The 989,471-nt window shown below is 42.7% G+C and overlaps 1 protein-coding gene and 1 pseudogene across 1 annotated transcript; one reads left to right on the forward strand and one right to left on the reverse strand.

The window, feature by feature from the left end:
- Positions 1 to 193,497: 193,497 nt before the first annotated feature.
- Positions 193,498 to 193,615, reverse strand: LOC126475832 (5S ribosomal RNA; annotated as a pseudogene).
- Positions 193,616 to 418,268: 224,653 nt separating this feature from the next.
- On the forward strand, positions 418,269 to 973,582 carry LOC126474414 (glutamate receptor ionotropic, NMDA 2B-like). The gene is made up of 6 exons (XM_050101882.1): positions 418,269 to 418,623; positions 420,853 to 421,031; positions 720,694 to 720,881; positions 753,171 to 753,397; positions 809,864 to 810,047; positions 973,411 to 973,582. The coding sequence occupies exons 1-6, from the start codon at positions 418,269 to 418,271 to the stop codon at positions 973,580 to 973,582; spliced, it is 1,305 nt and encodes a 434-aa protein (XP_049957839.1).
- The last annotated feature ends 15,889 nt before the right edge of the window (positions 973,583 to 989,471 follow it).

Genomic DNA, 989,471 nt, shown 5'->3' on the forward strand with positions numbered 1-989,471 from the left:
TAGAATTAGAACTACTTAAACCTAACTAACCGAAGGACATCACTCATCCATGCACGACTCAGGATTCGAAACTGCGACCGTAGCAGCTGCGGGGTTCCAGCCTGAAGAGCCTAGAACCGCTCGGCCACGGCACTCGACAAGGAAGCATTTATGAACATTCATTACTCTGAAAGAAAGCAGCTGTCATGCTTTTTTTTCTGAAAGCTAAAATTTCACTTGTCAGCAAAATGCAGACTGTGTCGGTATAGGCTGACACATTCAAACTGTGGGCTTGGCCTGGAACCCCGAATCTTTGCATTGGAAGGAATTTCGTGTTAAAAGGTATTGGTGTGGTTCCAAACAGACACGTAGTTTCGGCTTACCAACTTGTACTGAACTTTTATGCCACGTGACACAACGAGCAAGTATAGACGTGGTACAGTTAGTGACGGCAGACATACATTTTCAGTTATCAAATCGGAGAAATATTGTTACGTAATTCATTTTTTTATTAGTTTACAGGTACATGTCTGCAAACGTAGTACACATGGACATCCCGGCGCCATGGTAGCGTAAGGTCGGATAAGATTATGCGTCTGGTAAGAGTTGGCAGTGGCATTTTCTCTACAATGGCAGCACTGACAGACTACGGAAAACTAATCTGAGTTGTTGCTTCTTTAGTGACGCCATCACATGTAATATTGAAGAACTCTGTCACATTTATTGGTTATATCAGGTAGATATAAGTTTTTGTTTCAGTTTGTGTAATCTTTAGGTTATGTATTGTAAGCCATAAGCAGTGTCTAGATATGCACTAGAAAATAAAATTATTTGGCAAAAGAATGTAGGTTTTGTGAGGAACAAACCTCGGCACTACAAAATGCAGAACAAAGTGGTGCCTACCATCTGTGATATTTTTTTTTTTTTACTTTATGGAACATTGGTTAAGAGTACACTGTAAGACACGGGGAAAAACTACGTGTGTATTCTTAACCTCCCCAACCCCTTCCCGCTTTGTTGCTAACGCGTTGCTTAAGTGATTTTCATTGGATAAAAAAAATTTTCTAGTCCATCCGTCGACAGTTTTATGTTGATAACCAGAATCAGCCACCAATGACCAACATCAGTATCGGGAAACGAAAAGACAACATGGAAAAGTAAACACGAAAAATAGTTTTCATAAAGAATCTAATGCTGCTTCAATATAATCTCTGCCAATATTTGTACGTGGATAAGGGCACGTAATACGAAAAGTTTGAAGGCGTAAAAGCCATACGATGCAACCACAGTGGCCATCAAACCGGTCCCTATAACAAAGTAAGAGAGCAGAATAAATGAATTTATTGACGTCAATGACAGGTGATGGGTTGCCTGCAAATTTCCAAGGTCAGTGATAGTAATCTGACTGGATGGATCATTAATCACAAAGTCACACAACTACATCAGTCAGTTTATTTAACACGATCAATTTTCGCCAGCCAGTGGCTACTACCACGATACGTCTGCGTGCGGGATCGTCGACTGCAAAGGAAAAAGTAATTTACACATTAAGTAATTTCTACAGACACCATTTAATGTCTTTAGGAAGTATTCAGTATGGTGAAATACTGTAAAGTTTGTTTCAAAACTTTAACTTGAATAGATGAAATCTAGATCCTCCCTCCATCTGAGAACTGGCAGCCAAATATGCGTCCGAACTTGAGATCTGAGAGGCCGCAGTGCCATGCTGGGTCACGGCCGCAGCAACGGTTCCGCCTCCACCCCCTGTCGTGTTATTTGCTGCCGGCCGAAGTGGCCGTGCGGTTAAAGGCGCTGCAGTCTGGAACCGCAAGACCGCTACGGTCGCAGGTTCGAATCCTGCCTCGGGCATGGATGTTTGTGATGTCCTTAGGTTAGTTGGGTTTAACTAGTTCTAAGTTCTAGGGGACTAATGACCTCAGCAGTTGAGTCCCATAGTGCTCAGAGCCATTGTTATTTGCTAGGTGCGTCGCAGATTACGGTGTGGCTTCCGAGTTTTCAAATAGCACCGACAGCTGCCCTCCAGTCTCATTCGTTTGCTGAACCTAGGTACATCCACTTCACACTTAGTAGTGTTGTCTTCCATCTCCTCGTGAGTAGCCTTGTATTAAGACCGTCCAATATGGTTTGAATTATTCGTGATAGAAAGCTTACAGCAACCATTTTGGTGGCACAATGCAATCACTCCACTTGCACTGTGATTTTCCGACACCGTGATTCCACAACGGTTATCCAGACTAGTCCCTTATCGCAAAGAAAAAGAGCGGTATGAAATTACTTTAGTATAGTTTGTCGTTGGGCCAATGTCTCCGTATTCGTATCACAGAGTCTGCTTGATTCATTCCGACTAATTGCTCGCCCTCTCTAGGCACTGGACATATTCTCTTTTATTAATTGTGTGTCAATGTTCTTTATATTTCATTCCTTGTTGTACAGCAAGGTGCGTACTAACCAAGGCACTCAGAATCGTTAGCGCACGACATGAAACACTGCGACATAACTGCATCACGTTTTTGACGCTAGCTGTAATATATTCAAAGTTAGTCGTATTCAGTGACTATCATTCATGTGTAACATTACCACTGTCCTTTTCTTTTAAATTAAACTCTCACTTAGGAGGTGAAACACCTGGACTTCACGGCCCAGGGACAGAAGATAAACAAAATGGCTCTGCGCACTATGCGACTTAACTTCTGAGGTAATCAGTCGCCTAGAACTTAGAACTAATTAAACCCAACTAACCTAAGGACATCACACACATCCATGCACGAGGCGGGATTCGAACCTGCGACCGTAGCAGTCGCCCGGTTCCAGACTGTAGCGCCTAGAACCGCACGGCCACTCCGGCCGGCACAGAAGATAAACAAATGAGTGTAACTTCCTGTATGGTAGGGTAAGATTGAAAGGCAGAACGGTCATACATTCCAACCGCAGACATTTACAAGCACCCATGACGTTTCCGAGAAGTATCAAACGGGACAGTGGTTTTTTTCTCGATAAGAGCAAGAGCCTACACTGGCTAGCTGTTTTTCGTAAACTACAGCACGTTTTTGCTGAATGCTGTAAAGAACTGCAGCACCATTACGGCCGCGTGCGAATATAGACACCTTGGTTTGTAGCAGAGTCGCTGAACACCCGACTCCGTCAGTGCCAATGTCAGGTTTCCCGTGTCAGCTCGGGGCAATCGAGTCAGAGGTTCCCTTGGTCCCTCCAGGATATTGGATTTCTAGAGGATAGGACACCTCTCGCTATCGGCGGGCGATCAAAGGCAAACGCTGCGTCTGCACCGGCGCTCCTGAGCGAAGCTGCGATCTCGCTCTTCTGTTATCCTTGATGATTTTCGAACCTGCTCTGTTCGTAGTTTAGCACCAGAGCCGCTGACGTCGTCCTCTACATTCCACTACCGTAAATTTTATTGAAATGTGAATAAGAAACTAACTGAATGTGCAGAAGAATGTGCGAACACTCAATTTTGTAAATATTAGTGTGTTCACCACGTGCTGGTAACAAGTACTTCCACGTTTACTTCTAGAATATGCTGTCTGCTATGCGAACTGTATTTCTTTTTTCTTGTTGCATTCGTGTTCTCGTCTTCGTGAAATTCTAAATAGAGTCAAAACAATTATATTTAATGATATCTACCGAAGTAGTTTGGAAGATACGTTCTAAAAAAAAAAGTCGTGACTAACAATCTCTTGCAGAAATCTGTCAAGTAAGTAATAAGGGCTGGTTTTGCAGAGGTCTTCACAGGTAACGACCATCAAATAAAAGTCGAATACAGGGAATACTGAGAAAAGTTTTACATGATTTATGTAAATGTCACAAGATAATTAGAAGAAATGGTGAAGAGATCATTCTATAATAATACATTACCCGAAGAAAATGGTGCTGTTGTTCTAAACAAGAACATTAGCTCTTTTAGGAGATATACAACGATATGAAGATGTAATTGCATGTTTAAGGAAGGAAATGTAGTTTGCAAGCAGTTCTTGCAAGAAATAGATGAAAGAACAGGTACTGCATCAAAGAAAAAGGTTTCAGGGCAAGAATTTTCGGTGCAGTAAGTATGTATGGGTGGTAAAAAAACATGGCATGTTGAAATCCAACAATATAAAGAGTAGAAACACTGCTGATAAAACTAATAAGGGGAAGAAAGAGAAAGCGAACTATGTCCGAGTAGTGAGATCGGCTGACGTGTCATCTGTCTCTGGAAATATAAGAGAACAGTAGAATAATCACGTTTATCTCAAATTCTTTGAAGGAAATAAATTTATATTCAACCAAATAAAATGTTGAAAGTAACGAGTACATTTCGAAAAATCATTCACGTAAGACTGATGGTGGTACTTCTACTCGACAGAAATCTGTATGAGAAGTTTGCAGTCAAAAGAATTATTATTGTATTATTCTTATATGTTTTCGTTACTTTTATTATTGTTCAACTCTGTTTCATTTTTTTTTTATATATTCCTCACATTGACAGAATGGTAACGATGTCACTTATTGCGCTGTAATTGTGTTCCTCAAGAATCCGGTATTAGAAGAATACTGAAAGTAGTTTTAATATACTGATCTGCTACTGCGATTCAGCATACGCTGACTGCCTCCGTTGTTTAGTGAGAGATGCAACAAATTTCCGTTGTTAAACGTAACGCTTCCCCTTACGATTTAGGTAGAAGAAAGGGATCTGTAACCCGCTTTCGCGATCGAGTGTGTGACATCTGCACCATTTGGCTAAGTTATATTACGAAGTTGCTGACGAAAGTGGTCAAAATTGGAATTAGGCAAAATAGTTTTCCAAGAATGTGTTTCGCTTGTAACTGAAAATATGCAACCGTAATTAGTAGTGTACAGATCAACAGCTAGCAGTAGTTCACCAGTATGCTTAAAATTTCTGAGGTAGAACTCCTATCACAGTGGTTCTGACGCGCAATATATTGTAGCCTCGATCACTAAAGAGTGACAAATTCACATCCATTCTGAAATTAATGGAAACGATGCATAAATCTGTGGTATGGCATCGTGGTGAACGTCTGCTTCTCTTTAATAACAATGAGACATACAAACGTCTACAAAGTCCAATGCTGGGTGACTATTGTGAATGACACGGAGATGCAACACTTAGCAGAGTTTAGAAGAGGCCTCGTTGTCGGGCTCCATTTGGTGGCTGGTCGGCTCACACCGTGACCAGATTTGTTGGGCATTCAGGTGTGAGAGTGGCCCGTTTGCAGGACGGAATGGGAACGTGGGTGCAAGTCTTCAAGGTTCTGGTACACTACGTCTGACCACCACAAGGGATCATCGCCGTATCTTACATCAAACACACCGTAACTCCTTTACTTCTGCGCTTGATATTCGAGAACAAGTAATGGCATCCCTGCACTAACAATAGCAGTATTACTGAATTATCATCCTATGCGTACACAGTCATTAACACCACAACACCACAGGCTTTCTTTCCAGTGGTGCCATAAATGGGAAACGTGGACTGCTGATGATTGGTGTCGCACTGTGTTTAACGATGAATGGCGCTACCCAAGAGGACCATCGTCGGTGGGTATGGCAACGAACTGGGCCGATTCTTTTTCTGTGTGCCTCAATTGTTCTCTCTCATGCCACACTATCGTGAGACCATTCTTCATCGGAACAATGTTCATCGAACATGGCAGTTGTCTGTGAACTGGCTGCATTATGTTGAGGTACTCCAATGGGCAGTGAGACCCGCACAGCTGGCCTCGCTAAGCCTTGTGTGGGACCAGCTGGACAGTCAACTCTGGTCACATTGGCCAGTACCCAGGATGTGGAAGACCAGTTACAGCAGTTGTAGGTCAGCTTGCGTTACGAGAGGCTACAACGGATTTCTGACATCCGTTCCAACTGAATCACTGACTGCATCCAAACCAGAGGCGGGGCAACATCGTACTGATAACTGAGCTCATATTACCAGGATATTCGGTTACGGTTATCGCTAAATTATAGCGGACAATGTGATACATTTTCTGACGTACGTATAATGAATACACCGTCATATATCGAACTTTAAGAAAATTAACAACAGCGACAAGAAGTACTGTCCAGCCCTCAAGGCAATAATTTGAGCAAAACACTTCCTTGCTGTACCTGATCTAAGAAATATTCTTTCAAATACCATAGAAAAAAGGATGCAGTTCTACTTTACGAAATCGAAGACGGTGTCATAATAAGACAGTTATTTTTTTTTTCCTGTCGTCTTCGGACTGGTTTCTAGGTCTGTCCTTCCCTAGAGCTTTTACCATCATCAACTCCCTCATTATGAAGAAAGGTAATCATTGATGTCTTAACACATGTACTTTATCAATGTTTTCCAAATGTCCGTCTTCTCTCTGTTTCTGCGGAGATCTTCATTCTACAGCTGCACATCACACATTTTGAATCTTTGAACGGACATCTTTTCTCGTACATATCTACGCTTGCTATCTTCGGAATTGTGTGAATAATATTTTTCCAGGAGTCTGATTATCAAAGATCCCAAAAGCAACTCCACAAGCCTTTCGTTATCACTTTCCCCACTGTGCCTTCCGCCTTATTTGATCTCAAGTCTTACTTACGAAACACCTAATCTGATACTCTTTTGTATCGAATCTCATTTAGTCTTCTATAACGTCTTCAGACAGTTGCTCCAACTCATAGAGGTCTTCGATATACTGTTTCCACATATCCAATCTCTCCTCCGCGTTAACAGTAGAACTCCTCTTGCACTCTTAATGTTGACGACCATTTCTATCTCTATCTCTTCGCATTCCTCCTGCAGCCATTTCTTGTACTTTCTCCTTTATTTCATTCGTAAGTTGTTTATATTGTTGTATATCATGCCTCTATAAGAAGGACACGGATCCATTTTCAATTCAGCTCAGTAAAATGTTATATTTTACGAGGGACACTCAATAGGTAATGCAATACACATTTTTTTTCTGAAAGCACATGGGTTTTTTTCAGGATTCAGACATACCATAGTACTCTCCACTCTTTCGGCTACAAATTCTTATTTTGCAACACGATTTCTTTTCAGTTCGACGGCCTAACTCCACCATACCGGGAGGGCTTATATGTCCGTGAGGTACCACGCTACTGGTCAACGCCATAGCCAACATTTTGCTGCATCAGTAATCCCCCATCATCCCGGAGAACGCATCCTTAAGTAGGCCAAATGGTTGGGAGGCTGAAGGTTCGAGATCCACGCTGTAGAGTGGATGAGGGGGAACAGTCCAATGAAGTTCTGTGAGTTCGCCTCGGATGCGCAGACGTGTATGAGGACTTACGTTGTCATGGTGAAGGAGACCTTCATTTGCATTTTTGTGGCCACCAACGTGCTGAAGTCGTTTCGTCAATATCCTGTGGGAGGCAGAATGTACACTACTGGCATTACAATTGCTACACCATGAAGATGACGTGCTCAAGACGCGAAATTTAACCGACAGAAGAAGATGCTTTGATATGCAAATGATTAGCTTTTCAGAGCATTCACACAATGTTGGCGCCGGTGGCGACACCTACAACGTGCTGACATGAGGAAAGTTTCCAACCGTTTTCTGATACACAAACAGCAGTTGACCGGCGTTGCCTGGTGAAACGTTGTTGTGATGCCTCGTGTAAGGAGGAAAAATGCGTACCATCACCTTTCCGACTTTGATAAAGATCGGATTGTAGTCTATCGCGATTGCGGTTTATCGTATCGCGACATTGCTGCTCGCGTTGGTCGAGATCCAATGACTGTTAGCAGAATCAATGGGTTCAGGAGGGTAATACGGAACGCCGTGCTGGATCCCAACGGCATTTTATCCGCATGGCTAACGGATCGTACAGCCACATCTCGATCCCTGAGTCAACAGACGGGGACGTTTGCAAGACTACAACCACCTGCACGAACAGTTCGACGACGTTTGCAGCAGCTTGGACTATCAGCTCGGAGACCATGGGTGGGGTTACCCTTGACGCTGCATCACAGACAGGAGCGCCTGCGATGGTGTACTCAACGACGAACCTGGGTGCACGAATGGCAAAACGTCATTTTTTCGGATGAATCCAGGTTCTGTTTACAGTATCATGATGGTCGCATCCGTGTTTGGCGACATCGCGGTGAACGCACATTGGCAGCGTGTATTCGGCATCGTTCCAACGTGCAGGAGTTACAGCAACCGGCCGGCACGTGCGAGATCGGACAAGTTCGCGCGATGTTGTTGCGATGATGATAGACGCCTCGCTCAATGATTCACTGCTTTTTCTTTTCACAGCCTGGACTCCGCTGATATTCTACAAAAACGTATGAATATCTGCGATGCTCTGGTTTTCCGCTAAAAGAGACTCAGTGACAACTCTCTGTCTGGAACACAAAAAAATGGTTCAAATGGCTCTGAGCACTATGGGACTTAACTGCTGTGGTCATTAGTACCCGAGAACTGAGAACTACTTAAACCTAACTAACCTAAGGACATCACACACATCCATGCAGGAGGCAGGATTCGAACCTGCGACCGTAGTGGTCACGCGGTTCCAGACTGTAGCGCCTAGAACCGCACGGCCACTTTGGCCGGCTCTGGAACACACTTCCATTAAAGACACTATTTTGAAGCCTACGTATAGTGCCGCCACTAACCGAAGCTTCATGAAACTATAGTGTCTGAAGCGGTAATATTCCGCGATGTCCCACAGCAAATTCGCATTTTTTCAAAAGAGATTGGCCGAGAAAGAATATGTGTTGCATTTCTTATTGAATACCCCTCCTAGTAACGTGAATATACCTTTAAACGCAGCTCCGTTCAGAATAACGACAAACATGCATTCCAAGGACAAGTAATTATACAGGCAGTGTTTAATCGGTATATTACGAGGTTCAGCGACAATGGAGTTGGCGGACAGGGCGGGACTACAAGTTCGGCCGGTCCGCTGACCATTCCATTTCGGCTGCGCTCTCTGACCGCCGGGTAATTTGGTTGGCTTAATCACGTAATGGAGTGGAGCCGGGCGGCTGCGGCCGGCTGCGCCCGGCGCAGTTGCGCTGCCGGAATGCGAGACGTGAGCGACGGAGGCGAACGCACGTCTGGCGCCGAGCGGCAGCAACACACTTGACGGCGAGGGCGAGCGCGCCCGAGGGCTGAAAACAACTGCACACACCGACACGAAACGTACCGAACAGCCACAACCTACCTGCATAACTCAATAACACACTTACTGCATTCCGCAGGGGTCAGGGGGAGAAATTCGCCGATTGTTTTCTACACATAGAAGAAGTTTCTGATGAACAAACTAGGTAATTGCTGAGTTGCAGGGGGCTTTGTTTGACCAAATGAAACGAGCTAAAATGCGTCGGATCAAGCGTTATCGAAAAAATTCAAGTATTCTGGTAATTTCTGTAATATTGACACAGACTGAGGAGAAGGACAGAAGCTTTATGAATTACAAGGACACTGAATTGTTTCGATATCTTTTGTGTAATAACATTAAGAGGTGACAGCTAACATCTTGAGTAACTCCACAACTGTAGCCTCTGCCATTAGTTTATAGTGGCTTACGGACTGGATCTTTACGTAGACTTAGATTCTTGTCTGATAAAATTACTTTTGCACCTTATTACTAATTAATCGCTTTATCGAGTGTTACATTTAAAAACGATAAACTCATGAAGTGATGTTCAATAAAACACGAGTCTCTTCTTAAAAGTACAAACGGATAAGTTCACAAACTGCTACAACTACGTTTTGCTGGTACCGGTACCAAATGTAAAATTTGTGCCGTTTTACAAGATTACACAGATGTCGCGAATTAGTTAAATAACGTTAAACACAACCACGATATAATAGTGACGATAGACGTAAGAGTTCAGTTCGTGCTAGCGTCACGCATACACGAAACTGTGTTACTATTGACACCCTGGTTCTCATTTACGTAATTAAACTGTAGAGACAGCCATCTTACTGTTTATCTGGTCAATTCTTACGGCATTCTTCTGGCGCTTCGTCGTCTGAATTGGTTCAAAAATTAAGTTGTTGATCGAATTAAGGAAACGGTGAACTGTATTTATTTTTGTCGCGTTTTCGTTCAATTGCCTTCCATTCATTTGTGCAGTTATACTAGGAATTACATAAAAATTAAGTTATGAATGAAACTTCCTGGCAGATTAAAACTGTGTGCCGGAAACATCCCCTAGGCTGTGGCTAAGCCATGTCTCCGCAATATCCTTTCTTTCGGGAGTGCTAGTTCTGCAAGGTTCGCAGGAGAGCTTCTGTAAAGATTGGAAGGTAGGAGACGAGGTACTGGCAGAAGTAAAGGGGGAGGACGGGGCGTGAGTCCTGCTTGGGTAGCTCAGGTGGTAACAACACGACTACCGACGACGCGAAATTATACCAACTCTTTGCACCTTATACGGAACGTTTACCTTCCAACGTCGGTACGCTCAACATGGTATGTGGTGGTAAATAGGAAGTCCGCAATATCCTTTCTTTCGGGAGTGCTAGTTCTGCAAGGTTCGCAGGAGACCTTCTGTAAAGATTGGAAGGTAGGAGACGAGGTACTGGCAGAAGTAAAGGGGGAGGACGGGGCGTGAGTCCTGCTTGGGTAGCTCAGGTGGTAACAACACGACTACCGACGACGCGAAATTATACCAACTCTTACTGCGCCGGTGCCCCAGGAACACCCTGGAAAAGAAGTACCCAGACAAGAACTGGCGACAGATATGGCGCCTTATACGGAACGTTTACCTTCCAACGTCGGTACGCTCAACATGGTATGTGGTGGTAAATAGGAAGTTCGCAACGAATCAACGGCGGCACGCGATTCATTTGGCAGACACTAAACTACGTTTTTTCAGCGCAACAGTGGACACTGATGAACATCGTTTAGCATGTAGTGGGACGGCTCCAGTGTGGCAATTGGCACAACAGGTATTGGCGTTCCTGTTACGCTCCGCCCCTCACACAGTTTCATCAGACACACTTTCCTTCCTCCAAGAATCTTATTTTCTGGTCCAAAAAATCAATGCAGTGACATGAGTACGGGGAATGGTGGTGGGATACGTTTATAACGAATCGGAAAAGGACAAAATGGATTTTTGGCATTTTCTCCTGGATGGACACACGAAGCTGCAGCAGCAAAAGAAATATGGGCAAGACTTCGCTAATTACTTGCGACTTACATTTACCGACCCGCCGACCAGATGGGATGTGACGGGTGAGAGATGAGATAGATGAAGAAGCCGAGATAGACATCGATCACACTTATTGACCCTTAGTTAATTTCGAGAAGACGACCCAGTCTTACACCGACGTCTGGAGAACGAGTCGATAGATGGCTCTCTTGCTCCATCGAACGTCGGGTCCTGAGCAGGTGTCGCCCCCGATACGAATTTCATTTCATTGTTACAGGAGCATGTTTCTTTTGCATTTGTACTATCCGCAATGTCTTCATGTCTTTCATTTGGATATTTTCATTTTTATTCATTTCCTTAATTAATTAATTTTCTAATTAGCCACTATTTGTCAACATTTGGACATTGTAGACACTATTTATGCGGTAGTACAACAAAAAGTATGTTAACAAAGATTGTAAGTCTGAAACTGGAAAAAAAACAAGGTGGTAGAGCACTTGCCCGCGAAAGGCAAAGGTCCCGAGTTCGAGTCTCGGACCGGCACACAGTTTTAATCTGCCAGGAAGTTTCATATCAGCGAATACTCCACTGCAGAGTGAAAATCTCATTCTGGAAGTTATGAATGGTATGGTAATCGAATTCAGAACGCGAGAAAGAATTTTTTACGAGATTTTTGACATGACGTTATTTTAAAGCAACTCAACTCTTAGTCCAGTTCTGATCAGCTCTGCGGACTTAAAAATTCCTTGCGGTAGAACAAAGACTCGCCTTGACAGCTCCACGGCGAGTTCTATGGATAACGTCATTCTTCCGGTCTACACCAAAAGAGAACTTTCGTGTCGTTTTGCAAATATCCCTCGCTCACATCACAATAAGGCAGAGTGTCTCAACATGCTGGTTGCGGATAGACAAACTACATAAAGTACAATAAATTACAGGTTCCAGAGTAAATAATAAATCTGAGCATCGAGAATGGACACTGGCAGCAGGTATGCGGCACTAGAAGTGCAGAGAACTGTTGTAGTTTATTTATTAAACTAGGATAAGGAAAAATACAAATACATCAGTTTGTTAGAAAGTAATACGGAGATGCTCTCTTCCTGTGAGACACTGGTTTCTATGCCCATATATTCGGCGCTCCCTCTACACGGTACGTGAAGGTTTTGGAAGATGATATCTTTCCCGTTATCCAATGTGACCCTGATTTCGACAAGATGTGGTGAAAGACGGAGCTTGAGCCCACCGAAGCAGAAGAATGATGTCCTGGACCAGCACTTCGGGGGCAGCTTTCTGGCTCTGGGGTATCCAGAGGCCACTTGCATGGGCCTCGATTGGCCGGATCTGAACTCGTCCGACTCCTTTATGTGGGGCTGTATTAAAGACAAGGTGAACAGCAATAACCCCAAAACCTTTGCTGAACTGAAAATACCCATTCAGGTGATAATCGAAAGCATCGATGTTCCGACACTTCAGCGGGTCACGGGTCACTATTCCTCTGCGTCACATCATAGCCAATGATGGCAATGATATCGAATACGTCATAACCTAAATCCGAATACCTGTAGTGACGCTTACATGTTGAATAAAGTGTGTGCTCGCCGTTGTTTATAAGTAATTTACGTTTTTTTCATGTAGTTCAATAATTGTCACCCTATATGGTCAAATGCCTCTACGGGAGGATATGCCAGCATGCGCAAGAAGAAAACACGTTAAGTGAGGACGCTTACGTTCCTGTTAAGCTGCAAAGGCACTGCGACTGTTCCAGAATTTCAGACTGTGGATAGGATGTTCCCCTCGGCCCAGGCTTACTGTATGTATGGAATTAGCAATGGTACGAGAGAGGATTACAGCTCCACTTTTTTATTTGTTGTTCTGTGCAATGTTGTGACTGGAATTAAGTTGACACTCTAACAGTCCGGACTATGGAAATTAGTTCACAGATATAAGTTATTCGGCAGAAGAAGAAGTTCACTAGTTTACAGAAGAACATGTTGGTAGAATCAGTTGAGAATAATCCTCGAACTTTTGTTAACCTGTCTGATAAAGATTTCACTGAAGTTGAAATTTGAATTTGTGTTCTAGCCAAAGGAGTCAATTTTCCTGTGACACCTTCGAAAGTACACATGGATGGTGCTATAGCAAATATTGAGGCAGGGATCCATCAGCTTCCGCAGCAGTCGGGTGATGTAATTAGAATGGAAACGGCAAGAATTTAAGGTACATGTAAGCCACCTAACAGTAATCCGTCGCAGTCACAAGGGAAGGCCTTGAGGGATGTCAATGCAGATTGTTGTTCTTACCGCAGACAAGGGTGATGCCATGGTCCTGACGAGGAATGAGGACTGTCCTGAAAAGATCAATAATAAATAGGATCCCTCCACTTTGATTTTATCCATACTGGATGAGAGGTCGTGGTTGTGAATGTCAATGTTAAAAAATTTATCGTCTCAACCACTTGTTTATAGTGTAAAACACTAAGATTGACGCGTTTCGGAAGTCAAGCTTCCATCATCAGAATAATAAAAAGTAAAAGAATCTGTTAAAACTCGCTAAAATGGAACATGCACCAGGCACAATAAAATTGATAATGAAATTAAAACATCGTGGCTACGAATATGGAGATGTACCTTGGAAGACACGGCTGCAACAAGGAAAGTAGCTCCTCTGACGATAAGAAGCTAGCACCATAGGCTCTGTGGAATATCTAAGGTGCGCAAGACACAGATTCCCTTGAGGCCTATTGTGAGCGCTATAAGGCCTCCCACCCATGAATTAGCTAGACACCTTGTCTCCTTGCTGCAACCTTATGTTGGTGGAACTATCAGTCATACAAAAAAATTCATGTTACTGACAAATTAAATGAAATGCATGTGGGCCAAGATGACATCCTCGTTAGTTTTGAAGTGTGCCGTTATTTACCATGATTCCAAAACGTGTTCAAAATAATGTTCAAATATGTGTGAAATCTTATGGGACTTAACTGCTAAGGTCATCAGTCCCTAAGCGTACACACTACTTAACCTAAATTATCCTAAAGACAAACACACACACCCATGCCCGAGGGAGGACTCGAACCTCCGCCGGGACCAGCCGCACAGTCCATGACTGCAACGCCCTAGATCGCTCAGCTATCCCCGCGCAGCCCCAAAACGCGTGTGTGAATTTCTAAGGGGCCAAACTGCTGAGGTCATCAGTCCCTAGACTACACACTACTTAAACCAATTTATGCTAAGAACAACACACACACCCATGCCCGAGGAAGGACTCGAATCTCCTGCGGAAGGGGCCGCACAATTCATGACGTGGCGTCTAAACCACGCGGCCAAACCGCGCGGGCCTATGATTCCAGTGAACGAAACTATCTCACGTACCGCGGAAACTTTTCCAGCAGATATTGCGGAGTTATTCAGACACTGCTTCACCACGACATATTTTCATCGCAATAATGATTTTTATGAACAAACTGACAGATGGTCTATGGCAGTTTTCTTAGTCCGGCTGCGGCCAATTTGTTCATGGAGAACTTTGAAAAACAGTTGTAGCAGACTGCCAGTAAACGAATAGTCAGTTGGCACCTCTATGTCGATGACACTGTCGTAGTATGGACATACGGTGTAGAGGAACGGGATGTCTTACTGATACATGCCTTCCTAGGCATGTCAACAGTATAAAAAAGGACATACAATTTACTATGAAGTCGGAGAATAATGGCCAACTGAATTTATCGAATGTATCTGATAGCAAGCGATGGAACGGGACATTGGTCTATGGGGTATAGAGAAAAACCACGCATACTGACCGTTACCCGCATCAAGATTCTAGTACCATCCCAGACAAAAGAAAGAGGATTGAAACCTTGGTGAAGAGGGCGCACAAAATTTGTGAAACGACTGATTTAAAAGATGATCTTAAACGTCTACGGTCGACATTCAACAAGAATGGTTATTCTAACTAGAAAACAGATCGAGCATTCCGGCATAGGGAGAGAATCAGGTTCGGCGAGGAATAACGGCAGCCCAAAGGGAAAGTTTTCATTCTGTTCGTCAGTACGATTATAGATCGCATTGGGAAAGTGTTGAGCAAGTATGATGTGGAAACTACCTTCAGAACCCACCAGGAAGATAAAGGAATGTCTAAGATCGGCAAAAGACGTACGACTTCCTTTGGCTACACCGCGTCTATGTAAAATTCCTTCTGATTGTGAACTTGTTTATATAGTTACCACAAAAAAATTTTAACACCTACCTGGCTGAACACAAGAGGAATCACAACCTAGGATATACGGATAAACCGGCAGTAGCGGAACATTTTTACCAAGAGGATGATCATGAAATGAAATTCACTGAAACGAGTCACATCGGAAACACCGCATTATCATGGGCATATCTATAGAGGAGCTATTGAGATTTATAAACACTTTAATAATTATAACAGGAAGAGGAAGGTGTTAAATTAGATAAAATTGGGATGTCAGCGTTGCAAAATAAGAATGACTGTCGATTATTTTCAATCGAGAATGTTGGCATTACCAGAGATAATCTCGTAGCCAATGTCTCGTGAAGGACTGTGGTGCCCTCTGCGCTCCAGATATATTCAGCGCTCCCTCGAGTTCTAGTTGAGGCCGCATCTTTACTTCTGAATATGGCTCCCGCAGTCGGAGAGGAAACGTTAGATAAAAATTTTATACATCTATCACAGGCTATTAGATATGAAGTCTTGAGTGATTGGTTTGTATTACTTGAAGATTAAGAAATATGTAATTAGAGCAGTATCTCATGACGGTGACCGGGTTGGGACCAAAGCTACCCGTAAGAATACACACCCTTAATTGTTATCTCTTAAAAACTCCTCGATGATTCTGTAAGTATTGTATTTTCTGATGCGAGTATGGTGGTGATAGTAGTGTAGTTCAGTCCATCAGTTCCAGGGAAGTAGTTTTGATTATATCAATGAATCAGCATGTCTCATAAATGTTATAAAGAACAAACATTTCAGTTCTGTAGACTGCATCCAGGATCCCTATTAATCGTCTTTAGTGAGTTGCTTAACGCATTCATGTTCGTATCTTATTTTATTATTAAGTTTCCTATAAAATTATGTATGTGTGTGAAACTCAATTACCTTGACTGTTTTGGAATAGTTACTCAAATTTTTAAATAAAATCTACAAAAATCTTTTACTTCCTAGGGCACAATTTGCATCACGCAATTAAAACACGGTGGCTACTTTCGGTTGTGCATGACAACCATCTTCAGATCGTTTAAATCGTAAATGCAGGTGGACATGTATTGAACAGCATCAGTAATGGCCATCATACAAAAACACACATTAGAATTAAAAAACAACCAGACTAAGACAATACTGATGTTAAAAGGAGCACCAAGGGCGAGCCAGGTCATAACCCGTAATCCAGCGAGACGCATGTAGAAAAGAGGGAATCGAGGCAGCTGTGTAGGTAAAACTGCAACAGTCATTAATTCTATGCATCTCTAAAACAAGTGATAAGGAAGAAAGCTGTATGCTACGCAACAAGAATTCCTAAGGGTTTCTCACCGTGGACGATGTATTGCGTTCGGCAAATGAGCAACCAAGAAGACATCCAGAAGTGAGCTCGGATTGAAAAGGGAATAAAGGGGTTATCTGATTAACGAACAAGTACAAAAGGAAGAAAAATCGAAGAACATTTATCGGTGCCTTCATTTTCGTTCTTTTTGTGTAAAACATTGTGTGTTGTAAATCCCAGATAGAACGGAAATTGAGGAGTATTATTACAATAACTTGTAAAATCACTCACAAAAGAACACATTTCATCACGAACCCACCTTCCAAGATCGAAAGAGCCATTAAGAATTCTCCAGAGTATCCAATCACATGAAAATACTATGAAGTCTTTCAGTACGTTTTGTACATTCTGCTCACCAAGCTATAAATAAGAGACGAATAATACTATTACTAAGAGGTATCGTAAGTAGCTACTCACAGTGATTCCTAATTCTCTCAGTAAATACAGTTTTAGAAATTTATTTTGGACTTTGGGCTCAATTTTCGCAGAACAGTAGGGTCAAAACGCCACTTATTAGGCAAAAGAAGCATGCGACGTCATTTGGAAAAAAATCGGTATCCTACGTGCAGTTTTACGTGTACGTTGTATTCAGCCACGGTTTAAATCTTCTTACGACAAACTGTATGGTGTGACTCAGTTGTAAGACAGTAGACTTGCATTAGCTAAGATGACTGTTCAAATATCCAGGTTTAGGTTTTCCGTGAACTTCATAAATCGCATATCGAAAGCGCTAGGTGTGATCGTTTGAATGCAGCCGCCAATTTGATGTCCTATCTCACCTTAATCCAACCTTGTGATAACATCATCCACCTGACGTTTACTCTAACCTTCCGTCTTTCTTCCTCTGCTTGCAGAAAAGGTACTGATAAGTTAATATGTTCAATACAAACTATTAATGGTTCACAATAACATTTATTAGTTCGTTATGAACCGGCTTTGGGCTTCTTAGGCCGTCGTCAGATAACTTAATGCTAAACAGATAGCCCACGCAACTTCACCCGAGAATTCATAGCTGTAGAAAGACACGTGACGTATTATGACTATATCGATACAAAATAAAAGCAAGATGTAATACCTAAAGAGACTCTGAACAAATAAATTTTATATTCAAGTACTAAAACTATGTGAGCGTATACAGGGTGTTACGAAAAGGTACGGCCGAAATTTCAGGAAACATTCCTCATACACAAATAAAGAAAAGATGTTATGTGGACATGTGTCCGGAAACGCTTCGTGTCCATGTTAGAGCTCATTTTAGTTTCTTCCACCTACGCTCAATGGAGCACGTTATCATGACTTCATACGGGATACTCTACCAGTGCTGCTAGAACATGTGCCTTTACAAGTACGACACAACATGTGGTTCATGCACGATGGAGCTCCTGCACATTTCAGTCGAAGTGTTCGTACGCTTCTCAACAACAGATTCGGTGACCGATGGATTGGTAGAGGCGGACCAATTCCATGGCCTCCACGTTCTCCAGACCTCAACCCTCTTGACTTTCATTTATGGGGGAATTTGAAAGCTCTTGTCTACGCAACCCCGGTACCAAATGTAGAGACTCTTCGTGCTCGTATTGTGGACGGCTGTGATATAATACTCCATTCTCCAGGGCTGCATCATCGCATTAGGGATTCCATGCGACGGAGGGTGGATGCGTGTATCATCGCTAACGGAGGACATTTTGAACATTTCCTGTAACAATGTGTTTGAAGTCACGCTGGTACGTTCTGTTGCTGTGTGTTTCCATTCCATGATTAATGTGATTTGAAGAGAAGTAATAAAACGAGCTCTAACATGGAAAGTAATCGTTTCCGGACACATGTCCACATAACATATTTTCTTTCTTTGTATGTGAGGAATGTTTCCTGAATGTTTGGCCGTACCTTTTTGTAACACCCTGTATAGCAGGAATGTTCTAGAAGTCAGTAATGGCACAGGCTACTGTCACATGGATGAAATGGTTAATGTGACGAACAGGGGAAGAAAGAAATTTATGGAATGTGAGTGTGGAATAGTTATAACTAGCCTATTAGCTAATGGTGAGATGAATAATAACTGGCTGCTACTTAATAAAGGTGAGTAATGGAACCGTGTTTGGTCCTTAAGGACTAGGTCAGGATTATTTGATTGGTGTTTATTGATAAGCAGGATTTCAAGTAATGTTCGATTTCTCCCTTTAGCTTCTTTAAGAAGAACATCAGACTTCAGATCTTAAGAATGACATTCATTCAGAGCATGTTCAGTAAAGATGGTATATTTGTTTTTCAGACTCCAACTCCTTTCATGCACTGTCAGTCTAGTAGGTATGAAACGTCCCTTAGAAAAATTATTGAATTACTGTGCTGGTAAACCCCTTACGTTATTTGATTTTCGAACAGCTGTGCAAAACTGAACGTACTCAGACATTTCTCTCTTTACTTATTCTGATCATCACTAAACTGACACACAATATTTTTAGCGCAACGCAATCTGACTTTCAAGAATCCCTACAAAAGAATGGCCCTGACTAACAATAGCCTATACCTTTCATGAATCACTTACCTCACAAAAATCTTCGTTACTCGAACTACTGCAATACAGCGAGCGTCAATAGTGCCAGCTAAATAAAAGATCGTAACTACTGAAGTCACTTAAAAAATATGGTTCAAATGGCTCTGAGCACTATGGGACTTAACATCTGTGGTCATCAGTCCCCTAGAACTTAGAACTACTTAAACCTAACCAACTTAAGGACATCACACACACCCATGCCCGAGGCAGGATTCGAACCTGCGACCGTAGCAGTCGCGCGGTTCCGGACTGAGGGCCTAGAACCGCTAGACCACCGCAGCCGGCACTGAAGTCACTAGCTACTGATAGGCATAGTTGGCAAATGATAGATTTTGATATTTACCTTAATAGTGTTCAAAAGTCATAATATATATCAGTTCATGACGTCCAGTCTTACAAATTTAGTGTCTCTGATGGACACACGTCCAGATCATCCGCTCTCAAAACTCCGCCATTTCTCTCCCCACATCCAACACTGCTGGCGGCTCACCTCCAACTGCGCAACGCTAAGCGCTATTAACTGCCAACTGCCCAACACTACAATAGCGAATTCCAACAATGCAAACCAGCCACAGACTGCACACAGCACAGTCAGTGATTTTCATATAGAGCGGTACATGGCGTTACCAACATAAAAACCTAAACAGCCTACCTACAGGTATAGCCCTACCTGACTGCCATACATATAATTTACACGTAGATTGCAGGAAATTCTGTAAATTCCACTCTGTTCTAAAGGAGGAATCTTATCTTTACTGGGGACAACAGTATTCCTAGCGTAAAAAGATGGAGTTTATTCCAGGGATTTTACTTTCCTGGAAAGAACATGTTAAGTCCTACCCACATATGGCATTTGATATGCATATAGCATAGTGGTAAATTCTAGTCGTGGATCCACATATCTTGCAAATCTTTGTAGAGGAGGCTGGTACGTGGGATTTCCTCCCACTTGGTTAATGGAGGAGTTTCTGAACCTCCCTTGAGCCATTACCTCGCGGTCGGGGCCAATTCCAGCGCTTCGCCCGCTCCCCGTCCCCTTCCCCCTGCTCCGCGAGTCTCGCGCAAGCCGACTGTTGGCCTGTCGCTCCTCCACTTGCCCTCGGCCCGTTAGCCGCGCTGTTCGACCTCACTCCAATCTGCAGGCCCAGGCACTGGCCACACAAAAAGGAAAAAAAATCGAATTTCCGGCGTGCCGCCGTTTGGCCGGTGGAGCCTAGCCGCCCACCCCAGGCCCGCGCCGGCGCCCCTCTAGGCCTTTGCAATCGGGAGCAGGCACGCACGGTTCAGCGAGCGCGCCGCGCCACGGCGGTGCCGGCTCAAAGGCCGACCTGTGCAGGCACCGGCCGGGCCTGATCCACGCTCCGCGCGGCTTCTAAAGATACACCGGCTCTCACTTCTGGAACTCGCAGTCGATCGCTGACACAGAACTGGACACATCCTATACATACCTTACCTCACGTCACTTTCCAGAATGTCTGAAAAGGTAATGTACTGCAGTAAAACAGAATCGAAACGGTTGAGATCCGATGACCCAAAATGACGCTCAAGAAAAAGTGGACTGACAGGATGTGAGGAAGTTGTTAACAAATAAGGAGGTTCTCTGCAGAGTCGTCAAATACGGGGAGCGAAAGGCTATTTGCAATTTGTACAACAACCAGATGGCAGTTATAAGAATCTAGGGGCATGAAAGGGAAGCAGCGATTGGGAAGGGGGTCAGACTGGGTTGTAGCCTCTCCCCAATGTTATTCCATCCGTATATTGAGCAAGCAGTGAAGGAAACAAAAGAAAAATTCGGAGTAGGAATTAAAATCCGTGGAGAATAAATTACAATTTTTGAGGATTGCCGATGACATTGTAATTCTGTCAGAGACAGCAAAGGACCTGGAAGAGCAGTTGAACGGAATGGACAGTCTTGAATGGTGGATATAAGATGAACATCAACAAAAGCAAAACGACGATAGTGGAATGTAGTCTAATTACATCAGGTGATGCTAAGGGAATTAGATTAGGAAATAATTTCTGCTATTCGGGGAGCAAAGTAGATCATCGAAGTAGAGAGGATGTAAAATGTAGACTGGCAATGGCAAGGAAACCGTTTCTGAAGAAGAGAAATTTGTTAACATCGAGTATAGATTTAAGTGTCAGGAAGTCGTTTCTGAACGTATTTGTATGGAGTGTAGCCATGTATGGAACATGGACGATAAATAGTTTAGACAAGAAGAGAATAGAAGCTTTAGAAAAGTGGTGCTACATAAGAATGCTGAAGATTAGATGGATAGATCACGTAACTAATGGGGAAGTACTGAATAGAATCCGGCAGAAGAGGAATTTGTAGCACAACTTGACTAGAAGAAGGGATCGGTTAGTAGGACACGTTCTGAGGCATCAAGGGATCAACAATTTAGTGATGGAGGGGAGCGTGGAGGGTAAAAATCGTAGAGGGATACCAAGAGATGAATACACTAAGCAGATTCAGAAGGATGTAGGTTGCAGTAGTTACTCAGAGATGAAGAAGCTTGCACAGGATAGAGTAGCATGGAGAGCTGCATCAAACCAGTCTCTGGACTGAAAACCACAACAACAACAGCAAATAACTGTGCATGCTGTATAAGCAAGGACATTATAAAGGAAAATACAAAAGGGATGAAATTGTCTTTTTTCAAAATAGCTACGATAATACGAGGCCTGTTCAGAAAGTAAGCTCCGATTGATTGCCAAATTGAAACCACAGTGAACATCAGAAATGTTTTACTTGTAACAATTAGCTACATCTTTCAGCTACTTCTCTACGTAGTCGCCGTTCTGACTTAGACTTTTGTCATAGCGTTGTACCAACTTTTCAATAGCCTCATCATAGAAGGCAGCCGCCAGTGCTTTCCGCTAATTCTCCACGCTGGCCTACACCTCGTTGTCTGTGTCAAAATGTTGTCTTCAAAGACAGCGGTTCATGTGTCCAGAGATGAAACTCAGGGGGAGACAATTGCGGACTGTATTGTGGGTAATCTCACATTTCCATTTGAAAACGATGCAGGAGCATCTTCATTGCCCCTGCAGAATGCGGCTGAGAATTGTCTTGAAGAAGAAACAGCACGACAGTTATGTAATGTCAGCTGCATAGCTTCAGGCGAAATTTCTCACCAGGCCCTCGTACTTGGCGGCAGACACTATTTTCTAGACATCTTTACGCACTCACTGCGAGCTCAGAAATGAGAAGAGCGACGTGATGCTAACTGGGGTTATACTAGAGACACTACCCAACACATCTGTGCAAAGCTTTATCGGATTTTCATAGTCGTTTCCATTTCGCGACCGATCGGAGCTTACTTTCTGAACGCCCCTCGTACATAGCACAAAATTAGTAAAATAGCTAATTAAAGAAATATATGCTGAAGAACAATAATAAAGAATGTACTACAGCAGGGCTCCAACAAGCTATTAAAAATTCAAAAAAATTATTTATTCGGAATCCTTCAAAACGAAAATAAATGCCGTCTAACGTGCTCTCACTAAGGAAATAGACCGCTTCATAAAGTGAAAACAACGTTCTCGAAATGGAAGAGAGCTCGGGCCAAAACAAGATGCATTTGCGAGTAACGGCTTAAAAGCATTAAAGAGGTTATTGTTCCTCAACTGTAGTTTCTCATTTAAAATGATCATTAACGATGCTACTTTTACTAGGCAACGTTACTAGTCGCCGCACGTTTAATTCGATGTCTGTTGTTATAACAAGCTGCATCAGGTCGACTTGCTCTTGCTGTTTTCTATTGAGAATTTAACCTGTAATTTCTGCTATTTGACTTGAGCGTTTTAGCTCATAATGTTTGCTCATAATTTTAACGTAATATAATTACCATTTTTGTTCCATGTACTTCAATTCGCTGTTGTAATGCATTCCTTACTTTAGAGGTTTGTGTTGTAATAAGTTTATAACATTATAGGAGACTTTATTCCTTATGAAGAACATACCATTAGTGGTATCGAAACTTGTCCAAGGCTCATTATAATAAACTTTTGCGGCCGATTGCTTGTATACATTATTTGTTGATTACCCTGTGTTTATAAATCAAGAAATGAAGTCTACTACACTTCTTTCATTATTTATATGTTAATGGCTTTTGCGCATCACTAATGCAACCAGTCACGGAATTTAAAAAAATCCGTTATAGCCATTTAAACTAGATGTAAGTCAGTAATCGAAAAAAATTAACAAGTTTATTATACTATAATGTAAAGAAAATCTCTTTTCCTATGTTGTTATTTGCCCCTCTTTAATAAAATACGATCCTGCATATTCTGATGTTGAAAGGATTTAAGTGGTTGTTGGTAAAGCATTGCCAGAAGACATTAGATGCTGTATTAGTTTCGTAGTTTCTTGATATTTTTCTTCTAATGATACAAATGGCTCTAAGTCCTATGGGACTTAACATCTGAGGCCATCATCCCCTAAACTTAGAACTACTTAGATCGAACTAACCTAAGGACATCACACACATCCATGCCCGAGGCAATACTGGAACCTGCGACCGCAGTAGCAACGCGGTTCCAGACTGAAGCGTCTAGAGCCACTCGGCCACAGTGGGCATCCGATACTTTTCTCTTAGCAACTATTACATGCAGAATATGTGACCATTTGGAATCTCGCGTGACTGAATGGAAATTATCACTATGAAGTTGTGGCGTTCGCTGTGCTATTCGGTGGTTTGGTATTTAACTAATTTGTAAATGGAAATGATAATATTATTTTATTACATTGGGTAACTACTAAATAATTTTTCTCCCGGCTAAAGATTTGATGAAGTTGCTAAAGAACTCCAAGTTAACGTCGTGTTAAAGTGCTGTCTGTAAGTTATGTAAGTGTCACTACATCATAGTTCATACAACGGATTCCATACAACTATGGAGTATGATGGAAACAGTTATCTTCAGCAAAATGATCATTAAAACCACCGAATATCAGCCGCGCACAACACTGACGTATGTTACCTGAAACAATATTCTTCGCAATTCGTGCGTAATTAATCTCGGCTCCATACATCAGCTAGAAAAGTTTGTTATAACGTTCGTGCTATGAGCACTGTTTTTTAAGAACCAATCTGATTCGAATCATTTTCATTCAAATGAGTTCGGGACCACCGGTGCACATTTATTTTTACACATTTGTATTACGTTCAGCATTTATGTCTGCAGAGTTGCAGAGTTGCGTAATTTGAATTTGCCGCTGAGGCAATTGTTAAGATGGCGGCCGACAATTGATAGAGACTTTCTGTTGTTAGACCAAATAAGTATTTTAACTGCTTATTAAACTTTACAGAAACTCTACTTTCGTATTGTGCACTATTCAGACTTCATCAAGCAAACATTTGATTTGTTTCTATGGAAAACACAGACAAAAACGCCATACAAATCGCTACCATCAATGGCTGCGCTCCTTGCAGCAGATAGAAACAATTAACACAGATAATGTTTACTGCGAGAGGAATTACAATTACAAATAATTATTCACTCATGTTTATAATAATCATGAACTCTATTTTCATGTAATAATTAACCAATAATTACAATTTCTTAACAGACCTCAGTTTGGTATGCGATTTGCGTGCTAAACCTACAAAAGCCATCCAACAAAAGGTAAAAACAAAGGAAGACAAACGCAGATCATAAAAGCACTTCACACTTATCATTGTCTTTGTATGATACACATCGATATGTCCAATTATGTCATAGAATATAAATAATTAATTCACTATAAGTTTTCATTGTTTTTTTATACGTCGAATACATAATGTTTATAACTGTTAGAGGCACAATTTCCTCTCGTCGCACTGTAGCCAAAAATTTATCTCGCGGATGTTACAATGCCCCTTGGGCTGAGAAAAAAAATTAGTTTATCTATTGTATATTTTTTTTATCAGTCCACGTAATCCACGTAGATTTGGCACTCTAAATATGCATATGTTTAGTTCAATGTTGTTCTAGACATGACAAAATTGTAGTTGAATTGAGTACTTTAAATGACTTCAGTGACTGTATTATCTCGGAAATTGCTTCGGATACTTCCCGGATTAACTTATCCCCCCCCCCCCACCCATTTGGGTTCACTGGATTCGGAAAACCGTCCAAGCGGCTTCAAGAAAATACAGACACCTACTTTTAAAGTCAGGCTTGACATGATTGTAATAAAATATGCTGGAAAATGCAAATTTATGACGTTGTTGTAAGCATCTGAGATAATGAATGTTTGTTTTTTCATGGTGGTATATCACTCATTAATCGAATGTCATAAGAATTTGCTGCTGACGTCGTAAGGCCGCCCTAGTGTCGAGCCGTTGGACCGCAGACAGGTAGTGGCTGCTGCTGGACCGCCACCGGCCGAGTCGTTGGGGCGTCGGCTGCCGTCGGCTGCTTCGTGGTTTGGATCTGCTGCTGGCTACTAAGTCGCGCTGCAGCAGGTCTTGTTTCTCCTTTCCCGCGTCCCTCAGTTTAAGATGGGTACATGAAATGTCAAAATATAAGCATCAGTGACAAGATAATTACTATGCTCATCCCGTGGATAAGTCTATTAGTGTCCATTTCACTTGCATTCACTCGGATGGAATTAGACTGTTTTTGGAGAATGTTCTGCATTTTGACACTGTCCAACACAATGTAGTGATTCACATGTAAGTTTATCACAATATGCGCATTTTGAACACTGCACCGTTAATCATACAAGTGTCTGTAGTGTGCTTCGTTTACTTAAGCGGAATGTAAATATTTTCGCGACGCGCTGCGTAGCCAACGTTGCATTATTGTTTTGCCGCGCGGCTGGCTGTACAGTCTGTCACATTAAATTTGGCACGCGGAGGCGCTTCATATCAAACTACTGAAGGTCATCAGTTCAAGTTAATTATTAATTCAGTCAACAGTACTCAACGTTCATAGCGTTGCTGCTAACTTTGACACTTCCAGAGCGTTCATAAGGTTACGTGATCACAGTTTTTATCACTGTTCATCATTATTCACAATGTAAATCACAGTTCTTCACGCGTCCACTAGTTTCTGCGAAACACGTGTCACTGTTCTGATTGCTGTCAGTAGTTTTCCACAGTAATTAACAATCTATATGCAAATGACACTTTTCGAGTAGTGAGTTCTGGTGACTGAATAACAAAATTTAAAATTTTACACTGTCATATAAACATGAGACAATATAAAACTTTCAGAATCTGCTACATTATCTTGACCATGAGATCATTACTGAACTGTCCAGATAACAGTACATTTCCATTTTTATTACAGATACATATATTGATATATTTCTATTTTTTTATTGGGATTGTTATTTACCATGTTTTTGGGACAGATGTCCATGTTCGGTTATCTAACAGGAATGTTGCTCACAAGAGCATTTTAAATGACTTCGTAATGAAACCGTGTACGTAAATCAGTACACATTCAGATTTCGCTTCACTAGTGGTGAAAGCAGTTTATTTTATTTTTTATTTATTTTTTTCCTCAGTCACACAGCTCACATACCAACACTCGCTACGCGTGTTGGAGTACATGACTTAATCTTATGAAAATATTTTTGTTATATCCATTCTTACACACGAACAAATATATTACTTAAGCATTTTAATCATTTCTATCCTACGTATAGAAAGGTAAAATTCCTCACATTTAATGCAACAACACTCAAGTGTTTATCAAGTTATTTATACCTTTTAAAGTAAAAATACATTTATTATAGGGATTCTCTACCTCTTGTTCAAATAATTCAAGAACATTACAGTGTAATACTTGACATAAAAGCTTATAAACTAATACATACATAATATTATCACGTTCTTACTGCTAATTATTTTACCATAAACATTATATTTACAGTTATGGGATAGTGCACTTGCACTTCTGATTGGTCTTTTGTATGTTCCAACATTAAATTGGTTTTCCTATTGCAAATACTTTTTTAAGTCTTTATGACAATACAGTCCCTTCCTCTTTCCTGTATTGTCATCCTCTAGTATGTAGCACCCCTCATGTGGGATATTAGCTATTTTATATGGTCCTTCATGCAGTAATTGCCATTTTTTATTTTTTTTCTTGATTATCGATGCCTTGGGATGCGTCCTCAACAATACTAACTCATCGATACAATATTGTTGTGTCTTAGGAAGTTTTTTGTCAAACTTCGCCTTGCGGAGCTCTACTTGTCGATTTATATTCTGTAGAGCTGTATCTAGTTTCTTCTGATAAGTTAATTGTTCCTCTTCGATCTTCGCTATTGGATTAACCCATTCGTCCACTTCGTTTTTCTGTTCATTCATTAGTTCACTGGGCGTGAATCCAGTTGTCATATGTGGTAAATTATTATACGTTCCCATGAAACTATTTAGGTATTCCACCCACTTAGTGTGCCTGTTGTGGGCGTACGTTCGGATGAACCGGTTGAGTTCCCTGAAAGTTCTTTCAACCGGGTTACTGCTCGGTGAAAACCTTGAAATTAGAACATGTTTGATGTTATATTCATCCATAAGGTTCTTCCACCTCTCTCCAGTAAAATACGTGGCATTATCTGTTATGACAATCGATGGGCACCCGACGGATTTGAGGTAATCGTTTGTCAATCTTTTTGCAATATTACTGGCAGTCGATGCCCTAAGTGGGTACATTTTCACGTATTTTGAAAATAAATCATACACTGCAAGCACGTATTTCACTCCTCCTCTGGCAGTTGGTAGGGGTCCTGCAATGTTGATGGCTGCAATCTGCCGCGGACATTTTGCAATAATAGGGTGTAGTTCAATATCTCTGCAAATATTGCACGGTTTGACCTTTTGGCATATTTTACAGGTTCTGATAAGTTCTTGAACTCTTCTTTTTAAATTTGGGTAATAACAATACTGATTTATCTTCATAGTACACTTAATAATGCCGAAGTGCCCCCATGCCCGATGCGTTAACCAAATTAAATCATACAGCCGGTCTGGTGGAATGCACACTCGCCGTCTACTATTAGGATTGTAAGATTTGTAAAATAAAATGTCATTGTTCAACTGGTAATATTGGTGGAAAGCACTATCATCTTGCTGACACAATGTGTCCCTGATGTTCTTCCATATCGGATCCTTTTCTTGACATTGTTTTACCCTTTTCCACAACGCAAAATATTTTTGTCTATTAGCTTTGTCCTTTATAAGAAGAATTTTATATTCTGTAGAACTTTATACTAGAGCTGCAAACGCTGGTAATCCTCGTGGTAGCCTAGATAATGCGTCGACAATTACATTATCTGGTCCAAGGACATGTCTAATTTCAAAGTCATATCTTGCAAGGCGAGAGTCCATCGAGCTAAGCGCCCGTGCAGTAATTTGCATGTTAACATGAAACTCAGAGCTTGGTGGTCACATAAAACATTGACATGTTTCCCGTAAACATAGTATCAAAATTTTTTAAAGGCAAATACTACGGCAAGTGCCTCAAGTTCGGTCACAGTGTAGGATCGTTCACATTTGGTTAGGATCCTACTTGCAAATCCAATCATCTTAACTTCTAGCTTGTTGTTGATGTTTTCTGTCTGAAACAGGCATGCTCCGATCCCATAATTTGATGCATCTGTTGCAATAAGGAAATCCTTTGAAATATCCGGCTGATGTAAAATTGGTGCATTGATAAGTTTCTCTTTGATACTGTCAAAGTCTTCTTTGCATTTCGATGTCCAGCACCATTGTGCGTTTTTATTTAGCAAACTCAATAACGCTTCACTGTTAAGCTATTGAGCTGTTAAAAATCTTCTGAAGAAAGATGCTAAGCCAATGAAACTTTTAAGTTGTTTCTTCGTGCGTGGGTACGGAAAATTTGCAATTGCCTCCATTTTGCCAGGGTCTGGTTTTATACCTTGTGGCGATATTACATGGCCAAGGAATTTTATTTCCTCCCTAGCAAACTTGGATTTTTTTTAATTTACTGTTACTCCTCTTGCTAGAAACTTGTCTAGCACATTTTGTATTAAATCAAGGTGTTCTTCCCAGGTATCTGTTGCTAGCAATAGGTCATCAACATATGCTGTGACTCGATCTAATAACTGGGGTCCTAGTACGTGATTCAACGCTGCTATGAACACACCGGCACTAATATTTAATTCAAAGGGAAGAACACGAAATTGATAGCTTCGGCCTCCAAACACAAAGGCGGTATATGCCTGGATTCTTCTGATAAGAGTATTTGCCAAAATGAAGAACGCAAATCGAGTGAGGTTAGATATTTCTTGCCAAAAAACTTCTGGATTTGTTCGTCTAAATTTTCAGGTCTCGATCGCACTGGCGCTATAATCTTATTGATGTCTCTTGCGTCAAGAACTAAGCGTACACTTTTATCTGCTTTGGTTATTGCTAATAGGGGACTGCTATATGGCGAATTAAATGTTTCAATAATGCTCCAATCCACCAGTTTTCGGATTTCTTTCATCACTTCGTTTTTCTTAGTCCAAGGGACCGAGTACGATGCTCTGCAATAAGTCTTGTGCAGATATACTTTCACATTATACTGGTAATCTTTTATGATTCCAGGGCGTTCAGTGAATACTTCGAGGTATCCGGATAATAATTCTGTTAATTGTCTAGCCTCTGAAGCATTAATGCAAGTTACCTCCTGTACCTTCTCTTCTATTGTTGTGACGATGTCACTCACGTTTTGTGAGTTTTCAGTCGGAGGAGGCCTGCTTGGACCCCACCACGGTGGATATTGATTGCTTGGTATAGGCATAGCTTGTACATAATTTATTGGCTGACCTGAATTGGTAGAATTTTGCTGTGGCTGCCAATGACTTGGTCCTGGCTGTCGCCAATATTCACTGTCACCCAGCATATTTTTAGGCTTGTCTTTATATGGACTGTCTGACCTGTTGTCATTTCGTCTCTTTCGGTTGCTATTGTTATTGTTTGTGTTTTCATTGTGGCACGGCCTCTGATTACCATTCGGTTGTTGGTGTTCTTCGGCCTTTTGATAATTACCGTTATTATTGTTAGGATAACCAAAATTTTGGTTGTAGGGATTCCTACTACTATTATTATTATTATTATATTTTCCATTACTGTAAGCTTTACCCTTATTTTTCTTTGGACTACCTTCGCCCCTATCTTCATTATTTCCATTCCATGAATTTCTTCTATTAGGACTATTATTATTGCTGATCACGTCAGAATTTTTTCTGGCGTCTTCTTGCACTAGATCCAGAGAATCAATTACAGACAGAAATTCCTTCAGATCGGTGTCCGTAACATTAAATAGTTTCTCTCTAATATGTATGGGTAATCTAGTTTTTAACATTCGTAATAAGTCTCTGGTGGTTACTGGCTCATCCCAGTACTGGGTCATGTTAATATATTTTTCAAAGTACTTTCTTAAGGAACCTGACTTCGGGTTGCCATTTCTGCATTGTAAACAATTTTACGGAGTCGCTCTTGAGTAGGCGCTGACCAGAATGGATCAAGGAACGCCTTCTCAAAGTCGTGGAAAGTCTTGCAAGTTTCTGGTGCATTTAATGCCCAGAGCGACGCATCACCAGAAATATGTGAAACCACAAACTGTATTTTCTGTTCTTCCGACCATGATTTTGGAAGAACACTTTTGAAGTTTCGAATGAAAACTACCGGATGTAGTTAAATATTGGAAACTGTCTATGCTTAATTAGGCTTTCTTCATGCATCAAAGTAGTTAAGTGCATTGAATTGCTATCATTCCCAGGTGGTGTGGTTACTTTATTACAAGTACATTCTATTCCACTATTATTGTTCCTTGGTGTCACATATTGCTCTGGTAATATCGGTTGATTACCAAAATTTGGTCTTCCTTTTGGTGCATTAAAATTCGCCGTCAGATTATCTGCGATCTTTTGCCTGTCAGTACCAGTGCTGTCATTACTGCATACTGTTAGATTTTAAAAGTTTTGATTTTCAGAGCTCAGCACCCTGGCTACTTCTGTTCGGACTTGCTTTCGGATTTCCGAGGGAATGTCATCCTGCATTCTATCCACAGCGGTAGCCAAGACTTTGAATTGGTTCTCTAGTCTATCTACCTGAGTTTGAAGACTATTGACCTGAACTGGAATGTTTGTTAACGGTTCAATAGTGGTTTTTACTGCATAGATCTCCTGCTTAAAATGGGTTGTAATAGCATTATCACGATCGACCAACACCTGATTTATCCTACGGACAATTTCTTTATCTCTTTCCAGAAAAATATTGTTTATATTTTCCATAAATTTCTTTTCTTTTTCTTGGTCCCTGCGCTCTTGTTGCTGTTTTCTAAAAGCTTTTCCTGTCTACGTTTTTCATTTTCCTACTGACGTTGTCTTTCACGCTCCTGCTCTTTAATAGTAAACTTTTCAAAGAATGCTGTTAGCATATCCTGTATCGACATAGCTTGAGCATTGCTAACTTCTGCCCCCTGCTCAGAAGAAATATTGTCATTAATTCCTAACTGGTTGAATGCAGGAGTGTCAGTTTGTTTTGACAGCTCTTCAGTTTTACTATCACTCGGGACATCAGTTACTAAATTATCATTCATAATTTAATTTTCTAATAATTCGACAGAAATATCGGTAGATTGTTCTACATGAGACTCTGATGTCATCTCTGCATCCGTATGCTCATTCGGTTTATTTTTCTTTTGTTTAACCATTCTATCACCAATATAGCACAACAAATATATAAATCACTGACAAGCACAAATTGACACAAAATAATCTTATAACTAACGCATATACACATATAACACTTTAAAATATTGTTCTCACAGCCAGAATATTCAGTTATTATTACTTATGGCTGGAGATACTGATTTCGGTTGAAAGTTGCATACCCGACGAATGTTGTTTGTGTGCTGCTGAGTGTTTACTGAACATGTACAGCTGTTCCTATCTGTGTGAGGGTGGTGAACTGCACTGCTGATATGGAGTTACTCTTGCGACTCGCAGCAGCGCGGACACAGTTCCGTACAGCAATTTGGAAGGAAGATGTCAATACTCATGAAAGAAGTAAATATACAATGATAAGTAATTTGCATACGCGACGAATGTTGTTTGTGTGCTGCTGAGTATTTACTGAACATGTACAGCTGTTCCTACCTGTGTGAGGGTGGTGAACGGCACTGCTGATATGAAGTTACTCCTGTGAATCGCAGCAGCGCGGACACAGTCTGTAAGTTTGTAAGTGTCACTAAATCACGGTTCATACAACGGATTCTATACAACTATGGATTATGATGGAAACAGTTATCTTCAGCAAAATGATCACTAAAACCATCGAATATCAGCCGCGCACAACACTGACGTATGTTACCTGAAACAATATTCTTCGCAATTCGTGCGTCATTAATTTCGGCTCCATACATCAGCTAGAAAAGTTTGTTATAACGTTCGCGCTATGAGCACTGTTTTTTAAGCACCAATCTGATTCGAATCGTTTTCATTCAAATGAGTTCGGGACCACCGGTGCACATTTATTTTTATACATTTGTATTACGTTCAGCATCTATGTCTGTAGAGTTGCGTAATTTGAATTTGCCGCTGAGACAATTGTTAAGATGGCGGCCGACAATTGATAGAGACTTTCTATTGTTAGACCAAATAAGTATTTTAACTGCTTATTTAAGTTTACAGAAAGTCTACTTTCGTATTGTGCACTATTTAGACTTCACCAAGCAAACATTTGATTTGTTTCTAAGGAAAACACAGACAAAAACGCGATACAAATCGCTATCATCAATGGCTGCGCTCCTTGCAGCGGAAAGAAACAATTAACACAAATAATGCTTACTGCGAGAGGAATTACAGTTACAAATAATTATTCACTAATGTTTATAATAATAAGAATGAACTCTATTTTCAAGTAATAATTCACAAATAATTACAATTTCTTAACAGACCTCAGTTTGAAATGCGTCTTGCGTGCTGAACCTACAAAAGCCATCCAACAAAAGGTAAAAACAAAGGAAGACCAACGCAGATCATAAAAGCACTTCACACTTATCATTGTCTTTGTATGATACACATCGATATGTCCAATTATATCATAGAATATTATATAAATAATTAATTCATTACAAGTTTTCATTGTTTTTTTATACGTCGAATACATAATGTTTATAACTGTTAGAGGCACAATTTCCTCTCGTCGCACTGTAGCCAAAGATTTATCTCGTGGATGTTACAAAGTTTCTGCTGTATCAGCGCTTTCGGAACGAAGAACGTTATGGGTGATCACGTCCTATTGCGGCGTAGTGTCTCTCTTTAACGTCGTAAGACCATTGAAATATTTTCGTTCCGTTGGACCCTGATTGCACTCATCGTGGTCTGAAGAAGAACGTGTATGAAGATGATCGTCGGTGTCAATACGAGAGGTAGTGAAATGTAAAGCAGGCAGATGGAGAAAGGTGAGTAAACTGTTGGGGTGGTGGTTAGTGTTTAACGTCCCGTCGACAACGAGGTCATTAGAGACGGAGCGCAAGCTCGCGTTAGGGAAGGATTGGGAAGGAAATCGGCCGTGCCCTGAAACGATTTAGGGAAATCACGGAAAACCTAAATCAGGATGGCCGGAGACGGGATTGAACAGTCGTCCTCCCGAATGCGAGTCCAGTATGCTAACCACTGCGCCACCTCGCTCGGTAAGTGAGTAAACTGTTAACTATTTCAAAAGTTATCATCATGAATGACATCCCACTGCGAGACGGATCGGTGAGTGCCTTCATGCTAATATTTTAGCGGTTGCCTATAGAACCGTCATTGAAACCAGGCGTACAGCTCTTTGTCCGAAGCAAATCGACAGCCACGAAAGTCTTTCTTAAGGGCTCCAAAAATCTTAAAATCAAATCGGGGACTGTATAGACGACTTGTAACAGCTCCCAGTGAACAATTCTTGAAACAGCGAGGTGTTGACACATGCGAAAGGCTACAAATCAGAAGCTCATGTGATGTGTAGGTCGGTCAGTGATGTCACATTGGCACCAAACTTACCCACAAATCTGCCCAACGGCACTGTGGGCGTGTGACATGATATGAAGGTCGTCACAGCCCCTCTTACTCATATTTCATCCCTTTTTTGACACCTCTGTGATACAAGTTAGGACCATGATGCCCAGTGTTGAATCACACTATTCTCCCGTGAGTGGATGACGAAAGCGTTTCACACTTTTGCTTGGGTCGTTGATTCACACACATTTCGTGGTCGAAAACAACAGGTCGCAGTGGGCTGAACAATAGAAAGACGTTCTTTACAAAATTTGACACTGCTGACAACCTCGGACGTTTCCACCCTTCTCTCTAAGGACGTTTTAGGGCTGCATCACCATTAACCCTCCCTTTGGAGAGCAGAGCGACCGCCACTTTTGCTCTTCTGTACCACTAGCGACCGTTTAAAATCATTCGACGAACTCTGAACGTGATCCAAAACAGCAAAGTTGTGTATGCCTTTTCATTCCTCTTATTTCACGTCGACCTGTGCCGTGACCAGTGGTGGGAAGGAGGGAGCGGGGGGATATTGCCACTTAAAACGGTTAAGGGTCTCTCTAATGTCCCCATTGCGGCAAAACCGTCGGGGACTCGGTCGAGCGTTTTGCCGAACTGACCCTTTGCCGTTTTGTTCGTCCGTATGCAAATGTTGTCCCCACCCTTCCCCTCTCCTCTTCCTCCCACCGCAATCACTCCGCAAAAGGACGCGAAATAGGAGGAACGAAAAAAGGTACAACACTTTGTTGCTTTGGATCACGATTACATTTCGTCGAATGGTTTTTAACGGTCACTTTTGGTTCCAACTCGTCCACGAGAGCAAAAACTGCGGTAGCGATGTTCTCCAGGAAGGTCAAATCATATCTAATGGTGATTCAACCCCACAATGTCCATAGAGAAGGGTGGAAACGCCCGAGAGCGTCAGCAGTCTCAAAGTTTGTGAAGAACGCCTTGCTGTTGCTCACTGCACTGCGACCTGTCGTTTTCGACCACGAAATGCGTGTGAATCGAAGTCCCTGGCGAAGGGGTGTTTTCATTAACGCCCTTCGTACCACTTCCTGACGTCTTTTCGTGTGATTCTGGGTGGCGGTGTGTCAGTAATGTTTCCTTGGCCACTCATACGAAAACCGCGCGATTTCAACGCTGGGCCTTGCGGTCCCAACCTGCATCGCGGAAGCGTTAAAAAGAGGGGCTTAAATGTGGGTAAGAGGGACTGTGACGACCTTTCCATCATGTGAAATATTCACGGCAGCGTTGGGAAGATGTGTGGTAAAGTCTGATGCCAATGTGACGTCACACGTCGCACGGACGTCTGACCTGTGGCCTACTCGTCGCATGTGCCGACACCTTGCTGACTGGAGCGTCACCCAGCCCGAGGGAGCCACGCTTTTACTCACTAGAGAGCAAGGCAAGCTTGGGATTTGCAACGGGTGGGAATTACGCGGCTTCGAAAAAGTTATAGCTTGATTCTGGTGTGCAGTGTATTAAAATGGCGTTTACTTTTGAACTAATAAACGCCTTACTTACTTACTCTCCATGTGACATGATTTCGTGTTACTGTCCCACATACTAGACATGTTGCTGTACCAGTGTGCACAGCTATTTCACTTCCCTTTATTCTGCTTTGTAGCTTCATCCAAAAACGACGGTCGTGTTATTTAGGTGGGAAATTTCCTGAAAGGGATCTGTGACGTAGTATAGAAGACAATTTTTGTTGTGGTCGTGAAAGGCCTCGTTGTCATCATTTATTGTCACTGGGTAAAGTTATAGAAAATGCATTTTGACCTAAAAGGGACGCTGTAAAAAAAAATAACGCACTTTAGATGAAAAGTGGAAAACAGCTTCATGAAGCTTGCATTTGACCCCTTGATTAGTCTTGCAAGCTACGAAAACTTCCTGCTCTCTCTTTTTATTTGATACTAGACTGGATTGTTCAGTGTAATAACTGTAGGGGAAGGTAGACATTCGTATATATCCAACAAATAATTTAGGACAATAGGTGTAAACAAAATGGTCAGTTACTTATGGCATCATTGGCTGGGATATCCCACAGGGTGGGTTCAGCCGCCTGCTGGGCACGGTGTTATCCTTGTGCACATAACAGTCCATTTCACTGTGGATACTTTATAGCGGCGTCGTATATGTACTTGTAGAGTGTAATAGATGCATGTGTAGTGTAATGTTTGCGTTACGTGATGAGTAGAGAATGGTGTAAACCGGTCCGACACACAGCCTGCGCCTGTCGAATAGCGCCTGTGGACGGATCCACATCAACAGTGTCACATGACCTTAAGAGACTCGGAATAATCTAAGATACCTGCTGTCCTTCTTTTGGCCAAACACTGGCAGTGAAAATTTTATCCACCATCGGGATTTGAGTCGGCTTACGAGTACCTTCGAGTCGAATGCCAAGGTACAGTCTGTGTGTTACTGAGCTCGGCTACCTAGGTGGATTTTGACGTAAGTGTTCGTCTGAGATGAAGAGGTGAGGCATAGGGGAGGAAGAACTCATGGCGATCACACACTGACTAGTCTGCCCTTGTGGCATTCTTCACCGGATATGTTGCAAAACGGCTATTACACTGAAAGAACTATTCATACCTTTTTTGATGATAGCCGTAGTGAGCATTCTTGACAGACCGAGAGTAGCAGTATACGAGGGACATCCTATAAGTAATGAAAGACATGTTATTTCTGACAGTAACTGGCTTCTTTCAGGATTCCAGTCAACCATATTATTCCCAACTCTTTTGACTACAAAACCCTATTTCTCAACATAGTCTAGTCTCCGTTCAATTCTACAGCTTTACCCCATCTTATTTGGAGGGTCCGTATGCCCACATGGTACCACTCTACTGGTCAACGTCGGAACAAACGTCTTGCTGCATCAATAACCACTCTGTTATCTACTTACTGCTTCCCGCGGAATGCATCCTTCATCGGACCAACCAGATGGCACTCGGAAGGTACGAGATCCGGGTTGTAGGGTGTATGAGAAAGAACGGTCCAATGAAGTTTCGTGAGCATCTCTCGGGCGCACAGGCTTATGTGAAGTTTTGCGTTGTTGTGGAGGGGTGGGGTATGTTTATATTATTATGGTGATTAACACCTCTAAATGATTTCTTCAGTTTCTTGAGGATAGCGCAATACATTTCACAGCTGATTGGCGCATCGCGCGGGAGAATATCAAAGAGAATGACTCCTTCAGAATCCCAGAAGACCGCTGCCATAACTTTGTCGTCTGAGGGTGCAGCTTTGAGCTTTATCTTCGGAGGAGAGGTGGACTGCAGTTTCGTTTGGAGTTCGAAATTATGAACCCATGTTTCATCGACTGTGACGATGTTCGACAAAACATTGGCAGTGTCAGCCTCATAACGAGTAAGCATTCCCGCACGGATGGTACATCGTTGCTCTTTATAGTCTTCTGTTAGGTGGCTAGGAACCCAGCAGGCACACACCTTTGAGTTCGCCAACTGCCAACAGATACGTCTACATGAGCAGCGAGGTGCCTGTCTGTGATCCATCGCTCACCTTGAATGAGAATGTCAGCACGTTCCAACAATGCGGAGGTACAGCCGTGTGCGGCTGGCCGGCACGCTGGAGGTCGAACACGTTAGCGCGACATTGTGGCGATGATCAACACGCTTCATCCAACGACTCACCGAGCTTATTTTCTCTGCCAGGTCTCTGTAGACAATCTGCAGGTGCGTATGAATATCTACGATACTTTGTTTTTTCACCAAAAGGAGTTCAGTGACTAGTCTCTGCTTCGAACGTACACACCCCATTTTGAAGGTTACGTATAATGCCACTATTAATCGGAACTTCATGCAGGCGCTGAGACAGGAATATTCCTCGTCGTCCCACATCATATTCTGCATTTTTCAACTGAAATTAGCCGAAAAAGATATTGCTTTACTCGTATCAATTGAAACGTAGGAATAAAATCCGTTTAATACCTGAATAATAGGGTTCGTACTTCACTAATGAACATTTAGATGCATAGCTTCATTATTGGGGTTTCAGTTGTTTTGTGGAGGCCATCAGTGTGATGTCGACATTTCAAAAAAAAAAAAAAAAAAAAAAAAAACCGCATCTGTCAGAGTTAGACTGTGTTGTTAATTGAAATTTTCTGACGTTTTGTGAAACATGCACAGAATTACAAAAGACTACTTCTAGTCTAGAGTATTCTTAAAAATTTAAGTGTACCTTCAAATTTAGCCCATTTCTGTTGTTTACGACGTCACAAGATGTAATTGTCACATCTTCATTGTCAAAGTTCTATTTTTTCTCTGAGTGTATGTTAATTAATGAAATGCATATCACTGAAATCGGCTTCAGCAACCCTTCATAGGGAGGGGCTATGAAGATACCTAGTATGATCCCAGGGACAAAGAAATAAGCAGAATGCGGCAGACCCTCCCACCACAGTGTATGCGTAGCCAAACGCGCTATCCAGTTGCATGATTTGCTGTTATAACAATCTGAATACACAGGCTTGAAATATGAAGTTACATCTCAAGCATAAAATATTACTTTAGCATTCCATATCTCTTTTTTATCGATGCATCACAATCGTGTTAATGGAATTAATAATAACACAGATTTTAATCTCATTTCTTTGGGACCGCTTCGCCAACTCATCTGATATCTCAAGTGTAGACACAGCATGAAGACATGCAAAAATGGATTATGATCTATTACTTTTGACTCTTTCAAAAACTGTTCCTATCATTAAGACTGACGTAAAACAAGCAAGAATATTCTCATTATCTTAACGAGACATCTGAGGATCACATTACATCGAGTAGTTAGTGTTTTACTGAGATACTTTCACCTGCTGAACAGTTTTTACTTCTTGCGGACGTTCTGTGCCCTATGAGGGCAAGTCTCTCGGAACAATCAAGGAGAGTTCATCTACATTTACGGCTTACTCTGCTATTCACAATAAGTGCCTAGCAGATGGTTCAATGAACGACCATCAAGCTGTCTCTCTACCGTTCCACTCTCGAACGCCACGCGGGAAGAACGAGCACTTAAATTTTTCTGTGCGAGCCCTGAACGAAACATCACTATAGGTAACACACCAAAATAATACTATCAAGGAAATCAGCTGTCGAAAAGCACTACTTGTTCCAATCGTAAAATTAAATACGAGGAGACTAGTTGTTGTTGTTGTTGTTGTTGTGGTCTTAAGTCCTGAGACTGGTTTGATGCAGCTCTCCATGCTAATCAACCCTGTGCAAGCTCCTTCATCTCCCAGTACCTACTGCAACCGACATCCTTTTGAATCTGCTTAGTGTATTCATCTCTTGGTCTCCCTCTACGATTTTTACCATCCACGCTGTCCTCCAATTCTAAATTTGTGATCCCTTGATGCTTCAGGACATGTCCTACCAACCGAGCCCTTCTTCTAGTCAAGTTGTGCCACAAACTTCTCTTCTCCCCAATCCTATTCAATATCTCCTCATTACTTACGTCATCTACGCACCTAATCTTCAACATTCTTCTGTAGCACCACATTTCGAAAGTTTCTATTCTCTTCGTGTCCAAACTATTTATTGTCCATGTTTCACTTCCATACATGGCTACACTCCATACAAATACTTCCAGAAACGACTTCCTGACACTTAAATCTATACTCGATGTTAACAAATTTCTCTTCTCCAGAAACGCTTTCCTTGCCATTGCCAGTCTACATTTTATATCCTCTCTACTTCGACCATCATCAGTTATTTTTCTCCCCAAATAGCAAATCTCCTTTACTACTTTAAGTGACTCATTTCCTAACCTAATTCCCTCAGCATCACCCGACATAATTTGACTACATTCCTTTATCCTCGTTTCGCTTTTGTTGATGTTCATCTTATATCTTCCTTTCAAGACACTGTCCATTCCGTTCAAATGCTCTTCCAAGTCCTTTGCTGTCTCTGACAGAATTACAATGTCATCGGCGAAACTCAAAGTTTTTATTACTTCTCCATGGGTTTTAATACCTACTTCAAAGTTTCCTTTTGTTTCCTTTACTGCTTGCTCAATATACAGATTGAATAACATCGGGGAGAGGCTACAACCCTGTCTCACTCCCTTCCCAGCCACTGCTTCCCTTTCATGCCACTCGACTCTTATAACTGCCATCTGGTTTCTGTACAAATTGTAAATAGCCTTTCGCTCCCTGTATTTTACCCCTGCCACCTTTAGAATTTGAAAGAGAGTATTCCATAGTCAAAAGCTTTCTCTAAGTCTACAAATGCTAGAAACGTAGGTTTGCCTTTCCTTAATCTTTCTTCTAAGATAAGTGGTAATGTCAGTATTGCCTCACGTGTCCCAAGATTTGTACGGAATACAAACTGATTTTCCCCGAGGTCGGCTTCTACTAGTTTTTGCATTCGTCTGTAAAGAATTCGCGTTAGTATTTTGCAGCTGTGAATTATTAAACTGATAGTTCGGTAATTTTCACATCTGTCAACACCTGCTTTCTTTGGGATTGGAATTATTATATTCTTCTTGAAGTCTGAGGGTATTTCGCCTGTTTCATACATCTTGCTCACCAGATGGTTGAGTTTTGTCAGGACTGGCTCTCCCAAGGCCGTCAGTAGTTCCAATGGAATGTTGTCTACTCCCGGGGCCTTGTTCCGACACAGGTCTTTCAGTGCTCTGTCAAACTCTTCACGCAGTATCGTATCTCCCATGTCATCTTCATCTACATCCTCTTCCATTTCCATAATATCGTCCTCAAGAACATCGCCCTTTTATAGACCCTCTATATACTCCTTCCACCTTTCTGCTTTCCCCTCTTTGCTTAGAACTGGGTTTCCATCTGAGCTCTTGATATTTATACAAGTGGTTCTCTTTTCTCTCAAAGGTCTCTTTAATTTTCCTGTAGGCTGTATCTATCTTACCCCTAGTGAGATATTCCTCTACATCCTTACATTTGTCCTCTAGCCATGCCAGCTTAGCCATTTAGCACTTCCTGTCGATCTCATTTTCTAGACGTTTGTATTCCTTTTTGCCTGGTTCATTTACTGCGTTTTTATATTTCTCCTTTCATCAATTAAATTCAATACTTCTTCTGTTACCCAAGGATTTCTAGCAGCTCTCGTCTTTTTACCTACTTGATCCTCTGCTGCATTCACTACTTCATCCCTCAGAGCTACACATTCGCCTTCTACTGTATTTCTTTCCCCCATTCCTGGCAATTGGTCCCTTATGCTGTCCCTGATACTTTGTACAACATCTGGTTTAGTCAGTTTATCCAAGTCCCATCTCCTTAATTTCCCACCTTTTTGCAGTTTCTTCGGTTTTAATCTACAGTTCATAACCAATAGTTTGTGGTAAGAGTCCACATCTGCCCCGGGAAATGTCCTACAATTTAAAACCAGGTTCCTAAATCTCTGTCTTACCTTTATATAATCTATCTGATACCTTTTAGTATCTCCAGGATTCTTCCATGTATACAACCTTCTTTTATGATTCTTGAACCAAGTGTTAGCTATGATTAAGTTATGCTCTGTGCAAAATTCTACCAGACGGCTTCCTCTATCATTTCTTAGCCTCAATCCATATTCACGTACTATGTTTCTTTCTCTCCCTTTTCCTACTGTCGAATTCCAGTCACCCATGACTATTAAATTTTCGTCTCCCTTCACGACCTGAGTAACTTCTTTTATCTCCTCATACATTTCTTTAATTTCTTCGTCATCTGCAGAGCTAGTTGGCATATAAACTTGTACTACTGTAGTAGGCGTGGGCTTCGTGTCTATCTTGGCCACTATAATACGTTCACTATGCTGCTTGTAGTAGCTTACACGCACTCCTATATTTTTATTCATTATTAAACCTACTCCTGCATTACCCCTATTTGATTTTGTATTTATAACCCTGTATTCACCTGACCAGAAGTCTTGTTCCCCCCTGCCACCGAACGTCACTAATTCCCACTATATCTAACTTTAACCTATCCATTTCCCTTTTCAAATTTTCTAACCTACCTGCCCGATTAAGGGATCTGACATTCCACGCTCCGATCTGTAGAATGCCAGTTTTCTTTCTCCTGATAACGACGTCCTCCTGAGTAGTCCCCGCCCGGAGATCCGAATGTGGGACTATTTTACCTCCGAAATATTTTACCCAAGAGGACGCCAACATCATTTAACCATACAGTAAAGCTGCATGCCCTCGGGAAGAATTACGGCTGTAGTTTCCCCTTGCTTTCAGCCGTTCGCAGTTCCACAACAGCGAGGCTGTTTTGGTTAGTGTTACAAGGAGAGATCAGTCAACCATCCAGACTGTTGCCCCTGCAACTACTGAAAAGGCTGCTGCCCCTCTTCAGGAACCACACGTTTGTCTGGCCTCTCAACACATACCCCTCCGTTGTGGTTGCACCTACGGTACGGCTATCTGTATCGTTGAGGCACGCAAACCTCCCCACCAACGGCAAGATCCATGGTTCATGGGGGGAGGGAGGAGATTAGTAGAGTGGTGAAAAACGACAGATTTCTGGGACAGTCTAATTCAGGGGTCTATAGAAATAAAGATCTTCGGAATTATAATCAACCGGGATGGGCATTACAATTTTGATAAGCCTTCAGTTTCGGCACTCAATTTATCAGTATCTCTCTGGTCAACTTACCCGCAAGAATAGGTAAACGCTGAGGAGAATAATTGGAATAGGGAATAATAGTGAGGGCTCTAGGGCAACAAATGAGTGTCAAAGGGCGTAGCGGGTGCCGGCAGTATGAAGCTATAAACAGTTGCCCGATGCCGACAACCGTCACAAGCCGGTTGGATTTCAGCCAGCGAGTGAACATTACAACACAGCTCTCAGCACCTGATGGAGACAACTGTGTCCGTCATCGAAACGTTGCCCATAGAATAGAATAAATAAATTGCCCAAACATCCATCAGGTTTCCGTTAATCTGTCATGCCGAAGTACCCTAGAGATCTGAAATGACGTTTAGTTCATTGAGGTGCCTCAACATGGTGTCCTATTAAACTACCCTATGATTACGCATAATCCAGGCGCTAGGATGAAATATTGGATGTTTCCATAAGAATAATCTGATTTCAAAACTCCATAATTATTGATAAAAAGTACTACAAACGTGGGATGAATTGCAAAACATACACAAAATCTTTAAGTTATTGCTATGCTGTTACAAACGCCCTATGAGTCCACCAGCAGCTGCACGAACAACGTCTAGACGGTAGCTAAATTAGTTATAAGCATTACACAACGTACCAGCTTTTACAGAAGTTATTGCGGCTGTTATTCTGTTCTTCACTTCTCCCATGTCACGACGGAAAGATTGTATGAACACATTCTCCATCCCATGTCTCCTCAAGATATGTGGGAGTATGGGCCAAAACTTTTCCTTCGTCAAACAGTATTTTATGGTTGTTTGTGTGGCTGTGCTCGCCAACTGTAGACTACTGCTCGACCAGCAGATATATCTCGAAACGAGCACATATGGGACATCATCGAACGGCAACTCCAGCGTCATCCACAACCAATATTAATCGTTCGTGTATTGACCGACTACGTTCAACGAGCATGGAACCCCATCCCACAAACTCACGGCCGGCTCCTGTGTGACATAATGCATGCATGTTTGCACACTTGCATTCAACATTCTGGTGGTTACACTTGTTATTAGTGTACCAGCATTTCACATTTTCTATGGTTTATCCCTCACTTACATTAACATGTAATCTTGCAATTTTATCCCTTAAATATGTTACCCAGACAAATGTAGTCCATAAATTTCGTTGTTCTATATAATTTTTTTTTTGGTAGCGATTTTTCCGGCAATGCAATTCATGTCCACTTCAAAAATTGTCTTTTTACCATATGTTGACAGAGCTATTGTTTCCCTGCACGTTTCGTAAAGTGCAGTACTTTACTAACATTCTTCAGTAGCATTGAATGTTTTCTCCACCCACCGCATCCAGGCACTGTAATCTATTCCCATACCAGCGCACATAAATAGGAAATCGAAGGCTGTGAAAAACTGGCAAAACTTGTACGAAGAAAACAGGAAACGTGGTGCTTTGTCTACTGTGCAGTGAAGATGTAAACAAAAAGAACTGTCACTTTTAATGGCAAATGTACGATCCTGAACGACGAAAAAACACAATGCTAATCAACGGCTAGTAAAGTCAGAGAGACACTGATGACAAAATACGCATCTATATTACTAAAGCACTATCCAGGAACCCAAAACCAGTTGCAGGTTGTCTATCAAACGAATTCGAGTAGCAAAAACTGTTTTTCATGTTTTTCTTTGACAGGTATTTAAAATATTAAGTGCTACAATAACCTACTCATTCGGAGGTACATGTTTTGCTAAAATTGTAGCACAATAAGACGTGTATTAGAAACTGTGTTCGTCTTCACATGATGTGAGTGACTTAGCGACTTGCAGCAAACTCAACACGTAATTTCAAACCTTTCCAAGACTTCTCCTCGTTGACACCTTCCCCTCCACCCTCCCTCCCACAAAATGAATAAAAGAAAAGTGTTTAACGCTTACTACTTCAACATCAGGCACTACGCTTTAATGTATTACATTTTTACTGCCGATTATAGATTCTGTGGGCAATACAGTACGCAGACAGTATGCGCATATACCACTGAATGTACCTGTAATATTATATCATTTTACGACATATTGTTCAGTAGATATGATGCCACAAACTGGTGAAACACTAGCTTTTGTTTAAAATGGAGCGCAAATTACAGGACTATTTTCATTCAGTATTACATATTGAGAGCACTTAGCGACTTGCAACGAACTTTAAATAAAATTTCAAACTTTTCCTAACCATTTTCTCGCTTACATGTTAAACACCAAATGTTAAACACATTAACTGATTTGTAATCAGACGTTTGGAGCTGTTTCATATATGTTGTTCCATTCTTTAAGGGATCGTGAATTTATTGCCGGGAATCTAAGACAACAACAAAACTGCTATGTATTGTCGTTACGGGTAATTTATATCATTGCAGTATGAGGAAAACATCCATACTTCAACGAAAAAATTAGCAATCTCAATAGCTGGTGACAAAACAGGATCATCCATTAACTTTTTCTTCTCTGAGTAGATACCCTGTTTCTTAATTATCATCTCATGCGTGATGGATATTCTCATTCATGATGTATATTCATTTAGTTATTAATTATATCAAGACACAATCACTACAAGTAGAAGAAATTGTAAAGTCTCTCCGAATTTCCATTGTGGACAGTATCCGTAGATCGAAGGTACACCTCAGCTTCTGTAGAGGGAAGCGGACATTACGACTTGGTTCTGTAGTCGTTAATTGGCAGTTTCGTTTGATGTCACCACTTTGAGAGCTACCCCTGTAAGAGGAGTTGAGCCTTTCCGATAATTGGATCTCCATCATTTTAATTGGTTAACTTTTCTAAACTGTTTACGGTCTCTCTGTGACGTAGGTGGCGTTTTGGGAGAGCGCTTGCAGCTTGCCGCCTGTCCAGTTTGCATCTCGTCTCTAAAGTTGCCCTCAGTCCACATCAAAGCCAGTGCAAGCCGAGTAGCTCTGCCGGTCACGAATAAGTGGAAGAAACGTGTATCTCGTAACATGTAACAAGCTCCAGTCTTTTACCTATCTCTCGTGCTTTGCAACGGCGCAGTTCCGCCTGCAGAAATAGTTCCGCTCACTTTGCGATGTTAGTGTACTTCTGCAGCCACACCTGTCGTGTTACAAAAGGCATAATGTTTCTCAAGTGGGTGATATTTAGTGGAGCCAGTCGCATTTAAGTTTCTAAAGGGTGCATCTTTTCTAATTTCAGGACTGTTGTTCTTGTTGTGGTCTTCAGTCCTGAGACTGGTTTGATGCAGCTCTCCATGCTAATCAATCCTGTGCAAGCTTCTTCATCTCCCAGTACCTATCGCAATCTACATCTTCTGAATCTGCTTAGTGTATTCATCTCTTGGTCTCCCTCTACGATTTTTACCATCCACGCTGTCCTCCAATTCTAAATTTGTGATCCCTTGATGCTTCAGGACATGTCCTACCAACCGATCCCTTCTTCTAGTCAAGTTGTGCCACAAACTTCTCTTCTCCCCAATCCTATTCAATACCTCCTCATTACTTACGTCATCTACCCACCTAATCTTCAACATTCTTCTGTAGCACCACATTTCAACTGCTTCTATTCTCTTCTTGTCCAAATTATTTATTGTCCATGTTTCACTTCCATACATGGCTACACTCCATACAAATACTTTCAGAAACGACTTCCTGACACTTAAATCTATACTCGATGTTAACAAATTTCTCTTCTCCAGAAACGCTTTCCTTGCCATTGCCAGTCTACATTTTATATCCTCTCTACTTCGACCATCATCAGTTATTTTGCTCCCCAAATAGCAAATCTCCTATACTACTTTAAGTGTCTCATTTCCTAATCTAATTCCCGCAGCATCACCCGACTTAATTCGACTACATTCCATTATCCTCGTTTTGCTTTTGTTGATGTTCATCTTATATCCTCCTTTCAAGACACTGTCCATTCCGTTCAACTGCTCTTCCAAGTCCTTTGCTGTCTCTGACAGAATTACCATGTCATCGGCGAACCTCACAGTTTTTATTTCTTCTCCATGGATTTTAATACTTACTCCAAATTTTTCTTTTGTTTCCTTCACTGCTTGCTCAATATACAGATTGAATAGCATCGGGGAGAGGCTACAACCCTGTCTCACTCCCTTCCCAACCACTGTTTCCTTTACACGTCCTTCGACTCTTATAACTGCCATCTGGTTTCTGTACAAAATTGTAAATAGTCTTTCGCTCCCTGCATTTTACCCCCATCACCTTCAGAATTTGAAAGAGAGTATTCCAGTCAACATTGTCAAAAGCTTTCTCTAGGTCTACAAATGCTAGAAACGTAGGTTTGCCCTTCCTTAATCTAACTTCCAAGATAAGTCGTAAGGTCATTATTTCCTCACGTGTTCCAACATTTGTACGGAATACGAACTGATTTTCCCCGAGGTCGTCTTCTACTAGTTTTTCCATTCGTCTGTAAAGAATTCGCGTTAGTATTTTGCAGATGTGACTTATTAAACTGATAGTTCGGTAATTTTCACATCTGTCAACACCTGCTTTCTTTGGGATTGGAATTATTATATTCTTCTTGAAGTCTGAGGTTATTTCGCCTGTTTCATACATCTTGCTCACCAGATGGTAGAGTTTTGTTAGGACTGGCTATCCCAAGGCCGTCAGTGGTTCTAACGGAATGTTGTCTACTCCGGGGGCCTTGTTTCGACTCAGGTCTTTCAGTGCTCTGTCAAACTCTTCACGCAGTATCATATCTCCCATTTCATCTTCATCTACATCCTCTTCCATTTCCATAATATTGTCCTCAAATACATCACCCTTGTATGGACCCTCTATATACTCTTTCCACCTTTCTGCTTTCGCTTCTTTGCTTAGAACTGGGTTTATATCTGAGCTCTTGATGTTCATGCTAGTGGTTCTCTTATCTCCAAAGGTCTCTTTAATTTTCCTGTAGGCAGTACCTATCTTACCCCTAGTAATACTCGCTTCTACATCCTTACATTTGTCCTCTAGCCATTCCTGCTTAGCAATTTTGCACTTCTCTCGATCTCATTTTTGAGACGTTTGTATTCCTTTTTGCCTGCTTCATTTACTGCATTTTTATATTTTATATTTCAGGATAACTGAATTTTAAAATTAGAGATACCTTTTGACTGAAAACTTTGATATATTGTTATTCTTTTGTACAAAACAGCGCCAAGTCCGTGATAGTCTGAATTTACAGTTTCTACATTCACATAGTGATTCATTAAGCCAGTTTATGATAAGGAACCGAACCTGACACAAGAAAAGATTACATAACATGTTATCCCTGACAGAATTCTCGCTCAATTGTGCACCACTTGACCACTTTGAAAGTTCAGTTCTGGGTTTCGATTTTCACAATATGCCATACACATTTTAGTTCATTTAATAAAAGATGAAATTTCCACAGAAAAGCTGGATTTACGCGCATTCGTCTTTCTCACTCATTCTCGTTAACGTTATGGCACTCAACGGTCAGCAAAATTATCACGTCTATTCAGATATCACAATACACACGTCCTGTCGTCATGATGACTAAGCTCCGAACTGCTCTGAACTCCACAAGGTATTTCTTCTAGCCGACCGAAAAACACGCTACCGTACTCTCGTCTAATTTGTTGAAAAACCTCGTAGACATTACGTTTTCAGATCAAACCGCGCTCTCCTGCTTCTTTTAAATAGGAGTAATCAGCACTTAGTAGCTATGGTGAGTAATTATTAAATGAACGAATTTAGAAAACACACATGTTAAATTAAGTTAATAACTTTAGCAAGACAGTTTGCTAGTGAAGGTGTCTTCCAGACCCACTTAACTTATTCAGAATACTTACTTCATATACTTTCTCGAAATTTTCCAAAAACTTATATCTAGTAGAAATCACTTTATTACACATTTATAACAGAAAATAGTAACCGTCAATTTTACCAGATTATACACCACCACATACACCGATGGTAAGCAACAAGTCTGTCAAAATCTTTATAATGGAACTTTTACCGCACACAAAAAGAGATTACATCCAATTACGATAATACAGACAAAATTCTTCCTCTGCCTATTTTCTTAACGGTACTCTTTCGTACTTAAAGATCAATTGCATCAATTTTAGGGTATCTCTTTGTATTACCATATTACTCTGTCTACCTTATTAGTCACATACGATAAGTTTTTTGTCACTTTTGAAATAGTAGCAATTGTGACTATTTCAGAATCCAGTTAAGCATTTTTCATCACAACAACGCAGTTCGCTGTTATTAATTATCCTATTTCTCATTATTTTACAAATACAAATCAGTTTCACGTATTAATATTAATTTTACATCGCTTTTACAATACCTTCTACCAGTTATCAACAGAGCAACATACCCTTCTGCAATAACTTTCCTTTATTAATTGTTTACCTCATAAACCACATCTGACATTCTATACATCATTTCTTTTCAAGTTCACTTCCTGTTTTTCGTCATAAAAATTCACCCTTAAGAAATTAATAGACTTTTTGGCCATAATTTATTATAATCGACACACAGTGCTCTCTTATTCTCATTAAGAGTCCTTATCATTTCTTTTTTACTTTGTATTTCATTATACTCACCCTAGATAAATTCAACGCAACTACACCCCTTCATACTTCTACTTTCCTCTATATACTGATGAGAACTTAAGATGATAGATGTAATTCAGAATGACAGTAGAGGAAGACTAACAAATAATACTGCCAGTAACTTAAGTGCATGGTAATCGTCACTCACCTCTCATTACAAAGAATGCAGTGCCCCCTGAGGTCTCTATCCCAGCTGCTATTCATGATGTCCAAATTTCTATAATATTCCGTAACCCTAATGGGTTAGCTCCTTTCCAATATTCCAAAACCATAGGCCTTTGGTAGCAGCTTTCCAGTCACACTGAATGGGCCGATATACTCATTTCTTTTTAATTTACAATGTTATTTTATTAGATTTTTTTCTCTGGTTTTGACTAACACTGGGTCTCTTACCTGAAAACTTGTGGGCAGCGCCCTAACATAATGCCACCTATTTCTTTTTAATGCTTTTCCCTTAATCATCATCATTCTTAATATTTAAATCATTCTTAATATTTTCAAGAGCTAGGTTTTCTTTTTGAGCTTGAGCCATGTCAAAAATGGGCAGGAATTCAACCAGATAAACAGCAAATAATTCGACTTGATTCCACAAATTAACTCAAATGGAGCAAAACATGTTACCTTATGCAACTCCTTGGCAGATTAAAACTATGTACCACACTGAGACTCGAAATCGAAACCTTCGCCTTTTGCACTCAAGTACTCTACCGACTGAGCCAAACAAGCACGGCAGACGACCCCTCCTTATAGCTGTACTTCCGCCAGTACCGCGTCACCTACCTTACAAACTTCACAGAAGCTCTCCTGTAAACTTTGCAAGACTAGCACTCCTGGAAGAAAGGATACTGTGGCGACATGGCTTAGCCACTGCCTGGGGGGTTTCCAGAATGAAATTGTCACTCTGCAGCGGAGTGTGCTCCGATACGAAACTTCCTGGCAGTTTAAACTATGTGCCAGACCGAGACTCGGACTCGGGACCTTTGCCATTCGTAAGCAAGTGCTCTACCTTCCTTCCACGAGAGCTTCTGTGTAGTTTGGAAGATAGGAGGCAAGGTACTGGTGGAAGTAGAGCTGTGAGGAGGGTTTATGAGTCATTCTTGAGTAGCTCAGTCGGCAGAGCACTTTCCTGTGACAGGCAATGGTCCCAAGTTCGTGTCTCAGTCCGGCGCACAGTTTTAATCTATCAGGAAGTTGTGTATCAGCGCACACTCCACTCCACAGTGAAAATTTCATTCATGTTATGCTTCATGTGGTTAATTACTTTCTCAAAATATTTTAAACATTGTGCTAACACAATCTGTTTTCTACGGCAGTATGTTCGACATAATCTCATAAGTTCCTTCACGATTATTCACACACGTTACCTTGGTAACATTATGCTGAAATTTTAACATGTTAATTATTTCTGCTTTCTAAATTTCCTTTAAATTTTTTCGAGTCAAACTGTGGACCATTGTCCGATAATACTGATTTGGTAGACCTCTTGTAACAAAGTAATGAGCGTTTTTAAGCCAATAGTATGATGATCTTCCCGACAGTTGCTGGAAAACCTTTCTTCTTGTCACACAAAGTGTAGGACGAACTTCTCAGTCAACATTCACATGTGATTTATGAATGAGGAACTCACTGCATAATCTTTCCTTGTGTACACAATGTACATCACGTTACTCCTAGCTACTTTTTGCAGCGGCGGTGCAATGCTAGTCACTTGCACATCCAAGCACGTGTACTTGATGTCAGTTTGACATTTGTTGAATGAAACCAACAAGGAATTACAGTACTAATGCGCAGCAGTGTAATTAGTTACAGATCCTTGCGATGACCCAGTCGAAATATCTATGCTTCTACACCTCCTTGCGACATGCCCCAAGACTTTAGTTACTGAACATATTATCAGGCACTGCAGACAATGGCTTTTGTTAGACCTGCCAGCAGTCAATATCTGCCACTCGGACATGTCCTTGCTCTGCAGTTTTCATCGCGACGCTTCATTCTTCTCAGCCCACATTAACAACGAATTTCTCGATGAAGCAATAAACCAACGCACAAAAATATGTCTTCTCACCGTTTCCTGACTTTATTTGAGAGCAATAAGTATTTTGAGCCTACAAAAATCAAGCCTAGGACAAACAAATGAAATAGGTAATATTTTAACTGTAATATATTTCTAGAGAATTCTTAACCTTGTGGAACGTTGTAAAAGTAATGTGTCTAGTAATTTTGAGACAGTTGGCCATAATGAAGTTTGGCTTTTGTTCAATAATTTACCTGAAATAAAAGAAACTACAGTATATTTGTCATTATAGTGAAGCTGAGCAAGCTTATCATGTTTATATATTTAATGCGAGGTCGAGTTAGTAAGCCATTCTCTCAAAATTTGTTATGATTTAATTTTGTGTTATGCGGTACCACATTTGCTCGAGTTCTCATTTGAGATGATCGCTTGTACACTATCTGATCAAAGGATCCGGACACCACGCTATAACAAGGGATTGAGCACTAGAACTCACGAACGGGAGGCCGGGTACTACAAAAGGGATGGGGAGTACTGTGTTACCAGGAGAGAAGCAGTAACAGCAGAGTCACGTAGCCCTCGGCATCATATGTTACCTGAATAGCAAACCCATCAGGGACATTTAAATCCTTCTAAGGCTGCCCCAGTTCACTCTCGGCGACGTGACTGTGAAGTGGAAACGCAAACTGACAACCGCAGCTAAATCAAGACAAGTAGACCTCGTGTCCTGGTGGACAGGAACCGTTCACCATCGCTGAAAATCTTGTAAGAAATAGTATGAAATGAGCGGATGGAATCACTCTCGAGTTCTATTGTGCTATCCTACGACTTATCTTAGAAGAAAGATTAAGGAAAGGGAAGCCTACGTTTCTAGCATTTGTAGACTTAGAGATAACTTTTGACTACGTTGACTGGAATACACTCATTCAAATTCTGAAGGTGGCAAGGGTAAAATACAGGGAGCGAAAGGCTATTTACAATTTGTACACAAAGCAGATGGCAGTTGTAAGAGTCGAGGAAGATGAAAGGAAAGGAGTGGTTAGGAATGGAATGAGACAGGGTTGTCGCCTCTCCCCGATCTGTATATTGAGAAAGCAGTAAAGGAAAAGAAAAAAAAGTTCGGAGTAGGTATTAAATGCCATGGAGAAGAAATGATAACTTTGAGGTTCGCCGATGACGCTGTAATTCTGTCACAGACAGCAAAGGACTTGGAAGAGCACTTGAACGGAATGGACACTGTCTTCAAAGGGGGCTATAAGATGAACATCAACAAAAGCAAAACGAGGATAATGGAATTTAGTCGAATTAAGTCGGGTGATGCTGCGTGAATTAGATTAGGAAACGAGACACTTAAAGTAGTAAAAGAGATTTGCTATTTGGGGAGCAAAATAACTAATGATGGTCGAAGTAGAGAGGATATAAAATGTAGACTGGCAATGGCAAGGAAAGCGTTTCTGGAGAAGAGAAATTTGTTAACATCGAGTATAGATTTAAGTGTCAGGAAGACGTTTCTGAAAGTATTTGTATGGAGTGTAGCCATGTACGGAAATGAAACATGGACAATAAATAGTTTGGACAAGAAGAGAATAGAAGCTTTCGAAATGTGGTGCTACAGAAGAATGCCGAAGATTAGAGGGGTAGATCACATAACTAATGAGGAGATATTGAATAGAATTGGGGAGAAGAGTAGTTTGTGGCACAACTTGACTAGAAGAAGGGATCGGTTGGTAGGACATGTTCTGGGGATCACCAATTTAGTACTGGAGGTCAGCGTGGAGGGTAAAAATCGTAGAGGGAGACCAAGAGATGAATACACTAAGCCGATTGAGAAGGATGTAGGCAGCAGTAGGTATTGGGAGATGAAGAGGCTTGTCAGGAGAGCTGCATCAAACCAGTCTCAGGACTGAAGACAACAACAACTACAACAAGATTCCAGGTGGCACAGTGACTGTGCTCATGGAGTTAAAATGACTGTGGCGTAATGGTAACGCAGCTTCTCATAGGCCAAGTATTTCTGTACTCAATAGGCTTTGGAAACGAGTGCTTGGGATTGATGGATCACGCTACATACTGTGGCAATCCGATAAAAGAGTTCGGTTATGAAGAAAACCTAGTGATCCTTAGCTGCCATTATGTGTAGCGCGAACAGTGATACACGAAGGTTTTTTTATGGCGTGGGGGTGCATTTTGGGGTTGAGGAGGGAAATGACACATTTTGCAGTATTGCGTACTGTGTATAGTGGAGGAATAGTTCATAGACGATGACTGTATCAGCATGGAAGTGATTCTGACACAAAGCAGCATATGTGAGAGAATGGCGTGTGGGCAACAACATTCCTACATTGGACTGGCCTGCCCAAGATCTCGACGTGAACACAAACGTTTAGGGTGAGTCAGAACATCAACTTCTCTTCAGACTCCACCACCCATCATCACTACCTTTTCTGTTGAGGAAGATTAGTCTGCGATTTCCCCACTTCACTGAAAGTGTCCTCAGCAAAGTTAATACCTTTATGAATGCGAAGGGTGGATACACCCCATATTAGTATCCACCAATAGAAGTCCGGATATTTCTCGTAGGATAATGTGCATCGACATCTAAAAATATGGCGGCCTTCATTCGCTGTTGTCTACTGAGTCGATCCCGATCAGATCATCTGACTGCATCCAAATATTTATCGATAGATACGGTACATACTGCAGTGCAGATGCATTTGGTTATTTCCATCTCTTACAGCGCTAAGTGATAACAGCCTCTCACTGTTATCTGTAGCGCCTCGAACGGCAACAGCTGCTAAATTCGTTCTCAAGGCAGACTTGTAAAGCGAAGTCACTTCAAGAGCTAAAACGAGCTAACTTACATTCAAATGCCCACAGTAAGTCATGGGCAAAGAGCACCATAGATAAATTTGGCATGGTAAAAGTGTCGATTATGTACCAGAAACTAAACTCAAAAATTAATCATCAATACTATTAAACATGCTAAAATTTTTTATCGTATTCGAGCATATCCTATGCAATTTTCAACATAATTCCGATGCTTTGTACCTAGCCGGGTAGTAAAGGGTGTTAACGCCAACGCTGAGGAACTCGGGATCTTGATCCGTGCGCAACCCGCCTCGTCCGTTAACGACGAGGACTTGTGAGCCGGCCAGCTTAGATGTGGCTTTTGGTGGTTTCCCACTTCCCAATAAGGGAATATAAGGCCGTTAGCCACGTTCGCCACAGATACATGTTACGAAAACATTTAGAACATGTTTCCAGTCTTTCAAATAGAGTTAGATGCAGACAGATGGAATAGACCGATTCTGTCCAGGAGAAGGGGAAGGTGGGGCGGTGAATTAGAGGCTGATGACCTGAAATATTTAGTCTCTTTCTTAATCGGCAATGACGTTTTGTCCTCGTGTACGAGGATGTCTGCAAAGAAGGGAAACTAGGATGTGTAAGACCGAAAACTGAACTCCTTAGAGAAGAGGAAATATACGAGAAATCAGCTGTAATGGAACACGCTTTGAACCTATGCCCTACCTTCCACCACCTACGAGCAGATAACAGACAGACCGTACAGTCAAGTATTAGAGATGGCTTATTGTGTTGATATTTTACTCTTCAAAAACAGGAGTGAGATCTCCGGACGCCAAGCATATCGAATACGTTTTCTAAGAGGAAGTTGCTTGCATCAGGCGTGTAAGACCGCATCAATCCAGCGGGAAGTGCTAGGAGAATTTATGAAGTTGGCTGAATAACAATCGAAGTATCTTATTTGAATTTTGATAAAAAAATGGGTATTCGCTTTCAAACGTAATGCGTCACTACACTCATGAAGAGTGTAATGCAATATTAGAAAAAAATAAAAACAGAATACCACTGCAAGGATATTTCCCAAAATCCAAGTGTGATCAACGCCGTTCAGAAGCAGAAAGGAATATATGGCATCTTTTTCAGATTTACGTGCTAAGGGAAAGAATGAAGACAATTGTTCAAAGGGGATAAATACGAATTAGCTGCAATGCAACACGCTTTGAAACAGTAATCTGAAGTCCACCATGTACGAGCAGATAACGTGACAGATTGCAGAGGCAGCTGATATAGGTAACCAAAGAGGTTGCGAGATCCCTCCATGATACCAAAGCTGCATAGATATTTCTCATTCTTCTCAAGAGTGTTTAAAATGTGGTATGGCCGACGGAGAGTGCGACTGGTCGTCCCTTCCCATTCGAGACTTCTGAAATTCACCCTTTCCTTGATCAACTTAGTGAATGGACGAGTAGAGCCACTCAGTACATGTTGCATGTCTTGCTCTGGCTTCTGTAGTCCCTTAAGGTAGTTGTCATAGCACATTCGATTCCTTCCGAGATGCAAAACACTAATTACTTCCGCTGTAAATGGAAATACAGCTAGCTAATCTACTTTAAATAAATTGCCGGCTGCCATTACGATGCACTTATTAACAAATGCCATAAACCAGGTAACAATCATCAGTATTTCTTGTGGCAGTACTGACTACGTTTCGGAACCATGACTGTATGGAATATGATTTATTTATATTTTCTGCTACCAGTTACTTTCATTCGTTTTTATTTTTAACTTAACATATTATACCGCATTTCGATCATGTTTTGCTCATCTTCAGGGGTTTATAAATAAAGAAAATTGTTTCTTAAAAATAAAATGTTTGAACTAAATTAACATAACTTTTTGATTATTGTTAGCTGCTGGTGTGGCTGAGGAAGATTGGGCTGTGGTTGGCCAGAGAACTCATGTCCAGTGATGTCTCCTGATGGTGTGGAGCTGTGTCTCGTTGTTTATTATAACTGACACGGTAGTCTCTGTGGGATGCAGATTGTTTTGCGTCAGTTGTTGTGATGTGACAATAGTGTGATACATATTTTGTTTATTTGACAGTTTTTGACCTACGATTTTGACGCTCCAAAGCTCCGTTTTCATCATTGCTTCCGTATTTTTGGAATATTTTTTAATTTAATTCACTGTACATTCTTATATACATGTAAACACTATACGCTTAATACAATATGGTGGCCTTGTACTGTGACAGAAATTTTTACGAAGAGCCTAACGGTGTTCCGAAAGGAACACAGGGTTGTCGTAGCGAGACTGAATACTGTAATCCTCAAATCCTCGAAACATAAGCGAAAAATATACCTATTCAAAAAAGCAGATAAAAATCCACTTGACGCCTTCCTGAGAGACAATCTCCACTCATTCCAAATTAATAATATAAATGTAGACCAGATGTGGCTTAGATTCAAAGAAATAGTATCGACAGCAATTGAGAGATTTATACCAAATAAATTAACAAACGACGGAGCTGATCCTCCTTGGTACACGAAACGGGTTAGAACACTGTTGCAGAAACAACGAAACAAACATGTCAGATTTAAAAAGACGAAAAATCCCCATGATTTGCGAAATTTACAGAAGCTCGAAATTTAATGCGGATTTCAATGCGAGATGCCTATAACAGTTTCCAGAACGAAACTTTGTTTCGATACCTGACAGAAAATCCGAAGAAATTCTGGTCGTTGTGAAGTATGTTAGCGGCAAGAAACAAACCATGCCTTCTCGGCACGATGGCAGTGGAGATACTATAGAAGACAGTGCTGCCAAAGCAGAGTTACTAAACACAGCCTTCCGAAATGCCTTCACAAAAGAAGACGAAGTAAATATTCCAGAATTCGAATCGAGAACAGCTGCCAACATGAGTAACGTAGAAGTAAATATCCTCGGAGTAGTGAAGCAATTTAAATCACTCCATAAAAGCAAGTCTTCTGGTCCAGACTGTATTCCAATTATGTTCCTTTCGGAGTATGCTGATGCATTAGCTCCATACTTAACAATCATGTACAACCGTTCGCTCGACGAAAGATCCGTACCCAAAGGCTGGAAAGTTGCACAGGTCACACCAATATTCAAGAAAGGTAGTAGGAGTAATAGACTAAATTACAAGCCCATATCGTTAACGTCGATATGCAGCAGGATTTGAGAACATATATTGTGATCGAACATTATGAATTACCTCGAAGAAAACAGTCTATTGACACACAGTGAACATGGGTTTACAAAACGTCGTTCCTATGAAACACAACTATCTCTTTATTCACATGAAGGGTTGAGTGCTATTGACAAGGGATTTCAGATCGATTCCGTATTTCTGGATTTCCGGAAAGCTTTTGACACTGTACCACACAAGCGGCTCGTAGTGAAATTGCGTGCTTATGGAATATCGTCTTAGGTATGTGACTGGATTTGTGATTCCCTGTCAGAGAGATCACAGTTCGTAGTAATTGACGGAAGGTCATCGAGTAAAACAGAAGTGATTCCTGTCGTTCCCCAAGGTAGTGTTACAGGCCCTTTGCTGTTCCTTATCTATATTAACATTTGTCGAGACAATACGAGCAGCCGTCTTCGGATGTTTGCAGCAGACGAGGTAGTTTATCGACTAAAAACGTCATCAGAAGACCAAAACCAACTGCAAAACGATTATAAATGATATCTGAATGGTGCGAAAAGTGTCATTTGACCCTAAATAACGAAAAGTGTTGGGTTATGCACATGAGTGCTAAAAAGAACTCGCTAAACTTCGGTTACACGATGAATCAGTCTAATCTAAAAGCTGTAAATTCATCTAAATACATAGGTATTACAACTGCGATCAACTTAAATCGGAAGGAACACATAGAAAATGTTGTGGGGAAGGCTAACCAGAGTTTTATTGGGAGGACACTTAGAAAATGTAACAGATCTACTAAAGAGACTGCCTACGCTACGCTTGTCCGTCCTTTTCTAGAATACTGCTGCGCGATGTGGGATCCTTACTAAGCAGGACTGACGGAGTCTATCGAAAAAGTTCAAAGAAGGGTAGCACGTTTTGTATCAATGCGAAATAGGGGAGAGGGTGTCACAGAAATGTTAGAGGTTTTGGGCTGGACACCATTAAAAGAAAAACGTTTTTCGTTGCGACGGAATCTTCTCACTAAATTCCGATCACATTCTCCTCCGAATGTGAAAATATTTTGTTGACACCGACCTACATAGGGAGGAACGATCACCAAGATAAAATAAGGGAAATCAGAGCTCGTACGGAAAGATAGAGGTGTTCATTCTTTCCGCGCACTATAGGAGATTGGAATAATAGAGAATTGTGAAGTTGGTTCGATGAACCCTCTGCCAGGCATTTAAATGTGATTTGCAGAGTATCCATTTAGATGTAGATGTAGGGGTAGAGTATCGAGTGCAGCATTTTACATCGTTATTCGCGTTACTGACAGTCTGTTAGCTGTTTGGTTCATGTTGGCAAAACTTAAACCTATCGCATTTGAACTGGCTTAAGACTATTGAAGAATTTTGAGTTCTTGCATTCGGTTATTTCATTAGCCCCCACAGTTTTCCGCTTCAACATACAGAACTCCAACAAGTACTAGAAACTATAAAATGCACAAAATAGACAATTGATAGTTCAGAAGCACGTTAGAAGTGTAAATGGTTGCAAAAACATACTTGGCGTCTTACCAACAAATAATCCTGTGCAGATAGGGAGTATCAAGGCGGATACAGTGGTTAGTGACCACAAATTTGCTGTAGCGAGACTGATATCCAAAGCCCCAAGAATCAAAGCAAAATATATCTATTTATAAACGCAGATGATAATTGGATTGGCGCCTTCCTAAGAGAGAGTCTTTCCCAATTCCCAACTAACTGTGTAAGAGTAGACCAGATCTGGCTTACATTCAAAGAATTAGTGTCGGCCGCAATTTAGAGAATCATGTCGAATAAATTAAATAAAGATGATCCGTCATGGCACATAATACAGGTCGGAAAACTGTTGCCGAACAATGAGAGAAGATTGACAAATTTAAAAGAACACAACATCTCAATATGGGCACTGTTTTACTGAACTCGAAAAATAGTGCAGACTTCAATGCGATATGCTTTTAATAGTTTCCACAAAGAAGCCTTATTTAGAAATCTAACAGATAATCCAAAAAAATTCTGGTCGCATGTAAAATGCACCAGCAACGAGACAGATTCAAAACCTTCACTCTGTGATACCGGAACTAATATTATCGATGCCAGCGCTATTAAAGCGGGTATATTAAACATAGTTCCGAAATTTCCTTACCAAAGAAGAAGTAAATATTCAAGAAGTGGAATCAAGAACCACTACAAATATGAGTGACATAGAAGTAGATATCCTCGTTGTAGCGAAGCAGCGTAAATGCCTTAATAAAGGCAATCTACTGGTTCAGGTAGTATACCAATTAGGATTTTTGCAGACTTTGCTAACGCAATAGTTCCATACTTTACAATCATATACAGTCGCTCCCTCGACTAAGTATCCGTACCGAAAGAATGGAAAGTTGCCCTGGTCGCACCAATACTCATGAAAGGATAAGGTAGTAAGCAGATGAATTACATACCCATATCAGTGACGGTGATTTGCTGTAGGATTTTGGTACATACACACATTTCAAATTGATACAATTATTAGATTTCCATTAGAATTTTTACCCCGCTCCTCACAAGACACTTCTAATCGAACTACATGTTTATGGAATATTGTCTCATTTGTGCGACTGGAATCGTGATTTTCTGTCAGAAAGGTCACAACACGTAGTAATCCACAGAAAATCATTGAGTAAAGCAGAAGGGATATATAATTTTCCCCGATAAAGTGTTGCATGCCGTCTGCTACTTTTAATCTATACACGTGGCTTAGGAGACAAAGTTGGCAGTCCTGTTAGATTCTTTGCACATGAAGTTGTCCGAAAAGTCGCAATTGTCTCTGAAGGAGAATCTTGAGTCGTCCACATCAGTATCAAAAGGAATTCGTTTAATTTCTGTTACACGCTAAATCGCACAAATCTAAAGGCCTCCAATTCAACTCAATTCCTAGGAATTACAATTACGAACGGCTTAAACTGGAATGATAACACGTATTTTTCTGTGTTCAAGGCCAACCAGAGACAGATGATTTCTAACTGGTGTAATGAATGGCAGCTTGCTCTAAACGTAAAAAAAACGTAGTTCAATCGGGATGTGGAAGAAAAACAATCCCATAACGTTCGAATGCAGCATTAGTTGGGCGTTGCTTTGCAGTCAAATTAAATATCTAGGCTTAACGTTACAAAGTGATATGAAACGAAATTAGCACGCCACGTTGGTAGTCAGGAAAGCATTCGACTGCGTTTTATTGGGAGAATTTTGGAAAAGTATAACTCACCTATAAAGGAGACGGCGTATGGAACGCTAGTGCAACCTATTTTGAGTACTAGTCCAGTAATTAGCATCCCATCCAGGTCTGTCTAATGGAAGACATCGAAGCAGTTCAGAGGCGTGCTGCTAGATTTGTTACCGGTAAGTTCGATCAGCATGCAAGTATTACGGAAATGTTTATTGAATTCAAATGGGAATCCCTGGAAATAAGAGAACGGTTTTTTCGCGAGGGGAGGGAACCGGCATCTGAAGACAACTGCAGATCGATTCTACTGCCGCCAACATAAATCTCGCGTAAGAAACACTGCGATAAGATAAGAGAAATTAGGGCTCGCACGGAGGCATACAAACAGTCGTTTTCCTTTCGGTCTCTTTGCTAGCAGAAAAGAAAAAGAAATGACTGGTAGCGGTACGTGGTGCCCTCTGACATGCGCCGTACCGTGGTTTGCAGTGCATGTATGTAGCTGCAGATACAGACCTTTTTTTATTGGCAGAACACTTACAAGTTGCAACAGGTCTACTAAAGAGACCGTCTGCACTAAACCTGTACGTCCTCTGCTAGTTTTCCCGTACGGTATGCGATCCTTACCGAATAGAATTGACGGCAGACATTGAAAACTTCAAAGAAGGGCAGCTCGTTTGTATTTTGGCGAAACAGGCGAGGAATGTCACGGATCCGATAAGCGATCTGGAGTAGCAAAGACTGAAACACAACTGTTTCTCGTTACGGTGAGATCTTTTTACGAAACTTCAATCGGCAAATTTCTCCTCTGTATGAGGAAATATTTTACTGTCATTAACTACATATGGAAAAATGATCACCATACAGTAAGCAGAGCTCGTACAGAAAGAGTTCAGCGTTCATTTTCTCTGCGCGCTGCTGGAGAGTGGAACTACAGAGAAATAGTTGAAGGTGGTTCGAAGAACCCTCTGCCCTTAAGTATAAATTGCAGAGTAGTCATGTACAGGTGGATGTAGAAGTACAGATTTAATGACGTTTCGGCTTCCCCTAGCATTTATTGTGCTAAAGGTAGGTTTTAACAAGTACTATTTGAAAAAGAAAATGTCGTAGTTTCTAAATGTCTTAATTTCCCACATGAAACTTAATTGTTCCCCATCATTCAAAATCACCGAAAAGAGTTCACTTTCACGATTAACTCATGGTTTCTCACACCCTGGCCTACTGATATACAATATGGCGCCATCAACTTCGCTGCCATTGTTCAGAACGTGGGAACGTTTACTCGTCGCTGTAGTACTCAAAGTTGCTGCTCACAAAAACGAGCTATTCCTGTTAACTGTACCGTCCCAGTACACTGTTAAAATTAGCAAAGAAACTATTGTACAAAATGAGAGGAACGTTACAAGGCCCACGATGTAACCAGAAACAGAAATTCCTAAATGTTATCTATACTGATTTTCAGTGCTGAAGAGAAAGAAACCTAGCAAAGTGGAAATATAGTGTTTGTGGAACGACAATGAACAAATGTCAATCAGCGGAGTGATGGTAAATATGAAGGATTAACTACAAGGAGAGACTGGGTAAAAGAATTTAAAACGTTCTGTGTGTAAAGAATTCGAATATGTTTACGTGACGACATTTTTACTGAAGAAAGCCGAACGAGAATGGAGGCAGCTGCTTAACTACTTTCGTCAGAATATTTTAGAGAGGAACATATTCGACTTTTCTGCGCTTCTATAGGAGCATTTTTTCCGCTTTTTTCCTCCTGTTTCCTAATACAGCCGAGTGTGCTGCTTATATAAAATCAGTTTCAAAGGTCAGTAAATTTTGGCAGTTTTTAATATACTTCTACATATTATACGCTTTAACACATATTAACAACAAATAAGTACGAGCAACATAAGGTTAACACAAAATCGTTTATCTTACATTTTTTCTGAATTCTCTGCTCATGGACTGCAGTTCATCGAAAACGCCCGACTTATTATTTGTTTATTAGAGGAGTAAAACCTTTTTTTCAAATATTTTATTGAATTTTGCAGTTTTTAGAGCTTTTCAATTCTTCCAGTAATTTTACGGCCTTTTCAGGCATGTTAAGACACCTCTTAGCCCATTTTTTATCACTGCAATACCACTTTGGGCACATCTGTATACGAGTGAAATGTCCAATATATAGCGACAGAGTTTCGTAAGGTTTTATTGGAGAAAAAATGTCGATTTAGAAAACGTAGTTTACCGTGGAACCCCTGCAATGATCCTAGAACCCTTTGCAGTGGGTTCAATACTTCAGTTAAAACTACATTTACATGTCACACCGAAAAGTATGGGCACATTTTACGTGGATAAGGACGGTAAATCAGAACCGCAGGCTCTCGATAACGTTTAATGGTATGAAAAACAGTTTCAAAATTCCTGGAGAACATCGTATTGAGAAAATATGGTCAAAATTTACACAATTTGCCATGAACAGAATTGCGGGAGCGGCTATCCCCACCATGTGTACTTTTCGCACCTAAAAGTTGCGGTTTCTCATTGTTTTCTCAGAAATAACCAATAGGCAAACGGTGCTTTTACACTGAAGAGCCAAATAAAGTGGCACACCTGCGAAAGAGCCGCAGAATTACTTGGCATGGACTCGACTAATGTCTGAATTAGTGCTGGAGGGAACTGAAACCATTAATCCTGCAGGGTTGTCCATAAATCTGTAAGAGTACGAAGGGTGGCAATCTTTTCTTAACAGCACGTTGCAAGGTATCCCAGATATGTGTAATAATGTCTGGGGAGTTCGTTGACGATCGGAAGTATTTAAACTCAGAAGGGAGTTCCTGGAGCCACTGCAGCAATTCTGGAAGTGTGGGGTGTCGCATTGTCGTGCTAAAATTGCCAAGTCCTTCGGAATGCACAATGGATATGAATGGATGCAGGTGATCAGAGAGGATGCTTAGGTACGTGTCTCCTTTAACAATCGTATATAGACGTATAAGAGGTGTCATGTCACTCCAACTACAAACGCCCCAAACCATTACAGAGCCTCCACCAGCCTTATCAGTCCCCTGCTGACATGCAGAGTCCATGGATTCATGAGGTTGTCTCCAGATCCGTACATGTCCATTCGCTCGATACAATTTCAAACGGGACTCGTCCGACCAGGCAACATCTTCCCAGTCATCAGCAGTCCAATTTCGGTGTTGACGGGCCCAGGCGAGGCTAAACCTCTGGTCGTCCACTCATAATGGGTACACGAATGGGCCTTCGGCTCCGAAAGTCCATATCGATGATGTTTCGTTGAATGGTTCGTACTCTGACACTTGTTGATGGCCCAGCTTTAAAATCTGCAAGAATTTGCAGAGGGGTTGCACTTCTGTCACGTTAAACGATTCTCTTCAGTCGTCGTTGGTCCAGTTCTTTCAAGAACGTTTTCCGGCCGCAGCGACGTCGGGGATTTGATATTTTACCGGATTCCTGATATTCACGGTAAACTCGTGAAGTGGTCGTAGGGGAGATGCTGGTTCCCATCGCTCGTGGGCCGACTATAACACCACATTCAAACTCACTTAAATCTTGGTAGCTGCAATTGTAGCAATAGTAACCGATCTAACAATTGCGCCAGACCCTTGCTTTCTTATATAGGCGTTGTCGACCGCAGCGCCGTATTATGCTTCTTTGTAAATGTCTGTATTTGAATACGCATGTCTTACAGATCACTGTCGTGCACGGTCCGAAGTAAAAAAACGAAGTAAAAAAAAGAAAAAAACGGTTCTGGCTTCTACTCGGATGTACGCTGCAACGAAAACTAACTTCTATCATAGGTGAGCCAAAGTATGCTTGGCATATGCATCGAAGCTTCGACACCCTTCACACCCCCCTCCAGAGAAAGTAATTCAATGATATTACAGAAGATTAGCCCGGAAAATCTTAATAACAAATTAATTATGTCTTTGGTTGTTCATGGCACGTTCTTTAGTGCGCTTCAAGTGTATCTCTCAAAAACACGAGAAACAAAGGCACTATGGCGAGGAGGTGCAGCGGCTTGTAACAGCTGCCCTTTGTAACTTCGCCTCGTGGCTGTGCGCCGCTGTTAATAGCACGGCTGGGTCCTCTCGTCAGAAGAGACACTTGTCAGCGAAGAGCGCGCCACGAGCAGCGGTCTTTGCATAAAGCAACAGCATGTGCCGGGTCTGCGCCGCAAGTGGCTGGCGGGCAAGAGGCTCTCCTAGGCGCGCCCGCTGCTGCAGCCGCCGCTCTTACCTCGAGCCATCACCAGCGACGCACGGAAAGGAGGGAGGCAGAACTTTCTCCATGATGCTCGCAGAACTAGTACGGAGCGCATCCACTATGACTAGCGGAATTCTGATTAGCATTGACCACATCCACTCTCTACGGGAAGTTATAAACCCCGCAAATTTTAACACTACCGCTTGGTTTCCTCTGCGTTACGATTCTCTGGTGCAAAGAAATTCCAAACCAATTACTCCTACTTCGATTTTTTTTTGGGGAGGGGGGTGAGGTTATAAGTGTTCTGACTGCTTTTATGAGCCCCACCGAGATTTCCTTTCCTCAGTCACCCTCTATATCTCAGCGCAATTTCACCAAACTTCCTCAATTATTTGCTTAAATAATCCAATTTCTGCCACTCCTTCTCCCCGACAAGTTTTACCCACTACATCCCTCTATAGTATGAACGAAAACATTTCTTGATGTCTTAAATACATGTCCTATCGTCTTATCCCTTCTTCTTGTCAATATGTTCCACATTTCCCTCAATTAAGGTAAAGCTTTAGGATGGCGGCAGGATGGGGAATCAAGCCACCCTCTGACACTAACATCGCCAAATCCACAGTAACAAGGCCCTAAGTGGGACAAAGGCGCTAAGAAAATGATGCAAAGCTTTACGATAAAGCTCCATGACAGTCTCGTCAGCAGGGACCAGCTACCGTGTAAATACAGCATAAAAACCTGCACCAGCAGCTAATCGCAGCGAGCTGAGCACATTCTTTGCCGGTTCGAGGTTGTTTCGTTTTCTCTCAGGTCGAAGAGAGTAAATGGGTTGTGGCAGTCACGACTGGTCAATTATGATGGATGGTATGTCCGTTTGAACGTAGGGGCTTCCTGAAAAGTAATTGTTCAACATTGTCGGCAAACCGTTACCTGATGTGAGCGTTGACAGTCGGCGTTCTCCATGCAGGGCGTTGCTGCTGCTGAAGGGTCTAGTCTTATCCTGGCTGTATTTGTCTGCTCAGTACCCGGGCCCCTTCCAGAGAAATTGGTGCGATTCTGTGAAGCCCACCGGTTGTGTCCCCTTCCGCACTAGACGAGTAGTACGCCTTCACCGCAGAATCTTGCCGGCACCGGGTAAACGCGTTCTTTGGGTTCCTTGGCCGAGTAAAGAGCACCGTACATCTTCCATATGCTTATGGCGAACGTCATGTTCTCCAGAGATGTGTCTCCATTACCTGCCGTTGGTTGTATTTGAAGCAGCTTCTCACTGACCGTCCACTTGTTTTTTCAATTTCTTTTAGTTGTGCCGCGCTCCCCCATTTTCCACCAAATGTGATTTTGAAAGGGTTTGTGGCACGTGCTCGACTTTCTCCGGCGGGGAGATTGGCTTATGTCAAGAGTAAATATTTTTAAAAGATATTGGCTGCCAAATGTTAGGTAAAGTGCAGATTTTTGTTTTTAGTTTATGCTCTAGAGGCCTGTGTCCAATTCTGTCACATTTTGTCACTTGTTGGTCTTAAGAAAAGCAGCCCCCTTCATGTACTGACAGTGACTTGCATGTTACCGGTAGTAAGTTTTCTTGCCTTATATTCCACACCAATCTTTACCAGAATTAAATAGAATATTTTATATAACGCTTGAATGATGCTTGCCTCTGTTACATTATATGTAAAACTGTACTAAAAACAATTTCATGAGAGCAACTGAAGTCCTTGAGAACCTCTGATTTGATCATTAAGGTGATTAAACACCATTTGTATACCTCCGTATTGTGGATACTAGTTAGAAGGCTACTTCTGCATTTCTTAAGATTATAGTGATGTTTGCTCTCCACTTAAGATAATAATAATTTTTTATCCTTGGCTGGTAGCAATTCCGGACTTTAGTGTGTTTCTCCCTCGGACCTGTTAACTTTAATTGGCAATGCGAGGCGAGTTTACATTCAGTGGGCCTTTAGTTTTAACTTAGCAGTAGTGGTTGGATTTCTTTTGGAGGTGGGACAAAGGCTTTCCTCTCTTTCGGCTTGTTGACGCCAGCGGGGTAGGGGGTAAGGTCCCGGGGTGTACATCTGTAGTCTGTTGTGTCGTCTGCTTGTGCCTTAACCTGTCGTGGTGCCGCTTTATTACTCTATTCTGATTTTCAGGTTATGATGTGTCTGGGGATTAGTATTAGTGTAAAGCATTAACGTTTAATGTTTTGATGGACTAATGAAAATCTAAATTGTTTCGCTTGTGGTATTTTACGTATATGATGTTTTCTTAAGGGTGAAAGATCAGGTTTAGTGTGTTTTTAAGTTGAGCCATGTACCTCGTTGCTATTGAGGAAAAGAAATTATTGTGGCTTAATAAATTATTTTAAAGAGTACTTGGTAACAAACGACGTTCAGTAGTTTCCCTGGCCCTTCCTCTATTATCTGTTGCCTGATGTCCTCTTAAGATATAAGCGCCTGTCCCTGTATGAGCATCTATACGTCGAGATTGTGTCAGCATTCGACACTTCACAAGTCTGGGAAACACTGAGTGCACCGAGAACCGAATGCCGGTCTGTCCTCACCACGTGTAGCGGGACTCCCTGCCAGCGTGAAGGGGTGGGGAGAGACGGTTCCGCTCAGATATACAGGGTGTTACAAAAAGATACGGCCAAACTTTCAGGAAACATTCCTCACACACAAATAAAGAAAAGATGTTATATGGACATGTGTCCGGAAACGCTTAACTTCTATGTTAGAGCTCATTTTAGTTTCGTCAGTATGTACTGTACTTCCTTGATTCACCGCCAGTTGGCCCAATTGAAGAAAGGTAATGCTGACTTCGGTGCTTGTGTTGACATGCGACTCATTGCTCTACAGTACTAGCATCAAGCACATCAGTACGTAGCATCATCAGGTTAGTGTTCATCACGAACGTGGTTTTGCAGTCAGTCCAATGTTTACAAATGTGGAGTTGTGCAGATGCTTATTTGATGTATGGATTAGCACGGGGCAATAGCCGTGGCGCGGTACGTTTGTATCGAGACAGATTTCCAGAACGAAGGTGTCCCGACAGGAAGACGTTCGAAGCAATTGATCGGCGTCTTAGGGAGCACGGAACATTCCAGCCTATGACTCGCGACTGGGGAAGACCTAGAACGACGAGGACACCTGCAATGGACGAGGCAATTCTTCGTGCAGTAGACGATAACCCTAACGTCAGCGTCAGAGAAGTTGCTGCTGTACAAGGTAACGTTGACCACGTCACTGTATGGAGAGAGCTACGGGAGAACCAGTTGTTTCCGTACCATGTACAGCGTGTGCAGGCACTATCAGCAGCTGACTGGCCTCCACGGGTTCACTTCTGCGAATGGTTCATCCAACAATGTGTCAATCCTCATTTCAGTGCAAATTTTCTCTTTACGGATGAGACTTCATTCCAACGTGATCGAATTGTAAATTTTCAGAATCAACATGTGTGGGCTGACGAGAATCCGCACGCAATTGTGCAATCACGTCATCAACACAGATTTTCTGTGAACGTTTGGGCAGGCATTGTTGGTGATGTCTTGATTGGGCCCCATGTTCTTCCACCTACGCTCAATGGAGCACGTTATCATGATTTCATGCGGGATACTCTACCTGTGCTGCTAGAACATGTGCCTTTACAAGTACGACACAACATGTGGTTCATGCACGATGGAGCTCCTGCACATTTCAGTCGAAGTGTTCGTACGCTTCTCAACAACAGATTCGGTGACCGATGGATTGGTAGAGGCGAACCAATTCCATGGCCTCCACGCTCTCCTGACCACAACCCGCTTGACTTTCATATATGGGGGCATTTGAAAGCTCTTGTCTTCGCAACCCCGGTAACAAATGTAGAGACTCTTCGTGCTCGTATTGTGGACGGGTGTGATACAATACGCCATTCTCCAGGGCTGCATAAGCGCATCAGGGATTCCATGCGACGGAGGGTCGATGCATGTATCCTCACTAACGGAGGACATTTTGAACATTTCCTGTAACAAAGTGTTTGAAGTCACGCTGGTACGTTCTGTTGCTGTGTGTTCCATTCCATGATTAATGTGATTTGAAGAGAAGTAATAAAATGAGCTCTAACATGGAAAGTAAGGGTTTCGGACACACGTCCACTTAACATATTTTCTTTATTTGTGTGTGAGGAATGTTTCCTGAAAGTTTGGCCATACCTTTTTGTAACACCCTGTATACATGGAACACTCTCATACACCCAACACTTCGCCAACCATCGAAATGCTGCGTGATTTAACGCAGTCAGCCGAATAGAATCCCGAGAAAATTTAGTCATCTATGACTTAGAACAAATTACATATTTCCATTAACAAACAGTGTTAATAAATGTATCATAATACAACAACTGTGAGCATTAAAATTATTTTTCTACGTAAGAAAATTCATTTCAGTTAAGAAAAATGGCGGGACGATTACTTTCAAACAGACAAGGCCAATTCTTTGTTTCTCCCTTCATGATTCCAACTTGTGCCCGGCTCGTCGTACACTCCCGGGTCGTTCTCAGCTGTCTTGTACGGTAAAATAGTACCACTCCTTATGCAAGTGATCGAACTTTCGTACATCAAATGAGAATTGTACTGCACTGGTGTGAAAACGTAAGGACGGATGAAATATCACTGCTATGTAACATAGGTCGATGAAACTTAGACCATGCGTAGAGAGAACTGTTGCAGTATGGAATAGCAGGTGACTGGAAGAAATACGCAATCAGACCAACGGAACTGACACTTCGATACAAAGACGATAATTACACTATCCATGGTGATCCCATGGACGTTGCAAAAGGTGGAACATAGTTCTTAGTAGGATGGGCGATCACCATAGGTGGCAAAACATGCTCTGATGCTCTGACCACTAGGCTGGAAATGGATTCCTGTAGTAGGGCGTGCCATTCCTCCACCATTGCGGTTGACAAATGCTGGATGGTTGTTGGTGCACGTGTACGTGCTGCAATACGGACCTTCAACGCATCCCACTCGTGCCCTATGGTATTTAGGTCGGAGGAAATAGCAGGTCAGTGCATTCGCCGAATATTAAGAGCTCCCCCACCTGGGCAGTTAGATGTCATCGTGCACTGTCGTAAATAAAAGAGAACCATGAACCATGAACAATGGATCTTGCCGTGGGGTGGTGGGGAAGCTGTATGAGTGTTGTTGGGGATGCTTGTATAGCTTGCGTGTCTCAACGACACAGGCAGCAATGCCGTAAGTGCAACCACAATGGAGAGGCCACAAAAATGTGTGGTTCCTGAAGAGCGGCAGCAGCCTTTCTAGAAGTTCAATGGCCGTCAGTTGGATGATTGACTGACTTGACCTTGTAACAGCAGTCAGCATGGCCTTTCTGTGCTGGTACTACGAAGACTGAAAGCAAAGGGAAACAACAGTTGTCAAGTTATATTCGTGAAGATCTTATTGATTTTATCTGATTACCATTAATTGTTATTTTATAGCTTTTGAGGTGAATTTTTACTTTAGTGGAGCCAAACGGCCTTTTTCTCACGTAAGCTTTCAGCATAATATGTAACAACCATTATAGTCACCTACTGAAGAAGATAATACTATAACTATTGAAACCTAGGTCAAGGATTGTAACAGATATGTCTTATGCAACTGGTTTCCGAAACTACAGCTGTTACTTTTCCCGAGGGCATGTAGCACTACTGTATGGTTAAATGACGATGGCATCTTGCTTAAACTATTCCATAGGTAAAACAGCTCGACATTGGGATCTCCGTGCGAGACTACTCAAGATGATGTAGTCATCAACAAACACAATTCTGCACTTCTACTGGTCGTAGCGTGGAATGTTAGATCCCTTAATTGAGTGGGTGGGTTAGATAATTTAAAAAGGAAACTGGACGGGCAGAAGTTAGATATGATGAGAATTAGTGAAGCTTGGTGGCAGGAAGAACAGGATTTCTGGTCATCTCAGTACAGGGTTATAAATACAAAATCGAATAAGGGTGATGCAGGAATAGGTCGAATAATGAATAAGAAAAATGTAATCCGGCAATATTACTGTATAATGAACACATTATTGTAGCCAAGAGAGGCACTAAGCCAACACCCACAACAGTAGTACAAGATGATATGCCAACTATCTCCGCAGAAGATGAATATATATACATATATACTGAGACGAAAGAAATTGCTTAGATAATTAAGAGAGAGGTAAATTTAAACTTGATGGATGACTGAAATTTGATAGTAGCAAAAGGAAGATACGGAAAAATAGTAGGTGGACTGGAAACGAAAAACGAATGGTTCCGGCAGATTTTTTAACAGAGCGTCGATAACACTTGGTTTAAGAATGATGAGAGAAAATTGTGTATGTGGGAGAGACATGGAGACACCGGAAGGTTTCATATTGCTTATGTAATCTTAAGACAGAGATTTCGGAACCAGATTTTAAATTGTAAGACGTTTCTAGGGGCAGATGTGAAAAATGGCTACAACTGAGAGGCTGAGAGTACAAGCGATACGAGTGCCTTCTGAAGCAAATTGACAACCAAAGTTAAATGGCCATGGATAAATTATGTAGGTAACTATCGAAACATGGAAATTTTGTTCTAATGGTCAGTTAGTCTGTGTACAGTTGTAGGTATGGTTAGAGATTGTAGAGTCCCTCCATTATTTTTTAAAATTTATTAAAAATACTTGTACTTCTTACATCACAAAACTTTTTAGAGTGTAACAGGTATAGGTGCAAAAACATTTTATTTACTTGCGGTATAATTTCAAGGTTGTTTTGATGAAAGGTATATCCACTATAAAAAATATGAGTAACTGAAGTAAAATTAATGTAACAAATCTCCAACACAATACGTAAATATCAAATAAAATAAAAGTACCAAATCGAAAATACATTGGGTTGGTTCCAACACACACGAGAGATCATTCACAATCACACTGTGTAGTCCCATCAATCGGTGTTTACTGAATCACAGTCCTTTAGTTCGTTAGCATGTCTTCAAAAATGTCCTTCCTGGGACAACACTCGTTACGCTGTACCATTCTGTTGTGCACTTTTAGTTCTCGTCGATCCCTTTTTCGACCACATCATATTCTCTACACCTTCTTACTCCCACGGTATCTGCTGTCTGGGAATTGGATACACTATGCACGATGAAGTTGAAGGATGCAGTGCCTTGTCTGCTGAAGATTTTGCACTTCTCAAATTTTATTTCAAAGTCGTCTTGATGTAAAGGCAAAAATGTACTGAAGGAGGACCAACACTGGGCTTCCTGAAATCCTCTTCTAAAAACTCAAGATCATGATTTAGTGAATACCTGAACTAGCACTGTTAGAGTATTTTCTCTGCTGATTCAGATCCACCACATACTGGCCACTATACTTTGTTTTCTACTGTATCCTTAAACACTTTGTCCTTTGCCAAGGCATCGATGGCTTTCATTAAAACAAAGCTTTCTGTTTTCCTTTCCACCTCAGAAAACTATCTACTGACCTTCTTCTCTGTTATGTCCTCTCTTTGGGAATAAACACGTTTTCAACCATAACTTTGCCTTTGCAGAGACCAAAGTCTTCCCGCCGCGGTGGCCGAGCGGTTCTAGGCGCTTCAGTCCGAAACCGCGCGACTGCTACGGTCGCAGGGTCGAATCATATCTCGGGCATGGATGTGTGTGATGTCCGTAGGTTAGTTAGGTTTAAGTAGTTCTAAGTTCTAGGGGACTGATGACCTTAAATGTTAAGTCCCATAGTGCTCAGAGCCATTTGACCCATGGGAAAGCCAACCATGACAAAACAATTTCATATAATGTGCAGGGCGTATGGGACAGGCGAAATACCCCGGACTTTAAGAAGAAAATAATAATTCCAATTTCAAAGAAAACAGTTGCTGACAGATATAAATATTACCAGATTATCAGTTTTATATATCACGGTTACAAAACACTAACGCGAATTGTGTACACAAGAATGGAAAAACTGGTAGAAGCTGAACTCGGGGAAGATCAAATTCGACTAATGAGAAACGTATGAACAAGCGAGGCGATGCTGAGCCTACAACTTAACTCAGAAGACAGGTAAAGAAAGACAAACGTACTTTCATAGCCATTGTAAAATTAGAGAAGGATTTTGGCACTGCTATGTGGAATACACTCTTTTAAATTCTGAAGGTAACTTGGATAAAATATAGGGAGCGCAGGGCTATGGACCCACATGGGGCCGCAAATATCGGGAAATACCCAAAACGTGGGTGACAAATGTAACCATGCCGGGTGACGTACGCCGCACGTGCGGTGATTGAGCTAATCGGTCTGTCGGACCTGATCGTCCCAACTCATGTTAAGTATTCACGTCGGTGTGGCTACGGGTCTACGTGCGCGTCTTTCGCGCTTGGGGTATGGGATCGAGTCTTGCTTCTGACAGGCAGTATTTTCTTTTATTTTCATCGCGTTAAGCAGTCTCCGCTGATTTATTGCAAAATACAGTACAACAAAAACCTACCTTGTTGCGTCACAAGTAAATGAGCATAAGTTTCCGAACTTCGTCGTTGGCAGTAAATGATTTACGACTTCCTTACTAAATAACGTCTCTAATGAAAATAGAAGGAACAAAATGAATGAAACCCATATTAGAAAATAATTTTGCTTGGTTACAGCGAAGGCAGTAATTTTTTAACTTTCACGTTTACAACACATCACATTTACAATATCTGTTCGAAATCTGCGCGGTTTGGCAGCTACGCGTGTCGCTGTCCCCTACATGTGAGTCTATGATCGGCGAGCACAACCGCTGCACGTGCGGCGAGGTGCGTCATTTGGTGACGTTACAATATTTGTCATCCACTTTTCGGGTATTTCCCGTCATTTGTGGCTTCGTGAGTCTTATATTAAATTAGTTGTCTGTGACTAAGTCACTTTGGGTGTTTCTGAACGTTAATAAGAATCACTCAGTGTGACGTGTACAAAAGTCAGACTAAAGTGTTAAAAGTCGAGAGGCATGAAAGGGAAGCAGTGGTGCAGAAGGGAGTGAGACAGGATTATAGCCTATGTTCGATGTAGTTCAGTGTTTACATTGAGCAGGTAGTAAAGGACACTAAAGGAAAATTTGGAGAACAACTCAAAGTTTAGGGACAAGAAATAAGATCAATGAGGTTTACCATGACTTTGTAATTTTGCCAGAGGCAGCAAAAAGACTAGGAAAAGCAGTTGAAAGTCAAGGACAGTGTCTTGCAAGCAGGCTATAAGACGAACATTAATAAAATCAAACCAAGGGTAATGGAATGCAGTCGAATTATGTCACGTTATGCTGAGGATATTAGAGTAGGAAACGTGACACCCTAAGTGGTGCTTTTTTAGTATTCAAATAAATCATGATGGTCGAAGTGGAGAGGACATAAAATGTAGGCTAAAAACGGCAAGGAAAGCGTTTATGACGATGAGAAATTAGTTAACAGTGTATACAGAATTCAGTGTTAGGAAGTCTTTTCTGAAGGTATTTGTCTGAAGTACAGCCTTATACGAAAGTGAAACGGTCACGACAAACAGTTTAGACAAAAAGAGAATAGAAGGTCTTGCAATATGATGAAACAGAAGTGTGCTGAAGATAGCCGGGTAGATTGCGTAACTCACGAGAACGTACCGAATGAAACTGGGGAGACAAGAAATTTGACTAAAGGAAGTTATCGGTTTATAGGACACATTGTCCTAAATCCTGGAATCACCAATTTAGTATTGGAGGGAAGTGGGGAGAAAGGGGAGGGGGGCGAATTGGGTTGCATAGGATACGCAGTTGCATCATACCACTCTTCGGTTTGAAGATTGCAACAAAAACAAAAATGGAGTCAGGGATGCAAATGGCAGAGACGAGCATTGACCGGAGAGTGTACCGAGTTCCGAAGTTTTGGGGCCAGTACATCGATGCAAAATTGTGCCTCCGTAGACCATACACCTGAACCAGAAAAACACTTAGTTTTGGAGATATTCTTCGGTACATTACGTGTTTCCGTCTCTTGACGATTGAGGATTCGTCCAAAAGCACTAGTGAGACTGAATCTGCCGTCATCGCAGAAAAGCACCCTACCACACTCTTCGTTGGACGTCCCTATGCTCTTGGCACTATCACAAACGGTGCCACCGATGTACGGGTGGCAACGGAACACAACGTACTGGTCGCCGGTCAAAGAGAACGCCCACATGGAATCGCCTTGCCACTGCAGTCCCTTGCAATTGCACAAGCTGTCTGCCAGTTGCACAGTGTATCGATCATCTGCAGCTGTAGTTGACCGTGGTCGACCAACTCCTCTCCTTCAGACGCTAGTGCCTGTGGTTCGGAACTCTCCCTTTGCATGTTAAACAGTTGTGTGAGCAATACCAAATTCCTGGGCTACACTCGTCACACTCCGTCCTTCTTCCAGTTTCATATAGATGTTGTCTCCGGGTCATTTTGTAACGGAGAACACCATCACAGCGCATTATAAATGCTCGCTGATTGACACGCACGGTTCCTTTGGCAGCCACGTGTTACAGCGCCATCCCCATTTAGCGCTATAGTCACGATAACCTCACGCCATGTGACGCCCAGCTTTCTGTGTACGACTGGGAGACCTCTATCAACACGCTCCCGCATTTTCATTCATTTACACCTAGTTGTTAATATGTTATGTTACTTCATCTATCAATTCCTTAAGTTTTGGAGGGCGTATATATTTTGGTTGGAATGACGTAGCTGCCTCTCATGGTATAATTTGTGTCGGTTCCTTGCCTCATTTCTGAAAGCGAAATACATCCGCGAGATCCAGCTTGACACTGCTACCCCTACCTCTCAGGGGAAAAAATACGCTCCATCAGAGCTGACCTTGCCTTTATTTACTATTTTACGTTTACTACGCAAACATGAAATAAGGCTGATATTTGGTTGTTATTGGTCCTGCTTTCGCACGTTTGCTAATTTCTTCAGTTCTTGAACTGCAACACGTAAGTATGTTTTTCATCATCCATAGGCATGGCCTCGTGCACTTACAACCCCAATTCCATGTTAATTACTGACATCCCCACTTTATATGTTCCCTTGTCCATATGTTTGCCTACTTGACTACTTGCCTATTTGTTTCTGGTAGTTGTCTCCGTGCATTTCTACGTGCTCCACTAAGAGAAGATAGGCTTTTTGAAAGTATTCCCATAAAAAGGTTAGGTATGAATAAACAAATCAAAACACTGACTGTAAACTTTCTATTACAAACACATTGGAAACTTAATTTTGAAACCGTCTCCACTTTTCAGAATGAGCTCTTGGCGACTTTCACGCTTCTATGTATTTTATTGGGAATTAAGAGGGAACGGCCAGGATAGTTACTGAAAGAAATCAGTGAGAGACTGGGAGACCTTACCTGGAGACTGAGTACGCGAAGTAGGTGAGTCATGTGGTGTGTAATAGAATAAACAACGGAAAACATTCCCATGCTTAGCAAGAAAATTATCACCTATACAAAACAAAGGCTGAAAAGGCGCTATTACTAAATTATCAAGTGCATATGACTAATGACTCACTTTTTTTACACTCATTAATCACATAATAGAGAGAAATCTCAATAGATGATCACAAATCCTATTTCTGTCCGATTTATATAAAAGGAAAAGAAAAAGAAAAATAAAATAATAATATAGTGTGATAAAAAAGAATAAATAAGTAATAAAATGAAAAATAAAAAGTGCACACACACACACACACACACACACAACTTACACCATCACACACGCAGTCAAACAAAAAACATCTGAAAAGGAAAACGGGAGTAAGCCAGCTACACCCACAGAAACACAGACACAGAAACTGACAGTTACAGTTGTGTGTTTCGAAAACAGTGATGATAAAGAAACCTGCAAGGTTTTAACCAGTTTGTCACATGAGAGTAAGCTGTCTGAGTTACAGATTATAAAAACTTTAATGAACTGTTTTAAATCTATAACCTACACGTGCAAACGCTAACCTATTTATACAAATGAAAAACTAGCGGAATATTTCAGCACAGCCACGGAAGATTCCTTGTAAATAAGGCGAAACGCCTGTGGTTGCACAAGTTAAAAGAAAACTTACGTGCAGCATGCAAAAGGCGTTTCTCTTTTATACTGTTGCAATTTTTATACTGCTGCTGCGAAAACAGGCACCACAAGAAACTTGCATTACACATGTTTATCTCAAATTTTCGGAAGCACGTCTTTAAACTCTGTACTTCCCTGAATTACAATTCCTTACATAATACGTAAAAGTGGTGAAACAAATTATTGTTGTTATACAAACACCTGAAATATACTTTATCGTTATTATTATTACAATCGCAGGCCTCTGTTGTATGCTAAAAGTGATTGTGATATCACGTTATATTTGTGTGGACTTTAGGACGGTGAGGGTGGGTCGTTGGAGAGACGGTGACAAATGTTGCCACTTTTCCCCACGCCTCCTCCCTAGACAGATGCGTTTAAAAATCGAAATTAACGTACGTTACAGCTACCTTCCAGCCGCCTGATGAATCTTAAGGATCCTACATAGGCATTAGAAGGAAACCCTACTAAAACACTGAGGAGTAATCTTTAATGTCAGCATAATTTGCATGAGGTAGAAATAAAGTAATAGGTAATAAGCGCATGATCCATTAAACATCCTTTACAGTTAGACGGTGTTGCCGCCCGACGTTTTCAGCCAATAATCTGGCCGGCAGAGAAACGGGAACAGTCCGTGAAGTTTCTCGTGAGAGTAACAGCGCCGTCGCAGTCGCCACTCTTGCGCCTGAAGGCGGACTTGCGGGCAATTAATTGATAATTTGAGGGATCCCGAGGAGAGCTGAGGGCCGCGCGGCGTTTGCAGAAGGGCTGCGTAGCCGACGACATCCAGTCCTTTTCTCTGATCAAAGAACTTTTCGTTCGCCGCGCAGAGTGCTGTAGCCACGAGGGAGATTAAATTTTGGATTTCACTTACACGGTTAGGTGACAGCGTTACGTGGAGCTAACGTGCGACAGCGCTAATTACAGGGCTGACTCGTGTTACTTCATGACACAAAACGAGCCCTGAAATTAGCTCGGAAGGGAATAAAGTTTGATAGTCATTAAAGAACTTCATGACCACCAACTACCTAAACCCATTTTCTGAAGTGACGCATTCATCAGATTTTATTATTATACTACTCCCTTTGCTTTTCTGCAATTTGAAAAACTTGGCAGAGCCACAAGCTGTTTAATATTCGCAGTTTTCGTTCAGTTTCCATAGTATTTCCTGTCCTAATTTCATAGCTTACAAACTTACACTAATTTCTTTGTTTCCTGTGCCTCGTGCATTGCTGAATCCCTATACTAAACCTGTCGGAGAAATTAGGTTGTCGTTTTCGTTAGAGATCTACGAGTATTTCGCGATCGGTGGTCAATGTTAAATTTCGTCAGTAGCATCACTACGTGGCGTCTTTCTATTAGAGAGCATAAATAATTGGAAGATATATGGCAACATTCATTCATGATTCAGTACTGACAGAGTATACAATATTAGGGCAGGTTTATTCGTATTGGTTGTTATATTTCGTCTCGGGGTCTAACTGTCTAATAATTTTCCGAACGTTTAGCCAGAACGAATGGATGGCGTTGTGAAACATTCACGCATCGTTGTGATGGAGGACAGGAGTCGAATCCGCCGCTGCAGATTATACGTCTGAGTGCTTTCGCTGGTCATTAACGGTGTCCATAATGTTCTGCCATTGTTACCTACGTCGGTAGTTTGCTGCAATACGGCAACCCAGCACCTGTTTACATTGAGATTTCTTCTTTCTAGTGAAAATTGTTGACATTTTTATGAATTCCATTGTCTTCCCTGGCCGCTACTGTAGGCCACCACCATCAACGGTCGGTGAACCTTTCACAGTGACAGCCATACCTCATAGTGAAACGTCAGGAAAATTATTAAAAAACCCCAGCGGAAGATCCCGAGACGAAAGGCAACAGGCAACACGTAAACAAGGACCACTAAAGCCTCAGAAACTCCTTACAGTTTTATCAGTTGGTAGTCATTTTCAAGCATAACGATAAACTGTATGACGATACAATAACACGCCAATCTTCTTTTTTATCTTGTGCATTTGACTCGCATCGTCTAAGGTAAGAATGGTTAAGAAATGTATTTGGCATGGTCAGATTGTGGACCGGCCGGATACCCTTCGTGCCTCCACCCAACACCCCCCTTTCCTTTTCTCCCCTCCCACCGACAGGGAATATGTTTACTCTAGCTGTTTGTGTATAGTATTATTCACATGAAAGACAGCGAAAGTTTTCTAAATGTTTGCGAATCTTCAACTGATTTGGGGCCTGGGTGCCAGCCCGGTATTCTCCTAACGGTTTGTGGGAAACCGCCTGAAGACAACATCCGTGACTGGTGTCCGGCACACTTGCGTTCATCGTAAATCTGCCGGGAGGATTCGATCTGGGATCTGGGGCCGGCGCGAATTCCCGTTCTGAAAGCGGCACTGAAACACTTGTGGCTATCCAGGTCGTTAGCTGAATTAAAATGACATGAATTAAAACCGATGAGTTTCCTACAATGATTATGGTTTCTGTGTAATTATTTACTCACATTAATTAAATACCCCATCCCAACGCTGTACACAATTCTTGATGACGTCTCCTGTGTGGGGTTGTAGCGTTATCATGCAGAATGACGGCATTATCTAGCAGTATCTGAAGTTTTTGCCGTCAACCGCAACTGCTCGTTGATTTGCATGACACTGAGTAGCATTTCTGCGAGCGAGGAAGGTAATTTTCAATTAAGCTCGCTCTTCCACTCCACTTACATCAGTTTTGTAGCACGTACAAGATCACACTTAGGCTCTTTTACCGAGTCATCTTCGCTTGTGGTAGCAATCTAGCGGTTGATTTCAGTACTGTCTGCTGCGATTATTGAGATGCCACATGTTCGCACGAGATACGTTAGTTATCATGAGTTATGGAAGAACCCTTGTACTTTCGCATTGCTCTGCCTCTTTTCAAAACTATTTTTATGCCTTGTCTTTTGAAAATTTATGTTTTTTTTATGTCTAAGTTTCTGCCTGGATGTTATTGTGTACCATTTCGAAATTTCTTTCTTGTTTTCATGTGTTCTTTGCGTCAATGTTGTTCTATTTCCGTGTGTGCTCGTTTGTGTGATGTTTTGTTGTACTGTCGCTTTTGTCTGTGTACGTGCTGTAAACACAGCACGTACACAGACAAAAGCGACAGTTTAATTATTTGTTTAATTTTATGACTAAGTTATTATTATTATACTCATTGTTTGTTGCTACTTGTATGATGATGTCTAGTTCTTTTTGGTAGTTTTCTCTGCTGAGTGGTACTGTGTTGAGTCTAAGAAGCATGTATCTGAGTGTTGATTGCTTCTGTGAGTGTGGGTGATTTGAAGTCTGATGTATGATTGTATCACTTGCGGTAAATTTCAAAGTATGCTGACTGTTTTCTTGTTTAATGGTTATATTTAAGAAATTCGTCATGTTCTGTTTGCATCTTGAATCCAACCTTTTTGTGTATGGTGCTTATATTTGCGCCGACCTGGTCGGTTTTTGCTGTAGGTCATCAGTTAAACAAAGGATATAATCCATGCATCTGATTCAAGAAAATACGTTGTAATTCTTTGCGGTAATGTTTTTAAGAATCAGGTTTTCCACATGATATGCGAAAACGTTGGCTAGACCGAGCGAGGTGGCGCAGTGGTTAGCACACTGGACTCGCATTCGGGAGGACGACGGTTCAATCCAGTCTCCAGCCATCCTGATTTAGGTTTTCCGTGGTTTCCCTAAATCGTTTCAGGCAAATGCCGGGATGGTTCCTTTCAAAGGGCACGGCCGATTTCCTTCCCCATCCTTCCCTAACCCGAGCTAGCGCTCCGTCTCTAATGACCTCGTTGTCGACGGGACGTTAAACAACACTAACCTAACCTAACCTAACGTTGGCTAGGATACTCTAGTCACTCAACTTTTGTAGAACATTTAAAAGAAAATAATCACAAACCCACTACAAGAGCGAAATATATGAAAATAGAATAGACAGTAAAAGACCACTTCTACATCTACATCTGCATGGATTCTCTGCAAATCACATTTAAGTGCTTGACAGAGGGTTCATCGAACCACGTTCACAATTCTCTATTATTCCAATCTCGTACACTGTGCGGCAAAAATGAACAGTTATATCTTCCCGTACCGTCTATGATTTCCCTTGTTTTATTATGGTGATCGTTTCTCCCTATGTAGTTCTGCGTCAACAAAATATTTCCGGATTCGGAGAAGAAAGCTGGTGACTGGAATTTCGTGAGAAGATTCCTCCGCAACGAAAAACGCCTTTGTTTTAATGATGTCCATCCTAAATCCTGTATCATTTCGGTGACACGCTCTCCCCTATTTTGCGATAGTACAAAACGTGCTGCCCTTCTTTGAACTTTTTCGATGTACACCGATAATCCTGTCAATCCTATCTGCAAAGGATCCCACACTGCTCAGTGTATTCTAAAAGAGAACCGACTTGTGTAGTAAAGGCTGACTCATTAGTAGATCTGTTACTTTTTCTAAGTGTCCTGCCAACAAAACGCAGTCTTTGTTAGCCTTCCCCACAACATTTTCTGTATGTTCCAGTTTAAGTTATTCGTAATTGTAATTTCAAGGTATTAAGTTGAATTTACAGCGTTTAGATTTGACTGATTTATGGTGTAACCGAAGTTTAAAGGATTCCTTTTAGCACTCATGTGGATGACCTCACACTTTTCGTTATTTAGGGTCCATTTCCAATTCTCGCACCATATAGATATCTTTTCTAAACATTTTTGCAATTTGTTTTGATCTTCTGATGACTTTAGCAACTGACAAACGACAGCGTCCTCCACAAACAATCAAAGACTGCTGCTGAGAGTGTCTCCCAAATGGTTTGTATAGGTAAGGAAAGCAAAGGGACTATGACACTACCTTGGGGAACGCCAGAAATCAATTCTGTTTTACACGATGACTTTCCGTCAGTTATTACGAACTGTAACCTCTCTGACAGAAAATCACGAATCCAGTCACATAACTGAGACGATATTCCATAAGCATGCAATTTCCCTACAAGCCGATTGTGTGGTACAGTGTCAAAAGACTTCCGGAAATCCAGAGATACGGAATCAATTTTAAATCCCTTGTCAGTAGCACTCAACACTTCGTGCGAGTAAAGAGCTAGTTGTGTTTCACAAGAACGATGTTTTCTAAATCCGTGTAGACTGTATGTCAATAGACCGTTGTCTGCGGGTAATTCATAACGTTCTGACACAACATATGTTCCAAAATCCTGCTGCATGTCGTCATTAATGATATGGATCTGTAATTTAGTGAACTACTCCTACTAATTTTCTTGAATTTTGGTGTGACCTGTGCAACTTTCCAGTCTTTTGGTACGGATCTTTCGTCGAGACAACGGTTGTTAAGTATGGAACTACTGCATCTGCATACTCTGAAAGGAACGTAATTGGTATACAGTCTGGACCCGAAGATTTGCTTTTATTAAGTGATTTAAGTTGCTTCGCTACTACGAGGATGTCTACTTCCACATTACTCTTGTTTGCAGCTGTTCTTGATTCTAATTCTGGAATATTTACTACGTCTTCTTTTGTGAAGACATTTCGGAAGGCTTTGTTCAATAACTCTGCTTTGGCACCATTGTCTTCCATAGTATCTCCATAGCCATTGCGCAGAGAAGGCATTGATTGTGTCTTGCCGCTAGCATACTTCATATACGACCAGAACCTCTTTGGATTTTCTGCCAGGTTTCGAAACAAAGTTTCGTTGTGGCAACTATTACAAGAACCTCTCATTGAAGTCCGCGCCAAATTTCGACCTCCAATAAAAGTCAATCTTGAAGATTGTACATATTTTTAACTTTGGCATGTTTTTTCGTTGTTTCTGCAACAGTGTTCTGACCCTTTTGTGTACCAGGGAGGATCAGCTCCGTCGCTTGTTAATTTATTTGGTATAAATCTCTCAAATGCTGCCGATACTATTGAATTCAAGCCACATTTGGTCTACACTTGTATTGTTATTTTGGAGTAAGTGGAGATTGTCTCTCAGGACGAGGCCAAGTGAATTTTTACCTGCTTTTCTGAATAGGTTTTTTTTTTTTTTTTCTTGGAGGATTTCGGGGTTTCAATATTCAATCTCGCTACGACAACTCTGTGTTCACTAATCTCTGTATCAGTTTTGATTCTCGTTATTAACTCAAGATTATTTGTTGTTACGAGATCAAATGTGTTTTCACAATCGTCTACTATTCGTGTGGGCTCATGAACTAGCTGCTCGAAATAAATTTCAGAGAATGCACTTAGCACTATTTCGGATGATGTTTTATTCGTACCTCTGCATTTAAATATGGGTTTTTGCCAACATATCGAGGGTAAATTAAATTCACCACCAACTATAACTGTATGAGTTGGATACATGTTTTAAATCAAACTCAAGTTCTTTGAACCTTTGAGCAATTATATCATCTGAATTGGGAGTTCGGTAAGAGGATACAATTAGTATTTTATTCCGGTTGCCAACAATGGCCTCTGCCCACACTAACTCACAGGAGCTATCTATTTCAAGTTCGATACAAGATAAACTACTTCTAACACTAACAAACACGACACCACTAACTGTGTTTAGCCTACGCTTTCGGAACATCGTTAGGTAACCTTTCAAGAAGATTATCACGCATAGGAAACAAAGGGTGAAATAAATCAAGTGAATATGAACAACCTCCCACTGCTTACACGGACAGCATTAAAATAGCGGTTTTTTAATCTGCTGCCGTTTATATACAATGCAACTGATTTAGAAACTAAAATAATGACAAACCATCACAACACTGCCAATGTCACAATTTAGCAATACAGAAATGGCAGTGTACACACACCATTATCAACGTTTCACCAAGCAATACGATTATGGACAAAAGTCAGACTTTGCCTCACCGAGTATATTATTCAGGAGAGTTCTGTTTCTTTCAGTCGTTTTCGCCTATGTCTGGTAAGTTGGGTTTGTTTTTCTTCTTTCTTTCTCCTTTGTTGACTGTCTCTCCCTTTTTTCTTCACTTACTCAGCGTCCTATGGTGTTCGGTTCTACCTGTAGGCCTGCACTCATCTATCGGCTTCCAGAGGAAAAAGTTTAATTTTCAGTTTTTCACGTGAGTAGTTGCCGAATTTAAATATTTGAAATCCTGACTTAATCTACCAATTAAGAAGTACAAACTTATGTGAAGAGTTCAGCAATTTCAGGGCACTCACGGCACGGAAATACCCAAATTATTTACATCCAGTACTTGACAATGATAGTACTTAGTGACTTACAACAAACTTAAGACATATTTTCAAACCTCTACAAAACATTTTGTGGCCCACACCCCCACAAAATGACGAGAGGAAAAATGTTTATCTCTTACTACATTTCCGCAGCTCATGCAGTAAAACTGTCGCATCAAACATAACGTTTTGATTTGTTATTTCTCTATTGCCAACTGTATTCGCAAAATATTTCGCCGGCAACGTACATGTATAGCACTGTGCGTGCCTGTACAATCACATAATTGTACGAGACATGATGTTAGATGTAACCTTTCATTTTTAGATGCTCGGATATAGATGTATCGTTATTAGGTTCACTGTAGTTAAGTGTATTAAAGAATGCTGCGAATTGCATGATCTGTCCAGGTCAAAACCGATATCTTTGTTAATTAAATTCTTCGCTAAATGAATATCAACTGAAGCTGCACTACCGAAATTTAATGTACGAAATATACGTATTAACTATTGGGGTCGCCAAAACATAGTGAAGCACATATATTTTTTCTTAAATACTCATTGCATTGGCAACATAACGGTAAAGGTGATTTTCATGAGTGATCAAGCAATATTTCTATAATCGTAATAGTAATGTCAACACAGAATTTGTAGTTTACAGTATTTAGTCTCTCTAATGCATCATTTGCATAACTGTAGCGAAATTTATTAAGAAACGGTGCTTAGTAAGAGTCGACGGTAGTTTCCAGACATTGTACGCATCCTTACCATCATTTTACACATTAATGATTACATTAACTTTGTTTCAGCATCAGCTAAGCGTTATTTCTCTCATTTTCCAAATTTAGTAGAAATATTTTCTGATGTATCTATGTAGATGTTTTGAAAGCAAACATCAGATCAAACTTTTTTTCCTGATGAAAATAATAGTTTATCAGCTCGACGGCTGAAACAGAAAGGTTTCCTAAAGCACTCACCCTTTCCATCTGTTTACATTGTTCGCACTAATGCAACAATCTGTTGGAAGCAGTTTCTATGTAAAAGTAATACATATATATTGTCGTACGGAGAGATTTATCTTGCTGTGCAGTCGTTTGTTTTTAGGAAGGTGTACGTCTCGTACTGAAGACAAACGACCTAAGAGAGCTGTAGGAATACCGCCGGGGAGGGTTACGGAATGAAGCTGGATGCTATGGAGTGAGGTTACCATGGAGTTATGACTAACAACGGAAAGTATAGAAAGATTACGTGCATATGACAGAATCGTTCTCAGCGAACTGAGAAAGGCTTGAATGACAAAGATATTCCGCTGTCAAAGAGATTCATTTACGTGATATTTCGCATCATCGATGGTGAGGTCCTCCGGAAGCTAAGAAAGGTCATTTCAGTGTGTGTGCTTTTTAACGGTTCTATGTTCCTTCAGTTACCGTGCTTTTCGTGTTATTTTCTACATGTAATTTGTCATCATGCGTTTCTTAATTTATTAAGCACATCTAGTTGTTTATCACTGGTATAAATGTTCAATAGATAAACATAAAAAGTATTTCATTTTTCTACAACTCTACCAGCCAGTAACATGACGAGAGGTGTGAAGTAAATGCATGTTTTCTGGAACAGTGACGACCCCACACTGTCAAAAAATGGTTCAAATGGCTCTGAGCACTATGGGACTCAACTGCTGTGGTCATTAGTCCCCTAGAACTTAGAACTACTTAAACCTAACTAACCTAAGGACATCACACACATCCATGCCCGAGGCAGGATTCGAACCTGCGACCGTAGCAGTCGCACGGTTCCGGACTGCGCGCCTAGAACCGCGAGACCACCGCGGCCGGCCCTACACTGTCCACGGAGTTTAATTATTATATTCAGGACAGATGTGAAGCAAATAGCAATATTCCTCTCTAACCAGCTGTTCCCAATGGTTAAAAAAATTGTCGACCGAAGAATCGGATACGAAAGCCGGCAGGCAATATGTCAACAAACGACAAGTTTTAAACAATTCCGTTTTGAAAAATCAACTTGTAAATGTACTTTATATTGACATCTACATGACTACTCTCCAATTCACAATTAAATTCCTGTCAGGGGGCGCACTGAACCTTCTTGAAGATATTTCTGTACTGTTCCACCATCGCACAACGCGCAGTACAATCTAACATTTAAATATTTCAGTGCGAGCTCTGATTTCTGTCATTTTATTACGATGAGCATCTATCCATATGTAGATGGCATCAGCAAAACGTTTTAGCATTCGGAGGAGAAAGCTGGTGATTGAAATTTCGCGAAAAGATCTCACTGCAGCAAAAATCTTTATTTAAATTATTGCCACCGCAACTCCCGAATCATATCAGCGGCACTCTCTCCCCTATTTCACGACAATACAAAACGAGCATCCTTCCTGTCGGACAAGCGTAGTGTAGGCAGTCTCTTTAGTACACGTGTATTTAAGTATGCTGACAATAAATAGCAATCTTTTGTTCGCTTTTCCCACAACATTATGTGATGGCTCCAACCAAAGTTACTCGTAATTGTCGTCCCTGAGTTTTTAGTTGAATTTACAACTTTTCGATTTGTGTGATTTAGTGTATAACTTAAATTTAACGGATTTATTTTGGTACTCATGTGAATTATTTCACACTTTTCATTAATTAGGCACCATACATACATCTTGTCTAAATCATTTTTCAGTTGATTTTGATGTTCTGAGGATTTTACATCATCTGCAAAACACTCTAAGAGGGCTGCTATGATTGTCTCCTATATCGTTTAAACAGATTAGGAGCCGCAGAGGACCAATAACACTTCTTTGAGAAACGTTAGGTATTATTTCTGTTTTACTCGATTGCTCTCCGTTAGTTGCTACGAACCTTGGGCTTCCTGACAGGAAGTCACGAATCCAATTGCATAACTGAGACGACACCCGATAGGCATGCATTTTGTTTGGATGTCACTTATAAGGAGCGATATTAAAAGCCTTCAGGCAATCTAGCAGTATGGAATCAATTTTTGATGGCCTGTCAACAGCAAACATTAATTTCTGTAAATAATTGCCGCCAGCGGTGGCCAAGCGGCTCTAGGCGCCTCAGTCCGGAACCGCGCGACTGCCATGGTCGCAGGTTCGAATCCTGCCTCGGGCATGGATGTTTGTGATGTCCTTAGGTTAGTTAGGTTTAATTTGTTCTAAGTTCTAGGGGACTGATGACCTCAGATGTTAAGTCCCATAGTGCTCAAAGCCATTTGAACCATTTTCTATTGGTGTGACCAGTGCAACTTTTCAGTCCTGTGACATGGACCTTTGTCGAGTGTGCGGTTGTATTTGACTACGAAATAAGGAGCTATCGGCAATAATGAGTGAAGCGTAACTAGCATTCAATCAAGAGCAAAGGCCTTGCTTTGTTGATTTAAGCTGTTTCGATACACCGGGAATTCTGGAAAACTTACTTCTTGTTAATTGGTGAAGGGATTTCGGAAAACTGTATTTAGTAACTGCTCTTTAGTGAGACTGTCATAGCCAACATTTCTATTGCACTCGTGCAACGGAGATATTGGTTGTGTCTTATGGCTGGTTTACTTTACGTAAGACCAGAGCCTCTTTGGATCTTCTGCCAGATTTCGAGACACACTTTCGTTGTAGAAACTGTTTAAAGCATTCCACATTTAAATTGGCGTTAACTTTTGAGCTTCAGTGAAAAATCACCTGTATTGGAAATAATGCGCTGTTCTATCTGGCTCTTATTCCGTGAACATGGTAACAGACATTGGTACAATAATTACTAAGGTTTTCCTGCCTTAATAATGAATCAACACGTGTACTTGCATTGTCAAACCTAGAAGGTACAATAATGTAAACAGGTGGTTATCTTTAATACATTCACTACTCTAAGTTTGCATTCTTATTATTGATTTACATAATTTAAATATTAGTTATTATTTTATCATACCAAAAAGTAAGCAAATAGTAAGCGCACTGGGATAGAAAACTTAATGACGAAAGTAACTTTTTCATGATGCGTCAATGATAAGTTTCATAGCTGTATGAAACTTGGACCATACACCGAAAGAACTGCAGCATAGTACCGAAGGTATCTGAAAGAAATACGCAATGAGATGACCTGGACGGACTCTTTTATTTAAAGTCAATAATTATGATGTGTCCGCGATTCGTGACAGTCTCTTGGGCGTTACAAGCGGAAGGACATACGAGGGCTATTTTTTTCCCAAGCTCCAATCGGTCGCGAGACGAGAGATTAAAACCACAGTGCAAATCCGATGACGTTCTGAACAGATTTCCGCGGTATCTGCAGCATGCCCGTCAATTGTGTCGCGTCGAACTTTTTAGTTTTGAGCCTACAGTGGGCGAATAAAGACAACTAGAACAATGGCATCTCCTGCCAAGAGTAAAGTGCGAGCTGTCGTCCGCTGAGGGTTTCCGCCTGTTTTCATGCACCCCACTAATCGTAACTGTCATACGTGACGGAAAAGTGCGGTAATTTTTCAGTAACTCCCTGCAGCTGCAGTTATGACGCACCTGCACAGTATTCGGTGTAAAGATGATTGATCAACCACGATACAGCCCGAACATACACTACCGGCCATTAAAATTGATACACCCCGTAGAAGACGTGCTACAGACGCGAAATTTAACCGACAGGAAGAAGATGCTTTGATATGCAAATGATTAGCTTTTCAGAGTATTCACACAAGGTTGGCACCGGTGGCGATACCTACAACGTGCTGACATGACCCTCGCGGGATTAGCCGAGCGGTCTTAGGCGCTTCAGTCATGGGTTTTGCGGATGGTCCCGGCGGAGGTTCGAGTCCTCCCCCGGGCATGGGTGTGTGTGTTTGTCCTTAAGATAATTTAGGTTAAGTAGTGTGTAAGCTTAGGGTCTGATGACCATAGCAGGTAAGTCTCATAAGATTTCACACACATTTGAACATTTTTTGCTGACATGAGGAAAGTTTCCAACCGATTTCTCATACACAAACAGCTGCTGACCGGCGTTGTCTGGTGAAACGTTGTTGTGATGCCTCGTGTAAGGAGGAGAAAGGCGTACCATCACGTTTCCAACTCGGATTGTAGCCTATCGCGATTGCGCTTTATCGTATCGCTACATTGCTGCTCGCGTTGGTCGAGATCCAATGACTGTTAGCAGAATATGGAATCGGTGGGTTCAGGAGGGTAATACGGAACACCGTGCTGGATCCCAACGGCCTCGTATCACTAGCAGTCGAGGTGACAGGCATCTTCGATCCCTGAGTCAACAGATGGTGACGTTTGCAAGACAACAACCATCTTCACGACCAGTTCGACGACGTTTGCAGCAGCATGGACTATCAGCTCGGAGACCAGGACTGCTGTTACCCTTGACGCTGCATCACAGACAGGAGCGCCTGCGATGGTGTACTCCACGAAAAACCTGGGTGCACGAATGGCAAAAGTCATTTTTTCGGATGACTCCAGGTTCTGTTTACAGCATCATGATGGTCGCATCCGTGTTTGGCGACATCGCGGTGAATGCACATTGGTAGCGAGTATTCGTCATCGCCATACTGGCGTGTCACCCGGCGTGATGGTATGGGGTGCCATTGGTTACACGTCTCAAAAATGTTCAAATGTGTGTGAAATCTTATGGGAATGAACTGCTGAGGTCATCAGTCCCTAAGCTTACACATTGATTAACCTAAATTACTCTAAGGACCAACATACACACACACCCATGCCCGAGGGAGGACTCGAACCTCCGCCGGGACCAGCCGCACAGTCCACGACTGCAGCGCCTGAGACCGCTCTGCTAATCCCGCGCGGCGGTTACATGTCTCGGTCACTTATTGTTCGCACTGACGGCACTTTCAACAGTGGACGTTACTTTTCAGATGTGTTACGACCCGTGGCTTTACCCTTCATTCGATCCCTGCGAAACCCTACATTTCAGCAGGATAATGCAGACCGCATGTCGCAGGTCCTGTATGGGCCTTTCTGGATACAGAAAATGTTCAGCTGCTGCCCTGGCCAGCGCATTCTCCAGATTTCTCACCAACTGGAAACGTCTGGTCAATGGTGGCCGAGCAACTGGCTCGTCACAATAAGCCAGTCACTACTTGTGATGAACTGTGGTATCGTGTTGAAGCTGCATGGGCAGCTGTACCTGTACACGCCATCCAAGCTCTGTTTGAATCAATGCCCAGGCGTATCAAGGCCGTTATAACGGCCAGAGGTGGTTGTTCTGGGTACTGATTTCTCAGGATCTATGCATCCAAATTGCGTGAAAATGTAATCAAATGTCAGTTCCAGTATAATATATTTGTCCAATGAATACCCGTTTATCATCTGCATTTCTTGTTGGTGTAGCAGTTTTAATGGCCAATTGTGTAGCTGCCTCCGATTTTCATCTCTTTTCTACGACGACAGCATTTAACCACAGCGTAGAGAATTGGAGAAAAGCACAGGCAGCTGCCCTCCACAGCGACGCTATTGAGAAGTTGGTATAAGGCTACGACAATGGCTAAGTCGGAACGCCAACTACATACAGAAATAGGTGGAAAGCGTACCTAAATGTCGCAAGCAAACCTTTTTTATTTCCAATGTCGTTTCCATTCCACGACTGATCGAAGCTTGAAAAAAAGTAGCTCTCGTAGTTCTTAATGCAGTGTGTGATCACCACAGATGGCAATGCACGCTGCTCTGCAAGGTACTTCTACGTTGGCCTCGGGGTTCTTAAAGAATTCTTGTGGTAGCGCGTTCCATTCCACCACCAGTGCGGTTGACAACTTCCGCATAATCGTTGCACACGTGGACGTGGTGTAGAATGCCTCCCTAACTCATGTCGCTGGTGCTCGATGGGATTTAAGTCGGGGGAACGGGCAGCCAGCACTTTTACCGAGTATCTCTCGTTCCAGGAGCTCTGCCACCTGAGATCTCCAATGCGGTCACACATTGTCATCCATGAAAAATAATTCCCTGCTGAATACAGGCCTGAAAAGACGCGGTGGGAGGGTAGTAAAGTGTCACACTAACGTTGAGCAGTGTATGTTCAGAGATCCGGAGGTCAGTACGCCCATGCAGTAGTGTGCCATGTGCATTACGTGTTCTCGCCATTGAGCGTACGTCCACATTGTTGATCTTGTTTTGGTGGTGCACGTGGTATGGCTGTTACGTTACGGGGAGGCATAATGCTGGATGAACGTACAGAGCACCAAATCTCTGAACACGGTACACTCACACGTCAACGTTATTGTGAAGTCTCACTGCTTCCCCATGTGCGTCTTTTCAGGCTCGCCTTTGGCCTGACTTCTGTTTTATAGATGACATTGCGATAGCGTGGACGCTACGGTCGCAGGTTCGAATCCTGCCTCGGGCATGGATGTGTGTGATGTCCTTGGGTTAGTTAGGTTTAATTAGTTCTAAGTTCTAGGGGACTGATGACCTCAAAAGTTAAGTCCCATAGTGCTCAGAGCCATTTTAACCATTTGATAAGGTGGAACACTGCAGGTGTTGGAGCAATTGCAAACACAGGATATTCTGCAAATGTGCCGGTCTGCCCGTTCCTCCGACTGAAATCCCATCGATGACGTGTGCGCATGCGTTTTGGAGAGGTATTGTGGCAGGTCCTTAAGTACCATCCGCCAACCAGTATTTGTCAACCGCGCTTGCGCAAGAATGGAATGCCCTACCATAAGAACACCTTAGCAACTTTGTCAGCAGCGTGGGAGCACACACATTGCCATCAGTGGCGATTAATCATTCTACTAACAAGGGAACCTCCCCATCGCACTCCCCTCGGATTTGTTATAAGTTGGCACAGAGGATAGGCCTTGAAAAACTGAACACAGCTCAATCGAGAAAACAGGAAGAAGTTGTGTGGAACTACCAAAAATAAGCAAAATATACAAACTGAGTAGTCCATGCGCAAGATATGCAACATCAAGGATAGTGTGAGCTAAGGAGTGCCATGGTCCCGTGATTAGCGTGAGCAGCTGTGGAACGAATGGTCCTTGGTTCAAGTCTTCCCTCGAGTGAAAAGTTCCTTTTTTTTATTTTCGCAAAGTTATGATCTGTCCCTTCGTTCATTGACGTCTCTGTTCACTGTAATTAGTTTAGTGTCTGTGTTTTGCAACCGCACCGCGAAACCGTGCGATTACTAGACGAAAGGACGTGCCTCTCCAATTGGAACCGAAAACATTTGATCGCAAGGTCATAGGTCAACCGATTCCTCCACTGGAAAACACGTCCGATATATTCTATACGACACTGGTGACGGTATGTGCGTCACATGACAGTTATATGTTGTCGACCCTCCTAACTTGTACACTTAGCGAATGGATAAAAAGATTCTTCTACCTTCCCCGATTTAGGTTTTCTTGTGGATATGATAATCACTCCAAAAAAAAGTGATGAAAACATAAGAGTTTGTCAGATAATAATTGTCTGAAAATAAAAAATTCAACTTGTCACTCGAGGGAAGAGTTGAACCAAGGACCTCTCGTTCCGCTGCTGCTCACGCTAACCACGGGACCACGGCGCGCCTGAGTTCTCACTCTCCTTGATGTTGCCTATCTTGCTCATGGACTACTCAGTTTGTATATTTTGCTTATTTTTTTTTTTCGTAGTTCCACACAACTACCTCCTGTTTTCTCGATTGATCTGTGTTCAGTTTTTCAAGGCCTATCCACGGTGCCAACTTATAACTAAATCTGAGGGAGGTGCGATGGGGACGTTCCCTTGTAAGAACCATGTCCTCCATTTCCAATGTCTAGAGGACTATCACGGATCGTCATCGCTTTATTTGGATTATTATCTTTGAATAAAAGTTTCGTTTCTGTTCACCTCATTGCATACTTCTTTGTGTTACCTTTCGTACAGGATTGTAGAAATACTTCCTGTACATTGTCCGAGTTTCATCGAGGTATGTTACTTGGCAGTGACACATGCAAAAGCTACTTTCATCCTTATATTTTTCACAGCATGTGACTACAAGGCCATCGTCGCAACAAACTCTTTGGGAAAAAGAAGGATTGAGAGAAGCAGAAGCGTGAACCACAGTGCGAGAGGCTGGTTCTGTGGAGCAGCTGGCTGCAGCAGCTAAGTACAGGGACTGTGGTGAGCCGATGCGGGATGTGAACAGCTGCCCGGGCACCTGTGTGCTCCCGAGCCGCAGCGCGCGCTTGGCGAGCGTACAGCAGAGCGCTCTGGCGGCGGGTGGTAGCTTAACCCGCCGGCCGCCAGAGGTCAGCGGCGGCCGCGTGGCGGCCATCTGCAGCCAGGTCGGCCACTCCCCCAGCCCAAACTAGCTCTGCGCGGCCCGGCCGGACGGCCTTGACCCACTGAACTACATTCCGGCACCTGAGACGGCCTCGGCAGCGCGTGCTCGCACCCGGGTCGCCAATGCACTCCTGCCAACTGACTTATGTCTAATCTCTTTGCAATTCAGGCGATTACATATTTTGTGCCAATTAGAGTTTCACAGTTTTAGTTGAACGACGAAGTTTAATACCCCTCATTCCGAACGTGCAGCCCGTTTTTTGGCGGCCGACGATGACGGGAAGTCATTGCGTGATAATTTTCTGTAGCCAGTTGTTGTAACCCGTCCCTATATCGTCGTTAAACATATTATTTGAAGTGGTCGATTATTTTTATTATATAAGGGGCGATCATTAAGTTTCGTTAGAAGTTTTTAAAGACCAAAATAGCTATACCAGTCAGGCAAAAGTGGCTTGAACGAAAGGAAGTCGTTCCACCGCCACACCATGTTGAAGATACCCGTCTGGTAAAACACCGTCCCTGTTGGGTGATGAAGTCCGTAACTGCCTATTGGAATCATCGAACCTTCAGAACCTATTTCATGTAGCCAAAGGCATAATAATGGCATGGCTAGAGATCCGAACTGCAGGGTGACTTGTTAGAACGTCCATAATGGATGGGTCTGGTCTCCCAGTTCAACTGGCGTCTTGTGACGAGTCGCGATCAGCACGGAAATTGGTGCAACCATTCCACAACGGTGGTTTTCGTCAGATATACTGCCCCATACACATCCTTTATTCTCTGACGTATCTACCGGTGTTTATCCTTTGGCAACCGATAAATGAATAAGAGCACGTTAGTCTTATTTGGCTGCATCTGGTAACAACGTCGCCATAGTTCACTTTTCTGGATTTTCCGGATGCACATCCGACGGACACGAATGCCACATTAATCTATTGCCTTATAAATACGCATCAGAGTCGTGCTACGTTTCATATACGCTGTAGCAGCTCCCTCAAACTGACATTTTCTGAACACACACGCTGGTTTCATTTCCACAGTGACCAGTTCCAGTTGCTATCTATAGCCATGGCCGCATTAGCGTAAGAGGCGTCTTTCTTTCCTTCGATATGATTTTTTTTCTCGTTTTTTTTCGGTATGGTTCCGTACGGATGTCACTTGGCATTTCGGAAATTTCTTTGTTGAGAAATTCATAGTTATTATCATTATTATTGGGAATGTGGGATGAGAAGTTCCGCCTTATGTAAGACACCTTTTTTCTTTTTGTTTCACCCATACATGCTTCAGGACTTTTGTGCTATCGTCAGTGGGCTCTATTTTTATTTTTAACTGCACCACAAGATGATTATTATTATTACTACAGAGGGAGGTCACTCCCTTGACAGAACACTGAGCCTACGTGTTGGCAACGAATGGCTACGGAGACGGTCCGGTGTGGAATTATATGCTTCACTAAACGAAAAAAATTAGTAGCGTGCTATTACATTATCCGTGGTTCAAAATTATAATCAGTCAACTCATACGCAAAGCTGGGTGTGACAGTTTGTAAGGATATTAAATGAAGCGACCACAGTGGCTCAGAAATATGAAAGGTAGGTGGCACACTTCGGTTGATCTACAGAATCCTGGACACATGCAGACAGTCTGCAAAGGAGACTGAAAACAAGTCACTTGTGTGTATCATCTCAGAATACTTCTCAGGTGACAACTGGGAATACTGAACGTATACAAAGAATGTGGCACAGATAACCATTTGTTTTCTGGAGTCCGAGGACAGTGTCACGGAAACGTTAAGAAATCCGAACTGGCATACACTTTTAGATTGACGCAAATTGTCCCACGATAGCCTAATAGAAATCCTTGGATGTCACTGGAGATAATGAATTTAATTGATGAAAGGAGGAACTACAAAAAGGCAGCAACTGAAGCAGACGAAAGAGAATACAAAGGGAAAAAAAAGAGATTGACGGGAAAGGCAAAATCGCTTAGCAGGAATGGCTAGACGACAAATATGAGGATTTAGAAGCACGTACCATTAGGGAAAAAATAGATAGCACCTACAGGAAAATTAAAGAGACGTTTGAAGAAAAAGGAAGCAGCTATATGAGTATTAAGAGTCCAGAGTTACTAAAGCGGCCCCTAGATGGTTAGTATTATCGCACAATAATACTGTACACTATTATTGTAGTTCTGTCAATTTTTTTCTCAGTAATATTGTGCAATAATACTGGAGTTCGGAATGTTGGACGATAAAGAAGCTGCTGCAGCGATAATTGCTCTACTTTATTCCAAGTTGAAAAACAGGTGGATGAAAAACCGGTTCAACGACAAATAGATCACTCGCGAAACTCTGTTGAGAGAAATAAGGTTGAAAAAAATAAATAAACAACTAGAAAATAAAATAAAATTAAGTAAAGCCTACCATAGCGTTCTGTGTGTTGGTGGTCCATCAATTGATACATCACTGGAAATAGTTATTCCCATATATAAACACTTTCCCCGTTCCCCCGCCCGACACATTTCCCAGTCAAACTTCTGCTCACGCCCATATCCAACTCATCAAAAAACAGAATGGCAGCTCTTATCTATTACGCTACGATACCTTGCTACTGACAATTCTCTCGAAGACAAGTGCGATTTCATCTTTTAGTATTTGAGACATAGTTAAGCAAACATGCAATAATACGTGCACAAAAGAATCATATTCTGATAACTAATATATACTCAGAGATAATTATCAGTGTACACTTTTCTTCATAACGTTGCATTAACTTTTTGGAAACATCGTCCTTCATGGCCACACCGTATATTTTCCGACCAACAAATCATACGATGGATCATTCTTAACATTCCTGTTTTTGAATCATCTCACCTAACACCCCACCGTCGCGGCAGTGATTTTTACATTTCGATGAACTCTAAAACAAAACTCTTTCGCCTTGTTTGGAACTCACTTTCCACGTAACAACCCTAACGAAACTAGCCACCTTGGTCAGTGTAGCATGCGGGAGCCTCAACGGATATTTCAATACTATCCACAGGCGGCACACTATTTCCTTGCAGCGCAATATGTTTCATAAATATTAGACGTTCTCAATATTTTTGCGGAATCTCTTTCTCTAACCCGTACACGATCGGTATTATAGCGCATATCGAAATATTGCGCAGTTTTATTGAAAGTCTAGGGAAGTTTAAGCAAAGAAGGTTCAAATGGCTCTGAGCACTATGGGACTTAACAGCTGAAGTCATCAGTGCCCCAGAACTTAGAACTACTTAAACCTAACTAGCCTAAGGACATCAGACACATCCATGCCCGAGGCAGTATTCGAACCTGCGACCGTAGCGGTCGCGCGGTTCCAGGCTGAAGTTAAGCAAAGAAGGGAAAGTTGTAAGGTGGTGCAGTCATAGTGAAGACAACAATGTAGAGGGACTGTACAAGGAAAATGAACTTCAAGGGAATAATTTAGGAAGGGAAAATGATGTAAATGAAGATGACATCGGAAATATGATACTGCGAGAAGAATTTGACAGACCACTGAGAACCCTAATTCGAAAGAAGGCTTATGGAGTTAGACAACATTCCGTCAGGACGACTGTTAGGGTTGGGTGAGCCAGCCGTGACAAAAAAATTCCACCTGGTGTGCAAGATATACAAGACAGGCGAAATACTCTCGTTCTTCAAGAAGAACGTAACAATTCCAATTCGAAAGAAGGCAGGAACTATAATGATAGCACAATACTAGCACGTATTATTTGCAGAAGAATGTAAAAACTAATGCAAGCCGACCTGAGGAAAGATCAAGTTGGATTCCAGAGACATGTAGGAACACATAAGGGAATAGTGATACCTCGGCATTTCTTAGAAGATAGGTTAAGGAAAAGTAAACCTATGGTTATAGCATTTGTAGACTCAAAGCTTTTGATAATACTCACTGGAGTACACTTTTTGAAATTCTAAAGGTAACAGGGGTAAAATACAACTTTAACAGAAACGAGACAGCAGTTAGAAAAGAGAAAGGGACATGAAACCGGACGGCATTTGTAAGAGCCAAGGACATGAAAGGGGAGCAATGGTTGAGAAGGGAATGAGGCTTGGTTACAGCCTATCCTCGACCGTATTAAGTCTACACATTGACCAAGTAGTAAAGGGAAAGAAAAAGAAAAAAAATGGTGTAGAAATTAACGTTCAGGGAGAAGAAATGATGCTTTAAGGTTCTCCGACGACACTGTAGTTCTGTCAGCGATAGCAAAGGACTTCGAAGAGCAGTTGAACGGAACGTTGAAATTTGGACATAAGGTGAACATATAAAAATGGCAAACAACGATAATGGAATGTAGTCGAATTGAACCAAGTGACATTGAAGAAATTACACTAGAAAAAGGCGCGCTAAAAGTAGTAGATGAATTTCACTATTTGGACAGTAAAAGAGCTATTGATGGCCGAAGTAGAGAGGATATAAGATTTACATTGAGAATGGCAAGAAAAGCGCTTCTGAAGAAGAGAAATTTTTGTAACATCCTATATAGATTTAACCATTACGTAATCTTTTCTGAAAGTATTTCTTTGGAGCGTAGCGTTATAAGGAAATTAATCGTGGATGACAGGCAGTTCAGATAAGAAGAGAATAGAGGGGCGAGGGGCGGGGGTCAAAAATCATCGACGGAGACTAAGAGATGAATACAGTAAACAGATTCATAAAGATGTCGGTTGTAGGAGTTGTTCGCAGATGAAGAGGCTTGCACAGGTTAGAGCAGCATCGGGAACTGCATCAAACCGGTCATCAGAGTGAAGATAACAAAAACATCCTACTTACAAAATTTAAGGGAGCAGTGTTAAGAGCAGTATCTAGCGATATTCTTTAGCCCCTAAGTATCTCTCCCGCAGGGACCGTGAGGGCGAATATAGACTGCAGCAAATACAAAGACATTTCAACGTTGTTCTCATGCTCCATACACGATTGGAAGACGACCTAACATACGATACCACGCAAATTACACTCTGCCACTCGCTTCACAGTGGTTTGCAAGGTGTTTTGTAGATGTAGAAGCAGAAAATGTACAATTTCGGTGCACAGACCGCAACAGCTATAATATATAAACCTTTTTGATAAATTAATGCTGTATGCCAGAACAGGACAAAAACCTGGGGCCTTTGCTTTCTCGAGCTTCCTCCAACGGCGATGGAAGCACAATTGAAGATCCTCCCAGCCTTACTTACGCCAGTACCCCTTCCCTAACGAGGCCAGAAAACGTCAAATCTCTAGGTGACGTCCTCACTGCAACTGTGGTGCTTTCAACATTAACAGATAGGACATTCGGAATCACTTATAAATAGATGGTGCAGATTTTGTTTATGCGTACCCTACGGCTGCAAACAGAAATCGATACCATACGAGGGGCAATCGTTGAAGTCTCCGAGGTTCGCACTAGAGCTTCCTCCGTTGCCCGGCAGTGGCGGTACCGGTGACCGGCGCCGCCCAACCGCCAGCGTCACGAGAGCCACGCCACGTGAGGTGGGGCACCATCTGCGCCACGGATCAAAGGGATAAAGTGACCTTACGGAGCTCTAGCCGACTTGTTGTGTGGCTCCAGTATAGAGCAGCATAGTGTCGTGCAGATGTAACTTTCTCCACGGAAGTCGTACCTCATAACTGGCCTCCAGATTTGCGTTTATTGTGAGCTGTTGAAGTGTTTAGCTCGTATTACAATTTCCAAGCGCTTGTATTCCTATTTAACGAGGAATTATCGCACAAAATTTAACTGTAATAATAATTCTATTCACAGTGCCTGTGTTTTCTCAATTCTTTTGGTTTCTGCCTCATCCTTGCGCCTTCCCTACCGGATATTGCACTAACGGTCACGAAACGTTCTTGGCCATTTCGTGAACAACAAAAAAATCTGACGTCAGCATATTGTTAACCAGCGAAAAATTTGTAAGTCTATATTTCAAGAATAATGACAGAAAAAACACTGAACGTGCCACAGTTGTGATGAAACGTGTTAGGGAATTACACACAAAAAAAGAATTGTGTTCTCGCGAGAAGGAGTGAACAGGTGAAGAGGGTTAATTAATTTACAGTAGAGTGCTACTGCGTTTACCCTTTAAAAACCCCTAACAGGCTCTCCAAGAAAGTAGGAGGGGGAGATTATATTGAAACCGGTAGTCTGGGTGAGGTTTAATAGCCATATTTCGCCTAGTGGGCGGCTAAATCGTTCTCTGCATGTGCAAGAGTCGAGCAGGTTCCTGATTTATTAAGGCTCTACATCTACTATTTTATCTAAACAAAACGACAAGATAAATACAAGGGTTTCGGTTAAGACACGGCACGTCCTTGCAGCGACGAGTTATTCAATTGCATTCACTATGCATTTTCTTTTATAGAATCTCCGATAATTACGGGAACTCGAGAGTACAGCCCACTGTACCAAACTACAGGAGCCACGGATTACTCACTTCATACCATGACTATAGCTGTTCGATAGACTCGTGACCCTGAGATCCTTCCAGCTAGAAAAATTAAACTCAAATTTGCAATGGCCGGTGATTACGTGGCGTCTGACACCACGACAGGAGAAAAACCTTAAAATTCGCTCACAATTGATATTACGACCACCTAGCCCCATCGGATGATCGCGAAAGAGAACCAGTGCAAAATTAACCACCAGTAATACGTCGCTTGTTTCAAAACCGAGCAACTCGATTTAACGATTCGAAGTTTCACATGTAAAAGCAAAAGCCAAGAAGCGGAACATGGAAAAGCGCTTGTGGCCGCTGGCCCTTGGCTCCTTCTGAACAGAGAAAATTTCCAGGAATTTCTAGAATGATCTGCATGGGACTCTACAGCACCAAGCAATGCACGCGATTTTAAAAACGGTGGGAAGTCTGGCTTCTGCGGTTGAGAGCTTCTGCCGTTGATACTTGCTCCCACCAGGCAGGTATAAAGAAAGCGACAAAATGAAAGAAATCAACTTTCTCAAACTTCTAGCTATGTAGCGTCGTTCTCATCTCACGCAGGTGACTACACTGGATCTTGGTGTATGAAACAGTACGGAAGCTGCTGATTCTCATAACAAAATATAAAAAAATGAATGTCCAGAAAAATTTTTCCCCAGACATAGTCATATGACAGACAAAGAATATATCTGACAGGAACATTAAATAGCAGTAGTAAGTCAGAGAAAGGCGAAATTATGTAAGTGGGTGCAAAAATAATGGACACGTTTCAAACGGGCCCTCTTTAATTTATTACTATTTTCTGCAAACACGGCAACAGGAGTTGTTTAGTCTGCACCCTCATCAATGTTTCTATGGCTAAACTAAAGTGCGCAGGGGTACAGACCGGAACTGCTTCAGAGGGAAAACATGAAATTGAAAAATGCATTTCGTATATCTCTGATTAGTTTCCGTATTATGGTAACGTTAAGCTGGAACCGTTTCATTGCTGTTCTTCAAAAATTTATTTATTTGTACAAATATTTTCAGTAAGTCGCGCCTTGAAGCTCTGATATATTGAAAAAAAAATTGTAATTATTTCCACCAAATACATCCCAAATACAAAATACGTGACTGTGGAAATAATCAAAGCCTGAAACTAGTCATCCAATACCTTATTACCAGCTCTCATTCAAACAAAAATCTATTTGCTTCACTATTTATTTGATCACATACCAGATTTTGCCTTCATACGTCATCGACAAATGACAGCTGAATGTCGAAACCAAAAATAAAATATATAACTTGAACAGATGTGGTTCATTCAGACAGAATATACGAGTTACGTAATGTTTACAACTGAAAGTTTTTCCTCTTATCTTACGGAGAAATCGTCAAATTACCAAAAAAATACAAAAAAATACTAATTTTCTATGAGCCAGGGTCCACAGATGGTATGAATTTTTGAATGACTCTAGTAAATTTGTAGTTTATCTGTGACAATAACTCACCCGAGTAGCAAATCTGAAGGATTCAAAACACAATACACTCAGCATAAATGACTAAATGTGCGTTCTGCACATATCGATAAAGGTAAATTAATGAACATAGTAAAAGAAGTCGAAATTTTCAACCATTACGGACCAGTCGCTAAGATTTTTAAATGAAGAGAAAGACTTAACGAGCAATAGATTCCTCTTAAATATTGTCCTTGTTCTACGATGAATTTCGGCAGCATCACTGAATTCCCTAGCGACACAACACAAACATGGATGTAGGTGAAAATATTGTCATATTTTATTAATATGTTGGACCTGCTACATTATTTACTGCTGTAGTTGAAATGATATTACTGTTACCCACTACTCAGTCCCTACATGTACTTTATTAAACAGTTACGTCTTTTTCTGTCTTTGTAAATGTGTACCGTTGGCAAACATTCTTTGTAACACAACTTTCCGCCAGATTGGCAATATTTAATGTAGCACGTATTTTATGACAAAGACCTAACAAATGTGTGTAGGAAGTTACTACATATAACGTAACTTATATAATGTTTCGTCACTCATAAATGATGCAGTAAGGATCCGCTATATAAAAAAATCTTTTTACGCTCTGTTTGCAACTGACTTAAGGCCGATATTGCACATCAGTGCGAAATTAAAACAAAAATTATGTTGCGGACATCATGAAGTCACTGAAGAATAAAAATTATATATTCAACTTTATTTCTCATCTTTCGTTACATGTAACGATTTCCTCATAACATGAAAATTTCATTTTTCATTATTCTTAAGTCAACGATTTCTGTATAAAGTAAAAAAGTAATACTTTTGTTTTTAAGTACCCTGTATCACGTATCTTCTGTATCTCTATCAGTAATATCTTTGAATGCCTCCATGGAGTAGGAACATCTCTGGAGTGAGTTTAGTGTTCTGCGACTGTCTCCAAAATCAAACTGGGATTGTTACGTTACCCATATTACACTTATTGCTCACATTTTGTGCTAAAAGCGAAACTTAAATGTTACACCTACTTGCGGTGTTTTCGCATATTTATTTGTTAATGCCAGAAATTATGAATAATTGTTGCTGCTTCGGAGGTAAATCCAAATACGTCGTAAGGTGGAAAGTTACTTTTCATAGGTAAGTACCACAAACTGACCACTGTTTTCATACAGGCAATAGCCTCTTTACTGATAGAAAAATATTTAGACACTGTATGACTAGGAGTAAATATCTCGCGTAACGTACGTGAATGCTTGGTGACGTATTTACGGGACAAGTGCTACAGTGATTCAGTAACCTGGAACTGTGCTGCCACTCAATCCACTGACCTATATAGGACAAACTAAGCACTTCCCACCATGCCATTTTGTTTGTTTTTGCCTAGTCAGAATACGAAACTTCTATTACTACCTTTTACTACTTTCCATAATGTTATAGTATTTGTACTAGAATGTAAAAACGAGAGAATTTCGATCCCGTAAAAGAATTCAAAGTGGAATAAACCTGTAATTTGCTACATTTCTTAACTCCAAATTCGGAATTTCTGGGATACTCTCAACCTGGCCTATTAGCAAGCCATTTCACAAATGCATTGCAGCACAATTTGTTAAAATAGGGTCTCAGGAATACGATAACATCCCGTACAAAATCTTCAAATAATGGTGGCTGTCGTTCGTCTCCCTCCCCTCCCCCTCCACGGCTACAAGAAAGAAGTGACATCCGATCTTTGACGCTTGTAGCAAACAGGCGGGAAAAGCTTGGGTTTATCTCTTCAAAATTTATTTATGGCACCGAAATACATGACAGCGCTGCTCCGTTTCGATATTCTACTGTCAGTATAATCCGCTTATAAGTTTACCTAAACACGATATATCACCGAAGACGGTTTGTGTTCACGTCAGTTGGTGCATTTGTTATTTTGCATCCAAGAAGCAATAGTTCTAGAAAAGCATTCTATCTTACTTTGCACTGAGAGATCATTGTGTAATATAATTTAAAGACAGTCACTCTCTACTGTAGGTATTACCGTCGTGATATTGTAATGTAAGACATGTACTATGAAGGCTCAGAATACTACGCTAGCAAACTCTCTTACTGTTGTCTCACTGAATGACAGCATGTTTCGACAATTTCGCATCCGTTCTACGTTAAAGTAACATATTTTCTTCTTGTTGTTGTTATGGTCTTCACTTTCATGAAATTCTCCATGCCCTCTGCAACCTACATCCATTTGAATCTGTTTACTGTATTGAAGCTTTGTTTCTCCTGTGCAAATTTAACGCCCCACGCTTCCATCAATTATCGAACTTAGGATTACTTAATACCGAACTCTACTTTCAGTCACACTGAAAATAAATTTCTATGTTTCTTCAGTTAGATTCTGTACCTGTGATTCGATCCACCCATTAATCCCCAACTTTTCCCTGTTGCACCACATTTCAAAAGTTTCTATTCTTCTCATTTCTGAACTGAATTATTCATTTCCTAATATAATTTCCTCAGCATTGTATTATTTAATTCGACTATGTTTGTTTACTCTTGTTTCACTTTTGTAGATGTTCATCTGATAGCCTCTTTTCATCCCACTATCCATTTCGCTCAAGTGTTCTTCGAAATCTTTTCTCGTCTCTGACTGGATTACAGTGTCAAAGTTTCCCTTCACAAACTTCTCCTTTGTATCCTTCAATGCTTCCTCAGAGTACAGTCTGAGTTACTCTGGAGGTAGGTTACAAAAGTGTCTCACCTCCTCCTCAACTAATGCTTCCTTTTCATGGTTTCTGAGCCTTAAAAATGCTCTCTGGTTTCTGTTCAAGTTGTAATTAACCTTCAACTTCGTACGTTTATCTCTGCTATCCTCCGAATTTCAATGAGAGTATGTTATTAAAAATTTTCAAATTCTTTCCCTTAATCTACACACGCTCTACACGTACTTTTTCGTTTGTGCAACCCATTTTCTAAGATGACTCGTTGGATCAGTATTGCCTTGCTTATGTCTACATTTCTTCAATATTCAAATGAGCTGAGGGAATATCGTCTATTTCAGGTGCCTTGTTTCATTGAAGTTCATTCAGTGCTCTACCAAATACTTCTGGCAGTATCATAGCTCTCATGCATCTTCATCTACTACCTCTTCTCTTTCCGTGACGTTATCTTCAATTTGGTTCACTTTGTACCACCTTTCCATAAATTCCTTAGTGTTTCTTTTTTCCCTTTTCTTAGGTACGGCTTGCCCTCTTGATTCCTAATTTTCTCACAGCTGCTTGTCTTTCTCCAATGGGCTCTGTAACTTTCTTATACAAGGCACTATCTTTCCTGCAGTTGTGTATGTTTCTGCAGCCTTGCATTTTTCCTCTAGCCATACCTGCTTAGCCAGCTTGCCGTTTCTATTAATCTTATTTTTGGACCTCTGTATATCCTTCCGCGTGACTATCGCTAATAGTTTTACATTTTCTCCTATCGTGAGTTAAATTCAGGGTCTACTGTGTTATTCAAGGATCTATTCCTACTATACCTGCAGTCTCTTTCCTGTTTGACCCTGTACCACCTTCGCTGCTTCATCTCTCTAAATTAACAGTTCGCCTTGTATTGCATTCCTTTCCCTGCTTCAGTCAAACATTGCCTAATGCTACTTTGAATCTCTCAACTGCCTCGATCTTGCTGTTGATCGAAAACATCGCCTTAATTTTCTTCCTTTCTGCAATTTATTCAGTTTTAATTTTCAGTTCATAAAAAATCAATTATTATTAGATTACGTATCTGACTTTGGGCTAACGTGAATTCAATTTATTCTTAATGTATGTAAATACACACACACACAAAAATTGCATCACCCTGGTTTCCAGAACTCAAGATAGACGTTGACTGTGGATATTGTGTCACAGATACAGTCCCTTTGCTGCTCAGAGATGTCACTAGACCCGCCCAAAGAGGTAAACAACCATTCATGAACTGCACCTATTAGACGGAGGGGATCCGACAGCCGATCAGTTCCAGTCATTCCGCCAATAAGGACGTACACGGCTTGTGTTGTCTGTAGCTCAACCATGCCTAGACGGTCAATACTGGGGTTCGATCGCGTCCGCATTGTTACTTTGTGCCAGGAAGGGCTCTCAACAACGGAAGTGTCCAGGCGTCTCTGTGTGAACCAAAGCGGTGTTGTTCGGACATGAAAGAGATACAGAGAGACAGGAACTGTCGATGACATGCCTCGCTTAGGCCTCCCAATGGTTATTACTGCAGTGGATGACCGCTACCTACGGATTATAGCTCGGAGGAACCCTGACAGCAACGCCACCATGTTGAATAATGCTTTCCGTGCAGCCACAGGACGTCGTGTTACGACTTAAACTGTGCGCAATCGTCTGCTTGCTGCGCAACTTCACTCCAGACGTCCACGGCGAGATCCATCTTTCCAACCACGACACCACGCAGCGCGTTACAGATGGGTCCAACAACATGCCGAATGGACCGCTCAGGATTGGCATCACATTCTCTTCACCGGTGAGTGTCGCATATGCCTCTGAAAATTTTATTCATTTATCTATGATAGTTTCTGATACAATGAGGCATATGTACCGAAAATTTTAGTTTGCGGGAAATTGACTTTAAAGAAAAAGCTTTTGAAATTTGTTACTTACAGTTAATTAAAGCCGTCCACCTGCATATGATGGCCCTTCTTTGGCATCTAGCAGCTCTTCTAGCTTCTTTTTCACCTTCCCGGACGTTTGTCTTGCTTTCTTGGCCATATTAGATGCAGACCTGTCTGCATCGGATGTCCTCATTTTATCGCAATGTTGCAGCCCGGTGATCATATTTTCACCAGCATTAATTCCCAGCTTTCCAGTATTACCACAATTGAATGTAATAACAGCATCATGAACTCCTAGTTTCATTGTATGCATTCCTACAAATACAGTTTTAAGGAGGCGGTTCTCAAATTATGCTGTTGAAACATTCATTTGGGTTCTGTGTGTGCCCATGCAGACATTTCCTTAGAAGGTCAGGAAGATCCAAGTCTCTGAAAATAGGTTTAATTGCAGTAATAACAGCAGCAGGAAGAGAATGCTGGTGAGAATAAGATTCTACAGTTGCCTGAGCCCTATTGTATTTGCACCACGAATTTTCTCCTGATGGACACAATCCTTGACATGGCTTGTTATCAGTAGAGGACTTATGGAAGAATATGGCCCAAACATCGCTCTTCATTGCCTCCAGATATTCTTTATTTCTCCTAATTGCCTATCCATAGTATACCTGCAAGTTTTCGATAACAACTACTCGCTATCACACTTGAACAAAACTAACCGCGTGTTTGAAAGTGTGTTGTTTACAAACAGCAGAAACAAAAGAATACCGACCATTGCATTCCAAGGATACTCAACACACTCGGGAGTAAAAAAAAAAATGCTTAAAGTGCAATGTAGGGGATATAAAGATCTAAAATACATGCAGAAAAGTGGGTGACAGAAAAGTGGGCGTGGTACATAAAGATACGTGGTAGGATAATGGTCTTTAAATGCTCGAAAAAAGTTTTTTTCAGTACAGTCCTTTTCAGAGTACTCAAATAAAACCTTAATCTATCGAAATATGATGAAAACCGAAAGTCGATTTTTTTCGACCTCAACCACAATGTGGTCCCCTTAAGCTAATTGTGTGTTAATTCTCGCACTTTTTTTGAGCTCTTGCAGTCTTCGGAATTGTCTGGATTATATTCTTCCGAAAGTCAGACGATATTTAGCCAGATTCATACTTTTTACACACCAACGTGAATGGTCGTTTTGTTGCCACCTCCCTCAATTATTTTAGAAACTCTGATGGAATATGATCTATCCCTTCTGCCTTATTGGATCTTAAGTCCTCAAAAGCTCGCTTAAATTCTAATTCTAATACTGGATCGTTTATCTCTTCTAAATCGAATGGTTCAAATGGCTCTGAGCACGATGGGACTTAACATCTGTGGTCATTAGTCCCCTAGAACTTAGAACTACTTAAACCTAACTAACCTAAGGACATCACACACATCCATGCCAGAGGCAGGATTCGAACCTGCGACCGTAGCAGTCGCGCGGTTCCGGACTGCGCGCCTAGAACCGCTAGACCACCGCGGCCGGCTTTCTAAATCGACCCCTGTTTCTTCTTTTATCACGTCAGACAAATATTCCGCTTCATAGAGACCTTCAATGCACTCTTTCCACATGACCGCCCTCTGCTCTACATTTACCAGTGGAATTCCCGTTGCACTGTTAATGTTACGACAATCATTTCGTTTTAGACTTCTTCACATTTTTCATGCAGCCATTTCGTCTTAGCTTCCCTGTACTTCCTATTTATTTCATTCCTCAGCGAGATGTATTTCTGTATGCCTGAATTTCCCTGAACATTTTTGTACTTCCTTCCTTCATCGGTCAACTGAAGTATTTGCCTACAACCTGTATTTACTTTCTGAGGAACCGAAACATTATCCACCTTCTCATGATGTAGAACGCATTATGCAGGATAACCAATGTAATTGAAGTTTTCCTGTCCTGTGTGGCGTTGGTAAATATTGATAATGGTCACTTGCTCCGATGGGTACGCCGAATCACAGGGAAACGAGCACACATTCCTGTAAGTTCACAACAGACTGAGCTCACGAAGTGAACGAAACACTATGAAGCCCGGGATGTAGCGAAGTCGGCGTTACAATACAACAGTTCCAAATCAGTAACCACGCTAGACCAGAAACAAAGTTAACTTGTCTATTCGGTGATGCGACACGAATAGCTACAAAATACAGCCAGAAGTTAGCCAGCCGCACGCCCAAGCCACAAACTCTGCGGCAAACATTCGCCACCGACTGACGCCACTTAAAGGGCGTTATCTCGGTGACGGCTTCCCTTACGACAGTGGCCCACAGCCGTCGCTTAGTACCTCCGACATATTGAAGTCCGTGCTAGGCGTGGAATCCGAGCGTAAAAACAGAACTGCCTGTATGTACCGTTTATCTTTACTAAAGCTAATCTGTCTTCCAACAAATCTCCAAGTACAAGCATATTTTGTTGTGTTTCCCAAGATCCAAAGGCTCTCTTGGTATCTAAGAATACATTTTGAATGTACAAAGTACATGCAATAACAGAATATATCAGATACATTGATCTCACTATACATAAATTTCGAATACATTCAAGCAGTTACCTGTTGGAAAAATAAATTCAAACGTAGTCACAGAATACAATGAAGCAAATAATCGAGGACCAGCAGCATTTTGATGACATCGACCCTCGTGAAGAACGTTGAGGCTGCCAAATGTTAACGAATGTTTCTTCTTGCTTGCACGGCATGATTTGCCGTGGCCTGCCTGCGTCATACATCCCTCACAGCGGCGGCAATTAATTGTCGTTGTGTAGTGTGGCATGTTGACTATATCCAGCAATCGATTTCTAATGAAAGGTATCATGAAATCGCCGAGCTCTGTCGCGTGATAAAATTTTACACTCTGCAGGATCAATTGAGAAATGATTACGTGACTTCTGGCGGTTGAAAGGATTTGGATTGTCACCTCCAACTAAAAACCTGGAGGTGGGAGGCATACTCTGCAACAATACCATATTTTAGGTAAGCTGAGTCATCAGTTAATTCAGTACGGGCCTCTTAATACATTAGCCTTACTATGATTCGGTGGCGTCATTGTGTTTATTTGGCCGAAACTGCAGCATATAGCCGTATTTCAGTATTGATATGTCTGCAATGGTTGGCCCAATCTCACAATTAACTGTCAGTCGGATTGGAATGGCCGAGATGTAAAATAACACAATGCTGTAGCGTACGCCACAGGAGAACTATACAAAAAAATAGAAATAAATCTCTCCCGCCACGCTTCATTTGTAATTGTTCAACAAGATCCATTTATATCGTAGTGTTTTTTACTAAGTCACTCACAGATCCTAACAATGATGGCTCATTGCAGCATTTGCAACTCACGATCGCCATATTTCAACTCAATAACAAACTTGAAAACTGATGTAGAAATGGCACACTGTCTGCTACATCCATAAGTGTCAGTCCACCTATTTCGTGTATGTTTACGTAAACATACAAAAATTACGATGGTAATACCGATAACAATAGAATCATTTCAAAAAGTCTTTTCTACTACTGTGCAATGAGGCTAAACCGATTAAATTCAATACATGTTCAAGTGCAATGTAACAAATGCAACAGAAATAAAGACATGCTTCATTGGAAAACATTTTACGTATAGTAGTGCAAAACCAAAGACAGACGCAGTTTAACACATCGAGGATAAAACTGAGGAATTCAGATGCCTCGGAAGCAAGGAGGATATGACAAGCAGACTAGAGGCAGCAAAGCGGACATTCCTCGCCAAAAGAACTGTACGAGAGCCAAATATAGCCATTAAGGGAAAAAATTCTACTTCCAGAGAACAGCATTCTATGTTAATGAATTGTGTTCTGTGGGAAAACTGGATAAGAAGAGAATCTAGCCATTTGACATGTGGTGTTCGAGAAGAATCGTGAAAAGAATAACTGATAAGATAAGAAATGAGAAGCTTCCCCGGTCAACCGGGGACAGAAGGACTATTTCGAATAATACGTTGTTAATAGTAATTTGAACATGGAACTACTACAAATATTCTTTTTGTTAATGTTAGTGAGAGATCAGGGGACGTCAGTTGTTTAATAACGACTGAAGGCAAATTTTTATCTAGCTTCTAAATCGAAGGCATAGAAAAGTAACTTCAATAAAAATATCTTTTGCCGCTACTGAGTAACTGGACAGTAGGTGAACTTGGACGAAAGTGTCTTTCTTTAGGTAAATTCTGCTGATGATTTTTTGCGTTGCTACTATAAGTTCAGTTCATCGTTAGAAGTCAGAGTAGTCGGTCGGTTTAATTTATGCCAATTTATCTTCATCATTTTGTTGCAATAGTTAGGCAATGTCCTTATAGACGCCATAGACTATAACTGAGATGTGATCGAGTGGGTTAGTCTTATGGTACTTGAAAATGTTCTCCGGTGGCTAAAGAAAAGGCGGTTTGCTTCATCAGGATTACATGATTCGAAATCATTAAAGCTGTCTTTATCAGTGTTGCTTTAAGTAGCTACTTTTCCCAAATAAAAGTAAAATAGGAGAAAACCGCAAAAACGTAAAAAAAATATTTTTGTGATTAATGACTTGCTTAGTGCCGTTCATCAAATCCATGGAAGAATCATTAATTTTAATACACATTTTGTCTCGTTAAAATTTTCCAGAAAAATGAAAGGAAGTTCGCTGACTCATTTCAGTTCAAATTCTGAAGCATATTCAGTGTATTCTACAAAATGACCAACGAGCAGTGATGTTATATATTAGCGAAAGGGTCCAGGGAGTACAGAAACAATTTAATGTTTAGAACATAGAAATCCTCCAATAGTCACGTGTGACAATCTGGATGAGATTTTCCGTTCCGCAAGAGGGTCTACTTTGGTGGAGGCGGCTTCATTGGAAGCGTATATAATTATGAAGACGTAACCTCGGCTGAGCTGGGGAAATATTTTCTTTGACTTACTGCATTTTGCTCATCTGAACGTGAACTGATGCTCAATATTCGGGAATCTCAGTTAGATGAAATGTGGTGTTTTTTGAGTGTTCGATTGAATATTTGGACCTACGAACAATCCCGTACTTAATCCTTGCATGCACGCTGCTTGTCTTGAATCATCGCCCCAGATTACTTGACAGTACCATCGTGCGGTCAGCTTGCACAGGTGATAAAGGGTTCTGAGCATCATTTCTTTATTCGGACTATGATCCACCTCTCTTTGTTGTTTCAAACTCCCTCGCCCGCCACGTTCTCGTACACATGCGTACTAATGTCCGCTCCACTATTTTCCTGTTAATTGGTTTCCCACACTTTTTTCTCGCTGCTCTTTGGCTTTGACGTAATGTCCGTGGTAATTTTTTTTTCCTCAGAATGTGTCAGTGTACATGTATTCACTGTACAAGTGCGAGGATTCTCAGAGAAACGACTGACCACAAGAGGAAAGGAATTAGCGTTGTCTAAGGATTCAGCTGAAATAACAGTAGGCAAATGGAAGATGTGGTGGCCAAAGCCAAGTATGCATTTCTTACTGTAGCTCCTAGCGGAACACGTGCTTATTAAATTCGAAACGATTTCGATTTAATACCAACAATCACTTCTAGCTGCTTCTGCTATTCCCCACCACGATTGGCGGGTGTCAAATAAATTGCTAATTTCTCGTTAACAAAATCTTCTATCTCTGGCTGAATTTTCAGTTTTGAAATCATGCGTGTTATGGGAGAAATATGATCTGAGCCACAAGAGATTCCTCCTTTTATAATTTCATCCCAGAGGAGTGACGTATCCTCTTACCAACAGAACTGCGGATTCCTGTAACATCACACCCTTGTTTAAATCTATAGGGACAGAAACAAATGAAATAGAACGGGCAGGATCAGGAGGTGTATTTATGAAGGGGCTGTGTGCCATTTCCTTAGTGGAGTCCACGAAGAGATCCCTCAGCACAACTGTCGTTTCGAGTGGGCGCAAAAGGAAAAGACACAGTCCCTGAAATCAGTTTTCCGCCGTCTTTGGTAATTTCGAAGAAATCGAATGTGGGATGATAACAGTGCACAAAGCAATAAAATAGTTCTCTAGTTTCTTAGAATGATAATGACGTTACTATTCTCTTAGCTGACAGCTAAATTTTTACGGATTATTAAAGAAAAATCATTGCATACAACTCTCGTTTGCCATTCAAAGAAGTGGAGCTTAACATATTCATTTGCAAAAATTTCAAACAATAATTGTGCCTTCAAAGCTTGTCAGATTCTTGATATTATGCATATTTTCTTCATTTTCGTCATAGCTCTACCAATCCTCAAGTTCTGTCAATTTCCACTGGCCTCAAAAATTTTCCTAAGGTACCGCAAATACATGTCGATCGTGGGAGCCATATCAACTGAGATATTCTTCGTTCAAACTTTCGTCTTACATATTCAAATTAGTTACAGCCTATTTTTAGTGTCTTGCATCTTTAAATTTAGCACAAATTTGTTTACGTCCATTCAGAACGTATTCCCAACCCCACTCCAAGACAAAACTGAAAAGGAAGACGCTCGATGATGTTATCTTAACCTCACTTACATTACCACTAATTTTCTCTTTGTCTCTTCATTGTTTTCAAAACCTTCGAGAGGCGTAATATATACAAAAGAAAAACTTTTTATTTATCTTCATTATCTCTTGTTGGCTCCAAGTCTTGAACGAGTATCTAGGCGTACATTCTTGCGGCTGAAATTTTGTTTTTACGATGTGGGTTACTGATGATTAAATAACTGATGAAGATTTGCCTGTATATTTGTTGAATTTCATTCTTTGTCACATAATTAAATATCAAACAGTCTTTGCAATTTCTACTTCTATCACACCACAAATTACATTACTAGTGACACAATCAGAAACACGCTTGATTCCATCAGAGGCATGCCCACCATTCCCAACATTCTGAGGTACTCACAATATTCCAAAGAGTTTACAAAGCGAAAGAGTTTACATACTTTCATGACAAAAGGAGGAGCGTCAAGTTATATCAGTATTTTACGAATGAGTCCAGAAATAAATTTGATAATTCGCGTTAGATTGTGCAATTAATAATATGAATTTTAAGTATGCTAGAATTTCTAAATTCTAATATTTTTAAAAGAAGAATAATTTGAACCGTTGCTGTATATCGATTGTAACAAATTATTTATTTTATACATTTTAGCTGGAAATATAATACGTCGTATACAAAATCAAACGAAATTCTTTCAGTGAAACAGCCGAGAATATTCATCTACATAAGAATCGATAGTATATGTGGTACCGATTATATCTATAAAAAAAGGTAGTGTTAGAGTAGGGTGTCCCATTACAAAGTGAAAATAAAGGAAAATATGGCCGTCTACAATGGTACACCGTGCTGCCTATAACATCTCAATAAGTCGTACCAACACTGCAGGCACTCATTTGCAAATTTCTGTTACCCTATATAGCCCATATCGAGACCATGGCAAAGACATTTCTTGGAACTTTGAAACCGTTGATGTAGTCTCAGTTTGATGAGTGGCTCATCAACACCTTCAACAACCTCACCACTTAAAAAGAAAATTCTTCTCACTTCCCTGGTTGTCAACGCCACGATCGAAAATGGATTTCACCCAATAAAATAAAACTAGGTATGATACGAAGAAACTCTGAGCATTGTATGTTTTGCGAATATCTATAACTAGAAGATAAACGATGTCCACATTTTATGTCAATTCCTCTCATTAAATACAGTAAAAGTAATAATGAAGTTCTACCATGAATGATATCAGTACGGAGGTTATGACGCACCAGCGTCCTGATTTGAAAAACGCAAAATGTTCCGTGAAGCGATCCCAGTACCAAATTATTAAAAGTGTTATGCCTTTAGGCGCTGTCAGAAAGATATGCTTTTCAAATTAAATTCATCAGACATCTGGACAACTGATGAGTCATAATGTCTGCACAGACATCGTGATACAGTTGGACTATGGCTTCACAACATAAAATAACCAGTATTTACTGTGACTTCAGTAATGACTGAAGAAGGAGACAGAAAGACTAGAATAAACATCCCGTCGACGACTGTGTCATTGAAAATACAGCACAGGCCTTTAGAGGAACGGACGTGACCTTCGAGTCACACGCATTTGGCTCCGGTGTCCTAACAACTGCACCATGTATATTAGTTTCAACGTACGTCTAATGAAATGAAACATCAGAACCACATGCATGTCAAATTTTCGTAAATGTACGAGAAAATACTAATCAGGGAAATAGCGGTCGCTCTCTACTTACGCGTGCCGCTTCTATACCGAATGGTTAGCGAGCTGTCATTCTCCTCTTACATCTTCACGTAAACACGTCAGAGCAGTATAAACTTCTGTCGCTCATTTGACTAGTACGAGCTTCGGTTTTAGATCCGCTCGTAAATATTGGATCTCAACGTCTGGAGATGACATTTCAATAACTAGCGTGTAATAACTTTCGTCCTGTGCTCCGCAATTAATGGGAAATTTGAAATTAGACCTCTGTGGCAGTGAAAGGGATCTAATTTTCTCCCTGCACTGAAATGGAGGTTTTTCAGCATATGCACTCCACTTTCAAATATTTTGTTACTCTTAACAGTAACGGACAATTTGCCAGTGCTGATTTTTCTCCTGTATTTCATGTATTCGCCGTTTTGCATCAGGTTAACTGCATCAGCCAGAAGTAGGAAATCTACTTTATAAAATTGCTATGATCACGGAAAATCGTACTAACGAGGATTATTATTTTTCGAGAATATAATCGTTTAATCATTTGCTGGCTTACTAACTACTTTTTTTTGTAAATCAGTTTTATTTTTGAATCTCGGCACTCAAGCTACATAAAACGCTGGCAACAAACTTCCGTGCGACCAAATATCTGTGCCAGTAAATTCGAGTTTCTTTAAGTCATTACGAACATTACGAATACCAACCTTTCTCTCCTCCAAATACCTCCTTCCAGCTTACCTCTAAATTTCAAGTCTACATCAACTCAGATAACAAATTTGGCGGTGCTGGATTTTACAATCACATAAAACATTTTGGGTTTCACTGTTAAAAATATTTATTTATAAAACCCATTGTTCCAGTTTTGGACGTCTAGGCATTTTCTCGTAGAATCAAAGAAAAAAAAATTGGGCTTCATCGTAAAATTTTATGCTCTTGCGCCCGTCAAAACTGTAAAATTACCTCATGTGTTTATATATATCATCATGACATCCATTGGCTGATTATTTAACATGAACTGTGTTGTGCAATGATGGATTTGTGTAGGTACATAGAGTGACATTAGTGGATACCGTTTTCTAAATGTGTTGCGAATATAGCTAGTAGAAAAGAAACAATAAATTTAAACTTCGTACATATTGCGGCAGTTTTTCCACGAATTTCAGTGTTTATATCGTTATATTTCCTTGCAGGTGGTTCATACGACAACAGCGAAATCGAAAGATGGGGATTAAATTACATAAATCTTTACATGTATCTTTGATTCCATTTACTATGGTTATCGTCCTGTCATCATTTGCCACAGCACATTATCTAAATTACTTTAATAATAAGAAATAATTAATAATAAATTACTTTAATTATATATATATACACTCCTGGAAATGGAAAAAAGAACACATTGATACCGGTGTGTCAGACCCACCATACTTGCTCCGGACACTGCGAGAGGGCTGTACAAGCAATGATCACACGCACGGCACAGCGGACACACCAGGAACCGCGGTGTTGGCCGTCGAATGGCGCTAGCTGCGCAGCATTTGTGCATCGCCGCCGTCAGTGTCAGCCAGTTTGCCGTGGCATACGGAGCTCCATCGCAGTCTTTAACACTGGTAGCATGCCGCGACACGGTGGACGTGAACCGTATGTGCAGTTGACGGACTTTGAGCGAGGGCGTATAGTGGGCATGCGGGAGGCCGGGTGGACGTACCGCCGAATTGCTCAACACGTGGGGCGTGAGGTCTCCACAGTACATCGATGTTGTCGCCAGTGGTCGGCGGAAGGTGCACGTGCCCGTCGACCTGGGACCGGACCGCAGCGACGCACGGATGCACGCCAAGACCGTAGGATCCTACGCAGTGCCGTAGGGGACCGCACCGCCACTTCCCAGCAAATTAGGGACACTGTTGCTCCTGGGGTATCGGCGAGGACCATTCGCAACCGTCTCCATGAAGCTGGGCTACGGTCTCGCACACCGTTAGGCCGTCTTCCGCTCACGCCCCAACGTCGTGCAGCCCGCCTCCAGTGGTGTCGCGACAGGCGTGAATGGAGGGACGAATGGAGACGTGTCGTCTTCAGCGATGAGAGTCGCTTCTGCCTTGGTGCCAATGATGGTCGTATGCGTGTTTGGCGCCGTGCAGGTGAGCGCCACAATCAGGACTCCATACGACCGAGGCACACAGGGCCAACACCCGGCATCATGGTGTGGGGAGCGATCTCCTACACTGGCCGTACACCACTGGTGATCGTCGAGGGGACACTGAATAGTGCACGGTACATCCAAACCGTCATCGAACCCATCGTTCTACCATTCCTAGACCGGCAAGGGAACTTGCTGTTCCAACAGGACAATGCACGTCCGCATGTATCCCGTGCCACCCAACGTGCTCTAGAAGGTGTAAGTCAACTACCCTGGCCAGCAAGATCTCCGGATCTGTCCCCCATTGAGCATGTTTGGGACTGGATGAAGCGTCGTCTCACGCGGACTGCACGTCCAGCACGAACGCTGGTCCAACTGAGGCGCCAGGTGGAAATGGCATGGCAAGCCGTTCCACAGGACTACATCCAGCATCTCTACGATCGTCTCCATGGGAGAATAGCAGCCTGCATTGCTGCGAAAGGTGGATATACACTGTACTAGTGCCGACATTGTGCATGCTCTGTTGCCTGTGTCTATGTGCCTGTGGTTCTGTCAGTGTGATCATGTGATGTATCTGACCCCAGGAATGTGTCAATAAAGTTTCCCCTTCCTGGGACAATGAATTCACGGTGTTCTTATTTCAATTTCCAGGAGTGTATGTATATAACGGTATTTACCCAAGCAATGTCAACTAGCGCCGCATTTTCCTGCAGCTTAAAGTCACTGGTAGTTGAAAAGAAACAGGCTCCCCTTATTTCTCGACTGTTTCCGAAAGGCAAAAGGCACACGGTTCGGAACAATGTATCTTAGACTTTGACAACTGCTTGGATACAACATTCCCATTTTTGCAGTTATACTCTCGAGACGTTTATTTACAGGCTACTGTATGTTGCCAACATCACAACAATAACTGTGCTGCACAATCAGCTTATTTCACATTAGTGGAATAAGTACCTGTTATATATACACTAGCTGACAAACCCGGCATCGGCCACGTCTTCATTTTGCCAGTTTTCTCTCAGAAACGAAAACAAAAAATTTAATCCTGTTTGTAGTAACGAATCGAAAAAACTTCATTTTCGTATATTCATGAGAACAGCTTTGAACCTTTAAAACAGTTGTACAAAGAAATATGCATTATGTAGAAATGCATAGTTACAATATCCAAATTAAGAGACATGATTCCGGACCGTTTCTGTTCGCTGAGCGAAGCTACTTCGCGTGTATACAATGCTATCTTGTAAAAAATATCTATATATATGTCTCTTCATAGCTCTGTAGACGGCTACTTTTTTTCCTGTACAGCATTTTGTGCTTCTCATTTGAAAACTGTCAACGGCCTGCCAGGTGTCGGGGATTTTCTTAATTTGACTTTACTGTAGAAGTGTCTTAGCAATAAAAAGTAAATGTAATAAAACTACGTCTATGATGAGGCCATTTTTCATACACGTCAGTGTTTAGGACGCCATATCTCTTGAACTATGTTAGGTAAATGATACTTATCCCGACCGTGACTTTTGCATGACTGTTAAGGATGGATTTCTAGAAGATCGAAGATCGACGTATGTAATCATAAGTAGCAGAAGTGAGAGCAGTGAGAAACTTAACATCAGGACTAGTGATCACGAAGTAGATGAAATTAAGAAATACTGCTGCTGAGGTAGCAAAACAACCCGTGAAGGACGAAGCATGGAGGACATAATAAGCAGACTAGCGGTGGCGAAAAGGACATTCCTGGCCTAGAGAAGTCTCCTGGTATCAAACATAGCCTCAATTTGAGGAAGAAATCTCTGAGAATGTACTCTGGTGCACAGCATCGTATGGTAGTGAAACATGGAAATTGGGAAAACTGGAGAAGGAGAGAATCGAAGCATTTGAGATGTGGTGTTACTGATGAATGTTGAAAATTAGGTAGACTAATAATGTAAGGAATCAGGAGGACCTTCGGAGAATCGGCGAGGAATGGAACATACGGAAAACACTGACACTGAAGAAGGGACAGAACGGTAGTACATCTACTAAGACATCAGGGCAATAACCTCCATGGTACTAGAGGGAGCTTCAGAGAGTAGACACTGTAAAGGAAGACAGAGATTGGAATATATTGAGTAAATAATTGACGACGTAAGTTGCAAAAGCGTCTCTGAGATGAAGAGCAGAGCACAGGAGAAGAATTCATGGCGAGCCTCATCAAACAAGACTGATGACCTAAAAAGAAAAAAAAAAGTTAACCAAACTTTGTTCAGATCGCTCCAGCGGACTAGCAGAAGACGTCGAACGTAGACCATTTTTATAAGGTACACGGATTTACTGTAGCACACACACGTCCGGTGTGACGGTCAGCTATGGAAAGACATGTAGCACAAACTTTTGATAAACACCTTGCCTGTATGCTTCCTAGTACTCTTAGTTCCACAATCTCTACAGCATTTCTACATTCCGCTATGGTTGTGCTTCAATGCTGGAGGCCCACGACTGTGAGCGAGCTGAGTTGGTGGTGGTGCCACTACGTAATGAAGTGCCTCCACTTAGCGGCTGGACCCGCAGCCCCTAATGGCCCACGCGCGATTCGCTGGAATTAGCGCGCCGTAATTTTCTCACTATTCGAAAACGGTCTCAAACTCTGGAAGCCCCTCGAGAATGTCTCGCCGTCTATTGCACAGGAGCATATGCAGTAAGCCCTCCGAAGCCTCCTCATTAACGGCTTCCTTTAAAACAATCGATCCTTTCCCTTCATCTCTTTTCTTAGACGGCACTAGTACCTTTAGACAGACTATTATCTAATTAATGTCTCGAACGGTGAGCGGGAAAAACGAGCACTTAAATTTTTCTGTGCGAGCCTTAATTTCTCTTATTTTATCGTGATGATCGATCACTTCTCACTTAAATTTTTCTGTGCGAGCCCTAATTTCTCTTATTTTATCGTGATGATCGATCATTTCTCCCTATGTAGGTGGGTGCCAACAGAATGTTTTCGCAATCGGAGGAGAAAACTGGTGATTGAAATTTCATGAGAAGATCCTGTCGCAACGAAAAACGCCTTTGCTTTAATGATTGCCACTCCAATTCACGTATCATGTCTTTGGCACTATCTCCCCTACTTCGCTATAATACAAAACGAGCTGCCCTTCTCTGTACCTTTTCGATGTCATCCGTCAGTCCCATCTGATGCGGATCCCACACCGCACAGAAATACTCCAGAACAGGGCGGACAAGCGTGGTGTACGCAGTCTCTTTAGTAGACCTGTTACACCTTCTGGATGTTCTGCCAGTGAATCGCAGTCTTTGGTTGGCTCTAAACACAAAATTATCTATGTGATCGTTCCAGTTTAGATTGTTTGTAATTGTAATCCCTAACTATTTAGTTGAATTTACAGCCTTCAGATTTGTGGAACTTATCGCGTAATCGAAATTTAGCTGATTACTTTCAGTACTCACGTGAATAACTTCACACTTTTCTTTATTCAGTTTCAATTGCCACTTTTCACACCACACAGACATCTAAATCACTTTGAAATTCGTTTTGGTCATCTGATGACTTTGCAAGACGGTAAATGACAGCGTCATCTGCAAACAATCTAAGACGGCTTCTGAGATTGTCTCCTAAGTCGTTAATATAGATCATGAACAACAGAGGGCCTATAACACTTCCTTGGAGAACCCCGGATGTTATTTCTGTTTTACTCGATGACTTCCCGTCTATTACTACGAACTGGGACCTTTCTGAGAGGAAATTAAAAAATCCAGTCGCACAACTGAGGCGATGTTCCATAGGCATGCAGTTTGGTTAGATGACGCTGGAAATCTAAAAATAGGGAATCAATTTGACATACCCTGTCGATAGCACTCATTAATTCATGAGTATAGAGAGCTAGTTGTGTTTCGCAAGAACGATATTTTCTGAATCCGTGCTGACTACATGTCAAAGAATCTTTTTCTTCGAGGTACTTCATAATGCTCGAATACAGTATATATTCCAAAATCCTACTGCCAGTCGACGTTAGTGATACGGGCCTGTAATTCAACGGATTACTCGTACTTCCCTTTCGGGGTATTGGTGTGACTTGGGCAATTTTCCAGTCTTTAGGTACGGATCTTTCTGTGAGCGAGCGGTTGTATATAATTACTGAATATGGAGCTGTTATATCAGCATACTCTGAGAGGAGTCTGACTGGTATACAATCTGGACCGGAAGCCTTGCTTTTATTAAGTTATTTAAGCTGCTTTGCGACACCGAGGATATCTATTTCTATGTTCCTCATCTTGGCAGTTGTTCTTGATTGGAATTCAGGAATTTTTACTTCGTCGTCTTTGTGAAGGAGTTTCGGAAAATCGTGTTTAATAACTCTGCTTTATTGACAGTGTCATTAGTGACTTCACCGTTGTTACCGAGCAGTGAAGGTTTTGATTGCGTCTTGCCACTGGTGTGCTTTATGTATGACCAGAATCTCTTTGGTTTTTTCTGCCAGATTTCAAGACAGGGTTTCGCTGTGGAAATTATTGAAAGCATCTCGTGTTGAAGTACACGCTATATTTCGATCTTCTGCCAAACTTTGCCAGTCTTGGGGATTTTAGGTTCTTTTAAATTTGACATGCTTTGTTCGCTGCTTCTGCAACAGTGATCTGATCCGTTTTGTGTACCATGGGTGATCAGTACCATCACTTATTAAAATATATGGCATATATCTCTCAATTTCTGTCGATACTATATCTTTGAATCATTCCACAACTTTTCTACGCTTACATAATCAGATAGGAAGGAGTGCAGACTGTCTCTTAAGAAGGCGTTAAAAGCATTTTTATCAGTTTTTTAAAAATATATATACTTTGCGTTTCTTTCTGACGGTCTTAAGAGTTACGGTATTTAGCCTAGCAGCAACAGCGTTGTGGTTGAAAATCCCTGTATTCGTCACAGTACTCATTATTTGTCCAGGATGTTTTGTTGTTAAGAGGTCAAATATGCTTTCGCAAACATTTACGCTTCGTTTAGGCTCATGAACTAATTGTTCAAATAATTTTGTGATAAAGCGTTCAGTATAATTTTAGATGACGTTTTATGCCTGCCGTGCCCTTTAAACGTATAATTTTTCCAGCATATCGAGGGTAGATTAAAGTCACCACCGACTATAATTGTATGAGTGGGATACATATTTGAAATGGGACTCAATTTTCTTTGAACTGTTCAGCAACTATATTTTCTGAGTCGGGGGGACGGTAAAACGACCCAATTAACAGTTTAGTCCGATTGTCAATATAACTCTAACCATACTATTGCGCAGGAACTATCTACTTCAATTTCACTACAAGGCAAATTACCTCGGACAGCAATTAATACTCCACCACCAACTGTATTTAATCTACCCTTTCTGAACACTGTTAGATCGTTAGAGAAGATTTCTACTGAGCTTATTTCCGGCTTTAGCCTACTTCCTGTACCTATAACTACACTACTGGCCATTAAAATTGCTACACCAACAAGAAATGCAGATGATAAACGGGTGTTCATTGGACAAATACATTATACTAGAATTGACATGTGATTACGTTTTCACGCAATTTGGGTGCATAGATCCTGAGAAATCAGTACCCAGAACAACCACCTCTGGCCGTAATAACGGCCTTGATACGCCTGGGCATTGAGTCTAACAGAGCTTGGATGGCGTGTACAGGTACAACAGCCCATGCAGCTTAAATACGATACCACAGTTCATCAAGACTAGTGACTAGCGTATTGTGACGAGCCAGTTGCTCGGCCACCATTGACAGACGTTTTCAATTGGTGAGAAATCTGGAGAATGCGCTGGCCAGGGCAGCAGTCAAACATTTTCTGTATCCAGAAAGGCCCGTACAGGACCTGCATTATCCTGCTGAAATGTAGGGTTTCGCAGGGATCGAATGAAGGGTAGAGCCACGGGTCGTAACACATTTGAATTGTAACGTCCACTGTTCAAAGTGCAGTCAATCCGAACAAGAGGTGACCGAGACGTGTAACCAATGGCACCCCATAGCATCACGCAGGGTGATACGCCAGTATGGCGATAACGAATACACGCTTCCAATGTGCGTTCATCGCGAAGTCGCCAAACACGGATGCGACCATCATGATGATGTAAACAGAACTTGGATTCATCCTACGAATCGACGTTTTGCCATTCGTGCACCCAGGTTCGTCGTTGAGTACACCATCGCAGGCGCTCCTGTCTGTGATGCAGCGTCAAGGGTAACCGCAGGCATGCTCTCCGAGCTGATAGTCCATGCTGCTGCAAACGTAGTCAAACTGTTCGTGCAGATGATTGTTGTCTTGGAAACGTCCCCATCTGTTGACTCAGAGATCGAGACGTAGCTGCACGATCCGTTACAGCCATGCGGATAAGATGCCTGTCATCACGACTGCTAGTGATAAGAGGCCGTTGAGATGCAGCAGGGCGTTCTGTATTACCCTCCTGAACCCTCCGATTCCAAATTCTGCTAACAGTCATTGGATCTCGACCAACGCGAGCAGCAATGTCGCGATACGGTAAAGCGCAATCGCGATAGGCTACAATCCGACCTTTATCAAAGTCGGAAACGTAATGGTAGGCATTTCTCCTCCTTACACAAGGCATCACAACAACGTTTCACCAGGCAACGCCGGCCAACTGTTGTTTGTGTATGAGAAATCCGTTGGAAACTTTCCTCATGTCGTCACGTTGTAGGTGTCGCCACCGGCGCCAACCTTGTGTGAATGCCCTGAAAAGCTAACCATTTACATATCACATTATATTCTTCCCGTCTGTAAAATTTCGCGTCGGTAGCACGTCATCTTCGTGGTGTAGCAATTTTACTGGCCAGTAGTGTATTTGAGCTTCACTGCTTTCTGTTAGGGCTTGGAGCTCTGGTTCTTTCCCAACACAGCTACGAAAATTTATAACTACAATAACGATCGTTTCTACAACTAGCTTACTGCGTTTTACCGCTCCCTTTTAGACGGATGCCCTTTCTGTGGTTCCCTGAGGCCCACTAACCTAAAAAACCACCCAGTCCCTTCCATACAGCCTCCGCTACTCGTGTAGCCGCTTCCTGTGTGTGTGGATCATCAGTGAAGCATCTGTCGTCATTACGTCTTGACACATTATACAGATGTGGCGTCTGTTCTTTCGGACATGCATGAAGGAATACAGTTGGGCTACAGGGAAGAGCAATAATGGACAGGGGATACTGTTCGCATAAGGCGGGAAATTCGGGTTCGAATAACGGTCTGGCACAAATTTTCGTCTCTCGCCACTGAGTCAGAAATTTCTTTCGTCTTGTTACGACACGAGTTTCGTAATGGCCTTTCATGAAATAGCAGGCGCAGATCTAGGTTTATTATCTGAATGTGTGCGAAAATGAGTCAATTTGTCTACTCCGCAAGTCTAACATGTCGCCCCGCGGCCCTCCTCCCCATTTTAAACGTCCCACCGATTTCTGATAATGACGGGTGACCTACGGGAATCACATGGTTTTCAAACGAGACGTCTTGCTATTTCGGGTGGGGCTGGGGCGGACATGACCGCTATGCCTCCCCCTTTCCATTTTGGTCCACGGCGATACGACAGTACGCGGAATTCTGCGTAATACGTGCTCTATTTAACACTTTCATTGAAAAACGTATTTTCAGCAATGGCGTACTAAATCCTGATTCGCCTTTGTCTTCTTCAGAATTTTTATCTGAATAAGAATGTTTTACCATGACAGGGGCATACAAAAAATGCCACAGCGTCTACAAAAATGCATCGACATAAAAGGTGGTTATGTCGAGAAATAGCTAAATGGTCAAGCTGTAAACTGATATAAACCATTGTAGACATAAATAGGTCTATGTGCTTGTAAAAAAAATAGGAGACCTTACTTTTGGGATTACCCTCGTACTTCCCGAACGGAGCCTGCCACTCTGGTACTTGTTCGAAGGGAATGCTCGACATTATGCTCCATTCGTAAATGAAATACCCTGTGTATCTCGCGTAGGGCTTATTGTAATAATAATAGAGACAGAGAGAGAGAGAGAGAGAGAGAGAGAGAGAGAGCGTGTTTTATGGACTTTCCCTTGCTCTGCACCCGATAATGTTTCATTTTGGTTAAAATTACCCTGCACATACCAATGCTCAATGACCCACTAAGTATATATGTAAATGTAGACTAATTCAGCGACCTACCTTTTAACTGGTCTGCTATAAATTGTGAACTGAGTATGTAAAAATTATATTATTTCTCTAAGTAGCTGACTAGTCCCGAATATGTAGTCGTAAAAATGTATCATTATTTTCCCAATGATGAAAACTAATAATTTAATCGCAATTTAAAATAAATTCATTGTTGCAAGATACCACAGTCAATTAACATCACTGTCAGGGAAAAGCAGATGTAGACATAACAATCTCTATATGTCTACATGTCTTCGTATGAGCGTCACATCAGGTCCATGCATCATTAGTCCATGGAAAAATGAGAAATTCGTCTGTATAGTTTTGAAAGCTATCATCGTTGACAGTTAAAACAATTTATTCATAAAATCAACCACTGCAGTTTTTGGCCGTTCAGCCATTATCAAGTTGAGTTCGAAAAAAAATTTGTGGTTTTCACTTGCAATAGGCTAAATGGTGGAACTGCAACAGTGAATTTCAAGGACAAATTATTTTAAGGGTAAAACACGAAGCGATACCATACAAAATCTTTTATGATTGTTAACCTAAGCCTTGAACATTTAATGATTTGAGTATATTGCCAGGTTTCTTACTTATGCAGTTACAGAATTATCAGTTTGCAATCGCAAGTTTAACATAAAGTGACATGAAGCAGGATATTCGCGCCAGTTTCAGAACCTGTAGCTCCAGCTAAAAAACACTTTGCAAATGCATATACCTATACGATCCCTAATAGAATAGTTATCCAAAATGTGGAAGATGAGGGATAATATTTACCATTTCTGTGGTCTTAAGGTTATAGTACGAGGGGCGTGCAGTAAGTAACACAACACAATTCTTTCTGAAAGCAGATTGGTTTTATTAAGTATTCCAATGCACAATATTATTCCCGACTCTTTTGGCTACAAAATCCTATTTCTCAACACAATCTCCATTCAGAGCGATGATCTTACGTCAGCTTACTGGCAGAGCCTGTATGCTCGCATGGTACTGCTATACTGATCGACATCGGAGCCAATGTCTTGCTGCATCAACAATCTTCCCATCATCCACGTGCTGCTTCCTGCGAAGTACGTCCTTCTTTGGGCCAAAAACATAGAAGTCGAAAGGTGTGAGATCCAGACTGTAGGGTGGATGAGGGAGAACAGTCCGATGAAGTTTTCTGAGCTCCTCTTGGGTGCACAGACTTGTATAAGGCCTTGTCATGTGAAAGGGGAAGGCCGTTTCCATTTTTGTGTCGACGAACACGCTGAAGTAGTTTCTTGAATTTCCTGAGTGTACGAGTAGTACAATACACTTTAGAGTTAATCGTTGGACCATGAGGGAGGACGTCAAACAGAATATCCCCTTCAGAGTCCCAGATTACCGACGCCACAACTTTACCTGCTGATAGGAGGCTTTTGAACTTTGTCGTTAGAGGAGAGGTGGTGTGGCGCTATTACATAGACTGCCGCTTTGTTTCCGTTTCGAAGTGATGACCTATTTTTCATCCCCTGTAACGACGTTCGACAAAAAATTGTCGCTATAAACCTCGTGGACGAGTGTGTCAGCACTGCCAACAGGGACGTCCTGTTGTACAGCGAGGTGTTTGTCTTTGTTCCGTCGATGAGCTCGAATGAGAGTGTCCGTTCGTTTGAACATTGCAGGACTCGCAGCTGTTTTCGGCCGGCCGGTTTGCGTAAGATCGGGCTACGTCTCCAACGAGCTTATTGCGATGATGACTGACGCTTCACCCAACGACTCAGCTTGCTTTTGTTGACTACCAGGTCACCTTAGACATTCTGCAAGTGCCTGTCAATACCTAAGATGCTCTGGTTTTCCGCTAAAAGAAACTCAATGGCCGCTCTTTGCTTGGAACGCTCCTCCGGTTACGTGCGTGCGCCCTTGTGAAGGCTACGTATAGCGACGCTGGTTAGGTTAGGTTAGAACTTCATGAAACTATAGGGGTTAAGGTAGGAATGTTCCACGATATCCCACAAAAAATTACCCACGTTTTCAGCCGAAACTGGCCGAGAAAAGGAAGTGTTACACTGCTTACTGAGGGCCCCTCGTCGATTCCTGAATAAATAATTGCCTTTGTACGATAGGAGATTAAGGCTATTTGTTGTACTATAACTCACCCGCTCCTTTGGCCTTGAATAGCCAAATGAATAGAGCTGACAATGAGCATAAAAGCAAATAGGCTAACAATCATGGATGATCCAACTTTAATATACGGTGGTAGTCTCGATCGAATGACAAAGTTTCAACATTCCTGACTGGAGTTTCTATAAGGCATACAGCTGTTCCCACCAGAATGGATTAGTATGTCAGTTTATGGGCTTGCCAATAAACCACAATGGGCTTTTGTAATCGAACGACCCCAACCTGGACCATGCGGCTAATACCTCGTGCATGATATACATGTGGTGTCCGGCCTCGGAATTAAGCCTTTTATATCCGATGATGTTTGAGCACATCTGCTAAATCAAATTACAGGTACCTTTGAGTTATGTCTTAACTGATTCTCAAACTGACAACGGACATTCTAAGAAAGTAGCTACAAAGAATCTATGGTCTCCCCAGACATGTACGCTACATTTATGGAGGAAAGGATAGAGATTACTGGCTATAATTTTTAACTGTTTTTCAGTGTTGCCCTTATCTTTATTTCGTCTATCAGGTGCTCTGCAACTGCTTTCAGGCACCTCTAGGGGTAGCAGAGGGGAAGCGGCAGTAATAATGTCAGTCAAGGAAAGAGTCTCGTTTTAACTTTCACTCAGACATTGAAGTTGACTCTGAAAACCCGTCAATATATTTGACCATTCGCCTACTTTGAAAGTTGTGTCAACGCATAATTTCGTTGAAACTGAAAAAGTCGTTCAGAAGCACATGGTTAGGCCCAACGACCCAGGATTTGACTGCTTCATCTTTTCTTGTGGAATTTCTTGAAAACTCGTTTTTACGAGGGCGTTGTTTAGCCTGAGAAAGAACAGATAAGACTTCCGGGTGCTTTAGAAATTATTCCGAGTGTACAAAGTAATGTAGACCGAATGGAACATAACTTTCTCTGCAGATACCGTTCGTATTGTAAATTTGATGGTTGTCATACCGAGCAGCTTTTACCGTCAACTTCATAAGAAATTTCAAATGATCTTTATAGTTAAAAACGTTAGACTGTTTTGTTTTCCTTGTTATATTCACGTGGAATGCTTCCGACTTCGGTTCTTACGTAAAATTCAATCTTCTACTTCGCCTTACAATTCCATTAATGTGTAACAATAGTTGTGTCTCAGCTAATACAAATCAATTACTACGGTTTAGCATATTTATTTGGAAACAGTTATTCAGTCATATCTAAAACTAATAACCCTGAAACGTAGAGAAACTATTGGTTAATGTAGACAAAAAGGCACCGGTTTCGGGTACGGACTTTACCGGTGTACATAAACCTCGTAAACAGTACAGCATCGAAGACTGACAAACCGTATGAGACTTGCAGTCGGCCCTTCATGTGATGAAAAGCTCTGTGATTTTAATCATGGTGATAATGTTGGGATACAGCGTCGTTTCAACTATTGCCATGATAACCATATGCTGGAAAAGAGTTCAAATATTGCGGATCTACCTCTATTTGTAATGGTGGAAATATCATCCCCTATGAACGGAATAAAATGTGGCGATATCTGAATACTGCCACCCGGCAGGAAACTCGAGAGTTTTTCATAGGACGAAACCCTATGCGAATCATCTTTGCAAGCGTCATAGTGTTTCTGATATTGATGAGATGTATGTTAGTGATATTTGCTGACAAATGTCTTGCATATTTGTAATCATTTAAATCAAAACAGTGAGTCTAAAATGATATCTGTTGACTAATTTCTTGCATATTTGTAAGTATTTAGATCAAAACAGTTAATCTGAGGAACTATTGCGAATGTCTGTATAAAAGCTAGTGTATGTTTATTTATTTGTCCTTTAGCTTTTCACTTGTTCATCCACGTATAATATTACGAGGGCTTGTTGAAAAGTAGTGCCTACGAATTTGCTATGTGAAAACTCTTAAAGCTTCTTAAACAAAGCAAACGTTATTAACATTCCACATATTTATTATTGACATGTATATTTCTCAACATTGTCACTCTGGCAACAAATACATTTCACTAATGAGAGACCAGTTTGTTGATACACTCAACGTAGTGTGTTTAACTTGTTGACGAAGCCATATCACTTCTGCTTGCAGAGCTTCATTACTATTAAACTGAAGTTCTTGAAGGTGTTCTTTAAGTTTTGGAAAATCGGATGGGCCCTATCTATGGAGGATAAGCAATGACAGTGAATCCGAGACGTAGGATTGCTGCAAATGTCTCAACGCTCGTGTGAGGTCTCGCACTGTCATGCTCAAACAGAAGGTGCACCACACCACCTCTTCGAATTAGAAAGGTGAATGCAGCATCCTATTATCGTACGATGGATACGGATCCCACTTTAGAAGGCTACAAGGAACAATCGTTATTATTTATTCAAATCGACGAAAAATCACAAATAGTAATCCTCTAATAAAAATCACAAATGAACATAAAGCATCTAAAACATAACAGTGGACGAATGTGTACAAGTTTCAAGTTGACAGTAATTTACAGAAGGTACACAAGTAATATTTAAAATAATAGTATTACAGCAATATACATGCTAGAATAATAACTGATAACAAATATCTTTAACGTAGAAACTTTTGAAAAACGAAAGATCTTTTCTTGCCTATGTTATTTTCAGATAAGGGTATTGAAAACATCTGGCAATTTATATAGGTGCAGTCTTCAAAAATACGGTATGTATTAGTGGGGAAACATGCATTCATTTTGTTTAATTAAAAATGTAGTTGTTGTCGATATGACTGACTTAGAAAAAAAAACATATAAAATTTAACGTCTATTAAAACCGTCTAAGCTAGCAATTGTAAGATGTGAGGAGAAGAATGGGTATGTACAGTTTACAGAAACTAGATATTCAGTCTCATTCTTACGACTTTAACGTGAAAAAGTGTGCGGGCCGGAGTGGCCGAGCAGTTCTAGGCGCTTCCCTCTGGAACCGCCCGACGGCTGCGGTAGCAAGTTCGAATCCTGCCTAGGGCATGGATGTGTGTGATGGCCATAGGTTAGTTAAGTTTAAGTAGTTCTAAGTTCTTGGGGACTTATGACCTCAGAAAGTAAGTCCCATAGTGCTCAGAGCCATTTGAACCATTTGAAAAAGTGTACAAAAGTTCTGTTGTATCTGTATGAGGTCCTAGTCCTGCACCCGTGGGCTAGGGGTAGCATCTGTGATACATAATCTAAAACGTTTTCGGTCCCGGGGCCGAAAACCGCCGCTGCTTAAATTTTGATTAGTAATCAGCACTGTTGTTCGAAGACTTCCGGCATAAAACGTCACCCACATTCTGCCAACGGCCTTTTCGAAGAGGGCGGTGGAGCGGACAGAGGTTCAGGGCAATCACTTGTCCTAAGGTTGGGAAACTGCCCCTAAATGTGGAAGAATCAGCAACGATCAACGGCATGAGGATGCAGAAGGCAATGGAAACCACTGCATTAAAGACACGTAACGTGTGTCCTGTAATTAAAGAATTGTCATGATGATCTCTCCAACGGCAAAAGTTTCCGGAATAGTTCCCCCCTTTGGATCTCCGGGAGGGGACTCCCCAAGGGGAAGGTTACCATGAGACAAAGATTAAATTATCAACGAAAGGATAACGTTCTATGAGTCGGGCGTGGAATGCCAGAAGCTTGAACGTGACAGGTTCAAAATGGTTCAAATGGCTCTGAGCACTATGGAACTTAACTAACTTCTGAGGTCCTCAGTTCCCTAGAACTTATAACTGCTTAAACCTAACTAACCTATGGAAATCACACATCCATGCCAGAGGCAGGATTCGAACCTTCGACAGTAGCGGTCAAGCGGTTCCAGACTGTAGCGCCTAGAACCGCTCGGCTACTCCGGCCGGCGAACGTTACAGGGAAACTAGAAAATCTGGAAAGGGAAATGCAAAGGCTCAATATAGATATAGTAGGGGTCAGTGAAGTGATGTGGAAACAAGTCAAGGATTTCTGGTCAAATGAGTATAGGGTAATATCAACAGCATCAGAAAATGATATAACTGGAGTAGGATTCGCTATGAACAGGAAGGTAGGGCAGAGAGTGTGTTAATGTGAACAGTTCAGTGACAGGGTTGTTCTTATCAGAATCGACAGCAAACCAACACCGACAACGATAGTTTGGATATACATGCCGACGCCGCAAGGTGAAGATGAAGACATAGAGAAAGTGTATGAGAATATTGAAAAGGTAATACAGTACGAAAAGGGAGAGGAAAATCTAATAGTCATGGGGGAATAGAATGCAGTTGTAAGGGAAGGAGTAGAAGAAAAGGTTACAGGAGAGTATGGGCTTGGGACAAGGACAGAGAGAGGAGAAAGACTAATTGAGTTCTGTAACAGTTGTCAGCTAGTAATAGCGAATACTCTGTTCAAGAATCACAAGAGGAGGAGACATACTTGAAAAAGGCCGGGTGATCCGGGAAGTCTTCAGTTAGATTACATCATGGTCAGACAGAGATTCCTAAATCATACGCTGGCTTGTAAAGAGTACTCACGAGCAGATATACACTCAGATCACAAGAGCAGGATGAAGTTTATGACATAAGTCAGGAAAAATTAGTATGCAAAGAAGTGGGATATGGGAGTACTAAGGAATAACGAGATAAGGTTGACGTTGAAGTTCTCGAAGGCTGTAGATACAGCAATAAGGAACAGCTCAGTAGGCAGAACAGTTGAAGTGGGATGGACATCTCTAAAAAGGGCCATCACTGAAGTTGGGAAGGTAAACGTAGGTACAAAGAAGGTAACTACGAAGAAACTATGGGTAAAAGAAGAAATACTTCAATTGATCGCTGAAAGGAGGAAGTACAAAAACGTTCCGGGAAACTCAGGAATACAGGAATACAAGTCGCTGAGGAATGAAATAAATAGGAAGTGCAGGGAAGCCAAGACTAAGCTGCTGCAGAAATAATGTGAAGACATCGAAACAAGAAATGATTGGCGGAAGGACTGACTCACCATACAACTTCCTGTGACACTGAAAGCAAGGGTGATATTAAGAGTGTCACAAGAACTCCACTTTTAGATGCAGAGTATAGAGCGGATTGGTGGAAAGAATACCCCTCTATGAGGGGGAAGATTTGTCTGATGTGATAGAAGAAGGAACAGGCTTCATTTAGAAGAGATGCTGGATCCAATATTAGAATCAGAATTTAAAAGAGCTTTGATGACTTAAGATCAAATAAGGCAGAGGGGATGGATAACATCCATCAGAATTTCTAAAATAATTTGGAGAAGTGGAAACAAAACGAATATTCACGCTGGTGTGTAGAATGTATGAGTCTGGCGACATACCATCTGAGTTTCAGAAAAGCATTATCAACACAATCCGAAGACGGCAAAAGCTGACAAGTGGGAGAATTATTGCACAATCAGCTTAACAGCTCAAGCATCCAAGATGCTTACAAGAATAATATACAGAAGAATGGAAAAGAAAGTAGAGGATGCTCTATATGACGATCAGTTTCTCTATAGGAAAGGTAAAGGCACCAGAGAGGCAATCTGACGTTGCGGTTAATAATGGAAGCAAGACTAAAGAAAAATCAAGAAACGATCACAAGATTTTTCGACCAGGAAACAGCGTTCGCCAATGTAAAATGTGCATGATGTTCGAAATTCTGAAAAAAGTAGGGGTAAGCTATAGGGAGAGGCGGCTCGAATACAATATGTACAACAGCCAAGAGGGAATAATAAGAGCGGACGAACAAGAACGAAGTGCAGGTATTAAAAAGGGTGCAATGATAGAAATAACAGAAAGGTTCAGGAGTGGAATTAAAATACAAGGTGAAAGGATATCAATGACACGATTCGCTGATGACATTGCTACCTTGATTGAAAGTGAAAAAGAATTACATGATCAGCTGAACGGAATGAACAGTCTAATGAGATCACGTATGGCTTGAAAGTAAATCGAAGAAAGACGAAGGTAATGAGGAGTAGTAGAAATGAGAACAGCAATAAAGTTAACATCAGGATTTATGGTCACGAAGTAGATGAAGTTAAGGAATTCTGCTACCTAAGCAGTAAAATAACGAGTGATGGACGGAGCAAGGTGGACATCAAATGCAGACTAGCAATGGCAAAAAGAGCATTCCTGGCCAAGAAAAGTCTACTAATACCAAATATCGGCCTTAATGTGTGGAAGAAATTTCTGAGACTGTACGTCTGGAGTGTAGAATTGTATGGTAGTGAAACATCTACTGTGGGAAAACCGAAACAGAATAGAATCAAATCATTTTAAATGTGGCGCTACAAACGAATGTTAAAAAATAGGTGGACTGATAACGTTAGGAGTGAGGAGGTTCTGATAACGTTAGGAATGAGGAATGAAGGGAAAGGAATGTCATTGTAAGGAGAAGGGACAGTATGATAGGACGTGTGTTAAGACATGAGGGAAGGACTTCCATTGTACTAGAGGGAGATGAAGAAGGCAAAAAGTGTAGAAGAAGACAGATATATCCAGCAAATAACTGAGGACGTAGGTTGCAAGTGCTACTCTGAGATGAAGACGATAGCTCAGGAGAGAAGTTCGTGGCGGGCCGCATCAAACCAGTCAGAAGACTGATGACAAAATAAGTAAGATCCTAACTCACGGTGAACGTAATTAGTGACACCAATGTCATTCCATTCCATTGGGAACCGATTTTGTAGAAAATAGCGACTGAATTTTAATTAATAATTTTAGACTCAGTATCCGAAGGGCGCCAGCAATCGATTAATCTGATTTTCAAATCGCTGAAATGAAAATTCATTTGTATTTGCTAAGCGACTTCAAAATTGTATTAGCAGGAGTAAAATTTGTATAATCAAGACCCATTTGCTTTTTTAAAATCAATTTGTTTCAAGGTGGTTGTATAACCAATACCGTTTATCAAATACAAATAAAATATTTATCATCTAATTTTGATATCACAAATTCTTTATTGCTGGTAAAATATGTTCCTCTTCTGTAACTACCCGAAAGTCGTGCAATAAAGCTAAGTTACAAGCCGGTTCCGTCAGGGAGATCATACCATTCTGTAGTGGTTACTAATTCCTCTTTAAAAGATTTTGACTGAATGCATTCTCGCATGTGATGGCCAGTCTGCCGTAACTTTACTGAAGAAGCCATCCCGGCAGTAGAAGAAATTTAAAGGTAACCACAGAAAACGGAGTAGACGATCCCAATCACGGAATTTCAACGCCGCCTCCGAAACGCTTTCATCTGTGCCCTCGCGTCAGATTCGTGCTCCTCACAGAGATGAGTTATAATCACAGCGGTGTGCAGAGAGTCACTACAGACACGCTGCGTCTATCCTTATTCTCGTTCAGTCAGAGCGTTCTCTAACAAATCCGTTTAACGCCTTAAGGAGGCTTTTTCATGGCTGTTACCACTGTCGGGAAGAGCTCGAGCTGTCGCGGCTTATCGTCGTTCGCTGTGCGCGGGGATGGATGGCGGCAGCCTCTTCCAACAACGACGACTAAAAGCTCTGGAGATGAAGAACTTTTACTTCAGATTGTCAAAAGTGTTAAACGACTGAGAAACAGTCTATCTACCTTAGAAGCATTACAGTTTCTTTGTTTGATTTATCCTGTCCCGGATTAAGCAGTTCAATCTCTTCTATCGGCAAAGGATCAATACTAGCAATAAGCACACCAGACCGCCACTAAGAGAGTGCACAGGTCGTTTTCGAGCTTTTGAAGGTGCTTTGTAGAAACGGTAGTAGAACGCCCTTTGATCCTTTGCCTGTGACGTAACATATGGCATTTTAATATTAGGTGAGAAGTTGTTATAAGTGATATAGTACAATATAGTTTAAAAAATAGCTGTACAAAGTATTTACCTCTTACCCCAAAATGCTTTTGAAATAAGTGTTTAGGTTAAATATTATCGAAGAGTTGTAATAAAAAGTTGAGAGGGTCTTACATATCAGTGCTGGTAATAGTAGTACGTAGTGTTATACAGCAGTGAGAGGAAACTGTTTCATCATTATCATATTTCTTAGCAATAATAATAATAATAAGCCTCCGTTATAGCAAGTACCTACTATAACACTGACATTAACAAATAAAATAATTCTTATAACACTGTATTATCACTAATTTCGATGAAGCATATAGTGAAAACAACAATAATAGAAAAGTAAAAACTGAGTTGTTTCAGTTTGGGGCTCTGTGAATAGCTAAGTAATAGAAGAGCTAATAGCAGTGGAGGGAGGTGCAGATGAAAATAACAGTAGTGGTTGGTCTGTACCAACCCTGGGCCCTGAGCGTTCTTGCTATATTTACGTTTTAGATGCGGCCCTCCACCATCACCCTCCTCCGTCCCCGCCCCCCACTTTCCACTGTTGCCAAATCTTATTCAGGATGCTGCCTAGATCAAGGGAAAGAGCGACCGATTCCTTACACCCTCCGTCCCCCTCCCCCCAACCTCCCCGACCACCTCACCACCTTTTTCAGGTTGTACCAGTACCAGAATCCCATCATTTGTTCCCTGTGAAAGGTATAGAAAGAATGATAAAAAAATGTTTGGAAACGTTGGACTACTGGTTATTATCCAATTAATGTGGCTAACAATTATAACTGAGTTCCAATAATGGATGTGTATGAACAACTGCAGTTATTCTTTCGGGAAAGAAACATCATACGTAATTTGTATTAGGTGGGTATCTGGGGGTTATGCAAAATAGGGGTATTTATGGGCTAGTACAGTATTAAGCAACGGTTTCTTCAGAACAACGATTCATTTTTCAAAGTTCTGCCACTTAAGGAGGACAGCTGGTATGGTATGCACGTTTCAGCTGAGTTTTTTATGCTTGTACGGTTTAGTAATATTTTGTGTATGTGTTACGTCAAAAGCACAGCCTCTTATTCAAAAATTTTTGTTCCCTGTGATCAGAAATGATAGTAGGACAGAATAATCTGTTTCATTCTAAAATACAGTACAGAAAATGTCCTCTTTTTCTCAATCAAAATATAGATGCCATATTATATGTAAAAAAATGAAACTGTCTCTAATAAAATACCACACCACGATCATAATAAAAACTGCACAAACATATACTGCACACAGACAATTACACTGCCGAATGAGCGTTTTTCAGACAATTTCATTCACACTTCTAGCTGAGAATGTCTGGGGATCCACTTACACTTATTCGGTGACCTTACACACACGTCCTGATTCTATGTATTATTTCCGTGAACACAACGCAAAAATATTCGATAACCACTGTTGCAACGAAACACATACACTGTTAGCCACTATTGTAACATGTTGTAGGGAGTAGGACGAAGGAAAGGTAACAAACAAGTCTTAATTAGGGAGGCCATCCATAAGAAACAAAGCCCCCACACTGCGCGCCACACGCCAGGGCCAGTGAGCAGCGCCGCAGTGCAGTGAGGACTACCACTGCATACGTTCCGCCCTCTGACCAGGGAATGAAGAGCGGTGTGTCCCCAGCAGCCGTCTCCCTCCCCCACCTACCGCCCCATCACAACCCTCACCCCGCACCCTTGTGGTCGCTGAGATCCTCATGCCAAGGATGTTACGTCTGCCTCCCTTCACAGTGCTGATGGTCTGCATGTGTACAACAGTAATCCATCACACAGCCACTGCTGTCACTGACATCGCCCACCAGTCACAGCCATTTCACCGACAGAGAACAGCCTCCAAGTCACTCCAGTTATGGGCAGACCTCTGAGACGTTGCATGCAATCCAGGCAACACCCAGCGAAAACGAAAATTTGTAAGAAATTGTATTATAGTAAGGTTACTTGATTACATTCACCTTGTAAATTGTGATTCGCTCCACTGTGTACTGCTTTTCTAAGGACGTCTATAGATGATTGTAATATTACTAAACACGCACTCGAAAATGGGTATCATTTCCCAAAACATATCATGCAGGCCTAAATACTACCACTGTTTCCCCCTGTGAGCTGCCCCTGAGTACAGATACAGGCATAAGACAAACAAATGCCTGCATAACACCTTACACTTACCGCTCTAGTTACTATAGTTCTATTATGAGTTTTATCACAAGCCATTTTCCCTCCATTTTATTATGAATCATTTTCAATTTTGTAACAGTTTTATTACCGATTTATGTCCAACCCAAAGCAATCACTTGCTCATAGTCGCCCTTCTAAGGTCCCAGTTCACAGCTTAGTAGAAGTAGCGTGAAAGTGATCTGCTCCTCTGACTATACCTTGCTTAGGTGGCAACTCACAATGCAGAACTCCTTAAAGAGTAAGGGAAGATTATACGTTTCAAGACTTTAGTATAGTGTAATATTTTCTCAGAATCAAACAATTATGCTGCAGTGCCAGAATCCTGTGACAATCATATGTGCTCTACAATTCGGTATCGTCTTATGGAAAGTCTTACAGCGATATATACTGCAAAATTACAGTGTATCTGTAACTTCTTCGATGAACGATCCTGTCAGAAACGTTTTCTATTCTCTGTATAGTGTCACTACAGTGAGAATGTACATCTGTACCAACATTGTACTCCGCTGCCACACAGTGTTAGGAGGAGGCTGATAATACAAATGATCAAATCTCTCTCATACTTCATTCACATATTGAAGCGAGAGAGAAATGACTGCCTACATTCATCTTGCAAGTTACATAATCTCACTCATGTTACTTTCACAATGGTTGCATCATAACGATTACATACATTTCTCTAAATTTACCCCGCAGGGTTTCACGAGTGCTATATAGTCTACCTTTCTTCCAAGGATTCCCAATTAAGTTCGCCAAATAATAATGTTGCGCTTTCATATGGACTAAACCGATCAGTTTCAACCCTGACGTCGTGTCTCTGAATCCATTCGATGTTTATTACCGTGCCAATAATTAAGGACTGCATTAATTAGAAATGTTATCAGCAGTGTATTGTATGTGATGTCCTTTACAGACATAATGCAGTTTCTCTGGGTTGTTTCACCGAAACCAGGTCTTCCGTTTGCCTTCCATAATACTGATTTTATACCATTGTCCCTTTTCATATCATATTTTTGTATTACCCCGAGATACATATTCAACTTGACATGCTCACGATGTTCACGATTCATCTTGTAATCTGATACTGTCGCAATGTTTCTCTTTATAATAGGCATTACCTAATTTTGTACGATTTATTATATCTATCTATATCTATATCCGAATTCCACTCCAGCCACTACCGGGTCTGGGTGCTGACGAGTCCTCTCCATTTGACTCTGTCCTCCCACCACTTTTTTTCCTCCACCTGCTGCCAGGTCACATCTCTCCTTTCTACAGATATTCTCACTCCCATTTTCCATCGTGTTCTTGGGCGCCCTCTAGGTCTTTTACCATCCATCTTTAGTTCTTCCATAATAATGGGGAGTCTCTGCCCATGCATCCTCTTAACATGCCCATACGATCTTAATCTCTTTTTTTCAATTTCTTCTCTCATACTTTCTTGTTTAAGGTCCTTTCTAATCTGTATATTCCTTACTCTGTCAATTCTTGTTTTCCCTTAACTGCTCTGAGAAATTTCATTTCTCCTGCTTGCAGTCTGCTCCAGTTCGTTTCTGTCATTGTCCATGTTTCTCCAGGATAGGTAACAATTTATTATACCAACTGGAAAATTTGTCCAAGTCCTTCTGCATTTATTTCAATCGTACTATGCTGACAGTTTTTATAGAGGCATTTGTTGTGAGCAAACAGCCTAACAGTGCTGCTCAGCCTGTCTGACATACCGTTTATGTAAACCAAGTATAATAAAGGCATTATCATAGTTCCTTGCGGAGCGCCCGATATTATTTGCGGTCTCTGGAACGTGCCCCGTTAAACATAATAAACTCGGCTCTAGGAAACAAATATTCAGTCAGTCAAATGTTTGCGAACATCGTGTGGCCCTCTTTTGTTAGCAACCGACGAGATGGCGCAGGGTCAAGCTCTGCTTGATGTCTCTCTTTTGGTGTTGGAAATGTTTATTGTTATTTCGAGTAAGATCCTCTACCTCCTGACCTGCAAGATTATTTGGAAAGAAGAGTACCCATAAACATATAAGGCGACAGCTTTCCATTAGAAACGTCTCTTATACTACTACCATTAAGCACACCTCTTGAAGAATAACTGTCTCTGCTTCGCCACTCTCCATCAACTCACTTGTGTCTACCTTCATTTTTATTTTCAGGCAAGTAAACTTTCTATTACAACGCATTCAGTTAGTCGCAAGGAATCTTGAGCTATTCTGCTACATATACATTCTACGAGAGCATAAAACTCATTCGTTGCACAAGACAGCAGCACGATATAAATAACCCTACATACTAACATTCACTCAGTTTCTCTAGGTCGCTCTCTCTCTCTCGCTCGCTTTCCCCCCCCCCCCCCCCCTCCCTCCCACCAATCTCTTTCTCTCTCTCTCTCTCTCTCTCTCTCTCTCTTTGTGTGTTTGTGTGTGTGTGTGTGTGTGTGTGTGTGTGTGTGTGTGTGTCTCGCTCTAAATCTCGCTTGTTTTCTACATTATATGACTATTGTAATTTCTCCTGTATACATATACAGTAACAGCAAGTAACTGGCGGAAAACACTTCAATGCCAATGTATTTCCTACCACAGATCCGAATTCACATGCACGCTGGTGACGTCATGGTGGTCGGTCGAACGATGGCAGCTGGTAGAACAATGGCAATTAGGTCTTCAGCTTCACATATCACATTTCACTGGCCGTCATGTCATCCATTATTATCTTCATTTTCTAATCATAGGCACTGACATGCAGTAGCTTTATCTGAATGAGCATCTAAGTTCCGACAATCATTTTCACGTAACATACCATACCATTGTGCGACATCACTCAGTAAAATATCGGAAGAACAGCAAACGCCAAAACAGCATCATTAGACCTGTCTTGTCAGCACCTGAAACATGGTAGTATGCAGCTAGCGACTACCACATCTCGTAACTATAACTGAATATGTGATCGCTGTATCAGTATTTTCGTGGAGCATGACACGGTCCCTGAACATATGACAAGATTGCAGGAATGCAGCCTAACAGGATCTGAGGTGTGATAGCAAAAAATGACAAGGTACATCTTGAAATCAATCTGAAAGATAGATACTCAACATACATAGAAAAAGATCCATATCGTTTTTTCATATACTTCATATCATTAGTGTATATGTCAGTTTTCTTTCTTTTTATTTCACTACACATTCAGACAACCAAATCAATCAAGTGTTGAATATTTTAAACACATAAGTACGAGACGAAGATTACTAAACTTCCGGCGACCAAGATTCGGCTACTCTTAAAGATAACCTAGTTCCCGTTGACATAGATCATCGTAAATAGGAGACTGAGATTCCTTTATGATTTTTGGCAGGGCAGAGGATACGAAAATACAAATTCCTGTACAAAATCTTTATTAACACAAAGAAAAGAACTCTTCCTTTATATTTGTTTCGTGTAGTTTTTATAACATCCAGTTTAATTTACTTTAACTTGTAATTTGAATCTACATCTGAATCTTTTATTACCTTCTCCAGCCGAGTATAGGGAAAATATCTTTTAGAATTCCAATACAAACCAAATTTCTTGCCTGTAAACTATTTGTTTCACGGCTTTAACAAATGGCTCCACTCCTTCTTTTAATTCTTGTAGTTGAGAACATTCTCGAATTTTAATTTTACCACTTATCGGATGACGTGACAGTACAATGTGTTTTGTGAGCTATAGACCCGATTATAACTGTTCTACCAATTGCCGTCCATTGACTGAGCACCATGGATTCGCCAGCGTGCATATGAATTCGGATCTGTGATAGGACCTGCAGTTACTTACTGTTATTATGTGCAGGAGCGTTTACGGTAGCCCCCATGGCTGTCATTTTATTCAACCCGCATGGTTTATAGCTGGCTTTCATGAACTATGCACGATATTTTCATATTCTCTTTCTCGTTACATAAAAACTATTAGCACTATAGAAAAAAATGAAGAGGTCCTTTTTGTAGCAAACTTAATGCAGGTAAATTATGCAGCGGGGTATATTTTCGCTACAGGCCATCGTTTTCAAGTAACGTACAAATGAGATCTTCAAACGCACGCCGACTCCCACACTCAGGCGCCACCGGTCAGAAATTCTTATACATACACTCCTGGAAATGGAAAAAAGAACACATTGACACCGGTGTGTCAGACGCACCATACTTGCTCCGGACACTGCGAGAGGGCTGTACAAGCAATGATCACACGCACGGCACAGCGGACACACCAGGAACCGCGGTGTTGGCCGTCGAATGGCGCTAGCTGCGCAGCATTTGTGCACCGCCGCCGCCAGTGTAAGCCAGTTTGCCGTGGCATACGGAACTCCATCGCAGTCTTTAACACTGGTAGCATGCCGCGACAGCGTGGACGTGAACCGTATGTGCAGTTGACGGACTTTGAGCGAGGGCGTATAGTCGGCATGCGGGAGGCCGGGTGGACGTACCGCCGAATTGCTCAACACGTGGGGCGTGAGGTCTCCACAGTACATCGATGTTGTCGCCAGTGGTCGGCGGAAGGTGCACGTGCCCGTCGACCTGGGACCGGACCACAGCGACCCACGGATGCACGCCAAGACCGTAGGATCCCACGCAGTGCCGTAGGGACCGCACCGCCACTTCCCAGCAAATTAGGGACACTGTTGCTCCTGGGGTATCGGCGAGGACCATTCGCAACCGTCTCCATGAAGCTGGGCTACGGTCCCGCACACCGTTAGGCCGTCTTCCTCTCACGCCCCAACATCGTGCAGCCCGCCTCCAGTGGTGTCGCGACAGGCGTGAATGGAGGGACGAATGGAGACGTGTCGTCTTCAGCGATGAGAGTCGCTTCTGCCTTGGTGCCAATGATGGTCGTATGCGTGTTTGGCGCCGTGCAGGTGAGCGCCACAATCAGGACTGCATACGACTGAGGCACACAGGGCCAACACCCGGCATCATGGTGTGGGGAGCGATCTCCTACACTGGCCGTACACCACTGGTGATCGTCGAGGGGACACTGAATAGTGCACGGTACATCCAAACCGTCATCGAACCCATCGTTCTACCATTCCTAGACCGGCAAGGGAACTTGCTGTTCCAACAGGACAATGCACGTCCGCATGTATCCCGTGCCACCGAACGTGCTCTAGAAGGTGTAAGTCAACTACCCTGGCCAGCAAGATCTCCGGATCTGTTCCCCATTGAGCATGTTTGGGACTGGATGAAGCGTCGTCTCACGCGGTCAGCACGTCCAGCACGAACGCTGGTCCAACTGAGGCGCCAGGTGGAAATGGCATGGCAAGCCATTCCACAGGACTACATCCAGCATCTCTACGATCGTCTCCATGGGAGAATAGCAGCCTGCATTGCTGCGAAAGGTGGATGTACACTGTACTAGTGCCGACATTGTGCATGCTCTGTTGCCTGTGTCTATGTGCCTGTGGTTCTGTCAGTGTGATCATGTGATGTATCGGACCCAGGAATGTGTCAATAAAGTTTCCCCTTCCTGGGACAATGAATTCACGGTGTTCTTATTTCAATTTCCAGGAGTGTATGTTGTTCGTGGCTCTGCCTCCTACCACTGTACAAATATTAGCGACTGCACAAATTATTTTGGTCTTCATTGACCTTATTAAGCCACCGGCTTAACCGAGCAATTACAAAATTTAATACTGACATTTGTGTCAATTTTACCTAACATTTTTACAAATTTTAACAGCATAAAATAATCAATTACATCGTTATATTTGTCAGGCCTTCTGCCGACGGAACTACTATGCTGGTAAGGGTTAAGTTTGTATGGAATTGCTAACGTAATTAGTTTTAGAGTAACGTATAAAAGAGTCGTTTCCCGTTCCTCACCCTCAAAGCCATATTTAAATTAATAATGTTAATAAAGCAGCCGACACTGCTGGAGGCGTAACAGTCCAATCAATAGAGAACAAAAAATCTCGAATATCGGAAATAGTTCGTGCAATCGGAAATTTTTGTACAGAGGTAGGAGGGACTGTCACGAACAACGAACTGGAAATCCTGACTGGTGAGGGACGTGGGTGGGGTAGATGTGCGTTTGACGGCCACTTTTGTACGTTTCCTTGAATAGGCCGCAAACCCCGGACGCCGATGAAAAAGTATCCTAGTACAAGACCTAACTACTTCCTACAAAATGGTCCTGGTCATTTTTTTTCTGTGGAACTAATACTCAGCGCGTAACGAGCAAGAGAAAATGACAATCTCGAGCATGGTTTATGAAGACAAGTTTCAACATTAGTGATTGAAATAAACGGCAGCTGTTGGGGCATCTGAATGCGGAGTGAGAGACAGAGAAAGAGTGGGTGGGGGGGGGGGGGGGGGAGGCGGGAGAGACCTGCTAAATGCTTGCATGTAGGGGACTAGGGGACTCTGTATCTTGTTGCTATCTTGTGAAATGGATTTTATGCTGTCTCCAGTGCACAGAATACAGTTACCATATAATACTGATCAGCTACAATTCCTTACACACTCTAATGATCTGAGACACTGTACACGTCTGTTCAGTTACGGTTATGATTCCTAAATATAGAATACTTACTGATGTTTCTTACCAAACTATTTTACGTGATTGATTGATTGATTTATTGCAGATGAGCGATGTCAGTATACAACTGATCCAGTGGATGACGTTGAAGCTCTGTGACACAGCCAATTTCTCCCATTTTCCGCCACGATCTGTCATAGTTTTCTGGAACCAATGGACTTTCTGCCGATCATGTAGATTGCGATCATTCATACAAGACATTGAACAGTGCACGAACTCTGATTATAAATTTCCATGAAAGGAAAAAGCCATAAATTGTTTATAAATTACATGACGTTGAACTTACAGCACAAGAGCACAAGTTCCGGATGGCTAGTAAGATCAGGAGGTGAGTGCTGGATGGCGCCATCAACTACAGTACCTGCTGTAGACTGCCGTAGTCTGCTACAGCCAGCCACATCCACCACTGTCTGTCATTTAAATGCCATGATATGCCATAGCCCATCACAATCAGCGGGCATGTGTTGCCAATTACAGATGATCTTGCTGTTGAAACACAATGAGTAATTGCGATGGTCTCGTAGAACGCTGTAAGTAGCACAGTAGCTTAAGATTTTTCGGAAACAGTTGAGTGGGACGTAGAAGAAAGTTTTGTTGCCTGAAAATGAAAAATAAACCAGATACAAATAAGTTGACGGAGAATGGGAAAAAGAGGCAGTTATTCTCCAAGATGTGTGATGAATGGTAGTAATTGAAGATTCTTTTCCATATCACCTGACAAATTGAATTAAGAGAAATATTGCGGCATTATCAGATTACAAGATCCGTCGTGAACATCTTGAGCGTGTCACATTGAATATGTATCTAGGGATAACACAAATGATATGACATGGGACAAAGGTAAAAAATCAGTATTATGGAATGTGAATGAGAGACTAAGTTCTGATGAAACAACTCTGGGAAAGCGCATTTTATCTGTAAAGGACATCACATACAAGACGATACTGTGAACATTCCTAATTAATACCGTCCTTATCTCGTAAGCATGTCAATAAACATCAAATGGATTCACAGACACGCTGTTGAGGTCGCAACTGATCGCTTTAGAGCATATGAAAATGCAACCTTAATTGTTTGGCGAACTTAAATGGGAAGAAAGAAATCCTACTTAATACCCATGAAACACTGTTGGGTAAATTTCGAAAACATGTATTCGAAGAACTCAGTGTGACCATTATGACGCCACCATCGTGAGAATAACATGAGTTATACTTGCGCCATGTATGTAGTCAGTCATTTATCCATCTCTTAATATGTGAATGAGGTATTTAAGAAATTTGGTTATCTGTATTAATATCCTCCACCGTACAACGTGTGATACTGACTAGCGGAGTATATATGTAGATATTATTGTATCTTCTCAACGAAGTGAGAACAGAAAACGTTTCTGACGGGATCGTTTATCGAAATCGTTATACATACATTCTGGTTATGCAGTATATATTTCTGATAAGGCTTTCTATAAGAAGATAACTAGCTGCAGAGGATATATGATTGTTAGAGGGTTCTGGTAACGCAGCATCATTATCGGAATATGGGAGAATATTACACCACATGTAAAAGTTGAGATGTGTAATCTCCCTCTAGTCTTACAGTAATTCTGCATTGTGTGTTACCCCTTGATGGGACGGTATTGCTGTTCAATGTATACTTAGAGGTGCAGCATCAGTTTCACGCTGCTTCTACTAAGCTACGAACTGCGACCTTAGAAAAACGACTAAGTGGACGTCATTTGCTCAGGTTAAAAATAAACCGCTGGAAACCTACTTCCAAAATTTGGAATGACTGATATCAAACCTAAGGCGTAACAGACAGTAATTCTGGTGTCTATGATAACTGGAGAGGTGCTTGTGTTACGGAATGAGTCGTGGGAAGTGATGCTGGTGGTCATTTTAAGTACTGCTCCCTCGAATCTGCAGTTTGTGGTAAATGGACGTCCCCTAAACTTCGCCAATAATATCTCGCGTAAAGAACTTCGCTGAATTGTTGCAGTGTGAATTGGTGTGCGTCTGTCCTTGGTCAGCACAAGGTTAATCAATTTGTTTATCTCTTGCCTATATCTGATCCACTGATAATAATCAATAGCCAAAGCAATGCTAATATTCAGGTCTGCATGACCTGTTTCAGGAAATTATTCCCATCATGGAATGCGTTTTTGGCACGCTTTGTAATATTACAACTATTTACACTCCACAGTGGAGGTGTGCACTGCACAGTGTAGGAGTGGGGGGGAGGGAGTTATCTTTAACTTGATCTTGGCAGTCATCTTGGATATGTTAGGTAACAGCGTCGGGAAGGGGTTGGTGGAGGGCATAGCTGACTCTGGTAAATCTAGCAAGATTGCAGAGTGTCCAAAGATTAATACAGCACCATTACTAACGATTGTTACTCCTTTTGCGATCGTACTCATTAGATGATGGATGTAAAATTTCTTAGACTGCTCCAGAGTGTGGTTAAAATACCGAAAATATTTCCTTGCAGATTAAAACCGTCTGCTAGACCAAGGCCCGAACTCGGGACCGTTGCATTCCACAGACAAGTGGTCTACCAACTGAGCTGCCGAAACACGACTGGCGGCCCTTCCTCGCAGTTATACTTCCACCTGTACTTAGACTCCTACCTTCCAAATTTCACAGGACTTCTCCTGCGAAACTTGCTGGACTAGCAGTCCTGGAAGAAAGGATATTGCGGAGATATGGCTTAGCCACAGACTTGGACAAGTTTCCAGAATGAAATTTTCGCTCTGCGGCGCAGTGTGCTTTGATGTGAGACTTCCTGGCAGAAGACTGTGCGCAAGACCGAGACTCGACACCTTTTCCTTTCGCGCTCAAGTGCTCTGCCAACAGAGCTACCCAAGCAGGACTCGCGAACCGACCGCACAGCTTTACTTACTCTACTACCTCGTCTCCTCGTCCTGCAAGTTTCGCGAGAAAACTTATGTAAAGTTTGGAAAATAGAAAGCGACGTACTGGTGGAAGTAAACCTGTGAGGATTGGTCGCAAGTCTTGCTCGGATAGCTCAGCTTAGAGTGTTCGGTCACAGAGCTAGCTGCTCTTTGTAATAAAAATAAATGGGTGACGGATCGACGATGACATTGTGAGAGGCACCCACATGCCTTGCTCATACTGTGGCATCAAGCAGTCAGGCCTGCAAGATGAGTGGTCTGCCAAGCGAGTGGATTCATTCTTATTTATCGAGTAACATGAACTCTCGTACTCACAATTAAGTTACAAAGTATCCTCCTGTATGAATATTACGCAACGGAAACACGCATCTGACTATCAATAATTTACAGAACTCTGACTGTCCACTACGCACTGGCAATACCACATTTTCTTTTTTGTCTTTTATTTAACGGCTTTTATCAACACGTGGCCACCGCACACATTATAAATTCGGGACATTATGACTACATACAATTCGAAGTAAAAGTCCACCAATCTTTTTCTTTTCACTATCTTATTTATTCCGATAAATTCTCTAACCTAATCACACAAATTCAACAACCTACAACAATAACACATAAGAAATTCCGCCCAGTGGGCATGGATTTACAATGGTGAATCTCTATATTATGGTCTCGTAATTACTTTTAACGCTACAGTGCACTTTCTGGATAGGATGGTGGATCTTTTATTATACCTCACACTTCGACTCTCACAATCATCATCACTAAACTTTCCTCCAGACCGAGCAGTACTGAAGGAACAAGCATAACCCACTAATCTTTTGAAACTACCTCGCTACTCTCCCATGCAAACCACACATACCAAAATTACATGACATACACCACACTACAACATGAAATACTACACAGAGAATAGTCACAACATTATCACTTTCAGCTTTCCCACTTCAATTAATATTTATCCCAGTTTCACACGACACTGCCCCACTTCATAATTCTACTTTCCAACTATGAACTCTGGAGATATTTGCACGTCTTCCTGTGCAATGCAAGCCAAGTGGCGTTGCTGGATAGACGGCCGACTCACCTTGCTTCTCTCTCAGAGTTTGAATCTAGCGTCACACGGAATCATATCACACAATTTAATATTAAGCACACACGCGAGTCCTCAACTGATACCATGGACGAGTACTTCTCTTTATCTTTTGTCTCATACACAGATTGAGACTCACACAGTACTCACCACGTGGAAGTACTCGTCTCTAATTTCAAGTCCTGCACACGCCATTTCTTAAATATTTCAACTTATGGTACACACGCTATTTCTTAAATATTTCAACTTATTGTACACTCGCTAGTAATTCAGCTTAACTTAAGCACACGGAAGTATTTCAACTTAATGCTACACGTGGTTTCATTGTGACCGTTGGTCACTTCCGAAGATTCCTACAATCCCTTTAATATTACCTGCCTGACATTTAATTCTCCCCACAAAAGTTCCTGAAATAGACAAATTAATATTTCAAACTACTCTTAAATATTCCACATGCATACCATGTCTCCACTCTTTCGTCATTACGGAGCACAACTAAAACAGGTCTTAACAGCACAAGATCCAGCGGCAGAGTGCCGAAATATGGCCGTTCTCTAGGTCCTCTCGCACCTGTGTCAAGGTGGGGGAGGCACCTTGCTATCGTATTGGTCAGCCACATTTCAGACGCCCAAAGCTCTGGTTAATTTCATCTCTTTGGTCCCACCAAAGGTGGCCAAAGGATCGACTCAATGATGATCATATATTCACATTCACTATCTGCGGTTAGCAGACGACCATACATTCATTCATTTCACAGATCTCACCAAACTGGATGTAGGGATTTAATTTGTGGGAGTGCACATGTGATCAATTAAATAAATAAATTGTCATTCTTTCCCACACTGGTATCCGGCTTCGCTGTATTAATTGAAATTGAGTTATTTTACAAAAAAGAATGTGTTCTTCTGACAAAAATAATGAAGTATGTTGTACCTATTTTCAATGTCGGGTGGTACTGTACCCTTTCAATTGAACGGGTGTGACTTGAGTCCGCCACGACCAAATACGACGAAGAATAACAAACAAAATGAAGAAAAAAAGAAAAGCTTCGTGGAGCTGTTACCCGCGAAAAGCTCAGGTCTCGAGTTCGAATGTCGGTCTGGGACATTTCAGAAATGACATGATACGCGAGAAAAAACATGTTCTAAAATTCTACAACAGATCGATATCAAAGATATAGGCGCATCAGCTCGACGACCCTTGTTGAAGAGGGACTACCTGTGCTCTTTTCCAATCATTTGGAACCTTCTGTTCCTCTAGAGACTTGCGGTACACGGATGTTAGAAGGGGGGCAAGTTCTTTCGCGTACTCTGTGTAGAATCGAATTGGTATCCCGTCAGGTCCAGTGGACTTTCCTCTGTTGAGTGATTTCAGTTGCTTTTCTACTCCTTTGACACTTATTTCTCTGTCAGCCATTTTTTCGTTTGTGCGAGGAATTGGAAAAGGAACTGCAGTGCGGTCTTCCTCTGCTAAACAGCTTTGGAAAACGGTGTTTAGTATTTCAGCTTTACGCGTGTCATCCTCTGTTTCAATGCCATCATCATCCCAGAGTGTCTGGATATGCTGTTTCGAGCCACTTACTGATTTAACGTAAGACCAGAACTTCCTTGGATTTTCTGTCAAGTCGGTACATAGAATTTTACTTTAGAATTCACTGAACGCTTCACGCATAGCCCTCCTTACGCTAACTTTGACATCGCTTAGCTTTTGTTTGTCTGAGAGGTTTTGGCTGCGTTTAAACTTGCAGTGAAGCTCTCTTTGCTTTCTCAGTAGTTTCCTAACTTTGTTGTTGAACCACGGTGGATTTTTCCCGTCCCTCGCAGTTTTACTTGGCACGTATCTGTCTAAAACGCATTTTACGATTGCCTTGAACTTTTTCCAAAACACTCAACATTGTCAGTGTCGGAACAGAAATTTTCGTTTTGATTTGTTAGGTAGTCTGAAATCTACCTTCTGTTACTCTTGCTAAACAAATAAACCTTCCTCCCTTTTTTTATATTTCTATTTAGTTCCATATTCAGGGATGCTGCAACGGCCTTATGATCACTGATTCCCTGTTCTGCGCTTACAGAGTCGAAAAGTTCGGGTATGTTTGTTGTCAGTAGGTCCAACATGTTATCTCCACGAGTCGGTTCTCTGTTTAATTGCTCGAGGTAATTTTCGGATGGTGCACTCAGTATAATGTCACTCGATGTTCTGTCCCTACCACCCGTCCTAAACATCTGAGTGTCCCAGTCTATACCTGGTAAATTGAAATCTCCACCTAAGGTTATAACATGCTGAAAAAATTTATGTGAAATGAATTCCAGATTTTCTCTCAGTTTTTCTGCCACTAATGCTGCTGAGTCGGGTGATCGGTAAAAGGAGCCAATTATTAACCTATCTCGGTTGTTGAGTATAACCTCCCCCCATAATAATTCACAGGAACAATCAACTTCTATTTCACTACAGGATAAACTACTACTAACAGCGACAAACACGCCACCACCGGTCGCATGCAATCGATCATTTGTATACACCGTCTGTGCCTTTGTAAACATTTCGGCAGAATTGATCTCTGGCTTCAGCCAGCTTTCCGTACCTATAACGATTTCAGCTTCGGTGCTTTCTATCAACGCTTGAAGTTCCGGTACTTTACAAGCGCAACTTCGACAGTTTACAATTACAATACCGATTGCTTCTTGGTCCCCGCATGTCCTGAGTTTACCCCGCACCCTTTGAGGCTGTTGCCCTTTTTGTACTTGCCCGAGGCCATCTAATCTAAAAAAACCGCCCAGTCCACGCCACACAACCCCTGCTACCCGTGTAGCCACATATACAGGGTGTTACAAAAAGGTAGCGCCAAACTTTCAGGAAACATTCCTCACACACAAAGAAAGAAAATATGTTATGTGGACATGTGTCGGGAAACGCTTACTTTCCATGTTAGAGCTCATTTATTACTTCTCTTCAAATCACATTAATCATGGAATGGAAACACACAGCAACAGAACGTACCAGCGTGACTTAAAACACTTTGTTACAGGAAATGTTCAAAATGTCCTCCGTTAGCGAGGATACATGCATCCACCCTCCGTCGCACGGAATCCCTGATGCGCTGATGCAGCCCTGGAGAATGGCGTATTGTATCACAGCCGTCCACAATAGGAGCACGAAGAGTCTACATTTGGTGCCGGCGTTTCGTAGACAAGAGCTTTCAAATGCCCCCATAAATGAAAGTCAAGAGGGTTGAGGTCAGGAGAGCGTGGAGGCCACGGAATTGGTCCGCCTCTACCAATCCATCGGTCACCGAATCTGTTGTTGAGAAGCGTACGAACACTTCGACTGAAATGTGCAGTAGCTCCATCGTGCATGAACCACATGTTGTGTCATACTTTTAAAGGCACATGTTCTAGCAGCACAGGTAGAGTATCCCGTATGAAATCATGATAACGTGCTCCATTGAGCGTAGGTGGAAGAACATGGGGCCCAGTCAAGACATCACCAACAATGCCTGCCCAAACGTTCACAGAAAATCTGTGTTGATGACGTGATTGCACAATTGCGTGCGGATTCTCGTCAGCCCACACATGTTGATTGTGAAAATTTACAATTCGATCACGTTGGAATGAAGCCTCATCCGTAAAGAGAACATTTGCACTTTAATGAGGATTGACACATTGTTGGATGAACCATTCGAAGAAGTGTACCCGTGGAGGCCAGTCAGCTGCTGATAGTGACTGCACACGCTGTACATGGTACGGAAACAACTGGTTCTCCCGTAGCACTCTCCATACAGTGACGTGGTCAACGTTACCTTGTAGTGCAGCAACTTCTCTGACGCTGACATTAGGGTTATCGTCAACTGCACGAAGAATTGCCTCGTCCATTGCAGGTGTCCTCGTCGTTCTAGGTCTTCCCCAGCCGGGAGTCATAGGGTGGAATGTTCCGTGCTCCCTAAGAGGCCGATCAATTGCTTCGAACGTCTTCCTGTTGGGACACCTTCGTTCTGGAAATCTTTCTCGATACAAACGTATCGCGCCACGGCTATTGCCCCGCGCTAATCCATACATCGAACGGGCATCTGCCCATTACGCATTTGTAAACATTGCACTGACTGCAAAACCACGTTCGTGATGAACACTAACCTGTTGATGCTACGTACTGATGTGCTTGATGCTAGTACTGTAGAGCAATGAGTCACATGTCAACACAAGCACCGTAGTAGACATTACCTTCCTTCAACTGAGCCAACTGGCGGTGAATCGAGGAAGTACAGTACATACTGGCTAAACTAAAATGAGCTCTAACATGGAAATTAAGCGTTTCCGGACACATGTCCACATAACATCTTTTCTTTATTTGTGTGTGAGGAATGTTTCGTGAAAGTTTGGCCATACCTTTTTGTAACACCATACACCATATATATATATATATATATATATATAGAAAAAATTATCGATATTTTGTCGACAGCCAACACCATAGTTTCACATGCATGGGGAGCGTTGCGAACCAAAGGCACTGGTGCACGAAGGAGAGGATATGTCTGATCACATTTGATGCATTGTGTCCTAGTATAGGAGGTAAGTGACCTGACGGCCGGGTGGCGGTCAGTTCAGTATCATACTGGAGATGCCCTGCGAGAAAGAATCAAAGATTAGTACGAGTATCGCATAGTTCTCTCGTGAGTCACTGTGGTGAGGAGCGAAGGGGAGAGAGGCTGAGGTGGACGAGGCCACACGATCGCTGCGAGGCAGGGCACGGGTGGGCCCGCACCAGGCCGGGGCACGTCGCCACGGCAACGGGCGGGCGGCGCGCCTGCGCAGAGCGCGGCTCGGCCCGGCCCCGGCAGCCGCCACCGCCGCTCCAGCCGCAGCCGGCCGACGCTCCGCGACGCGACCGCTGCAGCCCGCGGCGCGCCCTCCGTGTCCTCCCACCGCCGCCGACCGGGTCGAGTCCCGCCTCGCGCGCGTCCCACCTCGCGGCCCGCATCCGTGCTCGGACCGGACCGGACCGGAGCGGCTGTTCTTCTCGTTCGCGCGACCGCGGCCCCTCCCGGAGCTGTCGCCGCTGGGACCGGAGCCGCCTCCAGCAGACGCTGCGAGCCTCCCGTGAAGAGGGCGGGGCTCAGCTTCGGCGACTCTGACTCTGCCCTTCTCTAGTGGCAGCGTCGCGGTCCTAAGCAGGCGGCGTTGACGGTGGAACAGGCGCAACTTCAGAACCACAGCCCTCCATGCCGAATACTAATCGTCCGCGGATGTACTGGAAAATAATTTTCTCGAGTGGAATAATTTTAATGGGAAGGCCGTAGTAAGACATCGTGTATCTGAGCAAACAAATTGCATGTTGTACGAGTTATGGCCGAGTAAAAGAGCCACAAAAGCTGCTTTCACCAGATTGGTCCATACCAGTCCGTGTACACGGTGCCTTAAAACACTTGTGGATTATTGGAGCGCACTGCTGCAAATGTTAAGAATATTGAACGTGTAGTAAGCCTTCAGTAGTGTGGTATCTGATGTTATATGCATGAATATTGGAATTAGATGTGCGACGTTGCTGCACGGTCTGAAGTTAATGTCAGCATACGAAGATTTTTTTCATTGTAGATCAAGTATTTGGGAGATAACTAAGATCATTTCGCAGTGTTCATCGTGATGTTATACAGTTAGAAATTTTGATGAAAATGAACAATAATCAGTGTGACATATTTTTCTATTTCTCGTAACGTATACAGATAAAAAAGTAGTTTTCTCAGACAGTACTAATTTTTTTTTACTTCGCATAAAACAGCTCTTGTAAAGCACAGGGTCTAGGAATGTACTGCTGCAAATCGCGTGACTTTCGTTTACTTACCACAAGTTGTGACAATTCATCTATGAACATTTGCCTGATTTAAGTCACTGCAGTAATGTAAATAAATGTTTAAGACTTTTACTGTCCATCACTAACGTACGTATAATTTACTGACAGTTAATTTGATTCTGTAGAAGATAAGTGCACTATTTTACAGAATTGTGTGCTCCTATGAAATTATATGTGGGGGAAGTGGTACTTACAAAATATTTTTTAGAATTTTCTACTCTACATGTAGTGGGGAAAGTAGTCTTCCCTATAATATCTGTAAGGAAGAGAGACATTTTTTATAAATACTGTGGATCAGAGTTGCCCGATAAAACCAGTAAAACTTCTAAGGAATAATGCGCTGTTGGACGCTTTTCACGATCAAATAGCCGTTTTAAAGGCCATAATACTTTTCATTTTTTGTCTGTTATTTAATACCGTTGCCCAAGGCATCTAAGCATATATTCTAAAGTTGTGAAAGTCGTTTAAGCAAACAAAATGCTTAAAGTGTTGTGTATATTGTTAATGGTTGATGGAAGCATTCGAATTAGGCGTAAGAAGTGGAAGGCTCAATTCTCTCTCAATGTTGTCGTGTTAGAAATACGTGTCCACTCTTTTTCTAAAGCGAGTTTCAGTGTAAAGTTTAGCCGCACCCTCAGACGTAGAATGCCAGCCTCGCAGTAGCTGTCTTTGTAGTACTGAGACAGTCTAAAAGCAACGCAGCGGAGAATACTGAAACTTTGGTACCTAAGTGAGCAAAATTGGAGGTCAGAACTCAGCTGACATTAATGTATAGAACCAAAGACAGTGACTGATGATTTTGAACATTGCTGTTATTATATTGTTCAATATATGTTTTTAGAGGGGTATACTAAAAAATATTGTTGAATAATGCCAGAGAGACTACGTTTAAACGGACACTTAGAACTTCGTTTGTATTCTTAGGTACTTTGTGAAGAATGATGATAATTTTAGTGAATAAGTAGGTGAAGAAGAGAATAAGGCTTCTGAAAAATATAAAGCTTGTAAACTTGCATCCATTATTACCAGGAATGTCAAACATTTCAATGATTCAATTCAGTAAGCTGGTATATTATTAGATTTTATAGTACTTGGGATACGAAATGAGCTAAATAAGTTTTGTCTGTGTTGAATTACAGTGGTGTGTTCAGTTTCTGGTATTCATGTAGGCGAGAGAACCATCACTTGTCAAAAGGGAGCCTCTAAGCAGACTTGGCTTTCTTTATTGGTTACATATGGATTTCACTGTTGGAGCTAGCAGTTAAAAGTGTAAACCTAGCAGTGGATAGAACATTACGGATTACTACTTTACTTATACAGAAATTGTGATTATCTGAGGCATAGTGTTTGATAACTGAGAAATGTAACCTCTTGGGCTTGAGCTGTGATGAAGAAAGGTTTTACAGAGAGGAAGCGATCGGGAGATGCGGCTCAGAAATGTTGGCGTGAATACAGTTGAGATCAGTGTTTGGTGCTTTTAGAAATACTTCATTTGGTATTGTCTCCGGCTACGCAGCAGGCAGCCATAATTAATTCACATAGGTGAGACAGTAGTAATTTGGGAGTAATACACTTAACGAACAAGCAGAAACTAAGGCGATGTTAATGTAAACGTCTCAAGCCTTAAGGTATGGAAGGGATTGGCTCACGAGATCAAATGGTCCATGTCAAGAGACGGTCGATGCGATTTTGAGCAAAGTGTTGACCACATAGTGGAACTGACGGCAATGTTGACTCTTACATGGTGTGACTGCAACGAATAATCGCCCGGATACCCAGTTTACAGACATTAGGATCTGAGAGCGTGTGTCTAGTTCGGTGCAGAGTTCCAAGAACAGCCGGTGTCGGGATTGTAGAGCGTGTGCTATTGGCCTCAAGTCGCGCTTCGGACCTGTCAGGCCGGCAGCGGCTCCTGGCATGGTCTAGGCCGTTGGCTGTGCCCGCGCGCGGCAGAAGAGGACGGCGGCGCCTGCAGCTGCGGCGCGCGCATGGCTAGACTTGGGCTGCAGCTGGCGCTGCTGCTGCTGGCCGCGCTGCTGGTGGCGGCGGGGGGCGGCACGCCGGTGCAGCGCGGGGGCGGCGGGGGCGGGCGCGTCGCCACCGACGCGCCGTCGCTACCCGGCCTCCACATCGGGCTCATCACACCGCACACCAACTTCGGACGGCGCGAGTATGTGCGCGCCGTCAACTCGGCCACCAGCTCGCTGACGCGCTCACGGGGCCCCAAGTTCGCCTTCCTCAGCAAGTACAACTTCCGAGCCGAGCACGTCCACAGCACCCCCATGCCGCTCACACCCAGCCCCATGAGTAAGTACCGCCCAGTCTTGCAAATGCCAACATTTTTCTTGGAGTCCAAGCGATAGGAACAGCTCAGTCTGTCTTCATTTCTGCTGTCAATAACTGCTCAAAAAATGGTTTGTACCATCCTTACCGAAAACCGTTTTCCCACTACTCCTCAATTAGCAATTTTAAAAAATTATCTAAGTCGCAGTAGTATTCATAGGGCCATATTGTAAGATGGTCGAAACATCGACGTTATTCCGGGCGCAGCGCTGTCAGTACTGGTTTTATTGTCATCAGCTTCTGCAAAAATGTATCACAGTTCGTGTTTCATTCGAAACGTATTGCTCAATTCTGAACACTCAATTATATACATAGACACATGGGATATAACGGTGAAACGCCAGTTTTTTTTTCTGATTGTGGGTGGTGTACTGAACAACTTTACATCAGTGTTTAGCCGCGCGCGGTTAGCCGAGCGGTCTAAGGCGCTGCAGTCACGGACTGTGCGGCTGGTCCCGGCGGAGGATCGAGTCGTCCCTCGGGCATGGGTGTGTGTGTTTGTCTTTAGGATAATTTAGATTAAGTAGTGTGTAAGCTTAGGGACTGATGACCTTAGCAGTTAAGTCTCATAAGACACACACACATCAGTGTTTACGACATTTACGGGCAAATAATTATAGCCATTAAGTCGTCTGTTTTTCGGCCGGCTAGAACCTCCAGGTACATGTGGCAAGAACAAGCCATTTATGCGTATTTGTTCCTCACCTGCAGGTCAGGTGTTGAAGTGTGGACACTTGGACATATAATGGTTAGTCTACACTGACAGGCAGAGTCCATTAGTGGTGCTGTACGACCGTGTAGAATACATCAGATGATAACATCTTGCGACGTTTGTAGGAAGGTTATTCGACGCAGAGAAAAAAGAACCAACACACTGGCTTGTGTACTAATTATGGTACCACGTATAAAAATATCTGCACTTATATCCGTTAAATCCAGCCTATATTTAAAAATGGATAGTAATCCTTAAGGGGTAATCTGAAGTTAGTTGAAGGTCGACTCTTATTTTAGATGCATTTCAGTCGGAGTATGGTGTTTACTGTCATCTGGAAGATTCATCAGCCTCTAATGAAAACGATGTTCCGACCTACCTGCAGCAATCGTCAGGCAAGTTGATTGACACGTAGACTGTTATTTATTCGAAATATCATTTTACTGGATGAAGCGCCATTTTTATTAATACGAGACGAACTGAGGGTATTAAATAACACGCGACAGAAAGATAGAACAAAGCTTTGGTATAACACCTACAAGTAAGCAGTACCTTAAAGGAATGCTAGAAAAAGTCAAACCTACAACAAAAGTACGAGGATTCAACGGTAAATATACAATAATCACACGAAAACAGAATGTATACAACAGTCTTTGTACAAATTGGAACATTTTGCAGATGAGTACAGTCTAGAAATAGGACTTTCAAAATCGTAACAGTGATTGTAATGCACATATGTCATCGTCAGCAGATCGCTCAATGATAAGATGAAACAAGACACTAAAACAAACATTTATAATTGATGACATTACCCTTTCTGATATTTGGCAGTGACATATGAGTTCTCTTACAGACTGATTTGCAAAGTAGAAATTACATTTCTAAAAGGAATCATAGGAAGGTGTTAGTTGGATAAGAATGATAATTATAATACATTGTGTGTCAGTTTTCGTTTTTACTGGTAGTAAATTCTGAAAAAAATCTTTTGTACCACTCTCAAATATTCTACAATTTGTTATTCGTCGGAAACCTCTTGCTCAATATTCTTTTGATAACACCAAATTGCCATATACAGTCAGCTGTTTAATGTATTGTATGTCCCACAGTTCGTAGGTATTCGGAAAATGTCATATTTCAGAAAAGCTCAGACCTGTTATGACACAATTACTTGTTTCGATCATCTGATCACCTTGAAGTGTCATAAAATTAGTCACAAAAGCCTACATGACATCGTTTATACTACTGCGTAAAATAAAATAAAACCATCCTGCGTCACAGCCCTAAATTTCAAAATACACAATACGGTAAAGGGTAAACAGTTAATCAAAATGCACTCCACGCTGCACACGAAAATGTTGAACCTAAGTATGACCTTATAAGCAGATTGGTTAACTATATGGAAGTATTTTACCGTTGTAAGTATAATGGATGAAGAGTGACAAAGGACGCTTTCATTTAATTTGGTGCCACGGTAATAACGTTTCCGCACTGGCTATTGTAAACATTTTATGACATCTGGATATAATCAGAAGATCGAAGACCTGTAGTTGACAAAAAATTATTTCAACAGATGCCCTTGGCGGATAGTAAAACTGACTTTCACGTGCGTAAAGGACTGTTATTATAGATTAGTAGTGTGACACTGTGTCCTGAGTCAGGGACGAAACAATGCGGCTTCAGTAGATTGTTGAGTTAGTCAACATGACTTGACGGTTCGTGTCAAGCATAAGTCTTAAATGTTCATGTCAAACTTAGATCGTGCGCTCTTCGTCACTATCGGCAAAAGAGAGATTTCCAGCTCAGGAAGTTCCCCCGTCAAATAAACCATAGAGCGGTCATTAGCAGATTCAATCACTATCGTTAGTCACAAAACGCTGAGGATCTGCCTCGTAGTGGTTGATTGCGGCTAATATCGGACGAGCGTTACCTACACATTATGGGTCGTAGATACCCCGGAGAAAACAGAACGAAACTACCCATTATCTTTGGAGGCCACTGGCATGGCTGTGTCGAGAGAGTATTTAACTGTCTTGTCATGATGCATTTGGCCTCTGGGAGTCCACTACAAACCCCCAGCACATTAGTGCACTTGAAGGTGGGCATTGTATCATCTGTGATGAAAGTTTGATCAGTAGGGCAGTATTTACTTGCGTATTTACATGTAGATATATATTTCCCAAGTTACTGTACAGTGCATGGCGGTGGTACTTCCTACCATTTCACGTATTGGGCGAGGAAAATATGTGTCTAAATGCTTCTGTTCGCACCGTACGTGTATCATTTTATTCTAATGATCCTTATCGGTGGTGATGGCATCGAGAGCGCAGGATGTGTCAGACAATCGATAATTAAGTGGCGCAATCGATTGTAAAGGCGGCAACATGGATTCAAGAGGGAAGTGGGTCAGTCACGGTTTCCTCCAGTATTATTTACAAAATATGTCTGATGATACACACCATTATCGATAATTTGAGGCCTGTGCAGTATCAGGACATGCCCCTCTAACTCTGTCGTTTGGGCTTACAATTAACGTTTTGTCACCGGGTTCGTCTTTAAAGAGGAAAATTTATGAGGCTACGTCGTGAACACTTTCCTCCAGCAGGTTGGAATCATTCAGCTGGGAAGGCCTGCTGTATCTGCTGACACGAGCTCAACGAGCATGTGTCGTCGCAGGAACCCTTCTCTCATACAATGGACGGTGTCATGGAGATCGAACATCTCACAGTGCACAGGGTGTGCAAACACGGTATTGAATGTAGGTGTGCACTTTATAGCAAGTTCTCTTTACTTCGGATGTATCGTTTCTTCAGTATTTTTAAGGTTCCATCGGGCATACCCTATTATTACCTCCCCACTCCCACTCCCCTCTTTCAATCTAGACATCCATAAATTCCCATATATACAAATACGCAAAATTCTTTCGAACATTGGAATTTATAATTCTCATTTTCAGTGTTGTGGTTGCTTTGCGTCCTTGATAATGTGGTGCTTCGCCACACAGCTACCTACCCATCTACCTAACATATTACTGATCATGATGTAAGACCAATTACGACATTCAGGGCCAAAGAACAACCTGAAGCGTCACACGTCCAGATAGTATCAGTAAAACAGACATTGTAGATGTGAAGGTAAACGTTGTTGCGTCGATGTGACGCTGGATGACATAAATTGAAGTTGGTTGGCGTGTTTCTGCATCTAAACGATGATATCTAATCTTTTTTCTCGCCAGTGGCAGGCTACGAGAAGCTGGACGTTCCTGCTGTCATACTGCAAAAGTACTTGTCCGGAATGTAGCTACTGTACATGATTGTTGGCAACGTTGGTCAGGAGACTGCCCGATCGCAAGAAGAACGGGCTCTGGATAGCCAGGTGGCACTACCGTCAGGGTAGACCATCGTACTCGGCGTATGACTTTATCGTGTCGTACTGCATCTACAGCAGCAATCTGAGAAGCCGTTGGCACCACAGTGACACAAGGAACTGCTACAAATCTGTTACTTCACGGACAGCTCTGAGCAGACGCCGACGCCCTATAGCGCTCATTCCACTGACCCCTCACCACCGCCATTTGCGAGTTCAGTGGTGTCCAGCGAGAGCTCATTGGAGGGCACCGTGGAGGACTGTAGTGTTTTATGATGAAAGGTTGTTCTCCCTCGGTGCCAGTGAGGGCTGTTTCTTGGCCAGAAGGAGGCCAGCTGAGGTCCTGCCAACAACCTGTCTCCGTGCTAGGCACACTGGACCTACACCAGTAAATACCGTCTAGGATGCGATTTCATATGACAGCGGGAACACTCCCGTGGTTATCCCAATCTCACTCAGGGCAAATTTGTACATCGGACAGCTGATTCCACCTGTTGTCCTGCCATTCTTGAACATCATTCCAAGGCGTGTTTTCCAACACGATAACGCTTACCCACATACCGCTGTTGTAGTCTTACATGCTCTACCATATGTCGACTTGTTGTCTTGGCCCTCTAGCGCACCAGATCTTGTCTTCAGTCGGCATATATGGGACATCATCGGATGACAACTCCAGCGTCATCCACAAACAGCACCAAGCGTCCCTGCAGTAACCGACCAAGTGAAACAAGCAGGGAACTCTGTCCCACAAACTGACATCCGGCACCCTTACAACACAACGCATTCTCGTTTTCAAGCTTGAGATTTTGGCGGTTACACCGGTTATTAATGTGCCATCAGTTCATATTTGCAATGGCTTATCTCGCGTTTATATTGTTATTGTTGTTGTGGTCTTCAATCCTGAGGCTGGTTTGATGCAGCTCTCCATGCTACTCTATCATGTGCAAGCTTCTTCATCTCCCCGTACCTATTGCAACCTACATCCTTCTGAATCTGCTTAGTGTATTCATCTCTTGGTCTCCCTCTACGACTTTTCTCTCCACGCTGTCCTCCAATACTAAATTGGTTGCCTTGTTGCCTCAGAACATGTCCTACCAACCGATCCCTTCTCCTTGTCAAGTTGTGCCACAAACTCCTCTTCTCCCCAATTTTATATTCAATACCTCCTCATTAGTTATGTGATCTACCCATCTAATCTTCAGCATTCTTCTGTAGCACCACATTTCGAAAGCTTCTATTCTCTTCTTGTCCAAACTATTTATCGTCCATGTTTCACTTCCATACATGGCTGCACTCCATACAAATACTTTCAGGAACGACTTCCTGACACTTAAATCTATAATCGATGTTAACAAATTTCTCTTCTTCACAAACGCTTTCCTTGCCATTGCCCAGTCTACATTTTATATCCTCTCTATCTGTGATAATTCAGTGTTAATAACTTAAATATGTTACCTAGACAAATGTTTTCCCGAAATTTCATTATTCTACACAAATCTTTTTTTGGTGTTTCGATTTTTTCCCGTCAGTGTACGTTTTTAACTGTGAATTATTGTTTATAGGAGGGAAACTCACGAGCAAACGAAATGACATGTGTTTTGACAAAAGCATGAAGTTGTTCTCATGATGAATAGTATTAATTTCAAAGTAGTAACTGCACTTTCTGAATACAGTAATTTAAAACCAATTAGGGGCTGGTTGCTGCCGTACAACCACCAACAATCTGAATCTCATAACTGCCACTGTCTCAGCAGTAGACTGACAAAGGCCTTAATGGTCGAAAGCTATGTTTGTGTGAATCTTTTTTTTTATTTTTGTGCCTATCGCGGCTCAGCATCTGCGCTATATGGGTAGTAGCAACTTTCCTTCTCTCGTATTGTTACATTCCATCCTGGATTTTCCATTGTTTGACTTCATTTGACATTATACAAAAACAATATTGCAATAATGTTGAAACTGGTGTATGTTTCTGAAACTACTGACATACAGTAAGTGATCATCAGTCATTCGCTCAATACCATGAAAGACATTCGTATCGAGAATACCTATCTTATCTTGTACTTGGTTTAAAGTTTTACAGAATACGCCGCGAATTATAGGAATATATGGGAGAATGAAGTAGATGTAAACTGGAACTGGCGCACGAATCTGCTATTTATGATATTGTTTTAGATAAATGAACAAAATCAGTCACGATATTCTACGCTTCAGCACTTATCAGTTATTAAAACCATTTGTTTGGTAGCATGCACACGCTCACACGTTGTACCAGAAAAAGTTTTTATGGTTACAGCCTTTTTGCTACATAACTATGTGTGAAGCGAAGGTAATTTCTGTAGCGGATATACTCATGCCTACAGAGTAAGGATTGAAAGTACTGACAAAGGACTACACACATTTACATTACGGAGAATCGAATTATTTCAGCAAGAAGGAGATAAATGCTATAAACTCAGCTACAAATAATACTGCCCATCGTAACAGAGGTTGAAATACTGGTGTTGGGAAAAATTTTTCACTATCAACCTTCCGCTATCGAGAGCGAATTCTTGACTACACTTCGTTGCCAGATGCTGTACCAACGACCTACACTAATTTCCAATAATGCCTTATAGACTGAGGTCAAATGACACTGTGGTTGGTCATCCGTCCGTCCAATGCGAGCTTCAAGCTCGGAAAATCCATTGGTGATATTCGAAAGTCTGTTACGCACCAGCTCTGGCGTGCTTGTTCTAACCAACCTTGAATTAACACTCATTGAGTACAGCAGAACACAAACCTCAGTTTCACTAAATCACGTAAGGTACGTGTACTCCGCCCGCAAGCCCTAGCAGGACACATCGGTACCGACCGACCGTCGTGATATCATCTGCCAATGCCACGCAGGGTAGCCGCGCGGTCTAGGCGTCTTGTCACGGTTATCGCGGCTCCTCCTGTGGGAGGTTCGAATCCTCCCTCGGGCATGGATGTGTGTGTTGTCCTTAGCGTAAGTTAGTTTAAGCAGTGTGTAAGCTAAGGAACCGATGACCTCATTAGTTTGGTCCCATAAGACCTTATCACAAATTTCCAGTTTTTTTTTTTTTTTTTCATCTGCCAATGGCGTCTTTGGAAGCTGTACGTTGTCAGTTTTCGTAACCTGGAACCGCTAGAACTCGGTCAGGCAAATGTCATGAGGCTGAATGCACCCTGTACCAGGCCTCTCACCAAGGAATAATTCCTGCCGGCACCAGGTATCGAACCAGGATCCTCCGCATTCCAATAAGCCACGCTGACCACTCAGCAACGGGATCAGACTCCTAAATTGCACCGAGCGAGGTGGCGCAGTGGTTAGCACACTGGACTCGCATTCGGGAGGATGACGGTTCAATCCCGCGTCCGGCCATCCTGATTAGGTTTTCCGTGATTTCCCTATATCCCTCCAGGCAAATGCTGGGATGGTTCCTTTGAAAGACACGGCCGACTTCCTTACGCGTCTTTCCCTAATCCTATGAGACCGATGACCTCGCTTTCTGGTCTCCTCCCCCAAAAACAACCCAACCCCCTAAATTGCAGTTACTTGTATAACCTGCGCAGCGTCATAAAACACGCGAAATTATTATTATTATACCTGGTGTGGCAAACAGTTGAAAACGAAAAAAAAAAAATCATAATATCACAGGTTATTTAACATCATTTAGTTACCTTATGTAATACCGCTAGTGCATTAGGTAGCAAAAGGAATTGGATGAATCAGTTTTCATAGACGGGCTGTAGAGTTATCATCAAAATTAATTTAAACAGCGAAGCATTTAACACAAACGAAACTAATAAGATAATTAGGGGACTGTTGTTATCACGGTTTCTTTACTAGTTGCGCAAACTGGGTTCTGATGGGGCACCAAAATCACGGTTTCCCGTCCGAGTTAGAATATCCCTGGCTATTATAAGACCGTTTAAACCGAGCTGAAGTTCTAGTTCGTTCTGGATATCATCACCGCGCTTTAAGACCATGGATAACTTTTGGTAAACTTTTCTTGCACAGAAGTAATTGTGGGGAGAAGGTTGACGTAGCGTTAAATATGTTGGGGCTCCTACACGTGGAGAATCAGATACGTAATTCACGAAATGAGAGGAGATGAAATTTTAGCCATTCTAAAGTTGCGAACTAGTTTGAGTCCGGAGATTAAAGGACAACCGCCGGTTCCTGCGATTGCCCCTCACGCGGCGACGCCGAGTGTTGGGTATAATTTCTGCCACACAGTTGCCGCTCATTTAATTACGACCCAATTTCACAAAGTAGCAGGCGCTGCCAGTGCTAAATGCATTATCTCTGGCGAGCCGGGGCTGGTATTAACCCTCTCCCCCCTTCTGTGCCCCACGCGGGCTGTCTTGCAGGGCCTCCTGGCCCGCCAGCTAGCGCTGGCGCGTCGTAAAAGTTAGGGATTTACGCCGGAAGCGTTATCGACATCCCTGGACTTGTCCCTGTCATTTATCACGTCCCTACTTTGTTAACGTCTGACGTGTAGTGGGGGGCAAGGACGTCAGCGCTACGTGGAGCTTGACAAGCGAAAGAAAGTCGGCGGCTTGTCTCACTGCTTCGCTACAAGATAGCTTGTCCTTACGCGAAAGGAAGTCTGTAATGGTTATCCGAATATCTGTAAATTGCTCGTAACATTTTGTGTAAGTAGTCGTTGACAACTCCAACAAATCTGAGAACTTTCATTGTATCGATCTGAAGTAGGAGTTGTGGACATATACTGTGTTCATTACGAGCAACGGAAACTTACCCAGCACGGATTCAGAAAATCTCGTTCTGTGAAACACAAGTAATGAATATGAAACACAAAGTAATGAATGCCATGGAGAGGTGATCTTAAGTTGATTCAATATATATAGCAATATATAAAGCACTTGTACTGTCGAGTTTTTCGCATGCATCAAAGATAACAGTTTACTCACAGTCTAAAGTTTTTTAAAAATCTTGTCAGCCAGATGCTCTCCCGAATAATGGTGGTAAATTTGATCTCTGGAAAACTGAAAGAAACCCATCCATACGATAGCCACACTCGTCTCGTTAACGAAAAGTAATCAATAGGAGGTTACTCTGACATGAAGGGATTGGCAAATGAAAGAAAACAGTGTCGGCCTGAATTAGACCATTCGCAAAGCAAATGATCGATCTCCTCCGACCTTCTCGCCCCCCCTCCCCCTCCCCCCCCCCCCCCCCCCCGCAAATAAAAGGGAAGCGAATGTGGTAACTCGTAAATGCTACACATACTTTGCATTAATATATATGCTTTATATATGTGGTTCAAGGTTTCTATTGGCAGTCGTTACTGAAAAATTACTGGAAAAAGCGATAGATGGGTCCTGATGGGCTTCAGTTCGTCTTGAAAATTTAAGCCATCGGGCCCTAATATCGTCCCTGCTCCTCTCAAATACTGACTTTAGTATGTTATAACAATTCAATTGTAAGTTGCCTGCAAGTGGAGAATAAATTCAGAAATACATACACAAATCTGTAGCCTTTTCCGCAACCTTACAGGATTTATACAGGTCGTACCCTTCAAAGGTGTCGAAATATGGGCTCCTTCCCTTATCAAAGACATTCTTACTAATACCCTTGCTGCTGTAATACGGATGGCACATATCTATGTATAAATTCTCCCGTTTCCCTGTAGAGATCGAAAGAAACTGAAAATATTTATGTACTTTCAAAAATGATGGGCACATTCTTGAAATATAGCCATAACAATGTTATAAATCTTTAGTAATGCTTTACTTACTCTTTTTAAATTAAAGGCTCTTTGATAAGCAGTATTACAACGAGCACTTACCTATGGCATGGATATCCACTTCCCAGCAATATCTTAAAGGCAAGCCAATATTTTTTTTTTGGGGCTAGGTTTGAGTGTGTGTGTGTGTGTGTGTGTGTGTGTGTGCGTGTGTGTGTGTGTGTGAGAGAGAGAGAGAGAGGGAGACAGAGAGAGGGAGACAGGGAGGTTGCGGAAAGGGGAGGGGTTGGGATGCAATCAGTATTCAGAGCGGTTTGACGCGGCACGCTGTTACTTCCTCTCCAGTACTCAACGTCCTCGATTATTTTTTGGATATATTCCAACCTCTGTCTATCCTGCAGTTTTTGTCCTCTCTAGTACCACAGAAATTACCACATGATATTTCAACACATGTGCTGTCATGCAGACCCCTCTTTCACTGATTTCCAGAGTTTTTTCCCCGCAGATTATACGGATAACTTCCACGTTTCTTACCATAGCAATCTTTTTAATGTTTTGCATTTTTCTATTAGGCGACATGTCAGACACTTCGGTTTACTTACTACCCTGGTTTCCCACAGTCCATAATTCTCTTTCATACGATGTAATGTTCCCGAGGTCCATTCTCAGAAATTCAATACACAAACTGAGCCCTGTGTCCGATTATTAGCGTTTAATTACCAAATGCCCTCTTTCCCAGTGCTTTTTTGTTTCTTGTGTCCGATTTGCTTCGTCCGTTGGGCGTTATTTTGCTTCCAATGGAACAGAATGCCTTCAACTCGACTCATACGTTTTACTACATTTTGATCTTGTAGTTTATCGCTAATTTCATTTTTGCTATTTATCATTACTATCGTCTTTCTTTGCTTCACTCTCAATACATAGGGGAGAGCGTTGCACCTTGAGGATAGTGTGCCTAGGGATAGACGATGGTCCTAGTCATAGTTTCAGTCTAGTGACACATTTTGGAATTACATTTAGAAATGAACGTAGAGACTACCATAAGCAGTTCGCAGGATTTTCTACTGTTTTTGTTGCCGTGAGATATGAGATTGTGTTTTGCGGAGCACTCGTGCCTACACTGACGGAAAAGAAAGATCGCTACAGCAAGAAGGAGCTGTGCGACGTAAACGGAAATTGGTAGGCGTGTTTCTGCATCTGAAGGATGATGTCCATTCAAATTTCGCACCAGTCGCACAAGAATGGGACTAGGAGCGTCACTATGAGGATGCAAATCAGATTTGTTTGAAATATCGTCGTGAGCGTTAGTTACCTTTGAGATTAGATGTAGTGAATTGATGTTAGTGAAGATTGATTTTAGGGCGACAAAGTCGCCATTATCAACACCTCACTGAGTTTGAACGAAGTCGTGTAATAGGGCTACGAGATACTGAATGTTCATTCCGTGGTACTGCAGAAAGCCATGGTGGAATGTAGCCACTTTACATGACTACTGGCAGCGATGGTCACGAGAATGCACGGCCGCGAGAAGACCAGACTTCGGACGGTCAAGTGATAGAACCGAGAGGTAAGACCATATTGTTCGTTGTATGGCTCTGGAGCGTCAAACTGCATCTGTAGCAGCAATCTGAGCAGCAGTTGGTACCACAGTGGCACATCGCATTGTTACAAATCGGTTTCTGAAAGGACAGCTCCGAGCCAGACGCCCTGTGGCATGCATTCCACTGACCGAAAACCACTGCCATTTGAAACTTCTGTGGTGTCAAGCGAGATCACAGTGGAGGGCAGGTTGGAGACCTGCTGTGTTTTCTGATGAAAGCTGGTTGTGCCTCGGCGACAGAGATGGTTTGCTTAGCAGGAGGCCAGGTGCGAACCTGCAACCAACCTGTCTGTGTGCTAGACACATTGGACCTACACCTCCAATTATGGTCTGGAGTGCAGTTTCGTACGACAGGAGGAACACTTGTGGTTCTCTCATGCACCCTTACTGCAAGTTTGTGTATGAAGCTGGTGATTCGAATTATTGTGCTGTCATCCATAAACAGCATTCCAGGGGGCGTTTTCCAACAGGATAATTCTCACCCGCATACCGCTGTTGTAACCCAACATGCTCTGCAGAGTGTCGACATGTGGCCTCGACCTGCTCCATCATCAGATCTGTCTCCAGTCGAACAAATATGGGACATCATCGGACGAAAACTCCAACATCATCAACAACCAGCGCTAACCGTCCTTATAGTGACCGACTGAGTGCAACAGGGTTTGATCTCCATCCCACAATCCGTCATCCAGCTTCGGTACAACAAAATGTACACATGTCTGTATGCTTGCATTCAACATTCTGGCTGTTACACCGTTTATTAATGTACCAGCACTTCCAATTTGCAATGGCTTATCTCACGCTTACATAGACCTGTGATTTTGCAATGTTAATCGCTTAAATATGTTACCGAGACAGATGTTTACCCGAAACTTCATTATTGTACATTAATTATTTTTTAGTATTGTGACTACTGTTTCCTAGGTGTATTATGGGCTCTACGTCTTTTGCTGTGTAATGTATTAAAGCTGTTTGGAATATATTGTTAATTCTTCAGTTTTGAGAATTTTATGGTGAGTAAAGTTGTAAGTATGATTATGACAAAGCGTGAACGGTTAGGTCATACTTCGTCGGTCGTACACCACCTGCACCTTTAAGCAGAACACGGTCTGTTAGCATAGAATATGAGGTAATTGGTAATGAACTGAGTTTCTTTAACACGTTAAGAATTTTACTTGTCTTCAAAATGGAAATTTTAAGTATTTTTCTATTTTTCTATTTCAAAATGTATTTAACTTTTTTCAAAATACTTCTACTTCTACTTCATTTGATTTCATTTACTGATTACTGATGTGTAGTAGAGCAATAATGTAACAAAAGATCGTGTTGTACTTGGGTACATTATTTGACATTAGGAAAAAGATCGCTTTCCCGACGTAATGTTTTTAATTTCATAAACAAAGTGAAGGACACAAAACGTGAATGCTGTCATTTCAAAATGGAATCAGAAAGTATATTGGACTGCATTTATATCTCTGGCTTGAGGTGGAAGTCTGAAAAGTGTTCCATGGTACAGTTACTTTTCTCTTATGTTGTCTTTAGCCTGTTCACTCCGTTCGACAATTGACCACACCACCAGCTTTCACGGAGTCTTGTTGACAACTTGTGTCCATGGTTCATGGGGTGTGCGCCACACTCGAACCCTGCCATCAGGTCTCACCAACTGAAATTGGAACTCATGTCACCAGTTCACGGTTTTCCATTCGACTAGGGTCCAACCACTATGATCACGAGTCCTGGAGAAGCGCTGCAGGCGATGTCGTCCTATCAGCAAAGGCACTCGCGTCGGTCGTCTGCTGCCATAGCAAATTAACGCCAAATTTCGCCGCACTGCCCTAACGGATATAGTTATCGTACATCCCATATTGATTTCTGCGGTTATTTAACGAAGTGCTGGTTGTCTGTTAGCACTGATAACTCTGCGCAAACGCCACATCAGTCGGTCGTTAACTAAAGTCCGTCAGCCACTGCGTTGTCCGTGGTGAGACGTAATGTCTTGGTATTCTCGGCACACTCTTGACACTTTGGACCTTGGAATATTGAATTGTCTAACGATTTCCAGAATAGTGTCCCCTGCATTTAGCTCCATATACCACTCCGCGTTCAAAGCCTTTTGATTTCCTTCTTGCAGGCGTAATTACGACGGGAACCTGTTCACATAAATCATGTGTGCAAATGACAGTACCGCCCACGCACTCCCTTTTACACCTTGTGTACGTGATCGCCATTTGTATATGTGCATATAGCTATCCCATGACTTACATCATCTCAGTATACTGAGAAGTGAACAGTGGCTGGCTCTGAGCACTATGCGACTTAGACGTGAACAGTCTTAAGGTGCCGGGCTCACTCTTGTCGTCATCATTGCCTCAGAGGCATTGTTTGCGAGGTAGTGTGCGGGACAGGTTTGCAATCGCCGCCTCCTCCAACTGCTGCACAACTAATACTGCAGCCTCGGCTGCCGATTCGCGGCGTGCAGCCTCATAATTAGTAGGCGGAAAGCGGCGGCAGCGGCTGCGCACACAGCCAGACGGATGCGGGCTCGGGCAGGGCAGCGCCGGTAGCGGGGCCAACAGCACGGCAAACACGCCCAGTTGGCAGCCGGCTGCCATTTCTCCAGTATGTGGCGTAGGCTACCGACTCTAGTCCGCCAAATCACTGTGCCCGAACGAAATGGTTAACTCCACATTTTTTCCCTTCTGCTCTTTTCTCATTCTCAGGAAAATCAAGATGGCTTTTTGTCTGGTCAGTTGTTTTTCACATTGTCCATTATAATTACGAGCAGATTTCAAAAACTAAGAAAATTTGTATAACTAGTCGTACGGCTATGAGTCTTATTTAGAGTTGAACTATAGGCGTGTTTAAGCTATACAGCCACCATTAGGTTATATGTAATAGAACATCTTATAAATTTAGTACATTTGTTGTATTACGTGTGAGTTACTTATGAATAATACGATTTTACATACGATTTCAAGTGCCGGTTTCCATACAATATCATTTTTCTGTTGCTGATTATCTTTTACTTTAATGAAGCAATAATAATCAGTTTTGTAGGGCGCCCTGATTTTTCGTTTAGCAGTGGTCAGAAATAAGTCTCTGTGTCTAGTTGACTTTTACATTTAGTGGCAGCAGTTGTGACACATGATCAGCGACTTTATTCCTGTTGTTGTCTATTTGTTTACTGATTATATTTTTTCCTTGTTATTCCAGTAGAATTCAACTGTATTTAATGTTCTGACATTTCGTTAATAATGGTCGGAAATAAACTTAATTTCCAGTTGACATTTCGCGACAGCAATTATGTCAGATCATCAGCGATATTGTATGGTTACATCTGTTTGTTGAAAATTCTGTCAGGGGTATTACTGCTTTATACTGGATGTGTGTCCCTGGTGTTGCGTTATTTAATTAAAATTTTGTCTCTCGTTGTGCTCTGGTTCATCCAGGATCTTGGTGAATAATGCTAGTAAGGTTTTCGATAAAGCTTTCTTTTACGTAAGTTCCTGCGTAGACGATTAAATGTGGATAATTCTTGCGTGTAAATATATTTCAGTTTCGTCCAATATATTCACCATTGGTCCTTTTAATGTTATGTGTAAAATATCGTCACCACTTTGCAATGGGTCTGTTGTCTTTCGTTCATTTTTACTGCGATGGAGAAAGGTGGCTAGGCTATTGTCACTTAGTCGATATCTACTGGCGAAGTCTTTGCCCGTTCGTTCCACGTAAAATTTTTCACAGTCGTTGCAGTGAATTTTACGCTGAAGAACCAAGGAAGCTGCTACACCTGCCTAATATCGTGTAGGGCCCCCGTGAGCGCGCCGAAGTGCCGCAACACGACGTGGCAAGGACTTGACTAATGCCTGAAGTAGTGCAGGAGGGAATTGACACCATGAATCCTGCAGGACTGTCCATAAATCAGTAAGAGTACGAGAGGGTGGAGATCTGTTCTGAACAGCACGTTGCAGTGCATCCCAGATATGCTCAATAATGTTCATGTATGAGGAGTTTGGTAACCAGCGGAAGAGTTTAAACACAGAAGAGTGTTTCTGGAGCCACTCTGTAGCAATTCTGGACATGAGGGATGTCGCATTGTCCTGCTGGAATTGCTCAAGACTGTCGGAATGAACAATGGACATGAATGGATGCAAGTGATCAGACAGGATGCTTACGTACGTATCACCACTCAAAGTCGTATCTAAACGTATCGGAGTCCCATATCATTCAACTGCACACGCCACACACCATTACAGAGCCTCCACCAGATTGAACAGTCCCCTGCTGACACGCAGTGTCCATGGAGCCATGGTTTGTCTCCATATCTGTACACGTCCGTCCGCTCGATACAATTTGAAACGAGACTCGTCCGACCATGCAACATGTTTCCAGTCATCAACAGTGCAGTGACGGTGTTGACGGTCCCAGGCGTGAAGTCATCAAGGGTACACGAGTTGGACTTCAGTACCGAAAGCCCATATCGATGATGTTTCGTTGAATGGTTCACACGCTAGCAAATATTGATGAGCCAGCATTGAAATCTGTAGCAATTTGTGGAAGGTTTACACTCCCGTCACTCTGAGCGATTCTCTTCAGTCGTCATTGGTCTCGTTCTTGCAGGATCTTTTTCCGGCCGGAGCGATGTCGGAGATTTGATGTTTTACTGGATTCCTGATATTCACGGTCCACTCGTGAAATAGTCTCACTGGATAATCCCCACTTCATCGCTACTTCGGAGATGCTGTGTCCCATCGCTCGTGCGCCGACTATAACATCACGTTCAAACTCACTTAAATTTTAGTAACCTGCCATTTTTGCAGCAGTAACCAATCTAAAAACTGCGCCAGACACTTGTTATCTTATATAGGCGTTTCTGACCGCAGCGCCGTATTCTGCCTGTTTCCATATGTCTGCATTTGAATACGCATGCCTATTCCAGCTTCTTTGGCACTTCAGTGTACATATACCTGGCACTGAGAATATTGGTGGTTTCCAGTTGCATGATGGTATTTTTGTTTCTATATTACCTTCCTGTTTGGTACGCAAAACTGTATAATGGTGCTTTTCAGTAGTTCACTAATTTTGTTCGATGTACTTCCCTTGTACGTGTATTTCCGTTTTTACTGCTATTTCTTCTTGTATAGAGTCCTGTTGTAAGAGGCATTTAAATTATTCTTTCGATGTGGTGTGAAATTATGTGTATTTGTGTGATTTCGGGTGGCAGGAATTTGCATTGATAATGTCATTACTTAATGTTGACTTTCGGTCTATTTCGAATTTGTGAGTGCTGTTAGTACTGTTACACATGTTGTCCCACGGTAAGACCAACTCGCAGTAAGAATGTCGCATTGTCAGAAGGGACTACATCTGTAGGTGTTCTGCTGACGCAGTTCTACATCTACATCATACTCCGCAAGCCACCTAACGGTGTAACGGTGTGCAGTCGAGGGTACTCCTGGTACCACTAACAGATCCCCCCTTCTCCGTTACCCTCACAAATTACGCGTGGGTTAATAGTTGTCGGTAAGCTTCTGTATTAGTTCTAATGTCTAGAATTATCTATTCGTTGTCATTTCGCGAGAGGGTTTTGAGGGAAAGTAACATGTTGTTCGACTCTTTCTGGAAATTAGTCTACCTTAAATCTCAACAACACCTCTCTTCTGTCGTGTGCACTGGAGTTCGTTGGGCATCTTTGTAACGCTCTCGCTCATTGGCTCGTCTCTTTCTCTTCTATCAATCCTACCTCGTAAGGGTTCCACATTTATGAACAGTACTCAAGCATCGGTAGAACAGGAGCCTTTTTAAGCCACATCATTCGTGGTTGGATTACATTCCCTTAAGATTCTTGCTATGAATCTCTGTCTACCATATGGTTTTTCTACTATTTGCTTCAGTGGTCAGTCCATTTAATGTCTCTCTCGATAGTTACTACTAGATATTTTAGTTAGATAAAGTTACCAGCAATTTTTCATCAGCGGTGTAGTTTCACAGTAGTGGATTTCTTTTCCTATGTATGCGTAATATATTACATTTGTTTACTTTCAGGGTCAACATACATAGCCTGCGCCATTCATAAGTCCTTTGCAGCCCATTTGGTAAATTGATGCTGTCTTCTGGAGTTGTTACTTTCTTATAGACAACCATATCGCTTGTAAACAGTCTTAAAGAGCTTCCGACGCTTTCTACTAGGTAATTTACATACATTTTAAGCAGAGACAGTCTTATCACTCTTCCTTGGGGTACTTCGGATATTACCACTACGTCTGTCGGTTTTGTTCCGTTAAGACCGACATGTTGAGTTTTATCAGTAGGGAAGTCTCTTATCCAGTCGCAAATCTGGTTCGATCCTCGGTAAGCGCGAATATTTTTCAATACGCGTCAATGCGTGGTACTGCCAAACGCCTTCCTGAAGTCAAAGAGCACGGCATCAGACTGAGCTCGATTTTCCGCAGCTAATGGAGGAACAGAGCGAGCGGAGTTTCTTAAGACCTCTCTTTGCGTAATGCATGTTGATTTTTATACAGAAGATTTTCTCCAAAAACGTCATAACACGTAGTAGAAAACATGCTCCTTAATTCTACAACAGATTGACGTCAACGAGAAATGCCTATAATTATGCGCATCTCTCCTAGTTCGCTTCCTGAAAACGGGAATGGCCTGCGCTTTTTCCAGTCGCCAGGTACCCTTTGTTGCTCTAGCGACCTACTATAAACTGCTGCTGGAACGGGAGCAACTTCATTGGCATAATATTTATAGAATCTTATAGGTATTTCGTCTGGTCGTGCTCTTCTCCAGTGCCAAGCGATTTTAGTTGATTTTCTGTTCCACGTTTCAACGTTCATACGGTGGTGGAAAGGAGGGACCGTGTTACGATCTACCGCGGTGAAAAAATTTCGCTACGATGTGGATAATAGTTGTATCACAGTAGGTGAGGGAAATGGCATGGCAATGGGAAAAGTACTCAATATTTGAAGTTTGCAAGGCTGCAAGATTTTTGTGGGAAATACGTATCAATAGTACAAAGAATGAACATGAAACTCTCGATATATGAACTAAGTGCAATATCGCGTCCAGCCGCTGTGAAACGTTGCCAGAATTTGATCAAGGACGCAGAGATGTGGATGGTGCTGATCTGGAAGGAAGCCCATCGATATATCCGCAAAAGAATTTTTAGACCTTTGATGAAATGATTCCCAGTGAGCGCAGATTTTTCAACGGTTGTAACTTTCACACGGACATTGTCGAATGGCACAGTGTCCAGTGAGTGGATTTCTATCGTCGAGGAAATGAATGATTGGTAAATCGCTCCGACCGTTATTTGCAAAGACTTAATATCCTTGCTGAACAGTGGTGTCGTGTTTCTGTGTCACTTTGAAGTGGGCTGCACTTCAAAGTGACACAGGAACACAACACCACTATTCAATAAAAGTTACTACCCCTGCCACAATAATGTGTAACTTACTCGTGCTCTCGTGAAGGTATAGGCACAGCATATCGCACGTAATATGTGAAGCACTTCTGAAGTGCTAAATACAGAAAACTACAACCTCTTACTTTTGAAATATTTTCATGCTAACAGATATCTTCAGACGGTGCACATGGATTTTAAAATAATCTTTAGTTAGTGACAATATGGCCGGCATTGTCATCAGTATTCACCTGGTATCTTTCATTTTAATTGCCTAATGTCTACAGATTAATCACATTACACGAAGATGCTACATGCTGTTGCAATGGTGACAATTAATAGTTGTGTTTACAAAAGAAAGGCAGTACAAAATTGCGAATCAAGGAGCATCCTTTCCTCCACCAAGCTAACTTCATAACCGTACGTCGTTAATTACTGTAACTATCGTAATTAATCATCTGCGGTAACTACCGAGGTCAGTGCGTGAGAACGGCACTGCATCTTGAAAACCAGGCTACTCGGGTGATTGCTTCTGACGTTTCCAGCTCCTGGTTGAATACGCTTGTTGTCAGCCAGCCTCACTCTCACTACGGCACCATTACGAAAATGAATCCGGGTTTCGGACTCACCTCTGAGACTGATCGGCGCTTATCACTTCCTCTATGACAGCCTCGTAAGCCCCTATACACCTCAACAGAAAAAAAGAGCGTAATTCCTGACGAATCGATGTAACAGTTCTGAAGCGAATGCCATGGTGTGCTTCCTTCTGTTTATAAATGAAGTTGTAGTCATAAATTCTCAAGTCAGGGGACTTTGGTGGTTGGTACAGCATTTATCGGCACCTTCCATTAAACAAATGAGTCACAACGGTTCAAATGGCTCTAAGCACTATGGGACTTAACTTCTGAAGTCATCAGTCCCCTAAAACTTAGAACTACTTAAACCTAACTAACCTAAAGACATCACACACATCCATGCCCGAGGCAGGATTCGAACCTGCGACCGTAGCGGTCGCGCGGTTCCATACTGTAGCTCCTAGAACCGGTCGGCCACTCCGGTCGTCAAATAAGTCACAACTTGGGCCAACGTGTCCGAACATTGTCCTACATAATGATGGGCTGGTTCTGCAACAACTGCCGTCGCTTATTTCTCTACACTGTACATTTTTGAAACACAGTCTGCGACTGATATATTCTGATATGTCACGATCTGACACGCCAATGTAGACACAAGATTGTTGTATGCTGTGTTTGTGATGGCGACGGCAATGCAGGTGAGTTATAATAACAATACTGAGTATCTAGGTCTAGTTCTACAAAGCTTTCTATTGTATTTGATAGAGTAGAACATTGTAACATGCGCTAGGTTCTAAAAATAGAGTGATACATGAGAAAGACCTTCGGGTCATAGTTAATCTACATTGAATCAATATCCTGTTGTCAGAGTAGAAAATGAGAAATCTGATACATTAAAGACATGTCGAGGATTGATGCAGGGCGGTATTTTGTCACCACTGATATTCAGTCATTATACAGAATGTATATCCCTTGAAAATGTCGAAGGAGGAATCATCTTGAAATGAGAGAAGGTGAACAATATCCGTTGATGATGATACTGAAACGTTTTTGACACTGTAAATCATTTTCAACATTTTGTATACCGAATCAAGCTAAGCAGTGACAAGAACTATGGCTTAGAAAGTGACATAATTAAAACAAAAGTAATGGTCACACACAAGAAAGACATACCAAACTGTCATCTCTGCGTTAATTGTGAACTTAACTGAACAAGTAAACAATATATCTGGGAAATATCATCTACAACCAATCGGATGACTCGCAAGAAATATGGTTCGTGTTGACAAAGCCAGAGACGCGTTTTGTAGAATGATTAATATGTTCACCAGTCATGAACTCCCAAGCGAAACAAGATTAATATTTCTACGTTGATACATATCCCATCCTCTTCTATGGAGTTGAGAACTGGACTTTGATCGAGATGAGGGCCAAACGAATTGACTGAGTCAGGCATTTGAGATCTGATTGTACACGAGAATGCTAGAAGTGCCGTGGACAGATATAATTACTAACAACGAAATTCTCCACAATATGAAGAAAGAAAAAACATACAGTATCACGGTCACGTACTGAGGTATGGAAACAGGTATAAATGGCTTTAGAACATTCTTGGAGGAAAGATGCCTGGTAAAACCGGACGAAGAAGAATAAGAAGAGGAAGAAGAATGGAAGAAGCCGGAGATGAAGAAGGTCTTGGAACGTAAACTTAAGGACATGGAACTCCCACCCGAGTGAGTAACTTATTCCTACAAATAAAAATGTTATACCCGTGATGGTCACCAACATCCGAAACGAATGGGCACTAGTGAAGGAAGAAGTGTCATGAGACTTATCAAAATAATGTCCATTGGTATATCTGAGAAATGTACACATGTTTCTCTCAAACACCTCTTCAAAGATTGTCTTAATTACTGTAGAGTGTGATACTGTGAACATCTGTGAGCATAACAGAGGAATTAGTGATTGTGAGTATTTATTCAAATTATACCTCGGCGTGGTTAAAATAAATTACTAGTGTACTGCATTATGCACTGAAATGATAAAGTCATGGGACAGCGATATGCACATATACAGATGGTGATAGTACCGCGTACAGAAGCTGTGAAATGTCAGCGCAGTGGCAAAACTATCATTAGGACTCGCGTTATTCATGTGGAAAGGTTTCCGATGAGATTAAGGCCGCACAACGTGAATTAACAGGCTATAAATGTTGAATGGTAGTTGGAGCTAGACACATGGGACATTCCGTTTCGTAAATCGTTAAGGAATTCAATATTCCGCGATCCACAGCGTCAAGAGAACGAGAATACCACATTTCAGGCATTACCTCTCACCACGGACAACGCCTTCACTTACCGACCAAGTACAGAGGCGTTTGCATAGAGTTGTTAGTGCTAACAGACAAGAAACACTAAGTGAAATAACCACAGAAATCAATATGGGACGCACGTCGAACGCTGCGACGTTTGGCGTTAATGGGTTCTGGCAGCAGACAAGCGACACGAGCGCTTTGCTAACGGTACATGGCCTGCTGCGTCTCTCCTGGGTTCGTGACCATATCGACTGAACCCTAGGTGACTGGAAAACCGTAGCTTGGTCAGATTGGGCCTGATTTTAATTGATAAGAGCTGGTGGTAGGGTACGAATGTGGCGTAGACCCCAGGAAGCCATGGGCCCAGGTTGACAACAAGGCACTGTGCAAGCTGGTGGTGGCTCCGTAATGGTGTGGGCTGTTTTTATATGCCATGAACTGAGTCCTCTGGATGTTCCGCTACTTGGAGACCATTTGCAGCTATTCATAGACTCCATGTTCCCAAATAACGATGGCAGTTTTATGGATGTTAATGTGCCATGTCACCGGGCCACAACTGTTGGTGACTGGTCTGAAGAACATTCAGGGCAATTAGAGCGAATGGTTTGGCAATCCAGATAGCTTGATATGACTCCCATAGAAATTTTACATCTACATCTACATCTATACTCCGCGAGCCACCTTACGGTGTGTGGCGGAGGGTACTTATTGTACCACTATCTGATCCCCCCTTCCCTGTTCCATTCACGAATTGTGCGTGGAAAGAACGACTGCTTGTAAGTCTCCGTATTTGCTCTAATTTCTCGGATCTTTTCGTTGTGATCATTACGCGAGATATATGTGGGCGGTAGTAATATGTTGCCCATCTCTTCCCGGAATGTGCTCTCTCGTAATTTCGATAATAAACCTCTCCGTATTGCGTAACGCCTTTCTTGAAGTGTCCGCCACTGGAGCTTGTTCAGCATCTCCGTAACGCTCTCGCGCTGACTAAATGTCCCCATGACGAATCGCGCTGCTTTTCGCTGGATCATGTCTATCTCTTCTATTAATCCAACCTGGTAAGGGTCCCATACTGATGAGCAATACTCAAGAATCGGACGAACAAGCGTTTTGTAAGCTACTTCTTTCGTCGATGAGTCACATTTTCTTAGAATTCTTCCTATGAATCTCAACCTGGCGCCTGCTTTTCCCACTATTTGTTTTATGTGATCATTCCACTTCAGATCGCTCCGGATAGTAACTCCTAAGTATTTTACGGTCGTTACCGCTTCCAATGATTTACCACCTATGGCATAATCGTACTGGAATGGATTTCTGCCCCTATGTATGCGCATTATATTACATTTATCTACGTTTAGGGAAAGCTGCCAGCTGTCGCACCATGCATTAATCCTCTGCAGGTCCTCCTGGAGTACGTACGAGTCTTCTGATGTTGCTACTTTCTTGTAGACAACCGTGTCATCTGCAAATAGCCTCACGGAGCTACCGATGTTGTCAACTAAGTCATTATTCTACAACAGATTGACGTAAGCGAAATAGGCCTATAATTATTCGCATCTGATTTATGACCCTTCTTGAAAATGGGAACGACCTGCGCTTTCTTCCAGTCGCTAGGTACTTTACGTTCTTCCAGCGATCTACGATAAATTGCTGATAGAAAGGGGGCAAGTTCTTTAGCATAATCACTGTAGAATCTTAAGGGTATCTCGTCTGGTCCGGATGCTTTTCCGCTACTAAGTGATAGCAGTTGTTTTTCAATTCCGATATCGTTTATTTCAATATTTTCCATTTTGGCGTCCGTGCGACGGCTGAAGTCAGGGACCGTGTTACGATTTTCCGCAGTGAAACAGTTTCGGAACACTGAATTCAGTATTTCTGCCTTTCTTCGGTCGTCCTCTGTTTCGGTTCCATCGTGGTCAACGAGTGACTGAATAGGGGATTTAGATCCGCTTACCGATTTTACATATGACCAAAACTTTTTAGGGTTCTTGTTTAGATTGTTTGCCAATGTTTTATGTTCGAATTCGTTGAATGCTTCTCTCATTGCTCTCTTTACGCTCTTTTTCGCTTCGTTCAGCTTTTCCTTATCAGCTATGATTCGACTACTCTTAAACCTATGATGAAGCTTTCTTTGTTTCCGTAGTACCTTTCGTACATGATTGTTATACCACGGTGGATCTTTCCCCTCGCTTTGGACCTTAGTCGGTACGAACTTATCTAAGGCGTACTGGACGATGTTTCTGAATTTTTTCCATTTTTGTTCCACATCCTCTTCCTCAGAAATGAACGTTTGATGGTGGTCACTCAGATATTCTGCGATTTGTGTCCTATCACTCTTGTTAAGCAAATATATTTTCCTTCCTTTCTTGGCATTTCTTATTACACTTGTAGTCATTGATGCAACCACTGACTTATGATCACTGATACCCTCTTCTACATTCACGGAGTCGAAAAGTTCCGGTCTATTTGTTGCTATGAGGTCTAAAACGTTAGCTTCACGAGTTGGTTCTCTAACTATCTGCTCGAAGTAATTCTCGGACAAGGCAGTCAGGATAATGTCACAAGAGTCTCTGTCCCTGGCTCCAGTTCTGATTGTGTGACTATCCCATTCTATACCTGGTAGATTGAAGTCTCCCCCTATTACAATAGTATGATCACGAAACTTCTTCACGACGTTCTGCAGGTTCTCTCTGAGGCGCTCAACTACTACGGTTGCTGATGCAGGTGGTCTATAGAAGCATCCGACTATCATATCTGACCCACCTTTGATACTTAACTTAACCCAGATTATTTCACATTCGCATTCGCTAATAACTTCACTGGATATTATTGAATTCTTTACTGCTATAAATACTCCTCCACCATTGGCGTTTATCCTATCCTTGCGGTATATATTCCATTCTGTGTCTAGGATTTCGTTACTGTTCACTTCCGGTTTTAACCAACTTTCCGTTCCTAATACTATATGCGCACTATTTCCTTCAATAAGAGATACTAATTCAGGAACCTTGCCCTGGATACTCCTGCAGTTTACCAATATTACGTTAACTTTTCCTGTTTTTGGTCTCTGAGGACGGACATTCTTTATCAACGATGATAATGTCCTCTCTGGTAAGCCGTCAGGTATTTTATCGTTTCGCCCAAGGGGGGGTCCCTCTAACCTAAAAAACCCCCGTGTGCACGCCACACGTACTCTGCTACCCTAGTAGCTGCTTCCGGTGTGTAGTGCACGCCTGACCTGTCTAGGGGGGCCCTACAGTTCTCCACCCAATAACGGAGGTCGATGAATTTGCAACCATTATAGTCGCAGAGTCGTCTGAGCCTCTGGTTTAGACCCTCCACACGGCTCCAAACCAGAGGACCGCGATCGACTCTGGGCACTATGCTGCAGATATTAAGCTCAGCTTGCACTCCGCGTGCGATGCTGGTTGTCTTCACCAAATCAGCCAGCCGCCGGAAGGAACCAAGGATGGCCTCAGAACCCAAGCGGCAGGCGTCATTCGTTCCGACATGTGCTACTATCTGCAGCCGGTCACACCCAGTGCGTTCAATAGCTGCCGGAAGGGCCTCCTCCACATTACGGACGAGACCCCCCGGCAAGCACACCGAGTGCACACTGGCATTCTTCCCCGACCTACCCGCTATTTTCCTGAGGGGCTCCATAACCCGCCTAACGTTGGAGCTCCCTATAACTAATAGGCCCGCCCTCTGTGACTGTCGGGACCTTGCCGGAGAATCGGCCACTGGCCCAACAGGCGAGGCACCCTGTGGTGGCTCGGAAACGATGTCATCACCAATAGGAAGCACCCCGTACCTGTTGGAAAGGGGTAAGGCAGCTGCCACGCGGCCAGATCCCACCTTCGCCTTTCGGCCAGGCACGCGCGAGCCCACCACTGTCCGCCATTCACCCTGGAGTGATGGCTGACCGGTAAGATGCTCACTGCCGGAAGACGCAGCGACATCAGGGGTTCCATGTGATTCCAAGGCCACCGAAGTAGGCATAGGTCTCACCACAGTTGCCCCAACGCCACTACGAGCCGACGCCTGCGCCTCGAGCTCGATGAGCCTAACAGACAAAGCCTCCACCTGCCCCCGAAGAGTGGCCTATTCTCCTTGCGTCCGCTCACAACAACCACAGCCCCTACACATGACTATGTTTACCCTACTCTATACGGTGACAAATTCCCAAGATAATCTTCTGATGAGCTACTCTGATAATCAAGAAACACTCACTGAAATACGAGACGCGAAAACTACGCTAGGTTTTCCCAGAAAAAACTATTTAAAAGCTAAGCGCAGCAAATAAGTACAAAAACGCTTTATACAAACAGTACTCGCTGCTGCTGGTGCTGTCGCTCTGGCTGTCACAAGACAACTGCTGATTCAAGTGACTAGTGGCTAACGGCCGCGAAAAAACAAAAGACGGTTTTAGGGCGCTTTCTGTTCTAAACGATCAAGAAAACACTAAGAAATCTAACACGAAAACTACGTAAAGTTTTATCAAGAACTGTTAGTTACTATGCAGAGCAGATAAACACAAATAGAACCCCTTCCTTAGTGGAAGGTCGTAAACAAAATGCAAAATAAACGCTTTATACAAACACTACTCGCTGCTGCTGTCGCTCTGGCTGTCACAAGACAACTGCTGATTCAGGTGACTAGTGGCTAACGGGACATAACGGAGAGGTCAGTCTGTGCACAAAATCCTGCACCGGTAACATTCGCAGTTGTGGACGTACACAGAGCCAGCATGGCCCAATATAACTGCAAGCGACTTCCAACGACTTTTTGAGGTCATACCACGTCGAATTCCGGCACTAGATCGGGAAAAAGGAAATCCGACACAATATTAGCAAGCATCCCATGATATTTGTCACCTCAGTGTACGCCAAGCAAGCAGGAAAATTTTTCAACCTAAGGACATGGCATTTAAGCTATAAAACCGCTCATAGTCTTCGTAACAGTCCAGACAGTTTCTTCAATTATGCCATATCCAACTGCAGACACCCACTGATGATTAGATTCAGCAGATTTCCCATATTCCGAGTGTGTTGGTTGCTACATTGCCACCGTTTGTTCCAAATAGTCACGCATAACATACTCATCATCGAGATCAAGAAGAAAGAGCAACACTGGACCACCGATGGTATTGAAGTAAACTCATCCTTCACGTTAACGATAACTTGAATAAGTAGGTCCAGTTCATGATACAAAATGTATCCCCAGAACATCGCTGAATCACCAACTGCCTGAACTGCTCATGCTATATATGAAAGTCGGAATTGACACTTAGCACCATTATAAAAGAGGTAAAAATGGGACTCAAATGACTAACAACATGCCTTTAATTTGCTACTGTCCAGTTCTTGTGTTGTTTTGCCCACTGAAGTCGTGCGTACCACTGTGAGCAATGGCCTTTTGTCAGGTGCCCTATTGAAGATGTCCACTGCACGCAGTGTTTTCCTGCCGGAAACTGATTGAGCGGGACCTACATTCACTGGCAGCAGCAATTCTTCTTAGAGCTGAAGCCGATTGTCATTGTCAAGGCGTGACATTCATCTCCGTTCCCTGTCATTTGGGGCAGGGGTTCCAAAGAAAATTTTCTCGAGGACCCCCTCATCAAGTATGATTGGTACCTTGTCATATCGCAGTTTCAAGTACCTAAAGAAGCCAAATTAAGAGTCTTTTTTATACGTATCACATTTTTGTTACATAGAAAAAAAACATTCACATACTCATTATTGAAAAAATATTGAGCGGCCAAAAAAAAATCTGATATCATACGAAATATAATTAATATATTTTTTATTCTAATATCATCTTGCGGACCCCTCTGGCATAACTCGTGGACCCCTGGGTGTCTGCGGACCACCTGTTGGGGACCACTCGTTTATGGTATTCCTACGACAACTTTCCCTACGCCGTTTTACATGGCTGCTACTGGTACACCATTTTTCACTTTCGATGAAACGAGTTAACAGATCAACAAATCGGGAAACTTTCCTCACAGCGTGGTCATGAGCACGTCGAAAAAGTTTAACTCCATATCTGCCATTCTGGCAAGTCCCTCCGTCGATTCATGTCAATGTGATGATTCCGTGCAACCCGCACTCACACCACTTCATTGCCACGACTTAATGTCAACAGCAACGTGACCACGTGGCCACCTCCTACTATTTCCGCACGGTCTATAGCGCTCTAAAGCGACCATTGCACTCTTTTAACGGTAAGATTAACATTTTGTATGGTTAACTTACACTACAGAGCGTCTATTCAAGGGCGATACACTTGAGGACAATATTATGGAAATGGAAGAGGATTTAGATGAAGATGAAATGGGAGATACGAGACTGCGTGAAGAGTTTGACAGAGTACTGAAAGACCTCAGTCGAAACAAGGCCCCGACAGTAGACAGCATTCCATTGGAACTACTGACGGCCTTGGGAGAGCCAGTCCTGACAAAACTCTACCACCTGGTGAGCAAAATGTACGAGGCAGGCGAAATACCCACAGACTTCAAGAAGAATATAATAATTCCAATCCCAAATAAAGGAGGTGTTGACAGATGTGAAAATTACCGAACTATCACTTTAATAAGTCACATCTGCAAAATACTAACGCGAATTCTTTACAGACGAATGGAAAAACTGGTAGAAGCTGACCTCGAGGAAGATCAGTTTGGATTCCGCAGAAATGTTGGAACACGTGAGGCAATACTGACCCTACGACATACCTTAGAAAATAGATTAAGGAAAGGCAAACCTACATTTCTAGCATTTGTAGACTTAGAGAAAGCTTTTGACAATGTTGACTGGAATACTCTCTTTCAAATTCTAAAGGTGGCAGAGGTAAAATACAGGGGGCGAAAGGCTATTTACAATTTGTACAGAAACCAGATGGCAGTTATAAGAGTCGAGTGGCATGAAAGGGAAGCAGTGGTTGGGAAGGGAGTGAGACAGGTTTGTATCCTCTCCCCGGTGTTGTTCAATCTGTATATTGAGCAAGAAGTAAAGGAAACAAAAGAAAAATTTGGAGTAGGTATTAAAGTCCATGGAGAAGAAATAAAAACGTTGAGGTTTGCCGATGGCATTGTAATTCTGTCAGAGACAGCAAAGGACTTGGAAGAGCAGTTGAATGGAATGGACAGTGTCTTAAAAGGAGGGTATAAGATGAACATCAACAAAAGCAAAACGAGGATAATGGAATGTAGTCGAATTAAGTCGGGTGATGCTGAGGCAATTAGATTAGGAAATGAGACGCTTAAAGTAGTAAAGGAGTTTTGCTATTTGGGGAGCAAAATAACTGATGATGGTCGAAGTAGAGAGGATATAAAATGTAGACTGGCAATGGCAAGGAAAGCGTTTCCGAAGAAGAGAAATTTGTTAACATCGAGTATACATTAAAGAGTAAGGAAGTCGTTTCTGAAAGTATTTGTATGGTGTGTAGCCATGTATGGAAGTGAAACATGGACGACAAATAGTTTGGACAAGAAGAGAATAGAAGCTTTCGAAATGTGGTGCTACAGAAGAATGCTGAAGATTAGATGGGTAGATCACATAACTAGTAAGGAGGTATTGAATGGAATTGTGGAGAAAAGGAGTTTGTGGCACAACTTGACAAGGAGAAGGGACCGGTTGGTAGGACATGTTCTGAGGCATCAAGGGATCACAAATTTAGCATTGGAGGGCAACGTGGAGGGTAAAATTCATAGAGGGAGACCAAGATATGAATACACTAAGCAGATTCAGAAGGATGTAGGTTGCAGTAAGTACTGGGAGATGAAGAAGCTTGCACAGGATAGAGTAGCATGGAGAGCTGCATCAAACCAGTCTCAGGACTGAAGACAACAACAACAACAACAACATGTGCTCAAAAGTATCCGGACACCCCCAAAACATAGGTTTTTCATACTAGGTACATTGAGCTTCCATCTACTGCCAGGTATTCCATATCAGCGACCTCAGTAGTAACTAGCAAAATGGGGCGCTCCGCGGATTTCACAGCCTTCGAGCATGGTCAGGTGACTCGGTGTCACTTGTATCATATGTCTCTACTCGAGATTTCCACTCTCCTAAATATCCCTCGGACTACTATTTCTGATGTAATAGTTAACTGCAAACGTGAAGGGACACCTACAGCACAAAAGCGTACCGGCCGACCTCGTCTGTTGACTGATAGAGACCGCCGTCTGTTGAAGAGGTTCCTAATGCGTAATAGACCATTACACAGAAATTCCAAACTGCATCGGGATCCACTGCAAATACTATGACAGTTAGGCGGAAGGTGAGAAAACTTGCATTTCATGGTCGAGCGGCTGTACATAAGCCACACATCACGCCGGTAAACGCCAAACGACGCCTCGCTTGGTGTAAGGAGTGCAAACATTAACCGACTGAACAGTGGAAAAACGTTGTGTGTGGAGACGAATCACGGTACACAGTGTGGCGATCCGATGGCAGGGTGAGGGTATGGTGAATGATCGCTGAACGTAATCTGCCAGCGTGTGTAATGCCAACAGTAAAATTAGGAGGTTGTTGTGTCATTATGGTGTGACCATGTTTCTCATTGAGGTGGCTTGCACCCGTTTTTGTTTTGCGTGGAACTATCGCAGCTTAGATCTACATTGATGTTTTAACCACGTTCTTGCTTCTCACTGTTGATTGCATCTTTCAACACGATCGAGCACCTTTTCATAATGGACGACCTTTGGCGGAGTGGTTACACGACAATAACATCCCTGCAATGGACTGGCCTGCACAGAGCCTTAACATGAATTCTGTAGAACACCTTAGGGATGTTTTGGAACGCCGACTTCGTGCTAGGCCTGACCGACGGACATCGATACCTCTCCTCAGTGTAGCACTCCGTGCAGAATGGGCTGCCATTACCCAAGGAAACTTCCAGCAGCTGATTGAAAGTATGCCTGCGTGAGTGGAAAGTGTCACCAAGGCTAAGGGTGGGCCAACACGATATTGAATTCTAGCGTTACCGATGGAGGGCGCCACGAACTTGTAAGTCATTTTCAGCCAATGTGTCCGGATACTTTTGATCACATATTGTAAGTGAGCGCAACTGTGGCAGTCCGTAACCGCGCGACTGCTACGGTCGCAGGTCCGAATCCTGCCTCGGGCATGGATGTGTGTAATGTCCTTAGGTTAGTTGGGTTTAGGTAGTTCTAAGTTCTATGGGACTGATAACCTCAGCTGTTAAGTCCCATAGTGCTCAGAGCCAGCCGTCAGGCGTGCCCGGTCATTTACTTTCTGGAACATAGAGCCATAATTGACGCATAGTGCTACGTGGGCACTTTGCAAGAATTGAAACGTGTCACTAAGTCCTAAGGCCCAGGAATGTTGACAGACGTCATCAATCTGTTTCTGCAGCACGATAATGCCCGTCCCCATGTTGCCAAATTTCTTTCGACTACACTGCAGACGCCTTACAGGGAAATCCTTACCAGCATCCATACAGTCCCGATCTCTCTGCATATGATTTCCATATTTTTGGAGCCTTGAAGGAAGACGTTTGTTGCCGTCGATTTGCTTCACACGAAGAGTTGCACTCCTGGATACAGTCATGGTTCCACAGGCAACAGAAAACGTTTTTCCATGACACTACTGACTCTCTTGTCTCACATTGGGGTGTGGCGATTACTTTTGAAATAATGAATAGCTCTCTTACTTTATTTCCATCTGCCTCATTTGCATTTAACAGCCGCTTACGTGTATATTATTGACTCAGGGCCTTACGCTGTGAGCACAACTTTTCTCATACTATATGATAGCTATGACACACAGATGCCGTTCGACTGACTGTGTATGCAATAAGGCATTAGCATCTTCCTTGAAATCAGACAGAACATTGTGTAACTGCAAGACACAATTTACTCTTTAGGAGCAAAGGTACACTGCCGTAACTGTTCCCGAGCACAATTTCAATTTATTACGAACTGAAAAACTCTTGCTCGGTCATAGAATCCATGAGCAAGGTTTTCCGCTGTGTGGGAATTTCCGTAGTGCACTAATTGCGTCACCAGTCGTGTTGATTTTACCCGGTCACCACGTCTTCATATGCAAGCGGGCGAATTCATTCCAAATGGATTCAGTCACTCGCTCGTTTTTTAAACTTGTTACGCGCTCTCAAATGCGAATGTTTGACGCGCTCATCTCCGCTCGAAATCGATGCATAAATGCAGGACAGCGCAAACCATGCAGTAAACACGGGTGGAAGTTTGCTTGCATTTGCAGCGAGCGAAGCAACGTCGGACAAAGGTGAACACTTCACTTTTATCTCCAACGTTCTGAGCTCTGCCTCCGACGCTATTTTTATATCTTTTTATAACAAACTACATTTTCTCTTAGACTGTAATGCATTAGTGTCCATGAATATCTCATCACAGTTGATGTAATAACAACGCTTTTGAGTGTCTCACGAACAAACACATTTACAAGTTTACACACACAAATGACGATATAGTCTTCTGGTGCGCACATACTTTGAAAAAAAAATTGTTGAAATGGCTCTAAGCACTACGGGACTTAACAGCTGAGGTCATCAGTTCCCTAAACTTGGAACTGCTTGAACCTAACTAACCTAAGGACACCATACACATCCATGCCGAGGCAGGATTCGAACCCACGACCGTAGCAGCCGCATGGTTCCGGACTGAAGCGTCTAGAATCACTCTGCCACTGAGGCCGGCCACATTTTGAGTAAAGAGATGAGCTGATTTGCCGGGAGCAGTTATTAAACAGTTGCCAAAAATACTTTCATTGTCCTTAACGACTTCGAACGTTGTGCCATCTATCTTCAGATATTCATTTAGTGTATCACAGTAACGGGTAAATTAACGTCCTAAAAGATCCACTAGAGCTAAGGAAATTCTGAACAGAATATTGTTAGCTAGGTGTTTAGAACAGTCGTTGTCATAAATATTGGAAAGAAGCATAAATCATCAGTACATTTCCAGCAAAGTCAAAATTATAGCTCAGAGTAACGGAAAAGCATTTACACAAACAACAGTCATCCAAAAAGTACGATTTCACCTAAATAGATAGATGGTATGCAGTTCATCATATACACGCGAGATAGAAACCACCATATGTAATTTCGTATGATCAGTTGTAGTCCACACGAAACACATTCCATGTATTTAACATATTAGAACATTTTGTTCTACCGTTCTGAACTTGCGTCTAATTAAAGTATCTCAGTGTTTGTAAATGCATGGTGCCGGCAAAGCCGAACTAATGCACGTGGAATGGTTTCGCATCAGGTATAACCCTAAACGGAAGAAAGGTATTGTCATCGGTAGAAATTTACATCAGAAATTTGCAATAAAAATTTACGCTTGGTCTTTCAAGTCAGTTTCAACCGCGTCTATGAGCGAAAGTTGTTGCTATAAGTATATGCTGTTTACGTCAGTAAATGTGTTAAAACTTGATTTTCAACCCTAAGTTCTTCAACTAACTTGCAATCCTCTAGAGTCTGTAGAATTGTGTCTCTATACTTTTGGGTCACACATTATAGTCGTTAGTTATTTGTAACGTGTCCCCCTCAAAGTCATTTAAAAAACGTCATCGTTTGATTGGGTACTTGCACTTGTAATGAATATATAATCAATCGATGAAGCATCCTAAATACCTAACCAGAAAATAAACTCCGTAATTTCTCTGTACAGTTTCGACTCGTACCAGTGAAACTGTGTTTAACGTCCCGTATTTGCACTGGGAGAGGGGCGTATGGAGGGGCCTATGTAACTCCCAACGTCAATCGCAACTGAATATTCCGCTCCCTACAACACCGCCGTTCGCCATCGTGCGGCTGTTTCCATCGAACGCGGTATGTGTGGCGCGTTGCCAGCGTACCAGGAGACTCCGTCGGCGTTTGCTCTTCCGAACGCTCTTACAATCTCATCGGTCTGCCAGCAATAAACTCCAACCCGAAAGATACACTATTGGAAATGGAAAAAAGAACACATTGACACCGGTGTGTCAGACCCACCATACTTGCTCCGGACACTGCGAGAGAGCTGTACAAGCAATGATCACACGCACGGCACAGCGGACACACCAGGAACCACAGTGTTGGCCGTCGAATGGCGCTAGCTGCGCAGCATTTGTGCACCGCCGCCGTCAGTGTCAGCCAGTTTGCCGTGGCATACGGAGCTCCATCGCAGTCTTTAACACTGGCAGCATGCCGCGACAGCGTGGACGTGAACCGTATGTGCAGTTGACGGACTTTGAGCGAGGGCGTATAGTGGGCATGCGGGAGGCCGGGTGGACGTACCGCCGAATTGCTCAACACGTGGGGCGTGAGGTCTCCACAGTACATCGATGTTGTCGCCAGTGGTCGGCGGAAGGTGCACGTGCCCGTCGACCTGGGACCGGACCGCAGCGACGCACGGATGCACGCCAAGACCGTAGGATCCTACGCAGTGCCGTAGGGGACCGCACCGCCACTTCCCAGCAAATTAGGGACACTGTTGCTCCTGGGGTATCGGCGAGGACCATTCGCAACCGTCTCCATGAAGCTGGGCTACGGTCCCGCACACCGTTAGGCCGTCTTCCGCTCACGCCCCAACATCGTGCAGCCCGCCTCCAGTGGTGTCGCGACAGGCGTGAATGGAGGGACGAATGGAGACGTGTCGTCTTCAGCAATGAGAGTCGCTTCTGCCTTGGTGCCAATGATGGTCGTATGCGTGTTTGGCGCCGTGCAGGTGAGCGCCACAATCAGGACTGCATACGACCGAGGCACACAGGGCCAACACCCGGCATCATGGTGTGGGGAGCGCTCTCCTACACTGGCCGTACACCACTGGTGATCGTCGAGGGGACACTGAATAGTGCACGGTACATCCAAACCGTCATCGAACCCATCGTTCTACCATTCCTAGACCGGCAAGGGAACTTGCTGTTCCAACAGGACAATGCACGTCCGCATGTATCCCGTGCCACCCAACGTGCTCTGGAAGGTGTAAGTCAACTACCCTGGCCAGCAAGATCTCCGGATCTGTCCCCCATTGAGCATGTTTGGGACTGGATGAAGCGTCGTCTCACGCGGTCTGCACGTCCAGCACGAACGCTGGTCCAACTGAGGCGCCAGGTGGAAATGGCATGGCAAGCCGTTCCACAGGACTACATCCAGCATCTCTACGATTGTCTCCATGGGAGAATAGCAGCCTGCATTGCTGCGAAAGGTGGATATACACTGTACTAGTGCCGACATTGTGCATGCTCTGTTGCCTGTGTCTATGTGCCTGTGGTTCTGTCAGTGTGATCATGTGATGTATCTGACCCCAGGAATGTGTCAATAAAGTTTCCCCTTCCTGGGACAATGAATTCACGGTATTCTTATTTCAATTTCCAGGAGTGTATTTTGTGCCACGACGCAAGTGAGATCCATGGTTCCGCCGAAACCCTGAGATTCAATGACTTTTCCTTTCGAACTGAATGCTTCTCTTATTGCTCGTCACGATAAATTTATCAAAGATATTCGTTCCGCAAAATTTGCAAACACTCTTTAGGAGTTTCTGTGTGCTTACTTATTCCAAACAGCATATACCTTTAATAAGTTTCATATGTCCTGACCACACTTTTTAATATTTCCAAAATCGCCTTGCGCCTATTGAGCTTCCGTCATTTTCAAAGGCTATAAAATACAATACAAAACCGATATCAAAGGTATGAAAATGTGTCACATTTCACCATTGGTTACATACATAGTGTAGAGATTACAATAAAGTTTTTTTACCTTACTAATCTCCTGTCATTCACAGAAAATTGTTAAATAGGTACGTTGTATCTCATCATCATTCCTAACGAAGAGACAAATGAAAATTGTACCAAAGAACAAATTAGAAACCAAGTGGGCTAAACTTCTGAGCGGCCCCAGATACGTAGTACACGATGTATTTTTTTGTTCACAACTAAGTTTTTTAGCATTCAATTGTATCCAACAATTTCAGGAGTAAAGAATCAATGAAACTGAAATTTCAATTGAGACACGTAGTACTTTCGAACAGTCCCCAATGTTATTAAAATGTGTAAGACAATTAAATGAAAAACTACATGACAATGAAGTGGCGAAGGGTGGCGAGAGCAATTCGATTTTGTTTATTAATGATTGCGATTGTATTAACAAAACAATGGAAATTTTCATAAATAGTGTTACTGCTGAGGTTAAGTGTAACCTTGAACGTCGCGAGCTCTTTCTTCTTATCTCATGTTTTCTATTGAAAATCTCGTGCTTGTACTCATGTTATCTTTACTATTACAGAGATCGCCTAGACTTTATTATTTTTTTAATTGGTCCTGTGCGCAACAAATAACTTACTTGGTCTTTCTGCTGCCACTGCTTGATCTGCTGCATTCCATTATTTAACAAAAACATAAAAAAATCTATTGTTCAAGCTGAGTGTAATGCATGTTCTGTATGGCGGCTCCTGCTGTTGCTGCGGCTGCTGCTGCTTACTACAACTACATATATTTCCAGAGAAAGGGTTTGGTCACATCTAAACTCGATAAATGATAACCCAAACAAGTAATTTCTTTTTTCAAAAACTATATTCTGAAAGCGATTCTTTCTCATTCAATTAACAAAACGCTAGAAGCTCTTTGAACAATCGCTTTGTATGCAAATCTGCCTCCAGTGTCATTAAAGCAATATTACAAATTAGTCAAACTCTTGAGACAGACTGAAATACTTCTCAATTAAATACATTGTGAAACAATTCAGTGACAGAAAAGAAATCAATGACAAAAATCAATACTTAATCTATTCGCCTGACAATGTTTCCCCCTTAAGAATTCGACTCCTATCATTATCAAAATTACCATCTGCTGTTACGCACATACACAAACCCTTTTCTATAAATTAATAAGCGTGCTGCAAATTATAAAAAAATATAAACTCAATACCAAATCCTGTGTCGCTGCTGGCGGAAACGGCAGTACAGCAGCTCGGCGACGACCCCTCGCCCAACACACGTGCACACCACAGCAGAGGGGCTCCTACACTGGCTTCCAAACTGCCACTAATTAATCCGTGCGCTGCGAAGCGCGACAACAATATCTTAGATTCCAGAGCTTGCGTATGCGCTCTGTAGCCAACCTTTGAATCCTAAGAGAGCATTGCCAACTCTCAACCTGGGGCAAAAATTTACTTTCAGAACGCAATTAAAGACATTTGGTTTTCTATATGCAAAAGACAGACATAGGAACAGAGTACAGACCATGAATCTAGGTACACCTACACTTAAATCACACGTGAAGTTGCACAAACAATCACATCACGTGCATCGAACAGCACCCCTGTGTAAGTTACATAGGATCTGAGTATAAAACAGCTTACAGAACTTCCGCTTTTGAGAGGCCCTTTAACATGAGGAGCTCGTACCATTTTGTAGAAAAATCAAAAGATTCATTCATACCGTAAAATTCTTACCAAACCTCTTTAGATGCTGTTAACCTATGTACTATCATACCAATTTCTGAAATCATTGACATTATGAAGCGAAGTTAATCAGAACATAAGTAAATTTGGCGAAGTGAGAGAGTAGAATTGGTCAGTACGTTAGAGTTTGCCAACCAGAAGCCTTATCTTTGGGAAATAGGTTACTGGCTCCAATAACCAAAATTCTCACGAATCACTTGGAAAACAGTTTTGTTATTAGATACCCAGAAACTTGGAGTAACGTTCTTGCTTACAGCTGGTATGTGGATGACACCTTCATAGTAATAAAAGGCAATGATGAAACGATGAATGATGTGCTTATGAAATTTAATAGTACACATCCCAATATAAAATTTACAGTTGAATACGATGTTCGACAGGTTTGAAAGTTTCTTAATTTAAATACAAATTGGTTCACTGACAAACTGACATTTGGCGTTTTTAGGAAGCCAACTTTACAGACGCCCTTATACCAGCGGACTCATGCCACCCAAATATGCGTAAATGGACCTACTTTCAAGCTATGCCAAATAACTTAACAAAGCTTTCGCCAAATGCTAATGAGACAGAAAAAGAATTTAATATTTTAGAATAGATATCAAGGTTCAATGGCAATAATAGTAAAGAAGTTAGGTCTCTGTACAATAAGCTTATAAAAATAAAAAGCACTCAGCGTTCAAAAAAAGCAACAGAAAATAAGGATAAGTATGAATACAAAGGAACTTTCACTGAGCGTCTAGTAAACAGATTCTGGAGGCATATTATTGCTTTGGGGTTATAACGTAAACTGCGTCCACAGTGCCTGGAGTACCAACGGTACCGACCGGCCGCTGTGTCATCCTCATGCTACAGTCGGCGTTGGATGCGGAGACGGTGGGGCATGTGGTCAGCACACCGTTCTCCCGACTGTATGTCAGTTGCCGAGAGCGGAGTCGCTACTTCTCAATCAAGTAGCTCCTCAGGTTGCCTCCCAAGGGCTGAGTGCACCCCGCTTACCAACAGCGCTCGGCAGTTTGGATGGTCACCCATCCAAGTGCTAGCCCAGCCCGACAGCTCTTAGCTTCGGTGATCTGACGGGAACCGGTGTTACCACTGTGTCAAGGCCGTTGGTTCTGGGGTTAAAAACTAGCAGTAAGTTACGAAACAAACTATGACACTCAATTGAGACAAGGCGTAATAAGTATGAGGCCATAGGTGCCTACGGGATTAAGTGTGGTGATTGTGAAAAACTTTATATATGACACATTGGTAGGTCCTTAATAACATTTTAGAGAACATGCACAAGACAGCAATAAAGGCTGTATAAAAAACCAGTTTTCACGAAGCGATTACACATCAGTTGAAATGCAAAAAAATCTTAAAATTCTGCACAACATGCCTAATGGCTGTTCTTAAATACACTTGAGAAATGGAAAATTATTCAGAATAAGTAAAAAATTTTCATCAGAAATACTAAATGAACAAACAGATTTTACCAAAGCTGTTTTTTCAGATAATTTAAGGAAACCTTACAGATGTATTTCATTCCTCAGCCGAGGGCCTCGGTAGGTAGGGACGCACAACACAGTATTCTTTTTCTGATAAATGTTACACCACTCTGTATTTTGCTCCCAGGGCTGTTCATATTTGTGTTGCTTCCCCCTGTGGTGGTTTTTTTTGTTCTTTTTGGTTTTTTTTACGTAAGATGACTAAAAGCTTAATTATTCACTACACATACAAAGCGCGTCAATCCCTCGTATTTACGGACAGATAAGTACTCGTACGTTATTACTTAGGAGTAGACGCTACAAGACACAAATAGAAAACCGTCTTTCACAGTGCTACTATAAACGTTCCACAAAGCCTTCCCGTTTTTTAATTAAAAGTTGAAATTTCGTAAACTATTTATAGTCATAGTATTAGAAACAATTTTAAAAGATTTTTGCGCTATGTTAACATGAATCCTATTTATCTATTCCCCTCCCTGAAAGCACCCCCCCCCCTCCAACCCTCAGCTGATTTTAAGTGTTTCATGACATTTTTCAATGCTTGGTTTCAGAGAAAATCAAATTCTTAGTCACAGAACCACGGAAGATCTTAATTGCTTCATGACATTTTACAATGCTTGGTTTCAGAGAAAATCAATTTCATAGTCACAGAAACACAGATTATCTTATTGAATATCTTGTTGTTTTAAACGTAACTTCTAAGCCTTCTCATTTTAATTTGTTTTGATTTTTACTAATTTATCATAATTACAGATACAGCATACCTTTTATTATATAGTTACACCGATTTCTGTAAGAGTTATCGAGGATTCCTGTAGAAAACAAACTGTAATACGTAATATGAGGAATTGGGAACTAGCTATGTCAGGTAGCATAATTTCCAATGTACCATTATCTTTAATATTACATTGGTTTTTATTTGACTCTTTTGGATACATTAACGTTTGATGGTTCATAAGTTTATTATTAAATAATGGAATCTATATGGTTGCCATATACTAGTGACGATCCTTATGTAGCCTACTGCGTTTCATGATTGCGTCTTCCCATATTGTTTTAATTTCCTGTATGATACTTATCCATCTGCTCCCATTAGCGGAAATGGCTATGGATGGACGCCGCCTGCTGTTCAAAGTGCTACACTCCCTACTTGATATTCTAATTTCATTATTTTCTGTACTGAAGGAATTCTTTTGTAGGACATAATGATAGAAACCTTAGTTATGAACAAATAGATGAATCGTCTACCCCGCACCTCAGGCTGCCTTTCAGTTTAGACTACTTGATTTCTAATTTTTTACTTGGGAGCCGTTTCTACTCGTCTCTTGGTTAAAAATGTTGACAAGATACAATGTATCTAATTAACAATTTTCTGTGATCGACATAACATTGGTAACCTAAAGTGCCTTCGTCCATTATCTACACTATATCTGTAATCAATGGTGAAATGTTACATTTTCCGTATGTTTTGATACCAATTATGTATCGTGTGTTATATCCTTTGAAAATGACGGAACATTGAAAGGCGTAAGATAATTTTGGATATAATAAAAACTATTTTCAAGTCCTATGAAAGACACAGAAGTGCCTCTCAATAGCCGTTTCGTGTCATAGCATTTTTATGCAAATTGCATCAGTATATATAGTTTTAAAGATAATTTGATATTGGTTTACTTTATTCGAAAAATATTATATGTAATCCACTCTTTCTTCAACTCCCACTTGGAAGTTGTTTCCAAGTTTCCTGTCATTTCGTGTGATCACAGTAATAAATCAGATTTTAATTTATTGCAAAGGATTCATCATGCTGGACTTTTACTAACAGAGTTACATTATGGCTGTAGCATTCTGATTCTAAGGGAGGTTGGATTTTTTACCTCACTAACTACTTTATCAGTGCTAACAGGTTAATGGCAAGATTCAGAGAAGCGAGTAACTTTCCTTTATTCAAGATGACATCCAATTTAATAGAGTTAAGGTAAGTACGTCTATCAGCGCTCGACAAATCGGAAAATTGCATACCTCGTGGACGAGGAAGTTAAGTGGCTCTGACGTGACGTTCAGGTTTTATATCTAGAGAAGAAACGCTCTCCATCTTTGTACAAAAACAGTCTGTGATTGTAGTGCAGAATCCATGGTTGGACGTCTCTTACTACAATATCAGTACAAGGAGCTCCGAAAATTTCATCGTTATGTCTGTTGCCCAACATGGGATATGCACTACTGTCGGAGAATCTTAGTGTTGCACACACAGCTTTTTACAACTGGAATTTTTGGATATTTCCGATATTACAAGTATCTGAAAATGTTTTCATACTTATTGTGATGGGCATTAATCGCTCCATAATGTAAATCTAATTTAAATTAATCGCCATTATTAAGTGAGGCATTGAGAAAAATAAGCCCAAAAACAATGTTCTGAGGAAAATAAATGTTTGTGAAAATCAAATTTATATACAAACCACCAATCTCATATGTCTTAATTCATTTGTAACCAAGTCTCAACATAGTACACCTCCTGTGAATAAATAATCTATTCATTTTTTTTCAATATTGTTTAACATTTAAGGTTATATTTATTATTAATGTTAATTCAAAGAAGTTCAATATTTAGAGTGTTGACAATGAGTCTTTGGAAAATTTTAAAGTTTGTATATAACATGAAATTAGAATCAGAACAGAAAGAACATACACACTTAAACACAATTATGTTCCATTCCAACGCTTTATAGTCCTCGGCATCATTATTTACGTCAAGCGCATTCTCTAGCTTAAGTTTCTGATTAAATTGCTTATACACATCCAATTATGAATTATTACTACTGCGTACATGATGCATGAAAGAAGGTTGTATACATGGAAGAACCCTGGAGATACTAGGTTTCAGAAAGATTATGTAATGGTAAGACAGAGATTTAGGAACCAGGAGTGCGAGTAAGGTACTACAAACAGCATAGTGAACCCATTATTGTGGCCAAGATAGACACGAAGCCCACATCTACTACAGTAGTACAAGTTTATATGCCAACTAGCTCTGCAGATGATGAAGAAATAGATGAAATGTATGACGAGATAAAAGAAATTATTCAGGTAGTGAAGGGAGACGAAAATTTAATAGTCATGGGTGACTGGAATTCGTCAGTAGGAAAAGGGAGAGAAGGAAACATAGTAGGTGAATATGGATTGGGGGGAAGAAATGAAAGAGGAAGCCGCCTTGTAGAATTTTGCACAGAGCATAACTTAATCATAGCTAACACTTGGTTCAAGAATCATAAAAGAAGGTTGTATACATGGAAGAATCCTGGAGATACTACAAGGTATCGGATAGATTATATAACGGTAAGACAGAGATTTAGGAAGCAGGTTTTAAATTGTAAGACATTTCAAGGGGCAGATGTGGATTCTGACCACAATCTATTGGTTATGAACTGCAGATTGAAACTGAAGAAACTGCAAAAAGGTGAGAATCTAAGGAGATGGGACCTGGATAAACTGAAAGAACCAGAGGTTGTAGAGAGTTTCAGGGAGAGCATAAGGGAACAATTGACAGGAATGGGGGAAAGAAATACAGTAGAAGAAGAATGGGTAGCTCTGAGAGATGAAGTAGTGAAGGCAGCAGACGATCAAGTAGGTAACAAGGCGAGGGCTAGTAGAAATCCTTGGGTAACAGAAGAGATACTGCATTTAACTGATGAAAGGAGAAAATATAAAAATGCAGTAAGTGAAGCGGGCAAAAAGGAATACAAACGTCTCAAAAATGAGATCGACAGGAAGTGCAAAATGGTAAAGCAGGGATGGCTAGAGGACAAATGTAAGGATGTAGAGGCTTATCTCACGAGGGGTAAGATAGATACTGTCTACAGGAAAATTAAAGAGACCTTTGGAGAGAAGAGAACCACTTATATGAATATCAAGAACTCAGATGGAGACCCAGTTCTAAGCAAAGAAGGGAAAGCAGAAAGGTGGAAGGAGTATATAGGGGGTCTATACAGGGGCGATGTTATTGAGGACAATATTATGGAAATGGAAGAGGATGTAGATGAAGATGAAATGGAAGATACGATACTGCGTGAAGAGTTTGGCAGAGCACAGAAAGACCAAAGTCGATACAAGGCCCCGGGAGTAGACAACATTTCATTAGAACTACTGATAGCCTTGGGAGAGCGAGTCCTGATAAGGCTCTACCATCTGATGAGCAAGATGTATGAGACAGGCGAAATTCCCTCAGACTTCAAGATGAATATAATAATTCCAATCCCAAAGAAAGCAGGTGTTGACAGTTGTGAAAATTACCGAACTAACAGTTTAATAAGTCACAGCTGCAAAATACTAACGCAAATTCTTTACAGACGACCTCGGGGAAGATCAGCTGGATTCCGTAGAAATGTTGGAACACGTGAGGCAATACTGACCCTACGACTTATCTTAGAAGAAAGATTAAGGAAAGGCAAACCTACGTTTCTAGCATTTGTAGACTTAGAGAAAGCTTTTGACAATGTTGACTGGAATACTCTCTTTCAAATTCTGAAGGCGGCTGGGGTAGAATACAGGGAGCTAAAGGCTATTTACAATTTTTACAGAAACCAGATGGCAGTTATAAGAGTCGAGAGGCATCAAAGGGAAGCAGTGGTTGGGAAGGGAGTGAGACAGGGTTGTAACCTCTCCCCGATGCTATTGAATCTGTATATTGAGCAAGCAGTGAAGGAAACAAAAGAAAAGTTCGGAGTAGGTATTGAAATCCACGGAGAAGAAAAACAACTTTGAGGTTCGCCGATGACATTGTAATTCTGTCAGAGACAGCAAAGGACTTGGAAGAGCAGTTGAACGGAATGGACAGTGTCTTAAAAGGAGGATATAAGATGAACATCAACAAAAGCAAACGAGGATAATGGAATGTAGTCAAATTAAGTCGGGTGATGCTGAGGGAATTAGATTAGGAAATGAGACACTTAAAGCAATAAAGGTGTTTAGCTATTTGGAGAGCAAAATAACTGATGATGGTCTAAGTAGAGAGGATATAAAATATAGGCTGACAATGGCAAGAAAAGCGTTTTTGAAGAAGAGAAATTTGTTAACATCGAGTATTGATTTAAGTGTCAGGAAGTCGTTTCTGAAAGTAATTGTATGGAGTGTAGCCATGTATGGAAGTGAAACATGGACGATAAATAGTTTGGACAAGAAGAGAATAGAAGCTTTCGAAATGTGGTGCTACAGAAGAATGCAGAAGATTAGATTGGTAGATCACATGACTAATGAGGAGATATTGAATAGAATTGGGGAGAAGAGGAGTTTGTGGCACAACTTGACAGGAAGAAGGGACAGGTTGGTAGGACATGTTCTGAGGCATCAAGATATCACCAATTTAGTACTGGAGGGCAGCGTGGAGGTAAAAAATCGTAGAGGGAGACCAAGAGATGAACACACTAAGCAGATTCAGAAGGATGTAGGCTGCAGTAGGTACTGGGAGATGCAGAAGCTTGCACAGGATAGAGTAGCATGGAGAGATGCATCAAACCAGTCTCAGGACTGGAGACCACAGCAACAACAACAACATGATGCAGACACTAAATTATGTTGTCAACCCGAGATAACAAATGAGCAATGCAGGGTAACAAAATGTGCTTTGGGCCCATATCATAATGAATATCTGAGAAACCGGTGAGAAACCTTATCATTAATGTTCGTTTAGGCAGTAGGGCTAAAGATATGGCTAAAGCTGCTGCACAGTAAGATCAACAGATATCAGGAACATGCTTACATGTTGTATCTCAAAATGGTTTTCAGAGAATCAGTTATGACAATGGTTGCGGCATTTGTAGTCCACCAGTCGGAATATAACTATAGTACATTATTGTTGTGAGACCTTAGTTTCTGCCGGCGTATACAATATTTAAATAACCCACGGGAATGCAGCCGAGTGACGTCGTCCACAACCACCGATATTTTGACGGAAGCACAACCTGATATTTTCAAGGTAAAACTGCAGCAAGTGGGCGCTGTGTAACTGCGTAACCCGTTTGAGACCTCTGTTTTCACAGAAACTCCGTAAAGGGAGGTCACCCACGCACTGTAAACACTAACACCATTACAAAACAAAGGTGACAGATGTCAGAAATTGTCAAGAGTGAAATCAGTAATCAACTGGTGAGGTATCGTAATCTTTGCCCTTCTGTTTTTTGACAAGTGAGAAAGCTGGATTGCATGCAGAATTCAAAAAAATGTTCAAATGTGTCTGAATTCCAAAGAGCTCCAAACTGCTTAGGTCATTGGTCCCTAGACTTACACACTACTTAAACTAACTTAAACTAACTTATGCTAACAAGGGAACCTCCCCATCGCACCCCCCTCAGATTTAGTTATAAGTTGGCAGAGTGGATAAGCCTTGAAAAACTGAACACAGATCAATCGACAAAACAGGAAGAAGTTCTGTGGAACTATGGAAAAAATTAGCAAAATATACGAACTGAGTAGTCCACGTGCAACATATGCAACTTCAAGGGTGCTGTGCAGCCAGGAGTGGCGTGGTCCTGTGGTTAACGTGAGCAGCTCTGGAGTGACAGGTCCTTGGTTCAAATCTTCCCTCGACTGAAAATTTTAATTTTTTTGTTTTCAGACAATTATTATCTGTCCGTCTGTCCGTCCGATGCGATCACTTTTTTGGGAGTGATAATCACATCCACAAGAAAACCTAAAACGGTCAAGGTAGAAGAATCTTTTTACCCATTCACCAAGTGTACAAGTTAGGTGGGTCGACAACATACTCCTGTCATGTGACGCACATGCCATCACCAGTGTCGTATAGAATATATCAGACGTGTTTTCCTGTGGAGGAATCGGTTGACCTATGACCTTGCGATGAAATGTTTTCGGTTTCCATAGGAGAGGCACGTCCTTTCGTCTACTAATCGCACGGTTTTGCGGTGCGGTCGCAAAACACAGACACTAAACTTATTATAGTGAACAGAGACGTCAATGAACAAACGCACAGATCGTAACTTTGCGAAAATAAAGAAAGAAAATTTTTCACTCGGGGGAGGACTTGAACCATGGGTCTCTCATTCCGCAGCTGCTCACTCTAACCCCAGGACCACGGCGCTCCTGACTGCATATTACCCTTGAAGTTGAATATGTTGCACGTGGACTACTCAGTTTGTATATTTTGCTAATTTTTTTCATAGTTCCACAGAACTTCTTCCTGTTTTCTCGATTGATCTGTGTTCAGTTTTTCAAGGCCTATCCACTGTTCCAACTTATAGCTAAATCTGAGGGGGGTGCGATGGGGAGGTTCCCTTGTAAGAACAACACACACCCTCATGCCCGAGGGAGAACTCCAACCTCCGGCGGGAGGGGGCCGCGCAGTCCATTACATGACGCCTTAAACCGCGCGTCCACTCAGCAGAATTCCAACAAAAACCATCCTCATTTATAATGTTACTTTCTAATTTTATTTCCATAGGTTCTGTAACAACACTGTCCCAAAAACAGGAAGTGAATGCCAGAATCTCACCTTTGAGTGATCGGTGTCAAGACAGTATTCTGCAATGACGGATTTGCTCAGCTGTTGTAAGCGTATGTGCCGCTTATCCTCAGTACACCGACCTCCACAGTACTGGTAGTCTGGCGAACGCATGGCATGTCACAGCTGCAAGTAATATGGTAGACACCAGCCTTACGCAAACCAAGCTCATCCTTTACGGAATCTAAAAGGGCCCTGATCTTAGATGGTGGTTGAAAAATACACTTCACAACACACAGGGTATGGCACTTAAATCTGAGCAAATTTCAATTTGAATTTCCCACCATATCGTAGTTCCGCCGGAAGTCTCTACAGGCGTTCTTGAAAGCCATAGGCATCTAGTAAACAGCCAGACCCTCAAAATGGCCAAAATGTGACGGACAAGTGCGGAATGCAACCGAAGGGCCGTGATTATCGAAAGTCTTCACATTTGGAGTTCGCTCACTGAAGTGGTTCGATTTTCGGGTAGCCGAGATCAACTGTTTACGATATTGTGGCTAAGTATAATGGTTCGGCGAGAAAACCTCATTCGAGTAAACGCGTGTCACGAACTGCGACAGTCATCGAAAAGGCTCACGCGCTGATTTCGGAGGACCCGGTGAATCGCTGAGGAAATTGGTGTTAGTATTGAATGTCAGCGAGCGAACAGTGCTTTGGATGGCAAAGGGAGACATCATACGAGCCATTTAGTCCAAAACTGTCTCTCGGATAACGTTGACATATTCTGGTCACAGGGGTTCTGGCCTCGAATACTCCGGATTTGAATCCCTTCGGCAACTACATTTGGAACGTCGTCGAAAGAATGACCAGTAGAATGAGGCACCCTCTTATCACCTCTCTATGCACCACTATCTAAGCAGCAATCGCTTTAGGACAACTTTGGGGGCGGCCATTGCAGCTGAAGGGGCTTACATCGAGTAATGTTACTCTTGAAAGATACCACTACTTATATGTAAAAGAATTTTCATTTTCATTTGTATTTTGTTTTAATGAATTTGCTTTATAAAAATTTGTTGCATTTGTTCGGATTTTACGCAAAATGCGATCAGTGTGTGTGTGTGTGTGTGTGTGTGTGTGTGTGTGTGTGTGTGTATGTGTGTATGTGCCATCATAACAGAGTGTCTGTGGAAACCGAGATTCTAAATTCAATTGCACTCGCTCACTTGCTGCAATGTTGCCTTGAAAATGGCAGTATTTGCTCCTGTCGAAATATCATAGAACATTATGTTATTTTACACTGATCCCTGAAACATTACGAAGACCGCCCACAACAGGAGTGAATGCCTTTGGTAGCGTTGCGTGACGCAGTAAGGAAAGCATGCAAACCTAGCAGAGACAAATAGGGAATCGTTCTACCAACGACAAGGATCGAAAATAGGAAAATCCATTGACGTCAGAACGTTTAACAGAGGCCAAACTGTTGTGGCCAAGCTGCTTGGAACGAACATTTAGGAAACAACAAAACTGACCGGCTGCCTGCGTGCTAATGTGGCCACCTATGGAAAGTGTCTGAAGGACGGTGATAGAAAAACAGTTGTGTTGGTCTTTGATGGAGGACGGGGCGCCTTTTGGAACACACGCTTTGACTCACAGCTTCCCACTGCCGTTTAGAGAACAAAACACATATTTGCCAAGTACCGGGGCAGATTTGCGACTGGATTCATGACTTTTTAATAGCTACAACTCAATCTGCTATATTTAAACGGATGAAATCGACAGTGTAAAGGTAAATCATTCCTTCGAGAAGGGTCGTAGGACACATGTACATAATTATAGGCCTACAACGTTGATGTCAGTCTGTTGTACAATTATGGAAAATGTTTTACGCTCTTGTATTCAATCATGCCGTTTTTGTAGAATGAAAATCTAGCTGCGCGGGGTAGCCGCGGGGTCGAAGGCGTCTTGCACAGTCCATGCGGCTCCCCTCCCCCCCCCCCCCCACCCCCCTCAATCACCCCATCGGAGGTTCGAGTCCTCCCTAGAGCATGGGGGTGTGTGTTGTCCTTAGCGTAAGTTTAACTTAGATGAAGTAGTGTAAGACCTTACCACAAATTTCCAAATTTCCAATGAAAATCTTCTGTATTAAAATCGAGATGGATTTTACAAACAGAGATGTAACGAAACATAGTTGGCTACGTTCCTTCATTAGATCTACAGTGCTGTAGACAACTGCGCTCGTACTGGTACCAAGGTCCTTGTCTTCAGGAATGCGTTTGACAGTGTCCCGCGCTGCCGTTCATTGGAAAAGAATACGACCTCACCAAGTGGCAGACCGGATTTATGACCGAATTCAGGACTTCCTCGCAGAATAAATTTAATATGGCGTTCTTACCGCAACAAAATCGGCAGATGTAAAGGTGATTTCTGGGGCATCCCAGGGAAATGTGATAGGACCGTTAGCATTTATAATGTATATATATGATCTAGTAGAATGCGTCGGAAGCTCTATACGGGTGTTCAGAGATGATACGATCGTCTATGAAAAGGAAACAGCTGTCGGAAAAAGTAATGATTTGTAGAAGGGCCTTTACCTCTAAAGGTCCTTCTGCAAATCATTATTTTTTTGACTAATGGTGCAGCGACTGGCAGTTGATACTGGATGTAAATAAATGCAACATATCGAATACGTAAGAAAAGAAGTCCCCTACTGTACAACTACACTGTTGACGACAGATTGCTGGAAAGAGTAACCACCGCAATATGCCTAGGAGTATCCATCTGAAACAACGTTAAGTGGAATGACCACATCAAACGAATAGTAGGAAAAGCAGGTGCGAAACGAGATCCATGGGATAATTCTTTAGGTAATGTAACATCCACTAAAGAAGTGGCTAACAGAGCGCGTTCCACCGATATTTTTAGTACTACTCATCAATCTGAGATCCTTACCAGGTAGGATTGATAGAAATGATAGACAAGATCCAAAGAAGAGCGGCGCGTTTCACGAGAGCGCTGCAGAGATGCTCAACAAACTCCAGTGGCAGACGTTACAAGAGAGGCATTGTGCTTCACGGAGAGGGTTACTACTGAAATGCAGCATTCCAGGGAGATACGGGCAACATGTTACTTCACACCAATGACCAAAACGAGAAAAGTGGAGAAATTGGTGCTAAAACAGAGACTTAGAGGCAGTCATTCTTCCCAGGCGCCATTCGCGAGTGAAGCAGGAAAAGGGGGATCATTTGGTGGTATCAGAACTACCCTCGGCCTCACTCTGTCAGGTGGCTTGCGGAATACTGACCAGATGACGTAACTATAGGTTTTAGATTACGGCCGGCCGAAGTGGTCGTGCGGTTCTAGGCGCTACAGTCTGGAACCTCGAGACCGCTACGGTCGCAGGTTCGAATCCTGCCTCGGGCATGGGTGTGTGTGATGTCCTTAGGTTAGTTAGGTTTAACTAGTTCTAAGTTCTAGGGGACTAATGACCTCAGAAGTTGAGTCCCATAGTGCTCAGAGCCATTTGAACCATTTTTTAGATTACGCTAATGGAATTTTATAGGATCATTACTGTTTACGATGAACAAAAATGATCTAGTAGACAACATCGGAAGCTCTGTGAGACGTTTTGCAGACGGTGCTGTTGTCTGTAGGAAGATTACAACGCCAATACAGAATGCAGAATGACCTGTAGGTGATTGCTGATCGTTGCAGGGACTGGAAGCTGACCTTCAACGTAAATGAAAGTAACAAATAGGAGAAGCGATTAGGTACTGTTCGATTACATTACTGGTAAAAAATCAGTGGAAACAGTACCGAGAAGTTGTATGGGCAGAGTCAATATATATATATATATATATGCCTTTTGTCCAGAATTCGGATTTGGTGGATATATCAGCAAAATACATAAAACAGTCCTGTCGGAGGAACATCCGCAACTGAGCATTATACCAGAGGGTGAAAATACCGCTACAGTTGTAATGTTCTTTTACTTAGAACACGACCGGTTTCGGACGTTTATACGCCCATCTTCAGGTGTTATTAGTACTTGCTGTGACCCCGAGCGCCGCGGTGGATTAGTGCTCAGCTCTCGCTGGTAATACACCGCGTCCTGTACTAGTCCACTGCGGTACTTGGCGTCACAGCACGCTCTAATAAAACCTGAAGATGGGCGTATAAGAGGCCGAAACCGGTCGTGTTCTAAATAAAAGAATCTTACAACTGTAGGGGTATTTTCAGCCTCTGGTAAAATACATGAAGTTATAATGTCTGAAGACTCTGAATGGGCTACGTGGAGGCAATTTTCATGTGTTGTGTTTTTTAACGTAGTGTTGAGGAACGACCCGTTTCTGTGAATGTAAAGAATAAGACAAGCATGAGAACTGCAAATAGGGGCCTTATTACATTGGTGTGAAACGAAATGTCCATATGCTGATTGCCGTACTTGAAATTGTTTAAATATTAAGGAGGAGATTGACACCTCGGAGGCGGCTAACACTTACGAAACACTGGTATGGGATATCTCGCTGGAGGAGGAACATACGGACGATCCGCAGTCGCCGGTAGCGATGGAGTAACAGTAGACCACATGCTATAGCTATTTGGGAGTTTAATTACGGTGGAGCTAAGAAGGAGAAAAAACAAATACTAGTCGGAAACTTTGATTCACGTACGAAGCAAATGCCAGTTTACCGACACTAGGACATAAAGGACGAACTAACTTTCTTCAAAAATATATGTGTTAATGTACTAATTAGGAAAGTAGTTACGTATGTATACAGAATTAACTTTAGGACAGAACTTACTACTAATGATAACCAAGCCTCAAAAAATTTTTTCTGAAGAAAGTGATGGTGTAGAGAAGGTTCGCTTCTGGATTTCTAATAAATTTGGCAAATTTAATTTGCAAGGACTTTATTAGACAGGAGTGCTTATGCGCCAGTATACTGGGAAGAATTCTTATGATTTTACGACATACAGTAAACCAAGAAGTCAGTGTCAGTTGATGCTGTTAAAAATACCGTATTTTCTAATAATTCTTATATTGGTGATCTTGTTAGCGGTAATGAACCTAAGGCTAACGATAATAGTCTGAGACGACGTATGTCGTACACATGGTAAAGAACGTTATGTATCTGCTATTTTATAAAAGAGAGGGGCGAATAACATTTTAAATAAAGAGCTTTGTTTACAGCTGATGTCTGCGTTGGAGTCCTTTTATGCCAACTGGGAACACACACGTTATTACTTCGACAGTATCTCCCTTGCATTCCTGGTTCCTCATTCATCGACATGTCATGATGAGTTGCCGTTAAAATCAACGGTGTTGCCGCTCTATGAGTGTTCGAGGAGTTTTAGTACTATAAAACAAATTGCGACGATCTAATAAGACAGTTCAGAGAGGTGTCCAGAGACTATCTGTAAGGAAATGAGATGTCAGGCTGAGATTCATTGGAAGAATTTTAGAGAAACGTAGTTTATCCACAAAAGAAGTGGCTGACAACGCTCGTTCGACCGAGTCTTCAGTACGTCAGTTTTAGGTGACTACAAGTAGTTTTATTAGAAGAGACAGAGAAGATCAATCGAAGAGAGGCACGTTTCATCACGGACTGTATACTGAGCGTGACTGCTTTATGGGGATGTTCAACAAACCATACTTGCATTCGTTAAAAGATGCCGATGTTAGTCGAAGAGTAGGTTTCTGTCGTCCTACCGAGATCATACGTTCGCAGAAGAATTGGGCAACATATTGCTTCAACCCCCACATATGTCTCGCGAAGTGACCATAGCGAAAATTCTGAGAAATGAAGAATCATACGCACTGTAACAAGAAGAATTCCCTCAGATGTATAAAGAACATGTGGAGATCTCAGCAGCTGCCCAGTCAAGTTCCTTTACAAAGAAACAGAGTTGATTTGAACAAAAATCAAGTTTCCAATCACGGATTCGTATTGATTTGGTAATTAAGAGACCAGAGATAGTTACAGCCATATAAATCAATTAATTACAATTCTAGGAAATTAATCAGTTAATTTTTTCATTAAAAGCGATTTCCCGGCTAACTGAAACGACCGTTGGCTCGCCTGATTAGACCATCGAATGGTGAGCGTGGAGCAATTTCCAGCTTCACCATTCAACTAACTGATAATATTCACAAAATGGCGAAAATCTGTCGGAGTTTGGGGACGGTTGGTTGGTTTCTGGGATTAAAGGGACAAGACTGCTACGGTCATCGGTCCCAGTTTGGGGACGTTACCTCGAAATTTATGCTGCAGTCTCGCTGACGTGTAAGAACATTAATCGTTCCAGCATTTGGACAACTGACGCCACCACAGGGTCAACAACCTGAGTGACAACAGCAGAAGAAACCGTTTGCGTTGCCAACCGCCAGTCAGGCTGGCTATAGGGACCTTCTTCTAGCGGAGGAGGCATTGCTGTGCTACATCCGAGGTTACAAAACTACTGAGAGACACTCTTCCAGCCCCATTTTGTTGCCATATTAATGCGGGCGTTGCCGCCATTTATTGTATATATGTTGGTTTCCATCACTTTGGAAACAACCGTGGGTAAATACATCCTGCTTTAGTCTAGATCTCGCACAGTAGCATGCTCGTAACATCTTCAATACTATGCTATTTGCATCACGAACAATCAGCGTTATGATTACATCTATGCTAAGGCTGCAAGCTCTGTTACGCCCCTTTCTAAGTGTTCATATTAAGTGACTCCTCATGGCTAACTATATCTTTCTTTCGCGATTTTCAATTCTTGAAATTCATCTCAGTTTTTCCGATTATCACTCACTTTAGGGACTGGACTAGTTATTGTCGTTTCTCGTTTGATTCTCATTGCTCTTTATGTATATTTTTCTTGTCCTACAGCATGTCGGCAGCTCGCCATGCAGCCCAGAATCGATGACTGGCAAAATTTCTACTACCTCCCATTTATTTGTTTTTGTCGTGAATATATTTTATGTAATTACAGTTCACTGTCTGTTACTGGTCCGTATTTTTCCTCCTGTCCACATCAAGGCTGATATCTCCACGCTATAGGGCACAGAAAATTAATAGGTGAGATTGGTTTTATGTGTTGACAGGGAACAGCGACAGTTGCATATTTATATCCGTTCAATATACGCTTACAGCCCCAACCAAACCAATCATTCGCGAATGGAAGAGTGAAAGGAGAAAATTTTGGAAAAAAAGGTTAAGTGTTTAGTGAAATGATTTGTTTAAAAGTAAGAAATGAAATAGATTAGAATAACTTTTGACGCCTCTTTGAATGATATTCGAAATCATCTACAGCAAATTAGACACGTCCGATATTTGTGTAACCTATTTTCACAAAATATTAGACCGCTTTTTCAGTTTTATTTATTTCCAGTTTTGTTCAGACAGCATGAAATGTAATATATTTAAATATCAATTGGTGTTTCGTACTATTAATTGTACGTGTATCAAGGGAAAGCAGGAAAGTTACCCTCAAAGCAGGAAAACTACCCTGATTACTTATAAACAATTAAATATTTCATTTGCAAAGTTGGGGACATCTTGCTGATTAGCTTGTTACCCCATTTGTCCGTTTACGACTCCTAGTTTGGCTATGAAAATTCGGACAAAAATCCGTTGTGTAATTGCTAAGGAGTCATGTTTTCGCTCCGCTCGATGCTCAAAATATTGATAGTGGTACCGGAGGTACTCTCAGTGCTTCTGGCGTATTGTTGTAGTGATGTAAAGATACATTCAGGACTGTCATGTTTCTAAAAGGTATCAGATAGACTATATAATGGTAAAACAGAGATATAGGAGCCAGGTTTTAAATTGTAGGACATTTCCAGGGGCAGATGTGAACTCTGAACACAATCTATTGGTTATGAACTGTAGATTAAAACTGAAGAAATTGCAAAAAGGTGGGAATCTATGGAGATGGGACCTAGATAAACTGACTAAACCAGAGGTTGTACAGAGTTTCAGGAAGAGCATAAGGGAACAATTGACAGGAATGGGGGAAAGAAAAACAGTAGAAGACGAATGGACAGCTCTGAGGGATGAAGTAGTGAAGGCAGCAGAGGATCAAGTAGGTAAAAAGACGAGGGCGAGTAGAAATCCTTGGGTAACAGAAGGAGTATTGAATTTAATTGATGAGAGGAGAAAATATAAAAACGCAGTAAATAAATCAGGCAAAAAGGAATACAAACGTCTCAAAAATGAGATCGACAGGAAGTGCAAAATGGCTAAGCAGGGATGGCTAGAGGACAAATGTAAGGATGTAGAGGCTTATCTCACTAGGAGGAAGATAGATACTGCCTACGGGAAAATTAAAGAGACCTTTGGAGAAAAGAGTTGCACTTGCATGAATATCAAGAGCTCAGATGGAAACCCAGTTCTAAGCAAAGAAGTGAAAGCAGGAAGGTGGAAGGAGTATAAAGAGGGTCTATACAAGGGCGATGTACTTGAGGACAATATTATGGAAATGGAAGAGGATGTAGATGAAGATCAAATGGGAGATACGATACTGCATGAAGAGTTGGCCAGAGCACTGAAAGACCTGAGTCGAAACAAGGCCCCGGGAGTAGACAACATTCCATTAGAACTACTGACGGCCTTGGGAGAACCAGACCGGACAAATCTCTACCATCTGGTGAGCAAGATGTATGAGACAGACGAAATACCCTCAGACTTCAAGAAGAATATAATAATTCCAATCACAAATAAACCAGGTGTTGACAGATGTGAAAATTACCGAACTATCAGTTTAATAAGTCACAGCTGCAAAATACTAACGCGAATTATTTACAGACGAATGGAAAAACTGGTAGAAGCCGACCTCGGGGAAGATCAGTTTGGATTCCGTAGAAATGTTGGAACACGTGAGAAGGAAGATTAAGGAAAGGCAAACCTACGTTTCTAGCATTTGTAGACTTAGAGAAAGCTTTTGACAATGTTGACTGGAATTCTCTCTTTCAAATTCTAAAGGTGGCAGGGGTAAAATACAGGGAGCGAAAGGCTATTTACAATTTGTACAGAAACCAGATGGCAGTTATAAGAGTCGAGGGGCATGAAAGGGAAGCAGTGGTTGTGAAGGGAGTTAGGCAGGGTTTAGCCTCTCCCTGATGTTATTCAATCTGTATATTGAGCAAGCAGTAAAGGAAACAAAAGAAAAATTTGGAGTAAGTATTAAAATCCATGGAGAAGAAATAAACACTTTGAGGTTCACCGATGACATTGTAATTCTGTCAGAGACAGCAAAAGACTTGTAAGAGCAGTCGAACGGAATGGACAGTGTCTTGAAAGGAGGATATAAGATGAACATCAACAAAAGCAAAACGAGGATAATGGAATGTAGTCGAATTAAGTCGGGTGATGCTGAGGGAATTAGATTACGAAATGAGACGCTTAAAATAGTAAAGGAGTTTTGCTATTTGGGGAGCAAAATACACTCCTGGAAATTGAAATAAGAACACCGTGAATTCATTGTCCCAGGAAGGGGAAACTTTATTGACAAATTCCTGGGGTCAGATACATCACATGATCACACTGACAGAACCACAGGCACATAGACACAGGCAACAGAGCATGCACAATGTCGGCACTAGTACAGTGTATATCCATCTTTCGCAGCAATGCAGGCTGCTATTCTCCCATGGAGACGATCGTAGAGATGCTGGATGTAGTCCTGTGGAACGGCTTGCCATGCCATTTCCACCTGGCGCCTCAGTTGGACCAGCGTTCGTGCTGGACGTGCCGACCGCGTGAGACGACGCTTCATCCAGTCCCAAACATGCTCAATGGGGGACAGATCCGGAGATCTTGCTGGCCAGGGTAGTTGACTTACACCTTCTAGAGCACGTTGGGTGGCACGGGATACATGCGGACGTGCATTGTCCTGTTGGAACAGCAAGTTCCCTTGCCACTCTAGGAATGGTAGAACGATGGGTTCGATGACGGTTTGGATGTACCGTGCACTATTCAGTGTCCCCTCGACGATCACCAGTGGTGTACGGCCAGTGTAGGAGATCGCTCCCCACACCATGATGCCGGGTGTTTGCCCTGTGTGCCTCGGTCGTATGCAGTCCTGATTGTGGCGCTCACCTGCACGGCGCCAAACACGCATACGACCATCATTGGCACCAAGGCAGAAGCGACTCTCATCGCTGAAGACGACACGTCTCCATTCGTCCCTCCATTCACGCCTGTCGCGACACCACTGGAGGCGGGCTGCTCCATGTTGGGGCGTGAGCGGAAGACGACCTAACGGTGTGCGGGACCGTAGCCCAGCTTCATGGAGACGGTTGCGAATGGTCCTCGCCCATACCCCAGGAGCAAGTGTCCCTAATTTGCTGGGAAGTGGCGGTGGGGTCCCCTACGGCACTGCGTAGGATCCTACGGTCTTGGCGTGCATCCGTGCGTCGCTGCGGTCCGGTCCCAGGTCGACGGGCACGTGCACCTTCCGCCGACCACTGGCGACAACATCGATGTACTGTGGAGACCTCACGCCCCACGTGTTGAGCAATTCGGCGGTACGTCCACCCGGCCTCCCGCATGCCCACTATACGCCCTCGCTCAAAGTCCGTCAACTGCACATACGGTTCACGTGCACGCTGTCGCGGCATGCTACCAGTGTTAAAGACTGCGATGGAGCTCCGTATGCCACGGCAAACTGGCTGACACTGACGGCGGCGGTGGACAAATGCTGCGCAGCTAGCGCCATTCGACGGCCAACACCGCGGTTCCTGGTGTGTCCGCTGTGCCGTGCGTGTGATCATTGCTTGTACAGCCCTCTCGCAGTGTCCGGAGCAAGTATGGTGGGTCTGACACACCGGTGTCAATGTGTTTTTTTTTCCATTTCCAGGAGTGTAACTGATAATGGTCGAAGTAGAGAGGATATAAAATGTAGACTGGCAATGGCAAGGAAAGCGATTCTGAAGAAGAGAAATTTGTTAACATCGAGTACAGATTTAAGTGTCAGGAAGTCGTTTCTGAAAGTATTTGTATGGAGTGTAGCCATGTATGGAAGTGAAACATGGACAATAAATAGTTTGGACAAGAAGAGAATAGAAGCTTTCGAAATGTGATGCTACAGAAGGATGTTGAAGATTAGGTGGGTAGATCACGTAACTAATGTGGAGGTATTGAATAGAATTGGGGAGAAGAGGAGTTTGTGGCACAACTTGACTAGAAGAAGGGATCGGTTGGTAGGACATATCCTGAGGCATCAAGGGATCACAAATTTAGCATTGGAGGGCAGTGTGGGGGGTAAAAATCGTAGAGGGAGGCCAAGAGATGAATACACTAAGCAGATTGAGAAGGATGTAGGTTGCAGTAGGTACTGGGAGATGATGGAGCTTGCACAGGATAGATTAGCATGTAGAGTTGCATCAAACCAGTCTCAGGACTGAAGACCACAACAACAACATGTTTCTAAAAATGTATTAACAATTCGACACCTTTCTAGCGTACCCCACGTTTTTCTCCACTGTGCAAATTGATATTTCGTTTCCTTCTGAGATGTTTATGAAATTTAAATGATGTAGCCCAATGTGTATTACCGTACTAGCAGTCTTTAGCATTAGCATCGGGATACGGATTCGAGGACTAGTTTTCTCCACAGTAATACAACGCACGATGTACTGCGGTAGTCGTAAAGTAAAGGAGGTCGTGGTTAACGCATTTGTTTTTGTGGCCTCCGCAGAGGTCATGAGAGGCCCTCGAACAGGCCGTTAGCGGGGGGAGGAGCTGCGGGATTTTCTCCTGCACCAATGTTTACTTGCAAATGGGGAGAGCGCGGCGCGGCAGGCCTGCCAACTGCGCAAACACCTCGCACACCGCTGATTACATCTGACGTCCGTGGCAGCATTGTCCCGCGGACTCGTCGCACCGGCCGCACCTGCGCCCAGTCTGCCCGCAGAGCAAGTACAGCAGCCTCTCCACTCTCGTCTTCTGCCTTCACTGAAACTTGCCACTGTTAACGAAAACCTGCCCGCAGCCTAATACCGGAAAAAAACAAGAAAACACCAGAAAGCAAACAATGTACAGTATAAACACATCCCAATCACTTATTTCAGTTTCTGCAGATTGACAATGGAATATTTCACAGTGATTCAATATTCAGAACGTATATCAAGTTCATAAGATAAATTTCGATAGTTTGCGTCCGGAGACAAGAGTGTTCTAACAAACGGATCAAATGAACTTCCCTCTCCGATTTTATTCGTATTCAAAGGGGACGAGTAGAACGTTAACTTATGTACATCTGCATGTACATCTACATACATACGCCGCAATCCACCATACGGTGCGTGGTGGAGGGTACCTCGTACCACAACTAGCATCTTCTCTCCCTGTTCCACTCCCAAACAGAACGAGGGAAAAATGTCTGCCTATATGCCTCTGTACGAGCCCTAATCTCTCTTATCTTATCTTATCTTTGTGGTCTTTCCGCGAAATGTAAGTTGGTGGCACTAAAATTGTACTGCAGTCAGCCTCAAATGCTGGTTCTCTAAATTTCCTCAGTTGCGATTCACGAAAAGAACGCCTCGTTTCCTCTAGAGACTCCACCCGAGATCCTGAAGCATTTCCGTAACATTCGCGTGATGATCAAGCCTACGAGTAACAAATCTAACAGCCCACCTCTGAATTGCTTCTATGTCCTCCCTCAATCCGACCTGATAGGGATCCCAAACGCTCGAGCAGTACTCAAGAATAGACCGTATTAGTGTTTTATTAGCGGTCTCCTTTACAGATCAATCACATCTTCCCAAAATTCTACTAATGAACCGAAGACGACTATCCGCCTTCCCCGCAACTGCCATTACACGCTTTTCCCACTTCATATCGCTCTGCAATGTTACGCCCAAATATTTAATTGGCGTGAGTGTGTCAAGCCCTACACTACTAATAGAGTATTCAAACATTACAGGATTCTTTTTCCTATTCGTCTGCATTAATTTACATTTATCTATATTTAGAGTTAGCTGCCATTCTTTACACCAATCACAAATCCTGTCCAAGTCATCTTGTATCCTCCTACAGTTACTCAACGACGACACCTGCCCGTACATCACAGCATCATCAGCAAACAGCTGCACATTGCTATCCACCCTATCCAAAAGATCATTTATGTAGATAGAAATCAACAGCGGACCTACCACACTTCCCTGGGGCACTCCAGATGATACCCTCACCTCCGATGAACACTCACTATCGAGGACAACGTACTGGGTTCTATTACGTAAGAAGTCTTCGAGCCACTCACATACTTGGGAACCAATCCCATATGCTCGTACCTTAGTTAGGAGTCTGCAGTGGGGCACCGAGTCAAACGCTTTCCGGAAGTCAAGGAATATGGCATCTGTCTGATACCCTTCATCCATGGTTCGCAAGATATCAAGTGAAAAAAGGGCGAGTTGCGTTTCGCAGGAGCGGTTCTTTCTAAAGCCGTGCTGATGCATGGACAGCAACTTCTCTGTCTCAAGGAAATTCATAATATTCGAACTGAGAATATGTTCGAGAATCCTGCAACAAACAGATGTTAAGGATATTGGTCTGTAATTTTGAGGACCCGTCCTTCTATCCTTCTTATATACAAGCGTCACCCGCGCTTTTTTCCAGTCGCTCGGGACTTTACGTTGGGCAAGAGATTCGCGATAAGTACAAGCTAAGTAAGGATCCAATGCAGTAGAGTACTCTCCGTAAAACCGAATTGGAATCCAATCAGAACCTGGCGATTTATTTATGACACAACTCTCCACCGTCTCCGGGAAGATGGTGTTTGAAAAATTTAGTCGTGCATACCTACCTTGTGTAGCCACAAATATTCAAGCAGTCCGCACCCGAGAGAGTAAGCGCGTAGGTTCGTAAGGGCGAGGTGTCTGGATTCAGTCTTGCTGTTGGTACTCCATTTTTATTCCCACGTAATTTTACCAACAAGTTTGCACTGACGAGGCTAAATATTATGACTATCCGCTTAATAGCTTGTTTGTCCGACTTTGTAACGAAATAAATCACTGATTCTGCGTATCAGGGATCCGACAGTTGGTTGGTAAGTTTGTGGAGGTTTTTACTTTATGCATAGGTCATGAAATTCGCATAAACAACGTGTCGTAGTTTCGTGTACTTGGTGATGGATCCCGATGGCGACCCAGATGGGTTCCATAGGATTTGCAACAGGCGAATTTGGTCGCCGAGACATCAAAATGAGTTCACTATAATGTTCCTCAACCACTGTAGCACTGTTCTGGCTCCGAGGCACGGACAATTATACTCTTGAAAGACGGCATCGCCGTCGGGGGAGACATCAAGCATGAAGGGCTGTAGGTGGTTCGCACCTGTCAGCGTTTATACGATTACTACCACAGGTACCACACAAGCGCACGAGAGTACCTCCAGCAGCATAATGTTGCTCGCACCAGCCTGCGACCGAGGCGCACTGCACGTTTCGTGCTGCCGTTCACCTCCATGACGGAGTTCGTGGAGACGGCCATCGACCTAGTGTACAAAAACTTGTTTTACTCGAAGAACCTATACTTTTCCATTGATCCCGACTGTCGAATCCCGATGGTGCCGTGCCCTCTGCAATCCTAATTGACGATGTCGTTGTGTTACCGTGTGAACACGCAGTGGTGATCTGCTGCGGAGCACCAAGTTCAGCAATGAACAATGGACGGTGTGCTCCGAAACACTTGTGAGTGCACCGGCATTGTGCTCTTTCGGCAGAGATGCCACAGGTCACCATCTGTCCTACTTTATAGAGCAGTGAGCCTCTGAAACCCACGGTCTGTGAATAGTCTCGGACGTGCGACCACTTAACGCCTGGTTGTGCTTTGACTATCCTTCTACCACTTTTCGTAGATGCTCGCGACAGTAGCACGTGAACATTCGACCAGTTTCGCCATTTTCGAAATATTCGTTCGCAGTCTCTACGTGATAATAATCTGCCTTTTGTCAAAGTGGCTTATCACAATGGATTTCCCCATTCGCTGCCATATTTGCGCTAGGGTCATCCTCCGTCCGTGTCTGCTCCTCTTACATACGTTTGTTACCGCGTCCCGTGCTAGCAAATGCACCAGGCGGCATCCAGCGTCGCGCTGGACAGCGGTTATAATGTTTTGGCTTATGTGTTTTATGACTACGTAAACTGTCAATATTTAGTGATTCGTTTATTAGTCACATAATATTTATCCTGACAAAGGAGACAATACTTTTTTCGTAATGAGATTGAGAAAAGGATAAACGAGAATTTTCAATAAAATCAAAATATTAATTTCATTTATATTATTGTATCTACGTTTATGAGAAATGTAACAATTAACCTATGGAGACCTGCGAGAATCAGTGCGATAATGATCGTAGAAACGTGGAAGAGAATAATGATTGCAATATAAAGCACATGTGATGAACATCCAAGTTTCCTATGTACGTGATTTTTCAATGTGTCTACAGCAAAACAAACTTTGTTTACGCTGATGAAAGGTTCTTTCCCATCGCACAATTAAGTGGCATACCACTCATATCGAAACGTATCCCCGAATATCGATACAGACGACTGATAGTGTACGACTGAATTTACTACTTCTCTAGCAGCAGTCTCTACTCTGTTCGATGATGCACCCGCAATTTTGTAGTCGTTCTATAAGGTTCTTCTCCTGCATGTAAAAGTAAGCGTGGCAAGACCACACCAGCCAAGAACATAGAGAGGCATTACTTTAATACTGCATGCTGTCAGAATAACGTGGGTATGAAAAAGAGGTACCGATATACAGATTCAATCCGGGGACCTCGCGCTTATAAAACTAACCGCTTAATCTCAGGGGCATACTCCTTGAATGTTAGTGACGATACGAAGTATATAAGCACGCTTCATATTTCAAAAACGTTTGAGAGTTGCCTCTTCCTGTTTACGTATGTTTCAGTCCTAGCTGTGTCGTAAACACTTTGTGAATATGAATCATGTCGGTGAAAAAAATGGTTCAAATGGCTCTGAGCACTATGGGACTCAACTGCTGAGGTCATTAGTCCCCTAGAACTTAGAACTAGTTAAACCTAACTAACCTAAGGACATCACAAACATCCATGCCCGAGGCAGGATTCGAACCTGCGACCGTAGCGGTCTCGCGGTTCCAGACTGCAGCGCCTTTAACCGCACGGCCACTTCGGCCGGCCATGTCGGTGAGGAATGGTTCGTACGATTCCCTTGTAGGAATAACTGGTGTTGATATCCAAGCGTTTCTGCTGCGTTCCGTGCTTTAAGTATCTGTGGTAGTACAAGGTTGACTTTACCATAGATATTACTCCTTAGAAACAAGGGTAAATAGAAAATAAATGACACGTTTTGGTTAGTGGATCTCCCAGTGCAAGCAAGAAATCGTATGGCATAGGTGGCTAGCTGGTACGTTCAGCCGCCTAATCAGATCTGCTTTCCTTCCTTTGCGTTCAATGACTTAAGGGTATCTGTTGAGTGTATATCGCTTCAATGGCTGTGCGTAATAGGTATCGGGATGTGTATATCACTGTAATGGCTTTGTGTGATAGATATCGGGATAGCCGGAGCGGACAATTGGCTCTCTGCTGAAGGTGGGTGAAGATGGCGATGACAATGGAAGCCAGTTTGTGGTTGAAGTTTTTTACTTTTACTCGTGCGAAAATGTAGAGCAGCGTGCCCGCAGTCAGTGGGCGATAGGCGACGGACGTTGGACCCGGGACCCAGCCGCATCGGATTGGACGCTCGGGTGTAGGTACGTTGCCGCAGAGGCAGCCCGAAGGCGGGCGGTCGTGGCTACCGCCAGTACATTCCGGCGTCGGCTTTTACTGTGGCCGAGGTGACGTGACAGCGGCCGGCGCGCGCAGCCGGAGGAAGGCAGGCCAGCCCAGCAGAAGAAGGCAGAACCGCCCACGGCGATGAATCCGGGGCCGCAGGCTGGAGCGAGGCAGCGGGCGCCGTCGGACACTGAAGGTGTGGAACTTAGAGGAACTCAGTTCGAGCCTCGGGCCACGTGGAGCCGGCAGTCCCGCGAGAGTGGCGGAAGAGTGTTGGCGGCCAGACGGTTAGGCCGTCAGGCAGCAGCCGTTGGTTTTTAGTCCAGCTGCGACGAAGGTAACTGTAGGACGTCGTCATCCCCGGTTCGGAGAGTGACTCACGATTTCCGTTGATATACAGCCCTGCCATGGCGATAACCTGGTCGGCTGGCTCGGAGGATTAGAGTGAGCGTGTAGTGCGAGATACATGCACTGCCCCATACGCGGCCTGTCGTCGACCTCTCTTAGTAATGCGGTATACGAGTACTGCCGTTGACACTCATTGAAGGCTGGTCACCATCCGGAGACTGAACTACCCAAGCACGACTCTCAATCCACTCTCACAGTTCCACGTCAGTTTGGAAGGTAGGAGATGGGGTGCTGGTGAAAGTGAAGCTGTGAGCCTGGGTCGTCAGTCGCGCTTGGATGGGGTGCTGGTGAAAGTGAAGCTGTGAGCCTGGGTCGTCAGTCGCGCTTGGATCCCTGAGTCGGTAGATCACTTGGCGCGATACATGAAGGTCTCAAGTTCGAGTCCTGGTCCGGCACCCATTTTTAATCTGTCATGAAGTTTCAGGCCACTACTAATTTGACAAGAATGGGAAATGATCTCTGCTATGCTAACATAGTTGGAAACATCTGGGCTTCTGCCTGAAGTACCTTAGGGAAGCTATGGACTAAAAAAACTTACAATCGATATTAAGACTTTATCTTCCCAATTGCAAAACTGTTCTGCTTAAGATACCGCAACATCATTCGTTTTATCCCTAACTTACAACACTTATGACCGCGAGGGGTAGCCGCTCGGTCTAAGGCGTCTTGTCACGGTCCGCGCGGCTTCCCCTGTCGGAGGTTCGAATCCTCCCTCGGACCTGGGTGTGTATGTCTGTTGTCCATAGCATAAGTGAGTTTAAGTTACATTAATTAGTGTGTAAGCTTAAGGACCGCTGACCTAAGTAGGCTGGTCCCATAAGATCTTCACAAAAATTTACAATTTTTTACACTACCTATACATCCTAGCAAAGAAGTTGTTTGTGTAAAAAGATATTGTTACATTGTTGATTCATCTCTCATCACCGAATAGTGTTTCATGTTACGACGACGACGAGGTTATTAGATACGAACGAGTTCGGCTGATGAATGACTGGGAAAAAATGGGCCGTGTGTATTCAGATGTATCACCCTAATAGTTACGTACTCCTACTTAGAAAAATCTGCGAAAACCGCAGTCACGATAACTTTCATTAATGACTCAAAGGCCAATGTGGTGAGGTAATATTTTGCTCCCGCGGTGGCCTATGGCAGCCAAAAAAATCCAGTGCGTCCATGCCTTCGGCCGCTACGTTCACTCCCATGTTTAATGGGGTAATATCTCAAACAGTGTCGGTCCACTGGGTGCCGCTTGCTAGCGTTCAAGAGGGTCTTCACACTTCAAGTTCAAAAAATGTTTCAAATGGCTCTGAGCACTATGGGCGTTAACATCTGAGGTCATCAGTCCCCTAGACTTAGAACTACTTAAACCTAATTAACCTAAGGACAGCACACACATCCATGCCCAAGGCAGCAGTGTGGTTCCGGACTGAAGCGCGTAGAACCGCTCGGTCACAACGGCCGGCACTTCAAGTTCACAGGCTGCTTTAAATTTAATCCACTATTGTATCCCCTCTTAAAATCAAGTGGCTATCCGGGCGTCTTGAAACATTTGTCGTCTGTTGGAGGCGTCACTGTTAAATCGAGAGATTAGAAAGTACACTGCTGGTCATTAAAAGTATGATACGAGGAAGTGTAGCGAATATCGAAATTTTGCTTGTTGTCTGAGTCCAGTTTAGCAGGAGGAACTGGGCAGATAGTGTATAATCAGATGGTGAATCCGGACACCCCTATGACTTTGGGAATCAACCATTAGATGTCAAGAGAAGCACATCCATCGTTATAAAAGGAGGCGGCGAAGCAATAGGGAAGCGATGAATGCAGACTGGATCGCTAGAATAAAAAACAAAAGCACTCCGTCGTCAGGCCATGAGTGGCCTACCGGGACCATCCGACCACCGTGTCATCCTCAGAGGAGGATGCGGATAGGAGGGGCGCGGCGTCAGCACACCACCCTCCTGGTCGTTATGATGGTATTCTTGACCGAAGCCGCTAATAATTCGGTCGAGTAGATCCTCAATTGGCATCACGAGGCTGAGTGCACCCCGAAAAATGGCAACAGCGCATGTCGGCCTGGTAGGTCACCCATCCAAGTGCCGACCACGCCCGACAGCACATAATTTCGGTGATCTCACGGGAACCGGTGTATCCACTGCGGCAAGACCAGACTGGGTCGCTAAGGAAAACTCAATGACATGGAATAGTCACTGAATGTCACCTAACTAACAGATATGTCGAGGACGTTTCAACCCATCTAAAGTTGCCCGAGTCAGTTGCCGATGTGATTGTGAAGCGGAAATGCTAGAGAACAACCGCAGATAAACCAAGGGCAGACAGACCTCAATTTTTGCCAGATAAGGATGGTTGGCGATTGCGGACAGTGGTTCCTAAAAGTCGCATGAAATCAGCGGTAGGATCACTCACGGTCTCGGAAGTGCTACCAGTGGTCCAACTACCCCAATGAGTGTGCACAGGGAATTAGAAAGAATGGGCTACAACGGTCTGACAAGGCATCACAAGACACACATTTCTGTAGTCAATGCTAACGTCTGAGCTGGGCTGAAGAGCGATGCCGACGCCACTGGTCATTGAATGACTGCAAACGAGTGATAAGGAGTGATAAATACCCCTATACTGAAGGGTTTGGTGAAATCCTGGAGATGTATAGTGCCAGCACTAAGGCACGAAGGAAGTGGTGTTACGGTATGGTGATGATTTCGTGGTCACGGTGTAGCCCCCTTATTATGCGTAAGAAATGTTAAATGCGGAAGCATATGAACTCGTATTATAGCATTGTTTAGTACGACCAGTGATGGAGCAGTTTGGAGATGACGATTGTTTGTATCTGCATGGCACTGTACCCTGTCATAAAGCACGATCTGTGAACCGTTGGTTTGTGGAATCCTGAAATGGGTTGGCTTGCCCAGAAGCCCCACGTGAACTCAACGGAAGACTTTTTGGATGAATTATAACGTCGAGGTCCCTCTTCACCCGGCGTCCGACATAACTTCTTTCTCTGATTACGGCTCTTGAAGGAGACTGGGCTGCCATTCCTCAACAGGCTTTCCGAGACCTCCTTGAAAATGTCCCCAGTAGAGTTCAAGTCGTCACAAACACGAAGGGTTGAGATACCCCACATTAATGTCTAATATCAGGTATCCTGATACTTTTGATCAGACAGTGTAGACGATTTCATTGTATGTAGGGAGGAAATACAACATGTTGCCAAATTAACGGCTCTAACCCAGTTGATCATCGAGTAGAAGTGATCTTGGATTGCTAATATGATACTTGTTTAGAAGGTACTTTACTTATTGGCAAAATCATACACTATTTGTACGGAAATCATCGGTTTCGGCCAGAACACAATTTTCAAAACTACTATTGGAATAATCAGTGTCGTCTCCATTACGGACGACATGTCATTCTTTCCAAGATAAGGTAAGTCATACTATGGTGGCTGAACACTGTGAAAGTGATAAGGAATTGAAGTGGCCGCAAAGTGATGCTGTGCCGGTCAGCAAGCCATAAACAGATGTTTTCCGTTGGTGAAAGCTGTGGAGAACGTACTGGAGAGGACAGCAGCCGAATACCCCTTTTCTGTGATAGGCCACGACATCAAGCGCAACACGTGTTCCTGCATTACCTTGTTGAAAGATAACGTCTTCGCGATCCCTAAGGGGGTTCTCTAAGGACGCAGCTGTCAGCTACAAGACGTCATAAATATAAACTTTGGAAATTACCGGATTCATGGACCAGTTTTCTACGCCGTCATCACGCTGTCTTGCTGCAAAAACAAGCTCGCTTCCTGACTCTAAGGTACCTAACGTGGCTGTACGGCCGTGCACTAACAAAATGTATGCCTCCTCGGACGCCAGTAGGGTAATAATGTCGAGCTCTACATCGAATCTATATTCACATGTCGTGGATCCAAACGACAGCTGAATTATGGCGGAATAATTCACCACGATCTCGATAGGCAACGGTCTTGCAGCTTCCGAAATCCAAGGCTTGCTGTTTCTTCTTCTTACGCACACGACGCATAACACGATTTCTTTCAGTCATTATTTACATAAGTCTGCAGGTTTCTGGTCGCTGTCATAGATGGTACTCGTAGAAAGTTTTACGTCGTTGGCTCGCGTCATTTTCCTATTCAAACTTCTTCAGTGTCTGGCGATTCAGTCCCTCTGCTGGATCTGCTTCAGAATTGTACTGGTGTCCCTAGATCGATGGCGTGCAGCCATCTAGGGAGACCTGTGAACACCTGAAGACGATCTTAGCAAAGACTTCGAAACATCGAATATTAAGGAAATTTGAAGAGGAATATGACGCGGACTAATACTCAAAATATTTGTTTCACAACCTATGCCCTTCCCTACAGTTTTTACCCTCTACGGCACCCTCAAGTACTGTTGGTTGTTTGGGGGAGGAGACCAAACACTAACGTCATCGCTCCCATCGGATTAGGGAAGAATGGTGAAGGAAGTCAGTCGTGCCTTTTCAAAGGAACTGTCACGGCATTTGCCTGAAGCGAATTAGTGAAATCACGGAAAACGTAAATAAGGACCGCTGGACGCGGGTTTGAACCGTCGTGCTCCCGACTGCGAGTCCATTGTGCTAACCACTGGGCCACTTCGCTCGGTGCCTCTAATACCATAGAGGTTATTCCCTGATGTTGTAAGAGATGTCCGGTCATCCTGTCCCTTCTTTTTGTCTGTTATCCGTAAGTTCGTCCTTTCGCCGATTCTGCTGGGAGACTCCTAATTCCTTAACTTATCAGTCCACCTGATTTTCAGCATTCTTCTGCAGCACCACATGTCAAACGCTTTGATTTTCTTTTGTTCCAGTGTTCTCACTGTCCATGATACACTTCCACATACTGCTGTGCTCGAGACTTTTACTCTCACAAATTTCTTCATCAAATTAAGGCCAATATTTGACAACAACAGATTTCTCTTGACCAGGCAGGCCCTCTTTTCCTGTGCTAGTCTTCTTTTTATATAATCCTTGCTTCGTCATTCACGAGTAATTTTGCTTCGAAGATAGCAGAATTCCTTAATTTCGGCTACTTCGTGATCACCAATTTTGATCTGAAGTTTCTCGTTGCTCTCATTTCTGCTACTGCTCATTACTTTTGTCTGTCTTCGATTTTCTCTCACTCCACATTCTATACTCATCAGACTGTTCATTCCATCTAACAGATTCTGTAAATCTTCTTCACATTCACTGAGGGTAGCAATTTCATCAGCTTCTCGTATAATTGATATCCTTTCACCCTAAATTTTAATGCTACTCTTGAACCTTTCCTTTATTTTCGTCATTGCTTCGTCGGTATACACAATATGCTTAGAAACAGTCTGAAAAATTTGCAAGGATGTTGCAGGGTAGACTGTGCTGGAAAATAATTGTTACGATGCTTCGTCTCAGAGTAAATTAGCATTGAAGTTAACCAATCAGTCTGTTATGTGCTCATACACAAGCGGCCTGCCGAATACAATTCGCATCAGGTTGTTCTCATATCCTAGATGATACCGCACAAGGCTGCTCAGCCTTTGACTCGGGTCTGATCCTTACCACCGTCTCATGTGTAATATCTCTTTCGCTCTCTTTTTCGGTATCAGGAAACCAAAAGAAAAACATATTTGACAACACCATATCTGGCGGGTCACTCGAATTTTGCGTTTGCAACAGCCTGATTCGGTAACTTCAATGATAATTACTTTGAAACGGCGCAACGTATCAATTTTTTCCTTAATAATTATTTTTCAGCACAACCTACCCTGCAACACCCTTCCAAGCTTTTCAGACAATTTCTGTCCACCCTGTAGCCTGAACCCTTTCTAACACCACTTTTAATTCTAGCACTTCCTTCCTTTTCTTCTAATATTATTGTTCCCTTTTGGTTCGGTACTGAATGTCACTCGTTTTTCCCTATACCTTATATTATTTTTCTCAGAATTTCGAACATCTTGGACCATTTTATATTGTAGTACGCTCTTTCTCGATCGACGAATGCAATAATCGTTTCTTGATTTTTCTTCAACCTTGTATTGTATTGTACCTTAACCGGGGGCCTAGAAATGACGGAGAGGCTCCATCCCCGCCGCAGCCGCAGTGATCCACAACCCCACGACGACTACCGCAGTCCACTTCACCACCTGCCGCCCGACACCGAACCAGTCTTTCAGGTTTATTGTGCGGTTCAGCCCGCGGTGGACCCCCCAGGGAACGTCTCACACCAGACGGGTGTAATCCCTATGTTTGCGTGGTAGAGTAATGATGGTGTACGTGTACGTCGAGAACTTGTTTTCTTCAGCCTTGCTTCCATTATCAAGCCCAACAGGAGATCTCCCTGTCTGTTGACTTTTTCTTTTTTTGAAACCCAAATTGATCGTTGTCTAAGAGACCCTCAATTCTCTTATCCATTCTCATGTCTATTATTATTGTGAACAGCTTATGTGTATGAGCTCTTATGCTCAGAGTGCGATAATCCTCGGAAGTACCTGTACTTGCTATCCTAAGAATTGTGTTGATACTATGTTTCTGAAAGTCCTATGGTACGTCGCGAGTCTCATAGATTCTACACACTAACTAAATCAGTCGTTTGGTTCCCGCATCGAGTTAGGTGGCTCATGGTTAGCAAACAGGTCTCGCATTCGGTAGGACGACACTCCAAACTCGACTTCGCCGACGACGCCCACGATTTTCCTAAATCGCTCCAGGCAAACGCCGGATGGTTTCTTGAAGTGGCACGGCCGATTTCTTTCCTCATCTTTGACACAATGCGAGCTTGTGTTCCGCCTGTAATGACCTCAATGTCGATGGGAGGTTAAACCCAATCTTTCTTTCCGCCTCCCGCAATTCCCATGGAGTGTTACCTATAGAATCTGCCATACTTTATCTCTAGTCTTCCAGGCCTCCTTTAATTTTTGTTTCTAATACTGAATCCCGTATGTCATCACTGTCGACTCCGAATTCTTCTTCTAATACGTCATCAGACAAGTTAGTCCGGCCCCGGTAGATGAATGGTCAGCGTGACGGAATGTCAACCCTAAGGGTTCGATTCCCGGCTGGGTCGGAGATTTTCTCCGCTCAGGAACTGGGTGTTGTGTTGTCCTAATCATCATCATTTCATCCCCATCGACGCGCAGGTCGCCGAAATGGCGTCAACTCGAAAGACCTGCACCAGGCGAACGGTCTACCCGACGGGAGGCCCTAGCCACACGACATTTCATTTCATTTCATCAGACAAGTTTGCGCCCTTATAGAAATGTTAATTACTTGATTATCAAAGCATTTAAAACTATATCGTGTGTACACGAGAAGACGTGGCTGCAGCAGTACGCCTTTCGGGCTGTTGGCGGAAGGGCAAATGTAAACAGATGGGACACGGCCGCGGTGCGTGTGGACGGGCTCGCCGGCACGCGTGGCTATCAATCAGCGCCGGCTGGCCGCGTCCTGTCCCGCCGGCGCCCAGGCGGGCCTCGCCGTCGGCGGCGGAGTCGGTTATTGATTCGGTGGCCGCCGCTGTGCCGAGCGCCGGGACGCGGCGCCGGCCTGTAGCGCGACACGCCCCCGCACAGCGAGCAGCACGCAGCACGCAGCACGCAGCACGCCCACCCCGGCCGCCGCTCTCGCCGGATCCGTCTGCCCCCCGGACCTCGGCGCAACCCACTTCTCCAGTCCCAGCTCTCTCGTTGCCACTGTGATTTCAAGTTATCGTGACGGCTACTGGATGATCATCTCCCGTATCACTTTCGTATCAAGAGACTGATTCTTACGAAGACGAATAAATGTCGTAACTGGTAACATGGTGTAAGTCCCACATGAGATTGATTTTAAGTGACTACGGTGGGCAATAGACAAGTTGTTTCAGCAACGAATTGGGTTCTGATGAGGTACAAAAATCGAGATTTACAAACTGTCATAAAATCAACACAGTATTTATTTCAACGACTATGGGCACTAGATCAACGTTTCAAGAACTTTTTACATGAGATGATTCTTGTTCTGATAATGACGTGTAACAGTCGAAAGCGGTAAACTATCTAAATTTTAACACTAGGGTTGAATTCAAATCACCACGACAGACGATAGATGAGCATTTGATTCGATATTGTCACAACATTGTACTGGTTCTGATTGTGACCCATAAGAGTCGTAACCGTTTAAATTGAGATCAAGAAAACTGAAAAAACTGTAAGTTTCGAACGTGGTGGCGCTTCAGGAACTGTGTGAGCAAGAGTCTCATAGGATTGGAAGTAACAGCAACAAGTTGCAATATACAAACTTATTAAACTTTGGCCACGGTTTCAACACTTTTAAAACTGTCTTGTTCAGAAGTTGTTGTAGCTCTTCAATATTACGACACTGTGTGTAGAACATATATGGAATCGTTACCGTAAACAAAATTACACGCAATGTCTACAAATAATTTTACTGAAGCAAACTCACTCAGAATCTCATATGTATATCTAATGTGCGAGTCATTGACCCTTTGCACTGCAGGTGCTTCTCATCCACTTAATCACCGTTTATAATACATAATTTTAAAGTAGTAGCTCTCTACCATTTAGCTTTGTCTTAAAACTTTTTAAAATATCACACATTTGACACTGCTTCCAACTACGGGTAGTATTCCTCTTTATATATATATATATATATATATATATATATATATATATATATATATATATATATATATTAAAGTGGCATAAGATCTTTTTCTTTTTTTCTTTTTCGGCCGAGCGGTTCTATGTGCTTCAGTCTGGAACCGCGTGACCGTGACGGTCGCAGGTTCTTGTCCTGCCTCGGGAATGGATGTGTGTGATGTCCTCAGGTTAATTGGTTTAAGTAGTTCTAAGTTCTAGGGGACTGAAGACCTCAGATGTTAAGTCCCGTAATGCTCAGAGCCATTTTCTTTCTTTTTCAGTCATCGGTCTCGAGACTGGTTTGATGCGGCCCGCCCCGAATGCCTCTCCTGTGCCAACCTCTTCATCTCAGAATAGTACTTGCAACCTACGTCCTCAATTATGTCCTGGGTGTATTCCAATATCTTGCTTCCTCTATAGTTTATGTCCTCTAAAGCTCCCTCTAGTACCATGGAATCCATTCCCTGATTCCTTGAAAGATGTCCTGTCACCTTGATCCGTCTCATAGTCAGTGTTTTCCACATATTCTTTCGTCTCCGACTCTGTGCAGAATCTTCTCATTCCTTACCTTATCAGTCCATCTAATTTTCTACATTCGTCTGTAACACATCATTTCAGATACTTTGATTCTTTTCTGTTCCGGATTTCCCATAGTTCATGTTTCATTACCATACAATGCTGATCCCCAAAGGTATATTCTCAGAAATTTCTTCCTCAAATCAAGGCCTAAGTTTGATACTAGTAGCCTTCTCGTGCCGAGGAATGCCCTTTTTGCTTGTGATAGTCTGCTTATAATGTCCTCCTCGTTCTGTCCATCATTGGTTATTTTTCCGCCTACGGAACACATTCCTTATCTTCATCTTCTTTGTGACCATCAATCCTGATGTTAAGTTTCTTGCTGCTCTCATTTCTGCTTCGTTTCAATACATTCGTTTTTCTTTGATTTACTCATTAGACTGTTCATTCCATTCAGCAGATCATGTAATTCTTCTTCACGTTCACTGTGGATAGCACTCAGACTTTGAATTTTAATTCGACACCTGAACCTTTCTTTTATTTCCGTCATTGCTTCTTCGACCCACAGATTGAACAAATGGTTCAAATGGCTCTGAGCACTATGGGACTTAACAGCTGTGGTCATCAGTCCCCTAGAACTTAGAACTACTTAAACCTAACTAACCTAAGGACATCACACACATCCATGCCCGAGGCAGGATTCGAACCTGCGACCGTAGCAGTCGCACGGTTCCGGACTGCGCGCCTAGAACCGCGAGACCACCGCGGCCGGCACAGATTGAACAGTAGGGGTGAAAGGCTACATCCCTGGCGTACACCCTTTTTAATTTGAGCGCTTAGTTGTTGGTCGTCCTCCCTTATTATTCCCTCTTGGCTCTTTTACCCGTCTCTACCTACAGGTTACCCCTATTTTTCTCATAATTTCTAACATCTTACACCATTTCATATTATCAAACGCTTTTACCAGATCGTCATATCCTATGAACGTGTCTTGGTTTTTCTGTAGACTTCCTTTCATTAACAACCGCAGCGTCAGAATCGCCTCTCTGGTGCCTTTGCCTATCCTAAACTAAAAATGATCGTCATCTAACACGTCCTCAGTTTTCTTTTCCATTCTTCTGTATATCATTCTTGTTACCAACTTGGATGCATGAGCTATTAAGCTGATTGTGCGTTAATTCTCGCAGTTGTCAGCGCTTCCAGTCTTCGGAATTGTGTTTATGATATTTTTCCGAATGTCTGACGGTATGTCGTCAGACTCATACAGTCTGCACACCAATGTGAATGGCCGTTTTGTTGTCACTTCCCCCAATGGTTTTATAAATTCTGATGGAATATTATCCACGCCTTCTGTCGTATTTGATCTTAAGTCTTCCAAAGTTCTCTTAAATTCTAATTCTAGTACTGGATTCCCTATTTTTTCTAAATTAGTTCCTGTTTCTTCTTCTACCACGTCAAACAAATCTCTCCCCTCATAGAGGTCTTCGGTGTACTCATTCCACTTATCCGCTCCCTCTTCTGCACTTAACAGTGGACTTCCTGTTCCTCTCTTAATGTTACCACCCTTGCTTTTAATCTCATAGAAGGTTGTTTTGACTTTCCTATTTGACGAGTCAAATTTCCGACAGTTATTTCTTTTTCTATTTCTTCAAATTTTTCCTGCAGCCATTTCATCTTAGCAACACTGTACTTCCTATTTATTCCATTTCTCAGCAACTTGTATTTCTGTATTCCTGAATTTCCCTGAACATATTTGAAATTCCTTCTTTCATCGATCGACTGAAATATTTCTTCTGTTAGCCATGGTTTCTTCGCAGCTACCTTCTTTGTACCTATGTTTTTTTCCAACTTCTGTTATTGCCCTTTGTAGATATGTCCATTCCTGTTCAACTGTACTGCCTACTAAACTATTCCTTATTGCAGTATATACATCTTTAGCAAACTTCAAGCGTATATCGTCATTCCTTTGTACACCCATATCCTACTTCTTTGCGTACTGATTCTTCCTGACTAAAGTCTTATACTTCAGCCTACTCTCCAACACTACTACATTATAACCTGAGTCTATATCTGCTCCTGGGTGCGCCTTGCAGTCAGTCCAGTATCTGATTCCGGAATCTCTGCCTGATCATGATGCCGGCCGGAGTGGCCGCGCGGTTCTAAGCGCTACAGTCTGGGACCGCGCGACCGCTACGTTCGCAGGTTCGAATCCTGCCTCGGGCATGGATGTGTGTGATGTCCTTAGGTTAGTTAGGTTTAAGTTGTTCTGTTCTAGGGGACTGATGACCTCAGAAGTTATGTCCCCTAGTGCTCAGGGCCATTTGAATCTGACCATGATATAATCTGACTGAAATCTTCCCCTTTCAGAAGGCCTTTTCCAAGTATACCTCTTCCTTTTGTGTTTCTTGAACAGAGTATTCGCTACTACTAGCGGAAATTTATAACAGAATTAGTCTTTCTCCTCTCTCATTCCGGGTCCCAAGCCCACATTCTCCTGTAACCGTTTCTTGTACTCATTCTCCTACAACTGCAATCCAGTCCACCCTGACTATTAAATTTTCATCGCCATTTACGTACTATATTACCCTATCATATCGTCATAAAATTTCTACCTCTCTTCATCTTTAGCTTGCGACGTCGGCATGTATGCCTGAACTGTTGTTGTCGGTGTTGGTGTTGGTTTGCTGTTGATTCTGAGAAGAACAAGCCTATCACTGAACTGTTCACAGTAACACACTCTTTGCTCTACCTTCGAATCCCAGAAAGCGTAAAATGTAGATTACATGGCCAGATTTCCGATATCAAATTTCGTTGTGCAACATTACGTCTTTTGTCTCAATGATTGTACAACAAATTGTCCTCTGACAAGCCGACATACAAAATACAAATGCAATAAATGTTCACAGCTAATGTTGTAATTGCACGGTTGGTTGGTTGGTTGAAGTACCTTGACAATTCTTCACCTTTGCCACTAAAAGATACATTCCAAATGCAATTTGGCGTCACCAGAGGAAAATTCATGTCTCACACAGACTAATATTTCATTCACAGAGCCTGTACTTTCATATTGCTTCCTCACTCTATAAGCAATGGAACTACGTGAATTTCAATTGAGCTGTTTCCAGCTGAATTAATTTCCAGAACAGAACAACAAAAAATATAACTTCGCATGAAAAGAATTACAGAGTTTACGACTCGTTAACAAATCATAGATATTACCTCACAACGAATAACATGTATATCAGATAGTAGACATGGATAAAATTACTAAAATTTACATCCAGTTGTTAACAATCCTAAAGAGAAATAACGAAGAATACACTATAGGAAGCGGAGAAACGTCTCAGGTTGACCAGCCTTTGGCGGTTCAATTGGACTTTCCGGTTCTCCGCTATTACCTGTGCCTATCTGCCGTCTGTTATAGCTGGCAACCTTAATCTAGGTGAGCCTACATATCAGCCTACATTTGTACTCTGTCGGTAGCGGAGGGTACTTGTGGTGCCACCCCCTGCCTATTACGTTTGAGAATTATGCGCTGGAAGGATGGTTGCGGGACTCTTATTGGAACGTACGCCCTCAGAAATTTTCTGCATAAAATATCTGTGCGTGGCGCTACGCCTCTCGTGTTGCATTTGCCACCAGAGTCTGTCGTCTTTTAGCAGACGTCTTACCCTAGCACCAAATGCTCTTGTGTCTTTACGTGAGGAAACACTCAGCTCTTGGTTGACTATCCCCAATATCTTGCACGAAGTCAGCTTTATAAGTGTCCCAAACTGATGCGAAACGGCGAAGCAACTGTTGTAAGTACTATCTTCGTGTATGAGCTACGTTTCCTAAATACTTCCCGTAGTGAAATTCAACCGACCTTCTGCTTTTCTGAATTTGCTTTTATTTGGTAATTACACTTTATGAAGCTCCGAATGGCTGTTACTGCTAGCTATTTTAGGGTAATAATTATTTCCCGTGATATATTGCCAACAGTTTAATTGAACAGCAGTTCCCTTCACACTAATTTCAGTTTCGTCTGTCGACTGTTTTTCCCTACACGACAGATTTTTAATAACACACAGAGAGAACAGCCACTCTCGTGTTTTAGCTGGGCTGCGAAGGGACAACACGCACTTCCTCGATCGCGGTAGGTAATAGCCTGGCGACATTGACCTACAGGTTATGCGACACGTTGGTAGAAGTAACGATTCAACAATGGAGTAAACGACTGATTCCGTGAGCGATTGTTTACTTAGTTTTACTTTATCTCATACATTCAGTATGGCAGCACGAATGGATGATCACTGCCAAACCTTAAGATCTGCCACGCTACACTCATGTAACCACCAAAATATTCTCCCGCCGCTTAGTCATTACTCTGAATTTCTCCACCACGCCCCATTTATGTAATCGTCCGTGTTATCAATGAAATCCTAGTAGTCAGTTATCTCCGAAGGGTCTACTGGATATGTTCCTGCGTTCATATTTGATAATTTTGCGCATATATACCATCTTTTCAGTGCTATTACTATTTAGCTAGTGTACTTTAACTCTGTCCTATTGAAGGATATAACACATCTGGTTTTATGAAGTCCGATACGACTCTTTGTTGTTGATTGTTTGTAAAGCTCCCCTTCTATCCAATAAATTTACGTGTATCGCTAATCACTCCAGTAGCTTCACCGTCGCAACAAGAGATGAAATCTGACGCCTTGGTATCAGGGTGCTTACACGAAGTTTTCAGAATATTCCCATTAAACAAAATCTGCCCGAGAGCAGAGGGTACTTCAGATTTTATTCTACCAGAGCAGAGGAGGCACTACTTCACAAGCTCGGTCAGCGTATTATAGCTTTATGGAGGTGCTGACATGAGCTGGATACTTCTGTCGATGGGAAACCATTACAGCCCAAATTATGAGCAGATGTAGAAAAATCATTGTAAATGAGTATTTTATTTTATTTTATTTTATTTTATTTTTGACATTAGTGCACGTGTTTCACTTTTTCATCAGATCCTGGCAAAATGTCATTGAGTTCCACGTCAATGTCAGATACATTGCTTATCCGTTTTGCTACTACTGGATTTCTTTTTCTGTACTACACTCACCCCTTGGGTTAATGGAACGTCATCTCAATCTGCAACATCATTAGAAGCACCTGAGGTATGCAAATAATAACTTACATTGAGCTCAATAGTATATTCATGTGTGGGTTCTCCTCTCGTCGCCGGCCGGAGTGGCCGAGAGGTTCTAGGCGCTACATTCTGGAACCGCGTGACCGCTATGGTCGCTGGTTCGCATCCTGCCTCGGGCATGGGTGTGTGTGATGTAGTTCTAAGTTCTAGGGGACTGATGAAATGGTTGAAATTGCTCTGAGCACTATGGGACTTAACATCTGAGGTCATCAGTCCCCTAGAACTTAGAACTACTTAAACCTAACTAACCGAAGGACATCACACACATTCATGCCCGAGGCAGGATTCGAACCTGCGACCGTAGCGGTCGCGCAGTTCCAGACTGAAGTGCCTAATACCGCTCGCCCACTTCGGCCGGCGGGACTGATGACCTCAGAAGTTAAGTCCCATAGTGCTCAGAGCCATTTGAACCATTTCTCCTCTTGTCACAAAATCGTAAGTCATATCTTGCTCATTTATTGTGATAATATTAGTTTCGCACTTGTCATCATCTTTATCACCACAGTAATCTGGAAAAGAAACTGACTATACAGACATAATTACTTTATCTCATTTAACGTACACTTACTTCCAATTGGTCCGTTTGGAATCCAGTAAAAGTAACTCCCCAACACAGAAGCTAATACTGTCACTAAGCTGTTTCATTAAAATGCTTGCTTCTAAACATATGCACACTGGTATCATATTTGGTAGAAACAGGAATATACTATGAGTTGTTTTCATATTATTATATTTCTCAAGCCAGGTCAGCCGACGCAGCTACATCACACATGCAACTGTTTATATTCACTAAGACTAGTGTGCATTCCTGCCATTCAGTCGATGCTGCCATCTACTGATGATACAAACAGACCAATGCCATGTGACTCAATCGCGTATTGATAGATACCTTGTAATATATAAGCACTGTTCGCTGCATTAATTGCCAAATACTGGGCGGCTATCATTAAAGTGCAGCTGTTCGCAGAAATCCAGTGTGGGCTGTAATTATCGTATGAGAGGGAAACTCAGTAGATTTTCTAATGCGTTCAAGCGAAATGGATTTCGGCTAGAAAAAAATTAGTTTCAATTTTGGCCACCAGGTGCAAATCTGGCGCTATTAGTGCAAGAAAGTCTTATATAAATGTTTCCACATATAGTTGGAACAAGACGTGGCAGAAAAGGCGAAACAGGTGAGTTAGGCATAATGTTGATGTCATTATTAACCGCCACTCACGCAGTTCGTTCAATACGAGCATTGGAAACGTCTAAGAGATGCTGTACAGCGCCAGAGTTCCACCTCGTGACGAAATTGGAACGATTTTTTTGTCAGTGTAAATGCATTCCTCGTGAATGCATGACAATATCTACCCAGTTTCACCGTTAGATGGTAGTTACAACTCACAGTGGACTCTGCGGGAGCCGACATATGTGGCCGAGTGGTTCTAGGCGCTTCAGTCCGGAACCGCGCGACTGCTACTGTCGCAGGTTCGAATCCTGCCTCGGGCACGGATGTGTGAGCTGTCCTTAGGTTAGTTAGGTTTAAGTAGTTCTAAGTTCTAAGGGACTGATGACCTGAGATGTTAAGTCCCATAGTGCTCAAAGCCATTTGAACCATTTGACTGCGAGCACATGCCACAGTGTCCGGTATGTTCGATCAAGGAAAACTGAAATAAAAGTAAAAACATAGTGGCAGTTCGTCACTATTTTCGTATTACATCCTACTGAAGAGGCAACTGTGAAATAAATTCATAGTCGTGGAGCAGAAACGCTCGAAACTTGTTAAACATGGCAAGTAATCGAATACGCTGAGCCATCTGAAAGTGTTTCCAATTATAATAGTTGTACGCAGCAGGAATGGCGAGCTAAATGCCAGGATATCTACGTTGCCCGCGGCTCAAAGCGAAACAGGAGCGCGCCCATGCAGTGGCCACCTTGGTTTTGTTTTGAGGCCGTGGCCTGCCCCGACGCCAGAGGCCACCCGGTCACCACGTGCCAGCAGAGTTCAGGTCGACCGCGGCCAGCGACTCGACAGAGCCGGCTGCGGGGAAAATCAAAGGGGATACCCGCGCAGAAGGACTGCGCTCTCCCGCCATCTCTCGGCCCTGGAAAGCCAACAGCAGGTCATGCACGTGTATGATATCGTTCCATACGAGGTCACTCTCTCTCGGCTCCACTGAGAAGCGTTGCTCGTCCTCCCAGAGGATCTATTACCATAAATCGTCCGCGAGCAATGAGGCTGTGTGGGATCTGCGCAACAGCCTCGTAGCATTTGGCCTTCGCAAAACCTCTATCCTCAACGTTGTACAGAAGTCAGTTGCCGACACTTGGTGAAGAGCTGATTTATTTTAAATCTGCTGATTTTCGAGGACTGTGTTGCAAGACATGTATATGTCATTATTCTACGACATTTATGCGAGCAAAATGAATATTCAGGAGGTAATCGAAACATGTAGGTTATCTTGGCTGGTCTGTCAATTCCCAGAGTTTGTCTTTAACTCCGTTTAGCTAACCCTCGCAGTACCGTGGGAGAGGGGGCAGGAGTACTTAGTGCTCAACTTCTGAGATTATTGTAATCTAGTCACTTACTTTATATTTTAAAATGTTGAAAAAATATTTATTGTCGTTAAGAAATTCTTACACCAGAATCCATTGATACATTTAATTCCTAAGTCAAACTTAACCCAAAAATTTAAGTCTCATTCGTATAAGTTACTAACCCAATTAATGTCACGTTTAGTACTTTCAGGTTCAGGGCCTAACATAAGTCAGTTTCCTACTAAAAATAGGTTGTCAGCAAAAGTCAAAAACAACAAACGAAATCTGACTTCTTAAATTTTTTTCTTTTTTTTACAGTGGGCGTCAAATGATCCATTTTGTAGTACACTTTGGCGTTGTTCAGAGGGTGTTGAAAGATATTTTCATGTTCAGGACACTACTAACACATTGGTACATCTCTAAAAAGTATGTTGCTAATACAAGTCAACAACAATTTATAAAATTCGTATTTTATCTTAATTATTTTAATGTGGGCATAAAGTGGCCCTCCTCTCAACTGTCATACGCCTTTATGGAAATGCGTTGGTATTGCTGGGGTTCATGTCCACATCTCAAGTGTTTTATTTTTTCATAGGAAAAGTACTTTATATTTGCGTTAGACTATTTTTGTTACCTTCTGGCGGGGGCACAGCAGTAAACTAAAAGATGTGATCTTGATGGCATTGGAGCAAATGAGATAGATTTCTACCATGATATTCTTCATCTGCTCCAATTGCCCACGTGCCGTTTAGGCTATATAGTGCATTTACCCAGTACGAAAACCATTTTACACCAATCAAATCTGGCCTGGAGTAAGATTTCTTTTGGCTTCTAAACAGCAGCACACTTTGGAACTCCGGAAAGGAGGGCCAAGACGCGAATAGAAGCTTTTTAAATGTGATGTTGTAATGAGTAATGCCGTGTTATAGAGAAATTAGGTCGGTAGATAGAATAACTAACGATGACTTACTGCATCGAATTAAGGTTAAGAGCTCTACTGAAAAAGTGAACTGGAAAGAGACTGAAGTGTGAGGCGTCAAATTTGTAGAGGGATTCTGAGGCCTGAGTGCATTAAGCACGTTGCGGAGGGGGTAGGTTTCAGTAATCGTGCACAGATGGCGACATACAGACTGAATCAACAACAACATTCAGAATAGACGAAGTTGAATTTGTCTGTGATCGTGTACGATGAAATGAGAATGGTCTGATCCTTAAAATTCTGTGAGATAACAAATCTGCTTCTCAAAATTATTTTGGAGGTATTTGTTATCACAGAAGCATTATTAATAAAACTTTTTGTACAAGATCAGACACTCTTATTTTCTTTCCTTCTCTTCACATTTACTCTGTGGACCTAACAGGATTCTCTCGTCACTTTTCGGATTAGATACAATGATTATAATTTTACTTTATTTGTAGTTAAATGTGATTGTACTGATGAATGTCAGGGAATACTGAAACAAAGGGTGCGTTATTATAACAGGTTTCCAATGACACAAATTTTTATGCGTCTTATTTTTTAACTCAGTTTGGCCTCGAATTTTTTTAGGGGTAATGATAACAGCAACGCTGTTATGAATATTTCGTGGTATGTATAGTGAATTAGAAGGTCACTTGTAACACTTTCATATTCATTAAAATTGTTACGCAACTGGTCCTCTTCTTGCCTTAATAGCCGGTTCACTAAAGATTTTCTTTAGATATTGCTCTTAGAAGGCTTCTGTAGCTGAGACAGGATCTTTGGTTACGATGTTTCCTATCAAAATTCATGCCCAAAAACTATGTGCGCTAGTAACATCTCCAGCTCTAGTTTATAAGATGTGGTTCCTTTTATTCTAGTTTATGTTGGGTAAGCAAGTCAGCTGCTGCCTAATAATGGCCTAATAAGTCTAAAACTGGTTCATATATAACATACATTAGTGGGACAAAAATGTAGGCTGTTCGCTTTTCAACCACAAAGTAAATTGTTCTACCTCGATGTGTCGAAGGAAAATATTTATTTTAAAATGCTTCAAATGGCTCTGAGCACTACGGGACTTAACATCTGAGGTCATCAGTCCCCTAGAACTGAGAACTACTTAAACCTAACTTACCTAAGGACATCACACGCATACAGGCCCGAGGCAGGATTCGAACCTGTGACCGTAGCGGTCGCGCGGTTACAGACTGAAACGCTTAGAACCGCTCGTTCACACCGACCGGCCACTTTTATTTTAGAATACGACGAAGTTTAATGGAAAGTTGTTAGTATGCCACAGATAAAGAAGCACCCATACAAACATTTCAAACAAGCGGAGCAGTGTTAATAAGTAGCGCAAGTATTAAAAGACTTTTTATGTAAACGATAGTCATCATGTCTCAGAGGAAGTTCTACATTTGCTGCACGATACAGAAATTACTGCCACATATCACATATGTGCTTAGATCTTGTACACGTCTGACATCAGTAGAAGTCTTAACACAGGCAATGGTGAACACAAAGACAGTGAAATGATCTGATGCTCCCGCTGACTGCGGAAATAGCCTCAACTGTCAGTAAAAAATAAATGGCACTGAGCACTATGGGGCTTAACATCTGAGGTCATCAGTCCCCTAGAACTTAGAACTACTTAAACCTAAGGACATCACACACATCTATGCCCAAGGCTGGATTCGAACCTGCGACCGTAGCGCTCGCGCTGTTCCAGACTGAAGCGCCTAGAACCGCTCGTCCACAGCGGCCGGCTAACTGCCAGTGGTTTCCTGGAGTTCCAGAAGCCAAAACTGCGTCGGACTACTGAGGTTCTTTCGGGGGTTTACAGCGTAATAGAATAACGACCTATTTGTAGCGCGTTACCTTGCAAGACTGAATCGCGAGATAAGTTCAGACTGTAAGTACAAATCCGTCGGAACAACGTGCTTTAACGTAGTAACCTACCAGCTTGTGGATTTGAGGCAGTACATACAGAAATATGATGAGAGATACTTCCTGGTACATTAAAACTGTCTGAGTTCGGGTCTCGGTCAGCTACACAGTCTTAATTTTCCAGGAAGTTTGCTATCAGCCCACACTCCACTGCAGAGTGAAAAATTCATTATGGGAGATGAGCTGACTTTGACATATCTCTGACACACCTAAGACGAAAGCAGGCACATGTAGCAGAGGACACACTTCAGCACTTCTGACATCTTTGAGAGAACATCCCATGAAACAAAAATTCTATCTGATATGGGAAAATATACTTGTATGTGAGAATGGCGAAAAACGTAGCAATTCCAACTCCAGAGAAGGCAGGTGCTGACATATGTATTATCGAACAGTCAATTAGATATGTCATGATTGCAAATTGCTTACACGAATTATTTACATGTTAAATAACAAATTGGTTGTTGACATCGACGGAATTCCGTAGAAATATAGACCCAAGTGATGCAATAGTGATCGTACGACTTCTCCCAAAAGACAGATTAAAGAAAGGTAAACCTATTAGAATATAATCTTTGAAATTCTGGTGATATAACACACATGGAGAAAAATTTATTTATAATTATAAGGAACTAGACTCCAGTTATAAGAATCCAAGGACATGAAAGGAAGCACTAGTTGAGGAGGGAGTTCAAAAATATGTTCAAATGTGTGTGAAATGTTATGGGACTTAACTGCGAAGGTCATCAGACCCTAAGCTTACACACTACTTAACCTAAATTATCCTAAGGACAAACACACACACCCATACCCGAGGGAGGACTCGAACCTCCGCCGGGACCAGCCGTGAGGAGGTAGTAAGACAGGATTTAACCTATTTCCAATGTTATTCTGTTTGCACAATGAGCAATCTGTGCAGAAAACCGTAAGGAAATTGGAGAATAAATTAAAGTCCAGGAAAGAAACAAATACTCTGAAGATTGTCGATGTCAGAGACGGCAAACGACGTCAGCTGAACGCGATGGATAGTGTTTTGAAAACAGATTACAAATAGAATGACACAAAAATTAAAACGTGGGTGTAAGAGTGTAGTCGGAAATGAAACTTGATGTTGAATAAATTTCATGAGCAAATGAACCACGTAAGTTTCAAATGTGTTTTTCTGTTTGAACAGCAAAATAACTTACTAAGGCCGAAGTAAAGAGAGTATAGAATGCAAATTGGCAATAGAAAGTCTCCAAACTAATTTTGCTTGGTGGAAGGCCAGCTGCGTTAAATTCTGTCACTGACGTAAACTTATGGAAATATATCTGTCACTGACTTCAAAAAACCAACAGCGCCTTCCATGAGTTGTTTGGTGTCCTACAAAACTAACAACGCTATCTCTTGGTATTTTGGTGTACTACACCTTGATGATAGTGGCACTGAGGTAAATATTCGAGCTACCAAGCTGAGAAGAACATTTTAAATAAAACTATAACTTACGATATATTTTTTCCTGTGAGCAGATTTCGGCAAAAATAGCTTTTACGCTGCACAAAGCTACACTCATGTTGCCTATGCAAACCCTGTGAACTCTGTGAAAATTCGTCAAGCAGTTTCGGAGGTCAGCCTTTTCAGTCAGACACATCGAGCATAGATAAAACTTTAAATTACGATGCATTTTTTTGTCATGAGCCGATTTTGATGCAACAATCCCGGTCTGTTGGCCCAATCTACGCTCAAGTTACCTGTGAAAACTCCAAGAAAATTCGTCAACCTGTTTTGGATGTGGCGGCGTGTTCAGAGACAGACAGAGAGGGTGTCTTAGATAAAACTTTACATTATGATATATTTTTTCCGTCGTCCGATTTTCATGAAACAAAACTTTACGTTGACCCAAGCTACGCACCAATTACTTATGAAAATCGCATGAAAATTAGACAAGTCCTTTTGGAGATTAGCGTGCTCAAACAAGCAGACAGACACGACGGTTTTACAGTTTTTGTTAGTGCAGTTCCAAGATATTGTTAAAACTTTGCCACAAAGAGCGTATTATTTACAAAAATAGTTCAAATGGCTCTGAGCACCATGGGACTTAACTGCTGAGGTCATCAGTCCCCTAGAACTTAGAACTACTTAAACCGAACTAACCTAAGGACATCACACACATGCATGCCCGAGGCAGGATTCGAACCTGCTACCGTAGCGGTAACGCGGTTCCAGATTGAAGCGCCTAGAACCGCTCGACCACTCTGGCCGGCTATTATTTACAGTCACTATGGAAGACTATTTGGGTACTCATCACGTGGAGCGGCAGCAATTAGGTTTACAGAACCAGAAACAAATTACGGACTACAAAATACGAATTCAGTCATTGCTGAGAACTTTATGATAGAAAAATATCCAAAATGTTTGATAGGTGACTTTCTTCTTATAGTTCGGAAAGGTAGAAAGGTGACAGGTTTGGAAAGTGCTACAAAAAGTAAGCTTATAGTACAGAAACATAATAAAATGAACGAGCAGTTTCTCCTTTCGGCTTTCTATTGTCCACAAATCCTTTCGTGTTTATGGGTTGCACATAGATAGTTCCTAAAGAGAAACTTACTTTCGATTAGTATGAAGTCTGTGTCTAAGATCAGCGTCACAATTTCAGATCTCCTAACTTTTCTCTCACCTTACATCTTTCTCTACGTCACGTTATTTCATTTGCGGTTGCGACAATCAGTTATTTGCGTGTGTTGACCTATGTAGTCTGAATCATTTATCCAACGAAAGCTTTATTTATTTATTTATTTTTATAGCGGAACAGCATTTCCTGCAATGCTGTAAAGGAGAATTCTGTTAATGTTAATACTGTTGCCGGCCGGTGTGGCCGAGCGGTTCTAGGCGCTTCAGTCTGGAACCGCGCAACCGCTACGGTCGCAGGCTCGAATCCTGCCTCGGGCATGGATGTGTGTGATGTGCTTAGGTTATTTAGGCTTAAGTAGTTCTAAGTTCTAGGGGACTGATGACCTCAGATGTTAAGCCCCATAGTGCTCAGAGCCATTTGAACCATTTTGTGTTAATACTGTTGTGAATAATCAGTTATGAGGAAGTAAGTAATTCTGTAAAATGTTGCATCGTTATGATAAAAGAAGAATTGGAAAAAAGGTCAGACCTTTTGTAAAAATATTTGTCTAAAACTAAAAAATGAAAACACATTAGAGTTCACTGTTCAACTGGCAATTTTCAAGAGTATTGGAGTATACTTGTCCGGTGGATTATGTAGGCCATGTAGCCAGCTGTTCTATGGCCTTGAGATGTACATGTTTTGGAGTATCATACAAACACCGGCCACATCGTTTCGCAAAATATTATCTTTTCCTAATTTCTTTTTACTATCTAGTTTTGTACAGAAAATGTTTTTTTTATAGTTAAATATCTCTTTAATCTTACTTTTTAGGTGGAAAATAGCTAGGCCTTGAAGAGATGAATATTTTGATACTAAATTTATACAGGCAGCAGCAGCTGTTGGTGAAATATTTCAGTTTTCCCTCAAATCACTAATTAAGTGTTTTTAATTACCTTGATTGTTTTCGAGAAATTAAATCTTTCTGTGCAAAACTAGACATCATTGTGGTTGATTTGATACTCCTATAGTAAATTTCCTGCTCTTCTTTGAATATGAAAATTCGGACAAAAATCCATTGTTAAATTTCTAGCTAATCTTGTTTCCGCTGCTCTCGTACATGCGACCAAAAACTGTAAAACGGATGTCGCGTAGGGGTCGTTCCTTAATGCCCCAAGGGCTGCACGTCGGCAAACATTCCGTTGCGCTGCGGCGCGGGCTGCTGAAAGTTTAATCCCCTTCTGGAGGACGACCGCTGGCCTGGCTCTAGGCAGAGGCCTGTTTGCTTTGCCGTCGCAACAGGTATCCAGCCGGCAGCGGCTGCCTGATCACAACAAGCATGTGTGAGGAGTAGCGCGGCCCTTCCTCCAGCCGTCTGTATCGCAGTGTTCACGGTCGTGTAGGCCAGAGATTAAGGAAGGCAATGCGCACTTGCTGTTAAACATCGACTACCCTAGACGACAAATGAAGTGCCCTGGTTAACAAGATCATGTCAGAAACGCAGTCCTACTGCCCTAATGTTCCACATTTCATCGAAAATGCAAGGACGGGGATATAAGAAAAGTTCAGGAGCAAAATTCGGGCGAATGTATAAAACTAACAATTCGTCAATGACTATATTACCAACAGTGAGCGTGACGGCGAGTTACATGAGCTATTGAAGGATGTGAAAAAACTAATAACCATAGAATATGGACCGATAATAAAGCAAAACAGACTAAAAACTGAGGAGTAATGCAAATTAGCGATAAACTTAACATTGTAAATTTGCTACCAATTAATAGTATTCTGCTACTCTTGAAGCAAAAGAACGCATGACGGAAGAAGCAATGAGAATAAGAGAAGCAGACTACCTCTGGCAAAGAGAGCACTCCTCGCTAATAGGACGCTACCATTATAAAACGCAGTTGTCAATCTAAGAAATAAATTACTAATTACGTGTGACTGGAGAGAACAGTGCTCTGTAAGTGGTTCATGTAGTGTAGAAGGGATTAGAAAAGATTAGAAGCGTTTAAGCCGTTTTGTTACAGAGGTACGCAGAAAATTAAGTGAACTAATAAGACAACAAATAAGAAGTTATCCGAAGGAAAAGGAAAGAAAGAAAATTAGAGTTTCACGGACCTTCAACAGCGAAGTCGTTAGAGCGTGAGCGACAAGCTCGGATAGCGGAAGGCTGTGGAAGGAAAGCCGGTCGTGGTGGCCGAGCGGTTCTGGGCGCTACCGTCTCGAACCGCGCGACCGCTACGGTCGCAGGTTCGAATCCTGCCTCGGGCATGGATGTGTGTGATGTCCTTAGATTAGTTAGGTTTAAGTAGTTCTAAGTTCTAGGGGACTGATGACCATAGAAGTTAAATCCCATAGTGCTCAGAGCCATTTGAACCATTTTTTTGGGGAAGGAAAACGGCCTTGCCCTCTCAAAGCAACCATCACGGCGTATTCCTGGACCGATTTAATGAAATCATGGAAAACCTAAATATGGGTGGCTGGACAGGCATTTCAACCTTCTTCCAAACGCAAGCGAGTAGAGTATGCTAACCCCTGCAGCATCTCACTTGGTGGCAGGTACTTTAAGGAGACGAGGAGGATGTACGAAAAACATTGAATAAATAACAGGATAGTTTCAAGACATGACGGAATATCCTCAATGATCCACTAGGACAAAACAATAAGTTATTTATCTTATTCATGGAATATTAATGTCGGATAGACCATCAGAGACAAAGCATCTCGTGTTCCTGCTGCTAATAAGGCGAGTACTCCGTTCGTTTGTTATATATTTTTACGAGCTTCAAACAGGAGCGACTGCAGTAATGGGTAGGAACTGTGATTGTTGTGTACAGGTGCTAGCTGTGTTGGCGACCCTTCACTCACAGCTCCAGGCTGCGTTGGCTTCTGTCAGGCAGCTTGAGGTTGCTACCAAAGGACATCACTGTGGGGGGTCGGACGAGGCGATGCAAGAAACATAGAGCACGTCCCACATGTTCCTCGATCAGTCCACTGCTGCGGCAGCCCCAGATACTGCCTGCACTGACGTTGATCCTTCACCTGTGGTCGAGTGGGAGATCATTCTAAAGTCTGGGAGGCAGCGAAAAACTTTTCGAGGGGCCCATCGTAGGGCCTCCCTGATTCGTTTGACGAACGGGTTTCGGGCGTTATCTGTGGCAGATGCAGTCGTCCACCCTGTTCCAGAGGAAGCTTCTCGGCCCGCAAGGTCTGGACATTCACAGAGGGTGGGTTTGCTGGTAGTTGGGAGCTCTAACGTTAGGCGCGTAATGGGGCGCCTTTGGAACATGGCTGCCAAGGAGGGGAAGGAAGCCAGGGAATGCCATGAAGAGTACAGGGTGCAGCCACCTGTAGGTGGTGACTCATGTTGGTACCAATGACGTGTGTCTCTTTGGATCCGAGGAGACTCTGTCTGGTTTCGGGTGGCTAGCGGAAACGGTAAAGACTGCCAGTCTTGCTTCCGAGATTAAGGCGGAGCTCACCATCTGCAGCATCGTCGATAGAACCGACTGTGGTCCTTTGGTGCAGAGCCGAGTGGGGGGTCTGAATCAGAGGCTAAGGCGGCTCTGTGACCGTGTAGTCTGCAGATTCCTTGACTTGCGCTATCGGGTGATGCGTTTCCGGGTTCCACTTAATAGGTCAGGAATCCACTACACACAGGAGGCGGCTACACGGGTAGCAGGGGTTGTGTGGAAGGGACTGGGCGTTTTTTGTTTTTTTTTTTAGATTAGAGGATCTCCGGAAAGGGCATCCGTCTAAAAGTGGCAGATAAAACACAGTAAGGTAGTTGTAGAAATTACCACTGCGCAGTACGTTCGCCAGTGATGGTGACCCCAGATTCCTTGAAACCAGTGAACAACGGGCTCTGGGAATCAAAGAGGAGAGTGAGCATCACCTTTCCAGCAGATAACTGGCTCTTGAACTTCTTGTGACGATTGAACGATGGATGACACCACTGCATCGTCGACGCTTTCGACTCTGGTTCCCAGTGGGGACACAGCTTCTGTCACCTGCCACTATGCACTCATGGAACGTTGGTCCCGTTTGGATGCATTTGGTGATAACGTCGTCATAGTTCACTTCTCCTCATTTACCGCCCGCACATCGATAAGGCACGAAAGCCACACTAATCCCTCGCCTACACGTCGGTGCTCATACACCTGCATCGGAGTCTCGTTACATTGCACATACGCTGCAGCAACAAGCTCAAACGAATATAAATGTTGCGCAGTGCGTATAAATATCAACCGCGGCACGTTATAATGTGAGGTAGGGAACGGGAGGAAGAGAACCGGGAAACGAGGGAATGACGCTGAACAATGCGTTTCTAATCGCGTTGAACGTGATTTAACCTGGGCGAAGAGTGAGCTCCGCTTTATGAATAAAGACACTGTCGTGTTTTTCATTTCCTGTGAGAGCAGTAATATTCGAGTATAAGGGGGAGAGAGGTGCAGGACCGAGCAACACCGGTGAACGGCAGTGTGCGCCCGCACACACGACCCGCCGCCTCCGTGCCACAGTGGACGCGACCCCGCGCTCCGCTAGACAGCCGTATATCCAGCGACTGCGCGGTCTCTCCACGAGTTAATGTACCAGAAATCCGAGATAAAAAGCGATGGCGCAGATCGAAGAGCGCGCTGGTGGGCGCATTAATGCAGGCCTCCAGGTCAGGGCGGCGGGGGTCAGGAAGGGGTGAGTCTCAACCTCCCTCCCTCCCCTCCCCTTCCCGCCCCTCTGCACCCTGCCGATGAATACACGCGCGGCGCCGTGGGCGGATCCTGGACGCCTCTGCACCACAGAAGCAACCTCCCTTGTTCGCCTCGTTTCAAAAAGGGTCGCTCTTATAATTCATTCTTTCTGCTGTGAGATAACCGTGACATTTACCAAGCGGCTTCAGGAACTCGTTTTACATCTTTCTGTTCCTGGTTATCTGGATTTTTTTATTCATTTTTTAATCCCAGTCATAGTGACAGATTATTCCAAGTGTTCACGGAGAGAGGTCTTCTTCATGAAGTTACTTCACGAATGGCACTTTGGGCCGACTGCACCGACTTCAATTACAAGTCAAAATAACCGAGGGTTCTGTGATCACGGTTTAAGCTTAATAATAATTAAATTGTCTCTGCACTGTTCTATCGGTGAACACCGCAAGCAAAACAAGTTCAGCTATCCACGAATCTGACCGCGGTTAACTCCGTGTGTTACAAAGGAATTGGCTCGTTATACACGCAAAGGTAATGATAAATACAAGGCTATTACAAATCATTGAAGCGATTTCATAAATTCGCTGTAGCTCCATTCATTGACGTATGGTCACAACACACTACAGATACGTAGAAAAACTCATAAAGTTTTGTTCGGCTGAAGCCGCACTTCAGGTTTCTGCCATGAGAGCGCTCGAGAGCGCAGTGAGACAAAATGGCGACAGGAGCCGAGAAAGCGTATGTCGTGCTTGAAATGCACACATATCAGTAGTCATAACAGTGCAACGACACTTCAGGACGAAGTTCAACAAAGATCCACCAACTGCTAACTCCATTCGGCGATGGTATGCGCAGTTTAAAGGTTCTGGATGCCTCTGTAAGGGGAAATCAACGGGTCGGCATGCAGTGAGCAAAGAAACGGTTGAACGCGTGCGGGCAAGTTTCACGCGTAGCCCGCGGAAAATAGGCTCATGCTACAACTGGAGACCGACAGCGCCGACTTCATCTTTCAACAGGATGGTGCTCCACCGCACTTCCATCATGATGTTCGGCATTCCTTAAACAGGAGATTGGAAAACCGATGGATCGGTCGTGGTGGAGATCACGATCAGCAATTCATGTCATGGCCTCCACGCTCTCCCGACTTAACCCCATGCGATTTCTTTCTGTGGGGTTATGTGAAAGATTCAGTGTTTAAACCTCCTCTACCAAGAAACGTGCCAGAAGTGCGAGCTCGCATCAACGATGCTTTCGAACTCTTTGATTGGGACATGCTGCGCCGAGTGTGGGAGGAACTTGATTATCGGCTTGATGTCTGCCGAATCACTAAAGGGGCACATATCGAACTTTTGTGAATGCCTAAAAAAACTTTTTGAGTTTTTGTATGTGTGTGCAAATCATTTTCAAAATATCTCAAATAATAAAGTTATTGTAGAGCTGTGAAATCGCTTCAATCATTTGTAATAACCCTCCTTACGAAGGAGGTTAAAATAAATGGGAGATGGCTTTACCTATGCTGAGCACAGACGTCTATTGAAGCTCCTCCGTCATCTTGGTGAGCCTTAGAAGCCTGCTTCTCCTACAAGGCCTGTGTTAAACTTACTCTCTTACCATTAATGCGATGCACTGACAGTCAGTTCCACGTATGTACTTCCAAACAATGTTCTTTCGCGGACGAATACTCATACCTGACAGTTCAAATCTTATTTTTTAATGCCAGTTCTCACTCTTCGGGTGTAGTGACAAAATAGCCGAACGTTTTATTTCTCTTTAAAAAGCTTCCTTTTATGTGTAGTTGCGTGAGTAGGAATAAAATGATAATTTTCTTTATTAAAGCTGACCCAATCGTGTATACATATCATGTAAACCGTATTGTACCACATCATTTCTGTAAAATAATCCTTCAAATGATCTATGGGACGTGTAACTAAATAACTAACTAACTAATGAAGATCGAAGGGCAGCACTATTATACAAACACCTCACCAACATTCAGCAGTATGGCAGAAGCAAGTATCACTTTTTTCGGCATAAGGTCATCTCCCTATATATTCTAACTTCCGTGGTACTTTAGGCGTGGGCCGTGCGGGGTAGCCGCGCGGTCTCAGGCGGCTTGTCACGGCTCGCGCGGCTCTCCCCCCCCCCCCCCCCCCTCACCCGTTCCCCGGTCATACTTTTGCGCCTACCCTCACGGTTCCACTAGCATTATCTACAGCAACTATTATTTTTAGCCACGCGGGGTAGCCGCGCTGTCGAGGGCGACTTGCACAGCCCGCGCGGCTCCCCCCGTCGGAGGTTCTAGTATTCCCTCGGGCATGGGTGTGTGTGTTGTACTTAGCGTAATTTAGTCTAAGTTAATTTAATTACTTTGTAAGCCTAGGGACCGATGACCTCAGCAGTTTGGTCCCACAGAACCTTACCACAAATTTCAATTTTTTTTTACTTACCACGCGCTTGTGAGCTTGTTATCGTAATGTCGAGTATTGTTACTGGGTTGTAGACAGTAAGGAAAGGAATCTGAATCTCTCAATATTTCAGATTGATAACGATTTGCTGGTCAAATATAAGAACTTATATACTACTTTTCACGTCTCATTTCTTAAACCAGTTCCCTCACAATCACGCTATTTGATTCTACTACTCCTCTGTTTTAAGTTCGTTGTTCTTCTTATAACTTCTTTTGGACACGCTATACATTCCGATGAACTGTACTTCCTAGTCCTTTGCTGTCTCTGACAGACTTACGATTCCAATAGCAACTTTTATTTCTTCTCCCCGAATTTTAATTACTTTTAAAAATTACCAGTATCCCAACAGAATTATAGTCTCAGTGGTTGAATGCGACGGATATTAGTGACGCCCTTGGTTATACCATACCATTCGTACTAAAAGGGAGAATGTAATGCAAAACACGTTGCCTCTTCTGACAGCTATCAATCGATTATCCTCTGCTGCTTTTCTACCGCGCATTTTCATACAGGCAATATTATCGTCACTTAGTAACTGAATGGCGATTGGCTATTCCACTGTGACTCTCAGAACCTCCATTTAACGAACTCACTGGTGGAATAACAGAATGAACTAGAGTGTTTTCATCTAATGATTTAGATGAAAACACTCTAGTTCATTTATTTTACAGCTGACGTTTCAATATATCCGAACTACCACGGCATTGAGTTGCAGTTTCCGGAGTTACTCACAGTTGCAAAAATGTTTATACGTTAAGGTAAGGCGCTCTGTGATGCCATCAATGTTACCACATTCGAATGTGAGCCTATCCTGAGTAGACTTAATCTTAAGTTCCGGTATTCATATTTCTGCAGACCTGATGACCGGAACGAATGGTAATCTTGAAACATTTCCCAGCAGCCTGTCTTACTTCCTAACCCAGAGGTAAAGGGAACTGTCCGAGTAGTGACTCATATCGAATCTGAGTGTTTGCAGTTACACTTCAAGCCATATGGTAATGGGGCAGACGGCGTCATAGATGAGAATATTTTGGAAATCAAGAGGTCTGGCATTTGCTTTTCAAAATAAATCTACCTCTTACGGTGCGTGGCGAGGGTTATTTTGTGTGTCACTGTCATGTCCCAACTTCCTGTTCCAGGAGCGAGTGTTCCACTGTAAGAATCCTTCCTAGTCCTTTCACTAAATTTACCCATCAGGAAGCACAGCAGGGTGTTTCAGTAGGTAGAGAAACTGGTGTCAGAGAAGGCAGTTTAAGAAGATAACGAAGTAAATTTCTCTATCACTTTGTCTAGCATTACTGTTTTCCAGCTAATTTACAGAAAACGTGCGTACAAGTTTACACGTGTTGTGCTGTTTATTTGCAAGTACATTCTTTATTTCCTGCAAGGAAATAAGGAGGACTAGCCTGATTACTAGGGAATCATGGTGCAGGTTTTGTTTACTTTACTTGCCCATAAGGCGGCTCTGTGGTATCGTATTTACAAAGAAGAAACTAGGGACCTGGTAACATGAGAACCACTCCCAAACCCGATTTCGAAGAGGAGGTGCTCTAACGTGTTATAGCGTACGCACAAAAAGTACTCGTCGTATTGCACATGAAATGGGCGCTGCATAAAATAGCGTGTGGCGAGTATTCCACGAACAACAATTACATCCAAATCACCCACGAGTCCACACAACGCTTGTGACTGACTTTGCACCAATGGTCGCATTGTGTCAGTGGTTACTCCAACAATGGATTGTTCGACCAGATACCCTCGACATCGAGCTGTTTACTGACGAGGCCTGATTTGACCGTGATGGTATTTAGAACAGTAGGAATAGCCATGTGTGGCATGAGGAAAAACTTCACACTGTAGTAGAGCTACACCACTGTGAATATTTGGGCCGGCACAGTAGGAGACAATCGCGAGTCCTATTCCATGACCTGAGAGTTCACCTGACCTCAGTTCCCTTGATTATTTGCTATGGGGATATCTAAAGTCACTTGTATATGAGACCCCAGGTAAACGGAGGTGGAATTAGTTGTCAGAATTGTAGCTGCCTGTGATGTGATTCGAAACACATCAGGGATATTTGTCAGAGTGCGTCAGAATATTGTTCGCATTGAGGTTGATGGCCGTCAGTTTCAGCGTATTTTGTAAGAAACAGGACAAATGGTTTGTTCATTGTGTCAGTGATGGTATTTGCAATTAACTGTAACTAATGTGGAGCATCATCAAGTCACGTTAAATTTTTGCATGTTCTTACGGAAATACTCTGTATATTGCTGGACTCTTCTACGAATGTACGCTATTCTTTGGATGTTCTCTATTTCATCTATCAGCTCCATCTGGTACAGATCTCAGTACACTCTCCCACATGGCTGTTAGCAGCAGCTCGGAATAAATTTCCAATTAACGAAGTACACAGCTAATTTTTGTTTAATTTTGGACTTGATGCAGGTTTTAACACCAAGGGTATCTTCTGCAGACGAACAAGGAATTACTAGTATTACATTACGTAATGAGCGATGTAAAATGTTTCACGTAATGTAATCCTAGTGACTCCCTGTGCTTCTGAAGACGATACTCTAAGAGGTATCGAAACCTAAGTCAAGTTTAAAAATATAAATGAATATCTACTGATTCGCAGTGTACTTCATTAATAGAAAAATAACGAACACTATTAAAGTATTGTTTAAGCAAGGGTTGTATGAACCACCTTTTCTGTTGGTAGACTACATTTCCTGAAGAAAAAATGTTCAAATGGCTCTGAGCACTATGGGACTTAACATCTATGGTCATCAGTCCCCTAGAACTTAGAACTACTTAAACCTAACTAACCGAAGGACATCACACAACACCCAGTCATCACGAGGCAGAGAAAATCCCTGACCCCGCCGGGAATCGAACCCGGGAACCCGGGCGCGGGAAGCGAAAACGCTACGGCACGACCACGAGCTGCGGACGTTTCCTGAAGATTCTTCCAATTAATCTCAGTGTGGCATATGCTTTATCTGCGATTAGTTTTATGTGGTCATTCCACTCCAGATCACTTTATACGCATACTCCAAGATTTTTAATTAATGTGCCTGCTTCCAGTGATTGCTCCACAATCGGGCAATCGTGCAGTAAAATGCCTTTCTTCCAATTTATGCGCGATACGTATGCCATGAATTAGCAGTTTTATGGTACACATGAATTCCGGCCCTACCCAGCAGTTCGACAGCCCGGCTTACACGATACCTGTGACACAACCATAACGTATATCTCGTAGTTGCTGACCACAGCACCACGGAAAAGGGAGAGGAAGCTTGCTGTGAGAACGTAGTGAAGTCTGGTATCCGGAAGTGCAGCAAGTGCTGGGAGCCAGCGCCTGCGAACCGTGGTCAGCGGCAGACAATATGTCGGTGTGGCGCTGGCGACCATGCAAGGCGTGCCGGCTGGACTAGTTTCGTATCGGCCTGACTGTCCCTTGTCGTTGTCAGCGTGAGCACAGCTCTGTGGAGACGGAGAATGAGTGGCTACTGCCGTCATCAATGACAGACATCCGTGGTGCGGCAGAGCTGCAGCGGGAATCGGCCAGAGGAAGTGGAAACAGCCAGCAAGGTGGAGCTCAAGCGCAGCCACCTGGGGGTACAGCTGCTAGCGTGGCGTAGTATCAAGGCAATTGCGCTGATGGATAGCCTGTTCATAAGTCTGTTATTATTGTATGTGATGCTTTGTGCCCCCTGTTATTGTAAGGTTTTCATCTCAACAGAGCAAAGTATTATTTGATTAGGTATATTAGGTTAAGGCTTTCCGCTTTTGTAGGTCTTTTTAAAACTTTTGTAAAGTTGATTATTCTCATGTGGCAAGAGTTTTATGGAGTGTTATGTACTATTGTATTAGGTGCTAATCCAAGATTTGTGTGTTCGCAGACATGTGCTCTGGTTTATTATATGGTTCATATTGGCTAATAAAACTGATCTGGATTTTGTTAAGAGTCTACACCTAAACATTCTGCAGCCAATTTCCACTCCTACTATCATCCTGCACCACCCACGTTGCATCTGAGGGTCAACTGCCACACCTTACAGAACGATGATCATCCGCAGGTCTTCTCGCAATTTTCTACAGGTTTCTAGCAATACGTCTTTTCTGTATACAACAGCAACAACCGCGGAAAGCCTCAAGGACCTTGCGACGCTATCCTCAGTTCATTTATATACACTGTGAAAAGTAATGCTCCTTTAACACTTCCTTGGAATACACCCAACGTTACTTTTACGTCTTCGAGGTCTGTCTTCGTCAAGAGAGACATGCTGTGTTTTGTGTGCTGTGTACCATACAATCCAATTACACAGATGTTATGATGTTGCGCAGTCTCCTAGTTTGTTCGTTATTTGGCAATGCAGAATCGTAATTATCGATTTCCGGACGCTGCAACACGGAACCAGTGTGGGTGCCGGTTTATACTGCTTTCTGGTATTGCAGCTGAATAGAGCACCATCACTTTTTCCAGAATTCATGTTGATTCGTACAGAGCAGAAACCAAGGGAAACCTCTTGAAAACTTTGATTAGGACCAGGCTTTTGGGTGATAATTCCCATACAAAAATTTGAAAAACCGGACGTGTGTCGTGATTCGGTAGCTCAGATGGTAGAGCAGTTGCCCGCGAAAGGCAAAGGTCCCGAGCTCGAGTCTCGGTCGGGCAAACAGTTTTAATCTTCCAGGAAGTTTCAAAAATTTGAATGCTTAGATGTGTAAGAGCATTTGTTTATGTGGCTGCAGAGAAAACTCAGGCTACCTACGTCGCTGTCGATAGCGCGAGATGCGTGCAGCTTTCGCAGCATAGTAGTTAAATTTAAAGTAGAAAATATTCAACCTGACCTGCTAGTACGTTGATGGTGCCTGAGACTGTGCTACATACTTCAATTATAAGCCTTACTGTTTGCTTCGTTATTGATTGTATAATTTCGGTCACCTCTCTAATAATGGTCTTTAATAATCAACAACCACTTCAAATAATTACACTAACACCAACTCTTTGGTTATGGAATGTGTATCTGATAGATTTCAGACAAACTCAAACACATAATATGAGCTTTATTTCACGACCAGCTCCCGTTACCCATTATATAATTGCATTGAGCCTCGAAGTACACGTCACGTAAGAAGCACGAACATCCTTCAAACCACAACAACACAGTGGTTAGGTAATCGGGTCTTTCATTAGGCCGCTACGCAATTTGCCACAATACTATAGAACAGAGAATAGGAAACATGTATCGGGCCACCAGGAACGAATTACGCCAGTCACTTCAAATTCTACTCGCTTCACAAAAAGCAGGCGAGGCGCCTTGTGGACGGTGAACAACTCGAAAACAAATATTTTGGAAGATAAAGTTTGTCACACTGGCTATCTTTATTTGGATTATGATATTCTTTATTCTTTTAATTGTGTTTTTTGCTACTAAAAGCCTATATTTTCGGCTTTGTAGCTAGTTTCAAGTTTATAGCACAATCAAACGGGCAGATTTGTGTTGCAGTCAAAAGCTACGTCGGTCATACACTGTTAAAATATAATGAGGCTGCTGGAATCTAAAATGAACAACATGTTACTAGACGTTTCTCGAATAACTGTGACGTCGCATAATACCGAACTGTACCGAAAAAAAATGGTTCAAATGGCTCTGAGCACTATGGGACTCAACTGCTGAGGTCATTAGTCCCCTAGAACTTAGAACTAGTTAAACCTAACTAACCTAAGGACATCACAAACATCCATGCCCGAGGCAGGATTCGAACCTGCGACCGTAGCGGTCTACATCTACATCTACATCTATACTCCGCGAGCCACCTTACGGTGTGTGGCGGAGGGTACTTATTGTACCACTATCTGATCCCCCCTTCCCTGTTCCATTCACGAATTGTGCGTGGAAAGAACGACTGATTGTAAGTCTCCGTATTTGCTCTAATTTCTCGGATCTTTTCGTTGTGATCATTACGCGAGATATATGTGGGCGGTAGTAATATGTTGCCCATCTCTTCCCGGAATGTGCTCTCTCGTAATTTCGATAATAAACCTCTCCGTATTGCATAACGCCTTTCTTGAAGTGTCCGCCACTGGAGCTTGTTCAGCATCTCCGTAACGCTCTCGCGCTGACTAAATGTCCCCATGACAAATCGCGCTGCTTTTCGCTGGATCATGTCTATCTCTTCTATTAATCCAACCTGGTAAGGGTCCCATACTGATGAGCAATACTCAAGAATCGGACGAACAAGCGTTTTGTAAGCTACTTCTTTCGTCGATGAGTCACATTTTCTTAGAATTCTTCCTATGAATCTCAACCTGGCGCCTGCTTTTCCCACTATTTGTTTTATGTGATCATTCCACTTCAGATCGCTCCGGATAGTAACTCCTAAGTATTTTACGGTCGTTACCGCTTCCAGTGATTTACCACCTATGGCATAATCGTACTGGAATGGATTTCTGCCCCTATGTATGCGCATTATATTACATTTATCTACGTTTAGGGAAAGCTGCCAGCTGTCGCACCATGCATTAATCCTCTGCAGGTCCTCCTGGAGTACGTACGAGTCTTCTGATGTTGCTACTTTCTTGTAGACAACCGTGTCATCTGCAAATAGCCTCACGGAGCTACCGATGTTGTCAACTAAGTCATTTATGTATATTGTAAACAATAAAGGTCCTATCACGCTTCCCTGCGGTACTCCCGAAATTACCTCTACATCTGCAGATTTTGAACCGTTAAGAATGACATGTTGTGTTCTTTCTTCTAGGAAATCCTGAATCCAATCACAAACCTGGTCCGATATTCCGTAAGCTCGTATTTTTTTCACTAAACGTAAGTGCGGAACCGTATCAAATGCCTTCCTGAAGTCCAGGAATACGGCATCAATCTGCTCGCCAGTGTCTACGGCACTGTGAATTTCTTGGGCAAATAGGGCGAGCTGAGTTTCACATGATCTCTGTTTGCGGAATCCATGTTGGTTATGATGAAGGAGATTTGTATTATCTAAGAACGTCATAATACGAGAACACAAAACATGTTCCATTATTCTACAACAGATTGACGTAAGCGAAATAGGCCTATAATTATTCGCATCTGATTTATGACCCTTCTTGAAAATGGGAACGACCTGCGCTTTCTTCCAGTCGCTAGGTACTTTACGTTCTTCCAGCGATCTACGATAAATTGCTGATAGAAAGGGGGCAAGTTCTTTAGCATAATCACTGTAGAATCTTAAGGGTATCTCGTCTGGTCCGGATGCTTTTCCGCTACTAAGTGATAGCAGTTGTTTTTCAATTCCGATATCGTTTATTTCAATATTTTCCATTTTGGCGTCCGTGCGACGGCTGAAGTCAGGGACCGTGTTACGATTTTCCGCAGTGAAACAGTTTCGGAACACTGAATTCAGTATTTCTGCCTTTCTTCGGTCGTCCTCTGTTTCGGTTCCATCGTGGTCAACGAGTGACTGAATAGGGGATTTAGATCCGCTTACCGATTTTACATATGACCAAAACTTTTTAGGGTTCTTGTTTAGATTGTTTGCCAATGTTTTATGTTCGAATTCGTTGAATGCTTCTCTCATTGCTCTCTTTACGCTCTTTTTCGCTTCGTTCAGCTTTTCCTTATCAGCTATGATTCGACTACTCTTAAACCTATGATGAAGCTTTCTTTGTTTCCGTAGTACCTTTCGTACATGATTGTTATACCACGGTGGATCTTTCCCCTCGCTTTGGACCTTAGTCGGTACGAACTTATCTAAGGCGTACTGGACGATGTTTCTGAATTTTTTCCATTTTTGTTCCACATCCTCTTCCTCAGAAATGAACGTTTGATGGTGGTCACTCAGATATTCTGCGATTTGTGCCCTATCACTCTTGTTAAGCAAATATATTTTCCTTCCTTTCTTGGCATTTCTTATTACACTTGTAGTCATTGATGCAACCACTGACTTATGATCACTGATACCCTCTTCTACATTCACGGAGTCGAAAAGTTCCGGTCTATTTCTTGCTATGAGGTCTAAAACGTTAGCTTCACGAGTTGGTTCTCTAACTATCTGCTCGAAGTAATTCTCGGACAAGGCAGTCAGGATAATGTCACAAGAGTCTCTGTCCCTGGCTCCAGTTCTGATTGTGTGACTATCCCATTCTATACCTGGTAGATTGAAGTCTCCCCCTATTACAATAGTATGATCACGAAACTTCTTCACGACGTTCTGCAGGTTCTCTCTGAGGCGCTCAACTACTACGGTTGCTGATGCAGGTGGTCTATAGAAGCGTCCGACTATCATATCTGACCCACCTTTGATACTTAACTTAACCCAGATTATTTCACATTCGCATTCGCTAATAACTTCACTGGATATTATTGAATTCTTTACTGCTATAAATACTCCTCCACCATTGGCGTTTATCCTATCCTTGCGGTATATATTCCATTCTGTGTCTAGGATTTCGTTACTGTTCACTTCCGGTTTTAACCAACTTTCCGTTCCTAATACTATATGCGCACTATTTCCTTCAATAAGAGATACTAATTCAGGAACCTTGCCCTGGATACTCCTGCAGTTTACCAATATTACGTTAACTTTTCCTGTTTTTGGTCTCTGAGGACGGACATTCTTTATCAACGATGATAATGTCCTCTCTGGTAAGCCGTCAGGTATTTTATAGTTTCGCCCAAGGGGGGTCCCTCTAACCTAAAAAACCCCCGTGTGCACGCCACACGTACTCTGCTACCCTAGTAGCTGCTTCCGGTGTGTAGTGCACGCCTGACCTGTCTAGGGGGGCCCTACAGTTCTCCACCCAATAACGGAGGTCGATGAATTTGCAACCATTATAGTCGCAGAGTCGTCTGAGCCTCTGGTTTAGACCCTCCACACGGCTCCAAACCAGAGGACCGCGATCGACTCTGGGCACTATGCTGCAGATATTAAGCTCAGCTTGCACTCCGCGTGCGATGCTGTTTGTCTTCACCAAATCAGCCAGCCGCCGGAAGGAACCAAGGATGGCCTCAGAACCCAAGCGGCAGGCGTCATTCGTTCCGACATGTGCTACTATCTGCAGCCGGTCACACCCAGTGCGTTCAATAGCTGCCGGAAGGGCCTCCTCCACATTACGGACGAGACCCCCCGGCAAGCACACCGAGTGCACACTGGCATTCTTCCCCGACCTACCCGCTATTTTCCTGAGGGGCTCCATAACCCGCCTAACGTTGGAGCTCCCTATAACTAATAGGCCTGCCCTCTGTGACTGTCGGGACCTTGCCGGAGAATCGGCCACTGGCCCAACAGGCGAGGCACCCTGTGGTGGCTCGGAAACGATGTCATCACCAATAGGAAGCACCCCGTACCTGTTGGAAAGGGGTAAGGCAGCTGCCACGCGGCCAGATCCCACCTTCGCCTTTCGGCCAGGCACGCGCGAGCCCACCACTGTCCGCCATTCACCCTGGAGTGATGGCTGACCGGTAAGATGCTCACTGCCGGAAGACGCAGCGACATCAGGGGTTCCATGTGATTCCAAGGCCACCGAAGTAGGCATAGGTCTCACCACAGTTGCCCCAACGCCACTACGAGCCGACGCCTGCGCCTCGAGCTCGATGAGCCTAACAGACAAAGCCTCCACCTGCCCCCGAAGAGTGGCCAATTCTCCTTGCGTCCGCTCACAACAACCACAGCCCCTACACATGACTATGTTTACCCTACTCTATACGGTGACAAATTCCCAAGATAATCTTCTGATGAGCTACTCTGATAATCAAGAAACACTCACTGAAATACGAGACGCGAAAACTACGCTAGGTTTTCCCAGAAAAACTATTTAAAAGCTAAGCGCAACAAATAAGTACAAAAACGCTTTATACAAACAGTACTCGCTGCTGCTGGTGCTGTCGCTCCGGCTGTCACAAGACAACTGCTGATTCAAGTGACTAGTGGCTAACGGCCGCGAAACAAACAAAAGACGGTTTTAGGGCGCTTTCTGTTCTAAACGATCAAGAAAACACTAAGAAATCTAACACGAAAACTACGTAAAGTTTTATCAAGAACTGTTAGTTACTATGCAGAGCAGATAAACACAAATAGAACCCCTTCCTTAGTGGCAGGTCGTAAACAAAATGCAAAATAAACGCTTTATACAAACAGTACTCGCTGCTGCTGGTGCTGTCGCTCTGGCTGTCACAAGACAACTGCCGATTCAAGTGACTAGTGGCTAACGGCCGCGAAACAAACAAAAGACGGTTTTAGGGCGCTTTCTGTTCTAAACGATCAAGAAAACACTAAGAAATCTAACACGAAAACTACGTAAAGTTTTATCAAGAACTGTTAGTTACTATGCAGAGCAGATAAACACAAATAGAACCCCTTCCTTAGTGGAAGGTCGTAAACAAAATGCAAAATAAACGCTTTATACAAACAGTACTCGCTGCTGCTGGTGCTGTCGCTCTGGCTGTCACAAGACAACTGCCGATTCAAGTGACTAGTGGCTAACGGCCGCGAAACAAACAAAAGACGGTTTTAGGGCGCTTTCTGTTCTAAACGATCAAGAAAACACTAAGAAATCTAACACGAAAACTACGTAAAGTTTTATCAAGAACTGTTAGTTACTATGCAGAGCAGATAAACACAAATAGAACCCCTTCCTTAGTGGAAGGTCGTAAACAAAATGCAAAATAAACGCTTTATACAGACACTACTCGCTGCTGCTGGTGCTGTCGCTCTGGCTGTCACAAGACAACAAGGTCTTGCGGTTCCAGACTGCAGCGCCTTTAACCGCACGGCCACTTCGGCCGGCAAACTGTACCGACAAAAGGGGTTATTCAACAGTCGTGCTTACGCTGCCAGACGTCACGACAGATTGTACCCATCAGACAAAAATAAGGAGAACAAGTAACCTGGGAAAATAACACGTAACTCGCGTCGATGAAATGTTTACTATCAACTTAAACATTAGGTTCAAGTGTGAGCACCGCACGGGTGGACCACGAATCAACTCCGGATCAACTGCCATGTAATTTGATCCATGCTACATGCCGGAAGCCTAATTATATAGCGGCTGCCGTAAAGTCTTTTACCAGCCGACAAACGTGATGCAGTATGTAACGAGAGCTGCTTTTTTGCCCGTTCTCTGCCACCTTCTTTCGACCTTCCACCAACAGTCTGACCTCTCCTAGTAAGAACAACACGAAATACAACACACACAGCTCTTACCTACAACAATACATTTCTTAACACTTAATAATAATTTATTATAAAACTAGCTGATAAATCCTGATTTGCCTGGGTATACATTTTGCTGGCTTTCTATTAGAAATGGAGAAAAGCTGTGGGTGTAGTGAAGTACTTAAAAAATTTCATTTTCATGCACTCATGAAAACAGATTGGAAATAATGAAATAATTGTATAAAGAAATATCGGTATGAATAATGTACAGAAATTATAAAATAGTTGTACAAAGAAATACGGGTATGAATGATGTACAGATATATAGCTACCAAATCAAGAAACAGTCCAGGGAGAAATCCAATTAAAAAAAAGGGAAACATATAGGCAAGGATAAACCTCGGCTGATGAATGGCGTGTACTTCAGCCTTCAATGACTCAATGACTATTACAGTACAGCGTCACCGGTTTAGGATGGTCTAATTGTTTTAACTGTCTTGTTGTAGGCGTAAGATCTTCCTATATTGCAATCACATCACTGTATTGCACGTTGAAGGTGTGGCGGTGGGACTTGAAGTCCCGTACCATCCTCCAGCGGTGGGAGTTCAATGTTCTTGGTAAGAAGTGACACATCTGCAGTGGTGTGGTGGTGGCCGTACCAGGATTGCACTTACGTGTGGGCATATCAAAACTGTAACATTATGAGTGGCTGCACCAGCCGTGATCAGAGTTCTCGAGAGTGATGAGAGAAACAGTGTGGCAGTGCCTAACAATTGTGGGCCGCGTATTTTCAGGTAGTCTCGGTCGGTGGACGGTTCCTCGTGACACCCTTATTACTGCGACGGTGCTCCTGACGAGAGCAACCTGCGGCCAGAGTACGTAGCCCCAGTATCTCTGGCCTGTTCCACGTAGCGATGCTCGGACTGGGCGAGGAATCCGAATTACTGTCTGATACTAAATGTTGCACACTGCTAAGTCAGTCTGTTGGTGATGTGCTTGTCTCTTATGTGCACTTCACCTAGCAGAGTATTCTCTGTGATGTGACACGCATTATCCCTCATGCTTAGTATGAAATGGCAATTCTGGTATTCTACTGTACCTATACCTACTCATTTTCCAGAACTCATCTACAGTCTCTGGGTATTCTCTGACATGGAGACTTCAACTGCCTCTCTCTGCCTGACCGTAAAGTCATGATATACCTGCACGCAGACACATTACAGTTGGTTTTCTCACTAAACAATAAGACACCAACTACGCCATCTGTCCCTATTGACCAGACACATAGCTACTGCTCATTTCTAGAAATTTCCCTCTCCTCCTCAAATGTATAGTACAGGGAATAACGGCCCTTGGATGACGAGTTTGTATATGGGAAGAATGAGGAAGAAGATCAGTTTTCTTCTTTTCAAAGAAATGATCCCTTCGTTTAGCTTAAACTATTTATGGAAACTACAGAAAAGCTAAATTAGTCTTACTATACCGTGCTTTAAGCTAACATCCTCTCGAATGCTAGTCCAGTGTCTAGAACCACTGTGCAACCTCTCTCTGTTGGGGTACAAGGACTCTGAACCAAGAGGATGGAACAGAAATGAGATAAATGACGAGAATGTGGGACATGGAGAGGAAAAGAAGTATTCTCTTACATCGTGGGACGAGTATCTTTGACAGGACTTTGTAGTCAAGCAAGGGTACGTTTATTTGATACAGAATGTAGAACTACGCAAACAGAACAAAAAAATGACTCACCCTCAGTTGATAGCACGCCAAAACCATGTGACTCCGTCTCTGGCCTAGATAGTGGCCTCAGTATGGTGAGAGTCTACCAGTTTTTTGAGGTATGCCACATACAGCTGAAGCCACTCGTCTATGATTAGATCACATAGTGCTACCAAATAGCGGAGATGTTGATTATTGTTTGACCAGCCGTTGTAAACAGTCCATGACATTTTCTGTGGCACCGAGGTCACGTGATTTAGCGGACCAGTCGACGTGCGATTGGATGTCTGATCGTTCGTCAAACTAGGAAAGTATCCATATAGCCCTGTGAATTCGCTGTTGTCAACTTGTATGCCGGAGTATTCACAACATATTCAAGAAGATGTAGAAGAAAGAGCAACACTATGGTACTGGTAATTTTGCGAGGAACATCCTGGTGTCTACCTGAATCTGGAGGCCCGAAGGGTTGCAGAACCACCTCTGTGGCAAACTGCACCCTCTGCACATGGCGAGTTAAACGCATCATTTGGCCGTTGGTGCACGCCACGCCTTGCATCATTTGAAACAGAAGGGAAATAGTTAATCGTTGCTCCACACTACATTCTTCCAGTTTTCGCACATTAAAGATTTATGGCTTTAGTGCCATTGTGAGCAGCTGTCTTTTGCAAGGTATCTGACTTCAAAAATCCATTGCGTACTGTTTCCTTAGTTATGTTCATGTGGAAATTGGTTCGTTTGAACCTGCCCTCACAGATAGCTCCAATTCCTGTCGTTTTTCAACCTTACTGTGTCTGACAAGGCCACACCTTCGTCTGGTCCTTGTTGGCTAGAATCTTTCGACAGCCACAGATGTTACTCCGCATTAATTGGCAGCAAGCCGTACACTACTCCTTGCAGACAAGTTGGAAAATCCGAAAGAACGTCAACAAATTGGGCATCTTCGTTCATGGTGTGGTTGTTGCATTCGCCAACGACAATGATAACATCACAGACGAAAATGTTTTACTCCCTTCCCCCCTCTCCCTATAAACCTCCTCCCTCCCCTCCATATCTATCTCCTCTCTCTCTCTCTCTCTCTCTCTCTCTCTCTCTCTCTCTCTCTATCCCTTTCCTCCCTCTATCCATCCACTCCTACCCCTCTCTACCCATCCTATCCTGTCCCATCCTCTCCCACTATCTATCCCTTCCTACCTCTGCCTCTATCCATACCCTCCTCTATTCATCTCAGATTTCCCTCAGCAATGCCCATGTGCACATGCAGGAGGCCAATACTATTGCAACACATCTGTTGGGTGGGGCAGTCTACATGTGAGGGGCTGGAAAACCGTTTCTTGCCCCTGAGGGTGTAGGTTGCCATATGAAGCAGGTCGATAAGGCATATTGCTACTGTTCCCACATAAGAGACACATGTCATGAGGGATATCATGTATTGTAGGGCTAAAAAAACACGTGGTTACCCTTATCTCTGCTGCTGTTGTAACTAGGAGACTAGGAATGCCACAGTACTTATACTCTTGAAGTTTGCTGTTGGTGTCGCAAATTTGAGTGTAATCGATCCAGGGGCCTTGGAGGACACATGGATATACATCCATACAGCCTGTTTTGTATATGTACTTACACACACACACACACACACAAACACACACACACACACACACACACACACACACACACACACACACACATATATATATATATATATATATATATATATATATATATATACATATTGGGTGTCCCAGCTATCTTGTCCACCCAAAATATCTCTGGAACAATAACAGCTATTGAAAAACGACTTTCACCGGTATCAATGTAGGGCTGGGGCCCATGAATGTACATATTTGGAAACATTCTAAAACGAAAGCATATGTGTTGACATGCGTAATCACACTTCCGTACTTATCAAGAGGGACACTTACTTGTCAATCACATCGCGATTACGGGCAGCATGGGGTTCACGCCTGTGCCTCAGGACGTGCGCTAGCAGCGCATGTCGGGTGTTTCAAGCGTCAACTTCGTGTCTCAATATCTCGGGATGTAATGGAAATATTGAGATGCAATCAACGCCATTGTGTATATGCTTTGTCATGCTATGGATTGCTGAAGAAAAAATATAGGAGGTCCATTTAAAAAAACATAAGTTTGCGTTAAAAAACACATATGCTTTCGTTTTAGAATGTTTCCAAATATGTACATTCATGGGCCCCTGCCCTACATTGATACCGGTGAAAGTCGTTTTCCAATAGCTGTTATTGTTCCAGAGATATTTTGGGTGGACAAGATAGCTGGGACACCCTGTATATATAAGCTAATTAGCAAGATAAGGGCCATCAGGTCCTCCCTTACTTTTGGCAAGGCCTTCTACACATTACACATTAAATACTATATGATAACACTGTTATAAGTTACGTCTAATATTGAATACAACATACAGAATTTACTATAATGCAAAAAAATGCGCAGTTTGCTTTCATTTATGAGAAGAAGAATAAATTCGAATTAGAATTAGGAAGATAAGAATTAGGAGTGGTCATAACAATGAACTTGCGAGAACAAGTGGCAAAGGGAGGGGAAGAGGAAGATTATAAAATACAATCAATAAATATACGGGGAAAGCAAGTGACGTGACAAACAGCGAAATGAAAAACGAAAGAAGCATTTGCCTTATAGTCTGCGGTGAAGGGAAAGCTAGCCATTGGGTTTTGGGGAAACGTTGTGATGGCTTCTGCTTCTTTCCAAAAACAAATGGACGCTGAACTGTGCACAGAGTCTACGTTAATTTCTTCCAGAGGCAGACAGCAGCAGCAGAGAATGTTTATGCTTCATGAATTGCCTCAACTAAGATAATAGATAAGCGAATTTTTTCTTTCAGGTTAGGATAAGGTGGCAGGTAGTTTAATCTCTGATGCGAGGTACCAGAGTGCTTGCATACTGAGGAACCGATGAAGTAGACACTGTGTATGGCACTCAATTGACTTGTGTGGCCACAAGGAACCCAGATGGGCATATGGAGCACCGACATTGTCAAACAGATGGATGTTGTAACACTCACGAGCGATTATGTTTAGTTCTAACCCTGTAGAGTTTTATTACTCGCACCGTGCTGGATTCCATCGCATTTGGGAAAGCATTACAGACAGAGTGACAGCACAAGTTTCTATTTCACAAGTTGAGGAAATACGATTAACAAAATGGCAGTCGTTTACTCAATCCACAACTAGTTTTGGGATGTTAAAATCCCATCTGCAGATGCATAAAAATTATTGTAATAAGTCAGGTGTAACAGTTGGGCCAGTCAGTGCAAACGCTGGAGGTCACTGCATCCTGGTCGGAAGATAGAATTTGAACTTCCGAAACCGGTCGGGGATCGAATAAGTCATCATTACAACTAAAGCGGATGTCATTCTGTTAGGTCAAATGGCTCTGAGCACTATGGAACTTACCTTGTTGTGTACATAGTTCCGCGTAGTCAGCACGTACACAACTTTCCCACTAGAGCGAGCCCCACTAAGCACAACAGCGCAGGCGCAGCGCTCATCCGTCTCCGCACTACGAGATGGCGCTGCCATACAGACGGACCAAATTCTGCTTCCGCCGATCCGCGTATTAATATGTAACGCAGCCAATGAGATTGCTGCTAACATAGAACCTTTTCTCCTCGCGGATCACACTCGCGCAGTGATACATGAACGCGCGAGGTATTATAACGAGTGTACACACCTCCAATTAGTCAGCCTGCATTTGTCTGCACCAGTCAGTACCAGTCTGCATTAGTCTGTACCAGTCTGTACCGGTCTGTACGAGTTCTACATTTGTCTGTACCAGTCTAGAGTCAAGTTTCAGTCTGCGCCTAATAAGATTACCATATTCCTCTACATAGCCATGAAGATAAATGTATAGACACTTTTGTCAAGTATTAGAGATATGTGTGAGAATAAGATTAACGTACAAATACTAAAGGAACTTTAGACTGTCAGTTCTAAGTAGCATCCAGAACCAAGTTAAGTAATTTTTATGCTTGTTATTATTTTAATAAATGTGTGTGAAAATTAATCAAGTTCTGTTTAAAGTTGGTCACCGTCAATCTGCTACTCTAAGCGTGCAAGTGGCATTTCTATCGTCTGACCTAACGACAGAAGATAAACACGCCACGATAAGACCACGATACATATTGCTGACACTCGCCTACTTCGTTGGAGCGACAAGTCAAATAATCTGATGGTGTGTGTACTGAAGGTCTTACAGTACGCACACCACACCCGTAGAACGTAGAACTACTTAAACCTAACTAACCTAAGGACAATAGACAAGTCCACGCCCGAGGCAGAATTAGAACCTGCAACCGTAGTGGTCGCGCGGTTCCAGACTGTAGCGCCTAGAACCGCTCGGCCACCTCAGCCGGCCAATCCGTTAGTCGTGTCTCTCATATGCGAACATCCTTGAATACAAATATATATCTACGACGAATCGAAAACAGCAGTGTTTCCGCCCAGGTTGTTGCTTATTGTACTAGTTTGCTGTACGCGGTCGGAGTGTTGGCGCTTCCTGGATTTTAGGTAGCCCCTTGCCGCGTACCAGTGCTGCGGCGAGGTTTAATTCGCGGGTACACAGTGGAACAGCGTGCAATTTCCTGGCGGAACTGCGTCGCAAAGTGGGCAGCGCGGCTGTTGCATGTAAACACGGCAGGCCGGGGTCCCGGGCAGTGGCGATTATACTCTTTGTTCGCGCGGGTCGGCTTCTGTGCCGCCGCCGCCGCTGTCCGCGGTCCGCCGCTCCCTCCAGAAGCAGCGCATTGTCGCCGCCCTCACAATGGCGGGTGCGGACTGCGGACCGCACAGCACACGGGCGCCGTGCTACCCTCACCCGCCTGCAGGCTCTGCCAACAGCTGGTATCGTTCTAGGCGATAGATGCGTGTTCACGGGATATAGTACTAGGTCAAACTGAACATGACCTGAAACTTCCTGGCGGATTAAAACTGTGTGCCGCACCGAGACTCGAACTCGGGACCTTTGCGTTTCGCGGGCAAGTGCTTTACCATCTGAGCTACCCAAGCACGACTCACGCCCCGTCCTCACAGCTTTACTGCTGCCAGGATCTCGTCTCCTACCTTCCAAACTTTACAGAAGCTCTCCTGCGTACGTTGCAGAAATAGCACTCCTGAAAGAAAGGATACTGCGGAGACAAGGCTTAGCCACAGCCTGTGGGAATTTTCCAGAGTGAGATTTTCACTCTACAGCGGAGTGTGCACTGATATGAAACTTCCTTTCTTTCAGGAGTGCTAGTACTGTAAGGTTCGCAGGAGAGCTTCTGTAAAATTTGGAAGGTAGGAGACGAGATACTGGCAGAAGTAAAGTTGTGAGGACGGGGAATGAGTCGTTCTTGGATAGGTCAGATGGTAGAGCACTTGCCCGCAAAAGGCAAAGGTCCCGTGTTCGAGTCTTGGTCCGGCACAGAGTTTTAATCTGCCAGGAAGTTTCATATCAGCGCACACTCCGCTGCAGAGTGAAAATCTTTCTGAACATGATCTTCTTAAGTTTCGCCATCGTTATTGACGATGCGTGGAGGATACTGTTATCCTCGGTATGCACATTAATGATGATGATTATGCACACAATTACGTGATCGATATAGGATGTGCAGACATTATCACATAGGTAACATCACATAAAGTACGAAATCCAAACGACTCTGGAGCGTGCCAAGCGAAGCATAGCTATACTGCCGCCATGGGTTGTGTATGTGTTAAAAAATGATAACTTTAGGTTACAGTACTGGCAGTTGCAAATACGATCAACCATCAGCTTTACACTGTGGTGACGAAAGTCATGGGATACCGATGTGCACATATACAGAGGGCAGTAATATCACATACTGAAGGCATAAAAAGCCAGTACATTTGTGGAGCTGTCATTTGTATTCAGGTGATTCATGTAAAAGGGTTTCGGATACGATTACGGCCGCGTAACGGTTATTAACAGACTCTGAATGCGGAATGCTAGTTGGAGCTAAACTCATTGGACATTCCATTTCAGAAATCGTCAGGGAATTCAATATTCCGAGATCCACAGTGTCAAGAGTGTGCCGAGAATAGCAGATTTCAGGCATTACACCTCACCACGGATAACACAGTGACCGAGAGCAGCAGCGTTTGCGTAGAGTTGTCAGTGCTAGGAGACAAGCAACACTGCGTGAAATGACCCCATAAATCAATGTGGATCGTACGACGAACGTACCCGTTGCCACAGTGCGGCCAAATCTGACATTAATGGGCTATGGCAGCATTCGACCCCTGCGAGTGCCTTTGCTAACAACGCGACATTATCTGCAGCGCCTCGCCTGGGCTCGTGACTATTTCGGTTGGGTCCCAGACAAATGGAAAACCGTGTCCCGGTGAGATCAGTCCCGATTGCAATTGGTAACAGCTGAGGGCTGACTCTGAGTGTGACGCAGATATCAGGAAGCAGTAGACCCATACTGTCAGTAAGTCTCTGTGCAAGCTGGTGGTCGCTTCATAATGGCGTGGGCTGTGTTTACATGCAGCTGACTGGATCCTCTGGTCCATCTGAACCGATATTGCCTGGAAATGGTCATGTTAGGCTGCTTGGAGACCATCTGCAACCATTCATGAACTTCATATTCAGAAACAACGATGGAATTTTTATGGATGACAAAGTGCCATGTCCGGACAATTCGAGTGAATGATTTGGCCACCCACATCGTCTGACATCCCATCGAACATTTGTGGAACATAAACGAGACGCCAGTTCTTGCACAAATTCCTGCACCGGCACCCTTTTCGCAATTATAGACGGTTATAGAGGCAGCAAGGCTCTATACTTCTGCAGGGGACTTCCAACGACTTGTTGAGTCCGTGCCACACTGAGTTTCTGCACTACGCTGGACAAAAGGAGGTGCGTCATGATGTTTGGAGGCGTCCCATGCCTTTTGACACTTCAGTGTACAAGGGAATGACGACAAAAATTTTTGCTTGACCAGAGTAGGAGAGGACATTTCAATGGAAAGGCGCTTTGGACATGCATGTAATTAAATTGTCCTCCCTTGTACGGGAAATACATAATGTGTGTACGAGTTGTGGTTGTGACGCAGGAATGACGACATATAGAACCTTTGGTCTGGCCATGAGTGATGCACAGAGAGCCAAAGCGGATAAGCAGACTGCTCGAGTAAATTGTGAAATACATGTTTGAGTCACGGACGAGCACAGATTTTCATTGTCGTCATTCCCTTATACAACTGATGGTTGTAACTAATTGCAGCTGCGAATACATTACATGTATTTCATAACGGATGCAGTCGCCGCATTGCCTATTCCTACAGACATGCAGTCATCTACGAAGGAACAATGCATCATCTTCTTAACAACAAAGACACTCCAGTAACGTCTCATTACGTAATATTCCAAGGAAATCGGTTCTTCCCTCTCAAACGAACTATCCCTACATTGGCTTTAATGGATTTATGGAAACCACGGTAAGATTAATCTTGACGGTCTGGCAAGGATTTAACCATTGCCCTCCCGATTATGAGTGCAGTATGCAATACAACCAATCACAAAACATAATTTTCTGATAATACTGTATAAGACAAGCGAAGTGCTCTATTACAAATCATTTGTGTGATAATTCAGAGTTATTGCCCCATTTACGACTGTATCAAGATGGGCTTATGTCGGTGAGCAGTGATCCATAATAAAATGTAAGGCGACTTGGACGTCGTCACATGTCCGTGCATTCTTCTGTTCTGACGCAATTTGAGACCTACTGATGATTGCTTTATGGGAGGGAGGGAGGGGGGAGGGGAGGGCGGGAGCAGCTGCACTGAATGTAGGACATAAAGTTGCAGTGTCGTTAGCCTCTATTAGATGAATGCAAGGTGGTCAGGTGTTCCACTTCACGTGCGCGAATGTATTCCATTCTAGAAAACTTGCATCAAATGCGGCGCCTTTGAAAGACTTGGGAGAGTAGAATACATTGCCTCAGGATTTCAACGAACTCATACAGTGCCATGAGCGTTTATCGCGATTCATCATTCCATGCAACATCTCCCCATACTTATCCAGACCAATTTGTACTAGGTGACACAGTTGTAAGACAATGGATTAGCATTCCGCAGGACGGCAGTTCAGATGACCAACAGCTTTCCTTCATGTAGATTTTCCGTTGTGCCCCGAACCGCTTAAGCCAAATGCCAAAACAGTTTCGTTTTAAGAGAAAACCGTTTAATTGCTTCTCCTCCATCTTTAATATCGCCGTAGAACATCAAACCCCTCTCTTTCTTCATTCATTTCCTTAACGCCTTCAGTTCCATTCCCTGCCCATAAGTTGTAATGTATTTACGTTTTTATAGACATATATGAATGAAACCAGGAGAAAATGTAAAAACTGGTGTTGAAACAAAGTTTTATGCAAGAGTGTAGAACGAAGGTGTCCGAGCGAATACCCAGCCAATGGATAGATTACCACAGACAGCGTCTCACGCCGTCGCTTTGTGAGATATTGAGGTGCGGTATGGGAAACCCAGGATGATTATTAAACGTACGCTCAACAATACTCCACACTAACACTCTAAACTAAGACGAAGATAGTTCCTTCCACCACCAGCTTTCGACTGACTACATAGTTCATGTTAGATGGTCGTGCGTAAGCAATGTGAGAAGAGAATCGAATATCGGAACATGACGGTGGATTACGGCGAACGAAATTGTTGATGTTAACGCGCCCTCATGCAGTACCTAACACTTGCAATAGGTTCTTCATAGGCCTACTCTTCAAATGTCAACATCGACATCACTACGCGTATCATTCTTGTTTCACATCTTTTGATGCTCAGAACGGACGTTGTTTTCTGGTCCTGAACACTTCACTTAGCTTGAGAATGGAAAACGTTGCTGCTGAGAAGCATAACATACAGCTTTCGTGGAATTGTTTTCGTATTTGCAGTTACACAGTACTAAATTTAAAGAAATAAAAATAACAATTATTGAGCAGCAAATAACAATCGTCCGTATTTGCAGTCGCTCTGCGAGCCCGTCGCTGCCCCACTGATTGAAAGATAAGATAGAAAGCACAACAAATCGTTGAAACTATTCAGAAATCCATTTACACAAACTTTTACCGATAATAAGTAATTCTTCTGTCTGATGAATCAGAGTGCTTCTGAAATTTTCAAAATCACTATCGTTTGACTTACACAAATTACACATGTTGCTCGGCACTAAATGATCTTCAGTGAAAAATAAGAATGTTTGCAGCCAAGATCGCTTGTTATAATACTTTTATTTCCTCAATGACCTGTTTCGATAGGTCTAGCTGTAGGTCTGCACAGGCCAGAACGACAGCAGGACCTGTCGAAACCAGTTACTGAGGAAATAAAAATATTTCAACACACGATCTTGGGTGCAAAAATTCTTATTTAACGCTATTAAAACTTGCTACAGTAAGTGAAAAATTAAAGAAACATATCAAAATTATTATGTCACCTCTGGGAAATGGGGAAGTACAGCCAGATACATAACGAAGCAATCGGTCAAAAGTAGATATAAACTCATAGTTAGTACCTTCGAAGCTCACTGGCTCATTGACGGAGCTATGAAAATGAATTTAAACAGTCGTAAGTAAAAGATAATGTGGCATACTCTCTCTATTATGAGCAGTGGTCCAGAGGATCGTTCAAAAAATACCTCTGGAGCTGTGATGAATACTTCAAAATTATGCGTCACAGATCTGAAAATAAAAAAAAATTCGTTCAGTTGGAACTTTGAAGTATATATTATGCATGAAAACACTTTTGACCAAAAGAGACTCTGCCTGAATGTGTAATTAACCCCGACTGGTAACGGACACAATTTTGGAACGTAATGATTTTCATGAATATTAATTTTTATTATTTGTTGTTTTCTTTGTCAGATAATGACATTTTTAAACTTTGACTCAAATGCTCTGTGTTCCCTTCTATATAACACCGATATCGAAGGATTTAATGTGATTTTTAACTGTAAAGGTCTCTTGGAATTGTGCCAGATAGAATGTGACCAAGCGTTAGGCATCCTTTCTGAGAGAGCGTCCTAACACTCTGATTAAACAAATTAAAGGTGTTAGGTTCTCGTATTTCGACAAATAAATGCGGTTAATAGGCAGGTTCAAAATTAAGTGAATTTTTCTCATCCACCTATAATAGTTCGGAGTTTCAGTCGCGTTTCTCGACAACGTTATCCTAGAATCTTGTGAAATTCTGCAGAAGAATTATTCTTGTAAAATGATAATTTTACTACACCAGTTTTTGACACATGCAATGAGTTCGTACGATCTGACGCTAGTGTTAATTATAGTAAAAATTAGAACGTCATTCCTTAAACTGCCTCACTGTCCATCACTTCCTGCAAAGCCCTAGGGCACCTTGCACAACAGATAGTGGATATGAACATCAATGTGTTCCTGTGTATTTACAAATTTAACCGGTCGTTAAAATGCAGAAGTAGAGGAATTTGTTACCAAAGCCGTCATCTTAACACACTGTCGTAATAAGGCCGATAGCAGTGAACTGTCCGTTATGTGAAAGATACATTTCCAAAATTATACTCATAGTCACTACTCATGCACGAATCAATAAGGATTGGCAATCACTTTCCACAAGTTCTCGATCCCTAATCTGAAACCACCACTCGCAGAGATATCCTTAAAAGGGAATACTGCACCGCTTAATATTTCACGTCCATCACCAATCTGCGTTTCGAAGGCTGTCACATGTTTCTGTACATAGGAGAATTAATTCGCAGCGGACGTATTTAAATTGTGGCGCAGGTGCACTACTGTGTCACGTCAGTTGTAATTAGTGTCTAATAATGTATGGCGCCGCCTGTCGGAAGTAACAGTGGTGTGGGGGTCGTAATTAGATTGACACATTGTGGACCCCGAAAACGATTACCTGATGACAATACGACCGCACTTGTAACTGCATCTCTCTACGTCAAATCTATTTGTCAACTACACAAAGTGTACGATTGACAACCATTTAACACTTATGCGCGTATGAACAAGATTTCCTCCGAAAGGGATCAAACAATCATTTTTTTCTTTACAGTTCACACGGTCTTTTCCTAAACCTATGTTTCCCATCTTGATCAAGAGATGTGACAAGAGATTACACAACCATTTCAGCTTCGTGTAGAAAAATATATGAAAGAAATGCCTGTTCTCAGCCTGCTTCACTTTCCATCAAAATGTCCACTTTTATGACGCTACGCTGGAGACAAGTAACTTTGAACCTCTGCGACTGCTGAGAAAGGAGAAAACGCGTGACACTCTCGATCAGAGTTAAGCCGTACCGCCCCGCTTTTGGAAGGTCTTTCCAAAGGGGAATTTACAGCCTGAGGTTCTTGAGCCACAGCAAGTCCCGCCTCTGAATCTCGATTGGATTCTTAATACCACATGGTGCTTTCTTTGAACCATTCTCATTTATCCAGAAAGGCTCGATCGTTTTCTAGGCATTTTTATTTGTAAACCAAAAGAAATCAAAACCGAATGAGTAGGCACCCAAATCAGAAAGCAGAATTACTAATTTCAATTAGTTTTTCCTAGCAATGAATATCAAGAAAACCCATCGAAAGTAGCAAAGCAATGTCGTTACATTTCTAGTACACAAAGCAAAATCAGTAAATCCATTTATCCTACCCGAGTAAACTTCTGTCAGTTTGTAGTGATAAAGATAAGACTGCGGCACTTAACTCTCTCTCTGGCGTAAATGTCTGAAAATATATCTGTCACTGATTTTAAATAATTAACAGCGCCATCTATTGGTTATCTGGTTTACTACGAAACTGACCGCGTCACCTGTTGGTTCTTTGCTGTAATACTGTGTGGTTCAATGGAACTTCTAAGCCGAGTGGACGATTTTTGATAAAACTTTAAATTGCGATTTGTTTCCATTATACGACTTTGATGAAGTAATGCCTATATGCTGCCCCAAGCGACGTTCAAATTCGTCTTGCAGTTTTTGCGATTAGCGTGTTCAAACGGGCCGAGACGACTATTTTAGTTCTGTTATTAGCATAGAATAGAGAGAAGACGAGACAAAGTTGACGAGGAAGGCAAAATGAGTAGCCAGTATAAGTTCACCTCTATGTAGCGCCAATATAAGGATACTGACTAGCAATAGGCGGGGTGAAAAACTAAAATCTCGCACTGTGAAGCAACAGCTGACAGCTCAGCTAGCGTCAGAAAATTATCGTTTGCATTACCTGTAAAATTTTAATTTTCAAGACATTCGGTATTAGATTTCGTGTAATTACAGGTAAAGTATTCGGTTATTCTTTGGTATACATGACTACCCCAGATAACCTGTTTTACTGGTCTTATTACTATTAGACCTGCTCCAGAAGTCAAAGCCTTTTAAAATATGTAGAGGGGATGGGTTAACTAGGGTAAGTTGAGAAATATCTCATGCATTGAGTATATATTGAACACCGGTTCTTTCATTTTAGCTCCAGTTAGTACCACAGTTCACGAGTTCAAGAAGGGTGGGATCAACCTACTGATACCACTGTGTTTCAAGAGCATGATTTTACTACGACGAAAACGACAGATCTTTTTCTTTTTACGGACCATTACAACACCGGAAACGCTCCTGCCCAGACTGCCGCCCCCAAAGGCCAATCCACAGAAATTCCTAACGAATTTCCTCATGAACAACGACATACAGTACTTCCAACAAATAGAGCTCTGTTTGTACTAAAATAGTGCGGAAGTATTTAAATTTTTTAATGTGAAAACAGTGACAAACGAAAATCCACGTTCAACAAATGGAAAATTCACGGTATGAAAAGCTCGTGCTTCTCAAAATACTCACCTACGTAAACAAAAAGGTAGCAAAGAAAAACTTTCTGTAGTATGCAGAGGCTGATGACATCTAAATCCAGCTGTCATTAGAACACAGGATAGTGTGTTGGAAACATCACTCGTAGTGACTTCAGGACTCCTCAATTTTTGAAGAAACAGAATTGGTGTGTGACTTTCGTAAGTAAAAAAAATAAGATTTTGAATTATATCCGGAACCATCAAAATAACCTTTCAAAATGGCTCTGAGCGCTGTGGGACTTAACTTCTGAGGTCATCACTCCCCTAAAACTTAGAACTACTTAAACCTAACCAACCTAAGGACATCACACACACCCATGCCCGAGGCAGGATTCAAACCTGCGACCGTAGCGGTCGCGCGCTTCCAGACTGTAGCGCCAAGAACCGCTCGGCCACCCCGGCTGGCTAAATAACCTTTCATTTCATACATTGTAATATGAACTAAATGTAAATTTTTAATTAGTGTACTGTATCACACTTTCCGAGAGCAGAAAGGTACTCAAGTTTTATCAGTATTCTCATCTTACTCCGTCATCAATGTCGTATTGCCCTCGTAATAAAACAGAAAATACGAATTAATCACTAATGATTAACGTCAAATTGTCCCGGTCATGTCCAGAAGTTCAAATCTACTTCGTTTCTGCAGGTAACACGTTTCATTCTTCTAGTACTGTTTACATCTGTTACTCCACGGTGACGAACAAGTTGCAGAGAAGTATTGCTTGCTTGCCATTTCGATCCAACTATCCGTACGATGTACCCTCCACGGTGTACATTCTGAACCAGGTCGGTAAGAACCATTGTTGATGCTTCATAATTGTCGTTCATTGCAAATAAAATGTTGCTACCGCTGGTAAGCCTTGAACGATACAAACTCCCAGCTGAACACCTGGGTGGTCACTTGGGAACCTTCTTCGCTCTTGCTTACTATAGTCACCCTCTACATGGTCTGTTCAGCAATCCATGTGACCGCGTGTTGCCTAAAGTTCCCAAAACTTCAAATGCTTTTTTTGTGAGCTTACCATCGCAGTAGTGGAAAATTCAGGACTATTATTGCCATGTGTCTTCCAGAAAGGCAGCAAAATGATCCACGAAGAAATGAATAAGTTAAGATGAACAGCTTGGGCAAAGAAACCATTATATTCCAACCTGGAAACTGTGTTTAATTAGTACTCAAAGGATAGTGTCAGCAAATATCAATTAAATAACACCTTAGAGATCAAACTTCTTTACAAGTAGGCAGGCGGTATTCACGCTGGCTAACGGAGGCACTACGAAACACTACATAAACAAATACGTAATGCGTTTTACAGGGATAGAGTATGTATTGAAGTGACACCATCAATAATAATTTCTGAAACAAACTGTGATAATTCTGAATACTCTCTATTCGAGCGCTGGACTCGTGATCACCTCTAGACCTCAGTCTGTTTTGTTGACAGTGTGGTTTGAAAAATAGTGAGCATACCATGAATATATTTCCTCGGTACTTTTATAGTAGAGTAATATTCCCGTAAAGGGTGGGCGCTATGTAGGACTGTTCGCTCACTAACGCAGCTGTAAAATATCATAGTGTCATACTCGCTTTAATATGTAAGGTGACAGAACTTTTACTGCGTAATATTTCACGAGAAAGTATGTCGTTAACTTTTAGGTTTTGAGCGTTATGTATGTTTATGTTCATCGGTGACTGTTTATCGTACATAACGTCTTCTGTGCGAGTACACCAGTGTCACTAACTTCAAAGTAAGTCAACTTTTCTACCTGGTTGCTTGATTAAAATTTAGCCATTACGAACATTTTTCAATCATTAACTTATATTCAAGGGCGCAAGTAAATGTGCACACGCCCTTCTAAGAGGCTAAATTCTCCGATCAGGCCTTAAAAACCACGATATGTCAGCCGGCCGTCACGAGTCGTCTTGCGGATGCGAATACACAGTGTGTCTGAAAAAGAGGAGATAGTATGGATCAAACCAAGGAAAAAAGCCCAGTAAACGGCGGGTCTAAAATACATACCTTAATAGCTATCAGTACTTGTTCATCTTCCCTAGTGTGAAACATATTTCTTCTACTAAACAAGTGCACACATTTCTTAAAGTAGGCATTTTGGAGCCTGTGATTACTAGACTTTTTTTCTTGTTTTGGTCCATACAACCTCCTCCCAAAATAGGGGAAGCAAAGTCCTTACGCTCTTGCAGTAGAAGAAATCTGTTTCATAGTATTGGAGATGAACAGCTGCTCATAACTTTTGTGGTATGCATTTTAGAGCCCGTATTTACTAAATTTTTTCCTTATTAGGTGTAAGGAACGCGTCCGTAATGATTGTCTGGTGTGTCTCGAATGAAAAACAGCTCAAAGTTGCACTAAATTATGTTTATTTTAAACATTGACCATGGTTTAAGCTATAATAATATAGCCTTCTTCAGAAGTCATATACACTATAAATGAAAAATGTCTTAGCCCAACGGCTGCTTCAAGACAAATAAAATAACTTCAACAGAGACAAGACTGTTTCGGAGATAAGTAAAATTATATATGGCACCGTATGGTTAAGGTTTAAAATAAACATAATTTAGTGCAACTGTGGGCTGTTTTTCATTCGAGACTATTTCGTAACGGTTGCTGTTGTCACTGCCATGATGAAAATAATTGTCTGGTGTCTTTCTATAATATATAATCAGCACAGGATATTTCGAATACATATACTTCTAGTCCCTCGCTATACCCTTTTTATACAAGTAGTTCTGCAGCGCCAATTGAGAAATTCAGAATTTGAAAGAAACCGGAGAACATCATGACAAATTTGATTGAATCGGGGAGGGTGATATAACTGGTATCTCACATCTCGCCGAAGGCATGGTCCCAAGATCTAATCCCTAACTGGTACACCGACTGAACTTGTAACTGTCATCAATGCATTATTGTCAGCAAAGAATAAAAGATTCCTTTCACATTCGGAAACATGATTAGCCATTTCAGGTATACTGACATATTTGTCTCTAAAACTGATCTCCTGTTTACAGGCACAGCAGTAGGCGAATGCTATCGATATCGTACGTCAGATTTGTGATGTGCGACATCTTATGTGCATAAAAAGAACACAACGCTGACAATATTATTTTTACTTTAATATAATTATTTGAAATGTAGGATTCAGTCATGCACTGATTTATTGCATAGACCGAGGTCAGGGGTACGTTTAAAAGCCATAGTTTATGTACAGATCTCGTTTATATACACGAAAAGTTTATACAACATGCATATCCAATTCACAGAGGAATATCTGTGTAATATTTTTGGCTCATTGGCTCCATGCTGAAACCTACCAAACCTGAAACGTTATGTCGGTTTATTGGGACACACTTCAGCGAAATGATGCGGTATATGAGAACTGTAAAGTTGCGTAACACTACAGCTGGAGGATGCATACTGCGTCGTAGTCATGCAGTGCATGCTTAGTCGACCACTTCAAACGACTGAAAAATACATTTTCCCGTCTGTCTACACCACGACCTTATAATGAAGCGTTGTCCTTCCTGGCCTCTAATTGGGTAACATTTGAGAACAGACAGTCTAGAACGGCCTAACACGTACAAGTGGCATCAGTCTGAGGATTAACATGCGAGAGTGTTTCGAACTATGGTTTCTTAAGAGACCGCTAGAAGTCGGGCCTGAAGTACCACGTTTACAATTCCAACATGAGCAAGTAGTTGTGCAGCAGCCGTTACGTAATGCACTGTTTAATCCGCTTTGCCTTGGATTGAGAGTTGCTCGTTGTTTTCTCTCCTCATCGTGTAATGTGTGAAGAGGATTTCCTGGTAAGTCATGGCATTTGGTAAGGCACTCACAACAGAAGGGATAGGCATCCCAATGAGCTTTCGCAGAAGCGTAAAACAAGATGATTAACTTGGAGCCCTGCGACGCGTGACTGTTCATTCGCCCAACTCGTAACTCCACAAGCAAAGTTCTCGTTTGTTTACAGTCACGTCCGACTACCGTGCAGTGGTGTCCACACTGTACCTGTTGCCCATTGTACCTCAGATAGAAATGACTGCAGTTGACTCTCCAGCGACTCGGTCGAACGCAGCGGTCGAACATGCCGGCTGCCAAAGAAATATTAATGTCTCTCCAGAATACTACAAGGAACACAATGTCCTGCTGAAGCTTAAAAGAGAACTCAACCAGCTGTTCTGTGGTCACTTTACTCGTTTTGCTTGGCGAGAGATAATTGTGTTATGTATCCCCGAAAATCACAACCATGTAACCAAGTAGCTGATGCCAAGCACACACAGAACAATGATGAACTTGCTCGAAGAAAAACTGACTTGAACCTGCTTAATCTAGGACGTGCATTTTTCTAGCCACAATAATTTTAAGATATTGACAAATATACCAAGGTAACATTTACCCATCAGACTGTAGAACACACATTCCTAAATACGTCTTCAGACTGTTATTGTGAGACGTATTCAGTTACAATAGTGGATACAATTTAAAGCAGAACCCATATTTGTATGAAAACAGGTAATTCAATTCTTTAAGTAAGATCGTCGGTCACCATTCTGTTTAGATGATTATATGTTCTTAAGCTATAAAATTGTCTGTAAAATCATATTATATATTTTGGTTATATCTCTAAAAACTAGTGTATTATATAGCGTTTGGCAATGACTTAGTATCGAAAGCTCCTTTAAAGATGTGAGTCTGCCTTTTTCATACTTCTTGAACTAAAATGTGATGTGGTTTCATCACTCGCCCCCCCCCCCCCCCCCACCCTTGCTTCTGGGGTTCCGTATGTTACTCGATCTAAACAGAGCCGTAATGGGTTTATTTTGTTCTGGGTCTGTCTGTCTGCTGTCCGTCTGTTTGACTGTTCAAAACCTTTTTTCTTAGGAAACAAGTAGAGGTACAAGATTAAAATTTATATCACATATAAAGGTCCACTCTTCAATGGCGATGGGAAATAGTGAGTCTTCTAAGTCAAACCAATCAGCCATTCATACCATTTGTGTCCCATATTTTGATACTAGCAAACTGAGTCATCAAAACCTACAGTAACGAAATTTTTGAAGAAGTAAGATTTCACACTACAAGCAAAGAAAAAAATCCGAAAATTCTATTCTGTAATTATATCACATGAAAAAAATTTTCATTTGTCATCTAACTGTCTGTCTGTTCCTTTATCTCAAGAAATTATAACGTATCAAGCTGAAATTTATGCTACAGACTGAGGTCTATAGTCGTTAAGCTTACAAGTCGTTTCAATCAAAAGATACGGTCACCAAGTCACATTTTGGTACCTGCAGATTCGCTCACTAAATCCTATAGGGGACTTCCTCTTTACGTAGAATCATGAAATTTGGCAAGAAGAAAGGTTCTGCAGTACAAGTAAACGAAAAGAATCAGATAATTGCTAATTCGTGTTTATATCAAACTAAAAAAAGTATTTCTTCTGTCATTGGTTATCTGAGCTCCGACTTGAATTTAAAAGCATTCTTGAAAGTCTTAGAACCCTTAAGACCGATATTTTTCTAGTATCAGTGTCGACAATATGTAAAAATCATCGAGATCCTCGATTCTCGGCATGGATGAACTGTCTGTATACATAATTAAGTTTGTACGGGACACTCAGTGCGCGTGTCCTACACGCACCAGGTCAATTTTTTGACTTTTGTTCTATTCTCCTTGCCACGAGACAGTCGCTTGTTTTATTTGAATGGTCTCTGACAGCAGAAAGCGTTTGTCAAATAATTGCAGAGATATAACATATACCAATCGCATGTAGAAGAGTGAAACACAGTTATAACTGCAAGTCGTATATTGCATCACAGGTCTAGGAAATGGTTTGTTTCATGGCCATCCAAATACGTTTTAACAAGGGATTATGAAAGTAGGTTTCCACTGTTGTCCATGTATGCCAGTTTGACGGAATATACCAAAAATATGAAAATGGCTACACATTAGTGCTGAATAGGAAAAAACAAAATGGTATTATAATCCAAAGAACAACAGCCAATGAGGCATAGTTGTTGATAAAATGCAGAGTGTTTCAGAAAGAATGACCTGATTTCAAAACTCCATATGTAGTGATAAAAACATGCCACATACAAGGAATACATTGCAAAATCTTCATAAAATCTTAAAGTTTTAGTTATGCTATTACGAATGCTCTATGTGTCCACCAGCAGCAGCAGCGCGAACAACATATAGAAGGTAGCTTAATTCGTCATGACCTTTACACACTATATCTGCTTTTGCGGAAGTTATGGTGACTGTTATTCTGATCTTCACTTCTTCTATATCGCGAGATAAACGGGAGATGAACATACTTTCTTTCACATGACCCCACAAGAAAAAATCGCATGACGTCATGTCTGGCGATCTTTGAAGGCAAGAATGCAGCGTTGAGGCAGAGTGTCATTGTGTGAGAAGCTGACGACGCTGTTTTTCCAGGTCGTTGAGCTCCATCCCGTCGGAAAATGAAGTCATCGGAGTTCTCCTAGTGGAAAAATCCAATTCTACAAGCAGGGTGCTCGGTCCCCTCCCAGACACTGCCGCGCATTCTTGATCGCCAAGACCGCCAGACATGACCCCATGCGATTTTTTTTTTTGTGGAGATACGTGAAGGAAAGTATGTTCGTATCCCCTTTGCCTCACGACACGGGAATATTGACTTCTGTAAAAACAGATATAGTGTGTGAAGTTTATAACGAATTTAGCTATTGTCTAGATGTTGTTCGTGCTGCGCTGGTGGACGAACATTTGTAATACCATAGCTAAGACTTCAATATTTTGTGAGTATTTTGCAGTTGATCCGATGTTCATAGCACGATTTATCAGTAAATATGGAGTTTTGAAATCGGGTCATTCTTTTTGAAACACCCTGTATTCAGTACGTCAACACTTTGTATCACGTGACACGCGTCAACAGCTACGAAACATAGGCGCATCCTACTGCGGGTGATACCACTAGAGCGAATCGACAAAGCACCTGCCTATGACACTAAACTGAACACGTATCACCTGCCGGACACGGCAGTACATCACTGCTGCCAACAAATTCCTCGTAGCGGCGGTGCTCGATACACACAAACTTTGAGAGGCCGGAGCCGCCTCGTGTTGTGGTCAGCCTGTTGATTTGGAGCTGACGGCCAGCGCGGCGGAGTGGCGTGCTGTGCCAGGACGAGCCCGCGCCTCCCTCGGGACTGGACGCTGCAACTGGAGCGCGCGCCGCGCCCTGTATTATTCATGGGGGGAGGGCCCGGCGGCTAATGAGCAGGCGGCACCAGTAGCGGGCGGCGTGTGGCGCTCGGGGCGCAGGACAGGGCAGGACCGGACGTGGCAGTACATACTCGAGTGGCCACCTGCCAAATTTTCGATAAGTCGTCTGAGTGACAACGAATTTCGTGGTACACAGGGTGATTCTTACTAACGTTTAAAAACCCCCGAAGCGATATAGATGGTGCTGAGACATTTATTATAAGACACATTTGGTTGTAAATGCCAGGAAATACCCCAAAAGTAGATGACAAATGTGGAACATGTGACGTCACTAGATGACGTACCTCAGCACACGTTCAGAAGCTGGGTATGCATGCGAAGGGAGGTTTGAGCGTTGCAGTGTCTAACAACCCTACCACAAAAAAGGTCAAAAATTAATTATGATTGTAGTGTTGCTCACGCTGCTAAATATTGCATTTTCGGGCAACAACAAAGTTATATTATGTGGCACTTGTCATTAGAGCACAGTTAATAAAGTCATTTCTTGAAATAATGGATAAACTAGGCACTCATCTGTTCGTGTTTCCCACGCTGGTCTCGTTGCGAACTTATGGCTCAATCGTCGAATATCTAGGTAGTGATGATTCCAAGCTCGGATGCAAAGAGGCCTAGGTGTTGCTCTGCGATATTCAAAAGTTATATAGATGTGTTTCACAAACCGTTCTTGACGATTAAACTTTTGCAAGTTAGGACAATGGTGATGTAAAAAAGCAATCAGCACTCCGAATTTAAGTTATACTTCTTTTTTATTACTTTTGCTGCAATATCACGTAACTCGTCCCAAAACATCACTTCACAATATAAAACATACTTGAAAATATCTTCCTCACTGTCAAAGTTCACATTTCATAAAGTGACTACAATTTGCGTCTTTTTAACATGACGATCAAAGCTTGACTCTCTAATAACCGCTTAAGCGCCCAAAAATCACAGTTACAAGTACGTCAAAGATCATAGTGACAAAAGAAAGAATACACATAAGAATAATATCATTGCAATATGTACATATCGGTGTATCGAAGTACCTCTACATTAATGAAATCAAATCTGAATGTTGTCACAGAAATATGTTAACTATTTTACAGAAACAGTAGAATATTGCTGGTATCGAGAGGTTGAGGTGAGGTGCCGTAATGGTTACGTAATTCAACTACCATTACAAGTACTAACGGTGAAAACTTCGAACACCATCTGTAAATGTGTAGAAGTAGAAGTTACAAAATTATTGTCCTCGCTGTAACCAAGGAAAAGCTGTTCTTATTTAGTGTTTCTTTCATTCAATCTTTCTCTTTTTTTTACAGACATTATTTAATAAACAAAACTTATTTTCTGGGGAGGACTCCGTTCGGAAGCTTATACTCATTTACTTGTGATGCATGTGGTAGGTTTTTGTTGTTCTGTATTTGCAATAAGCCAGCGGAGACGCGAGACCGGAAGCAGGATGATCTGGTGTGACAAACCGATTAAGTCAACTGCTGCACGTGCGGCGAGGCATGGTGACGTCATATGTTCAATATGTGTCTTCCACTATTGTGCTATCTCCCGACCTTTGAGAGGCCATGTGTCTTCTACATTGAAGCGCCAAAGAAACTGGTACAGGCAAGCGTATTCAAATACAGAGATATGTAAGCAGCAGAATATGGCGCTGCGGTCGCGTTTTATATACCCTCCACTGCTGGTGTTGGCACTTGCCACCTGTGAGTGGTTACCGCACACTGACGTCCAGCAAAGGTGACTGTCACGTTAGTGTGACTGTGTCGTGTATTTGGTCTACTTATTTGTGAAATATTGCAGTGGCTGTAGGCAATAAGGCAAAGATAACCAGCTCATTGTCCAGCTGAGATGTTAGATCATAAAATGTCAGTTAACAATTTTTTTATCGAATAGTTTCCTCGAAATCGAATGAGAAAAGCTGCCTAGCGGGTAATAAATGTAAGACCCAAAACATAACCAGTGGTTTGTCATTTTTATGCGAAAAGTAAAACGTTCTGCTGAGAAATTGGAGATAACTTTGCTTCATCTATCTAAGCCTTTTTTTTTGTTTGTTTGAGGCGCATAGGATAACTTGAATTTCCCTCGCCATGTATTAAACGACACGAGTTGCGTGGAGTGACCAGCAGTCCATATTGCGCCTCGCATTATTACAGAGATACGGGCCAGTGTCGTGTCACTATCGTCCCACTGTGAACCAGACAAATAGCTTCAGCTACATTTCTATGCACCCCGCCAGTGCGGGTTGCTTCAGCATCTATTGGTGTGTTGCATCGCGTATCGTATCACATATCATATTACCTCAGTGTGAACATCACATTACTGTGTGAATATAGTATTGGTAGGAAGAATTGATATTTTTGTTGATTTGTGGTTATACAGGACGTAAACTTTAGCCCACGGAGCAGAGGCTCTTCAATTGTAAGCTGTTTGAGTGTAGGGAGAATGCCAAGTGGGCTGGATTGAAGGTGGAGGCATGGAAGGCTAGTCCATGCAGATGTATACACTTACTGTGCCAGTGTGGCGTAGTGGTTAGCATCTCTACCTAGTGAACAGGAGATGTGTGTTCGAATTCTGGCTTTGCTATAAATTTTAATTCTTCGCTTCAGTCTGCATTTATACATCGTTAATACATTCTTTATTGAACAACATATTACAACATGTTGCAGCACAAGCAAAAAGCTTTGACGCTCAATGATACATGCAATGAATGCAGAAACTGTTGATACCACAAATGTAACAGTGTTTGGTCCTGACAGAAATACAATAAGTCTTAACTCAAAAGATCAACAATAACAGTAATGTTTTTAAAACACGTTCCTATATTCCTTACATAAAAGAATTTTGTTTGGCCCAAATAAGTATACAACGGGGTTCCAACTAAAAATGACACCTTGTTTAAGCCCGCAGATGAGCACATTGAATAACAAAGTCTAGCAACCAAATCACTGTAATATCTACAATTTACTGATGTTTGCCTCCATTGGCTGCCGGACCAGGCCTAAAGGATAAGACAGCTACACAGAACTACTTACTACATGGACCTCAAGGAAAGCAGTACCACACACAACTGATCATTTGACAAGAACTGATTCAAAGACATGGAAATACATCAGTGTTACGGAATCATAGTTCTAAATAACAACATAGTAATGTGAAGTTAATTTATTACTTTTAATTCAAAGTATTTTTGGCTGTTACTAACACCCCAATTGCCTTGCTCCATTAGATCACAGACTACGAACTGAATTAAATAGTACAGGTTTCGTCGATTCAGGATAGCACTAACATCGTTCCTAACATAATAACCGATAATTAACAGATCTATTTAATGAATGCAGAGCTATTATTAGAGCTCTACGAATGATGTGTGCGCTCTACTGACGACTTCCAGCAGTGTCAGCTAGGCCATTAATCAGTTGGCGGCGTGGCGAACAAGGTACAGTAAGTCCTTTCGCACGGCTGGACACATCGAACAACTCAAGCTGAAAAATTCTGCCCGCTAGATACCCAGTCAGAATAATGCATGAAGTGTGCGAACTCAGTTACTCGCCACTGCGTAGCCATCGTAAATTGCAGACAAACGGGTCGAAAATAAGTGAAACTGGACTCATGCCAGAATACAGTCCCACATCGCGGTGCCGGAACAATTAAGTAAATTAGACAGTACGTGTGCGCTGCGCAACAAATACCACTTATGTACTTTTACCGCAAAAAAAGCCACAGTTTCGAGCTCAGTTAATATGAAAACAATGTTCATTTTATTTAATTTCAACGAGCAATAACATGCACTCGAACTAATTGATAGTTAATTACTCCGATGTGATAAATTACAGTAGTTCAAAATAAAAACGCTTTTTGTATGCTCCACAATAAATTTGTTTTATTTATCTTGTGCCTCTAGACGCGTTTCACCTTAGTTCCAAGACATCTTCACTAGGTATCCAGAAATATTACATGATTTTTTCGTTTGTACGTTTACTTTACCGTTTGCACATACAGGTTATAGATTTCAAATGGCTCTAAGCACTATAGGACTTAACTTCTGAGGTCATCAGTCCGCGAGAAATAGAACAACTTAAACCTAACTAACCTAAGGACATCACACTCATCCATGCCCGAGGCAGGATTCTAACTTGCGACGGTAGCAGTCGCGCGGTTCCGGACTGAAGCGCCTACAACCGCTCGGCCACAGCGGCCGGCATTATAGATTTAAAACAGCGCATTGAGGTTTTTGTGATAAAATGGAAAAGCACAGATCAATGCCTAATTCATTATTTGTAAGGCAAGCAAAATAATAAAGTTTATAGCTGTTTTCTTATGGTAATATGTCAGTTTTCACACCAAAATGTGCCCTATCTTCCTGTTATTCTTCACACATTCTCCACTTTCAGCCACGGCCTAACGTGCACGTGTTCATTCACTTTACTTTCTCAGAGAGGCACTCGTAGCCAATGTCCTCATTTATTTGTTGGATGTATTAGAAGCTGAGTCTTCCCATGACGTTTGCATCCTTTACAGCTCATTCTAGTATCGTTGAGACTATTCCCTGATTTCTTAACAGATATGCTATCAATCTCTCCCTTTTCTTGTCAATGTTTTCCACATGTTCCTGTCCTCGTAGATTCTACGGACAACATCTTCGCTTTTTGTAACTTCGCCTAATTTTTAACATCCTTCTATAGCACCACATCTCAAACGCTCCGATTCTCCTTATCTGCGGTTTTCTCACAATCCATAATTCACTTCCACGCAATGCTGTGTGGTTTAACTTGTAATACACATCATTTGAGATGAATGCCTAGAATACCTGGACTCGAGATTCTTCGGGTGTGTACTTCTGCCCATGTTTAGTAACTTAAGCACTGCAATATTTTATTTTGTTTTGTGAATACTGCAAACATGCCGATGAGGGCAGCTGGTATGAAAAGATTTCTATTTATTTTCGTTGCATTCATATACGCTATCAGCTATCCAATTTTTCTTTCCTATCAGTTGCTTTCCTTGTCCAGTTTTATATTTTTTTTTACATTGGATTCCCTATTACCAATGCACCTCAACGTGTGCCATGCCGATGGTATAAATATTTTAAAGGTTTTCGCTCTGAATAGAAAATAAGATTTCGTAGGAAATCCTTGAGATATATTAAATTTTATGTTAGAAAGTAAACTTCTATGGTGAACACATTTTTAAGCATTTTTATGCTTTAGTTTTCTAAACCTGCAATAAAATCTACTTTGGGTGTGTTTAGTTCATAGAACTTTCTTTCACTGGTAACAACTAAGTAGTGAGTAGCCATCATTAAGGCAATACCTTGTGATTTAAAGGTGCTTGATGTGTTACAACACATGGACGCCAGTTTCTGTTCTCATTTCTTTTTAATTCGCTTTGGACTAAACATTCATGTAGAAAGCGAGTTTCTGGTTCGTAGTAGAATTTCTGGTTGACATGCTAACGGAAGTCTTAGAAGGACTGTTAACGTCTGAAAAAATTTACTCATAATTTATACGTAGTAATATAAAGTTTAGAGATGACTTGTTCCAGAGTGGTTGTCTTGATGTTCTCAGACCGCAGACTGATTTGATGCCACTCTCTAATCTAACCCAACTTGTGCAGTTCTCCTCAACGTTTTTTTTTTTATTTTACACCCCCACTTGCGTAAGACAAAATTGATAAGCAAATTTACATAATTATGGAACATGTCAGTACATGAAATTACAGTAGAAAAGTAATAACGGACAAAATAAAATGGTTACGAATCCTAAAAAGACGCAAGCTATACGTTTATAAGTACAAACACAATGAAGAATGTAACACAGAAATTAGCTTGGTTTTTCAAGAAACTCCTCGACAGAGTAACAGGAGTTTTCCTGGAGAATACCCTTAGGTTTACATTTGAAAGCGCGTGGGTTACTGCTTAAATTTTTGAGTTCTTGTGGTATGTTACTGAAAATGGATGGAGCAGAATACAGCACGTCTTTCTGCAAAAGGGGAAAGAGGTGCGCTTCAAACGCAAGATTGGATTTCTGCCTAGTATTAACTGAGTGCAAACTGCCAATTCTTGGGAATAAGCAAATATTGTTAACAGAAAAAACATTAAACAGTGCCTGTATTGAGAGGCCAATGTCAGAATACCCAGACTAATGAACAGGGATTGACACCTACTGCATCACCTACTGCAAGAAGCGCACGTTCTTGAGCCAAACATTCCCTCTGAGAATGGGAAAAGTTACCCCAAAATATATAAAAATACGTCATAAGTGAATTAAAATATTCAAACAACACTACTTTCCGTGCCGAACCTTCACTTACTTCAAATACTGTTCTAATAGCACAAATGTCAGCATTAAGTCTTTGAACAAGTTCCTCAACATGGGCTTTCCATGACAGTTTAATATCAACATGTATTTGAACTGTTCAGTCTCACTAATCAAATGCCCATTCTGTGTGATTCGAACGTCATGCTTTGTTGAACTGTGAGTTAGAAACTGTAAAAAGTGAGTCCCACTGTATGTGTTTATTTTCTACAAGCCATGATATTATATCTTGAACTGCACTATTTCAAACAGTGTCAGTTTTGCAAAACATCCTTTACTTCCACGCTATATAAATTTGAACGTGCTTACAATTTTCGCCCTGAACACTTCCCCCAATTACAAAATTCCTCGATGACTCAGAATGTATTCTATCAACCAGCCGCTTTAGTCAAGTTTTTCTATAAATTTTTGTTCTATAAATTTCTTTTCTCCTCGCTTCAAATCAATAGCTTTCCATCAGCTGTCTTATCTACCCATGTAATCCCTCCTCCTGTCTGTACCTCACATTTCACCCCCGAATTAAGCTATACTCAAAGCAAATACTTTCGGGAAAAACACTGTATCGCGTAAATCTACAGTAATTAACATATCTCTCTTTTTCAAGACTGTTTCGCTTACTAATAAATGTGTGCATTCTGCTTCTCATCTGCTTCTGCTATAGTCAGTTGTGTTGGTATGTTGATATCCACGCAGCAAAACTCGTCAATTGCTGCTTATGCCTCATTTCTTAATGAAAAATCCCTCAGTATTACCTTATTTATATGGACTACATTCCATTCAATTACCATTGTTTTACTTCTGTTGGCGTTTATCTTCCAATCTCTACCAAGACATTACTCTTTTCGTTCAACTGACCTTCGACGTTCTTCGTAATCTCTGTCAGACTTACAATGTCAATGACAAAACTTAAAATTTTTATTCCTCCTTCTCGAACTTAAATATAATGCCTAGCAATTTTCTCGTTGGTTTCGTTCAATGTTTCTTAAATTTACAGATTGAGCAACTTATGGGAGAGACTATAAATCTGTCTAACTACCCTGACAACTACAGGCACCCTTTCATGTCTCTCGATTCTTGTAATTGCAGTATGATTTCTGTGTAAACTGTAGGGGAACCCGAGGTAGAACGGGCTACAAAGTTGAAAACATTGATTAAAAGCACAAAACTCTTAATCTTTCATTAATAAGGAAGCAAATCAAAAACACTTCTTAAGAACTTCTCATGTCTCAAATGTCTTTGCAATTAACCGTCTCTCCTGCGTGTTGATTTAGCTATAACATCATCAATGTCACGGTCCGGCATTTGCTACTGCAAACCCGCAATTGATCTTTCTTTACGAGCAGTGAAATCTACAGTGCCAACAAAAACAAAAGCGGTTCCACAGCTGCTCGGAACTCGCTGCAGGCTGCACTCAGGAAAAAATAAAACAGCAGGCGCAGTGCTTGGATTGCGCACGTCATCCATGTCCTTTCAGCTGACACGTTAAGCACTGTATTGGCATGTTATCAGACTGGTAGCATCCGAAAGAGATGGAGTGGGAAAAATTCCCATACAGTATACTGCAGTGTTTTGCCTCTCAATCTGCCATAGCTATGTAGTTATGATGAGGTATGTTCACTAAGGCGGTGGAATACTCAATTCATTTAACAGGCTTCTGTTGCGAATTGGGGTTTGAAAAAAAAGAAAAAAAATGCTCTTATGAAACCAAAGCGAATTCACGTGTTAAACAGATTACCCACGTCTGTGGGTAATGAAACTTCACATGGACTAAATATCCCTGTCTTAAAACGAAATAAAATAACAAGCAGACTCGTTTTAGCGGGCAAGAACAGACAAGAGTCGTGACACTATGAGTATCGAAGTGTGCATCTCACCACTCTTTCTCATAAGAGTTATACACAAACAGCTACAAACCAACGTTTTCATAAAACCCGAATTGCCACAATTTTTCAAATTAATTGATCTGCTGTACTGAACAAGATTTATTATGATCATCTGAATGGTACAGATTGTTTATACAGAGAATTGCGCATAGACGCCATTATTTTCCACCAATTTTCCAACCGTTTCGGAACGTTGGCAACCGACTTCAGAAGGAGCCCTTGTGGTAGGTTGCTCAAAACATGGTGGATTCGAGCATCCAAGTAATGCAGAATACCTGGTTTGCTCCGATAATCTTCCTCCTTTGTCCGCATCCATAAGAAGAAGTCACAGGTGTAAAATCAGGGCTGCTCATGAAGTCCGGGGTGGCCCAACCGAGTCCCAGAAAATCATTTTCGAGTATTTGGCTACACTAATTGCAAATTATGTGGCGGGCCACCATCTTCTATATACTCGATTTAGTTGCTATGGTCGTACATAGACACAATCGGCCACACCTGAATTTCGAGATGGCTAGATACCTCTCTTAGTTCATAGTTTTGCGAAGAAGGAACACACCAGTAAGTGGTTTAGATGTCATGATATTGGTGGCATACGAAGAATCATTCACGCAGTAATGCCAATACGGCCTCTCAAGCGCTTCATCAATCCGTAATACATATGAAAACAACTCGGGCACGTCTCCGAACACACTTAGAGAGATTTATCCATACTGCACCCCGGCGGTAAGTCTTCCGCATACAATTACTGACAATAATGCGGCTTCTGCGAACGCAATTACAATCCCTTTTTAATGACATTACAGATCGGGTGATTCGTTAGACTGTTTCTAAAGGCTGCCTGGCGTGCTGAATTTTTAGAACTTTGGGACTTTCCTATGACGTGGATATCCTGTGATGACTATTTCTCACGATGTCCACAACAGATCGGGTAGTCGTCAGTTTGGTACTAAAATTCCTGATGCTCCTCAGAAGTAAATTACCACGGAGCCTATGCACAGACCTTCACTATTTTTGTACCATTATCACAGAAAGCCATACTTCATATCGAGTGGCCCCATTAACCAAGTCGTGCACTGAAAGAAGCCTTTCTACTGTGTTCAGTTTATGCCAATGTAAAGAATGCAAAACAACTGGCTTTAAACAAAAATATCATCACTTACTAATTCCAATGTTTCTGTCTCCATTTTTCGAGGTTCTTTTTAACTTATTGGATTCGCAACACAGTTTTTGATTTTTCTATATATGTCATAGTCTTTTGTGTAAGCCTCATTGTTGAAAGTATTTGAAAATGTACATATAGTTTTCATCTTCGTTCTCTAATGTCTACAAATATATCAGTTTTTCTATTGCTTTACTGGATTTCAGTCTACATCCTTCTTCTGTCTCTTTCCGGGACAAGAATTTTGCTCATAATCTTTTTCTCGTCTTTCAGGATGTTTTCAAGATCTTCTTTCATTCAGAATTGAACTTTTACTTACGTACATAGCTTCAGACTTTATCATCATGCTGTAATGTCCGATCTACGTATGTGTGAGCAATCAATTTTTGTTTAGATGTCACGTCTCTCCTGCAGACTCTCTTGAATTTTCTTAATCGAATTCCTTGTGCTTCCTTTTCTAATCCCTTTCGGTCTATAACCTCGCCGAGATATTTAAGGTATGGGAGCCTTTGGATCTGCTCGTAATTCAAGTTTCATTAATTCCTGAATGTTAAAGTTAATGCAGATGAACACAATATTTTTCAAAAGAGATTAATTAGGCCAGCTTTTTCGGTGCATTCCTTGAGGAATCCTAAATGTTTGATCGATATGCTTTTACACTCACACACACAAAAGCACACACAGATATGTACAAGGCCTCCCTGCTAAGGGACGGCGGATGCAGTCTCTCCTGTGCTTGGTTATTGGGATATGTAGCTAGTGTCAATCTCAACAAGTACAGCACTTTCGTCGGAAAGCGTTGAGCTGTTTCCCGTTACAAACAAAATTATTTTTGAACCGCAATTCTAAGTGCCCATTCCATAGGGTGGTCCCAGATTAGTCTCGTGAGATATTCCTTCTACTAATATGTTTTAACCAGCTTTGTAACTGTAATAGAAGTGAGAGAGGAGAATACTAATTGAGTTCTGCAATAAATTTGAGCTAGTAATAATAAATACTCCGTTCAAGAATCACAAGAGGGGGAAATATACTTCCAAGAGGACGGGAGATAAGCGAGAAGATTCCAGTTAGATTACATCACAGTGTAAGTAGACTGTTTAGGTTTTTATATTGGTAACGCCACGTAGCGCTCTGTATGAAAATCACTGGCTGGGCTGTGTGCAGTCTGTGGCTAGTTTGCATTGTTGTCTGCCATTGTAGTGTTGGGCAGCTGGATGTTAACAGCGCATAGCGTTCGGCAGTTGGAGGTGAGCCGCCAGCAGTGGTGGATGTGGGGAAAGAAATGGCGAAGTTTTGAAATTTGTAAGACTGGATGTCATGAACTGCTATATATATTATTACTTTTGATGATATGAAGGTAAATACATTGTTTGTTCTCCATTAATATCTTTCATTTGCTAACTATCCCTACCAGTAGTTAGTGCCTTCCGTAGTTTGAATCTTTTATTTAGCTGGCAGTAGTGGCGCTCGCTGTATTGCAGTGGTTCGAGTAACCAAGATTTTTGTGAGGTAAGCGATTTGTGAAACGTATAGGTTAATGATAGTCAGGGCCATTTTTTGTAGGGATTTTTGAAAGTCAGATTGCGTTGCGCTAAAAATATTGTGTGTCAGTTTAAACACAGTCCTGTACAATTGTTCAAAGGGGACGTTTCATATGTCGACCCTTAGCCGAGGATACCTCACTGGAATCTTCTGATTTTCTTCTTGTAGTTTGTGTAATTAGTGTAGATTTTGTTTATTGCTAGCGCGTAATTGTAGAGAGAATCTCCTTTGTAGTTGCAGTCTTTCATTGTTGTACAGTAAAACAGGTGTGGCATGCATGTACATTTGCACCAAGTATATTGCAGCTGCGCTTGCAATTAACTAGATATCATTTTCAGTGCTATGTTAATGTGTTTTCTTATTTTGTTCTTCAAATTGTGCTTTTCTGTGTTGTGTGAAATACTGTGACAATAATGGCGTGTGAAAAACGTAACACTAGGCTCCAAAGTAAACTGAGAAATAATAGTGACGACGAGCGTAGCTTATCAGCGCCGCCGAGTAATGAATTAACTAATGTTCAAAGTAGTAATTTGGTAATTGTGCATAGGGAAATGGAGCGGGCTGCAAATAATGCTGTAGGCAGTGAGACAATTAGTGAACAGGGAAGCATTATCGATCGATCGGTCGGCAAGAGCTCGCCTCAGGAATCCGAAATCACGGGACACAATCTTGCAAATATTGTAGATTCAGGTTTTGCGTCCTCACCGTTTTCTCAAATAAGTCAAGACACATTTTCTGCTTGTCAAAAAGTGAATGTTGCCGGTGCAAATTCTCTGCCGAAAAGCATATAGGAACAGATTCCAGACACTAGTACATTATTATTGCAATTAATGCAACAAATGGAACAAAATCAGAGACAAACACAGCAAAAGCTTCAAACGTTAGACACAATGGAACAAAATCAGAGACAAACACAGCAAAAGCTTCAAAAGTTAGACACAATGGAACAAAATCTTCGGAAGTTAGACACCACACTTGAACAAACACGTGAAGATTTAACTACTGAGTTACATAACATTGAATCGAAATATCAAAAAATCTGTAATTACGTAAAAACACAAATTTGTTAGCATTTTCAACCTATTTTTTCGCGGCATGAAAATGCATTACAGAATCACGAAGCAGCCATAAAAGAACTGCAAACCATTGTTCATGAAAATCATGAGACCTTGTGGGCTAAAATTGACTCAGTTGCATCTACCGATTCGGTTATGCAACTTGCAAAAACTCAGGAAAACTTAAAGGACACAGTAGATTCGATTTCAACACAAATGGACACACTGAAACTTGGTTCAGAAAAACACACTGAGGAAATGTGTTCACTATCGGAGAAAGTAGCCGAACTTTCGGATCAGTTCAGTAACTTATCTACGAAGGTAGATGATAATCTGAATGACACAAAGCCGGTAGTCTTTAATGACACAGAAGAGTGCGAACAAATTAGGAAATTCAAACAAAATCAGAATCAAATTAATACGCAACACCAAAGAGAAATCCGGGAAGTACAAGATCAGCTGACACAGGTAATACAAGAATAACGTATTTCAGAGGACACTCGCGCTCCAATACGGGAAGAGGGACATAGAAATACGGAACAGCCACAAAATAATAACACAGCGCATTTCGGAACTTATGAAAGAAATTGGCAAGGTGCAACGAATTTTGAAATAGAACCGCCGAAACGACGTAACAATGACCGGTATGCGACTCGCCGACAGGATGATTTTGACTATAAGCTGTTCATTACTACACGTAAATTTAAAACATTTAAGAATTCTGGCAACGACATTCATCCGCAAGCGTGGCTCCATCAATTCTCTCATTGTTTTCCTACCAACTGGTCATTAGAGCACAGATTAGAATTTATGTGTGGCTATTTAGAGAATGAACCAGCTGTAAGAATGCGATCGGTCATTCACGATTGCCACAGTGAAAGAGATTCCTCTCAGCATATCGGTCTCAAGCTACGCAAGACCGAGTAAAACATAGCATCATAATGATGAAACATTTCGAACAATCTGAATTTTCCAGTCTTGTGAAATATTTTGAATACATGTTGCAGAAGAATCAGTACCTGTCAAACCCATACAGCCCCTCAGAACTCATCCGCATTTGCTTAATGAAATTGCCCGAACATTTAAGAAATATTATTTTGGCAGGACGTGGCAAAGACGACATTGAAGCTTTTCAGGGACTCTTACAAGAATTAGAAATTGACACTGACAATCGCGGAACCCGAAAACAGGAACACAACAATTACAGGTCACATCCGTCGCAATTCCGCGATGAAAGAAATAATAACTGGACACGACGAGGCTATTCTCACAACACAAATCGTGACCAAAACAGACACCACCCGTATGACAACCAGTGGCAGAGTAATAGTTACAGAGAAAGTTCGCATTTCTGTAGTAATGAATATGACAGAGACAATCATAGAAACAGACAATATGGTAACCAGAACTATTATTATCAAGGGAGACAGAATAATTTCAGACGCAACAGTTCAGCGCGCAGTTACGATTCAGGGAGAAATTCTCCACCACGTGACCGACAAGAAAGAAACTGTGGAATCTACCGACATGACGACAGACGATATGATCGTAACGACAGACCTGAATTGCATCAGAACTGGCGGGATTTAAACAGAGCAGGGCCCTCACGACAAGGTGAATTTGTAAAAGTTAGGTCTCCAAATCCCAATAACGACGCGCGCCAACAAAGAAACAGACAATGACTCGCACCACAGGCAGCCACGTGCGCCCGCTGGCTCAGGGAAAAATAACATAGACGCTAACCTTGAGAAAAATTCCAGTATTCTTTACCGACATATACGACATGATAATTCCGTTGAAGCTCGAGCTTTGCATAGTAGGAAGAGTTAATGCTTGCACCACATTTCACATGTAAAACCGTTTATTGAAAGATAATCTACTTTTTAACTTTGTCTTTGCCATAAAACTTTTCACTGTACATTACTAGTATGCTTTGTCAGACTTAGAATCTGTTAATATGCAACAATGTTTGAAGTCAAATATCCAGTCAAGAACCAAGAGAGCTTATTTAAACAGAAATTACGAATGCATTGTTATTGTGAACAGACGACACAGTGTTATTGTGTGTGTACATTCTTGCTTGTTAGTTGCACGATTACGTAACGACTATAAGGCTCACATACTTAGAACATTTACCAGTACTGCTAATGAGATTTTAATGCAACATTTTGGTTTACTTGAAAATACATTCTGGATTTAAAGTACTTTCTGTGAGATACCAGATGACACAGTGGTTAGTTTATGTGACAGCTACACGATTTTATCACGACGCTGCTAATGAGTGACAATTTACAATGTTGTTTTTGCGGTGTATCTGTTTTATATCTGCACAGTTTTTCTGAATTCTTCTGTAAAGTAAAACATGTTTTACTTTTGTGGTATAGCTACAATGAGACAGCCTTTTCCGTAGCACAACAATACGTTACAGCACAGTATTTTCTTCGTCACGGCAATAAGCGTAATAACTAAGATATCTATATACAAAGCATTTCACTTTTGTATATCATGAGGTAAGTACATTGACTTCTGCAGAACTTAGCTTACAGAGGACGATAACTACGACACTTCAACAGAATTATCTTACAGCAAGACGCACATTTAGCGCTACAGGACATGCATTCCAGTGATTAATTTTGTACTTAAAACATTTATTTTTAAAAATTTTTGAATTACAAAGAAAGTTTTCCGTGATACATTTCATTCCATTGCTGTAATCTGTAACACCTGAGGGTATAATTACATTAATCCTCAGGGGGGTACACGCCTACTTTGTGTACCATGTGTTTGGCAAGCACAAGGAGCCCTAGCTAATAAGGTATTTGCTTATACAACTTTACACATCAGTACCATATTTCTCTAACACACAAATTACACAGCTATCTGATCATTTAACTGAGAGAGACAAATATTTATTTTACTACATCAGTGACAGATGTTTACGTAATTACACAACTGGATAACTTCACACTTATGAAATTGTATTTTGTCTGTACTTTGTGAAATGTTCATATTTTTTTGGAACCATTGTGATATTACAAGAGCTTTGAATGATGTATTTGGTATGGGATCATGATTTTAAAGTGCGTTTGAGGTAGATGACACTATTGAAATGAGCAGAGAATTTTTTTTAGGTTGAAGAAGTGTTGACGAATATGTATATGTGTAATAAGGTAAGGAATAATGAGTAGTGGTTAGGGACTCTGACTTGTGAAAAAGTATGCTGGAAACCAAGAATCATACTTTAAGAGTTATGAAATATGTCTAAATGCATGAACGTATCACAATGCCGACGAATATCTTTTGGATACTGTTATATTTATAGGATTTTGTTTCTACAGATTTGCAACGCAAATTCTCGATCCATGAAATTTTTATATGAGACTGTCAAAGTAGTGCAAACAGGTGTCGTAAATATTTTGGTAAGAAAGCCAAGTGACCTTGACATAATGCATCTTGAGTGGCCAGCTGTGTCAGACGCTTGGAGAAAAAGCCATTAGTGTGTGCATTTTCGGAGGTCATTATCCTCGCTATTGACATTCCTCTGTAGAAAGCATCGTAAATACGACACCCTCAAACTTGAAAACATGATTACACTGTAGAGTTCTTAATTTATACTATTTACTGAAATGAAATGATGAGAAACATTTCATGTCTATTGTCTTGCTAGTTGAAAGATTGTTTACTGCATTATGAAATGCCATATGGCTAGTGAATGACGTTTCACAACTTGCTTTCCCTATTTTGTTTAATATCTAGTTCGTAGCTGCACTGCAGCATTGGTTAAAATAAAATTTTATAGATGTACTAATATAAATATTTTATGCCTACAGATCCAGTAAAAAATAACTTCATGATGGATGTACTCCAAAAAAATGACGGAGCACAAAAAGACATTTCCACTTCACAGGAATTGCATACATAATTTTTGTCAGTGACTTGGTAACTTGTCTGCTAGAGTAAGTTACAGTGATGCATCACTCTAGTGTTAAGATGTGACATAGGTATTAGACATGGCCATCTTTACTGTAATATTTTTTCTGCTTGAGCTTCTTCGTGATTAGATATAAGTTATTGCATTTGCTGCTGCTGTTTGCCAGGCATAGTGTTATTAAATTTCACTTTGTATTACTCTGTTAATCTAGTTTTACTAGTGACTTATTTTTCTTGTTTGCTGCGCATTGCCTTATATTAGTTGTAATATTGCGTTTGCTTTGCTAATTTATGCTATTTGCTTTGCCATTTGTATTTTTTATCATTGCTGTTTGTGTTAATTGTTTTGTGCTGCTGCATTGCCTCGTTCCTTAGTTTAGCATCTGAGCTCAGTAGATTTAAGTTAGTTTAAGATGGGGTAGGCCATATGAGAGAATGAGTTGTGATGAATTGGAAGAAATGCATTGAGAAGCTATAAGAAAATGGTTTGGCCAAAAAAGTATTTTGAAAGAGAATATGAGCAAAAAAGTAGGGTTTAGGGACAACAGATTTAGGTAGGATTTTCTTGGAAATAAATGATGAGGTAAGACAATGGAAAATAAATTATGAGGTAAGAAATATGTGAACATATAAATACAGAAAGCATGCTTGGATAGGATTTTTTTAGTGGAAACAAATGTTGAAATAAGACGAAAGATCTATGGAATGAAGTTTTGGGTTGGATTGCAGTACCAAATGTTACACTGAAAACAAACCCTGCCCTTTCCTCTTGTGTTATTCTGCTATGTGTTTGCGTACCCTTGTATATTTGTGTTTTTCCTGTCTTTATGTGTTTAGCTGATACGAGTTATGTTGTGGAATTTTTTGAATAATATGTTATTACTTTGTAAAGATGTTTAGATATTATTTATCTGTTCTGTTTTGTTGCTCACGTGTGAAGTTGATGTTTCAAAAGTTATTCTGATCTTTTATGCATGTACTCACGTCATAATTCCTGTAACACTGATGTACATGTTTGTTTCTATTCTTTTGTAAAGCCTGCTTTACTAAAAATGTTATCTGTATTGTTATGTTCTTTAATGATGTATTTTGTATCTTTGTAAACGTATTCTTATGTTATAAAATTGTAATTGACACCCGTTCATCATATTATTAACTTGTAAGTTCCATTTCACTGCACACGTTTCTGTTGGTCATAGTATAAGGACAATACGTGAGAAGTAGGGACTGATAGTGTTTGCACGTTTGTTAATAATTCAGCAAGGAACTGGATAACAGCATTGCTGGTTCTAAGGACAATTCCAGAAACTTTGTGAGTTCACAAGTGGTGGTTATGGACTTGCTATATTATCCACAAGACTCTTCAATGGTGATTGTGCACCTGCACAGTCACAACAGATGGCTGCTGGCCATCTCTACAAGGCTACAGTAGGCCAACACCTTTGATGATTCATCAATATCATTATTTCTACAAGGACTGCAGTGGGTCTGCTCTGTGATGACCTACCTACCAATACTCTTCAAAATTTCGACTGACTCTGCTGTGGGTTTGCTCTGTTGTGGACCAATACCTGTCTGCATGCTGCATGTCAAGAGTCAGCACTGTCTTTCCGTCGGAAGGACAACACTGCTTCTTCAAGATTGCGTGGAAATCCACTACTTCCGTGTGCATTTTCTTTTACTGCTCAGACTTTGAAACAAAAAATTTTATTGTGATGAATGATCAGGACTGTCTTTATGGACTGTGAGAAAATTTTAGCTTTTGACCAACATTGTATCAATAAGTGTGTGCTTTTGATATCTTTGTTATTGTAATTATGAAAAATTTTATCAAATCATTGTTGGCCACTGACCAAAACAATTTGTAAAATTTTTTGTGGGGAGCATGGGGGCTATGTTAAGGTTTTTATATTGGTAACGCCACGTAGCACTCTGTATGAAAATCACTGGCTGTGCTGTGTGCAGTCTGTGGCTAGTTTGCATTGTTGTCTGCCATTGTAGTGTTGGGCAGCTGGATGTTAACAGCGCATAGCGTTCGGCAGTTGGAGGTGAGCTGCCAGCAGTGGTGGATGTGGGGAAAGATATGGCGGAGTTTTGAAATTTGTAAGACTGGATGTCATGAACTGCTATATATATTATTACTTTTGATGATATGAAGGTAAATACATTGTTTGTTATCTATTAAAATCTTTCATTTGCTAACTATCCCTATCAGTAGTTAGTGCCTTCCTTAGTTTGAATCTTTTATTTAGCTGGCAGTAGTGGCGCTCGCTGTATTGCAGTGGTTCGAGTAACCAAGATTTTTGTGAGGTAAGCGATTTGTGAAACGTATAGGTTAATGTTAGTCAGGGCCATTTTTTTGTAGTGATTTTTGAAAGTCAGATTGCGTTGCGCTAAAAATATTGTGTGTCAGTTTAAGCACAGTCTTGTATAATTTTTCTAAGGGGACGTTTCAACAGTCAGGAAGAGATTCAGAAATAAGACAGTGGATTGTGAGGTATGCCTAGGAGCAGATATAGGCTCAGATCACAATTTAGTAAAGCCTGAAGCTTAAGAGACTATTCAGGAAGAACCACTGTGCAAACAACTGGTATATTGGAATACTAAGGAATGAAGAGATACGCCTAAAGTTCACTGGCGCTATACATGTGGCGATAGTGAGATGCTCAGTGGAGAGTTTACTGGAAAAGGAATGGACATCTCCAAAACGATAACCACAGAATTTGAAAAGACAAACATAGGTGCAAGGAAGGTAACCGCCAGGAACCATGGGTAACAGAAGAACTACTTCAGCTGGTCGACGAAGGAAGAAAGTGCAAAAATGGTCAGGGAAATTCAGTAAGACAGAAATACAAGTCAATCCGAAATGAAATAAATAGGAACTACAAGGAAGATAGATGATTTACATGAAAAATATGCAGAAATCGAAAAGAAATGAGTGATGGAAGGAGAGACTCACCATACAGAAATGTCAAAATAGCCTTCGGTGAAAATAAAAGCAGCGGCGGTAACGATATGAGTGCAACGTGAATTCCACTGCTAAATGCAGAAGAGAAAGCAAATAGGTAGAAAGAGTACATTGAAGGCCTCTATGAGGGGGTGGACTTGTTTGATGTGGTAGAATAAGAAACAGTAGGAGGGATGTAGTATTAGAAAGAGCTTTGGAAAACGTAAGAGCAAATATGGCAGATGGAATAGATAACATTGCATCAGAGTTTCTAAAAGCATTAGAGGAAGTGGCAACAAAGGACTATTCATGTTGTTGTGTAGAATGTGTGAGTCTGGCGAAAAACCCTCTGACTTTTGAAAAATATCATCCACACAATTCCGAAGACTGCAAGAGCTGACAAGTGCGAGAATCTTCGTACGATCAGTTTAACAGTTCATGCATCCAAGTTGCTGATCAGAATAACATACAGAAGAATGGAAAACAAAATTGATAACCTACTAGATGACAATAGGTTTGGCTCTATTAAATGTGAAGACAAAGAGATGTAGTTCTGATGTTTAGGTTGGTAATCAGGACACGTTCATAGAGTTTGCGAACTGGTAAATGTGTTCGACAATGCAAAATGGTGCAAGGTGTTCGAAATTCTGAGAGAAGTACGGGCCAGTTTTTAGTAGAAGACGGGTAGTATACAATGCACAGGAATCAAGAGGGAAGAACAAAACTGGTACAACAAGGAGGAAGTGCTCAGATTGAAAAAGTTGTAAGACAGGGACGTAGTCTTGCGCCCCTTCTAGACAGAGACCTAGTCTTTCACACATGATCAATGTCTAGCGAAGAAACAATGACAGATATAAGAGGAAAGTTCAACAATGGAATTATAATTCAAGCTGAAAGGATATCAATGATAAGATTCGCTGTTGACATTGCTGTCAATAGTGAAAGAGAGGAAGAACTGCGTGATGTATTGAAGGTGTAAGTAGGCTGTTTAGGTTTTTATGTTGGTAACGGCACGTAGCGCTCTATATGAAAATCACTGACTGTGCTGTGTGAAGGCTGTGGTTGGTTTGCATTGTTGGAGTATATGCTATTGTAGTGTTGGCAGTTGGCTGTTAACAGCACGTAGCGTTGCGCAGTTGGAGATGAGCCGCTAGCCGTGGTGGATGTGGGGAGAGAAATGGCGGATTTTTGAGAGCGGATGATCTGGACGTGTGTCCATCAGAGACAGTACGTTTGTAAGACTGGATGTCATGAACTGCTATACATATTATGACTTTTGAACGCTATTAAGGTAAATACATTGTTTTTTCTCTATCAAAATCTTTCATCAGTAGTTAGTGCCTTCAGTAGTTTGAATCTTTTATTTAGCTGGCAGTAGTGGCGCTCGCTGTATTGCAGTAGTTCGAGTAACGAAGATTTTTGTGTGGTAAGTAATTTGTCAGAGGTATAGGTTAATGTTAGTCAGGGCCATTCTTTTGTAGGGATTATTGAAGGTCAGATTGCGTTGGGCTAAAAATATTGTGTGTCAGTTGAGTGTTGATCAGAATAGGTAAAGAGCGAAATGTCTGAGTACGTTCAGTTCTGCTCAGCTATTTGAAAATCAAATAATGTAAGAGGTTTATCAGCACTGTAATTCATTAATTTTTCTAAGGGGACGTTTCAAAGGGAATGATTAGTCTAATGAGTACATAATATGGATTGAGAGTAAATCCAAGAAAGACGCAAGTAATGAGAAGTAGTACAAATGAGAACAGCGAGAAATAGAATATCATGATTGGTGGTCACGAAGTAGATGAAGTTAAGGAATTCTGTTGCCTAGGCAGAAAAATAACCCTATGACGAAGTGAGCAAGAGAGATATAAACAGTAGGCTCACACTGGCAAAAATAGCATTCCAGGCCAAGAGAAATTTACTTGTATCTAACGTAGGCCCTACATCTACATCTATACTCCGCGAGCCACCTTACGGTGTGTGGCGGAGGGTACTTATTGTACCACTATCTGATCCCCCCTTCCCTGTTCCATTCGCGAATTGTGCGTGGAAAGAACGACTGCTTGTAAGTCTCCGTATTTGCTCTAATTTCTCGGATCTTTTCGTTGTGATCATTACGCGAGATATATGTGGGCGGTAGTAATATGTTGCCCATCTCTTCCCGGAATGTGCTCTCTCGTAATTTCGATAATAAACCTCTCCGTATTGCGTAACGCCTTTCTTGAAGTGTCCGCCACTGGAGCTTGTTCAGCATCTCCGTAACGCTCTCGCGCTGACTAAATGTCCCCATGACGAATCGCGCTGCTTTTCGCTGGATCATGTCTATCTCTTCTATTAATCCAACCTGGTAAGGGTCCCATACTGATGAGCAATACTCAAGAATCGGACGAACAAGCGTTTTGTAAGCTACTTCTTTCGTCGATGAGTCACATTTTCTTAGAATTCTTCCTATGAATCTCAACCTGGCGCCTGCTTTTCCCACTATTTGTTTTATGTGATCATTCCACTTCAGATCGGTCGTTACCGCTTCCAATGATTTACCACCTATGGCATAATCGTACTGGAATGGATTTCTGCCCATATGTATGCGCATTATATTACATTTATCTACGTTTAGGGAAAGCTGCCAGCTGTCGCACCATGCATTAATCCTCTGCAGGTCCTCCTGGAGTACGTACGAGTCTTCTGATGTTGCTACTTTCTTGTAGACAACCGTGTCATCTGCAAATAGCCTCACGGAGCTACCGATGTTGTCAACTAAGTCATTTATGTATATTGTAAACAATAAAGGTCCTATCACGCTTCCCTGCGGTACTCCCGAAATTACCTCTACATCTGCAGATTTTGAACCGTTAAGAATGACATGTTGTGTTCTTTCTTCTAGGAAATCCTGAATCCAATCACAAACCTGGTCCGATATTCCGTAAGCTCGTATTTTTTTCACTAAACGTAAGTGCGGAACCGTATCAAATGCCTTCCTGAAGTCCAGGAATACGGCATCAATCTGCTCGCCAGTGTCTACGGCACTGTGAATTTCTTGGGCAAATAGGGCGAGCTGAGTTTCACATGATCTCTGTTTGCGGAATCCATGTTGGTTATGATGAAGGAGATTTGTATTATCTAAGAACGTCATAATACGAGAACACAAAACATGTTCCATTATTCTACAACAGATTGACGTAAGCGAATTAGGCCTATAATTATTCGCATCTGATTTATGACCCTTCTTGAAAATGGGAACGACCTGCGCTTTCTTCCAGTCGCTAGGTACTTTACGTTCTTCCAGCGATCTACGATAAGTTGCTGATAGAAAGGGGGCAAGTTCTTTAGCATAATCACTGTAGAATCTTAAGGGTATCTCGTCTGGTCCGGATGCTTTTCCGCTACTAAGTGATAGCAGTTGTTTTTCAATTCCGATATCGTTTATTTCAATATTTTCCATTTTGGCGTCCGTGCGACGGCTGAAGTCAGGAACCGTGTTACGATTTTCCGCAGTGAAACAGTTTCGGAACACTGAATTCAGTATTTCTGCCTTTCTTCGGTCGTCCTCTGTTTCGGTTCCATCGTGGTCAACGAGTGACTGAATAGGGGATTTAGATCCGCTTACCGATTTTACATATGACCAAAACTTTTTAGGGTTCTTGTTTAGATTGTTTGCCAATGTTTTATGTTCGAATTCGTTGAATGCTTCTCTCATTGCTCTCTTTACGCTCTTTTTCGCTTCGTTCAGCTTTTCCTTATCAGCTATGATTCGACTACTCTTAAACCAATGATGAAGCTTTCTTTGTTTCCGTAGTACCTTTCGTACATGATTGTTATACCACGGTGGATCTTTCCCCTCGCTTTGGACCTTAGTCGGTACGAACTTATCTAAGGCGTACTGGACGATGTTTCTGAATTTTTTCCATTTTTGTTCCACATCCTCTTCCTCAGAAATGAACGTTTGATGGTGGTCACTCAGATATTCTGCGATTTGTGCCCTATCACTCTTGTTAAGCAAATATATTTTCCTTCCTTTCTTGGCATTTCTTATTACACTTGTAGTCATTGATGCAACCACTGACTTATGATCACTGATACCCTCTTCTACATTCACGGAGTCGAAAAGTTCCGGTCTATTTGTTGCTATGAGGTCTAAAACGTTAGCTTCACGAGTTGGTTCTCTAACTATCTGCTCGAAGTAATTCTCGGACAAGGCAGTCAGGATAATGTCACAAGAGTCTCTGTCCCTGGCTCCAGTTCTGATTGTGTGACTATCCCATTCTATACCTGGTAGATTGAAGTCTCCCCCTATTACAATAGTATGATCACGAAACTTCTTCACGACGTTCTGCAGGTTCTCTCTGAGGCGCTCAACTACTACGGTTGCTGATGCAGGTGGTCTATAGAAGCATCCGACTATCATATCTGACCCACCTTTGATACTTAACTTAACCCAGATTATTTCACATTCGCATTCGCTACTAACTTCACTGGATATTATTGAATTCTTTACTGCTATAAATACTCCTCCACCATTGGCGTTTATCCTATCCTTGCGGTATATATTCCATTCTGTGTCTAGGATTTCGTTACTGTTCACTTCCGGTTTTAACCAACTTTCCGTTCCTAACACTATATGCGCACTATTTCCTTCAATAAGAGATACTAATTCAGGAACCTTGCCCTGGATACTCCTGCAGTTTACCAATATTACGTTAACTTTTCCTGTTTTTGGTCTCTGAGGACGGACATTCTTTATCAACGATGATAGTGTCCTCTCTGGTAAGCCGTCAGGTATTTTATCGTTTCGCCCAAGGGGGGGTCCCTCTAACCTAAAAAAACCCCGTGTGCACGCCACACGTACTCTGCTACCCTAGTAGCTGCTTCCGGTGTGTAGTGCCCTAATTCGAGGACGACATTTTTGACGATGTACGTTTGAAGCACAGTATTGTACGTAAGTGAAACGTGGGCAGGACAAAAATTGGAGCAGAAGGGAATCGAAGCATTTGAGATGTGGTGCTACAGAAGAATATTTAAAATTAGGTGGACTGATAAGGTATGAGGAGGTTCTGCACAGAAACTGTGAGGAGAGGAGTATATCGAAAACACTGACAAGAAGAGGGGACAGGATGATAGGACATCTGTGAAGACATCAGGGAATGACTTCCATGGTAACAGAGGGAGCTGTATAGGGTGAAAGCAGCAGAGGAAGACAGAGATTGGGAGATTGGCGTATACCTAGCTGACGGAGGTATAACTGAGAACGTAGGTAGCAAGCACTCAGAGATGAAAAGGATGGCACAGGAGAGGAATTCGTGGCGGGCCCAAGGGACCAGTCAGAAGACTAATGACAAAAAAATGTCAGAAATATCTTGATAGTTACTTTACGCACGGTGTACCGCATTACGGGTAGATTTTAGATAACGTTGCCGGCCGTTGTGGCCGAGCGGTTCTAGGCGCTTCAGTCTGGAACCGCGCGACTGCTATGGTCGCAGGTTCGAATCCTGCCTCGGGCAGGGATGTGTGTGATGTCCTTAGTTAGGTTTAAGTAGTTCTAAGTTCTGGGGGACTGACGACCTCAGATGTTAAGTCCCATGGTGCTCAGAGCCATTCGAACCATTAGATAACGTCCCAAGTTCATTTTGTAGATGGTGACTTTCTAATACCTAACAGTATAAGAAACGGAAAGGGTGACTGTACTAACGCGGCCTATACAGCCTTCAACACTGGCCGCTTGCTTTCGTCTGCGCGACGCACCCTAGTTGTCTATTCAAGGCGCCGGCCACACCACGCGCTGATGACGTCAGCAGTCGGCGCCGCGGTGGCCGGGAGCAGTCGTGGCTGGCGGCGGAGGAAGCAGGAGAGACGCGGCGCCTCTTACGTGGACACAGCGCATCGACCCCAAATACAGGCCGGAAGGGCAGAGTACTTCCAGGAAATTGCAATTTCCGGGGCTATCTACCGCTGACCGCGTGCAATTATGTGTGGCATCTTTGCTTCGACGGTAGATATTTGCCTCACTTGTCGGCTAGCTTAATTCTCCAACGAAAGTCGTAGGGAACACTATCGCTGTTTAGAGGCATTTCTCCACACAGGGGATGCCAAGTACATCGAATATTAAGGTCGGTGGTAAAATGTATTCTCCCAATAAACACGGATTTGGCCCAAGTACGCTGTAGGTTACAGTAAATGAAATTTCCCGCTTAAAAGATGTTCCGGGATTAATAAACACGGTGGATTTTAGCAAGAAATGCCTCCCATCAGTTTCCTTATGAGAACTGGAGGCAACTTGCTTACTTTCCGTCTTTAGAAATCGTCTCCTAGTCGTCGTCTCACTTCGTTTCATCTCCGACGGTCGCGAGCTCTAACGCTTGTGAAATAAAATAGTGTATAATAACGTGACAAGTGGGTAGGTTTAAATGCTAAGCATTACAAGAATCGTAAAATGTTAGCAAGCCAAAAAATGTAGTTTTATTTTACTAATCACAAATTAGTAAAACGATTCCTAGAGCGAGTCTGTCGTTAATATTCATAATAAGATTCTTAGTCATTAATCATTTGTTCCCGAGCACCACAAAAGTCACAAAAATACGACGTAGTTCACACAACCTTAGAATAAACATGATATCGCGCAAATATGTTTTCCGAAGCAGCTATAACAGTACTTCCGACTTCCTGTGTAGTTGCACGTCACACTCTAGTCGGCGCGTTGCCACCGCGAAAACCGATCGTGGACTGTCTTGAATTAACACATTGCACAAGTATGTCATCCGACGCAATTTCTCAACAAACTGCTATGACTTTATATGAGATCAGATTTCTTACATTGATTCATGTAGTACCTCGATGTAAACCGACCATAGACTCCTAGGAAGCTACCTTAGCAGTGGGGCGTCTGCCCTTTCAGAGTACACCTGTGATCGGTCCATCCTTTCATTCAATAAACACTGACAATAGCTAAAATTTGTATTTACCATTTCCTTACGAGTTTAGTGATACTGTAATTATTATTAACAAGTTCTCAGTGCAAGTAACATCTTCAGTAAGGTTGGAGCTGTACATTAATATTTAAACAGTAAATATAAATAATGAAAGTTTCGCTACTTGACGCCCAGCGTGGTAGGTGAACCTCTACAGTCCCTCTCCGCTCCAGTACGATATGGCTCTTGGTCACCCGGCCGTTCTCTCTCGCTGTGTGGCCACCTGGCGCGTCGTTCGATGAGTTTGCCTAGTAATCCTACTACCCAGCCCCCCTTCACAAAATCTTACTGTGTTGTGCATTAGAACACAGTAACAAAAATACACTGAAGCACCTAGGAAACTGCTATAGGCATGCATATTCGAATACAGAGGTATGTAAGTAGACAGAATACGGCACTGTGGTCGGCAACACCTAAATGAAACAACAAGAATCTGGCGCAGTTGTTAGATCGGTTATTGCTGTTACAATGGCAGGTTTTCAAGATTTAAGATAGTTTGAACGTGCTGTTATAGACCGCACGAGCGATGGGACGCAGCATCTCCGAGGTAGCGATGAAGTGGGGATTTCCACATACGACCATTTCACGAGTGTACCGTGAATATCAGGAATCCGATAAAACATCAAATCTCCGACATCGCTGCGACCGGAAAAAGGTTCTGCAAGAACGGGACTAACGACGACTGAGGACAATCGTTCAGCGTGACAGAAGTGCAACCCGTCCACAAATTGCTGCAGGTTTCAATGCTGGGTCACAACAAATGCCGGCGTGCGAACCATTCAACGAAACATCATCGATATGGGCTTTCGGAGGCGAAGGCGCACTCATGTTCCCTTGATGACTGCCCGACGCCTCGCCGGGGCCCTTCAACACCACAATGGATTGTTGATGAATGGAAACATGTTCCCTGGTCTGACCAGTCTCGTTTCAAATTGTATCGAGCGGATGGACGTGTACGGGTATGGAGACAACCTCATGAATCTATGGACCCTGCATGTCAGCAGGGGACTGTTCAAGCTGGTGGAGGCTCTGTAATGGTATGGGGCGTGTGCAGTTGGAGTGATATGGGACTCCTGATACGTCTAGATACGACTCTGACAGGTGATACGTGCGTAAATATCCAGTCTGATCACCTGCATGTATTCATGTCCATTGTGCATTCCGGCTGAATTCCGGCTGACTACGGCAATACCAGCAGGACAATGTGACACCCTACACGTCGAGGACTCCTACTTAGTGGACCCAGGAACACACTTCTGAGTTTAAACACTTCGCTGGCCATGAGACACGCCAGACGGGAACATTATTGTGTAGGAAACATGCTGTTCAGAGGACATCACCACACCCTTGTACTCTTACGGATTTATGGACAGCCGTGCAGGATCCATGGGGTCAGTTCCCTCCAACACTACTTTAGACATTAGTCGAGTATATGCCACGTCGTGTTGCGGCACTTCTGCGTGCTCGCGGGGACCCTACTCGATATTAGGCCGGTGTACCAGTTTCTTTGGCTCTTCAGCGTATAGTAACGTAGGCACTAATGTGATATAAACTCCACTACCGGACCGTGGCTGCTAAAAATATTATAAACAAGCTATATCATAAAAAAATGTTTCAAATGGATCTGAGCACTATGGGACTTAACAGATGACGTCATCTGTCCCCTAGAACTTAGAACTACTTAAACCTAACTAACGTAAGGACATTACACACATCCATGCCCGAGGCAGGATTCGAACCTGCGACCGTAGCGGTCGCGCGGTTTCAGACTAAAGCACCTAGAACCACTCGGCCACATCGGCCGGCAGCTATATCATAATTTATAGCGAAAAGTCCATGGTTGACATTATACGACATTTCAAGGTAAATGTAATATGTTCCACAAATGTCCGCAGCTCGTGGTCGTACGGTAGCCTTCTCGCTTCCCACGCCCGGGTTCCCGGGTTCGATTCTCGGAGGGGTCAGGGATTTTCTCTGCCTCGTGATGACTGGGTGTTGCTTGATGTCCTTAGGTTAGTTAGGTTTAAGTAGTTCTATGTTCTAGGGGACTGATGACCATAGATGTTTAGTTCCACAGTGCTCAGAGCCATTTGAACCTTGTTCCACAAATGAGCCGTTTGCGAGATAATCGTGAATATTTGGTGAGCCCTATGCGCTTCACCTAATCAGGTGAAATAAACTGTTGCAATTGCCTCAGTTTTCTTGCAGTCTCCCACTTGTAAGGCTAACGTGTTTATATGGATGTCAAGAGAAGCCTTGCATAGTTTAAGTGACATCACACACGATACCCTGGACAACAGTACCGAAATCTAAACCTTCATGCAAAACCAATTTCCTGGAGAAATTATCACAGCAATTAAGCTATCATAGGTAAATAAATATAATTTCTAATCCTCCTTTATGAAATGTAATGCTATGTTCACTAAATCCCTGCAACACTCTGTCTGCCAAGGGCCATGGATGAAGCAGGGATGAAAATACCTGCCTACCTCCATGTCCTTTTAAATAAATATCGTGTCTCATATGCGTTGTAACATGGAAAAGTAATAGTTTTTTTTTTTCTCATGAGTCTACTGACTGGTATGCTGCGACCGCGACTTGCGACTAATTCCTCTACAGTGCCAAACTCTTTATGTCAGCCTAGCACTTGAAACCTACATCCTCAATAATTTGCTGGATGTATTCCAATATCTGTCTTCCTCTATAGTTTTTATCCTCTATAGGTCTCTCTAGTACCGTGGAAATTATTCTATGATGTTTTAGCAGATGTTTTATCGTCCGGCCCCTTCCTCTTGTACGTGTTTCCTCCACTCGCCGATTCTGCGGAGAACATCCCCATTTCTTACCTTATGAATCAATACTTTTTTAAACTTTCTTTTGTAGAACCACATGTCAAATATTTAAACTCTGTTCCGGTTTTCCCACAGTTCATATTTTACAAACATACAATGCTGTTCTGCAGACGTTTACAGTGAGATATTTGTTCCTCAGTTAAAGGCTTGTGTTTGATACTATTAGACTTTTCTTGTCCAGGAATGCCGTTTTTGCCAGTGCTAATCTGCCTTTTATGCCCTCCTTGCTCCATCCACCATGGGTTAGTGTGCTGCCGAGGTAGCAGAATTCCTTAATCTCTTCTACTTTGTGATCAACAATTCTGACGTACAGTTTCTTGCTGTTCTCATTACTCCTTATTCTCATTACTTTTGTCTTTCTTCGATTTACTGTCAATCCATATTCTGCATCCACTGTTCATTCCATTCAACACATCCGGTAATGCTTCTTCGCTGTTACTGAGGATAGCTTGGTCATCAGCGAATGTTCCATTGATATCCTTTCGCCTTAATCTTACGCCAACCTTCAACCTTATTTTTAATTCCATCATTGCTTGTTCAATGAGCAAATTGAACAGTGGGGGTGGAAGACCACATCCCTATTTTAACCCATTGTAATCCGACAACTTTGTTCTTGATCTCCCATTATAATCGTTCCATCTTGCTTCTTGTACATTATCTGTCGTTCCCGATAGCTTACTCCTATTTTTCTCGGAACTTCGAACACCTTGCACTATTTCGCAATGTCGAAGACTTTTTCATGTCGACAAATCCTGTGAACGTGTCTTGGCCTTTCTTCAGTCTTGCTTCCATTATCCATCGCAAAGTCAGAGCTACCTCTCTGGTGTCTTTACCTTTAATAGAGCCAAATTGATCGTCACCTAACCGATTCTAAATTTTCTTTTCCATTTTTCTGCATGTTGTTCTTGGCAGAAACTTGGATGCATGAGCTAAACTTACACCATTTTATACTACCAGCCAAACTTTACATCGTAGAGAGCTGTTGCTAACATGGTCCCTGGAACTTGAAAATAAACACATACAAGTAGATAAAAATGGATCAAATGGCTCTGAGCACTGTGCGACTTAACTTTTGAGGTCATCAGTCGCCTAGAACTTAGATATAATTAAACCTAACTAACCTAAGGACGTCACACGACCCGAGGCAGGCTTCGAACCTGCTACCGCAACGGTCGCTCGGATCCAGACTGTAGCGCCCAGAACCGCACGGCCACTCCGGCCGTCACATACAAGTAGATACAAAAACTTACGAGTACCACTTCTAAATTATTACATTTTTCTCAAGGGAGTGTCTCTTTCGAAACATCTAACTACTAATATCGTTAGTTCGAAGTAGCTGATCTACGTTTTCATGATACTGATGAATTATAAGGGACAATCAAAAATTTTCTGTTTGAGGGCGTTGCTGCAGCTTCTATTCAACGTAGCGCGACTTCAAAGCTGGTGTATAAGAACCTTCATACCGTACCGGCAAGGGATTAGTGTGAAATTCATTTGTTTCTGACGTGCATGCGGTAAATGATAAAATCTGCACTATGTCCAAGTTAGTACATGACTAACGTGCTGTTATTCTTTTTTTTTGCTACCGAAGGCCAAACAAAGGTAGAATCCGTAGGAGAATGAAGAATGTGTAGGGGGCAGCATGTCTGAAAAAGCACCGTTATGAATGGTGTGGCAAGTTCATGATGACGAACGTCCTCACGTCGCAAGTGTCGTAACACAGAAGTTACGCCACCTCAAGTGGGAGAAACTCGAGCAACCCCCCTACAGTCCTGGTCTCTCCCCATGCGATTATCAAGCCTTAGGACCCACAAGAAAGACCTTGAAAAGTTGACGATTCCTGTCGGACGAGGATGTGCAACAGGCAGTTACGGACTTCGCCACGGAGCAGGACACGATGTTTTAGGTGTTTTACCAGACGGGTGTCTTCAACTTGGTTCGATGGTGGGATGATTGCCTCAGTGCTGACGGCGATTGTTGCTGACTGTGCATTGCAAGGCCTTCGAACGGAAACATTTTGATCGCCCTTACACTTGAGGAAAAAGTTGGGCTGGGTTCTCCAACTCACAGGCATTTGATTTCCTCCCGTAAGCTTGCCAAATTAAACTGGTGATCAGTCCCTTGTCATTTCGACATCGACTGGACACCTAACTCTAGTTTTGCTTCGTCGAAGGAGGAAGTAACAATGACTCATGACCTCTTCTTCATGTAAACTGTCCATGCTGTTTGCCGACACGTTCTCTCATTGCCCATATGAGAAACCGTCGACCTGCTGCCATCGATGTGATAAAACAGTTCAGAAGCGCACGTGTGACTCATCAAAGAGGACATATTTGCTGTGGGCAGCAAAGCGTCTTCACGACAAACGTACCGCAGACAGGCCGCTGCGATCTCAAACCTCTCAAGTGTTGCACTGTAAAACACTATTCTTTTTTCTCTAGTTTTCACATGAGAATGGAACCATTGGAGCATTACCGGAGATTTACTCAGGCCTGCATGATGATAATGGAGATAAAGATTTCCAGCATTGTTTCCCGTTTTGATATATACAGGCTATGCACTGCATCGACCTATTTACTGAGGAAGTCATTTTTATAGTGCTTGTTGAAGACTATTTCGTACCAGTTTTAGTGTCGTCGCCGAACTTGAACATCGATATCGAGATCGAAACACCAACGTTGCCCATCCAGAGTTTTTTGGTTCCAAGGCCGCACCGCAGGCGGCGTGGACCTCGCGTCAGTTGGCAAAACCCCCTGGCGGCTTAAGCTAGGAGGATTTAGCGCGTGAGTTACTCGTCCGTTTGTATTGATATACCCAAAGCTTTCCATTTTCCGATGTTTCTCTTATCAGACAGTTCCTCGTTTGCCGTGTTTCATGTCTCTCGGTATGCTATTGTGATTTTCTTTGTACGCTGTTGACGACTCTACTGAGAAATTTTAATTTCTAACTTATCCATGAGACCAATACGAAAAAAAAAGAAAATTTCAAAGAAACAAAGAGTTTTATAATCGTTGCACTAGATACAACATTCATAAGAACTGTAGTGAATGTCGGCAACCAGGTCGGTCGAGACACTGTTTAACAACTAGAAAATCGGTGGACTCCCATCAACATCAGACGCAGCAACGGCCTTACGTAAGGGGCATCCTTGTACACGGGGCCAGCCTGACAGCACCACCTAGTCGCAATGAACTGTATCAAGTATCAAATCATTCCAGTTTACGATGATGAATTGACTATGTATGTACATATGATGGTAATAAAAATTTATGAAAATATTGGTCCACAGTAAAACCATACAGAAATAAGAAGAAGAAACTAAGAGTAATCTAAAACGTGAAAGGCACTTTGATTTCTGTATGGTTTTACTGTGGACCAATTTTTTTCATAAATTTTTGTTACCATCATATGTACATACATAATCAATTCATAAAAGTAAACTGGAAATGATTTAATACTTGATACAGTTTATTGCGACTAGGTAGTCGCAGAAGAAGAAACTGACAGTAGTCCAAAACGTTAAAGGCACTCTTACTTCTGTATGGTTTTACTGTGGACCAATTTTTTTCGTAAATTTTTATTACCGTCATATGTACTTACATAGTTAATTCATAAACTGAAACTGAAGATGATTTGATACTTCATACAGTATATTGCGACCAAGTGATGCTGGCAGGCTGGCATTTTCTTGAATACTGATTCTCTATATTTCCCAACTGTCTTTCGTCATAAAAACAGTTCCCTTCCTCAGAAGACGCTCAGTTTGATTCCCTGAGTTACCTATGAGCTATACTGACTCGTTAAAATCCTGCAATACGTCACTAAACTCCTTAGGTACAAGTCCTCATATCACTACGACGGCGACCAAGAAACAGCAGAATATATGACAGTAACACGTCTACTACAGGTGTACTGTTATGCGTCACATCCTTCACTGAGTCATTTTCCTTAATATAAGTTTCACTTAGGTATACAATTTTATACACTCTGCCTCACAGATAAATGGAGCTCCCAGAACGAGTTATGGATACGAAATGGAACTTCATAAGCTGAGAGGGTATGTCATGTTGTTTCAGTGATTAGAAAATGGAGTCAAATGCATCAAGAATTTGGCAGTAAGAGCCCGCCTATCAGTGTTGTGTAGCACCTCTTGCGGCCTGGATGAAAGGGAACGGTGTCATAAAGCCTTTGCATCCTATCCTGAGTCTTGTTGGTTCACATCTGTTTTCAATGGTCTTTGATGTCCTGGGCCAAGTTGAAGTTCGACTTAATCCAGACCTGTTCTATCGGGAACAGATCTGGGGATATTTCCAGCGTCAGTGTACTGTGGATAAAAGGCACCACGCTAGTATCGCATGAGAGTTAACACATGAGGACGCACCGTCATCCCTCCAGAGTTCCCCAGCCACTGCCAAAAAAGACTTGAGGTCGCTCCCTACGGTTTCCCATTCAATGACATCAGGAGTGACTGCCCATACACCTTTCCAAAACATTGGAAGAATGGGACCTCTTAGCCCGTCGCCATACTCGCCGGCGATGGACGTCTTGGGTAGTGCAGAATAGCGATTCATCGCAGAATACAGTGCTTCATTATTCATTAGCAGTCCATGCAACACCTCGAACGCAGCCGTTTGTGTTGTGGAGTTAACGGCATCTGCGCATCCCCAGTACGTCTCCTGTTACTCTCCGACCAATGGTTCACGGTGTCACACAACGTTACGGAGACTCCATTACTTGTTCTCGGGTGGCAGGCGTAGATATGATGGGGTTATGTAGTGCTTGGTGCACGAGACACGGTTCGTCCTTTGCGGTGGTCAGACGTGGATATGTCTACTCTCACGGTACCAATAGGCCCAACATCAGTTCGCTTTGATATCCGATTGCCTCACAAACACGAGTGTGTAGATTCTCTGCATCATTCATAGTGATCACTCAGCATTGTACTCTGCTCATGCCCCTTATATAACCCACCACACCTGTTAGTAAATAAAACACGATCAACATTAATGCACTGTGCTAGACGTTCTACTGTCACAGAGAGTTCTATCTCTAATCAGCCCTTACGTACCGGTTGTGTGTACTTGTACGAAGTTACAATACCATCCAACGATCTTCTGCTCACTTTTCTTGTAGTCCAATGTAGCTTCGTAATATTATTTCTAAATATTTGAAAGACACTTTCTGTGCATGAAATTCATCATTGATCTTTATACTTCCTACAGATAGTTTCTAGCGTTTATTTAAGAAGTATTCCATTTCATTACAGTCAGCTAGTGACAATACTTTTCTGAAGACAAAATGAAAAGATATCTGAAAGTATTGCTGACAATATCTGATAAATCATTTATGTAAAATGGCGTTATTGATGTTACTGTGACACACAATACTACTTTTGTTCCTATCGAAAGTTTCGGCTATATTAGGAGACACTAGTATACTGTATAAGCAAACTTTCATCTCACGATTCATATAGATATTTCTCACTATCACAGTTTGGTTATCAATCGACAGTCTGGTGTAGTTTCGAATGTCTTGCGGGGATCTGGGCAAAAGTAAGATACCATTTCACCTGGGCATCTGACTTCCTACATCACGCTTTACATATTCAAGCTTGCGCTCCGTCTCTAATGGCCACGCCTTCAATGGGTCGTTAAGCGCTAATCTTCGTGCTTTGTCTCTTTTACTCCGTTCCTTACCAATCTTCATTTAATGTCTCCATTATTTCAGCAATGTCTTGTTATCTTGCTTCACAAGCTGAAAATTTTTCTTGCTTCTTCTAATTTACGGATCCCAATTTAGGTAGTTACCACGTCGTTGTTGTCCTTTCTGATGCTCATTAGCATTTTCGTCTTAGCTTTGTTTATCTCAAATTCAGTTTCGTGTTATTCGCTGTAAATTCGATTTAATGTCTGACAATGTTTGATTTTACTTTCTTTTAGCCAGAAGAGCCATGTCTTATGCAAGCATTGTATAGTATCAATCTGTCTGGGGCTTTTATTTCACTCCATGAATTGTTTCACAGTTTTATATAGCTTGAAAGGTACACAATGTTAGTGGTAAATTACAACAGTAACATACAGGCTACCTAAATCGGTTCTTCTTGTTTTTCCTCATTTTTATACTCAGACCTGGCTACAGTAGATTTTGCAAATTAATTTTTTCTCGATGTAAGTCGCTTCGTTTCGCCTTACACCCTGTCGAAGGCTTTCTCTGCGTCTTCAGTTGCCATAGTGCTGTACCTCTTGTTCTTAGTTCTTTCATCCATTTCCAGCTGGTAGGTCAATTGCATCTTTTTTCCAAATCAAATGAATAATCATTCACTATAATTTCAATGTTGCTGTCAATAGTTCTACATAAATCTTAACAATTACTTATAAGATGTCAAAGTAATCCTCGATTGGTGCACAATTTTTTCTATCTATTGCATTAGATATGATAAGTCGTATGCTATCGATTACTGTTACTTATTACATGTTCTGACTGTTTGAGGGAGGCATGGTGTACACTACTGCTTTATTTGCTTGCAGAAAAGAGGTACACGGGAATGTATATTTTCGTCAGTCTTCTGCGTCTGAAACTGTCCAGAGCGTGATCATTAGATGCCATTAAAACTTCTTGGGCTGACAAAGTTGTTTTCACCTCGTTATGCAGGCTCAGAGTCTGCCTACCTCCGGGGTCTCTACAAAAAATAAGATTATATCGTCGCGAAACAACTTTCCTCCGCTGCCGGTGTTAGCAGTTTGTTACATTCATCAGTCGAAATATATTAACAACAGTATTAACAGTAAATTCTATTTTCTTCAAACACAGAAATTTGGCAGGAAATATAAAGATTTTATGGATGTAGGTGCCCTTTTTTTCAGATTTATCTTATCATCATCAGGACGTATGCGGTCATTTTCGAGAGAAACCAACGTTCCTACAAAAGTCGACGAAATTTGAACCGATATTGGCAAACGCTGAGTATTGTCACTCATTTCAATTAACAAATGGATTTTCAGTTACACTTTTTTGTCTGGTCGACGTTTCAGCGGTGGATTTAAAATTTTTTTGAAATGCTGTGTATTCTAAGACCCTCAAAAAAGGTATAAGTGTGATTAATAGCACTCTGAGTAACAGTATTGATGACTCCACTGCGTAATCTCTACAGAACACTGGGAAATGAAAGGTAGTGTTCACAGATTTATGAATCCATAAAATCACAGCACACATCTGTCCGGTAGATACCACACGTCATTTGTAACTATAGGTGCCTACATGTATTATACACATTGTAAATAATTACTGTATAATGTGAAAGTTACTTTCTGAAACACACGAGGCTATTTGTGGTCTGATTGATACATTGCCTCCGGCACGTCAAACTCCGGTGTAGATGAAAAGAGAAATTACCAAGCTTGTGATATTTCATTTCACGTTTGGTCATGAAACAGAAGTTGACATAGAGAAACTTAATTTACACAACGTACATGGAATGCTGAAAGTAGGTCTCAGGTTAAAACTCAGATTAACTAACATTCGAAGCTTCATCTCTTTCTTCCGCGAACAATGCATTACAAATTGCGTTATCCGAGTAAACTTTGTAAATCGGCCCAATGATTCCTTTTTCTTTCGTTTTCCTATATGACTTGTGGAGAATACCGGGATGATTTCTTTAAAGAAGACTCGAAATATTTTCTTTCTCATCCTTTTCAGTCCCAGACTAAACTCCGTTTCTAAGGTTCCTGTAGTTCACGTGACGTCAGATGCCTGTCCTCTTCTTCCTTTCCTTTAAATATCGTAGAATTTCCACTAAATATGCTGTTCTGTTTCAGGTACCAGTATTCGAAAATTATTATCCTCTATGGGTCGTCTTCACGTCAACGACGGTTCTGGATATTGTAGTGCTGTTAAGTAAATAATTCAATAGTTTTAATTATTAAATCCCTATTTATTCCCAAATATTTTGACTGACGAGCGACAGCCCATACTTTTTTTTCAAGCCATCCTTACTTGTTAGGAATTCGGAAGTGAAATAATAGTGAAATACATATATCTTTATTCCTCATGAGCAACTGCCATTAAACGGTTAGTACAGTACTGAGATAGTACAGTCGACATATATAAAAATTCCGTTGAAGCAATGTACACCGATAAATATACTGAAGCGACCACAAGTTTCCCAATACGACAATTAATCCATAAAGCTGAAACAGCCTTTGACACGCTAATTCTCATTAAAATGAGGTAACATTTGAATCACATTACAGTAGGGAGAATGAACAGCAAAAATAGCTCAATAACTTAGTTGAAGAAAACAAATCATACGCAATAAGATTAATATTTGCAAGAATTGTTCCTCACTGGCAAATTCATTTGTGTTTGTCATGTAGGTATGAACAAATATTACCCATCTTTTGCTAATGACTGCTAATTGTTGGTTTAAACCAAATATTATTCACCTATTTGTACTAGGCAACATCAATGGTTTATAAAAAAAAAGAAATGACAATAGTTTATTCATTTTGTTGTGACGTACGTAGTGTCAGTATTATCTTAATATACCTCTGTCTGCACTACTCATAAACACAGAATTGTAATTTAGCACTTGCTTTTATTTCTCCTTCACTTTTCTCTTGTGTAAGTAATTGACGCACACAATATACTTGTTCAGTTAACTTTATGTCACAATTAGGAGTGTCACGGGACCTAACGTTACTTGTCGTGCACTACACTCGACCTTCTTGCGGTGTTAGCTGAGGGAACTGCAGAGAATAACAGTGATGTGGGATGATGGTATGATACGGAAACCTTAAACTACACTCCTGGAAATGGAAAAAAGAACACATTGACACCGGTGTGTCAGACCCACCATACTTGCTCCGGACACTGCGAGAGGGCTGTACAAGCAATGATCACACGCACGGCACAGCAGACACACCAGGAACCGCGGTGTTGGCCGTCGAATGGCGCTAGCTGCGCAGCATTTGTGCACCGCCGCCGTCAGTGTCAGACAGTTTGCCGTGGCATACGGAGCTCCATCGCAGTCTTTAACACTGGTAGCATGCCGCGACAGCGTTGACGTGAACCGTATGTGCAGTTGACGGACTTTGAGCGAGGGCGTATAGTGGGCATGCGGGAGGCCGGGTGGACGTACCGCCGAATTGCTCAACACGTGGGGCGTGAGGTCTCCACAGTACATCGATGTTGTCGCCAGTGGTCGGCGGAAGGTGCACGTGCCCGTCGACCTGGGACCGGACCGCAGCGACACACGGATGCACGCCAAGACCGTAGGATCCTACGCAGTGCCGTAGGGGACCGCACCGCCACTTCCCAGCAAATTAGGGACACTGTTGCTCCTGGGGTATCGGCGAGGACCATTCGCAACCGTCTCCATGAGGCTGGGCTACGGTCCCGCACACCGTTAGGCCGTCTTCCGCTCACGCCCCAACATCGTGCAGCCCGCCTCCAGTGGTGTCGCGACAGGCGTGAATGGAGGGACGAATGGAGACGTGTCGTCTTCAGCGATGAGAGTCGCTTCTGCCTTGGTGCCAATGATGGTCGTATGCGTGTTTGGCGCCGTGCAGGTGAGCGCCACAATCAGGACTGCATACGACCGAGGCACACAGGGCCAACACCCGGCATCATGGTGTGGGGAGCGATCTCCTACACTGGCCGTACACCACTGGTGATCGTCGAGGGGACACTGAATAGTGCGCGGTACATCCAAACCGTCATCGAACCCATCGTTCTACCATTCCTAGACCGGCAAGGGAACTTGCTGTTCCAACAGGACAATGCACGTCCGCATGTATCCCGTGCCACCCAACGTGCTCTAGAAGGTGTAAGTCAACTACCCTCGCCAGCAAGATCTCCGGATCTGTCCCCCATTGAGCATGTTTGGGACTGGATGAAGCGTCGTCTCACGCGGTCTGCACGTCCAGCACGAACGCAGGTCCAACTGAGGCGCCAGGTGGAAATGGCATGGCAAGCCGTTCCACAGGACTACATCCAGCATCTCTACGATCGTCTCCATGGGAGAATAGCAGCCTGCATTGCTGCGAAAGGTGGATATACACTGTACTAGTGCCGACATTGTGCATGCTCTGTTGCCTGTGTCTATGTGCCTGTGGTTCTGTCAGTGTGATCATGTGATGTATCTGACCCCAGGAATGTGTCAATAAAGTTTCCCCTTCCTGGGACAATGAATTCACGGTGTTCTTATTTCAATTTCCAGGAGTGTATATCAACAAAAGAAAGAGCATGTTCACTGCCCACAAGAAAAATCGAAGTATGTTCAATGACCGGAACAGTGTGTGTGTTTCTAAAAAGAAATAAACACACACACACACAAACAAACAATATAAGCACCAGAGGGCCCTCTTTACAGTTCACACAATGTCTCAGTTAGCCTTGACGCAATGTGAAGTGCAGTGTACAACAAGAAACGTTACGCCCAGTGACGTGCTTTATATTGAGCTACAGTTACTGAAAGCTTATACTGTATTGACAATCATCAAAATGATCGCTTTGAGAGAATTTATAAACTGTATACTCTTTTATTGTTACTTGTCAGTTGCACACTTTTTTAAATTAAATTACGTGTTTCGATCACTCTGAATCATCTTGAGATGAGTAATTGCATCAGGAACACGTCTTATCTACTCAGACCAACATATCAGAGTACTCTAATATAGTACACTAAGTGATCGAAACATATAACAGAATTAAAAGGGTGTGCAACTGAGGCGGGACAATAAATGAGAATGATCTTAAATTATATTGTTTTCGTTTAATGTTTGCACAAGAGAAAAGAACAGGATACAAATGTTAAATTAAATTCCTATATCTGTAGATACTGCAGGCAGTAAGGTAACACATATAAAGAAGTGTCTAGTTAGACAGTTCCCTCATATACATTTATAAGGCACTGATGACGACAAATAGGTAAAGGTCAAATATATTTAGTTGTAAAGAGTAATAAACATTTAGCTGCAAAAATGGACAGACTAATATTTACTGATATCAAGGTGATTAAAGCAAATCATAAATTGGTTTGCATTCTAGATCTACATCTGCGTACTTACCCCGAAAGCCACCATTCGGTGCGTGGCAAGGGTACCCTTTACCAATACCAATAATTTCCTTTCCTGTTCTACTCTCAAATAGAGCGAGGGGAAAACGATTGTCTGTATGCCTTAGTAGGAGCTCTAATTTGTCGAACCTTATCTTCGTAGTCTTTACGCGAAATGTATAATATGTTAGCAGCAGTAGGATCGTTCTGCAGTCAGCTTCAAACACAGATTCTCTAAATTTTCTCGATAGCGTTCTTGGAAAAGAAAGTCGCCTTCCCTCCAGGGATTCCCATTTGAGTTCCCGAAACATCTCCGTAGCACTTGCGTGTTTTTCGAAGCTGCCAGAAACAGATCTTGCAGCTCGCATATGGATTGCTTCGATGTCTTCTCTGATTCTACCTGTCGCGGATACCAACACTCGTGCAGTACACTAGAATAGGTAACACTAGCGTCCTGTATACGGCCTCCTCTGCAGAGTAACAACAACTTCCGAAAATTCTCCCAATAAACCCAGGTCGATTTTCCCCTTCCCTGCCTCAGTCCTAACATGCTCGTTCCATTTCATATTGCTTTGCAACGTTACGCCCATATATTTAAACTACGTAACTATTAATGCAGTACTTATCATTGCGGTTTCTTTTTTTTTTTTTTACTCATCCGCATTAACTTAAATTTTTCTACCTGAACAATTTTCTTCCATTCATCATACTAACTAGAAATTTTGTCAAAGACATCTTATCGTCCTACAAGTCAGTTTATCGTCCTACAGTCACTCAATTTCGACACATTCCCGTACACCACAGAGAATCATCAGCGAACAACCGCCAATAGTTGCCCACGCCGTCCTCCAGATCGTTTATGTGTATAGAAAATAATAGCGTTCCTATCCCTCTTCACTGTGGCGACCCTGACGATACCCTCGTCTCTGATGAACACTCACCGGCGAGGACAACATACTAGGTTCTTTAACTTAAGAATTCGATCCACTCACATATTTGGGAAATTATTCGATATGCTCTTATTTTCGTTAACAGTCTGCAGTGGGGCGTCGTGTCAAATGTTTTTCGGGGATCTAGATACGTGGGATCTGCCTCTTATCCTTCATCTATAGTTCGCAGTATTTCATCTACGAAAAGGGCAACCTGAGTTTCAAACGACTGATAGTTTCTAAACCTTGCTTTACTTGATTCATGAACCTCTTATTAAGTTTCTTGCAACATTTGTTATTCAATTAATTTGTAAATTTGTGGTATGACCTTATGGGACCAAACTGCTTAGGTCATCGGTCCCTAAGCTTACACACTACTTAATCTAATTTAAAGTAACTTACGCTAAGGACGACACACACACCCATGCCCGAGGGAGGACTCGAACCTCCGAAGGGGGGAGCCGTGCGGACCGTGACAAGATTCCTAGACCACGCGCTTACCACGCGCTTACCCCGCGCGGCTGTTATTAAATACCAGCCTATCGTACACGTGAATGTACCGACAGAAATTTGAAATACGGAAGTTAATTTGGTTGCCGCGGTATTACATGCAGAAGGATACCAGCAGCGGCGCAGTCGAGTGGCTGTGTGTGGCGATGACTCGTCTGCCGCCCGCCGCGGCCGTGCGTCAGTTCCCCTCTCCGGCCCATCCGGCCACAGCCCCTGGGGAGCTGCACTGTCGCTCCAGCACTTAGCGTGCCGCCCTCACAGCGAAATTTATTGCCTCGTCCTCCGCAACCTGCTTACAAAATAAAAAGAGAGAGAGAGCAGACCTGTTGTGGGGCGTTTACGTCGTTATGCTGCAGTGAAGCTTTGCGGTGCGATACTCGAAGCCGTCGTACTGGGAAAAGTTTGCTGACTTCTGTGAATTTATCGTTTCTTATAACGTGCAACACCAGTTGTGACCTGATCGATTGCACTACCTTAATAGCGTACAGTAATGTGAAGCTACAGGCACCTCAAGCATAATACTAAAATATAAGGAGATACGCATTTTATTATTGATATTGCTCTATCTCACTCTTAATAGGTAAGGATGAACTGAAATCTATAATTTTTGTCGCTCTCCAGGCAAAAGTTTAAGAATCAAATTGGATTTAAAATTTACGGAATTGTTTTTGTGGTCTTCAGTCCTGAGACTGGTTTGATGCGGCTCTCCATGCTACTCTATCCTGTGTAACCTTCTTCATCTCCCAGTACTTACTGCAACTTACATCCTTCTGATTCTGCTTATTGTATTCATCTCTTGGTCTCCCTCTACGATTTTTACCCTCCACGCTGCCCTTCAATGCTAAATTTGTGAGCCCTTGATGCCTCAGAACATGTCCTATCAACCGGTTCCTTCTTCTAGTCAAGTTGTGCCACAAACTCCTCTTCTCCCCAATTCTATTCAGTATCTCCTAATTAGTCATGTGATCTACCCATCTAATCTTCTGCATTCTTCTGTAGCACCACATTTCGAAAGCTTCTATTATCTTCTTGTCTAAACTGTTTATCGTCCATGTTTCACTTCCATACATGGCTACACTCCATACAAATACTTTCAGAAACGACTTCCTGACACTTAAATCTATACTCGATGTTAACAAATTTCTCTTCTTCAGAAACGCTTTCCTTGCCATTGCCAGTCTACATTTTGTATCCTCCCTACTTTGACCATCATCAGTTCTTTTGCTCCCCAAATAGCAAAACTCCTTTGCTACTTTAAGCGTCTCATTTCCTAATCTAATTCCCTCAGCATCACCCGACTTAATTCCATTATCCTCGTTTTGCTTTTGTTGATGTTCATCTTATATCCTCCTTTCAAGACACTGTCCATTCCGTTCAACAGCTCTTCCAAGTCCTTTGCCGTCTCTGACAGAATTACAATGTCATCGGCGAACCTCAAAGTTTTTATTTCTTCTCCATGGATTTTAATACCTACTCCGAATTTTTCTTTTGTTTCCTTTACTGCTTGCTCAATATAGAGATTGAATAAAATCGGGGAGAGGCTACAACCCTGTCTTACCCCCTTCCCAACCACTGCTTCCCTTTCATGCCCCTCGATTCTTATAACTGCCATCTGGTTTCTGTACAAGTTGTAAATAGCCTTTCGCTCCCTGTATTTTACCCCTGCCACCTTTAGAATTTGAAAGAGAGTATTCCAGTCAACATTGTCAAAAGCTTTCTCTAAGTCTACAAATGCTAGAAACGTAGGTTTGCCTTTCCTTAATCTTTCTTCTAAGATAAGTCGTAGAGTCAGTATTGCCTCACGTGTTCCAATATTTCTACGGAATCCAAACTAATCTTCCCCGAGGTCGTCCTCTACCAGTTTTTTCCATTTGTCTGTAAAGAATTCGCCTTAGTATTTTGCAAATGTGACTTACTAAACTGATATTTCGAACATTTTCACATCTGTCAACACCTGCTTTCTTTGGGATTGGAATTATTATATTCTTCGTGAAGTCTGAGGGTATTTCGCCGGTCTCATACATCTTGCTCACCAGATGGTAGAGTTTTGTCAGGAATGGCTCTCCCAAGGCCGTCAGTAGTTCTAATGGAATGTTGTCTACTCCCAGGGTCTTGTTTACAGAATTAAAAAGTTTTAATATCAAGGAGAAATGATGTCGATGTTAAGAGATCGTGATACAATTTTTTGTCTTTTTAGATGATGTTCATCAAGAAGGTAGGACAGTGGATCAGACAAGCAGTGGAGCAATCACGGACCAAAAGGGCTCATATGTGGGAGAAAAATTGTTTGTTGCAGCTAAGTATGGAAATATGTTTGTATGAGGGACGAACTAGAATTATTTAAAATAAATGAAAGTTTAGCTTATGTGAGGGCGAATCGTCTTGATATGGGAAATGTTGAAGACTAGCCATACAGCCTAACGGGAACATAATCATTCTGTTATAAACGAAATTATCTTATGATATGCGATCTGAGGACATCATCTGATGATGGCTTTTTAAGAAGCCAGTGGACTGAAGCGGGAAAAATGAGGTCAGTGGCGCTTCAGACGATTCACTGATCATGTAGATTCTTGTCTTCATGCAGGCAGGCCCATTCTCTCACTTTGGGCATGTGGCATGACTGTTCGATCTTGCATGACTGAGTGAAGAATATGTCTGTCCTCTCGGGCGCTAGTCGCATAGCGGCGCTGATATCCTAGATGAGTATGTTGATCCTGACCCCTGATTCCATACTCGCATGGCAGTCGTGAGATTCCAACCAACGGGAGCAGCAATATCGCGAAACGGTAAAGGTCAGTTTCGAGAGGCCATGATCTTGCCGCTGTCGAGATCAGAAACCTTTCTATTTCACACGATGTTTTCACAAGTAAACAATACTGAAATGTGATTTGTGAATGATTAATCTCGTGCATAATCGTTCCTTGTTCACAGAACGTAGGTAACATTACTTCTAACTATTTTTCGCAGTTGCCCTGAAATGATAATCATTTGCATGTCCAAGCACGTAAATAATATGTACGGACAAAGCTGCATGTGGATGGCCCTGTATTTATTACTTCGGTTATGCAGTCACTGATTGTATCGTCAAGGAAAGCGTTGTGATTGTTTAGAGAATTTGGAGAACAGTGAACAGTGCTAGGGATACAATTTCGTCGACGTACAGTAGAAGTTTTAGTCGTGTTGGTAGTGAACATCGTGTTTAGAATAGAGAGTGTAGGATCGACGGAATAGGCTTTCTGTGGGATGCAAAGAGTATGGAAAATGCGTAGCAATAAGGCATCTGCAGAGAGTCGAGAGATCAAATGTATTATCATCATCTTCAAATCAACAGCACAGATATACAGTACATGACCATTCCCATAGTTTCTCTACATTTTGTCCAACATCTTTTCAGGTCCAATTACTTTCGAGGCATTTGTTCTTACGACTGGTCTTTCACATAAAATTAGCACATCAGTAATGACTGCATTTTTCCAATCTTATACCTTCACAATTGTTTCGATTTGATTCCTGCTGTTCAGAAACATAGGTACCGTCGTTATCCACCGTTACTCAGTCCTTATCCTAAGTATTAGTTTATCATTATTGCAGTAGTTAGCTTAATAAAAACAACCTAAGTTCTCACTAAAGAGATAATTACTCACTTTACTCAATTTCTCTGAAGTACCACAGGAATAGAAATCATTTTTGCGACATGTTGGTAGCAGCAATAGGAAAGCAATCCTGCACTCACTGATGTGAAGTGAAATGAAGGGCAAAAGTCGTTTCCAACTAACGAGCTACTCTCGTTTGATCTCCCAGACGAAGCACGCCCACCTCTCCGTAACCCCCTCCCCCCAATCCCCCACCCATCCACCTCAGCTCGGTAATCTTACCACTCCCCAGTGCCGGTAATCTTCAAAGGCATGTCGCACTGCGAAGACTGACCATATTACTGATAAATCGGAAATCGTCTTTCTATAAGCCAACGACGAATCCTATTATGAAATCTGTTAGGCCTCGTTAATTCCTTCGCATCCATAATGAACCTGACAAATACCGCTAAAGAGACTTTCTCGTTTTTCTGAAGAAGACAGAAGCGAAGTTAGTTGAAGATGAAGTATATATGTTAGTCATTTGAAACAGACGAAGTGATTTATCATGTGCTTACACGGGGGAAGCCAGTCCTTGTAAAAGTTTTATACATACAGGGCATAAACGATAACTGTTTAAAACGTCCAACATTGGTGTAGATGAAGTCGAGACGAACTATTTGATACGGGTCATTTATGTTCTATCAAGTCGGGAAACTACCTCAAACTGACCAACAAGAACTAGCTGAGCTACGGTGCATGAGCGTCGCGCGAGATTTTCAATACGCTTCCTCTCCTCCAGCACATTACTGGTCCGAGAGAAAAATCAGTGAGGACTTTTGTGTAGGAAATTTAATGTAATTTCATTTTGTACTGATACATTATTTAGGTAGAGGTCGTGGTCTTCGTGTTATTCAAGAAAAATGCAAAGAAGTGTCGTTCCACCGCTCTTCCCCAGCTCCCCCACCCTCAACCCCACGGTCAGAATTATTTGTATGTTGTTCTTGGCACTCCTTCCTACCGCTCTACCAGTGTTCAAAAATTTGTTCGTCTTGACTTCCTCTACAATGCTGTGGTACGCTGTAAACACCTCATCGCTTATACAGGGCGATTCAAAAGCAACTGTACACACTTCATGGGTGTAATGTATATGTCAAAGTAAGAGTAAAATCTCAAATAAAATTTTGTCTGAAATGGCTTGATTTCCGAGGCATACAGTAGAGCATGGATCACACATGCAACATTAACAACACAAAATGAATTCTACTCAGCAAGCAAGAGAGCCGATTTCAGCATAACTATGTACTGTACTTTACCCCAGAACATATTCAAAATGACGATCATGTAGACGAAGACAATGGCGTGCTCTCTTACCACTCTCGAAATATTGCAGACTCTGTTCAAATCATTCTGCACAATTGCCCAGCCATTTCCAGTTCGTTTTATTCTCAGCTGCAATACTATACACGAGCTCCTAAAGGTAAAGTGCAGGGGGTTAAGGTCCGAAGATCTTGCAGGCCAAGCGACTGGTCCTGCGCAGCCTATCCACTAATCGGGATAAGCAACGTAGAGATACTCTCTTGCCTTCCGACTCAAATGTGCAGGGACACCGTCGTGCACAAACCATAAGTTGGTTCGTGTAGCGAGTTGGACATCATGAAGCATGCCACACAGTTCATGTCCCAAAAGCTATCGACACATTCTGCCAGTCAGCCACTATACTACCCGAAAAGTCCACTGCAATAGGATTTTGATATCATCCTCTACATCTACATCTACATCCATACTCCGCAAGCCACCTGACGGAGGATACCTTGAGTACACTTATAGTATATAATTGGAAGGAGAATCAGCATTGGTCGTATTTTTTTGTTTTATTATACGCAAAAATCGATTTTCGGTCACTTAGTGACCATCCTCAGTGCTGTAATATACAATTAAAATTGGTAGGCACTGGTATCAACAAACTTAGAGCGATCACATAGTTTATGTGATCGCTCTGCGCTACGGTCGCAGGTTCGAATCCTGCCTCGGGCATGGATGTGTATGATGTCCTTAGGTTAGTTAGGTTTAAGTAGTTCTAATATCTATGGGACTAATGATCTGAGATGTTAAGTCCCACAGTGTTCATAGCATTTTTTTTTTTTTTCCGTGAGAGACAGCCGCGCTGACCACTCAGCTATCGGGGCGGACTTCCCAGATAAATATATTCTAAATGTATGTTCTACTTATATTGTATATACACTTTTTCTTTTAATTTTATTTCTTTTTAATCTTGTGTTGTGTTTGTGTTTTCTTTTTACAAAAAAATGGCTCTGAACACAACGGGACTTAACTTCTTAGGCCATCAGTTCCTTAGAACTTAAGACTACTTAAACCTAACTAACCTAAGGACAACACACACATCAATGCCCGAGGCAGGATTCGAACCGGCGACTGTAGCGCACGCGCGGTTGCAGACTGTTGCGCCTAGAACCGTTCTTTTTGCATTTGCCGTACTTACTTTTTTTCAAGCTGCTACATTTTCGTATTTCATTACTTGATATTTGAGATTGTTTGCACATGTAGGTTTCTTTTTTTTTTGTTCCAAGCAGTTCTGCATTATTCTACAGATTTACGATACCTTGGGACAAAAAAAATCTGAATGCAGTTTGATTTGCGCTGAAGCACACGGTTTTTTTTTTAAAGGACTTTTTCAACAAATCTGGGTGCACCGAAGTAACGTATATTAAAAAGGACAGAAGTTTTATTTAAAGTGCCTTTTTGTATTTGTTACCTTTTCAACGGCATTCATTCACAAATATTTCACTAATTTTTTTTTTCAGGGGGTGTTTCACTCTGTTAACGGCCTTATGGGCACCTATAAAAAATATGTGTCCCTTGGTTTGGTCTACACTAAAACATATTCAAAGACGATGAGAATCGAAGCGTGTCCCTCGGGTAGGTTTACTTGTAAGAGTCGCGACCGAGGTTCGGGCCGGCAGCTGTGCAGGTGGTGACGGTGGCCTGCAGAAGAGGCAGGGGGCAGCACTCGCGGGCCTGGCGGATTAACACCGCGCGATACCCGCAAATCATCCGTCCGTAAGCCGGCAGTAAATCCCATTAGCAGCAACAATTACAGCGCGCTCGCCGCCTGCCGCCGCGAGGTGCGGCTCGGCGCGTGCTGATCGCGCATCGATTTCCGATGCGCCGCGCTGCGAGAGCCGCGCCTGTCGCGAGGGAGACAGACAGGGACAGAGAGGTAGCGGCTCCGCCGCGTGCGGGGACAGCGGCGGCGGGCCGCTCTTTTGTAGGGCTCTCGCCGCCTCCAACCACAAACGCCGCCGCTCTGAGTGCTGGGCGCGCGCGGCGACGGCCGACGCTGGGGCTTCGCAGCTGACTGAGCGCCGTCACTGCACCCGGCGCCAGCGTGGCCAGCTGGTGTGGCAGGGCGTCGCGACTGGAAAAGCGGACAGCAGTGGTTGGGCACCCAAGCTAGCGGCGCTCAGCTGTTAAGTCAAAACGTGGATGACAAACGACAGCTGAACAAAGCAAAATTGAAACTACTTGGTTCCAGAGAACTTTTTAAATTTCAAACATCCATATGTATGTACTCAGATATTACTGACTCTTTAACTGGCCACAAGACTTCACCGGAAGGACTGCGGCTAGTGTATTTCATATGCTTCATTAACTCATTAAATCCAATCCTCATTACAAATTACGTAAAATTTGCTACAAAACGCAATACACGCTAAGAAATACACTTTAACAAACAGAGAAGTTACCTAAGTGACAAGTTACTTTAAAAAATGGTAGCTATTCATAATACCTATGATTAATAATTTGAACAGGAGCAATAACTTGGAACTGACGGATTACCAATATGCAAACGCCCCTAGGTACCATGAACACACGGTACCCACTGATGCACAGGACAAATTTCAAAACTCACTTTTAAATGACAACGGACATAAGCCGTCCCTTAATAAAGCCTTTAAAATAGAAACTATCAGTTTGATTTAGATAAATAACAACTTTCCCTTTTACATCAACATCAAATCAAGTTAAAATCCCCTGCCTTAGAGAAAATGTTCAGAGATATATTAATTTCGTAAAAATAAATTTAACCATGTTAGAACGGCATTAATAACAGCCGAGAACGCTCTTAAACAGCTTAATCGTCAGAGACCTCAGGAATCCCTGAAAGCTTACACTCGTGGAGTGCCTAGAAATCTGTTAAGTCTAAATGATGCTAACTTAACTTGTCCAGAATATACACTATGTGATCAAAAGTATCCGGACAACCCCAAAACATACGTTTTTCCTATTACGTGCATTGTGCTGCCACCTACTGCCAGGTACTCCAAATCAGCGACCTCAGTAGTCATTCGACATCGTGAGAGAGCAGAATGTGGCGCTCCGCGGAACTCACGAACTTCGAACGTGGTCAGGTGATTGTGTGTCACTTGTGTCATACGTTTGTACGCGAAATTTCCACACTCCTAAACATCCCTAGGTCCACTGTTTTCGATGTAATAGTGAAGTGGAAACGCGAAGGGACACGTACAGCATAAAAGCGTACAGGCCGACCTTGTCTTTTGACTGACAGAGACCGCCGTCAGTTGAAGAGGGTCGTCATGTGTAATAGGCAGACATCTATCCAGACCACCTCACAGGAAGTCCAAACCGCAACAGCAACCACTGCAGGACGTGAGACAATTTCGACTTCACGATCGAGCGGCTGCTCATAAGCCACACATCACACCGGTGCATGCCAAACGACGCCTCGCTTGGTGCAAGGAGCGTAAACGGTGGACGATTGAACAGTGGAAAAACGTTTTATGGAGTGACCAATCACAGTACAAACGACTGACTGTTGCTAAACTTCGGTATGAACTCTAAATTCTCTTATTTCTTTCTTCTGTGTGGACGATACTCGAGACGTATGTTACAAGAAATAATGTCACCGGACTCATACTGGAACGTACGACTTTGGAATTTCAACAGTGAACGTTTATGAGATCACCCCCCCACCCGCTTGGTTGTGCATCTCGATAACACTTTCGCGCCTACTAAACGATACCTTGACGAAGGGCGCACCAATCTTCTTTTTGTTTTGTCTACCCCTGCTGTTAAACCAGCCTAACAACCGTCCCAATCGTCTGTAGGACGGTTTTATTGCCAGAAGACCGGCAGGGGGGAAATGTGATAATTGACCATTGCTGCATAGAGAAGCAGTTGACATTAAACCCAAATATATGTGACGTACGTAAAAAACCAGTAAAAACAAATATATTGGAGTAAACGTCCGAAGCGACCTCGAATTCAGTCAACGCATAAAATAAGTTTCAAGAAAAGTAGATGGCAGATTGAGATTCGTTGGAAGAACCATAAGGAAATCGGCAATTGACTCTAAATAATGAAAAGTGTGAAATATCAAAAGAAATCCGCTAAATTTCGGCTACACGATAGACTACACATAGGCTGTAAGGTTGTAAATTCAACTAAATTCTTATGATTACAACTACGATTTAATGGAAAAACATTTACGAGTTGCAGTGGTCTACTAAAGAGACTGCTTACACCACTTTTCTCCGCGCTCTTCTGGAGTATCGCTGTGCGGTGTACGATCCGCATCAGTTGGGATTGACGGAGGACACAGAGAAAGTTCGCTGCGCGGGATTAGCCGAGGGGTCTGGGGCTGCAGTCATGGACTGTGCGACTGGTCCTGGCGGAGGTTCGAGTCCTCCCTCGGGCGTGGTGTGTGTGTTTGTCCTTAGAATAATTTAGGTTAAGTAGTGTGTAAGCTTAGGGACTGATGACGTTAGCAGTTAAGTCCCATAAGATTTCACACACGTCTATTTAGAAAAAGTTCAGAGAAGGATAGCTCGTTTTGTATTAGCGCGAAACAGAGGGGAGAGTACCATGGAAGTGATGCATGAGTTGGAACGTAAACCACTAAAACAAAGGTGTATTTCGTTTCGGCAAAATATTTTCGTGAACTTTTAATCACCAACTTTCTCATCCGATTGCGAAAATATTCTGTTGGCGCCAGCGACGTACGAGAACTCAGAGTTCATACACAAAGACTTAAATGTTCGTTTTCCCCGCGTACCGATGAAGAGTGGAACGGTAGCGAAATAGCTTGAAGGTGGTTCGACGAACCGTTGAAATGTCTCTGTTGGATTCCTTTCATGTTAATTTCTTAAATATGTTGTCATCTACGGCATAAATTCCTCTTCTAAATTTATTGTGCTGTTTCTGACTATCTGGGAGGAGACTGAGCAGTGGAACGTGTTATTTTTACGCATAAACAAGAACTATCTGTCACACTACTACACTTTAAAGCACAGTTTATATGAAATTCATGTCACACAGTCTCATACGGAACCTACATCCGCTTTCTTTTATGTACTGTATATGATAAGATACTGTCATCCCCCTTCCCTTCTGTGTGAGAGGATGAATGAGCAAATGTATTTGTAGTTGCATGCTGGATGGTAGCAGACAAGCCTGTCTGCTAGAGAACAGTAGGACCAACGTCGGAACAGGCAGCTACGCTTTCTAAAAGCAGAGAGGTTTCTGTGCTTAGTATGGTCCTGTCCGCCCCTCGTCATGATGGTATAGGAGCTGCCTCTCTGGTCACTTCCGTTTGTATTTAGGAAGCACGCTCGGTAGAAGCGTAGGTCAGTATGTCCGCGGCGAGCGTCTGAAGTGGTAAGATCTCCGGCAAAGCGCGTGTCGGCTAAGTCCGTAGGACAATGGATTTCTTAAGTTCAGCCTAACTGAAAATTTAATCACCTTTATTTCAGGTTTAGCTCTAAAATATCTAATGTTATCTTAAATTGCAACGCAGTGTGATTCGAGTGTAGAGTTCAGAATATATTCCGGTAGTTGCTTTGTCACTACTTTGTGAGTAAAGTGGAACCACGTGTTGATCAGTAACTCTAAAATGCGAATTCCCGTGTGATTACAACGTCTCGTCTTGACAATATATTTTTAATATAGCAACTTTTCTTTATGTTCAACTCACGTGGGTTGTACTGTATGAGACCAGTACCACGTGCTTATACAACTGTTTGACCCATCAGGTTAATAGTAAGACGATAGTAACCAGTTCGAGGTTTTTCTTTAGTAAATTGCGTATCGATGTAATTTATTTTAATTATCAAAATTATTGTGGATTTACACTCTTTGTGCAAACAAAGTTGACCACGTGAAGCACGTGGTGAAAGCATCAAAGTAGCCCTCAGCTATTCTTTTCGGGAAGATTTCACAGAGAGTTAGTATGAATTTAGTATACCAGTGTGTGGTAATTACATGACGGACAGGATTGCGCTACGAACGTAACTTCTTTGGGTGGAAATTGAATCGGTTGGTTGTGGTTAATTTCCTCTTGCATATGTTTCAACGTTCTTTGTGTGTTATTTTATGAATGCAGTGTTGTATGTAGTCTCCCAATCTTGGCTCCCTATTGGATGTGTTCCGTAAGATTACAAACTCACATTTTCACAGTCCTAAATAAGGCACCAGCTTAGTTGTGACTCAAGTTTAATATGTTGAAATTTCAATGATCAATGTTAAAATAAATTTCCAAATATAAACTGATTTATTTCTTTTCATTTAAATTCTCTTTTATATATATATATATATATATATATATATATATATATATATATATATATATCACCGGTTGTCGCATGACGATTAAAAGATTGTAATTAATGTTAGCCTGGTTGGGAATTTGGTAAGCTAGACTGGATACCTGGTGAAACAGTTGCTCAGTAATGCAAGGTTAACTTCCCCAGACAGCTCACAGCTTTTAAATGACTTTTATGGTCTTGAATAGCAGCACCGCTTACATAACAAATTAAAGCAACAACATTACACCGTCTGCCAGTCACTTAAGTGTGAGTTGTAGAGCAGTCATGTAGGCGAAGGTGTAGAATATTCACTGACGGAAAAAGTAAGGTAGAAACGCTCTTTCAACCAAATCTTATGTCTTCCTCGTCAATCTGAGATACTTATTAGGTTGAAGCAGTTGAAAGGATAGAGAGGATCCAATGAAGAGCGGCGCTTTTGTCTCTGGTTTGTTTAGGAAGAGAGAATGCATTACGCTCATGCTTAACTATTTAAAGTGGCAGATGACAGAACATGGCCTTTATGTATGAGAGTTTTATGGTTAAATTTCCAAGACTTTACAGGTAACATATTGCTCTCTCGTAGATGTATCTCGCGAAAGTATGAAGATAAAATTCTGTATTACAAAGCAGATTCAGTATATCTAAATGTTTTACACAAATATCATTTCATGTCCTTTAGTGTTCACTGTTTTCATTCACGTAGGTTCATTAATTAAGTTTCATTGTATTTAATTCTTTTCATTTATTAAAACACTTCAAATGTATGTAACTTAATAATCATCCTGAATTACGTGCACAAACGACACCAACTGCCACAAACGTAACATCTATAAAATGTTATTTATTTATTTGTTAATCGTGTGGTTTCTAAATATAAATTTAAATAAACCATAACACATGTAATTTTCAAACACAGATATAAATTTCTAGACTAATCTAATGCGTTTTTCCTTGCCTTCAGCAAATCGTCGAAAGTTACGGAAGAAGAAATATTGTCAGACAATATTATGCAAATGCTGAAGTACACACACCCGTGCCACGTATTTAATTAGTGATATTTATAGCGTTTTACTCAAAGTTTGTATTATAAATAGTCCTTAAGAAATTCTACCAAGGAGCTCAATATTTAAATTGCAAAATTTTGACAAAATAGAATGTGTAACCACAAACTCAGTTTGTAATATATCAATTACTTGTCCTTGTTCCTTATCATGATGGCCACGAGTGCTGTTGCTTGACATACACAAACTGATGACTGTGCTGTTCCTGTACGTTGTCATATCGCTGGTAGGGTACAAATTAATGCATCAGTAGAAGAAATGAGTAGCAGGATTTGAGGGGTAGCAAGTGGCGATTGATAAAGTTAACAGTTCAGCTGTAATTTCCTCTAATCCGAGGCATATTCAGCTATGAAAGCATCTCATAACACGTGAATTATTCCATCAGCTAGAGCCGTCATTGGTCTGTGCTGATGGATGGAGGTATATAAACATTTAAGTTGTGTAAATAAATCACAGTCCCTCCAAAATCGTAAACAGGAAATTCGATAGTTATGAATTCAAACAGGAATCACAATTAACTCAGTTTCTTGCATTGAAACGTGCATTAAATCATCTGACGAACATTGACAATATCAAACTATTACCTTGGCAAATCTGTGTAAAGTTCTAGGTTCTGATTCTAAGAATTGTGTCTCAGTACAAAACAATACTATCAATGAATTTGTAGCGTCATTGCTCGAATATTAGAATTAAAAAGAGAAATGGTTTATAGAATAGCATGCGTTTACATCTGTGGCCAGAGTTGAAAGCATGTTGAAGATAAAAGACTGCAAACTAGTGTTCAGAGCGAAGCTTCAAAATTTTTGAAACTCAGTGGAAAAGCTTTGACTGACCCTATTGTTCACGGCTACATCTCACTGTATTAAGTTGCAAGTAGAGGCTGAAGTGGCTGCAAAAAGTGCTTTGACTGACCCTATTGTTCACGGCTACATCTCACTGTATTAAGCTGCAGGTAGAGGCTAAAGTGGCTGCGAAAACAATTATTCCTTTCTCACCAAATACATGCCTCTGCTGCTAAATTCAACTTTGTCCGAAATATTTCTGAGCCCTCCAGCTCATCTCTTCGACGACGTACGTACCTGCTTGGCTGATGAGGCACAGGGATGAAGTCTGGCGGATACAAACCATACTAAAGAATTGATTTTGTTTTGTGTGCTTCCAAAAAGGAAGACTCGGGCTTGCAGATATTCCGAGTGCCGACCATTAAAAAGGGTGCCTTAAACGAAGCTGGTCCCCTCCACGACTCTGATTTCAGACGGTTAACCAGTAATACATTCCATAACATTTGGTGCTGAAAACTGCGCCCTGCTCTCTCTCTGTCTTTTTCTCTGACCAGTGAGGTGGATCCTCGACAGCACAGCTTTGTTTCTCCTTATAACTCTTGATTCATTTACGTTAACTAGTCTAGGCGTGTCTTCCACTGTGTTAAACATGCAGTTTCTTCAGTGCCTGAGCCTTGCGACACACAACTCGCTCTAAGGGTGGCCTGACTCGACGTTTTGTGCTTATCTCCTGGAGAAGGGGTTATAAGAAAACCATGTTTCCTAAGTTTTGTTCACAAAAGCGTCCTCCGGGGCCTCGCCAAAAATGGCATTTCTCTTCTTTCACCTTCAGGTGGTAAATCAGCCTCTGGCGGCGGCCCTACGCTGTCAGGGATCTTATCTGTCTTGTGACCTCAGTTTTCAGCGCCCAGCACCATCTCCTTATAGAATGACAGTGGGGTTGACATATGTAGCTAGCGGCTAGCATTTTCCGGGAACTATCCCGGGGTGTGGGCCTCTCCCTATCAGCCTACGTGACCTGCTGCTCGCTGTCTTGCCCTGAAGATGCTTCCAGCCTGGAATCTTACTTGGATGAATCATGTGGATCCTTATAAAAGTGTAAGCCTAATTTGAATAGCTACGGGCAATCACCGGTACTGATATACTTATTGGTCGTTGGGGATTAATTATTTGTTTTGATTAGAGTTTTATATTAGTTATGGGACAGTTTTGGGAAAACGGTTATGGAACAGTTATGGGAAAAACGGTTGCGTAATACATGCGAACCTCGGTATGCCATGTTGTAACTGAATATGATGTACATTGTTATAAAAATGTCTGTAGAATGTGTGAGACTCGCAATTTACTATTAGACGTTCGGAGAAAAACATCATCCACACAGTTCCAAAAACTCGAAGAGCCAAAAAGAGCGACAAATATGCACGATCAGCTTAACAGCTCATGTTTTGCTTACTAGTTGCTGACAATTACAATATATATAAGAATGGAAACAAAACTGAGGCTCTGTCAGATTACGACCAGTGTCGCTTTAGGACAGGAATAGTTAATAGAGAAGCAGTTTTGACGTTGCCGTTCCTAATGGAAGCAAGAGCAAAGAAAATTCAACACGAGCTCCTAGGATCTTTCAGTCTGGAAAAAGCATTCGACAATGTCAGTCGGTGAAGAGAAAGACGGGTAACATGCAATTTGTACGAGAATCAAGGAGGACCATTAAGACTGGAAGATCAAGAACGAATTTCTTACATTAAAAAGGGTGTAAGAAAGGCAGCCTTTCGCTCCTTCTGTTGAATCTATACGTGGAAGAAGCAATACCAGAAATAAAAGAAAGGCTCAGGAATTCGACTGAAATTCAAGGTGTAAAGATATCACTGATGAAATTTGCTGATGCCATTGCTATCTTCAGTGAAAGAGAATGGTTACAGGATGAGCTGAATGGAATGAACAGCGGAATGAGTACAGTATATGGATTGAGAGTAAATCGAAGAAAGTCGAAGGTAATATTGATGGTCACGAAGTAGATGAAGTCGAGGAATTTGCTACCTTGGCAGCTAAATAACCCGTGATGGACGAAGCAAGGACGACATGAAAAGCAGACTAGCAATGGCGAAAAGGGAATTCATGGCCAAGAGAAGTCTTCTAGTATCAAACATAGTCCTTAATTTGTGAAAGAAACTTCTGAGAATTTACATTTAATGCACAGAATTGCATGACAGTGAGCATAGACAGAAGCATTTGAGATGTGATGCTGCAGAGGAAAGTTGAAAATTAGGTGGACTGGTAAGGCAAGGAATGACAAGATTCTCCGCAGAATCAACAAAGAAAGAAAGGAAGAAGAAGAAGAAGAAGAATCAGGAACAGATTAATTGGATATGTGTTACGAAATCAGGGAATAACGTCCATGGTACTAGCAGACAGGGAGCTTTAGAAGGTAGAAACTGTAGGGGAAGGCAGATATTGGAATACATCCAACAAATAATTTAGGACCTAGTTTGCAATGGCTCCTCTGAGAAAAAAAGAAAAGAAAACAGACTTTACCCAGTTTGTGATGTTTTCTGCAATCAGTCTATCTTCGAATTGTAAGCACTCTAAAAGATAAGAATTTAGTTTATTCTTCTCAAACTAATGTTACTTACACTCTTCCACGCATCAGGAGTACTGCAGACTGCCTTTTCGGTGGCCGAAAAATTTTTAATTTTTACTGCAAACATTTTTAGAAGTTGTAAATTTAATGGCATACATTTACTTAATGTGAACGACTTTATAATATTAAAAAAATTCTTATTGGTTGTTGTAAACGAAAAGCAGTTGAGGGTGAGGGCACCGAAAAGGAGATAAATCAGGACGTGCTCCAGATCCTGACGACACTGATGGGTTGGATAGTGCTTGAGACTCAATTTGCTTTTTTGGGAGGAAGCAGAAGTCGGCGAGGACACTTCACGAGAGATGATTTCTCCAATTTCTGAATCGATTGACGGCGATCTTGATGGGCTTCCTGACCCACACTGTTCCTGAGGTATTGTAGCATGCCTCTATTTAAGATGTCTCTTCAGGTTTGATGATGAGCCAGAAGCCATGACGATTATCTGCTCACAGTAGCGGTATTTTCCTTTTTCCTTCATTTTGGTAAAATGGTACCGATCATTGCTCGTAATTCTTCTAGCCGAAGTCAATGTTGATAGCATATTGTCGTGCAGCACTGAAAGTACACTGGTAAAATTAAAACACCTTCTATTAAAATAGCCATTTTACATTGTGAAAGCTTAGAGTTAGAACAAATATACATGCAGCAATTCTATAATCGGAAGTTATACAGTAGGATGTAGGAAGTAGTGATCTGCGAAACCTAGAGCCACAATCGTGAAGTTTGTATCATATACGGAAAGGTCCGAAACAGTCATAGTGATTAGCAAACTCGCGAAGACCTACCCATAGTGCAGCCTTTATTCAGGTCCCCATAGAATACTTTCCACGAAATCCACAAGCAAAGAAATTCGTACCTGTAATATCAGCTCACAACATCATTACCAAGCTAACCCTGTTATCTAATCAATATGTTCCCCAAAGACTGGAAGACTGAAGGGAAAACCTGCACCTTCGCTAACGGAAGAGCTAAAACAGTCCATGAATGTCGGAGACACTGCACATCAGACTCACAAATGACCTCCTACCCTAGAAAATAAAATTTATTACATGCAGAAAGCAAACAGAATCAATCAAACTGATAGCAACAACAACTAAGACATTCCAATACAATAATCTAAAACATAAAGACCAGATACTCTATGAAAAGCTTGTGTGGTTTAGGGAAGAGTAGGCAAAGTAGAAGCTGCAGAAGATTCGATTGTCCCAACCAAGGAACTAAACTAATACTTGGCTTTAGCGATAACCTTAATTGAACTGTACACAAAACATAGATGTACTTATTATTTCACAGAGGTAAATGACAGTAGTTGCGAGAAACTCTTTCTTGAGCTTAAAATGCTGTCGAAAAATCCTTCAGCTCAGCATTCACTGTGCAGGACGATGTCGCAGTCCAAATACTCAATTTATTGTTTTTCAAGTAACTGTGATTTTAATGAGTTTTGTATTTACTGATGTAAGAGAACTCATAAGGGCATTAATCTCTTCAGGTTAAATGAATTAATAAAAAATTAAACATATTGTAAAGGTTGTCCCAGGATAAATGGTCAGTATTCAGGCATATGAAAGGAACGACCATTTGAAGCAAAAAACTTCATTTGGACACATACACTCTTCTGAATGGTTTCCAAGATAGAACATATGTAATGTACATTGTTACTTATTTCCTTTACTATTCAGTACATTGTCATTGTTTACATTGTGCCATAGTAGTGTAGACAAATAATTTGATATAGGACATGTGGACTGTCAAGCCGAAAAACTACCACGAGTTGCCTTACTTACACCTCACTGCATGCGCGTTGCACAATAGTTTCCATATTCTTTACCTCTCTTCACGGAACCCAAAAGTCCTTAAGAAAAAATTAATAGAACCCTTTAAAAGGAAATTTAATGCAGTTTAATTTTGTTCTGTGACAAGTTTTTTCTAGAGGCCGCGGATTTCGTGTTATTCAAGAAAAACATACGAAAATAACTTAAATATGTTTCATCTCAGAAGCCATTTGGAATAGGTCATATGTCCATATTTAGTTTTTTACTTCAAGTGATCGTTCTTGTCACATCTGTGAATAATGACCATTCCTCCTGAGACAATGTGTGTACATGGACTATCATGTATGTCAAAATAACCGTTACCGTTAGTATTCTATCCACCCAAAGTAATTAAAAGGTGCACGAAGGTATCAACACACCAACAAAAGCAACTATAAATGCAACAGACATACAGGAAGACGTAATAGTACACCCAACAAGAACAATCGCACAATAAGGAACCAGAGCAACAGCCCAAGAAGATGACAATTAGAACAGATCAAATATGGATACAAAGAATTAAGAGCTGAAGTTGGATGGAGACGCACTCAGTCATGAAAGCGAGATGCAAGCTGTTTCACTGTGCCAAGAGCACAGAAAACAGAGTGACATCTCAAGTCGCCATGTGGTCTGCTCCATACGATTTCCTCGATGAGAGCCAATTGCCTTGGTGAGGAGCAGAGCTAGTTGCAAAACGATCAGTAAGAATGGTGGAGAGCAGTGAGCCAGTGAGCTACCTTGCGATCTGATCCCTGAGAGTGGTGGGGAGCTGTGAGCTAGTGAGACAGCCTAGAGTCTGAACGGTGAGAGTGGTGGAGAGCGCTGAGCTATTGAGAGGGAAGTGATGCCCGGATGGCTTTGCGGCACACTCCGACCACGTGCTGGCTGAAGCCTGCAGCTTTTATGATCACTGGCAACACATTAGAAGTGTGACGCTAATTCAAAGGATAAGAAGTAGCAACTCGCTCAAAAACATGTAAACGTTTATTGAGCTTTTGAAATTTGAGGTATTCTTTCTAAATCAAGAATGGCAACATGTTGCAAGTGCTTTCTACATTAATGTAGCGTTCTGAAAGCCTTGATTTTCGTTTGCCTCAGTAGCTCCATGGACAGTGCCATCGACTGTGCAAAGTCGATTTTTTTTCCACTCACAACTGGGTGTTGTATTGTGCTTACTTTCATATCGTCATAATTACCATTACTACTGAAATGGCTGAAATGATACTGTCTGACAGCCGATACATTGTAAAAAAAACGGAATTTTCTCTATTTTCTATTTTCATGGATGAGGAAAGTTTCATGTACTAATAAGGTTTGCAAATCCAGATGTGAACGTGATCTATAACACATTTTTTGTATCTTGGGAAATGTTTTCCTAAGGACATGATGTAGGACGCCATTGCAGCAGCCTAGTGGAGAATTTTCTTCCCACTCACTACAGCCATCAGAAATGCATTTTGAAATCAGATGAGCTACCATTCATTATTTCCGAATCATGCATTATCCACTCTTTAGAAAGAGCTTTGAATCAATTCACGAGCAGAGTGCTCATCTCTACAGCATGGGGGCAGTGGGTCACTGTCCGCTACATTATTGGTCAATCACTTTCCAACACCATGGGGATGCGGGGCGGGAGTTGTGCCTTCATGGCACGAGAAGCCTTTCAGGGGCTGTTGAGCGCAAAGAGGCACCGCTGGTGGAGGAGGATGCCTCACGAAGACCATCGCTGGGCAACACTGTGCTCTGTCAGTAATCCTGGGCGTCAGCGTTGATTGACACAGAGGAATTAATTAGCCAAGTTGTTCCCATCCTGTAATGAGCTGCAGTACGATGAAATAATTATGAACACTGGGTGTTGCAGACTGTTTCTCTGGAGCTCCTGGAGTCCTACAACCAAAACCGAGTTCCTACCACCCCCACAGGTAGCGCCTACAAGTGCTGCCAGTAAATCGGTGACCCTAATATTCATGGCATGTTTCGAAATAATATAATTCTGTCTTCTGACATACAGTAAAGCGTAATGGAACTAAGCCTGTCTTCCACCCTATGTTGTAGCAACATTAATAATTCCATCGTGGAACTCAATAAAACATCAGAGCACTAAGTTGTTACCTCAGCATAGGGTGGAAGACAACCTTTGCTCTTTCACGCTATATTGTATGACAGAAGATCGAATTATATTATTTCAAAATCGGCCTTAAACAATAAAACGTTATTGGTTGAACAACTGTTGCGCTTTTTTTTTTCATTTGTGAAAAGAGACGTGCTTTAGGGTTTCTGTGATGTCTGAAGATTCACATAAATAGGTCGATCTCGTATTCTCAAGTTAGATCATTGTTCTCAAGTCATAGTCTTGCGAAGTTTCTTATTTGATTAATTTACATAAAATTCTATTATACTACAAGTAAAGTAGCCATAACTTTAGCAACAGGTCATTTATTTTGTGTTGTATTGTTTGTTAGGAAGTGTAGCTAAATGTAGGAACGGATTTTCGAAAGTGTATCAGACTGCAGTTCAATAATTTACTTTTAAAAACGCATTCTTAAATATTTGCGTATCAACTGATTAGAGTAGAGGTGCTAATAAGCTAGCTTAGACGCCAATTCACACAACCCCCACTATCACAGCAGATGATTAATAGTCAACTTCTTGTTGGGTATTGGTGGTCGAGTTATGAGAGAAACCACTTATTCAGTAACTAGTGAACTGCACGCCATAAACAAAGCCATTGCGTGTGGGTGTGTATAGAAAAACCGGCTGCCATTTCGTTTTGCTGTACTTAACTTCTTTTGGGCAACTAGTAAACAGGATTAATTTTTTAATTCTTTATAAGCTTCGTAAACAACCGAAAATTTATGGTGACAACGCGGGGAATAAGGGGATATCTACATTGTTATGTTTCAAGTTTGTAGAATAAATACCTTCGCATTATTTGAAGCTGTCATTAGTTGTTGGAGCCTCAAAATTCACAGATCTTTTCCCGGCAGATTTGACATCGTGTTCCAGACTGATACTCGAACCTGTGAACTTTCTCCAGAATATCCCTTCTTCCACGAGTGCTAGCCCGGCAAGGTATGCAAAAGAACTTCTGTGGAGTTAGTATAGTAGGAATCATGGCAGTGGCCGTTGTGAAGTTGTGAGTCGTGCTCGGATAGCTCAGTCGATGCCGACACTGTCGCTCAGCGTGTTCGCGTAGGGCACTGTTGAACCCCTGCAATAAAAATTTTTCAAATAAGAGAAAAATGAGTGAAGTCCTCGTTGACGGAGTTTGAGAGATGTCATACTACACAGAACTACTGAAGAGATACGATGAACGAACAGACAGGAGGAAAAGAGGAAAAAAAGTTGGTAGAGCACTTGTCCGCCAACTGGCGAACGTCGCAGCTTCGAATCCCAGATTTTTTAATCTGCCAGGAAGTTTCAAACCAGCAAACACTCTGATGCAGAGTGCAAATTCATTCTGTAAGTACATTGTTTTAAAGCTAAGGGAAACTTGATTATAATCATTTATTCTCACTCCAACTCTCACATTTTGTACTATGCCCCGCACAGGAATGATCGCAAATTACTGACAATAAAAAGATCCACTTTAATTGAAAAATATTTCTCGTGGAAGTAAAGTCATCGCGGACATTTGAACAAAAATATCGAGAATGAACAAACTGCGCCACTGAACTGAAATCAGACACTACAGCGATACCATTTATATAGTGTATTTAGCCTCATAACTGATAAATTCGAAGTTTATTACATCCTGCTGGGAAAAGGAACAAACATCCTAATGCAAAATTTTGGCAAATGGTACAGCCTGTTGTTGCTGTAAATTTTTAAAGACTAGTGTTTTTCATTTAAAAGGAACAACGTACTTTTAACACCATTGGATAGCTTGTAAGAAAGAAGCATGGGATGCTTTACGCTTCACTTGTAACAATATTGGGTGAGTGCGTTAACGTGAGGCCAAAGGAATGCAGCGCAGTTTTATCAACACTAAGATACAGGTGTTGGACAAGCACATGGAAACACTGCGAAAAATGCAGATACTAGCCGAGCCTGCAGATTGTGCTGTTCTATTTGACCAAGAACAGCACCTGCACAATGTCCACAACACGTTGCAAGCGTCAGTCGTGGTCAGAACAATGGTGTAGTTGTGAGTGCATTGTGTAGGAGCAAAGAGAATGCGAATGTGGGCAAATTGTTGCTGCTCCTATGGTATGTACCTCCGTAACTGAAATAGCTGAAGTGTTCGTTGTGTCAAGAGACACCGTGTCGAAGACATATACTGCATACAGGGAAAGTGGAAAAACACCATCTGCTAAGTCACAAAGCGGACGAAAGTGTCTGTTGAGTTATCGTGAAAGACGCGAGTTGAAGACTGTGGCGAATAATAACGGGCGACAGCACCAAAAGTCGTTGCAGAATTGAAACTCGCATTCGCGAACTCTGTCAGCAACAAAATAACACAAAGGAAGTTCCATAAGTAGTGAATTGGAGAGCTATGAGGGATTCCTAAACCACTCGTCAGTGGTGCAAATGCTCGTAAGAGGAAAACGTGTAAGACTACGGGGCAATCGAAGAAAGTCGCCGCGCGGGATTAGCCGAGCGGTCTACGGCGCTGCAGTCATGAACTGTGCGGTTGGTCCCGGCGGCGGTTCGAGTCCTCCCTCGGGCATGGGTGTGTGTGTTTGTTCTTAGATTAATATAGGTTAAGTAGTGTGTAAGCTTAGGGACTGATGACCTTAGCAGTTAAGTTCCATAAGATTTCACACACATTTGAACATTTTTTTAAAGAAAGTCGTTTGGTCGGATGAGTCACGTTACACACTGTTTCCGACTTTTGGCCGTTTTGACGTCTCAGCACTGAAATATGGCATGGGTTCTATGATGATTTGGGAAGCCATACCGTGGTATTCCATGGACGTGCAAGATCGCATTGTTGCCGAGGATTGTATGAAGATTCTGACTGGTCAAGTCCGTAGCGTACAATGCTTGTTCCCCAGTGGTGAGGCTGTCCTCCAGGACGGCGGCACGCTGTTCACACAGCTCGCATCGTCCAGCACTGTTTTTGTGAGCACTACAGTGAAATGTCGCACCGCCCCTGGACACCACAGTCACCAGATCTTAACCTTACCGTGCCTTCGTCGTCTACTTTGAAGGGAAGGGTGTGTGATCGCTATCGACCTCTATCATCGTTACCAGAATTTTTCACTATCTTTGCAGGAAGCGTGGTATAAGGGACAGTCAGTTGAAAACGAGACTGATGGAAAAAACATAAGTTAGCTGTTTATTACTTGAATAGTAATCGCAATAACCCTAATACATTTATCCCATTGTAAGACACGTTGCCATTGTTGTTTCGAGTATGACGCAGACGTTTCGCTAGAAGTCCTTACACGTCCTTCATACAGTAGTGATCTCTCACTCTACGATTTACATATTTTTGGAGCTCAACAACATTCGTGTCCGTCGATTTGCTTTGGACGGAGAGTGCGTGCCAGGGGACCATCATGTTTCTGTAATCATTTCTACAAGACTGTCTTGTCTCACCAAGGAATACGAGTACTGTTAGTTATGCCGATTACATTTGAAATAATAAATAGTTTACTTACTTTTTTTCCATCTGTCATTTTTCCATTTGACTGCCCCTTATATAAGATCTCCTTGCAAATCGTACACGATCTATATGTATCCATTCCAAACGACAGGAAGCAGTTGTTAACGGTAACGGATTTCCTACACCGGATTGAAAATGCTAATGTTTACGTTTTTGGTTTTTCCATAATGTTGTCCGCCCCTGTACCAACAGCAGGTATTAGAGTTTAATCTTATTTATACCGACGACCTTGGCTTCAGATTAAGCACATTTACAAACATTTTGAGTGAAAAGAGTTCACCTTTGTTACATCATAAGCTACCGAACACAAAATTCATTATCAATCACTATCTCGGAATATACATGAAACAAAACTTTAAAAACACAGATAAATAAGTATCTTACTATATTTCGACACCTTGAATGATTTATAAAATAATAGATACGTCAATGCCACGTTTAAGTATCCAGAAAACTAATTTGACTTTTATCTTTGAATGTATATTTCTTAGATAGTATGGTTCATGCATGTAATTCACTGTGGGTTGTGCAGATAGTTGGCATCTCTCCTCCGTAAGATGTAATAATTAAAGTTATCGAAATGTTGAAGACCCTACTAAGCTGAAACCAAGAGGTTAATCATATACACTTGTAACTTCCCCCTCACTTATCGACCTTAATGACGGTGAAAAATTAAACCACGTGCACCTAATGGAAATTTGGGAAAAACAACGTCACAGAAGTTAATTTGTCGGTAAAGAGGGAGGAAAGGGTTACATTTAAATGAAAGGAAAACTGCAAATGAATTTGATGGATATTAATTTTGAAAAGGGGTTAAGTTAATAAAGAAAGTAAATGTGCGGTCATTACGTTAACAATTAATTGGCGTTAATTAGATATTTGAAATTTGGGGAAAATTACGGTCGCCAGTCCCACAGACAACTACTATAATAACTGAAAATGAAAGATTAATGCACATATATTTAGCACTAAAAGTGTGGCAACTGAAGGTTGACATGTGTTGTTTGAAAACTGAATGTTTGTCAGAAGTAATAAATTTCGCTACATTCTGACTTAATTTAGCAATAAAACCGGAAAATTGAAAGTTAATTTAGTGACTGAAATTAATAGTGAACTTTGTTTCTGAAGCACTACGAAATTCAATAAAATAAAGTTAGTCTTGGGCTACCTCAACAATCATTTAAAAAGCTACTTGAATCTACACAATTTAGAAATAAGAGATTTAACTTTGAACCTGTATTAAATGATTCTGAACAATTAACAATAGTAAAATTTAGTACGTACCAAGCTGAGCTGCAGTCACAGGTAAGCTAAAATATGGTAACAAAACTCACACTCTTAATTTGTGCTTGTGTAATCTAAATATTGTAGCCAGCTATGAATACTTTAACTGAACTTTGAAATTAAGACAGTGAAATGGAACGATATTAATTTAATGCTGGCGTTTGAATTTTAACGACACTCGGGTTCATTCCGGAAAAGGAAGGGACCTTGCTTGGTAATGCAATTGGGACAATGAGCAACAAATGTTCATGCTAAGTTGCTGTAATTTTAGTTATGAAAATGGAACAGTTTGAAAAGCTGCGGTCTGCCATACAGTTCTAAAACTTTACGTGATTCCAGTCTTCCTTGTTGGTTGATTGAATATATGAAGCCATCGATCGAGGAGGTGGCGACAGTCACTCATTGTCGGCCGTCGCTGTTGCAGAAGCTGGATGTTGGCGCGCCTTCTTCTCGACATGATCACCAGGCAAAACTGGCTTTTCATGTGCGCCAGCTAATGCTTCCCGTCTGCGACACTGTGTCAGAAACTGTCGTAGCAAGTCAAGCGCAATTACATGCTGCAAAACCCCGAAAGCGCGGCAACTCGCGGGCGCGTCACACAACACACCTGCTCCACCGCCCTACTCCAGCCAGACCCTGCTCTGCCCGCGCTCCAAGCGGCAGAGTTCACACTACCAAAGATCCTAAACACTTTGGTTCTCCACACGACTTATCTGTGTATTCGTTCGATAGCATAATTTTCTCTAGGCAAGACCCAGCGTAAAAATACAAATAGTATTTACAAAATAAACCTATTATACATCGACATAAGTGCATATATATACAAATAGTAAAACAATTAGAATATATAAAGAGACAGTAATGTCGTATCTTCAGGTAACAAATAAAGGAAAAAAATTACAGTACAATAGATGGAAATAGGAGGATATGCATTTCCGGCGGTACACACTAACTCAGAAAATAATCGTGTACGTTTAAGCAAGGATTGTGTGACAGGAATTCCAACTACAGTTCTCAGAATTAATTAGGAAATACTTCCTACCATTCTGCAAAAGTACGCTTATTTGGCCACAAACCGGTTTTGTGTTTCTTTGCTACTTTTACGGTAGTTCCAGCAAGCTCTCGGCATTCACAGAGCCACAATCACGCAGCTTTCCATTCGATGGTTCATTGGCTTCTATCTGTCAGTTATCTGAATCTTCCTTTCAAACAGAACTACAGACCACCAGGCGATATCACTTCCGGTAATGGCTATAACACTGATCTTATTGATATACACTACGAAAATTATACCACTTGTGTACGCTGGCCGACACGAACCAGTGAGTAGTTATTAACAATGGTGCACCTTCTCATATTTTAGCAAAATTTCCGATGACCTAGCAGGAAAATGAGTCTTGCCACCACTGACCTACTGTTTATTATATATCAAACTTTTTTTGCAGTAGTAAAGACAAATTGCAACCCCTCTCACAGGGGGGAGGGGGGGATGTCTAAAATCACACGCTTGTATTGTGGACAAGTATTTGCTAGTCAGTCAGGTACAGCTGTGGCAATTAGATTGAACATGAGAGAAACTGGAGATGCGAAAGTAAGATTAAACTTTGCCTATAATCTTTCGACAGAAAACCACTCATATGACATAGCATTCCATGTTTTACGTTCTACTAAGAAATTTCAAAGTTGACCCTATTGAAAATACAGAAAATCAGCAAATATGACACGATGCTAGCTTAGTATTAGATCAAATTCTATTTCCCTCACTGCACCCTGCCCCCCTACCAGCTTCAGTTTTAGTTACATATAAAATATTAGAATTGTATATCAATGTTACTTTTCAACAGTTGTTAAATGTATCACCAGATAACAAAAACATGTTCCATCTTTCAGGTAATGCAATTATTTCTGCGTGATGCAAAATGTAATGCTTTACTAAATCCAGAGATGCTGTTAGGACTGTAGCAGCTCGTTACTGCCCTTACAAATGCTTACGGAAATACATGGGGAACTTGAACGGAAAAAGTTGCAAGAAAGACGACGTAGTGTTCGCAAAACTGTGTTGCAGAAATCTGGATAACCTTTGTTAGTAGAAGACTGTGTGACTCTCCCCGATGCATGTATCGCAAGAGTAAGGTAAGACAGACTAAGGACCCTACAGAGGCATATTAATCTTCCCTGTCCCAATAATTCCGATATTACAGAAAATTGGCAATATGAGTATGGAATAGTCTGCCACGCAGTATACAATAACTTGTGAGGAATTCTTGTAATTGTGGATGTAACTCTGCTTCCGTAGAATCTTATTCTCGAGAAGGGATCTCAGGCTGAATCAGGTTCTTTTTCTCTTAATTCCTTCTGCTGGATAAACACCTACCGTATATACCCAAACTTTCGGAAGTTGTTCAGGAATATTTTCTGAACGGTGACATGTATAATCAAATAGTTTGTAGTACCCACATACGTATGTAAGACGGCAACTGTGTTACAGATGATTTCTTGGGAAAAAGTCGTTTTGACACGGCATATGATTGGAATACGAGTAGGAAGTAAGAAACATTGCCGCAGGGGAGCGCGAAGGTACTCCCGCTTCCCTCTTTACCAACCGGAAACTCAATCCGCTCAGCATTCGCGTGGTCTCCTCGGTCGAAGGACTGCCACCCATTCAGCGGCGGTTCCCGCATCGATTTGGAAACACTGAAAGCTGGCTTCAAACGCTGCGGCCCTCTAAGTAACTTAATGGCCCTCAGCGGTACTCGCGGCACGCTTCGCTATATCAAGGGCTCAATGGTAACCCTGACAGGTTTTCAGCGAAAGGGGTTTACTTCTGAGAGATTCCGCGAGAAGCTGGTTCAGAAAAGCGTGTCTGCCCTGCAGTTATTTTGTTACGTGCACATACACTGTTAGTCTCAATGCTTTGTGTGTTGTACACCATTTTAACAACTGAGTGAAGCCTAACTACTTCTCATACTACTATGTTTCCAGAGCACTGAAACTAGAAGCCGTTCCTCAAAAAGCTGAGTAATGGAAGTAGCGATACAACGACTTCTTGTTGCAGGTAGTGACTGATTAGTGACACAGGAAAGAATTATAACGTAGTAAGTTGTAGTTTTCGAATCTCACAAGGGTTCTCATTTGCAGGGTGTCCCAGGAAGAATGGTGAATCCTCAGGGATCTGAGAGGAACGGTAATTCGAAACAAAAATTTTAGGAAACATGGGCTCTAAATGCATACCGTAAGACCCATGAGCACTTGTTCAGTACAAAGATGTGTTCCACATTAGCGAAGATGGACAAGTGCTCATCGCTCTTAAGGTATGCACTTTAGAGTCAGTGTTTGGTGGACATCATTTTCTTATTTTGGACCACACTACCACCTCTCAAGATATAGAAAGCAAAGAGCTTGCAGTAGTAGAGATTTTTTTACACAGTATCTAAGATAAAATGCTCGTAGCTCCTAACCAGCATTTCAGAGCCCATGTTTAATAGACTTTATTGCTTCGAATTATCTTCCCTGTCATATGTCTGAATATTAACCACTCCTGCTCGAAAACCTTGTGTACGCAGGAACATCACTTCTGTCAAGCACCTATCAGCATAATTCTTTCTACTAGCTTCGTCCAAAGTAGGCCAAGACTCCCGAACTTGCCCCGCCCCTTTCGCCCCCACCCCCCTCTCAGCCACTCTTTCCTCGTTATTAACCCACTAACCCATTGTTGCAGCGGTGTTTTCATCATTTGCCAAATTTCTACATGATTGTCACAAATTCCCGCAGTTGTATAGAGATACGACAGGAATAGTGGGCGGTATATTACTCACTGGAATCGTAGTGTAAATATCGATGTCTGGAGACCCTCTTTCTTGTGTATTGTATCCTCTTTCGTTCGACCAGAAATCAGCTGTGTAGCCAGTACGTCGTGTACCTCCACACACGAGACGCAATTGTGTATACAGAATGAAGGTTAACAATATTTGGTACACTTAAAAATACTTCGTATTCGAGTATTTAAGTTTATGAACACCATTACTGTATGTGTTGCACTTTTAATTTCAGCTGCGTTGGACGAATTTTATGCTGTCTGACGCCACATTATTAATATTCCAAACAAAGCTATTATAAAAGACTTGAAGTGAGTATGTTATATTATGAGAGCTTTCGTGAGAGTATACACCCACAGCGGCTACTGGCATTTCACGTATTCTCTCCCGTTTCTTTACCTTGGTATACACGATACGTGGTAATGAGACAAGGATTGAAAGTGTTTGTGAATAAAGAAATATTTGTTAACAGCACTTACCGGCGGTTGAACTATTACGTTTATTTGCAAATTTCTTTTACTTAACTCTTTGTCTAGATGTCCTTCCTGTCGGTAGGTTCGTCAGTTACTGTAGCGTGAGGGAAGTCCTGAGCACCATGTATCTGTGAACCATGTAAACTTTCTTCTGGGAAACCTTCCGGGATGTAAGGTCGTGGACCATGAAACTCTTCAGCTCCTAACGTTTCGTCCAGAGCTGCGCTGGACATCTTCAGAGGGGTGTTTCTCCTCCGGTGAGTCTTGCCGTCTGACACCGGAGGAGAAACACCCCTCTGAAGATGTCCAGCGCAGCTCTGGACGAAACGTTAGGAGCTGAAGAGTTTCATGGACCACGACCTTACATCCCGGAAGGTTTACCAGAAGATATGTCATCCGGTCGTGAAAGCCTTCATACTACAGTATATATCATGTAAACTTTGTTCCATGTTTTACCGCATTTTGTTTGCGTCTCTTATTTTCAAATGCGGAGATTGGGGACTAGCGCAACACATGCCTTAACGAGTATGGAAACCCCTTAAAAACCACATTCTGGCTGGTTAAAAAGCCACATAGATTTGATCATGGTGTGGTTCACATCTCTCACACTTTGCGCGGTAAGGTATACGGGCTTCCAGAGGCGCGTTTAAGAATGACAGATGAAAATTTTCTAATCATCTATCAAATATATGTTATATTGATTATAATTACGTGACATGTTAAGTCAATAGCGTGTCCGGACAACAAAACCGAACTCTCGTAATTGTCGAGCACTGTCGGGTTGACAGTGACTTCCACGCACGCACAAAGCAAATACATTTATTAGACTTCTAATCTACCCCCATTGGCCACAATATAATTGTAATTTAATTGAAGGTGGTTTAAACCATTTTGATTTGGTACCTTTAGGAATGTATCGGAATACAGACGTCGCATTTTTATAAACACTGCTGGCCATTAAAATTGCTACACCAAGAAGAAATGCAGATGAGAAACGGGTATTAATTGAACAAATATATTATACTAGAACTGGCATGTAATTGCATTTTCCCGCAATTTGGGTGCATAGATACTGAGAAATCAGTACCCAGAACAACCACCTCTCGCCGTAATAACAGCCTTGCTACGCCTGGGCATTGAGTCAAACAGATCTTGGATGGCGTGTACAGGTATAGCTGCCCATGCACCTTCAACACGATACCACAATTCATCAAGAGTAGTGACTGGCGTATTGCAACGAGCCAGTTGCTCGGCCACCATTGACCAGACGTTTTCAATTGGTGAGAGATCTGGAGGATGTGCTGGCCAGGGCAGCAATCGAACATTTTCTAAATCTAGAAAGGCCCGTGCAGGACCTGCAACATGCGGTCGAGCACTATCTTGCTGAAATGTAGGGTTTCGCAGGTATCGAATGAAGGTTAGGGCCACGGGTCCTAACACATCTGAAATGTAAGGTCCACTGTTCAAAGTGCCGTCAATGCGAAAAAGATGTGACCGAGACGTGTAACCAATTGCAACCCATACCATCACGACAGGTCATAAGCCAGTATGGCGATGACGAATACACGCTTCCAGTGTGCGTTCACCACGATGTCGCCGAACACGGATGCCACCATCATGATTCTGTTAACAGAACCAGGATTTATCCCGAAAAATGACGTTTTCCCATTCGTGTACCCAGGTTCGTCGTTGAGTACACCATCGCAGGCGCTCCTGTCTGTGATGCAGCGTCAAGGGCAACCGCAGCCATGGTCTCCGAGCTGATAGTCCATGCTGCTGCTAACGTCGTCGAACTATTCGTGTAGATGGTTGTTGTCTTGCAAACGTCCCCATCTGTTGACTCGGGGATCGAGACGTGGCTGCACGATCCGTAACAGCCATGCGGATAAGATGCCTGTCATCTCGACCGCTAGTGATACGAGGCCGCTGGGATCCAGCAAGGCGTTCCGTATTACCCTCCTGAACCCACCGATTCCATATTCTGTTAACAGTCATTGGATCTCGACCAACGCGAGCTTGAACGTCGCGATACGATAAACCGCAATTGCGATCGGCTACAATCCGACCTTTATCAAAGTAGGAAACGTGATGGTACGCATTTCTCCTCCTTACACGAGGCATCACAACAACGTTTCACCAGGCAACGCCTGTCGACTGCTGTTTGTGTATGAGAAATAGGTTGGAAACTTTCCTCATGTCAGCACGTTGTAGGTGTCGCCACCGGCGCCAACCTTGTGTGAGTGTCTGAATAGCTAATCATTTGCATATCACTGCATCTTCTTCCTGTCGGTTAAATTTCGCGTCTGCAGCTCGTCATCTTCGTGGTGACGGAATTTTAATGGCCAGTAGTATATATATATATATATATATATATATATATATATATATATATATATATATATATGGTGAGTCACCTAACGTTACCGCTGGATATATTTCGTAAACCACATCAAATACTGACGAACCGATTCCAGAGATCGAACGTGAGGAGAGGGGCTTGTGTAATTGTTTAATACAAACCATACAAAAATGGACGGAAGTAAGTTTTTTAACACAAACCTATGTTTTTTTAAATGGAACCACGTTAGTTTTGTTAGCACATCTGAACATTTAAACAAATACGTAGTCAGTGCATTGTAAAATGTTAATTAGATCCGGAGATATTGTAACCTAAAGTTAACGCTTGAAACCTCCGACGTTCAGTTGCGTGTTGTAACAAGCAGATGCAACATACATCGCGTTTCTACAGAATGATCTGCCAACGTTGCTCGGAAATGCCCCACTGGAAACGCGTCGACGTATGTGGTATCAGCATGATGGTGCACCTGCACATTCCGCAATTAACACTAGGCTGACCCTTGACAGGAAGCTCGACGGGCGTTTCATAGGACGTGGAGGACGCATAAATTTGCCAGCCCGTTCTCCTGATCTTACACCTCTGGACTTCTTTCTGTGGGGTAAGTTAAAGGAGAATGTGTACCGTGATATTCCTACAACCCCAGAGGATATGAAACAACGTATTGTGGCAGCCTGCGGCGACATTACACAGATGTACTGCGGCTTGTACGACATTCGTTACGCCAGAGATTTCAATTGTGTGTAGCAAATGATGGCCACCACATGGAACATCTATTGGCCTGACATGTCGGGACACACTCTATTCCACTCGGTAATTGAAAACGGAAACCACGTGTGTACGTGTACCTCACCCCTCATGGTAATGTACATCATGTGCGTCAGTGAAAAAGACCAATAAAAAGGTGTTAGCATGTGGACGTAATGTGCTGTTCCAGTCTCTTCTGTACCTAAGGTCCATCACCGTTCCCTTTGGATCCCTACGTAATTCGGTCTCTCCGATACACACGATCGAACAGCGGAGGAGTGGTACTCAAGCGTCAACTTTAGGTTACAATATCTCCGGATGTAATTAACGTTTTACAATGCAACAAACGGCACTGATTACATATTTGTTTATATGTTCAGATGTCCTAATAAAACTAACGGGGTTCCATTTTAAAAAAAACGTAGGTTTGTGTTAAAAAACATACTTCCGTGCCTTTTCTTATGGTTTGTATTAACCAATTACACTAGCCCCTCTCCTCACGTTCGGTCTGTGGAATCGATTCGTCAGTATTTGATGTGGTTTACGAAATATATCCAGCGGTAATGTTAGGTAACTCACCCTGTGTATATATACACTCCTGGAAATTGAAATAAGAACACCGTGAATTCATTGTCCCAGGAAGGGGAAACTTTATTGACACATTCCTGGGGTCAGATACATCACATGATCACACTGACAGAACCACAGGCACATAGACACAGGCAACAGAGCATGCACAATGTCGGCACTAGTGCAGTGTATATCCACCTTTCGCAGCAATGCAGGCTGCTATTCTCCCGTGGAGACGATCGTAGAGATGCTGGATGTAGTCCTGTGGAACGGCTTGCCATGCCATTTCCACCTGGCGCCTCAGTTGGACCAGCGTTCGTGCTGGACGTGCAGACCGCGTGAGACGACGCTTCATCCAGTCCCAAACATGCTCAATGGGGGACAGATCCGGAGATCTTGCTGGCCAGGGTAGTTGACGTACACCTTCTAGAGCACGTTGGGTGGCACGGGATACATGCGGACGTGCATTGTCCTGTTGGAACAGCAAGTTCCCTTGCCGGTCTAGGAATGGTAGAACGATGGGTTCGATGACGGTTTGGATGTACCGTGCACTATTCAGTGTCCCCTCGACGATCACCAGTGGTGTACGGCCAGTGTAGGAGATCGCTCCCCACACCATGATGCCGGGTGTTGGCCCTGTGTGCCTCGGTCGTATGCAGTCCTGATTGTGGCGCTCACCTGCACGGCGCCAAACACGCATACGACCATCATTGGCACCAAGGCAGAAGCGACTCTCATCGCTGAAGACGACACGTCTCCATTCGTCCCTCCATTCACGCCTGTCGCGACACCACTAGAGGCGGGCTGCACGATGTTGGGGCGTTAGCGGAAGACGGCCTAACGGTGTGCGGGACCGTAGCCCAGCTTCATGGAGACGGTTGCGAATGGTTCTCGCCGATACCCCAGGAGCAACAGTGTCCCTAATTTGCTGGGAAGTGGCGGTGCGTTCGCCTACGGCACTGCGTAGGATCCTACGGTCTTGGCGTGCATCCGTGCGTCGCTGCGGTCCGGTCCCAGGTAGACGTGCACGTGCACCTTCCGCCGACCACTGGCGACAACATCGATGTACTGTGGAGACCTCATGCCCCACGTGTTGAGCAATTCGGCGGTACGTCCACCCGGCCTCCCGCATGCCCACTGTACGCCCTCGCTCAAAGTCCGTCAACTGCACATACGGTTCACGTCCACGCTGTCGCGGCATGCTACCAGTGTTAAAGACTGCGATGGAGCTCCGTATGCCACGGCAAACTGGCTGACACTGACGGCGGCGGTGCACAAATGCTGCGCAGCTAGCGCCATTCGACGGCCAACACCGCGGTTCCTGGTTTGTCCGCTGTGCCGTGCGTGTGATCATTCTTGTACAGCCCTCTCGCAGTGTCCGGAGCAAGTATGGTGGGTCTCACACACCGGTGTCAATGTGTTCTTTTTTCCATTTCCAGGAGTGTATTCAGACGAGGTTCGAAGTTGCAAGTGACAAAACGCTTGCTTATCTTGGTCTGCATCAAACTTGTTTTACGAGCTGTCGTCCCTCACGATGGATATCAGTCATATGAAACTTCAAGCAGTTTCCAACCATTTTTTGACTGGTAGTCAGTTTGAAGGACAGCATTCCTGAACAGATGTAACGGCTTTGCGACTGGTATCACTGAAGTCATCACTATGAACTGTAATTGCTTCCAAGATTCTTTTTATAAAATAAGAATTGAAGCCGTTCACAGCAGACACAACGATGAGAGGAATTACCTGGAAGACATTGACTAGACGATGAGATAGAATGATGCGATATACCCTACCATTTCAGGGAACAGATTCCATCCCAAATATAAGGCTAACAACTACGCGACTTCTCTCTGTACGAGATGAAGAGGTTGGTGGAGAGGAAGAAATCGTTGTCAGAGGACTAACACTCAAAAAAATGTCTGCCTGTTTCTACACTTCCCATACATCCCGGGCCTTCACGATTTCAAGCAAAACGATATCTAGTAACAATATCATTGAGCACTACGTCTTGTATGAAATTATTGAAAGCTACAATTTTTTCCTTAATTAGGCAGTATTTATTGCTCTACCATGATGAGTTGACTTAATTTGAATTTTACACTGATACAATGTCCAGTCACATTAATCTGACTACCTCTGAGAAGCAAGGACCGCTGCGCGACATCCAGGGAGAGAGTCAGTGATGGTCTGGAAGGTAGCGACAGGGATGTGGAGCCACGCCGACACAATGCCGTGGCTAGCAGCGCTGGTCTCCTCGGTTGAGGATTTTTGGCGCCTGATGACTGGTCGAGGTGAACCCACACATTCTTGACTTGGTTTAAATTCGTGGAGATTGGTGGCTAGAGGAGTACGGTAAAGTCACCCTGGTGCTCTTCGAGGCATGCAAGTGACCTGCAAGCCGTCTGGCACGTTGCATTGTCTTGCTGGGAAATTCCATTGTGTCTAGGAGAAACAAACTGCATGTGGGTGTGTACATGGTCCGCAAGAATAGAAGCCTACTTGTTTTGATACAGTGTCCTTCCCAGAATGACGAGATCGCCCAGGGAATACCATTAGAATTCCCCAAACCATAACGCTCCTTCCTCCGGCCAGGACCCTTCCGAAAATTGTTGCCAGGTGTTTGCATTCAGACGTTTAACGCCGTAGACACCAACGGCCATACGTTCATCGTAGCATAGAACTTGATTCATCTGAAAAGGCTACCTGTTGCCATTAGGTGGACGTCCCGTTGCAGAGATGACGCTGGCGTGCAAAATGGCTCTGAGTACTATGGGACTTATCATCTGAGGTCATCAGTCCCCTAGAACTTACAACTACTTACATCGAACTAACCTAAGGACATCACCACATATCCATGCCCGAGGCGGGATTCGAACCTGCGACCGTAGCAGTCGCGCGGTTCCGGACTGAAGCGCCTAGAACCACTCGGCGACTGCGGCCGGCTGCTGGCGTGCAAATTCCAGTCTTCGTCGCCGATGAATTCCAGTCAGCATGAGCGCATGAACAGGCACCTGCTGCGAAAGACCATCAGCAGCAAGGTTTACCAAATATACGTTGAGTAGCTCCTTGGTTCATCTTGCAGTAAGTTGCTTGTCTATTCACCTGTAGACACCTACGCAGCCTTCGTTCATCCCTGTCATCTGTGGCTTGTGTTACACCACAGTTGCCTCTGTACCAGTTTTGGGTAGCGCCATTGGGCCATGCACTGTATACTTCAACCATGGCGGCACGTGAACAATTCAGATAACTTGGTAGTCTCGGGACTGCTTCCACTCTTGGTCTGAAAGCCAATAATCATGGCCTTCTGGACGTGAGATAAATGACTCTGTTTCAACACTAGGACAACGACGACACCGTTCCCGCGTATTTCCCGACACACTTCATATAGCTTCCACCTGCTGTCCGTGAGCGGCTGACGTCGAACATAGGCGGCGGTCACATTAATGTGACTAGACAGTACATTTAAATGATTTTTACGCATATTAATGTCTTAAGAACGCCCATATAGACCGAAATTACCTCCTCGTGATAGAGTAATAAATACTAGCTAATTAAAGTAAAATATCATCACTTTACAACGTGTGATGTTTATACTTTGCTCTTTTCGCATCTCTCTTGATTCTTCTTTCTTACTTCGTTGAAATAGCAGCAGCAGACAAATTAGCCGAGTGTTGGAAATAACATCGTGCTTCTCGATATGTCTCTCTCCACGCTAGTATACACTTTTTTTGTTTAATTTCTCCTCATACAACTGGCAATGTCCTTATGACGAAAGGGAGCCCCATGTGGACAGTGGTGCTGCAGCACTAGCTCCAGCGGCCATGCACGGAGCTGCAGGCGGCCGGATGCTGCCGGCCTGTGTGCCAGAGAGCTCTGACCGCGACCCCTGGTTGTCCCCGCGGGTCGCGCCCGCATCGGATATCGATGGCCATCAGCGCCGTTTGACGTGCTCCTAAGTTATTTGCCAGCACCAGCGCGCTGCGGCAAATGGTGGCCCACCTGAAATAGCGCCAGTCCAAATTTACGTTACTCTCTCCGCAGCTACTGCGTCTCGCTGTTTCCGCCTCTGTTCAGCGAAAATTACGATAGCACTTCAATCAACTACTTATAAAACATATGAGCGCACAGTGAGACTATGCATATGTAATGTAGTAAAATCAATAACCATGCAAGCATGAAATTCAGCTACGTTTCTAAATATCTTTCTCTTATGTTGTTTACAGTATGTTATATACAGGGTGATTCAGCCACCCCACCGTTGGGATGTATGCAACATGTGACGCCTTCAAGTACCATGTGCAAGATTTTCATATTCTCTAAAATGGTTCAAATGGCTCTGAGCACTATGAAACTTAACATCTGTGGTCATCAGTCCCCTAGAACTTAGAACTACTTAAACCTAACTAACCTAAGGACATCACACACATCCATGCCCGAGGCAGGATTCGAACCTGCGACCGTAGCAGTCGCGCGGCTCCGGACTGAGCGCCTAGAGCCGCTAGACCACCGCGGCCGGCATTTCATATTCTCTCTCTCGCTACACACAGACTATTACATCTGCAGAAATAAGAGCAGCACCTTTTTGTACGTAATTTAATGCAGTTCAATTTTGTGCTGGAATCCCTTTTCGCTGTAGTCCAGGGTTTTCAAGATATTCAAAAAACTACGGTCTCTAGCGAAATTATATGCCAGTACACAATTTAACTAAATGTAAGTGAAGGCCTCTGTGATCGTTGTCATAGACAATAAAGTTCTTCTGGGCCTGTGAACACAATGTTATTGCAGTTCCCGTTCATTTCTTTTCTGTAGAACTAATGGTTTACATTTAGCGAGTGAAAGAATACGAAAATCTTGGACATGTTATTTGAAGACATTGCGGGTTGTCTAAAACCGAATGGTGGTGATAGCTAACTCAGCCAGTATACAGGAGTGAGGGTGGGGGAACTGGGTCCAGTAAGTGAAATGTTGTCTTTTAAAACATTAATTGCGCAAGCAATTCAATAAAAATTCAAAACAGAAAATTTACATATTCCTTCAAACCATGAATCAGACCTCTAGCGCTACATTTAGTGTTCATTTACACATTTCGTAACTTAAATTAATCCTATAATCTACTCAAGTCAGCTGAGTCCACTGCCACAGGACAATCTACACAAGTGTGCTCCTGAGTTGTATAGAATGCATCGGTCCATGGTCTACGCCAAAACCAAGCCGACACAAGTAATAAAAATAACATCACAAAAGGCTCACTGAAAAGGAAACTACATGGTCCAGTCTCATTGCCACCGTCTATGTTCGACGTCAACGTCCAATAACCACTCATAGACGACATGTGGCAACGCTAGCTGTGGAGGATACAAAAAGTTTGTCAGTGGGACGCAGTCGTCGTACTACGGAACGCGACAGCTTATATCACGTCCAAAAGGGAATGATCATTGGCTTTCCGATCAAGGGTGGAATCATTACTGAAAAAGCTAATTTCTTAAACTTTTTGTGTGCTGCTATGGTTTAAGCATACCATGCAAGGGAAAAACGCGCTATCGAAAACCGCGCTGAGTCAACGGTGGTGTACCATGGGCCATAGTTGATAGTTGGTTGCAGACACAACGTCGCTGTTACAGTAGTCTACAGAGACCAGTTATTAGATGTTGGCCACTGATGGGAACGTGTATACTATTGGAGTTCACGTCTCAGCCTCAATTAAGGGCTGAAGATGTTGTATTGAGTCATTGAAACTGGTAGCTATTAATAAATAACAAAAAAAGGAGGCCCGACTTTTATTACATACATGATAGGGTTGAACGAATATTAGGGAGATGTGTATGAGCAAATAGACGTGGAACTCTTCAGCAACTGACCACCCAGATGAACCAAGGCCCAATCAACAGTCTCTCCTCAACAACCACTCAGCAAACATTGCCATGTATGGCCCTCTCTGCAGCAGGCGCTTTGTTCATGTCTCCACGCTGACTGCTGTCAAACGGCGACGAAGGATGGAATCTGCACGCCAGTACCGGAAATACACTTCAACTGAGTGGTGGTAGGTGGCCTTTCCAGATGAATGACGTTTTATGCTCCATCGAACACATGGTCAATTCTGTTACAGCTCCGTTCACTAACTCCGACAAGCCTTTGGACGCTAAAGTTGGTCGCATCTAGTTTTTCTGCGGGTCTATGGTTCGGTGATGATTGTTCATCTGCAACGTCAGTAATAATTCGTGACTGATTCCATCCACTATTACTGGTTTCATTTTTATTTGGTGGAATATTACTATTCTGATTCCAGTGTGACGTTCCAGGATACTGTTGATAACTGGGATTAAATCGCCAATCATGCTTCTTCTTCTTGTGTTTGTATCCTTAGTTATTGCCGTTTCCATTTCTGTGATTATTGACATTGTTAAATCCTGTGTTGAGCGAACCTGTCTGCTGGTTTTTATCAGCATTCGCATGTTGCTGATAGTTGTTTGTAAGTCCGTTTCCACAATTCTATCTATTTAACCCGCTATGTCCATTACCATTGTTTCATTGTGGCCGAGCGGTTCTAGGCGCTTCAGTCCGGAACCGCGCTGCTGCTACGGTCGCAGGTTCGAATCCTGCCTCGGGCATGGATGTGTGTGATGTCCTTAGGTTAGTTAGGTTTAAGTAGTTCTAAGTCTAGGAGACTGATGACCTCAGATGTTAAGTCCCATAGTGCTTAGAGCCATTTCAACCATTGTTTCCTCTGGCTCTGGTGTCTTCCATTAATATATCTATGGAATCTACTGCAGTCAAAAACTCTATAAAATTGAGTTCACTGACATATAATAATTTAGTCTGTATGTCCCGTGCCAATTTTGTTTTCAGTATTCTAATGAGATCTTTGGGATATACTGGTCTCTCAAACACTTATTATGATATTTCTCAAAGTATCTCCATAGTGTACCTAAACGTGAATTGTAAGGTTCGGAGTTGTATATCTGCTTACGAATCCTCTCGTGTATTGCAGAAGACCAGTATTATCATACGTATTGCACGTTTGTGCTGCTTCAACTGTCCATAGAGCTCCATCTTCTAAAATATGCCCACTCACATAACTAATCTTCTGGTTTTTCCGTCCATATTCGCGGCAAAACTCTTTTAAATGATCTAATAAAAACAACCAGATGTACTGTCATCTTTTCCGGATTATTAGATGGAAACTGTCTGTACTTAATTAATTTCTCCTCAACATGTAACGCCGCTTAATCACTAACATGATTTGTCATTACGTTCACATGTGATAAAGTTTATGTATGGACCTCTCCATTAGTTGTAAAAGCTTGCTGCGTTACGAATGGACTAGATATTTCATTTACAGATTAATTTTCCGCGCCGGCCGAAGTGACCGTGCGGTTCTAGGCGCTGCAGTCTGGAACCGCGAGACCGCCACGGTCGCAGGTTCAAAACCTGCCTCGGGCATGGATGTGTGTGGTGTCCTTAGGTTAGTTAGGTTTAACTAGTTCTAAGTTCTAGGGGACTAATGACCTCAGAAGTTGAGTCCCATAGTGCTCAGAGCCATTTGAACCATTAATTTTCCGCGACAACTGAATAGTTATCCTGGCAAGCTTGAAGTAAATCATTTACTTGCTTGCTCACATCTTCGACCTGCTTGCGAACTTTTTACAAACTTCTAACAAATTCCTGATTGGCTAAATCTGTGTCTGAGGTGACCTACTTTACCACAGGCTAATCATTTTGTTCAACAGTATTAGCTGCGTGTCTTGCTCACTTATCCACTGCTGGAAAAAGCCTGTAAATTGTTTCGTTTGTTGCGTCAGTTGCACTTCTATAATGTCACGCTAACCCCAAGTCACATTATCTGCTGCTTGTGACAGCTCAGCGACAGTATGCGACAACTAATCTTGGTCTAAATTCACGTTTTCAAATTCCAATTTTAAAGTATTAGAATAGACCCGTTTGTGGATTAGAAATATGTCGAACTGCACTATTGAGTATAGTTTGCGACTCAACTACTTGATTCTACAATGCAGTTTTAGTTGCCAGCAATTCGGTTTTTAATTTAATCTGACCATTTTGAAATTGTGTTTGAAATTGAGTTTTAACGCGGTATGACTATTCTGCAGTTCAGTTCTTAGCACTTTTGACTATTTTGAAATTCGGTTTTGGGTTCCATTTTTAACTCCATTTTTAGCGCCGTTTGGCTGTTCTGCAATTCTGTTTGTAGCCCTGTTTTGTGTCTTTGCAATTCTGTTCTTAATTCCGTTTTTAATTTTGTTGACATTTGTTCAATACGCGCTAACATTAAAGTAATCGGATCAGCAACCACTTACAAATTCACATGCGGAATATTTTGTTCGTTCCGTTCTGCCATTTTAGCTTGGTGTCTCGTTCTGACCATAAAATTGTTAATATCTTACACAGATCATTTGTCACAGTTTATATTGCTTAAATTAATTGCACTTGGGGCATCAACAATAGTATGCTGCGAAAACATGTCTGGCTGTTCCACAACAGCACGCAGATACAATTTAACATCACTTACGTAGCGATATCGTCGCACAGATAACTGACCCAAATAAACTTTGATACTCTCTATGAGTAACCTGCAAAAATGAAAGTATCTGTCTACCACTAATTCTTCCGTACAACACACGTAGAAAAGTCAGCAGAGATAGAGATGAAAATGTGCAGCTACTTTCTGTAGACAGTTGCCTAATGGACTGCTGTTATAACTCTTTGCTCGCCAGCTTTCTATTATGTACACCTCTCCTCAATATTACTGGAGCAATCATACATGAAAAAGAAATACAATATTAGTTCCTTACAACTGTAGTACATACAATATTCATAAAATACAATGCGTTGTAATGTCCATATTTCTGTTAAGACTCAAGCCGTGTCCTGTCACGGTCGCCAATTTTTATATTATTTTATTTGTTGTGCTGTTTTATACAGTTTTATGTTGTATTGGAATATTATTTGGAAGTGATTTTGGTTTGTAATGTTGGATTACAAGTGATATACTGTTAACGAAACTCATCGTTTGCATAATAAGTGGGGTAGCAACATGGTCTAAGGCGTCTTGTCACGGTCCGCGTGGTTATCGCCTTTGGAGGTTCGAGTCCTCCCAGGGACATGGCTGTGTGTGTGTTGTCCATAGCGTAGGTTATATATATATATAAGTTATATATATATATATACGAGGCCTGTTCAGAAAGTAAGCTCCGATTGATTGCCAAATTGAAACCACAGTGACCATCAGAAATGTTTTACTTGTAACAATTAGCTACACCTTTCAGCTACTTCTCCACGTAGTCGCCGTTCTGACTTAGACTTTTGTCATAGCGTTGTACCAACTTTTCAATAGCCTCATCATAGAAGGCAGCCGCCAGTGCTTTCCGCCAATTCTCCACGCTGGCCTACACCTCGTTGTCTGTGTCAAAATGTTGTCTTCAAAGACAGCGGTTCATGTGACCAGAGATGAAACTCAGGGGGAGACAATTGCGGACTGTATTGTGGGTAATCTAACATTTCCATTTGAAAACGATGCAGGAGCATCTTCATTGCCCCTGCAGAATGCGGCTGAGAATTGTCGTGAAGACGAAACAGCACGACAGTTATGTAATGTTAGCTGCATAGCTTCAGGCGAAATTTCTCACCAGGCCCTCGTACTTGGCGGCAGACACTATTTTCTAGACATCTTTAAGCACTCACTGCGAGCTCAGAAATGAGAAGAGCGACGTGATGCTAACTGGGGTTATACTAGAGACACTACCCAACACATCTGTGCAAAGTTTATCGGATTTTCATAGTCGTTTCCATTTCGCGACCGATCGGAGCTTACTTTCTGAACGCCCCTCGTATATACACTCATGGAAATGGAAAAAAGAACACATTGACACCGGTGTGTCAGACCCACCATACTTGCTCCGGACTCTGCGAGAGGGCTGTACAAGCAATGATCACACGCACGGCACAGCGGACACACCAGGAACCGCGGTGTTGGCCGTCGAATGGCGCTAGCTGCGCAGCATTTGTGCACCGCCGCCGTCAGTGTCAGCCAGTTTGCCGTGGCATACGGAGCTCCATCGCAGTCTTTAACACTGGTAGCATGCCGCGACAGCATGGACGTGAACCGTATGTGCAGTTGACGGACTTTGAGCGAGGGCGTATAGTGGGCATGCGGGAGGCCGGGTGGACGTACCGCCGAATTGCTCAACACGTGGGGCGTGAGGTCTCCACAGTACATCGATGTTGTCGCCAGTGGCCGGCGGAAGGTGCACGTGGCCGTCGACCTGGGACCGGACCGCAGCGACGCACGGATTCACGCCAAGACCGTTGGATCCTACGCAGTGCCGTAGGGGACCGGACCGCCACTTCCCAGCAAATTAGGGACGCTGTTGCTCCTGGGGTATCGGCGAGGACCATTCGCAACCGTCTCCATGAAGCTGGGCTACGGTCCCGCACACCGTTAGGCCGTCTTCCGCTCACGCCCCAACATCATGCAGCACGCCTCCAGTGGTGTCGCGACAGGCGTGAATGGAGGGACGAATGGAGACGTGTCGTCTTCAGCGATGAGAGTCGCTTCTGCCTTGGTGCCAATGATGGTCGTATGCGTGTTTGGCGCCGTGCAGGTGAGCGCCACAATCAGGACTGCATACGACCGAGGCACACAGGGCCAACACCCGGCATCATGGTGTGGGGAGCGATCTCCTACACTGGCCATACACCACTGGTGATCGTCGAGGGGACACTGAATAGTGCACGGTACATCCAAACCGTTATCGAACCCATCGTTCTACCATTCCTAGACCGCCAAGGGAACTTGCTGTTCCAACAGGACAATGCACGTCCGCATGTATCCCGTGCCACCCAACGTGCTCTAGAAGGTGTAAGTCAACTACTCTGGCCAGCAAGATCTCCGGATCTTTCCCCCATTGAGCATGTTTGGGACTGGATGAAGCGTCGTCTCACGCGGTCTGCACGTCCAGCACGAACGCTGGTCCAACTGAGGCGCCAGGTGGAAATGGCATGGCAAGCCGTTCCACAGGACTACATCCAGCATCTCTACGATCGTCTCCATGGGAGAATAGCAGCCTGCATTGCTGCGAAAGGTGGATATACACAGTAATAGTGCCGACATTGTGCATGCTCTGTTGCCTGTGTCTATGTGCCTGTGGTTCTGTCAGTGTGATTATGTGATGTATCTGACCCCAGGAATGTGTCAATAAAGTTTCCCCTTCCTGGGACAATGAATTCACGGTGTTCTTATTTCAATTTCCAGTAGTGTATATATATATATATATATATATATATATATATATATATATATATATATATATATTCTAAGGTATTGTGAACACAGGTCTGGATCAGTGGATGATATGCGATAAGTTTCCAGATTTTACAATCATATAGGTCATATTGCTTCTATTCAAAAGTGAAGATGGCTGGCCCGTATCTCAAGGCCGAAGCTAGTATAGATCCTTGTGATACTATACACATTATGCTCGCCAGTGGACTCTGTAGTGCGCGATGTTCTCGCCCAGTTACCGACACCGGGTAAGCATTGGCTACCATGAAGACTGGTACTGTGACTGTCGGTTGCTGCAAGAATTTCAATATTAATTCTCCTGCATATCGACACTGCTCTCAGGTTACTGACCTGGACTTAGGAGTCGCCGGCGAAAGATCTTAACGGCAGTCCTGTACCCTAAAACTAAACATTAGGGGCAGGAGATATAGTTTAAAGAGGGAAGAATGCTGTGGGCGCCCACTGCATACATCGTAGCGCCTCCTGCATCGGCGTCCCACTTCACGTCCAACCAACATGGGATGCCTGCATCACAGGGCGTATATTCACCGGGGAATTTTGACAAAATACTTTGTCAAAATACTTAACTGCGACCACAACACAATATAACACCAGGCCTCCACCAACGACCGCCAGGGACCGCTACCCGTTCATGGAACCTGCAGATCAGCTTCACCAGAAGTCGCAGCTAGCCCAGGAACTACTCTGATACGCCAGGCATGTGATGGCAAATAGTTCCGGCAGATACCTATGCCAACGGGCTCCCTGCGAAGAGCCAGGTCTTTTCTATTATTATTATTTGGTATTTTGTGTTTGTGTCGATCCGCAGTTGTGATCGGATCTGTTGTTCTTTTCGAGGTCATATTATTGTCTCGTTTTGGTGAGTCCAATACATTGTTTTCGGACTTGGGTTTTCCGCATTTCTATTCTGCTAGCGCAGATACTGCTGAGAAATGCTGTGAATTTTTATTTCTTATCATATAGGTATTAGAAGTTCTTACCGAGAGTTTTGACCAAGAGGAGAAGATAAGAGTGAGTTGTGGGCTGTCAAGTACTGGTACCAAGGGAGTTCACGCCCCTGTAATTTGAAAGAGATGACCAGGCTTATTCATGAAATTGCTAATTGAAGTTGTTAGTTACAAAACTAAAGAGCTGAGAAGTAGTGCTGCGTAAAGTACACCCACTTACATGCAATGTGGAACCCTTGGTCCTAGCCTCTCGTCAATTAATCAATAACGGAAAATATTATATGTACAGAAAATGAGCATAAAAGCAGTTTATCGCTGTTTAGTAGCGAAGATTGTAGTTGCCACATCTGTTTTCTGTTTTCTGTGTCTATAGGTGGGACGTCCAGAAGGGCAATGAGCGTTGACGCGACACCGGGCCCTTTCGCCGGCCCTCTGGTTCGTTCCTCCCTCCGTCCGCGTGGGTGGGTGCTTATACCGGTTCCCTGGAGTTCTTCAAGGGCAAACATTTTACGTGTATTCCTATGACGTACGCTCATGCAGCAGGAATCTACTTCTCTTTTCACTGAGGAGATGGCTGTTAGTTGAAACGCGTGATTATATTAAGTGTTACCAATAAATGCAATCTGGGCTGATCTGTTATGTATTACTATGATAACAACCCTGTACAAGAGTTTGATATTTTCTACAGAGATTGCTTTTACTTCCATGGAAGTTCAAAGAACATACACAAACATTAAGAAAAGTCGCTTTTTTGTTGAAGTGATAAATGCTCCTGGAATTAGTAGTTCGAGAAAAATAGTGCCTGGCATCCAACCCATGTTTTTAGTTCGCTGTTTGTGTTCATGGTCATTTACCTTTAATAATGAAGGACTGACTGTTTCTCTTTCTGTTTGCAGTCTCTAGTTTTTCAACTAATGTCATGCTGTCTTTCTTTAGTTGTTATATTGTTACGATTCCTGGCTGTTACTTAGTTGAAATATGTATGAAATTATGAATTCTTTGTGTCTTAAGAATTGTGACGTATATCTTCCTTTCCCGAGCAGAAAATTTGTGCAGCGTATCTCAGTTTTACATAATGAGCTATATTTGTTGACACAAACATTCGACTTAAAATATAGAGCTCTGCGAATTTAACGTTTCAGGTGCTACCAGAATTTCTGGAGAGACAGGCAAATGTTTTGCATAAAATTTGGTTATACATGTGAAACACATAGAACATAAACGTAGAATATTAGGTACTACTGATTCAAATATTTTTACAATTTCGTATATTCACTTTGTCAATTTTTCAACGGCATTTTCTATTTTTCTGTGTGTTTTGGATTCCGTTGAGTGAAAATACATATTTGAGTGGCATTGTTTGTGTGACAGTGTTTGAAATATCGTAGTTACAGTCGCCACCATGAACTTACCAGACGTTCTAAAATCAAACACAACTTAATTACTCTATTGTGAATCTTTATACAATAACCTTTGCCATTACCGGTGCTACCCAATTCATTGTATAGTATTGTATGAGGAGACTGTTATATGCTGTTCACAATAAAACACAAGAACAAAATGAACCGAAATCCTTTTGATAAACTAAATAAGAATTTCATAAAAAAGCTTATGGTGTGACAGAAAAGAAGATTTTACAAGTGCTTACTAACAGATTCCGTATACGACAGAGATACTTGGATTTTCAACGCAAAATACATTCAAAATATGTCGGACCACACAGCAAGTAATTAAAAGACACAAGTTGGAAAATGTTAATAGAAATGAGAAACAAATCAATGTGTCATGGAAAAAACTGGAATGGAGGATTTAATTGCAACTAATAGCAATATACGGGATTGGGCCATTACTTAATTTGCATTCATTGCTCATATCTGGCCCAGTGCGAGTGGAAAAAGTGCAGGTGACTTTTCTTTATAAATATGGATCCGAAGCATTACAGGTCAATATAATTAACATCGGTTTGCTGCAGAATTCATTAACATATTGCCAATCCATATATAGTACATTTTCTTGAGAAGGGAAGTTTCTGTCCACAAACCAACATGATTTTAGAAAGCATCGGCCATGCGAAACACAGTTTCCCATCTCCTCACATGATATTCTGCGGCGGACAAGGGTATAATCAGAAGTTCTCCTGACAAGTTGATAAAACCACTATTAGTCTGTATGATATATTCTCTAAGGTGTGTTGGACAGGGGAGCCACAATATGCGGCTGTTTGCTGATGACGCCTGGATGTACGGGAAGAGTCATCGTTGAGTGACTAGCAGGATACAAGATGGCTTAGACAAAATTTATAGTTGGTTCGAGGAATGGCAGCTAGCTCTAAGTGTAGGAAAATGTAGGTTAATACCGATGTGTAGGAAAAAAGATCCCATAATGTTCAACTACAGCGTTAGTACTGTGCTACTTGACGCAGTCAAGTCGATTAAATATGTAGACCTAAAGCTGCAAAGCGGTATGAAAACAAACCTGCGTGTATTGATTGTAGTGGGGAAGGAGAATAGTTGACTTCAATTTATTGTGAGAGTTTTAGGAAAGTGTGGCTCCTCTGCGAAGGAGACAGCACATAGAAAAGTAGACAAACCCTTTCTTGAGTATTGCTCGAGTGTTTGGGATCCCAACCACGTCGGATTAAAGGAAGACCACGAAGATAACGTACGAGAAATCAGAACTATTACGAAGGCATATAGACAGTAATTTTTCCCTCGTTCTGTTTGCGAGTGGAATAGGAAAGGAAATGACTAATAGTGGTACGGGGTTCCCTTCGCCACGGGACGTATGGTGGATTACGGAGTATCGATGTAGATGTAGACATCGAAGCACTTCAGAGGTGTTCTGCTACGTTTATTACCATTAGGTTCGATCAACGAGCATATATTACGCATATGCTTCGGGAACTCAAAGGGGAATCCCTCGAGAGAAGTCGACGTTCTTTCCGAGAAACGGTATTGAGGAAATTTAGAGAACCAGCATTTGAAGCTCACTGCAGAAAGATCCTACTGCTGCCAGTTTACGTTGCACCTAAGGACCACGGAGATAGAGAAATTTGGGAGCGTACGGAAGCATGTAGCTAGTCGTTTCTCCCTCCCACTATTTGCGAATGGAACAGGTCTAGTAGTGGTACAACATACCCTCCGCCACGCATCGTCTGGTGACTTGCGGATTACGTACGAAGATGTAGATGTAACTCTAGATGATTTTTCCGGAAAAGTTTGTTGTGAAACAGACTTAACGCTACGAAAGGGGTGAAAAATAAATCCAATTAACTACACCAGAAGTGCGAGGGTGAATCGAAAAGTAATGCCTGCTGGGCCATACAAAATTTAATAATTAACATATTACAGCGAAATTAGGACAGTCGTAGACTGAACTGTCCTTTACACAAGACTACCGTTCAATATAGTCATCATGCATTTGTACACATTTGCGTCATCATTGAATCCAGGCATCGAAAACAGTTTGTAAAAATTCAGTGTTTTCCTTCTAGATCAAAGATTTTAAGAACTAGGTTGCCTTCTCATTTGCGAGCTTTAACGCGTCTGTATCCTCAGATCACTTCATCAACATGTCCCCTGTTGGCACCTGTGAGATGCTTTCGGCCAATCGCTGAGCAGTTGATCTGCAACATCCGTTTCTCCGTTACCAAACTTCTTCAGCCAGCGCCGTATATTGTTGATATGGTTCACAGCTTGCCGATCCTGTCTTCATGGATGAGGTTGAAAAGCTTTAAAATCATGGTCAAGAAACGAAACGCTGAACTTCTCCAAGCTACTTTCTGTACCTGAGTTCAACGATGGCGCAAATGTATACAAATGATGAACGATGGCGTCTTGTAGAGGACAGTTGAGGCTGTGAACTGTACTAATTTCACTGTTATATATTCATCAATAAGTTTTGTATGACAGACTGTGCACTAATTTTGGATCCGCCCTCCTGTGGCAATCATGTACGTGAGACAACAAAGCGCAGCGAATAAGTGTTGGGCACGTTACTGACAGCTAGAAGTGGAACAAAACACGGAAACTACGTTTTCTCCTTTAACTGCACACATATTTGACATCTTCATATAAAGTTATCTTTTGTTTTTTATTCTGTCATTCACAGTATACAAAGGCAAACTCACAAAAAATTACGTAATCTATATATATTATAAAAGAGGATGTATGTATGTAAGTTCCACATCTTCTTCTAAACCACTGGATCGAATCCGACAAGACTTGGTGCACGTCTCACTTGCTGCCTGGAAAGAACCATTGTGGGTCTATCAATTCCCTCTCTCCAAAACGAGTTGGAGTGCGGGTGAAGTAAAGGCGCAGCTCACGACGTGCAACTAGCCAGACTATAGTCATCCAGTATTTGATAGAGGCTTAGAAGCTTGCAACCAACTTAACACATAATTTAAAGCCTTTACGATACCTTTTTTCGCTGACACACCCACAAAGTGATGAACGGGGAAACTTTATCGCTGTTCATGCCGAAAACTATCGCATAATGTATCATCCTTTAATTTTTTTCTACTACTTGCAACACATTTTCCAGACAGTATTCACATATACCCCTGAAAGTACTTCCAAAAATATATCATTGTAAGACACGCAGTTCAGGAGATATTAGAAAAAACTAAGATACGTGAAAGACTGCCAGAACATGCAAAACATTTTAATGTATTACTTCTTGTCTACTGACCCTATTCGCAGACATATCGCTAGTAGTACCCTAAAATACGACTGGATGTATCCGTAAAATTATATTATTATGCGACACATAGTTCAGTACGTTTGATGTCACAAAACTTAAGCTGATTGAAAAAGAAAGTGCAGGGCGAAATACGCTGTGGATACAGATGAAATGTTTTTACAAATATGTGTGAAATATGTTAAATTTATGTGAAATACACACGTCAAAAAAACATTTGCATCACCTCAGTTCCGAGAGTTCCGGAACCTGTACAGAAAATAGGTATAGCAATCAACATAACCATCATTTCCGCGCTTTTTATTGCTCATGAAAACCACACATTGCACGTTGAACAACCATAAAGCGAGATCTTCAGCAGAGGTGGTGGTCCGGATTACCGTACGCACCAGTACCGCGAATACCTAGTAGCACGTCCTCCTGCATTAATGCATGCCTGTATTCCTCTTGGCATACTATCCACAAGTTAAAAAGACACTGTTGGTCCAGATTGTCCCACTCCTCAACGGCGATTCGTAATAGACACCTCAGAGTTGTTGGTGGATCACGTCGTCCATAAACAGCTCTTTTTAATCTACCCCACGTTTATGCGATATGGTTCTTGTCTGGATAATTGTGGTCCATAAAGACGAATGCCTAGCCAATATGCTGCCGATATGGCTGCACTATTGGTCAGAGGATGACATTCGCACATCGTACAGCCATTACGGCGCCTTCCATGATCACCAGCGACGTACGTCGGTCCTACATAATGTCACCACAAAACAGCAGGGATAATGTCACCCCAAAACAGCAGGGAACCTCCAACTTGATTCACTCCCTGGACAGTGTGTCTAAGGCGTTCAACCTGATCGGTTTGTCTCCAAACACCTCTCCGACGATTGTCTGGTTGAAGGCACATGCGACACTCATCCCAGTCCTGAGCGGTCCATTCGGCATTTTATTGGGCTCTTCTGTACAGCGCTGCATGGTGTCGTGTATGCAAAGATGGACCTCGCCATGGACGTCGGGAGTGAAGTGGCGCATCATGCAGCCTATTTTGTCGTAACATGACGACCTGTGGCTGCACAAAAAGCATTATTCAACATCGTGGTTTTGCTGTCAGGGTTCCTCTGAGACATAATCCGTAGGTAGCGGTCATCCATTGCAGTAGTAGCCCTTGGGCGGCCTGAGCGAGCCATGTGATCGACAGTTCCTGTCTCTCTGTATCTATTCTATGACCGAATAACATTGCTTTGATTCACTCCGAGTCTCCTGGACACTTCCGTTGTTGAGAGCCCATCCTGACACAAGTAACAATGCAGACGTGATCGAACCACAGCATTGACCGTCTAGTCATGGTTGAACTACAGACAACACGAGCCGTGTACTTCCTTCTTGGTGGAATGACTGGAACTGATAGGTTGTCGGACTCCCTCCGTGTAATAGGCACTGCTCATGCATGGTTGTTTACATATTTGTGTGTCTTTAGTGATATCTCTGAATGATCAAAGCGACTGTGATACAATATCCACAGTCAACGTCTATCTTCAGGAGTTCTGGGAACCGGATTGATGCAAAACTTTTTTTGATGTGTGTATAGGTATGTGATATACTCATACGCAAGTAAAACCACGGCTAAAAAGCCGAACATAAACCCCTGGACAGATTTCAACCATACTTCGTAATATATTATTTACTCTCTGGAAAGAAACACCCCTACAGGGGTGAGAGTGATAAGGTGCAGAGAGAGGGGGAGAAGCAGATGGAGACACGAGAGAGGAAAGAGGGAGATGGACACAGATAGCAGGAAGGAAGAGATGTTCAGAGAGAGGGCGAGGAGGAAGCTAAAGATAGAGAGAGGGGAGAGAAGATATACTCAGAGAGCAAAAGGGGAGGATATGGACTAATAGAATTGGAACAAATTCATTCCCGGGAAATGTCGGGGACTCAGCTATTTTAATTATATTATTCTCCTGTGCCAGATGCAGTTCATCGCAACATATCGATAATAGTGTCAAAAAATGTCTGTTGTCTGCCTGTCAAACGAAAGTTTCACACAGATTTAATAGACTTAGAACACGCGCTTCTGAATCCATTACAGTCACATAATACTGTGATACTTAGCACCTGTATGCGGAATGAAAACAGAATTGCTGCAGCATCTCGCCGTTGACTACCTAATGCGATGCACGATATGCTTCGAAACATTTTCCATTTCCACCCGAATTTAATCCTCACGCCAATTCCAGGTGCAGGTATGAAAGTGACAACTACCGTAGTTCGCTAGCAAGCTCATTGCGCAGGCAGATGATGTAATAACCAAATGCACGAGAAAACTGAAACAAATATCGGAAACCCATCGCTGAATACATTGTTCGATAAAAGTGCGGAAAATGAGTAGCATAGATATCGTTGAATCCTCGCGCAGGTTTTTGGCTAGAAACGTTGCGTAATACGCTTGAAACAAATTCCATAAGGCGTCATTTTGATAAATGGGCTGCCGAAAGGCGAAACCTCATTAGAGACTATGTCTTGTAGATGATTATAATAAAACGATCATGTAAAGCAATTTTTTTAAAATTTCGAAGGTTACATTTTTTTTTCTAACTTCGCATAATACACCGCGCAACAGAATTAAGGAATATTTTTGTTGAAACCCCATAATTCCCATTGCGACTCTTAATTTTGAAATTTGGCTCCAAGGTGCGCACAACGTCATGTATTGTGTACTGTGAGTTCAGTCAAGGAGCTAGAAACGACGGAGAGGCTTCGTCCTGCCGTAGCACTTAGTGATTCACAATCCAACAACAGACCACAGCAGTCCACCAATCCACCAACCCCACCGCCGCCCTACACTGAACCCAAGGTTATTGTGCGGTTCAGCCCGCCACTGGACCCTCCTCCTCCACCCCTCACCCCAGCACGGGAACGTCTCATACCAGACCATTGTAACCCCAAATGTTTGCGTGGTAATATAATTATGGTATACGCGTACGTGGAGATAGTGTTTGTGCACAACCTTACTCTGTAATGGTGCAAAAGCGTGGCGCTCTCCGTCGTCACACTCCGTCTCGACAACGCTTCAGACAGCGAGATGCAGACGCATACAAAAATAAATAAATAAATAAAAATGAAATAAAATAAAGTAAACTCCACAGCTCAGATTTCATCTGACTTGTCATGTGGGTTAATTATGCCACACTGACACCAAATTACACCATAATTCTGCCCAGTGCCACCACGTACGCTTCACACGATCTGAAGGGCGTCACACCCTCAAAAATGGTTCAAATGGCTCTGAGCACTATGGGACTCAACTGCTGAGGTCATTAGTCCCCTAGAACTAAGAACTAGTTAAACCTAACTAACCTAAGGACATCACAAACATCCATGCCCGAGGCAGGATTCGAACCTGCGACCGTAGCGTCACACCCTCACTCTTAACAATAGTTCATCACTTCCTTTGACGTCTCTGCGACGGATGTCAGAACAATGACACCCAGGGCTGAAATCCAGCGGTTTTCTTATGAGTGGTCGAGTAAAACATACCAGACACACCGATGCTCAGAACAGGCACAGAAACCAGGCAGGGGATGATATAAAGGGTGCCAGTGAAACCAAACCTTTTCCTGGGGCGCTGATTCTGCAGATTTCGTGGTCGAAAACGACAGTTCCCAGATTGATGAGCAATAGGAATATATTCTTGACAAACTTCGACACTGCTGACACCCTCGGACCTTTCAACCGTTCTCAAGGACACTGTGGGCCTAACCCCATCGAACGTGATCGCATCCTTTTGGAGCGCAGTTCAACCGCAATTTGTGATCTTGTGTACAGGCTGGAACTACTAGAGACCGTTAAAAACCATTCGTAGAAATCTGAACTTGATACAAAGCAACTGAGGGTGTTTATTCATCACTCCAGTTTCGTGTCCTCCTACTTGTGTGAATAAAACGCAAATGGTTCTCTTACGACCTCTTACCGAATTCGGCTAACTTTCGGTGCCACCCGTTCACCTTTTTTGAGCTCCTTAAAAATTATCTGTGCAGGCAGATAGACAGAAAACGTGAAGTGAGTCCCAGGCGCCCACAGGCAGGCTACGTGCTGCTCTTCCGCCACCACGCTGTTGGCCATCCACAACTAGAGAGTAAGGGAGGGACTACCGGTCTGCAAGAGCCAAGGCCTTTGTCACAGATTCTGCCTGTACAGGCACACTTTTAAAATTCTCAATAAAGGTAGGTGGGTGAAACCGAGGGTTTTGCCGAACTTTGCGTGTCGCAGTCGGACCCTTTGCCGTTTTATGGACGCATGTGTCAACCTCGCATCCCTCCATGATCACGCCACAGGAGGACGCAAAATAGGAGAGCTGAAAAAGCACCATTAGCTGCCTCGAATCCTGTTCAGATTTAGTGGAATGGTTTTAACGGTCTTTAGTGACTCCAACTTGTCCATGAGAGCCAAAATTTCCGTTGCACTGAGCTCCAGGCGGTTGCCATCACGTACGATGTGGACGCAGACCACCAACGCCCTTGCGGAAGGACTGATATGCTCGACAGTGTCAGCGGTGTCACAAGTTGTGGATAACGTCTTCATGTTGCTCACTGCACTGCAAGCTGTCGTTTTCGACCGCGAAATGTGAATCAGCCCGCTAGTGAAAAAGGTACTATCTTTGATGCTCTTTATGCCACCCCCTTCAGCCTTATTGTGACGATTCTAAGCGTCGCTTCGTCTGGAATATTTTCCTCGGCCATGCATCAGAAAACTGCTTGATTCCAACGCTGGACGGCACTGTTCTGACCTCCATCGCAGAGGCGTCAAAAGAAGGAATGAAATGTGGGTGACGGGGGGCGTGAGGTTCTTTCAATAGTGTGACACACCCACAGTGGCATTGGACAGAAATGTGGTGAAATTTGGCGCCAGTGTGACATTACTAGCCCACCTCGCAAGTCAGATAAACTTTTGAGCTGTGACCTTTTTCTTCTTTCACCAATACAGAGGGAGGTAGTATGCAGCTTTGAGCCAAAGTTTAAACTTAAGCGAAGCAATTGGTTTAAATTATGGGGTTTCGAAGATGTGATCCTTTAGTTCTGTTGCGCGCAGGGAAGTTTTACGCACCTTTGAGTTAAATTTCAAATTTAAGCGAAGCAATGGTTATTAACTATGTGGTTTCGAAGAAGTGGTGCATTAATTCTGTTGCAGAGTAGAGATGCAAACACGAAACATCTATATTAGTAACATAAAAAGCACAGAATATTACTTGCAGATGACATTATGTGTACCTACGAATTTGTACACATTTACACCAATATTATGTAAGGATTTTTTAATTTTCAAGTGATCTCCTACAAACTTGTTTTGTATTCACTGAAATCACTTTCTTTCCCTCAAATCTCGATAAAGGAACTGCCACAACTGCGAGGTGTATACTTAATCAGTGAGTTACATTTGAATACCATTGTCTATAAATATATCTCTTGTTCTCCCTTACTAAGACTGTTGATAACTTGGTGACAGTTAACCTTTTTTTAGTGCTGATATTTCGTATAATATACAATTAAATGAGGAAAGAATATAAGTATATTCTTTGAGGCATCTGATGTCCGCAAATCTGACATATTGCTTATGACTTACACGACTGTAAAATGTATCTTGGTAAAACTCAGGCTTCTTTTAGCTATTTATTTACGCTAGCGAGCTGTAGCATCGAGTTCAATTTAGGCCATTTTTTACAACATGTTTCATTCAAACGAGGGTTGCTGAACGTACTTTTGCAGTGTTCCACCGTTTAATGGTTCCAGGAACAGGTTTTATTGCACCATTTCTGCTAAAATAAGTAGCGTTGACGCCAAAGGGACGTAGATTCTAGTACCGGTTAAAAAAGTGGTCAGACGATATTTAACAACGGTGTCAGTTTATGAGTGCAGTGTCTGATTTCCTACGTACACTTTTTACCCTCCGTAATTGTGTGTTACGCCTCCGGGAGTGAGAAATTCACCGATTTCTTTGATTGCTCATAGTCAAGAAGCTGAGGTACCTCTTCACAAAACGTATCTCGTTTCAAGGGGATGCTATCGGCTTAATGATTTTTATGCAATTCGTCAGAGTGCACCTGATATTCCTCCAGTTAGTTTCATGGAGACTCTAGAAGTTTCAGAGCTACGGTGTCAATACCTCTCTGGGAACGGGTATTAGGTAATATTGCACATACATCTTCCAGTTGCAAAATGGGGAAATATATAAGTTCCGTTGCACAAAATACCAGTACATGTTCTAGAGCTACTGTGGGGTTTTTTTTCTTCCACAGATCTGTTTACAAGATGGCTGCAATGTATCAATATATTCCCAAATTTGACGATAAGATGGTGCGGATAATTTGTAGAAATATGCATACACGAGCTGAGTTTTAAACCATTTTTGGGTGTTGAAACAAGCTGAATTTCCTCCATGTTCTGTGAGAAGTCGTCCAGGCAGTTTAAAAATACAGTACTTTACGACCTCCATGTACGAAACCTCATTCGTAAGAAAGTCTTCTTCACCTTGTGAAACAGGTTCTGTTATTGTTAAGAGAACAAATTCTGTACTCCATTATGTTTCCACGAAAGAGATAAGAGGTAAATGGGTTTGTTGACGTCCATTCATCGATTAGAGACGTTAACGTTTTGCGACGCCATAACTGTCATTCAAAATGAGCAGCTTACGTCTGAGTACCCGGTTGCACTCTCATCTGCCGCTGCCATACCTATACACTCCAAGAAAAATACATAAATAACAAAAAAAAATAATAAACAATGGACGCTCCACGGAGTACATATCGGAATGGGGCGGAAATCAGCGTATGTGATATACACGTACAGAGAAACAAATGATTACAGTTTCAGAGAAATTAGATGATTTATTCAAGGCAGAGAGCTTCACAAACTGAGCAAGTCAGTAACGCGTTGGTCTACTTGTAGCCCTCGTGCAAGCAGTCATTTGTGTTGGTATTTATTGGTATAGTCGTTGGATGTCCTCTTGAAGGGTATCGTTCCCACGCCCGGGTTCCCGGGTTCGATTCCCGCCGCGGTGAGGGACTTTCTCTGCCTCGTGATGACTGGGTGTTGTGTGATGTCCTTAGGTTGGTTAGGCTTAAGTAGTTCTAAGTTCTAGGGGACTGATGACCATAGATGTTAAGTCCCATAGTGCGCAGAGCCATTTGAAGGATATCGTGACAAATTCTATTTGTCGCATTAGATCATCAGCTGCCATGAGCATTGCGGCAATCATCCCACCGATGCAACAGGCTGAAGATACCCGTTTAGAAAAACACCGTTTCCAGTTGCGTGAGGCAGTCCATAACTGTCTGCTGCGCACCCTCGTCCTATAGGAATCGTCAACCCATAAGGCCTTTTTCAAGGGACCTATGGCGTATTTAGCGCATGGTGAGGGATCAGGGCTACAGCGTGGGTGCTCGAGTGTCTCCCGCTTCAGTTGGTGTAACTTCTGCGTTACGACATTAGCTGTACCTCCGTGTGTTATCATGAAACAGCAGTACCTCTTGTGACATCATTCAACAATGATTGTTTTCGACTTACATGCTGCCTCATGATCATTGCTCAATGGATACCTACTGGTGTCTGTTCATCGGCAGCCAAGAAAAACATAACAGCACGTTGGTCTTCTTTGGACGTATATTTTAATAATGCTACCATAGTTCACGTTTACTCATTTACCGCACGCACGTCGGAAAGACACCATTGCCACACTAATCCATTTCCTACATGTCGTTACTTATGGGGGGTGTCTGTCCTAAGAGCCGCCAGGCCCACTTCCACTGGTGTTTCGGCAGATATTCGCAGTTTAGTTTTGCATTGTGTAGTTGTAGTCAGCCCAAACAAGTGATGCTCATCAAATCTTTCATGCGACGACCAATGATGACGGAAAGCTTCGGTTTGTTTCCCATTAAATAAAATTTAATGTCGAATTTTATGTGACCATTCCATAAAGCGATCCCAAATTAATCGAGTACGACGTTCGTTTTATCAGTATGTATTAATAGTGACAGTAAAACTAAGAAGGAAAACCAGCACTCCAGCAGCAATAAAGCAGCGCTGCAGCACGGCGGCAGCACTCAGTGCGAGTCACGGCGCTGCTCAGTGGCTGCTGGACTACTGGTTAATCTGCGTATTTTACCGTCCCTGTTAATACATACTGATAAAATGGACATTGCACTCTATTAATTTTGGAACGCTCCATCGGTTGGTTATGTACAGTTACAAAATCATTTTCTTTGTTGTGGGGAACATAGCGCTCCAAACGTTCCCAGTGGGGGGAGATATCTGGCGACCTTGCTGACCAATATATAGTTTGGCATGAATGAAGACAAACAGTAGAAACTTTTGCCTTGGGCAGGCATTACCTTGCTGAAATGTAAGCCCAGGATAGCCTGCCATGAAGAGCAACAGAGAAAGGTGTAGAATATGGCCGACTTACCGCTGTAAGGATTTCTACACACGTCTTAACTAGTTATTGGGGCTCAATTTGATGCGGGACTCATCGAAGAGGACTATTCTACTCCAGTCATTGAGATCTCTCCTTATTTGAGAACGGTTGGAGCATTATGGGGAGGACCCTCAAAGCAAATCGGGATTTTTATAACATAACGCGCCAGCTGAATAGAATCGGGCATGATATGCACCGAGGAGGACACCCAACAAGTCTATCAATCACTACCAAGCCGAATAACTGCTTCCAAGAGGTCCAAAGATGGCCCAAGACGCTACTGACTCGATTTGTGAAGTTCTTTCTCTTGCATAAATCACCCATTTCTTTTTTTTTAATTGTAATCATTTGTTTGTCTATACCGATTTCCGTCCCATCCGGTTTTTTTGTGTGTGGTAGGCTATGGATACCATACCCGTCTGTGCTATACCATCAGACAGAAATAAACCACAAGTCATTATTCGTGATTGTCATGTCCTAATGCTCTCATGTAAAGAAAAACTTTTCTGTACCTGGCTGAATTGACAAGCCGTTCCCAAACTTTTCCTCTGACTTTGAGAATACTTATACATTTATGGAACACCCTGTTTATTTTGAAGGTTGATACAATTTTAAAAATGAGAAACACTTTCTTTATTCAGAGATTACTTTAGTTCAAATCATAATTAATAACAGATATCATAGTGAAATATTTAAATAGTAATCAGTATCATTAAACTTTCGGAAAAAGCCATGTTACTAATAATACTTCACGAAGCACTTTTTCATTTCGCACGGAACACTGATTTGGGAAATCCTGGTGTAGACCCATAATCGTGACCCAGTCAATAGCTCATTTTCATATAAAGCTTAAGAGCAGCCCCTGCAGTTACGCAGAACAACCGTTGTTTTTTTGCTTCTATATATTTCACCGGTGAAACTCTTCTACGTAGTATACGTTGAGAGAAATCACATTCTTCCTATTGGAGAAGTAGGTGAGGTGCATTGGCAGTCAGGAGTTTTGGGAAGGGAGGAAGCCTGGTTTCGGTAGATCTGCTGGTCCCCTCGTCCGTGAACAGTTGAGAATCCGTGTCGAGCCCCATTTAAGAAAACTCTACAATTTACTCGTAACTGAAACAATCGTTCAGAGCGGTTTGACAGTCGTCTTTTGAGTCACCGGCCCGTCACTAAACTCTAGGCCCATCCAGAGCTAGCAGATAAACCTTACAAATCACCGAAAATTGTCGATACCGTCTGGTATGCCACATCCCACCAAGGTCTCAAATAGCACTGTCGATCGCCATTTAATAGCTTCTAATGGTCCTCTGTGTAATTAATGATCCGCACGAGTACAGCTGCAGCCGGTAATTCGAAAACGGTCGTTCTCTCTCGGGAGGCAGCGACAAGTGGGCGCTGGGAGCCTGCGGACCTATCAGCAGCAGCAGCAGGCGTCAAACTCGGCAAACCACGCCCCTCCCCATCCCGCCTCTACCCCCCCCCCCCCAACCGTCACCGACACAAAGGCGGTGCGCGCTTTGTGGCTGCACTGCGCTCTCCGCAAACCGTCTCATTAATTATGTCCACCCGTAAACTTTCTTTTCTTTCATACGGTCCTTTGTTACGCACAAACGCCGCCATTCACGTTTCAATAAAATTCAAGATTCTGTCCGCTGCCTCAGTGTCAGTACGTATTGGTAGTTGTGAAGCTGTGCCACATAGTATAATAATGCCGTTCTTAATCGAAGAGGCTTTCTTTCGCATGCGTATGACTGCGATTCTTGATAATAGCTGTTACCCTGGGTCTACTATGGTAGCATTATGAACTGAGTGAACAAGGCTCGTAAAATATCATTCGACGAAGCAGAATACGGAAGGGAGGCCATGTTGGTACATTATGTCTCTTCGGGATGTAAGAAAATGGTACAGAAAAGTCCCCTGTGATCAACAAGACCTCAATTTTGCTGCGTCCCCAGATTTTTTTTTTTTTTGTTCTTTTTTTTTTTTGTAAGAAATACCCACGTCTTGTCTTTCCTTGTCGCCAATAATTTCTAATCAAGGTAAATTCTTTCTGTGTCTGCTTCATCATTATTATTAGTGGCAGCAGCAGCAGGAGGAGTAGGAGAAGTACTGCCAGTAATAATTTTATTAGTTTATTGTCAGTCTGTAGAGACATTCAAAACATTTTAATACTATATGTAATATTAAAATTGTTATTTGTTGGGTAACTATGGAGTAAAAAATGTACGCTATGTGCGAAACCCTGGTCCGATGTAAGTGCGGGCCTGATAGTCTTAATCAGATCAGGTTAAATAAATAAACAAGTATAAAAGGTACCTATGTGCCTGTGACGGATGCCAACACGAAATGGCTTCGTTTTAATGACTCACGGTCATCTCAATCAAAATAATTAAATCAGAAACTGAATTTAAAGCAACGAAACCAATTATATCGACAGATCACAAAACGAAGATTAATTTAATAAATCTTTAGGCTCACTGTTTAAGACCAAAGGAAACGAAACTGCATCTTAAAAACGTACCTAGCAATTTCCAGTTACTCATTTCACTCAAAATTTATCATAGATAGAATCCACACATGCTTAATTAATCAGTTTTCAAGCCTTGCGCCTAACTGGGGTTGTAGTGTCGCACTTTCAAAATTGTGTATTTGCCGGAATGCTTATATCTGAACTTCCCTCCGCCCGAGCAAGATTTCCAGCGTGTTCTTTCACTCCGCAGTGTCGTATTTCCGTACAACCTACTAGTATTCAGAAATGTCCGTATGGAAGTTGCCCCCGTGCAATTGTAATCTGTTGTAGAATGATTGGATAAAAGGTATACTGAAACAGGTCGCTGGTGTACATTCATAGAGAAATGGCTCGGCCAGAGTCCAAGGGATCTTCTAAACTGTGCCAAAGTCATTTGTTTGCAATATCTCTTCTCGAAGGGCTGCAAGCTATGGAGTGGGGATTTTAAGTTTGGAAGTTAGGGGAGAGGTAATGGCCTAAGTGAAGGTACAAGAGCGGACGGTACCTGAATGTAACAGGAAGGTTTTGATCCGCTGCGCAGTTTTAATTCGAGGAAAAGTTCCAAATGCAAAGACGGTTTTTCTTTTTATCTCTGACGCGTTCCATGAGAGGAATCACAACTACATCTTATTCTATGAGAACCGCTTCATCTCAGAATAGCACTTGCAATCAACGTCCTCAACTGTCTGTTGGATATACTTCAATCTCTATCTTCCGCTACATTTCCCTCCAGTATGATGGATGTTATACCCTGATGTCTTTCCTATCAGCTTGACCCTTCTTGTAGATGTTTACTTTCCTGCCCGATTCTGCTGAGAATCTCCTCATACCTTTTAAGTCCGCCAGATTTGCAGCATCCACATATAGTACCACATTTCAAACACTTCGAATCCTTTCCCTTCCGACTTACGTACTCCTAAATGAACGCTCCTTTTTGCACTATTGGCAGTCATTGTACCGTGTTCCTGGCACCAGATCACTGTTATTTCATCGGAAAGACCTGATAGTTCTACAAGAACCCGGCCCGCTTTTTTAAGTAGAGTGTGGAAAGCACACGTAAACGGGCCAGACTAGACGTTCGCATAGGCTGTCACAGTCTTTGAGTGAGATTATCACGTTTGACAGCTCGCCGAACACCTCTCAGTCCGACGATATTAAGTAGCATGAGATGTGTATCGCCGTGGTACGTGGCCTGGGACAGTAAGGCAATTCTATGATCGTGACGTCAGGTAGTAGCATCTGGAGGATGTTGCCTTAACTGCAGTCGAGTATCTCCTCCCTCCTGAAATCTTATTCGCAGTCGTCCGCTGACACTATCAGAAACGTTCAACTATCCAGCCTAATTCGCAATGTGGCTTTGTCTAATTTTTCAATGATGCGCTTCCTTCTGTACTATCTGCTGTCTATTTACGGTAGTCTTAGATTGTCGCGTTCAGTAGGGTAGAATGGTGTAAGAATTCTATTTTTTCTCGCGCCGATAGTCATAATTTTAGGCCTAATATTACACGTGGCGGTCATAAGAAAAGACCAATTTAAATTTATTTTCCTTTAAATCTCATCCTGTATCACTGTAGGATGTCGATACTACTGAAGATTATAAGGACACCTAAACGGATTTTGACTAAACTAATGGTCGTGTGGTAGCGTTCTCGCTTCCCACGCCCGGGTTCCCGGGTTCGATTCCCGGCGGGGACGGGGATTTTCTCTGCCTCGTGATGACTGGGTGTTGTGTGATGTCCTTAGGTTAGTTAGGTTTAAGTAGTTCTAAGTTCTAGGGGACTGATGACCATGGATGTTAAGTCCCATAGTGCTCTGAGCCAGTTTTTTGATTAGACTAAGCTTACAATTATCCTAATACTAGCTTTAAATTCAACATTTTTCTTAATGGGTTTATACACACTTTTGAAAGTAATTTTCCCAAAACTTAATTAAACGTAACAATGGGAAGTGTGTAACAAGTGTATTAAGTTCGACTTCTCAAGAAACTAAGCTACCCAGTAACAAGTCTAGTTAAAACAGTTACAACGAATTTTTAAAGAAACAAAAAAATTTCGAAAATACCAGGGACAGCGATTGACAATGAACTCTAAAAAATTTATCCTTTTATTGTAAAACTTCACGGGAAAAGGAAATCTAAATCAAATAAATAACGAAGAGTTACTGTTTGACTTCCTGCATATCAGTCTCTGCGAGTAGCAAATTAACCGAATTCACTCAAGTGGCTTCAACGACCTCGCCGCAGTGGCTACACCGGTTCCCGTGACATCACCGTAGTTAAGCGCTGTCGGGAGTGGCCGGCACTTGGATGGGTAACCATCCGGGCCGCCATGCGCTGTTGCCATTTTCCGGGGTGCACTCAGCCTCGTGATGCCAATTGAGGTGCTACTCGACCCAATAGTAGCGGCTTCCGTCAAGAACACCATCATAACGACCGGGAGAGCAGTGTGCTGACCCCACGCCGCTCCTATCCGCATCCTCCACTGAGGATGACACTGGTCGGATGGTCCCGGTAGGCCACTCGTGGCCTGACGACGGAGTGCTATGTTCCAACATAAGTTCTCCATTCAGGAGTCTTTCATGAATATAGAAGTGTCGGACCTTTATATCTGCGACCGTCAACGGTACTCAGGGCTTTTTTTTTCTTTTTACTAGTTTTAATGCACTAGAATTGACAATGAATACTGTTAAAGACTGTCCGCTTAGATTAATTCACTTATTAAGGAACACAATAATTAATTCTCGGGGACCTTTACTTGCAGAAATAATTTCTCCTGCAGATGCAACTGGCATGTCCATGTGTTGCCGCGCAAGAGTACTTTGCCAGAATGGCGGTTGTCGAACGTCTTGTCTGCTTAGAACCAGCGAAATAAGCATCACTGTAAGTTCTCAAATCTGCTTCTGTCATAATTAATACCGTAATGTAATGTATCTTTCTGGTAGAGGACTGTGCTGTTCACTCGATTCCAGTCCGTAGTTATACATCAAGCAGCTTTATTCACGTCAAAAGTTACGTCTGGTTGAGATACTACTGAAAGGGAAGTACGACATCCTACTGCCTCTCGATAGGAGATGGACAACAAAATTGCTTCAATCTGATCGTCTTTTTCACATTCAGTGGCAGTTGAGATCATGTTGGATTCTGCCGTTGTAAATCGTTCCAATATTAAATTCGTGTATTTATCTTGATATCACTATCGCTCCCTCTCCATTTTGCGTTATTTTCAAGAACACTATCAGTGTTACCTGTTGGTATATCAAATTCACGTGGTAAAATGTTCAGGAAAGCTGCAGTTTCGTCCTTGAAACTTCTACCGTTTAGGCCATCATCAACACAAATTATTACATAAAGTCTGATGTTATTGTGTCGGCGATAAAACAGGAAGGAATATGCAGCGCTGTTTTGAAAAACCTCTTTCTTTATGACTTACATAAAACGTTTGTTCCAGTCAATAAAGACTCTATTTCAAGAGACACATTAGATCTGTATTATCTTCGAATCCCTATGGTTGTTCCATATATACTTTATTTTAAAGTATTATATTCAAAAAGTTTGTCCTCACATAAATGATTTTACTAACATCTTCCATTGAACACCTACCGCTAGCAAATTTCGAATGTTGTCGTAACCTGCACACGACTAAACGCATCTTCATATTCAATTCGTTCTTGCTAAGAACACCCTTCAGCAACCAATCGCACATTGAAGTGAGTACTTCCATCATCTGCAAATTTTCGACGTGAAACCGAGCGATTCTGTGATACTTTAGCAATTCGTAGGTGGCAACTAACGCTCACGTATAGTTTTCCTTAAATGATTTAATTTATTCCTTAATAGCATAGATTCATTTTTTTCCTTCCAATTTAGGTGCAATATTCCAGAAAAATAGTTTGCATCATTATGTTCGTGAACACCAACTTTTGCTGCCATCGCTTTTCACTCAGTTTTTTTTTCATTTTCTTCTTTTTGGAGTTCACGTTCTTCAAAACAGTCAGTAGCTTCTGCTTTCAAGAATTCTGTTTTTATTCTTTGTTGCCTTCGCTTGGTACTTCTTGTAGAGTCAAGAGCAAAAATTTGTTCTGCACTTTTTCTTCTTCCGGATGAATTGGACTGTAACATTTTCCTTTTGTGATTGAGATACCACGGTCAACCGTTTCTGATCTTGGAATTCATGCCAAGAAATATCAAACTCAACATGGGCGCTACAGAAACTACAAATTGCTTCTGATTTGAAGTTTATGTAACGATTCAAGACCAATTTCCTTTTAGAACAATTTAGAAACTAAATCGATATTCATCATTGACATACTCAATAAGTTGTCGAAATACAGCCTTGTCATCTAACTTTAAACTGAAGTGTTTGTTTGTGTGGAGATAGCAAACAGTGCCAAATACGCTAAGGTGAACAAGATTTCCTAAGGGTCGACTGTACCACAGCTCGCATGGGGGTTTTTGACTGGAACTGAACACCTTCCAGCACGACTTCAGAAATGTACTGCTGTAATAAAAGCTTCTGCCCTAAATCCTTTCGGCTATGTACATGCATTCAGCAGCGAATGCAACGTGTCAACAATTGTTCTGTTTTCACGTCACTCACACCGTTTTGTTGATGGCTATAGGGTGTAGGAATCAATAATTTTGTTCCTTTATCGATGAGCAATTTCTTAACACTCTTGTTACATTATTTGCTACCATAATATATAAATGTTTTACCAGCATATCCATTGGTTTACGCTTGATTTAAAACATTGTTTTATCGCAACGTACATCAAACAGAAAGAAAATTCGACGAGTTTTATTGAACTCACCCTTAAAACATTCTGCATTCATTGGTCCATTGCCATCTGCATGGATTAATTCTCCAGGAGATTTGGAGCGGTTTATCCGTCGTTTGAATGATATTCTGTGCTTCTTTCCTAATGCACAACCATCACAAAATTCATCCCTGTGATCTTCTATATTAATATCGAATTTCTTCAAGATGTTCTTGACATGTTGTTCATTTGAATGATCGAATATTCTGTGGTACATCTGCAATGTTTCGGTTAATGTCACTAAATTAAATAGATTGTTCCTTTCTGGTGTTACAAAACGCATATTCAACAAACACAGGCCATTCTCCACGTAGTCTATCATGTTAATGTCGTTGTAGTGTTTCTTTCCCGAATCCTAACATCTTTATAGCAAAACATTACATCATAACCGGTACGTGCAGCTACTTCGGCTAAGAACCAATGAGCACTTGCATCAAGCAAATATAAATAAATCTTTTTTTTTTTGAATCACCAGTCTTCTGAATGGTTTAATGCTGACCGCCACGAGTTCTTCTCCTGCGCCAACATCTTCATCTCAGAGTAGAACTGGCAGCCTACAGCCTCCATTATCTGCTGCATGTACTCCAGCATATGAATCCCTCTAGGGTTATTACTCTCTACATCTCCCTCTAGTGCCATGGAAGTTATTTCCTGATGGCCTGAAAAGTATATCATCCTGTCCCATCTTATTTTCCGTGGTTTACACATATTCCTTTCTCTCCGATCCTGCGCAGAAACACCTCATTCCTTATCTTGTCAGTCCACCTAATTTTCAACATTCGTCTGTAGTACCACATCTCAAATGCTTCTAGTCTTACGGGATATTGATAATGTTAATACTCATTCTTCTGTATTTATAGGTAGAATTGTCCGATTATCTACATCTAGTAGTCGAAATCTGTCGTTTTCTAGACCTTGTTCTGGTGTTATATATGTGTCAAATACTACGTCTATACGATAATGAATGTAACATCGTGTTTCATGAGATGTGAATATTGTAAATTGTAAATTAACATCTGCTATTGTAAACTCAATCGAACTGAAGTAAATTATTTACTGAAGAATAACACTCCAATCTCCTCTAAGATTTGACTTGGTTTTTAATTTTCGACTTTCGTTAAGTTTGACAGGCAGAATTTTCAACTTTAACGTGCCTAGAAGTGTGCAGTAAATTATCATATTAGTAAAATCGCCCACAATATAGTTTTCTGCAAAGAACTAAGTGATATTGGGAGGCGGCATTTTTACACTCCAAACTGAATGAAGCATCCACTACTAAATTGCCATTAACTTGCAATACTAACTTATTATGTAAAACTATTTCAAAAGTACGTACAAAATCTCTTATTTCAGTTAAATAAAGTTGTATTACTACGACGTACTGATTTAAATACTAACTTCCCAAAAGACAAACCACTAGTTATGGAAAACGCATATATCGAACATTCAACTAGATTTCTGTATAACATACTACACCGGTTCCTAGATGTGTTGCTACATTTCAAACTATACATATAAAAATCAATTGGTTCATGTGTGAAAGATCATCACTTGATAACAGCTCGACCGATTTCGCTGCTTTTCCCCCCTCCACTTTTTCATGCCAAGCACTCATATTAAAGAAAATTTTTGGAAAATTTGGGTGGAATTTTTGTATAGAATCTTAATAAAAGAAATGTGACGGATCGTTTGACAGTTCTTCTGTCAGTTGTTTTCATAACAAAAATATACGACGTTCAGTTTGACAGTCCTGCCGTCGCATGTTTTCAGAACAACAAATACCACAATGTTTAATTTTATTTTGCGAAAAAGAGTAGAATTGAAAGAGATTTTTCAGAGTGTTGTCGGTGGTGAACATATCTTTGCTGTGTTGCTAAGACATATCTTTGGTATGTTGCTTTGATGTGAGTTCGTGGTAGTTTGGTGGGTTGCAAACATTCAATTGATCTAAGTTCGTGATTTATTTCTCTGGAAAAATTTCATCACTAAGGCTTCGAAGTATCGTTCGCCCCACGCGCAAGACAAGCTAAATACATAATCGTGGAGTCAATGAGACTGAAGAAGAGCGTAGACAATGTCTGGAGGCAAATCAAATAACAAATTCTCAAGCGCGATCCATTAGGATTCCGGGACAACCGACACAGTCGGCTTCGACTTACTCTGTTGGAGCTTACTCACAAAATAATTTGCAGCCTCGACAAAACAGACGGGGAAACATGGCAATTTGATCCGAACGCTTGTCGCCTAGATATGACCCAATTTTCGATTACATCAAGGATGCATTGATAAATTTCGGAACAATGAACAATGTTTATCAACATCGCAAAGCTTAAGGTTTCGACACGAACCGGTAGGATTATGGTGTGCGAACGGAAATCAAAAAATTGCAGCAACTGACACAACCACCAGAGCCATAGGAATCATTGTTTTGTGGTCAATAACGTCGATGGTAGCATTTCTTGTGGAATATACAAACGTACAACAGTTTCTTCTGGACGACATCATTTGGGGCGAATATTATCGAAGAACGAAGTTTTAACCCAACTTAAGGTAAATTCTTTTTCAACTGCATCACACAGCACATGCACAACATATCAAACAAACAAATGTCAGCCATTCACAAAGATTCACCAAGTCTCATAAATCAATAATCCTCATTTTTACAGATTCGAGGTCAAATTCGCCATCGAGTGGGAACATTGTTGCCGCTATGAAACCTGATCACAGATGTCTTCAAATTTATTTCCTCGGAAATTCTGATGATGAAATCAATCAGCTTGATGCACTCAGTCGTGCGATTAAGCGAGAGATTATTGCGCAACTATAACATCTACTTCGTGGACACAATCAAGGGGGTCAGGAAATTGACATATAGATGGTAAAGCAGGAAATGGACAAAGAGATAAGAGAGGAGGAGAAGGATAGAGAGAGTGTGGGATAAGTGATGTACATGGGGCGAGAGAAGATGATTGACAGATATATGGGGGAGGAGGAGGAGATGGAGGGGGAAAAGGAGAGGGGTGGAGAGAGGGCTGTAATCCAATTCTCATACATATTTAGCAAATTTCAAAGTATTGCAGGGTTTGCTACTTAACAGTAAAAAACGTAACCTGCACAGTTCGGAGGCTGCCGTTGCACCCGCTTCCTATTTGGCCGATAAGAATTTAATCGAGGGCAGGAGCGCCTGTCCCTGGGCGTCTCCGGGCACCCCGCTGTCTCGGTGGACAGTAATTGGCGAGCCATGTCGCGCTCGGCATGCGCCGGGGCTTCCCCGGGTCACCTGCAACCGACCGACTTCTGGCCAAGAATGCCAATATTCCGCGCAGAAACTTTCCGGATTGTTTCTCCGTCCTACAGCCGTCGCATCTCCTGCTTGATTACTTCGCGAGAGCTTCTTTCATTTTTTAAAATTCTTTGTCAATTTCTCATTCTCGACTCAGAGATTGGTACTTTTCTTCTTTCTCTAGCTATTTCTTCCAATGCCACGGCTTCTACATGCAATTCAAGGCGTTCTCGTACCTAGGTATCTTGTATAAGCGGGCACAGCGCTAAGGTGTTTGAGATTCTACCAGCTCTCATTATAGTTCGACATCTGTGAGTAGTGTTGTCGTCACTGCAGACGTTTTCAATACTACTACGGAGGAGCAAATTCGCTGTTTTGAACCTCACAGCACTCACTCATAGTGTGTTCTTTGGAAAGTGCAGTCTACTTGGAGGATAAGTACGAAAAAAGTGAAGCTGGATTGGTTGATAAAGTGTCATTTGTAATGAATGAGCGGGTTTAATGGTAAAGACCCAACAGCTATCGATCTTGGATAACTACTGTTAATCGCATTGTTTTATCTCATTTATTACTAAACACTCAAACTCATTAAAGAATTTCACCATCATTTCTCGTCTCCGCGACACGTAAGTAATGATATACTCTTTATGCCTCAACATTTGCCGTGCCTGTTTCACGAGCAGACTTCGTATAAATATGACAATTGTCATCAGTGCTGTAGTTTTTACGATTATTTGTCCGTGCATCCGCCTTACACTAATAGTTACGAGTTGCATAACTAATCAAGATACATACAACAATCTGAAAAAGTGTTTAGCGTCACACCTCTAACTTGGAGGCCCAGCCTAAACAAAGAATTTCGGATCAAGTTTCCCGCTTAAAAGCCTAATCACTTTGACTTCCTAACAGCACACGTCATAATGAACATTGTAGTTTTTGTATCTACAACATATGTTTTGTATTGCTGTTGCTAGTATACATAGTTATTGCAAATATTGTCAACAGAACAGAATGTATGGTCCAGTCCGGATGATCTTCAGATTTTCTGTATTGTAAATGGCTCTATTGATAATAAGCTTGATGACGATTGAAAGCTAGGTAATGTACTTAAGAAGTTTTTGTACCTTCGTAACTAGTTGTTGTTACTTAAAGAATTATTCTTGATAAAAGCCTTTTGTGCAATCCTCTCAGTTTCTCTTTCTATGACAAAAATTGTTGTACAACATTAATAATTTTGACTAGTAATCCTCCTTATATTCTGAATTAGAGTCGTCGGCAAAGGCGGGACTGGAAAGCAATATTAGGGGAAGGAATAGAAGAAAGAGATACCGTTGAATATGTGTTTGATAATAGGAATGAGAGAGGAAAAGTCTAACAGAGTTTTGCAATAAATATCACCAGGTAATACATTGTTCATAACTTACAATAGGGGAAATGTATTTGAAAAAGGTCTGTAGATAAGGGAAAATTAGAGCTGGACTGCAACATGATCAGACAGAAATTGCAAAATCATATATTGGACTTTAAGGCGTATCCAGGAGCAGACATAGACTCGCATTACACCTAAGTAGTTAGTTAAGCCGAAGTTTAAAAAGATCATTAGGATCGATGTTGAAAGAAGTGAAAGAAGTGTCGCAAATTAAACATCGCACAAACATCTCACTGCTGTCTACTTCAGGTTTTAATCAGCTTTCTGTAATTCATATTTTGTGAGCTTCATTGCTTTTCAGAAGCACTTCAGACTCTAGCACGTTGTTGCGAATGCTTCGCCAGTTAACGGCAACGATTTTAGTACTCTTGCCTGTGCGGCCACATGTAAGTTCTTAGATTTGTGAGCTTCAGAATCCCGTTATGAAGTGGGAAAGGTTTTGTGCCTTCTTCACTGTGTCACGGCATTATTGCTTAATCCAAAAAAAAAAAAAAAGTCCACAAGAGTAAGAGTTCAACTTATTTACAAAATTATTATTGGATAGAACTCATAAGGTCTGATCTGATTGGCCACAGAGGTTCATAAACTGGCAAAAACAACGAGGTTACAGAGGGTGAAGATGTAGAACACTGGCTGCTAGATGATCGATGAGTAAAAACTTGCTTCTGGGATATCGATGAGACGTCTCTTGTTATTGCACAAAAGGATATCCCGACTTTTATCACTAAGTAAAGAGGATGAGCAGGACTCAGAAACCCCAGCTGTTACTGCCGTCGTCTTCCACCCTTACGCTGTGTTAGAGTCGTAAGAATAAGCTGACCATGAAATCGCCGATTCGAACGGAACATAATGCTATTTAACTTTTATCAGGGGGTAATTTCACAGATTCAACGTTCTCACCCAGCTAGTTTCTTCCATCTTGCACTTTCCTTAATCTACTGGTGTTCCTACATATTTTTCTTGATCCCTTTCAAAAACTAAGCATTCTTGCTGTCATTGACCGTATGCGCGGTTTACTCTCGCGACTACACTTTTAGTACGCTCTCCCACCTGTGCCAAGGTTAGATTTTTTAAGTACAATCACTTGCACATTTTTTAAATATTCACTAACTTAGTGGGTAGTTCATATGTTAATGCTTCACAGTAATAAATCTGATTCTTACAGTGAGATCTCGTTCCTGATATTGATTCACTGTTTCGCTAGGGTAGAATGTATGGAGTGCATAGAACTTTTTATTTTGTCCACAAATTGCAACACCTTCTAAACCTTTCACGCTAATTCAGGTCATAGAAGCATAGATTTTCCGATTATACTTCTGACCAAAAACCAGTTCTGGTACCCGGAGTCCACGGTTTTTGTTAAACGTGGCTTTTGTGTTCTTGTGGCCATATTCTTATACAAACTTTCATAAAACAAAAAATGGCTCTGAGCACTTTAGGACTCAACTGCCAAGATCATCAGTCCCCTAGAACTTAGAACTACTTAAACCTAACTAACCTAAGGACCTCACACTCATCCATGCCCGAGGCAGGATTCGAATCTGCGACCGTAGCGGTCGCGCGGTTTCAGACTGTAGCGCATAGCACCACTCGGCCACCCCGGCCAGCAAACTTTCATCCCCTAGGGCATATTTCTTTATATCTAACCGAGAAGTGAAATACCAAATTTCATAGATTTAGCTATAGCAATTTTTTAATATATCGAAATATTTTCTTAAAAGCATTCATCCCTTATTTCACCTATCTAAGGGGTTGAATTTCCATAAACATAAAACACATTTCTTTTTAGATTCCTAACTGAGGAGTCATGAACCAGTTTTCATGGACGTAACTTTAAAAAAGCTTTGGTAGTTCTTTAATAATTGTTTTTCAAAAAACTTGCGAGGTGCCGGGGTGGAGAAGAGTTTGTAACTCTTTAATTCTGGCGAATTTTGCATGAGAACGAGACGTGCACTCGACCCCCACCTTATCTACCACCTAAGTAATTATGCGCACAAGGGTATTGGAAGAAAATTCTGGTGGACCCTGCTAGCTGGTAAAATAAGGATTGTACACTCACAATAATATAATAAGAATTGTAATCTACTCAAAAAAAGAGAACATTATCGTAATAAACAAAAGGAAATGGGAGTCTGCTTGTATCTACGAAATGATATGCGGATTAAATATTACAATGAGATTTATTACACATCAGAGCATAAATGCACATGATTGTCGACACAAACAGTAGCTTAAAGGATAGGGTATACTGAAATATGATGAGAATAAGAGTTGGCTTAAGAACAAGGGGCTCTTACTCTCTGTGATGCAAACGATTGACGATAATGACTGGAGGTCCTAATAAATCAAATATTAGTCTCCCGAATATATAGCAGTATCGCAATTAGTAGTGAGAGCTCAAATGGGATCACAAGGAGAAACAAGCAAGGTGGACTTGCAGCAAAGCGAGTGAGCGTGCTGCTGATGGATTCAGTATAAAATTGATAAGGTCCTAAAATGCCGGAGCCGCAAAATACTGTACCAGTACTGCAATCTGCAGCACGTCTTCGGTAGTCAGCGTCCTGATGATGTAGGCGCGGACTTCTGCCGTGCAGCAACTCTGTGTCAACCCCTGACAGCGAAGGCTGTCCGAGAATTCTAAGTTCTTCAGAAAACGAGTGACCAAGTCGCAAGACCGTCCGACTCCGACGAAGGTCAGACCCCCAATCTCCTCTGTGATGCGATGCAAGAACGAAGCCAGCCTTGCTTAACTCCCTACTCTTCTCGAAAACCGCGAATCGTCATTCAGTTCTAATTCCGAAATTCCCCCACACTGTCAAAGAGCATCATTCGCGCCAATAGCGACCGTTACCTCCAATTTCGACCAGGACTTTATGTCGTCAATTAGCCTCAGTTTAAGTTGACCAATCATTCCTCTGCTATTCAGCTGAGGGCACTGAACTTCCCGTTTGACCGGCTACGAAAACAACCTACCTAGACCACCGACCATCCGGTGCCAGACAGTCGCACTCAGCAGGGCACAGTCCACAAGTTTTCTCCGAATCAAGACGACAATGCAGTCAGTCGGTGCCAGGAATCTTCCTTCCGGATGCGCCAGAACGGTAAACACATCAACTGCGGCGACACTCAGATGTCTCACAGGTCGTTTCGCCCTGCATACAATAGGTGAAACTCGACCGACGTCAGTCGTTCCGCCAGGCGCTTAAGCCTACTGTACGAACCCCTCAGAATTCAGGGAAGAGCAGCTCCCAACCGGAAACGCAGTGTGCCGCGTCCTACGATGCTCGCCTCGCCCAGGCCACCCACGGAAGTAAAACAACACGTTTAGGAATCAAGTGAAAATATTTTTTGATCTCTCAGTACAAATACACTCATTACAATTACGAGGGCAGTTCAATAAGTAATGCAACACATTGTTTTTTTTTTTTAAACAGGGGTTGTTTTATTCAGCATTGAAATACACCAGGTTATTCCCCAATCTTTTAGCTACACAACACTATTTTTCAACGTAATCTCCACTCAACGCTACGGCCTTATGCCACCTTGAAATGAGGGCCTGTATGCCTGCACGGTACCATTCCACTGGTCGATGTCGGAGCCAACGTCGTACTGCATCAATAACTTCATCATCCGCGTAGTGCCTCCCACGGATTGCGTCCTTCATTGGGCCAAACATATGGAAATCCGACGGTGCGAGATCGGGGCTGTAGGGTGCATGAGGAAGAACAGTCCACTGAAGTTTTGTGAGCTCCTCTCGGGTGCGAAGACTTGTGTGAGGTCTTGCGTTGTCATGAAGAAGGAGAAGTTCGTTCAGATTTTTGTGCCTACGAACACGCTGAAGTCGTTTCTTCAATTACTGAAGAGTAGCACAATACACTTCAGAGTTGATCGTTTGACCATGGGGAAGGACATCGAACAGAATAACCCCTTCAGCGTCCCAGAAGACTGTAACCATGACTTTACCGGCTGAGGGTATGGCTTTAAACTTTTTCTTGGTAGGGGAGTGGGTGTGGCGCCACTCCATTGATTGCCGTTTTGTTTCAGGTTCGAAGTGATGAACCCATGTTTCATCGCCTGTAACAATCTTTGACAAGAAATTGTCACCCTCAGCCACATGACGAGCAAGCAATTCCGCACAGATGGTTCTCCTTTGCTCTTTATGGTGTTCGGTTAGACAACGAGGGACCCAGCGGGAACAAACCTTTGAATATCCCAACTGGTGAACAATTGTGACAGCAGTACCAACAGAGATGTCAAGTTGAGCACTGAGTTGTTTGATGGTGATCCGTCGATCATCTCGAACGAGTGTGTTCGCACGCTCCGCCATTCCAGGAGTCACAGCTGTGCACGGCCGGCCCGCACGCGGGAGATCAGACAGTCTTGCTTGACCTTGCGGCGATGATGACACACGCTTTGCCCAACGACTCACCGTTCTTTTGTCCACTGCCAGATCACCGTAGACATTCTGCAAGCGCCTATGAATATCTGAGATGCCCTGGTTTTCCGCCAAAAGAAACTCGATCACTGCCCGTTGTTTGCAACACACATCCGTTACAGACGCCATTTTAACAGCTCCGTACAGCGCTGCCACCTGTCGGAAGTCAATGAAACTATACGAGACGAAGCGGGAATGTTTGAAAATATTCCACAAGAAATTTCCGGTTTTTTCAACCAAAATTGGCCGAGAAAAGAAATGTTTTGCATTACTTATTGAACTGCCCTCGTACCTTATACGGTCTGTTACTACCGTGCAATAACATAGAACATTAATAAAATTGATAAAAATGAGAGGAGACATGCAAAAGAGGGCATGGAACCTCTCAAACTCTCTCCAACTATTTCACCCGTATAGTGGAAAAATTTTCAAAAATGCTGGAACAGGCATTTCTTTATATCTGACCGAGAAATCAAATACTAATTTTCGTAGTTCTAGCTTCGAAATTTCCTTAATAGCGAACTATTTTCACAAGGCCATTCATCCTCTACTTCACTCCCTTATAATGGAATATCGAAAATTCCTTTCTTAAACAACGTGAACAGTCAGTCGGGACATAGAGAGGATTCCTCCTCCTTTCATTAATACATCCATGTTTGGTGTAGCACGTGCATCTTCATGCTTGATTGAACCACCCTGATTAATTATCGTTCATTAAGACCTTTCCGTTACTAGACACTGTAATTCCCTTAAAATAAGAGTGGTCTTATGGACAGCTTCCTTTCTCTGTAGGTCACCAGGCATCGGACTTACAGCACCTCACGGATATGCTAAACAGCTCAATCACCATCCCAAAATTCCTATGAGTAGCAAAATTCCTGTCACAAAATTTGCAGATTTACAGTTACTGTTCGAGGTAACAAACGACGTTAAACAGTGTCCTAGCAACAGCTTCCCGACAATGCATTGCAACGGTAAAGAGCAGAAACCTAAGAATTTCAAGCGTAAGCTTAATCCTGTTTTAAAATTCTTCATGTGTGAAAGTAAACAACCAACACTTCAGCCTGCAAAGACTACAAGAACAGGGAATTTATATTAAGCACTTTGTTACAATTTACTTGTGAGGATTATTAAGCCCTGTTACTAAGAAAGAAATTTTGGGAGCAATGAATAGAAGTAGAGTATTAATAAACCTTTGAAGTCGTATTTATTGTAGGTGAAGTAAAGAGTGTGTGAAACAGAGGTTACGATAGGAACCTCTGTGGTTTCTAGCAAGATACGAGATAGGAGGATATTGCGCTAGGGGGAGGGAGAGAGAGAGAGAGAGAGAGAGAGAGAGAGAGAGAGAGAGAGAGAGGGGGGAGGAGTGGCCAGAGGGATATGTATTGCAGTCATTCTTCTGCTGGGCGCGACTTGTCGCTAGCTGCCTGCGCCGCCCACTCGCGGCCGTTAAGAAAAGGCCAAGGGATCCCGAGACGCCATAACTCAGGCACAAAACTCGGGCCCGTAATTGCCCTACAGCTGCGGGGAAAACACTGTATAATCTTCTCCTGGCTCATGTCTCAGAATTTATGGGTGCTTGGAGGACTTTGACTTTGTTCAAAGTTCTGCTCTAAAGCACAACTTAGCTCCACACCGTTAAACTATCTAAGAAAGCGCTACAGATGTAAAACAACAAAAATTCAATAGATTATTCCCACAAACATTCCCTAGACTTCTGAAAGATAAGTATCTCATCGCAGAGACACATTTCTTCCTATATTGTCCAAAATTCGGATGATGTAATTTCAAAGGATTATTGTGGAAATAGCACCACGTCTACTGCTAGAAGGTTAGTGTCTTTATTGGTGCATAGACGTGGCTCCCGACAACATCAGGGATACTTCCTCTGTTGGCTTACTCAAACATTTTGTACTCATTGTAGTAAGGGCAACTGAAGATTTGAAATAGAAATAGTTAACAAGTCGAGACATCAACGGCCAAGAAAGCGTGGGATGACCACATCCAGCTCGAAGACTGCCGTGCAAGGAAATATTTAGTAGAGGACAAAACACTTTCCGGTCGGTTGACTAGTGGTCAACCGAGCAACCAAATTCCGTTCTAATTTAAATACGAAGTGGCTATAACGCAACTTTCGCTACTTGAGCCAGCGTCGACGGAAAATTATTTGCTGTATGGATACCCAACTTTAAGGGAAGGATGATCATGTGCGCTACGGGGTTTGTAGTGTTACTGCGAGAGGCCGACGACCAATTGCACTACAAAATTGTTGATGAAGTTACTGTTGCCGGGGCTGAAAATGCCAAATGCGATGTGCGATCTTCAAGCAGTGCACGAGCTGTGACGTGACAGCTAAATATTTCAAGGTTCGCCGTTCGGAAAGCACTGAGAATAAGCGCTGTGAAATGTTAACTCTAATGTTGTACCAGGCTGTCGTGGATGCAGGTGATTGTCACGATGAGCAACGCTTATAACCTCGAACTTCAACGTGGTACGGAAGTAACTAATGTTAACCAGCTCATGTGGAAATTAAAATTAGTTCCTTTCATTTGTTTATTTGTTATTTCTCTTCCGCATATCCTTACAAATGTTTCCACAAAGTTTTATTGTCCTATGATCACTAGTTTTTCATAGGGGCCGTCTCAAACAGCCAAAGTTTAATTATATCCACCCTGTGCAAAGGCTTTCCTCGATTATTTTCTTTCCAAAATGATACTGACTTAGGGAACACCAACCAAGTGAGATTAATGGTGTGCTCCTTTGCGTCCAGTGGAGTTGTACGCAATTTGTGTACAATATTTGGGCGGCCGACTCAGTTGTCTTCTCGTGCTGCGAGCTATGCTGCTACCGTGTAGTCACTGCATGGAATCAACCAGTCTGTCCGTGAAAAATAAATTCACATTTTTTCACTATTTCCCAGCTCTACCGGATGAAGTGATTGGAGAGCTCTCAATAAATTCAAAGCCAGACCTCAAGACTTGTTTAAATTGATCTCCATGTTTGTTAAGTTTTCCGACAGCTTTACTTCGATAAACTCCTTAATTGCGCTGTCCCGCAGTACTTCATTTAATGTTTATTTTCGAGGCAGTGCAAGGTGATAGCTGACTGGTTTGGTTGCTTAAGTCGGGTGTGTCACCGATGTTCATTGGATCCCTCCTCGCAGAGGGTGGGCTTACTGGTAGTTGGGAGCTCCAACGTCAGGCGCGTAATGGGGCCCCTTAGGGAAATGGCAGCAAGAGAGGGGAAGAAAACCAATGTGCACTCCGTGTGCATACCGGGGGGAGTCATTCCAGATGTGGAAAGGGTCCTTCCGGATGCCATGAAGGGTACAGGGTGCACCCATCTGCAGGTGGTCGCTCATGTCGGCACCAATGATGTGTGTCGCTATGGATCGGAGGAAATCCTCTCTGGCTTCCGGCGGCTATCTGATTTGGTGAAGACTGCCAGTCTCGCTAGCGGGATGAAAGCAGAGCTCACCATCTGCAGCATCGTCGACAGGACTGACTGCGGACGTTTGGTACAGAGCCGAGTGGAGGGTCTGAATCAGAGGCTGAGACGGTTCTGCGACCGTGTGGGCTGCAGATTCCTCGACTTGCGCCATAGGGTGGTGGGGTTTCGGGTTCCGCTGGATAGGTCAGGAGTCCACTACACGCAACAAGCGGCTACACGGGTAGCAGGGGTTGTGTGGCGTGGGCTGGGCGATTTTTTAGGTTAGATGGCCTTGGGCAAGTACAGAGAGGGCAACAACCTCAACGGGTGCGGGGCAAAGTCAGGACATGCGGGAACCAAGCAGCAATCGGTATTGTAATTGTCAACTGTCGAAGCTGCGTTGGTAAAGTACCAGAACTTCAAGCGCTGACAGAAAGCACCGAAGCTGAAATCGTTATAGGTACAGAAAGCTGGCTTAAGCCAGAGATAAATTCTGCCGAAATTTTTACAAAGGTACAGACGGTGTTTAAAAAGGATAGATTGCATGCAACCGGTGGTGGAGTGTTCGTCGCTGTTAGTAGTAGTTTATCCTGTAGTGAAGTAGAAGTGGATAGTTCCTGTGAATTATTATGGGTGGAGGTTACACTCAACAACCGAGCTAGGTTAATAATTGGCTCCTTTTACCGACCTCCCGACTCAGCAGCATTAGTGGCAGAACAACTGAGAGAAAATTTGGAATACATTTCACATAAATTTTCTCAGCATGTTATAGTCTTAGGTGGAGATTTCAATTTACCAGATATAGACTGCGACACTCAGATGTTTAGGACGGGTGGTAGGGACAGAGCATCGAGTGACATTATACTGAGTGCACTATCCTAAAATTACCTCGAGCAATTAAACAGAGAACCGACTCGTGGAGATAACATCTTGGACCTACTGATAACAAACAGACCCGAACTTTTCGACTCTTTAAGTGCAGAACAGGGAATCAGTGATCATAAGGCCGTTGCAGCATTCCTGAATATGGAAGTTAATAAGAATATAAAAAAAGGGAGGAAGGTTTATCTGTTTAGCAAGAGTAACAGAAGGCAGATTTCAGACTACCTAACAGATCAAAACGAAAATTTCTGTTCCGACACTGACAATGTTGAGTGTTTATGGAAAAAGTTCAAGGCAATCGTAAAATGCGTTTTAGACAGGTACGTGTCGAGTAAAACTGTGAGGGACGGGAAAAACCCACCGTGGTACAACAACAAAGTTAGGAAACTACTGCGAAAGCAAAGAGAGCTTTACTCAAAGTTATAACGCAGCCGAAACCTCTCAAACAAACAGAAGCTAAACGATGTCAAAGTCAGCGTAAGGAGGGCTATGCGTGAAGCGTTCAGTGAATTCGAAAGTAAAATTCTATGTACCGACTTGACAGAAAATCCTAGGAAGTTCTGGTCTTACGTTAAATCAGTAAGTGGCTCGAAACAGCATATCCAGACACTACGGGATGATGATGGCATTGAAATAGAGGATGACACGCGTAAAGCTGAAATATTAATCACCTTTCTCCAAAGCTGTTTCACAGAGGAAGACCGCACTGCAGTTCCTTCTCTAAATCCTCGCACAAACGAAAAAATGGCTGACATCGAAATAAGTGTCCAAGGAATAGAAAAGCATCTGGAATCACTCAATAGAGGAAAGTCCACTGGACCTGACGGGATACCAATTCGATTCTACACAGAGTACGCGAAAGAACTTGCCCCCCTTCTAACAGCCGTGTACCGCAAGTCTCTAGAGGAACGGAGGGTTCCAAATGACTGGAAAAGAGCACAGGTAGTCCCAGTCTTCAAGAAGGGTCGTCGAGCAGATGCGCAAAACGATAGACCTATATCTCTGACGTCGATCTGTTGTAGAATTTTAGAACATGTTTTTTGCTCGAGTATCATGTCGTCTTTGGAAACCCAGAATCTACTATGTGGGAATCAACATGGATTCCGGAAACAGCGATCGTGTGAGACCCACTCGCTTTATTTGTTCATGAGACCCAGAAAATATTAGATACAGGCTCCCAGGTAGATGCTATTTTTCTTGACTTCCGGAAGGCGTTCGATACAGTTCTGCACTGTCGCCTGATAAACAAAGTAAGAGCCTACGGAATATCAGACCAGCTGTGTGACTGGATTGAAGAGTTTTTAGCAAACAGAACACAGCATGTTGTTATCAATGGAGAGACGTCTACAGACGTTAAAGTAACCTCTGGCGTGCCACAGGGGAGTGTTATGGGAACGTTGCTTTTCACAATATATATAAATGACCTAGTAGATAGTGTCGGAAGTTCCATGCGGCTTTTCGCGGATGATGCTGTAGTATACAGAGAAGTTGCAGCATTAGAAAATTGTAGCGAAATGCAGGAAGATCTGCAGCGGATAGGCACTTGGTGCAGGGAGTGGCAACTGTCCCTTAACATAGACAAATGTAATGTATTGGGAATACATAGAAAGAAGGATCCTTTATTGTGTGATTATATGATAGCGGAACAAACACTGGTAGCAGTCACTTCTGTAAAATATCTGGGAGTATGCGTGCGGAACGATTTGCAGTGGAATGATCGTATAAAATTAATTGTTGGTAAGGCGGGTACCAGGTTGAGATTCATTGGGAGAGTGCTTAGAAAATGTAGTCCATCAACAAAGGAGGTGGCTTACAAAACACTCGTTCGACCTATACTTGAGTATTGCTCATCAGTGTGGGATCCGTACCAGATCGGTTTGACGGAGGAGATAGAGAAGATCCAAAGAAGAGCGGCGCGTTTCGTCACAGGGTTATTTGGTAACCGTGATAGCGTTACGGAGATGTTTAATAAACACAAGTGGCAGGCTCTGCAAGTGAGGCGTTCTGCATCGCGGTGTAGCTTGCTCGCCAGGTTTCGAGAGGTGCGTTTCTGGATGAGGTATCGAATATATTGCTTCCCCCTACTTATACCTCCCGAGGAGATCACGAATGTAAAATTAGAGAGATTAGAGCGCGCACGGAGGCTTTCAGACAGTCGTTCTTCCCGCGAACCATACGCGACTGGAACAGAAAAGGGAGGTAATGACAGTGGCACGTAAAGTGCCCTCCGCCACACACCGTTGGGTGGCTTGCGGAGTATAAATGTAGATGTAGATGTAGACTGTTCTGATTGTCTGCTCCGCATTAGACATGTCACATTCGTATGAAATACGGTAAACAGCCGGCTCTCGGAGTCCTACGTGGCATTCTTGGTCAAATCTTTGAAAGCTTAGGATTCTGTGAGATGTTGCATGGGTAAAAGCACATGCGGTCCGATTCCGCTTATCTGACCTGCAAATTTTTGTCTCAAAAGAGAAAGAAGTGGAGACTTTAAGTCTTAATAGGAGCTTTATCGTTCAGTGTGTAAGTACGTCATTGAAAAGCCAAATATTCGGGTTTCAGTCACGGCTTGACTATAGTATAATTTTTTCAATTCTGATTATGCTGTTATTATGTGTAGAACGGCGAGTTACAACATGATTCGTATTTCATTTTGAAATGTACATGCATACCATAACTAGTTGGATGAATGGGCTCACAGACAAAAAAAGGGTAACATAACAAAACCGTATCCACAAGAGAATTCAGGTATCCAAAGCGTAATTCAGATGATTAATCGTCTTAATTATTCACTTAAAACATATGGAACGCAAAGGAACGAGAGAAGTTCAGATAAGGTACGCTACGTTGTATAAATTGGCAGCGGTATTCTACTATGATGGCATTCGTGCCCATTTGTGCTATTCCAGGACAACGCCAGCTAATACACTTCTTGTGTTTCACCCCAAGCAATCTCCAAAACGTTCAGACGCTAAGAGGTAACTGTTTTGTTGCACTATCAGCGAAAAGATGGATCAAACAACCACCTTAATGCACCAGTGGCGCAAGTTACGCTGGTCGAATACCTCTGGAGTTTGTTGGGGGTAAAGTAAAGCTGCGCACAATAAATTATACAGACAATTCCATTTCTGTTCCCCATTCCTACAATTCCAGGCAGTTGTGCTCCTCCATGACAAAGCCAGCTAACACACTTCTTGCGTTTCCTCCTACACATTCTCCAAGACATTCATCAACTCAGTTATCTGACTTTTATCTTACTGAGAACTTGTAAAACCACATACGAAGGCCTGTTGTTTTATGACCAATGGCTACTGCTGATAGAAGTATCACCGAACATAGTATTGCAAGATGAGATTCGATACATCTACAGTTACCTCAATGTACGATTTTAGGGGCATTTCGTAGCTGATATACTATACAAGAGACAAAAATTTATGAAATTTTTAATGGCTAAGATCGCATTCAATACTATTTATTCCTGATGTCCTGCTCCAACAGTCAAGCCTGTCATCTTCTGATCTAGAAACAAAAGCTTGTTGTCATACGTCCTGTTCATAATAACTTTATCATTCATGTCATGTTGAAACTATAGTGGGCAATACGTAGCACTTTCCGCACAGGTTTGTTAAAAATAAAAACACCTTTGTCACAAACATTAACAACACAGTTACAGTGCACTACAACGTCAACATATTTGATACAACCATAATAGAACAAGACGTATAACGACTGTCTTAGTTGTTGCAACTGGTCATTAGGAACAAATAGAACCGAATGTGATGTTGGATATTAAATGTTCCTTCGAAGCAAATACAGATCGCTTCTTCCCTTCTCTAATTAAGAGAAATATCGATACTGAAAGTAGTGGCCAAGAAAATCTTTCCGCCTGTATTACCTTGACAGTGTGATCACGTGCTGTATATTACCTGAATAACTCTGCGTCTGCAATAAAATAATGTAAATGTATACCGACCCCTTCAGAACTGCTGCTTTTCATTTTCCACGAATGTATTCAGACACTCCTTCTGCTAATACAAATACATGTGAACCAAAGTATCTTATCATTTGTTTTAAAACTGTTAAGTTCCCATACAGAAGTGTCAGTCTACTTGCTACTACCGTAATGCAGTCTGGAACCGAGCGACCGCTACGGTCGCAGGTTCGAATCCTGCCTCGGGCATCGATGTGAGTGATGTCCTTAGGTTGGTTAGGTTTAATTAGTTCTAAGTTCTAGGCGACTGATGACCTCAAAAGTTAAGTCACGTAGTGCTGAGAGCCAACCATTTGAAGAAAGACGAAAGTAATGAGAAGTAGCAGAAATGAGAACAGCGAGATACTTAACATCAGGACTGATGGTCACGAAGTAGATGAAGCTAAAAAATTCTGCTAGCTACTCAGTAAAATAACCAATGACTGACGGAGCAAGAATGACATCGAAAGCAGACTAGCATTGACAGAAAGTGCATTCCTGGCCGGAGAAGGTTACTATTATCAAACGCAGACCTTAATTTGAGGGAGAAGTTTCTGAGAATGTACGTTTGGAACACAGCTTTGTATGGTAGTGAAACATGGACGTAGGAAAATCGGAACAGAAGCACATCGACGCATTTGAGATGTGATGTTACAGACGAATGTAGAAAATTGTTGTTGTTGTTGTGGTCTTCAGTCCTGAGACTGGTTTGATGCAGCTCTCCATGCTAATCTATCCTCAGCAAGCTCCTTCTTCTCCCAGTACCTACTGCAACCTACATCCTTCTGAATCTGCTTAGTGTATTCATCTCTTGGTTTCCCTGTACGATTTTTACCCTCCTCACTGCCCTCCAATGCTAAATTTGTGATTCCTTGATGCCTCAGGACATGTCCTACCAACCAGTCCCTTCTTCTAGTCAAGTTGTGCCACAAACTTCTCTTCTCCCCAATCCTATTCAATACCTCCTCATTAGTTACGTGGTCTATCCACCTAAGCTTCAACATTCTTCTGTAGCACCACATTTCGAAAGCTTCTATTATCTTCTTGTCCAAACTGTTTATCGTCCATGTTTCACTTCTATACAAATACTTTCAGAAACGACTTCCTGACACTTAAATCAATACTCGATGTTAACAAATTTCTCTTATTCAGAAACGCTTTCCTTGCCATTGCCAGTCTACATTTTATATCCTGTCTACTTCGACAATCCTTTACTACTTTAAGCGTCTCATTTCCTAATCTAATTCCCTCAGCATCACCCGACTTAATTCGACCATATTCCATTATCCTCGTTATGCTTTTGTTGATGTTCATCTTATATCCTCCTTCAAGACACTGTCCATTCCGTTCAACTGCTCTTCCAAGTCCTTTGCTGTCTCTGACAGAATTACGACGTCATCGGCAAACCTCAACGTTTTTATTTCTTCTCCCTGGATTTTAATACCTACTCCAATTTCTCTTGTGTTTCCTTTACTGCTTGCGCAATATACAAATTGAATAACATCGGGGAGAGGCTACGACCCTGTCTCACTCCCTTCCCAATTACTGCTTCCCTTTCATGCCCCTCGACTCTTATAACTCCCATCTGGTTTCGGTACAATTTGTAAATATCTTTTCGCTCCCTGTATTTTACCCCTGCCACCTTGAGATTTCGAAAGAGAGTATTCCAGTCAACATTGTCAAAAGCTTTCTCTAAGGCTAAAAATGCTAGAAACGTAGGTTTGCCTTTCGTTAATCTTCCTTCTAAGATAAGTCGTAAGGTCAGTATTGCCTCACGTGTTCCAACATTTCTACGGAATCCAAACTGATCTTCCTCGAGGTCAGCTTCTACCAGATTTTCCATTCGCCTGTATAGAATTCGCGTTAGTGTTTTGCATCCGTGACTTATTAAACTCATAGTTCGGTAATTTTCACATATGTCAACACCTGCTTTCTTTGGGATTGGAATTATTATATTCTGCTTGATGTCTGAGGGTATTTCGCCTGTCTCGTACATATTGCTCACCAGATGGTAGAGTTTTGTCAGGACTGGCTCTCCCAAGGCCGTCAGTAGTTCTAATGGAATGTTGTCTACTCCCGGGTCCTTGTTTCGACTCAGGTCTTTCAGTGCTCTGTCAAACTCTTCACGCAGTATCGTATCTTCGATTTCATCTTCATCCACATTCTCTTCCATTTCCATAATATTGTCCTCAAGTACATCGCCCTTGTATAGACCCTCTATATACTCCTTCGACCTTTCTGCTTTCCCCTCTTTGCTTAAAACTGGGTTTCCATCTAAGCTCTTGATATTCATACAGGTGGATTTCTTTTCTCCAAAGGTCTCTTTAATTTTCCTGTAGGCAGTATCTATCTTACCCCTAGTGAGATAAGCCTCTACATCCTTACATTTGTCCTCTAGCCATGCCTGCTTAGCCATTTTGCACTGCCCGTCGATCTCATTTTTGAGACGTTTGTATTTCTTTTTGCCTGCTTCACTTACTGCGTTTTTATATTTTCTCCTTTCATCAATTAAATTCAATATTTCTTCTGTTATCCAAGGATTTTTACTAGCCCTCGTCTTTTTACCTACTTGATCCTCTGCTGCCTTCACTACTTCATCCCTCAGAGCTACCCATTCGTCTTCTACTGTATTTCTTTCCACCATTCCTGTCAATTGTTCCCTTATGCTCTTCCTGAAACTCTGTACAACCTCTGGTTTAGTCAGTTTATTCAGGTCCCATCTCCTTAAATTCCCACCTTTTTGCAATTTCTTCAGTTTTAATCTACAGTTCGTAACCAATAGATTGTGGTCAGAGTCCACATCTGCTCCTGGAAATGTCCTACAATTTAAAACCTGGTTCCTAAATCTCTGTCTTACCATTATATAACCTATCTGATACCTTTTAGTATCTCCAGGATTCTTCCATGTATTCTTGAACCAAGTGTTAGCTATGATTAAGTTATGCTCTGTGCAAAATTCTACCAGACGGCTTCCTCTCTCATTTCTTAGCCCCAATTCATATTCGCTTACTATGTTTCCTTCTCTCCCTTTTCCTACTGTTGAATTCCAGTCACCCATGACTGTTAAATTTTCGTCTCCCTTCACTACCTGAATAATTTCTTTTATCTCATCATACATTTCTTCAGTTTCTTCGTCATCTGCAGAGCTAGTTGGCATATAAACTTGTACTACTGTAGTAGGCATGGGCTTCGTGTCTATCTTGGCCACTATAATACGTTCACTATGCTGTTTGTAGTAGCTTACCTGCACTCCTATTTTTTATTCATTATTAAACCTACTCCTGCATTACCCCTATTTGATTTTGTATTTATAACCCTGTATTCACCTGACCAGAAGTCTTGTTCCTCCTGCCACCGAACTTCACTAATTCCCACTATATCTAACGTTAACTTATCCATTTCCCTTTTTAAATTTTCTAACCTACCTGCCCGATTAAGGGATCTGACTCCACGCTCCGATCCGTAGAACGCCAGTTTTCTTTCTCCTGATAACGACGTCCTCCTGAGTGGTCCCCGCCTGGAGATCCGAATGGGGGACTATTTTACCTCCGGAATATTTTACCCAAGAGAACGGCATCATCATTTAACCATACAGTAAAGCTGCATGCCCTCGGGAAAAATTACGGCTGTAGTTTCCCCTTGCTTTCAGCCGTTCGCAGTACCACGACAGCAAGGCCGTTTTGGTTAATGTTACAAGGCCAGATCAGTGAATCATCCAGGCTATTGCCCCTGCAACTATTGAAAAGGCTGCTGCCCCTCTTCAGGAACCACACGTTTGTCTGGCCTCCCAACAGATACCCCTCCGATGTGGTTGCACCTACGGTACGGGTATCTGTATCGTTGAGGCACGCAAGCCTCTCCACCAACGGCAAGGTCCATGCATGGTTCATGGGTGGAAAATTAGGTGAACCGATAAGGTAAAGAATTGGTAGGTTTTGCTCAGACTCGTACAGGAAAGGAATATGTGGAAAACACTGACAAGGAGAAGGGCATGATGGTAGGACATCCGTTAAGACATCGGTGAGTGACTTCTACAGTCCTAGAGGAAACCATAAAGGGAAAAAACTTAAGTGGAAGAGAGAGAGTGGAATACATATAGCAGATGATTGAGGCCATTGATTGCAAGTGTTACTCTGAGATGAAGAGATTGGCACAATATAGGAATTCGTTACGGGCATTATGAAACCACTCAGAAGACTGACGACTAAAAAAAGAAGTAGTGGGTGGCATTCAAAGCTCATAGGAAAAGCTAACTATAAGGTGAGCGATGTTCCAAATCCTGATCATTAACCTCCGCGTGCATGCGATCGAGGTGTGGCTCACTTTGAAATGTTTGAAACTGGAGTGCTCCGCGTCAACCTATACGGTTAGGTACTTTTGTAAGCTAGTATTTTGTCTCTTATTTTTACAAATAATCTCAGCTACTGTTCTGTTCCTTTGTTGACTCATTGATGGCCTCTTGTTTGCTTAATGCTTGCCTTTGGAAATGCTGCTTTTTCTAAAATGAATTCGCATTGTGAGAGTGGAACCCGCCATCTATATTAGAAGATACTTTCTTAATCAGAACATATTAGCTTGATCGCATTTGGTGAACGTATGGCAGTTTGCTTGTTTCCACTCTTATGGTGTGGTTCTAGCAACGTAACACATCAAAAAGACACTTAACACCCATCGTGTTAACTAACTGACAACAAAGGGCACTAGATGACTATTTGAGATGTCACATCCGTAACGAGATACTTGTTGATAAGATTTCAAAGTGACAGATTTCGTTACTTAATTTAAATGTCCAGAAATGTAAAATCGTGCAGTTCATAACAGGAAATCACGGAGTATCTTAGAACTACAATATTAGTGAGTCACGACCGAAAACCGCCAATAAATACGTGAGTTTAAGAATGCAATGTTTCAATTTTACAAATTAATATACTGTGAAATCTAATAATGAGGTAGACTTATTCATAGATAATGCCGGTGGCAGAACTAGGTTCATTATTTGAATAGTAGCAAGATTTAATCACTCTAGAAAAGTGATCGATTGCAAAAGTCTGGTGCAACCCATAATAGAATATTGCTTAAGTGTGAGGGACTCGTATAAAATGGCACTAACAGGGAATATTAACACTATAGGAAGAACGGCAACACAGCGCAGGCTATTCTGACCGATGGGAGAGTCTTGTGGAGATGCTCAAGAAACGGAGCTGGCATAAACTTGATGCAGTGACAAACTATCCCGAGAAAGCGTATTTACAAAGTTTCAAGAAGCTGAGAATGTACTAGAACCCACTACGTATCACTACCGCAGGAATCGTGGGATATCAGATAAGCTACAACATGCAAAGAGGTGTTTAAACATTCTTCCCGCACTCCATACGTAAATGGAACGAGGAGAAGCCTTGATAAGTGGTACACATGGGAAGACATGGGAAGTACCCTCTGACTTGCATCTCACGTGGTTTGCCGAGTATGGATGTTGGTGGCTCTGATAATGATTCGTAAGAGTAGAAACCGGTAAGCTGTCATAGGTGCACAAAGTGCGATAAAGACAATTATGATTAAATCCTCGCTTTTCTGTCGGTGTGCCGATTGTATCCTCACGCACGCCCAACTCTCACGCGGTGTGTTCGCGTCACGTTAGTCACGAAGCCGCGCTTCAGCCAAGCCGAGGGCCGACCGGCGCTGGCCACGGGCGGCGCTTTGATTGGTAGACCGGCCGGCGGCGTCCTCTAATTGGAGCCGCTTCCGCTCTTTTGTCGCGCGCTCGCCGCCAGGTGTAATTGCAGTTTGCGACGGCTGACCAGCACACAGATTCTGCTCACGTTCGCTGCAGTCCGCTCTTTCAACGCCTCCTCCAGTCGGCAGCAGTCTGTGGTACTTCACCCGAATACAAGCCCGAAAGGGCTCCAGCATCCTGGCGTACACCCACACCCATCGACACTGATGGGGTTGTCTTTCGCTCCTATGAGCCTCCATAAAAAGAGGATACCGCATTTACTCACAACGTTTATTTGTCGCATACCTCCAAATTTCTTTCCCTGCCCACTAATTTATCCTTTACATAACGTCTATTCCCGAACTGGTATGAATGCGACATCATGCGCTACCAACATGTTCCAAAATACCACGCATAAAAACGGAATTTTTCCGGGGTTCATACCTCGGGTTCCATTCGTGGTAGAAAGGTGGGTCAAGTGTTTTAGCTAGTAGGCGTTGGGCTAGGGACTATTCGTATACCAAACAGAAGGATTGTCTTCCTGTACCTATCCTATAGTACAGGCTAAAAGTCTGAATGCTAGAAAATTTCTCAGGTGCACCTTAACAAGTTTATGGAGACAAGATTAAGTTCATGGGAAGTTCCTGAGAGAACTCGATAAAAAGCGTTTCCAGTGGGTGCGAGAGAGCTACAGTTAGGAGAGCTTGTGGGAGTGACTGGTTCTGACTTTCCAGTCAGAATCTTTTAGACAGGAGCGTATTCACCATCTTCGTTCTCCGATAAGAGAATATGCCCACTGGTGTCTTAATACGTATCCTATCGCCCTGCCTCTTGCTCTAGTCAGTGTTTTCAAAATACTTCTTTCCTCTCCAGCCTCCTCACTTTCTGCCTTATTAGTATACCTAATTTTTCCGCATTCTCCTGTAATATCAATTTTTAAAAACCGATTCTCTTGTTTTTCTGTTTCGCCGAAGTTCATGATTCACTTCCAAACAATGCTATACACCAAACGTAAATACTTACAAAAAACGTTCTACAAAATAAGGACCAATATTCTTGTTTTAGCAGGGAATGGCCTATTTCCAAGCCTTTCTTCGTCCTTCAGTCGTTACTTTTCCCCCAGGGCAAAAAAATTCCTCCACTTCATCTACTACGTTCTCCCCAGTTTTGATGTTAATTGCTGATTTAATTTCTGTTTCTCCTCACTGTTTTCGTCCTTGTGCGGTACATCGTCAGTCCATATTCTGTAATGCTTTCTCACTTTCACTGACGGTAGCAATGTTATCAGCGACGTTATACATGTTTACACCTACATGATTACTCTCAAAGTCACATATACGCGTTCAGCAGAGGTTTCAGAGAATTACTTTAATACTATTTCTCTATTGTTCGACTCTCAAATTAAACTTGCAAAAAATTAACGTGTAAAACTTTCCTTACGAGCTATGATTTCTTTCGTTTTTTTACGAGCGACATTTCTCCCTATGTAGGTGGGAGTCAACAAATTTTTGGCATCATTAGCAGACAGATAGTGGTTGAAATTTCGTGAAAACAAAAAACGCTTTTATTTAAACGACAGCTATCCCAACTCGCTTGCCATGTCCGTGTCATTTTTTCCCTATTTCGAGGTAACAAAATAACGAGCGGCCCTTCTTTGAGTTTTTTCGATGTGTTCCGTCCATTCTTTCTGATAAGGATCTCACACTGTATAGCACTAATCTAGCAGATGATGTACAGGTATAGGGTAGTCATATAAGTAGGTTTTTTCCAACTTCTAAGTATTCTGACAATAAACTGCAGTCTTTGGTTCGTTATCCTAAATATTTCCTTTGTAATTATTACTTTTGTAATTGTAACTGCTATGTATGTGGTTCACCTGGTTTGCTTCTTCCAAAAGCGATATTAAGAAGTACATCGACTACAACGTCATTTATGATGCAATCGAAATTTAACAGAAATTTCGTGGTAATTACGTCAGGACCTCGCACTTTTTATTGGTATGGTCAGTTTCCACTTTTCGCATCATGCGGACACTTTGCCTAAATAATTTTGCAATTTTTTATGATTTTCTTATTATTTTAACATGTGGTGTCACCGCCAGACACCACACTTGCTAGGTGGTAGCCTTTAAATCGGCCGCGGTCCGCTAGTATACGTCGGACCCGCGTGTCGCCACTATCAGTGATTGCAGACCGAGCGCCGCCACACGGCAGGTCTAGAGTGACGTCCTAGCACTCGCCCCAGTTGTACAGCCGACTTTGCTAGCGATGGTTCACTGACGAATTACGTTCTCATTTGCCGAGACGATAGTTGGCATAGCCATCAGCTACGTCATTTGCTACGACCTAGCAAGGCGCCATTATCATTTGCTATTTATCTTGTGATGCATGTACCGTCAGACCGATGTTCACCAATTATGGATTATAGTTAAGTATTCAAGCAGCTACGTACTTTTTTTACTAGACTCAACTCCTTTAACTGTTCCAGACCTCACGCCAGCCTGCGTGAGCTTAAACGCGTGCCTTTCTCATAGTGACTTGGCTGTCTTGCCAAGTCACAACATAACAAACGGTAAACGACAGCATCGTCTGCAACCAACCTAACAAGGCTTCTAAGATTTACAGATCGTTGACATCTATTCGCCTATTTTAATGGCACTCTTGAGTCTTTCCTGCACTCCGATCATTCCTTTTTTTATGTGTGGGTTGAGTGATCGAGAAGAAAGACTGCGTCATTGCCATTTTAATCCGAGCACTTGTCATCAATTCTAAATATTCCGTCTTCTTTCTTGTAGATATTGTAAATTTTCCTTCTTTACATATGCCTTATTTTTCAGCGAATTTCTGTTTTTCACTATTTCACGTTGTCTACAGCTTTTCCTGGGGCTACAAGTCCTACAGACGTTTGTTCATTTTTCTTACGTTTTTCCTCTATTAACATGACGAACGCTTGTGGAGCCGTAAACTTTCCTAAAGCTAATCATCTCTTCGTGCACCCGATTTTCAATGTTCTTTTATATTCTACGGATTTTTTTTTCTCAGCAACTTAGGAGTATGTGATGTTAAGCTGATGGTGCGACCCTCCTAATGTTTATCTCCCTCAAATGTGGCTTCTGCATTTAGAATTGCTCTAATAATGAAGCTTTCTAATACAATTTTGAATTACGTGTGTCGTATTTTATCTGTTGACAAGATGAAAGTTTTCCCATGCGGTATACAGATTAAGTATAGTGAAAGGCTGAATACTCTTTTCTTTAAGTATTTTCGGGCACTGTCTACGCACGATGTACTGTGACGAAATGCAGCTTCATTATCTGGAAAGACGTATACAGTAACGCTATTTTGACAACTTTTTTATACAGTGCGTAGCAGATGTTAGGCAGTGTAACGCCTGTGTAGCTGCCACAGTCCTTCTTACAATATGTACGTAAATATTGGCCTGTCTATAGATCAAAACTCTGTGCAACGTTCGAGGATTCGAGTCCAAAACCCTTGCCAATCGCAGTCAATTTCTTTGAATTATCAACGCCTGGATACCTCAGTTGCTGGAGAATTTACACAAAAGGCGAAGGTTCTGGTTTGAATTCGAGTCGGGCGAAAAGCTTTCATTTACTCGGGAGCTTTTAATTAGCAGACATACAGGGTGTGACTGGTTTAAGTGCGAATATTTCTGTTGGTGACTCAGGACAGTGTACTGAACGACATTACATCAGCAGACTAATAATTAAAACTATTACGAGTAGTGCGTTTTTAGTTTAATTGATAGCTACATGTGGTAGGAGCAAGCGATTACTGCTTTATTTCCCCTGGATGGCAATAAGTTGTTGAAGTGTAACACGTGGACACAAAACGATTTTTCCATACCGGAGGGCGTAGCCCACTTAGTGGTGCAGTTATGGCCATGCAGAAAACATCAGGTCATAAAGTTTTTGGCGTGTTTGTGGGAAGATGTTCAATACAGAAAAAAATCAACTAAGGCATTGTGTGCATGTGTGTGTGTGTGTGTGTGTGTGTGTGTGTGTGTGTTTGTGTGTGTATTAAGTTACTCCATACAAAAATATCTGTACTTACACCAGTGACACCCTGCATAACTGCAGACTGAAAATTCGTTTTGAGGTACACACTTTTACAGTTCTCCATACTCTTCTGGTATATGTATCATTTTCTTACTAAATATAGTATGCAGAATTTCTTGATATATATCACTGATGAAAAGCTCATTGGCTCCGAGTCGGATGGTTCGGAAGGATACTTGTAAACTGCAGCCAGTGAAATTCGTTCCCATACAAAACTCTGAACTTTGTGCCCTGTATTCGCGGAAGCTACCTGCTCACTATGTCACTGCCTATCTGTCCTTCGAGATTCCTCATCCACCGGAAATGCTCTGTTTGCCCTTAATGATATACTTTGCCACCCTGTCAGAGTAGCATTGGCAGTGTAAACATGTTGCTGCTGGAAGTAGGGACGCTCCAATGGTCGACATAGCTTTCTACAACATTCACTCTTATATACTCATATTGCATTTGTTTTAGTAGTTTTATTGTTCATATACTGCTTTTCTTTCTTTTATGGTACATACTCTCTATTGAGAATAAAAATAATATTATGCATTATGACCTTAAAAATTTTAATTATTGTCCAACTATGAATACTCTGTCCAGTTAAGGAATATCTTACTTAAAATACAATTTTGTAATGCTCATTTACCTTACACTTGAAGATAATGGCTATGATGCGGAGAATTATAATTGAACCGGCCGTTTTAGAAACAATGTAACTCCATAAATGCATATTTTTCAGGAAACATAAAAAACAATTTTTAAAAGAGTGTTCAACACATATCAAAGTTGGTTCCTCCTTTGTAAAGAGTAGAGTTAGGTGAGTAATTTAACATACAGTATAATCTCCAACTCCTAGCAGCAGGGTTGTGCAGTTTAATGTATATTCCAACAGCCCAATAAAAGTCATAGAATATTTAATTAATGAATTTATTAATAAATAGTATATTTGTATAATGTATAGAGTCGAAATTTGTATGTTATACTTTAGGTACGTGACAGTGGATGTATCTGTTACTTTAATTGCCGGTCGGAGTGGCCGTGCTGTTCTAGGCGCTACAGTCTGGAGCCGAGCGACCGCTACGGTCACAGGTTCGAATCCTTCCTCGGGCATGGATGTGTGTGATGTCCTTAGGTTAGTTAGGTTTAATTAGTTCTAAGTTCTAGGCGACTGATGACCTCAGAAGTTAAGTCGCTTAGTGCTCAGAACCATTTGAACCATTATTTTGTTGTTGCTTTTATCGAATGATTAATGTAAATTCACTTGTAGAGTTTTGTCCTTAATTCTTATTCTGTTTTTAAACTCTTTGTGTGGTGTGTTTGGTCAGTTGATGTTGCTGTCATTATGCAGACAGGCCTGAAGATGGTGCAATGAAGCGCCGAAACTGGTAGTAATATAATAAATAACATCGTAAGGGCGGCTGTGGCTGTTCCATTTTTTACATTATGAATATATCCTGTTCATCCTTTCTCTTGGAATTATTGAATCTATCTAACAAAGATGTTTGATGAAATGTAATCAAAATTAGCAAAACGTACTTTCTTAGAACTGAATTTCTCATTTGTTTTCCCTTCTACTCTTGAATTCAGCTTCTTTCCTCTCACACGCCCCCCCCCCCTCCCTTTTTGTTTTGTGAAGTTTTTCTTTATCACAGAACTTTAAATAGAACTACTCTCAACCTTCACAATGTAATCACATTATAACCAAAACCAAGAATGTTCAATTCAGTCTAAAAGACAGCCAGCTCTTCAACAATGACAAATCTGATTAGTAGATTAAATGAATCATTCAGCACTGCCAACAGAATAAATAGTGTTGCCATGTTATGATTAGAAAAACCAGAAGTCCAAGAGTTACTTTGTTTCTAAAACTGACAAGGACTTACCAGTAACTATAAACATACACAGGTAGACGGAAATTTCACCGTTTCTATACAGAGCGCTTCGGCTACCCTTAAAGAGGGCCTGGACTTAAAGAAGTCTAGTTTTCATAAAATGCTGAATTATGTTGTTTCTGAAATGACTGATTAGGTTACAAAAGTTTTAGGTTTTGAAGTCACATACAGAGAACGTGCGCCTGTAGCGCTAGCAGTGGGAGAGGAAGCTAGCGGGCCGCTGTGGCCGAGCGGCTCTAGGCGCTTCAGTCTGGAACAGCGCGACCGCTACGGTCGCAGTTTCGAATCCTGCCTCAGGCATGGATGTGTGTGATGTCCTTAGGTTAGTTGGGTTTAAGTAGTTCTAAGTTCTAGGCGACTGATGACCTCAGATGTTAAGTCGCATAGTGCTCAGAGTCATTTGAACTAGGGAAGCTATGTACTCCATGTGTCACATATATCTGTACACAGTCAGGGCCTTTTTGTTATTGTGACAATAGATCTTATATGTATTTGAAGTATGATAATCTGACCTCTTTGGTATGGACTGTATTTTAGTTAAATTAATTGTCAGGTAAAGTGAAACTATTTTTGAATTATGTGCCTATCATTTGGTTTTTATGTTGTCCATTATAGTTTCTGTAAATTCAGTCCGAAGTAAAACTCTTACGACTATATTCTACACAAAATAAAAGGAAGCTATAACTGAAATATTTCTCACTCGGAAGACTTCCACAGCAGATGTAATTAAATTTTGTTTATTTGAAGAAGTATATTTCGAACACATCAGTCGGCTGTTTCTGGTGTAGTGTTGTACATAAAACGTTCTCCAGAAATTATTCTTAATAATGTGAAGAAAAATTCGTCACAAAATTGTTCCCCAACGAAACGAAAATAGATTCTTGAGAGTATAGATGACGGTTCCTTGACCAATGAAAAGTCTATCTTCCAAACGAATTACATTTCCAGAGTCCTATTTCACGAGCAGTACGACTTGTCCACGGCACAGAACAAGGCTCGTAGCAAATGTAGCGGGAGCCCTCCGGGCGGCAAAGGCGACGTCCAATCCGAGGCGATGTCCAAATGGAGATAGTACAATGCTCGATGGCTGGCCGAGATGAAACAGGTTGTAGAAACACTCGCGCGGCGGAAGGTTACAGTTTTCCTAATGGCTACAGAAGTTATGGCAGATGCAGCAAGATGTGCATGTCTGGAGCGACCCCTGTTATCTAACGCGCCCTCTGCCTGGTTACCAGGAGGCACTCTGGTGCTGAGCCGGATACCGCGGAGACCAGCCAGAACACAGGGGTTGAGCTGACGATAACCCGCCAAGAATAGACGCGTTGCGGGTTGGCGGCGTCGAGGGCGGAGCCGAGAGAGATGCCAATAACCACTTCTCGTTATAAAAATTCTGGCACTACAGTTGCTGTTCGAGCACATCCAGTCCTCTTCTTCATTCTCCCACGTAGGGATTGTAGGCTGTTGTACCTGCCAGGGTAAGTTACAGAGTCTGTATATGTGAATTACTAGACCTTTCCTTAACCTTTTCTGGGTGTGTTGAGATACTGCGACATTTCGATGAGTGTCATAGTCTTCGCCAAAAGATGATTTGAATCACACTTGTGTCAAGGAGTCGATATATTAATTGTTTTCCGACTTCCACTTACGTGTTTCGTTATGAAAAATAAGGGCAACAACTTGATAAATGATAATTAAATCGTTGACTAACCTTGGTATACTTCACTGTTAGTCTTCTCATCAGCAGAAATCTGATGCTATTACCACAATAAGATAGTTGCGATGTGAAAAGGATGCAGACTCTGAGACATTGGTGTCACTCATCAAGGTACGTCGCTGTACAGCAGATATTAGTCTGCGCGGCCGATCAGACGCGCGACTCGTCGCGGCTGGTGCCCCTGCCGCAGCCGGCGACGCAACTGGGCGTTGCAGCGGCCAATCTGCGCCGCAATCCTAAATGGAGGAGCCACGATCGGCTTAGGGCGTTCGCCTGCGGCATTCTTTCCACGGTCCTCCCTCGTACACACTGGCCGCGGCCAGATAAAGGTCTTAACTCGATACTTAACGAGGAAAGCCGGATCGCCGTCCAGTGCTCGGCGCAGACTTATTTATCTGCAGGTGACAAGTATCTCAGGCCATTTGCTTCAGGTAAAATTGCAGCTAAAAGTTAGTTTACTATCCAGTTACGCAGTGCCAATTAAGATTTGTGTCTGAAGAGCAGTTCTAGTACAGTGTTCCATAATTTTCTTTTGTTTCTTCACTTTTAAATGAATGTCTTCCATTCTTCACGCAACCTTCAGCAGTGGGGGATTAATCGACTGATGCTGCCTGCTTTTGTGAATTTCACTGCTTCAAGAGGTTATATTAATTCTTCTGCTCACTTCTGGTACATCTGTGGCCAACTTTTAGTGAAAAAGCAGCAGCAAACAATTTCAGACTTTGTCAAAAAAGTGTATAAAGGGCAAACATAAGGTTTCCGTTCGAAGGTTGAACAATCCAGAATCGGTGTGCCAAACATGCAAAATCGCCACGAATATTGAGGCAATCATCCCACCGACGCACCAGGTTTAAGACAGCCGTTTTGTAAAACATCGCGTCCTGCTAAGTGAAATAGTTTGTGACAGGCAGCTGCACATCCCAGTGCTACAAGGCATCGTCGACATTTCAAGGTATTTTTCAAGGGACCGAAGGAGTGATAATCTCATGAGGAGAGATAAGGACTGTAATGCGGGTGCTCGAGTGTTTCCTACTTGAGTTGGTGTAACTTCTGCGCTTTTTTGCTGTATGGGAACGTTCACAATCGCGAAGCAGCGCCACTCCACAACGGCAATTTTCGGCGAACATGCTGCCCCATTCGTATTCTTCTATCTCAGTTGGACACCTGTTGGTGCTTCTTCTTCGCAAAAAAAAAAAAAAAAAAAAAAAAAAAAAAAAAAAAACAACACGCCGGTCCTGTTTGGGCCCATTTTTCCGAATGCTCCACTAACCTCTTGCCTACATGTCGGTGCTTATATCTACATATCAGAGTCGCGATACGTTGCATATATGCTGCTGCAGCGCCCTCTGATGGAAACCTTGGTGTTAAGGTTGGAGAATAGGTCCAGTCATGGACCCCTCATTGAATGTGTTCAAGTGGTGAGGAAGAACCCCTGCTTCCTACGCAAATGGGGGAAAACTGAAATAACTTCTCAGAAAACTTCTCATTATGACACATTTTATCACAGCAATACGAGAAGATGCTAACACATTCGAGTATGTAGCAAGTACGTTAAAGCGGCTATTAGAAGCTAAGATGAAACAAGCAACTTTTCGTTTGCCCTGGCGTTGGGAAATAAATAAAGACAAACATCTGGATACAAAATGAATGAAATTTAAAGATCGCCTTATATATTCTTTGAAGAACGTGACACCAAGTTTCTTCGCCCCTTCAAACACATCTATTCGTAGTATATTTTCAGAAACGTGCTTGATAACTTTGAAATATTGGATGCTTCAATGAGCTTGAAGCTGCACTTCCTGGACTTCTCAGGAAGAATCTTCAGTTAGTGCACAGATGAAAGAGCAATGGAGATTTAAGAAAGAAAGAAAATACTTTAAGATTTACCACATTCTGTGCTTCTTGAAGTACATAATGCTTATCATGATAGTTGGAATGCCTCATGTTATGCTATGCTTTTTAATAAACGTTTTTTGAATGTATATGTTTGGGATCAATTTCTAGGATCTTCTTCATTACTTTATGAAAAACCTTTATGTAATACAGGGAAATCCTTGTATCTCTGAACTTTTCCCATTAAAATACATTAGTATCATCTAAAACGAGCCAAGAAAAAAATTACAAAGTATGAATTTGCAGATATATGTAACGTAAACAACTTTTTTTTTAATTTTGAGTAACTTAAACACTGTATATGAAATTGTTGATTTCTAAGACGTGAGAATTCAGTCAATCAAGGAAACGAAACATGTTTTCTATTCACCCCGTAATTTCATGGGCAGCACAGAACTTAATGAATAACCAGTACCACTGGTAAACTACAGACTCCTTTCCTGTCTCTGCTCTATGAATTTGATACCTCCCTCAATGGTGATTTAGCTGTTGGAGAATTTTTCGTCTTACATAAAAGATGAAACTGGTAAGCGTTCGTCTAGACAGCCGTGGTAATCAGAATGATCAGCTAATTTCTCTTGCAGCCTGTTGCTAGTACTTATGGAAAGATAATCAAATCCGAATAAAGTGTTTCAAGGTAAATTCGTTATACGAGAGCTAATAATAATAATGATATTTCCATGTGACAGTGACTAAGCACAATTTTTTTGCGAGATTTATAGTTCTGTCAGTTTAGATCTTACGTAGACACTTCTGGTGTGTTGCAGCCATTCTGTCGTCGCTGTGCACGGAGTTCCTGTCGGTGAACGTGTCCGCCATCCTGTACCTCATGAACTACGAGAAGTACGGCCGCAGCACGGCGTCCGCACAGTACTTCCTGCAGCTGGCCGGCTACCTCGGCATCCCGGTCATTGCCTGGAATGCCGACAACTCCGGTCTCGAGCGGGTAAGTACGTCGCAATCACACTCGCGCTCTACGTTGCCCAGCCCAGCTCTGCTTCCTTTGTGGATATTACTGCCATCATCTGGGTGGTCTGGGTGCGTCGTCTACTTCGGGAGTGCAACAGGGTAGCGCTGTGAGGAATATGGTAGAGGGTGCTTCTGACGCTTGTCGGTGTCTTCGGTCCCATGCTTGGAGAAGGCTTATGGCCGAGTACACCAATCTCGATTAACAGATAACCGCGATTAAGTCGATATATAATCCTGTTCAGCGCAGTATTCTGGTGCACCAACATCGATCTAAGTTAAACGAGGGAATCGACCGCGGTTATATTTAACCGGGGCTCTTTCCCGATTTTCTCGACATAACCACGGTTTTAGAAGCATACGCTATTAAGATGGCGGCGCGTTTTGATGTTATGAATGGCATTGAGGAAGATTTGTTATACCTTGACCTTTTAAATCGTGACCGAAATCGTGTTGGAGTGATTGTGGAAAGGGGAAACCCTTTTGAAGATTATGGTGACAGGAAGTTTGAAGAGAGATTTCGTCTGTCAAAAGAAACAGTGTGGTGGTTATTAAATCAAATTAATGTTTGGTTAGAATTTCCTACTGATCGGAATAACCCTGTTTCTCCGATAAACAGACTTTTGATTACTTTAAGGGCATATGCAACAGATGCATTCAACATTCTTATTGGGGACAACAGTAATATACATCGTACAACAGCACAACGAATCATCAGTGATGTATCAGACATCATAGCATCACTGTCTCCTCGCTTTATAAAATTTCCAACAAGAGAAGAAGTGCGCTCTGTTATGTATGGTTTTAGTCAATTGGACCGATTTCCTGGCGTTCTTGGTACCTTGGATTGTACCCATATAAGAATTCAGTCTCCTGGAGGACATAATGCTGAACTTTTCCGCAATAGGAAATCATATTTTTCCTTTAACTGTCAAACCATTAGTGATCACAATTTGTTAATAAGAGATATTGTCGCTCGATGGCCGGGCTCTGTGCACGACAGTACCATATTTCTCAACTACGCTCGCAGAGCTCAATTTGAAAACGGAGCAATACCACAAGGTCACTTATTGGGAGATAGTGGTTATGCATGTAAATCCTACTTGTTAACTCCACTTCTAAATCCGCAAAATGAAGCAGAGCATCGGTATAACAGGTCTCATATTAAAACTAGAAACACTGTTGAGAGAAAATACGGCATGTGGAAGAGAAGATTTCCCATATTATCTGTAGGAATAAGATGTAATCCACGGGAAGCAATGTCAATCATTGTGGGTGCAGCTGTCTTGCATAATATTGCGAGGAGTACAAGCAGTGATGAACCACCAGAAGATCCTGAAATTTCTCGACTTTTAAATCAGTTACGTGATGAGAGAGGCCCCAACATTGAAGACAACGAAGAAGTGCTACCTGGACAGCAGATGTATCGTGATGATACGTTACCTGGAAGAGCAGTTCGCCGTGCTATAATTAATGAACATTTCCGATAATCTAACATAAATTCAGACATTGTTCGTAATGAAAAATTATGATTATAGTTATGGGATTTCGCCGTATTTTCAATTTTTCAGATTATTTCAGCATGTAATCTATTTTGTTTCTGCTGTCTAGCGAACATAAAAGTACTCGCTGAACTAGGTGTGTGATGCGAAATTTGAGGTTTTGTTGTGACAGGGACAGGATGTGCTGCCTACAGACAGTTACCCAGCTGCTGCTTTTCTGAGATTTTTTTTAGTGTGGAACTGTTGCTAATTCATTATTAAAGAAATATTTCTTGCATCACATTAGTTTTGAAAGCAATGCAGTACTCTGTTATTTATATACATGTTCAGTTTCTGGGTATGTACTTAAATTTGAGAACATATGACTCCATTACATTTAGAGAGTGTGAGAGTAAAAGCGAGTGGAATAAAATATTAATTATATTTCTGTATTATGTTCACTATAGATCCTAAACATCTCTTAAATTTTCTACTGTAACAACAAATATGTGAATGTCCAACAGTTTTGCAATATTAAAAGAGCACATTCTTTATTATTAGAACCTTACAGTTTAGAGATTATTTTACTGCACTTCTCCTCATTAGTAATGCAATCTTATCACCTAGATAAGCTTAAAATTGTGAATATGCAGTACACACATGGGCACAAAATAATCATTTGTGTAATAACATAAAATATCAGATTGAGATTGTTTATTTGTTAAATTGTTTCCATGTTAATCACTACTCTTTATTTACAATATGATTTTCTTAAACATAAGTGTGTGTGGCTATAAGGTTGTGCAAAGAATTGAATTACGTTGTTAATTCTAGTCAGTCATGCGTGTAGCAGCACTTTACACAATATTATGCACAACTGTATAGCATTAAAAAAAATACATGAAATTGAAGACAAATTTGTGTTTAGAAATTGCCACCAAAAACAAGTCCTCATTGCTACAAAAGGCAATGGAATGTTGTCAGCAATGTCTAATACTTTGGGAATCAGTGCAAGAGCAATAATTAGTTAAGGAGTGTGCTACTTCGGAAGATATGAAAGCAGAACTGTAAGCTGTGAGTTGACAGTAGAAAGTGTCATACTTTAAGTTATTACTGAAAACTCCCTCCCTCACCCTGTCACTGATATTGATACAGTTTTTCACATATTTAATGCTCACCTGTAGGGAAGGGAATTCCTTGTCATTGCATAGTGGCACAGAAAAATGCCTCACTACAAATACAGTTGTGGCAGAAGTTCTGGGTTGCCATCATAAACATTAGCACGTGCAGAATATTGCTAAGAAAGCCACACATGCTATGACTACCATAGCAGAAACCAGTGACCCATCATAGGAATGCATTTCTGAAAATATCTTGCTACAAATTTTGCTGTGATAAAAGTTATGGGCTGACATTGTAAACATTAACAGGTGCAGAATATTGCTAGAGAAGCCACACAATTCTAATCTCACTACTGTCCATATTAGCAATGTATTATTCAATAATGCCTCTCTACAAATACTGTTATGATAAATGTTACAGGTTTCCACCACATATATTACCAAGTGGTGTGGCTAGGAAAGCCACATATGCTATGCTTACTTTTGCAGAAAAGGGAACCCACCACAGCAATGTATTTCTCAACATGCCTCACTTCAAATTGTACTGTCATAAAAGATATAGGTTCCCATTATAAACATTACCTGGTGAAGATTATTCCACGGAAAATGGCACACACAAAATTATGATTTGGAGCACTTTCCCTCATATTCTGGTACAAACAATGCAAAACATGATAACATTGGGCCTCATGTATATAACTGTTACAGCACATATGTTCATTCCAAAGTTAGAGTAACAAGGATGCTTTATTACTATTATTTTGTTTCATTAACAGTCTACCTCATTGTTAAGTCATTTAAGTAGAAATTGGCACCTGACGCTATGGCTGCAGGCCTGCAACTGACATGTATCTTACTTGTGTAAACTGCAGTGTTGCTAACCTGTTTTTATATATGAAGTAATTCTAATTTTAAGTGATTGGATGAAACTTAGTCCAGACCAAATAAGCTGTAAGCAGATATTAGACAGACACCAACTAGGATAGAAGCAGTATCACTAACAGGACAAACACAGAGAAACAATTTGAACTGTGAGACAATTTTAATACATTAGACAAAATACAACATAGCACAAAAAATTAAAAAAAATCACTGTCACAGGAAAAAAAGTCACGTGTCACTGGCATTTTTCTTCTTCCAGTACTTTAGTTTTTCTTTCAGGGCCAGAATCTTTAAATTTTTTATCCTCAGTTCCTTTTGGTGCTCTGTCTTCATCATGAGTAATTGGGCCTTCAGTAGTTCCACTCTCTTCTTGCACACATTGTCAATCCATGTATTTTTTGGCGTGCAAATGTTTTTATTCGGTTGATCAGGAGATTGTGAAACAGATTGCAACTGGGTGACATCCGCAAGAACATTATTTGGCGTCTCTTTACTTAATAATACGACAGGTGTGTGGGAAGTGCTACGTTGTGTGCACTCTGCTAACTCGACAACTGAAGCATGTGGCGTATTCTCACTGCACTGCATTTCACTGCTCTCCATGTTGACAAGACCCACAATCATGCTGAACTGTGCATCGGAATCATATGCATTTGTTAACGGTTTCATTGAGGAACCAACAATTTCTAATAGTTTAGCCCGATCATGGATCGTGGTTTTTTGGGTAGGCTTCCCCCCACCTGTTTTATACACTTCCACCTTTTCTTCTGCAAGGTCTTTTCGAAGTCTTCTTTTCATATTTTCATAACAGGTTTTCAGCCTGCCACAGGATCTTTTTGTCACACCTGAAATTAAATAAAAGTAGTTTGTAGTACCATAAATTAATTCTTATATTATTTGCATTCATAAGTCCATTTTGCGTTCTGAGGCTCTTAACTTATAACTGCAATAAAAATCGAAGATCTGTATATGGCTTTTGTTTACATATCAGTTCATTAAAAAGAAAGTGGTTTAGGCATATATGAAGAATACGGCACAGGGCTAAGTGAGAAACGTATGTTCACAATTTTCAACATAAAAGCTTCCGTTAGTCACATAATATTTAGTTACCAGTAGCACGGCATTGGATTTTAAATTTAAAACCAACAAAACAATTCCAACCGTAAATGTGCATAGTCCTATCACGTATTTCAGTGGTACGCCAATAATAGTTTTGAATTTCAAACTAAAAGCCAGTGTGTCCCATATCCTACGCTTACGATGAACCAAGAAAAGTTATTTATTTATGAGTAAACTTACCAGGAGTAGAATTAAATTGCGCCTCCACATGAGACCACATTGCCTGTTTTTCTTTTAAGCTGTGGCCGTCGGCTTTCTTATTTTCAAGAACGGATGCATTTGCACCCGCCAGATCAAGAAGTACATCTATCTCGTACTTCGAGAAATTCGGTGTTATTCTTTTATTCTCCATTATTCTCCAAAAAAGAAACCAACAGATCAGAAATAGGTACCGAGGTACGTAAACACACTTCTGCTTGTCAACGGAAAAAACAGCAAAGATAGAACGTGGCACCAGTGATTATCTGTGCGATTTCTTGTTTACTAACATCTTTGCGTTGCCAGGGCACGTTCCATTGCAATGTAGAGAGTTTACCGCGGTCTAATGCACAGTTGGCTGACGACGGTTTGCTGACCAGCGATTAACGTTGGTGCACTGCAGAAACATTTTAAACGGGATTTACTTTTAACCATGATCGCGGGACCTTGGTTATCATGCTTTTTGACCGGGGTTGGTGCAATCGGCCATTAGTGGTGACTGTCGCATTTTCCCATTAGATGTCGATTATATACACGAAGCTATGAGTGCGATCGCTATGAGCTCCTAGATTTCCAGACTGCTTTTGACACCGTTCTTCGTAAGCGGTTAATATTAAATTGCGTACTTAATAAGCATAAATCTGTTGCACGACTATATTGAATATTCTTATCAGACGAGTAGCAATTTCGTAGTTATTGACGGGTAGTCATGTAATGAAACCCGGAGTTCCCCGAGATTTTTAGGACCTCTGTTGTTCTCGGTCTGTGCAAAGGTTGTAGGAGACAATCTGCGACACTCTCTTACGTTGCTAACATATGATGCTATCGTTGGCTCTACAGTAAAGTTAACAGGAAATCAAAATGAATTGTAAAACAATTTAGATGATGTACCACAATGTGCGAAAAGTGGCAAATAACCCCAGCCAATCAAAATTGTGATCCGTTCCAATGAATCCTAAAATAATTTCGTTAAATTTCGAGAGATTTTAATTAATAACAACTTAAATTGAAATCATCACATAGAAAGCTTACCAAGGACTGTATTTTATTGGGAGGACACTTAGAAGACGCAACGTATCTACTAAACAGGCTGCCTACACTACGCTAGTCCATCCTCTTATGGAATATTGTCCGCGATAGGGGATCCTTATAATATCGACGGAAGACATCGAAAAATTTCAAACAAAGGAAGATCGTTTCGCGTTATCAAGAAAGAGGGGAGAGAGAACCACAGATATATCAAGCAAGTTGGGATGACAATAATTAAAATAAAGGCGATTTTCGTTGCTGCGAGGTATTTTCAAGAAATTTTCATCATCAACTTTCTCCTCCCAAAGACAAAATATTTTGTTGATTCCCACCTCCATTGGGATAAACGACTGTCATAATAAAACAAGAAAAGCCAGAGCTAGCGAGAAAACTTTTAGTTGTCTATTTTTTCCATATCCAGTCGAGAAGTAATCGTCAAATTGGTCTATAAACCGACTGTCAAACGTGTAAAAGTGAACTGTATAGTAATGTACACTGCAGGACTAGCAAGTGAAACACGCAGAAGACATGGTCTGATGTCAACGTATCTTCGTACGCGTACCTAGCATCGGCGGGTACGCAAACGATAAGAGCTGCGTTTCTCTCTGACATGTAGAACGATCACCAGAGTGCATTAGTACTGTTAGGAAACCTGGTCGTGAACACTGTATCAGATGTACGGTGCTCTTGTTAACAAATTGCGGGTCATATCCAAAATGTCTCCATGTAGTGCAGTGTTGTAATTTTCCGAACCAGCCGAAGAAGGTACCACTCATCGTCTAGTCCAGTGTTGCCCTTTTCACAAGCATGCGACATTTTAAACAATTTCATTTAATGTTTATTTTGAATATAAAAGTCTCGCAGTGACATTTCATTTCTTTTATGTTACGTTTTATGGAAATACACCGCTAACAATGCTTATGTCTGTTCAATATGAATTTTGTTGTTTATTTGGACAACGATTCTACTTTTTACTTAACGTAATCTGACCTTAAAAGTAGAGGTTAGTGACAGAGTCCGCGACATGCAATATTTATTATTGAGTACTGCAGTCCATAGTTTTTTTTTTTTTTTCAAAGAATGTCATGATCTGTCCTCTACATTTTAAGAAGTCCTTTTATGGAGATTATCTGTGGGAAAAACGACTAAGTTGAGATTGTACCATGCATACCCACAATGGGAAATTTGGCAACTATAGGTACACTTTTCTCGTAAACTGTTAGTGACAATATTATAAAATTGTAATGGCTGTTAGACGAAGGCTTTTTTCTTTATCGACGTATTTTTGTAGAGAAGTAGATTGTACAAGGACAGTTCAAAAAATCCCAGAACGCTGGTAATTTTGCGCCAATGGCGTGCTGGAGCGAAATGTGGCTGGCATCTCTGCACACGCCCGTGTTTAACGTGTAACTGCGGGAAGTTTCATTGTTGTATGTCTGTTAGTTATTGTTCAGTGCCGTGTTCAGTACAGCGTTGTGTGGCACAGTTTGCGAATTTCGAGATGCCACAGTTACAGGAGCAACGTGTCTGCATTAAATTTTGCGTGAAATTCAAGAAAACCTTTACAGAGACACACTAATCATGCAGGAAGCCTACAGTGGTGAGTGCTTAAGCCGCATTGTGTTACGAATGAGTCACACTGTTTAAACATAGCCGAACGAAAGTTAAAGACAACCCTCGTTCATGGCGCTCTTCGACGTCTACTGACGACGCTCATCTCAGGAACTTCAACGAAATTGTGAGTGCCAATCGACGACTGAATGTCCGGGAGACTGGAAAAGAATGTAACATTTCAGTGGGATCATGTCATGAAACATTGGCACGGCACCCTAGAATGCTTGGTGTTGCCGCCAAGTTCGTCCCACAGCTCATTAGTCAAGACCAGAAAGACCTTCGGCTCGCAGTCTGTGAAGAGCTTTTGGATCGCGCAAATGGGAACGAGATGTTCGTTAAGCGATTCATAACCGGTGATGAGACTTGGGTCTACGGTTATCATGTTGAGATCAAGGTTCAGAAAGGGTCGGGGAAGTTTATCCAAGACCAAAAAAAGCTCCTTAGGTCAGGCTAAATAATAAAGCCGTACTGATAGTTTTCTTTGAAGGATTAGTTCATCATGAATTCGTACAAACTTTTAATCGATGGTACTATTGGGACGTGTTGCGGCGCCTGCGAGAAAATGTGAGAAGGAAACGGCCTGAAATGTGGCGAGACAATTCGTGGTGGCTCTTGCATCACGATAATGCATCCGCACTTTCATCCTTGTTGGTGGGCGACTGTTGCACCAAAACGAAATCACTGTTGTGTCTCATCCTCCGTACTCTCCAGACCCAGCTCTGAGCATATTTTTTATTTCCAAAGTTGAAAACCCAGTTGAAAGGAAGAAGATTTGCAACGATAGCTGAGAGAAAAGAAATTTCGCAGACGGCGCTTTGCGCGATACAGCAAGAGGAGTACCAACACTGCTTCCGGAAGTGGAAACGCCGTTGGGAGCGGTGTAACAACTGTTGAGGAGAGTACTTCGAAGGAGATTTTGCACGATTAGTAAATGGTAAGCGTAGAAAAATTTTATGGACGAAGTTCTGAAAATTTTTCAACAGCCCTCGTATAACTTCTTTGTAGAGAAATTTTTTCCAAGTTTTACAAAAATTTCAAAATATTTCAGTTTTATTAATTCGTAATTTATAAAATATTAAATTTTCCGTCTTTAAAAATGCATCAATGATGTTCTGCTCAGTTAGTATAAAATTTTTAGATTTTACGGTTTTATGATGGTTCGTTCCTCAGAAAATTTATCTAAACATTAAAATAATAAAATCTCAGATAAGATGTTTTAAAGTTGAATGTAGTTTGTTACTCACCTTCGAACCTCCAGGCGCCGTACCCTGGGTCATCTGCAGTCTTTTCTTCCTCCATGGCCCTCCTAGTATTCCTTGACAGCGTCCTTGCCTTCTTACTTATCATAGTCACTTCGCAATTTACTTTCTTCACACGTGCGGCATCCAACTTGGAACAAGCCATCACCATATTTTTCCCATGTTGAATGCCTAACTTTTGAAGCATCGTAAGTCTCCCCATATTGCCATCATTAAATGAATGAACTGAATCATAAAAACTCAAATTCAGAGTATCTTTACCTACATACAGTGTTTGAAGAACTCTATACCATATGATACCGTTAAATGATTCATTTGGGTTCTCTGTTTCTCCGTGCAAACACTTACACAACAGGTTTGGATCAGTCAGACTTCTTAAAACGGCTTGTACTAAATTGCAAAATTCAACAGGCAATGAATACCTATGACTATATAGTTTACCAGCTGCTTGAGCACAGTTGTACTGCACCACCAGGAGGTCCTTTTGGGCACAATTCATGATAAGGCTCCTCGTCAGTTGATAGTTTATATAAATGAATTAGCCAGATATCCTGCTCTATTTTCATCTCACTGTCACAGTTACTTCTAATTGCCATACCGTAACAGTTCTGCAAACTCTCTGTCTCCTCGTCTGTAAGTTTACCTTTGCCAGTAATTTTATGCTTTTCATATCTTTCCTCAACTTACGAAGGCGAGTTCCCATTTTTTCCTGGACCTGCCTAATACGGTCCAGCTTTCCCACACTGACATCTCCAAATGGATTTTCTTCTACCACACTCTTGTAGCTCTTACTGTCTCCATCCCCTAAATATTTCTCATACCTTACCCGAGTCATATCAACTGACCTGGAAAAAATGCTTACTGCAACTACAGTTTCCATGTTCCCGCTGGACCCTTCAACATTTACCTTACACACAGTACTTTCTTCATAAGATTTAAATTTTCCTTTATCCTTTATAAATGTACTCTTATAACAGTATTTACTCAGTATCTTTACATCTAGCACTTTACCATTAATCTTGCTTGCTAGAGTTACTGCACCATTCAGAGTTGTGTTCCCCTACGCTGCCACGTCCCATCAACAGCCACAACCGAGCGAGGTGGCGCAGCGGTTAGCACACTGGACTCGCACTCGGGAGAACGACGGTTCAAACCCGCATTCGGCTATCCTGAATTAGGTTTTCTATTAATTCCCTAGATCGCCTAAGGCAAATGCCGGGATGGTTCCTTTTAAAGCCCTCACACAGTGGACCGATGACCTCACTGTTTGGTCCCTCCTCCAAAACAACCAGCCAACCAAAACCCTCAACAATATCTGTAGAATTATCATTAATTTCCATTGCCTCGTAGACGGCAGCTTTCGTAGAGGCAACAGCACAATGTTTAGCAGCTTCAAATAGTTTACCTGTATACTTTTGGGATCTAATCAGGCCACTTGAGATATTCATTACTGCAAATAGTGTCTTACCAGCTAGTTCACTTTTACCTATAATATTCAATCCATATCCAACTAATATTAGTTTCGTACCCACTGTCAATCTTGCTGCTGTTACGAAATGAATACTGAGCTCTACAGTTCCTGCATGTCAGAAATAGTTTACTTGCAAGACCATACCTTGCAGTGGTGTCTTCAAGACAAAATAAACTGTCATTAACATCATATACTTTACAGCTTGCAAGTGAAGGTGTTGCAGATGACAACAATTCAATATCTGTGACAACATTACTACGTGTCTGTTATCCATTATTTCATTATTATATTTAGTATTTACTAAAGAGCCTACACTTGAATCACTGTTCATTTACCTTCTGGATGCACTGGTACTAATATTTTCACTGCTAGAAATACCACTTGCAATCACGTAGGAAATTGAAGTACATGTGGAATCTAACCTTGAACAACCTGAAGCACTCTCACTGACCAAACCCTATTATATGCACTAATATCATCTGTTAGTTTCGGCTTTCTTCCAGATCCTTCTTTGCATTTCTTGTATACTCTTACAGTACGCGGTTAGTTGTTATAAAAACAAATTTCACGTTGAAAACATGTGCAGAAAACTCGCCGGAAATACGAGGAATAAATGAAAGTTGATCGTGAACAGGGGAGTCAACCGTGAGCACGAAATATCGTCGTAAGTCGACAAATAAAGTATTTAAAATTCATGAAGTTAATAGAAGGCAAAAGCGGGGCGTGGCAACTTATGCTGCCCTTAAAATGCATTAACATTTAACGCCTTTAATGGCTAAATGCCATTTTTTTGCTCATCAGTCTTACGACTGGTTTGATGCGGCCCGCCACCAATTCCTATCCTGTGCTAACCTCTTCATCTCAGAGTAGCACTTGCAACCTTCGTCCTCTATTATCTGCTATCTTCAGCCAAGATACATAAATAGAGAGAAAGACATTTAAAAACAAAATAAAGGAGATAACATGGCGGAATACAGAAACAATTCAATGGTTCAATTGACACTGAGCACTATGGGACTTAACTTCTGAGGTCATCAGTCCCCTACAACTTAGAACCCTAACTAACCTAAGGACATCACACACATCCATGCCCGAGGCAGGATTCGAACCTGCGACGTAGTGGTCGCGCGGTTCCAGACTGTAGACCCTAGAACCGCTCGGCCACTTCGGCCGGCGATATAGAAACAAAAAAGGTGGAACAGAAGCAAATAAGACATAAAAAGCGGTGGCACACTCATACCGAATATAAACCTGGGCGGATCTGCATGGGAGGGGGACAAGCGAAATGGGAAGAAGGGGAAGGAGGCGAGGAGGAGGGGAGAGAAAGGGGGATGAGGTGGGGGGCACGCCGAAGGAGAGCTAGGAAGGGAAGGGACGGAAGAGGAAAAAAGCCGAGGAGTGCGTGCCGGGACTCAGGGAGGGAAGAAGGAAAATACGCTCTGGCAGAAGGAGGGGTGAGAAAAAGGGGGTCCTGGGGAGGGGAGGGGACGGATCAAGGCCAGGTTATAGTTGGAAGGAAGTGTACGAAGACGTTTTCCACTCTGTCTTATATAGTGCGCTGATAGTACTGCCGCACATGTGTTGCAGTCACGGAGACAGAAGGGCCACACCGCCCTGCGACAGCGCCCTCGCTGGTGGAACTACAATACTCAGCTGCCATCGGTATTGTTGCTGGCCGCAGCTATCGAAGTCTCATGGCGTCTTCGTCTCGAGCAAATTTCGGAGATTACGGGATTCTATGCGTTATTCAATTGGTAACCACTGTCACGGTTCATTAGACTTTTTGGGACTCCATTATCAAAGAATCAGTTGAAACACGCATTGCGGGAAATCTACTGAACCGTGACAGTGGTTACCACTTGAATAACGCATGGAATTCCGTCATCTCCGAAATTTGCTCGAGACGAAGACGCCAGAAGACTTCGATAGCTGCGGCCAGCGATAATACCGATGGCAGCTGAATATTGTAGTTCCACCACCGTGGGCGCTGTCGCTGGGCAGTGTGGCCCTTCTGTCTCCGTGACTGCAACACATGTGCGGCAGTACTATCAGCGCACTATATAAGACGGAGTGGGGAACGCCTTCGCCATCTAGAGGGTTGGATTCCCTCCTTTGAAGGCACAAGATGACAGAGCCTGGGCTACCCTCAGGGTGTGATCTACGTCTTCGAAGCGCTAGTTGCTGTTCCTGTTACGTTTGCTGTCTGTCTGTCTGCCGCCTGCTGCTGCTGTTATTGCCGTCTGTCCATCCACCTGTTCGCCGTCCATCCTCGTCGCCGTAGCCTGCTGTCCGTCCGTCGCTGTCCGTCTGCCACCATTGCCATCCGACCGCCATCGTCCATCGCCGCCGCCACCTGCTGTCCGTCCGTCGCTGTTCGTCCACCATGAGCACTCCCACCTCCACTGTCATTTACACCTCCCCTCCCCCTCGTCCACAGTCACTTCCTGGCTTCCCTCTTTACACCTCACCTCCCCTCCCCCCACCTACCCATTCCCCTAGCTCCCCCCCAGCTGTGTACCCCTATCTCGAGTCCCTTCCTCCAGGTCACTTCATCATCGGCATCCCCAGTATGCATCACGTCACGCCGAGCCACCATCGACACCACTGAACCAGCTGCTTCTCCCAACGACTCCACGACACCACCAGGATCTGCCACCTGCCACTTCCCTCTCCTCCCAGTCCCACTCCCCTCCTCCCAGCCTCCAGTCTCCGAAAAACCCCAAAAGCACGTCATTACCGACTCTGCTCCCACCACTTCCCACAAAAAGTCAACACCTCCTCCACCTCCTCCCATTGACTCCATGGGAACCACCCCTCGCCCAGCCACCCATACCACAGCCCCACCCTCCACACCTTTGTCCTGTCAAACCCCAATCCTAAGTTTCATGATACCCGTACACTCACCATGGAGATACGAAAGTATTTACCTGGTCCTCCCATCTCCCAACTCATTCCCCGCAGGGACGCAGTCCTTATCAAGTCCCCATCCCCCTCCTTTCACACAGACCTCCTCTGTAAAATCCCACGTGTTATGTTTGGCCCCTGTGCATCTCTGACACCTTCCTCTCCTATTCCTCTCCTCATCAGCTCCAGCCACCATGTTGCGGCCCACTTACACTGCTGTGATCACCAAACTCAGCCCAGTGATCAAGGAGGATGAGGTTTTGGCGTAACTAAACTCCTGTCCAGACCTCGAAATCCGCTCTGCCAACTGTATCCACAACGCCTCTGGTCCCACCTACTTCATGTAGGTCTTCTCGAAGTCTGCCCCCTCCATTGACTATCAGGGTGCCCTGATTTACTACTGTCACCACCCTGTCGAATGTTCCAAATCCCCTCCCCAGCGATGCCACATGTACAGCGACCAACTGACCCCCAACTGCAAACCCCCCCCCCCCATCTGTCCCCATTGAAAGACCTCCAACTTTCTTAGAAACTGCCCCAACCTCGCTGCTCTTCCTTCCTGTAACACCTGCAATGCCCCCCTCACACTACTCCCACAAGTGTAAAGCCAAACCCCCTCCAGCCACCCACAAGCTTACAGTCCCTGTCCATCCCGTTGATCCCCCTGTCCACCACAACAATTCCCTCCATTCACCCCCCACAGCTGAGGACATCATCCAGTTAATTACCACTGTCCTCCAAAACATTCACCCTTTTCAGCACCCCCACACCTTCCAACAAATGTCCCTTGCCCTCCACTCCGTTTTCCACCTGAACACCTTTGCCATTACTCCCACAACCAAGCCCACTTCACCTTCACCCGCATCAACACCCTAGTTTAAGCCTCTTCCCTTCCCTCTCTCCCCCCCTCTCTTCCAGTCATGGCGTGGCACGAGTATCGCATCCTCTTCCAGACCATTCTTTCCTTCCACACCAACAAATACCTACTCATACACACCCTCTCCCACCACCAGGTCGACATCTTCCTCTTGAATGAAACCTTTCTCCAGTCCCACCATTCTATCTGCACCTCTCCCTATATCCTCCACTGCACTCACTCCTGGTGCTCATGCGCCTGGTGGAGTCCAGCCACAACCTCTCCTAAATGACCCCACAGAACACCTTATCCTCAGCGTCTTCTTCCCAATCCTCACCATTACCTGTGCCACCATCTATGTCCCCTCCAGCGCTTCTCTTCCTTATGACTTCATCTCCCACATTGACTGCACCACCTATGTGATTGCCGCCGACCTCAACATCCAAAGCCACTCCCCTGGTGATGGCATCAGTTACTCTCCATGATCCAAGGTGATCTTGTTCCCCTTCCCCAGCACACCTGGCCTGAAAGTGACACCACACCCAATGTTGTCATTGCCTCCGCCAAATTCCTTGGGCATATCACTGTCGCCATCCTTGACCCCACATGTAGTGATCACCTCCCTGTCCTTCTCACCATAACGTTTGTTCACCACCCCTCTCCGGCTCTCCACCCTGCACCCCCTCGCAAGGTCGTCCATGACTACCACCGTGCCAACTGGGATGCCTAATGGGAATCCGTCACCACCCAGGTCGAAAGCCACCCTCTTACCTATCGCCATCCTGACGACATCATCCAAGCCTCGTCCTTCATTCAGAAGGTAATTACTGTCGCTGTGGAGGCCCATGTTCCTACTAAAATCATCCACCCCCGCCGTCCCACTCTCCCTCTGTGGGTTGTCCTCCTCCTCCATGAATCATTCCGCCTCTATCGCTCCTTCCTGCGCTCTCATGACAGGGATACATACCAACGCCACTTGCAAATACAGCAACACATATGGAACATTATTACAGCAAAGAAACCTCGGGACTGTCGCCAGACCTGCACATGACTCAATGCCACCCTCCCTATCAACTCCTCTAAGTACTGATCTGTCGTCCATCGCCTTACTGGTTACCATTCTGCTCCCCACTATCCCCCTTCTCCATAACAGCTGTCCCCTCCCTGACAACCACAGTAAGGCCACCCACATCACTTCCCACCTTTCCAAGGTCTTCTCCATCCCAGATGATTCCCACTTTGATTATTCTCTTTTCCCCATCGTCATGGAACGTTGCGATACCTCGGTCGCTCCACTTGCTCCTAGTCTCCAGTACTTGCAGCAGTTGCCCCCCTCTGACATCAACACTCCAATCACAGCACAAGACATTAAACTTATCCTCTGGTCCAAATGCAACATGACCCCTGGTCATGACTGTGTCACCTACTGCCACCATAGAGAAAGCGCCATTTCCTTCCTGACTGTGCTCACCCATCTCTACAATGTCTCTGGCGCCATCCTTCCTATGTCACCCTCCACAACACCAACTCCCATATCTTTTATCCCACTGCTGATGTCCCCCAGGGCTCTGTCATCTCCCCTCTCCTTTATCTCTTGTATACCTCTGATATGCCCAAGGCACCCCCACCTGCCCACTTCTCCAGTATGCTGATGACACTGCCTTCCTGGCTCTCTACCCTATCCTTCAATAATCCCAATGCACCCTCCAAACCTACCTTGACCAGTTCACCAATTGGTGAAACCAGTGGTTCCTAGGTCTTCACCCCTCCAAAACCCAGGCAATCATCATAGGCTGCACCACCTGCTCCTCCCATTTCCATGATTTCTACCTCACCCTTTATGGTCGTCCCATCCAGCTCACCCCTACCCTGAAATACCTTTGCCACACCCTCGATCATCATCTCACCTGGAACCCTCACCTCCTGACCACCCAGCAGAAAGCCCATTCCTGCCTCTGCCTCCTGAAACTCCTTTCTGGCCAGACATGGGGATTGCATCCTTCCACCATCCTCCACACCTACAAATTCCTCATCCGTACAATCCTCTGTTTTGCTAGCATTGATGGATCTCTGCACCTATCCACTCTTACAAGGCCCTCCAAATCCTCGAATTCCATGTGCTCTGCCTTGCATTCTGTATCTGCCTTCCTTCCCCCACATGGCTCCTGTATGAACTCATACCCTTCCCCCAACTACTCCTTTTCCTCCAACATCTCTGCATCCTTTACACTATCCACAAGCGTGATCCCCCCACCCCCTTCCTTCCACCCCCCTCTCATTGCTGCACCTCTATCGCTGTATCCCTCCCTCTCTCCACCTCCACACCCTCCATCTCCTTCATCAGGGCAGTTTCCAGCGCCTCCCCATCCCAGATGATGAACTTCACCATGACATATACCCTTCCTGCCAACTATAACCTGGCCTTGTATCCAGCCTCCCCAGGGCCCCCTGTTTCCTCTCCCCTCCTTCTCCCAGAGCGGATTTTCCTCCTTCCCCCCACCCCCTGAGACCCTGTACGCCATTCTAACCTCTCTCTGTCCCATCTCTCTCCCTCCCTGGCCCTATTTGGCGAGCCTCCCACCCACCTCCCCCTCTTTTCCCTCCCTCCCTCCCTCCCTTTCTCCCCTTCTCCCCTTCTCCCTTATCTCCTTGCACGTGGCAGATCCTCAGTTTTGATCATCCTCATCAGTGTGCCACATCATTGTTGTGTTTGGTGCTGTTCTCCTGTGCGTCGAGAGGTGTGATTTTAATTGTGTGCTGGCCTTGTACTTAATGTTACTGTCAGTGGTTGTTAAGTGCTACGCCATCCGTCGATACTTTTATGCTCCAGTCATACTACGCCTTGTGTTCTTTAAATTGTCCCAGTATGTGGTTCTTTGTGAGAGAATTTTACCCCCTTTTTTATATCTATGTACACCATGTTTTCTCCTTAATGTTATTTTTAAATGTCTTCTATTGTATGTTCTATGTCTTTTGGAAAGATAGCTGGCAGTTGTCCAGCCGAAATATCGTGTAATGAAGTTCACGACGACCGGCTGCAAGCCCAAAATCGTTTTGAACAGTTGATTCGCCAGGAAAATTTCAAATTTTACATTCTCGCACTTGTCAGCTCTTGCCGTCTTCGGAATTGTGTGGATGATGCTTTTCCGAAAGTCAGATGGTATGTTGCCAGACTCATACATTCTACACACGAATGTGAATAATCGTTTTGTTGCCACTTCACCCAGTTGTTTTAGAATTTCTTATGGAATGGTATCTATCCATTCTGCCTTATTTGATTTTAAGTCCTCCAGAGGTCTTTTAAATTCTGATTCTAATACTGAATCCTTTATCTCTTCTAAATCTACTCCTGTTTCTTCTTCTATCACATCAGACCAATCTTCCCCCTCATAGCGGTTTTCAATGTATCAGTTCCACCTATCCGCTCTCTCCTCTGCATTTAACAGTGGAATTCCCGTCGCACTCTTAATGTTATCACCCTCGCTTTTAATGTCACCGAAGGTTGTTTTGACTTTCCTGTATGCTAAGTCTCTCCTTCCGACAATCATTTCTTTTTCGATGTCTCCACATTTTTCCTGCAGCCATTTCTCCTTTGCTTCCCTGAACTTCCTATTTCGTCCTTCCTCAACGACTTGTATTTCTGCATTTCTGAGGCATTTATGAGTTTTCAGGAATATTTTTGTACGTCCTCCTTTCATCGATCAGTTGAAGTATTTCTTCTGTTACCCATGGTTTCTTCGCAGTTACCTCCTTTGTATCTATGTTTTCCTTCCGAACTACAGTGATGGCTGTTTTTAGAATGGACATTCCTCCTCAACTGTAATGCCTACAGAGCTATTTTTTAATGCTTTATGTATAGCCATAGAGAACTTATAGATTACCTTAGTACTTCTGTATCCCACTTCTTTGCGTATTGATTCTTCCTGACTAATATCTCAAACTCTCCTGGGTACACCTTACAATCCAGTGTCTGATTTTCGGATTTCTGAATCACTGTCTGACCATGATGTAATCTAACTGAAATCTTCCCGTATTATCCGGCCTTTTCGAAGCCTTTTCCTCTTGATATTCTTGAACAGATTATTCGCTATTACTAGCTGAAACGTGGTACAGAAATGAATTAGTCTTTCTCCTCTCTCATTCCTTGTCCCAAGCCCATATTCTCCTGTAACCTTTTCTTCTTCTCCTTCCCCTACAACTGTATTCCAGTCCCCCATGACTACTAGATTTTAATTCCCCTTTACGTACTGTATTACCCTTTCAATATCCTCATACACTTTATTTTTGGGTAAAATGTACTGTATCCTACTTTTAGCGTTACTCAGAGACAATGACATGGACATAGTAGAATGATGTTCCCATGGGGTGCTTCATTAATGCGAGTCTCCTTGCCTCTCACAATTTGGGGTGCTTAATTAATGAAATTAGCCACGAAGAAATTGTGCAAAATTATCACCATTTGCTTCAATGTATAAAGTCAATCGTCTGCGAAGGTTGTCCACAGATTTGAGTAGCACATCCCTTGGCATGGCTGCACGTGCTCTTCGAATGCGTTGCTCCATATCGTTTCGGGTTGTGGGCTGTCTTTCATAAACAATTTTTTTTTAAATAACCCCACAAGAAAAAATCTGGAGATGTTAGGTGTGGTGAACGTGGAGGCCACTGAATTTGTCTGACACGTCCTATCCACCGACCAGAGTACTGTAAATTTAAAATGTTCCACACGTTTTTAGCACAATGGGGAGGAGCTCCGTTATGTTGGAACCACATTCGTTGTCTAGTTTCAAAATCAAAATTTTCCATTACCTCCAACAAATCTTCGCGTAGAAGTTATAAATAAGATTCCCCAGTGACATTTCGGTCAAAAAATATGGTCCTATCAAGTGACCGTTTAAAATTCCACACCAGGCCATTAACGACCATTTGTGTTGATCTTCAGAGGGTCGGAGGGTCTTTGCTAGTGTGGATTGACAGGAGACCAATAATGACAATCATGGCGATTTAATTCCCCATTGATTTTGAATGTGGCTTCATCTTGAACATAATCTATCTAAAAAAATCATTGTCACCTCTTATCATTTCCAAGGCCCATTGGCAGAAATGCACGCGTATTTGCATATCTTTCGTCGTTAATGCCTGTGTCAGTGTGATATGATAAGCATGATAATTATGCGCCTTCAAAATCCTCAAAACAGTTGATTTGGGTATTCCAGTTTGTTTCTGAATCGCACAACTAATTTCAGGATCCAGTTAAACACAGGCGAGAACGGTAAGGGTTGGCTCTGAGCACTATGGGACTTAACATCTATGGTCATCAGTCCCCTAGAACTTAGAACTACTTAAACCTAACTAACCTAAGGACATCACACAACACACAGTCATCACGAGGCAGAGAAAATCCCTGATCCCGCCGGGAATCGAACCCGGGAACCCGGGCGTGGGAAGCGAGAACGCTACCGCACGACCACGAGCTGCGGACAACGGTAAGGGTACGAGCATCATTTTCATTGTATTCGTGATGACGAGGTGGACGGTGCATGTATCCATTTGAGCTCGTTGAGTGTAATGACGCTTGAATGTCGTCTGTTCGGGAAACGGTCCACATACGATTGCGCAGCTGCAGCGTAATTGTTATGGCATTCACCTAAGATTAACATCATATCAACAATCTCTGTAGGAGGATAGTGAGCCATGATTCGCTAAAGAATAATATACTTTCGTCAGTTGATGTTTACGGTTCAAATCTGAAATGAAGCGACGTCTGATCGCATCGCACCGACCTTTACACTGAGCCACAATTTGCTGTTTGGCCACGGTAGCGCCCAGTCGTGTGAGTAATCTAATTGTGAAGAGTTCCCTAACGAGATTTTAATATCATTCCGCCATCAAAAACTGTGGCGGGTAGAATACATTTTGTAAAAAAAATAGCTTAATTTGGCGTAATGAAATAAGTGGTGCACATTTTGTATCGATTTGATGCGTGCTTCTCGGGTCCTTCTAAATAAATTAGTTCGTCCCCAATTTTACTTTTTTCTCGATTTCAGCGCAATCTGTCAATGGTTTAAAAAATGTTTCAGACAAAACTTGATTACTTTTTTTATGGAGAATCCGACTCTGAAATAAAAAATTGGTGTTTCCATTTAAGATTTTTAAGTTGCCCCGCGCCCTATCCCAGGGGGCGGTGGCTGGGGGTCATGTGTAGTATCATTTGATATCCCCCTTTGAGTTTACGAATTTGTCTTACCCACTATTTTTACCCGATGTATAGTTTTCAAGATAATCTAATCCGAAACTTCAGATGGACCACCCTGTACGTTTTATGAATATGTATCTTTTGCCGATATTTTGGATATTTAAATTGCGACTCTATAACGCATTAAGCCCTTCTTGTCGAAAAACTGTCTTTTTATTCACCTGCCGACAGTTTTATGGCTATGGAATCTCGTTTTCCAACTATGTTGTGTTAGAGTCAACGATATAATGTACAAACTGGTCAAATCACAAAGTTATTGACGACGGAAGTAACATTCCTTGTAGACAGCTGGCGCTTCCAGTTCCTGCAGTGCCTAGGATCATAAACGCCCCACAAGGAAATCTCCAATCATGGCAAAAAGCGTCATTACAACCCCAAAATTTTCGTCACATTTGTCTAATCGGATGAAGCTGATTTGCCGCAAAGTAAACAGTGCTGAAATGTTATTTTCAACGTCATGGATCAAACCGGTGCCAGCATACATGAATAATATGAAAAACAGTTTCTTACAAATTTCAATACTGCTGTATAAATGATAAAAAAACAGTAATTAAGTATGTATTCCATCAATAAGCTGCAAAAGATAACTGACGCAGTTATGTCTACGGTTTTAAACTATGCTGGTAAGTTCTATGCAGGGAGAAATTTCATGCCTTTGGGTGAAAATGTGAATACGCCGGGGTGGTCTGCTGCGGAGTTCCACGTTCAATAATGTGCAATGAACGCTGTGCTCCGAAACAATTCGATGTCTTCATAGCATTGAGTTCGGCCAGATTGATGCCAGTTAGCTCCCTGGCTGCGCTGATATTGGTACCCCCCCTCCCGAATTTTCCGGAAGATAAAGATAGTGTAATGGGGACAGAGTTAGTAATTTATAATGACTTGTGTAGGTAACAACAAACAGGATCAAATACTTTTTGTGAATGATGTAAGCTCAGCAAACATGAGAGCTTATGTGAATGAAATCTGAACATTCGTTACAGTGTTCAGGATCACTTAGTAAAATGTCATAAAATGTCCTTCCACTAAGTCAGGGATCGTTTCACAAGATGATGGCAGTCCGTTCCAATGTGCGGCGCAGTAACCAGCAGTCATCTTTACTTTCGAGGCTAATACCCCCTAATCCTAGTAACCGTGGAGTTACGAGCTACATTAGCACAAAATTGTGGGTGGAGTCTCAAAGATTGCAGCGGATGCGTCGTTAGTGGCGGTAGCCTCAAATGAGACCGGGATCCACGTCCCACCTCCGCGAGACTGCACCTATAACCTCCTGCTGGCTGCTACTGCCGTCCCCCGAATCTCGCCCATGTAGAACGCAGCCTCTCGCAATCTTCTGACTTCTTCTGTCACAAAGAATCCTTTCTCCTGTCTCTACTGCCGCCCCAATTAGGAAATGATCTCATTGCTCGTCCTTCACCTACCGTGTTCCATTATTAATTTACGCCCTTCCATGGTTTCTAAGGTAATGGTAAGGTGAAGTTCCGAGTTCTAGCCCTAGCCGGACCACTCGGGCCAACCGACTATCGTGTCTCCTCTGCCGATGGCGTCATTGGACTCTTTATGGAGGGGCATGTGCTCATCACATCATTCTCCCCGTCTTTGTCGGGTTCTTACGTTGGTGCCGGCCGCGGTGGCCGAGTGGTTCTAGGCGCTACAGTCTGGACCCGCGCGACCGCTACCGTCGCAGGTTCGAATCCTGCCTCGGGCATGGATGTGTGTGATGCCCTTAGGTTACTTAGGTTTAAGTAGTTCTAAGTTCTAAGGGACTAATGACCTCAGATGTTAAGTCCCATAGTACTCCGAACCATTTGAACCATCTTACGTTGGTAGCGCTACTAGGCGGTCGAGTAGCTCCTCAGTTGGTCTCGCGAGACTGAGTGTTCCCCGTACAGTCCTCCCACCAAGGAAAAATTTCATGCAGTATCAGGAATCGAACCCGGGTCCTCTGCATAGCACTCAGGTACACTGACGGCTCTGCTACGGAGGAGAACTTCCATTTCGCATAGTTGTTCAAAATACACTCCTGGAAATTGAAATAAGAACACCGTGAATTCATTGTCCCAGGAAGGGGAAACTTTATTGACACATTCCTGGGGTCAGACACATCACATGATCACACTGACAGAACCACAGGCACATAGACACAGGCAACAGAGCATGCACAATGTCGGCACTAGTACAGTGTATATCCACCTTTCGCAGCAATGCAGGCTGTTATTCTCCCATGGAGACGATCGTAGAGATGCTGGATGTAGTCCTGTGGAACGGCTTGCCATGCCATTTCCACCTGGCGCCTCAGTTGGACCAGCGTTCGTGCTGGACGTGCAGACTGCGTGAGACGACGCTTCATCCAGTCCCAAACATGCTCAATGGGGGACAGATCCGGAGATCTTGCTGGCCAGGGTAGTTGACTTACACCTTCTAGAGCACGTTGGGTGGCACGGGATACATGCGGACGTGCATTGTCCTGTTGGAACAGCAAGTTCCCTTGCCGGTCTAGGAATGGTAGAACGATGGGTTCGATGACGGTTTGGATGTACCGTGCACTATTCAGTGTCCCCTCGACAATCATCAGTGGTGTACGGCCAGTGTAGGAGATCGCTCCCCACACCATGATGCCGGGTGTTGGCCCTGTGTGCCTCGGTCATATACAGTCCTGATTGTGGCGCTCACCTGCACGGCGCCAAACACGCATTCGACCATCATTGGCACCAAGGCAGAAGCGACTCTCATCGCTGAAGACGACACGTCTCCATTCGTCCCTCCATTCACGCCTATCGCGACACCACTGGAGGCGGGTTGCACGTTGTTGGGGCGTGAGCGGAAGACGGCCTAACGGTGTGCGGGACCGTAGCCCAGCTTCATGGAGACGGTTGCGAATGGTCCTCGCCGATACCCCAGGAGCAACAGTGTCCCTAATTTGCTGGGAAGTGGCGGTGCGTTCCCCTACGGCACTGCGTAGGATCCTACGGTCTTGGCGTGCATCCGTGCGTCGCTGCGGTCCGGTCCCAGGTCGACGGGCACGTGCACCTTCCGCCGACCACTGGCGACAACATCGATGTACTGTGGAGACCTCACGCCCCACGTGTTGAGCAATTCGGCGGTACGGCCACCCGGCCTCCCGCATGCCCACTATACGCCCTCGCTCAAAGTCCGTCAACTGCACATATGGTTCACGTCCACGCTGTCGCGGCATGCTACCAGTGTTAAAGACTGCGATGGAGCTCCGTATGCCACGGCAAACTGGCTGACACTGACGGCGGCGGTGCACAAATGCTGCGCAGCTAGCGCCATTCGACGGCCAACACCGCAGTTCCTGGTGTGTCCGCTGTGCCGTGCGTGTGATCATTGCTTGTACAGCCCTCTTGCAGTGTCTGGAGCAAGTATTTTGGGTCTGACACACCGGTGTCAATGTGTTCTTTTTTCCATTTCCAGGAGTGTATTTTTAGTTATATTCTTTGTCTACAATAAAACAGCAGTCAACACCTCCCACCTCCGCCCCCCCCCCCCCCCCGGGCCAGAATTCTTTGCAGAATCTAATTCTCGTAGGACAGCTTCAAACGTCTGATTTCTTTACAGAAGTGTTAATGTGTTAAAAATCTGACGAGAAAAAAATTCAGAAAAGGTTTGAAATTTTCTTTAAGGCTTATTGGAAGTCGCTCAATGCTTCAATGCTTTCATAATCAAACGCTGTGTGCGTGCACTCTAAGTAGTTAGCGATCCGTTTTAACCAAAATCTATCTTTTCATGCATCTTAATGTTTACGACGTCATATTTCATGAACTGCTAGTCTTACCATGATATAACTTTCTCGGTACACGCAGAAGTGTATCCAGATACTGTCTGTAAAATGTGTAGTGAACTGATTTGAGGGTAAGAAGTAATAAAGTCATAAATGATGCTGAAGTTTTAGTGCATAAACCGCGAAAATTTAGTAAATTGTTAACTTTTTCCCTTTCATTATGTTTTCGGGGATGTCAGCGAAGAAAATTTTCGTAATGGTTCGAATTTGTCCGTAAAGTTTGCTGGAAGTCGCTAAGTGCTCTGACTCTCAAATACTGGTTGAATATTGTCTAGCCAATTTGAACACTGCTCAAGACATATAAATAGTTTCTGCATCTACAGCTACAAACTCCACAAACCACGATATGGTGTGTGGCAGAGGGTACTCTCAATTTCTGGTCCATTAGCAAACAGAGCGAGGGGAAACGACTCTCTCTATGCATCCGGACAAGCCCTAATTTCTCTAATCTATGCCGGCCGCGGTGGTCTAGCGGTTCTGGTGCTGCAATCCGGAACCGCGGGACTGCTACGGTCGCAGGTTCGAATCCTGCCTCGGGCATGGATGTGTGTGATGTCCTTAGGTTAGTTAGGTTTAAGTAGTTCTAAGTTCTAGGGGACTTACGACCTAAGATGTTGAGTCCCATAGTGCTCAGAGCCATTTGAACCATTTCTCTAATCTATCTTCGTGCATCATACGCGAGATGCACTTTGGCGGCAGTAGAATCGTTCTACGGTCAGTCTCAAATCCTGGTTCTCTAAATTTTCTCAGTATTTTCCGTCGTAAAGAACATCCCATTCCCTTCAGTGATTTTCATTTGAGTTCCCGAAGCATCTCCGTAACACTTACGTGTTGTTCGAAACTTCCAGTAACAGATTTAGCAACTTCGGTGTCTTCCTTTAATCCGATCTGCTGCAGATCCGAAACAATCAATAACTGGTCGCACTAGTATTCTATATGCGGTCTCCTTTACAGGTTGACCATACTTCCCTAAAAATCTCCCGAGAAACAGAAGTCGACTAATAGCCTTCCATAGTATAATCGTTAAACACTGATTCCATTTCACATCGTTTGCAACGCTACGCCCAGAAATTTAAACGACGTGACTGTGTCGAGCAGCACACTACTGATATAGTATTCGGACATTATGGGCTTCTTTTTCCTATTCATCCGCAGCTACCACTCATCACAGCAACCAGATATTTTCTCGAAGTCATCTTACATCCTCCCACAGTCACTCAACGACGACAGCTTCCTACACACCACAGTATCTTCAGCAAAGAGCCGTAGACTGCTGGTTACCCTGTCCGCCAGATCATTTATGTATACAGAAAAAAAACGGCGGTCTTGTCACACTTCCCTGTGGCACTCCTGATGACACCCTTGTCTCTGACGAACACTCGCCAACGAGGACAGCATACTGGCTCCAGTTACATAAAAAATTCTTCCAGCCTCTCACGTACCAGGGAACCTAATCCGTACTCTCGTTCCTTCTTCAACACTCTGCAGCGTGGCACCTTGTCAAATTCTTTACGGAAATCTAGGAATATGGAATCTGCCTTTTGCCCTTCATCCATGGTAGCAGGATCTCATGCGAGGTAAGAACAAGTTGGGTTTCGCACGAGCGATTCTTTCTAAAACCGTGCTGATTTGTTCGCAGAATCTTTTCCCTCTCAAGGAAATTTATTTTATTCGAATCGAGAATATGTTCAAGGATTCTACAGCAAAAAAAAATGTTAACGATATTGATTTTGTAGGTCCATCCTTTACTTTTCTTATATACAAGAATCACTTGCACTTTTTCCAGTCACTTGGGACTTCGCGCTAGGCAGGAGAATCACGATCAATGCAAGCTAAGAAAGGGGCCAGTGCTGTAGAACACTCTTTGTGAAACCGAACTGGGATGCCAACAGGACGTGGTGACTTATTTGCCCTTAACGCTTTCAGCTGTTTTCTACACCGGGGATGCTTGTTCATGTCTTCCGCACAGGATTCTGCGCGATGGTCAAGCAATGGTATGTTTGCACGATTCTCCTGCGTAAACGATTACTTAAACGTGAAATTTGTGACTTTGGCTTTACTTTTGCTGTTTCGTTCTACCACATCACACTGGTCAAAGAGTAAATGGATAGAAGCCTTAGACTCACTTAGCATTTTTATGAAGCACCAGAATTTTCTCGGGTTCTCGGCAAGATCTATTGCTAAGATATGATGGTGGTAGTTGTTGCAAGCTTCGCACATGTAACTGTAAAACTTTTCTTACTACATTAAACTTTAAACATAAAGTTGTATCTTTTAACGAGTAGATTATGGCAGCTTTATAAATCTTTAAATTCGTTCAATAATTATATGAAATACTGAAAATTAAATTTTTGTTGCTCCTGAATCAGCTAGATAGGCACCAGCAACTGGCATAGCATACCAGTAAGCTGTTTGGTAACATGTAAATGTGTTGCACAGTGTCTCTAGTGTGCCTGTCGATGGCATGAACACACAGTGAATACGTAAACATGTCTAAAGGAATAGAGTCTCCCGCCAAGTGTGAAGTTCGGGCTGTCATTTGATTTATTCACGCTGAGGTTTCACTCTTGATTTCATGCCGCTCACTTAACGTAACTGTCGTGCATGACAGCAAAGTATGGCAATGATGCAGGGATTCTGAAGCAGGACGAAGAGTCGTTCATGATGCATGCGGTGAAGGAAGGAAGCGAATGTCAACTGCCGGCCGCGGTGACCGTGCGGTTCTGGCGCTGCAGTCCGGAACCGCAGGACTGCTACGGTCGCAGGTTCGAATCCAGCCTCGGGCATGGGTGTGTGTGACATCCTTAGGTTGGTTAGGTTTAAGTAGTTCTAAGTTCTAGGGGACTTATGACCTAAGATGTTGAGTCCCATAGCGCTCAGAGCCATTTGAACCATTTTTTTGAATGTCAATTGATGATGTTGTTCGGCAAGTGGGTCAGGCGATTCGAGAAAATCGTCTACGAAGGGCAGTTCACATTAACCGAAGAGAAATTTTGGTGTCACGAACAATGCTCGCTTCCACAATGCAGCTGCAGCAAATGCGCTCCTGCAGTGTTGTCAATGGGAAGTGTTTGATCACCGCCATACAGCCCAGACTTGGCTCCCTCTGATTCGCATTTCTTTGGACACATGAAACACTGACTATGACAGCATTTTGGCACAGAAAACAAGCTGAAAACCATCGTAGAGAATTGGCAGAAAGCACAGGCGCCTACGACGAGTAAAGTTCGTACCACTCTGTAACAAATGTCTAAGTGAGAGCAGCGACAGTATAGAGAACAAGGTGAACAGTGCAGTTAAATGTTGCAAATGAAACATTTTTTTTATTTCTGTTGTAGTTTTCATTTCACAGCCGGTCGGATTTTGGAAGAAATAGCCCTCTTTAACACTCTGAGACTAAAAACACCAATGCAACACGAAGGAAATACACAAATGGAACACAACAAATATTCAGATACGTATCGACGAAAAATGCAACACTGTAAACTTCAGCGGCCGATGGATGAATCTATTGGGCTGCTGCGCTATTTAACCGCGCAGGTAGCAAGTACATATCGATGTCAGCGTAAAAAGTCTTTTCGAATTTCATTCCATGTTCTCAGTTGGACGGTAACTGTTCCTTGCAGACAGGCGCGTGAACAATTTACGCAGGTGCCAGCATTCGAGAGAGTACGTGTAGTTGGACTCCAAGAAGCCAGTTGGAGTAATCGCCGAATCTCTAGACATCTGAAGAGGAGCGATGCCACTATTCGACGATGTAGGGAGAGATGAGTGAGCCATGGCCGGAGCAACGTTGAGAAGGGAGTAAACGGCCTAGGAAGATGACAGAACGTGAGGACCGAGCAATCGTTGGAGAGTTGGAGAGGTAGTGAGAGCCCTTGATTCATCTTTTTCATCGATCCGAAGTGCAAACTGGTGCTTCAGTGACCAACAGGAGCTTGGATAGGCGGCTCACAGAAACGGAGCTGAGCTCAGTTCGCCCCTTGGGCTGACTAACATTGGTCTCTGTACATCAGTAAGCCCGTACCAGTGGAGTCGGGTAGATTCGGCCTGGAATCTGAGGTGACCGTAGTAGAAATGTCGCTAGAATACAGTGATGAGTCCCGCTTCGATCTGAGCCCCGATAACGAGCGAAGACGCGTCTGTAGACGCCGTAGACAGTGCTGAGATACCAACCTGACTGAAATGATAATTAAATAGACAACCTAGCTGCAAACAGGCGTTGATATACATCATTGGGGACACATTGAAAAATGTATGCACTGACCGGGACTCGAACCCGTGATCTCCTGGTTACATGGCAGACGCTCTATCCATCTAAGCCACCCAGGGCACAGGGGATAGTGCGCCTGCAGGGACTTATCCCTTGCACGCTCCCAGTAAGACCCACATTCCCAACATGTCCACACCAATACATTCGTAGTGCGCCTAATAGTTGTTTGCCCATCAAATTCACTACTTGTGGCAGATTACCAAGTTCAGTACGGGTTGGGGCATAGTGTGTGCGTTCGCACAAGAAGGTCAATGGCCGGGTAGCCATAACTATATATGTAAGTAGTATCTGTTCCCGAAAGAACAGATACCATTGGTGACCGTGCAGTTTCTCTAGAATGAAATGGTAATTAAATCGACACCCTAGCTGCAAACAGGCGTTGATATTGTGGGGCGGCGTGTAACTTGTAAAAATAAAAATCTAATTGCTGTATAAATGCTTGCATGTTGAATCAGTTTCTGGCTTTTAGAATGTTGTTAATGCTGTCTTTCGCCATTCTCAACACTGGCTCTCTATTTACTTTTTAGCACCCAGAAAGTGATTTAACAAAACGTGGAGCCAGTAATTGAAGATCCTAGTGCCCACTTCATCTGAGAATACCATTATAGCTGCAGCTTATAGCTCTGAGGAATTAGGAGATTGTCCGGGATTTCTAATCAAAAACGGTTTTCCAAAATAGTTGAGTATATTCTGAAATTCACTGATAAAAAACACAAGTATCCCTACAACCTAACTAACAGAGCAGTTCAGAGTGTAATGCGCTGATGCAACTATAAATGTCCGAATTAAATGTTAAAAAGAATGCTCGCCATAATTTGATGAAAATATTTCATCAAACGCCACGCTAAATATTTGGTAGAATGTCTGTCCCGCGACGGCACGTAAAATACGACAATACGCAAACTGAAGCTAGATAATGAAAATCGTCCCAGATTTAACACTTCACTTGAAATGTTTTCATGGTTCTGCGTATCTCTAGTAACTTAATACGGCACCCGAGGCTGTTTGTAGCAGTGATACCGATGCGACGCGACTCCCGACACAGATGGCGTGTTATTCAGCGTCTGGAGAGAACTGGGGCCTTCCTTCCTCGCGCAGCGTTCTTATATATAAAGCCGCGGTGCGGACGGCTAAGGGAACGCCTGAACAAATCGGCTCTCCCGACTAGCCGCTTGGCTAGTAACGCACCACTTCAAGTTACATAATAATTTATAGCTTCTTTTGCTGATGGCCGATGAAGCTCTTAATTTAAATGTGCATTCAGCACGCAGGTAAGTATTGATAATAAATTTTTGACGTGGCTAAGTTAAATATTTTGGGCGAGAGAATTAATTAAATTACACTGCACGCAGTAGATGAGCTCTGAACTGGCCCTTTTGAGATCCGCTATCGCTATAATTTTATATTTATTCAAAAGAAACTTTTCACATCTTCATAGTCATAGCGGACCTCCAACCTATTTAAATCTAAACATCCTAGCCTTCTTTATTAGCCTACTTAATCTATCTTGCTTCCTTCAGTTTTGAGATGAAAACCAGAAAATCATTAATTTCCACTAAAACCTTAATTTGTGAAATCCAAAGTACTGTTTTTATTAAATCATTATGAAAGATGAATCTAAATATAAATTTTGAAGTCTCTAGCTCTTTTCTGTTGCGCCAATGATTTTTTTAGAAAAACGTCCAAATTTCGAAAATGGCTGAAGTTATCGAACTGATATTTAACACACATTAATTTAGTATTATTCCTGACATGCTAGAAAAGTTTTAGGTCATTTGCTTGATTTTTAAGGTATTGCACAACATTTATGACGTCAGAGCTAGTTACAGCAGACTGGCTGGCACAAAATGGAAACTGATGTGAATTTACTACAGCGTGAGTAGGCTGCTTCCCTACAATATACACCATTGGGGACACGTTGAAAATGTGTGCCCCGACTGGGACTTGAATGCAGGAGGTCCCAGGTTCGAGTCCCGGTCGGGGCACACATTTTCAACGTGTCCCCAATGATGTATATCAACGCCTGTTAGCACCAAGGGTGTCGATTTAATTTCATTTCATTTTAGAGAAGCTGCAAGGTCACCAATGGTATCTGTTCTTTCGGGAACAGATACTACTTTCTTATATAACCTTCCTGACTGTTGCCCACTATACAGCGCTACAATCAAGAGTGATGGCCTAAAATTCCTTTTCATTTCATAGCAGGACCACTTGACTGTCATCCACAACACTCTTGAAGCACAGCGGAATGTCGACGACATCTTACGGCACGTTTTGTTGCCCTTCCTGGCAAGATATCCTGGGTTTACATTACAGTAAAATAATGGCCGCCCGCACAAGGAGAGGGTTCCTACTATTTGTCTGCGTTCTTGCGAAACACTGCGTTCGCCAGCAATGTCGCCGCATCTTTCCCAAGTTGAGAACGTTTTGAGCATTATGAGAGGAGCCCTCGAACCAGTACGGGATTCTGACGATCTAAGTGTTCTATTGGACAGAATTTGGAACTAAGTACCTCAACAGACACCCAAGAACATTATCAATCAATATCAAGCCTAATAATTGCTTGCACGAGGGCCAGAGGTGGACAAACGTGTTACTGAATTGCTTAATCTCTGAAGCTCATTCTCTTGAATAAACCATCCATTTTTTTAGACATTTTAATCATTTGTGTTTCTGTACATGTACATCACATCTACCGATTCTCGTCCCATTCGAATAATCTCTTCACAGTGTGCAATTTTTTTTCATAGAATGTATGCAGTAGTATCAGATTTTACGTAAAATAAGGAATGTCTCTGTTTGAATTTGTCTCTCAGGTTCTCCGGAATGAGATGCTTCTTGTCGGAGCTTAGTGATGCTCACCGCATTTTCACTTGGTCTGCTGTGAAAAAGACTCGAAAACAACCATATTTGTACCCTTCAACAGTATTGCATGGTATTACATTGTGTCAAAATAGTGAAGTACAAGTACTGTGAGATGTCATTACTCGAAATCGCTAAGATACACGGTGATATGGGTATGGGTACAGATTTTTTTTTTTGGTGGCCAGTAAAAAATGGAATGATGTATGGCATTGTTGGCTGTGAGGTCGCATTCGGGTTCGGCCGTCAAGTGCTAGTCTTATTTCAGTCGCGCCACATTGGGCGACTTGCGGCCGATGATGAGAATCTACATCTAAATCATACTCCGCAAGCCACCTAATGGTATGTGGTGGAGGGTACTTTCGGTACCATTATCTCATCCCTCCAACCTTCTTCCACTCGCGAATAGTGGGTATGAAAAATGATTGTTGGTAAGCCTCTGTGTTGGCTCCAAACTCGAGAAGAATTTTCTCCTCGTGGTCAATACGCGAGATGTATGTGGGGGGAGTAATATGTTGTCTGACTCCTCCTGAACAGTGCTGTCCCGAAATTTCAATAACAAGTCTCTCAGTGATGCACAACGTCTCTCTTGTAACGTCTGCAGTGGAGTTTGTTTAGAATTTCAGTAACGCTCTCTCGTCAGCTAAGCGATCCCGTGATGAAATGCGCCGCTCTTCGTTGGATCTTCTCTACCTCGTGTATCAGTCCTACATGATAGGGATCCCAGATAGATGAACAATACTTAAGATCACGCGAACAAACGCCATATAACCAACTTCTTTCGTGGATGAGTTACATTTCCGCCCGCATCTCGTGGTCGTGCGGTAGCGTTCTCGCTTCCTACGCCCGGGTTCCCGGGTTCGATTCCCGGCGGGGTCAGGGATTTTCTCTGCCTCGTGATGGCTGGGTGTTGTGTGCTGTCCTTAGGTTAGTTAGGTTTAAGTAGTTCTAAGTTCTAGGGGACTGATGACCATAGCTGTTAAGTCCCATAGTGCTCAGAGCCAGCCAGTTACATTTCCTTAAGATTCTTCCAGTGAATCTGAGTCTGGTGTCTGCTTTTCCCACTATCTGTTTGATACGGTCATTCCACTTAAGGTCGCTCTGGATAATTAAGGCTGGATATTTTACGGCAGATGCTGTGTCCAGCTGTTTGCCACCAATAATGTAGCTGTACAGTAGTGGATGAAATGATGATGACAACACACCACCCAGTCCACTAGCGGAGAAAATCTCCCACACGGCCGGGAATCGAACCCCGTCCCAGTGCATGGGAGGAAAGCACGTTACCACTCATCTAAGCAAGCGGACACTAATGCCAGTGTACTAAAGAACATTACATTAGTATTTACTTCATTTTCAGGTCAATAATTATCTCCATTTGTCATCCAACATCGCGCTTTCAACGAATCGTCTGATTCTTTAGGTTGGTTTAATACTTCCAGTACATGTGACTAGAGCAAGCCATCAGCACTTATTTTCCCCTGGAGATCAGGTCGGGTGTTAAATGTGTGGACGCTTGGATGCAGAACGGTTAATTTGTACTTAGTTGTCTAGTTATAACAGTGCATGAAACATTAGCTAGTAAATTATGTGATGTGTTTTCGGGAAGGCTGTTGAAAGCAGAGAAGAAACGACTAACTCACTGAGGTGGGTACATACAAAGGTACCAATGATCACAATATCAGCATCCTATATGCGTAGCGTCGTGCGCCACAGTAGATGTACCAATTTTAGTGATTGTCTCATCACAGCTGTGGCCGTAGCTTAAGCTATTCGGCACAGCTACCGTGCGGCTCAGCAACAGGGCAGCCACAAGTTGGCGTAGGCCGTGTCCAGCAGTGCTGGCGGTGACACTGACAGATTGGCTGTTTCGCAGTAGAGCTTCGCTTTTTGGGGGCCGTCTGTGGAGGCTCACGTCCGCAATGAGCTGCGGCGTGGCCGAGGGCTGGATACCGGCTAAGTGATTAGCCTCTGGGGCGTCGCTCTGCGCCTGCCGCACAGCACTCTCCTCTGCCCTGTTCGGGGACGGTTCACTCCGGCCTGCACTGGCTCTGACCTCTGACCTCTCCACACAACAGAGAAGGGCTCAGAAGTGTTCTCATTTTTCTTGACGTCTCCCATGGCGCCAATTACATATCAAACAAAATTTGAATGTGCTACAAATATGACTTTTAACGTCGTCGATTTTGACATTTTCTCAAGATTTTGACACGGAAAGAAATCACCGAACCACAGCACACTGCAACATGAAGACGCATGGCAGCCATCATCTCCGTTTGTCATCCAATATCGTGCTTTCTACGAATCGTCTGATTCAGCGTAGATGGCGTGACAAGGAACGTGGATTTACATCCAAACATATTCTTCGTTTGTGTGTGTGTGTGTGTGTGTGTGTGTGTGTGTGTGTGTGTGTGTGTGTGTGGGTGGGTGTGTGTGTGTAAGTATGTATGTATGTTCCATGTTGTTGTTGTGGTCTTCAGTCCAGAGACTGGTTTGATGCACCTCTCCATGCTACTCTATCCTGTGCAAGCTTCTTCATCTCCCAGTACCTACTGCAACCTACATCCTTCTGAATTTGCTTAGTGTATTCATCTCTTGGTCTCGCTCTATGATTTTTACCCTCCACGCTGCCCTCCAATGCTAAATTTGTGATCCCTTGATGCCTCAAAACATGTCCTACCAACCGATCCCTTCTTCTAGTCAAGTTGTGCCACAAACTTCTCTTCTCCCCAATCCTATTCAATACTTCCTCATTAGTTATGTGATCTACCCATCTAATCATCAGCATTCTTCTGTAGCACCACATTTCGAAAGCTTCTGTTCTCTTCTTGTCTAAACTATTTATCGTCCACGTTTCACTTCCATACATGGCCAAACTCCATACAAATACTCTCAGAAACGACTTCCTGACACTTAAATCTACACTCAATGTTAACAAATTTCTCTTCTTCAGAAACGCTTTCCTTGCCATTGCCAGCCTACATTTTATATCGTCTCTACTTCGACCATCATCAGTTATTTTGCTCCCCAAATAGCAAAGCTCATGTACTACATTACGCGTCTCATTTCCTAATCTAATACCCTCAAAATCACCCAATTTAATTCGACTACATTCCATTATCCTCGTTTTGCTTTTGTTGATGTTCATCTTATATCCGCCTTTCATTACACTGTCCATTCCTTTCAGCTGCTCTTCCAGGTCCGTTGCCGTCTCTGACAGAATTACAATGTCATCGTCGAACCTCAAAGTTTTTATTTCTTCTTCATGGATTTTCATTGCTACTCAGAATTTTTCTTTTGTTTCCTTTACCGCTTGTTCAATATACAGATTGAATAACATCGGGGATAGGCTACAACCCTGACTCACTCCCTTCCCAACCACTGCTTCCCTTTCATGCCCCTCGACTCTTATAACTGCCATCTGGTTTCTGTACAAATTGTAAATATGTTCCATATCTCCTGTTAAGCCACTGGACCGAGTATAGGAACCCATGTCCTACGACGGTTTCAATTCACATGTTTAACTCATCGACGTTTCTTGAGGAATTGAATTATGCGTGACTCAGTGCAATTATTAGGTAACAGTTGAGAAGGAAACATACCGAAACATCCATTAATCACTTAAATACGTCTGTTTGTATAAGTACTTAAACACTACGTGTTTACATTATTCAAAAACATAAAAGAACCCAGCATACTATACGCACAGAACATACTGATGCATTCCAATAAAGGCGCCATGTGGTGACCACCAACATCGTTACAGACATCGTTCCTACGAAGCATGTTCTGGTACACACTCTCCATCCCACCCAGCGTCTCTACAGTTTCTGGTGTAGCGGCCAGCACTCGTCCCAGTAGATCTCCCTGTATCTCTAAAGGAGTTTCGTAGCAAGGCAGACGTTAACTGACATTAGGTGATCGTCTGACGCAGTACACGTCATCCTGTTCGTCCTATTGCTTACCAGGACAAGAAACTCTGAGCCTTTTCAGTTTCTCTCAGCAGAAGTGGACAATTCAAATGAAACCGTCGTCGAACGTAAACTTCACATTTCCGTATATGAGTTGCTATGCAGAATATCACTTGCTCATTCCCCTATACAAGTCCTAGAAGCTGGTAACGGTGATTTCTGAACACCCTGTATATCCCCTACTATGAGGCAAAAATCGCTGTGGGGACAAGAACCACCTATCGCAATTCAGGAGATTTGAACGTCATCAAAAATTAGATGCACGAAGAACTGCATGACGTTTAAATGTCTTACTTCTCTGCTAGTAACTGAATTCGCAATAAATTTTGAGACCAGTTTCCACATGTGCCGCCAAATGCACCAGAAAATTATATGGTAATACCACATGTAGTTTAGGAGGTACGACGTCATACACACTGAAATGCGTGAAAAACTGCTACATTGTGAACTACATTTAATTTTATTACTTTTTTTCTACTAACTCCATTCGCAACACAGTATCCTCATATGACACTGATTATACCTCATAATTATATCATTGTGTGACACATAGATCAGAAGATAAGACGTCATAAACACTGAGATGCTTGAGGACCTGCCGCATCATGCATGCGGTAGTAATACATTTATTCTTTACTACTAAGGCACTCCTACAGTTAGGTCAAGGAAATGCCTAACAGGTATCGACGCTTGTAACATCTTTCAACTGCCAACTTCAAATGGCTGTAAGCGAAAACGATAACCGACTACAAACCTATGAAGACGCGTTGCTATAGATATGTTTACAAAATCGCATTGTAGACGCTCGAAGCTGCCTCGTCCAGCTTACAGAAACTGTCCGGTATCATTTTTCTTAATTTCGATACTGAACTCATACATTCGTACATTATGCATACTTCCATGTACACTGTGTTATCAAAACTACCCGGACGCTAACAAAAACATACATTTTTCATCTTAGATACATTGTGCTACCACCTACTGCCAGTGTTTCCATATCAGTGACCTAAGTAGTCATTAGACATTGTGAGAGAGCAGAATGGGGCACTCCGCATAGCTCATAGACTTCGAACGTGCTCATGCGATTGGGGTCACTTGTGTTATATGTCTGTAGGCGAGATTTCCACTGTCCTAACTATCCCTAGGTCCACTATTTCCGATGTGATAGTGGAGCGGAAACTTGAAAGGACATGTACAGCACAAATGCGTACAGGCCGACTTCGACTGTTGACAGACAGAGACCGCCGACAGCTGAAGAGGGTTGTAAATGTATAATATGCAGACATCTATCCAGACCATTACACAGGAATCCCAAACTGCATCAGGATCCACTGCAAGTACTATGACAGTTAGGCGGGAGACGAGAAAACTTGGCTTTCATGGTCGAGCGGCTGCTCATAACCTGCACATCACGCCGGTAAGTGGGAAACGACGCCTCGCTTGGTGTAAGTAGCATTTAAACGATTGAACAGTGAAAAACCCTTATGTGGAGTGACGAATCACGGTACACAATGTGGCGATCCGATGGCAGGGTGAGGGTACGGCGAATGCCCAGTGAACTTCATCTGCCAGCGTATGTAGTGCCAACAGTAAAATTCGGAGGCGGTGGTATTATGGTGTGGTCGTCTTTTTCATGGAGGGGGCTTGCACCCCTTGTTATTTTGCGTGGCACTATCACAGAACAGGCCTACATTGATGCTTTAAGCACGTTCTTGCTTCCCACTGTTGAAGAACAGATCGGGGATGGCGATTGCATCTTTCAACACGATCGAGTGCCTGTTCATAATGCACGGCCTGTGGCGCAGTGTTTACACGACAATAACATCCATGTAATGGACTGGCCTGCACAGAGTCTTGACCTGAAACCCATAGAACACCTTTGGGATGTTTTGGAACGCCGACTTCTTGCCAGGCCTCACCGACCGACATCGATACCTCTCCTCAGTGTAACACTCCGTGAAGAATGGGCTGCCATTCCCCAAGAAACCTCCCAGAACCTGATCGAATGTATGCTTGCGAGAGTGGAAGCTGTCATCAAGGCTAAAGGTGGGCCAGCACCATACTGAAATCCAGAGTTACCGATGGACAGCGCCACGTACTTGTAAGTCATTTTCAGACAGGTGTTCGGATACTTTTGATCACATAGTGTATGACTGTTTCGTAATATCAAAGGTGTTTTCACGAATACATAGAAATGAAAATTTTTAGGTACTTTAGTACAAGCTCAGTTCAGTTTTTGCTTTTATTTCTGTTACAAAATTGCCAAAATAAATACCCGGGAAAGGCTGGGTTTGTCAGCTGGTCCCCTACAAACTTCAGAAAAATGAACTGTGAACATTGATTATTCGTGAAACTGTTCACCAGTCGGAGGATCGAATTCGAAACCTCTTCATGCAACACAACTTTTTCCCTCACCTTCAGCAACAAGCAATAAGGACAAATATACTAAGGCTGAGAAGAGGATTAAAATTCATGGCGAAAGGATGTCGTAATAACATTCGCTGATCATGTGTTCACGGAGAAAGCGGGGAAAAATGACTGGGCATTTTGAACAGAATGTGCACTCTAAAGAGCACAAACGATGGATTGAGAGTAAACGGAAGAAAGATAAAAATGAGGTCCAGCATAATTCAGATTGTGGATAAACTTAAAGCCAAGATTGGCAACCACGCAATAAATTAAAATACCTTGGATGCAAAATAACGCAGAGTGTAACTCTGAGAGTTTTCATAGCAGACACGACACATGGCAACGCCAGGCAGACGGCCCCTGCTAGTAACAGGAAACAGGGAGCGTGAAATAAAATTAATCCAGAAAATCTGCTTACAGCTTCATGAGGCTGACTAGATTAAAAGGTTATTGGTACCAAGCAAGAACCCACTGACTGCGTAATTAAATGTTAAAGCTGGTTTCGCAGGACACAGCGGGTCAGGTTGTCGAAAGGGGCCAAGGTCAATTACTGTTAGTTATACAATAACACACACAACTTTATTGCTCAAACCAATGCACAGTTTTCTCTTTAAAACAACAAAGATCAATTCACGGCTGAGTGCCCCAGTAATTTCTCCAGAATAAGTTGAAATGATTGCTTTTAGAACACCAGGATTTAGAGTAACGGCTGAAGGCCTTACTTAAGTAAAATACAATATCTTCTCTGCTAAAGGCCGAAATAATATTTCAGATCAGCTAAGGAAATTCCTTAAAAGCCAAGCATTTACAAATTCTGGCTAAAGGCCATATTAAGGAAAATTCAAGTTAAATCTTCGGCTGAAAGCCAAATTAAAGAAAATTTTCTTACCTAATAAAAGAGAGACTTTAAAGATAAGCCTTTACACAGTACAACAGAAAAACATCTTAAGAAAACTTGAAGTATCTTGTCGGCTGAAGGCCCAAGCAATTACTCAAGGATAATTAAATACAACTTTAAGATAATAATTTACAGAACACGGCTGAAGGCTGTATAAAGAATTCAAAATAATTAAAGAGAAACCTTACAGGCAAGGATTTACATATTAAAGCCACAGATTGTGAAACAAACGCTGATGAATGTCTAAATACAGAGAAAGAAGAATTTGAAATTAAACACGGCTGAAGGCCTAATCTTAAAGTTGTTACGAAGTTCAGCTGAAGGCCATATATGAAGGCCATATACTAAACATAAAACAGACAATATTAATACACGGCTGAAGGCCTGGCGCAGTACCTGTCACCAAATAAAATGACAATCATAAACAACGAACAGTGGTGCTCCGAAGTGTTCCAAGGGTCAGCATGGGGGAAACTGTAACCACAATTTAGGTGAGACAGACAGCCAAGCGTAACACTAAACAATCGGGTTCCCGCACGACCTACGGATGGCTGATGAACCAAGCAACCACCTAATCAATTCCCTTCCACCCGACCAACAACACGACAGCCAACTATACCAACAAAGACAAGGATCGCAGCAGGATTATTTCTTAATAACTGGCATCCAAATACAGTCAAGTCAGAATAAACAGTCAAAGAGAAAAAGAGAATAACACCAAGCTGTCGGAGTGCACGCCTTGCCGAACTACGCTAACGACCGGGGCAGGTAACCAGAACGTTAACGCCACAAGGCAGAAGATACCGCTGGTGCACTTCACTAATAAATTATAATTATTTCAAAAGTTAAACACCATACAGGGAGATGGCTGAAAAATTTTGTCGACTCCAACACACCATGACGTTGCTGCTTGCGGAGACAGCCCAGGATGCAACAACCAGCAATCAACGAAGAGATGTCACAATGGTTGAACTTTCATGACACTTTCACTGATTACTCAACTCCAGTATTCAGGTGCGGTGGGCGACGAACTTGGCAATTCTCACAGCTAGTGCCACACAATTCCAACTGCTTGTGCACGCTACCAGCGGCCCCAGCCAGATCACAACCCGCTGAGGCTTCCTCGCTGCTCCGCTGCAACCGACCAACTGCCCACACACACCATAACACAGAAATATGACTGCCACACCAAAGAAGTTACAGCAGTACCAGTATCGATAAACGCTGCTGCTGCCACTGACGGGGGCAAGCCAGTAACTCAATCGGATAGTAACTGAGGGATAAATAAGACGCCACTCGATGGAGACAAAATGTCCAAAAGGAAGAATGGCATTAACGCGAGCCGACCACGTCTCAAAATGAACACCATAATTAGAGTCTATTTCAGTATTATAAGTAATTTTTCTGGCCTAAAAACACCACCGATGTCATGCCTACATTGTAAATTTTCGGGTGGAATGGTTAAACGTTTTTCGATTTCACCATTCAGTCAACGTTAAGACCGTTCCCAATGGTGAATTTTCTTAAGGTTGGAGCCGTTACTTTCAAACTTGACCACAGATCACGTTGGCCTTTAGCCACACCAACTGCCCGTGCATTCGAAGAATTGGAATCCAATCGAGCCCTGCAGTTTAATCTTCAAACAGTGGAACCATACCGCCACAGAAACTGTTAGCGCCTTCTCCCCACGGTTAAGTTAGCTAGGGCACCACTTTGCCTATGGTGAAAGAGTATTGTGGTTGGCGGCCGAGATAGCAAAAGCACAGAGAATTATCTGTGGGGTTCAGTTGTATACAGCCATTTGAAGATGTGCTCTCTAACAATACCAAGAGATTTTCTATAATGAGCATTACCAAAGGGTTCGCTACTTTATGTCCATCCTAAAAATGATTTTCAAAAACCCAGAATTCAATAATTGTTTTTAAATTATACTAGAAACATGCTATTTAAACAAATACCGATGTGGAAATGGAGGGCCGGCGGTGGTGGCCGAGCGGTTCTAGAGGCTTAAGTCCGGAACCGCGCGACTACTACGGTCGCTGGTTCGAATCCTGCCTCGGGCATGGATGTGTGTGATGTCCTTAGGTTAGTTAACTTTAAGTAGTTCTAAGTTCTAGGGGACTGATGACCTCAGACGTTAAGTCCCATAGTGCTCAGAGCCATTTTTGTAAGTGGCTGAAAATATGAAAATAACTTTTAAAACACTCTTAGCAGTATTAACGCACTTTCTATGACTTTATGACCTCCACAAAACATTTAAAAATCTAAAGTTCTTTTATAGTTGTTGACTTTCACACTCTAAATATTTTTTAAAGAGGCTTGACGTTTAAGTAAGGCCCTGAACCTGGAAATACTGAATAAGACATTCAGTGGGGAAAGTGCCATCTACTACTAAGACTTCAATATTTAGGTTAAGTTTAACTGAGAAATTTAGATTTTGGTAGAAGAACTCATTAAAAACAATAAATATTGTTCTAAAAATTTTAAAATATGAAGTAACCGACTATATTACAATATTTTAGAAAATTGGACCTAAAGTCCCTCTTCCCCCCTTTGTTTTGTGAGTGTTAAGACATGTCACTTCGTGAGTAGCCGCAAAGTGAAAAAGTGAAAGTTACGACCATCTTATAACACGGCTGTCTCTCGATCACCTTGGAAGCAACAACGTAAACGGACCAGATAGCAGTCGACAAATATGATGGGTGATAGGAAGCTTGCAGTAATTACTGTGGCTGCTGTCTTGCAGTCACAGCGAATGGTTCGCTCACCCACAGAACCTCAAGTCGTTCAGCAGTAGTGCAGTAAGATTCAATATGCTGCCCGTGTTTCTGTTTGCGTATCTCGATTTCCAGGACACGTATTTCCCATTCTAGAGGTTCAGCTCCCACAATGAGCTTATACGTTTCATTGCCTTTATTGAACTTCTTAGTGTGTTTCTTATATGTAGTACATAGCGTACAAGACAAAAGCAGCTCGCCAAATCGTTTGTAATTGTCAGTAGACATATGTAATTGTGTGAAAGGTACCTCAGTTTATGTTCCTTTTCGTCTACAATGCACTTTCATATTTAAATTCACTGAAGGCATCTCACTTACATTAACTTTTGATGTAGCTTTCTTTTTTTAAATCAGTGTATAACACGCTTGACAATAAAGCCGTGCAAGTAGTTGAAGAAGGAGTTTGCCTTTGCTGTTTAGGGACAAAAGATCACCAGCCGAGTGACGCTCTCACTGCCTGAAAGGGGAAATATGTTAGGTCATCCTTCTTTTTTTCATCTCATTCACCACTGACGTGACGACAGCCACGATCACGGTAATACTTCTTTACCAGCAGCTGATAAAACCTCCAGTCGAAACAAGATCAAGGACAGCATAAAAAATACGCCAGCAGAGGCGAAGAGAGCATTTCTGGCCAAAAGAAGTCTACTATTCTGAAACATCGCCGTTCATTTGAGGAAGAAATTTCTGAGAGTTTACGTCTGGAGCCCAACGTCGTATGAAAATGAATCATATGCTGTCGGGAAATCGGAACAGAAGAGAATCGAAGCATTTGAGATGAGGTGCTATACACAGTTCTTGAAAAATGGACGGACTGATAATATAAAAAAATGAGAAGCTCTACACTGAATCTACGAGAAGAGGAACATACGGAAAACATTGAAGAGAGTAAGAACTACAATTACAGGACATGCGTTAAGACATTAAGGAAAAACTTTCATGGTCATGAATGAGCTGCAGAAACTGAACCTAGAGGAGAACGGAGATTAGTATACATCCAAAAGATAACTACTCTGAGATGAAAAGATTTTCAGAAGAGAGAAATTCATTGCGGGACGTATCAAACCAGTCAGTAGTGTGATGATGTAAAAGACTTCGTCTCTGAATCCCGATCTCGAGTTTAAAATGTACCACGTAGTGCAGACCTGATCATAAAATGTTAAAGGCTCCAATCGACGTGAATGGGCACCACAGCCTTGATAAACCTGGAGATAGACTTCGTTCTACGAGGCTATATTTTAAAACTGTGGTTCCTCAGGCACAACTATCTTTGAGCGATGCTGACTTTGACGTGCATCTGTAACAGTTGTGGATATATCATACTCGTGAAATAGAAATGAAGGATGTACGCCGTTGGGGAGTGGACAATCTGGACCAACAGTGCCTTGATGAACTTGTGGATAGTATGCCACGACGAATACAGGCCTGCATCAATGCAAGAGGACGAGCCAATGGGTATTATGGGTACCGGTGTGTATAGCAATCTGGACCACCACCTCTCCTGAAGATCTCGCTTTATGGTGGTACAACATGCAATGTGTGGTTTTCATGAGCAATAAAAGGGGCGGAAATGATGTCTATGTTGATCTCTATTCCCATTTTCTGTACATGTTCCGGGACTCTCGGAACCGAGGTGATGTAAAACCTATTTTTGAAGTATACTGCCGAGCTCCTGAAACTTTAGTCTCGGATGCTCGAGTTAGACTGACATTTTACAAGCTACAATATATATGTTGAAAAAAGGCCTTTGGACATATTGCTTTGTCTGGTTTTAGTGATTTATCGTGTATTGTTCCATTTACTATTATTTCTGTACCTATAGTCTACATCGATACCGTGAAAACTGTATTTGTTACTTGTTACTACTGTCGTTCCACGCAGCGTCCGTTAATGACCAGTTGCCACATCATGTTGCTGATCTCTTCGCCACTGCAAGGGGTCTCTAACGAGGTGCCGGCCGGTGTGGCCGTGCGGTTCAAGGCGCTGCAGTTTGGAACCGAGCGACCGCTACGGTCGCAGGTTCGAATCCTGCCTCGGGCATGGATGTGTCTGATGTCCTTAGGTTAGTTATGTTTAACTAGTTCTAAGTTCTAGGCGACTGATGACCTCAGACGTTAAGTCGCATAGTGCTCAGAGCCATCTAACGAGGTGGTCTTGATGTAAGAGAGGTTGCTGCCTTGAAACAGTACAGCACTTACTTATGCGCAGCGTACTGCCCACACATTGCACTCACTAGCTCGTCAACACGCTCATCGAAAATTGGCCCGTAGCAGCTCCTGTTGACACACGGTAACATGCAATGTGATACGATGGTGGGGATGAGAGCCGGCCAAGGTGGTCTAGCGGTTCTGGCGCTGCAGTCCGGAACCGCGGGACTGCTACGGTCGCAGGTTCGAATCCTGCATCGGGCATGGGTGTGTGTGATGTCCTTAGGTTAGTTAGGTTTAAGTAGTTCTAAGTTCTAGGGGACTTATGACCTAAGATGTTGAGTCCCATAGTGCTCAGAGCCATTTGAACATTTGGGGATGAGAGTGTGGTTTATTGCATCAAAAAATAAGCTACACAAGGCCCACGCTGATAACCTTTAGACATTTAATCTGTAAGTGAAACACTCATACTAAAATTGTGTAAGATCACAAGCACTGATTAAAAGCAACCCCCACCCCAAAAAGAGCCGGCCGCGGTGGTCTAGCGGTTCTGGCGCTGCAGTCCGGAACCGCGGGACTGCTACGGTCGCAGGTTCGAATCCTGCATCGGGCATGGGTGTGTGTGATGTCCTTAGGTTAGTTAGGTTTAAGTAGTTCTAAGTTCTAGGGGACTTATGACCTAAGATGTTGAGTCCCATAGTGCTCAGAGCCATTTGAACATTTGGGGATGAGAGTGTGGTTTATTGCATCAAAAAATAAGCTACACAAGGCCCACGCTGATAACCTTTAGACATTTAATCTGTAAGTGAAACACTCATACTAAAATTATGTAAGATCACAAGCACTGATTAAAAGCAACCCCCACCCCAAAAAAGTAAAAAGCTTGCAAAACCTTGCGCCGAGGATTCGATAAAGCAATGTCAGATCAAAATACTTTAAAAGCGCCACCCAAAATAAATGAAAGACCATGTAATTCCAAAAAACTGGGTGCTAATGATTCAATTAATAAACTCCTGCGCTTGAAACCTGTACGACACCAATAACTGCATTAAGCATTAACATAGAGGTCAAAGGCTCAGTTTGCATTAATGCGAAAGAAAATACTTTTTTTTTTCTTTTTAGAAGGTTACCCATAAGTCAAAAAAATTTCATCAGGTTACCTACCATTCTCAAAGTGGATGCACTCTGCGACTGTATGTGACTTATAAATTATTGTGTGCAGCAATCAGTCGTCCTTTTTAGATTGTACTATGCAAATCCAGATTTCGGCTAGTAGCTAGCCGTTCTCAATGCGCTGTTTTTCGGGCGTCAGTCACAGTTCTTTGAATTCAAAGAACTGTGACTGACGCCCGGACAACAGGGACTTACATGAATTGAGAATAAAAAATAGCGTATTGAGAATGGCTAGCTACTAGCCCAAATCTGGATTTGCATAATAAAATCTAAAAAGGACGACTGATTGCTGCACCCTATAATTTATAAGTCAACACAATATAATATAAAAATTTCGTTTAAATCTCAGCGACCAACTTAATTCCAACACGCTTCCACCGACACAGGATAAACTGCATTGGTTGCTTTAAACAAAACTTCTCAGAACAGTAACTGACGAACGTCAACGCTTCACCCTGAGAATCTTGCCCCAAAAGATTGCATTTCACATGGCCACCCCCTATAAGTTTTTCACAGGTTGGCAAAAAGACTTAGGTTTCGGAACTAAACAAACAGATAAACAACAATGTTAGAAACACGCAGAAGTACCATTAAAAGGAATTAGAAACTATTTACCAATGACTAATCAGCTAATATATCACACCTTTTATCACACAGAGCGTCTTTAAGCGATCACCGACTCTGGCTGTTTAAAGCAGGCATCGTGTATGAAAAAATACCGCTTGTGTGGTGGAATAGCTTAACTCTGTTAGACCACCCAAGGAGGAGGAGATTAGTGTTTAACGTCCCGTCGACAACGAGGTCGTCAGAGACGGAGCACAAGCTCGGATTAGGGAAGGATGGGGAAGGAAATCGGCCGTGCCCTTTCGTAGGAACCATACCGTTACTTGCCTGAAGCGATTTAGTGAAATGCAGGAATCCTAAATCAGGATAGCCGGGGCGGGTTTGAACCATAGTCCTCCTGAATGCGAGTCCAGTGTGCTAACCACTGCGCCGCCTCGCTCCGTAGCCCCACCGAAGACACACACAAATTAACACTACCTTTGGCATAACCCAGTTATTATCAAATTCAGCAGGCAAGATCTCACCATCAACCTGTAGTGTGGTAGTAATAACAGCTACACGGTCTCCCGCCAGAAGCTTCGTGGAAAAATTATCTTGCTTCAGCGGGTTCGATTTTCCGTATCGGCAATAGAGATGCCACGAATGGAACGACAATTTTGCCTGCAGCTACCCTTCACATAGCCACCTCTAAAGAGGAAACCCTGTTGTCGTGCCACATCAACACTCACAACAGTTGAGGACAACCGTTTCGTGTTTCTGCTGCTAGAGAACTAACCACCACTCTTCGGCCAAGCCCCAAACTTCAATTTTACGAGACGTCTTCAGATCGCCTAACCGAAAACAACGTGCTCTTACGGCACGCCAGTGAACACGAAGTCAAAGCACTACCGTTGGCTTACCCACGCTATGTCGATATGAACGTATCATATTGGATACCTGGTTGCCTGTGCTATTCTGCTTCTTACACGGTGACAATCACTGAACTACATAAAATAAAATCGTCATAACTTCTGAACTATTTACGTTAGGATGTTCAAACTGCACGGTTGGCCCCGGGGCATGATGGAGATTGGTATGGTTTGACTTAGCGACGAAGCCCACTTTCATTTGGATGGGCTCTTATATGAGCAAAATTGGTGCATTTGGGCGACGGAGAACCCTCTTTTCGCGATCGAGAAGTCTCTTCACCCTCAACTGGTGACTGTGTGGTGCGCAATTTCTAGTCACGGAATAATCGATGTGATATTCCTTGATGGCACGGTGACTACCGAACGGTACGTGAGGGATTTGGAAGATGATTTCGTCCCCATTATCCAAAGAAATCCTGATTTAGACAAGACGTGGTTCGTTCAAGACGGAGCTAGACCCCATCGAAGTAGGAGATTGTTGGATGTCATGGAGGAGCACTACGGGGCCGTATTCTGGTTCTGGGCTACCCAGAGGCCACTGACATGGACCTCGGTGGCGGCCATATTCTCCGGATCTGAACACATGCAACTCCTTTTTGTGATGCTATATGAAAGACAAGGTGTACAGCAATAAGCCGAAAACCATTGCTTATCTGAAAGCAGCCGTTCAGGAGGTCATCGATACAATCGGTAGCTGCCTTTATCTTTAAAAAGGTCAAAGTGATCGATAAACAACATTTCCTCAAATTTCTTTTCCATTCTTTTGTGCACTACTCTTGCCAGCAACCAGGATGCATGAGCTGTTAAGCTGATTATGCGATAGTTTTTGCATCTGCTCTTGCCATAATCGGAATTGTATGGCTAATATTTTTCAGAAAGTCTGATGGTATTTCATCAGTCGCATTGCTTCCACACATGAGCCTCAATTATCGTTTGGTTGGCACTTACCCCAATGATTTTAGAAACTCTGATGGAATGTTATTTATTCCTTCTGTTTTATTTAATCTCGAGTCTTCCAATGCCCTTTAAAATTATAATGCTGGATATTCTCTCTCTTAAACATAGAATGTCTTCTTCTGTCACGTCATCAGACACTCTTTCCTCCTCATAGAGGCCTTCAGTGTACTCTTTCCACCAATCTGCTCTCTCCTATGCGTTTAACGGCGGAATTCCTATTGCTCTCTTAATGTTGCCTCCCTTGCTTTTAACTTCACCAATTGTTGGTTTCACTTTTGTATATGCTGAGTCAGTGCTCCCTATGTTCATTTCTTTTTCGATTTCTTCACATTTTTCATGCAGACATTTGGCTCCCCTGCTCTTCCTATTTATTTCATTCCTGCGTGATTTATACTGTTATATTCCTAGTAACTCTACATTGACCTTAATTTGAGAACGAAACTACTGAGAATGTATGTCTTTATCACTGAATCGTACGGAAATGAATGTTGGACTGTGGTAAAGCCGGAAATTAAGTGAAGCTCTGCGTTTGCGGTATAGTGTTGCAACAGGATTCCGAAAATTAACCCGAACTGGTAAGAAATGAAGGAGTCCTTCACAGATTCAGCGAGGAGAGGAGTATGTGAAACCCGCTAAGTATAAGAAGATACAAGATTATACATCTTTTTGTGACACCAGGGGACACCTTCCATTGCAGTAGGTGGAGCAGTAGAGGGCAACAGATGTATGTGAATGAGTTTGATAAGAGAAATAGTATATAAGTTACACATGTTGCTGAGAATTATCTCATTTTTGATGATAAATAAGAATTTTGGTGTGTTGAAGTATTTTTATTTTCTCAATGATATAATTCGATAGTCTATCTGTCATCTTCGGATCTACAACATACCAGGAGAAAACATAAATATTACAATCTGCGTAGCTCTGCAACGAGTGTACAAGTGGAAAAACGTAGTAACCAGATCACAATACTTTTTTTACATACCTTTTGGGAATATATTACTGTGCGTCATTGGCATGGAGAGCTGCATCAAACCAGTCTCTGGACTGAAGACCACAACAATAAAACAACATTCGCACCAACTTACCAAGAGCACTCTCCATTTATAAAAGAAAGGGGCCACAGTAGCTTGTCAAATACATTTGTTGTTGTTGTGGTCTTCAGTCCTGAGACTGGTTTGATGCAGCTCTCCATGCTACTCTATCATGTGCAAGCTTCTTCATCTCCCAGTACCTACTGCAACCTAGATCCTTCTGAATCTGCTTGGTGTATTCATCTCTTGGTCTCCCTCTATGAATTTTACCCTCCACGCTGCCCTCCAATGCTAAATTTGTGATCCCTTGATGCCTCAGGACATGTCCTACCAACCGATCCCTTCTTCTAGTCAAGTTGTGCCACAGACTTCTCTTCTCCCCAATCCTATTCAATAACTCCTCATTAGTTACGCGATCTACCCACCTAATCTTCAACATTCTTCTGTAGCACCACATTTCGAAAGCTTCTACTCTCTTCTTGTCCAAACTATTTATCGTCCATGTTTCACTTCCATACATGGCTACACTCCATACAAATACTTTCAGAAACGACTTCCTGACATTTAAATTTATACTCGATGTTAACAAATTTCTCTTCTTCGGAAACGCTTTCCTTGCCATGGCCAGTCTACATTTTATATCCTCTCTATTTCGACCATCATCAGTTATTTTGCTCCCCATATAGCAAAACTCCTTTACTACTTTAAGTGTCTCATTTCCTAATCTAATTCCCTCAGCATCACCCGACTTAATTCAACTACATTCCATTATCCTCGTTTTTCTTTTGTTGATGTTCATCTTATATCCTCCTTTCAAGACACTGTCCATTCCATTCAACTGCTCTTCCAAGTCCTTTGCTGTCTCTGACAGAATTACAATGTCATCGGTGAACCTCAAAGTTTTTATTTCTTCTCCATGGATTTTAATACCTACTCCGAATTTTTCTTTTGTTTCCTTTAGTGCTTGCTCAATATACAGATTGAATAACATCGGAGAGAGGCTACAACCCTGTCTCACTCCCTTCCCAACCGCTGCTTCCATTTCATGCCCCTCGACTCTTATAACTGCAATCTGGTTTCTGTACAAATTGTAAATAGCCTTTCGCTCCCTGTATTTTACCCCTGTCAGCTTTAGAATTTGAAAGAGAGTATTCCAATCAACTTTGTCAAAAGCTTTCTCTAAGTCTACAAATGCTAGAAACGTAGGTTTGCCTTTCCTTAATCTATTTTCTAAGATAAGTCGTAGGGTCAGTATTGCCTCACGTGTTCCAACATTTCTTCGGAATCCAAACTGATCTTCCCCGAGGTCGGCTTCTACCAGTTTTTCCATTCGTCTGTAAATAATTCGTGTTAGTATTTTGCAGGTGTGACTTATTAAACTGATAGTTCGGTAATTTTCACATCTGTCAACACCTGCTTTCTTTGGGATTGGAATTATTATATTCTTCTTGAAGTCTGAGGGTATTTTACCTGTCTCGTACATCTTTCTCACCAGATGGTAGAGTTTTGTCAGGACTGGCTCTTCTAAGGCCGTAAGTAGTTCTAACGGAATGTTGTCTACTCCCGGGACCTTGTTTCGACTCAGGTCTTTCAGTGCTCTGTCAAACTCTTCTTCCATTTCATCTTCATCTACATCCTCTTCCATTTCCATAATATTGTCCTCAAGTACATCGCCCTTGTACAGACCCTCTATATACTCCTTCTACCTTTCTGCTTTCCCCTCTTTGCTTAGAACTGGGTTTCCATCTGAGCTCCTGATAGTCATACAAGTGGCTCTCTTTTCTCCAAAGGTCTCTTTAATTTTCTGTAGGCAGTATCTATCTTACCCCTAGTGAGATAAGCCTCTACATCCTTACATTTGTCCTGTAGCCATCCCTGCTTCGCCATTTTGCACTGCCTGTCGATCTCATTTTTGAGACGTTTGTATTCCTTTTTGCTTGCTTCATTTACTGCATTTTTATATTTTCTCCTTTCATCAATTAAATTCAACATTTCTTCTCTTACCCGAGGATTTCTATTAGCCCTCGTCTTTTTACCTATTTGATCCTCTGCTGCCTTCACTACTTCATCCCTCAGAGCTACCCATTCGTCTTCTACTGTATTTCTTTCCCCCATTCCTGTCAACTGTACCCTTATCCTGTCCCTGAAACTCGGTACAACCTCTGGTTTAGTCAGTTTATCCAGGTCCCATCTCCTTAAATTCCCACCATTTTTGCAATTTCTTCAGTTTTAATCTACAGTTCATAACCAATAGATTGTGGTCAGAGTCCACATCTGCCCTTGGAAATGTCTTACAATTTAAAACCTGGTTCCTAAATCTCTGTCTTACCATTATATAATCTATCTGATACCTTTTAGTATCTCCAGGATTCTTCCATGTATGATTCTTGAACCAGGTGTTAGCTATGATTAAGTTATGCTCTGTGCAAAATTCTACCAGGCGGCTTCCTCTTTGATTTCTTAGCCCCAATCCATATTCACCTACTATGTATCCTTCTCGCTTTTTTCCGACTGTCGAAATCCAGTCACCCATGACTATTAAATTTTCGTCTCCCTTCACTACCTGAATAATTTCTTTTATCTCATCATACATTTCTTCAATTTCTTCGTCATCTGCAGAGCTAGTTAGCATATAAACTTGTACTACTGTAGTAGGCATGGGCTTCGTGTCTATCTTGGCCACTATAATACGTTCACTGTGCTGTTTGTAGTAGCTTATCCGCACTCCGATTTTTTTATTCATTATTAAACCTACTCCTGCATTACCCCTATTTGACTTTGTATTTATAATCCTGTATTCACCTGACCAGAAGTCTTGTTCCTCCTGCCACCGAACTTCACTAATTCTCACTATATCAAACTTTAACCTATCCATTTCCCTTTTTAAATTTTCTAACCTGCCTGCCCGATTAAGGGATTTGAATCCGTAGAATGCCAGTTTTCTTTCTCCTGATAACGACGTCCTCTTGAGTAGTCCCCGCCCGGAGATCCGAATGGGGAGCTATTTTACCTCTGAAATATTTTACCAATACATAAATCAGAATAAATAAAATGTCCGTAGTAACAACAGTGTGCCCTGGAGAAGAGGCGAGTTTCTGTCTGGAGTGTTTATAGCTATGGCCCATCAGGAAAGATTGAGCGGGGATGCGGTGCAAGGGCCAACCGGTGGCAAACCGGTGGCGTGAGTGAGCCATTACATTTATTATTAAATACTCTTTGAAATACAACAAACAATGGTTGCGCTATAAACATTGAAATAGGAACGATAGTTATTATATAACAGATAACTTATCTCTCGAACATTATATCCCAACATAGGGCAAAGACTGGCATTCACCTGAATCAAGTATACAATTGTATTGTACATTACTACAATTACAGCTTATTTATACATGCTATTAATAAACACATTTCTAAGTTGGCTCCTCTGATAATCCAAGGACACTGCCCTACACTTGATAGTCTTAAATAATTGTGATTGTTCAAAGCTTATGAAACTGAGGTATAAAAATGTAGAGCCTACTTTATACTACTAATAAAGTATGTTCTCGCTACATTTGATAAGCCATTCGTCACAATAAGATCCCCTCATATTTGTAGTATTCTATCTATAGATGCTTCATACTAGCAGCTCATTGTTTTGAAGCATATTACATTTCCTTATTTTTACTGTCAATTTTATTTCTTCAAGAATATTTTAATGTTAGAGTTGTAATTCTAAGGTAGTCTGGCCTCCAAGTATCTCCTTATCCAGCTGTTGATGAAATTACACTTACAATGTGTCAGTATAGTTTTTTGGATGATCCTGTAAGTGAAGGTACTATGTCTGTATGCATTGTTGCCTTCAACAAGATAATTATCTGCTTGTATAAATAAGCTATAAAGACAACATTGTACGATACATTTGTGTCGTAACTCAGTTGAACTGACAGTCCTTGCCCTATGTTGGGATATTATGTAAATGCTGATTGGTGATACCGTTTAGACCGACAGATAGTATTTCAGTTATATAATAACAATTCCTTTGCACATGTTTCTAAGAAATATAGCGTTGTATTTTAAAGAATATTAAATAATCGGTGTGATGGTCACTTACGCCAGCTGCTGACCAAGCGCGTAAACGCCCATCGACGCTTCCGCAGTATGCCACTTAAGTATTTCCTGACGGGCCGTAACTACAACGGCTCCATGAACGAATTCGCCTCCACTCCGGTACACTGTTGGTGCTATGGAATTTTTGTATACCCTGTTTAATATATCTGACAACCCAACGTAGCGCCTTTGTTTTATAAATGGGGTGTGCTCTTGTTATAATTGTAAGACTCATGCACACTAACATTATTTTCAGAAGATATGCAAAAAAATATTGTGATTCGGTCGTTATGTTTTTTTTAATTGTATACAGATTGTACAGTTATGCAGATTGTCATAGTAATGTTTTTTTCCTGGTATACTGTAGATCCAAATATAATATGTAGACTCTTTCTAAACCGGTCACTTAGGAAATTCGTCAACGCGCGAGCTTTGCTGCAAAAATTCTTATTTATCGGAAAAAATAGCGTTGTCGTTATTTTCGGTGCGTCTTCCGGTCAAACACGAAGTAAATTTTACTCTACAGTTCTATGAAAAATATATTTATTCAACTGATGCTGTAATTCCCATGTTACTGAAGACGACTTCGGTATCAATTCCGTCTCACTTAAGAGAGTACAAAGAATTTCTATTTTAGCAGGTACAATTTAAATTCGAACAGTTTAGTTATTTAAATCGCATCTACGAGGTGCATTCAAGTTCAAAGGCCTCCGATTTTTTTTTTCTAATTTGCTACTCACCCGAAATCGATGAAACTGGCGTTACTTCTCGACGTAATCGCCCTGCGGACGTACACATTTTTCTCAACGCTGACGCCATGATTCCATGGCAGCGGCGAAGGCTTCTTTAGGAGTCTTTTTTGACCACTGGAAAATCGCTGAGGCAATAGCAGCACGGCTGGTGAATGTGCGGCCACGGAGAGTGTCTTTCATTGTTGGAAAAAGCCAAAAGTCACTATGAGCCAGGTCAGGTGAGTAGGGAGCATGAGGAATCACTTCAAAGTTGTTATCACGAAGAAACTGTTGCGTCACGTTAGCTCGATGTGCGGGTGCGTTGTCTTGGTGAAACAGCACACGCGCAGCCCTTCCCGGACGTTTTTGTTGCAGTGCAGGAAGGAATTTGTTCTTCAAAACATTTTCGTAGGATGTACCTGTTACCGTAGTGCCCTTTGGAACGCAATGGGTAAGGATTACGCCCTCGCTGTCCCAGAACATGGACATCATCATTTTTTCAGCACTGGCGGTTACCCGAAATTTTTTTGGTGGCGGTGAATCTGTGTGCTTCCATTGAGCTGACTGGCGCTTTGTTTCTGTATTGAAAAATGGCATCCACGTCTCGTCCATTGTCACAACCGACGAAAAGAAAGTCCCATTCATGCTGTCGTTGCGCGTCAACATTGCTTGGCAACATGCTACACGGGCAGCCATGTGGTCGTCTGTCAGCATTCCTGGCACCCACCTGGATGACACTTTTCGCATTTTCAGTTCGTCATGCAGGATTGTGTGCACAGAACCCACAGAAATGCCAACTCTTGAGGCGATCTGTTCAACAGAGGCATTCGGCGATCCCCCAAAACAATTCTGTCTACTTTCTCGATCATGTCGTCAGACCGGCTTGTTCGAGCCTGAGGTTGTTTCGGTTTGTTGTCACACAATGTTCTGCCTTCATTAAACTGTCGCACCCACGAACACACTTTCGACACATCCATAACTCCATCACCACATGTCTCCTTCAACTGTCGACGAATTTCAATTGGTTTCACACCACGCAAATTCAGAAAACGAATGATTGCACGCTGTTCAAGTATGGAAAACGTCGCCATTTTAAGTATTTAAAACAGTTCTCATTCTCGCCGCTGGCGGTAAAATTTCATCTGCCGTACGGTGCTGCCATCTCTGGGACGTATTGACTATGAATGCGGCCTCATTTTAAAACAATGCGCATGTTTCCATCTCTTTCCAGTCCGGAGAAAAAAAAATCGGAGGCCTTAGAACTTGAATGCACCTCGTAGAACTCGAATTGCGTACCTTTACCTCTAAGTGACACAGCCTACTCACTAGCTTGAAACATATTCTTCAGTTATGTATGAAATGAGTTAATGACTTCGTTAATTATAAGATTAAAGGAACGGTAAAAATTCCAGAACGACTGAGCCGCAGATCACAAGACTACCAGAACGGCGCATAGATAGTCATCAAGCAACGTCGCATGATCAGTACAGAGAAAATTCTGGTGCAGTGACATGTCATGCGTAATGCCCATGACTCCAAGCAACAGGGAGACAGAACATCACAGATTGGTCTACATCCATCGTCAATAAAATATATTGCACTGCTTCTTTACGCATGAGTACAAAGTTTGCGCCACTTAGTAGTAAATGAAGTACACGAAACGTAACAATGTTCATGAAGACGACTACATTGCCTGGAGCTCATGTCCATTCGCTGACGTATCTCCACTCTCAGGAGAACGTTCCGTACGTAGCATAGAGCCGAAACAGCAATACGCCACGAGCCTCTGCATGAATATCAACCCGCAGACCAACCATAAACCCCAAGCGCTTTCTTCAAGAAGCGCCACTCCTCTTAGCGAAAGAGAAACGTATCGCATTATTGGCTGGAAATAATCCCAGATATATGAGGAGCAGAGGCAGTATCAGAGTGGAGATACCTCAGTACGTTACCATTTTGACGTTGACTATTGGCCGATAAAGACGTTAACAGAGCTACTCTACCTTGAAACGTAGTGAGAGACTACGGTTGAGCATATAGAATACCCTTGAGATGCTAACGAGATCTGAATTCGGTGACCTATCACGTGTAATATTAAGAGAAAGTCATGCAACGTACACTTTTGAACAACTGAATTTAAAGAGCGGTGGCCCAGTTGCACATGAATTATGGGTACCATACCTGACGTGGGTATAATGAGGAACAGATTTCATCAAACTATGGAGTGAAGCGAAAGGTCGCAGTAAAGTCACCTTTATTACCAAAATGCATTAACTTGATTCCAGTCACTGAACAAGAAAAAAAATATTATGCTGTGCACAAAGGTGCAAATGAATCATTAATTAAACGCAATAATACTTTCACACAGTTGGGTGGAATTTTGAACAAAATTACACAGTTAGGTGTACCCATGTAAATGCCAATGATTACTGAATTAGTCACCAGATTAAAGAGAAGACCCAGAAAAGTACGTCTGGGCACCAGTTCCCTTGCTAAGAAAATGCTGATTTCAACTAGTTGGCTGTGCAAACTAAATCAGATAAGCAAAACACTAACCGGAATAAATGACTTCACTGTTCCTCCTCGCAATGCACCCAAATGCGAATCATGCTTACCACCGTTTGAAACGTCCCCTTTGAACAATTATACATGACTGTCCTTAAACTGACACACAATATTTCTAGCGCAACGCAATCTGACTTTCAATAATCCCTACAAAAGAGTGGCCCTGACTAACATTGACCTATACCTTTCACAAATCACTTACCTCACAAAAATCTTCGTTACTCGAACTACTGCAATACAGCGAGCGCCACTACTGCCAGCTAAATAAAAGATTCAAACTACGGAAGGCACTAACTACTGATAGGCATAGTTAGCAAATGGAAGATTTTAATAGAGAACAAACAATGTATTTACCTTAATAGTGTTGAAAAATCATTATTACATAGCAGTTCATGACATCCAGTCTTACAAATTTCAGAACTCCGCCATTTCTCTCCCCACATCCACCACTGCTGGCGGCTCACCACCAACTGCGCAACGCTACGCGCTGTTCACATCCTGCTGCCCAACATTACAATGGCAGACAACAATGCAAACTAGCCACAGACTGCACACAGCACTGCCGGTGATTTTCATACAGAGCGCTACGTAACGTTGCCAATAAGAAAACATACACAGCCTACTTACACGTTCTAAGATTCCGGTGCAGAGGATGGCTGCAATGCAAACTGAGAGTCTTAAATTCAGCCCCAACACCAATGATTAGCTGTAGGACGATGTCCTCCGCCGGCCAGAGTGGCCGAGCGGTTCTAGGCACTGCAGTCTGAAACCACGCGACCGCTAGGGTCGCAGGTTCGAATCCTGCCTCGGGCATGGATGTGTGTGACGTCCTTAGATTAGTTAGGTTTAAGTAGTTCTAAGTTCTAGGGGACTGATGACCTCAGAAGTTAAGTTCCATAGTTCTCAGAGCCATTTGAACCATTTTTTCGATGTCCTCCATCGCAGCTGCTTTAAGGTGAAGGTACCACCTTATCTTACGGTCCAATGCGAAGATGTCTCCTCTCTTGAGAGCTAAGAAGAAGTGTGAGTCTGCTCTCCTTCTCAAAATCTTACTGGTTCTGCCAGCTCAGGACTCTCATTATCCAATCGCTAAAGGCCTTCAGAGTTCCAAACAATGAAAAAAAATAACAACAGCAACAATCTCCCTCCTCCTAAAGAATGTGCTGCGGCCAACCAGTAACATACCTTTTTTGTCTCAGAGTGCGGCAGAAATTTTCTTACATATTAGCGTCGTTTCTGTGGTGTCGTCCGAAGAGCGTTGGCCAAAGCAAGATCGATACCTCGCAACGCAACCGCAAAAAACTTCAGTTGCTACAAGCCTTATCGCCGAATGCGTGACATCGTGAAAGCCACGCCCACAAAACGTTTCGCTATGCCGCCGCTCCGCTCGTCTACTTACAGCAGAGGACAGGACCGCCCTCCTAGGTCTGCAATCATCGACTAAGACCACAGCATCGTCATCGAGTAGGCCGGCGGAGTAATCAGTTTATCAAGGTGAACCCTAGGTCAAAGTTATTGTTAGTTTAGTCATAGTGAGAGACTTGTATTTTGTTTTTATCAATTGATACATCAATGTTCAGAGAGAGTTGTAAATTCTCATGACATTCCAGACGAAATGTACTGCACAAAGTTGAGTATTCTTTTTATGTGTGCTGTAATAAAGTGAACTTGTCCTCCTCTCAGAGCAAACCAAAGAACGTACCATTGTACCAGTGAGTGTATTTTCGTCAGGCAAATAAGTTTCCCATTTCAGCTAGCGATAGTGGCTCACTTATGGACTTCCCACTACGAAAATAATTTTGGTGAACCAGTCCGGAACATCGTTACTGAATTTCCTTGAGTCCAACAGATTCTTTTCCCTCTGAGTGCTTCTTGTTTCCCATCCGTTGCAGATCTCTGTCTTTATACAAAGCATTCTTTATTATGCTTCTGGCAATGGGAATTTCCAACCTGCCGAATGTTGCCTCCACCCCTCAGCGAGGATCCTATCAGAATATGGTACCACATCTCTTACAGCGCCTATTCAATCAATGTGTACCTGGCTGGGACTCTGACTTTCTGCGAGGAACAGTTTTAAAACTCGCTTGCAGTTGCGCCCTTGTGGTCCCCACTTTGCCACAGTCAACCAACGGACCCACCATACAGAAAAACGTTACGCTTATATTTCACCGTAAAAAAATGAAATTGAGAAGTGTTTATGAAGTTCGGAACCATTAGTGTTTGTTTCATTTACCTGCGCACTTCCATAATTTGGTTGATGCTGACTGGTCTTTGGATTATTGTAGGACATCTACTGCTGATGCAGTGCTGTGAAATCAACATCAAAACGGCTCTATAATCGAAACTAGCCGACAGGGCTGTAAATGAATTCTATTCTCAGAGATTAAACAATCCTCGCGGAAATAATGCCGTCTGTGAAACAAATTACGTTTGGAAATATGGCATCGACGTCAAGTAATTTTGGTTTATCAGGGCTAGTGTTTCATACCTGGCCTGAAGTGTTAATCAGAAACACGTAATTTCAGGACCACACGAAGGAAGGGTCATAGCCTATACAATAATCTTTCAAGCAGTGTAAGCAAGACAGACATTACTTGTCCGAGCGAGCCGACTCAATGGTTACGATATTTTGGCTTCGCGTTCAGGAGGCTGGGGTTCAACATCACGTTCACCCAAGCTGAATCAGTTTTTTTCATCGTTTTCCTTGGAAAGTACCTAGATGGCTCTTTCAACATACATCCCGCGTCTTAATCTTGACCCATATTAGCTTCCGTTCCCAATTTTCTAGTTCTCAACGTGACGTTTAGCTTCCACCACTCTTCAGATGGCTTGCTAATGCCAGAATTATGCACAATAACGGTTTTCATATTGAATAACGGTAAGGAAATTCAGAACGATACAGGAAAAACTACCTTTTGGCTTTACAGAAATTTATATTAAAATTCGGTATATGTGATATAAATCTATTTGGGGAAAAGAAATAAATACGTTTACTTTTGTGATTTCCGATATAAAATTGGACTCTTACCGGAACGCAGCAACACGATATGTCGTTATCGGAAGGGCAAATGTACATGCCTGCTTTACGGAAAAATCCGAAGAGACCGTCAATAGACGACACGTTTAAGAATACCAGTTTGTAGGGATGGTGCACGAGTTTGTATTGAGGCAGTATCGAGAAGGAAAAATGGCCATGTCTCTTTCAACGGAAAAAATCCCTGCATTACTCTTAAACAACTTAAGTATCCCACAGAAATTGTACATCTCAGTGCCCATAAAGTTATTTAAACTGCCGCCCATCAGAATGGATATTTGTAACCGGCCAGTCAGCAACATTCTTTGGTAAAGTGCGGAAAAAATAGGAAATCACTTACACGAAAACGCTGTTCGCTGATTTTAAAGAAGGAATCCCGGACAGAACGTTCAGCGATTTATTACCAACAAAAGCAAACTACATTCAATGAACACAATTCACACAAATCTCTCAACACGTGTTGTGCACCCTGCAACATAAATTTTCTATTTTCTTTCACACAGTTGAGTGCTGTTAAAGACAAAACGTAGATTTTTCAGATCCACGTTGCAGGCTTTTCTCCTGGGAAATTCCTCCCATTCTCAGCAGAATTACATTGAGTCACCCTATTCTTTTCTCTTCTCATTTTAGGCTATTTGCTGCTTGTTATGGTTTTCTTATTTTCCTCGATCTGGCATGGTCTTGTTTGCCCTTTGTTCTGTATTCTTACTAGAAATGTTTCAGTTTCCGTTCTGTGTAAATATTCAGTCCAGAATTCTCATTGTTGAGCATGTACCGAGCAAGGGTCAAAGCTATCAGTCACTGTTCCAAGCCCTCCACTTAGGAGACGAGGGGTAAAATCATTGGAAGCCCATAAAATCAATAAATATGTTCCACACAGTTTTGGTATAAAGTTAGATGATCGATCACAGTTCAATACTTCCCCCTCTACAAAACTTCACTTGAAATTCATATTTCTCCACTTTTGCCCACACTCTCTGATACACTCAGTTCCTCCTCATTTTCCTGGTTTTTTTAATTCTTATTTTTTTATTTTTTAATTGTATGGTCTGTGAACGCTATACATTCTGCTGTTTCATTATATGTGTCTTTTCGTGCAGTAATCAGTAAGAGAAATTATTAATTTCATGTATCTATTTCTTATTACGATTTACTATCCTATCTTTTACTCTGTTTCTGCATCTCTTCATACATGTAATACCTCATAAAGTTATCCCTCAGTGCTCTTGTTTTGTATTAATTTTATTTTATTGTGTATGTTCATTTAATTTAAGTAGTTACATAGATTATTAGGTTGCTTTACCCCATGTACGGCTTGTGTGTAATTCTTTGCTAATTCTGACTCCTCTCTCCCCCTCTTTCTCTCTCTTTCTCTCTCTCTGTCTCTCACTCACTCTCTCTCTCTCTTTCTCTCTCTCTCTCTCTCTCACACACACACACGCACGCACGCACAACCATACGCACACACCACACACACACACATTTTGTTTGTTCAGCTGTTCGATGTTTAGAGTTAATGTTTGTTTGTGATGTGTTCCGTTTATATTTATTAAACATTCAAATTTAGCAATGTTACCACTGCACTGTCCAATATGACATTTACTTTGACTTTACACCATATTCTTGGTGTGTGACATCTTTTTCAATGCTGTTCATCAGTATATTCTTTTTAAATACAATAGTTAAAGTCTGGTTATCTGTAGTAATAGTAACTCGTGCGATACTTTCGGATAGGGATGTAACAGTGTGACATGTGGAAGTTTGGGTCGGTCCGGGAAGAGTGTGCGGATAGCTTAATGGTAAGGCAACCACCTGCGACAATCGGGAAATTTGGGTTCGAGTCCCAGTACAGTTCAACTTTTCGTATGTCACCAACAGGTAGAGCATCCGTACCTAATACAGTTGACGCCAAGTTATTCGTATTCAGGGAATTTATTTCGGTCCACTTTCGTATGTATTTAGCCGAATTAAGTCAGAGAGAAGTCACGAAGTGACAGAACTGCATTGTCATGACACACGTGATGTCACTGTCTCTGAGACGGAGCACATTAGCAGCGATGCTGATTCCGTTGGATGGTACACAATTTATATCTTTGTAGCTCCTCAGCAGGGAGCTCCAGATTCCATGCACCACCTTTAAGGGTATAGCCGCTTCGTGTTTTTCTTGTCCATCCTGATTTCAAGCGGCTTCGCTGAGAGAATTCAAGTAGACAGATGCATGAAGCAACGTTTTTATTTCATGAAACAGAATCATATGCTTCTTTGTGGGTGCCTTCAGATGCGGAAGTTTTGTTAAAACCTCGATATTTAATGTAGCGTCGGTGCACTATCGAGCGCTCTGAAACTGTATGTACATATTTACCAATGCGCACCAACCTTTGTGAAAATTGCAGCACCTAGAAGGAGATGTCTGATTACAATGAACTTTGTACCACAGATTACGGACATGACGATACAAAACTTATTAGAAGTAAGGAACTCTACAGGCACTTTGACCGTGAAAATTCAGTTTTGTGCTATGATCACAACTTCCAGGTAGCATGGAGCAGGGGAACACATTACCACGAGGCCTGTAGGTGCTTCAAAGTGAAAAAAAAATGGCTCCGAGCACTATGGGACTCAACTGCTGTGGTCATAAGTCCCCCAGAACTTAGAACTACTTAAACCTAACTAACCTAAAGACATCACACACATCCATGCCCGAGGCAGGATTCTTATCTGCGACGGGTAGCGGTTGCGCGGTTCCAGACTGTAGCGCCCAGAACCGCTCGGCCACTCCGACCGGCCTTCAAAGTGACTAGAATGAACAAGTTGCCAACCGACCATACGTCAGACATGTTCAATGGGTGAAAAACCGGTTTCCACATTCTTTGCAACATGTGGCTGGACGTGGCTCTGCTGAAATATGATATGTGCAGCTGCCTGCAGGAGAGGCAGCGGTTCACGCTCTAAAACTTCCCTGAAGTAGCAACTGCTTTTTCATATTTCCCTCGGCACGTAAGAGGTGACACACGTTACAGCCTAGTTTGCGTACTCCACTGAATGATGTATCGTCTAACACGCAGCCTTATTGTACAGCAAGTTAAAGTGGGACTCGTCCGAAGGCAATGCACTCTGCCACTAAGCACACTGGTCAAGATCTTTGCGCGCCCATTGCAGTCCCTGGCGTTGGTGGTTTCTGATCAATGGTTGGTGCTTTCCGGTCAATGAACGTTGACGCAATAGCATTTGTGCCACCAGTGCAGCGTTCAGCAGGTGACGTCGAAATGTCAACGAACAAATGTGCATACCCACTGCAGTGTGCCAACGTCAAGCCAATAGCGTGGACGAAGTTGTTCTGCCGCTTACGACCGCGCAGACAAGATGGCGGTCATCTCGCGCTGTGGTTACGTTATCGACACACTCGTCGCTGCGTATTCTGCCACATACCAATTTTTTGACCCATTCTAGCTCTGTCTCATAGTGATACCCTGCCATTTGACGTGAACCGGCACTTACTTGGACGTTTCCACTTTACTTGACGATTCTGTGCCAACTGAGCGTGACGTAACACTGGTGTCTCAGTTCACAGAAAAGATGGCGCTGCTGTGGCATAATTCTTGTAGTTTTAATCACTGATTAAGTTTCCACTGTTTTATTATGCTTTCTATTATGGAGCGATTCAGACGATTTCTTATGATTGTTCTAATTTTTATTTATTTGTTGGTCTTGGGTTACACCAGTACAGCCATTGCAAACTTGCAATACTGGCCAACATTAAGAAAAGTGTCCAGATTCAGTCTTCCAATCGCTTTCCTTGAGTTCCATATGACTGTTCCGAGCCAGCTGCCCATCCAAAGATCTATTACAAAAAAATATTTTATGGTAACAATGGGTGCACAAATTTGTGCGACCTACCATTTGTTACAGTTACCTGTAGAATGTGGAACAGACAGTTCACTGTCACATCTAGCCACGCACTAGCCTACACTGGTTAATTTTTTTTTAAGGAACCTGATTGATGCAACACCTAGAGCGCTGAAAAACGCCTTCTAATTCCTGATTCTAGAGAGTGAGCCATGGTAATTCGCAAGAAATGCACCAAAGTAAAACATAAAGCAATGATGTGGAATTTAATAGCATTGAAATATTTAAAATTAACTTTATAAAAGAATTATAGAATTTTTAAAATTATTTTTAGGGATCCTAGCTCGTGCAATGTTTGATACGCGCGAAAGTGCCCTCCGTGGCAAGATATCACACATACGAGATGTTCCTAAATGTAACAACTGCAACATCGATGAGGACATTATTATTAAAAACTTTAAAAGAGCTTTAAAACATCCAAATATATTTTCTCCTCCATCCACTTGGTCATCATAGAGCCAGTAGCGCTCAAGAGTGCGCCGTTATGGACTGAAATAATTGAGACATAAAAATGTTCCTAAGCATAAAAAACAAAAAAGCATAAAACCTTGAAAGAAACGTAGAAAATTCCAAAGTTTTCCTCTCTTCTTTTGATTTGGCGGTCGTTCAGTTACCACTGCGCCAGGCCGAAAAAACCAGGCCGAAGACCGCACAGCGTTGAATTTTCCTGTGCCGTGTTCAATTCGCCGCCACGAGCGTGCTGAAAGCTGGGGCAGCTGATGTGTGGCAGTGTCAAACTTCACACCAAAGCAAAGGCTGTACAAATTTCGTAACAGCTGCTGTTCATGAAGTCCCTTTGCTCCTTAACTAGTTTCTTTCGTGCCTTCACTTGGAGAGGGTAATTTTCCGGTTCTTCCAGCACATTCAAATAAAAACTTTTCCGAGCTATGTGTGACAAGCACTTCCATTTGATCGTTTATTGCGCTAGCCTCAGGTGCACTGTCTTCGACATGCGCTCCTAGTACTGTACGATTACCTTGTATGTACGTATGTATGTTGACCAGGGACCTAGAAACGACGAAGAGGCTCTGTCACCGCCGCAGCCGCAATGGTCCACAACCCCACGACGACTACCGCAGTCCACTTCGCCCTTCTGCCGCCCCACACCGAACCACTCTTTCAGGGTTATTGTGCGGTTCGGCCCCCGGTGGACCCTCCTCCCCCCCTCAAGGGAACGTCTCAGACCAGACGAGTGTGATCCCTATGTTTGCGTGATAGAGTAATGGTGGTGTACGCTTACGTGGAGAACTTGTTTGCACATCAATCGCCGACATAGACAAGCTGAGGCGGAATAAGGGGAACCAGCCCGCCTTTGCCGTGGTAGATGGAAAACCGCCTAAAAACCATCCACAGACTGGCCGGCGCACCGGACCTCGACACAAGTCCGCCGAGCGCATTCTTGCCGGGGACCAAGCGCTCCTTCCCAATGCGGAAAGCCGTGCGTTAGAGCTCAGGGCTAACCGGGAGGGCCCGATTACCGTGACTACAATGTTCCTTGTATCGAATTTCGAAATTTCACCCAACACCTATCAGAGTCCGCATGTTTGATCTTGTGCACTCCGGAGTTGCAGTATTTATTTTCCTTCGTCACAGTCGGTCTATGCTTTAATCTGTGCGCCATTTGCCTATCCTATTCTACAACAATATCTTCAGGAAATACTCCCAGTGTATGACAAAGTGACGAATTTCTTCCTAACTTTAATCTCACAGTTCTCTTCATTTGTACCCGTAAAATTGTTCTTGAAGGCATTAAACATACGGATATCATGTCGTATCCCGTACCCATTATCTGTAGCAACTTCCTTAACAATATCTATTTCTGCTTGTAATTCCTCTTCCCTTAGAGGCAGTTTCAGGGATCTATTGCACACTGTATAAAAGTACGCTCTTTTATTTTGGATTGGGTGACGCGTGGTATCTTTCACAATACTATCTGAACACGTGTCCTTTCTAAGGATGTCGAATTCGTGCCTTCCTCCATCCCTTTTTGTAAAATCTAAGAAGTTAATTCCTCCGTTATCCTCAATTTCTAATGTGAAGTGCATTTTTGGATGTTGCTCGTTTAAAATCCCGGTCATTTCAACTATTTCTTCTTTCCTCCATTTAAACAGTAGTCGTCAACACACCGTGTGTAATAGATAATCTTGTCGTTTCTACAATTTTTAAGTAATTTAAAACAATTTCATTAAGACGGTTAATAGCACATAATTAAATGCAGTGGCATCTTATCGCAACTGACTACTTTCTAATAAATCGAAATGAAAACGAGCGAAGACACACACACACACACACAAAGAAAAACGAGCGAAGACACACACACACACACACACACACACACACACACACACACACACACACAAAGAAGCCGAAACTTATATAAGACCAACCAAGCGATTTATAAATGTCTATTTTCGGGACATTCTTGATTCATCTGGATCATCTGCATAAGTAACCAGTCTGATTGTCTTACATATATAGGGCAGCTAAAGGAGATGCAACTGACATCCTGAATGTCCCTACAGTCGCAGTTTGGTGGTGGTGTGATGTATAATCTATACGGGTGTTGACGGCAGCAGCCGTGGTTGAATTTCAACTGGGCAGTGGTACTTAAGGACAGCCTAAAAATTCCCTATGCGAGTTGAGTTACGTCTCATACTCTACTTTTCAATGTTCCTTTGGGATTTCAATAAATTCGGGTGTACTTGTTTGTAACAGACGACCCTATGCAGAGCTTCGGTTACTGTTCAATTCGATTTGGCCCACGTCTCTACTATGGCAATCACACCATCCGCGGCGATGTATCACTGTTGCATTCATTGTTGCGTTCTTTGTCAGATGGTCAGCTTTGTGATTCGTCATGACCTCAGCATGTCCTTTGTTCGACATAAATGACACTTCTACACTATGTGATCAACCGTATCGGGACACTTGGTTGAAAATGACTCACAAGACAGTGGCGCCCTCCCTCCATCGATAATGATGGAATTAAATATGGTGTTGACCCACCTTTAGCCTTGACGACAACTTCCACTCTCGCAGGAAGACGTTCAATCAGGTGCTGGATGGTTTCTTCTTCACGGAGTGCTGCATTGAGGAGAGATATCGATGTCGGTAAGCAAGGCCTGGCACGAAGCCGGCGGCGTTCCTAAACATCACAAATGTGTTTCATGGGATTCAGGTCACGACTCTATGCAGGCCAGTCCATTAGAGGGATGTTATTGTCGTATAACCACTCCACCACACGCCGTGCATTATGAACAGATACTCTATCGTGTTGAAGGATCCAATCGCCATCCCCGAACTGCTCTTCAACACTGAAGGAGCTTAAAACATCAATGTAGGCCTGTGCTGTGATAGTGCCACGCAAAACCCAAGGACTGCAAGCCCCCTCCATGAAAAACACGGCCACGCCATGTAGAAAAACATTTGAGGATGGTCATTACTAACTGCAACCGGTCATCGTCAAAGGAATTTATAATGTGATCGAACACTGGAATAAAAAACTTTTGACAGCATCATACCACCGCCTCCGAAATCTACTGTTGCCACTACGCACGATGGCAGATGACGTTCATCGTGCATTCGCCATACCCACACCCTGCCATCGGATCGCCACATTGTGTACCGTGATTCGTCACTCCATATAAAGTTTTTCCACTGTTCAGTCGTCCAATGCTTAGGCTCCTTACACCAAGTAAGGCGTAATTTGGCATTTACCGTCGTGATGTGTGGCTTATGAGCCGCCAATCGACCATTCAATCCAAGTTTTCTCACCTCCCGTCTAACTGTCATAGTAGATGAAGTTTGGAATTCCTGTGTGATGGTCTGGATAGAGGTCTGCTATTACACATTACGAGCGTCTTCAGGCGTCGGCGGTCTCTGTCAGTCAACAGACGCTGTCGGCCTGTACGCTTATGTGCTGTACGTGTCTCTTCACGTTCTCACTTCACTATCACATCGCAAACAGTGGACATAGGGACGTTTAGGAGCGTGGAAATCTCGCGTTCAGACATATTACACAAGTGAAACCCAGTCACCTGACCACGTTCGAAGTCCGCGAGTTCCGCGGAGCGCCCCATTCTGCTCTCTCTCGATGTCTAATGACTACTGAGGTCGCTCATAAGGAGTACCTGGCAGTAGCTGGCAGCACAATGGACATTTTATGAAAAACGTATATTCTGGGTGGTTTCTGAATACTTTTGATCGCATAGTGTATGTCGTTCCTCTGTAGCTATCATAGAGCAGGAGATACGTGATATAGTAAATAATAATAACTCCCTTTATCTTTGTTATTTGATGTCAGTATTTGCACAGTGGAGAGGAGTCGGTGGTTATTAGGTATCGATTCCTCCCCACGGGCGTCATAGGAACGGAATTGGAAGTTTCCAGTAGACGCCTATAAGGGTGGCGTGGGATATCGGGCATGCTGTGGTCTGGGCAGCATGAGCAACGTCTCCAGCGGCTTGGTACCACGAACGCTCTCCGTCGCCACGATATAGGACGGCCAGCGGCAGCCACTGAAAGCACTTGCGCTTGGAGCAAGTCCAAGGTGCCTCATCCTAGTTGCTACTGTGTGAGCTGGACTCTGGTTCTTGCTGCGTTATGAAATGGGCTTTCACGGTTTGTTAATACCACCCAAGGGTGAATGACGGAAGGTGTAGACCAAACGGATTTGAGGCAGTTCATTCACTGTTTATCTTTTTTTACAACACACTTCTTTATTAATAACATTGATAATACTATTAAAGGGAAACAACACAACAGGCCTTGTAAATCGCCTAACTGCATAAGTGAACTACTAAAAGTAATCGTTAATACGTTTAGGAACACAATAAACTTCAACTCACAAATAGCATTCAGTTGTTTACTAATTAATTAAATGTCTGTTCAAGGCAATTTCCCCACATAATCAACACAACTTGAAACCAGAATTCAATATACTTTCTTGCTATTAAATGTCTGCATAAGTTAATGGCCATACATAGTAACCTCTGAACAACAATTAAAATATCTAAAACAGTGTTCCTTTCAAGATTAACACTCAATGTCACAGGGAAACATTAATCAGAAACAGACATCGGTTCGTTACAATAAACGCACAAATCACGTGGCTGTAAAACACAACTAAGTCAGTGGCACACAAGAAGGTCAGTAGTAGTAAGGCCCTTTATCATTTTCCCATTCGGAGGGGCGTAAAACAATAACACTTAAGCGGAGAAGTATGAATGCATTTGAGCAATTCAGTGACTGACAACAACTAAGTTTTTAAATGCAGAACACAAGTCCTCACAGGATAAATGCTGCCTTACGCAATGGACTCCTGATAGTAAGGTCAAGCGTCCAAAGCACACTGCTCAATAAATACACCACAACGGCAAGCACACTCACTAATCGCCAGAACGATGGACACTGAGAACAAAATGCTGCATATATGCAAACCAACTGTGCTCGCAATGGCATCACATGAGTCACAGAGCCATAGAGATGAGAATGTAGTCACTAGAAGCAAACGGTAAATCCATCATAAACAAGGAAGCAGCATGTTCCCGACAGCATCGGCACCTCTACCTACCAAGTCCGCCGCAAACGCCCCAACACAATCAGATAACGTGGCAAACTTTCCTCTTGCCACCACACACGGCGTCGGCAGACACGGCTTCACGCTCCGCGCATTACTGCCTATTTCCCTGTTTCTGCTCGCCCTCCAAAATCCAACTACTCGACTGTCAGAGGTGCCTCACCGACTTCCCCCACTAGGGGGCGCCACTTCTCTCTTTCCTCCGCGATACAGCGATAATATTATACGCGGTACGTTCGATAGATCAAACCCGAGCCGCCACGGCTCACGTTACTTCTAATGGGTCTTCGTACACTTTGTTAAACTGTTCGCTAATGATTTCTGCTGCCGTACAGCTTTCCTACCATGACAGTCGCCGGACCGCTGTGGAGCCCACCTCTCCTTACCGTTGTGTACTAAGTTGTAAACAACATTGGGTGTGATGATCATGCTGTATCTTAATGCCGTTTTGGCATTGGGGCTTATTTCGGTAGGCGAAATATCACAAGCAGAAATACATCTGCTGCCGCTGGCATTTACTGGCATGGTTAGTAAAAGGTGAGACATTTATCCAAGAATTGGACTATGTTTATGTGTAGCAGAAGTTTGGTGGTGTACGGTTGGTATCTCAGGGAGCAGTACTGCCGGACTGGGTAACAGGCGTCATCGGCGAGACCTTGGGAATGGGAGCGACAGCTCGGTAAACGAGCGGCCCGGTCGATAGCGGGACAACCCGCCGCCGCTGGCGCCCCGGCCGACTTACCGCACAGATCCGCGCCGGCGTCTCAGCGTGGCGCGGCGAGGGAAGTCTCCCCAGCGGCGGCACGCGCCGGCGTGGGCAGGGCCCCCAGTTAAGTGCAGCCCTAACGGCCAGCCCCAGGCACGCTGTCTTCTCACTATAGTCTATTTTAAGAGACACTGTTTCGGACCACCGCTCATAATGTACTGCCCCAATCCGTAGCTCCTAAGAATATATCTATAGAATAAAAATCCGCTTCGGTTGCCAGTAATTTTCTTAACTCATTTCATGACCGGTTTCGAAGCTTTGAGCTTCATCTTCAGGAGCCACCAAATAATTACGTAAGGTGGTCGGGACAGTCAATTATGGGGGATTACACCCATGTGAAACAAGCGCTTGGGAGCTTAATACTGGCAGCCACAGCGCTCGCCTGGACAGAACGACACGGAAGTAACTTTTCACCTCGTGGTTGTATTTTGAAACGCAAAAGCCAAAACACACAGTACACAGCAAAATTATTCTATCCTACCACTATGGGGATTCGAAACCCTGCCACTCTAATGGTAGCATTGAGGCAGAAGGCAGCTGTTGGGGAACGGAAGCGCTGGTGAAAAAAAATTGTATATACTTAAGCAATAGTTTACTATCTGATAACAACTGAAAACCTTACAGTTAGTAAAATACATAAACTGTGTATAGATTTAAACAGTAGTCTATTATCAAAAAAGCATGGGACACTTTACAATTAGTAAAATACACAAATAAAACAAGTTAAGTCCTAAAAATGCGCGGGTGCAAGACGTAACTTAAAAAAAAACACACACACAGAAAAAGAGAAGGTCGCCACACGTTGGCAGGTTGGTGGACGCCAAATAAAATCACCCTTCTTTTCTTATCAAAATAATTAAAAATACTAATCAGTTGCAGTAGGAATTACTAATTGCCGAACGGCATCGCTCATTAACAGAGAATAACTTCAGTTGATCGGTCAAATAAAAGCATTTAGCAACTGCACAAACGGCTGAAGGGCGACTGATAAATGTCTACCACGGTGAAGTACATTTAGGTAATTAAATTTTATATACAAATTTCATTAAAGAACAAGATCCCTTGCCCATAAAGACCCGCTTGCGTCAACGTTAACCAATCTTAAGTCACCAAAATTTCAATATTAGTGGCGTTACGCATGTGAGGGTAGGTGAAATTTTTGTAGGGCTGACGCTAGCTGAAGCCGCACCGCAGCAGGCCCGACTAGGCCACCGGTATGGGCCAGCCCATGTATAAAGATAAGCAGCGTCGCCCGAAATGGATAAACGCTGAAACTTGGAATTCCGATGACGTTTGCCTCACTTAGCAGAATGCGAAATGACCAGCTATGGCGGGCTTTGAGACTAACTGAAAGATGGCTTCCTACAGCTCTTTGAGAATATGTACTTTACTGTCAGGTAATAATACAGATTTGAAAACACTGGCGACCTCAGACAAATGAGGCGCATCGAAAGCCAAAACCAACATATTTGAAACTAGAGAATTTAATATTTCACAGCGAATAAACATTTTCACAACGAACCTCTAAATGAACAACTTTTAAGTGCCTCATGCGATTTCAGCATATGATATTTCAGATGATAGAATTACACTATAGCTATCACCTTTGAAAGCTACGTATCTGTATCTATTTTATTTCTTGATTTATTACATTTTTATATATTTTCATAATGCAAGTGTTTGGCAGAACATCCTATCCTCCACAATTAAACAGTGAATCAATACAGCGTGAGTACCTCATATTTTATCATACTTGCTTGTTTATTTAATTTATTTAGTGAACAGTTTACCACTTTGCCAGTAACTTTATTTAAATGTTAACCTCAAATAATAATACAAACTGAAGCTATTTTAAGAAGTGGTCGTCACGTGTGCTAGCTGACACTACCTTTGTAAAAGAATGAGAAAAAGATCTTCTGAAAAGTAAAGAAAAATATTTGTTTAAATGATCTTTAACGACAATTTGTTGTCATCGTGAGCCCCCCAGGGGGCTCGCCGCTTTTTGGTGGATTCGTGCTTGGCTGCCACGAGGCCCTAGCCTTTGCACCACCTTTTCCCTTCCGTGGTGCGTGTCTATACTCCTGCTATCCATTTTCCTTCCCTTGGGGAACATGTCTGGGATGTTTTTGGAAGTGTGTTCTGCATTTTCAGTAGCCGATATCAGAATAGTCTCTCCAATGTTTTTCATTCCTTTTTTCTTTCTTCGTTCCCATTTTACTATACTTCCTCCTCTTTGGCGTTTGAAGTTCCTTTTCTTCTTCTTCTTCTTCTTCTTCTTCTTCTTCTTCTTCCTCCCTGTGCACTCCTGAAGGTCAGCCCATGCGTTTGATGATTACCAGGTGACTGGGTAACGCGTAATTCCCAGTCCATGGTTGACATGCAAGTTTCGCACGTACCCCCCGGTACAGATCAGGCCCAAGGAGGGGTGACTGCCTGAGATGCTACATTCCCAAATTGCCGATTGGTCCCACTGTCAGGTGTTCCAAAGCGGTGACATGGGGTGAGAACAGTCACCTAAGGTGGATGCGCCCCATTCTGAGGGTGGGGGGATGGGACTTGGAGGGGGGGGAGGAGCAGCTGGAAGGAGTACACCATCGGAGACGCTGGCAATCATGTGGGATTTTTCTCGCAATGAGCTAATCATGTTCTTCACAATCAACGTCTACTAAACTTAAACGGGATGGGGCTAAAGATTTATAGATCGTCCCAGCTGCACCACGATTCCTCGTGGTTCCACTCACTGAAGACGGACAGTCCTTTGCTACGGTAAATCCGATTATTATTCAGAAAAGTGGTGATGCAATTGCCGGCTGTGTGAAATCGTGCTCTCGTTTACGCAGTGGTACTTTGCTTTTGGAGACTACTTCTGATTCTCAAGCACATCAACTGCTTGCATGGCTATCCTGTTTGGGTAGAGGCGCATTGAATGGTGAATTCTATGCACGGTGTTATTTGCACTGGACTATTCGATGTTCTGACTGAGGCATAAATCCAAACTTATCTCTCTGATCAGGGCGTCATTACATTCCTTTGAGTGATGAGAAAGGTAGATACATCCAAGTTCCCACACACGCTTTTTTTCTCATGTTTGTTATAGTGCTTGTATCAAAGCAAGGTATGAAGTAATCACGGTCCAACCGCACATTCCGAACCTGATGCCCTGCTACCAATGTCATCATTACAACGACACTCGTATGTCCTGTCGACACCTGTCCAAATGTGTAACCTGTGGTAGGTATGCTCAGGAGCACGGTTAGCCACCTTCTTCTCCTCGTTGTATCAACTGCAATGGAGACTATGCCCCCTCCTTCCGACATTGTCACGTTTATCTCGATGAGTGGGGTGTCCAGGAGATCCGGGTGAAGGAAAAAGTGCCCCACCCAGTCGCTTGCAAGTTGTTGGCTAGTCGAAGACCCTGTATCTAACATCCAGCACTTACAGTACTGTTCTTCCTACATCTCGCTCCACGCAGGACATAGCCATGCAGACATGCGACCTTAAATTCAACACCGCGGTTGTAAAATCACCCAGTGTCATGGTAGCATCCCCATCTCCTTCTCCAACTGTGCAACAAGGCAACAAACGTTCGCCTCACGGGGTGAAGTAACCTGCTTCACAACTGGCACGGCGGAAAGGACGGAAGGAATACTTCTGTAAAGACTTCCTACATCCCTCCAGACAATAAACATCTCAGTCTTCCTCTGTCAATCGGAAAGGCTCCAAGAAGTCCTACAGAGCGAAAGGTCTTCTCCTTCGCCAAATCCGAGATGCTTTTCGACGGTGTCGCCACATATTACCATCGCCCGACCAACCGTTTTTCTGCACTGCACTCTGCCGACGCTTTTTTAGGTCTCATGGTGCAGGATTGTTCAGCCTCTGCGCCCTGCAACAGTGAGTCTTCGAAGGCTGTAACTCGGTGGCAGCCGATATGACACTCCTTCATTTCTCCCTCCTTCCTTTTCCTCGTAATGACTCTCCTCCAATGGAACACTCCCATCGTTAGATCCAACAAAGAGGACTTAACAGCTGCTCTTAGAATCGCAGCATCCGCTTGTTCTCTGCCTTCAGGAAACAAAATTGCATCTTCACGAACATTTTGAGCTTTTGCATTCTTCCCCGTCCACTTTGAACTCCCCCCAAGGATGGCATTCAATCTCGTGGGGTAGTCATGCTGCTCGTCCGGGATTATGTTGATAGTCAACTCATCACTCTGACTATCTGGCTTCAAGCTGTTGAAGTTGACATTTCTCTTCCTCACTTGATCTTTTCCATTTGCACCGTTTACATCCCTCCGTCATTCGATGTCACCGGGGCAGACTTCCTCCAGCTTATTGAGCAACTCCCTCGCTACTTTCTGCTGCTCGGTGACTTTAATGTGCACCATCCCCTTTGGCCTTTGGGATTCTCCCAGAACATTTCATAGAGTTGCTGTCTTGGCTGTGCTTCATAATAAAGTTAACCTCATCTTCCTTAACACAAGAGCACTCTCGTTGCTTTCAGACGCCACACACACACCTATTCCCATTTGGATCTCTCATTCTGCACTGTCCAGCTTGCCCATCGTTTCGAGTGGCCCATTCTCTCTGACACCTACTCGAGCGACCGTGTCCCGTGTTCTATCCGTTTGATGACTCCTACCCCACCTATGTGCACACCCAAATGGCAGCTTTATAAGACCTACTGGAGGCTTGACTCCACCATGGCGATCTTCGACGAACAACGTATCCCCAGTTGTGATTATCAGGTAGAATGTCTTACAAACGTTATCCTTACCACCGCAGGACGTTCCATTCCTCGCACTTCCTCTTTACCACGCCATGTCCCAGTCTCTTCGTGGACTGAGGCATGCCGCGACACAATTCGCGCGCTGAGACATGCTTTCCGCGTCTTGAACCGTCATCCTATGATGGCAAAGTGCATTCGTTAGAAACAATTGCATGTACAGTGCCGTCGCGTTCTTCGGGATAGCAAGACAACTAGCTAGATTTCATTTACTAGTTCTTTTAACAGTTCCATTTCCTTAAATATGATTTAAGACAGATATAGGATAACAGAAACAACGATAGCCATGCAAACAAGTTTTACAATGGGTGAAGCTGCATTAGGATTTACACGACATTTTGTTAAAAATACAAGATGCCCATTTGTAATTAATTTAAGGGAATGTAAGCTTACGACCAAATACGCCTCCACCACAGTGACATTATGAGGTTTCTAAACAGAATGAGAATTACGGCGCAATGGCCGACCAACGACACCACGTACTAGGCGTAAAGTTTGCGAAACCTTTACTGTAAATTGCCCAGAACATATAAATCGTAAGGGGAACTAATTATAAAAACAAGGGCACCTTGTCAGATATTATATTAAGCTGAAATATAAAACGCTACAGTAAGATAAAAAATATCAGGCGTTACACGACAGTGGACAACGGCAAAAGCTAATGAGATATATAGAAAGAGTTAGCTAAGCCCGACAGATGCAAATGGTAAACATACAAATGACGATATAATTATTACAGAGGCGGCTCGTTAGATAAACGGCCAATAAGAAGTAATGCGGAATTGCTAGAATCAGCTAGCCAGCTGTCTTACCAAAATAGATACCTTTTCCACATAGTACCACGTATTTCCTTTACCAAAACTGATCTGATGAGAGCCACTAGACCAAATAAAGGACACAGTACAGCCGCTTTCTGGGTTCACTCTTGAATACAGTAATCAAGGAATTAATGGGTAATCTCAAAAATGGTTCAAATGGCTCTGAGCACTATGGGACTTAACATCTGAGGTCATCAGTCCCCTGCCAACTTCTGAACTAATAACAATTACGAACAGCAAATTAATGGACAATAGTCCTACGCCGTAATATCATCACTGTCTCGTCCACTACCGCAACAAATATAAAATCACAAATTTATTACAGTTGATATTAGTAACTTGTCACAATAATATTTTTGATAGCCTCAAAGACGAGTTAGGCTTCAATCCTAATGCAGGTGTGGTCATAATCGTTTGTCACTCCTGGAGTGTATGTTTTCAGAACCATAGTTTCATTTGTTGAATGGGGCTTTAGTAACGAAAAAAACTTTCGATCAGCGTTCCTTTATTATTGTTATGGACAACACTACTAAGTTCGAAAAGAATCTGTAAAATATCAGACTGCCTCAGTTAGTCACTGTTCCCACACAACCACCCGTAACAAAAATTATACAGCATTCCAGGATCTGCCTAGGTATTTGTCCCTCCTACCAACATCAACTCTTCCCCACCAATCTCGCTCCACATCAGGGCTGCTCTCCTTCTTTCACCCTCTCCACCTCTGTTCCTTTCCTTTTGTTACCCCTGCTCCATCCACACACTAAACTTCTCCTCACTCTCTGTCTCTCCCACCATCTGTCTTCTCACTATCCACTCCAAAACCTACCTTCATCGCCATAGATTTCCTACCAAACAGAACCCCATATTTTCTACCAATACCCCAATACAAAAAATAGAATTTAAAAAACGCAATTGCAACTGTTGATACTCTTCTACGAAAAAGTACTGGAGCAGGGCACTGTCACTTTTAAACCTGAAGGGCTTGCATTGAGTGAGAAACGTTGTGGGAGGATACAATTTGTTCTGTAGAGTTGAGGGGTTGTTGTTGTTGTTGTAACAACAGTTGCAATTGCGTTTTTTTAAATTCTATTTTTTGTACTTCTAGCTCTCCGTCATTAATATCTCATCTTTTTTATATTTTAAGAATGCTCTTGAGTGAAGACCAGAGTACTGTATCGCTGTCAGCACACCCCTCGCTCGTTTGGGGGATGAAATAACAACAAAGGAAAAAAATCTATGGAAATCGACGGGCAAAGTGGAATGGCTAAACCATATGGACTTCCTTGGTGAAAATCCTAAGGTCTAGACTGCACTAAAAGCTATTTGGAGTTATCCGTTGTCCATTGGGGTTTTTATAATTTTTGATTTTTGCTCAAGTTAGCCCCAGGTTTACTAACTGGCATTTAGCAGTAATTATATTCGTAAATTTTGCTGTGCTTCATGCCTGTATCTGTCTATTGGCTCTGTGCTCTGTGAATGATTCACGGATATTATGAAGTTTGTGCACTCAGCGTTAAGGCATGTTAGGTCTTTCCTGTCTTAACCGAGGCCTTGTGGGCACGGCTCAAACTACGTGTACTTATACACTTGTGTATGACTTTTAAAAAGGCAAGCTACACACGTTACTGAAGGTTTCTGTCTATTTATGTTACAAGTGTTCCTGTTTATTTTATTCGAACACGATTTGTAATTTAGGAGTATTATTTGTCCTACCTTGGGTACACAGGGTTAAATATTTAAATATATTACTTACGACATTATTTCTCAGAATTTGTTGGTATATCTTTTATGTTTGCCCACGTGTTTCATAGTGTTCTCTAATAGAGGTTCATTGCCTGATGTGACCTGATAACTAAGTGTACATTCTTGTTAGGTCACTGGTATGCAACATATGCTAATGGAAACTTTTCCCTCTCTGTTTTAGTTAACAGAGTGCTCGTTAATCTCTGTTGCAACAGAGCCACGGGAGTGCTGTGACCCTTTACAGCTTTTCAAATTAAAATGCTCAGTTTCTAATTCTACAATCGTTCATTTTTTGTCTGTGTTTAATCTTACTAGTCTGCTAGCATCAGTTAAATTATTCAACTTCCAAATCTAAATTTGTATTGTTCGTTTGTGTCATTTACTCAGGATTTCCAGAATTACATGGGCAAAGTAAAGAAATATAGAAACATTTTCAGTACCGTTTTTAAACTTAATTTGTCTTTCCTGGTTCAAGTTTATTAACTGGTATCTAACCACTCCCGACTCATCACTATCCGTAGCCTTTCAAATATCAGAATAAAAAGCAAACATAGTGTTCTTATGATGTACATAAAACGATTTCCTTTGATCAGAAAATTACAAAACTGAAATTGGATTTTCTGTAGATAGTGTTTGAGGAATATAAACGATGTACCCTTATCGACATTTACATTAAGAGTAAATAAAACATCGTCTTGGGTAAAACTAGTAGTCAAAATAATTAAGGTATATTGAATGCCTGCTTCAAAACGCTTTTATAGAAAAAGAGTTAAAACTAAGAGGAGCAGTGTTCTCATATCAGGCTTCGCTGGATTAGTCGATTTAGGTCACCCTTCACAAAACATGCACTATGTGATCAATAGTATCCGGTCACTCGCAAAAACATACGTTTTTCGTATTCCGTGCATTGTGCTGCCACCTACTGCCAGGTACTTCATATCAGAGACCTCAACAGTCATTGGACATCGTGAGAGAGCAGACTGGAGCGCTAGACGGAACTCACGGACTTCGAACGTGGTCAGGTGATTGAGTGTCACTTGTGTCATACGTCTCTAAGCGAGATTCCCACTCTCCTAAATGTCCCTAGGTCCACTGTTTCCGATGTGATAGTGAACTGGGAACTTGATGGAACACGTACAGCACAAAAGCCTACAGGCCTGACAGAGACCGCCGGCCGTTTAAGAGGGTCGTAATGTATAATAGGCAGACATCTGTTCAGAGCATCACACAGGAATTCCAAACTGCATCAGGATCCACTGTACGTACTATGACAGTTCGGCGAGATGTGAGAAAACTTGGATTGAATGGTCGAGCGGCTGCTCATAAGCTACACATCACGCCGGTAAATGCCGAACGTCGCCTCGCTTGGTGTAAGGAGCATGAACATTTGACGATTGAACAGTGGAGAACGTTATGTGGAGTGACGAATCACCGTACACAATGTGGCGATCCGATGGCGGGTGTAAGTATGGCGAATGCTCGTTGAACGTAATCTGCCAGCGTGTTTAGTGACAACAGTAAATTTTGGAGGCGGTGGAGTTATGATGTGGTCGTATTTTCCATGGAGTGGGCTTGTACAACTTGTTTTGCGTGGCACTATCACAGCACAGGCCTACACTGATGTTTTAAGGGCCTTCTTGTTTCGCACTGTTGAGAGCAATTCGGGGATGGCGGCTGCATCTTTCAACACGATCGAGCACCTGTTCATAATGCACGGCTTGTGGCGGAGTGGTTACAGACAGTCACGTCTCTGTAGTGGACTGGCCTGCACAGAGCCGTGACCTGAATCCCATAGAAAACCTTTGGGATGTTTTGGAACGCCGAGTTCATACCAGGTCTCACCGACCGACATCGATACCTCTTCTCAGTGCAGCACTCCGTAAAGAATGGGCTGCCATTCTCCAAGAAACCTTCCGGCACCTGAATGAACGTATGCCTGCGAGAATGGAAGCTGTCATCAAGGCTAAGCGTGGGCCAACACCATATTGAATTTCAGCAATACCGGTGGAGGGCGCCATGAACTTGTAAGTGATTTTCAGCCAGGTGTCCGGATACTTTTGATCATATAGTGTATCATGTTACTTTGAATGAGAGGTGGTTCTGACATGCAATACATGTTAGTAAAGCTGGACATAACTTCTAATTGCGGAACCAAATATGACTACATAAAATGAAAGAATCAAAAGGTGGAAAAGAACGGATAATTTGAAGCAGTTCTATGTAGTCACTTAAAGTGTCTTTTACGTTATATCAGAAACAACTTACATCATGTAGAATTTAGGTAATGACAAGCAAATCTGTTTTCATCTGAAACAGTCCATTTGGAATTCATGGATTTGTTGTGATCGATCTCGAATTTCTGAAAAGCGCGGTGAGTGGAATGCAGTTATATCAGGACGGGAGCTGTCCGAACATGTTTTACCGTCTCAGTAGACGTCTCATTTCCGGGACTCTCATTATCGTTTCACACAAAACTTCACAAGACGAAACTGAACGGAAACTAACAAAAGGTCAAGGATTATACGAAAAGTAGTCTTAACGTCGACATTGGTAAGGAGAGAGTGTCGTCGTCTGCACACGTCGGAATTTAATGTATTCTCCGCGTGCTCCCAATATTATGGTAGCAAAACATTCCACAATGCATTTCAATTGGTTACATCATCACAGAATGTTGTCGGAATGGGGTGAAATGGAATAGCAACGACAAGGATTTTCTAGAAGACAGTTCTGACCTTGACATTAGTAGGGGGAGAGTGGTGTCGTCAAACAGCAGATGTTAATCAGTTTCAGCCCTTTCGTTCACATTTTAGTTTTGGTTTCTGTAGTTTAGTGTCTTCTCAGTGCCGGCCGGAGTGACCGAGCGGTTCTAGGCGCTACAGTCTGAAACACGGTCGCAGGTTCGAATCTCGCCTCGGGCATGGATGTGTGTGATGTCGTTAAGTTAGTTAGGTTTAAGTAGTTCTAAGTTCTAGGGGACTGATGACCTCAGAAGTTAAGTCCCATAGTGCTCAGAGCCATTTGAACCATTTTTGTCTTCACAGTATTTTTCTTGTTTATTTTATAGTTGTGACACATTTCGAAAGTTCATTTTTTCCTAGAGGCCAAAAACAAGGGTTGCCAGAAATTAAGTTCTGGTCGGTTACGAAATGGAAACCAAAGTGAATATCAAATGTTTTATCTGAGATAGCTACTTCTCTACCTAGCTGCCGCTCCGACTCAGACATTTGTTGTACCGTTGCATCAGATTTCCAATATCCTCGTCATAGAAGACAGCCGTCCGTGCTTTCTGCCAATTCTCTACGGAGGTCTTCAGAGCCAGCGGTTCATGTAAGCACAGATGAAAATCAGAGGGAGCCACGTCTGGGTTGTATGGTGGCTGGTCCAGTCTTCATTGCTCCTGCAATGTACGGCAGAGAACGAAGTATTAAATATACGACAGTTCCGTTATGTGAGGCTGCATGAAATCAGGCGAAATCTATCGCCAGACACCCCTTCTTGGCAGGAGACGCTACTTTGTAGGATTCTTTACATGCTCACTGTGTTCTCAGAACTGAAAAGAGTGACGTGGTGCGATCGATGGGCATAGTAGGCACACTGCTCTACTCAACTGTGCAAAGCTTTACTGGATTTTCAATGTTGTTTCCAATTCGTCAACGATCAGAACTTACTTTCTGGACACCACTCGCATCTTTTAGCGAAAAATGATTTTAGATTTACAATACTTGGACGAAGAAGAACCCTATACTGTGCTTAATTAGGGTCATAAATAAATGAAAGATTTTTCTTTAAAAGCTGATCTTTAAACAATGAAGAAGTCGGCTCTCATGGAGTACAAGCGTAAACCATATTTAACGTTATTTATTACTTAGAGAGGAAACAAACAACAACGGCATACGTGGAAAAGTTATGTGTATTTTCTCATAAATGCTGTACCATGTGTTCGTATTTATATGTTTTCTCTGCAAACTAAATTTCCAGGTTCAGAAGCATTCGGACGTCTCTTGTCCTTTCTTTCACTTCTTAGTAAAGTTAACGTTTACCTTAAACTTTTGTCATGAGCGTCCGTTATGAATTTTTCTTTGGCCCTTAGTAAATTCCGTCATTGCTAGTTCCGTAAGTCTCATATTACTCCCCAACTTTTGTGTCATAACCCCACTTTCATCGTTCAGTACTGGGTTAAGTGAAGTGGCATTCTTTCCTTCTACAATGGTTCAAACTGGCTCTGAGCACTATGGGACTTAACATCTATGGTCATCAGTCCCCTAGAACTTAGAACTACTTAAACCTAACTAGCCTAAGGACATCACACAACACCCAGCCATCACGAGGCAGAGAAAATCCCTGACCCCACCGGGAATCGAACCCGGGAACCCGGGAGCGGGAAGCGAGAACGCTACCACACGACCACGAGCTGCGGGCCTGTCTACAGTGGAAATACTTCTATTTGCCGATGATGTTTCTTTCCGTTCCGTTTCGTTGAAGTCCACTTTGCGTCGAAAATTATTCAGAATTACGAGGGCTATCCAGAAAGTAGCAACCATTAGGCTATAATTGTAATGTACAGTGTTAGTTAAGAATGAGCAAAAACGTTCCCCAAGGATAGTATGTTACAATTACCGTCGTAATTTTTTTTTATCCTAGGTTTATTGTTAATGTAGGAATGGAAAGCGTTAACCATTTAAAGAGGAATTCAAGAAGCAAAACTCTTTGACATGCCATTCTGCCTAGATGTATGATAACGAAGTCCAAACTACTGATTCACATGTCCGTACTGGGAAAACACAAGGAATGAACTACTCACAGAATTCGAGCAATCACATAAGAAGTTGGGTATCAACACTGAAAGAGAGTACAGTCGCCTGACACGTGAACTTTGGACCATAAATAAAAAGAGGGAAAGCCGACCGAGGACCCAAGTAAGAGAGAGTAGTATCTGTCCTGTTCACGGCAGCAGTGCACTCTTCGATAATAACTGATACACACCGTGCCAACAATCTGCTAAACATGGTTTTTTATTACTTTGTTTAATAGTGTTCGTACCCAAGGGTCCTTACAGCCGAGTACGAGTACATAAACATTGCGTATAACATAACATCACAGTATTAGGGGAAAACGTTTACCATGGAGGTATTAAGAACCTCAAGGCGTGATAAGAAACAGATGAAAATAATTATAAACATAGGTTCAATTTCTCTGCTTTACAATTACTATGCTTCATTCCATTTTAAATAATGGTATGTTTATTAAAAAAAAAAAAAAAAGGACATGTGCGAGAAGGACTCGCGCTCTGAGGGCGCTATACAAACGTAAGTATGTATCTACGTAGATGTATACAGATTCTTCATCAGTAAGTTTTGATGAGAGAATTTGCGAGCATCAAAATATGTGACATAAGTGGAATTGACTCAGAAGCTAAATTTTTTACATCTCCAAGGGACCGTAGACTTTAGTATCTGATATTGCATGATATAGTCAGTTTGGAGACAGTGGTATGAACGCTTGAAATTCTGGAGATTTTGTTAAAACCTTTATCTGGTCAAGATCGATATGTAGAAAACAGTGATTACTAGTTTCAACCTTTTAAATGGTGATCTTCAAATGTGGATAACGTTATAAAGAGGTTACATGTCAAAATATTCCAGGATTACAACAGCATTAACACAAATAATTATGTAAGTATACTTACGAACACACACCAGGATACAAACATGAGGTGTCTAAATCAAGAGAACAGGTAAGACACTTCGTCACGTCAGTGTTAACATAAGGAAAAGTAATCTTCAAATCAACATATAACAAAATTACCTAATATAATTCAATTGTCCGAACCTACGTGCAACACAATTACAACGAAAACGTGATTCCTACTGTAAAACGTCGTTACAGCAATCTGAATAAGATATAACATAAAGTCATAATGGCAAATCACATAGTCAATCAAAGTTTACCAGACTGCGGTAAAAACAGACTGACATTGTGTACTCGGGCTCACAGCTCAGCCAAAATGGCACCAAGTGGCATAATGAAGTGTAATATAATGTACAACAATAATTAAAACAGGGAAATACATAAACAGTAATCAGAACAACGGAATAACAGTTAGGCTTCGCTACAAAATTATTAAAATTTTAGTCTTATAAAAGTGAAGCTCCGCCTATATAGGACGCATATAAATGGCGTAATATTATGAAAGGTTAATGATATCAGAGCTAGAGAATTAACAGTAATAACATTTTTTCTTTCTATACCTCATTACAGAAATACTGTCTATTACGTGTCCAAAGCCTAAATGAAGTTACGTTGGATCTCCTTACACAGTAGAAAAGCCAGGAGATGATGTATTTAAAGCAAATGAGTACAGATAAATTTAAATAAAATTTCTATTAATTTTAGTTAGGTTGCTAGGAACAGTCGATGTTTTAGGGATGAATGCAGAATGCTGCACATACTACGCTGTGTTCAGATGGGTATTCTGGTGGCATAATGTTCATGTAAGTGCAGTCTGAAAGCGAGTGCCCACGCTCTTTAATGCACAACTCATTAGCCTTTTAAACGACCTGATGTAAAGTTACTGGTGCCATGGAACGACAAGCCTCCTTAGTGTGCAACTCTAACAAGGGGACCGTGTCTCGTCCTCATCAAATTTATGGTATATTCTTGGCTATGCCAGAAATCTAAGTGATTGAAGTGGAAGCTCCAGATGGTTAAACATTTAAAAGAAAATAACATTTTTGGGAGCGTATCAGTTGGTAGTTCATAGTTGGAGACGCAACACCGTTGTCACAGGTAGTCTGCGAAAACCATTTCATAGACGTCGGCCACTGATGAATCGTGTGTATGAGTGGAGTTAACCCCCTCAGCGTCAGTTAAGGGTTAACTGAAACACCGAAACTGGTAGCCATATAATACATAATACCGTATGGACGGCTGAAGGTGTTCCACTTTATCACATTAGGGAGGAAGGTTGTACATACCTTTGAGCAAAATTTAAAACTTACGCGTTTCAGTGAGAGATTATTACGCTGTTTCGAAAAAATGATCCTTTAATTCTGTTACGCACTGTATTGTTGACATCGGCTGAAGTATAACTTCGCAGTACTCCATGGTACTCCACTACATAATAGCAACGTGTCAGGAATTCGGAAAGAGATCTTCACTCTACAGCGGTGTGTGCGCTGATACGAAACTTCCTGGCAGATTAAAATTGTGTGTCGGACCGAGACTTGAACGCGGGACCTTTGTGTTCCGCGGGTAAGTGCTCTACAGAGTTCGAGTCTCGGTCCGACACACAATTTTAATCTGCCAGGAAGTTACATGTCAGGAATTTCTTTTCTGGATTTTACGAATAGATAGTTTTACAGTCAAACACGTACATGATGTGCCATAAAAGGTAAAATATTTCCTTAATGATACCCTTGCCTAACTACGCATGTTAACGTGACCGATTGCGGAACAGGGAGGCAAGCCAGGGCTTGATTAAATCCGTCCGGCATGTTTGCAGCGAGGGGTCAGTATGCCAGCCAGCCCCGACTTATTTTTTAGGCGTTTCTACCATAACCCAGGAACTGAGTACCGGCCTGGTTCCGATTTTGTTCCTCAGATACACGCTACGAAAGCATTTAGAAGACTTTCTCCAAAAAACTTGCACACAGAAATAACTCTACGCGCAGACAGATTGGGTACACTGGTTCTGCCCTGGGAGGGAGGCGGGTGAAGGTGTGAATTGGAGAGTGATGACCTTAGCTGTTTGGCCTCAGTAAATAGTTTCTCATCATTTCTTTAATGCCGAAAGCTGCTGTAGCACATATTCGAAATAGAAAGCGTAAATTTTCCGTAGTTTATCACAGGACACGCCACTATCATTCTCCGACCGAATATTTGGTCACAGCCAGATCGCAAGAGAAATTTGAGTTGGAAACATTGTGTGTCGCTGGATTTTATTTTTTAAACAAAATAGACTGATGGAAAAAAATGCAACACCAAAAAGTAATTAGTGTAGAGTAACGAAATTTCGGGAATACATTTGTCCAGGTAACATACTTAAATAAATAGCACTGCAAGATCACAGGTTAATTTACGCGTGAGGCAAAGCATTGTAAGCGTGAAATAATGGTATATTAATCACTGGTGTAACCACCAGAATGTTGAATTCAAGCACGCAAACGTGCATGCATTTTGTGTCACAAGTGCTGGATGTGAGTTTGTGGAATGGAGTTCCATGCCTGTTGCATTTGGCCGGTCAATACAAAGACGGTTAATGTGGATGTGGAGGACACTGGAGTTGTCGTCCGATGATGTCCCATATGAGCTCTATTGGAGACTGATCAGGTGATCAGACAGTCAGAGCAACATGTCGTCTCTCTGTAGAGCATTTTGGGTTACAACAGCGGTGTGTCGGAAAACGTTATCCTGTTGGAAAACACCTCCTGGAATGCTGTTCATGAATGACAGCACAACAAGTCGAATAACCAGACTGAAATACAAATTTGCAGCCAGGATGTGTGGGAATACCAAGAGATACCTGCTGCCAAACGAAAGAGGAACCCAGACTCCTGTATAATTTCAGTTCTTGGTTCAGCATGTCTAGGCTGCGGACAGGATGGTTGCAGGCGTTCACCTGGCCTCCTTTTAACCCACACAGTCATCAGTGCTGCCGAGGCAGCACTGGCTTTCATCAGAAAAGACAGCAAACCTCCTGCCCTAAAATAAGCTCTCGCTTGACTCTAATGAAGTCGCAAATTGTGGTAGTTTGGGGTTAATGAAATGCAGACTCGGAGCAGTTCTTTAAGTAACAGATGTCTAACATTTCCTTGTGTCGCTGTGGCCTACTGCTCAAATTGCTCCTGCAGATGCAGTACGCTGCGCCAGAACCATACGCGGAATGCGATCTTCTTCTCTTTGTGTTGTGCCACGTGTCCGGCAAGAGCCCGGTCTTCTTGACCGTACCTTGTCGTAACCATCACAGCCAGTAGTGATGAACAGTGGCTAAATTCTTGCCACATCTTTCTGCGATATCGCGGAAGGAGCATAGAACTTCTCGTAGCCCTATCACAAGACCTCGTTCAAAGTCATTGAGCATCAACAAAGGTGTCTTTGTCGCCTTAAAGGCATTCTTGACTAATACCAGCTCACCACGTCCAGTCTCAAAGATACCTAACGCTCACGACCGCTACAGCGTGTATTTAGAGAAAATCTGATTTGCATCCTCATAGTGGAGCTACTAGCGTCACTTTTACGTGACGGGCCGGAAATCTGAATAGACATCATCTTTCGGATGAAGAAATTGTCTACCAACTTTCGTTTACGTCGCACAACCCACCCATTCCTGGAGTTGCGATTTCTTTCCGTCAGTGAATATGTTAAATAACTCATAGGTACGGCCTTGACATTGGTGTCAAGGCTTTGTTCGATAAGCCGATGTTCTCGTGCCGGAGCTGGAAGATAATATGGAAGCCCGTGCTCTCAGCTTGACAGTCACTTGGCTCCGCGCCTTGTCGCCGCCAGCTGGTGAAGAATGCTGCGGTTCGCTGTGGCAGCGGTGCAAGGGGTGGCTGTTTTGCTGCACGTCATAAGGGGCGGGGGCGAGTGTTGGGCGGGGGGGGGGGGGGGGGTGGCGGAGGACGGGCAGGAGGACGGCGGATGACAGCGCAGACATCGATTTTCAGCGGGGAAATTCCGCGAGCCTATTCTGCGACGCGGCGCCCTGATGGACTCTCTTACCTTGACCCATACAGCTCCGCTAATCTGTAAAGCTCTCTCTCAAAGTCACGGAGTCATACCGTGTGTGGACGTTGGGAAGCTCTGAGTAAGACTGTTGATGTTGCAATGAGAGATATCTTAGGCGTCCTGGATTACTGGAATTTAACTTCATGCTGTCGCGTAACTTTCGGTAACTGAGACACAGTATGTTACTATGAGGTATCTTGGACCTTGGGAGAAGGAAGAAAGGGAAAATAAGGTACGCTTACAGTACAAGAGGCTTAGCACGATCTCGCAATGAGGAAAGAATGGTAAAAAAAATCTGGATGACAGGACACGTCCTCTAGAATTCAAGTCCAGTGCCCTAACCAATCTGATGTCTCATAGAGTTGTAGCTTTAGAAACAGATTACCTTCGTGAAGCGTTCTGTGATGATGTATTACTTTCGTACATGTAATTACACATGTCCATCCTGTAACAGCATACCAATGGACGCCATTCTCTTTCACAGGATACCACAGAAAGAAATGTATCAATCTGGAACGTAACAGGGATATAACATGCACAGTGCACGTAGACGCCCACTCGATTTCTAACAGTTCCGTAGGTTAATGTTTATTATCATATCATTATCAATAATTTAATATTTAAAATATCTATGTATCACAATAATCAAAAATTCAGTATCATTGTATTCGTCATTTGTCTCGTGGGAACATCATCCGTTGCCTTTGTTAGTATCTGTACAAAGTCCTTTACACTCTGGTGACAAAAATCATGGGATATCAATATGCATATACACAGGTGACGTATGTGGAGTTCATGACACCTGGTCCGTTCACCGCCACCACCTACCTACTTGGTATGTGGTCTGAAGGTGGTCAGCAACTGATCGAAACCGGTAACCACAAAACCAAAAGTTTCCTGCTGTCGAGATTGTTTACGTTCGTTTTAAAGTACATATACAGATGGCGGTAGTAGCACGTACACAAGATATAAAAGGACAGTGCAGGACTTATGTAATTAATATGAAAACTTTTCCGACGTCATTGTGGCCTCATGACAGGAATTAATCGTTAGGGAATTCAGTATTCCGTGATCAACAGTGACAAGACTGTGCCGACAGTACGAAATTTCAAGCATTACCTCTCGCCACGGACAACGAAGCGGCCGACGACCTTCACTTACGGGCCGGAAGCAGCAGCGTTAACGAACAATTGGCAGTGCTAACAGACGAGCAACACTGCGTGAAATAACTGCAGAAATCGATGTGGGTCGAATGAAAAACATGTCTTTTAGGACAGTGATGTGAAATTTGGCTTTAATGTTCTTTGGTAGCAGTAGAACGACGAGAGTGGCTTTACTAAAAGCATGACATTAACTGCAGCGCTTTTCCTAGGCTCATGACCGTATCGGTTGGATACTAGTTAGCTAAACCGTTGCCTGGTCAGATAAGTACCAACTTCAGTTGGTAAAGAGCTAATGGTAGGGTTCTAGTGTGGCACGGATACCAGGAAGCCATGGACCTAGGTTGCCGGCCGGAGTGGCCGAGCGGTTCTAAGTGCTACAGTCTGGAACCGCGCGACCGCTACAGTCACAGGTTCGAATCCTGCTTCGGGAATGGATGTGTGTGTTGCCCTTAGCTTAGTTAGGTTTAAGTAGTTCTAAGTTCTAGGGGACTGATGACCTCAGCAGTTAAGCCCCATGGTGCTCAGAGCCATTTGAACCATGGTCCTAGGTTGTCAACAACTCACTGTGCAAGCTGGTGGTGGCCCCGCAGTGGTGTTGGCTGTTTTTACATGGAATGGTCTGAGTCCTCTGGTCTCTTCGGCTTTTTGGAGACTATTCGCAGGCATTCATGGACTTCATGCTTGCAAAAACGATGGAATTTTTATGGATTATAATCATCCGTGTCACTGGGCCACAATTGTACGCGACTAGTTTGAAGAACATTCTGGACAATTCGAGCGAATGGTCTGGCCACTCAGATCTCCCGACATGAATCCCATCGAACATTTATGGGACACAATGGAGAGATCAGTACGTGCGCAACATCCTCCGCGGGCAACACTTTCGCATTATGGACGCCTATAGAGACAGCATGTTTCAGTATTTCTGCAGGGGATTTCCAACGACTCGTTGAGGCCACGTCATGCCGAGCTGCTGCACTCCATCGGGCAAAAGGAGGTCCGACACGATATTAGGAGGAATCCCATTAATTTTGTGACCTTAGTGTATAAGGTCAGTGTCATCCACGATTTGACTTACGAACAAATCACACTATCGTCTGTACACGTTTATTTCGATTTAACCTCATAAATGAGCAAGTCACATTGCTTAGGCGTGGAGTTCTTGATGACGTGATTCAGTGATGACTCCACCGATTAAATAATGTTCCATTGAGATTATTACTACGTTTTACTGAATGTAGTGCGGGGCTTTAGTAGACTGTAAACAACTGCATATACAGTACGCTGTAATGACATTGAATTCCCATTTGTCAAAGGTATAGTTTAGAGTATTACAATTATGAACATATCTCTCTATACGTACATCCATACTCCGCCACCTTACTGTGCGTGAGGAAGGGAATTTTTGAAGCCAATCTCTTTTTCTCTCTTTTGTGTTCAGTCCACAACAGGCGCGTGGGAAGAATAATTGTAGGTTCCTCTTTATGATGTCCAACTTCCACCATTTTCCCGTCATTTCGCGAGACGTATGAGGGCTGAAGTTATATGTTTACCGAATCTCCTCGGTGCGCATGCTCTTGACATGTCGACAACAATCCTCTCCTTGATGTAGAACGGCTCTTGTGTAGTTGGAGCTTGCTGAGCAGCTTCATAACACCCTCGCATCGAGCAAACGATTCCGTGACGAAACACGCCGCTCTTCGTAGGATTTTCTTTATCTTCTGTATTAACCGTTCTTAGTAAGGGTCCCAAGTTGATGGGCAGTAATCGAGAATCGGTCGGAAAAGCCATTTTTAAGCCACTTCTTCGTGGGGAAATACACTTCCATACGATTCTGCCAATGGCATCTGTTTTTCCTACTGTTTGTTTCCTGTGGTCATTCTATTTTACATCTCTCTGCACGGTTACTCTAGGTACTGTACGGTACTTTCGGTTTATCACGGTTTGTCACGAATGGTGCAATCGCAAAGCAGTGGATCTCTTGGCCTATTTAAGCGAGATACGTTACAATCATTTACGTTAAGAAAGTCTCAACAGGAATCGTCGATCCTCTCCAGGTCGTCTTGCATTTCGATGCAATCATTTGGCTTAGCGATCTTTCTACAGACAACAGAATAGCTGTCGAATGGGCTCAAATATCCAGCAACGTTATCTACTAAGTCTCAACAGTAACGAGCCTGCAACATTCGGTTGCGGTAGTTCCGAAATAATATTACATTTGTCGACTTCTTTCCGTTAAGGGCGACGCGTGGAGTTTTACTGCAGTTGCAAGGAAGTCCTGTATTCGATCACAAGTCCGCTCAGGTTCTCGGTAAGCTCATATTTTGTTCACTAAACTACAACGCAGAACTGCATCGAATACCTGCCGGAGGTCAAGGAACACGGCACTTACTAGAGTGCCTTTGCCCACTGCACTCTCGATCTTATGGACGAACAGAACGACCTGACTCCGAAAGATAATTTATTGTGTAATCCATGTTGACTGTTATTGAGGACAAAGCGAGATGCCGCAATGGTTAGCGCAATGGATTCGCATTTGGAAGGATGACGGCTCAAGCCCGCGTCCGGTCAGTCACATTTAGGTTGTCCATCATTCCCCTAAATGGCTCCAGGCATATTCCTGGGTGGTTTCTTGAAATGGCACGGCTGAAAGTTTTTTTTTTATGAAGAGATTTTTGTTCTCCAAACACGTCATCACCACTCATTTTTTACAGAAATGCTCATATCGGAAAACTCCAGCTATACTGAGACAGGCTGAGAAATTGGTGGAGATGTTATTTGTCTGGCAGTTATTCCGCTTTCGGCTCCTACAACTATAGAGTTCAAGAAAAACATATCACATAGAGATGGACATTAGCTCGCTATTATACACTGAGGTGACACATGATGGGATGGCGATATGCATATATACAAATGGCGGTATCATCGCGTACACAAGATACAAGAGAGCAGTGCATTGGCGGACCTATGATTTGTACTCAGGTGATTCATGTGAAAAGGTTTCGGAAGTGATTATGGCCGCAAGAAGAGAATTAACAGATTTTGAACGCGGAATGGCAGTTGGAACTAGCAGCATGGGAAATCGTTAGGTAATTCAATATTCCGAGATCCACAGCGTCAGAAGTGTGCCGAGAAAACTGAATTACACGCATTGCCTCTCACCACGTGCAACGCAGTGGCCGACTGGCTTCATTTAACGACCGTGAGCAGCAGCTTTTGCGTAGAGATGTCAGTAGTAACTGACAAACAACACTCCGTGGATGAATAACGGATATCAATGTGGGACTTGTTCCTTTTACTCAAGCATCCAGATAAATGAAAATATGCCTCCTCACTGAAGAACAAGGAAATCATGATTCAGGTATCTGACCAAGGCTTCACATGCGTTTTTCGTTAACCTATATCGCCTAGATGAAGTGTGTGGATGAAATTTCAAGTCCTCATGAAGAATTCGTCTCGTTTAGCGACTGTGAATTCCAAGAGCAGCTGCATGTTTGCGTGCAGAAAGCTTGGAGGAATTCAAAACTGCCAATCTTACTTTCTCTACGTTTTCTGGTAGTTGTTGGAGGTCCTGTTTTTCTTTCAGCACCCTACTGGTATCCAGTAACGTGTCCACTCACACAACAACCGATTTTCCAAAAGGACCACGACCTGCAGGCGCGATGTTAATCTGTTCTCTCACCTCAGGCTGGTTTGCGACGATCGAACGAATATTGGAACAGTAAGTAGCCATGACGAACGAACGCTCCTCTCTCGTCCATTCCATAATCGCTACTAAACAAACCTTTAAAAGAACGTGAGGCCTCGCCCTTTCGGATGCGCTCACCAGCATTTTATAATGACTAACGGTCGCTCTGAAGCCCGCTTTTCAAATAAGGAAGTTTCCCGCATCGCATCCTGTACTTAACAAAGCTTGTTGTGTACGCTTTTGTACACACCACTAAGGAGAGTTGGGCTACAGAGTGCTAAGGGCAACTGTCGACGTACGGAAGCTGGACAGGAGCGGAAATGATTAGGGAAAATGTTAACACAGTACATAGAAGGTATAATTCACTCGTATTTCTCCACGTCTGCGAAGACTGATTACAAATAATACAGCAAGAAGTAAGTCCAGCTAATGAAATAGCAACAAGGGTGAAGCTCTCTGAACTAAAGCACGAACAATGGTGTCAGAGCCGCGACTAGACGGGGTCTGCGTAGCGTCACGTAGCAAAGTAGCTCCGAGTGCAAGTGGGATGTGTGGCTGCCACCGGCCATCCACTGCTGCAGCGGCAGAGGGCGGTCGTAGTCCAGAGCCGCTGAGGTCCTGCCGGTCTGCCGGATCAACCACAGCCGTCGGCGTCTGACGGAAACTTGCAGTTCACTTGCCGACTTTGACGCCCATGGGCTGGTATCAGCGAGTGATACCGCAAAATTGATGGATGGATCACTAGTTCGTATCTCGTCCTTGAGGCATTGTTAACAGTGATTCACGAATATAACAGTTAGGTCGGTTTTTGGGACCTCGACTTCGAGTTGGATCTCCGTGTGACCACGCATTCGTGTTTAAGAGAATTATGGGGATTAGTGCTTTGCTCATCGATATTTGTTTGAGCTCACGTTACTTGCTTTCGTTACATTCACACTCTACTGTGTTTCTGCTTGGCGCTGATCTTGATATCCACAAGCTGCATGACTACCTGTTCAGCTTATGTCAGCCTTCAACTCGAAGCAAATGAGCTTCCTACTACGGGGGCTCCCCTCGAAGAAACCCAGTGGCCAGAAGACATGGGAGGCATAGCGAGTCGAATTGGTCATCAGCTGCTGAATCCTAGGCTATGTATTTGTCTATGTACAATCCTAATAGAAACACAGTCCTGATGTCTTACGTACTAACCTGCCACTATCGGACTCACAGCAGAGCGTTGATGGCCACATACGGCTGTGAGAAGGTGACCTGAAATATATTCGTGGAAAACTTCCTGTTTTCCAATTCAGAGGTTTTCCATATCGAAACACTGTGCTAAGGTACTTAAGGTGAGCTCAGTAAATTGTTAACCTATGAAACACTAATTCTGTTGTCATCTCCGATGTCCAATGACCCACACATCTGGCACTGACGATCCTCTCTTCTTCAAAGTCTACCTTGCGACGAGCCGCAGTGTTCACTACAGGCCTGCCAAAGTGCTTGGATTATGTGTGCACACTCACTCAATATTCTGCATCTAGTCACAACATTTGGGCGTCATAGGAGCCGTACCTTCATACGCGACTGTTCTTCCCTTGACTTTCGACCATACAATATATGTACTTCTTGAAAAAAAAAATACCAATTTGACTACCTCTCTTGTTTCAAAGTACCGTAACACTTCTATCAAGCCCACCTACACGCAAAGAGAGAGAAGGGGGAGGCAAGGAGGGAGGGAGTAACGATCGTGGGTATAGTTTTTTTAGACAGAATAGGGACGTTCTCCCGGCTGGCAACAGGCAATTGATCAGTTGCACTGATGCCTGAGAAATGTGCCACAGCAGCTTCAAGATGACATACACTAAGATGACAGATCGCTACATCCCCATATACAGATGGCGGTAATATCGCGCACACAAGCTATAATATGGCTGTGCATTGGCGGAGCCGACATTTGTACTCATGTGATTCACGTGAGAAGAGTTCCGACGTGATTGGGGCTGCACGACGGGAATTAACATATTTTGAACCCAGAATGGTAGTCGGAGCTAGACGCATTGGATATTGCATTTCGGAAATCGTTAGGAAATTCAATATTCCGAGATCCACAATGTCAAGTGTTCCGAGTTTACCGAGTTTCAGGCATTATCTCTCAACACGAACAATGCAGTGGCTGACAGCCTTCACTAAACGAACGAGAGTAGTAGCGTCTGAATCGAGTTGTCAGTGCTAACAGACATGCAAAACTGCGTGATGTAACCGCAGAAATGAATGCGGGACGTACGACGGACATATCCGTTAGGACAGTAACGCGAAATTCGGGGTTAATGAGCAATGTCATCCCGACTGAACTAAGTCCAATGAATATTACGCTATATATTCAAATTTTGCGTATGCGGACTGACGTCAGCTAATTGTGACACATGCAAATTTGCAAGTGACTGGGACTGGAACCCGGATTTCCCGCTTATCGCGAGTGGTCGCCTTAACCCACGCGGTAGCAAGAGGGGGTCGGGATGTGGTACTTTATGCGTACCTTTTGAAAATCTTGTAATCTAGTCAGTATTTTATATTTTAAAATTTTGAAAAAATATTAATCGTTTTTAACGAAATCTTCTTGCAGATTCTAGAAATGCTTTAACTTTTCCGGTTAATTAAAAAATTTAAGTCTTAGTAGTAAATGTCACTTAGCCCAGTGAATGTCATATTCAATATTTTCAGGTTCAAGACCTTACTTACACATCAGTAATTCTTTAAAATGTATTTATGAGGAAAAATCAGCAACAACTAACGAAATTTCGATTTCAGGTTCTTATTTTCTTTTTCTGTGATAGTCATAGTATAAGTGCTAGTGCACGTTTTTAAAAGTACCTTGATACTGTTAAGGTTGTAATAAACGAAATTTTCGGGTTCTGGAAGCTACTTGCACATCAATACGTCTTTGAAAAGTAAGCTGCTAATGCAAATCAACAACAATTAACGAATACTGATTGTTTTTAGGTTTTTTAGGACAGGCATAAAGTATCCCCCCCCTGGTTTGCACGTTATGTGAAATACGTTGTACTGCTAGTGTTAACCACTTCGGCTGTGCAAGCACGCATCGAGTACCGATCCAAACTTCTACATGTCACGGAATCCACAATCCTTACACTCGCAACTATTTCTTCATTCCCCCACAGGAGCTAAGAAATACACTCCTGGAAATTGAAATAAGAACACCGTGAATTCATTGTCCCAGGGAGGGGAAACTTTATTGACACATTCCTGGGGTCAGATACATCACATGATCACACTGACAGAACCACAGACACATAGACACAGGCAACAGAGCATGCACAATGTCGGCACTAGTACAGTGTATATACACCTTTCGCAGCAATGCAGGCTGCTATTCTCCCATGGAGACGATCGTAGAGATGCTGGATGTAGTCCTGTGGAACGGCTTGCCATGCCATTTCCACCTGGCGCCTCAGTTGGACCAGCGTTCGTGCTGGACGAGCAGACCGCGTGAGACGACGCTTCATCCAGTCCCAAACATGCTCAATGGGGGACAGATCCGGAGATCTTGCTGGCCAGGGTAGTTGACTTACACCTTCTAGAGCACGTTGGGTGGCACGGGATACATGCGGACGTGCATTGTCCTGTTGGAACAGCAAGTTCCCTTGCCGGTCTAGGAATGGTAGAACCATGGGTTCGATGACGGTTTGGATGTACCGTGCACTATTCAGTGTCCCCTCGACGATCACCAGTGGTGTACGGCCAGTGTAGGAGATCGCTCCCCACACTATGATGCCGGGTGTTGGCCCTGTGTGCCTCGGTCGTATGCAGTCCTGATTGTGGCGCTCACCTGCACGGCGCCAAACACGCATACGACCATCATTGGCACCAAGGCCGAAGCGACTCTCATCGCTGAAGACGACACGTCTCCATTCGTCCCTCCATTCACACCTGTCGCGACACCACTGGAGGCGGGCTGCACGATGTTGGGGCGTGAGCGGAAGACGGCCTAACGGTGTGCGGGACCGTAGCCCAGCTTCATGGAGACGGTTGCGAATGGTCCTCGCCGATACCCCAGGAGCAACAGTGTCCCTAATTTGCTGGGAAGTGGCGGTGCGGTCCCCTACGGCACTGCGTAGGATCCTACGGTCTTGGCGTGCATCCGTGCGTCGCTGCGGTCCGGTCCCAGGTCGGCGGGCACGTGCACCTTCCGCCGACCACTGGCGACAACATCGATGTACTGTGGAGACCTCACGCCCCACGTGTTGAGCAATTCGGCGGTACGTCCACCCGGCCTCCCGCATGCCCACTATACGATCTCGCTCAAAGTCCGTTAACTGCACATACGGTTCACGTCCACGCTGTCGCGGCATGCTACCAGTGTTAAAGACTGCGATGGAGCTCCGTATGCCACGGCAAACTGGCTGACACTGACGGCGGCGGTGCACAAATGCTGCGCAGCTAGCGCCATTCGACGGCCAACACCGCGGTTCCTGGTGTGTCCGTTGTGCCGTGCGTGTGATCATTGCTTGTGCAGCCCTCTCGCAGTGTCCGGAGCAAGTATGGTGGGTCTGAGACACCGGTGTCAATGTGTTCTTTTTTCCATTTCCAGGAGTGTATTTTATCGTCCTTTTAGCAAGTCGAGGCATGGATACATTATTAATGGGTACAATGTCTATATTCTTCTGAAGGACATTATAATGTGAAGATACTGTATAAATCCAGATATTGTAATTATCAATAATGTATCCACCAAGATAACACCTTTACCTTCTTTCAGAATGATGTCCAGTTGGTAAACGGGATGCCTCTACTCATGTCCTTGTACCCTGCCATTCGTGTTCCTGCGCTCATGCCAATCTCTCTGTCCTGTGTTACCCTTTCATAGCAGCTCGGCATTCTGAGAGGTGACGCCCGTCTTCCCGGAAAGGTAAACCGCTTTCATGCGCTCGTGTTCGTAACAGCCGTTACTTTACGGCTCTCCAGACGACAGTTATATGCGCTCCCATGTATGTGACATGAAAAGAAAGAGCAATTCTCTGTGCATTTCACTCCTAGCTTCATAGATATGGGAATGTCTTAAGGCGTTAGAAGAGTTACGCATAATTGAGTTACTTTACATCTCTGTTAAAAGGTAAAATCTGGGGCCTGACTGCAGTCAGAGTGCAGCCTTTCTTCGCTTGGCACTTAGAGGGGGAGGCTGTCGAGCCCATCGCACGGTTGCCTTTTACTCCAGGGAAAGATTCCGTTACTCATTTGATTGCATACTCAGAGACCTGGGGCGTTCTTGAAACGAGGAAAATCCCCGCCAACACTCCAGACTGAACCCAGAACCTCCAGGATAGGAATGTGGTGTTCTTCCCACTACGGCAACTACATATGTATGCCTTTCAATACTGTACACATTGGAACCTTGTGGTATACGGCGTGAGACAGTCGTTTTTACTTATTCTGGCAGCCGTATTGGGCTGTTTATGCAATTACCTGTTCTATCAGCTACTCGTATTTTCATGATCGATTAGCACCAGATTCAACAAGATACAGGGTGTTTCAAAAATGACCGGTATATTTGAAACGGCAATAAAAACTAAACGAGCAGCGATAGAAATACACCGTTTGTTGCAATATGCTTGGGACAACAGTACATTTTCAGGCAGACAAACTTTCGAAATTACAGTAGTTACAATTTTCAACAACAGATGTCGCTGCGGTCTGGGAAACTCTATAGTACGATATTTTCCACATATCCACCATGCGTAGCAATAATATGGCGTAGTCTCTGAATGAAATTACCCGAAACCTTTGACAACGTGTCTGGCGGAATGGCTTCACATGCAGATGAGATGTACTGCTTCAGCTGTTCAATTGTTTCTGGATTCTGGCGGTACACCTGGTCTTTCAAGTGTCCCCACAGAAAGAAGTCAAAGGGGTTCATGTCTGGCGAATAGGGAGGCCAATCCACGCCGCCTCCTGTATGTTTCGGATAGCCCAAAGCAATCACACGATCATCGAAATATTCATTCAGGAAATTAAAGACGTCGACCGTGCGATGTGGCCGGGCACCATCTTGCATAAACCACGAGGTGTTCGCAGTGTCGTCTAAGGCAGTTTGTACCGCCACAAATTCACGAAGAATGTCCAGATAGCGTGATGCAGTAATCGTTTCGGATCTGAAAAATGGGCCAATGATTCCTTTGGAAGAAATGGCGGCCCAGACCAGTACTTTTTGAGGATGCAGGGACGATGGGACTGCAACATGGGGCTTTTCGGTTCCCCATATGCGCCAGTTCTGTTTATTGACGAAGCCGTCCAGGTAAAAATAAGCTTCGTCAGTAAACCAAATGCTGCCCACATGCATATCGCCGTCATCAATCCTGTGCACTATATCGTTAGCGAATGTCTCTCGTGCAGCAATGGTAGCGGCGCTGAGGGGTTGCCGCGTTTGAATTTTGTATGGATAGAGGTGTAAACTCTGGCGCACGAGACGATACGTGGACGTTGGCGTCATTTGGACCGCAGCTGCAACACGGCGAACGGAAACCCGAGGCCGCTGTTGGATCACCTGCTGCACTAGCTGTGCGTTGCCCTCTGTGGTTGCCGTACGCGGTCGCCCTACCTTTCCAGCACGTCCATCCGTCACGTTCCCAGTCCGTTGAAATTTTTCAAACAGATCCTTTATTGTATCGCTTTTCGGTCCTTTGGTTACATTAAACCTCCGTTGAAAACTTCGTCTTGTTGCAACAACACTGTGTTCTAGGCGGTGGAATTCCAACACCAGAATAATCCTCTGTTCTAAGGAATGAACCATGTTGTCTACAGCACACGCCTACAGCAGAAAGACGACGTACAGAATGGCGCACCCACAGACTGCGTTGTCTTCTATATCTTTCACATCACTTGCAGCGCCATCTGTTGTTGAAAATTGTAACTACTGTAATTTCGAAAGTTTGTCCGCCTGAAAATGTACTGTTGTCCCAAGCATATTGCAACAAACGGTGTATTTCTATCGCTGCTCGTTTAGTTTTTATTTCGTTTCAAATATACCGGCCATTTTTGAAACACCCTGTATATTTACACAGCTGAGAACACATTACAGAAAAGAATGTCGTACATATACCAAAACAGAAAAAAGGGTCGAAATTAGTCTGTATTTTCAGGTAAGCCAGAAAATAAAAAAATTCATCAATATATCTCAGAGCACTTGGCCTGGGTGAAATCAAAAAATTATATTAATTATACGATATGCGTTTTTGAATGTAATTTCGTTGCTGTATTACAAGTTTTCGTCGAGTAAGTGGATGAGAAGAGCGAGAGGGCTTCCTTGTCTGCGACGGAAGGGAGACCATGTTGTTTGCGTCGACAGGGCTGGCTGGACTGCCCTTAAATGTGTTAGCCAATGAAGTTCTATAAATCTGCGTTGCCGGACGGGCTTGTGGAACCATCAGCCTCGCAAATTCGAGTTTATGAAAACATTAGGTGAGCAAAGAAATCCGCGCAAGGCTCTCTTCAGAGGGCGGGACAGGTTAGGGGGACACATGTTAATGCATCCAGCTGTAGGTGATGTGACGCTGGAAGGAGCAGTGAAGGGCTAGAACAACACTACAGTATGAAAAGAAAATTAATAGAAATTATAGAGGTAGGTAGCAGAAGTATTTAATTAGAGTTGAATAGATGAAAACAAGCGAGGGAAAGGTGGAGAACAGGGGTGTAAAGTTGAAAGACTGGTAACAGAAATGAAGAAAACAAAAAAAATGTTTCAAATGGTTCTGAGCACTGTGGGATTTAACTTCTGAGGTCATCAGTCCCCTAGAACGTAGACCTACTTAAACCTAACTAACCTGAGGACGTCACACACATCCATGCCCGAGGCAGGATTCGAACCTGCGACCGTAGCGGTCGCAGATATTTTAATGCGTCATTGGTCCTATTGAAAGATTGTAATTGTACTCCTATTTTGTGTAAATGATCGTGTACCCTAATCGATTACGTTTCACTCGTAGAAATTTTGTACCAGTCACCATATTAACCCTCGACCTACTCGTATAAATGTTGGTGGAATTGTACGAGTGGTTGTATCAGAAGAGTGAGTTTACGGTGGTACCAGTGAAACTAAAATCTTCTGGCGATATATTCACTTTCTTTGTGGTACCAGTGAAATAAATATCAACTGGCGATACATTCACTGTCTGTCAGTTTGCTAGTGACTTCCTCGTGATGCTTGTGAAACACAAATTCATATGACTGATTTTTCAATCTATTCATCTAGCAATACATTCACTTTCTGTCAGCTTGCTTTGATTTAAGAATTGTATCCTAACAGTAATTTGCTCATGGTACCAATGAAATAAAGAGCATCTGGTGACACTTTCTGTAAACAGATGCATGTAGATTTATACCTGCGATTTGTTTACGTCTTTAAGAACAAAAAATTAGACGCATTTTGTGTTCTGAATGGCTGAAAATTGAGAGTAACTGCAGCTGCTTACCTCAACGGGTGAAAGATAAGGTGCACCGCGATCTACATTTGATCTACGTCAGTGTCCCACAAGCCACCTGAAGGTGTGTGGCGGAGAGTACTTTTTGTACCACTCGCGCATCCTCTACTTTCCTCTTCCACTCGCGAACGGCGCGTGGGAAGAATTTTTGTCGGTATGCCTCTGTATTACCTCTAATTTCTCGAGTTTTTTCCTCGTGATCACTTCGCGAGACGTATGTAGGAAGACGTAATATCTTGTCTGACTCTTCCCTGAAAGTTCTTTCGAAATTTCGATAGTAAACCTCTCCGTGATGCACTTCGTTTCCCTTGTAACGTCTGTCACAGGAGTTTATCGAGCAGATGTCTAATGGTCTCACGTCGACCAAACGATCCCGTGACGAAACGCGCCACACTTTATTGGATCTTCACCATCTCTTCAAGCAGTCCTACCTGGTAAGGGTCCCAGATTATGAACCATACACAAGGATCGGTCGAACAAGCGCCTAGTAAGCAACTTGTTTCTTGGATGATTTACATTTCCTTAAGATTATTCATACGAATATCAGTTTGGCATCTGATTTTCTTACTATTTGTTTTATGTGTTCATTCCACTTATGGTCGCTCTGGGTAGTTACCCATGAATACTTTACGATAGGTACTATTTTCCGTCAATAGTGTAGTTCTACAGTAGTGGATTTCTTTCACTCCGTATGCGCAATATGCTAGATTTATTTACGTTTAGGGTCAACCGCCAGAGCCTCCACCATTCTTCAGTCCGTTGTAGGTCGTTCTGTAAATCGATATTGTCTTCTGGCGTCGCTACTTTATTATGGACAATCGTATCTTCTGCGAGCATTCTTAAGGAGCTTTCGGCGCTTTCTACTTGATCATTTATATACACTGTAAAAGGTAACGGTCGTATCAACTTCACTGCGCTACTCCGGAATTTACATCTGTCGATTTTGTTTCTTTAAGAGCGAAGTGTTGAGTTTTATCTGCAAGGAAGTCTTGAATCTATTCGCAAATCTGGTCCGACACTCGGTAAGCTCGTAATTTTTTTTCCTTTAAACAGCAGTGCGGGACAGTTTCAAATGGATCCTCAAGTCAAGAAGCACAGCAACCTGAGCACCGTTGTCTGCAGCACTTGCTGCGGAACACTTGGTGGCGTGATGGGTCTGACCGTCTAAGGTTGTACTTAGGCCAAGTTAGCAGTTACAACATATGTATTATCACTTACCATTAAAAGCTTGGTTGTTTATGAATGACATGCATATCTAAGAGTGATTCACATCTTTTTTGAATAGCTCCCGGGAGTGCATAAAGGTCATTACTATTTCCTACTTCGACATTTCGGCTGTAAATCCATACAGTCACAGTCAAAATTCCTTGTTGACTGACTGATTAGTAAGATGTTATTCTTGATTATTCCTTCTCGCACGCTTATTGTTCGGGAGGACGACGGTTCAATCCCGCGTCCGGCCATCCTGATTTAGGTTTCCTGTGATTTCCCTAAATCGCGCCAGGCAAATGCCGGGATGGTTCCTTTCAAAGGGCACGGCCGACTTCCTTCGCCGTCCTTCCCTAATCTGATGAGACCGATGACCTCGCTGTCTGGTCTCCTTCCCCAAAAAACAACCCAACCCCCAACGCTTATTGTTACAAAAAGTAAGTCAGACGACGAGCACGAAACTTCTTTAAAATATAGAGAAGTTAAGCTAATTTTCAATACCATAATCATTAGGTGCCTGATGATTGTCTATTAAAAGTGTCAGGCAGTTCAGACTCAGAATGTGATAGCCATTTAATATGGCCCATTGGCATAGTTTTCTTCCGCAAAACCGTTTGAGTGTCAGTTTCTCTCTTATCCAGAACCTATTACAATCATGTAGAGAAATGTTATCGATACTGGTGAAGATATGCCAAATTACGATTATATGACGTAAGTAGATTATATTTTCGGCCAGTGAACTTTTCCGTGAGGCAGGCATCAGCCCATCGGAATTCACTATTAGCGTGGCACAGTATTCCCAGCCAAACCTAATGATAAGACCTTACAAGTCAAGCGCATATGAAATTTATTGTAGGCTTCACAGATTGGTATAGAATCACTCATCGGATGAGTACAAAACGATTACAATCTGTCTCTAATACGCAACCCGTTGAACATTTTACTTGACGCATTATACGGACACATGCTAAATACTTTTATCACTAGTACCATCGAAAAGGTTCTCAAATGACTGAAAAGTACACTTCAGTATTTCATATTCCGATAATGCTTAGTTTTATCCGTGTTTCAATTGCTGTGTGTTAGTAAGTGTGAATGAGCAGCTCTGGAGCAGCAACACAGACATTTATCCCGTTCCTTCTCAGCTTTCCGCGTTTTTAATAGCGACTCATGGAAGTAACGTGGAGAGGCCTTTGAATCGCGCTTCGATTCATTAAGGATCTCTGCATTTTGTATGTGAAAGGTAAACTGGATGCTGAACAACCTGTTGCACAGCACTCATCTTCAGTTCTGAGAAGCTGCTACACCACTGCCAGTCATCATCTCCATATTCTTTCACGAGGCTGCAAATGGAAGCTGAGGCGCAGTAATAGGTTACCAAAATACTCTCACTTCTAAACATTCTAAACATTAACAGCTGTTTCCTTATTTTCAAATATTGATATGTATTTCTTTAAATTTTTTCCATATAACTGTCTACTGTTTATTTCCCAGCGTCAGTCACATGCGTATTCTGCGGTCATCCCCCACATCTACTTCGTCGCTAGGATATCGTTTAGCCTACTGCTACTGTATTCCTTCGGTCTTTCTTAGCGTCATCTGTTGGATACATCTGTTCGATGATTTGGTGTAGCGATTTGATTTGTATTTCATCTATCCCAAGGCAGTACTGCACAAGTAACGCGTGGAAAGCCGATGCAGTTTCTTACATAAATCACATTTTCAGTATGTGTAGTGGAAATCACAAGAGACTCATAGAATCCACTGCATTCGTAAGGACAGGTTTACATTTACTCTTCCGATAACACTAAAAATTTTCTTAACGTGGAGCACTAATTTACGTTAAACGGTACAAAGTCTTCCACGTACTGAATTGCAACCCGACAAAGAGGTCATAATTGTGAGCTATGTAAATCTAACAAGTGGCAATTTAGATGTCAATATCCACCTGATGATGGCCTTATTAGCGTTACTGTAGTGAAACACAGTCGTTTTTCCCTTTCTTATTGATTCGCTGATGTTATGGGCCTTGTAGAGAGAGCTGAAGCCATAGTTACGGCAGGCCTTACACGGCGCAGCAACTACGAAAGTGATTTCCGGCTTATGGGGGAAAGGAAATTTTTACAGGAATTGACTGTTCCTGACAATCATAATGAAATAAGCTATTCCGCAAAGGCATTATACCGTTTCCTTCTCCAGTGACGTACAATAAAGTGAGTACAGCGGAGCAGAATAATGGCATCCGAGATATTTCATCTCGTACACAGAGTACTGCTACGACATCGATGAGTAAATGGAACCCCGGAGATAAGAGTGTCTTACGCAATGAAAACCTGTATCTCAATTCACTGAATGACTTTGGTCTCATTCCTATCACGGCGTGGTACCGTCTAGAAAGTTGGTTTGACACTTGTGCAACGCAGTAGGTGTGGACCTGCCTGCTGGTTGGTTGGTCGGTTTGGGGGAGGGGACGAAACAGCGAGGTCATCGGTCCCATCGGATTAGGAAAGGATGGGGAGCTATAGCGGCCGTGCCCTTTCAAAGGAACCACCCCGGAGTTTTCCTAAGCGATTTAGGGAAATTTTGGGAAAACCTAAATCAGGATAGCCGGATGCGGATTTCAGCCGTCGTCCTCACGAATGCGAATCCAGTACCACCTCTCTCGGTGGACATGTCTGCGTCGACATTTTAGCACAATTATATGAGCGCTGAACTGGTGGCACCCATTGGCCAGACGTCACAAACACGTCATAAAGCAATGACCACGTGAACGGCCTCCGATGGGGCGTGTGGCTGCTGAAATTTGTAGTTATCAAATGAGTCACACACAAATCTGATCTACCGAGACGGCCGCTTACGCGTTGGACGCTTTCAAGTGATTGCAAACTGACAGCCAGCGTTACTGAAGGAAGCAGCGGAGAAACGCCGTCTTTATGTGGTAAGCCACTGCAGAGGGGTCCAGTCAAGTGTCATATGGGTACTCTGAATATTATTTGTTTCATGAGAATGAATTTACGGCTTGGTGTAGTAGCCCTCATTCTGTAAAGCCTCCGCACGTCAAGCCTCAGCAGAAAAATATCGGGGCAAATGTTAAGCTACCATCTCCACTTCGAACCAGGGGTGACACGCCACTTTTACACAGGACAAAGTGGCGGCAATGGGTCCTGTCAAGGACGGAGGCCGGTGCTGGCTTAGTAAAACAACATTAACAAGTCAGTCACTTTATGACAACCCATGAATCTACACTCTGATGCCTTGCTATGTCAGCCAAGGCACTCGGGGTGTGTGGCGAGGTAAGTCGGTGCAGCGCGGTGATGTTTGGCGCCCGGAATGCCGACGCCGACCGCCAGCTAGCAGCACACATCCCAGTCAGGCAACCGATGCTGTGTGCGAATGGTTACAGTGACGCGGAAGACGACCCGAACACTTTCAGAGGATGGCAGCCTTCTGGAGAAGTCCCAGCCCTGCAAGGCACAGCGTGATGCTCCGCAGCACGTGCTCCTTGTGCAGAAGGGAGGGCGTGTGACCCGCCCCGGGTATGACCCATTGCTCCCTGAGCAGGAGTGGGGTGAGTCTGGTGTGGCTCACTAGTGGAGCGGTGCCAAGTCCCAGAAGTTGGGCGTGGAGCTAGTAGATGGTACCGTGGTGTCAGCTGGCTGGGTTCATGGTGGCTGCAGGCTGAGCCGTAGTGAAGCGGTGTCTGCTTGCTAGGCTGTGCTAAAAAGTCACAGTCATTCATACAAGACAGTCTCTAATTTAATGTGCCAATGCGCCACTTTGAGTCATTTTCCTGATAACATTTCTGTGGCCTGCTGCAAGAGAAATCGTTTGATCCCTTATGTAAGACACCAGTCCTCTTATTGCGCTGGCCGGTTCGTGGTCCCTGGTCTTGTCTATCTCGCAATGCGTAAACAGGCACCTTGCGTAATCAGCAAGCCGATATATGGCACTTATGGCTGCCTATCGCTTCAGCAATGCTTCAGTGCTATGCTTTCGCAGAATCCTCCGCTAATGGCAGTGCTGCAGTACGGACCATTGCACGAGAAAAGTGAGGCCTCTCACGGCACTGTCCCCTGGCAGCAGTCGGAGTATAACACACTACGCTCTACCTGTATCACACCTGTAACCTGATTAGCATGCAAAGTAATTCTACTTCTTATAATCTATAATTCTTAGAGCTATGCAAATAGTCGAGTGGCTGCCCACAAGAGTGAGTGTAAGTCCCGTGGTTAACTTACTGCAGACAAGAAGCGGTCAGCCAGTGCTGCATTCTCAGGTAGATTAAATACCAAGAGTGATACGGTTTTCAGTAAAATAAATTCTTGAGTTTTACAATCAATATATTGACTATAAATACAAAAGAAACTTTACAGCCCAATAACGAATGTTCAACCTACAATTTCATGATTGCAGTTTATGAACCAAAGAAACATCGTCTAACCGATGTGATCCTCATACTTAAATGACTAATCTTTACATTGTCCGCCCGGCTAGCCGTGCGGTCTAATGCACTGCTTCCCGAGCGTGAAGGCGTGCCGGTCCCCGGCACGAATACGCCCGGCGGATTAGTTCAAATGGCTCTGAGCACTATGGGACTTAACTGGTAGGGTCATCAGTCCCCTAGAACTTAGTACTACTTACACCTAACTAACCTAAGGACATCACACACATCCATGCCCGAAGCAGGATTCGAACCTGCGACCGTAGCGGTCGCGCGGTTCGAGACTGTAGCGCCTATAACCGCTCGGCCACCCCTGCCGGCGGCGGATTAGTGTCGAGGTCTAGTGTGCCGGCTAGCCTGTGGATGGTTTTTAAGGCGGTTTTCCATATGCCCCGGCGACTGCGGGTTGGTTCCCCTTATTCCGCCGCAGTTATACTATGTCCGCGATTGCTGCGCAAACACTGTCTCCATGTACGCGAACATCATAATTACCACGCAAACACTGGGGTTACAGTCGTCTGGAATCAAACGTTCTCCGGGGGAGGGGGGAGGGGGGGGAGCGGGTGTCCAATGGGGGGGAGAACTGCACAATAACCCTGGGTTCGTAGTGGGGCGGCGGTGTCGTGAGTGGACTGCTGTAGCCTGTTGTGGGGGTGTGCACCACTGAGGGCTACGGCGGGGACGAAGCCTCTCCGTCATTTGTAAGTCCCCAGTTCAATACATACACACATACATACATACATACAATCTTTACATTTCAGAAGAGGCTAACATCTTTGAATTCATTTTAGCATGTGACGTAGTAAAGCAATATCTGATACGATAACCAGCTTCCAAACAGTTCATGAGCACAGATTACGCTGCGCGGAAACACGCGACGGATACTTACACAAGAGTAATAAAAACGAATGTTCACAAGCTAATTTTGGCACGTAAAAATAACGGTCGTCGCAGTAAATCAGTTCGTCTCACACGATTCCTTATGCACTGCAATGTCTCCTTAATAGCTTGACCCTTCACCAGAGAAAAGCTAGTTCTTTTCAACATCAGAACACAGCTCACAGGGTCTCTTTGACTTTAACCATACTAATTTCGAAAATGAAGTAACCAAGAGTAATGGTGAACTACTTTCGAACAAGAAGGCTCACCTGTCGCACACCCACAAACGAACGCCGATGAGAGCAAAACGACTCATCAAAGACAATTTTGTCACCGTGACTATGCAAAAAGCTTGCTACAGAACGTGTATCGATAGACAGAAACTGGGTAGAGTATGTTCTCACAGATTATAGCAAATATAATCATCGTGATTTATAAAAAGGTAAAACAAACTGAAAGAAAATGAAAGTGCTCATTAAATACACAACTTTTTCAGTCTTTTCTGGCACTTAATCTGTTGTACTAATTGTTCCACTGCAAGTTTCACAATCGCTAGTCTATTTGTCATCATTTGTAGGCAGAGTGGTATCCTGGTAACCAGTGTATCGTAATCTGATTTTTATGAATTACTATTCCCAATTATAGTTATATGAAGATAGTTATACCACTAACAACAACGAGCTACTGTCAGCTGATGAGGGTTTTGGATAGCCTCATTGATTACACGTGATAATTTGTAACTCTGCTGAGCATCCGCTAACTGCATAACACTGCGTTATACACTGACGAGCCAAGCAAACTGCTAAACCTGCCTAATATCGTGTAGGACACACTGAACTCGCATTCGGCAGGATGGCGGTTCAATTCCGCGTCCGATCATCCTGATAAAGGTTTTCCGTGAGTTCCCTAAATCGTTCCAGGCTAATGGTTCCTCTGAAAGGGCATGGTCGATTTTCTTCCCTATTCTCGAATCGTTCCGAGCGTATTCCCCGTCTTTAATGATCGCACTGTCGACGGGACGACAAACCCTATCCTGCTCCATCAGTTTAAGGAATCAGACGTTTTAGCTACTGCTTCGTGATGACCTTTATTATAGATAATGTACTATAAATTTAAAGGTCCGATGATGTGGATAATTATAACCACAGACGGAAAAGGACCATCTGTCTTTAGCATATAAAACGGGTGAAAAATACTGACACCAAAATATTTGATCACTTGCGCAGTGTCACAAAATGTCAGAGAGAGAGAAAGCAAAGTTAAGATATTTCTTGTCAACTCCTATGCTGCAGAAGAATTTCTGTATATTTAATAGATAAAGGGTGGTGGGTAGGAATACTTAATTGATGGATGACTGATTTACTACTTGTTGCAAGCGGTCGCTTTGAACCCTCTCCCTCCCCCCCCCCCCCCCCTCCGCTGCCGGCAAGCCAAGCTTTTTTTTTTTTTTGACGTCACATGACACCCCTGCGAGTCCATTCATGAATATTTCGCTCAGTTTCTTTTTTAATTTTTCATTTTTTTTTATTGCAGAGGCAGCCGGCTCCTTTTCGGCGATCAGGGTGCGGTTTCAAGATTGACCGAAACTTCCATATGTGACAGTCTACTAATCCATTGCTTGAAACTTTGCTTGGATTCGAATATATAATTACAAAAAGAAAACGTGTAAATAGTCAAAAAAATGTTCAAATGTGTGTGAAATCTTATGGGACTTAACTGCTAAGGTCATCAGTCCCTAAGCTTAGACACTACTTAATCTAAATTATCCTACGTACAACCACACACACACTATGCCCGAGGGAGGACTGGAACCTCCGCCGGGACCACCCGCACAGGCCATGGCTGCAGCGCCTAGAGCCCTAGACCGATCGGCTAATCCCGCACCGCTGTAAATAGTCAGCATGTAGCTATATTTCCGTATGAATATGGAATATGAATGTAAACTGAGTAGTTCAACATCATTACGGTTAACAGTTCAGTGAATGGAATCTAAAACTAATTACATACCGTAGCTATTTGATACACAAATTACGTCTATGATGCATAGTAAAAGCTCTCCTATTGCGTATTATGCTCGTTAAAGGCAGTAAAATGATGTTATATGTACCTTACCAATATTTTTTATGATGAGTCGTCCTTTATGTGTTACTTTTACGTACAAGAGCTTGAGGGTGAACCCTAAAATTAGTCGCAGAAGAATGAAAGATACATCAATTAAACTTAGAAAATAAGATGCAACTGTAGAAATTCTGTTGCCAAAGTAAAACTTTGTCCGCTACGGATCTGAAAAAAAAAAAAAAACACTCTTTCAAATATATTTGATAATATCACCAATCCATGCATATTAAAAATACTATATACTGCTGACGTGTTACGGCGTAGTGATCACGAGCTGTTTTTCCCTGCCGTGTTCGCTCGTGCGACACCGCATGCTCCGCATCGTATTGGGTCGGGGGACAACGGCAGGAGCTGAGATCGCGTAACTGGGCTAGGGGCGCGGCTTTTATGGGCTGCCGCAGCTCTGCGAAGCATCTGGCGGCGAGCAGATGACCGGCTGCGCACGACAGCTGCGGTCAGCCGGCGGTTTGCGCTGCGCCCGACGCTTACAGGCTGCGCAATTCCGGCCAAAACACAGCAGAGATCATCAGCTGCCGCTGACCGCACGGCCGGCTGCGCGAACTTGTCTGCACCAATATTCCACTTTTCAGCCTTATTGTGCCCCTGCAGAGTCGAACGGCAGAGAAACTCATCTCAGTGTACACCGATAAGCCGAACCATTATGACCATCTGTTTAATACCGTGTTGGTCTACTTTTCAAACAAAGTACAGCAGCGATTCTCCTTGGCATGAGTTCTACAAGTCTTTGACAGGTTTCCAAAACTATGTGGCACCAGACTAGACACAGGTCACTAATTCCCGATAATTATGGGACGTGGATTGCGGGCATCAAAATGGTTCAAATGGCTCTGAGCACTATGCGACTTAACTTCTGAGGTCATCAGTCGCCTAGAACTTAGAACTAATTAAACCTAACTAACCTAAGTGCATCACACACATCCATTCCCGAGGCAGGATTCGAACCTGCGACCGTAGCGGCCGCTCTGTTCCAGACTGTAGCGCTTAGAACCGCACGGCCACTCCGGCCGGCTTGTGGGCATCAGCTGGCACCCGATATGTGTTCCAGTGAGTACAGGTCAGCGGCATTTACTGGCAAAGACATCAATTCGAGTTCACCATGATGCACCCCAGACCATTGCAGCATGATTCTAGCCCTTTGTCGCCGAGATTTATCCTGCTGACGACGTCATCGCCATCAGAAAGGACTTCATCTACAAAGGGATGCAAGTGGCCCGAAATAATATTCAAATAGTTCACTGCTCTTACGAGCACTACCATGTCCCATAGAAGCCTAACTTTGCGTACCCCCTACCGTAACTCCACTCTCAGTGGTCTGCTACTGCGGCGCGATGTGCGTTTCAAGCAGTTATTTGCCTGGTTGGCGGCGTTTAAGGACCCAACCATCGACCTGTCTGAACAAGAAGTTCGATTTATTCGGCAGGCGACACGTTTCTATTGATACACGGTGAAAACTCGGTGATGCTGTGTCCATTGCAATCGTAACTGACGTCGTCGTTGGGTCAACGCAGCAGCACGTAGGGGTCTTTTGATGCGGAGCTCCATATTCAACAACGGCCTTTGAACGGTGTTCTCCGAAACACTTGTGTCCGCACCAGCACTGTAATCTGCCGTCAAATATGCCACAGATCGCTGTCTATCCTGGATCCTCCGACTGATACGTTTTTTGACGACACGTGGACGTCCAATACCACACGGCCTATTCGGTATTTCACCATTGTTCAACCATTTTCCATAGGTGCTCACGGCACTAGCACTCAAACAGCCGACCAGCTACAACGTTTCAGTAGTTCTTGTTTCCAGTCGCAGCGCCGCAACAACGTGTCCTTTGTCAAAATCGCTTATTTCAGTGGATTTTACGGCCCGTATCTTTGTTATAATGCCTGGCCATTCGTCTCTCTTCCGCTTACGTACTTTCGTTACTGCGTCACGTGTCCGCAACCCAACCAGCAGGCATTCAACCTCGCGATAGGTTGTGATCGTGATGTTTTGGTTCATCAGCGTACATGATTAGCCGCCAGACATGCCGCCTAGTTTCGGGAAAGGGCGATCAACATCAGTTTATTCTTTTGTGTTCGGGAGTCTCACAAGCCTAAATAAACCCTTAAATATTATAAAAAAGGGGTTTATGTGCACACATATGTATTTATGTAGGTTCCACATCTCCTCCTAAGCTACTGGATCCATTGTAACCAAACTTGGTACAAATATCACTTACAGTCTGGGTAGGACCGCTCTGGGGGTAAGAACCACGTACCTGCCAAAGCGGTAGGATATGGGCGAAAAAGGAGTGTAACCGACGAGGCAATAATATCCAGAATTTTCTTATCCAGTATTTGGTAATGAAAGCACTTAGGGGCATGTAGCAACTTCACACGTACTTTTAGACCATTACAAAACCTTTTCTTGCTGACACTCCCAGAAACTGATGAAACGAAAAACATCTAACGCTTACTACATTTACATTATTCATGCAGTAAAACTGCCACATGAAGCTTAACGTTTTAATTTATTAATTATTTACTATCTGCATTCGCGACACATTCTGCAAATTGTATTAATATACACCACTGAATGTACCACGAAAATTGCATCATTGTACACACATAGTTTGGGAGTTATGACGTCAAATACTGAGATGTGTGAAAAACTACCACATCAAGTATGACTTTTAACTTTATTATTCCTTTGCTACTAACTCCAGTAGCGACGAGTTCCACTGGATGTACCTGCAAATTTATATTATTGTACAGTACATAGTTCAGAAGATACTACGTTACAAACATTGAGCTGCGTGAAAATTAAACTAAATTGCGAAATTCGCTAGAGATACAGGGGAAATATGTGTCTGTACAAATACGTGTGAGATATGTTAAATATACAGTATATTAAATTTATTCGACATATGCGTATGCGGGCAAAGCTACAAGTAAAAAGCTGACCCTAAACCCTAGAACGAATTCAACCAGATTTGGGTACACATATTTTTTAAATTGACGTGAGCATGATACTGTGTAGAGAGAAGGGAGGAGAGAGAGACGGACAGACAGCGAAGAGGTGTAGAGAGAGGGGACTGGGAATTGGTTAAAGTGAGGGGAGAGGAGACGGACATAAGACGGAAATATGAGGTGATGGACATAGACACATGGAGGAAGAGACAGGCAGAGAGAAGGGTGAAGAGAGGTGATGAACGGACAGAGGTGGAGGAGAGGGTTGACAGATAGAGGGGGAGGAGCAGATGAACTAAAAGAAGACGAGAATAAATATATACCGAGGCAGCGCCGGGCACTCAGCTAGATGACAATAAAAGTGTTCTTCAATTTAACAAAGAATCCGATTGACTTTCATACACTGATAAACTAAAACATTGCGATCACTGCACACCTCAAGATTCAGTGCCACCTGGTGTCCTTACAGGCACGTCACACGGTAATGAAACTGTATTAGCGAAAAAAAAGAAGAATAGAGAATCATGGACGGTCGGGCCACGAATGGGGAGGTGACTTTGACAAACGGCAGGTGTTTTGGTTCGTCGCCTGAGGACGAGCATCTTGTGCACAGCGAAGCTGGTCACCGGATCACATGCCAATGTCGTGAGCACCTATAGAAAGTGACTGAAGGATGGTGAAGCAAGGAGTTGGCGACAAGGTGTCGGACGTCCACACTACGTCACAAAACGTTGAAACTGGAGGCCTGACTGCACTGTAAATCACGATAGGCGGCGAGGCACAAGAATTTCGAAAGCACACCGTTCAGCACAAATTTTTTAACATGGGGCTCTGCAGCAAATAACGCCTCACGTGTTTCCGCGTTGACTCAACGACATCTTGGATAACGACTGTAGTGGGCAAGGGATAACTGAGACCGGAGTGTGCAACAATGGAAACATGTCGCTTGCTCAGATGAATCACTCGGAAGATGTCACCCGAAGTTGACAACGAAACGTCAGACGGAAGAATTTCCACTGTCCGACCACGGGCTCTTAGCCCGGAAGTTTTAATTAATGAAGACGCCGGCCGGGAAAGCCTGTGCGTTAAGAATCACGTTCTTTGTTTCACCATATCGATCGTCGTATCTGGATAAGGCATCATCCAGACGAAAGACTCCTCGAGACATGCACCGCGCCAAATACGCAGGCCGGTCGGAGAGGTATCATGCTGCATGGGAAATTCACCTGAACCTGCGTGTGTCGTATGGTAATAATCTTAGGTACCATGATAACTGTGGCTCTCTCAACACTGTTACGGACAACCTGCATCTCTTCGTACTGGATATCTTCCCCGACGGCCGTCACATCTTCCGTCACGATATCTGTCCTTGCGACAGGATCATACTAGAGTGGTGAGAGGAGCGTGAAAGTGATAATATGACTTGGTTTTCGCGGCCAACAAATCCACCTTATCTGAATGCGATGGAAGTGACCTGTGCGTATACTTGCTTATATATAAAATCGCACATAAAACACACTGTGTTTCACAGCACTTGTATTCAGTCCGCTTTTGGAGAAATAATCGACGATTTGTTTTGTATCTGTTTCTACTCTCCATGTTCCTGACGACAATACTCATTTCTCAGAGAGTCAAATATCAGTATAGTCAAACGAATTTTTTCCTGAGTACTCTAGTAACTAATCGGCGTAGATAAGGGTCTTCGGGTGCGTGATACGGAGATCTTCGGTCGCCTCGTTTGCGCTGCGTCTGTACCGAACACTCGATGTTCACTATATCCATGACACTTAGCTGCTCAAATCCCAGTTCATGGACATCGGACATCGCTTTTTAACCGTTCGCCGACATTTTCGTCATCTACATCTTTATATTTAGAAATTGTTAGTCTAAATGAAAATACTTGTTCTAATTATAACAAAATACATCTGCCCTCGTTTTTGAATTTTTCAATAATCGCCGAGCTATTCACGGATAATCCACAGCCGCATTAACTCCTCGGTCATTACGTAGGACATATGACACATCAAGCTTTTAATTTTTGATAGTTCCGGGAAACAACCAAACTTGCTGTGCCCAGCGGCAGCAAATACTCTTACCTCACACCATGTGCCTTCTGTGCATTTCTTATCTCTATTTCTGCACATTTAACTCAACTCCACCCCCACCGCCCACCCCCCCCCCTTCACACTCTGAAATTTGAGTAGAATTATTATCAATGAATAATATCTGTACTGCATTCGCGTATGCGGTGCATAGCCTCTTATTAGTAAGTAACTCTAATCTCACTACGAGTGCATAATGGTCCAACACAAAACACAATTACTATAAATTTAGTCATAGTCCCTCTCTCCTCACTATAAAACTCTTAAACACTATGAATTTAATCACCATACTCCTTTTCAAACGGTTAGCCACCGCACATGATATCTCTGAATATCTTGGCGCGAATACAGTCCTTTGATTCGTAAACTTTCTCGATACGCCAATAAATACGCACCAGGAATTGAAATATTCACAATTATGAATGGTGTAGTGTATAATAATTGCCACTTCATATTCGTTTTGGAAAGTAATGAGCAACGCAGATGTGCTCGCAAAAATACCTTTTCGCCGATCCTAAATTTCTGCAGCGGTTCTAGGTGCTTCAGTCTAGAACCGCGCGACCGCTACGGTCGCAGGTTCGAATCCTGCCTCGGGCATAGATGTGTGTGATGTCCGTAGGTTAGTTAGGTTTAAGTAGTTCTAAGTTCTAGGAGACTGATGATCTCAGATGTTAAGTCCCATAGTGCTCAGAGCTATTTTTTGAATTTCTGCATCCGTTTGAGTTTGCTGTCACAAACCCTCTTGTTGATCCTGGTCTTCTCGGTGAGAGAGCTTGGCTAATTCCCCTTTATAAGGTATATCAGTATCTTCTGCTTTCGGAATTTTATCCGCCCATTCATTTCGTTCCTTTCCTCTAAACATCAATTCTGCGGGTGTGAATTTGGTTGAGGCGTGAAACAACTTGTTCCTAATTTCCACTTCTACAGGATTCTTAAGACATCAGGGAACAGGACAGGAGCTATGACCGTATGTCGTATGTGCCATAACATCAAGATGACACCCATATCCTTTGATGATTAGGGGTTTTTCTTCAAAAACACCAGAATGAGGTAATACGAAGCCTGGTAACTGCTGCTTCTGTTAATCAGTGAGATGCAAATGTTCCTTCAGTTTCTTGATAACTTGATCTGAAAATGTAGATACTCTCATTGTATTCAGAGAAATCATTGTTCGGCATTTATTACTTGTGATGATCAAGCTTACGCGGGCCGCACGATAGTACCGTTCATGTACTCCACTAAAGCACCGTCGATCAAAAATTTCGCATTCCCCCGACGAGAAGTCGATGCTTCCGTCCCTCTCTCGTATGCTGCTAAAGCCCAGTATACAATCCACTATCAATTTTTCAACAATTAGGAACGCACATGTAACAGCTGCATTTCCCAAATTCAGTTTCAATTGTGTCTTCATCCTTACACTTGAGGTTCTTATGTTTAGTGCTCCTATAATTCTACAGTTCTCCACTGGCAATACTGGTGGTTTTGCTTTTGGCGATAACTTTTGGAAGAAAGTGCTTGATATCACATTACCGTGTCTAATGTTACAGTGACTGGAATTCCTTCGATTGTAGCAAAGAATTCCGACACTGGCACGAAAGGAAAAACTTTGTCACACTGACACATATTCTCACGCAACTCCTACTTTGTCACACTGATAAATATCCTCACACAACTCCTCCCATAATTCCTATCATCGCTATTCCGTAGCATATGCAACAACGCTATTCGAATCCCCTGACCGCATCTCTGGGGCTCGAGGCAGCCACGATTAGTTTGTTTTACGTACATCAATGCCACTATTTGCGCCATCTATTACTTTCGTAATTATTGGTGTCTGCATGAGCCAATCTCCTGGCATAGACTGCGGGTGTTTCTATTGTTGCTGTTGTTCTATTGTCCAAAACTGGCTAGTTAACGATTGTTGGTTATTAGGTTGGCCTGGATTGTACCTCCGATCGCCTCTCTGTTTCTGGCGGGTAGGAATTCAGTACCATTTCTTTTTTCCATTGTTGTTCTTCCAACTATTGTTTGGATTATCATTTCGTACACTGCTTGCATTTGCTTTATACATTTCCTTAGTTCTTTGTTCATTACTAGCATTTCCACGACTACTTTGTGCGTGGTAGACAACAGTGATCGCATTATTCTACCCACTATTCACCAAGCAAGGTGGCGCAGTGATTACTACACTGGACTCGCATTCGGGAGGACGACGGTTCAAACCCGCGTCCAACCATCCTGACTTAGGTTTTCCGTGATTTCCCTAAATCGCTTCAGGCAATGCCGGGATGGTTCTTTTGCAAGGGCACCGCCGACTTCCTTCCCCATCCTGCCCTAGTCCGATGGGACTGATGACCTTTCTGTTTGGTCCTCTCCCCCAAATCGATCAACCAACCCGTTATTCGATCCTGACATGAACTTCAGGTCTTCTTGAGTCAGTTCGAGGGAATCCAACACAGATAAAAATTCTTCCAGATTTTCGTCTGACACATTAACTAGCTGATTTTTAACCTTGACCCGTAATGGAGCATTTAATATTCTCACTGTATCCTGTTTTGGTAACGGATCGTCCCAGTAGCGACATTTAATTACGTATTTTTCGAAATACTTCCTTAACGTCCCTTGTTTGAATGAGAATTCTTCAGGGTAAAATACTTCTTAATTTTTTTGAATTCGACGCGACTAGTATGTTGCTATGAACACCTGTTCAAATTCATCGTAAGTCCAATAAGATTCGCATGTGTCGGATGCTTCTCCTTGAATATAACGTGATACAAAGCTTACCTTCCATGCATCAATCCAGATCCCTGGCAAAGCTCCCTTGAAGCTTCTCGTGAACACTACCGGATTTACCGTCCTTTTATTGGGATTATTTGAGGATTTTCTCTTCGCTATTTTGTGTAGAATACATGTGCTGGCCCGTAGAGGCTTGTTGTGGATTCTATAGGGGACTGTAGTACGGCAAATTTACGTTTAGATTTCCGTAACTGATGCGTCGTCCGGAGTTTGAGGTCGTGGAGCTAGGTATACCTTGTTACGATTGCTCGCCACCCCTCGAAACTCTTCTAGCTTTCCTTTCCATATATACTATGTGATCAAAAGTATCCGGACATGCCCAAAAACATACGTTTTCCATATTATGTGCATTGTGCTGCCACCTACTGCCAGGTACTCCATATTAGCGACCGCAATACTGGTTAGACATCGTGAGAGAGCAGAATGGGGCGCTCTGCGGAACTCAAGGACTTCGAACGTTGTCAGATGATTGGGTGTCACTTGTGTCATACGTCTGTATGCGGGATTTCCACACTCCTAAACATCCCTATGTGATAGTGAAGTGGAAACGTGAAAGGACACGTACAGCACAGATGCAAACACACTCACCTCGTCTGTTGACTGACAGATACCGCCGACAGTTGAAGAAGGTCGTAACGTGTAATAGGCAGACATCTATCCAGAACATCACACAGGAATTCCAAACTGCATCAGGATCCGCTGCACGTACTGTGACAGTTAGGTGGGAGGTGAGAAAACTTGGATTTCATGGTCGAGCGGCTTCTCATAAACCACACATCACGCCGGTAAATGCCAAACGACGCCTCGCTTCGTGTAAGGAGCGTAAACAATAGACGACTGAACAGTGGAAAAACGTTATGTGGAGTGACGAATCACGGTACACAATGTTGCGATCCGATGGCATGGTGTGGGTATGGCGAATGCCCGGTGAACGTCCTATGCCAGTGTATGTAGTGCCAACAGTAAAATTCGGAGGCGGTGTTCTGTTGTGGTGGTGTTTTTCGTGGATGGGTCTTGCACCCGTTTTTGTTATGTGTCGTACTATCGCAGCACAGGCCTACATTGATGTTTTAAGCACGTCCTTGCTTCCCACTGTTGAAGATCAGTTCGGGGATGGCGATTGCATCCTTCAACACGATCGAGTACCCGTTCATAATGCACGGCCTGTGGCGGAATGGTTACACACCAATAACATCCCTGTAATGGACTGGCCTGTAAAGTGTCATGACCTGAATCCCATAGAACACCTTTGGGATGTTTTGGAAAGGCGACTTTGTGCCAGGCTTCACCGACCGACATCGATACCTCTCCTCAGTGTAGCACTCCCTGAAGAATGGGCTGCCATTCCCCGAGAAACCTTCCAGAATGTATGCCTGCGAGAGTGGAAGCTGTCGTAAAGGCTGAGGATGGGCCAACGCCATATTGAATTCCAGCATTACCGATGGAGGGCGCCACGAACTTGTAAATCATTTTCAGCCAGGTATCGGGATACTTTTGTCACGTAGTATATGGAAACAGTGTAAGTTATATGATGAAGAAGGTAAAGGGATTCATCAGACTATGCTCTGCTACTGCGCCAACATCCAGTGCCAATGGTTACGTGCCCATCTCCGTCTTAGTTGCCGATGCCGTGATGTTAACATTTTCACACGCGGCGATCGTTAGGAGTGGAGTGTTCGGTGCACTGTGTGTTCAGATACACCTGTACTCTACCCAGCGTTAACGTATGATGTCAGTTCTGCCAGTCTGTCCAGCCTACGATGACCGATATCTGTAGTGAGGACTGGCCGCCCGACTCCACGTCGTCTGGATATGTTTTCACCTTGGTTCCGTCACGTGTTGAAGGCACTCACCACAGCACTCCACGAACACCCGACAATTCGTGTAGTTTGTAAAATACTCTTGCCGAGCCTCCGGCCCATCCCAATGTGCTCTCGGTCAAATTCAGATAGATCGCGCGCCTTCTCCCTTCTACACAGAGATAGCACGGTCACTGATACTACATGCACCGTACGTGTGTCTGGTTTGCAGGCATTCCTTGCCAGGTGGCGCTATTCTCGGCTGGACGAGTTTAAATCGATAGTAGGTCGGCGGTCATAATGTTGTGGCTCAGCACTGCATACGATTTGCACGCACATTTGGTAATAAAGGATAAATCAATGTGATGGATGGGCTTGCATATTTTTGCAAAGATTTTCAATTCCTTGTTAAACTGAGGAAAGTGTACAACGTAAATCGCTAGCAATATTGAGTTTGCTTCTGTAATTCGTTTTCATTGTTACAACTACTGGAAACACCCTTCCCACCAGTAAGTGCTTCAAAATAGTAAGTGCAACCGGCCGGTTAGATTGTTAGAAATTTAGTCAGCCATTGTCGTAATTTTGAAATCAGAATATCACTGTCTCGTAATAAATATTTCGCGTAAAGCGCCGTTGCGACACAGGCAAAGATTAATTTTGGAATCTAAGCCACTGAATATTAAAAGTAACGTTATTAAGAAATACACCCAACTGACGACTCAAAGTAAGAGAGCACGTACATTCGTGAGTGAGTGGTCCAAAATAAGAATTAATACTGTAAAGTAAATGGGTCATAAGTATAGCTACGTCGGTACACAGTTGTATGCGAATGTACGATAGGGTTAGAGGAACGTACGTTCTAAGTACTATCATTCCCCGTGGGCTCAGTAAAAAGAGTTGTGTTAAAATGCATTTATTCATCTGAGGAAGAAAATAATCGGGCTACGTAATTAAATGAAAAGAAAGACTACAGGTTCTGAATGTCGCGGAAAATATGACCTAAATGTTGAAATTATCCTTAGCGACCACGAAGGGAAGAGATGAACATATTCACGTACCTCTATTGTTGAGCTACGCCGTCATGAGGATCGTCGCCTCCATCTAAATTCTCCACACCAAGTTAAAATAATAATCTTCCAGACTTACAGGAGGTGAAATCCACGGTATCTTAAATGGAAAAATCATATTGTTTATAAATTGCTTTCATAACGTAACACAATTTCACTTTAATATTACACAGCATATCTTATCACTAGGACATAAGAACAACGAAACATTACTATTACTAAAACAAATAAATCTTCTTTCGTCCGACAGTGTTAAATACTTTTCAAATTAATCTTTGGTATGAGAGTCAAATTATTATCTATACATTCATCAATAAGAAAAAAATTATTAAGTTCCTTTATTTGCCCCTTTGGAGAATTGTCCGAAAAATGTGAAATTCCGGGCAATGAACCCAACCACATTAAACATTGGTAGTTTCTTCACTCCACACACATACTTGAATTGCACTGATCATGTGTGTCTTTTACGGGATTTCTTATCACCACTTTGCTAACATAGTTCTGTTAGCAATGTAAACAAAACAAATACATTAGGGTATACAAAATATACATTAACTTGCATACTACACACAAAAATTACTACATCATCCTTTACATTTTAGAAAAGTCCATAGTTCAGTTCTTTTTGACTGGTTTGTAGCGTCGTTGTTCCTGCCCACAAATAACATTTCAGTAGCACGTTGACAAAAAAATTACATTTCACAAGTCTTTTCTATGCTTCTACAACTACATTTTTCCTGAAATTGAAAAAAAAAAATTTCTCAAGAACGTCATATGCTTTGGTGTTTCGATCCAGGCTGTAGGGTCAGAAAGGATATCTGGAGTGATAAGTGTGATAAATTCTTCCTTATGGTTGCTTATGCTCCCCACTGCCTCCGTCTTTTGTACCAGCATCTGTTTGATAACGTCACAGTATATCACATTTCTGGATTTTATAGTTGTGTCATGATGGGCAACATAAACATGTAGCAAATAAAATTCACAGAGGTTAGTACTTAGTCTAATTAACACTAACATATACGTAAACACAGGTGATGTTCTGCCTTAAGTCCAATGAACATGGGTTTCGTTTTTATTTCGTAACGTGGGACGTAAATTAAGAGCTGTAGTGGTAAGAATTTATTTTAGTGGGTGAGGAAATCGTGTCACTACATCTCTTTGCACAATGGCGACTGTCCATTTAAAGGCAGATTTTGCTTTCCATTCAAGTTGTTCTCCCGCATCACGCCGTCAGTCAGTAATGCGTCAGTTACAAGTAACCACACACGCAGCTATTAGTCTGGGAGCACGGTTTGCACCGTTTGGAGTCCAGTAGCCACGAAACCTCCGCCAGGTAGCGATGTCGCTCATGCCGGTCAATGTATCTTTATGAAATGTTTTCTGCAGCGTTCGCATCATTTACGATACTACTGCACCTGCTTCAACTCGTCGTGCACCTAGGCTGTGAAAAGGGGCCATAGGGCACCTCCTACGGTCACTGCACGAAGGTAAATACTGCACTTTATTATTTAGCTTGTCAACGGCAAAGTGTCTTAGAGCACAAACAACCGTATCGTAGGAGGCTTCCTCGATTCACGAAGTCTCATTTATTTCGAAGTAGAACGCTCGTGGTATAAAACTAGTTCTCACTTGCCTCTATGTGTATAACTCATATGTCACTGACTAAATCACTGTCACTGAATAACTCACCGTCATGGGGTAATTATACACTGTTCTGCTCATTTTTTAACGTTCAAAAAACTGTAGCTCATCAGACCACTGGCTAGTTTTTAGTAGTTTATGTCAACGTTCGTTATTTGCTTATGTATTCTATTTCAAAACTTTATCTGTGTACATACTGCTCAAAATATTTCATTACACAAGATGGTAGTTGAATGCGTTCTCAGAAAATACGTACCTCTGGTACTACAATCCACAATCGCGATACTATCTTACATCTCACAGGGCATAAGAGAACATGTTCTCGAGAACAACAGCATTTCTCTAACTCAGGATCGTGCTTCAAATGCACTTATATATCGAAACGACTAGACAAAAAATTAATGCATCAAAAGTGCTTACAGAAATTGTCTCTAAATGAGGCAAAATCTGTGCATTAACTACCTGCGAGTTAACGAGTTAGTGTGTGTGTGTGTGTGTGTGTGTGTGTGTGGCGCGTGGGGGGGGGGGGGGGGGGAATTTCACCTTTACGTCATCCACCATTGTAACAACGCATGGTACACAGGTCAAAAACAAGTAGAATGAAATAAAAACACATAAATAAATAACTCACTATACTAAAATTCACACATAACTGCTAGGTAACATGAAAAACAGATTGATAATGAATCTTGGCTGCTGTACGCATTACTACCTCCTAAGTCTATGTCTGTATTTGTACATGTTTTCATGTTAGTGAGTTCATCATTGTATCACTGGTATGTGAACTTTTCTTTAACGCGTCCTTAGTCACTCCTTACTTTACTTCTTCCACAGAATATCTTCAACTCAGACTGAATAAAATATTATAAACTTAAGAGAAAATCAGTGTACGTATTCTTATAAAGTCAACATGGATTCTTATATTTTCATGTCAAAGGAAAGACAAATTATTAAAAATATCTGGTGCTACTGAGCGCCAAGTAGTATACTTCTCAGTGATCTTGGTAATATTTTATAACGCTGACCGTAAATCGTAGTGGCATTAGTGTAGCTTAGTTGCTTCTCATCGCCGATTGTAGTCTGGTAGCATCTCGATAAACGCCACATGTGAAGAATTTTGTTTCAGCATTATCTAATTTCTCTGCCAGTCAGTTTCATGTAGCTTACCTAGTACATATTTCTTTTTCTTTTTTTATTGTAAGAGACGGTGTTAAGTCTGCTTCAGATAAGTCTACTTCAGATAACGATCACAAATGTAACTCAACAGTGTATTACACTCTAATGTGTGTATAAAGTTGAAAAATTATTTGAATTTCAGTAAGACCACACTAGGTTTTATTCATAGGTTATATGTTTAGATGCACTTTACTTAGATTATGGTGTCATGCGTATGGTATGTAGCACGCTAAACTTTCATTAGAACCCAGTAATCATGTCACCATCGCAGCAAACAAAAAAACTAATACCGTTTTTCTCGATATATTCAAAGACAATGCCTAGTGGTGTGGATACGTCAGGAAAAAAAGTATTCTCTCTGCAAGTTGACATGTACTTGCGTGAGCAGTACCTTAGGGAGTCCAATATTTTCTGTAACTTACCCTGGACCTTACAATCTTGATGCACAAGTGGCATTAAAAAAACTTGCAGCTAATTTGTTCCAAGGTCTGTGCTAATTGTTCACTCCACAATCGTTTATAGTAGTACAGTCGCAGTGCTTGCTTTGCAATGCTTGGATGAACTTTCACATGTTTTTCTCAAAATAAATGTTTATCTTCTCAAAGTCATACTTCGCTGCAGAATAGTTTTTAATTTCCAAAGCTTGTTTTCGCAGTGTTTCCGACAGCACATGTACGTCAACGTGAAAAGTATGTGTTATCAATTTGTAAATGTTATCACACGAGCTAGGGAAGCAGCGTTTGAATTCGCCAGTTAAATGCCGCAAATGATTTTATATTTTATTCGTAGTATCCCTCTTCTTAAGGACCATCATTTTACGTTTCCAAAATTGCAGCTTAGCAGTATAGGCTGTGATGTCGCTCCGGTTCGGATCCCTACCATGCAGTTTCAATTTCACTGAGTTCAATGATTCGAAAATATCTGACGGATAAGCCAACACAATTTGAACCCTTGGCTTCCGGAGTTCCACACACAAAGCAATTTGAATTTCCAAAAACTGAATCACTTCATCTATAAGTTCAAATAATCTAGCTAACATATTTCCTTTTGAGAGCTAGCGTACTTCCGTATGCAACAGCAGTTTCTTTCGTTCTGTCCCCAAATCTTCACAAAGGACGATAAAAAGACGAGCATTTAATGCACACTTTTTAACATGATTCATAGTTTTGATGAATACCTTTAAGACATCCTTGAGTTCGCTTGAAGGTGTCTTAGCTGCCAAGGCTTGAAGGTGTATAACACAGTAAATTGGAATAACATTTGGATCCACACGAATCCTAAGTGTGATGTATTGAAGATACGGCGATCAGCTTTTGCCACGTCAGTTGACATGTCGGTGTTATTATATGAATTGCCTTTGAAGAACTCATTAGCTCTGTGGAAAATAGTCTCTCGTTTTTAATTGTTTGGTTTTGTATGTATCGAATAAAACCTAACAATTTACAATAATTTGCAACATCTGTACTCTTGTCTAACTTTGTTGCGAAAAATTCTGATTCTTTCATGGACTGCACTATCGATTTATTATGTCTTCGACCATATCATCAACCTGACATTTCACAGAGTTGTTAGAAAGTGTTGTATGTGAAAGTTGTTGTTTACTTTCTGGTCCAAGAACAGTATCAGCTGCTTTTAACAAACAGGGATTGACAAGCGTTTCTCCGACAATTTGACAATTCAAAGCCTTTGCGATGAGCAGCGATAAGTCATAGCAAGCTAGGATCGCTTTTTTTTATAAAACTGAGCGATGGTTCCAGTACTGTCCAGCTTCATACGTTTCGAACTCACACATTTTGCGTGAAAACACTCCGTCGGCTTACCTGTAAAGTGCTAAGTTTATTTGCAAATGCCGTTAGAGACGACAAGGTCTCGTGGCACCACTGTTCAGTGCTTCATAACACATAACACATTGCAGCTGGTCTACACCACTGTTTTGTACACCAAAAAACTGTATTTAATGTAATCATCACCGTATTCTAATTTCTTCGACAAACTCATGACGAAGTAAAGAGCAAAATTGCTTTACAAGTCGACAGTTCACTTTCACATCAGAAGTACTCACGACTAAACTGCTTGTTTAACGGATACTGATTGAACAACTAAGGGCAACTAAGACTAGAGCGCCAACTGCATGGGAACAAACATTGGCAACAATTATTACATTGTAGAAGCTGTGAGAAATCTACACAAAAGACGGTTGGCGAGAAGTGTTCAGCATCAGGCCAACGTGCGACGATCGGCCAAGTTTTCGCACGCCTACTGTACTCGTACGCTACTAATTCCAGCGGTCGGACTGATTACGTGCTTACGTTCAGGCTGATAATCTAAGACGAAAATGAATCTCAGGGTGCACAAGAAAGACTGGGTAGCCAGTAGACCGTTCGTCGTTAAGTATTAACACATTTATCTTGATTAAATCGTTTTCTTTTTCTTTAATAAAGTAATGCGTTGGTACCTCTCCTCCCTTGGGGGGGGGGGGGCATAGTTTGAAAACCCATGATGTAGAGGATGCGGGAGTATTTGGTGAATGTTGGCATTTGATAACCAACTCTGATTAAAACTGGTGATACACTTCTCTCATCAATAACCAATATGAAATACATGAGCTATCGTGGAACTCATATAAAGAATTCTATATTCCCTTACTTCATGAAAACTACGCTTAAACAGAATGTGAACACCAGCGTGAATGATTTAAGAAATAAAGACAGGAATGCTGGGAATATATGCAAAGTGGAGAACAAACCTCCATTAACGTTAGAATAGACGCAATCAACACAGTAACAAAAGGGAATAATACATTCTCCAGTTCTATAAAATCGCAGCAGAGCAAGAAGCTATGTTCACAGTGAGTTAAGTAGATGTCAAAACCTTCCCACGAAAATCAACAAATTCCACCCATTAGGAAAGCCGAACGCAGCAACTCTACTTGCTGCCCAAGTCGCGGTGAGGTGCACAACGTTCTCGCAAACCACTTTCAAACTACGCTTTAATAGGTAAATGCGATAACTTTGACTGAGAAGTTGCAAACTTTGCTTTGCTCCTGCCTGAGGCTCATCACTCAACATTAGCAATCTGCTTATCCCAAGGAATCAATACATATCACTATCGCCATGCTTGCAAATTGAGAAAAACGCTGCTTCTAGACAAACACAGATTATTTCTCAGGTAAAGAGGTACCAATGCTGATGACAAGTGACCCTTATTGGTACGAACGAAGGTAGAACTCAAATTCAAAATTCGCGAGAATTAAACCAAAAGCTGCATGAACCGAAATGGAAAACCCTCACGAGTGCTTGGTGAAATTAATGAAGTTGTTTCATATCAGAAGACTACTTTCTGCCCTCGCTAACCGAAACACAAAATGTATCAAACAATGTTTGAGATATATACACATTTATCACATCGGCGTCCTGACCAACAGTGAATTTTACCAGAAGCCGGCCAGTGGCCATTGCCCTGAGGATCCATTGTTTTAAGAGAGTGGGGGAAGGCGGAAAGAAAGTCCGGATAGCCAATGGTTTGGGGAGACGGAAGTGCGGGAAACGCACTGATTCTCGGAGAAGCAACTTTATCAGCTGCGCAGATAGGCCAGCTAACGGCGGTCTCCGAGAAGGTTAGTCTTTACTTAAGGGAGTCAGGCCGGATCTCATTGCCAGTATTTCGGAGAGAAACAAATGGAACTGATTTGGCTGTAAAATAAGCCCTTTAATAAGCTGGAGAAGTTTGGTGAGGTCGGCACTACGCTACCATAAAGCACCAAAAAGTGTGTGTTTTTCCGAACAGCATGTTTCGACACTCGTTCATACTTACAGAGATTACTCTTGAATAAGGTGTGGATGAGGAGAGGACGTTGGTTACTGCACAAAATAAATACTGTCGCACCACATTTAATCTATCTGCAATAGGCTACAACAAAAAGAAAAACCATCCGTGCAATTCATAAGCGAGTTTTCCAGGCTATATAAGCAAGACAAATGAAAGTGGGATAGGTAGCAACCTTTCAGATTTTAATTGCATTTATCAACTGGATGCATTTTATTTCGTTATTGCAATAGCTCATAACACTTATAGTTCCCTAATGGTTTCTTACCTAATTGTACGTTTTTTACTTACTGCACATGCATATTTGTTAAATATGTCTACAGTAGCGACACAAGCGTGAGTGTTGTGTCCCCAGTTTGCATCAAGGACACTCTTCATTCGCACCAATGAAAGTAACGTACGCAAGAAACCCACAACAATGAGCTAGCCGTGACGCTATGTATCCTTTAGCATAGCTGGACAAGTTTGTCTGCTGTTTTACGTACTGGCTCAAATGGCTCTGAGTACTATGGGACTCAACTGCTGAGGTCATTAGTCCCCTAGAACTTAGAACTAGTTAAACATAACTAACCTAAGGACATCACAAACATCCATGCCCGAGGCAGGATTCGAACCTGCGACCGTAGCGGTCTTGCGGTTCCAGACTGCAGCGCCTTTAACCGCACGGCCACTTCGGCCGGCCTTTACGTACTGTTTCGTAACATTTTCAAATCTTAATTACATTCGTGACGTAATTTATTATATCATACGTCAATATTTTGTTTACAGTTCCGTTCCTATTTACAACTCTGCCAATCCGCTTCTACGTAATCTTAGTACCGTCTGTGCTTTTAGATTGTGCAGGCACGTGGTAAGCATCGTCGGCTGTTTCCATAGGTACGTACCATTTTCCGTCAGAAATGTACCCCACGAACATGTAAACGCTACTTTTCTTATTTATCATCACAAATGGTATTTAACTGTTTTACACACGATGGAGTGACATTCGAACGCTGAACAAATTTTGGAGTTATTGTTAGCTGGTGAAGACTACAGACTCAGTGGATGCACCCGTTATTTTACAAGATGTAGCAGAGTTTAGTGACAATAAAACAGTAATATTTGATCATGAAACTGACAGTGAAATAGAGGACAATGAAGAGGCAGAAGAAAGGAATGTTTGTGAAGAAAATCAAGGAACAGTAGGACAATCTGGCTAACCTTATGAAAAAAATGTTACGATATTTTATAAAATAATTCAGCACGGAATTGATCACAGCAAATATTAAAGAGAGCAAAATTAATTCCAGGAATTTTTGTAGGGACTTGCAGACTGCAATGGACAGAGTTTATAGCAAAAATTTTGTGAATCACTGCAATTTCTGTGAATCTGCAGTGCAAGTCCAAGAGGGACCGATTCGGCCAGAACAATGAAGGCGTCACGCCTTAAAGACACAAAAACTACCGAAAAATGTTCTGAATGTGAAAAATACGTGTTCAAAATCAATTCCATTGACAGAAAGGTATGTCTTGATCACTGTTGAGTGACCTGTTGACAGCGTATAACGTTCAGGAATTATTGGTGTAAGAAATTATTCTTTGAAAGAGAACCTTAAAGTAAGCAAATAATTCAGATTTATATATTATATATAGAATTAATGTTAAATGATGTACCTTGCAGATGAACCTGGTTTTGTAAAGCAGGTTCTAATCGGCATCAGAACATCATATGATATCTCCAGTTCCCGCTCCTTACTTTTGCTGACTGTAGCCTGGTTCAAATGGTTCAAATGGCTCTGAGCACTATGGGACTCAACTGCTGAGGTCATTAGTACTGTAGCCTGGTGTCCTCCTCGCAGGAACAATTTTCGTCATCAACCTCTAACAACTTAACCTTTTTATTCTCTGGTGAGGAGCAATACTGCGTAATCGTACGATTCATTTCGACTCTGAAACTCCACTGGATTTCCACACATTGTCTTAACCTCTTTAACACCAAATACGGAAGATAACAAACGACATTACGACCTTCTTGCTTAACAATAAAACCACAGTCTTCTCGAAATATATTTTAAAATCTGACCGTGTAAGACTGTTATTTATTTCAGCGGCTCTTAACATTCGTATTTGGAATTATTTAAATAATATTTTGTAGATCGATATTCTAGGCAGTTTTCGTAGAGGCTGTAGACTGGCTGCCATGGCACTTAAAGATGTACCAACATACTATTTAAAATGTCCTAGACGTAGACGAAATCTGATATGTTTACCATCTTTTACTAATAATTTCACTGATGCTTGATTTTACAGTCTTTTTTTAAGAAAATAGAATGCACCTTATCTCCTCTCCGAGCATTTGGAAAACTAAAGGGGGCGCATCCTCTAGAATACTCCAAAAACTGGTCTTGACACGATGAAGAAAAATAGTTGGTAAGGTGATTCGTTCATGTACTTAGTGTCACTTTTTGTCGAAGCTTATTGTTCATTTATTTTGTTTATACTTTACTTAACTGATCACTACTTGAGCTCAAAGCATGTTTCTGAACATTGCTGAAGAAGATTTCCATTGTTTTCCTAATTATTTCCAAAAACTGTGTTTAAGCGGCCAGTGTTCATGTAAGAGACTTAATTATTGGTAAGGTCATATTTCCTCTTTTTAATAAAGATAAATTTTTATGAATGTACGTCTTTCTTTATTGATTCTTTGACAACATTGTAGAGAAATGTAGAAGTAAGTAAGTTTAATTTTGTTTTTGTTTTTGAGTTCGAAAAATGTCCCACGATGTTACTAACGTCAGTTTAAGTAACGAGCGTAGTTGAGGGTTAAGCTCCTAAGAGTTAAGCTCAGGTTTTCTGTACATGCAAAATTAATACCATCACTACATTATTAATTTTTTGTTTACAAGATGTATATTGTCCAGCTGTTGCATTTAGCTTCCAATTTTCCATAAAGACCTGAGTATGCTCATTATAGAGTGAAATCCATGGCATGGCGACAGTTTGTTTGTGATCATTGACGAGAATTAAAGAAAGAAAATCTGTACTTCGTGTATCACTGTCTTTATTCACAATACATTACAGGTTGTATGAAAAGTTACATTACGATTTTCGAAATAGTGTTCAATGGCAGACAGCGCGACATTTCTTATTCTAGACAAAAGCATTTGGTCAACCACATGTTCGACTCGTGTGGTTTGGTACTGCTACGTGACTGACACGCGCCGCTAAACGCTCGCCGAGGCAGAAGTATTGCTCGGGCAAACGTAAAAAAAAAAGGAACCGCAGCCATCCAGAGAGCAGCACATTGGGAGGAGAAGGGAAGGAGAAAGGGGCGCGGGCCCTGTTCCGTCGTATTTACCGCTCGGCTGAGCGAAGTCGCCGCCGAGGGAGACGCCGGCCAACGCCGTGTTCGTGTATGTGTGTGTGTGTGTGTCTGTGCGTGCGTGAAAGCATCGAAGATTCTGTGGCCGCATCGTGTTGTTCCTCTATCACGTCTGTGCCCTGCTTCTCTCCCGACGCAGTTCGAGAAGCCTGAGATTTGGCAAGTGACCCAGAATCGGATCCCGGTTTTAGGTATCGAATATTTATTACCTATGTTTACCGAGTGTGCAACGTAAAGTCAACAGCACGAATGGTCCTGGAGAAACAAGATTTCCGCAATCGATAGCAGGCAAAGCGCAGTGATTTTGAGCGTTCCTTACCTCAGTCGGTAAAAGAACCCTTATAGTGTCACTTTTACCGTCTGTCTATCAGTCTGTCCGTCCGACTGTTAAAAAATCCTTTTTATCAAGAACGAGTAAACGTATCAAGTTGAAATTTACGTCATATGCCAAAGTCTACGATCCCCTAGTGGTGTGAATAATTGAAGCGTAAGCCAAAGCAATTACAACATACGGAAATTTGTGTCAAATATTTTGTTACCCGAAAATTCACTCATTAAAACCAACAGGGTACTTCCTGTTGACCGAGACTCATGAAATTTAATGGGAAGCAAGATTTCAAAGTACAAGTGAAGTAAAAAATCAAAAATTGTTAACTAGGAATTTCATCACACAAAAATAAGTCTTTTGGTATTTGTTCACCCAATTTCTAATTAAAAGTAAAGCACTCTTGGGAGTCGTAGTATTGCCGGCACCGACATCTTGTCAGTATCAGTGTCGATAACGCAAAAAACGTGAAGATTCTCTATTCCCAGGACGGATGAACTGTCTAGATATACAATTAAGTTTTTACGGAACCCTCAAAGTGTTAAGCCTACTCACAATTGGACAATTTTTATGGTGTTTACATTTTCTACAGCTAAGTTGTTCAAATAACCATATTAAAAAAAAAAAACTATATATACCTTTCAACAGCAGACGATGCCTTTACAATAGATCGTCCTAGTTGCATGATGCATTTTGAAGTTATCAGTTTTACTTTTCAAAAAGCAGAAGGTAGATAGTGAGATAAATGACAGTTTCTGCTCTGTTATCCGTCGTTTAAAATGAAATAGCGTTGAAATAGCTGTGCGATACAGATTATCGATGTTCACATCGCTTTCTGTTAACGATGATCATAGCATGTGAGCTATTTACATTGAACTGACTTTTGTTGCCATCGCGATAGGTCTATTTGCACATTTAAGTGTTGCAGCTGTTCTGATACAAAAAAAAAATCCCTTTAGTTAATATTATTAAATCATCTGTAAAAGCAGTTATGGGCAAATTACTTGAATAAGGCAAGCTAACTTACAAGCTATATAATGTGCTATAGCGACTCAGATCGCAAACAGAACCTCGTCGACATTATTTGATTGCTGTTCTCCATTTTCTATGGTTTTGTGGTTCTACGGTTAAATCTGCCAAGCGTCAAGCCCCGGATGATTGCAGTTCACGGACGTTTCAGCAGTAGTAGATCACCAGTCTCTTGTACACCTAGACTCATCACGGTTACTCATATTTTGGCTTTCTACAAATTTGTAACTGCCTTAAAGCTATCGGTCGTGTCTCTTTTTAGTATGACGGCAAAACTGATGTTTATACAGAAGATATGTGGAGCACCCGTGGTCAGACAGAGATTCCGAAATCAGATACTGGATCGTAAGGAGTATTCAGGAGCAGATATAGACTCAAATCACAATATAGTGTCCGTCCCGATAGCTGAATGGTCAGCGTGACAGAATGCCGTCCTAAGGGGCCCGGGTACGATTCCAGGCTGGGTCGGGGATTTTCTCCGCTCAGGGACTGGGTGTTGTGTGGTCTTCATCATCATTTCATTCCGATCCGGCACGCAGGTCGCCCAATGTGTCGTCGAATGTAATAAGACCTGCACCAAGGCGGCCAGACCTGCCCGGTAAGGAGCCTCCTGGCCAATGACGCCACACGCCCATTTCCATCACAATATAGTAGTCACGAAGAATAGACTGGAGTTTAATATATTAGTCAGGAAGAATCAATATGCAATGAAGTGGGATACGGAAGTACTAAAGAATGACGAGATACAGTTGAAGTACTCTAAGGCTATAGATACAACAATAGCTCAGTAGGCAGTACAGTCGAACAGGAATGGACATCTCTAAAAAGGGCCATCACAGAAGTTAGGAAGGAAAACATAGGTAAAAATAAGGTAACTTTGAAGGAACCATGGGTAACAGAAGAAATACTTCAATTGATCGATGAAATGAGGAAGTACAAAAATGTTCCGGGAAACTAAGGAATATAGAAATATAAGTGGCTGAGGAATAAAATAAATTGGAAGCGCAGGGAAGCTAAGACGAAATGACTGCAGGAAAAATATGAAGACATCGAAAAATAAATGATCGTCGTAAGGACAGACTCAGCATACAGGAAAGTCAAAACTATCTTCTGTGACATTAAAAGCAAGGGTGATAACATTAAGAGTGCAAAGGGAATTCCACTGTTAAATGCAGAGGAGAGAGCGGATTGGTGGAGAGAATACATTGAAAGCATCTATGAAGGGGAATATTTACCTGATAGAAGAAGAAACAGGAGTCGATTCAGAACATGTAGGGGATTCAGTATTATAATCCGAATTTAAAAGATCTTTGGAGGACTTAAGATCGTATAAGACAGCAGGGATAGGTAACATTCCATCTGAATTTCTAAAATCATTGGGGGAAGTGCAACAAAACGACTATTCACGTTGGTGTGTAGAATGTATGAGTTTGGCGACATACCATCTGACTTTCGGAAAAGCGTCATCCACACAATTTCGAAGACAGCACGAGCTGAGAAGTGCAAGAATTACCACACAATCAGCTTACCAGTTCTTGCATCCAAACTACTTACAAGAATAATATACGGAAGAGTAGAAAACAAAATTGAGGATGCCCTAGATGACCATTAGTTTGGCTTTACGAAAAGTAACGGCAGGAGAGAGGCAATTATGACGTTGCGGCTAATAATGGAAGCAAGACTAAAGAAAAATCAAGACACGTTCATAGGATTTGTGGACCTGGAAAAAGCGTTCGACAATGTAAAATAGTGCAAGATGTTTGAAAAACTGAAAAAAGTATGGGTAAGCTATAGGGACAGACGGGTCATATACACTCCTGGAAATTGAAATAAGAACACCGTGAATTCATTGTCCCAGGAAGGGGAAACTTTATTGACACATTCCTGGGGTCAGATACATCACATGATCACACTGACAGAACCACAGGCACATAGATACAGGCAACAGAGCATGCACAATGTCGGCACTAGTACAGTGTATATCCACCTTTCGCAGCAATGCAGGCTGCTATTCTCCCATGGGGGCGATCGTAGGGATGCTGGATGTAGTCCTGTGGAACGGCTTGCCATGCCATTTCCACCTGGCGCCTCAGTTGGACCAGCGTTCGTGCTGGACGTGCAGACCGCGTGAGACGACGCTTCATCCAGTCCCAAACATGCTCAATGGGGGACAGATCCGGAGATCTTGCTGGCCAGGGTAGTTGACTTACACCTTCTAGAGCACGTTGGGTGGCACGGGATACATGCGGACGTGCATTGTCCTGTTGGAACAGCAAGTTCCCTTGCCGGTCTAGGAATGGTAGAACGATGGGTTCGATGACGGTTTGGATGTACCGTGCACTATTCAGTGTCCCCTCGACGATCACCAGTGGTGTACGGCCAGTGTAGGAGATCGCTCCCCACACAATGATGCCGGGTGTTGGCCCTGTGTGCCTCGGTCGTATGCAGTCCTGATTGTGGCGCTCACCTGCACGGCGCCAAACACGCATACGACCATCATTGGCACCAAGGCAGAAGCGACTCTCATCGCTGAAGACGACACGTCTCCATTCGTCCCTACATTCACGCCTGTCGCGACACCACTGGAGGCGGGCTGCACGATGTTGGGGCGTGAGCGGAAGACGGCCTAACGGTGTGCGGGACCGTAGCCCAGCTTCATGGAGACGGTTGCGAATGGTCCTCGCCGATACCCCAGGAGCAACAGTGTCCCTAATTTGCTGGGAAGTGGCGGTGCGGTACCCTACGGCACTGCGTAGGATCCTACGGTCTTGGCGTGCATCCGTGCGTCGCTGCGGTCCGGTCCCAGGTCGACGGGCACGTGCACCTTCCGCCGACCACTGGCGACAACATCGATGTACTGTGGAGACCTCACGCCCCACGTGTTGAGCAATTCGGCGGTACGTCCACCCGGCCTCCCGCATGCCCACTATACGCCCTCGCTCAAAGTCCGTCAACTGCACATACGGTTCACGTCCACGCTGTCGCGGCATGCTACCAGTGTTAAAGACTGCGATGGAGCTCCGTATGCCACGGCAAACTGGCTGACACTGACGGCGGCGGTGCACAAATGCTGCGCAGCTAGCGCCATTCGACGGCCAACACCGTGGTTCCCGGTGTGTCCGCTGTGCCGTGCGTGTGATCATTGCTTGTACAGCCCTCTCGCAGTGTCCGGAGCAAGTATGGTGGGTCTGACACACCGGTGTCAATGTGTTCTTTTTTCCATTTCCAGGAGTGTACAATATGTACAACAGCCAAGAGGGAAAATAAGAGTGGACGACCAAGAACGAAGTGCTCGGTTTTAAAAGGGATGTAGCCTTGTAGACTCAAGGATCTGAGTTAACTTATTTGCTTCAGACCAACTACGACATGCAGGCTAATTCCAAGCGCTAGAAAAGCAAAAGATGTAACTGTTTGCACAGTGGACGTCAGTTCATGAGTCCCTGGGTAGAGGGCTAACGGATATAGGAATCACTAGCAGCAGTGTGAAGTAAAACTTAAGAGAGCTGCAGTCCAAATGGAAAAACAGACTTGGAGCTTACCCGAAGCTGGCGACGAGACTGCGGAGCTGGCGTCCAAATGGTTTGAGAACTCCTTCGAATACAAAAATTTCGGGTTTCTTAAAACATTAGAGCGGTGCACTATTTCTCGCTTTCTAAAGTAGGCCCGCCAATCTACCAGCCTTTTACAGGCGTCCGCCAATCCGACATAGGAGTCAGCACCTCCCTAATACTTATTGCCAATTACATTCAGATGCATCCCCTGGCCTTTACATTAGCAAACTCCAAGTTTGGTACCAACAACGTTCAGCTGACAGCTGAATGTCATTACCCATCTTTACATGATTTGGTCCCGCCCTGAGGGCTTTCGTGAGTGCGGACCGCCGTTCCAGCAGTTCTACTCACTTCCAAGACGGGAAATCAGAGACACAATGCAGACAGGAGGAATAAGTGTATAGTCGTATTAAGAAAAAAAAACTATATCGAAAGGAGGAAAAATGAAACACGAAAAAAAATCTAACTTTACATCTTATGTTTCGTGAGAAATATTACGAACAGTGACCAAATTCGGGCTTTCACTTCCGACGAATTTCTTCGGGTAACATGTCTGAATATACTACACGTCAAGTGAAATCATTAATACATTCTACGCTATCTTTACAATGGTTATCACCTCGGAATCGAACGGACAGAACGTAAACAGAGTTCTAAGCGTTTTCCTCGGTTATATGAGTTATTTGAGGACCAGAAGATAGTTTCACTGGATTGAAACTTGCAACAAGCTGATCGGTAGAACCTACCATAACCTTTCACGACAGAACTGTAAATTATAGAAGTAATAACAAAAAAGAATCTTATGACAAAGGATACGTGCATTGCAAGATGTCACTAGTTAATGTAAGTTGGGATATTAAAAGCAAGTGAAAAACCACAAACAATCCTGTTGGAGGGGTCTGCGGAACACAGTAATAGATATGGAAATCACCGCTTCAGTTGAAAGAGATTTATTTTTAAATTCACCAGCGGTTTTGGCTAATAAACGCCAACATACAAGAGACGTGCGCTAAAAATAGACTTTACATACGCTTGTTGGCATAAAATACTGAAAACAACCCGCCCATGGACCTTGCCGTTGGTGGGGAGGCTTGCGTGCCTCAGCGATACAGATGGCCGTACCGTAGGTGCAACTACTACGGAGGGGTATCTGTTGAGAGGCCAGACAAAGATGTGGTTCCTCAAGAGGGGCAGCAGCCTTTTCAGTAGTTGCAGGGGCAACAGTCTGGATGATTGACTGATCTGGCCTTGTAACATTAACCAAAGCGGCCTTGCTGTGCTGGTACTGCGAACGGCTGAAAGCAAGGGGAAACTACAGCCGTAATTTTTCCCGAGGACATGCAGCTTTACTGTATGATTAAATGATGATGGCGTCCTCTTGGGTAAAATATTCCGGAGGTAAAATAGTCCCCCATTCGGATCTCCGGGCGGGGACTACTCAAGAGGACGTCGTTATCAGGAGAAAGAAAACTGGCGTTCTACGGATCGGAGCGTGGAATGTCAGATCCCTTAATCGGGCATGTAGGTGAGAAAATTTAAAAAGGGAAATGGATAGCTTAAAGTTAGATGTAGTGGGAATTAGTGAAGTTCGGTGGCAGGAGGAACAAGACTTTTGGTCAGGTGATTACAGGGTTATAAATACAAAATCAAATAGGGGTAATGCAGGAGTAGGTTTAATAATGAATAAAAAAATAGGAGTGCGGGTTAGCTACTACAAACAGCATAGTGAATGCATTATTGTGGCCAAGATAGACACAAAGCCCATGCCTACTACAGTAGTACAAGTTTATATGCCAACTAGCTCTGCAGATGATGAAGAAATAGATGAAATGTATGACGAGATAAAAGAAATTATTCAGGTAGTGAAGGGAGACGAAAATTTAATAGTCATGGGTGACTGGAATTCGTCAGTAGGAAAAGGGAGAGAAGGAAACATAGTAGGTGAATATGGATTGGGGGAAGAAATGAAAGAGGAAGCCGCCTTGTAGAATTTTGCACAGAGCATAACTTAATCATAGCTAACACTTGGTTCAAGAATCATAAAAGAAGGTTGTATACATGGAAGAATCCTGGAGATACTAAAAGGTATCGGATAGATTATATAATGGTAAGACAGAGATTTAGGAACCAGGTTTTAAATTGTAAGACATTTCCAGGGGCAGATGTGGATTCTGACCACAATCTATTGGTTATGAACTGCAGATTGAAACTGAAGAAACTGCAAAAAGGTGAGAATCTAAGGAGATGGGACCTGGATAAACTGAAAGAACCAGAGGTTGTAGAGAGTTTCAGAGAGAGCATAAGGGAACAATTGACAGGAATGGGGGAAAGAAATACAGTAGAAGAAGAATGGGTAGCTCTGAGAGATGAAGTAGTGAAGGCAGCAGACGATCAAGTAGGTAAAAAGGCGAGGGCTAATAGAAATCCTTGGGTAACAGAAGAAATATTGAATTTAATTGATGAAAGGAGAAAATATAAAAATGCAGTAAATGAAGCAGGCAAAAAGGAATACAAACGTCTCAAAAATGAGATCGACAGGAAGTGCAAAATGGCGAAGCAGGGATGGCTAGAGGACAAATGTAAAGATGTAGAGGCTTGTCTCACTAGGGATACTGCCTACAGAAAAATTAAAGAGACCTTTGGAGAGAAGAGAACCATTTGTATGAATATCAAGAGCTCAGATGGCAACCCAGTTCAAAGCAAAGAAGGGAAGGCAGAAAGGTGGAAGGAGTATATAGAGGGTTTATACAAGGGCGATGTACTTGAGGACAATATTATGGAAATGGAAGAGGATGTAGATGAAGACAAAATGGGAGATAAGATACTGCGTGAAGAGTCTGACAGAGCACTGAAAGACCTGAGTCGAAACAAGGACCCGGGAGTAGACAACATTCCATTAGAACTACTGATGGCCTTGGGAGAGCCAGTCATGACAAAACTCTACCATCTGGTGAGCAAGATGTATGAGACAGGCGAAATACCCTCAGACTTCAAGAAGAATATATTAATTCCAATCCCAAAGAAAGCAGGTGTTGACAGATGTGAAAATTACCGAACTATCGGTTTAATAAGTCACAGCTGCAAAATACTAACGCGAATTCTTTACAGACGAATGGAAAAACTGGTAGAAGCGGACCTCGGGGAAGATCAGTTTGGATTCCGTAGAAATGTTGGAACACGTGAGGCAATACTAACCTTACGACTTATCTTAGAAGAAAGATTAAGAATACGCAAACCTACGTTTCTAGCATTTGTAGACTTAGAAAAAGCTTTTGAGAATGTTAACTGGAATACTCTTTCAAATACTGAAGGTGGCAGGTGTAAAATACAGGGAGCGAAAGGCTATTTACAATTCGTACAGAAATCAGATGGCAGTTATAAGAGTCGAGGGGCATGAAAGGGAAGCAGTGGTCGGGAAAGGAGTGAGACAGGGTTTTAGACACTCCCCGATGTTATTCAATCTGTATATTGAGCAAGCAGTAAAGGAAACAAAAGAAAAATTCGGAGTAGGTATTAAAATTCATGGAGAAGAAGTAAAAACTTTGAGGTTCGCCGATGACATTGTAATTCTGTCAGAGACAGCAAAGGACTTGGAAGAGCAGTTGAACGGAATGGACAGTGTCTTGAAAGGAGGATATAAGATGAACATCAACAAAAGCAAAACGAGGATAATGGAATGTAGTCAAATTAAATCGGGTGATGCTGAGGGAATTAGATTAGGAAAGGAGACAAAGTAGTAAAGGAGATTTGCTATTTAGGGAGTAAAATAAGTGATGATGGTCGAAGTAGAGAGGATATAAAATGTAGACTGGTAATGGCAAGGAAATCGTTTCTGAAGAAGAGAAATTTGTTAACATCGAGTATAGATTTAAGTGTCAGGAAGTCGTTTCTGAAAGTATTTGTATGGAGTGTAGCCATGTATGGAAGTGAAACATGGACGATAACTAGTTTGGACAAGAAGAGAATAGAAGCTTTCGAGATGTGGTGCTACAGAAGAATGCTGAAGATAAGGTGGGTAGATCACGTAACTAATGAGGAGGTATTGAATAGGATTGGGGAGAAGAGAAGTTTGTGGCACAACTTGACTAGAAGAAGGGATCGGTTGGTAGGACATGTTTTGAGGCATCAAGGGATCACAAATTTAGCATTGGCGGGCAGCATGGAGGGTAAAAATCGTAGAGGGAGACCAAGAGATGAATACACTAAGCAGATTCAGAAGGATGTAGGTTGCAGTAGGTACTGGGAGATGAAGAAGCTTGCACAGGATAGAGTAGCATGGAGAGCTGCATCAAACCAGTCTCAGGACTGAAGACCACAACAACAACAACAACAACTGAAAACTACTGAGGACTATTGTTATTAATTGTAACACTGGTCGCCTAAATACGGTGAAAAGTGAGAAAGAATTTAAAAATCCTTACAGCTGAAGGGGTGATTTTCATGTCCAAGTGCGTAAAACTTCTATGGTCGTCGTAGAAGCACTATGGTTGCGTTGCAGAACAAAGAGGTCGCTTGCTTTCGAATGTTTCTTCGCGGTTGTCGGAATCTCTACTAGTCATTGTTTTGTATAACTTCAAAACGCGTGACAAAAACGTCACTGTACGCTACTTGCTGTAATTAGTTGCTTGTTGCGGTCCTTGTAACGTACTGTTAAGATTCATAGCTATTTCTTGTGTAGTTCTTGCTCTTGTAAGATTATCCCTCTGCTTTCCTTTCCTCTATCTTCTTTTTTAACAGTCATTGCAAAAGTGTATGTAATCAGATTGTGAATATTGTTTAACCATTGCATTGAGAAACTGTTCATTATTACTTATTACTGTTATTTTATTACCTCCTCTAACTTTCCTGTTAGTATTGAAAATAACTTCATTTTTAAGAACTTGCATTTCCATAGTGTGCTTAAAGTTCAGCTCCTGTCTTCAACATATGCCGGTATCCCCACCTAAGAGTAGTCAGTAGCATTTTCTCTGATGTTTCTGCAGATATTTGCTTTAGTTCTTGCACTGTGTAGCCGGAGTTAACCCAGGCAAATACTGCTCATCACGTCCTTCATGCGACGTCCAGTGTCAACTGTAAGCGGCGAGTTCTTACCCATTGTGAGGTAACGGGCGAGTCGTGGCGCCCTGAAGATATTCTAAGTTCAGAGTTGGCGGCCACCGCTCGGGCCGCTAGGCAAGGCGCGGTTCGTTAGCAAGCGCGTGATGCCGCACAACGGCCGGACCACGTGGCCCATCAAGCACGTGGCTGGGAATTCCTCGGTGACGCTGTATGCCGAGAGTGCCAAAGACGGCGGACTTTGTGGAACCATCATGGCAGACATTTCACAGCTCGTATAGAAATTAATAGTAGCCAGATGAATCATGATACCTCAAAAAGAAACATATACATTGCTATTATTTGCACGACAATGCTGATGGTGTAATCAGATTTTCAATACCTTTATTAGTTTAAAATTTAGTATCTGATGGTAAATTATACAAGTAATACCCAGCAACGAATTTCCAAAATTTAAACGCTTCATCCGATTTCGTCGATCGCCGTGTCCTTAGAAAGCTATTAGTGTAAACCTAAATTGGTATGAATTACAGACATGTAACTTGAATAGTACACGAGCTATTGCAGGTCAAAGTGGCCGATTACTATCGATCGCATCAGGCCATAAGTACTCCACAGTTACATGAAAAAACGGTAACAGCGTGCTTATAAATATATTTATTCATCTATGTCTTTGTTTATATCCGATATATCCTATTCATGAAGCAATCTGTTAAATATTTACAGTGTTTTAGAAAGCACAGAGACATTAGGGTAATGGCCTACCTTTTGTTGCTATTCCTTTGATATATGTTTATTTAGTTTGCTTATGTATTTAATAATGTGTGTTAGAGCGTGTTTATGGTCGAGACGTAGGAATAGTTATTTAATTTCAAGTTATTTAAATGTAACTCCAATATTTCGTATGTGTTTAAATTTGTTGGTGAGTGTACATTGGCTTGGAGACATGGAGGGAGTGCTCTAGCCAACCAGAGCACCCGTTAATGGTGAGACTGTATGGAAATGGGGGAGGAGGATCGTTTCGAGAGAGGACATGGAGTTTGGAAGTGCGGTAGTTCGAGTACTGCACAGGACACGGGAAGTGTTGGACGCGACGGCACGACGGACGCGGAGTCGCGGGAAAAACTTGGAGTGGAGCAGTTTGCGCGTGGTCGCGGAGGATATAAATATATCGGAGTGCCGACTTGTGCTCCTGTGTGCTTACCGTGGTTTCTGCAATGAAGTCGTAGTATGCGCTCAGAATTGAATATCTCGCGAGCTATATTGTTGTTCATAACTAATTACGTGAAGTAGGAATCTATTGTTTCCCTGTTACTCAACTTATATTTTATTTAATTGCTGGACCATCTACACCAATAAATGTTTTGCAGAAATATACCGCACTCTCAAAAGTACTTTTACTATCGTACTCATTATTTAAAGTCGTTAAGATAGTACCTGCAGATTTTAATTGCAATCTTTCATTTACAAATTTATATGTTACATTCATAATTCGGAATTTCCAAGTGATAGAAACATTGGACCGTTCGATTCATGTGTGTATTCTTATCGTATACTGTAGAATCAGCAGTATTTGCCCTGTAATGCGACCCTAGACAACGAAACCAGCCACAGCTTTTAGTGTTCCAACTCTGAGTCAGAGGGTACGTAGTTGAGGGCCAACACAACATGACTCATCTTTCATTTATTGTTTGAAAGCCCGCACCATTACAAACAAAATGATTCTTAAAGCGCAATGTTACGTCCTCATGCGATAGAGGGATCCCAAATACATCTAGTCCGACATTCGTTCTCTCGGTAGGTGTTAATGTTGAAAGTAAAACACGAAGAATAACCAGAACTGCATCAGCGACTGAGCAGCTCTTCTGCATGACGATAGCTGACAGCGTGGGCCAGGGCGGCGTTCACGCTGCTGGAGTACTGCGTATTACCTGAGTTTTACAGTCACTGTTAACACATGCCGATCAAATCAATATCCCACTATACTAATCTGGAACCGCTGTTACGATTAGGAACGTAAAATTCCGCCACACAAATAATTTTCTTTGTAATGGGAAAGAAACCTATGCTTTCCGTCGAGACCGGACTTCGCATGAAAGAGGTGATGAGCAGTATTTACTTTTTCCATTTTTTGTTTTCGGGTTGACTACAGCTACGCATTGCAAAGTCGAAATTGCAATTATCTGAGAAAATTCATCTAACGACACTTAGAAGGGACCCTCTATACCTGATTAGATGAAAGTTTTCTAAACTGACGATTTCATATTATGGTTGCAAATGCGTGCGTTTTATTAGATTATATCGTTTAACGTGCGTACATTTACCTGATTAAATGACAGACATTTATAGCGGATCAAATAAGTAAACAAACCAAAATGAAATTAATCTTCTTGAATACGTTGATGTGTACAAGGAGTACTATTTCATGTAAATTGAAAGATTAAGTTTTTAATTAATAAATACGAGGTAGAATGATCCACAATTTGAACACATTTCACATTAATTTATTACTGCTTTAGACAGTACACTACTACCCATTCCCTTCCCCGCTCTTCCTAGATTACTGCTGCCATTGTACATGCACTACTCTGCCTTCCATCCCCACCCTCTCCAGATTGCTGTTGCTTTTGTACATACACTAATATACCTTCCCTTTCCTGCCATCTCCAGATTGCTGCTGCCATTGTACATGCCCCACTATCCAATCCCATCCACACCCACTCCATATCGCTACTGTCATTGTACGTGCACCACAATCCCTTCTCTCCCCCCCTCCCCCCCATCACACACATTCAAGATGCTACTGCTATTGCATGTACACTACTATCCCTTCCAGTCCCCACCCTCTCCAGATTGCTACTGCCATTGCAAGTGCTCTACTATTCCTTCCCTTTCCTGCTGTCTCCAGATTGCTGCTGACATTGTACACGCACTACTATCCCTTCCCATGCCCGCCTTCTCCAGATTGCTGCTGCCTTTGTATGTACACTACTATCCCTTCCCATTCTCGCCCTCTCTCAGATTGCTGCTGCCATTGCATGTACACTATTATCTATTCCCTTCACCACCCTCTCCAGATTTCTGCTGCCATTGTACATGCACTACCATTCCTTCCCATGCCCGCCTTCTGCAGATTGCTGCTGCCTTTGTATGTATACTACTATCCCTTATATTCTCCACCCTCTCCAGATTGCTACTGCCATTGTATGTGCACTACTATTCCTTCCCTTTCCTGCCATCTGCAGATTATTGCTGCCATTGTACACGCACTACTATCCCTTCCCATCTCCGCCTTCTCCACATTGCTGCTGCCTTTGTATGTACACCACTATCCCTTCCATTCGCCACCCTCTCCAGATTGCTACTGCCATTGTATTTACACTACTGTCCCTTTCATTCCCCACCCTCTCCAGATTGCTACTGCCATTGTACAAGCTCTACTACTCCTTCCCTTTCCTGCCGTCTCCAGATTGCTGCTTCCATTGTACACACACTACCATCCCTTCTCATCCCCGCCTTCTCCAGATTGCTGCTGCCTTTTTATGTACACTACTATCCCTTCCATTCCCCACCCTCTCCAGATTGCTACTGCCATTGTACGTGCTCTACTATTCCTTCCCTTTCCTGCCGTCTCCAGATTGCTGCTGCCATTGTACACACACTACTATCCCTTCCCATGCCAGCCTTCTCCAGATTGCTGCTGCCTTTGTATGTACACTACTATCCCTTCCCTTCTCCACCCTCTCCAGATTGCTACTGCCATTGTATGTGCACTATTATTCCTTCCCTTTCCTGCCATCTGCAGATTGTTGCTGCCATTGTACACGCACTACTATCCCTTCCCATCTCTGCCTTCTCCACATTGCTGCTGCCTTTGTATGTACACCACTATCCCTTCCATTCGCCACCCTCTCCAGATTGCTACTGCCATTGTATTTACACTACTGACCCTTTCATTCCCCACCCTCTCCAGATTGCTACTGCCATTGTACGAGCTCTACTACTCCTTCCCTTTCCTGCCGTCTCCAGATTGCTGCTTCCATTGTACACACACTACTATCCCTTCCCATCCCCGCCTTCTCCAGATTGCTGCTGCCTTTTTATGTACACTACTATCCCTTCCATTCCCCACCCTCTCCAGATTGCTACTGCCATTGTACGTGCTCTACTATTCCTTCCCTTTCCTGCCGTCTCCAGATTGCTGCTGCCATTGTACACACACTACTATCCCTTCCCATGCCAGCCTTCTCCAGATTGCTGCTGCCTTTGTATGTACACTACTATCCCTTCCCTTCTCCACCCTCTCCAGATTGCTACTGCCATTGTATGTGCACTATTATTCCTTCCCTTTCCTGCCATCTGCAGATTGTTGCTGCCATTGTACACGCACTACTATCCCTTCCCATCTCCGCCTTCTCCACATTGCTGCTGCCTTTGTATGTACACCACTATCCCTTCCATTCGCCACCCTCTCCAGATTGCTACTGCCATTGTATTTACACTACTGTCCCTTTCATTCCCCACCCTCTCCAGATTGCTACTGCCATTGTACGTGCTCTACTATTCCTTCCCTTTCCTGCCGTCTCCAGATCGCTGCTTCCATTGTACACACACTACTATCCCTTCTCATCCCCGCCTTCTCCAGATTGCTGCTGCCTTTTTATGTACACTACTATCCCTTCCATTCCCCACTGTCTCCAGATGGCTACTACTATTCCTTTCCTTTCCTGCCGTCTCCAGATTGCTGCTACCATTGCACACGCACTACTATCCCTTCCCATCCACGCCTTCTCCAGATTGCTGCTGCCTTTGTATGTACACTACTATCCCTTGCCTTCCCCACCCTCTCCACATTGCTAATGCCATTGTATGTACACTACTAACCCTTCCCATCCTCGCCCTCTCACAGATTGCTGCTGCCATTGTATGTACACTATTATCTATTCCTCTCACTACCCTCTCCAGATTGCTACTGCCATTGTATATACACTACTATCCCTCCCATTCGCCACCCTCTCCAGATTGCTACTGCCATTGTACATGCACTACTATTCCTTCCCTTTCCTGCCGTCTCCAGATTGCTGCTTCCATTGTACACACACTACTATCCCTTCTCATCCCCGCCTTCTCCAGATTGCTGCTGCCTTTTTATGTACACTACTATCCCTTCCATTCCCTACCCTCCCCAGATTGCTTCTGCCATTGTACGTGCTCTACTATTCCTTCCCTTTCCTGCCGTCTCCAGATTGCTGCTGCAATTGTACACACACTACTATCCCTTCACATCCCCGCCTTCTCCAGATTGCTGCTGCCTTTTTATGTACACTACTATCCCTTCCATTCCCCACCGTCTCCAGATTGCTACTACCATTGTATGTGCACTACTATTCCTTCCCTTTCCTGCCGTCTCCAGATTGCTGCTACCATTTCACACGCACTACTATCCCTTCCCATCCACGCCTTCTCCAGATTGCTGCTGCCTTTGTATGTACACTACTATCCCTTCCATTCTCCACTACTATCCCTTCCCTTCTCCACCCTCTCCAGATTGCTACTGCCATTGTATGTGCACTACTATTCCTTCCCTTTCCTGCCATCTGCTGATTGTTGCTGATATTATAAACGCACTACTATCCCTTCCCATCCCCGCCTTCTCCAGATTGCTGCTGCCTTTGTATGTACACTACTATCCCTTCCATTCTGCACCATCTCCAAATTGCTACTGCCATTGTACGTGCACTACTCTTCCTTCCCTTTCCTGCCATTTCCAGATTGCTGCTGCCATTGTATGTACACTACTATCCCTTCCCTTCCCCATCCTCTCCAGATCGCTACTGCCATTGCAAGTGCACTACTATCGCTTCCTTTCGCTGCCCTCTCCAAACCGCTGCAACTATTGTACGTACACTTTTGTCCCTTTCCTTCACTGCCATCTCCATACTGCTGCTGCCATTCCACCTGATAGTTGCATTGTTGTCTGAGCTACCATGGTTGGTGCTCATTTGTGCTCGAAGTATGCTTGCTCGTGTGTATGAAAGGTGTGCGTTCTGTGATTCTGTTTTGCTGAGGTAGGCTGTCGCCGAAAATTTGGTATAAGTGTCTTTCAGCTGTGACTGTCTACAACTTGACTTGTCTTTTTTATGGAAAGTAGCAATCTATCTTTTTCTACATTACTGATATTCCTACATGGATTTTCTATTGATTAAAATGAGTCTTTGTTATTCGTAACATTGTTCACTTACCTCCCTGCTTCCTTTCTACAGCAAAAAAGTTACATATTTCGATTGTATTTCTGATTGTTGCTACAATTTATAGCAATACTATAAATTCCGAAATACGGATTCATTTAAACGTGCTGCTTCATTTTTTATCGTTTCTCGTTGTGCTCATACAGGCTAGCTGCTCTGTAGTGCTGCATTAACGATGTTTCAGGAATGCTGTGGATTCATTGCCTTGCACCAGTGATCTCTATACTATCTGTACGTAGAACTTCAGCTGCCTGAAAGAGCTGGACAAAGATTTTCGTATTTCATTTCTTGTCTGTTTACAACACTGATGCCACGAAATGTCACGAGATAGCAAAATGAAAATACTTTTCTAATCTCCTCCCACTTCAGCCTATTCATCACACATTATATTAAGTTCAAGCCAAAAATTAGTAAAGCTTTCCTTATCACGTACAGGCCGATGGACTATGCTGATGACACTAATCTTCACGCACATAGAATCTCCATGATCTGGGATCAGAGATCTACATCCATTTAGTAAAGAGGTCGCTGCCTTGTTTATGTTTGGTCTCGGTGAGACGAAGCAAGCTGGAATAATTTTACTTCCCCTCTTGTTTTGCCATCTGCCTCCTTACAATTAATTTTTTCACTTTGACTAATTACCATTAATATACGCAACTATAATCTGCATTTCCATACTAGAGAAAGGTTGGCCGTTAGTCTTAAAGAATATAACACCAGATCTAATTTTGTGCTTCGTTTTATGTATGTAGTAGATTTTATAATTTATTTTGAGTATGCCTAGTTATTATCTTTTATTATAGGGTGAAATCACTGATTATTTCGTAACTTAAATTCTATTGTTGACGTGTAAACAAATACAAATTATGTACTAATTATAAACATTTGTAAGAACAACTAATAGTATTCTTAATGCATCTATTTTGCTCTATTCAAAAACATGTCTCAAAGCCGGCTCTTAATGAATTCCAAAGAAATTAACAGTTTTTTCCAACGTATTATTTGCGTATTTATATTTGTTAATTTCATGACTGAAACAAATAATTTGGCCTAACTCTTGTAGTAGAGGGAACTGTTAAAAGGACGGAATTTTTCGATGTATTCAGTTAGTTTGATGACTTAAATTTCAATTGTAGTTTCTGTAAATTAAACATCGAATGATGTGAAGTTTCAGTACCTATTGTAGTGTTGACAGATTGCCAACACTACGCATATTATTTAAGGGAGGCGGCCATTAAGTAAGCAGGCGGACTTGATGGTCTGAAACAGGATACTTCATAAATGCTACAAAGAAAAGTACGTAGCTGCTGGAATACTTAACTTTAATCCACCATCCAGCGTTCTTGATGAGACATTTCATACGATAACTATCAATGGCTATGTAAGGCTAATGGCGCCTTGCTAGGTCGTAGACTTTGACTTAGCTGAAGGCTATTCTAACTATCTGCTCGGCTAATGAGCGATGCTTCGTCCGTGTAGTCGCTAGCAAAGTCGTCCGTACAACTGGGGCGAGTGCTATTCCGTATCTCGAGACCTGCCTTGTGGTGGCGCTCGGTCTGCGATCACACAGTGGCGACACGCGGGTCCGACATGTACTAATGGACCGCGGCCGATTTAAAGCTACCACCTAGCAAGTGTGGTGTCTGACGGTGACACCACACCTATTATTGTGAGGATATATAAGGGCCCAATTTTTGGTCCAGAGACAGTCAGCCCACAGCCGAGTTTCAGACGAGGGACTTGTATTAATAACATTAACAACAATATGTCCATGAAATAAGTGTAAAACAATTAGGCCGTGTGCTTCAACAATGACAATGTCTTCTCCATACGTACCTTTCTATTCTTTGTATACTTTGTCGTTAGGGTTTTCCTGCTCGTAGATGTTCAATAATAAACTATTGTAGCAGTATGTGGAGGTTTGCCTGAAAACTATTAATGAGGCTTATGCACTGACCATATATACGAGGGCCATTCAGAAAGTAACCTCCGGTTGATTTTAAAAAATACACCAAGTTAAATAAAAATATTTTAATATATACATCTTACAACTACATCTTTGCACTATTTTTCTACATAGTCTCGATAGCGATTGAGGCACTTATCGTATCTCTTCACAAGCTTTGAAATTCCTTCTGCATAAAAATCACCCGCTTGTGCCTGGAGCCAGCCTGTGACCGCATCTTTGAGCTCTTCGCCGTCATCAAACCGCTGTGCCCCGAGCCATTTCTTCAAATGCATGAAGAGGTGATAATCACTTGGCACCAGGTCTAGGCTGTAAGGTGGATGGTTGATAACGTCCCACTTGAAGGACTCAAGAAGGGCCGTTGTTCTGCGAGCAGAGTGAGGACGGGCGTTATCGTGCAAAAAAACGATACCGGAAGTCAGCATACCACGGCGTTTGTTCTGTATAGCCCGTCGTAACTTTTTTATTGTTTCACAGTACACGTCTTGATTAATGGTCGTACCATGTTCCATGAATTCAACCAACAACACCCCTTTGGCATCCCAAAACACCGTTGCCATCAGTTTTCTGGCAGAAAAATCTTGCGAGGCTTTTCTTGGTTTGGTAGGCGAATTTGAATGTGCCCACATCTTTGATTGTTCTTTTGTCTCAGGGTTCACGTACTTACTCCAGGTTTCGTCACCGGTCACGGTTCTGTTTAACAATGGTTCTCCTTCGTCCTCATAACGTGTCAGAAAGTCTAATGCAGAGGCCATTCTTTGAGTTTTGTGGTGGTCAGTAAGAATTTTTGGCACCCATCGTGCACAGAACTTACGGTAACCCAATCTTGCTGTCACTATCTCGTACAAGAGAGTCTTAGAAATCTGTGGAAAACCAGTAGACAACTCCGACATTGAGAAACGTCGATTTTCACGAACTTTTGCGTCAACTGTCTGAACGAGTTCGTCAGTCACCAATGATGGTCTACGACTCCTCTCTTCATCATGAACGTTTTCTCGTCCACTTTTAAATAAACGTACCCATTCACGGACAACTCCTTCACTCATAACTCTTGGTCCGTACACGGCACAAAGCTCACGATGAATAGCTGCTGCAGAATATCCTTTGGCTGTAAAAAACCTTATGACAGCACGCACTTCACATTTGGCGGGGTTATCTATTGCAGCACACATTTCAAACTGCCACAAAAACTAAACTAGCGCAGGTACGACGTTCACTCGACCACGGCTTGATGCCGACTGACCTGTTGAGTGCGTGAACGCACAGATGGCGTCGCTACTCCCCCCACAACCCGCACTGTGACCAATCGGAGGTTACTTTCTGAACCGCCCTCGTAACTGTGTATTATTGGTGGATTGTGAACAGTGAAAGTAAACTACTGTGAAACGCGACTGTGCACCTGCCAGCTACACTATTTAGTCGGTGTTGTACTTCCACACACCATTTTCCAGCCAGTATCACAATGCAGTACGTCGATACCAAGGACAACAGACGAAGAAATGAAGTAGGTGAACCGTCCCATCGGATGGGACAACTGACGATTGTGGGGGCAGTCAGGAGAATCACCTGTGAATATCTGCAGTATTTACAGCTTCCTTCCACAGAAGCCACGTGGACCAGCGCTGTCCTTGATGATCGTATACCCCATGTTGTTCGCTCACATAATGACAGCAGATGGAAAAATTAGCTGTACTGAGCAGGGATCACAATTGTAGTGATAGTCGAGCCATCTACAGCTAGAGCTGTAATCCACCACTCCGTCTACAGGCCACAAGTGGCCCATCGGGACCATCCGACCGCCGTGTCATTCTCAGAGGAGGATGCGGATAGGAGGGGCGTGGGGTCAGCACACCGCTCTCCCGGTCGTTATGATGGTATTCTTGACCGAAGCCGCTACTATTCGGTCAAATAGCTCCTAAATTGGCATCACGAGGCTGAGTGCATCCCGAAAAATGGCAACAGCGCATGGCGGCCTGGATGGTCACCCATCCAAGTGCCGACCACGGCCGACAGCGCTTAACTTCGGTCATCTCACGGGAACCGGTGTTGTAGCTGTAATGATGGGGAAAAATAAAGTATAAATATATACTGAACGCCCCTCGTATAAGAATGTAGAACTCCGGACGACTAGCAAATTGCAAGAAGATCTGCAGAGGACCGTTGATAGGTGCAAGGCCTGACAGCAAACACTGAGCGTAAATACACCGAGGTGACAAAAGTCATTGGATGGGTATACGCAAAGGTACAGATGGCGGTAGTAGCGCGTACGCAAAGTACACTCCTGGAAATGGAAAAAAGAACACATTGACACCGGTGTGTCAGACCCACCATACTTGCTCCGGACACTGCGAGAGGGCTGTACAAGCAATGATCACACGCACGGCACAGCGGACACACCAGGAACCGCGGTGTTGGCCGTCGAATGGCGCTAGCTGCGCAGCATTTGTGCACCGCCGCCGTCAGTGTCAGCCAGTTTGCCGTGGCATACGGAGCTCCATCGCAGTCTTTAACACTGGTAGCATGCCGGGACAGCGTGGACGTGAACCGTATGTGCAGTTGACGGACTTTGAGCGAGGGCGTATAGTGGGCATGCGGGAGGCCGGGTGGACGTACCGCCGAATTGCTCAACACGTGGGGCGTGAGGTCTCCACAGTACATCGATGTTGTCGCCAGTGGTCGGCGGAAGGTGCACGTGCCCGTCGACCTGGGACCGGACCGCAGCGACGCACGGATGCACGCCAAGACCGTAGGATCCTACGCAGTGCCGTAGGGGACCGCACCGCCACTTCCCAGCAAATTAGGGACACTGCTGCTCCTGGGGTATCGGCGAGGACCATTCGCAACCGTCTCCATGAAGCTGGGCTACGGTCCCGCACACCGTTAGGCCGTCTTCCGCTCACGCCCCAACATCGTGCAGCCCGCCTCCAGTGGTGTCGCGACAGGCGTGAATGGAGGGACGAATGGAGACGTGTCGTCTTCAGCGATGAGAGTCGCTTCTGCCTTGGTGCCAATGATGGTCGTATGCGTGTTTGGCGCCGTGCAGGTGAGCGCCACAATCAGGACTGCATACGACCGAGGCACACAGGGCCAACACCCGGCATCATGGTGTGGGGAGCGATCTCCTACACTGGCCGTACACCACTGGTGATCGTCGAGGGGACACTGAATAGTGCACGGTACATCCAAACCGTCATCGAACCCATCGTTCTACCATTCCTAGACCGGCAAGGGAACTTGCTGTTCCAACAGGACAATGCACGTCCGCATGTATCCCGTGCCACCCAACGTGCTCTAGAAGGTGTAAGTCAACTACCCTGGCCAGCAAGATCTCCGGATCTGTCCCCCATTGAGCATGTTTGGGACTGGATGAAGCGTCGTCTCACGCGGTCTGCACGTCCAGCACGAACGCTGGTCCAACTGAGGCGCCAGGTGGAAATGGCATGGCAAGCCGTTCCACAGGACTACATCCAGCATCTCTACGGTCGTCTCCATGGGAGAATAGCAGCCTGCATTGCTGCGAAAGGTGGATATACACTGTACTAGTGCCGACATTGTGCATGCTCTGTTGCCTGTGTCTATGTGCCTGTGGGTCTGTCAGTGTGATCATGTGATGTATCTGACCCCAGGAATGTGTCAATAAAGTTTCCCCTTCCTGGGACAATGAATTCACGGTGTTCTTATTTCAATTTCCAGGGCTGTATAAAAGGGCAGTGCATTGAGGGGGCTGTCATTTGCACACAGGTGATTCATGTCAAAAGGTTTCCGAATGATTGGGGTGGCACGACGGGAATTAGTAGACTCTGAAGGTGGACTGGCAGTTGGAGCCAGTCGCGTGGGATATTCCATTTCGGAAGTCGCTGGGGAATTCAGAATTCCGAGACCCACAGTGTCACAAATGTACCGAGAGTACAAAATTTCGGGCATTACCTGCCACCAGGGCAATGCAGTGGCCGACGGGCTTCATTTAACGATCGAGAGCAGCGGCATCTGAGCTGAGTTTTCAGTGCTAACAGACAACCAACGCTGCATGAAATAACCGCAGAAATCAATGTGGGACTATCAACGTATCCGTTACGGCACTGCAGTGAAATCTGGCGTTAATGGGCTGTGGCAGCAGACGACCGACGCGACTACCTTTGCTAACAGCACGACATTGCCTGTAGCGCCTCTCCAGTACTGGTGATCATATCGGTTGGACCCTAGACGAGTGGAAACCGTGACCTAGTGATATGAGTTTCAATTTCAGTTGGTAAGAGATGAAGGCAGGGTTCAAGTGTGACGCAGACCCCACGAACCATGGACTCAAGGTGGTGGTGGTGACATAATGATGTGGGCTATGTTTACGTGGAACGGACTAGGACCTCTGGTCCAACTGGAACTGATTTATTTTGGCTACTTGAAGACCATTTCCACCCATTTATTGACTTCATGTTCGCAACCAACGATAGAGGACACATGGTTTCAAGAACATTTCGGACAACTCGAGTGAACGATTTGGGCATCCAGATCACCCAACATGAATCCCATCGAACATTTATGGTACATAATCGAGAAGTCAGTTCGTGCACAAGATCTAGCACGGTTATAGAGGCAGCATGGCTCAGTATTTTTGTAGGGGACTTCCAATTTGAGCCCATGCCACGTCGAGATACTGCACAATGCAGCCAGTGGCCTAGCAAAAGTATAGGAGAGGGAAGGGATCACCCTTGGTACAACAAACATATTAGAAAGTTGCTGAGAAAGCAGAAAATTTTGCACAGTCGTTTTAAACGTAGTCACTGCACCGCTGACAAACAGAAATTATGCGAAATGAAAGCGGCTGTCTGTAGTACAATGAGAGATTCTTTTAACGAATTTGAAAGCAATATTTTATCTGCTGCTTCTAAAAATAACCCCAAAATATTTTCGTCGTACGTAAAATCTATGAACGCTACAAATAATTCAATACCTTCTCTTGCTGACAGTACGGGTAATGTAACTGATGATGATAAACAGAAGGCCGATATTCTAAACCTGGCTTTCAAAAACTCGTTTACGGTAGAGGGCTGCAGCACCATTCCCCCTTCCAGTTATCGAACAAACAGAAGGATGGCTGACGTAGTGTTTAGTGTATCTGGGATTGTAAAATAGGTCAGATCCTTAGACGCCAGACGGTATCCCCGTAAGATTTTATGTTGACTATGCTACAAATATAGCACCATTCTTATCCATCATCTATCAGAGATCACTCGAACAGCGGGAAGTTCCACGGGGCTGGAAGAAGGCCCAGGTCATAGCAATCTATAGAAAGGGTAGAAAATCAGATGCACATAATTACCGGCCAGTTTCACTGACATCGACTTGTTGTAGAATCATGGAACATATTTTCTGTTCAAACATAATGACCCTTCTAGACTCTGAGAAGCTCATCTGCAGAAACCAGGACGGTATTAGGAAACAGCGGTCATGCGAGACACAGCTAGCCCTCTTTGTGCATGATATACAAAAGGCTCTAGATACCGGCTCCCAGGTTGATGCCATATTTCTCGACTTTCGAAAGGCGTTCGACTCAGTTCCGCACTGTCGCTTGCTACAAAAAAATGCGCGCTTACGGTCTATCCGATGACATATGCGGTTAGATAGGAAGTTTTCTAACAGACTGGGAGCAGTATGTCGTCCTGAACGGGATGACTTCAACAGAAACAATCGTAACGTCAGATGTGCCCCAAGGCAGCGTAATAGGTCCTCTGTTTTTTTACGATTTGCATAAACGATCTGGTTGACGGTATTGACAGCGACCTGAGACTGTTTGCCGATGAAGCTGTAGTCTACAGGAAAGTAGTATCACACGAAAGTTGTGAACAAATCAATGAGGATTTGCAGAAAATAAATGCGTGGTGTAATGACTGGCAGTTATCTCTCAATATTAGTAAGTGTAACCTACTGCGTATAACAAGGCGAAAATCCCCATTAATGTATGAGTACAAAATAAATGCCGAGTCTTTGGAAGCGGTAACGTCTGTCAAGTATCTGGGTGTTATTGTTCGAAATGATCTCAAATGGAATGATCAGATTACACAAGTAACAGGTAAGGCGAACTCTAGATTGCGGTTATTTGGTAGAATCCTGAAGCGATGCAGTCCTTCAACAAAGCAAATAGCTTACATTACGTTAGTTCGTCCAGTCTTGCAGTATCGTTCGTCTGTATGGGACCCTTACCAGTTGAGTCTGATTCGAGAGAGTGAGAAGGTCCAAAGAAGAGCGGCAAGATTCGTCACTGGTACATTTAGGCATCGCGAGAGCGTTACAAATCTCATAGAAAGTTTGAAGTGGGACACACTTGCAGATAGACGGCGCGCTAAACGTAAGGGTCTGGTCACTAAATTCCGAAATCTGATCTTCACAGAGAATGTAGAGCATATATTATTAGCACGTATTGTGCCCTCTGCCATACACCGCTTGGTGGCTAGATGAGTATATATGTAGATGTAGATGTAGAATGCCAGTCAAAAAACAAACTTCAGGAAAAATAGATACCAGGCTGAGGTTCGCTGGAAGAATCTTAAGGAAATGTAATGCATACACGAAAGAAATCACTTACAAAGCGGATTATTCATCAGTCTGGGATCATTATCGGGTTTGATTCACAGAACAGATACGTGTGATCCAACTAAGAGATGCACGTTTTGTCAATGGATCGATTATTTGACGCGAGAGCGTTACGGAAATGCTCAACAAACCTCAATAGCAGACATTACAAGAGAGGCGTCATGCGTGACAGTGAGTGGAATGTGCGAAACCGTACATTCCTAGAAGAGCCGGGCAACATACTACATCTTCGGAATAACCAGGACGAGAAAAGCCGAGATATTAGATGCTGTACGGAGGTTTATGGAGTACCATTTTTTCCCAAGCGCCATTCGCGAATGAAACAAGGAAGGAGGGAACAGACAGAGATAGCGAATATAACCTCCTCCATACACTGTTAGGAGGCCTGTGGTATGCAGTTACATAAACTTTTTGCTTGACTACACCATAGCGGACTATCATGTTTCTGAGTGCTCGCTGAACTACTGTACTGGCGTTCGGAGTTCTACAACGGCGTAGTTTGGAGATCACAGGGTAATACCGCTCCCGTTCGTTCAGGAATCCTCTGTGAGCTACTTTATTCTGAGAACTGGAGTACGTGTGTGTTATTGCAACGGTCAGTCACCTAACAGAGTTACTTTGGAATGCAGAGCCAGTCGCCTGGCCCTAACACCGCCGGCCTAGGGGCGGCTACCGAAACATTGGACGGCGGGGGCCCTAATTGCGAGGACAGTGTGCTCGAAAAGGAGCCCCGGCGCATCACAGCGGCAACAACTGTTGCCGCGCCACTCTCAAATTAAGCTCACTCCCGTTGATTGCAGGATCGTGTCCCTGCAGCGTCTGCCAGCATGCCGGGGCAGTTGCAGTTGCCAGTCTGTTACTTCGGAGCGCCAACGGCCGCGCTTCGCACCCAGAATGACTCCTAATTAAAAGGACTCCGTCTGCAGGCAGCCCGCCTACTCGACTCTCCGCACACTAATACCTGCGCGTGCGCGCTGCTCTCGCTTTTCGTATTTCTTCTGTTGCTATGCAAAGATGCAGCCAAGGCCCTGTCGAATAGGTTTCAAATTCTCTGCACTTTCCTCCATAGCAACATTACACAAAACATAATTATTAGAATGTATGGGACCTAATAACTGGTTATATGTTTGGAAATTCTACGTATTTATTTGTTTTATATATTCAACATGTGCATGTAGTGCCAGTTACATACAACTGCAGCACAGAGTGCATGGTGATTTACAACTTTAATTTAGTGCCTGAACCGTATGTAAGAACTTTTATTGTTAACTTATAAATCTTCATACAAAAAATTCAGCCTGCGTATGTCCTTGCTCGCCAAAACTCGAAAAGTAGTCTCTAAATTGACTTTCAAATTTTGACACAATTTTGCGATCGAATAAGCGCGTATTTTATGTACCCTTTTAAAATATGTATAAAAAAAGTGGTTCAAATGGCTCTGAGCACTATGGGACTTAACGTCTGAGGTCATCAGTCCCATAGAACTTAGAAATACTTAAACCTAACTAATCTAAGGACATCACACACATCCATGCCCCAGGCAGGATTCAAACCTGCGACCGTAACGGCCACCCGGTTCAAGACTGTAGCGTCTAGAACCCCTCGGCCACACTGGTCGGCAAATATGTATCACATATAAAGAAATATGTAATATATATATAGGGGTAATCTTGTTCTGTAAAAGATCTTGACCAACTGATTTCAAATTTTTATACGATAGTTTAATCGATATTCTTATGAACATTCGGACGGACAGGTACTCGGCCGATTTGCTTCAAATTTTTACCCTTGAATCTAATGAACGTCTGGACCAATATAGAATAAATACATATTTGTAATCTACATAATAATCAAATATAACTAAATATATCGTATATTATAGTGAAACGTTGCTAGCAAGAATCTCGAAAAGTTCTTGACCGATTTACATTATATGTCAAACGATATTCTATTAAACATTGAATTACGACAGAGGGGCATTTAAACTATTAAATAGATTGTTTCTCCCTTATATATTCTTTCCCATTACACTTATTTCTAAACATACATTGTATACACCGAAATGTGCTGTCTTGTTTTCTTTCTCATATATGGTTTCCAAGAAAACATGAAAGCAGTATTTTTGTTTCGTCGGCATATGATTGAAATGAGACTACAAAATCTGCAATAACAATAAACTAGGCTCACGGTCGGAGGCGGTCAGCGGGGAGAAAGATGGGCAGAGGGATCGAAGGAAATGGACATAGAGAGTGAAAAAGAGGAGATGGACAGAGAGATGGACAGGAGGAAATGGAGAGAGATAGGAGACGATAAGATGGAAAGAAAGAGGGGGAAATAGGAGGAGACGGAGAAAAAGAACCAAATTAAATGTAGCCCTAGTGTTTGGAAATCACCATTCCGGGATTCCTTACTTCTGAGTTGTCAGAAATTTGAACGTACCAGGCTGCCAATGCCTGGTATCTGACGAGTGCCACTAGTAATAATAATATTGCGTAGGCCCTGTAGCATTATAGTAGTCACTACTATGGTTGCTGTTGTGCTCTACTATCAAGTAGTTCGTTTATTGTTGCGAAGTGAATAATGATGCAAGTTCTAGTCTATTGAGGGAACTATCTACAACCTGGAGAAGGTATTTTCGTGAGGTATTTAAGATTATTGTGATGTGTATGCCTCAATTTTACTATGTTGCTGTGCAATGTACAGAGAGCAAATAAGTGTCTAGTGGGTGGACTATGCGAGGAAGATGTAACTTCCACCACATTGTGTCACACGTTAATGCCAGTATTTAAAAAGAAAATTAATAATTTAATTCTTACGAAATAGTGATAATGATCTTTTAAAAATAATTTATCTTCCTGACACAAACACAACTGTACGGTTTCGTTCGTACTCATTAAAAAATTACATTTTACCTATCAGGTGGTAACTGCCCCCAGTTTCGGAGCCACTCGTCTAGGGGAATGTGGCAGCTGTCTCCCTACCCTATGCTGCTGCTGCTGCTTGATGTTCACAGGTCCCCGCCCGTTAGGGATGTTGTTAATCGGATAGTTGGTTGGTGGCGTTAGTCACAGTATTTTTAAGAGTGTGGGCTAATGCTAAGATCATAAATTTATAAAAATTCCTTTATATTGCAACATTTTCATTTTTTTTCATATTTGCCCGTAGGTTAATTAGGAACTGAAATTTCTCATTGTGTCGTGGTTGAAGGACAGCTTACTCTGTGTGGGGGACTGTCCATGTAATGGCTGATCGCCATGATTGCTATTGCGTCAAAGTTGTTGGCCGCGAGTCCATTGACGAGGTTGAATATTTTTGTCCACTAGTTTGCCAACCGGCTGCACCGTTCCGTTTGACAGAGAATCCTGTGCTCCAGGGAGTCCAGTTCATTGCAAGTGTCGCATGTGTCTGTCTGCATCGAGTATATAACTGCCAGTTTTCTCGGTATGACCCTATTTACAACCTTGTTCCAGATGCTGCGGCCTTCTGGTGATAAGTAACGCGACGAGAATTTTTTTCCATACGATGCTCCAGATGGCGAAGAAACGTTGTTGAACTGATGAGCTATGGTGCTGTTACTACGTATCAAGGGTGAAGGTGTAAACGGTCTAACTGTTACGTTCTTAGCAGACACAGAACACAATATAGCTTTTTTCGTGCATAACTTACTTGTATCTAGACAACTGAGAACATATTGTGAGACCATAAAATTATGCTACCCACTCATCACTGCAAAAAAGACAATATGAGGAAATTATGAAATAAACAATTTAGTAGGAGCGTTCTAAATGCCATCCTACGAAACTGGCTTGTTCTCAGTGCCAATAAGAAAGTTTTTCTTTAAATTGCCATTAATAAAGAAATACTACGTCTTATTTATGATAATACATGCACAGGAATACAGCATTAATACTTTTAACTGGTAGAATTGTAGTCAACAATAACCATTTCTTATTTCTTTTACATTTTTACAGGGGAATAACAACATTAAATTCATCAAAAGATATTCCTCTAGTAGTGACTGCTGTGTCTTACACAACTCCTTTCTTAATATCAAATACTGTAAGGCTGATTGTAAAACTCTCTGTACGTTATTTCAAGAGATGGTAACATCGTTAACGGGTCTTCCTGTTTTGCAGGTAATAAGCTAGGTTGGTCTTTCAGATGCAATACGGCATAGCACACATCTGCCATGGTTTTCCGTCTCTTGAATACATCGAGATTTTTTTTCCATTCTTCAGTTTCAGAGTTTCTGCCCCCGGTAGCTGAGTGGTCAGCGCGACAGAATGTCAATCTCAGGGTACGGGTTCGATTCCCGGCAGGGTCCGAAATTTTCTCCGCTCAGGGACTGGGTGTGGTGTTTTCCTAATCATCATCGTTTCATCCCCATCGACGCGCAAGTCGCCGAAGTGGCGTCAAATCGAAAGACTTGCAACCGGCTAACGGTCTACCCGACGGAAGGCCCTAGTCACACGACAATTACAGTTTCAGAGTAAGAATTTGTAATGGCTGTTCGAGATGGATGAGTGTGAGACACTTTGATCATCCTGCAAGTAGACGCCTCTCGGTCCCAGTATCGCAGTGTGCACATGAAACATAAAAACAGAACGTTATCTGCACTAACATTGTTTCAACTTGCCATCTTTCCTATCTACTACTTTGTCTGGCATATAAAACAGAAATGTTATGCTTCGCCCACACCGAAGTGGCACGCGGCCGTATTAGGAGAGGTGTTGTAACGCAAAGATGGCGTTAGAGTACTATGGGGAGTCAGACATTCTGTTTCCCCACCTTAATTATTCTTTTCTCTACTAATGGGCAAAAATACTGATGAATTTATTTCAAAATATTGGTAAGGTAATATATTTTAGCTGAAACCGATACCTATGATTAAAATGATATGTAGATGACGTGTTATTTTAAAATGAGAACAATTATAAAACTGTGAAAAGTTCGTAAACACATATCTGTAGTAATTAAGACTTCAACCTCCACAAGCTGTTGAAATGTCAGAGGCAGTAATGAAGGCACGAAGTGGAGAACAGATTCAGGCAAAAGTCCGACCAGAGAATTTCCCGAATGACACGGCGTAGTACATACAGTGTGTATCAGCGAAACATTCATGTTGTAATGGCTGAAGTAGCTAGCAAGCTGTAGTGCGTTGTGCCTACACTCGGAGGAGCACGGTGAAAATCAGTGGCGCCTAATCAGAGGCGTGACCAGTTTGGCTTGGAAGCATTTTCTGAAAATAGTTAAGAAAAAAAAAGGTCACAACATTCTAAAGAATAGGTGAAATATGATTCATCGGTACACTTACAGATGGATGATTACCATAGTGCGTCATTTGTGAAAATACATCTTCAAATTGTAGATTAAGCCTTTCAGATGAAGTGACTAAGTGAAAATTACACTCACAATCTGAGAAAGTGGAAAAACCTATTTTATTTTCGGAGTTTTAGCTATCGTTGTTTGACAGCACATAACACTGAAGGCAATTTACTTGAAAAATCTACTCCCAGCGATGACAACCTCCTCCAGATTTCGCGTAAAGGTTACTTATTACTAACCGAACTTTGGACATCGCATCCCATCGGGCAAGCGCTTATATTAATCTCTTTTACGGATGCTGGGGTCTAACGCATGTGTATGAAACCAATTTTTTCGCGTAATCTCACAATTTTGAGAATAATCCAGGAGATGGCCTTTCTTGTAGTTTTGTTGAATAACATATAATTTGTAGTGCAACCTGAAGAATTATCAGCTATAGAGAAGGGAGCATTGTTGCTAACTTGATTTCGGTTCATTTAACGGAATTACGAGATAATGGAGGAATTGCTGTTAGCCAGGAAATTGACCAATTAAGAGAAAGGCTCTTTTATCCATAGAAGAAAGAGACTTTTAAAAGAAAAATCATTCCTTCTTCCATGCGCAACTGTTGGAGCTCAATCCATGGTTGATCGATATAGAGCATTTTTAGCCCATACCAACGTACCTCGCTGGTAGGAATTCAAGTGTGAAATCATATGAATCTCTGCACTATACAGAACTGCAGTCTTTAAACAAGCGCTTTGTCTACAAGTTCCATCTGCATCTAGATGCGGTGCCTACGAAGACGTAAGTGTTCAGTTGACTAAACCAAACCTAGAGCATTTTAGCCATACTTTAAAAAACCAAGAAAAGCTGCAAGGGACAGAAAGAATTTCAGCTATGCTAAACATGTAAAATCTTCAATCACTGCCGACGATGGCATCACACCAGTAACTTGATACGACCTCAGTTACTTCCCAAATCTACAAGAAATTGTAAGCAAAGATATAGAGAAATGTACAAGTGAATACGTTTATGCTTATTTTTATAAAATACGAATGAACGATTGAATAATTCATTCGTCTGATGAAAAATACCTTCCCATTAGCACCCAATTATCATTGTTTCCATGGTTTGTTAATTTCTAATTATTCGGGGGATTAAAATACCTCTGCGGTCAGTTTCATACTTAATGATAATCTGTTTGAAAACCAAATTTTACAAAATTCTGTTTATTATTGTGCAATATGTGCTATAGTTTCCAAGAAGTTAGTTTCCAAATTAAACTTCCTTTACTCTGCGTAAACATGAGACAGGGGGAGCGGCAGTGGTGCAAGGGGGGGATTTGGGAGTTGTGGAGCACTTTTCCAACACAGCGAAAGGGCACTGAGTTTGCAAACACCTAGAAACAATCGGAAAAAATAGAAAGAAGCCAAAACACAAGGTATGATGTCAACGTAATTTTGTACACATACGCACCATCGACGGGGTACGTAAAACATCAGAGCTGGAATTTTCTATGACAGTTGGAACAGGCACCAGAATGCATTATTGTTTTTCGTGTTTAGTGTTGTTACAAGACCTGGTAGGGTGTAAGGGGCGTGAACAAATACAGATATTGACCGATCACTTTGGACAACGCGAAGATGCCACGTACTCGTGTGAGAAAACGTAATCAGCACCTCAGACTGAAAGGGGCCTCATTGTGGGATACCATTTTGGATGGTTGATCGAATTGTCAAATATCCAAATCTGTGGAGCATTTCGATGTGACAATGGCCAGATGTAGGACTCTGTGAGAATGTAAAGGCAGGCACAGTCGTCACCAAGGTTCTACTGGACTATATCTGACCATCAAATTACGGGAGAGTTGCCTAATTGTGCACCAAGCACGTCGTGGCTCCTTGTCATCTGCGCCCGCCAACCGGAAAGAATGTACTCCTTGCATCATTGCATCATCCTGCACCTTGACCAGAGACTAGCAGCAGCCGAAGTAGGGAATTACTGTCCCATGCATAGGCTGCCGTTGATACCACAAAACAAACAACTGTGCCTGTGAGTGTTGCATGGACAGCTGATGAATAGCTCCACATTATGTTTAACGATGAATTGTCGTTCTGCCCTCCCACGGATGACCATCGTCGCCAAGTGTGCCAGCTGTCAGGAGAGAAGTTCTATTCCTCCAATATTTTGGAGAGGCACAGAGTGGTATGGGGGAACCGCCGGGTATGATACCAGGTGATGGCTAGTAGTGACTGAAGGACTCTGGCGACAGCACTGTACGTCACAGACATCGTGCGTCCTCATGTGTTACGTCTGTTGCAAGAGTACTGTGGTGTTATTTCTCAAAAGGGTACAGCACATCCACGCATGAGACGTTTATATGGGAACTTTCTATTCGATGTTAAGGTACTGCAGGGGCCATCAGGATCCCTAGATCTATCCCCAATGGCACATATGTAGGACTAGCTCTTAAGTCATCATCGTCCCAGCACCAGCATCTAGACTCTCAAGGACCAGTTGCACTAGTTGCGGGCCCATTTGCCCTGGGAGAGGATACAATGGTTGTACGGCATCCTTCCCAATGGAATCAGTGCACGCATAAAGGCAATCAAAGTGATAAGTTGGCTCACACAGACAAGTTCTTTGTGCGTTTGACTCTTGTGTTTCCGTTGAAGGATATTATGCCTACAAGTATTCATAGGCCCTCGCAAATTGGAAAGGAACGTATACCTGCATTGACTGCTTCATAAAGATCATACAGTGTTTACAGCAGGGTAATGTTGTTGGTAACGATGTGATGTCTCCACAAGGCTCACTGAAAGAGACTACGAAGCTGCCGGGATTTTAATATCCATCATAGGTGGTGACTGAAGATCCGTTACGACAAATTAGCACACGGTTGTGATGGTAACGTTACGATTGATGCTTAGGCGTTTGTGATCATTTCCAGGATTGACTAAACGCAGTTAAAACGAAGAGTTACAAGTGTGGCAAACATTTTTAATGGTGTTACTGGGCCACCAAACGCCCCTCTCTATAAGCAGTAGTAAGGGAAAACTGGATTACAATAGGTGGTGATTTTATGAAAGTGCTCTGCTGTGTTCTCAGCTAGGTCTGTAACGCTGGTACGGAGACCTTCATTCTTGTATTAAAACGACATCTGCAATTAATCTCTGAAATCCTAACTGCTTCCTAAGTGTGGTTTGATTAAATGGAACGACTCGTCGAGTTCACAGACCCCACGTTATCTGTTTGCTTTGCTCAACTGTAAGCCGGCTTTCATTATGTTCTTAACCGACAACCGGCATTTAAACATCCACCTAGGCAGTAAAATAACCAATGACGGACGGAGCAAGGAGGACATCAAAAGCAGACTCCCTATGGCAAAAAAGGCATTTCTGGACAAGAGAAGTCTACTAATATCAAATACCAGCCTTAATTTGAGGAAGAAATTTCTGAGGATGTACGTCTGGAGTACAGCATTGTATGGTAGTGAAACATGGACTATGGGAAAACCGGAACAGAAGAGAATCTAAGCATTTGAGATGTGGTGCTATAGACGAATGTTGAAAATTAGGTGGACTGATAAGGTAAGGAATGAGGAGGTTCTACGTAGAATCGGAGAGGAAAGGAATATGTGGAAAACACTGATAAGGAGAAGGGACAGGATGATAGGACATCTGCTAAGACATGAGGGAATGACTTCCATGGTACTAGAGGGAGCTATACAGGGCAAAAACTGTAGAGGAAGACAGAGATTGGAATACGTCAAGCAAATAATTGAGGACGTAGGTTTCAATGCTACTCTGAGATGAAGAGGTTAGCACAGGAAAGGAATTCTTGGCGGGCCGCATCAAACCAGTCAGTAGACTGATGACCAAAAAAAAAAAAAAAAAATATGTCTTTGGCCTTGACTGTAATGTTGTATTCGTAATACCAACCAGGGCCATATAGTCTCCTCGACTGTGGTCTTTTCGACTGTCTCAAAAACATTGGTCATGGGCCCACCAGCGGCATGATGGATGGTTTTCGTTACATGATACACCCATATCACCCATCTTCGCTCTACATTCCCAACCAGTTGCATGGAGAGCCCAGACTGCCTTCGTCAACACCCATCTCTGAGGTGTTCCTTCAGGCAATACTCGGACAAGTAGACGAACACGGGTTGGAAGATGGTCACTGACTGCAGGTCATCTTTCACTTCATAATTATTTGTGTGTGTCTGTGTGTGTGTGTGTGTGTTTGTGTGTGTGTGAGAGAGAGAGAGAGAGTTTGGGAACATAAGGATGGATAGATGGTAGACATTTGTTGATATGTGCGTGACTACAGGCAAGGAAATGGTTCAAATTGCTCTGAGCACTATGGGACTTAACTTCTAAGGTCATCAGTCCCCTAGAACTTAGAACTACTTAAGCCTAACTAACCTAAGGACATCACACATATCCATGCCCGAGGCAGGATTCGAACCTGCGGTCGCGCGGTTCCAGACTGTAGCGCCTAGAACCGCTCAGACACCACGGCCTGCTACAGGCAAGGATTTCTACAATGAGAGGCACAATAGGACGTTAGTGTCACGACTTCCTTTGCATGCTATGTGGTTCTTCAGTGGATACTGGAGCGAGGATCAGATGCCGTCCACGAAGAGAGAATTCAGATATTAATTTATTCTACATCTGATATCAAATAGTCAAAATAATACATAATATTGTTGCAGAAATTGCAGCTTCAGCTGCTAACAATATATCTGATTGTAGAAATATATACAGATATAAGACATTTATAAATCGTCACTCTTCAGTGCAATTGCTTTTCAGAAGATTTCGAGCTCTGGCCACTATGAAAGTCTGTAAATATTCAATTGACAGACACACATCATGAGATCGGTGCAAGAATGTTCGAACTTAAGTACACCCTCCACTGGAGCTCTGGAGGCTCAAGATGTGGTGGCGGCTGTAGGAAACGTGACGGCGTAACTGGCGGTACGCGTATTTGAAAGTGCGGCAGGCTGGATAACTGCCGATATCGCATTTAGGAGGCAGATAAAGTGCATTTCCAGTTTTTGGGATGAGTGGTAAAGGTTCGGAAGAACAAAAATATTTTAATCTTTTACTAATGTAGATTGTAGGATTGAGGGCATGGGGTCTGAAAAGTTATTTTCTCTATAATTTTTACGTGCGTTTTGCAGTACTTAAGTTATTTTCTCTGTAATTTTTACGTGCGTTTTGCAGTACTTATGTAGTGCTGGCTGTGGCTACTCCAGAAGATGATGTGTAGATAAATGGAGAGTGGGGTGGATAGCAGCGAAGGTGTTCAGAATATTGGACTATGTGGCTCGAAGAGAATGCTTTTCGACGTGGGATATGTGCGAGGGATAAACATGTGGTAAAAGTAAGGATCCTTCGCCCAAAGGTGCTTTTGGATTAGGAAAAATACGGATTAGCTGTTTTTTTTATTGTTGCACTGGATGGAAGTATAGGAAGATCATTAAGTGGCATAAGCGATGATAGACTTCAGTGATTTCCGTTTAGAGGAAGAGTGAGAGGCAACTGATATTGTTAGTGTTCGAGATGGACTAAGTGGAAGAGGTGCTCTTTGAATGAGGCGACGACCTTGATACTACCATTAACGTGACGGTTAATAAGCCACCATAAATCCGAAATCCAAGAACTTCGGTACACAACAGTTTCACTTGATTCGCACAGCGAACACCAGGCTACATATCCGAACCAATTTTAACTAAAATGCCTTTTCTTTCGTATTTAACACGTTTTTACGAGATTTCAAAACCTAAACTACCTGTCTTCCAACGGCTTTCAACCACTGTTAAAAATACACACATCAAAAAAGTTTTGCATCACCTCGGTTTCGAGAGTTCCGGAACCTGCAGAGAAAATTGGAATACATATAAACATAAACATCATTTTCGCCTTTTTTATTGCTCATGAAAACACATATTGCATGTTGTAGCACCACAAAGCAAGACCTCCGGAGTGGTGGTCCAGATTGCTGTAACACCGGTACCTCTAATACCCAGTAGCATGTCCTCTTGCATTGATGCATGCGTGTATTCGTCGTAGCATACTATCCACAACTTCATCAAGGCACTGTTAGTCCAGATTGTCCCAATCCTCAACGGAAATTCGGCGTAGATCCCTCAGAGTGGTTTGTGGTCACGTCATCCATAAACAGCTCATTTCATTCTATCTCAGGCATGTTTGATAGGTTTCATGTCTGGAGATCATGCTGGCCACTCTAGTCGAGCGATGTCGTTATCCTGAAGGAAGTCATTCACAAGATGTGCGCGATCGGGGCGTGAATTGTCCTCCATGAAGATGAATGCCTCGCCAATATGCTACCGATACGCTTGCACTATTCGTCGGACGGTGGCATTCACGTATCGTACAGCCGTTACGGCGCCTTCCATGACCACCAGCGGCGTATGTCGGCAGCACATAATGTTACCCCAAAAAATCGGGGAATCTCAACCTTGCTGTACTCGCTGGACAGTGTCTAAGACGTTCAGTCTGACCGGGTTGCCTCCAAACAGGTCTCCGGTGATTGTCTGGTTGAAATTGTATGCGACACTCATCGGTGAAGACAGCGTCATACCAATCCTGAGCGGTCCGTTCGGCATGTTGCTGGACCCTTGTGCACCGTGCTGCATGGTGCCGTGGTTGCAAAGATGGACCACGCCATGGATGTCTGGAGTGAAGTTGCGCATCACGCAGCCTACTGCGCACAGTTTCAGTCGTAAAACGACGTCCTGTGGCTGCACGAAAAGCATTATACTACATGGTGGCGTTCCTGTTAGGGTTCTTATCTACTGCAGTAACAGCCCTTGGGCGGCCTGAGCGAGGCATGTCATCAATAGTTCCTGTCTCTCTGTACCTCCTCCATGTCCAAACAACATCGCTTTGCTTCACTCCGAGACGCTTGGACACTTCCCTTGTTGAGAGCCCTCCCTGGCACACAGTAACAATGCGAACCTGATCTAACCGCGGTATTGACCATCTATGTATGGTTGAACTACATACAACACGAGCCGTGTCCCTCCTTTCTGGGGGAATGATTGGAACTGATCGGCTTCGGAGCCCCTCCGTCCAATAGGCGCTGCTCATGCATGGTTGTTTACACCTTTTGGTGAATTTAGTGACATCTCTGAACAATCAAAAGGACCGTGCTGTAATACGATATCCACAGTCAACGTCTATCTTCTGGAGTTCTGGGAACTGGGGTGATGCAAAACTTTTTATGATGTGTGAAATACCAGGTTTTAGGCAAAAAAGTTACTGCATTAATAAAGTGACGCAACAGTTTGGAGCATTGTCCACACTGGTATTAAAAATATTTTAAACCTTGTGGATTGTAGTTTCCGTATCTTCGAAGGAGAAAAAATCACTCAGGTCGATACATTACGCAAAATCGTTAATCTATGTGAATTCCTACAGTTTTATTTCCTGTACATTTGATGTCGTCGTAGTTTTCTGCGATAAAACTATCGCTTCAATTTTTCATGTTTCTGGTTTCCCGGAGGCGCTCTAACGTTCAGAAACAACCAACCTGCAGTCAATAAAATGTTATTGCTTGTACTTGCCTGCCGTAACATCCAAGGTACGGATGACAGACAATGCCTATCCTATTTTCACAACTGGTAGCCTGTTGAACATGTAGAGGAGCACCTCGTATAGATCGTGCGTGGAATGCAGCAGAAAACTCGTTCTGCTTTCCATGTTCTTCATTTAGATTCGGCGATGACATCCATCCTCCTTTCATACCGGAATAAATAGCTGCAACAACAAACACGCAATTTCCGCTCTCCGTTCGCTAACCCAATTGCACGGCATTAGATTTTATTCGCGGCATCTGCTCACTGCAGTTAATTTGTTTTCACACATTGCCAGCACGTTCACGAGCGGAGCATTGTGCAAACGACGGCAACTGTTATCATGGATTGTAAATACGAATACTGGACTCAGGGCTTCCGCTCATGGAAATTGAAATTCTATGAATCTGAAATAATAATTTATGGAGCTTTTAATTTTTATCGACTTGATGCAAATTGCGAGCCATCCGAAGTACTCCATGCAACATTCGCACTTACACCATTGTATCATTCTCGTAATTCCATAGTGCGCTACAACATATTACTCGTTCCTGTTAACAGGAATCCAAAAAGTGTGATACTACGCCATCTTCCAATACTTTCATAAAAAATGTCAGAGTGTCACGCATACGATCAGGATATTTAGTGCGTGGCAGCATTGCATCAAGGCTTTACGGTCAAATCTCATTGAAGTGGTTGTTTTTTTTCCTAAGGAAAAGCCAGTATCGTATTCTAATTGTTAAATATTTGATGGAAGGACTTCCTAAACACGACGAAGCTTTATACACAGATTTTTTATTGTTTGATCTACCAGCTACGATTTTTCATATGTATTCTCTATTATTTCTCTTATATATTCCAACCGGTATCATGCACTACAGTTTTTTGCAGTGTACCGTTGTCTCTAGCGAATAATTACTGTAATTACTGTCCTGAAGATTTTATACATCTTTCACTATTCCACACTGTTGAACCCATTTTCTAGAGCGGCATATCCTATGATAATGTCTTTTCATACTCCCTGATCGTCAAGTGTAACATCAGTACTGATTCTCTGGTTTCTTCAGTGCGCCCGCCTGTTGTCTGGCTGCCTTGTTTGATGAAGTACTGATTTCTGCCACTTTTATGAAAATAATGAATGTACGAATGGTGTCCCATATCGACTTACACTTTATTTTTTTCCGATCATTGATGGTGCACCATTTGATTCATTATTATAATGCAAGTATGTAGTACTTTAGTCTGAACGTAGCTGGCAGGACAATCAATGGAAGTGTAATCATGCACAGTACAGCCCCATTTCCCAGCTGCTGTCACTATGTGAGTGGACGACATGGAGTGTTCTCCATGAGAATAGCGTTGTACTCGGCGGTTTTGTGAAATGAGTATATAAAGGCGACTGGTGACATTGAATGGACAGTGCACCCTCACGAAAGGTGCGCTTGCAACACTACGTCACTCGTCCCCATACTGGTCGGAAAATCATGGCTTTCATCGCTAAAATTCCAGGTACTGCCATACTCATCGTTTTCAAAAAAAATGTTCAAATGTCTGTGAAATCTTATGAGATTTAACTGCTAAGGTCATCAGTCCCAAAGCTTACACACTATTTAACCTAAATTATCCCAAGTACAAACACACACCCATGCCCGAGGGAGGACTCGAACTTCCGCCGGGACCAGCCGCACAGTCCATGACTGCAGCGTCCTAGACCTCTCGGTTAATCCCGCGCGGCTCGTCGTTTTCTCCTGACTTTTCCCCTTCTGATTACCTCCTATTCTGGGCAATGAAGAAACCTCTGCAAGGACATCATTTAGCGGAGTTCCAGTACATGCGAGGAGATGTCCTGTGGTGAGCGCGACAGATTCCAGAAAAGTTTTTCAAGGAGGTTTTTTTTTTTTTTTTTTTTTTTTTTTAAGGCTTCTGACTGGTTTGGTGCAACCCGCCATGAATAATATATCTTCTGTGTCAACCCCTTCATCTCAGAGCGGGCACTTGCAACCTAGGTCTTTGATTATTTGCTGCATATATTTTAATCTATTTCTTCCTCTGCAGTTTTTACCCTGCAGCACCACGGAAAATGTTCCGTAGTCTCTTAATAGATGTCCTCCCACCATGTCCCTTCATCTGTCAGTACTTTCCCTCCATTTCTTCCCTTGCCGATTCTCCAGAGAACCTCCTCACTCCTTCCATTATCAGCCCACTGAATTTTAAACATTCTTCTATAGCTCCACACCTCAAGTGATTCGATTCTCTTCCTTTCCGGTTTTCCCACAGTCAATGCTATAAAATGCTGTGTTCCAAATGTACATTCTCAAAAATTTCTTCCTCAAATTAAGACCAATGTTTGACACTAGTAGACTTCTCTTGGCCAGTAATGCCCTTTTTGCTTGCATTAGTAAGTTTTTTTATGTCCTACAGAATTTAAACAGCCCAAGTCACGAAAATTTGTTCGGTGTGGCAGCAATGGCAACAGTTGTTTTCCAACTTGTATGAGGAGTAGAGTGGTGGTGTTGCAAGAGTACTTTTCGTGATGATGCACACTCCAATCAAGGCCACTATTCACTTGCGAATACTCGCACCCTGTTTCCACAGAAACCACGACGTCCACCGTTCTCCTCGATTAAAACACTCCATGTTGTCCGCTCACGTTATTCGAAGAGCTGGGAAAATGAGCCACATTGTGCAGGGATTACACTTATAAATATTGTCTTGTAACCTACAGTTGTAACAAAGTACTGTGTACTTCCAAAAGTAATGATGTATTAAATGGCGCTCCTTGAATTATTGCTACTAACTTCCAACAGCAACAGGAATAATTGCGAAATGCAAATATACACATAAAAAAAGTTTTGCATCACCCCAGTTCCAAGAACTCCTGAAGATGTTGACTGTGGGTATCGTATCACAGACACAGTCAGACTGTTCAGAGATGTCACTAAACCCGCCCAAAGATGTAAACAACCATGCATGAGAAGCGCGTATTAGACGGAAGGGGCCTGACAGCCGAGCAGTTCCAGTCGTTCCGCCAGGAAGGAAGTCGTTGTTGTCTGTAGTCAGCCACGAGTCCGCATTGTTACTTTGTGCGAGGAATGGCTTTCAACAAGGGACGTGCCCACGCGTCTCGGAGTGAAGCAAATCGATGTTGTTCGGATATGGAGGAGATACAGAGAGACAGGAACTGTTGATGTCATGTCGTGTTCAGGTCACCCAAGAACTACTACTGCAATGGATGACCACTACGTATGGACAAAGGCTCGGAGGAACCCTGACAGCAACGCCACCTTGTTGAATAATGCTTTTCGTGCAGCCACAGGACGTCGTGTTACGACTCAAACTGTGTGCAGTAGGCTCCATGATGCGCAGCTTCACTCCCGACATCCATGGCGAGGTCCCTCTTTGCAACCACGGCACCATGCAGCGTGGTGCACAAGGGTCCAGCAACATGCCGAACGAACCGCTCAGGATTAGTATCACGATGTCTTAACCGATGAGTGTCGCATAAACTTTCAACCAGACAGTCATCGGAGACATGTTTGGAGGCAACGCTGTCAGGCTGAACGCCTTAGACACACTGTCCAGCGAGTACAGCAAGGTGGAGGTTCTCTACTGTTTTGGGGTGGCATTATGTGGTGCCGACGTACGCCGCTGGTGGTCATGGAAGGCGCCGTAACGGCTGTACGGTACGCGAATGCCCCCCTCCGACCGATAGTGCAACCATATCGACAGCCTATTGGTGAGGAATTCATCTTCATGGACGACAATTCACGCCCCTATCGTGCACATTTTGTGAATGACTTCCTTCAGGATAATGACATCGCTCGACTGTAGTGGCCAGCATGTTCTCCAGTCATGAACCCCACTGAACATGCCTGGGATAGATTGGAAAGGGCTATTTATGGACGACGTGACCCACCAACCACTCTGAGGGATCTACTCCGAAACGCTGTTGAGGAGTGGGGCAATATGGACTAACAGTGCCTTGATCAACTTGTGGATAGTATGCCACGACGAATACACGCATGCATCAGTGCAAGAGAACGTGCTACTGGGTATTAGAGGTACCGGTGTGTACAGCAATCTGGACCACCACCTCTGAAGGTCTCACTGTAAGGTGGTACAACATTCAATGTGTGGTTTTCATGAGCAATAAAAAGGGCAGAAATGATGTTTACTTTGATCTCGATTCCAAATTTCTGTACAGGTGTAACCATATCGTGCTTTCTTCTAGTTATTAGGTGAATTCCTTGTAAAGACGATTGTAAGAGCAATTTTGATTTTTATCAAAGTAGTAGAAGTTCTGCCATGAAGTCGAATTTTTCTGCCGAGAAGATGTCCAGAGGGTGTCGCCCCTTTACCCTGTGGAGAGGCAAAGGCTGGACGCTTAGCCTGGCTGTTGCCGATACGTGGTCTTCTTTCTTTCTTCCAGTAGGGCGAATAGTCTGTTAGTCTCAAATTTTCTGGAATGAGGAACTCCTGACGGCAGTCATTTTCACACCGCAGGTGGCGACACCTTTGTACCACTCCTAGCGGTTGTCAGCGTGGGGCACACTCCTCTTGTCTGCGAGGGCGACCTGTCGGTTACATTTGGGCAGAGGGACATTGTGGTAGTATGCTCTTTGGGTGGTGGTTATCTGTAAGCTTGTCCTTTTTCTTTCTAGAGACGCTTGGCTGTTATTTCGATTTTCTTTTTTTTTTTTTTTTTTTTTTTTTTTTTTTTTTTGAGGGGAATTGTGACGGTTTTCCCCTCTCATGTCGTTGGGTTACAATAATCCACGAGCTTTGACTGGCCGATGTTAGCTTAGACCAATGGTTCCCAACGTTTCTTAAACCATTATCCCTGAAAGCAATTACACATTAACTAGTACCCCCACCCTCTTTTCCTCGCCATCTATTACCCCCTTCCTCCCCCACATTATCATCAAGTTTAGCACGTAATTAAACTGTAGAAGGAAAGACATTTCTTGAAACACTTTTATTTTTAAAATGATGAAAGATGAATGATATTTAGTTTGTGTGTGTGTGTGTGTGTGTGTGTGTGTAAAGCATGAATGACGAAGCAGGTCCAACACGCAACTCCTTCTCAGATAACAAAACAGTGTGGGTAGACACTTGTTACAAAACGTACTTCCTCTGCATTACTCCTCTCCATTGCGGCACTTGGTTGACCTCGAACCCCATTTAAAATCAACCTAGTTAAAATATGTGTGCTATACTTACTTTTCGTAAATCGCTTCATCGCTGCAGTCCTTGCTTCTGAAATGGTAGTACCTGGAAGACTTCAGGCTGCTTATGTTTTGTGTCTGACTACAGCCACTAATAGTAATAATAATTGGATTTACACCACTATAGTTATCGGGGCTATGAGCCCGGACCCTCAGGACGCGTCTTTCAAACATCTTTGGAGTACCACAACTTTCTTTCTACGTTTTTTCTCCATTTTCAATCAAATGTTTGAGAACAATTTTGAAGAGTACGATATATCTGAAGAGTTAACAATTCGATATCGTTATTGAAAGATGTAAACCGATAACCGAAACATGTGTCGTACGTAGTAACTCTGCTTAGCGTTCACAGTTGAGATGTCTCTTCATATTATATCACACAGGCTGTAACGATGTAAACGGTAAACCCGCTCCGTCGTCTTTTCTGATATGCAGGTTGTTTGCGCTGCGAAATTAAATGTCAACAAGTTGAGGGATTTTTTTCGATTCTGCTAGGCTCGCTGCTATTTGGACAGCTGACATTCGAGAGCACTCATTAAAAATCAAGAGCTTCAGAAGACAAAGAGTAAACTCTGCAGAACAAAGCAGTGCCAGACATTTTCAAACGATAGACTCTGCAAATAGAAAGAACTACAAACATTTCCACAGGCGTTTCGCCGTCATCTTCTTCTTTGCTTCTTCTGTGTAAGCTACCCACCAAAAATTTGGAAACAAATGAAAACTAATACAGATTTCATTGTTTACTTATTCTTCAGGTGAACTACCAACTTATCTATGCATATCATCCAAAACAGCAGCAAACTCGTAAACGAATTTTGATTCGCAAAACGTGTGTAACAAATTAAGTAGTTTCTAATGCTAGCTCTGGAGCCTCGGTGTCTGCCAGAACAATAAAATATATGAGAGACCCAAACTGCGTTTATACCACGAACACTTAAGTGTTACATCTGCTGAAATTTCACTACAACTTTATAAAAATTCATTTGCTCAGAGTACTTACATATACTGGATTTCAATAAAAAACGCATTACATTATTAAATATCCATATCTTTTCTCGAAGGCAATGAATTTCTACAGTATTTCTTGTTGCCCATTGGTTCATCTTTTTACAAGCAGAGGTCTCCAGTTGTTAATATTATCCCACTGCTACATTTCTGTCACGGGCAGTAATTCAAACGATAGAGCTACACAACGGCCTCAAGAATAACACACCGAATGATTAATAGCAGAGATTCCTTAATTTTTTATTTTAATGTGCGGGGTGTAACGGGTTTAAGTGCAGACATTTCTGTTGGTTACTGAGGATGGTTTACTGAGCGACATTACATCAGCATTTAAGTCATTTGCAGACTAATAATTCTACCTATTACAAGCCGTATATTTGTAAGTTGGTTAGTACCGTCAAGTATGTGTGGTAAGAGCAAGCCATTCATCTTTATTTTCCTTGGGCATCAGGGCAAGTGTTGAAGTATGGACACACAACGAAAACTGTTAGTCTGTACCGACAGGTGTGGTCAATTTAGTGGTGCAGTTATGACCATGCAGAAAACATCAGGTGGTAAAGTTTGTGACATCTTCGTGGGAAAACGTCGATGAGCAGAAAAGGACAACCAACACACTGACGCGTATGTACGTATATTAAGATACCTCATACAAAAATACCTGCACTTGTACCTTTTACACCATATACCTATAATTTAAATTTTGCATTAAGCGCTAAGAACTTTTACATTGATACCAGGTTGAAACCATTGTTGTTGTTGTCGTGAAGAAGAAGAAAACAATATTTCCAGTTTTAATTCTTCAGTTTACTGCATATAACCGCCTGAAAATCTTCCATGAATCAATTAACCTTATCTGTGTCGAAAAGTCTTCTGCTAAAAATCACTCTAATTATTGAGCAAAAATATTACGGATGCGGGTTCTGTGGTCGATTTTCAATAGTACTATAAATGCACTCCGCATCAAAGCCCAAACTAGGCTAAAAAACAGAAATGCTTAAAACCGCAACTGTATCAGTCTCTACTATACGAAAAAACAACACTACTCTCTTCTCTGACCCTATGAAAGAAATCAGAAAGCTTCAAAAAACTTTTAAAAAAGCGTCAATGCTACACAGGAGTTTGTCTCGCTGGCCACATACCGTGTGTGTGTGTGTGTGTGTGTGTGTGTGTGTGTGTGTGTGTGTGTGTGTGTGTGTATGTGTGTGTGTGTATGTGTGAGGCTGACTGCGTCGCATTATCCACAGAACGACTTAAATGTGTTGCATGCACTGGAATAAATAGTGTGTTGCACTTAGCCATAGTATTTTCCACTTAGCTACACACACACACACACACACACACACACACACACACACACACACACGTGATGCAGTCGGTGTTCACACGCAATGGATGTTGTTGCACGACTTGTGCGGATAATTTGAAAATGGCCTGGAAAAGTCCAAAACTAGTCATCAGTTAATAAAGACAAACTTCTATGTATCTTTCACGATTTTTTTTTTACAATTGTATTGAAGCATTTAAAGCTGCTGACTTGTTGCCAACCTGCAAGCTGGAAATAAGTAGAAATCGGAATGCTTGTTTGTTCAGTGTCCAAAAATTTTCTACACTAAAACAACTTACATAATTTTAGCAAACTTAATTTCCTAGCAAACTGTTCGTGTAGAGTGAAGATAATTCTTATGGTGAAGATAGCCAGTCACATTCAGTTTCTGCACCTGATCCTGGACGTTATGCTTCCAAGAAAGCTTCCCATCTACCCTCAGTCGTGAGAATTTAAAATGGGCGATTTCATTTTTTTTTTTTTTTACCATCTTCGGCGCGTAATATTTGATTTTTACAAAAGTTCGATGTTAGAATCCATAGACTTTGCATTTAGATCTAGTTATACGTCAATCTGTTCTCTGAAAGCCACATGCTGATTTTACTCTCTTGTAGCTACGTCGTTTATACAGGAATGTCTATTTTCACCTGGGCAACGGGTCAGGTGCTGTAATTCATGCAAGTGGGGCGCAAAACGTTTTAGTTACATACCGATAGGTCGATTCCCCTTAGTAGTGCAGTTCCGACTGTGCAGAAAACATCAGGTACTAAATTATATAACTTGTTTATTAGAAGTAGAGGAAAAAAAGTTAACACACTGAAGTGGATACATGTTAGAGCACTAGTGATCACAATATCTGCGCTTTTGCCCAAACACCCTTTATGGCATTCCGTGTCTTAAACAACAACGCTTTTGCTATTTGCAAAGGAAACGACTTTTGTGTCATGTGTAAAGTTCACTGGCAGATAATCAAGAAAAGCAATGGACTCAATACACAAGTCTGTATCATCCCCCACTCTACACGAGCCCAATCAGATTCAAACCTATTCCTTATTTACTGACGCTGGAAGAGAACCAACTGCTTCGTACTTTCCAGGTAATAAGTGAACATTGTTTAGCCTCTTTCCTAAACTCTTAACGTACCAAAGTACGCAAAAGTACTACCTGATTCACGTAATAAAATGCTTTTATTAAACCAAAAGAATACCTACAGCCCTCAACGTATCATTTAGCGCTGTTAGTGCCTAACAAATACAAGAGTAAACAAAAATTTTTGTGTGTACTCCCATACTGAAGTCAAACTGTGGCTGACAGCAAATTATGTACACTGATCATCATAATTCGGCTTGAAGTTCCATCGTATCCATGGGTGTAATTACTCTTAGTAATGTAATAATTAATTCAGTTGTCACTTTGCTTGTAATGTAGTTGTGCGAGATCACCAGACTTCAAGAGCCCTGTACTGTTACCTGCACCGATAAAGTTTTGATTTAACTTGCCGACTGTTGCCAAGAAGTGATTATTAAGTGTTTGGCACAACCCTCACTTTCACACAAGAGATGTAGTAAGCCGAACACCCACATTGAGCCTTAAACCTATTTTAATATTCACTACGTAGTTTTAATTTTTTCTATTTCTTGGTGGAATATATAGTCTTAGCCTCTCTGGTAACATTCGTCTGCACTTAGCAGTATCGTCAGTTTTAAAATTCAGTTACTCTGCTCTGAATGTCTTCATACTATAACGCAACTTCCATTTTCTCCTACGCGATATTCTAATGTCGTTAGTTCTCCAGGTAGGTTGCTTATTAGTACCGCATATGCGCCTGCGCTTTGTAAGTGGGTAGGAGCTGTTTAAGAAAGAGATAAAGGTTTGAAGAAATGTATTGTATTTGTCATTCTAGTCGTCTGGATTGCAAAATTCTTGCCAAGGTAGCCCTTCGAGGTTGGCTTTAAATGTTTGCATTGCAAAACTTTGTGATATATTCTGCCTTGATTTCTTTCAGTATTAATGACAGTCTGGCAGTTTGCCACTAATTGTCCTCACCTTATGTCGGTCAACCAGAGAACAATCTATGAAGTTACTGTGATCGAGCTGCTATTTCTCTGAATTCGAGTTAGAACGTATAGTGCGTGTACCAAGTTGTAATCTTCAAGTAAATCTGTTTACTTTTTTTTCTCTCGAGAATCAGTCAAGAAGCTTATATTTAAATCCCTAAACAAAATTATCTCATGTCTTTCTTGTGAACCTGATCCAACATGGCGTCAAGACTGTGGAGGAAAATCCTGCAAACTGAATCAGAAGACTGTAAAAGCGTATAAGAAAAAGATTTTTCCTTGAAAATTCAAACTCTCCTACATACAATTAAAATATCTGGTTTTATGTTTTGATATGTGTAATCTCTTAAATAAGACATTAAATTTAGCATAAATGGTCATTCCTCCTTCTGGAACGAACTCTTTGCATAGAAATCAGGTAAGGCGTACTCTTCAAAAGAGTTCTGAGTATTTCTTAGCTATGTAAATGATGCTCTGAGATGCAAACAACGTCAGTGTCAAGATCTATTAGCAATAAATCTGCTTTGCCTTCAATTCCCTAATATTTTCACGAAGTAACCTTACTGCAACCGCTTCATCTGTATTCTTCACTCATATACAGTATACACTGCTGTGCTTCACTCTTTCAGAAACTTCTTTCGAAATTCCATGTCAGTATCGGCTTCAGACATCTTACGTAATCCTGCTTTGTAGACAGAAGATGCGTTTCTCGTGTTCGTTTCCACGACATTAAGCAGCTATTTTTTCTTCTTTATGCTACTCACCACCTTTAATTTTACTTTGTTTGTCCTGAACCGTATTAAATGCTGAGTATGCTGTCGAATTCTTCAACAGGCTTTCGAAGTTTTCATTCCCTCATTCAGAGGTACATTGTCTTCAGCGAACATTAAAGTTGGTATGTCTCCCCAGTTCATATTTATTTCTCTGACGTATTCTGCACAAACTTACCGCGAAGGTCTCGGCTTCCCATATATAAAATTAAAGGTCCTCGAATAATTTTGCGACACCTTATGAGAGAGCATTTTTGGTTCGTAAAAACCGCACAGAATATGTACTCATTAATCACTACCTGATAAGACAAAGAACTTGAGCCTCACTAGCCACCATGTGGTATGCAAAATTTCGTATTTATCAAGAATTTCTTTTGGAGGAAGTTAAGAGTATGGCTCAAATGTCTCTGAGCACGATGGGACTTAACTGCTGAAGTCATCAGTCCCCTAGAACTTAGAACTACTTATACCTAACTAACCTAAGGACGTCACACACATCAATACCCGAGGCAGGATTCGAACCTGCTACCGTAGCGGTCACGCCGTTCCAGACTGAAGCGCCTAGAACCGCTCGGCTACCCCCGCAGTTAAGAGTACACCACACTTTCCGACATAACAATTGTCCAAATAGTTACGAAAAACGCGGCCAAGAGGCGACCAAAATAAAATCATGTGCACACAAAGGCAATTTGCAAGAAACATTAACCAAGATCATGGCGCGTTAAGTTACAAAACATTATATGCACGGAAAAGCGTCAGAATACAGCAAGGAAAAACATTCATGTCATAAATGAGCAAGGTAATATTAAAACTGACTAGTTTTATAAGGGCTATATAGGCTTTGTGGAAGACTCACTCAAGAAATTTTAACTGTCAGTTTCATGAATTACATAACGGAGTTTAGTCACTAAACCGATTGGAGATATGCACTGGCATAGTGATACAAAGTTAATTATCGGCCGCCCTCTCCCTTTCTCTCTCTCTCTCTCTCTCTCTCTCTCTCTCTCTCTCACGCATCATATGATGCAGGTATTCCGGCGGCGGAGGCCAGTTCCATCGCAGGCAGCGTATACGACTCAACGGTCTCCACGGAAGCTACGACGAGACTGTGCCACCGGCCCCTTGTCCTCCATTTGCGCTCTGAGTCTTTCCCTTGGGAGACTAAGATACCCCACTTCACCAATAGTCACACAGAATCCTTAATTTACTGAACCACAGCTGATGTGACATCATTGACAAACATGAAAGCCAGAATGTGCGCGAAAAATCGACTTTTTACGATTCCGGGAAAGAACTCACTTTGCATGTCATATATACACGCGAGTTTTATTAAAATAGATATAAACACTAAAATATAACATATACATCCAATTGTGGACCGTACACTGCTCCTGAGTCAGTGTGATTCGGTAGAAATACAAACTGTGATTGCCGAAGTTATTATCAGAGTATTGTTGATATTACACTACGCGTATCAGAGTGCCTCTCTTATAGCTCGTTTGGGAGAGAAGCTTATTTGTAAGAGGGAAGATTTGCAGGTCTTGCGCGTCGGAACCTGGAAAGAACACTCCCCATAGGACCATCAAACGAAGTTTGCCGCGCGTGCCCCCTGTGTGGAGAGGTGGACGTGTGGCGGCGATTAGCGGGACAAACACCTGCAAGCGGCGACGTAAAAACAGCCCGTGGTGCCCAGCCGGGCACGTTCCCTCTGACGTCACAGGCGGATCGACCGCGCACTCTGCGCTGCCTGCCCACTGATTCCAGCCTAATCCCGTGCAGCAAACGAGGGCTGCCAGCGGTGGAAAAAAAGTTCCTTGTAAATGAGTTCCGCCCGTATTTTAGAACTTGATGTTCTAGTGCCTGGATAGTACCCTATCACATGACGGAAGATATGACGGAAATTTCAACAATGTATTAGTAACGGAAGGGCTGCTATCCAGAAATTAAATTTGCTTCTTTGTTCCCCAAAGTGAGTTTAAAGGTTAAACCGTGAATATACAAATTCATCATGGCACCAATAACAAGTTTTGAGACTGAATGTTGGGAACTCACAGAAATAAATAAAAAGGACACTTGGAGCTTTAGAAATGCACCTCTTGAAATGAACATGAAAAACATCCCTACTTGGGCGCATAAAAATAAGAAATAAGAGAAAGGACGCAGTATTACGGACGGGATAGAACAAAGGCAGGAGGGTTCGGGCATGTCACAAGAATGGAAGAAGACAGAAGAAAGCACTTTCATGGCACCCTCCTCGAAGTAGAAGAAGAGGAATACCACTGAAAGGGTGACTAAGGACTACCCAATAAGCGACGGTGAGTAGTAGAAGAGGATTAGAAATTCTTCCAATCCATATGTGGCATACAGCAAACCAGTGCTTAACAGTATTGGTTAAAATCAGTCTTGGTTTTAATTTTGGTTTTTTTATTTTTCAACGACACGTTTCGCATTATTTAGGCATCTTCAGGTTATCTTAATTTGGTATTTATTAGAAGAATCCATTAGTCAGTGTAGCCAAAGGGCATCTTCGAATATACCAGGCCAACATCGCCTTCGTTAAACTCAGTAAAAGCTTTTCTAGATGGACGCGAGTGACACCAAGATCTGCATAACGCGTTCCCGTTCATAGGAGCGAGTAACAGAATAAGATGGGGGCTCAGATAGTAAGTGAGTTTAGTGAAGGCGGTTTTGGCCTGATATATTCGACGATGCCCTTTGGCTACTCTGACTAATTGATTCTTCTAAGGAATACCAAATTAAGATAACCTGAAGATGCCTAAATAAGGCGAAACGCGTCGTTGGAAAATAAAAAAATAAAATTGCAACCAAGACTTTTTTAACCAATACTGAAGAGGACTAGGATAAATGCGCGAACGAGGAGTTTGGCAACAAAGATGCGAGTTCCGATGACAGCTGTACGACCCCCGCAACAAGAGAAGATCCAACTTCTCTGTCCGTTCATTCGTGACAGCTTTACGGTTTGAGCCATCCACACATTATCGGTTTTGGTTACCTACAATAACTGTTCTGCCTTGCGCAACTGCGGCCGAATAAATACTTCTTAAACTTCCATTATATAAAGTGATTTTTAAATGTCCATTATACAAAGTGTTCAAGTAATTTCTTAGCTCTGCTACACCTATCTCTTCTGCTATAATATACATCGACTCTAATTTAGTGGCAAGTTTGTGGCTCCTACTGACATGATTATAAGACCTGTACCGTCAGGAATTTTCAAAAGTTTCATCCGCTTTCACAAGTCTATAACTTCTACATGAATGAAAATAGAAACTTGAGGTTAATTTTAACGTATGCATCTACAATAAAAGTTTACCTTAGTGGCCGTTGTAAGCTGCCGGTTAACTATATTTACATACGTATTTATTTTTTTCATCCATGTGATCAGGTTGACTATGGGCCTTCTTACATCAGAGGAGAAAATTTATTCATAAACATTAAACTTATGAATAATTCTGATGTCTGAAGTTCAATAAGTAATAACAGTAAAGATAGTAAAAATAATATCGAAAGTACGGTTTATACCAGCCTTAAAAACATCTATTGAACAAAAAGTACAGTAACTCCATGGGCAGTGCAAGAATTGGAATACCAACTGCGACGGAGAAATGATAAGCTTATCACTGATAATAACAATTAATAATAATAATTTTGGAAATTTGTGGTAAGGTCTTTTGGAACGAAACTGCTGAGGTCATCGGTGCCTAAGCTTACGCACTGCTTAATCTAACTTAAACTAACTTACGCTAAGGACAACAACGACACACATGCCCGAGGGAGTACTAGAGCATCCGACGGGGGGAGCCGCGCGGGCTGTGACAAGGCGCCCTTAGACCGCGCGGCTACCCCGCGTGGCTGATAATAATAGTTGCTGTAGATAATGCTAACGAAACCGTGAGAATAGGTACAAAAGTAAGACTAATAAGATGATTATAAAACGGAGAAATTCGAAAAGAATGTTTTAGCAAAGGGCTTTGGGAGCAGTGAAAGGGCTGCCCACATAGGAGAAAAATTACTTTCAAAATGGTAAAAGTTGCGTTTAAATTAGAGGAAAATATTGTTGTGCTACGAAATACTTCACTATCCTTCTATTGAATCTGGAGATTACAGTTCTCTGACATCCGCAGATTATTATATAATAGGTTTACTGCTACGGAAACGATTTCAAAAAGTAGGAGTGTGATAGACCGGGATCGGAAACTTTTCGTTGTCATTGGAATGACTGATCTTGCACTCTAGAAAGGTCGAAGAAGTACGTTGGAGCAGACACAGTGAAGTATCCAAAAATTGAAAATACACGTATTTGCGCAAGTATTTCTCTCGCATGTAAAAGGAAGAGTTGTCAATCTTTTTCTCGTCGTATTTAGTACTTTAGGGAGAAGACGATGCCTTATTGCAACTTGTAACTGATTTCACCCCAGTTTCCCTTTTCGACCGTCATTACTTCCAGATTCTTCATATGATAAGAGATAGTTATTTCCATGACGATTTTTGTTATATGAACATTAAGCGTGATGGTGTTGGTAGTATTTGGTCTCCTAATGGTAGAGACAATGAAAGCGTTTCTGAAGAAGAGAAATTTGTTAACATCGAGTATAGATTTAAGAGTCCCGAAGTCATTTCTGAAAGTATTTGTATGGAGTGTAGCCATGTATGGAAGTGAAACATGGACGATAAATAGTTTGGACAAGAAGAGAATAGAAGCTTTCGAAATGTGGTGCTACAGAAGAATGCTGAAGATTAGATGGGTAGATCACATGACTAATGCGGATGTACTGAATAGGATTGGGGAGAAGAGAAGTTTGTGGCACAACTTGACCAGAAGAAGGGATCGGTTGGTAGGACATGTTCTGAGGAATCAAGGGATCACCAATTTAGTATTGGAGGGCAGCGTGGAGGGTAAAAATCGTAGAGGGAGACCAAGAGATGAATACACTAAGCAGATTCAGAAGGATGTAGGTTGCAGTAGGTACTGGGAGATGAAGAAGCTTGCACAGGATAGAGTAGCATGGAGAGCTGCATCAAACCAGTCTCAGGACTGAAGACCACAACAACAACAACAATGGTAGAGACATCCTCAGAAACTAAATGAGTTGCAAAACCAGCTAATCAAGTGTTTATAGGCTCTCTAGAGAGAAATACCAGCCATAAAACCGTGCATTGTAAGGTAAATGTAAATTTCTTTTTTTTGGACTCTGGATAAGTCTAGACTCTCACCAGTTATGGGGAAAGACCCTAAAAGGAAACTGAATTATTAATCTTTAAAAATCTTAAAACCAGTTTTTACTAAAGAATGTCTTATGAATTGATGGTGTTCACAGTGAATGTAGACTGTTCAAGCCATGTAAGCTGTTTTGTGGTCCTTTATTGGGAACATTACCGATTTCACACCGTTACAGGCGCATCCTCAGGTGATGCATAGTTAATTAAAATGCATTTTTAGAATAAAATTTTACTAAAAAAAGGGGAAAAACGTTATAATTTTTTACAATATTTGTCGAACATACATTAACTTAAAAACTGTGAATTTGAAGCCAGTACTGACATCATTGTCGCTCAAACAATCGGGAAGGAACGATGTCCGTAGTTCAGTGGTAAATCTAAAAATGTTAATCCGTTATAGGTTGTTCTCGATCGTAAAATTGGCATCGAGCACCACTATGTGAATGTCAGACCGGTCACATGGGATGATAAGACCTAATAAATATAATTTAAGCCATTAAAATTTATGGCTAAAGCGTGTAAAAAAACTTCAACAGTGTTCGCGGTCATGTAACGTCTGCTGTTTCTGAGAAAGTAAATAACAGCAACCTACCAAAAGTACTGATGCATTTAAGAATCACTCACCATTAAAAAATGTGAAAACAGTGGCTAGTGATTATGCCATTGCTGTCCACTGGTAACTAGTGGTGTTATACGAGAAGCTCATATTGGCAAACATTCATCCCGAGTTTGATACCTTCAATCATGCGATTCCCTGTGACGGAAAATTATGAAAAAGAATGAACCTGTCGCAAGAGACCGCTTGCACTATATCTTACCGAGAGTTACGGTAAACCAACGGCAAATGCCATAAAAGTGATAGTAACGCTACTTACAAGGATATCCCGCAGAGGCCTTAATAAATAGTAAAAAGGTATTCCTGTAATGCGTGTTTGCTCCGGCAGACGTATAACCAGTACGGGAAACACCCACGGCACAGCAGTTGAAGGTTGCGTGCGGTAGACAGGGTTTGGGGAAATTCACCCGAAATAGGACTTGCATTATGACAGTGAAGAACGACGCATGTGTGAAATGATATATAGCGATGAGCCAGAAGGGATGTAACTCATCGAAGTACGGCCATCGTATTACAACGTGGTGGTAACAGTAGATAACTACACAGTGAAAGTGTAGAGGGAGCCAATTTTGTCGGTATCACACCTCACTTGTGAAAGTGGGTGATGGTGGAAGCCCCAGAACCATAATGGCCTGTATGACGAAACAGCGACGACACCGTCGTTGCAGAGGCACGTTGGCTGATAATGCGACCTGCACGCGGTGTATGAAATACGGGTAGTGCCACCTGGCGTAGAGAATTTTCCACGCTGTCGTCTGGCTGGCTTATTCTATATTGGCGAGCCATCTGCCTAGGGACTTTGTCGAAGATCTTTTATTCGTAACTTCAAGAGGGTGTACCTGCCCTGGAAAGCATTTCAGTCTTCATGGCAAACTGTTTGCTTCTTATCATCCCAGGGATCGGCTCCTGCAGTTTGTAGCCATTTAGCAGAACTCAGCGCAGTATCTCGTAAGAGTTGACAAATCATAACTTGCCATTCTCCTTAGGGGAGTACGGTAAGTTCTCATTAGAGAAACAGCTGCAGTAACTAATGTATGACCTGCAGATGACCGAATACACAGATTGAGACCGACAGCCTTCTTATAACTATAGCAGTCTAGACATACTAAAGACATCTGCGTTATATTATGAAATTCCATCTGTGTTAGTTTTCACTGCCTGTGCAACTGCTCTCTTTGCCACAAAGCCTTCCTTCAGTGACATACGCACGCATCCCCTCTCCCCTGAACTGTATCCGGACGACCAAACCTCTCGCTTCCGCTTTCGAGGCAGTATCGGGTTGTCAGACAATCGACTCTCCAATCGCATCGATCTCTCGAATGGCGCCGGGCTCTCGGCAGCGCCCCACCCTGGCGCCCAGCGATCCGCGCTCTGCCGACACTGAATATTACATTTATCAAGCGCCAATGCCATCGACTTCCGCCTCCAGATTGCTCTCCGGGACCTCTTGGCGTCTATCTGCTTTCTTTCCTGTCGACATTTCCCGTGTTAACAGCGGTAGTCTCCCTGCAGGCAGACTGCTTGCAGTTAAAGCTATCCTCATAGCTCACTGAAAACCCTCCAACAGAAACGTTCCTCTTTCGTTTTCTTTCTTTCTTTCTTTCTTTTTTTTAAGTGGAGATATTGTTCCAACTGGCGATTCAACATTCTACTATCTAAACTCAAGGTTATACAATGGCTCATATTTTTTTCAGCAAACAATATTTTCATTATATATACCGTTATCCATGACCATTAACCGTTTCCTTCTGTTACAAGTTATACCATCGTTTCTCACGCAGTAAAATTCTTAAAAGAATCATAAGTGACTCCATAAACTTGTGAATATCAGTATATCACTTAGTAAATAGTAAAGAAAAGTTTAGACGTCAGTGTTAATGCTTTAGCGGTCGTACATAATCTTCCCGGCCTCCCTCCCCCCCTATCCAACTCCGCCATCACCTCCCATGGTCCACTGACTACAACGAACAGAATGTTCATACAACCATGTGAAAGTCCTTTTGTGGGATATTGTTAAAACCTCGCGTCACATGGGCTTGAATGTCGTTTAAGTTGTTAATAGGTCATCTTTAATGTGTGTTCCTAAACATTGTCATTGTGTGGTATGTATAATGATAACACCAAGTCTCGTCACATGATGACTTTTCCAGAAAATAACTATTCGCATTTTGAAATTTGGCCAAGTTGTGAAATGTGTCAACGCACCATTGTTTTTCTTCTGGAATCAGAGTGTGCGTGGCATACTTTGTACACACTTTTTTCTTCTGCAAATCATTACGGAGTATTAGAGATGTTGCTCTTTTGCGAGTTGTGATCCAACAACGTTGACCCACTGTGGTAGCATGTACACTGCATATCACTGCCTGTTCATAAATGATTGATGTAAAGCGCATCTGTTGTTTGCAGGCTTTAGTTAAACTGCTACCGTACTTACTGCTTTGAAGTTGAAAAAAAAGGGAAAAAAATCTGTATTTTCGAAATATGTTGTCAAACATGCATTTTTTATTTGAATTGGAATACCTATTTATTTATGTTCCAGATGCCTTTCACCAAATAAGGTATATTTAGTGGATTTAATCGCGACTAATACAGTCTTTTTACATGCAATATTCTGTCTCTGTGCTGATCATTTTTGAAATACTTAAGACCAACTTAGAGACATAAGTGATGACACTTTCTGCAGGACCTGACCATCATTTTGCAGGACAATGCTCAAGCATGTACAGTGCAAGCTGTTAGTGATTTGTTTGACTTATGGAACTGCTAAGTCCAACACCACCTACTGCACTCCCCTGACTTAAGCCCTGGAGAGTTAAACTCGATTTCTAAACTGAAGGAAACAATTCACGGCATTCGTTTCAGAACTGCTACAAATTCGTCGACTAATAGTCCGCGCCGCTCGAACTGCCAACACAAGTGACACTGCTAACAGTATCCTAAGACTTCCACATCCCTGGCAACGGGTTATGCAGAATGCTGGTGACTACTTTGAAGGCTAGTAAAACTTTGAAACACGTATCTATTTTGTACGAGCTGTAAATAAATAGTTCCAACCCTCATACAAACAAGTGTAACATGTTGCAAATAAGTGGGTGGAAAAATCCTTTACCAATCTATTACACACAGTATTTTCTTTCTTGACAACCTGAAAATTGTTTTGACAAGACTGAAACTGATTCCTGGTGACATCTGGAATACAGATGAAACTGGGATCACTACAGTCCAAAGGCCTTACAGGATAGTAGCTCGAAGGGGATTATGTCAGATTGAGCGGGTAACATATCCTGAAAGAGGATAGCTTATCACTGTGACTTTATCCATTAGCGCAAATAGGAATATAGTGCCTCCATTTTTCATTTTCCCTGGGGTTAACTTCGAGCCCCACTTTATTATAGACGGTACTGTTGGGAGCAATTTTAGTGCCCATACCTCAGCGTGGATGACAGAAACTACCTTCTTCAAAGATATACAACATTTTCTGTTACATGTTCAATGTTCCAACGACCATGCTTGCTTCGTACTAAGTGACAATCATAGTTCCCATTTATCAGCTGAAGTCTTCGATTTTTTCGAGAAAAATGGTGTGACACTTTTATATCTCCCAGCTCACTGTAGTCACAAACTGAGTCACAGACTGAGGGGTTTACGGCCCCTCAAAGAAGTATGTAAACTCAGCTTGCGACGCGTGGGTGACAGTAAACGAACGACCAATAACTATATACGACCTCCCAAATATTGTGAAAACTGCAAACTGCACTACCAAATTCAACTGCTGAAGCTGGCACTTCAAGCTCAAGAATACAATGGTAGGCCTATTTTGTCAATAACAACTCCTGTTAACTTAAACGTGATATCTCGTGAACAACAGTGCTTACCAACGCCTGAAGAAGTCAGGTCATTTGAGAAATCGCAACAACGAAAGAAAGGCAGAAAAGAAACAAATAACAACTTCACCAGTATTGACAGACACTCCAGTGAAAGACGTGTTACAACGCGAACAACAAGCCTCCAAAGAGAGAAAAAGAAAACGCTTTAAAGAGAGGTACTGATATTCTGCGCAAAGGTGGCTCTGGACATTATAGTGCTCCTCAAATGAAGCGCAGAAGAAAACGCATTTGTAAGAAGATTCTTCAATATGAAGGAGATGAAGATGAGGATGCCCCTGTTCTTAGGTGTCTTAAACCATTTCCTCACAGTAATCAAGGCGATGAATGGATTCAATGCACAAGTTTCAGGCGATGGGTACATCTGTCCCATGTAAAATATAACCTGAAAGGACGCTTTTATTAATATTTGAACTGTGAAGATCCTATCGGACATCAGACTAAGAGCTAAAAAAGTTCTGGAAATGCTTGTCTGTGAAACTGTTATTGTAACGATGGGAACACAATTTATAATTATAGATTTTGTAATAAAACCCTAAGAATTTCTATTAAAATAAACTGTGAGTATTAAAGTTGATACTTATTCAATGAAATTACCAATGTCATAAATAATTAAATGATAAAGTCATATGGGCTAGCTTCCACCAACTGCTGGGCCAACTTACCCTATGGGTGTGGTATGTAGGCCTAGATGGTGTTACTGTACTAAACATTTTTTGTGAATAGATAATAAGTGAGACGTCATAATTACTTATTTTAAAGGTAATGAAACTATGTACCAATGTTTCCACATAAAAAGACCAATGGAAACATTCAAAATACAAGCTGAAAACTCAAGAAAAGAAAGTGGACCTACCTGCCCTGGTCTCCCCTACAGTTCACGAAGGGAACAGGAAGACCATAAGGTATTCTGGTATACCACTTACATGTACGATGTACGCACGTAGGGTAAGATGGCCTGTCGACAGGAGAGGGTTGGTTTGGGGGTTGTTTGGGGAGGGAGACCAGACAGCGAGGTCATCGGTCTCATCGGATTAGGGAAGCATGGGGAAGGAAGTCGGCCGTGCCCTTTCAAAGGAACCATCCCAGCATTTGCCTGGAGCGATTTAGGGAAATCACGGAAAACCTAAATCAGGATGGCCGAACGCGGGATTGAACCGTCGTCCTCCCGAATGCGAGTCCAGTGGACAGCAGATCGTGAATTAAATGATGTCATTGACAAATTTTACCTCTACGCCTTGACCCAACGGAACCGGCAGTCATTCTGTGACTTATACACTTACAAAGTATTAATCACAAGTCTCTCTCTCTCTCTCTATCTGTGTGTGTGTATGTATGTGTGTGTGTGTGTGTGTGTGTGTGTGTGTGTGTGTGTGTGTTGTGATCTTCAGTCCAGAGACGGGTTTGATGCAGCTCTCCATGCTACTCTATCCTATGCAAGCTTCTTCATCTCCAAGTACCTACTGCAACCTACATCCTTCTGAATCTGCTTAGTGTATTCATCTCTTGGTCTCTCTCTACGATTTTTACCCTCCACGCTGCCCTCCAAAGCTAAACTGGTGATCCCTTGATGCCTCAGAACGTGTCCTATCAACCGATATCTTCTTCTAGTCAAGTTGTGGCTCTGAGCACTTTGGGACTTAACATCAAAGGTCATCAGTCCCCTAGAACGTAGAACTAATTAAACCTAACTAACCTAAGGACATCACACACATTCATACCCGAGACTGGATTCGAACCAGCGACCGTAGCAGCAGCGCGACTCCGGACTGAAGCGCCTAGAACCGCTCGGCCACAGTGGCCAGCTAAGCACTCTCAGACGGCAGATGACAGTACTAGCAGTAGAGGGTGTTTAAAGCTCGTGGAGCGGACGCAGGAAATAGTGCAGTCGTCGTCGTCATGTAGAAAGGGGACGACTTTTCTGACGTCCAAAAGGGGTGATCATTGGATTTCGGGAAAATGATATAAACATTTCCGAAACGGCTATTTGTAAACTGTTCGTGTACGCCGTGGTTAAATTTTACCACCCATTACAAAATTGCGCTTTGCAAAACTGGTGCCGAGGCAACTGTGGTGGACCACAGGCCATAAATGACGGGGGTGAACAACGGCTGTGGATATGTGCACGGGTGAAGAGACGAGCAACTGTTGAACAACTCACCGCCAAAATGGAACAGTGTCTCCTCAACAACCGTTCAGCGAACGTTGCTGTGTATGGGCCTCAGCAGTAGGCGACTGTTCAGGCACGCATGCTGACTGTTGTTCATCGGCGACGGAGGCTGGAATCTGCCCACCATTAAAGCGACTGGATGTCCGCTGAGTGGCCTTTCCAGATGGATCATGTCTTATGCTCCGTCGGACAGATTTCCGTTGGCGTGTACGGCGTGAAACGTCTGAAACCAAATACCCTGCAGCAATCCTCCGAAGGGTCCAGGCCAAGGGGAGAGCGTTGTGGTCTGGTGAATGTTTACTTGGTATAACCTCTTCGATCTTGTCATTCTGGACGCCATAATGGATCAACACAAGTATGCGTCCATCCATTTTTTTTTCCTCGTTACGATGGCATGCACTGATAGGCCAATGCAACATGTCACACAGCTTGCAGTGTACATGTGTGGTTTGATGAGCACGAGGAGGAGTTTATTGTACTTCCCTGACCACCAGACTCCTCACGTTTAAACCTAATCGAGAATCTGTGTGACCATCTCGCTCGGGTTGTACGAGCCATGGATCATCACCCGAGAAAGGAAATGCAGCTCGCCATGACACTGGAGAGTAAATGGGTCCACATCCCAGTCGGTACATTCGAGAACCCACTGACTCTTTTCCGGCACACCACGCAGCTGTCTGTACTGCAACAGGTCGTTATTCAGGTTTTTCACAGGTGATCACATTAATGTGACCAGACAGTGTTGTACCCCTGTGTGGAGGTTTCAACGTGAACGATTGCCATATTGCGCTCATCTTCGTCATATGGCCCCACCACCATCTGGGTACACTAGATCTGACTATCCCTGGTTCACATAGTAATGTGGTCAGCAGGTGTTACATTTCTGACGTGTTATGACAGAAATATGTGAACTTCGAGGTCTCCGTGACGTGACCCTTCGGCAACACAATGCATAACTGCATGTTACCCCTGCTGTGCTAGTCTACCTCAATGAAGAGGGTCTTTGACTGTTGCCGAGGGTAACTTTCTCCTGGTCTCTCATCGACTAAACACAACAGGCTATTGGTTGCCGAGAGATCACAGGACCTCTGGGCAGCTACTACTGTGAAGACCCCTACCACAGAATTGACGCAGCATGGAATCACGTAACCGTATATGTCAAATGGTTCAAATGGCTCTGAGCACTATAGGACTTAACTTCTGAGATCACCAGTCCCCTAGAACTTAGAAGTACTTAAACCTACCTAACCTAAGGACATCACTCTCATCCATGCCCGAGGCAGGATTCGAACCTGTGACTGTAGCGGTCACGCGGTTCCAGACTGTAGCGCCTAGAACCGCACGGCCACTCCGGCCGTCTACACTGAGGTTATAAGAGTCATGCGACACCTCCTAATATCACGTCGGACCTCATTTTGCGCGGCGAAGTGCAGCAACTCGACGTGGCATGATCTCAACAAGTCGTTCAAGGTCCCCTGCAGGAATGTTGAGCCATGCTGAGTCTGTACCGTTCTCAACTGCGAAAGAATCGCCGGTGCAGGATTTTGTGCGTGAATTGACTATTCGATTATGTCCCGCAAATGTTCGATGAGATTTATTTCGGGAGATCTGAGTTGGTCTCACTATTCGCTCGAACTGTCCAGAATCCTCTGCACACCAAACGTGATCAATTACGTCCCGGTGACATGACGCGTGTCATAATAAGAATGTCATTGTTGTCTAGGAACATGACATCCACGGATTGCCACAAATAGTCTCCAAGTAGACCAACACCCAGAGCACCCAGTCTATTCCAAGTAAGCACGGTCTACACCATTATCGAGCCACCTCCAGCTTTCACAGTACTTTGTTGACAAATTGGGTCCACGGTTTCGTGGGGTCTGCGCCACACTAGAACACTACCAACAACTCTTTGAAATCGGAACACGTCTGAACAGGGCACGGATTTCCAGTCGTCTACGATCCAACTGATACGATCAAGGGCCCAGGAGAGGCTTTGCAGGTGATGCCGTGCGGTTAACAAAGGCACTAGGATCGGTCATCTGCTGCCATAGTCCACTGACCAAATTGCTCCTCATTGTCATAACGGGTGCGTTCCTCGAACGTGCCACATTGATTGCAGCTGTTGTTTCACCCAGTGTGGCTTGTCCATTGGCAATGAAAATTCTACGCGACCACCTTTGCTTTTGGTCGTTAAGTGAAGGCCATCGGCCGCTGCGCTGTCCATGGTGAAAAGTAATGCATTTTTGGCACACTCTTGACTCTGTGGACCTCCGAGTAATGAATTCCCTAACAATTTCCGATATCGCATGCCTGTAGCTCCAACTGCCACTCCGGGTTCAGAGACTGTTAATTCGCGTCGTGCGGCCATAACCACATCGAAAACCTATTCACATGAACCATGTGAGTAGAAATGACAGCATTGCCCTTTGACACCTTGCGTATGCGATACTACCGTCATCTGCATAAGTGCGTATCGCTATGCCACGACTTCTCAGTGTGTGGACACTAGTGTTACAGGGAATAGAATCTCGTATGCGCGAGAGAACTGTTCTCAGTAAGTAGACTTTCATGATTTGTGTCAATCTCATTAAGATCCTGTTGCGTGTACTGCCACGTCATCCTGATTTAAAATGCAAAATACTAAACTAATCCTCGGTTCGTCCCTTTTGCAACGTCTTCCTATTCGTCTTGAGAGATTATTTTCGTAGTTTAAGTATTTTGAAAGAAGACAGGGCAGTACATCAAGAAGAGCTTTAATGCAACTGATACTGTAATTACCATTTTATTGACCTGCTGTAGAGAGGAGGAGAGGCAAAAGCTCTTACAACGATAGGTGTCTTATGCTAAAGGGATCATGAGGCTGCAACACGACACACGTTTACGCTTCGGACAGTGAACGGGAAACGACTGACGCCGCAATAATGGGAACAGGGAGAAGAGTGTCCGGTGACGTTAAACAGGACTAATCTCATCACCCACCGAGCACAAATAGAAAGGGAGGCTAGTTAAAGCGTACAAGAGAGAACGCTCCGCTGGGGGAGGGGCTGCGGTCGGGGGCGGACAGGAGCAGGTAGACGGCGCGCCGCCCCAATCTGCAGCCAATCGCCAGATGAGGGCGAAAATTGGAAAACGCACCCAGCGTGCAATCGAGCGCCGACCGTGGAGCGAACACGCAAAAACGTAGTGGTGGCTGAGGGGGGTGGGGCGGGGGACGATGGGGTATCGCCTCCTCCGTCGTACCTCCCGTATCACCCCCTCCCACCCCCACCTACCCCCGTAACAGCGCGCAATGTGCGGCGTAACGTGCTATGTCCGTTCCTACGTCAATATCCCTCATCCCGCTTCGCGCAGCCAGATGCGCCGATAGCCGCCGCCGTCACGTGTTCGGCCAGTCTGCGATCGACGATTTCCAATTTCGGACGCGAATAATGGGACAAACAGATAAAGGCAATCGGAGCAGCACAGATGCGCGCGCCTTTCCCTCAGCGACGCTAGCTGCGCCTGTCCAGTACTGTCGGCAACCAGCGATCGCGTGAGGAGCAACGTTGGACGTGGAGCGATGAACCGTGGTGGGGGATGTAAGAGACCGCCGACAACGGGGAGGTGCCGACATAGCGGTATCCGCTGCACTTGGTGTCCCTGCTCTTCGACGCACTGCAGCCGGAAATGATGACAGACCTTTATTGGAAACATCGTCCATACGAAAGTAAAAATGGGTCCATAAATTAATCAATGCCATCGGTGCTGACACGGCATGCCTATCCAGAAATACTCCTAGTGAAAAAAATTTTATGAGAGGAAACATCTAATAAATGCTGTCCATTAAAACTGCAGCAGCAAATTTCACGTTTTGCCCCTATACGCTATTGCAGGAAAAATGCACACAAAGTAATAAATCTATAAAACTGTCATATCTGTCTGTCCGTCTGAAAACTCTAATTTCTCTCATATGGATTTTACAGGTAACTAGAGAATAGCTTGGGGTTCCTTGTAATCGTTATTCCATCAAAATCTGATTACGGAGAAAAAGATAACGTAACTGAAAGTTTTATCCACAGTAATATTATGAATGCGGGAAAAAATGCGTGTTACGTTTTCACATCTAATCCGCTGAACGATTCCGATGATATTTGGTACGGAAATAGTTTGTATCGTCAGGTAGAACATAGGCTACTCTAGAAAGTGGGTAGTAGAAGATGCTTACTCATTTGAAGAATGTAACGCGAGTTAGGGAAAAGTGTAGTAAACACTCTGAACAAGATGTTTATCTTTGGTTTTTTTATCCTTATTATGTTTGTGAAAAAACTTATGTTGGTTAAAAGGTTCTGCGTGATACATTATAATCTACATCTATATCTACATGGATACTCTGCAAATCACATTTAAGTGCCTGGCAGAGGGTTCATGGAACCACAATTCTCTATTATTCCAATCTCGCGCGCGGGAAGAATGAGCACCTATAACTTTCCGTACGAGCTCTGATTTCCATTATTTTATCATTGTGATCGTTCCTCCCTATGTAAGTCGGTGTCAACAAAATATTTTCGCATTCGGAGGAGAAAGGTGGCTATTAGAATTTCGTGAGAAGATTCCGTCTCAACGAAAAACGCCTTTCTTTTAATGATGTCCACCCCAAATCCTGTATCAAGGTCAACTGCCACTTTACGCACCATTTTGATTTTTCTTCTAAATCTTTTTGCAGTTTTTTCATCTTCTGATGACTTTATTAGTCGATAAACGACAGCGTCATCTGCAAACAACCGAAGACGGCTGCTCAGATTGTCTCCCAAATCTTTTATATAGATAACGAACAGCAAAGGGCATATAACACTACCTTGGGGAACGCCTGAAATCGCTTCTGTTTTACTCAATGGCTTTCCGTCAACTACTACAAACTGTGACCTGTCTGACAGGAAATCACAGATCCAGTCGCATAACTGAGATGATGTTCCATAAGCACGGAATTTTACTACGAGCCGCTTATGTGGTACAGTGTGAAAAACCTTCCGGAAATCCATAAATACGGAATAGATCTGAAATCCCTTGTCAATAGCACTCAGCACTTCATGTGAATAAAGAGCTAGTTGTGTTTCACAAGAACGATGTTTTCTAAACCCATGTTGACTGTGTGTCAATAAGCCGTTTTCTTCGAGGTAATTCATTCATTACGTTCGAACACAATATATGTTCTAAAATCCAGCTGCATATCGACGCTAACGATGTGGGCCTGTAATTTAGTGGATTACTCCTACTACCTTCCTTGAATATTGGTGCAACTTTCCAGTCTTTGGGTACGGATCTTTCGTCGAGCGAACGGTTGTATATGATTGTTAAGTACGGAGCTAATGCATCAGCATACTCCTAAAGGAAACTAATTGGTATACAGCCTGGGCCAGAAGACTTGCTTTTATTAAGTGATTTAAGTTGTTCCGCCGGGGTGGCCGAGCGGTTCTAGGCGCTACAGTCTGGAACCGCGCGACCGCTACGGTGGCAGGTTCGAATCCTGCCTCGGACATGGATGTGTGAGATGTCCTTAGGTTAGTTAGGTTTAACTAGTTCTAAGTTCTTGGGGACTGATGACCTCAGAAGTTAAGTCCCATAGTGCTCAGAGCCAACTACTCGGAGGATATTTACTTCTACGTTACTCCTGTTGGCAGCTGTTCTCGATTCTAATTCTGGAATATTTACTTCGTCTTCTTTTGTGAAGGCATTTCTGATGGCTGTGTAATAACTAATACAGTGCATGTACAACATTCAGCGTGTTTAATAGGAACTTCTATAGCATTTGTCGCGTAATGTGGACATTGTATGACGTCACATCATGCGTGATGCATAGCTGCGTGCCCTGTCTATGCGCCTTTTCACAATCAGCTCAAGACGCGGTGGGCGATGCGCAGTGGCCAGTTTTCTTCGAAAGCTCTGTGCGAGTTTATACATTTTTCCGGAAGGGGAGGCCGACATTGTTTCCCACTTTCGGCCGGCCGTCGACGACAGAATCAAGTTACACGACCCTGCAATATTTTTCAAACAATTTTACTGAAAATACTATGTGAGAACTCGTCAGCTTCATTATGACATGCCGTCATTTCATTAATGATCGTAGTTATTGTGATATTCGATTTTAAATAAGAGACTGCGCGGAATTTGAAAAAGTTAGCAATGGAAAATACACTAGTGGCCATTAAAATTGCTACACCACGAATATGACTTGCTACAGACGCGAAATTTAACCGACGGGAAGAAGGTGCTGTGATATGCAAATGACTAGCTTTTCAGAGCTTTCACACAAGGTTGGCGCCGGTGGCGACACCTACAACATGCTGACATGAGAAAAGTTTCCAACCGATTTTTCATGCACAAACAGCAGTTGACAGGCGTTGCCTGGTGAAACGTTGTTGTAATGCCTCGTGTAAGGAGGAGAAATGCATACCATCACGTTTCCGACTTTGATAAAGGTCGGATTGTAGCCTACCGCGATTGCGGTTTATCGTATCGCGACATTGCTGCTCGCGTTGGTCGAGATCCAATGACTGTTAGCAGAATATGGAATCGGTGGGTCCAGGAGAGTAATACGGAACGCCGTGCTAGATCCCAACGGCCTCGTATCACTAGCAGTCGAGATGACAGGTATCTTATCCGCATGGCTGTAACGGATCGTGCAGCCACGTCTCGATCCCTGAGTCAACAGATGGGAGCGTTTGTAAGACAACAACCATCTTCACGAACAGTTCGACGACGTTTGCAGCAGCATGGACTATCAGCTCGGAGACCGTGGCTGCGGTTACCCTTGACGCTGCATCACACACAGGAGCGCCTGTGATGATGTACTGAACGACGAACCTGGGTGCACGAATGGCAAAACATCATTTTTTCGGATGAATCCAGGTTCTGTTTATAGCATCATGATGGTCGCATCCGTGTTTGCCGACATCGCGGTGGACGCACATTGGAAGCGTGTATTCGTCATCGCCATACTTGCGTTTCCCCCGGCGTGATGGTATGGGGTGCCATTGGTTACACGTCTCGGTCACCTCTTGTTCGCATTGACGGCACTTTGAACAGTGGATGTTACATTTCAGATGTGTTACGACCCGTGGCTCTACCCTTCATTCGATCCCTGCGAAACCCTACATTTCAGCAGGATAATGCACGACCGTAAGTTTCAGTTCCTGTACGGGCCTTTCTGGATACAGAAAATTTTCGACTGCTGTCGATCTCTCACCAGTTGAAAATTTCTGGTCAATGGTGGCCGATCAACTGGTTCGTCACAATACGCCACTCACTATTCTTGATGAACTGTGGTATCGTGTTGAAGCTGCATGGGCAGCTGTACATGTACACGCCGTCCAAGCTCTGTTTGACAATACTCAGTCGTATCAAGGCCGTTATTACGGCCAGGGGTGGTTGTTCTGGGTACTGATTTCTCAGGATCTATGCTCCCAAATTGCGTGAAAATGTAATCACATGTCAGTTCTACTATAATATATTTGTCCAACGAATACCCGTTTATCATCTGCAATTCTTCTTGGTGTAGCAATATTAATGGCCAGTAGTGTATAAGTCGCTGTGATTTTGTGTTTGGTGCATATTACCTAATATGTTGCTGTGTATGAATTTTAGTTAACCTTTTGAATTTTTCTTTAGACTTGGGTGGAGGTCACCAATTTCTACAAAATTGATCTAATGTTGCACACTCATTGCCGAGCGCTCGCGCCAGCAATAAAACCAGAATGAAATATCCGCAACATTCCTTATATTTCATAAAAGGTTTGAGATATCTAAATGAGATTTTGCAAAATAATAACATGCAAAGAGGACAGTATTTTACGGTATGCTTACTATGTAAAACTTCATTATCTACCGTGTAATCCCACTAACTACAGGCTTTTTCGATGAAGGAATGTAAGTTTTAAGGGCCATTGATAGCCGGTGAAACGAGAGACGATTTGGATGTTTGAACAACGTAATCGAAGTCGTTTTTTATTTGTATCGACTATGTACTGTTTCATAAGCTACTGATCTTACTGTTCCTCATTTTCTCACTTAATAAGGCACTGTTTCAGAATTCTCTCACAGTTGCGTCTGCACAACATATTAGAGAGGTGACACAAAGTAAACTCTGCTGTCTTTTCGAGAAAGAAGCAAATTTTAACATGGCAAAAAGAAAAATGTGTAGGTTGTACCGAAAATTCGCTACTCGTGACTCGTTTATAGCACCACATCCCAGGTGCTTCGATACTCTTCTGTTCAGTTTTCCCACAGATCATGATTCACTACCACAAAATGCTGTGCTCCAAACGCACATTCTCACAAGGCCTAGGTCTGATAGTCCCTGACTCCCCTTGGCCAGGAATGACTTTTTACCAGTGCTAGTCGCCTGTTTATGTCCTCTTCCTCCGCCCATCATGGATTATTTTGCTGCCTAGATAGCAGAATTCCTTAACTTCGTCTACTTAGTGATCACCGATCTCTCCTCGCGGTTCTCAGTTGTGCTGTGAGCTTGGGATTGACCTGCCATTCTGTTATTCTGTGCAACGGATTAATCTGAGATGTACCCTTTACCCTGTGGCTCCTGCAAGATGCAATTTCCACCCCCACACTACTACAGAAGTCTGACAGACGCTCCTAACGTTCTAAAGAGAAATGCCTGAAAAACTTTCAAAAATAAATATCTTCTGGAGTCGTCCGCTGTAGGGAAATGACACAAAAATTCACAAAATTTCTTACGTAACTAGTGGGATACTTAGGTACTGGAGTAGTGCTAGTTAGTGTAAGAAAAACATGAAACTAACGAAAATTATTATTTATTTTACAAAAATTCTGAGAAATCACAATGGCACTTTTAGTTATGAATTGAACAAGTTATATCCTGGTTCTTTTTGGAATGTCAAGTTACCTCTCAAGGATAGGATTTGCTAGTGAAATTTCTATACAAAGTTTAAGTAACATTGTTATTGACTTGGCAGAATGGCTGAGAGGTGCACCTACTCAACTTGAATAATTATCCTTTAGAATGTTGCTAGGTACGGACTAGGCTGTTGTGTGTGAAATGCAATGAAGTGTACTGTTGTGGAGGAAATATGGGGCTCGCAATAGCTGTAGTGCACAATACCGTATGCTGCGATGACTGCTGTCTGCGCCGCTCGCTGCTGACAAATAAGATAACTCTCGTTCTGTCTGGACTGAACTTCGCCAATCAAACTCTCCCTACGCCTTGATGAAGTCAAGGATTCCTATTCGCCCCTAGTCTAACTATTGGCGTGGTACACCGGTCAGATAACCAGTCCACCACGATGCCACTCAAAAATTCGCTAGCAGGCGTTTAACTATAACTCCGTCCGTTCACACTGCACAATAAGTGTGTAGGCCAACACAATGAACAACGCTTAATCCAAGGACTCAATATAGAGTCGCACTTCGATTCGCTCTCGACAGAGGTGCTCTCCCAGTGAAGTACTGAGGAGAGACTTGTTCCTCGCTCCAAGAGCGACAACGGAACGGTGCCTCTCCACGCCAAACATGAAGGGGAATATCTTTCGGTCTCTTCCATTACTCCTTCAGCTCAAGGCGTCAGAAATATCGTCTGCCAATCAGCATTGCTCTTCTAAAATGGGAGAATGACATTTTGTTTAAGGTGACCAATCCGGAAATCTGTAGTATCGACGTTTGGCGTTTGCTGTCTCGCTGTGAAAATCTCTGAAACTGCGTGCTATGTGTGAAGAATGCGTAGGTTGGACGCTCCCACACAATGTAGCGGAATTTGCTTTTAAGCCGAACATGGGGCCGTTTCCCCTTTCACTCGGGCACACGCTGTCTGCTCCATGGGCAACCGAGGTTGACTCGTCCTCTGAAGGGATCGGCCTCCCGATGTGTGGTCTGCCTCTCCCGAATTACAGCTCCTGTGACCGTCGTGTCTGGAATGTATGTGTGTACCCCAGCATTGAGTATTTCAATCCTGGTGCGCACTTGTAATTTGCATATCGTTTACATGAATTCATAGAACATTGACTTTATCTTACCGAGTTTGGGTTCGAATGAAGCATCTTGACGTGCGGAATATCACTGTGAGGGCGGAATATGTAAGCAATGAAGGTCAGGAGACCATGACATCTTCAGTACTACTTCTCATTACTTTCATTTTTCTTCGATTTGCAATCAATCCATATTCTGTAGTCATTATACAGTTCATTCCGTTCAACACACTCTGCAATTCTTCCTTACTTTCATTGAGGATAGCAACGTTACAGCAAATCTTATCACTGATATCCTTTTAACATTAAATTTCGTGCGGCTGGTCCCAGTGGAGGTTCAAGTCCTCCCTGGGGCATGGGTGTGTGTGTTCGTCCTTAGAATAATGTAGGTTAAAAAAATTCAATATTAATTGCACTGCCTTTTTTATTTCTGTCATTACTTCTTAGATGTATGGATTGAACAGTAGAAGCGGAAGACTGCACCACTGTCTCACACCCATTATAATCCGAGCACTTCCTTTTTGGTCTCTTATTGTTATTGTTCGCTCTTGGCTCCTGTATATATTGTACATTACCCCTCTCTCTTTATACACTCCTGGAAATGGAAAAAAGAACACATTGACACCGGTGTGTCAGACCCACCATACTTGCTCCGGACACTGCGAGAGGGCTGTACAAGCAATGATCACATGCACGGCACAGCGGACACACCAGGAACCGCGGTGTTGGCCGTCGAATGGCGCTAGCTGCGCAGCATTTGTGCACCGCCGCCGTCAGTGTCAGCCAGTTTGCCGTGGCATACGGAGCTCCATCGCAGTCTTTAACACTGGTAGCATGCCGCGACAGCGTGGGCGTGAACCGTATGTGCAGTTGACGGACTTCGAGCGAGGGCGTATAGTGGGCATGCGGGAGGCCGGGTAGACGTACCGCCGAATTGCTCAACACGTGGGGCGTGAGGTCTCCACAGTACATCGATGTTGTCGCCAGTGGTCGGCGGAAGGTGCAAGTGCCCGTCGACCAGGGACCCGAACGCAGCGACGCACGGATGCACGCCAAGACCGTAGGATCCTACGCAGTGCCGTAGGGGACCGCACCGTCACTTCCCAGCAAATTAGGGACACTGTTGCTCCTGGGGTATCGGCGAGGACCATTCGCAACCGTCTCCATGAAGCTGGGCTACGGTCCCGCACACCGTTAGGCCGTCTTCCGCTCACGCCCCAACATCGTGCAGCCCGCCTCCAGTGGTGTCGCGACAGGCGTGAATGGAGGGACGAATGGAGACGTGTCGTCTTCAGCGATGAGAGTCGCTTCTGCCTTGGTGCCAATGATGGTCGTATGCGTGTTTGGCGCCGTGCAAGTGAGCGCCACAATCAGGACTGCATACGACCGAGGCACACAGGGCCAACACCCGGCATCATGGTGTGGGGAGCGATCTCCTACACTGGCCGTACACCACTGGTGATCGTCGTGGGGACACTGAATAGTGCACGGTACATCCAAACCGTCATCGAACCCATCGTTCTACCATTCCTAGATCGGCAAGGGAACTTGCTGTTCCAACAGGACAATGCACGTCCGCATGTATCCCGTGCCACCCAACGTGCTCTAGAAGGTGTAAGTCAACTCCCTGGCCAGCAGGATCTCCGGATCTGTCCCCCATTGAGCATGTTTGGGACTGGATGAAGCGTCGTCTCACGCGGTCTGCGCGTCCAGCACGAACGCTGGTCCAACTGAGGCGCCAGGTGGAAATGGCATGGCAAGCCGTTCCACAGGACTACATCCAGCATCTCTACGATCGTCTCCATGGGAGAACAGCAGCCTGCATTGCTGCGAAAGGTGGATATACACTGTACTAGTGCCGACATTGTGCATGCTCTGTTGCCTGTGTCTATGTGCCTGTGGTTCTGTCAGTATGATCATGTGATGTATCTGACCCCAGGAATGTGTCAATAAAGTTTCCCCTTCCTGGGACAATGAATTCACGGTGTTCTTATTTCAATTTCCAGGAGTGTAGATTGCCCGTTTTTTCCTCAGGATTTCGAACATCTTCCACCACTTGACTTGCTTTTTCCAGATCACAAATTCTGTGAATGTATACTGATTTTTGAAACTTCCTGGCAGATTAAAACTGTGTGCCAGACCGAGACTCGAACTCGGGACCTTTGCCTTTCGCTGGAAAGTGCTCTAACAGAATATTGGAAACATCCCCAAGGCTGTGGCTAGGCCACGTCTCCGCAATATCCTTCCTTTCAGGAGTGTTAGTTCTGCAAGGTTCGCAGGAGAGCTTCTGTTAAGTTTGGAAGATAGGAGACAAGGTACTGGCAGAAGTAAAGCTGTGAGGACGGGGCGTGAGTCGTGCTTGGGAAGCTCAGTTGGTGCAGTCTGCGTTCGGCAGGGCAGCAGTTCGCACCGCGCTCGGCCGTCCACGCCGCTGCGCGTGCGGAGTGTTTTGTTTACTTCCTCGTCACAGCGCTTCTCAGTCGAACAAGCTGTGATGGCCAACTCTTACAGGAAGAACACTCTTAAGTTCACCTTCTCAAACGAATACGCACGACCCAAAGCACTGGCCGTCGAACGCTTCCTACGCGAAGACGTGAAGATCCCGCGTGACGAACTCATCGGCATACACCTATCGATCATTAGCAGCGTCGTTTATGTTAAGATGACTTCCGACGCTGCCTGCAACGAGATCATTCAAAGGACGCGACATGGACTAAAATTTCGGCACTCCGACGGAAACGTCGGGCCTGTGGATGTCGACCATGCAGGACTTGGCCTTCGGAAGATCCGTGTATTCGAACTGCCTTTCGAGGTGAATGAAGATGAAGTCATCGCGGCGCTTAGCCCGTTCGGAAAAGTCCAGAGCCACGTAGCCGAGACTTGGGCACAGTTTACGACGTATCCGGTGCTTAATGGTGTGAGACAATTCCGAATCGATCTCAAACGGCACGTTCCATCGTACATTTCTATCGGCGGCTGCCGTGCGGTGGTCACTTACGACGGACAACCTCGAACATGTTCCGGTTGTGGCAAAGAAGGCCACGTCGGTAATGAATGCCTGCAACGCCGCATCACACAACTAAGGCCCGACGATACGAACACCGACAGAACCACAACCACCCTTCCAGTCACCTATGCGGCGACACTGCACGTCCAGCCCTCACAAGGCGCCGTTCATGAGCGTCTCTCTGGTCCGATACACCCGGAGGCGTCCGAGAACCTTGACACCGGCGATGCCGGCCGTGAACATGTCCAACAGCCGGACACACCCACGCTAGAAGATCACAAGGATACCAATGAGAGTGTTCTGGAGAATGAAGATCGCATCATAGCACCCGCGGCTTTTGTACCGGAACGACGTGAATCTCTTCCTTCCTCCGACACCGAAACTCATTGCCGAAAGCAGAAGTCGCCCAAACGACGAAAAAAAACGCCGCAAGACATCAGACTCGACCATTGAGCCCCCTCCGCAGGACGAAAAGATGCCACGTCAAATGGTTCAAATGGCTCTGAGCACTATGGGACTCAACTGCTGTGGTCATCAGTCCCCTAGAACTTAGAACTACTTTAACCTAACTAACCTAAGGACATCACACACATCCATGCCCGAGGCAGGATTCGAACCTGCGACCGTAGTAGTCGCACGGTTCCGGACTGCGCGCCTAGAACCGCGAGACCACCGCGGCCGGCGATGCCACATCACTCCGACGGAGAACACAATAACACTTTCTCCTCTGCCACGGAGACGCGTCATCCACAAGACGCTGAACCGTCCAACAGAGATCGTGCGCAAGCCCCGCGCCCAGAAGCCATGGAACATAGCACGCCTGTTGTCACCAACGCCATTGAGCCAACTCGGCCAACGCTGCCACCTCTCGCCGATGTCAAACCTGTCGAACACCTTTCATGGGCGGATGACACGGATTTCCCACCTCCATCTGATGCGGAAATGAGATCTGTTTCTCCGTTAGACCAAAACTACAATGGGGGAAGTTTCTACGGCGACTTCTATGGACTTCCAGCATCCACCACAACAATCTTCACCAGCTACGAACCTATCGGCAGCACGGATCTCCCATCAGGCGTACCGAATAGCTACTATCAATACTAATAATATCGGCTCCCACGCTAAACTTCAACTGCTCCGTGACACGCTAAGAGCAGCGGACATCGACATCGCCCTGTTACAAGAACTGAAGACAGCGACTTGGACTGGGTGTTATGGATATGAGACGTACGTCGCCCCTGCAGCTATGGAACACACAGGCGCAGTCATCCTCCTCCGAGAAGGAATTGCAGTTTCCGATGTCGCAAACCTCCCAACAGCGCGAGGGGTGGCCATAACAGTTGAAGGACTCAAAATCATAAATCTCTACGCCCCATCGGGCACTGATAAACGGAGGGATCGCTCCTAGTTCTACGCAGAAGATATCACGCCTTTATTCCTCGGTCGATACGATCATCTCATCGTAGGTGGAGATTTCAACTGTGTTCTCGAGCGCACAGACCAACACCCCCATTTCACCACATGTCCCGAACTTCGCTTCCTCGTCCGCCGCCTTCGTCTCCTCGACACTTGGCGAGTGGTACACGGCGACCGCCCGGGGTATACACACATCACGAGCCACTCCGCCAGCCGACTTGATAGAATATACATCTCTAACGCTCTAAAATCAGTTCTCCTCGACGCGGAACGTTGGCCGTCTGCCTTTTCGGATCATGACATCTATATCTGTACCATGAACCTACGTCGACAATCTATATGGCGCAGTGCAGGACCTTGGAAACTCAATGTTGCGCTACTGCGGGATCCTGAATGTCGACAACAGGTCACCGACACGTGGCACACCTGTGTTCAACGCATTATGCGTTACGAGACCACACTGCAGTGGTGGTTGCTGTGCGCCAAACCGGCCATCCGATGCACATTGACACACTATGGCAGACCCAAAGCCAGGTGGAATCACCATACAACTGATTTCTACTATAGCGCTCTACGTGAACTCATGGATCATCCTCCATCCCCGGATCGCCTCAAAGAAGCTCAACGCATCAAGGCAAAGATTTTATCCTTGACCAGATGCCGTCTAGAGGGAGCCATTGTCCGAGCCCGCAGCCAAGACAGGATTAACGGTGAAGAATCTTCTATGCATCATATTGTTCAAAACGTTCGTCGACGCCGACAGGCTTTAATGACAACTTTAGACTTACCTGATGGACGACGGCTGACATCGCAAGCTACCATTGCGGATGCATTCACAACGCACTATAGACTTTTCTATCAAGAAGTACCTTCCGGTGCAGAGGCCATTGCTGAGGTTGCCCAGGAGACACTTGGTACTCTAAACGCAGCAGCTGCAACCCTCCTGTCTGCTGAAGTGACCACCGACGACGTCCAAGGCGCTGTGGCCAAGAGGTTTCTGAATCGATTTCCCGGCCCGGATGGTTTACCTCTCGAATTTTACAGAACCTTCCAAGATTTGATGATGCCACGATGGAGGGACATGTACTGGGAACTTTTGTCCGGCGCGGCGAACCCGCCACCAATGTTCATGGAAGGCTTACTTGTACAGTCCCGAAACCCGCAGGAGGAACACGACTCGACTGTTATCGGCCGATCACGTTACTCAATTCGAACTTCAAGATTTTCACACGCCTTCTAGCAGTGCGACTCAAACGTGTCTTGCGGGACATTGTTTCCCACGAACAAACATCCTTAGGCTGCGATCGTAATATACAGACAGCCCTCAGTGAATATCGAGATGTGATCGCTGTGGCAACACACTCGCGACTGCCAGGCGCTTTAATCTCAATCGACTTCAAACAAGCGTTTGACCGCGTCAATCATGCATTCTTCAACGCAGTGATGGACCGAATGGCAATTCCCCCGACGTTCACGCAAGTGATAATGCGGCTCCTTCGTGGAGCAACGTCCAGACTTCTCATCAACCGCAGACTTACAGAACCTATACAGATTGAACGCTCAGTACGGCAGGGTTGCCCTTTGTCGACGGTGCTTTATGCCATTGCGATGGAACCACTCATTTGCGGATTACGGCGACGTTTGACAGGTATTCCACTCCGGCATCATATGTTCCGCTGCCGAGCTTACGCGGACGACTTGGCCCTCGTCGTACGTTCAGCGGCTGACGTACAAGCTGCGATGCAGTGGATTACCCGTTACAGTGCAGGGGCAGGGAGCGCTATGAACGTGGCAAAGTCATGCGCCATGAAGATCGGCCGCGGCCTTCCCGCAGACAGCGTAGTTCCATTTCAACTGGTTGACACTCTTCGCTGTCTCGGATTGGTGTATACGCGAGACATTCGCCGCACCTCGGCGATCAATTTTCGGGCGCTGCTGCAACGCATCCGGGCCAACATACAAAATCACATACTACGCCCGCTGAATATGTGCCAGAGAGTCGCCTTCGTCAATATCCATCTGGCAGCTCAGATACCCCATATAGCGCAGATTCTGCCCATCACTGCGACAATGGCGGCCAGGTTACTGGCGGCATTCGGCTATTTCATTTGTTCTGGACACATCTTCAAAGTCCAGTATGAAGCTCTCACCTTACCGAAGCGGGATGGTGGCCTCGATCTGGCTAATGTGAGAGCCAGGACTACGGCACTTTACACCAATACTACGCACCGGTTATGGAAAAGCCAAAATGCTAGTTTTACTGGAATCTTGACCACCGAGCTCGCACCTGTTTCGAGACGCCCACCGACGTCTTTGGCACACATCCCACCTCCGATGTCACATATCGGCCGTTTCTTTTTGGAGTACAGCTACATATGCACCGAGATCCCCAGGACCAGGAAGACGACCACCCGCGACATCTACCGCCTTCTCCAAAAGTCTCCACCCCGCAACCCCGTCGAAACACGTCACCCCCAGGTTTCATGGCCTACAGTTTGGAAAACGATCCACCAACCATATCACACCACTGACACCACCTCTATGTGGTACCTTCTCGTCAACGGCAAGTATACTACAAGACAGAAACTGCATCGCATCGCAGTGGTGGACTCACCCCTGTGCCTCAAGTGCAATGTCGAAGATACAGATTTACATCGTTTTGAGTGTGGGCCAGCAGTAGCTGTCTGGACCCTCGTACAGAAGATTGTGGCTTTCTACCTCCGAGTACCACCACATCACGTTTCTCCCACTATGATGATATATCCCGACACGACCTACTTTCCATCGGCTAAGTGGCACGCCATCACATTGATCGGTGGCATGGCTGTCAACTACCTCTTCCGGGACGACATCGTCGATCCGGCGGACTTTTGGACAGGCCTCCAAGTATATCACGACACCCTTCGCCGGCATCGACACTATCGGGCCACTTTCGCGAACTATTTACAGAGCATTTTCACCAACCCGCCTCAAAGCTGGAATCTCAACGAACGGTGCCAGCCAAGACTGGACGATCCCACGCTCCCCTTCAATGGTCAATGATAGAGTGCATTTTGTTCTGCTGGCGCGCCAAAGTGGATCATGGCGCGGAAAGTATTCCTATTTTATTTCACTTCTCTTTTCTCCTCCTCTTCTAAGTTTTTTTTCTCCTTCCACATGTTTATCCTTTTCACACATAGCTCTCTATCTGCAGCCTATTTGTTTTCTTTCTCTTGTGCTCCCAAAAAAAAAAATGCTGCTGATGGTGAGACTGTATACTCATTTATGTTAACAAAAAACATCAAAATACCAAAGAAGGCCGTTGCGGAAATATAGCTACCTTTTATGTTTTACGTTTTCAAAGGATATTGTGTTATTTTATGAAGAACGTCGTTTTTTATTTTCATACCCAAGAGGTTTTTATTTGTTTTCTTAAAAAAATAGTAGAGCACTTATTTAAAAAAGCACAAAAAAAATAAAAAACAAAAAAAGGAAAAATTTAAAAAAGATAGTAGAGCACTTGCCTGCGAAAGGCAAAGGTAAAAAAAAAACCGCGTAATCGTTGGGTCACTGGATCGAGTCAAAAAAAAAAAAGTTGGTAGAGCACTTGCCCGCGAAAGGCAAAGGTCCCGGGCTCGAGTCTCGGGCCGGCACACAGTTTTAATGTGCCAGGAAGTTTCAGGTCAGCGCACACTCCGCTGCAGAGTGAAAATCTCATTCTGTATATTGATTTTTCTTTAGTTTTCCTTCCATTATCAGTTGCAACTTCGGAACTGCCTCTCTGGTACCTTTACCTTTCCTAAAGCCAAACTGAGCGTCATCTAATACATTCTCAGTTTTCTTTTACATTCTTTGTATATTGCTCTGGTAATCAACTTGGATACAGGAGCTCTTAAGCGTTTGTGCGATGATTCTCGTACTTGTATGCACTGACAATCTTTGGAACTGTGTGGACGACGTTTTTCCGAAAGTCAGATGGTATATCGCCAGACCCATATATTCTACACACCAACGTGAATAGTCTTATGTTGTCACGTCCCCAATGATTTTAGAAATTCTGATGGAGTGTTGTTTATACCTTCTCCATTATTTGATCTTAAGTCACCAAAAGAATTTTTAAATTTTGATTCTAATACTATATCTACTATCTCATCTACTTAGCAGCGTGGGGTAGCCGAGTGATCTAGGTTCGCGCGACTCCCCCCGTCGGAGGTTCGAGTCCTTCCTCGGACATGGGTGTGTGTCTTGTCCTTAGCGTGAGTTAGTTTAAGTTAGCTTAAGTAATTGTAGGCCTAGGAACCGAAAACCTCAGCAGTTTCGATCCATAGGAACTTACCACAAATTTCCAATTTCTTCTACATAGACTCCTGTTTCTTATTTTGTCACCTCATTAGACAAGTCTTCCCACTCATAGAGGCCTGCAGTGTACTCTTTCCATCTACCAGCTCTCTCTTCTGCATTTAACACTACAGTTCCCGTTGCACTCTTTACGTTATCAACCTTTCTCTTAATTACACCGAAGGTGGTTTTAGCTTTTCTGTATGCTGAGTTAGTCCTTTCGACAATCATTTCTTTTTCGATATCTTCACATTTTACGTGCAGCCATTTCGTCTTAGCTTCCATGCACTCCTGTTTATTTCATTCCTAAATGATTAGTATTTCTATATTGCTGAATTTCTCTCAACATTTTTGTACTTCCTTCTTTCAGCGACGAACTGAAGTATTTCTTCTGGTATCTATAGTTTCTTCACAATTACCTTCTTTGTACTTATGGTTTTCTCTCCAGATTCTGTGATTAGCGCTTTTAGAGCTGTCCATTCCTCTTAAACTGTACTGCCTACTGAGCTATTCCTTATTGCTGTATCTATAGCCTTAGAGAACTTCAAGCATATCCCTTCATTCCTTGGTATCTTACTCCTTTTATGTCTTGACTCTTGGTGATTAATCTCTTAAACTTCAGCCCACGCTTCATCATTACGAAATTGTGATCGGAGTCTATATTTGCTCCTTGGGACGCCTTACAACCAGTATTTGATCCTGGAATCTTTGCCTGACCATGATATAATCTAACTGGGATCTTCCTGTATATCTTGTAATCTAACTGGATTTTCCTGCGCCTCCCGGCTTTTTGCAAGTATACCTCCTCGTCTTCTGATTCGTGAACAGAGTATTCGCGATTACTAGCAGAAGCTTATTACAAAACTCAATTAGTCTTCCTCCTGTCTCATTCATGGTATCAAGCGCATATTCTCCCGTAACCCTTTCTTGTGTTCTTCCCCTACAACTGAATTCCACTTCCCAAAGACTGTTAGATTTTCATCTCCCTTTAATTACTGAATTACCCTTTCAATATCCTTATGCATTTTCTATACCTTCTTATCTTCCGCTTGCAACATTGGCATTTATACCTGAACTATCGTTGTCGGAATTGGTTTACTGTCGATTCTGATGAGAACAACCATATCAGTGAACTGTTCACCGTAACTCACTCTCTACCCTATGTTTCTATTCATAACGAATATACTCCTGTTATGCCATTTTTTGCTAGTGCTAATATTACCCTAAACTCGACTTACCAGAAATCCTTGTCTTTTTCCATATCACTTCACTGACCCTCACAATATCTGCATTGAGCCATAGAATTTCTTCTTACAGATTTTCTATCTTTCCCACCGCTTTCAGCATCCTGAAATAATATGCTCCGAGTCGTAGAACGTTATCGTTTCGTTGACAGAGATCCGAATGGGGGACTATTCCGGAATACTTTGCCAGTGGAGAGATCATCATGACACCTTTTCAATTATAGGTCACATATCCTGTCGATACACATTACGTGTCTTCAGTACAATTCTTTTCATTGCCTTCTGCATTATCATGCATTATCATTGCTGCTTCTTCCGATTTTAGGGACAGTTTCCCACCCGAAGGGTAAGAGGGTTCTCTGAAACTCTGTCCGCTCCTCTCCCTCTTTACAAGTCCGTTAGCTAAATGAGGGAAACTTCTTATGGCGGAAGTGTTCGGCCGCCATAACTGATAATTGGCATCGATAATTTAAGTGATGGTGGAATTCGAACCCGGGACAGCGGATGTTTTGATTTTTAATCATAGACGCTACCCCTAGGCAGGAAATCATCCCATGGTGCACGAAGCAAAGAGGACATAAAAAACAGACTAGCTCTGGCAGAAATGGCGTTCCTGGTCAAAAGAAGTCTACTGACATCAGTCAAAGGCCTTAATTTGGGGAATAAATTTCTGAGAATGTTTGTCTGGAATACAGCATTGTATGACAGTGATAGATGGACTGTGGGAAACCAGAACAGATGAGAATCGAAACATTTGAGATATGGACCTACACAGGAATACTGAAAATTAGTTAGACTGATAGGGTAAGGAATGAGGAGGTCTCCGGCGAATCGACGAGGAAAGGAATATATGAAAAACACTGACAAAAAGAGGGGATAGGATGATAGGACATCTGTTAAGACGTTACGGAATAACCTGCATTGCCGTAGAGGGACCTATAGAGGGTAAAAACTATAGAGGAAGGCAGAGATTGGAATATATCTATCAAATAACTGAGGATGTAGGTTGCAGTTGCTACTGCGAGATGAAAAATTTGGCACAGGAAAGGTATTCGTGGCGGGCCGCATCAAAGCATTCGGAAGACTTATGACTCAAAAGTATTAAAAAATTCACGAAATATTTCTACGTATAAAAGGAATTTGTTTTATCTGCTCAATTACGCTGTCGTCAAATATGTCTTGCATCAAGTTTTATAAAATTTTTAGGAAGCTATTAAGATAATCAGTTACATCTGAAGTAACCTGTATTACCTGCAAGCGGTAGCCCTGTGATATGAACATAACTGACAACCTGTTAAAGTTATTTAGTTTAAATAATAAATTCCTCTTATTTCAATCTATCATGCCGACGTCAGTATAGCGTCATTATATTAGTACATGTATTAAAACGGATCTGAAGGCGTTTATCGCTGACCGCAATAGGTAATCTAACATATCAAGTGAGTGAGTGAAAAATAAAGCACAGGAAGCTTCTTCTTCGGGCCATGTGAAGTCAATACTCACCGACATGTTTTAATTAAAACTCCGTAGTGCCGTGGCAACACGCATCAGCATGCTGTGACTCTGTGTTACAGCGGATCAGGGCACCAGTAACAAATTGTGCTCGTGGCCCGCAGTGTTCAACGGCTTAAGAAATGTTAAAACAAACAACTCACGTGACTCAGTATTCTTGCACTTTTCTTCATTTCATGACTCATTGTTTCTTACTTTTACATTTTGTTTATATAGTACAATGCGTATCACATGAAATTTTTATTTATGTTCCCCACCTGACATTGTTACAAAAATTAAACTGAAAAAATCGTTGATAATGGAAATTTGTAGCTCTGACATCTGTATGCTGTGTGCTTTATAAAAGTAAAAGACATTGTACAGAAAAATACGAGTCACGATTGTAGTTTACTCCACGTTCAGACTTCATTCTTTCACCGCACATAGTACACATACGTCAGGTTGCTCCCATGTTCACTTACAGTTTCAGTTGCAGATTCGGCTGATGAACACTAAATAATGACGCATTATCTTCGTCACTCATGTCCGTAACTTCATCTGAAAGATTCTGTAAATTTCTTTGTTCTTCTTCATTTTTTATGAGCTTGCCTCTCAATACCACTAGGTTACATCATAAACAACATCAAATGAAGACTGTGGCAATGGAAGGAAGCAATAATGTGACTCCACTCAAATAATATTATGGAATGAAACACTAATAGGAGTACCAATACAAAATTATTAGCCATGTACTAAAATACCCTCCTGGACTCTGGCGACATGTGAGTCAAATATAACTCACACAACAAACTGTAACATAAGGTACTAAACTGAAATATTTTAGTTATTTACGCATGAATAATGTATTTAGGGCAAAATGAAGCCATAAATTAAGAAATAAATACGAAATGGAGTTAAACGCGGAATCAGCACCAGCATTTAACATTTGACGATGATACTATGGCTGCAGTACATTAGGACTTTGTTTTTATGAAACAGATCTGATGATGGTCATTAAAGACCGAAACCGGTAATCTGTTAACAAAAAGTTTGTGACCATAGACGTTAATTAAAGGAAACTTATTACATATACGGGTCACTGTTTTTTCGCGACGATGTCGCAGCTTGTGTAATTTTAATTTATTCCCTGCCATTTCATTCTCTTCTCCATGACGCTCAGTTTTCGTGACCTTGTCCAATTCATCCCTACAGTGCCAGAACGGTTGTATTTTTCTTGCTGATTCACTTTATCATTCATTCAGACTTTCCCGCCCCAATACACCTCCTTCCTCTTCAGATAGCGAACAGAGCAATCAAAACTTCTCAAAGATCAACATACCTACTCGTCATCTCGACATCGAGAAAATATTAAATTAAGAAAAGTTTCTGGGCAGAATTTTTTTGTTCATTGAGTGAAATGCAACGGACTGGAAGTCATTACGGGACGCTAAAGGTAGGCTGCTTACAGACACAGTGCCTGAGGTAGTTTTTGAGCTCACTTTCTGTCAGTTATATCTTAATTAAATTGTATCTTGAAGTAATTAGGAGTTTCAGTCTGTCGCCCAGGGTGAGTAGACACATCTAACTACAGATTCAAGCGGTAGCAGTTTTTTTCCATCCCGACGTTGCTGGTTCACATTTTTAAAACTTAACTACTGCCTGTCCCTTTCTTGTTTCTCATTGCTCCTACTGTTGTTCTTACAAAGTGTTTCGATTTTGGATCGAACGACAGATTGAACAGTTTCAATTAAATTCAAATGGAGGGCTGTTCTATAGGTAACTACTTATTTTGATGGAACATTAGCTATCAGAGAACGTGTACTACAAGACTTGTTTTGGACTACGAAAAACAAGCGGGTGAGTCTTGGCTGTTACAATTGTGAAACCGCGCTTGGATTCTCTGTGCAACTACGTAAAACAAACGTATGTAAATCTTACTGCCCGATTAAAGCTGTGTGCCGCACCGATAATCGAACTTCGTCCAGCACACTGTTTTAAGCTGCTACGAAATTTCATAAGTAGGCTAAGCACAGTCCGATCCAGAGTGACAGATTCATTCTAGCAATCGGTATAAGATTTCCAGGCTCCTATATTTCAGAGAACTGAACCCTAACCGTCTACATCTACATCTGCATTTACGTACATATACCGTAAGCTACACTACGGTGCGTGACGGAGGATACCCTGTACCACTACTAGTCATTTACTTTCCTGCTCCACTCGCAAATAGAGCGAGGAAAAAACGACTGTCTATATGGCCCCCGTATGAGCCCTAATTTCTCGCATCTTACCTTCGTGGTCCTTACGCGAAATGTATGTTGGTGGCAGTAAAATCATACTACAGTCAGCTCAAAATACCTGTTGTCTACATTTTCTTATTAGTGTTCTTGGAAAACAACGTTGCCTTCCCTCCAGGAATTCCCGTTTGAGCTCCCGAAGCATCTCCGTATACTTGTGTGTTGTTCGAACCTACTGGGACAAAATCTAGCGACTCGCCTCTGAATTGCTTCGATGTCTTCCTTTAATCTGAACTGGTGCGGATCCCAAACACTCGAGTAAGATTCAAGAGTAGATCGCACTAGCGTTGTGTATGCGGTCTCCTTTACAGATGAAACACACTTCCCTAAAATCCTCCCAATAAACCGAAGTCGATAATTCGCCTTCCCTACCACAGTCCTCAAATGGTCGTTCCATTTATATCGCTTCGCAACGTTACGTACAATTACGTAAACGAAGTGACTGTGTCAAGCAGTACTCTACTAATGCTCTATCCGAATATTATGGGTTTGTTTTTGCTGCTCATCTGCATTAATTTATATTTTTCTTCATTTAGAGCTAACTGACATTCAACACACCGACTAGAAATTTTGTCTAAGTCATCATGTATCCTCCTACAGTCACTAAACTTCGACACCTTCCCCTGCAGCGCACCGTCAGTAGCAGGAAATCATCTTTGGGCGAGTAAGCTGGCGTAAAACGCTAAACACGGAATTCATCCTTAAGTCACTACACCAGTATTAGTGCGGTTCCTCCAGATAACAATATTTTCACGATCAATTGAATTAGATTCAGCATTCACCCCGGCGGACGGAATCCTTCAATTAGTGACTACCTGGTAAATCTTCAGTTCTTTTAGTGGCCGTCAGCGTGACCGGCGCTCTTAGGATGGATCAAAGTAGTGACATCGCCGAATTCGGTTGCTTCAACACTGCGGGTTCCTCCCGCATCGGCCATTGTATTTCAGGGGTCATGCTGCAACTGAACGTTCCAAGTGCCAGTGCCACAGGCGCAAATGTATTCATTTTTTTATTTTGATTCTGGAAAGTATAGCTAGTAAGCTGACATGGCTGACAGCCTGTTCATAAGATGGAACACGTGTAGCGTGGGCTGTAATAGCGAGTCAACTAGTTGCAGCAAATCGCTCTCTAAATCATCGTTAGTAAACAGAAACAAGTGAGCAGACATACGTACAAAAGTGAAATATTCCTCGCTGGGTGGTCGTATGGCCATCCCACATACTACTGCTTACAGCATATCACAGGGACAGGAATTGGAATGGGGGCAGATAAGTCGCCAATGATGAACAAGTGGAAAAAGTGGGCCTGTACAGAAGACTCGTGCAGCAAATTGGTATACACTATTAGTGAGTGTGAGGACATCGGAAAACGCACGGTTCGGTGCATTTCACTTCCAACAGTACACATCTTGGATGCCATCGACCAATATTTGTATGAGAATGTCAATGACACTTTATTGTACGGTAACGGGCGTCTTTCAGTGATTTTATCAGGATTCAAGATGAGTAGGACCGGACTCCTATTTGGTATGTACACGTATGAACGGATTTTAGCTCTAAATGTGGAAAAAAGTAAGTAAATTTGGGTGAGTAGTAAGAACAACCTTGCAGTAGTAGGGGTGTGCTGCTTGACACAGCCATGTCGATTGCAAATTTGGGCATAACGTTGGAAGGAATGGAACTACCGCATAAGGTTGGCTGGAGGGAAGGCGAATGGTCGACTTCGGCTTATAGGGAGGACTGTGGGAAAGTATAGCTCGTATATAAAGGAGACAGGGTAGGGAATACTTGTGTGACCCATTCTTGAATACTGCTGGAATGTTTACGACCCCACTAGATGGCAGTAAAGGAAGAAATCAAAGCAGCTCAGAAGCGTGCTACTAGATTAGTTACCAGTAGGTTCGATCAGCACGTATTACAGAACTGGGTCATGAACTCCAGTGGGAATTCCTAGACGGACGAAGGTGTTCTCTTCAAGAGACAGTATTGACAAAGTTTAGAGAACCAGCATTTGCGGCAGACAACAGAACGAGTCTGCTGTCACCAACGTACGTTCGGCATAAGGACAGTGGAGACAGATAAGATAAATCTGGGTTGGAAGATAAGCGTGTAAATTGTCGTTTTTCCTTCTTTCCATTTGTTTGTGGAACAGGTCGGGAAATGACTACCACTGATACTATGTACCCTCTACCATTACGCCGTATGGTGGCTTGCGTAGTACGTATGCTAATGTAGAAATTGAAACAATCTCCTACAAATCACTATGAGTTGTTTTTATTTATATTTGGATCTAGATGACGAATTGTATTGTGTGGTCGAGGAGCCACGAGGAAGTATCGGTGCGTATTGCTTTTCGTGGGTCGTGGAGTCCATGAAAAGAAGCTCGGTTACCTTCATCGGGGCAAAAGGAATGCTAAGCGGAAAGGAATGTGTCTTAACACAGTTTTTCATTAATTTAATTGTCACTGCCACGTATACTGAAAGAAAAAGAGAACCAGCATTTGCGGCAGACAACAGAACGAGTCTGCTGTCACCAACGTACGTTCGGCATAAGGACAGTGGAGACAGATAAGATAAATCTGGGTTGGAAGATAAGCGTGTAAATTGTCGTTTTTCCTTCTTACGGGCTTGAGCTAGTGGTGAAATTTTTTATTTACACAACAAGTTTCGGTCGACTGACCATCATCAGGTTCATAAATGTGTTCATGGCTCTACATCTGGCGAAATATAATAGCATTATCGCCAAATGATACAACTATGAGTTCGTCACTGTTGTCACACAGGAACATAAGCTACATCGTCAGTTCTTGTAAATAGACCGTGCAATTTATGTTACGATGTGATAAAAACGTAAATTTTTTTCTTCTGATGACAATGATCTTATCTTTCACCTTAGATGAAGCCATGAATACTTTCATGAACCTCATAGTGGTAAATCGACCGAAACTTTTTGTATCAATAAAGAATTTTTCCAGAAGCTAGAGGCAGTAATATGACGCTCTCAAATATATAAGATCTGTGGGGCGCCAACTAACGAAAATATCCTGACTGAATTACCATTTTAACGCAAGATTAACTGTTGAGGTTGTTTCTCGCTGCTAGTTTTAAGCTCAATATAGTGTGACACTTTGAACCGTAGATCCCTCGAATCACGCTAATCCAGAAGAAAATTTCTCCACAGTCAAAATCGCGGTGACCACTTAACTATAGGTCGTTGGAAAATTAGAATCATGACTTACAAGTCACAATTTGGAACAAAAATTCAAATTTAATTTTGCTTTGTGAACATGCGTGAAACAACAAACGATCTAAATTATGTAAGCAAATCTACATCTACATAGATACACCGAAAGCCACCGCACGGGCGCGAGGCGGAGGGTACCCTGTACAACTGCTTGCCATTTCCTTTCCTGTTCCGCTCACATGTAGAGCGAAGGAGAAACGACTCTCTATATGCCTCCATATGAGCCCTGATTTCTCATATCTTCGTGGTTCTTATGCGATATGTATGCTCGAGGCAGCAGAATCGTTCAGCAGTCAGCTTCAAATGCCGGTTCTCTAAGTTTCAATAGTGTTTCTAGAAAAAAATTAAAATAAAACGTAGCCTTACCTCCAGGGAATCCCATTTGAGTTTCCGAAGCATCTCTGAAAAATTTAGTGTTGTTCGAACAAGCAGATAACAAATGTAGCATCCCGCCTCTGAACTGCTTCGATGTCTTCCTTCAATTAGATCTGGTACGGATCCCAAACACTCCAGCGCTACTCAAGAATAGGTCGCACCAGCGTCTTATATGCAGTCTTCTTTACAGGTTCTCACATGCTCGTTCCATTTCATGTAGCTTTGCGACGTAGGACACTAGTAATACTGTATCCGAGCATTACAGGTTTGATATTCCCACTCATCCACATTAACTCACAGTTTTACACATTTATGGGTATCTGCCACCCATCGCACCAACTGAGAATTTTGTCTACATCGTTTTGTATCTTCCTACAGCCACTGAACCTCGACAGCATCCTGTATACCAGCACATCAGCAAACAACCGCACATTGCTGCCCACTCTGCCACTCAAATCATTTATGTATGCAGAAACAACAACGATGCTATCAGACCTCCATTGGTCGCTCCTGACGATACCCTTGTCTCTGATGAACGCTTGCCATCGTGAACAATATATTGGGTTCTATTACTTAAGAAATCATCGAGCCACTCTCGTATCTGTTAACTTGTTTCGTATTCTCATACATTCGTTAACAGTTTGCAGTGGGGCACCGTGCCAAGTGCTTTTCAGAAATATAGAAATATGGAACCTGCCTGTTGCCCTTCATCCACTGTTCGTAGTATCTCATGTGAGAAAGGGGCAAGCTGAGTTTTGCATTGGCGATGCTTTCTAAAACCGCGCTGATTCTTGGGCAAAGCTTCTCAGTCTAAAGAAACTTTATTACAGTCGAACTAAGAATATGTTCAAGAATCCAGCATCAAGCCGAAGTTAGTTATACTGGTCTGTAATTTGGCGGAACTGTTCGTTCGTTATACGTCCAGGGATGTTTCGACTGGAACACTATTGATGGTTGGTTGGTTGGTTCGAGGAAGGAGACCAGACAGCGGGGTCATCGGTCTCATCGGATTAGGGAAGCACCGGGAAGGAAATCGGCCGTGCCCTTTGAAAGGAACCATCCCGGCATTTGCCTGGAGCGATTTAGGGAAATCACGGAAAACCTAAATCAGGATGGCCGGACGCGGGATTGAACCGTCGTCCTCCCGAATGCGAGTCCAGTGTCTAACCACTGCGCCACCTCGCTCGGTGCGGAACTGTTCTTTTACCTTTGTATACAGCAGTCACCTGCGCATTTCTCCATTCACTTGGGACTTGTTGCTGGGCTAGAGGTTCACGATAAATAAAAGCTACGTAAGGGGTCAATGCCACACAATATTCTTTGTAAAAGCGAATTGGGACTCCATCCAGACTTGGTGATTTGTTTGCTATCCAATCTTTCAGTTGTTTCTCTATGCCAGGGATGCTCATTAGAATGTCGTCCATGCGAGAAACCGTCCGATGGTCAAATGACGGTAAGCTTGTACGAGTCTCCTCTGTGACTGATTTCTTGAACATGAAATGTAGCACTTGGGCTCAGGTTTGCCGTCTTCAACTGCCACACCCGACTGGTCGACGAAGGACTGACTCCCAGATCTTTTATTAAGGTGTGATGGTGGTAGTTGTTTTATGTTTCGTGCAAAAGATCTTTCCACAGGTGCATAAATCTCTACGAATCTTCGCTTGTCGTCATTTGTGCAATCCCTTTTGAACCGAGAGTGCAACAGCCATTGCTTCCTCAGCGTCCTCCGACTTTCGTTATTAAACCATGGTGGGTCTTTTCCCTCCTTTATCAACGTACTAGGCACATAACTCTCCGTACCACGATTTACAGTATGCTTAAACTTTGCCCATAATTCCTCTGTACCCATCTTATTGTAACTAAGTGATACTAGTTCACTGTCTAATCGAGATGCTAATAACTGCTTATCTTCTCTATCAGCAGAAACACTCTGCTAACCTTCTTGACTGATTTAGTAACTTTCGTAATCATAGTTGCTGTAATGACATCATGATCGTTAATCCCTGTATCTCAACTGACATTGTCGATGAAGTCCGGCCTGTTCGTAGCTACGACGTCTGAGATACTTTTATTGCGTATGGGTTGCCGAGCTAGCTGCTCAAGACAATATTCCGGAAACGCGCTGGAAAGTATTTCGCATGACTGTCTGTCTGTACACCCCCGCACTGAATCCATGGACATCCAAGTCTATACTCGGCAGGTTAAAGTCACCTCCAACTGATATTGCGTGATCTGGTATTTATAAGCTATTGACGGTAGACATTCTTTGAATGACTCGAGAACTGTCACAGCAGAATCGGGTGGCCTGTAAAACCATCCAGTATTTAATTTGGTTTCACCTACACCTGGTAAACGCGAGCAGATGACTTCACTCTCACATTCAACTTCGAGCTCAGAAAAGGCAATATTTTTGTCAGCCGCAGTGAATCCTCTTCCTCCTATGGCGTGTAATCTATCGTTCCGATATACGTTCCACGATTCACTAAATTTCTCAGAGTTTTCCACTACTGGTTTTAGCCAGCTCTCGGTTCCAAGAATAATTTGAGCATGAGAACTGTGGTGTCACCGCCAGACACCACACTTGCTAGGTGGTAGTTGTAAATCGGCCGCGGTCCATTAGTACATGTCGGATCCGCGTGTCGCCACTGTGTGATCGCAGACCGAGCGCCACCACAAGGCAGGTCTCGAGAGACGGACGAGCACTCGCCCCAGTTGTACGGACGACATTGCTAGCGACTACACTGACGAAGCATCGCGCCTTTGCCGAGCAGATAGTTAGAATAGCCTTCAGCTAAGTCCATGGCTACGACCTAGCAAGGCGCCATTAGCCTTACATAGCAATTGATAATTATCGTCTAAAGCATGTCGATGTATACAACAAGGATGGATTAAAGTTAAGTATTCCAAAAGCAACGTACTTTTCTTTATAGCATTAATTGAGCGTTCTGTTTCAGACTTCACGATATTCTGCGTGAGCTTATAGCGTGCATATCGGCCCCCTCAAAATAACACTGTGTCGTCACTTCTGTCGACACATCAAGAACTTTCCCAGAGGACAATAAATTTGGGAACTTTATTACGAATACTTCGAAAGTTTACTGATGAAAGTATGACAGTCTTGTTTCTGAACGTCGTTTGACTTCCCTTGCTGCATATTAACTGCTGTGTGTTTATCAGAGCACCTCAAACTACCGCACAACCTAAAAAACCACGTTCTGAACGCAATGTTAAGTCATAAATCCACCCAGGTGTATCACAGTCGTGTTCTCTGTGGCTGCTTTCGCCAATCAGTGGACTGTTAGCCCGTGTCAATACAGGGAGCGCAACGCACGTACGGGGCTTTGTATGTAACACGACATGCTTCTGCTTGCTCGAGTTCGTCTTTGTGCACCATCGACCGCTCACTTGCCCGTCCCAGGAAGCTGCTCTTCCCTGAACAAAGGCCCATTATGGGCACAATAGCATGTATTATGTTATCTCTGTGATGTTCTACATCGAAATAGCAGTGGCTCGAAGAGTTTTGAATGTCCCGTATTTCAAGATTGTTGCCTTTATTGGAAAATTAAAATATTTGTTTGTATGGAAAACAGTACCAGAGAGGTTAGCCTCATTCGTTGCTAACGGTGCTACCCGAAAGAATCATTGCACTCTTTAAAACTTCACACCGGTGTACCAGTAACTTCCAATCACAAAGCTGTGCACATACGAAGTCTGAAATATAAAACAGCTACATTTTGAATTACTCTGGATCGGAAGCAGTACAGATGTCTTGTATCGATATTATTCTTGTATCTGAATATTATGACCACAAGCCTACTATCGATATAAATCCGTCCAAGCGATTGCAGTGTCACCGGGCAAGGAATGACTGCTAGTCAGACACAAACACGGTTCATGTATCAGTGAGCGTCCTATCCGTGTTTAGAGTGGGGAAGGTGCGCGGACAATCTGAGTCTGACCCAGGGCAGATTGTGATGGCCCGGAGACTCGGCACGAGCATTTCGAAAACTGCACGACTTGTCAGGTGTTCGAGGAGTGCTGTGGTGAGTGTCTTCAACACGTGGCGAAACCAAAGCGAAACCTCGTCCAGACGGGGAGAGGTTGGGCGGCCACCCCTCATTACAAATGTCGGACGTCGTAGTCTGGACAGACTGGTAGAACAGGACAGGCGGCGAACTGTGCCGTAACTACCATCAGACTTTAACACTGGGCAGAGTACATGTATGTCTGAACATACAGTGCCCCGAACACTCTTCAACGATGGACCTCTGCAGCCGACGACCCATGCGTGTTCCAACGTTAACACCACGGGAACTACGACGCATTGGCAGAGCGTTGTATGGTCTGATGAATACCGATACTTTCTCCATCATGCCGATGGGTGAGCGCGAATCCTTCATCTTCCAAAGGGAAAATAGCTCTTGACAGCTGTACGGAGGCAGGCTGGCGGCGACTCCATTGTGATCCGGGAAACATTCACTTACGCATATATGGGTTCAGTGGAGTTCGTGCACCCTGACGGCCAAGGAGTATCGCATACTGGTTTCAGACCACGTACACACCTTCATGAATTTCATGTTTCCCGACGCCCATGGCATTTTTCAACAAGATAATGCCCCATGTCACAAGAACAGGAAAGTGATGAAACTGTTCGAGGAACAATATGCCGAGTTCCAGTTGATGTTCTCGACCCGCAGATCGCCAGATCTGAACCCAATCGAACACATCTGGGATGTGATTCAACATGGCATCAGAGTTCATCGCACCCCTCTCCGGAATTTACGGGAATTAGGTGACGTTTGTTACAGATGTGGTGCCAAGTCCCTCCAGCGACCTATCAAGACCGCATTGCTATCATGTCATGATGGATCGCCGTTGTTATCCATGCAAATGGTGGACATATGGGCTGTTAGGCAGGAGGTTATAATTTTCTGGCTGATCAGCGCATGTATAGTAATCCAAAACGCTGCTGTATTCAGAGACTTTTTATTCAGATGTTATTTTCTCGTAGTATAAGCGTATTTCGACTCCATGGCCGTTGTCAAACTGTCTGAAAACATATGGAGTTGTTATTTCATCTGTCTATGTCTGTTTATAACTAATAATAATTTTGTGTATATCTGCTGTAGTAATTACTCCCCTAACACTTCATTAGCGGTGTCGCTATCTAATACGCTGATTGATGTATATCGTAGGTGTAGCACAGACGAATTCCACTGCTGAAGCGTGGGAATAACAATTTTGTCTGCGGTACACCTGCGATACACAGTAATACTAAGCATAAGACGGCGGCAGCGTAAACGATTTGTTATGGAGGTAAGTACTACAAGAGACATATACAAAACTGTTGTTAATTGCGATTAGGCATAGATTTACGCATTAACAACTCCATGCGTTTGCAGGTAATTTGACAATAGCCATGGAGAGGAGATAAACTCTTAGCTCCAGGAAATAACATCTCAATAAAACGTTTTGTACTACAGCAGCGTTTTGGCCTACTACACGGAAGTGCATCGACTGACCGATTCAGATTCTGTTCCTCGTCGTCAGTACTGCAAGGGTACTGCCTGCAGTCTGTGACTGCAGCATGTGTAGTGTGGAGAGGTAGATCCTAAAATGCACCGTTTTTCTTTTGAGTGATGGCAGCATTTGTCAGGGTTCAGGAACAGTTACGACAGTCGACGTTGGAGCCCTGAAAATAGCCATCGGTAGCATAAGAAGACTCTTCACATATAAAAACAGAAGTGTACTACGTAATTTTTGGACATAAATTTACTAGCAAATCATAACGCCTGATAGGTATATCAACAACATGCTGTAACTTATTTTCCGAGAGCAGACAACGGACGGAAAGATCTTCGTTTATTTCACGTTATACGATGCAAGAACACACGTCGCCAATGGACCTATGAAAGTTTTAGATGACGTTATTGACGACAGGAACTTGCCTTACAATATTGCATGAGGTACAGTAGTGTAGATGTTGGTGAGACCTTTGCTCTGGTCGGCGAGTTAATGGTTTGTGGCGTTGTCGAATTGTTAATATTTGATCAATTTTTAATCATGTTAAATCACTGAAGTCATCTTACGGTGCGGTTTTCTATTCGATAGAAAATTTAATTAACTGTAGTAAAAAGAAAGAAATTCGGCAGTCTGAAACATTAAAAATTACTTTCATACGTCATAAAATTAGCTAATTTGTCCGCTAAAGCTTAGTGAGAACCACTTCTCGACATAATACCACGTTCTGGGTGTATTTAGAGTGGCCTCCCGTATATATAGGACTTTTCACAGTCATGCACCCTGGAGCTCTTCCTTGTTTTAAGGGGGGATGTAATGCATTTTGGTCCAAAAATATCGATTTTTCAAAAACATTATTTTCTTAATTGACACAATGTAATCTATGCTGTGTGCGAGTTTTATCGTGATAGCAGCTTTAGAGATGCCATTAAATTGTTAAACTGATTAACTCTGCACTGGCGGCCACTCCCACCTTTCCCGACGTTTGGTAAACTGCTTGCTTCAGCGGAATTTTTATCAGTGTGAAGACTATTTTCTTTCGATATCTTTGACTGACATCTATTTCTCTGGTTAACCTTTATCTTGGCTTGAAAACTTTCTTGCGTGTGATTTATTTACGTTTTGACAATACTAACACATATTAGTAGGTAGAAGGGTGAAATCGCGAACCTTTGCGTGAAAGTCAAGATTTATGCATAACGGGTGGTGGAAAATCTGTGTCTAGGAATCGGAGGTTTCATGGAAATCGGTTTACCAACAAAAAAGAGGAAGCAGTCGAAATAAAGAACATAAGCACTCAGCAACGAAACTTGGGACTGGAGAATTGTGCAAGTGAGTGACTGATGCTGATATGGATTCCAATGGATTCAGACTTACTGATTTACAGCTTCTCTACCAGGCTATAAGATTTTCATGTCCATGTGTTAGCTGTACAAAAACGTAATGCAGGATTGTTGGTGAAGAAAGAAGAGTGAGAATAGCTTGTGATTTTAAATTAATTTTTAATTCGTGTGTCTACGAATTTTCATTTTCCTCCTCCAGAAAAACTGACACTGGTACTTATGAAAACAATTTTAGGTTAGCGTATACTCTGAGATGCCTTGGACGGGGCAGGGAAGAAGGTAATTTATTGTGTGGTTTTCTGAACATGTCTCCACCTCGTGCAAGGTTTGAAAAAATAAACAAAGAAATGTCTGATGCTGTGTGCGATACTGCCGAAGTTTCTGTGGAGAAAGCAGTGGAGGAATTATTGGAAATAAACCCAAAAGAAAGAGATCCTGGGGCAGATATTCATAACAGTGAATTTCCTACAAATGTTACTGACCTGTGTGTGTCTGTAGATGGGACCAGGATGAAAAGGGGTCACATATCGCTGTAAGGAGTTGCATTTGTTATTCGTATTGACTCAGATAAAGTTTTAGATGTAGAAATTATGTGTAATACTACCACTAGTGTGCAACAAGGAAAATGTCCAATACTGAAGACTGTGAGAAAATGTGGCAAGAAAAGCATGCTCTGAAAATTGTAGTGGGTCAAGTGATGGCATGGAGGCTGCAGAAGTTCTGAGGATGTTCTCCAGATCTGAGGACCAGTATGGAGTTAGATATACAAAATACCTTGGTGATGGAGACTCCTCTTCGTTCAAAGCTGTAAAGATAAAAATCCGTACAATACAACAATAGAAAGTTGGAATATGTTGGCCACATCCAAAAAATGGTTGGTGGTAGTCTTTGTCGCCTGCTGAAAGAGAGGAAAGGTGAAGTACTTAGGATGGAATACTACTAGGAGGAAAAGGTAGGTTTACTCTGAAAGAAACGGATTCTCTTCAGTTATACACACGTGATTTAGAGGCAATGAGCCATGCTGTGAGGTCAATTTTTTTCCACTATTCACTGACCAAACACCAATGTACAATCTTTGTAGGAAAGACGATTGGTGTAAGTTCAAAAACAGAAATGAGACGTATTCACATAAACACTCATTAACAGAACGCGTTATGAATACAATTAAGCCCACATTCAAAGCCTGATTTATTGAGGAAGTGTCTTCAGGGAAAGACACAATATGCAAATGAAAGCCTCAATAATTTAATTTGGATTAGATGCTCAAAAAGGTCGTTCTGTGGACTTTAAGTACGCAAAATAGATGTCTGTAACGCAGTTTTATGTTACGATAACGGAAAAAATGGCAGAATTGAAGTGCTGAAGAGAGTTGGTACAGATCCCGGTGTGTTTACAACAAAAGCATTTTACACCATCGACGAGAGCAGTGTCAAGAAACGTAACGATCAGTGTCTTACCCTGCAAATACAAGCCAGGCAGATTCGAAGAGGAGAGAAAAGAAACCTGGAGGATGAGGAGCATCAGTAAGGAGGATTTTAAAACTGAGGTATGCTTATTACATGTGGAAGTATGAGAAAAAAGTCTCTGAACCTCATTTTCTCTGTTTTACATTTTTTACGTTATTAGAAGCCTTTTCTCAAAAAAATATATGCGCCAATGCTATGAAATTTCCAGAAACTGTTCGCTACGTTTTTCTGTCTTCCTGGAACTAAAAAATACGAGATCCTGCAATTACATCCTGATTTTTAGATGATTGTATGTAGAAAAAAAGTTAATTTTGGATGTGCAAAATTAAAAATTCTGTTAATGATACAGTTTGTACCACAAATTAATAACTGTACTTCAGTGATCTTATAACCTTCTCAGGACACTACAATAAAATTTTCAGCTTAATTGAATGATTAGAATTTGAGTTATGGCTTTTTATAAAAAGACAATTAAAAATTACAAATTCAAATTTCTAGCAAAATATTAATCCTGCATATTTTATTATATTTTTCCGTTAAAACACGGCTCTTTTGCTTTACACTTGGTAGATTTTAGATTTGTGCATTAATAAATATGGGTGTAATGATTTTTTAAATGAATGCTTACATATTCCGTTACATCCTCCCTTAAGTAACATATTCTGTGACAATTAGACAGGAGGAGGAGCGCCGATTTCACGTTCTCTGCGCCTGAACCCATTTCTCTTTTATTGTTTGGTCATTTGAAATCTCTTGTGCGTCGCGCCCCGGTGTAAGATGCTGAGAATTTTCTCGTCTCTATTGTGGAATACTGAGAAACCATCCACAATACTCCAGGAAAATATGAGCACTTCTGCGATTAGTGAGATGTAGTTAACGAATAGTATTTTGAATATTTAATGTAAGATAAATTTCCTTGTCGTACACTGGGACGTTATCTTCCTGTCTCTTTCCCCTAATTTATGTATTACGAAAAATGAACACGGAAATGAAGCGTCCACGTAGATGGCCACATAGTCTCTTTTCTTGTATGTCACGAATGCGCCCGTAAATATAGTTGTAGCGCTGTAAGACACCAACCGAGCTAGCAAGGCTTCTGCCTACTAACATGATCTGCACTTATTGGACCATCCGGGAAACAGATCGCTTCCCATGATCTCAATGAAGAAAAGAATCTGACACGCAAGAGATTGAGTGATTTGAGTAGGCTGGCCCTCGTAAATGAGTTCTGGTTGATGGTTCTTTCTAAAAACATTAAAACTTTAATTATCATACATCTGAATCAAAATCACTCACACTCACAAGCATCACTCAGACACATACTTCATAGACTCAAGGTAGTACCACGATACCACTCAGCACAGAAAACTACCTGGAAGAACTAGACATCATTTTACAAATAGCAACACACAGTGGGTACAATAGTAATCTAACCCAAAAATTAAACAAAGAAATTCAAAAAGAGACACAGTCAATAAACACAAGACATGCACAGCCAAACAAGTGCACACAATGATAGGACAACAACAACACAAAGAATACATGAAACAAGAAAGAAAATTGAAGATGGTACACAACGACATACATGCAATAACTTCCACATAAAGTAACAAACATTCTCAACAGCATTTAAACTAGACTGTTCAATCCAAAAGTACATTCCAAATCTAACAGAAGACACAGATATACATAGAAAAGCAAGGCTTTAATAACTAAAACGCAAAACATGTGGAGGGAGATATGTAGGACAAACCCACAGAACATTTGGCACCCAGTACAAACAACTTATCAAAGAATGTATACATGGGACAAGGCTCTGTCCTTACAGAAGATTTAAGAGAAAATACTCGTAATCGCAAACATAATGCAAGAGAGAAAGATGTGAAAACAGAATAAATAATAAGACACCTCTATAACTTACAAGACAATTATTAGAGATACAAAACAACGGCTGAAAAGAAGCGACTATCAAATGACGAAGAGAACAAACGTGAACACTCCTTTTTTTCACTTATTGATCGTTTCTCAGACAGAAATCCCAGCAGATGACCACTAATCCCAGTCCTCTCCTATGGATAAAATGAAAAACAGAAATATGAATAATAAAAGTAAACAAACAAAAAATGAATAAAGAATAAAAAGGGTATACGAAGACACACACACACACACACACACACACACACACACACACACACACAACTTAATGTGACAACACATTCTGTCAAACGAGAAACAATCGAAAGGAAAAACTGAGAAAGCTGGCAGCACGTACAAAGGTGTATGACACTGTAGATACAGAAAATGGCAGGTACAGTTATATGCTTTGAAAACACTAATGACCACAAGAAAAACTGTAAGCTTACAACCAATTTTCCAGTTGAGATAAAGCTGTTTGGCTTACAATTAATGAATCAGACGCTGATCTGTGAGTAATGTTCCATTTTTCATATAAACTTCCACGAATTATTTTTATATCTATAACGTATACGTGACAACGAGAAAAGTTATCTAATATTTCGGGGTACCCAATGAGGAGGCCTTGTTAAAGGGGTTTTCTGGTAAGCTATAGTAGTCTCTATGCACATACTGTGAAGATGTCAACCACGAGAAACTTGTTATATTGTTATTTAGTTCTACTCATGCAACTAAACTTAAGAATTAGATTTTTTTGCACAGTACTAGGTTTTTTATTAATATTTGTTTTAAGCATACATTTGCTACTGCAAACAAATAAAATATTCTGAAAATTATGGTCCTTTTGTTTAATACATTATAACATTGCAGGAAATGTGTTTAAATCGTTAAACAGTCACACCAAAGGTGGGTACGCAGAGAGTAATGAAATATATGCTTTCCACTCACCCGTCATTTCAGAATTTTTCAACGAAAGTCCGTAATACGGGTTGCGAATTAAAGATCGTGAAAGATACGCCTGCTACAAAATCAGTTAATGGATTTTAAATAACACACGCTATTACTGGTATACAAGCATCAATAACTTTCACAGTGTACTTTTTTTCGTTTTGTTAAGCTAAAGCTTTGTGGTGCCAAGAGTACATTCGCGTCGAATAACAGTTACTTCGCAGTTTTTATTTGGTATTTTTTAATACTTATTATTCATCATCAATGCAGTTTCCACATTTATTATTAACAGCAATACACTCGCTTTTTCAATAGCAATCTCTCGCAACAGCAATTTAAATTGTCATTGCAGACAGAGATGTAAAGCAGTGTCCGGTCGGAACCTGTCGCCCCAATAGGTGTTTCAACTACACCGTAACAAACATCGCTCGCTCCACTCGAATGCTGCCAGCCGACCTAAAATTGCGTTATACCGTGCCTGCGAGCCACTTCTTGGTAAAAGAAGTTTTTGTGCCTTTGTTTAAGCAAGCACTTATATTGTATTTCACGTCCTGTCCAGTTTTGAAAAGGAAGGACCTTTCGATGTAGAGCATGAAATTTTATGGTATTCAAACACGACCGCTTCTTCCATCCAGATGTATGGCTGGCTGACGGAATAAAGTAACGAAATCCCATTACGTATTACCAATTTACAGACGGAGCCACCCAGACTACCCAAAACGATTAAGTAACACGAAAAGTTAGTCATCCTGTCTAATCTCGGATTCTGTGAAATCAGTAACCAAATATCATTATGGAAATAGCAATTTTTCACCAATTACCGGGCCGTATTTTTTTTCATTTATTTGCCTTTCTTTTGTGAAATAAACGTCTAGCACGTACGAGGAGGAACAACTATATGGATACACTGCAAGTCTTACATAAGTTGTGTCCCAACTATACTACACACTATCCGATTAAATAACATTGTATTTCCCACATAAACAGACATGATCCCTTGAAGAGAGCACTGCCAGAATCGGTTGTGAACTTGAGTTTAATTATTCGCGCGTCATATTGCCAGGACACACATTCCGTAAAAAAACTCAAGTTCACACTTGAAGATGGCAACATCCACCTGAAACATTGCATACAAAGGAGTTTGATAAACACCTAAGATTCTAGTGAGATTTAAAAGAACCAACCTTGATCTCAGTAAATTTCACTTTACCCAAGTAAATAATAAAATGTGTAGAAAAGTTTTACGAGAAGTTTCCTGGAGTCACATTTGCTGCTGAAGGACTTACCCATTAAACAATAATTTTGTGAAGTAAGATATAAATTTTGTGACACAATCATCGCATACATAGCCACCTTGCTCGCATCGGCAGCTTTCGACAAGGACAAAGGTACACTGACACGTCATAAAGGTTATCGACTTTTATCTGCATTTTTTTCCTCTTGAGTCATCAGTCTTCTGACTGATTTTAAGCGGCCGAGACGAATTCCTCTTCTGTGCCAACATTTTCAACCCAGAATAGCAACTGCAACCTACACCCTCAATTATTTACTCGATTTATTCCAAACCGTCTCCCTCTACAGATTTTACTCTCTGCAGCGCCTTCTAGTGCCGTAGAAGTTATTCGCTGATATCTCAACAGATGTCCTATCGATTTGTTCATTTTTGTTGATAGTGTTTTCCTAGCGCATTCTGCGGAGAACTTACTCATTTCTTATACTTCCACCTAATTTTCAACATTGTTCTGTAGCACCACATTTCTAAAGCTTCGATTCTCTTCTTTTCCTGCTATCCCACAGTGCACGTTTCACTCCCATACAATGTTGTGCTCCAACCGTATATTTTCAGAAATTTGTTCTTCAAATTAAGGCCTATTTTTTATACTAGTCGACTTCTCTTGGCCAGGAATACATTTTTGTCAGTGCTAGTCCGCTTCTTATATCCTCCTTGCTCTGTCCATCAAAGGTTATTTTTGTGCCTATGTAGCAGAATTCCTTGTCTTCGTCTAATTCGCTATCCCCAATTATGATGTTGTCTTTTCTGCTACTTCTCATTACTTTCGTCTTTTTGCGATTTACTCTCAGTCCATATTCTGTACTCTTTATACTGTACATTCCATTCAGCAGGTCGTGTAATTCTTCTTCACTTTCAGTGAGGCTAGCAGTGTCGTCAACGAAACTTACGGTGATATCCTCTCACAATGAATTTTAATCACAGTCTTGAACCTTTCTATTATTTCCCTCATTGCCTCTTCGCTGTATATATTGAACATTAGGGGTGAAAGACTACATGCCCGTCTTACACACTTTTTATTCTGAGCACATCATTCTTGGTCTTCCAGTCTTATCGTTCCCTCTTGGTTCTAGTAAATATTGTATGTTACCCGTCTTTCCCTATAGCTTACGCCTATTTTTTGTCAGAAATTCGAACATATTGCACCACCTGACACTGTCTAATTCGTTTTCCAGGTCGTCAAGTCCTATGAACGAGTCTTGATGTTTCTTCAGTTTTGCTTCCTTTATCACCCGCAACAATATAACCGCCTCTGCGGCACATTTACCTTTCCTAAAGCCCAACCGTTCGTCATCTAACAGATCCTCATTTTTCTTTTCTATTCTTGGCGACAACTGGGATGCATGAGCTGTTAAGCTGATTGTGCTGTAATTCTCGCATTTGTCGGTTCTTTCAGTGTTCGGAATTGTGTGGATGATGGTTGTGGAAAACTCTTGATGGTACATCGTCAGTCTCGTACATTCTACACACTAATGTGAATAATCGTTTTGTTGCCACTTGCCCCAATGATCTTAGAAAATCTGATTGAATGTCATCTATCCCTTCTGCCTAACTTGATCTTAAGTCTTCTAATGCTCTTATAATTCTGATACTAAAACCAGATCTCTTATTCCTATCTTATCGACTCCCGTTTCTTCTTCCATCAGGTCGTCAGATAAGTCCTCTCCCTCACAGATGACTTTAGTGAACTCCTTAGACCTATCCGCTCTCTCGTCTGCATTTACGAGTGAAACTCCAATTGCACTCTTAATGTTTCCGCCCTCGCTTTTAATTTCACAGAAGGTTGTTTTGACACTCATACAGACTGAGTCCGTCCTTCCGACAATCATATCTTTTATGATTTCTTCACTTTTTCAAACATCCAGTTCGTCCTAGCTTCCATGCATTTCCCGTTAATTGAACTTTATTAATTCGTCAGTCAACTGATGTATTTCTGCTGTTAGCGATGATTTCCAAGCAGTTAGCTTCCTTGAAATTATGCGTTTCTTTCCAATAGCTATTCATTATCTGAATATCTATAGCCTCAGAGACTTGAGGCGTATCTCTTCATTCCTTAATATTTTCGTATCACAATTCTTTGGCAAACAAATGGTAACGAGATGGGGAGCTATTAATATCAATGGGGGCTACTCTGGGAAGAAGGTAGAGCTGGCAGAGGCTGCAAGATGGGGGTTGGACGTTTTAGCTGTTTGTGACATTCGCGTAAGGGGTGAGAAAGAAGAGGAAGTGGGAGAATACAAGGTCTACCTGTCAGGAGTCAAAGCAGGAATAGCACAATGGGGTGTAGGGCTTTTCATCAGGAAAGAAATGGAACCCAGCGTAGTTGCAATAAGGTATGTAAATGAACGACTGATGTGGATAGATCTGACAGTGTCTAGCAAGAAAATTAGGATTGTGTCAGTATATTCGCATTGTGAAGGGACAGATCAAGGTAAGATGGATAGTTTTTATGACGCACTCAGTGATGTAGTTGTTAGAGCAAAGGACAAGGACAGTGTTCTGCTCATGGGTGATTTTAACGCCAGGATTGGAAATGGAACAGAAGGGTATGAAAAGGTTATGGGTAAATTTGGAAAGGGTATGGAGGCCAACAGGAACGGGAAACAACACTTGGATTTCTGTGCCAGTATGGGCTTAGTAATCACAAACTCCTGTTTTAAACATAAGAACATTCACCGATATACTTGGGACGGCAGGGAACCAGATCTGTCATTGACTATATAATAACAGATCAGGAATTCAGGAAGGCTGTGAGGGACACACGTGTATTCAAGGGATTCTTTGATGACACTGATCACTATTTAATCTGCAGTGAAATTGGTATTGTGAGGCCGAAAGTGCAGGAGGTCAGGTCCATGTGTAGGAGGATAAGAGTGGAGAAACTTCAGGATAAGGAAATCAGGCACAAGTACATAACAGTTATCTCAGAAGGGTACCAGTTAGTTGAATGTAGTCAACTGCAGTCACTGGAAAAGGAATGGACAAGGTACAGGGACACAGTACTAGAAGTGGCCAAACAGTGTCTTGGAACAGTAGTGTGTAAAGCTTGGATGAAGCAACAGCTTGGTGGAATGACACAGTCAAGGCAGCCTGTAAAAGGAAAAAAAAAGCATATCAAAAATTGCTACATCCTAGAACTCAGGTAGACAGAGAAAGTTATGTTGAAGAAAGAAACAAAGCCAAACAGATAATTGCAGCAACCAAGAAGAAATCTTGGGAAGACTTTGGAAACAGGTTGGAGACTTTGGGTCAAGCTGCTGGAAAACCATTCTGGAGTGTAATTAGCAGTTTTCGAAATGGGGGTAAGAAGGAAACGACAAGTGTTTTGGACAGGTCAGGAAAACTGCTGGTGAATCCTGTTGATGCCTTGGGCAGATGGAGGGAATATTTTGAAGAGTTGTTCAATGTAGGTGAAAATACGATCAGTAATGTTTCAGATTTCGATGTACAATGGGACAGGAATGATGATGGAATTAGGATCACATTTGAGAAAGTGGAGAGAATGGTCAATAGATTGCAGTGCAATAAAGTGGCTGGGGTGAATGAAATTAAGTCAGAACTCATCAAATGCAGTGGAATGTCAAGTCTTAAATGGCTACACAGGATAACTGAAATCGCGTGGGTGTCGGGACAGGTTCCATCAGAATGGACGAAAGCAGTAATCACACCAATCTTTAAACATGGAAACAGAAAAGATTGGAACAACTACAGAGGTATCTCTTTGATCAGCGTTGTGGGTAAAATCTTCTCAGGTATTGTTGAAAGGAAAGTGCGAGTATTAGTTGAGGACAAATTGGATGAAAATCAGTGTGGGTTTAGGCCTCTTAGAAGTTGTCAGGTCTAGATCTTTAGCTTACGGCAAATAATGGAGAAGTGTTACGAGTGGAACAGGGAATTGTATCTATGTTTTATAGATCTAGAAAAGGCATATGACCGGGTTCCTAGGAGGAAGTTATTGTCTGTTCTACGTGATTATGGAATAGGAGGCAAACTTTTGCAAGCAATTAAAGGTCTTTACATAGATAGTCAGGCAGCAGTTAGAGTTGAAGGTAAATTGAGTTCATGGTTCAGAGTAGTTTCAGGGGTAAGACAAGGCTGCAACCTGTCTCCACTGTTGTTCACATTATTTATGGATCATATGTTGAAAACAATAGACTGGCTGGGTGAGATTAAGATAGGTGAACACAAAATAAGCAGTCTCGCATATGCGGACGACTTAGTTGTGATGGCAGATTCTATTGAAAGTTTGCAAAGTAATATTTCAGAGGTAGATCAGAAATGTAAGGACTATGGTATGAAGATTAGCATCTCCAAAACAAAAGTAATGTCAGTGGAAAAGTGGTATAAACGGAGTGAGTGCCAAATAGGAGGAACAAAGTTAGAACAGGTGGACGGTTTCAAGTACTTAGGATGCATATTTTCACAGGATGGCAACATAGTGAAAGAACTGGAAGCGAGGTGTAGCACAGCTAATGCAGTGAGCGCTCAGTTACGATCTACTCTCTTCTGCAAGAAGGAAGTCAGTACCAAGACTAAGTTATCTGTGCACCGTTCAATCTTTCGACCAACTTTGTTGTACGGGAGCGAAAGCTGGGTGGATTCAGGTTACCTTATCACAAGGTTGAGGTTACGGATATGAAAGTAGCTGGGATGATTGCAGGTACTGGTAGATGGGAACAATGGCAGGAGGGTGTGCACAATGAGGAAATCAAAGAAAAACTGGGAATCAACGCCATAGATGTAGCAGTCAGGGCGAACAGGCTTAGATGGTGGGGTCATGTTACACGCATGGGAGAAGCAAGGTTACCCAAGAGACTCGTGGGTTCAGCAGTAGAGGGTAGGAGGAGTCAGCGTAGACCAAGGAGAAGGTACCTGGATTCGGTTAAGAATTATTTTGAAGTAATAGGCTTAACATCAGTAGAGGCACCAAAGTTAGCACTGAATAGGGGATCATGGAGGAATTTTATAAGGGGGACTATGCTCCAGACTGAACGCTGAAAGGCATAATCAGTCTTAAATGATGATGATGATGATGAATTCTTTGTCCATTGATTCTTGTTGATTATTCTCTCAAACTTCAGTCTACTTTTCATCATTATTGCATTGTGATATGAATCTATACATTCTCCTGGGTATGCCTTACAATACATTATCTGATTTAGAAATGTCTGCCTGACCATGATGTATTATAACTGAAATCTTCCCATATCTCACGGCCTTTTCTATGTATATCTCCTCTTGTGCTTCTGTGACAGAGTATTAGCTGTTACTAGCTGAAGTTTATTGAAGAACTCATTTACTCTTCCTACTCTGTCGTTCCTACTATCAAGTCTATGTTCTCCCATAATTCTTTCTTCTATTCCCATCCCTACAACCGCGTTCAAACCTCCGTGACGATTAGATTATCATATCTCTTTACGTACTGAATTGCCCGTTCAATATCGTCATATAATTTCTCTATCTCTTTATCTTCTGCTTGCGACGTCGACATGTATATCTCAACTATTGTCGTCGGTGTTGGTTTGCTGTCGATTCTGATGAGAACAACCCTACCATTGAGCTATTCACAGTAACTCACTCCTAGCCCTACCTTCATACTGATACCGAATCTAACTAGCATTAAACCATTTTCTGTTGACGGTAATATTACCCTGTATTGTCTTACCAGAAATCCTTGCCTTATTTCCATATCTCTTCACTGACATCCATTGTATAACAAGCTGTATGCACAACAATTGTGTGAAGTGGCCAACAGCAGATAGGACCTAACATCTCATGTAAAGTGGTTTGTAAAATGGACTGACCTACTTCCTTCATTTGTCCTTTCAGAAATAACACAGCTCAGCGCTGATTCGCGGACTGAGGTATTGTCTGAGGCTGGCAGGCGGGGAAAGGACGCTACACAATGGAGCCCACTCAACGCTGTACAACCATTTGAAAAAATGGCAGCCTGAGTAGACACACACAAAAGTAGGAAATCCCTCTGAAAACATTTACTTACTCCAGGCTGAGTAATTTAAATGTTTAAAGTTTAAGACAACAAGGTGAGTTACGCGTGTGATTATAAAACGGCATTACAGCGTGAAAGTCGGAAAAACTTTCAGATTTATTAATTATTATGCATTTGCAATTCCGTCGTTATTACATACTTTTGAAACCACGTAACACATCTGAAACCAGTTTCGCACTGCTTGTTCTATACCAGAGGAAACTTTTCCTCAACTTCGTATTTTGAAGTGTTATGCTTCATGATAGTGTGAAGGTGCCTTTAGATAACAGCATCATAAAATTAGTAATCTGTTGTTATGAAAAGCTGAGGTACGCAGTATTAAATTCCCCAATAATACTTGTTTCATATTTCGTTGTGAATCATCAGACACCGTAAGACTAAACAGTCCACTCAAGATCAGTAGGAGCTTATTGATGTACAATTGTTTTCCCAGGGATGTTTGACCGTTTTATGACTGTATATCTATATGAAAAACATAATCATATTGAAATACACAAAACAGTATGATAAAATAATCTTAAATTAAGTTGTACTCACCTTCAGAATATACTGAAATTTGTAGGAATTCCTGTAATTTCTGTGATGTATTTCAAGTTGGTCAATGGTGTATGGTTCTAACTGACTGACGGAGCATGAAACGAGCTGTAGAGTGACAAGAAAACATTCCACCTTCGCTGAGAAGCTCTGAATAAATCATATTAAATTTGATGTTCTAGATACAGCAAATGAAAGCAAAAAACTAACATTTCTTGAAATTATGGCTGTCCATAAACACTAATTACAAGATCTTGACTTAATCATTAAGGATCAAATACGGTTTCATTATTCACCCTTGCTAGATTAGCAATAGTCAGTTAATGTTTTTATCGCCATATGATAATTTGCTTGTCATATTTAGCATAATTTCTCCTCGCTTCCTACATTCCACTGACTCTTTCTTCTCCTTCTCCCTTTCTCCGCCTGTTTATCATATTCCTCAGTTACTTTATCCATATGACATATTTGTCTGAGACAGTACTCATTTGTGTAGTCCTGCTTTCGCCCTTACATTCATATACTTTCAATTTTTGAGTATAATGCAATATGTTTATCTTTTCATAGCTACTTTGTGTATTTCTTTATTATTGTGTTCTTCATGCGGATATGCAGTCGTAAAATATCTGTGGAGAAACCATCTTAGTACAGAAACAAACTCTCGCTAATCTTGTGTAGACTATCTGTTTAGTCTTCAGTTGTCTGAGAATGGTGTAGGAAACTGAATGTCGGTTCACAACGAAATATGAAATAAATATTATTTTAGAAAATTAATACTACGTTTTCAGTTTTTTAATACGTCTATGTTTCCGCAAGTACCAACTGAATATTTCACAAACGTTAAATTTGTTATTAGCTATTTGTGAAGAATATAGCCTAATACGAAAATGAAGTATGGATGACGAGCGGTTCAAATACGAACTGAATAGAAGCTTTTGAAATGTTGTGCTTCAGAAGAATATTGAAGATTAGACCGGCAAATCGTTTAACAAACGATGAGATACTGAATCAAATGGGGAAGAATAAATGTTAATGTCCCACCATGTCTAAAAGGCGGCAAACTATAGTTTCATTTGACAGAACAAGCCCCATTCTGTGGGAAACAGGAAGTATAAGACTTCGACAAGGCTTCCGCTGCAGAAACTATCTGGAGATGTCATTAAATACTGAGCCATCCAACAAGTCTCCACCAGTTCTTCGGCAGTTCTCACACAGCTCTCCCACTAATACTACATACGTTGGGTTGGGTTCGTATTTGACAAACGCTACAGTGTCGTAGTTTCGGTGTTGCGGAAATTAAATTAAATGAGCACTAGCTCTGTCCCGTATAAACGAATTTACGACTAATAAGTTATTTGTAGCTCGCAAGGCTTGAGACTATCTGAATGTTTGGCAGCCTTTTCCATATCTTCTTATCTTGTAATGTCGTTTTATCTTTATATATCTATCGTATTGCATTCAGAGCGCTGTTTAATCTGATTAACAGTATCTAGTCCTGGACCTATAATTTTACCTCAAAAAGTTTGTTTTTCTATTTGATCATGTTTCAACAAGACCTCGCAGTGAGGTAAACTGAAACTGTTGTTTGCTCAATACCTCATTATTTTTCTTTTTCGTATTTTCATCTCTGTGTTATCTTTGACAATATATTACACTCTTAAGAATATAACTGAGCTGCCAGTAGTTTTCATATTGATTATTCGCTTCTGTCTTTTTTGGTATTATGATCATGATATTTTTTCTCGAAATGTGAGAGCATGCTTCTTTTACTTGAGACCAAGGAACATTCTAGTTCCTGGACCTTCCCTCAATTTTATAGACTCCAAAGATATAGATTTATGCTAATTTGTTTGAATTCAGATCATCTAGTGCGCCATCAATATACTTTCAATTTACTTTCACAGTAAAGTCATCCACCACGTGGTGCTAAACTATACTCAACCTAAGAGTTTAAGTGTATTCCACCTATATATACTCTCTCGTTTGCACGTAACAAAGGTTCTTGTTCTGTATCGTACTGCTGTGATCATTACTTTTTATTTCTTCTAAAATGGATGCAATTTCCTCGTACGATGTTTGAAATTCAGTTACTAGTGCCCCTCCCTCACTTTTCTTTTTTTTCACCTGCATCTTGCAATCATTCTACCTCTTAATCGCATTGTACTTCCTGTTAACTCCGCTTCTCAACAACCATATACCACTGCGATCATGTCTAATTTTTTGACTTCTTGTTTCTTCTTTCATTGAAAATCAAGATCGTTTCTTGAGTATCTACAGCTTTAACACTTCTGCTTTCGCTGCGTCTATACTCGTCAGCTGGATTCAATGATTTCGTTCTATATTTCATTCCATTCGTCTTCTACTTAATTACTCTCGTCACTTTAACTTAGTCCATCTTTTTCTGTTTTAAAGAATTTCCGTACCTCCGTTCTCTGCAAAATTTTTAGTATTCCATTCTTTTGTGTATTCCTTATTTTGTTTTTATCTAGTTGTAAAAGCACAGGTCGCCCAAAACGAAAAATTTGTCGACTTCTTCGTATCATAAATCTTCTGCCTTTCATATGACTGAAAGAAATATTGTAGTGCCGCACTAGGAGAGCCACCTTATCTTCCCTGCAACACCGTGCAACAGCCGTGGGTGGAGACAGAGGTCTTCTTGGCGATGCGTTTATTTTTCTGGCGACGAGATGCATTTCCATTACATCACCACTATGCTCCGCGAAGGCCGACAATTTCAAAGTCAAACAGCTCTGAGAGACGTAATATCGGAAGTACCACGCAGATACGGTGAGCTGGGGGAACAGCGCCTGAATGAAAGCATCCAGAAACTTCTGCATTTCCGACTTTTCGAGGCAGCCTTGCTTTTGATGGCCTGACTTCTTCTTCAACACAAGCACAATGCCAGAAGAGAAAGAAGTTGACGCACTCCTCTGAGAGCAGATTTTGATGAACGTCGTTTCCAACTCGCATACACACTAGGGTGACGGAAATGAACTTGTTCAGATTGTTATTGTGCGATTATGGCTTTTTTCTCTTTTTTTGTTGGATGGTACAAATATAAAGACTTGTATCCATGTGATGGTGATGTGATATTTCCCATGGCAGAGAAGCGTTGCCCTACCACTGTTTTTTGTTTACATTGTACTGACTTGATGCAATCTTTACTGTCCTCTTCGTCGGTAAGATGTATGTTGGCGGAAGTAGCGCGTTCCTTTAGTCATTTGGACCATGAGATCTCTGGAATCTGCAAGGGTTTCTGCAATGCAGAACGTCTCTAGCCACGTCTCATGAGCATTTCAGTGACGCTCTTAGGCTGAATAAGCAAACCATTGCTGAATCTCAAACTCGTCTACATCTACGTGATTACTCTGCAATTCACAATAAAGTGCCTGGCAGAGGGTTCAATGAACCGCCTTCAAGCTGTCTCTCTACCGTTCCACTCTCGAAAGGCACGCGGGAAAAACGAGCACTTAAATTTTTCTGTGCGAGTCCTGATTTCTCTTATTTTATCTCCCTATGTAGGTGGGTGGCAACAATGTTTTCGCAATCGGAGGAGAAAACTGGTGATTGAAATTTCATGAGAAGATCCCGTCGCAACGAAAAACGCCTTTGTTTTCATGATAGCCACTCCAATTCACGTATCATGTCTGTGACACTATCTCCCCTACTTCACGATAATACAAAACGAGCGGCCCTTATTTGTACTTTTTCGATGTCATCCGTCAGTCCAACCTGATGCGGATACCACATCGCACAGCAATATACCAGAATAGGGCGGACAAGCGTGCTGTAAGCAGTATCTTTCGTAGACCTGTTGCACCTTCAAAGTGTCCTCTCAATGAATCGCAGTCTTTGGTTTGCTCTACCCACAATATTATCTACATGATCGTTCCAATTTAGGTTATTTGTAATTTTAATCCCTAAGTATTTAGCTGAATTTACAGCCTTTAGATTTATGTGACTTATCGCGTAATCGAAATTTAGCTGATTTCTTTTAGTTCTCATGTGAATAACTTCACACTTCCCTTTATTCAGTTTCAATTGCCACTTTTCGCACCATAGAGATATCTTATCTAAATCATTTTGCAAATCACTTTCATCATCCGATGAGTTTATAAGACGGTAAATGACAGCATCATCTGCAACCAATCAAAGACGGCTACTCTCCTACGTCGTTAATATACACTCCTGGAAATTGAAATAAGAACACCGTGAATTCATTGTCCCAGGAAGGGGAAACTTTATTGACACATTCCTGGGGTCAGATACATCACATGATCACACTGACAGAACCACAGGCACGTAGACACAGGCAACAGAGCATGCACAATGTCGGCACTAGTACAGTGTATATCCACCTTTCGCAGCAATGCAGGCTGCTATTCTCCCATGGAGATGATCGTAGAGATGCTGGATGTAGTCCTGTGGAACGGCTTGCCATGCCATTTCCACCTGGCGCCTCAGTTGGACCAGCGTTCGTGCTGGACGTGCAGACCGCGTGAGACGATGCTTCATCCAGTCCCAAACATGCTCAATGGGGGACAGATCCGGAGATCTTGCGGCCAGGGTAGTTGACTTACACCTTCTAGAGCACGTTGGGTGGCACGGGATACATGCGGACGTGCATTGTCCTGTTGGAACAGCAAGCTCCCTTGCCGGTCTAGGAATGGTAGAACGATGGGTTCGATGACGGTTTGGATGTACCATGCACTATTCAGTGTCCCCTCGATGATCACCAGTGGTGTACGGCCAGTGTAGGAGATCGCTCCCCACACCATGATGCCGGGTGTTGGCCCTGTGTGCCTCGATCGTATGCAGTCCTGATTGTGGCGCTCACCTGCACGGCGCCAAACACGCATACGACCATCATTGGCACCAAGGCAGAAGCGACTCTCATCGCTGAAGACGACACGTCTCCATTCGTCCCTCCATTCACGCCTGTCGCGACACCACTGGAGGCGGGCTGCACGATGTTGGGGCGTGGCCGGAAGACGGCCTAACGGTGTGCGGGACCGTAGCCCAGCTTCATGGAGACGATTGCGAATGGTCCTCGCCGATACCCCAGGAGCAACAGTGTCCCTAATTTGCTGGGAAGTGGCGGTGCGGTCCCCTACGGCACTGCGTAGGATCCTACGGTCTTGGCGTGCATCCGTGCGTCGCTGCGGTCCGGTCCCAGGTCGACGGGCACGTGCACCTTCCGCCGACCACTGGCGACAACATCGATGTACTGTGGAGACCTCGCGCCCCACGTGTTGAGCAATTCGGCGGTACGTCCACCCGGCCTCCCGCATGCCCACTATACGCCCTCGCTCAAAGTCCGTCAACTGCACATACGGTTCACGTCCACGCTGTCGCGGCATGCTACCAGTGTTAAAGACTGCGATGGAGCTCCGTATGCCATGGCAAACTGGCTGACACTGACGGCGGCGGTGCACAAATGCTGCGCAGCTAGCGCCATTCGACGGCCAACACCGCGGTTCCTGGTGTGTCTGCTGTGCCGTGCGTGTGACCATTGCTTGTACAGCCCTCTCGCAGTGTCCGGAGCAAGTATGGTGGGTCTGACACACCGGTGTCAATGTGTTCTTTTTTCCATTTCCAGGAGTGTAGATCAGGAACAATAGAGGGCCTGTAACACTTCCTTGAGGAACGCCGGATATTACTTCTGTTTTACTCGATGACTTTCCGTCTATTACTAGGAACTGTGACCTTTCTGACGGGAAATCACGAATCCAGTCGCAACTACTAACTGTGACCTTTCTGACAGGAAATCACGAATCCAGTCGCACGCAGTTTGGTTAGAAGACGCTTCTGACGAACAGTGTCGAAAGCTTCTGGAAATCTAAAAATATGAAATCAATTCGACATCTCACGTCGATAGCACTTATTACTTCATGAATGTAATGACCTAGTTGTGTTTCACAAGAACGATATTTTCTGAATCCGTGTTGACTATATGTCAATAAATCGTTTTCTTTGAGGTACTTCATAATGTTCGAATACAGTATATGTTCCAAAACCCTACTGCAAATCGACGTTAGTGATATAGGCCTGTAATTCAGCGGATTACTCCTTTTGGGTATTGATGTGACTTGAGCAATCTGTCAGTCTTTAGGTACGGATCTTTCTGTGAGCGAGTGATTGTATATAATTACTAAATATGGAGCTATTTTTTTCAGCATACTCTGAGACAAACCTGACTGGTCTACAATCAGGACCAGAAGCTGCTTTCTTATACCGAAGATATCTACTATGTTTCTCATCTTGGCAGTTGTTCTTGATTGGAATTCAGGAATATTTACTTCGTCTTCTGTGGTAAAGGAGTTTCGGAAAACCGTGTTTAATAACACTGCTTTAGTGGCACCGTCGTCAGTGACTTTATCGTTGTTATCGCTCAGTGAAGGTATTGATTGCGTCTTGCCACTGGTGTGCTTTATGTATCACCAGAATCTCTTAGGGTTTTCTGCCATATTTCGAGACAGAATTTCGTCGTGAAAATTATTAAAAGCATCTCGCACTGAAGTACGCGCTATATTTCGAACTTCTGTAAAACATTGCCAATCTTGGGGATTTTGCGTTGTTTTGAATTTGGCGTGCTTTTTTCGTTACCTGTCTAACGATCTGACCCGTTTTGTGCAACATGGGGATCAGTACCATCACTTATTAATTTATGAGGTATATGTCTCTCAATTTCTGTGGTTACTATCTCTTTGAAAACATTCCACATTTTTCCTACACTTACATGATCAGATCGGAAGGAGTGATGACTGTTGTGACTATGCAAGACAGCCAAGTCACAACGACAGGAAGCCGAAAGGCACGCGTTAAGCTCACGCAGGCTGGCGTGAGGTCTGAAACAGGATACGTAATGAATGCTATAAATAAAAGTACGTAGCTGCTGGAATACTTAACTTTAATCCACAATTGGTGAACATTCGTCTTGTTGATACAGTATTATCATCTCAATATAACTTGGTGATGGCGCCTTGCTAGGTCGTAGCCAATGTAGCTGAAGGCTATGCTTACTATCGTCTCGGCAAATGAGAGCGTAATTGTCAGTAATGCATCTCAGGCAAAGTCGGCTGTACAACTGGGGCGAGTGCTAGTACGTCTCTCTAGACCTGCCGTGTGGTGGCGCTCGGTCTGCTATCACTGACAGTGGCGACACACGGGTCCGACGTATACTACCGGACCGCGGCCGATTTAAAAGCTACCACCTAGCAAGTGTGGTGTCTGGCGGTGACATCACAATGACTGTCTCTTAAAAAGGCGTTAAGAGCATTTTTATCAGGTTTTTCTAAATAGATATACTTTGCGTTTCTTTGTGATGATTGTAGGTGTTACGGTATTCAGCCTAGCAGTAACTGCCTTGTGGTCGCTAATCTGTGTATTTGTCACAACACTCACTATTTTTTCCAGGATTATTTGTTGCTAAAAGGTCAAGTATGCTTTCGCAACCATTTACGCTTCGAGTGGGGTTGAACCGCACTTGTCGCATTACACACCCTAAATTAGACGCTTGTGACTCTGGTTACATTGTCTAGTAGATGGTAAGTTTGCGAAATACAAAGTTAATATAATATGTTATAACAGTAATAATAATATCGGGAACTAAATTAACGAGCCATAAATGATAGAGACCACACAGTTGCGATTTGGTTGGAATAATGTTTATTCAGAAAGCAAACTAATAGCGAAAGTGGGCGTATTTATAATTACACTCGAGCGCATATACAGTACATTTGACACAGTTCGATCACTCACAGTCTCATCGCGAATTACAAGTCCACCTCGTTAACTACGCGAAATGATAGAGTTCACACCAGGCTCACGGCTGCTCACCGCTCAGAGACTATGTTTTGCGATATCACACAACGCGAAATTTTCTGAGTCGTTTCACTTCCTAGCTACCTAAGGACCGACCGCCCGCTTTCGCGTCGCTACCAGCACTGTCCACTTTGGTGTCCCCAGCCGAATTGTCCCTCTGCCGGTCCCCGGCCGCGTTTCCAGCACGCCGAACATCCTCCCTCAACTGACTAGTGCAGTTCCCTTTCCTGAAGCTGTCCATCTGATTGCCTACAGCTTATTCTACATTATTTTACATTGTAACATATTTAAATAATCAAATCTTGACCACTTTCACTTTTAAATAAAGTAACGACAAATTCCTTTAATAATAAACGTTATATTCTTTTACATAAAACCAATACAATTTCCACCTTAACTTTCAATGTCACGGCCAATAGCCTTGACCCAATGTGATTTCTGATAAATAAGTAAAGAACAAAAGTAACTATTATGCACTAAACTTTCCAAAAAAAATATTCCATTACCTAATAATCCAATAAGGTGTCTTGCTGTCATAGTTCAGTGTGTTTTGTGTGGAGGAAATGATGATCTGATGCTCAACTGAAAATATGGTTGGAATGGCTCTGAGCACTATGGGACTTACCTGCTGAGGTCATCAGTCCCCTATAACTACTTAAACCTAACTAACCTAAGGACATGACACACACCCATGCCCGAGGCAGGATTCGAACCTGCGACCGTAGCGGTCGCGCGGTTCCAGACTGTAGCGCCTAGAACCGCTCGGCCATCCCGGCCGGCAAACTGAATTCACTATCTTTTAAACAAATAAAGTTACAGAGTTGCTATTTACAACATTTGTTATTTTAATGATGCGCTTCTATATGAAATGTCGATCGTTAATATCGACCAAAGCGTTCAGATTTTAGCATTCAGGATTTGTTACAAAACTTGTTAATTTCACTTCAGCAGTAAATCCTAAACTATTATAGAGATGATCAATATTCAAATTTTATTCGGATCACCATGAAAACTTTTGAAGGATGGTAAATTAAAATTACTGGGGCTTCATTCCCTGTATTGCTACAGAATTAAATAATTTTCAAATGGCTCTTAGCACTATGGGACTTAACATCTGAGGTCATCAGTCCCTAAGAACTTAGAACTACTTAAACCTAACTAACCTAAGGACGTCACACACATCCATGCCCGAGGCAGGATTCGAACCTGCGACCGTAGAATAGTTTTTGTTGTGTCGGTAGCTGGGCCGACACCGTGAAGTTGAGATGGCTGAAAATGAACTCTAGACTAAAGCTGTAGCCGATAGGGCACGCAAGGCTAACGCCGACGGGCGTGAAGTCTGGAACATGAGAACTTATAAATGAATAAGAAGAAAAGTATGTAGATGCTTATTACTTATCTTTTATTAGTCCTTGGAATACATCTCTCTTGAATACTCGTAAGCTATAGGCACTGATACAAATGGCGCCCTGCTAGGTGGTCGCTATTAACTTAGCTGAAGGCTATTCTGTCTCTCGGCTAATGAGAGAGAAAGGCTTCGTACAACTGGGCGGTAGCTAGGTTCTCGTACAACTGGGCGGTAGCTAGGTTCTCGTACAACTGGGGCGAGTCCACTCTCGTATCACGAGACCTGCCTTGGTGGTGGCGCTAGGTCTGCGATCACAGTGGCGACACGCGGGTCCGACATGTACTACATGGACCGCGGCCGATTTAAGCTACCACCTAGCAAGTGTGGTGTCTGGCGGTGACACCACATTCCTCCCCCGCAAATCGGCGAACGGTCGTGTGATAAGGCTTCCGCCCGCCGTGGGGAGGACCACATGTTGACGTATGCGATGAGGTGGGGAGCCTAACAACAGGCGAGGCTGTGCCACCCGCACCCGGCCATTCGGTCCGAGGGGAGCTAGGAAACGCCTGAAAAACTAGTCCAGGGTGCACGTCAACATGCGGTGTATGCGCCCGTAAAGAGACAGGAGTGACCGAAGGATCAACCTCCATTGCGTCGGGGTAGCCGACGCGCGAAGACGTCATGTGGTCCGGAGCGGGCGGGAGTTCCATGGCGGAGGACAGCTGGTCACGGGAAGCGATCGGCGGCGCGTGACCCTGGGAGGCGCTTGGCGGCTGCAACGAAGCGTCGAATGCGGGCTGCGCCGGCGGGAGAACAAGCGGCGGCGGAGGCGGCTGCTGCTGCTGCTGCGGCTGCGGCGCGTCGCCATAGGGCAAAATGGAAGGCAGCGTCGGTAACACCTGGGGATGAGGCGAGCCAGTAGATGGGTCCCCAGGGCGCTGACCGGACGGCACCGTCGCTGAAAGCAGACGGGGAGCGGCAGAACCCGAGCGACGACAGAGGCGCAGCTGATTGAGATGCCGACGCACCTCACCAGAGGCCCCCAAAACCAAATACATCGCGCGGCCGAGGCAGCGAAGAATGCGCCCTGCGAGCCAACGCCGTGAACCTCGATAGTTGCGATAAAACACAACGTCGCCTGGAGCAAAAGCAGGAGTCTGCCGCTGCACAGGAACCTGATGCGGCGGATGCAGCAAAGACATCAAGGTGCGATGAGGACGACCGTGGAGCAACTCAGCCGGCGAGCGACCATCTCGGGGCTGAGAGCGATACGAAGACAAAAAGAGCAACAATGCGTCCTCCCGAGAATGCGACTCTTTCAATTTCAACATCTGTGACTTGAAAGTCCGGACCAATCGTTCAGCGGCACCGTTGGACTGAGGCGAAAACGGCGCGGATGTCAGATGTTGAATACCATTGGCCTGGCAGAATGACTGAAATTCTGCGGACATGAATTGTGGGCCATTGTCGGAAACAATAGTCTGCGGAAGACCTTCAATGCAAAAGATAGCAGACAACGCTTGGATGGTGGCGGAGGACGTCGTGGAAGACATCCGGACAACAAAAGGAAAATTACTGAAGGCGTCGACCAGAACCAACCATCGAGCATTCCAGAAGGGACCAGCAAAATCAATGTGTAAGCGTTGCCAAGGGGAAGTGGCTTTTGGCCACGCAAAGACTTTCCGCGGCGGTGCGGACTGTTGTTCGGCACACGCCGGGCACGAAGAACACATATTCGTAATCGCAGCATCGATTCCGAACCAAGTACAGTGCTGACGAGCAAGTTGTTTCGTTCGCACTATACCCCAATGTCCTTGGTGAAGAAGCCGTAAAACAGAGGACTGTAACGAACGTGGGACCACGACTCTGGACTGATCATTATCAGAACGCAACAACAAAACACCACGTCGAACAAAAAGTCTCTCCTTGTGAGCAAAAAATCGGCGAACCAACGGATCCTCGATCCGAGACTTTGACAAAGGCCATTGCGTAGCAACAAAACGTAAAACAGTAGCAAGGACAGGGTCAGCAGCTGTGGCTGTAGCGACACGACGAAAATCAATCGGAAACGATTCGACCACTTCATCGGTTTCCGAATCAATGAACATGCAAGCAAGTTCGGAAGAATCGAATGCTTTATCCTCAGCAACAGGCAAACGGGACAACGCATCGGCGTTTCCGTGCTTAGCAGTGGACCGATACAAGATATCGTAGCGGTACTGCGAGAGGAAAATAGACCAGCGAATGAATTTCTGCGCTGTACGTGGAGGTACAGGCTTGGTCGGATGAAAAAGCGATGTCAAAGGTTTGTGGTCTGTGATGATGGTAAAGTGACGACCATACAAGAAATCATGGAACTTAGTAACACCAAACACGAGAGCCAAAGCTTCTTTCTCTATTTGTGAATAATTTCTTTGCGCAGACGAGAGCAATTTGGACGCAAAGGCAATAGGGCGATCATGGGAGCCAACTTTGTGCGCAAGCACTGCACCGATCCCGAAATCCGATGCATCTACCATCAACAAAAGGGGTTTCTGGGGATCGAATGGCGTAAGGCAAGTATTAGAAAGCAACGCCGATTTCAACTGGCGAAAGGCGCGTTCGCATTCCGTCGTCCAGACGAACGGAACACCTTTACGGCGTAAGCGATGAAGCGGAGCTGAAATAGAAGAGGCATTGCGCAGAAAGCGATGATAATAATTAATTTTACCCAACACACTCTGTAGCTGTTTCACATTTTGAGGGGAAGGCAATTCTTGTATGGCACGGAGGTGCTCTGGACTCGGATGTATGCCTTGGGCATTAATGACATGTCCCAGGTATGGTAAGTCACGAGCAAAAAACACACATTTGTCCTTCCTCAAGCGAAGACCATTTTGTCGCAAAACCTGAAATAATGTTCGTAAGTTCGCAAGATGATCTTCTTCTGTCTGTCCGGAGATCACTATATCGTCCAGATAGTTTGCTGCAGTAGGGACCGACGCACAAATAGTTTGTAAATATTGCTGAAACAAGGCAGGGGCGGATGCACACCCGAATGGCAGTCTTTTGAAGCGGTACAATCCAAGATGCGTGTTAACCACCAATACGCGCTGGGATTCGTCGTCCACCGGTATTTGCAAGTACGCATCGGCTAGGTCCAACTTTGAAAAATATTTTCCCGGGCACAGTTTAGCAAAAAGATCTTCCGGGCGGGGCAAAGGAAAAGTAGCAGTCACTAGCTGTGGATTCACTGTGGCCTTGAAGTCCACGCAAAGTCTCAATTTTCCGGAAGGTTTTGGCAAAATTACTAAGGGTGAGGCCCAGAGAGAAGCTTGCACACGTTCAATTACACCCTGTGATTCGAGATCGTGTAACGTTCTTGCGACCTCATCACGCAATGCGTGGGGAACATTGCGCGCCCTGAAAAATTTCGGTTGCGCGTTTACCTTCAGTTCTAAATGTGCTTCATAGTTTTTAGCGCAACCTAAGCCCGGTGCAAAAACGTCTGCAAATTCGTCACACAGCCGAGAAACACTGTCTGTAGGCACATTCTGATTCACTGATAGGACCTGATTTACAATAGACATGTTAAACAACTTAAACAAATCTAGACCAAACAAATTCACTGCAGAAGAAGAACGAAGAACGTAAAATGACACAAGTTTTGTTTGTCCCTTGTATGTTGCAAGAAGGCTGCACTGTCCTAACACAGGAATGTTCTGTCCGGAATATGTAGTTAGCTTAACATTTGCGGAACGCAACGGAGGTTTGCCCAGTTGTTTGTACGTGTCGTGATTGAGCAATGAAACTGCAGCTCCGGTATCGAGCTGGAATGGTATCACTTTGCCTTCAAAGTCTAAGTCCACAAAAAGTTTATTGTCCTGCTGACGACAAGAGCGACTGTTTTGTGCAATTGGAACAGACACTGGTACAGAATCACTTGCTAATTGACGTGATTTCCGGCGACGTCGACGCACAGTTTTTGTGGGACGAACACAGTTACTGTTAGAGAAAGTGTCACTGGACGAAATGGAATTAACGACATGAATGTCCATAGGCGAAGGTCCACGAGCCTGAGTGTCCTTGGTTCGATTCCGGCGCGAAGCAAAGGGCCTGGAATGATTGTGATTGTCTGATCTGAGCTTTTTCTGGCAAACACTTTGAACATGTCCTTTCTTATTGCAGAAAAAGCAAATAGCTTGGCGTGACGGGCAATGTTCACGCGAATGTCTAGTAGCACACCGCGGGCATGATTTCACTGCATTTGTGGGCTGGCGCGGCACACCTGGCTTAGCACGCGGCGGTCGCTGTGTCGACGTGCGCAAGGCCCGGTTACCGGGCCGCGCAGCGCGTCCAGCGGGCCGGTTAATGTTACACACGGCTGGCGAAGTTTCAAAAGATTCCTGAGCACAGTCAAGTGTGTCCTGTCTATCCAATATGTCTATCACTTGTTGAAGGGAGGGATTAACTAGTTTCAAAATTTGCTCCCGTATGCGAACATCAGAAACGTTCTGTGCAATTGCATCACGCACCATTGTATCTGAATAAGAAAGACCACAGTCACATTCAAAGGCACAGTCCCTAGTAAGTCCTTGCAATGTTGCTACCCACTCCCTATTAGTTTGACCGGCCGTACGTTTTGTACGAAAGAACGTATACCGTTTTGCAACCACATTAACTGTTTCTTTGAAATAGGCATCTAATGCAGACAAAATTTCCTCGTAGGACAGAGTTGCTACGTCTCGTCGGGGAAACAATTTCACTATCACACGGTATGTCGACACACCGACACAAGAAAGCAAAAACGGCTGCCGCTCATTACCTTGAATTCTGTAGGCAGCGAGGTGAAAGTTGAACTGGCGAGACCACTCTTGCCACGTCTCATCGGCTGCCACGTATGGTCGAAAGGGGGGTGCAACAGCGTTTCGTGGCAGCGGTAGCGAAGAAGCGGCGGCGGCCGCATCTGTTTGAATGGTACGTTGACCCTGGACGAGCTGTCCAAGGGCATCCAGTAACGCCTGCGTCTGCTGATTCTGCAAGCGATAAAATTCGGACAGTACATCTGGAGAATGTGGCGAAGCCATGACACAATTAAATGTAAGCAATCAGAACACTTGAAATCGTCGCCAATGTTGCAAACGAATTAATACAAACTCTTTTGCTCGTCGCCAATAAATGTTGTGTCGGTAGCTGGGCCGACACCGTGAAGTTGAGATGGCTGAAAATGAACTCTAGACTAAAGCTGTAGCCGATAGGGCACGCAAGGCTAACGCCGACGGGCGTGAAGTCTGGAACATGAGAACTTATAAATGAATAAGAAGAAAAGTATGTAGATGCTTATTACTTATCTTTTATTAGTCCTTGGAATACATCTCTCTTGAATACTCGTAAGCTATAGGCACTGATACAAATGGCGCCCTGCTAGGTGGTCGCTATTAACTTAGCTGAAGGCTATTCTGTCTCTCGGCTAATGAGAGAGAAAGGCTTCGTACAACTGGGCGGTAGCTAGGTTCTCGTACAACTGGGCGGTAGCTAGGTTCTCGTACAACTGGGGCGAGTCCACTCTCGTATCACGAGACCTGCCTTGGTGGTGGCGCTAGGTCTGCGATCACAGTGGCGACACGCGGGTCCGACATGTACTACATGGACCGCGGCCGATTTAAGCTACCACCTAGCAAGTGTGGTGTCTGGCGGTGACACCACAGTTTTCATATTTCTTTTTACGGCCGACCGTAGGTCTGGCATATTTAACAGTGCTACGCCTCCTTGGTCACAAACAACTTCTACAGGGTTTCCCTATGACGTAGATTTTCGTCTGTCTCACTCACACACTATAGCGCTTAGACCTCATTCAGCACAATAGATGCTTTTGAATTTCCCCATCTCGTTGCGAATCTGCGTTCTTCGTCGCACACGCTCCTGGACGACGCGGATCATTTCACAATTCCTGAGGGCTGACTCTTTGGGCCACATACTTAATTAGCGAAATGTTCCTTAACTCACATATTTATCACATTTATCCATAAAGGTAAGGGTCTCAAACTTATAACAGTTACAAGTTAGTTGAACGAGAGTTCTGAAAGTGACGTCTCTCCAGCGTGATTTATACTTCCTTAGGATTCTTCCAATAAATCTGAATCTGGCAGTTGCCATTCTCGTGCCTGTTCCTTCGTGGTCGTTTGACCATAAATCGCTTCGGACAGCGTTACCCACATGAGAAATTTGTGACATCGAACGCTCAGAAAAGAGCAAAACATTCTTCGAACAGAGGCTTTCAAATTGTGTGTCGTGGCCCCCAGGGACGCCAGGGCCTTACGGTAGAGACGTCGAGGTGGTTTCAGACAAGTAAAAACGTATTTGGTTTATTTACTTCTGCGTAAAGATGCATTAACAGTTATACCTAACGGTTTTGCAAATAGGTGTTGTTACAATGGCAGCGTGGTAGCTTCAGTCGAATCACACTGCTTGCCTTTTTTTTTATCTTCGTTCTTAATCAGTTTGAAGGTTAGTTTTGTTGATTACAGATCGTTTCTAACTTTTGTCTGTCTTATGTGGTTTGCGGTTCTTGTTCAGAAAGGTCCACTTTTTTTAATTTTATTGCAATATTTCGAATGTATCATGCATTCCTAAAGACATCGAGTGACATTATACTGAGTGCACTATCCGGAAATTACCTCGAGCAATTAAACAGAGAACCGACTCGTGGAGATAACATCTTGGACCTACTGACAACAAACAGACCCGAACTTTTCGACACTATAAGCGTAGAACAGGGAAACACTTATCATAAGGCCGTTGCAGCATCCCTGAATATGGAAGTAAATAGGAATACAAAAAAAGGGAGGAACGTTTATCTGTTCAGCAAGAGTAGAAGAAGGCAGATTTCAGCCTACCTAACAGATCAAATTCCTGTTCCGACACTGACAATGTTGAGTGTTTATGGAAAAAGTTCAAGGCAATCGTAAAATGCGTTTTAGACAGGTACGTGCCGAGTAAAACTGTGAGGGACGGGAAAAACCCACCGTGGTTAAACAACAAAGTTAATAAACTACTGCGAAAGCAAAGAGAGCTTCACTGCAAGTTTAAACGCAGCTAAAACCTCTCAGACAAACAGAAGCTAAGCAATGTCAAAGTTAGCGTAAGGAGGGCTATGCGTGAAGCATTCAGTGAATTCGAAAGTAAAATTCTATGTACCGACATGATAGAAAATCCTAGGAAGGTCTGGTCTTACATTAAATCAGTAAGTGGCTCGAAACAGCATATCCAGACACTCCGGGATGATGATGGCATTGAAACAGAGGATGACACGCGTAAAGCTGAAATACTAAACACCTTTTCCCAAAGCTGTTTCACAGAGAAAGACCGCACTGCAGTTCCTTCTCTAAATCCTCGCACAAACTAAAAAATGGTTGACATCGAAATAAGTGTCCAAGGAATAGAAAAGCAACTGGAATCACTCAACAGTGGAAAGTCCACTGGACCTGACGGGATACCAATTCGATTCTACACAGAGTACGCGAAAGAACTTGCCCCCCTTCCAACAGCCGTGTACCGCAAGTCTCTAGAGGAACGGAAGGTTCCAAATGATTGTAAAAGAGCACAGGTAGCTCCAGTCTTCAAGAAGAGTCGTCGAGCAGATGCGCAAAACTGTAGACCTATATCTCTGTCGTCGATCTGTTGTAGAATTTTAGAACATGTTTCTTGCTCGCTTATCATGTCCTTTCTGGAAACCCAGAATCTACTCTGTAGGAATCAACATGGAATCCGGGAACAGCAATCATGTGAGACCCAACTCGCCTTATTTGTTCATGAGACCCAGAAAATATTAGATACAGGCTCCCAGGCAGATGCTATTTTCGTAGACTTCCGGAAGGCGTTCGATGCAGTTCCGCACTGTCGCCTGATAAACAAAGTAAGAGCCTGCGGAATATCAGACCAGCTGTGTGGCTGAATTGAAGAGTTTTTAGCAAACAGAACACAGCATGTTGTTCTCAATGGAGAGACGTCTACAGACGTTAAAGTAACCTCTGGCGTGCCACAGGGGAGTGTTATGGGACCATTGCTTTCCACAATATTTATAAATGGCCTAGTAGATTGTGTCGGAAGTTCCATGCGGCTTTTCGCGGATGATGTTGTAGTACACAGAGAAGTTGCAGCATTAGAAAATTGTAGCGAAATGCAGGAAGATCTGCAGCGGATAGGCACTTGGTGCAGGGAGTGGCAACTGACCCTTAACATAGACAAATGTAATGTATTGCGAATACATGGAAAGAAGGATCCTTTATTGTTTGATTATATGATAGCGGAACAAACACTGGTAGCAGTTACTTCTGTAAAATATCTGGGAGTATGCGTGCGGAACGATTTGAAGTGGAATGATCCTACAAAATTAATTGTTGGTAAAGTGCGTACCTGGTTGAGATTCATTGGGAGAGTCCTTAGAAAATGTAGTCCATCAACATAGGAGGTGGCTTACAAAACACTCGTTCGACCTATACTGGAGTATTGCTCATCAGTGTGGGATCCACACCAGATCGGGTTGACGGAGGAGATAGAGAAAATCCAAAGAAGAGCGGCGCGTTTCGTCACAGGGTTATTTGGAAAGCGTGATAGCGTTACAGAGATGTTTAGCAAACTCAAGTGGCAGACTCTGCAAGACAGGCGCTGTGCATCGCGGTGTAGCTTGCTGTCCAGGTTTCGAGAGGGTGCGTTTCTGGATGAGGTACAGAATATATTGATTCCTCCTACTTATACCTCCCGAGGAGATCACGAATGTAAAATTAGAGAGATTTGAACGCGCACGGAGGCTTTCCGGCAGTCGTTCTTGCCGCGAACCATACGCGACTGGAACAGAAAAAGGAGGTAATGATAGTGGCACGTAACGTGCCCTCCGCCACACACCGTTGTGTGGCTTGCAGAGTATAAATCTAAATGTGGATGTAGATAAATAGATGAAAATGCTGGAAGTATCACGCCAATGTTTTTTTTAGTAAAGTGCAGACGGAATGAAATCACCGGTAGATGAGCAATGGGGGCAGGGCGAGCGTGGGGGTAGAGGTTGTAGTGGGAATTGCGGGCAGGTTGTCACTGTGCTATAGCGGAAATGTCCAGCATTGGAAGGGAAGTGCCATTCGAAACTGGGGCCTCCCTTACTGAAGCCGCTCCATGGCCGCTCTTGCATGGTGACCACCCAATAGATCTACTGTCCACATCTGCTTTGGTTAGTATCTAAAAAGCATCCCGCACAAAATACAACAAGAGCAGTGATTTAATTCCGCCTGACTTGTTAACATTTGTAACTTTCAGAGAAGTGTCATGAGTGGCGAATATTGAGGAAAACCAAGACACAGCGGAGCTTCCACAATGTTACCCCACTACCACATTGTGCAGATGTAATAGCGACAAAAATCTGATAGAGTGGTTTATGAACCTTATTGAGTGAGGGACTAAGGAAATGTGAGGTCAACAGCTAATGAAAAAGCGCATCCTTGACACAAAAATAAAGGTGTAAAGTCTTCACTTACGTTCTTCCAAAAGCCACAGTATTTATCGTTTCACCAGCTAACGATGAAAGTAAAAAATTGCATTCTTTTCCCGGATAAGTCTGTCGTTAGCGGAATGAAATGGTAAATAATAAATTTTTGCATAATAACTACACGCCAAATTAGTTTACTCCTTGTGTGTCATCGTTTTCCAAAAACTCGCTTCCCTGTCTCAAACCGTTTAAGAGATGTGAGGAATGTTATGGATATTTTCGTCTGGTTTTATCGCCGGGGCACCCGATCGCAAATGAGTGCGCTTGATAACATGAATTTTCTAGAGATTGGAGACAGACCCAATTCTATAGAAAAATTCAATATGTGAGCTAACGTTCATACACAGCAACATATTATGTAACGTACACCAAACATAAAATCATAGTGACCACTAGTTTTCATTGAAAAAACTTTCTCGAATTTCGCGCAGTGTCTTACTTGAATGCCAATATCACAGTGACTATGAACCATTAACGAAATGATGAGTCATCATGATGAAGCTGACATTCAAAACTATCAGTAACCCAAAAAGTTCAGAATGAGATTTTCACTCTGCAGAGGAGTGTGCGCTGATATGAAACTTCCTGGCAGATTAAAACTGTGTGCCCGACCGAGGCTCGAACTCGGAACTTTTGCCTTTCGCGGGCAAGTGCTCTACCAACTGAGCTACCGAAGCACGACTCACGCCCGGTACTCACAGCTTTACTTCTGCCAGTACCTCGTCTCCTACCTTCCAAACTTTACAGAAGCTCTCCTGCGAACCTGGCAGGTACTGGGCTGTGTGTACCGGGCGTGAGTCGTGCTTCGGTAGCTCAGTTGGTAGAGCACTTGCCCGCGAAAGGCAAAGGTCCAGAGTTCGAGTCTCGGTCGGGCACACAGTTTTAATCTGCCAGGAAGTTTCAACCCAAAAAAGTATTTTTTATAAGAATATCCCCTGCAAAATAATTTGAGAAAGACTGCAGGGCGTCTACCTCGCGGCGCGTAGCCAACCGGTCGAAACAAATGAACAAACAATTGAAATCTCCCAGCGCTTCAGACGAACACTGGTCACTGCGCAACAGCCACAGTATCCTGCGAGGACTCTACCATCGGAAATTACAAACAACTAAAGTGTGTCACTCTATTCAAATCATTAGCGGCTGAAACCATGCTTGCTAATAAAGCGAAACAACATTTTCAGTCAAGTATAGGACTGGTTTAAGGCCCGTCGCTTAGGGTGCCAGGTTGAGCCGGGTGCAAGAAGAAAAGGAGCCAGAACCGTAAGATTCCCATACACGACGAATCGCAGTTAGTTACGACTGCTTGGGGCATAGAGCTGAGAGGGCACTCAAGTGAAACATGTCTATACTGTGCATATCACAATTAGCATCGAAAACTAACCAGAGTGGCCGTCTACGAGGAAAAAAGATGTGGTGACGCTAAATAATAAGTGACTTGTGTGCAAAATTGTTCTCGACTCACCGAGCGAGGTGGCGCAATGGTTAGCACACTGGACTCACATTCTGTAGGACGACGGTTCAAACCCGCGTCCGGCCATCCTGATTTAGGTTTTCCATAATTTCCGTAAATCCCCTCAGGCAGATTCCGAGATGGGGATGGCTCCTTCAAAAGGGCGCGGCCGGCTTCCTTCCCCATCCTTCCCTAATCTGATGCACCGATGGCCTCGTTGTTTGGTCCCCTCCCCAGAATTAACCAACCAATTAACTTGTTCTCGAATCAGCACTGGTCAAATCACGGTAGTTTGGTAACCTAATAACGAAAATACTTTTTCCCACAACTTAAAAGAAATGATAGAAAAAAAAAGCTTGCGCGAAACAAGCTACTATTCCTGCAGAGGCTCTTCGTTCACCATACTCGCACTATGTCGTAAACTGTAAAGGTAACTTGTGCTTTTTTACATAATTTTAGCAACAATATTGCGGTTCAAAATAACTTGTTCATTAATTTTTGTATATTTACGTGAATGAAGTATATCTCTGAGTATTTCGGACCTTTGAGAGAATTTTCTTTAAGTACGAGGTTTAAGCATAAATTATTTTGTAGTGAATATGTGTTTTTTAATTTGCATTTCATTTAAATAGGTAACATATCGTGTCACATTAGTTTTCTCTTTTAACAGGAGTGTATATTGTCCCGATGTAGATTAACGTTATTGTCGAATTTTTTTAGTGACCATAACCCTAAACGTTTCAGAGAAGCAGTAAAGTTAAACCTAGCTTTTTGTTATAATGGATACCTCGTTTTGGTTGTATATCGCTTCACTACTGAGAGGCTACTGGTAATAATTGTAGCACATCAGACCAGTAAACTAAAGCCGAATTATCAAGCTTAGTTAAAAGTTATTTCTTTACTATTCTGTGAAATAAGCACCATCCACAATTCCGCTCATCTGCGTACACTGTTCTGGGCCTTGGGATGAGTTACTTGCAGCTTTGTATGCAGTTGAAAATAGTTCTGACCACTGTCAAGCGATTGGAAGTTGCTGTGAATGGATGTGTAGGAAGGGCTCCAGGAAGTAGTTTGACAGAAATACCAAAGGTACCTCAAGTACTCCTCTTTCCTATCTATCTTGTCTCCTCTACAGTAAACACAGGATCCTATCGTCTACTGGGGCGTCACTGGTGTGCCATTGGTAGAGCTAGGCGTCTTGTATAGGGAAACAGTGACCGGGGAAAACTCAGGTTGTCACTCCCATCATAACAACCAACAAGTTTAGCTTCTGTCTTCCACTGAAACGGAAAATGAGGCAGTGAGACCACTTAACCTGTTGAGAAACGTGCATGTCTTGTGTCAAGGTGAGGCAGACACAAAAATATCTCTAGTAGTCGGCAGTTCAGATGTACGACGAATAGTGGAGTTTAACGAAGCTCCCAATCTGCAGTACTCTTACCAGAACTGATTGTGGTCCGCTCGTTCTACGTCGACTGGAAGGCTTACTTCAGAGACTGCATAGTTTTCATAACAAGCTAGACGTGAGCCTTAGGGTTCAGACCTGTGGGGTTCCCTCTAAACAGATCAGCGGCTACCCAGATAGCTGACTGTTTTGTGTGCACGCAGTGGTTCTTTATGTTAGGTGATCTTCATCCACTTCAGAGAACGGTAACTATAGGAGACCTAGAAGTATCAGTGCAAGTCAAAAAGAAATGTCCCTCACAGATGAGAGTATTAAAGTCCTTCTGATTGACTGCCGAAGCATCTGCACTGACTGCTGGCAGCGGTGGCCAGGAGAAAGTACGGTCGCAAGAAGACCGGGATCCGGACGGCCACGGGACGATACCAAAAGTGAATACCATCGTGTTACACGTATGACTCTGGCGCATCGTATACTACATCTGCGCCGGCCGGAGTGGCCGAGCGGTTCTAGGCGCTACAGTTTGGAACCGCGCGACCGCTACGGTCGCAGGTTCGAATCCTGCCTCGGGCATGGATGTGTGTGATGTCCTTAGGTTAGTTAGGTTTAGGTAGTTCTAAGTTCTAGGGGACTGATGACCACAGCAGTTAAGTCCTATAGTGCTCAGAGCCATTTGAACCATTTACTGAACTACATCTGCAGCAGCAGTTTGAGCAGCAGCTACCACCGCAGTGTCACAACGAACTGTTGCAAATCGGTTACTTCAAAGACAGCGCCTAGCCAGCGTGCATCCAACTGACCCCAAAGTCCAAATCGCCGCTATTTGCGGTGAAGTCAAGCGAGAGTTCATTGGAGTGCAGGGTGAAGTTGTGTTTCCTGATGAAAGCTGGTTCTGCCTCCGTGCCAGTGATGGCCATGTGTTGGTTCGAAGTTCGAAGGAGGCCTATAACCAGCCTATGTGCGTGCTAGACGTATAAGCCCCACACCTGAAGTTATAGCAGCAGAAACACTCTGGTGGTTATCTTACGTTCTCTGACTGCAAACCTGTATGTCAGTCTTGTGATTCGACCTGTTGTGATGCAATTCATGAACAGTATTCCAGGGGGTGTTTTGCAATAGGATAACGCTCTCCCGCATACCGCTGTTGTAATCCAACATGTTCTCCAGAGCATCGGCATGTTGCCTTGGCTTACTCGATCTTAAGATCTCTTTCCAATCGAGCATATATGGGACATCATAAGACGACAACTCCACAGTCATTCACAAACAGCAGTAACTGTCGCTGTATTTGCCGACCAAGGGCAACAGGCATGGAATTCATTCCACACACTGACATCCGACACCTTCACAACACAATGCATGCACGATTGCATGTTTGCATCTAACATTGTGGTGGTTACACCGATTATTATTGTACCAGCAATTCATATTTGCGATGGCTTATATGGCGCTTACATTAATCCGTGATCTTGCAAAGTTAATAACTTTAATGCGCCGGTATCCGAAATTAAAGAAACAAAAGGAAATTTTACAAGTTTGCATTTATTTTGGCACTAAACGGTTTAAACACTGCTACTACAGTAGAAAAAATGTAAAGAATACGGAAGGACATCAACTGCGACATGTATAACGGTAGACGAAAATGTTCATAGTTTTCTTTCCAAACACATTATGACAAGTGATTAATGTGCCCAGTATGGGATGTGACAACCTCTGGCACCAGCACAGGCCTGTCAACGACGGGACATGCTGTGAATGGTGTCATTAATCTCATGTGGAGGCAATAACGCCCATTATTCCTGCAACGTTGGCCATAAGTCTTGGAGAGGGGCTGGTGGATGGTAACGTGAAGCAACCCATCTCCCTATTGCATCCCAGATATGCTCTGTGAGATTCAAACATCCTCTATGAGATTCACATCAGGAGTGCGACCAGGCCATGCCATGAGTGCATTATATCCCGTTTCTCAAAAACCATGTATGAGGTCGGGCATTATTGTCAAAAATACGAAGTCTGAGCCCACAGCACCTCGCAACAATCACACATGAGATCCCAAGATCACCTCATGGTGCCTGACAGCAGTTAAATCTTGCTGATTCAAGTGGTCAACATAAACCCTACCTACACCATTAGGAATCCTCCTCGACATAGTTCTCATTCCACATTTTTCGGGTCCAGAAACCATGTTCCACGTGTCCTCCAGATGCGAATCCGTCGAGAATCGCTCTCCAGACGAAATAGGAATTCATCTGTAAAAAGAACATTGGCCCATCGTTCCACCGTCCAGCACGTTGACGGATCCACTCTAGACGTTTCCTTCTTTGAAGACATGTTAGAGGTAAACAGACAGCAGTTCTCCAACAATAAAGGCCACTCTGCTGAAGCCTTCTGTACCCCGTTTGCCTCGATACAACACATTCAGGAGATGCTGCGAAGTCAGATGCCAGTTGCAGTACAGTAGTAAGGCGGTACCGTCCTGCCCTTGCAGCCAAATAACGGCCCTCTTTCTGATGTCACACGTGGTCGGCCTTGTCCTGGTCTCCGGAATACAGTTCCGGTCTCTATGAACTGTCGCCTCATCTGAGAAACAACTGAACGATTCACATTAAGCCTTGGGGACTCCTGCTTCCATTCTTACTATGGCGCTCGAAAGACGAGTGTGGCTTCTCTGTGCCATACAGCACCGTCTGCGACCGTGTACACAGTAATTCTGGATGTGAGACTGCCCTTCAAACGGTAGGTGCCCTGAGTCATTGCTGGCGTGGTTGTCCATTGAGCGGAATGCCATCTTCCTCGCAGAACACGGTCGTAACGACATCTGTTGACAGTTTGTATGATTATACCGTGAATTAGACACAGGATGGGGAAACAGCAGTTTGTTGCTTTAGTTTTGGACACCAGTGTATGTTACCTAGACAAATGTATTACCGAAGTTTCCTTACTCCATATTAGAATTTTTGGTGTTGCGATTTTTTTCTTTCCTTGTAGTTTGGTATCCCACTCATGACGGAAATATGTTTGATCTACTGGCAACAAATAGACCTGACCTCTTCAAGGACGTCCAGATTGAGCGCGGTATTAGTGACAATGAAATTCTTGTAGCAACAATGATTACCAAAGTACAAAGGATAATTAAAAAGGTTTACATGATCAGAAACTAGACAAAAAGGCAGGAGTGAAATCTTTGAATGAGGAACTTGCAGCATTTAGTTCAGGAAAAGAGCAAGTAGAAGAACTATGGCGCAAGTTTAAAAGAATAGTTGACCATGTACAGCATATTTGTGAACGCAGCAAAACAGTTCGTCATGCGAGGGACATTCTATGGTATACAGTCACTGTAAAGAAACTTCCAGAGAAACTGGAGCTGCTGCATCATATTTGGAAATGTCAGGATTACCGGATCGAGCTGCTTATAAATTCGTTATTTAACAGGTAGTTTTGATCGACAGACCGTCAGCAGTTTCTTAAAAGCTTTTACAGCATCATAGTAGGGTGATATGAATTCATTGGCGTCAGATGATAAAATCATTAATATGTCCCTTTTGTCACGTCATAATAAAAATTACATTGTCAATATGTAAATTGTGCTTGGTAGAGCACTTTTTCATGTAAAGGGTGTTTATAAATGAGTATCGGGGAAGAACTCGGCTTTAGACATGATGTGTGCCGTGTGACAAATGGTGCTCACATTGAACATTTATAAGGTTCTTAGTAAAACCAGTTGAGTTGCTCTTTCATTTGACATATCATTTATAACTGTAAGTTTAATATAATAAATGTTATAAAGCGTTAAAACCCCGATATTCATTTATAAACACCCCGTATTTGGCTAAAATGTTGGTGCAAATGCTTATCAGAAAACGATGATAGTCAGTCAACCTAAACTGGTTGTTAAATAAAGTATTTTATAAGGATTTCGAGGCGGTAATCATGACGCTTTTTAGTTACGAGCTTTTGGCATCGCCTCCTGAAAATACTGTACTATATGTGCAAAACAAGGTATAGATAGAGATACTGAATGAAACGAGTTTGGTTGTCAAAAGTGTAATGCGTAAAGCCTTCGCTGACTGCTATAGCAAAATATTATTGAAAATCTGCCACAAAACCCGAAAAAATTCTGGTTGTGCCAGTTAATGGCACTAAAGTTAGGGTTCAGACGCTAATGGAAGAGTAAGGAAGTGAAATTTAGGAGAAATTCTGAGAACTGTTTCGAAATGTTCCATTACATAAAAACGTAGGAATATAACCTCAATTTAATTCAGGTACCGTGGCAAAGACGAATGAAATAATTTCAGTGGTGTTGAGAAACAGTTAAAGTCGTTAAAATAGAACAAAGCTCCAGGTTCTAATGGAATCCCTACCAAATTTTATGCCATTATTTGCGACTGAATTAGCACCATTTTAACCGTAAGATACCAAAGATCTCTCGAACCAGAACCTAGTAGTTGGAAGAAAGCGCAAATGGCACTCATCTACAAGAAGGGCAGCATAAGTCATCCAAAAATCTACCATCGAGTATTTTTGACAATGATTTATTGTAGAAATTACAATGAAATGAATACCCTTAGCTGTATACAGGAATTGATATAAGTCAACGGGGACAGTTGAAAATGTGTGCCCCGACGGGGACTCGAACCCGGAGTCTCCGGCTTACATGGCAGACGCTCTCTCCATCTTTTTATTATTGTTCTCATTTTGTTCGATTTTGTTCGTTGCATTTGTTCGGTGCGGATGTCCCATGACACCCGTTCACGTTCAATGCTAAGCCATACTCAGCTTTTATTTTATTACAGAGGGCAGCTAACCCTCTGACCGAACACACTGAGCTACCGTGCCGGCCAGTCGGAGCCATCGAGGACACAGGGCTAGTGCAACTTTAGGGACTTGTCTCTGGCACGCCTCTCGTGAGACCCACATTCTCAACTTATTGTCTCGCACTATACTGATAGTGCCCCTGCCCATTATATTCATTACTCGCGGCTTTATCGCCGATTCCCGTAAGAGTTCGGGCTCTGTTTGTGCACCTGCACAGAAGATGGTCAAATGGCTGGTGAGCCTTAACTATATATGTATACATATGAAGATGGTATCTGTTCTTTCGGACATGTCCGAAAGAACAGATACCATCTTCACATATATACAGTAGACTCTTACTACAAATTCTGAGCTCGAATGTATCTCGTACAGAATGACCTTTTCCATGTCAATCAACACGAATTCAGAAAAACTGATCATGTGAAACTCAACTCCCGCTTTACTCACATGACATTCGGAAAGCCAAGGACCTAGTCAGTCAATTAGATGCTGTGTCTTTTGACTTCCAAAAGGCTTTTGACTCAGTACCACACACATAGTTACTAACTAAAGCACGTTCATGTGGGGTATCAAGCGATATTTGTGATTGGACTGAGGATTCCTCGTACTGTTCATGTTGTCTAACAGCATGATCTTGCAAACAATGTTAATAGTAACTTCAGACTTCCCGCAGATGATGCAGCTACCTATAATGAAGTACCATCTAAGAAAAGCTGCAGAAATGTTCAGTCAGATCTTGATAAGATTTCATAGTATTTGAAAGACTGACACCTCACTTCAGACAAGTAAAACTGTACACTTCACAAAACAAAGAAGCATTGTATCCTGTGCCTACAGTATCAATGAGTCACAGCTGGGTGTAATAATATGAAGGAATATGAAATGGAACGACCTCATAGTTCAGTCGTAGGTAAAGCCCGTAGTATACTGCGGTTCATTGGTATAATACTATGGAAATATATCCAGTCTACAAAGAAGATTGATACAAAACAATCGTGTGATCCATCATAGAATACCGTTCAAGTGTGTGGGACTTGTACCAAATAGATCTGTGTGTGCGAAATCTTATGGGACTTAACTGCTAAGGCCATTAGTCCCTAAGCTTACACATTACTTAACCTAAATTGTCCTAAGGACACACACACCCATGACCGGGGGAGGACTCGAACCTCCGCCGTGACCAATCGCACAGTCCATGACTGCAGCACCATAGACCGCTCGGCTAATCCCGCGCGGCCACTAAATATATGTAACGGGGATATTGAATGGATGAAAATCAGGGCAGCATGAATAATCAAAGGCTTGTTTGATCTGTGGGAGAGCGTCGCGAAGATGCTGAAAGAAGTGAATTTGCCGACGCTTGAAGATACACGAAACATTCCATGAAAGCCTACTTAGAAAGATTCTAAGACCAACTTTAAGCGATGAACCTAGTATTATGCTACAGTTCTCTAGGTAACCCTCCCTTAGGGATATCGAAGACGGGATTAGGCTAATTATAGCACCCACAGGGCATTCAAGGAATCGTTCTTCGCGCGCCCCATGCGGTAATGGAACTGGAAAATGCTCTAACAGCAGTTACATGGCACGTACTCTGTGACATGCACTTTACAGTGATTTAACTGTTCACTGGATGAAGTTAAAGACAACCACAATGATGCCCTTCTAATTACATACGCTTCATTATCTTCAGCCAATGTCATGGAGACCTCCATTTATGCAGGAAAATAACGCTTTGGTACAAAAAGGATAGAGCTCCTCAAAATACTACACTCTTTCGTAAAACAAAACATCATTGACCAGAGAACTGTGCAGGCTTGTATCCCGATGGAGGTAGCAGTATCGCTGCTTGCTATGCCTTATTGTAAGCTCTGATCCGAAAGAAATTCTTCAAGCCATTCGAACAAGTTCTTTTATTCACCGAGAGGCCCTGTCCTCCACGAGGTTCTTGAATCAGTGATCAAAGTGGTGAACTTAATTAACCCCCCGACCTGAGTTTTTTCTAGAGGAAGAAAATTTTTTCTTTATGTGGTAATGCTCTTACGTAGTTTTGTAACCATTTTAGGTGCAAGTTTTATATAAAAATACGTACCCGTTTTTAAAACGTACTTTCTATATCTGGCTTCATTCCCCGGTATCCGGCCCGCCAAATATTTGAGGTGGTACCTTTACTGCCAACAGTTGAGTTTCGAGGCCTCTCTCTTTAAAAATTCTTCATTCACTGTCAACCTTTCGTTTCTTTTCCATATTTGAACTTCACAGAAGATTGTAACCTGAAAATAAACTTGTGCTATTTAATACTAATAAAACTAGGGAGTAGTCTGCCTAAGGTACTTTAATTACTAAATTAAGTACTCGCAATTACACTGTAGTTCCACTAAAAAATACAGTGAAAAAATACTCAGTCGTGCTATACGTATTTCGATTTTCGGATTTTCCTTGTCTATTCGAATTCAAACTTTGAATTGTCCCACACTTCGTCGTCTCACCTACTAGTACAGCGCATAAAACACTAAAAAAACTCGTGACGCACTCGCAACATAGACACAATCACGCAACAGAACTATCAAATATATGTTCTGGCTCTGCTACTCGCTACAGGACTACATAACTAAACTTATTGTTGCGCCGCTTGAAATAACAATGCGTTGACATACTCTACCTCTGTTACGTCTTGCAGTAATATTGTTGCTAACAATGATTTTGAGATTTCGTTAACTTTGCAGGACGCTTTCGTGAACAATGTGCAGTGACATACATTTTTGTCGGTGAAATTCGCCAGAATAAAATACGCCAGAATTTCGGTCAGGTACGTCCACCAATCAAAATTATGTAATTAAATAAAAATTGTAGTTCGTTTCAGTGCTAGCTATTCCCACAACCTTAGATTTTTGCGATTTCATCTTTCCTTGAGCCTTACATTACGGTGATCATGGAGTGCTAGGGTGCTTTAATCCCACTAGGTAGATCTTGGCCCTTATGACTTCGTGGAGGAGTCAATGTGGCCCGCGGACTAAAACTTTTGGAGATCCCTGTTATAGACTAAATTAACTTACTACGAAGAATTCTGTATTTTAGTAAATAGTAACGTGATTATTCAATAATTATCATGGAAAATCTTAAGAACAGTGTCCGATTATACAGTGGAATATAGTGAACCAAACACATCCGTGTATCCTGCTGGTCACGAGCATTGACTTCCTCACATTTTCACAGTGACTGCAGCACTTGTACTTGATGCAATGCTTGACCATTGGTTGGTTGGTTGTTTGGGGAAGGAGACCAGGCAGCGTGGTCATCGGTCTCATCGGATTAGCGAAGGATGTGGAAGGAAGTCGGCCGTGCCCTTTCAGGGGAACCATCCCGGCATTTGCCTGGAGTGATTTAGGGAAATCACGGAAAACCTAAATCGGGATGGCCGGACGCGGGATTGAACCGGAATTATCATGGAAAATCTTAAGAACAGTGTCCGATTATACAGTGGAATATAGTGAACCAAACACATCCGTGTATCCTGCTGGTCACGAGCATTGACTTCCTCACATTTTCACAGTGACTGCAGCACTTGTACTTGATGCAATGCTTGACCATTGGTTGGTTGGTTGTTTGGGGAAGGAGACCAGGCAGCGTGGTCATCGGTCTCATCGGATTAGCGAAGGATGTGGAAGGAAGTCGGCCGTGCCCTTTCAGGGGAACCATCCCGGCATTTGCCTGGAGTGATTTAGGAAAATCACGGAAAACCTAAATCGGGATGGCCGGACGCGGGATTGAACCGTCGTCCTTCCGAATGCGATTCCAGTCTCTATCCACGCTTGAGCATTCACACATGCGATTTTTCCATTGGGAAAAAATACCTTTGTTGTAACAAAGACACAGTGAAAGTAAATGTACACAATTGTAGCAAAAGGATCTGAAAGATTGAAAAGCCGACCACTAAATTTTAAAAGTTTGCAACAAATTTATAAGGAGGCTGGTAAGACAGGGATATAGTCTTCCTCCCTTGCTGTTCAATCTCTGTACGGAAGAAGCAATGACGGAAATAAAACAAAGTTTTAGGAGTGGGATTAAAATTCAAGGTGAAAAGATATCAATGTTAAGATTTGCTGATAACATTTATGTCCTCAGTGAAAGTTAAGAAGATTTAAATATGTGTTGAATAATATGGACTGAGAGTAAATCGAAGAAAGAAGAAAATAATTAGAAATAGCAGAAAAGGGGAGACCCGGAAACTTGACATCAGATTTGATTATCACAAAGTACCTGAAGGTAAGGAATTCTGCTACCTATGTAGCAAAATTATCCATGACGGACGGAGCAAGGAGGACATAGAAAGCAGACTAGCACAGGCAAAAAGGGCATTGCTGGCCAGGAGAAGTCTGCTACTATCAAACATAAGTCTTAATTTGAGGAAGATAGTACCATGAATGTGCGTTTGGAGCCCAGCGTCGTGTGGAAGTAAGACATGGACTGAGAAAACCAGAACCGAAGAGAATAGAAGCATCTAAGATGGGATGCTATAGAAGAATGTTGAAAGTTATGTGAACTGATAAGGTAAGTAACGAGGAAGTTCTCCGCAGAATCGGCGAGGAAAGGAATATACGGAAAACACTGACGTGAAAAAGTGACAGGATGATAGGACATCTGTTAATACATCAGGGAATAACTTCCGCAGTAGAAGAGGGAGCTGCAGGAGAAAACTTTAGAGGAATATAAAAGTTAGGATATACACAGAAAATAATTAATGGAGTAGGTTTGAATCGCTAGTCTGAGATGAAAAAGTTGGCACAGAAGAGGAATTCCTGGCGTGCCGCATCAACCAGTCAGAAGACTGATGACTCACAAGAAAAGTGAAAGTATCTAACCAAAATTGTATCATTTTATTCAGTGAAAGTATCAGTGATAAGATTGTTCTAAATTAATTATTCAGCAAACCTGCATCTGAATGCGTCTGTGAACTTGTTTCTGGCACTCCTCCGTTTTCTCAGAAATGCAACATCAAGTTTAAGAGAGTAATGTCGTTTGTGCAATGGCATTACGATGGTACTGGAAAATTAACTTTTGGCCCTGATGTTTACTTGGTTCTTTCATTGGTGGGTAACTTTAGTTTACTACTCATTTTCATATTCAATGCAAGCAAAAGTAGCGTATTATGATTCGGGCTATTAGATTTAAACACAATGTTGATCTCAATATATATATATATATTGTTAAAATTTTAAGTCATACACAAAACCTACTATTTCAAACATTTTCTTAGCACGAATCACTCTTACAAAAAATTTTACAAAACGCTTACTGCGTCAAACCTTGGACATACAAATCCAAACTCTGAACATTATCTAACAAAAGCCAATTTTAAATGATTATATGTCTTCTCTCATTTACATGCTAAAGTTTGGTCAGGGGCAGCGACCTACCTTAACGCTGTCACCACACGTCTGCTTCCTCCGGGCACCTACCTGCGACTCCCCTGTTTTTTACTGCGCGCAGCCGGCTCTCTTAACCATCAAAGATCCTCCTACTCAAAGATATTATACCCGTTCCACCTTGCGGTTGGCAACTAACGACTATTTTCTGGAGCTACCCTGATCAGACCTTAGCATATACCTTTCAAAAGATGTACGAACTCAGGCATGAACTTAACTATATTTTTCAAGAAAAACATTTGAGTTGCGAGAAGTCTGTAGGCAGTGATTTTGTTTTAGAGCTGGTGTATCTTCATGAAATCTTTGAGTAATTGAATTCACGCTTTCAGTTCTAATTAAGCAAGAGACATATTCATTTTATCGATATGTATTAACACCAACATTGAAACACGAAGGATGACCAGTACTCTAGCACGGCAGCGGTAGCACAGCGGTAGTCCGCACTGGTTGCTGCCGCCTTGCTATATAGACCCCGGCAGTGCTGGTTACTCTCCAGGATTTACTTTTTGCTGAAAATTATAGGAGAGCTACAATACTGGGAAAAAGTTTAATTACTTCACCACTACTAGCACATGTGTAACATCTTCAGTGATGTCCCTGTTATCATACACTAACTCATGTCGAATGTCAAACATTAACATCGCAAGAATCTGTATGATTGCAGGTTGTTGAGATCAGTAACATCTGGGGATGCATTCTTCGAATCTATCAAAAGAAGCGTTATTGGAAAGAAACTTGTAGGCAGGCCATGTGTGTTCCCCACCTGTTTATGATAATTCTCTACATATAGTAAAGGTGTGTGTGTTTCAGAGTGAAATTAACTTCATATGCGCCGCAATGAAAAAACTTTTTACTGTTGAAAGTAGAACTTTTACTGCCAATAAAATATTAATTTAAACGATAGGAGAGAGCCAGCAGCCTTGAAAGACCGTGATCGACCGACCACTTGGTGCTCTTTTTACGCTACTGATTCTCGTATGTGGCATACCTTTCTTAAAACACAAGAACGTCCTTGATCAATATTTCACCACTATTAGCTTCACTGATTAGATCATCTGGCCTTTCTGGTGCACAGCTCCACTTATTTTAGGTGGACTAAAATCAGAGGCTTTCTTCACATACTCCACTGCAGATTCCCTTTAAAAATTTTGAGAACATTCCTCACAGAGAAACAGCAGTCTGGTTCAAAATACTTTACAATTAATTAAAAACAGTGCTGACCGCAATGAAATATTTGTTTACAGTGGTTACTGTTTTCAGGCAGAAAGTGACCGTTTTCAGATAATTTGTACCAAGATGGTCGACGGTGGTTGTGAACGGAGTAGGTGTTATGACATCAGTCAGTGTCTTCTAGGAGAGAGTTTTTTTCAGTCAGTGTATTATAATATTGTAGAAAGTTGGGCATTGTTCGTTGCTTGTGATAGTTATCTGCATTTTGTTCACATTACTTTCATAGGAGATTGCTGCCTCAGATCTGGCAGCGAATAATTCATGGTGTGCAGTTTTGCTTACAGTATAACGTCTCTGTTTGGGCCCTCATTTATCTGGATCGGTTGTTTCTCCACGACCAGTAACTACACCGTGTGGAAGTAATAGCGCCAACAATCTACGACAGTAGTCGTTAAATTTTGATTCAACCAACCACAATACCCATATCTGGGCAATGTGTGGTCAACAGTAGTGCAATATTAAATGGTCTTTGTTTTTTTGTGAATGTACAATGACATAAAAGAGAAAGAAGATTCCAGAGTGGCAATACATAGGCTTTTATGACGTAAATTACCTGCTGTGAAAAGAAAACACATATCACTCCTGATGACACAATTATCGCCATTTGTCCAGCGGCATACAATGATGAAATTAATGGATTACCTCAATACATGACATATGGAGACAACAAAAAAGATGCACAAAATAATAATCTATTTGGAACGCCAAGCGGATCACATTCGCTTAATCTTTTGGTGGTGAAACGCCAACATTATCGTACTGCGCATAAAAGACATAGTGATTTGGCTCAAAACAAACATTATATCAGTGTGCAAACGTGTTTTTTTTTCAGTATCAATACTTATTTGAAAAAGAGCATAATTTCTCCCGTTACCTGATACTAAATGTAACGCGTGTGTGTTCAACCCATGTGATTTCATTTTTTTCTTACTTTCCGGATTAAACGGATTTTCGATTATCCGGATGACGTACGGTCCAAACCTAGTCCGGATGCACGATGTTCCGCTGTATTTCGGAAAACAAAAAGTCAGTGTTCTACCAAAACGCCGCTCTCCCAGTTGGGTGCCACGTAAAGCCACAAACTGCATGCTGAACACGGGCTGTGGCATTGTAGACAGCGGCTCAGCAGCTTCAGCGGAAGCACCTCGGTCGCCGCTTTCTGTTCGAGACGTGTCAGCGGCAGACGCGTTCATTAGCGCTCACTGCACACAGGTCACGACAGCATCCCGCGCTCTATTGTGCGCAACTGGATGTAGGGGTTATCCCAATGAGCTAACGCGTAGAGACAAGGCTCTCGAGATACTGCCTATGCATATACGCTTTGCATGTCAAACACATGTGCACGTCTCCATATCTTGCGCCGTTTGTGTGGGTACAATTTGTGACGTCAATTTCGCATTCTATGATGACAAATGTTTTTAGATAAGATGTAAAGTTTCATAAGTGGAAGAACAAATTCCCATGTCGTGTCGTCACCTTTAAATGTCTGAGATGGGAAACGCGTGAACTCGATTGCTCAGAACTGCACGATAATATGCTTAGAATAAAAAGCGCTCATTTCAGAAACAATGAAAAACTTGGCAACCACGAGATAATTTTGACTGATAACTTATACAAGGTCTAAGATACGGACTTTGGTAACGCAAGGAAACAAAATATCAATATATTGGACCAAACTCTCTCCGGAGACAGCAAATTATTGAAAATCACTTCATGAGTACCTTCATAGGTGCTATAAGATCTGCATGAGAGCATCTGTAATCTTGTAAGACTCACAGTTAAAAAAATATTCCCATTTATTATGCCGTGGTTGGATGGATTATCCATTAAAACCCATCATTTCATCGCCATGTGTCGAGAACAGTTTCATAGCTTCTGAAGAAGATGTGTACGAGATTTCCACCAAGAGATAACAGCAACAGTGGACGACGGCAACCAACAACGGTCAATTGCGGCCGGATATTGAACGCATGTGATGGCACGTCAGTGCGTGGAATTTGCTGCAACCAGTAGTGAGATAGCGTGAGAATCAGACATTCAAAAAAGCTACGCCCCTCCTGAAAATGTCTTCCGCAGATGGAGACGACCCTTTGTGATTGAATGGAAAATCCGTCTGACCACTGCATAATAGCCCGGAATATTTTATTAACTGTAACATTTCCGGCCGTGATTACGTTTTACAACTAGATGCCTCTTGTAAGACTGCAACTTGAACAATCAGAAGTAACGTTACACGATCGTCATTTCATCACAAATTAACACTGCGCTGCACAACTTTCTGTGTTACAGTATGCTTGACAAAAGATTATGAAGCATTTATCATCAAAAATCAAATCAAATGGCTCTGAGCACCATGGAACTTAACTGCTGAGTCATCAGTCCCCTAGAACTTAGAACTACTTAAACCTAACTAACCTAAGGACATCACACACACCCATGCCCGAGGCAGGATCCGAACCTGCGACCGCAGCGGTCGCGCGGTTCCAGACTGTAGCCCCTAGAACCGCTCGGTCGCTCCGGTCGGCCATTTAACATCGTCTGAAAACATATTTAGTGCGGCATTTGAGACTGGACTACTGGATTGAAAAAGTGGTGCTGAAGGTAGAAAACTGTGTTTAGTCAGATGCGCGTATTGATGTGTTCCACTTTGCTCTGATGTCTTCATAAAATCTCACAACTGCAATTTGAAGATTGAATAGCTCTACAGTACTATCAGGTCAACGGCAATAGTTTATATTTCAGATAGCGCAGTTATTTTTGATGTGTCGACAGAAGTGCCGACACAGTGTGGTTTGAGGAGACCGAAATGCACGCTATAAGCTCACGCAGGATGGCGTGAGGTCTGAAACAGGATACGTAATGAATGCTATAAAGAAAAGTACGTAGCTTTTGGAATACTTAACTTTAATCCATCATTTGTATACATCGTTCTTGGCGATACAAGTTAGACTCTTTAGATACATGCAATATACTGTTAATGGCGCCTTGCTAGGTCGTAGCCATTGACTTAGCTGAAGGCTATGCTATCTATATTCTCGGCAAATGGGAGAGTCTCCGTCCATGTAGTCGCTAGCAAAGTCGTCCGTACAACTGGGGAGAGTGCTAGTAAGTCTCTCGAGACCTGCCGTGTGGTGGCGCTCGGTCTGCGATCACTGACAGTGGCGACACGCGGGTCCGACATGTACTAATGGACCGCGGCCGATTTAAAGCTACCACCTAGCAAGTGTGGTGTCTGGCGGTGACACCACAATTTTAAGTAGAGGGAAATACAACAGTAACTCACTACACTGAAATGTGTGTTACTAATCGTATTATATTGATGTTTCAATTCTTCGCAGTATCAAAGTTCTTTTCTTAGACCTTGAACTGGTGATCATTCAAATGCATGCCGTGGTAAGAAGCGCAGTTTCGGATGCGAATGGCTTATACCGCTGTTTTTGGGATGAGCGATTTATATTCTAAGCCAGTGGTTTTTCAAAGTTTTTGGGTTCACGTGTCCTTTGACCTGAACAGAAACACTCTTTGCTCCTTTCGCACAAAGAATCCGATTTGAAGAGTGGGGTGATTAAACTTCAGAAAAAATGAAAAAAGTAGTTATTTCTACATTAACTGTTGTCATAACACATTTTAATTACCTTTAAATGCTAGTGTTCATACAACGGAATCAATGGGTAGGATGAGCTTTCTTCTTCACCATCAGTTCAAATCTCGGCACAAGAATGGAAATTGTGACTCGCATCTCTTTCTTCATATTCACTCGCGACCCATATGTCGTGTTTATGATTGCCTGTGATGAAAATATGATGGGTCTCGTTGCAAGAACACACTCTGCATGGTTTGTCATATGGCGGGTGTCGACGCTAGTTAAGGGAATATTTCTAATCGCACGGACTCTGTTTACTGAGGGCGGCCCTTCAACGGTTGTAATAAACTTCGTCCACACCCATAATGGTTAAATAAAATACTGTATACAATAACAGTTTGCTAAAAAATGAGTATCAACTTTCTATGCACATAAATAGACGACCGCAGTATAGGATTAATACGGAAATATGATGTGAACTGTGTTTCTCGGCCAGAAACTACCTTTTATGGTCATTTTAGGATCGTGAAGGCTGGTCTTGAACTGCACGATGCGGGTATCTGTCGTATTTCTTGCAGATGTAGCTTGTCGTTCATTGGTCAGACCACCAGGACCGGGAGGACCAATGTACTGAGCATAATCGTCACTCAAGCTTACAACAGCCGAGAAAAATCTGCTGTTGCAGAATGTAGCCTTGGCATCGGTCATGCACTTCCAACTACTGGGACATTGTTGCTAAAGAAGTAGTTGAAATTAAATTAGCAGTGACGTTATAACTGAATAAATTTTTGCGTAAATTCTGCGCGGGGTCGAGGTCTTCCCATTGCAAAACAAACAAATAAGGACAAATTACTGCTACCTCATCTACTGGTTCGCTATCGATGTCTAACGTCGGTCATACTTGGTTGTGTGACAGCGCTAGTTTTTACAGTGCGCGAGTGTGAGTGTGTGTGTGTGTGTGTGTGTGTGTGTGTGTGTGTGTGTGTGTGTGTGTGCTATCTTTCGGGATTTGCTCTGCATTTCGAGGTTTTAACCCTTAACCAAAGTCGCTGTTTAGATTGATGTTAGTAACTTCATGGGGTAGTTTTCGACTCTAAGACAAAAACAATCTCAAACTTATTTATTTCTTTTCCGTTTAATTTCTCTAGACTGGTGTTAAAGAATCAATAAAAGAAAGGCTTCTGCTTTAAAAAAATATATGTCTATTAAAATGACGACATGCTCTTAGCAACAATTAAGGCCCTTACATTAACATTGGCCCCTTATACAGAGTTTTTGGAACTAAAAACCAAACAAAATTTACTTATGGAACGTTCTGCTTAGCTGTGGGGACTTACAAAATTTTTTATTCTCTCTTTCCCGCACTATCTCTGTGCGTAACATTCTCTTTCCTTTGTCTATTAGTTTAATAATGTGCACATTAACAATTTCTTTTACTCTGAATTTCCGATGCCTTAAACCAACACTAATGACCTCAACCTAGTTCAACATCATTATCCTAGTCTGTTTCTTAATACTTTTTTCTAGAACTTTTTACCTGTTTTTAGTTTTCTGGCATTCTGGACGTGCCGATAGAACCATCTCAGCATTGGAATGTCAATCATGACGTTACGAACGTAAGGACAACACAACACCCAGACCACGAAAAGAGAAAATCTCCGATCAATAGCAAATCGAACCCGGATCCCTTCGGCCGTTGTGACCGAGCGGTTCTAGGCCCTTCAGTCTGGAACCGCGCAACCGCTAAGGTGGCAGATTCGAATCCTGCGTCGGTCATGGATGTGTGTGATGTTCTTAGGTTAGTTAGGTTTAAGTAGTTCTAAGTTGTATGGACTGATGAGCTCAGATGTTAAGTCCCATAATGCTCAGAGCCATTTGAATTTTTGAACCGAGCCCCTTCGCTTTGCAAGAATTTCTTACTTACTAGTGCGAATCCATTCTATGGCGATTTTACGAACGGTAGTTTCGTTCGGATGAGTGATCATCCTTTATAGTGAAAAGTAATCTGCACAAATGAAGGCTAGTGTCAGAACAACGCTAGAGGTTGATACACTGATGGGTGTTGTGTGATGTCCTTAGGTTAGTTAGGTTTAAGTAGTTCTAAGTTTTAGGGGACTGATGACCATAGATGTTAAGTCTCATAGTGATCACAGCCATTTGAACCATTTGATACACTGATGATAATGATATTCTTTCTACGTTTTTCTTCATATTTGCGTACAATCTGTTCTAAGATTACGTGAAGTGGAGTGGTAACGTTTCAGTAGGAACGCAGCTGTAAACAAAAGAGAATAATTAGCCTACGAATCTAGTTAAGGGTTAAATTACCTTTTGCACAGTGCTTCGTCGCTGCATTTGTGCCTTGAAAATGATAGGGTGTGCACCTGTTGTAATACTGGTGATTGTCGAAGACGTCACCCCCTGCATTCCAGTAAGTTATTTGAATAAATTTATTCACTACCTAAAAAGCGCTATTTCATTTTTCCAGTGGGAAAAGACCTGTGCGAAAAGTGCCGGAGGGGGAACACGGAGTGCACAGTGGTGGACGCGGCGGGCAGACAGCGCGACTGCTGTGTTCGTTAGCGGGAGAGCCCGGACGTGATTAAGGTTAATGGAGGCTGCGCCGCTGCCGCTGCCGGCCCGATACACTCGGCCGCGCCACGGACAAGCGGCCGTGCCACCGGGACCCCAGTCTGCATTGTCGCCGGCCGGCCGACCCACTCCCGCTAAACACTTCACACTGCTCCTGCTCTCCTCTCCCCTACACTTGTCCTGCTCCCTCCCTCCCTCCCTCCCTCCTTCCCTCCCTCCCTCCCTCCCTCTCTCTCACTCTCCCACTCAGTGTCAGAAACGAGCGAAACAAATTTTGTGCAGAATTACAGGCCAATAACCTTGACGTCTGTTATTCAAGAAGATGGACCCAATTTAATTAAATGGTATTTCGCGACTTATACAGGTGTTAAAAAAAGGTACGACCAAACTTTCAGGAAACATTCCTCACACACAAATAAAGAAAAGATGGTATGTGGACATGTGTCCGGAAACGCTTAATTTCCATGTTAGAGTTCATTTTAGTTTCGTTAGTATGTACTATACTTCCTCGAGTCACCGCCAGTTGGCCCAATTGAAGGAAGGTAATGTTGACATCGGTGCTTGTGTTCACATGCGACTCATTGCTCTAGGTTCTAGCACAAAGCACATCAGTACGTAACATCAACAGGTTAGTGTTCATCACTAACGTGGTTTTGCAGTCAGTCCAATGTTTACAAATGTGGAGTTGGCAGATGCCCATTTGATGTATGGATTAGCACGGGGCAATAGCCGTGGCGCGGTACGTTTGTATCGAGACAGATTTCCAGAACGAAGGTGTCCCGACAGGAAGACGTTCGAAGCAATTGATTGGCGTCTTAGGGAGCACAGAACATTCCAGCCTATGACTCGCGACTGGGTAAGACCTAGAACGACGAGGACACCTGCAGTGGACGAGGCAATTCTTCGTGCAGTTGACGATAACCCCAATGTCAGCGTCAGAGGAGTTGCTGCTGTGCAAGGTAACGTTGACCACGTCACTGTATGGAGAGTGCTACGGGAGAACCAGTTGTTTCCGTACCATGTACAGAGTGTGCAGGCACTATCAGCAGTTGATTGGCCTCCACGGGTACACTTCTGCGAATGGTTCATCCAACAATGTGTCAATCCTCATTTCAGTGCAAATGTTCTCTTTACGGATGAGGCTTCATTCCAACGTGATCAAATTGTAAATTTTCACAATGTGTGGGCTGACGAGAGTCCGCACGCAATTGTGCAATCATGTCATCAACAGATTTTCTGTGAACGTTAGGGCAGGCATTGTTGGTGATGTCTTGATTGGGCTCCATGTTCTTCCACCTACGCTCAATGGAGCACGTTATCATGATTTCATACGGGATACTCTACCTGTGCTGCTAGAACATGTGCCTTTACAAGTACGACACAGCATGTGGTTCATGCACGATGGAGCTCCTGCATATTTCAGTCGAAGTGTTCGTACGCTTCTCAACAACGGATTCGGTGACAGGTGGATTGGTAGAGGCGGATCAATTCCATGGCCTCCACGCTCTCCTGACCTCAACCCTCTTGACTTTCATTTATGGGGACATTTGAAAGCTCTTGTCTACTCAACCCCGGTACCAAATGTAGAGACTCTTCGTGCTCGTATTGTGGACGGATGTGATACAATACGCCATTCTCCAGGACTGCATCAGCGCATCTTGGATTCCATGCGACGGAGGGTGGATGCATGTATCCTCGTAAACGGAGGACATTTTGAACATTTCCTGTAACAAAGTGTTTGAAGTCACGCTGGTACGTTCTGTTGCTGTGTGTTTCCATTCCGTGATTAATGTGATTTGAAGAGAAGTAATAAAATGAGCTCTAACATGGAAAGTAAGCGTTTCCGGACACATGTCCACATAACATATTTTCTTTCTTTGTGTGTGAGGAATGTTTCCTGAAAGTTTGGCCATACTTTTTTGTAACACCCTGTATAGGGGATAGGCAAAATCATGTGAACACACGTTCTTCCTTGGGAATTGTTTATATATGAGGAGTTGATCCCCCTTTACCCATAACACAGCAGAGATTCTTCCATAAGAACTTCTTCTAACTCCTGTAGTGACGAGGGAGACGGAAATATGCTCCGGAGGCTGCACTACAGTATCGCCCACAATGGCGGTAATGTTCAAGTCTGGGAATTGTGATGGCCAGGAAAGACGCTGCAGTTCAGTTGCATGCTCCTCATACCACGATTGTACTGTCCTGGCTGTGTGAAGGGTGCATTATCGTCCTGAAATACAGTATCATTGTACGGGAACAACATTTGAATCATGAGGTGCACCTGATCGCATAAAATGTTGACATAGTTGTTGGTTTAACTCAGCCTTTGAGAGTAATGATGGAACCAGCAAATACCATGATATGGCTGCCCAAACAGTCACACTTCGACCTTCATCCTTAACCGCTGGAATCAAGTAATGAGGATTGAGACTGCAGCTTTTGGCGCTCTCCAGATGTAAACCCGGACCGATGTTGGAAATAAGGAAAACGTTGACTCATTGGACCATATGACGTGTTTTCACTGATCAGCCGTCTACAAATTATGCTCCTGACACCATGTTTTACCCTTTTTTGCGTTGGCTGTCGTTACTAATAGTTTCGATATAGCAGTTCGTCCATGAATATTCGATTTATGGAGTTCGGGAGGACAGTGTCGATAGATACGGGATATCGAAGTTGGCTATTGAGCTCTGCAGTCACTTTAGCCGTCTTAGTTTTGTGTTGTTCCGTCACAATTGGTGTTAGCATACGATGGTCTCTGTCATTTAGATTTCATTTGCACCAACTATTACGTTCACACGATGATGTCTTACCATGTTTTGTGTGGGCTGTCATGACTGTTGAAACAGTTTCTCTTGAAACATTCAATAAGTTTGCTGTCTTGGTTACTGAAACTCCAGCTAATCGGGCTCCGTCAATCTGCCGTCTTTGGAGCTCTGTTAGGTCTTTCATTGCTCGTCGACCTTGGCCTCTGAATGCAAATACGAAGTGTGCAATACTCGTAAACAACCTGCACTGATGCCTATTCCTACTAAACACGCACAGTCCAGCGCTTCACGTGCCTTGCCTGCGTTGTTGACCGTCAAACACAACCGTCCCATTACTACCACTGATCACACTATTTTGTTCATCCCTGTAAATTGGACATGAAAAGTCTACATACCGAAGGAAAGAGGATGGTCCAAAGGTTTGTTGCGTTAACCACCAGCTGTGTAAATGGCCGCTAGGGGGGGGGGGGGGGGTGTTAGCTGCGTAAATGGTCGCTAGGGCCATCAGGCAGTTGTGAACACATCGGTGAAGCTCATATATGGACTTGCAACACGAACTCGACTCGCTGTCAGGCCACTTGGATTGCTGCAATGGTGTTGCTTTTTGCAACTGAGAGCCATGCCTCTCACAGTGGCATGCAGATTATAGATGCGGATGTAGAGTATGCTGTGTAGTCTTTGTGGCCAGACCATTTTTCCTTGCAAATGCTAAAAATGGTTCAAATGGCTCTGAGCAATATGCGACTTAACTTCTGAGGTCATCAGTCGCGTAGAACTTAGAATTAATTAAACCTAACCAACCTAAGGACATCACACACATCCATGCCCGAAGCAGGATTCGAACCTGCGACCGTAGCGGTCGCTCGGCTCCAGACTGTAGCGCCTAGAACCGCACGGCCACTCCGGCCGGCCAAATGCTAAAAATGCGACACTAGTTACGCAGATGTTTTCACACTTTATCAACAAGCACTACGAAAAGTAGATTTTATCAGAAGTCAATAAAACTTTTGGTGGCCTCCATTAAGTGCCAGGGTACGGGAAACATATGGGAACAAAAATAACTTAGAAAATAAGCAATATACTAACGATACATTTAAATCGAGCACTTCACATACTGATTCGTAAACGGCAACGAATAGCCATGAGTCCATAGAACGCCATGCGGCGCAACCAGTTTCTTTTTCATATGAAACAAAAATAGTACATCATTTACCCCATCCAGTATTACGGATAAGAGCAATTATTAAGCAGAATACGACCAGCATATTTACAACACAATTCAGATAGTGCAATAAAAACTAGAGGGGTGTAATCTGGAGTCTAACTTCCACTTGATAGCAGCCACAAGCTCGAAATTGCAATACTAAGTTTTAGAGATAAATATGCTTTACCGCCAGACTAACAGACTCACCTGCAAAGTGTAAATGAAATATGTTGTGATGTAGTATTCGTATTTCGCAAAGCAGTACAGATTATAGTGGCGTATTTTCCCGAATTCGAAGTTCATTGCCAGGTCACTCGGAGCGCTACTATCAGTCTCTGTACCCGTATCGTAAAGTTATCCTTGCACCTCTGATATTTTTGAATTCTGTGGTTGTGAGGAAGATGGTTACAATTCAGCAGAAGTTTTCTGCTTTCTTTAAATTGAAGAAGTGTTTCGTTAATTACAGTACAATGGGCATTTCGTCTCCCATTCGGCATTGAACCAAGAACTAGGAAAAGCGTAACCCTTTGGTTTAGAAAATTTCAACACACTGGATGTCTCTGCAAAGGATAACGTCAGACTATACAAGAGAGTTTTGTTCGCAGTCCATGGAAATTGGAAACTTGTGGTGAGGTCTGATGAGACCAAACTGCAGAGGTCATCGGTCCCTAAGCCTACACACTACTTAATCTAACTTAAACTAACTTATGCTATGGACAACACACATACCCATTCCCGAGGTAAGACTCGAACCTCCGACAGGGGAAGCTGCACGGATCATGACAATACGCCTCAGAACGCGCGGCTACCCCGTGCGGCAGCAGTCAATGTAAGTCAAACAATTGAACCAGTATGGAACTAGGAATACGTCAACCAATTGTGTGGTGAGCTTCGAGACGGCGTTTTCTGTATAAACGGTGCTGTATACAACTTGTGCAGGTTGACCTGCAGAATGACTAAGAAGAGCGTATTGAATTTTGCGGTTTATGTGACGGACAACGAGTCTCTGACGCGCTTAATTTTTAGCGATGTATCTATGTTCTGTCTTAGTGAAAAAGTAAAAAGACACAGTATCCGCGTACAGGATCTGCATAAGCCCTGTACAACATTGCATCATCAGAGAGACTGCAAAGCCTAAAATGTTTTGTACCTTATCAGAGACCAAAGCTAAAGAACCAGTCTTTTTTGCAGAAAGCATTGTAAGTGGAATAATGTTGCTGGACATTTTAACAATGGCTTTTTCCACAACTTACCAAAGATTCATAAGACTTAATTTTCCGACAGGATGGACCTCAGTCCTATATGCACGTCTTATACGAGGATTTTTAAATAATTCCATTCCTCGGCAATGGACATGCCGTATGGGACTTCTGACCACCGAGATTTCCTAATCTCCCGCCTTATGACTTTTTCTTGTGGGGCTTGGTTGAGGATGCTGTTTACGTCCCATTTCCACCAAAAGCTCTGGCCGACAAACGGAACCGTACACCGCTGCGGTGAGGTCTGTGACACGAGGCACGCATCTTCGCGTTGGGGACGAGTCTCACAACAAATTAAATGTTTGCCCTGTAGCGACGGGGGACCATATTCCACATAACCTGTGCAGAAAAACTTTGAAATTTCCTCCTTTCTTTGGTATGTAGACCGTTCATGTACAATTTATACTTCATGAAGTACAAATCAACTAAACTGCGTCTATCTTTTAGAATAGCCCTCTATTTTACATCTGCACCTACGGTCTGCAAGCCACCTTACACTGTTTGGAAGAGGTAGTTCTGGAAACACCAATCATTTTCCTCCTTTCTGTTCCATTCCCGAATGCTGCGCTGGGAGAACGACTATATATAAACTTCTAAATGAGATCTAATTCTCCGACTTCTCTGGCCGTAGTTATTTCGAGAGACATATGTGGAGGAAGTAATATGTGGCCCGACTTCTCTTTGAACATATGCTCTGGTAATTTCAAAGGTGACCCTATCGGTGTTACAAAATGCCTCTCGTGTGTTGACTGCTAGTGGAGTTAGAAATTAGAAGGAAGGTCAGCGTTGGCCATAATATTGATGGTTTATTGACAGCAAAATCGATTTTAAATCATATAGTGATCATCTTCAGTGCTGGAAGATAAAAATTTCACATAGCGATCAGTGAACAAAAAACAGAAGACCACAAATGCACCTGAGTATAAACCAACTGTTGGAAATAACATACTTGTGGTGTAAAAATTAAACTCACAGGCACTGGTGTCAAGTTATTATCAGTAACCAAAGCTAAGAAACGATCACAATAACCGCAGCAGCTGTTTACATTCACGTATACAGCAGATCTCGGTGTGAGAGGGTCTTGGAACGCCCTCTACGTGACGTGTGTCACGTGAAGACTTTATTTGGCAAGAGATTACCACAAAATACCAAAGTGCACTTTCAAATCGTTAACTGAATATTTCAAATTTAAAAGTGTACATTAAAAAACGCATAGCAAAAAAGAAAGGCGGAAATGCACATCTTGCCAACATACACTGGCGTGTTATTTTCAAACAACTTAAAAAACGTGTAAGAATAAAAATAAACAGGTAAAATTGTATGGTGTTAGAGTACAGGGGTAGTAAAGAAGGAAAATATACAAATAACGTGACATCAAATATAACAGAATTTGTTATAGCACAGTAACCGGCATCTGGCGTAGGAAGTCAGAGATACAAAGTTCTTAATTTGCGTAAAATATTACGTTGAAACCAAGAAGTAAATACATAAAAAGTGGTAATTATACAATATATGTCACGATATAATACATCACAGGTATGTTCTTTCCAACAGTTAGTTTATACTCAGGTGTATTTGTGGTCTTTTGTTTTTTATTCACTGATCGCTATGTGAAATTTTTAACTTCCAGCTCTGAAGATGATCATTATGTGATTGAAAATCGATTTTGCTGTCAATAAACCATCATTATTACGGCCAACGCTGACCTTCCTTCTAATTTCCCGTATATGGTCGATGTGCACACAGCACTCTATGGAGTCGCCAATGCCAATGGAGTATTTTGAGCGCCTCCGTAATGATTTCACGCCGACAAAACGATCCTATGACGAAAAATGGCTCTCTTAATTGTATATTCTCTACCTCTTCTCTGAATACTACTTAGTAACCGGCCTGCCATGTGGTTGGTTAGCCACTTCTTCCATAGATGAGTTACGTTTTCTTAAGATTCTTCCATGGAAACTGCAGTTCCAATTGTAAGCTTGGTGTGTTCATTCCAGTCTATCTCTCTTCAGATTAATACCAGGTGTATTGTAGCAAGTCTAGATTACTTCAGGAGGAGGGCGAGTCGGATATCACAATACACACACACACAAATAAGTAGTAATTTATAAAAACATGAGCACGACAAACTTGACTTTGGAAAACAGTTATTGTCCTCACATATTACTTGTATCTGATACTGTCGCCGACACTCATTACATTTAGCACACTTTTTCACTGCAGAATGATAGTGACACGTGAGAGTGCAATTGTCTATAACGTGATATAAAGTTCTGAATAACTATTCTTTTAGCACGCACCCGGATCGATGCTAAGACAATACTGTCGTCGTTAACGATGGTTGCAAGTGGTCGCTCATTACATAGACACTCGGTTGATGGTTCAAATGGCTCTGAGCACTATGGGACTTAACATCTGTGGTCATCAGTCCCCTAGAACTTAGAACTACTTAAACCTAACTAACCTAAGGACATCACACACATCTATGCCCGAGGCAGGATTCGAACCTGCGACCGTAGCGGTCACGCGGTTCCAAACTGAATCGTCTAGAACCGCACGGCCACACTGGCCGGCTGACTCGGCTGAGTAGCACTGCGCTCGGACATAAATAACTTCCCACTGCGGCGGCAAAATGAAACGCATGGGAGCGTCTAACAGGAACTATTTTTAACTAGTTGTCATCGTGAGGTACCAGATTTTGCGTAAGACCAGTTTCTGCAGAGAACACACAGTTACTGCTAGGTATTTTACGACACTTATTCTGTACAGTGATTTTTACCATCCCACCTCGATCTCCCACACCCCCTCTTTTTGTCCATTTTCTATACCCTCTCCTTCTCGTCATATGTTCTATGTTCTTCCCCCTTCCGCCCCCCCTCCCCAGTCCTCAGACCATCTCCTCCTCTCCATCTCTCTTTACATCTCTGCTTCATTTTCCTCCTGCTCACGACCCTTCTACACCTTCCACGTCATGCACGTCCACCTCCTCCTCTATCTCTGTCCATTTCCTCCTTTGTTCTGTCTTTCCCTTTCTCTATCCATGTCAACCTGTCCCAAGTCATGCTCATAACCACATGTAGCCCCTTGAATGCAGGTCGATAAAGCAGATCCGGCTGCACATCAAGGTCTTGAAAATCATTTATTTGCCCATAATGCACAAGCCACCACGAAAACAAGTAGATGAAGCAGGTCGATACTACTAAAACACGCCTTTCACGCATTGCATCGTATATGTCGGGGCCTAGAAACTGTTTCCTGCTTCTCACATGTAGGCTGATCTGCGAAGCAAGTTAACGAGGCAGTTAGATACTCTTCCCACACAGCATCCCTCATACAGGGCAGCCTGTACCTGGGGGCTGGAAGAAAAAAGTTTTTGCCGATATCTCCAATCCTATTGCAGCTAGGATGTTATAAACTCCATGTTGCTGAGACTCTTGAGGCCTGTTAATTCTATGTCAAATTTTGCTGAAATCTATCCACGGGTCTGGGACGAGATGCCAGACAGACACACATACACTCTGCTTCATACATAGGGCGCCCATATTCGAAGCTCCAGTTTGAAAACGCTGTAGAAAGAGAACAGCTCCTCAGAATGAAGTCAAATTTGAATGGCAAAATATTGATGCCAGGGGAAAAACCATAGAACAAAAACAAATGAACGAAAATTTTATCAAGAGATGGCCCTCTAAGCGTCTTGGAGTAAATGGGATCTGCTACAAATGACAGATGAATCGCAGTACAACAGCTATGGTTTGAGTTGCGCATTGCACCATCTGTACTGCTCAATGTGCATAGCAGCACAAGTTCGGCAGACAACAGTTGTTACGCGCTTAGTGAAGGCTATCCACCACGGCAAGGTCGCTATCCACCACGGCAAGGTCGTAACACATCGGATGGGAAAAATCGGTTTTAAATGTCCTGAGGCCAAGAACTGTACAAAAAGAAAAATGACATCGGATTTTAGTCGTAAGACTATCAGAAGACATGTTTAATGTACTGTCCACCGATTTCCGCCACAAGCCGAAATCGGGAAACACCGTGTTCTACAATAGATTTGAGTGTCTCGAGGATCACGTTCAGAATGCATTGCGTAATGCATGCCTTCAATTCAGCTACATTCCTAATTGGAGTACTGAACACAACATCTTTTACATAACTCCACAGCCATAATCACAAAGATTAATATCAGCTGATATATACGGCCAGGTTAGAGAGAAATGACGGCTGGTAATTTCAGCATTTCCGAAATGCTTCTGCAGCAGCCCGCTTACTGGCCGTGCACTGTGGAGTGAAGCGCCACCTTGCATAAAAAATGATCCTACCCACATATCCACATCGTTGAAAATTTGGAATGACGTTGGTGTGCGATAGACTGTCATAGCGTTTTCCAGTGACGGGACAGGTAGCAGGACCTGCAAGACTCATCTCTGCGAAAAAATACGCTGCAAGCCGCACCACAGTCACGGTTGCGGAATGAAGTGGTACTAGTCGATGAGCATGTGACTTTCCGTTGCCTACATTCTGTACTTCTGCGTATCGCCTTATCCGTGGAGATGGAAGTGGGCCTCTTATATCCGCTTCTACCCGACGTGCATGTGAATTTTCCGTTACCTACATTCTGCATTTCTGCGTACTGACTTATCGTTGGAGATGGAAATGGGCCTCGTTTTTCCACAGAATGTTCCATGGTCATTCATTTTCCACTTCTACCCAAGCAAGAACTTCCAGAGCGGACGTTTCCCTTGCTGGCAAGTCAGCAGGAAGCATCTCCTGAACATGGGTGACTTTGTATGAAAAGCAATGCTGGATGTTCTGTAGCATTTTACGCACCCAGTTTGCAGGCATGTCCAATGTTTGAGCAATTTATCCCTTCCACTGCATGTTTGCACAACACATTTCGAACCCGCCTGCAGTGCTCTGGCCACATCTACAGACGTCTCCCTCTGCCGCATTGTACTTCAGAAGAATCTGCGTTTTAGAATTTTGTAAACATTTTTTCCAGACACTCAGCAGACATCCCCCTCTTCGTACCCCTGAGTGTTCGGAACTTCTGCAGGGCTACAGCCGCACAGTCACCGTCTTGTAAAAGAGCATTCGGTTTCTCACTTCGAGAAATGGGTAGTTAACTACTGTCCAGTAAACCCATTCCAAACATGGTCAGTTTCCTGTATGTAGTTAGTTCTACTCAAAGCTCTGTCACCACTGCCTTACTATTTTATTTTCCAAATTCATTATCCACAATCGCACAGAGAGGAAAGCAGATCACTCGAAAATGTAAACTGAAAACAGTCTGAAATCGTTGCCTATACCCTTCAGTACACTTGTTGACATCTGCTTCATCTTCTGATAGCAATACCTGCAGTAAGGTATTTGATAGTAAACTATATTTTTCGAAAAATAAGCTGAAGTTCTATCGGGTAAAAGAGAAGTACCAGATATTGAATCACTGTAAGTTCACATCATAAAAAAGCCCCTCTACAAAACGGAAGGCCTCTACAAAACAGAAAGCAGCACACGGCAAGTTTACTATTTTAAGCTCTAAGAATGTTCCAATTTTCGGCATTACTAACTGAAATAATTAGTGGCAGGTTAATTCGAAACTATATTTGCTCGCCCTAAAAGTGGTATCAACACCGCTCCACTTGCTACGTGGTATCTCATTCAGGAGGAACACAAAATCTGAGTTACGTTAATCTGCAGGTCACTATCAGTTAAATTATTAAATTATCACCTGAAACAGTCAACTTTGTAAACTGCCTCTGCATTGTTCTGTCCATAACACGACACTTACCAAGACAGCTACCCGAGGCATGATATTATTGTTTCTTTAATGATAGCTTCCCACTGCGTATTTCGGACCGATTGTATTGACTGTTAGGCATATACTGCACTCACTGAGTTTTTAGCATTGAGTGACTGCTCCAGAACAACACGACGATCATCCGTTAGCGCGGACGGCGTTCAGAACAGCATTTTGAATGATCCCTGTGCTAGAGTTTACAAAAATCTCCTCACTTAAAACAAAAAATTGCGCTTTCACTTGGGAATTTACATTAAAGACAAATTTTCTGGTAGTACAGAAAGGATTTCTTGCCACTCTCATAAACATGTAAGCTGCAGTTTTACAAATGGATCTGTTGTCGATTTTCACTTCCGAAAGTGCTGAATGAAAACTCTCTATATCTTAAATTATTGCAATTAGAAACAGGAAACTTTGCACAGCTTCATTACAATACTGAAAATCCTATTCTGTAAGGTAAACCAAACTAGTTGATAATCTGCAATGTTTTATCGATTTTCCATCAAAAATATGCACTTTAAGAACTTAATATATCATGAAAATAATTAAAACATTTCTCAGGACGATGATTCCTTATTCAAATATACATACTATTAAAAACCCTGTTTATAACTTCTGTATTTTGACGGAAATCGTGATCATGAAAAAATTCGTTTTTATCGAAAAATATTAACATGCTACCTTCAAACTCCTGATACTTTTCATCTACATACACCTGAACATTCTATTTTGAGAAAGATATAACCACTATTTTAGTGTACAGCAGGTTGTTATTTCACAATATACATTTTGGCCTTCGGCCATTATCAAGTGTTACAAGCATTATAAATAATTAGAGTTAAGTGAGACCCAAGAGATCCTCCAAATATATATCTTCTGTTATATAAACCAATTTTGTCGAAATAAATGCGAGAAAATTTGTGTAATATGCTAATTTATTGGCAATTATCATGACTCAGTTATTGTGGTTGTGGAAAAATTATGACCAAATCACAGGTTTTCAGCTTTGCTACACTGTAGTACAAAAGTAAAATAATTACTAATAATTTTGATTAAGTAGTATTGCGCAATATTCAACAACCGAACTTGAGTTATATACCCAGGTTCCAGCAAGAAGGAGGAGAGATCCCCGCTGTCTCAGCTTATAAGGTGGTTCTGCATATCTTTGGCACTCTACAAGGAACATTGCTTCCTACAAGCGCTTTGTATATAGAGGACTGGAAGATATGGAAGATCTGGGGATGAACTGGTGTCTCGCGAGTAACGCAGAAACAAAATTCAGTCAATATGCTCCTAACACTGATTCGTTTTAGTGCGATTATGTAAGGCAACATTGGCTTCGACATGTCTCTTGTGTATCAGTTCCATCAGGATCGATCTGATACACATTTATCAATAACATACACTTCCTACACAGGTTTTATGAAAAATACACTGCCTGACAAAAAGGTGAAGCAAGCTGAAGACAATGTCATTTCATATACGTGTACATTATCGTTGAGTATGTAAATGATTAGAGTTGTGGAAATGCATGTGGTGAGACATACTCGTCTTGAAGATTCCAGTGGATTACGCTTGACCATTGCGACGGACGTTCGCCCGCGTTGTGAATCAAGCACGTCAGCCCCTGCTATCCGAAAAAAAAGTAATGGACTGCCCGTAACGTTCTGTGTCATCTTGAAACATTGCTCGCAGACTATCAGCAGCCGAACTAGAGAATTATCGTCCCACGCGTAGCCTGCCGTTAACACCACAACCAACGACTGAGTTTGGAGAGCTGCTGTGACCGTGAAGCCTAGGGAATGGTCTCGTATTGTGTTCAGCAATGTAACGCGATCCGCGCTGCTCCAGATGACAATAGGCCGCGGGTATGGCGGCGACCTGGGGGAAGTACCATTCTCCCATTGCTTTGGAGATGCACAGCTGTGTTACTCCTGGTACGGTGGTGTCGAGAGCGATCGGATATGACTTCAAATCACGTGTGGTAATGATTGAGAGAACTCTGACGACACAATGGAACATCACGGACATCGTGCATCCTCATGGGTCAATACAGTGCTGCCATTGTTCTACAATACAATCCTCGTCTACACATCGCACGTGCGTCAATATGAATGCATGATGTGGAGGTACTCCCATGGTCAGAATACGCCTGGGACCAGTGTCAATATACAGAATGTCAACGAATCTTTCCGACAGTTGTGGTCCAGTTTGCCTAATGAGAGGATATAACGGCTTTATGATCCCCTTCCCAAGCGATCCAAAGCATCTATGCAGGCCAGAAGGGGTATAATGTCATACTAATAAGTGGACTCATACTGCTAAGTTCTTCCTTCTCAACCCATGTAGATACCTTTCGTTTCCTTCTGCCCTTCCGGGGGTGACTATTTTATGATATAAATACAAAAGTTTTTACTTGCTCGGTACTAAGCTATTGCTTTACTGAATTTTTGTTGTCAGCTTAACTGGGTTCTTCTCTCTGTACTGAGTCTCATGAAATATTTCAGTGTTTATTCTGCTAAACGCAATGAATATCACACAACTTAGTTGCTGCTCTAGTCTCGTCCAGATAATCGAACAACGACTTTCTCTGTTTGCACTTCCTGCCCTTCTCTACATAAATAGCACAAGTACTATCACACACCCACGCTTTCAATCCCACACACACCAATAAGACAAACAGACCATAAATTAACCGTAATGAATTACTATGATAACAATAACTAAGTAACTGACTAAGTAATTATGTATTAAAATGATTTAAATTAAGTTAATGAGTATCCAATTTTACTTACATATGGATGAGTCTTGCTTGTAACAGACTATACATGTTCCTCCAGCAATAGTCGAGGGTCTACATCTAAGGTCAATCTCTCTGTCCACCGTACTCAGACAGTTGTCCTCCTTCAAGGTTTCGGGTCAGTGTCCTCCTTGGTCAAAGCCCTAACAACCCAACTCCCCTCGAACACCTCCTTCCATTCCCTCACTCTCTACAGGTCAGTCGTGCATCACTTACGTTCTGTAAACCGTAGAGAGGATCGTTATGAAGTGTTAGCAGAGACTAGTCACCAAGCAGAATAACAGAGGAGAACTGGCATTTCAGTATTAATCCACTCCTCTCTCTCTCTCTCTCAATACTCACTGCCAGTATGTGTTTCATTTCGCAGATGTGACTGTTCTTCTTTTCTTCGACAGCCCAACACTTCTCTGATACGGCACTGGCTGATATGTTCACTGCACCGCAACAACAGCAGCAGCTCGCAGCTACTAATCAATGTATGATTAGACGTGTAGCAGCAACGTCCACTTTGATCATTGCTGTGGAGAGCTATTAATTCTTGTTTCTCTCTTTTCTCGCCATAGACGTACGTTCCATAAAAACTATACGGTTTGTGAATTTAGCTTATCATACCAGTTGTTTAAATAACACTATTGAATGGACGTTTGGTACAATCCAAATCAGTGTAGTCTGGAGAACTATATGGGTTGTACGTACAATGTTATTAACAGTATACTGCAAGTGTGGATTAGGTGTAGGTGTATTCGTCTAAGGACCCATCAGAACTCTTTGTCTCTCCGTCGGTAAATAGATTTTGGGGTTTGCAGTGTTTTAATGCATATACGCTGTTAAATGTCCTCTGTGCGTAGGTGTTTTGGTGGTGTAGAGTAGCAGTATGAGTATAAAACAATAGTTTCGTGTTGTTTCTTGTAATTCGCAAAACTTGGTCACAGATGACGTTGTTGTCTGTAAGTAGAAGACAGCAGCGCATGTAGAGATCAGCGGTTGGTTCAGAGACAGTCTGGGCGTAAATAAGTGCAATAAGCTGCGCATACATAGGGGAAGAAATACTGCGCTATTCTATTATACAAGTGCTTGAAATGCTAACTACTGTTAAATTTAGCTAGAACGGTTTTTAAACATTACTCGTCAGTCTAGAAGTCTTATCAGATCAGATTAATAGAAGATGCGATGAGGGGTGATGCTAACGTTCTCATTTAGTCGGTGGTACATAATGCTACAAGAGCGGCGTTGCGTCTCTCTGAGAGGTTCCAGCGCAAAAAAAAGAGAAAGTGAAAGAAAAGCATATGAGGATGTATGTTCTGGCGTCCTACTAAACGCGCCTCAACATATGACCACAAGGAGGAAATACACCACATATCGTACAGTGATAAGCAGGGGTTGCACATCTGATTTTCGATATATACAATGATATTTTCTGGGAGATGCTTTGTGGAGCATGGGGTGGAGAAAATCTGTGTTACGCACACCGCATGCTAGCGTAATCAGAGCTTGACCACATGGTTGGAGCTCTAACCTCAAATGGGACTCTGGAGTAGAATTAAGCAGATCCTTGTAAAATCATTTAGTGGGTAGCGGAAAACAAAACGACGCTCTCCGTCTCATTAAAGTCGCGATTTGCAATTTTTCTCACTACTGACGACAGCTACAAATATAGCAAAAACGAAATTCCATGTGTCTGCCTGAACACCTGAGAAAATGCATTTGGCTTTTATTACTCGAACAGTTTTTGCAGTTAAACTGGCAGTTAGTGACACGAGCAAGGAAAATGATGCTCCCGAACCCTGACACGAGATCGCACAACCGTGTGAGAACAGCGACAGTTGGCTGAGTCTTGCGCCCCAAGATCAGGCGGAGAGGCGGTTTGCCTACAATGGTGGCGTCCGGCCTACGCGTGGGCTACTATCTGCGTTTGACGAGCGCAGAGTGATTGGTCGATCGGTATTTTGTGTTAAATAAATAAACCTCCTTGTACTTCCCCATCCTACTATACATGCGCAACATAGATTGTTTAAAAATAAAAAGTCCCATAATTACATTACAATTCTCTACGTGCGTGTTTGGAAGACACCTTGAAAAGCAGTTGGCTGACACTGAAAAGGTAGTTGAAAGTGGCCAGTCGGATGACGTTGAAAAGTAGTTCAGACAGTGTAGTTGGAAGTATAGTGTCCACTACTTTGTACTTATATGAGCATCGATATACTGCGTCGGAATAACTCTCGTATATCTCTCCGTGTCCGTAAGCCGGACTCTAACTCTCTGTTTCAAGTGTTTCACGTGCTCAGTCTACTACACGACGGACACTGTCTGCTTGTATACCTCTAGTTAATCGTTTAGATCTATTGACAGTCAAATAATATGTAGTAGGGAAAGCTAGTACACTATGACCTGTTAGCTGATGCTCGACGAGTAGTGGTGTTGCACTGAATGGTTTTGAGCCCTGCTCTGAAATATTTGCGTGTTGCTGCTGCTATTTGACGACCGACGGTGTAGTGAAGGTATCAGCTAGTGCCATATCAGAGGGCTGTTGTAGGCAAGAAAGAAAACCGTATATACGAAATTACACACGTACACGCAGTAAGTAACGAGAGGGAGAGATAGAGAGATAGGAGAGAATGAAATATTTACATGCTCTCTTGCTGGCTGATGTCTTCTAACACTTCATGACGATCCTCTCGCTGTGGTGTGACCTGTGAGACACAATTGGCCTACAGAGGGGGTGGAGAATTTTGAGGGAGGGCGGGAGATAGGGCCGAAAGAAGAAGCGAAGGGAGAGTTTTGTGAACAAGACTAGGAGGACAGTGATCCGAGATCTTGAAGAAAACTGTTTCAGCACTTGGCCCCACGATCTTGAAGATAAAGAGGACAACTGCCTCAGGCTAGTGGACATTGATCTTGATCATTAATTGTTCCAAGAGGACATGAATTCCTCACTGCCCATGTTGCATTACCTTTTCGTCTGCAGTGATTTTGATGAATACGACTTCTTCTCATCACGATCACGAATGCATCAAACTTTGACTACGAATATCAAATAATAATCATTGATAACATATTTTTTTTTTAATGGACTTGTAGTCCGGGGTGATATGTTACAATACAGCATCACCGGTCTATTGCGGTCTAGCTGTGTTGGCCACTGCAATTCACTTTGGAGGTGTGGCGGTGGGACTTGTAGTCCCGTGCCACCCTCTCACGGTGATGGTACTACGAGGGCAGTTCAATAAGTAATGCAACACATTTTTTTTCTGAAACAGGGGTTGTTTTATTCAGCATTGAAATACACCAGGTTATTCCCCAATCTTTTAGCTACACAACACTATTTTTCAACGTAATCTCCATTCAATGCTACGGCCTTACGCCACCTTGAAATGAGGGCCTCATTGCCTGCACGGTACCATTCCACTGGTCGATGTCGGAGCCAACGTCGTACTGCATCAATAACTTCTTCATCATCCGCGTAGTGCCTCCCACGGATTGCGTCCTTCATTGGGCCAAACATATGGAAATCCGACGATGCGAGATCGGGGCTTTAGGGTGCATGAGGAAGAACAGTCCACTGAAGTTTTGTGAGCTCCTCTCGGGTGCGAAGACTTGTGTGAGGTCTTGCGTTGTCATGAAGAAGGAGAAGTTCGTTCAGATTTTTGTGCCTACGAACACGCTGAAGTCGTTTCTTCAATTTCTGAAGAGTAGCACAATACACTTCAGAGTTGATCGTTTGACCATGGGGAAGGACATCGAACAGATTAACCCCTTCAGCGTCCCAGAAGACTGTAACCATGACTTTACCGGCTGAGGGTATGGCTTTAAACCTTTTCTTGGTAGGGGAGTGGGTGTGGCGCCACTCCATTGATTCCCGTTTTGTTTCAGGTTCGAAGTGATGAACCCATGTTTCATCGCTTGTAACAATCTTTGACAAGAAATTGTCACCCTCAGCCACATGACGAGCAAACAATTCCTCACAGATGGTTCTCCTTTGCTCTTTATGGTGTTCGGTTAGACAACGAGGGACCCAGCGGGAACAAACCTTTGAATATCCCAACTGGTGAACAATTGTGACAGCACTACCAACAGAGATGTCAAGTTGAGCACTGAGTTGTTTGATGGTGATCCGTCGATCATCTCGAACGAGTGTGTTCGCACGCTCCGCCATTGCAGGAGTCACAGCTGTGCACGGCCGGCCCGCACGCGGGAGATCAGACAGTCTTGCTTGACTTTGCGGCGATGATGACACACGCTTTGCCCAACGACTCACCGTGCTTTTGTCCACTGCCAGATCACCGTAGACATTCTGCAAGCGCCTATGAATATCTGAGATGCCCTGGTTTTCCGCCAAAAGAAACTCGATCACTGCCCGTTGTTTGCAACGCACATCCGTTACAGACGCCATTTTAACAGCTCTGTACAGTGCTGCCACCTGTCGGAAGTCAATGAAACTATACGAGACTAAGCGGGAATATTTGAAAATATTCCACAAGAAATTTCCGGTTTTTTCAACCAAAATTGGCCGAGAAAAAAAATGTGTTGCATTACTTATTGAACTGCCCTCGTACATGAGTCAGGCAGAAGAATTTTGCCTAGCATGGGCGGGTGAAGGTGTGGCGGTGGGACTTGTAGTCCCGTACCCGCCTGATAACATAAGCTTTGAGCGGACACTTGTACGCTGAATGCTGTAAATGTGACTGCGAGCTCGATTGTGAATTTTACGCCATGCATCACTCTAAAGTAATTATTGCTGTTAAAAATAGGCGTCCTCAGCGGATGTCAGAGGGGTGTGAGGCAAGATGGTGTACGTGGCTCCCCCCTGGAATCTGGGGTACTGATATTTTAGTCATATATTTAGTGGATAAGCATCAGATGTCTAGGACATGACAAGTTCTTTTAATCATTCATATAAATTATTTTTGTCACATGACATCTATCGAAACTGACCATCTGATTTATATGAAAATTGACAGTTTTAGAGTCTTGTTCCCTCCTTCCTGCCCCGCCCCCCCCCCCCCCACACCCCCACCCACCCACAACTGAAAAATTCTTTGGACAACCATTCTGCCTACGTGGTCTATAGTTAAGTCTTGCATTTCTTTATTCAGTTATTTGTATTGTTTATTTGACGTACTTGCCTGAGGCGAATAATGCCAAGGCCAGTAGCAAATAAGCGGCATTATTGTTTTGCGGCTTCCGTCAAAGATGTAAATCTGAGATTCGCCTACCTCTGGCTGAAGACAGTTTCCGGTAATAGTGTACTGTGCTAAACTCACAAGATCGTGCTGCTGTCGCTGATATGAGACAGACCGAAGTTTCTGGGGCAAACGTCTTGAATTACTTTAATATTTACACTATTTTTCGAATATTTACCTCACGAAATTAACTTTATCTGTGGAATGTTTAATCAGCAGACATCGCCAAATGTAATAAGCATTGAATATTACCGTATCCTTGAGTGAAGTCAATCTTGGTCACTGTCGATACTATATAACACTCTTAAACCTGTAACGGCCGAAGAGCAGGCAATTACTAATAACCCCAAACATCGTCAAACATAAAAGCCACTTTCACAACATTTAAATACAGGACCTATTAATTATTTCATGAATATGTGCTTTTTAAATTAACAACTGCTCACTTACAAGAATGAAATTTTGTTTGTTTGTGACGCTATGTAACCGGTAGAGAACGTATTTTTTATTTTCTTATGTACTTCCATACAACAGTGTGGCTTGGTGAAATTTTTTTCTTCGCTATCGATCTGAATATGGATTTTTTATTGTAATTACCTTTAATATATAACGCAGAGAAAATTATTTATATCAGTACTGAGTAGCGCCCTGCAACTCGTTCTTTTAAAAACATATTATTGTGTTATACGTGGTGTCCCAAAGGTTTAGGGTAAAAATTAGAAGATAGGGGAGCCTAAGTTGACTGTAACGAGATAGGATGTGACGGTCTGAAGTGATTACTTTTTTACTGATGTATATAGTATGAGCCTTATGACAACAACTGTAGCTCGTAATAATTGTTCAAATTGTAATAATTGTTCAAACCTACGGACTACCACCATCCTCGATGTATATAAAGTGACGTAATCCAGTGTGATATAATTGAGTTCAAAAAGAGCCGTCCCCATTGTTCACATATGTTTGCTTCTCCACCACTGTTCTTCATTATGCTGTGTTCTAAAGTGACATTCACATTTTTTTCATTAGCCTTCTGTTTGGTGTAATTCCCCCAACCTCCAGACTTCAACATCCATGACAATCTGTTTGCATTCCCAGTTATTTGTTGGATGTATTCCAAACTCCGTCTTTCCTTTCACTTTTTATCTTTGCAGCTCCTTCTAGTACCACAAGTTTATTCCCTGATGTCTTAACGCGTCCTATCCTCCTGTCCCTTCTTCTTGTCAGTGTTTCGACAAATTCCTATATTCTCTGATACTGCAGAAGAACCACCTCATTCCATACTTTATTAGTCTAACTTAATTTTGAACATCTTTCTGTAACATCACATCTCAAACACTTCGATACTCTCTTTCAGTTTTCCTACAGTCCATACTTCACTTCCGTACAAAGCTCTGCCACAAATCTACACCACAGAAATATCTTCTTCAGATTAGACCTTATGTTTGATACTAGTAGACTTAATTTTACCAGAAATGACCTCTTTGCCTGTGCTAATCTGCTCCTAATATCCTCCTTGCTTTGTCTGTCGTGTTTTATTTCGCTTCCAAGGTAGCAGAATTCCTTCATTTCGTCTACTTCGTGGTCCCCAGTTGTGACGTTAGATTCATCGTTAATTTCCTTTCTGCCACTTGTCACTACTTGCGTCTTTCTTCGGCTTCGTCTCAAACCGTGGGGTGCTCATTAGACTGCTCACTTCACTACGCGGGTGCCCCCACTACTTTCTCACTTACACATCGCATAGCAATAACCTTAGCGAATCTTATCATTGTTACTCTTTCAACCTGAGTTCAGTCTCACTCCAGAACCACTCTTTTATTTCAATATTTGCTTCATAGTTGAAAAGGTTGAACAATAGGTGTGAAAGACTGTATCTCTACCGTACATCTTTACAATCCGAGAACTCACATGGTCAACCCTGCTTATTGTTTGCTCTCGGTATTTGTGCATATTGTTTATTACTAGTCTTTACCTACGGATTGTACTATTTTTCTGTGAATTTCAAATCTCTTGCAAGGTTTAATGTTGTGGAACTCATTTTTCTATGTTGACAAAACCATACTACACATCGTCACAACTGACATAAATCTGCCCACATTTACGACAGTTAAGGGGGGATCTTACTTCCAAGGGGAACATGTGCCTAACTAATTGGCCCTAACCGTGTACCTGCTGACACATGTCCTTTAATTCCTTTACATCTTCTGAACAAAACAAATTTTAGTACCTTACAAAAAATTACCTTTAACGTGAAAGGGTAGCTGACATAAAGACTGAACGTTGAAAAAACATTTTATTTATTATTCAAGCAAATAATACCAGACTTATATTCCTTATCTGCACTAGCTCTTTCATAATAACAAACTCTGTCACACACACTTTCTCTTTATTTCGCAGTGGTAACCATAGGTGCTATAATACGCGTAATGAGGCACTCGATCCACCCTGCCATCTTATCTCCCTGCTTGCTACCACCGACTATCTACCCTCGCCTCGCACGGCGGCCGGTGGCAAAACTTTCACTGCAAAGAATGATGGGGGTTCCTCGAATCAGCGGAAATATCTCCAAGATGCAGTAGCGGGAAAGAGAAAAGTCGATACTGGAGCAGCATCGTCTGTACCCTTACAAGTCTCATAGATTCTACGAAATAACTTGACTTTTTGGTTGTCATCAGCAGAAATGGTTTTAGAATTTCCTAAACAATGGTATGTTTCCATTCTTTTGTGTCTTATCGCCAGTCTTTCAAATCTCTGTCAAACTCCGGCTCTAATACAGCATCCTCTGTTTTCTAAACGGTTGTCCAATCAGTTCTGTTAACGTCAGCAGACAGATCCTTCTCTTCGTAGAGGCCTTTAGTGTACTCTTTTATTTATCCGATCTCTCCTCTGACTTTAACAGTGGAAGTCTTTGTGGTCTTAATATTGACGCCTCTGGATTTGATTTCACTGAATATTGTTTCGACTTTACCATAAGCTGAATATGTCTTTCTAAAACAATTTCTTTTTCGATTTCTTCACATCTCACATATTTCCCACAGCTGTTTCGCCTTAGCTTCTCTGCATTTCCTTTCCATTTCCTTCGTAAATGACTCATATTACTGTATTACTTTCTTTTCCTTACCGTTCTTCGTGTTTTTTTCTATCTTCGATCACTTCAGAATTTCCTTATATTACCAAAGTAACTCCGCGGCTAGCTTTCTTTATAGGCCTATATTTGTTTGTCCATCTTACGTGATTGCTCTCTTTTATGGTTGTCAAGTCCTTCTTAGGTGAAGTGCCTGCTATGTTATACGTCATTGTAGTGGCTACATTTTCAGATCAAAAGCATACCATCAGCGTTCAGTATCTCAATTAAATAAATCAGAGCACATCAAATCTTCCGGACGTCAGTCTCTTTTTCCTTATAACTAAATTATGATCTGAGTCTATATCCACTTCTGGGCACTACTTTAAATCCAATATCTAATTTCTTAATTTCTTAATTAAGTACTCACAGCATCATGTTAGGCGAAATAGAAATTCATTGTCGTCAGGTGATTAAACGCTGAGTTATACACTGTTAGCATATTGTAATATAAATTACATCGTTCATCTATAAAAACTGTGCTAGGTAGTTTGCTCATTCATGTTAAAACTGTAATCTGTTTTAACGCGGTGGACAGATTCATTTCACGACTGCAGTTTTAGCATATATGAGTACACTAACTAAAATAGTTGTAATAGATTTACGACGTAATTTGCACTACGATACGGTAACAGTGTATAACTCGTTTTTGTCGCCTGACGATACGATTTTATCTTTTGCCTGCCATTATATTGTGAAAAGTTTAATGAACCTGATGATGGTCAGAGGACTGAAACTGGTTGTGTAAATAAAGTATTTTACCAGCATCTCAAGGTAGTATTATTATATTCTTCAAATAGGAAGTTCACTTAATACCTCAATGTAATAATCCAAAATAACGTGTCGTGCCACTACCGGTGGGTAAGCTCGTTGTCTCGACACACGACGCTGCACTGCGTTCTCTTTCCTCGAGAGAGCGGGTGGCAGGCGGTGGTAAACCATGTATCCGACAAGAGTGCTGACAACTTGAGGCTCGCTGTGGTGCGCAGCCCAGGGCATCGCCTGCGGCCACGGTGGAACACCGGCGGCCGGGGCTGCGCCAGCTGAATGGTCCACGACCGTGCCCGCCGGCAGAAACGCAACAGGTTGCAACGCAAAGTAGCGGCTGCCGTGACGGCAAGGCACGGCAGGCCTGCCGCGCTATTAGCTCGCTGCTGACGACGCCTGCTCCCGTCGAGTACCTGCCGCGTGCCCTCGGAAGTGAGCGCAGATTGCGGGGGCCGAGTCGATACTACAACAAGCCGGCGGGCCCGAAATATGAGACTGCAAGAATTCTGCCATTCGTTTCATGAGAAACCTCCTCTCACGACTAAGTTTTGCCTTCGTAATACGTAATGCAGTACACAGTGACGGACATTCGTGTCACACGTAACAGTACGATGTTGTAAATACCCTACTTTTTCATTCAGGTTCATCAGAACCAACAAGGTTTATTTGTCACTACTGACATACATTACTTAGTGGATCTGTCGGCTACAACTGATTAGTCTTTATCAATCTACACCTTACGGTGTATGGTACCACCCTTTCCTGTTCCATCCGCGAATGGCACGTAGGAAAAGCGACTGTCGGTAAAGCATCTAATTTCTCTGATTTCCTCTCCACGAGTCATATGTGGGAGGAAGTAACATGCCGTTCAAATCTTCTTGGAACATACGCTTTCATAATTTCCGTAGTAAACTCTCCGTTGCCCACAACGCCCCTCTTGTAGGGTCTACAACCGGAGTTTCAGGGCACCTCCACGGTGAGGAAACTATCCCTTGACAGAAGGCCCAGCTATTACTAACTTCTTCTCTTGATCTTCTAGTAATCCTACCGGTAAAGGTGAGTGACGGATGAACAGTACTCAAGAGCCGGTCGAACGAATTTGACACCATAACAATTCAAAAGGAACATTCAAAGTAGACGACAACTTTGGATTAATAAACGTTTCATGTTATTCACACTAACCAGGCAGGAAGACACCTGAGTCCTACATGTACGGACGTCTGTGCCTTGTTGCCTTTTCCGACGACTGGCGGATTCTGAAGGTCATTTCCACACACAAGATTACGTTGATGTTAATTACTGACTAAAATGTTTAGAAGGGATTTTCATAGCGTTGCTAGCAACTTACCATATGCCTTAGAGTCTTCCACTCAGTGAAAAAGTGTTCCTCTTCTTTTTTGTTGCCTTTATCCACAGTACCTTCACGGGATCACCGTGTTAATAATTGCCGGCCGGAGTGGCCGACCGGTTCTAGGTACTACAATCTGGAACCGCGAGACCGCTACGGTCGCAGGTTTGAATCCTGCCTCGGGCATGGATGTGTGTGATGTCCTTACGTTAGTTAGGTTTAAGTAGTTCTAAGTCTCGGGGACTGATGACCTCAGAAGTTAAGTCCCATAGTGCTCAGAGCCATTTTTGTTAGTAATTTCATTTGGCAACGTTAGTGGCAGAGGGTGGTCAGATGCCTTTCCTCTGCCCACCATTCCCTCCTCCCTCCCTCTACGGCCAATGTCGTTAATCTGCCCGGCAGATTCGATCCGGGGTCGGGTGCCTCCCCGAATCCCGAAAGCGGCGTGCGAACTAGTGCGCCTGTCCGGATGGGTCGGTCAGTAAAGAGGTCAAATACAAAATACAGTCAGCGCAGTTTATACCGCATAATAGAGGGCCCAGGGTTCATCAACTCTCACGCTTCTGCTCATCAGGTAGAAGGTCGACACCGCATGTGCTGAACTTCTTTGCTAAGATCGCTTATAAACAAACTTTACTGTAGATCACTATTTCGGTAAGCCTGGTTACCGTCTTCAGTTCTCGATAACAGGTTACTCAAAAATAGTTCAAATGGCTCTGAGCACAATGGGACTTAACATCTGAGGTCATCAGTCCCCTAGAACTTAGAACTACTTAAACCTAACTAACCTAAGGACATCACACACATCCATGCCCGAGGCAGGATTCGAACCTACGACCGTAGCGGTCGCTTGGTTCCAGACTGAAGCGCCTAGAACCGCTCGGTATCACAGGCCGGCCAACAGGTTATTACATGTCTCCTACTCCAGCTGTACAAGCGCTATGTCTAAACCACGGACAGTCTAGCGGTGCCATGACTGCAGGGAAGTACACAGTACTGTGTAGTATGAGACACGAGCATTTGGCGAATTACTCTGTATACTGTGATTTTAAACTTGATGTGGCGACGTATTGTTCGTCACATACTCGGCAGTGGTTTAGAAAGAATAATTTACAGTTGGTATAAGAGACATGAAATAACTTTTATCGACATCAGAAGGTGGTAACCATGCTTACGTTCACCTTGTCTCAAGTAATTATTACAGATCGACCATTACTAATCAAGATGAGTTTAGTAAATGAGAATAAATATTTAACGTTTTCTTCAAGCTCTCTCTAACCATCAACATTGCAAGAACTTCCCATTTTAGCTAATGACACAAAATTGTACATTTTATGCCGCGCCGTCATCATTAATTACTATGTACGCTCTGTTGGTATTTGTAGATTATGTAGCACAGGAACTTTGTGTTTAACGTTCGCTTGCCGCCTGTGTGTTCGCAGAGGGCGTCGCAGTCGAGCCTGCAGCTGCAGCTGGCGCCGTCGCTGGAGCACCAGACGGCGGCCATGCTGAGCATCCTGGAGCGCTACAAGTGGCACCAGTTCTCCGTCGTCACCAGCCAGATCGCCGGACACGACGACTTCGTGCAGGCGCTGCGCGAGCGCATCACCGAGATGCAGGACCGCTTCAAGTAAGACTCGCTTCTCGCGACAATAGCATCAGTAGCCGTAGTTGCTGCACCTATTGCGTTAGTCACGTGCATGTGCATGGGGGAGGGGGTGGGGGAGGGGGCGCACATCTGCGACTGACTTGAGAAGTTCGCTGGCCCGAACAGCTATCCGAATAAGAATATTTTTAAAATACGGATATATGTGTCCGTTCTACCACCAATCGAGATCATTTACCCCTGAAAGCCTAAATTCGTATTCTATCGAATTTGAATGCCCTCTTAAGAATGGTGTTACGTGAGAGATATTACTACCAAGGAAAAACAATCATTGCCAACCTCATGATGTACAATACAAACAAGACGAAAACCTATGGATCACCCGGGAATTACCCGAATGGGATCGAAATAGGTAGTTGTGATGTTCATGTACAGACAAAAAAATTATAACAATTTCAGGCAAATTGGACGATTTAGTCGAAAGAAAGAGCTTCACAAATTGAGGAAGTCAATCACGCGTTGACTCATCTCTGGCACTAACGCAAGCAATTATTCGGCTTCACATTGATTGAGAGATATCATGGCAAATTCTGTCCAATTGGCGCATTATATGGTAAAAGTTGTAGGAACCTACTTTCGGCCTGGAATCTCTTTGAAATATCTCTGGAATCTCATTTACTGAAGCTGAGTTGTCTTCACTGATGAGTCCTTCTTCGACCAATGCAAAGCCGAATAACTGCCTCAGGATCAGACATGGACCAATGCGTTATTGACTTGCGCACTTTGTTAAGCTCTTTCTCTCTTTAATTTGTCTAAAGTCGTAATCATTTGTTTGTCTGTACATATAAACCACATCTACCGATTTCCTTCCCATTCAGATAATTGCTTCGTGGTGTGTCATTTATTATTATTATTATTATTATTATTTTGTCTTAGTGTGCAATTTTTCAAACAGTAAAACCTCTATGCTAGATGTAGTGTTTATGCTGAACGTCTGCAAATCCAAAAATTGCAGGACACATTTCTTTGAGCTACCAATCTTCTGACTGGTTCGGAGCTATCCGCCACGAATTCACCACAGTGTATCGTTTTCACTCACAGTCCTCATTTATTTGCTGGATGTATCCAAACCTTAATTTTCATCTACAGTTTTTACCCTCTGCAAATGGTTCAAATGGCTCTGAGCACTATGGGACTTAACTGCTGTGGTCATCAGTCCCCTAGAACTTAGAACTACTTAAACCTAACTAACCTAATGACATCACACACAACCATGCCCGAGGCAGGATTAGAACCTGCGACCGTAGCGGTCACGCGGCTCCAGACTGTAGCGTCTAGAACCGCACGGCCACTCCGGCCGGTTTTACCCTCTACAGCTCCATTAAGTACTACGGGTTATATTTCTTGCTATCTGAGTACATATTCCATCCTTCTTCTTCTCAATGTTTTCCACGTGTACCTCTCTCTACTTGGCGGTTCTTGGGAGACTTTCCTCATTCCTCATCAGTTCACCTAGTTTCCAACCATCGTTCTATAAGGGCCAATCTAATGAGAACGTGGCAGAAGGACATATTTAAATGAATTGTTTATTATTTAACAAGTAATTGCCATAACGCCGGCCGGAGTGGCCGTGCGGTTATAGGCGCTTCAGTCTGGAATCGCGGGACCGCTATGGTCGCAGGTTCGAATCCTGCCTCGGGCATGGATGTGTGTGATGTCCTTAGGTTAGTTAGGTTTAAGTAGTTCTAAGTTCTAGGGGACTTATGACCTCAGCAGTTGAGTCCCATAGTGCTCAGAGCCATTTGAACCATTTTTAATTGCCATAACTGTCAATACGTTTATCCTACTGCGAGGCAAGACAATCAGTGCCTTCAAGGTAGAGCGTTTGGGGCTGCCTATTGACTGTACGCGCGGGTGCTCCACTTCGTCCGAAGTAAATCGACGCTAACGTGTTGTCAAGATTGTACAGACTAAACTACCGAAGTCATGCAGGGAAGCGCATACACATCCTCCCTTTACTCCCGTTCTCTTTCCATGCGCATTCCATGTTTTAGAGCTCAGAAGAAAGACATTAGTGGCCGTCGATTTACTTCCGACAAAGAGGTGCACCCCTACGCAAAATCAAGATTCCTTAGCCAACGGAAAACTAAGAATTTTTAGCATATTGCAGCCCAGTCAGCAACTGTGATAGACTGATATTTTGAGGAATCAGCCTCAGTTGCACAAATTTTTTGGTCTTTACCAGGTTTCGGTTAAATTAATCTAGCCTTCTTCAGAAGCATAAAATTACTATAACATGCCAGGGTAAGGCACAGTAATTTTAATGTTGACTGTGCTTTATTCTGGCATGTTATAGTAATTATGGGCTTCTGAGGAAGGCTACATTAATTTAGCCGAAACCTGGTAAAGACCAGAAAATTTGTGCAACGGAAAACATTTATCTATGAAGTCATTGACCATTCCGTCTCACAGTGGCATGAATGTTTGAAGAGTTACAATGATCATTTTTGAAACAATGAGCAGCGTGCTTACTACTTTCCGTCTCTCTCAGAATCATTCGTCTACTCGTTAAGTAATATCACTTCTCGAATGATTTTTCTTACTGGGGACCACAGTCATGTAGAACTTTTTCAAAAATTTTGCGTTATTTGACTAAATTTTTTTCTTTTGACACATCATTCTTCTGACTAGTTTGAAGCCTCCTGCCACCAATTCCTCTCCCGTGCCAACCTCTTCATCTCAGAGTAGCACTTGCAAAACTACGTCCTCAATTATTTGCTAGATGTATTACAATCTCGGTCTTCCGCTACAGTTTTTGCCCTCTACACTTCCCTTTAGTACCACGGTAGTCATTCCCTGATGTCTTAACAGATGTCCTATCATCCTGTCCCATCTCCTTGCCTGTGTTTTGCACACATTACTTTCCTCTCCGATTCTGAGCAGAACCTTCTCATTCCTCACTTTATTAGTCCACCTAATTTTCAACATTCGTCTGTAGTACCACTTCTCAAATGTTTCGATTCTCTTATGATCTGGTTTTCCACAGTCCTTGTTTCACTAGCTCCAAACGTACATGCTCAGAAAACTCTTCCTAAAATGAAAGCCTATGTTTGTTACTATTAGAATTCTTCTGGCCAGGAATGTCCTTTTTGCCAGTGCTTGTCTGATTTTGGTGTTCTACTTGCTCCATCCGTTATTGGTTATTTTAGTGCCTAGGTAGCAGACTTTCTTAACTTCATATACTTCGTAACCATCAATCATGATGTTAAATTTCTCGCTATTCTCATTTCTGCTACTTCTCATTATTTTCGTCTTTTTTTTTTTTTTTTTTACTTACTCTCAGTGCTTGTTCTCTACTCATCATACTGTACATTCCATTCAGTAGATTATGTAATTCTTCTTCACATTCACTCAGGACAGCAATATCATCAACGAATCGTATGATTGGTATACTTTATTCTGGAATTTTAACCCAACTCCTGAATCTTCCTTCCATTTCCATCACTTCTTCTTCGATGTACAGATTGAACAGTAGGGTTGCAAGACTACAGCCCTGTCTTTCACCATTTTTAATCCAAGCACTTCGCTCTTGGTCGTCCACTCTTATTATTCCCTCTTGGCTCATGTACATATTGTATATTACCCGTCTCTCCCTGTAGCTTACACCTATTTTTCTCAGAATTTCGAACCTCTTGCTCCATTTTATACTGTCGAACGCTTTTTCCAGGACGACAAATAATATAAACGTGTCTTTATTTTTCTTTAGTATTGCTTCCATTATCAACCGCAACGTTAGAATGGCTTCTCTGCTGCCTTTACCTTTCATACAGCAAAACTGATCGTCGTCTAACACATCCTCAGTTTCCTTTTCTATTCTTTTGCATATTATTCTTGTCAGAAAAGTGGATGCATGATCTGTTAAGTTGATAGTGCGACAATTCTCCCTTACTTTTCAACTCTTGCAGTCTTCGGAATTGTGTGGAAGATGTTTTTCCGAAACTCATATGGTATATCACCAGACTTAAACATTCAACACACCAACATGAATAGTCATTTTGTTACCACTTCCTCCAATGATTTTAGGAATTCTGATGAAATGTTATCTACCCCTTGTGCCTTATTTGTTCATAATCCCTCCAAAGTTCTTCTAAATTTTGTTTCTATCACATCAATCAAATCTTCTCCCTCATAGAGGCATTCAGTGTACTATCTCCTCTGAATTTAAGAGCGGAATTCCTGTTACACTCTTAATGTTACCACCCTTGGTTTTAATTTCACCAAAGATTATTTTGCCTTTGTATATGGCGAGTCAGTTCTTCCGGCAATCATTTCTTTTTCGAATTCTCCGCGTTTTTCATGCAGCCATTTCGTCTTTGCTATCGTGAACTAGCTGTTTAGTGACTTGTATTTCTGTAGTCCTGTATTTCATTGATCATTTTTGTACTACCTTCTTTCATCGATCAACTGAAGTATTTCCTCTACTACCCATCGTTTATTCGCAGTTACCTGCTTTTTACTAATGATTTTCTTTACAGCTTCTCTAAAAGCCCTTTTCAGAGACGTCCATTCAAAATGGTTCAAATGGCTCTGAGCACTATGCAACTTAACTTCGGAGGTCATCAGTCGCCTAGAGCTTAGAATTAATTAAACCTAACTAACCTAAGGACATCACACACATCCATGCCTGAGGCAGGATTCGAACCTGCGACCGTAGCGTCACTCGGTTCCAGAGTGCAGCGCCTAGAAACGCACGGCCACCCCGGCCGGCGATGTCCATTCCTCTTCAACTGTACTACCTACTGAGCAATTCCTAATTGCCGTATCTGTAGCCTTAGAGAACTTAAAGCGTATCTCTTCATTCCTGAATACTTCTGTATTCCATTTTTTTGCATATTGATTCTTCCTGACTAATCTCTTTAACTTCGTCCTACATCTGCAGTGATGGCCTGTACATGCTATCGTGGTATTCCACGTCTATCTCAGACATGAGTGTGTGTTAGACAACGATGTTTTTTTTGAGTTGGTCAACCCGATTCCGACGAGTCCCGACAGCTGGAGCACGCGCTCATCTACTCCGAGCTCTTTCAGACATGATCACAAACAACCCAACAACACACATTACTGGTGTCGATACGATCTTCATCGATCACAGATTTCATTCATTTACGGATTTCAATTGTAGACATGTTTTGCCTAGCGCTTCTAGGCGCTTCAGTCTGGACCCGCGCGACCGCTGCGGTCGCAGGTTCGAATCCTGCCTCGGGCATGGATGTGCTTGATGTCCTTAGGTTAGTTAGGTTTAAGTAGTTCTAAGTTCTAGGGGACTGATGACCTCAGATGTTAAGTCCCATAGTGCTCAGAGCCATTTGAACCATTTTATACATGTTTTCTGCGGTTAGAAACTCTATTACAGCACTCTGTTTTTCGCAAACCGACGTAGTTACGTTACACAGTGCCATGCTGCACTCTAGAATTCGAAGTCCTCTATCGGCGGAGGGTTGCAACATGCGATGCGCCAAAGTCGACAGAGTAATACGCATGACATTTAACACCTCAACCCATATTCAAAACAGAATAAAAAGTTCGGGGGAATTGGTTTTCAGCAAGCTCTCGTACACTTGTAAGGAACAATATTACAAAGGGCTGCTAATTCGAACCTGAGGAATGTTTCTAAACTAAAGCGACAAGAACACGGAAATACTTCAAAAGCTTGAATTAATCTGCAGTCCAAATTTAACTTAGCAAGGATCATAATTTTAGGTATTGCGGTCAATGCCCACATGTTGCCGGAATATGAGGACAACAAAAAGAGTTCAATAGCTGAAGGAACACTAGGCCAGAGAATAAATATGAGAAATCAAGCCACCGAACATAGGGTTAGCAATCCATACATACTATAAAACTATATGTACGTTTGTATTTATGTACGTTCCTTATCTCCTCCTAAGCCACTGGACTGATTCCAACCAAACATGGCACACATTCCAGTTACTGTCTAGAATCCTCACTGTTGCGGTAAGAGTGACCACCTGGTTACAGGGGCAGGGTGGAAAAGCAGCGCAGCTCACGACACGCGAATACCCGTAATTTATTCTTCCACTACTTGAGAATAAGAGCACTTAGTGACTTGCAACAAACTTTACACATCATTTCAAACCTTTAGGAAACATTTTCTCCCTGACAAATCCCACAAAATGATAGAAGGAGAAATTTTTTCCGCTAACTACATTTTCGCTCTTCATGTAGTAAAACTACTGCATGGAGCACGACGTTTCAATTCATTACTTATTTACTACTAACCATAGTCGCGTTACATTTTGTTGACAATATTAACATATAACACTGAATTCACCAGCAAAATTACGTCATTGAACGACACACAAGTCTCGCGCCATGAAATCGTGAACACTGAGATAAAACTGTCGCAGCATGCATTACGTATAAATTTGTTACTTCTTTCCTACGAACTCTATTCGCAACACATTTTGCAAGTAGTATCCACATACGCCATGAATGTATCTACAAAAGTCTATTACTGTACGACACATAGTTCAGGAGAAATGACGTCAAATACTGAGTCGAATGAGAAACTGCCTTATCATGTATAACGTATAAATTTATTCTTCTTTGCCACTAATTCTGTTCGCAATACATTTCGCAGACAGTCAGTATATGTGCCGTTGAATGTACCTCGAAAAATATAGCATCAAGTCTCTGGTAATCTATCAGGGGCAGCGAGACAGCAGCCGGACATGAAGTACTTGAATAGCGATAATTGAAACCAACCGCTATGTTGTAATCTAACGTCTTTTATTCAAAACGTGCTACCAGTTTCGATACCGTCTGACCACTGGTGAGCTTCTTACTGTTACATACGGAATCTAGTTGATTTTGGACATGCTGTACTCTACCGCGCATGCTGGCGTAACATGGTTGATATGTTGTGCTGTTTCCAGTTGAAGACTCCGCTGATCTTCGTCAGTGTTGTTCGTATGTTGATGGCAAACTACGGTTGAAGCCTGAAGATGACAATTTAAACGTCGAAATCAGTAGGATATTTCGAATTAAACGGCGTTAGATTACAATACAGCTGTTGGTTTCAATTATCGTTACTCAAGTACTAAATATATCACTCTACGACAGTTATTCAGGAGAGACGACGTCATAAACACAGAGAAGCGTCAAAAAGTGATTTATCATGCACGACGTTTTAATTTATTACTTCTTTACTTCTAACTCTATTCACAACACATTTCGCAGCCAATAGCCACATATACCACTGGATGCACTTGCAAAATTATGTCATTTTGCAACACATAGTTCAGGAGATACGACGTCATTAACATCGAGCTGCATGAAAATTAAACTGCCTGGCGAAATTCGCTACAGATACTGGTGAAATATGTGCATAAATACGTGTGAAATATGTGACATGTATGTGAAATATATACGTGTGTACGTGGGCCAAGCTACGGCTAAAAGGCTCATCCTAAACCCCTGGAACGACTTCAACCCAGTTTGGTACACGTATTAGTTAGCGTCTGCAAAGAAAGTACTCTGGGGTAAGAACCACCAGCCTCCTACTGAGATGGTGGTGATAACTGGGATAGCGGTGATAACATGGTGAGAGAACTGAGGAGAAGGAGATGGACAGAGAGGGTATGAAGGAAAAGGACACTGATTGGGGGGGGGGGGTGGAGAGAGGAAGAGGGGAAGTGTACAGAGAGAGGGGAGGAGACGGACAGAGAAAGGAAAGAGAAGACGGACAGAGACATGGGGGAAAAGACATGGGCGACGAGAAAGTGGGCAGTGGGGCGACGAGGAGTTGGAGTGAGAGAGGGGAAGGAGGAAATGGACAGTGACTGGGAAGAGGAGGAGATGCACAGAGAGAGGGGAGGAGATGGGACACAGAAAGGAAAGGAGGTAGAGAGAGAGAGAGGGAGAGAGAGAGAGAGAGAGAGAGAGAGAGAGAAGAGGGAGAAGGAGATGGACAGCGAGAGGGGGTGGACGAGATGAGCAGAAAGAGGAGAAAAGAGAAGATGGACTAATTACAGACTGGACTAAATATGTACCTGGGCAACGCCGGGTACTCAGCAAGTGATACAGTTGAAGTACTAAGGTGTAGAGTTTTACGTACAATACAACACGACAGAAGTGTATTTCAAAGTACAGAGCACCACTTGCTGGTATAACTTTACAGAGAACCGCTGTAAAAGTGTTCAACGTCACCAGAACCTCTCTCTCTCTCTCTCTTGGTGTGCCGCCTTGCAGGGACCCACATCACGAGTGGTTTCCACAGAACAAAGAAACCATGATGTCAGGCACCAGGAACGCCCGGCACCAGGAACAGCCGCTGTTGTCCGCAAGACAACTCCGGGCGGACGTCCCTCGCTGCCACCGGAATGAAGTCCACCGCGCGACGGCTCGCCGTCCAAGGCACCACTGCCCCTGCCGGTTCACTCGCTGGTCATTCAAAGACCTGTCCAACTCATACTCTCGTGAGCCCAAGATCTCTCCTGGCCAGCCCTGGACGATACGAGCTCTGTCCACGGCAGTCCTCTCCACGGGCCGCAAAACTTTAGCCGCACCTATTAGGCGAGCACGGCACCAACACGTAATTCGCCACGGCCAACAAGCAGTCGATAATTTGGGCTGGATGTGTGTGATATCCTTAGATTAGTTAGGTTTAAGTAATTCTAAGTCTAGGGGGCTGATGACCTCAGATGTTAGTCCCATAATGCTTAGAGCTATTTCAACAATTTTTTGACAATAAGCAACATTTGCATCCTGGAACGTAAAAACGGCACGGAATAAAAAAATGGTACCCGTTCAGGTGAAGATTAAAATGTCCATCTTTCAATGGTAGTGTGTGCCCTTACAATTGTGTCCTGAAGTTTCAATTTCCTATGATTACTCGTTTTCCATGGTGGCCTTCACAAGAAGCGAGAGTTTAATTACAACTACGCAGTACTTTTACACGAGACTTCGCAGCATTTGGTTAACGGAGCACCAAAATATAATATTAGCAGAAGCGTTTCAACTTTCCAGATAACTTGTTTCACATTTTTGTCCGGCATCACCTTGTTAAAAAGACCATATCCAATTGCCTGACTGGCGTCCTTTCATGTTGCGGACCTAGGCCAGTTCCGGAGAAAGTACTATGACGGTGATTACAGTTATTGGCCCCCGAACAACAGCGATACGTGGTCACCTACAGCGACTTCATTAATATGAAAAACGCGGACATTTCTTTTTTGGGAAAAAGCCATTCCGGGTGACGACACTTTGTGTTATCAGTGCGGGAATACCATAGAACGTATCTGACGCTCGAGTCTAATAACATCCCACAGAAGCAGTTCCCTGAAAGTTTCACGTTATTGTACGAACATTCTGTGTCTTATAGTAAAATGGGGGAAGACTATCAAGAGACATCCACCATCTTAGCTTTTCTCTACTTTTTATTAATCCAGCCAGGAAGCTTTTTGGATTTACATGGGGGGGGGGGGGGGAGACACATAAAGATTTCGTCTGAGCGGATTTTTGAATACTCATTCATGTACCGCTAAAGTGTCCTTGCAGTGACATTCAACGTTAATGTCGAACGAAATGTAGAAGTAGAGTTTGATTCAATAAATGCTGAGGAACATGTAAGGTGCAGCGGAGTGTGCGCTGGTCCCGAGCTCGAGTCTCGGTCCGGCACACAGTTTTAATCTGCCAGGAAGTTTCAGCCTTAAGCCGTCTGCACACGGGCCGTACTTTCGAACATCAGCGTTGAGCGTGCCCAGTTCAACGGATGTATCTGGCTCTCAAATCACAAGTTTCTCTATGAAATGGATGGGCGTCAAATTCCTATGTTAACTCTATTAATACGCACACATCCTCACTTGTCCATATGCTAGTCACTGTTCCTCTTCAGTAGCAGGAGCAGTACCAGTTATTAGGTATTCTTCCCACCCCATTTACGTACCCGGTAAGGATCTCGGGAAGAATGATAACTTCCACCTTCTCGACGTGATATAATTAATCTAATCTTGCCCAAGTGATCGATGCTGGAGAGATACGTAGGTCGTAGCATATCTTTAGATTCGTCATTTAAAACTGCTTAACTTGAAACTTGGTAATTAGATTTTGGCGGTATAATTTACGTCTATCTTCAACTGTCAATTCAGTTTCTTCAGGAGCTCGGTGTCAGTCTCCCACGGGTTAAAACATCTTGTGAGTATACGTGCTGTTCTCTATGTACGTTCAATATCGCCTGTTAGTCCTTTTTGGTAAGGGCCCCACTCATTTGAACAAGGTACTAAGATGGCTCGCACGACTGCTATCTAAGCAGTCTCGTTTATAGACAAATTGCATGTACACCACGTTATTTGCCTACGAGTAAGCCTGTTTCATTGTTCCATTTCATGTCCCTACACATAATTACGTACATGTATTTCTGTTAGTTGACGGATTCCGATTGTAATTTATAGAGACTTTAATCATAGAATGCTACCTAATTTGAAGCAAATGGCCAATTCTTGCGCCACTTTTAATTCGTGTCAGTATCCGACTGAATATCTGTATAGCTCTTCATTCAAACAGCACTTTATGATAGGTAACTTCATCATCCGAAAAATTCTTACGTTACAATTAGCATTACCAACAATGTCGTTAATATATAGTATGACCAGCAAAGTTCCCTAGGACCCACCTGAAGTTTCACCTTCATCGGTCCAAAATAGTATGCTGCATCCTTCCTACCAAGAAATAATCCAAATTTCGCGAGATATCCCATACAGTCGTACTTCGAATAATAATTGCATGTGTGGAAATCGAGAGCACTGCATCTACCTGATTGCTATGATCCACAGCTCTTAGGATTTCATGTCATAAAAGTGCTAGTATGGTTTTAAGTGACCTATTTTCTACAGCAAATGAATGACAAGAATATTCGACAGTAGTTTTGATCACTTCTGCTATCTTTCTTGTAGAAGGGTGTCACTGGGCTTTTTTCCAATTACGGGCCACGGGTTTTTGTTCAAGGGATCTACGACACATCGTAGTTAAAAGAGGGGTAAACTCGGCAGCAAATTCGGTACAGAATCTCATAATGATTCCGTCGGAATCTGGAGTTGTTGAAAGGCGCCGACACTAGTATGTTAACGAATCTTTGCAGTGCTGCAAGCATTAAATTGAGGTAAAACCGCTGGATTTTTCTTTGTAAAGGAACGTATAAAAATAGACTTCAGCATTTCTGCTTGAAAATGAACCTGTAAAGCTTCGAAACTAGTCACCTAATAAATAACTGCAACTGTTGACAGAACCATTAATGGACGGAATTTAAATAAAGATAGCCGTTCCATGTCAACGAAATATTGAAACTGAATACTCAATCCTTGTGCAGGACGGAAAACATAGATGTTAGGAAGACGCGAACGGTTGCCTGATGAACGTCACCTACGTAAACACAAGACTGGCTTGGAAGTATGACTCGCCAAAATAATTGAAAGAAGATTCAAGATTCGCGCACAACATTGCGGACTCCAAATAATTAAAGAAAGCGACTGGTGATTTAGTACGCAAGGTACTAAGCAAGAAAAATGTTTTAGACGTCATGATTAATGATATTAACACACAAGACATTTACAAAACTCCAATAGTTTAAAACAAACAATCAAATCATAAATGGAAAGAAAGGAGCGTATGGCACTGTTGGCCTGGAGACCTCTTCCGGGGAAGTTCGACCGCCGAGAGCAAGTCTTATTGCAGTCGACTCCACTCTGGGCGACTTGCGTGCCGGTGATGAGTATGAATGATGATGTGTACAACACAATACCCAGTCCACGAGCGGAGAAAATCTCCAACCCGGCCGGTATTCGAGTTCATCACTAACCCATTAACTCAGTTTTTTTTTTATATATCGGTCGCCCTCTACCATAGACCATTAATGCAAATTTCGCATTGTTACTTGTCTTACAACTCTACGCAAACGCGCTGCTCTCGGACGATAGGCGAAGGACGTCGACGACTGCTTTGGATGTGTTGAGAGGCAATGTCTGGATATTTGGTCTGCCGGTTGGTTTACCGATAACTCCGGGCCGCATTCTTATTATAAATTTTCAGCTACAAATCCAGGTCGTAATCAGCCTCCTTCTCTCTCAATAAATTTTGGACCAATCACGATTCCTCCTTACCAACCACACCGCAGCACACACAAGAACCAAATAGCATGAAATAGCTTCAAAACCATAGGCCGTATTGTCCACACTGGTCGCATGAATCGGCAGAGTCACTGCTCGCACCAAGGAACGTCGTTCAGATAAATCACTGCAGCCGAACAACGAATGTCTTCTCCACAGATATCGACCAGTGGTTACATCTCACCACTGAAAATACTGATCACGAGGTAAAGAACGCTTAACACATGCAGAACTGGAAGTTGACCATTATTGTAACAGGCAACTTCAAATGCGTTTGCGATAGCATCGCCGGCCGGAGTGGCCGAGCGGTTAAAGGCGCTACAGTCTGGAACCGCACGACCGCTACGGTCGCAGGTTCGAATCCTGCCTCGGGCATGGATGTGTGTGATGTCCTTAGGTTAGTTAGGTTTAAGTAGTTCTAAGTTCTAGGGGACTTATGACCACAGCAGTTGAGTCCCATAGTGCTCAGAGCCATTTTTTTGCGATAGCATCATTTCCCTCTTTACGAGTAAAGGGAAACTTCTTCCATACTTCTTCTCGACTCGGCGCTGCCTCAGAACGGTCCTGGAAAGTAATAAATGGGGAATAAATCCCCTTTGCGCCGGTGGAGATATTAATGTAAGACAGGCGGTAATCCCGCAGCAATCTTGCTCTCGATCGCGCAGGGCGCGGGCCGCGCTGCCTGCGTGCTTCTGAATGGCACCAGCACATCCCAGCCGAGGCCAGCCACTGCAATACAGCGACCGTATTCTCATCACGTCCCTGCTGTGGATTTCCCGCCGTGCGGTCATGAAAAATTAACAGCGATGTTGAACTCGGCCTGACAGCCAATCAACCCCCATAAAAAAATAAGCACCTAAATGGTTATAATTTTGTCACGGTTTTTGCTACAAGTCAGGTCCCCTTCACCCTAAGTGTCATACACCTTCGCCAGAACTTGCATTATTATCGACGTGAGCTTGACGTGATGGTCACGACACATTGTGTACTTGGATGCACTCCTGGGGGAGGCTCTGAATTAGACTAACTCAAAACTGTCATCTCTCTTCAGGTGACATAATGCATCTTAAGTGCAACTCTTAAAAGTGGAATTGAATGGTCGTTTGAAATAAATTTAGGGATTAAGTAGGTGCCCGGAAATTGCGACTGTGGCTCCGCAACGGCTGTAGAATATTTCAGAACAAATGAAAATTTGTTTAGGACCACGAATCGGATCCAGATTTCTAGCTTGTCACACCCTGTCTCACCCTGTGCGGAAAGCACGGAAATATAGTGCGCGAACAAGCGAGAGTACACCAGGAGAAATTGACATTCGGGCAGTTTTTGGAAGCGTGTTCGGATAACCGAAGTTGTTCACGCGACTTCTAGTGAAAAACGGGAAATCCGGGGTTGAGACCCAATTCAGCGCAGATGTTGACTTGTTCTTAAACATTCTACAGCTGATGCTGAACCATAATCGCATTTTGCGAGTTCATTCTCAATTAACTGTGGCTATTGATTGTTGATGCAGTATCTCAGACACCGTCCTTCAGAAAATATGGATTACACTATACAGGGTGTTACAAAAGTACGGCCAAACTTTCAGGTAACATTCCTCACACACAAAGAAAGATAATATGTTATGTGGACGTGTGTCCGGAAACGCTTACTTTCCATGTTAGACTCATTTTATTACTTCTCTTCAAATCACATTAATCATGGAATGGAAACACACAGCAACAGAATGTACCAGCGTGACTTCAAACACTTTGTTACAGGAAATGTCCAATATGTCCTCCGTTAGCGAGGATACATGCATCCACTCTCCGTCGCATGGAATCCCTGATGCACTGATGCAGTCCTGGAGAATGGCGTATTGTATCACAGCCGTCCACAATACGAGCACGAAGAGTCTCTACATTTGGTACCGGGGTTGCGTAGACAAGAGCTCTCAAACGCCCCCATAAATGAAAGTCAAGAGGGGTGAAGCCAGGAGAGCGTGGAGGCCATGGAATTGGTCTGCCTCTACCAATCCATCGGTCACCGAATCTGTTGTTGAGAAGCGTACGAACACTTCGACTGAAATGTGCAGGAGCTCAATCGTGCATGAACCACATGTTGTGTCGTACTTGTAAAGGCACATGTTCTAGCAGCACAGGTAGAGTATCCCGTATGAAATCATGATAACGTGCTCCATTGAGCGTAGGTGGAAGAACATGGGGCCCAATCAAGACATCACCAACAATGCCTGCCCAAACGTTCACAGAAAATCTGTGTTCATGACGTGACTGCACAATTGCGTGCGGATTCTCGTCAGCCCACACATGTTGATTGTGGAAATTTACAATTTGATCACGTTGGATTGAAGCCTCATTCGTAAAGAGAACATTTGCACTGAAATGAGGATTGACACATTGTTGGATGAACCATTCGCAGAAGTGTACCAGTGGAGGCCAATCAGCTGCTGATAGTGCCTGCACACGCTCTACATGGTACGGAAACAACTGGTTCTCCCGTAGCACTCTCCATACAGTGACGTGGTCAACGTTGCCTTGTACAGCAGCAACTTCTCTGACGCTGACATTAGGGTTATCGTCAACTGCACGAAGAAATGCCTCGTTCATTGCAGGTGTCCTCGTTGTTCTAGGTCTTCCCCAGTCGCGAGTCATAGGCTGGAATGTTCCGTGTTCCCTAAGAAGCCGATCAATTGCTTCGAACGTCTTCCTGTCGGGACACCTTCGTTCTGGAAATCTGTCTCGATACAAACGTACCGCGCCACGGCTATTGCCCCGTGCTAATCCATACATCAAATGGGCATCTGCCAACTCCACATTTGTAAACATTGGACTGACTGAAAATTCACGTTCGTGATGAACACTAACCTGTTGATGTTACGTACTGATGTGCTTGATGCTAGTACTGTAGAGCAAGAGTCGCATGTGAACACAAGCACTGAAGTCAACATTACCTTCCTTCAATTGGGCCAACTGGCGGTGAATCGAGGAAGTACAGTACATACTGACGAAACTAAAATGAGCTCTAACATGGAAATTAAGCGTCCACATAATATCTTTTCTTTATTTGTGTGTGAGGAATATTTCCTGAAAGTTTGGCCGTACCTTTTTGTAACACCCTGTATTTCTATTTATTCTCCTGTGAACGGACTATACCAAAGAAAGAAGCGGGCTGTAAATTTAACAAAAAATGGAAGACGTGGAGCAAGAACTTCCTTTTTGGGCCTCTGACTCCAGTCCGCCCTAGGTTTGGTTTCTGTGAGTTGTTCCCCTTTCGAACCATCACGGTAATCGCGTACGGTAGCACGCTACTTCTAGGATTCCGAAAAGCGCTCCGGGCTAGATCGAATTCACCGATGAGCGGTGTGCCAACCAGCCGGGATATAGTTTTTAGGTAGTTTCTCACTTTCTAAAGGGTGAATACCAGGCTGGTACATACTGAAAGTATCATTGATAAGATTGTTCTAAATTAATTATTCAGCCAACCTGCATCTGACTGCGTCTGTGAACTTGTTTCTTGCAGTCCTCCATTTTGCCAGAAATGCAACATGTATTTGACTCTGCAATAAAATTTAAGAGAATAATGCCGTTTGTGCAAGGGTATTAAGATGGTACTGGGAAATTAACTTTTGGTCCTGATGTTTACTTGGTTCTTTCATTGGTGGGTAACTTTACTACTCATTTTCATATTCAATTTAAGCAAAGGATTTGGATTATGCTTCCGGTTGTTAGATTTAAAGACAATGTTGATCCCTATATATATATATATATATATATATATATATATATATGATAAAGTAAATCTTGCTACTCAAATTCAAATACATTATAAAATAGTACGTATGTTGGTAGGTTCTACAGATCCTCCTAAACCAATGATCGATTTCAACCAGTCTTGCTATACGTATCACTTACTGTACGCAAATAACAACTACATGGTTACGAACCACTAACCTGTCAAAGGGGGCATCGAAGCTCACATTGAGCAAATAGCAGTCTATATTCGACCAGTATTTGAGAATGAGAGCCCTTAGTGACTTAAAACATGTTTTACATAAGCGCTTGGTAAAATTTTTTGTAAGATTGTTTCGTGCTACAAAAATGTTGCAAATGGTAGGTTTTGTGTATGAGTTAATATATATATATATATATATATATATATATATATATATATTAAAATATTATTTTAAAATATTTATTTTAAAATATTTTAATACATATATATATATATTATTTTAAAATATTTTAATATATATATATATTTTAACTCATACACAAAACCTACCATTTCCAACATTTTTGTAGCACGAAACAATCTTACAAAAAATTTTACCAAGCGCTTACTGTGTCAAACCTTGGACATATAAATCCTAACTCTGAATATTATCTAACACAACCGATTTGAAATCAGTATATATCTTTTCTCATTTACGTGCTAAGGTTTGGTCTGGGGCAGCGAGCGGGAGCTACCTTACAGCTGTCACCACACGTCTGCTTCCTCGGAGCACCTAGCTGCGACTCCTCGGTTTTTTACTGCACGCGCCCGGCTCTCTTAACCATCAAAGAACCTCCTACTCAAAGATATTATACTCGTTCCACCTTGTGGTTGGCAACTAGCGACTGCGTTTTGACTCACTTTCACGATTCGTATATATTCTTAAAAAGTTCCCTAACTTTCACAGTGGGTAACAATTGACGCAGAGAGATGTGCATAAATTCGGCCCCTGGGGAGGGAGTGTCGTGAGGGAGGTGGGGGCTGTGCGGGGCGCTGGAGTTGGTGGCGACAGCAAGGGTATCAGGTCACCGTCTACTGCCAACATTGCCAGATCCAGGGTAACGTGGCGATCTCTTGAGTCACGGGATAGGGACAGGATAAAGGAGAAGAGACTTGACCTTTCACCTATGGAGGCCACGCCGAATTCGTGCAGGCGCTGCGAGAGAACATCACAGCGGTGCAGCACCGCTTGGAGAGAGTCCTGCACCTCACGCGGAAGTAAAAAGACAGTAAGCGCTGTTATGATGGAATCCATGTGGGAGCCCTCTAACAGAGATTTCAATTTTGCAATTGACGAGCAAAGGACACGAGCTGTAACCTTGTGAAACCGAACAAAGAACGTGTTAAACTATGCATCTTTCTCTCTTCTACCATCTTTCACGGTCATTCATATGTAAAACTATGGAGATTTGAACGTTTGCTCAACAATGATTTTAAGCTAAAGATTCTCCGCCAGCGACATTCAGATATTACCAAACTCTCTGTTTATGCTTTTTATAATAGATAATGTAGACATTAACCGAGATGTCTTGTTGATTTTGTACTGTTGGAAATTGACAAACCGCATGTCACACAAGTGACAGATCATCATCCGTTCATCCGTGTTCACTCTGTTAGCTACAGTCTTTGCCGTAAAACGGAGCTGTATTAATATACACGTGGCAAAGACCTGAGGGTGAAACTGATGTTGCTATTGCGTTATTTGCTCATTGTGTCTCTCAGTATTGGTGAGTAAGTGACGTGAAGATATTATGTGGGTCCGCAATTGCTGCCTCTTACAGTATTTCTTGCAGTCAATTCACATCAGCAATACAACTCAGTCGCTGTCCTCACAACTTTCGCTATTTGATGTATCTACAAACACTCCTGCCAGGCCAGAAAACTCTGGTAACGCTGGATCACAGGCATCTAAATCTGATTATTGCAACTTCCTCAGTAATTCTTCAATACACTAGTCGTTTTTCGATTTTACGATATCATCCCATGCCACTGGTCGAAGGTAGGTGATCCATTTGAAGTACAACTATTTATGTTCATTTTATATGATAAAGTAAATCTTGCTACTCAAATTCAAATACATTATAAAATAGTACGTATGTTGGTAGGTTCTACAGATCCTCCTAAACCAATGATCGATTTCAACCAGTCTTGCTATACGTATCACTTACTGTACGCAAATAACAACTACATGGTTACGAACCACTAAGCTGTCAAAGGGGGCATCGAAGCTCACATTGAGCAAATAGCAGTCTATATTCGACCAGTATTTGAGAATGAGAGCCCTTAGTGACTTAAAACAAGTTTTACATAATTCCAAACCTTTACAAACCTTTCCTCGCTGACATCCGCCATAAAATGATGGAAGGAATAACTTTATCGATAACTACTTTTTCGCTCTCCGTGCAGTAAAACTGCCGCATCAGGCATGGCATTTCAGTTTTACAGCTAACTCCCTGCATAATAGATTTTGTAAACAGTATCCACAAATACCACTGAATTTAAATGCAAAATATATGATTATAACAAACAGGCCAGGAAAAATGACGTTTGAACACAGAGAGGTATGGAAAATTGGTATTATGTTTTATTACATATTTACTGTTAACTGTATTCGCAACACAAATATGCCGCTGAATGTGTCCACAAAACTGTATCATTGTAAGACATGTAGTTCAAATTTGACGGCATAGACAGTGAGTTACAAGAAAAAGAAACTGCAGGGTGAAATTCGGTAGAGATAGAGCTGAAATATGTGTACAAATACAGAACAGGCCGGACTGTCAGAAACAGTTCTAACACGTTGCCTTTTCCCAAGCGTACCATACACTGGAGTGAAGGTTTCATAGTGTAATGTGAAAAGCTGCTTTTACACTATTAATTTATTTATAAACACTGACCGCTGCCCACACAGTCGACTAACATCAGGTCCATGCCAATACTGTTTTGTTCCCACTTCGTCACCACTTTTTGCTTTCCTGGAAAACTTATTTAGTATCCCGTCAAGCTGGCCGGAGTGGCCGTGAAGTTCTAGGCGCTACAGTCTGGAGCCGCGTGACCGCTACGGTCGCAGGTTCGAATCCTGCCTCGGGCGTGGATGTGTGTGATGTCCTTAGGTTAGTTAGGTTTAAGTAGTTCTAAGTTGTAGGGACTGATGACCTCAGATGTTAAGTCCCATAATGCTCAGAGCCATTTGAATTTTTGAACCGAGCCCCTTCGGTTTGCAAGAATTTTTTACTTACTAGTGCGAATCCATTCTATGGGTAGTTTGGTTCGGATGAGTGATCATCCTTTTTAGTGAAAAGTAATCTGCACAAATGAAGGCTAGTGTCAGAACAACACTAGCAGTTGATACACTAATGGGTGTTGTGTGATGTCCTTAGGTTAGTTAGGTTTAAGTAGTTCTAAGTTCTAGGGGACTGATGACCACAGCAGTTAAGTACCATAGTGCTCAGAGCCATTTGAACCATATCCCCTCGTACTGACTGAGGTAAGCGCACAGTGATGGCAGTAAGTTAAAGGCAACTATCGCAGAGTTTTCGTGGCGGCTCTCAAAACTATAAATGAAGAAAACATAGCGCGAAAGAGTATTGCTAAACGAGAGATTTTTAGTATTATCTAATTTTTTTATATTTCTGATAAACCCCTACTCTGTGGAATCCAAGAAATCTTTCAGTACGTAGAGTGTATTGCTTAACAGGTACTTTTAAATTCTCCTGTAAAACATGTATTGAAATCTGTTCAATTTCCTTACACAGTTCACTGAAAAATTTCATCTCTTGACGGAAAATGATCTGTTGAGCTTTAAGTGTGTTCTTTCTTGGTAAGGTAAGTCCTCTTCGTGTTTTACAGAGCTGCTTGTGCATTAACAGTGAAAGTTATTTTTAAGCACATAACCGACAGGTAAGTGTACTCCCATAGTTTTCATAAAATATCCAACGTTTAATTGGCTTTTTATAATGACTACGATTTCTTAATATTATAGTTAAGGGTCTTCCTCTAGCTTAAAAACTACACTCCTGGAAATTGAAATAAGAACACCGTGAATTCATTGTCCCAGGAAGGGGAAATTTTATTGACACATTCCTGGGGTCAGATACATCACATGATCACACTGACAGAACCACAGGCACGTAGACACAGGCAACAGAGCATGCACAATGTCGGCACTAGTACAGTGTATATCCACCTTTCGCAGCAATGCAGGCTGCTATTCTCCCATGGAGACGATCGTAGAGATGCTGGATGTAGTCCTGTGGAACGGCTTGCCATGCCATTTCCACCTGGCGCCTCAGTTGGACCACCGTTCGTGCTGGACGTGCAGACCACGTGAGACGACGCTTCATCCAGTCCCAAACATGCTCAATGGGGGACAGATCCGGAGATCTTGCTGGCCAGGGTAGTTGACTTACACCTTCTAGAGCACGTTGGGTGGCACGGGATACATGCGGACGTGCATTGTCCTGTTGGAACAGCAAGTTCCCTTGCCGGTCTCGGAATGGAAGAACGATGGGTTCGATGACGGTTTGGATGTACCGTGCACTATTCAGTGTCCCCTCGACGATCACCAGTGGTGTACGGCCAGTGTAGGAGATCGCTCCCCACACCATGATGCCGGGTGTTGGCCCTGTGTGCCTCGGTCGTATGCAGTCCTGATTGTGGCGCTCACCTGCACGGCGCCAAACACGCATACGACCATCATTGGCACCAAGGCAGAAGCGACTCTCATCGCTGAAGACGACACATCTCCATTCGTCCCTCCATTCACGCCTGTCGCGACACCACTGGAGGTGGGCTGCACGATGTTGGGGCGTGAGCGGAAGACGGCCTAACGGTGTGTGGGACCGTAGCCCAGCTTCATGGAGACGGTTGCGAATGGTCCTCGCCGATACCCCAGGAGCAATAGTGTCCCTAATTTGCTGGGAAGTGGCGGTGCGGCCCCCTACGGCACTGCGTAGGATCCTACGGTCTTGGCGTGCATCCGTGCGTCGCTGCGGTCCGGTCCCAGGTCGACGGGCACGTGCACCTTCCGCCGACCACTGGCGACAACATCGATGTACTGTGGAGACCTCACGCCCCACGTGTTGAGCAATTCGGCGGTACGTCCACCCGGCCTCCCGCATGCCCACTATACGCCCTCGCTCAAAGTCCGTCAACTGCACATACGGTTCACGTCCACGCTGTCGCGGCATGCTACCAGTGTTAAAGACTGCGATGGAGCTCCGTATGCCACGGCAAACTGGCTGACACTGGCGGCGGCGGTGCACAAATGCTGCGCAGCTAGCGCCATTCGACGGCCAACACCGCGGTTCCTGGTGTGTCCGCTGTGCCGTGCGTGTGATCATTGCTTGTACAGCCCTCTCGCAGTGTCCGGAGCAAGTATGGTGGGTCTGACACACCGGTGTCAATGTGTTCTTTTTTCCATTTCCAGGAGTGTATATTCATGTTTTGCGCATTTGTTCCCCTGAAAACGATTACATTCTTCGGGTGTACATTCAAATAGTGTGTAAATAAAAGGCACTGACTACTACACACTGACATTCGTATTCCAACTACATAACATGCTGATCATATGCTGTTTGCGTATAGCTTTGTTTTTCACATCAATTAATTACGCTGCATGACTAGAAATACGAAAAATAAGAAATAGAAGTTAAGCATTCCTGTGTATCACCACAGGTTGAGCGAAAGAAAATTGTCTGTTCTGTTTCATCAAAGCTTAGAAGACTTCCAAATTCCCTCAATGGAGTGTCTTGTCTTCTTCCAGAATTCCCCCGCCGTATTATAATGAAATGAAATGATCATGTGGCATTATAGTACAGCAGACCTCGTCTGGGGTAGTTCGGCCGACTGTTGCAAGGTTCCTTGATTGACGCCACTTCAGCAACTTTCGTGTCGGTGAAGGTGAGGTTAAATGATGAGGACACACAAACACCCAGATCTCGAGTGAGGGAAATTTCCGACTCAGCCGGGAGCGAACCCAGAACGCCAGCAGCTCTATTAACCACGAGATGATGATCCGCGTACATATGGTATAATTAGATGCACCCACCATTGTTACCGACGATTAAGTAGTTATTTGTAAAGAAATGTTCAAGAAAACTCACTATCCACCTGTTTGCTCCATCACAAAAGTTCTCTCTTGGGGGTGAGGAGCGAACCAGCTGTGGCCCACCAAACCATGCACATCGAAATAATAATAATAATAACAATAATAATAGTAACACGTTTTAGGCGGTGAGGGAAGCTAATAGAATAACTGTCGCCCACAACTCAACTTACACAATCCAAGTTCCCAACATTAATTCTCCTGAAATATCAGGACGCTCAAAGTAAGCGAAATCTACAAAAAATTACAAATAATTCAATTCCAAACATAAAATCCAAGTCACTGTTCAAGAATCCAAATAGTATCACGACGCAATACACTTTCAAACTGCAAAATATTTTCATGCACTTATGAACCGCATGACGATGCAGATGTCAATTGGAAACCATTGCGTTAATGATACGTAACGTATATCCACAGGACATGTGGCCTGTAATTGAAAAGGGTCATAATGATCTCTCCATTGGCAAAAGATTCCCGAATAGGCCGCCACTGGGATCTCCGGAAGGGGACTGGCAAGGGGGATTTGACCATGAGAAAAAGACTGAGTAACCAACGAATGGAAAACGTTCTACCAGTGGGGCGTAGAATGTCAGAAGTTTGAAATGGTAGGGAAGCTAGAAAATTCGAAAAGGGAAATGCAAAGGCTCAATCTAGATACAGTAGTAGTCAGTTAAGTGAAGTAGAAAGAAGACAAGGATTTCTGATCAGATGTGTACAGGGTAACATCAACAGCAGCAAAAAATGGTATAACAGGAATGGGATTTTTTATGAATAAGAAGGTACGGCAGAGAGCGTGTTACTGTGAACGGTTCAGAGATACGTTGTTCTTGTGAGAGTCGACAGCAAACCAACACCGACAACGATAGTCCAGGTATACATGCCGACGTCGCAGTCTGAAGATGAAGAGGTAGAAAATGTATATGAGGACCATGAAAGAGTAATACAGTACTTAAAGGGAGATGCAAATATAGTTGTCATGGGAAACTGGAATACACTTATTGGGGAAGGAGTAGAATAAAAGATTGCAGGACAATATGGGCTGGCGACAAGAATGAGAGAGGAGAGAGGTTAATTGAGTTGTGTAATAAATTTCAGCTAGTAATAGCGAATACTTTGTTCAAGAATCACAAGAAGAGGAGGTACACTTGGAAACGGCGGTTGATACGGGAAGATTTCAGTTACATTGCATCATAGTCAGAGAGAGATTCCGGAATCAGATACTGGATTGTAAAGCATAACCAGGAGCAGATATAGACTCAGATCACAATGTAGTAGTGATGAAGAGTAGGCTGAAGTTAAAAAGATTAGTTAGGAAAAATAAATACACAAAGAAGTGGGATACAGAAGTACTAAGGAATGACGAGATACGCTATAAGTTCTCTAAGGCTATACATACAGCAATAAGAAATACCTCAGTAGGCAGTACATTTGAAGAAGAAAGTATAACTCTAAAAAAGGCAGTTACAGAAGTTAGAAGGGAAACATTGGTTCAAAGAAGGTAACAGCCAATAAATCACGAGTAACAGAAGAAATACTTCATTTGATCGATCAAAGTAGTAAATACAAAAACGTTCAGAGGTTTTTATGGAACACAGAAATACAAGTCACTGAAGAATGAAATAAACAAGAGCGCAGGGAAACTAAGACGAAATAGCTGCACCCAAAATGTGAAGAAACCGAAAAAGAAATGATTGTTGAAAGGACTAAATCAGCATATAGAAAAGCCAGAACAACCTTCAGCGAAATTAAAACCAATGGTGATAACATTAGGGTGCGACGAGTGTTCCACTATTAAATGGAGAGAAGAGAACGGATACGTGGAAGAAGTACATTGAAGGCCTCTATGAGGGGGTAATTTGTGTGATATAATACAGGAAGGAAGGAGTCGATTTAGAAGAGATGGGAAATCTAGTATTGGAATCAGAATTTAAGAGAGCTTTGGAGGACTTAAGATTAAATAAGGCAGAAGGGATGGATAACATTGCACCAGAATTTCTAAAATCATTGGGCGAAGTGGCAAAAAAAACACTATTTACGCTGGTGTGTATAACGTATGAGTCTGATGACATACCATCTGACTTTCGCAAAAATATCATGCACACAGTTCCGAAAACTGCAAGTGATTTCGAGTGCGAGAATTGTCGCAGATTCAGCTTAACACTTGTGAGGGCACCAGCATCCAATTCGCTGACAAGAATAATATACAGAAGAATAGGAAAGATAATTCGGGATGTATTAAATGACGATCAGTTTGGCTTTAGGAAAGGAAAAAGCAACACTGAGGCAACTCTGACATTGCGATTAGTAATGGAAGCAAGGCTAATGAAAAACAAGAAACAGGATTTGTCGACCTGGAAAAAGCGTTCGACAATGTAAAATTGTTCAAGATGTTCGAAATTTTGAGAAACATAGGGGTACGCTGTAGGGAGAGACGGGTAATGCACAATATGTACAAGAGCCAAGAGGTAATAATAACACGGTACGACCAAGAATGCAGTGTTCGGAGTAAAAAGGGTGTAAGATAGGGCTGTAGTTCTTCGCCCCTACTGTTCAATCTGTACATCGAAGAAGAAATAATAGAAATGAAAGAAAGTTCCAGGAGTGTGATTAAAATTCAAAGTGAAGGGATATCAATGATACGATTCGCTGATGACATTTCTACCCTGAGTGAGAAGAAGAATTACATGATGTTCTGAATGGAATGAACAGTCCAATGAGTACAGAATATGGATTGACAGTAAATCGAAGAAAGACGAAACTTAAAATCGGGTCGCTAGTAATGAAGTACAGGAATTCTGGTGCCTTCTCAGCAAAATAATAAATAACAGGCGGGGCAAGTAGGACATCATCAGCAGATCAACACCGGCAAAAAGGGTATTCTGGCCAAAAGAACTCTACTAGTATCGAACATAGGCCTTAATTTGAGGAAGAAATTTCTGACCACGTACGTTTTTAGCACAGCACTGTATGGTAGAGAAACATGGAACAGATAAGAATCGATGCATTTGAAATGTGGTGCTACAGACGAATGTTGAAAATTAGGTGGACTGATAAGGTAAGGAATGAGGAGGTTTTGCGTTGGATAGGACATCTGTTAAGACATCAGAGAATGACTTCCATGGTACTAGAGGGAGCTGTAGAGGGCAGAAGCTGTAGAGGAAGACAAATTGGAATACATTCAGCAAATAATTATGTACGTAGATTGCTCTGAGATGAAGGGATTGGCACATAAAAGGATTTCGTGGTGGGCAGAATCAAACTAGTCAGAATACTGATGACTCAAAAAAAAATTACATTGTTACGGAGTTTATGATGATTTTTATCCTACATAAATGTTTGTGCTGTGCTAGATTTATGTACGTAGTTATTTCATTTGTCAAAACAGTTAAAAAAGGTCCAATAAGTTGTGAAATGCTAACCACTGTGAAGATCGAAACTGTTTTATTTGCAACAGTGAGCTTCACCTTTCAGCTTTTTCTCTACATAGTCGTCGTTCCGACTTAGACATCTGTCGTAGCATTGTACCAACTTTCCAATACTCTTGACACAGAAGACAACCGGCTGTACTTGGCGCCAATTCTCTACGCTTGTCTACAGCTCGTTCGTCTGTGCCAGAAGGTTGTCATCAAAGCCAGCGGTTCATGTGAGAAGAGGTGAAACTCAGGGGAAGCCAGCTATGGGCTGTGTTGTGAGTGATCAAATACAAAACGGTGCAGCAGCATCTTCATTGCTCCCGCAGAGTCCGGCCGAAAATTGTCATGAAGAAGGAAACGCGTGGAAGCTGTGTTATGTGGGCTGCATGACATCAGGCGAAATCTTCTACCAGACCCTCATACCTGGAGGGAGATACTATTTATCTGGGCATGTTTACCTGCTCACTGTGCTCTCTGAACTGGAAAGAGCGACGTGACGTGATCGAAGGGCGTACTAGAGATATTGCCCAACACATTTGTCCAAAGCTTCATCGTATTTGCACAATGGTTTCCGTTTCGCACCCGATCGGACCTTACTTACTCAACATCCCTCGTATAACTATTTCATTCATTATGTTGAATCATATTATGTAGGTACCCCCCCCCCCCATGAACCATGGACCTTGCCGTTGGTGGGGAGGCTTGCGTGCCTCAGCGATACAGATAGCCGTACCGTAGGTGCAACCACAACGGAGGGGTATCTGTTGAGAGGCCAGACAAACGTGTGGTTCCTGAAGAGGGGCAGCAGCCTTTTCAGTAGTTGCAAGGGCAACGGTCTGGATGATTGACTGATCTGGCCTTGTAACAATAACCAAAACGGCCTTGCTGTGCTGGTACTGCGAACGGCTGAAAGCAAGGGGAAACTACAGCCGTAATTTTTCCCGAGGGCATGCAGCTTTACTGTATGATTACATGATGATGGCGTCCTCTTGGGTAAAATATTCCGGAGGTAAAATAGTCCCCCATTCGGATCTCCGGGCGGGGACTACTCAAGAGGATGTCGTTATCAGGAGAAAGAAAACTGGCGTTCTACGGATCGGAGCATGGAATGTCAGATCCCTTAATCGGGCAGGTAGGTTAGAAAATTTAAAAAGGGAAATGGATAGGTTGAAGTTAGATATAGTGGGAATTAGTGAAGTTCGGTGGCAGGAGGAACAAGACTTCTGGTCAGGTGACTACAGGGTTATAAACACAAAATCAAATAGGGGTAATGCAGGAGTAGGTTTAATAATGAATAGGAAAATAGGAATGCGGGTAAGCTACTACAAACAGCATAGGGAACGCATTATTGTGGCCAAGATAGATATGAAGCCCACGCCTACTACAGTAGTACAAGTTTATATGCCAACTAGCTCTGCAGATGACGAAGAAATTGAAGAAATGTATGATGAAATAAAAGAAATTATTCAGATTGTGAAGGGAGACGAAAATTTAATAGTCATGGGTGACTGGAATTCGAGTGTAGGAAAAGGGAGAGAAGGAAACATAGTAGGTGAATATGGATTGGGGGACAGAAATGAAAGAGGAAGCCGCCTGGTCGAATTTTGCACAGAGCACAACATAATCATAACTAACACTTGGTTTAAGAATCATGAAAGAAGGTTGTATACATGGAAGAACCCTGGAGATACTAAAAGGTATCAGATAGATTATATAATGGTAAGACAGAGATTTAGGAACCAGGTTTTAAATTGTAAGACATTTCCAGGGGCAGATGTGGACTCTGACCACAATCTATTGGTTATGACCTGTAGATTAAAACTGAAGAAACTGCAAAAAGGTGGGAATTTAAGGAGATGGGACCTGGATAAACAAAAAGAACCAGAGGTTGTACAGAGATTCAGGGAGAGCATAAGGGAGCAATTGACAGGAATGGGGGAAATAAATACAGTAGAAGAAGAATGGGTAGCTTTGAGGGATGAAGTAGTGAAGGCAGCAGAGGATCAAGTAGGTAAAAAGACGAGGGCTAGTAGAAATCCTTGGGTAACAGAAGAAATATTGAATTTAATTGATGAAAGGAGAAAATATAAAAATGCAGTAAGTGAAACAGGCAAAAAGGAATACAAACGTCTCAAAAATGCGATCGACAGGAAGTGCAAAATGGCTAAGCAGGGATGGCTAGAGGACAAATGTAAGGATGTAGAGGCCTATCTCACTAGGGGTAAGATAGATACCGCCTACAGGAAAATTAAAGAGACCTTTGGAGATAAGAGAACGACTTGTATGAATATCAAGAGCTCAGATGGAAACCCAGTGCTAAGCAAAGAAGGGAAAGCAGAAAGGTGGCAGGAGTATATAGAGAGTCTATACAAGGGCGTTGTACTTGAGGACAATATTATGGAAATGGAAGAGGATGTAGATGAAGATGAAATGGGAGATACGATACTGCGTGAAGAGTTTGACAGAGCACTGAAAGACCTGAGTCGAAACAAGGCCCCCGGAGTAGACAATATTCCATTGGAACCACTGACGGCCGTGGGAGAGCCAGTCCTGACAAAACTCTACCATCTGGTGAGCAAGATGTATGAAACAGGCGAAATACCCTCAGACTTCAAGAAGAATATAATAATTCCAACCCCAAAGAAAGCAGGTGTTGACAGATGTGAAAATTACCGAACTATCAGCTTAATAAGTCACAGCTGCAAAATACTAACACGAATTCTTTACAGACGAATGGAAAAACTAGTAGAAGCCAACCTCGGGGAAGATCAGTTTGGATTCCGTAGAAACACTGGAACACGTGAGGCAATACTGACCTTACGACTTATCTTAGAAGAAAGATTAAGGAAAGGCAAACCTACGTTTCTAGCATTTGTAGACTTAGAGAAAGCTTTTGACAATGTTGACTGGAATACTCTCTTTCAAATTCTAAAGGTGGCAGGGGTAAAATACAGGGAGCGAAAGGCTATTTACAATTTGTACAGAAACCAGATGGCAGTTATAAGAGTCGAGGGACATGAAAGGGAAGCAGTGGTTGGGAAGGGAGTAAGACAGGGTTGTAGCCTGTCCCCGATGTTGTTCAATCTGTATATTGAGCAAGCAGTAAAGGAAACAAAAGAAAAATTCGGAGTAGGTATTAAAATTCATGGAGAAGAAATAAAAACTTTGAGGTTCGCCGATGACATTGTAATTCTGTCAGAGACAGCAAAGGACTTGGAAGAGCAGTTGAATGGAATGGACAGTGTCTTGAAAGGAGGATATAAGATGAACATCAACAAAAGCAAAACAAGGATAATGGAATGTAGTCTAATTAAGTCGGGTGATGCTGAGGGAATTAGATTAGGAAATGAGGCACTTAAAGTAGTAAAGGAGTTTTGCTATTTGGGGAGCAAAATAACTGATGATGGTCGAAGTAGAGAGGATATAAAATGTAGACTGGCAATGGCAAGGAAAGCGTTTCTGAAGAAAAGAAATTTGTTAACATCCAGTATTGATTTAAGTGTCAGGAAGTCATTTCTGAAAGTATTCGTATGGAGTGTAGCCATGTATGGAAGTGAAACATGGACGATAAATAGTTTAGACAAGAAGAGAATAGAAGCTTTCGAAATGTGGTGCTACAGAAGAATGCTGAAGATTAGATGGGTAGATCATTTAACTAATGAGGAAGTATTGGATAGGATTGGGGAGAAGAGAAGTTTGTGGCACAACTTGACCAGAAGAAGGGATCGGTTGGTAGGGCATGTTCTGAGGCATCAAGGGATCACCAATTTAGTATTGGAGGGCAGCGTGGAGGGTAAAAATCGTAGAGGGAGACCACGAGATGAATACACTAAGCAGATTCAGAAGGATGTAGGTTGCAGTAGGTACTGGGAGATGAAAAAGCTTGCACAGGATAGAGTAGCATGGAGAGCTGCATCAAACCAGTCTCAGGACTGAAGACCACAACAACAACAACAACATTATGTAGGTGATATTCAACGACAAGAGCATTTTCACAAAAACGATTCAGTTCAAAAGTCAAAGAGTAAACAGCTCTTTCTGAAAGTAATTTTTGTCCCACATTTGGCGTTAAATTCTCCAAATTAATAAATATCATGTGATTCACACTTTAAAAGTAGCCTATTATTAATTCTGAGTATATTTCCATTCTAAATTTCTTCCAAATACGTTCAGCCGTTTCAGGGTGAAGGAATAACAGACATACAAACAAACTTTGACATCTATACACAGAAGAGCGAAAGAAACTGATACACCTGCTTAATGTCCTGTACGGCCCAAGCTAGTACGCGGTAGTGCCGCAACATGACGTGGCATGGACTCAAGTAATGTCTGAAATAGTGCTAGAGGCAACTGATACCATGAGTCCTGCAGGACAATGCATAAATCGGGAAGAGTACGAGAAGGTGATCTCTTCTGGACAGCACTTTGCAAGGCATCCCAGATATGCTCAATTTTGATCACGTCTGGCAATTTTGGTGGCCAGCGGAAGTGTTTAAACTCAGAATAGTGTTCCGGGAGCCACTCTGTAGCAGTTGTGGACGTATGGGGTATCCAATTGTCCTGCTGGATTTGCCCAAATCCGTCGAAACGGACAATGGACATGAATGGACGCAGGTGATCAGAGAGGATGCTTAAGTACGTGTCACCCGTCAGAGTCGTATCTACATGTATCAGGGTTCCATATCACTCCAACTCACGCGCTCCAACCCTTTACAGAGCCTTCACCAGCTTGAATAGTACCCTGCTGACATGCAAGGTCCGTTGATTCATGAGGTTGTCCCATACCCGCACACGTCCATCCTCTCGATACAATTTGAAACGATTCTCCGACCTCGCGACATGTTTCCAGTCATCGACAGACTATTGCCGGTGTTGACGGGAACGGGCAAGGTGTAAAGCTTTGTGTCGTACAGTCATCAAGCGTACACGAGTGGGTCTTCGGTTCCGAAAGCCCATATCGACGATGTTTCGTTGAATCGTTCGGAGGCTTACACGTGTTGATGGCCCAACGTTGAAATCTGCAGCAGATTGCGGAAGGACTGCACTTCTAACACGTTGAACGATTGTCTTCAGTCGTCGTTGGTCCCGTTCTTGCCGGATCTTTTTCCGCCCGCAGCGATGTAGGAGATTTGACGTATTACCGGATTCCAGATATTCACCGTACACTCGTGAAATGGTCGTACGGGAAAATCCCTTCATCGCTACCTCGGAGATGCTGTATCACATCGCTCGTGCGCCGACTATAACGCCCCGTTCAAACTCACTTAAATATTGATAACCTGCGATTGTAGCACCAGTAGCCGATCTAAGAACTGGGCCAGACACTTGTTGTCTTATGTAGGCGTTACCGACCGCAGTGCCATATATTTCCCGTTTACATATCTCTGTACTTGAATACACATGCCTATAGCAGTTTCTTTGGCGCTTCAGTGTAATGTACACTGATGACCCAAAATATTGTGATCACCTGCTTAATAGCTTGTTTGTCCACATTTGGAACGAAACACATCACTGATTTAGCAAAACAGGGGTCCAATAGTTTATAGGTAGGCTTGTGAGGGTATATTGTATTAGATGTCCACGCGCAGGTTGTGTAACGCGAGTACATAACGGGACGCTGATCTGCGTACGCGGTGATAGCACCCAACATCGACCCAGACGGGTTCCACAGGCGAATTTGGTCGCCGAGACACCAACGTGAGTACACTATAATGCTCCTTAAACCACTGTAGCACGGTTCTGGCTCGGAGACACGGACAATCACACTGCCGACAATCCGATGCAGGTGGTTCGCAGCTGTCAGCGTTTCTTCGATTTCCACTGCAGGTCCCATGTAAGTGTAGGATAATGTCTCCCATAGTACGATACTGCTCTCACCAGTCTGCATCCTTGGCACGCTGCCCATTTCTAGCCGCAGTTCACCTCGATGACGGCGTTTGTGGAGATGACTAGCGACATAGTGTAGCAAAGATGTGATTCACCCAAAGAGCCGACACGTTTCCACTGATTGACGGTCGAATCCGATGGCCCCGTGGCCATCGTAGTCGTAATTGACGATGTCTTTGGGTCAACACGTGAACACGTAGGAGTGTTCTGTTGCGGAGTTTCGTATTCAATAAGTACAAATAAGATGAAGAGTTTGCTCCGAAACACTTGTGCGTGCACCAGCATTGTGCTCTTTCATCAAAGATGCCACAGATCACCATCTATCCTACTTTACGAGGGAGTGGAGTCACCGAACCCCACGTTCTGTCAATAGTCGTGGACGTCCAACCATTTAGCGCCTAGTGGTACTTTCATTGTCCTTCTAACTCTTTCCGTAGATGCTTACGACAGTAGCACGTGAACATTCGACCAGCTTCGCTGTTTTCGTGATATTCCTTCACAAGCTCTGCGTAATACTAATCTACCCTATTTCAAAGTCGCTTATCGCAACGCATTTCCCCATTTGCAACTCTAATCTTCACTGGTGCGATCCGCCGTCCGTGTCTGCTCAATTTACATACTTTTGCTACCGCGTCACGTGCCTGCAACACCACCAGGTGACATCCAACGTCGCGGTGGGCAGTGGTCTTAATGTTTGGCTCTTCAATGTTTATGGGATAACTTCGATATATCACCATTTTTTCGGTGACACTCGCTGTCAGCCTCAAATCTAGCACACCGTCCTCAATGTCAGAGTCACTTAAATAACTAAAATTTTATATTCTCTACTCATAGTGTAGACGAATGACTTCTCTTTGACTTTGCATCTGTTACATACTGGCTGTGTGCTTGGTGCGCTCACTCGCACATATGCAAGCTATGAGGCGGTCAGCTGCACGTGGCCCTCCTTCCGCAGGTTCAACATCCTGAACACGATTCTGGTGACGAAGCCGGGCGACCTGCAGGAGCTGGTGAACTCGGAATCGCGCGTCATGCTGCTCTACTCGACGCGCGAGGAGGCGGTGCACATCCTGAAGGCAGCGCGCGACCTCAAGATCACAGGCGAGAACTACGTCTGGGTGGTCACGCAGAGCGTCATCGAGAACCGCGAGACGCCCTCGCACTTCCCCGTCGGCATGCTGGGTAAGTCGGCACGCGGGCCCTGGCGCCAGCGCTTCCTGCCGCCATCGACAGACGTCGTCCGGCCAAAACAGTATTTGTCTTCTGATAAACAGGTACTGGATAAAGGGTACAAGCTGAAGCAATGAGTTAAGATTTGTGCCACAACTGGGACTTGAACTCAGGCCTCCCGCTTACTAAGCTGGTGTGCTAATCACTACACCACCGTAACACTGTGGCTACCACAGCTGCACTGACTGCTGTTGTCCATCGCCCCAATAACACAAAAATCAGTACACACCCAAGAAGGGGAAAATGGGCTGAAGGTGTGAACAGAAGTTTCTGTTAGGAAGGGCGTTGCACTATGTTAGTCTGCGCAGGTGTGGTAGCCATAAGATTATAGTGGTGTAGTGGCTAGTGAATCTGCCTAGTAAGTAGCAGACCAGGACTCAAGTCCTGATTGTGGCACAAATTTTGTTTCATTGCTTCAGCTTCTGTCGTCATCGAAGATAACGTTGGGACTCATATGTCTCCAATAAAATGTGATTCCATCAGATCAATAGGTACTAGATACTTCAAATCCTCAGGAAGGTAGAATTAAAGTGCAAGGAAAGATGGATAATGTCCAATACGTCAACAAACGACATATATTCGTTGTTCGAGTGCACAGTGATTGTCACTAGTTAATATAATTTTCCATTCCCGTAAATACTCCTTATTTCTTTTCCAAAAAGAACTTTACAACTTTGAAAATAAAAACAGATGTATTCACATGACTTACAGATCCGGTTTTGGAGTCTTTTTTAGCAAAGGTACACCAGGGTTTCTTTTTACATTATATCTAAACACATTTAATCTGACTTCCATTGGTAATGTGGCACACATCCCATCTCAAATCGATTTCCTGACAAGTTTTCTGCAAGCTGTTTGATTACGGCATAGATTCTTGCTCTGATATCTGCCAGAGAATCCAATATGAGAAGAACAAACATGGAATTCTTTATGAAACGCCCCAAGCAAAAAATCAAGAAGTGTCAGATCCATTGAACGTCGGGCCATGCAATCGGCACTCCTCGACTCAATCCACTTACTTCAGAAGCGGTTATGGAGGAAGTAGCAGACGCTGGTGTGTTAGCATATATATTTTGTCTGCCTCATTGGAATTAAAAGGTTTTTCAGACTATATTCTGATTTCTCTCGGAAACAAAATGTGCAGTAAACTTCGCACGTGCTCGATGCATAAATAGTTTCCAATTTGGGCTGTCACTACATGTCCAAAGACTTGTCATGGATTATCATCGCTCCAATTCCTACAGTTGTGTTCATTTACTTTACCACTTAAGTGTAAAGTCAACTCATCAGTAAAAGAAATGTTTCCAGTGAAATCTCAGACTTCATCCTAACATAATATTTCTCCACGGAAGTCCTAGGGAACAATCCCATCAGGGTCTTTCAGTTCCCGCACTATGGTTGATTTGAAGGGCTTGTGATGTAATTGTTTTCATACCACATGCCAAACAGACACATCAAAGAGGCCAGCTCGTGAGAACCACGCCGAGTTGCTTTTCTCGATCTGTCAACGAAATTTTGCCTCACTTTCTCTGCAATGTCATCGGGCACATGCGCTCGACCTGAAGATATGTTCTAGCTTATACAGTTTCCCAAGCTGCAACATGGTTGCGAATCGAACAGTGATCCAGAAAGTGTAGAAAAAGTCTTTTTTTAATTTCCGTCTATGATCATAAAATGCTGGTCCTCTGAGGACAAATTTACTATAAAATTTCAACGAAAAACATTTGCCCCTTACAAATTATAGACCTAGTGTGAGGATCTTCTACGTACTTTGTATGAAAATCAAGTTTCACAGCTGTTGCAGCGAGAAGTTCCAGAACAGTGCGGCAACCGTCGTTGCTACAATTGTCGCTGGCGCTTGTGGTGGCGTGGTTCGGTACTAGCGTAATATGTGAGTAAAAACATAATCTCCTACAAAATATACCAGTACCTGATTCGTAAGTCATATGAATAAGTTTATATACTAGGGTCTGAATGAGTGAGCAGAGTGGAGAACTGGTGAGGCCCAGTGACAGACTGATGGTCGAGAGAAACGCTTTATTAATCTTCAGTTACACTGTCTGTGGTTCCCATACGAGCTAGCCACTCCCTACCCTGGCACGGCAGGCTGGCTATGGGCAGCAGAAAGCTGGCTTCCGCCCCAGTGGGACACAACTCGCGTTGGCACCCTGTGTTGCTGACTTCAGGCAGGGCAATGGCTGGCGATCCATCAGTAGGCCAACGCCCTGACGTCAGTGGTGCGTTGCTTCTTCTTGCAACATCTGCCCCCTGCTATTTGAAAGCATGCACCCCGGCAATTCTTGAAACTCTAACAATTGTTCTTCCACCTGCGCCCTCTCTGTTCCCCTCATATGCCTAACCTTCCCACGCAATGCAGTCTGAGCGACACCTTTTGCATTATCATACCTCACTCCCTCTGTGCAACAATTTTCCTCTTCCGGAATTTATACCTGTGTCACTAACGTTCCCTTTAACAGCTTGCCCTCCTCAGCGCCAAAATTATCGACATTAATGAGCATTGCCTTGCATCCAACCTTTTCCCGTCCACGCACAATATTGCGTCTCACTAAATAACATGCCGCATCACAACCCTCGAGCATTTCGATGGTAAGTCAGGCTTCACACTCACACACAGCGATTTATCGGTGTCACTCAAAGTACAGTCGTCCAAATTAAGTGTTAATGTCGTTATTCGCCGTTTAACTGTATTGTCTAGTATGACAGACGCTACTCGTGACGCATCAACACTGACGACATGGCAGTGTGTCTTACGACTAATTTCACCACACGTCGTTGTAGGTCAGTTAAGACATGATGCTGATGCAGAAAATCATGCCATAGCCCTCGCTTACATGAGACACACTGCCTGAACTTTGTTCTCTCCAATTGGAAATTCACCTTTAACGACCCCAGTGGCCACATATCATTATCCTCCACCCTACGAAAATTAAAACGCGATCTGTCCCATTGTTTCCTGCCCACCAAATCTCTCAAGGCCACTTATACATGCGCCCCCGTGTCCAACAGTAACATATATCTTTTGCCATCCACTACGTCTACTGTGGCATATTTCGCCGCTGCATTCGTATTTCCTGCGTTTGTTTTTATTGCGAACACCTTCTGGCGGATCTGGGATACTCTTTTGAGTTTAACGAGTGCTTGTTACCATCCAGACCACTTATATCGTTGTTCACATAATACTTCTGATGATCAATTACAATGCTATTGTTCTGTGGCTGACGCCACTGTCCCGTACACCCACAATTAAAGCATTTTATATTTCCTGCAAAGGCCCTTGGTCTATCCGTTACGCACGTTACAATACCAGTTTCTTCAAATTCTATTATTAGGTGCCCCAGGTCACACCCTCCTCTACATTTACGGGGCTACACTCCTCAGGAGAGCATTCAGTGCCCTTTGTTCAGCTTCCTGTAACAACACCTTCCACGCCTCATCATTTTGCGTTAATTCGTATGTGCGCACATTAACTTTCCTAATCGTGTCTGCAAAATATTCTATGTCTTCAGTAGGCCTCTTAATAATCACACTTCAGCGCTCGCTGTTTGCTACAGTTGTTGTCCGCCAACTTCCTGTGTCTAAGAGAATCATTTCACTTGAACGCTCAATGGTTTCTTCATTTGTGGCGGTAAACAGTCGTCCGGCTCCTTCATAGTGTGTAACACTTCGGCGACCATTTCGGAATTTCTCAATCTATTCGTAGACACTGCGTTGTGGCAAAACACAGTTCCCGTACTGTACCGAAAGTAGTCGATGAATTTCGGCCCTGATACGCCTTCCTACCACAAAAAACGGGTCACTGAACTTTGCTCTTTTTCGGTGCAAATAGACAGCAGACATGACTAACAGCACGGTAGTGATAACGAAACTAACCAAGCAGCTTGAAAATTGCAAATATATAACAACAAATAAACGTAAAACGATAGTACTACCAAAATAAACAAAAATATAACAAAATTGCGGATAATAATTGACTTACCCTCGTAGATCATGCATTTTTTCAACCGAAGTTGGCAGAGGGTTTGCGGAAAAGTAATGCATCGGAATTTTTAAGTGAAAACTCTTAAAACTTTTTCAATTAAACAAACGTTACTAACATTCTACACCTTTATTCTTTATGTCTACTTATTTATTTCTGAATGTAGTCACCCTGGCGACAAACACATTTCTTCCAACGAGACACCAGTTTGCTGAAGCCGTCACCATAGAACGTTTGACTTTGTTGACGGAGCGACGATCTCACCTCTTCTTACAGCGCCTCGTCTCTATCGAAGTTAAGTCCTCGAAGGCGTACTTGAAGTTCTGAAAACAGATGAAAATCGGATGGGGCCCAACTGGGACTGTACAGTGGATGATCGATGACAGTGAACCCAAGGCGTTTTTTGCTGTACATATCGCAGCGTTTGTGTGTACGTGGTATTGTCTTGCTGAAAAAGAGGGTGCTCCATGTGTGGACGAACCCTTAGAATTCAACACTCGCTTTCTGCCCACTGTTTCTTAGGCACCAATAAAGGTACATTACATACCGCCATGCTGTAGACTACAAATCAGAGCCCTCTAGCGGAAGAGGGCTGCAAATATGTAGACACGAAGAATAAAGTTGCAGAATGCTACCAACTGTTGTTTTATTTAAAATGCTTTAAGAGTTTTCACATAAACAATTCAGAGCCGTTATTTTTCAGCACGCCCTCCTGGAATTCATGTGCTTTCGGTGGTGCAACACAGTGTGCACATGTCTATGGGTAGGCCTACTGGTGGGCTTCCTTGAAACTGTGCACAAACGTACCATCTGCATAACGGAGGGACATGCACAGAAAGCGCTATAAAAAGAGTTTTTAGTTCTTTTAATAGTTTTTTATTCTTTCTATCCGTACTGTAGCGACGGGCAAAGGACCGTAACGCTCATCCTTCATATTGTAGGGCAGAGTAAAGCAGAAATCAGAAAGGAACTTCTCTGAAGAAAATGTTGTTTCTGATATCGAAGTCGTGTTAAGGGAAATAAACAATAATTCTTGAATGTTTTCTATCTCAAGTAAGAACTGCTGTTGTTTTGTAAAAGTGAAGAAACTATTTCGTCAATTCAAAATGATTTAGCTTTTTAATTTTTCATATATGGATTTCAAATATTGCATCTTCAATTTTATGGTACTTACATTCTTGAAAAGTGGCGATTATTTGGTGCAACTCATCACCTCCTACGTAACGGCATGCATCGGTAAGATCGTCAAGGACGACGGGAATTCGCAGGTGGTGGGACGTCCTCATCCGCAGACAGGTGCTTTTAATGGCCTGGGGCCGTCAGCGCTCGCGACGCAGCCCATTAGTCACAACGCAGGCTGGCTGGCCAAGCGTCATAGGAGAATACTTCCGTCAAGCGTTAGCGAAAGGGCGGACCTCTGCGTTTCGTCATTGTGCGACGAATTTTACCTGGAAACTGTCTCATTGTCTGTTCTACATCTCGCATAATTCATTGAAAACACTGTTATTATCAATCCGTGGGAAAAGTATCATCACCTAAGCTCACCGAATATGATAATAATCTCTCCCTTGAAACAGCACGCTGGTCGCTTTGGAACACTATACAGAGTGATCACAAAACTCCTGTACCCGCTATGTGTTACAAAGATGTTAATGAGTTGTTGCTTCTTATTGTCACAGGTGCTGACATACATCTAAATCCACACAGGAGAATTAGTGAGAGATACTCAGCATGATTTCACTGTAAGCTTTCAGAAACCTTCCCCGACAAAACCAGCTACTTTACGATGTGAGATAAAGTTATTTGCAACTGGTTACGTAAAAGATAATCCACGCTCAGTACGACTACCAACACGACTGGAAACCGTGTGTGGGGTCTGCAGCGTTTGTCGAAGTTTCGCCAAAAATGTCCGTTTGAAAGCTCTCACAGGAACATATGAAGAATGATTTAAAGTTAAAGGCATTCAAACGTTCGTTAATAAACGACAAGCAAAACATCAGCAGGCTTCTGGGCGAACGCTCTACGTCTTTACAACTCTTCTTTCAAGGGGAAAAGTATTTCCGAGCGACTGTTCAACATACCGCAATGCAAAAGCGAGAAACATTTATTTGTGGAGTAAAGCAAACTCACATTTTTATGAAGAACTTGAATACAACCTACCTCATGACACGATCTAGGCTACATTGTTGGCAACCCACTTGGTATGTTTATATTTCATCGACAGTGCTATGAATTAGATTGCGTAACGCACCATGTTAAGTGATTGGTTTATTCCACATCAGCAAGGTCGGGAACTGCTTGGTTGTCTGTAGTCCGAACAGAACGGAGCATCAGCCCATTATGCTGTTGCCGTTAGACAATACCTCCTCGAGCTGTATCCTGATAATTGGATCGGACGTGATTCAGTGCATTTGCATGCACTCTTACAGTGGCCACCCCGAAGTCCTGATCAGTTATCTTGCAACAACGCATTATGGGGGTTCATTTAACACACGGTATCTGGCACACGTTACGAGGCAGTTGACGAACTTAAGGATGCCGTTCGACGTGCGTTTACTGCCGTCTCGCCAGCAGCGTAGAAGAGATTTTTACATCGTACGCGGAGTAGGATCATACTCTGTTATGAAGGCTAGTTTGGAGCGAGGATTTAGGCGAGTGGTAAGCATTTAAGCCACGAAAACATTTCGCAAAATAAAGAGTTTCTTCATTGGTCATTGAGAATATTAAATACAAGCAGTACAAGTGAATCAATGAACAAAGAGGGCAGTATCTCATTACCAAATTTAGCATTTCATAACAGAAAGAAAAGTTTAAATTTAATTATACAGTGATTCAGTTCCGACCTACAGGAAACGGATCCTCAGATTGGCCATTTGGACAGTTAAGGCACAACTAAAACAGACAGGAGGTTCATTCTAAAAGAGGCAAAACATGATATCTTACGGCCAGCGAGAATCGGCCACAATAACATGGCACTGAAATTCTAAGGATACCTTTTAACAACCGAGCAGCAAGACCGTAAATAATGAAATCTTTAAGTTTCGCTCCAGTTAGTAAAAATCTTTAAAACAAAGAGCTTTAAAAAAATTAAGCAACAAGAAAATTACAAGACTTGTGATCTTAACTGTAGGAATGAACTCCTTAAGAACATTTAATAGCAGTGACCTACTGGAAGAATCCAACTTCACGGATTTTACTAATCTAAACCTTACAGCAAACTCAATATCACTGTCGCTGCACCACAGGAGACAAGTGATATATAGCAAACAGCTTACGTACTAATGACCAACAAGCGTGCAGCAGGGGTAGTACACAGCTGGTCACAATGAGATAAACAAGAAACTTACAGTTCGCGGTAAGATCAGTGTCCAAAAACTTAGAAGTTAAGCAGAGAGCAAAATGGTCATCAGAAACTAATAACTAAAACCACAATAAAATATACAAATGGTATTCAATATGAATTCGTAGAACAATAACATACGGAGAAAGTGGCCCAGGCAAACAGTACGTTTTCAAGCGAACGGCTCATGCATCGAACACATGCGATGCTCACGTTTTCTAACAGCACCCTGCCAAACTATGCATCCAGCAGTTTGAGTCAATAGCTTTAACTAATGATCATCTCATCTGCGGCCACCATACTGCAGAGTGTAACAGGTAACACCTCGTTCCAACGGGGCAACTAAATTCAACAACAAATGATTCTGCTCTTCCAAGAAATCATCGTGTCAGTAAATGATGCCGGGCACGAGGATACACAGGGTCTGAGTGAGAATGAGGTTATCCGCTTGCACCTTGCACGCTCGGTTATCAGCATTACCATGGCTGCATCTATACATCTTTCAGACTCTGTGAGCAACTCGACAGATAAACACTGGCTGATGCCCAAGTCACAGCCATGGGGCATCTTTCCACTGTTTCGCGTCAAGGGCCGACTGTTCGCTAGCGCCACAGCTTTCCGCTAGAACAATCCTCGCGAAAGCCCACAGCAGCACCAAAAGAGCAGCCGCTGCCAACTTAAGGCGAAAGATAGCAAACGTATAATCCAATCGAGCTATTGCACTCGCGACTGAGTCAGCACTAATCTGGGCCAAAAACGATAGTGTACGCGTAACCACTGTGGCATAAATGATAAAGTATTGTCACATTGCATCAAAGGTGTACTCCGCCTAGCACATTAATAGAACGCAACCATCTTTGAACATGTTGACATGTGGTGATGGGAGTTTATGATCACTGTGTAGATGGCGGAGAGCTCGTGACGGGTGCTCTTGTGGCCCTCCATCACTGACATGAGCTATGGCAGTGAAGTGCGCCGCATGCGACCATTGAGTGTATAGAATCAGTAATACGGAGCAACGAAAAAACGCGGCAGAATTACAGGAAAAAGCTATTCCGTTTGGACGTGTCCTGACCACACCATGAATGAAGTTGTCCGTTTCCTTCATGTGTCGATGCGTATTGTCCAAACAACTAAAACAGAGAGAAGGTTCATTGTAAATGAGGCAAAACATGAAACCTTAAGGCCAGCAAGAATCGGCCACAATAACCAAGGCAGTGAAATTCTGAAGTCTGCAAGAAATGCTGCAGGACTCGTATTCATGTAACATAGTGCAACAACACCGGTAGTAAAAGAATGTAACATGTAGGATCGGGAGACGAACGTCACGCCTCTCAATGATAACCGCCTAAAAACTGGCAGGTTGTAAAGATAACACCATAAATCTAAATATCAACATACGCAGTCCAGTCATAGTAATGTGAATACCTCCTGTTTTCGATGTCAACGTGGAATAACCATTCACAGACGGTAGTTGGCAGCACTGGCACTGGAGGGAACGCAAAATATGATGGCTGGACCCGATAAACAGAGCGGTTGTAATGCGCAATACGAATGATTTATCTGTCGTCCAAAAGAGCATGATCATTGTCTTTCTGGCCAAGAGTGAAGCGTTTCCGAAAAGGATAGGTCTGTAAGCTGTTCGCGTGCCGCTGTGATTAAAGTGCATGGCAGAATGGCACTATGCAAAATCGACGCCGAGGCTACTGTGGTACACCATGGGCCTTAGCTGACAGGGGTGTACGTCGGGTCGGAGATGTGTACAAGCGAGTAGACGTGCAACTGTTGAGCAGCTGACCGCCCAGATGAACCATGGGGCTACTAACAGTGTCTCCTCATCGACCGTTTAGCCTTGCCGACTGCTGTTCATTGACGAAGGCTAGAAATAGCTCGGAAATAACTAGACGTCCTCTGAGTGGCGAGAGAACGCCATGTCAGATGAATCGATTTACAGGCTAAATCGTCCAGATGATGATTGGCCTCTACCGGCCCAGGCCAGATGAGTGAACGTTATAGTATGGAGAATGTTTTAGTGACATTCCCTGGATGAACTCGTCATTCTGGAAGGAACAATAGATCAACACAGATATGGATCTATCCTAGAGGACCATTTTCACCGCTAAATGCAGTTTGTTTTTGTCTCGGCACTATGTCAGGACAGTGCAACGTGTCACACAGTTCACAGTGCACGTGCGTGGTTCGAAGAGGAGCACGATGAGTTTGGCTTATTCCCCTGGCCACTAAACTTGGCGGATGGGAACCCAATGGAGAATCTGTGGGACCACCGTGATCGGGCTGTTCGAACCATGGATTTTCAGTCGAGAAAGCTATCGCAGGTGGCCGTAGCACTGGAGTCGGCGTTGCTCCACATCTCTGTCTGTAGGTTCCAGAAAGCTATCGATTCTCTTCCTGCATGCGTCGCAACGGCCAGTGCTGCAAAATGTAGGTTATCAAGATTTTGGTAGGTGGTCATATTAATTTGACTGGATAGCGTGTGTTTAATTAGTATAATAGTATTTGTGAATACTGTAATGCATCACAGTTTGTGAATTCTCTGTAACCGTGAGACACTGCATGGGTTTTATTTTGTTGCATTTATTGTTTCTCTTTCATTATTTTTTGTTAATCTTAAAATCAATTGTACATTTTTATACTGGAAAATGTTTACACAGATTTAACTGCAGTAGTATTCCGCAAGAGCTAGGGTATAGACGTTTATCGACAGGTAACGAGTTTTGGTATAACCAAGAGAAGCCGGCGGTCGAGAATTTGCTGCCGCGGGCATGTAGTCTGTTTACCAGTACATCGTGAATTGTGAGAAACACTAGATAAATTATATTTAAACGTTGCACGTTCTACGGTGCGGTTGTAGGGGAAGGTTTGGGTTGTTTGGGGGAAGAGACCAAACATCGAGGTCATCGGTCTCATCGGATTAGGGAAGGACGCGGAAGAAAGTCGGCAGTGCCCTTTCAAAGGAACCATCCCTGCATTTGCCTGGAGCGATTTAGGGAAATCACGGAAAACCTAAATCAGGACGGCCGGACGCGGGATTGAACCATCGTCCTCCCGAATGCGAGTCCAGTGTTGCACGTTCTGGATTAAGTTTTCACGCAGTAGTATAAAGGATGCGACTTTGGAATAGTGCAGAGAGACACCTTTTAACAAGACAATTTACGTCAAACAACGCAGACTGTCGAATTCCAATGTGTCGATATGACTCCTACGTGATGTATGTGGAGTGTTAGGAGAGCAGTGAATATAGAAAGACAGTTTTACCGTGTGAACTAATTTCAGTATTCAGCTCAAACTACGAACTATGTACCAGTGTCTACTACTTCTTCTTTTTTTGTAGTGGATTCGTCCCACATCGGTCCAGGGTCAGTATTGTTAGGGACGGATTTGGCATAGTTAATTGTTAAGGGGTGGCCTGAGCTCTTAAGTCGCTAGAACTGTGTATCAGTGTCAAAGTGCCTTTTATCGTGAACAAATATACAGAAACGTGAAAGCAGTGACATTAAAAGAAAAAGCTTACTGAGTGAACACGTAGCCTGAACTACGAAGTTCCAACAACAATTATCAGTGCTTCCTGCAAGCAGTGTCGATATTAAACATTACGTCGTTCAGTGCGAATTACATTTTGTCAGACATCGTCGAACACCAGCCAACAAGTAGATAATACACATTGATTACCACGCCTTCACAACAACCATCACTTTCAACGGGAAGCCTACAGCGTGAATATTTAACAAGAATTATATTCAATTAATATGTTTATGGACCACCAAACTGGGGAGAACTGCTCACCGTTTCTCAAAGCTAAGTTTCTTTCTCCGAACTTTTTAACTACTAGGAAACACTGTGTTTCTTATTGTGTTCGTTTAACATGTTTCAAAATTGAAATGATAGCGTTTCCATTGCTATTCTCTACACGCAACGTAGTAATAGAATGATTTAAATTATTTTCCAGTAATTGTGAATACTGCACTAAAGCTACATTCACCGTATAATGATTTTCATAGTAATATGCTACTGCAAATAGTATCTACGTACGTTACATTCTTTTAGCTCTTGTTTGCATAACATATTCTTGGCTTCCAAGAGCAGTGTAAAATATTATATTATATTTTTTTGCGTCGTTATATACGTATAATATGGCATTTGTACTGTCAAGTGGGTGCGGTTAAGCCAGTTAGCTTCGAGTATTCACCACTTATTAGGTGGAATTTCATTGGTAGAGCGTTTAGACAGCGGGAAAGCTTTAAATTGGGTAGATTCGTGCTGAATAAAGTTTGATTACGTATAAGACCTAACCACATTTCACTGTTCCAGAGCCATTGGGGAACTCTGTTTCTTTGTTTTTGTAAGTATTGGTGGTCATTCTGCAACAAGTGATGCTACTATTGGGTAAATTCTGGAGACAGTCAAATTTTATATATTCTTTTAGTTATTCCAGCATTAAATACAATTAATTTTTACGCAAGTCGGTAATGAGCAATTATTTTTGTTCCCCATTATCCAACGTTATTCACCAGATTTCACTTTTATTTGACAGATCGATTAAAATTTGATTAGATTCTTTGTTCGAACACGATCATTACTAGTAGGAAAATTAATTAAAGTGGAAATTCTGTTTCGCTGCAAGATATTCTTGCTGTGAGTGAATGCAGGTCGATCTCTAACAGTTTCCTAGCGAATAGCGCGAAAGGAACTGCATACAGTGGACGTGTGGAGTCGGGTAACTCGCACAATTTCATTTGCCGCTGCAAGACGTAAAGATGTACGTTTTCAATAGAAGAAACACAGAAACTGGGCGTAGGCGCCTAGTATGGTCCGGCGACTCATGATCTTGCCTCTCTTTAAATAATTCAACGCGTGGAGTGCACCGGCGATCCATTTATGTTTTTAACGTGCATAGAGTCTAGGGTTTAGGTCAGGCCGCAGGTGATATTTTGGGAGTGTTTCCGTACAACGAATTGAGTTCGCTCATTAAAATTACCATGATAATCATCCAGGGTGTTGGTTTCAGTATACTCGGTGATCAGATCTGCTATTTATTCTACGAGGATCGCCCAGAAAGTAATGCACTACTTGTCTTTCTTCAATAATTATTTATTGAACATGATGAGCTGGCCGCTGTGGCAGAGCGGTTCTAGGCGCTTCAGTGCGGAACCGCGCTGCTGCTACGGTCGCAGGGTCGAATCTTGCCTCGGGAATGGATGTGTGTGATGTCCTTATGTTAGTTAGGTTTAAGTAGTTCCAAGTTTAGGGGACTGATGACCTCAGTCCTTAAAGACACTTGAACAATTTTTTTTAACACGATGAAAATTACACACAAGAAATCATGAAATAATGATGTTTCTTCCACACTTCCTATTTTTCCTGTCTTGCCTCCAGCGCCACACAAGGGCGTGCATACCCTGTCGGTACCACTCCTTGTTCTGTCAACGAAGCCATTTCTTTGTTGTGCGAATCATGTGGTAGTATCCTCAAAATACCTTCCACGAATGGCGTGCTTTAATGGCTCAAATAAGTAGGAGTCTGACGAAGCTAAACCAGGTCGTAGGGCGGATGCGGCAACACTGCCCATTCGTGTTTAGTGATGTGTTTACAGGTCATCAAATATGTATGAGGCTAAGCGTTATCAAGTTGAATCAGACAATCATCTGGGTTGTTATGGTGCCAAAACCGCTGGAAGCGCTTCTTGAATCTGGTTAATGTACTTATATATGCTTAAGAATGAATGTTGCTAGTTCTTGGCAACACACCAGTGAGCACGACACCCTTACAGTCCCAAAACACGGTGATCATGACTTACTGAAGCACGAAGTTGCTTTGAAGTTTTCCTTTTGTCGAGCGTGAGGATGACGCCATTCCATCGATTGTCGTTTTGTTTCTATCTCAAAATGGTGATCACAAGTTTCCTCGCCTGTCGCAGTCCGGGATAATAAGGCTTTCCCTCAGCTTCAAAACGTAACAGCAAGTTGGAACAATTTTTCCTGTGAGATTTGTCTCCCACCGTATGGGTAATCCATTTGAGCAATCAAGAGCACGGATGAGTGCATCCATGCGTCGTTAACAGTCACCCCGCTCGCTTGCAAATCACGGAGCTCCACCGAACCGCCTTCTGATGGCCCCACCCCTGTGCTCAGCGACTAACCGTCCTTCTGTCGACTGCACATGCACACTGCACACAAACGTTTGTGAACGTTTCCAACAGTTTGCTTCTCCAGAGTGATAAATTTAGTGATAACTCGCTGCTTGTCACATACATCACATTTTGAAACATTGCTGTAGCTACGCTATCTGTCGGAGGGGAAATTTGCGCACGCACCCCAATTAACTTCACGTAATATATATACCTTAAGTTTCGCATTCGTAGCATTGTTGTTGGGAAGAAAAGAAGAAATGGTGTATTACTTTCTGGGCGATCCTCGAACGTATTCTGGGATTTTCTTTAGGTGTCCTTGGATGGGTGAACATTGTCAGAATATAGTCTCACGTTCATTTGTAAAATGCTACATTCCAGTTCTTTTCGTAGAACTGGAGTTACCGGATATGAACTGTGCGAGATGCCCTTGCCAATCTGGGTATACACAGGGATTTAGTTTAAAAATATTAATTTCACACTCTTCAGCCAAGTTTTTACAAACGTTATTCCACTGCAGCTTTAACCCGTGTTTATGTGCAAGCCTACCTGCCATCCAGGACAAACGGTTGAATCCAGTAGCGCTGTAAGCTGCTAAATCCGACATCCCGTCACTTTTCCGGTGACTCTGCTGAACAGACCGGTGACTCCACACGGCAGTTTAGCAAACACGGGATGCGGGAGGCGCGCCAGGTATGGAGTTTGCAGCTAATCCAGATGAAGCAGACGCCTTATTGTGATCCAGCTTTCGCACGGAGCGGACGGCCTCGCGCCGTCCGATTCTGGTTCTCTGTTCTTGAGGAATGGCAGCCAACAACGCAGGCCTGAACTGCCACCATTCCCATCCCGTAAAAAGTCTCCTGGCTGCGCTTTCACAGTAACCCTTTCACAAGTGAAAGAAACACTGTCTTTCAACAGTGTTCAGCCATCCAGGGACACCAGTGAAAACTTGAAGGAGATGTCCGTACAGGAATACGAAGCGGCCTAACGACTCATAAGATATTACCATCGGATACGTCGTATCCATGCGGCACCACAAAACATCGTTGGCGGGGCAGTTACGCTTCCTGGTGGTGTAATGTGTGGGCGAGCGCAAAGGCAACATACGATTTGAGAGTCTTGGACAAGTGGTGGGGAAGAAGTCGGCTTCTGCAGGACGTCGGGCACGGATGTCTGAGAGCAGCTGTGGGCACGTGATTCCGCCACGCCCATACGCCAATGTTGACGTTGACGGGTATGGACAGACAACGAGGCTAAAAGTCTGGAACCGGCGAGAGGTGGGCATAAGTGACTCTGGAGGACGCGGCGTGTTGTTGCTGGCCTGGAAAGTCATGGTACGAAGGAGCAAATACAGCGTCGTGTTGCGAATCCGTGAAGACTGCTTCGCCTATAAATCTGTTCACATAAATGGCGAGCTTCTAAACATTACTATGTTATGCTGAGCTGAACCGGGACTCAGTGATCGTGCATGAGCTTAATAGCGACTCTTTGTGGAAGCTTGTTCGTTGTTATATTGAATTGTACTATTTGAGCCTTGTTATTGCTTTGCGAAACTACATGTTAATGTTTACTCTGCAAATGTATCAATTTGTGGATTTAAATATATATACTTTGAATATTGAACTGTAGGCATACGTCACGTCACGCTCGAGTTTTAGTGGAAGCAGACCAAGACGGCTGCGTTTCCTGTCAATGGTTTGTCATTCCGTAGGCAGCTGTGTCGAATTTAATAACGAGTCGGTGACTAGCAAGTTCAAGTGCAGTCAATTGTCACAACGTTGCACTTTTTGAAACGTGCATGATTGCTTTTTCACGCCAGAGAGTGTGTATTTATACGTGTTTCCTTTGTTGTAGAGTTCCGAGATGATATTTGTGTTAATATGCAAGGGACTTTTGTAGACCAGTGAATTCTGTACTAGTTGCTGTTCCTGAATATGTGAGCCGTGGCGCCATTGAGTCAATAGACTTTTCTGTCTGGCGCCACTGCCTCTGGAACAGTGAAATGTGGTTAGGTCTTATACGTAATCAAACTTTACTCAGCACGAATCTACCCAATTTAAAGCTTTCCCGCTGTCTAAACGCTCTACCAATGAAATTCCACCTAATCCGTGGTGAATACTCGAAGCTAACTGGCTTAACCGCACCCACTTGACAGTACAAATTTCATATTATACGTATATAACGACGCAAAAAAATATAATACTATATTTTACACTGCTCTTGGAAGCCAAGAATATGTTATGCAAACAAGAGCTAAAAGAATGTAATGTACGTAGATACTATTTGCAGTGGCATATTACTATGAAAATCATTATACGGTGAATGTAGCTTTAGTGCAGTATTAACAATTACTGGAAAATAATTTAAATCATTCTATTACTACGTTGCGTGTAGAGAATAGCAATGGAAACGCCATCATTTTAGTTTTGAAACATGTTAAACGAACACAATAAGAAACACAGAGTTTCCTAATAGTTAAAAAGTTCGGAGAAAGAAACTTAGCTTTGAGAAACGGTGAGCAGTTCTCCCCAGTTTGGTGGTCCATAAACATATTAATTGAATATAATTCTTGTTAAATATTCACGCTGTAGGCTTCCCGTTGAAAGTGATGGTTGTTATGAAGGCGTGGTAATCAATGTGTATTATCTACTTGTTGGCTGGCGTTCGACGATGTCTGACAAAATTGTAATTCGCACTGAACGACGTAATGTTTAATATCGACACTGCTTGCAAGAAGCACTGATATTTGTTGTTGGAACTTCGTAGTTCAGGCTACGTGTTCACTCAGTAAGCTTTTTCTTTTAAGGTCACTGCTTTCACGTTTCTGTATATTTGTTCACGATAAAAGGCACTTTGACACTGATACACAGTTCTAGCGACTTAAGAGCTCAGGCCACCCCTTAACAATTAACTATGCCAAATCCGTCCCTAACAATACTGACCCTGGACCGATGTGGGACGAATCCACTACAAAAAAAAGAAGAAGTAGTAGACACTGGTACATAGTTCGTAGTTTGAGCTGAATACTGAAATTAGTTCACACGGTAAAACTGTCTTTCTATATTCACTGCTCTCCTAACACTCCACATACATCACGTAGGAGTCATATCGACACATTGGAATTCGACAGTCTGCGTTGTTTGACGTAAATTGTCTTGTTAAAAGGTGTCTCTCTGCACTATTCCAAAGTCGCATCCTTTATACTACTGCGTGAAAACTTAATCCAGAACGTGCAACACTGAACTCGCATTCGGGAGGACGATGGTTCAATCCCGCGTCCGGCCGTCCTGATTTAGGTTTTCCGTGATTTCCCTAAATCGCTCCAGGCAAATGCAGAGATGGTTCCTTTGAAATGGCACGGCCGACTTTCTTCCCTGTCCTTCCCTAATCCGAAGAGACCGATGACCTCGATGTTTGGTCTCTTCCCCCAAACAACCCAAACCTTCCGCTACAACCGCACCGTAGAACGTGCAACGTTTAAATATAATTTATCTAGTGTTTCTCACAATTCACGATGTACTGGTAAACAGACTACATGCCCGCGGCAGCAAATTCTCGACCGCCGGCTTCTCTTGGTTATACCAAAACTCGCTACCTGTCGATAAACGTCTATACCCTAGCTCTTGCGGAATATTACTGCAGTTAAATCTGTGTAAACATTTTCCAGTATAAAAATGTACAATTGATTTTAAGATTAACAAAAAATAATGAAAGAGAAACAATAAATGCAACAAAATAAAATCCATGCAGTGTCTCAAGGTTACAGAGAATTCACAAACTGTGATGCATTACAGTATTCACAAATACTATTATACTAATTAAACATACGCTATCCAGTCAAATTAATATGACCACCTACCAAAATCCTGATAACCTACATTTTGCAGCACTGGCCGTTGCGACGCATGCAGGAAGAGAACCGATAGCTTTCTGGAACCTACAGACAGAGATGTGGAGCAACGCCGATGCCAGTGCCACGGCCATCTGCGATAGCTTTCTCGACTAAAAATCCATGGTTCGAACAGCCCGATCACGGTGGTCCCACAGATTCTCCATTGGGTTCCCATCCGCCAAGTTTAGTGGCCAGGGGAATAAGGTAAACTCATCGTGCTCCTCTTCGAACCACGCACGTGCACTGTGAACTGTGTGACACGTTGCACTGTCCTGACATAGTGCCGAGACAAAAACAAACTGCATTTAGCGGTTAAAATGGTCCTCTAGGATAGATCCATATCTGTGTTGATCTATTGTTCCTTCCAGAATGACGAGATCATCCAGGGAATGTCACTAAAACATTCTCCATACTATAACGTTCACTCATCTGGCCTGGGCCGGTAGAGGCCAATCATCATCTGGACGATTTAGCCTGTAAATCGATTCATCTGACATGGCGTTGTCTCGCCACTCAGAGGACGTCTAGTTATTTCCGAGCTATTTCTAGCCTTCGTCAATGAACAGCAGTCAGCAAGACTGAACGGTCGATGAGGAGACACTGTTGGTAGCCCCATGGTTCATCTGGGCGGTCAGCTGCTCAACAGTTGCACGGCTACTCGCTTGTACACATCTCCGACCCGACGTACACCCCTGTCAGCTATGGCCCATGGTGTACCACAGTAGCCTCGGCGTCGATTTTGCATAGTGCCATTCTGCCATGCACTTTAATCACAGCGGCACGCGAACAGCTTACAGACCTATCCTTTTCGGAAACGCTTCACTCTTGGCCAGAAAGACAATAATCGTGCTCTTTTGGACGACAGATAAATCGTTCGGTGTGCGCATTACAACTGCTCTGTTTATCGGGTCCAGCCATCGTATTTTGCGTTGCCTCCAGTACCAGTGCTGCCAACTATCGTCTCTGAATGGTTATTCCACGTTGACATCGAAAGCAGGAGGTATTCACATTACTATGACTGGACTGTGTATGTTGATATTTAGATTTATGGTGTTATCTTTACAACCTGCCAGTTTTTAGGCGGTTATCATTGAGAGGCGTGACGTTCGTCTCCCGATCCTACATATTACATTCTTTTACTACCGGTGTTGTTGCACTATGTTACATGAATACGAGTCTTACAGCATTTCTTGCAGACTTCAGAATTTCACTGCCTTGGTTATTGTGGCCGATTCTTGCTGGCCTTAAGGTTTCATGTTTTGCCTCATTTACAATGAACCTTCTCTCTGTTTTAGTTGTTTGGACAATACGCATCGACACATGAAGGAAACGGACAACTTCATTCATGGTATGGTCAGGACACGTCCAAACGGAATAGCTTTTTCCTGTAATTCTGCCGCGTTTTTTCGTTGCTCCGTATTACTGATTCTATACACTCAATGGTCGCATGCGGCGCACTTCACTGCCATAGCTCATGTCAGTGATGGAGGGCCACAAGAGCACCCGTCACGAGCTCTCCGCCATCTACACAGTGATCACAAACTCCCATCACCAACATGTCAACATGTTCAAAGATGGTTGCGTTCTATTAATGTGCTAGGCAGAGTACACCTTTGATGCAATGTGACAATACTTTATCATTTATGCCACAGTGGTTACGCGTACACTATCGTTTTTGGCCCAGATTAGTGCTGGCTCAGTCGCGAGTGCAATAGCTCACTTGGATTATACGTTTGCTATCATTCGCCTTAAGTTGGAAGCGGCTGCTCTTTTGATGCTGCCGTGAGCTTTGGCGAGGATTGTTCTAGCGGAAAGCTGTGGCGCTAGCGAACAGTCGGCCCTTGACGCGAAACAGTGGAAGGATGCCCCATGGCTGTGACTTGGGCATCAGCCAGTGTTTATCTGTCGAGTTGCTCACAGAGTCTGAAAGATGTATAGATGCAGCCATGGTAATGCTGATAACCGAGCGTGCAAGGTGCAAGCGGATAACCTCATTCTCACTCTGCCCCTACGTATCCTCGTGCCCGGCATCATTTATTGACACGATGATTTCTTGGAAGAGCAGACTCATTTGTTGTTGAATTTAGTCGCCCCTTTGGAACGAGATGTGACCTGTTACACTCTGCAGTATGGTGGCCGCAGATGAGATGATCATTAGTGAAAGCTATTGACTCAAACTGCTGGATGCATAGTTTGGCAGGGTGCTGTTTGAAAAGGTGAGCATCGCATGTGTTCGATGCATGAGCCGTTCGCTTGAAAACGTACTGTTTGCCTGGGCCACTTTCTCCGTATGTTATTGTTCTACGAATTCATATTGAATACCATTTGTATACTTTATTATGGTTTTAGTTATTAGTTTCTGATGACCATTTTGCTCTCTGCTTAACTTCTAAGTTTTTGGACACTGATCTTACCGCGAACTGTAAGTTTCTTGTTTATCTCATTGTGACCAGCTGTGTACTACCACTGCTTCACGCTTGTTGGTCATTAGTACGTAAGCTGTTTGCTATACATCACTTGTCTCCTGTGGTGCAGCGACAGAGTTATTGAGTTTGCTGTGAAGTTTAGCTTAGTAAAATCCGTGAAGTTGAAGTCTTCCAGTAGGTCACTGCTATTAAATGTTCTTAAGGAGTTCATTCCTACAGTTAAGATCACAAGTCTTGTATTTTTCTTGTTGCTTAATTTTTTTAAAGTTCTTTGTTTTAAAGATTTTTACTATCTGGAGCGAAACTTAAAGGTTTCATTATTTAGGGTTTTGCTGCTCAGTTGTTAAAAGGTATCCTTAGAATTTCAGTGCCATGTTATTGTGGCCGATTCTCGCTGGCCGTAAGATTTCATGTTTTGCCTCTTTTACAATGAACCTTCTGTCTGTTTAAGTTGTGCCTTAACTGTCCAAATGGCCAATCTGAGGATCCGGTTCCTATAGGTCGGAACTTAATCACTGTACAATTAAATTTAAACTTTTCTTTCTGTTATGAAATGCTAAATTTGGTAATGAGATACTGCCCTCTTTGTTCATTGATTCACTTGTACTGCGTGTATTTAATATTCTCAACGACCAATGAAGAAACTCTTTATTTTGCGAAATGTTTTCGTGGCTTAAATGCTTACCACTCGCCTAAATCCTCGCTCCAAACTAGTCTTCATAACAGAGTATGATCCTACTCCGCGTACGATGTAAAAATCTCTTCTACGCTGCTGGCGAGACGGCAGTAAACGCACGTCGAACGGCATCCTTAAGTTCGTCAACTGCCTCGTAACGTGTGCCAGATACCGTGTGTTTAATGAACCCCCATAATGCGTTGTTGCAAGACGACCGATCAGGACTTCAGGGTGGCGACTGTAAGAGTTCATGCAAATGCACAGAACCACATCTGATCCAAGTATCAGGATACAGCTCGTGGAGATATTCTCTAACGGCAATAGCATAATGGGCTGATGCTCCGTTCTGTTCGGACTACAGACAACCAAGCAGTTCCCGACCTTGCTGATGTGGAATAAACCAATCACTTAACATGGTGCGTTACGCAATCTAATTCATAGCACTGTCGAAGAAATATAAACATACCAAGTGGGTTGCCGACAATGTAGCCTAGATCGTGTCATGAGGTAGGTTGTATTCAAGTTCTTCATAAAAATGTGAGTTTGCTTTACTCCACAAATAAATGTTTCTCGCTTTTGCATTGCGGTATGTTGAACAGTCGCTCGGAAATACTTTTCCCCTTGAAAGAAGAGTTGTAAAGACGTAGAGCGTTCGCCCAGAAGCCTGCTGATGTTTTGCTTGTCGTTTATTAACGAACGTTTGAATGCCTTTAACTTTAAATCATTCTTCATATGTTCCTGTGAGAGCTTTCAAACGGACATTTTTGGCGAAACTTCGACAAACGCTGCAGACCCCACACACGGTTTCCAGTCGTGTTGGTAGTCGTACTGAGCGTGGATTATCTTTTACGTAACCAGTTGCAAATAACTTTATCTCACATCGTAAAGTAGCTGGTTTTGTCGGGGAAGGTTTCTGAAAGCTTACAGTGAAATCATGCTGAGTATCTCTCACTAATTCTCCTGTGTGGATTTAGATGTATGTCAGCACCTGTGACAATAAGAAGCAACAACTCATTAACATCTTTGTAACACATAGCGGGTACAGGAGTTTTGTGATCACTCTGTATAGTGTTCCAAAGCGACCAGCGTGCTGTTTTAAGGGAGTGATTATTATCATATTCGGTGAGCTTAGGTGATGATACTTTTCCCACGGATTGATAATAACAGTGTTTTCAATGAATTATGCGAGATGTAGAACAGACAATGAGACAGTTTCCAGGTAAAATTCGTCGCACAATGACGAAACGCAGAGGTCCGCCCTTTCGCTAATGCTTGACGGAAATATTCTCCTATGACGCTTGGCCAGCCAGCCTGCGTTGTGACTAATGGGCTGCGTCGCGAGCGCTGACGGCCCCAGGCCATTAAAAGCACCTGTCTGCGGATGAGGACGTCCCACCACCTGCGAATTCCCGTCGTCCTTGACGATCTTACCGATGCATGCCGTTACGTAGGAGGTGATGAGTTACACCAAATAATCGCCACATTTCAAGAATGTAAGTACCATAAAATTGAAGATGCAATATTTGAAATCCATATATGAAAAATTAAAAAGCTAATTCATTTTGAATTGACGAAATAGTTTCTTCACTTTTACAAATCAAAAAGCAGTTTTTACTTGAGATAGAACAACATTCAAGAATTATTGTTTATTTCCCTTAACACGACTTCGATATCAGAAACAACATTTTCTTCAGAGAAGTTCCTTTCTGATTTCTGCTTTATTCTGCCCTACAATATGAAGGATGAGCGTTACCGTCCTTTGCCCGTCGCTAAAGTACGGATAGAAAGAATAAAAAAACTATTAAAACAACTAAAAATTCTTTTTATAGCGCTTTCTGTGCATGCCCCTCCGTTATGCAGATGGTACGTTTGTGCACAGTTCCAAGGAAGCCCACCAGTAGGCCTACCCATAGACATGTGCACACTGTGTTGCACCACCGAAAGCACATGAATTCCAGGAGGGCGTGCTGAAAAATAACGGCTCTGAATTGTTTATGTGAAAACTCTTAAAGCTTTTTAAATAAAACAACAGTTAGTAGCATTCTGCAACTTTATTCTTCGTGTCTACATTTTTGCAGCCCTCTTCCGCTAGAGGGCTCTGATTTGTAGTCTACAGCATGGCGGTATGTAATGTACCTTTATTGGTGCCTAAGAAACAGTGGGCAGAAAGCGAGTGTTGAATTCTAAGGGTTCGTCCACACATGGAGCACCCTCTTCTTCAGCAAGACAATACCACGTACACACAAACGCTGCGATATGTACAGCAAAAAACGCCTTGGGTTCACTGTCATCGATCATTCACTGTACAGTCCCAGTTGGGCCCCATCCGATTTTCATCTGTTTTCAGAACTTCAAGTACGCCTTCGAGGACTTAACTTCGATAGAGACGAAGCGCTGTAACAAGAGGTGAAATCGTCGCTCCGTCAGCAAACTCAAACGTTCTATGGTGACGGCTTCAGCAAACTGGTCTCTCGTTGGAAGAAATGTGTTTGTCGCCAGGGTGACTACATTCAGAAATAAATAAGTAGACATAAAGAATAAAGGTGTAGAATGTTAGTAACGTATGTTTAATTGAAAAAGTTTTAAGAGTTTTCACTTACAAATTCCGATGCATTACTTTTCTGCACACCCTCTGCCAACTTCGGTTGAAAAAATGCATGATCTACGAGGGTAAGTCAATTATTATCCGCAATTTTGTTATATTTTTGTTTATTGTGGTAGTACTGTCGTTTTACGTTTATTTGTTGTTATATATTTGCAATTTTCAAGCTGCTTGGTTAGTTTCGTTATCACTACCGTGCTGTTAATCATGTCTGCTGTCTATTTGCACCGAAAAAGAGCAAAGTTCAGTGACCCGTTTTTTGTGGTAGGAAGGCGTATCAGGGGCCGAAATTCATCGACTACTTTCGGTGCAGTACGGGAACAGTGTTTTGCCACAACGCAGTGTCTACAAATAGATTGAGAAATTCCGAAATGGTCGCCGAAGTGTTACACACTATGAAGGAGCCGGACGACTGTTTACCGCCACAAATGAAGAAACCATTGAGCGTTCAAGTGAAATGATTCTCTTGCACAGACGATTAACTATTGACGAAGGGGCATCGTCTGCAAATTAGTCACGGTTCTGCCTACGAAATCATTCACAACACACTTGGGTTTCATTAAATTTGTGCAAGATGGTCCCAAAACAACTCAACACATTTGCATAAACAAATTGGGCATCTATAAACACATTTGGTTTGCTATGGTAACGTAGGGGACAACTTCTTATACAGGATCATTACTGGTCACGAAACATGGATCCATCATTACGAGCCGGAGAGTAAACGGCAGAGTATGGAATGGAAACATCCAAATTCGCCGTGCAAGAAAAAGTTCAAGACCCAACCGTCCGCAGGAAAACTGATGCTTACGGTTTTTTGGGACGCACAAGGTCCAGTACTGGAACACTATGAGGAAAGGAGCACAACAATATACATTGTACATTACAGTGAGATTCTTACTGCCAGGCTAAAGCCTGCAATTCGAAGCAAACATCGAGCATTGCTGTCAAAAGGTGTTGTGTTGTTGCACGACAATGCCGGTCCGCATACTGCTGCCCACACTGCATAAACACTCCAGAAACTCAAATCTGAATTACTGGGTCACCCTCCATATAGCCTCGATCTAGCCCCTTTTGACTATCACTTGTCTGGTCTCCTCAAACAGGCATTAAGAGGCCGTCAATTTGTCTCGGACGCAGCAGTGAAAGAAGCGGTACATTCCTGGCTTGCAGCTCAACCGAGAACCATCTTTTATGAGGGCATCAGCAAGCTTGTACAATGATGGACGAAGTGCGGTGAAACGCAAGGAGACTATGTCGAAAAATGACGTTCTTCTAAGTTTCCTATTTGATTACAATAAAATTTTATAAGTACTTTCCGGATAATAATTGACTTACCCTCGTATTATGAGCTTCGTGGAATATTCCCGCTTCAGCTCCTATAGTTTCATAAAGTTCCGATAGGTGGCCTTCAAAATGGCGTCGGTAACAGAAACGCCTTCCGAGCAGAGAGCTGTCATTGAGTTTCTTTTGACGGAAAAACAGTCGGATACAGTCAAACACCTCGTTGCACGGCGTTAGGCTGTCTCCCGTTGAACGGAGATTATGATGGAAAGTAGGGTATTTTTAGTCTAAGAGTAACCAAACTATTTTCAGAAAAAAAGTGATACCTTGCTAGTTGAACGTCTCTCGTATTGTACGTACATTGAACAAGAGGGCTCGCAGATCTTCCGATACAAACAATATCAAAGCGGAACTTCATAAGCGGTATACCACCTCCAGACTTAACAAAGCCAGTAAGTCGTCAACAAAATCAGTTCCCGAAAGGACAGGAGCAAAAGCAACAACTGGGCATCGCTCCTTTGTCATACGTGAAAGGAGTAATGAAGCGCGTGTGACAATTTTTTTCGCCGAGTGGGCATTAAACCGCTCGCTCGTGTCAAAAAGAAAATGAGGTATCTGCTACGATCAAATAAAGACGCTGTCGGGATGCAGCACACGCTTCGATTTTATGAGTTCAGCTGAGATTTCGGAGTAATGTATATCGGAGAGAGGGAGACCTAACAGAACACATCTTAAAGAGCACTGGCGTCACATTCAGCTAGGACAATATCATTAACCCACGGTGGTAGAATATCAAAATTACTGTGGGAAATAGATACAGCTCGAGCAGACTATTCAGCCACTTACCTTCCGTAGGTCGGTATAAGAGAAAAAAATGGTTGAAATGGCTCTGACAAGGGAACATCCCCATCGCACCCCTCTTCAGATTTAGTTATAAGTTGGCACAGTGGATAGGCCTTGAAAAACTGAACATAGATCAATCGAGAAAACAGGAAGAAGTTGTGTGGAACTATGAAAAAATAAGCAAAATATGTAAACTGGGTCGTCCATGCGTAAGATAGGCAATATTAAGGGCAATGTAAGGCGAGCAGCGCCGTGGTCCCGTGGTTAGCGTGAACAGCTGCGGAACGAGAGGTCCTTGGTTCAAATCTGCCCTCTACTGAAAATTTTGCTTTCTTTATTTTCGCAAAGTTATGATCTGTCCGTTCGTTCATTGACGTCTCTATTCACTGTAATAAGTTTAGTGTCTGTGTTTTGCGACCGCACCGCAAAACCGTGTGATTAGTTGACGAAAGGACGTGCCTCTCCAATGGGAACCGAAAACATTTGATCGCAAGGTCATAGGTCAACCGATTCCTCCACAGGAAAACACGTCTATATTTTGTATACGTCACTGGTGACAGCATGTGCGTCACATGACAGGAATATGTTGTCGACCCACCTAACTAGTACATTTGGCGAATGGGTGAAAAGATTCTTCTACCTTGCCCGATTTAGGTTTTCTTGTGGATGTAATAATCACTCCAAAAAAAAGTGATGAAAACATAAGAGTTTTTCACATAAACTGAAAATAAAAAGTTAAAATTTTCGGCCGAGGGAAGTTTTGAACTGAAGACCTCTCGTTCTTCAGCTGTTCACACTAACCACGGGCCACGGCGCTCCTCGTCACATATTGTCCTTAATATTGCCTATATTACACATGGACGACCCAGTTTGTATATTTTGCTTATTTTTTCATAGTTCTACACAACTTCTTCCTGTTTTCTCGATCGATCTGTGTTCAGTTTTTCAAGGCCTATCCACTGTGCCAACTTATAACTAAATCTGAGGGGGGTGTGATGGGGATGTTCCCTTGTGAGCACTATGGGACTTAACATCTATGGTCATCAGTCCCCTAGAACTTAGAACTACTTAAACCTAACTAACCAAAGGACATCACACAACACCCAGTCATCACGAGGCAGAGAAAATCCCTGACCCCGCCGGGAATCGAACCCGGGAACCCGGGCGCGGGAAGCGAGAACGCTTCCGCACGTCGGTATAACAGGCAGTCGAGACAGACGCTCCATGAACACAAACCACGTTGCTGGGTACAGGCTTTCATAGTCTTGGCTGCTAGCATCTCGCACTGGAGGCACGTAACCTCCTAACCATCCTGACCTCCACAGCGGAAACAGCACCGTGTCACGACAAACAGCTCCCTACTGATTCCACAACGTGAGCCACTCGAACTCCGTCTTAAACTACAATCAGTGAATAATATCTGCTCCCTTCTCCTCTACTTCTGACAGGCAGTCAAAAGACAAAATTTATTTGTGTCCATTTTAAGCAATTACAGGTACAATAATGAAGACAGTGTGTAAAAGTTGTGTTGCATAACCTGTATCTAAAAAAACAATAGGAAACTGAAATAACAGTAAAGTTACAAAAAGCGTTGCCTCGGCAATATTCCATGCCCTCATGAAGACCATATGCAACAACAACCCAAACGTTGGTACATTTTACGATATAACACTGTCTACAAACCAGAAGAATTTTGTTACAGTGAAGTTATCATTAGCTACAGTGCACGGGGCAATCAGTGTTACTGTGGACACTTCAGTGACAGGATTGTTCTCATCAGAGTCGACAGCAAATCGACATCGACAAAGGTGGTTCAGGTTCACATGCCGACATCGCAAGCTGAGTATATGAGGATGTTGAACAGGTAATACAGTATATAAAGGGCGATGAAAATCTGATCACCTTGAGGGACTGGAATACGGGTTGCAGTAGGAGGAGTAGAAAAAAGGGTTATTGCAGAATGGGCTTGGAACTAGGAATGAGAGAGGAGAAAGACTAATTGAATTGCGTAATACATTTCAGCTAGTTATAACCACTGCATTAAAGACACATAATTTGTATCCACAGGACACGTGGCCTGTAACTGAGAAAGCATCACGATGATCTCTCCATTGGCAAAATATTCCAAAATAGTCCCTAATTCGGATCTCCGGGAGTGGACTGCCAAAGGGGAGGCGCCCATGAGAAAAAGATTGAATAACCAACGAAAGGACAACGTTCTACGAGTCTGGACGTGAAACGTCAGAAGCTTGAACGCGGTAGGGAAGCTAGAAAATCTGAAAAGGGAAGTGCAAAGGTTCAATGTAGATATAGTAGGGGTCAGCGAAGTGAAATAGAAAGAAGACAAGAAATTCTGGTCATATGAATATAGGGTAATATCAACAGCAGCAGAAAATGGTATAACTATGGTAGGATTCGTTATGAATAGGAAGGTGGGACAGGCAGCGTGCTACTGTGAACAGTTCAGTGAGGAATGAATTAAATAGGACGAAATGAGTGCATGAAAAATGTGAAGATATCTAAAAAGGAATGATTGGCAGAAGGATTGAATCAGCATATAGGAAAGTGAAAACAACCTAACATGAAATGAAAAGCAAGGGTGATAACATTAAGAGTGGCACGGGTATTCCACTGTTAAATGCAGAAGAGAGAGTGAGCGTATAGATGTAAAGACTTCTATGAGGGGCAAGAATTGTGTGATGTGATAGGAGAAGATACAGGAGTCGATACGGTAGAGAAAAGGGTTACAGTATTAGAATTTACACACATCAAAAAAAGTTTTCTATCACCTCGGTTCCGAGAGCTCGAGAAACTGTACAGAAAATTGGAATAGAGATCAACACAAACATCATTTCCGCCCTTTTTATTGCTCATAAAAAACACACACATTGCATGTTGTACCACCATACAGCGAGACCTTCAGAGGTCGTGGTCCAGATTGGTGTACACACTGGTACCTCTAATACCCAGTAGCACGTCCTCTTGCTTTGGTGCGTGCCTGTATTCGTCGAGGCATATTATCCATAAATTCATCAAGGCACTGTTGGTCCAGATTGTTCCATTCCTCAACGGCAATTCGGTGTAGATCTCTCAGAGTGGTTGGTGGATCACGACGTCCATGAACAGCCCTTTTCAATCCATCCCAGGCAAGTTTGATAGGGTTCATGTCTGGAGAACATGCTGGCCACTCTAGCATGTGCACAAAGGAATTCCTCGCCAATATGCTGCCGATACGGTTGAACCGTCGGTCGTACAGCCGTGACAGCGCCTTCCACGAACACCAGCGGTGTACGTCGGCCCCACATAATGCCGCCCCAAAACAGCAGAGAACCTCCACCTTTGCACACTCGCTGGACAGTGTGTCTAATGCGTTCAGCCTGACTGGGTTGCTTCTTAACACGTCTCCGACGATTGTCTGGCTGAAGGCATATGGGACACTCATCGATACAGAGAATGTGATGCCAATCCTGAGCGGTCCTCTTGGCATGTCGTTGGGTCCATCTGCACCGCGCTGCACGGTGTCGTGGTTGCAAAGATGGACGTCGCCATCTACATCAGGAATGAAGTTGCGCATCATGCAGTCTATTGATCACAGTTTGAGTCGTAACACGACGTCCTGTGACTGCAGGAAAAGCATTATTCGACATGGTGACGTTGCTGTCAGGGTTCCTCCGAGCCATAATCGATAGGTAGTCGTCATCCACTGCAGTAGTAGCCCCTGGGCAGCCTGAGCGAGTCATGGCATCGACAGTTCCTGTCTCTCTGTATCTCCTCCATGTCCGAGCAGCATCGCTTTCGTTCACTCCGAGACGTCTGGACACTTACCTTGTTGAGAGCCCTTTCTGGCGCAATGTAACAATGCGGACGAGATCTAACCGCGGAATTGGCCGTCTAGGCATTGGTTGAACTATAGACAATACGATCTGTGTACCTCCTTCCTAGTGGAATAACTGGAACTGATCGGCTGTCGGACCCCCTCCGTCTAATAGGCGCTGCTCATGCATGGTTGTTTACATCTTTGGGCGGGTTTAGTGACAAGTCTGAACAGTCAAAGTGAGTGAGTCTGGAGGTCTGGGAAAACTTTTTTTGATGTTTGTATAAGAGCTTTGGAAGGCTTAGGGTCGAATAAGGCAGAGAGGATAGATAACATTCCTTCAGGATTTCTAAAATCATTGGGGGAATGGCAACAAAACGACTATTCATCCTGGTGTGTAGAATGAATGAGTCTGACGATACAGCATGTGACTTCTTGAAAAAAATCATCCACACATTTCCGAAGACTGCAAGAGTTGACAAGTGCGAGAACAATCGCGCAGTCAGCTTAACAGCTCATTCATCCACGTTGCTGATAAGGATAATATACAGAAGATTGGAAAAGAAAATTGAGGATCTGTTAAATGACTATTAGTTTCGCTCTAGGCAATTCCGACATTGCGATTGATAATGGAAGCAAGACGTATAGGATTTGTTAACCTGGAAAAAGCGTTCGACGGTTTCGAATGATGCAACAGCTTCGAAATTCTGAGAGGGTAAGATACATGGAGATACGAGGTAATATATAACATGTACAAGAGCCAAGATGGAATAATAAGAGTGGAATAACAAAAACGAAGTGCTCGGATAAGGAAGGGTGTGCCGCGCGGGATTATCCGAGTCGTCTGAGGCGCTGCAGTCATGGACTGTGCGGTTGGTCCCGGCGGAGGTTCGAGTCCCCCTCTGGCATGTGTGTGTGTGTTTGTCCTTTAGGTTAAGTAGTGTGTAAGGTTAGGGGCGGATGACCTTAGCAGTTAAGTCCCATGAGATTTCACACACATTTGAACATTTAAGGAAGGGTGTAAGACAGGCACGTCCCTTTCCTCCCTGCTGTCCAATCTATACACCAAAGAAGCAATGACAGAAATAAAAGAAAGGTTCAGAAGTGGAATTAAAATTCAAGATGAAAGGATATCGATGACGTGATTCGCTGATGACGTTGCTATCCTCAGTGAAAGTGAATGGAATGAACAGTCTAATGAGTACAGAATATGGACTGAGAGTAAATATAAGAAAGACGAAACTAATGAGAAATAGCAGAAATGAGACAGCGAGAAACTCAACATCAGGATTGATGTTCACGAAGTAGATGAAGTTGAGAAATTCTGCTACCTAGGGAGCAAAATAACCAGTGAAAGATGGAGTAAGGAGGACACCAAAAGCAGAACAGCACTGCAAATAGGGCTTTAATTTGAGGAAGAAATTTCTGAGAATGTACGTTTGCAACACAGAATTGTATGTTGGTAACACACGGACTTTTGGAAAACCGGAACGGAAGAGAATCGAAGCATTTGAGATGTGGTGCAACAGACGAGTGTTGAAAACTAGGTGGACTGATGAGGTAAAGAATGAGGTGGTTCTGCGGAGAATCGGAGGGGGGAAGGAATATGTGGAAAACACAGCCGAAAGAAAGGAACAGGATGATAGGATATCCGTTAACACATCAGGGAATAACTTCCACGGTTGCAGAGGGTTAAAAATATAGAGGAAGACGGAGATTGGAATAGAACCAGCAAACAACTGAAGATGTGGCTTGTAAGTGCTAGTCTGAGATTAAGAGGTTGGCGCAGGAGAGCAATTCATGGCAGGCCGCATCAGTCCAGTCAGAAGACAGAAAAACCGACGACGAGGTATAAAACGACTCAGCACATTGTTTTCTATACAAATTTTGTTTTAAATTATGTATAAGGGGAAACAATATACACAGACGAAAGAAATTGTCGGTTTACTCACTCTGATTGTTATATCCTAGCCAGTAATGCCACCCGAGCCCGCTGCCAAAAGGTTGGCAGCATCAAAGTCCGGACGCCGTCCGCATAAGCAGCGCCAGCGATACAGGAAATCGCCGCAAGTCTGCGCGCGCCACCGCTGGCTTCTAGCTTCTTAAGCGCTGGAGTCGCGAGCGCTAGGACAGTTCTGTATTCGCCGCTCAGTTGTGTACTCGCCACCGAATTGTGTACTTGCTAGTCAGTTGTGTGTTCATCGCAGCAGAGTTGTTGTTTGTCGTCAGCCGACGCTGACCTAGCCGCTCCGACTCGAACTAGACAGATTTCTGTAGACACGGAGTTCACGACCTTGTTTCTGTATCTTCGTTAATAAAGATAAGTACCGACTTTTATTTAATCTGAGTGTTTGGGCTTTCATCTTTCTGTTCACTGTTCCAGCGGACCGGTCGGCCCGCTATTAAAAGTGTGGCGGTGACTTCGTAAGCCGTTTCTACAGCGAATTGTTTGTCGCTACGAACACCGCCACAAAACTGATAACGTAATTCAGACTCACTGAGTACGAGAAAGAAAACGAAATCTCATATTTTCCCTGCATTTTCTCTCGGAGTCAATTTTAATAGAAAATTCAGCCTATGTCCGTATAAATGTATGTTTGTGTATCATGCAAAAATTTTGAGGAAATCGGTCAAGTACTTTTCAAGATTTTCAGATTTTTGGTAACAATGGTTTCCGTTTAAAGTACATCATATGTAGTATAAAAATCTGACGTAAATTAGTCAAGAACTTTTCGAAAGCTTTGGTGACTAAGTTCCCACATTATTCCTTCATTTAGCATACACACTGACACAGGGTTGTCAGAAAATGTCTGAAACGCTTGTAGGAATGTTACGGGGCAGGTTGTACTGATACATTAATGCTGAGAAAAAAATTGGGTACGTCGCGCCGTTTCTGAGTCATTTACCATTGAAGTTAGCCAATCTGGTGACCGCGCGTGCAAATACAAGTTTCAGCTAACCAAACAAAGCACTCGTTGGACATCACCGCCCCTAGCATATTGCCTGAATGTGACCGCGCTAACTTCAACGCTAAATGACTCGGCAACGGCGCGACGTATCGAATTTTTTTCTTAACATTTATGACTGAGTACAACCTGCCGTGCGACATCCGTACAAGCGTTTTAGATTTTCCTGACCACCCAGAAAGACATATTGCTGATACTCACCGACTGTTAATTACGGTATCGTGTGAAAACCTAAAGTAATCAGTCAAGTACTTTTCGAGGTATTGGGTAACCACGCTAATCTTTACATACGAGTAATATGTAGATTAATTTTGTGTAGCTCAGTGACCCAGTGTAAGACTTTCAATTGGACGCCACTTCGCCACCTTGCTGTCCCTCATCCAGCCCAATTTAACGCGGAATCCGAACCAAATGTCGTTACTGCCGAGTCTTCACGTCATTGACTGGTGAATGTAAAATTAAACACCCACTGAATACCAACTGTTTGTGATCATATATAACAAATGGGGCACAAAGAATAGAGACCAGACACCTTAAATAAGGCTAAACTTACTGTGGAACAAACATCGCAAACAAAGTACGTTACCATTAGACATCTTCTGATAAGCATTTTAGAACCAAATCTGTTCCTTATATAAAGTGATTTATTATTATCAAGTACAATACTTTTTGTGGTAGTCATCCCAAAACTGCCTCAGTGAAATTTATAAGATCTTATATTTAAAATTTCTTGCCGTAACTTCCCGACCACACGATTTTATATCTTATTATTTCCCTAGACCGAGTCTCAGTCATCTGTTCCGTAAGACGATATGAAGATATTATGGAAACAGAATAAATAGGCGAATTCTGATGCACGATTCATTGAATTAAGAATCTTCTTCAAAAATAAAACCACAACTACGAAATATAGCTGCACAATAATATAAATATACGTAACTAGCGAGTGTAACTCACTAATACGTACAACATCAACAACACAACACAACGAATCAAGGCTAACATGTGGTCTTCAAGTGCAATATTTTTCGTACAGCCAGTTACATGCACCACAGACCGCCTTCAAGTGGACAGATATAAGTGTACGCACAGTCTCAGCAGGGCCGAGTTCACCTCTCGCTATCATTCTTCTGCGTTAACTAAAATACACTGCCTGAACAAAAGTATCCGGAAATGCCTATGCAATGCGGAAATGACCACTAGCTGTCACGAAAGGCGAACCCCCCCCCCCATCCGTCCCCTTCTATCCCACCAGTATAAAAGGATGCGGTGAGTATTGTGTCGTTAGTAGAGACCCCCTCAGTGACATACAGCGTGTTGTAGTCACTGGATGTTACCTAACGAAGCCATAGGGACATTTCAGTCCTTCTGAAGATACCGGAGGCGACTGCTGGTAACGTGATTGTGAACTGGAAACGTGCGGCGACAACCACAGTTAAACCAGCAGAGAGGCCATCAAGCATTGCGAAGGGTACATATTGGCCACAGCAACTTCGTAGATGATTGTTACACTGTCTGTGTAGTTATGAGTTACATTTTTTTCATACAACTTATCAAGCCAATGGCAGCACTGCATTTTCCGCATTTGTCACTAGTATATCTAGCTACTGAGGCAGGAGCTGTGGTAGCATTGTGAAGCTTTTTCTGCCTTAATCTGTCTAACACGCCTTCCTCATGTTTCGACAACCAGATGATATATCATTAGGCCATTCTAGTCTCATCCTAGCCCGTGCCTCCCACCTGTTGGTGTTGACGCCAAAGCTCTCCATATCTCGTTTACAAGAGTCCTTGAAACCTCAATACGGGACGTCCTAAGGGTCTTTTGCCCGTAGAAATCTCTTCAAGCATCACCTCACGTGGTAATGTCTCAAGATCCATAACTCTTTGTCTTATTCTTCAGAAGATTGAAATTGAAAAGCCTTCCATCTTTCCTAGTATGCAGTTGTACCCCAATACTGCAATTCTCAAAAGCTCCTTGGAGCAGAGCCGAGAAGAAAATTCCGAAAGGTGAAGGTGACAACACACAGCCTTTTCTTACGCCACAGTTGATATTCAATTGTTTACATGTACTACCATCGAAGATTACATAGCGATGCGTATTGTCACGGAAAGATCTTACTAAGGACAACGAAGTTGGTGGACATCCAGTTTATTTCAATATGCTGTAGACTCTCCCCATACTGATGGTGTCAAATGCCTTGTTGAGGTCGACAAAAGACGCATATAATGGCACTTTATGTTCGTGGCACTTTTTTGTACCTGACGCAAAGTGGGTATCATGTCACTTGTGGATCTGCCAGCTCGAAATCCGCACTTTGACTCAGGGTGGATCCGAGTAGCCAAAGTTTCCAGACTTTTCAACATTATCTTAGCGTACACCTTTCCAGCAATGCTCAAGAGAGATATTCCTTTACAGTTGTTACAATCATCTCTGTCACCATTTCCTTCGTAGTTTGTTACCATATTTGCATCTCACATGTCTGAAAGTATTGTGCCTTTTTCCCAGCACAACAGTAGGATTTGATACAATATCGGCGAAACAAGTCAATTTTGATGGTTTCAGTCGGTAGGTTATCACGGCCTGTACTCTTGCCTAGCTTTAGACTTTAAAGTGCGAGTTTTAATTCGTCGAGAGGACGAGGATCATCAAGCTCAGACATAACACGATAAGTTGGCAAAGTACCCGAAGCTTCTGAAGATATGTTGACTTCTTCTGAGTATAGATTAGTATGGTGCTCCATCCATCTATCTAGCCGCTGGTTTTTATCGTTGACTGGGTCACCATTAACATCTTTTATTGCAGTGTACTTCCTGCTTGTTGGTCCAATGGCGGTTTTGATACCTTGATTCATGCCACGGTAGTCTCCTTTGTCTCGGCAGATCTGAATAGATTTTCAAAGTCTAGTGCAATATCTATTTACACAGTGGTGAGAAACTCACTGCAGATATGCTTTGCAGGCCTTGTAATCGGCTGTTGCTCGTTGGTCTTTAGGATTATTTATAACCCGCATATGACCATTACGTTTCTTATATACAAGGTGTCCCAACTATCTTGTCCACCCAAAATATCTCTGGAACAATAACAGCTATTGGAAAACGACTTTTACCGGTATCAATGTAGGGCTGGGGCCCGTTTAACACAAACTTATGTTTTTTTTAAATGGACCTCCCATATTTTTTCTTCAGCAATCCATAGCATGACAAAGCACATACACAATGGCGTTGGTTGCATCGCAATATTCCAATTATATCCCGAGATATTAAGACGCGAAGTTGACGCTTGAAACACCCGACATGAGCTGCTAGCGCACGTCCTGAGGCTCAGGCGTGAACCCCATCCTGCCCGCAATCGCGCAGCAGACCGTATTATTCGTTTCGGATCTCTTGATAAGTATGGAAGTGTGATTACGCATGTCAATCACATCGCGATTACGGGCAGAATGCAGAAGTTCACGCGTGGCATTCGGTGGGCCCCAAGCTGAATCTGACGTTACTTCCCCTTGCTTGTGTTAGACCCATCCTGTATTCTTCTCTGTCGGCCTCCCTTGGCCAACTCTTGTTTTTCGGCCCCAGCGGTATTGGGCTTCGAAGCCCGAGGGTGTCTTTCAGTTTCCCTTCACTCTCATCCCAATTCTGCGTGGTTTGATGCCGGACCCTGGCCCAAGGTTGTGGGTCCCCAACGGCAGCTGCGGCGGGAAAGGAGGGCTTCAGTACGGCGCATATGCTTGGCGGAATAAGGAACGAATATGGAGTACCGTAGGCGACAGCGGAGCTCAACTTGAACAAGTCAGCAACTTCTGCAACCCACTCAGTTCCACACATAGTGACCTGTCACTCCTGTGGAAACATTGGACTGGGTTGAAAGAAAGCTATGAATGTTGGGCAAGTTCGTGGTTTGTAAATTTGTAACAGGCGATGCAGTGTCTGTGGACAGTACATTCCCCATGTGCCTGCAAAGGTGCATATAATAATACGGGGAGTCGCAGTTGCCCGTTTTAAGCCTTGCGCTGAGGAACGTGTGTGCTGGTGCCAGGGGTTACTCTTGTCGGTGGGATAGTCCATTGCTTCTAATTGACACCTGAAGTTGGGCAACCCCCAGTCAGTAAGGTACTAGTCCGTACCCCACCTTGCACCTCTAAGGGTGTATCGTTCAGCATGCATGTCGCAGTGCTTGATACAAGGCGGGTTACAGAGACAACTGGAAAAAAACAACAATGAAGTAGCTCATATGAACAAAACCAACAATTCAATAACACGATTTGCCACCTGCAGTGTCAAAACTATGTTAACCAGATATGACGGTGCTACAGATGCTGCCCCTGTAGTCAGAAAAACAGCCATAATCGAAAGAGAACTGCTGCGTCTTCGCAATGATGTGGCTGCAGTTCAGGAAACTCGTCTCTCAGGGGATGGCAGCCTTTCTGAGGAAAGGGATAGAAATTGGAGAAAGATTTTGAGTATGGAGTCGGATTTGTAGTACGAAACAGTCTTCTTAGTTGCTGCGAAGAATCAAAATCTATTTCTGAAGGATTAACTACTTTGAGGATAACAGCAGTCCCCATGCATTACTCTCAGCATGTGCTCCTACCGTGGAAGCGTCGTCTGAAGACAAAGACAAGTTTTACGAATATCTGCGGAGATGCGTGGAAAATGTTCGTGGCTAAGATAAACTCATGTTGCTTGGAGGCTTCAACGCCAGGATTTGGAATACGTGGAACAACTGGCCTGACTTAATTGGGCCACATGGCAGTGGAAATGTGTACGAGAATGGTCAGCGACTGCTGAAACATTGTACCTCTCTTTCTCTCTGCACGATTAATCTTACTTCCAGAACAGAGCCCTGCACAAAGTAACATGGAAACACCCACGTTCAGGCCATTGGCATCAGCTCAACTTCATCTTAACCGGCACATGTGATCTACGTCATGTCCTTAACTCCCGTACATATCGCAGTGTTGACTGTGATTCTGTGGGACCTAACTTCTGAGGTCATCAGTCCCCTATAACTTAGAACTACTTAAACCTAACTAACCTAAGGATATCACACACATCCATGCCCGAGGCAGGATTCCAACCTGCGACCGTAGCGGTCGCACGGTTCCAGATTGTAGCGCCTAGAACCGCTCTGCCACCCCGGCCGGCAAAGCCATCCTAGATGATGCGCTATATAAAAAGTTCAGAGAAGATATTGAGAGGAAACTGAATACTGAGCAATTGATAACTGCACAGAGTTCCGAAAATATGTGGCATCTAGCTAAAGTAAAAATTATGCAAGCAGCTATTAGAACATTTCGGAATCAAGATAGGCTGGGGCCCATGAATGGGATGTTGGTTGCATCAAACCCCATTAAATCAGGGAAAGGAAGCTCTCTGGGTTCCAAAGTGTTATCCGCAGTCTAGCTAACGCAAGTACTGTGTCTAGGGAGTTAAAAGGAATGATGTACAATTATCTAGCAGCTCCTCGTAAGTCACGCATTTCTGTAGCCAATGCTAAGCTATGCTTGAAATGGTATAAAGAGTCACGCCACTGGACAGTGGATGACTGGAAATGAGTGATTTTGAGTCACGACTCACGCTATACCCCGTGGCAATCCGTAGTCAGGTTTCGGGTTTAGCGAATGCCTGGAGAATGTTACCTGTTGTAATGTGTAGTGAAAACCTGAAGGACGTGGTGTTTCGTCTGACAAAATATTCAATGCGGAGGGATATGAATACATTTTACAGCACTGCGCGCGGTAGAGGAATAGTGCGGAAAGTATGGCTGGTTTTGTCAGCTTGACATTGCACCGTGTCTGAAAATAGCATCTGTAAGGTAATGGTCTGCGGGAAATAACATTTCTGAAATATACAAACCCGTCCAGAGTCCCTTTCTGAATTCAACGGAACATCCTTGAGTTGAGTTGGAACGTAGACTTCGCCCCAGATGCCAGCGTCAAACATCATTACCCTCACTGGTTTCGGTTCTAAAGGAAGAATGGCACTTGGTTGAAAGTATTCCTAGCAGAGTGCAAGCAGTCATGAAGGCTAAAAGTAGAATAACCCCTTTACAAATGCCCACTAATAGTTGTCCGGTTACTTTTAATCAGATAGTGTAGTTTCTGTTCGGTTTACCTCTGTGATACATAATCTGACCATTTATGGGTGGTAGTGACCATACTGTAGTGTGTCGCTATCAACAAAAACAAAGTATTTTCTCGTTGTAAACATTTTTGTGTTAAGTTCATAATCCACAGTACCGCTTTTCGGGAGTCAAGCTTCCATCATCTGCCTATCTAAGTTAATCCTAGATAAAATGCACTTCAAAAACACTCAAGTTCAAAATACTGAGTGCTTATGTAGTGCATTTTATGTAGGATTACCTTAGAGAGCCACATTATGGGAGCTTAACTCCCGAAACGCGTTCCTGTGGATTATGTTGCCGATATTTCTTGGCGGGGTGGGGAGGGGGGGTGGGAGGGGTTGTGTGCTAAAACATCTACAACGATTACCTTAACAGCGGAAACCTCCGGTTTTTAAGATCGACAGTATTAGAAAGAATACTTTTTTTTTTTTTTGTTTGATGTGGCCCGCCACAAATTCCTCTCCTGCGCCAACCTCTTCATTTCAGAGAAGCACATGCAAACTACGTCCTCAGTTATTTGCTGGATGTATTCCAATCTCTGTCTTTCTACAGCTTTTGCCCATTGCAGCTCTCACTAGAGCCATGGACGTCATCCTCTCCCTTCTCGTTGTCGGTGATTTCCGCATATTCCTTTCCTCTCCGCTTCTGCGCAGAACCTCCTCATTCCTTATCTTATCTCTTCACCTAATTTTCAACATTCGTCTCTAGCTCCACATCTCAAATGCTTGGATTCTTTTCTGTTCCGTTTTTCCCACAGTCCCTCTTCCACTGTGCACCAAACGTACATTCTCAGAAATTTCTTCCTCAAATGAAGACTTATATTTGTTACTAGTAGACTTCTCCTGGCCAAGAATGACCTTTCTGCCACTGCTAGTCTGCTTTTGATGTCCTCCTTGCTCCGTTCGTCATTGGTTATTTTGCTGTCTAGGCAGCGGAATGCCTTCACCTACTTCACGACCATCGATTGTGCTACTATTCACTACTTTCGTCTTTCTCCGATTTACCTTCAATACGTATTCTGTACTCATTACACTGTTCATTCTACTCAGCAGATCACGTAACTCTTCTTCACTTTCACTCAAGGTAGCAATGTCATCAGCGAATAGTATCATTGATATCCTTTCACCTTGAATTTTAATTCCATTCTTGAATCTTCCTTCTGTTGCCACCATTACTTCTTCGATGTAAAGATTGAACAGTAGGGGCGAAAGACAACATCCCTGTCATACACCGTATTTAATTCAACCATTTCGTTCTTGGTCGCTAACTCTTATTATTCCATCTTAGCTCTTGTAGATATTGTATATTACCCTTCTCTCCCTATAGCTTACCCCCATTTTTCTCAGAATTTTGAACATCTTGTTGCAGTTTACACTGTCGAACGCTTTTTCCAGGTCGACAAATCCTATGAACGTGTCTTGATTGTTCCTTAGCCTTGCTCCATTATCAATCGTAACATCAGACTGCGTCTCTGGTACCTTTACCTTTCCTGAAGCCAAACTGATCGTCGTCTAACACATCCTCAATTTTCTTTTCCATTCTTCTGTTTATTATTCTTGTCAGCAACATGGATGCATGAACTAGTACGCTGATTGTACGATAATTCCCGCACGTGTCAGCTCTTGCCGTCTTGTGAACTGTGTGGATGATATTTTTGCGAAAGTCAGATGGTATGTCGCCTGACTCATACATTCTACACACCAACGGAAATAGTCGTTTTGTTGTCACTTCACCCAATGACTTTAGAAATTCTAATGGAATGTTTTATATCCCATTTGCCTTATTTGCTCTTAAGTCCTCCAAACCTCTCTTAAGTTCTGATTCTAATACTAGATCCTCCATCTCTTGTAAATAGACTCCTGTCTCTTCTTTTATCACGTCAGACAAATCTTATCTCTCATAGAGGCCTTCAAGCTACTCTTTCAAGCTATCCGATCTAACAGCAGAATTTCCGTTGTACTCTTAAAGTTACCACAATTACTTTTAGTTTCACCGAAGGTTATTTTGATATCCTATAAGCTGAATCAGTCCTTCCGAGAATCATTTCTTATTCGCTTTCTTCACTTTTTGATGCAGCCATTTCGTCTTAGCCTCCCTACTCTTCCTATTTATTTCATCCCTCAGCCACTTGTATTTCTGTATTCCTCAATTTTCCTGAACACTATTGTACTTTCTTCTTTCATCGATCAACTGAAGTATTTCTACTGTTTCTTCCCAGTTTCCTTCTTTGTGCCTGTGTTTTTCTTTCCAATTTCCGTGATTATCCTTTTCAGAGTGTCCGTTCCTCTTAAATTGTACTGCCTATTGAGCTATGCTTTATTGCTGAATCTATTGCCTTAGAGCACTTCCGGCGTATCTCGTCATTCCTTAGTACTTCCGCATCCCATTTGCTTGAGTATTGATTCCTCCTGACTGGCCTTTCACTACTACGTTGCGATGTACGGCTCCTAAAATCTTAACGGATCCTGGCATTAGCTAAATCACAGGAAACATCTGCGCTGCGAAGTACTCAGAAAATTCTTACAGGTTTTCGTACATAGCAGGAATTATGTAGTCACTAGTTATATGAGTAAGAATATATTGTGTGTACTATTAATATCAGCGTTTTTTAATGTGATACGAATATTCACCTCCCCCAGAGAAAAAAATTAATTTTAACATCAAAGTAACCACTGTATGAACTGGTGGTTTAAAAACATGATTTCTTCTGTGAAGCTGCCTCACAGCTTGAGAGTGTGCGCTGAACTGAGATCCGAATCCTAGCTTACTGTGGACAATGCTCTTGCACAATTCACTTACCTGCTTCGGTCCTTCTTTGAAACTGTACAGGAACTGTACTTTGTGCAAGAGTACTTCTATGGAGTTCGGAAAGTAAGAAATATGCAATGGCAGAATTAAAGATGTGAACGGTGGTCGAGAGCTGCGCTTGGAGAATTCAGTCTGTGCGAACTGTACTCGCGAAAGCCGAGAGTGTGGGTTCTTTTTCAGGATTGGCAGTCTCAATCTGGCGCAATCACAAATAAAACACGCTCCGCTGCAAAACGTGATAACTATGGGCTAGTTCCCTCCGCTCCAAAGCTGTCAAATGGTACGCACAATCCAGAGAAACGTCTATAATCATTTACGTGTATCCACCATTTATTTGTTGTTCAGTTTTACACATAACTGTATCGTAACGTATCTTCTTTTACAGTTAATCTATTTTCGCTGAATACCTTCGGTGAACCATTTAGTAATTTTACAATTACTTGGATGTTAGCTTTATCAGTTCATTGGGTGTTCTGTATCTAATCAGGGTACCATATTTCGAATATGGTAACAATAACCAATAACATAACAACAGATTACGCGAATAATGTCAATAAAGCAATACATTTTGATTTTCCTCTGTTCTTTTTGCAACCGGCTCGCATTCGGAAGGATGACCGTTCAAATCTTTCCAGCCATCCAGGTTTACGTTTTCTGGTACTTTCCTAGATCACTCGAGGCAAATTCCATTATGGTTCCATTGAAAAGGGCACGGCCGATTTCCTCCAGCAGGAGCTTGTACTTCGTCTCTAATCACCTCACTGTTGGCGGGACGCGAAACTCTAACCTCCTCTCCTTCCTTCTCTTTCTTACCACCGATTTAAAACAGGCAGAGATCCACACTACACTGAACTTTGTTAAGACATAATCATTAATATTTTCACGGTTCTCCGCACTTGCTACACGTCGTCTGCGAATATATAGCAAAGGAATACGGCAGGATTATAATTCTAAAGACTTGCTGATAACCAGATTTTTTTACGACAGGCCATCCGCAAAGAAAACTTCATTCACTAACTTTTATTGCGCTATAATGCTGCCATTTTGTCATGCGTCAGTTTAGATATTCTATTTAGAAGTGTCGCAACAGTAGACATTAGCCGTCAGATCTGCGAGGCCTACGGGAATGAAGCAACGAGAGAATCATTGGTTCTAATTAATGTCGGCACATCACGTCAAACGACAAGACGGAATACAACCACTGAGCTTGAGCAATTTACTTATCAACGCAAAATATCTGACTTGGCTGCCCGTAATTAAACATATCCTTCTGCACCTCGGATCATCATTTTCACGCTATCCTCTGTTCATAACGAAGTAGAATATACCGGATACTATTACCGGTGGCTAATTTTTGTAGCGAAAGTGCACACTTAAAACATGACCTTGACCTTCGGTAAGAGTCTGAATAATTAACAAAAATTACACATAAATGTTGCGGCACAGATGGCCTTACCGAAACCTGCACCCAAGATTTATTAGTATGTCCAGTTGCGCTTAGCAGTTAACTGACGTATGAGAATAGCAACAGCAAACGGAAAAAGTATAAAGTATCAAATATGTCAGCTATAAGACATTCATATTCATTTTTAAGGTCTAATCCTTCTCCTAACTTAGACGTACTCCCGGTATTTTTCACTATTTCTTTCAGCCAAATGGATCCAATCTAACTAGTACCTGACAGCTGCGTACAGCCTGTCAGAGTTTCCCAATTTTCCTGACAGTTTTTTGCACGAATACCAGCTAGTTAAAGGTCTTTTGTGCATTGTTGACACAATGTTGTCTTCACTTTCTTTGGCATTATAAAATTTCTGATCCTCTTACTCAGCCCATCGTCGTCCTTTCTATGTTAACACATTCGAATTCTTCTCTTTGAAATTGGTGATGTTATTTCCAAAGTTTTTCTTAATATGCTACGCCTGCTTTTGATCAGCTGTCTGTCTTGTCCATACCGCACCCCGGCAACAAAAGTGGCACAAGTCGAAAAACGGCGTCTTCAGTTTGTCACTGGAAAATACGAGTGATGTGCCTCAGCGTGCACGAAAAATGTAATGAAATTTAATAGAATTTTTCTCAAGTATTGCTTTTTTGAGTTGTGCCACTGTTGTTGCCTAGATGCGGTACGTAACCATAATCGAGGTCTCTTCTACGTATAGGCTGAACCAGCACTTCACCGATAAACTTCCATAGGTTGTTCAGGGATAACTTCTGAGTGCTGTGGTATAATGGCCCCAACGTCTCCGGTGGCTCGTTGCAGAGTTATTTCATTTCATTCGGTTTCGTGCCGCCAATTAGCTTTCTACCTCTGTTGTACTGAAAATAGTGCTCAACAGTGCAAATGCCGTCAGCGCGCGATGTGACTTTGGTTTGCCTTACGTGTTTTCTTGAATGGAACTTGCTCCATTCAGCCCCGGTAGCTACTTGCTGTTGAGAACACTATCGATCACTTTATTTGTCGCCCTCATCGAGCGTCCATTATGGCTCACTGCTGCTTCGGGGATGCTTCCCGGCAGTATCAGTCGTACGTTAATAATGATAGACGTCAATACCGTCACTGATGAAGAGTTGCCCGCTATGCACCTCACGTATTGGATCACTGAATGCAATGGAAGTGCGGCACACAACGAAGCTATGCTCAGCTATTCCTGCGGCGATGACCACCACATTACGTACTTTTGCACCAGTAGATAATTGCATTACTCTGTACTGTATGGTGTACATTTAGGTTATTGCACTTAACGGGCATTTCACTGCTCCGATGGCATTTTCAAAGAAACCAATGTAATTCTAGTAACAAACTGAATTAATTACAGTTACATTACTTCTCTTAAACAAGTCAACTGTCTCTTGTACAAAAATAGTCATAATACTGGTGTGTTCCTGAAAAACCTCTGAAAGTTTGTTTGTGGAGTTCTAGTTCACTCTGCATCATAATCCGGTTGCATAACCATGCTGTTCAGGATGTTTCAGCACAGCGGTCACAAATTTTCAGGAGAGATAAAGTACACCTAGAAAAAGGAAAATCATAGAAATGCATGGTCGGAGACGTTTTCCTGGTGCGCTACTGACGATACAAAACACAAGAAAGGAAGGACAGCAACAAGATGAGAAAACAAGTCTATTGTACGTAGTACAGAAGAAACCAAGAAATAAGAAAGAAACAGACAACGATCGTCATCAAAGAAAGTGTTCGAAATTACGACCTCGGACCTTGATGCAGGTCTCACATCTCCGGCGCATACACTTCGACAAAAAGTTTCCATTTGAGGGCGTAGCTGCGGCGTAGCGCGACTCCGATGCCTCTATATAAGCACCGACATAAAGTTAAGGGATTAGTGTGGCATTCATGTCCACCCGTCGTGTGCGCGGTAAAAGCGGAAGCGTGAACAACGGTGATGTTATTATCAAATGCGTCCAAACAGTACCAACGTTCTATTATTCTTCTCTTGTCTGCTAAACCGAAACAAAGTAAACTTTCATCGGGATATGTAGAATGTGAATGGGGCAGAATGTCTGTCGAAACCCACCGTTGCGGAACGGTGTACCAAGCGTCATGATAACGCACCTTCCCGTATGGCAAATTTCGTAACTCAGAAGCTACATTAACTCCAGTAGGAGACATATGAGCATGATCCTATGGTTCCGATTTCTGGCCATGCGATTATCACTCCTTCTGTTACTTAAAAAGGCCTTGAAGAGTCGACGATTCCTGTCGGATGAGGGTGTGCAGCAGGCAGTTACAGACTCCTTCACACAGCAGGACACGGTGTTTTACCAAACCGATACCTCAATCTGGTGCGTCGGTGGGATGGTTGGCTCAGTGCTCAAGTGGACTTTGCCTGGTAGGAATACCGATTCTGTACTGCACGGCCTTCGAAACGAAAAATGTTGATTACCCCTTACAATTAAAAATCTCAACTTTGTTTGCTTCCTGTGTTTGGTCCATGCTGACCTAAAGGTTTTTGAATTTTTAACTTCTGCTCTTTCCTCGTACAACGGTAAACCATTGGAATTCGTTATTTATTTAGTTACGTCGAAGGCAACCTGTAGACCTAAATCCGTATACAACAGGAAACGAAGCCTCGATATATTCGTACGATCCGGAAACTGGCAGCAGTCAACTGTTTGGTCTGCGGGGATGAACAGATGCGAGTAAAAACACAGGTTTCTACGGGCAGTAGTTACATCCCTTATGACATCGGTGTTACGGATAACATCCCGTTGGTAAGACAAATTTCTGTGCGTAACCACTAGTCTTCTACAGGGAGGATTTCCTCAGAGAGTATAAAGATCTGATTAGTTAATTTTAAAAGGAGACATAATGTCCATAAAATATATCCCATCAAAAAGTAGCTCGTCAGTGAAGCATATCCAAGAAAATGGTTCTTTGTATCGTTGGTTGCACTGCTCATGTTGTGAGACGGGGTGTCAAAAATGGTTCAAATGGCTCTGAGCACTATGGGACTTAACTTCTGAGGTCATCAGTCCACTAGAACTTAAAACTACTTAAACCTAACTAACCTAAGGACATCACACACAGCCATGCCCGAGGCAGGATTCGAACCTGCGACAGTAGCGGTCTCGCGGTTCCAGATTGTAGCGCCTAGAACCGCTCAGCCACCCCGGCCGGCAGACGAGGTGTCAGTTGACCCGTTTACATACTCTTGATTTGCTAAAAATGCTATCCCTGGTGTTTACAGAGATAAAAAGCCTCCATAAAATCACACAAATTAGAAGAAAAGATGGAGAGTAACATATAATGCCTTATTTAATAAAAATTAACTGTGAAAGTTTCGGTACCACACATCACATCTCATATGAATAATAGGATCCATCAAACTATAGAGGGAAATTATTTGTCACTATAACAAACAGGTTTACTGTCAGAGGACATCAAAAATGTTTCATCAACTGACTCTAGAATACAAACAATTAATAAGTGGACAAGGCGGTATTAATACTAACTGTAGCCTTTGTACTAGCGAGAAGATACATGAAAGAATGATGTAAACTGTATCACAAATACGGCCAGTCGTTGTGCAAAAGATTAATGAGTTGAAGGCAGGCCCCAAAAAAGCATGAATAAAGCGCCAGTACTCTAACCTAAGCGCATGGTCGGTGGGTCTAGTTGGCTTTGAAAATTATATTTGCAAGAAGGAAATCCTGATGCAAATAAACTCACTTCACAATTGCCTCACCCCAGTGGATACAAAGACAGCCAACGCCTATCACTGTAAACATGTGCGAGACCAGAAGATGGCTGCAGTAGTGGCTGATACGTCCAAGTTCAGCATGGACTCTGCGTTCGACTCTAAGTCAGAGACGTCTCGTTCTGCAGTCCTAAGGCACAGCGTGCTGCCTCAGGCTCTGGCCTAAGTATCTTCTATGACGCCCTGTGGAGATGTGATTAATTAATCTCCTCTAGGAAACTTAGCTGGTACTGCCAGCGTTGGAATCTCGCCAGCCAGTTGTAGCAGATCTTGCGAATTCAAACCAGTGGTAATTTTATAAACAAGCTTTCCAAATTTCCTGTTCTTATGGATTCTGTTGTCTTAACTAATGAGGCATATTTCTCTCTTGTGTGGGGAAGAAGGCAGAAAATTTGCACGGCTATGTAACAGATTTCAGGCTACGACCAGTGACAAGACGTCTGTGCACACACGTGTGGGAACCATCCCCGGCTACCAAAATAATACATCTGAGACGTAATTTTCCTTATGTCTTTCTTTGAAAGTGCCCATATCTCATTTTCCAGTAACAGTACAGGTGACGTCATTTATATCTGCGTCTACATCACCACTTTGCGGTTTACAATTAGGTGTATGGCAGAAGCTTCAGAGAACCACTTTCACACTAAATCTCAACCGTTCCACTCTTGGACAGCACGCGGGCAAACTGAACACCTACATATTTCCGTGAGAGTACTGATTTATCTTATTTCATGGCGATGGTCAGTTCTCCTTACGTAAATGGGAGTCAACAGCACATTTTTATTCGGAGAAGAAAGTTGGTGACTGAAACTTTGTGACAGGTCTCGCTGTAACAAAAAACGCTACGTTTTAATGATTCCCACGCCAGCTTACGTATCGTATCCGTCACTCTCCGTCCCCTATTTCGCGGTAATACACTTTGATGACGGAGCTCTTATGAGACAGGTAGAAGAATTTAACTATCTAGGGGCATATGTTGACAAAATAGATTGGGTAATAATAACAGACAATTCATGTTGCATATCTGCTCAAATATTTTACCATCTATATTAGCTTTGGATCTTATCGAGCTCTCCCTCAGAGTTGCTATTACTTTGTATTTATGTGAACATATTATGTCCATTCTCTTTTCCTACATATAAATACAAGCAAAAGAGTATAAATTTCTAAGACGATTTCTTTTTGGGAAACAGTATAACGATTTGTACCACAAACTGTTGTTTCTTCCATTGTTTTCGTAAAAACTTGAAAGCCAACCTGCGGGGCTCTCAGCCTGCAGAACGGCGCTGCCCGGCGGGTTGCCTGACTGCCAGGGCCGGTTATCTGGCGCGGCCTGAATGCTGGCGCCAGGCGCCGTGGCCGGCGGTTATCTGGCGCCAGCTGCGGCCGCTGTGTTCCACAGCCGCTGCCTCGCCACCTCCTCTCCGACCTCGCCCCGATGTCTTTTTGTGTGGCCCGTTGTTCGAGAACACCACCACAAAAATAAAAAGAGCTACGCAGATGTAGAAGGAATATTACAGCAGTCACTGGTAGTGGGTGCAGATGAATAGACGAGATGCGGAACAAACTAGAACTACCTTAGTAATGGACAATAGGATGTGAAAATGAGGAACGGGAATTTTCAAACCGCCTTTTGAAGCGGGAACGACAACTTTTGCAATGCCAACAGTTTTACGGAGTAACATATTTTATGCGAGCATTTCAAAAATTGTGGCACCTGTCGTGTAATGTGCTCTGCTCGTGGCGGGTTCGACAACAGTCCCTAAAGTCCCTTTGCGACGACAGCCATTCAAAACCAGCACTTAGAATAAAAATTGTGTCGTACTTGCAGTTTGACTCAAGTGATTTACTGCTTATGAATTCACCTGTGTAAATACTTAATACACCTGTCCGCAGGTGTGACACAGGTAAAGTGAAGTTGTAGGGGGGAGAATGGTAAGGAAAACGAAGAATCTTGGCATCCACTGCATCGGTACTTTGTGTGGAGTTAGCGGTGATGACTAAAAATGTATACCGAACCAGGACTCGAGCATGGGGTCTCCTGCTTGATTTTGTCTCCTTTCCCCTCTTCATTTAGTTCGTTATTCTTCGTGGCTAGTTATAGATTCCAGCCGAAGATCTAAAGAAATGTGCACCCCCACTGAACACTGTGGATACATTTCCATCGGGGCGAGTCAATTATATGAATGAGTGCTGTCTGTTCTAAAATGAACGAGGCTGTGAGTAGGTGCGAACGTGAGTCGACTGGGGAGCATGCAGAGATGATCCGCGCATTTGCGATACACGGTGTGTCTGGATGGTGTTGTGGTTAACTCACCTACTTAGTAAGCAGGTGATCACGGGTTCGACCCCCGAACCGCCACATATTTTTACTCGTCACCGCTGATATGACAAAAACTCCTGATGCAGCTGATATCAATAGTTCCTTCCCATTCCTTTCCTCACTCCCCAGCCTTCCACTTTTAGTTTACGGAATCTAGTACACTTTTGATTTACACTGAAGAGCCTAAGAAACTGCTGCACCTGCCTAGCATCGTGTAGTGCCCGCGCGAGCACGCAGAAGTGCCGCAGAATGACGTGGCATGGACTCGACTAATGTCTGAAGTAGTGCTGGATGGAATTGACACCATGACTACTGCAGGCGTGTCCATAAATCCGTAGAAGTTCACGGGGGTGGAGATCTCTTCTCAACAGCACGTTGCAAGGCATCCCAGATATGCTCAATAATGAGTTTGGTGGCCCGCGAAAGTTTTTAAACTCAGAAGAGTGTTCCTGGAGCCACTCTGTAGCAATTCTGGGGTACTGGGTGTCGCAGTGTCCTGCTGGAATTGCCCAAATCCGTCGGAATGCACAATGGACATGAATGGATGCACGTGATCAAAGAGGACGCTTACGTGCAAGTCGTCTGCCAGAGTCGTATCTACACGTTTCAGGGGTCCCGTATCACTCCAAATACATATGCCCCACACCATTACAGAGCCTCCAACGGCTTGAACAGCCCCTGCTGACATGCAGGATCCATGGATTCCTGAGGTTGTCTCCATACCCATACACGTCCATCGGCTCGATACAATCTGAAACTAGACTCGTCAAACCACGCAACATGTTTCCATTCTTCAACAATCCAATGCCGTCGTTGACGGGCCCAGGCGAGGCGTAAAGCTTTGTGTCGTCCAGTCATCAAGGGCTCACGAGTGGGTCTTCGGCTCCGAAAGCCCATTTGGGTGATGTTTCGTTGAATGGTTCCAACGCTCACACTGGTTGATATCCCAGCACTGAAATCTGCAGCAATTTGCGTAAGAGTTGCACGTCTGCCACGTTGAACGATTCTCTTCAGTCGTCGTTGGTCCCGTTCTTGCAGGATCTTTTTCCGACCGCAGTGATGTCGGAGGTCTAATGTTTTACAGGATTCCTGATACTCACGGTACACTGGTGAAATGGTCCTACGGGAAAACCCCCACTTCATCGCTACCTCGGAGATGCTGTGTTCCGTCGCTTGTGCGCCGACTATAGCGCCACGTTCAGACTCACTTAAATCTTGATAACCTGCCATTGTAGCAGCAGTAACCGATCTTATATGGATGTTGCAGATCACAGTGTCGCATTCTGCCTGTTTACATATCTCTGTTTTTGAATAACCATGCCAATACCAGTTTTTTTAGTGTATGAAGATGTTTTGACTACTGAGATCGTCAGATCAGAACCTACTGTTTTTAAAACAATGTGCAATGTCAATTTCAGTCAGAGGCCCAGTTTTAATTCAAAACGTCACTCAACGTCATTTTATTAGTTCTAAGTTTTGATCTGATGATGGTAGAAGCAGAGACATCGTCATACACAAATATATTTAGCCAGCTTGACTGCTTAGTTTACACATACCCTCAATAATTGCGGATTTTGGAAATCTATTTTCTTTATTATAAAGATATAACACTTGCCGTACATACTAGAAAAATTGTAACAATCGCCTTATTCTATATTCTCCAACGCCTGTAATAAAAAAATACTTTGACATGACAGAAGAAAAGATACAGATACACAGCTCGATAATCTCGTCCACAACAATAATCGCTACATAAACAAGAGACTAATTACACGTGGGGGCCTCTCATGTTTATCGTCTACGTGGAACCGTCTCTATTACATGATCCATGAACAAGCAGTTCACTCATTAGAAAAGAAACCACCCGGAGGGTATAAAGTCAAAACCACTGAAGGGATCGTAATTCCATTACCTACATCAGAATGTGCGTTTTCAACACGAGCGCCGAGGCACAAGACTCGTTGCTACGGGGACATGGACGCACACCCAAGTGATGACACAGTGAGCAGGTGCATGCGTCCACAGGGGGAAGGCCTCAGCCATGGCAAACTGATTCCGCTCATATTTGGCAGGGCTCTTCTGTACAGTCTGGTCTGAAACACTCTAAAATATTTTGGCAACAAGCTGCCGCTTCTGAGGAAACTACCCAGAAAGTTCATGAAGCACAATAGACTCACAACTGACGGGATCAATAGATAATACAGGGCTGCAATGAGTTGGTGCTTTACATGAAAGTGGGCCAATTTATGTGGCTTTTCAACGCTCTTTACTAAAATGTAAACTGTTTTCTTCTAACACCCACATTTTTACGTAGTTACTAAAGTCTCATATTTTTAAACTTACCGCACAATATATATTGCAATAGATCGTCAAGTGATCCAGCATGTTCGACTGTGAAAATATCGACACTTCTCCAGTTGTTTATAATTACATAAAATGCCTCACAGTCATGTGAGTATAAATTTTAAGTGAATTTTGTCTGTGTCGAAGTTACCAGGTTATTTCAAATCAGTATAATGAGGGCAACTTCATCAAGAAGATCATGTGTGAATGACTGATGAATTTTGTCTTCGGGTCTCTGACTTTCAAAAGCAGGAGAGAGAACATAATCTCGTTTGTCAAAAAAGCATACCTATCTTATTTCGGTGTGAAGTTGTGAGACGGAGACAAAACTTTTTCTCTGTGCCAGTAGCATATTCTGTTCACTTAAAAGAAACCTACGAAAATAAGGAGATGCTGCTAAAGGCAGCCGGCCGCGGTGGTCTAGCGGTTCTAGGCGCTCAGTCCGGAGCCGCGCGCCGCTACGGTCGCAGGTTCGAATCCTGCCTCGGGCATGGATGTGTGTGATGTCCTTAGGTTAGTTAGGTTTAAGTAGTTCTAAGTTCTAGGGGACTGATGACCACAGATGTTGAGTCCCATAGTGCTCAGAGCCATTTTGAACCATTTTTTGCTAAAGGCCTTAAACTATTCGAAATACTATCATGTTGTATGTGGAGAGCTGAAAGTAACCGGAATACTCTGGGACAACAGGCAGGCTTTGCGAAATTATTTTCGGTGCCTCTGGGTTAGTCGTGCCCGTGAATCACTTTGGATTAGAATAAATTGGTCTGAGAGAACAACAATGAAACCTGGGCAGAAAAATGTGATACGAGAATCTCTGGTGAAACGAAAGAAAGTCATCCTGCTCCCTCTTCATATTAAACTGGGAATCATGGAACAGTTCGTCAAAAAATTGCCTAAAGACGGTGATCGTAGGTAAGTTCCAAATTTTCTTTTCTGTCCGAAGCTAAAGTTAAAGACGCAATATTTGTGAGACCAAACATTAGAAGTCTGGTGACAATGATGTATTTTAAAATGTACCTCCCAGGAAGAACTAATGGCTTGGACAGCATTTAAGAATGTGGTTGACAGATTCTTAGAGGATGGGAAACATCCAGATTTCAGAGCCTTAAAACCCACTTTCTTCATAGCCATCTTGACTTCTTCCCTGACAGCCTTGGAGATGTATCGAAGAACATGAAAAAAATAGAATTACATTATTAAGGCAGGTGGAGTGAAGGGATGATGGCTGACTACTGCTACTGCTGTTGGCTTCTAAAAAGAGATACAGCATAGAAGCAAATCTCGAAGACAAAATTTCAGTACGAAGAGAAAGCGGTACTGAAACAGTGCAGTGTCTCAGTAAGACTTTGAATCTGTTTATCTTAAATTGTGATTGGGTCTATAAACAAATGAGTGCTGTGCGATTCTCTTTACTGTGTACATTTGTAAACAGTTTACAGGTTACTAGTATAGCTGTAAGTGCTTTATTAATATATTAAAGTGTCGTAATAATTTATAAATATGATACTTCTTTAGCATTACTAGTTTTCTCAAATGTGGTAGTCAAAATCTGACTTCACATTTCTCAACAAAGGCTAGCAGTTAATAAAAATCACCCTTCAGGATTAAAAGCCGTGAACAAAAATTTAATTTCCATCCCTGGGTAACTGAGCATTTTTCAACAACATATTTGGGGTGAGCAATCGCATAGTTTCCTAGAAATCGAGTGACAGAAACTTTTCCGACTGCTGCTTAAGTGCCCACGATGTGAGGGTTATTCACCGGAAACACCGCTGGAGTACTGACCAAGGCATTCGTGTTCAATACCCAGTTGCTTTCTGCAGGTTTTTTTATATGTTTTTCCGCTTAGAAATTGATGGCGACAGGACATTTCATAAGGTAAGTAACGCAATAGGGATTAATAAAAGATAGGCAAATAAATTTCATGAACGATTGGATTAGTAAAGAAATAAAAATGTAAGCCTGGTCGATCTACAATGGCTCTTTCAGTCACAATGTTACGTGTCTTAAGTTAGCTTCGTATAACGACGTATCTGTTATGTTACTACAAGCAGGTGTACTCGTGGAACCAAGAACATCTAACAGACACAATCTTCGCACAACTACATCGTTCCTTCCGTGCATTCGGAGGAACACAAACATTGTTTACGTTTAAAAATACTTCTTTTTCAGGAATTCATTTTGATACCTACCACACATATATCTGAAAAATGTGTGCTGAAAGATGATCATAAATTATACTGTGAATCTTTATTCCATCTGCTCGGCTGTGCAATTCCTGCTGGATTATCAGAAGCAGACTGTAATTTTGAAGCCTTTAAATACAGTTGTTAACTTGGCGGTATAAATAAAATAATCATGGTTAGCACATAGGGCTGTAGGTTGGCGATATTACTTCTACCGCGCAACTCGGTTGACCCTCGTCATTTAGAAACATGACGGTGCTAGTTTGTCCACCTGATGAGTCCATTATCAGAAAAAAGCTTGTTGTCAGAAACGTATCATTTCAATATGATATGAAGATATAATTTGTAAATTTAATTCCTTTTCTTTTTCTGGATGTGGAGCAAGTGAAGTAAACATTTCTTAACGGGTCAGTTAAACGACTAACGTCTTCTATACCCCGAGGACGAAGTTAACCATTGGTTTCTGATAAGCGCGGGAAAACTTTAGGCTACAATATTCCATACTCCGTGGTGGTATGTTTTTCTCCCTTACGCGATAAGGTGCGCCGAATGCTCTCGTCTTTGCCGTAGTCTTACGCAGAATTGTTTTCATACGACAAGAATTAAAATTTTAAATCATTACTAATCCAAGTCGTTCGAGAAATTGATTCGTCTGTCATTATTCCTTATTGACTTTCTTACCGTATTAACTCTACTATTCCTACCTGTTTCGATGCCTACAAAATGAAAATGAAAAAACAAAACTGCAGGATCAACGGAAAAACTCTGTGATCAAATATTTTACTCCCTCATGCGGCAACTTTCGCCGAATTCTCGTCTTCGCAGCAAACTTTCTCGCAATTGATTTCGTACAACGAGGTTTAAAATTTTAAATCATGAATAACCCAAGGTGCTAGAGAAATTCATTCTCCTGATTTTTCATTACTTATTGTTGGCTCACTTACCTTCCTACCTCTTTCGAGGTATGAAAAAGAGAACTGAAAGAACAAAGCTGCAAAATACAACTGGAAATCGAAACGAGGCATCTCTGCTTCCGAGCCAGATGCCGTGGTCGCTACGCCAGCTTTGCTTTACTTTAATAAGGAATACTTTATGGGTGCATATGCGGCAGTCGAAAAGTTCCTTTCCTCGATATCTGGGAAAATATGCCTTGGTGGGCAACATATATACTGAATTAAAATGCTCAGTTTTCAATTACCTGATGATTCCGTTAATTCTGAGTCGATTGCGCGTCTTCAACTTAAAGGATATATTTCTCAAAAAGGAGGGGGGGGGGGCGGTTGATGTTGAGCCAAATTATTTTAGAGTATTTCATTTTAGATTGCACACAAGAGGCTTGCCAAATATGAGCCGATTCGATTGGCCGTGTCTGAGGGTTTCCCCTTCTCGGCAGTGCTGATAACAGAAAAATGTAGGATTCTAAAGAAGAGCAGAGGGTTATAGTAAGTTTCCTTACAGCAGAAGGAGTGCAGGGAACGGCGGTTCCAGCGCACATTCCGACCCCTGGGGCAATGGCTGCTACCGTAACTCACCGGTCTTCAATAATGAGGGCACCCACCTGCTGCACAATGGTATTGGTAATGCCGTGTGACGTTCCAGACAGTGCGTCATCGACCAGCGGCAACTGTCGTTCTTTGAATGGCTTGTGACACGCCTTGACCCTTGCAGTGGTGTAGTCAGTGTGTGAGATGACGGATATGCACTACATGCACGACCTGACAGATGGGAATGCAGCCGTAACACGTCAGCTTTATATTGGACTTTTCTCCCCCAACGTTTGCGAGGGTAAGGCTCATTGCAGAAGGAAGTTGCAGATGGTTGGAGACCTCGTGATGTACGAACGCCTGAGGTTGAGGAAGGAACGGGTTCTTCGTACTTTGCATGAAATTCCATCAACTAGTACAAGGAGAGTTTCGAGAAGGAAATAATCTGTGTGGATATCTTCTGCAAGCGTATCACCTTCAGGTTGTGCAAGATTAAATGAGGCAGACTTTCAGCCAAGACTGTCAGCGTATGATAGGGCAGTGTGCTGTCTTTTTCCAGTTATTAGGGTGTATCTTATTCACTGATAGGTTGAATTTTCACGTGATGTGAACTTTATTTATCATAACGGCCTCGTATGGGCTTGTGAAAACCCTCATTATTCACAACAACACAAACTTCAACAGGGCTTCAGCCTCAACGCGTGGTGTAAACTCACTTATGCCTACTTCTTTAGGCAACGTGTTACTGGACAAACATATTTACCGTTATAGAACTTTCCCGCTTATAGTTGGGATGGTACAGCAACCAGTAATGTACAATGAAGAAACAAGCTTGGTTGCAGGGTTGTGACTGGTATTTATTTACCAATGACTGGTTTCGCCTGATCCCAGCGTATTCATACTGGCTGAAACTAGATGGTGGTAAGCATATGGGATACCGAGCATATAAAACGTCCCAGTAAATATTTGTGACATAAATAATAAATCTTTTGGTACCATTCTAAAGAAGGGTTTTTGGACTCATCTTCACGTGTAATTTTTAGAATGTTTTGATGTCAAGAATAAACCCAAAAGGTTTTTGATACATGTTACTTTTATACACTGTATACGGGTTTTTCGAACCCGCACGATTTAAGAGAAATACAGATTTCAGCCACAATTGGGTACTATGTTAAATTAAATGGGGACAAGTGAAAATTTATGCTGGACCAGGACTCAAACCAAGATATCCCACTATATTTGGGAGGTTGTTCTAATAGCTTCGGCTATCCGCACAATCTTTGCGTCCAATGCAAAATCTCAACTTGTCGCACAATACGCATGTAGCGTCCACAGTCCATTATCCTCACTGCCCGCATCTTTATCTGATTGTTAAGTCATATTGTGCATCCCAAATGAAGTTAACATTAGCGCCGGCCTGTGTGAACGAGCGGTTCTAGGCGCTACAGTCTGTAACCGCACGACCGCTACAGTCGCAGGTTCGAATCCTGCCTCGGGCATGGATGTGTGTGATGTCCTTAGGTTAGTTAGGTTTAAGTAGTTCTAAGTTCTAGGAGACTGATGACCTCAGAAGTTAAGTCCCATAGTGCTCAGAGCCATTAACATTAGCGTCAGGGTGCATTTCCATTGTTATATGTGTGGTATTAGTTCGAACTCTTGTGGTATTCAGCTAACGCAGCGAGCAAAGAATGGTGGATGCTATATGCGTAGTGCGGTACAAGTTGAGAGCTTGTTTTGGATGGAAATCGTGTCCAGATAGCTGAAACAGTTCAGGCGACAACTTGCGTAAAGCGGGAAATCCGCGCTCGAGTGCTGGTCTAGCACAAATTTTCCTTTCTCATCACGGAATTTAATTCAGTGCCTAATCTCGGCTGATATCTGCACTTCTCATAGGCGGTATATAAAAATGGTGTCTGTCACCACACATGTATTAATTCTATTACTATGTTTGTCGGTAGGTGTGCACTTCGACACGAGCAGCTCGTCGCTGGTGAACGAGATCACGACGGCCATCAAGGTGTACGCGTACGGCGTGGAAGACTTCGTTAACGACGCCCGCAACGCCGACCTGTCGCTCAACACGCAGCTGAGCTGCCACGGCGCCGGCGACTCGCGCTGGAAAACCGGCGACCGCTTCTTCCGGTGAGTGCCGCTGCTGCCGCCTGCTCCACCGCCCACTCTCATCACTAAAAGTCTACCGCAAAAGCGTTATCTCCAAGCCATTGCTACTACAAAGTTGGTTCCTTTGTGAATCGCTGTGTGCGATTCAGCATTCGAAGACTTACTTTTCGTTTATAAATAATTCATTTGCATTAGGAAGAAAGAAACTATTTACTAATAGTTTCCGGAATGATTTTCACTCTGCAGTGAAGTGTGTAAATTGCTACTGTGTGTGGATGGAGGCTCGAACCCCGGACCTTTCTCTTTCGCTGAGAAGTGGTTCACTGAATGAGCTATCCAAGAACGCCGCCCAAGCCGCCATCACATCACTTCTCATGCCATTACCTTATCTCGTACCTTTTCTCCACAATAACCTTTTAACCCTTCTTTGAGCTTTTTCAATGTATTCCGTCAATATCATCTGGGAAGGGTCCCACACCGCGCAGCAGTATTCTAAAAGAGGAGGGACAAGAGTAGTTCAGGCAGTCTCCTTAGTAGATTTGTTACAGTTTGTAAGTGTCCTGCCAATAAAACGCAGTCTTGGTTAGCCTTCCCCACAATATCTTCCATGTGTTCCTTCCAATTTTTGTTTGTATTTGTAATTCCTAGGGTTTTAGTTGAATTTACGGCCTTTAGATTTGACTGATTTATCGTGTAACCGAAGTTTAGCGGATTCCTTTCAGGACTCATGTGGAGACCTCACACTTTTCGTTATTTAGGGTCAATTACCAACTTTCGCACCATACAGATATCTTTTCTAAATCGTTTCGCAATTTGTTTTGATCTTATGATGATTTTATTAGTCGATAAACGACAGCGTCATCTGCAAACAACCTAAGACGGCTGCTCAGATTGTCTCCCAAATCATTTATATAGATAAGGAACAGCAAAAGGCCTGTAACACTACGTTGGGGAACGCCAGAAATCACTTGTGTTTTACTCGATGACTTTCCGCCAATTACTACGAATTGTGACCTCCCTGACAGGAAATCACGAATCCAGTCACATAACTGAGGCGATATTCCATAAGCACACAATTTCAATAAAAGCCGCTTGTGTGGTACAGTGTCAAAAGCCACCGGAAGGTGGCTAGAATTTTCCAACTTGAAAACACGTTGTTGGTCTACACGAATCTGCTCCAATATTTCACGTAGCTGTTCAGTTAGGACTTCCATTTAATTCCATTTTATATGGTACAGACACGGGATTTGTGTATTTCATACAAATAATTTCTAGTGCTTTCTTGTAGATTTTTTTGAATATTCTTCGTAGTGCCACATTGTCATTGCTATGTAGGTGAAATGGTAGTTTTGCCTTGACAACGTGTCTTGCAGTGACGAATTTGGAAAATTTGCTACGTGGATTGAAACGTCCCCTTAGAAAAATTATGAATGACAGTGCTGGAAAAACTCTTCTACGTTAGTTGATTTTCAAACAGCTGAGCAAAACTCAACGTACTCCAACAGTTTTCTCTTTACTTATTGTGATCATCACTAAACTGACACACAATATTTTTAGCATAACGCAATCTGACTTCCAATAATCCCTACAAAAGAATGACCCTGACTAACAATAACCCATACGTTTCATGAATCACTTACCCCACAAAAATCTTCGTTACTCGAACTGCCGCAATACAGCGAGCGCCAATACTGCCAGCTAAATGAAAGTCTTGTCTCCGTACATAATAAATAAGGAATGTGTAACACTTTGGAGGAATACATGTTGACACTTTCCGCTACAGCAGAAGCCTGACCGATTGCGGCTGTTAAGTCTCCTTTTATAGTCTAAAGAACCAAGACGGCATCATTCCGGCATGTTATCATCACAGAAAGCAATTTCGTAAGATATTTGTTAACCGATACTACACGGAAGTGACTGGCGCAAAGTGCAGTGCAGACGTTGAAAATACTGTCTGTCGGTGTTAAATGCACTCGAGTATTTCACAGGGTCAGACACACGATCCATTTTTTAACCAGCTATAAGAGTCTGCTGTAGCTTAGACCCGTAGACATCCATTCGTTTCCTAAACTTCCACTTCTATACATAAGAATATGGGGAGTTGCTGTAGTACTACTGTACTCTGATTTGTAATATACTCATGTTTTGAGCTCCAAATCCTGCGGTATTCTCTCACAGTGCATACGAGCTGCAAGTGAAGGTCTAGTTACACTAAAGTGAGCATTGGAGCGTGAATGCGCGAGTCTCCTGCGTGAACGTGCCGGCGGTGTGCCCGATAGACCTGCGCTATGGCTAAACAGCGAAATCGACTTCAGGCCACACGCGTTATTACGTGGAAGCGGCATTCTGTTGATGGGCACACATGAGCAGTTTTTGAAGCCGTGCCTACAGTTTAACGATTAGGCTTCCGCACAAGTTCGTTATTTCGTGGAAACAGCAAACCCAAATCCCTTTTCGGCATTCCGCGAATCAGTCGCCGCACCGCCGGCATATACACTGATTTAAATGTAGCTGTAGTTGAACGTATTTAGCAAGTACACAAACTTGCAGCATTAACCTTTCTTTTTTTTTATTTGTGTCAGAACTCATACAGAATAGTTTCCGCCACAGTGGAAGAACGCGTCTGTAATGAACTACGCGGACAAGGCCGCGTACTTGAATTTGGACGGTCCTAACAAGGAACGAGAAATAATTCCAATGTAATGTGAGCAGTTATTATTTTTGGTATAAATATGCTGATCAACCGAAACACACCGTCAGGTGGCTTGCGGAGTATGGATGTAGATGTAGATTATGACCGCGACTTTGGATGCCACGTGGTGGCGTTGCGGGCACATGACGCGGTTAAAAACGTACACTACTGGCCATTAAAAATGCTACACCAAGAAGAAATGCAGATGTTTAACGGGTATTCATTAGACAAATATATTATACTAGAACTGACATGTGATTACGTTTTCACGCAATTTGGGTGCTTAGATCCTGAGAAATCAGTACCCAGAACAACCACCTCTGGCCGTAATAACGGCCCTGATACGTCTGGGCGTTGAGTCAAACAGAGTTTGGATGGAGTGTACAGGTACAGCTGCCCATGCAGCTTCAACACGATACCACAGTTCATCAAGAGTAGTGACTGGCGTATTGTGACGAGCCAGTTACTCGGCCACCATTGACTAGACGTTTTAAATTGGCGAGATATCTGGAGAATGTGCTGGCCAGGGTAGCAGTCGAACATTTTCTGTATCCAGAAAGGCCCGTACAGGACCTGCAACATGCGGCCGTGCATTATCCTGCTGAAATGTATAGTTTCGCAGAATCTAATGAAGGGTAGAGCGACGGGTCGTAACACATCTGAAATGTTACGTTCACTGTTCAAAGTGCCGTCAACGGGAACAAGAGGTGACCGAGACGTGTAACTAAAGGCACCCCATACCATCACGCCGGGTGATACGCCTGTATGGGAATGACGAATACACGCTTCCAATGTGCGTACACCGCGATGTCGCCACACACGGATGCGATCATCATGATACTGTAAACAGAACCTTTTGCCATTCGTGCACCTGGGTTCGTCGTTAAGTACACCATCGCAGGCGCTCCTGTGTGTGATGCAGCGTCAAGGGTAACCGCAGCCATGGTCTCCCAGTTGATAGTGCATGCTGCTGCAAACGTCGTAGAACTGTTCGTGCAGATGGTTGTTGTCTTGCAAACGTCCCCATCTGTTGACTCAGGGATCGAGACATGGCTGCACGATCCGTTACATACATGCGGATAAGATGTCTCTCATCTCGACTGCTAGTGATACGAGGCCGTTGGGATCCAGCATGGCGTTCCGTATTACCCCCTGAACCCACCGATTCCTTATTCTGCTAACAGTCATTGGATCTCGACCAACGCGAGCAGCAATGTCGCGATACGATAAACCGCAATCGCCATAGGCTACAATCCGACCTTTATCAAAGTCGGAAACGTGATGGTACGCATTTCTCCTCCTTACACGAGGCATCACAACAACGTTTCACCCGGCAACGCCGGTCAACTGCTGTTTGTGTATGAAAAATCGGTTGGAAACTTTCCTGATGTCAGCACGTTGTAGGTGTCGCCACCGGCACCAGCCTTGTGTGAATGCTCTGAAAAGCTAATCATTTGCATATCACAGCATCTTCTTCCTGTCGGTTATATTTCGCGTCTGTAGCACGTCATCTTCGTGGTGTAGCAATTTTAATGGCCAGTAGTGTAGCTATGCGGAGCGGACACGCAATCGGAATTCGATGCTCGACCAATGGAAACGCGTCAGCCTTCGCGTAAACCACATTTTTGCTACACTAGATAGCCGGTCACCTCCACAAACGCCACCATCCAGGTGAACGGCGGTTCGAAACGTGCAGCACGCCAAGTTCACAGGCCGGTGGGGTAAAGCATTATGCTATGGGACACATTCTCCTGCGCTTGTGTGGACCCAGTGTTACTAATCGTAGACATGCTGACAGCTGCGAACCACCTGAACCCGTTCATGCATGATGTCTTGCCCAACGATGATGTCATCTTTCAGAAGCATAATTGTCCGTCTCTCGAAGCCAGAACCAAGCTACAGTGGTTTGAGGAGCATTATAGGGAAATCACGTCGATAGCCCGGCTACCAAATACGCCTCATGTAAATCCTATTGAGCCAGAACTGGGTCGCTATTGGGCGTCATCACTGCCTACGCAAATCAGCGAATTCCATGACCTGTGCGTAGATATCGAATGCCACATACCTCTACAAACCTACCGACAAACTGTCGTATCCCTGAGACGCAGAATCAGTGATGTACCTCGTTCCAAAGACGCTCAGACAAGCTTTACGCAGGTGGTCATAATGTTTTGGCTAGTCGGTGTATATCATTTGCACTTCATCATTCCTCTCGGTTTGAGACAGATGCACCTGAGAAACACAGTTTATATTTACTCATTTATGTCACATGAGGGAAGTTCATTGCATCCGGGACTGATTATGAATGAGTATTGGAACAAAAATATGCCCTTTTCTGAAAGACTTCTGAGTTATGAATGATTCGTTTGCTCTCGGTTTTATCCCTCTTGATGTTGGCCAGCGGTATTTATATGAAGACGTCAGTTCCACAATTTAGTTTCGTTGGCAACGAGAAATGCAAGGTATTTCTGGCCTTACGGAATCTCTCCATACAGCTAACGTACACATGTGGCCATATTTAAACCGCATTGTACATTATTGTCGGTATAGCCAGTACGAAACTCTGAGATTTGTTGGTAACATAGTAGGAGCCTTTAGAAAAAAAGGAATAAGGTAAGAAAATCTGGGTTTTACGTCATGTTGACATCGAGGTCACTACGAACGAAGCACACGCTCCCAATGTTTCAAGGATGGGGAAGGAAATCGGCAGTTCTCTTTCAAAGGAACCATCTCAGCATTTGCCAGCAGTGATTTAGGAAAATCACGGAGAAACCCAACTCTAATTATCTGGGCGCAGATTTGAATCGTTGTCCTCCAGAATGCGAGTCCATTGTGATAACCTCTGTGCCATCTCGCTCGGTGAGCTTCTCACTGTAATACAATGTTTTCGTGATATCTGGTTGGGTGAAGAATTGACATTTGAAGAAGCCATTGTGACAGCTGTACTGTAACCATGGTATCACGTGGATGGGAATCACAGTAATGAGAGAGGTAAACGAGGATAGCGAGCCATCGAGGCAGATATTTTCCCCTCACTCAGTATTCAACAGGACGTAGAACTCTAATATTTGTGTAAAGTACCCAGAGCCAAGCGCAGTACTCTCTCTTGGGGAATATACCACTCCTAAGAGACGTCAGACCCGTTTTGTCTGGTGTTTCGGCAGACATTTGCATTTTCGCTTTTGTAATGCGTAGCTGCAGTCAGTCCTAACACATACTGCTCGTTTCAAGTCCGCCCAGTAACGATAGACGGCGTCGGTTTGTTTCTCGTTACATACAAAATTTTTTTCGAACAGCACTTTTTGTTCCTATTCGATAGATGAGTCCCAGATTGGTCTAGTGCAATATTTATTTTCTCGGCATGTATTTACAGGAACACTGAAACTCTGTAGCGCAGCTGCATAGCGACAGCAGCCAGTGCGGGTTATCGAGGTAGGAGGGCCGTTGCTGGAGTACCGGTTACTGATTGTGTTTTACTGTTCCTGTTAATACATATCGATGAAACGGTTGTCGCCCTACGTTAATCTGGCACCGTTCTATCGGATGGGTGCGTAAAACACCGCTTTAAGAAGGACATCATCTTTACTCCAGTGACTGTTATAAGTTGTTATTACACTATTGCAATTTCGGCCTTTAGGCCATTAACAAGTGATATTATGACCTAAGGCAGAAATTGCAGTAGTGTAATAAAACTTATAATAGTCACTGGCGTAAAGATGATGTCCATCAAAAAAATTTTATGACTGTGAATCCCAGCTACAACCAGTTTATTCACCACTTTAAGACTCATTTTCTTCCACCGCTTTAAGACTCATTTTGTTTGTAACTGGAAACAAACCGATGCCTTCCGTCGGCGTTTGGCATCTCATGAAAGACATGATGAGCAATATTTGTTTGGGATGACTGCAGCTACACATTGCAAATACGAAATTGCAAATATCTGCCGGAACAACGGAGAAAACTCTCCCAACGACTCTTAGTCGGAAAACCATATATATGTTGATATAGAGACTTGATTGAGAGATTAGTCATAGTATTATGAATATTCGGTGTTCAAGACCTCTAAACCCAATACCTATACATTCTTGTTTGTGGGTATCAATGATCTAAAATTGTACAGAAGAAAGAGCAAAAAGCGAGATGAACAGCTAGGTCTCCTAGGGCCACTGCCCTCATACAGTAGATACATTAAAACAATGGTTTTTCAATCACTGCTGAGCCATTGTGGACGCGGAACAGCGGCTGGTCAGATATTTAACAAGCAGCTGTGCGTCTTGAGAAGTTGTTTCATTTTATTTTAACAACCAGATCCGTCATTTTAATATGCCATCTGCAGCCCCAATATGCACTACATGTATAGACATTCGGCTGTATCGCTATTGGCATGCTGGAGCCATCATTATCTGGATACCGTGAATTCGTTATTCGTGTGCTTCCTTCGAACATTCTGTTGACTAATTGTTTCCAAGTCTTCGAAGGAAGCACTCGAATAACGAATTCATGGTATCCAGATAGTGATGGCTCCAGCGAACATCTGAATGTCTATACATGAAATGCACTTGAGGCCTGTAGATGGCATATTTAAATGCTCAAACTGGTTGTCAAAATAAAATAACTTCTCATAATGTACGAGTGTTTGGAGATTTTCCTTGGTAAATGTTTTTTCAGTTTGTTGAAGCTGACAGCGGAAGTATTTTGAAAATTTTTTGTGAGCTACTTAAAATCGGTTGCGAACTTTTGCGACCTTACGAGACATCCATAACTGATTGTAAAGTGTATTAGATTTACTGTGAACTATTGAAACAAACTTCGTTGACTTCCTATGAATTCCAAGTGTTCGAATGTCAACACATCCCACTCCTTCTTCATAATGAATACATTCTCTCCAGTTCCATTTGACAAATCCCTTACTTGGATAAAATCGTACTTGTGACCGTGGTTACGGGATGTAAATACTATCTTCAGATTCTACAAAAAGAGAGAAACTAATACTTCTACTATATAACTAAACATTAAAAGCATACATAAACATGTGAACATCGGATCATACCGTGAACGAGTACGATAAAGCAGTACGAATCGTGCAAAACATCCACCAACTTCATTGGATGGTTTGAGTTAACAAGTACCACAAAAAATGGTTCAAATGGCTCTGGGCACTATGGGACTTAACACCTGTGGTCATCAGTCCCCTAGAACTTAGAATTACTTAAACCTACCTAACCTAAGGACATCACACACATCCATGCCCGAGGCATGATTCCAACTTGCGACCGTAGCGGTCACGCGGTTCCAGACTAAAGCGCCTAGAACAGCACGGCCACACCGGCCGGCTCAAGTACCACACCGGACTAATGTATCCTAATCGAAAAACCAGGAATGAACGAACAAATAAACACTCATTGTCAGATCAATGTAACCTGCGAATGGACAGACATGTGGTATAGGCTGAAGAAAGTGAAATGATGACATAAATGCCATAGAATTCCAATTCCGTGAAGTGCTCACCCAGCCGTATGTCGTGGACACCTAGAAAATCCCGGTGTTAGTTCTGGCGGCGGCCATTCCATGACGTGCGAGTCTACGGGAACTCAGGCGTTTTATTGGGGTTTGTGCAGCTATCTGTTGACTGGTCTTGCTGGGTTCCTACGACATGCAGAGGGCTGGTCAATTATACAGTAAGCTACTTTTGAGTTTCATACATTGGCGTTCTACAGCACTTATGCCTTTATTTTATTTCATTATTGGTCAATTATACAGCAAGCTACTTTTGAGTTTCATACATTGGCGTTCTACAGCACTTATGCCTTTATTTTATTTCATTAAGCCCCCCCCCCCCCCCCCCCATGAACCATGGACCTTGCCGTTGGTGGGGAGGCTTGCGTGCCTCAGCGATACAGATAGCCGTACCGTAGGTGCAACCACAACGGAGGGGTATCTGTTGAGAGGCCAGACAAACGTGTGGTTCCTGAAGAGGGGCAGCAGCCTTTTCAGTAGTTGCAAGGGCAACAGTCTGGATGATTGACTGATCTGGCCTTGTAACAATAACCAAAACGGCCTTGCTGTGCTGGTACTGCGAACGGCTGAAAGCAAGGAGAAACTACAGCCGTAATTTTTCCCGAGGGCATGCAGCGTTACTGTATGATTACATGATGATGGCGTCCTCTTTGGTAAAATATTCCGGAGGTAAAATAGTCCCCCATTCGGATCTCCGGGCGGGGATTACTCAAGAGGATGTCGTTATCAGGAGAAAGAAAACTGGCGTTCTACGGATCGGAGCGTGGAATGTCAGATCCCTTAATCGGGCAGGTAGGTTAGAAAATTTAAAAAGGGAAATGGATAGGTTGAAGTTAGATATAGTGGGAATTAGTGAAGTTCGGTGGCAGGAGGAACAAGACTTCTGGTCAGGTGACTACAGGGTTATAAACACAAAATCAAATAGGGGGAATGCAGGAGTAGGTTTAATAATGAATAGGAAAATAGGAATGCGGGTAAGCTACTACAAACAGCATAGTGAACGCATTATTGTGGCCAAGATAGATACGAAGCCCACACCTACTACAGTAGTACAAGTTTATATGCCAACTAGCTCTGCAGATGACGAAGAAATTGAAGAAATGTATGATGAAATAAAAGAAATTATTCAGATTGTGAAGGGAGACGAAAATTTAATAGTCATGGGTGACTGGAATTCGAGTGTAGGAAAAGGGAGAGAAGGAAACATAGTAGGTGAATATGGATTGGGGGACAGAAATGAAAGAGGAAGCCGCCTGGTAGAATTTTGCACAGAGCACAACATAATCATAACTAACACTTGGTTTAAGAATCATGAAAGAAGGTTGTATACATGGAAGGACCCTGGAGATACTAAAAGGTATCAGATAGATTATATAATGGTAAGACAGAGATTTAGGAACCAGGTTTTAAATTGTAAGACATTTCCAGGGGCAGATGTGGACTCTGACCACAATCTATTGGTTATGACCTGTAGATTAAAACTGAAGAAACTGCAAAAAGGTGGGAATTTAAGGAGATGGGACCTGGATAAACTAAAAGAACCAGAGGTTGTACAGAGATTCAGGGAGAGCATAAGGGAGCAATTGACAGGAATGGGGGAAATAAATACAGTAGAAGAAGAATGGGTAGCTTTGAGGGATGAAGTAGTGAAGGCAGCAGAGGATCAAGTAGGTAAAAAGATGTGGGCTAGTAGAAATCCTTGGGTAACAGAAGAAATATTGAATTTAATTGATGAAAGGAGAAAATATAAAAATGCAGTAAGTGAAACAGGCAAAAAGGAATACAAACGTCTCAAAAATGAGATCGACAGGAAGTGCAAAATGGCTAAGCAGGGATGGCTAGAGGACAAATGTAAGGATGTAGAGGCCTATCTCACTAGGGGTAAGATAGATACCGCCTACAGGAAAATTAAAGAGACCTTTGGAGATAAGAGAACGACTTGTATGAATATCAAGAGCTCAGATGGAAACCCAGCTCTAAGCAAAGAAGGGAAAGCAGAAAGGTGGAAGGAGTATATAGAGAGTCTATACAAGGGCGATGTACTTGAGGACAATATTATGGAAATGGAAGAGGATGTAGGTGAAGATGAAATGGGAGATACGATACTGCGTGAAGAGTTTGACAGAGCACTGAAACACCTGAGTCGAAACAAGGCCCCCGGAGTTGACAACATTCCATTGGAACTACTGACGGCCTTGGGAGAACCAGTCCTGACAAAACTCTACCATCTGGTGAGCAAGATGTATGAAACAGGCGAAATACCCTCAGACTTCAAGAATAATATAATAATTCCAATCCCAAAGAAAGCAGGTGTTGACAGATGTGAAAATTACCGAACTATCAGTTTAATAAGTCACAGCTGCAAAATACTAACACGAATTCTTTACAGACGAATGGAAAAACTAGTAGAAGCCAACCTCGGGGAAGATCAGTTTGGATTCCGTAGAAACACTGGAACACGTGAGGCAATACTGACCTTACGACTTATCTTAGAAGTAGGTTAAGGAAAGGCAAACCTACGTTTCTAGCATTTGTAGACTTAGAGAAAGCTTTTGACAATGTTGACTGGAATACTCTCTTTAAAATTCTAAAGGTGGCAGGGGTAAAATACAGGGAGCGAAAGGCTATTTACAATTTGTACAGAAACCAGATGGCAGTTATAAGAGTCGAGGGACATGAAAGGGAAGCAGTGGTTGGGAAGGGAGTAAGACAGGGTTGTAGCCTCTCCCCAATGTTGTTCAATCTGTATATTGAGCAAGCAGTAAAGGAAACAAAAGAAAAATTCGGAGTAGGTATTAAAATTCATGGAGAAGAAATAAAAACTTTGAGGTTCGCCGATGACATTGTAATTCTGTCAGAGACAGGAAAGGACTTGGAAAAGCAGTTGAATGGAATGGACAGTGTCTTGAAAGGAGGATATAAGATGAACATCAACAAAAGCAAAACAAGGATAATGGAATGTAGTCTAATTAAGTCGGGTGATGCTGAGGGAATTAGATTAGGAAATGAGGCACTTAAAGTAGTAAAGGAGTTTTGCTATTTGGGGAGCAAAATAACTGATGATGGTCGAAGTAGAGAGGATATAAAATGTAGGCTGGCAATGGCAAGGAAAGCGTTTCTGAAGAAGAGAAATTTGTTAACATCCAGTATTGATTTAAGTGTCAGGAAGTCATTTCTGAAAGTATTCGTATGGAGTGTAGCCATGTATGGAAGTGAAACATGGACGATAACCAGTTTGGACAAGAAGAGAATAGAAGCTTTCGAAATGTGGTGCTACAGAAGAATGCTGAAGATTAGATGGGTAGATCACGTAACTAATGAGGAAGTATTGAATAGGATTGGGGAGAAGAGAAGTTTGTGGCACAACTTGACCAGAAGAAGGGATCGGTTGGTAGGACATGTTCTGAGGCATCAAGGGATCACCAATTTGGTATTGGAGGGCAGCGTGGAGGGTAAAAATCGTAGAGGGAGACCAAGAGATGAATACACTAAGCAGATTCAGAAGGATGTAGGTTGCAGTAGGTACTGGGAGATGAAAAAGCTTGCACAGGATAGAGTAGCATGGAGAGCTGCATCAAACCAGTCTCAGGACTGAAGACCACAACAACAACAACATGCCATATGTCTGGTCGTTCGCAGTTGTTTCGTAGGTTACATTAGTGTGACAGTGAGCGTTTATTTGATGATTCATTCCCGATTTTTTCGGTGTGCTACAGGTGGACTCAAAGAATTTTGCATGCCTCATTCGCACGACATCTCGCATGCTACCAGATAAGTTTGCTGGATTGGTGCAATATTCTTGTACGCATTTAAGGTATCACCTAAGTTCGCAAGTGTATGGACTCTTTTAATTTATTTTATACATAATCCCTCTTAGTTTCTCTTCTTCTTTATAGCATCTGAAGATAGGAATTACATCCTGAAACCAGGATCATGTGTCAGAATTTATCCAAATAAAGGTTTGTCAACTACATCGGAATTATTCATCGTAAGGGGAATTATTCGTAATGAAACATTTTGGCAACAGTTATGGATACTTCACTAAGAGAATAGTATGCTACTTACTTTTCGTTTCTGATATCACAACATATACAATGATCCACTTTGAAACGTTCACTCAGTGTTTCTAATTTTCTTGTTTATATAATTTTAAGTTTCACAAAGAGTATTATATCACAAAATTGTATCTTGATGTTTTAGCATGTCTTTTCATTAGTAGCTTTGTATATGTTTTTTCAAGCTTTATATAAAAGTTTTTTTAAAACATTTATTTCATCCATTTTAAAAATATCTGTTAATTACAGTGTAATTTTTAATAATCCATTATTATAAACTTCTCCAACTTCACGTACGTCTGTACAAGGAGCAGGATAATACCCTCATATATCACTTGCTGACTGTGTTTTATCCAATTTCACAAAGCATTGCTTAGTGAGCACCTAATGCTGCTTTCAGTCGAAATGAAAAGTAACTTTCGTTTTACTTTTTTATGTTGCACCTTGACAGATGTCCCTGATGTATCTTGTTGAACTCCATAACCATTATGGATTGTTAGCGCAGCCGTACTTTTAGAAAACTTCATTTTGATTTCATTACCGATTTCGTTCTTCATGTATTCAGCTGGCTCATTTTTTAGTTACGGTAATACGTTCTTCGGTAGCATGTCCTTCGCTCTCTCAGTTTGTTCTAGTGACGGTATTTTTGGTTTGTTTCTTAAGCGTTGAAGTGTACAGAGCACAAGTATACTAAAAAACCAAAGCGAAACTAAACCACGCGGACATAACTGACAGTTGGTGAGCACGTTCAGTCTCTAAGAAAGCGACAACAGTTTCAACCATGTCCATTACTGGATTTAATAAACATTCTATTTTAAATCTGATGCTTGCACGAATGTAGGCTCACTTTCAGGACTGCCATAGACACATATATCACATGTAGGTTCCTATAGCACTTGGGAACGGCCTTTGATGCCGAAATTGGCCAGTCGTGCGGAGAAAAGTAAAGAAAATACTTCTAGACAACAGCCCAGGTGGAACCATGACAATATCTTTCGCACCTAAGTGTCTGGAAAAGGGTTCATAGAACCACTTTTAACTATGTCTCGACCATTGCACTCTCGAGAAGCACGTGGAATTTCTCTTATTTCATCAAAATATTCGTTTCTTCCTATGCCTCGTTTTAAGGACCGCCACAACTCGCTTATCACATCTGTATACAATCTCTCCTATTTGACGATAGTAGGAGTTACCATCCTCTGAACTTTTTCGAACTCGTCCATTAGTCATTTCTAGTATGGTTCACAAAACGCGCAGCAGTACTCCAGAAGAGGACGTAGTAGCATAGTGTGTGCAGTCTCTTTGGTAGAATTTTTGCCTGTTCTAAGAGTTCTTTGTTTCAGCTTGCCTCAGAATTTTCTGTGTGATGGTTGCAGTTTCATTGTTCGTAACTGCAGTCACCAGCTACTCGTTGAGTCGACAACGGTTAAATCTGTGTGTAACAAAAACTTGACGGATTTTCATTAGTAGACATATGGAGGATCTCACACTATTTGTCATTTAGTCGGCTGCCAACTTTGCAACAGCAAAGGGCCTGTAATCCTTCCTTCGAGAAACCCAGATATCACTGCGACTTCACGAGATGACTTCCAGTCAGTTACTGAATTGCGACCTTTGTAAGAGGATATCATGAATCCAGCCACACACCTAAGACGATACTCCAGAGACACGCAATCTGATTAGAAGTCGCTTGTGAAGAACGATTTCGAAAGTCTTATGCAACTCTAGGAAAATGGAACCAATATTAGGTCCCTTGCCGGTAGCACTTATACATCGTATGACTAAAGAGACAGTTGAGTTTCACAGTGTGTCAATAGATCGTTTTCTTCCACGAATTTCCTAATGCTGGAACACAGTATAAGTTCCAAAATCCTGCTTTAAATCGGTGTCAATGATAAGAGTCTATAATTCAGCGGATTACATCCTTTAGTGAAATAGAATTTGATAATTCAGAAATACAATATAAGTATGTCGGTAAAACTTTTCATGAGGCAGCCAAAGAAACTCTAGCCGAAGTAAATAATTACAAGGGGACCAATCATTGCATTATTTTGTATCAGATGTAGAGAAGTAGGTAAAAATAAAGAAAGAAATATTTAAAGTGACTAAATGCACAAAATGTTCAGCACGAGACAGAAGAGCGCGATAAGCAAAAAATTAGAAAAATCGTCACAGAAGTAAAATATGAGACAAGAGGATATACTTGTAACAAAGCTGACAAACATTGACGATATTTAAATTATTGCAGAAAAATCTAATGAAAACACAACACATAAAATATCTTTAGTATTCAGTCTCGGGAAAATATTTTAAGGAGATGTTGATAGAAAACAGATAAGATCTCTTGGATACAATTAATAACGAAACGGAGATAGCAGAAAATAGTGAAAGCTTTTCCTTGGACATAGATTATTAAAAGATTCATACAATGCTTTAAAGAATGATAGAATTAAAGAATTTGTGGAACCCCAAATGAAGGGTTGAAATATGGTACAGATAATTACTGATGTGAAATCATGCGAAACCTTTCCGAAAAATTTTAAAATGGCGAGGCTATCCTTGACGAATAGAAGGTGGGATGTATACCAGCTATTCATAAAAAGTAAAAAATGTTGAATGAAAGAGTTATAGAGAAACAACTGTCACCAATATATGGTTCAAATGGCTCTGAGCACTATGGGACTCAACTTCTGTGGTCATAAGTCACCAATATATGTAGTAGACTTTGTGGAAGGATTGTTAACTATCTTTACAGATGTGATCAAGCTGTAGAGGAAAGGTATAAAGCCTGGATCAAGTGAAATCAGCGCAAAGATGAACCCAACCATCAGGCTTTCATGGAGCTAAGAAAAACAACAGCGAGCATCATTCGCAAAACCAAGAGGAACCAAAACAGGTCTCATTATTACAGGCAGAAGAAGACTTCAAGAAAAACAATTCAAGAGATCTTTACAAGCGACTCAAGAAACAGACTACTTCATAGACGTCCCAAAACCTATTTCTCAGAGGGCCAGATGGGACACTCCAAATGAATAACAGAGACTGCACAAAAACCTTTGCAGAATACTTCCAGAAACTCCTCAATGCAGAAAAACCGAAAGAGAGACTTGCTTTCGCCGAGCCCACTGTCAGTAACCAGGACTCTGTACCACCCAACAGGGAAGAAATAGAGAAGATCATCAAAGACCTTAAGAACAACAAGGCCCCAGGTGAAGATGGTATAGTTGCAGAAATGTGGAAGTACGTAGATGACCAGTCCCTGCAGAGTATCACCCAGATCATTCAGGGCATTTGGAGAACAGAGGTGTTGCCAGAGGAATGGACCTCAGCTGTGATCCATCCACTACACAAGAAAGGAAGTAAGACCGACCTCAACAACTACAGAGGCATCTCCTTGTTGCTTATAACCTGCAAAACTTCTCTAAGACCTTGCAAAATACAGTCGCCAAACAGCTAGCTCCCAACTAGGTGAATACTAGGCTGGTTTCCGTGCAACTAGGTTCTGTACAGAACGATTCAAAACTTCAAGACCTTCCTCCCATATAGGAGCCGAGGGGGACATCCCTGGTAGCCGTTATGATAGACTTCCAAAAGATATATGACTCAATAGATCGACAGACCCTCTTCTCTAGCCTGTGGGAACTTGGCATAGATGGGAAGATTATCAGACTGGTCCAAGCTTCCCTGAAGAACACCACCTCCAAAGTGAAGTTCAGGGGTGATCTCTCAGCGAGCTTTCCCATCCAGACAGGAGTCAGGCAGGGGGATGGCCTTTCTTGCATCCTCTTCAACTGTGTTCTGGAGTAAATTGTCAGAGAATGGACTTCCACATTGTCACCAGAAGCAGGACTATAACTTGGGTACTAGGAAGACAACCTCGATATACCCTGTCTAGCCTTTGCTGATGACCTCACCCTATTGGCCAAGAGCATGCAGGAGTCTACTCACCAACTGCAGAGCCTCTACAGTATTGTGGCAAAAACCGGCTTGAGGGTCAACATACAGAAGACTGAGTTTATCACCAATATCGAGCAAGATTCTTCTACAATCCCAGTAGAAAACAGTACTATCTGTAAAGTTCCCACAGTCAAGTAGTTGGCAGCATGAATCTCAGCAAGCGAGAGTGAAACCTTGACCATAGACGCCAGGTGCACCAAGTTAGAGAGGGCCTATCATTCATGTAAGAACATCTATATCTCCAAGTACCTATCCAAGAACATAAAGCTGAAGCACTACAACTAGGTAGTAAAACCCTCTGCAGTCTATGCTTCTGAGAGCCTCCTGATGAATCGAAAGGGCCCACTCAGGAAACTAGAACTTAAAAAGACGAAGATCCTGAGAAGAATACTAGGACCCATAAGAGAGGAAGACGGTACCTACATAATCAGGCACAATAACGAGCTCTACGAACATCAGGAAGACATGGTCACATGTTTGAGGAAATGGCGACTGACCGTCTAGGGCACATGACCCACCAGAATCACTCCAGGCACAGCAACAGGATCCTCACAGTGACAAGTAGGGGAACGGCGTCCAGAGTCGAGTGGATCACCACTGTTAAATCAGACTTAGAGTAACTGCAGATCCCATTAAAGACAACCGAGAACCGAACTCAGTACCGGAAGGCCATCCTGCAGGGAGACTTCCCACTGTCTCTCACAAGCAAGAAGTGTACAGGCGCCACCAGACCTAAGTAGATGGATGAGAGGAAGCGGGCTCACCGACAGAAGATGGAGGCACACTAGGACAAGAAAAAGCAGAAGACCTTAGCTGAAAGTTAAGACGAACCCCGTGGTCCCTAGTAGGCCGTAACGAAATGAAAAAATATTTATAGAGACAGAGTTTAAGTAAATTACGGCCGACAAACTAGCCGGTGTCAGAGCACAAAAATCAACTAGATACCCATTTACATGATTTTACCCAGATGCATTTATTTGCAACAAGTACTTGAAAAGAAAAATATTCGAAACTGTCGCCTTCAATTAGTATTTAGACATTCGTTGTCCACTCACATTAATGTGATCGCTGCCTGTATCGTTGTCAATGGGCAATAGTCACCGGCAGACGGTAGGTGGCAGCACTAACAGTAGAGAGTATATAAAGTGTGTCTTATATAAAGTGTGTTGGAAGACGCAGAAAACAATTCATTCGTTGTCGTAACGCGGAAATGACATCCAAAACGGCATGCTCATTGGCTTGCAGGCCTAGGTTTGAAGCGTTTTCGAAACGACTTCGTGTAAACTATGGTTAATGTACACCATTCATGACAAAATTGGGCTATCCAAGACCGGTGCCGAGGCAACTATGTTGCAGCACGGGCCATAGATGACACAGATGAACGACAGCTGCGGAGATGTGTACGAGCGGACAGACGGGCAGCTGTTGAACGACTGATAGCCCAGATCAACCAAGGGGCTACCAAAAGTCTCTCATCAACGACCGTTCAGGGAACGTTGACGCGTATGGGCCTCTGCAGCAGGCTCCTAATTCATGCACCCTTCTGACTGGTGTTCATCAGCAACGAATACTGGAATTTGCAAACCCTTACCGCAAGTGAACGTCTAATGAGTGACGACAGGTGGCTTTTTCAGATGAATCACGTTTTATGTTCCATCGGAAAGATGGCTGTTTGATTAGCGGAAGGGTTCAGGCCGGAGGAGAGAACGTTATGGCCTGGATAACGTTTTCGTGTCAATCCCTGAGCTACCTCGTTGTTTCGGAAGGCGTAATGGGTCAACACAAGTATACACCTATCCTTGGAGACCATGTTCACCCATACATGCAGTCTCTTTTTCCTCGGTACGGTGGCACCTATCAGCAGGACAATCCAACGTCTTACTCAGCTTACAGTCTATGTGCTCAGTTCTAAGACCACCAGGGTGGGTTTATTGTACCCCCCTAGCCACCAAACTTCCGGCAATCGAGGGTCTGAGGGATCATGTCCATCGGGCTGTTAGCACCAGAGGTCCTCAACCGAGAACCTGGTACAGCTAGGCATGGACCTGGAGTCGGCATGGTTACACATCTCTGTCAGTACCTTCCAGAACCTCGTTGACTGTCTTCCTGCACATGTCACCACGTTCCGCACTGCAAAAGTTGGGTTTTCAAGCTTCTGATATGTGATCTCATTAATGTGACTACACAGCAGCCTATGATAATATAACTTTATGCAGACTGTCAATGTTCTTTAAAATAATCAAATATTAAGCCTATAGCAATTAAAATAGTTCAGAACCTATATGAAAACTCTACAGCAAGATTAAAAATACAAAACTTTCTCTCCCCTGAAATTAAGGTTACAAACAGATTAGGTCAGGTACGCAGCCTATGACAAATACTTTATGAAAGCATTGAAAAAATTGGAAGCAAAAAAGAAAACCAGAATCCCACTAAATGATAGTACTTCCTACTCACTTCAATTTGCTAATGAGCACCTAAAATAATGAAGACAGTGATTATATCGCCAGGAGATTGATAGATGATTGTAAGAAATAGGGCCTTCAGGTCATCATGAATAGCATAAAATATCTGGTAATACGAGGAACAAACCAAGATGAGACATGGACAAAGGGATGGAACCAATTGCTCTTGCTGAAGAGTACAAGATTTAGTAGTAAAAATCGTAGAAAGTGGTTAAAAATATAAAAAAATTAATTCAAGAATAAACGCAAGGATTTCATTGTTGGAACATTAAGTAGTACGTGATAGAATCAATACATGGAAAAAAATCTTCAAAACGGATATTAAAAGATTTTTGAAACACTCTTATGGGAAAAACAACGCTCTTTATATTATTATAACATATTTCAGTACACACAGTCGTGATAATTATAAAATTATCGGAAGCATTACAACGTACGGATTAGACACATTGACATTTACATTCCAATTAATGAAAAGACTGATGGCATCAGTAATTGACTTTTGGAGACCGTCTGTACGGATGGCCGAGTGTCAGAGAGTGCTATGAAGTATAGGGAATAAAACAGAAGTCACAAGACAGATCACTGATTTTGTGCGAGAAAATCAACTCATATGGTATGACCGTACGAAAAGAATGTGAGACGGCTGATTCCCACCATGGGTCATAGAATTGGAACCACCAGAAAGAAACACAAGACAAGAGGGAGACTACCGGCTACATGCATTAGGAGAAAAAATAGTGAGGAAAATGTATCGACAAGTACGCACTCATGGAAAATGAAAATTAAATTTGATGTACAATGTTGGATTACCAGAAAATGTAAATTCATTGTAAAAACGGGGAATAGTAATAATAATAGCTTCTGTTCCGTATCTTTTCTATTGGAATGACCTGCACAGCTTTTCAGACTTTAGATGCGGATTTTAGTTGAGCGAGCGGTTGTGTACGATTAACAAAATTGGAGCGATTTCATCATCATACTCTGAAAGGAACCTAATTTTATACTGTATAGAAAGTAAGATTTGCCTTAATTATGACACTAAGACAGTTCTTGTCCCTGTCCAAATATACGACTGGAACAGGGCACTACAGCATGACTGCCATCCGCGGTTCAAAACATTATATTCAAAGGGCGCTGCAAGATCAGGCAGTGACAGCGTCGCACCACACATGGTACGGTCAGTAACCTTCAAGATGACGCTCACACCAGGAAGTACGTTTTTTGTTTTGAGTCATCAGTCTCCTGACTGGTTTGATGCGGCCCGCCACGAATTCCTGTCTTGTGCCAACCTCTTCATCTCAAAGTAGCACCTGCAAACTATGCAAACAGTGTCCTCAACTATTTGCTGGATGTATTCCATCTCTGTCTTACTCTACAGTTTTTGCCTTCTACAGCTCTCTCTCTAGTACAGTGAAAGTCGCCGCGCGGGATTAGCCGAGCGGTCTCAGGCGCTGCAGTCATGGACTGTGCGGCTGATCCCGGCGGAGGTTCGAGTCCTCCCTCGGGCATGGGTGTGTGTGTTTGTCCTTAGGATAATTTAGGTTAAGTAGTGTGTAGGCTTAGGGACTGATGACCTTAGTAGTTAAGTCCCATAAGATTTCACACACATTTGAACACACTTTTACAGTGAAAGTCATTCCTTGATGTCTTAACAGATGTCTTATCATCCTGTCTACTGTCTTTGTCAGTATTTTCCTCATATTCCTGTCCTCTCCGATTCTGCTCAGAACCTCGTTCCTTTTCTTACCAGTCCACGTAGTTTTAAACATTCTTCTGTAGCACCGCATCTCAAATGCTTCGATTCTTTTCTGTTCCGGTTTCGCCACAGTCCTACTTCATGCTTCAGCAAAAGATATTATAATAGGTTATCCATTCGCCATTAGTTACCTCTCCCACCACAGAAAGCGCCGAAAATTCGAACTAAGTGATACATACACCAAATAGTTGACAGGATGACATTCACACGCTACAGGCATGATTTCAGCGGGTACCGGTTATCGTCCAGTTATCAAGCAGTTCCATTTAATGAGTTCTACAACTGCCTACAAGTCGTCGGACAGTTTACGCCGAGGGTCGAGCAAACTTTACATCAGTGCCACGCCTTCTCTGTATTCTTTTAATAAACGACTGTCTCGCATGTGTTACCTGCCGATTTCTTTTTTCATATGTTACGTGTAAAAAGCTTCTTTCAGAAACTATATTAACTTCTTGCAGAACTATTTTAAAAAAGCTATGAAATTTATGAAGAGAATGAGCTTGACCACATTTATTAGGGTCTGAACGACAGTGGAACATGTCCACAGATACATGAAGGCATTGGTGGGCAGCATTTTGTGTGGAAACATCCCCCAGGCTGTGGAAAGCCATGTCTCAGCAATATCCGTTCTTACAGAGTGCAAGTTCTGCAAGTTTCGCAGGAGAGCTTCTGTGAAGTTTGGAAGGTAGGAGATGAGATATTGGCGGACGTAAAGCTGTGAGAAGGGGTCGCGAGCCTTACTTTAGCAGCTGAGATGGTAGAGCACTTGCCCGCGAAAGGTAAAGATCCCGAGATCGAGTCTCCGTCCGGCACACAGTTTTAATCGGCCAGGAAGTTTCATATTAGCGCGCACTCCGCTGCAGAGTGAAAATTTCCTTCTCGAAAAATCCAAGTAATACTTAGAGAACCCAGGCTGGCCCACTCCATACAGATAACCGCAAGAACACAGCTGGACCATTAAAAGTCACACCAAAACTTTACGCTGTTCACAAGGGCAAAATTTACTGAATGTAAGATCGTGTGTCCTTATCCAGGTGTCTCACCAAAGGACCAGCGCAATGAACAGCAAGCATGTAATTAGAAGGAAGTTCTACGACGGGAATCTGAACCTCGTCAAATTACTCAAATTATTCAAATACCAAGGAGATGCTTAGCGAATACCAGCCTCTCTCAAAAGTCTTTCCACTTACAAAGCATTACCCAAGATAACGCACCTTGCAAGACACTCTGCTGGTGTAATGTGTTATAATTGCAGTTACAACTGCGCTGCAGCACTGCTAAATGTAAGCAACAACTTCAAAGCTCTTCACTGGGCATTAATGGAGAGACGTAAACATGCAGATTAGGGTCCCGCTCTGTCTCACAAGGCGGTTTGCAGCACCAGTCTTTAGGCCGCGGTGGAAAAGGCCCCCCTTCTTATTATATGATGTGCTACGGCAGAATGCGGCCCATACGCCCATCGTCGAAAGCACAGGCGCCATCTCCGGACCGCCAGCTGCTCCGCACGCCCCACGAGTTTTCCAGGCAGACACTATAAGTCACTTGTAGACACCCTCTACCCAAAGGTGAGAGTGCACCGAAGGCTGGTGAGGTAGGTCAATTCGCGACTCTGCTCGCTGTGAAATCAGTTTTTATCAAAACTGTGTTATTGTTACCTAATTACCATTCTCTTATTGACCTTCAACATTTCATATTTTTTTGTTATACTTAACATTATTTTTACTTCTGTGTGACATTCATATTTTTGTAGTCTTCAGCTCGAACATTGGTTTGATGCAGCTCTCCAAGCTACTCTACCCTTTGCAAGCCTCTTCATCTTCGAATAACTATTGCAGTATACATCCTTCTGAAAATTCTTACTGTGTTCATCTCTTGGCCTCCCTCTACGATTCTTGCCCCTCACTCTTCCCTCCAACAATAAATTGGAGATCCGTTGATGTCTCAGAATGAGTCCTGTGAACCGTCCCCTTCTTCTAATCAGGATGTTCCACTTATTTATTTTCTCCCCAATTCTATTCAGTACCTCCTCATTTGTTACTTGATCTACCCATATAATCCTCAGCACTCTTCTGTGACACCACGTTTAAAAGCCTCTATTCTCTTCTTGTCTGAACAGTTATCATCCTTGTTCCACTTCCATACTCTCCAGACAAGTATTTTCAGGAAAGACGTCCTAAGATCATATTCGAAGTTAACAAATTTCTCTTCTTCAGAAATGCTTTTCTTTCCTCAGCCAGTTTACATTTTATATTCTCTCTACTTTGACCATCAACCGTTATTTTACTGCCCAAATGAGAAATTCATCTACTATTGTTAGTGCCTAGTTTCCTAATCGAATTCCCTCAGCATCATTTGAGTTAATTCGACTACATTCTACTATCGTTGTTTTGTTTTTCTCGATGATCTTATATCCCCCTTTCAAGACCCGTTCCTTCCGCCCACCTGCTCTTCCAAGTCCTTTGCTGTATCTGAGAGAATTATATTGTCATCGATAAACTTCAGAGATTTTATTTCTTTTTCTTGATCTTTAATTCCTACTCCAAATATTTCTTTGGTTTCCTTTACTGTTTGCTCAATGTACAGATTGAATAACATCGGGAATACACTACAAACCAGTCTTAGTCCCTTCTCAACCACTGCTTCCCTTTCATACCATTCAACTCTTACAACTGCCATTTGTATTCTATATCAGTTGTAAGTAGCCTTTTGCTGCCTGTATTTTACCCGTGCTACTTTCAGATTTTCAAATGGAATATTCCTGTCATCATTGTCAAAACTTTCTTAGATTGTACGTATGTTGTAGGCGTTGTTTCGTCTGTCCTTGACCTATCTTCTAAGGTAAGTCGTAGGGTTAGTATTGCCTCGCCTGTGCCTAAATTTCTCTGGAATCCAAAATGGTATTATCCGAGGTCCCTTCTATCAGTTTTTCCATTCTTTTGTAAGGAATTCGAGTTAGTATTTTGCAACCACTGCACCTGAAAGCGATACTTCGGTAATACACGTACCTTTGAGGATTGGAATATAATAATTGTTCTTGAAGTCTGATGGCATTTCTTTTTTCTCATATACGTTACACACAAATGATGTGCCTTGGCTGGCCTCCCAGGGCTGTCAGTAAAATTCTGACGGAATGTCGCCTCCTTGTTTCGACTTAAATATTTCAGTGCTCTACCTAAGTCTCCATTCTCATCATCTACGTTCTCTTCCATATCTATAATATTGCCTTCAAATTCCTCTGCCTTGTATAGACCCCTCCATACACTCCTTCGAACTTTCAGCTTTAGCACTTGTTTTCCATCTGAGTTCTTAACATACATACAACTGATTCTCTTTTCTCTAAAGGCCTCATTGATATTCCTGTAGGCGGTATCTGTTTTTCGCCTAGTGAAATATGCTTATAAATCTTTACATTTGTCCTCTGGCCATTCGTGCTTAGCCATTCAGCACTTCCTGTTAATTCCATTTTTTAGGAGTTTGTATTCCGTTTCGCCTGCTTCATCTGCTACATTTTTATATTTTCTCCTTTTATCGATTAAATTCGGTATCTCCTGTCTTATCAAAGTATTTCTACGTTTTACCTAATTGATCCTCTGTTGCTTTCTGTTTCATCTCTTAAATCCATCCATTCACCTTCCGTTGTATTCCTTCCCCGTTTCAGTTAAACACTGCCTAATGCCCTCTCTGAAACTCTCAACAACCTCTAGCTCTAGGTACTGTCTCCTTAATTTCGTACCTTTTTGCCATTTCGTCAGTTTTAAACTACAGTTCATACACGATAAACTTTTTTGGAGTCCACATGTGCTCTTGCACATAGCCTACAATTTGAAATGTGTTTGGAAAATTCCTGTCTTATCATTAAATAACCAATTTGAAACCTTCGGGTGTCTCCAAGTCTCTTCCACGTATATAACCTTCTTTCGTTTCTTAAACGAACTGTTAGCGATGATTAAATTATCCCCTGTACAAATTTCTACCAGGCATCTTCCTCTTTGATTCTTTTCCCGCTATTTCAGATTCACCAACTATTTTCCTTCTCTTTCTTTTCCAACTATAGAAGTCCTTTGCCCCAGTACACTTATATTTCAGTCTTCCTTAACTATCTCCATAATTTGTTTTACTTCAACATACATTTCTTCAATCTCTTTATCATGCGCGGAGTTAGATGGCACATAAACTTGTTCAAAGTTGTTTACGGAAATTCCTATTTTCTTATTCGTTATTAAACTTACTTCTGCATTATCTGTATTTTGATTTTGCATTTATAATCCTGTACTCACTGACCAGAAGCCATCTTCCCCCATGCACCGAACTTCACTAATTTTCACTATATCGAACTTCAACCTACCCATGTCCGTTCTTAAATTTTGCAATGTACCTGCCCGATTAAGGTACCTGACATTCCACGCTCGATCCGTAGAACGCCAGTTTTTCTTCTCCGGATAACAACGTTCTCCTGAGTAGTCCCCGCCTGGAGTTCCCAATGGGGAAATATTTCATCTCCGGAATATTTTTCCCAAAAGGGTGCCATCATGATTTACCCATACAGCAAAGAGCATGCCCTCGGGAAAAATTTCGGCTGTAGTTTGCAATGAAATGAGAATTAAATCGACATCCTAGCTGCAAACAGGCGTTGATATACATCATTGGGAACATGTTGAAAATGTGTGCCTCGACCGAGACTCGAACCCGGGATCTCCTGATTACATGGCAAGACTCTCTATCCTTATTTTTAATTTAATTTTATTTTTATTTTTATATTCCACAAAAAGAGTAACAAAAACGGCTACAATGAAATGACATAAATATGGTGACAGATAATTGCAGTCATAAATTATAGCATTCAAAGTATGAGTCTTTAGCAGTAGCACAATTTAGCACTTTCACTGTCACTTTCAACTGGTGGCAGTTCAGCATGCACATTTTCTTCTTCTGCAGCCGGTTCTTCATCATCATTTCCCAGGCCCACCGAGGGCACAGAGGATAGTGTGCCTGCAGGGACTCAACCCTTGCACGCTCCCCGTGAGACCCACATTCTCAACATGTCCACACCACTACATTCGTAGTGCGCCTAATAGATGTTTGCCCATCAAACTCATTACTCGTGGCAGATTAATCTACCAGATTAATCTACGAGATGGGGCATAGCTTATGCGTTGGCACAAGAAGGCCAATGGCCGGGTAGCCATATATAGCCTTCATATACAGCCTTCATATATAGTTGTAGTTGGCCCTTGCTTTCAGCCATTCGCAGTAGCAGTACAACACGGCCGTTTTGGTTGATGTTAGGAGCTCAGATCAGTCATTTATCCAGGCTGTTGCCCCTGCAGCTACTGGAAAGGCTGCTGCCCTTATCCAGGGACCACACGTTTGACTGGCCTCTCTACAGATACCCCTCCATTGTGATTGTATATACGGGACGGCTATTTTTATCTTTGAGGCATGCAAGCCACACCGCCAAAAGCAAGCTCCATCGTTAGGGGGTAGTTAGATTGATATCAGCCTAGATAATCTTCGTTATCTATTCCAGACCTATTGTTACTGCCGCCTATATTCCTTCTGTTCAGAAATTATCTCTTGATTGATGCCTTCATATTCGCTACACAGTTCCATATTTTTTATTTTAATCGTTTATCGTGTTGTTTTTTGCTTAATTCCGTTGAATAACTCTATATTTGTATATCCTTCTGCACCTCCATATTCCATATGTTACCACGTTGTTCTATTTCTTGTTTGTAGATTTACGCTTCTCATTGTCCTGCTGACACCTAGCTTTGGTGAACGTAACAGAAAGCCCCAGTAAACATTGGTGCGAAGTAGAGTATGCCATGCAAAGCGCACACGCTTTCGGAGTATATATCTAGAAGTCAGTTTGCCTGTCGATCTTCAAACAGCCGGTGTAAACAATAAATGTCGTCTCTTGCACACATACCCGAAGCTGCACAGATTGGCACAATGGTGAAACGTGACGAGTACAGAACACTGTGGGCAAAGTACTGGTGGCAGCGCTGCGCGTGCAGCAGAACCACGGAAGAGTCCGCCAGAGAGCGGGCAGTCGGCACGGCGGCTGGCAGCCCGCGGGCGTTTAGGCGGACGCTCTGCTCAGCTCAGCTCCGACTCGACTCGACTCGACTCGCTAATGAAGGACAGGCGGCGCTTCTGATGTGATGGAGGAAGGGGGTGGGGGTGGGGGGGGGGGAGGGCAGAGACTGCCTGCCGCAGCCGCCAGTAACAAGGACTAACCAGCCCTCCCTGCCGGGAAGTCACTCTTTCCAATTAAACGCAGCCGTCGTGGCGGCTCTTACATGTCGACGTGGCTTGCGTTATTACGTGCAGCTTACGGATGTGGGAATCCCCAGAGTGTCCAATGAATAAGGTCTCTTACAACTAACGACCATGTCAAGACATCCTCTCCTGAATAATGAATATAATAAGAGTGGCAGTTCCTTTCCTCTAAACAGACAGACTAGTTAATTAGCTAGTAATATGTTCTGCAAATAATTTTCACGGTTTTTATCGACATTATGTGGAAGCATTCAGTTTATTGGCTTTGTGTAAATGGTAGGTTTGCGTGTATGGATACATTCTGGATAATAAGTATGTAGCTCATTTACATTAAATGAAATAACAATAAACATATTAGTCTTCGATTTTATTGATGTAAATAGTAAAACATTTTTTTCTACTTACATATATTACAGGTTTCTAATAATTATTTTTGTATGACAGAAGATGCTGTCTGGATGAAATGATTTTACCGAAGGTAAAGCCTTCTTCGTTGTTAGCCCACATCATGTTTATTTTCAATTTCCTCTTATGTGATTGCTGTTTCGACCTCGCTGCTGGGATCTCTGACGCGACATTCTTATGTTCCCTCATTACCCGAAAAGCGTTGGAGATCAGTTTGCAGAAAAACTAAGATTATAAGTGAATGTGACACTGGTCCTTAACAGTTCAGCCAACCAGGAACGCCTTCTAATCCTAAGAATGTTGATTATGTGAGAATAAATTGTCTAACAACCTAAAGAGTTTTACCTTCAATGACAAAGGTCATAAGGCTTACAGACTTTCATGAATTAAAATTTGCTCCCACTAGGTGTTACACACTTTACATTACTGGACAAATTATCAATGATTTTTGTGACTAGAGAATTAACTTCATTCTGGAACAAAGTCATCTCTAGTAATCAGTAATACAGCATGTTCGTATTTCTAGCTCTCCTTCCAAATGCCTGTATCAATTTCAACCAAACTTGGCACAGAAACAGCAGGCCTCACGAGTATCAGCTCTGTGAGATTTATAACCTCCTAGCTCCAATAGGAGTGATGATAAGGGAAAACACGTGTTTTTCCAGCCTCTGATGTATGGGCTACTCTGTGTGACAGGCATGTTATGTGGGAACAGTAATGGCCAGACAAATCAACCTGCTTTGTAGGGCATCTTACATGTCGGGGGCAAGAAAGAGTTCTGTGGGACCAAACATTTGGGCTGCACTCCAAGATGGGAGCGTTGTAGTAGAATAGTACCAGCGTGCCTGACCAACCTGCTTTGCATAGTGGCCTGCATGCCAGGAGCAAACAGATAATTTTCAAGCACCTGCACTGTGGGTGTGTTAAAGGAGTAGTATCGGTTTGCTTCATTGAACTGTACTGAACTTCACTAACCTGTATGATCATGGCTGGAGACAGGTTGAGATGGACAGAGGAGGGGTCAGAGATTGAGAGGGAGGAGGATGTGGACAGAGAGAGGAGAGGCGGAGTAGGAGCAGGAGGTACATGAGGCAGGTGGAAGATGTAGAGGGTGGTGGGCAGTGGGCAGTAGGAAAAGGTTGAGGGGAGGCAGAGGTGGAAACAGGGGAAGGGCAATATTACCAAAGGGAGAGGGAGAAAGATACAGTCAGAAGAAAGGATGGACGAATTGGACAAAGGAATGGGAGCGGTGATGAAGCGACAGGGAGAGTGAGGAGGAGGATATAGGTAGAGGTGGACAGAGTGAGGAGGAAGACATGGACATAGAGAAGGGGAGGAGGAGGTGTGTTCAGTATATATGTCAAAAGCATATGTTTGCTATCTTCAGAGATGGGGATCTGAGCCAGACCCACATCGAATTTTTGTGACAGATTATTGGCTGTTGGTCTGTTACACAAGCCAACTGGAACTCTAAACATGGTTTTTCGGTAGTTTTTCACTCTATTTTAGACAAATCCTTAATGATTCCCTACCTCCATCTCAGAAAATAGGATACACAAGCTGCTCGATTTACGGTAACAGTCAGTACATGGCTTGCGTGATTCATCATTGAAGCAGACACTTTCCCTCCTTCAGGTTAAGTAACAACTGTGGTAACAAGATAGGCATCTACTTTAAAAGATCACATATTGCTCCAACTGCTTGTTTTTGTACAATGAATTCCTTACAAACTCGCGCCACAAAAAATTGTGATATGAGACATCAATGAGTGGAAGTATGTGATATATTTGTCCCTACCTTCGTTTGGAATGAATAAAGCCAATTAATATCCCTTCCTACCGCACATTGCCGGCCAGAGTGGCTTAGTGGTTCTAGGCGCTACAGTCCGGAACCGCGCGACCGTTACGGTTGCAGGTTCGAGTCCTGCCTCGGGCATGGATGTGTGTGATGTCCTTAGGTAAGTTAGGTTTAAGTAGTTCTAGGGGATTGATGACCTCAGAAGTTAAGTCCCATAGTGCTCAGAGCCATTTGAACCTACCGCACATTATCGGTTAGCCTGTTATTAACAAAATGAAACATGTAATCAGTAACAGAATACACATTATGGCCTCCATTTATACATTCCACTTTGTGCCTGAGTAACGTTATCTCTGAACAGAACTTGAAATGTCGACATCTGCTAATTAGCTCACTGTCTACAGTTCCCAACAGCCAAGCCTTTATAAACATGTTCGATATCGTCACGAACCTAAACAGATTGCAAATATTCGTTGGATGTTGTTGTGGGTATAACAGTTCAGTTACACATAGATCTGTTGTTTGCTATTAACGGCAATTGTTTCTCTTAAGTATACTTTCAAAAATGGTTCAAATGGCTCTGAGCACTATGGGACTCAACATCTAAGGTCATCAGTCCCCTAGAACTTAGAACTACTTAAACTAACCTAAGGACATCACACACATCCATGCCCGAGGCAGGATTCGAACCTGCAAGCGTAGCGGTCGTGCGGCTCCAGACTGAAGCACATAGAACTGCTCGGCCACACCGGCCGGCGTATACTTCCATTCGGAGAAACTTTCTTATTCTCATGCATAATATGAGCAAAAGTTTTCCTCATCTACTACACATAAATTGTATCTCTGAACCTAGAATAACAAACGTACTGCACACATTAAGACTCGAACATTAAATGCATTATAGGGTAGCACTTCGGGCAGCCTCGTCATGTGACACCTCCAGCATTATGCTTCAGGAATAGCGTGAAATTGTGAGACGCGTAGGATGACCCCACCATCGCGCCAGTGCACTACCTATACGATATTTCCTGTACAACAGTTTTTCGTCAGAGTATAAAGAACTTTAGTTGATCAACTAATGTACTCGCCACGTCAACAGCGGATCTTTCCTACAGCAAATATGTTTTAAAAGAAGTATAATTTGATTTTACCGTGCATGTTAAGGCTGAAATAGCCGACAAAAGTGTTTCACACTAGCTCCGAAGGATAGTTTCCTCTAAAATTGGCATGAAGCTCGCCAGGGAGCCTGTTTGGAACTAAGAAGTACAAGTATTGAGAAATAGAAAATAATGCAAGTCCATGAAATTAGCGGGTAGCTTACGTAAATGTAGACTTAATAACAGTAAATAAAAATTTGCATTTTTGTTTTTGTTTTTGTTTTTGTTTTTTAGAATTTCACGATTTTCTAAAGGTCACTGTCTTGCTCAACCGCCATGTTAGAACAGTGCAGACAGCGAGTCACTATCGATATTTCATTTTTTGGCATGTGAAAGGCTTAAAAGCTTGGAATGGCTACCGTTTACTGAAAGACCACATTGAGAACAGAGCTATAGTATACTGTTGCACGGATTTGTTCCTGGGAGGGAGCCGCTTAAGGGTGAGTGCGTGGTTTCCACGAACATTGTACAGAATCGATTAAGACGAATGCTGGGATGTTTTTTTTGAAAGGGAACCGATTTTTTCCTCCGCCCTAGATCCAACCTCATCATTGATGGGATGTTAAAACTTCTTTCTCATTCTTCCTGGGCACTTATTAATACCATATAGTAAGTCAAATGAATGTAACATTTTGGCTCATATCACTCCAACTGTACCAGAGCTACGCTCTGCAAGCGATTTCTTCCTACCGCGTACCCAAACCCAGGTGTTAAATATCATCAGTACTTCCAAAACACACCTGAAATTATGGATTTGGCACAAATGCTGTAGGTCTTAGAAATTTGTATATGTAATTCCCTTCACACACACCCCACATACTAAATATGCTAAAAGTGTATTAAACAAGTTTTTTACAGATAGTGAGACATACATATAACACATTGGTTGAAACTGTTCAAGGCACTACAAAGTTATTTTTATAAATCAAAATATTCCTGCAACACCCCAACAATATTAGTCTTAAGGGGTGTTTTGTACGATAGTAGTTGTCTCCTGGCACTAATTCATATGTATAACACGTTTGTTTGAAATTCGTCCAGGCGTTTCAGACCTATGCTGGAACATGCATACATCCACTTAATGCATGTAGGGACTTCATAAAGCAAATGGCACATGTCGTCTCATTCTAAGACCATTGAACGACAAGAGTGGCATATGAAATTACAATGAAATCCTAGCCGGCCCCTGTAGCCGAGCAGGTTCGAATCCCGCCGCGGGCATGGATGTGTGTGATGTCCTTAGGTTAGTTAGGTTTAAGTAGTTCTAAGTTCTAGGGGACTGATGACCTCAGAGGTTAAGTACCATAGTGCTCAGAGCCAATAAAATCCTAGCTGCTTACAGGCGTTGATAAATATCAACGAGGAGAGTTAAAAATGTGTGTCCCGACCGGAACTCTCGTCTGGGGTCTCCTGCTTACATGGCAGACGCTCTATCTTTGTCATCTCTATTTGTTCTGTATTGTTCGTTGAAATTGTTCTGGGTGGACGTCCTATGACACCTTTTCATGTTCTTCATTGATCCGTTCAGTCAGGTTTTTTTTCTTTTTTTTTATTACAGAGTGTAACTAACTCTCTGACCGAACACGCTGAGCTACCGTGCCAGCTACTACCCAACTGAACCATCAAGGACACAGAGGATAGTGCGACTGTATGGACTCATCTCTGGCACCCTCCCCGTGAGGCCCTCATTTCCAACGTACTGTCCACACACTACATTTGTAGTGCCCCTGCCCACTATACTCATTACTAGCGGCAGTCAGTCTACCGATTCCCGTAAGAGTTTGGCAATGTGAGTGCATCCGCACTAAGAATATCATTGGCCAGTAAGCCTTATCTGTATGAAGATAGTTTCTGTTCTTTCGGACATTTCCGAAAAAACGGGTACCATCTTCATATAGAGTGGCATATTGTCAGTAGTTTGAATAGCTGGTTTCCTGCAGAGACGGTTCTGCCACGGTAGAGATAATCAACGCGTCGCAGTGTGCTAGTGAAACGGCGCGATAATTGGAAACGTACGCAAGAGCCGAAGTACGCGAGGCAGTACTGTTGTTGTGGGCAAAACATTTGAATTAGAAAAAGTTTAACCTTGAAATTCTGGCAATGTTGTGTCCAGCCGTAATGAAACTGTGCCACCAATTTGACCAAAGCCACACAAGAACTGAGTGATGCTGATCGGCAAGAAAAGACATCGACGTCGAGGACAGAAGACAATGTCCCGATAAATGAGGAAGAAAATGTGGGGAGGGAAAGAGAGTTTCTAACGATGAGGGGGTTCACAGAGCTGTTCTCAAATGGCTCCGTGATCAATGCCACCGTCACCCGCGCGTTTCGAATGTAATGGCGTGTATCTAATCAATTATCGTTTATTCTGTTTGTAAAAGCAGGACTTTTTAATCTGGCTGGAGATAACGGGGCAGACAGCCTGAAAGCGGGTATGTTCCGCCCGAAACAAGACGTATTGTCACGTTATATATGTACCAAATGCAATGGTGCGTCAGTAGTTTGACAACAATAGTGCCAACAGTTTGAGCAACGCCACACAGACATGTGTGATACTGGTAGAAAAGGAAGGTCATTGACATCAGGCGACAATGTCAAGTTAATCGAGCAATTGATTCACAGATTTCCAACGATGAGGATGTCCACCCAACGGTTCTCGAACGGCTCCATCAGGAAGGAGCGAATTTATGTCAATTTATGTCATCGACGAATCGAACAATAGGTAGAACGCTGCGAACGTTTCTTACAGAAACTTGGTGACTGTGTAGAATAATAGTGTCACCTATCTGTGTCACTTTTAAATATTGTACAGCATGCAATATAAATTACTCGGCTGCCACTAATAATGTGTACCTTACATTTTGTAGCCCCCTTGTGTCTAGGACATAAGACTCTTCCCGAATGATATACCACAGATCACACACAGCAATTCATCCCTCATCTCCCTCCAGTGACGACATTGAAAATCATTATTCTCTACAGCTGACAGGTGATCCGTCTTTTGCTTCCCTCAGCCGTTCCTCTTGTTTCCATAATCACAAAGCGTAGTGATTAATGTTGTTCCAATCACAGTAATGAATTACGCGCCATCGGCGCTTTCCAGCCTCGCATCTGCGAGCACCAAATTAAACTCTCATCCTATCGTCTATGTCTCAGTCAGCGGCCATTTTATTTCTGACGTCAGCTTTCAAATCGTTAGCGACTGCTAGTTCAGAGAAGGTAGTGTCTCACAGTCCCGTTGACAGCATGGCTTCAGAAGCTTTCGAAATTTCTTGTATAGATGCATACTGTTTACCTGCCAGAACGTTTTAGGTCGGCAGAGTACATTAAAATCTAAACATTCTGGCGAAAACAGACAAACGGTTGTAGTTTCCTCGACCAGTAGCTACCCACAGCGGTAAGTACTGTAAATCAACCTTAAGGAGAAAAAAGCAGTCATTCGCGGAAGCTTACACACAGTGTAAGGAAAAAGGAAAAACTTATTTCCTTAAAGTGCTTGAGCAGCTTTGGTACTGTAACCTGGACGGTTGCATGATGTATGAAATTCTTTTCCAACTGAGCACTAGCATATCCTCTCAATTGCGGCCCAATGCCTCAGTCTCCTTCTACCTAATCTCAGTCAGTCAGTAAAAGGAAACAAAAATCATTGTGGTCGAACAGTCAATTGTACTTTGCAACAACTGAGTTCGCGGTGGCAACGCCAAAGTGACCTACAGCGGGAGAATACTTTTAACAGTGAGTTAGTATTACAGTTTCATTTACACAGTGAATTGAGAACGGCTCTTCCTTCTTTGAAGTTAAGTTCATACGGTTTTTCTACTCAGTAAGAGGCGTGTATGAACACTGTATGATCAAAAGTATCCAGACACCCAGTAATGAATATTTATGTGGGAAGTGTTCACCCTTCACCTTTCTGACAGCTTCAAGTCTACCAGGGCACTTTCAGTGGGGAGACTATCAATGTCTGTGGAGGAATGGCAGCATATTTTTTTTTTAAAAAAAGTCGAAAGCAGATGTTGGACGCTGGGGTCTGGAGCAAAGTCGATGTTCTGAAGTATCACAAAGATTTCCATTGGGTTAAGGTCGGGACTGTGGGCGGGCCAGTCCACTTGACGACTGTTATCGTCCACAAACCGTTGCTTGATAGATGTTGCTGTGTGACAGGGTGCTTGCATCACACAGTCATCGTCTCCGAATTGTTGCAGTACTGTACGCAACACACAGTGTTGTAAAACGTGTTCATATCTTCCCGAATTTAGAATTTTCTTGCGGCATTACACATGTTAACGGGAAACGTTCTCAGGCATTCGCCTAGCCGAGACTCTTCCATCGGCTTGCCGCAGGGTTTGGTGTCATTCATCGCTCCAGATCACTAGTTTCCAGTCATTCAAGATGTATCTCTTTTCACTACCTGAAGCGTCTCTTATCACTGACTACCTGACTAGAGAAAGGTGTTTACGAAGGGAAATCGCCAAGAAGCCGTTTGTTTGTTTAGACAACCAGTTTTGGTATCTCAATGTCATCTTCAGGCCCCTATGCACTCCACGTGTAGACACTCAGATATGGTTCTTGTCAAGTCTTAGAGGTAAACACTCCAAAAATGAATTCACGGAATCCTGATACTGAAGGTTCCAGTTATGCAACTATCGACATATCTGAACGTCTGTACATGGCATGCATACGGGCTAGTAGATGACATTAACCAGATGCTGAAGCCGATTGTCTAAATAAAACTTTACAAAACATAGAGCTTTTTGGCTGTTTACCTTGGTAAATATTTGATTGGCAGCTGTCCCGTGTCCACTATGGATCAACAGAAATAGAAACGTGTGGCTTGTGAGCAGTGAGTTGCTCGACCGTTGTACCGCCTTCCTTTTAGCTCAGTACGGACAGTGATTTTGCTAGCCTGACCCCTGATAGCACTTTGGAAGTAACGAGTGGTTCCTTCCACTGATTTAGAGCCATTTTTTACAACCAACCTCCACAATTCTCGGCAGTCCCTCTCCGTCAGCATGTAAGGTCGGTTTGGTCTTGGTTAGCTGTCCTTGTTCCCTTCGCATTTCCACCTCACAGTAACGTCACGAATATTTGACAGGTGTAGGCTTAGAAGGGTTGAGGTTTTGCTGATTGATGCGCTACTCCGGTGACATCCAGATATTGGTTCACGTTCGAAGTCATTGAGCCCTCCTAACCAACTCTTTTACTGATTTTCTGTTGACAACACAGTACTCCCCGCCTCCTTTTATACTGGAGGATCCGTCACGCGTAATATCCAGTGGTCAGCTCCGTATTGACATGCATGTCCGGATACGTTTGATCAGATAGTACACTTAAATTTCATATTAAAACAAGTAATTGTGCAAACATGAACTACATATCCTTTGTCGATTAGATAACCTTGGAGATTTCTGGGTCTCGTAGACCAGCAGACCACAGCGTTAGCCTGGTTTTAACACTGGCAGAGCTGTTAGAAGCGCAACACTGTCTTGCACACACTAATAAATCCATGAGAGTTACCAATGGTTGGTGACTACGTAGTTGAGAATCGAGTTGTCACAAATTCAGTAGTTGAGGTATCTGTACTTGTTTGGCGTCTCACAGTGTGTATTGCTTCTGACATGCAGCTACCTGACTATTATATTTGCCAATGCATTACATTTCTGGAAGTATGAGTTTGTTCCGCGGTCAGATTCCACGATTAACTGCAGGTCGCCTTGTAATTAACTAGATGAATGAGGTTTGCAGATGGGAACAAGGCGCGACTGCTACGGTCGCAGGTTCGAATACTGCCTCCGGCATGGATGTGTGTGATGTCCTTAGGTTAGTTAGGTTTAAGTAGTTCTAAGTTCTAGGGGACTGATGACCACAGATGTTACGTCCCATAGTGCTCAGAGCAATTGAAAACATTCGATTTTATTGCTCATTTACTTATGTGGCAAAATACCATACTCAAGTACGCTTAATTTAGACAACGCAATTTGCTGAGAATGTGATGCGCACGTTGACGCAGATGATGTGGAAAACGAACATGTTTCACCTGGCTGTACGTCGTTCCCTCATCATGTGTTCAGAGGCGTATTTTTCAGTGATCTTAGGCAGAAAAAACGTGTACTATAGTTGGTAATCCAAGCGATAAATGAGAAATAATTGCACGCAAAAATCACAGAACTCCTTTGCAGAACAGTTATTGAGTGAACCCGACGAGGATGCATTGCAAAGTGTTAATGCGTTATATTGTTCCTTTACATTGAAACCGATTTATTTTGGAAAGCTTCTCTGATAAATGACAGATACATCTGACCGAGGTAACAATCACCTAAGGTTTTTTCCTATTGGTCTTCCAAATTAAATTAAAAAGTTAATGAAGAATTACATGACAAAGTACAAACCGTCATCAGTTTACCGATATTGGTTACTTCACATTTACGTTACGTGAATTTCACTAAACTGATGAAGTAGTTGAGAGTTGTAGCATCGCGTTTTAGTACCTGAATAGTGTAAAATCGCGTAGTCTCCTTCCGCCGCCGAGCAGTGTGTCAGCAGTGCGCAAGTGGCAGCATTACTGCATTTACTAGGCAATCTTGTATTTTAATAACCGGTTAAATTTTGTCTCTATTTGTTTGCACTCTCTATAGATTAGATCAGACGTTCTTTGCACAACAGTTTTTAGCATGGATAGGGACTGCAACTGCTGTGTTCGGATGCAGGCTGAGTTGGCATCCCTTCGCTCCCAGCTTCAGGCAGTGTTGGCTTCGATCACACAGCTTGGGGCTGTTGCCAGTGGGCATCAATGTGGGGGTCCGGATGGGGGTTTGTCGGGGACGGCCAGCTCGTCCCACGCATCCCCCGATCGGACTAAGACTCTGGTTGCCCGGGATACTGCCCGCATTGAGGCTGATCCCTCACCTGTGGTGGAGTGGGTGGTCGTCTCTAGGTGTGGCAGGGGGCGAAAGACATTCCGGAGGGCTGAACGGAAGGCCTCTCCAGTTTGTCTGACGAACCGGTTTCAGGCTCTGTCTCAGGCTGATACTGATCTTCGGTCTGACATGGCTGCTTGTTCTGTTCCAGAAGTTTCCCCTCAGCCTGCAAGATCCGGGCGGTCGCAGAGGGTGGGCTTACTGGTAGTTGGGAGCTCCGTCAGGCGCGTAATGGGGCCCCTTAGGGATATGGCAGCAAGAGAGGGGAAGAAAACCAACGTGCACTCCGTGTGCATACCGGGGGAGTCATTCCAGATGTGGAAAGGGTCCTTCCGGATGCCATGAAGGGTACAGGGTGCACCCATCCGCAGGTGGTCGCTCATGTCGGCACCAATGATGTGTGTCACTATGGATCGGAGGAAATCCTCTCTGGCTTCCGGCGGCTATCTGATTTGGTGAAGACTGCCAGTCTCGCTAGCGGGATGAAAGCAGAGCTCACCATATGCAGCATCGTCGACAGGACTGACTGTGGACCTTTGGAACAGAGCCGAGTGGAGGGTCTGAATCAGAGGCTGAGATGGTTCTGCGACCGTGTGGGCTGCAGATTCCTCGACTTGCGCCATAGGGTGGTGGTGTTTCGGGTTCCGCTGGGTAGGTCAGGAGTCCACTACACGCAACAAGCGGCTACACGGGTAGCAGGGGTTGTGTGGCGTGGGCTGGGCGGTTTTTTAGGTTAGATAGCCTTGGGTAAGTACAGAAAGGGCAACAGCCTCAACGAGTGCGGGGCAAAGTCAGGACATGCGGGGACCAAGCAGCAATCGGTATTGTAATTGTAAACTGTCGAAGCTGCGTTGGTAAAGTACTGGAACTTCAAGCGCTGATTGAAAGCACCGAAGCTGAAATCGTTATAGGTACAGAAAGCTGGCTGAAGCCAGAGATAAATTCTGCAGAAATTTTTACAAAGGTACAGACGGGGTTTAGAAAGGATAGATTGCATGCAACCGGTGGTGGAGTGTTCGTCGCTGTTAGTAGTAGTTTATCCTGTAGTGAAGTAGAAGTTGATTGTTCCTTTGAATTATTATGGGTGGAGGTTACACTCAACAACCGAGCTACGTTAATAATTGGCTCCTTTTACCGACCTCCCGACTCAGCAGCATTAGAGGCAAAACAACTGAGAGAAAATTTGGAATACATCTCATATAAATTTTCTCAGCATGTTAGAGTCTTAGGTGGAGATTTCAATTTACCAGATATAGACTGGGACACTCAGATGTTTAGGACGGGTGGTAGGGACAGAGCATCGAGTGACATTATACTGAGTGCACTATCCGAAAATTACCTCGAGCAATTAAACAGAGAACCGACTCGTGGAGATAACATCTTGGACCTACTGATAACAAACAGACCCGAACTTTTCGACTCTGTATGTGCAGAACAGGGAATCAGTGATCATAAGGCCGTTGCAGCATCCCTGAATATGGAAGTTAATAGGAATATAAAAAAAGGGAGGAAGGTTTATCTGTTTAGCAAGAGTAATAGAAGGCAGATTTCAGATTACCTAACAGATCAAAACGAAAATTTCTGTTCCAACACTGACAATGTTGAGTGTTTATGGAAAAAGTTCAAGGCAATTGTAAAATGCGTTTTAGACAGATACGTGCCGAGTAAAACTGTGAGGGACGGAAAAAACCCACCGTGGTACAACAACAAAGTTAGGAAACTACTGGGAAAGCAAAGAGAGCTTCACTCCAAGTTTAAACGAAGCCAAAACCTCTCAGACAAACAGAAGCTAAACGATGTCAAAGTTAGCGTAAGGAGGGCTATGCGTGAAGCGTTCAGTGAATTCGAAAGTAAAATTCTATGTACCGACTTGACAGAAAATCCTAGGAAGTTCTGGTCTTACGTTAAATCAGTAAGTGGCTCGAAACAGCATATCCAGACACTCCGGGATGATGATGGCATTGAAACAGAGGATAACACGCGTAAAGCTTAAATACTAAACACCTTTTTCCAAAGCTGTTTCATAGAGGAAGACCGCACTGCAGTTCCTTCTCTAAATCCTCGCACAAATGGCTGACATCGAAATAAGAGCCCAAGGAATAGAAAAGCAACTGGAATCACTCAACAGAGGAAAGTCCACTGGACCTGACGGGATACCAATTCGATTCTACACAGAGTACGCGAAAGAACTTGCCCCCCTTCTAACAGCCGTGTACCGCAAGTCTCTAGAGGAACGAAAGGTTCCAAATGATTGGAAAAGAGCACAGGTAGTCCCAGTCTTCAAGAAGGGTCGTCAAGCAGATGCGCAAAACTATAGACCTATATCTCTGACGTCGATCTGTTGTAGAATTTTGAACATGCCTTTTGCTCGAGTATCATGTCGTTTTTGGAAACCCAGTATCTACTATGTAGGAATCAACATGGATTCCGGAAACAGCGATCATGTGAGACCCAACCCGCTTTATTTGTTCATGAGACCCAGAAAATATTAGATACAGGCTCCCAGGTAGATGCTATTTTTCTTGACTTCCGGAAGGCGTTCGATACAGTTCCGCACTGTCGCCTGATAAACAAAGGAAGAGCCTACGGAATATCTGACCAGCTGTGTGGCTGGATTGAAGAGTTTTTATCAAACAGAACACAGTATGTTGTTATCAATGGAGAGACGTTTACAGATGTTAAAGTAACTTCTGGCGTGCCACAGGGGAGTGTTATGGGACCATTGCTTTTCACAATATATATAAATGACCTAGTTGATAGTGTCGGAAGTTCCATGCGGCTTTTGGCGGATGATGCTGTAGTATACAGAGAAGTTGCAGCATTAGAAAATTGTAGCGAAATGCAGGAAGATCTGCAGCGGATAGGCACTTGGTGCAGGGAGTGGCAACTGACCCTTAACATATACAAATGTAATGTATTGCGAATACATAGAAAGAAGGATCCTTTATTGTATGATTATATGACAGCGGAACAAACACTGGTAGCAACCAAGGAGGTGGCTTACAAAACACTCGTTCGACCTATACTTGAGTATTGCTCATCAGTGTGGGATCCGTACCAGATCGGGTTGACGGAGGAGATAGAGAAGATCCAAAGAGGTGCGGCGCGTTTCGTCACAGAGTTATTTGGTAACCGTGATAGCGTTACGGAGATGTTTAACAAACTCAAGTGGCAGACTCTGCAAGAGAGGCGCTCTGCATCGCGGTGTAGCTTGCTCGCCAGGTGTCGAGAGGGTGTGTTTCTGGATGAGGTATCGAATATATTGCTTCCCCCTACTTATACCTCCCGAGGAGATCACGAATGTAAATTTAGAGAGATTAGAGCGCGCACAGAGGCTTTCAGACAATCGTTCTTCCCGCGAACCATACGCGACTGGAACAGGAAAGGGAGGTAATGACAGTGGCACGTAAAGTGCCCTCCGCCACACACCGTTGGGTGGCTTGCGGAGTATAAATGTAGATGCAGATGTAGAAGGGTGCTGAAAAAGTCGTGCTACATTTTAAGATGGAAGAAATGTAAACAATTAAACCAATAATATTAAAAATTTATCCTGCTGTTCAAGTCAGTGGCAATTTTCAATGAAAGTTCTTGCAAACACACATGTTAGTGAAGGAAGCAGTTGTATTTTACCTCTCTTCCATTCGCCTCCTGTGTCAGGGACTGTTTTTAATCAAACACTGTTTTTATTCCTTAGTGGTCAACCAGCTTTCCCAGTTACTGCTAGTGACTAGGCACATTCTTTAATTCAAACTGTCTGCTTCTCTTGCATGACCTAATATTTCATTTGGGTGTCAGAAATCAATAACGTTGTGAGTCCGTATACAGCATCTTTTAGCAGTATTATATTTTATGGTGCAGTATCTAGTGATTCATATAGCATCATTATTTACTCGATTCCATGGCGGCTGAATCTCATACACACAACGGTCATCGATCTCATCGCAATGTGCCAGAGATACGCCCTCCCGCGACCTATCAGGTCACATGGCGTGGTCGGTCCCGTAATCTCTGGGGTGTAGTCTCTGGAGCAGGATAAAGATACCTGTACAGCGACACTAAACCAGTTCGTATTTAGTCTAAATGCTTATAACATTTTATGTGCTAGCTTCCTTCTTCTTGATGACCTGCACTGCAAGCTCAGAGTATTTTCGCGTTCGGCTGAATTTTTCAATGCATTACGAGGAACTGCCTCATCCACGGACTTTCCGTATTTCCAACAGTTAATTTTTTGTACATCCAGGTGTTGTGCACCGAACTCTCAGTTTTTAATTAGTCTTTTGTTCTAATATAGGGAACAGAAGCACCATTCAACACATACCAAAATGTTACCATACACGATTTTATTTTAGCTGGCACACTTTATTGAATAAAGAGACGATGTGATTTACAATTGTATACTTCAATCATTTCTTATGATGACTTATTTCAAAAAAAGTTATAAACTGTTCTTCGGTATTCTAAGACAATCTTGTGAATCTCCTCCGTAAAATACATACGTCTGTAGCGCTTAGTTTTTTGCATAACACACTCACCATGTAACACGCCCGGGGGTGCAAATGGTAGGGGTCCATTAAACTGGAATCACGCTTCTTGACCGTGCACTCTATCCACACCACGTATCTGACACTCCCGCCGCGGTCGTATTGTTCTGCTCCATACTGCTGCTGGCTTGCCTCAAATTATGTATCTAAATATGCAAATGGATTTAGGGGAGCCACTCAACATTAAACACAACACTGTCCTACATCTGGTATGAACAACTATATTCTGAGACGATAAGAAAATCGCAGTATGCACTGTTTACATTCTAAGTCATAAGTGTTTATATCAATTAACATTCTTGATGATTATCTGTCCACAATATCAACTCGACGAGCGTACGCGTAACCGACGCGACGCTGGTGATTGTTGATGATGCGGAAGCCGAGTGATCGAACGAAAGTTCTTACGCTCGTCACGCAAACACAGATACACTCCTGGAAATGGAAAAAAGAACACATTGACACCGGTGTGTCAGACCCACCATACTGGCTCCGGACACTGCGAGAGGGCTGTACAAGCAATGATCACACGCACGGCACAGCGGACACACCAGGAACCGCGGTGTTGGCCGTCGAATGGCGCTAGCTGCGCAGCATTTGTGCACCGCCGCCGTCAGTGTCAGCCAGTTTGCCGTGGCATACGGAGCTCCATCGCAGTCTTTAACACTGGTAGCATGCCGGGACAGCGTGGACGTGAACCGTATGTGCAGTTGACGGACTTTGAGCGAGGGGGTATAGTGGGCATGCGGGAGGCCGGGTGGACGTACCGCCGAATTGCTCAACACGTGGGGCGTGAGGTCTCCACAGTACATCGATGTTGTCGCCAGTGGTCGGCGGAAGGTGCACGTGCCCGTCGACCTGGGACCGGACCGCAGCGACGCACGGATGCACGCCAAGACCGTAGGATCCTACGCAGTGCCGTAGGGGACCGCACCGCCACTTCCCAGCAAATTAGGGACACTGTTGCTCCTGGGGTATCGGCGAGGACCATTCGCAACCGTCTCCATGAAGCTGGGCTACGGTCCCGCACGCTGTTAGGCCGTCTTCCGCTCACGCCCCAACATCGTGCAGCCCGCCTCCAGTGGTGTCGCGACAGGCGTGAATGGAGGGACGAATGGAGACGTGTCGTCTTCAGCGATGAGAGTCGCTTCTGCCTTGGTGCCAATGATGGTCGTATGCGTGTTTGGCGCCGTGCAGGTGAGCGCCACAATCAGGACTGCATACGACCGAGGCACACAGGGCCAACACCCGGCATCATGGTGTGGGAAGCGATCTCCTACACTGGCCGTACACCACTGGTGATCGTCGAGGGGACACTGAATAGTGCACGGTATATCCAAACCATCATCGAACCCATCGTTCTACCATTCCTAGACCGGCAAAGGAACTTGCTGTTCCAACAGGACAATGCACGTCCGCATGTATCCCGTGCCACCCAACGTGCTCTAGAAGGTGTAAGTCAACTACCCTGGCCAGCAAGATCTCCGGATCTGTCCCCCATTGAGCATGTTTGGGACTGGATGAAGCGTCGTCTCACGCGGTCTGCACATCCAGCACGAACGCTGGTCCAACTGAGGCGCCAGGTGGAAATGGCATGGCAAGCCGTTCCACAGGACTACATCCAGCATCTCTACGATCGTCTCCATGGGAGAATAGCAGTCTGCATTGCTGCGAAAGGTGGATATACACTGTACTAGTGCCGACATTGTGCATGCTCTGTTGCCTGTGTCTATGTGCCTGTGGTTCTGTCAGTGTGATCATGTGATGTATCTGACCCCAGGAATGTGTCAATAAAGTTTCCCCTTCCTGGGACAATGAATTCACGGTGTTCTTATTTCAATTTCCAGGAGTGGATTTGGTACCAGTCCTCCTTGAAACTGGTAATAATATAACACTGTTCATAAGGTAAGATTTTCAGTTCTCAGTTCTCACTTGTACGAGCGTGTGCGTAACCGTCGCGGCGCGGCTGCTTGTTGATGATGCGGAGCGCGATGAGCCAAAGCACGTTCTCACGCTCGCTACAAGACACTGGTATTTTGACTTCATTCTTTCGTGGTAACTAATTTTTACTGATTCACATTAGACAGAACACGGCGCAGATGATTGATGCTGTACGGTACAACACGCAACGAGCGGACACACAAATACGTTATCGGCGGCATTGCTCATATTTAATTACTCCTTTGCGTCCCTTTTCACTGACTTCACTTCCATATCTCATTATTTTACTGTAGTAGCACTCTTAGCTACACTTGAAACTCCATAATAATCCTTTCCATGCAGAGCTACCCACAATACAACATAACAGCTTCGTGTCACGTTCTTGACTCTGGAAAAACGCACTGCCCGCAAAGATACTCCGCAACCAAGCCAGCGATATGACATTACGCTTACAAACAGTCGTGCCATACAAACCTCGCACAAATGTCACATGAAAGGCAAGTGTCTGGGTCGCGGCTGGTTCTGGCTCACAGCTTTAATGTTTCAGGAAATATGATAATAGCATGAGGTAAAGAAATACACTTAAGGGCGTAAGAAACTGGTACATCTGCCTAATATCGTCTAGGGTCCCCGCGAGCACGCAGAAGTGACGCAAGATGCCATGGCATGGACTCGACTAATGTTTGAAGTACTGCTGGAGGGAACTGACACCCTGGATCCTGCAGGGCCGTCCATAGATCTGTAAGAGTACAAGAGGGTGGAGATATCTTCTGAACATCACTTTGCAAGGCATCCCAGATATGCTCAATAATGTTCGTGTCTGGGGAGTTTGCTGATCAGCGGAAGTGTTTAAACTCAGAAGAGTGTTCCTGTGTAGCAATCCTGGACGTGTGGGGTCGTCACGTTGTCCTTCTTGAATTGCCGAAGTCCGTCAGAATGTACGATGGACATGCATGGATGCAGGTGATTAGACAGGATGCTTACCTACGTGTCACTAGTCAGAGTCGTATCTATACACATCAGGGGTCCCACATCACTCCAACTGCACATGCCCTACACAATTACAGAGCGTCCACCAGCTTGAACAGTCCCCTGTTGACATGCAGAGTCGATGGATTCATGAGGTTGTCTCCATACCCGTACACGTCCATCCGCTCCATACAATTTGAAACGAGGCTCGTCTGACCAGGCAACATGTTTCGAGTCATCAACAGCCCAATGTCGGCGTTGACGGGCCCAGGCGAGGCATAAAGCTTTGTGTCGAGCGGTCATAAAGGGTACACGAGTGGTCCTTCGGCTCCGAAAGCTCAGATTGATGATGTTTCGTTGAATGGTTCGCACGCTGACACTTGTTGATGGCCCAGCACTGATATCTGCAGCAATTTCCGAAAGGACTGCACTTCTGTCATGTTGAACGATTCTCTTCAGTCGTCGCTGGTCCCGTTCTTGCAGGATCTTTTTCCAGCAGCAGCAATGTCGGCGATTATATGTTTTACCGGATTCCTGATATTCACGGTGTTGTTGTTGTGGTCTTCAGTCCTGAGACTGGTTTGATGCAGCTCTCCATGCTACTCTATCCTGTGCAAGCTTTTTCACCTCCCAGTACCTACTGCAACCTACATCCTTCTGAATCTGCTTAGCGTATTCATCTCTTGGTCTCCCTCTACGATTTTTACCCTCCACGCAGCCCTCCAATACTAAATTGGTGATCCCTTGATGCCTCAGAACATGTCCTACCAACCGATCCCTTCTTCTGGTCAAGTTGTGCCACAAACTTCTCTTCTCCCCAATCCTATTCAATACTTAATCATTAGTTATGTGATCTACCCATCTAATCTTCAGCATTCTTCTGTAGCACCACATTTCGAAAGCTTCTATTCTCTTCTTGTCCAAACTATTTATCGTCCATGTTTCACTTCCATACATGGCTACACTCCATACGAATACTTTCAGAAATGACTTCCTGACACTTAAATCAATACTGGATGTTAACAAATTTCTCTTCTTCAGAAACGCTTTCCTTGCCATTGCCAGCCTACATTTTATATCCTCTCTACTTCGACCATCATCAGTTATTTTGCTCCCCAAATAGCAGAACTCCTTTACTACTTTAAGTGCCTCATTTCCTAATCTAATTCCCTCAGCATCACCCGACTTAATTAGACTACATTCCATTATCCTTGTTTTGCTTTTGTTGATGTTCATCTTATATCCTCCTTTCAAGACACTGTCCATTCCATTCAACTGCTCTTCCAAGTCCTTAACTGTCTCTGACAGAATTACAATGTCATCGGCGAACCTCAAAGTTTTTATTTCTTCTCCATGAATTTTAATACCTACTCCGAATTTTTCTTTTGTTTCCTTTACTGCTTGCTCAATATACAATTGAACAACATCGGGGAGAGGCTACAACCCTGTCTTACTCCCTTCCCAACCACTGCTTCCCTTTCATGTCCCTCAACTCTTATAACTGCCATCTGGTTTCTGTACAAATTGTAAATAGCCTTTCGCTCCCTGTATTTTACCCCTGCCACCTTTAGAATTTGAAAGAGAGTATTCCAGTCAACATTGTCAAAAGCTTTCTCTAAGTCTACAAATGCTAGAAACGTAGGTTTGCCTTTCCTTAATCTTTCTTCTAAGATAAGTCGTAAGGTCAGTATTGCCTCACGTGTTCCGGTGTTTCTACGGAATCCAAACTGATCTTCCCCGAGGTTGGCTTCTACTAGTTTTTCCATTCGTCTGTAAAGAATTCGTGTTAGTATTTTGCAGCTGTGACTTATTAAGCTGATAGTTCGGTAATTTTCACATCTGTCAACACCTGCTTTCTTTGGGATTGGAATTATTATATTCTTCTTGAAGTCTGAGGGTATTTCACCTGTTTCATACATCTTGCTCACCAGATGGTAGAGTTTTGTCAGGACTGGCTCTCCCACGGCCGTCAGTAGTTCCAATGGAATATTGTCTACTCCGGGGGCCTTGTTTCGACTCAGGTCTTTCAGTGCTCTGTCAAACTCTTCACGCAGTATCGTATCTCCCATTTCATCTTCATCTACATCCTCTTCCACTTCCATAATATTGTCCTCAAGTACATCGCCCTTGTATAGACCCTCTATATACTCCTTCCACCTTTCTGCTTTCCCTTCTTTGCTTAGAACTGGGTTTCCATCTGAGCTCTTGATATTCATACAAGTCGTTCTCTTATCTCCAAAGGTCTCTTTAATTTTCCTGTAGGCGGTATCTATCTTACCCCTAGTGAGATAGGCCTCTACATCCTTACATTTGTCCTCTAACCATCCCTGCTTAGCCATTTTGCACTTCCTGTCGATCTCATTTTTGAGACGTTTGTATTCCTTTTTGCCTGTTTCACTTACTGCATTTTTATATTTTCTCCTTTCATCAATTAAATTCAATATTTCTTCTGTTACCCAAGGATTTCTACTAGCCCTCGTCTTTTTACCTACTTGATCCTCTGCTGCCATCACTACTTCATCCCTCAAAGCTACCCATTCTTCTTCTACTGTATTTATTTCCCCCATTCCTGTCAATTGCTCCCTTATGCTCTCCCTGAATCTCTGTACAACCTCTGGTTCTTTTAGTTTATCCAGGTCCCATCTCCTTAAATTCCCACCTTTTTGCAGTTTCTTCAGTTTTAATCTACAGGTCATAACCAATAGATTGTGGTCAGAGTCCACATCTGCCCCTGGAAATGTCTTACAATTTAAAACCTGGTTCCTAAATCTCTGTCTTACCATTATATAATCTATCTGATACCTTTTAGTATCTCCAGGGTTCTTCCATGTATACAACCTTCTTTCATGATTCTTAAACCAAGTGTTAGTTATGATTATGTTGTGCTCTGTGCAAAATTCTACCAGGCGGATTCCTCTTTCATTTCTGTCCCCCAATCCATATTCACCTACTATGTTTCCTTCTCTCCCTTTTCCTACACTCGAATTCCAGTCACCCATGACTATTAAATTTTCGTCTCCCTTCACAATCTGAATAATTTCTTTTATTTCATCATACATTTCTTCAATTTCTTCGTCATCTGCAGAGCTAGTCGGCATATAAACTTGTACTACTGTAGTAGGTGTGGGCTTCGTATCTATCTTGGCCACAATAATGCGTTCACTAAGCTGTTTGTAGTAGCTTACCCGCATTCCTATTTTCCTATTCATTATTAAACCTACTCCTGCATTACCCCTATTTGATTTTGTGTTTATAACCCTGTAGTCACCTGACCAGAAGTCTTGTTCCTCCTGCCACCGAACTTCACTAATTCCCACTATATCTAACTTCAACCTATCCATTTCCCTTTTTAAATTTTCTAACCTACCTGCCCGATTAAGGGATCTGACATTCCATGCTCCGATCCGTAGAACGCCAGTTTTCTTTCTCCTGATAACGACGTCCTCTTGAGTAGTCCCCGCCCGGAGATCCGAATGGGGGACTATTTTACCTCCGGAATATTTTACCCAAGAGGACGCCATCATCATGTAATCATACAGTAAAGCTGCATGCCCTCGGGAAAAATTACGGCTGTAGTTTCCCCTTGCTTTCAGCCGTTCGCAGTACCAGCACAGCAAGGCCGTTTTGGTTATTGTTACAAGGCCAGATCAGTCAATCATCCAGACTGTTGCCCTTGCAACTACTGAAAAGGCTGCTGCCCCTCTTCAGGAACCACACGTTTGTCTGGCCTCTCAACAGATACCCCTCCGTTGTGGTTGCACCTACGGTACGGCTATCTGTATCGCTGAGGCACGCAAGCCTCCCCACCAACGGCAAGGTCCATGGTTCATGGGGGGGATATTCACGGTACACTCGTGAAATGGTCCTACGGGAAAATCCCCACTTCATCGCTACCTCGGAGATGGTATGTCCCATCGCCCGTGCGCCGACTGTAGCACCACGTTCAAACTCACTTAAATCGAGATAACCTGCCAATGTATCAGCGGTAATCGGTCTCACAACTCCACATTTGTTATCTTATGCAGGCGTTTCCGATCGCAGCGCATATTCTGTCTGTTTACATATCTCTGTATCTGAATATGCATGCCTATACCAGTTTCTTTGGCACTTCAGTGTAATTCCCGAAACAAATCGTACGCTGGGACTAAGCTGTCCTCCACCTAATTCTCCCTTTCATAAATATTAGTCCTAATGAGAGTACACGTGAACTTAAGTGAGTTTTGACAGAGCTGAAATGACATACTGGCAGAGTTAAGCGCATTGTGAGCTGAGCGCTGCCGGTGTGCGCGGTAAGAGTTCATGCCACTACGCGGAAAGAAAGGGTTTCAAGACGTGGTCCAACATGCAGATTTAATCTGTCAAGTTTAATGATACCTATTATTTCTCGAAAGCTAAACTTCGTCTAGAATGTGGGAACTACTACCTTCCACAAGAAATTAGGGAATAGGAACCGCGCAGATATGATTCGGTTTCTTCAACTCCCATTGTAACTACTTATTTACTCACTGTTCGACCCTACAATCCTTGTAGAACTTTGTCACCTGTCCTCGTTCGTCTTGTGCATCGTTTTCTTTCTGTAGTCACCGGTTCCCATTGTTCTAAGGTCCTCTTCCATATCTTCTTGCCACCTTTCCGTGATTCTTCCTCTTGTCTTTCTCTCTTCGGGCTTTCCTATGAACACTGTTTTCTAGGGAAAAAAAGCCTGCATGAAGTCAATAATGATAACGGACTAAGGGTGATAAATTTCGCTGTGGAATGGAGATAATAATAAAAAGAACATGGTATCCAAGGAACGATGTTAAGAAGTGCACCTGAGCGTCGCCAGACGGAGTTACAAGGAACAAAATAGGCCATGTAGTTATAAAAGCCACGTAGTAGACATTGTATGAGGTACATACTACTTAGTGTGGATCAGACGCAGGCAGAAGATACGTCTGGTAAGAAACAAATAGACTATGGGAAGAAATATAATATAGAAAGTCTCAAAATTAAAGAAAAGCAGGAAGAACAAAGAAGAAATTAGAAGAGATTATCGACACAAGAAAGGACAGGGATGGAAGATGATGTGGGAACAAAGTTTGACATACTGAAAACAGCCATCAGAGTAGCTGCAATTGCAGTACTGGGGAGGATAAAACCCAAAAGATCAGTTTAATTATTCGACGGGTAGTGTTCACTGGTAACGTGGAGAGAAATGAAGCGAGGCAAAGAATGCTGCAAAGAAAAACAAATCTAGGGGTGGAAGCGTATAAAGAGACGAGTAAAAGAGAGAATAAGATATGCAGAATGAAAAAAAGACTGTATGAAATGAGGAAGATAGAGCAGTTGGACGAATTGAGGGACAGTAATGAGATAGGAAAATTTAATGTAACTTATACGAGTTAAACATCTCAAATTCCTGAATGGGAAAAGAAAGACACTTTCTTTAATGTAATATATCCTTTTGTCTGGCATATTCATTACGTGTGACTACGTGAGTACCGATGCGTTTTAAGCTTTAATTTCAGCGGACAGCAAGAAATTACATTCTGGAAATTCGAATTTTACGAGAGGTACTAGCAGATTTAAGCTTTGTCTGCGTGGTGAGCTGGTCTCTGTAAGAGTATTTGAATTTATTAATGTCGGTAGAATACGAAACGTCGACGTTCAGCCGATTGTGGCGCCCTGGTTTTTATCTTGACGAATGGCACTCTTCAAACCATATAACGTTTGGTTATTCTGCGGTAGAAGCGAAAATATCGGTCCTAACTGCTGCGAAAAAGCCTAATTTTGTTGGGAAAACAGCTTTGTGGGATCTTTCCGTACCACATTAATGTGACAACTAAACCAAAATTTTATTGAAGCTGTTTGTTATTTTTCACACTTTTGTTAAATGGTGCAGTATTCAGCATATGGTAGACAGGCGTAAAACTTTACGAGATAGTAACTCACAGTGAGAGGTATATTCCCACCTGCTGTAAGAATTTCATAGCTCAACAGAAACGCCCTAAAATAAAAATCTGCCAAAGGGTATTCACGATTCTAAGCAGACACAAAACTCCTAATACTGCAACACTTGAGTCTAATATAGTCCTGAAATGCAAATCATAACTTCATTTGCTCCAGTTACACGAAATTTCTATCATCAGACGATAAATAAATTCTGTTTATGTGATTCTCACAAATTTGTTATTGGTTGTTCGTTGTGTGTCGACTAAAAATAGGAGCATTGTTTGTATGACTAGTTTTTGCTTATTTACTTGCATGCCTCAATGATTATCTCAACATTTCCGGTCAGGTAATTTATGAGTAGCAGAAATTTTATTTCCCAGACAAAATCCATTTTGTGATACCCACATCAAAGAAAGTTTTGCATCACCTCGGTTTCGAGAGTTCCGGAACCTCTACAGAAAATTGTAATAGAGATCAACATATATATCATTTCCGCCTTTTTTATTGCTCATGAAAACCACACATTGCATGTTGTACCATCATACAGCGAGACCTTCTGAGCTGGTGGTCCAGATTGCTCTACACACTGGTACCTCTAATACCCAGTAGCACGTCCTCTTACATTAATGCATGCCTGCATTCCACGAGGCATACCATCCACAAGTTCATCAAGGCACTGTTGGTCCAGATTGTCCCACTCCGCAACGACGATTCGGCGTAGATCCCTCAGAGTGGTTGGTGGGTCACGTCGTCCATAAACAGCCCTTTACAATCTATCTCAGGCATGTCCTACAGGGTTCATGTCTGGAGAACATGCTGGCCACTCTAGTCGAGCGATGTCGTTATCCTGAAGGAAGTCATTCACAAGATGTCCACGATTGTCGTCCATAAAGACGAATGCCTCACGAGTATACCGCCGACAATGTTGCACTATCGGTCTGAGGATGGAATTCTCGTATCATACAGCCGTTGCGGCGCCTTCCATGACCACCAGCGGCGTACGCCAGCCCCACGTAATGCCACCCCCAAAACAGCAGGGAACCATCTAGCTGCACACGCTGGACAGTGTGTCTAAGGCGTTCAACCTGACCGGGTTACCTCCAAACACGACTCCGACGATTGTCTGGTTGAAGACACTCATCGGTGAAGAGAACGTGATGCTAATCCTGGGCGGTCCTTTCGGCATGTTCCTGGGTCCATCTGTACCGCGCTGCGTGGTGTCGTGGTTACAAAGATGGAGGTCGGGAGTGAAGTTGCGCATCACTCAGCCTATTGCGCACTGTTTGAGTCGTAACACGACGTCCTGTGGCTGCACGAACAGCATTATTCAGCATGGTGGCGTTGCTCTCAGGGTTCCTCCGAGCCATAATCCGTAGGTAGCGATCATCCACTGCAGTAGTAGCTCTTGGGCGGCCTGAGGGAGGCATTTCATCAACAGTTCGTGTCTTTCTGTATCTCCTCAATGTCCGAACAACATCGCTTTGGTTCACTCGGAGACGCCTTGATACTTCCCTTGTTGAGAGCCCTTCCTGGCACAAAGTAACAATGCGAAAGCGATAGAACTGCGGTATTGACCGGCTAGGCATGGTTGAACTACAGACAACACGAGCCGTGTACCTCCTGCCTGGTGGAAGGACTGAAACTGATCGGCTGTCGGACCCCCTCCGTCTAATAGGCGCTGCTCACGCATGGTTGTTTACAACTTTGAGCGGGTGTAGTTCAGAGGGTTCAACTGGCTCTGAGCACTACGGGACTTAACTTCTGAGGCCATCAGTCCCCTAGAACCTAGAACTACTTAAACCTAAGGACATCACACTCATCCATGCCCGAGGCAGGATGCGAACCTGTGACCGTAGCGGTCGAGCGGTTCCAGACTGTAGCGCCTAGAACCGCTCGGCCACTCCAGCCGGCGCGCGTTCAGTGACATCTCTGAACAGTCAAAGGGACTGTGATACAATATCCACAGTCAACGTCTATCTTCAGGAGCTCTGGGAACTGGAGTGATGCAAACAACTTCTTGATGTGTGTATATTGAAAACTTTCTTAATAACAGTCTTACAACTGAAGAAGAAAATTTAAATCTGCTGCAGTACAATAGTGCAAACAGTAAACCTTAAGGGTGTTAGTAATTTTGATTGTGGACATATGATCCACAAAAACCGTCGCTGAACTTCCACATACTTCACACTTTTAAGATGAATTTGGACTGTACGGTTCTATGAGATATTTTTGTTATTTATTTTTGGTTTATCGAACCACACTGTGTTAGGAATATGTCGGGGGGGGGGGGGGGTAACTTCAAAAAGCAAGTTATACATCAATGTGGCAGCCCGAGTGACGTTTATTTAATGCTGCACTACACTACAGTGTGTCACGGATATTATTTTTCTATTTAGCCCTTAAGTTTCTGTAGAGAAATGTCGGTACGTTCAACAAATCATTCAGTTTCTCGACGATAGGAATTCTTTCCTTCTTGATGGTGCCATTCGAAAACCATAGTGCGGACGTCCTCGTCGATGTAAACTCTGCAATAGCTGTGAATTAGTTCTTCGATTAACTGGACATTGTCGCCTGAACTTTCTTCCCGACCAGCACAACTGAAGTCTATGTGGCGTTAGTCAAATTGTTGGCCCCATTGTTTCCGACTGTCCGTCCCGTTGGGCCAGCCAGAGCAAAAATGTACCGCTTTTTCTAACAGAACAAATGACAATTGATTAGATGCCCTATCCCTCTATATTCATTACATTTGAAACGCGCAGTTGACAGTGGCAGCGCGGGCGCCGTGGAGAAGAGAGCGAATAACGTGTGGAGCGAGACAGGTGACAGATGCCACTCAACTCAGCCAACAATCACACCACGCGAGTGCGAACTTAACGTGTGGCAACACTGTACAGTTTTAGTTTGTACTGGAATGTTCGGCCGCATTCAACGTTTTAGTGTTTGTGTGTTTGTAACGTTAGAAAAATGCCTAAACGCATGTGTACCTTTAATCTTACTTTGCAAAATAAGTATCCATGCATAAAAAAAAGGAGGGCAACGGCCTTGCCGCAGTGGATACACCGGTTCCCGTGAGATCACCGATGTTAAGCGCTGTCGGCACTTGGAAGGGGACCATCCAGGCCGCCATGCGCTGTTGCCATTTTTCCTGGTGCACTCAGCTTCGTGAAGCCAATTCAAGAGCTACTCGACCGAATAGTAGCGGCTTCGGTCAAGAATACCATCATAGCGACCAGGAGAGCAGTGTGCTGACCCCACGCCCCTCCTATCCGCATCCTCCACTGAGGATAACACGGCGGTCGGATGGTCCCGGTAGGCCATTCGTGGCCTGAAGACGGATTACAAAACAAAGGAGTGGTGCATCAGATGTTACGTATCAAAAGGGTCGTATTGATTTTTTGGTTTTGGTGGTGTCATCGATATTGAAAAACATTTAAAATTGGAAAAACACAGGCTTTCGGATCTAACTGCTGCTTCCAGCTCGTCAAGGATTGCTTTTTCAAAAGAACCGATTTGCTTACTTCCAAGGATTTGGATGTCGCTGCAGCGGAAGGTGCTTGTGCTTATCATACGGTTCAAGAAAACCACAGCTTTCTCTCAAATGACTGTGCCTCTAATTCAGTGTAAGCATGTGTTCAGAAATAGTTTAGATGCGCTTGTACAAAATCACAGGCTGGCAACTATGGTGACGAATGAATTGAAACAGCATCTTTATGAAGCCCACTGCGTATCTTTATTAATGGATACTTCTAATCACCGCTCTGTAAAATTATTCTCTGTTTTTATTCGATGTTTTCACCTTATGAAGGTATGAAAGTCAAAATTTTTGAGCATCGAGAGCAGCCTGGTGAAACATTGAATACCTTTACCGACTTTTTGAAGGAGGTATTATCGTGATTTAAATAAGAAAGGCCGGCTGCAAGTGGCCGTGCGGTTCTAGGCGCTTCAGTCTGGAACCACGTGACCGCTACGGTCGAAGGTTCGAATCCCGCCTCGGGCATGGATGTGTGTGATGTCCTTAGGTTAGTTAGGTTTAAGTAGTTGTAAGTTCTAGGGGTCTGATGACTTCAGATGTTAAGTCCCATAGTGCTCAGAGCCATTTGAACCATCTAAATAAGAAAATTGTGGCATTTTGTGGAGATAATACTCACTGCAATTATGGAGGAAAGAACAGGAAAAGAAGTAATAATCTTCATGTAAAAATCACCGTAAAATGTACTCAATGGCGGCACTTGAAAGAATTAAATAATATTCAGCCCTTAAAAAGGTATCTTCTGCGCCTCGATAAATGCCAAGTACATTAAAAACATTTTTTCGAAAATCCCACCTCGAAATTATGGTTATCCCTTTTGCATGCACAGGAAGTGACTTTCCATCAAACTGTGTAAACAATTGAAGGATAATGCGTGTCTTCTATAGAATCTTCAAAGGAAGTTAAGTGTCTCTGGGATAACTTGGCACGTAAAAACGCCTCACTTTTTTCTTCACACCGACCGTAATCGAATAACAAAATTACAAAATACTGATGCTGTTGTTCAGGTTTAGAAACTACTGCAGATGAATTTTATAAGACTAGTAAAGAATACTTGGATCAGTGGTGTTCACACTTAGAAATGATGGAATAGGCAACTTTGACAAAATTACCTAAGTGGGAGAAATAAAGAATGTGACCCAACGGTCTCCAGTACTAAGATTTTTAGCGTTCCAGCTTGATGTTTCTTTCGTCTGTGACGTAACTGGAAATAAGCGAAAACTCATGGAGTGAGTTCGTATTTTGGTTTTCGTACAGTTCAGATTGTTGTCACGGAAATGAGTGAACAACTCCACCCAATGGCCCTCAGTACTAAGATTTTTAGCGTTCCAGCTTGATGTTTCTTTCGTCTGTGACGTAACTGGAAATAAGCGAAAACTCATGGAGTGAGTTCGTATTTTGGTCTCTAAAAAACCCTTGTGTAATCATCAGTGATTACACAAGAATTTCTTAGCGGCGTAATCGATGAGGTTTCGCTTATTTCCAATTACGTCACAGACGAAAGAAATATCAAACTGGAACGCTAAAAATCTTAGTACTGAGGGCCATTGGGTGGAGTTGTTCACTCATTTCCGTGACAACAATCTGAACTGTACGAAATTTCTGTAATTATTGAATAAGTTTTATGCTTTCCTGGAAATAATGCATCTGCCGAAAGAGTTTTTTCCTGCTAAATAAGATACGGACAAGTGACAAGACACAGCCGAGTGCCCCAGTTTTGAAAGCCAGATTACCAAGACTAACATCAACAATTCATGTGATAAGCTCCATTCCTGCTTAAAAACTAGACCCGACATTTTGAAACTGATTTCCTCTGCCGATGAACATAAAAGAAATGCAAGTGCAATCTAATGTTGATTGATTCAAATTATAAGTAATAATTAATTCATTGTTATCATATCGTTTTCGAATAAATAGTAAATAATAAGATTCTTTCTTAAATTGTGCAAACGTCACACTCTGACAAAAAAAACTGGTCACGTTATGTATATAAAGTCAGATTTCACAGTGAATCGCTGTGCAAAGTAGACGTTTTGCGCACAAGAATCGCACGGTCCGTACTTAAGCTTTAAGGAGTGCGTTTCCAGTTTTCGGGGCCACTTCCCTCTCGCAGTGTGTGAAACACCGTACTGCTGCAGAACTGCATGTTCAGGGAAACCTAGAACATATACTCTCATTTGACAATGCGCGGAATGGGCTTAGCGTGGGACGACATTTGTAACTTTTTGTAGTCCCCTTGCGAAAAATTGTACAAAGAAATTAAAATATAAAGAGTTTCTACAGTATCCTCATAGACACAACACATACATCAACTCATCCGACATTTGGAAGAACACAACATGTGATTGAAGTTTTAGTGTAAGCATTGGTACAACACCACATTTAATAAACCCAAGTTCCAAACTCGTATAAAATCATACAAGGCTCTGTATATTGGAGGACCTTCATGACACAGTCATACCGTCGCGTTTATTGGGAGGAGCACTTCGGTTGTCAAAGATTTTGCAGCAAGTAGTTTTGCTATGTTCGAAGAGACTGTAAGGAAAAGCAAATATTTAGACTTCGGCCAGTAGACGACTGGTTGGCTCGAGTCGCAATACCAAAACAAAGACCGTATGACGAAACAATCCGCGACGAAGACAGACCAGTAGCAACGCCGGTGATACGGACGTTGTCCGTTTTTTAAATTACAAAACAAAAAAAAGATATTTTAATGTCTTTTAATCTTGACAAATCACCAATTTCTGTTAAGTGGAAATTTGGAAAAAATTGGAAATTTGTGGTGAGATCATATCGGATCAAACTGCTGAGGTCATCGGTCCCTAAGCTTACACAGTACTTAAAGTAACTTACAGACGGGATGGGGCCGTGGGGGGGGGGGGGGGGCGAACCGCTCGAACCGTGACAAGGCGCCTCAGATCAAGACGACGCTACCCCGCGCAGCTTTCTGTTGTTAAGTACCTCCAATAGCAGTATGCTCACCAAACAAACAAAAATTATTATTAATTCAATGTGAGTGTATGTTTTATTCAAATGTGACGAATGTACCAGACGCCACTAGTTCACAGCATCCTTATGGGCTATATTAATAAGCTGGGTTCTACTAAATCACTATTTTATTCCGTGCGTGACGTAGAACGAAAATTTTGCGGATACTTCGACCGGGGTTAGTCTTGTAACGGGTACAGTCACGTAAGTTCCCGAGAATTTGTTGTTTGATGATTGCATGTATCATAACATCATGTATTTCATACAATATTTTTGAGTAGTTACTTTGCTGTTCTCGACAAGTCTGAGAATGATTCATGATGGATCTAATTTTTAAAAAAAGGTAATACAACTAACGCAGACAATAATTAATCTGTATTACAGTTAGTGATTTCGGATTTTCTCCAGTTATCATCGCCACATTCACTTGAAATTTTTGAAATCAGAAATAGTTCTTAATTACTTAGCGTAGTATTGACCATTATGGCAGTTCGAAAGGCGCCATCTTCTGCCCATTCTTCTTCGGCCTGTTCCAGTGTGTCTTGAGGGCAAGAAATTCTCATCCTCTGGCTGACGTTTTTGTTATCGAGAACTATAAGTACGCACATGAACAAGAGCGTCGAATATAGAGTAACGTAAGTAGTGAAACTTCATTCCATGAAACTGTTCCAAGTGAATATCGAGGTTTTCCATTTGATACCTGAACGGAATACTAAGTGGAACAATGGAACTACGTGACTGAACCCAGTGGTCGATGGCACACACTGAGTCTAATGCTGCCACCAGTAGAAGACGAAGCTTCCACATTTCCAATATCGATCACAAATAAATTTTCTCGCCAGGTATTGACACCAACCATTTTAGTGAAAGTTCAGTAGCTTCTATAAGTGAGGTGTTCGGTGGAGTTGATCACATTCACACAAATAGGAATTATACCGTGTCAAGTGTTTTAATTGTTCGGTAGCCAGCGTCGTAATATATAAACTATTCATAATCTACGACTTAGCAGCTAGGACCTTGTACAGAATCAAAAGGATGTTGAGATCCACACCCCACCATATTCCAACGACAGCTCCCACTTAGTTTATTCTGAAAAACTTCATGTTTATCGCTAAGAGCTGATGATCAAATTTATTTATTGAGTAACCAGTTTCGCTCCACGAACAATCGTGAGGTTCATAAAAACATTTACTACATCATACTAGGCCATAGGCAGGGTGGAAAGAAACTATCTGAAAAGTTTGTTAGGGTTTTGAAGGGTAAGCTACGATGGAAAATAGGAGTTAAGAAAAAGAATCTATACGTTGCGCCGTTTCCGAATCAGCTAGCATTGGAGTTAGCCAATCAGGCCGTTGCACGCGAAACTTCTAAGAGTCCCGGCAGAGACGGTGTCGTCAAAAATGGTCTTCGTTTGGTTTCCTAAAACCGAAGAACAGAGAGATACAGAAACCGGACATGGGACCCTAGTAAGTATCGAACTGCGGCCGGTTGGTACCATTGGGTCTTCAAGGCCTGTTCAGACGTTGTTTGTTTGTTTTTAACGGCCCGATTGCTTAACTTCAGCGCTAATTAATTCCAAGCGGCGCAGCGTATCGACCTGTTTTCTTAACAGTTACTTCTCAGCACAGCCTACCCTGCAACACGCAATCTCTTCAGACTGTTTCTGATCCTAGTATGATGTAAATGTGCAGTACCAGAGCGTGTTGACAAGCAATGCCTTTGAATGTCTTATGGGAAAACTCTTAAACCTTTTTAAATAAAACAAACGCTATTAAAATTCTGCCTATTTATTCTTGATGTCTACATGCATGCAGCCTTTTGCCTCTCGAGTTCTCCGAATTGTAGCGTGTAACATCGTGGTGTGTAACGTTGCTATGTCGGTGTGCAATAAACAGCGTGCTGTAATCGAGTTTCGAATTCGAAGAGTTCATTCGCACGCGTAGTATCCTCTCCTTCAGCAAGACAATTCCAGACCACACACGATCGCTGCGACCTGTGCAGCAGCCCGACGCTTTGAATGCATTGTTAGCCAGCCAGTGTGGCCGTGCGGTTCTAAGCGCTTCAGTTTGGCATGGATATGTGTGATGTCCTTAGGTTAATTAGGTTTAAGTAGTTCTAAGTCTAGGGGACTGATGACCTTAGAAGTTAAGTCCCATAGTGCTAAAAAAAAAGATGCATTGTTATAAATCACCCTCCTTACAATCCCGACTTGGTCCCATTCGATATTCATCTGTTTCCAACACTTAAACAACACCTACGAGGACTTAACTTTCATAGTGATGAAGCAGTGCGAGTAACAAAGACAAACGTTCTACAGTAACTATTTCAACAATCAGGTCTTTCGTTGGGAGAAATGTGTTCGTCACCAGGGTGACTATGTTGAGAAACGAATATGTAGACATGAAGAATAAGGGTATACGATGTTAACATCGTTTATTTAATTTAAAAAGCTTTAAGAATTTTTACATAAAAATTTGGGATGCAATACTTTTCAGTACGCCATCGTATATTCATTTATTCTGTTTTTAATTTTCGTGAACATACGAAAGACGTGGTCAGTTCGTGTTAACCGCATGTCAGACCTCACACCTGAAAACCTTTCTTTAGCCTCCAGTGGCTGCTTGCGCTGGTCACTCGTATGCTTCTACGGATGAAATGAATTATAGAAGAGATCTGTTAATCTTGTTAGGTCGTTGACATCAGTCGAGAGGATTAATACGTAAACGGCATTTTCTAATATAGGTCAAAGAGATTCAAAACGTTTTTAATTCGTCTACATAGCAGAGAGACTACAAACTAGTAGAAGCCGACCTCGGGGAAGATCAGTTTGGATTTCGTAGAAATGTTGGAACACGTGAGGCAATACTGACCCTACAACTTATCTTAGAAGCTAGATTAAGGAAGGGCAAACCTACGTTTCTAGCATTTGTAGACTTAGAGAAAGCTTTTGACAATGTTGACTGGAATAGTCTCTTTCAAATTCTGAAGGTGGCAGGGGTAAAATACAGGGAGCGAAAGGCTATTTACAATTTGTACAGAAACCAGATGGCAGTTATGAGGGTCGAGGGGTATGAAAAGGAAGCAGTGGTTGGGAAGGGCGTGAGACAGGGTTGTAGCCTACCCCCAATGTTATTCAATCTGTATATTGAGCAAGCAATAAAGGAAACAAAAGAAAAGTTCGGAGTAGGAATTAAAATCCACGGAGAAGAAATAAAAACTTTGAGGTTCCCCGATGACATTGTAATTCTGTCAGAGACAGCAAAGGACTTGGAAGAGCAGTTGAACGGAATGGACAGTGTCTTGAAAGGACGGTATAAGATGAACATCAACAAAAGCAAAACTAGGATAATGGAATGTAGTCGAATTAAGTCGGGTGATGCTGAGGGAATTAGATTAGGAAATGAGACACTTAAAGTAGTAAAGGAGTTCTGCTATTTGGGGAGCAAAATAACTGATGATGGTCGAAGTAGAGAGGATATAAAATGTAGACTGGCAATGGCAAGGAAAGTGTTTCTGAAGAAGAGAAATTTGTTAACATCGAGTATTGATTTAAGTGTCAGGAAGTCGTTTCTGAAAGTATTTGTATGGAATGTAGCGATGTATGGGAGTGAAATATGGACGATAACTAGTGTGGACAAGAAGAGAATAGAACCTTTCGAAATGTGGTGCTGCAGAAAAATGCTGAAGATTAGATGGGTAGATCACATAACTAATGATGAAGTATTGAATAGAATTGGGGAGAAGAGGAGCTTGTGGCACAACTTGACTAGAAGAAGGGATCGGTTGGTAGTACATGTTCTGAGACATCGAGGGATCACCAATTTAGTATTGGAGGGCAGCGTGGAGAGTAAAAATCGTAGAGGGAGACCAAGACATGAATACACTAAGCAGATTCAGAAGGATGTAGGTTGCAGTAAGTACTGGGAGATGAAGAAGCTTGCACATGATAGAGTAACATGGAGAGCTGCATCAAACCAGTCTCAGGACTGAAGACCACAACAACAACAACAACATCTACGAGCACAGAGGTATCAGTCATCTTCGCGTTTACCCGCGTTTCTAAGTTGTCAACCTTCTTTCCTCACCTCATTTAGGTTGTTGGTGACCTCCGTCCTTATCTTTTCGGTTTCGGCCTGCTATTCGTGCCTAACTTCGGCGATCTGCCGATCAAGCTCTTGCTTGCAATGTTTTAGTTCAGTTTCCAGTCTGTACGGCTGTAAATGTGATGTGTAGTTTTCTAATATCGCGAGAATTCGATCTAGTGGACTCTGACTTTGTGTATCCCGCATAAAAGTGCCTTGTGTTTCCTCGCACGCCCCCTAACTTTCATCAACTGGCTTGACTGATTCCATATTTATCAGTCTCCCAGACGTCAGTTGCAGAGAAACTAACTAAAAACTAAAAACACTCCGCAGAACAAACAGAGACAGTACAACGCTAATGACTACGCTGGTAACAGCGAACAGAACAATGGAAATCGTGGAACAGGAGTGGGGGATGGCGGGGGGTGTACTTAAAACTCGTGTTGGCGAGAATGCGGAATACAGTGGTGCAGTCGCCGTCGTAAGGCGAAAATGGGGCAGTTTATCTGACGTTAGCCTTTGTCATATAAATGATCGTTATGTGACGGATAAGAGGAAATTCCCATGAAACTGAATTCCTGGATACTGCACATGTCAGTATTGAAAAGTGGTGGGATTCCTGCATACTGCACATGTCAGTAATGAAAAGTGGTGGCAGATACCTTGTCGTCACATGTATTAAAATCGGCAGCAAACCGATACGACATCACCTGAGTTTCTTATGAACGGTGGCCACGTAACTCTGCCCGTCGATGTAAGCAGTGAGTGTATCGTGGATTGAGACTGATGTGTTACGATATTTCGACACAAAGACCTTCTGATATACAGGGTAATTCAAAATTCCTATTACAGGTTTTTCGCGTTTCTAGAGGGGACTTAGTAGAAACGTCTGGATGAAAACCCGTGTTCGGAAATATTCCATTTGGATGTAAAATTAGTTTGAGGATGGGATCACTTCCAAGTCTCCCACTTCACGGTACGCACACGGTAGAGACAATGAGCTCTGACCTTCGTATTGTAGTAGCACATTCATGGATAATGTTTCGAGTGCGTGTCCTCGGGTTCTCTTCTACGCAACGGAGGAGATCCTCTTCAAATTAGACACTGTTGCGCGTCCGTGGAGCACCACATCCATCCCTTCTAGTTTCGAGTGAACCAATTTCTCGTAGCTGGTCTTGTAGTCAGAGGAAGGTGTTACGTGACGTCATAACCACTATAGATACTAACGACGACACCTTCTTCTCAACTTGTACACGTACCATAAAGTGGGAGATTTGAAAGTCATCCAAACTCAAAAACTGATTTTATATCTAAACGATACAATTCGGAATCACTCTGTACAACCTACGACATACGTCCGCCGCTAAAAACTATATTAGATGAGGTCAGTCTCATTAACTTTTTGTGGTTCACCGCAAAGTAACATTATTCACAAACTGTGCTCAGGTAAGCACATTATTCTGAGAAGCACATTATTCTGAGAAAAACCTGCGGTGTCTGTTTTGAAACAGAACCAAAATTTCGCTCATCCAGAAGAGCCTGGACAGTCTGCCCTGAGCTCGCAGTAAGTAGCTGAGGCTGTGCATAAATTTTCATGAATAATTCAGCGCCACCAGCCGTACGCCGCCCTGACACCCAGTCACGCGCCTGCCATCGCTTTGGTTCCGTGAACGAGCTGTGTGCTCCGGACCGTCTGGTAGCCATCTACTGTCTCAACGCGTACACCCCTCCAACCCACCCCACTCTTTCTCTCTTTCTCTTCGTCTCTACACAAACAAAAGAACGGTCTGCGGTTTACCTGTTGCCGAAACGTAAATGCCGAACTGAGGAGTATTTTGCATGAAATTTACATTACCTTATAATGGTTCGTCCACGAAAAGGTCATTTACCTACTGCTGCACGATCTCTCTCTCTCTCCCTCGCTCGCTCGCTCGCTCGCTCTCGCTCTCTAACTTTCTCCTCTCTCCGTCTCCACTAAATGCGTTTGACCATTCGTGTCTGGAGCCAATAATTTAAGAGGTGCACAACCCCCTTAACGTAACTCTGTCAATGATATTTCATGACAAAGACAAATTTTGGCGTCTTTTACAGGAATTTCGCTTGATATTGTTAAACCAGTATAAGACTTCAACGTTGATGACTAATTTCCGATGAATATTTCCAACCTGAAAGTACAGCCACGTGATTCTTTCATTGATTTCTAAACGAGTTATTTGCGCAGCATGCACAGATAGCATTACATCACTTCCAGAATCCATCTCCCAACTTATTGTGACCAAACAGAGAACCGGATTCGCAGTCAGAAGTGGAAGACACATTTGTTTTTGATACTTCATTAGTCGTTAAATATTCTTGTACATTTCTCAGCGATGAACTGCCAGCTGACGAAGTAAATCATATCCGGCTTTATTTCTTCCTCAGTGCTCGTACCAACCAGCCCTCACCATCCTAGAGCCATCACAGTCCAATCGGGTTTCCTAGCCATGTCTTCCGCAATTGTGTCATGTCTTCAGGCAATGGGCAGAGGAAGGCAGCGGAGACCATATCACCCTCTATGTTTCAGTCATCAGTCTTCTGACTGGTTTGATGTGACCCGCCATGAATTCCTCTCCCCTGCCTTATTTTCTGAACGTATTCCAGTCTCTGTCTACCTCTACAGCTTTTACCCACTACAGCTACCTCTAGTACGATTGAAGTTACAACCAGATCTCTTAACAGATGTTCTACCATCTTCTTGTGTTTTCCATACATTCCTTGCCTCGCCGATTGTCAGAGAGTCTCCTTATTCTTTATCTTATCAGTCCACCTAAGTTTCAACATTCTTCTTTAGCACTATATCTCAAATGCTTCGATCACTTGTTTTCCCGTTTTCTGACAGACCACGTTTCACGACCATGTGCACTATGTGATCAAAAGTATCCGGACACTTGGCTGAAAGTGACTTAGAAGTTCGTGGCACCCTCCATCATTTGGTTGGTTGGTTGGTTGGATTAAAAGAGGGGGGGAAAGGGACCAAACTACGAGGTCATCAGTCCCTTGTTCCGAATAAAACAATGCCGCAAGTGTGAGAATAGACGGACAACTCAAACTGGAATGAAAGGAAAAATCACAAGACAGATGAAGGGCAACAAACATGTAAAGGGACCCAAGGGGACAAGAAAAACACAGAAACGCAAGAAACGGGATGAGGAGATTAAAGCAACAAAGCAGATTACCATGGCTGGCTGACCACGAGAATAAAAAAGGAGAAGCCAACCACTCTGCAACACATGAAAACCTCCACCCTAAAAACGCTAGGGACAAATGATATGCGCTAGAACTTACATGAAATGATAAAACCCACCCTCACGAATAAAATGTAAAACTAAATCAGCCGATGAGGCGTTGTCAGATAAAATTAGCGGCAAAGAGTCTGGTAACTCAACATTTCGTCGTTGGTCAGTCAAAGTGGGAGAGTGCACCATAATATGCGCCACTCTCAACCGGGACCTGCACTGACACTCAGGTGGGTCTTCATGGCGCAGAAGGTAACCATGGGTAGCCCAAGCGTGACCAATGTGGAGCCAGCGGAGGACAACTGATTCCCTGTGAGAGGCCCGCATGGAAGACTTCCACACATTCATAGTCTCCTTAATGACACGCAGTTTGTTGTGTGTACTGTTATGCCATACCGTCTCCCAAAGCCGAAAAACCCTTTGGCGTAAGTCAGAACGCAGATCAGGTTCAGAGATGCCCATGTCCAGAAGCGGTTTCTGTGTGGCCTGTTTCACGAGCCTGTCGGCTAGTTCGTTGCCTGGGATGCCGACATGTCCTGGCGTCCACACAAACACCACTGAACGACAGAACCGGTCCAGGTCATAGATGGACTCCTGGATGGACGCTACCAAAGGATGGCGAGGGTAGCACTGGTCGATAGCTTGTAGGCTGCTCAAGGTGTCAGTACACAGAAGAAAAGATTCCCCAGAGTATAAACAGATATACTGAAGTGCACGAGAGATGGCCACCAGCTTCGCAGTAAATACACTTTAACCATTGTGCAAGGAATGCTGTTCAAAATGGCCTCTGTGGATGGAGGCGAATCCGACATGACCATCAGCAATCGAGCCGTTGGTGTAAACCACTTCAGAGCCCTGGAACACGTCAAGAATAGAGAGGAAGTGACAGCAGAGAGCGGCAGAGTAACTGAATCCTTAGGGTCATGCAAAAGATCCAGACGAATCTGTGGCCCAGGTGTACAGCATGGAGGAATATGCAGAAGGACCTGTATGGGAGGTGGTAAAGGGAAGGACTCCAGTTTAGACATAAGGAATCGCATGCAAACCACAATCGTTAGCGCTGACCTGGGATGTCAATGCAGGACATGAACTGCCATGGGAGGACCAAGGAGTTGGTAATTCGAATGCTCTGGAGAACTATGAATGTATGCAACGTAACTGGTGAGCAGTTGTGTACGTCGGATCTGCAATGGAGGGACTTCGGCCTGCACCAATACATGATTACCATACTCGTTCTAGAAGCTTCTGTCGCTAGATGAACGCCACAGTGGTGCTCTGGGTCAAGTACCCGCAATGCTGAGGGCACCGCCGAACCATAAACCAGACTCCCATAGTCAAGGCGAGATTGAACAAGGGTTTTGTAGAGCTGCAGCAGTATAGATCGATCTGCACCCCAGCTGGTGTTGCTCAGGCACTGGAGGGCATTGAGGTGCTGCCAGCACTTCTACTTAAGCCGAAGAAGGTGAGGTAGCCAAGTGAATTGGGTGTCAAAAGCCAGTCCTAATATGTCTCCATTACAGTGAGTGGATCGTCATGAAGGTAAAGTTCTAGTTCCGGATGAACGGTAGGACACCGACAGAAGTGCACGTCACAGGACTTAGCGGCCGAAAACTGGAAGCCATGGCCGAGAACCCATGACTGCGCCTTGTGTATGGCTCCCTGTAGGCACCGCTCAGCAAACCAGTATTGGTGGAGCAGTACGAAATGCAGAAGTCGTCTGCTTACAGAGAGGGTGAAACAGACGGCCGTATATCTGCTGCTAGACCGTTAATATCCACTACAAACAGTGATACACTCAGTACACAGCCCTGATGGACTCCATTCTCCTGAATAAGTACGGAGCGACAGGAAATTGTGGATAAAAATCGGGAGCAGGTCTCAGAGACCCCACCTGTATAACGTGGCAAGGATATGATGTCGCCAGGTGGTGTCATACGCTTTGCATGGATAAAAAAAGACTAACAAGATGTTGGCGTCTTAAAAAGGATGTTCGGATGGCAGAGTCGAGGGACACTAGATAATCAGTGTTAGAGCGACCCTGCCGGAAGCCGTCCTGACATGGAGCCAGTAGCCCATGTGACTCCAGGACCCAACCCAACCAATGACACACCAACGGTTCCAGCAGCTTACAAACAACATTGGTGAGGCTGATGGGCCGATAGCGATCTACATCAAGCGGGTTTTTATCGGGTTTGAGAACTGGAACGATGGTACTCTCCCGCCATTGCGATGGACAGACGCATCGCACCAGATCCAGTTGAAGACGAGGAGGAGATGTCACTTGTAGACAGACGTGAGATGTTTAATCACTGACTGTGGATCCGATCTGGTCCAGGATCAGTGTCAGGGCAATGTGGAAGTGCGCTGAGGAGCTCCCACTCAATAAATGGGGCGTTATAGGGTTCGCTATGGCGTGTAGTGAATGAGAGGACTTTACTTTCCATCCGCCTTTTGAGGGTGCTAAATGCTGGGGGGAGGGGTGGGGGGGGTAGTTCTCCGACGCAGAGGCTTGAGCATAGTGCTCGGCAACTGCATCTGCATTGGTACAAAGCACACCATTGATGGTAACGCCAGGGACACCTGTTGTGTTCTGGCACCCAAAAAGATTTCTGATCTTCGTCCAGACCTCAGACCTGGGACACCCAATGGTCGACACGTACCTCTCCCTACACTCCCGTTTCCGTCTTTTTATAAGCTGGCATACACGAGGGATCGCTTTTTCTGTGGCAGAAACCGGCGTGGTAGTCACCTGCTCAACCATCACATCGATGTTACCATGTGGGGGAGAGTCAATGGTGACATCAGAGGTGAAAGTTTCCCAGTCTGCCTTGTTCAAAGCCCATCTGGGCAGGCGTCCGTGGACCTGACGCTGGTACAGTGACAGGATGGTGGGGAAGTGCTTACTACCACACAGGTCGTCATGTGCTGTCCATTGGATAGATGGGAGAAGTCCTAGGCTGCAAATAGATAAATCAATGGCCGAGTAGCTACCTCGAGCCACACTGAAATATATTGCGGCCCCAGCATTTAAGAGGCAGAGGTCGAACTGAGACAGTGAGGTTTCGACATCTCTGCCTTTGTCAGTAAGCACTATGCCACACCACAAGGGGTTATGGGCATTAAAATCTCCCAGAAGTAGGAAAGCATTAGGAAGTTGATCAATCAGTGCTGCTAATACATTCAGGGGTACTGCACCATCTACAGGAACATATACATTGCAGACAGTTATTTCCTGCATCATCCATATTCTGACAGCCAGAGCATCAAGAGGGGTTTGAAGGGGCACAGTTTCACTACAGACATGTTTAGGACATAAATGCAAACTTCACCTGACTCTCGATTATAGTCGCTACAGTTCCTGTAATATCCCTTAATACTGGAGAGGGCAGGGGTCCACATTGCCGGGAACCAGGTTTCCTGGAGGGCAATGCAGAAAGCAGGTGTAAGGCTTAAGAGCTGCCGTAGCTCAGCCAGGCAGTGGAAAAAACCGCCGCAATTCCGCTGGAGGATGACGTCATCGTGAGATGGAGAAGGCATGAAACATTCAATGAGGCAGCTTACACCTCAGGGTCACCTGCTGCCATCGACTTTTTGCTTGAGCAGTCTATATCCATTGTGTATGGGGGTCCATCGAGATACAGGTCCTCAGTGGCCCCCAGAATCTCCACCCCATCCTCAGATGCAGAGCTTGTAGGTAGCAGTGGTGTGGGTGCCACTGCAAGTTCCTTGTCCTTGGGGCTCTTCTTTTTCGATTTCTTGCGATGTTCCTTGGGTTTCCCTGGCTGGGAGGGCTTCACTGAATCAGTCTCCAGGACTGAGGATGAGCGTGAAGCCCTACGACCAGCTGCTTTTGGGCGCTTCAGCCATTGGCAGGTGTCATCTTTCACACTAGCAGACACCTGAGAAGGGAATGTCCTAAGGGACCCCTTCCTAGCCAGAGAAGCCTTACACTTCTCTGGATCAGAAGTGGGGACTAAAATCCCTGATTGTTGGAGGTGGGGGGGGGGGGGGGGCGGGGCGTGTTGCTCCCGAAGTAGGTGGTGTGGGAACAACAGGGAGGGAAGTGGCCCCCCACCATTAAGGTGGCAGGTGTAGTCGCCTAGTTCTGAGAGACGACAGGAATTCGAGGAACTGACAGGGCGACAACTGTTCTCGTACTGGCGGTGTATGAGGAGGTAATAGCCACAGGATGTAGGTACTCAAATTTCCTCTTAGCCTCAGTATTGGTCAGTCGGTCCAGGGTCTTATATTCCATGATTTTCCTCTCTTTCTGTAAAATCCTGCAGTCTGGCGAGCAAGTTGAATGATGCTCTCTGTAGCTGACACAGATGGGAGGCGGGGCACATGGAGTATTGGGATGCGATTGATATCCACAGTCTCGACAAGTGGTGCTGGAAGTAGAGCAGGAAGACATATGGTCAAACTTCCAGCACTTAAAGCACCGCATCGGGGGAAGGATATATGGCTTGACGTCACAGTGGTAGACCATCACCTTGACCTTCTCGGGCAATGTGTCACCCTCGAAGACCAAGAGCCGGCCGCTGTGGCCGAGTGGTTCTAGGCTCTTCAGTCTGGAACCACGCGACCGCTATGGTAGCAGGTTCAACTCCTGCCTCGGGCATGAATGTGTGTGATGTTCTTAGGTTAGTTAGGTTTAAGTAGTTCTAAGTTCTAGGGCACTGGTGATCTTAGATAGTAAGTCTCACAATGCTCAGAGCCATTTGAACCATTTTTGAAGGCCAAGATGAAGGCACCGGTGGCAACCAAGTTATCCCTCGGACCCTGATGGACGCGCTGGACGAAATGAACATCTCGCCACTCTAAATTGGCGCGCAGCTCGTCGTCATACAGCAAAAGAAGGTCCGTGTGGAATATAATATACTGGATCACATTTAAGCTCTTATGGGGCGTGATGGTAACAGAAACGTCCCCCAACTTGCCACAACTGAGTACTGCCCATGACTGGGCAGGGGATACAGTTTTTATCAAAACTGACCCAGAGCGCATTTTGGACAAGCCCTCTACCTCACCAAACTTGTCCTCCAAATGCTCCACAAAAAACTGACACTTCATGGACATAAAGACTCTGCATTAAGTCTCGTACATACGAGATAGCTGGATGAATAAGCTTCACTGCCACCCTTAGCCTGGCGTTCCTCCCATGATGTGGCCAGGGAGGGAAATCTCTTGGGTCATATTTCTTAGCGTTGAAGTTAGGCTTTGCTCGCTTAGAGACTGCTGGCAGCGGACCACCAGCAAGAGACGACGTACTACGCTTCATGGCCTGTCATCCACCCTCATGTCACCCACTCCAACCAGGGGCCCTCCCCACAGGTGCCACCCAGCCACAGCAAAGGCCACCTGGCAGGATGGCCATAGCCAGGAGTCCCAATGCCCTAGGGTGATGGGCGTCTACTCCTTAGCATACGTGGGGAGTTACGGGCGCAGGCATCAGCAGAGCGATCCCTGTGTTCTCAGGGTGCTGCAACCAACAGAGTACGTGGCAGTCCCACCACATCAGACTGTCTACCCTGCTAGATATGAGTGTAAAGAAATCCATGGTCATCGTCGGCACAGAAAGTGGCACTGCACAGTGCATGGTGGAAAACGCACCCAGTAATATGTCCTCGCCCAAGAGATGGAGAATGAGTGGGACTGCAATGCGACGACGAGAAAGTAGGCCAAAGACCTTAATGCACTATGGACACAATGCACCATGTAAGGCGCCCTTCCCCAACAGGCTCGCTCTTCGGGAAAATTTTGAAAAATGGAGGTCATCACATAAAGGCCAAAACGTGTGAGACTCCTTTTAGTGGCCTCTTACGACAGGCAGGAATATCTAGGGCCGATTCTATGCCCCGGACTCGCAGAGGGGTTGGGAGGGGGGGGGGCTGAAATCGCAATCCCTGCATTGCTCTTCAACAGTGGAAAGCAAGAAGGTGCTTAAAACATCAATGTAGGCCTGTGCTGTGATAGTGCAACGCAAAACAACAAGCAGTGCAAGCCCCCTCCGAATTTTACTGTTGGCACTACACACGCTGGCAGATGATGTTCACCGGGTATTTGCAATACCCACACCCTGCCATCGCACCGCCACATTGTGTACCGTGACTCATCACTCCACACAACGTTTTTCCAGTTTCCAATCGTCCAATGTTTACGCTCCTTAACCCCAAGCGAGGCGTCGTTTGTCATTTACCGGCGTGACGTGTAGCTTATGAGCAACCACTCGACCATAAAATCCAAGTTTTCTCACCTCCCGCGTAACTGTCATAAAACTTGCAGTGGACCCTGATGCAGTTTTGAATTCCTGTGTGATGGTCTGGATAGATGTCTGCCTATTACACATTACGACCCTTTTCAACTGTCGGCGGTCTCTGTCAGTCAACAGATGAGGTCGGCCTGTACGGCTTGGTGCTGTGCGTGTCCCTTCACGTTTCCACTTCACTACCCAGTCGGAAACAGGGGATCTAGGAATGTTTAGGAGTGTGGAAACCTCGCGCACAGACGTATGACACAGGTGACACCAAAACGCCTGACCACGATTGAAGTCTGTGAGTTCTGCGGAGCGCCCCATTCTGCTCTCTCACAATGTCTAATGACTACTGATGTCGCTGATACGGAGTACCTGGCAGTAGGCGGCAGCACAATGCACTTAGTATGAAGAACGTACCTTTTTCAGTGTGTCCGAATACTTTTGATCACACAGTGTAAAGCTGTGCTCCAACGTATAGTCTCAAAACTTTCTTCCTTAGATTAAGGCCTATGTTTGATACTAGTAGACTTCTCGTGGCCAAGGATGTGCTTTTTCCAGAGCTACTCTCCTTTTTATGCCTTCCTTTCTCCGTCCATCGTTAGTTATTCTACTGCATAGGTTGCAGAATTCCTTAACATCAGCTATTTCGTGATTAATAATCCTGATGTTACGTTTCTCGCTGTTTTCATTTCTGCTACTTCTCTTTATTTTCATTTTTGTTCGCTTTACTCTTAGTCCGTATCATTTCATTCAATAAATCCTGTAATTCGTCTTTTCTTTGACTGAGGACAGCGATGTATCAGCGAATCTTGACGTTGATATCCCTTCACCTTTAATTTTAATACCACTCGTGGACCCTTCTTTTTTCTGCCATTGCTTCTTCAGTGACTAGACTGAACAGTAGGGGCAAGGACATCGGTGTCTTGTTGTTGTTGCTGTGGTCTTCAGTCCTGGGATTGGTTTGATGCAGCTCTCCATGCAACTCTATCCTGTGCAAACATCTTCATCTCCCACTACTTACTGCAACCTACATCCTTCTGAATCTGCTTAGTGTATTCATCTCCTGGTCTCGCTCTACGATTTTTACCCTCCACGCTGCCCTCCAATGCTAAATTGGTGATCCCTTGATGCCTCAGGACATGTCCTACCAACCGGTCCCTTCTTCATGTCAAGTTGTGCCATAAACTCCTCTTCTACCTAATTCTATTCAATACCTCTTCATTAGTTATGTGATCTACCCAACTAATCTTCAGCATTCTTCTGTAGCACCACATTTCGAACGCTTCTATTCTCTTCTTGTCCAAACTATTTATCGTCCATGTTTCACTTCCATACATGGCTACACTCCATACAAATAATTTCAGAAACGACTTTCTGACACTTAAATCTATACTCAATGTTAACAAATTTCTCTTCTTCAGAAACGCTTTCCTTGCCATTGCCAGTCAGCATTTTATATCCTCTCTACTTCGACCATCATCAGTTATTTTGCTCCCCAAATAGCAAACCTCCTTTACTACTTTAAGTGTCTCATTTCCTAATCTAATTCCCATAGCATCACCCGATTTAATTCGACTACATTCCATTACCCTCGTTTTGCTTTTGTTGATGTACATCTTATATCCTCCTTTCAAGACACTGTCCATTCCGTTCAACTGCTATTCCAAGTCCTTTGCTCTCTCTGACAGAATTACAATGTCATCGGCGAACCTCAAAGTTTTTATTTCTTCCCCATGGATTTTAATACCTACTCCGAATTTTTTTTTGTTTCCTTTACTGCTTGCTCAATATACTTGCTCAATATACAGATTAAATAACATCGGGGAGAGACTACAACCCTGTCTCACTCCCCAACCACTGCTTCCCTTTCATGTCCCTCGACTCTTATAACTGCCATCTGGTTTCTGTACAAACTGTAAATAGCCTTTCGCTCCCTGTATTTTACCCTTGCCACCTTTAGTATTTGAAAGAGGGTATTCCACTCAACATTGTCAAAAGCTTTCTCTAAGTCTACAAATGCTACGAACGAAGATCCATCTTTCCTTAATCTTTCTTCTGAGATAAGTCGTAGGGTCATTATTGCCTCACGTGTTCCAATATTTCTACAGAATCCAAACTGATCTTTCCCAAGGTCGGCTTCTACTAGTTTTTCCATTCGTCTGTAAAGAATTCGTGTTAGTATTTTGCAGCTGTGCTTATTAAACTGATTGTTCGGTAATTTTCACGTCTGTCAACACCTGCTTTCTTTGGGATTGGAATTATCATTTTCTTCTTGAAGTCTGAGGGTATTTCGCCTGTCTCATACATCTTGCTCACCAGATAGTAGAGTTTCGTCAGGACTGGCTCTCCCAAGGCCGTCAGTAGTTCCAATGGAATGTTGTCTACTCCCGGGGCCTTGTTCGACTCAGGTCTTTCAGTGCTCTGTCAAACTCTTCACGCAGTATTGTGTCTCCCATTTCGTCTTCTTTTACATTCTCTTCCATTTCCAGAATGTTGTCCTCAAATACGTCGCCCTTGTATAGACCCTCTATATACTCCTTCCACTTTTCTGCTTTCCCTTCTTTGCTTAGAACTGGGTTTCCATCTGAGCTCTTGATGTGCATGCAAGTGGTTCTCTATTCTCCAAAGGTCTCTTTAATTTTCCTCCTAGTGAAATAAGCCTCTACATCCGTACATTTGTCCTCTAGCCATCCCTGCTTAGCCATTTTGCACTTCCTGTCGATCTCATTTATGAGACGTTTATATTCCTTTTTGCCTGCTTCATTTACTGTATTTTAATGTTTTCTCCTTTCATCAATTAAATTCAATATTTCTTCTGTTACCCAAGGATTTCTACTAGTCCTCGTCTTTTTACCTACTTGATCCTCTGCTCCCTTCACTACTTCATCCCTCAAAGACATCCATTCTTCTTCTACTGTATTTCTTTCCCCCATTCTTGTCAATTGTTCCCTTATGCTCGCCCTGAAACTCTGTACAACCTCTGGTTTAATCTACAGTTCATAACCAATAGATTGTGGTCAGAGTCCTCATCTGCCCCTTTAAAATGTCTTACAATTTAAAACCTGGTTCCTAAATCTCTGTCTTACCATTATATAATCTATCTGATACCTTCTAGTATTTCCAGGATTCTTCCATGGGTACAACCTTCTTTTATGATTCTTGAACCAAGTGTTAGCTATGATTAAGTTATGCTCTATGCAAAATTCTACCAGACGGCTTCCTCTTTCATTTATTTTCCCCAATCCATATTCACCTACTATGTTTCCTTCTCTCCCTTTTCCTACTGACGAATTCCAGTCACCCATGACTATTAAATTTTCGTCTCCCTTCACTACCTGAATAATTTCTTTTATCTCATCATACATTTCTTTAATTTCTTCATCATCTGCAGAGCTAGTTGGCATATAAACTTGTACTACTGTAGTAGGTGTGGGCTTCGTGTCTATCTTGGCCACAATAAGGCGTTCACTGTGCTGTTTGGAGTAGCTTACCCGTACTCCTAATTTTTTATTCATTATTAAACCTACTCGTGCTTTACCCCTATTTGATTTTGTATTTATAACCCTGTATTCACCTGACCATAAGTCTTGCTCCTCCTGCTACCTAACTTCACTAATTCCCACTATATCTAACTTTAACCTGTCCATTTCCCTTTTTAAATTTTCTAACCTACCTGCCCGATTAAGGAATCTGATATTCCACCATTTTGAATCCGAGCACTTCGTTCTTGGTCTTTCATTCTTATCTTTCACTCTTGGTTCTTGTGGGTATTGTATACTACCGTCTTTCTTTATAGCTTACCCCTATTTTTCTTATTATTTCGAACATCTTGCACCATTTGTCACTGTCGAACGCATTTTCCAGGTCGAGAACTCGTATGAATGTTTCTTGATTTTTCTTTAGTCTTGTTTCCATTATCAACCGCAGCATGAGAACTGCCTCTCTAGTTTCTTATCTTTCCTAAAGCCAAACTGATCCTCACCTAACACATCCTCAATTTTCGTTTCTCCCCCCCCCCCCCCCCCCCCTTTGCATAGAAAAAGTCTTCGCAAACCGAATTCGCTTTGTGATTTGCCACACAGATTTATCATTTCAGTATCAGGAAAAACGTTTACTTAAACCACTAAGAGCTGCTGATAATTATGTATTCACGACCTGTTTTGACCTTCAGATCATCAGATATCTTAAAGTCATTCATAATGGCTTCCATTTCTCCCTTGGAAAAGTTAGAACCAATCTGTAGTATGTAGACAAAGACAATCAGCATTAATTCACGTTACTATTGACTATGTAATATATTTCATTATGATTGCAGTGACGTACAATGGATTTAGTTTACTTGATGCCACAGTATTAATACTGCAGTACATAACTTTAAGATGCCTGTTGAGGTATTGGAGTTCGAAATTCGTCAGCAGGTTTTGCAGCTTTTGAAATACTTATTTCGGCTGTTATCGATTTTGTACGTCATTATGCTGGTTTATTTTACCGAATGACTGCCACGGAGAGTGTGTGCTTCGCGTTCCTGGCTTTTACCGGGGTACCGGGCTTGCGTGATGGACTCTCACACTGGCAGTCAGGGAAGAGGATTACGGCTGGAAACAGGAGCGCCATCTCCACTTGTAGCTGACAAGCTAGGCAAGGAGCTTTCAGGGCAGTGCAGCCGTACAATGGGCGCAGGAATCGAAGGGTTTTGGGTCACGGTCAAATGAAGACTGATGTACCTGTCTGCCAAGAAGAAGTAAACTTGCTGAGCAAGTTTCAGAACACTGCCTGTTTTTGAGAACTTGTACCACGGAGCTGACTGTAACATACAGCTCAGTCTGTTTAATGCTATTTAATCGAACCTTACTCCCATTGAATTGCAGTCGGTGTTGTTACTTGTTGTTCGTTACTGGTTCCGACAGACTTGAAAAGAGTGTATTAGTCATTGTTTTATGTTAAATGATTTCCGCCTGTAATTTCTTGGTTCAAATGGCTCTGATCACTATGGGACTTAACTTCTGAGACTGATGAGTCCCCTAGAACGTAGAACTATTTAAACCTAACCAACCTAAGGACATCACACGCAACCATGCCCGAGGCAGGATTCGAACCTGCGACCATAGCGGCAGCGCGGTTCCGGATTGTAGCGCCTAGAACCGCTAGGCCACTCGGCCGGCTATGTGTTGCTTGAAAGGATTCTATTTATATCTCTTAGAATTGCCAGTGGCTGATCCTGTTTAGCCAGATCCTGTAGAAAGGCGCGCCCATTACTGTGAAATGGTGCCAGGTTTGAGACCAGCCCACGTTCGGATGATTGCAAAAGGAAACTGAATGGGCACCTGCTGGCATTTACAATTTTATAGTAATCTTTTGGCCTGTTTTATATTTTATTATCCATGAGGGTAGCTCTGGTTCATTTTAGTAAAGTAGTTCTTGTGTGAACCATGGTTATATACTTCTACGACTCCCCAAGCATCTTGCTGACTGACCATTTCACTTGTGAGCTGTGGAGCACACTTTCATAAAATAGATTCGTTATCGTAAATTCACAATCATTTTGAAGCAAGTCATACGTAATGGATATTAAATAGTAGCAAGTTCTATCATCCCATAACTATTTGGTCATTCATCGTTTAACGAACATCCCCCCCCCCCCCCCACAACTCCTTGTCGTAGGTATTGCCTCAAGGCGATCATTGCATCTATCCTCCGCTCCCAGTGCCAAGGGTCGACTTGCGTCTTCATCTCCCACATTTGCTTTATGATATCAGTCTCCCACCGTCTTTAATTTGCACTGAGCTTGTGCTGGTCGGTTTTGAACTTGTAATCCCACGCGATACCTACATGGGCTTGTTCGTAATAGCGTGAACTCAAGTTACGGATTGAGGTGGCACAGTGGTTAGCACACTGGTCAGACTCTGGAGGACAGCATTTCAAATCCCCCCTCTAGCCATCTAGACTGATACATGAAAAACATTCGCATTTGAGAATATGGACAACCATAAGCTGTGTAATGAAATGAAGGATTGACATACAAAAACGATGAAAATTTATGCCGGGCCGGGTCACGAACCCGGATTTCCCGCTTATCGCAATCGGTCACCTTATCATTAGGCTATCCGAGCACGACTCATGGCCAGATCTAAAATTCCATATACGGTCAACCCCGTCCAGATTTCGATCCATATCCTTCTCCCATCTCGACCTTGTGTTTCGTCTCTAATGAACTCGTTGACGATAAGGCGTGTAACGGTGATCTTTCTTCCCAAAAATAACTGTTGTCCAATCTGAAGTCTGAGTTTGAGAACATAAAAAATATTGCTCATTATATAGTTCTGCCAGCTTACTGTGCCTTCCCAACTGCTATTTTTATCCAAGAAGGAAAGTCGATACGCAAAGTTGCTCCTTTGCACCCAAAACTGACAGCATGGACTGAACATCGATATTCCAAAACCTGTGTTGTGACAGTGATTAATTCTATTTTTTTGTGACGTAACCATTTTATTATGGGTGGCTCTTGTCCATAGACTTCAAGGAAGAAATGAGGGGCAGACGGGGGGTGGAAGATAGTGATACTTACGCGTCCATTAATCTGAAGGGACTAAATCTGCGAAAATTATTCGTAAGATGCAGCTGCAGTATGGTCATCGCTGTCGTAGTCAACGAAAAAATTGCGATTGGATCAGTAGCTATAATAGTGTACATGTATATGTCGACAACGAAGAGTGTTCAAGCAGGTCATGAACTTCGAAAACAGGCAGATTCGTCGAGATGGCTTAGCGAAGATTAATGGCGACTGTCGTGCCAGCACTGATGATACTTTGCATGAGTTGAGTATTAGCCATGGATCAGCATTTCCAACAGTAGGAATGCATAGGGATTCGTGGCCACATCTCACGTGAATAATGCCACAGAGGAAATACCTGCAGGGGTAAGGTTATAGAGAACGAAATCAAAGGTGGTAGATGACATCACGGTGCACACTGCTCGGTGAGGAGGGAGAGGGAAGAGGTGGGAGAGGAGACTGGATGAGTGTGACGCTAGAGAAGCTGTGCTAAGATGTGTACATATGCTTAGTCAGCAAGATCTCCAATGACCAAAGACTTGTTGACACGTTCAAATATGTACATATTTGATTTCTCATTTCACAGAGATTCGGGCTGCACAAGATGAGATTGGTGCCAGAGGGAGAAGGGGCAGCTGTATATTAAAGGACTGCCGAAAACTATTAGAGAAGGAATGGTCTGTAATGTTAAAGAAGGAATTATGTGGGGTATTTGAGAGTTACATATGTGGTATTTCTCCAGGATAGGCTGCCTGGGATATTGCAGCAATTTCATGTAGACAAATATAACCTTATGGATCTGGATATTGCACAAGATTTTGCTGAGATTTTTAGCAATATGGATGTGTATGATTACATAATATCGAACGCCTTGACTTCTGTATGCAAGAAGACTACCATGGAAAATGCATCGTGACTGACAGTTGAAATAGGCGGTTGATTATGGGTGTGTTTCAATTGTAAACTAAAGCTACATAAAAATGCATGTGTCAAATCACAAGCCGAATAGGGGACACAGATATTGGTAATATCTTATTGATTTTACGAAAAAGTTTTACACCTTCCTTGGCTAAAGAACATGCTATTAACAGACTGTAAGCTATGATTTACTACTACAGAATGGATGGAATGTTTGAACTTGTGGATGACTGTCTAAATGTATACAATGCCAGCAAAGAGCATTTACAACATGCTTCACTGTAATATGTCCCAGTCGCTTCCATGTAGTGTTAAACTATCAGAGAGCTTACAGACGACTTGCTGTGTTGTGTACAATAGTATTTTGTAGTTTGTTAACTGGGGCAATAAGAAGCGTTTATTGGTGTAAACTATTCACACAACCAGGAGCGAGAAAAGCTTATAGGCTATGTTTTGTCTGATTATAGCTTTAATTAGTTACCTGTAAACTATATGGAAATTTTTAACATAAAAGTCAACAAGTACAACGTAACTGGTATATTAAAGATGGAGAAACACATTTTTTTTTCCCAGTCCATGACATTGTTCTCCACAGTACTGTCAAATACAGATATTGCGGATCTAGGATTGATTGCATGGGATAACATTACTCTGCAGGTCTTAAGAAAAAGAAATAATGCATCGAACAGACATAAACCACTCCCTGATATAGAAACTGCTCATTTTCATTCATTTCAGATGTTATGGTGTTTAAAAGAAAACTGGAAATCGATGACACTGACGTCAAAAACCCAAACTGGAGTATTTGCTGAAAACATCTACAAAGTAGGAAAAATGTGAAGAGCAATTGGAAATATAAGCAACGCTTGGAAATTATATTAAACATAATATATTGAAGAATCCCCATGCCTTAGAGTACAAGATAACAGCATTTACATTAAATACCGAGGGAAATAGCCGTATGTTGCAGTAGCTGCAGAAAACAATGCATCCAACAATGTTTACTATATTAGAGAATATGCGAAATATCTATTTATAAACCTCTGCTTAACAAGGATGGTTACATTGTATCTAAATATGGTTGTCTCGACATTGTTCATGTATCAACAAACACGGCATTTGTGAAGTTCAGAACTGATGGAATAACTACACTTAACGACAATTTGTTTGCTTAAGTGAATGAGCAGTATATATGCAAGAACGATGTGGGATGTCTTAAGAAAATTGTTTTATTTTTTATTTATTTATTGTTCCGTGGGACCAAATTAAGGAGAACTCTCCATGGTCATGGAACGAGTCAATACATGAAATTGTAACACGATAGTAGAAACAGATAAAATGAAATATAAGAAACATATTCAGTCGACAAGTCGTAAGTTTAAACAAAGAAACTCAACAATGTAACACTGGAATTTGCTTAATTTTTCAGCTCTTACAGGAGCTTCTCGACAGAATAGAAGGAGTGAGCCATGAGGAAACTCTTCAGTTTAGACTTAAAAGTGTTTGGGCTACTGCTAAGATTTTTGAGTTCTTGTGGTAGACTATTGAAAATGGATGCAGCAGAATACTGCACTCCTTTCTGCACAAGAGTCAAGGAAGTGCATTCCACACGCAGATTTGATTTCTGCCTAGTATTAACTGAGTGAAAGCTGCTAACTCTTGGGAGTAAGCTAATATTGCTACCAACAAACGACATTAAAGAAAATATATACTGTGAGGGCAACGTCAGAATTCCCAGACTATTGAATAGGGGTCGACAAGAGGTTCTCGAACTTGCGAACTTGCACCACATATAGCTCGAACAGCCCGTTTTTGAGCCAAAAATACCCTTTTTGAATCAGAAGAATTACGCCAAAAAATAATACCATACGACATAAGCGTATGATACTTTTCGTGTTGAACTGTCACTTATTCCAAATACGGTTATAATGGTAAATAAAGCAGCATTTAGTTTCTGAACAAGATCCTGAACATGGGCTTCCCACAACAGCTTACTATCTATCCGAACGTCTGGGAACTTGAACTGTTCCGTCTCGCTTATAATATGCCCATTCTGTCTGATCAAAATACCGGTTCTTGTTGAATTGTGAGTTAGAAACTGTAAAAAATGAGTCTTACTGTGATTTAGCATCAAATTATTTTCCACAAGCCACGAACTTATCTCATGAACTACATTATTTGATACTGTTTCAATATTACACACAAGATCCTTCACTGCCAAGCTGGTGTCATCAGCAAACAGAAATATTTTTGAATCACCTGTAATACTAGAAGGCATATCAGGTAAAATTAAAATTTGTGGATGTTTTCAAGTACATGAAGCTGTACAAGGTATCCCGAAATGCTATGACCAGCGTTGTGTGGGTTCCAGTGCCAAGGGTGGGGGTGCAGGGATTGGGGGGGTGGGGGGGGGGGGAGGGACTCTGATCACTTTATTTGCTGAACAGTGATCAACTGGCCATACGACATTAGCAGGTGGTGTAACGATTTTAATGATCTAAGACGAGTTTCTGATAAATAATACGATCACTTTAGTCTTAGAAATAACACTATGGCACTTAATTTGGGTGTCAATTGTGCCTTGCACCAAATGGATAGAAATAGGTAACCACAGTCGTTCTCAAGTATATATCTATAAAGTAGATCAATAGTGCCCGTAAACGAGCAATTTGTGTTTTGTGATGTTATAGAATAATAATACAGACAATATAAACGTGGAAATAACATTGTAATATTTGATGTAAGGGACCACGTAGGGTAAAATGATCGATTAGCAATCACATTTGGGCGCCAAGTGAGGTACAAAGAACAAATGCCAGCTCTGAAGCACATACTGGCCGACTGGTTGTTTCGTTTCCATGACTTAAAATACTGTACTGCAATTGGGAGAGGAAAATATGTGTGTGTGTGTGTGTGTGTTGGCTTAAAAACTCTCTGGCTTATTTCTAAGAAAGTGACGTGGCTTTGGAGGAGAGGTGGGAGGGGAGGAGGGGTGGGGCGTGATGATGCAATACCGTTAGCACCGTTCTTCCTCGTCGCACCCCTGCCTGTGTAGACGTGTTCTCTCGGACACGAGTCACATGGGATGTGGTCCTGCATCCTCATTGCATTCCTACTCCAACTGTCCTTGAATTTTTCAAATACCGCAAAGATTGTGCTTCATCTCAGCTGAAGCCGACAGATAAAAACCCAAACAGTGACATTTGGAAACATCGACTCCCAATTAAGACATTTTAAAAGGGAAGGAAAAGACTTTCTACGTTGTATAGCAACCGTTGATGTGATGTGAATCCATCGTTATTATACCGATCGTGAGTAGTAGAGTATGGTGAGGAAACGTTCATCACTGCCTAAATCAAAAATGTTGAAGAGGCAAGCTGCAGTAGGAAAACTGATAATGATGAATGCTTTCTCAGAAAATTATTTTGAACAATTAGTTCATGAGCCCACTCGAAGTGTAAATGGTTGCGAAAGTATACTTGACCTTTTAGCAACAAACAATCCTGAACAAATAGTGACTATTGTGACGAATACAGGTATTAGCGACCACAAGGCAGTTGCTGCTAGTCTGAATACCGTAAGACCCAAAACCATCAAAAGGAAACGCAAAGTATATCTATTTAAAAAAAACTGATAAAAATGCTCTTAACGCCTTTTTAAGAGACAGTCTTCACTCCTTCCGATCTGATCATGTAAGTGTAGAAAAGTTGTGGAATGTTTTCAAAGAGATAGTATCGACAGCAATTGAGAGATATATACCACATAAATTAATAAGTGGTGGTACTGATCCCCCATGGTACACAAAATGGATCAGATCTCTGTTGCAGAAGCAGCAAAAACAGCATGCCAAATTTAAAAGAAGCAAAATCCCCAAGACTGGCATAGTTTTGCAGAAGTTTGAAGTATAGCATATACTTCAATGCGAGATGATTTCAGTAATTTCCAAAATGAAACTCTGTCTCAAAATCTGGCAGAAAACCAAAAGAGATTCTGGTAATACATAAAGCACACCAATGGCAAGATGCAATCAATACCTTCACTGCGCGATAACAATGGTGAAGTCACTGATGACCGTGCCACTAAAGCAGAGTTGCTAAACACGGTTTTCCGAAACTCCTTCACCAAAGAAGACGAAGTAAATATTCCTGAATTCCAATCAAGGACAACTGCCAAGATGAGAAACATAGAAGTAGATATCCTCAGTGTAACAAAGCAACTTAAATCACTTAATAAAGGCAAAGCCTCCGGTCCAGATTGTATATCAGTCAGATTCCTCTCAGAGTATGCACATAAAATAGGTCCATATTTAGCAATCATATACAACCACTCGCTCACAGAAAGATCCATACCTAAAGATTGGAAAATTGCTCAAGTCACACCAATACCCAAAAATGGAAGTAGGAGTAATCCACTGAATTACAGGCCTATATCACTAACGTCGATTTCCAGTAGGGTTTTGGAACATATACTGTATTCGAACATTATGAAGTACCTTGAAGAAAATGATTTATTGACACACAGTCAGCACGGATTCAGAAAATGTCGTTCTTGTGAAACATAACTGGCACTTTATGCTCATGAATTAATGAGTACTATCGACAGGGGATGTAAAATTGATTGCATATTTTTAGATTTCCAGAAGGCTTTCGACACCGTACCTCACAAGCGTCTTCTAACCAAACTGCGTGCCTACGGAGTATCGCCTCAGTTGTGCGACTGGACTCGTTATTTCCTTTCAGAAAGGTCACAGTTCGTTGTAACAGACGGAAAGTCATCGAGTAAAGCAGAAGTAATATCCGGCGTTACCCAAGGAAGTGTTATAGGCCCTCTATTGTTCCTGATCTATATTAACGACATAGGAGACAATCTGAGTAGCCGTCTTAGATTGTTTGCAGAAAATGCTGTCATTTACCTTCTTGTAAAGTCATCAGATGACCAAAATGACTTCCAAACTGATTTAGATAAATATCTGTACAGTGAGAAAAGTGGCAATTGACCCTAAATAAAGAAAAGTGTGAAGTTATTCACGTGAGTACTAAAAGAAATCAGGTAAATTCCGATTACATGATGAGTCACACTGATCTGAGGGCTGTAAATTCAACTAAATACATAGGGATTACAATTACAAACAACCAAAATTAGAACGATCACATAGATAATACTGTGGGTAGAGCAAACCAAAGACTACGATTCATTGGCAGAACACTTAGAAGATGCAGCTGGTCTACCAAAGACACGGTTTACACTACGCTTCTCCGCCCTGTTCTGGAGTATTGCTGTGCGGTGTGGGATCCGCATCAGTTGTGTCTGACGGATGACATCGAAAAAGTACAAAGAAGGGCAGCTGGTTTTGTATTATCGCGAAATAGGGGAGATATTGTCACAGACATGATACGTGAATTGGAGATGCGATCATTAAAACAAAGGCGTTCTTCGTTGCGACGGGATCTTATAATGAAATTTCTATCACCAGTTTTCTCCTCCGACTGCGAAAACATTTTTTGGAACCCACCTACAAAGGGAGTAATGATCGTCACGATAAAATAAGATAAATCATGGCTCACACAGAAAAATCTAACCGCTCGTTTTTCCCGCGTTCCGTTCGAGAGTGGAACGGTAGAGAGACAGGTTAAAGGTGGTTCATTGAACCCTCTGCCAGGCACTTTATTGTGAATAGCAGAGTAATTACGTAGATGTAGATGTAGAGACAGTGTTCTGGGACATAAAACGTCCGCTGTTGGTTTGTTACACTCGTAAAGGTCAAACGGTGAATGTTGACAGTTACTGTTGCTCCTCAGACATATAAAATCCAAAACTGAATACAAACGGAGAGGGGAGCTTTCAAAATGTGTTATTTAGCTTCAGGATAATGTTCACCACCATACAATCCAGCACACGCAAAAAACTATTTTTAATTTCCGGAACACTTCAATAGTTCTAAGCAGGTTACGCCTTTTAACCCGACATAGGAGCAGCTATGAGAATCCAAGTGTCCGTCGGGTGGCGAGGTCGTGAGGGCAATACAAAAATGGATACGAATGATGCCACAATCATTCTCCCATGTCGGAATTTAGAAGTTATTCAAGAGATGGGTCGAGTGCATAGAGAATGGAGAAAACTAAAGTTATTTAAAATGTTTTATTAACAAAAATTTCCTTTAAAAATTGTTTGCACTTTCTAACTTGATCTCCTACATCTTGAGGTAGAGTATATTGAAATGCTGTGCTCTGAGTCATTGATGGAATGCATGACACGTTTTAACTATGATATTCTGTTTCCTTGCAGTTCACGTTAGTAAATATGAAATAAATCCAACGCAAAATAGTTAGTCCAGAAAAGCAAGTTGTTTAGCATTAATTTGCAAGTGCCAAATATCGAACACCATGAATTTATGAGGGACCTGCAGCAGAATTCCTACGCTTTTATACTGCTAATAGTCCGGGTAAGGATTAAGATTACGAGTAATTTCGAAAGTAACTTTGTTGCACCTGCCGTGACAGGAAAGAAATCAAGCGGTGGGCTAACCCTATGCATATTTGAGTTCATTAATGATAGCGTTTACACTTGCAGATTTCGCAGATTCAGTTAGCAACCGCAGAGCCCGCAACTCAATGTAAATGTTGACATTCCCGGATAGGGTAATTGCTACAGTAATCGATACCAGTCCATAAGACTCAGTCGTACTCTTCGGTCTCTCTTTTGCTTTCTATGTCTTTTGCACATCTGTCTTGGGAGATGCTGATTATTTCCTATAATCACTTACTTTATAATACCATTAACATTTCTAGAAAATTTAAAAATGTCACATTTACATAGCAAATGATTTCTCTTTTGAGAGACAAGATGGACTGAATTTGGAACCAGTTTTGTAAATGAATCAGTTGTAATGTTACCAATTTCAGTAGGAAATTAAGTCCAAATAAGAAGTCTCATGTAGGCGAAAGTAGTGGTACTTCGTAAATCTGTTCTTGACATAGCACCAATTGATAAGTACGTTCAAAAAAGATGATGTGCCACGCGTTATACGACACAGCTGGAAATAGAAGGTTTTCACAAATTAAATGTGTGGTTAGAAATAACTTTATATTTCATCAGCACAGAACATAAATAAATGAAGATGTCAGTGTCTGAAAGTGAGATGTTTGAATTTTGCAATGTCTTTTATTTGCATTTCCCATTTAGCGCGAAATGTGACATTATCACATTTATTTACTAGAGATGGTGGTCTTCCCACCGCTTATCGGTTACTTAATAAATCATATGATATGCAGGGTGTTTCATAATGACGTTTTAAAAATTTGGGAACAGTTTCCCTGCACCAAAACAAAAAAAAAAAAAAACAAAAAAAATGCCGTACACACGGGCTACACAGTGCACACCTGAAGAGCTAAGACATTTTATTCAGTACAAGAGATGTGTTTTACAGTAGCTCCTACCTCTTAAGGTATGCAGCTTAGAACCCATCTTTAATGGACATTTTTTTTGTTTTGGCCCTTACTACCTCTTTCCAGAATATGGAAAGCAAAAAGCTTGTGGTAGAGGGGATGTATTTCGTAGCATCGAGGATGAACAAGTGCTCACAGTTCTTAAGATAAGCATTTCAGATTCCCTGTTTACCGGAATTTTTTCTTGTTTTGGTGTAAGATTTTTAAAATGTCATTCAGAAACACCCTGTATATTTATGGACTTGTCCACTTGCTATCCTCAATGAAAGTAAAGTAGAATTGCAGTTTCTGTTAATTGGAATGAGTAGTCTAATGAGTATAGAATATAGACTGAGGGCCAATCGAGTGAAGAAATCAGATAGCCATAAACTTAACATCAAAATAAGTGATCAGAAAATACTGAAGTGAAGGAATTCTGCTATCTTGGAAGCAAAGTAACACATGACGGACGAACCAATGACTTTAGAGAAAAAGACTAGCGCACGTGAAGAAGGTAATCTTGCCAAAAGAATAGTGTCAAACAGTGGTATTAAACAGATGAAGAAATTTCTGAAAATACACTTTTCGATCACTGCACTGTGTAGAAGTGAAACAAAGACTGTGGCAAAAATGGAAAAGAACAAAGCCATGACGATTTAGATGTGGCGCTCAAGAATGATTAAGAGTTAAATGGACTGATAAGACACGGAATGAGGAGATTCTCTGCAAAACCGGCGGATAAATACGATTTCGCAGTGCCCGTTTTGTTCCGAATTATGATACAATGTGCCTTCGGACATGCATACACTGCAGCACTTCCGACACCTAGCAAATGACTTTCAAGTTAGATGTCTAACCTCTACGGGAATATACATAATGGATGTACGAGTACGGGTTGTAGACAAATGACAGTTTGGGTCTGGCCGTGAGTAGAACTCGGACAACCAAATGGTTGAGGCTACCGCTCGCGATAAGCGGGAAATTTGGGTTCGAGTTTCTGTCCGGTCCACATTTTCATTGCCGTCATTCCATTATACAGCTGATAGTTGTCCATATTCGCAACTCCGAATACATTTCATTAACATCAGGGAATAACTTTTTGGTGCTGGAAGGACCTGCAGAAGTTAAAAACTAAGGGACAAGTCAGAGTATAACATATCCAACAAATAACGTAATTTGTAAGTTCTACTCTGAGATGAAGAGGTTGGCACAGAAGATAAGTTCGTGTCGAGCCGCATTAAATCAGTTAAAGACTGATGACGCAACTCATCACGATGCAGGTACACACTTTAGATGGAAATTTCGAGAAATTTCAAAAGAATCAAACACTATAAATATAAGTAATACTCATGTATGCTCGCATAAAATAATTCAGTAATTTCTATTCGTTTTATATGGTAGTCTAGACAGCAAACTCGAGAATCAACTGCAGTCTATTGCTGTGCGAGGAAAATCGGTGGCAAGATGTCTACCACTGATGAATGCCATTAGTAAGGAGCACCAATTAGCGCAAGAGGCACGTAAAATTACTTCGTTATTAAGAGCACCTATATCTGAATGTCTGAGCGTAATGATGTGAGCAGACTTCCGCTTTCTCCATACAGATTATCACTTTGACGCAGCGAATAGATAGGCCCCCCATTTCAGGGTTTCCATTTCCTTCCGTGAACATCGACAGCATAGAAGCACTAATGCCGTACACCTCCATCAGAAATTTAAAGGGAATAGAGACTCTCATTAAATGGAGCTTATCAGGCTTTCCTACAATTGCCTGTAATTTGCGACTCATAAGACTGAGTAAGAAGAAGGTTAAGTTCATCAACAAGTAACAGACCTGAAGTGACTGGTTATAATACGGTTTAATTGAGAACATTATATTACCAGGAAAAATATATATAACTGAAATGATCTTTGTACAATAGCTTATATATCCTACAATACTTAAAGATAAGATTACAGAAATTCATAAGATCTCCAACCTTGAGATTTCTGCATAATAGAAATCTTGTATGCTCTGTTGTCAGAGGCTTGAAATGAGAGTCCCCAAAGCTTTGAAAATAGTTCCTGGGGATACATAAAGGAGACATTGTAACCAACTGTATTGCAGACGTAGTAACGGTCTGTTCTGGTTGCTCTTTCACAGCTAATAGGATGATTAGATATGAATAATTTTACTATTATTCAACCGAGGTTCCGTCATTCTCTCCATTTAAATATCGTATGTAACTACAGGCTGTGTGCGTATGGTATGAACACTATCCTGTACATGATTTAGGCTCGAAAATTTATTGACATTAACGTTTTTATGTGACTCCGTTCGGGCGTTTAGGATTAATGTTTCGGCAGCCATATGGCCGTCATTGGTTTGGTCCTTCCCGGTCTGCCAGAAGGTTATCTTTGTCATTGTTGTCTGGATGGAATTTAGTGGCTCTTCTTCGGTTCCCCACCAGAGATGGCTTTTCCTTTTCTATTACCCGCGAAAGCCTTGCATTCACGACGTGGCTCCTGCATAAACAAAAACCCTTAGGCAGTCGGTTGGTATGGCTAACCAAATAATCATTTAGATGTCAAAACTAATGCTTAATCGCAATTTTTGGAACAGTACGGGTATTATGAACTCCAAACTGCCAGATTTCGCTGGGTGAGTAGCGATCCCGACAGTAGAAACGCCAAAAGGCTGTTTTCAGGCTAGAAAAAGTTTAGACCCAGAGCCATTCGTCCAATAAGTTAAAGTTCTTGTATCAGTTATTGAGACATTAGTGCAAAAAATGAGTTATTAGGATTGAACTGCTCCAGAGAATTAGGAATTGGTCATAATTTAATTAAATTAAGCAGTGCTAACCGAATAAACGGATGCACTAAGTGTCGACTCATGGGAAATTACCTTGTTACTTCCCAACCTGATGGATGTTATTCATTTCTTGACGGTCTCAACGATGCAGAACGCTCGGTGACAGAAACCGCTGCATACTGTGTCCCCAATAACATCTCATTTTTGACATGAATTTAATCTACACACTGGAAAGGCACCGTAAGATAAGTTTCGAGCCGAATAACGAAGCAGTATAGTCGCTAGCGGATGGGTAGGGCAGCATTTTTTTCAGATACTATCATTATCGTGTGACAGTGTTACAGCTTATGAAACGAATATATGAACATCATCTTCACATATTCCATGCACGTACATACCATCCATCTACGGCAGTAAAATTAAAACGTATCTCTAATATATATTTAAATATCACATGCAGATGCCTCGACAGAACTGTAGGTACCTCCAGTAACAAGTTAGAATTGTTTCGTTATCCACTTCGCAGCAATAAAGGAACAAATTATCACCAAAACACAACATTAAATATACATGTCTATTGCACCAGCGGTCTTGTGGTAGCATTTTAGATTAGTAATCAAAACGCCTTCGGTCCCTGCTTAGCTCTCCATCCCTTTAATTTTGATAAATAATCAGCATTGGTGGCAGAAGAATTCCGGCGTACGAAGACACCCTCATTCAGCGAACGACCTTGTCCAAGAGGGCGAAGGATCGGACAGAGTTTCAGAGCACTCTCTTGTCCTTGCCGTGGGAAACTGCATCTAAAGGTGGAAGAATCAGCAATTTTCAAAGGCGTGAGGATGCAGAAGGCAGTGGCAAACACTGTATTAAAGACACACAAGGTGTAACCACAGCACATGTGGCCTGTGAGTTAAGTGTCATGATGATCTCTCCATTGGCAAAAGATTCCGGAATAGTCCCTCATTCGGATCTCTGGGCGGGAACTGCCGAGGGGAGGTTCCCTTGAGAAAAAGATTGAATAACCAATGACAGGATAACGTTTTGCGAGTCGGGGCGTGGAATGTCAGGAGCTTGAATGAGGTAGGGAAGCTAGAAAATTTGAAAAGGGAAATGCGAAGGCTCAATCTAGATATAGTAAAGGCCAGTGAAGTGAAACGGAAAGACGAGGATTTCTGTTCAGATGAGTATTCGGGTAATCCAAACAGTAGCAGAAAGTGGTATAACGGGAGTAAGATTCGTTTTGAATAGGAAGGTACGGCAGAGAGTGTGTTACTGAGAACAGTTCAGTGATAGGGTTGCTTCTATCAGAATCGATAGAAAACCAACACCGACAGCAATAGATCAGTTATGCATGCTGACGTCGCAAGCTGAAGATGTAGAGAAAGTATATGACGATACTGAACGGGCAATATATTACGTGAAGAGAGATGAAAATTGTCATGGTAGACTGGAATGCAGTTGTAGGGGAAAGAGTAGAAGAAAAGGTTACACGAATATATGGGTTTGGGACAAGGAATGAGAGAGCAGAAAGACTGAATTCTGTAATAAATTTCAGCTAGTAGTAACGAATACTCTGATCAGAACCACAAGAGGAGGTGGTATACTTGGAAAAGGTAGCGTGATACGGGAATGTTACTGTTAGATTACTTTATAGTCAGGCAGATTCCGAAATCAGGGATTGGATGGTAAGGCGTATTGAGGAGCAGATATAGACTCAGATCATAATATAGCAGTGATGAGTGGACTCAAGTTTAAGAGGTTATTCAGTAATAATCAATACGCAAAGAAGTGGAATACGCAAGTTCTAAGGAATGACTAGGTACGCTTGAAGTTCTCTAAGGCTATTAGACAAAGCAATAAAGAATAGCTTAGTGGCCAGTACAGATGAAGAGGAATGGACGTCTCTAAAAAGAGCACTCACAGGAGTTAGAAAGAAAAAAAAAATGGTACAAGGAAGGTAACTGCGAAGAAACTATGGGTAACAGAAGAAATGCTTCAGTTGATCGATGAAAGAAAGAAGTACAAAACTGTTCCGGGAAAATCAGGAATACAGAAATACAAATCGCTTAAGAATGAAATAAACAGCAAGTGCAGGAAAGCTAAGACGACATACCTGGATGAAAAATGTGAAGGAATCGAAATATGAAAGAAGGACTGACTCAGCATATAGGAAATCAAAACAACTTTCGGTGAAATGAAAAGCAAGAATGGTAACATTATGAGTGTAATGGGCAGTCCACTCCTAAATGAAGAGGAGAGAGCGGATAGGTGGAGAGAGTACATTGAAGACTTCTATGACGGGGAAGATTTGTCTGATGTAACAGAAGAAGAAAGAGGAGTAGATTTAGAAGAGATAGTGGCTCCACCATTAGAATAAGAATTAAAAAGAGCTTTGGAGGACTTATGTTCAAATAAGGCGGAAGGGGTAGATAACATTTCAGGAGAACTTCTAAAATCATTGGGGGAGGTCGCAAAGAAATGACTATTCACGTTGATATGTAGTACATATGTATCTAGCGACATCGGACTTTCGGAAAAATACCATTCACACAAATCGGAAGACTGCAAGAGCTGACAAGTGTGATAATTATCGCACAACCAAGTTAATAGCTCAGGCATCCAAGTTGCTGACAAGAATAATATACAGAATGGAAATGAAAATTGAGGGTGTGTTAGAGGCCGATCAGTTTTGCTTTAGGAAAGGTAAAGCACGAGAGAGGGAATTCTGACGATGTGGTTGAGAATGAAAGCAAACCTAAGAAAAATCAAGACACGTTCATAGGATTTGTCGACCTGGAAAAAGTGTTCGACAGTATGAAATGGTGCAAGATGTCTGAAATTCTGAGAAAAATAGGTGTTAGCTACAAGAGCTAAGAGCGAATAATAAGAGTGGACGGAAATTTGGAAATTTCTGGTAAGATCTTATGGGACCAAACTGCTGAGGTCATCGATCCCTAAGCTTACACACTACTGAACCTAATTTAATCTTACACTAAGGACAAAACACACACACACACACACACACACACACACACACACACACACACACACATGCCCGAGGGAGCTCTCGCACCTCCGACGGGGGGAGCCGCGAAGAGAGGACGACCAAGAACGATGTGCTCGGATTAAAGAGGGTGTAAGGCAGGGATATAGTCTTTCGCCCCTATTTTTCAATGTGTACATCGAAGATGCGGTGATGGAAATAAAAGAAACACTCAGGAGTGGGCTTAAAATCCAAGGTGAAAGGATATCAATCATACGATTCGCTGATGACAAAAATGTTCAAATGTCTCTGAGCACTATGGGACTCAACTGCTGAGGTCATTAGTCCCCTAGAACTTAGAACTAGTTAAACCTAACTAACCTAAGGACATCACAAATATCCATGCCCGAGGCAGGATTCGAACCTGCGACCGTAGCGGTCTTGCGGTTCCAGACTGCAGCGCCTTTAACCGCACGGCCACTTCGGCCGGCCGCTGATGACGTTGCTATCCTGAGTGAAAGTAAAGAAGAATTACATGATCTGCTGAATGGAATGAACAATAATGATCACAGAATATTGATTGAGAGTAAATCGAAGAAAGACGAAAGTAATGAGAAGTAGTAGAAGAAAGAACAGCGAGAAGCTTATTAGGATTGATGGTCACGAAATGGATGAAGTTAAGGAATTCTGCTAACTAGGCAGCAAAACAACCAGTGACGAACCGAGCAAGGAGGATACCAAAAGGAGACTAGCACTGGCAAAAAGGGCATTTTTGACCAAGATAAGCCTCCTAGTATCAAACACAGGCCGTAATTTGTGGAAGAAATTTCTGGGAATGTACGTCTGGAGCACAACATTCTATGTTAGAAAACATGGACTGTGGGACAACCGGAACAGAAAAGACTATAAGCATTTGAGGTGTGGTGCTACAGACGAATGTGGAAAATTAGGTAAACTGATAAAGTAAGAAATAAGGAAGTTCTGCGCAGAATCGGAGAGGAAAGTAATATATAGAAAACACTGACAAGAGGAAGGAGCAGGGAGCAGGATGGTAGGACATCTGTTAAGACATCAGGGAATAACTTCCCTGGTACTAGAGGGAGCTGAGCTGTGGTGGGCAAAAACTGTAGAGAGAGACAGAGGCCGGCCAGGGTGGCCGAGCGGTTCTGGCGCTACAGTCTGGGATCGCGCGACCGCTCCGGTCGCAGGTTCGAATCCTGCCTCGGGCATGGATGTGTGTGATGTCCTTAGTTAGGTTTAAGTAGTTCTAAGTTCTAGAAGACTGATGACCGTAGAAGTTAAGTCCCATAGTTCTCAGAGCCATTTGAACCATTTTTTGAGAGACAGAGATTGGAATAAATTCAGCAAATAATTGAGGACGTAGGTCGCAACTGTACCCTGAGATGAAGTTTGCACAGGAGAGTTAATTCGTGACGTGTCTGCATACTGCTCGGATCTGCCGCGATGATTTTTTTCGGCAATGTTTGTCGTACGTTAACAGTGATACACAGCAGTATAGATAGGTTCACTGATGAAGAGTTTCCCTATATATATCTAGCGTATATGTACACTGAATGCAACGGAAGGGTGGCACAACGAGTTTAAGCTGAGCTGGTTAGTGTTCCGTCTGAGTTTTGTGTTTTCGTTTTGCGATTGCATAATATATTTTCACTGTTGTGAATGTATTTTCAAACGGAGAAAGGCAACGCCATTAGTTAACAGAATAAACCACAATGACGTTATTACTTTGTAACGAGCCTCCGGAGACCACACACCGCTCGTGCCAAAACATTCAAAAAAATATCAGAGAACGGCGTCCTGAATTTTCAATTTAGCTGCATCCATTCCTGCTTTCCTCAGTGGTTTTCAGATTCACCCTGTATAACTTTTAGACTCAAACATTTTCAACGAGTTACAAAATATCAGTTGATGAGCGTACGGAGAATTTAAAGAGAGGAAATAGTGAGAACAATAGTAATTTGTTTCTGTGTTCTCTAGTTGCATGTTTATGAGATACAATACTCGTTTTGGACACGGGAAGTGGCAGAGGAAGAAAGTGGATTGGCGCCTTTCACCTCTTCCTTAAATTTCAGTACTAGACAGCTATATGCTACGCCTGGTTCGGAAAATTGGAAGTGCGCAGGAAGTGATAAGTTGGTACGAATGTAACCAACGATAATTCAACTCGTCCCTGTTACACCAGATACGAATCAAGGATAATCATTTTTGTTTCCTCGAGGTACAGGGGAACTACTTACAGAAAAACCTTGTGAAAATGAAGAAACCTTTTCAGTAAGAGCTCTTGTATATTATTGTGTGAGGAAAGTATTCACATATACGAAGCACTTTTCGACATTTATCAAATTTGGTGTACTATTAGTGATCAGATAAACACTTTAAACCGCAATTCTTGTTGAGTCATTTTTTATGACCTACTTTCTCTACATTTATCACTTCAAAAGTCTTTAGCTGTAACTATTGTACCTGCGTGATACCGTAAAATAATCTTCACTCGGTGATCAAACTTTAAACTATAATTTGTCTGCACAGACGCTTTTGTATTTGTGCCAAGCTATTTACAGTGTGGTTCAATAAACACAAGCCAAATTTAAGAAAAATGAAGTAGATTCTTTATGACATATCCTCAGATGAGTGTACCACGTACCGCAAGAAATAGTGTCGCAAACGTTTCGTTGCTATGTAACGAGCCAGGCTGGTGACGGAGAAGTGCGGCAGCAGACTGTCCCCCCCAGCTGCTGAGTGCCGCCCCTTCCAGATGGGATCGCTGCTCTTCTTTTTTTTTCCTGGAACCGCCGCCGGTTCTCATTTTTATACGATGGACCGGCTGCATATTTCAGAAAATACCAGTCCCCAGGGAATATCTGGCGCGAGTTCGGCATAGCCGCTACGTGACGCTGCCCGCTAAGCGCTCCTTCGGGCCGCCCTCGCCGACCCACAGAAGGCGCAGCCCACAGCACCGCGCGTGTAAAAGCTGGCTTGTACTCTGGCGGAGCCAGATCCCAGCAGTTACCAAAAAACAGTGACAGTACAAGAGAGATCTTAGCATCAATGTGGCAAGACACAGTTTGTTTCATGGACTACTGTTAAGATCTCACACTCGATTGGTAACTAAAACGGTTTCCAACAGCTTCCCAGAAGACTTAATATGTGAAGCATTATTCTTTGACGTCAGAACAGATGCTGCGGAAATTGTAGCAAGTCACTAATGAAACTGATGGATTTGTGGTTTAAGGGTATACGGCTTACAATGTTAAACTGACCTAAACATTTTCTCATGAGTTACTGGGACTGTAATCTTGATTTTTTTCAGAGAACGGGGACATACGAAACTTCCTGGCTGATTAAAACTGTGTGCCGGACCGAGACTCGAACTCGGGGCCTTTGCCTTTCGCGGGCAAGTACTCTGCCATCTGAGCCACTCAAGCACGACTCACGCCCCGTCGTCACAGCTTCACTTCTGCCAGTATCTCGTCTCCTACCTGCCACTTCCTAGAGCACTTGCCCGCGAAAGGCAAAGTTCTCCCGAGTTCGAGTCTCAAAAAAATGGTTCAAATGGCTCTGAGCACTATGGGACTTAACTTCTAAGGTCATCAGTCGCCTAGAACTTAGAACTACTTAAACCTAACTAACCTAAGGACATCGCACACATCCATGCCCGAGGCAGGATTCGAACCTGCGACCGTAGCAGTCGCGCGGTTCCGGACTGAAGCGCCTAGAAGTTCGAGTCTCGGTCCGGCACACAGTTTTAATCTGCCAGGAAGTTTCATATCAGCGCACACTCCGCTGCAGAGTGAAAATCTCATTCTGGAGACGCGAACATATGTTCGGCATTTCTACTGAATTATTAATTTTGGAAAAAGGAAGTTTAGATTTTGAGATATTTTATTTTTTCTAAATGTTAAAATGTTATATATGTTAACAAGTGTCTTAAAATATATATCCCTTAATACAAAATAATTTCACTAATCTTAATTCACATATATTACAAGGATTAAGGAACAACTCCTGGAAATTTCATCTTTTTACCATGAACAGACTGAGAAAATGTACCTTAGATACCAAAAAAAATTAAACCTGCGGGAAATGAGCTTCACTGTTTTTACTTCAGTGCATGCCTACTCCATAGTTAGTATCATCAGAATTGTCCAACAGCTTCGTCCTAAAGGGTCTCCTATCTTGTCTAGCCGTCTCTGAATAGAGTTTTACTGCATTATCTGAAGGCCTGAGCCGTTCTTTGTCTAAATAAATCATAGCTGCTGCAGTTACCAATGTTATACAGAGCCCCATCCCCTGCAAAACATTGCACTTTGTTGTGTTTTTCTAACAGAATGATGAAACTTTATTATAAACGCCAAAGTGGAGAGTCCATACGCACAAACACAGTTTTAGGTAGCCTGTCCCAATCGCATAGTTCACAAGCTCGTCTGGATTTTGGGGATTCCTGCCGTGAAGACAATTCAATATCTTAAGCTCATAATACGTAGGTGGTGAGCTTCGGAGATTCTGAGCGGAAACCTGAAGAAAATGCAAGTGATAATAATTTTAAGCGATAATTTTACCGGTCTGGAATTTTCAATGCGACCGCCAAATAAACTCTTTGGCTCGTCTACATCACAGTAGAAGTAGCCGCACTGTGGTCGCTGTCTGTCCGTCTCAATAAAATATTCGACTAACTCGCACTGATGTGCATATTAAGAAAAATAAATTTTTACGGTGGATATTTTGCGTACAAATAAAAGCACCAAACAACGTGATAAGTAATTGGAAGTACCACTAATTAATAAATCAATTCTACACTTCAAGAGTGAACTGCCGTGAAGTAACCTAATTGCCGTCTTAATTCCGATCGATGTATGACTAACTCCACACAGTGCTTCAAGATCGCTATAAATTTAAGTAAAACTATCTGTATCAACTTTTACAATTCAAGGTTCTGCTGAAACACACGAAAAACAAATTAAACCAAATGCCTGGTACGCACTGTTCTCCCAAAGTTAAGTCCCGTCTCACAGCATTCACTACCGAAACACCAAGCGGCAAAATCACTTCACAAATCTTACCGCTTCAAATGCTCTCAGGACACAGCCGAGAAGCCAATATGACTGCCTTCTAAATAAACGGCACCTGAGTTTCTCCTTAATTCCCCTTAGCTTGGGTTGTCATTCACCAGTCCGGATAGCAACATTTTATCCTTATGTGCTATCTTAAAACGACAGATAACAGAAGATCCGCGCTGTGATGCGGATTAAAATAATATATTGTAATAAATTTATGAATAATAACTTTTAGGAGGAATATTTCGCCCACAATCGAAATTAAAACCGAAGCAGTTTTCACACTATCATGACTATTTAGTTTTAATGACCTGTTCCTTGAAGACTCACTGGTCGCATATCAGCATTATATCAGTCTTATAGAAAATGAACTGCTGTTTCCAAATGAATGAAACTGTCAGAATTTCCGTCACGGACAAAACTGAGAAAATCCCATTAAGCCAAAACGGCATCTAAGTACTAGAAATTCACAATGTAAGCGTTGTTCATAACGTGTGGTTACGTTTTCTGGTTACTGTTACGTTCCCAACACATTCTGTACTATTTCTCCATGTTTTCTGTAATTAGTAGTGCCGACTTTAATCAGTTCAGATACCTCTCATCGGCTGATTAGGCTATGAATAAACATGAGAAATTTTTTAATGTCGAATATAAATTTAAGTGCTAGAATGTCTTTTCTAAAGTTATTCTTCTGGAGTCCAGACATGTATGAAAGTGAAACATGGACGATAAACAGTTCAGATTAAAAGAGAATATAAGCTTTCCTAATCTGGATCGTGTAGGCATAAGTATAGAAACGGTCTTAATTACACTTCAAGTATGTTAGAGACCTCTAAGTGCTTTTGAAACCGACAATTATAGATACAGGGATGTAAGGCGAAAGGTTGGAGCCCATACACTATTTTGTTTAGCTTCCTATTACTACCTGGTTGGTATAATACCTGTGAAACAATAGGCCTTTGGCAATCACAATTTCAGTTAATTGCAACACAGATTGAGTAACATGTAAGATCTCACTAATAGGGCAATAATAAGAGGTAGGCCTTGATTGAAAAGAGTTTCAGCTAACCCAGATTATGAAACAGTTTTTAATTATAAAGGGACCAGGTAGGCCTGCAATAACAGCTTCAGTTAAGCAGAACTGCCAAATGGGAAACAGGCAGGCATTCTATAATATCACATTCAGTTAAAATTACGAAATAGAAAACAGACAGGCCTTCAACGATAACAGCTTCAGTTAAGCGAAAGAACAAAATGCAAAACAGGCAGGTCGCCTTTACTCGAAAGATTACTCGTGTGATGATACATATGCAATTTGATAAGTAATATAAAAACTTGGCTTTGTTTTCACAGGTTTCCACCTCAGATCACTCAAGGACAAGTGAACTCCAATTTTAATCACTTCATTCTCGTCTAGGAGAACTACCCCACAATAATTTATACCACATGTAACAGATAATGAACCTCTGGTCACCTATCACCATAGGACAACACAACACTTAATTAGTAGAGCCCAATGTACCGCTTTAACCGTACATCATGATGCGCTATGCTATCTATACGCCAAATCATCAGCCCAAACTAGTTATTTTTCAGACAGCAGAGCTTAAATAGTTTATCACGCCTTAACATAGATACATTCTGAAGTAAACCAGCTTAACAGTGCTACATGTGCATAGGCACCTCTTATGCTTGGTGACTAATCGGTACACTCTCCTAAGTGAGCGTGGTGCATTCACATCTAACCAAGAATTAGAGGACAGCCCCTTTGGGCGCAAGAAAATTTCCTAAACTCGTACTTGTAATTTAATTAAACACATCTCTGGCAAACAGTATCGAAAGGCCACGCCAACTGCACTTTATGGTTCAAATGGCTCTGAGCACCATGCGACTTAACTTCTGAGGTCATCAGTCGCCTAGAACTTAGAACTAATTAAACCTAACTAAACTAAAGACATCACACACATCCATGCCCGAGGCAGGATTCGAACCTGTGACCGTAGCGGTCGCGCGGTTCCAGTCTGTAGCGCCTAGATCCGCACGGCCACACCGGCCGGCACTGCACTTTATCAAATTACAAATCATCCATTTTTTGCTCACACTGAATGCGGAAAACACACGAGAGTACATAGCGTCAACACCATGCAACAACGCCGTAACAACTGACATGGGCCGCACACGTGGTAGGACGTGGCATCAGACAAGAACATTGACCTAGTTCCGCGCGTGTTGATGGTGCACAAGACCCACTACACTAAGTCCGTAGTTTATTTGTAGCGTCTTCTGCCCAGGTGCTTCCACAGAATTCGTCTTCGTCGCTGCAAATGCAGTAGCACCTCTTTTCACTATACGACGATTTCTCTAACCAACAATGAACACTCACCAAAACAGCTAGGCCAAGGAGCTTGCAGTAACAGCAAGGATGCAACCACAATGCAAACTGCACGCCACTCATAATTTCGCCAACCGGAGAGTGTATACGGGAAATTACGACGCACTGTGGCGACGACACTGCACTAAAGTACTTAATAGCATACTTATGGTGCGACACTAAACCAATCATCTCAGCATAATTGATTGTCTCCATTCAGTTTGCATCAACGATCCCGTGCACTATGTAAATATCCTCCGATGAAACTGATAATTCAACAAATCGTGCGGGATCCACAGGACCAAAGCCGCAGAGCAACGATGTCGCTACGGACACCAGCCATTAACACCTGGCTGGCCAGACTACGCACGAAGACACCACTCGAATTCAGACATGGCTTCAAATCGGCCCACAAATATTCCCAGCAACCACTCGCCGGACTCCATGCCAAAATTACCTTATATTCATGTGAACAGAAATCCTTGTCATCTTTACATTTAATTACACTGACCCCTACTATATTGAGCCGCTGCATTTTCCTTTTCAGATTTTCTAGCTCCCTTACCACTTTCAGGCTCCTGATATTGCACGCCCCGTCTAGTAGAACTTTATCCTTTGGTTTGTTATTCAAACTTTTTCTCATGATAACTTCCCCTTTGGCAGTCCCCTCCCGGAGATAAGAATGGGCGACTATTCCGGTATCATTTACCAGTGGAGAGATCATCATGACACTTTTTCAGTTACAGGCCATATGTCTTGTGGATATACGCTATGTGTCTTTAATGCAGTGGTTTCCATTGCCTTCTGCAACCTCATGCCGTTGATCTTTGCTGATTCTTCTGACTTTAGGGGCAGTTGCCCACCCCAAGTACATGATAGTGCCCTGAACCTCTGTCCGCTCCTCCGCGCTCTTTGACTAGACCGTTGGCAGAATGAGAGTAACTTCTTATGCAGGAAGTGTTTGGCAGCCAATGCTGATTATTAATCAAACTTCAAGTGGTGACGGATTTCGAACCCAAGACCAAATATTTACTAATCATCTACATTTACGTGATTACTCTGCTACTCACAATTCAGTACCTGCCAGAGGATTCAATCAACCACCTTCATACTGTCTCTCTACCGTTCCACTCTCGAATGGTGCGAGGGAAAAACGAGCATTTAAATTTTTCTGTGCGAGCCCTGATTTCTCTTATTTTATGGTGATGATCATTTCTCCCTATGTAGGTGGGTGCCAGAATAATGTTTTCGCAATCAGAGGAGAAACCTGGTGATTGCAATTTCATGAGAAGATCTCATCGCAACGAAAAACTCCTTTGTTTTAATGATTGCCACTCCAATTCACGTATCATGTCTATGGAATTGTCTCCCCTATTCCGCTATAGTACAAAACGAGCCGCCGTTCTTTGATCTTTTTCGATGTCATCCGTCAGTCCCACCTGAGGCGGTTCCCACACCGCACAACAATACTCCATAATAGGAGGGACAAGTGTGGTGTTAGCAGTCTCTTTAGTAGATCTGTTGCAACTTCTAAGTGTTCTGCCAATGAATCGCAGTCTTTGGTTTGCTCTACCCACAAAATTATCTCTGTGATCGTCCCTATTTAGATTATTTGTAATTTTAATACCTAAGTATTTATTTGAATTTACAGCCTTCAGATTTGTGTGACTGATCGCATAATCAAAAATTATCTGATTTCTTTTGGTACTCATGTGAATAACTTCACACTTTTCTTTATTCAGGTTCAAAAATGTAAAATGTGTGTGAAATCTTATGGGACTTAACTGCGAAGGTCATAAGTCCCTAAGCTTACACACTACTTAACCTAACTTATCCTAAGGACAAACACACACACCTATGCCCAAGGGAGGACTCGAACTTCCACCGGGATCAACCGCACAGTCCATGACTTCAGCGCCTGAGACCGCACGGCTAATTCCGCGCGGCTATTCAGGTTCAGTTGCCACATTCGTACCACACAGATATCTTATCTAAATCGTTTTGCAATTCGTTTTGGTTATCTACTGACTTTACAAGACGGTAAATGACAGCATCATCTGCAAATAATCTAAGAGGGCTACTCAAATTATCTCCTATGTCGTCAATATATATCAGGAACAATAGAGGGCATATAACACCTCCTAGGAGAAAGCCCGACATTTATTTCTGTTTTACTCGATGACTTTCCATCTATTATTACGAACTGTGACCTTGCTGACAGAAAATTACGAATCCGGTCGCACAACTCCGGCGATACTTCGTAGGCAAGCAGATCGGTTAGAAGACGCTTGTGAGGAACGGAGTCCAAACCCTTCTGGAAATCTAAAAATATGGAGTTAATTTGACATCACCTGTCGATAGCACTAATTACTTCGTGAGTATAAAGAGCTAGTTACGTTCCACAAGAACGATATTTTCTGAATCCGTACTGACTATGTGTCAATAAATCGTTTTCTTCAAGGTACTTCATAATGTTCAAATACAGTATATGTTCGAAAGCCCTACTGCAAATCGACTTAGTGATCTGGGCCTGTAATTCAGCGGATTACTCCTATTTTTCTTTTTGAGTATTGGTGTGACTTGAGCAATTTTCCAGTCTTTAGGTAAGGGACTTTCTGTGAGCGAACGGTTGTATATGATTGCTAAGAATGGAGTTATTGCGTCAGCATACTCTGAAAGGAACCTGGCTGGTATACAATCTGGACAGGAAGCCTTGCTTTTACTAAGTGATTTAAGTTGCTTTGCTACACCGAGGATATCTACTTCTATGTTCCTCTTCTTCGCAGTTGCTCTTGATTGGAGTTCGGGAATATTTACTTCTTCTTCTTTGGTGAAGGAGTTTCGAAAAACCGTGTTTAATAATTCTGCTTTGGTGGCTCTGCCACCAGTGACTTCAACGTTGTTATCGCGCAATGAAGTTATTGACTGCGTCTTGCCACTGGTGTGCTTTATATATCACCAGAATCTCTTTGGGTTTTCTGCCAGAGTTTCGTTGTGAAAATTATTAAAAGCATCTCGCATTGAAGCACGTGCTGTACTTCGAACTTCTTCAAAACTTGGATTTTGCGTTCTTTTAAATTTGGCGTGCTTTTTTCGTTGCTTCTGCAACAGCGATCTGACCCGTTTTGTGTACCGTGGGGGATCAGTACCATCACTTATTAGTTTATGTGGTATATATATCTCAACTGCCGTCGACAGTATCTCTCTGAAATCATTCCACATCTTTTCCACGCCTACGTGATCAGATTGGAAGGATTGGAGACTGCCTCTTAAAAAGGCGTTAAGATCATTTTTATTAGCTTTTATAAATAGATATACTTTGCGTTTCTTTTTGATGGTTGTGGGTGTTACGGCACTCAGCCTAGCAGCAACTGCCTTGTGGTCGCTAACCCTGTATTCCTCATGATATTCTCTATTTGTCCTATATTATTCATTGCTAAGAGATCAAGTATGCTTTCGCAACCATTTACGCTTCCAGTGGGCTAAGGAACTAACTGTTCAAAACAATTTTCTGAGAAAGCAGTCAGTATAATTTTGGATGACGTTTTATGCCTGCCGCAGACTTTAAACGCATAATTTTTCCAGCATATCGAGGATAGATTGAAGTCGCCGCCTACTTTAAATGTATGATTGGGGTATCTATTTGAAATGAGACTCAAGTTTTCTTTGAACTGTTCAGCAAATATATTTTCTGAATCCAATTAATAGTTTATATAGTTTTTTTATAGTTTATAATAATCCAATTAATAGTTTAGTCCGACTGTTAAGTATAAACTCTACCCATACTGTTCCGCAGGAACTATCTACTTCAAATTCACTACAAGGCAAACTTCTTCTGACAGCAATAAATACACCACTAACTGTATTTAAACTATCCTTTCTGAACACTCTTAAATCGTTTGAAAAATGTCTGCTGAACTTATTTCCGGCTTTAGCCAGCTTTCTGTACCTACAGCTATTTGAGCTTAAGTGCTTTCTATTAGGGCTTGGAGCTCCGGTTCTTTCCCAACATACATACGACAATTTACAACTACAATACCGATCGTTTCTACAACTACCTTACTGTGTTTTACCTGCCCCCTTTTAGACGGACGCCCTTTCTGTGGTTTCCTGAGACCCTCTAATCTAAAAAACCACCCAGTCCCTTTCACACAACCCCCGCTACCCGTGTAGCCGCTTCCTGTGTGTAGTGGACTCCTGACCTATTAAGCGGAACCTGGAAACCCACCACCCTATGGCGCAAGTCAAGCAATCTGCAGCCTACACGGTCACAGAACCGCCTGAGCCTCTGATTCAGACCCTCCACTCGTCTCTGCACCAAAGGACCACAGTCGGCTCTATCGACGATGCTGCAGGTGGTGAGCTCCGCCGTAATTACGCAAGCATGACTGGCAGTCTTTGCCATTTCCGCTATTCGCCCAAAACCAGAGAGAATCTCCTGTGATCCAAAGTGACGCACGTCATTGGTACCGATATGGGGCACCACCTGCAGTTGGCTGCACCCTGTACACTTCAAAGCATCCTGAAGCACCCTTTTCACGCCCGGAATGACTCCCATCCGGTATGCACACGGAGTGTACACTGGTAGTCATGTTCCTAATGGGCCCCTTTACGCGCCCACCCTCTGTGAATCCCTAGACCTTGTGGGACGAGAAGCTTCCTCTGTAACAGGGTGGACGACTGCATCCAGCTCAGAGACTTCGTCAGTCACAGATGACGCCCGAAACCTGTTCGTCAAACGAAATGGAGAGGCCCTACAATCGGCCCCTCGGAAAGTCTTTTTCTGGTTGCCAGATTTTGGAATGATCTCCCACACGACAACAGGTGAGGGGTCAACCTCAGTGCAGGCAGTACTCGGGGTGCCCACAGCAGTGATGTCCATTGGCAGCAGCCTCAAACTATGTGACGGAAGCCAACACTGCCTGGAGCAGTGAACAAAGGGTCACCAACTCAGCTCGCATCTGTACACAGCAATCACAGTGCCTATCCATATCTGAAGTCGCTGCTGTTTCAAACTTATAAAAATACGAGGGCTATTCGGAAGGTGAGGAACGATCAGTCGCAAAATGGAAACCACAGTGAAAATCCGACGAAGTTTCTCACAGACGTTTTGGGCAGTGTCTCCAGTATACTCATCGATCGCATCTGGACGCTCTTTTCAGTTGTGAGCGCACTGTGCCTAGAACAACAATGTCTCCCGACAAGTAGGAGGGCCCGCTGAGAGGCTTCGCCTTAATTAATGCAGCCCACCTAACACAACTGACACGCACTTCCTTCTCCGTGGCAATTCTCAGCCGCACTTTGCAGGGGCAGTGAAGGCGCTCCTACAGCCTTTTCGATGGGAAATGTTCGACCACCCTCAACACAGCCCTAATTGGCTAGTCTTGAGTATCATCTCTGTTCACATGAAACGCTGGATATGGCGACAACACTTGGGTGCAGGCTACGTGCTATAGACCAGCATAGAGAATTATCGGAAAGCACAGGCGGCTGCCTTCTATGATGATGGTGTTGGAAATTTGGTGTAACGCTCTGACAAATGTCTAAGTCGGAGTGGCGATTATGTAGAGAAGTATCTGGAAGGTGTAGCTAAATGTGCAAAGAAAACAGTTTTGATTTTCACTGTGGTTTCCATTTCGCGATCAATCGTTCCTTACTTCGCGAACAACCCTCGTATGTAATAAAAAAACGGAGTACTCGCCTTATTAGCAGCAGGAACTAGCGGTGCTCTCTCACTGACGGTCCAACCAACACTGAGCAATTCTAAGCAAAACAAACAAAAGCCTGTACGAATGGGTGTCGATGCAAGGATCGATAGCAACGGCGTTGTTGTACACTACACTGTTTTAAAATGAAAGGTTGTTCCTTGTAAGCACTCAAACACGCAAGAAATTACAAAAATATACTAGTAACTACGCAGATAACTGAAAATAAGTCGCTCCTGATTGAAGCTCTTAAAAATATGTAACAAACAAACGGTGTACTCGCCTTATTAGCAGCAGGAACTCGCGATGCTCAATGACTGACGGTCTAACCGACGGTCTAAACACGCTACCCTTTTTTCCTCGGTGTTATTCGTTGCGTTTGGTCTGGGAGAACTTCACATGACATCCGTTCAACTTGATCGTTAATCCGTTTACTCAGTTTTTTATTACAGAGGATAATCAGCCCTCTGACCGATCACACTGAGCTAACGTACCAGTTCCTCTAGGCCACAGATACACACAATTCAGACCAAGGGAAAATAATCGGGAAGTAACAGTCACACCATGTCTCTCCAATCGCCAGAATTGATACAAGCACTGTATGCATTGTACGCAGCAGTCTTTGTAATATCCCACTGGCAGTGTGCTCCACTGCAGAATTTGGAGTCGCATTTGTAAGTTGAAGATACACATGATTCTCTCTAGATTGAACGGCGTGTCGTATGGATCCAGTTCGCTATATAGCCTGAAGTAAACTCACTGGACAAAATATTATTCATCCCATTTCAAAGAGTACTCTGGTAGGTTTAGACTTCTGTATTTGATGAAAACCTGATATGGTCATGTGACGCTCCACCGCTGGTGTGTGTCGTGTGATCTGTATACTTCAAACGATACTCGTCTAGCGTCTCGTGCTTAACTTCAATATGTCTGCCCCGATACTTCATTAACCCGCGAAAATAAAGAACTTTTACATTCCGATCCCATATCAGTCTATTCCCCCCCCCCCCCCCATGAACCATGGACCATGCCGTTGGTGGGGAGGCTTGCGTGCCTCAGCGATACAGATAGCCGTACCGTAGGTGCAACCACAACGGAGGGGTATCTGTTGAGAGGCCAGACAAACGTGTGGTTCCTGATGAGGGCAGCAGCCGTTCCAGTAGTTGCAAGAGCAACAGTCTGGATGATTGACTGATCTGGCCTTGTAATACTAACCAAAACGGCCTTGCTGTGCTGGTACTGTGAACAGCTGAAAGCAAGGGGAAACTATGGCTGTAATTTGTCCCGAGGACATGCAGCTGTACTGTATGGTTAAATGATGATGGCGTCCTCTTGGGTAAAATATTCCGGAGGTATATGAAATGGGAGAAATGGGAGTTTGACAGAGCACTGAAAGACCTGAGTCGAAACAAGGCCCCGGGAGTAGACAACATTCCATTAGAACTACTGACAGCCTTGGGAGAGCCAGTCCTAACAAAACTCTACCATCTGGTGAGCAAGATGTATGAAACAGGCGAAATACCCTCAGACTTCAAGAAGAATATAATTCCAATCCCAAAGAAAGCAGGTGTTGACAAATGTGAAAATTACCGAACGATCAGTTTAATAAGTCACGGCTCCAAAATACAAATGCGGATTCTTTACAGACGAATGGAAAAACTAGTAGAAGCCAACCTCGGGAAGATCAGTTTGGATTCCGTAGAAATGTTGGAACACATGAGGCAATACTGACCCTACGACTTATCTTAGAAGCTAGGTTAAGAAAAGGCAAACCTACGTTTCTAGCATTTGTAGACTTGGAGAAAGCTTTTGACAATGTTGACTGGAATACGCTCTTTCAAATTCTGAAGGTGGTAGGGGTAAAATACAAGGAGCAAAAGGCTATTTACAATTTGTACAGAAACCAGATGGCAGTTATAAGAGTCGAGGGACATGAAAGGGAAGCAGTGGTTGGGAAGGGAGTGAGACAGGTTTGTAGTCTCTCCCCGATGTTATTCAATCTGTATATTGAGCAAGCAGTGAAGGAAACGAAAGAAAAATTCGGAGTGGTTATTAAATTCCATGGAGAAGAAATAAAAACTATGAGGTTCGCCGATGACATTGTAATTCTGTCAGAGACAGCAAAGGACTTGGAAGAGCAGTTGAATGGAATGGATAGTGTCTTGAAAGGAGGGTATAAGATGAACATCAACAAAAGCAAAACGAGGATACTGGAATGTAGTCGAATTAAGTCGGGTGATGCTGAGGGAATTAGAGATGGGGGATCCGCTCCTGAACTGATTCATAGAGTTGAATCTTTCAAAGGAGTGAGCAATCAGTGATTCAGAAAAGAATGGTAGCTCCAAACGTTTCCCACAGCAGAGAGAGAGAGAAAGAGAGAGAGAGAGTCGGAGCAAATCATTGGGGCCTCTGCTGGTCAGAGCACACTGCACGCCACAGAACACAGCCAGCGCCGGCCTCTGCCCTGCTTCTGCCTTGGCTGCCTGCATTGTGCAGTGCCCCATTGGATTTTGTGTTTCACATATGCCGTGCCGTCTCTGTGCTTCCTCTGCCGCGTGCAGTGTCTGGCACACCTTAACTTAGCATCACACTCAGTCGGCGATCGTTTCAGTCGCACGTCCTGCCCTCTGGGCAGTTGACACGAGCAACCAGACAGAGAGCCTCCTAGCGGAGAACATAAGAACTACTTGCAACAACCTGCTCGCAAGTGAACGGACGATTTGTCTCGGAGCGGGTGACTGGTGGCCAGCCGTTCACTGCTCCCCTCACCCACGGAACTCGCCCGCTCAACACTCACCCCACCGTTCTCGACTCCAGCCAGAGCGTTGAGAAAAGCAACTCAGGTGTCACTCTGGCCTCTGCGGTCTTAGCTCATGCAGTAATACAGCTCGCGGCTCGACCTGCTCGACTCAGCGTCTCTGCATCGGAGTTCGCCTCTACTGGATATTGTTCTTCGTAGTAATACCGGTATGTATATTACGTGATTATGTTATGTATACATCATTTGTTTTTATTTTATTTTTATTTGTTTAAACTGATCAGATTAGGTTCCTGACGACTCCTCTTACTATAGAATTTTTTATTATGGACACTCGAATTTACGCTTTAATTACGAGCGAACCGATAAACATATCACAAATTGTGATACACCAATATTTTTCTTGTTTTATTCTGCATAAGGCTGTATACAGCACTTTGGTCTTACAGTCAAATTTATATTTTTTTTTCTTATTGTAGTACGGATTTTGCGATTTTAGGTGTCTTTGGAAGGAAGGTTCAAAAAGAAGGATTTGCTGATGAGACGACATTCCATGACTGCTACACGAGTGTCATAGCAAAAATGAAATCACTGCTAGCTCAACAAGAAGAAATACATCAACGATCTGAACCAGAAACCACCGTAACAGGCGAGAGCTCTTCAATTTGGGAGGACTTCGAAGAAACAATAAATCAGCTCCAAGGAAGTCATGACCTGGGATGTGCAACAATTGTCGATTTAGACAAATATTTGTCTGAGGCATATTTGTGCAGAAACAGCGATCCTAAGCTGGTGGGGCACTAGAAGGTTGCTGTAGCCAACACTGTATGAACTAGTCCTGCAAATGTTATGCATCCTCGCTACATCAGTTCCCTCTGAGCGTATCCTCTCAAAAGCAGGACAAATATGCAACGACAGAAAGAACAGACTCACTTCGAGTAAAATTGAACAAATTTTATTTATAAACCAGAACATTGATTAGTTTTTCCTATAACATATACTCATTCTGTGTGTCGACTAAATATATATTACAGTTTTTGTATTTTACTTTTTATGCAGTTAAAGTTTGTTTACATAATATTAATCAGTCTTATTTTCAAAATTTCCCTACCTGATAAAAATACTTAGAATTTTATTGTAATGTTTTTATTTTTCCACCAGATGAAATATATAACTCTTCTATCTCAAAGTGACTGAGGATGTAATATAAACCTATCAATGATTTTTCCTTCATTGCGGACTGCAGCCATATTTTACTTTATGAATAAAAATGCAACCATTTGATTAAGTTTCATTATTACTTCATTTCACACTATCACTATTTAGATGTGGTGGTTTGTTTAGCAGGGCACTCAAAAGTGTCGTTATCAGCATGCTATTTTACCTCTGTAGCCATTATCATGTGCAAAGGTGAAATATTTATTACATATCTGACATGTCTGAATGATTGTTGTCACAATATTACAACCATTCAGACATGTCAGATATTTTATGACTATTTCACCTTTGACCATGATAATGGCTACAAAGCCAAAACCACAATAGTGCTAAATAAACCAATAATCAAAAACTTTGTCATATCGTGGAAATTTCAATAAACAATACAAAATTATTATGTGTTACTTCAAAATAGGATCAAATAAGATCAAAATACAGGTATAGTACTGGAATAGACCAATTTTAAAGGACAATGTGCCTTCCATTTATTTTCTATTGTGAATGAGTGGTGAGTCATAAAAAAGAGCTAGTTCATTTCAGGGAGTGAACAGATCTGATCCGATCTCTGAAAAGAACAGTTTTGCCCATCTCTAGAGGAAATTAGATTAGGAAATGAGACACTTAAAGTAGGAAAGGAGTTTTGCTATTTGGGGAGCAAAATAACTGATGATGGTCGAATTAGAGAGGATATAAAATGTAGACTGGCAATGCCAAGGAAAGCGTTTCTGAAGAAGAGAAATTTGTTAACATCGAGTATAGATTTAAGTGTCAGGAAGTCATTTGTGAAAGTATCTGTATGGAATGTAGCCATGTATGGAAGTGAAACATGGACGATAAATAGTTTTGACAAGAAGACAATAGAAGCTTTTGAAATGTGGTGCTACAGAAGAATGCTGAAGATTAGATGGGTAGATCACATAACTAATGAGGAAGTATTGAATAGGATTGGGGAGAAGAGATGTTTGTGGCACAACTTGACTAGAAGAAGGGATCGGTTGGTAGGACATGTGTTGAGGCATCAAGGGATCACTAATTTAATATTGGAGGGCAGTGTGGAGGGTAAAAAACGTAGTGGGAGACCAAGATATGAATACACTAAGCAAATTCAGAAGGATGTAGGTTGCAGTAGGTACTGGGAGATGAAGAAGCTTGCACAGGATAGAGTAGCATGGAGAGCTGCATCAAACCAGTCTCAGGACTGAAGACCACAACAACAACAACATCAGTCTATTACATCACTTGGTGGCATAATGTTCAAAATGAGAAATACAGGGGCTTAATAACTTTGTTTGTCCGTCTTTAGGACGAAATACATCACTGACTCGGTGTGTCAAGGATCAGACAGTTTTTGGTATAAGATATTGCAGTGCCTGTGTTATTCCGACTTACAATGCAAGAATTACTTGCAAGAATTCAAAAATGCAACTTATATGCAAGCATGTCGTCATACCATGGTTGACTATATTCTAAATTCCGAATACATTTCTTGTAGTTTTTTTGGTAGCTATGTGGCATTAGATGTCTACGCACGAGTTATTTACTTCTCATAAATAACGGGCCGCTGATATGCGTACGTTGTGACGGCACCCGGTGGCAAACCAGATAGGTCCCGTAGGATTTTCATCAGCGAAGTTGGTCGCCGAGGCATCACCATAATACTCCTCAAACCACTATAGCACGATTTTGGATCCAAGGCGCGGACAGTTGTACTCCTGACAGACGACATCGCCGTCGCAAAAGGCATCAAGCGCAAAGGGATACACATGGTTCGCAACTGTGAGGTCCGATTACTACCACACGTCCCATGCAAACACAGGGGAATAACTCCCATAGCATAATACTGCTCCCACCAGCCTCCGCGCCGGCCAGAGTGGCCGAGCGGTTCTAGGCGCTTCAGTCTGCAACCGCGTGACAGCTACGGTCGCAGGTTCGAATCCTGCCTCGGGCATGGATGTGTGTGATGTCCTTAGGTTACTTAGGTTTAAGTAGTTCTAAGTTCTAGGGGACTGATGACCTCAGATGTTAAGTCCCATAGTACTCAGAGCCATTTGAACCATTTGAACCAGCCTCCGCCCGTGGCGCGCTGCACCTTTAAACCGCCGTTCACCTCGATGACGGCGTTTGTGGTAACTACCATCGACCAAATGTAGAAAAAGTGTGGTTCACCCGAAGAGCCGACCGTTTCAATTGATCGACGGTCGAATTCCGATGGTCCCGTGCTCAATGCAGTCGTAACTGATGATATAGTTGTGTCAACGTGTGAACACGTACAGGTGGCCTGCTACGGAGCTCCATGTTCAAGAATGTACTTGAACAGTGTGCTCCGAAACACTTGTGCGTGCGCCAGCATTGTGCTCTTTCGGCAGAGATGCCACAGATCACCATTTATCCTACTTTACGGAACAGACAAGACGCCGAACCGCATGTTCTGTGAAGAGTCGTGGACGTCCAACCATATAGCGCCTAGTGGTAGTTTCACTGCCCTTCCGCCCCTGTCTCCGTAGGTGCTCACGAAAGCAGCACATTAACATCCGACTAGCTTCGCCGTTTTCGAGGCGCTCGTTCGTAGGCTCTGCGTCAAAATAATCTGTCCTTTGTCAATGTCGCTTATCTCGGAGGACTACCCGATTTGCAGCCAACATCTTTGCTAGGGTGATCCCCAATCTGTGTCTGCTCCGCTTGCACACTTTCGTTATTCGTCAAGTTCCCGCAACGCCATCAAGCCGCATCCAACGTCTCGGTGGACAGTGATCATAATGTTTTGGCTGATCAATGTAAGTATATTAAGGTTACATGTCGTCAAGGTGACATGTAGTCAACTGGAAGTATGTGACCTTCGTAGATGTTTGTATAATAACGTATTACGCCAACCATCGCTTAAATAGGTATACATGGTGATGTTCTCATTACTGGTTTCGGCAAACAGGTGCCGTCTTCAGATGTTACAAAATCCTCTACAACGTTTTGTATAGACTTATAACAAAAATAGTTAGCGCAATCAACTAAAATATTTCTGTGAATGTACATGCTCTCATCTCATGGTAAAAAGACTTGCTACATTGATATATGAAGCTGTGTTGTTGATTTTGTCACATCTAAAGATGCAGCTGCTTGCCGAAACCCATAATGTGAAAATTTTATACATGTTTAAGCGACCATTGAGGTAATAAATTTTTATACAGTTAAATAACTTCTTATCACATACAGATCGGTCGAAAGTTTTCTGGCGCGTTTCAACACAGAAAATGACAGAATCTGCAGGACCCGACAGTTCTGTGTACAGACGCCAGAAATCTACATCACTGAATGTAACTCATCGAAATTGTTCGGAGCATATGTACGAGCCGGTTTCACGAAATAAGAGCAGTAAGGTGAGTTAACGTGCACAGGTGCAGTGGCAGAACAGTAGAATCGTGTTTGGACATGTCAGTAACTGCATTGCGAATGAAGTCGCCCTGTTTACCGGTATACCACTCGCAGCGACGTAACACGACGGAAGAGCAGTGCTCGTAAAACTATCGAAACCGACAGCGACCGAAGAGGACTATCGGTGTCAAACTCGATAAACATTGCTGCTGTGAGTGAATGCAGCTCCAGTTTCCGAGGATGCAACTGACATTTACAGTCGGTACCTCGGAAAAAGGCCATCGATCGCAGCGGCACATAAAGCTGTGTCGTGTGTGGTGTAGTCCGACTGGTGGTGATTGTCTTTTCATCATACAAGTCGTCGATTCCACTATCGGTTCAGCCAGGCGTTTAACCCACAGACTGTAGAATTTATAGTTTAAGCTAGAGGTGGTTCATTAATATTTTCAGGATGTTTTTCGTATAATTACATGGGACTACTCATTTATGTCTATATCCGGAATTCATCATATAGTGTGTGTAGCACAACTGGCTGGTTCAAATGGCTCTGAACACTATGAGACTTAACAGCTAAGGTCATCAGTCCCCTAGAACTTAGAACTACTTAAACCTAACTAACCTAAGGACATCACACACATCCATGCCCGAGGCAGGATTCGAACCTGCGACCGTAGCGGTCGCGCGGTTCCAGACTGAAGCGCCTAGAACCGCTCGGCCACTCCGGCCGGCCTACCACAACTAGTCATTTCCTTTGCTGTTCCACACACAAATAGAAAGCGGGAAAAATGATTGGCTATATGCCTCCGTATGAGCCCTGATTTCTCTTATCTTCGTAGTCCTTAGCCGAAATGTTGTTGGCCACAGATGAATCGTTGTGTGATCAACTCCGAACCGATTCTCTAAATTTTCTCAACAGTATTCCTCGAAAAGGACGTCACCTTCCCGCCAGCAACTCACATTTGAATTCCCGAAACACCTCCATAGCATTTCCATGTTGTTCGAACCCAGAGGCAACAAGCGTAGCAGCCTATCTTTCAATTGCTTCGATATCGTCCTTTAATCCGACCTCGTGCGTATCATAAACACTCAAGCAGTACTGATGACTAGGTCGCACTAGCGTTCTATATGCGGTCTCCTTTACGGGTAAGTCATATTTTCACAAAGTTCTCCCAATAAACCGAAGTCGACGATTGACCTTCCCTACGATACTCCTCACATGCTCGGTCCATTTCATATGGCTTTGCAACGTCACGCCCAGAAGAAGTATTCGAGCCACTCTCATATCTGAGAACCTTTTTCCTATTCTCGTAACTTTGTTAGCAGTTTGCAGTGGGGCCCCACATCAATTTTTTTTTTCCCAGAAATCTGGGAATATGAAATCTGCCGATTGCCCTTCATTCATAGTTCGCAGTATACCATGTGGAAAAGGGCAAACTGAGTTTCGCATGTGTGATACCTTCTAAAACCGTACTTATTGTGAACATAAACTTTAAAAGCGAGATGTTATTTGAAGTTTTCGGTCACCAGGTCTTACCTTTTCTACTACATATTCCTGATGAGTATGCTGTGTAAATTCCGGGAGATAGCAGAGGTTTTGTTTAATATGACAAACACTCATTCAGCCTGCCGCACATAGCATAGTTTCATTTCTTCTTCAGCGAAATTACGTTTTAACATTAACTTTATGTACGCATAAATGAGAAAAATATACAACTGCAACAGTAGGATTACCGTCATTTTTTAGCAATTTCTTTTTGTGGATAATGTTTATTTAAAATAAACATATTTGTAGCACAAAAAGCTAAAAAACGTCAAGTAAGAAAATAAATATAACGCAGCCGCTGTTGCAGGCCATCAATAAAAGTTATTTTTCCTGGAGATCGTATCATTTTTTGTCAAGCACCAGCGAAGAGCTCAAGTAATTTTAACAATAACGTTAGAAAAGGAAAAACAAATTTGGAAGAGAGAAAAGAGAGAAGAAAAGGTCAGCTATTTAAGAAGTGATGCACTCTGAAGTTCCGGATAAAAAGACGTCGTCATTCACTAACTATAGGCTTTAAAGACATCCACTGGTGAAATACGTCACGCGTGTACGACATGCACAGATCTTGACGTTGATCTCGAGCGATAGATAAACTAAAAAAACAGACGCATGAGTCTGCATATTTCATGGCCTTCATAAACGACAACCGCAATTCTGAAAGCACTTCCATTAAGGGACGAACAGTTATCTGGTGTGTGCAGAAATAGCCATCGAGCGCAGTAATGGTCGCTGAGGCGCTCAACGATGAAACCCAATAACCGTTGAGCGAGGCCAATAAGCGATAGGGGCTCCTCCGGCCACTCAGCCGTGCGCACTAATCACGGTCACGTCCACCGTTTTACTTCTTACTGGCAGTCTGAAGGAGGCAAGCCACAAATACGACTGCATCCGAGTCGAATTAGGAATCCAGAAGCATATTCGTTAAGGAAAACAGTGTGCAGCCACTAGATAGTTCCTAGAAATATCATCAAACTACGTTTAACACGCATATTAGAATATACATTATCCATATTCTGCAACTTAAGAGTTGTTTGGAACTAGATGTGCTTCATCTACTACATATATTTTGTTATAAGACGTACACTTTTTCCATGCAGCGCATTAAGGTTATTTACTACTCATATTTTCATTACTTACTAGATGAACGAAACGCAGGTTTTCAATAAGGAATTTCGAGTGGGCATAAACGTTCTTTTTCTACGTTAACCGTGATCTTGCTGCTGCAGTGGAAGGAGGTGTTGCGTTGGAGAGTGGGGGGTGGATGAGTGAGTTGCGTAGTTATGTAAACGATAATGAATGTGAGTGTGTGCGACCTGTGCGTTAGTGTACGGCGGCTGAGCGCGCTGTGCGTGAGTGACTGAACGTGCGCGGGTGTGTATACGATCGCTGCAATTAAAATAGTAATTGATATATATCAACTGTCCCATTAATTTCGCCTGCAAGTTTGCTTCTCCTTTTTTTTTTTTTTTTTTTTTTCTACGTAAGAGAAGAAAGTCTTTAAACTCTAGCAGAATCTTGCTATGAACAAGTAACACTATTTTGTTCAGTTTTGCTTTCCCAAAGATATATGCAAAGAAGTCTCTGTTCAAATGGTTCAAATGGCTCTGAGCACTATGGGACTCAACTGCTGAGGTCATTAGTCCCCTAGAACTTAGAACTAGTTAAACCTAACTAACCTAAGGACATCACAAACATCCATGCCCGAGGCAGGATTCGAACCTGCGGTCTTGCGGTTCCAGACTGCAGCGCCTTTAACCGCACGGCCACTTCGGCCGGCGAAGTCTCTGTCACCTGATAGAATGGATAACACAAACCGCCCACGTAGAATCTCTGCAGAGTTGACGCTTGAAACCAACATCTGAGTTATGTGACGGGGCAGCAAGCAAAACTCATTGCAGCAAGCCGAATCTGTGCACAAACTGCAAGCGTTGGGCTCATCAGACATGCGTCAAAAATGAAATCCGTGGGCTATTTTATGAGTGTTGTAACTGTGCTGATCCTTTGGATGTAGACAGTGATTAAAGTTGATTGGTTTGTATTAAGACACTATAATTCCTAATAATTTTAAGCTTTCCCGTTGTCATAATAAAATGTTAAGCATTTAACTCAATATTCAACTTGATTTATGTACATTAAAGTATGTTTCTTGATAACTATTCGTTTTATTTTGATATCCTAAAGTTATACTAGTTTAACTTATCAGAATGTTACATGGGTCAACGTGCCCCAGCCTCTGGGCCAACTTACCCCGAGGTAGGGGCAGATTGGCCCACTTGACATATGTCCAGTAATTAATTTTTTAAACTTTTTAACTCATATTTTCAAGGTTAATAATTGTGATCCAGATTCAGTAAGACTGCTCTAAATATTTAGCAATAATTTCATAAATTTAAATATGCAAAAACAATTAATATAAACATTTTATTAAAAATATGGCCAACGTGCCCCGGTCTCCCCTACGTACTATGCGAAGTGGAGCTGACAGTTTTTCTCATTTATATCTGAAATCGAGGGTAGATTTTAACAATAAAATGACTTGTCACATTGCTATTATACGCCATGTTCTAGTACAGTTAACCTCATTTTTCCGAAACTCCTAACATTAATGCGATGGTTATCGTTATGACACATGGCCGTTAGGAAAATATTGACAGATCTTTTCGCAAACGACAAAATTAAAGTTATTTGGTGAATGCCTGGTTTTGTTTCAGTCTTAAGTCACTGCTTCCAGAGGAGTAGAAGACGAGCGATCGGTTTCGCAGGCAGCATCAGTTTTCTGACTATTCGTCCGCAATATGTACGAAACATTTTGTAACGCTTTTATAGAAAATGAAATTAGTTTATATCCACAATGTCCGTTTTTTCATAACAAATGCTTACATTTTATGACTTATACTTAATCCAGTACCGATACCAAAACAATGGACATAAAAAATTATAAAATATTGTAGAGAATTCCTGTGTGAGTTAGATATTAACGTTCTGTCGTTTTAAAAGTTATTCTTTCAACGATTTCTACATCTAAGGATCAAAATGCGTGGAAATATTTCTCCGTGGAAATATCTCTGCAAAATACTCGGCTTCGTGCCCCGAGTCACGTGGCATAGGTTTTGGTTTCAGTAAAATAACGTCGTGCACAGTCTACGTTATCTGTGGTCTATGATTTACGTAAATGGCAATTGACAATGCAATCTTTACGATGCCTGATTTTGCTAAGATGGCGTGGCGCCTCTGTTTATTTTACACACACACAAACCAAAATGATTACTGATGCTCTTCAGTGACTGATTGGATTGACACGTAACAGCTACAAGCAGTATATGACTAAATATCCAGGTGGGACATATATTTTCAATTTAGTCAAAAATCGAAGAGTTTAAGCCATTTTTGATCGCAGTGCATGATACATAATTGTAGGTGACGCGATTGTTTACTCAAAAACTGTACACATAAAGTTATTACATGTGCTGAGCCGCCACGAGTGTTGTTTAGTAATTAATCAGTACTCAAGGTAACTCAAAAAATGTAACATTGTTCCGTCATTTGTAGCTCACACATCAGTTCCTCTACGCTTAAAAGTCGTTTTCAAAAAATCAGCAGTTTTAATCACTTGGAAACGAAAGTTCTTTACTCCACCTTTGTACAATAATTTCACTGTATATTAGTCGATGAGCCGCTGAAATCTTAATTTTCTTATTTTTGATGACCAGAAGATCTCACGTCCACCCTTCTTTTTTTCGTCTTTCTCCTCACCATTTACCTTCAGCTGTCTGTTCCTTTGATTTTGCATAGATATTAATAGTGTTGTCTGCGTTTACGTGAGGTGAAGGGCAGAATTTCCTGCAAAAGGGAAGGTAACCATGAGTAGATTGAACAACCAACGAAGCGGTAAAGTTCTCGTGGCTGAAATTTCGGAAGTTTGAAAGTGGTGGGGAAGCTTGAAATTCTGAAAAGCAAAGAGCAGAGGTTCAGTGTATACGTAATAGAAAGAAGATACAGAATTTGCTCAGAGAAATATAGGGTAATATAATCAGCAGCAGCCGAAAATGGTATAACAGCAATGGCATTCGGTATGAGTATGAAGAAAGGCAAAGGGTGAGTTACTGTGAACATTCCAGTAATAAGGTTGTTCTCATCAGAAATGAAAGTAAACCAACGCTAACAATAATAGATCAGTGCAAATACCAGCATCACAAGTAGGAGATGAAGAAAAACAGGAGGTACGTGGGAATAATGATCATTTTCTTAAATATGTAAAGGGAAATAATAATCCGTAATCATAGGGGCTTGGAATGCGCTTGTAGGGAGTGTAATGGTGGCGTGTAATGCGTTTGGGTGAGTCATAAACTGATCAGAAGCTGTACAGTCCCTTTATGACGCTGAGTAGTTCGTAATACAACTCGGTCTCACATCAGGCGGAGTTAGGTTTACCTCAACCCGCTGACCCCGGCTGCGAAGCGTTATGTGTAGGACTCCGACCGCTGCTATCGTTAACGCGGTCCAGGCGTGGCGCGACTTCGCTAAGTCAGCAGTGACGGCCGTGGCCGAGCGACGTCAGGTCTGATGCGGAAGGCTGACACCGCCCACTAAATGCGGGACGTTGAGGCCGGCCCGGTCGTGGCAAGTGACGGCGCGCACGTCCTGGCAAAGAAGACCCTGACAGGTCGCTGGCTGGCTGCGACTGGCGCTGGCCAGTGGCTCAGTGGCTGGCAGGGCTTCAGTTCGACGCTTGGAACATCAGGCGGCGCTGGTTGCCCTTATCAGGCGGTCCTGTCCGGATGACGGAATAGCGACTGCGACTTCCCTTCGGACGGCAACTCTACGACGCTTGACTAGTCTATGACTCGCTGCACCGACGCATGCCCAGATGGCGAGACGACCAGCATTTATTCGCGTCTAAACTTCTTTGTTGTCGAGTTGGCGGTTGTATAAGTCACGTACGCCAGGTGCTAAGGCGTCCCTGGTTATGGCAATCACCCTGGCTCAGCGTGCAAGGTGGACGGCAACGTCTGGTGATAGATGCGATGGGACGCTGAGTCAGCGTATTGCCGTAAGTGGCCTGCATTACGGCATCAAGCCTATCTGCCTAAGCTTATGTTGTCAAAGAAGAAATAGAGTTATGGAGGCCTATGGGCTTAGTAGGAAAAGTGAGAGAGAAGAAAATCTTATCGAGTTCTGCTGAGTTCCGCTAGTAATAGGGAATACACTGTTCAAAAACCATTAGGGAGAGGTACGAGCAGTGGAATATTCCAGCTCGATTACATCATGATCAGACAAAGCTTCTGAAATAAGACATAGGATTGTAACTGTCACCCAGGATCAGATACAGACTCGAATCGCAATTTAGTACAGATGAACAGCAGACCAAAGTTTAAAAGAATCGTCGGAAAGAATCAAAGTGGAAGAAGATGTGATACTGAACCAATGATGAATGATAACATGCGTTTGAAGTTCTCTAAGGTTTTAGATACTGCGTCAATGAATATCAAAGCAGGCAGTTCAGTTTTAGTGGAATTATCATCTCTAAAAGAGTAATCCCAGAGGCTGGACTAATAAACATAGGTAGGCCTACAATATAAGTAACTTTGAAGACATCTTGAATAACAAAAGAAATACACTGCTGGTAAAAGAACAACCTTTTAGAGGTTTCCAATTCACTCAAGATTTATTGTTACAACAGCCCATATGCAGCACAGGAAATCATCATTCACAGATCAATAATACAAGCTGTTCTGAGGTACCAGCTATCGACTCATGCTGAAACACCCATATTAGCATATGGCGTAGGCTGCACGAGCGTCAATGCAGGCGCTGACTCTGACATCCAGTAAATCGCCCAGATGGCGAAAATGTCCTGAGATACGTTATTCCACGCCTGTTCGACCTGTTTACATAGTTCTGTATGAGTTGGTGGTTGGCGGGTCACACGTCGTATCCCACTCACGCTCATCCACGCTGGGTAGCCGCGCGGTCTCAGGCGTCTTGTCACGGTCCACGCGGCTCCCCCAGCCGGAGGTTCTAGTCCTCCCTCAGGCATCGGTGTGTGTGTCGTCCTTAGCATAAGTTAGTTAGGTTAGATTAAGTAGTGTGTAAGCTTAGGAACCGATGACCTCAGCAGTTTGGTCCCATAAAGATCTTACCACACGTTTCCAAATTTTTTCCACTCGATTAGAGACAAGTCCGGTAGTGCTGGCTAGGGAATTGCTGCTCGTCTTCCAAAGCACACTGTGTTTCACAGGCTGTCTGTGGACGAGCATTATTCTGCTGGAACAGCACATCATCTTCCTGTTGCAAGAACGGCACAAGAACGGGTCTAACAACATTCTGCACGTACTGTTAGCGTCGCTTACAGAAATACCAAAGGTGAACGAGAGTTGTAGATTATCGCAACCCACACCGTAAGGCCTGCTGTGGGGCAAGTGTGTCTCAGACAGACGCATTCTATGAGACAGCGCTCACCAGGTCTACGTCGTAACCGCAAACGACCATCGCTTGCGTACAGGCAGAATCTGCTTTCGTCGCCGAAGACCACGGCGCGCCATTCCATCTCCCAAGTGATCCTCTGACGGCACAAGGCGAGTCGTACGCATCAATACTGTGTCATGAGTGGGAGACGGACTAGAGGTGAGCGTGCCTCGAGCCCACTGCTAATAATCAGTTCGCAACAGTTCTTGTGGACATGACGGGGCTAACAATCCCTATTGTCTCTGCTGTGGTAGCTGTACAATCTGCCACTGCTGCCCTTACAATACGACCAACCTGTCTACATCTACATCTACATTTATACTCCGCAAGCCACCCAAAGGTGTGTGGCGGAGGGCATTTTACTTGCCACTGTCATTACCTCCCTTTCCTGTTCCAGTCGCGTATGGTTCGCGGGAAGAACGACTGTCTGAAAGCCTCCGTGCGCGCTCTAATCTCTCTAATTTTACATTCGTGATCTCCTCGGGAGGTATAAGTAGGGGGAAGCAATATATTCGATACCTCATCCAGAAACGCACCCTCTCGAAACCTGGCGAGCAATCTACACCGCGATGCAGAGCGCCTCTCTTGCAGAGTCTGCCACTTGAGTTTATTAAACATCTCCGTAACGCTATCACGGTTACATTTTCTAAGCAGTCTCCCAATGAATCTCAACCTGGTACCTGCCTTACCAACAATTAATTTTATATGATCATTCCACTTCAAATCGTTCCGCACGCATACTCCCAGATATTTTACAGAAGTAACTGCTACCAGTGTTTGTTCCGCTATCATATAATCATACAATAAAGGATCCTTCTTTCTATGTATTCGCAATACATTACATTTGTCTATGTTAAGGGACAGTTGCCACTCCCGGCACGAAGTGCCTATCCGCTGCAGATCTTCCTGCATTTCGCTACAATTTTCTAATGCTGCAACTTCTCTGTATACTACAGCATCATCCGCGAAAAGCCGCATGGAACTTCCGACACTATCTACTAGGTCATTTATATATATTGTGAAAAGCAATGGTCCCATAACTCTCCCCTGTGGCACGCCAGAAGTTACTTTAACGTCTGTAGACGTCTTTCCATTGATAACAACATGCTGTGTTCTGTTTGATAAAAACTCTTCAATCCAGCCACACAGCTGGTCAGATATTCCGTAGGCTCTTACTTTGTTTATCAGGCGACAGTGCGGAACTGTATCGAACGCCTTCCGGAAGTCAAGAAAAATAGCATCTACCTGGGAGCCTGTATCTAATATTTTCTGGGTCTCATGAACAAATAAAGCGAGTTGGGTCTCACACGATCGCTGTTTCTGGAATCCATGTTGATTCCTACATAGTAGATTCTGGGTTTCCAAAAACGACATGATACTCGAGCAAAAAACATGTTCTAAAATTCTACAACAGATCGACGTCAGAGATATAGGTCTATAGTTTTGCGCAACTGCTCGACGACCCTTCTTGAAGACTGAGACTACCTGTGTTCTTTTCCAATCATTTGGAACCCTCCGTTCCTCTAGAGACTTGCGGTACACGGCTGTTAGAAGGGGGGCAAGTTCTTTCGCGTACTCTGTGTAGAATCGAATTGGTATCCCGTCAGGTCCAGTGGACTTTCCTCTATTGAGTGATTCCAGTTGCTTTTCTATTCCTTGGACACTTATTTCGATGTCAGCCATTTTTTCGTTTGTGCGAGGATTTACTTTCATTTCTGATGAGAACAACCTCATTACTGGAATGTTCACAGTAACTCACCCTTTGCCCTTTCTTCATACTCATACCGAATGCCATTGCTGTTATACCATTTTCGGCTGCTGCTGATTATATTACCCTATATTCCTCTGTGAAACAGCTTTGGAAAAAGGTGTTTAGTATTTCAGCTTTACGCGTGTCATCCTCTGTTTCAATGCCATCATCATCCCAGAGTGTCTGGATATGCTGTTTCGAGCCACTTACTGATTTAACGTAAGACCAGAACTTCCTAGGATTTTCTGTCAAGTCGGGAGTCTGTACTGAAATGGAGGAAGTGTCTGATGACATAATAGAAACTCGTGTAATAGTGTGAGAATGTTCAAGTGAACAATGATATCAACATCGTTACGTAACTGAAGCAGCATTTCCACCTTGTGTAGCAGTTCTCCGAAAGGAACATCCCGCCACTCGGAAGGCTACAATTTGACCCTTTTCAGACTCGTTCAGTTGGCACGAGTGTATCTCTGTGTCTCAGTTGCCTTAATGCTTCACACGTTTGCACCACACTGAACCCTCTGGCTGTGAGGAATCGCTATCAAAGGGTAGACACAGATAGCGCTCTTTTAGCTACGCCACTGCGCTATCTGGTGACGGACGACGTTGAAATGGTTATCAGTATACCTACTATCCCCCAGGAAACATATAACTTCATCGGGTCAAAGTTGACCTCATCTTTCCAGGTGTAGTAATCTCTTCTTCCGGCAGTGTGTTTCAACTGATCGACGAAAGAAAGAAGCACAAAAAATGTTCAGGAAAATTCAGGAATGAAATAAATAGGCAGTGCGGGGAATTTATGGCGAATAGAGGGTGTAAAAAATGGGAAAAAAGAAAAAAAAATGATTCTAAGAAGGACCGACACAGCGTAGAGAAAATCCAAAACACCCTTCGGCGAAATTAAAAGTAAGGATATCTACATTATAAATGAAACTTCCTGGCAGATTAAAACTTTGTGCCCGACCGAAACTCGAACTCGGGACCTTTGCCTTTCGCGGGCAAGTGCCCTACCATCTGAGCTACCTTTTTTTTTTTTTTTTTTTTTTTGAGATTACCACCTTTTTTTTTCCTTCAAAGCCAAAATCAAATTTCTTTTTCCTTTAAGAACAAATTATGAGGAATAAGTAAGGAAAAGTATTTTTTTTTCCTTCAAAGCCAAGCTCTAATTTCTTTTTCCTTTAAGAACAAATTGTGAGGAATAAATAAGGAAAAGTTTTTTTTTTCAAAAGAAAGCAAAGACTCCAATTATACTGGTTTCTCCTTCCAGTAAACAAAAATGAGTCTCCTTCGTCTTGTTGGCGAAGAAGCAATTTTTTGGAATAAAAAAAAGTTTCTCAAAGCCAAAATCAAATTTCTTTTTCCTTTAAGAACAAATTATGAGGAATAAATAAGGAAAAGTTTCTTTTTGCGACTCGTAGTTAAAGTCCAGTTCTTACAGGAGCTCCTGAAGTGTATCCGCCTACAGCATGCCAGCTCGTCCAAACGTGTCTTCTCATGGCGTAGGCGTGGGTTCTGGGTAGCAGAGCTATTCAGTTCGGTTCGGTTTATACAGTTTTCAGCTTCTCAGGGCTTGGACGTTCCAGCTATTAGGTGGATCATCGAAAGTGCTCCGTAAGAAATTGGAAAAATATTGTTTATAGCGTGGGCTGCGTATCAGGACGCAGTGTCGTTCGTTGAGATAAGTCCAATATCCTAGCGTAGACTTGTCGCCAGAAGTAAAAAGATAGCGGATCGTGTGGCCACAGATCCAATTCACAGAGTGAGTTTTGGCGGAGGGGTAGAAAGTCTTATCGGGGTACAAAAGCGTGTGGACGTCGATCTGAGCCGGTGTCTGGCGAGTGAGAAACGCCAAAATTCGCCGCGCAAGTGTCCAGACGTCGAGCGTTGTGCCACAGTGGAACCGGTGGACATCCGTGTCATCCACTCCACAGTGGGTGCAGAGGGATGAATCGGTGAGATGGATGCGGTGCAGACGATCTCGGTTAACTTGTTTGCCATTCACGGTGATGTACCACGCTGATTGAACGTCTGATTCGAGAAAACGCGCATGGATCGCCTTCCATATGTGTCGCCACACGTACTGTGGATACTTACGTTCGATGGGGTTGGACGGGCGGCACTGTTGTAACAATTCGGAGACTGTTTTCGTGAGGTACAAACGTGTAAGTGGTAAGGACCGGTAGATATAACTGAACTCCAGGAAAAATCGTTGGATGTAATAAAAGGGGGTTGGAATGGTCGATACCAGTACTGGGGCGGACAAGGAGGCCGCTGCAAAGTTGTGAAGCAGGAGGCTAGTAAGGCTCTGCGGGCAACGATGCCAAAGTTTTAGTTGGGAGCTGACGTATAGTGCCTTGACACGAGTCGGCACGTGGATGAGTCCCACTCCGCCACGATCTCGTGGCAGTGCAAGGGATTCATACTGCACCTTGAATAAAATCCCCGAGCTGACGAAGGAGCCGAAAGCCATCAACAGTCGTCGCGCCAGGAGATTTGGGACTGGTAGTACTTGAGCCACGTGTGGTATACGGGAAGCATGATACATGTTCACGTATTGCGCGCGTTGGATAACGTCGAGAGCTCGTAGCCGGTGATCTGCGAGATTTGCTCTGATTGTCTGTAGCAAGCGTCTACCATTGATAGTCGCTGAGAGGCGCAGGTCTGCTGTGAAATCAAGTCCAAGACACCGTATGGTGGCGGTGACACTAAGGGGGGCAGCGCATCTCTCCGGCAAGCCCTCACCAATGAGCAGGACCTTGGATTTTGACACATTGAGGCAGCTCCCCGACGCTTCGCCTTAAGTCGCCATCCATGTCAGTGCTGCTCGTACTTCATCTTCACTGCGCAGATATAGTACTACGTCGTCTGCGTAGGCTGTACAACAAAAACGGTGGCCTTGCACAGCCATGCCTTCCAAACGTTGGCGCATGCCCTGGAGCAGGGGTTCCAAGGCGAAAGCATCCAAAATCGTGGAAAGAGGGCATCCTTGTCGTACAGATCGTGCGATGACCAGGGACGGTGTAAGGCGACCATTGTACATGATTTTAGAGGTTGCACTACTCAACAGGCGCATAACCACAGTGACAATACCACCAGGAAAACCCATATGCTGAAGAACTGCCCGTAAATAGAAGTGGTCAACACGGTCGAAAGCCTGGCTAAAGTCCAGTGAAGCCAAGGCGCCAAGGAGACGCTGATAATGCGCTAATGCTATCATTTCTCTGTAACGGCAAAGGGCCGTACGGATGATGTTGTCGCCTCCTAGGGAAGTCTGGTCGCAGGATGTGACGTAACGTGCGACCTTCTTGAGTAGCGATGCCAGTAGCCGTGTGAATATTTTCATGTCGCTGTTGAGCAAAGTAATTGGTCGCTAGTCGTGGACCCTCGATAACCCGCGCGGTTTATGTACGGGGATAAAAATGCCTTCTAGAAAGGCGCTCGGGACCACTGTCATCGGTGACATCAGCTCTTGTGCGATTTCCGTCCACGTGGAAGCCAACAAATAGTGAAAACTTTTATAAAATTAGATGGGTATACCGTCAGGTCCAGGAGATCTGTTATCGGAACCCGCCTTGATAGCGTCTACCACTTCATCTGTGGTTACGTCGTCTTGGAGGTCATGCACTGCATCCTTCGGAAGAGTGTTCGTAGTAAGCTGAGCGACTTCTGTGATCAGTGCTGCAGAATGCGGTACAGCTACGTATAGCCCGGCAAAATGAACATGGAGAGCACGACCGATGCTTTGTTGGGTGTCGTGCCGGTGCCCTTCCACATCAGTGAGGACTTGGATCAGAGCTCGTCGTCGTCGTTGTCTTTCCTGAAGGAGGTAGTACATCGACGGACGTTCTTGAGGGATTCGATTAGAAGCTCGACAACGGACTACAGTGCCTTCCAAGTTACGCCGCATGATCAAGGAGATCTGCGCCTTCGTGCAATGGACCATCGACTGCCAGGCTGGCGAGAAAGGCATCGTCGTACAGTCACGTAGAATGGTGTAGTAGAAGTGCAGGGTATTAGTTTGCCACGCCTTTACTTCCTTCCCATAACTCATCAGAGTCTTCCTCAGGGTCGGTTTTGCACAGGAGAACCACCATGATAAGGTGGAGTCATAGGCTTCTCGACGATGGTGGCAGCGTGCCCACGCTTCTTCGACCATACGGCGACAGTCTGAGGAGGTCAGGTGAGCGACATTGAGTTTCCACAGACCACGACTATGCCACACTTGCTGTCGGGCGAGAGTGACGTCACAGAGGTATGCATCATGGTCTGAAAAGGCCAAGGGCCAGACTTCCGCATGACGTGTGCCATCAGCAAGGGAGTGGGTAACGTAGATGCGATCTATGCGGCTTGACGAGTGAGAGGTGTAGAATGTATAGCCCGGTTGAATTCCGTGGAGCTTCTTCGATGTGTCAACAAGTCGTAGACGGTCGATGACCACTGAGAGCGATGGACAAGGGGAATGTTGCGGGAGTTGGTCCGCGGGCTCTTGTGTCAAAATCCCCACCGAGTACCAAATTGTCCTGCGGACCGGTGAAGAGGTGTGTGACGCTTTCGGCAAGAAAAGTTTGTCGGTCATGACGGCGGCCAGCGCCGGACGGAGCGCAGATATTAATAATACGCACGCCGCACAGTGTGAGGGCCATACCTCGCGCAGTGGGGAGGTAGATGACGTCCTCTGCAGGGAGTCCGTCGCGTAGCAGAATGGCGACGCCGCTACCGGTATCGGATGCGGGGGAAACATGGGCGTTGTATCCGGTGGGAACTAGGAAGTCAGCCACAAACACCTATTGTAAGAGTGCTATATCCACATCCGCAGAGTAAATAGTGTCTCTGAACATGGCCAGTTTATGGGGGGCACGAATGGTGGCAAGATTCATCGTGGCGATACGATATTGCTGTGTACGGCCATCCTCAGTATTTGCAGAACGTGCGGTAGAAGTAGCCGGCAGGTGGAGACCCGCCGGTGGTCCCGCAGTGGTGATAATTACTGGCGGGGCACCAGCCCCAGTGTCGCCGAGGTGGACTCCTGTGCAGACACGCTGGCAGTCTGTTCCACTTCTTCGTCAACGTCATCGGCCCAGGAAGCTGACGACGCGGACATGTGACGGTCACGTACTTCCGGAACGGGTGTTGTGGATTCCGCAACATGAGTGGCAGGGGGACCGCCGTCATCATTCGTTGACAACGGCGAGAACACGTCCCTGGCTGGGAGAGTAGGCGTCACATGAGGGGCGCCTGTTGCTGCCACATCGCGTGACTGGACGCAATGTGGGAGATCACCGTCAGACATCAGATCGTCATCTCGCGGGGCCGTCTGAGAAAGGGCGTCATCGGAAGGCGTTCGTCGTCGTTTCCTGTGTTTGCGGGGCGACCGCTGTTTTCTGATGTGGCCTTCTGAATCAGAATGTGGTCGCCCGTCGTCTGACGCCGAACCCGTCTGGACAAAGGCAGACGTCGGTACGACACCGAGGGCGACGTCCATGTTTCCAACAGGAACATCGGTTTCGGTCTGCAACCCGGACGGTCCTGAAGCGAGCACTGGAGGCGACGCCGTGCTTGTGTCCTCGGCGCGTTGTGCTGCGGCGGGTGGCGTTGACGATGCTGCTGGCGCAATCGAGATTGGTACGACGGGGTCCTGTGCTACCTTTTCGTAGGTGATGGGTAAGGACGTGACCGTCGAAGCCTGGGTCTCTTCACGTAACGGCGTCTGTATTAAACGGCGGTGTAAGCATTCGGAACGTACATGTCCCTCCTGGCCACATCCTGCGCACGTTCGTGGCTGTCCATCGTACATGACGATGGCCCTCACACCGCCAATCAGCAGGTACGATGGGACATGTTTCGTCAGCTCAATTTTTATTTGCCGGACGCCATTTAATACGGGGTTGGTCGTAAATGTTTGCCACTTCTCCGCGACGTGACCCAAGACGGTACCATATGGTTGGAAAGCGGCAATGACCACATCCTGAGGCACCTCGAACGGAAGCTCAAACACCCGCAATGTCCGGAGACCGAATCCAGCATGGGCGACTGTCACAGCACCCATATGTCCATCAGAGTGTTTAAATTTCAGTCCGGTGGCATGACGGTGAATTATATCATTGCAAATTTCCTCCGTCGACATCTTGATGTAGACAACACTTCCAGTGATGGTAAAATGTATGCCGATTACGTCCTGGAGGTTCAAACGTAGATCCTCACGTATTAACTGTTCGACTTCGAAAGCTCTGGGTCGTGGATGTTCGGCCTGAAACGTTACTTTGATCGTTGCACGGCGGTACGAGTGCGCCATGGTGTACGTTAGTACTGGACTCGATAGCCACAAACACCGCGACGCGGAAGTAAACACCGCCGAGAGCGGAGCGTCGGACGGCGCGCGGGACAGCTCCGCACGCTAGCACAGCTGAGAGCCGACTGGAGCTACCGAAGCACGACTCACGCCCGGTACTCACAGCTTTACTTCTGCCAGTATATCGTCTCCTACCTTCCAAACTTTACAGAAGCTCTCCTGCGAACCTTGCAGAACTAGCACTCCTGAAAGAAAGGATATTGCAGAGACATGGCTTAGCCGTGCTAGTTCTGCAAAGTTCGCAGGAGAGCTTCTGTAAAGTTTGGAAGGTAGGAGACGAGATACTGGCAGAAGTAAAGCTGTGAGTACCGGGCGTGAGTCGTGCTTCGGTAGCTCAGATGGTAGAGCACTTGCCCGCGAAAGGCAAAGGTCCCGAGTTCGAGTCTCGGTCGGGCACAAAGAGTTTTAATCTGCCAGGAAGTTTCATATCAGCGCACACTCCGCTGCAGAGTGTAAATCTCAGTCTGGAAACATTATAAATGCATAAAGAATTCCACGGATAGGAGGAAAGAGTGCATTGAAGGCCCCTTTGAGGTGGAGGAAGTGTCTGATGACATAATAGAAAGAGAAATAAAATTCGATGTGGGAGACAAAGGGAATTCGTTAGTAGAATCAAACTGAGATTTCTAAGAATTATAATCAGAAAGGCAGAAGGAATAGATGGCATTTCTTCGGTATTTCTAAAATCATTGGGAAGTAATCAAAACCAAACGACTAATGAAATTGGTTTTTAGAATTTATGAGACTGGAGACATACTGTTAGACATTCGGAAAAATATCTGTGAAATCGCGAAGACAGCAAATAATTGTGAGAATAGCCGCGCAATCAGCTTACTTTACGCCTCGTAATGGAGGCGAGACTTACGAAAAATTACGATGTGGTCATAGGATTCTGCGACCTAGAAAAAGCGTTCGTCACTGTAAAATGAAGCAACATGTTCGAAATTCTGAGAAAAATAGTCAGTTATAGGGAGAGACAGGTAATATGCAATATGTGCAAGAACCAAGAGGGAACAATAAGACTGGACGACCAAGGAAAAAGTACTCGAATTAAGAAGGGTCTAAGCCATGGATGTAGCCTTTCGCTCCCACTGATTAATCTCTACACTGAAGAAGTAATGACGAAAATAAAAGCAAGTTCCAAATGCGTGATTAAAATTCCAGATAAAAGAATATCAGTGATCACATTGCTATCTTCTGAGAAAGTGTTGAGTGGAATGGTCTAATGAGTATAACATATCAGTTGAGAATCAAATGAAGTTGGACTAAAGTAATGAGGTATAGCATAAATAAAATGAACAATAAAGTTAAAATCAAAATTTGTAATGTTGAAAATTAGATGAACTGAAAACGACGAAAATGAGGTCGTTGTCCGCAGAATCAGCGAGGAAGGGAACATAGGTAAAGCACTGATAAGAAGAACGGACATGATAATGTGTTAAGGCATTAGGGAATGACTCCCTTTATAACAGAGGGATTTGTAGAGGGTAAAAAAACTGTAGGAGATGGCACAGATTGGTTTATATCCAACAAATAATGAAGGACATAGGGTGAAGTGCTACTCTGAGATGAAATTCTGGGACAAGAAAGGAATTCGTGGAGGACTGCATCAAACCAGTCAGAATATCGGGGGAAGGAGGTAAACCAGCAGGCTGCGCTAAATTCTAGGCAATGGCTATTTCCTTTATTTATCGCAGAGGATGATGTTCTGTCTCTATCGTCTTCATAAGCGGAGTCGTTCCAGTTAGACATGGCCTGCCCCTTAATAGGTGTGTTCAGGAGAGGCTGACAAAGCTTATAGGTGACAGTGTAATGGTTGGTGGTGGGATCACTCATGGAAAAATTCCTGTAGTAGTTGGTATTAGAGCTGCACCTTTCTTAGATTGAAGTCAGCTGATAGGTATACCTGCTTTAAGGAATTCCCTCTAACTAAGGAATCACATTCAGAGGAGGTCGGTCATCCAAGTAGAGGAGCAATAGGTATATTCCATCAAAATATAAGAGAAATTAGAGATAACGTTAGTAAACTGATTATAGATATTGACTCTGACATGATTGGTGTAAAAGAGCACCACTTAAATAATTTGAAAATTCTGAGTCTTCCTTTACCAGGATACAGAATAGGCGGCAGTTTTTCAAGGAGTTCCTTGCGGAGTGGGGGAGTGGCCGTGTATGTAAAAAAACTGTATTCTGTTTGAGTCCATAGAAGTATCATGGCACTGCACTGAACAGATATTTGAATGTTGTGCAGCGACAGTTGAATTTAGTGAAACTAAACTTCTAATTGTTGCTGTTTATAGGTCCCCTAACTGTGATTTCAGATCATTTCTGATCAAGTTAGAGAAGGTTCTTGGTTCACTTTGTAGGAACTACCAGAAATTAGTTACATGAGGAGATTATATGTGGCGACTTCAATATTAATTTTGTATGTGAGCGTGCAAGAAAAAAGATTTTGGTAGATCTCATAACTCATATGAGCTGATGCAGACTGTGGTTTTTTCCAGCTAGGGTGTAGGGAAACAGTTGCACAGCCATACACATTATTATTCGTTCTTCATTACTAGATGAGCATTCTGTTAGTAAAAGGGTGAATGGCTTTTCAGACAATGCTGCACGAATTGTACCTAAAAGGCTTTTGTACGTAATCAAATGTCGCATATAATTACAAATTACGTAGGAAAACTAATCCAATGGCAATAGAGACTTCTTTAAACCTCAAGGAACAAGAGTGACAGGACGTTTATAGAGCCGATAACATAGATGACAAATTTAATGCTTTCGCTAACACATCATCTCTCCGAGAGCTGCTTTTCATTGGAACGTTGTAAACGGGGTACTAACAGTAAAAGGCAGCCTGGGTTTCTGACTAGTAGGGTAAGGATATCATGTAGAACAAAGAGGGAATTATATGAAAATGTCAGAAGTAGACACAATCAAGGTACAGTAGACCATTACAAACAGTGTTGTAAGGTGCTTAAATATGTTATTAGTAAGGCTAAGAGTATGTGGTATGTAAATAGAATAGCTAAATCACAAGATAAAATTAAAACCATGTGGTCAGTAGTGACGGAAGTGTCTGGTCAGCAGCACCAGGTCGACTATATAAAGCCAACTCGTAGTAAAAATATTTCTGTTACTGATAAGTCAGATATATGTAAAGCATTTAACACAATCACTTTCTGGGCAATGCTGGTGAATTAAATAAAAACTTAGTTTCTACAGGGAAACATATAACTTTCTTGGCAAATGCCTTTCCGAGATTGATGTCTGAAATACTCCTCTGCGGTGTTGACAAAGGAGGACTGAGTCTATTAAATCACTGAAGACTAAGGACTCTCTTGAATATGATGGTGTACATAGCAGACTATTTAAGTACTGTGCTGCACATGTCAGCTCTGTACGTAGCCATATTTTTAGTTTTTCCTTTAAGAATGGTTAGTTTCGTTAACGATTAAAGCACTAAGCAGTAAAGCCGCTTTATAAAAAGGGAGAAAGGGATAATGTAGATAATTTTAGACCTATTTTTATGTCATCAGTGTTTGCCAAAGTTATTGAAAAGGCTGTGTGTGTAAGGATACTTGATCATTTGATATCACATAATTTGCTATCAAATGTACAGTTCGGCTTTAGAAGTCGTTTAACAACTGAAAATGCTATATTCTCTTTTTTCTGTGAGGTACTGGATGGATTAAATAAAAGTTTCGATCCCTAGGCACATTTTTTTATTTAACTAAGGCGTTTGATTGTGTTGATCACACAATATTGCTCCATAAGTTGGACCATTACGGTATACAGGAAGTAGCTCATATTTAGTACGCCTTTAACAACAGACAGCAAAAGCTCATTCTTCACAGTGTTGAGAAAGGCTGTGATGTGGGTTCTGAGTGGGGTATGGTCAAATGGGGAGGGGGGGGGGTGCCCCAGGGATTAGTGTTGGGATCACTCCTGTTCCTTATTTATATGAATAATAAGCCCTCTAGTATTACGGACGACAATAGCATGATAACACAGGATGTTGTCCGCAAAACTGACTCTGTGTCATGTATTGTAGAAAATAAACTAACGCTAAATCACTGTTCGACTCAGTTTTTACAGTTTCTAACAAACAGTGCAACCAAATCCCACTTTTTAATCTCACAGAATGGGCATATGATTAGTGATACTCAACAGTTAAAATTTATAGGTGTTCAGATAGATATAAACTGTTGTGGAAAGCCGACGTTCAGGATCTCGTTCAAAGATTTGATGCTGCCATTTTTACTATTCGAACGTTATCTGAAGTAAGTGATCGTTAGACACGAAAACTAGTCTCCTTTGCTTTTCTTCATTCGCTTATGTCGTATTGTATTGTATTTTGGGGTAACTCTTCCCATTCTGAAAAGATATTTTTGACTGAGAAATGGGTAGTTAGGGCAATAAATGATGTAAGTTCGCGAAACTCTTGTCGACCCCTGTTCATTAGTCTGGTTATATTGACATTGGCCTCTCAATGTACACACATCATAAATGTTTTACGTCACCTCGGTTCTGACAGATGCGGAATCTGCACAAAAAATTGGAATAGAGATTAACATAAACATAATTTCCGCCCTTTTTATTGCTCACGAAAACGACACATTGTATGTTGTGCCACCATAAAGCGAGATCTTCAGAGGTGGTGGTCCTCTTGCACTGACGCGTGCCTGAATTCGTCGTGGCATACTATCCACAATTTCGTCAAGGCACTGTTTGTCCAGATTATCCCACTCCTCTACGGCCATTTGGCGTAGGTCCCTCAGAGTGGTTGGTGGGTCACGCCGTCCATAAACAGCCCTTTTCAATCTATCCTAGACATGTTAGATATGGTTCATTTCTGGAGAACATGCTGGTCCCTCTCTTCGAACGGTGTCGTAATGCTGAAGGAAGTCATTCACAAGATGTGCACGATGTGGGCGAGAATTGTCGTCCACGAAAACGAATGCCTCGCCATTGTGGTGCCGATTGGTTGCCCTGTCAGTCGGAGGATGGAATTCACGCACCGTACAGCCCTTACGGTGCCTTCAATGACCACCAGCGGCTTGCGTCAGCCTCATATAATGCCACCCTAAAACGGCAGAGACCCTCGACTTTGCTGCATTCGCTGGACAGTGTGTTTAAGGCATTCAGCAAGATCGGGTTGCCTCCAAACACGCCTTCGACGATTGTCTAGTTGAAGACATATGCGACACTCGTCGATGAAGAGAACGTGATGCCAATCCCGAGCGGCCAATTCGGCATGTTGTTGGGCCCATCTGTACCGGGCTGCATGGTGTCGTGGGTGCTAAGATGGACCTCGCCACTGACGTAGGGACTGAAGCTGCAGATCATGCAGCCCATTGCGCACAGTTTGAGTCGTAACACGACGTCCTGTGGCTGCACAAAAAGCATTATTCTACATGCTGGCGTTGCTGTCAGGGTTCCTCCGAGCCATTATCTGTAGGTAGCGGTCATCCACTGCAGCAGCAGCCCTTGAGTGGCCTGAGCGAGGCATGCCTTAGACAGTTCCTGCCTCTCTGTATCTCCTTGATGTCCGACCAACATCGCTTTGGTTCACTACGAGACGTCTGGACACTTACCTTGTTGAGAGCTCTTGCTGGCACACAGTAATAACGCGGACGCGATCGAACGGCGGTATTGACCGTCTAGTCATGGTTAAACTACAGACAATACGAGCCGTGTACCTCCTTCCTGGTGGAATGACTGGAACTGATCGGCTGTCGGACCCCATCCGTCTAATATCCTCTGCTCATATTTGGCTGTTTACATCTTTGGGCCGGTTTAGTGACATCTCTGAACAGTCAAAGGGACTGTGTCTGTGATACAATAATCACAGTCAACGTCTATCTTCAGGGGTTCTGGGAACCGGGGTGATAAAATATTTTTTTTGATGTGTGTCTGTCGTTTCTTGTTAACAGTATCAGCTTATTCCTAAGAATTAGCAGCTTTCAGTCAGTTAATACTCGCAAAAATCTAATCTGCATTTGGATCGCACTTCCTTAACTGTCTGCAGAAAGGTGCACATAATATTGCTGCGTGTATTTTCAATAAGCTACTCCAAGAATTCCAAACTCTTAGCAGTAATCCACGCGCTCACCAATGGAAACTGAAGAGTGTCTCCATGGGTCAATTCTACTATTCTGTTGAGGAGGTCCTTGAAAAATTGAGCTGATTCTTTTGTTATTATGTTGATTGCGTTTACTTAAACTTATGACTTGACTTTTTTTGGGTACACAAACATTTTATTTTATCTGTTATTGCTTTTTGTTGTAATTTAATGTACTGACACGTTCCATTGCCTTGTAGTGTTGCTCCTCTATTTGGTCCTACGGAACTAGACGCGTAAATGAATAAATAAATAAAAATATTTCCTAATGACTTGCATCCACTTTTTGCTATCTTGGTTATTTTTTCCCTCACCACAACTACCCTTCCACATCTTCTCCTTCTTGGACGGAAAACTAGCATTCCCCCTGTTATGTTCCTTTACAACTATTGATGGCGATTTCGGATAGGTTGCATCCGTTGTACATGACCAAAACACTTCATTTCCACTGCACTTAACCTTTCCTCTATACACATTTCCTCTTGCAGGTCTCTCCTTACGTGCTAGTTCCTGATCTTGCTCTCTTTTTCATTTTTGGAGCAGACGGAAGGGATTTTTTTCTTAAGCTTTTACCTGACAAAGTGTTTTTTGGTTTCGCCAGACTATAAGGCATGCTGTGCAGAAGGAAAGCTTTGAACATACTCTGTTTAATTCTTACAGGAACATTCTTATCCCAGGCAAGAATTTATTCTAAATTGGAGAACTTAAATCCATTGGTTTGTTCAGTACATCAATATATGTGAAATTTTTCACATTCTAGATCTCCTTTCTCTTAAGATATAAGTTACTTGGACTGGGGACTCTACCGATAAACTATGCCATTGTTTTGTTTCTGCTCACACTTTACTAGACTTCTTTCAACTTGGCAGTGAACCTACATGTTACGTTCACCACAAATGACAACATCATCCTCAAATACAAAATGGTTCAAATGGTTCTGAGAACTATGGGACTTAATATCTGGGGTCATCAGTCCCCTGGAACTTAGAACTATTTAAACCTAACTAACCTAATGATATCACACACATCCATGACCGAGGCAGGATTCGAACCTGCGAACGTAGCGGTCGCGCGGTTCCGGACTGAAGCGCCTAGAACCGCTCGGCCACACCGGCCGGCTTCCTCAAATACAACATCACTCTCAAATACAGGAACATTTATGGCTTCTCTTTGCATTACTTCGATGTCCTTCGTTTTGGTATCCGTGAGTGCGATGTTGAATAATAGGGAAAGAGAACTCTCTTTCTTCGTAAACCGCGTTACCTTTCCATCTCTGAAACTGTAACAATGAAACTTGGTAACTGAAAACAGTATGTGTGCCAAAACCTTTTGCTAGCAATGTGAAAACAAACACTTCAAAATTCTGGTTGCTGTGTCACCCATATATTCTCATCTAGAATAGTCTCAGTTACCCTTTTTTCTTTGAACGCGAATATATCTGTGTAAATTAATTCCTGTGTGTGATACTTCTTAATTTAAGTTGCATCTGAATATCTATAAATGAGACTGAATAAAAGAATGATTATCAGTAACACTCCGAATGGTTTTGATACGAAACATTCAGACCCAATGACTAACTGTTGCCTATCCAAATAGGTTCTGCTAAAAAAATTCTTCTTCGGAATTTACATGAAATTTTCCAAATGATTTTTTTTCTCAAAAGGTTCGTTGAGGCCCTACCACAGATTCTTACCTTTGCAACACACTACTCATCTCTACTCATCGTACTGCAAGAATATGGTGTGCCGAACTGCGTGTACGTGAAATAAATCACTACGCAGTGAACTGCCATATCCTATATCATCTTAATTTGTTTTCGTAAGTTAAACTCCTTGTTATCTTTTTCAAAATATGCAACTTTTATTCACGGAATAGTGCAAGGTGTGAAAAGCAAATTTCAGCAGATTTGCTTTTCATTGAACGGTGAGGATTAGCATCAGTGAAATATTTGTAAATGAATAAACGAGCTATTTTCAAATTAAAGTCCGTTTAATGACATAGAAGTGACTGTACGAACATGAATTATAAAATTTTCTCAGCATTGTCATAGACCATAAATATTAATTTTACACACAATATTTAAATTACGTAAAATTTACTCTTTGCTTTCCTAACGAAGTACTTTTGACTAACAGTGGAGGGAAAAAGACAACTAGAATACTGAACGCAAAATTGGAATTTAACACCGGTACCAACATGTAGTTATTGTTAAACACAATGAAATCTTTACAATAATAACTCAGCTAGCGCTTGCAGCAAATAAACTCACTGCAAGTTGCCGCCTCCCAATAAAATCCTCTTAAAATTCATCCTTGACCCTCAATCCTCTATTGCACATCAGAGACCGTCCTAAACAAAATTTATTCTCTGTGCGACTTATCCCCATTCAAGCCTCTTATTCTGCTATGACTCTCCCTCTCTGCAACTAACTCACTCGCTCGCCCTAGCTCTACTCAATAATAAAACCTGTGGTAGCCAAAGAATACATATCACTTATGTGTTTAAGCGTGTAAAGATGCCTATAGTGGCAGACATACCAAGAAAATTGATATTTCTCATGGTACTTACATTACTCCCTATAGGTGTTCTGGGAAGGAAACATAAATGAATATGTAAAAGAGGAACTGAGAGCCAACTACTTCTCATTCTGCTTTCTTTTTTTTTTTGCATTAATGAAAACCTCACTTCGCTCATTGTTACTCCATTCTCTATTTCATATCCTTGCAGAATATAAATTACATTTTATAACTAATAAAAATTACTTGATTACGTAATTTCTGCGTTTTTACGTAACCAAAGCTATTACTTTTGATGCAAGCACAGTTTACGCGCACAACATAAAAAAATCTAAAATCATTATTTTTATTTTGTACTCAATAGAAAGTTTTTCATCATGATAAAGGCAAGAGTTGTCTTCTATTACTGGTAAACGCAACAGTTGTTTATTAATAACACAAACATGTCTTACATAAGCACGAGGAAGTATTGAAGCGATATGTATAATCTGCATTACTGCTACAGCTTCTCTCTCTGTCACACTAAAAAATCAAAAATGATAGAATAGAACCAGAATTAAATATTGACAATTTTAATTTCACTATAAATACTACTTATTTTTAAGTAAGAGACAGGAGGATTAGTTTAATTAGCGTATGGCTAGAATCACATCGCACAAGGAAACATTTTATCTTTAACAATACACATGCAGTTGCTTAACACATGGAAAAGGAAGTCATGATTATAAGCTGATTAAATTTACAATATTTAGAAAACGCAGAAGGTCACAGGCTTATGTCCAACTGCTGAACGTACGCAGCTGATACCTTAGTTGCTGACAGGAAGTCCTCCGAATTGCCAGGAAAGTGTCGATTTTGGCACATAAGTATGATATGCTAAACAATTTGTCGCTATGCACCACAGTCCCAGTTAGGCGATGTGTACACTGAGTCAGTACATCTTCCACTGTTTATCCGTATTCTATTGAGTACGGACCAGATCTTGCGAAGCTGTGAAAACCCTGGTTGCCTGGTCTCGGTTAGCGTTGTTCTGCCATATTTCTTCTCGTCGGTCTGCTGTTATTGCTCCGTTGTCCGCGATAGATTTTGCATCTTCTATAGATGGGTGACGGGTGCCTAGTCCGGTGTTACCTCACGGAGGTGAGAATCGCCACCTATTTTTATAAACTCCCACTTGAGAGTAGTAGCTTCAGGGCGCAAAAATGGTGGAGTTATATGGCTGATACAGCCAGAGAGTTTGAGTATTTCTGATTGTTCCTATGATCATGTGCACATTCTAGTTGAGCTGCGTATCGTCTGGTGTACGGGCTGTTGATCCAGACTGCAGCGCATTATTCTGCCACTGGGTACACCAGTAAAAGAGCAGATATCCTTAATGTTGGAGCTGCGTTCTGTCAAGAGTGATCCCTAGACAACGTGTGCTTTTGTTATGGTACAGCTGTTTTCCTTCAAAACACACTTTTATTTTCTTCTTTACGAGCTTGTTGTTAAGATGGAAGCTGAGGATAACCATGTAGAACTAAGAGGTTCCATAGTCCTTTATACGGGGTGTTCAAAAGGTCTCTCCACAGTGCCGTATGATTGTTAGCCGGACTCGCAACATTCCACTGTTTCGTTTATGTTAGCCAGCGTCAGTAGTATCGTTGGCGTGTGTCGTTGCGTGTTGACGTGAACGTTTAAGTTTACTTACGATGTTCGTTTGTTTCGTTTTTGTCATTGTTAAAATGCTAACCGTTGAAGAACATGCGTTTTTAGTCGAACAAGTGTTCAAAGCTGGCGGTAAATTCACAGTTTCAGTTCATCAAACAGTTTTCCCGGCGACAACACTGCCACATCGTGATACTGTGCGAGATTTGATTAACAAATTTCGAAGTACGGGTTCAGTGACAGGTGCACCGAGAAGTGATCTTCCTAGCGTTTTGTCTGAGGATAAACTACACGATATTGCCGATAACATGTCCATGAGACCGGACAAGTCAGTAAGAAGACTCGCCCAGGAAATCGATGTTAGTTTCTGAACGGCCCACATAGCTGTAAGGAAAAAATTAGAACTTTTGCCATATACAGTATAACAGTCGTGCAAGAACTGAAAAATACTGATCATGGCAAGAGACTGCATTATTGTCAATGGTTCAAAAATTTCGTTCAACAAAATGGAATGGATATTCTTAATGAAACATTTTTCACTGATGAGGCGTGGTTTCATTTATCCGGGTACATGAACTCGCAAAATTCTCATATGTGGAGTACTGAAAATCCATTGTGTATTCATGAGGAACCACTTCATTCTCTGAAAATAGCAGTTTGGATTGCAATTTCTAGACGTCGGATTGTGGGTCCCATATTTTTTAACGAAGCAATAAACGCACAACGATACTGCAGTGATATTCTGTACTCATTCTTTAGGAGAGCTTGTGTTAAGTGAAATACTGAACGGTTATTTTAAACAAGATGGTGCGACCGCGCATACAGCTCGCGTTTCAATGTCACTGCTTGATGAAGTTTTTGGTGATCGTCTAATATCACAGGGACTTTGTCCTCCACGATGGCCTGACCTAAGACCACCTGACTTTTTCTTCTGGGGTGCAGGAAAAGCAACTGTCTATAAAAACCGTCCAAAATCCATCGATGAATTGAAAACTGCAATATCCACTTTCACTGCTTCTGTTACAGAAGAAGTGTTACAGCTTGTGTTTGGAAACATAATAAGACGAATTGAATTGTGTATTCAACAACAGGGGTGACACTTTCAACATTTAATATGAAAATTTGCAAGTACAAATGAATATTCAATACAATAATAATTTGTAGTTCATTGAGTTTCATTTCAGTATATTCACTGTGGCATAAGGCACGTGAGGCTAACAATCATACGCCACTGCGGAGAGACTCTTTGAACACCCCCTATATCCTCACACAGATTATTGTTCCAGTTTCAGGGGGAATGTAGCAAGACAATGATTGCATACGTAAACCAAGCTATAGATATGAGGTAAATCCCAATAGGTATGCAACACACCTAATGCACAGGTAACGCAGAGACAATCTTCACAGACCAAGGCTACTACGAAAACTACCGTAGGCTACGCTTACTTAAATGGTTCAAATGCCTCTGAGCACTATAAGAGTTAACTTCTGAGGTCATCAGACCCCTAGAACTTAGAACTACTTAAACCTAACTAAACTAAGGACATCACAAACATCCATACCCGAGGCAGGATTCGAACCTGCGACCGTAGCGGTCGCGCGGTTCCAGACTGTAGCGGCAAGAACCGCTCTGCCACCCCGGCCGGCTACGCTTACTTAAGATAGTCTACTGTAGCCGATGGTAGTTTTATAACGTGGCACCAATTTACCTGTTGTAGAAACACTGCTACAGATCGACCCATTTGGCAGTATGTGTAGGAAAACACCGCAGCAGGATGTGTGATCAGCTGGAAGCGTTTATTTAAATCTTCTTTTATATTTTCTTCCTGATATTGCCTACGTGTGTGTGTGTGTGTGTGTGTGTGTGTGTGTGTGTGTGTGTGTGTGTACGTACGTACGTACGCATGAAGTGCGAGTGCGCTTCGAATGGACATCTGCAGCGAGGCCGGCCGTTTAAGTCTGCGTCGTCCGCCCACAATGGCTGCAGGAGACAAAAGCGTTAATGCGTGCGTTAAGCGAGTGTTCTGGCCGCCTCAAAGCGGTGCCGACGGCCGAGCTCGCGGCTTAAAACGCAGCCCACCGCCGCCCCTTCCTCCCCCTACCCAGAACCGCCGCCCCACAGACGGTGTGCCGCTGTGCTGCAGAAATTATCACCACTGCACTGCGGGACGGAGCGCGCACGAGTGGCTGGGCGCCGCGACTCGCCAGCAATTTATTCCATTTCGTTCTCTTTAAACCGGCTGGCGCTCAGTTAACCCATTTTTTACTAATATACACTGGGGTTGTGGAAGCGTACTCAGCTGAAAACAACGTGTTCTTTCTCTTTCTTCGTTTCTTTCTTTAATTCGGTTCGCAGTTTACATGACTCCCATGGAATGCATAATCCAAATTTGGGGATCGAATTTAGTTACAAGTAAGCCAGATGTCCCGATTGCGTTTACAACAGCACTGATGCTACTGGCGTCATCACTTAACAGGAAACCTGGCATATAGTATATTTCTGACGTCGTAACAAAGAACCGTCGGTGAAACACATTAAGGAGGGGTGTTCATGAAAAACCCACGCTACTTAAAAGATACACCAAATATAAAATTCTGAAGAAACGGCGTTTAAATTTTATACCATGGTTTGAAATAAAATTAACACATTCGCTATCAAGTTCCTTGGATTGTATACATTTTACTTTTTCACTGAATTTAAAAATTTTATTTTCAAAAAATAATGTATGTACTTTTTCCTCACAAACTATCGAGAGATTTCTAAAAAAAACTTTCCGTTTAATGTCTTTGCATCTAGTAAGCTTCTCCTATGATGTTTCTTGAATAGATCGAACAGGAGAATTTTAATATTTTTTAATTATAATTATGTAAGTATAAACTTCATGAATAATTCCTACCACTGTGCCCTATATTTCAGCTCACACTTAGAATTTCAAAATTTACTCTTGAGATAACATTTATAGAAATAAGTGTACAAAATTTCAAATTCTAGCCTTCATAGATTCTGAGGAAAAAGTATATAAACTAGAAAAAACTATTTTCGAGAAATGCAATTCAGAGTTCAACATTATGTTTATTCTTATGTCACCTCTTCACAATGACCCAGATTTGTATTCAGGGTCCGCTTTCTCTCCAAGGTTTCTCTTCTGGTTTCTTGTTTTCTGCCTTCTTTCCTCTACTAGATCTTTCACTGACTTTACAGCTGCAGACAGGTGCTATAAATCTATTTTACTCTAGATGTCTTGAGCGAAATTTCCTATCATAAAGTCCATTCTCTCTAATACATTCATCCTCCCTACGTTCCCATCCTTAAATACAAGAACGGGATCATAAGCTGCAATTCTGACAACTACAGCAGATGCAAATGTGGTTTTAGCGCATCTTTTCAGTATGAGTGAATTTAGAGACTCATTTGGATTCTGGCTTTTGCAGTGATCACACTTTTTTATAAGTCCACGTTCGGTCAGAAACCTGTAAGTGAGCTTTACAACAGCCAGGATTCACTTTGGGAGCCTCTCCTTGTCAATGTAGGGGTTGTTATCTCTCTGAGCCTGTAGATATTTACACCAGCTAATGTGGCACAGGTGATGAATAGGATGATCATCTGTTGTCACCATATGTAAATACGAAGCCCATACTGCACTTTCCATGTCACTTACACTGGATACGTTCTGTCTGACAGCCTTGCAGCACAAGGCACAACAATAATTGCTTCTTCATAAACAAAGCAGCTGGTTTTGTTATTGTTTCTAAGATACGGAACACAGCCACAAATTATCTATAAAACCAAAGACTATATACCACAACCTTCTATGTGAAACCCCGAGAAAGTGTGCCTGAAACTCATCCACGGAATTGTTCACCGATCTAGTATTGAGTTTTTGCTTCAAAAAGAGGGCTTGGCGAAAATGTCGCTTCACACATTTAATTCTGTTTCAGCCCTTCGGATGCAATTTCATCACTGAAACCTGGGGAATCTGTTGTCCATGAGCTCTGCTACTTAACAAAAATTAAATTGAAATTTACATTTTTCAGTCAATTTCACGAACGACCCCCCTTCTTGTTACTTAGCTACCTGTAACAGTGTCCAGTGCATGCTCTGTTAATCGCCTAATAATTGCAGGCTATCTGTACGACAGGCTGTTGGGGTAGATCAGCAGCTTCCTCGTATTTTTAGTTCGTGATTGAACTTCACACCTTAAATAGGATATCCCAGGGGAAATACGAGGGCTATTCGAAAAGTGAGGAACGATCGGTCGCGAAATGGAAACCACTGAAAATCCGACGAGGATTTTCACAGACGTTTTGGGCAGTGTCTCTAGTAGGCCCATCGATCGCATCAGGACGCTCTTTTCAGTTGTGAGCGCACTGTGAGCGAATAAAGGTGCCTAGGACAACAATGCCTCCCGCCAAGTAGGAGGGTCCACTGAGAGGTTTCGCCTTAATGAATGCAGCCCATCTAACACAACTGCCACGCACTTCCTTCTTCATGGCAATTCTGAGCCGCAGTCTGCAGGGGCATTGAAGACGCTCCTGCAGCCTTTCCGATGAGAAGTGTTTTACCACCCATAGCTCAGCCCTAATTGGCTCGTCCTGAGTATCATCTCTATTCACGTGAAACGCTAGCTAAGAAGACAACACTTGGGCGCAGGCTATGCGCTATAGACAAGCATAAAGAATTGTCGGAAACGACAGGCATCTGCCTTCTACGAGGTGCATTCAAGTTCTAAGGCCTCCGATTTTTTTTCTAATTAACTACTCACCCGAAATCGATGAAACTGGCGTTACTTCTCGACGTAATCGCCCTGCAGACGTACACATTTTTCACAACGCTGACGCCATGATTCCATGGCAGCAGCGAAGGCATCTTTAGGAGTCTGTTTTGACCACTGGAAAATCACTGTGGCAATAGCAGCACGGCTGGTGAATGTGCGGCCACGGAGAATGTCTTTCATTGTTGGAAAAAGCCAAAAGTCACTAGGAGCCAGGTCAGGTGACTAGGGAACATGAGAAATCACTTCAAAGTTGTTATCACGAAGAAACTGTTGCGTAACGTTAGCTCGATGTGCGGGTGCGTTGTCTTGGTGAACCAGCACACGCGCAGCCCTTCCCGGACGTTTTTGTTGCAGTGCAGGAAGGAATTTGTTCTTCAAAACATTTTCGTAGGATGCACCTGTTACCGTAGTGAGCTTTGGAACGCAATGTATAAGGATTACGCCCCCGCTGTCGCAGAACATGGACACCATCATTTTTTCAGCACTGTCGGTTACCCGAAATTTTTTTGGTGGCGGTGAATCTGTGTGCTTCCATTGAGCTGACTGGCGCTTTGTTTCTGGATTGAAAAATGGCATCCACGTCTCATCCATTGTCACAACCGACGAAAAGAAAGTCCCATTCTTACTGTCGTTGCGCGTCAACATTGCTTGGCAACATGCCACACGGGCAGCCGTGTGGTCGTCCGTCAGCATTCCTGGCACCCACCTGGATGACACTTTTCGAATTTTCAGGTCGTCATGCAGGATTGTGTGCACAGAACCCACAGAAATGCCAACTCTGGAGGCGATCTGTTCAACAGTCATTCGGCGATCCCCCAAAACAATTCTGTCCACTTTCTCGATCATGTCGTCAGACCGGCTTGTGCGAGCCCGAGGTTGTTTCGGTTTGTTGTCACACGATGTTCTGCCTTCATTAAACTGTCGCACCCACGAACGCACTTTTGACACATCCATAACTCCATCACCACATGTCTCCTTGAACTGTCGATGAATTTCAATTGGTTTCACACCACGCAAATTCAGAAAACGAATGATTGCACGCTGTTCAAGTAAGGAAAACGTCGCCATTTTAAGTATTTAAAACAGTTCTCATTCTCGCCGCTGGCGGTAAAATTCCATCTGCCGTACTGTGCTGCCATCTCTGAGACGTATTGACAATGAACGCGGCCTCATTTTAAAACAATGCGCATGTTTCTATCTCTTTCCAGTCCGGAGAAAAAAAATCGGAGGCCTTAGAACTTAAATGCACGTCGTATGACGATGGTGTTGGAAATTTGGTATAATGCTCCGACAAATGTCTAAGTCGGAGCGGCGACTATGTAGAGAAGTACCTAAAAGGTGTAGCTAAAAGTGTAAAGAAAACAGTTTTGATTTTCACTGTGGTTTCCATTTCACGACCGATCGTTCCTTACTTTCCGAACAACCTTCGTAATACATTTTCATTTGGTCACCCTGCTGAGATGTGGATGTGCTCGCATCATCTATCGCTTCCAATCGGACGCACATAGTATGTCATTCGATTCAGTGTGGAACGTTGGCCACAGCGCGTGTGCATTGAGGCAATGGAGTAGTTCTGTCTTCTGCAGAACGTTACAGCAGTCCAGTGTGCAATGCGCCGTAGAGACGACCGTCATTTCCGTGTCGAGGCAGGACAATATCTAAGTGGATAAAAGGATGGTGTGAGATGGGTTTTGTAACAAATGTGAATCATGAGAGACCTGGAATGACAGTTCAAACGCAGGAAAAATTGCGACGAGTTCATGCAGTCTACAGACAAGACCACAGCAATTGTGCGTCGCCATTCCAGAGACATTTCAAATCCATCACACGTCTTTGGAGGGAACTGTGAAGCAGGATTTAAAGTTTCATCCTTGTAAGCTGCAAGTTTCTCAACAGCTGCGTGCGACAGATAAAGAGGGCAGGTGTAGTTTCTGTACAACATTACTGGGCAGAATTCACAAGGGCGACCGTTTTCTGACAAATATCGTGATATCTGATGAGGAAAACTTTAATCTGGATGAGTCTGTCAATCAACAAAACTTCCGAGATGACACGGACACCATCATGAGAAGTCCCAGGCTAGTCCAGAGGTTATGGCCTGCTGTGCTGTTGGACAGTCCATTGGAATCGTTGGGCCACATTTCTTTGAAGGTAAAAATCCCCGACCAGTGAGCGTCAGTTCCGAGCGGCATGTGGCCATGATTGACGAAAAGTAAACAGTAAAGACGATAACCAAGAGTCTGAACATAGCCTTCCTGTTTCACCTGCCCATTGCAATGAAAGTGAGAAAGAAAGTATTTTGCAGAGGAATATTGGTTCAGTTAGTGAAAAGTATGAATGTTTTATCGGCAAATCGGAAGTGAATGAAATATTTGATACGTTAGTTCTCAACGGAATTTATTCATTGTAGTGAAGTTGATCTAGAACTTTCTATAAAAAATCTCATGTGACTTGCCAGTGAACTGGAACTGCAGTGTGGTAAGCGTTCATACATGAGCACCTTTTGGAACAGTGTTGCAGTAAGTCCAAATGAAGAAAATGGTAGCAAAATATTTTAACATAACATTACGAGTAGATTTGTTTGTGCCTTGCTTACAATTGGTAAGGGTGCTACTGCAGGTGCAGTTTTCTGTGGCATGATGGGTCTGCCAAGTCCCTCAACCAAGTTTGCGAACTATAATAGATTTATAGTGTTTAAAATAGAAGATATATGTATAGAATCTATGAAGCGAGCTGTGGAAGAGGCAGTAATAGTAGCACTTTACAAAAACTTGACTGCAGCATTCGACACTACCTGGCATAAACGGGGACACACATCATGGTGTTTTATCTGCACCAGTATTTATACAGGGAAAGGTTGTAGATGTAGCAGTAAGGGGACTGATGACCATCGATGTTAAGTCCCATAGTGCTCAGAGCCATTTGATGTAGCAGTAAAATCTAAATATTGTAGGTGTCCACGAAAATAATATAATTGCACAGCTAAATGTAGTGGCAGTAGTGGAGGAATGTAAGTGGCTGGTGTTGCTAGTGTATTTCAACGTTCTGTTGCGTGTGATGAAGTGCGATATGTGAATTACCTTGGAGACAGTGATTCTAGAAGTTAAGCATGTATTTAGATTTCTTATAACGTTATTTTTTCTTGAGACTCGTGTACTTCCTACCGCAGTGCCAAAGAGACAACGTAAAATCTTAAGGTGATATACGACACCGTGGAAAGAGGATTGAAGTTACTTCAAGATTTCCATGGCTATTAACAACTGGTGAAGAACAAAAGCAATTAATTTTGCGATGTGTGTAAGAAAATAGGAGACATTACCTTGATTGTGAAAAAAAAGACACTGAAAAGAAAATTATGTTCAAACTGATACTGATTTATGCTGCAATTAGACATTCTGTATGTTCTGTTACGTAGTAGTACTTCAGTTTCTACTTCTTAAATGTATTTAAGCATATTAGTAAAACATACGTATACAGGTCGAATTCGATTGTTTATTCCAATAGAAAATGCACACACTTTTTTCGGTGCATATGTCTTATTTGAATATTTAAGTCCGTTGCGGTATGGGTTAACATTAATTAATTGTAATGAAATTCGTCACACTATTTAAACATCTAAAAAAGTGAAAGAAATTGGAACGGGGATTCTCAAACGACTTGACATTTTTATCCAATATGGTTGGCTAAACCCTTCGCCAGGCACTTAATTGGGAGCTGCAGAGCAATCATATGGAAGTGGACATAAGGACCACCCCAATGATAGCCACCTTCATGATCGCAGTCAAGTACACGCATAAGCAGTAATAAATAACAAATAGTGAGATGTGTCAGCCGATGTGTGGGCGGCCGCCAAGGGCCTTGCAGGCACCAGGAATTTCAGTGTTTTGTTTTACTTAGCCACACCGGCAATCCAGTCCTTCTCTCAGACGCAAGAGCAGATAATACTGACAGTGAGGGGTTGGAGCTTGGGCATTAACTTTAGCTTCAGTGGCGGGGGGTTGGACGTTTTGGAGTCAGTTAATGCTATTTTTGAGTCTGACCCGGGACGGAGGAATGCAAGCGGCAGAGGTCTCAGGGCCCCGATAGCATCTTTGCGAGACTCTGGTGAATAGGTAAGCAACACAGAATAACATGCTTGGTATTTATCTAAACTCTTGGATGAGAGGAAGTCTGACACCGTCGTGTCGCTGGAGGTGTGGTTTTGGGCGCACTTTTTGACTTAGGCGGGAGCGAATCTGATAGGTTCTTCTCTCTAGGACACTATGGCGGGAGCTTAAATTTTATTGGAAATTTTTTTGATTGGAAGTTGCGTCTTGCGTGTGTCCAGCAGGTGGCTGAATGTTCAGCGAGGAGACATTGCACATACACTAGGTGGAGAGTAGGGGTCTTGAAGTGAGATTCATTCGGACAGGTGTTTTGGTAGAGGTCGATCTGACTGTACGTGAAGGAGACCGCTTTTAAAGTTGTAAACTTTTCTGCCTAAGTCTCTAAGAATTGTTTCAGAGGGAAGACCATCAATGCAATCGTAACAAAAAACCAACACTCCCTTAACAGGAACGTAGTCAATTTAATCAGAATCATCACTGTAACCAGAAATGTATACGTTCACACTTTTCATAGCACACTGGATTTAACGACACTCACTGGTTACTGGTTTCTAATTGCTTATCATGGAGAGTACATTCCATTTTTTCACGAATAGGACAGACTTAAAACATTCACTAACGCTTGATGCAGTGTAGTCTCAATCTGAAAGACGCACACACACACACACACACACACACACACACACACACACACACACAACACACACACACACACACATACCCACACATACCTGACCCAAAAAATACAACCATTCTTGGTCGTTCATTCACGTTAAGTTGTTTTTGCTGATGCCTACAATCCTAAGACTGGAGTGTGACAGTTCTCAACACTTCTTTATTCCGCGTAAGCTTTTCTCTCTCTACGTAACTACTTACTACAAACTACATCTATTTGTACTTGGTTACTGCAATCAAGTCTTTGTCTCCTTCCACAATTTTGGCCGCCCAAACATGTTTTTCTTTTACCAAACAGACGATGTATTGATGTCTTAGAATGTGACCTGTCGACCGAACCTGTCTTTTAGTCAAATTGACCCCTTACATATCATCTCTACAATGAAGAAAACTCTCAGAAAAGTTTCCATTCGTTCCGAATGAACACATATTTAACAGAAAACGTGGTTCGTATCCATTGCCACATCAGGCAACACAAAGCTACAGTCGATATATAGCAGAGGAAACAGAGGGAGAGGCCACACCCCTCGTGCAACACATGAAATAGTCCTCGAAAGACAGCTGAAAGCATCTGTTGTCGAGGTACGATTATGCTCAGCTGTAAGAGGACAAGGAATGTAATAGATACATGTTCGTAGGCTTCCGCACCCAGTTCCAATCTCAGTTAAATCATTCTGCGTTTAGGACTGCGTCATGATAAAACATTATAACAACTACACAATCGACGTTGCCCTTTGTAAAACACGATCAAAACTTCGGGTACACTAAAGGGGCAGCCAAAAAACTTTCGTTACGATCGACCAGAGTTTCGTTTAGATTCGAGACCAAGACAGAACTTGACGCACCACTCCACAGCGCCGCGTGGAGTGGCCGCGCGGTTTGAGGTGCCATAACACGGATTGCGCGGCGCCTTCCACCAGAGGTTCGAGTTCTCCCTCTGGCATGAGTGCGTGTGTGCTGTTCTTAGCATAAGTCAGTTTAGTAGTGTGTAAGTCAAGGGACCGAAGACATCAACAGTTTGGTCCCTCACGAATTCACACACGCGCCATTCCACAACGGCGGTTTTCGATCGTTTAGTCATTTACCACTCAATATTTATTGTTACAACAGTGTATGGGTAGTACATGAAATTATTACATTTACTGATCCATAGAACAAGCTGAGGTATCAGGTATTGACCCATACTGAAATACCCATATTAGCACTTGGTGTATCTGTCACGGATGGCAATGCAGGCACTGACTCTTGATATCCTGCCAATCGTGTAGATGGCGTATATGTTCTGAGATACGTTATGCCGCTCCTTCTCGACCTGTTCATTTATTTCTGTAACAGTTGTTGGTTGGCTAGTCTTACGAGTCACTTCTCGGGCCATCATATTTCCCTCATGCTCGACTGGAGACAAGTTCAGAGATATTGCTGGACAGGGAAGTTACTGCACGTCTTCCAGAGCACATAGAGTTTCACAGGCAGTGTGTGGGCGAGCGTTATCCTGTTGGAGCACCACATCACCTACCTACTGCAGTAACGGCAAAAGAAAGGGACCAACAATATTCTGCTCATACCGAGCGCTGGCTAGCGTTCCTTCCAGAAACACGAGAGTTGTAGGTTATCACACACCAGACCACAATGCTTGGTGAGCGGCAAGTGTGTCTTGGACAGTTGCATTCTACGAGACATCTCTCACTAGGACCACATCGTACATGCAAACGACTAACACTTCCGTGCAGACAGAATCTTTTTTCATCGCTGAAGACTACAGCGTGCCATTCCATTTTCCAAGCGATTCTCTGACGGCACCAGTCGAGCCTTGCACATCGATGCTGTGACGTGAGTGGAAGACGGGATAGAGGTGTGCGTGCCCACAGTCTCACCGCTAATAACCGGTTCGCAACAGTTCGTGTTGACACGTCTGCGCTCTCAGGCCCTCCTACCTGTGCCGTGGTAGTTTCACGATCTGCCACTGCTGCCCTTACAATCGACGATCCTGGCGGGTGTCTGTGCTACGTGAAAATCCAGAACCTCGTCTACGGGTGTGAGAATGTTCAATTGATCACTGATACCAGCATCGTTGCACAAGTGACGCAGCACATCCAACTTGTGTAGCAATTCTGTGAAAGGACTATGGCCCCACTCAGATAGCCACAATTTGACCCCTTCCAAACTCACTCATTTGGCTGTAGGAAGTGCACGTGCATCTCCGTGGCGTGGGTGCCTGCTTCCTTCACACGTTAGCACTATACTGAGCTTTCTGGCTGTGATAAACAATGATTGCTTCTGGAAGCTGTGCCGCTACGCTATCTGCTGGTGGACGTTGTTTAAACCATTATTAGAACATCACCTAGATGGCGTATGCCGTCACCGCATCGAAATGGCTGTCGGTCCACGTGTACTAGTTTTTTTCCGGCAATATAGTTGTTCTAGTGTTTTATGAGAACGTGAGTGAACACAGAAACTGTTGTGATTTCTACAGGTTTTTTTATGGGTCCCTGGGAGAATTATTTACGGCTAGACGGATTTAATGTGGCTCTGCTGAAGCCCATAATGACACCCGAGATGACGACACAGTTCTTACGTATTATAGAAAAGTCAAGAAAAATGACATTGTTTACTTAATGAAATATGAAGATTTCTAAAACTGATATGGTTGGACTTGACTCATCGCTAGCTAATTACTGGTCAGTTCCAGTGGTTGCTGCATCGCGGTAGCGAAGTCGGGCAGAGGCAGTTTCAGATAAGTTTTTACAGCCTGACGATAATTTAAGGATTTGTAGTTTTAGCTTGACGATGTCCACTATGGACAAACGGTAGTTACTTTTATTCTGAAGAAGTTTGGGTTATTCCGACTGAAACCTAGGTAAAACTAGGTAACTTGTGCAACTGAGGCTGCTGATTTTTAAAATTAAAATTAATATTTATACAGTTGCAGATAGTGCCGCGAAATGTTGAAAATATTTACATCCTGCACTGTCAACAGGAAAAATTACTTTGCAAATTAAAACCAATGTATATAACTAAGAGAAAAATGACTGTGTAACACATGAACAAAAGAATTAAGAAACAGCTTTGCAGATTATTAATACAAGAAAAAAATAGATTTTTAAAAAGGCCACTGTGTGTGCATTTTCATTAGAAACAAACAGCTTTCTAAATAAAAGACAGAACTGTTGAGGAACAATAAAAAATTAGTATAAAGTGTTTCATTGTTAAATAAATTGTTAACAGTAAAACGTTGGTTAATTTCTTACATCACTGTTATTATTTACAAATCCTTTCACTATAGAATTATTGTTAGTAATAATTTGTTTCTAACGAACCTTAACCTCTCTCCATATTGCACAGACAGATGAAGAGGCCTATGCAGTTTAACTAGTTTTAAGGGATGATAAAGCGGAGAGCCCATGGGGAGGGGGGAAGAGGAGGGCGGGCTTTTTCATCTTTCCATTGTGCACTTACAGGTCCAGCGTTTTCACACTAATTTTATATAATGTGACCAGTATCGAGTTACATCATGATCTTGAATACATCTCGCACATTTGCCTAAGAGGTTTGGGTTGTTTGGTTGGTTGATTTGGGGGAAGAGACCAAACAGCGAGGTAATCGGTCCCAGGGGTTAGGGGAGGATGGTGAGCAAGCTGACAGTGTCCTTTCAAAGGAACCATCCCGGCATTTGCATGAAGCGATTTAGGGAAATCACGGAACACCTAAATTAGGATGGCCGATCGAGAGTTTTGAACCGTCGTCCTCCAGAATGAGAGTCCAGTGTGCTAACCAATGAGCCACCTCGTTCGGTAGTGATGTGGGGACTCCCGTGTGTGACAATGATCAGTTTCCCAGGGCGAGGGGTGGGGATGTGACCTCGAAATATCTCTAGTAAGAGTAACATGACAATGGAAGTGTAAACTGATACTCCCTTTACCTTGTCTCTGACCTGATCGAACGCCCATTCTGTCTCATAACGGCGTTGATAACCTACTGCTTAGATCCCGTAATGATATCACCAGATATGCAGGTGGCCTATCTTCTTTTCCCCTGGGCTTGAACCTGCCCCATGATAATTACTGGCGTATTTCAGGGCGAAGGTGGTTCTGTGATGATTTAGGGCGATTTTCCCTAACGTGCCTGGGGCCCAGCCACTCTGGTTACTGTAAACATTAAACAGAAAGTTTACTTCACCTTTTCTGTTACTATGTGTCGTCGTTTCTTCTGCATCTTCATTATGAATGGGCTGTTGACATCTCCATCGTCCAAGATGACAACCGCTATGTTAACAGGGATGAATGCATACATTGTATGTTGGATGAACACACGGCCATCGTCATAAGATTTTATTGGCCTGCTAAATCAACTGGTTATAACGCCAAAAAATGTTTGTGTTTATTTCCAACAGCTATTGAAACATATCAATCGATTTAGTACCTCTACGGAATGAAATCATCAGTGAGCGGCTTCAGTTAAGGGGAGGTTTACTATATTTGACCCGAAAAAAGAATGATCTTTGAGAATTTTTTCCTCGGAATGTGTTATAGATATCAATGTCACATTTGTTCATTGATATTTGCTCTACAAACTGGAATTTTTTCGACAGGACATGTCAAAGAGAAAAGGCCGAAGCGCCGTCGGAACGAAACAAGAATTCGATGTAGACCTCCAAGTGCGGTATGTCACAGGTCAGCCGGCTCGTCTGAAATCAAAACTGAGTTGACTTTAGCGAAGTATATAAGATTCTTTAGGAGTTGTACCTCGCTTAAGTTATTTGGACCATAGGAAACAAAATGGCGGCCATTTGAAAAAAATACGGTATTTTTCATCGATTTTTCGATTTATCGGCCAAGTAAAAATATTTATAGTTGATGGATTGGAATTTAAGCGGTACAACTCCTAAACAATTTAATTAGTTTCGTCTGAAACAAAGAATCATGCCAATCGGTTCAGTATATTTGAAGTTACCATACCGCGCTATAAAAAAAAACGTCATTTCGAGAAAAACGCGTTTGGAGTTTTGACTACATTTAAATGCAATATTATGCAACGTATGTTCAATTTGCTAGTCCGGGTCCATAAACTACTCCTTCCTCTTCCTCATAGAGGGCGTTCTGCTCGATTTGGGCCATCCTGCGCTGCTCCAGAGCCGCTCGTACGGCTGGTGACAAGCGGTTTTCGCCCGCTTGAATCCGGTGGTCGCCCGAATGCTTGGCGAACTGCGTCGAATAGAGTGCGACGGTGACGTCCATCGTTGTCATGGTCTTCAAAAATTCCGAATACCCTTCGTTGAAGCTGCTCACTGCCAGGAAAGTCGCAATCTCCATAGTCTTCGCACCAGAATGCAAATGCTTGGGGACTAACTTCCAAACACACGCGTTCAAACTTTCATTTGAATTTTGTGTGTTTCCTCCCAAGCCGTATGTCCTCCGAAAGAAAAAAACTGGTGCGTGAAAAAGGCCGATTTCAGGCAGTTGCATTTTTTTGTTCAACCGCGAATAACAAACATTTCCGTTCCGTATTCGGAAAAATCGTTTCAGGGGGGGGGATTCTAAACACTTATATGGATCCAAAAATGCAATTTTTAAAAAAATCAATTTTTTGAACCAAAAGACAGTAAACCTCCCCTTAAGTATGGCATACCTGCAGACACTTGTGAGACCATTATCAAGGACAGAGACACGGTGTTAGTGTGATGTATGCTGGTGCTGACTAATTTGTGTTCGGTTTGCTTACTTCAGTACCGTCTCTAACGCATTGCAGTCAACCCCGGAGCCCTGCAGCTGGGCCAGCTGCGACCCGCTGACACGTTACTTAACGCGCGCCTTTGCGCACTCGTACGGTTGGCCGGCTCGGATGATACACTGTTATTGGCATTCTCACCCCGCGCGCCCGTCGCTGGATATTGCACCGCCTTATTGTCCTCAGCTCTCGCGCCAATAAAAGGAACCCGCCAATCCATACTAATACCAGCTGCGCTGAATCGCGGCCTACCTCTTGTGACACGGCAAACGGTCAGGGGTAAACTTAGCAGAAGCCTGGACCGCAAGATAACCCGTGACGCTATAGTAACTGACAGTGACCGCAACCGAACTCTGATGTGAATGAATTGTACAAAATTGGAAAATATGTGAACTGCACGAAACATATATTGCGTATTTGCTTTCGACGAGACGATTAAACGATGAAAAGACATTCAAGTACAGCTAATAGATGCGAGAAATAAGCGTAAGAAGAGGAATGTCACGCAAGCTCAGTTGTAAGTTTAATTAATGGTTGGCTTCGACATGTTAGTGGGACACTAGGAAACGGCAGTTTGTAGATGTGGATGTAGATGTCTTCGAAAGGGATTACTTAAAAGTACAAAGCATTTGTGCAGCGTATATTCGAGTGCTATAGAAGTAAGTAAGTTCCACAAAATTTGTAACTAACAAGTGACATCAAGGCTGTGCAATGCATGGTACGAAATTTTCTTATGTTCGACTGGAGAGAGGGGTGAGTTGGAGCGGGAGATAGACAGATAGACAGGAATATCGACAGATCACGGTTGTCGAATACTTTCAGAAGGGTTCCTTTTATATCGTGAAAACGTTGAGGACCAGTTTTCATAGCGAAATGTATCTCCTTCAGATCCCTGCGTTTAATCCCCCCTCCCATAGTAAGAGAAAATCGCGAAATAACATTTCGCTGAAGTGCTTATAGCCTACACTTTTTCAGTCTCACAAGTCTACTTCTACATCGTATTGACCTAACGGTGTGTGACAGATGATTTCTTACACATGTGTAATGTGGGATGATCAGCTGAACAAGCAGAACAGTGAACAATAGATTCCCAAAGATAGTAAGCGTATCACATGAGCTGTTTCGTATATACACAAACATTCAAAGACCACTGCAATTTTGACGTATTGTGTTTTTGTTCGATCGCAAGGGCATTTTTAACTTTAGTCTATCAATGTGAGTGGCTCACAGTCAATCGTTTTGATTTTTGGGTGAGAGTCGATAGGTGAAGTTTCGCGATAGCTGTAATGGAGCAGTAACTGACACGTAATGTGAGAATAATTTTGATTTTAATTGAAACTGGAAAATTTTACGGTAGAAAGGGAAAGTAATTAACAACATCAATGATGTGGTTGTGACAGGGTGATACGAAATCTTTTCGTAAGTACCGCAGATGACTAAAATAATGAAGGTTACCAGTGGATCATAAGTAGAAAGAAACAGTAACATGTCATAAATGATGTCTAAATTAAAACCCACGATTTTGATGTTATGCATTTAAATCAAAGCGAAATAAGGACTTTATTACCTACTTTATCTTTCCTGAATAGTAGAATACTGACGACTCTGAAACAGTTGATAATCTGAGTTAAAATGATCCAACAGCATTCAGATCGAAACAGGAATATGCGATGGCTATTATGTAAAAGATAACAACTTTTAACCTTCCCGAGTTTACTTGTCTTTGATCTCTACGCCTCCAATAAATACTTTAACAAATAATTTCCAACAGTATTAAATTGCGACATGTAATATCTTTGCAGAATATGATAGAGGAGACGAGAGTGGAGGAGAGGTGGACGGCGATGGCAAACACTTACAACAAGGGAGACTCTCTTGAATATACCGTCCAACAGTCACAGGAGGGTGTTCCCGTAGACAAACATTTCCACAAAGCAGACGACGTTGTGGAAAGAAGGAAGGAAAATTATGATTTAACGTGATAATGAGACAACAGTTCCGTCCATCAACAATATCTTTTCTTCGACGGTCACATTTTTTTGCCTTTTTAATAAAAGATTTGTTGTAAACGTAAACTTATTTTTACCCATTAACTTGTGAACTTTGTTAGCTAGCTGCTGCTGACAGTGTTGCTATGCTTATATTTTAAATTCAAACAAATGGTTATGAAATGTATTCACAAACTGTGAATGAGACTATGCATAGGCTATACGATTTACTAGCAGGATACGAAAATTTGTGCCGAGACCGGACTCGAACTCGGATTTCCTGCTTTACGCGAGCGGTCGCCTTAACAGCTTTGGCTGTCCGTGCACGACTCACCGTCAGACCCAAAATTCCATATGTCCTGGTGTCTGCTTCCCGTAGTGTTTGCATATAAATCATATGATTCCCGCACAGGGAGAGACAATGTTTTGCTCGGCAGACTGCCTTGCTTTTCCCTGAGACACAGCAGGGCAGTGCTCTCTGTTTTACAATGTCTCTATAGTTCGGTGCGAAGGCACATTCCATCAAAGTATACAGACAATGTAAAATACTGACACTATTCTACTGTGTCTCAAACAAATGACATGCTGAAACTTGTATCTCGAATAACTTTCTGCACACACATCAACTCAGCATTATCTGAATACGTTAAACTAACTCTTTGAAGAGACTTAGCTTTCATCCATATTTACCTACAGAATTATGCAATGAAACTGAAAATCTTCCTTTTAGGGTCTATGAATATGTGCAACGGACAGTCTATATTGTGTAGGCTTGCATGGCCGGTATTTGTGTCCTTGACGATTTACTCATTATGAGCAGCCCGAGGCAAGACTATAAAGTCTGATGATGTCTACAGCGTTGGAAAACGGAACGTTAGGCACAGAAATTTGCCTTCGACCCGGGAATAATGGCTGTAAAAGAAAAATCTTCCCGAGTCTGTGCTGTGCGTTTCCTGCACCGACAAACTTAGCTTATTCGCTGCAACGACACACATTCGTGCACCTGTGTGTGTAATGTACACAGCTCGGTCTTTTACAATACGAGTAACACGTGAAACCGAACTAATAGAAATTCCAGTACCGTAATAAGCCCAAAATGTAGCTAAAATTTTGGTTGATAATTATCGCAAATACTAGAAATGATTAGGGAAGATACTGGATCCGTGAAACGTGTAGCAGTCCTGAATACAGCACCAAGCACTTTCTAGAAAGCTGCTTACGGCAAGACTATAGTGATAGTTAATTCGTATCCGAACAATGGTATTAACTCACTCTTATCAAATACGGGGTAGGCTGAAGGCCTTTTCAAACATTACAAGAATAAGGAAGATTTACGTTACCAATTGTACAACTGATAGCATGGACCAACTGACGTGGCGATAATCTGCCCTCTCTGTCCCACGTCGTGCAGACAATTGTCAAACTACACATAGAACTCTAACTGTGTTTCAAACAACAGAAGTTGTCATGGTATTCCCAGATTAACTTCATAAAAAAAAGCGTACGACACATGTGTCTCACAAGGGGACCACAAGGCACTCGGATTTTTATTTTATTTTTATAAATTTATGTTTCGTAAAGTTCAGAACAAACATGTTATTCCCCCAAAACAATTTTATACAGTCCTCAAAAATTATCGACAAAAGCAACTTTCGAATTTGCCGATCGTCTTTAATATGCAAGCTAGATTTTTCTTGACAGGCCATGTGTAGCACAGTCATCGCAGGGCACGTAGGGGATTTAGTTTCGATTCCCGGCTGATGCATGTTTTACAAGCAGTTCTTTGAAGTTTAAAGTAAATAGAGATGGAAATAATCAGTAGCGCTCGAGACTGGTAGTTGCTGTTTCGAATGTGATTTCGGTCATTAGCTTTTTAGTTTTTTCCCATTCACATCGAGTATGGTAGTTGCTGTTTCGAATCTGGTTTCGGTCATTAGCTTTTTAGTTTTTTCCCATTGACATCGAGTACCTACCTCTTTTAAATAAAAATTCATCGTATACATGCTAATTAGGACATTCCTAATTGGTAACTTATGAAACATGTCTTATTCCTAATTACGTGTCACACTCAAGAAATCCAGTTTTCATTGCAAATATAAATTCTTAATTACTCATCTTTAATAATAGGTTGTTGAAATTTTAAAAAAGTAACATTAAAAATTAAATTCTTTTCCATCCTAATGTATTTTAAGCTTCATGGGAATGTTCATGGAACATGTACCTTTGTTTACAATTGTGTTTGATCTGAGGATCGAACTGATAGCACACACATGTTAAGCGACTTTTCTAACCAAAGTCACACGCCTGTCGCGAAAAATTGATCTTGCTTTAACGTACTACAGACGATCGGACAACTTCAAAGTCGGTTTTCACGATAATTTTTTAGAGCTGCATCGAACTATTTTCCGGTAGCAACATTTGAGCTCTGAACATCACCTACCACAAACATAAAAAAATACAAGAATCCGATTGCCATGTGATCCCCTTGTCAGTCCCAAATACTTCTCTGCTTCATGTGTATCGACATTGTCAGGGCATTTTGCTTTTATGAATATTTCCCCTGCTGAAGGCTGACGTAGCACAAGTAACGCGATTAGAGAGTAATAAGAGTCTATTATACCGTACGTCGCCAGCTCAACCTTCTTTCAACGTATGTAGAGTGTAGTTGGCAATGGAATTTAATTTGTAGTTACTTTAAGTTGTGTCAGTTGAGAAATATAACTACTTCATCAAAACAATCAAGAATCAAATTTCCGTCCTCTCAAACTATTATTCAATGATTTACATCTTTTTATAGCTACTAGATGACTTGTAGCATGTCAATAACAGCTACTACAGTAAATTAAAATAAATGAGACTATAATAAACATAAAAATAATATACAAGTTTGAACATATGGTGAAAATACAAACGTGGCTCTGCTTATTATAAAATTTGCATGAACATTTGGTACTTCATGCACTGACTAGTAGTGGTGAATAATATTCTGCGCCAAATACCATACGGTGGCTTGCAGAGTACATCTGTAGATTCAGAATAGAAACAAAAGTAATGGATTTGGCTAGTGACCAACTGAAAGAGTATATACCGCCTTTGACTCACAAGAATTTAATAATCTTCAAATGTAATACGGAATAAAATACAAGCTGCTGGCACGCAGACGCCGGCCCAATATGCAGCTATACTACAGGTAACGAGAATAGCATCAGATTCTGCAAATATATGTTAACGACTTCCGTTGCACATTGTGGCGGCAACGGGGTTTTAGAGTCCCTTATGGAATGTGCAGCTGCACATATTTTTCCGAATTATTAACTCCAATGGTCTCGTACCGGCACAGAAGACATATTAAGGTTTAAAAGCGGCGGTAACTGAACTAACTGAAAGTAAAGAATTATTATAATTGCACAGCTTCTGAAAAGAGCTTCACATTTTTAAAATCTCGCAGCTTATTCTTCCTATCAGTTGGACTGACACATGAAACATAAGGAAGGCATTCCATTTACACACATTTCGTTGAACAAGATGCGGATCGAAAGAAAGTCTCCTCTACGCATTAGTAATGCAAGTTTTGATATAAAAATCTGAAATAATTGTTTCCATTTATGCTTATCAGAGAAACTGATCATCCACTCCAAACCCCAGACTCCGCTGTAATGATGTACCTACAACATTCGGAGATATGGAGAATAATTACAATGGTTTATTTACTAATCTTTTATCGAAGAAGGACGGTTTCTCCAACTGATGCAGGAAACGCAGTAGATGTGCAATATATTTTTCCTACTTCCATATTTCCAGCTTGATTAAGTAGCAGTGCGTTACTGAAATTACAGATTAACTCTCACGTAATGATAGAATAAAAATCTGAACTCTTTCGTGATTGTTATGTATATAATTTATAACTCTTGAATGAAAGTGTCCCAGAGCCAGAGGGTGCTCCCCACTGCAGCAGTTATTAGGGCCTCCTCCTGCTCTTTTTGCGTATGGAGCTCGGGAAGAATGATACATTAAACGCTTCTGTGCGAGCTGTAATTAATCTAATCATGGCTTCTCGACCTCTACGAAAGGCGACACGTAGGGGTTGTATCACATTACTAATTTCCTCACATAGATGGTTCTCTAAATTTTGTATGTTTCTTTCATGGGATTTTTTTGCTTATCGACAAACCTCTGCCAGTCCAGTTTCTCTCTCAGCATCTCAATGACGCTCTCCCATAGGTCAAACAAATTTGCGACTATACGTGCTGCCCTTCTTTGTATGCGTTTAATATCTCCTGTTAGTCCTTTCTAATAGGCATCACGCACATTTAAGCAATATTCTAGTTGTACGAGAAACTTCTAAACAATCTACTTGCATTTGAGATGTAAAATCGCGAATAAGGTGTGGGATCATGTTGATACTAGATGGGAGTATGGGAATAGCTACTATGGACGCAATGATAATAGTAAAAGAGCCACAGGTATTTTTGTAACCTCTCTTTTTACTGATGCGTTCCAAAAATGTATCATCAGATTCACTTAAGGGAACAGACACCATACAATGCACTGAGCCAACTTTACTGTAACTGCAGAATAAGATAATTGTAACTGCAGAATCCTTAAAGGAAACCAGAAATCAGAATAATGAGAGCGATGCCGTACATATTTGAATGTTAATATAAGAAGGAACGTAACGGAACTGAGCCTCTGCACTGTACTCAATTGTGAAATGGAGGGTAACAATGTAAATATAGAAGTAGATTCCTCAGAAAAACTATCTAGCTTATCGAATAAATGCAGAAACTAAAACTACACATTTGTTAATTGCCATGCACGGTGAAATGACAACAAGAAGAACAATCTGGAAAGAAAAAAGTTTTTTTGGCTCATTCAGAAACCGAGAAATCGAAAATACCGAAAATGAACACCATATTGCTTATGGGTTACTTCTGTGGTCAAAAGGCAGAGAAAAGAAACTTAGGAATAGGTCATTACCTAGCCCACAAAAGAACTGATTCGAACAGTGTGCAACTGGTGAGTCTGTTCGAAAGCTTTCACCTGAAAATAATTTTGACCTTCTACAGGGAACTCCCAAGAAAATCCAGCATACGAAATATCTCCAAACTATTTCAAACAGATCGTGTTGTTGTTTATAGAAAAAAAGTAATAAGGAATAACTTATATGAATATAAAAGTAATAAGGAAAGGTGAACTTCATTCTGGTCACTATACCTCCAAAATTAAGGTTAAATTTCAGTCTGATAAATTACAAAGAAGGTCGTAAAAACTAATCAACAGTAATTCAGACTTACTAGCGTAAAATAAAAGAATCAATTCATAATATCAAGAACAAATTAAAGTAACAAAACATTGATTATTTAAATGAATTCTTATCTCAGTAATTAGCTAAATAAATTAATAATTCTGTACAGATAATGTTTGAGTCACTAAAAAATTGAAATAAAATATTATGGAATCAAATATGTGATGATGGTAAGGGAAAGGATGTAAAAAGTGGATTTTCACAAGGAAAATAGAACACTATGATGAATTTAAACACCAAAGAAAGGAAATAGCAATATTTAGAAGCACTAAATGAGATTTTGGCAAGAGGAAACTAGCAGGAACTGAGCAAAACTTTTCAGAATGTGATACCTACAATTTTTATTAGCCCTTTAAAGGCAGACTTACACGATACCAAATCCCAAGTATCTGTTTCATAAATAAAAATGGCAAACGTGGCGTAAGCAACAGTGAAAATGGTGAAATATTGGGAAAAAGTTTTGATCTGCTTCTTAATTGTCCGGAATCAATCCAAAAGCTGTTATTCTCAAACACCCAAGAACATCCAGAACAAGTTTTTGCCTCCGACTGTCAAAGAAATTGGAGAAGTAATTAAATCCTGAAAAACTGTAATTCTAGTGGAACAGTAAATCTAGCGGAAGTTCTGAATTGGTTGATACCAAAACTAAAAAACAAGGTAGAATTGATCTTTGAAGAATGCTGGAAGACAGAGAAAGATCCTAGGACAGTGGAAGGTAGCCTTGATATATCTTCCACATAAGGAAGGCAACAAATAAGACGTTAACAACTGCCAAGATTTTTTTTTCTACCATCTGCATGTAAATTATTTTCCAAGATTCTAGTTAATAGAGAAAGAATAACACTGGCCAGTCATTTAGGCGTGTATCATTGTGGTTTTAGGGTGGACAGATCATGTTCTGAACAAATGTTTAATCTGGAGTCAATCTATCGCCACCAATGACTGAATGCAAAAGATATTGTAGTAACGTTTATTGATTTCAAAATGATCTTTCATTCTCTTGATAGAGAAGTTATACATAAATAACCTAAGAATTGAACGAAAAGTCTAAATTAACAAATCTAATTCGTCAATCAATTAAATGTCCCGTATCTAAAGTAAGATTTACGGAAGAAATATCTCATCCCTTCGAAATAAACACATATATACATGAAGATGGTGGCCTGTCCTAATTATTTTTAGTTATATTTTAGAAAAACAGTGATAATTTTAACTGAAAAATTAAATGAATGTATTTCACAAAAAAAGGTTTGGTTGAGGAAACAAAAATTTTGGAATAAACTGCTTCTTATTTGTAGATAACCTTGCTGTACTTTTCTGAAAAAGTAATATCTGGTAAAATACAAATTCAACTTTTGGAAGAAATAGATAGTAGGACTAGCTGAAGAATTTCTGTAGAAATTTTTAAACAAACAATAAAAGCCCATGGAAATTTCTGAAAATACATATTGGCCAACTAAAGAAAGTTAAAAAATTTAGATAACTTTGGGAGATAATCCAAGATGATCGTCTTCAAAACGCTGTTATTGGAGAAAGGATGCATAAAATGGGAAGGGCATATGATATCACTAAAGATTTATACAATAAAAATACCTGTCTAAAAATACAATAGTCATTATGGTACAGTAGTGAACCAGAATGGCTATATTCAATCGCATTAAAATCTAATTAAGAGAAATCGGAATCACTTGCAAGGCGATATATCAGGAAAATATTAAGCCAGCTAAAAGCTATGGAAGATTGGAAATTACTTAATAACGATGAAATTTTTCGGAATACAGATCATTTCAAAAATAATGAGATAAATAAGAATGGTAGCTTTTGGACATTTATGTCCCATGAAATGCTGCAGATTAACCAAAAAGAACTTTAGACATTTGAGAAATAAAAAGTCGGCAACAAGCTGGATCCACTGAGTATGAAAGGATTTAGAGAAAAGTTATATAAAAGCTGAAGAAACAACTGACAGGGAAATGTTTAGGGAAAAAGTATTGAACGAGGAAAGATTTCAAGGTAGGCGAGTGACGAAAAACTGGTCTGAAGTGACCAGAAGACAGAAAAAGGATAGTGAACAGATGGAAGAGCACTGTGAAGAAGGAAAAAAAAAGTAACAAGAAACTGGCATGTGATCCTTAGTTCGTCAAACCGGAAAGAAAAATAACAAAAATAAACATACGTATTGAAGAAATGTTAGTCTTGCTTGCTTTGTATTAAGCAGTTTTATCCCATAATTTATATTGGTACATAACACGGCTATTCTACATTATAACTGCCTTCCACTCGTCTCCAACGACTCACTGCCTACAGGAAAACGCACATTTCCTCAAATCAAAAACCGCTCATTGCCAAGTCCACAGCACCCAACAACTGCCTGTGACGTTCCGAAAAGAACTTGGCAGCGGTAGATATGGTGCACTTAATGTGAACTGTTAATGATGGTGCGATTTTGCGTTTTTAACATTATCAATTCACTGCCAGAGATGAAAGTTTCAATAACGCACAGAAATTATACAACATCCGGTGAAGTTTGAACGCTGAAGATTTCCTTTGTAGTTTGACACCTGCTCAGTCGGCCACCGAGCCACAAAACTCTTTACGTAAGTTAACCAAAAAAATAATATCAGCTAATTAAGAGACATATGACTCTTGAAGCAGTAGAACCCAGTAGTCATCTTCTTGCTGGCGGGTCGAACTTTGCAAATGCCAAGCAACTGTCAATAATGTGCTCTCTTTCGTTTGTCTACAGGTACCTCCGCAACGTAAGCGTCGAAGGCGAACAGGGGAAGCCCAATATAGAATTCACGCCGGAGGGCGTTCTAAAGGCGGCCGAGCTGAAGATTATGAATCTGCGGCCCGGAGTCAGCAAACAGCTCGTCTGGGAAGAGGTGAGTGCCATCAAACGCAACAACACTTCTTAGGCGAAGTGGTTGTCTAAGAAGCTGGTGTTAAGGCAAAGCTATATATTCTACACGAATGGAAATAGAGGCTTGCGGTAAATTGTAACTTACTCATAGAGCTACAAAAGTTAAATTTTTGAAAGAACCAACCGATTTTATAAATTTATATATTCTACATGCTTCCACTTGTAATCGTTCATTAATTTTTACAATTACTTTTGGGATCGAAATTGTCATATATCTTTCACAAATGCTCGTTAAATATGCAGAAGATAGTCATATCCGTTTTATGCTATTGGGAGTATGTTTGGAGCTACTGTAATCATCGCTGTTGTTTCATGGCGTCGCAGTTCATCCAAAGTTGTTGGAAGGGAAAGCACATATATGAAATCTTTCACAGATCAACCAAAACAAAAACCACATCCCCTGAGACCAGAGCGAGTTTGGAGCTCAGAGGTGAACTGCGAGATCAGTGCGTCCCTTACCGCCAGTCCACCCACAAGATAACTCATTGTTAAGAAGTCTTAAATTCAGCTGTCAATACGGCGGTGCTGCCTCTGAAGAAAAATGAAATATTCTGCATGTTCTTGCATTAGTGGAAAAAGCTAAATGTTCATTCCTTTCAGGTACGTGAATTCTGTATCTGGGCGAACGACCCAGCTTCACCAGTGAGATCACTAGCGTCAAACACATGAAGTTACAACTTGCAGCGAAGTGAACCTTCAGTCACTACGCTTAATTTACGGTTCATCCCGTGTTTTCCCTCAATTCACGTAAATAATTAATCCTTTGAATTTTGATGAATCATTTTTAGAACTATATTGTACGCATCAATGCAAAGAAGTATCCAAAACCTAAGAATGACAATGGAAACAGAAAAATTTAGCAATCAGCTGCCACGCTTGCCTCACTAACAATAAATCTCTTATTCTGCATAGAGGAGAAGTACATGCTACTCGAAAAACTGATCTTGTGCAACTAGGAATCGCACACTAAGGGCTCCCTCAAACTGAATTATGTATACAGGCAGGACACCCTGTCCGTCAATCAAGGATCTCGACGATTTAGGCCTGTTATGAGTATTGATATTGGCAAGTTATTGGTCCCAGGGATTCCAAGATAATGTTTTATTACAATAATATAAACTGGCATAAACTCAAGCAAGAAGCAGGTGAGCATTATTGTAACAGTCAGCAGTTCTCCATTCAGGCTGACTGGCTGGCAGTGGTAAAGGTGAAACATCAGGTAAGGAATGACTTTATAACTCATACGAGGCGTTTCAGAATTTATCCATTATCAGATACCCAGGAACGTTTACTGCACCTAGATTAGTCTGTGAATGTTTGTTTCACATACATCTTGATGTGCCATATCTACGTGCAGTAATCGCTCCTGGTTATGTGATAATGCATAAATTCCGAAACGCGTCAAATGAGAAATAAAGCCATTCCTTTTCTGAACTTCGACTTTAACCATTGCGACCCAGTCGGCCTGAATGCAGAACTACTGACTGTTTCAGTTCCAAGTTTGATGTCGATATAATTACAAATTAACAATTCTCTGATTTTTTCCTTCACTTCTGTGAAGTGGTTCTTGGTGTGGGTTCTTGTAGTCATGTCCTAGTTCACGAACCACGGGCAACGTATGAGTGGCCAAGTAAGTGATCCCGATAGTCGGGATACCAGGTACTTTGGAATAGGGCTGGGCATCTCGGACATATTCTGAGTCGTGGTCACCTTTGTGCTCATACGGCAAAGACTACCAAATCCACCGGTTAGTCCCTCAACCGTTAGGGGTAAAACTCAATGGAACTCGGGGCAAGTAAGGCTAGCAACCTGCTACCCTGGCACTTTAAATATGATGCTGTTAACAATCAGAGCAACTTTTGGAGGTGACGGAGTCCCACCTCAAACTGACAAACCAGGGACTCCTAAGATACGACTCGGCAAAAAAATGGTAATGAGATGGGGAGCTATTAATATCAATGGGGGCTATTCTGGGAAGAAGGTAGAGCTGGCAGAGGCTGCAAGTAAGATGAGGCTGGATGTTCTAGCTGTTAGTGACATTCGGGTAAGGGGTGAGAACGAAGAGGAAGTGGGAGAATACAAGGTCTACCTGTCAGGAGTCAAAGCAGGAATAGCACAATGGGGTGTAGGGCTTTACACCAGGAAAGAAATGGAACTCAGCGTAGTTGCAATAAGGTATGTAAACGAACGACTGATGTGGATAGATTTGACAGTGTCTAGCAAGAAAATTAGGATTGTGTCAGTATATTCGCATTGTGAAGGGACAGATCAAGATAAGATGGATAGTTTTTATGATGCACTCAGTGATGTAGTTGTTAGAGTAAAGGACAAGAACAGTGCTCTGCTCATGGGTGATTTTAACGCCAGGATTGGAAATCGAACAGAAGGGTATGAAAAGGTTATGGGTAAATGTGGAGAGGAAATGGAGGCCAACAGGATCGGGAAACAACTCTTGGATTTCTGTGCCAGTATGGGCATAGTAATCACAAACTCCTTTTTTAAACACAAGAACATTCACCGGTATACTTGGGAAGGCAGGAGAACCAGATCTGTCATTGACTATATAATAACAGATCAGGAATTCAGGAAGGCTGTGAGGGACACACGTGTATTCAGGGGATTCTTTGACGACACTGATCATTATTTAATCTGCAGCGAAATTGGTATTGTGAGGCCTAAAGTGCAGGAGGTCAGGTCCATATGTAGGAGGATAAGAGTGGAGAAACTTCAGGATAAGGAAATCAGGCACAAGTACATAACAATGATCTCAGAAAGGTACCTGTGGTGTCACCGCCAGACACCACACTTGCTAGGTGGTAGCCTTTAAATCGGCCGCTGTCCTTTAGTATACGTCAGACCCGTGTGTCGCCACTATCAGTGATTGCAGACCGAGCGCCGCCACACGGCAGGTCTAGAGAGACTTCCTAGCACTCGCCCCAGTTGTACAACCGACTTTGCTAGCGATGGTTCGCTGACAAAATACGCTCTCATTTGCCGAGACGATAGTTATCACAGACCTAGCAAGGCGCCATTACCAGTTACTATTGATACTGTGAATAATGTACCATCAAGAGAGCGACGTTCACCATTAATGGATTAAAGTTAAGTATTTCACCAGCTACGTCCGTTTTCTCTAAATTCTAATTTCCTTGTCCTGTTCCAAACCTCACGCCAGCCTGCGTGAGCTAAAACGCGTGCCTTTCGGCTTCCTCTAGTAACACGGTGTTGGCTCTCCTGCCAACCACAACAGTACCAGTTAGTTGAATGTAGTCAATTACAGTCATTGGAAAAGGAATGGACAAGGTACAGGGACACAGTGCTAGAAGTGGCTAAAGAATGGCTTGGAACAGTAGTGTGTAAAGGTAGGATGAAGCAAACAGCTTGGTGGAATGACACAGTCAAGGCAGCCTGTAAAAGGAAAAAGAAGCCGTATCAAAAATGGCTACATACTAGAACTCAGGTAGACAGAGAAAGTTATGTTGAAGAAAGAAACAAAGCCAAACAGATAATTGCAGCATCCAAGAAGAAATCTTGGGAAGACTTTGGAAACAGATTGGAGACTTTGGGTCAAGCTGCTGGAAAACCATTCTGGAGTGTAATTAGCAGTCTTCGAAAGGGAGGTAAGAAGGAAATGACAAATATTTTGGACAGGTCAGGAAAACTGCTGGTGAATCCTGTGGATTCCTTGGGCAGATGGAGGGAATATTTTGAAGAGTTGCTCAATGTAGGTGAAAATACGATCAGTAATTTTTCGATTTCGATGTACAATGGGATAGGAATAATGATGGAAATAGGATAACATTTGAGGAAGTGGTGAAAATGGTCAATAGATTGCAGTGCAATAAAGCAGCTGGGGTGGATGAAATTAAGTCGGAACTCATCAAGTACAGTGGAATGTCAGATCTTAAATGGCCACACAGGATAATTGAAATGGCCTGGGAGTCGGGACAGGTTCCATCAGACTGGACAAAAGCAGTAATCACACCAATCTTTAAACATGGAAACAGAAAAGATTGTAACAACTACAGAGGTATCTCTTTAAGCAGAGTTGTGGATAAAATCTTCTCAGGTATTGTTGAAAGGAAGGTGCGAGTATTAGTTGAGGACCAATTGGATGAAAATCAGTGTGGGTTTAGGCCTCTTAGAGGTTGTCAGGACCAGATCTTTAGCTTACGGCAAATAATGGAGAAGTGTTATGAGTGGAACAGGGAATTGTATCTATGCTTTATAGATCTAGAAAAGGCATATGACTGGGTTCCTAGGAAGAAGTTATTGTCTGTTCTACGAGATTATGGAATAGGAGGCAAACTTTTTCAAGCAATTAAAGGTCTTTACATGGATAGTCAGGCAGCAGTTAGAGTTGACGGTAAATTGAGTTCTTGGATCAGAGTAGTTTCAGGGGCAAGACAAGGCTGCAACACGTCTCCACTGTTGTTCATATTATTTATGGATCATATGTTGAAAACAATAGACTGGCTGGGTGACATTAAGATGTGTGAACACAAAATAAACAGTCTTGCATATGCGGATGACTTAGTTGTGATGGCAGATTCGATTGAAAGTTTGCAAAGTAATATTTCAGAGCTAGATCAGAAATGTAAGGACTATGGTATGAAGATTAGCATCTCCAAAACGAAAGTAATGTCAGTGGGAAAGAGATATAAACGGATTGAGTGCCAAATAGGAGGAACAAAGTTAGAACAGGTGGGCGGTTTCAAGTACTTAGGATGCATATTCTCAAAGGATGGCAACATAGTGAAAGAACTGGAAGCGAGGTGTAGCAAAGCTAATGCAGTGAGTGCTCAGCTACGATCTACTCTCTTCTGCAAGAAGGAAGTCAGTACCAAGACTAAGTTATCTGTGCACCGTTCAATCTTTCGACCAACTTTGTTGTATGGGAGCGAAAGGTGGGTGGATTCAGGTTACCTTATCAATAAGGTTGAGGTTACGGATATGAAAGTAGCTAGGATGATTGCAGGTACTAATAGATGGGAACAATGGCAAGGGGGTGTCCACAATGAGGAAATCAAAGAAAAACTGGGAATGAACGCTATAGATGTAGCAGTCAGGACGAACAGGCTTAGATGATGGGGTCATGTTACACGCATGGGAGAAGCAAGTTTACCCAAGAGACTCATGGGTTCAGCAGTAGAGGGTAGGAGGAGTCGGGGCAGACCAAGGAGAAGGTACCTGGATTCGGTTAAGAGTGATTTTGAAGTATTAGGCTTAACATCAGAAGAGGCACCAACGTTAGCACGGAATAGGGGATCAGGGAGGAATTTTATAAGGGGGACTATGCTCCAGACTGAACGCTGAAACGCATAATCAGTCTTAAATGATGATGATGATGATGATGATTCTGTGAAACCTTACTTCTTGCGAAATTTTATGACCCTAGTTCGACGGGAAGTACCATGCAGGTTTTGATGAATGAGTTCATGAGTATAAAAATATGGCTGTATCTTTTGATTGTACTGACTTAAAAGCTGACGTTTAGGGACCATACACGTCAGTATGTGACATAAATTTCGTCTATTTAAGTCTAGCTGTTCCTGAAAAGAATAATTTCTAAAGTCGAACGGACAGACAGACAGATAAATGTTCAAATACACTCCTGGAAATGGAAAAAAGAACACATTGACACCGGTGTGTCAGACCCACCATACTTGCTCCGGACACTGCGAGAGGGCTGTACAAGCAATGATCACACGCATGGCACAGCGGACACACCAGGAACCGCGGTGTTGGCCGTCGAATGGCGCTAGCTGCGCAGCATTTGTGCACCGCCGCCGTCAGTGTCAGCCAGTTTGCCGTGGCATACGGAGCTCCATCGCAGTCTTTAACACTGGTAGCATGCCGCGACAGCGTGGACGTGAACCGTATGTGCAGTTGACGGACTTTGAGCGAGGGCGTATGGTGGGCATGCGGGAGGCCGGGTGGATGTACCGCCGAATTGCTCACCACGTGGGGCGTGAGGTCTCCACAGTACATCGATGTTGTCGCCAGTGGTCGGCGGAAGGTGCACGTGCCCGTCGACCTGGGACCGGACCGCAGCGACGCACGGATGCACGCCAAGACCGTAGGATCCTACGCAGTGCCGTAGGGGACCGCACCGCCACTTCCCAGCAAATTAGGGACACTGTTGCTCCTGGGGTATCGGCGAGGACCATTCGCAACCGTCTCCATGAAGCTGGGCTACGGTCCCGCACACCGTTAGGCCGTCTTCCGCTCACGCCCCAACATCGTGCAGCCCGCCTCCAGTGGTGTCGCGACAGGCGTGAATGGAGGGACGAATGGAGACGTGTCGTCTTCAGCGATGAGAGTCGCTTCTGTCTTGGTGCCAATGATGGTCGTATGCGTGTTTGGCGCCGTGCAGGTGAGCGCCACAATCAGGACTGCATACGACCGAGGCACACAGGGCCAACACCCGGCATCATGGTGTGGGGAGCGATCTCCTACACTGGCCGTACACCACTGGTGATCGTCGAGGGGACACTGAATAGTGCACGGTACATCCAAACCGTCATCGAACCCATCGTTCTACCATTCCTAGACCGGCAAGAGAACTTGCTGTTCCAACAGGACAATGCACGTCCGCATGTATCCCGTGCCACCCAACGTGCTCTAGAAGGTGTAAGTCAACTACCCTGGCCAGCAAGATCTCCGGATCTGTCCCCCATTGAGCATGTTTGGGACTGGATGAAGCGTCGTCTCACGCGGTCTGCACGTCCAGCACGAACGCTGGTCCAACTGAGGCGCCAGGTGGAAATGGCATGGCAAGCCGTTCCACAGGACTACATCCAGCATCTCTACGATCGTCTCCATGGGAGAATAGCAGCCTGCATTGCTGCGAAAGGTGGATATACACTGTACTAGTGCCGACATTGTGCATGCTCTGTTGCCTGTGTCTATGTGCCTGTGGTTCTGTCAGTGTGATCATGTGATGTATCTGACCCCAGGAATGTGTCAATAAAGTTTCCCCTTCCTGGGACAATGAATTCACGGTGTTCTTATTTCAATTTCCAGGAGTGTATGTGTGAATTCCTAAGGGACCAAACATCTGAGGTCATCGGTCCCTAGACTTACACATTATTTAAACTAACGTAAACTAACTTATGCTAAGAACAACACACACACGCGTGCCCGAGGGAGCACTCGAACCTCTATCGGGGAGGGCCACGCAATCCGTGACATGGCGCCTCAAGCCGCGCGGCCACTCCGTGCGGCACAGACAGACAGACAGACATCCACACGGACAACAACGTGATACTATAAGGGTTCCATTTTTACCGACCGAGAAACTGAACCCTAATAAACAGGAGATTCAGTAAAGCTGCGCACTAAAGCCATAACGACTCAGTCTCGTTTTGCTAAAAAAAAAATGGTTCAAATGGCTCTGAGCACTATGGGACTTAACATCTGAGGTTATCAGACCCCTAGAACTTAGAACTACTTAAACCTAACTAACCTAAGGACATCACACACATCCATGCCCGAGGCAGGATTCGAACCTGCGACCGTAACAGTCCCGCGGTTCCGGACGGAACGCCTAGAACCGCTAGACCACCGCGGCCGGCTTCGCGTTTTGCTTTCTATTTTCACTCTATGATAGTTCCTTACGTAGTCGTACATAAAAATAAATTTCTGAGAACTTACGTTTTGAGCACAGCATATCAAGGCAATGGATTATGGATTGGAGGGAAAACCGGGAAAGAAGAGGATCGAAAAGTTTGAGTTGTGGTGCTATGGGATGTTGCAAATAATATGGACTGATACTTACTGAATGAAGAGGCTCTCCGCAGAACTTGTTTCATTCCTTTGGTTGCTTCTAACACAGTTAATTCCATCAAACAAGATTTTCCTGAAGGGTGTCACGGTTCGTATAATCAAATGCTTTGGACAGGTTAGGATAAATATGAATTGATAATGTTTTACGTTTTATGATATTTCGTGAGTAAATGTATAACTGACAATTTCATTGGAAGTTGTGGCACTACACTGCATTTTGAAGTCTTCATCAGTTCTTTGTGCCACAACAGTAATAATTGTTTTCTTATGTTTCGATATGTTCAAAGTTCGAAGCCTCTGTCATTTCATTTTATTGCCAGGTAATGCAGAAAGGTGATTAGAGTTTAGTCGGCTTGTTAAAAAGGATTGTAATACTTATACGGAAGAAAATTTTATCAAATTGGCTTGGAAAGAGAAACAATTTTAATTTGCCTCAATAGTAAGGAAATCCCCCCCCCCCCCCCCCCATGAACCATAGACCTTGCCGTTGGTGGGGAGGCTTGCGTGCCTCAGCGATACAGATAGCCGTACCGTAGGTACAACCACAACGGAGGGGTATCTGTTGAGAGGCCAGACAAACGTGTGGTTCCTGAAGAGGGGTAGCAGCCTTTTCAGTAGTTGCAAGGGCTACAGTCTGGATGATTGACTGATCTGGCCCTGTAACAATAACCAAATCGGCCTTGCTGTGCTGGTACTGCGAACGGCTGAAAGCAAGGGGAAACTACGGCAGTAATTTTTCCCGACGGCATGCAGCTTTACTGTATGATTAAATGATGATGGCGTCCTCTTGGGTAAAATATTCCGGAGGTAAAATAGTCCCCCATTCGGATCTCCGGGCGGGGACTACTCAAGAGGATGTCGTTTCAGGAGAAAGAAAACTGGCGTTCTACGGATCGGAGCCTGGAATGTCAGATCCCTTAATCGGGCAGGTAGGTTAGAAAATTTAAAAAGGGAAATGGATAGGTTAAAGATAGATATAGTGGGAATTAGTGAAGTTCGGTGGCAGGAGGAACAAGACTTCTGGTCAGGTGACTACAGGGTTATAAACATAAAGTCAAATAGGGGTAATGCAGGAGTAGGTTTAATAATGAATAGGAAAATAGGAATGCGGGTAAGCTACTACAAACAGCATAGTGAACGCATTACTGTGGCCAAGATAGATACGAACCCACACCTACTACAGTAGTACAAGTTTATATGCCAACTAGTTCTGCAGATGACGAAGAAATTGAAGAAATGTATGATGAAATAAAAGAACTTATTCAGATAGTGAAGGGAGACGAAAATTTAATAGTCATGGGTGACTGGAATTCGAGTGTAGGAAAAGGGAGAGAAGGAAACGTAGTAGGTGAATATGGATTGGGGCTAAGAAATGAAAGAGGAAACCGGCTGGTAGAATTTTGCACAGAGCACAACTTAATCATAGCTAACACTTGGTTTAAGAATCATAATAGAAGGTTGTATACATAGAAGAACCCTGGAGATACTAAAAGGTATCAGATAGATTATATAATGGTAAGACAGAGATTTAGGAACCAGGTTTTAAATTGTAAGACATTTCCAGGGGCAGATGTGGACTCGGACCACAATCTATTGGTTATGACCTGTAGATTAAAACTGAAGAAACTGCAAAAAGGTGGGAATTTAAGGAGATGGGACCTGGATAAACTGACTAAACCAGAGGTTGTACAGAGTTTCAGGGAGAGCATAAGGGAACAATTTACAGGAATGGGGGAAAGAAATACAGTAGAAGAAGAATGGGTAGCTGTGAGGGATGAAGTAGTGAAGGCAGCGGAGGATCAAGTAGGTAAAAAGACGAGGGCTGGTAGAAATCCTTGGGTAACAGAAGAAATATTGAATTTAATTGATGAAAGCAGAAAATATAAAAATGCAGTAAATGAAGCAGGCAAAAAGGAATACAAACGTCCCAAAAATGAGATAGACAGGAAGTGCAAAATGGCTAAGCAGGGATGGCTAGAGGACAAATGTAAGGATGTAGAGGCTTATCTCACTAGGGGTAAGATAGATACTACCTACAGGAAAATTAAAGAGACCTTTGGAGATAAGAGAACTACTTGTATGAATATCAAGAGCTCAGATGGAAACCCAGTTCTAAGCAAAGAAGGGAAAGCAGAAAGGTGGAAGGAGTATATAGAGGGTCTATACAAGGGCGATGTACTTGAGGACAATATTATGGAAATGGAAGAGGATGTAGATGAAGATGAAATGGGAGATACGATACTGCGTGAAGAGTTTGACAGAGCACTGAAAGACCTGAGTCGAAACAAGGCCCCCGGAGTAGACAACATTCCATTGGAACTACTGACGGCCTTGGGAGAGCCAGTCCTGACAAAATTCTACCATCTGGTGAGCAAGATGAATGAAACAGGCGAAATACCCTCAGACTTCAAGAAGAATATAATAATTCCAATCCCAAAGAAAGCAGGTGTTGACAGATGTGAAAATTACCGAACAATCAGTTTAATAAGCCACAGCTGCAAAATACTAACACGAATACTTTGCAGACGAATGGAAAAACTAGTAGAAGCCAACCTCGGGGAAGATCAGTTTGGATTCCGTAGAAATACTGGAACACGTGAGGCAATACTGACCTTACGACTTACCTTAGAAGAAAGATTAAGGAAAGGCAAACCTACATTTCTAGCATTTGTAGACTTAGAGAAAGCTTTTGACAATGTTGACTGGAATACTCTCTTTCAAATTCTAAAGCTGGCAGGGGTAAAATACAGGGAGCGAAAGGCTGTTTACAATTTGTACAGAAACCAGATGGCAGTGATAAGAGTCGAGGGACATGAAAGGGAAGCAGTGGTTGGGAAGGGAGTAAGTCAGGGTTGTAGCCTCTCCCCGGTGTTTTTCAGTCTGTATATTGAGCAAGCAGTAAAGGAAACAAAAGAAAAATTCGGAGTAGGTATTAAAATCCATGGAGAAGAAATAAAAACTTTGAGGTTCGCCGATGAGATTGTAATTCTGTCAGAGACAGCAAAGGACTTGGAAGAGCAGTTGAACGGAATGGATGGTGTCTTGAAGGGAGGATATAAGATGAACATCAACAAAAGCAAAACGAGGATAATGGAATGTAGTCGAATTAAGTCGAGTGATGTTGAGGGTATTAGATTAGGAAATGAGACACTTAAAGTAGTAAAGGAGTTTTGCTATTTGGGGAGAAAAATAACTGATGATGGTCGAAGTAGAGAGGATATAAAATGTAGACTGGCAATGGCAAGGAAAGCGTTTCTGAAGAAGAGAAATTTGTTAACATCGAGTATAGATTTAAGTGTCAGGAAGTCATTTCTGAAAATATTTGTATGGAGTGTAGCCATGTATGGAAGTGAAACCTGGACGGTAAATAGTTTGGACAAGAAGAGAATAGAAGCTTTCGAAATGTGGTGCTACAGAAGAATGCTGAAGATTAGATGGGTAGATCACATAACTAATGAGGAAGTATTGAATAGGATTGGGGAGAAGAGAAATTTGTGGCACAACTTGACCAGAAGAAGGGATCGGTTGATAGGACATGTTCTGAGGCATCAAGGGATCACCAGTTTAGTATTGGAGGGCAGCGTGGAGGGTAAAAATCGTAGGGGTAGACCAAGAGATGAATACACTAAGCAGATTCAGAAGGATGTAGGTTGCTGTAGGTACTGGGAGATGAAGAAGCTTGCTCAGGATAGAGTAGCATGGAGAGCTGCATCAAACCAATCTCAGGACTGAAGACCACAACAACAACAACAGTAAGGAAATCAAAGTTCAAGAGAGGGGGATCTAAACTGTAATAAACAAATGTTGTTAATTTATTGGTACAGACGGAGTAGGGTTCAGATGCACATATTGCCATTAAATTAATTTTTTCTGAAGACTTTTTCTGAATCGCTTCGGGTTAATGGCGTGGTGGTTCAATTGAGAAAATAACAAACCCACTTTTGTCTCTAATGACTTCCTCGTCGAAAAGCGTTAAACCTTCTTTCCTTTATTCGTTCCAAGCGGTGCAGTCCTTTTAGAAGCGAGCTTAGTCACTAATTTCCAACTGCCACTCTTAAACCAGTTCAGCAATAGCAAAGTACATGCTAAAATCCCGCAATGAATTTGTTAGCCTTTCTGCAATTGAACTGAAGCACTCCCAGGAGCCCTATTCCATTAAAGCACACCGAGTGTGGAGCGGACCTCAGTTCCGGACATGTGAAGTATGCATGAGACCGCGCAACGAGGCCAGTACAACTAGCGGACCAACCGCATGACTATATTATGACTTTCTCTGGGATCAGCAGGCGGAACGACTATGAGAAACACATCGGAAGCTTGCAGCAACGGACTGCCCCTACAATAGGGACATGCGGCACTTACTGCGTATATCTGGTTTTGTTGTTGTTCAGCAAGCAGTTTTTTTAAAAAGACTTCACTTATGTCCTCTTTTCTTCATCGTTCATGGATAAATTCGCTTCCAAGATAACAGAATTCCTTAACTTCGTCTACTTTGTGATCACCAATTTGGATGTTAAGTTTCTCGATATTCTCATTTCTGTTACATCATATTACCTTGTCCTTCTCTGGTTTACTCTCCGTCCACATTCTGTACTCATTAGACTGTTCATTCTATCCAACAGATCCGGAAATTCGCCTTCACATTCACTGAGGATAGCAATCTCGTCAGCGAACCTTATCATTGATATCTTTCACCTTGAATTGTTGTCTCACTCTTGGACCTTTCTTTCATTTCAGTCTTTGTTTCTTCGATTTAGAGGCTGGGCAGTAGGGAACGAAACACTGTCACTCCCTTACGACCTTTTTAATGCGAGCACTTGCTTCTTGGTCTTCCTATTTACTGTTCCCTCTTGGTTCTTGTACATACTGTATACTGCCCGTCTTTCGCTATAGCTTACTCCTATTTTATTCAGAATTTCAAACTTCTTGCATCAATTTACATTGTCGAACACTTTTTGTAGGTCGATGAATGCTACGATCGTGTCTTGATTTTCCTTCAGCCTTGTTCCCCTTATGAAGCGCAACGTGAGAACTGACTCCCTGGTGCTTTTACCTTTCCTGAAGCCAAACTGAACGTCGTCTAATTGAGTATTACTTAGCTGTAAACTGGAAAATCTGAATATCTAACAGCCCGTCGAAAACCGAAATTAAAGTGTCAGTATAGAAAATGACATGATGCCTCAAGCTGTTTTGGTGTCGTAAGTTACAATTCCGTGTACTGGCGATAAATCTCCAGTGGTAATTATGCGTCAACTGAAATCGTATAGGTGGACGTGGACGTCGTCAGAGAGGTTATCAGGAGAGAACGACAGGTTCTCAACCACTGCAGATCATTAATTCTTGTCATTTTAGAAATGAATTGAGCCACTGGCAAAGTACTACAACGTATCATTTGGCGCATAGGCACGCAGTCTTGTCCGTTGTGGGTGACACAGTTGGTTTCCAGCGTCTGGGGAGTTTTACAGCCTGGGGATCATGGGGCAGTAATCCTTGCAACTGAGGTGTGGTTCAGGCCTGCTATGCAGCTTTCCTTAAGGGCTAGTGACTTTCCTTTGACGACACGTCTTTGACTTGAAAACAGGAAGCAGAACTTCGCAGGGATGTGCTGTTAGCGGGAGCAAGAAACGGAAACTGAATTTCTTCTCCTGAAATTGATTATCTGATTAGTGGAATACTAAAAAAATTTCGTGGAAATTCTTCGAGCTAGCAAATTTCGACTTTTATATGTAATCAGCACTACTCGCCTGTCCTTCCAGTGAAGATGCGCTGTGAGAATGTTTTTTAAACAACATCACTTTAAGTAATCCTACCATTTTAAATACCTTTCCAGGTCAATAAATGCTGTATATTTTTCCTTGTTTATTTCTCATCTCTTTTCCAAAATTTGACGTAGTGTCAATATTGCTTCCCGCGATCTTTTCCCCGAGCTGACCACAAACTGATCGTTGACTAGATTCCCATCTATTTTTGTTTTAATCCTCTCTTTAACTGCTGATGTGTCAAGCTTAAAATAATTCGCAATGGCGTTGCTGTATACAAACGTGAAATTCTGATCAGTCACTTATGAATTTTTAGTCGAGTGTTGCGTTTTAATATGTCATAAGTGGTTGGTCCGAAGAGGTTTCGCACGAAAGAGTGGAGCTAGCCGAAAGTTGTATTGTATAAAAGAGAGGCACTTTGTAGGCTCAAATTGATCCTAACGAAGCAAATATCTTTCTGTGCAAACTTTGAGTGTGGTACTTTTGTGTGGCTTTTGACTTACTGGCTTCGAACTATTGCCGTGTTTTGCCTTGGAAGACAGTATGATGGCGCTACTGCGGGCGCGTTTGTTTGTTTGTGTGTGTGTGTGTGTGTGTGTGTGTGTGTGTGTGTGTGTTACGGGTGCAGAACGAGGAGGCTATCAGCTCCCTTATATATATTAAAAGAAACGAATATGAATAAAGTGGCGTAAAACGTCATAACGGAGTAAACCTACAAAAGTACTCACTCAAACATTTCCAACCTCAGTCGTGTTTACCTACACAGCTGCTCTATGATACACGCCGTACAACAACGAAAAAAGGGTGAAAGGTGTTGCACCTAGCATTTAACTCAAGTAAGACGACAGATGAACTAAAATAAAGGCACGGGGAAATGTGCGTGGCTGACCACTCAAGCGGGAAAAAGGTTGGGTGAGCCAGTCACCCTGGCAATGAAGTTGGAACATTCCCCTATCATTTTAGGAAACAGGTTGGATGTTGTTGAACAGGATACGGTGCTGTCGTAAGACGACAGATGAACTAAAATAAAGGCACGGGGAAAAGTGCGTGGCTGACCACTCAAGCGGAAAAAGGTTGGGTGAGCCAGTCACCCTGGCAATGAAGTTGGAACATTCCCCTATCATTTTAGGAAACAGGTTGGATGTTGTTGAACAGGATACGGTGCTGTCGTGCCATGACAGGGATTTAGACGAGGGTGTCGAGACGGGAGAAGGTGAAATGGGCCTGGTTGTGGGAGTAGGTGGCATACATTTTTAGGTGGAAGACGGAACGGGCGGCGAGGGAGACCTGTCGGAGGGTGTGAGGGCGCTGGAAATGGTGGACGTTTTGCGGGACAGTGGTGAAAAACCTGATGATGTCCTCAGTGGTGGGGGGCGGGGGGGGGGGGAACAAAGGGAATTGTCAGGAGGGGTGGGGGCGTCCAGAGTACGGACAGGGACGGTGAGTTCAGGAGTGGTCGGAGGGGGTTGGGCTTTACACTTTTGGGAGTAGGTGGGATGGGGGAGATTGCAGGTATTACAGGAGGGAGGGGATTGAAGGTTAGGGCACTGCTGGAGGAAGTGCGCTTGCCTACAATGCGGGCAGGTGGGGGCCTCACGGCACTCGGCTGTTGGGTGTGCGTTATAGCGCAGATACCTCTGGCAGCGCAGGGATTGAGGAGGGGAATGGGAGGGGTCGACCTTATAGCGCTGGTTGAAGAGGCGGGCACCCTCCTTCAGGAGACGGTCAATGGAGGGGGCATCCTCGGAGAAAACCCGCATAAGGGGGGTTGGGCCGGCCGAGTTAAAAATGCGGCGGACTGCCCGCACCTCCAGTGAGGGATGCACCTTGAGCTCCGCCAACACCTCCTCCTCCGTGATCGTCGGACTAAGCCAAGTGATCACAGCAGTGAGGGTCGGCAGGCGATGCAGGGGTTGGGGTTGGCAGGTAGGAGATGGAGAAAGAGCAGGGGTGAGGGAGACGTTGGGGCCAAACCGGGTGATGGGGAGGCGGGAGAGGATGTCAGTATGGAAGGTGGGGCTGGGGAAGGAGATGAGAACTGAATCCGGTCTGGGAGTGAGGAGTGAGATGGGGGCACCAGTGAAGTGTTGGCAGAGGAGGAGGGAGATGTTCCGGGCCTCGAGAAGGGAAGGATCAGGATGGGAGAGGAGATATTTGTATAAGGAGGGGGGGGAGGAGGGGGAAGAGGAGGCGGAGGCAGCAAGGCCAGGTGGGGAGACATCCATGGCATCCTGGGGGGGGGGGGAAGGAGGACGGGGTGGGGCCTTTTTGGGAGTGGAGGAGATGGTGATGCCACTAGGGCGTTTAACGGCGGCAGAAGGGTGGGTGGTGACATGA

This window comes from Schistocerca serialis, chromosome 4 (genome assembly GCF_023864345.2).
Source record: "Schistocerca serialis cubense isolate TAMUIC-IGC-003099 chromosome 4, iqSchSeri2.2, whole genome shotgun sequence".
NCBI classification, from domain to species: Eukaryota; Metazoa; Arthropoda; class Insecta; order Orthoptera; family Acrididae; genus Schistocerca; species Schistocerca serialis.

Excerpts from the sequence above, each read along its gene's own strand:
- LOC126474414 (XM_050101882.1), top strand. The coding sequence starts at position 418,269 with ATGCAGACTCTGAGACATTGGTGTCACTCATCAAGGTACGTCGCTGTA. Across the intron at positions 418,624-420,852 it reads TCTCAGGCCATTTGCTTCAG|CCATTCTGTCGTCGCTGTGC; the intron begins GTAAAATTGCAG and ends GGTGTGTTGCAG. Across the intron at positions 810,048-973,410 it reads ACCGGCGACCGCTTCTTCCG|GTACCTCCGCAACGTAAGCG; the intron begins GTGAGTGCCGCT and ends GTTTGTCTACAG.